The sequence below is a fragment of the Anabrus simplex genome, chromosome 2, assembly GCF_040414725.1.
Source record: "Anabrus simplex isolate iqAnaSimp1 chromosome 2, ASM4041472v1, whole genome shotgun sequence".
Taxonomy (NCBI): domain Eukaryota; kingdom Metazoa; phylum Arthropoda; class Insecta; order Orthoptera; family Tettigoniidae; genus Anabrus; species Anabrus simplex.
The window spans coordinates 1,147,348,236-1,148,402,184 of record NC_090266.1 but is presented as its reverse complement, the minus strand read 5'-3'; the positions used below and the strand labels follow the sequence as shown (position 1 = coordinate 1,148,402,184).

Genomic DNA, 1,053,949 nt, shown 5'->3' with positions numbered 1-1,053,949 from the left:
ATTCGGGAGACGGGACAGGGCTGGACCTCACGGCTGGCCCCAACTGTCGGCTGTCATGAGAATGGTTTTCCGTGGTTTTCCATTCTCCTGCACGAAGGCGAATGCCGGGACAGTTCCTAGCATAGGCACGACCGGCAATCCCCTCACCTTCTCCGAGCATCTCCTTCACCGTAACAAATCTCCCGGCCTGAGAGTCGGCGTCACCGTCTAAGAGGCCCGCCTCCCCGTTCAGGGGAGGAATAAAAGTATTTTAGTAGTAGTGATTCAGTTTGAGCCACTCTATGTACAGTGTTACAGCTATTTCAACTCTCAGTCATTCAGTGGTGCTAAATCGCTTCAGCCTGCGCAATATGCCCATGAAATTTATCAGGAACCCAATGGGAATAACACGGTGTAGGCCCTACGCATATTCCGTTTTCTAGTTTTCTTCCACCCTCCCCTTGGTTTTTCGGTCATATCAGGCCTGTCTACAGCAAATAGTATATTGTCCAAAAGTGACAGATCTCCTCAATAATCAATGAATGTTTCAGCCAATTTGAACAAGGTTTTTATTTTACTATTTGTTTTACGTCGCATCGACACAGATAAGTCTTATGGCGACGACAGGATAGGAAACGCCTAGGAGTGGGCAGGAATCAGCCGTGGCCTTAATTAAGGTACAACCCCGGCATTTACCTGGTGTGAAAATGGGAAACCACGGAAAACCATCTGTAGGTAGCCTACCTGTACGTTACTATTTATGACTAGGCTATATAGAGTGGTCGCAAAGAACCGAGCAAAAATGGCAGATATGCAAGGGGATGTCGTAGAAAGTAAATTGGAGATACGAGTCAGTTAGGAACGACCAAGACATACTCAGATATTACAAGATGTTGTGTGGAGTGCGGTTCTTGGACATTCGTTTATAGGGTATAAACTGCCCTGACTACAAACATAAACGCCATTATATGTAGAAAGATGCTGAGCAATCGATCGTACAGTGTGTTAGCGTGTAAACACTTTTGTTCCGTATGGGATGAGCAGATAACCACTATTCGATAGATGACATTGAGCTCTAGGTAGGACATTTCATCAAAATGTAGTTTATCTAACAACGAAATTTTACCTGTCGTGATATTGCAGGTCATTAAATAAGCCACTTTTTTCTCCTGATTGGATTTAAAAAAATACATTGCACTGTTAAATTGATCTTCTTACCATTAGACTAAGTGACATTGTAGTCTATTTGTCTGCTGATGTGATATTTGCCAATAAATAATTGTTATTCAGTACACAATTTATAATGTCCTGTGCATCAAGAAGGTTTCAAATTGTACTTCACAAATATTAAACTTTTCGTGATTCAAAGTTTAAATCGTTACGAGTATCAGTCCACTGGGCAGACATTAAAGAAAGCAACCTCTCTTACTTGACATTATGGCTTAGAAACGAAAATAAATACTGTACAATCTTCAGGAATTCAGAACAGTGCTCAAAATATGTTGTAGGTACTTTAGAAAAAAGATTACTCACTTGTCAAACTTGCTGTTCTTTTTTCCTATTTGCTTTACGTCGCACCGACACAGATAGGTCTTGTGGCGACGATGGGATAGGAAAGGCCTAGGAATGGGAAGGAAGCGGTCTTGGCCTTAAGTAACGTACAGCCCCAGCATTTGCCTGGTGTGATAATGGGAAACCACGGAAAAACCATCTTCAGGGCTGCCGACAGTGGGGTTCGAACTCACTACCTCCCGATTACTGGATACTGGCCGCACTTAAGCGACTGCAGCTATCGAGCTCGGTGCAGTATGTTTTTATAGGTATATACATGTTCATTTGAAAAAAGAAGAACTAAAACAGGAAATCTTCAAATGTAAGACATTTTGGCACTTTTTCTACACTCCTGACATTGGACCGAAATATAGGACGTGTCAGCAAAATGTAGGACGTCTACTCACCTGGTCATTTCATATGATTTAAGCACTAAAACTTTCACATGCCCTTTTAAACCGAGGTGACTAATATGGCGATAGAGTATGAATTCCTACCTTAATTATGCTTTAATTCCATGCAATATTTACAGCTTGGTGAGTTTACTCGGTCAATTCCGACCACTCTTTATAACTATGCGAATGTTGCCAATTGTGTTGTACGGTTCAAGTTTCACGTTCCAGCTGACGCAGTTCCTTCATCGCAGTGTAAATGTACGAAACAGAACTTCAAATGACGATAACACTTACTCCAGCTATCTGTGTTATAGACCATTGAAGTACATTGACTGAGCAAATGTGTTGGGATAGCGGAACACTGATGCGCAGGTGTGTTGTCTGCGCACCACACGCCCCCTGTGCCAGCGGCAGTTGTATAGGAGACCTTGTGAGCAGTGGCTGTGCATGTGACAGGTGTAACATGGAACGTCGTCGTGAGCTGACACCGTTCGAACGGGGTATGGTGGTCGGTGCCCGACGGATGGGAAGTGCGATTTCGGAAGTGGTGCGGGAATTCGGCTTCACACGATCAACCGTGTCCAGGGTGTATCGTGAATGGTTGAATGCGGGTGTCACCGTCCACAACAGATGAACGACCGGCCGTCCAGCCACCCTCGATGACCGTGACCGGCGACATCTGAGACGGATTGTCAATAGTGACAGGCGGGCAACCGTGCAACAAATTATGGCACAATTCAACACAGGCCGTGCTAGACACGTCTCCCAGTGGACAATCGGTACGAACATGGGTTCTATGGGGTTTGGGAGTCGGCGCCGCACACGGGTGCCACTGTTAACACAACGTCATCGGGTACAACGGCGCGCATTTTTCGCCAGTCACCAGGGATGGACACTGGAATAATGGAGTAACGTGATATGGTCGGACAGTAGTAGAAGTCAGGGACACGGCCACCACCACCACCACACGCTCTCGGGAGAGGCCTCCTCCTCACGCTGGCTAAGAGCGCGACTCTAACCTCACATCCGCTATCGTGGAGGGGCTTAACCTAACTTTTTATGCGTAAGAGTGCTAGCCTAACCTCAGTTTTACGGCCGGATGGCCTTCCCGACGTCAATTGAACATGATGGCGGCTATACATGACTCCTTATGAGACACCTTAAGGGTGCTTGCGCAAGAACTTTTGACACGCAAGACAGAAAGCCTAACCTCAGAAGGACCTAACCTCAGTTTTACGGCCGGATGCCCTTCTCGACGCAAATTGCACAAGATGGCGGCTATACATGACTCCTTATGAGACTCATTAAGGGTGCTTGCGCAAGATGGCGGTCGCGAGATGGCTGCTATACATTGGCTCTTATGAGACTCTCTTGGGATGCTTGCGCAAGATGGCGGCTACAAGATGGCGGCTATACACGCCTCCTTATGAGACGCCTTAAGGGTGCTTGCGCAAGATGGCGGCTGCACTTATGAGACGGCTTAAGGGTGCTTGCACAAGATGGCTGCTGCTCTTATGAGACGCCCTAGGGAAGCTTGCGCAAGATGGCGGACATAAGATGGCGGCTATGCACGGCTCCTTATGAGACACCTTAAGGGCGCTTGCGCAAGATGGCTGCTGCTCTTATCAAGAAAGGTAGCTTAGAGGCTAACGTGCCGTGCTAGAAACAACGGTTTGATTTATTAAAATTGGGGCTTAAATGCAAAATGTTAAATATCTCGAAAACGGTGCGTCGTAGAGCAAAACGGACAAAATTTTCCCCCCAGTACGTAGGTTCGCAGTATCAGGAACATGATAGCATAAGAAAAAGTAGTATAATGAGATCAACGGTTCGATTCCTACTTAGGCCTTTTGGCATTTGGTCTGTTTTAGCTTGTATTGAAGCAAGTTTTTGTAACTTGATCAGGTCTTGGTATGGTAAAGAGTATAACGTGCCGTGCTGGTTCGATTCATTAAATTTGTGGCTTAAATGCAAAATGTTAAATATCTTGAAAACGGTGTGTCGTAGAGCAAAACGGAGAAAAGTTTTCCGCCAATATCCAGGTTCGCAGTATTAGGAACATGATAGCATAAGAAAAAGGTAGTCTAATAATGAGATCAACGGTTCGGTTCCTACTTAGGCCCTTTGGCATTGACAGCTATTTAATTCTACAAGATGGCGACTATACATAGCTTCTTATGAGACTGCTTAAAGGTGCTTGCACATGATGACTGCTATACATAAGCTCTTACGACACTCCCTAGAGATGCTTGCGCAAGATGGCGGCTACAAGATGGCGGCTATACACAGCTCACTATGAGACGGCCTATGGGTGCTCGCAAAAGATGGCGGCTGCCCTTATGAAGAAAGCTAGCTTAGAGGCTACTGCGCAAGATGGCGGCTGCTGTTATGCATGCAATTTGAAATTTTACGTGCTCTTGTTTGTAAACAAAGCCACGTGCTTTTTAACAGCGGTCATCCTTAATCAACAGAGCATCGTGCTGCCATCTTTAGCTACTACCTTTGAAATGTGGTTGCGGCAATGTCCACGTAACAGCTGTCATCCGCTATCCTTAATTAACAGAGCGCCGTGCTGCCATCTTTAGCTACTACCTTTGAAATGTGGCGGCGGCAATTTGAAAAACATCTACGTGGTTTTGATAGCTGTCAGCCGCCATCTTTAAACAAAAAACGTATCGTGCTACTATCTTTACGCCACTAAACCTAATCCTTATACATGTGGTGGAGGGTGATTTAAAAAATTCTACGTGCTTTTTTGACAGCTGTCATCCGCCATCCTTAATCAACAGAGCATCGAGCTGTTATTTTTACAGCACTAAACCTCATACCTTTGAAAGGTGGTGGCAGGTAATTTGAAAAATTCCACATGCTTTTTTGACAGCTGTCATCTTAAACAATGGTGGCTCTACATAAGCTGTTAAGGCCTCATCCTCATCCTCCTTCACCTCCTCCTCCTCCGCCTCCTCCTCCTCTGTGAAGGCATAGCTTGATCGAGCATGCATCGCGAAGGAAAGAGTGTGCAGCGATAACATCATTGTGCACGTCTAGACCTGCAGATTACAAAAGAAGTGGTTGAAATATAACAAGACTAGAATCAAACACTGTACTCGATGTCGTTAACTTCAACATGCGTTTAGAACATTGATGTGTTCAGATCACTAAATAAGTGATCAAGACTAGAATCGAACACTGTACTCGATACAATATGTGTTCAGAACATGTCAGGAGATACCTTTGTTCTAAGAAGATCAGATCACAAAAGAAGTGATTAAAATATAACAAGACTAGAATCGAACACTGTACTCGATGTCGTTAACTTCAACATGTGATTAGAACATTGATTGATGTGTTGAGAACACTAAATAAGTGATCAAGACTAGAATCGAACACGACACACGATACAACATATGTTCAGAACATGTCAGGGGATACCTTTGTTCTAAAAAGATGTATTCGAACAGAGAAAAAAAAAATAAGACTAGAATTCTGAACAGCTTGTGCAAGATAGCAGCTGTTATAACGTCCTCCTTCTCCTCCCGCTCGGTTAAGGCATAGCTTTATCGAACATACAACGCGATCTTATGCATAAGGCAGTGCACATACTGCGTATCCATCTCGCTCGGTAAACGATAATATGAATACAACAAAAATACAACTTCAAATGATTTGCCTTCTATCATTTGTCTTGTGCGAAAAGCAGTCAAACAAGTTATCGCATAAACATTTAACATGAAATATCGGTTCGGAAATATATTGTTTCAATCTGTTGCATGGGTTACAAGCGTTAGCTCATGCGGAAAGTAAAATTAAACAGAACGCTTAGTGCTATAAGAAATACACTGCTTACATTTAAGTCCCTAGCAGTGGAACAAGTTATCACATAAACATGTAACATGAAATATCCGTTCGGAAACAGATTATTTCAATCTGTTGGCATGGGTTACAAGCATGTAGCTTGTGCAGGCGAGGGCTACTATGCAAGATGCTGAACCGAAAAAATAATCGTACTACACTCATGATAGGGAACAGAACCCAGGGGTTACGTCTTATCAGAAGGGCAAAAGGATGAAAGGACTCTTCCTCCTCCTTACTGCACATTCCTTGTAGGGCTAAAGGGCTAATAGGCAAAAGGGCTAAAGAGCAAAAGGGCTCCCCCACCGCCTCACCACGCCCTCCTCCTCCTCCTAGAAGGAGTTAGCTGAAGTGGGTACATTTTTAACAGCAGCAACACCCTCATCGATTGTTATTAGCAAGAACGCTTCTACTTTGTTAAGTGTAGCAAATTAATCTTTATTGGTAAATGGTTTTGTGTTCAGAACCGAAGAAATTCATTCTACACACAATAGGGAATGGAACCTAGGGCTCACGTCTTATCAGAATTACCCAATAAAGAATAAAATCCCCGACCTATTATTGGTGTAATGAGTTGCGTTTTTCTAACAAAACTCAGTATCTGCGTGATCGTTTTTTAGTGTTTGGAACACAGAACTTTTCAAGAAGGCAGCAGTGAGGTTAGCGATGTTCTGTTGTTGGATTTTAAATTCCGCGCTACGACATGCATAAGGTGGCAGCCTTGAGGTTTAGCGCCGTGAAGATGGTGGCAGTGAGGCTAGCGATGCTCAATTGTCCTCAAAAGTGAGGTTAGGGTCCGTCAAGATGACAGCCGTCAGAAAGCACGTGGCTTTGTTTACAAACAAGAGCACGTAGTCGTGACGTCACGGTCACGTGGTATGCTACGTCAGTGGGTTCGAGCCCCACTGTCGGCATCCCTGAAGATCGTTTTCCGTGGTTTCCCATTTTCGCACCAGGCAAATGCTGGGGCTGTACCTTAATTAAGGCCACGGCCGCTTCCTTCCACTTCCTAGGCTTTTCTATCCCATCGTCGCCATAAGACATATCTGTGTCGGTGCGACGTAAAAAAAAACCCAATCAGATCACTTCGCGGGCGAAGTCAAATGGACATTACGAGGCGGTGTTGCTAAATCTGTACGTGGCTTAAGACCGGCATGAGAACGCCAGTCGAAGAATGAAACTTTGCCTGGGGAGACTGACCTCGCAGCTGACAGCATCGCGCCCAAGCAAGTGCGCGCTCCGGTGACACTGGCTGAAAGCAAGGGTGTGTTTGAGTTTCATGTTAATTTCTCAGCATGGTTCTTAAGCCATTTTTTAGTCACGTACAGATTTAGCAACAGTGACGTGCACAGCGCATATGAATTCACCTGTGAAGCGATCTGATTGGCTAACTTCAGCGGCTGATAAAATGACATCGGTGTGAGATATCGAATTATTTCTTTCAACTTATTTATCAACATGACCAACCCTCTAATGCTCATATACCCGGTTCACGTTGTTTCCGACCACCCTGTATAAGCAATTAGGGGTTTAGTACTTCTGTATGCATCCGGGAGATAATAGGTTCGAATCCCACTATCAGCAGCCCTGAAGATGGTTTTCCGTGGTTTCCCATTTTCACACCAGGCAAATGCTGGGGCTGTACCTTAATTAAGGCCACGGCCGCTTCCTTCCAACTTCTAGGCCTTTCCTATCCCATCGTCGCCATAAGACCTATCTGTGTCGGTGCGACGTAAAGCCCTTAGCAAAAAAAAAAAGTACTTCTGTATTCCTTAAAGCGGAAGCTAAAATATTATGTATTGAAAATTTCTTTTGTAGCCTACTATTTGCTCTACATTGCACCAACACAGGTAGGTCTTACGGCGACGATGGTATAGGAAAGGCCTAGGAGTGGGTAGGAAGCGGCCGTGGCCTTAATTAAGGTACAACGCCTGCATTTGCCTGGTATGAAAATGGGAAACTACGGAAAACCATCTTCAGGGCTGCCGACGGTAGGGTTCGAAACCACTATCTCCCGGATGCAAGCTCACAGCTGCGCGGCCCTAACCACACAGCCAACTCGCCCGGTATATCATGAAATCTTGGTCATCTATATACAGTATAAACGTGCATGTGTTTAACATAATCTTCCATTTGCACACGAGGAGGCTGCTGAGTTCCTGTTCAGAATTTCTTATTGTGTCATGCTGTGGGGGGCCCAACAACGGCTGGCGTGCAGCGATGTTCTGGTGTCTTAACTGAAATGGATCAACCTGTCAAATTTCTTTGCAATCGATGCCTTCGATAAACCAAGTTCCTTTTCATATTAAGTATATAATTATTATTTTATGGCAGAATGGTGATGAAGGGGCTCCCTGGCCGAGGCGGTAAAGGCGTGTTCGGCCCACCCCGAAGGACGTGGTTTCGATTCCCCGTCAAGAAGTCGTAAAATTTAAGAAACGAGATTTCCTCTTGCAGAGGTGCACATGGCCCTGAGGTTCACTCAGCCTACACCAAAAATGAGTACCAGGTTAATTCCTGGGGGAAAAGGCGGCCGGGCGTAGAGCTAACCACTCTACCCCACCACGTGTCGAGGTTACAGATAGTGGAAGCCTTTACCTTCCACAGCTCCCAGGGCCTTCACGGCCTGTACGCAGACGACTTTGGATTAAGTTTATGACGTCTTACTTGATCACCTTATCAAGTTTCATTGCATTTGGTCTGGTCACTCCAAACAGTGTAGTGAAACAGGCAGCATTGCACGCAAATGCCTTGTAATATGGCGATCGCTAATTATTATTAAAACTGAATTTGAGCTCATTTTGCCGAAATGGATAAACATCGCCGGTCCTGTGGTGTAGGAGTAGCGCACCTGCCTCTTAAACGGAGGCCCCGGATTCAGCCAGGTCAAGGACTTTTACTTGGGTCTGAGGGATGGTTTGAGGTCCACTCAGCGTACGTGATTACATTTCAGGACCTGTCTGACGGTGAGATGGTGGCCCCGGTCTAGGAAGCCAAGAATAACGGCCGAGAGGATTCGTCGTGCTGACCATACGACACCTCATAATCTGCAGGCCTTCGGGCTGAGCAGCGGTCGCTTGGTAGGCCATGGCCCTTCGGGGCTGTTGCGCCATGGGGTTTAGTTTGGTTTTTGGATAAATAGCATTATATTGGCATACACTGATCCCCCAACACATGAACACATTACTTCGAATTACATTAATTTATACAAAAATCTCGATCAACCTCGAGGCGAAAATCATTAAAATGAAATCACAATCAAAACATATTTTATGGGCGCCAATACAACCATGTCTATATATATAAAATAAGAGTTTTGTCTGTACATTGCTCAGAATTTGAAAAGAATGGTATTTCTGTATCGGTAGTGTCCACAGTAACAAGAAAATGCATTTTTTACTTTTCCGTAATTTCTGTCTGTATGTCTATCTGTCTGTCTGTATGTATGTATGTACACTGACTGACAGAGCAAATGCAACACGAAGAAGGAGTGGTCAGAACTTTATGCCAATTGCAGGGTAGACTGACGTCACTGAGGTATGCTCATGATGTGAAATGCGCCGCTGTGCTGCGCACGTAGCGAACGATAAATGGGACACGGCGTTGGCGAATGGCCCACTTCGTACCGTGATTTCTCAGCCGACAGTCATTGCAGAACGTGTTGTCGTGTGCCACAGGACACGTGTATAGCTAAGAATGCCAGGCCGCCGTCAACGGAGGCATTTCCAGCAGACAGACGACTTTACGAGGGGTATGGTGATCGGGCTGAGAAGGGCAGGTTGGTCGCTTCGTCAAATCGCAGCCGATACCCATAGGGATGTGTCCACGGTGCAGCGCCTGTGGCGAAGATGGTTGGCGCAGGGACATGTGGCACGTGCGAGGGGTCCAGGCGCAGCCCGAGTGACGTCAGCACGCGAGGATCGGCGCATCCGCCGCCAAGCGGTGGCAGCCCCGCACGCCACGTCAACCGCCATTCTTCAGCATGTGCAAGACACCCTGGCTGTTCCAATATCGACCAGAACAATTTCCCGTCGATTGGTTGAAGGAGGCCTGCACTCCCGGCGTCCGCTCAGAAGACTACCATTGACTCCACAGCATAGACGTGCACGCCTGGCATGGTGCCGGGCTAGAGTGACTTGGATGAGGGAATGGCGGAACGTCGTGTTCTTCGATGAGTCACGCTTCTGTTCTGTCAGTGATAATCACCGCAGACTAGTGTGGCGTCGGCGTGGAGAAAGGTCAAATCCGGCAGTAACTCTGGAGCGCCCTACCGCTAGACAACGCGGCATCATGGTTTGGGGCGCTATTGCGTATGATTCCACGTCACCTCTAGTGCGTATTCAAGGCACGTTAAATGCCCACCGCTACGTGCAGCATGTGCTGCGGCCGGTGGCACTCCCGTACCTTCAGGGGCTGCCCAATGCTCTGTTTCAGCAGGATAATGCCCGCCCACACACTGCTCGCATCTCCCAACAGGCTCTACGAGGTGTACAGATGCTTCCGTGGCCAGCGTACTCTCCGGATCTCTCACCAATCGAACACGTGTGGGATCTCATTGGACGCCGTTTGCAAACTCTGCCCCAGCCTCGTACGGACGACCAACTGTGGCAAATGGTTGACAGAGAATGGAGAACCATCCCTCAGGACACCATCCGCGCTGTTATTGACTCTGTACCTCGACGTGTTTCTGCGTGCATCGCCGCTCGCGGTGGTCCTACATCCTACTGAGTCGATGCCGTGCGCATTGTGTAACCTGCATATCGGTTTGAAATAAACATCAATTATTCTTCCGTGCCGACTTTGTTTTTTCCCCATCTTTCATCCCTTTCGAACCACTCCTCCTTGGTGTTGCATTTGCTCTGTCAGTCAGTGTATGTACACGCATCACGAGAAAACGGCTGAAGAGAATTTGATGAAAATCGGAATGTAAAGTCGGGTGATAAACCGCTACAATCTAGGCTATAAATGATTTTAATCACGCTGAGTGAAATGGTAGTTTAGGGGAAGGCCTGAAATTTAATCTCAAATATTTATGTTATTAGTGATCGTGTCTTAATGAAAATCGCTAGACAAAGATGGGAAATAAGTCGCTACAATATAAGGTATACACGCTGAGAAAAATGGCAGTTTAGGGGAAGGCCTAAAATTTAATTGTCAAGTATTTATTTTATTAGTGGTCGTATCTTCACGAAAATTGGTATGCAAAGTCCGGGAATAGGTCGGTATAATCTAGGCTATCGAAAATGTTATTCACACTGAGTGAAATGGTAGTTTAGGGGAAGGCCTGAAATGTAATCTATATATATAAAGTAACTTGTCCTGACTGACTGACTGACTGACTGACTGACTGACTGACTGACTGACTGACTGACTGACTGACTGACTGACTGACTGACTGACTGAATGATTCATCATCGCCGAGCCAAAACTACTGTACATAAAGAAATGAAATTTTGGGCATAGATTCATGTTAAGATGTAGGGGCTCGCTAACAGAGGATTTTTGGATATTCCTTTGCTAAGGGGGTGAAAAGGGGGTTGAAATTTTTAAATGAGAGTATCTATATCTAAAAACTTTGAAAGTTTACAGATGTAGAAATTGGTATTTAGAATCTCCTTTAAAAATAAAGAAACACGTATTTTTTGTTTTCAGAAAATCCCAATAGGAGGGGTGAAAAACGGTGGAAAAAGGGTTGAATGCCTTTAATCAGAATACCGGTACTTATATCTCAGAAAATGAAGGTATTACAGACCTGAAAATTGGTACTTTTGATCTCTTTTAAAAATAAAGAAACAAGTATTTTTTTTTGGAAAATCCAATTAATGGGAGGGTGAAAAGGGGGTGAATTTTTAAAAACAGTGCATCTATATCTCAAAACTTTTAAAGTTTACAGATGTAAAAATACGTATTTAAAATCTTCATTAAAAATAAAGAAACACGTATTGTTTGGTTTTTGGAAAATCAAATTAATGGGGGTGAAAAGGGGGGTGAATTTTGAAAATGAGTGCATCTATATCTGAAAACTTTTAAAGTTTACAGATGCAAAAATAGGTATTTAGAATCTTCATTAAAAATAAAGAAACATGTATTTTTTGTTTTCGGAAAATCCCAATAGAAGGGGTGAAAAGGGGTGAAAAATGGTTTGAATGCCTTTAATGAGGATACTTTTATCTCAAAACTGACGATATTACAGACCAGAAAACTGGTGTTTGGAATCTTTAAAAATAAAGAAGCAAGTATTTTTTTGTTTTTGGAAAATCCAATTAATGTGGGGTGTAAAGAGGGTGCATTTTTAAAATGAGTATACCTATATCTCAAAATGTTTAAAATTTATAGATGTAAAAATTGGTATTTAAGAATCTCTTTAAAAATAAAAAAACTTATTTTTTGTTTTCGGAAAATTCCAATAGGAAGGGTGTAAAAGGGTGAAAATGGGTTGAATGACTTTAATGAGGCTACTTATATTTCAGAACCTGAAAATTGATGTTTGGTATCTCCTTTAAAAATAAAGAAACACGTATTTTTTGTTTTTGGAAAATCCAATTAATGGGGGGAGGGGATGAAAAGGGGAAGAATTTTTAAAATGAGTGTATCTATACCTCAAAACTTTTAAAGTTTATAGATGTAAAAATTGGTGTTTAGAATATCCTTTGAAAATAAATAAACACTTATTTTTTTGATTTCGGAAAATCCCAATGGGAAGGGTGGAAAAGGGGGAAAAAGGGGTTGAATGCCTTTAATGAGGCTACTTATATTTCAGAACCTGAAGATATTACAGACCTGAAAATTGGTATTTATGATCTACTTTAAAAATAAAGAAGCAGGTATTTTTTCGTTTTTGGAAAATACAAATAATGGGGATTGAAAAGGGGGGTGAATTTTTAAAATGAGTGTGTCTACATCTTAAAACTTTAAAAGTTTAAACATGTAAAAATTGGTATTTAGAATCTCCTTTAAAAATAAGGGAACACGTATTTTTTGTTTTCTGTAAATCCCAATAGGAGGGATGTAAAAGGGTTGAATCCCTTTATGAGGATACATATATCTCAGAAACTGAAGATATTACAGAACTGAAAATTTGTATATGGGATCTCCTTTAAAAATAAAGAAACACGTATTTTTTGTTTATGGAAAATCCAATTAATGGCGGTTAAACTGGAGTGACAAATTGGGGTGAATTTTTTGAAAGACTATATATACAGAAGATTTGAGAAAGGTAAATTTTGCAGACGTAAAATGTGGGTATTTGTAATTTCCTGTAAATGTAAAGAAACATAGGTGATTTGTTTATGGAAACTCCCCTAAAGGGGAAATAAAAAGGGGTGAAATTTTAAAATGAGAATTTCTACAGTATACATCAAAAAACTTAACATGTTACAGAAGTGAAAATGGTATTTTTATCTCTATTAAAAACAAAGAAACGTGTATTTTTAGTTTTCGGAAATACCAGTTGGGTGGAAGGGCGAAGGGGTGTGTAAAAGTGACTGAAAATGGTGTCGATTTCCTTTAATTAGGCTACTGATATCTCAAAAATGAAGATGTTACAGACGTGAAATTTGATATTTGGAATCTGCTTTGAAAGTAAAGAAACACGTATTTTCGGAAAATGCAATGAAGGCGGGGGGGGGGGGGGTAGTGAAAGAATTGAAAAATTAATTGACTTAATTGTATGAGAATACATACATCTAATAAAAACTAAAGTTGTTACTGACGTGAAAATTGGTATTTGGCTCTCCTTTAAAAACAAAGAAAAACGCGTTTTGAAGGGGAAACCATCTTGGGCGGCGGGAGTGAAAAGGAGTTGAATTCCTTTCATGAGGACACACAAATCAAAAACTGAGGAAGTTAAGAGTCGTGATAATTGGTATTTAGAAGATCATTTACTATTAAAGAAACAAGTGTTTTGCCGTAAAATTCACCTGCGGGGGGGGGGGGGGGGTTGAAAGGAAGTGAAAAAAGGTGAATTATTTTTATGGGTATACTTATATCTCAAAACTGAAGGTAATAGACGTGAACATTGGTGCTTGGAATCTCCTTTAAACATAAAGAAACACGCCTTCTTTTAATTTTTCTTTGGGTGGGTGGGGGGGGGGAAGGTAAATAAACTTAACGGCGGTGGTGTGTGAAAGAAGGTGAGACCAATTGATTTTACTGTTCATAATGTACTTATAAGGAGCCTCCGTTGCTCACTCGGCAGCGCGCCGGCCTCTCACAGCTGGGTCCTATGGTTCAAATTCCGATCACTCCATGTGATATTCGTGCTGGGCAAATCGGAGGCGGGACAGGTTTTCTCCGGATACTCCGGTTTTCCCTGTCATCATTCATTCCAGCAACACTGTCCAATATTTCATTTCATTTGTCATTCATCGCTCATTGCCCCAGAGGAGTGCTTCGGCAGCCGGCACAATTCCTATTGTCGCCGCTAGATGGGGCTTTATTCATTCCTTTCCTGACCTTGTCGAATGACTGGAAACAGGCTGTAGATTTTCGATGTACTTATTCGGATCGTAAACCGATCATTTTTAATCTTTCCTGGGCTCGATTTCAACAGCCATATTTTCCTGCGGAGAACATTCTTAGATTACAGTAGACTCCCCTGGCACATAAATAAAAATTTAAACACATTTGAAATAAACGATAGGAATGAGATTGACCGTCAAATTATTCACCTCTATAATAAGGTCAATAATGCACGGAAGTATGTCATTCGTATCGCCAGAAATCCCGCACACTTGCCTACGCGTGACAATGGTGCTGGTCACATTGTCAACAATGACAATGGTAGCAGATGTAATTTACCGCCAAGTAGCGGTCTTGCATCTTGCCGTGGGGTCCAGAACATCTAATAATAATAATAATAATAATAATAATAATAATAATAATAATAATAATAATAATAATAATAATAATAATGTTCTGGACCGTCGTCAAATTGTGCGGACCGCGCTGGAAACGGGTCCTGGCCTGGTAATGACTACGACTACAGTCAAGCAGCGGGTTCAGTACCGCCAAGACACCCAAGACCACACCATGCCGGATCTCCTTCAGGATTTGATCTATACTAAAAATGCTTATAGGAAAAGATGGCAAAGATTTAGGGACCGAACTGACCGCGTGGAATACCTGGGCCTACCTCAGGATGTACGAAATCGATTCCTGGGAAGAAAGATTGAAAAATGTGAAGAACTTTGGCGTAATCTCTCAGAAAACAAGTTAGATCGCGAATTTTGGCGGATTCTCTCAGAAAACGAGTCAGATCGCGAATTTCGGAGGATTATGTATAAAACGTTAAGCATTTAATTATAAATTTCAGTATAATACCGTAGCGAAGCACGGGTATCTTGCTAGTCTATATATAAAATAAGTGTTTTGCCTGTACATTGCTCAGAATTTGAAATGAATGGTATTTCTGTATCTGTCATGTCCACAGTAACAAGGAAATGCATTTTTTACTGTTCCGTAATTTCTGTCTGTCTGTCTGTCTGTCTGTCTGTCTGTCTGTCTGTCTGTCTGTATGTATGTATGTATGTATGTATGTATGTATGTATGTACACGCATCACGATAAACGGCTAAAGAGAATTTAATGAAAATCGGTATGTAATGTCGGGTGTTGAACCACTGAAATCTAGGCTACAAATTATTTTATTCACGCTGTGTGAAATGGTAGTTTAGGGGAAGGTCTAAAATCTAATTCTCAAATTATTTATGTTATTAGTGGTCGTATCGATAAATACTACATAACTAACATAACTTTAGTTATGTCGTAAGTTAGTAGTAGTGATGTAAGAAGTTATTAAATTTCCGATCACTTATGTCTTATACATTGTTACCGTACCGCATATCATCGGAGATATTCATGAATTTCGATTTTTGTTACTAAGTCCATATCAGCGCCGAGTCAAGAGAAAATGGGTAAACATAATTTAGTGAAAATCGGTATGTAAAGTCTGAGAATAAGGAACTACAGTCTACGATATAAATAATTTTGTAAGACACCCTAATATCACAGAGTCGAAAGAAAACTAATGTGAAGGCCTGCAATATAGAAAACTCATAAACTTTATCAAAAATAACATTACATTGACCATTGTTTGTTGTGAGGCGCTTTTTGTCTTCTGTTTCCTCTCATCCCCGATAGATAGGATTACTGCAGCGTACCGAGGTTTTTTAAAATTTGCTTGACGTCGCACCGACACAGGTATGTCTTATGGCGACGATGGGATAGGAAATGAATAGTGGTGTGAAGGAAGTGGCCTTGGCTTTAAGGTACAGCCTGGTGTGACTGGTGTGAGAATGGGAAACCACGGAATACCATCTTTTTTCTTAACGTCGCACCGACACAGATATGTCTTATGGCGACGATGGGATAGGAAAGGTCTAGGAAGTGGAAGGAAGCGGCCGTGGCTTTAATTAAGGTACAGTCCCGGCATTTGCCTGGTGTGAAAATGGGAAACCACGGAAAACCATCGTCAGGGCTGCCGACAGTGGGGCTCGAACCCACTATCTCCCGAATACCATCTTCAGGGTTGCCGGCAGTGGGGTTCGAATCCACTATCTCCCGGATGCAAGCTCACAGCTGCGCGCCCCTAACCACACGGCCAACTCGCCTGGTCGTACCGACTGTAACAGCCTGCCTGTATATTGGTGGGAAGTAGTTGGGGTGTAAGATAACTTTCTTCTTTAGCATGCCATTCCTCTGGTTCATACATTTTCTGATATATCTGGTACGTAACACACTGGTTCATCATAGTATTCGAGCTATACAATCCCTACTCTGAGCCACTGATTGGAATGAGTAGTGTGCATATTTAACGGAATAATGTCAGAGGAGTGTTCACGGCAGTCTGCGACCTGGTTATTCCAGCTCTCGCCACCGTAGTACTGTTCGTTGAAAGTGAGAAAGTGTGCGGTTTTTCATTTGATCGAGTATTTTATACGATAACATTGCTTTCAATCGCTACATTCCTACTGACGTTTTTGTAATGACCTATGTTGAATTCAGTTAGGAAAACCACCAAGTCAGTCTTTCTGAGAATCCCGTAGCGAAGCACGGGTACATCAGCTGGTTACATAATAAATACAAATAGCTCTGTTTATCCCTCAGGGATGGATCATGGACTGACTATATCCAAACTTATGATCGTACATTAGCAAGCCTACCTGCTGAAATAATTTAAATGGAGTAGAAAAAACACCCCGTCCTATCCCATCAAAATAATAAATTAACGTTAATCATATACTCTTAAAAAATTAAACAAACTCACACGTGTGTACATAATATTACATACCATTTTGCTGCACACCTTCTAATCTACACGGCTTCCATTTACATAATTACTTTCAAAATATCACGATACCGTAGTATTACGAGATGTAACCAATTTGCTTAGGTACTCTTCTGTTATAACACTATCACTCCATACAGTCGACCTCTTGTTCCAGGTCCAATCCTGTATCCATCGGTCTTAGGTTGTTGTCTCCCTTCACGCAATTACACATATCTTCAGTGATGGGAAATGTACGAAATGAAAGTGACTGGGTTCAATTATAGTTACCTGAGAACAATTCCTCAATTACAATTAGTAATTACTTTTTCAAAGGGTAATCAGAAAAAATGCAATTAAAATTCATTAACACAACGCGAGTCTTTAGGGAATCACTGATAATTTTGATTTCCACGTGGGAATGACATGGTATAAAGTTTGGAAGGAAACATGCATTACTCCATTTCGTGTTATATAGCATAGATCTATTAAAATAATAATAATAATAATAATAATAATAATAATAATAATAATAATAATAATAATAATAATAATAATAATAATAATAATAATAATAATAATAATAATAATAATTGTACCAGGCGGTACACCTCCGCGCCGCTAATTCAAACTTTGCGCCAGTTGAAACTCCTCTACTGGAGGAAGCCTGAACTCTAACAACCATGTTAATTCTAAAGGTTATCAGAAGATGTCGCTATCTGTAAATTTTGAAGAGTTCTGAACTGTGCCTTTTTCGATTTATTTTTGTTTTCTCTGTAGTGAGAAGTGTGAACATTTTCTTCTAGATGGCACTACTGAAGAAATACAACGGTGCACCCTAGTGCGAAGTGAAAGAACTTTTTTTTGAAGAATTTTAGTATGCATAAGTTTGTTCTTTGTTAAATTTCTTTCAGTCATTGTTTAGGTTGGCTGTATAATCCTTCTCTTTCCGCCAGTTTTGAATTCGAACAATGAGTAATTTTTGTAATTAATTTTCCACCAATCCTAGATGTCTTCTTCAGTTTTGACTTGTAATGTTTTGGCCGTTCAATAAAATGCTTGTGGGCGGGTGTTATCATTTATGAAAGGTCTCGAATGTTCCGCGAGGGTATATAAACTGCTGATTTTCGGGTCTTCGCGCCACTTCAGTAACATCTATCATTGTGTAAATTATGTAGCAGGGGGCGGGAAGCGCCTCTTTCGTCGGGCAGCGGTTCATCAATAAGGTAATGGCCTTTTAATAACTTCTTTTCTTGCTAGCTCAGCAGTTTAACTCTCGGGGCAGGTTCGATACCTTTTATCATGTAACTTTCCTCTAAAATGTAATAGACTCTTGGTATAAATTCTATCTCTTTAAACTACAAATTGGGATATAGAGTGCCTAACCCTCTCGAGCTCCCTTTCATATTGTTTTTGAGGTGACTACGTTTTCTCAACCATTTTTCTTCGTTTCGTAATGTAATAAGTTGTCCTATCATGTCACCTCTTTAGTATGGGATTAGCCCTTGCATATGCGGCCTAGTGCCAAATAGGTTTTAAATAAAGTGTATTAGGAGTGCAAGGACGCCTCCTCTCAAGTTGGTATTTTGGAGGCCATGTAATTGTCCTGTTTCTTTATTGAGTAGGCCTCAGTAGGTTGGGTATTTTTACCCCTGCTTTCATGTGCTTGGAGGTCAGCTTGAAGGTGGAGTTTGGTGTGGCCTTGAACTTTAAAAGCGGGTTGCTCTTTCTTAAAATTTAGATTTCTGTGTGCCTCGAGCAGGCTTTACTGAGTAATAGGGAGCAAGAGCTCCTGGGCATGATTTGGGTTTTCTGCCCCTTTGTCAAACCTGGTATCTGGCTAAAGTTGGGCTAATTGCTCAAGAATTATGTGTCTGGCTCTCGGAGCCCAAATCCTGTAACACTGTAATCGTACATTCTCGAATTGTTGCTGGGCTACTGAGTACCTGTTATATTTGTTATTTCTTGATCTTAAAAAGAAAATATAAACTTGTTAAATTTTAAATTAACTTTAATTTCGTATATTGAGACCTATTCATCCCAGCACCTTCTTTCACCTCTGCTAATCCACCAAACCACGGTAACAAGTGGTAGCAGAGCGTGGTTGAATGGGTCTCAAATTGGCCCCTTTTGACGGCTAAACATTACCTTGCTCTTGAACTCTAACAATTTTCTTTGTGTCTGGACTTTTCCTTTTCATTTTTCAAAATTGTTAAATTTTTGTCATCATGCCCGGCCCTCGCGATGTCCTCCATCTCAACTATTTGCGCAAGGAGGAGTTAATCTATGAATTAACAATTAGAAATGTGCAATCTTGAGGCATGGTTGCGATAGACACAAATAAGCTTAGAGAGTCCCTTGATTTGCCCATTTCCATCCCCACTTTGGGAGAGAAAGAAATTGACGACTCTCTCTCCACGATCACGGACAATACTACTGAGCTGGCATCTGTAATTTCCTTTTTTGAAGAAAATGATCCTTCTCCCAATCAAATTAAACGTGTGCAAGCCAGGTTATTTCATTTTTCTAATAGAGTTAACGATCTATTGTCTCTGAAGTTGAATGACATTCAGAGGAAGGAAGCTAGCGTTGTTCTAGAAAATCTTTCTGAATTGTCCAGTAAGGTTACCCAATTGTTAACTGGGGAGGTACCTCCCAAAACCGACCAACCCGCTACGGTAAACGTAGTCAGCGAGGACCCTTCTCCCACCGGGGAAGAAAGTACTAAATCGATAGGAGTTCAACAAACCTCTGCCCCATTAGACCATGAATCTGAACGACGTACCTCATTGAATAATGTACGTTCTGAATTAGCTTCCTTGCCACTTAAACCTTTACCTACTATGTCACCCGGGTTCAGCAGCTTACCTCATCCATTAGCAATGTTGCTCAGAGGTATTTCTAAGTTTTCGGTTAACTCTACCAGTGAAGTTATTTCATTCTTAAGGTTTTTAGTTGAATTTCAGGACCATGCTCTTGTTTTTTCTCTTTCTCCATGTCAAATTTTGCAGATAATTTATCCCTATGCAATTGGTGTTCTCTCGGACAAAATTGTTAGGGCAATAGCGGAACAGTCATCTATTGAAGATTTTCATGCACACCTTCTTGCAAATTTCATCCCTGCTCGTGCGAGGTCATCTCTGATTCAGAAGTACTATTATCGAGTACAGAGTCTGGATAAAAATCTTGCTGATTTCATACAAGACATTAAATTCTATACCAGGGTGTTTGCTCTTTACTTCCCTGAAGATCAGATTGTACAGGCCATTGTGGAAGGCATTTCTCCATCTTACAGATCATAATTGTGTTTTGCGTCGCGTCCGCAAACTTTTGCCGAGTTAGAGGTAATGGCCGTCTCCGCCGAAGGAGTTAGATACGCCGATACCTTGCGTGTCGCGAAAGAACCCCCTCCTTATTTTAGTAATCCCCGGCCTCCACCTCGCCGACCAGTCACACCCCGTAAATGGTATGCTTGCGGGTCGCCTGACCATCTTCGCAATAAATGTCCATTGGTCAAATCTAGTAGGACAAATAATGGAGCAGGTTCATCACAAGTCTGTTTTAAATGTGGGGCTTTCTCACATATCGCCAAGAATTGCCCAAATTTGAATAGCACCCCCTCCTGCTCAACTTCTGGTGCAACTTCCACCAATGCCAATAATAATAAGTGACTAGTGACTTCGGCTGAGTCGACTAATCCATCTTCCCGAGGCTAAGCCCCTTGTAAACATGTCGAAATTTCAGGGAAAACTCAGTCTTCAAATTTATCTTTTGAATGCCCCAGAGAATGTCTTAGGATTGCGGCGGATACCCCCGCACCTGTTCCTTTTCTCAAAATTGAATTAAATAATGAACCTGTAACAGCTCTGTTAGACTCTGGCAGTGTTTGTTCTATTATTTCGGCTGAATGGTATTCGAAATTGAAATCTATGTGTAAACTTCCTGACTATTGCTCATCTTCTGTTCAATATGTTTCGGCTAAATCTTCTCCATTAGAAATTTTAGGTTCCTTAAAAGCCAAAATTCGTATTTCTAAATTTACTTGGAAAGTTAAATTGTTTGTGGCAAAGCACTTATCTTACCCCATTATATTGGGAGCCGACTTCATGGCCCATACGGGTCTAGTGCTCGATCTTCAAAGTAAGTCATGCACATTCAAATTTGCTTCTAATTGTAAAATCCCCTTATTGAAATGTAATTCTGTATCATGTTCATCTGTTTCGCCTACCCAGGATGAGATGTTGTTAGATCTTAGACATCTACCTAAGGAGCAGGCTGACAGTATTCGTAAGTTGTGTCAGTCGTTTCCAGAGGTGTTCTCTGATACTCTTGGTGTTACTGACCTGATCGAATACAAAATTGAGGTCTCGGATTCGATTCCTGTCCGTTTTCCACCTTATAGGCTATCTCCACCTAAAATGAAGGCATTGAAAGACATCATCGATCAAATGTTAAAGGATGGTATTATTAGGCCCTCTAAGTCGGCGTACTCTTCACCTATTTTTCTAGTCCCGAAACCCCAAGGTGGCTTCAGGCCTGTCATTGATTATACGGCTCTCAATCGGAAGGTGGTGTTACAATCTGTGCCCCTTCCTGACCTTCATTCTTGTTTTTCATGGTTTCGTAAAGCTAAGTTCTTTACCATCTTGGATATAAATCAGGCCTGTAATCAAATTCCTCTGGCTGAAGAATCTAAACATCTTACAGCGTTTGCCACGGATTGGAATGTGTATGAATACAACCGCGTGCCTTTCGGGCTCCCCACGGGAGCAGCCGTACTTACCAGACTGCTAGATAGGGTATTCTCCGACATCAAATTTGAGTACTTGTACCACTATCTGGATGATGTCGTCGTATTTTCGGAAACATTCGAAGAACACCTAGATCATCTGCGAGAAGTTCTCAATCGCCTTCGTAAAGCTGGGTTAACTGTGAAATTGTCCAAGGTCGCCTTCGCTAAACCCTCTATGTCATTCCTAGGGCACATTGTCTCGCCCGATGGTGTCGCAGTCGATCACTCTAGAACACAGGCCATCCGTGATTTCAAGCTTCCCAAGGACATCAAAGGTATTGCCAGGTTCATTGGTATGGTGAATTTCTTCAGGAAATTTATTCCTAACTTCACTAATAGAGCGGCGCACTTGAACCTTCTTCGTAGGAAAGGCATAAAATTCGAGTGGGGGCCTTCGCAACAAGCCGCTTTTGAAGACCTTAAATTAGCTCTCTGTAATGCCCCTGTCCTTGCTATGCCAGATTTCTCGAAGAAATTCATCGTCCAAACCGACGCGTCGTCGTCGGCGGTAGCTTCAGTCCTTCTTCAAGAGACTGAACTAGGGAGGCGCCCCATCGCCTATGCATCTAGGACTCTATCGGCTCAAGAAGCCAAGTATTCCATCTATGAGCTCGAAGGTTTGGCAGTCTTATTTTCCTTAGAAAAGTTCCGTCTCTATCTGGAACATGTCAAATTCAACCTGGAGACTGATAATCAAGCCTTAAGCTGGGTCTTAGGTAGGCCGCGTCGTACTGGTCGTATAGCCCGGTGGGCCATCCGAATTTCTGCCTTCCAATTTGACGTTAGGCATATCAGAGGTACTGAAAATGTTGTCGCAGACGGACTCAGCCGTATGTTTTCCAACGACGTCGAGACCCATGAACTGGTCGATAGTTCATCACCTCCCGAGTCCATACTATCTGAGGTTAATGCCATCTTAACAGATGCTCCCATGCTCTTTAGGGATTTTGAGAAATATCAACGTGAAGATCCAACGCTGGCTCCGATAATGGAAACCCTTTCTTCTGGGGAACATGTTGTCCCTTATGTACTGAGGAATGGTGTTTTATGTTGCCCTTCGAGGCATGATAAGATGATGAAAGTTGTAGTTCCAGCTGTTCTTGTACCAATGATCTTCAAGTACTATCATGAGACCCCATTAGGGGGGCATTTAGGCATCTTTAAAACCCGTGAAAAGATCCGTGAAATGTTTATCTGGAAGGGTATGGACGGTGAAATTCGTGAACTAGTAAAGGCTTGTAAATCTTGCTTGCTTAGTAAACCCACCATATCTACCAAGACAGGAGTTTTGTCCTCTCATCAAGCGTCGCGCCCAATGGACCGCCTGTATATTGATTACGTAGGACCCTTCCCCCAGTCAAAGGGGAATGCCAACAAGTTCATCCTTGTATGTGTAGATGGTTTTACAAGATTTTCTTGGTTATTCCCGACTAAGCTGGCTACCGCTCAGTCCACCATTACTTGTTTAAATTCTATCTTTGCTTCTTTTGGTCCGTGTCAATATATTGTGTCTGACAATGCTAAGGCTTTCACATCCAACCTATTTCGTAAATTCTGTTTTGATCTGTCCATATCTCATGTGACTACTTCTGCTTATTATCCCCAACCATCTCTTGCCGAAAGAGTTAATCGTAATCTCAGGTCGGCTCTTATTGCTTATCATCATGAAGACCATTCCAGGTGGGACACGTCCCTGCATTGGTTAGCTTTCGCTCTGAATTCGGCTGTTCATGAATAACATAGATTTACTCCAGCTTCTTTGATGTTCAAGTTTGTTCCCAACACGCCGCTCTCCAACCTTTGGTCTTTGAGTGATATTCTACCTGAGACAATAGATCCAGATAATATTAAAGATCTTTGGAAGAAGGCTAAAGCCAATCTTAAAGTGTCTCATGAAAAGGTTAGGGAAAGATATGATCGTGGACGGAGACCCACCAATTTGGAGGTAGGTGACCAGGTGATGGTCAAAAATTTTGTTCCCGCGGGCAAGCTTGCCCCCAGATTTCATGGGCCGTGTATTATTCTCGATTTCCTTACACCCGTTACCTTATTGCTAAGCAATCCAGCCACCGAGAGGATATTTAGGGTTCACCTGTCGCAGGTGAAACCTGTGTAGCTTTCGCGCTAACGTAGCTGATTTTATATTTACTTTAACATTTTTGAAAAATTCGGAAGGTTATATTTTTTTTTGTTGCATTTTGAGGCCTTCTGCCCTTGGATTCAGGTTCTTTGTATTTAAGCATTTATTGTACACCTTCCCCGACCAGTTAAACTGCCATCCTGTGCTTGCCATGGCCATTACCATGCTCCCGTCTCCTGCTCACATAAAACTGTGACTAATGGGAATGAAATAAATATCTCCACGCCGCTGGCCCCTCAACTTCACCACAAAGTCTGTACCCTAAAATCATTATGGTCCAACAAATTCTGCCACCGAGATCTTAATGTTTCAGTGCCCCCGCAGCAGCGCGGCGCCGTACCGCCACTGAGGTGGGGTATGGGCCCGCCCCTCTTCAGTGAGGCCAACCAGTGTACGGCGAGCCGGAGCCCTCCTCCCGGCCAAGGCTGATGTGCGGCGCACAACCTGCAACTTGCCCGCGACCTGTATGTTCGCCGCGGGCGTGGCGTGCTTCAACTCCACGACTCCTCTCATAGTGCGGGCGAGCGGTATCTCAGGGTACTTGAGGGGTCCGAGCGGCCCCCTCTGGACACAAGCAGCGGCGGCCGGTCTGGCCGTCAAACTTAATCAGCATTGAATGTACTTAATCAGCTACATGGACATTTAATATCAACAATTACTACGTTTTTGGATTCAACTGCTATATTTGGTGGACTTAGAAAATTTTTCTTCCCTTTCAAGAATTAAAAGTTTTTCCTTCTGAATTCAACTTCTACAAGCATAAAGACATTACATCAAAAGTAACTACAAAGAATTTTGAAACTGGATCCAATCATTTAAGAAAATTTGGTTGTAAATACTTCTGCAATTAACGTCTATATCAACATCATAACTTGGACCTTATTTTAAAACAAAAGTTTATGTTCTTCTGTGTTATCCTTGGGAGGGACTTTGGGGGGGGGGGGGAGGTCTGTACCAGGCGGTACACCTCCGCGCCGCTAATTCAAACTTTGTGCCAGTTGAAACTTCTCTACTGGAGGAAGCCTGAACTCTAACAACCATGTTAATTCTAAAGGTTATCAGAAGATGTCGCTATCTGTAAATTTTGAAGAGTTCTGAACTGTGTCTTTTTTCGATTTATTTTTGTTTTCTCTGTAGTGAGAAGTGTGAACATTCTCTTCTAGATGGCACTACTGAAGAAATACAACGGTGCACCCTAGTGCGAAGTGAAAGAACTTTTTTTTAAAGAATTTTAGTATGCATAAGTTTGTTCTTTGTTAAATTTCTTTCAGTCATTGTTTAGGTTGGCTGTATAATCCTTCTCTTTCCGCCAGTTTTGAATTCGAACAATGAGTAATTTTTGTAATTAATTTTCCACCAATCCTAGATGTCTTCTTCAGTTTTGACTTGTAATGTTTTGGCCGTCCAATAAAATACTTGTGGGCGGGTGTTATCATTCATGAAAGGTCTCGAATGTTCCGCGAGGGTATATAAACTGCTGATTTTCGGGTCTCTGCGCCACTTCAGTAACATCTATCATTGTGTAAATTATGTAGCAGGGGGCGGGAAGCGCCTCTTTCGTCGGGCAGCGGTTCATCAATAAGGTAATGGCCTTTTAATAACTTCTTTTCTTGCTAGCTCAGCAGTTTAACTCTCGGGGCAGGTTTGATACCTTTTATCATGTAACTTTCCTCTAAGATGTAATAGACCCTTGGTATAAATTCTATCTCTTTAAACTACAAATTGGGATAGAGAGTGCCTAACCCTCTCGAGCTCCCTTTCATATTGTTTTTGAGGTGACTACGTTTTCTCAACCATTTTTCTTCGTTTCGTAATGTAATAAGTTTTCCTATCATGTCACCTCTTTAGTATGGGATTAGCCCTTGCATATGCGGCCTAGTGCCAAATAGGTTTTAAATAAAGTGTATTAGGAGTGCAAGGACGCCTCCTCTCAAGTTGGTATTTTGGAGGCCATGCAAATGTCCTGTTTCTTTATTGAGTAGGCCTCAGTAGGTTGGGTATTTTTACCCCTGTTTTCATGTGCTTGGAGGTCAGCTTGAAGGTGGAGTTTGGTGTGGCCTTTGATAGGCTTGAACTTTAAGAGCGGGTTGCTCTTTCTTAAAATTTAGATTTCTGTGTGCCTCGAGCAGGCTTTACTGAGTAATAGGGAGCAAGAGCTCCTGGGCATGATTGGGGTTTTCTGCCCCTTTGTCAAACCTGGTATCTGGCTAAAGTTGGGCTAATTGCTCAAGAATTATGTGTCTGGCTCTCGGAGCCCAAATTCTGTAACACTGTAATTGTACATTCTCGAATTGTTGCTAGGCTACTGAGTACCTGTTATATTTGTTATTTCTTGATCTTAAAAAGAAAATATAACCTTGTTAAATTTTAAATTAACTTTAATTTCGTATATTGAGACCTATTCATCCCAGCACCTTCTTTCACCTCTGCTAATCCACCAAACCACGGTAACAACAACAACAACAACAACAACAACAACAATAATAATAATAATAATAATAATAATAATAATAATAGTACCGTGTGGTACACCACTACGCCTCACGTTTAAATCTTCCGCCTTAAAGTACTCCTCTACAGGATAAACAGTGAACTTGAAACTGGACCAACTTAAATTTTTTCCTCTGAAGATGTCACTGTGTGAATATCGACTTCTTTTTGTTTACTATTTATCAAGAAGTTTGGACATTCTCGCATAGATGTCACTACCGAAAAACTATGATCATGCACCCTGGTGTGAAGTGAAGGAACTTTATTTGAAGAAATTTTGTATTCATAAATTTGTTCTTTACTAAATTTCGTTCATTCGGTTGTGGGTTGGCAATATTTATCTTCCATTCCGTCAGTTTTGAATTTAGCCAATCCAGAATTTCTGTAATTAATTTCTAACCAATCACTGGCTTCTTCTTCGTTTTGGTGTGTAACTTTAAACTAACCAATAAAAGTGAGAGGGTGTGGCTTCATTACTCATGAAAGGTCTCGAACTTTCCCCGAGGGTTTATAAACTGCGGATTTTCACGTCTCTTGGCCACTCGATCAACATCCAACTAAGTGCGTGGACGTAAAGCAGGAGGCGGGAAGCGCCTCTTTCAACCGGGAGCAGGTCTTCAATAAGGTAATGGCCATTTAACTTCTTTATTTCTTGCTAGCTCAGCTGTTTAACCCGCGGGAAAGGTCCGAAACCTTTTACAATGTAACCTCATTTCCTAAATATGTAATTTTCTGCAGGCTTATGTAAAATCTTACTTAAATCTGTAACTGTAATTCGGGGATAGAGAGTGATTTACCCTCTCGAGCTCCCATTCATTTTGGTTTGAGGTGACTACGTTTTGGTAACCGATTTTCTTCTTTTCCATAATGTTTTAAATTTCTTCCTTATACGAGTCACCTCCATAGTTTGGGAATAGCCCCTGTTTCATCGGCCTAGTGCCTTTTAGGTTTTAACATGTGTATTTAGGATTGCAAGTACACGCCTCCATTCTTTTTGGTATTCCGGGCCATTTACTTAACCTGTTCTTTTCCTGCTAAGGCCCAGTAGATTGGGTACAAGATACCCCCGTGTCATCGTTGTAAGTCGTGCCTTGATGGCAATCAATTGTAAAGTCTGATATTGCCTTGAATAGGCGTGAAAAACTGAGAGCGTGTTAGTTCTTTTCCAGTGTGTAAAAGTGCCTTTGGGAGGCTGATATTGCAATTTTTGGGAGCAAGTGCTCCATGTGGTAGGGGTTTTCTGCCCCTATGAACAAATTGTGCTTTTGTAAAACTAGGGCCGTGTAGCCCGAGAGTGTTAAAGTTCTGGAATCTTGGATCTTTCGAGTCTTGTTTCCAAATTGTTATTTCACAAAGTGAAATGCTGTTAAGGTTTTGTCGTTGATTGATTGTTAAAATTCAAAAATTTAACCTTTATTTGAAATTTTAAATTAGCTTTGATTCTGTAGTTAGACCGATTCATCTCAGCACCTTCTTTCACCTCTGCTGTTCTACCGAAATCCCGGAATAATAATAATAATAATAATAATAATAATAATAATAATAATAATAATAATCATCATCATCATCATCTGTTTACCCTCTAGGGTCGGCTTTTCCCTCGGACTCAGCGAGGGATCCCACTTCTACCGCCTCAAGGGCAGTGTCTTGGAGCTTCAGACTCTTGGTCGGGGATACAACTGGGGAGAATGACCAGTACCTCGCCCAGGCGGCCTCACCTGCTATGCTGAACAGGGGCCTTGTGGAGGGATGGGAAGATTGGAAGGGATAGGCAAGGAAGAGGGAAGGAAGCGGCCGTGGCCTTATGTTAGGTACCATCCCGGCATTCGCCTGGAGGAGAAGTGGGAAACCACGGAAAACCACTTCCAGGATGGCTGAGGTGGGAATCGAACCCACCTCTACTCAGTTGACATCCCGAGGCTGAGTGGACCCCGTTCCAGCCCTCATACCACTTGTCAAATTTTCGTGGCAGAGCCGGGAATCGAACCCGGGCCTCCGGGGGTGGCAGCTAATCACGCTAACCACTACACCACAGAGACGGACAATAATAATAATAATAATAATAATAATAATAATAATAATAATAATAATAATAATCGTATGGCCTCAGCTACCGTGTGCAGACATTTCAATTTGACGCCATCTGGCTGTCTGTTCGTCAATTTCGACGTTCCGTTTTGTCGGGTAAACACCAAATGTGTCACCAGAGATCATTTATATGCCGACATCGTACGACATGGAGAGTTGAATGGACTTTTTCCGCCCTTCAAAAATCCGACCACCTCTGCCGGGTTTGAACCCGCTATCTTGGGATCCAGAGGCCGACACTCTACCACTGATCCACAGAGACAGCTTAGATCTATTAAATGGCTATTATCACTAGGTGAGACTAATCAGACTTTCAAAATGATTGCTCCCCAGCAAAATTTGGACATTACTTTCATGTTTTCATTATTTTCAGGATAATTAATTGAAAATACTTATTCAACAGTGGAATTGAAATGTCACACGTTTATTCCGGCTCAATCCTCGATCACGTAACCCCTTTGGGTGGGAACGGTAGAATAACATTTACGGTATCCCTTGCCTGTCGTAAGAGGCGGCTGAAAGGGAGACCAACCACTGTCAATCTGGGAGCGTGGGTTTGCGACCACGGTTCCGCTAGCTGACCCTGGCATTGCTTCCACTTACTGTACTTATATCAGTGTCCTCAGTCAACTATTGTTCTTTCCAGACCTCGACGCTATTAGGTTTTCGAGTCCTAGGGGGAGTATTTCATTTTCACGCCCTTCCTGCCCTCCCCAGTCTTTTATCAATACCTTCCCTTTATGACGAGTCGGACCTCCTCCATTTTCCTTCTGATTAGTGTTAATAGAGGATCCACTTGTACCTCATCTTCAAACAATAATCAACACCACCAGCACCACCATCTCGACTGCGATTATCTGAATCTCAACCAGTAACAACAATCTGCGATTAAATGGACGATTGCGCGTCGTATCCTGGAATTATACGCCTTGCGAGTGCTGGGGCTCCAAAGTTGCCAGGCTCTCGATGCGATATATAACGATTACTAGAATGTAACGATTACACTTTTATTTTCAGAAGTGAATTACGAGTAAAAATTCGATTTTGTGAAAAGTAACGATTACGAGTTGTATCGGGGGTACACCTTCTCCGTCCAGTTGAACTGCGCGCCTCCTAGAAGGCCATCTGTGCTGTGAATCCTGAATTAACGTAATTCAAGATACTTGGACCTTTAACCTTTAGATGTCTCTACTATCGGCCTATGTTCCCCCTCTGGCGGGATTGAGGACAATTGATTTTTGAGGGAAATTTCAATTTTCATTGTTGGTAAACCTTAAGTTTTGTAGATTGTTTTTAATATGCTAAGGTTGTCTATACTTCTACGGCTTTCTTCTTCCCTAGTTATTAACCAATCAGGAATTTTGTGTATATTATGTGCGTGCATTCTGGCTAGCTCAAGAGTTCTGGAACTTTCCCCTCTGAGATGTTATATATACGCTGGGCGCTTTAGGGCCGTATTGTCATCTTCATAGTTCCGGTCTAGTGTGTGTGTACGGCGTAATAAGAGGCAGGGGATGTACGCCCGCATTCGGAAGGCCCAACAACTCAAGGTAATAGTAGACATCTTTTAACATGTGATAGCTCCAGGCAGATAACTTGAGGGAAAGGTTTCAAACATCTTTGATTAAAGTACGGTTCTAAAATCTCTGTTTAAATGTACATTTTCGGCAAGTCTGGGGACTTTGTTCAAATCCCTGCTGGGTAACATGTAATTCAGGAAATAAAAGAGTGTTCGCCCTCTTTTAATTCCCATTCAACTTGGCATGGGGGTGACTAAGATTTTCTAAACCTCCAAATTTTTACACTATTTTGCTACTTAAGATTTCCCACATAGTCACCCCTCTGTAGTATATATATATATATATATATATATATATATATTGCTAATTGCTTTACGTCGCATCGACACAGATAGGTCTTATGGCGACGATGGGATGAGAAAGGCCTAGGAGTTGGAAGGAAGCGGCCGTGGCCTTAATTAAGGTACAGCCCCAGCATTTGCCTGGTGTGAAAATGGGAAACCACGGAAAACCATTTTCAGGGCTGCCGATAGTGGGATTCGAACCTACTATCTCCCGGATGCAAGCTCACAGCCGCGCGCCTCTACGCGCACGGCCAACTCGCCCGGTCCTCTGCAGTATAGGCTTAGCCTCTGCAAGTTCGGGTCATAAAGCCAGTTAGGGTCTTAAGGTTTTTCAAAAAGGAGTGCAAGAGTTTCGCCTTTATATTAAAACTGTTTCTAAAGCACTTCTTAAAATGTGATAGTGAAAATTGTAATTCATTATCGGTACGCACATTACAAAAATATTTGAGGTTGTAGGCCTAACTCTTTATTGTATCCGGTCAAAATACATAAACAGCTACGAACATAAATAACTTTTTCTTATGACATAAATTGAAAATGACGTGGATTTCTGTCCTCTTTCTTTCTTTCTTTCTTTCTTTCTTTTCTGCGTCCACTTCAACCTCGAGTATTGCAGCAGAGATCGAGAGAACTTCACCCATCCTTCACGGCCAGTGACGTAGCCACAATGTCACTGTGGTTGAATAGCATACACTGCGCTCATTGCCTGCCAGTTCGCCTACTTACAGTGCCCAGCGTGAGCACCTCTGGTTTAAAATTCGTCAGAGGCAGCGTTTAAGTGTCCGGCTCCATGGCTAAATGGTTAGCGTGCTGGCCTTTGGTCACAGGGGTCCCGGGTTCGATTCCCGGCAGGGTCGGGAATTTTAATCATGATTGGTTCATTTCTCCGGAACGGGGGCTGGGTGTATGTGTTGTCTCCATCATCATTTCATCTTCATCAAGACGCGCAGGTCACCTACGGGGTCAAATGAAAAGACCTGTATCTGGCGAGCCGAACTTGTCCTCGGACACTCCCGGCACTAAAAGCCACACGCCATTTCATTTTTTTAGTGGATTCAGATATGGCTGTGCAACAGCCAGTCTATGGCCTTTTCTTCTAGCTCGTTGTATCAAACCCACAATTCCCACTGGTGATGTGTCCGTCACTTCCAACGAAATATCTAACTGAACGCACTGTGTTGGCATTTTCACTTTGAACTTGCGTAATTCTACGGCACGTTGTTTGGGAGCTTCTTTTGGTGAACTTGTTTCAAAATCCTTCAAATGATGCTAAAGTGTTATTCTTCAAGATGCTTGTCATTGTATAAAATTAGTGAGGATTACTTTCGGGGCTAAGATAACTTTTGCTAGGGATGATGGTGTAATAAATTGGAGATACTTGGAAGAGCTAGAGAAACTTCAGATTAGTGAGGGTCTTCAAGTAGTGGTAAAATTTAACAAACAGCACATTCACTGGAAGAAGGAGCCCATGAAAGTAAAGCTCGTCACACAAACATTCAATGAAAGTGTTGCAAGTTCATTGGCATATTGTGACAAAGACTTAAATCTTCCTCAGTTTCAAGGGTGTGCGGAGACGGTAAAATTCGTTAGGCTATTGAAAAAAAAGTGCTGGTCCCGCGGTGTAGGAGTAACGTGGCTGCCTCTTACCCGGAGGTCCCGGTTTCGATTCCGAGCTGGGTCAGGGAGTTTTACCTGTATCTGAGGGCTGGTTCGAGGTCTACTCAGCCTACGTGATTACAATTGAGGAGCTATCTGAGGGTGAGATGGTGGCCGCTGTCTAAAGAGCTAAGAATAATGGCCGTGAGGATTCGTCTTGCTGACCACATGATACCTCGAAATCTGCAGGCCTTCGGGCTGAGCAGCGGTCGCTTGGTAGGCCAAGGCCCTTCGGGACTGTTGCGACATGAGGTTTGTTCTTTGTTTTATGAAGAATGTATTTGATTATTTGAACAGCTGTAATCTGTAATTAAACGGATGGCAGAAACCATTGGAAGCAGAGAACATCCACAGTACGGCGGCCTGTAGTCAGGAGATTATTGAATAAATGAGGCTCTTGGGGCTGGATAATGAAAAGCCAAACACTGAGCAATTGTGTCGAAAAGCGCAGACCCTTCTAAATAACATCTGTATAACTAATGTCAATGATCAAACAATTTATTTTTTGAGCTAGTGATTCGTCCGGGCTTTGCACCTTAAGGTGATAGGTGTCATAAGATGACCTTGTAGACGTCATTAATTATGTTCTTCTGATATATGAACGTAGCTGAGAGCGGTGTTAATCCAAGTGCATCCATCTGCTGCCTCCCCGTGCGATGAAAACCATTCTTGCGCTTTTACCAAAACGATCATGACTCCTAAATCATACGTGCAAATTACGTACAGTAAATGGTATTTTCATCTTAATAAGATTGTTCAAGTTAATGAGCAACTTATTTTGACAAGGCTTACTTTATTCATCTCGATATAGGTTTCTGATCCTGAGGTTGATTTTTGTACTGCATTTATATCATAAAAGCCCTTATTGAGGACTGTCTTTCACAGACTGGTATATACCGTCACGGATATTGTGTAGAGCTTTCTACGCTCAACAATAGTCTTCCACACATACTGTACTTGGGATCTACGTTTAGGCAGCGTAAGAAAGCGCACGGATGGCCATTTTTTGACTTCCTTCAGTGAAGTCGCCACTGCTTGGCTCCTTTTCTTAATAGCTTAATGTATAAATGTATCTTAAAAGCTTTCCAGTCTGTAGAACACAGACGTTATATATAAATATCACACTATAACATACATACAAAGAAAAAAATTAAACAAGGAAGAAGAATACACACTGTGTCATAAACAAAGAATGACATTTTTCGTACTTGAAAGAACCAAAGAAAAAAGAACTACGAATATAGTACTACGGAAGCCGTTCAGGTAAACGTAAATTACATAACGGAAAATTAAAGGAAAAGTAACCAACTCATTTAAAAAAGCTCAGGAGACTATCCGAAAATAAATAAAATTATAACATCAACAACTGTAATACTGAAGGAACCGCTGAAAATAAAAATGAAATACAGCTTGTCACTGAAGCAGACAAGGAGAGGGGCGTGACGTGGCGAAAGTAGATCAAAGGACTTCAGCCATTTTGGACCCACGCTAATGACAGAGCAACGGTTTTTCAAAAACCTCGCAGTAAACGCTGGAGTAGAGACATAGAAGGACATCATTAAAATGAGTTCCAGATTTCACGTTCCTAAGTGTTTTAGTATAAATATTTATTTCTAAATATTTGAGTGTGACTTGTTAGAATCTGATGATGTTCTTTCAGGCACGAAACATGTCATTCTTTGTATCAGTCAGTCACTACTGATCTGCATTTAGGGTGGCAGATTCCCTATCTGTTGTTTTCCTAGCCTTTTCTTAAACAATTGCGAAGAAATCGGAAATTTATTGAACATCTCTGCAACCGTTAGGGCTTTAGTCGTCGCACCTAAACTAAGTATGAACCAGCTCTGAGCACATCGGACGACAAAATGAAACTGGCCCCAAAAATTGGGCAACAAAAATGAGGCTTACATTAGGTATATCAGGGCAATATTACTTAATTTGGTTTCACAAACAGATGTACAGGTGGAACATTTCGATGAGAACCGCCAGAAGTCACTTACCAGGCTTGAAGTCTCATCCTCCCTACTTTCATAAGATCACCGGCTGAATTCGTAGAGCAATATGGGTAATGGAATGTCCGATAAAGAAATAAAATAGGCACTATCTAGAATAATGAAAGTAGGATTCTATAATATGAGAGGGATATGCTAATATTGCTAAATGAGAAGAATATCCGTTCAAGTATATATTCTAAACATATTTATTATACTGATATGAACCACACAAATAATGTTGTATCTCAACATATGAGTAAAAGAAACAATTAAACTGATACAATTATATATATTATATGCCTTCTTTTGCCGGCCCCGTGGTGTAGGGGTAGCGTGCCTGCCTCTTACCCGGAGGCCCCGGGTTCGATTCCCGGCCAGGTCAGGGATTTTTACCTGGACCTGAGGGCTGGTTCGAGGTCCACTCAGCCTACGTGATTAGAATTGAGGAGCTATCTGACGGTGAGATAGCGGCCCCGGTCTAGAATGCCAAGAATAACGGCCGAGAGGATTCGTCGTGCTGACCACACGACACCTCGTAATCTGCAGGTCTTCGGGCTGAGCAGCGGTCGCTTGGTAGGCCAAGGCCCTTCAAGGGCTGTAGTGCCATGGGGTTTGGTTTGGTTTATATGCCTTCTTTTCTTGAAATTGTCTTGGCATAATTAATTCTTGATGTACACCAATTCATTCGATCAACATACACTGATACATGATATATAAAAAAAATTGATATTGAATGGTATCCTTTATTTGTTAAACTTTCGTCACAAATGGATATTAAATATGGTTCCGGTACCGAGGATCGAACTCGAGACTCCTGGGTAAGAACCAGATATCCTTCATGTGTTAGTCATAAATGGATATTAAATAGTGTCCTTTGTCTACCGGTCATGATTTGGAGAAAAGAAAAGAAATTATAACACAATATAAGCACATCTGATATACACACGAGATTGCATTGCCGAGTATCGAACATGTGATCCATTTGACCACAACAAATGTATATTTACATTGAACACTTACGATGAACATACACGCTGAACATATATGTGCGTATCCTGGGTTTACCTAACAAATTATATATTAAAGAAAATCAGTCAAAGCTGGAATCAAACCCATCGCCATAGTATACTTTGGGAAATAATAAAACACACAGAAACATACATATAAAAAATATCAAATATATTTACACAACACATCTTGAAGACATGGCTTAACCAAGCCATAATATCTGGTTAAATCTTCGCTCCAACATCATTCGAACCAACAGGCTTCGGCTTCCAAGGTAAAAATGTTTGGACTCCAATCAGAGGCTAAATTAATGCTTAGCACGAGAAGGGATCTATCCTTCACAAAATCCGGAAATTATCCGTGTTACTCGCAACGTATAATTAGAATGGGATTGAGATTACTTTGGTAAATGAAAAGAGCTTGGCCCGTTAACATCGCTTTGCTAGAGACTGCAAAGTTTGCTCGGCCTACGGTCGACCAGCATATACCTGTCCATCACAATAACAGCTGTGACTAGTCCTGGGTTGTGGATACCATAAATCGTCCCGTCACTCTCCCTTTCATTTCTCTTACATATCATCTCGGATCATTGTCAAGTATGCACTCACTTGAAAGCCATTATTTCTTATTACTCGTTATCTGGCTATATATTCAGCCCAATTTTATATCTCACAACAGCTATAATTATTTATTCTTCCTTATCACTCCAACAACAAAACATGTTACAGCTTCGCCCTCTCATGTCTTGGTATCGTATCTCAATCCGTTCATTTAATTCACAGAGAAAACCCCATTATTTCAGGTTATTTTATTCTCACAATTTCATATATAATTATAAATTAATTACACCTCGGTTTGGATCAACTCCAATGATTATCTAATATTATCCGGGATTACAAATACCCGAATCTCAAACATATCATTTATATCCAAACTACTCTGAAGATCTTTACCAGACGAAGAAATATAAATCTAGCTAACTTGCCATTCTTCCCAAAGATAGTTCATATAAGCTAAGAACTTTGAAGTCTATATAATAATTCATGCAAATGAATTTTCGTTAAATATCAATGATTATCTTAAAAATCACTTGATGATCCTAACTAATAATAATAAATCTTTCCCAGTCATACGCGCATAATGTTCCCTACATATTTAATATTTAATTATGACATTATAATATTTACAAATATTATTATTACTGGCATGCATATCTCGTGTTTAGGGTATATAAAAGTATGTACTTAACACTTGGTGAGTAAGGCTTGCTGTCATCTAGGGTACATCTTAGATCTTTACACGAACATGATGAATATTCTTGTTCCTAGTAGTCCTTGGTTCTTCTTCATACGACGATCCATGACTCGAACTGCTGTTTTCTCAGTTGAATTTCGGGACGATCCTTGTAAAGCTGATTGCAGGTACTCAGGCGCGACTCTTGTAGGTTCCGAGTCTTGGGTTCGACGACCACTCACGAACATACAGAAAAATGGAGAATGAGTTATCAAATACTGTTTTATGCACTTTCAAAGGGGGGCCTACTTGTAACAAGATCCACTCTTAAGTTCAAACAGATTAACGCAAGTAGTGATAAGTTGTAAAATCACTGTTCATTCCCTGACCGTCACACAGACTATCACAACAAATGTCCCTGGAGGATGCGAATATTAATTTTGTCAAGAACAGTTATTAAATTTTTGCTAAATGTCACTCGTTCTTAAATGCTCAGGAGCGGTGATAATTAGCCCCTGCATATATTAATTAACTGTCTCACCACGCTAAATAACCTGAAGCGTTTGCCCTCCGTTGGTGATTGCACCATAAGTCATAATTAACTATCTTCGACGATTGTGATGTTGAAATGCCAAATTAAGGCTTCTATTCGGCAATTATGTACATTAACTTGTACCACACGGCTTATTCCGTAAATATATTTACATCACGTTGATGTGTTTCTTCAATGGCACAACACTTTGTACACTGATATCCAAGTAACTGATATCCAAGTCCGCTTCTGATATGTTGGGCTGCCACTATACAGACGACAATTAAGTAACGTGTTACCACTGCAGCTACACGGATGAGAATGAGATACAGTGCCTGGGTCTTGGATATATTTATAGCCTACGGGCAAAATGGTCAGGGGGGAGGTGAATTATGCCCCTGTTGGAAATGACAGTCCGGTAATCGAAGTTTTTGAACGACGTGATAACAATCGAATTAAAGCTCATGACCTCTACTTTCTACTGAACATCTGTGAAACCAAAGCGATCAGTAGGTTATTCATAATTTCCAAAGCGTCCTTTTGGAAAATCATGCGTCATGTTTCATCATGCAATATCTCCCACTTTTTTCCACATGTTGTCAGATTTCAGTAGTCGCCTTTGATCTGCGTACTACTGTATGATAGGCGTCATTACTGATCCATATTTAAAGTATTGTGTTTATATGCATTGACAGTCAGCATAAAATACACTGGTTCGAATAGGACCTGATTTATAAATTTAGAAAAATTATTTTATATAGAAGTATTCTTCTTCTTCCTCTTTTTCGTAAATTATGGTGAAGTGGTACTAATGAATGCGGTGTTGAATTTATAGTGGGCATTTATTTTTCAACGGCTAACACACCTTAATTTGGCCCTGTCTCAAAAAACCTCCATCTCCGTGCGTAGCGTTATCATCTCTTCTCGCTCGCTCGGAAAGAGAGCGCGGTTTCATGGTTAACAATACTGCGCTGTCTTCTTCTCGTCACAGCGTAGGGAAACTGCTCCCTCCGGACTGGCGCGTCGCGGATCATACCCCGGTTAAGCATACAGAATGCTAACTACTGCGTTATATGTCACAGGATGTTGCGGAAAACGGCATATATAATTAGCCAGACCTCCTAACATCTCCATGGCATAACGGTGAACGGTCACAATCTCCCTTGGTAAGTTTTTCCAGTCCCTAACCCATCTTCCTCTAAACGAATATTTTCCTAAATTCGTCCTCCTGAAATCCAACTTTATCTTCATATTGCGATCTTTCCTACTTTTAAACACTTAAACTTATTCGTCTATTAATGTCATTCCACGCCATCTCTCCACTGACAGCTCGGAACATCCTACGCCCGATTTCACTTCCCCGCTTACTGTTAATCGCACGGTCCGGCGTACACAAAACATCCATTCGATTCGATATTACTCTTCATAAATTCAGTACCGCACTATATGGTTACAGTGGTTGTAGTTTCTGATAACCATGACTGAGTGCTTCAAAACAAGCCCAAGTTTCCTGTTGTATGTTTATCCTGAGCTGAAGAAGAGTTGTTTTAGAAAAATGATAAGAACGTTTATTGGGGTGGTCGAAAACATTTGTAATGTGAGTACTACACTACAAATACATGCGGTTATAAGATATAAAAATGTCATTACCATCAGACAAGTAGTTTTTCCTGTATATATTCCTAAGTAAGCGCTTCCTAGAGAAGAAGCCAAAAACCCGGACAATATTTACCACAACCGCAAATAAAAATAATTAATGAACTTCAAAAACAATGTGCCTTATGCAGCCTAATGCAGAATTAAACAAGGAAAATATTGGTTTAACTCACTTGGCTACAGGCCTATCGGTTCGTTTGTAAATAAAGCCTAAACTTGAGTGTCCATAATTTAAAAATTCGACAGTAGTCGAGCAGCTCGTCTCCTTTCTCCCAAGTCTTCCCAGCCCAAACTTTGCAACATTTTTGTAACGTTACTCTTTTGTCGGAAGTCACCCAGAACAAATTGAGCTGCTTTTCTTTGAATATTTTCCAGTTCTCGAATCAAGTAATCCTAGTGAGGGTCCAATACACGGGAACCATACTCCACATGGGGTCTTATCAGAGACTTATATGCCCTTTCCTTTAAATTCTTACTACAACCATTAAACACCCTCATAACCATGTGCAGAGACATGTACCCTTTATTTACAATCCCATTTATGTGAATACCCCAATGAAGATCTTTCCTTACATTAACACCTATATACTTACAATGATTTGTGTAATAGTGTGCATTACCGAGCTCGATAGCTGCAGTCTCTTAAGTGCGGGCAGTACCGGTATTCGGGAGATAGCGGGTTCGAGCCCCACTGTCGGCAGCCCTGAAAATGGTTTTCCGTGGTTACCCATTTTCACACCAGGCGAATGCTGGGGCTGTACCTTAATCAAGACCACGGACGCTTCCTTCCCACTCCTAGCCCTTTCCTGCCCCATCGTCGCCATAAGACCTATCTCAGTCGGTGCGACGTAAAGCAACTTGTAAAAAAAAATAGTGTGGTGTGTTTTATACAGGTATGTTATAGTGTAATATTTATATTCAACTTGTGTGTACGGCAGACTGGAAAGCTTTTAGGTTACATTTAGCTGAGCCGACACTGGGAAGTCTAGCTTCCTTCTTAACAGATTAATGTATCATAACCTAAACCTTCCTTGATAAGTGCCCTATAAATTTGTAAAAAATCACATCAAAATCCTTTGGGTGGTCCTCGAGGTTAGCTCGGACAGACACTTTCCAGGTACATTATTTTATAATGTAAATAATATATATTTATTAGATATGCAATAGCAGTGTATTAAATTATTGGCACGATGAAAAAAATATCATGGGCTCCAGACCTTTTCATCAGACGCGACCTCAGCGCTCCAAGTGGCAAGCAAGACAAGACGATAGTCTTAACTTAAGTTGTGGTGTTTAAAATGCCGCCAAAATTTATGGAAATGCTTGTAGTGCTACAAATTGCAGCAAAATTCGCCGGATATGTCGTAGATTTCCTAAAAATCAGGAGAGGGTAGTCAGTCTACGTCATCGCCGTCTGCTATCCATGCTTATAACGCCTTCCCACTTGCCTCCACTTCCATGCTAAACTACGAATAGCTCGTAGTTGACGTTTTGCTCACATTAGCGCTAGTAGGATGTCCCTCATGATAGCCTTTTTAGTTCCAGTAAGCAAGCATTTCCCTTGTTATCACACGTGCTTTAATGATTAATGAAGTGTTTGGGATTGTGAATGAGTTTCTTATTCATTAGCTACGGCTGGATAAGTGTCACATAAGGTATGAATATCTGTTGCGTTGATTCAATTATATTGACTGTGTTTCATCTTTCTGATTATTTTTATTATTCTTTGCGTACGTAGGCCTATGTATGTATCTGGGACAAGTAATAATGTCTATATGTCGTAGGAGGTGGTTAGCTACAATGGTATACTGTTGTGTGAGAAACTGCAGGAATAAGTGAGGGATTGTGAAGGGGATTTTATTTCACGAATTTCCATGGCATTCGGAGCTCAGATAGAAATAGCTTGGTGCTATTTCTAGAGACGAATTTGTAACAATGTTTTGAGTCAAGATCGTCGGTTCGTATGTGGGTAGAATTTTCTTGAATCCCATTTTCAGCATGGGCTGAAAAAAAATTGAAGGATAATATTTTTTCCCATTGTGTTTGAAGATTATCCTGCAAATAAAACACATAAAATAGGCCCACAAAGGGAAAACTGTAAAAAATAATTTGAACCGTGGAAAGAAGAGGAAGTTAGGCGATGAGTACATAGTTCAAGGAAATAATGACGCTACCGCTACGGCAGAAGCAGGAAGAGGTGGTGAAAACCCGCACGACACGCAATGTACCAATCTGACCTACTGTATCACAATACTAAGCCCGTTGAGGTTCGGACGGAACATAATGGTAAAAATAATGTAAGTACTGGAAAGCGTTTGTCGTCACTAAGAATAAAACTGTGACGTGCAAATAAAACAGAAACAATTAGAGATGGAGGTACTTGCACCTATATGACAACCAACACTACGCATGTTTAAAAACCATGCTAGAAGATAACGAACGCAACTCTTCCAACATAACATTTTCTTTTATTTTGGATCCAGTTTGTAAACTGTAATAAAAAACAAAACACCCAGATGGCCAGAAAATTCTTTAAAAAGATGTGTAATTTGGGAATTTATTTCACCTAATGGATACAATTTTGCTACAATCAATTTGTTAAAATTAATAGTAAGGAACGCACTGAGCCGCTATATAGGAGAACATTGTGTGGAATAGATGTAACAGACCTAGTGAAAGCCACGCTTCAAGCACAACGGGAAATGCAGAATGAAGTCGAAAAATATGTTTTCTCCATTTCTGTGGCTTGGTTCTAAAAGTGCCAGTGTCTAATTTTTTTAATCGAAATTGAGATATTAACTGATACAAACTCGTTTTATCCTGGCTCGCAACATGTTAAAAGGGCCAATGTCTCTGTTAAGCACTAAACGAACAGTTGACGTTTAATTAAATGAGCCCTTGCCAATAATGTTAGATTATCAATAAAGATTAGAGACCTGGCAATTTTTAAAAAAATACGATAGAAAAAATTAGCGTTTAATAAGGTGACTTCCACAAAGAAAGTATAAAGTTATTTAAAGTTAGTTGTTGAAAAAAAAATGGAAAACTATAAGCAAAACTTCAAATGTTCATAGCTCAAAAACAGGTTTTTTGACATTGGTCCTTTTAGAACCAAGCCACAGATTTATTGATGAGATGTCTTTTTTTTTTGCTAGGGGCTTTACGTCGCACCGACACAGATAGGTCTTATGGCGACGATGGGATAGGAAAGACCTAGGAGTTGGAAGGAAGCGGCCGGGGCCTTAATTAAGGTACAGCCCCAGCATTTGCCTGGTGTGAAAATGGGAAACCACGGAAAACTATTTTCAGGGCTGCCGATAGTGGTATTCGAACCTACTATCTCCCGGATGCAAGCTCACAGCCGCGCGCCTCTACGCGCACGGCCAACTCGCCCGGTGAGATGTCTGTAAAGCAGTAGCTACATTATGACAAGAATATATAATTTGTTTGGTAGTAGGGACAATTTGGTATTTACAAAATTTCTTAGATGTGAAAACAGATCCGGTGATGTTCCTATTCTTCAATTTGCGAGAGCAAATAAGAAAATACTTGCGAACAATTTATTGTGCTTCCTTTTAAATATCTTATCAACCAACTACTGAATTCTTGCAGCATACCTCTTCGGAAAGGAACTTTCGGGCCTTAAAATTCACACCCTAGCGCTGTCAGCAATTAAACAAGTGGAGGCTTGGGGTTTTGTAATATTGGGGTTAGATATAACAATCACAAAACTAATGCAAACATGATGAGTCGATTGTCAGAAGGGAAAGCAATAAAGCCATATGTATGCTACCCAGAAGATCAAGGGACACTTTTACCTCTCGACCAGTGCCAGATATTAATGAATATTAGAAACTCTCCTCTAGAAAAAAAGAAGAAAACAATAACAGATGGACGTGAAGAAATAACTAGAAGGCATCAAGGAAAACGTGAACTGCAATCAAAGGAAATAATTAAGCCTGCTCCTTTCGTAACAATGTAACACGTTGTACCTACGAATTTCGAGAAGGTGAGTGTAACAAGGTCTAAAGAAGTATTCTCTACAGAGACCATCCCTGTTCTGGAATATATTGAAGGAAAATTCCTCCCATTTGAAAGCACAGACTATCCAAATTTGCTGTGCAACAATCATTTTTTTTGAAATTCATATCATAAAGAAATAGTTAAATTTTCATGATATATTTAGCACTGATGCACGTCACTATAAAGAGAAAATTCACTTTTCGACATAAGCGACTAGAGACGTTCTTAGTTGGAGAATAAATTTCCGGTGTACCAGGCAGAAATTAAGAAATGCAGTGAAGGAAAGGCTACTGCGTTTCTAAAAACAAACATAGGAAACTATTCTTCAGACTACTTCTTCGACCGTTAAAGCCATCAAGTACCTTCTGTCTTCTGAATTTCATGTTGTACTAACTATAACACTTAACAGCAATTTAATAGATAATTTCTTCCGTAAATTAAGACATATTTCAGGATTTTATGGCAGTTATATTAAGCATGAACAGAATTTTGAAAACACGCTTATTTTGATTGTCATCTCTCTCTCTCTCTCTCTCTCTCTCTCTCTCTCTCTCACACACACACACACACACACAGTAATAAAGGACAAATGGAAACAACGATCACACCAAACAAGAATGTGCAGGAGAATGAGGTTTTACGGTGTACTTTTCCAAGCTCAGTGACGAATATCTTAAACAACTTTTACGAACCTCTACCAAAGTTGAATTATCTATAATAATTATCTTTATTTAAACACAACACAACACAACACAACACAACACAACACAACACAACACAACACAACACAACACAACACAACACAACACAACACAACACAACACAACACAACACAACACACTAAAAACCACCACAGAAACTTGCAATAGTGAATACATTCTTCCACATAAGGTCGGCTTCTGGATGGACATCCGACCGTAAAACTACCCCAGGTAATTGGGAAAGAGGTCAGTAAGAAGAAGAAAAAAGAAGTAGTGACGTGATTTTCTTTTATAGGAACTTATATCAGTGTATTAAGATTCTCTGATGATGATGATGATGATGATGATGCTTGTAGTTTAAAGGGGCCTAACATCGAGGTCATCGGCCCCTAATGGTACGAAATGAAATGGCAACAAAAAGTTCAAAATCATCCACTGACCAAAATAAGAAAATGTCATGAAGAATGAATGGATGGACATGAACCCAAAAAAAAACAAAAAAAACAATAAACAAACAAACAAAAAACAGTGGATCCGACGCAAAAAATCATAAATAATAGTATTACTGACCATGGGACCACTTATAAAGCATAATCCTGAATCGAGGATGCTTGATGTCTAAAGGGGTCCAAAATCCAGGTCTAAGGCCCCACAGAATGGTACATGTTGCGAGTAAAGTACAACCATGGTATTTGTCATGTTGGGGTACTAATCCAAAGCAGCGAAGACTCACGGTGTTCCACACATGATGGTACTACTCACAAGTATTGTACGTCGTACAGGTAACACAGACCTATGGTGTTTCTCACACAATGGCGCCATTCATAGCCAACGCAAACCGATGAGGTTCCTTACCTAGGTGTGCTAGTCACGGGTGCCGGTATTCCCGTGGTGTTCCTCACATAGTGGGTACTAATCACAGGCAACGCAAACCCACGGTGTCGCTCATATAGTGGTACAACTCACAGGCAACGCCCAGACCCGCGGTGTTGCTCACATGGGTACGACGCACGGGTACTGCAAACCCACAGACCAGCCTCTTTGCTGCTACTAATCACAAACCTATTTCGTACCTAATATAGTGGTACTACTCGCAAGTACAGGCAACCCATGGTGTTCCCCGCGTGATAGTACGAATCAAAAGTAGTTTCATGGTTCTAATTCAATCATCCCTCGGTTGCCCCTTTTAGTCGCCTCTCACGACAGGCAGGGGATGCCGTGGGTGTATTATTCGTCTGCGTCCCCCACCCACAGGGGGTTTAAGATTATCTTACAGGGCTTAATGTATATTAAGAATGCGGTATTTTAGACGCCCTTTCTGAGACTTGACACTTCTTAGCTGCATATCATTTAGTCTTAAGATCATTGTATAATTGTCCTGCTCAATGGCTACCTTGTTAGCATGCTGGCCTTTGGTCCAGGGGTCCCGTGTTCGGTTCTAGACAGGATCGGAGATTTCACCCTCATTGGTTGATTCCTCTGGCTCTCGAACTGGTTATGTGTGCCGTATTCATCATTAGAAATCATCCTAGGTAAGGCCCCATCCTCACAGCCACGCAGGCTTCAACTCGAGAGACCTGCACCAGGTCTCTCTGGAGCCATACAGCATTTACCAACTACCTGGAGATGTAAATGCGTTTGTTAATGGGCCTATATTATGATTATATTGTTCACACTTAGCAGCAGTATAACAGATACGAAAACGTATTATATTTTCATTCGTCATAGACATATGCCTATATGTCGTATTGTTTCTGCTGTTAATTGTAACTAATTGTAGTGCGTCAGGTCACTCAGGTGACATTTTGATCTAATAAAAATGAATAATTTCTCCAGATGAACGCTGTTTATACCTAGTCTCTAGGAGATTTCTCATCTTATTGTGGCAACTTGGGCTTATTACCAAATTCTTCTTTATCTACTCCTTCTTTCACGGCCATTTACCGCACTAATTCCTATCCCTTGGCTTGCTGCTGAGTTTTCATCTACTTCCCTGCTCCTCCCCGACTTATAGTATCCAATCCTTCCTAGGACAACCTCTTCTTCGAATACGTTTGGACCGAGCTCAATAGCTGCAGTCCCTTAAATGCGGCTAGTATCCAGTATTCGGTAGATAGTGGGTTCGAGCCCCATTGTAGGCAGTCCTGAAGATGGTTTTCCGTGGTTTCCCATTTTCACACCAGGCAAATGCTGGGGCTGTACCTTAATCAAGGCCACGGCCGATTACCTCCCACTCCTAGGCCCTTCCTCTCCCATAGTCGCCATAAGACCTAGCTGTGTCGAAGCGACGTAAAGCAGATAGCAAAAAAAAAAAAAAAAAAACGTTTGGACATCGCTTCAAACACTTGCCTCTGCTTCCTTTCTTCATTCCTCTTTCTGATATGTACATAGCATCTTACGGTTTGCTTTTGGATGGTTATGCACTACCAACTCTACCTTCAACTCTTCTCTGATTGTTGCATTGCGCACTCTGTTTTTTCTATTTTTTTCACTATCTTCTATCTCTTATTTTTGAATATTTCCTACTAGCCACTCTCAAAAGGACTTACGTTAAATCGTGTCTCACTTACATAGTCTCCCTATTCTCCAGAATTCGCGTCCTAACATACGATTCCATAATATGTGGACAGTTATAGATCATCGGCCGTATTCAATACTTGGAGTGATGACCACGAACTGTTGAAGATTCAGCAAAGAATTGGTCCTTTTACTGAACCTCAACATTGCCATTCCCGTCTGGATTGCGATACGTATTCAGTTACACTTTGGCTTCGATATGGAGTATATTTCAGGTCCATAATTTCCAAAACCTTTCTACCGTATCATCTAAGGACTTGGAAGACCTCCGCGCGTCTGAATAGATCCAATTAAGAGGTTCGGGTAGGGCCTGCCATCTTCTAGTTTTATAGCTATTTAATTTTCTACCTGCTTAACGTCACAAGATGAACTAGGAAAGAAATAGGGCTGAGAAAATAGAAAGTAGTGGCCATTGAATTTATTAAGATACAGTCACATTGTGTCCTATGATTCGGAAATCAAATTCCGATTGGAGACCTTACCTCACCAACACCTATAAATGGACTACTGGTGATAGGATGAACTGGCTAACCCACCAGAGCCCAAACATTTTAAAAATAATTTTCTTTACGTCGTACCTGCATAAAAATGGATAAATGGAAAACCACGGAGAACCATCTTCAGGGATGCGACAGTGTATTTTTATTTTATAGCCTACTATGTTGAATTTCACTCGTTTACGTTCTTCAAAATAATGTTGAAAATGGAGCTTCACAATACGATAGTGTAGGTACTTACCACACTCAAATTGCATCAGTATAAAACATAATGTGGCATTGTTCACCATTTTAATGTGTAGCCTTGGGAGAAGCAAGATTGCCTGGCTCCAACGAGGGGCTACATCACCGGGTTAAAGGCCCCCCCTCTACAGGCAACCAGTCAGAGACGAGTCAGGCGAGCATTGGCCAGCCCATCTGGTCCCACTTCTGCCATCACTACGTGTCTTTCGGTGCTATGAGAGGCAACCAGAAGGGTGTAACCAGAGTATTCAGTTTCCAGAGATCTCCAGGGTATTTTTCTCGTCCGAAGGTTCTGGAAGAGCCGACCTCCCTATATAAGACAGACTGGACGAGATTGTGGCTGTTCATTGTGGGCTCAGTTCTCCTAGTGATCGAGCCAGAGAGATAGCGCTGTGAAGCAGTAGCGACGATTGGAATTTAGAAGTGGGGGATAAAGAAATTTAACAGACAACACGTACCGGGAGTCTGGGGAATATAGTGGGGGGGGGGTAGACAGCAAAATTGAAGAAAATAGCTACAGAATGGTATTTGTTTGATGCTCTCTGCGAGAATTTCGACAGAGAAGTAAAGGTTGAGAATTTACCAACTTAACTGCGGTAATAATAGTTTCACCAAAGGAAAAATTACACATACGTTACAACAAAATATAAATAAGGCGTGATTGTACAATAAAAAGCAATTTAATATTTGACTACACACAAAGAAAGTAACAGACACGTGATAGAGCCATACAAACACATTGCGTGAGACCGCGAGACTGACGAATGGTCGCGGTAAGCGGGTGAATCAAACTCCATTATCCACGACCTTGGCGAAAATATACCACTGCTTCCCTTCCTCACAACACATGCTAGAAATGTGATTACTATCTGATGGAACAAGTCTGCGCGAAACCCCGAGCTTGGAGGGGAAATTATGGGAAAGAAGGTGGTGGAGGGGTTATTTACTGCTGAACTATTGGGAGCGAAATGAAGCCTTGTCACTCTAACGTAATCACCAAGAGCTGATGTGAACACTTCCGTAGCAACTAACGAAGTGAACATTCTTACCCTCTCAGACATGCTGCAGCACATGGAATTGTTTGTATACAAAACTAATGTTTTGTGTCATCGGATACTAACCGCGCTTCTCCACAGCTTGATGTGGAGCTGTACGAATCGGTTAAATGCGTCGCGAATGACATTTTGTGCGTATTTCCGTCATGTAATTTTTTAATATTAAAAGGAAAGAATTAAGTGATAAAACGACAGGTTTTGTATACTTTTTTTTTATATTTCCTACCTTCAGGTAGCTAAAATGGATCTAAAATTAAGTTTTACTTCATAAAGTGGGGATGGTGACTGCTTCCCCTCTAATCGCCGCCACTGCTGTGAAGTGTGTGTACCGCTGCGGGATACTGGATCAGTGTTCAGCGTATACCGGGCGAGTTGGGCGAACAGTGAGGGGTGCGCAGCTATGAGCTTGCATCCGGCAGTTTGTGGGTTCGAATCCCACTGTCGGCAGCCCTGAAGAGGGTTCCCCGTGGTTTCCCATTTTTACATGAGGCAAATGCTGGGACTGTACCTTAATTTAGGCCATGGCCGCTTCTTTCCTTCATCCTTGTCTATCGTCTCCAATCTTTCAATCCCCACAAGGCCATGTTCAGCATAACAGGAGAAAGCCACCTGGGCGAGATACTTGTCCTTCTCCCCAGTTGTATCCACGACCAAATGTCTCACGCTCCAGGACACTGCCCTTGAGGCGGTAGAGGTGGGATCTCTCGCTGAGTCCGGGGAAACACCAATCATGGAGTGTAAACGTATGAAAATATAGTTTAAGTTTCTTCATTCCTGTTTCTTTGTTTGACTGCTACAGTATCGAAAGTCACTTGTCAGGAATAACGTCTGCCGCATAGCATCTCGCTAAACATCAAGCTCGAGAAGAGCCCGGTCTCTGAAGAGAGTTCGAGTCTATTGGGCACCTGCTTAGGCTGGGTAGAGAATGAGGAGCCGGCCCAAGAGCCATATTTTCTCATCAGTACGTGAGGCCGATCTCTCAGATGAAATTCATCGTAGAGCCGGGAATCGAGCCCGGAGTAACAATGTAGAGAAAAGTTCAGCTCTAAGGAAGAGCAACTCGTAAATAAAGTCGGACATTAATTATATTTTAAGTATAGAAATGCTGTATTTCACCCAAATTGTCTTAGGCAATATGGTGGAATATTTAATTCATTAATTTTTGAGTAGAAACGAAGCAGGATTCGACAACTCTAGCAAGGACTGTAGAACATGTCACAGCCCACCGGCGTAGAAAATTTAATCCACTATAGCAGAGTTGGAGCACGCTCGATTGGGAGTTGTTAAGCAATTATGTCATAAATGCACTTAGCAAGAAGCTGCACTATAGCCGCCACATCCAGGGAACCGAAACTTTCTAACTTTTCCATGCAGCTTTGTTAGAAAGAGAAACCTGAGATGTGCGACATGGATAGAGGATAGCCGAAATCCTTTGAATTAGTTAGGTAGACCCCGAAGAAAAATGGCTCAGCCAATCAAATTGCTCTACTTTTAAGCGCCGACATTTCTCCCTGAGAATATTTAGTCTATCTCGGGAGTTTGTAAAAGATTGGGCGTCAAAAATTCTTCTTCTGATGACTGTATCAGAGAGAATATCATTTTTGGTGGAATCAGTTAAATTAATTACAACCTAATTGAAATACAGTCATGGTGTGCGACTGATCACGTGTTGATGGCGTGAATAGAAACGGAAGTCAGAAAGTTCCGCGATCAAACAAATTGCTGATCTTTAGTTTAATGGAACCCACGCCAAGTGATTTACACAAAACGGTACGATCGTACCCTACTTTCAGCTCCGTACCTTGAGACCAGCAAAATTAGGAACAATGGACACCTGATAACGATTTGTCCAAGCCCGTGGATAAATTTGTGACGTTCCGTAATACACCGGAAGTTGAGTTAGAATCACGTAGTCGGACCGAAGTTTTATAATAGAGACGTGAACAGAACCCTCGGTCAGTCAGCGTACAATCAGTGAGCAGTCAGTCAGTCAGTCAGTCTACCTCAGTACGAGAAGCCGTGTGCGTTTAATGTATTCCTTTGTGTCCAACCGACTTCGAGTGGACGACAGGCGACCGACTATTCAACACTTACAGTATATCAGTATAATATGGAAACGTAAGTGAATACTCACAAACTATATTTATTCACTTTCAGGGGGTTGGGTAGGCTCTAAACAGATCACTTTCTTAGCTTAATAATGCGCCATTGCCTAGGACAATCTACGATCTCATAGCACGATGTGCAAAATACTGTGGCATAATCACACAAGTAGCATTTCCACTCAAGTATAATTACTTAGAAATATCCTGACATTCAACAGACTCCATTTCGTTATCTCTTATCTGTTATGACTTAAGTCAGCCTTCCTTTCACAGAGGAAGTAAATGAAGTAAATATAATTATCTATGTCAAATGTACTCAACTCTGTATTGCAATGTATTTACCTATATTTGTACTGGTTAGTAGCCGACAGGCACTATCGGATGTTAGCATAACGACCCTAAGTGGTTATTTCACTTATCATAATGAGTAATGGCCATTGCGGTCCTTCCTTTCTAAAAGGAACTTCACAATATACTGTAATGATATCTAAAATAAACAGGTCATTAGGGCAGGCCAGAGGCCAGTAATTCTCCTTTGAGAGACTATTTAAGCTTAAGGAAATGTATATGATTGGTCAGTGCACCATCATAATATCTGCTATGTACTTGTAGCTGTGCACTGGAGGACTTTACTTCCCATCTTTAATAAACCTATCTACTTTGAAACTTCAACTCTTCGACTTCTTATTTAAAGCTTCTCCATGTGTCTGAAGAACTGCGACTACGTTATGTAGCCTACACTTGGCAGCCTTAAATAATCTATCTTCTCTACGACTTCGAATTTAACATCTTCTTTGGACTCGAGTTAAGGCTCAGGTCCGAACCCAAGTAACCATTTACGGCAAACAGTATCAAAATTGATTAAAGTGTCACGGCTCGCTACGTGACAATACATAGCCGAGATAAAAGTAGCTAGTTTAGACTTGGAATGGCTAAATTTAGCAGAGATGAAGAGAGCGTCCTTAGTATGTAGTAGAGGGAACATTTTGGTAAATGACAACTTCATGTCTATGATTTTGCTTGACCTTTCATTTGTCATCATCATCATCATCATCTGTTTACCCTCCAGGTTCGGCTTTTCCCTCGGACTCAGCGAGGGATCCCACCTCTACCGCCTCAAGGGCAGTGTCCCGGAGCTTCAGACTCTTGGTCGGGGGATACAACTGGGGAGAATGACCAGTACCTCGCCCAGGCGGCCTCACCTGCTATGCTGAACAGGGGCCTTGTGGAGGGATGGGAAGATTGGAAGGGATAGGCAAGGAAGAGGGAAGGAAGCGGCCGTGGCCTTATGTTAGGTACCATCCCGGCATTTGCCTGGAGGAGAAGTGGGAAACCACGGAAAACCACTTCCAGGATGGCTGAGGTGGGAATCGAACCCACCTCTACTCAGTTGACCTCGCGAGGCTGAGTGGACCCCGTTCCAGCCCTCGTACCACTTTTCAAATTTCGTGGCAGAGCTGGGAATCGAACCCGGGCCTCCGGGGGTGGCAGCTAATCACGCTAACCACTACACCACAGAGGCGGACCCTTTCATTTGTAATCCGCGAAAATACTGAGCCGTTATTTCTATAATTCCTTCTGTGTGGTAAACCATTCAGGACAATGAGATTGAGAAATGGATACTGAATTACCTCATTAAACAAACATCTTCTTCTACCTCTTTACCCACACCTGTGGGGTCGCGGGTGCGGACTTCGTCACACATATGAATTTGGCCCTGTTTTAAGGCTGGATGCCCTTCATGACGGCAACCCTTTGTGGAGGGATATAATCACTACTACGTGTGTCTGTGGTGGTTGGTAGTGTGGTGTGCTGTCAGAATATGAAGAGGAGAGTATTGGAACAAGCTCAGACAGCCAATCCCCAAGCCAGAAGAATTAATCAAACGCGAATAAAATCCACAACCCAGTCGGGAATCTAGCCCGGGACCCTGTGAACCGAAGGCCTCAACACAGACAATTCAACCAAGAGGTCGGACAGCACGTTAAACAAATATGACCTCTCTGAATGGTTTATCACAGCGCGTGAAGTTCATTTTCGACACAGTGATATTGTGATCAGTGTAGTGAATTGTTGTCTATTCAGTATTCACGAGGCCTGTTCAAAGATAACCGAACTTTGAAAATTACTCTTTAAGGGCTTACATGCAGGCCAGTTAGTTTTACCTCCCCTCCTCTATTAATACAACACAGTCAAGGCCGTTTCCACTAATGGAAGCAGTCGTGGTAGGCAGTGTAGGAAATCGCGCGTAGGGCCACCTCGGATATCAGTTTGATCTATTCAATTGACTGAAATAGTCATCCTTTCAGAGTGAACTTCAGTTTCGGGAATAGAAAGAAAGTCTGCGGAGGCTAGGTCAGGTGAGTAGGGTGGATGACAAAGCACATTTGTCCTCGTGTTTGTTAAAATTTGTTGGTCCGCCTCTGTGGAGTAGTGTAAACCTTGAGGCCCTGTTGCTATGATCACGAGATCAACAGTCACTTAATACTGGAGGTCATGTTGCTATGATCACGAGATCAAGTCACTTAATACTGGAGGTCATGTTGCTATGATCACGAGATCAAGTCACTTAATACTGGAGGTCATGTTGCTATGATCACGAGATCAACAGTCACTTAATACTGGAGGTCATGTTGCTATGATCACGAGATCAAGTCACTTAATACTGGAGGTCTTGTTGCTATGATCACGAGATCAACAGTCACGTAATACTGGCGGTCCTGTTGCCATGATCGCGAGATCAACAGTCACGTAATACGTGCGGTCCTGTTGCTATGATCACGAAATCAACAGTCACGTAATCCTGGCGGTCCTGTTGCTGTGATCACGAGATCAACAGTAACGTAATAGTGGCGGTCCTGTTGCTTTGATCACGAGATCAACAGTCACGTAATACTGGCGGTCCTGTTGCTTTGATCACGAGATCACCAGTTACGTAATACTGGCGGTCCTGTTGCTTTGATCACGAGATCAACAGTAACGTAATAGTGGCGGTCCTGTTGCTTTGATCACGAGATCACCAGTTACGTAATACTGGCGGTCCTGTTGCTATGATTACGAGATCACCAGTTACGTAATACTGGCGGTCCTGTTGCCATGATCGCGAGATCAACAGTCGCGTAATACTTGCGGTCCTGTTGCTTTGATCACGAGATCAACAGTCACGTAAAATGGAGGTCCTGTTGCTATTTAGTTTTAGTCATCCCACTGCGTTTATTACTTTCTTTCTTTCTTTCTTTCTTTCTTTCTTTCTTCTTTATTAATCTGTTTACCATCCAGGGTCGGTTTTTCCCTCGGACTCAGCGAGGGGTCCCACCTGTAGCGCTCAAGGGCAGAGTCCTAGAACGTGAGACTCCGGGTCGGTGGATACAACTGGGAAGGAGTACCAGTGGCTCACCTCGGCGGACTCACCTGCTATACTGAACAGGGGCCTTATGGAGGGATGGGAAGATCGGAAGGGATGGACAAGTAAGAGGGAAGGAAGCGGCCGTAACTTTAAGTTAGGTACCATCCCGGCATTTGCCTGGTGGGAAACCACGGAAAACCACTTCGAGGATGGCTGAGGTGGAAATCGAACCCACCTCTACTCAGTTGACCTCCAGGGCTGAGTGGACCCCGTTCCAGCCCTCGTACCACTTTTCAAATGTTATGGCAGAGCCGGGAATCGAACCCGAGCCTCCGGGGGTGGCAACTAATCACGCTAACCATTAAACCACAGAGGCGGACTGCGTTTATTACAATTCTGAAATTAATCCGTCCTTCTCCCTAAATCGTGGTAATGTAAATTTCACCTAGCTATAGTGTGTGGTTACGGCTAAAAACCAGCAGGAATCGCCATTGTAAGTACCCCGAACGAACCCGTAAAACGGGCAGAGATACGAAGAATATGTACCTTACAACAGGAGGTGCACACACAGGCCAGGAACAGGTATAGGTTGGAAACTGCCTCGCAATAACTCACTTGGCTGGGGCGGGGTGGGAGTTGTGGTAGCTGACGGTGCTTGTAGGTTCGAATCACACGGAAGTACTTTCGTTTTTACAGCAATTTGACTGGGATGTGGCAAGTTTCCACAGATTGATTCGCTTATTTGCATATGGTAGGGAGCTGGGTTGGAAGAAAAGACTTATGACCGTTGTCAGTGTTCCTGACTAGTTTGTCTAGTTTCTCCAATTACGAGGCAGTGAATAAGTTGAGTTGGAGTTGAAGTTGAAGTTTAAGGAGTTTAAGTTGAAGTTGAAAAGTTCAAGTTTAAGTTTAAGTTGAGTTTGAAGTTTTTCACAATAAGAGCATTCAGATGTAAGACATTTGACTTTACTTTTCCCGAAAACTATTACTCCAGTTGGAAAATATTTAAATGCTTACTAGAGGATGTAACACCTCCAATGGCTTCCTGAAAGGTGTGTTCTCACTGGCGACTGCGGTTCGAGTTCCAGGCAAATCATGAAGGATTTTGGAATGAAAAGTCACATTAGGCTCACGTGTAGCCTACTTCGAATCTGTGCTCGTTTTACGGGTTAGTTCGAGGTAAGTGGCGCTCACGATTCCTGCTGTCTTCTAGCCCGTAAACACACATCTCGTTATATTACGCCAGTGAATTGTAGTAAAAGCGTCGGGACGCTTGAAACTAAATCATAAGGGGCTGGTAGGTTCGAACAAGAGTTTTAGGAAAGAAAACGAAAGAAGTATATCTTATATTTGAATCTTTTTGCTACGAAAAAGACTCGAATGTGATTTTCCTTGTGCCAGTAGCTTATAAATTAAACTCCTATGAATTTTGTGATAAAATGAATATTTTATAAGTACATACATACATACATTATCATTATAGACTGTTATGCCTTTCAGCGTTCAGTCTGAAAGCATCTGAGAATTTACTAAACGTCGCCACAATCCTCGATTTGCAACTAGTGTTGTGGCCTCATTTAGTTCTATACCTCTTATCTTTAAATCGTTAGAAACTGAGTCTAACCATCGTCGTCTTGGTCTCCCTCTACTTCTCTTACCCTCCACAGCAGAGTCCATTATTCTCCTAGGTAACCTATCCTCCTCCATTCGCCTCACATGACCCCACCACCGAAGCCGGTTTATGCGTACAGCTTCATCCATCGAGTTCATTCCTAAATTAGCCTTTATCTCCTCATTCCGAGTACCCTCCTGCCATTGTTCCCACCTGTTTGTACCAGCAATCATTCTCGCTACTTTCATGTCTGTTACTTCTAACTTATGATTAAGATATCCTGAGCCCACCCAGCTTTCGCTCCCGTAAAGCAAAGTTGGTCTGAAAACAGACCGATGTAAAGATAGTTTCGTCTGGGAGCTGACTTCCTTCTTAAAGAATACTGCTGATCGCAACTGCGAGCTCACTGCATTAGCTTTACGACACCTTGATTCAATCTCACTTACTATATTACCATCCTGGGAGAACACACAACCTAAATACATCAAATTATCGACCTGTTCTAGCTTTGTATCACCAATCTGACATTCGATTCTGTTGAATTTCTTACCTACTGACATCAATTTAGTCTTCGAGAGGCTAATTTTCATACCATACTCATTGCACCTAAGTAGTGAAGTGAAAATGTCACTGCAGTCAATTTATGTCTGGCGGCCACGGTTCGAAATACAGCCAAAGCATGAGAGATTTTGAAATTAAAAGTCACGAACCTATGGTTCGGGATACTCGTAAAACTGGAGTCATCGTCGGTATAATCACGATGTCAACAATTGTGAAATTTGTCCCAGTCTGTTTGTTGTGAGTTCACTTGGTACGAAGTACTAATATCTATAAGAGAAAGTAATGGTGAGCACTTTACTTTCTGGACATTATTTTGCAATATTCCACAGGTCAAAACAAATTATGATCCAATGATCTGAAATAACGCTGAATTTCTCCTCTGTTCTTTTGTATATGACCGATAACACTGTAAATCCGGTGATCCACTTCTGTGTATTTTTTGCCCTTTCTTGGAGTAGCACCGCTTTCTAATAGAACAATCCAACCGGAAATTTCGGCACCCTCACTCTGCCGTTTCTCCATAAATTCATTCGAGGAAGTGTGTGACTTCCTCTTTAAAATATTTAGTCTACAGTTCCACCCGTCAGCTGGGTTTGTATCTTGGGTAATTTTCCTACAACTCGTTCATAGCAATTCTATACCTCTATAGGACGTCTCATTCAGAGATAATGAGGCGTGGAAGACCATTCATCTTAATGTTAAGTGCTACACTCTCTTTCCGAGCGAATTGTTAATGCGTTATAAATTGTTGGGGACGAATTTTAAACTTGGGATTAACTGTCACAGAACCAGTTGTCCAGGACAAATTATTGGGACACATAATCTCACACACACGTGGAAACGTGCTAATGAGGTTAGGTAAACTGGTTACTGAGCAAGTAAATCACTGTGCGATGAAAGGATAGTTAATAGTTTCAGTGGCGGAGCTGTTGGTACAATACTCTCTGAAAGAAAAAGATAAAAGGTACCCAATCACTATCACAAAAAAAAAAAAAAGAAAATGCAAGCTTGAAATTTTACGTGACTGTTAGTACCTAACAAAAGTTTAAGACCACCCTCATTGTTGATCTACTTTTTTAAAAGCAACAAAGTAATAGGAGTATATGTTGTAACCAAGGTTGAAGTTTACAGAACACAACTTTATTTGCTTCACTTTATGATATTTACACAAATAACTGAAATTTATTTTGAAGCAAAAAGGAATATTGAATCTTGAGAAAAGTCTGTCTTTATACAATATGTACAGGTTTGCAGTCTTTATATACACTTCTATCTTGAAAAGATAGTCTTTGTGAATTGACACGTTGATAGTCGAGAACTATCTGGCACACTAACATAAATGTTCATGAGAGTCCTTGTTTGTTGAAGTGCCTGAATTCCTAAAAAGCAAGTTCAATTGATTGAAGAAATTCCACCTAGCGAAACTAAGGGAGCTTGCATAAATTAGGTAATGAAAATGGCTTGTAAAAGAATTACGGAACATAGGCAGTGGAAACAGGTAAGGGAGCGGTGACCAGAGGTGAAACCTCGTACTGCCAGAAATTCAGTCCACCTGGTCGAAGCACATTTTCAAGAGGAGTAGCCTCCGTGCTCGACGTAGGGTGTATTCTGGAGCTGGACACCGGGGCAAGTGGGCAAGTGAGCTGGCAGGGAGCTCCTATTTATAGTACACTCGATGGTCAGGCACGCGCACTGAGGGCTGCGCGTCGAAGCTAGCAGAATGATACACAGGCGCGCGTGCAGCTGGCTGACGGAGCGAGAAGAGAGCGCCGGACATACAACACCCTCCCCTCCTAAATGCGCCGGTACGGCGTGAAACGGCGGCGGCGCTGGCGGCGACTGCGATGCTGGGGCGGAGCTGCTGATATCTCTGTTGTATTGTCCGGAGCTGGAACTGGGCGGAGTGGCGCTGTCTCGTCCTGAAAGGAACCCATTGTTATTAAATGATCTAAAGCTCGTTCAGCAATAGATTTATCTGGTTTAGCAAGAGCATCAATAGCTGGACAGGGGCGGTAGCGCAGACGTATCTGATCTTGATGGCGGCAGATACGTTTCTCCGTAGTCTGTATCTCGTATAGACGATGACCCAATGATCTGCAGATGACTCCAGGTATCCAGAGTGGGTTGGATTTGAATGTCCTGGTGTAGACCTTGTCGTTGAGGGAGAACTTCGTTGGTGACGTCTTATGCTGGGCCGGCAGAGGCTGTAACAGAGAAAGCAAAGTTCTGTGAGGTCGTCCGTGGAGCTTCTGTGCAGGAGTGATTTTATCAGCGCCGGGTAGAGTTCTGTAGTTGTTTAAGAGTTGGAGCAAGGCTTGGTCTTTAGTTAAGCCTGAAGAGACAGCTTTCTTCATACTTCTTTTAAATGTTTGTACGAAGCGTTCAGCTTCACCATTAGATTGAGGGTGAAAAGGTGGTGCTAGGATATGACGAATGCCATTATGTGTACAAAAGTTCTGAAAAGCAGTAGCTGTAAATTGAGGTCCGTTGTCTGAAATGAGTACTTGCGGTAAACCTTCTGTAGTAAAGATTTTCTGGAGAGCACGAAGGGTAGCTTCTGTTGTAGTAGTCGAATGCATATCCACGACATATGGAAAGTTTGACAGTGAATCGATGACTATTAACCACATGGAATTGAGGAAAGGACCTGCGAAATCGATGTGAACTCGTTCCCATGGAGTAGTAGCAGGAGGCCATGAAGCAAGATCAGAAGACGGGGCGTTCTGATTCGTTTGACATTGCTCACAATGACGTATTAGCTTTTCGATGGCGGCATCAATACCGGGCCAGTAGCAGTGTTGACGGGCGAGTTGCTTTGTTCTGGAGATACCCCAATGGCTTTGGTGTAATAATCCGAGAACTTGTTTCTGTAGGCTAAGTGGGATAACCACTCGGAAGATGGTGCCTGCTTCTAGTAATACAACTCCGGCACGAGTCGTGAGACGATGCTGCATACGATGATAAGGTGCCAGGTGGGCAGGAAGTGTGCTCTGAAGAGGCCAACCGTTGCGAATGTAAGTACGTACAGTAGCAAGTGTACTGTCCTTATCCGTAGCTTTAGCTATGCAGGTAGCATCAATAGGAAAACTGGATACAGTATCTTCAAGTTCTATGTCCAACTGAAGACATTCAGATTCTTGAGAATCGAAGGCAGTATCAGGACCAACGGGTAAGCGGGAGAGGGCATCAGCATTACAATGCTGGGATGTGGCTCGATATACAATCTGATAGGAATAATCAGAAAGGAACATGGACCATCTTTGAAGCTTTCTGAGGGAATTCTCGGGGATCTTATTACCAGGATGGAATAAGTGTACGAGAGGCTTATGATCGGTAATGATCAGGAAATGGTTGCCATAGAGATATTCATTGAAACGGCGAATACCAAAGATGATGGCTAAAGCTTCTTTCTCTATCTGTGAGTATCGACGTTGATGGTCATTAAGTGTTTTCGAAGCGAAGGCGATGGGGCGTTCTTGTCCATGACGATCCTTCTGGGAGAGAACGGCACCGACACCGTAGTCTGAAGCGTCAGTAGCTAGCGTGATGATCCTGTCGGGCTGAAAATGAGTGAGTTGTATAGCTTGAATTAAGGCGGTGTTGATTGTTTTCCATGCCTGTTGGCATTGCGGAGTCCACTGAAACTTAACACCTTTTTTACGTAGAGCGTTTAATGGAGCTGCCACTGTAGCGAAGCGTGGAATGAACTTATTATAATAGTTCGCTTTGCCTATGAAGGACTGAAGCTGCTTGAGGTTCTGAGGTGCTGGCATGTTTACTATCGCTGAGACATTCTGTGTACTAGGACGAATTCCATTCTTATCAAGTATATGTCCTAGGTAGTGAACTTGAGGCTGAAAGAAGGTACATTTAGCGAGATTCGCTCGTAGACCATTGTTTTTCAATTTCTGGAGAAGAAGGCGGAGATTGGTTAGATGTTCCTGATGATCTTTTCCAGTAACAATAATATCATCCAGGTAGTTAGCACAACCGGGAATTGAGGCGGTGAGTTGAGCCAAATAGCGCTGAAAAATAGCCGCTGAGGATGAAACACCAAATGGGAGCCGCTGGAGCTGGAGCAGTCCGAGAGGAGTGTTGAGTGTGAGAAATTTCTTAGATTCTTCGTCTAAAAGTAGCTGGAGATATGCTTCTTTAAGATCAACTCGCGAGAAGAATTGTCCACCAGAGAGACGACGGAATAAGTCTTCTGGACGTGGAATAGGAAAGATATCGGTTTCGAGTTGTGCGTTGACCGTAGATCGAAAATCGCCACAAAGTCGAACATTACCATCAGGTTTCTTGATTACCACGAGTGGAGTCGCCCATTGACTAGAAGTAACTGGGACTACAATTCCAGTTTGTATCCATCTTTCTAATTCTTTCGTGACCTGGTCTTGAAGTGCTAGGGGTACTGGACGTGCTTTGAGGAAGCGAGGCTTAGCTCCGGATTTCAGCTGTATGTGAGCTGTATAGTCTTTTGCTGTTCCGAGCTGAGAATCGAAGACTTCAGGAAACTGCGCTAGGAGAGCGGTAACGTCAGAAGTAGGATGCAATGTAGATACGACGTTAATGTTGTCATGTATCTGGAAACCAAATAAGTTGAATAGATCCATGCCCATAATGTTTGATGCAGTGTAGTTGTTAACTACGAGAAGAGGAATGGCCTTCTGAATTCCTTTATAACTAGCCGGAAGCTTAATTTGACCGTTGATGTCAATTTTCTTCTTGTTAAATGTCACGAGCTGGATGTCAGCTGGAGAGCATGAAGGTGAACCTAAGTCGTGGTAGGTAGTCAGGTTAATAATAGAGACAGGTGATCCAGTGTCTAATTGAAAATCGACAGATCGATCAGAGAATGATAGAGGAATGATGATTTTGTGAGAATCCTTTGTGGGAAGAATAAGATTGATTTGATCAACTTCCATGTCGTGGCGGGGCTGTATATGCTTCCGGCGCGCTGCAGTAGTCTTAGCAGGGCGGAGTGAACTTTGACAGACAGTCTGAATGTGTCCAAGTTTATTACATCGTTGACAAGTAGCTTTGAAAAAACGACAGTCACGACGTTCATGATGCTTGAAACAACCTCGGCAGGAAGGCAGGAGTTTCGAGGTGCTTTTAGAATTGGGCTTCCGTGTAGCATTACGAGAGGGAACCTGGCGAGAATGCTTGGTGGAGAGCGCCTTATCCGTACGGTTCACTGTAGCAGAGGACTTGCGGGCCTGAGGCGAGACTTGTGCAACTTCGTGTGGAGAAGCTATGGCTGCGGCAGTCTTGGTAGTAAGCTCATAAACCGTAGCAATACGCTGGACGTCTTCTAAAGAAGGGTTACTTTGCTTGACAGCGTCAAAACGTATTTTGTCTTCAGGAGTATGTAAAATTATCATGTCCCGAATGAGAGAATCAGTGTAGGATGAACCACAACCGTCCTTGGAGCAGATGAACTGGCAGGGTTTAGCTAGACCACGCAATTCAGTTATCCATTCAGTATGTGTCTGATGGGGTTGCTTTCTGCTCTGAAAAAATTTATAGCGAGCAGCCACTATGTGAGGAGCTTTGGCATAGTGTTCCGTGAGACGGGCTAAGAGCTGTGTGAAGGGTACCTCAGATAAGTGTTCTTCTGGACTTAATTTACGTAGTAATTCACACGTAGCATTGCCAACCGAACTAAGAAATAGTGCGCGGCGGCGTTGATCATCTGTGACAGAATGGCAGATGAAATGCTGTTGCAAGCGGGCTAAATAAACTGACCATTCTTCCTTGGCCGGATCAAAAGCAGAGAACGGAGGAATAGCTGATGGCTGTGTAGAGACAGAAATAGCTTGAATAGCCTGAATCAATGCTGCCTGTTGTTGTTGCATAAACTGTTGTTGTTGCTGCTGTAAGGCTTGGAAGATCGTAGCGAGTTGTTCCGCAGTAGCCATTGCGAGATGCGTGCAAGAAAAAGTAAGGTAAGCTGTGTGTCAGAACTGGTTGGAGTGTCGTTGTTGTTCAGCACGTCGCCGTAGAGTTGACGACTGGGCCCGTTGAATTGTAGTGTTGGTTTCGTGTGTACCTCGTCGCTATAGAGTTGGCAACTGGGACCGAAGAATTGTAGGTTGTTGCTTTTTACCTCGTCGCCATAGAGTTGGCGACTGGGGCCGATGAATTGTAGTGTCGCTTTTTTACCTCGTCGCCATAGAGTTGTGTTGTAACCAAGGTTGAAGTTTACAGAACACAACTTTATTTGCTTCACTTTATGATATTTACACAAATAACTGAAATTTATTTTGAAGCAAAAAGGAATATTGAATCTTGAGAAAAGTCTGTCTTTATACAATATGTACAGGTTTGCAGTCTTTATATACACTTCTATCTTGAAAAGATAGTCTTTGTGAATTGACACGTTGATAGTCGAGAACTATCTGGCACACTAACATAAATGTTCATGAGAGTCCTTGTTTGTTGAAGTGCCTGAATTCCTAAAAAGCAAGTTCAATTGATTGAAGAAATTCCACCTAGCGAAACTAAGGGAGCTTGCATAAATTAGGTAATGAAAATGGCTTGTAAAAGAATTACGGAACATAGGCAGTGGAAACAGGTAAGGGAGCGGTGACCAGAGGTGAAACCTCGTACTGCCAGAAATTCAGTCCACCTGGTCGAAGCACATTTTCAAGAGGAGTAGCCTCCGTGCTCGACGTAGGGTGTATTCTGGAGCTGGACACCGGGGCAAGTGGGCAAGTGAGCTGGCAGGGAGCTCCTATTTATAGTACACTCGATGGTCAGGCACGCGCACTGAGGGCTGCGCGTCGAAGCTAGCAGAATGATACACAGGCGCGCGTGCAGCTGGCTGACGGAGCGAGAAGAGAGCGCCGGACATACAACAGTATATTTTAAATAAAATCACTTTTATAGTATGTCTAGCACTATCGATTAATGCTACTGAAAGTTTTTCTTCAGATATTTAAGGTTGGTGGCCACATTGTTTTACTTTTCCCTGAACCATGTAAATGGACAAAAACTTACGAAATAATGTTTTAAACAAAATTATTTCTTTATTCAATTACTCATTGAAACTTACTTTTATTCTTCATGTAACTCTTCAATTTAATGCTTCTTATAATTTTCACCATGTATTTGAGGTTGAAGAACACTTTTACCACAAATTTTGAATTTGAGTTAGAATTGTCAAGTAATCTGGTAACAAAAATTAAATAAAAAATCATTCTTATTATACACTAATTTTCGTCTTAATAATCAATAGGACCTCCTTTATTTTTCAAACACATTTTCACATGCTATGGATTAATTTTAGGCATTCCGGGGCATAATTTTGTTCCAAACTTCGGAAATCTTATCACGAAGTTCCTGGACAATCCTTGGTTTCCTGGCAGCTCCACGAAGTCCTATGATGTTCCAGATTTTCAATGGGATTTAAGTCTGGAATTCTGGCTGGCCAATCCAACAATGTGATGCCTTTTCTCTCAAACCACTCCATTGTTGTGGCTGATTTGTGGCGTGGAGCGTTATCTTGCTGATAAACGAAAATTCCACCGTGAAGTTTCTGGGTGGATGGCAGCATGTTTTCTTGCATGGATTCAATGTACTGTTCTGAATTCATCGTTCCATTGATAAATCTTAATACTCCGGTATCTTGAGCAGACATGCAACCCCAGATCATGACTGAACCGCCACCTCTCTGAACAGCTGGCACCATGCATTGTGGGAGAAATTTCTCCGTTGCCGTCCTCCGAACCTGCACCTTTCTGGAAGTGTACAGTTGGAATCGCGATTCATCACTGAATTGAACTTTGCTCCAATGTTCCATGTACCAATTTTTCTTCATTCTGCACCAATTTGTTTGGGTCATCTTGTGTGCGTTAACAATGGTTTCTTTTGTGGAATGTAGGATTTCAGTCCTTTTTCCCTTAGGCGGCACGAAATGGTCATTACTGAAACGTTCTTATTTGTAGAGTCTTCGAATTCCCGCTCTAGTGAAGGTAAAGATAACTTCCGGTTCATCTTCGAAGCTTTGCAAATGATTCGGTCCTCGCGCACAGATGTTAAGCGAGGTCTGCCACTGCGCAGTTTGTCAGCCTCTGCACCTCGCTCTTCAAATTTTTTAATTGTGTTCGTTACACAAGTCTTACTTACACTCAAATCTAATGCAATTGTTCTATGTGACTTTCCGCATCTTTTCATTCCAATTATTTCCCACTTCAATGTCTCTGACACAGCCCCCCCCTCCCATTTTCACAGTTTGCGTAATACCCACTACCTGCTTTTGTCACTTGTATCAAGAAACTGGTTTCCCATTCAAGGTCGGGGTCGTAGCATGTTTTGTTGTTATATCCCATCTGTTGAAGAGAACATGAACTAACTACTCGTGCAAGTTTGGTCTCGTTGGCTCAATCAGCTATCTCGCTATTGTTATTTAAGCAAATGCCAGAATTTATTACTTTTTTTTAGTTTCACTTAAAGTACAAAATAAAATTAAAACGACAAGATCATGTTTGAGATCTCTTTTCCTTGTGTCAATATGACCCTACACCCCACACAATACTGAAAAAAAATACTACTAGCATAAGGTAAGGTATGGGTTATTCTGCCCGAAGGCAGGTCCGAACCTCCGCAGAGGTGTTCCTGAGCCGGAGTTTACGTGCGGTAGGGTGGCCAGTTCCTTTTCGCTCCTCCATTCCCTTACCCCCCAATCAACAGCACGTGGCAACCCATCCAACTCCTGACCACGCCCAGTGTTGCTTAACTTCGGAGATCTCACGGGATCCGGTGTTTCAACACGGCTACGGCCGTTGGCACTCGCATAAACAAGACGGTTTGAAGTTAATAATTTTTTCCAGAATTAAAAGTGTAGAATTCGGTAGATGCAGAGTGGGTTGTTGTCCCATAAGATCTGTACTCGGATCGGCCAACCGAGCAGAGGAGAGTTGGTCACGGCTCTACCGTGGCTTTACGCCTCTGCATTCGGGAGACGGGCCTGGGGCACAGTGCTGCATTTCTCGCCTGGCCTCGCCCGTCGGCTGTCCTGAGAATGGTATTCCGTGGTTTTCCATTCTCCTGCACTAAGGCGAATGCCGGTACAGTTCCTAGTATAGGCCACGGCCGCCTACCCTCTCACCTTCTCCGCACATCTCCTTCACCGTAACAAATCTCCCGACCTGAGAGACGGCGTCACCGTCTAAGACGCCCGCCTCCCATTTCGGGAGAGGAATGTTTAGTAGTAGTAGTAGTAGTAGTAGAGTGTAGACTTTTTCAGTTACAACAAAGTAATAAAAATCATAACTAATAAAATAAAAATCATATCACAATGCTAACGGCATATTTAGATGTATAAGTGTCTAAACTATGCACAAAATATTAATCAAAATATTACTAACAAAAGTATAAGACCAGGAAATTATTGTATGAAATAGGCTATTGGTCTTAAACTTCTGTTAGGTACGGTGTACCTCCATAGGACGTCTCATTCAGAGATAATGAGGCGTGGAAGACCATTCATCTTAATGTTAAGTGCTACACTCTCTTTCCGAGCGAATTGTTAATGCGTTATCATATGTCGGGGACGAATTTTAAACTTGGGATTAACTGTCACAGAACCAGTTATCCAGGACAAATTATTGGGACACATAACCTCACACACACGTGAAAACGTGCTAATGAGGTTAGGTAAACTGGTTACTGAGCAAGTAAATCACTGTGTGATGAAAGGATAGTTAACAGTTTCAGTGGCGGAGCTGTTGGTACAATACTCTCTGAAAGAGAAAGATAAAAAGTACCTAATCACAATCACAAAAAAAAAAAAAAAAAAAATGCAAGCTTGAAATTTTACGTGACTGTTGATAAGGATTCCAGTTGTACATGTAATCTGAATTACATGGATTTGACTCTTCGTTTAAAGAATCCCACCTGCTTTGACCAAGATACGAACCGCGGCCATCTTGGAGAGAAGCCAACGACGAAGCCAGTGGACTATCACGCCCCTCTCTTGTGTTAAGTCCATGCGAGTATGAAAATACATTATCATGATTTTTGTTGCTATTAAAATTTTTCTGCAAATATTTTAACATAATATGCTAGGTTCAACAATGCTGTTCTTACCTAGAAATGTTCACTACGCCAGCCAGGGTCCAACCCACCCGCCCCTAGAAGTACTTACTTTTATAACCTAAGGTAGTGGTCCAGGCGCCATTATCCATTGCTTCTGCCAAGGATCACGGGCATTGGCCGACGTTACCAAGCACTGCAAAAGAAAAAAGACTTAAGGGGCCCGCGAAGTTTGAAAGGGTCTTGGCGTCGGACGATAACCTTACACTTTCTCAATTCCTCCTTTAATCTCTGGGCTTACGGCAAGAAAGAGAAGGTCATTTATTGGCCAGGCCAATCTCTGTCATGAGAACAGAGAGGCCACACTCCCTTCGAGTGGCTCTTATCTACCATCGCGGCGCATACTGTCCGCACGGCAAGAAAAAAGAAATAGCCATTTGAAGCCAACAACCAACAGTTGGCAGCAGTGCTATTCTACTCACCTCTACCAAATACAGTAGAGGCAATACGCGACACTCAGCGAGATATCGAGGGACAGCTATTAGAGCTCTCTCTAGCGGGTAGACCTGAGAACTACTGATTCTGTCATAAGAGCACGTGTATTTGTGTGAGGAGTTTTTGGTGTTATTTATCCGTTTTCAGTGAGTTGACATAATTAAATAGCAGCGTGTGTCGTTCCTTGATATCTCCTCTCAACATGAGGGGAAAGGTATGTGCTTTGTTTGGCTGCAGTAACTATGAAGTAGAGAAGAATGCGCGGTCTTTCTTTCGCTTCCCTCGTGACAAGAAAATGTAAGTAATATTGTGTTTGTATATATATTCTTCCAGTGACAAAGAGATTTTTATAGTACTTCATAATTTTCTGACCTGCTCGACCCATATTTTAACTGGCTTAAAATATAATAGGCATATTTTATTGTATAGTGCAGCAGTTAACCTTCAATACCGATGTGTTGTTGTAGGTGTGATCTGTGAGTTTTGAAATGTCACAGAAGTGATTTGGATGAGGTGTACAAGAAAGAAGGGACGTTACGCTTATATAAGAATTATAAGACCTGTTCAGATCATTTCCAGGCCAGCGACTTTAGAAATCCTCGACTATACAGCCAAGGGTATGTTACATTTTTACTCTAATTGTACGTAAATATTCCTCAAAGCATCACTACCGACAACATTTTCATACTTTTCTTTCTTTTATCCCTCTTCTCAGATTAAAGCCGGGATTTTATAGATTTTCTTTCTGTTAGTAGGCTGCATGTTAAGAGGAAAATTATCCAGCTTTCAAATGTTAATTCATTGCATCATGTGTGTAAGGAATGTGCCGATATTTTTATTGACAAGTGTCCTAATGTGATGATACAATGTTTTTAAATAGCAAAAAAGACAAATATAACCGTAAACGTTCAGGCAGAAATGCTAAAGCAAAAAAAGTAATGCATAAATGAAAGATCAAGCCATTTCACAGCAGATCATTTCACATCTTGTTTATATGTCTAATTTCAGTCTTTAAATAATAACCTTTTAAATAAATCTTCATTCATTTATCCAGAATTGCTTTAGCAACTTCGAGGTTAATATCTCAATAATACTTTCTTTCTAGACGTAATTTATTTATCCATTTTTCGTATTATGCATTTGCACTGATATTTGAATTTAGTGCGACTTTTCAGGTCAAGTCACTAGGAGCGCCAACGTCGAATTGTCTCCCATTTTAACAAAACTACAGTAAATCCGTAAGTGTCGCGTATTGTCTCTACTGTATTTGCCTCTACTTACTTCAGCGCTGGTGGAAACCTAAGTATTAAACAAAGGACAGTCTCTTCGCGTGCGCCACATAGTGGTGCTTCGTGTTACTAACATTGCGGGAACGGTCAGTGTACTGGTCTTCGTTCGGGGACCCCTGATTCGATTCACGTCTGGGTAGTAGATTTTACCTGCGGTAAATTCATCTAGCTAGGGGACTGACTGTTTGGGTTTGTCTTCATCTACAGTAAACACATCACTAAAAACCACCACAGAAATGCTCAAATATCCCTATATATATATATATATATATATTGCTAGTTGCTTTACGTCGCACCGACACAGATAGGTCTTATGGCGACGAAGGGATGGGAAAGGTCTAGGAGTTGGAAGGAAGCGGCCGTGGCCTTAATTAACATACAGCCCCAGCATTTGCCTGGTGTGAAAATGGGAAACCACGGAAACCCATCTTCAGGGCTGCCTGCTGAAACAGAGCATTGGGCAGCCCCTGAAGGTACGGGAGTGCCACCGGCCGCAGCACATGCTGCACGTAGCGGTGGGCATTTAACGTGCCTTGAATACGCACTAGAGGTGACGTGGAATCATACGCAATAGCGCCCCAAACCATGATGCCGCGTTGTCTAGCGGTAGGGCGCTCCACAGTTACTGCCGGATTTGACCTTTCTCCACGCCGACGCCACACTCGTCTGCGGTGACTATCACTGACAGAACAGAAGCGTAACTCATCGGAGAACACGACGTTCCGCCATTCCCTCATCCAAGTCGCTCTAGCCCGGCACAATGCTAGGCGTGCACGTCTATGCTGTGGAGTCAATGGTAGTCTTTTGAGCGGACGCCGGGAGTGCAGGCCTCCTTCAACCAATCGACGGGAAATTGTTCTGGTCGATATTGGAACAGCCAGGTTGTCTTGCACATGCTGAAGAATGGCGGTTGACGTGGCGTGCGGGGCTGCCACCGCTTGGCGGCGGATGCGCCGATCCTCGCGTGCTGACGTCACTCGGGCTGCGCCTGGACCCCTCGCACGTGCCACATGTCCCTGCGCCAACCATCTTCGCCACAGGCGCTGCACCGAGGACACATCCCTATGGGTATCGGCTGCGATTTGACGAAGCGACCAACCTGCCCTTCTCAGCCCGATCACCATACCCCTCGTAAAGTCGTCTGTCTGCTGGAAATGCCTCCGTTGACGGCGGCCTGGCATTCTTAGCTATACACGTGTCCTGTGGCACACGACACCACGTTCTACAATGACTGTCGGCTGAGAAATCACGGTACGAAGTGGGCCATTCGCCAACGCCGTGTCCCATTTATCGTTCGCTACGTGCGCAGCACAGCGGCGCATTTCACATCATGAGCATACCTCAGTGACGTCAGTCTACCCTGCAATTGGCATAAAGTTCTGACCACTCCTTCTTGGTGTTGCATTTGCTCTGTCAGTCAGTGTATATCTCAGAAAATGAAGATATTGCAGACCTGAAAATTGGTACTTTTGATCTCTTTTAAAAATAAAGAAACACGTATTTTTTGGTTTTTGGAAAATCCAATTAATGGGGGTGAAAAGGGGGGTGAATTTTGAAAATGAGTGCATCTATATCTGAAAACTTTTAAAGTTTACAGATGCAAAAATAGGTATTTAGAATCTTCATTAAAAATAAAGAAACATGTATTTTTTGTTTTCGGAAAATCCCAATAGAAGGGGTGAAAAGGGGTGAAAAATGGTTTGAATGCCTTTAATGAGGATACTTTTATCTCAGAAACTGACGATATTACAGACCAGAAAACTGGTGTTTGGAATCTTTAAAAATAAAGAAGCAAAAATGTTTTTGTTTTGGAAAATCCAATTAATGTGGGGTGTAAAGAGGGTGAATTTTTAAAATAAGTATACCTATATCTCAAAATTTTTAAAATTTATAGATGTAAAAATTGGTATTTAGAATCTCCTTAAAAATAAAAAAAACACTTATTTTTTGTTTTCGGAAAATTCCAATAGGAAGGGTGGAAAAGGGTGAAAATGGGTTGAATGACTTTAATGAGGCTACTTATATTTCAGAACCTGAAAATTGATGTTTGGTATCTCCTTTAAAAATAAAAAAACACGTTTTTTTTTGTTTATGGAAAATCCAATTAATGGCGGTTAAACCGGAGTAACAAATTGGGGTGAATTTTTTGAAAGACTATATATACAGAAGATTTGAGAAAGGTAAATTTTGCAGACGTAAAAAGTGGGTATTTGTAATTTCCTGTAAATGTAAAGAAACATAGGTGATTTGTTTATGGAAACTCCCCTTAAGGGGAAATAAAAAGGGGTGAAATTTTAAAATGAGAATTTCTACAGTATATATCAAAAAACTTAACATGTTACAGAAGTGAAAATGGTATTTTTATCTCTATTAACAACAAAGAAACGTGTATTTTTAGTTTTCGGAAATACCAGTTGGGTGGAAGGGCGAAGGGGTGTGTAAAAGTGACTGAAAATGGTGTCGATTTCCTTTAATTAGGCTACTGATATTTCAAAAATGAAGATGTTACATACGTGAAATTTGATATTTGGAATCTGCTTTGAAAGTAAAGAAACACGTATTTTCGGAAAATCCAATGAAGGCGGGGGGTAGTGAAAGAATTGAAAAATTAATTGACTTAATTGTATGAGAATACATACATCTAATAAAAACTAAAGTTGTTACTGACGTGAAAATTGGTATTTGGCTCTCCTTTAAAAACAAAGAAAACGCGTTTTGAAGGGGAAACCATCTTGGGCGGCGGGAGTGAAAAGGAGTTGAATTCCTTTCATGAGGACACACAAATCAAAAACTGAAGAAGTGAAGAGTCGTGATAATTGGTATTTAGAAGATCATTTACTATTAAAGAAACAAGTGTTTTTTGCCGGAAAATTCACCTGCGGAGGGGGGGGGGGGGTTGAAAGGAAGTGAAAAAAGGTGAATTATTTTTATGGGTATACTTATATCTCAAAACTGAAGGTAATAGACGTGAACATTGGTGCTTGGAATCTCCTTTAAACATAAAGAAACACGCCTTCTTTTAATTTTTCTTTGGGGGGGGGGGGGGGGTAAATAAACTTAACGGCGGTGGTGTGTAAAAGGAGGTGAGACCAATTGATTTTATGTTCATAATGTACTTATAAGGAGCCTCCGTTGCTCACTCGGCAGCGCGCCGGCCTCTCACAGCTGGGTTCCATGGTTCAAATCCCGATCACTCCATGTGATATTCGTGCTGGGCAAATCGGAGGCGGGACAGGTTTTCTCCGGATACTCCGGTTTTCCCTGTCATCATTCATTCCAGCAACACTGTCCAATATTTCATTTCATTTGTCATTCATCGCTCATTGCCCCAGAGGAGTGCTTCGGCAGCCGGCACAATTCCTATTGTCGCCGCTAGATGGGGCTTTATTCATTCCTTTCCTGACCCTGTCGAATGACTGGAAACAGGCTGTAGATTTTCGATGTACTTATTCGGATCGTAAACCGATCATTTTTAATATTTCCTGGATTCGATTTCAACAGCCATCTTTTCCTTCGGAGAACATTCTTAGATTACAGTAGACTCCCCTGGCACATAAATAAAAATTTAAACACATTTGAAATAAACGATAGGAATGAGATTGACCGTCAAATTATTCACCTCTATAATAAGGTCAATAATGCACGGAAGTATGTTATTCGTATCGCCAGAAATCCCGCACACTTGCCTACGCGTGACAATGGTGCCGGTCACATTGTCAACAATGACAATGGTAGCAGATGTAATTTACCGCCAAGTAGCGGTCTTGCATCTTGCTGTGGGGTCCAGAACATCTAATAATAATAATAATAATAATAATAATAATAATAATAATAATAATAATAATAATAATAATAATAATAACGTTCTGGACCGTCGTCAAATTGTGCGGACCGCGCTGGAAACGGGTCCTGGCCCGGTAATGACTACGACTACTGTCAAGCAGCGGGTTCAGTACCGCCAATGCACACAAGACGACACAATGCCGGATCTCCTTCAGGATTTGATCCATACTAAAAATGCTTATAGGAAAAGATGGCAAAGATTTAGGGACCGAACTGACCGCGTGGAATACCTGGGCCTACCTCAGGATGTACGAAATCGATTGCTGGAAAGAAAGATTGAAAAATGTGAAGAACTTTGCCGTAATCTCTCAGAAAACAAGTTAGATCGCGAATTTTGGCGGATTCTCTCAGAAAACGAGTCAGATCGCGAATTTCGGAGGATTATATATAAAACGTTAAGCATTTAATTATAAATTTCAGTATAATACCGTAACGAAGCACGGGTATCATGCTAGTACACAATATAACAAAAAAAGGTTAAACTAAGGTTGGGATGTTCAGGAAATGTCATATATTTTCTCCATCTTCCGTTTTGGCTGTTTGAATTAAACACGAATTGGACATTTCTGAACATATTTGGCCTTATTTTATATGGTATATAAATGCATATTTTATCATTTTTATTGTTTTGGTCACATTTCAATAATTTAAGGTCCTATTTTGGTTATGCACTGCCTGACAAAAATGTTAAGCACCCAGAAGGAGTGGCTGAAAACGAATGAAACTACCCATACATATGCTGAAAGACCATGTTCATTTATTGAACTGATTACAATATGGGATGAAAGAGACAAGGCCGTAAATAGTTACAGGTGGAATGTTGGTGCCAGGTCAGTAGGGTGTCGCAAGCACAGTCCCTCTCCCCCCGGCCGCACTGCATGCACTTACGCCATTCGGAATGTTGTCAAACAGCCTTTGGATCCTCTCCTGAGGCAAGTTCGTCGTCAGTTGTTGCAGCTGTCCCTCCAGATCCAGCAGGCTGGTACTGGGACCGAGTCCCCTTCCAATGTCATCCCACACGTGTTCAATGAAGGAGAGGTCCGGGGATCTTGTTGACCACGGGAGGACCTCAACATGCTCTAGGCAACCCATAGTCAAACGTGCTGTGTGTGGACGTGCATTATATTGTTGGAACACTGTACCAGGGTGCTGTGCCATAAGGGCTGGGATGTGCGGACGCAGAATATCTGTGACGTGTCGCTGTGCTGTTGAAGTCTGCCGGAGTACTATTAGAGGTGACCTGAATGCATATCCTATGGCTCCGCACGCCATGATACCAGAGATTACACCAGTGTGTCTTTCCACAATATGGGCAGGATCTGCCCTTTGCCCTTGACGCCACCAAACCCACACACCATGGTCATCCGAGGTCATGGAGAAGCGGGACTCATCACTGAACATGATGCGACGCCAGTCGTCTTCTGTGCATGCCTCCCAGGGAAGGCACCCCTCCAAACACAGGCGTTAGTGTTCCGGTGTCAATATCAACCGACGCATGGGGCTGCCGGACCCCAATCCGGCGGATGCGAGTCGTCGAGACACTGTACGGGAACTCACAGGATGCTGTAGAGTCTCCAGTATATGTTCGCGGATGGCAGGTGCCGAAGTTACGGGATCCCGCAATGCTTGACACACCATACGACGGTCTTCCCTCGGGGTGGTGTTACTTGGTCGACCCGAACCTGCATGACATGACTGGGTGCCCTCCTGTACTCATTGAGTCCAACATCAGGCCACTGTGACATCAGAATGGCCCACATGGCTGGCAATTGCACGATACGACCAACCACAATGCGGCCTCTGCCAAATGCTGTCGATATTGGTCGATAGGCTGTCTGACGCGTCTGCGAGACATCGCGGGTGCTTCGTACTGTACGTAGTCCTCTCTGCACGTCTCACAGCAGTTGACGGACAACAACTTATCAACAACAGGACGGTGCCATCACGAATGCGCTCTGGTGGGCGTTCTACACATTACAGATCCTTATAAATCGAATCATTTACTCACACATCAATGGTATGTATGTACACCGACATGGGATAATATTGGACCACTCCTTCTCGGCGCTTAACTTTTTTTGTCAGGCAGTGTATTTTGAACAGAAGATATGCATTATACTTTGAATGTGATGTCCGATGTTGCTTGTGTAAATGTCTTCTTGGTATTGTGACGAAACTTGAAGCTCGGGTCTCAAAGCTGAATAGTTAACGCTTATTGAATCTCGTCTGAGTTAACATCACTAGTTTAAAAATAACTTCCTTCAGGGTAAGACTTACAATGTGGGTAGTTACGTCTACGGGAATAGCGCACTTGTTAAGAGACATTTTTTAAAATATGTTTTATTTCAATTGAATATTTCGTGTCCACGGCGACTATTGGCGCATTCTAATTCCGATATCTAACACAATTTTCATTGGTAAATCAATCACTACTGATCTGCATTTAGGGCAGTCGCTCAGGTGGCAGATTTCATATCTGTTGTTTCCCTAGCCTTTCCTTAAACGATTTCAAAGAAATTGGAAATTTATAGAACATTTGCCTTGGTAAGTTATTCCAATCCTTAACTCCCCTTCCTATAAATTAATATTTGCCCCAATTTGTCATCTTGAATTCCAGCTTTATCTTCATATTGTGATCTTTCCCACTTTTAAAGACGCCACTCAAACTTATTCGTCTACTAATGTCATTCCCAGCCCAAACTCTGCCACATTTTTGTAACGCTACTCTTTTGTCGAAAATCACCCAGAACAAATCGAACTGCTTTTATTTGGATTTTTTCCAGTTCTTGAATCAAGTAATCCTGGTGAGGGTCCCATACACTGGAACCATACTCTAATTGGGGTCTTACCGCAGACTTATATGCCCTCTCATTTACATCCTTACTACAATCTCTAAACACCCTCTTAACCATGTTCAGAGATCTGTACCCTTTATTTACACCCCAATCAAGATGGATTAGCGATGTGGTCTCTGTTACCATTGTATAAGACTGCTATATTAATTAAAAATATCTTGGGTACTGACCACAGTTTAATTATTGATAATTAATTTAAGACCATTATTAATATCATTGAAATTAGTGGAATTAATTTCAAAGAACTGGTAAAGAAATTAATTTTGGTAGTGCAATAAGTTGTGTAATTCATTTTATTCTTAATATAAAAGAGCTAGTGGCAAAAATCATTCGTTGGAAGTACATATTGTATATTTGGTCATATTTTATATTTTGGGGTCATATTTAGGTGTTTTGGAGAGTATATTTGGGCAATTTTTAGGTCCTAAACATCCGAACCCTAGTTAAAATACAAGTGTTTCACCATAAATTAAGTTTTCATAATTCTTTTATCTCATCTCATTATCGAATCTAGAAGTGGAATATTCTGTATTTAAGAGGAATACATTTGAACTATAAGTGCACCTAAGGATGAATTACAGGTTAACAGAGCACGACGCTTTGTGTAGGCTTGCGAAATATTTACCGTTTATTTATAGCTCTTTGAAATATAATTATGGCATCATACTGCAGTAAATAAGGGAGAGCGGCTTTAGTATAATACTTCTATTTCAACGTCTTCTAGTTCAGTCGGTAGAGCATGAGACTTTTAATCTCAGGGTCGTGGGTTCGAACCTTACATTGGGCGCCATTTCTAACTTGTTATAAATTCTCGCCACACGCTTGGGCGACATCTGTAACACCTTACAATGATTATATGCATTTGCTTGGTGTGAAAATGGGAATCCACGGAAAACCATCTTCAGGGCTGCCGACAGTGGGGTTCGAATCCACTATATCCGAATGCAGGCTCCAGCTGCGTGCCCCTAACCTCACGGCCAACTCGCTCGTTTATAATGACTGAAAGATGTATATGAATTTGCTAACGTGCTCCTAAAGTTATTCCCTCCCCGCTCCCTTTACTATAGGATAAACATACTGGAACATAACAAAACGTGAAAAAATTGAAATTGTGATTGGGCGCCACTGTATTACAATTCCAGAAATGTGTACAGGATGAATGATTCCTTTCTCTCAAGGCGACGATCATATGCTGGCGAGAATCCAAATTTGCTTCCTTATCTTACTTGACACTTGTTAACTTCCTGAAATCAAATATAGGTAGTACGCAACAAGAAAATACTATTATTAGCTTAATTATGAATTTAATACCACGGAATACCCCTAGAAATTAACAGATTTCCCTATTACACATATATTACATTTCCTCCTTACAACTTGCAACAATTTCTTATGCAGACATAATTCATGCAAAAATCACTTTACAGAATTTACAGTACACAGCTTGGGTCATGGGATAGCGGAGCACTGATGCGCAGATGTGTTGTCTGCGCACCACACGCCCCCTGTGCCAGCGGCAGTTCTATAGGAGACCTTGTGAGCAGTGGCTGTGCATGTGACAGATGTAACATGGAACGTCGTCATGAGCTGACACCGTTCGAACGGGGTATGGTGGTTGGTGCCCGACGGATGGGAAGTGCGATTTCGGAGGTGGTGCGGGAATTCGGCTTCACATGATCAACCGTGTCCAGGGTGTATCGTGAAGGGTTGAATGCGGGTGTCACCGTCTACAAGAGACGAACGACCGGCCGTCCAGCCACCCTCGATGACCGTGACCGGCGACATTTGAAACGGATTGTCAATAGTGACAGACGGGCAACCGTGCAACAAATCACGGCTCAGTACAACACAGGCCGTGCTAGACACGTCTCCCAGTGGACAATCCGTAGGAACATGGGTTCTATGGTGTATGGGAGCCGGTGCCGCACACGGGTGCCGCTGTTAACCCAACGTTATCGGGCACAACGACGCACATTTGTCTCCAGTCACCAGGGATGGACACTGGAACAATGGCGTAACGTGATATGTTCGGACGAATTACGATTTCAACTGCACCATGCCGATGGGAGGCACCGTGTATGGCGCAGACCACATGAAGCGATGGATCCCGCCTGCCTCGAAGGTGTGGTCCAGGGCGCTGGTGTCTCTGTTATGGTCTGGGATGCATTTTCCTGGTATGGAATGGGCCCCCTAGTTGTTCTGGAAGGGACTTTGAATGGTACGCGGTATGTTGTGCTGATCGGAGACCATATCCACCTATTTTTTGGCCTTCCAGCGCCCAAGACGGTTTTGCGGTGTTTCAAGATGACAACGCGCCGCCACATCGCTCCCACGTCGCCCGGAAATGGTTCCACGAACATGCAGCGGAGGTCCATTGACTGCCATGGCCACCCAGGAGCCCCGATATGAACCCTATCGAGCATATCTGGGATGTCCTGGAATGCAGGCTCCGTGCCACGGATCCAGCACCCACGAACAGACCAGCATTGGTGGCCGCTCTGCAAACGATTTGGTGTCAGCTGCGTCCAGAGGACTACCAGGGACTTGTCGACTCACTTCCACGGCGTCTCACTGCAGTTCGCAGTGCCAGAGGAGGCCCCACACGCTATTAGGTGACTATCCCATGACATTTGCTAAGTCAGTGTATAGAATATTCCTTATTGCATTTACACATCACATATCACAAAAGTTGAACTCAAATTTATGAGGACTAGGTACCACCTGTCTATGTATGATCACACCAGTTTACTTAGTGTAACCCCTGTCCTCAATGTGTCCCATGTATTCATCCCTCTTACGTGAAGGATTCTGTAGATGAGCACCAGTATTTATTGGAGTTGATCCACTGCTCCCTCCCAGCTCCCAGACGTCATATTACAGGAATGCTTCCTTCGCTGGATGACACTACCCACATGGCCATACAGCACAACCAAAGACTTACGCCCGTGTGCACCATTCTCGGTAAAAATCAGGCGTTACGAAACTCTTACCGTGGTATTGTCATTAACATGTTGCTCCATTGCTAATCTTTGGTTTCGAAACCACGTTTTTTCACGCTCGCTTTTCTCGTTGTTATTCCCCCTCGGAAATAATTCAAAGTAGTATTAAAAAGGCAGTGATTAATCCCACAGTCATTTGTCTTTAATTTAACCAGAAGGCAGTGATATCTTAGACAGTCATGTGTCTCTAATTTTTTTCTATTTGTTTTACGTCGCACCGACACAGATAGGTCTTATGGCGACGATGGGATAGGTAAGGTAAGGGTTATTCTGCCCGAAGGCAGGTCCGAACCTCCGCAGAGGCGTTCCTGAGCCGGAGTTTACGTGCGGTAGGGTGGCCAGTTCCTTTCCGCTCCTCCATTCCCTTACCCCCCACCAACAGCGCGTGGCAACCCATCCAACTCCTGACCACGCCCAATGTTGCTTAAATTCGGAGTTTCAACACGGCTACGGCCGTTGGTATGGGATAGGAATGGCCTAGAAATAGGAAGGAAGCGGCCGTGGCCTTAATTAAGGTACAGCCCCAGCATTTGCCTGGTGTGAAAATGGGAAACCACGGAAAACCATCTTCAGGGCTGCCGACAGTGGGGTTCGAACCCACTATCTCCCGAGTACTGGATACTGGCCGCACTTAAGCGACCGCAGCTATCGAGCTCGGTTGTCTCTAATTTATCCACTTCCCAGTTGTTTACGTTTTATCTGGGATCGTCAGCTGTCTTTTTATTTCTAGGACGAATATTATAAATTATTTACACTTGTATAAAAAAGTTTTATAATCATTTCTCTCAGCCTCATTGTAGTCATTTTTATCTATCTTCTATTACAGTGTTTTATTTCTAAGATGAATTTTGTTCCGTTAGATTAGTTTAGGTTAGGTTATCAGTATCATTGTTTTTTACAAGTTGCTTTACGTCGCGGGCCGATGACCTCGATGTTAGGCCCCTTTAAACAACAAGCATCATCTTCAACAAGCAGGCGCTTTACGTCGCACCGACACAGATAGGTCTTACGGCGACGATGAGATAGGGAAGGGCTAGGAGTGGGAAGGAAGCGACCTTAATTAAGGTACAGCCCCAGCATTTGCCCGGTGTGAAAATGGGAAACCACGGAAAACCATCTTCAGGGCTGCCGACAGGAGGGTTCGAACCCACTATCTAGCGAATACTGGATACTGACCGCACATAAGCGACTGCACCTCTCGAGCTCGTTAGTTGTCAGTATCAGCCGATATGGAAAAGGAAGGCCGAACGAGAACGCCAAATGTTAGCTTATTTGAAACTGAAATTCTCACTGGCTTAGATTAGGGCCTACTTCTTGGCGAAACAGGATTATTTGTATGAGTTGGGAACTCGAGTCGGTCGCCAACTAATTGTAACAAGGACGCTACAATCTCTTTCTCTCTGTTCATCATCCTCAAGATATTGTAGATATACGATACGTGGTGCCAAATCCATTTGAACGATAACATCACGGCACTTTAGATGCACGCAGTGTGAGGTTATATCGCTCACTCACTACTGGTAAACTTTTAAATCGTATGACGACCTTTTTGATGCACGTAACATGCAACTTACTCGTCAGGTTAGGTAGCGTAACTTTTAACCGCGGTAAAACGTCACAAATTTCAAAACCGAGCTTGATGCAACAGAAATTCAGCCTAACCATGGTTAGCTACTCATTTTACAACGGTTAAGTCGTTACCGAGTTTGACGCACCCGGACATTAGTTTTCATTTACACCATCATCTTGTTCTCATATCTGAATAAGCGTTTCTGAATCATCTTTCTTTCTTTCTTTTTTCTTTCTTAATCGGTTTACCCTAAGGTTTGTTGTTTAACTCGGACTCAGTGAGGGAACCCACCTCTACCGCCTCAAGGGCAGTGTCCTGGAGCTTGAAACTTTCGCTCAGGGGATACAAATGGAGAGGAGGACCAGTACCTCGCCCAGGCGGCCTCACCTGCAATGCTGAACAGGGTCCTTGTGGGGGATGGGAAGATTGGAAGGGATAGACAAGGAAGATGGAAGGAAGCGACCGTGGCCTTAAGTTAGGTACCATCCCGGTATTTGCCTGGAGGAGAAGTGGGAAACCACGGAAAACCACTTCGAGGATGGCTGAGGTGGGAACCGAACCCTCCTCTATTCATTTGACCTCCCGAGGTTGAGTGGACCCAGTTCCAGCCCTCGTACCACTTTTCAAATTTTGTGGCAGAGCCGGGAATCGAACTCGGGTCTCTGGGGGGGTGGCAGATAATCATGCTAACCACTACACCACAAAGGTGGGGTTCTGAATCATCACCTTTGAATAACCTCTTTTGATTCAGTTAACACGGGAACAGTTTCACCAATAGCTTCACTTAACCACAGTGTCTGTATACCATCGCCGCAAAACAGTCTTAGAATACTTTTTTGCACGTCATAGTAGACTCAATAGTCACGTTATCTAAAACAGAAGGAAAAAATTGCATGTCTAGAAGCACCGTGACAAAATAATAACCAAAACAAGAACTAATCCCCCCCCCCCGCAAATGGCACTACAGCCCTCTAAGGGCCTTGGCCTACCAAGCGACCGATGCTCAGCCCAAAGGCCTGCAGATTACGAGGTGTCATGTGGTCAACACGACGAATCCTCTCGGCCGCTATTCTTGGCTTTCTAGACCGGGGCCGCTACCTCACCGTCAGATAGCTCCTAAAGTCTAATGACGTAGGCTGAGTAGACCTGGAACTAGCCCTCAGATCCAGGTAAAAATCCCTGACCTGGCCGGGAATCGAACAAGGGGCCTCCGGGTAAGGAGCAGGTACGCTACGTCTACACCACAGGGCCGGCTAAAATGAGAATGTCAACAGCAAAATCAACAGCATCATCACCAGCATAATGATCAGTAAAGAATCAGAAAATCAATGAATAAAAAATGAGTGAGTGTTACCGTACTTGCTACATGGTGGTATCATCATCAGAAGTCAACTGGCAGACACGCACTCCCTAACATGTACCAGTCAACGAAATCGCATTCGCAATTCGAATATTCCCGTGTCAAAGTGGCGTATCCTGGAATCTCCACTGAGGCATGCAACTAGTAACCATGCAGTTAACACAAGGTATAAAGTAAATTTCAATTCTACTCACCCTAATTACATGTAGGTGAACTCGAGTCAAACAGTTTTACTGTAAGTTTCTGGATTGAACGTGCGTACACAATTCGATTCCCACCTCAGCCATCCTCGAAATGGCTTTCCGTGGTTTCCCACTTCTCCTCCAGGCAAATGCCGGGATGGTACCTAACTTCAGGCCACGGCCGCTTCCTTCCCTCTTCCTTGTCTATCCCTTCCAAACTTCCCATCCCCCGCAAGGCTCCTGTTCAGCATAGCAGGTGAGGCAGGCTGGGCGAGGTACTGATCATCCTCCCCAGTTGTATCCCCCGACCCAGAGTCTGAAGCTCCAGTACACTGCCCTTGAGGCGGTAGAGGAGGGATCCCTCGCTGAGTCCGAGGGAAAAGCCAACCCTGGAGGGTAAGCAGATTAAGAAGTAGAAGAAATTTACGAAATTTGCTTTAACTATTTGAATCTTTTCATCAAACGAACGGCCAGTAAATGGCTTTTCAAACTGATTTACAATTATATCCGTTTTAGACTCATCCATCGTTAATACCACATGTGCGCAAAATATAACAAAACACCGAAAACACAATGAATTAACTCACTAGTGTCCGACTCGTTGGCCGAACGGCCAGCGTACTGGCCTTCAGTTCAGAGGGTCCCGGGTTCGATTCCCGGCCGGGTCAGGGATTTTAACCTTAATTGGTTAATTCCAATGGCACGGGGGCTGGGTGTATGTGCTGTCTTCATCATTTCATCTTCATCATGACGTGCAGGTCACCTACGGGTGTCAAATAGAAAGATCTGCACCTGGCGAGCCGAACCCGTCCTGGGATATTCCGGCACTAAAAGCCATACGACATTTCAACTCACTAGTTAGCCACAACTCAAGCACTGGAGGTAAGTCACCCCAGTGGCATTGGTCAGTTTCGTCACGTTGGGTTCTCGCTGGGGGGTAATCTGTGGGTCCCGTTCGCTGTAAAGATGCCGACTTTCTCCAAGTTGCTAACAGATGGCAGAGGGTAGCACGGGTATGGGGTGACAAATTCTGACCAAGTTTCAATTGCAGCGACATCGTTCAGAGAGTTTCAGGACTACGTCTGCCACCGAATGCAATTTTAAGATTGAATGCCTTACATCCTTAACTCCTCCATTTGCTGTCTCTTTCTTCCTAGATTGGAGTAGACGGCGAGACTACACCAGCACCACACGTAGTCAAGCAACGGAGCTACTACAGTTGCGTGGACCTTTTGAACTTTTGAGAGATGAAATCGTTAATATTTGACTTGAAAAAACCTAAATCGTACATCAGACAGTTCTTTGTGTTATAACGCATGCAATGAATGCCTTGCATTCAAGGAGAATACGCCCCTGCCGTGTCCTTATTGGGCACGAGAAGCCGATACCAATGCTTAATGCTATTCTCTTGTTTTTTACATTAATGAATTATGATCTATAAATTGTATGTCTCGACTGTCACCCGGGTTTCCAAGCTACCTAATGCAACTCTTCTAGGTACAGCGGCCAACGGCCGTAGGCGTGTTGAAACACCGGATCACGTGAGTTCTCCGAAGTTAAGCAACATTGGGCGTGGTCAGAAGTTGGATGGGTTGCCGCGCGCTGTTGGTGGGGGTAAGGGAATGGAGGAGCGGAAAGGAACTGGCCACCCTACCGTACGTAAACTCCGGCTCAGGAACACCTCTGCGGAGGTTCGGACCTGCCTTCGGGCAGAATAACCCTTACCTTACCTAGGTACAGTATTTTCAACCGAGTTCTCTCGATTTAGCCACTATTTTCCCATGTTACACAATCTTGAGCAATCTCCATTACCATTCCACACGTACGGATTTCCACCAAATATAACGAATTATACTGAATAACATAATATGCATTCTCCATTATTTATTACTTATAAAGCATTCTTATGATACTATATAGATGCACACTAACCTTATAAAATCACATGCTTTTTCACTAATTACATTCTTTCTTTCTTTCTTAATTTGTTTACCCGCCAGGGTTGGTTTTCCCTCGGACTCAGTGAGGGATTCCACCTCTAGCGCCTCAAGGGCAGTGTCCTGGAGCGTGAGACTTTGTGCGTCGGGGGGATACAACTGGGGAGGAGGACCAGTGCCTACCCCAGGCGGCCTCGTCTGCTATGCTGAACATGGGCCTTGTGGGGGGCGTGGGAAGATTGGAAAGGATAGACGAGGAAGAGGGAAGGAAGCGGCCGTGGCCTTAAGTTAGGTACCATCCCGGCATTTGCCTGGAGGTGAAGTGGGAAACCACGGAAAACCACTTCGAGGATGGCAGAGGTGGGAATCGAACCCACCTCTACTCAGTTGACCTCCCGAGGCTGAGTGGACTCCGTTCCAGCCCTCGTACCACTTTTCAAATGTCGTGGCAGGGCCGGGAATCGAACCCGGGCTTCCGGGGGTAGAAGCTAATCACGCTAACCACTACACCACAGAGGCAGATATAATGTCATCATACTGCAGTTAGTAACGGAGTGCAGTAAGTCTTTTAACTTTAGTATAATACTTCTATTTCAACGACTTCGTAATAGATATACTGTATATCAAGAACGTACAAAGCCAGTCGGAGGGTACGAAGGTAAAATTGCAGTGTGGCTCCAGGTTCTTTTCGAATATTAAGTATTGTTAGGTATATTTAATTATACACTAAATTAACACTTGGGAAACTATACAGAGCCGCATAATGATAATATTCAATTGACACATATTGAACCTGTAGCATACCATCTAAACACCATGAGTCTGAAGGAGACAAAGCGTGATTTGACAGAGTGTAACAACCTCTTCTTTTGAAAAGTGGCTTTAATTTTTGTAGCAAATACAGAAATTAAGGACTTTAGAAACTATGTTAGCTATAACATAAATAAGAAATAAAGGGGAGCGCAATAAATGGCAGACGTATATAAACTTTCCAATGAATACACGTTCCTCAAAACTTATCTCCACGTGAAGAACTCACTGTGAAACCTTTTACATCTCTATACCCTGAGTCATAGGGGTACACGTACAGTGACTGAGAGACACGGATAGCTTATGCAAGCCCTATATTATACCTCGCTTGAAATGGAGGAGAGAGCCCTGTAAGTCCACTCTATACCGTAGAAGTGGAGTGGATTGAGACTGTTGTGTTTGGCTGGGAGAAGTAGCCAATTATACTTGACGACGAGTCTTCAACTAGGCAGTGAGTACTCACAAGGGAACAATGAGACTTGTGAGTTTTATAATACTGGTGTAAGGCGTTTTCATATAAAATTTAGTGTCTGACAGGTAGAGTCGGTGTATGTACACTGACTGACAGAACAAATGCAACACCAAGAAGGAGTGGTCAGAACTTTATGGCAATTGCAGGGTAGACTGACGTCACTGAGGTATGCTCATGATGTGAAATGCGCCGCTGTGCTGCGCACGTAGCGAACGATAAATGGGACACGGCGTTGGCGAATGGCCCACTTCGTACCGTGATTTCTCAGCCGACAGCCATTGTAGAACGTGTTGTCGTGTGCCACAGGACACGTGTATAGCTAAGAATGCCAGGCCGCCGTCAACGGAGGCATTTCCAGCAGACAGACGACTTTACGAGGGGTATGGTGATCGGGCTGAGAAGGGCAGGTTGGTCGCTTCGTCAAATCGCAGCCGATACCCATAGGGATGTGTCCACGGTGCAGCGCCTGTGGCGAAGATGGTTGGCGCAGGGACATGTGGCACGTGCGAGGGGTCCAGGCGCAGCCCGAGTGACGTCAGCACGCGAGGATCGGCGCATCCGCCGCCAAGCGGTGGCAGCCCCGCACGCCACGTCAACCGCCTTTCTTCAGCATGTGCAAGACACCCTGGCTGTTCCAATATCGACCAGAACAATTTCCCGTCGATTGGTTGAAGGAGGCCTGCACTCCCGGCGTCCGCTCAGAAGACTACCATTGACTCCACAGCATAGACGTGCACGCCTGGCATGGTGCCGGGCTAGAGCGACTTGGATGAGGGAATGGCGGAACGTCGTGTTCTCCGATGAGTCACGCTTCTGTTCTGTCAGTGATAGTCACCGCAGACGAGTGTGGCGTCGGCGTGGAGAAAGGTCAAATCCGGCAGTAACTGTGGAGCGCCCTACCGCTAGACAACGCGGCATCATGGTTTGGGGCGCTATTGCGTATGATTCCACGTCACCTCTAGTGCGTATTCAAGGCACGTTAAATGCCCACCGCTACGTGCAGCATGTGCTGCGGCCGGTGGCACTCCCGTACCTTCAGGGGCTGCCCAATGCTCTGTTTCAGCAGGATAATGCCCGCCCACACACTGCTCGCATCTCCCAACAGGCTCTACGAGGTGTACAGATGCTTCCGTGGCCAGCGTACTCTCCGGATCTCTCACCAATCGAACACGTGTGGGATCTCATTGGACGCCGTTTGTAAACTCTGCCCCAGCCTCGTACGGACGACCAACTGTGGCAAATGGTTGACAGAGAATGGAGAACCATCCCTCAGGACACCATCCGCACTCTTATTGACTGTGTACCTCGACGTGTTTCTGCGTGCATCGCCGCTCGCGGTGGTCCTACATCCTACTGAGTCGATGCCGTGCGCATTGTGTAACCTGCATATCGGTTTGAAATAAACATCAATTATTCATCCCTGCCGTCTCTGTTTTTTCCCCAACTTTCATCCCTTTCGAACCACTCCTCCTTGGTGTTGCATTGTCACTGTCAGTCCGTGTAGATCTCTTCGCGTTCGATGAGGAGAGCTTTATGACGATATACGGTACAAGTGGAAGTGGACTCTTCCGACAAGCCTTCAGAGGTTGTTCAGGGATGTTGGCAAAGTATTTTGATATAAAGAAACCATGAAAATTGGTGAGTAATTTAATTTCTGTGTCCTTTTCTAACTCGACTATCTTTGTGTTTGTTTACACGGAATGTATTTTGTTCTTCAAAGTAAACTACCTTACTTACATTTAATTGGCGTAGTATTATTTCGACCGGGCGAGTTGGCCGTGCGCGTAGAGGCGCGCGGCTGTGAGCTTGCATCCGGGAGATAGTAGGTTCGAATCCCACTATCGGCAGCCCTGAAGATGGTTTTCCGTGGTTTCCCATTTTCACACCAGACAAATGCTGGGGCTGTACCTTAATTAAGGCCACGGCCGCTTCCTTCCAACTCCTAGGCCTTTCCTATCCCATCGTCGCCATAAGACCTATCTGTGTCGGTGCGACGTAAAGCCCCTAGCAAAAAAAAGTATTATTTCGCAGGTTCTGGATTTTGAAGATGGTCATCTTTCTTTCTTTTTTCACGTATTTTTCCTACGTTGCATCGAGACAGATAGGTCTTATGGCGACGATAGGATAGGAAAGAGCTAGGAGTGGGAAGGAAGCGGCCTTGGCGTTAATTAAGGTACAGACCCAGCATTTGCCTGGTGTGGAAATGAGAAACCACGGAAATACATCTTCAGGGCTTTCAACAGTGGAGTTCGAACCCACCATCTCCCGAATACAAGCTCACAGCAGCGTGGCCCTAACTACACGGCCAACTCGCTCGACATGTCATTTTTATATGGTGAATCGTACACATGGGAAACATACATACGAAATCTGATTGTGTCCCCCCTGATTACAGAAATGCGTACTTCTTTCAATATGCCTCGTTATTTGTCATTTTTAGCAATTCGTTACATAAATTCTTGTTTTTAAGTCATTTTTCTTTGTTTGTGTAGTTATTCAGTAAATCTTATGCATTTACATTGGGTGATCAACATATCTGAATATCATCCGAGCTCTCAATAAACGAGAATACTCAAACATAAAAAGGTTCAGTACTCTGTTGGAAAACTGTGAAATAAACTAGCCTTCTACAACCCCTATCCGAACTCTGGAAATCCACATCCCTAGAGAGCGGCGATACATTGCTTCTAATGTGGATGGGCTTGCGATGAGAGTGGGGGGTATTATCACTGTAGTTGCACTCGTGCACAGGAATTGTGTCCCGACATAAACAATCAACACTACCCCACTCCAGTACTGAAAAGGAGGGGAGGGAGTGAAGAGGTAGTGTTGGAGGCTAGTCCAATTCCGAAAAGGAGGAGAGGGCGTGAAGAGGTAGTGTTGGAGGCCAGTCCAGTTCCGAAAAGGAGGGAAGGGCGTGAAGAGATAGTATTGGAGGCCAGTCCAGTTCCGAAAAGGAGGGGAGGGCGTGAAGAGATAGTGTTGGAGGCCAGTCCAGTTCCGAAAAGGAGGGGAGGCCGTGAAGGGGTAGAGTTGGAGGCCCCTCCAGTTCCGAAGATGAGGGAATGGAGTGAACGGGTAGTGTTTTTAAATATTTTTACTAAGGGCGTAAGACCTCGAAAACCATGCGGCCAGCATTTGTAGACTGAGCTTGCATTTATGGTACGTGCATTTCGTGTTTGAAAAGAAAATGTCATATCTTATAAATTAATATTACATTCTGGTAAATATTGGCAAATTACAGCGCATAGTTGTGGAGTTAGGTTAGATAACAGGATGGAAACTGAAGTTGGCAGTGGGGTATTTAACTTCACCAAAGAAGAGTACATATGGTTCTGTTTTTGGGAGTACTTCTTACATGACAGTATGATGTGGTTCAAGTCGGCTGTTTCTCCAGGGTCTTCTGGGCAGTGAGGGTTGTCGAACACCTTGATCGTGTGTAGATGACTTGGATAGCATCCATGCCCCAGACGCATTCTTATTAAAGGTGTCTGCGAGTTAGTTTCAATTTCTTGAACCATATTTGCGTTGGTATGGTGGGCTGAATTTTATCATAGTGCTTTCCTCTTGTAAGCTGTGACATTTTCCAGTACTCAGACCATTCCCTGTAGACCTGTTGTTTGATTATGGGCAGGAAATCATAATATGGTAACTGTTTGTAAAGGCGGAGTTCACAAGTTGCGGCTTCTTTCGCTAGTTGATCTACTATCTTGTTCATCGTTATACCAGCGTGGCCTTTAATCCGTAGAAGATGCACTTCCTGAGCTGCTTTCTGGGCGGTATAGATTAAGTTCAAAATGTCTAATATATACTGATGTGTAGACAGAGAATTTTGTAGCGTTTGAAGGGCACATTGTGAGTCAGAAAATATCAGAATTTTGCGGAAATGACGAATTCCATAGCTAATGGCTGAGTGGATAGCTAAAATTTCTGCAGTAACAATAGACGTCTCTTGAGGTAAGGATCACTTTCTTGACAAACGGGTAGTGTTGAAGGCACAGTATGTGTATTGCTATACATCTACCACTGTGCCCATTTGAATAACAACAGTCTTATAGTGGGCTGTCTACCTGCAGCTATCCGTTAAGCGAGGAGGTGGGGGGACGCCATGCTTTGTTTATATCAGGACATCATTTCTGTGCATGCGTGTACAAATTCACATTTAAGTCAGGCTTTTGAAGTGCTCGAGTATTATCATACCTCGACGTGCCGGTTAGTTTAGTTTAATACAGTGCGAGTTTCATTTGTGATTCACTTGAAGTGTTAGAACGCCAAAGATAAAGCTGTCAATTGAAGGAAAACATTTCACAATTCGATGAGTTCTACAGATGGTCAGATAACTTTCTGAGAAATATGTGTAGTGAAATCGGCAGCAAATACAAGGTTTACTATTCAGCAACGTGTGGCTCGTGAGAAATACGTGGTATCCAGAATATCAGAGGATGACGTATAGATTCTCAGCTGTATTGCTTGTAAGAACTCCATTTAAAGAAGGGACTGAAAATATTATTCTTTGTGGTGTTTTTGTACTTATTATTATTATTATTATTATTATTATTATTATTATTATTATTATTATTATTATTCCATCAATTTTCTCCTAAGTTGTGGGGTCGAGGGTGCGAATCGTATAGCACAGGCGGATTTGGCCCTGTTTAACGACCGGATGCCCTTCCTGACGTCAACCTTACATGAAGGGATGCAATCAGTATTGCGCGTTTCTCTGGTCCCCGAGATAGAAGAATTAATCACACGAGATTAAAATCTCCGACCCGGCCGGGAATCGAACTCGTGACCCTTTGAACCGAAGAGCAATACTGACCATTCAGCCAAGGAGTCAGACTATTATTTATTTATTTATTTATTTAAATATTTATTTATTTAGTTAGTTAGTTTGTTTCGACCCATAAAGGTTCACTTAAAGCAAATTATGAATTGTTGTTATTTTTCTTGTTCTTCCAGAATTCTTTCATCATGTCGCTATGTTTAGCTCGACGTCCGGCAGTCCGTTTTTTCCTAGATCTTCTGGGCTTATCTTCTGAAGCAACTTCCCAAGTGTAGATCTTATGTCTGAAAGTTTCTCGGTCTTCGATATCTGTAGGTGTGATATTAGCGTTATTGAGATCAGTTTGGTCTTGTTTGATCCAAACCGTTGTCGTCTTTAATGTTTGTGAGTACATCAAAATTTCCTTTGTTAGTCGGTTTCTATCTAACCTCATAATGCGTCCATAAAATTTAAATTGTCGTTTACGGAAATCTGTTTCAATGCTTGAGTATTTTTTGTGATCTTATGCGGTTGTAGACGACATCCTTCATCTGTAAGTCTTGGGCAAAGGATTTTTCGGATGACTTTCCTTTCAACTTTCTTGATATTTTCGAGATACCCTTTATATTTGAGGTTTAATGTCTCACCGGCATAGAGTATTTAAGGTTTGACGACTGTCGTGTGATGTCGAATTTTTGTGTTAAGCTCATGGATTTTTGTTGTAGATTTTCGCGGTTTACCCATATGCTTTCCGCATTTTGAGTTGACGTGTTTTTGTGCTATTCTTTCTGTACTTGTAGGTTCAATAATTTCACCTAAATGTTTGAAATGATTAACTTTGTCTATTGTGCCGTATTATGTTACCAATGTTTGTGGTTCAATGTGTTTTGTAGCCATGAACGCAGTTTTTGTGAAGGAGATTTGTAAACCAACTTTCCCAGCAAATTGTTTGAGGACTTCAATCTGGTGAATTTCCGTCCGCACATCTCCGGAGAGGATTGCCAAATCATCAGCAAAGGCTAAGCAAGTAACGTTGATATTATTCTGTTTTATTCCTAACATGACAGGTTTCGAGATGTTGCGACTTTTCAATTCTCTTTCCCATTCTTTGATGACCTTATCAAGAACGATGTTGAACAGCAACGGAGAAAGTTCGTCACCCTGACGGACACTGGTTTTAATGGGAAAAGGTTGAGATATCTCTCCAGTGAATTTAACCTTGGAAACTGTGTCAGAGTTTGTTGGATGAGTCGTCTTGTCTCCGGATCGAGATTGTTTTCGAGTATATAAAAAAGAGATTGTCGATCAATAGAGTCATAAACCTTCCGGATGTCAACAAATGTACAGATGGTTAGGAGGTTTGGCGTGGCTCGAAGTTTCAAGGTGGATTTCAGATTGAAGATTCCTTCGACGGCTGATCTGTTTGGTCTGAAGCCAGCTAAATATTCACCGATGGGGGTATCGAGTTGTTCTTGCGTACGTTGTAAAAGACAGGCGGAGAGGATTTTATAAGCGATGGGTAAGATAGAAATTCCTCTGCACTTATCTTGGAACTATTATTATTGTTATTTTTATTCTTATTTGATGGCACTTATTGATTGTATTCACTTCATTGCGAGGTAAAGGTAATGTATGGTTTATATGGTTGGAAGCGATCAGTGGTTGAGAATAAGTTGGATGAAATCCAGTATGCTTTCTGACCACATAGGGGCTGTCAGGATCAGATTTTCGGTATGCGCCAGGTAATTGACAAATACTATTAAAGGAATAGACAGTTATATTTAGGTTTCGTAAATCTAGAGAAGGCATACGACAGCGTACCGAGGGAAAAGTTGATCGCCATACTGGGGGACTATGGGATTAAGGGTAGATTGTTAAAATCAATCGAAGGCATTTATGGTGACAATTGGGCTGCAGTGAGAATTGATGGTAGAATTTCTTGGTTCAAGGTACTTCAGGATTAGAAAAGGAAAATGCTGTAATCTTTCATCTTTGTTGTTTATAATTTACTTGGTTTTAATGGCAGATTGTACCGAAAGCCTGCAGTCTAATATCTTGGAACGTGAGAATGGGTGCAATGAGTATAATATGAAACTTAGCCTTTCCAAGACTAAATTGATGGTAGTAGGTAAGACATCCAAGCGAACTGAATGTCAGATTGGAAATATGAGTCTGGAACAGGTAGATAATTTCGAGTATTTAGGATGTCTGTTCTCCCAGGGTGGTAGTATAGTAGGGGAGATTGAACCAAGGTGCAGTAAAGGTAATGGAGTTAGCTCGCAAGTGCGATCAAAAGTACTCTGTAAGAAAGAAGTCAGCTCCCGGAAGAAACTATCTTCACATCGGCCTGTTTTCAAACCAACTTTGCTTTACGGCAGTGAAAGCTGAGTGGACTCAGGATATCTTATTCATAAGTTAGAAGTAACATACACGAAAGTAGCGAGAATGATTTCTGGTACAAACAGGTGAGAGAAATGGCAGGAGGGTGTTCGGAATGGGGAGATAAAGGCTAAGCTAGGAATGAACTCAATGGATGAAGTTGTACGCATAAATCGACCCCGGTTGTAGGATCATGTGAGGCGAATGGAGGAGGACATGTTACCTAGGAGAATAATGGACTCTGTTATGGTGGGTAAGAGAAGTAGAGGGAGACGAGGCGACGGTGGTTTGACTCAGTTTCTAATGATTTAAATATTAGAGGTACAGAACTACACGAGACTACAGAACTAGTTACAAATAGAGGATCGTGCCGCGGTTAGTATATTCACAGAGGCTTCAGTGAACGCGAAAGGAATAACATTCTATGAAAATGATATATGTAAGCAGTTAATGAGAATCACGAACACTTTTTCTCAAGGAACCCGATGTAGGATGTGGTACATGCTTTACAAAGATCTGGATAAAACTGCTCGCAATACGTCACAGTTTCTTGTATGAGAATATTTCGTAGGTGAACCCTTCGGTGATTGCATTGAATGATAGCATTTGTAGGATGCTGCATTGATCATATCCACGGTGTGGACAGCGTTAATTTTGTGTTTCCGGTTGGTGTTGTGGAGGAGTTTTGGCGCATTAGAGACGGTTCCATTTTCTCTCCCTCTCGTTTATTCAACCTGTGTCGAAGAAGTTGCAGTACCGTACTGAATCTATATATGAGAAACAGTTTCGTCAGGGTCGCGGTCAATAAAACTAAGCAATGTGATTTTTCACCACGGATTTGGACCTGGGCATGACGCATGACTGTCATTCGTAATTCCTGGCCATCTGGGCTGTGATTTTATTGAACGACAATGCACTGTGCACACTGCCCTAATGGTCGAAGTGCTTTGTACTGAACACAATGGAATAGTTATTACCCGGCCTCCATATTCTCCTGAGATGACACTGTTTGATTTCTTCTTTTCTTCCAAACTGGAACGAATAGTAAACAGAAGTAGGATAAGGTCATTGTATTTAACCCCAGCAGCATTTTCTCAGACTGCTTCCAAAACCTTCCGAAACATTCTCAGTACTGCGTGGATTCAAGAGGGGACTACTTTAAAAGAAATTAAGACTGTAAATTGTTGAGTTGAATACTTTATACACATTTTAATTTGACAGCTTGCTTCAGGTTCCTTGAATACGTTTACTTGACGATCAAATACAGGCAATCAGGGTGATAGGCTACACACCTCATTCCTGGAAACAGGAAAGCGCTGTAATGACAAAGAAACAGGGTTAACACAGCAACTAGAATCTGTCATAACAAATAAATATCAAAGTGGGAATATCTCTTCCGCGTACAACAATTCTTTGTGTGATGTCCACGAATGTATGTAGTAAGGAATTTTTCATGATAGAAAACCGGAATTTGTAATATTCGGCTTTATTCATAGCCTGTTGCAGGCAGAAATCTATCTAATTCTATTTAAAATTTACCACGGGCCTTCTTTGTGGTACGTTGAAAAAAATGAAAATCCACAGCCTGTTTCCAGTCATTTGAGCGGGTCAGGAATGGAATGAATGGAGCCCCATCTAGCGGCGAGTTCAGGAATTGTGCCGGCTGCCGAAGCCTGTCGCACTCCTCTGTGGCAATGATTAAGGATGACAGATGAAATGAAGTGATAATGGAGAGTGTTGCTGGAATGAAATATGACAGGGAAAGCCAGAGTACCCGGAGAAAAACCTGTCCCGCCTCCGCTTTGTCCAGCACAAATCTCGCATGGAGTGACCGGGATTTGAGCCACGGAACCCAGCGATGAGAGGGCGGCGCGCTGCCGCCTGAGCCACGGAGGCTCCTTGTGGTACGTTGAAAACAAAAATAAAGAGAATAGTTTATCCTGTATTCTTCTTCTTATTATTATTAGCCAACGGCCGTAGCTGTGTTGAAACACCGGATCCCGTGAGATCTCCGAAGTTAAGCAACATTGGGTGTGGTCAGGAGTTGGATGGGTTCCCACGTGCTGTTGGTGAGGGGTAAGGAAATGGAGGAGCGGGAAGGAACTGGCCATCCTACCGCACGTAAACTCCGGATCAGGAACACTTCTGCGGAGGTTCGGACCTGCCTTCGGGCAGTATAACCCTTACCTAATTATTATTATTATTATTATTATTATTATTATTATTATTATTATTATTATTATTATTATTATTATTATCCTCGTCATTACAAACGTAGAGACACAGCTACTGATTTTCCACCCGGTCATCGAGATTGGATTCAGGATTGGAATTTTTACCTGAAGAGTTACGTGGCGTTAGGAATGGCATCTGATCCAGCCTTAGGATAAAATGAAGGAGAACAACATGAAATAAGTTCCTCCAGTGACCTCGGAAACACCTCCCTCTGTGGGTGGGGGCGGTAGAATGAACACCCATGGTAACTCCTGCCTGTCGTAAGTGTCGACTCAAAGGGGACCCAGGGGCCCTTAACTTGGGAGTGTGGGTTGCCGACCATGGGACCCTTAGCTTAGTTCTGGCATTGATTCCACTTACTTGTGCCAGGCTCCTCACTTTCTTCTATCCTGTCTGACCTCCCTTGGTCAACTCTTGTTCTTTTCCGATCCCGAGGAGTAGGGAGTCTTTCATTTTCACGCCTCTCGTGGCCCTTCTCTTTCTTTGGCCAATACCTTCGTGGTTCGAAGTGTTGTACCTCTTCTATTTTCCCCTCTGATTCATATTAAAGGAGGATGGTTGCCCTTTGTACTTTCTCTTAAAACAGTAATTACCACCATCAGCTCAGGAACACCTAGGATAAACTTCAGAAAAAGTTATGATGGTTATTTAGTCAAGGTCCATGGAGGAGAGGAAGGTAAATCTTTCCACCAGTCGTAACCTCGACACTAAGTGGGATAGAGTCGTTGGCTCCATGTCTGGCCGCCTTTGTCTCCAGGAATTAACCTGGTACTCATTTTTGGTGCAGGCTGAGTGAACCTCGGGGCTATAGACCTCTCCAGAAGTGGAAGGCCCGTTTCTACAATTTTCGACTTCGTGAAGGGGAATTGAACCCACGTTCTTCCCGCTGAACCGAGCAAACACCTTTCTTTATTACCTCGGCTAGGCAGCCAAGCCGGCCCGAGTAGCTGAGACGGTAGAACGCCGGCCCAGTTCGGTGGTATTTTAAGGTGCTCAAATATATCAGTCCTGTGCCGTAGATTTACAGACACGTAAAATAACTCCTGCGGGACAACATTCCGGCACCTCAACATCTCTGAAAGCCGTAAAAGTAGTTAGTGGGGCGTATTCCAAATAACGTTTCTTAAAATAATAATGATACTATTTATTTAGCCCGCCTGGTGGTCATGATCGTTAAGGCGCTGAAGTCTAAACGGTCCGACACCGCGGTTAGCCGGCAGGGTTGGGGAGTTGGTGGTAGCCTATACAATTTCTAATCACTGGATTGCGTGCCGAAAGCCTGGATTAAATTCTAAACCAATCCGCAGTTCTCATATGGGGCGAGGGCATATGTCGCTGTTGTTGGTGATTCGTCCGTCGGATGGAGACGTTAAGATTTGAGCAAACCCCTTGATGCTATTCGACAGGAGTAGACTATATGCCGGCGCCGGGTTTCACCCTCTCTCTTACTACTATCATACATCACGTCATTCATTTCGTATCATTAATTCCTCTGATAAGGTTAACGTCAGGAAGGGCATTCGGTCATAAAAAACCCGCTACGACAGATTCATCTCACCTCGTACCCGACTCCGTAGGGAAACGGTACAAGGGTTGGACAAACAAATATTTATTTTATTTACTTATTTAATCCTTTTACCCTCCAAGTTGTTTTTCCCCGTACTCAGTGAGGGATCCAACCTCTACCGTCTCAAGGGCAGTGTCCTGGAGTGTGAGACATTTGGTCGGGGATACAAATGTGAAAGAGGACCAGTACATCGCCCTGCTATGCTGAACAAGGGTCTTGTGGGGATGGGGAGATAGCTTTTTTGCTAGTGGCTTTACGTCGCACTGACACAGATAGGTCTTATGGCGACGATGGGATAGGAAAGGCCTAGGAGTTGCAAGGAAGAGGCCGTGGCCTTAATTAAGGTACAGCCCCAGCATTTGCCTGGTGTGAAAATGGGAAATCACGGATAACCGTCTTCAGGGCTGCCGACAGTGGAATCCGAACCCACTATCTCCCGGATGCAAGCTCACAGCCGCGCGCCTCTAACCGCACGGCCAACTCGCGCGGTGGGTAGATTGTAAGAGATAGGCAAGGAAGAGGGAAGGAAGTGGCCGTAGCCTTAAGTTAGATACCATCCCGGCATTTGTATGGAGAAGAAGTGGGAAATCATGGAAAATCACTTCGAGGATGACCGAAGAGGGAATCGAAACCCCTCTACTCAGTTGATCTCCAAGGATGAGTGGACCACGTTCCAAACATCATGCCACTTTTCAAATTTTTTGGCAGAGCCGGCAATCGAACCCGGGCCTCAGGGGGTAGCAGCTAATCACACCAGCAGAACACCACAGAGGCGAACATAATAATAATAACCAGCGAGAATGTGGAAAGTGCCTTCAGTCGTTCGCCGTTCACAATTTACAAGTCATAAAGGTTAAGACAAAGAATATTACATACAGAATGACATGATTCGTCCAACCAAGTGGGCTTCGTCTATTGTCTACCATAAAACAAACATGAAGTCATCTTGGAAATACAAACAAGTACAATGTTCAGAATCTGAACCTTGATACACGGTCTATAAATATAAAATGTTGTATTATGCAGTACCGTTCATCTCAGAGAGCATAAAACGTGGTGAGGTGAGAAAAAAGAGACTGAGGAAGAGGGATGGAGGTTTCGTAGCCACCCCGAGTCAAAAAAATATATGCATTACCTTCATTTGAATGTAGTTGCTACAAAGTACAAATTACATTTACGACGAATATTTCTATTCGCTTTTAGTTTGCTAGTGGCTTTACGTCGCACCGATATAGATAGGTCTTATGGCGACGATGGGATAGGAAAGGCCTAGGAGTTGGAAGGAAGCGGCCGGGGCCTTATTTAAGCCCCAGTATTTGCCTGGTGTGAAAATGGAAAACCACGGAAAAACATCTTCAGGGCTGCCGACAGTGGAATTCGAACCCACTATCTCCCGGATGCAAGCTCACAGCCGCGCGCCCCTAACCGCACGGACAACTCGCCCGGTTCTATTTGTATGTCTACACTTTTCCTGATGTGGGGTTGGGGATGAGGTGAGATGAAATCATATGGCATGTTTTTACGGCCGAATGCCCTTCCCGACGCCAACATCGGCAGAGGAGCTAATGAAAATGAAATGAATGATGATGAATGAAGTTGGGTAAGGAGATGGAAGGAATCGGCTGTGGCCTATGAGTTGTCCCGACATTTACTTGGAAGCGAAAGTGAGAAACCACTGAAAACCATTCTCATGACAGTTCTACTCGTCTTTCGAGTGCAGAGCTTGGCTCCATAGCCTCAGCGCGTTAATACGCGCGGCCATTCCGTTCGGCGATCATGTTATATTTATTTAAACGAATTCGTGTTCACAAAGAAACTCGTTACGGTAAGTACGAAACTACAGAATACGGAGGCGCTCTTAACGAGTTAGGCTAGGGCCCCACTTGCATGATTTCAAGCCGCGTTACTGCGCGTACTTTCACGCATCTGGACGACCTGCGAGGTGAGGGGCTACACTTGCGTGTTTGCACGACGCGATTTTATTAAAAAAGCAGCAAAGCGTCGCCATTGATCTGCATATGGAAGGAATTCCATGAAATAATAACGCCGTTGTTGCGTTATGTGCTGCGTTGGTTGTAGGCCGTCTTCGTCGTCAAAGAAAATATTGGATCCATCGTGTAATACTGTAAGAAGTGTTCAGGTCATCAAGTGGGCAGTTTGTGCTTCTACACAATAAACTAAAAGACAACCAAGAGACAAATCTGACTCTTACAGAATGTCCGTGAACTCATTTGGAATGCTTTTCTGTTTGTTGAAAAATGCTAACAGTAAAAGAAACAGAACGCCCCCTCCCCCAACACTGCGCTCGTTACTGATAACCACGCAGCTCTCTTCATGTCTGTTTTTGAATTCTTGACTTTGTATTGTAAAGGTACGGGTGCTTTTGTATCTCCAAAATTATTGATTCACACTATAATTTCATTGTGCAAAGGGAAAGTACAAAACGAATGCAGATGGACCAAGCGCAATATTCAAACAAGAGCACCATACCGCAGCGTCTCCATTCTGCACGTGCGACTAGGCACTGAACAGGACAAATGCTATGGACCTCGGCCCATTCTCGAGCGGGCGACCTTGAGGACGCGCCTTGTCTCGTGTCTCGCGGCGGGAAATCACGCTGTGTGTGGCCGGTCCCGTGCATTTTTGACGCGAGATTTCACGCAGTAACGCAGCGCGAAATCACTCAAGAGTGGTCCTAGCTTTAGGACAGCCCAAGCCGCTGAACATTTCCTCGTGAGTGGCTCAGTGTTTGAATGTGCGTTGTTGATGCTTCCTTGAAACTTGTACCGGGCGGTACACCTCTACACCGTTTATTTAAAAGTTGCGCCAGTTGAAACTCCTCTTCTGGAGGAAGGTTGAACTTTATCTATTCTATTAATTCTCTACTTTCTCAGAAGATGTCACCACGTGGAAAATTTTGAGTTTTTGAACTGTGTCCCTTTTGATGTGTTTTTGTTTCGCTTGAAGTAAGAAGTGTGAACTTTCTCTTCTAGAGGACACTACTGAAGAATTACAATAGGGCAACCTAGTGCGAAATCAAAGAACTATTTTGTTGGAGAAATTTTTATTTCAAGAGTTTGTTCTTTGTTAAATTTCTTTCTGTCATGGTTTAAGTTGGCTGTATACCCCTCCTTTTCCCCTTATTTTGGATCTAGCCAATCCCGAATTTCTTTAATTAATTTTCCACCAATAATGTGTTTCTTCTTCCTCTATGTAGGGGTTTCTTTTCCCTAGCCAATAAAAACTTTGAGGGAGGGTGTTTTATTTCCCCTAACGCCTAGAATCTTCCGCGAGAGGATATAAACTGCTGATTTTGGGGTCTCCGGGCCACTTCTGTTCCATCTTTCAGTGTATTAAGTACATAGCAGGAGGCGGGAAGCGCCTCTTTCTTCTTCAGCCGTTCAACACCAGGTAATGGCCTATTAATAACTTCTTTTCTTGCTAGGTCGGCAGTTTAACACTCGCGGCGGGTTCGAAGCATTTCCATCATGTAACCTTTTCCTAAAATGTAATTACTCTTTTCATCTTTTTCTTGTAAGGCTACATATTGGGATAGAGAGTGCTAACCCTCTCGAGCTCCCACTCACATTTGTTTTGAGGTGAACTTATTTTCTCAAACTATTCTTCGTTTATGTAATGTAAAGTGTTCTTCTCTAAGTCACCTCTGTAGTATGGGATTAGCCCTTGCGTTAGCGGCCCAGAGCCAGATTAGGTTTTAAAAAAAACAAAGTGTATTAGGAGTGCAAGATCGCCTCCTCTCAAATTGTTATTTTAGAGGTCATGTAATCAACCTTCTTTTCATGTAATAGACCTCTGTAGGTTGGGTATTTTACCCCTGTGAATACGTCCTTAGAGGACAGCTTGAAGGTAGAGTTTGGTTTGGCCTTTGAGAGGCTTAAATTTTAAGAGCGGATCGCTCTTTTGAAAATGGAGTGTCATATGCCTCGTGGAGGCTTTTCTGTGTAATTCGGAGCCAGGGGCTCCTAGGGATGAATGGGGTTTTCTGCCCCTCTGTTAAAACTTGTGTTTGTGGTAAAACTGAGCTGATCGCAGAAGTCAGGGCGTGAAGCCCAAAACCTGTAAATATTGTATCTCCCCTTGTTTTGCTACATTGTACCTGCCATGTCTGTTATTGCTTTGTTTTTGAAAAGAAAATATAACCTAGTTAAATTTTAAATTACTTTTACATTAACTTTGATTCCGTAGTTTGAAACCCATTCACGCCCGCACCTTCTTACGCCTCTACCTACCGCTAAAACACGGTAACAAAACTAACAAAAGCTACTTTTAAATATCGTAGTATGTACTTCTTAAGATTATATTTTTTTAAAGTAATCTTGTAATGTGCAGTTACTACTGTGAGTACAGTGTAGGGCGAGGCAACGAATGTTTTCGTAAAATTTAGTAGCACTATACGTACGTAGTTAGACTGTCTTTATGGTCTCAAGCGCTCTGAGACAGAGAGTAGATTTTTTTTTTTTTTTTTTTTACAATTTGGTTTATGTCGCATCGACATAGATATGTCTTATGGCGATGATGGAATAGGAAAGGGCTAGGAGTGGGAAGGGAGCGTCCGTGGGCTTAATTAAGGTATAGCCTTAGCATTTGTCTGATGTGAAAATGGGAAACCACGGAAAACTATCTTCAGGGCTACCGACCGAGGGGTTCGTACCTACTATCTCCCGGATGAAAGCTCTCAGCCGCTAACCGTACGGCCAACTTACCCCGTTCTCTATTTTTATTGTAGTTTCCTTGTTATGGTCAGGTAGTCAATTAATGCATTGTTACATGTGCTAAATTTTGTTTAAATACTGTGAATGTTGTTGATTTACTCGTGTTTATACAACATATTTTCACGTGAAAACTTTCATCTAAATTACAGGACAACATGACAGCTGTTAAGGGGCGGTAGAATGCACAATGCATTTATTTTATGTACGTATACAGTACTGTACTGTATTTTTGACAAATACTCATTCTTGGTTATGTCGGCTCCATGGCAGGGGCCCCGGGTTCGATTTCCGCCGGGATCGGGAATTTCAACCATCATTGGTTAATTCCGCTTGCATGGGGACTGGGTGTATGTGTCGTATTTATCATCATCATCATCATCATCATCATCACCCCCCACCACCACGATGCGCAGGTCGCCTACGGGAGACAAATCAGAAAGACCTGCACCTGGCGAGCCGAACATGTCCGCGGACACTCCCGGCACTAAAAGCCATATGCCAGGCTGAGTAGCTCAGACAGTTGAGGCGCTGGCCTTCTGACTCCAACTTGGCAGGTTCGATCCTGGCTCAGTCCGGTGGTATTTGAAGGTGCTGAAATACGTCAGCCTCGTGCCGGTATATTTACTTGCACGTAGAAGAACTCATGTTGGACTAAATTCCGGCACCTCGGCGTCTTCGGAAACCGTAAAAGTACGGTAGTTAGTGGGACGTAAAGCCAATAATAGACTCTTATTATCAAAAGCCATAGGCCATTTCATTTGGTTAAGTCGAATCTTTTCTGATTCCCCTCGGAGTTCGAATTAAATAGATTCAACTGTAGTTACATTCAAGATTTCCCGCGGTTTGACTAACCTGGAACAATGAACTTGTATGTAGGGAAATGTGTGACTGTAAAAAGGGCCCTAAGACCATATTCTAGAGGTCTTCACTGCCTAATAATTCTCACCGCTTCAAGAAACGCCCCCACGTTCTCTATTGATTGTTGGTTGCCAACAATGAGCCGGTGTGCAACAAGTCACTGCAATGTTGAGCAGACACGTGCGAAGTGGGTGTGGCGCGCTGCTCTGCGAGGGACTCTACCATTTCCTGTATCCCCCTGAGTAGTGCAGCATCTTCGAGCCGGGACATCACGACTTGCCTCACAGAGCCACTCATCTCCGCGACCTTCAGACAGCAGTCGTTCAAGTGATCTTCAACATTGTACATAAAGACACTTACGGATGAAGCAGGATGATTTTAACTGCGAATAAGATTCGCTATAGAAGATGATTTTGCAGACAATTGGCAACGTTGCTCACATCTCGCACACGCGCATGAAGGGGGATTCCCCATCCTCTTTTCTTTTTTACCCCCCTCTCACTCCCTGTCCCACCCTCACTGACTATGCCTCCCCCTCTTCCTCCCCTCCCTGTCTTAGCGGAGATGCACCCCGAGAATCGATCGTCCGCCAGATGGCAGGCAAGTCGCAAGCACGGCTGCAGGGGTAGGTGGAGGGTACGGGGTAGTATGTCGGCTGCCGGGGCCAAGAAATGATGGATTAAAAAGTGTTTTCCTCAAGTGCGAGGGTCTGGTGATAGTGTGTCGGTGTGGGGAATCGCAGTGCTTGTGTTCTGACTCGTGTTTGACGGCGCCCGTCGGTCACCTGCTGCGCACTGCGGCGGGAGGCCGGCAGTTTCGTTCCAACCCTGCAGGGTCATGCCGTGATGGCAAGGGAGGTAAGAACAGGCTCCACGAGACTCACCTACTTTCCATGTTCAATACAGGTTCGGCTGCACTGAGTATGATCCCAGGACCAGCTGGAAGTTGTATGCCATTACAAATGTAAACTAAAGCGTAAAGTGAATTTTTTGACCTATATGGTTCGTATAACCTCCACACCGCATGCCACAGGAATAACTCTTTGGGTTGCCCTACTTCGGAAGTGGGCAGTGCCCTGTCTGACACAGTGAATCAAGTTGTTTCTTAATGTTTGAAAATCACTGGGCTATCTATAACAACAACAACAACAACAAATAATAATAATAATAATAATAATAATAATAATAATAGTTTATGGTGAATGTACCTCTGCCTTTTGGATGATTGGAATTTAATAGTGAGTATGCTTTGTATACTAACATTCATACAACGACCTTACAGGAAGTACTGCATCGTCTCTAATTAATCTATAAAAATGGAATAATTAATTCTAAGAAGTCAACAGCCAGTGAATGAAGTCGTGTTAATTGTATGAATGGCTCGTGTATGCACCCATTCACGAACGCACTAACAGCAGAATCCATTGTACGTGAACGAATATACATATTGGATCTCAATTTACGAGACTGCACTTTTACATTACATTTGAACACTTTTGAAGCTCAAGAGAACATTCCCCACCTGGAGACCTTTGTCAAGGGTGGTTGAGGGTGTGTAGCGCAAAGTGTGGAAGGGGCCATGACTGTGGCTGTGTCCGAAAGTGAGTGCTTGATTTTGAACTTGATATTACTCTCCTCTTACCGTCCATCTCGTGCTTCATTCATTACTCAGTGCAACGGTTTTCTTTCGTACAGAATGTATTAACTTCTACATGGGAATTTCCACCATTTTCTACTTAATCGTGTATTGTGTGGTTTGGAGGTTATATCGCAGCCATGATAGGGTGAGAATTGTGGAGGAGGGAATCTAATTCTAATGTGTGACACTAGAACAAAAGCTCCAGCGATAAACAAAGCTTTTATATTTTAGTCCACGCATTCATTTTCATTGAAATCGGTGTTCTATAACATTTGTATGTTCTTTACACGTAACCTTCCACCATGTTTGACGGTTGAGGCGAGTGTTTCATTTTTGTTATGACACGGTGCTCAGTTATAGGAGAGACGGACGAGATGATTATTGGGTCTTGTGGTACGCGCGCCACGTGAGAACAACTGACATGGCCACAGCCCATTCATTCAGTAAAAGAACATGAAAGGAAAGGAGGTTATATCAGTCTATGTCTGAGCCTGTAGGTAGCTTTACCGGAAGAATACACTAAAATATACCTGTTTACAGCGACGGTTTGCTTTGTAACGAAGTGGTCGAATATTCTTGTTGTAATAAATCATACTTTTTAATTAATCGAATATCTGATTTTTAAATTTTAGCTGACGAGGAATATGATCTACATTGAAAGTCAATTATTGTTGTCTATAGATTAAAATATGTAGCCTACTAATGTGAATAACTGGAAATGTTCTTTGAGACAGAATATTATTTGTTCGAATACGAGAATATCAGTCTAATAATTGTTACCATGGTAATACATAATTTAAGTGGACTTTGTGCCATGCATGTGAGATGAATGTAGCGCACAATATTTTTAGAAGAAGCCTTAAGAAGATTGATTTGGTGTAACGTAAATCAAGTTCTCATTCATTCTGAATGTTTCGAAGTAAAATGAAAATCAATCACAGTTAAATGTACAACAGTTCTTACAGTAGGTTTTGAAAAAATAAATCTTGCATGCTTTTAAAATAGTGATAGATATCCTGAAACCTCTAGTTCAAACATTTCTAACGCTGAATGGAGAAATGTCAACGTAGCTTTCAGCAAGAGAACTCAAAGGAGTTGAAGTTGGAACCTGGGCTTCTTTGTTCCAGGAAGGTAGGAAATATATACGTGTTAGCTAAATGGTATTACTATAGGTATAAGTTTACTCTATTTATAGAGACTGTACACTTATTTTCTTAAATACCATTGACATCGGATCGGTTTGGCTATTGGAAAGGATGATATCAGAAGAAAAATCAAATTTTATACAAAAATCTATTTTCAGATGTACATGTTTACTCATTAGTTGTTCAAAAATAGTTTTTTTAACTAGGAAAGAATTAAGGCATTGGCAAATAGAGGCTACTTGTTTTTAGCATAAAGCATGCTTACTTTATCTCCATTCCATAAATACATTTTCTCTTCCTACTAAAGCATCTTTAATGTAATGAGTATGCTTTACGAAGTGAAAATGATAAAGATACGTAGTACAGTGTCCCCTTTTAGTGGATCTTATGTTGGAAGTAAATGAGTAGTTGCTGTAATTCAGAAATCGTGTATGGATAGTGACCAGAAGTAAGGAAGAATACCCGTTTTGTTCAAATAGGCTTTTTAGTTACTTTCGCATGAATGACACATATAATATGTAGCTACTCAGTTTTCACAGTTGTGTTATTATCTCAAGAACTAATTATCAGATTCTTCATAATCTTATGTTTTCATTGATGTCGGATAAGTAAATAAATCCCTCTGAACATTTGCGAGTGCGCTGAAGACAGCTCAGTACGATTTTCTATAAGTTATAAATAACACATTGTCAGAGCAGCGGGGGAGGGGGTAAAGTGGGAGGGTAGGAACGATATGGCGGGATGTACCTGTGTTCTGATTGGCCATATATTCTTGACAATGAGTTAGTCTGAGGGGGGAGGGGTAGGTTTCCAACGATTTATTACCTGAACCAATGTGGTGTAGGGCAGTTTTGAATCTGGTTCGTAGGTACTGACAACATAAGGTGACATATTATCTGGGCATTTGTGTTGTCGGATGGACTCTTTCCACGAAGATATCATGCTAGCTTATACTAAAAATAAGGCCAGTGAGACAATTTATTAAGTGTTGTGCTGTTGTCTTTGTCGTTTTGTGTATGTCATGAAGCATTTCATTCGCAATAGGCCGCGAAATTAAGTTATATGGGCCGTGGCCAAATTAGAGAAAGTAGTAATATAAGCTAATATTGTTAACTTGAGAATTACTCGGGATTTCAGAATAAATGTGCTCATGAATTGCTGTGATGTCATTTTCTCTGCATTACTGAATTGATTATTAATGCATAAAAGCCGGCACTAGTTGTTTGTTTGGGTACTTTACGTGGATCACATTCGCTAGGACGTAGTGCATGCTAAGCAATGTTACATATTTTTGCGACCTGATGTTACTAAGTGTGTGTACAGAGCGCCCAGCGAGGATATGTATGGAAATATTCAGGACGTGCCACAGGTTAGTTTAGCAATTAGTTTTGTTTATAGTTATGTTCGTATGAATTATTCTATGCTCTTTTACTTCTGTGATTTGTCTCCTGTCCATCTGAAACTTACAGAGTGATTATCGAAACGGGGTTTATTCTTGGACAGTTAACATGATATTGCTCCTGGATAAAACATTTTAAATCTAGAGGTAACATGTACAATACCATATGTGAAATTAAAATTAATAATCTCATGTCTGTAGACGTAGTGTTAAAATGCCTAACATGCTCTTCCATTGTTTAAAATAACGCGAAGATTCTACTGGAAGTCCTGTTAGATTGTGTTTGTATCAGATAATTTGCTTTCAGTTCTTCTCAAATTAGTCTAATATGTCGTGAAATTCTGTTCGTGGATATTGGTTTAATATTTTAGAACTGAAAACATTTAGAAAGAATGATTTATTGTGTAGTTCTCTTATGTGTTTTGTAGTTGTCACAGCGTAAATATTTTTTCGGCATATATTGTTTCCAAATGAACGTATTATTGTAGCTAGCTTTCTGTAGAAAATGCTGCCATCTCATCCTTTTGTTATCCGACATTGAGGAAGACCTAAAACGACATAGGGTAGAAGTTGTTAATGTTGAACGAAAATAGCAAGCAATGTAGTGATGTGACTGACGGCCGGTTGTTAAGGAAGCGTGCTGCGTCCCACAGGTGGGGGTCGGATCCAAAGCGCGGGAAGGTCCCGCAGTACATGTGGTGAAGTTACGTGCAGTGTTTGCGTTTCCTTGGTGAAACATTTCGAAATAATACGTTTGCTATTAAAACAGGTTGATTGATTATATTGATATTTTATCCCTTAGATCAACTGACATTACAAATTGTGATACATTGAAGAAACAGAACCGCCCGCGGCAATGTCACGTTGTATTCAGCAGGGTTTGTAACGTTCTACTGTTGTAGATTTCTTGACCTGTGCCTCTTAGTTTGCTTTCATTTCAAAGGCACATTTTTTCCTGAATTCCAAGGCAAAATACGTAAATTAAAAGCCATAATAGTCAGCCAACTACAGAGAATTATTGGAGTATACAGATGTAGTTTGAAAATACACGGTTTTTCTTAATAGTCACTGGAACACACTTTACAGAGATCTGGGAGAATTTCATGTTATACAGTAAATGTTAATATGACTATTCCGAAAAGAAGAAAACATACATAGAGACGTCATAAGTTACTTCAGTTAGTGTAATAAACAAGCATTTTATTTCACAGGCTCTAGCGCTCAACAGAAAGTGACCGCATGGTATTTTATAAGTTCCGCGCAGGGACAGTTTCTCGTCAACCTATAGATATAATGTTTGATGTAGGTATCTGCATGGAAGGTGAAAGATATTTTGATAATATTTAAGTCCAATAAAATAAAATAAATGTGAGGAGCGGACAATTTTGGCTGAAAGTTTTGGGACACTCTATGATTTGAACAAGTGCGACCATGTCTCTATATTATTAGGTGATATAACAATGTTTTTAACTCTTAATTAACGTTAGGAAACGAGTAACTTTTGTCTCAAACTAGGCATCTTTACGGTGATGGTTACTCGTTCTAGGAAACTTTATATATTTTTTAAACAAACGGAAATTTTTTACTATTTTGACATCGCCATCATTTCCCCTTTTCCAGCTGTTTCCTCTCCACTTCGTCCTGTCTCATCCAGCACTGTGTTCCAGACCAGCTCCGTTCACAGAGTCCTTCCATCGTAATCTTGGTCTTCTTCATACTCATCTCCCTGTCATCTGTCTTTCCAATGCTTATCTTGGCAATCTTTCTTCTTTCATGCATTTGGCATGTCCAAACCATCTAAATCTGCTCTGTTCCAGTTTGCCATTTATGTTTTGAACACTTAGCTCTTTTCGTATGACTTCATTTCTCATTCTATCCCTGCTTGACTTCTGTAGCATACTCCTCACGTATTTCATTTCAGCTGCCTGTACACTACTCTTACCTCTCTGAATCATTGTCTAGATTTATGCTCCATATGTCATTATAGGTAAGTAGTATCCCTTGTTTATTACTTTTTTAGCCTTCATTGGTACATCTTTATTCCATGTTAATCTCCGTACCTGGTGGCAAAATGCACTCCCTAGTTGCATCCTTCTACTAATTACCATGTCCATTCTTCCATTTTTGTCAGTTCACTTCCCAAGTATTTGAAATGTTCTACTATTTCCAGTTCCTTGTCTCCAATTTTGACAGCTCCCTTTCCTTTTTTATTTACGCTGCTCATCATCACCTTTGCCTTACTCTTCTCCACGTTTATTCTCAATCCGCATTGTTCAGTCCTTCTGTTCAGTACATTCAGCTGTTGTTGTACCTCCTGTCCGCCTCTATGGTGTGTAGTGGTTAGCATGATTAGCTGCCACCCCTGGAGGCCCGCGTTCGATTCCCGGTTCTGCCGCGACATTTGAACAGTGGTACGAGGGCTGGAGCGGGGTCCACTCAGCCTCACCTCGGGAGGTCAACTGAGTAGAGGAGGGTTCGATTCCCACCTCAATCATCCTCGAAGTGGTTTTCCACTTCTCCTCCAAACAAATGCCGGGATGGTACCTAACTTAAGGTCACGGCCGCTTTCTTCCCTCTTCCTTGCCTATCCCTTCAAATCTTCCCATCCCCTGTTCAGCATAGCATGTGAGGCTGCCTGGGCGAGGTCCTGGTCCTCCTCCCAAGTTGTATCCCCAGACCGAAAGTCTCACGTTCCAGGACACTGCCCATAAGGCGGTAGAGGGGGGATACCTCGCTGAGTTAGAAGGAAAAGCCAACCCAGGAGTGTAAACAGATTAAGAAATAAAGAAAAGAAAGTTGGACCTCCTCCTCATCTGTTGACAATATTATGTAAACTAATGGAGTAACTATGATGCAATTTTTATTTATTGCTGGTTTGTTTCTGATTAATTATATTTTAATAATATTGTTTTTATGTACCACTAACTACTTTAACGGTTTTCGGAGACGCCGAGGTGCCGGAGTTTAGTCCCGCAGGAGTTCTTTTACGTGTCAGTAAATCTACCGACACGAGGCTGACGTATTTGAGCACCTTCAAATACCACCAGACTGAGCCAGGATCGAACCTGCCAAGTTGGAGTCTGAAGGCCAGCGCCTCAACCGTCTGAGTCACTCAGTCCGGTATTATTATATTTTAAATGAGCAAGGATGAAATGTCCATTGAAAACTTGTTTCGCAAAAGGCCGAGCATTTTCTGAGTTTTATTTTCTCTAGACAAGGGGGCGTGATTTGCTCAGTGGCTTAGCTGCTGGTTTCCGACCCGGAAGGCTGAGTTTCAAATCCCCGTCAATACTGGGTCGAGATTTTCATCTAAAAAATCACGTGGCGTCAGGTAGGGCATCCGGTCATATACCCCCGGCCAAAACCAAAATGAGCCGGGGTGGTTCCAGCGACCCCAGAAGTAACTGGGATAAGCTGAAGAAAGTTTTTACTCTTTCTAGACAAGAGTGGGGAAATCAATAAGTTTCGACTGGAAGCATCTAGCGCGCCGCGCATTGCACAGTAGCGTTCTTTGGAGACGGGTTCCGCATCACAGTTTCATCACAATCGGATACTCAGTTACTCTGAATTTTATTATTAAAAATTGTCAACATTTTTCGTTTGCTTGAAAAAAAAAAAAAGAAAGAAACAACGTAGAAGCTCCTAGTTTGTGCGAAGAAAATACCCGTTTCTCAATGTTAATGAACAATTAAGTACAATGTAAGGTACGGGTATAATCTGCCCGAAGGCAGGTCCGAATCTTTACAGAGGTGTGCCTGAGCCGGAGTGTACGTACGGTAGGGTGGCCAGTTCCTTTCCGCTCCTCCATTCCCTTACCCCCCCTCCAACAACGCGTGGCAACCAATCCAAATCTTGACCATGCCGAATGTCGCTTAACTTCGGAGATCTCACGGGATCCGGTGTTTCAACACGGCTGCGGTCGTTTGCATATGCAATATTATGGCATCTAATAATAACGGGTCGGGGCTGCATGAGTTCAAATCATAGCGTGTCCTTAAACTTTCTGGCTGAACTGTACAATACCGTGCGCTCTTTCTTTTTTGGGCGGTTATACTTTCGAGTACAAAAAATGTAATTTTGTTGAAAAAATCATCTGCTTCACAAGTATGACAGCGCATACGTTTCTATGTACTAAAATATTCATATGGCATTTAGCCTAATACGACATTTTGAAATCTGCCACGTTGTCAATGTTCAAGCTCATACAGGGTGGTCGGGAGCAATGTTACCGGCTATATGAGCGTTATAGGGTTGGTCATGTTGATAAATAATTTGAAATAAATAATTCGATATCTAGCGCAGCTGTCATTTAATCAGCTGCTGAAGTTAGCCAATTAGATCACTTCGCGCGCGGGGGGGGGGGGGGGGATGGGCTTTGCGAGGCGGTCTTGCTAAATTAGCACGTGCTATTTATCCCTAAACTTTTTCAAGTTCCTGAGATACTTATGACACCACTTGATTGTATCATCCTGAAAGGGATTGGGAAACTGCTGAATATATTTAATGATTTCTGAAAGAAAGTGAACGTTACCCAGACATTCAAAGATACAGCAGAATCTAGCGGGTGTTCAAAAAGTTTAATACATAGAATAAGAAAGGAGAAAATGAAAGGTCTTCTGAAATAATTAATATAATCATATAATAAATATCAAATTCAAACAATTTATGAAGAACACAAGAACCACTTCACTTCACCGTTGAACTCAACACCACAACTAATATTACAACATAGATCTCTGAATGTCCGCCTCTGCGGTGTAGTGGTTAGTGTGATTAGCTGTCACCCCCGGAGACCCGGGTTTGATTACCGGCTCTGCCACGAAATTTGAGAAGTGGTACGAGGGCTGGAACGGGGTCCACTCAGCCTCGGGAGGTCAATTGAGTAAAGGGGGGTTCGATTCCCTCCTCAGACATCCTGGAAGTGGTTTTCCGTGGTTTCCCACTTCTCCTCCAGGCAAATGCCGGAATGGTACCTAACTTAAGGCCACGGTCGCTTCCTTCCCTCTTCCTTGTCTGTCCCTTCCAATCTTCCCATCCCTCCACAAGGCCCCTGTTCAGCATGGCAGGTGCGGCCACCTGGGTGAGGTACTGGTCCTCCTCCCCAGATGTATCCGCCGACCCAGAGTCTGAAGCTCCAGGACACTGCCCTTGAGGCGGTAGAGGTGAGATCCCTCGCTGAGTCCGAGGGAAAAACCGACCCTGTACTTAATCTCTTCCCTCCCTTCATCAAACGCAATCGGAAGGGTACATTTTTGGCCTTTCATTTATATTTAAATCCTATATCACGAAGAAACCTATTTGAAGTAGTTGGTATTTGGTAGAGTTTTATCGCCATTTACCGTTTTACTGTATTTGATATGTTTAATGTTGGTGGTGTCCAGCTCCATGGCTAACTGGTTAGCGTGCTGGCTTTTGGTCCAGAGGGTCCCGGGTTCGATTCCCGGCCGGGTCGGGGATTTTAACCTCCATTGATTAATTCCAATGACTCGGGGGCTGGGCGTGTGTGGTGTATTCAGCATTTGAAATCATCTTACGTAGGGTTCTCATATTCACAGACATGCAGGTCGCCTAATATTTAGCTTCTTACTCATGTAGATAGATCACTTTTATTGCCATACTTATATTTCCATTTACTTTATTACTTATTGTGTTCTCTTTATGTATTGCTTATTTTTTCAGTTTGTATTTCACTTTTTCATTATGACTTTGTCTCTTTCTCATTATCTATACGCTCCGAATTTTATTCTATTTTATTTGTTGAACTCTGCGTTCTTTCTTCATTATATGTTGTCCAAATCTGTAATTTTTAGCTTATCTTTGATTTTATGATAGAATAGTACATTTCTATTATATATGTATTATCTGTAGATCAATTATGTGGTTAAGTGTAAGAGAGGGCCACGAGCCCTAACTTCGCCACTGCTAAAGTCAATAAATAAATAAATAAATAATAAATAATAGACCGTCTACGAGTAAAAGACCTGCACTACTGGTGATGAGGGCCCTACTTAGGATGATTTCTAATGCTGAGTACGCCACACACGCCCAGCCCCCGACTCATTGGAATTAACCAATGAAGGTTAAAATCCCCGACCCGGCCGGGAATCGAACCCTCTGGACCAAAGGCCAGCACGCTAACCATTTAGTCATGGAGTCAGACATTAATGTTGGTGGTATGATTTCAAAGAACAAGGAATGAACGATGCGACGGGCCCCGCTTTGTTCTGTTCCATCATAGCTAACCTAGAATTATTTTGCTTACTCATTCTTATAGGTTTCTTTCTTTGCTGGCGTTTTCCGAGGACCTTTCGTTTTCTACTTTCTTATTCTATGTTGTTGCTACTCCAACCACTACTCTTATACCTTCATATCTTCCACACAATATAAATAACATTTGTTTGAGCGCCAGTTGCTTTTTTTAAGAAAAACAACGAAATTCGGTAGAGCATACCTCTTACATCAATTATCTCAAGGCGTGAGGTGATAAACTCACACATCTGGCAATATACAGGGATATGGATCAGGACAATATAAGATTACGGTTGCATTTCCACAATTGAGGATTGTACTTGGAAATAGAATCACTTATTATAATTAAAATAAAACTGAGTTTATGACTAAATTTACGTCACAATGAACAAGCATTGACGTATTTCAATTTCACAAAAAAAATATATATAGTGAGATTTGCGGTAACATATAAAAAGAAAATTTAATCTAAACAAAAAAAAGCTATTGGCATGAACTTGAAGTGAAATATGATATCGCCGCTGATTACAATCTTCTTCATGTTATTACTGCATAACATGTCTGATGCTTTAATTACCTGATGTCTGCATATACCGCTGTTGAACTTGAAATTCCTGGAAAAACCTATGAGCTGAAGTCGGGAGCCGTCTGCTGTTATCTTCTTATGTAACCAGGAGTTGACCTACATGCCATGTACGCGTGTAGTAAGCTCCAATGTAGTTACGCCCACTCAATATATTATAAGAAATTGGAAAATATTGAAACATCTTGTGAAGTCCATCCTCACAAGAAGATGATGTTTCTTTATCAGCATAGTACCCGTCTCTGCTCGGATACAACTACCACTTGTAGACCTCCTCGATTATTACAAGACCTCTTCAAACACAACTCTTAGCTCTGACCATCACTCTAAGACCACTTCTTCCATTTGATACATCTGACTGATACATTATGATCTGATCTGATACCTCTCACCACCGTTGCATCGACATTTTTATAACCTCGTGATGACCACTCATATCCCTACTCCCTGGTCATCCCTTCTACCTCAACATACAGTAGCTGGCGAATACTGACACTTGGTCGCAATCACGTGCCCACGCACTGATGTCATCAGTCATGTGTCGCATAAGCGTACCCAAGCGGATTACAGTTGACTATGCTGCATGAGTCACCGGAAAACCTACTTGCACATAACATTCTCAGTTAAACATAGCCTCGATTGCAAAATACTATGCCAGCTCATGTGGCCAGAGTTACAAACCACAGCATGACTATATGAAACCAACAAATCTCACTTACTACAATACAGAATAATTACAAACAAATTTCACTTAACCTATGATTAAATACAATAATATGCGTGATACCTAATTATTACAGTCTAAATGATGAGAAACCGAATATAAAATCTCATGAATCGGGTTAATAATAATAATAATAATAATATAATAATAATAATAATAATATAATAATAATAATAATAATAATAATAATAATAATAATAATAATAATAATAATAAATACTGAATGGAATCTGTAACCCTGTTGTACGGTTACAATGTATTCACCTTTTTGAATACCCGTTAGCTTCTGCTGTACCTTTGAATGTCTGGGTAACGTTCATTTTCTTTCAGAAATCATTAAATATATTCAACAGTTTCCCAGTACTACGCTTTGTAGTTTCCGTGCTCATAATTAATATAATCATATAATAAATACAAAATTCAAACAATGTATGAAGAACACGAGAACCACTTCACTTCACAGTTGAACTCAACACCACAACTAATATTATAACATAGATCTCTGAAGAAGTACGTAATCTTTTCTTTCCCATCAAGCGAAATCGGAAGACACTATAAGGAATATCCGAGTAAGCAAATTGTAGCGCTGGGCATAAGTGCGATAACTTACAGATGTTATTTAATGCCGAGCTCTGAATTGCTTTAAACACTATTTCAGACTTTGATAAATATTTCTTCCCACTTAGTCACCAACGTACAGTCAATAACAAAGTACATTAGTCTCTACCTAACTTTTCTGTTATCATCCGAGAATTTTCAATTAGTATTTAATTTAAAACACTTATAGGTGTCTTCTTGAGCCTCCGTGGCTCAGGCGACAGCGCGCTGGCCTCTCACCTCCATGGTTCAAATCTCGGTTATTCAATGTGAGCTTTATGCTGGATAAAGCGGAGGCGGAATAGGTTTTTCCCGCGTACTCCGGTTATCCCATTCACCTTTCATTCCAGCAACACTCCCCAATATCATTTCATCTGCCAGCCATTAATTATTGCCCCCAGAGGAGTGCGACGGGCTTCAGCAGCCGGAACAATTCATATCCTCACCGCTAGATGGGGGCTTTATTCATTCCATTCCTGACCAGGTCGAATGACTGCAAATAGGCTGTGGATTTTCATTAGGCCCTATAGCTGTCTTCTTATGTAAAATTGATTGTCCAGGGAAAGAATATATTTTCTACTAGCTGACCCGACAGACGTCGTTCTGTCAAAAATAAATGACAATGGAACGAACTTAAATTCAGTCTGTACTGCACGCAGAAATCAGTATAATGCAAATGACTACCTTATCAACATCAAATGAGTTAATTTTCTCCTGCTACCAAAAGTTAGTAACAAACTACTGGAAAAACGTGTTTTCAGTACCTGCAATATTAATATCTTGATTGTGAATAAGGAAATGCTCAAATAGGTCACAGCATATCACTACCCAGAAATAACTCTGATTGACTGTAACGTAGACGGGAACTCTTCAGCAGGTCTTCAAATCCCTCACAGAGCCTTAATTATCCCCCGTTGCAAATCAAGTACTTTGATAAGTTGATGGCGTGAAAATAATGTGACAAAAGTTACTCCTCTTTCTTCGTAGGAAATAACTATCATAGAAAACACTGATTCCAATGAACACTACGAAGATATTTTCCATTGTAAAGCTTTAAGGTACACGATTTTTGTTTGATTACCTGGCGCGTAAACAAACAAATTTGATGGTTTTCCAGCACGGGAACAGGCAACATAAAATTGGCCATGCGAGAAGCATGGGTTTTCGAGATTAATGCTGCAAACACTCAATGAATGGCCCTGGGATTTGTTTATGGTCTTAGCAAAAGCGACCGGCACTGGAAACTGCAGTCGTTTAAATTCAAATGGTATGTCAGTCGGAATCATAGGGATGCGTTGGTATCAAAATGTCTTCTCCTATATACTTCCCCGTTAGAATGGTTGCTTCGATCACGTTGTTTGTTATAGGTTAAAAGAAAGCAATGTTATATGTTACCTTGAAAGTTGGCATGAAATTGTCCCGAAGTACACTTGTTGCCCCAAATGAAGACATTTGTAAGCAGTTGTTATATTTTTGGATATTTGTAAGGAAATGTATAGAATCTGTTCCTGTTCCTGAAACCAATGAGTACAATGGAGGTGGTGGAATCAATGGCACTAATTTCACTTTGCGATTTGCGCAACACAATCCAGCGGCTTCATTTTTGTATTTCAATGCCTTACAATTTTGGCAAACTGAGTGCATAGATCCAACAGTAACGCATTGGTAGGCGCTGTAGTCAATTGAAACATCGTAACTGAAAGCAGCTCGATTCAAACTTGCAAGATTATTAACTGAACGACGCGCTGCACGGGTTGTGATATCCGAATCCTTTCAGTTTCATTTCGCTATTCACGTTGTTGTGCAGTCCAATTAGACTGAAAATTAGCTTGGCTTGTAGCATTTCGAGTTCTTCGACCGAAGTTGCTTCGTCCGCGTCTTACAGGTGGCATGAGTCTTGAACTGTGTATGGAAGCACACAGAAAATAAACCAATCAACCAATGAAATCGATGAACTTGTTTGTTGAGAAGCGAAGATTTAAAAACAATCAGGGTAGACAAAGGTCTCTAAGGGGCCCATTCACAGTCGAGCCGGTTGGCGAGCCCGTCCATGTATAAAATCCACACCCCGAACCCGACTGGCTCGACGGTGACCATACACTGGCGAACCCGTTGGCGGACCAGTCCGCCAGTCTGTATTGCAAATAGTATGTGCATTGCCTAGTTTTTGTTATAGAGAAAGTGGGTTCGAATCCCACTGTCGGCAGCCCTGAAGATGGTTTTCCCTTGGTTTTCCATTTTCACACGAGGCAAATGCTGGGACTGTACCTTAATTAAGGCCACGGCCGCTTCCTTCCAACTCCTAGGCCTTTCCTATCCCATCGTCGCCATAAGACCTATCTGTGTCGGTGCGACGTAAAGCCACTAGCAAAAAAGTGTTTTTGTTATGGCCCAACGAAAACATTCCAAAGTGGCTGTAGCTGTTGCAGATGTAAAGAAGAAGGAACGTGTGTGAATGAAGGAATGGTTGAGAGATAAACCAGGATTTTCACACGTCAGCCTATTAAGAACTCTGCGTACAAGAGCCTGCAGATTTTAAGAACTTTCTGCGTATGGATAGCGACAGTTTTTGCGAAAAATTGTTGGAGTTGATTCGGCCAAACATAGAGAAACAGGAGACACACATGAGAGATACCATCTGTGCTGAAGAGAGGTTAATTGTAACATTGCGATTTCTAGCGACAGGGAGAAGCTATGAAGACCTGAAATTTAGCAGTGTAATATCTCCTCAGCTACTTGGAAAAATCATTCCTGAGACGTGTTGGGCAATCTTCGATACGTTGCAGTCGGAATATTTGCACGTAAGTGGGCATACGCAATTTTGATTGTGATGTATTATAAGATCGTTTTTATAAAACAAACGTAATATTCTTTTGAAAGTGATTAGTTTGGGAAATGTTATTTCACTACTAATTATGAAATACAGAAAATGCCACTACTGTAGTAATGTATGATACATACTTACAGTATTAACTAGTTAAGTGCAGAGGCGCGAGAGTCATATATGTCATAGCACAATGGTCTATAGGCTAATAATATTTGTACGAGAGTATCGGGAGACCATGGATTCTTCTTCTTCAAATTACTATTATTACTATTATTATTGTTGTTGTTATTGTTATTATTATTAGTGTTCGAATGTCGCACTAACACATGGAAGGCATTGCGTGACGGAAGGCTGGGAAAGCTCCAGGACTCGCCCGGTACATTTCAATAAATTCTTCCCGGAACTGCTTATTCTTCTCAAAAGTCATTGTTATTTGAGGTAGGCCTAATTAACTCACACAGAAACCAAATTAAGCTACAGACGAAACCGCAGTGAGCCGGTCAGGTAGTGGCCATACACACACTGACGGGTTGGCGAACCGGTCGGGTTCGCTGGTTTAGCAGTCGAACCGCCAACACGGACCCAACCTCGAGCCCAACCCTCAACAACCCCCCATACACCTTCGAGCCGGTCAGTGCGACCAAGGTCACGAACGGGCTCGCCAACCCGCTCGACTGTGAATGGGCCCCTTAACAAAACACGACACTGCATGCGACTGTCCGGAGAGCGTAAGTTTGGAAGATCCGTACCGGCAGTCGAGGCAGCAAGACAGCCAGCCAGCCAGCCAGCCCGCGCGAAACCAAAACCCAAGGAGACATTCTTCTTGTCCCAAACTGAGAACTAATCGAGATAAGAACTTGGGGTTTGTTTTAAAAATAACTTCCATATCTGAAGACAATTTGCCTCTCTTTGACCCCCCCCCCCATGCAAATTCAATAGCAAATAAGTTGGCCAGCGTCTGACTTTTTTGTGCCTGCACATAAAAATCTCTGAACATGACTGAAAAGAAACACAAACAGTGCATCTTCTTAGCATTTAAATTTAAAAAGAAACTTATCTACGTCGGGCTGAAATCCTCCTTTACCAGCCGTGAAAAAATTACAAATATAGTGAATATAAAATAGGAGTTATGACATGATAAGTTCTATGCAATGAATATTTTGCATTTGAGGTAACATTCCATTATATTAACATGTTCACACTCAATTATTTAAAAAACCTTTTTCTGTTAACGGCATCAAATGCGGCTTGAAATTTTGTACATAATCCTATATTCACCCATTTTAACCGATAACATTCAGATTTACGGACATTTGGCAAACGCGCTGGATTAGGGGAGGACAGCGCAAAGCGCAAACGCGGGAGAAGGAAAGAGAGACGAACAGTTTGAATGGAAAAAGAGAAATGGGGCTTCTACGTTTTTCCTGACATTTTTCCAATTTTTCCCTTCGTAAAAACCTTATTCGGACCTCGACGAATATTTGAAAAAAAGAATTAGCCGAATTGGTCCAGCCGTTCCCGAGTTTTGCGCTTAGCAACACATTTAGCGATTCATTTTTATTTATATAGATGAACAGGCAATACAAGAAGACATTCTTTATCTGTTTTGATCATTGTTTTTTATCTATCGCGTAATAAGTCATTTATTTTCAAAAAATAATAATTCGCGCCAAAATAACGTAATTGTGTAAATAGGCCTCGTATTAATTATTTATGACTTTACATTTGACATAATCAGAAAGAGCGGAAACTTCTTTATAAGACCACACCATCATTTTACTAGATTTATCGCTTTGGATTATCGGGAAATGGACAATATCGCCATGGTAAAAAAGGACGGAGCTAACTGCAGGACATACAAGTGTGAATGAGAAGCAAATACTACATCTATTTTTTTGCTATTAGCTTTACGTCGCACCGACACAGATATGTCTTATGGCGACGATGGGATAGGAAAGGCATAGGAAGTGGAAGGAAGCGGCCGTGGCCTCAATTAAGGTACAGCCCCGGCATTTGCGTGGTGTGAAAATGGGAAACCACGGAAAACCATCTTTAGGGTTGCCGACAGTGGGGCTCGAACCCACTATCTCCCGATTACTGGATACCGGCCGTATACTACATCTAACTCCATACTCTCTTTTAAGGTGGGGCCGATGACCTAGATATTAGGCACCTTTGAGCAACAAGCATCATCATCATCATCATCATCATCATCATCATCATCTCTTAAGGTGCGGGGCTGAGTGGCTCAGACGGTTGAGGCGCTGAACTTCTGACTCCAACTTGGTAGGTTCGATCATGGCTCAGTCCAGTGGTATTTGAAGGTGCTTAAATACGTCAGCCTCGTGTCGGTATATTTACTGGAACGTAAAATAACTCCTGTGAGACTAAATTCCGGTATTTCGGCGTCTCCGAAAACCGTAAAAGTAGTTAACGTGACGTAAAAACAAATAACATTAAGGCACTGTAGCCCGGTGGTAGTATATTCTGCTACATATGCTACCCAACTAGGAATAAGGTGCTCTATTACGCTGGAAAGAGTGTGAGGTCAAGGCTATTAACTCATTGAGACGTAGATTTAAAAAATTTTAACGTCCTTCGGTTCCCAACGCCTTTGAAACACATTAAACTAATATAGATAGGCCTATAGCGTAAGTTATTTCGAAAGCATGGATATGATAATATTCAGGTTGAAGTGCATTTTTTTTCGCTGAATTTATAAGATATACATTTCTTGTACGTCTTCCCCTTAATGCTGTTTGTTGATGCGGGGTCGGGGTTGAGGTGAGATGAATTTATATGATATGTTTTACGGCTGGATGTCCTTCCTGACACAACCTAATGAACTAATGAGGAAGAAATGAATGATGATGAATGAAATTGGTAAGGAGGTGAAAGGAATCGGCTGTGGCCTATGGATAGGAACTTCCCTGAATTTGCCCGGAAATCTAAATGGGAAACCACTGAAAACTATTTCCAGGACAGCCGACGGTGGGACTCGAACCAACGCGTCTCCCGAATGCAGAGCTTGGCTCCGTAGCAGTAGCGCGTTCACACGCGCGGCCACTTTATTCGCTAGGATGTACTGTAAATGTCTTCTTCACGGTAATAATAATTGTTACGGGGATTCCCGTGGATCAGCAGAGGTGAAAGAAGGTGCGGGCTGGAATGGGTCTAACTACAAGTCCTAAAGATTAATTCAAATTTAAATAAATGTTATATTTTCAATAGACAACAAGATTTAACAAATTTTCACTAGGTGAAATAACAATGAAGATTCAGGTACAATAATCATTTTACAAGCGAAAACACAAGTTAAGGGGTCTTTACAAATCCTGGGCTTCGATCCCCAATATCACAATCCTTGAGCTCTCAGCTCACAACCACAAATTACCAAAGGGCAGAAAACCCATAATTACATGGAGCACTTGCTCCCACCTAGTAATGTCAAGCCTCCTAGAGGCACCTTTCAAAACACCATAAAGAGCTGACCCGCTCTCAATCTTTCAAGCCTATTAAAGGCAATACAGTGCTTTACAATCATTTGCCATCGAGGCGCAACTTACAAGAATTAAACAGGGGCATCTCGTACCCAGCCTACAGGGCCTTAAAAGAAAAATAGTAGGTTAATTAAATGACCCAAAATACCAATATGAATGGAGGCGTTGCTTGCGCTCCTACATGAAACCGTATAAAACCTAAGTGGCACTAGGCCGCTGACACAGGGGCTATTCCCAAACTAGGGAGGTGACTCGTATAAGAAGATTTTAATACATTAAGAGTAGAAAATCGGTTATGAAAACGTAGTCACCTCAACTCAAGATGAAGGGGAGCTCGAGAGGGTAAAGCACTCTCTATCCCCGATTTAAAGTTAAAGTAATAAGAAACTTTTACATAAGCCGGCACTAAGTTACATTTTTAGAAAGGTAGGTTGCATTGAAAAGGATTTGGACCTTCCCCGAGGGCTAAACTGCTGAGATAGCAAGAAATAAGATGTTAAAAGGCCATTACCTTGTAGAAGAGCTGCTGGCGGATGAAAGAGGCGCTTCCCGCCTCATGCTATACTTCCATACACTAAGCTAGATGTTGTACGAGTGGCCGAGAGCCAGGAAAATCAGCAGTTTTTATACTCTCGGGAAAGATTCGAGACCTTTCATGAATGATTAAGACACACCCACAGTCGTTTATTGGATAACTTACAGTTACACATCAACATGGGGAAGAAAGACGCCATTGGCTAAAAATTAATGACGGAAATTTACGATTGGCTAATTTCAAAACTGGCGGAAAGAAAGATTAATATTGCCAACCCACAAATGAAAGAACAACATTTAGTAAAGAACAAACTTATGAATACAAAATATCTTCAAGAAAAGTTCCTTCACTTCGCACCAGGGTGCATGATCATAGTTTTTGGTAGAGTCATCTGTGAGAGAATGTCCACACTTCTTGATAATTAGTAAACAAAAACAATTCGAAATTAACTCAGTGACATCTTCTGATAAACGGTTGAATTAATTCAGTTTTAAAGTTCAGAGTTTCAGTTGTAGAGGAGTACTTAAAGGCGGAAAATTCAAATGTGTGGCGTATAGGTGTACCAACCGGTACAATAATAATAATAATAATAATAATAATAATAATAATAATAATAATAATAATAATAATAATAATAATAATAATAATAATAATAATAATAATAATAATTTCCGGCTTCACGGCTAAATGGTTAGCGTGCTGGTCTTTGGTCACAGGGTTCTCGGGTTAGATTCCCGACGAGGTCGGGAATTTTAACCATAATTGGTTAATTCCCCTGGCACAGGGACTGGGGTATGTGACGTCTTCATCATCATTTCATCCTCATGAAGAAGCGCAGGTCGCCTACGGGAGTCAAATTAAAGGATCTGCACCAGGCCCCTCCGGAGGCCACACGCCATTCCATTCCATATTAATAATAAAAGGACCATTGAACAATTTTACTTCACTCACGTCGATTCTGTGTGAGCCTTTATTTTTCTGTTCCCTGTACCAGGATGTCGACGTCGAAGGAGTCAAGAAAACTGTATCGGACTTGAATTAAATCAGCCTGAAATTCTTGCATTTTGCTGGAGTAAAACTGGGAAGTCCGAAAGTAAGAAATCTCAGGACAACTTGAAGAAAGTGTCCATGGCCCACAATACGAGGGCAATTTAAGATATTTTAATTTTTTTGAATCATTACGGAGGTGTAAAGTAGACCTCTCATTGCGTAAGTATATACCCAAATCCTGTGTACAGTCAACCGCACACAAATTCTCAAAACGCAAGGATATTCGTAAACCGTGGATAGCCAGTGTAATTCTACCACCTGCACAATATGTTCATCTTATTTCAAAGAGGAAGATTTTGAAAGAACATCTGTGATGACCAATTTTCGTGCGGGTGAATGTACATACAGGGTGTAACAAAAATGAACGGCACAAATTGCAGGCCACATTCCTTATACACAGATGAAGAAATGATGTTATATGAACATGGGTCCGGAAACGCTTTGTTTCCATGTTACAACTCATTGTCTCCAACTCATTTATAATGGGAAACACACAAGAACAGAACGTACCAGCATGCCACATGCAACTCTTTCTCATAGAGGATGTTCAATACGCCCTCCGTGAGCTTTGATACATGCTTGCCAAGGTCGTACGGATCACTGGAACAAGCAATGACGTAAGTCTCATGGCAACAGGCTATGTGTAAAACAAAACACAACACTGGGAGTGCACCTACGATACTGACACCATTACCAGACGCAAGAAAGAGTGCATGTTTCCCATGATTAATGAGTCGGAGAAAATGAGGTGTAACATGAAAACTAAGCGTTTCCGGACCAATGTTCATATAACATAATTTCTTCATCTGTGTATAAGGAATGTGTCCTGTAATTTGTACCGTTCATTTTTATTACACTCTGTATTTTGTAGTATGGACCAGGTACAGATTACTTTTTTATACATATATATGAAATGAAATGGAGTATGGCTTTTAGTGCCGGGAGTGTCCGAGGACAAGTTCGGCTCGCCAGGTGCAGGTCTTTTGAATTGACTCCCGTAGGCGACCTGCGCGTCGTGATGAGGATGAAATGATGATGAAGACGACACATACAATTAATGTTAAAATTCCCGACCCTGCCGGGAATCGAACCCAGGACCCCTGTGACCAAAGGCCAGCACGCTAACCATTTAGCCACGCAGCCGGACATATACATATATATCATCGCCATAAGACCTTCCTGAGTCGGTGCAACGTAAAGCAAATATATAGTTCTCGTACTTGTTAAAGCCGTATTTCAAAGGAAGGTAATAGTTTTTAGAGTATTCAAATGCACATTTAGATTTTTTTTTTTGGTATTTGGTGATAACACTTTGCCTGTAAAATTAATTTTGCTATAGTAAATTTCAATTTAGAGGTCGGAGTACCCCATCTGTTTTCAGCATCAGCACGTGCGTGTTCCTATAGGTTACTTGACTCTTCTAAAAGTACATCCTGGTAGACCCGCCACGGAAGGGAAATTTTAAAAAATCTAGTTCTACGTAGGCAGTTCAATAAATATAGGTAACATGTGCAGTGCTCCCCGATTCCGACCATGCGAGAACAGGTACTACATAACTGCTGCCCCCTCACATTTCACATGAGCCGTGTTCCCCCTGTTTCCGACCATAGGAGAACAGGTACATAACCGCTGACCCCTCACATTTCAAATGAGCCGTGTTCCCTCTGTTTCCGACCATGCGAGAACAGGTACATAACCGCTGACCCCTCACATTTCAAATGAGCCGTGTTCCCTCTGTTTCCGACCATACGAGAACAGGTACATAACCGCTGACCCCTCACATTTCAAATGAGCCGTGTTCCCCCTGTTTCCGACCCTAGGAGAACAGGTACATAACCGCTGACCCCTCACATTTCAAATGAGCCGTGTTCCCTCTGTTTCCGACCATACGAGAACAGGTACATAACCGCTGACCCCTCACATTTCAAATGAGCCGTGTTCCCTCTGTTTCCGACCATGCGAGAACAGGTACATAACCACTGACCCCTCACATTTCAAATGAGCCGTGTTCCCTCTGTTTCCGACCATACGAGAACAGGTACTACATAACCGCTGACCCCCCACATTTCAAATGAGCCGTGTTCCCTCTGTTTCCGACCATACGAGAACAGGTACTACATAACCGCTGACCCCTCACATTTCAAATGAGCCGTGTTCCCTCTGTTTCCGACCATACGAGAACAGGTACTACATAACCGCTGACCCCTCACATTTCAAATGAGCCGTGTTCCCTCTGTTTCCGACCATACGAGAACAGGTACTACATAACCGCTGACCCCTCACATTTCAAATGAGCCGTGTTCCCTCTGTTTCCGACCATACGAGAACAGGTACTACATAACCGCTGACCCCTCACATTTCAAATGAGCCGTGTTCCCTCTGTTTCCGACCATACGAGAACAGGTACATAACCACTGCCCCTCACATTTCTTATGAACCGTGTTCCCAACCTTCCCCGCTGCCCTCTCCCACTTCACATGAGCCGTGTTTCCCCTGCTTCCCATCATACGAGAACAGGTACTACATAACCGCTTCCCCCCTGACATTTCATGTGAGCCGTGTTCCCTCTGTTTCCGACCATGCGAGAACGGGTACTACATAACCGCTTCCCCCCTGACATTTCATGTGAGCCGTGTTCCCCCTGTTTCCGACCATAGGGGAACAGGTACATAACCGCTACCCCCTCACATTTCAAATGAGCCGTGTTCCCTCTGTTTCCGACCATGCGAGAACGGGTACTACATAACCGCTTCCCCCCTGACATTTCATGTGAGCCGTGTTCCCCCTGTTTCCGACCATAGGGGAACAGGTACATAACCGCTGACCCCTCACATTTCAAATGAGCCGTGTTCCCTCTGTTTCCGACCATGCGAGAACGGGTACTACATAACCGCTTCCCCCCTGACATTTCATGTGAGCCGTGTTCCCCCTGTTTCCGACCATAGGGGAACAGGTACATAACCGCTACCCCCTCACATTTCAAATGAGCCGTGTTCCCTCTGTTTCCGACCATACGAGAACAGGTACATAACCGCTGACCCCTCACATTTCATATGAGCCGTGTTCCCCCTGTTTCCCGCCATACGAGAACGGGTACTATATAACTGTTTCCCCCCTCACATTTCATATGAGCCGTGTTCCCCTGTTTCCCGCCATACGAGAACGGGTACTATATAACTGTTTCCCCCCTCACATTTCATATGAGACGTGTTCCCCCTGTTTCCCGCCATACGAGAACAGGTACATAACCGCTGCCCCCTCACATTTCAAATGAGACGTGTTCCCCCTGTTTCCAACCGTACGAGAACAGACACATAACCGCTACCCCCTCACATTTCAAATGAGCCGTGTTCCCCCTGTTTCCGACCATACGAGAACAGGTACATAACCGCTGCCCCCTCACATTTCAAATGAACCGTGTTCCCCCTGTTTCCGACCATACGAGAACAGACACATAACCGCTACCCCCTCACATTTCAAATGAGCCGTGTTCCCCCTGTTTCCGACCATACGAGAACAGACACATAACCGCTACCCCCTCACATTTCAAATGAGCCGTGTTCCCCCTGTTTCCGACCATACGAGAACAGACACATAACCGCTACCCCCTCACATTTCAAATGAGCCGTGTTCCCCCTGTTTCCGACCATACGAGAACAGACACATAACCGCTACCCCCTCACATTTCAAATGAGCCGTGTTCCCCCTGTTTCCGACCATACGAGAACAGACACATAACCGCTACCCCCTCACATTTCAAATGAGCCGTGTTCCCCCTGTTTCCGACCATACGAGAACAGGTACATAACCGCTGCCCCCTCACATTTCAAATGAACCGTGTTCCCCCTGTTTCCGATCATACGAGAACAGGTACATAACCGCTGCCCCCTCACACTTCATATGAGCCGTGTTCCCCCTGTTTTCCGCCATACGAGAACACGTACTACATAACCGCTTCCCCCCTCACATTTCATATGGGTCGTCTTGTCCCATCATCTGTAAGATGAGTGAGTTGGCAGGAGGGAAGATAGTCACCCACCCCGCGGTGTAGGAGTAGCGTGTTTGTCTCTTACCAGGAGATCCTGGGTTCAAATCCCGACTGGAATAGTGTTCATTCAGCCTCATGAGATCAACTCAGGAATTGTAGCTACGCGGGGCAGCGAACCCGGTCAAGAAAGCCAAGTATTACGTCGATGACCACGTGTCACTGTAGTATCGGCTAATTGGTTAATTGCTTTACGTCGCACCGACAGAGATAGGTCTTACGGCGACGATGGGATAGGAAAGGCCTAGGAATGGGAAGGAAGTGGCCGTGGCCTTAATTAAGGTACAGCCCCAGCATTTGATAGGTGTGAAAAAGGGAAACAACGGAAAACTATCTTCAGGGCTGCCGACAGTGGGGTTCGAACCAACTATCTCCCGGATGCGAGCTCCTGGCCGCACGACCAACTCGACCGGTACTCCAGTATGTGTAGGCCATCTGTCTGACCAGATGTCTTGAAAGGCCAAGGACCCCAACGAGTTGTTTCACTGCAGCGCGGATTTGTTTTTGAAGTATGGTATTCAATCTGAACCGATTTCTGAGTCTGAAAGATATATGAAGACTGCCATACCAAAACGTCGTGAGCGTCATATTTTAAAATTTCAGGGTAAAAAACAGAATTATTATTAAAATAATACTATTAATAATATTAATAATAACAGGGCCTATAGAACATCACGAAAATCACTCCTTTAGCTTTAATTGTAATACAGCAATCATAGCCACTTCAATACTTACAGTGAGTTAACCAAACATTGAATTATGACATATTTAAGTTTTACTTCTTTCGAAACTTTGCAGGGCTGAGTGGCTCAGACGGTTGAGGCACTGGCCTCCTGACCCTAAATTGGCAGGTTCGATCCGGGCTCAGTCCTGTGGTGTTTGAAGGTGCTCAAATACGTCAGCCTTATGTCAATAGATTTACTGGCACGTAAAATAACTCTTCCGAGACTAGATTCCGATACCTTGACGTCTCCGGAAACCGTAAAAGTAGTTGCTGTGACGTAAAGCCAATAACATTATTTTAATCATTTTTATAACATTATTATTTTAATAATAATAATGTTATTGGATTTACGTCCCACTAACAATATCGGTTTTCGGAGATTGTTATTTTGAAACGTAAGTCCATTGCTCAGTGCAAGTCAAAACGTTGTAAGATTCATGTTTACTTGCATAACCCATTAGAAAGGATCATGTTAAAGTAAAATATTAATCGTGAAATAAATGGAACAAATACATTTGTCTCAGAAATACTAAAGCATACTCATTTTTGATGTGTTACAAGCTTGTCAGTAGAACTTCCCTACTGGGTTCCTTACGTGACTTCGGACTGTCCTTCTTTAAGGATATCTAACATGTACTCCTTTTTTATAACCAGTTAAGCGTCCCGCATAATTATCCATGATTAATAGTAATCTGTTTTCAGTACTACAGACAGAAAAACTTAACTACAATATCCAAAACGCTGAGTGAGAACAACGCAAAGGCCAAACATCATAGAGGTTACAGTTGTACCATGAAACGAACGACGCTATGGCCTACACCACTGCTGAGCTTCACGTTTTGCTCACTTGAAGGAGCGCTATCTACATCAACTTTTAGTATGTTGCAAAGAGAGACACCTACAATTCATTTACCACAAGCAAACCTGTTAAAACCCCTTTTGTTACAAAGTTTTGGCATGGCAGCCTTCACATAACAGCTAAAAAGCCGGGCTGAGTGGCTCAGACGGTTAAGGCGCTGGCCTTCTAATCCCAACTTGGCAGGTTCGATCCTGGCTCAGACCGGTGGTATTTGAAGGTGCTCAAATATGACAGCCCCGTGTCGGTAGATTTACTGGCACGTAAAAGAACTCCTGCGGGACTAAATTCCGGTACCTCGGCGTCTCCGAAGACCTTAAAAAGTAGTTAGTGGGACGTAAAGCAAATAGCATTATTATTATTATTATTATTATTATTATTATTATTATTATTATTATTATTATTAACAGCTAAAAAGTTTCGTAGAAAACCCACGGAGTTGCTGCGAACAGTATCACGAAAAAACCAGACCACAGTCCGACTCGTTGGCTGAATGTTCAGCGTGCTGGCCTTCCGTTCAGAGGGTCCCGGGTTCGATTCCCGGCCGGGTCGGGGATTTTAACCTTCATTGGTTAATTCCAGTGGCCCGGGGGCTGGGTATTTGTGCTGTCCCCAACATCCCTGCAACTCACACACCACACACAACACTATCCTCCAATTACACAATAACACGCAGTTACCTACATATGGCAGATGCCGCTCACCCTCATCGGAGGGTCTGCCTTACAAGGGCTGCACTCGGCTAGAAATAGCCACACGAATTTAAATTAAATTAACTATACCACACCCTTCCAACCGTAACGGTGAGTTTCTACGGCCCTATCTACTAGGCTGTCCTCTATTCACCTGCACCTACTGACATCTGTCCTAGCGGGCGAGTTGGCCGTTCGGTTAGGGTCGCGCAGCTGTGTGCTTGCAACCGGGAGATAGTGAGTTCGAACCCCACGGTCGGCAGCTCTGAAGATGGGTTTCCGTGGTTTCCCATTTTCACACCAGGCAAATGCAGGGGCTGTATCTTAATTAAGGCCACGGCCACTTCTTTCCCACTCCTACTCCTTTCCTGTCCCATCGTCGCCATAAGACCTATCTGTGTTGGTGCGACGTAAAGGAAACTAGCAAAAAAAATGACATCTCTCCTCTTAGACCTTCTATGAAACATCTAGCTGGAAGTGGATTAGCCCTTAAATGCGCAATTTATTATTTCTTTTAATATAATGGTTTTTCATCCCAAAAGTAATTATGATCAGAAACATATTTGTCAAAATAAATAAATAAATAAATAAATAAATAAATAAATAAATAAATAAATAAATAAATAAATAAATAAATAAATAAATAAATAAATAAATAAATAAATAAATAAATAAATAAATAAATAAATAAATATTAATTTATTTATTAGTATCAGTCAAAAGTATTAAGCATTTTGAATGTTTTACGTACCGGTATATGCAAAGCTGTACGATTACTGTAGCTACTGCCACACTTCAATCTTAGGGATGCCGGGCTGAGTGGCTCAGTCGGTTGAGGCGCTGTCCTTCTGACCCCAGCTTGGCAGGTCTGATCGTGGCTCAGTCCGTTGGTATTTGAAGGTCCTCAAATACGTCAGCCTCGTGTCCGTAGATTTACTGGCACGTTAGAGATTCTCGCGAAACTAAATTCCGGCTCCTCGGCATTTCCGAAAACCGTAAAAGTAGTTAGCGGTACGCAAAGCTAATAACTTTATTTTTATCCTTCTTCTTGTTTCTTTCTTTTTTCTTTCTTTCTTAATCTGTTTACCCTCCAGGATTGGTTTTTCCCTCGGACTCAGCGAGGGATCCCACCTCTATCGCCTCAAGGGCAGTGTCCTGGAACGTGAGACTTTTGGGTCGGGGATACAACTGGGGAGGAGGGCCAGTACCTCATCCAGGCGGCCTCACCTGCTCTGCTGCACAGTAGCCTTGTAGGGGATGGGAAGATTGGAAGGGATAGACAAGGAAATGAGAAGGAAGAGGCCATGGCTTTAAGTTAGGTACCATCCCGGCATTTGCCTGGAGGAGAAGCGGGAAACCACGGAAAACCACTTCGAGGATGGCTGAGGTGGGAATCGAACCCACCTCTACTCATTTGACCTCCCAAGGCTGAGTGGATCCCGTTCAGGCCCTCGTACCACTTTCGCATTTCGTGGCAGAGCCGCGAATCGAACCCGGGCCTCCGGAGGTGGCAGCTAATCACACTAACCACTACGCCACAGAGGCGGACATGATTATTATTGTTACTATTGTTATTATCATAATTATCATTATTATTCAATCCTTGGGACAGAGCTCGATAGCTGTAGTCGCTCAAGTGCGGCCAGTATCCAGTAATCGGGAGATAGTGGGTTCGAGCCCCACTGTCGGCAGCCCGGAATATGGTTTTCCGTGGTTTCCCATTTTCACCAGGCAAATGCCGGGGCTGTACCTTAATTAAGGCCACGGCCGCTTCCTTCCACTTCCTAGGCCTTTCCTATCCCATCGTCGCCATAAGACATATCTGTGTCGGTGCGACGTAAAGCAAATAGCAATCTTAGGGATGTTCTTGCTCACGAATTCTGTGAGGTAAACAACTTTTTATTTGTTGTACCTCAACTGTTTAAAGTTTAAGCTTCACTCCAGCTGATTAGAATGAGAAATCATGAAATAAAAGTGTTCATTTTTTAATTCAATAGCAGTCCCTAGCGAGTTGGTCTGCAGGTAGAAGCCAAAGTACACTTGTAGTAAAGCAGATATAACAATGAAGTAAATTCTCCTTTGCACATATACAGTGCTGTGCATTTAAGGGCTAGAATCGGCGGCGGAGTTTAGTGAATAGAGAACATGTGTTTTGCTAGTGGTTTAACGTTGGCGTGCCGGGCTGAGTCGCTCAGAGGGTTGAGACGCTGGCCTTCTGACCCCAACTTGGCAGGTTCGATCCTGGCTCAGTCCGTTGGTATTTGAAGGTGCTCAAATATGTCAGCCTCGTGTCGGTAGATTTACTGGCACGTACAAGAAATCTTGTGAGACTAAATTTCGGCACCTCGGCGTCTCCGAAAATCGTAATAGTGGTTAGTGGGACATAAAGCAAATAACATTAAAATTATTATTTATTTATTTATTTATTTATTTATTTATTTATTTATTTATTTATTTATTTATTTATCGCACGACTGAGGTATCAAATCAATAGGTGTTCGACGACGATGGGATGGGAAAGGGCTAGGAATACCAAGTGTGTGACCTACCATGACCTTATAACATATGCCTGGTGTTAAAATGGGAAAACACGGAAAACATCTTCAGGGCTTCCAGGTGTGGGATTCGAGCCCATCAATACCGTGCTCGATAGCTGCGGTCGCTTAAGTGCGGCCAGTATTCAGTATTCGGGGGACAGTTGGTTCGAACTCCACTGTCGGCCGCCCTGAAGATGGTTTTCAGTGGTTTCCCATTTTCATACCAGGCAAATGCTGGAGCTGTACCTTAACTAAGGCCACATCCACTTCCTTCGCAGTCCTAGCCCTTTCCCATCCCGTCCTCGCCGTAAGTTCTATCTGTGTCGGTGGGAGGTAAAGCAACTTGTAGTAAAAAAAAGAGCCCATCATTTTGCTTTGCTTACAGCTACACGATCCGTACCACGAGCCAATTTGCTTAGCGAGCGTGTTTCTTTAAACAAGACCCAGTCACGATATCATCATCACAGTCACCGGTCTCCATTTTTACGCACAGGCTCACCACATGGATATGATATCTCATATACATTGACCGGTATTCGAATCTCGGCCTCCTTTGTGAGAAGCCAGTGAGGATGTTAAATCCCCCTCGCCTCTCCCCCCAAGTCCCTGCTATTTTTTCATTTGCGGTATAATATACCGTTAAGACAATACTAATCGTCGTTGCGATGCAAAAACCGCTAACTAGGGCTGGGAAATTGAGGAAAACACCTTTTTCTTCTCGAGTGTCCGAAGACGAGGCCCAACATAATAATTCTTCATATTCATATTTTCATATATTCACATATTCATATATTCTTCATATTTCTTCATTCTGCGTCATTGTAGCCCAGAAAATGGTAGATTTTTTTAGTCCGTTTTTTACTTTCGGCCCTTTTTTGGCTTATAGGCACTTTTTAGGCTTTTCTAGGTCTTAACTTTTTTTTTTCAACTTCACTTTCTTTCGACTACATTTGTACTGCCCATTATCAATTCAAATCATCATTAGAGTCCAGATTTTTATGCAGTAATGCATAGGTTAGAATTCAAATCTACTGAAAAGAGTAACAAGTATAGTCTACCTTCATAACGGTCATGCTATGAGGTTTGCATGAACTGTAGGTGTTCGGCCCATGAGAACCCCGTAGAAGTTATGTTACTCTTACTACATCACAGAAGAGCGGCCTAGACCACAACTTCTAATAAACAAATTTGTTTGTATTCCTACCAATTAATGCATACAAATCCGAGGTCTAATCGCTATTAGATCATTCATTACGTCTTAAACATCTTTTCAGTAGTAAGAGAGAAAATGAAATGAAACGAAATGAAAGAAATGAAACTAAATAATAATGTTCTTGCTCTACATCCCACTAACTACTTTTACGGTTTACGGAGACGCTGAGGTGCCGGAATTTAGTCCCGCAGGAGTTCTTTTACGTGCCACTAAACCTATCAACACGAGGCTGACGTATTTGAGCACCTTCAAATACCACCGGACTGAGCCAGGATCTGACCTACCAAGTTGGGATCAGAAGGCCAGCGCCTCAAACGTCTGAGCCACTCAGCCCGGCAAACAAAGAAAATAAATTAATGCTTGAAAGAAACAAAAAACAAAGAACAGGGATGTCAAATTAGTCAAGATTAGTGAAATATTGGAAGGAGAGAATTTTGATGCGAGGGTTTTTGAAGAGGAAGATCTCACTTGATTCAAGCATGAAACCTTAACATCCGCTGATGTGAAGAGAAGTTTCTCGATATTTCGCAACGCGTTGTCTGAAAACAGACGATCCTTTACACCTAAGAACCTGCAGATGACAGTTGTGTTCACAACACTTCATAACGTGATCGACTGTAGTTTAGAGGAAGATTCTACTCATAACCCACACGAGAGTTCTGAGTGTCGCATTACGAAGATTGGCTGGGAAAACTGGAGGCAACTGACTGAATGCGCCTTACAACGCCACCTGTTGCAAAACATGGCGTGGGAGGGTCAAAATGTTACACAGAGCTGAGCTATTTCAACTTTGCCGTATCTGGAAGTGACAACACGGAACATTAAATCTACAATATTTGGTTGTTCATGCGCAGAGGAATGTAAATATTTAGTGGATGAGTGTTTGGTAAGTTTTCTTCACAATTTGCATTACGTCCCATCAATAGAGATAGGTCTTCTGGCGACGACGGCATAGGAAAGGGCTAGGAGTGGGAAAGAAGTGACCGTGGTCTTGAATAAGGTACTGCCCCAGCATTTGCCTGGTGTGAAGATGAGAAACCACGGGATATCTTCTTCAGGGCTGCCGACAGTGGGGTTCGAACCCACTATCTCCCGACCCAAACAATAAAGCCAGTTGCTTGGTCAGTCGAAAGTCTAGGGAGTTGGCACCGAGCAACAGTACCCGTCATGTGAAAAGCACAAGTCGGATCTCTTTGCTGAATGGTCAGCGTACTGGTCTTCGTTTCGGAGGATAACGAGTTCGATTCCTGGCAGGATCGGTGATTCTAACTACATGCAGTTAATTCCTCTGGCTGAGGTAATTGCTGTAACCCTAGTGTGGTTAAGCCACGAATTATTCCAGTTATACTAATTTCAATTTCTTTCTCCAGGATGTCCATTGCGAGTTTGCTGAATTCATTCTAGGTTGAAAAACATTTCGTTCTGAATTCTGCAAGTACGTTTTTTAACAAACTTGGAATTCCTTTTTTTTGAAATTGTTAATCTAAAAATATATGATGTCTGGAAGAAGACGTATTTCACTCAGACATTGGAGCTGTGAGCTTGCATCCGGGAGATAGTCGATTCGAACCCCACTGTCGGTAGCGCTCAAGATAGTATTCCGTGGTTTCCCACTTTCATACCAGGCAAATGCTGGGTCTGTACTTTAATTAAGGGCAAGGCCGCTTCCTTCACACTCCTATCCCTTTCCTATCCATCGTCGCCATAAGACCTAGCCTATCTGAACAGGGCTCGATAGCTGCAGTCGCCGAAGTGCGGCCAGAATCCAGTATTCGGGAGATAGTAGGTTCGAACCCCACTGTCGGCTGTCCTGAAGAGGGTTTTCCGCGGTTTCCCATTTTCACAACAGGCAAATGCTGGGACTGTACCTCAATTAAGGCCACGGCCGCTTCCTTCTCACTCCTAGCCCTTTCCTATCACATCGTCGCCATAAGACCCATCTGTGTCGGTGCGACGTAAAGCAAATAAAACAATACTTGGTACGCAGCAGTAATCCCATCTACCGGAGATGAGTGGCAACAGAAGACACTATCTCCTGGATGCAAGCTCACAGCTGCGTGCCCCTAACCACACGGCCAACTCGCCCGGTCGTACCGAGTGTAACAGCCTGCCTGAATATTGGCGGCAAGTAGCTGGGGAGTTAGATAACTTTCTTCTTTAGCATACCATTCCTCTGGTTCATAAATTTTCTGATACTGGTACGTAACACACTGTTTCATAATAGCATTCGAGCTATTCAGTCCCTACTCTGGGGCACTGATTGGAATGAGCAGTTTGCGTATATCACGGAACATTAGCACAGCAGTGTTCACGGCTGTCTGCGGCCTGGTCATTTCAGTTCTGGAACTATGGACTGTTAGATCGACATCGTAGTACTCTTCGTTAAAAATGAGAATATGTGCTGTTTTTCATTTGATCGAGCATTTTATATGATAACATTGCTTTTAATCGCTACATTCCTACTGACGTTTCTGTAATGACCTATGTTGACTTTAGTTAGGAAATCCACAAAGTCAGTCTTTTTGAGAATCCCGTAGCAAAGCACGGGTACATCAGCTAGTATCATATATATATATATATATATATATATATATACAGCAGAGTCTCGTTAATCGGAACTAATTGGGACCGGAGTCTGTTCGGATTACGCAATTTTTGGATTAACCGGAAATATTTTCTAATGATAATGTTATTGTTTTTACGTCCCGCTAAGTACTTTTATGGTTTCCGGAGACGCCTAGGTGCCGGGATTTTCTCCTGCAGGATTTCTTTTACGTGCCAGTAAATCTTCGTGCACGAGGCTGAACGTATTTGAGCACCTTCAAATACCACCGGACTGAGCCATGATCAAACCTGCCAAGTTGGGATGAGAAGGCCAGCGCCTCAGCCGTCTGATTAAAATAGTTTCTACAATACAGTACAGTACATACTGTAATCTGAAATGTCCATTCTTTAGCAGTTACATTAATAAAATACTGTATAAAGTTACAGTAGGGTAGTTAAGGACCCGTAGAGGAGAAAACGACAAATAAAATAACATTAGCTAGTGGATGGAAACTGACTGTCCTCAATTTCAAACAGACCAAGAAATTGTAGCTATGGGGAGAAAGAACCTGGAGTTGATGTGGAACAGAGTGACGACGAAGAAGACCACAATGAACAACTAGTGTCACATTCAGATGCCGCGGCCGCCTTAGAAATTGCCGTACGCTACGTCGAGCAACACTCCGCTGCTACACCCTCTGATTGTGATGTTTATGAGACCCTGGTTTAACACTGCATCTTCGAGTAGGTTCCAATCACTACAGCAAAAGAAACTAACAGACTTAGTAAAGATAAACGACCAGTGATTGATGGTTTATGATGTGTAATTATGTTTACATTAAGATATTCTAGTAAAATATGACTAATAAAATGCAAGTAAATCTTCATTCTATATTATGTTCTTTCATTTCAATAAGAAGATTCTTTTAAAAAATTGAATATTTCAGTTCGGATTAACCGGACTTTCGGATTAACGGGGTTCTGATTAACGGGACTCTAGTGTACAGTCTCTGAAAAGAAAAGAATGTGCGCATGCAGTGCTCTTTCTCTGGGAGCGAAGGTACCAGTACTCACCATGTAGATGCCATACTTTCTAACATACGCTCCGATATACCTTCGTCGTCACCAGCCATTACTTTATCTCTCAGAAGCCACTTTTTGAGCTATTTTCTTTACGTCGCACCGACACAGATATGCCTTATGGCGACGATGGGATGGGAAAGGCCTAGGAATTGAAAGGAAGCGGCCGTGGCTTTAATTAAGGTACAGCTCCGGCATTTGCCTGGTGTGAAAATGGGAAACCACGGAAAACCATCCTCAGGGCTGCCGACAGTGGGACTTGAACCCACGATCTCCCGGTTACTGGATACTGGCCGCACTTAAGCGACTGCAGCTATCGAGCTCGGTCCACTTTTTGAGGAACTGTCCAACATTATGGTCAGTCATTATAAGAATATGCATCCTCTTGACCCCGTGGAACTTCGGTCTTCGTGATCCAATTCAACACCTGTATTTTCGGTGCTAGTTTTGTGTTTTACTAGATGACATGCATTTTTGACAATTTCTACGTCTTCAGCCGTCCTCATTTTACTCACTTTGAACAATGATTGCTCTGTTTTAACTTACAGTACATTAATTCAAACACACGAAACACCTGCATTTTGCAGAGCGGATAATATGTAACTGACTATAGAAACATCGGAAGTGAACACAACTTCCTGTTACCGGCTGCGTCACCAACGTTTTAAGCCTGTGAAAGAGGAGGGCATGGTACCAACTCGTGAGAATCAAAACTGAAAATAGTACTGAGCGAGTTGGCCATGCGGTTAGGGACGTGCAGTTATGAGCTTGCATTCGGGAGATAGTGGGTTCGAACATCACTGTCGGCAGGCCTGAAGATGATTTTCCGAGGTTTCCCATTTTCACACCAGGATGATGCTAGTGTTGAACCTTAATTAAGGCCACGGCCATTTATTTCCCACTCCTAGGCCTTTCCTGTTCCATCGTCGCCGACCTATTTGTATTGGTGCGACGTAAAGCAATTTGTAAAAAACAAGCAAAAAACTGAAAATTCAATTCGTGAACATTTTTTTTTGCTAGGGGCTTTACGTCGCACCGATACAGATAGGTCTTATGGCGACGATGGGATAGGAAAGGTCTAGGAGTTGGAAGGAAGCGGCCGTGGCCTTAATTAAGGTACAGCCCCAGCATTTGCCTGGTGTGAAAATGGGAAACCACGGGAAACCATCTTCAGGGCTGCCGATAGTGGGATTCGAACCTACTATCTCCCGGATGCAAGCTCACAGCCGCGTGCCTCTACGCGCACGGCCAACTCGCCCGGTGTGAACAAATTACCATCTACTGGAAACTTTTTAATAAATTTCTCCGTCAATAAATCGTAATTCTTTTTCAAAAAGTTTGAGAAATGAAAGTGGCGGTATTGCGTACCATTGCGTACCGGCAAAAGGCACTGCTTATTATTTTCAAAATATAATTTACCTCGTCCACCTCTGTGGTGTAGTAGTTAGTGTGATTAGCTGCCACCCCCGGAGGCTCGGGTTTGATTTCCGGCTCTGCCACGAGATTTGAAAAGAGGTACGAGGGCTGGAACGGGGTCCACTCAGCCTCGGGCGGTCAACTGAGTAGAGTGGGGTTCGATTTCCACCTCAGCCATCCTCAAAGTGGTTTTCCGTGGTTTCCCACTTCTCCTCCAGGGAAATGTCGGGATGGTACCCAACTTAAGGCCACGGCCGCTTCCTTCCTTCTTCCTTCTCTATCCATTCCAATCTTCCCATCCTCCCACAAGGCCCATGTTCAGCATTGCAGGTGACGTCGCCTTGGCGGTGTACTGGTCCTCCATTCCAATTGTATCCCCCCGACCCAAGGTCCCTTGGCGGTGTACTGGTCCTCCCTTCCAATTGTATCCCCCGACCCAAGGTCCCTTGGCGGTGTACTGGTCCTCCCTTCCAATTGTATCCCCCCGACCCAAGGTCTCACGCTCCTGGGCACTGCCTTGGAGGCGGTAGAGGTGGGATCCCTTGCTGACTCCCAGAGAAAAACCAACCATGGAGGGTAAACGGATGAAGAAAGAAAGAAAGAAAGAATGAAAGAAATACTATAAACGACACAGAAGTATTAAACCCTCAATATTTTGATAAATTCCTAACTTTATATGTTGGTAAAATAGGTCTGCAGAGTGTAATTTTTTATTTTTTACGTTGTTACCATTTGCTTTACATCGCACCGACACAGATAGGTCTTATAACAACGATGGAATAGGAGAGGCCTACGAGTGGGAAGAAAGCAGCCGTGGCATTTGCCTGGTGTGAAAATGGGAAACCACAGAAAACAATCTTTAATAAAATTCTTTTTAAGTTGTCAAAATCTCATTTTCGATATAAAGTGTTTTTTGTATCTTTGAAATAGAACTATGTAAATATTTCTACAGTGCATACGTGGGGTCATTGTATAAAAGCTCAGCTATCTTTCAGGAATGAATTATTACCCTGCTGTTGATTTTACGGCAAAATGTTTATCACCATTAGACTTAGGATGTGTTAATTGAACATTAACCCAAGTTTCATTGAAATTTTAGGGGCCGATGACATAGACGTTAGGCCCCTCTAAACAACAAGAATACCGGGCGAGTTCGCCGTGCGCGTAGAGGCGCGCGGCTGTGAGCTTGCATCCGGGAGATAGTAGGTTCGAATCCCACTATCGGCAGCCCCGAAAATGGTTTTCCGTGGTTTCCCATTTTCACACCAGGCAAATGCTGGGGCTGTACCTTAATTAAGGCCACGGCCGCTTCCTTCCAACTCCCAGGCCTTTCCTATCCCATCGTCGCCATAAGACCTATCTGTGTCGGCGCGACGTAAAGCCCCTAGCAAAAAAAAATAAAACAACAAGAATCATCATGATCATCATCATCATCATTTCACTGAAACCAAAAAGTTCCGTTGTAAATGATAATTAATGTTATTGTTTTTACGTTTCACTAACTACTTTTACGAAAACGCCGAGATGCCGGAATTTTATCTCGGGTTAAGGGCAGAGCCTACCCCGCGGTGTACGGAGCACTGTGTCTGCTTTTTACCCGAGGCCCCGGGTTCGATTCCCGGCCAGGTCACGTATTTTTACCTAGATCTGAGGGCTGGTTTGAAATCCACTCAGCCTACGTGATTACAATTGAGGAGCTATCTGACGGTGAGACAGCGGCCCCGGTCGAGAAAACTAAGAATAACGGCCGAGAGGATTTGTCGTGTTGCCCACCCACACGGCACCTCTTAATCTGCAGGCCTTCGGGCTGAGCAGCGGTCACTTCGGAGCTTTTGCGCCATGGGGTTTGGTTTTGTGTTTTGGTGGTAAGGGGAGATTCCACCCAAAAATTTATCTTTTCTTCTACCTGGTCGATTTCAACCAAGTTTTGAAATCATGTTTAGCATGTAAATATTTACCAATGCCCAAGGTTTGAAATCGATAACTTCATAGGTTCTTGAATGTTTAATTTGATTTTTAATGGTATTTTTGTAAACCACTTTTGGTTATTAAGACCTCAATTTTTACATTCCAGATTTTTAGATAAATTGACACGTCTATGCATTCATTTGATGATACATTTTATTAATGTTCTTTCATTTTTTTTAATTTCAAGCTTCAACTTTTTAGTCATCTGTGCATAATTATCATAATAAAATAGTGAAATGGCATTTTCTATAATATTCTTCTTCTTATTCTTTATCTGTTTACCCTCCAGGGTCGGTTTTCCCTCGGACTCAGCGAGGGATCCCAACTCTACCGCCCCAGAGGCAGTGTCCTGGTGCTTCAGACTCTGGGTCGGGGGATACAACTGGGGAGGATGACCAGTACCTCGCCCAGGCGGCCCCACCTGCTATGCTGAACAGGGGCCTTGCGGGGGGATGGGAAGATTGGAAGGAATAGACAGGGTTGAGGGAAGGAAGCGGCCGCGGCCTAAGTTAGGTACCATCCCGGCATTTGTCTGGAGGTGAAGTGGGAAACCACGGAAAACCACTTCCAGCATGGCTGAGGTGGGAATCGAACGCACTTCTACTCATTTGACCTCCCGAGGCTGAGTGGACCCGTCCAAGCCCTCGTACCACTTTTCAAATTTCGTGGCAGAGCCGGGAATCGAACCCGGGCTTCCGGGGGTGGCAGCTAATCACACTAACCACTACACCACAGAGGCGGACTTCTATAACATTAATCCACAGAAAAATGCAGATACCTCATGACTACTTCCTACAAACATTTCACTGAGATTGGTTAGCATTTAGGTTAAAATAATTGGCACTGAATTTAGAAAAAAAAAAAAAAAAAAGAAAGCTTTCGGGATAATGGAGTTTAGTACAGTTTCAGTCACTTAAATGACTGCTAGTTCTAGATACATACCCATTAAAATTCTCCAGCACCATATGTTTTCTCTTCCTGCTTTAGTGGGCTTCTTGTAATTTCAAGAACGTGGTGGTCACTACTTTGCACTGTTTACACAATGAGACCACGTGCTGCTGTTACCCTCTTTCAGGCACTTCTAATAATAATAATAATAATAATAATAATAATAATAATAATAATAATAATAATAATGTTATTGGCTTTACGTCCCACTAACTACTATTTCGATTTTCGGAGACGCCGATGTGCCGGAATTTAGTCCCGCAAGAGTTCTTTTACGTGCCAGTAAATCTACCGACTCGAGGCTGACGTATTTGAGCACCTTCAAATACCACCGGACCTGCCAATTTGGGGTCAGAAGACCAGCGCCCCAACTTCTGATCCACTCAGCCCGTGTTTACTGCTTCTATATTCACAACTATGACTAATTATATACAGTATATGTTGTTGTTGATTGGGTCATCAGTCCATAGACTGGCTTGATGCAGCTCTCCATGTCACCCTATCCTGTGGTAACATTTTATTTTCTACATAGCTACTACATGCTACATCTACCCTAATCTGTTTGTCATATTCATGCCTTGGTCTATCCCTGCCATTTGAACAGCCTTCACTTCCCTCAAAAACCAACTGAACAAGGACATGGGTGTCTTCACGTGTGCCCTATCATTCTGTTTCTTCTTCTGGTCAAATTTCGCCAAGTTGTTCTCCTCTCAGCAATTTGGTTCAGTATCTCTTCATTTGTGATTCGATCTACCTATCTCACATTCAGCATTCTTCTGTAACACTACATTTCAAACTTCTTCTCTTTCTTTCTGAACTCTTTATCGTCCATGTTTCATTTCCATACAATGCCTCGCTCCAGACAAAAGTCTTCAAAAACGTCTTTAATACCCATATTAATGTTCGAAGTGAGCAAAGTTCTTTACTTAAGAAAGGTCTTCCTTGCTTGTGCTAGTCTACATTTTAAGTCCTTCTTACTTTTGCAATCGTTAGTTATTCGTTTCCTTTAAGACTTCATTTCCTAATCTAATATTTCCTGCATCACCAGACTTAACTCGACTGCACTCCATTACTTTTGTAACTTTCAAGTTGTACTCCTTTTCCAACACTGTGTCCACACCATTCAGCAATTTCTTCAGTTCTTCTGTAGACTCAGATAGAATAACAATATCATCGGCAAATCTCATATATATATATATATATATATACCGGGCGAGTTGGCCGTGAGGTTAGGGGAGCTCGGCTGTGAACTTGCATCCTGGAGATAATGGGTTCGAACCGCACTGTCGGCAGCCCTGAAGATGGTTTTCCGTGGTTTCCCATTTTCACACCAGGCAAATGCTGGGGCTGTACCTTAATTAAGGCCACGGCCACTTCCTTCCAACTCCTAGGCCTTTCCTATCTTATTGTCGCCATAAGACCTCTCTGTGTTGGTGCGACGTAAAGCCAGTAGCAAAAAATCTCATATATATATATATATATATATATATATTGTATAATGGCGTGTGGCCTCCGAAGAAGCCTGATGCACGTCTTTCGAGTTGACGCCTTGTAGGCGACCTGCGTGTCTGCGAAGGTGATGCCTTACCTACGACGAATTATAATGCTGAAGATGGCACACACACACCGAGCCCCCAAGCCATCGGAATTAACTGATAAAAGTTAAAATCCCCGACCCGGCCGAGAATCGAACTCGGGGCACCGTGGCCAAAGGTCAGCCCCGCTAACCATTTAGCCATGGAGCCGGACACAAATTATATTAGTCATTTATAGAAACATACACAAAACAATTGCTGTAAAGGAAAATAAAGCCAAACTTTCATGAAATTAATTCTCAATGAAATGTTTGTTTACATGACTAGTGCAGTTTTTAATACTGAAAACATTTCAGAGCAGACAATATGGGGGTCCCCATACTACGGAAAAGTAAAATTAAGCAATTTCCTCAATTGTGCCGGGAATTGAAAGCCCAAAAGGCCAGGAAAAGTTGCAAATTATGAGTCTTGGATGGCCCCATCAAATTAAAAGAAAATCGAGAATCACTTCCGGCCTAAATGTATGTCCGAAAAAACAGCCTAAAATCGCTTGTTTCTTTACTAATTTTTTATATTCAAATCCTAACCAAATTAATTTATTTACATAATAATTTCTGCAATGTATTCCTTGGTTCAATACCCTCAGGCACTTTTTGACTTTTGAAGAATGTCCACGCCGATTGGAGTTATATGGGCTTAAGTGAAACAATGCATTGACTCACATTAGCGCTCGTAGTGGCAGAAAAAGGCAAACTATTAGTCTAACCGACAGCATAACGATGACTAAAAAAAGTGTAATTTTTAGGAATAAATAAAGATTATTTCTCAGTCCGCCTCTGTGCTGTAGTGGTTAGCGTGATTAGCTGCCATCCCCGGAGGCCCGGGTTCGATTTCCGGCTCTGCCACGAAATTTGAAAACTGGTACGAGGGCTGGAACGGGGTCGACTCAGACTCGGGAGGTCAACTGAGTAGAGGCGATTTCGATTCCCTCGTCAGCCATCCTCGAAGTGGTTTTCCATGGTTTCCCACTTCTCCTCCAGGAAAATGCCGGGATAGTACCTAACTTAAGGCCACGGCCACTTCCTTCCCTCTTCCTTGGCTATCACTTCCAATCTTTCCATCCCCCAGAAGGCTTCTGTTCAGCATAGCAGGTGAGGCCGCCTGGGCGAAGTACTGGTCCTCCTCCCCAGTTTTATATCCAACCCAAAGTCTCACACTCCAAGACGCTGCCCTTGAAGCTGTAGAGGTGGGATCCCTCGCTGAGTCTGGGAAAAAAAACCAACCCTGGAGGGTAAAAACATTAAGAAGGAGATATATTTTCATTCTTTATTATATTCGTAGCTGATATCCCCAGGATGTTTTTAACATTGAGTTCCTTGCCTGAACTGTGGCTTTTTCTCACTAGGAATCGCTGTATGTCTATGAAATGCTGATGGTCGTGTTTGATGGTGATATAAATCGAAAACTATCTTTGGCTGCTGTCAATGTGCCACGCCCCCTCATGCAGTCCATATTTCGAATAATTGTCACACATATTTTTAATTCGGGTACAGCCAAATCATTTTGGGATCTAAGAGTAACCACTCAAAACTCAGAAATCGTCATTGAATTTTTTGGAAACCAAATTTGAAATTTTAGTGTGGAGTCTGTACTTGAGTGAGGTATACTGGCATCCTTGTTCTCAGGAACTGAAGTACTTCAGAACAATGAACACTCTAGCTGGGCGTCCTTGCTCCCAGGAGCTGAAGTACTTCAGAACAATGAACACTCTAGCTGGGCGTCCTTGCTCCCAGGAACTGAAGTACTTCAGAACAGTGAACACTCTAGCTGGGCGTCCTTGCTCCCAGGAGCTGAAGTACTTCAGAACAGTGAACACTCTAGCTGGGCGTCCTTGCTCCCAGGAGCTGAAGTACTTCAGGACAATGAACACTCTAGCTGGGCGTCCTTGCTCCCAGGAGCTGAAGTACTTCAGAACAATGAACACTCTAGCTGGGCGTCCTTGCTCCCAGGAACTGAAGTACCTCAGAACAATGAACACTGTAGCTGGGCGTCCTTGCTCCCAGGAGCTGAAGTACTTCAGAACAATGAACACTCTAGCTGGGCGTCCTTGCTCCCAGGAACTGAAGTACCTCAGAACAATGAACACTGTAGCTGGGCGTCCTTGCTCCCAGGAGCTGAAGTACTTCAGAACAATGAACACTCTAGCTGGGCGTCCTTGCTCCCAGGAGCTGAAGTACTTCAGAACAGTGAACACTGTAGCCGGGCGTCCTTGCTCCCAGGAGCTGAAGTACTTCAGAACAATGAACACTCTAGCTGGGCGTCCTTGCTCCCAGGAGCTGAAGTACTTCAGGACAGTGAACACTGTAGCCGGGCGTCCTTGCTCCCAGGAGCTGAAGTACTTCAGGACAATGGACACTGTAGCTGGGCGTCCTTGCTCCCAGGAGCTGAAGTACTTCAGGACAATGGACACTGTAGCTGGGCGTCCTTGCTCCCAGGAGCTGAAGTACTTCAGGACAGTGAACACTCTAGCTGGGCGTCCTTGTTCTCAGGAGCTGAAGTACTTCAGAACAGTGAACACTCTAGCTGGGCGTCCTTGTTCTCAGGAACTGAAGTACTTCAGAACAGTGAACACTCTAGCTGGGCGTCCTTGTTCTCAGGAGCTGAAGTACTTCAGAACAGTGAACACTCTAGCTGGGCGTCCTTGTTCTCAGGAGCTGAAGTACTTCAGAACAGTGAACACTCTAGCTGGGCGTCCTTGCTCCCAGGAACTGAAGTACCTCAGGACAATGAACACTGTAGCTGGGCGTCCTTGCTCCCAGGAACTGAAGTACCTCAGGACAATGAACACTGCAGCCGGGCGTCCTTGCTCCCAGGAGCTGAAGTACTTCAGAACAATGAACACTGTAGCCGGGCGTCCTTGCTCCCAGGAGCTGAAGTACTTCAGAACAGTGAACACTGTAGCTGGGCGTCCTTGCTCCCAGGAGCTGAAGTACCTCAGGACAATGAACACTCTAGCTGGGCGTCCTTGTTCTCAGGAACTGAAGTACTTCAGAACAGTGAACACTCTAGCTGGGCGTCCTTGCTCCCAGGAGCTGAAGTACCTCAGGACAATGAACACTCTAGCTGGGCGTCCTTGCTCCCAGGAGCTGAAGTACTTCAGGACAGTGAACACTCTAGCTGGGCGTCCTTGTTCTCAGGAACTGAAGTACTTCAGAACAGTGAACACTCTAGCTGGGCGTCCTTGTTCTCAGGAACTGAAGTACTTCAGGACAGTGAACACTCTAGCTGGGCGTCCTTGCTCCCAGGAACTGAAGTACCTCAGAACAGTGAACACTCTAGCTGGGCGTCCTTGCTCCCAGGAACTGAAGTACCTCAGGACAATGAACACTGCAGCTGGGCGTCGTTGCTCCCAGGAGCTGAAGTACCTCAGGACAATGAACACTCTAGCCGGGTGTCCTTGCTCCCAGGATCTGAATTACCTCAGGACAATGCGCCTCTACAAATCTGGAAGACTCGGTTTTCTACATTTTTCATTTTTCATACACGGATTCGAACCCACATTCTTTCGGGCGAACCGAGCACACCTAGGCTGCCCCTCTGATGTGAGTGCAGGAAGTCCATATTGGAAACAGTCCTCAAGTGAACCACTCAACTTGCGCTTCTGACGGACCGTGTCTTAGAGACCTTCGTGGAGATTGAACTTTACTGTTGAGATGAAATGAAAATCCACAGCTTGTTTGCAGTCATTCGACCAGGTCAGGAATGGAATGAATGGAGCCGCCATCTAGCGTCGAGGGTAGGAATTGTGCCGGCTGCCGAAGGCTGCCGCACTCCTTTGGGGCAATGATCAATGACTGACAGATGAAATGAAATGATATTTGAGAGTGTTGCTGGAATGAAAGATGACAGAGTAAACCGGTTTACTCGGAGAAAAACCTGTCCCACCTCCGTTTTGTCCAGCACAAATCTCAAATGGAATGGCCGGGATTTGAACCATGGAACCCAGCGGTGAGAGGCCGCCGCGTTGCCACCAGAGTCACGGAGGCTCAAAGTTTACTGTTGTTTATCAAAATACATTGGTAAATAAATAGGTATAAACAGAATTTTTCGACGGAGAAGAGATTGAATGAATGAAGTAAGTGTTCTCAGTAATTTGTAAGGGAAATGTTTGTAAACGCAGTTGCTTTAACGTAATAGGAAGTTATTTCTCACTTGAAGCGAGTTCATTTCAATGGGCCTTGCAAACTTGGAAATAACTGATTGATCAGTGTCCCGTTCCCATTATAATGGTGGTGCTGTTACTACAGCATAGGAACTTGCTATTTCAAGAGGAAGTTCTAACTGATGAATTAATTGATGTGGAACAAAAAATTATCTTCAATACGTCTTGCGCTTTTCAATGTGTCACTCCATTCATACCGAAAGGAACTTTCTCTACAGAATGATGACACTGGCTTCTCACTCAGGCGGTTGTAGTTTAAATGTCGGCCAATGCATACGGGACTTCTGAAATGAAATGTTGCATCCCATGCATCGGATTCCACATTAAACTGGAGGTCACGTGACTAGGATCACGATGTCAACAATCACGTAAAACTACAAACTTGCTTGCTTCATTAGACCTCAGTTGTGTAGTTGGTTAGCCAGACTAGCCTTCTGACCTCGAGTTGGCGAGTTCCATCCTGGCTCAGTCCGGTGGTATTTGAAGGTGCTCAAATACGCCAGCATCGTGTCGGTAGATTACCGGGACGTAAAACCAATAACATTGATTATAAAAATAAAAATAAATAATAATAATAAATATAATAATAATAATAATAATAATAATAATAATAATAATAATAATAATAATAATAATAATAATAATAATACGAGGTTGGTTAGTCGTTGGCTACCTTTTCCAAAGAAGCCGGTTCTGATCCTGTTGGCATGTAGCAACACCATTTTATTGGGTTTTAAGATTTCCATAGACTCCTGTAGGACAGAATTTCGTTACCTCAGCGTCTCTTAAATGTTTGTAAAATTAAAAGTACGTTAATTCTATATTTCTATCGAGTGAGTTGACCGTGCGGTTAGAGTCGGCGTAGTTGTGAGCTTGCATTCGGGATATGATGGGTTCGAATCTCTGGAAATAATTTTCCGTGGTTTCCCATTTTCACACCAGGCTGTACCTTAATTAAGGCCATTATCACTGCCTTCCCAATCCTAGCCCTTTCCTAACCTTGCGTCATCGAAAATCTTCGAAATGTTAGTGCGACGTTAAACCACTGAAGAGAAAAGTTACCGTGCAAAAGGCCGTGCGGTTAGGGTCGCGCAGCTGTGAGCTTGCATTCGTGAAATAGTGGGTTAGAACCCAACTGGCAGCAGCTCTGAAGATGGTTTTCCGTGGTTTCCCATTGTCACACCAGGCTGTACCTTAATTAAGGCCATAGTCTCTTCCTTCCAAGCCTTGGCCAGTCGTCGCCATAAGACCTATCAGTGTCGGTGCGGGGTAAAGCCAATTGCAGAAATGATGTTCTATATTTCTATACATAAAATACGGGTAAATAGAGCATATTCTAATACAGGGATGACAAATCTTTACCGACTAGCGTGTCAGTTAAGATATTGTGTTGTACATTTTACTGTCTAGTGTGCGATCGGTTATTTTTCTTTCAAATCATGATGAAACCCATCATTTGCCTTCAATTAGGTATTACATTGCACAACAGATAAATCTGTTCGACCTAATGTTTCAAGATTTTATTTTTCCAACATCAATGACAGTTACAGATCCTCCGTGGCTCAGGCTGCAGCGCGCCGGCCTCTCATCGCTGGGTTCCGTGGTTCATATCCCGGTTACTCCATGTGGGATTTGTGCTGGAAAAAGCGGATGTTGGACAGGTTTTTCTCCGGGTACTCCGGTTTTCCCTGTCATATTTTCACCTCAGCAACACACTCTAATATCATATCATTACATCCGTCATTCATAAATCATTCTCCCAGAAGAGTGCGACAGGCTTCACCAGTCGGCACAATTCCTACCCTCGTTTATAGATGGGGGCTTCATTCATTCCATTCCGCACCTGGTATAATGACTGGAAACAGGCGTGGATTTTCATTTTCACTGAAAGTTTCTTTCTTTCTTAATCTCTTTACCCTCTAGGGTTGGTTTTTCACTCGGACTCAGTGAGGGATCCCACTATACCGCCTCAAGGGCAGTGTCCTCGATCTTCAGACTTTGGGTCGGGGGGATAAAACTGGGGAAGAGGACCAGTACCTCGCCCAGGTGGTCTCACATGCTATGCCGAACAGGGGCCTTGTGGGGGTGGGAGGGAGATTGGAAGGGATAGACAAGGAAGAGGGAAGGAATCGACCGTGGCCTTAAGTTAGGTACCACACCGTCATTTGGCTGGAGGAGAAGTGGGAAAACACGGAAAACCACTTCGAGGATGGCTGAGGCGGGAATCGAACCTACCTCTACTCAGTTGACCTCCCGAGGCTGAGTGGACCACATTCCAGCCCTCGTACCACTTTTCAAATTTCGTGTCAGAGCCGGGGAATTAACCCCGGGCTTCCGGGCGTGGCAGCTAACCACTACACCATGGAGGCGGACCCAAGGGAAACAATTTATTTTATCAAAATAGTTGCCACTGATTGCAAGCACATCGCTTTGGAAGGCAGCTCTCTGTTTAGCTTTAACGCGTGCAAGATTTGTTGCACCGGGCCAGTTGGCCACGCGGTTAGGGGCGCGCAGCTCTTAACTTGCATCCTGGAGATTGTGGATTCGTGCCCCACTGTTGGCAGCCCTGAAGATGGATTTCCGTGCTTTTACATCTTCATACCAGGCAAATGCTGGGGCTGTGCCTTATTTAAAGCCACGACCCGTCCCTTCCCATTCCTAGCCTTTTCCTATCCCTTCGTCGCCATAAGACCTATCTGTGTCGGTGCGACGTAAATCAAATTGTAACAGGAAAATAATTACCGGGCGAGTTGGCCGTGCGGTTAGGGGTGCGCGGCTGTGAGCTTGCATCCGGGAGATCGTGGGTTCGAGCCCCACCGTCGGCAGCCCTGAAAATGGTTTTCCGTGGTTTCCCATTTTCACACCAGGCAAATGCTGGGGCTGTACCTTAATTAAGGCCACGGCCGCTTCCTTCCAACTCCTAGGCCTTTCCCATCCCATCGTCGCCATAAGACCTATCTGTGTCGGTGCGACGCAAAGCAAGTAGAAAAAAAAGAACTGTTGCAACATTTCTTTTTGAGCCAATACATTTCCATCTTTTACAAAAACTTCCTTTGGACATTTTATTCTCATGGTGAGCGTCGTAGATCTTCTTAATCAGTTCTTCCTTCGGGAATTATTTGTAGCACGCTTCATCTTCGTGGCTTCTTTGGTGGTGACAATACACTTTTCTTTGCTAGTGGTTTAACGTCCCACTAACATATTGAAGGTTTTCGGCGACGCAGGGATGTGAAATGTGGTGGACATGGCCTTAATTAAGGTACAGCCCCAGCATTTGCCTGGTGTGAAAATGGAAAACCACGGAAAACCGTCTTCAGCGCTACTGACGGTGAGATTCGAACCCATCATATCCCGAATGCTGACAATTCATATTCACTAGTGCCTGTTGATGGATCTTCTATACTAGAAATACCACCTTCACCACTGTCATTTTTCACGTGTTTTGTACATTCAAATATTATCCCCTTAAGTCCAATGTAGTTTCTACTTAACCAAAAAGGTCCTTTTAATTCTTTTGAATAATTATGGTTTCAAGCAAACTGGTAAATGCTTCATCTTCAGCACTAGGTTTCTGATAATGTTTAATTTTTCGTTATAAAGGTGATGTTAGTTTAAACATATTCCAGGGATAGGTATTGCCCATTTTCTGTTGTGTAATTGTTGAACATAATGAACATGTCTTTAGTCGGGCTGGGTAGCTCAGGCGGTAAAGAGCTGACCTGCTGAGCACAAGTTTTCGAGTTCGATCCCGGCTCAGTCCAGTCGTATTGGAAGGAGCTCAGTTACGACAGCCTCGTGTCGGTAGATTTACTGGCACGTAAAAGAACTCCTGCAGGACACATTCGTGGCACCTCGGCGTCACTGAAAACCGCCCAAAAGTAGTTAGTGCGACGTAAAACAAATAACATTTTTAATTAAAATAGTTTTACTATTGCTTGTTATTTAAAGGGGGCATGACATCTAGATCATCGGTCCAAATGTCTTTCCTTTTTCCTTTCTTTACAGTATGCTTTACGTCGCACTGACGCAGGTAGGTCTTATGGCGACGATGGAATAGGAAAGGCCTGGGAGTAGGAAGGAGTCGGCCGTGGCCTTATTTAAGGTACAGCCCCACCATTTAACTGGTGTGAAAATGGGAAACCACGGAAAAACAATTTCAGGACTGCCGACATTGGAAATCGAACTCACTATCTCCCGGATGCAAGCTCACAGCTGCGCGGCCCTAATCACACGGCCTATTCGCCGAGCAATGTCTTTACTCACAATCAAGTAGTCTTCATACTGTTCGTAAAGAAATCCACTTTAGGGTAATGCAGACAATTTGCATCCAGCTAAAGCTCTTGAACTCATCGCTAATACTATTGTCACTCATTCAAACTGCACAAAAACAGACAGTTATTATAAATAAAATAAATCAAAAATAAATAAACTAGCTTGGGGTGCAGTCTTGAAAAATTGCGTTCAAAACATCCCGAAAGTGTCATTAATATTTTAAAGTTATTTGGCGCTGCAGGCGAAACATTTGAGCTGATACGGGACGGACTAACACCATGAGACTTAGCGCCTTCATTCGTATTGGTGCAACGAGTCGGGGACTGTTCGTTCCCGGAGGCACCTCTATTGCTTGTTTCTTTAGTGGCATGCATGGGGAATCCTGGACGTTTGAGACAGCCCTGCAGATGGTTTTCCGTTGTTTCGCATATTCACACCAGGCAATGCTGGGACCGTAGCTTAATGAAGGCCACGGTCGCTTCTTTTCCGATCCTTGCCCTTTCCTGTGCCAACGTCGCAATAAGAACTAGCAAACAGAAAAAAGACAGATTTCTATACCTCACATTCCTCCACCAGGGTGGTGGAGTGATTGCAGTAGGGTTGCATTCCTCCTTCTTCACAGACGCAAGGTTTTAAACCATTAATGGGATCTGTTTGGATCCTCGAATAACACCACCGAATGTTTATGCGGTTAAGAGGAAGGCGCCAAAATCGATGGTTGCACTATAATGAGTCGTATTACGTTTGCCATTGCTTTCCTCACTGAGCATGGCTGACCTGTTAGTAACACTAGCCGAGCTGTGAATGTCATAATTATTTACCGGGTGGGGAAAATAAAAGTGGCCCATCAGATGTTTACAATACGATGACGTGGTATTGACCCTTGTTAATGAAGATCCACTGATCTCTATACATGGATCGCTGATGGCAGCTCTCCGCTGCAGGAGAAAGTACGCTAAGTTGAGCGCGCGGTCCGCCATGTTGGCGTACCCACCCTAAAGCTCTCCTTATGGGGAAGCAATGATAATATAGTCAACTTTAAATCGTATTTAATGACGCGTGGGAATAATGAAAAATGTAGATACATGTTCACTCGAAGCATAAGGACATAAGGATCACTGATACGTCATTCCGAGGTCAGTAAATCTCCGGGATAGCAATAAAAGTGAGTGTTTAATAACGGCCGACAAATATTAACTTAGGCGTTGACCGGGCGAGTTGGCCGTGCGTGTAGAGGCGCGCGGCTGTGAGCTTGCATCCGGGAGATAGTAGGTTCGAATCCCACTATCGGCAGCCCTGAAAATGGTTTTCCGTGGTTTCCCATTTTCACACCAGGCAAATGCTGGGGCTGTACCTTAATTAAGGCCACGGCCGCTTCCTTCCAACTCCTATTCCTTTCCTATCCCGTCGTCGCCATAAGACCTATCTGTGTCGGTGCGACGTAAAGCCCCTAGCAAAAAAAAAAAAAAGGCGTTGAAAACATGGAATTAGCGATCGGTAACACAACACGAGCAAAAAACCGTTTCTGGAAACATTGCTGTAAATTGTATACATGTATGCCACTAAATTATGCATTCTTAAAATGATGTACCTACCTAAAACGTAGCTCACTGTACGTATATAATGTAATCGGTGCTTGGTAGTGAATTCCTGTTTCAATGAAATAACGCACAGTTTATCAAATTAAAATATCACTGAAGCAAATGTACACATTTATAAAACCAGCAAGTATTCAAGACTTGCCAAAATATCACATAACCTGCAGCTTAATTTACCACAGTGAAAATTACACAAAAATAAATGTACATAATATGAAACATATAAATATTCAAAACTTGTAAAGATATCACATAACCTGCAGCTTAAATTACCACAGTGAAAATTACACCGTCCGCCTCTGTGGTGTAGTGGTTAGTGTGAATAGCTGCCGCCCCCTGTGGCCCGCGTTCGACTCCCGGCTCTGGCACGAAATTTGAAAAGTGGTACGAGGGCTGAAACGGGGTCTACTCAGCCTCTGGAGGTCAACTGAGTAGAGGTGGGTTCGATTCCCACCTCAGCCATCCTGGAAGTGGTTTTCCGTGATTTCCCACTTCTCCTCCAGGCAAATGCCGGGATGGTACTTAACTTAAGGCTACGGCCGCTTCCTTCCTTCTTCCTTGTCTATGCCTTCCAATCTTCCCATCCCTCTACAAGGCCCCTATTCAGCATATCAGGTGAGGCCGCCTGGGCGAGGTACTGGTCATTCTTCCCGGTTGTATCACCAGTCCCAATGTCTCACGCTCCAGGACACTCCCTTGAGGCGGTAGACGTTTGATCCCTCACTGAGTCCGAGGGAAAAACCGACCCTGTAGGGTAAACAGATAAAGAAAAGATGGAGAATAAGAAAATTACACCAATAATGAGAAAATTTCATGTCTATAATCACAACAGTTCTACTCGCAATATATATATGAAGATGGATAGTTCAGTTCATTATTGGTGCCTGCTAAGGTCTTTCCTTATCAAATCTCTATGGATTTTCTCTGAAAACTCCTTTCCCTCATGAACTGAAATTGAATCTTCTAATTTAAAATCATACTACAAAGCAACGAACCTAAATTCGTAAAATATACTACTATTTCCTTTGTAATAACACAGCACAGAACACCCGTGGAACTACAATCAAGAGGCCTGGCGTCACTGAACTAAGCATAAACAAAGGAAGCGCGCTCCTCGTGGTCTACTGCACCGTGCGCTCGCTGCCATCTTACTACGCCAGTCATCTTCTATTCGGCTCACTGCTACCCAAGCTACCAGCCATCCATGTATAGAGATCAGTGTGAAGATCACAGAAGATGCTGAAAATGGCCTCATTTGAAGAAGTGGAAAACTAATAATAACGTTATTCGCTTTTCGTCCAACTAGCTACTTTTACCGTTTACGGAGATGCCGAGGTGCCGGAATTTAGTCTCACAGCTTTATTTTACTTGTCAGTAAATCTACCGACACGGGGCTGACGTATTTGAGCACCTTCAAATACCACCCGACTGAGCCAGGATCGAACCTGCCAAGTTGGGGTCAGAAGGCCAGCGCCTTCACCATCTGAGCCACTCAGCCCGGCGAAGTGGAAAACTTGGATCAAAAGTCCTGACTCCACTCCACTCAGAAACCACCGGCAGAACTCAACATGCGAAGGTTTGCTAGTTGCTTTACGTCGCATCGACACAGATAGGTCTTATGGCGACGATGGGATAGGAAAGGCCTAGGAATGGGAACGAAGCGGCCGTGGCCTTAATTATGGTACATCCCCAGCATTTGCCTGGTGTGAAAATGGGAAACCACGGAAAACCATCTTCAGGGCTGCCGACAGTGGGGCTCGAACCCACTACCTCCCGATTACTGGACAACGCGAAGGTTCGTCTGGACGCTTTAACACATGCACTACAGTAAATATGTAGGGATACAGATGCCGGTCCGTTTTGATAATGTTTCGTCACGACGATTTATTAATCCCCACCTGCACAGATAAACGGCTCTGAGATTTCGTCAGACTTCGTTCCTGGCTTTCCTTCACTCGAGCAATGTTTTCTGGTGCTCGAACTCTTTTCGGATAGTTACGGTTTTCATTCGCTACAGAGCCCGTTTCACGCCATTTTGCCACTAAGTTTTGCCGAAACACTTCCGGTCTTAAACTCTTACACAAACAGTTACGCGCAGGTTTTCCACGAATCGTGCTTCGTGTTACATTCCACAATGAACACGCGCTGTTTTATCGTGAGCACCATTTTGTGTTGCATTCAACTGGTCACTGAACACGTCTGCCCCTCTCTCTCACTCACGGCGACGTACTCGGGAGATGCGGGAGACGCGTACATGTGACAGCAACTGATTGGTGCATCGAAAACACGGTTTCCAGCATTTCCTGTTCATTAACATGGATTAATTCCTTGTCAGTCTGATAAATATTTTTCGGGCCAGATTTATTTTTTTCCACCCTGAAGATTTTTTTTGTAGTTTTGCGTGACTCCTAAAATCGTGATCACAGCTGAACCACACGGACGAGAGATTTCATTTTTAAAAATCTCACATATATTGACCGACATTCGAACGTGGATGTTATTGTGAGGACATCGATACTTCATCACCTTTATTACTAACGGAGGACCAGACTTTTATTTTAAACTTCGCTGTGCAAGCTATACATTGCACCTCTCAAGCTTCTTCGAGAAAGTCGGGAGTAAAGTTTTACGACCTGAACGGTTATTTCTTAAATAAATGCGATTTAAAAATTTAAATTACTTGTGGGGTAGTGGTTTGCGTGATTAGCGTCCACCCCCGGAGGTCCGGGTTCGATTCCCGGCTCTGCCACGAAATTTGAAGAGTGGTACGAGGGCTGGAACGGGGTCCACTCAGCCTCGGGAGGTCAGCTGAGTAGAGGTGGGTTCGATTCCTACCTCAGCCATCCTAGAAGTGGTTTCCCGTGGTTTCCCACTTCTCCTCCAGGCAAATGCCGGGATGGTACCTAACTTAAGGCCACGGCCGCTTCCTTTCCACTTCCTTGCCTTTCCCATCCAATCTCCCAATCCCCCTCAAGGCCCCTGTTCAGCATAGCAGGTAAGGTCGCCTGGGCGAGGTACTAGTCATCCTCCCTAGTTGTATCCCCGACCCAAAATCTGAAGCTCCAGGATACTGCCCTTGAGGCGGTAGAGGTGGGATCCCTCGCAGAGTCCGAGGGAAAAACCTACCCTGGAGGGTAAACAGATTAAGAAGAAGAAGAAGAAGAAGAAGAAGAAGAAGAAGAAGAAGAAGAAGAAATTACTTGTTATTCTTAATACTCTGTAAGATCTGATAATGAATAACAATTACAGGTATGGTGGTTTTACTTCCCACTGATTATTTTTACGATTTTGGAGATGCCTAGGTGCCGGAATTTTGTCCTGCAGGAGTTATTTCATTTGCCAGTAGAACACCGACACGATGATGACGTACGTATGGGAACACCTTCAAATACCATTTACCGGGGGAGTTGGCCGTGCGGTTAGGGGCGCGCAGCTGTGAACTTGCATCCGAGAGATAGTGGGTTCGAACCCCACTGTCGGCAGCGCTGAAGATGGTTTTCCGTGGTTTCCTATTTTCACACTAGGCAAATGCTGGGGCTGTACCTTAATTAAGACCACGGCCCCTCCCTTCCTATTCTTAGGACTTTCCTATCCCATCGTCGCCATAAGACCTATCTGTGTCGGTGCGACGTAAAGCAAATAGCAAAACAAATATCATTGGACTGGACCGGGATCAAACCCGCCACGTTGAGCTCAGAAGGCCAGAGCTCTATCTCCTGAGCTACCCAGCACGGCCAATATAATGTTGGTCATAAACACAGAATCTTGTTATGTGTGCAATTAAAATTATTCTTCCTAAACCTACACCTCTTTGTCAGCCATATGATGTTTATTTTTACAAAAAGGTTAAATTGTTTATCAAATGACTCTAAAATGTTAGTATGTGATTGAACTTGGACGATACATTTCTTCTCGTGAATTTACTATCAGGTTGGCCGCGTGGGCGAGGTTCTGCACCTCCTCTCCAGTTGTATCCCCGATCCAATGTCTCACGTTCCAGGACACTGCCCTTGAGACGGTAGAGGCTGATTCCGAGGGGAAAAAACAACCCTGGAAGTTAAACGGATAATATAATGAAATGAATATGCTATCAACAATCCATTCAATTTTGCATATCAATTGTCTGCACCGATATTTTCAAATATGTTGAAATACGCATGGTTTGCATCGAAATTATCTGACTACAGAGACATTTTCTTGCATACTGCTACTAAACGTTTTCATTCCTCCCCTGAAGGGGGAGGCGGGCCTCTTAGACGGTGACGCCGTCTCTCAGGCCGGGAGATTTGTTACGGTGAAGGAGATGTGCGGAGAAGATGAGGGGTGGGCGGCCGTGGCCTATACTAGGAACTGTCCCGGCATTCGCCTTAGTGCAGGAGAATGGAAAACCAAGGAAAACCATTCTCAGGACAGCCGACGGGCGAGGCCAGGCGTGAAGTCCGGCCCTCTGCCCCAGGCCCGTCTCCCGAATGCAGAGGCGTAGAGCCACGGGAGAGCCGTGGCCAACTTTCCTCTGCTCGGTTGGCCGGTCAGAGTACAGACCATATGGGACAACAACCCACTCTGCATCCACCGACCTTTGCATGTAAATGACGTGTATTTCCATGGGGCAGAACTGAAAACCATGTGCGTGTTAGTAGACAATGTTTGTATTCCGTTGTAATTTGTTTTCCATTACTCATTATCGCCGGCCCCGCGGTGTAGGGTTGACGTGCCTGCCTCTTACCCGGAGGCCCCGATTCGATTCCCGGCCAGGTCAGGGAATTTTACTTGGATCTGAGGACTGATTCAAGGTACAGTCAGGCTACGTGATTACGATTGAGCAGCTGTCTGACAGTCAGATAGCGGCCCCGGTCTAGAAAGACAAGAATAACGGCCAAGAAGATTCGTCGTGCCGACCACATGACACCTCGTAATCTGCAGGTCTTCAGTCTGAGCAGCGGTCGCTTCGTAGGCCCTGGCCCTTCTGGCCAGTTGCACCCTGTGGTAAAATTATTTATTGTAAAACTACTATCAAATATTACAGAATATTAATAAAAGCACGTGTTGGACTCGTTGGCTGAATGGTCAGCGTACTGGCCTTCGGTTCAGAGAGCCCCGGGTTCGATTCCAGGAAGGTTCGGGGATTTTTTATCGCTTCTGGTTAATTTTTCTGGCTCGGGGACTGGGTGTTTGTGTCCGTCCCAACACTCTCCTCTTCATATTCACACAACACAACACAACACAACACACTACACTACCAACCTCCACAGAAACACGCAATAGTGATTACATCCCTCCATAGAGGGTTGGCATCAGGAAGGGCATCCGGCCGTAAAACACGGCCAAATCCACATGTGCGACGCAGTTTGCACCCGCGACCCCACAGGTGTGGGAAAAGCGGTAGGAAAAGAAGAATAATAATATTAATAAAAGCACGTGATTTAATTAAAAAGGAAACCACATTTCCCTTTACGAAAATTTATTCTCATTTCATGTCATTATTCGTTGAACTTCCAGGGTTGGCTTTTCGCCTGGACTCAGGGAGGAATCCCATCTCTACCGTCTCAGGAACAGTGGCCTGGAGCGTGCGACGTTTGGTCGGGGATGCAACAGGGGAGGAGCGTTGCTTTGCTGAACAGGGGTCTTGTGGGGGAATGGGAAGTTTGGAAGGGATACGCAAGGAAGAGGGATGGAAACGGCCCGGGATTTGCCTGCAGGAGAAGTGAGAAACCACTGAAAACCACTTCGTGGATGGCTGAGGTGGAAATCAAACCCCCATAAAATCTAAAAAATAAATTTATGCTCTCACCTCATAACTACGGAAGACTAGCAGTTGAAGGAAGGGCATTATCTTTATTGAAGAATCATTTCTACATGCAGGTATGAAGTTATTAAATTTACAGTTGGCCTATGACATAGCTTCATTTTTAACTTTAATCTAGGATACTTCAGGCACTAATCACTGTCTGAACTTCCTTTCACCGAAAAGTAAAGTAAGATAGATGAAGGATGTATATTCATTTACAGTTTTTCTAGGCTTAGTGCTAAGTCCTTGCCGCAGTTATAGGTTCTAAATCCTTCACGAGCGAATCCATCGAGCGCGCTCACGAGTCTCTTTTTGTTCCTTACTTTATAGTTTCGTGAAATTCCGAAAATTTTCGGAATTCTTCCTTTTTAAATTGAACATTCTATCAATTTAACTCTTTATATGATAGTGGTTTATAGAGCAACAACCTACCATGAGTGCAAATACACGCTTTATTTAATGTGATATGACCGTTACTGATATGTTCGGATGTACTGGGTTGGGCTATGGTGGTATATACATTATACAGTTGGTAGCACTGTTTTAGTACGAAGGACCAGCATCCACCTTCTTGAGGTTTTGTTCTTGTTGAAGTGTTGGGTGATGATTAATAGTGTTTATATGCAAATCATTTGGATTTGAAGGTTAAGGCTATGCTGTTATGCGTATGTGCACTATTTTTGCATATGTGGCAACAGATTTATTTTTAACCGAATGGCGTCATTGTTAAATAAATCAAATTACAAGCGTTTCATTTGAAACTTTGTTACTGCAGACCATCACCATTCCTCGTATTACAAACAAGCTACTTGTTTGTGACACATCATGTGAATTTTTTTTTTGCTAGTTGCTTTACGTCGCACCGACACAGATAGGTCTTATGGCGACGATGGGACAGGGAAGGGCTAGGAGGGGGAAGGAAGCGGCCGTGGCCTTAATTAAGGTACAGCTCCAACATTTGCCTGGTGTGAAATGGGAAACCACGGAAAACCACGGAAAGAGAATTGACAGGAGTAAACTAAGATGGTTTGAAGATGTAAAGATCTTCTTAATATCGTCTGCAAATAGTAATACTGTACCTTGATCTTCTTAATATCGTCTTTAAATAGTAATACCTTGATCTTCTTAATATCGTCTGCAAATAGTAATACTGTACCTTGACCTTCTTAATATCGTCTGCAAATAGTAATACCTTGATCTTCTTAATATCGTCTGAAAATAGTAATACTGTACCTTGATCTTCTTAATATCGTCTGCAAATAGTAATACCTTGATCTTCTTAATATCGTCTGCAAATAGTAATACTGTACCTTGATCTTCTTAATATCGTCTGCAAATAGTAATACTGTACCTTGATATTCTTAATATCGTCTGCAAATAGTACTACCTTGATCTTCTTAATATCGTCTGCAAATTGTAATACAATACCTTGATCTTCTTAATATCGTCTGCAAATAGTAATACCTTGATCTTCTTAATATCGTCTGCAAATAGTACTGCCTTGATCTTCTTAATATCGTCTGCAAATAGTAATACCTTGATCTTCTTAATATCGTCTGCAAATAGTACTGCCTTGATCTTCTTAATATCGTCTGCAAATAGTACTACCTTGATCTTCTTAATATCGTCTGCAAATAGGAATACTATACCTTGATCTTCTTAATATCGTCTGCAAATAGTAATACCTTGATATTCTTAATATCGTCTGCAAATATTAATACTGTACCTTGATCTTCTTAAGATCGTCTGCAAATTGCAATACCTTGATCTTCTTAATATCGTCTGCAAATAGTAATACTGTACCTTGATCTTCTTAATATCGTCTGCAAATAGTAATACCTTGATCTTCTTAATATCATCTGCAAATAGTAATACTGTAACTTGATCTTCTTAATATCGTCTGCAAATAGTAATACTATACCTTGATCTTCTTAATATCGTCTGCAAATAGTAATACTATACCTTGATCTTCTTAATATCGTCTGCAAATAGTAATACTATACCTTGATCTTCTTAATATCGTCTGCAAATAGTAATACCTTGATCTTCTTAATATCGTCTGCAAATAGTAATTCCTTGATCTTCTTAATATCGTCTGCAAATAGTAATACTATACCTTGATCTTCTTAATATCGTCTGCAAATAGTAATACCTTGATCTTCTTAATATCGTCTGCAAATAGTAATTCCTTGATCTTCTTAATATCGTCTGCAAATTGTAATTCCTTGATCTTCTTAATATCGTCTGCAAATAGTAATTCCTTGATCTTCTTAATATCGTCTGCAAATAGTAATTCCTTGATCTTCTTAAGCCCATATGCTTCCTTTGTCTCCTTCAAAGGATTTAAACGTTCCTTTCCTTCATCTCTTCTTTGCATTATTCTTTCTTCAGTAAACTTTATCTTAATGGCTTCTTTACCTTTACAAGATTAGATATCACCGTTGAAGAAACAAAACCTCGTATGTCACAATGCTCTTCGTTTCCCTTATCTTCCTTAAGACTGGTCACGCCTCCCAGCCTCATATGGATATGCAGTCCATCAGAACAATTTTCGTTGTGTTCATTTTCCTATGACTGTGAACATTACCGTACCGTACTGTAATAATGCGTGTCTGCGTGACGTATTTACGCACGCCTACAGTATATTGTTATTAAGGTCCAGTTTCCTTTACACATTCGCATAGGAAAATTACGACAATACTACTGCCTTGGACATGGTGCATTCTACAGTTGAGTAATGTGCTGGAATATGGTTAAATAGCTCTCACTGCAACCTAATTGGTATCCAACTTCGTCAGGCTATGCGTATTTTATCCGGCACACTGTACTCAACACCAGTGTAATGGTTACCTGTCCTTTGTATAATCTCTCCCCCTCATATTAAGGAGACAACAAGTACTTACCAGCTTGTGGTGTAGAATATTGAAGAATGAGGCCCTTCCTATGCATCAAGATATAAAGCAGCACACTACACCTAGGCTGAAATAAAGAAAACCAGCGTGGAAGACAGCTTTGGACCTGTCATGTCCTCGGTTCAATTTCAGGAATGCCTGGAGAGAAGAGTGGAGGATGTCGTGTGATATCTCCTATCCAAGCATAAAACTGGCTGGCTTCAGTTTGCGCCGTGCTGTTTGGTCAACCCTGAACAGCATCCGATGTTGTGTTGGTAGGACTGGCGCAGCCTTACATCAATGGGGATGGGTAGTTTCTTCCTACTGTGACTGTGGTGCTCAAGTGCAGTCTGTCAAGCACAAAGTTCTAGAGTGCCCCCGACGTGCATTTCCTGGTTCCGTGGAGGAATTCTTTGAAGTAACACCGGAAGTGATTACATGGATACAAAATTTAGACATTAAAATATAAAAGTGAAGTTCTGATGCTGTCACCAACTTGTATATTTGTATATTTTGTATCATTTTTGTATATTTTGATTGTCATATACACGTCATACGCTAATAATGATGATAATAATAATAACAATAGGAAAATGAACGCAACAAACATTGTTCTGATGGATTCATATCCATATGATGTTGGGAAGCGTAACAAGTCTTAAAGGTAATAATAATAATAATAATAATAATAATAATAATAATAATAATAATAATAATAATAATAATAATAATAATAATAATAATAATAATAATAATAATACTTTTACGTCCCACTAACTAAATTTAACAGTTTTTCGGAGGCGCTGAATTGCCGGAATTTAGCCCGCAGAAGTACTTTTACGTGCCAGTAAATCTACCGACACGAGGCTGGCGTATTTGAGCACCTCGAAATACCACCGGACTGAGCCAGGATCGAACTGTGCCACTCAGACCGGCTGGATAAGAAGAGCATTGTGATATATGACGTATTGTTTCTTCGCCGATGATATGATTCTTCCGTCTTCTCCCTACAAGGGACATATTAATCAGATCTTTCGTCTAGACCAGCTCCTTGGCTGAACGCTCAGCATACTGGCCTTCGGATCTGAAGGCCCCTTGTTCGATTCCTTGTCTGGTTAATTCCTTTATCCCGGGGGAAGGGTGTTTGCGTTCCTCTTAGTAACACATCCCCATTTACATACAACACACTTCAATAGCAACCACCACAGGAACACGCATCGCTGAATAGACAGCTCCACATAGGGTTGGCGTCAGGACGGGCATCCATCCGTAAAACTGGGCAAATGGCATACAAAGTGCTAACACTGTGTAATGGGGAAAATACCAGAAAAAAGAAGGGGAATAAGAAGAAGATTTCTTTTTACAAATTGCTTTACGTCGAAGTGACACAGATATGTCTTATGGGATAGGAAAGGGCTAAGAGTGGAAAGGAAGCTCCATTAAGGTACAGTCCCAGCATTTGCCTGGTGTAAAAATGGGAAACCACGGAAAACCATATGCAGGGCTACCGACAGTGGGGTTCGAACCCACCATCTCCCGTATACTGGATATTGAAGGATGATTTAAATCCTTCCGCAATCTTTTACTTCTACAAAAATCTAGCAGCCACAAAATCATTTCTCAGGGTTAGTTATATTTTATCCAGATGAGGTGCAAATATAGGTCATTTTCTCAGGCTGGTGAAAACCTTTAAAATGAAAATCCACAACTTGTTTCCAGTCATTCGATCGGGTCAGGAATAAAATGAAGCCCCATCTAGCGCTAGGATAGGAATTGTGCCGGTCGTCGAAGCCTGTCGCACTCCTCTGGGGCAATGATTAATGACTGACAGATGAAATGAAATGATAGTGGAGAGTGTTGCTGGAATGAAACATGACAGGAAAAACCGGAGTACCCGGAGAATATCCTGTCCCGCCTCCGCTTTGCCCAGCACAAATCTCACATGGAGTGAACGGGATATGAACCACGAAAACCAGTGATCAGAGGCAGGGGCGCTGTCGCCTGAGCCGCGGAGACACTGTTGAGAATCTTACCAAGATAAAATTATTTTTACTACGAATCTGTTAGAGTGAACGATCCTCAGATCCTAATCAACCACCCGCCCATTCAGGTTCGAGAATAGTTCATGTTAAGAATAGTCTAGAATCGAATAAACAACGGCAGATCAAATGAATTTTAGTGCCGGGAGTGTCCGAGGACAAGTTCGGCTCGCCAGGTGCAGGTCTTTTGAATTGACACTCGTAGACCACCTGCAGATCGTCATTAGGGTGAAATGATGATGAAAGGCGGCACATACACCTAGCCCCCGTGCCAGCGAAATTAACAAGTTATGGTAAAACTTTCCAACCTTGCCGGTAAGCGAACCCGGGTCCCCTATGACCAAAGGCCAGCACGCTAACCATTTAGCCATGGAGCCGTACACAAGGGCGGATATTTTCTACCTATAGTTTGGTCTGAGCTGTTCGGGTCCTTGGCTGAATATCACCACAACATTCTTCGGTCCAGAGGATCCCGACTTTGATTCTCGGTCGGGCCAGTGGTTTCAGTCACGACTACTAAATAATTCCTCTGGCTGAGGGCTGCATGGTTATGTTCATCTTAATACACACAACGCATCACACCTTCAACCACCACAGAGTCAGCAATCGTGAATACATCCCTTTACATAGGGTTGTGACTGAAAAGGCTCTCGAACGTAAAACTGGGCCAAATTCATGTGTATGACTAATTCATTGAGAAAAGGCCCGAGAGAAGAAGGAAAAGTTTTTCTATGAGCTATGGAGTATGGGAAAGTACTTCTGAGCAAGGAAACAATCTTGTGGCCTTTCATTCACTTCCGCTGGGTTGAATGGCTCAGACGTTTGAGGCGCTGGCATTCTGATGCCAACTTGGCAGGTGGTGGTATTTGAAGGTGCTCATATACGTCAGCCTCGTATCGGTAGATTTACTGGCACGTAAAAGAACTCCTCTAGGACAAAATTCCGACACTTTGGAGTCCCCGAAAACCGTCAAAAATTAGTTAGTGGGAAATTAAAACACTAAAATTATCGTTCATTTCCTAAACTAACTACTAGAGCTGGGTTGTGCTTAAGAATCGCAATATTTGATCTTATACACTGCAGAGCAGCCAGTTAAATGGAAAGCGTTCACGTTAATGCAAAGTGAATTAATTCCTTTTGTGCTATGAATCATCTTGAAGAGCCGGAAGAAGGGATCTCGTGCTGTAATCCCCAGATCATGTTGCTTGGTTACGATACTAGGAGCTAATCTGCTCTGCTGCTTGTGAACTTGGGGAGTAGTCTCTTGACATCTTGCACCATTGAACGTTTGTTTTTACGTGTTAGGCGCTACTTGTGGTGAGAGTTGAAGGTCGGTAGATGCAAAAGTGGCCACGGCTGGTCCGTGGTCCAACAGCTCTGCACTCTGACCGGCCAACCGAGCAGAGGAGGGGTGGGCACGGCTCTACCGTGGCTCCATGCCTCTGCATTCGGGAGACGGTACAGGGCTGGAAGTCACGGCTGGCCCCAACCGTCGGCTGTCCTGAGAATGGTTTTCCGCGGTTTTCTGTTCTCCTGCACTAAGGTGAATGCCGGGAGAGTTCCTAGTATAGGCCACGGCCGCCAACCCCCTCACCTTTCCCGAGCATCTCCTTCACCGTAACAAATCTCCCGGTCTGAGAGACGGCCACACCGACTCAGAGGCCCATCTCTCCCTTCAGAGGAGTAGTGGTAGTGAGAGTTAAATAATTATTGGGATATTTAGGAATACTTGTTTCCGAAAAGAGGTCGAAATATTACCACGGGTGTCAAAGCTTGCCTCCCATAAGCGCCGTGCTCGCGCTAGAATTAACTGTAGGCCTACACGAGGGCGCAAGTCTCTTGTCCTCAGTCGGCTTGCACTTCCCCACGTTGCTGACTCAGGGCTGTGCACGTGAACTAAAGTCTCTTCTCCTCAGTCGGCTTGTACTTCCCCACGTTGCTAACTCAGTGCTGTGCACGTGGACTAAAGTCTCTTCTCCTCAGTCGGCTTGTACTTCCCCACGTTGCTAACTCAGTGCTGTGCACGTGGACTAAAGTCTCTTCTCCTCAGTCGGCTTGTACTTCCCCACATTGCTGACTCAGGACTGTGCACGTGGACTAAACTCTCTTCTCCTCAGTTGGCTTGTACTTCCCCACATTGCTGACTCAGGACTGTGCACGTGGACTAAAGTCTCTTCTGCTCAGTCGGCTTGTACTTCCCCACGTTGCTAACTCAGTGCTGTGCACGTGGACTAAAGTCTCTTCTGCTCAGTCGGCTTGTACTTCCCCACGTTGCTAACTCAGTGCTGTGCACGTGGACTAAAGTCTCTTCTCCTCAGTCGGCTTGTACTTCCCCACGTTGCTAACTCAGTGCTGTGCACGTGGACTAAAGTCTCTTCTGCTCAGTCGGCTTGTACTTCCCCACATTGCTGACTCAGGACTGTGCACGTGGACTAAAGTCTCTTTCCCTCAGTCGGCTTGTACTTCCCCACATTGCTGACTCAGGACTGTGCACACCTATCGATGACAGGCTCCAGTAGTACGCGAACCTTTTCTTGAGCCCAAGTTCCCATTACGCACTATGGAGCTCAGGGCTCAAGGAAAGGTTCGCGTACTATTTATGTTTTGGTCTACACGTAATGGTTGAAACATACAGCTATATAGGCTGTTGCATAAGGATTGACACAGTAATTTGTTAGTGTGTGTTTATGTACGTCTGTATCAACATGGTTGCTTCAAGAGGTGCTACTTTTATCGTAGTCAATTTCCTTTTGTTTAATTTTATACAAAAATGGCGTTATGCTACAGAAGTGATTTGGTAGCGGTATTGTATTCGGCATTATTCTGCTTTATAACTGTTCGCAGGAGAGTTGAGCAAGTAAAGCCCCTAAAAAAATAAATGCCTTTCATTTTATACTTCATTGCTTATGGCGACCTCTAAAGTGTCCGACTCGTTGGCTGAATGGTCAGCGTACTAGCCTTCGGTTCAGAGGGTCCCGGGTTCGATTTCGGGCCTGGTCGGGGATTTTAACCTTCATTGGTTAATTCCATTGGCTCGGTGGCTGGGTGTTTGTGCTGTCCCCAACATCCCTGCAACTCACACACCACACATAACACTACCCTCCACCACAATAACACGCAGTTACCTACAATTGGCAGATGCCACCCACCTTTATCGGAGGGTCTGCCTTACAAGGGCTGCACTCGGCTAGATGATGATGATGATGATGATGATGATGATGATGCTGATGCTTGTCGTTTAAAGGGGCCTAACATCGAAGGTCATCGGCCCCACTCGGCTAGAAATAGCCACACGAAATTAATTAAAAACCTTTATTTATTTTCCTGGTACACGATGATTGCAAAGCATTTTGTTCGACACATTTTATACAAACGCCGTGTTGAATAATAATAATAATAATAATAATAATAATAATAATAATAATAATAATAATAATAATAATAATATTTTTTACGCCGCACTACCTCGGTTTTCGGAGACGTTGAGGTGCCGGAATTTAGTCTCGCAGGAGTTCTTTTACGTGCCGGTAAATCTACCGGCACGAAGCTCACGTATTCAAGCACCTTCAAATAACACCGGGTTGAGCCAGGATCGAACCTGTCAAGTTGGGTTCAGAAGGCCAGCACCTCAACCGTCTGAGCCACTCAGCACGGCCAATGGAACTTCATTGTTCATGCTATCGTCGCCCTCGACATATACGAGTGGGGGTCAGAAGTGACTCACTGACGCCATGAACCCGCACGAATAATCCATGGATTTTTAATTTTTTTAAAATGGATAGTTTACAACTCTTAACAGCTCCATGAATGTACTGTACTCGGCCATAAAATGTAAAGCCTAGTTCCCTTAATTTTTTTTTAGCAGTTGTCGCTTTGGCAGGTAGTTAAGGCAAATATAGGTAACATCTCAATAATAAATTATACTCTGAAGGTATTATACAATGTCATCATGTCACTTTGTCAAATCGCTTATGCATGATTCCTAGCTACTGTAACATCTGTCTCTTCTCCACAAACCTCCAAACCCCATGTCCGGCTCCTTGCCTAAATGGTTAACGTGCTGGCCTTTGGCCACAGGGGTCCCGGGTTCGATCCCCGGCAGGGTCTGGGATTTTAACCATAATTGGTTAATTCCGCCGTCACAGGGGCTGGGTGTATGTGTCGTCTTCATCTTCATTTCATCCTCATCACGACGCGCTTCGCCTACGGGCGCTGGATTTGTTGGTGTTGCGCAGTGGACTGTCAACGGCTCTACAAGCAGTGGTGTACTACACGTGGTCACGAAACACGACGTCAGAATTTTGGTCGGAAAAAAACCATGTCTGAGAGGGACTGGAGATTCGTTTCACGGCTTATGAATCAAAATCGCTCCCAAACCTGACAGAAATTGCTGCAGTCAGTGAAAGAAGGTCCACCCCAATCTCTTAGCGAGAGAACATTGCGACGGGAACTGCATGCAACGAACATTTGAAATCGGTCACCTTGCAAGAGGCTATTGCTCACAGAGGCACATATGTCTGCGCGTCTTCAATGGACTAGAAATTATCGAACGTGGACAGTAACTGAATAGCGGAACGTAATGTGGTCTTTTTTTTGCTATTGGATTTACATCGCACCGACACAGATAGGTCTTATGGCGACGATGGGACAGGAAAGGGCTAGGACTGGGAAGGAAGCGGCCGTGGCCTTTATTAAGGTACAGCCCCAGCATTTGCCTGGTGTGAAAATGGGAAGCCACGGAAAACCATCTTCAGGGATGCCGACAGTGGGGTTCGAACCCACTATCTCCCGAATACTGGATACTGGCCGCAATTAAGCGACTGCAGCTATCGAGCTCGGTGTAATGTGGTCTGACGAATAACTTTTTTTGCCTGTATTCCTATGACGCACGTCGTCGAGTGCACCGAGGGCCAAATGAAGCATTTCATCCTGGATGTGTTTATGGTCAGGGTCAAGCCAGAGGTGGGACTGTGATGTTTTGGGGGTGTTTACCGTATCATGGATTGGGTCCGCTCACTGAGGTGACCACTAACGTGAACAGCATGTTTATTTAAACATTCTGGATGTTCAAGTGTTGCCTTTCAATCAACATTTGGATGATGAGCATGCTATTGATACTCCTATCTTTCAAAGTGACAATAGCAAAGTCCATCGGGCTGGACGCATATGTAACTGGTTGTATGAACACTTCCCCATCCTATTACATCTCGATTGGCCTGCAAAATCACCTGACTTGAACCTCATTGAAAGTCTGTGGGACATGTTGGAATAGCGGGAAAGGGCCGACATCAGCATCCCCGCAATTTGGTGGAATTGCGCGATCAAATCCTCAGTGAGTGACTTAACCTGGATGCGACGTACGTGCACAATCTTGTGGACTCACTTCCTAACCGATTCCAGGCGGTTATCAAATCCAGAGGCGGAGTTACACAGTACTAAATTGTGCATGTAGTCATTTATCCAGGGGTGACTAATTTTTTGTCCGGTGATCTTATGTAAGTATGTATGTACGTACGTATGTACATTAGTGTCCAAAAGTTAAGCATAATAACTAAACGAGGCCATACCGCCTGATAGGAATGTAAGACGGATTGCTGAACAAACGGAATCTGAATCACACACCATATGTCACACAACTTGTCCAAAAACAGTGTCAGAAAGGTTCTGATAGTAAGGTGCACTTTTGACAACAACTAACAAAACTTAGCAATGCCTGCCACAACAAAATATGCTGTTAATAGGGTGTATGATTACCCCTAACGGTCACACATGCTTCGCAGCGACGTGAAATGCTCTCTATCAGATGGTTCAAGAGCTCTTGTGGCAGTCGATCCCATTCCTCCGACAGGGCAATGCAAAGGTCTTGGAGGGTCCTTGGTGGAGGCTGACGGGATGCAATTCGCCTCCCCAATGCATCCCAGGCATGTTCTATAGGATTCAGATCCGCAGACCTCACTGGCCAGTCCATGCGATGAATGTCTTCCCCAGCCAGAAATTCATCCACCAGAGCAGCGCGGTGCGGTCGGGCATTATCGTCCATTAAAAGGAAGTCTGGACCAACGGCACATGTGAAGAGTCGAACACGTGGTCTCAGTACCTCATCCCTGTATCTCCGAGCGTTAACAGTGTTCCTCGGACAACCCATGAAGATGTGCAGGTCCGTACGTCTATTCAACATGATGCCGCTCCACACCATGACGCCACTACCACCATACTGGTCCCGTTCTGCGATGTTAATCTGGTTGTATCGGCTACCCGATTCTCTCCAGACTAATGTGCGACGGGAATCGTTCTGCAAACTGAAGCGGGATTCATCTATGAAGAGCACATGCCTCCATTCATTCATGGTCCAGTTTCGATGTTGACGGCTCCACAGTAAACGGGCCCGTCTCTGTGCTGGTGTGAGAGGGACGCACACCGCTGGACGTCGGCCAAACAGTCCTGCTGTTCTGAGCCTCCGATATACAGTTTGCCGGGAAACGGCAACCTCTGAGACGGCTGCAAGCTCCGCCGACAGTTGTCTTGCAGGTGCACTCCGATTTCGTCGGTCGGTTAAGGCCAGATATCGGTCCTGCTGTGGGGTGGTTACCCTTGGTCGACCTGGTACTGGCCTACAAATAACATCTCCTGTGTCTCGAAATCGTCTCCAAAGCTTGGAAATGACACTTTGTGGCACATTCAAGGATACGGCGACTTCGGTACATCTGGCCTGCTTCCAGGCGGCCGAGTATTCTACCCTGAAGAACGGGTTCCAAATGGCGTCGTTGTGCCATTATGTTGTCACACTCACCACGAGGCTACACTCTGCACACTATAACAGGGCAAACACGACTGAGGGAATATGGGACGCAGGCACTGGCTGTGTTTACCTTGTGGTTACGCCGCTAGTCAAAGCAGGAACACTCCTTTTATACAGAGCGAACACGTGTGGTTGGTAGGTGCATATGTGGTGCGATTTGCGGTCTGTTTCCTGTTGCCCTGCTTACTCGTAACTTATGCTTAACTTTTGGACACTAGCTTATGTACGTATATATGTACGTACATGTGATCATTGGAGCCTACAGGCTCAGTTTAGGTCTTAGTTCAGGGCTTTAACGTCGTATACACTACCTTTCAACCTACATTGGTCATTGAAAAATCCACCCGAAGTTTACGTTTGGCTGAAGCACTACGAAATCGTTGCTCCTGGTGAAGGTCACCGTTTTGCAGCTTTGAAAATAAAATTTCAACCACCTACTACAACTACAAAAATAATCAATATAATGCCTTCAAAAGTGGTCTGAGACTTTTGTTAGATTTTTGAGAATTCAGTCGACGTTGGTGTTCCTAACATGTTTCAGACTATTTGAAGGCCAAGGCATGAAAAATAAATGTTGTTTAGTTGCGTGTCTGTTTGTACGCTTATTACGTGAAAACTGTTGGAGACATTCCAGTCTAAATTTATATTTAAAACTGAACCAATTCAACTATGCTATTTCGTTCACATGCGTTGCAGTAGTTGCATACTATAGAATGCTATGAGCAATTCAGAACAGATAGATGTATCTCCTTAGAATTTGTATCATCCGATGATAGACATGTTCCATGGGCCTTTTATTATGCTTTCTCTTGCGTTTTTCACAACTTTCTTCCTTATCCTTCCTTCCTTAATCTGTTTATCCTCCAGGGTCGGTTTTTCCCTCGGACTAAGCGAGGGATGCCACCTCTACCACCTCAGGGGCAGTGTCCTGGAGTTTGAGACTTTGGGTCGGGGGATACAACTGGGGAGAATGACCAGTACCTCGCCCAGGCGGCCACACCTGCTATGCTGAACAGGGGCCTTGTGGAGGGATGGGGCGATTGGATGGAACAGGCAAGGAAGAGGGAAGGAAGCGGCCGTGGCGTTAAGTTAGGTACCACCCCGGCATTTGCCTGGAGGAGAAGTGGGAAACCACGGAAAACCACTTCCAGGATGGCTGAGGTGGGAATCGAACCCACCTCTACTCAGTTGACCTCCCGAGGCTGAGTGGACCCCGTTCCAGCCCTCGTACCACTTTTCAAATTTCGTGGCAGAGCCGGGAATCGAACCCGGACATCCGGGGGTGGTAGCTAATCACGCTAACCACTACACCACAGAGGCGGACCACAACTTTCTTAGGGTGGAAATAGCGTCTTTTGAACAGACACAGTCAAAAATCACTAAATGTACCAGATCAGGGATGGCAAACTTTTACCGACTAGTGTGCCAATTAAGGTCTTGTTTATTACTTATTACTGTATAGTGTTAATTTCCTTTAAAATCATAATGAAACCCATCATCTGACTTGGTTTGGGCATTAGATTGCATTACATACAGGACGAAGCGAAATTCGCGCACTCCGGCGTCGCAGCTCGACTCCTCACATGCCAGTAATAAAAAATGTCTCTCACAAAAGTTAGTCCTGCGAGTATATCCGGGAGGAAAAGGACGTCGAAGCGTGGCAGTCTGGCAACACTGTAACCACATGTAGGGTAACTACCTCTGTCAGCACACATTGGTCATGCCGTACAGTTGGTGCAGTGAATTGAGTTTTGGGTTAGCATGCAGGAGGTCGAGGGGTCGATCCTGGGTTGAGGCGTATGTTTTTTATTTCGTAAATGTAGTCCAGGTCCGCCTCTGTGGTGTAGTGGTTAGCGTGATTAGCTGCCACCCCCGGAGGCCCGGGTTCGATTCCCGGCTCTGCCACGAAATTTGAAAAGTGGTACGAGGGCTGGAACGGGGTCCACTCAGCCTCGGGAGGTCAACTGAGTAGATGTGGGTTCGATTCCCACCTCAGCCATCCTGGAAGTGGTTTTCCGTGGTTTCCCACTTCTCCTCCAGGCGAATGCCGGGATGGTACCTAACTTAGGGCCACGGCCGCTTCCTTCCCTCTTCCTTGCCTATCCCTTCCAATCTTCCCATCCCTCCACAAGGCCCCTGTTCAGCATAGCAGGTGAGGCCGCCTGGGCGAGGTACTGGCCATTCTCCCCAGTTGTATCCCCCGACCAAGAGTCTGAAGCTCCAGGACACTGCCCTCGAGGCGGTAGAGGTGGGATCCCTCGCTGAGTCCGAGGGATAAGGCGAACCCGGAGGGTAAGCAGATGATGATGATGATGATGATGATGATGATGAAATGTAGTCCAAGTGGTATGGTATCTGGCATCTTAATCGTCAACAGCGTCCTCCAGAAACCATTTGCACTTACATACTACGATCCTAGAAATGCATGAACATTCGTTTTCATTGGTCAGCTTTGAAAGACGTCGTGGGCGTGAATTTATTTGCACCACTTCATCTACTAGATGCGTTACGTGTTCAGCGTTACTAAATTTTGTAAATGTAGGATACATGTGACCTATGAAACGGTGTCTTACTGTATTACAGTATGCAATGTCCGATGGAAAGTAACAAATAAAAAAGTGCGCCTCAACCCAGGATCGAACCCTCGACCTCCTGCATGCAAACCCAAAATTCTGTCCACTGCACCAACCGTACAGTACGGCCAACACCTGCTGACACAGATAGTTACCCTACATGTGGTTACAGTGTTGCCACTCTTCAACGTTCCTTTTCTGCCGGATATACTCCCAGGACGAAGTTTTGTGAGAGACACTTTTTTATTGCTGGCATGTGAGGAGTCGCGCTGCGACGCCCGAGTGCGCGAATTGCGCTTCACCCTGTATAAATCCATTCGAGTGGATGTTTCATGATTTTATTTTGAAAACATAACTGAAAATTATATTAAAACCAAAGAGGTGAAACATATGGCTATAGAATTAATTGGTCCGCCTCTGTGGTGTAGTGGTTAATGTGATTAGCTGCCACCCCCGGAGGCCCGGGTTCGATTCCCGGCTCCGCCACGAAATTTGAAAAGTGGTACGAGGGCTGGAACGGGGTCACTTAGCCTCAGGAGGTCAACTGAGTAGAGGTGGGTTCGATTCCTACCTCAGCCATCCTCGAAGTGGTTTTCCGTGGTTTTCCACTTCTCCTCCAGGCAAATCCTGGGATGGTACCTAACTTAAGGCCACGGACGCTTCTTTCCTTCTTCCTTGTCTATCCCTTCCAATCTTCCCGTCCCCCCACAAGGCCCCTCTTCAGCATAGCAGGTGGGCTGCCTGGGCGAGGTACTGGTCATCCTCCCCAGTTGAATCCCCGACCCAGAGTCTGAAGCTCCAGGACACTGCCCTTGAGGCGGTAGAGGTGGGATCCCTCGCTGAGTCCGAGGGAAAAACCGACCCTGGAGGGTAAACAGAAGAAGATGAGGAAGAAGAAGAAGATGAAGAGTACTTTTTATTAAAGCGTAATGTTAAAGTATGCTCTGCTCCTAGATTTCCGACCTATTTATGACATGTTAGAAATATTCTGATATGTTACAGTATTATGTTATCCGACATACCACAGGACTCGTGTAAGCGAGTCATAGGTTCGCCATCCCTGTACTAGAATCTTGCAGGGGCATGTAACAAATTCCAAACATCACCGTAGATTTTGGCTTTATGAAGAAATATTAGGGAGTAGAAATAATTTAATTGCAATTCTAAGCAACATTTTTTCAGTGCAGGATTAAATTTTGTTAATTACTCCGGGACGAGCAAGGCTATTACGCTAACTTAAATTATGTCTATAACATAATGAATGCCAAGACCTGAAATTATCCATCAATGGCCGATATTAATTATTGGTTGGTTTGATTCGCATACGACTTATCTCTCCTTTTCTTGACTCTCCACCCCCATTTCCCAGAGAAGGTTAGTTTCGTGCGGGTTACCTCCCCGTCTCCGTCCACTCAGTTAACTTACAGAGTCAAGCTTACTTCGACTCAACATTCAGTCAACGATATCATTACACCTAACTTTCACCGAGAGAGTGGTTGCGCGGCTTAGATCAAGTAGTTGTTAATCTGCGATCGGGAGATGATTGGTTCGAACCTCACTGTCGGCAGCTCTGAAGATGGTTTTCCGTGGTTTACCATTTTTACACCAGGCAAATGCTAGGGCTGTAGCTTAATTCAGGCCTCAGCCGCTTCCTTCGCACTCCTAGCCCTTTCCTATCCCATCGTCGCCATAATACCTATCTATGTCGGTGCAACGTAAAGCAAACTGAAAAAATCTTTCCTTTTTTAATGTTGAAAAACATTTTTTAGCAGACAAAGTAGGGGTGCCCATACTACGAAAAACGTAAAATTAAGCTATTTCCTCAATTCCTAAATGCAATTCCGAAAAAAAACTGCCTAAAATCGCTTGTTTCTTTACTCATTTTCATCATCATCATCATCATCATCTGTTTACCCTCCAGGTTCGGCTTTTCCCTCGGACTCGGCGAATGATCCCACCTCTACCGCCTCACGGGCAGTGTCCTGGAGCTTCAGACTCTTGGTCGGGGATTCAACTGGGGAGAATGAGCAGTACCTCGCGCAGGCGGCCTCACCTGCTAAGCTGCCTTGTGGAGGGATGGGAAGATTGGAAGGGATAGGCAAGGAGGAGGGAAGGAAGCGGCCGTGGCCTTAAGTTAGGTACCATCCCGGCATTCGCCTGGAGGAGAAGTGGGAAACCACGGAAAACCACTTCCAGGATGGCTGAGGTGGGAATCGAACCCACCTCTACTCAGTTGACCTCACGAGGCTGAGTGGACCCCTTCCAGCCCTCGTACCACTTTTCAAATTTCTTGGCAGAGCCGGGAATCGAACCCGGACCTCCGGGGGTGGCAGCTAATCACGCGAACCACTACACCACAGAGGCGGACACTCATTTTCTTTCTCATTCAAATCTTAGCCAAATTAACTTATTTATATTATTATTTCTGTAATGTGTTCCTTGGTTAAATATCCTCAGGCGTTTTTTTTTTTTTTTTTTTTGGAGAAATGTCCTCGCCGAATGTAGTTATAAGGGCTTACGTGAAACTCTGCATTGACTCACATTAGCGCTCGTTGTGGTGCTTAAGTGAAACAATGCATTGACTAACGTTAGCGCTCGTAGTGGTAGAAAAAGGCAAACTGTTAATCTAATCGACCGGATAACGATGATTAAGGAAAGGATTGTAATTTTTAGGAATATAAAGAATATATTCCCATAATTTATTATATTTTATTTGCCTAAAATTCGTAGCTCATATTCCTAGGATGTTTTCAGTATTGAGTTGCTTGCCTGAAGGATTTTTCCTGGACTTTCCTAAAATTGTTGGGGGTAGACATTTGATGTCGATTAGGTCCAGTTTTATGGCCGGATACCCCTATTCCCGACGACAACGCAATGTGAAGCGATATATTCACCATCTTAAGGGCTGCCGACAGTGGGGTTCGAACCCACTATCTCCAGCTGTGCGCTGTACCTTAATTAAGGCCGCGGCCGTTTCCTTCCCACTCCTAGCCCTTTCCTATCCCATCGTCGCAAATATATATATCTTGGTCGGTGCGATATAAAGCTAATAATAATAATAATAATAATAATAATAATAAATAAATAAATAAATAAATAAGATGATGGCTTTCCGTGGTTTCCCATTTTCCCACCAGGCAAATGCTGGGGCTGAACCTTAATTAAGGCCACGGCTTCTACCTTCCTAATCCTAGCCCTATCCCATTCTTCCGCCGCCGAATGCATTCGATGTGTTAGTGCGACGTTAAACCACTAGCAAAAATAACTAAGTAGGCCTACAATGAAACAATGAAAATATTTAGCTGTTCACATTATGCATTACATAAGGAGTTGTGATATGTGGCGGGATTCGAATGACCTTGTCTCCGATTCTCACTACTTCTTTCATTCCCGGCACTTTCTTGGACGGCAGCTTGTTTGTGATAAACTCGCCTTCTTTGATGACCTGCCCCAATATCCATCCCGAAACCTTTCTAAGGACTGTCTGCCGTTCTCAGAATCTACTGAATGAAACATCTCATTCTTCCACCTTAAAGGAAGACTTTCCATGAGACAGATTTGTTATCGCGAGACTATTTTATCCGCTAAAGAAATACCTTAAGCTGCTATTCAGTAGTATATTCATTGACGGAACTTTGTTGTATTCTTGTTATCTGGGAATCCGTTGTAGTCTGGAGTCTACCTAAGGTTCGTGACGACACAATTGCATGAGTAAATTCGATAAAAGTCTGTACAGGTGTGTTATAGAGTATATGACATCTCCTTTAAGTGATGAGGGAAAGGTTAAAATGCCACATTTACTTTTGACAGCACCAAAAAGGGAATGTGGTAGGATAAGAATAACAATGGGAGTAATACATGTATATTCATTATAGATTGTTATGCCATTCAGCGTTCAGTCGGCAAGCTTCTGTGATTTACTGACCGCCGCCACAATGCTCTATTTGTAACTAGTTCTGTGGCATCGTTGATTCTATACCTCTTATCTTTAAATCGTTAGAAAGTCAGTCTAACCATCGTCGTCTTGGCCTTCCTCTACTCCTCTTACCCCCATAACAGTGTCAATTATTCTCCTAGGTAACCTATAATAATAAAAGGAAATCTTATTATCCTAGTCATTTTGAGAGCCTCTCGAGTGGCTGAATTTTGGTTTTTGGAAAAGTTTTAAGGGTGGGTTTCCTTCCTGATACTACGCGATTTTTGGTGAAAAGTCGGGATGAGTGGCTCAGCCGGTTGAGGCACTGGCCTTCTGACCCCAACTGGGAAAGTTCGATTCTTGCTCATTCCAATGGTATTTGAAGGTGCTCAAACACGTCAGCCGCGTGTCGGTAGATTTACTGTCGCGTAAAAGAACTCCTGCGAGACAAAATTTCGGCCCCTCGGCGTCTCCGAAAACCGAAGAAGTTGTTAGTGCGACGTAAAGTCAATAACATTATTATTATTATTATTATTATTATTATTATTATTATTATTATTATTATTATGGTGAAAATTACGCTTAAGTATTCTCTGGGATTCGAAATTCGGCCATCTGATTAGAAGGTCAGTAGTTACGACCCTACGCTAATCTGCTTGTTTAGTCTTCTCCTGGATGCTGATTTGATCCTCAAAAGGCACCTCCAAAGGTTATGCGGCTGGAGGGAAAACGTAAAACACGCCATAATGAGGTGTACAAGGTATTATGTGGGGTGAGATATTTTTCCGTTGTTTTCCTTACTGGACCAGAAAGTCCTATTGCAGCACGACTGTCCCTATGATTAGCACCTTTCAGAACATCCAGGCGCACTAGTTGTGCTCTGAATGTCATTACTCAGCACCATCCACACCCCAGCAGCTTCTGTATTGTCACAGCTTTGGGTGAGACTGTGACTTCAGTGGAAGGTACACTTTGCCCTCATGAACGAGCAGGCAAGCATGTTAATCACGCACTTAATAATCATAATAATAATAATATAATTGTTACGTGTTTTCTGTGGTCCAGAGACGGAAAGAAGCGCGAGGGGTAAATGGCAGGACAAACAATGAACCAAAGATTACATTTTGAAAAAAAAAAAACCATACAGTATTTATCAATAACTATTTATTTTCTTTAAAAATCGGAAAACAACAATCGAGATGAGACTTTATAACAGGAAATAACAGACAAGCATAGAAGCTTTGTTAAATTACAACCATGGAAAAAGGACTCCCATTTTTGTACAATAATTATAGTCGAAACCGGACCAGTAGGCCTATGTCTTATATTATACTATCCTTGGCATTAATTGCGTTAGGCACTAGCCTTTACCAATGAAGTTCCCCAGTGGAGGGAATATAGAACCTTACTTTGTTCAAAAAGGAAGGAACCGAGGCTTCTAGAACAAAGTCACCAAGGGGAATAGAACCCTCAAAATTCAAAGTTACATATCTCGAGGGAGAACAAACCTAAATAAAATTTAGTCACCAGAAAACAAAGTGAATAAGGGAAACGATTGTACACACTCGTGTGTCCTTATATTTTACATAGTCCCTGAGGCAGTAGTGCGACCAGTGGTGCGTGTGTGGTGCGCGCATGCGTATGTGTTATAAGTACACTGACACAATTTAATTATGTTGATATTCAGATTGGTCCGCCTCTGTGGTGTAGTGGTTAGCGTGATTAGCTGCCACCCCCGGAGGCCCGGGTTCGATTCCCGGCTCTGTCACGAAATTTGAAAAGTGGTACGAGGGCTGGAACGGGGTCCACTCAGCCTCGGGAGGTCATCTGAGTAGAGGTGGGTTCGATTCCCACCTCAGCCATCCTGGAAGTGGTTTTCCGTGGTTTCCCACTTCTCCTCCAGGCGAATGGCGGGATGGTACCTAACTTAAGGCCACGGCCGCTTCCTTCCCTCTTCCTTGCCTATCCCTTCCAATCTTCCCATCCCTCCACAAGGCCCCTGTTCAGCATAGCAGGTGAGGCCGCCTGGGCGAGGTACTGGTCATTCTCCCCAGTTGTATACCCCGACCAAGAGTCTGAAGCTCCAGGACACTGCCCTTGAGGCGGTAGAGGTGGGATCCCTCGCTGAGTCCGAGGGAAAAACAGAACCTGGAGGGTAAACAGATGATGATGATGATGATGATATTCAGATTGCAGTATCGATACACTTCAAAGATCGTGCATAAAATACAGAAGAAGAACAAAACGATTAAGGTCAATAGTTTTGCAGCAAATAGTTTAATATTGCATTCTAAAATCCAACTATTGAGACTTCTTAGAAAATTGATTCAGAAGATCTGCTGCTTTTATAATTATGTCTCTGTGAATATTCAAAACAGCCAACCCACTGAGTCAATTTTCACTTGTATTGTCAGTTTCTGTTTGTTTTGTTTTGCAAAAATTCCATGGGGGAGGGGTTCTAATTCCCAGTAACCCCCCTTGGCTACGCACCTGCCCTGAGGTTTTTTTTTACATTAAGTCCGTAGACTGCCTTGAAAATCTACATTTTGAGTCTTAACAGAAAGAAGAGAAATCCTACATTAAAATTTGAGGAGACGCAGATCGACCTAACCGTTACATGCGAAGAGGAACACCGGAATCTTCCCTTTGCCACACATTGTTAGGTGATAGTTCTGCTTTACCTTATGCCGCCATCTTTACGCCCCAGCCTCTGGATCAGGACCCCGAAGGAGAGCTCCTCAATTAACGTAGCACTCTCAAAGTCCCGAAGCGAATAATGGCATCTTAACGTTCATACTCACAACTACATGTAGGGGCTGGATGACTGACTGTTCCAGGAAATCACGTAATTAGGCAGTCTGATGGGTTGATCATGAAATACTAGACAATAGTGACAACTCAAAAACAGCTGAAAAAGTCAAGTTATCAAACCCTAAACATGAACATTCCCCGACCAAGTTAATTACACATCAATACACTAGGTGGCACTTAGAATCAACTGTGGTGACATCTCGTGAAGATACATTAAACTTTGGTGACATGGTAGAGTTCAAGCAGACTTCGTTAACTTACACTGCTGTCAGTTGGTAAAGTGGGAGTTCGAACTCAGGGAGAGGCCGTAGTACTGTCACGATAATAATAATAATAATAATAATAATAATAATAATAATAATAATAATAATAATAATAATAATAGACAGATGTCTTTATTTTCTCCCAGATCTACAGCATTGAAACCTTATTGATCTTTTAAAGGAGAAAAATAATAACAGATCTTACCTCTGCATTCTCGAGCAGCGCTGGTTTCAAAAATCTCTGAAGACTCTCCTCATCATTTTTTGTTGCCGGCCGGGTGGCTCTACATCTTTAACTCCGCTCCCCGCCGGACTCTAAAGCATATAGGCCTGACACCGAGTTGGAAGTCGGCCGTCCCCACACCATGCGCACCTGTGTCATCCCCGATGTTAATCCTGCCATATCCGAAGAAGAGATTTGCTACGTCCTCCGCACCGCTGGCTACCCAGTCCACGATGTCCATCGGATGTTGGATGCCTCAACTTCATCACCATCATCGCAGGTTCTTCTTTATCTACCTACGTTGGACGACTGGAAGCGCCTCCTTGACACGAGAGTGTCTATTCACGACCGATACTACCTAGTGGAGCCTACCAGCCAGCCCATATTAGCCCAGCTTACAGCAGATCCCACCACATTGCCTGTCGTCAACGCGCCTAACCACAAGCCTCTGCTACAACAAACATCGCCCTCCTTTCCCCCTCATCACACACCACCCACTACTACCACCGCGACCACTACGATGTCAGCCACTACTCGCCACCATATTCCTGTTACTACCGTTACGTCATGCCATCCTTCCCCTGTAATGATATCCTCCCTCTCTTCTACCCTGACTTCTGCACAACCTCGTCCCCAGCAAATTCCCGACAACATCCTAGACTCCCCCGCCGTGTCACCACCAGACGACACCGCAACAGCCGCCGCAACATCATCGCAACGGTCGCAACCACCACCTCTGGACACTATGTCAAGCTGTGTCATCCGCGGCGTAGAATCTACCATCTCAGAACGGGAAATTCTCCAAGAACTCCAGGAAGCAAACATCCCCGCCAGTCGTGCGTTCAGGATTTACAACGCCTCCGGCCCTACTTTTATGGTCCGAATTCACCTTCCCACCGCCAATGATGTGGAACAACTTATCAACACTGGTGCCTACATCTTTCAACGTCGCTTCAAAGTGGAGCCCTCACGTTCCCCACCCCAACCTTTTCGCCATACTTCCAACACTTCCTTTCGTCACCCCCGCCCAGCCAGTCCTTCATTTCAACCTTGTCAACCCGTCCGTCCACCCCTACCTCCACCTAACTTCTTCTATCAACCTCCTCTGCAACTTGAACTCCTCAGACTCCTCACCACCTCATTATGCAATATAACCGCAACATTACACCTTCTAACTCTTCAATTCCATCCTAGCCCTCTCATCTAAAACTTGTCAATCATTGCACTCTCCTCTAAATATTTAATCCTTACACACATCTCCGATCATTAAATACTATCCGCACACACCTCCTAATTCCATACATCAAATTACCCACCTCCCTCTTTTCTCACATCTTCTCAACCCCGTCATCTCTCCTGGCCAGAGAGAGGGCGACACCCTCTAGGTGGCCCGCCCCACCCCTTCAGGGTGGCGAATGAAAACTTGGAAACAACAACAAATAATAATGCCCAACCTAGGCAGCTTAAGCTGAGATACACATATAATAATTCTCGTAAAATAAACATAACTAACACCAAAACAAGGGAAAAAAGCAATATTGATGTAAATAATAATAATAATAATCAAATGGCAATGAGGCAGAATGGTCTGTTGGCCCTAGTATAAGGCAGTATGGCAATGAGAAACTAAACTGGTAACATATTACTGTGTAGAGTACAATGGTGAGTCGGATTGCATCTGCACTTGAAACAAAGAGTATATCACTTCCGGCCGGGTTCGCACTCAGCGCATTCTTTCTTGAACACTATAATAATAATAATAATAATAATAATAATAATAATAATAATAATAATAATAATAATAATAATAATAACGCCGGGCTGAGTGTCTCAGACAGTTGAGGCGTTGGTCTTCCGACCCCAACTTGGCAGATTCGATCCTGTCTTAGTCCAGTGGTATTTGAAGGTGCTCAAATACGTCAGCCTCGTGTCGGTAGATTTACTGGTACGTAAAAGAACTCTGGGCCGATGACCTTAGATGTTTGACCCCTTTAATCAAGAAGCAGCAGTAAAGGAACTCCTGCGGGACTAAATTTTGGCACCTCGACGTATCCGAAAACCGTAAAAGTAGTTAGTGGGACGTATTATTTAATAATAATAATAATAATAATAATAATAATAATAATAATAATAATAATAATAATAATAATAATGATATAATGGTGTGTGTAATCTGAAGAGGCCTGGTGCAGGTCTTTCGAGTTGACGCAATAGACCTGTGCGTCTATGAGGATGGGGCCCTAGGTATGCTGAATTGTGATGATGAAGCGGAATACACATCCAGCCCCCGGGCCATTGGAATTAACAACTTAAGTTTAAAATTCCCGACCCGGCTGAGAATCTAACGGGTGACCCTCAGCACCGTAACCATTTAGCCATGGAGAAAGAAATAATAATAATAATAATAATAATAATAATAATAATAATAATAATAATAATAATAATAGAAGAAATACCGTGTGTTTATGGTCACATAGCTGTGAGCTTGCATTCAGGAGATCGTGGGTCCAAAACCGATCGTCGGCAGTCCTGGAGGGCGTTTCCGTGTTTTCCCCATGTTCACAGCAGGCAAATGCTGGGGCTGCTATGTTAATTAAGGCCACGGCCGCGATCTTCTCAATCCAAGCCCCTTCCCATCCTTGAGTCGCCGGAAACATTCGAGGTGTAATTGCGATGTTAAATCACTAGCAAAGAAAAAGTTATGTCCAGCTGAGTGGCTGACAGAGGGTAGAGCGTTGGCTTTCTAAGCACAGGTTGTATGTCCGATCTCTACTTAAATCGTTGATATTTGAAGATGCGCAAATGCGGCAGTCACCTGTCCGTAGATTTACTGATACATAAAGGAACTCTAACGGGACAGGAAATTCGAACACTTCAACGTTTCCGAAAACCGTAAAAGCAGTTATTGAAACGAATAATAATAATAATAATAATAATAATAATAATAATAATAATAATAATAATAATAATAATAATAATAATAATGGGTGAGTTGGCCGTGCGGTTAGGGGCGCGCAGCTGTGAGCTTTGCATCCGGGAAATATTGGTTCGAACCCCACTGTCGGTAGCCCTGAAGACGGTTTTCCGTAGATTACTATTTTCACACCGCTTCCTTCCCACTCCTCGGTATTTCCTATCCCGTCGTCGGCATAAGACTTATCTGTGTCTGTGCGACGTAAAGCAAATTGTAAATAATAATAATAATAATAATAATAATAATAATAATAATAATAATAATAATAATAATAATAATAATAAATGTTGTTTTACCTTACGAACCACGCCATCATTTTTAATGAGAGTGGAGGTTTATGGAACTTTTCTTGGAAACGTTCAGCCACAATGGATCGCCCTTCATGATCATATGGCGCGTTCTGTACGAGCAACCCTTTCATTTAGAACTCTTAAATGTGAAACAGTTGTGGTGTATTTCATCTCCAGAAATTAGCACAATGAAAACGAAACTCTGAACACATCTCCACCACAGACGTCGTACACAGGATTTGATGAGTCAGTGCCCTTTGTATTTGTAGCTGATGAAGGACTACGTCTTTCCCGACATACACTGTACTGCGACCATTATGTATGTACAGTACATTTCAGAGTGTAAAGAAACATTTCTTTGAAATTATTGTATTTTGGGGAAATTAGGTCGTGTTACTACCCCGTGGTGTAGGAGTACCGTGCCTGCCTCTTACCCGGGTTCGATTCCCGTCTAGGTCATGGATTTTTACCTGAACCTGAGGGGTGGTTCGCGGTCCACTCAGCCTACGTGATAGAATTGAGGAGCTATCTGACGGTGAGATAGCGGCCCCGGTCTAGTAAGCCAAGAATAACGTCCGAGATGATTCGTCGTGCTGACCACACGGCACCTCGTAATCTGCAGGCCTTCGGGCTGAGCAGCGGTCGCTTGGTAGGCCAAGGCCCTTCAAGTGATGTAGTGCCATGGGGTTTGGGGTCACTACTATTGTAGGCTGACGCGTTTCGATCGTGCTGATAATTATGTTACTGTTTATGTTGTGTGTGTCCTCCGCGCCTACAAGCTCCGCAGCCCGCCGAACATGACGTTTCCAGAGACCACGAGGCAGACTGCAGTGCGCTGACGTGATCGTCGGTGACGTCAGCCAGCGCTGTAAAAGGAGCAACGTTTCTCGCCTCTCCAGTACTCCTACAGTGTCTAACGACCAGACTACACCGCAAGTCAGACACGGAGGTACTACCCTCTTAAAAATGTGTTCTGAACAGGTGGACTGATTCCTGGTCGTGAGGTTTCACCTCTGGACATTGCCTCATTCATCCTGCATCCCGTAGCCACGTCGAGCACCCATCCAAACATTCTGCTACTCACTCACTACAGTGCTCTGACTCCAATCATAGCATTCTGCTATATATGAACACTAGACGCAAGTTCCTTGCAAGTTATACGCCTCCTGTTAGCATTCTGCTAATACGAACTCTCTCTACAGTTCCACTTGTTATTATACATGACCGATAGTTTTCGACTATCAAGAATAATCTCTCATTTGAACAGACTGTCTCATCAAGACAAGATTGAATGTATATAGGAATCGCCATTTGTACCTATGTAAATAATACTCAGGCCCTCAGCCTACTACCTTATATTAACATTAAACGTGTGCAACTCAACAAGCTTCAAGAAAAGTTTCGTTCTCTTTTATGTACATATTGTATAAATGTGTTGAAACAATAAACTTGTATGTTGTGCCTTGTATACCAAGTTCCTTGTATACAACAGTTTATACGTCCCACTAATTGCTATTTTGATGGTTTTCGGAGATGCAGAGGTACCGGAATTTGGTCCCTCAGGAGTTCTTTTACGTACCAGTAAATCTACCGACACAAGGCTGACGTATTTGAGCACCTTCAAATACCACCGGACTGAGCCAGGATTGAAACTGCCAAGTTGGGATCAGAAGGCCTGCGCCTCAACCGTCTGAGCCACTCAGCTCGGCGATCGTGCTTCAGGATTGTCTTCAGAGCAATGAGAATAATGAATGAAACCAAATAATGGCAATTTTCACTCCATAGTAAGTAGACTCAAGATAAGAAAAAGAAACCTATTAGAAATGTAGTTCATTCCAGGACCTCCAGAGTCAAGGAGAAAGATGATGAAGACTCAAGTATTGAGGGCAGGCATGATCTACTCAGTATAAACCGGTCCCCTTTCTTCAAATAATTCGAGTGTTTAGCAATTTCTACCGCCTTACAAATGACTCTAGGTTTCTCCTTACACATACTGTAGAACCCCGTTTATCCGAAATAAAGGGGATGGAGCCACTTCGGATGACGCGGTTTTTCGGATGACACATGGTAAATATTTTCGGAAGTTAAATGTCGAAATAAAAAAACATAAACTCTGTTAAGCAAAGGTGCATACTGTATATTAACATTAAAATGTTTACATAGTGTCACTCATTGTATAAAATCAGTGACTTTCATCTGAATTTTTTTTTTTTTTTGCTAGTTGCTTTACGTCGCACCGACACAGATAGGTCTTATGGCGACGGTGGGACAGGGAAGGGCTGGAAGTGTGAAGGAAGCGGCCGTGGCCTTAATTAAGGTACAGGCCCAGCATTTGCCTGGCGTGAAAATGGGAAACCACGGAAAACCATATTCAGGGCTGCCGACAGTGGGGTTCGAACCCTGAATTTTCTTGGTGCAGCGCTGTCGTGCAGCTATATCGTGCCACCGTTTAATCAACAATACATCAGCTGGTGTAGATTTATTGCTTTGTTCAACAAAGCGCAAACCTATCTGCAATAATTTAAATATTTTTTGTTACTACTGAACTGAATACTGTGTACAGTAATTTTATTAAAGTACTAACGCGTGTGGTACTGTATTTTAATAAAAAAATCGAAATCAATCTTACCTCCAATGCATTAAATCCATGAAATGAAATGGAAATGGCGTATGGCTTTTAGTGCCGGGAGTGTCCGAGGACAAGTTCAGCTCGCCACATGCAGGTCTTTCGATTTGACCCCTGTAGGCAACCTGCGCGTCATGATGAGGATGAAATGATGATGAAGACGACACTCACACCTAGCCCCCGTGCCAGCGAAATTAACTAATTAAGGTTAAATTTCCCGACCCAGCCGGGAATCGAACCCGGGACCCCTGTGGCCAAAGGTCAGCACGCTAACCATTTAGCTATGGAGCCGAACATTAAATCCATCATCTGCTATAACTCGATTCTCAGAACTGCTATTGTCATGGTCGGAGTCGTCTGCATAATCTTCATGACGAATAACACAGTAATAATAATAATAATAATAATAATAATGAAAAATGTCGCATGACTTTTAGTGCCGGGATATCCCAGGACGGATTCGGCTTGCCAGGCGCAGATCTTTTGATTTGACTCCCGTAGAAGACCTGCGCGTCGTGATGAGGATGAAATGATCATGAAGACAACACATACACCCAGCCCCCGTGCCAGAGAAATTAACCAATGATGGTTAAAATTCCCGACCCTGCCGGGAATCGAACCCGGGGCCCCTGTGACTAAAGGCCAGCACGCTAACCATTTATCCATGGAGCCGGATATAATAATAATAATAATAATAATAATAATAATAATAATAATAATAATAATAATAATAATAATAATAATAATAATAATAATAATAATAATAATTGTTACGGAGTATTGTGGATGTGCAGAGGTGAAAGAAGGTGCGGGGGTGAACAGGTCTCAAAATCCGAAATTAAAGTTAAGATAAAATTTAATAAGGTTATAGTTTCGTATCAAGATCAAGAGATAACAAGAATAACAGAAACACAGTTGAATATCAACAATTTAAGAATGTACCATTACCGTTTTTACAGAATTTGGGCTTCGAGCCCCGGACTCACAATTCTTGAGCAATTAGCCCAACTTTACCCAAATACAAGATTCGACAAAGGGGCAGAAAACCCCAATCATGCCCAGGAGCACTTGCTCCCAACTACACAGTAAAGCCTCCTCGAGGCACGCAGAAACAAATTTTAAGAAAGAGCAACCCGCTCTTAAGTTCAAGCCTATCAAAGGCCACACCAAACTCCACTTTCAAGCTGTCCTCCAAGGACATATACACAGGGGTAAAAATACCCAACCTACTGAGGCCTATTCAGTGAAGAAACAGAAATATTACATGGCCTCCACAATAGCAACTTGAGAGGAGGCGAAACTGCACTCCTAATATACTTTACTAAAACCTACCTGGCACTAGGCCACTAATACAAGGGCTAATCCCATATTAAAGAGGTGACTTATATAAGAAAACGATTTACGTTACACTAGAAGGGAAGAAACGGTTGAGAAAATAAGTTCACCTCAAAGCAATATGAGTGGGAGCTCGAGAGGGTTAAGCACTCTCTATCCCAATTTGTAGTTTAAAAGGATAGAATTGATATCAAGTGTCTTTACATCTTAGAGGAAAGTTACATGGTAAAAGGCTTTGGACCTGCCCGGAGAGTTAAACTGCTGAGTTAGCAAGAAAAGTTATTAAAAGGCCATTACCTGGTGGTTGAACTGCTGCCCGAAGAAAGAGGCGCTTCCCGCCCCCTGCTACGTACTTTACACACTAATAGATGTTACTGAAGTGGCGCGGAGACCCAAAAGTCAGCAGTTTATATACCCTCGTGGAAAGTTCGAGGCGTTTCAGGAATGAGAATACCCGCCCACAATCATTTTATTGGCTAACAACGAAAACCCCTACACTAGATGAAGAAGAAACACATTATTGGTGGAAAATTAATTACAGAAATTCCTTATTGGTCGAATTCAAAACTGGCGGAAAGAAAGGGTTAATATTGCCAACTTAAACAATGACTGAAAGAAATTTAACAAAGAACAAACTTATGAACGCAAAATTTCTCCAAAACACAGTTCTTTCACTTCGCACTAGGGTGCATAATTGTAGTCCTTCAGTAGTGCCATCTGGAAGAGAATGTCCACACTTCTTACTACAGGCAAAACAAAAATACATCGAAAACGACCCAGTTCAGGAACTTCAAAATTTACGAGTAGGGACATCTTCTGAGAAACTTGAGAATTAACACTGTAGATAAAGTTCAGACTTCCTCCAGTAGAGGAGTTTCAACTGGCGCAAGGTTTGAATTAGCGGCGTGGAGGTGTACCACCCGGTACAATAATAATAAAAACAATACAGTAATAATAATTCCTGCTTGTTCAAGAAAAAATGTATCATGGAACGAACGAGAGGGTAAAAACAATATACTAAAATACAATTTTGCCAGAGCATTTCGGTTAAGCGAAGTTCAGTTAAGTGGCTTTCTACTGTACCTTATGCTGCAGTAGATTTCCCTGACTGGCAAGGACGTAAGTGCCATCGATGCTCCTAAACCCTCGTTTTTACCTTCCTGCACGTTTGGCCAATATAAACAGATCCACAGCAACAGGCATTGCAGTTCAACTTAACCCAATAGTTTCTTTACTTGATTAAATTAATTACGGACTAAAAGGGAGAGGCGAGCGTCTAGCCAGCTACAGTACTCAGGGATCTACCAGTGAAAGTTCACTTTAGAGTGCATCAAGTGAATGTTTGCTGTTAAACAAGGGGGTGGATACAAAGACCTCAGGTTCAACAATGACAAAGAGAAGTTGGACAGGCAAAGAAAAAATATATCTCTGGGCAAGTCAGAAGAAACTATTCCAAATGTAGCTACCGACACCTTACCAAGCAAGTTGACTACGCGGTATGGGTCGTGAATGTAAGCTTTGATGCAGGTGTAATGGACGAGTATAACTTTGAAACAATTCTCTAACCCATGGGTAAATGATGGAAATATCGAGCTCGATTAGTAGGTATAATAATAATAATAATAATAATAATAATAATAATAATAATAATAATAATAATAATAATAATAATAATAATTTTTGCTAGGGGCATTACGTCGCACCAACACAGATAGGTCTTATGGCGACGATGGGATAGGAAAGGCCTAGGAGTTGGAAGGAAGCGGCCGTGGCCTTAATTAAGGTACAGCCCCAGCATTTGCCTGGTGAGAAAATGGGAAACCACGGAAAACCATCTTCAGGGCTGCCGATAGTGGGATTCGAACCTACTATCTCCCGGATGCAAGCTCACAGCCGCGCGCCTCTACGTGCACAGCCAACTCGCCCGGTATTATTATTATTATTATTATTATTATTATTATTATTATTATTATTATTATTATTATTTACGTAGTTATGTACGGACTTTATTTGGTATAAATCGTGATCGTATTGTTGTGTGTTGTAGGATCCGTATTGTGTAACAAAACATGCGAGGTTATGTCATGATACATCTGCTGTATGTATATTAATAAGAGTTTATTTAATGTGAGAATATGTAATTAATAGTATAAAAACCTACAACCTGTTTTTCCAGTCTTTGACCGGGTCAGGGATGTAATGAATGAAGCATATATAGGCTATTAGTACGATGGGGTCGCCACTCCCGAAGTGATTTATTAATGACTGATAGATGCTATGAAATGAGAATGGAGAGTGTTGCTGGAATGAAAGATGACAGGGAAAACCGGAGTACCCGGAGAAAAACCTGTCCCGCCTCCGCTTTGTCCAGCACAAATCTCACATGGAGTGACCGGGATTTGAACCACGGTATCCAGCGGTGAGAGGCCGACGCGCTGCCGTCTGAGCCATGGAGGTTCTAATTAATAGTATATAATTTATTATTACCTGTATATAAATAATTTCGTGTGGCTATTTCTAGCCGAGTGCAGCCCTTGTAAGGCAGACCCTCCGATGAGGATGGGCGGCATCTGCCATGTGTGGGGAACTGCGTGTTATTATGGTGGAGGACAGTTTTATGTGTAGTGTGTGAGTTGCAGTCCCCGGACCATTATTACCTGTAAATATGATGTATAACTCCAGTGAGATGTGCAACACACGGTAATAGTCCAGAATAACGCATCTTGTCACTAGAATTGTAGAGACAATTCCTGTCATTGTAAATAGTCTATTGTAGACTCTCGAAATTACGAGAAAATATGTTGTGTCATACTCTTCTAGAAGCCTGGCCAGGCAATGTGTATAAGGAGGCAGTCGTGGGTATCAGAGTTGAGTTGTGTAGCGAGACTTGTCTTGGAAGTCGTTAGCCGAGTGCTTGAACATATGTTGGGATTCTGTTGTGTTGGTAATCGGTTGACATGCTAATGGAGCAGTCTTCTTCGTCTTCTTAGCAATGTTTTGTCCAAGACGGCAGTTAATTAGTGTGTGTGTATAATGTGTATATAATTTGTTGATAGAACAGTGCACACAAATGACAGCATCTCCCGTGTGCGTCTTTGTGGTTACAACAGCTTGAATTCGGCAAAGTATGGATTTGAAGCATGCCAGTGGTCACCCTGAAAATGTTCTTTCGTGGTTTCCTGTTTCAACATAAGGAAAATGTTAGTCTATTGTTATCCTGGTGTCGTTGAAAAGATAATTTTTGAGTACGATGTTAAACAGAAACTAAAAAGATGTAGGGTGCTGACCTTTATGTACCGTAGAACCCCTAATTATTACCAGTGAGTGGTTATGAGCGTCTTACTCTCAAGCGAAGTTGTCCTTCTCACAGCATTGATCGAGCTTTTCTACTGTAAATGATGGAATGTACAGTTGGTTAGACACATCTTTTTTTTCAAGATTACGGGATCGAATTCCGGCAAAATCAGTTGGTATCCAGGAGTTCGTAAACGTGAGAGATACATGTAAGAGTGCTAAAGAATGTCGTCGCATTGACCACGTGGCACTCCCAGGCTAACTGCTCCCTTTTCTTTTTACTTATTGTACGTCACACCGACAAAGACATGTGTTATGGTGACGATGGGATACGAAAGGGTGAGGACTGGGAAGGAAGCGACCGTGGCCTTTAAAACCTGGTGTGAAAATAGGAAACTACGTAATACCGTCTTCAGGGCTGCCGACAGTGGGTTTCGAACCCACTATCTCCCGAATGCAAAGTGACAGCTGTGTTACCCAAACTGCGTAGCCAACTCGCTCGGTATTTGCAAGTTTAAAATGAAAACACAGCCCATTTCAGTTTTTCCATAGTTTACAATTCTCTTGGCTTCTTCCCTAGTTGGCCTTCATTTAGGAAACTGCTGTTTAAGACTCCTAACCCCGAAGTGTCCAGCTTCATGGCTAAATGGTTAGCGTGCTGGCCTTTGGCCGCATGGGTCCCGGGTTCGATTCCCGGCGGGGTCGGAGATTTTAACCTTAAATGGTTAATTCCTCTGGCTCGGGGATTGGGTGTTTGTGTTGTCTCCAACATGCCTGCAACTCACACACCACACATAACACATCCTCCACCACAACAACATGCAGTTACTTACACATGGCAGATGCCGCCCACACTCATCGGAGGGTCTGCCTTTCAAGGGCTGCCCCCGGCTAGAAATAACCACACGAAATTATTATTACCCCCAAGTGGTTCCTCTACGATTTTAGAGCAAAGGAAGTGTACATGAAGCAACCCTTTCATGGCCTCTTCCTCTGATTCAGCGTATCTCCATTCCGTCGTTGAAGTGAATCGATAGAGCTATAACTTCCTTTTGAGGGGACATTTTGGAGTCTGGCACATCCTATAGCATCTTCTATCTCCTCGCAGTGCCTCCGCCAAGGACCTATCTTAGCTGCTCTTGGAGTTTTCTACTATAATCTATTTCTGATTTTGGATAATCAGTCCATTTACCTGACTTTTGGGCTGCACTGAACAACCTTCGAACTTCTTTCCTGCTTTTGGCCAAGTCATTATTCCACCATGAAATATTCGTATTGGAATGCCGGACTACAGAAAAACAAGTTTCGCTGAAGAATGAAATTACCGTATTCTGCAGCTGTATTGCAGCAATTTGAATTACTTTGATGTGTCCTATGTTATCTTCATATTCTCTCAGATTTCTGGCTTGTTCCTTCTTGATAGACCACCTGTCCTGTCTGTATTCTTCCACGAATCGATTTATTCCCTTAATATAAATATAAAACATCTGCTGATCTGAAGATCACCGACATTTTACTTGTGTGTAGATTTTGGTGTGTTGGTCCCTTCACTTAATCCTGAAATAGCTAGTGGAGTTCGGACCTTATGGATGGCTCCTCTACCGTCCAGGTTCCTTATCTAATTTTCCGTTCTGCACCAGGTTCTTGTGGGTCTTGATCCTGTCTTATTCTTCCCTTTCCTCACAGCATCTCCGGAAGTGAAAAAATACCTCTATTTCAAAGTCTTCAGTTGGAACGTCTGTGAAATAAAGTACTCGTTGTAAAGCTGAGCTTCTGCGTAAACTTTCTTGAGATTCCGTTTTTAGGTCCCGGGAAAAATTCAGTCCATTCGAGCAGAGTAAGGCTAATTGCTCATAGATTTTGCCTCTTCCTGTGAGGCTCCGTTCTAGACACATCTCCTATGTGTAATGAACTCCATCGGCACGGCTTAAGGTAAGCCACACGTGACACCTCGGGATTGGAGAATTGGTTCTCGGTCTCCTATTCAATATATTATTCAGAGAGAGAGAGAGAGGTGCCCAGCTTGTAAGTATTCAGCAGACAATGCCAAGCAGGTGTCGTTATCCACCACCCGCCGGCGTGTCACTGTACCCGCTCAATGTCCAGTTTTAGGGTTTATAGGACCCCTGCACTACTGCATGCACCTCTCGAAAGTGCGCGTAAAAACGAAGAGGCATAAGTCTCATGAAATTTGAAGACTGCCGTAATGCATGCGGGGAAACATGAAAAGATGCATCATCTAAACGCGGCTTTTTTCACCTATGGCTACATCTTCCTTTACAAGACTTTTGAACAAGAAGTTCAAACTAGCTTGTGCCTTGACCATCAATATCAACGTACAAACATGTACATTCTTCGCAACAGTGACTACAGAATATTATTTGAAGTATGAAGGACCTGCGTCCGCCTCTGTGGTGTAGTGGTTAGTGTGATTAGCTGCCACCCCCGGAGGCACGGGTTCGATTCCCTGCTCGGCCACGAAATTTGAAAAATGGTAAGAGGGATGGAACGGGGTCCACTCAGCCATGGGAGATCAACTGAGTAGAGGGAGTTCGATTCCCTCCTCAGCCATCCTGGAAGTGGTTTTTCGTGGTTTCCCACTTCTCCAGGAAAATGCCGGGATGCTACCAAACTAAAGGCCACGGCCGCTTCCTTCCCTCTTCCTTCTCTATCTCTTCCAAACTTCCCATCCCTCCACAAGACCCCTGTTCAGTATAGCAGGTGAGGCCGCCTGGGCGAGGTACAGGTCATCCTACCCAGTTGTATCCCCCGACCCGGAGTCTGAAGCTCCAGGACGCTACCCTTGAGGCGGTAGAGGTGGGATCCCTCGCTGTGTCCGAGGGTAAAACTGAGCCTGGAGGGTAAACAGAATAATAATAATAATAATAATAATAATAATAATAATAATAATAATAATAATAATAATAATAATACATACATAATACATACATTATCATTATAGACTGTTATGCCTTTCAGCGTTCAGTCTGCAAGCCTCTGAGAATTTACTAAACGTCGCCACAATCCTCGATTTGCAACTAGTGTTGTGGCCTCATTTAGTTCTATACCTCTTATCTTTAAATCGTTAGAAACCGAGTCTAACCATCGTCGTCTTGGTCTCCCTCTAATTCTCTTACCCTCCATAGCAGAGTCCATTATTCTCCTAGGTAACCTATCCTCCTCCATTCGCCTCACATGACCCCACCACCGAAGCCGGTTTATGCGTACAGCTTCATCCATCGAGTTCATTCCTAAATTAGCCTTTATCTCCTCATTCCGAGTACCCTCCTGCCATTGTTCCTGTTGTAAACAAGGTTGGGTTTACAAAAACACAACTTCTTTATTCACTTCACATGTAAAATTACAATATTTATATTAACAAAACTGAAAGTTATCTCGAAGCAAATTGAACTATGAATTTGGAAAAAGAGTCTGTCTTTGTACACTATATACACGTTGGAGTATTCACGTTCACTACTATTTCGGAAAGATAGTCCTTGTGACATGAAAAGTTCTTGATAGTCGAAAACTATCAGAAGCACTGACGTAAATATCTCAGAGAGTCCTTCCTTGTTGAAGTGTCTGAGTTCATTAACGTAAGTTCAATGACTGAAGAGTTCCTACTTAGCAAAACTAAGTTGATAATGGGAGCTTGCATTAGCTAGGGAATGATAGTGGCATATAATGGTAAGACTGGGCATGGACAGCGGAATAGACAAGAGGAGCGGTGACCCGAGGTGAGACCTCTTACTGCCAGAAATTCAGTCCACCTGGCCGAAGCACATTTTCAAGAGGAGTAGCCTCCGTGCTCGACGTAGGGTGTATTCTGGAGCTGGACACCGGGGTCAGTGGGCGTCTGGACAGACTAGGAGCTCCTTTTTATAGCACACACGACGTTCCAGGCACGCGCACTGAGAGCTGCGCGTCGAGGCTCGAAGAATAACACACTGGCACGCGTGTAGCTGGCTGGCGGATCGAGAAGGGAGCGACGGACATACAACAGTTCCCACCTATTTGTACCAGCAATCATTCTTGCTACTTTCATGTCTGTTACTTCTAACTTACGAATAAGATATCCTGAGTCCACCCAGCTTTGGCTCCCGTAAAGCAAAGTTGGTCTGAAAACAGACCGATGTAAAGATAGTTTCGTCTGGTAGTTGACTTCCTTCTTACAGAATACTGCTGATCGCAACTGCGAGCTCACTGCATTAGCTTTACTACACCTTGATTCAATCTCACTTACTATATTACCATCTTGGGAGAACACACAACCTAAATACTTGAAATTATCGACCTGTTCTAGCTTTGTATCACCAATCTGACATTCAATTCTGTTGAATTTCTTACCTACTGACATCAGTTTAGTCTTCAAGAGGCTAATTTTCATACCATACCCATTGGACCTATTTTCAAGTTCCAAGATATTAGACTTCAGGCTTTCGGCACAATCTGCCATTAAGACCAAGTCGTCAGCATAGGCCAAACTGCTTACTACATTTCCACCTAACTGAATCCCTCCCTGCCATTTTATACCTTTCAGCAGATGAGCCATGTATTCTATGAACAGCAAAGGTGAAAGATTACAGCCTTGTCTAACTCCTGTAAGTACCCTGAACCAAGAACTCATTCTACCATCAATTCTCACTGAAGCCCAATTGTCAACATAAATGCCTTTGATTGATTTTAATAATCTACCTTTAATTCCATAGTCTCCCAGTATGGCGAACATCTTTTCCCTCGGTACCCTGTCATATGCTTTCTCTAGATCTACGAAACATAAACACAACTGCCTATTCCTCTCGTAGTATTTTTCAATTACCTGGCGCATACTGAAAATCTGATCCTGACAGCCTCTCTGTGGTCTGAAACCACACTGGTTTTCATCCAACTTCCTCTCAACGACTGATCGCACCCTCCCTTCCAAGATGCCAGTGAATACTTTGCCTGGTATACTAATCAATGAGATACCTCGATAGTTGTTGCAATCCTTCCTGTTTCCTTGCTTGTAGATAGGTGCAATTACTGCTTTTGTCCAATCTGAAGGTACCTTACCAACACTCCACGCTAATTTTACTACTCTATGAAGCCATTTCATCCCTGCCTTCCCACTATACTTCACCATTTCAGGTCTAATTTCATCTATTCCTGCTGCCTTATGACAATGGAGTTTATTTACTATCCTTTCCACTTCCTCAAGCATAATTTCACCAACATGATTTTCCTCCTCCCCACGAGTTTGGCTGTTTGCAACACCACCATGATGATTTCCTTTTACATTGAGAAGATGTTCAAAATATTCCCTCCACCTCTCCAGTGATTCCCTGGGGTCTATTATGAGTTCACCTGAATTACTCAAAACACTGTTCATTTCCTTTTTCCCTCCCTTCCTAAGATTTTTTATTACTATCCAGAAAGGTTTCCCTGTTGCTTGACCTAGCCTTTCCAGGTTATTACCAAAATCTACCCATGACTTCTTTTTGTATTCAACAACTACTTGTTTCGCTCTGTTTCTTTCATCTACGTACCAATCCCTGTCTGCCTCGGTCCTTGTTTGGAGCCATTTCTGATAAGCCTTCTTTTTACGTTTACAGGCTGCTCTCACTTCATCATTCCACCAAGATGTTCGCCTTTTCCCATCTTTACACACAGTTGTTCCTAGGCATTCCCTTGCTGTTTCTACTACAGCATCCCTGTATGCCACCCATTCACTTTCTATATCCTGAACCTGCTTACTGTCTACTGTTCGAAACTTCTCACTAATCATATCCATGTACTTCTGTCTAATTTCCTCGTACTGGAGATTTTCTACCCTTATTCGTTTGCAGACAGATTTCACTTTCTCTACCCTAGGTCTAGAGATACTTAGTTCACTATAGATCAGATAGTGGTCTGTATCATCGAAAAAAACCCGAAAAACTCTTACATTCCTAACAGATTTCCTGAATTCAAAGTCTGTTAAGATATAGTCTATTATGGATCTGGTACCCCTAGCCTCTCATAAGTAGCGGTGAATAGCCTTATGCTTGACGAATGTATTCGTAACAGCTAAACCCATACTAGCACAGAAGTCCAGCAAACGCTTCCCATTCCCGTTAGCTTCCATATCTTCCCCACATTTACCAATCACCCTTTCGTATCCTTCAGTTCTATTCCCAACTCTCGCATTGAAATCGCCCATTAGCACTATTCTATCCTTGCTGTTGACCCTGACCACGATGCCACTCAATGCTTCATAAAACTTGTCAACTTCATCCTCATCTGCACCCTCACATGATGAATACACGGACACAATTCTTGTCTTAATTCCTCCCACTGACAAATCTACCCACATCATTCGCTCATTTACGTGCCTAACAGAAACTATGTTGCGTGCAATGGTATTCCTGATAAAGAGCCCTACCCCAGACTCTGCCCTTCCCTTTCTAACACCCGTCAAGTTCACCTTATAATCTCCTATCTCTTCCTCATTATTTCCCCTTACCCGAATATCACTTACTCCTAGCACATCCAGATGCATCCTCTTTGCTGACTCAGCCAGTTCTACCTTCTTTCTTCCATAAGCCCCATTAATATTGATAGCTCCCCATCGAATTCCATTTCGTTCGCCAAGTTGTTTCCAAGGAGTCCCTCGCCTGTCAAATGGGAGTGGGACTCCATTACTCTCATAGGTCCGAGGCTTGCTTAAAGTGTTCTGAGCTCGGTAAATTCATGAAGCAGGATGCTGCCCTACTTGCACATAGTCCAAGTGAGGATCTCTCCTCTAACGGGTTATGGACCACCGGTGAATTGTATAGTCCTAGCCGCCTGAGCACAAGGAGGGCCACGACTCAGAATATGTCCGAGGTGCCCACTCCCATTCCATAGCAACTGGTATCCCGACTCTCAGGACCACTTACTAGGCCACTCAGCCGTTGCCCATGGTTCACGAACTAGGACGTGACTACAGTAACCCACAAACATGAACCATATAATAAGAAAACCGTGCATCGATATGCATTCAACCAAGAACGGTGAATATATTCCAGGGAAGGGTGGACACAATTTTGCTGGCACTGTTTACTCTTTAAGCCGGGCTTAGTAGCTCAGGTAGTAGAGCGCTGGACTTTTGAGATCATGTTGGAGGGGTTTATATCGGTTCACTCAAAGTACGTCAAAGAACTCCTGCGGGGCAAACATCCGGCACCTCGGCGACCGAAAACCATGAGAGTAGTTAGTGGGACATAAAACCAGTCTTTCAGTGTGCAACCCGCTAGACAGTTCACAATGAGTGAGATGGTAACACTTATTTCGCCTTACATTTCCAGAAACTTAATTCGATGGGACCGATCTGGAAAGGGGCAGAACGTCCCAGCTGGAAATTGCCTCAGTGAGCGCGAATTTCTTCACGGGTCAACGTTATTTCATCTCTGTTCAAGAGAATGGAAGGGAGGGGCTATACATTCTTACCAACCATTGTGCAGTGATCAGGTGATAAATATGAGAACCTGCCAGGCTGAGTGGCTCAGACGGCTGAGGCGCTAGCCTTCTGATCCTATCTTGGAAGGGTCGATCCTGGCTCTGTCCGTAGGTATTTCAAAGTGCTCAACTACGTCAGCCTCCTGTCAGTAGATTTACTGGCACGTAAAACAACTCATGAGAGACTAAATTCCGGCACTTCGGCGTGTCCAAAAACCGTAAAAGTAGTTAGTGGGACGTGAAACAAATAACATTATTATTCTTATTATTATTATTATTATTATTATTATTATTATTATTATTATTATTATTAAATAGCAGAACCCAATTTTTTCCCTGAATTTCTCCGTCGTTTGATCATCAGTGATCAGTTTACTTAACAGGGATGAAAAGTGAATGACAGACAATTTTTACTTAATTTCTTAAAAGTACGACTGAATTATAAGGGTTTACAGTTACTGTATATGGAGTACTAATACCTGACATTTCGAATTATGAACCCATTTTATCTTCTTCACCGCTGGCCTGTCCGACTCGTTGGATGAACGGTCAGCGTACTGTCCTCCGGTTCAGAGGGTCCCGGGTTCGATTCCCGGCCGGGTCGGGGATTTTAACCTTCATTGGTTAATTCCAGTGGCTCGGGGGCTGGGTGTTTGTGCTGTCCCCAACATCCTTGCAACTCACACACCACACATAACACTATCCTCCACCACAATAACACGCAGTTACCTACACATGGCAGATGCCGCCCACCCTCATCGGAGGGTCTGCCATACAAGGGCTGCACCCGGCTAGAAATAGCCACACGAAATTATTATACTGCTGGCCTTATGACTCCAATTTGTTAGGTTCCTTGTTCAGTCCGGTGGCTTTTAAGGTTCTCAAATATGTCAGCCTCGTGTTGGTAGATTTACTGGCACGTAAAGGAACTCCTGCGGAACATAATTCCGAAACCTCGGCGTCTCCGAAAGCCATCAAAAGAAGTTAGTGGGACGAAGAAACATTATTATTATTATTATTATTATTATTATTATTATTATTATTATTATTATTATTATTATTATTTCCTTCACTATCTCTTAATACTTTGGGACCAAGAAACAATTGACTTGGATGTCGATACTTTTAGTTTGATCGGTATAATTCATTAATTCCTGAATTATTTCTCTAGTTTAAATGTCAGGGTATTCTTTCTTCAGCCTTTTTGGAGCCACTCTTCGTGTAACCTATATTGTCGACATGTGAGAAAATTGTAGCCACTTCTCGAACCATGCCATTAAAATTAGGAGCCAGACTACGGCAAAGTCGTTTGTGGTGCAACGTCGATGTCTTCGAATCGGAAGGTGTCGCGTTCGATTCCCGGCCTAGTCGGGGATGTTAGCCCCATGTGGTTAGTTCCTCTTCCTTGGGTACTGGGTGTTTCTGTTTGTCCCAATAGGTATCACGTAATACACCATGCGACAAACAACCTTAGAAAGGCACAATACTTAATCTTACAGTTGGCTTCAGAAAGGGCATTCGGCCGTAAAACAAGGCCAAGTCCACATGTGGGACAGATTTCGCACACAACACCCGTCCAGAATGCGGAAAAAGTTCAGGCAAGCAACTCAATGTTGAAAACATCCTAGGGATATGAGCTACGAATTTTAGGTAAATAAAATATAATAAATTATGGGAATATATTCTTTATTTATTCCTAAAATTTACAATCCTTTACTTAATCATCGTTATGCGGAAGATTAGATTAGCAATTTGCCTTTTTCTATCACTACGAGCGCTAATGTGAGTCAATGCAGAGTTTCACTTAAGCCCTTATAGCCCGGCTGAGTGGCTCAGACGGTTGAGGCGCTGGTCTTCTGACCCCAACTTGGCAGGTTCGATCCTGGCTCAGTCCGGTGGTATTTGAAGGTGCTCAAATACGTCAGCCTCGTGTCGGTAAATTTACTGGCACGTAAAAGGACTCCTGCGGGACTAAATTCCGGCACCTCGGCTTCTCCGAAAACCGTAAAAGAAGTTAGTGGGACGTAAAGCAAATAACATTAAAACAATTATTATTATTAAGCCCTTATAGCTACATTCGGTGCAGACATTTTATCAAAAGATCAAGAAAAGCCTGAGGTATTGAACCAAGGTATATATTACAGAAATAATTGAGTAAATAAGTTAGGATTTGAATGAAAAAGAAAACAAGCGATTGTAGGCAGTTTTTCCGGAGGTGCATTCAGGCCGGAAGTGAATTCGAAATTTGTTTTTTTTTAGTTTGACAGAGCGATCCAAGACTCAGAATTTGAAACCTTTCCGGGCCCTTCAGCCCTTCAATTTTCGGAACAATTGAGGCAGTTGCTTAATTTTACGGTTTCCGTAGTATGGGGACACGTGCTCTGCGGTGTAGGGGGCAACGCGTCCGCCTGTCACTCTGGCGGGTCAGGGGTTTTTAATTGTAAATGATTAATTTCCCTGGCCTGGGGACTGGGTGTTTGTGCCGTCCTTAACGTTCCTTTTCTCACATTCAACACGCTACACTTCCTCCATTCAAATTACACGCAGGTTCATATCACATGGTGCAAGTAGGGCCAAAAGATCTCTATAGGTCGACACCCCGAACAAATAGCATTAAAAAAATGGGGACCGCTACTTTGCTTGCTAAGAAATGTTCTCAACACGCATACATACAGGGTGAAGCGAAATTCGCGCACTCGGGCGTCACAGCGCGACTCCTCACATGCCAGCAATAAAAAAATGTCTCTTACAAAAGTTCGTCCTACGAGTATATCCGGGAGAAAAAGGACGTTGAAGAGTGGCAATCTGGCAACACTGTAACCACATGTAGAGCAAGTGGATAGAGTTTTGGGTTACCATGCAGGAGGTCGAGGGGGTCGATCCTGGTTTGAGGCGTATGTTTTTCTATTTCTTAAATGTAGTCCAGGTGGTATGGTGTCTGGCATCTTAATCGCCAGAGCGATTGCAGCGGCTCCTCTAGAAACCATTTGCACTTACGTACTACGATCCTAGAAATGCACGAACATTCGTTTTCATTGGTCAGCTTTGAAAGACGCCCTTTCCACGTCGTGGGAGTGAATTTATTCGCACCACTTCATCTACTAGATGCGTTACAACGTGTTCAGCGTTACTAAATTTTGTAAATGTAGGATACATGTGACCTATGAAACGGTGTCTTACTGTATTACAGTATGTAATGTCCGAAGGAAATTAGCAAATAAAAAAGTGCGCCTCAACCCAGGATCGAACCCTCGACCTCATGTATGCTAACCCAGAACTCTATCCACTGCACCAACTGTACAGAACGACGACAATGTTGTTACAGTGTTGCCAGATTGTCACTCTTCAACGCTCATTTTCCGCCGGATATACTCGCAGGACGAACTTTTGTGAGAGACATTTTTTTATTGCAGGCATGTGAGGAGTCGCGCTGCGACGCCGGAGTGTGCGAATTTCACTTCACCCTGTATATATAAAAGGGGCTGTGGCAGGGCTCAGTATCTCGGACGGTACTGTAGAGTTCTGGCCTTCCGAGCCCAACTTGGCAGGTTCGATCCTTACTCGGTACGGTTCACGTACATTAGCCTCGTGTCGATAGATTTACTGGCACGTTAAAGAACTCATGCGGGGCATAATTCCGGTACCTCGGCGTCCCCGAAAACCGTCAAAGTAATTAGTGGGGCGTAAAATCAATAGCATTATAATTAAGAAATGGTGGAAGAAGGAGCTCTTCGCTGTGGGACTTCCATCCAACTCTTCCGTGTTCACACATCACTCTCGGTCGAGGACAAGAATTCCCCAAAACAATTGAAAAGCATGTTGCGTAACGACCGATAATATTCTTTGGCCCTCACATTAGATTTTTCATTGGACAACCTTGAGGATCTCCAATTTCTGAAGGTAATTTTCTGAGCTTCACAAACCAATCCCGGTCTATGTCCGGTGTTTTAATGTCGAAAATTTTTCTTACTATGAAATACGTAAAATTAAGCAATTCCTCAATTGTGCAGAAAGTTGAAGGGGACCGGAAGGGTTTCAAATTGTGAGGCTTGGATAACTCTACCAAACTAAGAAAAAAAATTCGAAAATCACTTCCGGCCTAAATGTAGTTCCGGAAATCACCCCAAAATCATTTCTTACTTCACTTGCATTATTTTTGATCCAAATCCTACACAAATTTACTTATTTACATCATTCTTTCTGTAATGTGTTCCTTGGTTCAATACCCTCAGGCATTTTTTCTTTTACAAATGTCCGCACCAAATGTTGTTAAAAGTGCTTAAGTGAAACAATGCATTGACCCTCTTTAGCGCTCGTATTAGTGCTTAAGTGAAACAATGCATTGACCCTCATTAGCGCTCGTAGTAGTGCTTAAGTGAAACAATGCATTGACCCACATTAGCGCTCGTAGTGGTGCTTAAGTGAAACAATGCATTGACCCACATTAGCGCTCGTAGTGGTGCTTAAGTGAAACAATGCATTGACCCACATTAGCGCTCGTAGTGGTAGAAAAAGGCATAACAATGATTAAGAAAACGATTGCTATTTTTAGGAATAAATAAAGAATATATTCTCATACTTTATTATATTTACCTACAATTCGTAGCTCATATCCCTAGGATGTTTTCAACAGTGAGTTGCAGAGTGTGGATTTTTATCTCCACGATAAGCTGTCATTTCGCAAAAATGGCTGTTGACCGCGAATCCCATCCGTGTTGTCTCACGGTAGCTCCGTGATTTGACATTATTCCGGACAAAAAAACAAATTAATAAAGTAGAGGTGACTGCATTACTTTGATATCTAAAGTATGAACTGGTACCTGAACGCACTGGCTGAAAGTCCACGGCTGCAGGACAAGCATGCACATCATTGCTGGTCCCCGGCAATGTGTGGGACAGAGACAGGCACGGTCGATAAAATGTGTCGACCCTACAGATAGATATCTTAGAGCTGCGCTGCGGTATAGAACCAGGCTGTACTTGTGGTACACAACCAAACTTGAATAAACTATATAATACGTCACCTATTGGGTATTGGTTTTAGACATATTCCTTGTAAGTACTCGTAACTATCTGAACGTATCCTGGCAGATTTCCTGTTTTAATGTCCATGGCTAAATGGTTAGCGTGCTGGCCTTTGGTCACAGGGGTCCCGGGTTCGATTCCTGGCACAGTCATGAATTTTAACCATCATTGGTTAATTTCGCTGGCACGGGGGCTGGGTCTATGTGTCGTCTTCATCATCATTACATCCTCATCACGACGCGCAGGTCATCTATGGGCGTCAAATCAAAAGACCTGCACCTGGCGAACCGAACTTGTCCTCCGAAACTCCCGGCACTAAAAGTCATACGCCATTTCATTTTTTTCCTGTTTTAGTAGGATTGGGCATTGTAATTGATTAGGTCATCATACTCTGTGGCCAGCCCCGCGGTGTAGAGATAGTGCGCCTGCCTCTTACCTAGAGGCCCTGGGTTCTATTTCCGCCCAGGCCAGAGACTTTTACCTGCATCTGAGGACTGGTTAGAGGTCCGCTCAGCCTGTGTGACTACAATTGAGGAGAGATATCTGACGGTGAGATGTCGGCCCCGGTCTAGAAAGCCAACAATATCGGTCGAGAGGCTTTGTCGTACTGACCACACGTCTCCTCGTAATCTGCAGGTTTTCGGGCTGATCAGGGGTCACTTGTTAGTCCAAGGCCCTTCGGGGTTGTTGCGCCATAGGGTTTGGTTTGATTTTCATCATAGTCTGTAATCAAAGTAATGGGCTCAAATATTGTCGCAACTGAATGGCTCTTAATATTTCTCAAATGAAAGATTTATGACAGTAGATTTATCGGGAACGTGAACATAATTTTCGGTACAAAATTCTATTAAAAGTGTTTTTTTAGGGACGTGAAACAAGTAGTGTTTATTATTATCATGATTCCATGGGTCAGAGGGAAAGAAGCGGTGGGTCACGCACTAGATAAAAACACACCAAGAACATTTAAATTTGGAGTATTTTTGCAAAATTATCTTTTCTTTAGATAGATAATTTTTTGAACAACAGCACAATAACAGTAAGGTTTAAAATGAAATACAAATGGTATAATAAGAAATAATAATCAACCCGCGATCACTCACGCATCGGCAAGTCACGCGATCACTCGCGTTGTTAGGTGGAACCTAACATCTGTATTTCTCTTATAAAATCATTAATTTCGTACATTTCTTCTCGCTTTTATTTTATTTTAACGTTTTTATTGCACACTGATAATTTTAACATGTTATATTATTTTTATTGAATACGACATACATTTATTTCAAACGAAATAGCAGCAACTGATAAAAGTGGCCTATAAACGTATCAGTTTACTTACTAAATTTGGAATATTAATGAAATCTGCAGTATATTGTTTTACGGTCTAAAAGGCAGTTTGCTTTATCCTATCATATTAACGTTATTTTCAGCATTTTCACACAAGCAACACATAATTATTCCCAGGAAAACTCATGTGATCAACCAAATTTTCATATAACAACCAGCTATAAATTGGCTATCTTTGACTTATACTCATATTGCCGGTTATAACAATAAATATAAATCAAATTGTAGAAAATCACACACACACACACACACACACACACACACACACACACGTGATCACTCGCGCTGTTAGGTCTCACCTAATGCTACTCACTAGTTACACACACGACAGCTCGCGCTGTGAGATAGCAACTAATACAATGCGTGACGCAATCTTTCCCCGACTCTTTCCTCCCCTCCAAAATATCACAGCTACTACACAAATACATCACTGCGTGCTCAAAGGACCGAATGAGGCATTTTCAAATGGACATCTATTCAAAGCTAAAGACAAATGAATTGTTGCAAAATTTGTAAAAATGTTAGATTGAACCTCATAGAGCGAGTGATCGCGGGTTAAGCTTAGTATACAAACGGAGAGAAGAAACATCCATTCTTTCACACAAAAGTCATTGCCTGACCAAGAGGCTTACACATCTTTGGTTATTGAACGAAAACAATGAGCCTATAGCCTCTACTAATAACGTTACCATTCAGAAGGAATATAGAGCCTTAGACTTAGTTACAAATTAAGGAGTTAGATCTACCGAAACAAATTTATGAAATTGGGAAGCAAAATTTCAGCTCCGAGCAGTGACATGTCAGAAGGATGTCGAACCCCGAACCATAATTTCAATTCAACGGCCGTACCTCAAATTACATTTAAGAGTCGCTACTCTTACTCAGTAGGGGAGCCACACACATATGCTTAGTCTAATGCCACCACTTGAGGATCGAAAGATCCAGGAAACACAGGAGCCGAAGCTCATACTAGACGGCCAAGGAAAGTAGAAACAAAATTTTAATCGAAAGGCGGAGAGCAAAATAAAAGAGATGTTGACCACCTCAAGCAATCCCGTGACATGACTTGTCATAAAGCGTAGTAGTGCCGAAGGCCCATTGACACAGATGATAAAGCCATACTACAAGGTGACTTAGACCAGAAAGAAGTTAAACTCCGAAACACAGGTTAGAAATAAGAGTTAGAAAACTTAGTCAGCAGAAAGCAAAGTGAATAATTGGAACGAGCGTATACACTCGTACGTCCTTAAAATTACATAGTCACCGTTTTGTGTTTGCGCAATGTCCGTACACAACCTAGAAAACATACATGCTAGAACCTAACAGAAAATAAGAAAACTCCACATTAAAATTAAGATAGTCTAACAGTTACATGCTAGAGGGGAACGCTGGTACAGAAGGTCGTTTGGGATCTCTGGGAACGATGTTTGAAGGGTAATTAGCTTATGAAAAACCACGTCTCCACCAACGTCCATTCGCAATTGTAAAGCCAGCATTTCTAGCTATAGCCCGACAACGTCATTTCAACTGCATCAGACTTCTTCACAGAGCTAGCATGTCTATCTTATCCCACCCCACATGCTTCCCCTCACTAGTAACAGCTAAGGGAAAGCAACAGCACGCACTCCATTAAACGACAAAATCTCTTGACAATAACAACATCGATGGCTGGAAGACAGGGCGGAAGTGTTACATTTGTTTTCCATGCATTTCAAATCCACACTTGCCATCGTAGATTTCAAATATTAGTCTTCCGTTTCTCTTGTCATGTTAGATTTGCTAAATATTAAGATGTTTAGAAACTTGCCCAGTTTAACAACATGCCATAGAGTTGTTCATTACAATGACGTCAGTAGGAGTGGCGCGAGTAAAAGCAATGCTTTCATATGAAATACTCGATTAAATGAAAAACAACGAATTTTCTCACTTTTAACGAACAGTACTACGCTGCCGATCTAACAGTCCAAAGCTCCAGAGCTGGAATGACCAGACCGCAGACAGCCGTGATCCGTAATCACTCTGCGTCTTTTTTCTTGGGGGAGGGGGTCGAAAAGTTGAGAGTCCCAGGGCAAAAATTATGCCATTTTACTAATCTGTTTCCTAGGAGTACCCGATGAGTCGGAAAATCTCAATTCACTACACTGGCGACGGAATAAAATGAATGTAGATTTTAATAAAAGTGAAGAGGAGGAATCTCTTCTTAAGGAACGGCTCTTTTCAGGGTTGAATGTTGAGTTATTTAGTGAGTTGTGGTGCTATAATTTGGAATAGGCTTAAATTGTAATTCTAGATCAGGTGATATTATTACTACTACTACTACTAAATGAGCCTCAGCCTTAAGTGTTCACACTACTCATTCAAAACAGCGCGTCAGTGTAGGGATCGAATAGCTGGAATACTATGATGAACCAGTGTGTTACGTACCAGCAGTATCAGAAAATGTACGGTATGAACCAGAGGAATTTAATGCTAAAGAAGAAAGTTTCCTAACGCCCCAGCTATTTCCCGCTATTATTCAGTAAGGCTGTTATACTCGGTACGCAGCAGTAATACCACCTATGGGAGTTGAGCGGAAACATAAGAGACAAAGAACATCACAACAAACAATGGTCAATGTAATGTTATTTTTAATTTATTATTAGTGTTGTTCATAGTCGCTTTAACTCCAAGGTCTTATCGCGACTCTTTCATACAGTACTAGCAAGATACCCGTGCTTCGCTACGGTATTATACTGAAATTTATAATTGAATGTTTAACGTTTTATATATAATTCGCCGAAATTTGCGATCTGACTCGTTTTCTGAGTGAATCCGCCAAAATTCGCGATCTGACTCGTTCTCTGAGAGATTACGGCAAAGTTCCTCCCATTTTTCAATCTTTCTTTCCAGCAATCGATTTCGTACTTCCCGGCATAGGTCCAAGTATTCCACCCGGTCAGTTGGGTCCCTTAATCTTTGCCATCTTTTCCTATAAGCATTTTTAATATGGATCAAATCCTTGAGGAGATCCGGCGTGGTGTCGTCTTGGGTGCATTGGTGGTACTGAACCCGCGGCCGGACTGTATTCGTAGTCATTACCCGGCCAGGACCCGTTTCCAGCGCGGTCCGCACATTTTGACGACGGTCCAGAACATTATTATTATTATTATTATTATTATTATTATTATTATTATTATTATTATTATTATTATTATTATTGATGTTCAGGACCCCACAGCAAGATGCAAGACCGCTACTTGGCGGCAAATTACAGTACATCTACTGCCATTGTCATTGCTGACTATGTGACCAGCACCATTGTCGCGCGTATGCATGTGCGCGGGATTTCTGGCGATACGAATGATATACTTCCGTGCATTATTGACGTTATTATAGAGGTGAACAATTGCACCGTCAATATCATTCCTATAGTTTATTTCAAATGTGTTTAAATTTTTATTTATATGCCAGGAGAATTTACTGTAATCTAGAAACGTTCTCCAAAGGAAAATATGGTTCTTGAAAACGAACCCAGAAAAGATTAAAAGCGTTCAGTTTATGATCAGAATAAGTACACTGAAAATCCACAGCCTGTTTCCAGTCATTCGATCGCGCCAGGAATGGAATGAATGAAGCCCCCATCTAGCGGCGAGGATAGGAATTGTGTCGGCTGCCGAAGCCTGTCGCACTCCTCTGGGGCAACGGTTAATGAATGACAAAGGAAATGAAATGATATTGGAGAGTGTTGCTCGAATGAATGATGACAGGGAGAACCGGAGTACCCGGAGAAAAAACTGTTCCGCCTCCGCTTTGTCCAGCATAAATCTCACATGGAGAGACCGGGATTTGAACCACGGAACCCAGCGGCGAGAGGCCGGCGCGCTGCCGCCTGAGCCAAAGAGGCTCCTATTAAGTACATTATGAACAGTAAAAATCAATTGGTCTCAACTCTTTTTCACCCCACCACCGTTAAGTTGATTTACCACCCCCACCCAAAAAAGGAAGGCGTGTTTCTTTATGTTTAAAGGAGATTACAAATACCAATGTTCACGTCTGTTACCTTCAGTTTTGAGACGTAAGTACCCCACCAAAGTAATTCACTTTTTTCCACTTCTTTTCACAATCCCCCACCCCCAAAGTGAATTTTTCGGCAAAACATTCTTGTTTCTTTAATAGTAAAGGATCTACTAAATACCAATTATCACGACTCTGGCATCTTCAATTTTTTGAGATATGTGTCCTCATAAAAGGAATTCAAATTCTTTTCACTCCCGCCCCCAAGATGATTTCCCCCCCAAACGCGTTTTTCTTTGTTTTTAAAGGAGATCCAAATGCCAATGTTCACGTCTGTAGCAATTTTAGTTTTTATTAGATGTAAGTATCCTCATACAATTATTTCAATTAATGTTTCAATTAATTCACCTCCCGCCCCCTTCATTGGATTTTCTAAGAATACGTTTCTTTTCTTTTAAAGCAGATTCCAAATACCAAATTTCACATCTGTAACATCTTCAGTTTTTGAGATATAAGCATCCTAATTAAAATAATTCAACCCCATTTTCAGTCACTTTTACCCCCAACCACCCAAGTGGTTTTACCGAAAACAAAAAATACTCGTTTCTTTATTTTTAATAGCGATTAAAAATGCCATTTTTCACTTCTGTAACATGTTAAGTTTTTGAGATGTACTGTAGAAATTCTCATTTTAAATTGTCATCCCCTTTTTAGTTCCCCTTAAGTGGATTTTGCAAAAACAAATCATCTACGGTTCTTTACTTTCACAGGAGATTCCAAATACCAATTTTTACATCTGTAATATTTTACATTTCTGAGATATACTGTAGATATAGTCTTTCTAAAAATTCACCCCAATTTGTCACTCCTGTTTAACTCCATTAATTGGATTTTCCAAAAAATAAAAAAATACGTGTTTCTTTATTTTTAAAGGATACCAATTTTCATGTCTGTAATATCTTCAGTTTCTGAGTTATAAGTATCCTCATTAAAGGCATTCAACCACTTTCACCACTTTTCACCCCTTCTATTGGTATTTTCCGAAAACAAAAAAACGTATTTATTTATTTTTAAAGGAGATTCTAAATACCAATTTTTACATCTGTAAACTTTCAAAGTTTTGAGATATAGATACACTCATTTTAAAAATTCACCCCCCTTTTCACCCTCCCATTAATTGGATTTTCCAGAAACAAAAAATACGTGTTCCTTTATTTTTAAAGGAGATCCCAAATACCAATTTTCAGGTCTGTGTTCAGTTTCTGAGATATAAGTATCCTCATTAAAGGTATTCAACCCCTTTTTCACCCTTTTTCACCCCTCCTATTGGGATTTTCCAAAAACAAGAAAATACGCGTTTCCTTATTTTTAAAGAAGATTCTGAATACAAATTTTTACATGTGTAATTTTTTAAAGTTTTGAGATATAGATACACACATTTTAAAATTTCACCCCCTTTTCACCCCGTTAGCGACGGAATATCCAAGAATTCTCTCTTAGCGAGCACTTACATGTTAATATGAATGTATCCCCAAAATTTCATTTCTTTATGTCCAGTAGTTTTGGCTCGGCGTTGATGAGTCAGTCAGTCAGTCAGTCAGTCAGTCAGGACAAGTTATTTTATATATATATAGATGTTTAGTTGATCAATGTTATGCGCTTTCGATATTGTAGGCCTTCACATTTAGTTTTCTTCCGACTCTCAAATACAACTCTTATCATGGTGGGTATGGTAAAACTGAATGAAACATAAATGTTCGAAAATTGTATTCTCTATAACTTTTGTTATGTAGTACTTTTCGATAGGACCAATAACATAGGCATTAAAAATTAAATATTAGGCGCCTTCCCCTAAACTACAATTTCATCCAGAGCAAATAAAATTGTTTATGACTTAGACTGTAGTTTCTTATTCCCCGACTCTATATACCGCTTTTGATTAAATTCTGTTAACCCATTTTTTTCGTGGCTCGACGTTGATATGGACTTAGCAATATATACAAAATCATGAATATCTGTGTTATCATAGCCGGTACGGTAACAATGTATGACCGAGCTCGATAGCTGCAGTCGCTTAAGCGGGGCCAGTATCCAGTATTCGGGAGATAGTAGGTTCGAACCCCACTATCGGCAGCCCTGAAGATGGTTTTCCGTGGTTTCCCATTTTCACACCAGGCAAATGCTGGGGCTGTACCTTAATTAAGACCACGGCCGCTTCCTTCCCACTCCTAGCCCTTTCCTGTCCCATCGTCGCCGTAAGACCTATCTGTGTCGGTGCGACGTAAAACAACTAGCAAAAAAACCAATGTATGACGTAAATGATCGGACATTTAATTCTAAATAACTTCACTAATAATAAAAATAATAATAATATAAATATATGAGAATTCAATTTTAGGCCATCCCCTAAACTACCATTTCGTTCAGCGTGAATGACATTGTTTATAGCCTAGAATTAGTGGCTAACCCCCCAACTTCACATACCGATTATCATTAAATTCTCTTCGGCCGTTTTCTCGTGATGCGTGTACAGACAGATAGACAGACAGACATTACGGAAAAGTAAAAAGTGCATTTCCTTATTACTGTGGACATGACCGATACAGAAATACCATTATTTTCCAATTTTGAGCAATGTGCAGACAAAACTCTAATTTTATATATACAGATAGACGATCTCAGCGATGCAGTCAGAAAGCTGTTGACTTTCCGTCCCGAAAAACCGGGTTCGATCACAACTGTGTCTGTGACATTAAAGATTGTGTTGTTGGCTTCCAGGACAGTACAAAATTATGGCATCATGTCGTCTACTAGGTTTTATATGTAAGTGTCCGACTCGTTGGCTGAATGGTCAGTGTACTGGCCTTCGGTTCAGAAGGTCCCTGGTTCGATTCCCGGCCGGGTCGGGGATTTTAACCTTAATTGGTTAATTCCATTGGCCCGGGAGCTGGGTGTTTGTGCTGTCCTCAACATCCCTGCAACTTATACACCACGCATAACACTATCCTCCACCACAATAACACGCAGTTACCTACAAATGGTAGAGGCCGCCCGCCCTCATCGGAGGGTCTGCCTTACAAGGGCTGCACTCGGCTAGAAATAGCCACACGAATTTAATTAATATGTAAGATTATCTTTCCTTGCCACAAAGGTAATGTTATTTTCTAAAATGTTAATTTCTTAACTTAACATCACTATTACGTTATTTGCAACGCAAATTATCTTTCTTTCTTGATACGTTTACCGTCCAAGGTTGGTTTTCCCTTTACTACTCAGCGAGGGAACCCACTTCTATAACTCAAGGGCAGTGTCCTTGAGCGTGAGACTTTGGGTCGGGGATGCAACTGGGGAGGAAGACCAGCACCTCGCCCTGGCGGCCTTATCCCTTATGTTGAGCAGGGGCCTTGTGCGGAGGATGGGAAGATTGGAGGGGATATACAAGGAAGAGGGCATGTCCTTAAGTAAGGTATCATCCCGGCATTTGCCTAGAAGAGAAGAGGGAAACCACGGAAATCCGCTTCAAGGATCGCTGAGGTGGGAATCGAACCCCTCTACTCAGCTGACATCCGAGGCTGAGTGTACCCCGTTCATGTCCTCGTGCCACATGTCAAATTTCGTGGCAGAGCCGGGAATCGAACCCGGACTTCCGGGGGCGGCAGCTAATAACACTAACCACTACACAACAGAGGTGGACCACACAAATTATACACATTCATTTTACACATTTTCCCATTTATCTCGGTTTAGCACATATTAATATGGAAAATAAATATTACATATTTAGCAGTTTTAATGCAATATTTTTCTTGTGCAGTAAAGCCAACCAGATCTCTTCTCAATTTCAGTGACGAAGTACGGCAATGCAGATTAAGGTGACAGTTATATACCATACCTACTAAAAGAGGTTTTGAGTGTGAAGACTGAGAAAAAGAAGTATTGAAAAGTAGGTGGCTCTAACTTGATCGATAGCAAATAATATCCCTTTGAGTCAGGTAGAGAAGATCATTGGCATGATCATAGTTTAACTACAAAAAATCCGTCAGTTTTCCACTCTTGTCCAGAGAGCTTGATACATTCAAACCACAACAACTAGAATCAGATTTAACTCCTGCGTGTAAAGTCTTATTTTATACATGCGCCAATCTTCTCATGTCATGTAAAGTGTTTCTGCAGCGAGTATAAATCACTCGGTGGAATAATAAGAGAAGTTTCATATTTAAACACTTTTGTGGCATACCTTTTTGTAGCGGACTGAATTACATGAGAACTGGGCTAAAATAATAGTGAAATGAACAAGCAACGTTAGTCATTGATGGATTCAATAGACTGATGTATTTCTGGACCTATATCATAAAGAGTAATAAAAAGCAGTGTTTGATGGTTAAAGCTGTAATTAACAAACATTATTCCATTACAGTCAGATAGCTTCTCAATTCGGGGGCGTCATTAGCTCAGTGGCTTAGGTGCTGACTTTCCACCCGGAAGGCCGCGTCTCGAATCCAGTCGATCCTGGGTTGAGATTTTCATCTCAAAAATCACGTGGCGTCAGGAAGGGTATTCGGTCCTAAACCCTCGGCCAAACCCAAAACGAGCGTGGGTGGCTCCAGCGACCCCAGAAATGACCGGGATAAGCAAAAAAAAAAAATGTTTTTCTTTTTTTTCTATTTGCTTTACGTCGCACCGACACAGATAGGTCTTACGGCGACGATGCGACAGGGAAGGGCTAGGAGTGGGAAAGAAGCGGCCGTGGCCTTAATTAAGGTACAGCCCCAGCATTTGCCTGGTGTGAAAATGGGAAACCACGGAAAACCATTTTCAGGGCTGCCGACAGTGGGGTTCGAACCTACTATCTCCCGAATACTGGATACTAGCCGCACTTAAGCGACTGCAGCTATCGAGCTCGGTAAGCAAAAAATTAAAAAGACCTCAATTGTTCCCAAGAAGGCTAAAGGAATCTTTGTCTTTTTTTTCCACAATTTTGATTTACGTCGCACCGACACAGATAGATCTTATGGCGACCAAGGGGTAGGAAAGGGCTAGGAACGAGAAGGAACCGGCCGTGGCCTTAATTAATATGTAGCCTCAGAATTTGTCTGCTATGAAATTGGGAAACCACGGAAAACCATCGTCAGGGCTGCCGACAGTGGGGTTCGAATCCACTAGCTCCCGAATGAAAGCTGATAGCCACGTGACTCTAAGCGCGTGGCCACTTGCACGCTGCTGAATGGACTCACATAACGGAGAACATCCCTGACCTGGCTGGAAATCGAACTTGAGGCCTCCACGTAAGAGGTGCAGTTACTACTCGTATAGCACAGCGTCAGTATGATCACAAAAAATCGCCTCATTTAAATAAAGAAATATCTCTTTCTCTGTGTTAAACGGTCCAGGACGATCAAATGTGTGATCACTTGAAGAACATCCGACTGTGTGGCTAAATGGTTAGCGTGCTGGCCTTTGGTCCAGAGGGTCCCGGGTTCAATTCCCGGCCGGTTCGGGGATTTTAACCATCATTGGTTAATTCTAGTGGCTCGAGGGCTGGATGTTTGTGCTGTCCCCAACAACCCTGCCACTCACACAACACACATGACACTATCCTCCACCACAATAACACGCGGTTACCTACACATGGCAGATGCACCCACCCTCATCGGAGGGTCTGCCTTACAAGGTCTGCACTCGGCTAGAAATAGCGACACGAAATTATTTTTACTTGGAGAACGCGTGTTTAGTCACCACTCCTACTCGAAGTCCGACTCGTTGGCTGAACGGTCAGCGTACTGGCCTTCGGTTCAGAGGGATCCGGGTTCAATTCCCTGCTGGGTCGGGGTTTTCAACCTTAATTGGTTATTCCATTGGCACGGGGACTGGGTGTGTGTGTTGTCTTCATCATCATTTCATCCTCATCACGACGCTCAGGTCACCTACGGGTCAAATAGAAAGACCTGCACCTGGCGAGCCGAACCCGTCCTGGGATATCCCGGCACTAAAAGCCATACGACATTTCATTTCATTACCTACAACGAACATGATTATCCTGAATGGTTTACAACATTGATAAAGTTCATTGTAGATTTAGATGGAGAGAACTAATACGATCGATGTAGTGAGTCGTTGTTCATTCACTGCTCATAGTGCAAGTATAAAGCGCTCATTGATCGTTTTGTGAACTCTGACCGTGACCACTTTGTGAATGCCAGTTAAAATTTCCTGTAGATCACCTTCTTATTCAGGCGAAGACAATTTACGAACCACACAAAGAAAAGCCTTCCTTTGTCAGTGCGTACATTTGTTGGCCACGATTACCTAGGTCCTCTGCAAAGCAAATAATACATGGAGAACACAGTCTTCTTTAGTTTCCCGATGTGTTCTTGTATCCTGATGGAAACCCGTCTTGAAGTTTTGTTTGCATTAATTTGTCTGCGAATGCTCACACTCCTGCGTTCCAGCCAACTTCCTCACCACCTTTGAAAAGGATACCACTATGTGAGGTGTGGAAAGATAGGGAGTGACGTCACTCCACTCCACGTAATCCAAGCCCAACAAACATAGGCCTGTTAAGGCGGGTACAGACATGCGCGCCTAACTCTGTAACGTAACCACGTCGCGCGCCAAGGTTAAACGGGGCAATGTTACGCATCGCGGTTGCGAGGTAAACTTTTCTATCCCGCGCCGCAGGTCGTAACGCGTAACCTACCAGCGTCCGCCAGTTGAGACAGCGCAGCTTTGAAAGATGGACACAGCTGCAGCAACCTATATTTATTTGCATTATCCAACCAAACAGAAACGGAAACATAGGCGATGGTGGCAAACTCAGCTATATTCACGTACAGCTACACATGGTGGTTCGAATTTGCTGGCTGACATGAAATTTCAGACAGTTAGTGGGCATTATAAAAATTTTACTGGAATGTCACCTACAGACTTTGAATACCTCATCAATTTGATAGGGCCTAAAGTTGCTAAGAAGGATACCACATTCAGAGAGCCTATCTCGGTGCAAGAGAGACTGGCAGTGACAGTACGATTTCTATCAGCCGGTGATTCATACACTAGTCTGTAGTATCTTTCAAAATATCCAAACAGTCGATTAGTGTTATCGTACCGGTGTCAAGCTCTGATTGAAGCACTGAAAGAAAATACGAATTTAAGTAAGGAATTTATTGCTGGGATATTCTATGTTACATATATCAAACATTATCTATTTTAATTGTTTATTCAACACAGAAACACTACTTTGTAAGTCTAATCAAGTTCCGTCGCCAGCTCCTTCCATGCATCATTCCTTAAAATTTTGTTGAAATGCCTGGGATAGCTAGCCACAAAATGTCCTTAGCTCTGTACATTTCAATAAAATGCAGTGTGTTTTGCTCGGTCCACTCCATGTTTACTGATCAAGCAGACAGAGACGAATGCGTGTTACGCGCCGAGGTCCTGTGTACGTCCAAGCTTACTGTAACTTCCGCGCGCGCAGCTCTTTGATGTGACGCGGGAAAACCGACAAGCAGTGGAACGCAGCGAACCTCGTTCCGTATCGTTCATGTTGCGGGCTAAGGTTGCGCGACGAAGTAACGCAGTACCGTCCAGACAGGAGCGCGACACGGTTACTTTACGATGTTCTGTTGCAAGTATGGACGCGCCTTTACAATCAGTGAGTTCAACGTGTCACTTTTGAGAGAAGCGGGTGGCGTCTCTTACTCGAGGTTGTAGTAGTATTGTGCACACCCACGATCATTAGTAACTAATCGCCAAAAATATTAATTTCGGGCAAGGAAATCTGTACAGCCCTCAAGGACACCACGTACTCTTGCATGATGAAAAAATCGATTTTTTTTATTTTGGCACCATAAAATTCTTCATTCTTTTCTGAATCCAAATATATATAGTTTGTTGGGGTTTAGACGTCTAAAAGTACCTTAAATTCGTGTTTTATTATAAGCGACCCAAGCGTCACGCCTACTTTAAATGTCTTTGCCAGCTGTTTCCCGTTAATACTCATTTTTCATGTTTAGGTACCAATAACTAGGAAACCATTTAAGATAGAAGGCTAATTTTTTGTACATTAACTTTCCTAATGGAGTACTTGAATGTTAACCTATTTTCATTTCCAAAAAATAGTAGGCCTGAATAGGGAAGAGAAAAATTGATACATGTTTTTGAATAAATTTGAAAAGAAAGGGTTCGGAATTTTTTTCTTGCATTCTGTCCCAATAATAAAGAAACAAAGTGGTTACTCATCTGCCAACGTCTATTCCCAGTATGTAAACAAAATTTGAGAGTATTTGAATCAAAAACAACTGAGAAATGTGTACCTGAAGTCACTTATACAAATTTTTTTTGGAAAACGTATCTGTCCAAATTTTTATTCATTTAACACATCCTATAAAAGCAAAGTAGTACTACATGGATATAAACAGCTCAGAATATACTGCTTTTTATATGTTACAAGAATCATAGCTGTACCTTTAGCACAAAACCCAGAAAATACTTATTAAAGTGATGCCAAAAAATATACTTTTTCATCGTGTAAGAGTACGTGGTGTCCTCAAACCTGCCCAGTGCCGGCTTACACTCCCTCTCATTGGCCAAAGTCGAGCCATGAACACAACTGAAGGGCGGCGATAAATATATAAACTCACTGCGGGTCAAATTCTCCTGTTTCTATGTAATCCTTGTGTAACAGGACACAATAGGCAATTTTAGAGGACAGTCTTTTAATATGGCCACCAACAAAAATGTTGCTTATGAACACATTTCACACAGAAAATCACTATGCCATAAGGCACGTTTCTGTTTTCGGATGGGGTTTAATTTTGCTTTCTTCTTCCTATAATATGGCCATCCCCGCGGTGTAGGGCTAGCGTGCTGCCTCTTACCCGGAGGACTCGGGGTCGATTACCGGCCAGGTCAGGTATTATTACCTAGCTTACCTTACAGCAAGGGCTATGATATATACACTGACTGACAGAGCAAATGCAACACCAAGAAGGAGTGGTCAGAACTTTATGCCAATTGCAGGGTAGACTGACGTCACTGAGGTATGCTCATGATGTGAAATGCGCCGCTGTGCTGCGCAAGTAGCGAACGATAAATGGGACACGGCATTGGCGAATGGCCCACTTCGTACCGTGATTTCTCAGCCGACAGTCATTGTAGAACGTGATGTCATGTGCCACAGGACACGTGTATAGCTAAGAATGCCAGGCCGCCGTCAACGGAGGCATTTCCAGCAGACAGACGACTTTACGAGGGGTATGGTGATCGGGCTGAGAAGGGCAGGTTGGTCGCTTCGTCAAATCGCAGCCGATACCCATAGGGATGTGTCCACGGTGCAACGCCTGTGGCGAAGATGGTTGGCGCAGGGACATGTGGCACGTGCGAGGGGTCCAGGCGCAGCCCGAGTGACGTCAGCACGCGAGGATCGGTGCATCCGCCGCCAAGCGGTGGCAGCCCCGCACGCCACGTCAACCGCCATTCTTCAGCATGTGCAAGACACCCTGGCTGTTCCAATATCGACCAGAACAATTTCCCGTCGATTGGTTGAAGGAGGCCTGCACTCCCGGCGTCCGCTCAGAAGACTACCATTGACTCCACAGCATAGACGTGCACGCCTGGCATGGTGCCGGGCTAGAGTGACTTGGATGAGGGAATGGCGGAACGTCGTGTTCTCCGATGAGTCACGCTTCTGTTCTGTCAGTGATAGTCACCGCAGACGAGTGTGGCGTCGGCGTGGAGAAAGGTCAAATCCGGCAGTAACTGTGGAGCGCCCTACCGCTAGACAACGCGGCATCATGGTTTGGGGCGCTATTGCGTATGATTCCACGTCACCTCTAGTGCGTATTCAAGGCACGTTAAATGCCCACCGCTACGTGCAGCATGTGCTGCGGCCGGTGGCACTCCCGTACCTTCAGGGGCTGCCCAATGCTCTATTTCAGCAGGATAATGCCCGCCCACACACTGCTCGCATCTCCCAACAGGCTCTACGAGGTGTACAGATGCTTCCGTGGCCAGCGTACTCTCCGGATCTCTCACCAATCGAACACGTGTGGGATCTCATTGGACGCCGTTTGCAAACTCTGCCCCAGCCTCGTACGGACGACCAACTGTGGCAAATGGTTGACAGAGAATGGAGAACCATCCCTCAGGACACCATCCGCACTCTTATTGACTCTGTACCTCGACGTGTTTCTGCGTGCATCGCCGCTCGCGGTGGTCCTACATCCTACTGATTCGATGCCGTGCGCATTGTGTAACCTGCATATCGGTTTGAAATAAACATCAATTATTCTTCCGTGCCGACTCTGTTTTTTCCCCAACTTTCATCCCTTTCGAACCACTCCTCCTTGGTGTTGCATTTGCTCTGTCAGTCAGTATATATTCCCGTATAAAAATAAAACAGGCGGAGATAGCTAACATAACACACAACACTCGTAACATAAATACGGTGTTGAATTTTAAATAACTGTTGAGGTTATTGGAGGTTATTTCCCAAATGGCTTCTTCTTCTTCTTCTTCTTGATCAATTATCATCAACAACCAAAATAAAAATAAACGGATATTACATTCTTATAATAATCAAAGACGCAAAGTTGTCTGAAAGACCGTCCTTATGGAGTTATTGTCAGTGCTGACCAAACACTTAAATGGCATACGTGTCGGAGCGGGATTACATCGTGCATATTTCTTCACAGTGAAATTACAGTTAGTTAATTGTTTTACTTTGATTAGGAAAAGACTGTATAGCCAGAATACTTAATCATACCAACATCTTAATCAGTTCCCGAGGAATTGTCAATCGAGTAGGAGTGACTGCATGGGGTTTGTGTGAGTGTGTAACGTGATAAGCCACACCTTCTGGAAGACGAACACATGACGTAACGTTGTCCTGCTTGTCTCCTCTCCATGGTCAGGGTTGGCCAAAATATATTCCCTAACGTTACCTGATTCCATTCTCACCCGAAAAATGCTGAGGGGAGAGTCCTGTAAATATGTAAACGACATGATGAATGAATAAAAAAAATACATATGCTAAAAAAAATACATATTTTCGATTGCGTGCGAAGTAATGCGTTAATTAAAATTAGGATTGCTGGAGGAAATACCAGCACCAATTTACCGATCTTGTGAGTTAAATTGCTTCGTGAGGAAGTGGACCCAGTCATATGGCTAGTAAGCAGTCATCTTGGCAGTCCCAATGACTGTCGTGTCAGGGGTTTGGTTTACTTTTAGTGATTCAAGTTATATCGTTCAGAGTTTATCTACCAATTATTTGAAAGCTCAGCTTTCTAAAAGCAATCAAGGAATCTCCTTGCACGCCATGAATATCCCTGGAGGAGTGAAAGATAAGGCTTCTGCTATTCGTAACCTCGGCACGAATTGGGGTAAGGTGGTTACGTCTTCGTTTGGCGACTTATTAACACTTTAAAGCCCACACCCGACCTACTTTATGCTCGGGCCACATAAAACACTTGAGTGTTCCTTGTCCGGACAAATCTTCCTGTGTTTTAAGTTCACGTGCACGATCAGAACTCGGGTTTGAGTGAGATTCTGTTGATTTTTGCCACAATATGTCGACTAGTTAGACAATTATTAGGAAATACGAGGCACGCGGTATCGCGCAGCAAGATCTCTAGAAGCTCAAGTAACATTTTTGCATGATTTCTCATGTTATTCGGCTGTATTTTTGATAAAATATATCACGAACACCATGGACATATTTTATTTAAAAATGAAATTGAGGATGCCGTAGAAGGATTAATAGAGTTTTGATTATTCTTATTACGCAGGTTTTTCCAGATCATAATTCGACATGTTTTAAATAAAATTAAAAAGTGTGAGTACTGGTGATGAGTTAAATCTTACCTTCTAAAACACTCCTGATCTTAGTTTCTTCAGAATATGGTAATGGTTTTGAAAATCCTGCACAACACTCGTGTACAAAATAAATAAATAAATAAATAAATAAATAAATAAATAAATAAATAAATAAATAAATAAATAAATAAATAAATAAATAAATAAATAAATAATGGCACGTGGCCTCCGGACAGGCGTGATGCAGGTCTTTTGAGTTGACGTCTTATAGGCGACCTGCGCGTCTGTGAGGAAGGGGCTGTATCCATGATGAATGCTAATGCTGAAGACGGCACACACATCCAGTCCCCGAGCTATTGTCATTAACTACTGGAGGTCAAAATACCTGACTCTGCAGGGAATCGAACTCGGGATCCCTTGGAGCAAAGTCCAGAAAGCTACGAATTTATCTATGGAGCCGGACACGAAATGAATTGAAATAATCATACAAAGTCTGGATTTTCGGAACCGAGGGTTGAAGAATGGGCTCGGTCTCAGTTTGTTAACCTAGTACTCATTTCTGGTGTAGGCTGTGTGAACCTCAGTCATGTTCACCTCGAGAAGTAGACGTGAGCAAATCCACTTCCTCTCGCATAAGAAAGCTCCTCACCTGGTCTCACGAACCTGAGTGAACCAAAACCCAGCCCAAAATCCATGGACAGGAGGAGACTCGAACCCATGTCCTTCCTGGCGAAATATTCTGGTTAGTGTTAAATGCTTGCTGTAACTGTGTACAACACGCAGCAAAGAATTTATTTACACATCTTTGCAGGGAATTTCGTGAACCGAATTGTGTTGCACAGATATTAAATAATGTTTCCCATTCATTGGTGGAAAGGGAATTCAGATGAAGTTTGTTATTTCTTTAATTTGAAGTATTAAAAACTAGTATGTGAATAACATATTCATTAGATTCAAAATGCAAATTCGTGCCCAAACAGGCCATGAAGGCTCTTAGAAGATATAGGATAGTGGCTACTTCTATGCTTAGCCACATTTGACCCCAGCCTGATACTCAGTTTTGGTGTATGGAGAGTGAGCCCTGTGATCATATGCCGCTACAGGAGTTTGTGGACTTTCTGACGGAGAATCGAACCCACGACCTCCTCTGTGAACCGAGCTCACCTTTACCCCCTGGGACAATGCATATGCGTATTTGCTAATATTTTAACAATGACAATGCTATCGATTTTACGTCCTTTTACGGTTTTCGGAGGAGCCGAGGTGCCGGAATTTTGTGCAGGCCCCGCGTTGTAGGGGTAGCGTGCGTGTGTCTTACCCGGAGGCCCCGGGTTCCATTCCCGGCCAGGTGAGGGATTTTTTTGCTAGTGGCTTTACGTCGCACCGACACAGATAGGTCTTATGGCGACGATGGGATAGGAAAAGGCGTACGAGTTTGAAGGAAGCGGCCATGGCCTTAATTAAGGTACAGCCCCAGCATTTGCCTGGTGTGAAAATGGGATACCACGGAAAACCATCTTCAGAGTTGTCGACAGTGGGATTCGAACTCACTGTGTCCCGGATGCAAGCTCACAGCTGTGCGCCCCTAACCGCACGGCTGACTCGCCCGGTCAGAGAATTTTACCTGGATCTGAGGGCTGGCTCGAGGTCCACTCAGCCTACGTGATTACAATCGAGGGGCTGTCTGACGGTGAGATGGCTGCCGCGGTCTAGAAAGCCAACAATAACAGCCGATAGGATTCGTCGTACTGACCACACGACACCTCGTAATCTGCAGGCCTTCGGGCTGAGCAGCGTTCACTTGGTAGGCCATGGCCCTTCGGGGCTGTTGTGCCATGGGGTTTGGTTTGGAAACGCCACAGACTGAGCCGGGATCGAACCGGCTAACTTGGGATAAGAAAGACAGCGCTCTGTTTTCTGAACCACCCAGCTGCTAATATTGAGAAGAAAAAGTGAATTCACGCTGTAACTTACGTGCAACGTGCAAAATATCTCATGGTTAGAAATTATGGACAATAAAGTGAAAGATTAAAAAGAACTCACATCAGTTTGTTTGATAAACACGTTACCTGTCTGTAGCGCTTTCAATCGACTATACTCGGCCGTTGTCAGCAACAGACTCCCAGGACAGGAACACTTTGATGTCGTGAGTCTGTTATCGATTGAAAGCACACGCTAGAGGTGAAACTGTAGTGAAGTAATAATCATTGTTCTTTCTTATTTTCTTCTTCTACTTTATTTTTTTACGACTTTGATTTACATCTCACCCACACAGACAGGTCTTATGGCGACGATGGGGTAGGAAAGTGTTAGGAGTGGGAAGGAAGCGGCCGTAGCCTTCATTGGAGTACAGCCCCGGCATATGCCTGGTGTGAAAATGGGAAACCACGGAAGCCATCTTCAGGGCTGTGGTTCGAACCCACTTGATAGCTACGTGACTCAATTCTTGCAACCACTTGCCCAGTAAGCCCAGTTTTAATATGTTAACTCTTCTGAAGTCGAAGTCCTCATTCAGAGTTTCTTTAAAATGCATAGTCGAATAATCCTTCTTTTCCACATGTGTCCATTCATTGTTGTGCTATGAAACAGTATGGCCTCCATATTTCGTTGTGCTCATCCTTGTTAATTTGTCCATGGTTTGAACTGTGTTCACTGAAGCAACATTATTGTTTTAAATGTTGCTTTCACGATGAATATCATCATCGGAAACAAAGACATTTTAAAACTGTACGTCCAAAATTGTTATCAATAAACACTACCATGGATGTAACAAAGCAACGGCTACCCATGAGATCAATATTGGCAGGGTTTTCCTCTCAACAAACAGAGAGATGCATACACAGGGCGGTCGGAAAGAACGTGAATCGGGCATATGAGTGTTAGAAGGTTGGTCATGCTGATAAATAATTTGAAAGAAATAATTCGATATTTCGCAGTGTTGTCATGTTATCAGCTGCTGAAGTTAGCCAAACAGATCACTTATCGGGAGAATTCAAATTATTTTTGCGAAGCCGTATTGCCAAATCTGTACGTGGCTTAAGACTGGCGCCAATCAAAGAATGAAACTTCGTCAGGGGAGGAGTTTGAATATACGCTACGGTGACGCTAGCTGAAACCAAAGTTGTGTTTGTGTTTGTTGATCATTTCTCGGCATGGCTCTCAAATCATTTTCTGATAAAATGTCACCTACCGGACGAGTCGGCCGTGTGGTTACGAGCGCCCAGCTGTGAGCTTGCATTTTGGAGATAGTGGGTTCGAACCCCACTGTCGGCAGCCCTGAAGATGGTTTTCCGTGGTTCCCCATTTTCACACTAGGCAAATGCTGGGACTGTACCTTAATTAAGGCTACGGCCGCTTCCTTCCCATTCCTAAGCCTTTCTTCCTCCATCGTTGCCATAAGACTTATCTGTGTCGGTGCGACGTAAAGCAAATAGAAAAAAAAGTCACTTGTCTGCTTCTTGTTCTCAGCCCCTCGTAATTTGAAAAAGGGGTGTAAATTAGGTCATTCAAGACCAAACTAGAAAATTGCATCCTGCGCTTAAACAATAAGAGCACCGTAAATTGCTTAATTTCAACACCGGAAGACTGGCTAAAGACTCCATTTCATGAAAGGTAAGGTAAGAGGTTATTCTGCCCGAAGGCAGGTCCGAACCTCCGCAGAGGTGTTCCTGAGCCGGAGTTTACGTGCGGTAGGGTGGCCAGTTCCTTTCCGCTCCTCCATTCCCTTACCCCCACCAACAGCGCGTGGGAACCCATCCAACTCCTGACCACGCCCAATGTTGCTTAACTTCGGAGATCTTACGGGATCCGGTGTTTCAATACGGCTACGGCCGTTGGCTATTTCATGAAAAGAAAGGAGATAATTAAATTTGACTTATTTGGTTTCAGTAGTTGAGGAGTCAATTCATGGTCATTTTTCTTACTGAGTCAAGCTCAGTGTAACTATGATGTAATCTCAATAAGCATTCATAAAAAGACGTATAATATCTTACATAATTTTGTGGAAATCTATAATACAGTACAAAATGTACGAGCGTTTTAAATAAAGTAGTGGCAATATTGATAGAACGCAATATTCAATGAACTAACAAGTACATTCCTTCAATGTAGCAACCTGCAAAGCCTGTTACTTTTTGCCAAATGTCGAGAAACCGTTGGGGACCGTTGGCAACGTGTTCTCTCTTGATGACAGCGACGCTGAGCCCTAATTCACGGAATACAGATGCCACGTCAGGATATCCGCGGCCTCGGAGGGGTTCCTTCAGCTTCGGAAACAGGTCGCAGTCACAAGGACTCATGTCTGGTGAGTGCGAAGGGTATTCCAATGCCTCCCAATGCCACAGTTGCAATACGTGCTTGACATTGTTTGCGACATGACAACGTGCGTTGTCACGCAATAAACGTGAACGTGTGCATCGCATAAGCGGACGCAGATGTCGCTTCAGAAATTATCGTATGTCACAATGAACATGAGCTGGGTTCCTGGCGAAATTTCTGTGAACGTGGCGATCCTGGGTGACGCCACTCATTCGATTGACGCTTTAATTCAGGCTCGTAGGCTCGTGCCCACGCCTCATCAATGGCAATACGCTGCAGAAATCCATCTCGTTCGTTGTGGTACCTGTCCAGGTGGATGCCAGACGGGACCGGTGCCATTTCTGTACGTCGATGAGTTGATGTGGAACCCGGTGGGACGCAATTTTCCTCACGTTAAGACAATTCGCCACTACGTGCCACACCGTTTCATGACTGAGATCAACCTCTAAGGATAATTCCCGAACAGTCCATCGCTGGTCTACGGAAAAACGAGACCACTCACGATGTCAACCTGATTTTGGGGAACGGACGGCCAACCTTTAAGGTGCAAATCAGCACTCTCTTTCCGACCCTCACAAAACGCCTTGACCCATCATGCAACCGTCCTGTACGGTAATGCATTTTCGCCACAGAGTTCACGTAATCCTCGATATATATTTTGAAGCATTTTTGCCACGGGCAACCTCGATTTTAATCCATGAACGCTGGTCACCTTTTGGAAACATACTTTAGAGCAGTGAAATCGACACTCTTCACTTCAACGCCACACAGCAACAACATTCCCAACTGGATGCCTATCAGATGCACAATATACATCAACAGCAGCACCACGCGACCGCTCCCGTATCCTATTTGTGCATGCCCGATCTCCTGCGAGTGTCTGGACTACGTTGTCACTACTGTACTTTTCTTGCAGCCCTCATATTTAACTGAGCCATAAGTTGCCTTTATTTGTACTTGTAGGAAGCTTGTACATTGCGGAAGTAATAATTGATAATGTACTTTTCTTAATCACAAATTTAATTATTTTTTAGGATAATTTGTTGGTACCTGTAGTTCAGAGGTGCCGCAACTGTGTGTGATTTTCGTACGCTTGTTGAGAGAACATACGGTGATTCCAGTGCGGAGCTGGGAAGCGCGTGTAGCAAGCCTCTAGTGCGCAGACTCCGCGCTAAGCTGCGGTCAGTCACACTGGTATCTTCCAAGGGTGCGAAATGGGCCATAGGAATGTATATTTCTTAGGACCAATTCAATACACGGGAAAAATAGCAAAGAAAATGAATGGTGTAAAAAAATATATTTGTGAGCAACTTATTCCACTGTGACTATACGAGGTAGACGTACAGAGCAGTGGTATGCGTTGGTCAACCGATCAATGAGAGCACCCTCCTCATTCACCGCCCAAGCCTCGGGTTTGCGGGGCATGTCATAAGACACAGATGTCAGCACATCGAGTCACGTAGAGGACTTGTATCCAGCACTCGGCTGCATTCCTGTCAATTCTAACATGCAGGGAGTGTCAGAAAAGATGTTCACCTCAAATAACTCGTAAACCTTTAAAGATATTGAGAATCAATGTTCACTTTCAGTAAACTTAGCAAGGGCTAATAAATCGAACTGATTGTACTTTTCCAATGTGTCAATATCCACTGTGATAACTTTATTCACTTGTTATTTAGATAGAACTACGCTGTTTTCTAAATATGTCCTCAAAGGCCATTCGTTCACCAGCCATGGGGCACAGGATACGTACAGAGTTCCTTCTCATTCTCCTGACAGCTAGATATTCACTTTTCTATGCCCATAAATAATAATAATAATAATAATAATAATAATAATAATAATAATGATAATAATAATAATTTATTGTGGCTATTGCTAGCCTGGTGCAGCCATTGTAAGACAGACCCTCAGATAAGGGTGGGGAAAGGCCTAGGAGTGGGAAGGGAGCGGCTGTGCCCGGAAAACCATTTTCAGGGCTGCCAACATTGGACTTCGAACCCACTATCTCTCGGATGCAAGCTCACAGCCGCGCGCCTCTATCCGCACGGCCAGCTCGCCCGGTCCGGGTATCTCCGAACCGAAGGGGACTATTCTGATCAGTCACCCAAGGAGCCGGACATAATAATAATAATAATAATAATAATAATAATAATAATAATAATAATAATAATAATATTGATAATAATATAATAATAATAACAATAATGATAGTGCATAGCCTCTGGAGAGGCCGGGTGCAGACCTTTCGTATTTACTTCTATAAGTGACCTACGTGTCTTTGAGGATGGGGCGTTGCCTATAAAGAATTCTAATGCTGAAGACGGCACACATACCGGAATTAACCAATTAATGTTAAATATATGATCCGAACGGGAATCGAAGCCCGAACCCTTTGGACGAAAGTCCAGCTCACCAGCTCTTTAGCCGTGGAGCCGAAAAAGCCCATGTACTTTTCCCGAAGGGGTGAATATCTTTTCAGGCACACCCCCGATGGAGGTGAGTTGCATGTACCATTTTAAACAACCCTCCAGCATTTGTTAAGTATCTGGCAGTACCGATGGGACATTCGATTCAATTTACTGAATCGATTCATTTGATTCCGTTCACGTTACTGAATCGATACAGTGATCCGATTCACGGCACATTAGTCACCGCTCCTACTGCATCTGTGTAGTATGTGCTGGTAAGACAGCAGCAACAGCATTCAGTGCTCGCAGCTGCCATCTGGTCTTCATACTATGAACTCCTTTCTGAAAAAAAAATGCTAGTCACGCTAATAGATCGAAGGTTTCCGGCTACGCAGGGTGGGAAAGTTTAGGATTAGAAAGGTAGCAGCCATGGCCTGAATGGGGAAACTACGGAAAACCATCTTAATGGCTGCCGACGGTGGGATTCGAACCCACCATCCCCCGAATACAAGCACATAGCTGCGCGATACTAATCGCATGACAACTCGCTCAGTCATTTTTGAAAATATGTTTTTTCTATCAGCTGAGGATTTTTTAAATCGTCATATTTTGTATAGGCTACCCGAGATGTACAGTAGCACGCTGGTTTTCTGATTCATCATACTATTGGTTAAGTTATTGCGTCTGTCCACATACGATTGAAGCCTTGTGCAACGATGTGACATATGAAATGAGAGAATACTGAGCCGTTCTTCCCAATATAACACAGGTACTTCTGAGTGGTCATGAGCATGACTCACAGTCATAGAGCAGGCTAGAGTCGAGTTTAATTGTCAAATGTCAACTAAGTTATAATACTAAGATTCATTAAACTAATAAATAGTATAACCTAATAGCCTACCTAGGCCCTACTTACTAGCTACTTCAGAATTATGTTTTGACTAACCTACCTTTTTAACACTGCAAATGAATCCATCTATTATTTAAACCTCCCTGTAAGAAGAGGACAGTGAATGCAAATGGGTGTTATTTTCAAATGAGCTGAGCTCGAGAGTCCATTATAGCATACGATTCTTTCAGTGTACTATGGCTCACTGTATGTCTCGCTGCAGCGGAAGCTCGGCTCTCCGCCAGTGTCCAATGTGCCGATAAAGTGCCATGTGTATCGTGTGTCTCACTGAGCCGTGTTCGTTCACGATTCTTTCGGTGTGCTATGGCTCAATGTATGTCTCGCTGCAGCGGGAGCTCGTCTCTCCGCCAGTGTCCAATGTGCCGATAAAGAGCCGTGTGTATCTTGTGTCTTACTGAGCCGTGCTCGTTCACGATTCTTTCGGTGTGCCATGGCTCACTGTATGTCTCGCTGCAGCGGAAGCTCAGCTCTCCCCCAGTGTCCAGTGAGCCGATAAGGAGCCGTGTGTATCTTGTGTCTCACTGAGCCGCGCTCGTTCACGATTCTTTCGATGTGCCATGATTCACTGTCTCGCTGCAACGGAAGCTCGGCTCCCCGTCAACGTCCAGTGAGTGCGCCACTCAGCACTGTCCGCTGGGAGTAAGCTGAATCTTTTTTTTTTTTGCTAGTTGCTTTACGTCGCACCGACAGAGATAGGTCTTACGGCGACGATGGGATAGCAAAGGGCTGGGAGTGGGAAGGAAGCGGCCGTGGCCTTAATTAAGGTGCCGCCCCAGCATTTGCCTAGTGTGAAAATGGGAAACCACGGAAAACCATTTTCAGGGCTGCCGACTGTGGGGTTCGAACCTACAATCTCCCGAATACTGGATACTGGTCGCACTTAAGCGACTGCAGCTATCGAGCTCGGTGTAAGCTGAATCGTGTGCCGTGAGGTCGCCATTCCTGTGAATCGATTCACTCGGACACTTGAATGAATCGATACACTGCTTTGAATCATGCATTCAGTAGCCAACACTATCTGGAAGTACCGGGAATCGGACCCAGGTCTCTGAGGACGACAACGAATAGTGCTAACCGTAACGCCACGCAGATGGAAACGCAGACATAACCTTTGATATCACCGTAATAGGCATAGGAGAAACAGCGTGGTTTGCGTCACATAGCTTGCATTCGGGAGGTGGTGCGTTCGAACCTCACTGTCGGCAGCCATGAAGATGGTTTTCCGTAATTTCCCATTTTCACACCAGGATAATGCTGGGGCTGTACATTAATCAAGGCCACGGCCACTTCCTTCCCACTCCTAGGCCTTTTCTACCCCATCGTCGCCTTAAGACCTGTCTGTGTCGGTGCGACGTAAAGCAAAACTGTACAGAGAAAAGAAGAAAATGAAGTGGAAATATATGACAACTGCCTGGTGTCTCATGCGGTGAAAAAACTCCTCTTGATCATGAATAGTTTCTTTAAGCGTTTTGCGGAATCCCGCTCAAAAGTTTCTAGTGCTAAATGACCGGAATGTCAAACTATAAACACAGTTAAATGTGTATTTGATCTTCTCTACTGCCTATGGACGAGTGTAGGGTTTAGACATTTTCTTATTTAATCTATGAGCAATATCCTCAATCGCACATCAAAATAATTCTAGACATGCACTCTACCATTAACTAGACCTCGAATTTTAGGCGAAAATCTGCTTTATTCCTGCCGAAATAACTTGAAGCTGTATTTACACGTTTAATGTATTTATACAGTTATGAACGGTGGTCCTATAGTGCCTAAAACTGCCTAAATTGACGTTACAATCTAAATTTGCCTGTATTCTTATAATTCCTACTTTCTGTCCCTAAATCGATTAAAGATAATTTTAATTTATACAGAGAAACTAAACTATTTCTGACTTGTCTTCATCTTGAACAGTATATTCTTGAAATACCTTTCAAAAAATCCTAAAAGTTGGAAGCTGGGCTGAGTGGTTAAAACGGTTGAGGTGCTGGGCTTCCGACCCTAACTTCGCAGGTTCGATTCTGGCTAAGTCCGGTGGTATTCGAAGGTGCTCAAATACGTCAGCCTCATGTCTGTAGACTTACTGCACCTAAAAGAACTCTTGCGGGACTAAATTCTGGCACCTCAGAGTCTTGGAAAACCGTAAAAGTATTATTATTATTATTATTATTATTATTATTATTATTATTATTATTATTATTATTATTATTATTATTATTATTATTATTATTTCATAATCTGCTTTACGTCACACCGACGCACATAGGTGTTATGGCGACCATGGGGTAGGAAAGGCCTAAGAGTGGGAAGGAAGCGGCCATGGCCTTGATTAATGTACAGCCCCAGCATTTGCCTGGTGTGAAAATAGGAAACCACGGAAAACCATCTTCAGGGCTACCGACAGTGGAGTTCGAACCTACTTTCTCCCGGATGCAAGCTCACAGCTGCGCGCCCCTAACCGCGCGGCCAATTCTCCCGGTATTATTATTATTATTATTGTTATTATTATTATTATTATTATTATTATTATTATTATTATTATTATTATTATTATTATTTCTATTTGCTTTACGTCGCACGGACACAGGGAGGTTTTTTGGCGACGATGGGGTAGGAAAGGCTTAGGAATGAGAAGGAAGCGGCCGTGGCCTTAATGAAGGTACAGCCCCATCATTTGTCTGGTGTGAAAATGGGAAACCACCGAAAACTATTATCAGGGATGCCAACAGTGGGGTTCGAACCCAATATATCCCGGATGTAAGCTCACAGCTGCGCGCCCCTAACCGCACGGCCAACTCGCCCGGTGTCCCGGTATTATTATTATTATTATTATTATTATTATTATTATTATTATTATTATTATTATTATTATTATTATTATTATTATTAAGGTTCAGATTTAAGGAAGAGTCATATTTCATTCCTGAGGTCATTTTACCCGAAATCTGAAAAATAACTCTGAATGATGGGTCACCAACTCCATTCAAAGCAATTTTATATTGCATATAAATTAATATCTTGGCTATTTTTATTGATTTAGTCATATTTTGCTCATATTTGGTTATACGAAGGGCGTACTATATTGTTTTACACTTTATTTTTTCTACCCAATTGAAGTACATTACACATCAGTTGTTACGTCCACCTTCTCAACATAATCTCCTTGTAACTGTATGCACTTTTGTCATCGATGTGTCAGTCTTTCCAGACCTTCCTGAAACCATTATTTCGGAGTGCTGCGTACCCATGCCTTGACAGCTGTGTCCAGTGCTGAAAAATCCGCAAAACTGCCACCACACGGAGGTTTCGTCATGTTCCCGTACAGGAGATAATCACTTGGTGCTAAGTCGGGAGAGTATGGTGGGCGTGGTAGCACCGTGAATCCCATTTGATCAATGGTAGCGGTGGTCTCTCGGCTAGTGTGGGGCCCGGCATGAAGCCATGAAGTCGACTGGATCTTGATCATGGCGTTGCCAAAGTTCCTGCACACGTCCAAACGCCTCTGTTTTTTCGTCTGCAGACAAGAGTCTTGGCACCCACGTGGATGACACCTTCCCCAACTGTAAGTGGCCGTGCACGATCTGCTGCAGTATGTTTCGGCTAATTCCCGTGGCTGGCTCCATGTCTGTAAATGTGATGCATTTGTTTCCTTGGATGACCTGTTCGACCCGGGGCAATGTTGGCTGGTGTTGACACTGTCACATTCCTTCCAGAACTGGTTCCCCTGTCCACCGATGTGCGCCCTGTTTTCCAACCTTCCACCCAGTTGTAAACTGTTTTCCGTGACGGCGCATGTTCTCCACAGACTGCCACCAAGCGCCGATGAATTTCTGCAGTGGTCACACCTTCTTTCCATAGGAACCAAGTCGTATAGCGCTGTCCCTGACGGTTGCTTTCCATGTTGTCTGCTGCTGACAGTTTGTTATCAAATGGCTATGACGAGTGCTTTCGTTGGGACCTGTGCGTGTGCTGCTACCAAACGGTGTAACAAGACACTAGTTACACGTCACCACCTTTAAAAGTGAAATGTGAACCATACCCGGACCTACAAAACATAAAGTGTAAAGCAATATAGTACGCCCCTCGTATTTTGAGCATTTTTGTTTAAGTTGAGGCGTCCTTTCTAACAAGGTACATGTTATCTGAGTCGAATTTGAAGCACAGGATTTTAAAATACTGTAATAGATGTATTTTTCTTTCTTTTCCCGTAACAGGTAGGCATCAGGTTTTGAAGACGCGATTCTGAGAAAGAGATACTCTACAAACGCCGACAGGGCACTTCATTTTTGGTTATTTCTTGAGGAAAACAGAATGAGAACTGTGACTCAGAGCTATGATGCTGAATGAAGTATAAAGTGTTAATTTACCTACTCTAGCTCTGTCAGTCTGCTGTATTATTGTTTACCACTTTGTGACACGATTAACGTTAGTAATGCTCCAATACTTGCCATCTATCCTTAAAATCCTAAAGTCACACATTTTCCCCCCTTTTTAGATCATACTTACCTCATTTTAGGGCATTTTTCCCTTCATATTTTTACTTCTTTAGGTCATAAACTTCCGAACCCTGCTTGTTTTTTTCTTTCTTTCTTTCTTTCTTTCTTTCTTTCTCAATCTGTTTACCCTCCAGGGTTGGCTTTTCCCTCGGACTCAGCGAGGGATCCCACCTATACCGTCTCGAGGGCAGTGTCCTCGAGCGTGAGACATTGGGTCGGGGAATACAAATGGGGAGGATGACCAGTACCTCACCCAGGTGGCCTCACCTGCTATGATGAACAGGGGCCTTGCGGGGGATGGGAAGATTGGAAGGGATAGACAAGGAAGAGGGAAGGAAGCAGCCGTGGCCTTAAGTTAGGTACCATCCCGGCATTTTGCCTGGAGGAGAAGTGGGAAACCACGGAAAACCACTTCCAGGATGGCTGAGGTGGGAATCGAGCCCACCTCTACTCAGGTGACCTTCCGAGGCTAAGTGGACCCAGTTCCAGCCATCGTACCACTTTCCAAATTTCATGGCAGAGCCGGGAATCGACCCCGGGCCTCCGGGGGTGGCAGCTAGTCACACTAACCACTACACCACAGAGGCGGACACCCTGGTTGTTATTATTATTAAACATTGTTAGTTGTAAACCACACTCCCCGGTTGATCTTAAGAAGCTCCCGCAGTAAACACGCCCGTAGACTGCGTGTTACTGTGTCCATTGGCCTGCTGGAAACTAAACTTTTCATTTCATTCTGTGACAACATTTCATTCGGCTTCCAAGTCGTCTTTAATTAAAGAGTGGTTACAGGAGTTTCCTCTCCTCTATCCATACCAACGGCCGTAGCCGTGTTGAAACACCGGATCCCGTGAGATCTCCGAAGTTAAGCAACATTGGGCGTGGGCAAGATTTCGATGGGTTGCCACGCGTAGTTGGTGGGGGTAAGAGAATGGAGCAGCGGAAAGGAACTTGCCACCCTACCGTACGTAAACTCCGGCTCAGTCACACCTCTGCGGAGGTTCGGACCCGCCTTCGGGCAGAATACACCCTTACCTTACCTCTATCCATGGACATAATACTGGATCGACTTCTACAATTATGATACCCTTTATTCACTCATTGATACAGCCTTTCCTTCCAGGTGTCTAGAGCAAGGTTATGAGACCCTCTTCCTGTCAGTATACATAATAGCGCTTCAATAGTCTCATTTTGAACAGCCTTGTCGATATTTCCTCCTACACATAGGAACAGCTTGTATGAATGTTAGAGCGAATGAGAGCAAGCCGAAATCTATTCTGATCGATTGTTTGGTCGGAATGCAGGGCTGTAGAACCACGGTAGAGCTGTGGCCATCAGTAAGCCGTCGGCCACCCTTAAAATGGTTTTCCGTGACTTTCCATTTCAACTCCAGGCAAATGCCGGGACGGTATCTTTCTCTAGCAAGAGTTCGTTAATGTACCGGTAAATCTAGAGACATCAGGCTGACGTATTTGAGCACCTTCAAATAGCACCGGGCTGAAAATAAGCCGATACCGAATCCACCGACTTGGGTGAATGATAAATTAATTACGTCCTAATTTCAATAGTAATAAACATAATAAAATCAAGGGTAATATCATAATTAACTGCTGAAAGTAATCGGACCGTTTCGGAACAGTTAACTGACGATGTCATAGAATGGCGTGAAGTAGTAGTAGTTTGCTTTGCTTTTGCTTTATAATTACACTTCGTACCGAAAATGAGATTTTGACAACACAAGCAGAATTTCACGCTCTACAAACCTATTTAACTACAGTATATGAATAAAAAAGTTAATGTCCCTTTGGCTCAGGTGGCAGCGCACCGGCCCCTCACCGCTGGGTTCCGTGGTTCAAATCCAGGTCACTCCATGTGAGATTTTGTGCTGGACAAAGCGGAGGCGGGAAAGATTTTTCCCTGGTACTCCGGTTTTCCCTGTCATCTTTCATTCCAGCAACATGCTCCAGTATCATTTCATTTCATCTGTAAGTCATTATTCATTGCCTCAGACGAGTGCTTCGGCAGCCGGCACTATTCGTATCCTCGCCGCTAGATGGGGCTTCATTCATTCCATTCCTGAAACGGTCAAATGACTGGAAACAGGCTGTGCATTTTCATTTCTTATCGAAGCTTAAACGACGTCTAGCTAAATACCGGCTGAACATTGTTTATACAGTGGAACACCGTGCGTAACATAGACGAGGTATATGTTGTCTAAGGCTTAAAACTTGTCATAGTCTCTGCAATCGGCCCTTACTATTCATAGGCCACAGCTGATTTCTTCCTTCTCCTTAACTAATGTATGATGGGGACAAAAGTCCGTTCGTATCGCCAGTTGGAACGCCTGGAATGTATGCATAACCACTTAACGACTTGGACGGACAAGTTGCCGGCTTAACTCCTAGCCATTCCAGTGCAAGGCCACCTGTGTTATCGCCGGTGTAGAGCGGGTTGTGGCCTCCCTAGGCTGAATATTCCTGCAGTTCGGATTGCAATGCGGCCGGACTTACGTCCCCAACAGATTTATTATTAGCATTTTACTACTACTGTATCGCTTATAATGGAATCTAAAATATCGTGTATTAAGAAATCATGGTCATCTATGTATAAACGTGCATGCTATTAATAATACTATATATATATATAATAAATCTAGCACGATACCCGTGCTTCGCTATGGTTTTAAGCTGAAAGTTATTATTCCAAGTTTTAAATTTTGGAGAGTCCACTGTCAGTTGAGCCTGTAAAATACGCCATCACTTCGTAGGTCAAACGATCTAGGGGGAATAATTATTTATTTTCTGATCTAACACTCAATTTGAACCCCATACGGAAGAATTTGAATGTTTTAAACATTATCTCTTTTAACATGCCACCAACCTGTGAAATTTTGATTTTGTACGTCGAACAGTAATGGAGGAATGAATACGTTTTTAAGGAGTGAATGTTTTAAAATATTTATTTACAACTAGGTTATAGAACACCATCCTTTATAAAAAAGTTCGTGTCTGAAACGGTTTCGTAAGAATGGGTATTGCCGGGCTGAGTAGCTCAGACGGTTAAGGCGCTGGCCTTCTGACCCCAACTTGGCAGGTTCGATCCTGGCTCAGTCCGGTGGTATTTGAAGGTGCTCAAATACGTCAGCCTCGTGTCGGTAGATTTACTGGCACGTAAAAGAACTCCTGCGGGACTGAATTCCGGCACCTCGGCGTCTCCGAAAACCGTAAAAGAGTAGTTAGTGGGACGTAAAACAAATAACATTATTATTATAAGAATGGGTATTGTGTTTTTGAGAGTCGACCACCATCTAAACCCCTTAGGGGAGAAATAATTTTTCATCTAGTCCATAAAAGAAGACCCTTCTCTCGTAAAATTACTACATTTTACGTCAAACGGTTTACGGAGCTAACTTCATTGAACACTCTAGGGGTGGAACGTTTAAAAATACTTCCTATTTCGCATCTAGGATTTCAAATATATACCGATATTTGGAATTTTGTATTCGTACGTTAAACCGTTTCGGAGGAAGGAATGAATATATTTGTTTTCGGATCTTAACCCCCATTTAACTCTTTGAGGGGTTAAATTTATTTCAATTCTTCAGTTATTTAACATCTAGGACATCATTTGAAATTTTTACTTCGTAATTCAAACGGTTTCATATAAATGCGTATTTTTGTCATAATTCCTCCCCTCCCAATCAAAACCCCTTAGGGGTGTATTGTTTTAAGTCCACCTCTTATTTTTACCATCATGAAAAGTATTCAACACCTTTTATACCCCTAAGTTAATATCTCCTCCCCTCTTCCCACCAAAATACGTGTTTCTTTATTTCTAAAGAGATTCCAAATACTAATTTTCACGTATGTAACATCCTTCGTTTTTGAGATATAAGTATCTTCATGCAAACAATTCAATTCATGTTTTAATTCATTTACCCTCCCCACCTAATTGGATTTTTCGAAAACAAAATAATAAGCGTTTCTTTATTTTTACAGGAGATTACAATTACAAATTTCCATATCTGTAACATATTCAGGTTTTGAGATATAAGTATCATCATAAAAAGAATTCAACACCTTTTTCAGTCCTTTTTAAAACCCCCTTAGGTGTTTTTTCCGAAAACCAAAAATAAGTAAAACTTTTGAAAAAGATTAAAATACCAGTTTTCACGTCTGTAATATGTTAAGTTTTTTGAGATATACTGTAGATATGCCCATTTAAAATAATTCACCCCATTCAACACTTCCACTTTAGTGGATTTTCAGAAAACAAATTATGAATGTTACTTTACTTTTACAGAAGATTCCAAATACCAAGTTTCACGTTTATAACTTCTTCAGTATTTGCTATATAAGTGTCCTCATTAAAGGAATTCAACACTCTCTTCACTTCTTTTCACCCACCCCTTCCCCTTATGTGTAATTTCCGAAAACAAAAAAATATGTGTTTTTCATTTTAAAAAAGTCTTGAGTTCTTGAGATATAAGTATCTTCATAAAAATAATTCAACCCCTTTTTCAGTTCCTTATACAATCGTCCCGAAGCGAATTTTCCGAAAACAGAAAAATACGGGTTTCTTTATTTTTAAAAGAGATTCCAAATGGCAATGTTTACGTCTGTAACATTTTCAGTTTTGGAGATACCAGTATCATGATAAAAATAATTCCACCATCTTTTCAGTCCCCCCCCCCTTAAGTGATTTCCTAAAACATAAAGTACGTGTTAATTTATTTTTAAAAGTGATTAGAATACCAATTTTCATGTCTGTAATATGTTAATTTTTTGAGATATACTGTAGATATTCTCATTTTAAAAATTCACTCCGTTCGAATTCCACTGTCGGCAGCCCTGAAAATGGTTTTCCGTGGTACCCCATTTTAACACGAGGCAAATGCTGGGACTGTACCTTAATTAAGGCCACGGCCGCTTCATTTACACTCCTAGCCCTATCCTATCCCGTTGTCGCCGTAAGACCTATCTGTGTCGGTGCGACGTAAAGCAAATCGTAAAAAGAAATCACCCCCTTGTAATACTTCCTCTTAAGAGGTTTTTCAGGAAACAAATTATGCGTGTCGTTTTACCTTTACAGGAGATTTCATACACCAACTTTGATGTTTGTAACATGTTTCGTTTTGGAGATATATTTAAGATATGCTCATTTTTAAAATTCACCCCCTTTTTGTCACTCCTGTTCACCCCACCTTAACAGATCTTCCAAAAACGAAAAAGTACATGTTTATTTATTCTGAAAGGAGATTCCATATACCTGTTTTCATGACTGTAACACCTTCAGTTTTTGAGATATAAGTATCCTTATAAAATGTATTCAGCCACTTTTTCACTTTTTTACCCCCTTAAGAGGATTTTCCGAAGACAAAATATTCGTATTTCCTTATTTTAAAGGAGATTCCAAATACCAATTTTCACGTCTTTAAAGTGTTAAATGTTTGAGATATAGGTACACTAATTTCAAAATTTCACCCCCGTTTTCACTCCTTTAGCGACAGAATATCCAAAAATCCTCCCTCAACGAGCTCCTGCATTGTAATGTAAATGTATGCCCAAAATTTCATTTCTTTATCTCGAGTAGTTTTGGCTCGGCAATGATGTATAATTTAAACTTAAAATGGTTAATTATTACTTTATTGCTCTAAAAATAAAATGACAGTGAACTTACGTACATATGGCTCTAGGATTCGAAAATGAATAAAATGTGACTTACGTTGGTTTGGCTCTCAGGTACAGAAATAACCATAACTAGATGCAACAACATATAATAATAAACAACCATTTTCAATCACATTAATGCAACCCATTCAAACTCAACTTAAACTGGAAGTGCTCATAGGGTGGCGTTAGCTGGAGGCTTTGAACTTCGCTTTAGATGTGGCGTACCTAATGCCATTGAGGAGTTCATTCCATTAGATCGTGGCGGTGGCAGTGAACGATCTGTGGTATGTTGTGGTTCGATGTGCAGCTATTTCTAGTGAATGGTCTGGCCGGGTATTGAACAGGTGCAGTGAGCAAACAAGGGAAGTCTTCGAAGCGTTACTCTCCCAATCCGTTCAAATTTTGCTTGCGGTAATTGAGCTAGTGTCATTCCAAAAAAGAAAACTTCATTGGCCCACGTTAGTATACTGTACGGTGCCTTAAATAAGCGGAAAGTTTTCATTCCGTAGCCTGAAGAGGTGGTGCGGGCCACCTTGAGGGTAACGACCTCTCTCCGACCATGGTATTTGTGCGTGTTAAAAGGGGAGTGAGATGAACGTAAGATGGGTAAATAAGAGGTGATTATTAGGGCGCTAGAATGTTTGGCGTCTTGGCTAAATAAGAAGAGCGTATTTAGATGAGATTTTATGGCTGGTTGAGTGTGATTCTTTGTTATCTGGCATTGGGTGGAGTGTGGATGTTTGTAAGTATGGGTGTGTAATGAACAACTTGATAGTGAGGTATTGGTAGATGAATGGATGTGGTGTTATGTGAATGGAATGAATGGGTATAGGATGATGGGATTAATGAGTGGATGTTGCTTCCCTTTATTTAACATTGAAAGTGGTTTGAGTATGCGCAGAGACGCACCGTGTGCTGGTGAGTGGCCAAGTAATGTTGAGAGGGATGAGTCACTCTCGTACAGTTGGATTGTCGGCCGAGTTCGATCGTAAAAGAAGGAGCAATCATTTGCTTTACGTGACACCTACACAGATAGGTCTTATGACAACGATGGGATAGGAAAGGACTTGGAGTGGAAATGCAGTGGCCGTGGCCTTCATTATGGTACAGCCCCAAAATTTGCCCTGGTGTGAAAAATGGGAAACCCCGGTAAACCATGTTCAGGGCTGCCGACAGTGAGGTTCGAACTCACAATCTCTCGGATGCAAACTGACAGCTACGTGACGGAAACCACGCAGTCACTTGCTCGGTGTGGTTTGTAATGTGATGCCTAAATAGCTGAACGCGCTTACCCTTTCTAATGTGTTGTTCTTGAAGTAGAGGATATCATCTTCAGCGAGTTTTCCCCATTTTCGGAAGTTCATTGTTTAAGTCTTTTCTTCGTTTACTGTGGATCTGTTTCCATTTTCCCAGAGTGGTAACACGTTGAGGGCGTACTGGATGTCCTGTATGATAGTAGATGCAGGGGACATACCTAGATGTATAGAGACGTTGACTTCGTTGCCAACCTGATTGCCTTGCTGAAGTCCGATGCAACTACGTTGAAGAGACGATACATCTACCAGTACGTGATGTAACTCTTTCTTAGTCCGTTTATTGTTCTGGGTTGGTTTTTCCCTCGGACTAAGCGAGAGATTCCACTTCTACCGCCTCAAGGGCAGTGTCCTGGACCGTGAGAATTTGGGTCGGGTATACAACTCGGATGGAGGATCAGTACCTCGCCCAGGCGGCCTCACCTGCTATGTTGAACAGGGGCCTTGTGGGGGAGATGGGAAGATCGGAAGGGATAGACGAAGAAGAGGGAAGGAAGCGTCCGTGGCCTTAAGTTGGGTACCTTCCCGATAATTGCCTGGAGGAGAAATGAGAAACCACAGAAAACCTCTTCGATGATGGCTGAGGGGGTATTGAACACCCCTCTACTCACTTGACCTCCGGAGGCTGAGTTGACCCCGTTCCAGCCCTCGTACCACTTTTCAAATTTCGTGGCAGAGACGAAAATCTAACCCTCGCCTCTGGGGGTGGCAGCTGATCATACCAACCACTACGACACAGAGGAGGACTAATGTAACTCTTGTGAGACAAACTTTCCGGCATCGTGGCGTCTCTGAAAATTGTAAAAGTAGTTATTGGGACGCAAAACAAATATGGAAGTGCTATTTGCTTCAGGTCCCTGCAGTTGAACATTGAAAATTAGCTTCTGTAAAATATAGACATATTGAACAGGGAAGATTAGAACTGTAAAAAGAATTGCATAACAATTCTGTGGCCGTTTTCCCGGTAAGCTCCCTCACTCTCGCCCGGTTATATGTACTATTTGTTGACGGTGTTGTCTGATGTAGATGTACTGTCATTCTACGGGCTACCAAGAGGAGGGAAGCGGCTGTGGTCTTAAAAAACGTGCCATCTGCCTGGAGTTGAAATAGGAAACCACCGAAAAACATTTCGAGGATGGCTGACTGGGGATTCGTACCCGGGTGTAAAGCTAGTAGCTATAATTGGCTATACAGCAACTAACATGTTTTTTTTTTTTGCTAGTTGCTTTACGTCGCACCGACACAGATAGGTCTTATGGCGACGATGGGACGGGAGAGGCCTAGGAGTGGGAAGGAAGCGGCCGTGGTCTTAATTAAGGTACAGTCCCAGCATTTGCCTGGTGTAAAAATGGGAAACCACGGAAAACCATCTTCAGGGCTGCCGATAGTGGGATTCGAACCTACTATCTCCCGGATGCAAGCTCACAGCCGCGCTCCTCTACGCGCACGGCAACAGAAACTCCAGTCGCTCCGTACATGCCCGCTACATCGGTGCTTCGAAACAGCAAAGCTTTGGGACAGCGACGGTGCTTCATTTATCCTCTCACCTCAATAGAAACACTCCGCTTTTTTAACTACCTTACTATGCTTTCGTAACTAGCTTAGGGTATTTGTTAATGTACGTAAAATTCTGATTTCGAACTCTTCTTAGATTTAATTACTCATGTTATAATTATTCAGATTTACTGTTTTACCGTGCTTTTAACTGAAAAAAAAATCATGCCTCTTAGTATCATCGTAAGCGCTTAGTGAAGAAGCAAACCCAGTTTATATCGGTACTTGTTATACTGCACATCATCTATTTATGATACTGTATTTTGTACATTTGCTCATTAAATGTCGAACACTTTATTCAGTGAACTGAACTTAGCTATGAAGCTTGGTTCATGTTTCAGCACGCCATCGCGAAACACTGCTTCTCTTGTAGTCCCAGACGGAAGTGTGCCGTGTATCGACAGATTGATTCGAAGCAATTCGCTGTGCCGTATCGAATGTTTCTAAAGAGTCATCCGTGTCACTTCAGCCATCTCCATCCTCCATGAGATGCCAGGCAGGTCTCGCCGGCTTGCATGTTCTTACACTTGGCTATTTTGTTTAACACACGGAGTTTTATCTACACTTTGCCTATGGATGAACTTTTGTGCTTTTAGAAGGAGTTTAAATGATAAGTTCACTACAAAATGCTTGCCACTTTCCTAACATTCTTTTATCACAAACCCTGTCGCACATACAGTTCACTGTCAGCCTTGTTCAGATGGCCTGCAGAAATTTGATTGTCACGTCCTCAACCGTATTGCGTGGCACTTTAGACCAGGGCCTCTCAAACGCCCAAAATCTCACGCGTGCAAATCGAGGCGCAAGAGCTCCGTGCACTGTGCATCGGTCCCGCTCGGTTCAGCTCGGACCAACGCTTCGTCTCTAGGCTACTCGGCTAGCTCGTCTAAGCTAGGCTAAGCTCGGCTCTACTCGGCTCAAGTTAGCTCGGATTTAGAGCGCTACGGAGCAAGTGTGGTAGAGGGAGACAGGGGGAGCGAGCGAGACAGGCGTGAGGAAAGAGAGAGTAAGCGCTATTGCTCCAAATCGAGGAGTGGGGGTTCTGCACTCTGGTCAACCAAGGGAGGTCGTCTTTTGCACCGTGCACAGTGCATGCACCAAGCGCACGCACCCTGAGAGGCCCTGCTTTAGACCAAATTCGTGACCTGTTGTATCAATAGCTTCTTTCTTGGTCTCACGAGGCTGAGTGAAGCTCCTTATAGACCTCAGTTATCCCTAGACGAGTCAGGAACCGAACTCAGGTCGTTCACGTAAGAGGCAGACATTCTACCCCTACACTACGGTGCTACCTTCAACAAGAAATAAAATATATGAAGAATATTGAATATTACGAGGGTTATTTTTTAACAAATGTCCGATCGCCTGTCCCTTTGTTAAGTTGGTGTGCCTATCTTAATGCACCCGGCATGCCTTGGACATGAGACGACACCAGTTGCAGTCGTGACATCGTTGCGTATGGTTCAGTGCGGGCAGTTGACAAGTTTCATGTAATTCAGCGTCCCGCCGAGTGTGAACTAGGGTCTGTGATTCGGTTTCTTACAGCAAGGAACGTGTCAGCTGCGGACATTCATCGGCATGGCGTGGCCTATTGTTATTTGGAGTCTTGTTTCTACGTGGCGTCATTCTGCTGCTTTAACTCAAGATTTAATCTGTCCTTTTGGAAGGGAGCAAATGGACCACCGTACAGTTCGGATCTTGCACCGAGCGATTATCATCTGTTCCGTTACCTGAAGCAGTTCCTCGCCGGTCAGCGGTTCGTCACCGACGAAGAAGTGAAAACAGTAGTTGATGATTGGCGCAGTCACAGGCTGCAGAGTTCTACGATGAGGTGCTACAAACATTGGTGGAACGCTATGATAAATGTTTTAATGAACACGGTAACTATATAGAATAATTGCTTAATGCGTACAGATGACACAATAAAAATGTTTTGGCAATACCATTATTTCTTTGTTTCTAGTGACAAACGGATCTCATTTAAAAATAGCCTTTGTATTACAGGGTATGAGAGGTTTAAGGCACATTTTTTTTAATGCGACTGTCGATATCGTGATGTCTGCCGTATTCTTTTTCATTAAATTAAAACGGAAAAGTCCGCCTCTGTGGTGTAGTGGTTAGTTTGATTAGCTGCCACCCCTGGATGCCCAGGTTCGATTCCCGGCTCTGCCAGGAAATTTGAAATGTGGTACTAGGGCTGGAACAGGGTCCACTCAGCCTCGGAGGAGAACTGAGCCGAGGGGATTCGATTCCCACCTCAGCCATATTCGAAGTGGTTTTCCGTGGTTTCCCACTTATCCTCCAGGCAAATGCCGAGATGGTACCTTTCTTAAGGCCACGGCCGCTTTCTTCCCTCTTCCTTCTCTATCCCATCCGATCTTCCCATCCCCCCACAAGGCCCCTGTTCAGCATAGCAGGTGAGGCGGCTTGGGCGAGGTACTAGTCCTCCTCCCCAGTTGTATCCCAGCCCTACACTGCCCGTGAGGTGGTAGAGGTCGGATCCCTCTCCGAACCAGAGGGGAAAACCAACCCTGGACGGTAAATGGATTAAGAAAGGAAGAAGAAAGGAAACGCTAAAATTAAATTAGTTTTAAAAATGTAACAAGACGATTTTTTCTTCAGTTGTTTCTTTGAGCATTTATTTCTCGCTCGGTGTGTGAATGTTAGGAGGTCTTCACCACGACGAACGCTTTTGCTGTATTTTGTGTCTGCAGTTTGCTTCTGATTGGGGGAGGGGTGCGCGTTATTAGTTCAGGGTCTTAACTGCGGACTTTCCACTTGGAAGGCTGAGGATCGAATCGCAGTCGATACTGGGTTGAAATTTTTATCTCAAGAGTCACGCGGCGTCAGAAAGTGCATCCGACCTTTAAAACCCGGCCAAATACAATATGAGCCTTGGTGGCTGCAATGACCCCAGAAATAGCTCGGATATGCTGAAGAAGCTTTTATTACATCACACCATAATTCACTAACTGTACAAAAGAACGTCTCAGGGGCTGTCTGCTTGAGATGGTAGGTTCGTGCTCGGTTCAACTGCAAGGTTGTGGATTCGGTTTCTCTCAAGGAAACCGAAACACTCTTCTGGAGGTGTGCATGGCCCTTTGGTTCACTCAGCCTATACAAAAAATGAGTACCAGGTTAATTTCTGGGGGAAAAGTGACCGTATATATCCACTATATCCCAAAATGCCGATTTTGCGGATAGCCTTTACCTTCCAGTCCTCCAGTGGTTAATTTCGGCCGGAAAGCGCCGGAATAGCATTCCGACACCTGCAAGGGATATTTTTTTCACCGGGATTTTAAGGGGATTGCTCAATGAAAAAGTTGCTTGAACATAGTTCACACACTGAAGTATGAACTCATTTTCAATTATTTGTTTTATGTCGCACCGACACAGATCATTTTTATGGGATAGGAAAGGCCTAGGAGTGGGAAGGAATCGGCCGTGGCCTTAATTAAGGTACAGTCCCAGCATTTTCCTGGTGTGTAAATGGGAAACTACGGAAAACCATCTTCAGGGCTGCCGACAGTGGGGTTCGAACCCACTATCTCCCGTATGCAAGCTCACATTTGCGCACCCCTAACCGCACAGCCAACTCGCCCGTTGACTCCTTTTACAACCTGACCTCACTTAAAATTCAATGTACTTAAATAATAAATATACAAGAGCTTTAGCTTTGTAGTGGTTAAATAGTAAAACGTTTCCAAAATGTCTTTTTTTTGCTCTTTGTTTTACGTCGCACCGACACAGATAGGTCTTACGGCGACGGTGGGATAGGAAAGGCCTAGGAACTGGATGGAAGTGGCCGTGGCCTTAATTAAGGTACAGCGCCGGCATTTGCCTGGTGTGAAAATGGGAAACCACGGAAAACCATCTTCAGGGCTGCAGACAGTGGGGCTCGAAGCCACTCTCTCCCGATTACTGGATACTGGCCGCACTTAATTGACTGCAGCTATCGAGCTCGGTTCCAAAATGTCACGGATATTTTTTATTCCTTCGGTTGCATTTAAACGCTTGATTATTTATTGCCAGTGTACATAAAACTTTTGACTTCTTTTTTACTCACATTTATGAATGTTACAACCAAACCTAATTGATGAATATTACATACTACCCGTTATTTATATTAAATCTGCCGGGCTGAGTGGCTCGGACGATTGAGGTGCTGGCCTTGTGACTCCAACTTGGCAGGTTCGATCCTGGCTCAGTCCTGTGGTACTTGAAGGTGTTCAAATACGCCAGCCTCGTGTCGGTAGATTTACTGGCACGTAATAGAACTCCTGCTGGACTAAACTCCGTCACCTCGGCGTCTCCGGAAACCGAGGAAGAAGTTTGTGGGACGTAAAACAAATAATATTATTATTTATTATATTGAATATTGTCGTTGTATTGTTTTGATTATAAGAAATTCAGAAATAATCATTTCAGAAAGTATTTTGTGAAAAAATTATATATCATTGTAAGTTTTGTCACAGGTTTTCAAATATAGAAACTTATGACTTAGTGGGAAGGGGGGTGGTGAACGGGGAGGGGGTGGCACAAGGGTGAAAATTGAGCAAACTGTGTGGGTATGCCTTCAGGCAATTAAAATGTTAGAAATTAAGTACTGCTGTCCTCCAAGGATCTTCAAGGCATATACGGAGGTGGCTTTTAGTTTTCAATATTCACAGATTTTGTAGTTTTCTTCGAAAAGTAAGTGAATAGCATCCATTAACTAGGAGGGTTGTAAATGGCAATATTGATAGAACGCAGTATTTAATGAAGTAACAAGTACAATTGCATCATATTACTTCAATATAGTTACCCGCAAAGTCTATTACATTTTGCCAAATCTCGGGAAGCCGTTGGGGACCGTTGACAAGACGTTCTCTGCTGATGACAGCGACGGAGCGTCCTACTGCGCGGAGTACAGATGCCACGTCAGGCCTTGGAGGGGTTCCTTCATCTTCGGAAGCGGGTCGCACAAGGACTGATGTCTTTTGAGTATGGAGAGTGTTCCAATATCTCATTCCGATCCTCAGGAAACGCCTTGACTCATCGTGCAGCCGTCCTATACGGTAATACATTCTCGCCGTAGGCTTCACGTAATCCTCGATAACATTCTGACGCAATTTTTAACACGGACAACCTCGATTTTAATCCACGGACGCTGATCACCTTTTTAAGACATGCTTTAGAGCGGTGAAATCGACACTCTTCACTTCAACGCCACACAGCAAAAACACTCCAAAATGGATGCCCGTGAAATGCACATCATACATCGACAACAGCGCCACCTGGCCGCTCCGGTATCCTATTTGCGCATGCGTGTATCTGGAATACGTTGCCACTAATTTATTTACAACCCCCTCATAAAGATATTAAAAGCCTTAAAAATTGCGAACAAGTTAATATTACTACCACTCAGATTCATGAAAGGTTCAGATACTTCAGCAGGGTTTATTACAATAGAACTTGTTGTCTAGACAGAAGAGATCGTATAGAAGTAAGACTGCATTCGGGAGATGGTTTTTTTAAAAGTCAGATACTAGTACATTTTATGTCCGACTCGTTGGGTGAATGGTCAGAGTACTGGCCTTCGGTTTAGAGGGTCTCAGGTTCGATTCCCGATCGGGTCGGGGATTTTAATCCCTTCTGATTAATTCTTCTGCTTTTGGGACTGGGTGTATGTGTCCGTCCCAACACTCTCCTCATCATATTCAGACAAGATACCATACTACCAACCACCTCAGAAACACACAACTGTGATTACATCCATCCGTATAGGCTTGGCGTCAGGAAGGGCATCCAGCCGTAAAACAGGACCAAATCCACACATGCGACGCAGTTCGCACCCGCGACCCCACAGGTGTGGGAAAAGCTGTAGGAAAAGAAGACATTCTCCTCAGTTGTTCCCAAGATCTTAATTTTACCCCATCCTAACACTTAAACCTAGATTATATCCTCCATGGAAGAACAGACCCCCTTCTGTCTCTCTAGATATGTAACTTAAATATTTTCAGTTTGTCGAACACTACACTATAATATACGTGTAGCAAACACACTAATAATAATGGCGTTTTGGCGAGTATGTTGAAAAATATGTATGAAACTACAACACGTTTAGTGATAAAATCATTTTGTTATTCAATGTGGTTTCTGTTTTGCAGCTCATCGGATGTTGAAAGAAAATAGCCTTCGTAATAACTCTGTTGATGATCAATAAACAAATCAAATATATTCAAATAGTGTGCTTTTTACAGGCATGTCATAGTGTAATATTTGTTTTGAACGTGTGTGTTCGAGAGACTGAACAGCTTGTAAGTTACATTTAACGCTGGACAGTATGGCTTCTCTAGATATTATACCTTCCACCGTTTATCACTTGCATACTGTTCGGCTCAGAGATGCCGAAGTATAACATTTTCTCCGCCTATCACTCGTACCTCTGCCTTTTAGAAGGGATCTCATGAGCGTTTTGCAATCTACGAAATTCACAGTCGGAAGACACCAGGAAATTACCTGTCCTAAAATTTGAATTGTGCACTAGCTACAGATCTACTGTTGAAGACCTCAGGTGTTTGGTATGGCAAAGTGCTTCTCTCAGATCCTCATGACACTGACGTGCATTTCTGCCAAGAAGAAGTGCGAGGGTTATTTTTTAACTAATGTCCGATCGACTGTCCCTTTGTTAAGTTGGTGTGCCTCTCTTAATGCACCCGGCATGCCTTGGACATGAGACGACACCAGTTGCAGTCGTAACATCGTTGCGTATGGTTCAGTGCGGGCAGTTGAAAAGTTTCATGTAGTTCAGCGTCCCGCTGAGTGTGAAATAAGGTCTGTGATTTGGTTTCTTACAGCAAGGAACGTGTCAGCTGCGGACATTCATCGGCATGGCTTGGCCTATTGTCATCTGGAGTTTTGTTTCTACGTGACGTCATCCTGCTGCTCTAACTCAAGAGTTAATCCGACCATATTTTGGAAGGGAGCAAATGGACCGCTCACCACCGTATAGTTCGGATCTTGCGCCGAGCGATTATCATCTGTTCCGTTACCTGAAGCAGTTCCTCGCCGGTCAGCGGTTTGTCACCGACGAAGAAGTGAAAACAGTACTTGATGATTGGCGCAGTCACAGGCTGCAGAGTTCTACGATGAAGTGCTACAAACATTGGTGGAACGCTATGATAAATGTTTTAACAAATACGGTAACTATATAGAACAGGGGTGGCCACTAACCTTACTTCTGGGAGCCGCAAATTTAGGAGACAAAAAATTGGGAGCATGTTTAGAAAAGAGTTTATAAAATAAAGACAAGTTTTTCATTTTATAACCAATGAAGGAAAATTTATTTTCTACACTACACAGAACATTATTTTTCAGGTGCACATCAAGGAATGAGATTTCACTTTTGAGAAGTGCTTCTTTTAGTGTCCATTTTTGCTGTTAGTTTTTTTGAAATCTGGCTGATAATTGGTAAGCGCAGTTCGCACAAGTTCACTTAAATGTTCATCAGTTCGTTCAGATCGATACGTAGATTTAATGAATTTAATCGTTGAGTACAGTGATTCACACACATTAGTAGTCCAAAAGATTGAGATTAGTCCTTTGACACACTGTTTCGTTAGTGTGTATTTTTCTTCTGGACCATTCTTCCAAAATTCTATGGTAGAAATGCCATTTCGTTTGAGTCCTTTTAGTCCTTCGTCCTCTTGCAGTTCTTGTAGCTCCAACTCTACAGTTGCTGTACCCTTTGTTATTGGTGATAAAACAGGACAGTTATCGCCCACAACATCAACAGAAAGAGGATTTTCCAGGAATGAAAATGAAGGTTTCAGTGATATCAAATCATTCAATCTGCCATTGATTTCTTCAGCAAGGCCAGCCATTTCAGTCATATAATCTTCAGTTTCCACCTAAACGTCAGGAAGGCTTTCAGTAATTTTCTTCAAACATTTGATGTGAGAAAATGCTTTAGTCTGAAGGTCTTTCCCAAAAATCTTCATATTGCTATGCAAGCTAAATACAGTCTGGGCCAATTCAGAAATATCTTCACAAGGAAGATACTGCTTTGAGCGGGAGTGTGTGTCAGTGAGCCAGTGTTGTGAGGTGAAGCCAGTCGCGTTCACGTATAGGCAGTAGCACTTTCAAATGGAAGGCGCCGGAACTATCTTCACCTCTCATGTCTTACCACTGACCTACAGCGCTAATAACGTTAGCCACACATCACTGCTACTGACTGCCGCCAGCCGAGAGATGTCGTTAGATTCCATTAATTATATCATTTAATTTTACTCTAAGGTTGGTGTCAAGAGTCGCACAAGACTGACTCAAGAGCCGCATGCGGCTCGCAAGCCTCGTTGTGGCCAGCCCTGATATAGAATAATTGCTTAATGCGTAAAGATGACACAATAAAAATGTTTTGACAATACCATTATTACTTTTGTTTCTAGTGACAAACTGACCTTACTTACAAATTTCATGTATGATTGATTTTCAACCTATATTCCACTTGGAGTACGCCTGGTAGCTCACTAATTTTTTTCTTACCGGGCGAGTTGGCCATGCGGGTAGGGGCGCGCAGCTCTGAGCTTGCATCCGAGAGATAGTGGGTTCGAGCCCCACTATCGGCAGGCCTGAAGATGGTTTTCTGTGGTTTTCCATTTTTACACCAGGCAAATGCTGGGGTTGTACCTTAATTAAGGCCACGGCAAATTCTTTCCCACTCCTAGGCCTTCCCTATACCATAGTCGCCATAAGACCTCTTTTTTTGCTAGGGGCTTTACGTCACACCGACACAGATAGGTCTTATGGCGACGATAGGATAGGATAGGAAAGGCCTAGGAGTTGGAAGGAAGCGGCCGTGCCCTTAATTAAGCTACATCCCCAGCATTTGCCTGGTGTGAAAATGGGAAACCACGGAAAACCATCTTCAGGGCTGCCGATAGTGGGATTCGAACCTACTATCTCCCGGATGCAAGCACACAGCCGCGCGCCTCTACGCGCACGACCAACTCGCCCGGTCATAAGACCTCTCTGAGTCGGTGCGACATAAGGCAAGTTGTAAAAAAAAGTAATTTTTCGTGCGCCAATGAACGCGGACGCCTGTCATCTGTCGGCACCATTCAGCAGACTGTGACATAAGTACCGTTCTCCCACGTGTTCGGAAGGCATAACATGGTGGTCATAACTTATTAATCGAACTCCGTATGTAGATCGGGATCCCCCTTTTCATTAGACCTTCCATATTCCTGTTTTCAGAATTGTGGTAAATGAACGATGGTAAGCTGATATGTAGTTATGTAAGGAGATTACATTAGATTACATTTAATTACACTGGAAGTAGGTGATATGAAGTAATAATTATTTCTAATTTTACTGTGTACACGAAGAATGCTGCTGTAATTGGACTGAAAATCCTGCAGCATGCAATATTAAATTATACGTGTAACAGTATGCTTCCTTCCACTGGCACAACCCGAGTCCAGATTCGCTCGTAGGGTAATCTAAATTACGACTGTTATCCAGAACGAGATGCATCGCGTCGTCTCCTTTGCGAGGCCCAGCGATGTCTGGGTGAAAGGAGACGATGCAGATTTTTATTAAGGATAAATTACACTGACCTACGTAAAGCAGGTTAGAGATACACAAAACTCAACACTTATTCTACAAGTTAATATCACCACCACCAATTCATGAAAGGGTGAGATACTTTTGTAGGGTCTAATACAATAAGGCTAATTGGCTAGGAGGAAGAGATCGTGTAGAAATAAGACTGCATTCGGGAGATGGTGCGTTCGAACCTTTTCCATGGTAGCTTCGAAGATAATTTCCATGGTATCTACATTTTTACACTAGCCAAAGATGGGAGTTTACCTTCATTAAAGGCCAGTTTTAATCCTATCCTATTAGAACGACATGTGGTAGGTGTTTCATTTATTTTCAGGCACTAACCAGTGTAGTAGTGATTTTTTTTACACACATTACTCTTTTATAAAACTCATTGTTCTTGCACATTTTGGAGGATATTTCCTATGTGAAGCTCCTTCCGTTACCTGTCGTATTTAACTTACTAATCTTCCACGACCATATTCTCACAAATGAAAGGGATTTAGGCAAAGCAACCAACGAATGAATCAACATTGATCTGCATTTAGGGCAGTCGCTCAGGTACCGGATTCCCTATCTGTTGTTTTCCTAGCCTTTTCTTATATGATTGCAAGGAATTTGGAAAGTTATTGAAGATCTCCCCTGGTAAATCATTCCAATCCTTAACTCCTCTACCTATAAACGAATATTTGCCCCAATTTGTCCTCTTGAATTCCAACTTTATCTTCATATTGTGATCTTTCCTACTTTTAAAAACACCACTCTAACGTATTCGTCTACTAATGCCATTCAGCACCATCTCTCCACGGACGGCTCGGAACATACCACTTAGTCAAGCAGCTCGTCTCCTTTCTCCCAAGTCTTACCAGCCCATACTTTGCGACATTTTCGTAACGCTACTCTTTTGTCGGAAATCACCAAGAACAAATCGAGCTGCTTTTCTTTGGATTTTTTTCCAGTTCTCGAATCAAGTAGCCCCGGTGAGGGTCCCACGCACTGGAACTATATTCTAGTTGGGGTCTTATCAGAGACTTATACGCCCTCTCCTTTACATCCTTACTACAACCCCTAAATACCCTCATAAACATGTGCAGAGATCTGTACCCTTTATTTACAAACCAATTTATGTGATTACCTCAAGGAAGATCTTTCCTTATGTTAACAACTTTTTTGCAATTGGCTTTACGTCGCACCGACACAGATAGGTTTTATGGCGACGATGGTATAGGAAAGGCCTAGGATTTGGAAGGAAGCGGCCGTGGCCTTAATTAAGGTACAGTCCCAGCATTTGCCTGGTGTGAAAACGGGAAACTACGGAAAACCACCTTCAGGGCTGCCGACAGTGGGATTCGAACCCACTACCTCCCGGATGCAAGCTGACAGTCGCGCGGCCCTAACCGCACGGCCAACTCGCCCGGTATGTTAAAACCTAGGTACTTACAGTGATCCCCATAAGGAACTTTCGCCCCATCAACGCAGTAATTAAAACAGAGAGGACTTTTCCTATTCGTGAAACATACAATTTGACTTTTAACTCCGTTTATCATCCAACTCAGAACATTGCCGAGGTCTTTCTGCAGCTGCTCGCAGTCTTGTAACTTATTTATTAGGCTGTACAGAATAACATCATCCGCAAAAAGCGTTATCTCTGATACCATTTCTTTACTCATATCATCTGTATATATATATATAAGAAAACATAAAGGTTCATTTTATTGTCGTCCTGAGGTTATGGCACTACTGAATATCAGTGTACAGGTCGGTGTACATTGTAATTACTTGTGTGGACCACTTTCTGCGAGGCCATCACATTAGGATGCCAGGAATTTTTTGCTAAATGGGCACTTAATTAGTCCACATAGATTCCTTTACATGCTAAAACGAGAATTTTCATACAATAGATCGTCCCATTTTCAAGCATCCACAGATTTCGGCCGAATCGAATCCGCTAAGTAGTACATAACCACTTAATGCCTAGATATGGCAATTTTTTTTTGCTTTACGTCGCACCGACACAGACAGGTCTTATGGCGACGATGGGACAGGGACGGGCTAGGAGTGGGAGGGAAGTGGCCGTGGCCTTAATTAAGGTACGGCCCCAGCATTTGCCTGGTGTGAAAATGGGAAACCACGGAAAACCATCTTCAGGGCTGCCGACAGTGGGGTTCGAACCTACTATCTCCCGAATACTGGATACTGGCCGCAATTAAGCGACTGCAGCTATCGAGCTCGGTGCCTGGAGATGGAAGTTCGGACAGTGAAGTTATGAAGTTAAGTATGTCGCGTGTTGTTTACAGCAATTCAGGGTGGTAGAGGGACTTGTACAGGCGAATCACCGTCCACTTCTTGAAGTTATATCCCTTAGTTGTGCACTACGTGCCGATAATGTCGATTGCGTGTTGCAGGGGTTCAGGGGTGCTAAACATTACACGCAGCATCTCTCAGGTGTGCATGCAGCATTGTATTGCGCGGTGCACGGTGCATAAGTCGACTTCGCTTGGTTGACCAGAGTGCAGACCTCCACTTCTCGATTTGAAGCAATAGCGCTGTCTCTCACTTTCGCCACGCGTTTCGCTCGCTCCTTAGTGCTTCAAATCCGAGCCGAGTTGAGACGACACGCTGGTCCGAGCCGAACCAAGTGGGACCGATGCATTGTGCACTGGTCCTCCGCGCCTCAGTTTGCACGCGTGAGATTTTGGGCGTTTAAGAGGCCCTGCATTACGGCATATTCACTGACGAGCTGTGACTCGTTAAGCTGAGTGGTGTGTGTTCACCAAATCAGTGTTTATGTTCCTGAATACGACTAATTAATTTACGTTAAACTGCGTCGAATTAAATGAATGTGCAGACTACAGGAAGTAAGGTTTTTAGTATAGGGGTATTCCATGCCATTACTAATTACTAACTTTTAGTGAAATATTATTATCCAAAACATAAAATCCAAGTATTGGAAGAGGCTTCTTCTTGCTAATTGCATAATATATTTTCCTTGCATCTAGATCTTGTATATGAGTATTGAAACATCAAAGTAAGGGAGGTGGCAACAATAAGTAATGCCCTTTTACACGAAAATCATTATTAAAAGTGTGTTTTACAGTAAACTGAAACTTGACTAACGTTTCAAAAACCAAATATCCTATTCCATTGTCTTAATACTACACTACTGCTGATTCATCTTGTTGGTAAATTATGTGAATGTTTCTTTTTATGTTCACACTTTCGCTCTGCTTTCACTTCACATTCGGGCTAGTAAACAATGGCGTACCAGTATACCATATGCTTGAATGCTGTATTGTTTACCCCTTAAGCTCCGATGACCTTTGCTCAGTGGTAAAGGTGCCGGCTGCTCTGTGTCCTGGTGGATCCGCTGTAGGATCAGTGGTGTCCTTTTCGGCAAGCAGCGATGATTAGCCTTTTGCGTTTAGGTGTCCCCATAGAAATTAATGCATTGATTTGAGGTCCGATAAAGAACGGTCAGGATATAGGACCGCCACGGACAATCCACCTCCATGGATAAGTAAGGTGGAGAAAATGCTGAACCGTGAGATCATAATGTGCCAGTGCAGCATCCATGTCGTCAGCTGCAGTGGGAATTCATCTAAAATATCACCGTTAATTGAATGAATCTTCAGGAAGCCTAAGGAAAGTTCTGCATTTAGATCGTCTTCCAGGAAGTTGTTATATTGAGATAATACCTTAAAATACCACACCAAGCATTAAGCTTCCACCGAATCTGCGTATAATGCTTATAGAACCATCGAGGGTTGCCATCTGCTCAGTATACCATGCTGTGCCGGTTTATGCCACCAGTACGGGTGAAGATAATTTCATCTGACCGAAGAACTTGACAGATGGAATCCGGCTGTTGTTCGAGACAGCGTATCATCACATTGCAATAGGCAATTCTGGTTGAAGAATAATTCTCTGCTAAAGCTTGAACCAGCTGAAGTTTTTATGGATTCCTTGGAGTAGTCGATGAATGGAAATCTTGCTGAGTCCTAAGTCGCAGCTTGTTTGATGCTCACGTAAGTGTTTCCTGGAAATTAAGCCAGAACATATTCCTGATAGCCATCAAAAATCAGTCTAACACTTGCTGCACGGACTGATCGTAGAGTTCTGTGCGCATCTAGTCTCACAACAGTGCCTTAGAAGACATGACACGAAGGCAAACGCCGTAGGATAAACCATTGTTGATCAGAAATATTTCCTACAGACCCACAGACTATCTGTACCACCGCTGTGTATTTTTCTTTGTGTACACGCATGCACAGAAATGGTGTCCTGATATAAACAAAGCACATCCCACCTCCTCGCTTAATGCATAGTTGCAGGTAGACAGCCCGCTACAAGACTCTTGTGACTGAAATGGGTACAATCGTAGATATATAGCAATACACATACTGTACCGTCAGCACTTTTATACTCGTTCAATCCCTTCCCCTCCTCTCGGTACTGGAGTGGCCTTCAACACTACCCCTTCACTCACTACACTCCTTTTCAGTCCTGGAGTGGGGCATTGTTGATTGTTTATGTCGGGACAACATTTCTGTGCATGCGTGTACGTCTTTGTTACGTTACTCTTATAGGACGTCCTCGTACAAAACGACGACCGATTTTACACCCGACGGGAATATTCTGGAAACTTCTAGACTGGTAAGAAGATGTTTTTCGAAATTTCTTGGAATGAAACGTAATTATGCTGATATGTGTAAGTACTTAAGGCTTTAAAAGTATGTAAGCAGGAACGGGATTCCAACGCGAGACTTCCTTGTTAGAAAACAGCAACTTGGAAGGTTCGATCCTGGCTCAGTCTGGTGGTATTTGAAGGTGCTCAATTACGTCAGCCTCGTGTCGGTAGATTTACTGTCACGCAAAAGACCTCGTGCGGGTCTCAATTCCTGCACCTCGGTGGGATGTAAAGCAAATAACATTATTATTATTATTATTATTATTATTATTATTATTATTATTATTATTATTATTATTATTATTGTTGTTGTTGTTGTTATTATTCGAAAACCGTAGTCCTCGCCAAACCAAACCAAACCAAACCAAACCAAACCAAACTAAACAAAATACCAGGGCACTACAGCCCTTGAAGTGCCTTGGACTGCCACGTGACCACTGCTCAGTCCAAAGGCCTGCAGTTCACAAGGTGACGCATGGTCAGTGCGACAAATCCTCTCGGCCGCTATTTTTGGCTTTCTAGACCGGGGTCGCCATCTCACAGTCAGATAGCTCCTCTATTGTAATCACGTAGGGTCTTTTGTTTCTAATTTGCTTGACGTCGCACCGACACAGATAGGTCGTATGGCGACGATGGGATAGGAAAGGCATAGGAGTGGGAAGGAAGCGACCGTGGTCTTAATTAAGGTACAGATCCAGCATTTGCATGGTGTAAACATGGGAAACCACGGAAACCATCTTCAGGACTGCCAACAATGGGGTTCAAACCTGCTATCTCCCGGACTAAAACTCACAGCTGCCCGCTCCTAGCCGCACGGCCAACTCTTCCGTTGAAATGAAATGGCGTATGGCATTTAGTGCCTGGAGATAACAGGACGAGTTCGGCTCGGCAGGTGCAGGTCTTTTTATTTGACACCCGTAGGTGACCTGCGCGTCGTGATGAGGATGAAATAATGATGAAGACAACACATACACCCAGCCCCCGTGCTAGGGAAATTAATCAATTATGGTTAAAATTCCCGACCCTGCCGGGAATCGAACCCGGGACCCCTGTGACCAAAGGCCAGAACGCTAACCATTTAGCCATGGAGCCGGAACTCATCCGATCACGTAGGCTCAATGTATGCCGCTCACCCTCGTCAGAGGGTCTGCCTTACAAGGGTTGTACCAGGCTTAAAATAGCCACACGAAATTATTATTATTATTATTATTATTCTTTCTTTCTTAAAACGTTTACCCTGCAGGGTTGGTTTTTCCCTCAGATTCAGCAGGTGTCCCTCCTCTACCCCCTCGAGGGCAGTGTCCTGGGGCGTTAGATTTTGGGTCGGGGGATACAACTGAGAAGAAGGACGACTACCTCGCCCAGGCAGCCTCACCTGCTATGCTGAACAGGGGTCTTGTGGGAGGATGGGAAGATTGGAAGGGATAGACAAGGAAGAGGGGAGGAAGCGGCCGTGGCCTTAAGTTAGGTACCATTCCGTCAGTTGCCTGGAGCAGAATTGGGAACCTACGGAAAACAACTTCGAGTATGGCTGAGGTGGGAATCTACCACATTAACCTCTTAACCACACAGGCGGATTATTATTATTATTATTATTATTATTATTATTATTATTATTATTATGGAATACGTATTGGTATTACTATTATCTAGTGTACATAATAGTATTATTAGCATTAACGGTAAGAAGCATACGTCGGTTAGATCGCTGTAACAATCAAGACTATACGATAGTACTCCAAATACATTTGCCTCTAACGCGGTTCTGACACATAACCACTACTTGACATCCTAATCCTGACAAATTATGCACTCCACATACACAACGTAGGGATTTTTCTAGTTCTGGAAACATTAATTCAACATCAAAAATCACATTTTCTTTCAACTTATCACTCTCACTGGTCTGGGAGTTACTTCAGGTTGAACAAGAGGTTAGTTTCCTCCCTGATGCACTGCAATATTCATTTGGTTTTACAGCTTCTTCTTGAGCACATGGCGCTGATTGTTGTTTACCATGGAAACTATATTTCTTCTTGGTGTAGAGCAAACTTTCTCCTTCCCATTGTTATAACAAGTGCAGAAAATTCAAGCCAAGTACTCGTAACAAAATGAACATATGATAAGTCTTTGTTTATGTTTACGGACAAATGACTAACTAAAATGGCTGCAAGTATCAAAGATAAAACACTTCCCCTCCAAAGTGCATATATGTATAAGATATTTCACTTTCAGAACAACAATTGCACGAAAATGGGCATGAAATTGAAAAGTCACTATGTGGGCGTGGCGCTATTGGTGCGCATGCGGCAGAGCTCTCTATAGAGCATGTGCAATGTCTAGCATTTTACATCATAACTCCTAAACTAGTGCAGATATTTAAATAATTCTTTCACCAAAATGAACTAGAAGAGTGCAGTTAAACATTAAAAATTACTTTGAAAAATCAAATTTTATAAGGTTGTTTACTGTGCCGATCCCCTTAAGATAACTGAAAAGGAAGCAAGAAACACAATAGAGGTCTTATATCAGTGGCCTTGCTCACACTTTATGCTGTCATTTGGGTTGCGTATTCGAACAAACGAACGAAGTGGACGGCGATTCGGAGACATCCTGTACTTAGGTTAGAGTATTACAAACATTTACGAAAATGACCTGCCAAATTTACTTCCTTGTAGAAAATTGGAGATATATTTCGGATAAAAAAGGAGTGGTACATATTAAGTATCACTAAATTTGTTGCAATTTACAACTGCGTACATTCATCTATTGAAGACCTCCCAGGACTTAGGATGTAACCAACAAATGAGTAACTTTTCAGGGGAGAGGGAAATTATTTCTGGGGTTTATTTCATGGTATACACTACTTGAATCGGCTGCATATACGAGTGTACAAATGAGTTCATCTATTAAAACCAATATTTTATTGTTATAACTTAAGGTGGTTAGTGTGATTAGCTGCCACCCCCGGAGGCCCGGGTTCGATTCCCGGCTCTCCCACGAAATTTGAAAAGTGGTATGTGGGCTGGAACGGGGTCCACTGAGACTCTGGAGGTCAAATGAATAGAGGTGGGTTCGATTTCCACCTCAGCCATCCTGGAAGTGGTTTTCCGTGGTTTCCCACTGCTCCTCCAGGCAAATGCCGGGATGGTACCAAACTTAAGGCCACGGCCGCTTCCTTCCCTCTTCCTTGTCAATTCCTTCCAATCTTCCCATCCCCCTGCAAGGACCCTGTTCAGCATAGCAGGTGAGGCCACCTGGGCGATGTACTGGTCCTCCTCCCCAGTTGGATCCCCGACCCAGAGTCTGAAGCTCCAGGACACTGTCCTTGAGGCGGTAGAGGTGGGATCCTTCGCTGAGTCCGAGGGATAAACCAACCATGGAAGGTAAGCAGATTAAGAAAGAAGGAAAGAAATTACGGTGGTTACGTGAACAAATCGCATCCACGAAATTTCACGGTAATTTTTGTCCCAAATGGAAGATAATAATTGCTTTCACTCAAATAAAATGTAAAAATCTGCGGCAAATTAAGAAATAATACGAAATATTTTACTTGTAGAGAATAATATGGATACATACTTAACTACCTTACAACTACTTTTTCTGCTACGTCGCAGCGCTTCCGTATGTGTTTGGTTTGTCTAACACTTTTGTGTGTGATGTCTTTGCTCACTGAAGTTGTTTGAATGAATTAGGTGTCGTTTTCTTCATGTTACTCATTCGTTTTTTGTCCTAACTGACTGATTCCATACTTACGTCACGGAGGACAAAGTTCTGTTGACTGTAAACCAGGTTGAAGTACAAATATAAGTAATAAGATGACACCGCAGCATAAAGGCGTGATGTTACACGCTATTTCCACTGAAATATAACTTTTCATTTAACATACGAACCTGAAGATATATAATTAAAGTAAACAACTGATGCCATTCAACAGGTAACTTATAGCCACCTTTAGGTAAGGTTGTAGTGCCCATACTTCGTTCCTCTGTAATAGTACTGAGGATTACTCTTCTGTATCAGTACACCACAGGGAACAAACCGCGGCTTTCACCAGTATCATTGTTTAGAATACCTCTTCTGCTCATTGTAACGCGTGTGCCTCACAATTGGGACTGGCTCCCGTGGCACGTGCCTGAGACCGCACGGCTGTGGTGATCGGTTTATCGTAATTCAGACTGAAGGAGAAAACATTGACAGAAGACTTGACTGAACGCTTTGTGTTGGAAAACATTTCTATGACTGTGTCCATTACACCAATCAGTGTGCGATATAAATAGCGCCTGTTGTTGTACATTCAAGCAATATAATGTGAAGGAGCTACAGTCATGTATGTGAGCCCTTTGAATTGGTAAGCCACTGATTGTTAGCCTCTGTAGATATGTATATATGATGTAATACCTCGAGACTTTTTACTAGGAAGCAGTATGACATTTCATACCACTAAATTCCTTTTTAATGAGGGAACTATCAAATCGAAATCTTCGTTGAAATTTTGTTAAAATCATCTACGGTCTATTAGAAGATCACTTACCAAAAATTAACTGCGAGTTTTGACTGGAAGGTCCCGAAGTCGAACCTTGAATATGTCGTATGAAAACGGTGAGTTAGCAGCAGTTGCACATCCTTGCACAGTTCCAAATAATCTAGCGAGTGGTGGGGCGCACGCTTACCGCAGCATGCGTAAGCTACGCGTGCTCCGTCATAGTCAGGGCTGCCCAGACGTGTCTGTAGTTATATTCATTTGTTAAAACTCGCGGCCAGTGTTTGCTAAGTGAGTTTCCTGTGCGAAGAAGGTTACAATATGAACTCATTGATAGCTCCCCTGTAAATAATAGCATTTTAGCAACTGATAATATCCACCTATTTGCAAAAAATGGGGAGCGCTATGAGGGATTTATTGTTTTGAGCAAAAATAAACATACAGTTACATATAAAGCAGAGAGTCAAATGACTAGGGTAGCGACTGATTAGCTTTTTATTTACTATTGGCTTTACGTCGCACTGACACAGATAGGTCTTTTGGCGACGATGGGAAAGGAAAGGGCTAGGACTGGGAAGGAAGCCGCCGTGGCCTTAATTAAGGTACAGCCCCAGCATTTGCCTGGTGTGAAGATGGGAAACCACGGAATACCATCTTTAGGGCTGCCGATAATGGAGTTCGAATCCACTATCTCCCGAATACTGGATACTGGCCGCACTTAAGCGACTGATTAGCTGAACGGTCTTGACACCAGAGGCCTACATGAAGACTCACAGAGGCTTCTGGTTGTGGAAAGCCCATCGACCACTCGACATCCCCCTACGAACATTTTACGTGGGGATCGGAGTTTGAGAAGGGACGCATTAGCGGAATATGTAAGGCTGCATGATCATATTAACGAATCGCCTGTCCTCCAGGCCATTCTGATCAGACTTTAGGGAGTGTTGGGACCTGTGGATGAGTAAGGGCTCGCACACAAAGCAGCTGAGCATAGGATGGCCCCGAGAGAGAGGATCATCAGATCCTCCAACAAGTAGTAGCAGATCAACAGTTACGTTGTCCGCCATCCGGGCACATGTAGCGCCATCGTCTGCCCGAACCAATTCTAGATTCGAGGTTAAAGGAAATTCAATCTCACGGCGCCCATTGCGCGTACTGCTGTTAACACCAACCCACCGTCATCCCCATTTACAGTAGTGTGAACGACAAAGCTGAACTGGAATGATATGGAACCGGGTTGTCTTTAGTGACGAATCCACCCGTCGAACGTTTCTTGGACCACCTGGGTGCTGACTTCAGTAACCTAGGAGTTTACACGATCTGAAAAACTAATTGCAACGAATATGAACAGATATGCTGCCGGATACCATACGAAAACTGTGTGCCTCTTTGCCTGCTCGTATCACATCTTGTATCCAAAGTAGAGGCGGATCCACAGACTACTAGGGTCTCACTTCAACTGTTCACTTTTCCGCACAAAAAATATAATTTTGCTCTGAGAGTGTTATCACTTACGTCAACATTACAGTCGCCCATATTTAGTTTCATGCGATTCCGATAAATCCTTCTTGGTGCACATTTTTTGTTAACAAGTGTATTGCTATGGGGGATGCTTTGCCGGTAAAGACGTAATCGGTTTACCCGGAATGACATGGGTTCAATTCTCTGCCAGTAAGTCGAAACATTTAGAAATGAGATTTACACCTCTGGAGAGGAACATGGTCTGAGATGTCTGGCTCCATGGCTGATTGGTTAATGTCTTGAACTTCGATCTTCGGGGTCTTGGGTTCAATTCCTGGCTGGAACGAAGGATATTAATCGTCTTGGGGATTAGGTGTTTGCGTTGTCTTCAATATTACCGTGCAACTCACATACCGCAAATAACTTTATTCTTCACCGCATTAATACGCAGCTAGCTATATACGGCTAGACACCACCCACCTTCCCAGGAGGGTCTTCCTTACATTGGCTACAGGGCTGCACCAGGCAACCAATAGCTGCACGAAATTATTATTTACTGACGAATGCGCGTGGCAAGCGTATGGATCACACCTAAGTGTCCGTGTCCTTTGGGAAAAAATATACCCCTGCTACCCTTCCTCACAGCACATGTTAAAGTCTCCACTGCTTGCTGCGGCGCGATACAAATCGGTTAGCGACGATATTTCCGCAAGTAAGTTTGTTAACAATTAAATGATATAAAGGAAAGAATTAGCTGATAAAACAACAGAGCTTGTACAAATTGCTTGTTTTAATAATTCCTATCTTCATACGGCTAAAATCGAATAAAATGTAGTGACATAATGTACGCTCGTTATCTCCACGGCATGTGCTCACTTTCATTCCATGAAATGAAATGGCGTATGGCTTTTAGTGCCGGGAGTGTCCGAGGACAAGTTCGGCTCGCCAGATGCAGGTCTTTTGATTTGACACCCGTAGGCGACCTGTGCGTCGTGATGAGGATGAAATAATGATGAAGACGACACATACACCGTGTTAGCGGAATTAACCAATTGTGGTTAAAATTCCCGACCCTGCCGGGAATCGAACCCAGGACCCCTGTGACCAAAGGCCAGCACGCTAACCACTTAGCCATGGAGCCGGACATTTGAATCAGATATTTCCTTGTAACGTAGTTCTTCCACCATTCGGCCTAGTCACCTATTTCTGATACATCTACTTGATAAACAATAAATTTCTCTGGTTTAGGACTCAGGATAATACATTCAATAAAATCGGGACGGTATATCGTATTGTGCCTTTGAGGTCTTCGCTTCATGATCCAAAATTTTTCTGTTACGGGCCAGAAATACTGCCGATTTTTATTGAATTTCCCTGAATCTGTCATACAAATTATATCTGCAAAGTGTCTGATTTTAGTTTTGGGCTGGGCAGTTGTCTGCGAACAACCTTAGTCCATTCTCATTGGCGTATAGGTAATCATTTAGGGAAACACAAACCCTATTTGGCATTTTTCTGCTTTTTTAGTTTAGAATTGGCTTTGCGTCGCACCGACACAGATAGGCCTTATGGCGACGATGGGATAGGAAAGGGCTAGGAGTGGGAAGGAAGCGGCCGTGGCCTTAATTAAGGTACATCCCCATAATTTGTCTGGTTTAAAATGGGAATCCACGGAAAATCATCTTCAAGGATGCCGACAGCGGTGCTCAAACCCACGATCTCCCTGATGCAAGATCACAGCCGCGCGCTCCTAACCACACGGCCAACTCGCCCGGTAAATTAAGATACAGTCCCAACATTTGCCTGGTATGAAAATGGGGAAACCGGAGCTACCGACGGTGGGATTCGAACCCATCATCTCCAGAATGCAAGTTCACAGCTGCGTGACCTTCCATGGCTCGGTGATAAAAACATTCTTGTATTGGTACTTTGGGAAGAGGCATATTCTGCATTTAGTCAAATGCTAGTGATAAAACATGTGTTTCATTTTCCTTTGATTTTCTCATGCTGCAGAAAACTAACAATTTTTGCTGCTTCTCTGATGGCAACTCGGCAACCGCAGTGCGTTTTGCTACTCCATTCAAGTGAGAAGGTTTTATTTTAAGTGGAGGTCCTCGCAGACGTGGCCTCTCAAATCTGTAGTTAAAATATTTTCGAAATAATCCCAGTATTTCCAAGAAGAGCATTTGACATCCGGATCTTGTCTCTAACCTACATCCAAATATGGGTTATATTCAGATTAGCACTCAAGCAGTAGCTGTTCTTTCCTCTTTTCTCAGTGCGTTCTCGAATCAAAATTTGTAGGTGCTGGTGTGTGGAATTCGATACAACTTTACCTCTGTGGTCTTCTGGAGTCTCCTCAGTTGTTTTAGGACCATGCACCATTTGTAACCTTTTCACACTTATGGCAAAAACTGGTAACAGTGCCTCTTTTCAATGAGCTCCAAATATGACATGATATATTTGAATATAGCTGAGTTTACTCTGCCTGACTCCTGATCCTGGGCGCCTCTGTTTCACTTCATGCCTATCCACGAGCCCTCTGTAGGTACCCTTTGTGGTCATATGGTAAAACTTTGTAAGTATATTCATAGAGTTGTCGTTACCAGTCACCTCCTAGCACTGCTTCTTGCATTAGCAATACAAATGTAAGCATAAATTGTAAAAAGTATTATAAATTTCTTAAGATGTTATAGCAACAGCATTGAGGATATGTTATATCAAGTCAAAACAACAGTTGTATAGGTACATTTTGAAACGTTAATTAACAAATTAATATTATGTAAAAGTTTTATGAATGTACAGATTAGTTTACTTACTTGCAAGTAAATCCTGACATATTTTCTGGTTTCTGGACTTAACTATTACTCTCCTTTTACCACATTTCCTTTATACATTGCTGGATCCCTTTTTTCTTTTTTCTTTCGTCACCATTTTCTTCCTCATCAGTTTCCGACATATTTTAATTAAATGAAAACACCCTATAATAGCAAAATACTGTAACACTTGCAGTCACCCTGTATCCAGAAAACATTCAAATGTATGAATGAAAACAAATGAAGCTGCAGTTCAATATTGTTCTGGTATGCCATCTGTAGTTCTGAACAGGAACTCACAAACAATGCTCAACTGACTGCATGTGGCAACTGTTGTTCTGTTTTCAAAACAAATCTTATATTTTGAGTGCATGTAACAGTGCAAATCACTGACTGATGCCCTACATACACCAATTGTTAGGTCTATGTGTTGAGATTTAAAAATAGAATGAAGTGTAAAATGTAGAAATACTGACAGTTGATCTTCTAAAACAAAGCGATGCTTATTGCAATCGAGTGGATAATGAAACACTCAGATGAACACCAAATGTATTTGGTAGAATATTACTTGAAAAGAGTATACGTCTGGAGATTTGCTCGTAAATATCTTGATTCTAGCATTCCTACAAAATCTTACGTTTCGAAGTTGAGAAAAATGTGGCGTACCAGAGGTTCAGTTTGTGGTGTACAAAGGAAGCGGAGCAGGCACGTTTTAACTGATGATAAATTTGGGGATATTCGGGAGCTGTTAAAAGTAAGTCCCAGAAAATTTCTTCATAGTCTAGCGCAGGAAACGAGCCCGCAAAGCGACCAGCCTGCTAAAATGTTTACGATATAAAATAAGGTTTGTGCAGGAATTTCACCACACAGATTTCGCTGCAAGAATAATGTTGTGTAATTGATTTCTTGAAGGTGTTTACAATTTAAATCTGTGTCCACAGCTAATGCTTATGTCTGATGAGGCATAGTTCCATCTTTCTGGACATGTACATTCTCAAACTGTGGAGGTATGAGAGCCTGCATATTGTACAGAAGTGCCGTCGCATCCCATTAAAATAAATGTTGAGTAATGAACCTGTGTACACAGAGAGAGTTTTAGTAATAATATTTACATTCGTAGGATTATTTTATCCTGTACTCTAAATGTCTTGATATGCCAAGGAGTGTGAGCCGGGGTTCTATCTCGTTTTTTACACCTGACTTCACACTGTGCCGTCGACCGGCGCCAGAATGATACCAAGTTTCCTCGTAAAATGAAAGCATCGTACAAGTCCTGCGGGCTCCCACATCAAGCGTAATATCTACAGGTTTCGTAACTGCGAGGAACTTCTAAAACTACGTGATTCATTCTTACTTTTTTTGAGGTACTTTCTTGTTCATGGAACCTAACAATTCTAAGTCTCGGATTCGAATTCAGACATGAACAATATTTTGGTAGCACGAACGTTTAGTAAAAAATATTCCGTGTATATTAAAGCACAATCCTGTACAATATGCATGCTCTCAGTACTCCACATTTTGGGAATGTACATGTGCAGAAAGATGGAACTATGTCTTATCAGACTTAAACATTAGGTGTAGATCCAGATTTAAATTTATTGGAGACAAATAAAGTTATGACAAGAGATTATTTATATTTATTATATGGTGAGGTAGTCCTACATACTGCGATTTTTCTCTTCCATTTGCTTTTAAGCCTCTTCTGCAAGTTGACTTAAGACTCAAGAGAGTGTTTCATTTAATTGTGTGTCATCGGAAATATATCGGAGGGAATTTTGGTGTCGTAAAACCAACAAATTTCCTTTGTTCGTTGCTGGTATTACGTTGAGAAAAGTATGTATATTGCAAGGTACGTTGCCAAGTTGATGGTTCTAAACGTGAGAAATGAAGGGTTCACAACCAAAGTAGACCAAGTCTACCGCTGGTCAGTTAGGCGATTAATGCAATCTAGGACTAACAAGGCTTCGATTTATTCACTTCCATAGCAAACTAATTCCAGAACCCGTTCGTTACTTGAAAGATGGTGGCACTTTCTGTTGCGAGGTGAAGTTTACTAAGCATTTGTCACTGCCATAGTGAACTAAGTCCATTAAATCTACGGACCATCATAGCTTGTGAGTGTATGCGTTTTATTTGGTCAGTAACATGTCTAACCGTGAAGATTATCTTCCTAATACACCATCTGACACATATCCACACCACAGAAGACTGGCTGAAAAATATAAAATCATTAAAGCGGAAGAATACCCATTTTAAAGTGATCAAAAGCTTGCATCCGGGAGATAGTAGGTTCGAATCCCACTATCAGCAGCCCTGAAGATGGTTTTCCGTGGTTTCCCATTTTCACACCAGGCAAATGCTGGGGCTGTACCTTAATTAAGGCCACGGCCGTTTCCTTCCAACTCCTAGGCCTTTCCTATCCTATCGTCGCCATAAGACCTATCTGTGTCGGTGCGACATAAAGCCCCTAGCAATAAATAAATAAATAAATAAATAAATAAATAAATAAATAAATAAATAAATAAATAAATAAATACATAAATAAATAAATAAATAAATAAATAAATAAATAAATAAAGTGATCAAGTTGAAGAGAGAGGAATTCTTCTCTACAAAAGCTTTGGAGGAAGCAATCACCAATAGAAAGGCTGCTGATGGTCAAGCCTTCAACTGACTACAAATAAGACTCGTAGCTGTGGTGGGTGGTGAAAGGCTCCTCTTTTAAAATATTTTTCAAGGAAATTCTGAATGAAGTTATGTATTTCTTGGAGGTAAATTTTGCGCATAATAAGAGTGCAGGACGACCATTATTATAATTGTCACCTGTCATTCAAAAGCCCTTATTCGGAATTCAACGAAGGATCGCTGCAGCTAATAAGAAGACCATGATGCACTTCTTGCCATATATACCTCCAATTCATCATCACTTCTTCAAGAATCTCCAAATGACTGTCTTGTCTATTACAAACTACATTGAACATTTCAGTACTCTGCTTAAATTGTATTATTTCATCCAATAAATTAAAGTCAATAACCAGGAAAAAGTAAAAATGAAATTGTTCAGCATGGTTAATAACTTGTCATTTCATATGTATGCCAAAATCTAAGTTAGAAAATACCCTAGCTCTTAAGTAATTTCTAAAAGTAATTTAAATTTCCAGGAATTAATTGTGAGTCAGAAATATTAGGACTCAGTTTCTCTAAACTATTCCAAACGGACTTGGTTAACTTTGATTATGTATCCCTCAAGTACGAAATGCACCAACCATGAAGTTTGCAATGCATGTTAACAGGGAAACGACTGATAATCAAACTGATGGCAAAAGAGTTTCCGTTAAAAGAGCCAAATACCTCTAGCAGGTAACATTTGTCATTTGTTGAAACAATCTCAGTGCCAATGTCAGAGTCCAACTCATTGATTAGTCCTATAGCTACTGTTTGTAAAATGTTGTTGATTTAGTAGTACAATAGCTGAATTTTCATTTATAAAATGCGTCAAACTGTCTATAGTATATTGAATTCAGAGGCAAACTATTTCATTGACGATGGGGTGACATTGGCTCTGGCTTCTACACCAAGGTGGCTGCAGTTGAAACTCCATCCAATGTATGGTAGAATTTTGAAATGAAAGTTCATATCCCTGCGGTGTTGACTCCACGTAAAACTGGAGATCTCGTGGCAGTAAGCTCTGTATCAACTGTCACGTAATACTACAAGCTTGTTGGACGACCCTTTGCAACTATGCAAAGCGTTGAACACGTTCACAGAGCAGGTTGCCTAAGAATAGGGGTAATGGCCAGGAAGTGTGCGACCGTCATAGTGTTTCGTGGATGTCGAACTCCTGTCGAAGTTCTATTTGCTATTTTGCTATTTTGTTTTACGTCGCACCGACACAGATATGTCTTATGGCGACGATGGGAGAGGAAAGGCCTAGGAAGTGGAAGGAAGCGGCCGTGGCCTTAATTAAGGTTCAGCCCCGGCATTTGCCTGGTGTGAAAATGGGAAACCACGGAAAACCATCTTCAGGACTGCCGACAGTGGGGCTCGAACCCACTATCTCCCGATTACTGGATACTGGCCGCATTTAAGCGACTGCAGCTATCGAGCTCGGTTGTCGAAGTTCCACGCCTGGGGTAGTCTTCTTCACCCACGTCCACGTCCACGTTTCCTTTCCTTCTCTTGCCTTCCATGATCTATTGGATCAGGCGGTATTTTTTTTGTTTAGAAGGAAGCCAAACTTTCCAGTGTCGACTCAGTTAAATGTAACTTAAAAGCTTTTCAGTCTGTCCAACGTCCGACTCGTTAGCTGAATGGTCAGCGTACTGGCTTTCGGTTCAGAGGGTTCCGGGTTCGATTTCCGGCCGGGTCGGTGATTTTAACCTTCATTGGTTACTTCCTATGAGTCGGGAGCTGGGTGTTTGTGCTGTCCCGAACATCCCCGTAACTCACACACCAAACATAACACTACCCTCCACAACAATAACACGCAGTTTTACCTACACATGGCAGATGCCGCCCACCCTCATCGGAGGGTCTGCCTTACAAGGGCTGCACCCGGCTAGAAATAGCCACACGAAATTAATTTCGGTCTGTCGAACACACAGGTTAAATATAAATATTATACTGCAATATACCAGGATATAAGTAAACAGACAGATGAAATGGGGCTTGACGCGATGTAGTTAACGACCCTATGCGTGTGAGAAGGCTCAGTTGTAAATTGTGCTACTGTGTGTGCGGGTTGCGACTGGAGAGACAATGACTGTGTACAATAACAGCATTTGTCTTTATTTTTCCACGGCTGTAATCAGAATTTTAATGCCGAAAACACGTCTTTTCAGATAAAGTAGGGGGTCCCCATACTACGAAAAACATAAAATTAAGCAATTTCCTCAATTGTGCCGAAAGTTTTTTGCTAGTGCACCGACACATATAGGTCTTATGGCGACAATGGTATTTTCCTGGGGTGAAAATGGGAAAGCACGGAAAACCATCTTCAGGACTGCCGACAATGGGATTCGAACCCACTATCTCCCGGATGCAAGCCCACAGCCACGCGCCTCTAACCGCACGGCCAACTCGCCCGGTGTGCCGAAAGTTGAAGGGCTAAAGGGCGAAGAAGTATTTCAAGAAGATAGCTCTATCAAACTAAACAAACAAAATTCGAAAATCACTTCCGGCCTAAATGAAGTTGCGGAAAAAGTGCCTAAAATCGCTTGTTTCTTTGCTCGTTTTCTGTTTGATTCTAATCCTAGGCAAATAAACTCATTTGAATAATTATTTCTGTATTGCGTTCCTTGGTTCAATACCCTAAAGCATTTTTAATTTTTTGAAAAATGTCCACACCGAATGTAGTTGTAAGGGCTTAAGTGAAACAATGCATTGATTCACATTAGCGTTCGTTGTGGTAGAAAAAGGCAAATTGTTAATCTAATCGACCGGATAATGATGATTAAGAAATGGATTGTAATTTTTAGGAATAAATTAAGAATATATTCTTGTATTTTACTATATTATATTTACCTACAATTCGTTGCTCATATCTCTATGGTGTTTTCAACTGTGGATATTTGAAAGTCACTTAAAACTATAAGTAGCTTGCTTCCTTGAAAATGGGGAAATCAACACTGGTGAGTGGACTTGTGTTTGGCCTTCTGTTCCCATGATAGTGGGTCTTATTCGGGCTATGGGCGTTAGCGCCAGTCACTTTGTGTGCGGATAATGAGCCTGTTTCATACTCGGAGGGCCTGGGATCGATTCCCGGATAGTTCAGGGATTTTAATCCTGGGCTGAGAGCTGAAACGAGGTGTCCTCAAGTTTGTGAGTTTATCCGTGGAACTGTCTGATAGGAAAGGCAAAAACTCCCAGCAGTACGACATTCCGCTGACTTGCTGATGCTGCACTATGTACTGGATATCAGGCTGGGTAGCAGACGCACCGACAAGCCAAAACTGAGCGGCATGTGTCAGAAGGTTTGGTTTTTGGATTGATGTCGAAGGGAAATTATGTTATTTAAATGTCACAGCCCCATTTCTCATTTTCAAAACGTTAAGCGACTTCACGGAACACCTAGCGTCTCATAATACCATTTTGTATTCCGGAGATGGTGGATTCGAACCTTGGTCGTCTGGCTGAACTCAATGCGCTCCATTTTATTATTATTATTATTATTATTATTATTATTATTATTATTATTATTATTATTATTATTATTATTATTAATTTTCCATGGCTCGGGCGGCAGCATACTGGCCTCTCACCGCTGGGTTTCGTGGTTTAAATTCCGGTCACTCCATGTGAGATTTGTGCTGGAAAAAGCGGGGGCGGGACAGGTTTCCTTCTCCGGCTACTTCGGTTTTCCCCCACCATCTTTCATTCCAGCACCGTGCTAGTTGACCGTGGGATTAGGGGGCGTGCAGCTGTGAGCTTGCATTCGGGAGATAGTGGATTCGAACCCTTCTGCTGGCTGCCTGAAAATGGTTTTCCGTGTTTTCCCATTTTCACACCAGGCAAATTCTGGGGCTGTATCTTAATTAAGTCCACGGCTGCTTCCTTCCCACCCCAGCCCTTTCCTATCCCATCACCGCCACAAGAACTACCTGTGTCTGTGCAAGGTAGAGCAAATTGTAAAAAATAAAATAAAAATTCATTCCAGCATCACACTAGAATATCATTTCATTCCATATGTCAGTCATTAATCATTGCTCGAGAGGAGTGCGACAGGCTTCGGCAGCTGGCACAATTCCCATCCTCGCCCCTAGATGGGGGCTTCATTAATTCCATTCCTAACCCTGTCGAAAGACTGGAAACAGGCTGTGTATTATTATTATTATTATTATTATTATTATTATTATTATTATTCCATGTAAGGGGCCCGCGTGGTACAGTGGTCTAGCCATTCGATTACCAGCTGAAAGTCTAGGGTTCGTCGGGATAAGTGGCTCAGACTTTAGAACCCTAATTGTTGAATTCGATCGCGGCTGTCTGGTGATATTTGAAGGTGCATAAATACACCAGCATCGTTCCGGCAATTAAAAGAACTCCTGCGGGACAAAATTGCAACACCTAACCGTCTCTGAAAATCGTAATTTTATTATTATTATTATTAGTCTATTATTATTATTATTATTATTATTATTATTATTATTATTATTATTATTATTATTATTCAGTTTTTATCTTACCTTGTTCCTGACCCCGTATCAAGAAAGGAGACCAAGGGGGTAGGTATACATAATTCTTCTTCTCTTCTTGCTATTGTAGTCGCCTAGGGTTCGTATCGGGAGAGATTTTTTACTAGTTTTGACATAGCAAAAAGAAAGAAAACCAAACTAAAAGCCCCTAGCTAAGCTCTACATTCAGCCTGGTGTTGTTTCACCGACCGCGCATAAACTTAAGAGGGAAACACTGAAAAATAAAAATAATTCCTGGGGTGGTATATGACGGTATTCGAACCTACTAACTGCGTGTGTACAAGAGCGTTATAACATTCTGAACTAACATTTTAATAGTTGACATTGAATAGAGCGAAGGGGTGTGTTTATCTTTCATTCACGCACTCGCTGGCTTTTACGTAAGCTATTTAAGCAATTCTGTAATAAATGGCATTCCAAGTATCCTTCAGATTTGTCTCTTTGAAGCGTTTCAATTAGACAAGTTATTTGCACTTTATGTTCATAGCAGAACTGAGGCTGTAGCAGTTAATCACACGACGCTTTCGTTCTATTGTTCGTTCCTAGCTCCAGCCAGGCGTGGCACGACGCTTCGGCTGCAATCGTGCATCTCCGTGTCATCCGACGTACTGAAGCCAGGAAAAATATTTCTCGGGACATGAATATATTTGACAATCCAGAGCCTAGCAGTAAGAGAGTTCAAACCACGGAAGTTGCTCCTACTTCTGTACCTACTGTAATAGATCTGCAGCGAGGCAGTAAGTACAGGGGAATTTGTTTTGTAGCTGATATTGATTTTCATTCAGTACTTGACACTGTAGTACACGCAGCTCGTGCGGAACGAACTTCCGCTTGCATCCCATCGACAAATTGTAATTTTCTAAAACAAAATTCAGGGTGTATAGTACCTCAATATATATGTCTGTATGAATAATAATAATAATAATAATAATAATAATAATAATAATAATAATAATAATAATAATAATAATAATACCGAGCAAGTGGCTGCACGGTTTGCTTCACGTAGCTGTCAGCTTGCATTTGGGAGGTAGCGAGTTCGAACGCCACTACCGGCAGTACTAGAAATGGTTTTCGTGGTTTCTTGTTGTCTTCTTCTTCTTTATCTGTTTACCCTCCAGGGTCGGTTTTTCCCTCGGACTCAGCGTGGGATCCCATGTCTACCGCCTCAAGGGCAGTGTCATGGAGCTTCGGGGACAAAACTGGGGAGGAGGACCAGTACCTCGTCACGGCGACCTCACCTTCTGTGCTGAACAGGGGCCTTGCTGGGGGATGGGAGATTGGAAGTTATAGACAAGGAAGAGGGAAGGAAGCGGCCGTGGCCTTAAGTTAGGTACCATCCCGGTATTTGCCTGGAGGAGCAGTGGGAAACCACGGAAAACCACTTCCAGGATGGCTGAGGTGGAAATCGAACCCACCTCTATTCATTTGACCTCCCGAGGCTCAGTGGACCCCGTTCCAGCTCTCGTGCCACTTTTCAAATTTCGTGGCAGAGCCAGGAATCGAACCCGGGCCTCCGGGGGTGGAAGCTAATCACACTAACCACTACACCACAGAGGCGGACCCAATAAATCTAAAAAAAGAAATTAATCGAATCTCTTGTAATGCCACATTTTGACCACTGTTATGTTGTTTCCATTGGTGTGAGGCCACCATTGTCCCTGACGTTACAGCACATGCGTGAGATATATATTATGTGATTGAAGAAAATATAACCACGTTTCATCTTCCCTAGAACTGGAGTGGTCGCGAATCCCAGTTCGTCTTAACCATCATACTTTGTCTCTCCTCCACCGAGTTCTTACAACACCTTACCCATCATACCTTTCTTCGCGTTTCTATTATTCCTCAAATGTTCATAACAGATTTACAAGGGCTCAAACATTAAATATGCTCGTCATTCCGTACCATCGAACTTCCGCATATAACAACGCATTTCCTGTGTTTGCCGTACGATAATGGAACCGTTTGCCGGATGACGTCAGAGGAATACCAATCATTCTGTCATTTAAAAGAGCGTTGTTAAGACGTACAACAGGATACGTGAACTGTGCATTTCTGGTCTTTCGTTGATCGTGCTATTACAATGCTCTTCTCCTCCGGCTCCATGGCTAAATGGTTAGCGTGCTGACCTTTGGTCCATAGGGTCCCGGGTTCGATTTTCGGCCGGATCGGGGATTTTAACCTTAATTGGCTTAATTCCAATGGCTCGGGGGCTGGATGTGTGTGCCGCATTTAGCATTAGAAATCATCCTAGGTAGGGCCCTCATCATCACAGACATGCAGGCCGCCTAATAGGACGTCTAGGAGAGAAAGGCCCGCACCAGGCCTCTCCGGAGGCCATACGATATTATTATTATTTAAGGTTCTTTTTTAATCTGTTTTCTGTCCACGATTGGCTCACCCTCTCCCCCCGACTCAGCGAGGGATCCATCTCGACCACCTCAAGGGCAGTGTTCTGCAGCATGAGACATTTGGTCGGTGATGAAACTGGGGTGGAGGACCATTACCTCGCCCAGGCGGCCTCACCTGCTAACTTGAACAGGGGCCTTGTTGGGGTGGGAAGAATGGAAGGGATAGACAGGGAAGAGGGAAGGAAACGGCCGCAGCCTTAAGTTAGGTACCATCCCGGCATTTGCTTGGAGGGGAAGTGGCAAACCGCGGAAAATCACTTCGAGAATGCCTGAGGTGGGAATCGAACCCTCCTCTACTCAGTTGACTTCCCGAGGCTGAGTGGACCCCGTTCCAGTCCTCGCACCAATTTTAAATTTCGTGGCAGAGCCGGGAATCGAACCCGGGGCTCCTCGGGGTGGCAACTAATCACACTAATCACTACACCACAGAGGCGTGTTATTATTATTATTATTATTATTATTATTATTATTATTATTATTATTATTATTATTATTATTATTATTATTAATTTCGCTAATGTTTCTGTTGTATAGTAAGCCCATTTATTTGACAAAGTTTGTAACAAAAAAATCATCGATCCTTTGAAAAGTGTGATAAACAGCATATTGGACATTACATTTTTCCATTTGAAAATCTAAACAGTCTGTTCCCAGTCATTTGACCGGGTCAGGACTTGAATGAATGAAGACCCCATCTAGCGGCGAGGATAGGAATTGTGCCGGCTGCCGAAGCCTGTCGCACTCTTCTGGGGCAATGATTAATGGCTGACAGACGAAATGAAATGCTATTGGAGAGTGCTGCTGGAATGAAAGATGAACGGGGAAAACTGGTGTACCCAGGGAGAAACCTGTTCCTCCTCTACTTTGTCCAGCACAAATCTCACATAGAGTGATCGGGATTTGAGTCACGGAACCCAGTGGTGAGAGGTCGGTGCGCTGCCGCCTGAGCCACGGAGGCTCGTACATCTTTCCATTTATGGCCTGGAAAGGTAAGATCGTGATGGGAAGTCAAAAAACACACACATTAGCGCGCTACTGTTGTACACCGGGTGGCCCGCCCTCACTTATTATTTCGTTTTATTAAACCCAAAATAAAACAAATCTCATGGCACAAGAACTATGATGGGCCTTGGCCTACAAAGCGACCGCTGATCAGCCGGTTTTTCTGAAGATTACGAGGCGACGTGACGAATCCTCTCGACCGTTATTCTTGGCTATCTAAGACCGCGGCCCCTATCTCACCGTCAAATAGCTCCTCACGTGGGATGAGTAGACCCAGAACCAACCCCCAGATCCAAGTAAGAATCTTCGATCAGACAGGGAGTCGAACCCGTGTCCACTGGGTAAGCAGCACGTACGCTACCCCTAGTCCAGCGTTATGAATTCTAACCAACATTAAATTTCTTCTTAAGATCGATATTGTTGTGCACCCTGCGTATGTCAGCAGTGTGAATGAGCCATGAAACTAGCCAAGGAAAAACGACTATGAACAATTTCTCAACCCAAACATAGCCATTATTTTACAAACATGTGATTTATTGCTCTCTGAAAGAACATATCTACCCGTAATACGATCGAATTAATAGGTTATGCCACGTGATCTCTAATGCTAGAAAGTTAAATGATCGCCGTAAATCATTAATGACTAAAAACTCTGGCAGGGATATTAATTTCGAGGTGGAAGGGCCTAGTTTAATACTGCACTTCTAGAGTGTATCATGTGACCGAGCTGGTATTATACCAGATGTCTGTGGCATCACTAGTGTAGTAGTTCAAATCCATTGTTGCGCAATTTTTTGAACGACAAATCGTGCCCTATTGTAACGGAGACACATTATTTATGCACAACTACCAGTTCATATTACAGGACTATTTCACTTACTCACGATGTATCCCACAGACGAGTACGTTAATATGTTGCCAACCTATGGAGAAACAACGCAGAACGCATTCGAGCCGCAACGACTGTTTCAGAAGCGCTTTCTTTACAGAAGACTACCGATTACCAATACGTTCCGAAACCTTGACATCTGGGACACTTGGAAGTGTACCTCCTGTTAGAGATACTCCTATAACGTCTGGTCCAAATAAGGAGGTTGTTTTGGACGCTGCCAGGAATAAGCCTCATATTACTACACCGACATTTGCGTGACAGGCCAACATCAGCCGGGGGTCTGTTATGCGAATATTGCACATCAGTACATTAATTTCATCCGTGCCATCTGCAGTTAAACCAACAGTTGATGCTCGAGTAACATTTTGGGGCAATGCTCAGTGTGACTAATGATGCAGCCTGACCATCAAGGGCCCTGTTTTCCGATGAATTGCCATTTCACAACAATGGCAATGTAAATCGGCACAATATTGGAACGCGAAGAATCCCTATTGGATGAGACAGGACAGGATGCATTACATGTGCATTGGGGAGTGATATCTGGTGTGGGATGTTGGGCGACTACCTAATCGGGTCATATTTCCTAGACGGCCATCTGATGGGAGCACAGTTGTCGGAAAACGTGCCAATACTCGACAGATTACGAATGTGGTTTCAACAGGAAGGGGCTCCACCTCACGGATCAGTAGTTATCTGGAACAATTTTCATGCTTCGTATCCTGGCTCGCCATATAACCTAATCTTACGCCAGTTGACTTCTTACTGAGTGATCACTGAAAGCAAGTAGTGTATGCACAGGAGCATGAAAATCCTGGTCACTTTCGGCAACTGATCAGTTGTTGCAACGAGCTAGAATGTATTTACAACGAGGTGCTGAAATCTGTATAAACCAATGTGGTCAACATGTCGAGCGCATGCTGCGGTGAATATTCAGGGCATCCTGCTTCCTACCTACAGATCATCATGTCGTAATTCACTCTGGTGACGTAATATCCGATAAAAACTGTCCTCTTCAAGGACCAAATAATAATTCACTCGTTGGTACAGATAGGTATTCGGCCATATTACATCCTCTGTAAACGGCTTAAAGCAAAGAGGAAACGTGTACCAGCCTCGGAATAGAACTTTGTTTTCTGCAGCTTGCCTCCGCAACAGCAGCGATGCGTAATTTACCTACCTTAGGGCCATTTTCTCCAAATCGAGTTAAACCTGGTATAAATTAAACCCGTTTAAGTTTAGTATTTAGTTTAAACTTGCGTCCATTTTCTCCACCAATTTCTGACACTCGTTTAGTTTAAACAAGCGAGCTGTCGTTGGCGCTAGCGTTGGCTGCACTGAAGGAATAGTCGAAGGCATGGTCGATTGGAATTGGCCAATCAGAGCCAAGTAATTCAATGACCGACATTTTTGCATTAATATCAGCTGTTTGTGGCGAATTAATGCTATCGTACGTAGTGAATAAAGAAGAAATTCGGCGGGATATTAGCTTTTCTGATAAATAAATTGTTTACATTTGTGCGAATTGTTGTGTCGTATAATTTTACCCATTGCTGTCTAAAATTTCTTGGAACGCACTTTTATTTCTTATTTTTCTCTGTCATGCTTTACCATAAACAAGTACCATGGGCCTAATACGTGTCTTTTGATGTCTGTATTGTCTTATGGAACACACGGGAACGTTGAAATATTAAAATCCTGGTCTTTCAGCAATACGGAGTTCCTTTCCTCAGAAAATCAACATTTACGTGAATTTCAAGTAAATAAATTTCAAGCATGTTCGGGATCTATCTCCTATTAAAATCCATCGCCCTCGGCCGGGATCAATCTCACAAACCTTGGATCCAGCAGACAGACCACTGAGGATGTATTGTTTGGAGATGTATTACTTGATTCCATATTCGTTTATAACATAACCAAGTTCGCGATATGTCGTACTGTATGCATAATACTCTTCTCCCTATAGCATTAATATTTCTATTGCTGGTATGCTGGCAATAGATACGATGAAACATCCTTAACTATAATTATTTTATTACAAGTTTACTAGCAAGCATGAAGCACTTTATTTTTTTCTGATCCTATAAATATATAATCTAGTGATTAGAAATTGTATACCACTGCCTCTCCTACCGTGCCGGCCAACATTCTGACGGTAAAAATGTTTTCGACAAACTGGATTCGAACCGTCTAGTCACGGATTAGGACGATGCTGACCTAACGTTTTAGCGACCATAGCCACCAGTCACCACATGAGGCGTGGATGTATTACACGACTTATGTAAGAATACTTTTATGCTTCACATTACAGTATTCATACCACCAACAGTATTTTACAGTATATAATATTGTAAGGAGACTGCAATTTAAGGTCTGTGGTCCCCGTTGTTAATGAGAAAAAAGCCTGCTGCATAATATCTTAAAGCAACCAGATACATTGCTTCTAGCGAAATAGCATTATTTCGTGTAGTTGACGTTTTAAATGAATCCTTCGATACTAGACAATCCTTGCTGTTCGCTTATGAATTATAAATCCATCAAAAAAACTCCGTTATATCCGATTTTCCAAGATTGTAAACTTTTGTTGGAATGCGGCTTCTTAACCTCACTTGCACATCAAAATTATTTCCTATTTAACCAAAGACTTCAATAAATTCTCCCATTTTTCGAATGCTAATACTATGTTCTAATTTTAGTACGTTTTCTATTAATGTGCTGCAGTACTGGTAGTCAAAACTAACCCTTCTACTAGGATAATCACAGATACGTTAATAAAATGTCAAGAAGGTTGAATATAAACAGCAGTTTAAACCTACAATGTAGAAGGTTTCACTTTGAACCAAGTTTAAAATTGATACAAAGTTTAAACCAATATGGGGAAAATGAATGTTAGTTTAAACTCAGACTTAAACTAGATTAAAATAAACCCAGTTTAAACTAATTTGGGGAAAACGGCCCTTAGCTGTGGAGAGCCATATCGTCTGCTTGTCACGTATGGAATCTGCTCCTAGTCCTAATAGACACTCCCTGAGGAAACTTAAGGGAGTGTTATTCGCAACTGTGATGGTTTTAGACATTCATCATAGTTCACGTCATTGAAATAGCATTGGCGCCGATGATTTTATCTGTATTACGGATAATTAAGTCAAACCGGTTTAATTGTTATAAGGCAATATAGGATCAAGTACGAATGTTTTTAGGTTGATTGTGATGTACGATTAGGGGCTGCCTGGCCGAGGCGGTAAAGGCGTGCTCGGTTCGGCCGGAAGGACGTGGGTTCGAATCCCCGTCACGAAGTCGTAAAATTTCAGAAACGAGATTTCCACTTCCGGAGGTACATACGGCCTACACCAAAAATGAGTACCAGGTTAATTTCTGGGGGCAAAGGCGGCCGGGCGTAGAGCTAACCACTCTATCCCATCACGTGCCGAGGTTAACAATGGTGGAAGCCTTTTCTTTCCACTCCTCCAAGGGCCTTCATGGCCTGTACGGAGGTGACTTTGCTTGCGATGTACGAGTTCATTGCGTTGAGTATCTTCAAGGTGTTGGGTGGGCCATGCAGTATACCGTACGTGGCAAAATAAATTAAATCGTCATGCTGTTTAATTGGGTTCGTGCAGTATGTGTTCAAAATCTGTTTCTGAAGATGATTGAACATTTGATGAGTAAATGTTGCTGTAAGGACAAAAATGACGTTTATCTTCTCAAGTTATTCGGGAATGAATTTTGGTGGGTCTTGAAAACAGTTTTATTCCAAAATGCCCGGGGCCATGCGATCAGCGGGTGAGGAAAGGGTTAAGGGATGGAATTACACGAGAAATTAGGCGATCTCCAAAGTGTGGTTCAGGATAGCGCTACACTTGCGTGATTTCACGCTGTGTTATTGCGTGAAATCTCGCGTCAAAAATGCACAACACTAATTTGGGCGGGTCGGGCCACACAGAGCGTGACTTCCCGCAGCGGGACATAAGACAGGACGCGTCTTCAAGGAAGCCCGCTCGAGAATGGGTGGAGGCCCAATATTTTCTTTGAGATTGCCATATGCAGAGCAATGGCGATGCTTTGCTACTTTACAATATACAACATACTATTAAGCAGACCCTACAGGTCAGTAGTACTGATCAGTAATACTGAGTCAATAATACTGAGAGTACGCTTCAATATTGTAGCGACATTACATGATCATTATTACTGTCAATATTTTGGTCAGTACTAGTGCACTTGCTTACCATTGCGGTATTCTCACTTTACAAATAAAGTCAATAACCGTCAATACGGAATGAGATTTATAACATGCAATTGCGGTATTCTATCAAAATGGATCGTAAATGACGGGCATATGTAGCTATCATATTAGCACTATGTACGAAACGCAGTGTTAAACGTAAATGATGGGTTAAAGATTGGCTTAGGGAAAAAGAAGAGCATTCTCATATGAAGTTGTTGAGGGAAATACAATATACCGAAGCAGAAGATTATCAGAAATATCTCCGAATGGGTGAGGGCACTTTTGAGAAATTACTATGAATGGTAGAGCATTTTGTAATAAGGCAAATACAAACATGCGGACCTGTTTATCGGTGGCAGAGAGATTAGCGATGACACTGAGGTATCTTGCAACTGGTAGAAATTTTGAAGATTTAAAGTATTCCGCTATAATGTCACCAGTTTTCATCAGTACAGCAATTGTGGAAACATGTGAAGTATTGTGTTACGTTTATTCTGGCAGCGTTTCATATAGCTCGATAAACTTTAGCAATAGGCCTACTTGGCGGTTCCACAAGCAACTCTACTTGGCCTTGATGAGAAACGCATTTGTTAATACTGACAGAAATTATGACGAGCACACTCACACGGTCAGTATAACTGTCAGTATCCCCACCACGCTACAGTACTGACGGCCGCAGATCAGGAAATCCGGATCTGCTTCATTGCTGGCCTTCATTCCATCATTCCAGTCCACACACGATCAGTATTACTGTCAATATTTTTTGGTACTGACAGTTTTATTGACCGTGTAGGGTCTGCTTTAAAATCACGCCATGCAAACAGGCGAGTGTGGCCACGCAACCTGTCGCCCAGCTGCGTGAAAAAACACGCAGAAATCCAGCGTGAAAAGACGCAAATGTTGCCACGCTGCTCGCAGGTTGTCTAGTTGCATGAAAAACACACAGTTACGCTGTTTGAAATCACTCGAGTATGGCCCTAGCCTCAGAAGGGTTAGTGACTTCCGCGACAGTGCGAGCTGATTCTCCATCTTGGCTGCATCCATTGTCCTTGCAGGGGTAAGTTTCTCGGGTGGTAAAAGAACGGTGCAATTCCCGCACGAATGGGGTAAAAATAAGGTCTCTGTAGACTAAGACGAAATAAGGGCCCCATATTCCATGACAGGATACGTAACACCTGTAGGAGAAGTCGTCCATGACTGTCGTTTGTGCTGACGGTTCTTGGAAGGCCTGTTGTCTCTTTTGTTGACATAAAACTGACACTGTATGACGGAACTTGTCAACAAGAACTTACATTGTACTGGTGTTTGCTGCTCCTCGTACTGTTCTTTAGCGTGAAGCCAATTCTGATGCTCCACTCCGTAAGACGGAAATAATTTTCCACGATAAACACCTTCTCCTCTGCTGTGAGGAGCATAGTTGCAGAAATCAATAATATACTGAATTCACAATACGTAGTAGAGTCATTAAGTTCGTGAACTTGCCGTCTAGTGTCACTATGGTGTACTACAGTGGAGAGTTAACTTGACAGTTCGAAGCTAGTCCCAGCAAGAGGCAGTTGAGTGCATCTGAACTACGGTCTCTGTTATAAAGGGTAGTTGAGTGTCAGCGCCGGAACTTGAGAATGTCGTAGCTTCAGCAACGAGCAAGTTTCAAGTTCTGCCATAAACACGGCAAATCCGCTAGCAACACGTTTGGGATGATCAAAACGAAAGCGCCTGGATTACCACGACGGGGAAAAGACGCAAATATTCAGGTCAAAAGACTATGTCAGGGCCTCTCAAACGACCAAAATCTCACGCGTGCAGAGCGAGGCGCAAGAGCTCCGTGCACTGTGCATCGGTGCCGCCCGGCATGACTCGGATCAACGCTTCGTCTCTGGGCTACTCGGCTAAGCTCGGCTATACTCGGCTCAACTCAGCCCGGATTTGGAGCGCTACGGCGCAAGTGGGGCAGAGGGAGGCAGGCGGAGCGAGTGAGACAGGCGTGAGGAAAGAGAGAGTAAGCGCTATTGCTCCAAATCGAGGAGTGGGGGGTCTGCACTCTGGTCAACCAAGCCAAGTCGTCTTTTGCACCGTGCACAGTGCATGCACCACGCGCATACACCCTGAGAGGCCCTGGACTATGTGAACCTTGAACTGTTAGCGCCACTCCACGAACGTATTGACTGTATTACGTGCATAGGTGCACGCTGTGGTGCCTGCACTGTAGGCGCCAGTCTACGAACTTACTGACTGTAGTAAAATGTCAAACTATTATATACCGTACAATAAATACTCCGTTGGTAGGAAACGTGGACAGCAGATGATTTCAGTTTCATTTGTATAAATGCATACTGTACATCCATACTAGAGGAACAAATTGTATCGGAAGTGTCCATCAGTTCGAGAACAGAGTGGTCGCTTTGATGTCGGTCTCGCTGCTTGTCAATGTAGACGGTGCACGACCGGAAGTATTTCCTTCATTTGTTGCGGATGTAGCGAGTAAAGGACTTGTTACTGCCTAGCACTACATTTCAGGGAACCTGGCTCATGATTAGGAACACTATTATGGTATTCATCATAAAGGCATACGTATGACGTTTCGACCTTAAGTGAATATCAGATATTACCAACATCGTTTGTATTTAAGTAGTAGGTTTCGTTTGGAGAAAGACATTGTGACGTCCTTGTTATAATTAATAGACGACCGAGTAGAGTTCCATGCTCGTAGAAATAATCCTGTTTCGCTAAGAAATCGTCCAAGTTAATCAGCATTTCAGTTTCAAATACAGCCGGGCTGAGTGGCTCAGACGGTTGAGGCGCTGGCCTTCTGACGCCAACTTGGCAGATTCGATCCTGGCTCAGTGTGCATTCTGGCGGTATGTGAAGGTGCCCAAATCCGTCAGGCTCGTGTCGGTAGAATTACTGGCACCTAAAAGAACTCCCGCGGGACTACATTCTCGTACCTTGACGTCTCCGGAAACTGTAAAAGTCACAGGGTCGTCAATCCAATAACATCATTATTATAGTTTAAAATGCACTAGAATTTTGTGATCTCGTTCGCCCTTTTCCATGCGGGCTGATACTAGTAACCTAACCTAACCTAACGAAACACTTTTTATCCCATGTTGCTTTACGTCGCACCAACACAGATAGGATTTTTGGCGATGGTGGGCAGGAAGGGTTAGGTGTGGGAAGGAAGTGGCCGTGGCCTTAATCAAGGTACAGCCTCAGTATTTGCCTGGTGTGAAAGTGGTAAACCACGGAAGACCATATTCAGGGCTGCCGACAGTGGGGTTCGAGCCCATTATCTCCCGAATACTGGATACTTGCCGCTCTTAAGCGACTGCAACTGTCGAGGTCGGTCCTAAAGGAACAAAAATAGTTAATAGTAGAGATAAGGGGTTGTAATAGAAGATATGATTAAAATGACTACAATGATTCTGACAGTGATAAGGAACATTATAAAACATTTTTATACAACTATATAATATTCGTCCTAGAAATAAAACGACAGCTGACGGTTCCAGAAAAGAAAACGTAAACAGCTGGATATATAAGAGTCCAAAGAGATTTAAGACACGTGTCTTTTGGATAAATTAAAGACAGGTGACTGTCGGACTCATCGCTGACGCGTGAATATTACTATGGATTAATTCAAAGGGGAATAATAGGGAGAAAAACGAGCATCAAGAAACCAAGGATTAGCAATAGTGCAAACAGGTTAATGGCAATTCCATGGTAACAGTTTTACCAAGGTTTAGTAACGCCTGGCATTTATCGAGAATGGTGCACTCGGGCATTATTGTCTGCTGCTATCGGTACACAAGGTATGAGTCCGTCCACTGGGGGTATCGAATCATTCACACTGTATTTTAAAGCAAATAAAGGTGGGAAGAAACTCAGTTGGATGATTCTAGATTATGAGAGGATAACCAGCAGTACACCACGGAAGAAACTGCATTTCACTGACGTATCTGCTTGCTGAGTGTACATGGATGACGCCGAATTAAAAGTTCTCAAGTCTTGTATTGTGATCATTGATGTAACCACCCTGTGCATACATAGTGCATGCTTCTTTACGCCTATGACAGTCTGTCAGTGCACTGATATGTCACCGAGTGGCAGGACAGAGCTAAAGCCCGGGCCTGGAGTGATGTTTTCCTCGGATCTTGAGTTAACTCGCAGCATAGTCTTAAATAGAGCTCGGATTGTTATGCAGTATGAATTTGCGAAATATGTACATAAAATGTAATAAATATCAGTGAAAAATGTAATTAAATATATTTAATAAAATATGTATTGTAATAATACTCATGCATTCAATTTACAAAGATATCTGTATATTCCTTTTATTATATCTTATGGTTTTGTCATGATACAATAAAATACCTCTATATTTTATGACAACCACCGTCGTTGCTTTAGGTCTGACTCATTGGCTGAATGGTTAGTGTTGAGGCCTTCTGTTCAGAGGGTCCCGGGTTCTATTCCCGGTGATTTTAACCGACTCTGATTAATTCTTCTTGCCCGGGGACTGGGTATTTGTGATTGTCCCAGACAACATACCACACTACCAATCACCACAGAAACACGCAATAGTGATTACATCCCTCCATATAGGGTTGCTGTCAGGAAGGGCATCCGGTCATAAAACAGGGCCAAAACCATATGTGCGACACAGTTCGCACCCGCGACCCCACAGATGTGGGAAAAGCGGTAGGAAAGGAAGAAGAATCGTTGTTGCTTTAGGTAATATAGTTATGTAATGTAATGCTTTCTGATTTTGACAGTATTAAATGAACAAATTATATAGCCCGCCTGGTGGCATTGACCGTTAAGGCGTTGAGGTCTAAAGAGTCTGACACCGTGGTTAGCTGGTTCGAGTCCCGTTGGTCGAAAAAATTTCACCATCAGAATGTTGGCCGACAGGGCATGGGAGGTGGTGGTATACAATTTCTAATCACTACATTGCGTGCCAAAAGCCTGGATTAAATTCCAAACCTCTCCACTGTGCTCATATGGAGTGAAGGCATATGCCGCTGTTGATGGCGATTCGTCCGTCGGATGGGGACGTTAAGCATTAAGCAGACCCCTTGGTGCTATTCGACAGGAGTAGGCTATGTGCCGGCACCAGGTTTCATCCTCTCCCTTCTTACTATCATATATCAGTTCATTCATTTCATCTCATCAGCTCCTGTGATGAGGTTGACGTCAGGAAGGGCATCCTGTCATAAAAACCCTCCACGACAGATTCATCTCACCTCATACCCGCCCCAGTAGAGAAACGGCACAAGGATTGGACAAGCAAACAAATAATCAAACCCCCCCCCCCATGGCACTACAGCACTTGAAGGGCCTTCGCCTACCAAGCGACCGCTGCTCAGCCCGAAGGCCTGCATATTACGAGGTGTCGTGTGGTCAGCACGACGAATCCCCTTGGCCCTTATTCTTGGATTTCTAGACCGGGGCCGCTATCTCACCGTGAGATAACTCCTCAATTCTAATCACGTATGCTGAGTGGACCTCGAACCAGCCCTCAGATCCAGGTAAAAGTCACTGACCTGGCCGGGAATCGAACCCGGGGACTTCGGGTAAGAGGCTAATCAAATTAAAAGCATAATCAAAATACTTCAAATATTTAAAAATAATATTGTACATTGTAAATTGCAGAGCATATTACACAATGTGTTGTTGTAGCTAATTTCATTTTACCCTCGTGCCCTTACGATGAAACAAATAAATGTTACTAAATAAGGTTAATATAGAATCTGTCTTTAAACCCCCATTAAGTGAAATAAATAATACGGCATATTTTATTTTTTATCGTGATGCACAGTGTGTCAACACGTACTTCTCTGTTTTCCCATGTCATGTTTAGTCACCGATAACATTATTTTGCAGGATGGGAAGAACCTTTCAACCTCGCAGGAAATCACAGGTGGATATTAAAAAAAATTAGCTGGGTGAAATATCTTCTGGAGGCTCTTGTTGTTCGCCACTAATGATCTTACAAACAGATAGAGAGATTGTATAACCTACATGTCGTTTTTAAGACTGCATGGAGTTTGCTAGAAACTGACCAATAAAAGGTACCTAGCTATCCCAGATTTTGAGAAATGATTCGTGCTGTTGCATGCAGTTGAGGCATATAAATCCCAATTTTAAAGCAATTTTAAAACCATCTCTATATGAGATGAAATTCGCCACTTACTTTTACTATAGTCTGAGAATTTGACGGGCAGACACGATTTTTTTATTTTTTTAAATAATTACCTAGAAATGTACAAAAATGTTACATTCTTCTACTAAGAATATGCAAAAATATGTAAAACGAAACACACGTATAACTATATCAGAACCACAATTCGCCGACATGTTTTATTTTCAGGTGTCTACAAGTAAAATTGCCATCTGTTGACAATACGATTGTACTGCACTATCGGAACCGCATCCTCTGAAGAAGTTGGAGAAGATATGCTCCCTAAAATCGTTCTGTATACACTAGACGGGGAAATATTATCCCAAAATTCTATAATTTTCCACATGTAGTATTGACTGCAAGTAAGTCGGAAAAGGCCAGAAAACAGAAACTGATTAGAATTATAGTGAATAAATCTCGCTTCCCCTGTTACATAGCTTGTACAATTTCTGAGAGAGTTTGCCTAGTATTACAGTACATTTACTTACGTGAAAGTCTCCAAAATATTTGGATTGTATGTATTTTTACAAGATATACACTATGTGATCAAAAGTATACGGACACCTGGCTGAACATGACGTACAAGTTCGTGGTGCTCTCCATCGGTAATGCTGGAATTCAATAGGGTGTTGGCCCACCCTTAGCCTTGATGACAGCTTCCACTCTCGCAGGCATACGTTCAATCAGGTGCTGGAAGGTTGCTTGAGGAATGGCAGCCCATTCTTCACGGAGCGCTGCACTGAGGAGAAGTAGCGATGTCGGTCGGTGAGGCCTGGTACGAAGTCGGCGTTCCAAAACATCCCAAAGGTGTTCTATAGGATTCAGGTCGGGACTCTGTGTAGGCCAGTCCATTACAGGGATATTATTGTCGTGTAACCACTCCGCCACAGGCCGTGCGTTATGAACAGGTGCTCGATGATTGCCATCCCCGAAGTGGTCTTCAACAGTGAGAAGCATGAAGTTGCTTAAAACATCAATGTAGGCTTGTGCTGTGATAGTGCCACGTAAAACAACAAGGGGTGCAAGCCTCCTCCATGTAAAGCACGACCACACCATAACACCACCGCTTCCGAATTTTACTGTTGGCACTACACACGCTGGCAGATGACGTTCACCGGACATTCGCCATCGGATCGCCACATTGTGTACCGTGATTCGTCACTCAACACAACGTTTTTCCGCTGTTCAATCGTCCAATGTTTACGCTCCTTACACCAAGCGAGGCGTCGTTTGGCATTGACCCGCGTGATGTGTGGCTTATGGGCAGCCGCTCGACCATGAAATCCAAGTTTACTAACCTCCTGCCGAACTGCCATAGTACTTGGAGTGGATCCTGATGCAGTTTGGAATTCCTGTGTGATGCCTATTACACTTGATGACCCTCTTCAACTGTCAGCGGTCTCTGTCAGACAACAGACGAGGTCAGCCTGTACGCTTTCATGCTGTACGTGTCCCTTCACGTTTCCACTTCACTATCACATCAGAAAAAGTGGACCTAGGGATGTTTAGAAGTGTGGAAATCTCGCGTACAGACTTCTGACACCAGTGACACCCAATCACCTGACCACATTCGAAGTCCGTGAGTTCCGCGGAGCGCCCCATTCTGCTCTCTCACGATGTTCAATGACTACTGAGGTCGCTGCTATGGAGTACCTGGCAGTATGTGGCAGCACAATGCACCTAAGATGAAAAACGTATGTTTTGGGGGTGTCCGGATACTTTGGATCACATAGTGTATTTTAGTCAAATAGATTTAGGTTGCGATTTGAATGTTTTGAAGTTTTATGTATGTACCTACAAACGGGTTGATGTTGACAATTACGTCGACTATTGGACATTGCATTGCAATTCCAGAGGAACATTTATTAAACTCTTTCCGTTGATTAGTTCTGTAAATTACAAACTTTCGAACCTTCACCGAAAATTCCTGTATTAGATGATCTTACTAAAATTATTTCTTCATTCTCAATTTCAAATTTGGATGTATTTCTTCTTTTTTTGTCTTTAAACTCTGTCATTTTTTCAGATTCACTTTAATATTTTTCTCACCCTAAATCTAATCCAGCTCCATAGCTAAATGATTAGCGTGCTAACGTTAAGTCCAAAGGCTCCCGAGTTCGATTCCGGGCCGGATCGGGGATTTTAACCTTCATTGATTAATTCCGACGGCTCGGGTGCTGAGTGTGTGTGCCGTCTTTAGCATTATAATCCATCATAGATACGGCTCCATTCTCACAGACACGCAGATCGCTTATAAGGCGCCATCTTGTCGCACTGTCGGCAGACCTGAAGATGGTTTTGCGTGGTTTCCCGTTTTCATACAACGTCACGGCCACTAACCTCTCAATCCCGTCACTTTCCCATCCTTGCGTCGCCGAAAAACCTTCGATGTGTTAGCGGGACGTTAAACCACTAAAAAAAATATTTTAAAAAATGAATGACACCATCGGACGAGTTGGCCGTGCGATTAGGGGCACAAATCTGTGAGCTTGCATCCGGGAGATAGTGGGTTCAAATTCCACTGTCGGCAGCCCAGAAGATGGTTTTCCGTGGTTTCCCATTTTCACACCAGGCAAATGCTGGTGCTGTACCTTAATTAAGGCCACGGCCGCATCCTTCCCACTCCTATGCCTTTCGTATCCCATCGTCGCCATAAGACATATCTGTGTCGGTGCGACGTAAAACCAACAGCAAAAAAAATCTTGACCGTAATGTGCCTCCTAATCCAGTGCATTAAAGAAACAGTTGTTTTAATCAATTACCTTAACTGCTATCTTGAGTTACGATAAAAGGTTTTTAAATACTCGTGTGAGGGATGGAACCTGGGAGCAAAAGAAACTCTCGAAGACGGCGTAGTGTATTTCAATGGAGTTTCAGTTTAAGTAAGAAGATATGAGGAAATCCAAGAAACTAGCAAAACCATATTCGTACTGGCGGTGGAAGCCCTGTGAGTAGTGGAAGGTAAAGCCTACATCTCTAATGTTGCGGCCTGAGATCAGAGTGGTAGGATACAATACGTCCACCGGATGGTGGTGGTGATGGTGATGATTATTGTTTTAATAGGAAGTGCAACTGGGCAGCCATTCTATATTAACACTAATCAGAGGAAAAGGATGGAAGGGGTCCGACACTTCTAAAAATGATGGTATCGGCCAAAGAATGGCAAGAGCCACTAAGAGTGTAAAGGTAATAATAATGGCGTATGGCCTCCGGAGAGGACTGGTGCAGGCCTTTTTCTAGTAGAGGCCTATTAGGTGACCTGCATGTCTGTGAAGGTGAGGACCCTACCTAGGATGATTTCTAATGTTGAATACGCCACACACACCCAGCCACCCCAGCCACCCCAGCCATTGGAATTAACCAATTAAGGTTGAAATCACCGACCCGGCCGGGAATCGAACCCGGGACCCGCTGAACCGAAGGCCAGTACGCTGACCATTCAGCCAACGAGTCGGACAGTATAAAGGTGAAAGATCTTGATTGGTCTAATATCGTCGGGGTCGGTAAAGAACAAGAGTTGACCAAGGGAGATCGGATAAGATTGATGAAATTGAGGAGGCCGGCTCTTGTAAATGTTGGCAATGCCAGGACTCAGTTAAGCGCCCCGTGGTTGCCAACCCAAGCTCCCAAATTAAGAACCACAGGTACCCCTTTTAATGGCCCCTTACAACAGACAGGGGTTACCGTGGGTGTTATTCTAACGCCCGCACACGGCCGCCGCGGCCTTCTGAGCCCGGGTTGGTGGATTCGATCCGGCTCACTCTAGTGATATCGCCAGATTTACCAGCATGTAAAACACTGCGGAATAAAAATTGCGCCTCAGTTTCTCCTCAATTGACTCTGGATAGGAAAAGAAGCCAGTGTCCGTGGCCTCAATCACCGTGACGAACCCACTATGCCCCGAGATTGTAGCTCCACGACCTGTGTCGTGCGATCAACTTGTTCAGTAATTACAAGTATTTCAACAATTGACATGAATAATAACACAATGCCTGAGCGAATTGACCATGCGGTTAGGTTCAAGTACTTGTGAGCCCTCGAGTGATCTCTCGTCCTTATTTGTACAAAAGGTTTCATTTGGAGTTAATGATGAAAAGTCTTCCTCCCACAGTGCCATAATTTGTATTTTAAGTTACATGATGAGTCGCCCACGCTGTGAAACTCTATGAAGTCCCTTCCACTCAAATAACCTATCAAAAAGACGAGAATAAATATAAGGCAAAATATAGAGGTATTAAATAGAAATATTTTTATGCGAGAAATTCAACGAATGAAATACTTGAGTATGGCTTATTTATGAAGTCTTCTTAGTACATTAAGTACATTGAGTACAAGAAATATGAAATATTACATCAAGTGAACTGTTTTCAGTGGCGAAGCGTAACATTGTTTGTAGCTTAGGCTGAGGATTAATGAATTTCGAAGGCAACAAACGCGCTCTGTTCCTCAAAAATCGCAGCCTCATTCTAGTCAATGTGGAACCTCTTTCTTCCCTTCAAGGGGCGTAATCTGTTACTCATACCAGGTATGAAATAATTAAAATAGAATAATTTATCTGAAGAAAACGGTATTTTTAACTTACACATTGATAAGAGAGCAGAAGTGTTATTTCAAATTAAAGAAAGAAACATTCACAGCTTCGTAAATGCGTATATAATGAGTTCTTACAAAGTGTTATACATTTTATTACTAAGCCTATTATGTTTAGCAAATGTTTGAAGTTGAAAAACGCTGTATTTTTAGACCAGTATATGTGTATATAAGTATCTTAGCAAGTCCTTAAAATGTATTGTATAATTTAATTATTATTATGTTTGGGAGTTATTTGAAGTTGAAAAAAGCCGTATTTTAAGGTCAGAAAATACGCGCATATTATCGAATGATTCGTCAGGTAATGTCCTGAGCGCGATGAAACTTTTTTAAAGTAGGCCCTACATTGAGTAGTAATAATTAAGCCGTATTATTCAATTCCACGCTGACATTACACACTTTCTTTTAACTTTCACGCTGTAGTCAGTCCCGTTATGAACAACTCGAATGCTAAAATTTGCCTCCTAAAAGGACTACCACTATGTCGTAGGAACACACTTTTACAACTTCTCATTCTACAAATTAAGTTTTTTTCCTATTTGTTTTACGTCACACCGACACAGATATGTCTTACAGCGACGATGGGATAGGAAATGCCTAGAAATTGGAAATGGCCGTGGCCTTCATTAAGGTACAGCCCCGGCATTTTCCTGGCGTGAAAATGGGAAACCACGGAAAACCATTTTCAGTGCTGCCGACAGTGGGGCTCGAACGCACTATCTCCCGATTACTGGATACTGGCCGCACTTAAGCGACTGCAGCTATCGAGCTCGGTACACAAATTGAGTTATGTAGGTACTGTGAAGTAACACACAACGAGACTGTTATCTTAAATTCATTTTTTGCGGGTACCTGGGTCCTCTTCAGAAAACAGTGCTATCCTGTATCAAACGCATCGTTGAAATTCCTGTATTTCTTGTATTAATAATTGTATACTGTACTGTTTTAGTTCTCCCAAACACCCATAGATTGCAGTAGTTCTTGACAACCGGCTCAGTGTTCAACCAGCGTTGTGGTTTCTCCCATCACCCCACCCAGCTCCTTCTTGGTCAAGCCTAAACGCACATGTTTACGATATACACCCCGTCTTCACCCCGCGCAGCAAGTAGTTGCTGCTGCTTGTGCACGGAGCGGGCTGAGTTCTGGTGAATAGCTATTGGTTAGCGTCAGGCAGTGCGAATTCAAATACAGTATCTATATAGTATTTGAAATATCAAGAGAAATACACTAATAAGAGCGGAAGAACACTAATTTGGGGATTTAAGAGTAGGCTCAACCTTAGAGCCTTAAGGGGTGCCTCGCTCCTGACGGGTTTTTCTTAACATTTTACGAAAGGAATACAGAAGTTCACCAAATTTGTTTTCTTTAACTAGGAGATTGAACGCTTAGTAAAATCATAAAAAAACTGATCGTGAATATTAAAAGGAATATTAAAAATATTAAAATAATAAAAGGGTTGGTTTTGCCCTCGGACTCAGCGAGGGATTCGACCTCTACCGCCTAAATGGCAGTGTCCTGGAGCGTGAGGAATTGGGTCGGGGGATACGACTGGGAAGGAGGACAGTACCTCGCCCAGGCGATCTCTACCTGCTATGCTGAACAGGGGCCTTGTGGGGGAATGGGAAATTCGGAAGGAATAGACAAGGAAGAGGGAAGGAAGCGGCCATGGCCTTAAGTTAGGTACTGTCACGGCATTTGCCTGGAGGAGAAGTGGGGAACCACGGAAAAGCACTTCGTGTATGGCCGAGAAGGTAATCGAACCCCTTGAACTCAGTTAACCTCCCGAGGCTGAGTGGACCCCGTTCCAACCCTCCTACCACATTTCAAATTTCATGGCAGAGCCGGAAATCTAACCCGGGCCTCTGGGAGTGGAAGATAATCACACAAACTACTACACCACAGAGGCGGACACAGACAAAAATAAGATTTAAATTTACCTATCAATGCACCCTGGCTTTAAACACATTGAGAAAACATCCACTTGTGATTGTATTTCCGCTTTGAATACACACTATTGGAAGTATTGGTGGCGTCTCAGAAAACCGTAAAAGTAGTTAGTGGGACGTAAAGTAAATAACATTATTTATTGGAAGAATGGAGATTCTTAAAACTTTTGAAAATGTTAGCAAATATAATGTGTTGATGCAACCGATCAAGCACCTAGGATCAAAGGAAAATAACAGTAAAACCTGAACTGTCACCCGGCGTCTCCGGGTTCGATTCCCGGCCGAGTCAGGGGCTTTTAATTGTAAATGATTTATATCCCTGGCCTGGGGACTGGGTGTTTCTGTCGTCCTTGATGTTCCTTTCCTCACATTCAACACTTTACACTTCTGCCATTTCCAAATACACGCAGGTTCACAACATATGTTGCGAAGTAGGGGCAAAAGATCTTCTTAGGTCGACGCCCCGAATAAATGGCATTATTATTTTTATAAAAAATTACCATCCAGGGTTATTTTCTCCCCCGGACTCAGTGAGGGTTTACTCCTCTACCTCCTCAAGGGTAGTATCCTAGAGCTTGAGACTTTAGGGTCGAGGGGATACAACTGGGGAGAAGGGTAAGTACCTCGCCCAGGCGGCCACACCTGAATATGCAGAACAGGCGCCTTGTGTGGGATAGGAAGTTGGGGAGGGATAGGCAAGGAGGAGGGAAGGAAACGGCCGTGGCCTTAAGTTCCGTACCATCCCGGCATTTGCCTGCAGGTGAAGTGGGAAACCACGGAAAACCACTTCGAGGCTGGCCGAGTTGGGAATCGAACCTCTGCTACTCAGTTGACCTCCCAAGGCTGAGTGGACTCCGCTCCACCCATCGTACCACTTCTCAAATTTCGTAGCAGAGCCGGGAATCGAACCCGGTTCTCCGGGTTGGCAGCTTATCACACTAACCACTACACCACAGAGGCGGACGCAAATTATATTACGAACCTGATATACAGATCTGTTATACAGATCCGTCTGCCTACATAACGGCCTTCCTTTCATCTTCTAAAATTTTCAAGTGGCGAAACGGAGGCCGTAGTAATGTGGCTAATTTGTGTACAGTTGAGACTTATACCTTTTCACGTAAGAGCTTCTGAGCTCTGATCTTTTCCTTGCGGATTCCCTGAAGGTAAAATCAAGGTCCAACATAATATTAATGCAATGACTATATGCATATTACGAAAGGCACAAACCGCAGAAGTCAACCATTAATAAATACCTCAGAGTCTGATTGACTGACTGAGCAGTGCTGTCGCAGTTTATGGAACCAAAACCGTATTGAGTGAATTGTTGGTGCTGTTTCATGTTCCAGGTCATTTTTGAATGGTTTGAGGAAAGCTACCATCTGTTCTGCAACCTCATAACCGAAGCTATCTAAATTTTGGAAGGCCTTATGTTTTCGCAACATACTGCTTGAAAACATACTGCTGATCAAACATAAGGAAAGCCTTCAAAAATCATAGACGTCTGCCTTGTGCTGTTCACTGCATAACATCATACTGCTTAAGAAAAGTCTGTAACATCGTAGAAAGACTATTACAACTCGTAATTACTTCTTGCTGTACTGTTTTTTGAAGCTGGGCAGCAAGATCGCTTTTTGTTCAGATACCTCAGCACAGTCTTTGCGGCGTTTATTGTATTTGCACATACTGGAACATCTTTCATAAAAAATCTCGTTTCATTTATACAGTGAACAGCACAAGGCAGATATCTGTGATTTTCAAAAGCTTTCTTTATGTATGAACCCTGATCTGTTACGACGAGCATGTCTTTATAATCACACTGAGCAATGTTTAACTCGTAAACTTCCTCAATTATACTTTCACTTGTTTTTATTGTAACTTTGAATTTTGTAGTAAAAAGCACAGTAATGAACAGCTTCTACTCTCTGTCTATACGCTGCATAATCAGAGTCAGATACTGGATCTGGTCAGTCCACATATAAAAGTAGCCAAGCCAATATTTGTCGTGCATGGCCGAAATAATCAGAGGAATTACTTCACTTCGTATTTCATCTGCCTTTGCTTGGCCGTTTCTACTAATGTTGGAATGATGAGGTAACACATCAACATTATCTACTTTGCGAAAATTAGCACTGATATTAGTTAGTTCTTGTCCTAATTCTTTAAAGTCTTCTCCGGCAACAGTGTTAAACGGTCGGAAATCTCTGACACACATGAAAACACTCGCGTTAGTTATGGTTTTCTTTGTATTGCCGGGCAATACTTGGTGAGAAGAGCCAGCATTAAATTTGCAAACGTGTTTTTAAATGAGTTGTACCGAATTTATATGTTAACAGTGCATTGCACGATTCACAGAAAAGATGCCCTGTCTTCCGATTGTCTGCAGTGACCACAAGCAGGAATTTTTTCCAAACATCGGAACTGAATCCACATCTAATAATTAGTTTATATTCACTGCTTTAAATTTCAGCCATAACGCTGTCCATCGATTCACGTGGCATGATGAACTTCAGCTCAAAACTAATGGTTAACTCATCATCCTTTTATACCTGCGATTTCTCGGCCTTTGCTCTATGTAAACAAGGTCTTACTCATACCTGGATGAACCACATTGCTTGCAACGTCAGTAAAGCAAACAAGGTCATCCTCGCTAGCCAGCAAACTTCGCTTCGAAAATGCCCTCTCGAACGAATTGCAGCAAACTCGGGCATTTTAGCTTACACGCTCCACTCATGCGTGATGGCGGTTGCATACGCAGCAAGGCATATGTTGCTTCTTCTTGGTTAACCTTCTCAAGTTAGAACAATGCACGCCACTAATTCTGACCTATCAGTGACTTAAAGTCCTTTTCATAGATAATCTTAGGTTCTTCCCTAGAAGACCTCAAGTGAGATACTGAGATAGCTAATCACAATTCTGAGCACAGCTACGTACACGGTTACACTCACTTACAAACCATACTGTATCCACATATACCCTTACACGGGGTTTCAGTTTCGGCGGTTAAGTAAATCTGCGCTGTCAAATTCACGTGGCCGTGAATGGTATAGGAAAAAATAGTAATAAAGAACTACTATTGTGAGATACAGCTACCCACACTAAGCATGTACCTACTCAAGAAGAGGCCAGCAACACAGCGCGTGTTCAACTACAGCACGCGGGGATCCAGTTCGTGTAGATTTACATAAAACTAAGGTGCGAGTTTCGAAAATTGAACACAAAAAATTCACCTTCATACAATTACACGGCGACTCTCAAAGTCATGTAAATTGATTTTTTCTACTACTTTGAAGAGGAAACCGTAATAATTTTAAAAACATCTTTAATGTGGATTAGTAGACCGAAGTGAATAAACGTGTTCCCAGATTACGTTTATAAATGAGAAGTGATGGTTAAATCTTTAAGAGTATGTTCATAATATTTCTGCTAGAACGGAAAAATGTACTATATTCAACATTTAATGCAATAAAGTCTTTTGAATGGAGGGGGCTATTAATGTGCATAAATGCATATCACCAATTACTTTATTTTCCTAAGATATCACATCAAAATTAAAACATGTTCTTTTTTCTTTTATTTTCTCTGACGGATTTCACATTAGAAGTTCTATACATTTTAAAATTGGAACGCAGCAGAGTACTGAGTTACACACCGATAAATATGGTTGATGCTATCAGCTTATATTGCAAACACGTATTGCAAGCAGTCATGGATATCTTGGAATGGACAGCGCTTTAAGAACACAGCAAAATCTGTTATCAGTCAAGAAGAAGTGCGGAAAATCAGATATTATTATGTGCCGGTGGTGTGCAGACAGTTTATTTTTGGCTGGAGAAGCAATAAAATTTAATATCACAATCATTTTCTTCTTTCGGGCACATTAACCATTCAGTCAGTACTGGTAAGCCCTTATGTTATTTTCTCTATGTGCCACGTGTTAGTTTGAATGCAGCAAACGTACTGGTATTTTTTCATATTTTGTAATATTAGTTCATTTTAATTGCTTTCAACTTGCTGTACATTTTTGGAACCTATGCTATCCACATCATCCGCCATCTTTATCGGCCTATATTTCTGACTTTTGTAGCGTTCAATTTGTAAGATACATGATTTGTGAATTGATTATAATGTTTAAGAGAACTGCGAGAAAGGCGAGTTGTTTTTCCTGAATTAGTCATGCACCGTCTCTTAGATCGTGTGTGTTTTATTTTACTTCTCATGAGCCTTGCAGGCAACAGAGATAACTGCGACGTCATGTACCTTTCCCTGCACTCATCACGGATAATTGGAGCTGGTTATTTTTAATTACGGAATGTTTTTGGAAGAAAAACTCTGTGTATATTGTAGTTATACACCAACACGATCACTACTGCATTGTGTGACTAGTTGCGGCTGATGAATTTTCTACTCTTATCCTTCAATTAATGGGTTTGATTATGATTTTTTTACGCTATTACGCTTCTTCCCTATCATATAGATATAAGTACATTTCCTACAGTACTCTCTAATGTTTTACATTCTTGAGTTACAGTCGAAAGCCTCCCTTGGTAACTGTAAGTCCTCATGCTAGCCGGCATTCCTAACAGGCAAAAAATCATCAAAGACAAAGGTGCACCTGTACCTAGCGGCAGAATACGAAGGCGAGTGCTACGTGCGCGAACTGTCGAAAGTACATTTGCAAGGTGCAATCAACAACGTACAACGTTCTGACAGATGAGTGAAAAATTTGAACAACTCTATGAACAGTGGATATGCAACTATGCAGTTATCGTTCTGACCCGTATTGTTACAATTACAATGAGTAATGAGATATCGGGAGCACGCTAACGAAAATAGATATAAGAGATTTTCGGCCATGGCCAAACACATGCTGGAGACCGGAAACAAATTCACAAGTATTGAACAAGACATGAAAATCATTAAGGTGATAAACAAAGGGGCTATTTTGAATATTACGGAGAATGTTTTCATACATTTGAAAAAGTACTTCAACCCCAATTTCAATTTAAATGAAATTTCAGAATACGCAATACACTATTTGACCTAATCACTCTCATATATTACAAATAAAAAACGAAAAAATAGCGAATCCCACAAACATAAAGATACCCATATACCTCTCCAAAAATCCTCCACCCCATCGCATCCGCCAGATCCACCTTAGTACAACATTGCCCTCACTTCCCCTTTCTTTACCTTCCTCCTCTAACAGTCTCGTCGTCTGTGTACAATCAGCAGTCAGGGTGCTCAAAACAAATCACTCATACACTTTCTTCCAATACTGGTTCACAAGCCTCATTAAGGTTCTTCTTTGCTTTCCCTTTCAGGTGCTATCTTCAACAACTCATATTGGCACAATTCACGAATTTATACACAGTTTACGATGTTCTACAAATGTCAGTTAACTACACCTCGTTTTCAAATTTCCGGAGAACGATAGAAGTATACAAATTAAACACAGGCAATCAAGTGTGTTGAAGCTCTCTCAAGAAATGACTGGCAATTTCTCCTCAGCATCATCTTATTACCCAATTTGTGGGTTTCAACCGATAGCACTCATGTGACATACATGATTATAGTGAATGCTGAAATTCTCATAGACGTACTTTCCGCAGAATAATCAAATGGGATGAATTCAACATTCATATAAATATTATTTTATTCAATGCGGATGTCATTAGTAGTAATTTTAATTTCAAGAAGTCACACCTATTGTGACACCAACAGACGCAAAATTTTTCTATTTAATACACATCAAACTTCATAACACATCTCATGAGCACATCACCCAGTTCTAATGTATACGTTTTGTCATTGTTTTATGTATTCATTGGCTGAGGTTGATCATTATATGACTGAAACTGGTCCTACAATGTGATATATAAAAATCACACTTAATAAATATATATTGATTAGGTGGAATCCTTATTGCTATTCATTGTAACAGTGTATAATTCGAAACTAAGGAGGAATATAAACCAACAGGCTCGACGGGCCTAGGCATACCAAGCTCATCCAGAAGGCCTGCAGATTACGAGGAGTCATATGGTCAGCGTGACGGATCATCTCGGTCGTCTTTCTTGCCTTTATTTATTTATTTATTTATTTATCTGAAAGTACATAGGTTTTACACCCAATTAAGTACATTCCTGTCATTCAGTAACAATCTATATCTACGAAATTAAAGTTTAACAAAAACAAAGCTAAAAATCAACAAAAAACAAAATAGAACAACATTTTTGCTAGTTACTTAACGTGGCCCCGACACAGATAGGTCTTATGGCGACGATGGGATAGGAAAGGGCTAGGAGTGGGAAGGAAGCGGCCGTGGCCTTAATTAAGGTACAGCCCCAGCATTTGCCTGTTGTGAAAATGGGAAGCCACGGAAAACCATCTTCAGGGCTGCCGACAGTGGGGTTCGAACCCACTATCTTACGAATACTGGATACTGGCCGCAATTAAATGACTGCAGCTATCGAGCTCGGTATCGAACAAATTTAACATTATATATGATATCATTTACAACTGAAAAGAAATGAAAAATGTACTAAGAAATCACACGGTAATACACAGCAAAAGACAATACAAAAAAACTTAAAACACGAATCACTACACTGGGAAATATGATGAATACCAGAAAGAAGGTATTATCAAACATTTACAAATTGTAAATGCAGGCTTCTAGTTTCTTACTGAATTCATTATCCGATTTGGTGAATATATCGACTTCTTTTGTTACAGTGTTACAAAGTGTTGTTATTTTTACGAAATGCGAATCTGACTGATGCAATGTTTTTGACATTTGAACTGAAATAATTGGTGCTGACGTGATCGTGTCTGCGGAACATGGAATGAAATGCATTTTAACTGGTCCAAGGAATCAAATCGTCCTATTACATTTTTTCTTAGTATTTGTATAGAAATTATGGACCGTCTGGTTTTCAATGAAGGGAATTGAAATATATTCCTTAATAACTTTGTTGATGTGTCGAAAGGGCAAAAAGTATTAAAAGTTTTTAAATAAAGACAACGTAGGAACTTGTTTTGAACAATTTCAATAGCATTCACTTGTTGCTTCGTATACGGGCTCCAAATTATTACAGAATAGTCCTGTATGCTCCGTACCAAGGTAATATATAATTTATTCAGTACAGAGGGCTGGGTAAATGGTCTCGAAGTTGTTATCAAAAATACTAGCATTCGGTTACATTCTTTGTTATTGTATTGATATGATTGTTGAACGTTAGCTTACCGTAAAAAATTATACCAAGATCCTTAAACGCCAAAACCTTATACAATTTTCTCCCCCCGTATATAATAGGCTGAGACTTCAACTTCATTCCTCCTATAGCCTTCTTCCTATAGACAGAAGCCGCTATCTCATCGTCAGTTAGCTCCCCAATTATAATCACGTAGGCTGAGTGGATCTCGAACCAGCCTCACATCCAGGAAAAAAACTTCCCTGACCTGGCCGGGAATCGAAGCTGGGGACTCCGTGTGAGAGGCACTCACGATACCCGTACTCCTTGGGGCCTACTGAAGGAATATTATACCTACGTGAATATGGGATCAAACCATGGGGACTGGCACCATGGGAAGGAGCACACACGAGCGAATACGTACACAGAGTCGAAGTACGTTTAGTCATTTTTATTGACTTTATTCATCATGTATGCTGATTTTTATGTAATTGGTAAAGTTTTTTACTAGAAAGTGCATCTTTCTTACCCAGTATTTACGACCGTGTGCGACAAAATTAGGCAAAAGACCGTGCGCGACAAATTGAGGGTTAAGTGTAAGAAGACTCAGGCAACTGTTGTAGAGTAGAGTGGCCTAGTTGTCAGGCGCTGGCCTGACACAAGAGCTCCTGGAAAGAGACTCGCCCGCCTCACATGAGAAGAGATCAATGGGAAATAATGCTATTAGCTTACAATTTTCTTTTCATTATTATACGTGATTAGCCACTATAGCGGCTATTAAAGCTGGAATACTGATCAAAAAGTTCAGAGAATTTGTGATGCTAATCTTTGTTCTTGTTGATGTCAATCTCGTTGCCGTTTGGACCTAGTCGGCACACATTTTCCCTTGAAATGTATTTTTCACCCCGAACATCATGTTACAAGAAACGTTTCCACCCACATTCTTTTATCTAAATCTTACGAATAAATTCACATTATACATATATTCTTATTCTTATTCTTATTCTTATTCTTATTCTTATTCTTATTCTTATTCTTATTCTTATTTTACGTCCACCTAAAAAACTTTAACAAAGCCGTAATTTTGTCCCGCAGGAGTTCTTTATGTGCTGGTAAATCTACCGACACCAGGCTGGCGTATTTGAGCACATTCAAATACCACTGGTTTGATCCAGAATAGAACCCGGCAACGTGTGTGCAGAAGGCCTGCACTGAACCATCCGAGCCACTACCATTGATATATTGTTATTGATACAGAACCAGGCATGAGCACCTGATAAGTCGTAAATACGTGGATCAACGTAGCTCAGTCGCGAGATCACTGGAGGCAGGATTTGATGGTTGTGTGTTTGGTTCCCATTGTTGACAGGTGGGTCATTTTAATTCTGTATCTCACTTCTCCTCAGTATGTACCGGTACCGTACACTCGAAACTACGTAATAAGCTGAATGTTTACTTCAGGTAGTGTACAATGCGGTCGTGAGAGATAAATATCAAACTGAAATGATCCACAGTGGGCGACTAGCAGACTAGCAGACTAACAGACGTAGGCCACCGTAGCTCAATCAGGAGAGCACTGGACGAAACATATGGGTTCGGTTCTAACAGGTGTCCGTTTGAGCAATTTTGTTCTGTACTTAACATCTTTTCTGCATGTTTCTTTACAAGTGGCTTTACGTCTCATCGACACAGATAGGTGTTACAGCGACGGTGGGATTGGAAAAACCTAGGAGTGGGAAGGAAGCGGCCGTGGCCTTAATTAAGGTACAGTCCCAGCATTTGCATCGTGTGAAAATGGGAAACCACGGAAAACCATGTTCAGGGCTGCCGACAGTGGGATTCGAACCCCCTGTCTCCTGAATGCAAGCTCACAGACACGCGCCCCTAACCGCACGGCCAACTCGCCCGGTTCTGCATGTTTTAATGTTGAAAACATTTCTTAGCAGGCCAGGCTCAAGGGCCCAGAAAGGTTTCAAACTGTGAGTCTGGGATAGCTCTGTAAAACAAAAAATATTCGAAACATCACTTCCAACCTAAATGCAGTCCCGTAAAAACAGCGTAAAATCTCTTGTTTCCTTACTCGTTTTCTTCTTGTTTCGAATCCTAGCCAAAATAACTTATTTACATAATTCTTTCTGTAATGTGTTCCTTGGTTCAATACCCTCAGGATTTTAATTATTTTTGAAAAATGTCTACACTGAATTTAGTAAAAAGGGCTTAAGTGAAACTCTGAATTGGCTCACATTATCACTCCTAGTGGTAGAAAAGTGCAAACTGCTAATCTAATCGACCGGATAACGATGATTAAGAAAAACTTTTATAAATAAATAAAGAATATATTCTCATAATTTATTATATTTTATTTACCGAAATTTCGCAGCTCATATCCCTAGGATATTTTCAATATTGAGTTGCTTGCCTGAAGAGCTAGGACTGTGGATTTTTACTTACTCGACACGGCCTTATACGCTGCAAGTCAGTTTCAGATATGTCAACATCAGCGTTGCCAACACTTGATGAAGCAATGTAGCTAAAAATGATCTCCAAAATGGCCAGAAAATCCTGTACATTTGGAGTAGCTCGCAATTATTCGCTGTATAAAACCCCATGGCACTACAGCCCTTGAAGGGCCTTGGCCTACCAAGCGACCGCTGCTCAGCCCGAAGGCCTGCAGATTGCGAGGTGTCGTGTGGTCAGCACGACGAATCCTCTCGGCCGTTAATCGTGGCTTTCGAGACCGGGGCCGCTATCTCACCGTCAGATAGCTCGTCAATTCTAATCACGTAGACTGAGTGGACCTCGAACCAGCCCTCAGGTGCAGATAAAAATCCCTGACCTGACCGGGAATCGAACCCGGAGCCTCAGGGTAAGAGGCAGGCACGCTACCCCTACACCACGGGGCCGGCTAGTAATTCGAAAGACAATGTGTAGGATCAAACACACACACACGCTCACACGCAAACCGCTAGAGCACAGCGACGGGAAAAATGAAACAGTTTGTTTTAAATGACACTGAACTCACGTACAAAAATACAAATCATCGTTCTCATCCCTTCTCAACTATTTCCCTTCCACTTGGGGTGTCCCATTAATATTTTGTATAACCAGTAAGCAGCGCTTGTTCCAACAAATTTAAGAACCTCCGGTGGGATCTTACATACGAAACAACATTTTTACCACATGGCTTAATCCAAACATTACGCTCAAAATAGGTGACAAGGTTTTGGTTTTCAATTGTTTGCTAGTGTGCTTCCAACGATGTTACAGTAATCTTTGCTTTACTTTGCAGGCGAGATGTAGTGTTTACAGTGCACTATGTCTTCTGGTATGGGCTGAAATAAATTTCTTACTTTCATTGACCTGTCTCAGTCTCATCCTTGGCTTTGACAATATGAGAGTGACCGAGGTATGAGCGATACTACTAATACTGTTCCATGCTGCCAGTCCGTCTTATGAATGGTATGAAAACATCGCTCATAGGGTCGGTTGGTACATGCACTTCAGTGGGCTTGGCATTCTGATTTGTAATAGTGACTTCTGGCTCGGTGAAGAAAGCAATGGGAAACGACCCCACTCCCCATTTCCCTAGTGTGCCTCTTCAGTGTCGCCTAGGGTATGTATGACAGCTATTGGCGGAGTTGTGGAGGATCAAATCAGCTTTCGGGCTGAATACCCAACATACGCACATACAGTAACCTTATTGAAAACACGCTGAACTTCTATATTTGAATGAGGCAAAGTCAGGACCGAAAGCGAATGAGGCCAGTTATAAACAGGTCTTTTCTACTGGAGCAATTTTTCCTAAATACATTCCAGCAAGAATTCAGTCGTGGAGAACCTATTACTCACTTATGAAGATACGTATTCCTCTACTGTTTTTCAATTTGGTCAATAATCATTTAAAATCCTGATGCTACGTCTGTGATTGGCTCTTGAACTGTTTTCAAGTTTTTATTCATTGTGAAATTTCTCGGAAAATTTCTAGGTCGTAGGCAGCCAATTTTGAATTTCTTTAACTAACATTTTTGTAAAATTTACACATTTATGTCTTAAATTTCTTCTTTGGTGAACCGAGTTCGATAACTGCAGTCGCTTAAGTGCAGCCAGTATCCAGTATTCGGGAGATAGTGGGTTCGAACCCCACTGTCGGCAGCCCTGAAGATGGTTTTCCGTGGTTTCCCATTTTCACACCAGGCTGTACCTTAATTAAGGACACGGCCGCTTCCTTCCCACTTCTAGGCTTTTCCTGTCCCATCGTCGCCATAAGACCTATCTTTGTCGGTGCGACGTAAAGCAACTTGCAACATCAATCTTCTTTGGTGCCATGTGACTAATTGGATCGTTCATTTCATTCGCAACTGAATAACCACGATGTGCTATGCAATCAAGGAAGACAAACACGTAAGAAAAGTTGAATTGGATTACGATGGTTATTTGTGGAGCGAGATGTTTAATTAACTTCATTGTCATTAGTATTTCACAAAATGCTAAAGGTAACAGTTTTAAAATCTCAATCTACACTGAAAATCACAATAAAAACGTCCAAAATAAATATGCCAAGAATTGGCCTATTTATGAAAAGAAATTGGCCGAAGTAACAAGAGGATTTTTCAAAAATTTGTGGCCAATAATACTCAAAATGGCGAGATATAGCCACGGTAGTGGCTAAATTGGCAGCCCTCATCAGCATAGTTACGCATTATATTGCTACCTACTTGAATCTTGTTTACTGTGTAGTCTATAATCGTTATAATGTTAGGCCACATTGACGCAGTTGCGCATTTCATGAACGACATTTTTCCTCATCTTACTTCTTGAGACGGACGAAAACTGTCCAGTTCCTTAAATGAGCAAAATACAAGTACACAGTTCCTTAATAAGCTCGTTGGTGCCACACACTTGTGACAAAACATTCGGGTTTTTACATCAAAATGAGGGAGAGGGTGAACATATTGACCTGAATCTTCGGTTCTACGACTGGGTCAAGACAGTACACGTAGCGCTCGTTGATTGTCGGCCTCTGCCGGGGTGCATCTTTTTTACATGTTTATCTTCTTTGACTGCATAGCATATCGTGGTTATTCAGTTGCGAATGAAATAAAATTTTCAATTTGTCACATGACGCCAAGGACAAAAATTAAGAGATAAGTGAGCCTTGTAACTGGCTTATGTATTTGGCAGGGACAAAAGTCCTTTCGTATCACCATTCAGAACGCCTGGAAGGTATGCATTGCCACTTAACATCGTGGATGGGCAAGTTGCCGGCTTAACTCCTAGCTATTCCAATGCTAGGACACCTGTGTTATCGCTGCTGTAGAGCGGGTTTTGGCTTTAACAGTGTGAATATTCCTGCTGTATGGATTACAATTCGAACTTATGTCCCCACCAGACAAATACTAATAGTACATAAAGATACTATATAGATGACGAAAAACTGATTTACAATAGCATTCAAAATGTATCCAGTTAAAAATTACTTTAACAGGAAACCAAAATATTCCTTAGTAGAACTATTAAGGATCATATTATTATATAAATATGGGGATTTATAGAGGGCCTGCCTATTCGAGGTGGTAACGACGAGCTCGCTTCACCCGCTAGGGCGTGGTTTTGATTCCCCGCAAGGAACTCGAAAAATTTAGAAACGAGATTTTCACTTATGTTGTGGACATGACCATGGGGTTCACTCAGCCTGCACCAGAAATGAGTAACAAGTTAATTCCTGGAGGCAATGGCTACCGGACATAAAGTTGACCACCCTTTCCCACTTAGTGGAGAGTTAAGGACTGTGAAAGCCTCTCCATGTGCCTTGGTGGCCTGTAGGGATTTGATTTTAGCTTTAAGGTTTATAGACAGTGGAATTCATTAATGAAGTTAGGAACTGTATCTAGTTATGCTTGATGTCACTGTTATTGGTTAAGTTTGATAATAAAATGACAGCTTTCAGGATAATGTATTTTGTTATGATTACAAAACTGTGAAAGGTTTACTGTATGCATTTTCTTCTTGAGCATACGTTTTTCAAGTCACTGCACACATTCCTTCCCAACTAGTGATAAATTTCATTGCCTTTACTGTAAGTAAATCATAGTAACAATAACTGATTGTTATTATGTTTAAAAACCAAGAAACAGTGTTACGTAACTCAGATTTTACAAAACGATGCTGTGAAATGTACTCAGAGAAATAATACTTTCCGTGTCGAGGTCGCGAATAGTGGACCTCCTACGACCTTGATGATCTGTAGGGCTTGCCTTTGTTTTCTGCTATGAGTACTGTAAATCGGATCTAACGTTCCCTCTATTAAATTAGATAATACCCGAATTGTGTTAAGAAGGTAAGTGTGACTCTTGTCAGTATATTGTTTTAATTTTTTCTACTTTCATTCATTCTTTCATTTTTTCTTTAAAGGTAGAAGGTGACTTGGTCCTTTCAAAACAGAGAATTTTATCCACTTATGTTCATCAATATTAATAACTCAGTTCTGAAACTCATGTAATGTACTAAGTAGAAATAAAGACGCTACCTTTTATGTAAACGTGTGATCACGTCTTTCTGTTAATCCACCTGCAAACATCGTGGAGGCTGTGTTGCATTTATTCCACAGGTGCCAGACATCTGCCCTGATTCTATTGTTTCCTCGTCCAGCCACGAGCATATCCGTCTACTTTATTTCAGTTGAAGGGTTAATGACATATACGTGGGTTTGTATGCCATGAAACATAATGCTCACCACACTACATACAATCTCGTGGTTAATCGAAAGGTGAGCAGAGACCCACCATTATTCTGTTCTTTCTTGCGTCAACCCACGAGCATCTCCACCCACTTTCTTCCTTTTGAAAGGTTAATGACAAATACGTGGCTTCGTATCCCATGAAACACAATCCTCACTACATTACACACAAGCCTCTGTGTGTGTGTGTGTGTGTGTGTCCATTAACCCATTCTCTGCCCCAAGTCATTCTTCCAGTTTAATTTCGAAGCACGACATAATTATTTCTGACAAGGTAACTTTATCCTATGTACACCATTCCCTCCCACGGTGGCGATCCATAAGACAATGAGAGAGAAGCACAGAGCATGTACTGTTCTGAATTAGATTTATAGTATTCTGAGACTCCATGAAATACCACTCTCACACATAATTCACCATACGACACACAATGAGTATGTGCGCAAAATAATATTATTTCTGAAACATTTTCTATTCAAGTGAAATATCGTGTAAAATGGAGGATTTCTTAATATTCTGACCCTGATATGAAATCTTACAAGGAATGATGATTGTAAGTCACGGTTTTGGTCTTTAAACATATGATTATCCTAGCTATTACCCACGGCTTCACTCGCGTGGATTTCAAGGAAACGTGCAGGAAAATGAACCGCGCGTCCTGATCTAATGATGGTCTGGTCAGTCCTGCCATTGTGCGGTTCCTTTGTAGGTTTGGTAAATTGAAGCTCGGTGGTGTTATTCATATTTTCTTTCAATAGGAAATCTATTTTCAGCCGTTTCACTGAATTACTCTTAGTTGATCCTTCGACACTCTACATCTCCACATTGAGGAAAGATACCATAGCACACAGAACATTGGTAAGGCCATTAAGACAGAGTTCAGGACGGGAGATCCATTAAGAACGAAACACCCGCAGAGTAACACCTTTGGTTTTAGACATATACGTATCGGTATCGTCATAAAATATTCTACCTGTTTTTCACTCCCTCTCACCCCCATTCAGAGGATTTTTGGAAATGGTGAAATACGCGTTTCTTTATTTTTAATGGAGATTACAAATGCCAATTTTCATGTGTCTACCATCTTGAGTTTTTGAGACGTAAGTATCCTCATATAAGGAATTCAATCACTTTTTCAATACTTTTAACCCCCTCCCCTACTCTTAAATGGATTTTACGAACACAAAGACGTAAGTATCCCCATAAAAATAATTCAACCCATTTTTACCCCCCACCCCAATGAGAAAGAAGCGCAGAGCATGTATTATTCTGAATTAGATTTACAGTAAACAAAAAATCATGTTTATTTATTTTTGAAGGAATTCAAAATGCCAATTTTTACGTCTGTAACATCTTCAGTTTTTGAGATACATCATCATACAAAGAATTCAATTAATTTTTCAATTCCTTCACACCTCTCAAGTGGATTTTCTGAAAATAAAATACTTGTCTCTATTTATAAAGGAGATTCCAATACCAATTTTCACATCTGTAAATCTTCAGTATTACCGGGCGAGTTGGCCGTGCGCGTAGAGGCACGCGGCTATGAGCTTGCATCCGGGAGATAGTGGGTTCGAATCCCACTGTCGGCAGCCCTGAAGTAGGTTTTCAGTGGCTTCCCATTTTTACACCAGGCAAATGCTGGGGCTGTACCTTAATGAAGGCCACGGCCGCTTCCTTCCAACTCCTAGGCCTTTCCTATCCCATCGTCGCCATAAGACCTATGTGTGTCGGTGCGACGTAAAGTCCCTAGCAAAAAAAAGAGGAAAAAAGAATTCAACTCTTTCTTCACTTGTTTTCATCGCTTTCTTTATTTTTTAAAGAAGAATCGAAGTAGAAATTTTCATGTTTTTAAGATCTTCAGTTTCTGAGATATAACTATCTTCACAAAAATAATTCAACCCCTTTTCCAGTCCTTTTTAAAAAACCCCTAAGTGGATTTTTCGAAAACAAAATGTACGTGCTTCTTTATTTTTAAAAGAGGTTAAAAATACCGATTTTCACGCCTGTAACATGTTATGTTTTTTAAGATATTCTGAAGATATGCTCATTTTATCATTTTATCATTTTAAAAATTCACCCAATTTTTCACTCCCCCTTAAGTGGATTTTCTGAAAACAAACTATGCGTGTTTCTCTACTTTCGCAAGAAATTCCATATACCAACTTTCATGTCTGTAACATGTTACGTTTTTGAGATATATTCCAGATATAGGTACTCATTTTCAAAATTCTACCCCTTGTTCACTCCTGTTCACCTCCTCTTAATTGGATTTTCCAAAAATAAAAACTACGTATTTCTTTATATTTGATGAAGAATACATACACCAATTTTATGTCTGTAACATCTTCAGTTTTTGAGGTATAAGTATTCTCATAAAAGGTATTCATCCATTTTTCATCATTTTTCATCCTCCATAAGGGGATTTTCGGAAAATAAAATATACCTGTTTCTTTGCTTTTAAAGGAAATTACAAACGCCAACTTTTACGGCTGTAAAGTTTTGAATTTTCGACATATTGATAAATTCATTTTTAAAATTCACCCCCTGTTCACCCCTTTAGCGAAGGAAAATCCAAAAACCCTTCCTTAGTGAGCACCTTAACTATAATATAAATGCATCCCCAAATTGACTGTAGTTCCTTAATATCCAGTAGTTTTGGCTCGGCGATGATGAATCAGTCAGTCAGGACATGTTATAATAATAATAATAATAATAATAATAATAATAATAATAATAATATGGCCTCAGCTACCGTGTGCAGACATTTCGATTTGACGCCATCTGGCTGTCTGCTCGTCAATTTCGACGTTCCGTTTTACTCTAGGTCCGCTAGATGGCAGACAGAGTAAACCGGATCTCTCTTGGGTGTCTATGGCTGAGATTTAATTAATTTTGTCGGGTAAATACCAAATGTATCACCAGCGATCTTTTACATGCCGACATCGTACGACATGGAGTGTCGAATGGACTTTTTTCCGCTCTTCAAAAATCCGACTACCTCTGCCGGGTTTGAACCCGCTATGTTGGGATTCGGAGGCCGACACTCTACCACGGATCCACATGTTATTATATATAGATCAATAAATACCAAGGAACCTCACTTTCTTGAAACAAACTCGTTACGCTTTAGACAGCACTTGCTTTACTGTATACTCTATGAGTTAAAGAGTGAATGTTTTGTAAGTTATCGTTATCAGATTTTAGTTATGTTGGGGAATGCAGCCGTTGTATATTTCTCAATTTGTTTTCCTGTAACCGGTTTTTATAGCGCAATTTGCTTCACATTATGTATTCAATGAACATTTCAGTCAGTGTCTCATGTCTTCAATGGTCGTTTCATTTTTTCAATAATCCCCGAGTGGATCTTCAAACATCAATGGTAATATTAAAAAAGTACGTCTTACCGACATCGTGTAGTTATGCTGTATTTTATGTTATTTGTGTAATTAATTTGTCAGATATATGTTTAAATTTTATCCAAAATGAATATCTTGTAGATCTGCGGCACTGGCAATTAAAAAACTCAAATGGCTACTTAAAACTTCTTTTTATTTGTTAAGGAGCACATTTATGTGTTCTCTGGAAGTTTTCCTGACGGAAGTTTTGTTATATTTGGGGATAATCGAAAAATAATTCTTAGGTCAGCAGATGATCTAGTTTTAAAGGTTCAATTGCCCGCCGTTTTCTATTAAAAACATGATGCCAGTAAAGTTTATTTGGCAGACACAAACGCACGGATATCTTATTAGTCCACCATTACATTATTTTCAAATCAGAAAAGTTCTGAAGTAGCAGCAGAAAACCTGACCTTAAGTCATAAGGAGCAGGACATACAGTTGTACGTGGAACTCACACCATTAGGTCGTAACTTTTAATTTTATAAATCTCAAGAAAATTGCTTAGAATTGTAACCACGGTCACTTTGTTGAAAGGTTGGTGACAAAATCCAGTCATCTATGACTCTCGTCAGATAAATCTTGCCTTGATCTAAATTAATTGTTACCCACGTTCAATGGTATGTGGATAATGTTTGGATTATTAGAGAGAAAGGATGCAGACAAATTAAAAATCGTCAACACTGGAAATATAAGTGAAGCTATAAAAATGATCACCAGTATAACTGTGAACTTTATGCGTGCGATATGGGAGTGACGTCACTGGATTCTAACTTACGCAGATGCAGTTCGAATTCTGACCAATGAATGTGGGATTTTTGAAACAATATTTACGCCATTTTGACTTGGATTCATTGTAAAACTGGAGGTCCTGTGGTTGTGATCAGCAGTGAGTTCAAATTGGCTCTCAAGTAATTTAGAACAGTGAAATGATAATGTACGTTCATCCGCACAATAATTGCCTGTTTTAGAAGGTGAATTATTTCAAAATCTTCGTGGTTGAGATAGGATGAACCTATTGTGCAGGTGGTAGGATCCAAAGTATCACCTCTTCGGCGCCAACTCTACACAGTTTACGAATATCGTCGTGTTTCTGGAATGTATTATTTTAAATATTTATTTGCCTTCCAATTTTTGTGTGGTTGAGTGTAAAAGCTATTAGTATATAAATACCTAACTGAAAGAAGCTTAGATTTTCAAAAGCATTAATGTATTCGATTCAAATGTTTTTTTAACAAAACCAAATGCTCGTGTGCGAGCGAAGGTCTTTAGAATGTGGAGAGCTATGTACGAGATTACGAACTGTATCTGGTTATGCTTCATCTCACTGTGTTTGTTTAACTTTGGTAATGCCATATCTGTCTGTTGGGAACAAACGTACTGCACCCGCCCACCTCCTGAGTCCCAGACTAGCATTTATCTCAGGGGTGATCAGTTCGAAAACGAATAAAAAAATTTTATATCAAAAAAATATATATATCGGCGCATCAAATGAACACAGGGATGAACGGGGCATAAAAATTTAAGGTTACGTGGGACGACTCATTCATGGATACAAAATTCTGACTCCACAATAGGAATGGGAAGTGACAACTTAAATTCCATGGGCATACTAGACTAACTACAATGAAAAGATATGGAAGCTGTTTCCTATTGAAATTGCAATGAGGAGCAATTTATTCACTTATTTTGCATACTACACATGCTGACAAATTTACATTGTGACACTTTAATCCTGAAAAATAAATGACATAATACTTGGATTTTACCTCATTACTCTGGTAGTGTAAAACATCTGGTGAATTCGTCCCAATTGGTTACTGGGGATCGAATTCACATCCGTATGATTGGACGTTTCACCGCTGGAGATCTTCTTTCGGAAACGAAGGCACGACAGTAACTTTTTACTGTCGTCTCCTCGTTCCGTTTGGACATGAGACACTTCCGGTATGTACATTCTGGTGAGCCGGACACCCACCGTAGAAAATGTTATCGCCTTGAAAAAACGGGAATTTATAATACGGACAAACTCTAGCCTATTATTTCCAGATTCACAAACACACCAGGTAGAGTTCATTAACTCAAAAGCTACTTTAATATTTACACTTGTCAATACGACAAGACGTACGGAAAGGTTCATTACTCTGCTCTGACCCTGCAAACATGTGCCGTCCGTGGGTTATTTACGTATCTACCGCTATCTCCCCGTGAAAACCCAACATGTGGTTCGGAGCAGTTCGACACAGGATGACTGTCCCTAGCATACCCTCCTATGATTATCAAATAATATCATTACCATTCTCTGTCTGATCATTAGCATATACTTTGACTACCATCAATTAATTTCATTATTATCATTAATTTCAATTATAATCCGGTATTTGATTATTATCATTTGTAATCCGGGATGATTATATGCCAACCCTTGCCGACGTTTCAAACGAGGGTCGTTCTTACTCCTAATTTATCCGCACAATATAATGATCAGCTTCCTCATAAATATTTTATTATTATTATTATTATTAATAGTGGAAATCGTGATTATCGTAACCCGTAATCAACCTCGCTATAATACTTCAACTTCTCGCTCTTATTAAATTCATCAAAAAAAAATAAGTTTAAAAAAAAGTACCTTCATTGGTTATTCTTCTTCTCCTTCTTCAAATATGTTATTTATTATTATTATTAGTTAAAAATCTCAAATCTTTCATTTCATCTCCCAACATCATTATTATGTCCAAAATATAAAAAAAATTATTCTTCAAAAAAAAAAATTAGCTTAGTTTTTATTATTATTATTATTATTATTATTATTATTATTATTATTATTAAAAAACTTAAATTCGCCTGTTACACGGTAGTTCACTCTTAATATGTTTAACGCATAACCCCTTTTACAATTCCGATTTATCTTGGCACTAAGCACTCGATTTAAGACAAGATTCACTTGGAGTATGATTATTGTTATTATTATTATTAAAAATGGAAAGATGATATTTTAATTTCCACTCTTTAGAATTTAGTCACATATGTTAAATCCCGTTATGAACCACTAAGATCTGCTTTATATTGGTCGGGACAACACGGTATTCGGGACCGTACCTTCAACTTCGTACTGCCGTTAATTTTATATGGGGACACCTGTCCTCCCAAGACACATCTCACAACCTATGGCACATCGCGGCTGGGCAAATACCTCCAATGCCGGCGATTGCTAAACTATTCCTTCAAATTTGAAGTCCATTTCCTTTCATCGGAACTCTTCAAACATTTAATTCATAAAATAATCCTCGGTGCGTGGATTCTACCACTAAGAACACCGGCATATGCATTTATATCATCTTAGGCCTTGAGATTCATCTATTTCATCATTACAAACAATACGGCTCAACTTATTTCACGCCGGATATTCGTCCCTCATGACTTCCAACTCTAAATATGGGCTCAAATCATTCTGGGCTTTTAACATATCGTGACCATTCTAATTCACGTGCCTATATCGCTCTTAAACAAAATTTTAATGGTTAAATTAAAGTCCAAAAACGTAAAATCAAAAATTTACGTAAAATCAAACTGATTACGCGAATGAAAGTCTTTAACGCTACATGTCATCTCCACATTGATTATTATATTTGCACTGGCTAACTCACGAAGCACTGTCATTATTATTATTATACTTTAACTTCTACACGCCCAAATATTATTATTATTATTATTTTATTTTCCTTTGTCGACTCACAAACATGATTATTATTAGTATTTTAATGACCTTCCGTACGCAACATAAATCTTCCATACTCTGGCTTTTTCATAATCTGGCTGTCTAATAGAAATTATTCCTAATTAAAATACAAATGATCACCGCAGTGAATGACATTCAAATAAATGGGTTAGCACAAAAAAAAAAAAGAATTTAACACTTGCAATGAACTTAATTCAAAGTATTATAAACAGCATGCATTAATTGAAAGAAATATATCCCATATTTACATTATATACAACAAACAATTACTCAAATTAATTAATCTAACCCATTATTACGTTAATATAAATTAGTTCGTCCGTCTAACAAAAAAATAAAAATCATGGACTCGGGAAGCGGACCATGTTAAGTAACCATAATTAATTTACACTGAACCCCGTTTAGTCGCGATAACATCCCCTAAATATCAAAATTGTGTACTCATTCCTATGTAGAATTCCATTGTCTCGTAGCGGAGGAGATATAGGCTTTACGGCCCCATGGTGATTTACACGTCCATCATGTCGCACAATACAAATTTTACACAATAAAACACTTCTGGGTGACTACCCATGATTAATACCTTATTACACTAATTTACACACAAAAAAAAACTAATAAAAAAAACACTTATAGGTGCTCCTAGACCCCTGACACTCGCACAATATACTCTTCATATACGCCCGAAACACACGTCGTGACACATTACGACGAAATGTCGTTCATTTGAACCGGCGCGTATCGCGTCTTCAATCGGCACTTCCTAGTTTATTTTCAAGCCGTCTTGATCATCGCCTAGCTCCTATAATTCCCTGCTCGGATAGTTATTCACCGTCTATCTTGAGGTGTTTACTTCAGGCTCCGCACACTGCCTTCCAAAGGTACTATCGGCGTTCCGTTAGTTAGTTATTATTTAAACACATGACATTCATTAATTTCAACATACAATTGTACTGATTATACATACTCGGTACTATGGATAATTTCACTGTTCGTATTCATTCTCCTAATAATTCACGTACTTTCAGCTCTAACTGACTTCGAATACGTCCCGAGGTACTGACTTACAGAGTCAACGTGTCAGAGTCTCAACTACTTCATTACGACTGACACGACTGGTGACCGATAACGACTGGTGACTGGTAAGAACTGAGTGATGTAAGGTCCGCTCGGTCACAACTGGTGACTTCAAACGACTGAGTACTGGTAGGAACTGAGTGATGTGAGGTCCGCTTCTGGACTTTTATGGACGATCTGATTTCCCGCCGGGGTCATCCGCGGTCACTTCCTGGAGAGGGGGGGTTGGTTTCCTAAATTGGCATATGCAGGTGGATTTGGATCTCTTGCTTTATCCTACTTAATACACTGGCGATACACATTCATGTGTCGTATTCTGAACTCCTATCGTTCGGTGATTATGGAAATATCACTTAATTTCTGTCCTCCACCTTTCGCGCGCTAACTCGGCGTCCCTGATGGCGTGCTCATCTCGACCAATGGCGAGATAGCGTGGGTCATTTCCACGAATTCAATACTTGAATTTATTATGATTACAATTAATCAACATGGGAATGATATCACAAAAATCCCCTCTATTCAATCATGTGGTTGGAATAATTTAATTATTGTTATCGGAGAAGCTAACTGGAGTTCACTCTGAGTTTTTCTTATGTTGGTTTATCTGCGGGCCTACGATACATTTTCTCATTGGTCAGGACCGCTTTGGTTAGTTTGAAATCTCTCCCTGTGAAACGTGGCCACACCAAATGCCTCGGGCGTGGACGAAACCCGTACGTCATATTCTCGGTATTGGCGATGCATCTTGCTCGGCCTTGGTCCGAAATATATACTCTTTCACTTCCTTGTAGTCATTATTCTGTTGTTGTGAGCTCTAGATTTTAATCCTCTTATCTTCTGACCAGGAAACCTTCTTCCCCTTAATGACAAGCTTACCGTGGCGCCGGACTGTCACGATCATGTGGAAATTCTCCCGTCCACACAAAACTGACACTGTATTTATTTAATATTCCAATATATCTGTATTTCTCATATCAAAATCAAATCATGAAACTAGGGCCTATCTCATCAGGGTACAGTACGTTTAAAAAATCAAGTTTGTTACAATGCAAACCTATTTACATTTTCATAGCTTGTAAAAATATTGTTGAAATTGACAGAAAATATTATTGTAAATATTGTTAATATACAAAATATATCATATGATTCTTGTTTAAGTTCATAATAAAAATATATTAAAAGATGAAAGAAGGTACACATCTTGGAAATCTCTTCCCCTAGTATAACAAGACATGTCAATCGAGAATATATCTGTCCACACAATACTGAATAATATATAAGCTCTCTACCGTTCCATATCAACATATCAACCAAAATGTCTATGTTGTCAGAGTAGTGTTCGTGAGTTAACTATACCTCAGACCAAGCACTACTAATAAAATAACACAAAAACAGCACTGAAATTAAGATTCATAATCATTAGGCTTAACACTACTGGTATGGCGACACGTTGTTCATCCAAGTATACTTTGAAACTCTTCAGAGAGATGTCTTGCGGCTGTAGTACTACATATTTCTACTTTACGTTTGCAGTCTTGTAGATAGCTTATGAATGATGTCAGGGATAACTTCTCAGAGGTTTGTATTTAGCATAGATACCCCATAGTGAGCCAAGTTTGAGTGGGTCCATGAAAAAATCGGTTGATATCCAAGGTGAACACAGCGCGATATACATCACTAGGGTTCAATGATCCCGTTAAGCTGTTGAGCGTTGAGCTGAGCCACTCCAAATATCCTTGACAATTCTACAACTAGTGAGTCTGTGAACCTGTGTATTGTGAGCATTTCTTACATAGCGGGGAATGGGTAATTCCGTGCCGAAACTTCTTTTCTTCTTTTAATAATCTTGACCATAGTGGCCGGTATTGGATCCGTATTGACTTAATCACAACAAATATGTAGGTAATTGATCCGCCTAGTCAATACTATATATTGATTTTTTTTATTTTTTTATTTACCTCTCACCTCAACATTACGTCTAGTACGTGTTTCGAGAATATATATACATTCTCTTCAACAGCTATGGAAGAAGTTCCGATTTCTGATAGCTAACTAGAGCGTTGGATGCCATCTCGTAAGTAGTTATTATTTCCGTTAGCTGTTAGGTGACTTCTGGGTTCCGAAGTAGGTTAGTCACATCATTAGCGTAAGCTCTGATTGTAAAATATATGTTTGAATTCAGTATCGAATTAAGTAAATGGTGAACGGCTCGTACGAATGGTTCTCCCTTAAGGAGTATAGAGTCCTAGATAAGGGGTATCCTTGCCGTACTGACGTTTGAATGGGAACTGGATGGGAGAAAATACCGTTGAGAAGGGTTCTAGAGTGAGTAGATTGGTAAACACTAAGTATGATGTTACAGAAGGAAGCTGGAAATCCTATATAGCACATCACAGCAAACTCGATCAAAGGCTATTTGAAAATCCAGACTTAAAAAAGGCACCTGGCAAATCCGTCTTCCTTTCATAGAAAAGCGCCGTGTTCCTTATAGCGTGGAGATTGTGTGTCATTTTTCTATTTGGAATACCACATGTTTGACCTTGTTCGATGAAGCTTACCATGTAGAGCATTATCCGAATTGAAAGAATTTTAATAAATATAGTAAAATCGGTATCATGTAATGTTATTGGACGGTAGTCTGATAATGTTGTAGATGTTTTGACTTAGATATGAGAACGCCTTCATTGAACCCGGTACATTCTGTCAATTTTTGGAAAAGTACATTCATTCTCTGCACAAACGTAGTTTTGATTATAGGGCAGTATTTATTACAGAAAAGGTAACTGAGGTCGTCATGACCTGGTGTGGACCTGTTACTTGCTGCGCATAATGCCTTACATACTTTTCTGTGATAGGTCTGGTGAGGTGCGGTTTATCTTCTTCGCGTAAGTGCTGCTCAGTAATGATAGGATTTTGGATTGCTCCGATAAAGAATTTCGGCAATGTTTGCAAGTTTCTTGGAAATGACTTCTCGGCTTCTTCGAGGCAATCTTGTTTACAATTAAGCTGTCTGCCATATTCTGTAAGTAAGGTGTGTTACAAATTTCCTTTGAGGGTTTGTCATTTCCGTAGCTATATGATATAACTGTGCTCTTTTGTGCGCCAGGTAAAATGTAGAGGAAGACCGCGTAAGAGAACCTTCAAGAATATAGTCCAGTACGGATGATATTCTGCGTTTAAAAGTTACTGTACGTTTGGAGGCATCAAGACCTGTTTGCTGTCGACAAAATGATCATTTAAGATCACATAATATGAATGGAGAGCTGTTTTTCTATTGTTAGCCATTTCTGCTCCATATCTCTTAAGAAGGATTGAATTGCAGGCTTGAGTATGTACATCCATGTTGTGATCGTGAATGTCCCTTACCTTAGTAATATATTATGCATCCCACAGTTTTAGATCCGTCTGAATACGTTCAAGCGCTGGGGACGGATTGAAGTGTCCTTTTTGATCTTTGGAACTCAAAAAGCGATTGAAATCGCCTCCAATATCTAGTCTGCGGTAGTTGTGACCCAAATAACTGTGTAAGTGCGTAGTGAGGAATTCCTCCCGTTCATGTCTTCTGTGTGCCCCAGAATGCAAGTATACGTTAACGTATAGGGTGTTTTCATCTGTTAAGATGTAATTCTTCCGCTTGGATGACTTTCGGTTAATTTGATATTTAGTTTCTCTGTAAAGTATAGCAGTGCCTCTTGACACTTCTCCGGGATTAGCAATATGAACATAAAAATAACCAAGAAATGATAGATTATGGATGCTGACTTCTTGCAGGAAGAGGATGTCAGTAGCATGTTCTGTGATAAATTCTCGAGAAGTAATTATTTACTATTGTTTTGCAGGAAGTTCATGTTAAGTGTGGCGTGAGTAGAAAGCAGTATTATAGACAATAATAGTAGTACTTTAACAAATAAAATTTTACTTTCAGTCTTTAATCTTGGTTATAACTTTAGCTTGCGCGACATTTAAAATAAATTTCGTTCCTCGCTTAAGACTTTCTTCCACCAGTCGTTTTAAACTAGGGCCTCTCGAACTGGTGCCAGGAGTTTTTGTTATACTGGCTTCCATTTCTCCTCACTTTCTTGGGACATTCTTTCTAATTTTGACTCCTTTCTATTTGTCATTATCTTCTACTGGTATTTTTAATCTAGGCTCTTTGGAGCTTATACTGGGAGGTTTTGTTTCTATCGCATCCACTTCCATACGTGTTTGTGAGTCTGCTGTGTTTGGGATCTTCAAAACTTGTTCGTGTGTGCTAGCGGGCACGCTTTTCTCTTCATGTGCATGAATCAGATGACTACGTGCCTCAAGGCTAACTGGAACTGTGTCTTATCTGCGTGTTGTGCTGACTGTTGACGCTTGGTCTAACAGGCACGCCTGGGTTGGGACAGGCTGTGGAAGTGTAATCCTATCATTTTGGGCTATCTCTTGTGTTTCTACAAACTTATCTTGTTCCATTAATAACATACTGTTTTCCTGATCTCTACTAAGTAAACGATTCACTGATGATTGAGAGACGGGCTGATTTATATGGTTCTGTTCATTTTATACTCCTGAAGGTGTATCATGAAGGTCAACAACGGGCGATTCGTGAGTTTTATTATCAACTACAGGATCTGCTACCTGAGGAACGCGTTGTATGGGAAGTTTTCCACGTACTGAGCTAACCCAGGTAGGTGTGTCTTTTGTACTGGTTTTTTACGACGAGGGCATTGTCCCCGTATATGTCCAATTTCATTGCAACTTGAGCATGTAACTTATTAGTGCTTCCAAACAAGTGATGTCCGAATAGGAAGGAATGTGTTTCTTTAGCATGATTTTAACCGCTCTAACAAAATTGTGTACGTTGTAAATAAAAATCGAACTCCAGGCCTCGTCATAAACGGAGAGGGTTGCTCCGTAATTACTGAGCTGTTCTGATATCAACCTGTGTGACTTTACAACGGTATCCATTACTATGTGTGAAGACTTGCTAACCTGCAAATTGTTGAAGGAGTTTGTTAGTAATTTCCCGCGCCTTGCACTTGATGAACACTTGTCTGGATATGCAATTTAGCTGTATCATCTTTAATTCCCTTTCGTCGAGTTTCAGTGCGCCGAATATTTCATAAAGAGGTGGTCGAGGGATGTCACGTTCGCTGAAAATGATTAATTACTATCATACTTTTACATTCAAATATCATTTTGTAGGTTTAATTAAATTGTGGAAAATAATGTAGCATTTCTATCAGTGTTACGTTCTGTTTTCCTGTTGTTTGGGAGGAGCACAAATACGTTTCCGATAGGAACCGTTAACTTGAGGCACAACATTTCACAGGGCGCTTGCGAGCGATGTCCACGCTGCACGTCTCACAGCGAACTTCATATATTTTGTCAAGTCATTGCGTAACTTAGTTCCCCTGTAGTGATGAAGTTAATTGCTTTTACTGTAAGCAAATCATCGCAAAAATAATTGATTTTTATTATGTTTAAGCAACAGTGTTACAAAATTTAGATTTTTACAACGATGCTATGGAATGTACTCGGACAAATAATTCTTTCAGTGTCGAGGTTACGAACAGTGGAAGCCTTTACATTTCACACCTTCATGATCTGTACGGCATGCCTTTGTTTTCTGCTATGTGTACTCTAAATCGGATCTAATGATCCCGCTATTAAATTAAGTAATGATCGAATTATGTTAGGAAGGTAAGTGTGGCTCTTGTTAGTATATTGTTTTAATTTCTTCTCCTTTCATTCATTCTATATTTTTTTCCTAAAAGGTCGTAGAACATGACCTGGTCCCTTCACAACACAAGCTTTTATTCACTTGTATTCTTCAGTATTAATAACCCAGTTCTGAAACTCATGTAAAGCATTAAGTAGAAATAAAGACGTCACCTTCACGTCTTTCCTACCGAGCTCGATAGCTGCAGTCGCTTAAATGCGGCCAGTATCCAGTATTCGGGAGATAGTAGGTTCGAACCCCACTGTCGGCAGCCCTGAAAATGGTTTTCCGTGGTTTCCCATTTTCACACCAGGCAAATGCTGGGGCTGTACCTTAATTAAGGCCACGGCCGCTTCCTTCCCACTCCTAGCCCTTTCCTGTCCCATCGTCGCCATAAGACCTATTTGTGTCGGTGCGACGTAAAGCAACTAGCAAAAAAAAAAAAAACACGTCTTTCTGTTAAACCACCTGCAAGCATCGTGGAGCCTGTGCTGTATTTCTTCGACAGGTGCCAGACATCTGCCCTGATTCTAGTGTTTCCTGTGTTCACCCACGAGCATCTTCGTCTACTTTCTTTCAGTTGAAGGGTTTATGACATACGCGTGGGATTGTATCCCATGAAACATAATGCTCACCACACAATCTCGTAGTTAATCCAAAGGTGAGAAGACATCCGCTATTATTCTGTTTTCTTGCTTCAACCTACTAGCATCTCCACCCAGTGACAATGTCACTAGCTTCTCACCTACGCAGCTGCAGTTCGAATTCTGACCAATGTATGTGGGATTTTTGAAAGGAGATTCACGCACTTTTTACTTGGTTTCATTGTAAAACTGGAGGTCCTGTGGTTGTGATCAGCAGTGAGTTCAAACTGGCTCTCAAGTAATTTAAAACTGTGAAATGATAATGTACGTTCAACCGCACACAAATTGCCTGTTTTAGAAGATGAATTATTTCAAAATCTTCGTGCTTCAAATAGGACGAAAATATTGTGGAGGTGGTAGTATTCCAGTATCATCTCTTCGGCTCCTCGTCGTATTTTCGGAATGTATTAAATTGCCATCCATTTTTGTGTGGTTGAGTGTACAAGCTATTGGGATATAAAACTATACCTAACTAGAGGAAGCTATGATTTTCAATAGTATTTTAAAATGTACTCTGTTCGAATGGTTTTTATAAACAAAGCCAAAATACTTATGTGTAGACGAAGGTCTTTAGAATGTGGAGGAGAGCTATGGACGAGATTACGAACTGTATCTGGTTATGCTTCATCCCACTATACGAGGATATGTCTGGTGAGGACAAACGTCCGTTCGCAAGGGTAGGTCACAACCCGCTCTACAGCAGCTATAACACAGGCGTCCTTGTACTGGAAAGGCTACGAGTTAAGCCGGCAACATGTCCCTCCGCGCCGTTAAGTGGATATGCATACCTTCCAGGCGTTCTAAACGGCGATGCGAACGGATTTTAGTCCCTACCAGATAACAGCGTTTAGTTTAATGTAATTTTCATGATTAAAACACTGACACACATTTGAATCAAAGGATGAGTACCATATCAGTCTTAAACTTTTTAAATGCATGTTAGATGTTAGTTTTCACTTAACCTACAATGAATGCATAGTAATGTTGTGGATAACCAAGGAATGTAGTTTTTCATATTTAAGGGCAGCCATATAATTCTAGTTGTGAAAACCGACAAAAATGTTGTAGTTTATGTATTGCATGACATGCGATAAAGATAAAGAATTCTTCTTTACTCCTTTCTTTCTCATTTTCTTTGTTCATACTGCTCATCAATCAGCCACACTTGCTAATTAAGACAATCAGAATAATAATGAGGAAACAAATCAGTTTGTCTTTCGACTGGTGCATAGCATATTAAGATTTATTTTTCTTTGTTAAGTTTTCAGGGCTAGTCATGATTTACTTCTTGAATATATTGAAACCTGATAAAATTATCTATAAGTCATTTCTGATAGGTGTGGACTTTAGAACATCAAAAGTACATTTGGTGTGCAATACACTATATTCGTCATGATTACATAGTTAATACCAATTAAAAATGAATGATGCATTTACAAAATAAATAGCTAACTATGGTTACTATGTTAATCTATATGGCCGTCATATTGATTGCAGTAATTAAATGATTTGACAAACTCGAAGTATGATAAGGGAAAAATCATGAATGAAGAAACATTCTATCAAGATTTACAACCTAATGTTTTTCGCAAGCCTAAGGTAACGACGGTTTTTTTTTATAAATATACATTTCAATTGAAGGATAGTTTAAGAAAAAGTATAGTCAGTAGGTATTTATCAGTTATTTCGTTCGACCCTATTCCCTTGTTGTCTTGTTCTTAATAGCTGTATGTTCCTGAGGCGACCTTTCCTATGGTATTTGAATGTGATCAAGTATCCTAGGCCGTGTCAGTATATTCGCTGGCATGTAAACGATTTTCTGCCAGTTCCAGTTGTCTAGATGTAGCGAGCCTGCTTCTTACCTGGAGATCCCGTGTTCAATTTCCGGCCAGCAAGGAATTATTACCTGATCTGACGCTGGTTCAAGGTCCACCCACCCTACATGAGATCAGATGAGTAGCTATCTGAGGGTTGTACAGCTGTCCCATGTGTAGAATACCATTAACAATGGCCGAGAGGATTTTACGCGTTGACCACGCGTCACCTCGTGACCTGCTGCCCTTCGGGACTTGCAGCTGTCGCATCCCAGGCGAAGGACTACCGGGGCTGTAGCGCCATGGGGTTTGATTGACAGATGGATTGATTGATTGATTGATTGATTGATTGATTGATTGATTGATTGATTGTAAAATAACTCCTGCAGGAATAAATTCATTTGCCTCGGCTTCTCCTAAATCCTTAAAATTATCTAAGGGACGCCATTGATTATTATTATTATTATTATTATTATTATTATTATTATTATTACAATTTTCTTTATGTCGCACCGATAGGATAGGAAAAGGCTAGGGATAGGAAGGAAGCCCGAGAATTTGCCTGGTGTAAAACTAGGAAACCACGAAAAACTATCTCCAGGGTTCGAATTAATTTTTTATTTGGCTCTAAGCATGTTCGTTGGTGTTTGGATGTCTCGTTGCGTGATTTATCCGAAAGGACTATTGATAACTAGACAGCATTACTACCCACGTTGTGTAATATCCTTTGACAAAACGTTCCTCAAGCATCCAAGTCAGATCGTGACACTTCTTACGTAATTGCCGATGGTTCGGATAAAATTTATTGTTCGGTAACACTCACGTAACATATGACCGCCTGATATTGGTCTGTTGTACAAGTGTTTTCCTCTCAGTAAATATGAGGAGCATTCCGAACAGCGTCTAAAGGAACTTCTTCATTATGATCAAACGTTGTAGGAGTATCACCAATGAGAGTTTTCCTACTAAGTGCCCCAGCTGAACACATACGTCATTCAACGCTACGGAACGTATTGGCTGCCGGTTTAATGCTCCCAGGAAATCGCTTGTAATACAGGCGTTGAAACTGTAATGACTTCTGTCAAGTATCTCGATAGGTGGGTTACATATCGACGTATTCGTCAATGGGGTACGTCACGAGAGTAGATTAGCAAAAGAATTATATTCGCTCCCACTACAAGAATGAATGATTAATCTTTGTGTTGTGAACATGTTTAATAGCTGTGGAATTCAGGTGGCATATATAACACTGTATTATTATCTCAAAGGAGACATTCTACCGTACAAAGGGGAAATGAAGCTATGGATATCTTAAAATATGTGCAGAGAGCAGGATTCGATCCATTTTTCAGGTCTCAAATGTCTTACTAATTCATCCACAAGGACGAAGTGCTCTTTGCTCGCAGAAAATGCGTTACTTATGCATAGACATTTCACCTCGACGTACATTTGATTCGTGTTTTACAGCGTTCATTTAAGCTTTACCACACAAAAGATCACTTTTTATAACCTAACAACTTGATCGTATTAGCTGTACTTCTATTATAACAAAACGCAACGAACAATATATTTATGAAATTGTTCTTCCATCTCGGTGCGAAGATTGCATAGTGTCGATTTTCCCTCCACAAGTTTAGCTCGTTTAACATTGGTGACTTCTACGTAGCGAGCAGAGCAATATCTACCAGAGCCCTGCATTGTCGCGTTTTGCTCGAGCGTGAGCGAGGGATAGGTTTGTTGGCTAATGCACCGCTAGATGGAGTGAGTGTGCGAGGCTTTATCACCTGCCAGTGAGCTAGGAGCGAGTGATGCTCGGTGACGAGCAAGCTACACTCGTGATGATAGTTGCCTAGTCAATATGGAGCGGTAAACTAAAGAGGTGGTGAAGGATAACCTTGTAAGTCACGAATTTAGTTTAAGGAAGCCAGCTGGCTTCAAACGTGATATGTGGGAAAAGTTTTATATTGCAATTAATCATGATGGTAACCAGGTAGACTATGCATCCTGTTAACAGTGTTCTTCATTGTGAACATACAAGGCTACAACTCCACATCTAAGGTCACACGTTAGAGGAACATACACTCAATAACATTTCCATTGAGGTCATACGTCTGTAAAGTGCGTGTCGACAGAGCACAGAGTACTGTACCACAAGCTGTTAAAAATTTGCTTACGCAGAAATGTGTAAAAGTGTGACTTCTGGTTTATGTCCTTTTAGTGTGGTATCGGGTGATGGCTTTCGTGAGATGTCCCAAGAACTAGTAAATATTGGTGCACAGTATGGAAGAGTAAATGGCAATGACATTGTACCCCGTTCTAAAACAATCTCACATAACACAAACAAAGGCCGCTGAAGCAAGTGCGAAGATGCTCATTAGGTTGATTCTCAGTGGACAATGACAATAGTGACATTGGTTTTCCCAGGTAAGAGAAAATACTAGAGAAAATATCAGAGATGAAATCAAAGACAAGCTCATCGAACTGCGAATAGAGCCCGAACGTACACGATATCTGTTTCACGTCCAATCGAGGATCAGATATCTGGAAGGCCCTTGAACCTTACCTAATGTAGGCAATTTTTTTTGTAATTTGTTTTACGTTGCACCGAAACAGATAAGTCACGGCAACGATGGAAGAGAAAAGGGCTAGGAGAGGGAAGGAAGCAGCCGTGGCCTTAATTAAGATACAGCCCCAGCATTTCTCTGATGTCAAAAGTGGAAACGACGGAAAGCCATCTTTAGGCCTACCGACAGTGGGGTTCGAACGTACTATCTCCCGAATACAAGCTCAAAGCTGCGTGACCCAAACCGCACGGCCAATTTGTTTGGTCAAATTATTTTTAAAAGTGCATTTATTCTATATTATTGTCACTTTTTAACCCAAGAAATAATTTAATTTATGTTCGGTCTAACATGCAAACGCAAGCACAATATAAGAAACTGAATTAAGTAAACAGAAGGAACACAATTTATTATTTTATTTCGTTGTTCAGAGTTCTAATCCATACATATTTGGTCCTAATATATTGTTTAAAATGATAATTAGTTTAATGTTGTTTACAAATTAAAACTTAATTAATTTTCATTGACCCAGTGTCTGTAATACGAAGATGCACCGAGAAAAAATTATAAGGAATAAAAAGACAAATCAGGACAAACGTGAATGTTATGGCATTATTTTTTCGCTTTCTAGTAATATTTCAAATGATTGCCTTTTGTTTCCTGCATAGTTCGCTCTTCAACGTAGTTACAAACGCTCTCCGCTCGAGTCCAGGGCCTTCCAACGAATACAAGCGAGTGAAAGACATACATTACAGTGCTCTACCTTAACGACTAGCACTGCTTGATGTGTTGCATTTTTCAAGAATTTTAAGGAGTTGATGGATAACTCTCTAGAGAGAGAATGATCGTGGTTACATATGATCATACCGAGCTCGATAGCTGCAGTCGCTTAAGTGCGGCCAGTATCCAGTAATGGGGAGATAGTGGGTTCGAGCCCCACTGTCGGCAGCCATGAAGATGGTTTTCCGTGGTTTCCCATTTTCACACCAGGCAAATGCCGGGGCTGTACCTTAATTAAGGGCACGGCCGCTTCCTTCCAATTCCTAGGCCTTTCCTATCCCATCGTCGCCATAAGACATATCTGTATCGGTGCGACGTAAAGCAAATAGCAAAAAAAAAAAAAAAACAACCGTATGATCATTCTTTTTCACTAAATAAGCACTGCTCTTACCCACAGATATCGAGGAATTTATTTCATCAAATATGACAGGGTCTATAATTTGAAATGAAGCCAGTAATGATGATCACCGAATCAATCTATTATTTTATAAATACACGAACAGAAATTGTTTTAGTAATTCGTTACCGCTTAATTGTGACAGGTAACTCAGAGTTGAAGATCGCTACTACAGGGAAACCTCGATATCTCGAATCATCTCGGGAGCTAAATTGTATTTCTAGTTATCGAAATTTCGAGATATAGAGAATGCCGTTTTTGAGCATGTGTAGCACATAACTGAATCATATGTATCTACGGGCTTATACTGAACACATTAATTTTAATAGTATTTAAAAATGTACAAACAAACTCTATTTTACGGCATCACTTAAATTATAACCCGTATTGTAGAAACTTCTTATAAGACACGATACGGTACATACAATAGTGAAACAAGAAACATACCTCGGTTTTAACACCTTTGGGACTGTTAACTTTTCCTCCCTTCACGTTGAAACCTCTCGTCAATACCAAGCAGCCGAGATTCGTAAATGGAGCTTACCATTAAGGCCCGGATTTTCATGCAGTAATAGGTTAGACTGCAAAATAATTTGGTTAGTAGGAAGTGTCGGCCATTCGCTCTTCCATAGTGTAGCTAGAGTAACATAAATTATAGGGGTTCTGATGGGCGTACCCCTCATGTTTATGCAAACCCCATAGCATAATCGTTGTGAAGGTAGACTATACTTGCTACTCGCTTCAGTAAGTTTGCGTCCTAACCTATTAATGCATAAAAATCCGGGCTCTACTTATCATCCGCGACTTCGGGGTTGCTTTCGTACGTAACTTGTAATTAATTCACATACGAGAAACAGCGAGGCTTCGCCGATTTTCCGATCATAAGAAGTTTTAGTTTTTTGATTCCCGTCATATTAGCTCCCATAACCACTGTAAACCTTTCTTTACTTTTAACTGTTCCTCACAAACCACAAATGCCGTACTGCACAGTTAATGTTACACAAAATTCGAGTTACAGAGTATTTTTTTGCTTCAAGGGAGGAAATGTTTGCTTCGAGACATCGAGAAACTCGAGTAATGGAGGATCGACTGTATATATATGTGCTTTCAGTGGACAGGAAGGAAGGTCGAGTGAGTCCTCTCCTACAGAAAATATTATTTCTAAGATTTTCTATATGGTCCGATGACCTTAGATGTTAGACCCCTTTAAACAACAAGCCTCATCAAGATTTTCTGTTATTTTTGTCACCTCTACGACCTGTTGGTGTGTAACTGGGAGCAATATCAGATGCATATGAGTTCCCATTCCTGCTAGATTCTGGCGAGGCTCTGAGAGAGCTGAAAATTGGAGTGTCAACATAAAGAGAAAAAACCGATCTTTGGGAGAGGAGAAAATGAAATACACCTAAGCATTCGCAAAAATATTGTCGAAGTCCAAGGAAGCAATCGTATCTCAGTTTGGAAAGAGCAACATAGTAGCTTAGGCTGTTCACGATGAATATCGAAGACATTTTCTGGGCTTCTAAACCGTTGTCCCAAAGTTCCAGTGCAGACTGCGAAATGTCCACCCTCTCTGAATGCCAGCAGTGAAAGGAGCAATGCATGGCTCGCAGTCCAGTGGTTCTCATTAATATCTCACCGTGCGAGTTACTTGGGAGGAATGTTGGTGAAATAACTTTTTAGTGCAGTCAATAAGAAATTAGAAGTCATTTTTCAAAAACTGATTCACTGCAGAAAAATCTTATCTGTTTATAGTCAAGCACGTTAAGAAATAATTCTTAAGGTGCTGGCATAAATCAAAAGTAACCTCTTTGTGGTCGTTCCATGCGCCATATGTAACTTATTTTACTCTAGCGCAATAAATGTCACCAGCAACGAGGTGTATAAATAGCGCACGTGACTCTTAGCTGGAGCCGCGGGTTCGATTCCCTTCCAGTCCAAGGATTCTAATTCTGTACTTGTGATACCAATTGAAGAGATGTCTGGTACGAAAGAGAGAGTACTCAATCACGGATGCCAAGGAATGCGGCTAAGGATTTCGTCACCCTAATCACGTGTAACTTCAACGTCTGCGGGCCATCTTGCTGAGGGGAAGTCTTCAGTGTAGGCCAAGGTCCTCGTTGGCTTTTATGTGCCCCATGTTTCTTTGTATTTGCAATAAAGATCAAAAATCAAGAACAACACGAGTATGATGCGGACAGCTTCGGTTGCAAATACGTATAACTACAACAAGCAGAGTTGATGGAAGCTTTACCTATCATCTAACGCTTCCAAGACACGGCGGAGTACTGCATCAGTCGTCTATAAGGAATACGTAAGAAAACTGGAAGTTTAATCATCAAAATGTTCTTTAAATCTTTTTATTATATATCACTGGTCTGTTATAAGTTAGATGTACCGTACCTATATAAAATGAAGCAAGTGTACGTAAATACCACGATCTCTCGGTATTTGGACCCTAAGAGCTCTATCATCAACTCCCAAGTCCACTGAATGTGCTTTCACACTATTAATCACAAGGAGTGGCTTCATAATGAATAGTGTTACTACCGTCACTGATCTCAGTCACCGCGTATTGTCAAAGCCAAGGATGAGACTGATACAGGTCGATGAAAATAACAACCTTGATCTAGTCCATATCAGAACATAGTACCTCATCAGAGATGGATCTTGTCCTAAAATCAAACTTGGACGGTAGGAAATACGAGAAAGAAGCAACATTTCCAGCAGATCATCGTCTTCATTCAGGTAAATTAACCAATCATTACTTGAAAATGCTGCTTGTACCCTCAAGTTCCTCCCAACGTAGTTTGCGGGTTAGTCGAATCACTAAACCACAATTTAAATTACGCTAAATCGAATAACATTAGTTCTACTCCATCCTTTTCTATTTGTTACACGTGTTTGCAACCCAAGCTATCTGCATCAATCTGTACCTTCCTCGTTCCTTTTTGTATTTATTTTATTCCAGTTGTAAAACTAATGCATTTTGTATTATTTGCAAAGTTTCATGGAATAATTTGAAGGAAGTTAATTGTATTTACTGCCATACTTTAAGGTTTGCATGTAAGGCACGTCACATCCGGGCAGCAGTATCCACGGGTCTTGCTCTGAAGTTTGGCACGGAACACGGAAGCGATCAGAGGGTTCGCATCATGGTTGAATGTAGTGACAGATTCATTAAATATAATATGCTACTCTGAAAAGTATTTTAATATTCGAATACATTCCAAGATTTACATGAAAAGTTTTCATTCGCAGTAATTTATATGTGAAGATATAATTACATAAATAAACAAGTCACTTGCTTTTAACTAAACATACATCTATAATTTAAAACATTTATTACATTTAGCGTAATTATATCTTCGCATTAAAAATAACAAACGGGCAATTTTCAGTTCCTGAACCAGCTTTTCTCAATCTTCTTTTATTGAATCATGTGTAGCAGAATGTTTATTGTTATAGTAACGCTTTACATTGTATTTCAATTTTGGTGACGGCAATACCACAGATCAAACATTTCGACTCATTTGTCGAGAGAAATATTTTTCTTCCCAATCTACCTATCCGCTGCATCCTCGTCCACATTGAAAGGTTAGATGAATACATCTCTTACTTAAGCTCAACATGTACAACGTCATAAAGGTCTAATGCGCAGCATGCCCCTGTCGTGCCCTCGGTGCGAGTTGCCCTCTGTGGGCACGGGGAAACTCAACTGAGTTGTTCGACCCCGGATAAAATCTCGCCAGTTTTCTATTTCACACTCACTTCAGGTTCATCTAGGGTTGCCATATTCTGGAAACCAAATGTCGGGAAAATTCTCCGTCACAACATTTAAAAAACACAATTAGGATAAATTTACTGATAGGGCAAGGTCATAAAACCAGAAAAATTAAGAGCATAATAGATAGTATAAAACCTTTACTACTTACTTTGCTCACATCATGCAACATTCAGTATTTGACACAACGTTTGCGTCTTTCAAGAACATGGATGTGCGTATAAAATTCTTTCCAATTCATACTGTAGTTAACTGAGACCTGAATCTTTGTTTAAATCAGTCGCACAGTACACCTATTTCTGCAGTCTGTCCACTTTGCACTCATCAAAGAGAATGCCCTTTTAGCATGGGCATTGGACCCTGGAATAATAAATATAAAAGGTACCAACTTTGGCATGTTTTTAATTTCCTGTGATATTGCACGTTTAAGCAGAACCATCCATAGATAATTGGCATTGCTTTTAAATGTGCCCCCCTGAGTAAGAAAACTTTTCAGAATGCATCGTTTCTCATACATTTAATCTAAATTTAAACCTCTTAGAAGCACATTTAACGTCGTCATACTGCAATGACTATGACTGGAGGCTAATTTTAGACACCTTTTCCAGATCACATTCATGAAAATCAATATACTTGTCAAGATAATGCAACATATTATTGTAGAAGCTCAGCAAATCATTGAGGATTTTTCATTGTTTCTCAGCAGGTTGCAACAGCTTGTTCAAAATGCTGCTTGTCCTTGGACGAACAATTTCATCCTCAAACCATTGCTTGAACTTTGAAAACAGACCATCCATTAGACTATAATATTCTATCACAAACGAGAAACTTACTCGTGAGACTTCGAGATTCACTGTAGCGTATTCTCAAGAAAGCTGGGTACAGTAAAGTTATGAACTCTTTTTCTCTGAATCATCATCGGAGAAATCTGAATGAAAACACTTAGGACAAATTCTGGAACTTAATTTTTTAAATACTGTAGCTTGGCAATGATTCCCAGTTCTGAACAAACCTAGAAACTGCAGGTGTTAAAGACAAGCATACTGTATGGTCATTAGATGCTTAAAATTTCACTCAGTTCGACGTCTATGATTTCATAGAAACTCATTAATTCGCTACTACTTTTGGAAGAAAGTGAAAAGTGAGAATATGTTTTCATGACTTCAGCTTCAATGTCTACATCTAGAAGGTCACAATAATATTTTGTGACATTATGGATAATATGGTTGTTACAGTTTGCTTTAAAAATAGACTTATTTTGGTAATTTAACAATTCAAAAACGGATTTTTTTACAATCAAAGCTCACGTTAGCTTTATCTGCAAAAATGATGATATATGTTTCTAGTCCAACTTGTTCTTAACTGAAACAGCAGTCAGCAGATAATATATTGACTTAGCTGACTCATCGGACTGTTCTGTGAAATTAGGTTTTTTTCTGGATGCCTTCTGCAGGGCCAAAGTAACGTATATTTCCCGGAAATATTTTCCTACTTTTCAGGTTAGAAGCATCTGTTACTTCAGAAGAAACTGAAACAAGTTTTTTGGGGCATTCAATGCACTAACGAAATCATTGTGACACTTTTAGGAGCCACTATATTTGCACCTTCATTTCGGCTTTTGTACGTCCATGAGGAAGTTTCAAGCAAATGTTGGAATAACTAAACACGCTTTACATCAGTTTGTTTACACAGTCCGTACTATTGTATCCCTGTGACTATATATTGTATAATTACGGCCTCACTAGCAGTGACGTTAAAATCAGAAATTTCAGTCGTGGTCGTGAAGTGTTTTCAAGAGTGTCTTGCTTTCTTTAACTTTCTCTTAGTGTCTGGTGCGAGTTGAATAACGTTCCTTTTCTTTCGGAATGGCGTTAATTTTCCTAGTTTCTTTTCCGTTTTCAAGTTTTTCAGATTCAGTCTCCTCAATCTCACAACTTTCCCCGCCACTAATTTTTATTTTCAAATATCTCAATACACTTAATTATCTGTGATTAAGGTGAAGCAATGAAGAATCGAAGTAACTTACAATTGCGCGTGGGTGATGTGACTGGTAAGGCAGATAAGTGGCATCCGCCAAGTACTACAGACTACTGTACTTTCGGTACATCGTAGGGGTACATATTGCGACAGGTGGCCCTAGCTTAGTGTATAAAAGATGATAAGTGATTCGTTATTTTTCCTTACTGTTGTCGACCAAAGACTTCGTCCTAAAATACGAGGGTCGAGTCATAAGTTATGGCAACTATATTTTTCTCGCGAACAGGAGACAACACGGAAAATCTATGATATGCGTTTGGAAATATAGGGCATGAACTTATGCATAGTGCCTGAAGATAAATTCTGACTTCAGGAGATTCTCGTAGGAAAGTGACAGAACACAGGCCATTGGTAAACATTGTTTTACTATGGTATAGACAGCAAATACACAAGACTACGTACAAAGAACAGGTCTCCACTGGTTACAGACCTTAGAAATAATCACCCAAGTTTTCCACTGTGCGTTGCCAGCTGTACATCTTTGTCAATGGACACAGGACGGCCTGTGCGAGGCAAATTGGCAGTTGATACTCTACCCCGTTTGAACGTCTCCACCCACCTCGCCACTGTTCTATAGGGAATGGCATGCACACCTAATGCTTCCCGCAGCTCTGCATGGAATAGGCGTGCATTTCTGCCGCGGAGAACTGCTATTTTAATATACGATCGTTGCTCCTGCTTGTTGACTTCCACTTTGTGACGCTCTCACTCACACACTGAACTTGGGGGCATGCTTAGATCCACACTGTTGTTTACATACACCATCTAGTGACATCATACGCAAGTACATACCGTACGTTTCCAAATGCACATCTCAGATTGTTCATGTTGTCTCCTGTTCGCGAGAAAGAAAAATAGTTGCCATGACTTATGACTCGACCTACGTAGTTGTAAGACAGCGGTTGCTGTAGATTATTTTAAAACTTTTTCATGTATAACGTCGGAGAAAATATTCCCGCTGCAATACAATACAGAAAATGGGAAATAATTTCGAAAAACGATATTTTCCTCTAAAATCGGGATGTCAGAAACACTATGTATATTTTTTTTTTTGCTAGGGGCTTTACGTCGCACCGACACAGATAGGTCTTATGGCGACGATGGGATGGGAAAGGCCTAGGAGTTGGAAGGAAGCGGCCGTGGCCTTAATAAAGGTACAGCCCCAGCATTTGCCTGGTGTGAAAATGGTAAACCACGGAAAACCATTTTCAGGGCTGCCGATAGTGGGATTCGAACCTACTATCTCCCGGATGCAAGCTCACAGCCGCGCGCCTCTACGCGCACGGCTATGTATATTTTGGTATAGTATCTTATCTACAGCGTCTTTTCCAATATCAGAATTATGAAATTACAGTTACATATACTATTCATAACATAATACATGATTTCACATGCACATAGGAAACGTGAGCAAAATTACACCCTAAAACACTACAATTTTTCGATCTACGTCGTCTTAGAACGTCACGTTTGGAACACAAAGTCTTGACGACCGGTCGTCCAGGCAGTACCTATCACAAGCTGATGTAACGGACAGAGCAGTTGAGTTAATGCAACCAAGAAATATAATTCACTTATCACACACCATGCTGGTCTCAATGTAGACGCTCCACACACAGAATATGAATTACTCGAACTTTCACCTAAATATGTGAATATACTGTTTCTTTGACTATGAAATAGACAATGGATTTATCAACAGAGGCAAGTTCAAAGCCAATTCGAGTGTGGCAGGGTGTGAAGGCGCCTCGTCTTGCCGCAAAAAACAAAAATAAAATATATTTCAACTTTGAAGCTACGATTGTTAGGCAAGTTTCTAGCTAACATTGTGGAAATATAATTAATTTTCTATATATACAGGGTGTTAGGTGTATACGTGCAGATATTTCTTGTAGCAATAGAGAACGATGTGACGAACCACTATATATCAAACTTTTAGTAATCAGCGGAAGTTATTTTCGAAAGCAAAGGGGTACGATGTTTTTAGAATAGGTAGTATGCCTTGTTCTGTGAATGAATTGCTTTCCGTTGATAACAGGCAAGTCACGCGCCACCCGTGCCAAACCGGTTTCTGTTTATGTTTCAGAGCAAATGTACTACTGTAACGAGATGTTACGTAATATACTTGCCAAACTGGTTTTATGTTTACGAGCAACTGAACTACGATAACAGCTGAAGGCTGCTACCGGTGTACGTACCTACATTTCGTGCTTCCTGCCGGGCTGTATGGCTCAGACGGTTGAGGTGGTGGCCTTTTTACTCCAACATCGCAGGTTCGAACCTGGCCCAGTCCGGTGGTATTTGAATGTGCTCAAATACGTCACACTCGTGCCGGTAGATTTAGTGACACGTAAATAGAACCCCTGCGAGACCTCATCGTCTCCGAAAACCGTAAACGTAACGCAAATACCATTATCATTATTATTATTATTATTATTATTATTATTATTATTATTATTGACTACTCGCCAATAATGTCTGCCCAGAAAATACTTCTCATCGTTTATAACTATGGATCTCGACAGTTGTATAATGTCCTAAATATGATGATTTTCAAAATTGGCTTTACGTCGCACCGACACAGATAGGTCTTATGGTGACGATGGGACAGAAAAGGTGTAGAAGTGAGAAGGAAGCGTTCGTGGCCTTAATAAAGGTTCAGCTCCAGCATTTTCCTGATGTGAAAATGGGAAACCACGGAGAACCATCTTCAGGGCTGTCGACAGTGGAGTTCGAACCTAGTATCTCCCCAATGAAAGTTCACAATTTCGCGCCCCTAACCGCACGACCAACGTATTCCAAGCTCTAATGCCGGGCTGAGTACCTCGGACGATAGTTCGCTGGTATTCTGATCCCATCTTGGCAGGTTCGATGGAGGCTCAATTCGGGGGTATTTGAAGGTGCTGAAATACGCCAGTTTCGTGTCTGTAGATTTACTTGCATTAAAAAAAGTCCTGCGATACAACATTCCGGCGCCTCGGCGTCTCCAAAATCCGTCAAAGTAATTATTAGGACGTAAAAAATTACATTATTATTTCGTGCTTACAAACGAAAAGCATGTGTGTAATGGTAAAATAAAGTATAACGTACTGCTTCCTTTGCAGTGCTTAATAAATTTATCAAAATAAAAGTGGCCAGTCTGAGTTGCTCAGACGGTTAAAGCACTGGTTTCTTGGTTCCAACTTAGCAGGCTCGATCTTGGGTCAATCCGGTGGTATTCGAAGGTGTCGGTAGATTTACTGGCACGTAAAAAGAACTCATGTGGGACTAAATTACAGCGCCTCCAAAAACAGTACGAGTAGTTAGTGGGACGTAAAGCAAATAACATTACCGGTATTATTATTATTATTATTATTATTATTATTATTATTATTATTATTCAGTCTTATTATTATTGCTACTACTCATATTGAACTACTTCTTATTACTCTTTTCCTCGTCTGATTATTATTATTATTATTATTATTATTATTATTATTATTATTATTATTATTATTATTATTCACCTGTTCATATTTTCGTCTTATTCCTCTTTTTACTCTCCTTGTAAGTCGTATACTTATTATTCATATTTGATATTTTGTTATTAATATTATTGTTATTTTTATTATTTAGATTTAGTTTATTTCGTTTATTTATAACTTCTCTTTAGCTTCACGTGACACAATACATTTTCCGTCTTTAATTCACCTTTTGTGTCGGTGAACATCTATGTTTCTGTCTGTGCTTCAAGACAGTGTTGCAAGATCTGTGTTTGTTTTCCCAGCCCGGATTGCGTTTCGTTTCTCATGTGTCACAATTACATCTTACGTTCTGTTACATGTTTAAGTTTGACCTTGAGATACATCACCTTTAATCTGCTCTGTAGCCTTTAAGAGTGTAGCATGGTCAATGATCTCAGTGCTTGTTTTGTTCACATAACTGGACTAAGAACTCGTCTCAATCGGCCCAGCAAGTTCAAGGCCAACCACTTCTCTCTGTTTGTTTGTTTATTTACCAATGTATGTATGTATGTCAACATTGTACTTAGTCAACATTGTACTATGTCAACATCGTACCATGAAAATTTACTCAATAAACGGGGTGTTTGGGGGGACCTCTGTCCTGGGTGGGGTGCTCTGCGGACCTCCTCTGGGGTCCGTGTTGTTGCTGCGGTTATCTCTCTGCGCGGTCAGGTATTTACTAACAGGGCCGATGACCTCGATGTTAGGCCCCTTTAAACAACAAGCATATTTACTAACGTATTCAATTCAATTTATTGTATGTACAAGACATACGTCCAACTTGAATTATTTCATCCTCACAACTCTACTTCCTTACTACATGGCCCATGAGCTACACGCATAGCTGAAGGCCCACCCACTCCTCCACGAGGTCTGGGAATGAAATAACTAATTTGATTGAATTTTTTCCTATTTCAGTAGTGATGAATATAACACAAGCATTTTATTGAATTTCTATACGTGTTAATGATGATGATGGTGATGGTGATGATGATGATGATTGCTGTTTTAAGGTCATCGGCCCTTAAAAGCGCGTGCCTTTTGTCTTAACTCGTAGTGAATAAGAAACAAAATATAAATTGCTCGAACACACGTAAAAAACCAAAACCACATGCAGGGTAGAATTGAGGAACTGCCAAAATGCGTTCAAGGTCAATGTCTAGAGTTTTAACAAGCACGTCTTCCCTGTGTTGTGTTCATCTTTCGGCACGTACAAGTCACTCGCGCACTGAAACTCTCGATTTATAATTTTTGTTACCGGTACTTCAATTTCACTGCTCGGATTTATGAGAATATCGAACTATCGGGACTCAAAATACTATATCGATACTGTACTGTACTCCCAAGCCATTACGGTGCAGAAATGGCGTAACATCTGACATACCAAAGCGAAACTCGTAGCAATTGTTCACAGTGACCACCCTGGGCTTCTCTGCGGGCTTCACTTCTCCGAATGCAGTTGCGACGCATTCGAGACAAGGAACCTGTGTTGTTCAGAATATCCTCTGGTGCCGAAAAAATATGTTTACAGAGGTCATCCGAAGTGGTTACTTCAGTTCAGTATACTTTGTGTTTCATGTCCCGCCAGACATAACAATCCACTGGAATAAGGTCTGGAATAAGGGCTGGCCAATTGATAGTTCCACATCGTCCTGTCTACCGTTGAGGAAATGTCTGCACCATTGTGTAAAATCCACGTGGTTCGGCGTAGTCGAAGCGACACATCCTCTGAAAGCTCCAGTAACGTACTGCCTCTACAGGAGCAAGATAACATTAATAAATAGATGTAACCGACCTCCAACTACACCCATCCAGATGTTAATTAGAACCGGTGCTGGAAATCGCCTTGTCCTATTGAATGGAGATGTTCCACAGCTCATGAGTGGGGTATAGTGGGTTCGAACCCCTCTGTTGGCAGCCCTAAAGATGGTTTTCCGTGGTTTGCCATGTTCACACCAGGCAAATGCTAGGGCTGTAACGTCATGAAGGCCACGGCCGCTTCCTTCCCTCTTCCTTGTCTATCCCTTCCAATCTCCCCATTCCCCCGCAAGGCCCCTGTTCAGCATAGAAGGTGAGGCCGCCTGGGCGAGGTACTGGTCATTCTCCCCAGTTGTATCCCCGACCCAATGTATCACGCTCCCGGTCACTGCCCTTGAGGCGGTAGAGGTGGGATCCCTCGCTGAGTCCGAGGGTAAACCTACCCTGGAGGGTAAACAGATTAGGAAAAACAAGAATAAGCCTTCTATTAGAAATGCCCGGCGGCAATTCCACAGTAGACCGAGCTCGATAGCTGCAGTCGCTTAAGTGCGGCCAGTATCCAGTATCGGGAGATAGCAGATTCGAACCCCACTGTCGGCGGCCCTGAAGATGGTTTTCCGTGGTTTCCGATTTTCACACCAGTCAAATGCTGGGGCTGTACCTTAATTAAGGCCACGGCCGCTTCCTTCCCACTCCTAGCCCTTTCCTGTCCCATCGTCGCCATAAGACCTATCTGTGTCGGTGCGACTATAAGCAACTAGCAAAAAAAATCCACAGTAGCTATTTTTCCTTCGAGCAATGTTCACGCATGGTTGCAAATACGGTTTTTGAAATCTGTCTCATTAATAACAATATGACTGAATACTTACAGCCTTTTCTTTCAGTGTCCACCGTCATTTCATTGACCTGAAAAGTTTATGAATAAGCATAGACAACTCGCATTGTCTATTGTCAGAAATTCATCGTAGCCTGTCGCAATAACAGCACCGAAATGTTGCGCTCATTTTTCATTTACTTATTAACTATTTCCTTTCATTTTATCAGCTTGGATCACTGAGTATTGCCATTGACGTCTTATGAATCTCACACACCTACACAATACTTGATTGGCATGTATGTGCTGGTACGTATCTTCGAGGTCACTGTAAGGATTCTGTGTACATTTCATACAGAGTACCCTAGACCGGTTTTCAAGTACAGCAAGTGGCTGGCACGTGAGTCATCCTCTCCTACTTGCCAAGCCTTTAGGGGAAGTGCACAACAACATGCGTTGGCCTGCGATAAGAAACAGGTTCAGCAAGCCCTATATTCTGCTACTGTACTTCCACTACGCGTGGACAGAATGACGTAACCGGCATATCCTGCTACGGCCGTTCAAAACACATTAGGTCCTGAAATGGTTGGCTCAGTTATGGGCAAACTAATAGGACAAGGTAAAAAGTACATAGCATATATTGTGATATGTCTTTTTCTTTGCCGACTAGCTTAATATCTGCACGTATACACCTAACACCCTGTATATATCTGTTACAAATATATGTTACAAGAAATGCACAAATCTAGCCGCATTGACTTCGTGCTAAACAATAAAAATTGATTGATACAATCTATTGAACATTCAAAGAGTGGTTTGATTATATTCTACATTAGATATTATGCAACATACAAATATTTCTTCATTCTTAGCAGATATGACATACTGTAGTTATAGCAACTTCGAGGTTTTCGCATGTCGACAGATATACCGTATAGAAGCACTTGTCATTGTTCATTCCTGTCCGTAGTGCATATGGTTCAGTGTCCTCTTTCGCTTTTGGATTCTCAGTAAATCGATGTTTTCATTTGATATACGAAGTTCCGTGTTCCTGAGTCTTGAGCGCAAAGCTGTGTGGGGGGTGACTTTGAATAGAAATGTTTTTGTTGTGATTATATCAGAAATAATCTAACTGAAAATGATATGAATTCATCTTGTTTCATTGTAGAAGGGCAACTGATGTTTTTAGTAACCCTTATTCGACTTATCCTGGCATGGTACCTCTACGTATACCCCATAACTCCATTTATTTCTCCCAGTCAGGTATCCACTGTGGATGGATCGGGGAAGGTTTTGCTTTTTTGGGGGAATAAGGCTGTTAGTCGGAAGAATGAATCTTCCAGATTTTAAAAATCTACCAGATGTCCATCAAGCAATTCAGTTCCAATCACTCCCGAAAGGTAACCTTTTCTTCCTGCGAATTGCATGGGCGCGTAGGTGGGTACCATGCTCCACTTCGTATATCTTCCAAACAGTAATTTCAATTAAGGTCATTTCTTCTTTCAGATTCGCCAGGCAAAACTATCGGCTACGGACAAGGAATTAACGCGTACCCGGGCTCCAAGCATCCAGGTATTTAGTTGTATTAGTTGTCTCCCTCAACGTAAATATGTACTCTTCTTCATGAATATCTCTACTCCTCCTCTTGTTCAAGAGTCTCTGTGCAGTTTTCTCTCTACTCGTGTACCTTCAGCATAGACCTTCAATGTGTTTGTGTTGTCAAAATACCATCTTTCTTTCACGCACGCCTTTTTCAGCTGAGAATGTTTCAACTTTCGTACATACGCTCAATACACCGAAGTATTTCATTAGTTTGCATTATATACTGGATACATTCATGATTCCAGTACCTCTATACCTAGAATTTAGTTTGGCGTAATACTAATTAGAGAAACTTCTGGCTACACTACATATTTTGTATTATAAAATTCTACGCCCTATGATTAGAACTTCAATTTCCTTTCCTGCTTTCCGAAGAATGACCTAGATATGAGGTAGGGTCATATATATTCGTCTTTCTGTTGCAGTGACGTTATTAACAAAGAAAAAATGTACGTGATAAACCAAATAAATTTATTCCAGATAATTCAAATCCAAGGTTATGAAATTTTGTATATCAGGATGTTATATCCTCTGGATTTGAACTTCAGATTATATGTTCCATGGTTATGAAATCCTAAACATTACGTACCGAGTGGTATGAAATTCCGGATAATACATCCTTGGGGCTATGTAATACAAAACTTCGATATGGATTGAAAATAGCCGACACAACGCCTTCATTGCTATCAAATCTAGACAGTACTTTTCCATAAATCCCGGATAATGTTCTCCTTACCAGTACTTAACTAGCGCCAAAAGATTGGAATAAGTAACTCGCAGGGCTATAAATTCTAGGGTAATACATATTCAGGGTTTTGAGGCGCCGAACACCAAATCCGCTGGAGTATGAAATCCAAAGTAATACGCCTCCAAATTCAATTAAAGTCTCTCTTCGTTATTTTATTTCTCTGAATCGCTTGACATTTTACAACGAATGCGTACTATAAAAAGTTATAGACATTCACATTCGTTATTTTCAGTTTTCAATTTCAAATATTGATTTCTTTTGGCAGCAAAATTTTTCTTGGCTTCATTGTTCTCGAAATCCTGATTATCACAAACGTGCGGTATACAAAACATTCCATGGTGGAAGGTCCTTGCTTTATGTACACTTAGCAAGTTGTCTTCAATGCCATTGTTTTTCTCCGTAGGTCTTACATCTCTCTTCAATGATTATCATCATCCTGCACTTCCTGCTTCTGTAAATTTTCTCTAGTTTGTCTATCCTCTGTGTTGTCTCATCATCCATATAATTTACTCTGGTTCTCTGGAAGGGTTCACGGTTAACTGATGGAATTTGAGACGAATTGTTAATTGTAATGTTCATTAAATGTATACTGAGTGGCCAAAGGTCATGGGAAGACACTGAATGTGATGTTAAAAACGAGCTGCTTCTCCGCGAACCCTGAAAACGGCAGCAATACGGCGAGGCATCGACTCAACAAGGTGTTGGAATCGTTCTGGAGGGATCTAGACCCACGCATCTTGCACTGCTGCCCACAATTGGTCTTTTGTACTTGGTGCGGTGTTCATTGAGCGTACACTAGTATCGACATCATCCCATAAATACTCGACTGGATTGAGATTTGGGGATCTGGAGGACAAATCCACGTTTGTAACTTACCTGGAGTGCTCCTCCAACGATCTGCGTGCCACTACAGAGCGATGATATAGCGCATTGTCCTGTTAAAACATGGCATCTCCATCAGGGTACTCTAGAGCCAGAAAGGGATGCAGATGATCTGCAGGAATGTCCACGATAATATGCTCCTAGCAGTGCTTCTTACGGAAAGACAGTGGGGCCTAATTGCGACCATGAGAACGTCGCCTGGATACAACCTTGTTGACACGCAGGATCCATAGCTTCATGCGGCATACGCCACACTCTCACGGGCCCATCAGCACGATACAACTGTAACCGGGATTCATCAGACCCTACCACACGCCACCACTGTTCCATAGTCCATTGTCGATGTTCGCGGGCCCATGCACGTCGTTGAGTTCTGTGTCGAGGTGTCAGCAAAGGGACATGAGTTGGTCGTCGGCTGTTGAAGCGTATGGGTTGCAGATGTCTCCTTAGAGTCCTGGTAGAAATGGGTTCTTCATTCCCAAGATACAACTGGGCGGTGATCTGACTCACAGTAGCCCGCCGAGGTCCCAGTATGGTTCTGCGGAGGTGACGTGATGTCCGTTCGTTAAATACCTCTGGTCTTCCCGTGCTGCGGTTTACGCGGGTGGTAACACTCTCTCTGCGATATTGATGATCCACCTTCAACACTGTTGACCTCGGAAATCCGAATTCGCCTGTAATATCCGCAATGCTATGACCCACGCACCGTGATTCGATGATCATCCCAGTCGGTTAACTCGCAATGGGTTGCCATCTTCACGACACTGGTGTCTGTGACAGACTGCTCAGCTACGCCGCAGCTAGCCACAACGCTCAGGGGTCATACACGGCACATTTTCTAATGCGCACCCTTTCCCGTGACTTTTGGCCACTCAGTGTATGTTGTGCAGTTATACTTTCCTTGGAGTAGATTAAATCATGAGCAATGGCAGTCTAATATTCTGAGTTCCTACTTGTTAGGTCTGTTCGTAGAAATCCTGTTTGGGGTATTACCAATACTGTTAATTTCTATTTTCGTGGGGATTTTCTTTGAACTGTACTTGCCTTGGAATGTGCCTTGTTACTAAGACTGCTGGATGGGATTTAAAAATTGTCCCATAACACTAATGTGCAAGTTGTTCTCGTGAGTTTCCGGAATTTATGAAATATCGAATTGAATAACTTCTCCATTGAACCTGTGTCCGTGTGCTGCCCGGAATTATACGAAAACTATCTTCAAAATGCAGGCTTGCGAGTGAGCTTGAGAAAGACAATATCAAAAGAGAAAAAGTGTATTTGAAGGAATATTTTGGAAAATTTTGACGTTCGATATGAGAAACCATACAGTAACGTAATTGAAAAATGAATGGAAAAACCATATCCTCTCATCAGGGGCGGTGCGTCATTAAGATTTTCGTACATAAAGAGTTTTAGAAATGTTACATTATTTATATTTTGGACAATTAATGTAATGGGACCAAATTAATATCTGAGTACCACTGTTCTGAAGTAATTAATGATATGAGAAAATGGAAGTATGGTTGTATTACATGTTCCGTACATTTATCGTGACAATGGGGATAATTCGTCCTCAGTCCTCACAGTGAGTATTCGTAACTGTTTTGAAGGTTAGTGAACCTTTGAGGGATTGAAAGCTTCAATGCATTTTAAAATGTCAAGCTAACGACTAGTTTTGACATACCCGCAAAAAAAGAGGACAATGCAAACGAAGCTGTAGCGGCGGGTATTATGGCGACGTTATTGCAAATTCACTTGTATTCTTCTAACCTCATGTAACATGTTCTGGTGACGATTCACAGAGTGAAGCTTTCGACACGTTTCGAATTTTAGTTTAAAATTCGCTTTTAGCACTTGCGCGGTGGGAAGAATACGTTCGGCATAGTTTTTGTTCAACAGTGATTAGTATGTGGCGTTTAAAATAGTGAATAGTTTGCACCGCAGAAGAATCGACGAGCGCAGGTCCTTTTTAAATGAGGTAGGCCCTCACTTTTAAAGTATGTTATTATTAGCACGCTTTAGAATCAAGCATGCTTAACTATACTGATACTGCCAACAAAAATGTAATGACAAGGTTTAATATGGGTGTATGTACAACAGCAGCATAAAAACTACATTAATAATAATAATAATAATAATAATAATAATAATAATAATAATAATAATAATAATAATAATTGTACCGGTTGGTACACCTATACGCCGCACATTTGAATTTTCCGCCTTAAAGTACTCCTCTACAGCCGAAACTCTGAACTTTAAAACTGAATTAATTCAACCGTTTATCAGAATAGGTCACTGTGTTAATTTCGAATTGTTTTTGTTTCCCATTATCAAGAAGTGTGGACATTATCTCACAGATGTCTCTACCAAAAACTATGATCACGCACCCTGGTGCGAAGTGACGGAACTTTTCTTGAAGATATTTTATACTCATAAGTTTTCGTTCTTTCATTTGTGGGTTGGCAATATAAATCCTTTCTTTCCGCCAGTTTTGAAGTTAGCCAATCAAACATTTCTGTCATTAATTTTCAGCCAATTGTGTCCTTCTTCCCCAATTTTTGATGTGTAAATTTTAGTTAGCCAATACATGCATGTGGGTGTGTCTTAATTATTCATGAAAGGTCTCGAATCTTCTCCGAGAGTATAAAAACTGCTTATTTTCTTATCTCTCGGCCACTCGTACAACATCTAGCTTAGTGTATGGAAGTATAGCAGGAGGCGAGAAGCGCCTCTTTCATCCGCCAGCAGCTCTTCTACAAGGTAATGGCCTTTTAACATCTTTATTTCTTGCTAGCTCAGCAGTTTAGCCCTCGGGGAAGGTCCGAAACTTTTCAATGTAACCTACCTTTCGAAAAATGTAACTTTGTGCCGGCTTATGTAAAAGTTTCTTATTATTTAACTGTAAATCGGGGATAGAGAGTGCTTTACCCTCTTGAGCTCCCATCCACTTTGAGTTGAGGTGACTACACGTTTTGTCAACCGATTTTCTACTCTTAATGTATTAAAATTTTCGTATACGAGTCACCTCCCTAGTGTGGGAATAGCCCCTGTTTAATTAGCCTAGTGTCCCTTAGGTTTTAACAAGTATTCATGTAGGAGCGCAAGTACACGCCTCCATTCTTTCTGCGTTTAAGGCCATTTAAGCTAATCTGTTAATTTTCTATTTAGGCCCAGTAGGCTGGGTACTAGATACCCCTGTTTCATTATAAGTTGTGCCTTGATGGCAATCATGTGTAAAAGTCTGGTATTGCCTTTAATAGGCTTGAAAACTTGAGAGCGGCTCAGCTCTTGCTTGTGTTTGAAAAGTGCCTCTGGGAGGCTTGAGGTTAAAAGTTGGGAGCAAGTGCTCCTTGAATGAGGGGTTTTCTGTCCTTTGGTAATTTGTTGTGTGAGCTGAGAACTCAGGAATTATTAACTTGGGGATCGAAGCCCAGAATTTGTAAAGACCCCTTAACTTGTGCTTTCGTTTGTAAAGTTATAATTGAACCTGATTTTTCATTGTTATTTCACCTAGTGAAAATTTGTTAAATCTTGTTGTCTATTGAAAATATAACCTTTATTTAAATTTTAATTAATCTTTCGGCCTTGTAGTTAGATCCATTCCAGCCCGCACCTTCTTTCACCTCTGCATTCCACGGATAACTCCGTAACAACAACAACAATAATAATAATAATAATAATAATAATAATAATAATAATAATAATAATAATAATAATAAATACCCACATTAGCCCCACCTGACATTTGAGACACGGGCCGCTACTGCCACTCATGATATATTTTCTGCGGTTTCGAACGTTAAAGTAGGGGAAACAGACAGGGAAAAACGGACAGATGTGAGGTTTGTGTGAAATGACGGGCAGAGCTGATACATGCAGGAGAATGTGGTCTATATTCTATTCGCGTGTCATGGCATGCTAGTTAGATTGGAACACAGGATTTTTAGCGGAAAGTTCCCTTGAGGATCTTCTGTACAGCAACTTTGACTACAGACGAATGTGCTTTCTATTTGTAAGTAGAGTGCAGTTTATGTCTGCTACTGCAGCAGGTTCATCTGAGCAGTTTGGTGTTGGAACCATGTCAGTTCTATTTAAGTGGCTTTGGTAATTCTAGCAAGGAACGTTGTATGTCGTCTAGCGAGGGAAATCTTTCTGTACCACGATATCTGTAGGATGATGGAATGATAGTTTCATTGTGTTTATTTTTCTTGAATTGTGATGTACTCCTTTTGTTTTACCTTTCTTAACCGGAGTGTTCCTAGATGGCATGGAGTTGAATGAGTGCAGTGCTTTAAATAATTTAAAAGAACCCCTAAAAGGCCATGAAATTATCAATTAATTTATAGTTAATTTACTTAATATGTACCACAAGCATACAGAGGATAGTCAGAATATTTATAACAAATTCAGGGAATAAATAGATCGCATAATGAGGGACAATTTTTGTTTATCAATCTATGCTCTTTGACGTGACGTTTAAGAGGTATACATCAACGAAGGAAACACAGGAGATAGTGATATTTAACAAATGCGACATAATATTCTTCATTTATTTTGCATGTACCCTTAGGACGGATTAGAGAAGGTGTTCAGAGTGTTTGCCCTGAAGCTAATTACACTAATACACCATCGTACTCTGGCAAAAAATTCACGGCTCTGTTACATTTGATTACAAACAGCGAATATTCGCTCACTCAGTTCCTGCCTTGTGTGGACTGCGTTCGTATACAAACACTATGCTCTTCTTATGCCCTCAGAAAAAAATATAGGGGCGTTAATACGATTAATTGCGCCGGCCATGTAAAAGTTCTGCATCTCCATATCCATTGCTTCCTTTAGGTGTTGTTCAGGGGCCTGTTTCATAAAGCTACAAGTCTACAAGTTACAAGTAATTTTTCATACAAGTTGTTGAAAAAATTAATTCTTGTTTCATAAAAGCACTTGTAGGTGCAAGTGTATTTTTACAAGCTACAACACTTGTCAACAAGTCAAAATTCATGTTGTGTTTCATAAAGATACTTGTAGAGTACAAGAACTTGTGGAAAATACCATTTTTCGTACAGGTTGGTTTAGACATGTAAGGTTGAATGCAAGTCTGTGTACTTTGCTGTTAAATATTCAATAATCAATTAGTTTTCAAGCTTTGTGTTAATTTTCGTGTGGAAATGGTTTCGTTATATAGTAGCAACGATAGTGATGAAGATATAACAGGGGATGGACAAAGACGTAAACGAACTTTCAGAAGTACGGTTAACATGGCTTTCACAAGCTTTTATGAATACAATGAAAGATTTAGAATGAGTCCAGTAAAACTGGAGTCACTCCTACAAGATGTTGGTAATCAACTTTAACATGCAAGTGACAGAAACTGTGCTCTATCCCCAAAATAACAGTTACTTATAGGATTACACAGGTTAGGAAATGGAGGGCAATAGCATGCAGCAGGTGATATGCATGGTGTATCTTTTACATTCTCATCACACTTTGTAAGGTCTTTTGTGTATTGAGACTTGGGTAGGTCCAAGCCTTTCAAGTTTAAAGCTTCCAGTTTTGATTTATACATTTTTATTTCTAACAGTTCATTCTGAACGGCTGTCATCTTTCACCTCTCAATTTCCAGATAATCTGTGGGGTGAGGTGAAGCCTGAGATGAAATTCTCTTCCGGAGATAAGGCAATATTATGAATATTCCTCCACTCTCTAACTTTGTCATCTTTCGTGAGTGAAGTATAGAAAGCTCCAAACAAAATTTCTTTCGCTTTCCTGATTTTATTCAGGATAAAAACATGTATTTGCAACTTGTGTCTGTTTAGGATTACTCATGTTTGACTCCACTTGGCTATCTCACAGAAATCACCTGACTTGTAATACTTGTAGTGAAATGTACCAATCTTATAATTGTAGAAATTGTGTTTATGAAACAAAAATTTCCTACAAGTGTAGGAACATCCACTTGTAACTACAACGTGTACGCTTGTAGACTTGTAGCTTTATGCATCAGGCACCAGATCTGCTCGTACAAGCAGGATGAAGTCCAGCGAAGTACCATCATACTTGAATTTCATACCTCTGCGTATCTCCATGCCCTGGGGAAGCGTTTTCTAATGGACTTCAATACAAGATACCCATTCAAACAGGGTGGCAGGATGACAGACACCAGCAGATAGTCACCAGAAATTGCAGCCCGAATGAACTCTGGTGAACAGTTTATGAAGGTTCTCTTCGGCCCAGATGTGGCTCTTCCTGCTGTTGAAGTGTCCATCTTGTGTAAAGCAGGCCTGGTAAGTAAGTAACACGTGTTCAGAAAAGGCAGGATTAACGATGGATCGTTGCAGAACAACCTGAACACGAGGTGCGAAGTTGTTCGTCCCCAGTCCCTGCATTTTCCGGAGGAGGTGTTCCCGCAGTGCTCGTACTCAATAGCACAGGCAATGGCACGCGACTAATTTGGGGCTCGTTGTCGACTCTCGCAAGCACCCTTTCTCGAACGCAGGGCTTCTCACTTGGCGCCGTCCTCCACCAACCTGCTGGAGACTGAAGAGATCCGCTTTCTCGCAGGCGATGATGTATTCGGGGAAAGTTTGTGTGGAGCTGGTAATTTCTGTGTAGAAACCACAGTTGGTGGATGCAAAGTTTCTTCGACCTTGTCCTGTGGCCTCTCGTTACGCGTTATCATGTCGGTCAACTTAGGGCAGGCATAGGTGTCCGTCCTCAATAGATGCTTGAATTAAAGTGCACATTCATTGATTACACACAGCTGTGCACGTGAATTATGAGAACGGAACATGGGTACATATTAAAAGGAACCTTTTATCATCGTTGCGTCATAATTAAGCAGGGGTGCACATCGTCTAAACAACGTGTATTAAAACAATAGACGACCGGGCGAGTTGGCCGTGCGGTTAGGAGCGCGCAGCTGTGAGCTTGCATCCGGGAGATAGTGGGTTCGAACGCCACTGTCGGCAGCCCTGAAGATGGTTTTCCGTGGTTTCCTATTTTCACACCAGGAAAATGCTGGGACTGTACCTTAATTAAGGCCACGGTCACTTCCTTCACACTCAAAGCGATTTCCTATCCCATTGTCGCCGTAAGACCTATCTGTGTCCGTGCGACATAACAGGTTGTAAAAATAAATCCATCTGTGGAAAGGTACACAGCACCACTTTATATACGCACAATACGCCGCTGCTATCAAAGGGCTCGATGTTATCCAGTGCTGTGAGATACCTTCAGAAAGGGCGGAGTGAGGGAGCGTACTTACTTCGATCGTGGGTTGGTTGTTGGTTAATCAGTTAGCAATTTGTCAGGGCCCTTCCCACCCTTCTTAAGTTGCTCAGTTTATCTTGCAGCTAGCACCATGACCGTGCCCCTAAAGATAAAAGGACTGGCGTTAAAGGCCCAGGCGCCGAAGTGCCGGAATTTTATCTTGTAGGAGTTCTTTTACGTGCAAGTAAATATACCAACATGAGGTTGACATATTTAAGCCCTTTCAAATATCGAAATGAGCCCAAATTGACGTGCCAGCTTTAATCGTTTGAGCCACTTACGTCAGCCGAATCGCATCTCGATATTAACCCGTTAAAGCCCATTGTATTTTCTCTATAAATGTGATTTTTATTGCAAATATAACACTATACAAATACAAAATTAAAAGTAATGATCTTATTAGGGCGACATGGGTTGCCTTCAAATAGGACACTGTCTATACCTTACGGTGAGAAATCTGTGTCAGTTTCTATGTGTAACAGAATACCTGCTCCAAGAACGTTATCGTTCATGTTAAGAAGCACATATCACTTTGTTTATTAAACTATTCGTGTTATAACTTCAAAGGGAGGACGATAAAGTATTCGTGAATACAACGACTAAATTTATGCTTCCTCTAGTGCAAAGTCACTGCTTTGTCCTACATCGGAGGCTTGTAGTGGTGTGTCAACGGCGCACTAGCCACCAGCGTCTTGGAAAGCTGTAGCAATTCAACTGATGAGCCCACTGTTACACTGGGACCAAACACTGGTGATTTCACTATTGAAAAGAGCCTAAAGAGCTAAAATGTTTTAAATTTATGCTGTTTAAAATATGAAGGATGTAACAGGATATTATAAAGGCACCAGCATTTTCTTTGAGTTGACGATGAATAAATTAAGAATACCTTGTTATTAATGAATCAGAAGACATTTCATCCCAAGAAAATTGCCGAAACATCTTAACTTATATGATTCACTAATACATTTACTAATTGGGACCTTGTCATTATTTTAAAGTACAATGAATCTTTAAAGAAACGGCTCTGGGATTTAATGGATTAAGCACGTCATAAGGTCAGTTCCAACCTGTTATGAAACAGTTGAGTTATCCTCATACAGTTGAGAGGATCAGTGAATTAATCCGAGCTCTTTCGAAAACATATGAACATTGAGATAAACGTTTCCTCTTGAAAGATATAGAGATATTAGGATAAGTCTTTTAAGTCAGTCAGCACGGGGTGAGTCGTGAAGCTAATTGGCAGACAGTCAATGTAACTGAAATAAAGATGCTTATTCATTTTTATATTTTACAAATAGACTACCTGCCAATTAATCTGAAACATTATCTCATCTTGACCTACTGTAAAGCCCAAGTTATTGTACGAACCCTAAATATGCAACACTGAAAGAATATTCTACCTTGCTTTAGGATTATTACTATTAAATATCTTTACCGTTCAGGGTTGGTATTTCCCTCGGATTCAGCGAGGGATCCCACCTCTACAGTCTCAAGGGCAGTGTTCTGGAGCGTGAGACTTTTGGTTGGGGAGATACAACTGGGGAGGAGGACTAGTACCTCGTCCTTTTGGGGATGGGTAGATTGGAAGGGATAGGCAAGGAAGAGGGAAGTAAGTGGCCGTGAACTTAAGATAGGTACTATCCCAGCATTTGCTTGAAGAAGAAGTGGGGAACCACGGAATACCACTTCCGAGTATGGCTGAGGGGGGAATCGAACACCCCTATACTCAGTTGACCTCCCGAGGCTCAGTGGACCCCGTTCCAGTTCTCGTACCACTTTTCAAATTTCGTGGCACTAACCACTACGCACTCAGGTTTCGATGGCGATATTTAAGGAAATAAAGCATGGTGTTTAAATCAAAGTTTTTCCCAATATAATTTCAAGATTCATTTCGTACCTAAACGAAAATTCTGAATTAAAATTAAAGGGTTGATTGATGTAGAAGTGAACGCAGTGGATGAAGCTGTGTGTACGAAGCGTGTTCAGTGGTGGGGTCACATGAGAGGAATGGAGGAGGATGTTCGGCTTCATGGTTAAATGATTAGCGTGCTGGCCATTGGCTCACTGCTTGATTTCCGGCCGTGTCTGGGATGTTAAACTTCGGAGGCCACACGCCGTTATAATGGCGGAGGATAGGTTACCTATTCTCCGGGCCCTCTTATGAGCAGGCTAAAGCGGAAGAGTGTATAGGCCAGGGGAAGACGTGGGTGAAAGGGGCTGTGCCTACGGTGTTGTCACATGAAAATAGCAAATGCTAGGGGATAGCTAGCTGCTCCTAGCCCTTTCCTGCGCGATCGTCGGTCTTCCTGTCAACATGTAATTACAGGAAACATAAGGATATAGACGGATGTCCTTCCTGACGCTAGGACTGAGGATTTGAATCGCAGTATCCATCCTTTTATTTCTATAAGTGTCTGACTTGCGTGTATGCAGGAACAAGGTCATGTGTATTTTTTGCTGAGATAACATGTCACTTCCGTTCACGTTTCCGCAAGCTGTAGCAGAAACTCACAGTACTTCTCCCATTTGGCCTTACAACATGGAGGAGACAACATGCATACAAAAAATTTATGATTTATAATTTTTTCTCTTAGAACAAAGGTATCCCCAGACATGGTGTATTGTGTATCGTGTTCTCAACACATCAATCAATGTTCTGATCACATGTTGAAGTTAACGACATCGAGTACAGTGTTCGATTCTAGTCTTGTTATGTTTTAATTACTTATTTAGTAAGGTATTCCCTGACATGTTCTAAACACATGTTGTATCGTGTATCGTGTTCTGAACACATCAATCAATGTTCTGATCACATGTTAAAGTTAACGACATCGAGTACAGTGTTCGATTCTAGTCTTGTTATGTTTCTTTTGTAATCTGATCTTCTTAGAACTAAGGTATCCACTGACATGTTCTAAAAACATGTACAGTGTTCGATTCTAGTCTTGATCACTTATTTAGTGATCTGAACACACCAATGAATTTTCTGATCACATTTTGAAGTTAACGACAACGAGTACAATGTTCGATTCTAGCCTTAATCACTTCTTTTGTAATCTGATCTTCTTAGAACAAACGTATTTCTTGACATGTTCTAAACACATGTTGTATCGAGTGCAGTATTCAATTCTAGTCTTGATCACTTATTTAGTGTTCTCAACACATCAATCAATGTTCTGATCACATGTTGAAGTTAACAACATCGAGTACAGTGTTCGATTTTCGTCTTGTTATGTTTCTTTTGTAATCCGCACAATGATGTTATCGTTGCACACTCATGCCTTGGCGATGCATGCTCGATAAAGCTATGCCTTGACAGAGGAGGAGGAGGAGGTAGAGGAGGTAGAGGAGGCTGTAACAGCCACCATCGTCTTGTGTAGTAACCTCTAAGCGCTAATTAGCGTCGGGAAGGGCATCTTGTCGTAAACTAAGGATAGTCTCCTTCAAGATGGTAGATGAGAAGTTAGTTTCGCGTATGCACTAAATTTTAATGATGATAGCTAACGGAATTTTTCAAATTACCCGCCACCACATTTCAAAGGTATGTAGCTAAAGATAGCAGCACGGTGCTCTGTTGATTAAAGATGGCAGCTTGTCAAAAAAGCACATAGAATTTCAAATTGCCGCCACCACATGTTAAAGGTATGTAGCTAAAGATAACAGCACGATCCTTTGTTGATTAAAAATAGTCGCAGCTGCACGTGGAATTGCCTACTACTACAATAAAGATAACAGCACGGTGCTCTGTTGATTAAAGATGGCAGCTTGTCGAAAAAAGCACATAGAATTTCAAATTACCGCCACCACATTTTAAAGGTATGTAGCTAAAGATGACAGCATGATGCTCTGTTGATTAAAGATGGCCGCTGCCAGCTGTCCAAAAGCACGTGGAAATTACCGCCACCACATTTCAAAGGTAGTGCCGTAAAGAGGGCAGCACTGAGGTTTGCGATGCAAGATGGCGGATGACAGCTGTCAAAAAAGCACGAGGATTTTAACTTACCCACCACCACGATAAGGTTTAGTGCCGTAAATTTGCAGCACTAAGGTTAGCGATGCAAAATGGCAGATGGCAACTGTCATGAAAAACACGTGGATTTTAAATTCTCCACCACCACCACCACCACCACGATAAGGTTTAGCACCATAAAGTGGGCAGCACTGAGGTTAGCGATGCAAGATGGCGGATGACATCTGTCATAAAAGCACGTGGCTTTGTTTACAAACAAGAGCAGATGGATTTTTTTCAAATTGCCCGCTACCACATGCATAAGGTGGCAACAGTGAGGTTTAGCCCCGTCAAGATAGCAGCACCGAGTTTAGCGATGCGTTGTTGTTTAAAGATATCCGCTTGACAGCTGTCAAAAAGCACGTGGCTGTAAAAAAAGAACGTGGCTTTGTTTACAAATTCAAATCTCGCGCTAAGTTTGCCCGTGAGGTTTAGTGCCGTAAAGATGGCAGCACTGAGGTTTAGGCCCCTTCAAGATAGCAGCACTGAGGCTAGCGATGCGTTGTTGTTTAAAAATGGCGGATGACAGCTGTCAAAAGCACGTGGCTTTGTTTACAAATTCAAATCTCGCGCCAAAATTCAAATTTACCGCCCGTGAGTAGGAGGCCCCTCCCGAGAGCCTGAGGAGGAAGAGGAGGAGGCGGCCTCTGAGGAGGGCCTGAGGAGGAGGAGGCCTCTAAGGAGGGCCTGAGGAGGAGCAGGATGCCTCTGCGGAGGGCCGGTGGAGGTGGAGGCCGCAGAACTGTCCACTTATACTACTGAAGCACGTTTGCATAGATAACATTTTCTCGAGAAGTACTTGTCCGATTTTCAAAATAATCACGGTGCTGAATTTTTAATTTCTGTAGGTTTAAGGCTATATGTAGAAAACAGTTTGGTTCCACTTAAAACAGTTGGTACCATTACCGCAGATGATACTGACGCTATGAAAAATGATTTTCTTCCTTTCTTAAACCGCTTACCGTCCAGGGTTGGTTTTCTCTCGGACACAGAAAGGGGATCCCATCTCTACCACCTCAAGGGCAGTATCCTGGAGCGTGAGCCATTGGAGCATGTTTTACAACTGGGAAGAAGGACCAGTACCTCGGCCAGGTGGCTTCACCTGTTATGCTGAACAGGGGCCTTTTGGGGGGATGGGAAGGTCGGAAGGGATAGACGAGGAAGAGGGAAGGATGTGGCCGTGGTCTTAAGTTAGGTACCGTTCCGGCATTTGCCTGGAGGAGAAGTGGGAGACTACGAAAAACCACTTCGAGAATGTCTGAGGTGCCAATAGAAATCCCCTCTACTCAGGAGTTCTTTTACGTGCCAGAAATCTACCGACAGGAGGCTGACGTATTTGAGCACCTTCAAATACCACCGGACTGAGCCAGGATCGAACCTGCCAAGTTGGGGTCGGAAGTCCAGCGTCTCAACCGTGTTATTATTATTATTATTATTATTATTATTATTATTATTATTATTATTATTATTATTATTATTATTATTATTATTATCACGCCTCTATGCTGTCATGTCATCTTATGTCTTACATTTGAACTTCAAGCTGGTTTACAGTCAGCAGTGGTGTAAGGATGGAACATCAGTCAAGATGATGGACAGTGCTTGTGTTGGTACATCACCACGTGTAACAGATCATTTAAATAAAGACGATAGACGAAATCACATCTATATTTTGAGATATTGTCTTGACATTTTTATTGTTATTGCAGTTATTTTATTATTACACTAATATTAACTGCTATAATTTGTGTTCCACGTGCATGTACAGCATTTCTCTTCTGATATGTGCAAATGGAAGATATACTTGCAGATTATTTTCCATTGTATCAGTTCCTATCCAAACATTATTTTAAAATTTCTTTTTGAAATATAACAATAAAATTTTGTTTTTAATAGATGAACTCGTTTGTACACTTGCATACGCAGTGTGTTCGAGCAGTGTATACCACGAAATAAACCCCAAAAATAATTTTTCTTCTACTGAAAATTCCTGATTTGTTGCTTACATCCTAATTCCGGGGGATGGTGTCAAATATTTAGTGCCAGGTCACACGTACTTACCATGTGACCGACACTTTGATGTTATAGAGAAGCAAAAGAGGCAAGTCTCATCAATTTACATTCGAGATCAACGGATGGAAAGATGACACGTGACATGCTTATCATTGCGTATCCGTTACTGGAAAAGATAACTAAATGAACAGTATCTGATTCCAAGCAAAAGGCATTATTAAGTAAGGTTACATGTTGTAAAATAGGTAAAGACGATCCACGTAGGTTCCTTTTTTAAGTATTGAGTATGATTCTCTGGATGTCAGAAAGAAAGTACCGGGTAGAGCATCCTTAAGTAGTGAACAGCAACCATGTGTTTAAAACAGACCCATGACTGTACTCCAGCCGAATTCAAGGATATTTTATACTTTCTGGATTACATACCTTCTTTGTATCATGCATACTACAGAAATCATACTTACAGCATGTAATCCCATGCGGGAAGGTAAAGAGACTTTGTTTGATATTCCTGATTATGATTACGTTATGGTACAGGATTTAGTACCTGTAAGCCTACCTGATTATGGCATTTATTTTTAACAACATTTTCTTTATGTATATTATATAATGCATTGCCAGATTTATGTGCTTATTTCATTTCATGTATCACAAATTCAGGTAGGCATGTTATAAAATTGACATATGTACATTATGTTACAAACCTGTCATATGCACATTGAGTGTAATACATTCCTTTAAGTTCAATGGGCTACTGAATCGCTAATCTGAAATAAAACAATTTTAAATATCTATGTAAATATTCTAGTGAATGTGTAATTTGATTTGATGTAGTATATCAGGTAAAATTACAGCAGTATATTTACCTTATTCCATTTACAAATCCCAAATTTTCTTCCTTCAAGCAAATTGAAGGTTAGACCATTTTTGCGGTCATGTCTTCAATTGAGAAATTATTCTGACAGTGAGATCGCGGCCTTGGTCTAGAAAGCCAAGAATAACGGCCGAGAGAATTCGCCACACTGCCCAAGGGTCAGCTCGTAATCTGCAGACCTTCGGGCTGAGCAGCGGTTGCCTGGTAGACCAAGGCTCATCAGGGCTCTTGCAAGATGGGTGAGTTAGTGTTTGTCTGTTCCTTTCTTTCTTTCTTTCCTTCTCTCTTTCTTTCTTTGTTACTTGATCGACCTCAGCGACGAATCCCTCCGCTTCGAAGATAACGGGTTCACTCCCAACTGATGGCAGTGGTATTTGAGGGCATTTATGTGCTGCATAAAATGTGTCGTTGGTTTCCAGGATGTCAAATAAATCCTATGGGACAAAATTCCAATACCTCGGCTTCTTTTACAATGTACAGTAAATGAATGGACCTAAAAAGTAACAATTTTCTTGGTCTTAATAAACACCGAAGTACAAAAAGGCTACACATTCGGAAAAGACTGGATTGGTAGACCTGAAGTTTGTTTTCCGTGATTTCCCATTATTACATCAGGAAAATGCCTGGGCTGTATCTTTATTAAAGTCCGCCTCCATAACGTAACGGTTAGTGTTATTAGCTATCGTCGTCGGAGGCCCGGGTTCGATTCCCAGAAATTTAAGAATGGCAGGAGGGCTGGTATGTGATTGAAATTGTACATGCAGCTCACCTCCAATGGGGCTGTGCCTGAAAAGAGCTGCACCACCTCGGGACGAGGACACGAGTTCACTTTTTTATCTTAATTAAAGCCATGGCTTCTACCTACCTTGCATATCCCATCGTCATCTAAACCCTGTAACGAGTTCGTGCGACGTAAAAAGAAATAGCAAAAGTCAATTTATTTCTGTACCATCCCGTCATCTCTTTGGAACACTCGTCTCATGCTCGTGATATAACTTCTTACCTATTTCCACTTCAGTAGGCGAACTGATTAACTCAGTGGGAATCTTCGCTCAGAAATCTGAATTTCGTTCGGTTCCCGTGTTTCGTCGTGTTTCTTCATTTTTCTTATACGCCTACTGCATGTCTGGATAGTAGCTTATTTCAGGTTGATTTCTTGTCAATATTTGAATTGGCATTTGTTGAAAGGGCAGATGTAAAATTGTTTGGTATTTTACTTTTACACTGATTATGAAACTAGATGGGTAGATACACCATTCTACTTTGAACAGGCAGGATAACCTTCCGTTCTAGAAAGCCAAGAATAACGGCCAAGAGGACTCGCGTGCTGACAACACGACACCTCGTAATCTGCAGGCCTTCGGGTTGAGCAGCGGTCGCTTGGTAGGCCAAGGCCCTGGGATTAGGTTAGGTTAGTCTTACTTCTAAGTTCATTTAAAATGCAACTCTTTTGTCAATATTTTGTTAAAAGGGCAGATGTCCTGGACAAATGTCTTGTAAGTTTGAGCTGGCACTACGTATTATTGATTGCACGTAATTATTGTGCTCAGGGTATTTTCATTGTTGTGGATTGTAGGCAATAGAAATAATTATTCTGAATCATGAGTTCTTCAGGTGAAGGTGGTTGATCTCCCAGAGAAAAAAGGAAAGCCAAACCTCAAACATACAGAGAAATATTATAAATGAAGTTAGACTGAAAGAAGAAACTTACACAAGCTACTCTGGAAAGAAAATAGAGGCTAAAACAGCTGGAGATGGTTGCAGCTAATAATATTTTATTATTGTAATGAAATGAAATGGCGTATGGCTTTTAGTGCCGGGGGATCCCAGGACGGGTTCGGCTCGCTAGGTGCAGGTCTTTTGATATGACTCCCGCGGGAGACATGCACGTCATGATGAGGATGAAATGGTGATGAAGACAACACATACACCCAGCCCCCGTGCCAAGGAAATTAACCAATGATGGTTAAAATTACCGACCCTGCCGGGAATCGAACCCGGGACCCCAGTGACTAAAGACCACCACGTTAACCATTTAGACATGGAGCCGGATATTATTGTAATGAATTAGTATGAAGCCTCTGTGGCTCAGGCGGCAGTGCGTCGGCCTCTCATCGCTGGGTTCCGTGGTTCAAATCCCGGTCACAACGTGTGAGATTTGTGCTGGACAAAGCGGAGGTGGGACAGGTTGTTCTCCGAATACTCCGGTTTTCCCTGCCATCTTTCATTCCAGCAACACTCTCCATTATCATTTCATTTCATCTGTCAGTCATTAATCATTGCCCCAGACGAGTGCGACAGGCGTCAACAGCCCGCACAATTCCTATCCTCGCCGCAAGACGTTCCCTCCCTGACCCGGTCAATGACTGGAAAACAGGTTGTAGGTTTTAATTTTCAATGAATTAGTATAATATAGGCGATTTGAATGTAAGCTTAATATCTTTTTACTGCATTTTACTGTCGCTAATTTCACTGTTCTTATATTATTACCACCAAAGCAAACAGTTGTTCATAAAAGTTTTGTTTTCACTTTAGAGGCAGAATGAGGTGTACAAAGATGATTACTTGGAAATAAACAACACACCCTCAAAACAAAAGACGAACAAGACAATTTTCCTTTACAATTGCAGTCTGTTGTACTATTCCAGATTGGTCATCACTCAAATTTACAGAATTTTCCACAGTTGCTCGGTGCCATCTGTCATCTCTGACGCGCATGATGTCCAGTGTAGACACATAAGAACTGATGAGATTTCAAAAGAAATTCTTCATCCCATATGAAAATTAAATTATTTACGTGGAACTCAAGTATGCAGTGTAATTGCTATAGCGTACATACTAGTCGTTGAAAGGATTGTGGGAATAAAGGAGGTGGAACAAAAAAAGGATCTGGAATGTAAATTGATGAGACTTGCCTCTTTTGCTTCTCTATAACATCAAAGTGTCGGTCACATGGTAAGTACGTGTGACCTGGCACTAAATATTTGACACCATCCCCCGGAATTAGGATGTAATCAACAAATCAGGAATTTTCAGTAGAAGAAAAATTATTTTTGGGTTTTATTTCGTGGTATACACTGCTCGAACACACTGTGTATGCAAGTGTACAAACGAGTTCATCTATTAAAAACAATATTTTATTGTTATATTTTAAAGTTTTTAAAATAATGTTTGGATAGGAACTGATACAATGGAAAATAATCTGCAAGTATGTCTTACATTTGCACATACCAGAATAGAAATCCTGTACATGCACGTGGAACACAAATTACAGCAGTTAATATTAGTGTAATAATAAAATAACTGGAATAACAATAAAAATGTCAAGACAATATCTCAAAATATAGATGTGATTTCGTCTATCGTCTTTATTTAAATGATCTGTTACACGTGGTGATGTACCAACACAAGCACTGTCCATCATCTTGACTGATGTTCCATCCTTACACCACTGCTGACTGTAAACCAGCTTGAAGTTCAAATGTAAGACATAAGATGACATGACAGCATAGAGGCGTGATAATAATAATAATAATAATAATAATAATAATAATAATAATAATAATAATAATAATAATAATGCCGCCTCTGTGGTGTAGTGGTTAGTGTGATTAACTGCCACCCCCCGGAGGGCCGGGCTTCGATTCCCGCCTCTGCCACGAAGTTTGAAAAGTGGTACGAGGGCTGGAACGGGGTCCACTCAGCCTCGGGAGGTCAACTGAGTAGAGGTGGGTTCGATTCCCACCTCAGCCATCCTCGAAGTGATTTTCCGTGGTTTCCCACTTCTCCTCCAGGCAAATGCCGGGATGGTACCTAACTTAAGGCCACGGCCGCTTCATTCCCTCTTCCTTGTCTATCCCTTACAATCTTCCCATTCCCGCAAGGCCCCTGTTCGGCATAGCAGGTGAGGCCACCTGGGCTAGGTACTGGTCATCCTCCCCAGTTGAATCCCCAGACCCAGAGTCTGAAGCTCCAGGGCACTGCCTGGAGGAGGTAGAGGTGGGATCTCTCGTTGAGTCCGAGGGAAAAACCGACCCTGGAGGGTAAACAGATAAAGAAGAAGAAGGAGAAGAATAAGTTACTCAACAGATACCAGCATTTAACTCATTTTTTAAAATAATTTTTTGCGAGTATGTCTTCAATATCGTTATTACAGGTAATGAACTTCGGAGCTCAAAACGTTCCGTTCCAGCAGTGCGACAAACAGATAGCAATTGACACTAACCACTACACCACCTCCAGCCAAACTTTAGTTGTGACTGTCTCTGTTGGACCCACACCAGTTCCAACTAGATTCATCTTACAACAAGACTGAAGCAATGAACATTTCTAAACATGGATTTTTACTGCACTTGCTGATTGTAAGTGTATCACTTTTATACATGTTTTTGATCCTTGTATATTTTTTGCTAAATATGAGCTCTAGGCTGCAAACCTCCGTGGCTCAGGCGGCTGCGCGCCTGCCTGTCACCGCTGGGTTCCGTGGTTCGAATCCCGGTCACTTCATGTGAGATTTGTGCTGGACAAAGCGGAGACAGGAGAGGTTTTTATCCGGGTGCTCCGATTTCCCCTGTCATCCTTCATTCCAGCAACACTCTCCATTAATATATCATTTCATCTGTCAGTCATTTGTCATTGCCCCGGGGGAGTGCAACAGGCTTCGGCAGCCGGCACATTTCCTATCCTCGTCGTTAGATGGGGCTTCATTCATCCATTCCTGACCCGACCAGATGACTGGAAACAGGCTTTGGATTTTAATTTTCATGATCTCTAGGATAGATCGAAACATGTCCTACTATCTAGCATTTTTAGACAGGCCATTTATTAAATGGCAAATAATTTGTATTGAATAGGTGGACTTAGTACATGTACATTTTTAAAAAGAATTTAATCCTAAATATTCAATATTGGTCTCACGCAGGGTGAGTAGACCTCGGGCCAGCCATCAGATCCAGGTAAAAATCTCTAACCTGGCTGGGAATCGAAGACAGGCCAACTGGTAAGAGTCACACTTGCTACCCCTGGACTATGAGACTGGCAGTAATAATTCATAGGGCGATTATTTATTTATTTATTTATTTATTTATTTATTATTATTGTTATTATTATTATTTTCTGTTTGTTCCTTGTATATTGATTTTTTTAAAGCAGGACGTGAGCTAAGCAGTCATCCGTTGTCGAACATCATCGCGTCCCATTTTATTCAGTTCTCTTCCCTGTGGTCAATGTGGACGCCTATTGCTATTGATGCTTGTTCGGGCGTATCTGAGCATGTTAATCCACTCATTCACGCTTCTCTATAGCAAAACACTTTCACCTGACCGCTGACGTAGCGCTCACCCTTTTACTATGACATCCACATCTTCCTGCTCATCTAACGCGTAAACAAATTATGAAGACCACTCTGTTCATCACACCACTCTGAGGAGGCAATAGGTTACTACTTGTATATAGAGTGAATGTGTCCAAACATTTAAGAATGTATTCCCATAGAAAGGCGGCCCTGCGGTCCAAGGGTAGCGACCTTGCTTCTCGTCCGGAGGCCCCAGGCTTCGATTCGTGGCCAGATCAGGGATTTTTTTATCTGCACATGAGAAGTTGTTCGAGGCCTGCTCAGCCTACGTGAGAACCATTGCGAAGCTATATGACGGTGAAGTAGCGGCCTCGGTCTAGAAAGCCAAAAATAATGGCCAAGATGATTTCTCGTGCTAACCACGCGTCACCTAATAATCTGCAGGCCTTCGGAAGAGGGAAGGAAGCAGGCGTGGTCTTAAGTTAGGTAACATCCCGGCATTTGCCTCGAGAAGAAGTAGGAAACCACGGGAAACCACTTCGAGGTGGGAATCGAAGTCGGGCCTCCAGGGGTGGCAGCAAATAACACTAACCATTACACGACGGAAGTGGACATTAATTATTACTAAAAAAGCGTAATTGGAGATAATGTTAACTATTTTAAAACGGATAAAGAATCATTCATAGATCTTTATAACTGCAGCGGCTCAATATATAGCGCATTGAGGGAGCGAATTTCGCCAATGTGAAGGAACATACCGTGGTGGTGGCGCCAACAAAAACCACTATGTGAAGTATGTCAACGTAGAATTTTGGCCGGTAAGGTTCTATCATCTAAGGTTCAATAATTTGTGAATATAGTCAGGGAATTCTCGCTCTCCAAAGAATATATGTGCTGCGGGTCGGTATTTCTCCAAAAGGTCTTTCGCAGGCGCAATGCCGATGCCTACTGTAGATAAAGTTTCTGACGGTTTTGTCTCCTTCAACCTATCTTAACTCCTTCCGAAATGCCTGCTAAAGGTTATAATTTTTTTTACGACTCTTCCAGGACAGGCATGTGGCTCTAACACTTGTACAGTAGACGCTCTCAAGCATACCGTAGGCTGCTTGCTTTTGAACTTCTTTCGAGTAATATAGATTCTTCGTGTCCCACAGTTCAGGCAATGCACGACAAGTCCGGATGAGGGTAAGCAATGTTTCTTAGAGTGGGTAGTTGCCATATTGATAAAGCGACTTAAACCTTTGGTATGAAAGCAACCGTAAGCAAAACAGTAGTCTTCCTCTGTTCGTTCTTCCCTTGAAGAGCCTTAGGTGCTGCATTGTGCAATTCACACTCACCCATTAGCTGCCACTGTTTGAACAGCCATGTCTTAAATGGAACGCTTCGATTGAGATGTTTTTATGAATATCTCATTTTCAAGACCGCATTGTACTCTAAATACACTGTCAACATATTGGGCCGTGTTCAGTATATGCGGTATGCACTGAAGAGGTGCCTAGCATTAGAAGCCACCAAATAATATTTTTGGCAAATTGTAAAAAGACTATTCAGAATAAACTATTCTCTTAAATAACATAGCTTTAACGTTAACATTTCAAACTAGCCATTTAGCAGAACATTTTAAAATATAAACGTGTTACTGACTATGGTTTGTGAAAAGTTTAAGAAACAAAGGAATAATATATTTGAAAATACAGGTAACTGTGAAAGAGGTAGACCTACTATTACTTTTAGCGCTAAATTAATGGTTATGTCCGCTTCTGTGGTGTAGTGGTTAGTGTGATTAGCTGCCACCCCGGAGGCCCGGATTCGATTCCCGGCTCTGCCACGACACGAAATTTGAAAAGTGGTATACGAGGGCTGGAACGGGCTCCACTCAGCCTCGGAAGGTCAACTGAGAAGAGGGGTTTCGATTCCCACCGAAGCCGTCCTTGAAGTGGTTTTCCGTGGTTTGCCACTGCTCCTCCAGGCAAATGCCGGGATTGTACCTATTATAACGCCACGGCTGCTTCCTTCCCCCTTCATTGTCTATCCCTTGCGACATTCCCATCCCCTACAAGGCCCCTGTTCAGCATAGCACGTGAGGACACCTGGGTAAGGTACTGGTCCTCCTCCTCAGTTGTATACCAACCCACAATCTCGCGCTCCAGGACACTGCCCTTGAGACGGTAGAGGTGGGATCCCTCGCTGAGTCCGAGGGAAAACCAACCCTGCAGGGTAAACGGATTAAAATGAATTAATAGTTGTTAGTTTACATTATTTAAGCTATCTCTGATAGCCGAGTCTTATTACAACCATATAAAGGAAGGTGTCTACAACGCAGTTCAGTAACCATTATCAAAATGAAAGTTTGTTTTTACACTTTTCTTACATTTAATCTACATCTGTGTCTATTTCTTCCACATAAACTACGACGTCTTCTTAATTGTTCCAATCTGAAGTCCTAGATCATCCTATTTTTTTCTAAAGCAGAGTAAAACTAAACAGTTAATTATTCCTCTTTTTGCATCCAAAATATTTCGATTGTACCTTCGACTCGTAGCGTTCTTTGGCAGGTTTGAGATCACCTGAATTTAAAGTATGCGATCTAATTTGTGTCATTCATGCAGAAGAACAGCAGTAAATCACACACACACACACACACACACACACACATGCTGGGTAGTCCCGGGAAGCGCTGATTGGCTGACAGGGATTTGGCGGACTTAGACACTACGAATGTCACTGCAGGTGTTGGATTAGGCGGACATTGAAACTCAGCCTCATATTCGACCACGACATTTTAAAGGGATATGTCGAGTTTTGATCGAAAGTCGTGGTTGTTTTGAATTCCTCGGGATAAAAACTGTATAGCAATGTATAACTCCACTTTGTTAAAACAAGAATTAGGTGGCTTTTGATACTAGGCACCTCAGATGTTAAGAATGGCCAACCGGTCTCCAGTAGGATCCGAAACCATAACTTTGCGATTTAACGTCAGATGCTCTTGTGCGTAGAACTATGGTTATCTTGGTTCTGTTTGAAAGGATTTAAGCTACAGGTCAATTCCGGCACTAGTGCCTTTCCAAGAGAACAGAAAGGACCTAGGCCACCTCGGTGCAAGAACCAGTCAAGTCCAAAAAGTAATGTTTTACAGGAGAGAATACATTCATTCCGGAATTCCAAGTGTGAATGAATATCAAATTAAATTGTTTACTCAGTGTGTAGGGTAATTAACAGGAATGTTCTGTGGTGTAGTGGTTTGTGTGAATAGCTGCCACCCCCGGAGGCCCGGGTTTGAATCCCCGCTCTACCACGAAATTTGAAAAGTGGTACGTGAACTGGAACGGGGTCCACTCAGGCTGGGGAAGTCAAGTTAGTAGGGGTGGGAGGTTCGATTCCTCCCTCGGCCACTCTCGAAGTGGTTTTTCGTGGTTTCTCACTTCTCCTCCAGACAAATGCCGGGATGGTACCAAACTTAAGACAACGACCGATTCCTTTCCTCTTCCATGCTTATCCCTTCCAATGTTCCCACTCCCCTACAAGGCCCCTGTTCAGCATAGCAAATGAGGCCACCTGGGCGAGGTACTGGTCCTACCCCAGTTGTATTCCCGACCCAAAGTCTCGCGCTCCAGGACACTGTCCTTGAGGCGGTAGAGGCGGGATCCCTCGCTGAGTCCGCGGGAAGAAACAATCTTGGACGGTAAACGGAAGAAGAAAAAAAGAATTATCAGGAACGTTGCGTGTTTACAACGTGTTTGTGCTTTACGTTTTGTACATAGACACTTTTTAGGATGACGGACTTAACTGTTTTCTTGACTAGAAAAAATCCAGTGCCGTATTAGTCATACTAAAATGGTCGTTTTTTCATTACTTACAAAGAACACCGTAACATCCATTGTTCTCTCAGTTCACTTTCCAAATAAGACAACTGGGTCGTTAATCATTGCATTTTCATACGCACATATATACACAGACACACACCTTTAATTTTTATTTCCATGTTAAAGGTAATACAGACAAAAGGCTAATTTTAACGACAAAAATGATAAATGTAACATGGTTAGGTTTCTTCATCTTGTATTTGTTATTGCGCTTTAGTCTGATTGACTTAAATCATTATTTTCTTGTTCATTAGTGCCGCACGATTTAGTGATAGTGTTAACACTTTGGTACATAGTGTTGTGAAGGATTTTGCACATCCTTAAATTTATTTATCTTGATTGGTATTGGACTACGTTAGCAGTTCACATGTCAATACACAACACGTGCAACAGGGAGTTGTATTCGTGCTGTCCTTCATCACAGCTGACACATACGCAATGTTACTGCCATGTAACAAGAGGGTTTCAGAGCGAGATTCAGTGAAGTCCTTCTTTGTGGCAAAGACGTCACTTAAAAGTGAACGCGTGGCATCTGTTTCACTAAGCAGTATACATAAAGTATCATTTTGAAAAAATGTTGTACTTGACTGGTTTTTACGCCGAGATCTTCAATTGGCAAGAGCATCCGACGCGAAATGGGAAGGTTGTGGATTCGAATTTCACGACAATTTAGCCCGTACAAGTGAGTTGACTGACCGATGGACACAATTCATGTTGCTGTGTGTTTGTATTAGTGACATGATGAGTTCGGACACCGCCACAACCCCGTGTGTCCCATATTAAGCAAAATGAAATTTGTAAAATCAAATTAACTTTACGCAATCAGTACTAAGTCTGGAGAGTGAGAAGGGAAACCTTGGTTATTTGTTTGTGGCACCGGACGAGTTGGCCGTGCGGTTAGGGGCGTGCAGCTGTGAACTCGCATCCGGGAGATAGTGGGTTCGAACCCCACTGTCGGTAGCCCTGAAGAGTTTTTTCCGTGGTTTCCCATTTTCACAGCAGGCAAATGCTGGGGCTGTACCTTGATTAAGGCCACGACCGCTTCCTTCCCAATGCTGGGGCTGTACATTAATTAAGGCCACGGCCGCTTCCTTCCAATTCCTAGGCCTTTCCTATCCCATCGTCGCCATAAGACCTATCTGTGTCGGTGCGAGGTAAAGCCACTAGCTTCCTTCCCATTCCTAAGCCTTTCCTATCCCGTCGTCGCCATAAGACCTATCTATGTCGGTGCGACGTAAAGCAACTAGCAAAAAAATAAAAAATAAAAAAATAAAAGAAAATTGTTTGTGGTAGAGCTAAGACTACACTGTGCAGGAGCTGAAAATATCCCTTGTAAGTTATTAGCAGACTTTTTAATTTTTAGGTGCTATAGGTTCTTTTCTTTTTGCTATTTGCTTTACGTCACACCGACACAGACATGTCTTATGGCGACGGTGGGATTGGAAGGGCCTAGGAATTGGAAGGAAGCGGCCGTGTCCTTAATTAAGGTACAGCCCCAGCATTTGCCTGGTGTGGAAATTGGAAACCACGGAAAACCGTCTTCAGGGCTGCCGACAGTGGGGTTCGAACCCACTATCTCCCGATTACTGGATACTGGCCGCACTTAAGCCACTGCAGCTATCGAGCTCCGTCTATAGGTTCTAAAGTATTCTTTAGACAGCTTCAGTTTTACGTATGTAATAGGCATTTACCGAGCTCTAAAGCTTCAGTCGCTTAAGTGCGACCAGTATCCAGTATTCGGGAGATAGTAGGTTCGAACCCCACTGTCGGCAGCCCTGAAAATGGTTTTCCGTGGTTTCCCATTTTCACACCAGGCAAATGCTGGGGCTGTACCTTAATTAAAGCCACGGCCGCTTCTTTCCCACTCCTAGCCCTTTCCTGTCCCATCGTCGCCGTAAGACCTATCTGTGTCGGTGCGACGTAAAGCAACTAGCAAAAAAAAAAAAAAAAAAAAGAAAATAGGTATTTATCAATTACAATACCATTCTTATTTTGATAAATTGATAATAACTCTTTAGGGTGAAATATAAAGCAAATATCACTCAACTTTTTCATGAAAACGTCACTGAATATCATTTTACCAACAGATGTGAAAAAAGGAAACTCCTGTAACCACTGTATAATTAAAGACGACTTGGACTCTGACTCTTCCCGCTTAATGCATTCACTGAAAAAACGGAAACACTGAAATGTTCTCACAGAATGAACTGAAGAGTTTTGTTTCCAGCAGGTCTCCCAGCTCGTGACACAGACTAGGAGCGTGTTTTCTGCGGGAAGTTCTTAAGGACTTCAGCGGAGTATAGTTTACAGCTTCCAGGTTTTAAGATTTTGTTTGAGAAGCATTTTAATAATATACTGCTGTTCATGATACTGAAAACGAGTCGGCAAATATTTTAGTTTCTCGGAGTGAATTAAATCATGTTTAATCGATTTAGGGATGAAAATTAGGAATTATAGGAAAATAATCAAATATAGGTTCCAACATCAATGTAGGCATTTTTAAAAACTATTGGACCGCCGTTTTTAAACTTATAAATGCATGAAACGTGTAAATACATCTTTCTCTTAGCTATCTCTTCCGGAAAAACTAGGTTTTCCCCTAAAATCCGAGGTCTAGTTATTAGTGTAACCGTGGTGTCTGGCCACCCTACCGTCGCACAGTGCGTCGACTAATGGCCAAAAATTTTAAAAAAGAGTATCAACTGTATCTTAAGTGTGAATAGCACGGAATGAATTACAATTGATTGCTAAGATAGAAAACCCACGTCGCAAATAGATGAAAATCCCACAGTCAACAGAGTGAGCGCTCCAAGGGACACTATTGTACCAACCCGAGTCGTTAACTTGCCAGTCAACTCGTCCAGCGTGTGCATCGGTGTTTGAGACCACAGTGAAGACTGAGGCTTCTTGTTACTAGTGGACAGTTTCTGTACAGGTGCGTCCTTTCCTTTCCTTTACGACGAATATTTGATAAACATGTTTTCTCTGGGATATCTTGAAAAAGCCAAAACATGTCTTGAGATCTCTGCAGTAATATCTTTCTCTAACGTTTCTCTTCAGGTTTATCAATACTTCATATGCATTTGTCCAAAGTTTGACTTTTATGACGTATTTTTCATGATAATGCACTATGAAATACGAACACATTTTCGAAGGGTGGATGTCAACAACGGATTCTAGTCGAAAGAAGGCGGAAAATCGGAAGGCGTGCTTTTAAACCTGAAAACTGCACAGAAGATGTGTACAACAGTTTACGTACATTTAGTGAATTACTACACGTGACTTTAATCAAACACTGGCGGAGGGCTCACAGGGTTCGGTCGGTGTTTCTAGCTAAACATGCAGAGTGGCTCGATCGTCCGTGTACGCTCCCGGACTATAATTGCTCACTGCCAGAATAAAATGAAGACCGATGCAGCTTGCTCTGCTCGCGGTAGACCCTGTAAACAGTTCGAGGAATGTTCGCTAAAAACAAAGAAAGGGCGTGTAGAATGTCTTTTTGCGACTAACTCAGCAGCAAGAGAAAGCTCCTCTGCGAAACAGGCAGCAGCGAAGGAAAACACAGCAAGAAATATGGAACAGTCGAAATGCCTATCCTTTATGCAAGCCTTATCCTTATTTGTTGATCTCGATTCTTCCAAAAAGCAATACACCACTTTGAGGTCGGCTGTCAGCAGCGTTCATGCAGACTGTTTCCCTAGCCTATACAGTGTAAGGAAAGGAAAGAAAGAACTTTTGCCCCAATGTATTTCAGTCATCGAAACATCTGCACACATAGACCTACAAGAACTTTTGTATAAAACTGTTGAAAGCATTTTAATCGTTGAATGTAGAACAGGATGTAACAGCCAAATTGATCTGTAAGTGGGGATTTGGCGACAGTGGAGGTCACAGTGTTTACAAACAGAAATTCAATGGTTCGGATGTGGAATATACGGATGAATACATATTTCTGAGTGCTTTCGTCCCTATTCAATTGATTGATGTAATATTAGGAACAGTTCTGCGGTACAACGGTCGTCCAGGATCAAAATCGTACTGTAGATCTATTAAATTCATGTTCTCGAAAGAATCGCTCAGCGATGAACCTTATGGCCGTATTATCTTTGGAGGACCCAAAGCTTCTTAGGGTTTATAAACAAAATGAAGCCCATTTTCTCTTTAAACGCAGTTTGGATTCTATTGACCTTTTTCGCAAAATGTACCCCTTTTTTCTTGACCTCTTACCTGCCAGGATTTGAAGGGTAGGCGATACGCAATGTGTAATAAACATTCAAATGTTCTAATCATGGCATGAAGGGGGGGATAGACCGAATGAAAAGAGAGCTTTGTTTGCAGGCTTATCACAGGGTTTAGTAGTATTTATTCCCGTTGGTTTCAAACCACACATGAAGCAATTTGAGGTTACGTTGGTTCCACTTATAATGCTACACACGCTGCCATTTACCATAGTTAAACGCAAATCAAAGGTAACATCTAATATGTGGTTAGCACGACGTATGCTCTCGGCCGTTATCCTTGGCTTTCTAGACCGGGGCCGCTATCTCACCGTCAGATAGCCCCTTAATTCTAATCACGTAGGCTGAATGTACCTCTAACCAGTCCTCAGATCCAGGTACAAATCCCTGAACCGGCTGGGAATTGAACCCGGGGTCTCCGGGTAAGGGACAGGTACACTCTTGTGTCTGTATGTTTTTAAGGTCTATAAATTATTATTTATTCCTTGTTGTCACATTTTCTCGCTCTTGTTACTTCTCCTTCAGTGCTTCTTCTTTCTTTTGCTCCTTTAACCATGATAGTTTGCTCATTCAGTTGTCTTCCTCCACCCTTGCCCTACACCACAGGGCCGGCGGAGTTGGTTTTACGAGAAGATTATGACATGAAGACTCGTATAGAGAATCTTGTGAACTGTATCTTGGTCCTTGATGACTGTACATTAGATGTCACCTTTGATTTGCGTTTAACTATAGTAGATGGCAGCGTGTGTAAGATTATAAGTGGAACCAACGCAACCTCAAATTGCTTCATGTGTGGTTCGAAAACAATGGGAATAAATTCTACTAAACCCTGTGATAAGCCTGCAAACAAAGCTCTCTTTTCATTCGGTCTATCCCCCTTCATGCCATGATAAGAACATTTCAATGATTATTACACATTGCGTATCGCCTACCCTTCAAATCCTGGCAGGTTAGTAGTCAAGAAAAAAGGGGTACATTTTGAGGAAAAAGACAATAGAATCCAAACTACGTTTAAAGAGAAAATGGGCCTCATTTTTTATAAACCCTAAGAAGCTTTGGGTCCTCCAAAGATGATAATACGGCCAGAAGGTTCTTTGCTGAGCCCAGGAGTCCAAGAAGACCAAAGACTTGTACCTAAGTTTATACAAGTGGTATTACATGCAAAGCAGTTTGCACAGTTTGCTAGTCCATGCAGTCTTTCAAGTTACCCGAAAGAGCCTTTAGAAGCCCTCCACAGTCTTCCGCCACACTAGGTTAAAGCATACACGGAAAAATTCTCGATCCAATACGTGTTTAGACCTGATGCTTATTGTATCGTGTCCTATTATATCCTCACAGATAAAGAACTCAAAGCAAAGGACGATAGATACAGATCTGGACATTTATTTTAGAAATGATGCTGGCCAGCTCCATATCTCTAAGGGCAACTGTGATGATGGTGATGACTGATGGGAGGAAAATCTAGACATGTTGAAGCCATATAATTCATTAATTTCCACTGTATTTTCAATGTTATTATTCATGTTTGGAAGCCTCCTTGGCTCAGGCGACAGCGAGCTGGCCTCTCACCGCTGGATACCGTGGTTCAAGTCCGGCTCCCTGACTAAATGGTTAGTGTGCTGGCCTTTGGTCACAGGGGACCCGGGTTCGATTCCCGGCAGGGTCGGGAATTTTAACAATCATTCGTTAATTTCGCTGGCACGGGGGTTGGGTGTATGTGCTGTCTTCATCATCATTTCATCCTTATCATGACGCGAAGGTCGCCTACGGGAGTCAAATCGGAAGACCTGCATCTGGCGAGCCGAACATGTCCTCGGACACTCCCGCCACTAAAAGCCATACGCCATTTCATTTTACCGTGCTTCAAATCCCGGTCACTCCATGTGAGATTTGTGTTGAACAAAGCGGACGCAGGATAGTTTTTTCTCCGGGTACTCCGGTTTTCCCTGTCATCTTTCATTCGAGCAACACTCTCCAGTATCATTTCATTTAATTAATCATTCATTAATTATTGCTCCAGAGGAGTGCGACAGGCTTCGGCAGCTGGCACATCTCCTATCGTCGCCGCTAGATGGGGGCTTGATTCATTCCATTCCTGACCCGGTCGAATGGCTGGGAACAGGCTGTGGATTTTCATTACTTATGTTTACAAGTACCTTGTAATATTTGATACGGGACCCTAGGACGAGATAGTTCTTCTTTTCCTACCGCTTTTCCCACACCTATGGGGTCGCTGGTGCGAACTGCGTCGTACGTGTGGATTTGGCCCTGTTTTACGGCCGGATGCCTTCCTGACGCCAACCCTGTATGGAGGGATGTAATCACTATTTCGTGTTTCTGTGGTGGTTGGTAGTGTGGTATGTTGTCTGAATATGATGAGGAGAGTGTTGGTACGGACATATACACCCAGTCCCCGGGCCAGAAGAATTATTCAGAAGCAATTAAAATCTCCGACCCGGTCGGGAATCGAACCCGGGTCCCTCTGAACCAAACGTTAAGGACGCTGGCCATTTAGCTAACGAGTCGGACAAGGACGAGATAGTATTTGCTATATATTTACAGTTGTAAAGTTGAGCGACAGAAAACATGTTTGTTAGGCCTATTTGGCCAGTGAGCCCCTTCACAAGTGAAGAAAACTTGATTTTTGCCCACTACTCCATATGATCGCCGCACCGTGAACTCCTTATGACTCACTGCGGGGATGTGGAGCTCAGACGGTAGAAGCACTGACTTTCTCAGCTCAAATCGCAGGACTCATTCCCGACTCAGTCCGTTGGTATTTGAAGGTGTTCAAATAATCCAGCCTCGTGTCGATAGATTTACCGGCACGTACAAGGTCTCCTGTGGGACAAAATTCCGACATCTCAGTGGCTTCGGAAACTGTAAACGTGGTTAGTGGTACGTAAAACCATTTTATTATTATTATTTCTTTCTTAGTCCGTTTACCCTCCAGGGTTGGTTTTTCCCTCTGACTCAGCGAGGGATCCCACCTCTACCACCTCAAGGGCAGTGTCCTGGAACGTGAGACGTTGGGTCGGGAATACAACTGGGGAGAATGACCAGTACATCGCCCAGGTGGCCTCACCCGCTATGATGAACAGGGACCTTGGTGGGGGCTGGGAAGATTGGAGAGGGTAGGCAAGGAAGAGGGAAGGAAGCGGTCGTGGCCTTAAGTTAGGTACCATCCCGGCATTTGCCTGGAGGAGAAGTGGGAAACTACGAAAAACCACTTCCAGGATGGCTGAGGTGGGAATCGAACCCACCTCTGCTCAGTTGACTTCCCGAGGCTGAGTGGACCCCGTTCCAGCCCTCATACCACTTTTCAAATTTCGTGGCAGAGCCGGGAATTGAACCCGGACCTGCGGGGGTGGCAGCTAATCACACTAAACACTACACCACAGAGGCAGACATTATTATTATTATTATTATTATTATTATTATTATTATTATTATTATTATTATTATTATTATTATTATTATTATTATTATTATTATTTATTTGAGCAAGTGGCTGCACGGTTTGGGTCATGCATCAGTCAGTTTGGATTCGGGAAATAGTGGGTTCGAACCTAACCGTCGGAAACCCTGAGGATAGTTTTCCGTGGTTCCCATTTTCACGCAGGCGAATGCTGGGGCTGTACCTTAATTAAGGCCATGGTCGCTTCCTTCCCATTCCTAGCCCTTTCCTATCCCATTGTCGCCATAAGATATATTTGTATCGGTGCGACATAAAGCAAATAGAGAAAGACATAAGTAAAACATTTACAGCTCTTAAGAGTTTTAGTAGCCAGTGACGTTATTTCTATGATTTTATGTCCGGCTCCATGGCTAAATGGTTAGCGTGCTGGCCTTTGGTCACAGGGGTCCCCAGTTCGATTCCCGACTGGGTCAGGAATTTTAACCATCATTGGTTAATTTCACTGGCACGGGGGCTGGGTGTACTGTATGTGTCGTCTTCATCATCATTTCATCCTCATCACGACGCGCAGGTCTCCTACGGGAGTCAAATCAAATGACGTGCACCTGGTGAGCCGAACTTGTCCTCGGACATTCTCGTCACTAAAAGCCATACGCAATTTCCATTTCATCATCGTATCTAGAGCACCGCACATTATTTAGTGTGACCGAGCATTTCATATTCTGCGAATGTACAGCATGGCATATGTGCAAATGAGAATATACTTGCTTGTTATACCTGCTTTATGATTTTACAAGTGTCCATTTACTTCTGCCTCGCAGACGAACTCGCTAGGGGTCGCTAGTGTATTCAAAAATGAACAATCTTTTATTTTGTGATTTTTCTTCCTAATCAGCTGGAGTGACGGAAACTTTAAACAGTTAAGGTAAAACAAATAAAATGTTGTTTAACCTTAGAGAATTCGTGAGGCAGGACATCCCTAATATTGAAATCTGGCAGTACCTAGAGTAAACGTACGGTTTTGCATGTACCGATGCGCAAAACGTTCAAAACTATTAATATTTTGACTGACCCAAATAAATAAAAATACATTAATTTTGACAAATAACTTTTTAAAATACTTTTTCTGGTAATAATCTATTACTTTTGGAATGAAAAACCATCATATTTAAAAGAAATAATACATTGGGTATTTAAGGGTTAAAATGGACAGGATTTTCCATATTAAACAGCTTTTCAATTATACTCCCGATATCCTTTTCAGCAATAATTATTGTAGAATCAGGTCTTTCATTTTCAGTATTATGCTTAAAACAAGTTTCTTACAAGGGATTTACAGCGATTTGACCTTATCGAGTTTAAGGGATCGTAGTGCGCGAAATGGTTTCGTAAAGATGTGGTTTTCTCCTTAAGTGATATTTATAATAACCAATGGGATTTCATTATCCACTCTTCCATTTAATTCAACTACATATATTTTCCTGCTTGCAAACGGGAGATCGTGGGTTCGAACTGCACTGTTGGGAGCCCTGAAGATGGTTTTCCGTGGTTTCCTATTTTCACAGCAGACGTTTGCTGGAGCTGTACTTTAATTAAAGCCATGGTCTCTTTCCTTCCCGCTCCTAGCTCTTTCCTGTCCCATCGTAGGCATAAGGCATATCTGTGTCGGTGCGACGTGAAGCAAATAGACAAAAAATATCTTGCAAGTGGCTTAACGCTCCATTAACTCGAACAGGTATCCAGCGACGATAAGATAGGAAAGGATTAGGGGAGTGCAGGAAACCGCCGTGGCATTAATTAAGCTACAGGCTGAACATTTGCCGATGAGAAAATGGGAAACTACTGAAAACAACTTGATGGGTTCGAACCGGGGTCCTCCCCAAAGTAAGCTTATATTTACACGACCAGGACTTCGCAGCCAACTTGCATTTTTATTCTTAAATTATCTGTCGTTCTGATTAAGTCCTAGTATTTGGAATGTTTACTTTCGCGATGATCTATGCACGTTTACATTTTGGAAGCTAGTAATGCAGCTGTAGGAGAGAAGTGCTGACAGCACATAGTGTATCCTTTCAATCACCACATCCTCACGCTCGCACTTAATTTTCGATCCAACAGCAGAGTGTGAGATTCCATGAATAAGACGCTGTACCCGATATCCCGTAATTCTATGACCTGCTCGGTAACGGAGCCGCATTGCATCACATATCCGATGCCCTAATTCTACGAATTGCTCAGGAATATTACAAACTAGCGAATGTACCCGTGCTTCGCTACGGTATTCTACATTGTATTCGAATATCGAAGTAAATAGTGTACATGCAGTAAATAAGATTCTTTTAAAATTGCGTGTCTTTTAGCGTTATCCAAGAAACAGCATGGGGAGGTCCCCGTACGTTGTTTCCAATGTAAAGTGTTTGTTACGGATTTGTGATATAACGGCAGGCTCACTTGCCTACTGGCATTCACAATCGAGTTGGGAAGTTTACATTATAATTGCAGGCCCCATTGCCTACTACGCGGACAGAATCGATTTGGGGAATTTTCGTTAAAATGGCAGCCGCCCTTTCCTACTTCCAGACAGATTACAGTTGAGGAGATTCTATTATAATGGTAGGCAATTACCCTACTATCACTCGAAATTGAGATGTGAAGTTATCATTATAATGCCAGGCCCATTTTCCTACTGCCAGCCACCTTACTGCCAGTCACACCAAGTTGGTGAGTTTCCATCAAAATAGCAGGCCACTATGCCTAATGCCAGTCACATGTTAGATGAGGACATTTCTTTATAATAGCAGGCACCCTTGCCTACTGCCAAACACAATCGGGTAGGGGAGTTTTAAACAAAACTGCATGCTCACTTGCCTTCTGCAAGTCAAATCGAGAAGGGAACTATTCATTACAGTTGTAGGCCTTCCTTACTAATGACAGTTACACAGGAGTTGGAGAAGGAACCCTTTCCTACTGCCAGTCAAAGTCGGTGTGGGGAATACTGATTACAATATCAGACCCACCCTTTCTCGATCGCTAAAAATCGACATCAGTGAATATATATAGATCGACATACGAAAGTATATGCGTGTTTACAATATTGAGGACCTTCATTTACAGATTAACTGCTACTAAACGTACGTCATATCGACAAAGGATTATGCCATAAGACACGCCGGGTTTAGTGGCCTAAATGGCTGGTCTTATGATATGTCATCTATTCATGGGTCAGATTGAGTTAGAAACGTGGAACAGGGTAAAGGATTTGTAAGATTATCTCACATTACATTACTTTTCGGATAATTATGTGACAGCTACATACACAGCATTTGGCTCAAATATGCCTACTGGGTGGGCCAATTTTCGTGAAGAGTATGATGATTCTGTATTTCATATAAGTAATTGAAAGTATGAATTATGCATGTGAAAATTCCAAATTGACTTAACATCGATTAATAGAGAAAAATAAAACGTAAAAGGATACAGATACGGCAAAAGGTCATAAGACCAAGGTTGTAGATCATTCCAAATTGAATGGAGATTGTGCAATCTGTTATGTGATAGGAATTTCCGAAGGTCTGCACCATCATTAAAATTTCCTGCATATTTCGATATTTTTCGGGGATAAAAAGTGAAAAATTTAATGATCTAGGATGTTGTCCGTTCGTTACAGGCTAAAACGTATAATTTTGTCAAATTTCAATTATCTTCTTTTTCTTCTGGCAGATTATGCCACAATCTGGATTTTGGGCGAGGCAGGTAAAAATTAGGACTTTCAGGAAACTAAACCAAAAATTATGGAGATGGTCATTATTACCCCTTAAACGGAAAGCTGTATGACACGAAAATTTCGCCAAAATAGTCAGTGCAGAGGCACACTGTCGTTACGATTTGATTTATATAGATAAGGAATCTGCTCCATGTAAAACACCTTTTGGGCTATGTCCGCTGGATGTAACCTGCAAAAGTGACCATTCATGATATTTCCCTTATTAATCCTTCTGACGAAAAAATGCACATGAAAAAAAGTTTTAGAGGTGGAATTCCATCACGTTTGGTCGATTTCCAGTCAGTCCGTATATATTGTGGAAGAGTAAAATCACCATTTGTGTTCCCTATAAACCGCAAGTCCATTCCGGAACATGAAATGTTATTTACGTTTAAAACCTACCTTTGGACAGGTGGATGCTAAATATGAATTTTGGTTCGAATGTCTTCAGTAGTTTTCAAGTTGTAAGGAATACGCTTTACACGCACCCGCTCGTGAGTTAAGTCCGATGGGACTTGTACAGAAAAACGGTCCGTTAATGATATCTCCCTTATTAATCCTCGTATCGAAATGATGCACATGAGACAAAAGGTTTAGAAATTAATTTCTACCAAGGCAGGTAGATTTAAATTAACGTTGGTTGTGTATATTTTGTGGAAGTGAAAAATCACTGTTTCGGTTTCGTATAAACCCCCAGTCAGTTCAGGGATTTAGAAACAATATTTGCCCTAAAACCTATCAAGGACAGGTGTATTCTAAATATGAGTATTGGTGGAAATACATCCAGTAGTTTGTAGCACTCGTGTACATACGGCGTAATTAAGGAAGAAAATAATACAGTTAAGAAAGTTGAAAGTAATAGAAAATGGATTATAATTGAGGACAGCCGGATAACGACAAATATGTAAATGCCAAGTGAATGTATTGGAAAATCAAATGCCCCTCAATAAATTATGCTAGTGTGAGTTATGGATATAATAAAGCGTTAACAGATGAGAAATTAAGGTCCATTGATTCCTCGGTAAACAAATAATAAGAAGATGACTAATGGTGTTATTACTTAATCTATTCGAAGGCGGTTATAACATCCAACGATATTCCGCCAATATCCCGCAGATAGGCCGATTGACGCCTCTCTTGCCTTCCACCTAAGGAACAACCACGAATTTAAAAGCATGATGAGGAAAATGGCAATACGTTACTTCCCTGTTGACATGCAGTCAGAGACGTTGCCATGGTAACCTGTAGGTTCGTTGTCGGTCTGTCGGTCACTCAATGCAGAGCATGGTACCAGCACAAAATTGTAAATTTCTCCGTCATGTAAAGAGTAAGGTAAATTATGAACATAACGAAAGTTGTTTATAATGAAGAGACGTTTTACGTACGGTAAACGAAGTTTACAGAAAATCAATAGTATAAGAGGAAATGGAGGAAAACCAGAATGGTTTTCCTATAAACCCCCGTCTATTCAAAAATTTTAAAATGATATGCATATTGAAACCTTCCCCAGGATGAGTATACTCTAAATATGAAGTTTAGTTGAGATCTATCGAGCCGTTTCGACGTGATGGTGGAAAAACCATTCTGATTTTCCTATAAACCCCCGTCTATTCAAAGATTATAAAATGACATGCATATCGAAACCTTCCCCGGGATGAGTATACTCTAAATATAAAATTTGGTTGAGATCTATCCAGCCGTTTCGACGTGATGGTGGAAAAACCATTCTGGTTTTCCTATAAACCCCCCGTGTATTCAAAGTTTCTAAAATGATATGCATATCGAAACCTTCCCCGGGAGGAGTATACTCTAAATATGAAGTTTGGTTGAGATCTATCCAGCCGTTTCGACGTGATGGTGGAAAAACCATTCTGGTTTTCCTATAAACCCCCCGTGTATTCAAAGATTTTAAAATGATATGCATATAGAAACCTTCCCCGGGAGGAGTATACTCTAAATATGAAGTTTAGTTGAGATCTATCGAGCCGTTTCGACGTGATGGTGGAAAAACCATTCTGGTTTTCCTATAAACCCCGTCTATTCAAAGATTTTAAAATGATATGCATATCGAAACCTTCCCCGGGATGAGTATATTCTAAATATGAAATTTGGTTGAGATCTATCCAGCCGTTTCGACGTGATGGTGGAAAAACCATTCTGGTTTTCCTATAAAACCCCGTGTATTCAAAGATTTTAAAATGATATGCATATCGAAACCTTCCCCGTGAGGAGTATACTCTAAATATGAAGTTTGGTTGAGATCTATCCAGCCGTTTCGACGTGATGGTGGAAAAACCATTCTGGTTTCCCTATAAACCCCCCGTGTATTCAAAGATTTTAAAATGATGTGCATATCGAAACCTTCCCCGGGAGGAGTATACTCTAAATATGATGTTTGGTTGAGATCTATCCAGCCGTTTCGACGTGATGGTGGAAAAACCATTCTGGTTTTCCTATAAACCCCCCGTGTATTCAAAGATTTTAAAATGATATGCATATCGAAACCTTATCCGGGAGGAGTATACTCTAAATATGAAGTTTGTTGAGATCTATCCAGCCGTTTCGACGTGATGGTGGAAAAACCATTCTGGTTTTCCTATAAACCCCTCGTGTATTCAAAGATTTTAAAATGATATGCATATCGAAACCTTCCCCGGGATGATTATACTCTAAATATGAAATTTGGTTGAGATCTATCCAGCCGTTTCGACGTGATGGTGGAAAAACCATTCTGGTTTTCCTATAAACCCCCCGTGTATTCAAAGATTTTAAAATGATATGCATATCTAAATCTTCCCCGGGATGAGTATACTCTAAATATGAAGTTTGGTTGAGATCTATCCAGCCGTTTCGACGTGATGGTGGAAAAACCATTCTGGTTTTCCTATAAACCCCCCGTGTATTCAAAGATTTTAAAATGATATGCACATCGAAACCTTCCCCGGGAGGAGTATACTCTAAATATGAAGTTTGGTTGAGATCCATCCAGCCGTTTCGACGTGATGGTGGAAAAACCATTCTGGTTTTCCTATAAACCCCCCGTGTATTCAAAGATTTTAAAATGATATGCATATCGAAACCTTCCCCGGGATGAGTATACTCTAAATATGAAATTTGGATGAGATCTATCCAGCCGTTTCGACGTGATGGTGGAAAAATCATTCTGGTTTTCCTGTAAACCCCCCGTGTATTCAAAGATTTTAAAATTATATGCATATCGAAACCTTCCCCGGGAGGAGTATACTCTAAATATGAAGTTTGGTTGAGATCTATCCAGCCGTTTCGACGTGATGGTGGAAAAACCATTCTGGTTTTCCTATAAACCCTCCGTGTATTCAAAGATTTTAAAATGATATGCATATCTAAATCTTCCCCGGGATGAGTATACTCTAAATATGAAGTTTGGTTGAGATCTATCCAGCCGTTTCGACGTGATGGTGGAAAAACCATTCTGGCTTTCCTATAAACCCCCCGTGTATTCAAAGATTTTAAAATGATATGCACATCGAAACCTTCCCCGGGAGGAGTATACTCTAAATATGAAGTTTGGTTGAGATCCATCCAGCCGTTTCGACGTGATGGTGGAAAAACCATTCTGGTTTTCCTATAAACCCCCCGTGTATTCAAAGATTTTAAAATGATATGCATATCAAAACCTTCCCCGGGATGAGTATACTCTAAATATGAAATTTGGCTGAGATCTATCCAGCCGTTTCGACGTGATGGTGGAAAAATCATTCTGGTTTTCCTGTAAACCCCCCGTGTATTCAAAGATTTTAAAATTATATGCATATCGAAACCTTCCCCGGGAGGAGTATACTCTAAATATGAAGTTTGGTTGAGATCTATCCAGCCGTTTCGACGTGATGGTGGAAAAACCATTCTGGTTTTCCTATAAACCCCCCGTGTATTCAAAGATTTTAAAATGATGTGCATATCGAAACCTTCCCCGGGAGGAGTATACTCTAAATATGAAGTTTGGTTGAGATCTATCCAGCCGTTTCGACGTGATGGTGGAAAAACCATTCTGGTTTTCCTATAAACCCCCCGTGTATTCAAAGATTTTAAAGTGATATGCATATCTGAACCTTCCCCGGGATGAGTATACTCTAAATATGAAGTTTGGTTGAGATCTATCCAGCCGTTTCGACGTGATGGTGGAAAAACCATTCTGGTTTTCCTATAAACCCCCCGTGTATTCAAAGATTTTAAAATGATATGCACATCGAAACCTTCCCCGGGAGGAGTATACTCTAAATATGAAGTTTGGTTGAGATCTATCCAGCCGTTTCGACGTGATGGTGGAAAAACCATTCTGGTTTTCCTATAATCCCCCGTGTATTCAAAGATTTTAAAATGATATGCATATCGAAACCTTCCCCGGGATGAGTATACTCTAAATATGAAATTTGGTTGAGATCTATCCAGCCGTTTCGACGTGATGGTGGAAAAATCATTCTGGTTTTCCTATAAACCCCCCGTGTATTCAAAGATTTTAAAATGATATGCATATCGAAACCTTCCCCGGGAGGAGTATAATCTAAATATGAAGTTTGGTTGAGATCTATCCAGCCGTTTCGACGTGATGGTGGAAAAACCATTCTGGTTTTCCTATAAACCCCTCGCGTATTCAAAGATTTTAAAATGATATGCATATCGAAACCTTCCCCGGGAGGAGTATACTCTAAATATGAAGTTTGGTTGAGATCTATCCAGCCGTTTCGACGTGATGGTGGAAAAACCATTCTGGTTTTCCTATAAACCCCCCGTGTATTCAAAGATTTTAAAATGATATGCATATCGAAACCTTCCCCGGGAGGAGTATACTCTAAATATGAAGTTTGGTTGAGATCTATCCAGCCGTTTCGACGTGATGGTGGAAAAACCATTCTGGTTTTCCTATAAACCCCTCGCGTATTCAAAGATTTTAAAATGATATGCATATCGAAACCTTCCCCGGGAGGAGTATACTCTAAATATGAAGTTTGGTTGAGATCTATCCAGCCGTTTCGACGTGATGGTGGAAAAACCATTCTGGTTTTCCTATAAACCCCCCGTGTATTCAAAGATTTTAAAATGATATGCATATCGAAACCTTCCCCGGGAGGAGTATACTCTAAATATGAAGTTTGGTTGAGATCTATCCAGCCGTTTCGACGTGATGGTGGAACAAACAGACAGACAAACAAACAGACACGAACAATTTTATTTATATAGACTCGCTTTCGCTCGTTGGGGGCTGCGCCCCCAAACCCCCAATTCCTCTATATTACAAGTGGTCTTATGGGAAATTACTGTGAGGAATGGGTACTTCGTTACGGAAAACGGATTGTGCCACCAGACGGCCCATTTATTTGCGTATATTTTTGGTCCTATAATATTTTCTCGTACCGTATATTTACGATTTATAGCAAAGATAGCGTTAAACGTTTGGACGTGGTGCAAATTACGTACGATTCTCACAAGATATGAAATAATTTCCTAACGTAAAGGGGAGTTATAGTCTTGAATCTTGGTAGGTTTATCGTGGTTGAAACGCTCTATATTTACGTTCTTTGATGTTCTGTCGTATCTGCATCGAGTTAGGGGAAGATTGGTGTAGAACCTTGGATTAGGAGTACAGTGTTTACGTATTACTTCCGTTTTCCATTTTTACAGGGTGCTAGAATCATGCATTTTGCTCACATATGATCCACGAACGTTCCAACGAGCCTGCCATATTTCATGATTCTGTCGGTCTTATATGTGTGTAAAACAGTAAAATTAATTAGGGAAAATGTAAAAAAATGGACGTCAAATCTGAAAAAGCAGCTCTATCCAAGTCATAAGGGATCAAGATACGACTAAAATTCCCGGGACCGAAGTTGTAGATCTCTTCATGATGGGATCCGAACGCCTGGTCGATTTGGCGGTAAGACTTACAGTTTAGCCACCAAAATCCTCGAAACGTTAGTTATCACCATCATGAAAACTGCTTCCAGATTTCGATAATTTCTGGAGATAAAAACGTTAAACAATGCAACTCTTTCGAATTTCTCCCTCGGTTGCAGGCCAAAGTTGTAACTGCGACAAATATTAATTTTCTTGCGCACGGCAACACATCGTCCACAATTTAGTTTAAAAGAAGGGAAATAAAAATAACAATAAATCAACATTTAGCCAGGCAATGTGCATGCTAAATAGTGCATGCTTTCATTTGGAAATTTATTGCGGGCAAACGGTGCGTCCTATCGTGGTACGGATTGCGGCGTTAGACGACCCGTTTAGTCGTCTACATTACTGTATTAGGCGCCTTCTCGTATCCCAAATATTTATACCATAGAAAGAGGTGAACGTTTCGACCCATGTCAAATTTCGTCCACTTTTCAAAAATTGAAAAACAATTTTGCCAACTTAGCAGACAGCTACAGTCTTGAAACTTTGCAGGCAGGTTGACGATGAAAGGGCCTATATTTTGGTTATTGGAGGTTTTGCAGTATCTCAACGGGCTTCGCCATAAATTGCTTAAGAATCATAAATTAGGCTGAAATTTCAATAGTGTTTCCACATATACCCTCCGTTTTCCCATACTTGCAAGGCAGCTAGAATAACGAAAGTCAGCCTACATATGGCCAATGACGTTGCCAAGAAGCGTGCTGAATTTCGTTCATCTATCTATCTTATGAGTGTGTGCATCAATAAAATCATTTATGGAAATTTAACAAAAATGACCAAAACCGGGGAAATGAAGCTCAGTCTAAGGTAGAAGGAGTCGAGATACGACAAAAAGTCATAGGACCCATGTTGTAGATCTCTTCATTTTAGGGCACGAAACTACAGTCCGTTTATTGATAACCATTACCGTTTAGCCACAAGAGAGCTCGAAACGAAAGCCTGCACCGTCATTAAATTTGGCTTAATATTTCGAATTTTTTTGTGGATAAAATGTTAAATATTTCAACTTATTGCAATGTCTACGTCGGTCACAGGCTAGGAGCTACAACTCTGCCAAATTTTAATTTTGTAGGGCACTTCATCACGGGGTCCGCCATTTTGTTTGGGGGAGGGGGTAAAATTAAAAATGTAAACTTTTGGAATTTTTCCGTTGGTTACACGCTAATAGCTATCATGTTGAAAAATTCCAAGTTTCTAGCTCATGTGGAACGGAAGGGTCTAACCCGAAAATTGAGTCCGACGATTTGATTCGACGGGGGCTAAATACGAAAAATTTGAACTTCTGGAATTTGTCCTTAGTTTACAGCCTAATAGGTATCAGAAAGGGTGTACGAAATTTGAGTCCGATAATTTGATTGGGCGGAAGGGTGTAGCACGAAATTTGAGTCCGGTATTTTAATCCGGTGTGGGGGGCTAAATATGAAAAATTTGAACTTTTTGAAATATTTCCTTGGGTTATGGAATAACAGTTATCAGATTTCCGCATTTCACGTTCCTACCATATCTGGAAGGGTCTAACACGAAATTTCAGTCCGATATTTTGATTGGGCGGAAGGGGGGCTAAATATGAGAAATGTCAACGTTTTTAATTTTTCCTTGGGTTACAGCCTAATAGCTATGAGACTGCCGAATTCCAAGTTTCCAGCTCATCTGGAACGGAAGAGTCTAACCCGAAATTTGAGTCCGACATCTTGATTCGACGGGGGGCTAAATAGGGAAAATAGAACTTTTTGGAATTTTGCCTTGTGTTACATCCTAATAGCTATCAGATTTCCGAATTTCAATTTCTTAGCTCATCTGGAAGGGTCTAACACGAAATTTTAATCCGATACATTGATGGGGCGGAAGGGGGGCTAAATATGAAAAATGTCAACATTTTTGAATTTTTCCTTGGGTTGCAGCCTAATAGCTATCAGACTGCCGAATTCCAAGTTTTTAGCTCATCTGGAACGGAAGAGTCTAACCCGAAATTTGATTCCAATATTTTGATTCGATGGGGGGCTAAATACAAACAATTTGAACTTTTTGGAGTTTTGCCTTGGGTTACAGCCTAATAGCTATCAGATTGCCTAATTTCAAGTTCCTAGCTCATGTGGAAGGGTCTAGCACGAAATTTTAGTCCGATTATTTGATGGGGCGGAAGGGGGGCTAAATATGAAAAATTTCAACTTTTTTGAATTTTTCCTTGGGTTTCAGCCTAATAGCTATCAGATTGCCGAATTTCAAGTTCCTAGCTCATCTGGAAGTGGGCAAACATTAATGTCAGTCAGTCAGTGAGTCAGTCAGCCTTGTGGCTTTATATATATAAGATTGATATTCCGATAGGTGTACACCTGTCAACAGAAAAGTTATTAAATTGTCACAACTGCATTAATGGTCAAAAGGGCGTGAGTAGCTTAATGACTTAGCTACTGACGAACGCAATTCAATATTAAATCATTCATTCACCAATTCATGTACTCATTCATTCGAGAAATTCATTCATAATGCATGTTGTATTTGTAGGATAAACTCTGTAAGTACTTGTGACACAAACGTAAGAACTAATTCAACTTAAGAAGGGTAAGGTACGTGTTATCCTAGACCAGAGGTGACCGGGCTGAGTGACTCAGACGGTTGAGGCACTGGACTTCTGACCCCAACTTGGCAGGTTCAATCCTGGCTCAGTCCGGTGATATTTGATGGTGCTCAAATACGTCAGTCTCGTGTCGGTAGATTTACTCGCACGTAAAAGAACTCCTGCGGGGCTAAATTCTGGCACCTCGGCGTGTCCGAAAATCGTAAAAATGAATTTAATTGGACGTAAATCCAATAACATCATTATTATTATTAGACCAGAGGTGCTCAGCTGAGTGCCCGTTGAGGCCAGCCCAGTTGGGCCGGGCTTGCTTACGTAGGAAGCATACGTCACAGTGAAGCGAGAGTGCGAACACACTTCTCAGGGAAGGGAGGAAGCACAGATGTTCAATTGTGATTACGAAGCTCTCCTCCACTACTCAGCGAAATGCTTTTTTTTTTCTTTTGCTAGTTGCTTTACGTCGCACCGACACAGATAGGTCTTATTGCGACGATTTGATAGGAAAGGGCTAGGAGTGGGAAGGAAGCGGCCGTGGCCTTAATTAAGGTACAGCCCCAGCATTTGCCTGGTGTGAAAATGGGAAACCACGGAAAACCATTTTCAGGGCTGCCGACAGTGGGGTTCGAACCTACTATCTCCCGAATACTGGATATTGGCCGCACTTAAGCGACTGCAGCTATCGAGCTCGGTCAGCGAAATGCTGATTGGGGAGCAGTATTTAAAAAAGAAAGCGCTATAATCGCAAAAATAAAAATTGGCCTTTTCAAGATATTCCGGATTAATTTATACTGCGCTCGATATAAACAGTCAGTTTTATTTTCTTATATTTATTCATTCTAAGAAAAGTGACACGGTGTAATTTTTTTGTTACAATCTACAAAGGTACAGGGTTTAAGCGTACAAGTTACGATTTACTTGTATTTGGAATGTTTACTTTCGCGGTGAACTATGCACGTTTACATTTTGTAAGCTAGTAATGCAGCTGTAGGACATGACAGCATTTTCATGTAAACAATAAAATTCCTGTTATTCATTAAACTAAAAGTAATATAATTACAACATTCAACAATTTTACTGCTTGATTTTGCACAGTGTTGTAGTGTTGTGTGGCTTTCTCTATTCAATGGATTTCTGAAAGTAGTATTTAATATTTAACAGGAGTCCGATTATAACAGCTAGCCTCTAAATGACGAGAGGGAGATAGAGGATATAGATATTTACTATCCAAGATTGAAATACAACAACAATGTAAATATATCTACCAGATAGATATACAGTATGCCTTCTAATAAATAACCTAACTGATTTTATTCCTGGTAAGCATGATTGGATTGTTGGTGAGTTTATCAGACAACCTTCACTCCGTATTACACTGACTGACAGAGCAAATGCAACACCAAGAAGGAGTGGTTCGAAAGGAATGAAAGTTGGGGAAAAAACAGAGACGGCACGGACGAATAATTGATGTTTATTTCAAACCGATATGCAGGTTACACAATGCGCACGGCATCGACTCAGTAGGATGTAGGACCACCGCGAGCGGCGATGCACGCAGAAACACGTCGAGGTACAGAGTCAATAAGAGTGCGGATGGTGTCCTGAGGGATGGTTCTCCATTCTCTGTCAACCATTTGCCACAGTTGGTCGTCCGTACGAGGCTGGGGCAGAGTTTGCAAACGGCGTCCAATGAGATCCCACACGTGTTCGATTGGTGAGAGATCCGGAGAGTACGCTGGCCACGGAACCATCTGTACACCTCGTAGAGCCTGTTGGGAGATGCGAGCAGTGTGTGGGCGGGCATTGTCCTGCTGAAACAGAGCATTGGGCAGCCCCTGAAGGTACGGGAGTGCCACCGGCCGCAGCACATGCTGCACGTAGCGGTGGGCATTTAACGTGCCTTGAATACGCACTAGAGGTGACGTGGAATCATACGCAATAGCGCCCCAAACCATGATGCCGCGTTGTCTAGCGGTAGGGCGCTCCACAGTTACTGCCGGATTTGACCTTTCTCCACGCCGACGCCACACTCGTCTGCGGTGACTATCACTGACAGAACAGAATCGTGACTCATCGGAGAACACGACGTTCCGCCATTCCCTCATCCAAGTCGCTCTAGCCCGGCACCATGCCAGGCGTGCACGTCTATGCTGTGGAGTCAATGGTAGTCTTCTGAGCGGACGACGGGAGTGCAGGCCTCCTTCAACCAATCGACGGGAAATTGTTCTGGTCGATATTGGAACAGCCAGGGTGTCTTGCACATGCTGAAGAATGGCGGTTGACGTGGCGTGCGGGGCTGCCACCGCTTGGCGGCGGATGCGCCGATCCTCGCGTGCTGACGTCACTCGGGCTGCGCCTGGACCCCTCGCACGTGCCACATGTCCCTGCGCCAACCATCTTCGCCACAGGCGCTGCACCGTGGACACATCCCTATGGGTATCGGCTGCGATTTGACGAAGCGACCAACCTGCCCTTCTCAGCCCGATCACCATACCCCTCGTAAAGTCGTCTGTCTGCTGGAAATGCCTCGGTTGACGGCGGCCTGGCATTCTTAGCTATACACGTGTCCTGTGGCACACGACAACACGTTCTACAATGACTGTCGGCTGAGAAATCACGGTACGAAGTGGGCCATTCGCCAACGCCGTGTCCCATTTATCGTTCGCTACGTGCGCAGCACAGCGGCGCATTTCACATCATGAGCATACCTCAGTGACGTCAGTCTACCCTGCAATTGGCATAAAGTTCTGACCACTCCTTCTTGGTGTTGCAGTTGCTCTGTCAGTCAGTGTTATTAGAAATGTTTCTAAATCACCTCTTAAAATTTAATAGTGAAATTTTAATTCATTACGTACATTTCAAAAATATTTTAGGTTGTTTATTGTGTCCGGTCAAAATACGTCAACTGCAATGAACGTAAAGAACTTCTTTCTTACAAAGTAAATTGAAAATGACGTCCATTTTTGCCCTATATCTTTTATTAATTTTCTGCCTCCACTTCAAACTCGTGTATTGCCGCAGTGATCGAGAGTGACTGGGAGAACTTGGCCCAACCTTCACGGTCATGACGTAGCCACAACGTCACTGTGGTTGAATAGCATACGCTGCGCTCATCGCCTGCCAGTCCGCCCGCTTACAGGGCGAGGCGCCCGCAGGGCGGAATGCCACGGAGGCTCACAAAATACATTACTCTTCTAAAGGTAGCGAAGTTATGGAGTTGTGGTGGTGGTGATTATTCTTTTAAGATATTCTAATATTTATAACTTGATAACTCCTAACAAGGCCTTTGCTGGCAAGATGTAGTGTTTACAGTGCACTATGTCTTCTGGTACGGGGTAGAATAAAATTGTTACTTTCATTGATCTGTCTCAGTCTTATACTTGGCTTTGACAATATGAAAGTGGCTGAGGTATGAGTGAAGCTAGTAATGCCATTCCTTATGCAGCCAGTCCCTGCTATAAATGGTGTGAAAATGTAGCTCATAGGGTCGGTTGGTGCACGCATTTCAGTGGGCTTGGCAGACTGATGTGCAATAGCAACTTCTGGCTCAGTGAGGAAAGCAACGGGAAACTACCTCACTCCTCATTTCCCTAGTACGCCTCTTCAGTGACACCTAGGCCATCTATGACAGCTAATGGTGAACCTGTTGAGGATCCAACCAGCCTTCGGGCTGAATACCCAACATACATACATACAACTCCTAACAATATCTGGGCAAAACTGATGAAGTACAGCCAAATATATGCAATTAGATGCAAGTGGTCAGAAAAGGAAACGAGCTGAGTGGCTCAGACGGTAGAGCAGAGGTTGACGGATTTGATCCTAGATCAGTCCGGTAGTAGTAGTTGTGGTAGTTATGTGGGCACGTAAAAGAACTCCAAACTGAGGCGTAACACCAATAACTAGAGTACAAACATTGTGGACTTGGTCTGGATAGTCTAACCCATCCTGTTTCCTTGTGAAATGGATAAAGTCGGCCCTTTGCCTTTGTACTCGGTAATAGAGTAGAATCCCCTCGTTCCTGATCGCCAGGATCTGAGGAGGAAGAAGTCATTTATTGCAAAGCAAGTTATTTTTGGCCAGGCTGAGTGGCTCAGGCGGTTGAGGCGCTGGCCTTCTGACCCCAACTTGGGAGGTTCGATCCTGGCTCAGTGCGGTGCTATTTGAAGGTGCTCAAACACGTAAGCCTCGTGTCGGTAGATTTATTGGCACGTAAAACAACTCCTGCGGGACAAAATTCCGGCACCTCGGCGTTTCTCGGAGAGCCGTAAAAGTAGTTAGTGGGACGTAACGCAAATACCATTATTTTAATTATTTTTGATACATGAATGATTATCTTGTTACAGTCAATGTATCTTTTACTATAATAAATATTATCATTACGGAGCCTCCGTGGCTCAGGCGGCAGCGCGTCTGTCTCTCACCGCTGGGTTCCGTGGTTCAAATCTCGGTCATTCCATAGAATATGAGATTTGTGATGGACAAAGCGGAGGAGGGACAGGTTTTTCTCCGGGTACTCCGGTTTTCCATGTCAACTTTCATTTCAGCAACACTCTCCAATGTCATTTCATTTCATCTGTCAGTCATTAATCCTTGCCCCAGAGGAGTGCGACAGGCTTCGCAGCCGGCACAATTCCTATCCTCGCCGCTAGATGGGGCTTCATTTATTCCATCCCTGACATGGCCAATGACTGGAAAACAGGTTGTAGGTTTTTCGAAGAGAATAAGTACCTGATAAGACAACAGAGCTTGTACAACTTGCTTTTTTAATAATTTCTATAATTGCTAGTTTCAGCCAGCTAAAATGGAATAAAAATGTAATATTTTCTCCAGAAATTGGGGGGAGGGAGTGTCTCCGCCTCGCCCTGCCCGATAATCGCCGCTACTATATATACATCACCAATATAAACATGCAACTGTGCTGCAAAAAGTGGTGAAATATGTAGTTAAGTATGCGTTTATTTTGTTGCTACTATACACTTATATGAAATGCAAACGTAAGATTCGTTTACTAGATTTGCGCGATTCATCCACACCAGTACATAAAATCATGATCATGAATAAACTACTTAACGAAAAGCAAAAATCGCACTCTGCTTACAGCTGCGACTGTTCCACTAGTACAAATAGTCCATGCATAGTTTGTGAGACATGTCAATCTCTCAGTGTTTACTGGTAAAACAATATGCACACGTCTCCTAGATAAGACACAGTGTGTTAATTAATACAGGCGAAAGCAAAGCAAAGCAAAGTCACCTCCGTACAGGCCATGAAGGCCCTTGGAGGAGTGGAAGGTAAAGGCTTCTACCATTGTTAACCTCGGCATGTGATGGGGTAGAGTGGTTAGCTCTACGCCCGGCCGCCTTTGCCCCCAGGAATTAACCTGGTACCCATTTTTGGTGTAGGCTGAGTCAACAACAGGGTCATGTGTAATTAATACACGATCAATCATAATTAGCAAGGCTGTAAGAAAACAGTGTAAGAAAACCCAAACGTAAAGAAATAAAAACCTACAACCTGTTTTTCAGTCAGGGATGGAATGAATGAAGCCTCATATTGCGGCGAGGATAGGAATTGTGCCGGCTGCCGAGGCTTATCGCACTCTTCTGGGGCAATGGTTAATGACTTACAGATGAAATGAAAATGATATTGGAATGTTGCTGGGATGAGAAATGACAGGAAAAGACGGAGTGCCCGGAGAGAAACCTGTCCTGCCTCAGCTTTGTCCAGCACAAATCTCACATGGAGTGACCGAGATTTGAACCACGGAACCGAGCGGTGAGAGGCCGATGCACTGCCGTCTGAGCCACGGAGGATACAAACGTAAAGAAACGCACTTAAATACATATTCCTCTTTCTTTATACACTGCACATCCTACTCTTCCTGTCCAGAATTTGCTTTGCAGTACACCACAGTAATCTTCTCCAAGTTTCCTTGTACAGTATACTTCTGTGACTTTTTCCATTAAAATTAGCTTCAGTGCGGAAAATAATATTTCTACATCCACGATCTGACTGGACAGTCACTTGAATTCAGAAGCGCACGCTGTATTCTTGTCTTAATTGTTCCTTGAAATCTTACCACACCTGTACTGTTCATCCATAACAAAGCCACTCATTCCGCAATAGTTCGTGGCATTAATTACTTTACATTTTTAGATGACTTCTTCTAAAACATGTTAAAATATGCATAATAAAAGTCGAAAACATCCACAATAAATCCGAAATTTGAAATGTATGCACTAATCTAATACAGTATATATGAAAATATGCACATATATACACTATTAAACTTAATAATTAGTCTAATTTCACCTTCAAACCCACTTCGTTCTTGGTTTTTGGAGGTTTGCATATCGGCAAACAAAATATGCTTTTGCATATATATTCGATGTCTAGTTATGAGTATAAACAGAGTTTTCCTTAGCTTTCCGTACATATTATGAATGAATGGGTTGCATGACTGGATTGTATTCACGCATGCATGAATTTATAAACACTCGTTCTCTCCCAGTCACGGATAGCCACCAACTGGGAAAAGAGAATGAAGTGAATGCCCTCAGGCACTTCCGCTGTAGGATGAGTGAATCTAAGAGCTTTTCCCAGAAGCTTCAATCTCTTTTCTAAACACCTGGACTTCATGAGAGGCAATCGAACCCACGTCTTTCCGGGTGAAGCTTGTACGCCTTTACTGCCTCGGATAGGCCCCCGCCTCTCTCTCCCCACCGCCCCCTTCCGAAAGGACTTTTCATTGTTTTAAACCGGGATAGGTATCCTCCACTTTGTTCTTAGCTGGGGAATTTGATTAGAACATACATTTTATATACTTACAATCACTAAAGTTTGTTTTTAGTTTTGATATCATGATCATAGCTGCGGCATTTTCAGTTTTACTGGAGATTCAAGCCATAGGCAGGAGATCTTCCATTTCAAAAATCCTACGTCCATCTCCCGAGAATTCGAACAGAGGACGACTTTCCTCTGATTACAATCAATCAAAAGTATAATAGATAGTTCCTCAGATTTTCTGTCCACTGTATTTCACTTAGCAGAAACCTTGTATCATCAAAAGAACCAGGAGCGGTCGATTCTTGGTGAGTTGTATTATAATTGGGTGATATTAGGAATAGGGTTGGTGGGAGGGCAGAAGAAAATAGTCAACCTGCGACACGCGAATTCCAGCTGCGGAGACCCTTCTAGGAAATTTCAGACCCGACATAAGATAACCACCCTACGGAATTATTTCGTGTCCGTCTTGATACTCTAAAATTTTATAAAGTTTTACAAGATCATGGTTATTTTTGTTATTATCAATGCTGCCTCTGCGGTTTTGGTGATTAGTGTTGATAGCTGCGGGCAGTAAATCCCCAGGTTTGATCCCATGAAAGATTGCAGGATCTATAAATGCGTGTATTGCTGTCTTGCGAGCGTAATGGAGAAGAGAGGTCTCGGTCAAGTAAACTGGGATGTCTTGCTAGATACTCAACAGTCAGTTTGTCCCAAGCAAGAGAGTCATAAGTCATTAGGCCAAGATTATGAGGCCTGGATAGTTACCTGTTCGGTTAAATTTGATTCAACTCGCCCAAACAATTCACTAAGCCTCCCGATGAAGAAATTATTTCCAAAGTGACGTAAATCCAAAATGGATGATTGTTACAAATTTTGTTTTTATGAAATACTTGATAGGTTCTCTCAACGTATAGCGAAAGTTTAAGTGTCAATGCATCTTATATCGCACGCTAATAGAGATCTGAGAACTAAGTTTATTTGCAAATTGACGTAACTCCAACGTGTATTTATTTCCATTGAATCTTATAACCGTTCTGACCAATCCGCTGGCTCTCGGGACGTCACGTTATATAACGTAGAAGCATGTCTTACAGCTGGTAGAGGATTGGTGTTTGTGACTTAAGGTAGATGACGTATTTGGAAGAGTTGAAAAGAAGCCGCGGAAAACTGAAATTATCATTTTGCCTCTTCTTCTTCTTCTACCGCATTCCCCACACCTGTGGGTTCGCTGGTTCCAACCATGTCGTACATGAGGAAAATTTCCCTGTTTTACGCCTGGATGCCCTTTCTGACACCAACCCTAAATGGAGGGATGTAATCACTATTACGTGTTTATGTGGCGGTTGGTAGTGTAGTGCGTTGTCTGAATATGAATATGAAGGTGTTGGAACAAACACAAACACCCAGTCCTCGAATCAGAAGAATTTATCAAATGCGATTAAAATCTCCGACCTGGCCGGGAATCGAAGCCGGGACACTCTGAACCAAAGGCCTCAACGCTGACCATTCGGCCAATGAGTCGGACATTTTGCCTACTAAGTACAATAATATTTTTGGAGAAGTTTTCCCTGCATATGTTCTTGGCAGGGACTGGAATCTCTACACGTGAGAAACCTAAGCTATGGGACATATTAAATCAAAACTAGATTTTAATATCTCAGAATATCTCAGCCCAGTCGCTCCATGTGGGATTCGTGCTAGATAAAGCGGAGGTGGGACAGGCTATTCTCATGTAAAAGAAGAGAGAAATGTGAGAAGTGGGGTGTGTTTATAGATCTGTTTATAATTGTTTAGTTCGTTTGTTTTAATGGTTCTTTCTGTTTCATGCGGTGGCAACTTAGTAGATTTAGTTTAGGGGTAGTGCCTTGCATGGAGACTGGTACCCCGCTCGTGTGGGGGGCCACCAAGTTAGTTGTTAGATTATAGGGTTGCAGGGTTGGCCCTTACATGTGGACTGGTCATCCGCCCATGTAAGAGACCGCTCAGTAGATTTAGTTGGTAGGGAAGAGAGCGGCTCCAGCTTTACGTGGCCAGCCGCAATGGAATGGTGAGAGAAACACACGGTCATCTGGTAAGTTGTGGGGGTCTTCCTTAGGGCCTCACGGATAGGGCCGTTCGTGTCATCATCGGGAGGGCGGCTTCTTCTCACCAGGGTTGATGACACGACCGGGCAGTAGCGGTAAGATGTTCTTCATTTTAGTTCTTGTTTTTACATTAGGATTAGATTATAGGGTTGCAGGGTTGGCCCTTACATCTGCATTGGTCACCCGCCCATGTAAGAGATTTAGTTGGTGTGTTTATAGATCTGTTTATAATTGCTTAGTTTCGTTTGTTTTAATGGTTCTTTCTGTTTCTTGTAATCTGTTGCTGTGAACATGTATCTGGGCGAACAGCCTGTAATGTTAAATAAATTACTACTACTACTACTACTACTACTACTACTACTACTACTACTACTACTACTACAGACAGGTTATTCTCCGGGTACACCGGTTTCCCTGTCATACTCCATTCCAGCAGCACACTCAAGTATCATTTCATCTGTGAGATACTAATCATTGCCTCAGACTAGTGCAACAGGCTTCGGCAACCGGCACAGTTCCTATCCTCGTCGCTAGATGGGGAATTCATCCATTCATTTCCTGACTCGCTAAAATGACTGGGAGGAGGCTCTAGATTTTTCATATCGTACCTAATCCCATTATATGAAATCTATCTAAATGTCAACCAATATATATTTTTTAAATTTCACATACAATCATTTATAAGTAGGGACCTGCGTTTTTCGCGTTTGCGATAGCACCGACTTTTAAAAAATATTCCCAAAAATGCTTGGGAAACAGTTACCTATACATAACGTTGTTAACAATTCGAAAATTGGACATATTTATTTCGCGAAATAAAACGACATGAGACAATAACGCGAACATATTAACTTTAAAAGTTTTATATGTATAACTGTTTAGTCAAGTACTCATCACTAACAGGAATGTCGATTCAGCACTAGTGGAAAAAGTGAAGTCTATTCCATTCTTTAAAAATGAGAATGATTCAGCGGTCACAAAAGTCTACAGTGAACTTCAAGAACAAACCAATCAAATTGCGAGACGGAAAAATAAATATTTTGAATGTTCTGATTAGTTTGCTCGACAGTCATCCCGAGTTTAGTGGCAGAACTCTCCAATCAGTGTGGTGACCATGTGCTAATGCTGACTGTGAACGTTTCTCTTCTTGCTACTCAGGAGTTTTGATCGACTTGATTTGCAACAGGAAAGTGACAGTGTTCTCCTTTGACAGTTTCATATTATGCCTTCTTCAGTGATAATCGTCCGGCTACATGGATAAATGGTTAGCGTGCTGGCCTTTGGTCACAGGGGTCCCGTGTTCGATTCTCGGCCGGCCGGGTCGGGAATTTTAACCATAATTGGTTAATTCCGTTGGCAGGGGGACTGGGTGTATGTGTCGTCTTCATCATCATGTCACCCTCATCACGACACGCAGGTCGCCTACGGGAGTCAAATAAAAAATCTGCATCTGGCGAGCCGAACTTGTCCTCGGATACTCCCGGCACTAAAAGCTATACGCTATTTCATTGATAGTTGAATGATAAAAATGTGTGTGTGTGTGTCTTTAAATAAAACTACATAATATTGTTCCTCAATAACTTATTTACATGAAAAAGTACCTCTAAAATCGCAAAATATGATAATAACGTGATTAAAAATAACGCGAAATTCTAAAAAAAAAAACGCAAAATTCAATAATAACCCCGATTTTCACCAAAAAGTAAAAAGAAAAATGCAGATCCCTATTTATAAGTATACCCAGCAGCTGCTTCCCATGCTTCCCATGCTTCCCATGCTTCCCTTATAATAATTATAAAAAATAAAAGCCATTGTAAACAGTGCTTATGGCTTGATACACTTTTTCAAATTAAAAACACACTATATTTGCACATATGAAAATATTTTAATTCAAAGCCGGTTATCGGAAGCTTAGTTCCATCACGGCCGCAGACATATACTTAAAACATACCTTATAAGAATTGATCGGAAGCTCATGCATTTGCGTATAGTTTTCCGAGCATTATATGAATATGCTGATCAGTTATTTATGCAAATCATTAATATTTGAACAGAATATGACCACTTTAATTGTGCAAAAATGCATATTTTATCTAATTTAATAGATACAATTTTTTTTCGTTTTATGCCCTAAAGTGGCATGTTAAAAGGATGTTACGATCTTCAATATGCTTATAAATGCAGCGGCATTTTCCGCTAATGTGTAATATGTTCCGGGAATGCAAGGGATGTGATTGATGACAATGATGACTCATAGATAAGAGGGCTCATTCACATAAGAAATGAGCATTTAGCTGCGCAGTATGAGGGAGTGGGAAATATGCTAAAGCAAGGAACAGCGGGATAGCGAACAGAGAAGTATAACTCACTAACGATTCTTGATATGCGAAACTGGATGTCATGTGTCTATGATGTTTTCTCACACACGATTGGGAATCAGTGTTGCCAATCTTTTTATTTTACACTGTATCAGGCTGATTCAGATATTCAGAACAACCTATTTTAACGCGCTGGAGATCATGGCTTGAGGCTGTGCTCTCTTATTCTGAAAATTTGCCGAAAATGAGAGAAGTTGTAAAAGCATTAGATCCTAATGAAGCAGCATCTGTTGAGCTGGCTCAGCAGTGGCGTATGCTGGGATCAAGACGTGGGCTACCACTAAACTTAAGTTACCCTTTTTCGATAGTTGGTTCAGTGAACGTCAAACCTTCAGCGTTTTGAGCTGCAGCCAATAGCCAACAGAGTAGCCCGCTGTGTTATCAGGGCTGCTTCACAAGCTACTGCCTTGGCCTCTCCTATTGTCAATACTCAACCCCTGTTCAGTGGAGGTGGTAGCCTAAGGTTTAGCAAATTTAAGTCCGGCTTTGAGGCTAAATGGATAGAATGCTTGCCTTTGGTCCGATGGCCCTGGTCCAGTTTTCAGAATCAACCCCTCATACTGTTAATTCCCCTGGCTTGGGGACTGGGTGTTTATGACGTCTTCCCCATTCATTATTATTGTTACCGTTTTTTGTGGATCGCAGAGAGGTGAAAGAAGGCGCGGGCTGAATGGGTCTATCTACTATATCAAAAATTAACTAAAAACTTTAAATAAAGGTTATATTTCTTTTCAAATCACAAACTTAACAAACTTTTCACTTAGTGGAATAACAAGGTTACAGGTATAAATAGCAGTTTGGAAATTACAAGTGCTGAGCTTCCAGCTCCAAATTTACAAGTTTACCACATCGCAAATGTTGCGTTTAGTTAGACGAGGAGAGAAATCTCCCAAGTCAAGAGCACTTTGCTCCAAAGGTTACAAATACGGCCTTCCAAAGGCCACACTCAATATTACACAAAAACCAGAAAGAGTTTCCAATCTCTCCGCATTCAACAAAGGAGACTGTCTCCCAATTTCTTACAGCCTACTCAACGTAACATTACCAAAAAATCTTACAAATTCCTGGCCTCTCTAGGCCCAACCTACAATTTACAATATTGTACACAGGGGTATCTATTACCCAAACTACTGGGCCTTCGTGGAAAGAAAAACTGGTTAAATTACTGGCCCGAACACAAAATGTATGGAGGCGTACACTTGCGCTCCTAGAAAATTAAGTATAAAACCCTAATTGGGCTCGCGGCCCGATGATGCAGAGGCTAATCCCAAGCTACTGAGGTGAATAGAACGAAGGTTAATTTAATGCTTTACAGAAAAGAGAAACAATTACAAAATCGTAGTCACCTCAAGATAAATTGAAGTGGAACTCGAGAGGGTAACGCACTCTCTATCAACGATTCACAGTGAAAGGCTTTTATGAAGTTTACATTAGAAAAGAACGATATTACATTTCAGAAATGAGATGATTACATAGTTAAAGTTTAGAACCTTCCCCTCGGATAAGTTGGCGGAGATAGCTACACAGAGAGAAAACTGGTGGCCATTACCTGGGCTGGTGTACTGCCTGGCGAAGAATGAGGCGCTCTGCCTCTTGTCTTAACACACACACTCAGTAAGACGACGTTCAATAAGACAAGTTAGCTTGAAAAAGCCGCAGTTTATATACCCGAGAGGATGGGTCTAGAAGGTTCTGGACTAAATCCGGACACACCCTCTCATTTTATTGGCCGAATAAAAAGGAACAAGAAGCCTTTTATTGGCTGAAAATAATTACAGAAGATTTGTGATTGGCCAGATTCAAAAGCTGGCGGAATGAGAAGGAAGTGTTGCAAACCTTGAAATATAGAAATAAATGAAAGTTAGTTTAGTTGTGAAAACCTACAAACACAAAACTTCTTTAAAACACGAATTCTTCTACCTTGCACCAGAGTGCATTACCTCAGTTTTTTTGTAATGGCATGTATGGAGAAAAGTTCAAACTTCTTGACGTAAACCAAAACAAAACAAATAAATCCAGTCAGTTTAGGCAACTTCAAAATAACACATTACTCAATATTTTAATGGTGACATTTTCTGGTCAATGTCCTAACTTCATGCATTAGTTGTTTCACGTTTTGTTTGATAGATAGATTTCCTTAAGGAGCTTCTTTTAAATGTGCGGGGTTGAGGTGTACCTCCCGGTACAATTATTATTATTACTATTATTATTATTATTATTATTATTATTATTATTATTATTATTATTATTATTATTAAGTAAAATGTTGAATTTTACAGCGCTCGTACCCATCGTTCACTGTTTAATTAGCTTCCTCGGGAGATCAGTGGTGGTATCCGACCCATGATCACGGGTTCGATTCCAACCAACAAAAGAGAACACTAAACCTGAAATATTGCATTTCGTTTTAGCAGGTCTACCAATAAAAGAAAACTATATTGCTCCAATGACAGCAGCCCTACAGTGTCTTCCCAGAAGGATGTAGAAGTAAACGGGAGTGAAATACCAGCACTCTTTTATCTATATAATTAAGTCAGAAGTATGAGGTGAGGAAGTATATACGATGAGTAACGCATGGTTGATTGTTGGCAGTGGCGATCTGACGGACCGAAGCCAGCACACCTCCCGCCCCGTTCCCCGCTCCTATCCGATATACAGCAGCAGGGCGCATGGGGCGAGTCGAGGGGAGGGGGACGAGAGTCTGGGCTGCAATATCAGTCTCCGATGCCTAGCTCTCAGAAATACATGCGACGTTTTTTCTCACTGCTTTCAAGTTTTGTAGATGGAAAAATGTGTCAGATACTTACATTATAATGTGCTTTAGACTTCCATTATTCTCAACTGAGGTTTCGGCTTAAATGATAGCCTTGGTAGTCCTCAGTATACACCACTGTGGCTCATCAAGCATCGTGAAGAAATCATTAGAAAGTAAGCTTGTGTTTATAACAGCTCATTTTCATTGTATTCCTAAAGCTACTTACGTCATAGGGAGCAATTGGGTTTCCTTTACACCAGTCATTTGCAAAAATTTGACGAAACCATGTCCACTTTAAAACACTTCCAGGGATTGTAGGAGAAACAGTGAAGGGGAAAGTAACAAATGTTCTCTTCAAAAATCCTGGGTATAATATACTGCTTGAAATTGTATATGTTCTGGAAGAAAAAGCACCCACAGCACCAACAAAACAATTATTATATACAGAGCAGTTAGCAGTATTTGTGAATGGCACTGTCACTTCGTGCGATGTAGAACGGAGTTATTCGTTCTACAGAGCTTCGGTGAGGGACAACAGACGAATATTAACCATGGAAAGCATCCGTCACTGTCCGGCTCCATGGCTAAATTGTTAACGCGCTAGCCTTTGGTCACAGGGGTCACGGGTTCGATTCCCGGCAGGGTAGGGAATTTTAACCATAATTGGTTAAATTCAGTGGCACGGGGGCTGGGTGTATATGTCGTCTTCATCATCATTTCATCCTCATCACGACGCGCAGGTCGCCTGCGGGAGTCAAATCAAAAGACCTGCATCTGGCGAGCCGAACTTGTCCTCGGACACTCCCAGCGCTAAACGCCATATGCCATTTTATCCGTCATTCCCCAGTTGTTAAGTGCGATAGTGAAGAATTCACCGATGATGAGGCTGGCACTTCAAAATCAGTGGAATGACGACGCACTGTAAGTTATAGATAATAATTTTATTTTAAGGAAATAAACTCAGATTGATAATGCATACTTTGTTGCATATTTAGGTACATTTTGGAGCATAAACGCGTACATATTTGTACAATTTCCAGGGCATGAACTTTCGACCCCAACTTATAAGGACAGGAATTTTCTTCTTCTTCTTCTTCTTCTTCTTCTTCTTTATCTGTTTACCCTCTAGGGTCGGTTTTTCCCTCGGACTCAGCGAGGGATCCCACCTCTACCGCATCAAGGGCAGTGTCCTGGAGCTTCAGGCTGTGGGTCGGGCGATACAACTGGGGAGGATGACCACTACCTCGCCCAGGCGGCCTCACCTGCTATGCTGAACAGGGGCCCTGCTGAGGGATGGGAGATTGGAAGGGATAGATAAAGAAGAGGGAAGGAAGCAGCCGTGGCCTTAAGTTATGTACCATCCCGGCATTTGCCTGGAGGAGAAGTGGGAAACCACGCGAAACCACTTCCAGGATGGCTGAGGTGGGAATCTAACCCACTCAGTTGACCTTCCGAGGCTGAGTGGACCCCGTTCCAGCCCTCGTACCACTTTTCAAATTTCGCGGCAGAGCCGGGAATTGAACCCGGTCCTTCGGGAGTGGCAGCTAATCACACTAACCACTACACCACGCGAGACAGAGTACGGCTAAGCAAGGACGGAAGGAGGCCAGTACTTATACCTGTGACTCAGATAGCGTGTGAAAGAGCGAGTATCAAGGGACAAGTTCGAAGGTACATAGCTCGCTTCGCCTTTGAGAAGCAAAGCCATATTCGAGAAATATGAACCGAGCATAGAGCGTGTTTTGCACGACTCCACTGCTTACCTCTCTAGCAATTTTCTTTACATCTCCATGTTACTCGCTCAGAGTTCCTCCGAAAAATACCTGTCTATCGAACAACCACGCATGATCGATCATTCACTCTCACCTCCGCAGGATGGTGGAATGCTCTGTCCAAAGACATCAAGGATGCTGGACCAAAAAGTTCCTTACCAGCAGTTCCTCGTTAAATGTTTCCGGCATGGTACCTGTTTGAGTAGAACGAGTGATTGTGTGTGAAAATAATGGTATTTGATTATTGTAGTCTATAGTTAAAGAAAATATTAGTTTGATACGGTAACTCAAATTAAGTTTAGTTCTCGCGTAGTAGTAAATTCATCCAATAACTGGATTGATTACGCTCATTTTCTGCCTTAATGTGTTTTTTAAAATCTTATTTAACACTATAGCAATAATTTATTTAAAATATCAGTATCTACCAATTAGAAGTAAACATAGTTAGTAATAATTACAGTATTTAATTTTGATCTAATACTACAAGAATTAGTCACATTTTATTTAATATTTTTATTATTAGTATTTTTACTTTTGCATTTCTTTGAGTTATTTTATTGAAGTTAGTGTTTTTCAAATCTCAGCCTACACCAAAAATGAGTACAAGGTTAATTCCTGGCGGCAAAGGCGGCCGGGCGTAGAGCTAACCACACTACCCCATCACGTGCCGAGGTTAACAATGGTGGAAGCCTTTACCTTCCTCTCCTCCAAGGGCCTTCATGGCCTGTACGGAGGTGACTTTGCTTTTTTTGTTTTTCAAATCTGCGTTATGTAGGCAGTTCCTATTTTTGTGTGTATATATTCATATGTTTATCTTGTCCGACTCATTGGCTGAATGGTCAGCGTTCAGGCCTTCGATTCCGAGGGGGTGTCGTCCCATTTGCGGTCAGTCTCATTTACGGTCACTCAGATAGAATACAAAAATAAACTAGTTTTGACGGGTGAGACATTGTCCCATTTGCGATCACTCTTATCAGTGGGGATATGGAATTCCCTACTCAAGGACTTGTACAAGCAGGCAGCCTTTTAAATAACTGGCGACAGCTGCGTGCTAGGATTCGGATGCTGAAACTCATTAAATTAATTATGTTTACCGCTTGAGTACGATGCGTTAATATCGGGACAAGGAGACTAAATAGGACTTATTTGTACCTTTTATTTAGGGTTAGCAGATGGTTATGGGTGTAATCAAATAATTTTGAAATGCAGGACAAAAGCAGGGCGTATTAAACCGTCAAACTTCTTCAAATTCAAAATAAATGTTTTGCTGTAACATTCTACTTCCCCGACATTGCGACCGAACAACTAAATATACCCTGTCCAGATTGCGAACAAGAGATTAGTGTTGACGTGGGATACATAAAACAGATACAATTTTCAAAACAGTCTCATATGAAATTTTTGTTCTAGTAGTAGTAACATTAACTGGTACATTGGGATGTTTTAGATAACCCAACAATATTTATAAAAATATTTTTATTATTGAAAATGTTTAATCATTTAATTTGGGGTAATCTTATGATTTAGAATAACCTTTTTATTGTATAACATAACTAGAGGGGCATTTGTTTATGGTGGATTAGTGAGAGTTGTATTATTAATAGATTATTATTATTATTATTATTATCTTTTTTGCTACTAGGTCTTATGGTGACGATGGGATAGGAAAGGCCTAGGAGTTGGAAGGGAGCGGTCGTGGCCTTAATTAAGGTACAGCCCCAGCATTTGCCTCGTGTGAAAATGGGAAACCACGGAAAATCATCTTCAGTGCTGCCGACAGCCGAACCCTTAAGCTACCTGTTCATGGAATTCGGACGAAACGCTACTCGGGCGCTTGAACACCTCAACACGCGCACAGCTATGAAGATAGGTGTATTTGCTAAAATACGCTCCTTTTGTAGACCATTGGCAGCGTCTGTCTTCGGATCCCATGTAAACATTCTTTGGTGATACATTTAGGGTTACCGAGTGAGTTGGCCGTGCGGTTAGAGGCGCGCAGGTGTGAGCTTACATCCGGGAGATAGTGGGTTCGAACCCCAGTGTCAGCAGCCTTGAAGATGGTTTACCGTGATTTCCCAATTTCATACCAGGCAAATGCTGGGGCTGTACCTTAATTAAGGCCACGTCCGCTTCTTTCCCACTCCTAGCCCTTTCCTATCCAATCGTCGCCATAAGACCTATCGGTGTCGGTACGACGTAAAGCAGATCCTAAAAGTAAAATAATTCTTTCTTTCTTTCTTTCTTTCTTTCTTTCTTTCTTTCTTTCTTTCCTTCTCTCTTTCTTAATCCGTTTACAGTCCAGGGGTTGTTTTTTCCCTCGGACTCAGCGAGGGATCCCACCTCTACCGTCTCAAGGGCAGTGTCCTGGAGAGTGAGACTTTGGGTCGGGGGATACAACTGCGGTGGATGACCAGTACCTCGCCTAGGTGGCCTCACCTCCTATGCTGAACAGAGGCTTGTGGGGGGAGGGGATGAGAAGATTGCAAGGGATAGGCAAGGAAGATGGAAGGAGGCGGCCGTGGCCTTAAGTTAGGTACCATCGCGGCATTTGCCTGGAGGAGAAGTGGGAAACCTCGGAAAACCACTTTGAGGGTGGTTGAGGAGGGAATCGAACCCCCCTCTACTCAGTTGACCTCCGGAGGCTGTGTGGACCCCGTTCCAGCCCTCGTACCAATTTTCAAATTTCGTGGCAGACTGGGGATTTCTAACTCGGGCCTCCAGGGGTGGCAACTTATCACACTAACCACTACACCACAGAGGCGGACCATGTAGTGTTTATCCGACATAATTTTAAAAAATCAGCCATAGATCGCCCTTGACAGGTTTCTTTACCTTCTGGCAGAGTAACATGTAACGTCAGGATTACACTCAAGCAACCTAATTAGCATCAAATCAGAATGTCTGCGCATGATAGTTGAGATCGTACTACTACTGTTATTATTATTATTATTATTATTATTATTATTATTATTATTATTTATTTATTGATTAATTATTTTTAATTAATTAATTAATTAATTAATTAATTAATTAATTAATTAATTTATTTATTTATTTTCCTCAAATTGTACGTGCAATTGAGGGACGGTGAATGGCGAAAGGTCATAGCCCCACATACACGAATATGCCTCCATTCCCACTTAAAATTATAATATCAAAATATGCAATATTATATTCTACACAGTGTGCTTATATACAGTTACCGTATTTCCATAGACATATATTTACATAATATACACAAGACCTGTTCGACAGTGTATTATTGTTCCAAAGCATACAGTTGTGAATATTTTGCATCAACAGGGGCTGCTTAACTGAGGCGGTAAAGGCGTGCTCCTTTCACGCAAAAGGACATGGTTCGATTTCCCGTCAGGAAGTCGAAAAATGTAGAGGCGAGATGTTCACTTCTGGAGAGGAACACTTTGCTGGGATTTACTCAGCTCACACTAAAATTAGTACGAAGTAGATTCTTGGGGGACAACGGCTGCCGGGTATAAAGTTAACAATTTACTCCCGATTTTGCGAATAGTAGAAGCCTTTATCTTCCACTACTCCAAGTCCTTGGTCTGAACGGTGATAGATTTGCTTTGCAATATTTTTTATGATGAATGCCCCCCCCCCCCCCAATGCATTTGGCACTTTCCCATTATACATTAAATAACGCATGATAGATTGTACACGAAGGAGATGAATTAGTAATTTAGGACTGCGTATACTGACCCCAATTCTGTTCGCAATCAGGACGACATCCCTTTTTGAAGCAATTGTAGCTCATCTCCAACTTAGCAGTAAAATTACACTTCCTTCTCCCCATTATACAATAAGGGACACTGTTTTTTTTTTTTTTTTTTTTTGCAAGCTGCTTTACGTCGCACCGACACAGATAGGACTTAATGCTACGATGGGATAGGAAAGGCCTAGGAATGGGAAGGAAGCGGCCGTGGCCTTAATTAAGGTACAGCCTCAGCATTTGCCTGGTGTGAAAATGGGAAACCACGGAAAACCATCTTCAGGGCTGCCGACAGTGAGGTTCGAACCCTCTATCTCCCGGATACAAGCTCACAGCTGCGTGCCCCTAACCGCAGGTGGAAGTGATTTTCAGATTTTAATTTTGTTTTTATTTTGATAGAGCTATCCAAGACTCACGATTTGAAACCTTTTTGGGCCTTTTAGCTCTTTAACTTTCGGCACAATTGAGTAAATTGCTGCATTTTACGTTTTTCGTAGTACTTTGTCCGCTAGGAAATGTTTTCAATATTAATAAGTAGTTAGAAGACGTAAAATCAATCACATTATATTCGTGCGAATAGAACTACGGGGAGGGGTTGGGAGAATCCCTGAGTCTAGCTTAATTAGCAGTCTCTCTGCTGCATGGACGTTGGAAAACCCCAACAGGCTGCTGATAACTTTAAAGTGATCGCAAATGGGACACGAACTGGTCTTTCTTCGCATTCCTTTTTTCTTCCGAACTGGAAGTGACCGCAAATGGGACAAATTTTGCTGTGACCGCAAATGGGACACAACCTCCGAGGGTCCCGGGTTCGATTTCCGGTCGAGTCGGTGATTTGAATCGCCTCTGATTAATTCTTCTGGCTCGGGGACTGGGTGTTTGTGTTTGTCCCAACACTTTCCTCTTCATATTCATACAACACACTACACTACCACCACAGAAACACGCAATAGTGATTACATCCCTCCATATAGGGTTGGCGTCAGGAAGGACATCCGGCCTTAAAACAGGGATAAATCCACATGTGTGACGCAGTTCCCACCAGCGACTTCACAGGTGTGGGAAAAGCGGTAGAAAAAGAAGAATAAGAAGATATTCATATTTTTATCTTAAACATTAGTGTTATTTGTAGTGCTTAGTATTTTAAGTTTGTCAGTTTCATGGTCTTAATAAGTAATAATATGGGTGTGGTTAAGTGTAAGAAAGAACCAGGAGCCCTATCTTCACCACAGAAAATAAAAGCTTTTATCTATCTATCTATCTATCTATCTATCTATCTATCTATCTATCAGTGGCGTATGCTGCAATCAAGACATGGGCTATCACTAGACTTAGGTTACCTATTTTCGATAGTTGGTTTAGTGAACGTCAAGCCTTAAGGGTTTTGATCTGCAGCTAATAGCCATCGGAGTAGCCTGCTGTGTTAAGGATGGTTCACAAGCCCTAGCCTCTGCTACTGCCAATACTCAACACCTGACCAATGTAGATGGTTGCTAAAGAATGAGCCTCCTCGTACTCTTAATTCCCCTAGCTCGGGGGCTGGGTGCTTATGACGTCTTCACCGTTCATTTCATCAGGTCACCATCAAGTCTTTCCAGAGGCTATGCATTATTATTATTATTATTATTATTATTATTATTATTTCTGTCCGACTCGTTGGCTGAATGGTCAGCGTACCGGCCTTCGGTTCAGAGGGTCCTGTGTTCGGTTCCCGTCCGGGTAGGGGATTTAAATCTTCATTGGTTAAATCTAATGGGTGTTTGTGCTGTCTCCAACATTCCTGCAACTCACACACCACACACAACACTATCCTCCACCACAGTAACACGCAGTTACCTACACATGGCAGATGCCGCCCACCCTCATCGGAGGGTCTGCCTTACAAGGGCTGCACTCGGCTTGAAATAGCCACACGAAATTAAAATTAATTATTATTTTCTTTCTTAATCCGTTTTTCCTCCAGGGTTGGTTTTTCCCTCGGACTCAGAGAGAGATACCACCTCTACACTCAAGGCCAGTGTCCTGGAACGTGAGACTTTGGGTCGGGGATACAACTGGGAAGGGGACCAGTACCTCGTCTAGGCGACCTTACCTGCTATGCTGAACAGGGACCTTGTGGGGGATGGGAAGATCGGAAGGGGTAGACAAGGAAGAGGGAAGGAAGCGTTCGTGGCCTTAAGTTAGTTACCAACCCGGCATATCCCTGGAGGAGAAGTGGGAAACGACGGATAACCACTTCGAGGATGGCTGAGGTAGGAATCGAACCCTCCTCTACTTAGTTGACCTCCCGAGGCTGAGTGGACCCCGTTCCAGCCCTCGCAACACTTTTCAAATTTCGTTGCAGATTCGTAATTCGAACCCGGGTTTCCGGGGGTGGCAGCTAAACACACTAACCACTAAACCACAGAGGCCGACATTATTATTATTATTATTATTATTATTATTATTATTATTATTTTCTCAGTTGCAAACAATCAGCATGGCCAACAATAAAGTTTGTGAAGTTCGCATGAGCCACATAACCACAAATACTTTTAATACTTACTTAAGTTGAAATAGCCTTTGTATGGATTATTGTTTTTCTCCTCCTGTTCACACTGTAGCTGAGTAAGAAGTGGGGTAGGCTTACTCTTTTTAATCATCAGCAATTTATCTTCACATTTCAGTTGCAAGAATGGTTTATCCAACAACTTACACACGGTTCAGCCATTTCACAAAAGTAACATCACAAAGTCACAGTCATGTTAAACACTATAACTTCAGATAAACTAAAATTGTACTGAGATCAACTGAAATATACCAATAATTTCCAACTATAAGCAATCCATAAGATGTCCTGCACATGCAAAAACAAACTCGTGATACTGTAGCACATGGGTGAATCCCATCAATTCGGACACTTCCGGAGAACTTCGAGTCTTTGGGCCTTCCCTTTCCACCGCTGTCTCTCTCTCGTTAGCGGCGGCGATTTGACGGACCGAAGCCTAGCACAGCTCAAGGTTAGTATCCCCTCGTTCCCCGCACCATTCCGTCATTCGCCAGCAAGCCTCGCGCGGCGGGTCGAGGGGAGTGGGCCGAAGGCCTGGGCTGCGATGTTAGTCTCCGATGCCTTGCTCTCAGAAATACGAGCGACGTTCTTTCGCAATGCTTTCAAGTTTTGTAAACGGAAGAATGTGTCAGATGCTTGCATTATAATAAGATTTAGATTTCCATCGTTCTCATTTGAGGCTTGGGCTTCACTGATAGCCTTGGTAGCCCTCATTATACGCCACTGCTATCTATCTATCTATCTATCTATCTATCGATCTGTCTATTTGCTCTTCGATTGAAGAGCCAGAGCTGTATGAACAGCCATGTCTTATTTGGAACGTTTTTTTTTTTTGCTAGTTGCTTCACGTCGCACCGACACAGATAGGTCATATAGCGACGATGGGACAGGAAAGGGCTAGGAGTGGGAAGGAAGCGGCCGTGGCCATAATTAAGGTACAGCCCCAGCATTTGGCTGGTATGAAAATGGGAAACCACGGAAAACCATTTTCAGGGCTGCCGACAGTGGGGTTCGAACCTACTATCTCCCGAATACTGGATACTGGCCGCACTTAAGCGACTGCAGCTATCGAGCTCGGTTTGGAACATTTTAAACAAGAAGTTCTCATCACTGTCGACAGATAACACTAGTGTGCAATTTAGCCTGCACATTCTTTTTGGATTTGTTTTACGTAGCATCGACACAGACAGGTCTTATGGCGACGATGGAATAGGAAACACCTAGGAGTTGGAAAGATGCGGCCGTGGTCTTAATTAAGCTACCTGGTTTGGAAACCACGGAAAACCATCTTAAGGGCTGCCGACAGTGCGGTTCGAACCAAGCGCACAGCTGCGCGCCCCTGACCGCACGGCCAACTCTCCCGGTCGAAATTTTTCCACGAATAAAATAGTCTATACTCTCTTCAATTACGCAGGCGTTGGAAAGTATAAAGGCGAATCAAGACCAGCCAGAGTGACCGCGGTGATTCCCACCTGATAAATTACTTTGGAGGAAGTTTGCTGAGTTAGAGGATTTGTTCCTATCATCGCTTACATTATTCTAATACACAGGAGGACAGTTCTTTACGCTCCGTAGGTACCTAATCCAACAGCGTGATCATTAAATATGTGTTTCTTTCAGTGATTTGATATCTTATCCTCAATGCTTCATGAGATTCGTTTTGATTATAATACAGTGAACTGTTGTTTTTTAAAATAATTATTATTTTCTCAGAAATATTTCTTTCATTCTTAATCCGTTCACCCTCCACGCTTGGATTTTCCCTCGGAGTTAGTGAGTGATCCCACCGCCTCAAGGGCAGTTTCATGGAGCATGACACTTTGGGTCTATGCTGAACAGAGGCCTTGTTGGGGGATGGGAAGATTGGAAGGGATGGACAAGGAAGTGGGAAGGAAGCGGCCGTGGCCTTAAGATAGATACCATCCCCGTGTTTACCAGGAAAGGCAGTGGGAAAACACGAAAAACACTTCGAGGATGGCTGAGGTGGGAATTGAACACCCCTCTACTCAGTTGACTTACCGAGGCAGCCCTCGTACCACTTTTCAAATTTCGTGGCAGTGCCGGGAATCGAACCTTGACCTCTGGGGGTGGCAGCTAATCATACTAACCACTACACCATACCACAGAGGCGAACTCTAAGAAATATAACAAGAAATATGCTTACAAATGATAAATATTCATGTTGAAACAATGCTAATGAAGTGAGAATGATACGGCAACACAGCCCTGCACAAAGACCTATGAATACCGCACCCAAATTGCCTTACATTCATACATTTTTTACGTTCACGCTGTAATAATGGAGCAATTACTGCGTGAAGGTGCACTTGCACTTGGTTAACATAGCCTAGCCAGTTTACCGGCATCTATTCCGATGCACATCCTCTTCTTGGGACAAGCGAGAACTTTCCGTACCCAGACACTGATATCTCCACTTTCAGGAACCCTAGCGGTTAACACAATGTGCACATAACACCGCAGGGGCAACGCTGCACTGCTCACTTCAGATGGCTTCAAGCTGAATGTCTGACGGATGAGCCAACACATACAATGTAGATGTCCTTTTGTGATCAGTGCACTTACTCGTTCTTCATCCACTGTTCAGTCTTCTACACGATGACATTTTTTGTGAAATACAATTATTGTCTTGCATGGAACATCTTCCTCTTCTCTGCACACGTCATTCTTCTGTAGACATGGTTAGTAATCGTCAGATATTTTTGGTTTGTTAGTGTTATTATAGTCCGCCTCTGTGGTGTAGGGGTTGTGTTGTTGTTCGAGTCATCAGTCCATAGACTGGTTTGATGCAGCTCTCCATGCCACCCTATCATGTGCTAACCTTTTCATTTCTACGTAGCTATTGCATCCTACATCTGCTCTAATCTGTTTGTCATATTCATACCTTGGTCTACCCCTACCGTTCTTGCCACCTACACTTCCTTCAAAAACCAACTGAACAAGTCCTGGGTGTCTTAAGATGTGTCCTATCATTCTATCTCTTCTTCTCGTCAAATTTAGCCAAATCGATCTCCTCTCACCAATTCGATTCAGTATCTCTTCATTCGTGATTCGATCTATCCATCTCACCTTCAGCATTCTTCTGTAACACCACATTTCAAAAGCTTCTATTCTCTTTCTTTCTGAGCTAGTTATCGTCCATGTTTCACTTCCATACAATGCCACGCTCCACACAAAAGTCTTCAAAAACATCTTTCTAATTCCGATATCAATGTTTGAAGTGAGCAAATTTCTTTTCTTAAGAAAGCTCTTCCTTGCTTGTGCTAGTCTGCATTTTATGTCCTCCTTACTTCTGCCATCGTTGGTTATTTTACTACCCAAGTAACAATATGCATCTACTTCCTTTAAGAGTTCGTTTCCTAATCTAATATTCCCTACATCACCTGCCTTCGTTCGACTGCACTCCATTACTTTTGTTTTGGACTTATTTATTTTCATCTTGTACTCCTTACCTAAGACTTCATCCATACCATTCAGCAACTTCTCGAGATCTTCTGCAGTCTCAGATAAAATAACAATATCATCGGCAAATCTCAAGGTTTTGATTTCCTCTCCTTGGACTGTGATTCCCTTTCCAAATTTCTCTTTGATTTCCTTTACTGCCTGTTCTATGTAAACATTGAAAAGGAGAGGGGACAAACTGCAGCCTTGCCTCACTCCTTTTTGGATTGCTGCTTCTTTTTCAAAGCCCTCGATTCTTATTACTGCAGACTGATTTTTATACAGGTTGTAGATAATTCTTCGTTCTCGGTATCTGATCCCTATCATCTTCAGAATCATAAATAGCCTGGTCCAATCAACATTATCGAATGCCTTTTCTAGATCTACGAATGCCATGTACGTGAGCTTGTCCTTCTTGATTCGATCCTCTAAGATCAGACGTAAAGTCAGGATTGCTTCACATGTTCCTACATTTCTTCTGAAGCCAAATTGATCTTCCCCCAACTCAGCTTCAACTTGTTTTTGTGTAGGGGTTAGCGTCCATTATATTTCTTACGGCGACGATATAATAAGAAAGGCTTATGAGTGGGAAGGAAGTGGTTATGGCCTTAATTAATGTGCGGCCCCAGCATTTGCCTGGTGAGAAAATGAGAAACCACGGAAAACCATCTTCAGGGCTGCCGACAATGGGGTTCGAAACCACTATCTCCTGGACGCAAACGCACAGCCGCACGGCCAACTCGTCCGGTACTTTGAATACCGCTGAACTAGATTTATTGCGCTTTCAGCAATATTAGCAAAATAAGTTGTTCTCTCCAGAGCTCACAGTAGGATGGCAGCAAGCACATTTAAGCCTCGAGAAAATATCTGCCGTGTATGTAATCTCTCCTACTCTCCGGGAGACCTGATAGTGTCTCGGTTATTTCCCGTGTTTTGAAGCGCTATTCACTTCATACCATCGCAGCAGAGATTAAACGTACGCAGGAAATTGCCGAAGGATATTGACATCTGGAGAGTAATTATAAGTTTCTATGAGTTCTTGAAATTAGTTAATAATCCAGTAAGGTAAGTTGCTTTCTGGTCTTAAGAATCGGGATATGGATTAGTTCATTACTCGCAGGTTCTGTAGACAATTGATGTTTGAATAAATAATAATAATAATAATAATAATAATAATAATAATAATAATAATAATAATGTTATTTGCTTTACGTCCCACTAACTACTTTTACGGTCTTCGGAGACGCCGAGGTGCCGGCATTTAGTCCCGCAGGAGTTCTTTTACGTGCCAGTAAATCTACCGGCACGAGGCTGTCGTATTTGAGCACCTTCAAATACCACCGGACTGAGCCAAGATCGAACCTGCCGAGTTGGGGTTAGAAGGCCAGCGCCTTATCCGTCTGAGCCACTCAGCCCGGCATTGAAAAAATAAGTGCAAACCCTAAAGTCCTTTTCTAAGTTTTCGATCGTAAATGCAGTACTATCTTTCTCTGTCTGGTTGGAGAGGATATTATTTCATTTTACGGACTAAAGTTATCATAGGAAAACTCTGGTAGTTTCACGTGAATGTTTACATTATCATAGCCTCGGGACCTACAGTTTTACGAGATCTGAAACTACAAGGATATGAATCTTAGTTTCGAAATTCTTTGATACTTTGACGGGAATTTGAACTGCATCCACCTTGATGAGATGTTAGATACGATGTCAATCAGCTATCCCAATACTTTGGCATAGCGCGTGTTAGTTCTGTCTAATGAGGTGTACTCTCATCACATCACCGTCGTGAGTATTTATAATTCATTAGGGGAAAGGAAGAAGCCTTGCCACTCTAATGCTCTACTGCTGGGCTAAGTGGCTCAACCGGTAGAGCGCTGGACTTCAGTGCTCAATAATTGGTTCGATCGGGGCTTAGTCTCTGGATATATTTGAAGATGCTCATGTTGTTATGTCGGTGGATTTATAGGGCCGTAGAATAATTCCTGCGCGACAAAATTCAGGAACCTTGCAGTCTGTGAAACCGCAAAAGTAGTTATTGGGACGTAAAGCCCGCAGGATTATTAAATTAATTTTAATTAACTAATCAGTCCTCAACTACATTTACGGACTAGGAGGATGGCGTGTTTTGGTAGGCTCTTGACTTCTTTATTAATGATTTTGGAGTCGAATTACAGCGTGATTTAATGTAAGAGACCCATTTTATTATATTTTCCGGCACCTTAAAGAATCACTTTTAAAGGTAATACAAGCACAGACAGCACATTCCTTTCGAAGAATGGGCCCAAGCACTTATATCTTGGAAATACTGTTACTTTCAATAATAATAATAATAATAATAATAATAATAATAATAATAATAATAATAATAATAATAATATCACTTTTAAAGGTAATTTAAGCACAGACAGCACATTCCTTTCTAAGAATTGGTCCAAGCACTTATATCTTGGAAATACTGTTACTTTCAATAATAATAATAATAATAATAATAATAATAATAATAATAGTAATAATAATAATACCGGAGGTACACCTTCTCCGTGCATTTGAACTGAGCGCCTGTCAGAAGGCCATCTGTGATGTAAACCCTGAACTGTGTATTAGAAGAAGTTTGGAACTTAAATTTCAGATGTCTCTACTGTCGACTTATGGGCCCCCTCTGGTGGGAGGACGGACAATTAATTTTCAAAGGAATGTTGCATTTTCGATGTTTGTTAACCTGAAGTGTTTGTAATTTTTATGTGCTGAAGTTGTCAGCACTACATAGCCTCCTTCTTCCTGAAATTATTAGCCAATCAGAAATTTTGGTATTTGTTTTGTTAGCCAATCAAAATTGGGGATGTGTACTGACCATCGGCCTAGAGAGTTCTGGAACTTTCCCTCCGCTATAAAAGCTGGGAGCTTTTGGGCCATGTTGTCTACTTCATTGCTTCAGTCTAGAGTGCATACGTTAGTGGAGGCAGGGAAAAAGCCTTACCCGCCGTCGGAAGGCTCACCAGATCAAGGTAATGGCAGACGTCTTTTAAATATGTGATAGCTCCAGAAAGCTGAAGTGAGGGGATGGTTTCAAAATTCTTTCTTAATGTGAATTTCTAAAGTTTAAAAACACCGTATAAGTCTAAGGACTCCATTCTAATCCCTGCTGGGAAAGATGTAACTGAGGGATTAAAGAGTGTTCATCCTCTTTTAATTCCCATTCAACATGGTATGGGGGTGACTGTGATTTTCTAAAACTTTAAATCTTAACCTTATTTTAATATATTCTCATCTTGTCACCCTTGGTAGTATATGCTTAGCCTCTGTAACTTCGGACCATAAGCCCAGATAGGATCTTAAGTATTTCAAAAGAAGTGCAAGTGTTTCGTCTCCTAGCATTTTGTTTATGGCCGATTTCTTAAAACTTTTCATTTGACAACTTAGAATGGGCACTTATTGCCTGTGTTTAATTTCTACTTACTCATAATTTATTGTGGAGCAGAAAAGACAGTGAACTCTGTTTTCTAGGTTTATCTAGTGTTTGGATAAGAAAATTGTGCCTTGGAGAGGCTAGATTGTAGTAAATTTTGGAGCTCAGTCTTCTAGATTGTAAATTGAGTGGTACAAACGTGCTCTTTGAAAATAGTGTAACTTTGAGTTATAAGCTCTTTTTGTAACAAAAATTTTGACTGTGAGTCAATGTTGTGATCAGAGATGACGATCTCACCATTTGTCTACTTAACTTTTATTTGTTGTTCCTCATCAAGTTTAAAATCAGAAAAAAGAAAGGAATACAAATTTTAGTGTTTTAAATTATGCTCTCAGCATTTCTCTGTCCATCCATTCAAGCTCATACCTTCTTACCAAGGGTGCCCATACCCGGGGGCAAGGTGGCGCCGCGGCCCCCCTCTAGCTCTCAGGGAAAGACAAAACTCTAGTGTAGTCACGTGTTTTCGTTTCAAGAAAATGACTTAAAAGTCAATATTACGTAAAAGCGGTAGTACCGTCCCCCACCAACAGGCAGGGGATACCGTGGGTTATTCTACCGCAGAGTAGAAATCGCCATTTATCTTCCAAAATATTAAAATTACTACGTACCCCCAGGTCTGGGCCCCCCTGTAGAAACTGTCATATGGGCGCCCATGCTTCTTACACAACTGCGTTCCAGAGAAACTCCATAATAATAATAATAATAATAATAATAATAATAATAATAATAATAATAATAATAATAATAATAATAATAATAATAATAATAATAATAAAATCTTCAGCGTACCAACTCATTGATGTAGAGGTAGCTTGCATGACTCATACATGGGGGCCCGTGTTCTATTTCATTTAGTCGGGTGCTTTAAATTTAGGAACTGGCTGATAAAGAGCTGCGTTCATGGCCAAGAAAGACAGACAGTTCCTACTGATCATGACATAATCGAATATCTGAAAGCCTAATTCCTTCGTTAGCACACTTTAATTAACATTTGTATAATAATGGTCAGATTTTTAAATAGAATATTAAATACCTGAATGAATGCACCTATTTTTAAGAGGTAAATGCGTTTTGAAATTTACATCAACAATATGATGTAGAATATCATAGATATTATTTCAGAATATACTTCATGATTGATTCAAATGTAAATTTTTTTGACAAAGAAAACAGTTTAGAGCATGTTTATAAGAATAATTTAACCACATTGCAAAATTTAATGCACTGAATTGAATTATGGTGAAAAACATATCTAAAATTTTATATTACGGAATATGAGTGACAAGTATGGTGGAAATGGTTATAGAAAGTGACGTACATGGACATTTATTAGTATACCTTTTGAAGCAGTGGATATAATATTTTTCGCGAAATTAAAGAGGAAAAATTAATTTATGGAGAAAAATAGATATTTAAAATTCATTTTATATTTTTCACTTAGAAGTGTACCTTCTCCGTTTCAAATGACTTGCATGAAAAATTAAACCGCTCAACGTTAGGAATCTTCCCTTTCAAGGACTACTTCATTCGAGTTGCGCGGAATGATATTATTAGACGAATAACCTTGAACTGGGTTTTTATTAAAGTAGGAAAGATATTATGAAGGTAAAGTTGGAATATAAGAGGGAAAATTTTTTGCAAATATTTATTTATAAGAAATGGAATTTTTGAGATGTTCGATAAACTTCCATGAAATCATTTAAGAAAATTCTAGGTAAAAATTATTATTATTATTATTATTATTATTAAAAAATACATCGCATTTGGAAAATATCCCGGTGGCAATGATCACTTGTAGGAGTGTGATAATAAAGTAAAGGTAAAACATAGTTACAGAACAACAACAACAACAACAACAACTACTACTACTACTACATTTTACAACAAGCAATTCCATGGAAGGAAAATATTATTAAAAATACTACTAGTTTAACGTTCTAAATCCAGCATCGTCACATACAAATTCACACAGAAGTGAAGTATTTCCAGTGCTTGATATTACGGCTTACAATAGTGTAGGCTGAGCTTACTACTAGCTTAACATTATAACACCGTCATATACAAATTCACGCGCACCGTAAGTAATTCAAAATTTTACACTGTGTCCTACAGTAGATTGAGCGGTCCAATTATAATTATCTTATCATTGCATATACAGAAAGTTCATATACAAATTCACACATATCTTAAATAATTCAGGCCACGAACCTACTACGCTGGCGTAGCAGGGGGAGAGGTGATACTCCCACGTGGTGCGTCCCAGGTGGCGGACAGGGGGGTCCTAACCGACTTGCCGGCGGACTTGAGGGAAATAAAACACCTCTCGCGGACCAAACACACTACCCCCTGCGGGTGGGGGACGCACAAGTAGAACACACCCGCGGTATCCCCTGCCTGTCGTAAGAGGCGACTAAAAGGGGCGACCAAGGGATGATTGAATTAGAACCATGAAACTACTTTTAATTCGTACCATCATGCGGGGAACACCATGGGTTGCCTGTACTTGCGAGTAGTACCACTAAATTAGGTACGAAATAGGTTTGTGATTCGTAGCAGTAAAGAGGCTGGCCTGGGGGTTTCCAGTACCCGTGAGTCGTACCCATGTGAGCAACACCGCGGGTCTGGGCGTAGCCTGTGAGTTGTACCGCTATATGAGCGACACCGTCGGTCTGCGTTGCCTGTGATTGTTGCCCACTATGTGAGGAACACCACGGGAATGCCGGCGCCCGTGATTAGTACACCTAGGTGAGGAACACCACGGGAATACCGGCGCCCGTGATTAGTACACCTAGGTGAGGAACACCACGGGAATACCGGCGCCCGTGATTAGTACACCTAGGTGAGAAGCCTCATCGGTTTGCGTTGGCTGTGAGTGGCGCCATTGTGTGAGAAACACCATAGGTCTGCTTTCCCTGTACGAAGTACAATACTTGTGAGTAGTACCTTAATGTTTGGAACACCGTGAGTCTTCGCTAGTTTTGATTAGTACCCCAACATGACAAATACCATGGTTCTACTTTACTCGCGACATGTACCATTCTGTGGGGCCTTAGACATGGAGTTTGCACCCCTTTAGACATCAAGCATCATTGTGCTTTATAAGTGGTCCCTTGGTCAGTAATACTATTATTTACGATCTTTTTTGAATCTGCTCTACTGTTTTTTTGTTGGGTTCATGTCCATCCGTTCATTCTTCATGACTTTTTTTATTTTATTTTGGTCAGTGGATGAATTTGTACTTTTTGTTATTTCATTACGTACCATTAGGGGCCGATGACCTCGATGTTAGGCCTTTTTAAACAACAAGCATCATCATCATCATCATCATCATCATCATCATATAATTCAGGTGCCTTAATACTACAATTTATAGTGGGTTGAGCGCTGCATTAAAATATGACAGCATCACATAGAAATTTATACATAATTTATAGATTGCTAGAGTCTACTCTTGAAGCTTCTTACATTTTCGGGAAAAGGCTCTAAGACAGATTCAGGTAATGCATTCCAACCATCAATTCAATTGAATTGATAAGGAATCTGTCTTCTGGGCGAAACCCTAAACTCAATCAGTGGTGATCGATTGATGATAACGTTTTAAAAATTCACTCAAACAAGAAGCTACTTCTTGAAAAGTAGGATTACTTCTGACTTTGCTGGTGAGATACAGAGTTTACAGTGCACTGTGTCTTCTCGTACGGGCTAGAACAAACTTGAATATTCTATTGACCTATCTGAATCTCACCATTTATTTTGACAAAATGAAACTGACTGAGGAATGAATATGAATGATGTGAAAGTGTCGTTGATAGATTCGACTGGCGCGTGCATTTCAGTGTGCTTGGCAGACTGATACATAACTGCAGCTTCTGACACAATGAGGAAAGTAACGGGCAACTACCTCACTCCTCATTACAAGTAACTGATCTCATATCTGTTCCGCATTGAAGACAACAATAAGTAAAATTATTTCAAGAATAAAATTTACTGTGTCCACCTATTCAATACAATTATATGTATAATTGCAAATTTCATTCACTAGGTTCGTGCACATTTTCTCGACGAAAACGTTTACGTTATTAAATATAACGTAACTTGAACAGAAATACGTTCTATATTTCCTAGCCGAAACAACTGAACGAAATTTGTGATTATTTTATACTGTAAATGCTTTTCTACTCAATGTATAAAATACAATTATATGTATAATTGCATTGAATAGGTGGACACAGGAAATTTTATTCTTGAAGGAATTTTACTCACTCCATAGTGTACCCCTTCAGTGACGCCTAGACTATCTGTGATAGCTGATACTGGATCTGGTGGGGACTGAAACAGTCTTCGATGTGAAGACTCAATACACACGGGAGAAAATACTGGTACCTCAGAGTCTCCGAAAACGGAGAAGTGGTTAGAGGATCGTCAAACAAGAAACATTATTATTAAAATATAAGACATACCTGAGAGGTCGCATGAGATATACTCTGTTTCGTTGTGTGTGTTGAACATTCTTTCCATATTTCCATGGGATCGGCTCAATTTCGGTCTCAGCGGAAGGTTTAACCTTTCTTTCCAGAGGCGTTAGTGAAAATTCCACTTAAAAATTCGGGGATCAAACCTGGAACAGTCGAGTTGGGTGTCGAGTCACTTGAACGCTGAACTTCCACATCCTCTGTATTGATGCACAATGGGTTAAACAAATTTCATTATCTAGGTTCGTGGACATTTTCTGGACGAAAACGTTTATGTTATTAAATATGATGTAACTTGAACAGAAATACGTTCTATATTTCCTAGCTGAAACAACTGAGCGAAATTTGTGATTATTTTATACTGTAAATGCTTTTCTACTCAATGTATAAAATATATTTTGCAGGAAAAACGTAATTTGGTCTTGTTTTAGAAAGACAGTCCTTCATGAACACATGGTAATACAAAATAAACCAATGAAAAATATCTATAATCTTCCTTTTGACAGACCCACTCGAGTTCTATATCCTAATAGTAAAATTATGACTTTATCTATGTGCACTGCATTTAGATCATCAATATTAATTCACAAAATTAAACTTAACAGTGTTCTGCACGATAGTAACTACACTCTGAATTCAGATATTCATAATTATAACACACGACAAATAGGTGAATATCTCTCTTACAAACACACTCATATAAGTATGGCAACTGTAGTTTTTAGTTCTCAACCATTTAATCATATAATCATCTTCCAAGAGATTTACAATCAATTTCCAATCTGTCATCCTTCAAAATGTAAGTAAAGAAAGTGCTATGGAATCAGTACCTAAGTAAGTGGACGAATTCTTTGAGAGGTATTTGTGTAATATTGTAACGTAAAGGAAATGTTGGAATATTTAGAGTAAAGCTCATTTTAACATAATTAATTTATTTGCAGCCAATGTCTATGTATTTTATTAATTTTAGAGTCTTAACAAATTGTATTGTACAGTTCCTGAATATGAGCCTTTGGAATTGATTAATAAAGTAAATACAAATAAATAAAGCTATGCCATTGCTTCTAGCAAAATTATATTTATTTATTATTATTATTTATTGAATCCGCTTACCATCCAGAGTTGGTTTCTCCTTCGGACTCAGAGAGAGATCGCACCTCCACCACCTCAAGGGCAGTATCCTGGAGCGCTAGACATTTGGCCGCGGACATAACTGAGCTCTAGGACCAGTCCCTCGCCCAGAAGCCTTCACTTCCTATGCCGAACAGGGGCCTTGTGGGGGATGGGAAGATTGGAAGGGAGAGAGAAGGAAGAGGGAAGGAAGCGGCCGCGGCCTTAAGTTAGGTATCATCCCGGCATTGGCCTGAAGAAGAAGTGGGAAACCACAGAAAACCACTTCGAGGATGACTGAGTTGGGTATCCAACACCCTCTACTCAGTTGACCTCCCGAGGCTGAGTGGACCCCGTTCCAGTTCTCGTATCAATTTTTAAATTTCGTGGCAGAGCTGGAAATCGAACCCGGGCCTCTGGAGATGGCAGGTAATCACACTAATGACTACATCACAGAGGCAGACTGTTATTATTATTATTATTATTATTATTAAATGCTCCTTGCTGTGCAGAAATATCTTTTCATTGATAACCTTTTTTCGTCCACTTTATATACAATAAGTCCCAAGGTATCTTTATTTCTAGCAAAATGTTCGAATTTAACCATCCATAAAACTGTATGTACTTAGATTATAAATTGAGTGGCTCAGTGCCATAGGTGCCTAACCCACAAATTTAAAAAATGCCGTTAATGTGCTATAATGGACTCCTAATAGTTGCCTCTATCAGGACCAGACTTGCCTACTACATTCCAGTAGCTTGATTGGTGCTGCCACCTGCAATTATGTTAGGCAACTTCCATAACCTTCAGTTCCTTTAGTGCCAGCTATGCCTATCCAACATCAAGATGGCTGAAGAGAGCTGGATTGTGGAAATGCTCCTGGAGGATAATTACGATGGCAGCGGCAAGGACCAAGGTTATGAGCATAACTATGCTGATTTCAAATCCTCAGGTAATTTAGAATAGGTACACATATTGATAATGTTAGGTAATAAGTTGAATGGTTTGTGATTAATAGGGAAAACATGTAGTTGGTTAGGCATTTCTAGCTCTGACTGAAGTAAATGAAATTGTACTGTGCTTAGGCATAACTGATTCATACTTTAATTGTGACTGTGTTATGTATTAAATTTAGTACTATTTCTAACATAATGAGTAACTGAAGAGGATAAGTTCTGGCTATAAAAATATTAATATGAGTAATTCAGAAAGTCCATTATAAATATGATGTTGGTTAGGCAAGTCTGGCTCTGATCTACCGATGCATTTTCAGATGCAGGAAGAAAAGATGGGCCTACAGCTGTTACATCTGTATGTGATTCTATTTCACAAACCTCAGGTAAAATTTCTTTATAACTGTTAGGTTCAGAAATTCATGATAGATTTTATATGAAATAGTTTTTAATCATACCTTACAATGAAACTATAAGTGCAGTGGAGATAATGTTCTAGAGACCTGTTGTTGACAGTTAACGTAACTTGGTTACAGGTAACTCAGAACCACAAGGAGCTGCATCTGAAGCAGAAGTATCTCATAACATAATTCCTGAAATGCCAAACATGGCACCGAATGAAGATAGGAATGATCAAGTAGAAAATGTTGACTTGCCTAGAAGAAGGAAAAGACCAAAGCAGCCAGAAAATGATAAGAAATATATTAGGAAGTACAAACGTAACCATGGTGAGGAATATGTATCCGTTACTGGAAAGTTAGTACCAAGAAAACAGTGTTCCTTGGATTCATGTGGTTGCCAGCTACAGTGTGATAAACTTATTTCTTCAGATAGACGACAGCAAATTTTTGATGGTTTCTACCGAATGCATTGGTCTCTAAAAATGCATTTATCAGTGGGCAAGTTGAAGTAAGAGACATCAAGAGACAATATACTAAGAAAGTGGTATCTCGAAGAAGCAAAACTAGAGTGTATAGACTCCAGGATGAGAAGGGTGAGGATAAGATAGTGTGTAAGAAATTTTTTCAAGGTACATTAGCAATTTGTGATGGTACAATTACTAATGGTCTTAAAAGGAAACAAGCCAGTGGTACACCGGAAAGTGATAAAAGAGGAAAACATGTGCCATACAACAAAACCAGCCCTGGTGATGAAAAGAGAGTTTGTGACTTTGTAAATAAATTCCCAACTTACGAGAGTCACTCTTGTCGTCGAGACAGTTCTCGTAAATATTTATCCCCAGATCTGAATATGGCTATCATGTTTAAGCTGTACAAAGAAGAATGTTCCAATCATGGACACAAAGCTGTGTCACTTTACATGTTTCGCCACATTTTCAATACAAAGTTTAATTTACACTTTAAGCAACCAAAAAAAAGACACGTGCAACACATGTGATGAACTTCAAGCTAAGATGATTGGATTATCAGATGGTCTTGAAAAGCAGAAGCTACTTGAGCTACATGAACTTCACCTGCCGAAGGCAGATGGCATCCGGGATTTAAAAAAGAACGATATTGAGGAAGCTCGTGCCTCTAACGGTAGGAAACAAGTTCTTGTATTTGATCTTCAGAAAACTCTCCCTACTCCATTATTAACAACAGGAGTAGCCTACTATAAACGGCAGCTGTGGGTGTATAACCTTGGAGTCCATGACGAGGTTACCAACTGTGGACACATATATGTTTGGGGAGAACATATTGCTTCTCGTGGTCCTCAAAAAAATGCTTCATGTCTTTTTATACCACATCAGAAACTGTCTTCCATCAACTGTACTGTACAGTGACAGTTGTGGTGCTCAAAACCGCAATATCAAAATGGTTCTGATGCTACATTATATCATTGAAACTTCAGAAAACATTGAAGTGATCCACCAGAAGTTCTTTTTACCTGGGTATAGTTTTTCCACTTGTGATCAAGACTTTGGAATTATAGAAAGGGAAAAGAAATATCATCTTCACATTTTTCATCCAGAAGATTGGTGTGATGTTATAGAGAAGGCTAAGAAGCAACGACCAAGATTTGTTGTTCATAAAATGACTAGTGATCTGTTCTTCAGCACAAAGGCTATGGAAGAAAGTATTACTAACAGGAAAGTAAGTACGCACAAGGAAAAAGTGGAATGGTTGAAGATACGGTGGCTTAAGATACAGAGAGAGTACCCAAAGACCCTGTTTTATAGCTACAACAGCCATGAAGATGGGATATTCCAGACAGTTGATCTCTCAAAGAAATCTGTTCGAGGCCGACCCATCCGCCAGTTACCAAGTTCTCTAGAGCTCCTCTACCCCACAGGCAGGAAAATATCAAAAGAGAAATTAAAAGATTTACTGGATCTGATGAAATATATTCCACCACAACACCACCATTTCTACAGATCACTTCAGGAACAAGAAGTGAAGTAGACGAAGATTGAAAACAATAAGGAGATACCGTAGATTATATATTGTCAAGAGCAGATTCAAATATTATTAATTTCTGTCATTTAAATTCCTGTAGAGGTAAAGACTGAACTTATTTCAATAGTTCCTGCTGAAAATGAGCATTAAAAAGTTCCTTATATCTAAGTCCATTGTTGCCTAACCAGCAATTTTGTTTGTGAAGTGTGTTCTAGTTCAGCGCCAAAATTGCCTATAAGTTTGTGGTTTAATTTGGTTGGGGATAATTAGTGCCAATTTTTTTATTGTTATGTATGTGAAAAAACCATATTTGTACTAAGTAATGCAATAAAAAGTAATATTTAAGATGCACTTGTCATTTTTCAATCGCAGTCTAACTTTAACCTACAATATCCCAAAATGAAGTAAATGTGGGTTAGGCAACTATGGCAATGAGCCACTCAATTGTAAAACTATTTGGGATTTGTTTACGATAAACAATCGTCTGTGTCATTTTAATATCATCACGTTACTTCTTGTTATAATTGCTTCTGTTTCATACACGGTCGTCGTGGGATCGTTACCCCCAATACCAGCACTTCGAAAGAGTTTGTATGTATTGGACCCATAATCCTAAGGTTTGGTAGTTCGTTTAGTGCGGATAAAGCAGCACCTTTCTTTATTTCTTTCTTTCTTTCTTTCTTTACAAGTGGTGAAGTTTAGGCCGTTGGCCCTTTCTTAAACTTAACCGTATTATATGCGATAGGATAAATTGTCTACTCACACAAATTAATAAGACAACGATTATGACAATGATGATTATGGTGATGAAGGAGAGAGGATTTTAACATACCATTCTTCAGTGAATAAAAAAAGTGGTTATTGAAACGGGAATGTGACATTGACACAATTATGTATGTAACTAGGTGAAAGTGGGTAATAATGATGATTCTAAAAATAATTCGAAAACAAACAACTAAGTTATAACATAGTATACACCATTGGTTCTAAAGTTAGTATGAATTGATTTTTTTGCTAGTTCCTTTACGTCGCACCGACACAGATAGGTCTTATGGCGACGGTGGGATAGGAAAGCCTAGGAGTTGGAAGTGGCCGTGGACTTAATTAAGGTAGAGCCCCAGCATTTGCCTGGTGTGAAAATGGGAAACCACGGAAAACCATCTTCAGGGCTGCCGACAGTCGGATTCGAACCCACTATCTCCCGGATGCAAGCTCACAGCCACGTGCTCCTGACCGCACGGCCAACTCGCCCGGTAGTATGAACTGAAAATTAACAGCAAATTTTCTCACTTGTTAAAACATATTGAAACAAATACGGTGCCCACCTGAAATCCGAGCCTTCCTGTTTACGATATGAGCACTGAAAAGTTACTTGAATGTTCAGAATCCTGTATAATGGAAGAATTCAATGAGCTTACCGAAAATTTAACGTATATTTTTAAAGGCTTTAACTATAATTCCATACATATATTTATACATACGATAGCTTCGCTACCCATTGATTCAGTTTTCTTTTCTTTCTGTTTTTTTTTTTGCTTTACATCGCACAGACATGTCTTATGGCGACGAAGGGACAGGAAAGGGCTAAGAATTGGAAATAAGCTACCGTGCACTTAATTAAGATGCAGCCTCAGAATTCACCTAGTATGAAAATGGGACACCTTGGAAAACTTCATGACTGCCTGCATTAGGGTCGAACCCACTACCTCGCAAATGCAAGCTAGCAGCCAACTCGCTCTGTTGGTCCTGCATTACCAGGGTTAAATTAACAACATGTTTGAATCTATTTCTTCCCTGTTAGTTCTAACGATTTTATTTACACTTTCACGCAACAGCTCTTTGTCGCAAACGTTCAAGTTCACAATAATTTCCTTATTCATACTCACTTTAAAAAATGCACTTTCTTAATCCGTTCTTCCCCGAACTCAGCGAGGGATCCCGCCTCTACCACCTCAAGGGCAATGTCCTGGAGCGTGAGACTGGAGATACAACTGGGGAGGAGAACCAGCATCTCGCCCAGGCAGCCTCACCTGCTATGATGAATAGGGGCCTTGTGGGGGTTAGGAAGATTAGAGGGAGAAAACAAGGAAGAGGGAAGGAAGCGGCCGCGGCCTTAAGTTAGGTACCATTCCGGCATTTGCCAGGAGGATAAGTGGGAAACCACGGGAAACCACTTCCTGGATGGCTGAGGTGGGAATCGAACACCCTCTACTCAGTTGACCTCCCGAGGCTGAGTGGACCCCGTTTCGGTCCTCGTGCCACGTTTCAAATTTCTTGGCAGAGTCCTATGAATTATTGATCAGTATTTTTTTCCAGTGATGAACAGGCCCCTGAAGTTATTATAAAACACTAACGGAACATTCCCTGGTTGCAACTAGCTTATTCAGACTTTCAAAATGTATAATTTGTAGGCTCGAGGTGTCACTAAATGCAACAGTTGTATTCCTTCATATATCGAACGGTCTGCGTTATATATCGATCAGTGAGGTCTCATTTATCAAGCGGGGCCGATGACCTTCGATGTTAGGCCCCTTTAAAACAACAAGTATCATCATCATCATAATTATTTATCAAGCATGATCTATCTATATATATAAAGTAACTTGTCTATATATATAAAAGAACTTGCCCTGACTGACTGATTCATCATCGCCGAGCCAAAACTACTGGACATAAAGAAATGAAGTTTTGGGGATATACTCATATTAAGATGTAGGTGCCCGCTAAGAGAAGATATTTGGATATTCCGTCGCTAAGGGGGTGAAAAGGGGGGTGAAATTTTAAAATGAGTGTATCTATATCTCAAAGATTTAAAAGTTTACAGATGTGAGAATTGGTATTTAGATTCTTCTTTAAAAATAAGGAAACACGTATTTTTTTGTTTTCAGAAAATCCCAATAGGAGGGGTGAAAAAGGGTGAAAAGGGTTAAAAAGGGTGAAAAAGGGGTTGAATGCCTTTAATCAGGATACCGGTACTTATATCTCAGAAACTGAAGATATTACAGACCTGAAAATAGGTGTTTGGGGTCTCCTTTAAAAATAAAGAAACACGTACTTTTTAGTTTTTGGAAAATCCAATTTTAGGGGGGTGAAAAGGGGGTGAATTTTTAAAATGAATGTATCTATATCTCAAAACTTTTAAAGTGTATAGATGTAAAAATTGGTATTTAGAATCTCCTTTAAAAATGAAGAAACACGTATTTTTCGTTTTCGAAAAATCCCAATAGGAAGGGTGGAAAAGGGTGAAAAACTGGTTGAATGCCTTTAATGTGACTACTTATATTTCAGAACTTGAAGATATTACAGACCTGAAAATTGGTGTTTGGGAACTCCTTTAAAAATAAAGAAACACGTATTTTTTGTTTTTGGAAAATCCAATTAAAGGGGGGGTGAAAAGGGGGCGAATTTTTAAAATGAGTGTATCTATATCTCAAAACTTTAAAGTTTACAGATTTAAAAATTGGTATTTAGAATCTCCTTTAAAAATAAAGAAACACGTATTTTTTATTTTCGGAAAATCCCAATAGGAAGGGTGGAAAAGGGTGAATAAGTGGTTGAATGCTTTTAATGAGGCTACTTATATTTCAGAACCTGAAGATATTACAGACTGAAAATTGGTATTTGGGGTCTACTTTAAAAATAAAGAAACTGGTATTTTTTGCTATTGGAAAATCCAATTAATGGAGTTTAAACAATAGTGACAAGTTGGGGTGAATGTTTTGAAAGACTATATCTACAGAATATCTGAGAAACGTAAAATGTTACAGACGTAAAAAGTGGGTATTTGGAATCTCCTGTAAATGTAAAGAAACATAGGTGATTTGTTTTTGGAAACTCCACTCAAGGGGAACTAAAAAGTGGTGATATTTTAAAATGAGAATTTCTACAGTATATCTCAAAAAACTGAACATGTTACAGAAGTGAAAAATGGCATTTTTTATCTCTGTTAAAAATAAAGAAACGTGTACTTTTAGTTTTCGGAAATACCACTTGGGTGGAGGGGGTGGTAAAAGTGACTGAAAATGGTGTTGAATTCATTTAATTAGGCTACTGATATCTCAAAAATGAAGATGTTACAGACGTGAAATTTGATATTTGGAATCTGCTTTAAAAGTAAGGAAACACGTATTCTCGGAAAATCCAATGAAGAAGGGGGGGGGGGGGGGTTGAAGTGAAATTATTGAAAAATGAATTGACTTAATTGTATGAGAATACTTACATCTAATAAAAACTAAAGTTGTTACAGACGTGAACATTGGTGTTTGGAATCACCTTTAAACATAAAGAAACACGCCTTCTTTTAATTATTTTGGAGGGGGGGGGGGGGTAAATGAACTTAACGGCGGTGGGGTGTAAAAGGAGGTGAGACCGATTGATTTTACTGTTCATAATGTACTTATAAGGAGCCTCCATTGCTCAGGCGGCAGCGCGACGGCCTCCCACAGCTGGGTTCCGTGGTTCAAATCTCGGTCACTCCATGTGACATTCGTGCTAGACAAAACGGATGCTCCGGTTTTCCCTGTCATCATTCATTCCAGAAACACTGTCCAATATTTTATTTCATTTGTCATTCATCGATCATTGCCCCAGAGGAGTGCTTCGGCAGCCGGCACAATTCCTATTGTCGCCGCTAGATGGGGCTTTATTCATTCCATTCCTGACCCTATCGAATGACTGGAAACAGGCTGTAGATTTTCGACGTACTTATTCTGATCATAAACCGATCATTTTTAATCTTTCCTGGGTTCGTTTTCAACAGCCATCTTTTCCTTCGTAGAACGTTCTTAGATTACAGTAGATTCTCCTCACATATAAATAAAAATGTAAACACATTTGAAATAAACGATAGGAATGAGATTGACCGTCAAATTGTTCACCTCTATAATAAGGTCAATAATGCACGGAAGTATGTCATTCGTATCGCCAGAAATCCCGCACACTTGCCTACGCGCGACAATGGTGTTGATCACATTGTCAACAATGACAATGGCAGCAGATGTAATTTACCGCCAAGTAGCGGTCTTGCATCTTGCTGTGGGGTCCACAACATATAATAATAATAATAATAATAATAATAATAATAATAATAATAATAATAATAATAATAATAATAATAATAATAATAATGTTCTGGACCGTCGTCAAATGTGCGGACCGCGCTGGAAACGGGTCCTGGACGGTTAATGACTAAGAATGCAGTCCGACCGCGGGTTCAGTACCACCAAGACACCCAAGACGACACCACGCCGGATATCCTGAAGGATTTGATCGATATTAAAATGCTTATAGGAAAAGATGGCAAAGATTTAGGGACCCAACTGACCGGGTGGAATACCTGGACCTAGCCCGGGAAGTATGAAATCGATTGCTGGAAAGAAAGATTGAGAAATGGGAGAAAACTTGCCGTAATCTATTAGAAAGCGAGTCAGATCGCGGATTCTTGCAGAAAACGAGTCAGATCGCGAATTTCGCCGGATTATATATGTAAAACAATAAGCATTCAATTAAAAATTTCACTATAATACCATAGCGAAGCACGGGTATCTTGCTAGTATATATAATAATATACAGTAACATGTCCTGACTGACTGACTGACTGACTGGCGGATTCATCATCGCTGAGCCAAAACTACTGGACATAAAGAAATGAATTTTTGAGGATACATTTATATTAGGGTATAGGTGCTCACTAAGGAAGAATTTTTGGGTATTCCGTCGCTAAGGGGGTCAAAAGTGGGAGACTTTTAAATGAGGTTATCTATATCTCAAAAACTTAAAAGTTTACGGACGTAAAACTTGGTATTTGGAATATCCTTTAAACATAAAGAAAAAAGTGTTTTTGTTTTCGCAATATTCCATTAAGGGAGGTGAAAAAGGGAGAAAATTGGTTGAATGCTTTTTATGAGGATACTTATATCTCAAAAACTGAAGGTTACAGACATGAAAATTGGTGTTTGGAATCTCCTTTAAAAATAATGAAACATGTATTTTTTATTTTAGAAAAATTAAATGAATAGGGGGTGAACGGGAGCGACAAACGGGGTGGAATTAAAAAAATATATATCTAGGCCTACAATGTATCTCAGACATTTAACATGTTACGGACTTGAAAACTGGTACTTGGTATCTCCTGTAAATGTAAAGAAACATAGATAATTTGTTTTCGAAATATCCACTTAAGGGAAACTGAAAAAGGATGTGAATATTTAAAATGGGCGTATCTACAGATCATCTCAAAAACTTAAGATGTTACAGTAGTGAAAATTGGTATTTTAATCTTTTAAAAGTAAAGCATCATATATTTCGGAAAAACCATATATGTGGGGTGGGGGTTAAAATGACTGAAAAAGGGGTTGAATTTTTTAATTATGATAGTGATATCTTAAAACTGAAGATGTTACAGACGTGAAAATTGGTATTTGGAGTCTTCTTTAAAAATAGAGAAATACGTATTTCCTTTCCTCGGAAAATCCCCTTGAAGGGGGAGAAGGAATTGAAAAATGAGCTGAATTATTTTTATGAGGATGGTTATATCTCAAAACTAAAGATGTTGCAGAAGTGAAAATTAGTATTTGGAATCTCCTTTAAAAATAAAGAAACACGGATTCTCTTGTTTTCGGAAAATCCCCTTAAGGGGGTGAAAGAATTGAAAAATTAATTTAACTATTTGTATGAGTGTACTTATATCTAAAATATGTTAAGATATTACTGACGTTAAAGTTAAATATCACGCATTTTTGGTGGAAAATCAACTCGGGAGGTGGGGGGGGGAGAATTTGAATTATTTTTTATGAGGATAAATATATATAAAAACTGAAGACGTTACAGTAGTGATAAATGGTATTTCGAAGATCCTTTATAAATAAAGAAACACGTATTTTTTGTTTTCGGAAAATTCACTTAAGGGGGAATGTGAAAGGAAGTGAAAAACGTTGAATTCTTTTATGGAGAAACTTATAGGTCAAAAACTGAAGGTTACAGACGTGAAAATTGGTATTTGGAATATCCATTAAAAGTAAGGAAACACGTTTTGGGGGGGGGGGGGGTTATGAAGTTAACGATCGTGGGGTGGGATGAAAAATGAATTGTATTCTTTTTGTGAGGATACTTATATCTCAAAAACTAAAGAAGTTACAGACGTGAAAACTGGTATTTGGTATCTCCTTTAAAAATAAAGAAACACGCATTTCGAGAGGGAGCGGAAATCAACTTGGGGGAGGGGGTGTGTGAGAAAGGAATTCACTTATTTTTATGAGGATACATATATCTCAAAAACTGAAGATGTTACAGCCGTGACATTTGGTATTTGGAAACTACTTTATAAATAAAGAAACATGTATTTTTTGTTTTCTGAAAATTTACTTAAGTGGGAGAGTGAAAGGAATTGAAAAAGTTGAATTATATTTATGGAGAAACTTATGTCTCAAAAACTGAAGATTACAGACATGAAAATTGGTATTTGGAATCTCCTTTAAAAATAATGTGCACGTTTTTTTGTTGTTAAGAACATCGATTTAAGGGGGTTCGAAAATAAGTAAAGAAGGATTTGAATTCCGTGCATGACGATACTTGTATCTAAAAAACTGAAGCTGCCACGGGCGTGGTAGTTGGTATTTTGAATTTCCTTTAAAAATAAAGAAACACGTAGGCACTTTTTGTTTACGGAAAGTTCACTTAATGTGGAGAGGGGTGCAAAGAAGTGAAGAAGAATTTGAATTATTTTCATGAGAATACTTATATCTCAAAAACTGAAGATGTTACATAATTAAACATGTATTTTTTGCTTTCGGAAAATCCATTTAAGGGGCTGAAATGAATTGAAAGATTGGGTGAATTTTTAAAATAAGTACCGGTATATCTACAGTATATGTCAAGAACTTAACATGTGAGAGACAAGAAACTTGGTATTCGGAAAGTCCTTTAAAAATACAGGAACAGGTTTTTGTTTTAGAACAAGGCACTTAACGGGGGTGAGAGGAAGTTGAAAAGTGAGTTGAATTACTTTTTATGAGGATACTTATACTATATCGCAAAAAATGACATGGAAATTGGTATTTGGAATCTCCTTTAAAAATTAAGAAACGTGTATTTTTTCGACTTGAGACAAGACTGTTTCTTACATGTACAGTTCTGCGTCGCATGGTCGTCTTAGCCCCAAAAGGCAATACCTCAAAAGTGATTTACAAAGAGTTTCTGGGGTAAATGAAACTCTATTTTTCGGCGAGTTTTTATACTTTAGAGATTTTTCAGATAATGTCTTAGTGCAGTGTCGAGGAACGATTACTTTAAACAAATTACGTAATCGACGCGAGCGAAGCTGCGGGGAACTGCTAGTCTTTTTATGTATCGAACGGCAAGGTATTAAATATCTAACAGAAATATTTATTATAAATCACTTTACTTTAGACATTATATGATTGTAATAACAATCGCAAAATAGAATGATTCTTAAATATAAATCCAAAAAGTAGAGGAGGCAATATTAATACATATTAAAATATCCTGAGAAACACAAATATCAGTTGCTTATCTCTCTCCTTCCACAGAGAGAGGACCATGTCTTTAATCTTCCTTGTTACTTTTCTTTCTCTTCAATTCTTCCCGGTACTCCTTTGAAGTTATCACGTATATTTTCCTTAATCTAAACTAATGAGGTTTTTCTGCTACTTGAGGAATTTTGTGAAAATCTTTGAAAGATTCATCACCGGGCGTGTTGGCTGTGTGGTAAGGGGCGCGCAGCTGTGAGATTGAATCCGGGATATGGTGGGTTCAAACCTCACTGTCGGCAGCCCAGAACATGGGTTTCTGTGTTTACCATTTTCACACGAGGCAAATGCTGGGCTGTGTCGTAAGGACACGGCCGCCTCTTTCCCACTCCTAGCCCTTTCCTATCCCATCGTCGCCATAAGACCTATCTATGTCGGTGCGACGTAAAGCAGCTTGTAAGATAAAAATGACTTTCCGGGATGAGAAATGGGCAGCTGATAGCAAAGTGGTCGAATGAACGCCGTGCTTAATAATAATAATAATAATAATAATAATAATAATAATAATAATAATAATAATAATAATAATAATAATAATAATAATAATTTTATGTTCCATGAACTATTATTTTTACGGTTTTTGGAGGCCGTTTGGTAGCGGAATTTTGTCCCATTGGAGTTCTTTTGCTTGCCTATAAATCTAACTGCACAAGGCTATCATATTTGAGCACCCTAAAACACAATTGGACAAAGCCATGAGCTCAGATCTACCGTCTGAGCCTGGCAACGTCAATATATATATATATATTTTGCTATTTGGTTTACGTCGCACCGACACAGATAGGTCTTATGGCGACGATGGGATAGGAAAGGCCTAGGAATTGGAAGGAAGCGGCCGTGACCTTAATTAAGGCACAGTCCCGGCATTTGCCTCGTGTGAAAATGGGAAACTACGGAAAACCATCTTCAGGGCTGCCGACAGTGGGGCTCGAACCCACTATCTCCCGATTACTGGATACTGGCCGCACTTAAGCGACTGCAGCTATCGAGCTCGGTCAACGTCAATATAAAGTGCGCTTCGTTTATATTCAAAATTCTGAAAGTTGTGTCAGCTATAAGATGATTTTTTTTATTTTCTCCAATGCTCGGGTTTAATTTCCTTTCCTTCTAAATCTCCGTTAATCAATGTGAGATCACGTTTCTCAGTTAACATCTAAGAGCCGAGATGGACGAGAAAAATCTTTTGTATTAAGTGGCTAGCACGGTGTGAGGTTATGTCTGGCCTGAAAAATTGAGTAGATTCACTAAACGTTTCACTCTATCACACTTCCTGATCTTGGCCGGAAATTTCAACTGTCCGCGCCATTCACCACGTTAAATAGAAGTTTTTAGTTTGTTTCCTGACCTTGAATAACTAACGGAAAACCATGCATTCGTTGAATATGTGGGCTGGTGTAAATGAACAATAGGAACAAAGCCTCCATTGTAAGAGTGACTTAGAAAGAAGATTCAATAAGGTGTGATTTCACGTCCAATTACTCATAAATAAAGGACGGCAACGCTGTTATTTCCTCTTTGACATCGAATGTGAGAGTAGATATTTAACTGGAAATGTCACGCATATTGAATGTACTCTTTGACAAGCGAGTATTAAACATGCAGTCGGCAGCTTTAACGGTACTTTAATGAACTCCAGTGGGCAACATTCCGGCGCCCTGGCGTCTACGAAAACCTTAACAGTAGTGAGTGGGACTTAAAACCACTAACGTTATTATTATTATTATTATTATTATTATTATTATTATTATTATTATTATAGTAGTAGTAGTATTTAACACTGAATTTTCCGTGGGGTTCTTCACTAGTGTGGTCACGGCTTCAAAGCCTGCCGATGCATGTTGGAGTTTTGAAATGGAAAGCCACGTCCATGCGTTTCGGACTGCACGTAAAAAATGGACGTCCCGTGGCTATGCTCACGATGACAACAGTCACGTGAAGCTTGCTACGAAAAGTTTCATAACTAAAGAAGGAAGCTTACATGTGTTGTTTTTGTCATTGGTTTTATGTTTTACTGACTCTAACAGTTCTTATGGCGATGATAGGATGGGACAGGCTTGGGAGTGTGGCTCTAATTAAGGTACAGCCTTGTGTGGAAATGAGAAACTACGGAAATCAATCTTTAGGCCTGGTGATGGTCGGGTTCAAGCCCACCATCTCCCGAATGCAAGCTACGTGACCGGAACGACGTAGCCAACTCGCTCGGTGCTTACAGTTTTACATGACTTGGTTATAGCCACAGAATCCATACTACAGTGAAGTGAGATTTGAGTTCAAAGTTCTCACATGCATTAACCGGGAATCTAACCCGTGCCTTCTTGGTGAGAAGACGGCGGCGATGCCATTCAGCTCCAAACATTGCTATTTGTTATTCATGGCGGTGACTATCAATATAAGATATTTTAACTGTAGCAGTAAAGGCGTGCTCACTTCAGGCGGAAGGATCTCGGTGCGATTCTCTGTCAGGAAGTCGACAAGTATAGAAGAGAATATGTTTCTGGGATTCTCTCAGCCTTCTCCAGAATTGACTGCCAAGTTTGTTCATTGGGGCAAATTGGCTGAGCATTGAGCTGACCACTCTATGCCATCCCATCTAGTGGCTGGGTTCAAGATAGTGGAAACCTTTACCTCCTCCAAGTCCAAAAGCCATCAGGGCCTGCACAGAGAGGCTTTTTGACACTTTTATTATGGTTACGTATAAAATACTGTCTGTTTTATCAGTCCAACTTATTTTAGAATGACCCAATACAAAGTTTCTGTCTGTCGCCACAGTAGGTAATCCAGCTCGCTGGTATTACCTGAGACAGGCGATAATCCTGATTGACAGCTCGCCTTACTTTCAGTTTCGCTCGCAAGTCCAGTCACCGCGCATAGCAGCTGCAGGCGAACAGATACGAACACAGAGCTACTGGCCACCACAACACACGACTGTTCCTTGGCTCGACTTCAGAAGAAAGTCCACCACTCTTGTGTTCAGCACAGTGAACTAGTCAACACTGACAATCAAACAGCGGTCACACAATAGTGCTAGCCAGCGCTACAATATTCCTCACCCACACACACACACACACACACACACACACACATCCTCTCAGCACTCCAGGGCAGTACACAGGCAGTATTCCCCTCAGTATACGATATTCTGAGTCCGGTGGACACTGCCGCCATCCAGCTCAAATAACTCCACGTGTGTATGCGTACAGTACTGCAAGGCAGTACATACCCAGTACTGCGCTCTGACTCCGTTGGGATACTAACGGCAGCCAACATTACTGCAATCCCAGTCCAACTACTCAACTTCAACACTGACTGACATTTCCTGACTAGCCTCCTTTTTATATCCTGCTGATGAAGTACTCGAACCTTCGCGGTGCGGCTAGAGAGGGAAGCTGCTCGTTTCTCGTTCCATGAAACCTCCGGGAAACCCAACGAAAGCACAATACAAGGAGAGGCCGGTCATGCCCTCCAGGCCGGCGGGGAGTTTTCCTGTCTAACTCACTAATCTCTTCCAGGGGGTACTGAAGAGGACTGCGACAAGGCTTGCACATATAGTTATTATTGTCAAGGTGTCTGGAATTTCCCTACTCGATCCAAATCTCCTCAGAGAGTTGTAAAAATTAAAAGCAAAGGAATATTGAACAAAATTTTAATTATTATTAAAAGAATTGCGCACAATGTAACACTATCTGTTCATTTTCATACGAACTGTGTAACATTTTAGTTGCCAACTTTTCTGTAAAGATCGTATGTCTCAAAGGAAAGAGCTACATTCTTCAACGCCAATGATGAAACAGGAAATTTGAGAGATTCACCTGTTCACCAAGGAGTGAATTGTGAAAATGGGGTCGGAAATTTTGCCCCATTCCGCTTAAAGTCCCGACATGGCAACTGTTCCGATTTTTGAAGGAACAGATGCGAGGCTAACGCTACGAGACGTCAGAGAATATACGGAAAGCAAGCAATACGGTGAGAAAATTGTGTGTATGGAAATAAATATAACGTTGAAAAGTAAAGTAAAGAAAAGCTTGTAGATGAAAAATGTGTAGCCTATATGATGTGTATGTGTATATGATTGTCCGATAATAACATAAATAATATGTTGCTCATAAGTTTCATGAAAAGGATTGAATGTCAGGTCGCGAATAAAAAGTGGAACATGTGTATCATTTCAAATTTATGGATAATGTATTTCCTAGGAGATTAGTATACTGAGTAAAACTGAATCATGCGGTAGCGAAGCTATCGTAGTGATCTCCTAGTTGCGATCAACGGTATTATGTAAGAAAGATGTAAGTTCTAGGACGGAACTATCTTAGTTTGCTGTGCGGGAATGAATGACACTGGATATCATATTCAAAAGTAAGAAGTAACATGTAAGTTGCGAGAATTATTGCTGGCACAAGTGGAGGCTATTCGGAATGAGGAGATAAGGCTAAGCTCTAATGAATGAAGATGTACGTATAAACCAGCTTCGAGGATGGTTCACTGTGAGGTGAATGGAGGAGGATAGATTAGCTTGGAGAATAGTGGACTTATCCACTGAGGGTAAGAGTAATAGAGGGGGACTATGCTCACGAAGGTTAGGCTGATATTTAAATGTTCTAATAATAGGGGGCACAGGGGTCGTTGCAAATAAAGGAATTTGGAGGAACTAAGCTAATTCACAGGGGACTGCTGACTGAATGTTGAAAGGCATAACAGTCGATAACGAAGACCTATCTGTGGCGGTGCGACGTAAAGTACCTAGCAAAAAAAAAAAACTGTGAACTGTTGCGCCAAAAGAGACCTAATGGCGTATTTTTATTTTTGAGATATTTGTGGTTCTAAAATTGGGATAAGTTACTGAGTATTTAAAAAAGAGTTCATGATTTTAGGTGCAATACTTCAGAGTATATTAGTTACTGACTCTTTTTATTAAGAAAACTTTATCTTAAAAAATGCAATTATAGATTTTAGTAATTTTCTTGCCAATTGTACAAAGTTTTTATGACATCGAGCGGCGAAGACTCAAACTGCTGCGTAATTTAGTTTGTTAAGAAGACCCATAGGTAGCGCAAGAAGTCAAAACATACAAATACCGTTTTTCTTGCTATTTGCTTTACGTCGCACCGTCACAGATAGGTCTTAAGGTGACGATGGGACAGGAAAGACCTAGGAACGGGAAGGAAGCGGCCGTGGCCTTAATTAAGGTACAGCCCCAGCATTTGCCTGGTGTGAAAATGGGAAACCATATAAAACCGCATTCAGGGCTGCCGACAGTGGGGTTCGAATCCACTATCTCCCGGTTGCGAGCTCACAGCTGCGCGCCCCTAACCGCACGGCCAACTCGCCCGGTGATGCCGTTTTTAAACCCCAGACAATTTTGTTGAAATCTGCTGTAAAATATTTATTGCCGACTCTGTGTCTCCTTCCGCACAACGGGTCACAACTTATATGAAGACGGTGTGGAAAAGTATAGGAAAATGAAAGGAAATTCAGGGTAGTCACTGTGTTTTCTGGGGTTTGAACGTCAGACGTGTGACACGAGATTTCCCAGGTCTATCATAGATCGTAAGGAAATGCGGTCGTCTGTGAAGGTGATTGTTCAATAAACTGTCATGTTTATAGAGTGCATCTTGACATGCTAAAATGAGAAACTTATTAAGTCAAGCCTTTTGGGAATAAAGGAAAGATTCTACTGAGATAAATTAGCTTCCTGTATAGCTACATTCTTACAAATAGATTTCATTAGGTTTCTTCTCACAAATAAACTCCATTAGGTTTCCCTTAATTAGATTTTAACTGAATACAATGCGGATTGAACTACTGTTACTCGAAAGACTAATTCTGACAGTTGGAAAAAGGCAGCGTGTTGTAATGGTTTCGTGACGAACGGCAAATAAGTTTGTTAATCTGTTAACTCGCAGAAAACTTGGAAATAAATCGTATGCTTTAGTGGACACCGTTGAGGATATTTAATAACTTAGCTAGAGTTCAAAGTGCATATGTAGTAAATCTATATTTTACTTACTAGTGGACAATGCAGAATATCGTCTTTATCTTCGTTAACGGACATTATTGACGATCTTCGTTTTACTAGCTAATGGGCATTGTTAAAGATCTGTATTTTATTAGCTTGTAGAGACCACGAAGATCTTTACTGTCTTGGCTAGTAGACTCTATTAAAAATCTTTGTTTTACTGGTTAAGACACTCCTGAATATCTGTATAAATTTGTTCGCTTGTGGATCTTATGAAGATCTTGATTACCTTCGCTTCTTCTTCTTCTTCTTTTTATTATCGTTCTACCACTTTTCACAAACCCTGGTGAGGTCGCGGGTGCCAACTGTGTCACAAACCGAATTAACCAGACTAGGTCAAAATCTCCGACCTGACCATGAATCGAACCCGGGACCTCTGAAGCGAAGGTCTCAACGTTGACCATTCAGCCATTGAGCCGAAAATTCTTATTTTCTTCGCTAGTGGTGAATATTGAAGATATTTTACCTGCTAGCGGAATTTTTTAGAGATCTGTATTTTATTCGCTACTGAGAAATCTTTATTATCTTCACTAGTGGACAATATTGAATGTCTGCATAATTTCATTCGCTATTGAAGATCTTTATTATGTTCCCTAGTGGTGGTATGGTAGATCATTACTTTATTTGTCATTTGACAGTCTGGAAGATCTTTATATACTTCCTTGCGGGCACTGATGAAGACCTGTATTTGATTACGTAGTGCACACAGCTGAAAACCTTCGTTTTATCCCTAGTGGACATTATTGAAGATCTTTAATATCTTCGATACTGGACACTGTTGAAAATCTTCGTTTTATATCTAGTGGACATGGACATTATTGAAGATCTTTAATATCTTCGACACTGGACACTGTTGAAAATCTTCGTTTTATATCTAGTGGACATTATTGAAGATCTTTAATATCTTCGATACTGGACACTGATGAAAAATCTTCGTTTTATATCTAGTGGACATTTGAAGATCCTTAATATCTTCGATACTGGACACTGTTGAAAATCTTCGTTTTATATCTAGTGGACATTTTTGAAGATCTTTAATATCTTCGATACTGGACACTGATGAAAAATCTTCGTTTTATATCTAGTGGACATTTTTGAAGATCTTTAATATCTTCGACACTGGACACTGTTGAAAATCTTCGTTTTATATCTAGTGGACATTATTGAAGATTTTTAATATCTTCGATACTGGACACTGTTGAAAATCTTTATTTTTGCGCTGGTGGCGCTACCGAACTAGAAAGATCCAGTCGCTTAATTGCGGCCAGTATTCAGTAGATAATGGGTTCGAACCCCACTATCGGCAGCTCTGAAGATGGTTTTCCGTGGTTTCCCATTTTTGCACCAGTCAAATGCTGGGGCTGTACCTTAATTATGGCCACGGCTGCTTCCTTACCACTCGCAGCCCTTTCCTGTCCCTTCGTCGCGATAAAACCTATCTGTGTCGGTGCGACGTAAAGCAACTTGTAAAAAAATGGTGGGCACTATTGGAGATTTTTATTTTGTTATTTGGTGGACAAGGTTGAAAATATATCTATCATTCACTAGTGGACGCGAATGACGGTCCCACTCTGGGCAGACTGTAACCCAGCACCCAGTGAAGAGAGGCGTACATCCTATAGCGGTAAGAAAGGAAAGGTCACTTATACTTGACTGTAACCACCTGGACTGAGAGCAGGTGTAGGCCTATCCTGTATGAAGAACTGACCCGACATTTTAAGGGGCGTCTTCACCGAAATGTTGCTATCATTTGACAGAAAAATAGGATTTTCTGTTCTAACCTTAAACAAACCCCAAACAAATCCCGATATCAATGTTTCCTTAACGCCATTTTTAAATCTCTAAATGGCGGATTTAATGGGTAGTGGTTTGGCGTACATAGAGTAAGCCCACGCCCTTTCTTTGACAGTGTCAGCCAAATTGAGCGTCAAAGTACTTTCGGACTACCATTTCAGTAATACCGCTAGAATATACTTTGCAGTAGGCCTACGTTGTGCATAAGAGGGAAAATACATCTGTGGGAGTAATTTTCAGCCCAGAGCAGTTTTAAAGCAAGTATGTTTCTTAAAACATTCCATTGCTTTTATCCACGTTAAAACTTTTTCAGGTTTTTGGCATGCATTAAGTGCTTCTTGCGACAGAATTCTTATCGGATTCACGTGAAATGTTCATAGAATGTTTGAATATGTATAGGAATTCAACACAGTTCTGCATTTCATTACCCCTTCCCACAATGGCAGTACAGCCCTGAAGGGCCTTGGCCTACCAAGCGACCGCTGCCCAGCCTGAAGGTCTTCAGATTACGAGGTGTCGTGTGGTCAGCACGACTAAACCTCTCGGCCGTTATTCTTCGCTTTCTAGACCGGGGCCCCTACTCACCGTCAGATACCTCATCAATTCTGATTACGTAGGCGGAGTGGACCTCGAACCAGCCCACAGATCGAGGTAAAAATCCCTGACGTGGCCGGGAACCGAACCCCGGGCTTTCGGGTAAGAGGCAGGCACGCTACCCCTACACCACGGGGCCGGCTCGGCATTTTATTACCAGTTGAATATTACCTTCATTTCTTTATTCCTGAAATAGCAAGAAACTAGATTTTTCCTGTTGAATGAATAATGAGTCCACCTCTGTGGAGTAGTGGTTAGTGTGATTAGTTGCCACCCCCGGACGCCCTGGTTTGATTCCCAGCTCTGCCACGAAATTTGAAAAGTGGTACGAGGGCAGGAACGGGGTGCACTCAGCGTCGGGAGGTCATCTGGGTAGAGGGGGGTTGGATTCCCTCCTCAGCCATTCTTGATGTGGTTGTCCGTAGTTTCCCACTTCTCCTCCAGGCAAATGCCGGGATGGTACCTAACTTAAGGCTACGGCCGCTTCCTTGCCTCTTCCTTGTCTATATCTTCTGATCTTCCTATCCGCCATAAGGCCCCTGTTTAGCATAGCAGGTGTGGCCACCTGGGCGTGGTACTGGTCCTCCTTGCCAGTTGTATCCCCGACGCAATGTCTCACGCGCCAGGACACTGCTATTGAGGTGGTAGAGGTGGAATCTCTCGCCGAGTCCGAGGGTAAAGCCAACCCTGGAGGGTAAACAGGTTAAGAAGTAGAAGGAGGAGAGGAAGAAGAAGAAGAATGAATAATGAAAAATTTAAAAAATCTTCAATAGTTTATACATGACTGTAAAACCCAAAGTTGTTCATAAATATATAATTTTGACAATTCTGCAAATTATAGCCCCAAAATATGGAAACTATGCTGCTAGGAGCATTTTCTATGCAAAATATACAAATCATTTGTCAACAACTTTGCAACCATTTAACTAATCAACTCCAAATTTTGTGTGGGGATATATCTTATTAATATGTGCTCGAATTTTAAATTTGGTTTTTTCAAGTGGTAAATTGCAGAAATTTTTAAACGATATTTGTCTGAAAAGGAAATACTGATTTCACTGGTGCAGTTTTTCAGACGTTGTCCTTTTATTTCTAATATGTAAGGTTAGATCCCGAATGATGTCAGTGGCGTTTGAGGGTATTAAGTTGGGGAAACTCAATGTCGTTAAGGAATTGCTGAGAAGCACAACCTGTTTACTCTTAAAACGTGTAGCATTTGAAGGTACAAGAAGAAATTATTATTATTATTATTATTATTATTATTGTTGTTGTTGTTGCTGCTGTAGTTACGGGGATACTGTGGTTTACAGAGCTGTAAGAAGGTGCGGGAATGAATGGGTGGATAGAGAAAAGATCAAATTTTAATTTAAAACTCTAAAAATTGAAATTTTATTCCTTTCCTTGGTTTTATTTGGTTTCTTTTCAGGATTTAAACTTCGATAAACAATAATCAGGTATAATAAGAGTTCAGTTAGATAGCTCAAATGTTACACAGTTTCCAAGAGCACTATTGCTCCAATTAATTACAAGAAAGGAGACGGGGCTCCAAAATGTACAACATTAGTAAGAGCGTCATTGCTCCACAAAATTACCCTCTCGGAGACTACTCTCCAATATTTACAAGATTTTAGCCTATCAAAGGTACAATTCAACTTTAATATTACGTTATCAACAACCAGTTTCTACTGTCTTATTCGCTCGACGGCCTAAGTTACATTTGAATAGTCTAACATCAGCAGGGGCAGTAAATGCCTATTCTACATGGCCTTAATAAGAAAGAAAAAGGTTCAAGTTATTGGCCGAAAATCAAAATGCTGGGTTGCGAACACTTGCACTTCTTTGAAATTCACTTAAAAATACCTAAAACGTTATATGGGCTGATGGCCCTAAGTTACAGAGGCTACCCCTATACTACGCAGGTCACTAGATGGAGAGAAAGATTTGAAGAGGTAAATTTTAAAGTTTACGAAACCATAGCCACCTCAATACCAAGTTGAAGGGAAATAAAAGAGGGTTCCCATTCTTTATTCCCCAAGTTAGATTAAGATCTTAAACCGGAGTGAAAATTTACATTGCAAGATTACATTATGAAAGAATTTTGAAACCTTCCCTTCAAATTAGCTTTCTGAGACTATTACATAATTAAAATATGTCTGCCATTACCTTGAGCTGGAGGGCCTTCCGGAGATGGGTGAGGCGTGTCCCCTGCTTCCTCTAAGAACATACTCTACTGCTGGACTGGAGCGATCGAAAATCCACATGGCCCCAAAGGTCTCAGCTTTTAAAACGGAGAGGAAGGTTCCAGAATTCTCTGGGCCGAAGCCTCGGACACACCCACAATTCCCATTGGATAATCAAAAAGTCCTGATTGGTCGAAAATTTGGAAGAAGAAGGAAGGGATGACAGTGCTAATAACATAAGAACTCAAAAAAGTATTTACAACACTTCAGTGCTATAAACCTCAAAATTACGAATTTCTTAGAAAATTAATTATTCATCTTCCCACCAGAGGGAGCGCCTAAATCGACAGTAGAGACATATGACGATAAACGTTCAAACTTCTTCCGCTAGAGGTTTCACTGTTCATATTATAGATGCCCTTCTAAAAGGCGCTTAGTTTGAATGTACGGAGTTGGTATACCTCCGGTACAATTTATTATTATTATTATTATTATTATTATTATTATTATTATTATTATTATTATTATTATTATTATTATTATTACCGAGCGAGTTGGCCATGCGTTTAGGAGCGCGAAGCTGTGAGCTTGCATTCGGAAGATAGTGGGTTCGAACCCCACCGTCGGCAATCTTGAAGATGCTTTTCCGTGATTTCCCATTTTCACACCAGTCAAATGCTGGGGCTGTACCTTAATTAAGGCCACGGCCGCTTCCTTTCCAATCTTAACTCTTTCCCGCGTTTGCGTCATCGAAAACCTATGTGTTAGTGGAATGTTAAACCACCAACAAAAAAAAGAAGAAGAAAATCTCTTCACACGCTGCTAACCACCACAAGGATATGTAATCTGTACATCACAAGAAATGAATTTTATAGTGCGTTTTGTTAACATTAACAAGGTTTGAGTCCTTTATTGTTGGTCAGTTTTACCTTTACAATACAATTTTTATTCCTTTTTTTTCTATTTGAAGGGACATATTTCGTCTCTGTTATATGAGACATTTTCAGCCTTGATACAATTATAGGAATATTATAGGAGTAGTTAGGGTTCATTACTATAATTTTATCAAAGTAGAAGATGCCCCATACAAGCGAGACGAATCATGCCCCTTTTTAAATAGAAAACATGTATAAAACATGTATCGAATTTTGAAGGTGAAATTACCCAACCATTAAGGACTCCTATCTTGTTAATCTGTACTTAGTATAAAAAATAAAGTCCTCGATTCTGTCGATTCTGTCTGTCTGTCTGTGACGGCTAATCTCGAGAACCATTGGATGGATTTTGGTGCGGTTTTCACCATTTATAAAGCATTTCTCGAGAAAGTATAGAAACATTCCTCTACGACTAAACGAAGTTGAACAGTAACGATTTCAGTGAAGCAAGTCGAAGGAAGAATGACCGTCCATGCACCTTTTTAGATTACGCAGGTTAAACCGTTAACGATATATGACTTGTATACTATTGGGTAAGAATTGATCAGCAGAGATGTTTCTACAAAAAAGTCCAGGATATCATATATATATCTTTAAAACATAGTCCACCATAAGGGTTTTATTCTACAGTTTGCAGAATAGAGCCAACGTCAAATTGACAAACGAATTTTAAATATATCACTTAATCCTTATTAAATTAATAATTAAATTGTTCATTCACATCAAGTAACTAATGTAGATTAAAATTTAATTTATAGTATGTAATTGTCGTCTATAGTTTACGAGATATCGTCGTTTTTATATTTTTGGCGCATTCTGAAATATGAAATATAACGATTTAAGTGAAGCAAGCCGAAGAAGAAGCTGTCATCCGTGCGTAATTTTAGATTAAGTAAGAATTGTTCAGCATATTATGGTATAAAAAAATGTCTGTGACAGCATACATAGCCAAGATGGAGTGCGAATATAGGTCATAGTACATTGTATTAGAAATAAGTAATCTACACCCGCGAAAGTTATGCAATGTGATGGCAGTGAAAACTTAGAAAAACTGTTAAATTGAAGCTATTATTTTTTACTGGCTGCGGCACAGGAGATTCCCTATGCTTTCTTCTGATTTTCCTTTTGATTTCAAACGAGTCCAATTTCCGCTAAGAGTTTGCATTGGTACAACACTATACAAAGCACAGGGTTAGACACTGAGCATGGCCTGAGTTGATCTCAGTGGAGAATGTTTTTCTCATGGAGAGCTTTACGTGTCCCTTCGCATGTTACATCAAAACGAAATATTTTCGTGTTCATTGGAAGAAATGTCGTATACAATGAAATCTCGTAATTCTTCGCTCAAAAGTAGTCTGTCTGTCTGTTAGGTCATCAGCCCAGAGGCTGGTTGGATCCTCAAATAGCACCACCAAAGGTTATGCGGTTATAAGGAAACCCCCAAAACCAATGGCAGCACCAAAATGAGGCGTACTAGGCAAGATGAGGAGTGAGGTAGTTTGCCATTGCTTTCCTCACTGGGTCAGAAAGTACTATTGCAGCACGACTGACCCTGTGAGCAGCACCTTTCATAACACTCAGATGCACTAGTCATGCTCTGAATGTCATTACTCAGCACTACCCATACCCCAGCAACTTCCATATTGTCACAGACATGGATGTTGACTGGGACTTCAGTGGAAGCTACACTTTACTCTGGTCTGTGCCAAGAGAAGGATGCAAAAGTACTGTATCCATCAAGAAATGAGAGCAGGCAGCAAAAGTAGTCTATCGCCTTAAATTCATAAATGCTCCTTTTCGAAGCCGGGGGAGGTAGCTAGTACAGTAAATATCCTTCCTCGTAGAGTTGACAACACGAAGGGAATCAGGCCATAAAACTGGGTCAAATCCTCGTGATGTTTTGACCCGAAGTAATTGGAAATGACCAGTAAGAAGAAGAAGAATAATAATTGTTTTGTACGTAGCTCTATCACGAAGAAACGTAACACAATGTACTGTAGTCAACTTTGTTAGGAACACTGGCATGAGGAGAGAGGTTTCGAAAATTTTGGGGGTTGTGATACCTGACTGACCGTCAATTTCATCTTTCTCAGGTGACCGCGGTTTGAATCGCAGACAATATATTTTGGATTTCTTAATTGAAAAAGCCGTTCTCCTGTGATTCGGTACAACGTCAAGCTGCAGGTGAAGATCACGACGCCAACGGACATTGGCAACTTCGAGATATCTTGCTGTCAGTTCCCACTAACAGGGGTCTTTGTGCCAACCTTCTCATTTATACGTTACAACTTCATCCTACATCTATTCTAATCTTTTTCTCATATTCATTACTTGGTACACACCAGGGGTTTCCAAACAGCGGCCCGTAAAGCAATGTTTTGCGGCCTGGAGAACATTTTAAGAAATAATGTGAAAAAAATACAAAGAATATTTCATAGCTCGTTCAAAAATGTATTAATTTGTGTGCCCCTTATAGACCCAAATGAGAACTAATTCATTCTAATTATTATCATTTCCTCCTTTAAGTATTCATTTGATGTGAATAGATTATTTTTGATTTTCAAAAATTTAAAATACAAATTTGAAACAATAATGCTTTAGTTTTTAAGTCCCACTAACTACTTTTGATGGTTTTTGGCGATGCTGAGGTGCCTGAATTTTGTCCCGCACAAATTCTTTTACGTGCCAGTAAATCTACCGACACGAGGCTAACGTATATGAGCACGTTCAAATACCAACGGACTGAGCCAGGATCGAACCTGCCAGAAGGCCAGAAGGCCAGCGCCTCAACCATCTGAGCCACTCAGACCAGCTCCAAATTTCACTCTTTTATGCAATAGTAAAATAATTTTTAAGCTATTAAGATCATCAAACCTTCATTTCAATTGAACTATGCACATTATTTCATACTGGTACTTCTGTAGTATTTGCAGAATTTTACGAAAATTGGCCTATTATTCAAGTGCGGCCCGCGAACATAACTAAGGTTTCCAATATGGCCCTCGAGTCCTTACAAATTGGAAAACCCTGGTCTACATCTACCATTCTTACCTTCTACACTTCCTTTAAATCTAACTGAACAAATCCCGGGTCCTGGGATATGTCCTATCATGTGTCGAGTGTCATACCGAAGAAATTGTCAAAATTCGTTTTTGATCTCCGATTTTAAACTCATACCGACGTTGTGCAGCTCTTTTCAGGCACACCCTGAATGGAGACGAGCTGTATGTACCTATTTAACCAGCCCTCCCAGCATTCTTAATTTTGTGGCAGTACCGGGAAACGAATCCGGGCATCCGAGGACAGCAGCCAATGTATGTATAGTATATTCAAAATTTTTCGTTAAATAGTCGATGAGATTTGCGAGATATTTATATTTTAGTGACAGCTTGTAATCTGTCATCCCTTTAGATATATGTGGTAGTGTATGACGATACAACGGCACACAACTGTGGGATTATATTTCCATTTCTTTCTGATGATACTGTCGGTGCAGATGACATACTACTACAGTCAACAGTTCGTGGACTGGAACCTACAGTGTAGGCAACACGGGGTACACTCATATAATACGGTCAATAACTTCTTAGACTGGCGCTTACAATATAGGCAACACAGTGTACACCTGTGTACTCGTACGTACTACAGTCAATATGTTTGTGGACTGGCGCTAAGAGTTCAAGGATCACATAGTCTTGACCTGTTTTTCCCGTCGTGGTGATCCGGGTGATTTCGATTTGAACATCTCAAACGTTTCGCCAGCAAATTCGCCTAATATTAGGCAGAACTTGAAATTTTCCCGTTTCTCAAACTACGACATTTTCAAGTTCCTTCACTGACATTCAACTCCCCTTCACAAGAGAGACCGTAGTTCTGTTTATACTGTACACCCGCAACTGCCTCTTGCTGGGACTAGCGAAGAACGCCACCGGGCTGAGTTGCTCAGACAGTTGAGGCGCTGGCCTTCTGACCCCAACTTGGCAGTTCGATCCTGGTTCAGTCCGGTGGTATTTGGAGGTGCTCAAATACGTCAGCCTCGTGTTGGTAGATTTACTGGCACGTAAAAGAGCTCATGCGGGACTAAATTCCGGCACCTTGGCGTCTCCGTAAACCGTAAAAGCAGTTAGAGGGACGCAAAGACAATAACATTATTATTAGCGAAGAACTGTCATGATAACTCTCCGGTGTAGTGGACGACAGTGACACTACTCGGCCAGTCCACGAACTTAATGACTCTACTACGTACATGAAGGCCTCCAAGTCTTTATCCACGGATCAGCAAGTTGGTCTTGGAGAATGACAAGCCTTGAACTTGTCTTTCGATAGCATGCTTTGAACATTTTGAAGTGTTTATACTAACTTTGTGTTGTGAATTGCGGTCGTAATACCTAAAAATGCAGCGAGTGAGAAACGGCTCAATTTAATGAACATAAAAGTTCACCCCATCCAAATGTCCGACTCGTTGGCTGAATGGTCAGCGTACTGGCCTTCGGTTAAGAAGATCTCCGGTTGGATTCCCGGTCGGGTCGGGGATTTTGACCTTCATTGGTTAATTCCAGTGGCTTCGGGGCTGGGTGTTTGTGCTGTCCCTAACATCCCTGCAACTCACACACCACACATAACACTACCGTCCACCACAGTAACTACACATGGGAGATGCCATCCACACTCATCGGAGGGTCTGCCTTACAAGGGCTGCACTCGGCTAGAAATAGCCACACGAAATTATTATGATTATAATCCATCATAATAAATGCGAACACCTTCCGAGTGATAAATAATCCAGAATAATTATATTTTATAGCATCGCGAATCAATATGCGTTCTTTTAGACTGTTCCTCACAATGAAAGAAAAGAAGAAAAAGGGGCGTTTTGTTTGAAATTGCTATATAAATTAAGAGAGAAGTAATAATATTCATGTTATTATCCCTGAGATAATCAGCAAGGAAACTTGTGTTACAAGTTAGGTCCCCTCTTTGCGACTTGGAAGAGAAGGCAGGTGTCTTATAGGATTATATATTTTCTTCCTTAGTGAGTAACACAAGTAAAAATTCGAGTTAAAAACTGTGCTATGTAAGTATGAAATTATTTGGAAGCATTTCAATCGGATTGGCTAGCACATTTTGTTTACTGTGCAGAAATTGTCACTTCACATAACATTTCAAGAGTAGGTTTCAAATAATAGCAGAGTTTCTGAAATACACATCCGGCTCGAGGCCTAGGGATAGCGTACCTGTCTCTTACCACGATGTCCCATTTTCGAATTCCGGACAGGTCAGGAATTGTTATTAATTTTTTGCTACTTGTTTAACATCGCACTAACACATGGAAGGTATTCAGTGACCGAAGGATGGGAAAGGGTTACGAATGGGAAGGTAGCGACCGTGGTCTTACCTAAGGTACCATTTGCCTGGTGAGAAAATGGGAAACCACGGAAAATCATCTTCAGGGCTGCCAACGGTGGGATTCAAGCACAAAACCTTCGGAAAGCATGCTCACAGCTGCGCGATACTTACCGCACGGCTAACGCACTCCGTGGTCAGGGATCATTACCTGGATCTGAAGGCTGGATCGAGGTTCATTGAGTCTACGCAAGAACAATTTGGGAGCTATCTGACGGTGAGGTAACGGCCCTGGTCTAGAAAGCCAAGAATAACGGTCGAGAGGATTCTTCGCGTGGATCTCGTGTCACCTCGCAATCTGCAGGCCTGCGGGCTGAGCAGCTGTCACTTGGAAGGTAAAGTCCCCTCAGGGTTCTAGTGCCATGGGGTATGGTTTCGTTTTTTACTTAAATAAACAGAGAAATAGTTGTAAGTATGTAGATTCGCCGCAATGGTCTTATGGAATTTGATATTTTTGTGGGCTTACGAATCTCCCTCCATCCAAAAAAGCAATCTACGTAGGCTCTTAACTGGAGCAGAATTTTGTTGTACGATGGGCTAGGCTTCTTTTAGACGTGCGCATGTAATAATTATTCACCATCGATCTGTGATGTTTTGCTTGTGTGGAGTAACCGATCCCCTTTTGTTGCTGGGGTTTAAAACTAACGAGGGACCTGTCCCACCTCGAGGTCGGCAAAGCACAATGCTGTTGATATCGTTGTAAGTGCCACACAACATCCAGTTTGTAGGCGCAATACTAGCTGTTTCCACAGGACGACAGAAAGTTTAACTTTGGGTCCTGTGAAATTCATCTGCCTGTGAATAAAATGATAATACATTTAAAGGAGTTACATTACACAATGTGATTATCGTTGGAGTTCGGAAAATTATCAAAGCATATTTTTAACTTGCACAATGAGGAGCGAGTGAAGAAAATATGATTTCAATGAGCATGAAAGTCCACTCCAACTAAATAAAAATCGAACAACTTGAATGTATTAGAACTGTCCAGAAAAATAATATTTTTATAGCATCGCGAATCAATATGCGTTCCTCAAACTGTTTGCTCGTATGATTGTCCTCAATGGTTTACCATACCTAAGGAGTTTCTTTTCTCTTTTTAGTTAGACGGAGTTAACTTTTGCAGTAAATGTAGAACCCTGTTCTACATTCCTTGCACATGGTTCAAGTTGAAAATCCAGCATCGTAGTGTAACAGCTAGTGCTATTAGCTGCAGTCCCTGGATTCGATTCCCGGTACAGGCAGGAGATTTGGTAGGTGTTTAAAAATGTACATGCTGATCACGTCCTTTGGCGGTGTGCTCAAAAACTCAAAAACTACACCACCGTGAGATGAGGACTCGATTTTACATTTTGTGTACGCTGGTGACAATCTTTCTTTCTTTCTTTCTTTCTTTCTTTCTTTCTTTCTTTCTTAATCTGTTTACCTTCCAGGGTTGGCTTTTCCCTCGGACTTAGCGAGGGATCCCACCTCTACCGCCTCAAGGGCAGTGTCCTGGAGCTTCAGACTCTGGGTCGGGGGATACAACTGGGAAGGATGACTAGTACATCCCCCAGGCGGCCTCACCTGCTATGCTGAACAGGGGCCTTGTGGGGGGATGGGAAGATTGGAAAGGATAGACAAGGAAGAGGGAAGGAAGCGGCCGTGGCCTTAAGTTAGGTACCTTCCCGGCATTTGCCTGGAGGAGAAGTGGGAAACTACGGGAAACCACTTCCAGGATGGCTGAGGGGAGAATCGAACCCACCTCTACTCAGTTGACCTCCCGAGGCTGAGTGGACCCCGTTCCAGCCCTCGTGCCACTTTTCAAATTTCTTGGCAGAGCCAGGAATCGAACCCGGGCCTCAGGGGGTGGCAGCTAATCACACTAACCACTACACCACAGAGGCGGACTGGTGACAATCAATTTGTAAAATGTGTTGATATAGTGAAAGTGCCTCATGTGGATCACTGTAAGTACCTAGGAAAGATCATCATTGGGGTATTCGCAAAAACTGGATTGAAAATTATGGTTATGATGGTATTTAGGGATTGTAGTAAGGATGAAAATGAGAGGGCATTTAAGTCATTTGTAAGACCAAAATTAGAGTATTGTTCTAGTGAATGGCATGCTCACCAGGATTACTTGATTTGAAAACTGTAAAAGTTCAAGGAAAAGCAGCACAATCTCCAGCTAATTTGCAGGAAAGGAGTACTGCTAAAGAAATATTGCAAACTTCGGGCTGGATAGACTTGAGAGTAAGGGGATGAGCTGTTCGACTTAGCAGTATGTTCCGAGCTGTCTTTTTAGAGATGGCGTGGAGTGACATTAGTAGACGAATAAGGTTGACTGGTGTTTTGAAAAGTAGGAAATATCACAATATGAAGAAAAATTTGGAATTCAAGAGAGCAAATCTGGAAAATATTCACTTATAAGAAAAGGAGTTAGGGATTAGAACAGGGCCTCTCAGGGTGCATGCGCGTGGTGCATGCACTGTGCACGGTGCAAGAGACGACTTGGCTTGGTTGACCAGAGTGCAGACCCCCCACTCCTCGATTTGGAGCAATAGCGCTTACTCTCTCTTTCCTCACGCCTGTCTCGCTCGCTCCGCCTGTCTCCCTCTGCCCCACTTGCGCCGTAGCGCTCCAAATCCAGGCTGACTTGAGCCGAGCATAGGCGAGTTGAGCCGAGCTTAGCCGAGTAGCCCAGAGACGAAGCGTTGATCCGAGCCATGCCGAGCGGCAGCGATGCACAGTGCACGGAGCTCTTGCGCCCCTATCTGCACGCGTGAGATTTTGGGCGTTTGAGAGGCCCTGGATTAGAATAATTGGTTAAGGAGGACGTTTAATAAATTTCCAACTTCTTTGAAATTATTTAAGAATTTTGTAGATAAAAATAGGATAGGGAATTTGCCACCTGGGTGACGGTACTAAATAATAATAATAATAATAATAATAATAATAATAATAATAATAATAATAATAATAATAATAATAATAATAATAATAATCATAATAATTTCGTGTGGCTATTTCTAGCCAAGTGCAGCCCTTGTAAGGCAGACCCTCCGATGAGGGTGGGTGGCATCTGCCATGTGTAGGTAACTGTGTGTTATTGTGTTGGAGGATAGTGTTATGTGTGGTGTGTGAGTTGCAGGGATGTTGGGGACGGCATCCCCGAGCCATTGAAATTAACCAATGAAGGTTAAAATCTCCGACCCGGCCGGGAATCGAACCCAGGACCCTCTGAAGCGAAGGCCAGTACGCTGACCGTTCAGTCAACGAGTCGGATGAAACACGTGTCCTTGTCCCGAGGTGGTGCAGCTCTTTTCAGGCACACCCCCGTTGGAGGTGAGCTGCGTGAACCTTCACTACCACATACCAGCCTTCCTGCCATTCTTAAATTTCTGGCAGTACCGGGAATCCAACCCGGACCCCCGAGGACGGCAGCTAATAGTGCTAACCTTTACGCTACGGAGGCGGACGACGGTACTAAATGCAGATTTGTGATGATTGATTGATTGATTGATTGATTGATTGATTGATTGATTGATTGATTGAGTGATTGATTGATTGACTGGTACCTTCTAGTCCTACATTTATCGTCTTCATTTTCGCATTACAAAATATAAACTTTCTGTCATTTTCCATTAGCAGCTAATATTGTGTGTACAAAGTAAATACTGCATGTCGCTTGCAGGAACATCAAAGACATTGATTGCCTTTCCCGACTTGTAAGTGGGATGAGTTCCTCCTAACACAGACAGGTTTCCAGTGACACTTGGTACTTGAGTTACCACTAACCAGTCGGTGTAGGTCACGCACTTATAGCACATATTGGGCATAGCACTGACATACGCATTAGTCATATAAAAAATAATTTGTTTATAATTAATTTAGAATTATACGGGTGTCCACCAGCCCCTTGCGATCCAGTTGTATGCATTCCTTCACATTACTTCATACTTGCCACATCACAGGCAAATGGCTGTGGGATTCGAACCTCCTGCCTCGTGCACTGTTGACTATCACACATCTCCCCGCCCGCTTGCCATGTGAGCTACAGCGACACTTGACCTACGGTGCTCACTTCCCAACCTATACAGTACCGTGCTCCCGGTCTGTGCGTCCACTTCCTGTTTTAAAGTACGTGTTCTGCGTATCTGTACTCGTTTTACGGGTTCATTGGAGGCACTCATAATCAATTAACGGTGGAGCTCATTATTTCCGCTGTCTTCTAGCTCGTAAACACACATCTCGTTATATTACCCCGGTTTAGGGGAGGGACCGATGTTTTTTCAGAATTGTAGTAAATGTGAAGGGATGCATAAAACTGGACCGCAAGGAGCTGGTGGACCATCCGGTATATTGTCATTAAAACAGTTTAAAATAAACTGAATATTTTAATAATCAGTTTGCACTTACCCAAAATTGTACAACAATCTCCTTTTAATCATCATCATCATTATCATCATCTGTTTACCCTCCAGGTTCGGTTTTTCCCTCGGACTCAGCGAGGGATCCCACCTCTACCGCCTCAAGGGCAGTGTCCTAGAGCTTCAGACTCTTGGTCGGGGGATACAACTGGGGAGTATGACCAGTACCTCGCCCAGGCGGCCTCACCTTCTATGCTGAACAGGGGTCTTGTGGAGGGATGGGAAGATTGGAAGGGATAGGCAAGGAAGAGGGAAGGAAGCGGCCGTGGCCTTAAGTTAGGTACCATCACGGCATTCGCCTGGAGGAGAAGTGGGAAACCACGGAAAACCACTTCGAGGATGGCTGAGGTGGGAATCGAACCCACCTCTACTCAGTTGATCTCCCGAGGCTGAGTGGACCCCGTTCCAGCCCTCGTACCACTTTTCAAATTTCGTGGCAGAGCCGGGAATCGAACCCGGACCTCCAGGGGTGGCAGCTAATCACGCTAACCACTACACCACAGAGGCGGACATGTTATTACTCATTAAATAAAAATGAATGATCTACTTTTTGTTTGAAACTTTTGAACAAGTACACTTTGTAGAGTCCGCTTCTGTGGTGTAGTGGTTAGTATGATTAGCTGCCACCCCCAGAGGCCCGGGTTCGGCTCCCGACTCCGCCACGAAATTTGAAAAGTGGTACGAGGGCTCGAACGGGGTCCAACTGAGCCTCGGGAGGTCATATGAGTAGAGGTGGGTTTGATTCCCACCTCAGCCATCCTGGAAGTGGTTTTTCGGGGTTTCCCACTTCTCCTCCAGGCAAATGCCAGGATGGTACCTAACTTAAGGCCACGGCCGCTTCCTTCCCTCTTCCTTGTCTATCCCTTCCAATCTTTCCATTCCCCACAAGGCCTCTGTTCAGCAAAGCAGCTGAGGCCACCTGCGAGAGGTACTGATCATCCTCCCCAGTTGTATCCCACGACCCAGAGTCTGAAGCTCCAAGGCACTGCCCTCGAGGCGGTAGAGGTTGGAACCCTCACTGAGTCCGAGGGAAAAACCGACCCTGGAGGGTAAACAGATAAAGAAGAGTAAGAAGACATTTTGCAGATGAAATAATTTTGATAATATCCATGCAAATTTTGAGTGAATAGTGGCAATACCTTTTTTTATTACTCATGAAACAGTAGTAGGCTAGTAGGTATGCTCTTTATAACCGACAGCAGTGAATTTCCATTCCACCTTAATATAATCTGTTGGCAACAGCTTTAGGCACTTCAATAAAATATAACTTCTAAATTTTTGATTGCATTAAAGTACTAAATATAACGCTTAGAGCACGCCTGTAAAGTAAAGGAATGACATGTTTCTGAGGATTTACTTGTAGAACGAAACATGTCATTCAGTTATTAATGTGTTCTTATAGATGTGTATTACAGCCTTCTGAGTGTTGTATTTATTGTTTCGTCAGGTTGAAATATTTAAAAGCTATAACAAGATATACAAACTCATTCTCTGCAGCGCGACAGTGGAACACACTACCTGCCTCTGTCACCTTCTCGTTCCAGACAACGTTGTCAGCAATATCTAGTAGGTAACAGCCGAAGATCTGGTTTGTTTCTTATATGTGATTTTCATTTTAGATCTTCCGTTCTTCAAGCTATTATCATTAACCCTCTACTGCATGAATCATTTCTCCTTTTCATTTGGTGAAGAAAATTTCAAGCTTTAATGTTCAATATAAGTTCAGTAGTCCGCCTCTGTGGGTAGTGGTTAGCGTGATTAGGTGCCATCCCCAGAGGCCCGAGTTCGATTCCTGGCTCTGCCACAAAATTTGAAAAGTGGTACGGGGGCTGGAACGGGGTCCACTCACCCTCGGGAGGTCAACTGAGTAGAGGTGGGTTCGATTCCCACCTCAGCCATCCTGGAAGTGGTTTTCCGTGGTTTCGCACTTCTCCTCCTGGCAAATGCCAGGATGGTACCTAACTTAATGACACGGCCGCTTCCTTCCCTCTTCATTGCCTATCCTTTCCAATCTTCTCATCCTCCCAGAAGGCCCCTGTTGAGCATAGCAGGTGAGCCAGTTTGGGTGAGGTACTGGTCGTCCTCCCCAGTTTAATCCCCGGTACAAAGTCTGAAGCTGAGTCCGAGGAAGAACCAACCCTGGAGGGTAAACAGATTAAGAGAGAGAGGATGTTTCTTCGTTGATTATTTTAATTATACAAGTTTGGATATTGAATTTTCTGGTTGGGTGCAAGACAAGTTACAATGGCCTTAATCTTTCCAGAAGAAATAAATCATTTTTTAAAAGTTTTATTACACTCTATATTAACTGAGTCGAATCCGAAAAGGAATTACTTTCTCCTTAACAAAATTAAGTAAGACGATGAGCTGAATTTATGAGATTATAGTGTGTGTTGTATCATAATTTAACCTAGAATAACTTGGATTTAGATGGTACTTGTTACCGTGTTTTAGTGGTAGGTAGAGGTGAAAGAAGGTGCGGGCGTGAACGGGTCTCAAACTACGGAATCAAAGTTAATGTAAAATTTAACAAGGTTATATTTTCTTTTTAAAATAAAGAAATAACAAGAATAGCAGGTACGGTGTAACAAAGCAACAAAGTACAATTACAGTATTTGCAGGATTTGGGCTTCGAGCCCTGAAAACACAATTCTTGAGCAACTAGCTCAACTTTACGATATACCAATTTCAACAACGGGGCAGAAGACCCCAATCAAACCCCGGAGCACTTGCTCCAAATTACACAGCAAAGCCTCCTCGAGGCATACAACACTCAGTTTTAGAAAAAGAGCCACTCGCTCTCAACTTTAAGCCTATCAAAGGCCACACCAAACTCCACCTTCAAGTTGTCCTCTCTGGACATAGACACAGGGGTAAACTACCCAACCTGCTGAGGTCTATTAGATAAAAAAAAGGGGGTAATTACATGACCTCTAAAATAACAATTTGAGAGGAGGCGATCTGCACTCCTAATGTATTTGTTTCAAAACCTAATTTGGCTCTAGGCTACTGATGCAAGGGCTAATCCCATACTACGGAGGTGACTTTAGAAAAGAAACAAATTTACATAATGTTATGGGAGAATAGGTTGAGAAAATAAGTTCACCTCAAAACAATGTGAGTGGGAGCTCGAGAGGGTTAAGCACTCTCTATCCCAATATGTAGATTGAAAGATAGAATAGATACAAGTTTCTTTACATTTTAAGGAAGGTTACATAATGGAAAAACTTCGGACCCGCCCCGAGAGTTAAACTGCTGAGCAAGCAATAAAAGAAGTAATTAATCGGCCATTACCTGGTTGTTGACCGCTGCCGGAGAAAGAGGCGCTTCCCGCCCCCTGCTATGTACTTTACACACAGAAAGATGGAACAGAAGTGGCGCAGAGACCCAAAAATCAGCAGTTTATATACTCTTGCGGAAGGTTCTAGGCGTTAGGGGAATGAGAACACCCGCCCACAATCACTTTATTGGGTAGGATACAGCAACATATTCAAGTTGGGGGAAGATACCTCGGATTGGTCAGAAATAAATTGAAGAAATTCGGGATTGGATACATACAAAACAAGGGGAAAGATAGGGGTATACAGCCAACTTAAACAATAACAGAAAGAAATTTAACAAAAAACAAACTTTTGAAATAAAAATTTCTCCAAAAAAACAGTTCTTTCACTCCGCACTAGGGTGCACTATTGTTGATCTTCAGTAATGTCCTCTAGAAGATAAAGTTCACACTTCTTACTACAAGCAAAACAAAAATACGTCGAAAATGACACAGTTCAAAAACTCCAAATTTTCCACGTAGTGACATCTTCTGAGAAACTTGAAAATTAATACCATCAATAAGGTTCAGACTTCCTCCAGCAGAGGAGTTTCAATTGGCGCACATTTTAAATTAGCGGCGTGGAGGTGTACCGCCCGGTACAGACCTCCCCCCCCCAAAAGTTCCTCCAGGGGTGACACATGAAATTTGTTTGAAAACCAGGTCCAAGTTTTGATGTAGATATGGAGATTAATTGCCGAAAAATTTATAAGATTTTCTTAATGTGGTTTGATTCAGTTTCAAAATTTTTGTTGTTGCAGGTGAAGTAAAGTCTTTATGCTTGTAGAAGTTGAATTCAGAAGATAAACTTTTAATACTTGAAAGTGAAGAAAAATTTTGCAAGGTCCACCAAATATTGCTGTTGAATTCCCAAGGGCAGTAATTGCTGATAGTAATAGTTCCTGTAGTTAATGATGATTAAGTTGGATGGCCAGACCGGCCGTTGCAGCTTGCGTCCAGAGGAGGCCGCTCGGACCCCTCAAGTACCCTGAGATACCGCTCGCCCGCACTATGAGGGGAGCAGAGGTGTTGAAACACGCCGCGCCCGCGGTGAACATATACAGGCTGCGGGCAAGTAGCAGGTCGTGCGCCGCACATCAGCCTAGGGCGGGAGGAGAGCTCCGGCTCGCCGTGCACATGTCGTCCTCGCTGGGGCCGAGGGGGCCCTTCCTCAAACCCAGTCGCGGCACGGCGCCGCGCGGCTGCGGGGGCACTGAAACATTAAAGCTAGGCGGCAGAATATTGTTGGACCATCATCTTTTTGAGGGCACAGACTTTGTGGAGAGGTTGAGGGGCCAGCGGCGTGCAGATATCCATGGCATTTAATATGGTATTTAATATAAGCAAGCCACAGTGTGTATAGCAGGAGACGGGAGCGTGGTAATGGCCGAGGTAAGGACAGAATGGCAGCTTAACGGTGCGGGGAGGGTTTACAAAAATACTTACATATTAAAAAAATATTATAGAAGGGGCAGAATGCCTACAAATTGAAAACTCAAAAAAAATATAACCTTCATATTCCTTTCACGATTATATGAAGCAAGTTAACCCAGAAATTACACCGGTTTCACCTGTGACAGGTGAACCCTAAATATCCTCTCGGTGGCTGGATTACTTAATAACAACGTAACCGGCGTAAGAAAATCAAGAATGACACAAGGCCCATGAAATCTGGGGGCAAGCTTGCCCGCGGGAACAAAATTCTTGACCATAACTTGGTCACCTACCTTCAAAGGGGTGGGTCTCCGTCCACGATCATACCTTTCCCTAACCTTTTCATGAGACACTTTAAGATTGGCTTTAGCCTTCTTCCAAAGATCTTTGATGTTGTCCGGATCTATTGTCTCGGGTAGAATGTCACTCAGAGACCAGAGGTTAGAGAGCGGCGTGTTGGGAACAAACTTGAACATCAAAGAGGCTGGAGTAAATTTATGTGATTCATGAACCGCCGAATTCAAAGCAAAAGCTAACCAATGCAGGGACGTGTCCCACCTGGAATGATCTTCATGATGATAGGCAATAAGCGCGGACCGGAGATTACGGTTAACCCGTTCAGCCAGAGATGGTTGAGGGTAACAAGCAGAAGTAGTTACATGAGAGATGGACAAGTCAAAACAGAATTTACGAAAAAGATTTGATGTAAACGCCTTAGCATTATCAGACACAATATATTGGCACAGACCAAAAGACGCAAAAATAGAATTTAGGCAAGTAATGGTGGACTGAGCGGTAGCCAGCTTAGTCGGTAATAACCAGGAAAATCTTGTAAAACCATCTACACATACAAAGATGAACTTGTTGGCGTTTCCCTTTGACTGGGGGAAGGGTCCTACATAATCAATATACAGGCGTTCCATGGGGCGCGACGCTTGATGCGAAGACAAAAGGCCTACCTTGGTGGACATGGTGGGTTTACTGAGCAAACAAGGTTTACAAGCTTTTACAAGTTCACGGATTTCACCGTCCATACCTTTCCAAATGAACTTTTCACGAATCTTCTCACGAGTTTTAAAGATTCCAAGATGCACCCCTAATGGGGTCTCAGGATAGTATTTGAAGATCATAGGCACAAGAACAGCTGGAACGACAACTTTCATCATCTTATCATGCCTCGAAGGGCAACATAGAACATCATTCCTCAAAACATAAGGGACAACATGTTCCCCAGAAGAAAGGGTTTCCATTATCGGAGCCAGCGTCGGATCTTCACGTTGGTATTTCTCGATATCCCTAAAGAGCATGGGAGCATCTGTTAAGATGGCATTAACACCAGATAGTATGGACTCGGGAGGTGATGAACTGTTGGCCGGTTCGTGGGTCTCGACGTCGTTGGAAAACATACGGCTGAGTCCATCAGCAACAACATTTTCGGTACCTCTAATATGCCTGACATCGAATTGGAAGGCAGAAATACGGATGGCCCAACGGGCTATACGACCAGTACGACGCGGCCTACCTAAGACCCAGCTTAAGGCTTGAAAGACCCAGCTTAAGGCTTGATTATCTGTCTCCAGGTCGAATTTGACATGTTCCAAATAGAGACGGAACTTCTCTAAGGCGAATAAGACTGCCAAACCTTCGAGCTCATAGATGGAATACTTGGCTTCTTGAGCCGACAAGGTCCTAGATGCATAGGCGATGGGTCGCCTCCCTAGTTCAGTCTCTTGAAGAAGGTCTGCAGCTACTGCTGACGACGACGCGTCGGTTTGGACAATGAATTTCTTCGAGAAATCAGGCATAGCAAGTACAGGGGCATTACAGAGAGCTAATTTAAGATCTTCAAAAGCGGCTTGTTGAGAAGGTCCCCACTCGAATTTGCTGCCTTTCCTACGAAGAAGGTTCAAGGGCGCCGCTCTATTAGCGAAGTTAGGAATAAACTTCCTGAAGAAATTCACCATACCAATGAACCTGGCGATACCTTTGATGTCCTTGGGAGGTTTAAAATCACGGATGGCCTGTGTTCTAGAATGGTCGACAGCTACACCATCAGGTGACACAATATGCCCTAGGAACGACATAGAGGGCTTAGCAAAGGCAACCTTGGACAACTTGACAGTTAACCCAGCCTTACGAAGGCGATCGAAAACTTCTCGCAGATGATCTAGATGTTCTTCAAAAGTCTCTGAAAATACGACGACATCATCCAAGTAATGATATAAGTACTCAAATTTGATGTCGGAGAAGACCCTATCTAGTAGCCTAGTGAGTACAGCTGCTCCCGTGGGGAGACCGAAAGGCACGCGGTTGTATTCGTATAAGTTCCAGTCCGTGGCAAACGCTGTAAGATGTTTAGACTCTTCGGCAAGGGGAATCTGATTATAGGCCTGATTCAAGTCCAAGATAGTAAAGAACTTGGCCTTACGGAACCATGAAAAACAAGAATGAAGGTCGGGAAGGGGCACAGATTGCAACACCACCTTCCGATTGAGAGCCCTATAATCAATGACAGGCCTGAAGCCTCCTTGGGGTTTAGGGACTAGAAAAATAGGCGAAGAATACGTCGATTTAGAGGGCCTAATAATACCATCCTTCAACATTTGATCGATGATTTCTTTCAGAGCCTTCATTTTAGGTGGAGATAGCCTATATGGTGGAAAACGAACAGGAATCGAATCCGTGACCTCAGTTTTGTATTCGATAAAGTCAGTAACACCAAGAGTATCAGAGAACACCTCGGGAAACGACTGACACAATTTCCGAATACTATCAGCCTGCTCCTCAGGTAGATGTCTAAGGTCTAACAACATCTCATCCTGGGTAGGCGCAATAGATGAACATGATACGGAATTACATTTCAATAAGGGAATTTTACAATTGGACGCAAACTTGAATGTGCACGACTTACTCTGAAGATCGAGCACAAGACCAGTGTGAGAAATGAAGTCCGCACCCAGTATGATGGGGCAAGACAAGTGCTTAGCCACAAACAGTTTGGTTTTCCATGTAAATTTAAAAATACGAATTTTGACCTGCAAAGAACCTAGAATTTCTAATGGGGATGAATTAGCCGAAACATATTGAACAGGAGAGGAGTCATAGTCCGGTAGTTTACAAACCGATTTCAATTTAGAATACCATTGGTCCGAAATAATTGAACAAACACTGCCTGAATCTAATAGAGCGGTTACAGGCTCGTTATTTAACTCAATCTTAAGAAAAGGGACAGGTGCGGGGGTATCCGCCGCAATCCTAAGACATTCTTTGGGGCATTCAAAAGAAGGATTTGCAAATTGAACGTTCCCTGAATTCACGACCTTTTTGCCAGGGGCTGAGCCTTGGGAAGCAGAATTAGTCGACTCAGCCGGAACCACTAGTCACTTTTGATTCTTGTTGGAAGTTGCACCAGAAGTTGAGCAGGAGGGGGTGCTATTTGAGTTTGGGCAATTTTTGGCGATATGTGAGAAAGCCCCACATTTAAAACAGCCTTGTGATGAACCAGCTCCATTCCTTGTCCCACTCGACTTGATCAGTGGACACTTATTGCGAAGATGGTCAGGCGACCCGCAAGCATAACATTTACGGGGTGTGACTGATCGGCGATGTGGAGGCCGAGTATTACTAAAAGAAGGCGGGGGTTCTTTCGCGACACGCAAGGAATCGGCGTAACTCACTCCTTCCGCTGAGACGGCCAACGCTTCAAGTTCGGAGAAGGTTTGCGGGCACGCCGCGAAACACAAATATGACCTATAGGGTGGTGAAATGCCTTCTACAATGGCTTGTACAATCTGATCCTCAGGGAAGTGAAGAGCAAACACCCTAGTACAAAACTTAATGTCCTGTATGAAATCAGCCAAGTTTTCATCCAAGCGCTGTACACGATAATAGTACTTCTGAATCAGAGATGACCTCGCGCGAGCAGGAATAAAATTTGCGAGCAAGTGTGCGTGAAAATCTTCAATAGATGACTGTTCAGCAATGGCTCTTACTATTTTGTCGGAGAGAATACCAATTGCATAAGGATAGATGATTTGCAAAATTTGACATGGGGAAAGAGAAAACACAAGGGCATGATCCTGAAATTCAACTAGAAATCTTAAAAATGAAATTACGTCACTGGTGGTATTAACGGAAAACTTCGATATACCTCTGAGCAACATTGCCAATGGATGAGGCAAGCTGCTGAACCCGGGTGACATAGTAGGTAAAGGTTTCAATGGCAAAGAAGTTAATTCAGTACGTACATTATTCAACGATGTGCGGCGTTCAGACTCGTTGTCCAATGGGGCAGAGATAGTTTGAGCAGCAACGGTTATTCTATTGACTTCTCCCTTAGGAGGCTCTTCCTTACTACCTACATTCACTGTGGTGGGTTGATCGCTTTTGGGAGGAATTTCGCCAGTTAACAATTGAGTGACCTTGCTAGATAACTCAGAAATATTTTCAAGCAGCGTACTAGCTTCCTTCTTCTGAACGTCATTCAACTTTAGAGACAACAGATCGTTAACTCTATTTGAAAAATGAAACAGCCTGGCTTGCACACGCTTAATTTGATTAGGAGAAGGATCATTTTCATCAAAAAAACTAACTACAGAGGCTAGCCCAGTAATATTCTCGACGATCGTGGAAAGAGAGTCGTCAATTTCTTTCTCTCCCAAGGTGGGGACGAAAATGGGCAAATCAAGGGACTCTCTAAGCTTATTGGTGTCTACTGCAACCGTGCCTCCAGATTGCACATTTCTGATAGTCAACTCATAGATCAACTCCTCTTTGCGCAAGTAGTTAAGATGGAGAACATCGCGAGGGCCGGGCATGATGACAGAACAATTTTGAAAAACTCAAAAAATTCCAGCAACTGAGAAAATGGTTAGAGTTCGGATCAAAACAATGTTTAGCCGTCAAAAGGGGCTAAAATGAGACCCATTCAACCACGCTCTGCTACCACTTGTTACCGTGTTTTAGTGGTAGGTAGAGGTGAAAGAAGGTGCGGGCGTGAACGGGTCTCAAACTACGGAATCAAAGTTAATGTAAAATTTAACAAGGTTATATTTTCTTTTTAAAATAAAGAAATAACAAGAATAGCAGGTACGGTGTAACAAAGCAACAAAGTACAATTACAGTATTTGCAGGATTTGGGCTTCGAGCCCTGAAAACACAATTCTTGAGCAACTAGCTCAACTTTACGATATACCAATTTCAACAACGGGGCAGAAGACCCCAATCAAACCCCGGAGCACTTGCTCCAAATTACACAGCAAAGCCCCCTCGAGGCATACAACACTCAGTTTTAGAAAAAGAGCCACTCGCTCTCAACTTTAAGCCTATCAAAGGCCACACCAAACTCCACCTTCAAGTTGTCCTCTCTGGACATAGACACAGGGGTAAACTACCCAACCTGCTGAGGTCTATTAGATAAAAAAAAGGGGGTAATTACATGACCTCTAAAATAACAATTTGAGAGGAGGCGATCTGCACTCCTAATGTATTTGTTTCAAAACCTAATTTGGCTCTAGGCCACTGATGCAAGGGCTAATCCCATACTACGGAGGTGACTTTAGAAAAGAAACAAATTTACATAATGTTATGGGAGAATAGGTTGAGAAAATAAGTTCACCTCAAAACAATGTGAGTGGGAGCTCGAGAGGGTTAAGCACTCTCTATCCCAATATGTAGATTGAAAGATAGAATAGATACAAGTTTCTTTACATTTTAAGGAAGGTTACATAATGGAAAAACTTCGGACCCGCCCAGAGAGTTAAACTGCTGAGCAAGCAATAAAAGAAGTAATTAATCGGCCATTACCTGGTTGTTGACCGCTGCCGGAGAAAGAGGCGCTTCCCGCCCCCTGCTATGTACTTTACACACAGAAAGATGGAACAGAAGTGGCGCAGAGACCCAAAAATCAGCAGTTTATATACTCTTGCGGAAGGTTCTAGGCGTTAGGGGAATGAGAACACCCGCCCACAATCACTTTATTGGGTAGGATACAGCAACATATTCAAGTTGGGGGAAGATACCTCGGATTGGTCAGAAATAAATTGAAGAAATTCGGGATTGGATACATACAAAACAAGGGGAAAGATAGGGGTATACAGCCAACTTAAACAATAACAGAAAGAAATTTAACAAAAAACAAACTTTTGAAATAAAAACTTCTCCAAAAAAACAGTTCTTTCACTCCGCACTAGGGTGCACTATTGTTGATCTTCAGTAATGTCCTCTAGAAGAGAAAGTTCACACTTCTTACTACAAGCAAAACAAAAATACGTCGAAAATGACACAGTTCAAAAACTCCAAATTTTCCACGTAGTGACATCTTCTGAGAAACTTGAAAATTAATACCATCAATAAGGTTCAGACTTCCTCCAGCAGAGGAGTTTCAATTGGCGCACATTTTAAATTAGCGGCGTGGAAGTGTACCGCCCTGTACAGTACTAGTACACATCGCTCATCAAACATCTGTCATTTAAGTCAAACTCGTCAATTAAATTTATAGAGAGAATAAATTGTCTCAAAATATTCATCATTTAGCTCCGAAAAATTTGGCCAGCATATTTCAAAGCAAACGTGAACTATGACATTCATTTATTCCAAAGATAGTGTATGTAAACTGAATTATTTACGAACAAACCCCCAAACAGTCTAAGGACAAAGTGTGTATCACGCTACCATTAAACAGAAAACTTTGCAACTTTCCTAGCACTTATTCCGGTATAGGACACAAGTCGACTGCGGTGGAGATATGTCCATCTTTCGTCAACTACCGGCTCTAGGGTTCATCCAAATATAGCCCTGGCATTCGCCTGGTGTGAAAATGAGGGAATGTATCTTAAGCCCTATCTACGGTAGGCTTGAATCTACCATCGCCCGATTGCAAGCTGACACCTACACGGAGCAGCTCGCTCGGTGACTGATTGTTAGCCTACTTACAAGCGAGGCCTATAAATTTAGACTTCGTTTAGATATAATCAATCAATCAATCAATCAATCAATCAATCAATCAATCAATCAATCAATCAATCAATCAATCAATCAATCAATCAATCAATCAATCAATCAATCAATCAATCAATCAATCAATCAATCAATCAATCAATCAATCAATCAATCAATCAATCAATCAATCAATCACCACTGATCTGCTTAGGTCTGTCGACCAGGTGGCATTTTCCCTACCAATTATTTGCCTAGCTTTTTCTTAAACGTTTCCAAAGAACTTGGAAATTTGTCGAAAATTTCCCTTGATAATATATTCCAATCCTTACTCCTCACCCTATAAATAAATATTTGCCCCAATTTGTCCTCTTGAATTACATCTTTATCTTCATTTTTTGATCTTTCCTCTTTTAAAATGCATCGCTCAAGCTTAGACGTACGAATGTTAAATTGTGGTCAGAATCAGATAGTAAAGAAATAAATGGCGCGCTATTGAAGGTTGATACTCAAGTCAAAGATCTTGGGATAATTTGTGACAGCCAGCTAAATTTCTCTTTTCATCTTTTCCAAATAAGATCTCTTGCCAGATCTTGGACGTTTGTTGAGATTAAGTGAAATTCGTGACTTAAACGCCCTTAAATTATACTTCTGTATTTATATTACTCATATCACTGATTTCTTCTCCCCGTTTGGTTATAGCTGCCTCCAAAAACGTGAATACATTTAACCGCGTCTTCTCTTTCTTTGCGTTCGCTGTGAAAGCTCGTAATCGTGAGCCGAGAAAATTTAGTACCAAAGAAATTCTGTAATACTTAAACATCTTGGACCTGTGTAATATTCTGCAGTGCACAGATCTTCGCTTTCTCCACAGAAATGTCAACACTACTTTTAAATTCATTATCATTTTTACTTCATTGCCCGCTGCACGTTCGTCCACTCCTCCATGTGTCTTGTGCCCAACACTCGTACGTCATTCCACATTCTACCGACTTCCAAGAACAGCAGATACCCTACATGAAACTTCATCTCCCATTATCTCTGCAAAACCAAACAGAAATATACACTATTCAAGGAGTAAGGCTAGATCCACACTTGCGTGATTTTACGCTGCGTTACTGCCTGAAATCTCGCGTCAAAAATGCACAACACTAATTTGGACGGGCCGGCCACACAGCGTGATTTCCCGCCGCGGGACACGAGATAAGGCGCGCCTTCACGGTCGCCTGCTCGAGAATGGGCCGAGATCCATTCTGATTGTGTGTTTCCCGTTCACTGCCTGGCCACACTTGCGGGATGAAGACGCTGCGGTATTTTGCTCTTGTTTGAATCTTGCGCGTGGTCCCTCTGCGTTCGTTTTGTACTTTCACTTTGCAAAATGGAATTAGACTGTGAATTAATAATTTTGGAGATAAAAAAGTACCCGTGCCTTAACGGCACAAAGAACCAACAATTCAGAAACAGAGAAACGAAGGGAGATGTGTGGTTATCAGTAACGGGCGCTGTGTTGGGAGATGTTCTGTTTCTTTTGCTGATAGCATTTTTCATCAGACAGAAAAGCATTTCAAACGAGTTCACGGACATTCTGTAATACACAAAAATTTCTCTTGGTTGACTTTTGGTTTATTGTGTAGGAGAACAAATTGTCCACTTGATGGTCTATATGATGGATTCAATATTTTCTTTGACGACGACGACGACGACGACGAACAACCAAGGCAACACATAACGCTACATCATCATCATCATCATCATCATCATTTTCATTTCCCCTTGTCCAGCTCCTGCCGGTGTTATTATTTAAGGGCATTCTTTCCATATGCAGAGCAATGGCGAAGCTTTGGTATTTTACAATAGAGAACACATTATTAAAATCACGCCGTGCAAACAACCAAGCGTGGCCACGCTCCCTGTTGTCCAGCAGCGTAAAAACACGTCGTAATGCAGCTTGAAATCACGCAAGTGTAGCCCTAGCCTAAGCTGTCGTTATCTGTTGATGACCCGCCCGGAACTTTACACATGGCATTGATATGATTAGAACCTGATATGCTTGTTTCTCTCTTCTTATTTAATTTATATAGAACTCGTTATTATTACATTTTCTCCTTGTTATAATTTGGTTTCTCTTTCTTTCTTTCTTTCTTTCTTTCTTTCTTTCTTTCTTTCTTTTCTTCTATCTTAATCTGTTTACCCTCCAGGGTTGGTTTTTCCCTCGGACTCAGCGAGGGATTCCACCTCTACAGCCTCAAGGGCAGTGTCCTAGAGCTTCAGACTTTGGTTCGGGGAGCATCATCAGTTATCTGCATTCAGGGCTATCGCCCATTTGGCAGATTTCCTAGTCTTAAATGATTTCAAAGAACCTGGAAGTTAATAGAACATTTCCCTTGATACATTGTTGCAACCGCTAATTCTTGTCCCTATAAATGAATATTTGCTCCAATTTGTCCTGTTGAATTACAACTTTCTCTTCACATTATGATCCTTCCTACCTTTAAAAGCTCTTCTGAGGCTTATTCGTCTACTACTGTCATTTATCGCCACTTCTCCACTGAAATGAAGTGGCGTATGGCTTTTAGTGCCGGGAGTGTCCAAGGATATGTTCGGCTCGCCAGGTGCAGGTTCTTCTATTTGACTCCCTTAGGTGACCTGCGCGTCCTGATGAGGATGAAATGATGATGAAGACAACACATACACCCAGCCCCTGAGCCAGCGAAATTAACCAATGATGGTTAAAATTCCCGACCCTGCCGGGAATCGAATCCGGGACCCCTGTGACCAAAGGCCAGCACGCTAACCATTTAGCCATGGAGCCGGACACTTCTCCACTGACAGCTCGGAACATACCACTTAGTCGAACACCTCCTTTCGTTACTTCCAAGTCTTCTCAGCTCAAAGTTGGCAACATTTTCGTGACACTAGTCTTTTGTCGGAAATCACCAAGAACAAATCGTGCTACTTTCCTTTGGGCGATCCTAGTTCTCAAATAAAGTAATCCTGGTGTGGGTCCCATACACTGGAAGCATACTCTAATTTAGGTCTTACGAGGGACTTATACGTCCTGTCCCTAATTTTCGTACTACAACCCCCAATTACCCTCATAACCACGTGAAGATATCTGTAAACTTTATATACAACCTCGTTAATGTGATTACTCCATTGAACATCTTTACTTATTTTAACACCTAAATATTTACAGTGATCACCGCAAGATACTTTGAACCCATCAACACAGAAATTAAAACTGAGAGAAATTTTCCTCTTGGTAGAAGAACATCAATTTTCATCCTATTTACCTTAGTACCATTGCTGTCCATATCACAACATTGTCGAAGTCCTTTTGCAGGCGCTCAAAGCACCATAACTTATTTACTACTCTATATAGCAGGGCCTCTCAAAAGCCCAAAATCTCACGCCTGCAGACAGCGGCGCGGAGTTCCTGTGCACAGTGCATCGGTCCCGCTCGGCTCGGCTCGGACCAACTTTTCGTCTCTGGGCTACTCGGCTAAGCTCGGCTCAACTCGGCTCGGGTTTGGAGCACTACGGAGCCAGAGAGGAAGAGGGAGATTGGGGGGAGCGAGCGAGACAGGTGTGGGGAAAGAGAGAGACAGCGCTATTGCTCCAAATCGAGGAGTGGGGGTCTGCACCCTGGTCAACCAAGTGAAGTCGTCTTTTGCACCGTACACAGTGCACGCACCGGGCGCATGCACCCTGAGAGGCCCTGTTATATAATATAACATCATCTGTAAAAATCGTAATCTGTGATTCCATAACATTTATATACATAAGAAATATAACGGTCTTATCTTGCGCGACTCCCCTATTATCTTTTACAGGGTCAGATAATGCTTCACCTACTCTAATTCTAATAAATAATGTTATTTGCTTTACGTCCCATTAACTACTTTTAGGGGTTTTGGAGACGCCGAGATGCTGGAATTTAATCCTGCAGGAGTTCTTTTAAGTGTCAGTAAATCTACCGGCACGAGGCTGACGTATTTGAACACCTTCAAATACCACCGGACTGAGCCAGGATCGAACCTGCCAAGTTGGAGTCAGAACGCCAGCGCTTGAACCGTCTGAGCCACTCAGCCCGGCATTGTTATTCTCTGAAGTCTACTTTCTACCACTCTATTGCCTTGTCAAATAGCCTTCATTTTCGTGAGCAGTGTCCCATGATCTATCCTGTCAAGAGCCTTGGATAGATCAGTAACGATGCAGTCCTTGACCCCCTGAACCTAAAATATCTGCTATCGTACCTGTATCTGATTACTACTATATAAATATATGTATGTTTTACAAAAATATAAAAGTTTATATGTCGTGAACAGCGCGCCGCAGGGAGTGGTGGAACATACACTATCTCGATACGGTCGCCATATTTTATCGATAGGTGACCATGTGCTTCGAATTTTACCTCTAAACATTTTTTGTAATAAAATGTTGCGGTTTTGCGGCGGAAGGATGAGAAAGTGTCCGCCTCTGTGGTGTAGTGGTTAGTGTGATTAGCTGCCACTCCCGGAGGCCCGGGTTCGATTCCCGGCTCTGCCACGAAATTTGAAAAGTGGTAAGAGGGCTGGAACGGGATCCACTTAAACTCGAGAGGTCAGTTGAGTAGAGGTGGGTTCGATTCCCACCTCAGCCATCCTGGAAGTGGTTTTCCGTGGTTTCCCCACTTTTCCTCCAGGCGAATGCCGGGATGGTACCTAACTTAAGTCCACGGCCGCTTCGTTCCCTCTTCCTTGTATATCCCTTCCAATCGTCCCATCCCCTTACAAGGCCCTTGTTCAGCACAGCAGGTGAGGCCGCCTGGACGAGGTACTGGTCATTCTCCGCAGTTGTATTCCGACCCAATGTTTCACGCTCCAGGACACTGCCCTTGAGGCGGTATAGGTGGGATCCCTCGCTGAGTCCGAGGGAAAAGCCAACCCTGGAGGGTAAACAGATTAAGAAAGAATGAAAGGATGAGAAACTTTGTGCAGTATTACGTGTCGTAATGCGTTGCTCATCGGCGAAGACTTTCTCTGATCGAGCCCAGCCAACAGTGTAAGGCCGGGTGAACATTGAGACGTAGTCGAAGCAGCGGAACAGCGCAGCGCTGAGGAGATTTGTGTAATTTAGGCAATTCATTGTATCATCTCAGGGCAGGGCAAGACAAGACAGCTCTGCGTCTACTTCCACATACTCACACTGTTTCCTGAGCACGTGTCTCATCATTTGTAGAGATGATGATAATGATGCTTGTTGTTTAAAGGGGCCTGACCTCTAGGTCATCGGCCCCTAATGATATGAAATAAGACTAAATGTAATGACAATTTAAAATTCCAAAATTCATCCACTGACCAGAATTCAAAATTTGATGATGAATGAATGGATGAATATGAATGTAAGATAATCAACTCACATTGTTCAAAGTTAAAAAATTCCGTAATCATTCCAGTGACTAGAATTCAAAAACACGACGGTGAACAATGGTTATGAACTTAAAACATTTAGTGGATCCGACCCGCGATGCCCCACTTTCCCAGAAACTAACTTAAAACAATTGTTTATACTGACCAAGGGCTGCTTCCAATGCTTCTTCTCTAAAGGGGTGCAAAATCCAGGTCAACGGCTCCTCTTAATGGTACTTATGGCCGGTAAAGTAGAACCACGGGATTTGCCTTGGAGCGGTACTAATCATAAGTAACGTAGACTCACGGTGTTCTACACATTGTGGTACTACTCACAGGTAATGCAATACGCACAGGTAACGCATACCTATGGTGTTTCTCACATGATGGCGCTACTCGGAGGCAAACGCATGGTGTTCCTCACATAGTGGTACTAATCACAGGCAACGCCCAGACCCGTGGTGTTACTCAAAAAGCAGACCCATGATGTCCACAACCAGATGATAAAACACCCCAGCAAATGTAACCACTTTTTATCTCCTTTTGGTGTCCCAACCGAACCTCCGTCCTAGTGCTGGACACTATACTCGGGTACTGTAAACCCGTAGTGATCCATCCACAGACCCATGGTATTCCCCACATAGTAGTACTAATCGCCAGGAAGGTCGACTTATGTTGCTCCTCACATAGTGGTACTTATCGCAAGAAAAATCGACTCATGGTGTTCCTCACGTGATGGTACTAATCACAGGGAATCCCATAGTTCAAAATTCAGCATCCCTTGGTCGCCGATTTTAGTCGCCTCTTACGACAGACCGGGGATACCGTGGGTGTATTCTTCGCCGGCGTTCCCACCCACAAAGAGTTGTGTGTGTCGTCCGCGAGCGCTGTTTTATTTCGCTCAAGTCCGTCGGCAAGCCGGTTAGGACTCTGCTACCCGCCACCTGGGACGCGTCACGTAGGAGTATCACCTCTTCCCTTGCTACGACAGCGTAGTAGGTTCGTGGAATTTGTAGACATAGAGGAGAAAATTATCACAGCCGTTCGGTCTCACCATGTTTTATACCATGCAAACCATGTGGAGTACAATGCAATTTTTAATTTCAATTTATGTCATGTCTGCCTGTATGTATGTACGAGTTTGTACTGTACATCCATCACGAGAAAATTGCTGAACATGATTTAATGAAAATTGGTATGTAATGACGGGGAGTAAGGAACTATAATCCACGCTACAAATTTTATTCACACTGGGTGAAGGAGTAGTATAGGAGAAGGCCTACAGTTTAATTCCCAAGTATCTATATCATTAGTGGTCATATTGTCTGTGACATTTGTTGCTTAGTCCGTATCAACGCCGGACATTGTTGACATGGAAGTAATGTTCAGTTGTGTTGACTGGCGATGGTGGTGGTTTTTGTCGTGATTGTCTTAAGGTGAATAATCCACAGTTCTAGCCCTTCAAGCAAGCAACTCAGTCTTGGAAACATGCTAGGGATATGAACTAGGAATTTTAGGTAAATAAAATGTAATGAAGTATGAGAATATATTCTTTACGTATTCCTAAAAACTATAATCCTTCTCTGAATCATCATTATCCGGTCGATCAGATTAGCAGTTTGCCTTTTTCTACCACTACGAGCGCTAATGTGAGTCAGTGCAGAGTTTCACTTAAGCCCTTATAACTGCATTCGGTGTGGAAATCTCCTGAGGTTATTGAACCAAGGAACACAGTACAGAAAGAATTATGTAAATAAGTTAATTTAGCTAGGATTTGAATAAAAAGAAAACGCGTAAAGAAACAAGAGATTTTAGGCTGTTTTTCTGGAACTGAATTTAGGCCGGAAGTGATTTTCGAAATTTGATTTTTAGTTTGGTAGTGCTATCCAAGACTCACAATTTGAAATCTCCGCGGTCCCTTTAGCCCTTCAACATTCGGCACAGTTGAGGATAATGCTTAATTGTACGTTTTTCATAGTATGGGCACCTTCTCTAGATTTGCGTGGAGGAGTAGTGGGAAACCACGGAAAACCACTTCGTGGATGGCTGAGGTGGGAATAGGCCCCCCTCTACTCAATTGACCTCCCGCGGCTGGGTGGATCCCGCTCCAGTCCTCGTACGTATCAATGTTCAAATTTTGCGACAGAGCCGGTAATGGTACCCCAGCCTCGGGAGTGGCAACTGATCATACTAACCAGTACACTAACACGACTAGTTAAAATGTGGTGGCGGAATTACATCGCTAGTGGCTTCTCACCAAACTGGCTGCATGTAGGATTTCTGAAATGAAAAATCACTTCATTGTGGTTTGGATTTCACGTAAATCTGGCGGCCCCGTGACTTTGATTATGATATCACCAGAGACTTAAAAGTACAGACTAGCTTTATATAGCCTGTGTTGTTTGTAACACTCAGCTGTTCCTATGCCACACGTCCGAGCGGAAGAATATGTTCGGTACTCAGCAATCGACAGCGTTGCGAGTCAAACCCTACAGTAGCAGTGGACTTGCGTGTTTTTCAGGCTTATTCTAAATTATTATCACTGAAAGGTGCGTATCCGCAATAATTTGTAAATATAAATATCATTAAATATTAATCTGGGCACAAACGGTTTTCCCTTTTGCAATGTACATATGCTCAGCTAACCAGTTGCAATTTCTGAACGGAATCGGAGTTTAACAACTCGTAAACTTCCCTCAGGAGTCCAGCAGGTAAGTACGTCTCTGAGTATTTATTGTTTTCATTACGTAAATCAAGGGCATACCCACAGCTTCTAGCGAAACAAAACATGTCTGCTCAAGGCAATGAACCGCGCGGTAATGTTATGAATACAACCTTGCCACCTTGTACAGCGGGTTGCGGCCTTCATGGGGAGTTCCTTTGTCTAATGCCCAGAAAGATTTTACGCCTATGTAAGTGGCTCTTGGTAAAGGTTTGTATGCCACACTTTAAAATTAGGAAACTTTTTTTTTTTACAATTGGCTTTACGTCGCGCCGAGACAGATAGGTCTTATGGCGACGATGCGATAGGAAAGGCCGGGGAGTGGAAAGGAAGCGGCGTGGCCTTAATTAAGGGAAACATTATCAGTGTATCTGTAATAATATTACATTTATGTTTTTTAATGTTATTAGTTTTACGTCCAACAGTTTTTCATACACAAAGATGACGGACATTTTTTATTCGAGAAGTTCTCTACGAAAAATTTACTATTTGCTTTGCGTCACACCAACACAGATAGGTCTTGTGGCGGCATTGTGATTGGAAAGATTTAGGAATGGGAATGAATCGACCGTGTCCTTAATTAAGGTACAGTCCCAGCAATTTCTTGTTGAGAAAATGGAAAAGCCATCTTCAGGCCTACCGACAGTGGGGTTCGAGCACACTACCTCCCGGATGCAAGCTCACTGCTCCCTGCTCCTAACCGCACGGCCAACTCGCCGGTAAAGCTTTTACACCCACGTAAATGGCTCATGGTAAAGGTTCATATGTCACACTTTCTTCTCCTACCACTTTTCCCACCGCTGTGGTGAGAACTATGTCGCACATGTGGATATTTGTTGAATATTTCAGCTGAAAACTCATTTCAGCACTTTTGCCATGTTGAGATAGAATACATGCATTACTCTACTAAGTAATTGCATAAAAAATTTGCAGGTTAAGAAATATTCAAGACGAAATTGGGATTTCGTACCTTTTGGCACTGCAACTCTAAATACTTCCATGTGGAAGGCATAAATTTCACTGCAGTTATCACAAATTAAATTAGCCTATTTAGAGTGAAGGCACAGTTTAGTTAAATATTAAATGTAATAATCGAACTCAACGATGTAGATTAAAGAAAGTGTTCTGTTGTTCATGGCGATGTGCCTCGGAAATGGCTCTTCGTTGTCTGCATCGATATGGTTCGTATTGACTGACATCAAACGTGATTTTCAACGCACTCTCTGACAGGGATTTGGGCCATTTACGACATTTTCATTCCCTTTACGAACATCATCATCTCCATTTCGATAATTTTTGTGATTTTGTACCTTTTGGAAATAAGTTTCTCAATTAAGGGGGTGAAAATGAGAAACCACGTAAAACCATCTTCAAGGCTACCGAGGGCGCAGTTTGAACCCACCCTCTCTTGAATTATTATTATTATTATTATTATTATTATTATTATTATTATTATTATTATTTAATCCGTTTACCGTCCAGGTTTGGTTTTTCCATCGGGTACAGCGAGGGATCTCACCTATACCGCCTCAAGGGCAGTGAGATATTTTGTCGGGGATACAACTGGGGAGGAAGACCAGTACCTCGTCCAGACAGCCTCACCTGCTAAGCTGAATATAGGCCTTGTAGGGGATTCGAAGATTGGAAAGGATAGGCAAGGAAGAGGGAAGGAAGTGCCGTGGTCTTAAGTTAGATACCATCCCGTCATTTGCCTGGAGGAGAAGTAGGAGACCAAAGAAGACCATTTCGAGGATGGCTACTCTACTCACTTTACCTGAATGCACCCCGTTCCAGTCCTCGTACCACTTTTGAAGTTTTTGAAATTTCGCGGCAGAGCCGGGAATCGAACCCGGGCCTCTGATGGTGGCAGCTTATCACACTAACTACTACTCCACAGAGACGGACCATCTCTTGAATACAAGCTTAAAACTACACTATTGTCCAAAAGTTAAGCATAATCACTAAACGTGGTCATACCGCCTGATAGGAATGTCAGACGGATTGCTGAACAAACGGAAGCTGAATCACACAGCATATGTCACACAACTTGTCAAAAAAAAAAAAAAAAACAGTGTCAGAAAGGTTTTGGTAGCTAAGGTACACCTTTGACAACAACTAACAAAACTTGGCAATGTCTTCCACAACAAAATATGCTGTTAATAGGGTGTATGGTTACTCCTAACGGCCACACATGTTTCGCAGCGACGTGGCATCTTCTCTATCACATGGTCCAAGAGCTCTTGTGGCAGTCGATCCCATTCCTCCGAAAGGGCAATACGAAGGTCTTGGAGGGTACTTTGTGGAGGATGACGGGGTTGCAATTCGCCCCCCAATGCATCCCAGGCATGTTCTATAGGATTCAGATCCGCAGACCTCGCTGGCCAGTCCATGCGATGTATGTCTTCCCCAGCCAGAAATACATCCACCAGAACAGCGCGGTGCGGTCGGGCATTATCGTCCATTAAGAGGAAGTCTGGACCAACCGCAGCTCTGAAGAGTCGAACACGTGGTCTCAGTATCTCATCCCTGTATCTCCGATTGTTAACATTGTTCCTCAGACCACCCATGAAGATGTGCAGGTCCGTACGGCCATTCAAGGTGTTGCCGCCCCATACCATGACGCCACCACCACCACCACCTACTGGTCCTGTTCCACGATGTTCCTCTGGTTGTATCAGCTATCCGGTTCTCTCCAGATTCATGTGCGACGGGAATCGTTCTGCAAACTGAAGCGCGATTCATCTGTGAAGAGCACATTCCTCCATTCATCCATGGTCCAGCTTCGATGTTGACGGCTCCACAGTAAACGGGCCCGTCTCTGTGCTGGAGTGAGCGGGACGCACACCGCTGGACGTCGGGCAAACAGCCCTGCTGTTCTGAGCCTCCGGTACACAGTTTGCCGGGAAACGGCAACCTCTGAGACGGCTGCAAGCTCCGCCGACAATTGTCTTGCAGGTGCACTCCGAATTCGTCGGGCGGTTAAGGCCAGATATCGGTCCTGCTGTAGGGTGGATACCCTTGGTCGACCTGGTACTGGTCTACGACTAACATCTCCTGAGTCTCGAAATCGTCTCCAAAGCCTGGAAATGACACTTTGTGGCACATTTTAAGGACACTGCGACTTCGGTCTGTGTCTGGCCTTCTTCCAGGCGGCCGATTATTCTACCCTGCAAAACGGGGTCCAAATGGCGTCGTTGTGCCATTATGTTGTCACGTTCACCACGAGGCTACACTGCGCACACTATAACAGGGCAAACACGACTGAGGGAATATGGTGCGCAGGCACTGGCTCTGTCTACCTTGCGGTTACGCCGCTAGTCAAAGCAGGGAACACTCTTTTCCTATACAGAGCGAACACGTAAGGTTGGTAGGTGCATATGTTGTGCGATTTGCGGTCTATTTCCTGTTTCCCTGCTTATTCGTATCTTACGCTTAACTTTTGGACACTAGTGTAGACAATTCGCTCTGTGTTTCACATGTTAATCTCAGTAAATTTATGGGGAAAACCCATACATTGTCCTGAACAGTTGTATAGTTTTCCCACTCCACTTCTTATTTTTCTACTACTTTTCCCACGCCTGTGGGGTCGTGGGTGCGAACTGCGTCGCACATGTGGATTTGGCCCTGTTTTACGGCCGCATGTCCTTCCTGACGCAAACTCTATATGGATGGATGTAATCAGTATTGCGTGTTTTTGTAGTGCTTGGTAGTGTTGTGTGTTGTCTGAATATGAAGAGGAGAGTGTTGTGACAAACACAAACACCCAGTCCTCGAGCCAGAAGAAGTAATCACAAGCGATTAAAATCCCCGACCTTGCCGGGAATTGAATCCGAGACCCTCTGAACCGAAGGTCTCAATGCTAACCATTCAGCCAACGAGTCGGGCATGGTTTTCCCACGCCACTGTTCAATGTTTTCGGAGAGGAAAAGCCGAGATACGGGGAGTACGGAGTAGGAAAGTCGCATTGTAGGCTAAATTCTCAGAGCTAAAGCCAACTCGGTCAATTATGTTTGATTAATTTGTTCCTCAATCTGTTGTGAAGGAATTATGGAAGTCTCATCAGTTTAAGTGTATGAAATTGATTTGCAAAAGTTTTGATAGTGTTGAATGGTGCCAAATTTCCGACCCACTTCCTTCCACACCAGTACTGATATTTCTGTGTTCAGTGTACTGAAGGAACATTGTAACAATGTGTCAGAAGGCTATACTTTGTCTCCATGTAAGACCAAGCACAATAATACATTAATTGTATTTTTCAAAATAATATGTTGGAAGGAATCTGATCAACCAGAATATGTTCACATAAAATATGTACCGAGCGAATTCGCTGCGTGGTTAGGGTCACGCAGCTATGACCTTGCATTCGGGAGAGGGTGGGTTCTAATCCCGCCGCCAGCGGCTATGAGCAAGATTTTCCATTTTCATACCCGGCAAATGCGGCGCCCGAGCATTTATTAACAAGTATAGTCCGTACTACTTGAATTTCTGGATATCTAGTACCATCTAGATCGGTAACTGCTTCGAAGTGTTTCCCCGTAATTCGAAAATATTTACGCCCGGTCAGTCCGTAAAACTTGAGGTCAGGTGACTTTTTATATAATTGGCTTTACGTCACACCGACACACACAGGTCTTATGGCGACGATAGTGTAGGAAAGGGTTTGGTGAGGGACGGATGCGGCCGTAGCCTTAATTAAGATACAGACTTGTGCGAAAATGGAATACTACGGAAAACCACTATCAGGGCTGCCGACAGTGGGGTTCCAACCCACTATCTGGCGAATGTCCTGCAAACTCTCTCGGTCTATATTAATGCAATACCTCTGTAGAAAATAACATATATTTACTTTTATTACATTGTGTGCTTTTCCTGAAAATTTGCTGTTTCACTCCTGACAGATTTAATTATACTTTTACAAGGCCTTCGTTAATGCAGGTTTCACAATATTTTCTCGATGATGCAGTGATGGATTGGTTTGATCCCCGTCAGGAAGTAAAAAATATCAGAAACGGGAATTCGACCCCTGGAGAGGCACAGGTCCCTGTGGTTCACACAGCCTAGTTAATTACTTGGGGAAATGCCGCCGGACATATTGAAGTAGAGCTAACCGCTCTATCCCACTTTTTCCTTCTACTCCTCCAAGGGCCTTTACAGGCCTGTAGGGAGATGGCTTTGCAACACAGTGATCGAATTAATTTCATGTATTTGATCGAAGTAATAGAAGTGCCTTCTGTGTGAACGCACAACTCGTCCAATGTAAATAACCTGCAGATAATATTTAACCCGACAGATAACAAAACGCCCGTCTCTCCCCACATGTACCTCCGTCCGTTTATCTCCATCTAGAGTGCAAATGACGAGTGCGTGGTATATTTCCTACTAGACGAACTCACCGTACAGAGACCACAGAAAAAAATGACTATTTTCCCTGCCGGATGGGTTCATTCTAGCAGTCCAACTGCGTTGCACAAAAGAATCATCTATGCAGAGGTTGTGACGAAAACTCCGTGAGCGTAGAACCGGCTCAGCTGGCGGTTTGGGTCACACAGCTTTCAGTTTGCATTCGGGAGATAGTGGTTTCGAGCCCATTGGTGTTAGCCCTGAAGAGAGTTTTCTCTGGTTTCCCAATTTCATACCTGGAAATTGTCAGAGTCGTGACTTAATTAAGGCCATGGCCCCTTCCTTTGCTCTCCTTGCCCTTTTCTAACCTATCGTCGCCATAATACGAAGGCTTTAAATAAATTAGGGGGAATATTTTATGAACTAACAAGTACATTCCTTCAATGTGGTCACCCGCAAAGTCTATTACCTCTTGCCAAATGGCGGGAAGCCGTTGGGGACCGTTGGCAAGGCGTTTTCTGGTGAAGACAGCGACGGCGCGCCGTACTGGGTGGAGTCCAGATGCCACGTCAGGAAATCGGTGGCCTCGGAGGGGTTCCTTCAACTTCGGAAACAGATAGAAGTCACAAGGACTCATTTCTTGTGAGTACGGAGGGTGTTCCAAGATCTCGCAATGCCACCGTTGCAATAAAAGCTTGACATTGTTTGCGACATGACAATGCACGATAGGGCGATCGTCTTGCAATAAACGTGGACGCTTGCGCCGCATAGCCGGACGCAGATGTCGCTCCAGAAATCAGCAATAATAGCCATTGTTGACGGGTTGTCCCTCAGGCACAGCGTGCGTAAGAAATACACCCTCCTATCCGTATGCCACAATCATCATAAGCTGGGTTCCTGTCGAAATTTCTGTGGTCGTGGCGAATCTGGGTGACGCCACTCATTCGATTGACGCTTTAATTCAGACTCGTAGGCTCGTGCCCACGCCTCATCAATGGCGACAATACGCTGCAGAAATGCGCTTCATTCGTTGCGGTATCTGTCCACGTGGATGCCAGACGGGACCGGTGCCATTTCTGTACGTCGGTGAGTTGATGTGGAACCCAAAGGGACGCAATTTTCCTTATGTGCCACACCGTTTGATGACTGAGATCAACTTCTACGAATAATTCCCGGACAGTCCAACGAAGGTCTACGGAAACGAGACCACTCACGATATCCATCTGATCTTGAGGAATTGACGGCCGGCCTCCGCGGTGCAAATCCGCAATCTTATACCGACCCGCACGAAATGCCTTCACCCATCGGGTGCAACCGTCCTACACGGTAATGCATTCTCGCCACACGTAATCCTCGATAACATTCTGATGCATTTTTGCCATCGGCCACCTCGATTTTAATTCACGAACGCTGATGACGTTTAGAATACTGAAATGTCTTAAGGCTATTGCTTTCAGATTATATTGAGAAGAACAGAACTTCCGCTTCAACAGTACTTCACTATATAAAAGGCAATTCTACTAGCCGTGCTAGTGTTTCTAGTGTTTCGTGAATAATAAAGATGTATGTATGTATGTATGTATGTATGTATGTATGCCCAGTCCTCAGCCCTAAGGCTGGTTGGATCCTCAACAGCTCGGCCATCAGCTGTCATAGATGACCTAGGCATCACTGAGCATGCGTACTAGGGAAATGAGGAGTGAGGTACTTTCCCGTTGCTTTCCTCACCGAGCCAGAAGTTGCTATTACATATCAGTCTTCCAAGCCCACTGAAATGCATGCATCAACCCACCCTATGAGCAACATTTTCACACCATTCATAGTAGGGACTGGCTGCATAAGGAATAGCATTACTAGGATCGCTCATAACTCAGTCACATACATATGGTGAAAGTTAAGGGTAAGACTGAGACAGATCAATGAAAGTAACAAAATTGCTCTAGGCTGTACTAGAAGACATAGTGCACTGTAAACAGTAGGTCCCGCCAGCAGAGGCATACTAAGGAAGATATTACCCGTATTATCTCAAAATTTGCATAGATATTATGGAAATTACTTTTTTTAAATTTGCTTTTCGTCGCACCGACACAGAAAGTTCTTTTGACGACAATGGGATAGGAAAGGGCTAGAAGTGGAAAGGAAGCGACCGTGGCCTTAATCAAGGTACGCATTTGCTTGGATTGAAATGAGAAACCACGGAAAAATATCTTCAGGGCTGCCGACTATGGTGCTCGAACCCACTACCTCTCGAATGCAAGCTGACAGCTACGTGACCCATACCGAGCAGCCACTCGCTTGTTTCATCAAAATTAATTTCTCGAAAAATGTTTTTTCTTAAGTTTCAACATAATAGATAACTAATTTTTATTCGATGTGCAATATTTTCTTAGTTTGAAAACTAAGAATATTAAAGTTTAAACTGGAGGCGAGGCGTTATAAAATGAAATATTGTAAAAAATACAAATTATTATTAAAACATTCACTTTAGTACTGTCCCATGCAGCTTGAGACTCAACATAAGCACAGCCAATCCACGTGCATATAGTGCTACTGACGTTTTCGGAAACATTGACCACCTCATCTTGCACCGCACTGCACAACTTTAAGCTTGGCCTTACAACATTATTTTCCTGGTCCTGCGGTCTAGAGACAGTGAGGCTGTGTCTTACCCGGAGGCCCCGCTTTTACCCGGATCTGAGGGCTCGTGAGAACAATCGAGGAGCTATCTGACGGTGAGACAGCGGTCCCGGTTAAGAAAGACGAGAAAAACGAGAAAAACGGCTGAGAGGATTCGTCCCGCTGACCACACGTCACCTAGTAATCTGCAGGCCTTCAGAGCTGTAGCGCTATGCTATAGAAATATCTGGTGCTTTCCTCACTGAACCAGAAGTTGCTATTACATCTCAGTCTGCCAAGCCCACTGAATTTATTTATGGGCGTGATTTTTAAACCACTTCTGGGGCGGGGGGCACATGGCCCTAATATTCACTAAGCGTACACCAAAAATGAGTACCAGTTTAATTACTGGGGGAAAGGCGGCCGGGCGTAGAGATAACCAATGTACCCCTACAAATGTCGAGGTTACGGATAGTGGTTCCTTTACTTTCCAGCGCTCCAAGGACCGTCATGGCCTGTTCGGAGACGAATTTAATTTTCTTTTCCTATTATTAAAATAATTAAGTCAGCCTCTGTGGTTTACTGGTTAGTGTGATTAGCTTCCCCCCCCATGGAGGCCAGGGGTCGATCCCCGGCTCAGCCACGAAATTTCAAAAATTGGTACGAGGACTGAAAAGGGGCAGGTCAACTGAGTTGAGGGGTTCGATTCCCGCCTCACCCAACCTCAAAGTGGTTTTCAGTGGTTTCCCACTTCTTCTCCAGGCAAATGCCGGGATGGCACCTAAATACCACGGCCGTGTCTTTCCCCCTTTCTTGCCAATCCCTTCCAATCTTTCCTTCCCCGACAAGGCCCCTGTTCAGCATAGGAGCAGGTCTGGTCTTCCATCCCAGTCGTATCCGTGACGCTCGAGGACACTGCCCTTGAGGCGGTAGATGTGGAATCCCTGACTGTGTCCGAGGGTAAACCCAACCCAAGGGGTAAACGGATTAAGAAATAAGGAAGAAGAAATAAATAAATAAATAAATAAATAAATATTATTTAGCGAGAAACAGAAATGTATTATAATAATTATTATTTCTGATACACTGATAATATTTCTCTTGCAGGGGAAGTACCTTAGTTAAGGCCACGGCGCTTTCTTCCTACTCCTAGCCCTTTCCTATCCCATCGTCATAAGACCTTTCTGTGTCAGTACGACGTAAAGCAAAATGTAAGGAAGTCCGAGAAAAACCAATCCTGGACGTTAAACGGGTTAAATAATAATAATAATAATAATAATAATAATAATAATAATAATAATAATAATAATAATAATAATAATAATAATAATAATAATAATAATAATAATAATAATATAAGGTGATCATTTTTAATAAAACCAACAAAATGTGTATTCTGCATGCACATGATTTGCACTCTGTGCCAACTGCGTTCAAATGAAACTAATTCTGCATTATCTGACTTGTGACCCGGGGGAGTATGTACTGTATTACAGTCCTTCTCACTTCTCTGGGATACAGTTTCGTGGAGAACAAGGTGTGTGTTTCCTGCGTTCTTCTGACACTACATTGTTAGGGAGGGTCCTTAAGTGACGAGGAGAGACAAGGAGCGAAGAGATGTCGGGACGTTCACTCTTTTCCACTATCTCCATGTGAGAGTCTTCAGCGGTTACAAACCCACACGGACTTGACAGATCCACTAAATTAACAACAGTAGCGAGAATCATCATTATAAAATGGGGATCTACTGCTCAAAGACATTTGGTACCTTGTACATGCTTCTTCGTATTTTGTATTTTACTATGACCTTAGGTCACCATAGCAAATAAATTAGCATAGATATTCGTTTCTAAAACTGACATAAAAGCTAAAAGAAGAATCAAGCGGTTTTCCCTTTTTCACTATTTGATTTACGTCGCACCGACACAGAAAGGTTTCATGGCGACGATGGGATAGGAAAGGTCTCGGAGTGGGAAGAATGTGGCCGTGGCCTTAATTAAGGTACAGCCCCAGCATTTGCCTGGTGAAAAATGGGAAACCTCGAAAAACTACCTTCAGGGCTGCCGACAGTGAGGTTCGAACCCACTATCACCCAGATGCAAGCTCACAGCTGCACGCCCCTTACCGCACGGAGTGGGAAGGAAGCAGCCGTGGCCTTAATTAAGGTACAGCCTGGTGTGAAAATGGGAAACCACGGAAAGCCATCTTCAGGGCTGCCGACAGTGGAGCTCGAACCCACTCTCTCCCGGATGCAAGCTCACAGCTGTGTGCCTCTAACCGAGCGGCCACTTGCTTGGCCAAGCGGTTTTAAATTTTTTATAATATTTTATGCAGGATGGTCCGATACAACGTGGACCGAGTATATGATCGTCAGAAGGTTGGTCATACTAATAAATCATTTGAAAGAAGTATTTCGATGACTCGCGCCGTTGTCAGCTAATCTTAGCCAATCACTTCGGGTGAAATCAAATGGGCTTTGTGATTCGGTACCGCTAAATCTGAAAGCGCCGTAAGATTGGTTTGAGAGGACTTATCGAAGAAAAAAAGAACTTCGCCCTGGGGCGGATTGAAACATGGACAGAATGGCGCCATAGCTAGTGCGCTACATTGACACCGGCGTAAATCCAGTTTATTGGTGTTTTTTGCCGATTTCTCGGCATAACTCTCAAGCGGTTTTGAGTCACGTGCAGATTTAGTAACATCGCCTCGCAAAGTCCATTTGAATTCGCCCGCGAAACGATCTGATTGGCTAAATTCACAAGCTAATAACATAAGAACGGCGAGAGATATCGAAGGAATTTGATCAAATTATTTATTAGTATGACCAATACCCAGTTCACGTTGTTGCCGACCATCCTATATATTCCATGCTTCCCTGCTACGTTTTGTTTCTTGTGCTCAATGAGTTGCACCGTATCATTGTCATAAAATTAGTTATACATAAAAACGCAAGAATTATCAATTTTAATCAAAATCTTTGAAATTTATATATATTATCCTACCTCCGACTCATTGGCTGGATGGTCAGCATTGAGGCCTTCGGTGCAGAGAGTCCTGGGTTCGATTTCCAACCGGGTCTTGGATTATAATCTAATCTGATTCATTAATAATAATAATAATAATAATAATAATAATAATAATAATAATAATAACAACAATGCTATTTGCTTTACGTCCCACTAACTACTTTTACGGTTTTTGGAGACGCCGAGGTGCCGGAATTTTGTCCCGCAGGGGTTCTTTTACGTGCCAGTAAATCTACCGACACGAGCCTGACGTATATGAGCACCTTCAAATACCACCGGACTGAGTCAGCCGACCTGCCAAGCTGGGGTCAGAAGGCTAGCGCCTCAAACGTCTGAGCCACTCAGCCCGGCAATCTGATTCATTCTTCTTGCTCGGGGACTGGATGTTTGTATTTGTCCCAACACCTTTCTCTTCATATTCAGCCAACACATCACACTAACAGCCACTATAGAAACATCCCCCCACAGAGCGCTGGTGTCAGGAAGGGCATCCGGCCAGAAAACAGTTTTTTGCTCGTTGCTTTACGTCGCACCGACACAGATAGGTCTTATGGCGACGATGGGACAGGGAAGGACTAGGAGTGGGAAGGAAGCGGCCGTGGCCTTAATTAATGTACAGCCCCAGCATTTGCGTGGTGTGAAAATGGGAAACCACGGAAAACCATTTCCAGGGCTGCCGACAGTGGGGTTCGAACCTACTACCTCCCGAATACTGGATACTGGCCGCACTTAAGCGACTGCAGCTATCGAGCTCGGTACCAGAAAACATGGCCAAATCCTCATGTGCGACACAGTTCGCATCGGCGACCCCAGAGATGTGAGAATGCGGTAGAATATGTAATTATACGATTTCAAATATTTTACCTAAAATTTACAATTTTTGTGTTATTATTTATAACTTATTTGACAGTATATTGTTAGTATGTATTTGAATCTAGTCCATGATTATTTCATGAACTTTTCGTCACTGATGAGGAGAATGAATGTGGTTCGCGAAACATGTGCGACAGATTAATTAATATGGATTAAATAGTTTTTATTAGCATTGACAAAGTGCACACATTGCATCACCAGCGATATTTCAGTATTGTGATTATTATAGGTAAATGTGTTAACAGTTTTGAGGAATATATCTTTTGTCTTTAAGTCTATAAGATATTTACTAATTTAATTGTAACTTTATTTTTGAAACAAAGGGTGGGAGAAGAATGTAGGAAATGGTTGTTATATATACATATACGCCTATTCATCCTTACTCTTTTGCTCAATACGGTTTTTACGGGGCAGTTGAAGGAAATGGCGTACAATAATGTTTGGCGCTATAGGCTATTAAATGTTCTGAACAGCAGCCAACGCATTGTGTAAAATATTTCTCTTTATTTAAGTAATTCTAATCATGATTGTGTGTTAGTGGAAAGAGAATCAGACCTACAGTATTGCGAAACGTAGTTGTTTAGGGGCTTGACTTTAATGCTCAAGTGTGTGGTCACCATTGATTGATATTTATGTGCTCAACTGAAAGAAACTCGTATCAGTAGATTTACAAGCACAATATACAATTCTTTCGGGGGGAAATTCCGACAGTCTGGCGTCAATGAAATCGATAGGAACAGAAGGGACGTTACACAGGTAGCATTACAATTAATGGAAATATAAAACACACTCTATTTCATAAAAACTCAGTGAAAGATTTACTGAAATATCATTTAAACTACACCTCAGCGAATTTTAGGCCGTCTAGCACAGGAGAGAAAGGCTTGCTTGGTTCACCAGAAGGATGTACGTTTTATTCAGGAAGTTAGAAACAGACTACTAGAGAACGAGTTGGCTGTGCGGTTGGGGCACGCAGCTGTGAGCTTGGATTAGGGAGGTGGTGGGTTCGAAACCCACTGTCGGCAGCCCTGAATATGCTTTTCTGTGGTTTCTCATTTTCACACCAGACATATGCTGGAGTTCTACCATAATTAAGGCTACGGCCGCTTCTCTCCCACTCGTAACCCATCCTCACCATCTAAGAACTATCTGTGTCAGTGAGACGTAAATCAAATTGTAAAAAAAAAAAAAAAAAAAAAGCCGGGTTGAGTGGCTCAGAAGGTTGACCCCAGGATGTTCTATTCTGGCTCACTCCGGTGGTATTTAAATATGGTCAAGCACGTCAGATTTACTGGCACGTAAAAGAACTCCTGCGGGATAATATTCCGGTACCTCGGCGTCTCCGAAAACCGTAAAAGTAGTTAGTGGTACGTAAAGCAAATAACATTATTAAAAAACAGAAAAAGGAATAAAGAAGCAGACTAGCATTTTTGGTGAAGCACTTAGCATATACGACCAGGTTTAATCACTGCGGGCAAAGGTGATAGACTCAGTCATTAGTGGAAGTCGATAGTTGAAGAATTTGCCTTTATGCACTGTATGTAGATGGTTTTGGTTTGTTATATTCATCCCAGTATGATATTTCTTCTTTTTCATTAGGTCTGGCAATGAGGAATACAGCTAGTGGCTGAAATCCCCTGACCTTCCCTGATGATTGTACGTCTTAGACATGGATGTTGGGTTTAAAGTACGCGTCCGTTGAACCCGTTGTTTAGCGCGCTAGGCCGGGTCACGTGACAGACTCACTGCTGCAGAAGGAGCACTCCTTAGCGGACTCCCCCATCGACGCAGCGGTGCGCGCGTCCCTGTGCCGGGTGGAGCAGTCAGGGGAAGCGGGAAGAGAGGGATGCAAGGACGCGGGCGGGGAGTCTGGAAACCGGGTCACACGGGCAGGACGCCAGGGTTGTACAAAACCCTCCACCGAGAGGAATGCTCTCCAAATACGCGTGTGTTGTTTCAGATTTACTTTCAAACGTGCTTCTTTCTGGCGGCAATGCTGATTGGAATTCCATTCTGTTAGGCAAGGGTTATGCTATGCTGTTCATAAATTCACCTATGTGCCTGTACTAGCTTTCTCTTGGCAAACAAACTGGCGTTCAACTTCCTATGCACCTCTAACAAAAGAGATCGATTTCGGAAAATGTATGAAATAGAAATTTAAGTTCTATTTAATTTTCTTTCCCATGGAGTGTGGTTCGAAGTCCAGGTAAAACTGGATGTCCCACGACATTAGTAATTACGCTAATATGGCAGCTTGCTTTCTTATCCAAATTAAATTTTTTGTTGCAATTTGGTTTACGTCTCCCCAACACAGGTAGGTCTTACGGCGACGATGGGACAGGAAAGGGCTGGGAGTGGAAAGGAAGCGGACATGGCCTTAAATAAGCATTTCCTGGTGTGAAAATAGGAAACTACGGAAAACCAACTTCAGGGCTGCCGACAGTGGGGTTAATAATAATTTAATGTTATTTGCTTTACGTCCCACTAACTACTTTTACGGTTTTCGGAGACGCCGAGGTGCCGGAATTTTGTCCCTCAGGAGTTCTTTTACGTGCCAGTAAATCTACCGACACGTGGCTGTCGTATTTGAGCACCTTCAAATACCACCGGACTGAGCCAGGATCGAACCTGCCAAGTTGGAGTCAGAAGGCCAGCGCCTCAACCGTCTGAGCCACTCAGCCCGGCGACAGTGGGGTTCGAACCCACTGTCTCCCGAATGCAAGCTGACAACTGCCCGCTCGTAATCGCACGGCCAACTCCCTCGGTCACATTCACCTTTCAAGACAACGTGGTCATCAGCTCTGGTTTCTTCTGGTCAAGCGTGATAGCCACGTGGCATGCTCACTGACTTCTCATTATGTTGACCGCAGTTGGAATATTGTGGAATTTTGAAATGAATTTTCTGTTAGTTGTTACTGGTTTAACGTTGCACTAAATCAAACAGGTGTTAGGCGATTTTAGAACAGGAAATACCTAAGACTGGGAAGGAAAGTGCTGTGGCCTTAATTAAAGCACGTCCTGGTGTGAAGGTGATAAACCACGGACAAACATCTTCAGCCTTGCCAATGGTGCGGTTTGAACCTACCACCATCCGAATGCAAGGTTACAGCTACTTCCTCGGTCTCAAAAGAATATGTGACGTCTTTGCAGATCTCATGGCTACGGTTACGACAGCGATACTCGTAAGAAACTGCATTCTTTCTCCTGTTCTCTTAGCGTATACGATATTTTTTTACACAATTTTCTTTACGTAGCACCGACACAGATAGGTCTTACGGCGACGATGGGGTAGGAAAGGGCTAGGAGTGAGAAGAAAGCGGACAAGGCCTTAATCACGGTACCGTCGCAGCATTCGGCTGATGTGAAAATGGGAAACCATGGAAAACCATCTTCAGGGCTGCTGACTGTGAGATTCGAACCAGCTATCTCCTGAATACAAGCACACAGCTGTGCGCCCCTAAATGCACGGCCAACTCGCCCGGTAATTGTAATGTGTTTGTGGGTTTTATGTAACTTGTGATTAGTAAAAGAGAGGGGAACTCTAAGGCTAGAAATAAGATCCCCTCACAGATTTGATCTGAATTAATTTTGCGATCAGTACATTTCAGTGAGAAACTGCGCGACTATTATCAGTACCAGGACAGGAATAATGTATTTACAAATAGTGCAGGTCATCATTCTTCTGCATAAGTCTCTGCTTTTATAAGTCCAAAAATAATTATTAAAGAAAATATCAATGTTTATCTTAATGATATGTTGTGCATAACATCATATGCTTGAATCTGGGTTTTAACAACGAAGTCACACATAGACCATGAAAAGGGAGTGGCATTCACAGGGTGCGATAGTGTAGTTGCCGGCGGAGTGTCGGCCCCACCCTGTTGGAAAGAGAGGCTCTCTTTATGACCGGACTGCTCTCATACATTTTTAAATGAATTCCATTTTTGTAGCCAGACGCTTACCTGCTTCACTGACAAATTGCTTGTAGACAGTCAACTGTCTCAACCATTGTTGTTACATACATGTACGATAGCTAAGTAATGCAGTCTCTGACTTCGCACAATGACGGTAGCGGCTCGAATCTCGGACAATACATATGAGTAGCTTTGCAATGAGAAGTCAAGTTTCACTGGTACGGATTTCGGATTACCGAGCGAGTTGGCTGTGCGGTTAGGGGCGCGCAGCTGTGACATTGCATTTGGGAGATAGTGGGTTCGAACCCCACTGTCGGCAGCCCTGAAGATGGTTTTGTTTGGTTTCCAACGTTCACACGAGGGAAATGCTTGGGCTGTACCTTAATTAAGGCCACGGATGCTTCCTTCCCACTTTTAGCCCTTTCTTATCCCACCATCGCCCTAAGACCTCTCTGTGTCGGTGCAAAGTAAAAATAAACGTTAAAAGTGTTGGTTGGATTTCAGATTCAACGTTAGACTGCTAGTCTGATGGATACGGTCATGAGATTTTGAAGTCACACAAGTTGAAATTCGAATCCTGATCATTGCTTGGTTGAATTGAAACGTCATGTCCACATAGTTTAGCTTCCAGTCCATCTTCCAACGTAAAACAAGTTTGCTTGCTTATATTAACTTTCGCGTCAAAGTACTCTTTCCGTAGTAAAATATCTGCAGTCTGGCATCTCTTAGAAACTGATAGTGTAATAATATTAATAATAATAATAATAATAATAATAATAATAATAATAATAATAATAATAATAATAATAATATTTTTATGGGGTACAAGTGCAGGAGAGAGGAAAAAGATGTGTTGCACATATCGATTTGTCCCTGTTTTACGGCAGGATGCCCTTCCTAACGCCAACCGTATGTGCGGGTGTGTAATCACTGTTGCGTGTTTCTGTTGTGATTCATGGTGTGCTGTGTTGTCTGAACGCGAAGAGGAGAGTGTTGGGACACAGAAAAATATACAGTCCCCGAGCCAGAAATATTTAGACTATTACTCGCGATCAAAATCCCAGCGCCGGCCGGGAATCGTACGCGGGACCCTCTGAACCGGAGGTCTCAACGCTGATCATTCAGCCAAGGAAGGCTAGTGGACAAAAAAGAATTAAATTTTGAATAGATTTGCTGAAAGATCATTTATTTTCTTTCTTTTCTGTTTCTATTTTCTTTTCAAAGACAACAACAACAATAGTGATTAACAAGAAATAACAACCAGAATTAATACTTAGAAAGGGATATTACAATAGTAAGCTTAGAGCTTAATAATTAACAGGAGAGAAGGAACTCCGATTTCACAAGGCTTGCTAGTCTTTATAATTCTTTGGTAAGGGAGTCTTTGGCATTTTATGAAGAAGCTTGAGCTTCCAAGACAATATTTTAAATTTCTGAGATATATCGAACTCTCAGTTTTAACTTTCAAAGACCGAACGGGCCTAGAATTCACAACCAGGTACCATTTATTAAATTTCAATGCTTATCACCTTTACCTATTTGGAGACACACAGCGCTTATTTCAAGCAGAAGCAACGGCACAAGTTTGAGATCTGAAATATCCTAGTTCCGGATCGCCAGGATCATTTACTGCAATCCAAATTATTTGATACCTGCATAATTTCGTTACAATTAATTTACCTATTGCTACCCTAAATATTACAATTACGCCTACTCACTAATTACATTCGATCCCTAAGCTGTAGTTTCTAGGATTTTCATTTTTTATTTTTGTCCTAGACGTTAGCACTGTTGTATAGTCTAGGACAACATGTATCTTACCCCTATTAATTAGTGTTAGTTCGAGAGCAAGTCAACAAGCAAGAGTACACACTTTTTATTGATATAATTTTTTAACATAGTCACGCTGCTTTTTAATGCACATGATCGACCGTTTCACAAGCTTTCTGATACCCTCTTCAAGAAAAGGCTTTTGGTTGCGCAGCAAGCCACGGTTGCACCTATATGCACCATGGCTAATTTGCACATCATCAGCCGTCACTCATCTGTTATTCAGGATCATATCACGCAATATAGGAGTCAGTTACGGCTGCAGATGGACGCCCGGATCTTTCCTCATCCTTCACGCTCGTGCGACACATTTTGAACTGCTCAATCCACTGATAAACACTTCGCTGTGGCAAAACATTGTCCCGGTATTGTGCTGAAAGTTCCTATGAATTTCCGCTCCTGGTGCACCCTCACACCACAAAAAAAGTGGATTACGGAATGCTGTCCTTCCTTGGTGCAAACAGAGAGTTGCGCGGCAATTTTTACGTCGCAACAGCGCAAACTGTACTGATCTGATAACGCTGAAACCTACAAGAGACAAGGTCTGTCTAGGGAGGTCTGGTCACGCTACCACAATCCTTTGCGGTGGCGGCCATATTGGGTCTCAAATATCGTTGTTATGTGGGCGCGCACGATGTAATGATGTGAGTTATTACTTGTATTTTGAAAGAAAATGGGATACTGTGCCGCTCCAAATTGTCAAAATAAGACAACTGACGGAATTAGATTGTTTCGCTTCCCGAAAGTTAAGCAAAGGGAGCTCAGTGGGTACAAAACTGTAGGCATGACAAATGGTAATCTACAGGTAATTCCGTCTTGTGCGCGCTTTTGTGAACTTATACACTCGTATTATTCCTGAATAATACAGTAATATGTTTGTATGAACGATGTTTTATATTTATAGGTCTTATTATGTATTTTCTTCTAGCATAATTTTGAAGAATCGCTATTTGAACTAAAGAGGGCAGATGGACGGAAACTACTCAAGTGGAATTCCATCCCAACAATTTTCAACGTCCCTAATCCACCCAAGTCTTTGACATATGATAGGAAACCTCCCAAAGAAAGGGAACTATCTTACAAAACAAGCAAGAAAAGTAACAGGAAATGTGTAATAGTAGTATTGTTGTTTATGAAAATTTCCTTTTCATGCGTCCGGCTCCATGGCTAAACGATTAGCGTGCTTGCCTTTTGGTCATAGCGGTCCCGGGTTCGATTCCCGGCAAGGTCAGGAATTTTAACCGTAATTGGTTAATTTCGTTGGCCTATCTCTTCAAACCAACAATTTGTGTCCAGCTTGCACTCATTACAACAATAATTGTTAATAACAGTCTTTTACGGTACTGTAGTTATTTACAGCTATATTTCATTCACCTTAAATGCTCTATGGAGTACATTATCTGGCTGGACAAATACTTAAAGATCACAACACTCGCACTAACCAACTACTGTAATTTAACGTACCGTAGCCTAACATAATACCCTAATGTAATCCCTAAAATAGCCTAACCTAGGTTAACTCAAGTTAATAGTGACTGAATTTCTATTTCTTAAGGAATCGTGTCTAACAACGGCTGTAATTTTCTTAACCATTATTATTATTATTATTATTATTATTATTATTATTATTATTATTATTATTATTATTATTATTATTATTATTATGTTGCCTGCTGTCATTTCTTGATGGATACAGTACTTTTGCATCCATCTCTTGACACAGGCCAGAGTAAAGTGTAGCTTCCACCGAAGTCTCAGTCAACATCCATGGCTGTGACAATATGGAAGTTGCTGGGGTATGGGTAGTGCTGAGTAATGACATTCAGCACATGACTAGTGCATCTGAGTGTTATGAAAGGCGCTAGGGTCAGTCGTGCTGCAATAGTACTTTCTGACCCAGTGAGGAAAGCAATGGCAAACTACCTCACTCCTCATCTTGCCTAGTACGCCTCATTTTGGTGCTGCCATTGATTTTTGGGGTTTCCTTATAACCGCATAACCTTTGGTGGTGCTATTTGAGGATCCAACCATCCTCTGGTCTGGTGACCTAACAGACAGATTATTATTATTATTATTATTATTATTATTATTATTATTATTATTATTATTATTATTTTGCTATTTGCTTTACGTCGCCCCGACACAGATAGGTCTTATGACGACAAATGGATAGGAAAGGCCTAGGAATGGGAAGAAAGCGGCCTTGGCCTTAATTAAGGTACAGCCCCAGCATTTTCCTGGTGTGAAAATGGAAAACCACGGAAAACCATCTTCAGGGCTGCCGACAGTGGGGTTCGAACCCACTATCTCCCGAATACTGGATACTGGCCGCACTTAAGCGACTGCAGCTATCGAGCTCGGTATTATTATTATTATTATTATTATTATTATTATTATTATTATTATTATTATTATTATATGTATGAACGTTAGGACTCAGTTGAGAGCCCCGTGGTCGCCAACCCACGCTCCCTAGTTAGGAGCTCCTGACGCCCCTTTCAGTCAACTCTTATGACGGGCAGGGGATACCGTGGGTGTTATTCTATTGCCCCCGCCCACAAGGGAAAATCAATTTGGGTTGTGACTACGAGGCTCTTAGCTGAGTCTTGACATTTCTTTCACTTGTGTTAGGCTCTCACCTATTCTATCCCATCCGACTTCCCCTGGTCAACACTTGTTCTTTTCCGACCGCGACGGCATTAGCGCATTCGAGGCCTAGGAAGTTTTTCATTTCCACGCACTTTGTGGCCTTCATCTTTCTTTTGCCGATACCTTCATTTTTCGAAGTGTTGGACCCCTTCCATTTGTTTTCTTCTGATTAGTGTTTATAGACGATGGTTGCCCAGTTGTACTTCCTCTTAAAACAACAATCACCACCACCACTTGGTACTATATAAGCTGCATGGGTTACCAACAAACTAGTTACGAGTAGCAAAGAACATCACTCTTGTTGCACATGTGCAGAGTATTTTTGCCTTAGAACCCAAAGAAATACCACATGAATGGATAACAACAGTTACCATATATCATTTAATGCACTCAACTCAAGAGACATTCAGTGTTTGTCAACACACTGGGATAACCCCTTAGAAACGCAGTATCGGTAATTACTTACTTAATAAAGAAAATGCTGAAGGTAATTTATTACAACTGTCTCTTAGTACTTTAAGTATAGTACTTCAAGTTCAGTATTTCATGTAGCCTACCGTTAATCATAATATGACACAGGTACTGTACAGATTTCTATGTTTCTGTCAATAAGATTACGTATTTGACAGATTATATTAATAGGAAACACAATAAGACCAAGTTGTAAGGAAGTAAAAGAGTAGGACATGAGCTTTCCTGTTGATTCTTGTTTTTTTAAAAAAATTTAAAAAATAAAACTCAGGCTCTGCTAATTATCTTCCTATTCAAATAGCTGTGAATGTATTAATATAATTTAAGTGTTATACAGTTATATATACAAGAACAGTACATGCCCAATTAAATTCTTTACGAAAAATAGTTGATGTTCTGTTTTTATTTCAATGTACGGCACCGAAATCCTCTAAATTCGAATACACTTGCCTTTGGTTACGCTCGCTTACAGACTCAATATGGCGGCTCCATAAGAAGCATTCGTGACTTGACCTCCCTAGACAGACCTTGACAAGAGACGTAGACAACGGTGCCATCTAGCGGGTCGTGAGCACACTACGCCATAGAGTCAACCTAAAGACAATTACAGCAAAATTGCAGATACCTATGAACTAATTTTCGCTAGTCTGAACAGTGTTATCCTTAGCTTACAATGTATATTATGAATGAATGAATTAATAAATAGATTATTTGCCTGATTGGGTTATTTTAGTACATTCAGGATAAAAATCAGGGAAGTAGGAGCACAAACTCATACTACACGGCTGAGAACGACATAAATGAATGGTAAATAGAAAAGGCCGAACATAAAATAGAATAGGATGCTGAACTCACTTAAGCAATCCCGTGTCATGACCTGCCATACACCCTAATGGGGCAGAAGGCCCTGTGTCACTGAGGAAAAGCCATATTACCTTGATGACAAATACGGGAAAGAAACTTACTAACCGAAACGCAAGTAGAAGAATTTAGAAAAATTTAAAAACTTAGTCGCCGAAAGCAAAGTGAACAAGGTAAGGAGGGTTCACTGTCGTACGTCCTTAAGAATTTGCATAACACCCACTCTGATCCTACCTGTTACAGACATTAAATAAACTGGGATATCGCACATTAAAATACAGGTAAACGCGGCTCAACTCTACCTGTTACATGCTAGAGGGTAACACTTCCCGTCGCCACACCCAAATATGTTCAGATGATAGAGAAAAGATAGCCGCCTGCCTTAGAATAGCCCTCGCCAGTAGCCTCTTGTGAGGAGACCCTCACAGCTCGCGGAACTGGTCACAATCCGATCCAGATGGATATACTTCCCTGGCACGTAAGCCAACCTTTCTCTTTCTCCTCTGTTAATACTGAAGGTAGTGATTTTTAGTTATTTTCTAACTGTTGTGTTCGATTCAGTGTCGCCAACCATACAGCTTAGGGACCCTACTTGCCGATGCGACATCTTACAGTTACTGTTTAATCTGGCATGTTGGCACTAGACAGTCATGGTTTACTTCGTGATTTTCCAGAATTACGTATTGCCACTACCGTATTGTTAAAATCACTAGTGTTACATTTGCGGGTAAAATTAAAGCATATTTTCTTTTTCTGTGGGATTGTAAATCTGTTTGGGTAATACCAGATAAGTAGAATAATTTTGGCATGTTCGATGCATTTAATAACGTAGTTGGTGTGAAATGACGAACGCAGCATTTTATTAATTACGGTTTTATTTAGTCCAATACTTACGTATAGAATTCGATTGGTACGGCTAAGAAGCAAGAAACATCTGCAAGAAAAACCTACAATCTGTTTTCCAATCAATGACCGGGTCAGGGATTAAATGTATGAAGCCTCCATCTTGTGGCGAGGATAGGAATTGTGCCGGCTGCCGAGGCCTGTCGCACTCCTCTGGGGCAAGGATTATTGACTGCCAGATGAAATGAAATGATAATGGAGAGTGTTGCTGGAATGAAAAATGACTGGGAAAACCGTAATGCCCGGAGAGGAAACCTGTCCCGCCTCCGCTTTGTCCAGCACAAATCTCACATGGAGTGACCTATGTTTGTATCACGGAACCCAGCGGTGAGAGGCCGACGCGCTGCCGCCTGAGCCACGGAGGCTTAAAAATCTGCCAGAACTTCTCCGAAAAAGGAAAGATCAGTTCAGTTGAAATGGAAGTGAATTTCGTTATGAACCACACTGAACCTAACCTAGTCTTGACGTCCCCATGAGACCTATCATTAATTATAGACTGAGCCCTTTATATAAAACCTCACAGTATATACAACAGTTTTTAAAGAAAAATTACAAGTTTATAGTTAGCAAATCCATTAATAGATGTGAGCTGGGTGATGATAGGTTGATTTAATTTGTCAATCACGGTAGCGACAACTTAGAAACAGAAAACATAAGCATTCTTGTGCCAAACCCTAAACATTTAAAATACTCAACTAAACTATACGAATTCCAAGCCCCTAAGAGTCACTCCAAAATCAAAAGTAGTTACATCTGTTAATAAACTTGAAAATCAAGCACTCTCCAGATCGTTCGGCGTATATCTGCAAGATTTCACAGCCCTCAGGCGTTTAAAGTGTTGCCTGCCTCTAGGGAGACGCTGTACTGAAGGTACAATAATAATAATAATAATAATAATAATAATAATAATAATGATGATGATCATCATCATACCCGACTCGTTGATTGAATGGTTCAGAGGTCATTGTTTTCAATTCCCGGCTGGGCAAAGTATTTTAGCCCCACCTAGCCAATTCCTCCAGCTTGGGTGTCAGTGGCAGTCTGTGTCTTAATATACATCTCTTCACCTAAAACACGCTACAATATCAAGCACTACAGAAACGCAAAATAGTGAATACGTCTGTCCACACTGGGTTTATGTCAGGAAGAGCATCTGCCCGTAAATCTTGGCCAGGTCGATTCATGGTGCCTACCCCAAGCAGCTGGAGGACGGCATCTGGAAAATACCGAGCGAGTTGGCCATTGGCCCATTTTCACACCAGGCAAATGCTGGGCCTGTACCTTAGTTGAGGCCATGGCCGCTATCTTCTCAGTTCTAAACCTTTCCCATCATTGCGCCTCCGAATGTATTCGATGTGTTAGTGCCACATTAAACCACAAGTAAAATTGTAGCTCTGAAATATAAAATAAATTATATAAAGAACTGCATGCTATCTAATATTTACATTATCTATATATATAAAATAACTTGTCCTGACTGACTGACTGACTGACTGACTGACTGACTGACTGATTCATCATCGCCGAGCCAAAAATACTAGACATGAAGAAATGAAATTTTGGGGATACATTCATATTAAGATATAGGTGCTCGCTAAGAGAGGATTTTTGGATATTCCATCGCTAAGGGGGTGAAAAGAGGGGTGAATTTTTAAAAAGAGTGTATCTATATCTCAAAACTTTGAGTTTAAAGATGTAAAACTTTGTATTTAGAATCTTCATTAAAATAAAGAAAGACGTATGTTTTGTTTTCGGAAAATCCCAATAGTAGGGGTGAAAAGGGGTGAAAAAGGGGTTGAATGCCTTTCATGAGGATACTTATATCTCAGAAACTGAAGATATTACAGACCTGAAAATTGGTGTTTGGGATCTCCTTTAAAAATAAAGAAATACTTTTTTTTTTTTGGAAAATCCAATTAATGGGGATGAAAAGGGGGGTTAATTTAAAAATGAGTGTATCTTTATCTCAAAATTTTTAAATTTTGTAGATGTACAAATTCGTATTTAAAAATTAAGAAACACGTATTTTTTGTTTTCGGAAAATCCCAATAGGAAGGGTGGAAAAGGGTGATAAAGGGGTTGAATGCCTTAAATGAGGATACTTATGTCTCAGGAACAGAAGATATTACAGACCTGAAAATTGGTGTTTGGGATCTCCTTTAAAAATAAAGAAACATATATTTTTTGTTTTTGGAAAATCCAATTTTTTTGTTTTCGGAAAATCGCAATAGGAGGGGTGAAAAGGGTGATAAAGGGGTTGAATGCCTTAAATGAGGATACTTATGTCTCAGGAACAGAAGATATTACAGACCTGAAAATTGTTATTTGGGATCTCCTTTGAAAATAATGAAACACGTATTTTTTGTTTTTGGAAATCTAATTAATGGGGGTTAAACAGGAATGACAAATTGGGGTGAATTTTTAGAAAGACTATATCTACAGTACATCTCAGAAACGTAAAATGTTACGGACGTAAAAATTGGTGTTCGGAATCTCCTGTAAAAGTAAAGAAAAATAGGTGATTTAAGGGGAACTAAAAAGGGGGTGAAATTTTAAAATGAGCATTTCTACAGCATATCTCAAAAACTTAACATGTTACCGAAGTGTAAAGTAGTATTTTCTATCTCTATTGAAATTAAAGAAACATGTTTTTCTGTTTTCTGAAAAACCACCTAGGTGGAGGGGTAAAAGTGACTGAAAATGGGGTTGAATTCTTTTAAATAGGATACTGATATCTCAAAAGCTGAAGATGTTACAGACGTGAAATTTGGTATTAGGAATTTCCTTTAAAAATAAAGGAATACGTATGTCTTGTTTTCGGAAATCCACCTAAAGGGAACAGAGAAATTGAAAAATTAGTTGAATTTTTTGTATGAGGAGACTATTATCTCAAAAACAAGAGATTTTGCAGACGTGAAAATTAGTATTTGTAATTTGCTTTAAAATGAGACAAACACGTATTCTCGGAAAATCCAATGAAGCGGGGGGGGGGGTTGTGTGTGAAAAATTGAAAAATAAATTGAATTAATTGTATGAGGATACTTAAATCTAATAAAAACTAAAGTTGTTACAGACGTAAAAAATGATATTTGGATCTCCTTTAAAAACAAAGAAATAAGCGTTTTCGGGCGAAATCATTTTGGGGGGCGGGGGTGAAAAGGAGTTCATTTCCTTTTATGTGGACACACATGTCAAGAACTGAAGATGTTAGAGTCGTGATAATTGCTATTTATAAGATCCTTTACTATTAAAGAGACAAGTATTTTTAACGGGAAATTCACTTAGTGGGGGGGGGGGTATGAAAGGAAGTGAAAAAGTGAATTCTTTTTATGGGGATACTTATATCTCAAAACTGAAGGTAACAGACGTGAACTTTGGTATTTGGAATCTCCTTTAAACATAAGGAAACACGCCTTCCTTTTTGGGGTAGGGGTGGGGTAAATAAACTTAACGCAGTGAGGTGAAAAAGGAGTTTAGACCAATTGATAAAAATTTAAACACGTTTGAAATAAACGATATGAATGATATTGACCGTGTAATTGTTCACCTCTATAATAAGGTCAATAATTCACGGAAGTTTATCATTCGCGTTGCCAGAAATCTCGCGCACTTGCCTACGCGCGACGATGGTGCTGGTCACATTGTCAGCAATGACAATGGCAGAGGATGTAATTTACCGCCAAGTAGCGTTCTTGCATCTTGCTGTTGGTTCCAGACCATCAATAATAATAATAATAATAATAATAATAATAATAATAATAATAATAATAATAATAATAATAACCTAAATTCAACTAATATCACTTACCCTAATATTAATAATAATAATGTTCTGGACCGTCGTCAAAATGTTCGGACCGCGCTAGAAACGAGTCCTGGCCGGGTAATGACTACGATTGCAGTCCGGCCGCGGGTTCAGTACCGCCAAGGCACCCAAAACGACACCATGGCGGATCTCCTCAAGGATTTGATCCATATTAAAATGCTTATAAGAAAAAATGACGAAGATTTAGGGACCCAATTGGCCGGGTGGAATACCTGGACCTAGCCCGGGAAGTACGAAATTGATTGCTGGAAAGAAAGATTGGAAAATTGGAGGAACTTTGCCGTAATCTCTCAGAAAACGAGTCAGATCACGAATTTCGGCGGATTCTTTCAGAAGACGAGTTAGATCGCGAATTTCGGCGTTATATATATAAAACGTTAAGCATTCAATTACAAATTTCATTATAATAGCGTAGCGAAGCAAGGGTATCTTGCTAGTATTTATATAATTTAAATCTTACGTAATAAGTATGTCACATTTAAGTATTATTATCGATTAGTGTTGTGTTACAGTACATGTACTCACGAAATGTTGCTGTTCACGTAAGAGTATTCTTCTTCTTCTGATTATTATTATTATTATTATTATTATTATTATTATTAAAGGTATAAATATATAGCGTACTTTGATGTTGGCCAGTGTGAAGTATACGGCCGCTATTTTCACAGTTCTGTCCCTTTCCCATCCTTGCGTCGTCGAAAAATATTTTTCGATGTGTTTGTTAATTTTTTAATTTCACAATCTTCTCTACGTCGCATGGACACAGACAGGTCTTATGGTGACCGTGGGATAGTAAAGCGCGGAAAGAGCTGGGATTGTTTTTCTGGCTCGTCCGAGAATTTTATGGTGATCTGGGGGATATAATTCTGCTAATGCACGTTGGATTCACCGGAGGTCCCGTGATCACGATATCAACAGTCATTTAAAACTACACGCTTGTTTAAATGATAGAGCAGATTAACTCTGCGAAGCCAAGGAGCTGTGTGGTATGATAGGTAATGAAGTGATCTACAAGTCCAAGTAATACGGCTGAGGAAGTGAACTCGTGATACTCAATCTGTATGGTCAGAAACTGTCTGGCCAGGTCTAGTAGGGTGCAAACGGAACTTCTTTGTTCAGAAGTGCTTCCCTGATGACCCAATGTTTATAAGCAGGTTCGAGTGCCCTGCTCCATGGCTAAATGGTTAGCGTGCTGGCCATTGGTTGAGAGGGACTCGGGTGCGATTCCCAACGGGTGGGAGATTTTAACCTTAAATGGTTAATTCCCTTGGCTCGGGGACTGGGTGTTTGTGCTGTCCCCAACATCCCTGCAATTCACACACCACACATAACATTATCCTCCACAACAATAACACGCAGTTACCTACACATGGCAAATGCCGCCCACCCTCATCGGAGGGTCTGCCTTACAAGGGCTGCACCCGGCTAGAAATAGCCACACGAAATGATTATTTATAGCTGGTTGAGTTATACGAGGGTTATTCAGAAATTAAGTTTACCTAATTAAAAAAACAACGCAGTTAGACGAAAAACTTTATTGTCACCCGATTTTGCCATTTTCAGTCTTGTGGATAATGTTTACACCTTCAGTAAAATATCTTATACCTTCCAGATATGTCTGAGGAGCGCCATTACAAAAGGTGCTGGCCTTCTGACCCCAACATGGCAGGTTCGATCCTGGCTCAGCCGGTTGTATTTGAAGATGCTCAAGTACGTCAGCCTCATGTCGGTAGATTTACTGGCACATAAAAGAACTCCTGTGGGACTAAATTTCGGTACCTCGGCGTCTTCGAAAACCGTAAAAGTAGTTAGTGGGACGTAAAGCAAAAAACATGATTATGTTTTTAGTATTTCGTCCACATGCTTTGCAGTAGTCGGATATTATCGAATGCCATGGGCAATCCAGATAAGGAAGAGCCGGTAAAGGCGTGCTCGATTCACCCGGAAGGACGTGAGTTCGATTCACCGCCAAGAAGTCGAAAAATTTAAGAAACGAGTATTCCACTTCCGGAGGTGCACATGGCCCTGAGGTTTACTCAGCCTACACCAAAAATGAGTACTGAGTTAAATTCTGAGGCAAACCGCTCTACCCCACCAAGTGCCGAGGTTACGGATAGCGGAAGCCAGTACCTTCCACCCCTCCAAGGGCCTTCTTGGCCTGTACGGAGTAAATACCGGATTATGGGTACGTCCAAATTTGCCTTTTATTATACGTTTCATTGCGATTTTCTACAACTTTCTTATGGTGGAAAAAGCGCCGTTTGAACAGATACTCCTTATTTATATGCATTTTCGTGGAAAGCGAAATGTTGTGTCCCTAGTGATGTGTCTAGCCAGTCACTCAAGGAGCTAGGGGTATGACTAGGGATCGGAAGTTGAGGAAAATACTTTTTTTGTTCATTCTCGGCCATAGTAGGCCAGAAAATGGTGCCATTTATTTGTCTATTTTTGCCTTTATCGGCGTTTGTATTGGCTTCTACAGTAGGTCCTATTTTTAACCTTTTTTTAAGTCTTAACCTTCTTTGGCTTCTAGGTCCTATTTGAACCTTTTTTAAGGTCTTAACGGTTTTTTTCTTATAGGAGCTATTTTAACTTTTTAGGTCTTAAGTTTTTTTGGCTTATAGGTCCTATTTTAACCTTTTTAGGTCTTAACGGTTCTTTGGCTTATAGGTCCTATTTTAGCCTTTTCAAGTCTTAACGGTTTTTTTGCTTATAGGTCCTATTTTAACCTTCTTACTTCTTAACGGTTTTTTGGCTTATAGGTCCTATTTTAACCTTTGTCAGGTCTTAACTTTTTTGCTTATAGGTCCTATTTTAACCCTTTTTAGGTCTTAACATTTTTTGTCTTATAGGTCCTATTTTAAGCTCTTTAGGTCTTAACGGTGTTTTGGCTTATAGGTCCTATTTTAGCCTTTTCAAGTCTTAACGATTTTTTGCTTATAGGTCCTTAATTAACCGTTTTTAGGTCTAACGGTTTTTTGGCTTATAGGTCCGATTTTAACCTTTTTACTTCTTAACGGTTTTTTGGCTTATAGGTCCTATTTTAGCCTTTTCAGGTTTTAACGTTTTTTGGATTATAGGTCCTATTTTAACCCTTTTTAGGTTTTAACGTTTTTTGGCTTGTAGGTCCTATTTTGTCTTAACCGTTTTTTTTGCAACTTTACCTTCTTTCGACTTCATTTGTAATACCCATTCTCAGTTCGAATCATCATAAGTTCATCCATCACCTCTTAAACATCCTTTCTGTAGTAAAGAGAAAATGAAATGAAACTAATGCTTGAAGAATCCGGAGGTATCAAATTATGTGCAACACAAGAGAAATATTGAAAGGAGAAAATTTTGATGTATGTTTTTGAAAAGAAAGATCTCACTTGCTGCAAGTATGAACACTTAACATCTGTTGATGTGGAGAGAAGTTTCCCGGTGTTTTGCAGCCGACGCTCCTTTACACCTAAGAACCTGGAGATGATGGTATCGGAATTCCAGTTTCTGTAAACCTTGTGTGGTTAAGCCAGATATGATTCAAGTTATGCTAATTTCAATTTCTTTCTCCACGATGTCCATTGCGGGACATTCTAGGCGAGAAAAACATTTCATTCTAAATTCTGCAAGTACTGTACTTTTCTTGAACAAATATGGAATTCCTTTTTTAAATTACTGGACGTTAATTTAAAAATGTATGATATCTGAAAGAATAAGTATTTCACTCATACATTTTTGCACTGTATGTTGCATACCACCAGAATTGTGCATTTTAAAACACTGTATTCCTTCATTAAATATTTAATTAAAACTGAAATTGTGAACGAATTTGGATCGCATTTTTGTGTCCATTTTCCCAGTGTTTAGGTCCTTTAATTTTTGAATATTTGTATGTCTTCCTACAGGTCTTTTTTACCCAAATTTTTGGTCTTCAACTTTCGATCCGTAGTTATGACACTTTGGTTTCAGCATCTCCTTATAGTTAGTTACAATGACTGAATGTTTTATGCCACAGATGCGAGAGTTAGCCAATGAACCTCAAGCAGTCATTTTATTTGTTTATGGAGATTATTGTACTAAGCCATCTGTCGTAAGCATGTGCGAATATTGCCGGTCTTGATTCCCCTTATGAAATAAATGAAATGATAGGAACTATTCGAGGACAGACGAATGATTCTGGTATTTCTACATCTCCAATAGTGTTTCATTTCGCAGAGGTACTCACGCAATGGGTAGAACCCAGGGAAGAACAAAGCTCTGCTACAGTTACCATTAAATGCTTCGGATATGCCTAATGACACAGAATCTCCCTCTCCCCCTGGATATATCTCCTTAAAATGGCAATAGTACGTGGTGGAAGATAAATTTAAATAAAATGCTATGCATGGAAGAAATAGAATACAATTGTCTAGGACCATCCCAGAAATGAAAGAAAGATAATAGAAGCGTACAAGTCTGAATCATGCAGGGAATATGAAGTATGAAAATAATATTTCTAAGGAGGAGCAAAATAAAATATAACATTTAATGAATGTTGGTCATTGATATGAGAGTAGCGAAACGTACAGGTTGCTATTAACCACCAAAGTGGTGGTACACATCTAATGAAGAATCACGCTGAAGTCATCTATTACCTGATATTAAAGGACAGTACGCAGCAACCTGTTTGCAACGCTGGGGTTAGGAGGGAGTGGGTAAATATGTAGCCCAGTGGTGGAGAATAGAAAGACATACGGTACATTTCTTAGTGAACAAGGGCAATTAGATCATTCAAGTTCTTTGCCTTCACTTCACAGAGATAATGATGATGATGATGATGATGCTTGTTGTTTAAAGGGGCTTAACATCTAGGTCATCGGCCCCCAATGGTACGGAATGAGACGAAATGTAATAACAAATTAAATGTCCAAAATCCTCCACTGACCAGAATTCAAAACGTGAGGACGAAGAAAGAATGGATGGATATATGAATTTAAAACAATCAGTAGATCAGATCCGCAATGCCACACATTCAGAGAAACTGACGTAAAACAATAGTATTACTGACCAAGGACTGCTTCTAAAGCACAATACTGAATCGATGATACTTGTAGTCTAAAGAAGTCCAAAATCCAAGTCATCGGTCTCTCATAATGGTACTTATCGCTAGGAAAGTAGAACCATGTTATTTGTCATGTTGGGGCACTAATCAAAAGTAGCGTAGACTCGCGGTATTCCACACATTATGGTACTACTCACAGGTAATAAAATTCGCACATGAAACACAGACCTATGGTGTTTCGCACATTGCGACGCCGTTTACAGGCAACGCAAACCTATATTGTGTACTAACAACATAAGTGTACTAACTACAGGGACTCCGTACTATTCCGTAGTGTTCCTCATGTAGTGGGTACTAATCATAGGCAAGCCAGAACCATGGTGTCGCTCACCCAAGATGTCGTTCATATAGCGGTACTAATCACAGGTACTGTAAAAGCCGGCAGCGCACTCTGTTGCTACTAATCACAAAACTAATTTGGACCTAACATAGTGGTACTACGCGCAAGAAAAGCGACCCACGGTGTTCCCCGCGTGGTGGTACTAATTACAAGTAGTATCATGGTTCTAATTCGATAATCCCTTGGTTGCCCCTTTTTGTCGCCTCTTACGACAGGCAGGGGTTATCGTGGGTGTATTCTTCGTCTGCGTCCACCACCCACAGGGGGAGAGAGAGAGAGATAAGGAAAAATTAAGGATCCGTCACTTCGAAAAATGAAACAACGTACGAAGAATTGCAGGGGCCACGAAGGGCGGGAAAATGAAAGACTCCCTAGGCCTCGAATGTTCTAATACCGTCGGGGTCGAAAGAGAACAAGAGTTGACCAAGGGAGGTCGGACAGGAGAGATGAAAGTAAAGAGCCTGGCACAAGTAATTGGAAGCAATGCCAGGACTCAGCTAAGTCCCGTGATCGCCAACCCACTCTCCCAAGTTGAGAGCCCCTGGGGCCCCTTTTAGTCGCCTCTTACGACAGGCTGGGGATACCGTGTGTGTATTCTTCGTTTGCGTCCCCCACCCACAGGGGTACTTCACAGAGAATCAAAGAGAATTTAATCTTAGAACTATCTAAATCTGCATTAGCTGAAGTAATTTCTTTCCGAAGACTGATATTAAGCAATAATCCTTGTACAAACCAGACTCATAACTAAACTCAAAAGCAGCAATATGCCCAAATTACAGCTAAGCGATGTTAATATTACGTTCACAAACGCAGTAAAAACTCTGGGTATCATCATGACTGAAAATCTAAATTGAAATGGACACATGACGTGTGCAGTAGGAGAATACATGCTTCATTTCATCCTCTCAAACATCAACAATCCTATCTCCCACTAAGTTTAAAAATTAAATTGTTTCATACTCTCATACTCCCGTTATTTAACTACTGTGATGTTGTACTTATTGATGCGACTAATGAGCATATCAGTAAGCTGCAATAAGCAATAAATTCATGTATAAGATTCATATTTTCACAAAATTACTCTGCTCACGTAACACCCTACCTTGAAAGACTAAGCTAGTTAAAATTCGACGAACTACGTAAGCTACTCACCGATACTCTAGTGTAAAGATTGTTGAATCAATCACAACTTCGCTGCCTTTCGTCCTTGTTCAACTCACTTTTCATACCGAGCTCGATAGCTGCAGTCGCTTAAGTGCGGCCAGTATCCAGTAATCGGGAGATAGTGGGTATGAACCCCACTGTCGGCAGCCCTGAAGATGGTTTTCCGTGGTTTCCCATTTTCACACCAGGAAAATGCTATGGCTGTACCTTAATTAAGGCTACGGCCGCTTCCTTCCCATTCCTAGCCCTTTCCTATCCCATCGTCGCCATATGACATATCTGTGTTGGTGCGACGTAATGCAAATAGCGAAGTTATTTGTGACTTCTGAGGTTGATGGTACATTAGTATATTATGTTATTTTCCCAGTAAATGGATGAATACTCTATACGCTTATCACTAGTCCTATTTTTAAAAGGAACTCCAATGGAAGTGGTTAACAATTGTGTCAAATTCACGTGGGATGCAGGAGAAGTAAGCAAGACAACGTCGCATGTGTTAGTCTTCCAGGAGGTGTGACTTGCGACGTTGCGCACTCCGAGGCCACTCCCAACTCAATTTTTCCGGGAACTGATTAGGATGTTTATATGGTTAAACATTCTGGCTATACTAGCTTTTCCTAATCAAGGAAAACAATTAACTGAAATTTAATTGCAATGAAGTGTGCACGATGTAGTCACACCCCAATATATGACATTTAATTGGTTGATCAGTGCTGAACGGTTTTCCAAACGCTCTTGCGTCTCTGGTAATCATAATTATTTAATGCCATGTTATTTTTACTTTGGTTCTTGGGGATTATTATTATTATTATTATTATTATTATTATTATTATTATTAGTAGTAGTTGTAGTAGTAGTAGTAGTATTTAACAGGGCTTATATTGACGAAAATAAGGGTCATTATTTCTTAGAATCGTTGAGCGCGATGCCATTTGATAATGAAGTCATAGTAAAGACCGCTAACATTTCAGCCAGACCTCGCACACAAGAATTACAATGAAACTGGAGAATTTGACCTTCAATGAGTTGACATACACATTACGTCTGTTGCCTTGAAAGAGGCGTGTGGTTCCTCCCTTCATTCCCCTCTCTCTCCATTGTTGAGTCAGTGGGACGTGTGGGCAGGCGGGAAGCAAGTACCTTCCCCTCTGCGTGTGTTTCGTTCATACTAGATATCCTCGTACTTCCGTTTTCTCCACCTCCCCTCACTCCTCAGATGTGCGTATGTGTTAACGCGTCTGATGGCTGTGACCAATGAGAGAGGGAGTGTGTAAGCAGGTACTGGCTGGCTCTGAGGGCTGTACTGATTTCTTGCCTGAAATGAATATTTCTGGCCACGAAATACTGAGGATTTCGAGTGTACAAATCTTTTCCATTCAAAACGTTATAACCCAAGAACTTCCCCAGAAAATGTAAGAAATTCCATTCGTGAATTCTATCAGTTAAATTAGACCAGAATAAATTGATGTAACACTTTCTTAAGGATGGACTGTTGGCATCCTGTTACGTTGTTTGTGTCTCCTGTAAAATTGCGTCACTGTGGGATTCGGCACATTGCTTTTTAGTTAGAGTCGGATACTTCATCACAGACTTATTAAACACGTTCACTGTCATAGCCTTTTCATCATTTTGAACGATTTTCCTTTCTGTGTTTGATAATACCGTATGAACTTGTTTCCATTTCATATACTTCAACTCGCACACCGGAAAACATTGTCGAAATGATGAATGGCATGCTTTATGCTATATACTTAAACATTTTGAAAAATAAAGTACTTCAGATATTGCACACTCTCTAGAAACATATTGTAATTAATTATTTACTGTGATAAAAAGAAATGATCCGAATAAGCAAGTAAATGCTGTACTTTGCAGCTGTAGATCAGAACTATAAATAACACCAGCAATTCGGCTTTACTTTTATCGCGTGCTTTTGTTCACAGCTGCGTTTATGATATAAAAACCAGACAATGCATAAGTGTGTGTGGGTCGAGTGTGGGAAGATCCGTCACAGCTGCTGTTGTCTCACAGTACGACATAGATCAAAACTATAAATGGCAACAGTCTTTCGGCCCTACTTATGTTGCATGCTTCTGTTCACAGCTGCTTTTAAGATATAAGTGGGTGTGCTTTCGACATTGTTGGTTGAGTGTGAGTGAGCACAGCCGTCTCAATCCCTTTTTCCTAAGAGCACGACACATGGAAGAGTGACTAAATAGTAACTAGCACAATGGAAACAGTTCTAGGAATCAGTAGCATCCAACGTGATGAATGTATGTTTTGTTACGTACAGGGTGGCGCACGAGATGTCATACATCGCATATGTTTTATAAAATGTGTAAACAACCACGTTCTTTCGTGAACAGAAACCTTATTTCATGCGTGATCCGACAGGCAGCACCACATGTCGCACATGCGTACCAGCTGCCAGTTAGTTATACAGCATGACGCACAAAGGGAGATTGACGCGTGAACAGAAGGTGAAGATAGTGTTGTTTTATGCGGAAACCAAGAGCGTAGCTCGGACCCAGGAAAGGTTTCGTGTTCATTTCCGTACTCGGTGGGCTCCTTGCCGGCAGACGGTATACGGACTGGCCAGACAATTTGAAACAGAAGGCAACATAACTGGAGAGAAAACGGTCCCCCCTCAAGCCGGTCCGCTCACCGGAAAATGTTGCTGGTGTGAGAGCGGCTGTGGCTCGGAGCCCCTCCAAATCCACCAGAACTGCATGTGTTCAGCTGGGCATCTCTCGTCGGTCAATTCAGAGAAAACTGCAATCTGACCTTGACGTGTTTCCATACAAAATGACAACAGGTTATAAACTGACGGTGCTTGACAAGCTACGGCGAGTACAGTTTACTGCGTGCGCTATTGCAGAAGGTGATCCCGTATTGCACTACACATGGTTCAGTGATGAGGCACACGTCTATCTCAATGGTGCAGTGAACAAACAGAATGCCCGGTTTCGGGCGAAAGAACGGCCTGCTATTTTGCACGACGTTGAACGTCATGGTGTGAAAGTGTGTGTGTAGGCTGCAATTTCCAAGTCATGGAATTATTGGGCCAATCTTTTTCATTGACACACTCAATAGTGCGCGTTACTTGGACATTTTGACAAACAGTTTCCTTCCAGAACTCTTTGCACCACGACTACCAGTAGAGACACAACGGTTCATGCAAGATGGAGCTCTTCCGCACACAGCAAATGTTGTTCTGGACTTCCTGAATGAACTTTTCGGGCCCCGTATAATGTCCCATCGATATCCCGAGCGTTTTCAGAGCGGCTCAATCTGGCCACCGCATAGCCCCGATCTCAATCCCTGCGACGTCTTCCTGTGGGGATATTTGAACGAGGCAATCTAACGCCATAAACCAGAAAATGTACAGCAATTGCAAACGGCCATTGTGTTTTCCTTCCGGGGGTTGAGTGAGGACTTGTGTCGTAGAGTGATCACAAACATGCGGGTTCGTCTCGAAGCTGTTGTACACCGAGAAGGTGGACATATGGAACATGTCCTGCACACAGACTAACCATGCATATGTCAGTGAATGTTGTAACGCCATTTTGTATTCAATATGTTGTATATTACATTTTCTATAAACAATTTCCAGTGTATGACATTTCGTGCACCACGTTGTATATTATGCGTCGAGTTGCATATTTCCATGCTCGGGTTCGATTCTCGGCTCTACCACAAAATTTAAAAGGTGGTACGAGGACTGGAACGGGATCTTCTCCAGCTCAATGCCGGGATGGTATCTAACTTAAGGCCACGGCCGCTTCCTTCTCTGGGGACGATGGCCTTCGATGTTAGGCCCCTTTAAACAACAAACATCATCATCATCATCATCATCATCATCAGCTTCCTTCTCTCTTCCTTGACCATCCCCTTCCAATCCTCCCATCCACCACAAGGCCCCTGTTCCTCCCCCACAAGGTCCCTGTTCAGCATAGCAGATGAGGCCGCCTGGGCGAGGTGCTGGTCCTCCTCCCAGTTGTATACCCAAACCAAATGTCTCACGCTCCAGGACACTACCCTCGAGGCGATAGAAGTGGGAACTCTCGCTCAGTCCGAGGGAGCCATCAAACCTAGAAAGTAAACGGGTTAGTATAGAGTAATAATAATAACAATAATAATTGTTTTACGTATCATCAACCATTTTTACGGCTTCCGGAGAAGCCAAAGTACTAGAATTATGTCTCACAGGAGTTATTAAAATGCCAGTGTATTTATCCGTATTATTTATCCTGAACCTTCAGGTGCATTTTGTGTTGTGAAAGTAGAGTACTTAGCCAATCAATACAGAAAATATTTCGTTCAAAATCTGTCATGCTCTCAGTTACTTCTAACAATAATGAAGGAATTGGTTAAAATAAATTCATTTAACTCTAAAAATTTCAATAACAATTTATTTTTAAACATTATTCATTACAGCGCACGATTTCTGAAACGTTTGCAAAACGTGAAGCCCACATATTTTTGGTGATATTTGAAGCCATTCCTTTTCAGTTTCGACTCGGTTAATTTGTAACTGTTAGACTCTTCAGTCTGCCGAAACTAACTTTGAATACATAAAATTACACACTAACTGAAACAGAAAATGTATGTTAACAGAATTATACCTGAAAGAAGAAACAAATTAATTAAGGTAGAATGACATGCTTCGTTCCTGAAAAAACATCATCTCGATTCTATCAAATCACAATCGAAATATTTTGTTTATTTCTGTTTAAATCCTTAAAAACTTGAAATTTGGAAGTTATCTTAATGAAGTTCTCACTTTACTTCACTCCACATTTTTATATATTTCAAAATATTTTTGCGTGTGTGATTTGCTAAACCTGATGATGTTCTTTGGAGAACGAAACATACCATTCTGTTTTAATTAAGTTGTTTCGATTTCAGGCTTAATTCTGCTACCGTATGATTTCTCTTCAGGTAATGTATAAATGTATTTATCCAAATTTGGTTTTGGCGCATTGAAGAACTTGAGACTTATTTTCAAAAAATCCCAAATTTTGTACACCTGACAATGGACACGGAGAAAAAAGTGCCTACATTTCTTTATTAATCCTCTCATTTCGTACGCCCCTTGAGCTCCTTATTGGTTCTTGGGTATTTATTTATAACCACATCCTGAGGACCGAAACAGCCTTCGACCTGATGACGTCACACACACATTCGCAATACCTGTTAACATTAATTAATGTATTTACAATTTATCTGCCTTCAGGGCTTTCGCCCAGGTGGCAGATTCCGTACCAAGTGTTTACGTAGTCTTTTCTTAAACAATTTGAGAGAAGTTGGTAATTTATTGAACATCACCCTGGGTAAATTATTCCAATCCCTATTTCACCTTCCTATGTACAAATACCTGACCCCAATTTGTCCTCTTGGTCAATATGTCTTCAAACAAAGGATTCCGTTAACTCCAGTTATATTAAGCATTATTTGGTGTGGTCTCTGGTGTTCTGTACAATGCCGGGTGCCGTTGGCTGAAGGAAGAAACAAAACCATCCCCATACAGGCCATGAAAGTCCCTGCAAGAGGAGAAGTTTCTTCTATCTGTGATCTCGGCGCTACGTAGGATGGAGAGTTCACTTCTATGCCCGGTCCTCTATACCTCCTTTAGTCTTACTTTTAAAGTTTTGGCCTCCTGTCGGCGAATCGAGCCCACGTCCTTCCAGTATTTATCTAAATATTACTAACCTAGATAAGACGGACCATTCTATCTGGCGGAGACTTCAGTCCTTTCGCACTATAATCCATACGTCTTGAATATTCAGCCTGGGGAGGTCACAACCCGCTCTACAGCAGCGATAACACAGGTGTCCTTGCAATGCAGTTGTTAGGAGTTAAGCTGGCAACTTGTCCGTCCACGCCGTTAAGTGGATATGCATACCTTCCAGGCGTTCTAAATGGCAATGCGAACGGAATTATGTCTCCACTAGATACAGTATTTTGCCTTCTCATAGGTCAAAGGATTAACAATCACATTTTAATATGAAACTAATTCCAAGAAAAAAATGAGTGCTTTGACAGTAATGGTGAATTTGTATAAAATACCTTGTCCTCTATGTGGAATCGAATTGAGCTCATACAAATTCGGCTTTTCCAGTTGTTATTTCACTCTTTTTCTTCAATTTGCTTTACATCGCACCGACACAGATATGTCTTAATGTGATGATGGGATAGGAATGGACTAGGAGTGGAAGGAGGCGGCAGGTTCAGCACCAGCATTTGCTGGTATAATTCTGTTTGGCTATTTCTAGCCGGGTGCAGCCCTTGTAAGGCAGACCCTCCGATGAGGGTGGGTGGCATCTGCCGTGTGAAGTTAACTGGGTGTTATTGTGGTGGGGGATAGTGTTATTTGTGGGGTCTGAGTTGCAGGGATGTGGGGACAGTACGAACACCCAGTCTCCGACCCGGTCGGGAATCGAACCCGGGACCCTCTGGACCAAAGGCCAGCAGGCTAACCATTTAGCCATGGAGCCGGACGCATTTGCTGGTGTGAAAATTGGAAAGCACGGAAAAACATCTTCAGGGGTACCGACAGTGGGGCTCGAACTCAGTCAGGGTCGCTCATCAGTGGGCTTGCATTCGGAAGATGGTAGGCTCGAATCCCACTCTCGGCAGTCCTGAAAAATGTTATCCGTGGTTTCCGATTTTCACACCACGCAAATGCTGGGGATGTTCCTTAATTAAGCAACGGCCGCTACCTTCCGAATCCCAGCCTTTTCCATCCTTGCATTGCCAAAAACATTCGATATGTTAGTGCTGCGTTAAATAAGTAGCAGCAAAATGTTAGCTGCTGAGTAATGACACTCATATCACGACTAGCGCGCCTGGGGTCAGGCTTGCTGTTATAGAACTTTCTGACCCAGCGAGGAAAGCAACGACAAACGATCTCACACCTCATCTTTCTTAGTAGGCTTCATTATAGCGCTGCCACCGATTCTTGCGTTTTCCCTTTAACAGCACCAATTTTGGCGGTGATGTTTGAGGATTCAGCCAACCTTCAGATTGATGATTTAACCTTCCCAGTCTGGGTAGTTCATGTGGAAGAGCGTTAGTCTTCTGGCTTCAGCGGGTGCGATCCCGGCTCTGATCGGTGGCAAATACCAAATACGTCAGCCTCGTGTCGATAAATTTACTGGCATGATAAATACCTCCCGTGAGACAAAATTCAGGCACTTCGGCTTCTCCAGAAATCATAAAAGTAGTTGGTAGTACTTAAAACCATTATTATTATTATTATTATTATTATTATTATTATTATTATTATTATTATTATTATTATTATTACCGTCTCATGGGCAGTGACCTCGAGCGTGAGACATACGGTCGGGGGAATAAAACTGGGGATAAGGACCAGTACCTCGCCCAGGCGACTTCATCTGGTATGCTGAACAGAGGCCATGTGAAGGGGGGGGTGGGGGTGGGAGAAGTTTGGAAGGGGTGGACAAGGAAGGGTGAGGGAAGCGGCCGTGGCCTTAAGTTAGGTACAATTCTCGCACTGGGCTTGAGAAGAAGTGGTAGACCACGGGGAACGACTTCGAGGATGGCTAAGGAAAGAATCGACCATCCCTCCACCCCCCCCCCCCCCGCCCTTTTCTACTCAGTTGACCTTGCGAGACTGAGTGGACCCGTTCCAATCCTCATACCACATTTTAAATTTTGTGGTAGAACCGGGAATCGAACCCGGGCCTCCGAGGTTGGCAGCTAATCACACTGACCACTACACCACAGAGGTTGATATTTTTTCTTCTTGTTACAATTATTTTGCTTTACGTCGCACCGACAAAGCTAGATCTTATGGCGACGATGTGAGAGGAAAGGGCCAGGGGTGGGAATGAAGCGACCGTGGCCTATATTACGGTACAGCCTCAGCATTTTCATGGTGTGAAAATAGGAAAGCACGGCAAACCATCTTTAGGGCTGCTGACAGTGGGATTCGAATCCACTATCACCCGAATGCAAGCTGACAGCTTTGTGCCTCAATACGCTCAACCGCTTACTCTGTATTATTATTATAGGTAGTCGTCAAATTGAGAAGTGCGACTTCCTGGAGAGTTAACCACTCTACCCTAACTGGTGACTATGTTTCACTCCTTCAGGAATCCTTATGTCTATATGGGATTATTTTGTATTCTGCTTATTTTATTCTTCTACGGCAACGGTTTAAATTTTGATATATATATTTGCTTTAATTCTTTAAAAATAGAATTCTTTATTGTGCTATTATAAGAGTAAGTATAAAGTACATCGTTAATGAACATTTGGGACCAATCTTCTCTTAAATGTCTCTAAATACCTTATATAGTTCGTATAAAATGTATTCTATTTACGCATTAGCTTTGAATAATGAAAATCTAATAACAAAGATGTCAAGATTTTACGATTTAGGATAATCTTGCACACTGGAGAGCCGTGGAGCAAACAAACTTCATCTTCCAGTAGTTTGGTCTGCAACTGTGGCCACCTTTACGACGTGAAGGTATTTTCGACCACTATGGGAGCATACGACTAGAACGCTGCGCGAATATACAAAATTATATCCGCATCCGTACTTCCTTCATCCGCACTCGCATCCGCAAACGCGAATGGTTATCCGCATCCTCGAATGGTTATCCGCGGATATTGGACATATTTAACTACAGCATATTACATCCAAGGTAACGGATAGATCTGTTAACATAATACAACAGGCCTGACACCTGGCACCAGTCACAGGTTTATGTGGGATTTTCTCTTGTGATAACTACTGACGTATTGACCTTTGTTCCTTCTTTCCATTAATTGCGGGCAGGAGCCAGGTAGGCTTAGGTCAGATTTACGTCTTGATGGTCTCAAGGCATTTTACATATCTCCATTCTCCAACACCACAGCCAAGGATCGCCTAACCACAAGCAAAAATAAGAGTATACCTGACTGAAAATCAATAACCGTCATTATTAGGGAAATTATCAGCAAAATTATTCGTACTGCCATACAGTTTGTATCCGCCAAGACATCAACCTCCCATCCGTGCAGGGCTCCACGTACGACCACGTTGATGACACGAAGAATTCTTTCTACGCCCTAGTCCAACACGTCTCTAGATGTACATGCGAACACCTTGATGACACGAGAAAGTTTTCACACTAGGCTAGAATGTCCCTAAGGGAACATGTGGCCACCTTGTCAACACAGAGGTCTCTTCGACCAAATGTATGCGGCCATTCTGAAAACACAAAGGTGCCTTCGACCATGGCCAACACATCACTAAAGAGGCATGGGACCACTCTGGAGAAACACAAAGAAGTCTTCGACCAAAGTCAAAATGTCAATAAAGATGCACGGGGCGACTTTCAAAACACAAAGGATTCTTCGACAAAAGTCAACATGTCATTAAAGATGCATAGTGCCATTTTGGAAACGCAAAGGAGTCTTCGACGAAAGTTAGCACGTCATTAAAATGCATGGGGCGACTTTCAAAACACAAAGAAGTCTTCGACCGAAGTCATCATGTCATTAAAGGTGAATGGGGACACTTTGGATACACAAAGAATTCTTAGACCAAAGCCAATATATCACTAAAGGTGCATGCGGGTAGTATGAGGGCGTGGGGAAAATCATGGGTCTGCGTTGCTGAGAATACAGTAATACCATTACGTGTGATACACCGTGGGTCTACATTGTCTATGATTAGTACCACTATGTGGGGAACACCACGGATCTAGCTGGCGACTGTTGTTTGTGAGTAATACTCTTATGTGACGAACACCGTGGGTCAGTGGTATCCGTGGGAGGTGCCATTATGTGTGGCATACCACAGGTCAATATTACCTGCGACTAGTACCACCAAGCGAGGAACTCCATGATTCTACGTTACCTGTGATTAGTACCACCATAGGAGGAACACTATGGTTCTACTTTACCAGTGATTAGTACTATTATGCTGGGCCGGTGACCTGGATTTTGGACAAGCATCCGTCTCGGAAAGGAAGGCATTGTGACTTGGATCCACTGATTGTTTTTGATTCATGGTCGTTTTTTCATCATCATTCATTTTATATTCTAGTCACCGAGCTCGATAGCTGCAGTCGCTTAAGTACGGCCGGTATCCAGTAATCGGGGGGTAGTGGGTTTGAATCCCACTGTCGGCAGCCCTGAATATGTTTTTCCGTGGTTTCCCATTTTCACACCAGGAAAGGCTTTGGGGTGGTAAGGATGCGGCCGTTGCCTTAATGAAGGTACTGCCCCAGAATTTGCCTGGTGTGAAAATCGGGAAACCACGGCAAACTATTTTCTGGACTGCCAACAGTAGGCCAAGTACGCTTCCTTCCCACTCAATAGCCCTTTCCTATCCCATCGTCGCCATAAGACGTATCTGTGTCGGTGCGACGTAAAGCAAGTTGTAAAGATTGTAGTCAGTGGATACAATTTGAAGTTTTAATTATCGTTTCATTTCGTTGAATATTGAACCTTTAGGGGCCGATGACATAGCTGTTAGGCCCCTTTAAACAACAATAATCATCATCATCATCATCATCAAACCTGTCAGAGGAAGTGGGACTGTTGAAGAGCGGAGAAAAGTCCATTTGACACTCCATGTCATACTATGTCGGCATGTAAAAGATATCTGGTGTCACATTTGGTGCTTACCCGACAAAATTGATTAAAAACTCAGCCATAGACGCCCAAGAGAGGTTCGATTTACTCTGCCATCTAGTGGGCCTAGAGTAAAATGAAATGTCGAAATTGACGAGCAAGCAGCCGGATGGTGTCAAATTGCAATACTTGCACATGGTAAGTGAGGCCATCCTATTATTTATACATATTTATTTGTCATAAGTCTGTACAGAGTTCTCCTCCATATTCAACAGACACTATGCATATGGCTACATGAATTCATGAATGAATAAACACTTCTCTCCCAGTCACGGATAACCACCAACTGAGGGGAGAGCATTCGAGTCGATGGATAAATGCATGGGTGGATTCATAAATGAATGCATGAAGAACTCTATAATCTGCCTTAGTTTGTGACTCCTTAGACGGGCGGAAAACCACTCCGCAGGGAAGATCCACGCCTATAAATACTGCTCGGTCGTGTTATCCACCCCTGGTGAGAAAAGGAGCCACCTTCCCAGGTATAACACGCCCGGCCCTCCACCTAATCTAGCAGGTGTCAAACACTAATTTCTCACCATTCCATATTTCAGCAGGGCACATGTAAGCGGATATCCTGCTCCCCATGTGCCCACCTCCCTTTCTTCTATCTCGACATTTTCCCTGGTGCATTTGCTGACACTCTACTCCATTCGTTAGGGATAGGCCCGTCCTATCCCGTCCTCCCTCGGTTATGTCCTTACGATTTTTTTATGAGGCCATACTATTATCACATAGAAACATCCTTCGGTTAAGGACATTCTCTCAAGAGCCGTAAAAATCAACTTTTAATGTATGCTGAAAATATGCTGAGCCATGCATCGGAGGTTTAAAATATTCCATCCATAATCCGTATCGTTATCAAGGAACACTGTTACCATAGCTTTTGAAAATTTGCAGGTAATAAAAGCAAATTATACTGTTCTTCGTATCAAATTACAGTTATAACACAACACACTTTCATGAATAACCACTGTTATGTTTTAGTTTACACATGGAATGCATTCTCTTGTCAAGTGGTATGAAAGCATTTTGGTTCCCGTTGTCTTGGTATCATAATATCATCGAGCTGTTAGACTAGTTGTTCATATGTTCTAGGCTCCAATGGATGAACATATTAGATGTGAATTCTGGAAAGCAGAAATTATCTGGAATAATGGAATAAATAGTATTATATGCAATCTGATCATAGAACTACCAATAATTACTTTTTATCGTACTATTTATCACCAGGTTGATACAATGTAAGTCTCTACAAGGAGTTCATAAGTGGTTTCAAACAGAAATATCATTTATCAACTGTTATTCGCTAAAAGCTAACCCCATGGCTGATCCAGATGATCTACAAATATTGGCGTGTAACCGGTTTGGTGCCTCTCGTAATAACGGCTCCTTAGTTAACAGTACGGTGCTTTGAGGACCCCATTCCGAACTCCAGCCGAGGAATCAAATCTAGGGTCTGAGGGTCAGAGACATGGCCCTTACATCACGGTTCTAGCTATTAAATACACTGCTGTCCCTTAATGTTTGAAAACACCATGGGCTGCTGTGGTAGCCGTCCGTTTTTTAATATAGGTTGTTTTACTTTGCATCGACACAGAGAAGTCTTATGGCGATGATCGGATAGGAAAGGCCTTGGAGTGGTAAGGATATGGCCGTTGCCTTAATGAAGGTACTGCCCCAGCATTTGCCTGGTGTGAAAATCGGGAAACTACGGCAAACTATTTTCAGGATTGATAACAGTAGGTTTCGAACTCACTATCTCCCGAATGAAGGTTCACAGCTGCGCGCCCCTAACCGCATGGCCAACTCGCCCAGTATAGTCGTCTGTGATATCTTTCTTCTTTTCCCCCCGCTTTTCCCACACATGTGAGGTCGCGGGTGCGAACTGAGAAACACATGTGGATGTCTTCCTGTTTTGTGGCCGGAAGCCCTTTCTCACGCCAAGCACTATTGCGTGTTTGTACGGTGGTTGGTAGTGTGGTGTGTTGTGTTGTGTTGTCTGAATATGAAGAGGAGAGTGTTGAGACAGTAAACAAACACCCAGTTCCCGAGCCATAAGATGTAATCAGACGCGATTAAAATCCCTGACCCTGCCAGGAATCGAACGCGGGACCTCTGATCTGAAGGCCCCAGTGCTGACCATTCAGCCAAGGAGTCGCACTCTGTAATGTCTTTATTATGAATTACGAAATACTTTCTCTATTAACACTTCACTGTCATAGATACATGAAATGCATAATAAATCAGCAACTGGCTTGTCAATCTCGTGTTTATACAACCTGCCATACTCGCCAGGACTCTGAATTAGAAGAAGTTTGAACATTTCCTCTCCGGCGATGCGGGAGCGGACGCGTGGCCTCGGGGACGAGTACCTACAGCGCCTGGCCGTGCACGCTGTACGGAATAATTTCCGCTCTCCGCTATCTCGCTCGCATTTGTTCCCGTTGTTAAGACACAACAGGCTTACTGTTTATACATACAGTATACATAGTTCAGTATAATACATCTGCGCATGTATTTGTCATTGTAATTCCTGCAAAGTTTCCCATCCTTCGTTTAGATCTGTGGCTTTAGACGTATCATTGGCATCATTAGTTCATTTTGTTCAAAGACACCCGAAAACTTGACTGCTTAATTGAATAAATATAATCTAGGTTGATCCAGTTAGCACACACTCACACACACCCATATTTGACAGTGAATGGCAGCACTTCACTAATTACAGGCTATCAACAAAAGTCCCATGTCCTCACAGCGGCTCTTCGGCTGGCAGTCTTTATATGGAATAGCGCTCTTCTGTGTAATCTTTATTGACAGGTTTCGACTTTCACTTCGCTTCGCACGCACTACAGCCACATTACACAACAGTTCCTGTAGTCGGGTTTGAACATACGAACGTTGGCTATCACAACGACCACGGCTGTACACTAGGCTCAACTCCAGGCAAGACCGATAACTCGTACAATCAGCTGACGTCACCGCTCCCCACACGAAACTCACAGGTCACGATACGTAACTGATTACTCAACACATAACATTCAATAACAACATTACATAACAAGACAGCAACACAACGACCAACTACTCCTGTTCAAGACGAGCCTGCTTTTAAGCACCTGATGATAAAGTTCTAGTATCGTCGGGGTGCGGCTGGAATACGAGTGTTCCGTGGTTGTCACGTGCCCGCAGGCTGGCCGTTAGCTCTCTAGCCTGACTTACTCATCCCTTCCAGGAATTACCGAAGAGAGCTTTCAGAGAGCCGAGGGTTGCATCAGCATGTAGCGTGAGTGTAAAATGTATTCTATATGAGATTTATGGCCAGTTCTCTAATACAACTGGACCCAGACTCCTGAACCAGTACGTACTCTCTGAAAAATTACTCCCATTTACACGTTCAATTTTTGCTGTAATAAAGTTGATTAATTAACAACATAAAAATGCATTAACTAATAAAAATAGATAAATAAATAAATAAATAAATAAATAAATAAATAAATAAATAAATAGATAAATAAATAAATGTATAGAAAATATCCCTAATTCTGTCTGTCATTCACAGCGATATCGAGAAAACGAGGTTTCAATAGCTGAATTTGGTATCATTTATAATAATAATAATAATAATAATAATAATAATAATAATAATAATAATAATAATAATAATAATAATAGTAGTGTTATTTGATTTACGTCCCACTAACAACTTTTTACGGTTTTCGGAGACGCTAAGGTGCCGGAATTTAGTCACGTAGGAGTTCTTTTACGTGCCAGTAAATCTCCCGGCACGAGGCTGACGTATTTGAGCACCTTCAAATACAACCGGACTGAGCCAGGATCGAACCTGCCAAGTTGGGGTCAAAGCGTCAGCGCATCAACCGTCTGAGCCACTCAACCCGGCAGTACCATCTATAGATTGTTATGCCTCCTTTGCAAGAAAATAGAATAAAACTCTCACAACCACGACTTTTGCTTTTAGAAAAGAAAAAATGCAGTTCTATCAGTGAAGTCGTCGCATATTCGTCATGATGACGTAGGTACACAGCTGCTGTTTACGGTGATTCGTTTTGGATAGTTGTATGTAGCTTTCTCAAGAGAACGCAGATTCATAGACGTCAAAGTACAACTCCGAGCTACAACTGCACTCAACATGATTTGTAAGGAAATACTACGTCCGCCTCTGTGGTGTAGTGGTTAGCGTGATTAGCTGCCAACCCGGAGGTCCGGGTTCAATTCCCGGCTCTGCCACGAAATTTGAAAAGTGGTACGAGGGCTGGAACGGGGTCCACTCAGCCTCGGGAGGTCAACTGAGTAGAGGTGGGTTCGATTCTCACCTCAGCCATCCTGGAAGTGGTTTTCCGTGGTTTCCCACTTCTCCTCCAGGCAAATTCCGGGATGGTACCTAACTTAAGGCCACGGCCGCTTCCTTCCCTCTTCCTTGCCTGTCCCATCCAATATTCCCATCCCTCTAGAAGGGCCCTGTTCAGCATAGCAGGCGATGCAGCCTGGGCGAGTTACTGGTCATTCTCCCCAGTGTATCCCCCGACCCAAAGTCTGAAGCTCCAGGACACTGCCCTTGAAGCTGTAGAGGTGGGATCCCTCGCTGAGTCCGAAGGAAAAACCGAACCTGGAGGGTAAGCAGATTAAGAAGAAGAAGAAGGAAATACTACAATACCTTTCCTGATTCCATTCGAATGCGCCATAAAACCTGGAAACTGCAATTTTTATTCAGAAGATATATTTATAGTCTGATTAGAATTTTCTACCGAGCTCGACAGCTTCAGTTGTTTAAGTGCGGCCACTATCCACTATTCGGGAGACAGTGTGTTCGAACCCCACTGTCGGCAGTCTTGAAGATGGGTTTTCGTAGTTTCCCATTTTTACACCTGGCAAATCTTGGGGCTATACCTTAATTAAGGCCACGGCCGCTTCTTTCCCATTCCTAGTTCTTTCCTGTCCCATCGTCACCATAAAACATATCTGTGTCGGTGCGACGTAAAGCAACTTGAAAAAATCCAGTTATAGAAAGTAAGTTTGACACTCGAAGACAGGCTTATGTAGTAGTAAATAAATCAACAAATAGATAAATAAATCCTGTCAAGATTTTAGAAACTTGTAAAGAGTGAGTATCTGCATGCATATCAGCTTATATTGCCCTCGTTGGTGTCTGTGTGTTTGTAATTAATTGGGACTGTGTGTGTGTGGGAAGCCTCGAGTGCTGCAAGGCTTTATACGGAAGTGAAACATAGACTTTTAAGGCTAGTACACACCTAACGACAAAGTCGCGGGACATTGTATGGGGACAGTTGCGAGACACTGTCCCTAGACTGTTGTGGATACAATGTCCCGCGTCCACATCTATAATGCCAGTTGCACCACAGGAATTGGCACAAAATGGCGCAAAAAATTGCTTTATGTGCTTTTAATTTGTGCTTAAACTACTTATTGTCCGTACAAAGAAAAAAAAAACGAAAACGTAAGCGGTACTGGAGGAGAAACCTTTTTTGGGGGAGGCATTAACCTTCCTGAAAGATTGAAATTAGGAGATGGCATGGGATATCGTTATTTTTTAAGGATGAACTCAACCGATTTTGAAATCTTTTTGCAAATGGTTGGAGGAAAGATTTCAAAGAATCAGACTGTATTTCGGGATACCATTCCAGCTTTTGTGAGGCTGCTGTCACTCTGCGGTTCCTTGCTAGTGGTGAATCTTTTACCAGCTTGATGTATACCTTTCGAATTTTAAAAGAAGCTATTTCACGTATCGTTCCAGAAGTCTGTGAGACCCTAATTACTTCTCTAAAAGGATTTGTAAGGCTAAGATATAATAACAATTTTATTTACCCACTACATACGTAATTTATTTATATTAATCAATGAAACAAATATGTATCCAAAATAACACAATGTTGGTAACAATAAATTGACTCAATTCTGTCCGTGCTAATGAAAAAACAATGCTGAACATAATCGTAACTATTGTAATTAACACGATAATGAATGAAATATTTCTCCCAACTTACTCAAAATTGGTAACAAGTTTAGTGGTGTTTCATCATTTAAAAGCGGTTAAAAAACTCTGTAATGTTTGGTCTTGTCCCATCGCATCTGAATCTGGAGTAGGGACACTTTCGGAAGATGGTGAAAAGGAAACCGAATAGATTGAGTGATTGCTATTTATGTTACGGGTTGTTGATGATGAAATATTGATTGGATGGGTTCATAAGTCCAGCGTTGCCCAAGTTGACAGGTCTGTGCTGTACTTTCCCATTTGCAATTTAATTATTATATCATCAATTTCACGCTGAGCTAATGGAACTTCCACTGGGCTCTTTCCGCAGTTTCTTAGTTTAGAAGCAATATGCTCACCGTAAACTGAAAATTCATCTTTTCGAGTAATCGCCTCTGTCAATATTTTCATGCAGTTAACAGTTTCCTTCGCGATGTAATTTTGATCAACGCTGTTGGTGGTGGACTTCTAAATTCTTTTTGAGGTGGAACAGTTTGCAGTAAGATCTTCTTGGGGGAAGAGCCACTTTTTTTGATTCCGTAAGGGAGGGTGTGTAAATCCTCATGATTTTTAGAGTACTTTCCATCGCAGAACAACAGAACACGAAACACAACACCAACACGTGGCGGCTATCTGCACACTGGCATCGGCGTGTCTCGGGACTTTCTCTCGCGACACGTCCAGACTGCATCATTTGTATCATGTATCCCATTTCGAATGGGAGACCTGCGACATGCAACTTTTGTATCGCGACAGTCCCAAACACGGAAAAAATGTCGCAGGACATCCCTGGGACTTGTCGCGATACACGTGTTCCGCAACTTTGTCGCTTGGTGTGTACTAGCCTTAACGGGTGCAGATTAGAAGAGAGTGGAAGCTGTTGACATGTGGTGTTACAGGAAAACAATGAAATAGCGTATGGCTTTTAGTGCCAGGAGATCCCAGGACGGGTTCAGTTCGCCAGGTGCAGGACTTTTGATTTGACACCCGTAGGCGATCTGCGCGTCGTTTTGAGGATGAAATGATGATGAAGACAACACATACACCCAGCCAGGGAAATTAACCAATGATGGTTAAAATTTCCAACCCCGTCGGGAATCGAACCCGGGACCCCTGTCACCAAAGGCCAGCACGCTAACCTTTTAGCCACGAAACCGGACGTCTTACAGGAGTTTAAGGAGAAATGTCTGGCAAAGCTTGACGTAGACGCTATATTTTGTGATCCTCAGGTCTTGTTGAGTTAGTACCAAAGGGACTTGTAGGAATAGGACCTGCATAAGAAGGCTAAGACACAAAAATTACAAACTAGTTAGATTAGATTAATGAAACGGACTTATAGTTTTACATGACCGTAGATATCGTGATCAAAGCCTTGGGACCTCCAGTGTTACGTCATATCCGTACTATACGGACATGCTATTTCATTATTAATAATAATAATAATAATAATAATAATATAATTGTTCCGGGAATATCCGTGGTCAGCAGAGGTAAAAAAGCATGTGGGGTGAATTGCTAGACAGTGCGCAAATTAGAAAACAAGTTACCCTAATAAGATTCGAGAAATTATATTTCTTTCCTGCTGATTGATTTTAAAATAATTTTTAACCATAATCAACAAAGAGCATCGGTTGTCAACAAAATGATAGTTAACACTGCAACTGGAACACTCGTCATCTCTGAATAAGTGAAAAACAAAGCTCGTAAGCTCTGAACAGGTACAATCAGTAGAGTGCAAATTCGTATTTACAAATAGGTTACTGGTAACCGTTAGTTAAATGGAATTCTTAGCTGAAGAAGAAGAGACAGTCTCTCGGCACACTATTAATTGAACAGTCAACACCCGGTGATACATACCACCAAGTATGCCCATGTTGGGCAATATAAACTTTTCCTAGGAAAATATCACAAATGATTTAAACTCAAGGTTACCCTCAGCGGACAAGTACTTGCAGAGTCATATGGCCCATACTACGCGGCCATGAAAAACGAAAAAGGAAATGCTTACTAAAGTCCGGATTCAAAAAATGAATGGAGACAAGCATTCCGACAAAATACTAGGAAGAAAAATATAAGGGCACAGTACCGCACTAGCTAGAGAAGTCGAAAGCCCAAAATCGCTCCACTTATAACGGGAGAAACATCTAGATCGTTATAATCCAAGGATATGATTGGGCGGCCACACGTTACAAAACAAATCCCTGGTTGGTGAATAATTTTACTTTCTAGCTTGTGGTAGGCTGGTAGACTAGGAGAAGGCGTCAGGTATCTTATTGACAACTTTGAAAACACAAAATGTAACATCAGCATAACGATAAGTTTACAAACTTCAACATTGAAACTCTCAAACAAATTAGTTTGAGCTTGGCACTCCAGAGTTCTTTCCAAAATATGCATAAGGGACATCTGACGATCGGCGGAAAAACTTTGACAACAGTTCAAACGTTCTCAGTTGCTATCAGAGATAGCCGTCGTAGAAAATGCGCACACAACAATTAAGAAGGGAAGGTGTGCCCCCCGGTACAATAATAATAATGATAATAATAATGATAATAATAATAATAATAATACAATTACAAATAATGTTACCCCACCGTCAACAGCCCTGCATCTGTGGTTTCCCAATATTACACTAGGAAATTGCCGAGGTTTTTCAAAATTATACCCTAAGAAATCTGATTCTGTCTCTTCTTTCTACAACGCTTTGTCAGGTTATTTACTTCCAAAAATAAGGTCCATGACGCTTTGCATTTAGGTAATATCCCCATTATGTTTCTCTGAATTCGAGATCAACGGATGGAGCTTATTCAACATACCGTTTGGGAACTATTTATCGGATTGCTTCCACGAACCTACTACGCTGGCGTAGCAGGGGGAGAGGTGATACTCCCACGTGGCGCGTCCCAGGTGGCGGATAGTGGGTCCTAACCGGTTTGCCGGCGGACTTGAGGAAATAAAATACCTCTCGCGGACCAAACACACTACACCCTGCGGCTGGGGGACGCACAAATGTAGAATACACCCGCAGTATCCCCTGCCTGTCGTAAGAGGCGACTACAAGGGGCGACCAAGGGATGATTAAATTAGAACCATGAAACTATTCTTGATTCGTACCATCATGCGGGGAACACCATGGGTCGCTTTTACTTGCGAGTAGTACCACTCTGTTAGGTACTGAATAGTTTTGTGATTCGTAGCACTCAAGCGGGGTTCAGTGTGGTTTTCCAGTACCCGTGAGTCGTACCCATGTGAGCAACACCACGGGTCTGGGCCTTGCCTGCGAGTTGTACCACTATATGAGCGACACCGTGGGTCTGCGTTGCCAGTGATTAGTACCCACTGTATGAGGAACACCACGGGAATGCCGGGGCCCGTGATTAGTACACGTAGGTGAGGAACCTCATCGGTTTGCGTTGGCTATGAGTGGCGCCATTGTGTGAGAAACACCATAGGTCTGCGTTACCTTTACGACGTACAATACTTGTGAGTAGTACCTTAATGTTTGGAACACCGTGAGTTTACGCTACCTTTGATTACTACCGCAGCTTGAGAAATATCACGGTTCTAATTTACACGCGACATGTACCATACTGAGGGGCCTTAGACCTGGCTTTTGGACCCCTTTAGATATCAAGCATAATCGATTCAGGACTGTGCTGTATAAGTGGTCCCTTGGTCAGTAATACTATTATTTATGACCGTTTTTGAGTCGGATCCACTGTTTTTTGTTTGTTTGTTTGTTTGTTTCTTGTATGTTTTTGTTTTTTGGGTTCATGTCCATCCATTCATTTCTCGTGACATTTTTATTTACACTGACTGACAGAGCAAATGCAACACCAAGAAGGAGTGGTCAGAACTTTATGCCAATTGCAGGGTAGACTGACGTCACTGAGGTATGCTCATGATGTGAAATGCGCCGCTGTGCTGCGCACGTAGCGAACGATAAATGGGACACGGCGTTGGCGAATGGCCCACTTCGTACCGTGATTTCTCAGCCGACAGGCATTGTAGAACGTGTTGTCGTGTGCCACAGGACACGTGTATAGCTAAGAATGCCAGGCCGCCGTCAACGGAGGCATTTCCAGCAGACAGACGACTTTACGGGGGGTATGGTGATCGGGCTGAGAAGGGCAGGTTGGTCGCTTCGTCAAATCGCAGCCGATACCCATAGGGTTGTGTCCACGGTGCAGCGCCTGTGGCGAAGATGGTTGGCGCAGGGACATGTGGCACGTGCGAGGGGTCCAGGCGCAGCCCGAGTGACGTCAGCACGCGAGGATCGGCGCATCCACCGCCAAGCGGTGGCAGCCCCGCACGCCACGTCAACCGCCATTCTTCAGCATGTGCAAGACACCCTGGCTGTTCCAATATCGACCAGAACAATTTCCCGTCGATTGGTTGAAGGAGGCCTGCACTCCCGGCGTCCGCTCAGAAGACTACCATTGACTCCACAGCATAGACGTGCACGCCTGGCATGGTGCCGGGCTAGAGCGACTTGGATGAGGGAATGGCGGAACGTCGTGTTCTCCGCGATGAGTCACGCTTCTGTTCTGTCAGTGATAGTCACCGCAGAAGAGTGTGGCGTCGGCGTGGAGAAAGGTCAAATCCGGCAGTAACTGTGGAGCGCCCTACCGCTAGACAACGCGGCATCATGGTTTGGGGCGCTATTGCGTATGATTCCACGTCACCTCTAGTGAGTATTCAAGGCACGTTAAATGCCCACCGCTACGTGCAGCATGTGCTGCAGCCGGTGGCACTCCCGTACCTTCAGGGGCTGCCCAATGCTCTGTTTCAGCAGGATAATGCCCGCCCACACACTGCTCGCATCTCCCAACAGGCTCTACGAGGTGTACAGATGCTTCCGTGGCCAGCGTACTCTCCGGATCTCTCACCAATCGAACACGTGTGGGATCTCATTGGACGCCGTTTGCAAACTCTGCCCCAGCCTCGTACGGACGACCAACTGTGGCAAATGGTTGACAGAGAATGGAGAACCATCCCTCAGGACACCATCCGCACTCTTATTGACTCTGTACCTCGACGTGTTTCTGCGTGCATCGCCGCTCGCGGTGGTCCTACATCCTACTGAGTCGACGCCATGCGCATTGTGTAACCTGCATATCGGTTTGAAATAAACATCAATTATTCTTCCGTGCCGACTCTGTTTTTTCTCCAACTTTCATCCCTTTCGAACCTCTCCTCCTTGGTGTTGCATTGTCACTGTCAGTCAGTGTATTTTGGTCAGTGGATTTTTTGAACTTTTTGTTGTCATTTCGTTTCGTACCATTAGGGGCCGATGACCTCGATGTTAGGCCCCTTTAAACAACAAGCATCATCATCATCATCATCATCATCATCATCATCATCATCGGACTGCTTCCTTTAAACAGATCAATGTGTGACTGAAAGAGCGCGCTGTGCTCACGGCCTGGTTGGCACATCAGGTGCTACGAACGAGGACGGCTGTGTTTTCATACTCAGCGGTCTGTTGACCTGACACCAACAATAACTTCATGTCTACAATCGCGTATCATCTAATGAGAACAAATAAAGTAGCAGATTACTGGGCTGAGTGGCTCAGATGGTAGAGCGCTGACCTTCTGACCTTATATTGGCGGGTTCGGTCCTAGCTCAGTGCGCTGGTATTTGAAGATGCTCAGATACGCCAGTACCATTATTCACTGACACGTAAATGAACTGTGGTAAAAAAATCCGGAAGTCGGCGTCCCCCAAAATTTTAAAAGTATTCAGTGGAATATAAAACCATTATTATTATTATTATTATTATTATTATTATTATTATTATTATTATTATTATTATTATGTCCGACTCGTTGGCTGAACGGTCAGCGTACTGGCCTTCGGTTCAGAGGATCCCGGGTTTGAGTCCCGGCCGGGTCGGGGATTTTAACCTTCATTGGTTAATTCCAATGGCCCGGGGGCTGGGTGTTTGTGCTGTCCCCAACATCCCTGCAACTCACACACCACACATAACACTATCCTTCACCACAATAACACGCAGTTACCTACACATGGCAGATGCCGCCCTCCCTCATCGGAGGGTCTGCCTTACAAGGGCTCCACTCGGCTAGAAACAGCCACACGAAATTATTATTATTATTATTATTATTATTATTATTATTATTATTATTATTACTATTATTATTATTGTTACAACCAGCATTTTCCAGGTGTGAAAATGAGAAACCACGGAAAGCCAGCTTGAGGTCTGCCGACAGTGGGGTTTGAACCCTCCACCTCCTGAATGCAGTCCAAAACAGCGCAGACTCTTGCTCGGTTGGTATATTTCTGAGTTGATAAGCAAATTCATTCTATACCATTGTCATCACTAACCGCTCCAAACCACCCATATTCTTATTCTTCTTGGCTTTTTCCCAATTTATTGAGGTGGGTACGGTCTGTGGATTTGGCCCAGTTACACGAACGGTTGCCCTTCGATCCGCCAACGCTATGTGGAGGGTTGTATTCACTATTGCGTGTTCCTGTGCTTGTACTCATGTGTATTTTTGATGGGAATCGAATCCGGGATCCCTGTGACCAAAGGCCAAAACCAGTTTACCATAGAGCCGGGCAATATTAAACATAACACTACCGCTACATTTGCAGCAAAATTACTATTTCTTTTGTTGTTTCTAAATCCGTTTTCCCTCCAGGGCTGGTTTTTCCATCGGACTCAGCCAGGCATCCCACCTCTACAGCCTGAAGGGCAGTGTCTTGGAGCGTGAGACTTTGGGTCAGGGGGAGGGCGTTAGAACTGGGAAGGAGGACCAGTACCTCGCCCAAGCCGCCTCATCTGCTATGCTGAACAGGGTCCTTGTGTGTGTGGGCGGTGGGGGGGAAGATTGGAAGGGAAAGACAAGGAAGAGGGAAGGAAGCGGCCGTGGCCTTAAGTCAGGTTACCACCCCGGCATTTGCCTGGAGAAGAATTGGGAGACCACGAAAAACCACTTCGTGGATGGCTGAGGTGGAAATCGAACACCCCTCTACTCATTTGACCTCCAGAAGCTGAGTGGACCCCGTTCCAATCCTTGTACTACTTGTCAAATTTCGTGGTAGAGACGGGAATCGAACCGGAGTTTATGCGGCTGGCAGCTAACCAGACTAACAACTACACCACAGAGGTGGACAAAATGATTGTTACCATTCAATTTAGGGGATGGTAATTAATCATTTATCCAGGTTTCATTGCATTTATTCGCCCATCCATCCAATCTAAACAGCTGTCTTGTCAGATCGAAGTGTGTTTTCATAAATCTCGAGAACTCTGAACACATATGGTATATAGACTATTTTTGCTGTATTCGCTTAACCTCGTGGTAAATATGTTACTCTGCTCGACTGAGCCTCCCTGTATTTGATCTCTGAAAAGTAATCTCGAGAATGACAGATATGGGATATTTTCTCCCTTCAGACATCAAAAAGAATCGTCTTTCTTATTCTTCCTGGAATTCTTACCTGACTTACTTTGACTCTTTTGAAAGAGGCACGTTAAGCGCTCACAACTGTACACTCGTGTACATGTTTTGTTATAGACGGTGAAGAAAGGGGATGGTAATGCCGGGGCGTTCACAACGTTAACGTGAAAGGCAGGCGAGCAACAAGAACAACCTTGGGTGTCCGTAAACAGTTATTCAACCGATTACATGTCTTTTGCATTCAGAGTAGAGGTAGTATCTGACTCTGACATACGTCTTCTGCACGTGCCTACAGTCGAGGACACTGTTGTGACACAATCCTACCTTGTGGGGTAGCAAATTAAGAAAAACAAGTCCCATGCCACTACTGTCCTGACGACCATCGCTCGCTGCTGAACATTCAGCCCTTCACAGTATGAGATGATGATTCTATGGGCCGTTAGGGGATGACCGTGTAATTTGGACTAATAATACTTGCAAATTTGGTCACCCCTGTCCGAGGCAAGGTCAGAAAGACAGCCGAGAGTTTCCTCCCTCCTGGAAGTTGTTCTGCTAATGGAAGGGGAAAGAGGAAAACAATCTTAATACTCACATTCTTTGTAAGCTTATACGGTGAAAACGTGTACTGAAAAATAGTATTTTCAGCCAAGAGGGTGTTTAGCTTTTACAAGTACTGATGACATACATAGGTAAGTTTTACAATTTAATTCATAAATTTTAAAACTTTGCACTTTATATAGTTTTTGTTTAGTTTTTGATTAAATATTTGCATGTCGTGTAATGTTCCGAGCTGTCAGCGGAGAGATGGCGTGGAATGATATTAGTAGACGAATAAGTTTGAATGGCGTTTATAAAAGTAGGAAAGATCACAATATGAAGATAAAGTTGGAATTCAAGAGGACAAACTGGGGCAAATATTCATTTATAGGAAGGGGAGTTAGGGATTGGAATAACTTACCAAGGGAGATGTTCAATAAATTTCCAATTTCTTTGAAATCATTTAGGAAAAGGCTAGGAAAGCAACAGATAGGGAATCTGCCACCTGGGCGACTGCCCTAAATGCAGATCAGTATTGATTGATTGATTGATTGATTTGGACTGCAGGAAAATGTGTAATATGAGCCGTTGAAACAATTGTAACAATTACGTGTCTTCGTAGTTTTACTGGTGATTCTAAAAGAACGTGTTTTATAATTTGAGGCCGGCCCCGCGGTGTTCGGGTAACGTATCTACCCCTTACCCGGAAGCCTCGGGTTCGATATCTGGCTAGGTCACGGATATTTATCTGGATCTGAGGGCTTTCGAAGACCACTCAGCCTACGTGATTACAATTGAGGAGCTACATGACGGCACTGTATGCGACAAATATTATGATGGCGATTGTATTTAGTGCAATAGTTGCAAAAATTAGGTTCAAGAAAACTGCGCAAAATTCAGGATGAATTACTTTTATCATTGTTCTACATGCGAAGAGTGATGATCACAATTCATAGTGTCGTATTTTATTGCCTAGTATTTCATAGTAAATTTATTAAATAAATTATAAGTGTTTAAATTTATAAGTCCAAATTACACGATCACCGGGTCAAAGTTACACACTATTGGTCCAAATTACACGATAACAAATTTTTGAATAAATATTACTTTTACACAAATCCTAAAGATAATATTAATGTTTATTTTCATCAAATCATTTCATATACTCTACTTATTATCATGTGCAAAATCTGAGAAATTTTCATTACGGTCAATAGAGTTACGGATGTTTAAATTTAAGTGGTCCAAATTAGACGGACTTCCTCCTCTATTCTTCGATTGTTGAGCAGGGTAGCTGTCTCACCGCGATTATACCATTTACAGTCGAAACCGGTTATAACGACTGCGATGGGACCCCCAATTAACGATCATTATAGGCGATAGTCGCACAAAGCAGTCTTTCGTTTTTTGTTTTGCTAAAAATGTCATATCTACAAGTTTTATGTTGCACACTTAACATTGCTAATTAACAGAATAAAGTTAAAACTTCAAAAAACATAAGTGAAATATGTACTATCATATGTGAGAAAAGATGTGGCAACAATGCAAATTGATCTACAATGTCGAACGTAGTCTTGCCTAATAAATGAGGTGTTCTCTATTCCCTTCCAGATTGTAGAAATCGTAGTGAGTGAAACACACAGTTCTTTCGCGATGGTGACGTTTGTTTTCCTATTTTTAATGGCCATATTATGTGCGAATTTTCTTCAATATTAAACACTTTCCCTTTCTTTGGGACATCATCATAGCGATACTTGCCTTGTGACTATTTAAGAGATAGATTGAGCTGAAATCTACATTCTACTGAAAACAAGAGTTTGAAAATAAGCTCCACATGTTGTTAACAATCCATCCCCAAATGAGTAACAAATACAAACCAACATTGGGCGTTATAGTCGATACACATCTCCGAAAATGTGAAAGAAATGCGCCATTTTATACAATATGTCGTACTAAGCAAATTTTTAAAACAATCTTTATACCGGTGATATCCAGTTTTTTGCATCCTCCTGGTGATGGGTTGTACGAGGATGAGGAGATGATGGTCTGTGGTCAGTTAGCTACGCCGTACATGTTCCAAGCTTCGTGGTCAAATCAGTCCTTGGAAGCTATCAAGTATGCAATCTTACCACATCCCAACTGGCTGTTAAAAAGCATTCTTATGTGGAATTCGAACCTCCTACCTCGAGCACTGTCCACTACCACATACCTCCTCACCCACTTGCCATGTGAGCTACTGCGACACTTAACCCACGGCTCCCACTTCTCAGCCTACAAGTAGTGTGATTGCTGCCTGGGAGACTGATTACGTCGGATTGAGTAGGAATATTTCAGTCGCCTTGACAAGGAATACAGTAATGTATAATACTGTAATGTATTCGAAACGTCGGAAAACTGTACGTAATGTACAGAAAACAACAACACGGTTCAACCCGGAACAAGAACTAAATAACTTAATTTATTAATTAACTGAGTCGAAAGTGAAATGAAACATCTTCAAATATCACAAATTCCGTAATATTGGTAGTATTTAGTGAAATAACTCATCCTGATTTGTACGTTACTTTGGGATTATGTCGGCGATTGAAGAACAATCAGTCTGAAATTGTCGCTGTGGGTGTGGAGGTGACAAACAGGAAGTGAGCCAGTGGTTGCTGCTTCAAAGGTTCAGACTACATTTTCCCTGCTCACTCCACATGCTAATGAATGATGTATGATGTCGTCGACATACAAATCTACTTTTGTCCATGGCGGTCTCCAGTACTACCTGTCGACCATGTAGGCAATGGCGAGTGGGAATTACTGTGCTCAAAAAAACAGTTTACCGAGCGAGTTGGCTGTGCGGTTTGGGGCACGGAGCTGTGAGCTTGCATTCGGGAGATAATGTATTCGAATCCCGCTGGCGGCAGCCCTGGAGGTGGTTTTTCGTGGTTTCTCTTCGACTTCGTTTCAACAAGGACTACTCCACAATCGATTTACATACAGTGCGTGATATCGTGGAGGAAGACTATCACTTGTAATTCGTGTGCGTGCTGTTCCCGAGTCGAGTTGGAGCAGTGTCAACTGTCCTTTTTGTAAAGAGTTTTGTAGTGCTGGCTAGAACTGTTGAGTTGTTGCTGTTTGGTTGTCAGCGTTAAGTAGTTCACTGTGTGGAGCAGTTTCGTTCTCTGTGAGTTAAGTGAATTGACTGTGTTGATTTTGTGAGTTAGCGGGCTCATCTGGAGTCGGGCGAACGAACAGTGCTCATGCGTCGTGAATGCTAACAGACTGTGTTCGAACCTGTCTGCGTGCAGGGGTTGGGTGAAGTAACTGAGCGTGCGAAATGAAAGTGAAAGGCGGTCTGTCAGTCAAGATTATCGCCGTCTCAGGTAATACCAGTGAGTCATGCTTCCTGCTGTGGGGACAGAGGTTTTGTTAAATAGTCAATATTTGGCGCAGTGTAGTCATTCATGGTTGAGTATTATTGTGTGTGTATATAACTGGGTCGTCCTGAATTCAATTATATCGATGAAATAGAGAGCGGCTGTTTTATTCGTAACAATATTTATTATTCCTTATGAAACAGCTTGCATACTTACAATTGACAGACTATGGTATAATGATGTGATGAGATTACGAGGGCAAAAGCGACTGACTTACTGAAATATTCGGAGATAATAACTCAGACTTGCCTTGCGGCTCGTGAAACCCATGAAGGACCACACTGCGCTAATGACTTGGGTATGTTGCTTGACAAAACCCTCAATCGCACTGGTTGGTATTTATCATCATCATCATCATCATCTGTTTACCCTCCAGGTTCGGTTTTTCCCTCGGACTTAGCGAGGGATCCCACCTCTACCACCTCAAGGGCAGTGTCCTGGAGCTTCAGACTCTTGGTCGGGGGATACAACTGGGGAGTATGACCAGTACCTCGCCCAGGCGGCCTCACCTGCTATGCTGAACAGGGGCCTTGTGGAGGGATGGGAAGATTGGAAGGGATAGGCAAGGAAGAGGGAAGGAAGCGGCCGTGGCCTTAAGTTAGGTACCATCCCGGCATTCGCCTGGAGGAGAAGTGGGAAACCACGGAAAACCACTTCGAGGATGGCTGAGGTGGGAATCGAACCCACCTCTACTCAGTTGACCTCCCGAGGCTGAGTGGACCCCGTTCCAGCCCTCGTACCACTTTTCAAATTTCGTGGCAGAGCCGGGAATCGAACCCGGGCCTCCGGGGGTGGCAGCTAATCACGCTAACCACTACACCACAGGGGCGGACGTTGGTATTTATGAGCAGGTTTACTGCCAGTCAAATGGAATGGCTTGTCATTTTTATTATCGACGCTGGCAGTCATCTCAGACCAACATGAATATGCTTGGATGTTCCAGAAAATAGACTTAAACAACAGAGCCTTTTAGTAATAGTCAGGGATGTTCTCTATTAGATCAAGAGACTAGTTTAAAAGTATAATGCATTATTGGAATAAACGCCTGACTAGTATTCAGAATGAGACTACTGAGTGAGTTGCCAGAGTGGTATAGGCCGCGTGAAGCGAGATTCGGCAGCTCTGAAGATGGTTTTCCATGGATTCAAATTTTCACACCGAAAATGCTGCAATCTTCCAGTCGTTGAGTAAGATTCCACTGGATTCCCAGTCTTCCATTCATTGCGTTTCTCAAGGTAACATCAAGAGTCATAGGGAACAGTAATGGTGAAAGTAGACATCCTTCTTTCACGCCAGTCTTAAGCTTCATTTGGTTCTGTCAAACGCCTTCTATGTTCAACCTAGCATGTAGATTTATCATACAGACTGATGATCTTCTTGAGAATGCCGAAGATCTTCATTGCCCTCCAGTTATCAGCCCAAAACATGCTATCGAAGGCCTCCTTCAAGTCAATAAAGTGAATATACAAAGATTACTGTTACTCTGCTGATTGCTCTGCAATTATTCGTAGAGTATTGATCTGATCTGAAGCCGGGACTGTTTCTGTTTACAGCCACAACCTATTCTTGTATCTCCTTACCCAGTTTCAATCATTCTCATTCATTTATTCTTCATTAGCTCGTTGACGTCAGGAAAAGCATCCGGCCGTAAAAATGCAATAAATTTCATCTAACCTCATCCCCTACCCCGTATCAGAAAACGGGATTAAGTGGTAAACATACAGAATAGTTTATAGCAATTGTACTGATGAACTGATGAACTACTTGAAAATTACATAGAGTAAGCGTCTGGAGAAATGATTTGGACAATAGATCATTCATTGACGGAACCAAGTAAAGCAGTGCCCAAGGCAAGCCGTAATTTTCTCACTCCCCTTCAAATATTACGATGTAGCTTAAAAATGTAAGGGTAGAGGGACGACATTACAGGGAAAATTGACATACAAGTAGGTAAGATTTGAACTAGAATATCTTACTCCATTTTTGCAATATAAATTAAAAACTCTCAGAACAGGTAAATTTGTACTTTTTCTTAACTGTTAGCACCATAAAAGTTTTTAATATTACCAGGAAACTGAGTTATTCAATATTTTTAAATATTGTACAATATCAATTTTAGTATTCATTCCAAATTTCAGGTACACTTTACTAAGGAACTATTAAATATACAGAGCTGAAATTAAACATTCTATTTATGTGGACTGTCATCTGTAAGACAGAATTGAAAAATAAATTTATTACTTAGTGATCCACAGGGCTTAGTTTTTGAAAAATAATTCTTTCATTTTCATGATCAGGAATTTTAAGTGTCTGAAAATAAAAAGTAAGTATAATTTTTGTTCTAACCGAAGTCTCTTATCACACACCAAGCCTATTGGGCACGATTCTGAAATTTTACTTCCTAAAATACAGCCATTACCTAGAAAAGTGTATCTGAAATTTGGGACGCATACTAAAAACTAAACTGTACTATATTTAAAAAATATAGGATAACGCTATATCCTAATAACATTGAAAACTTTCAGGATGCTAACAGTTAAGAAGAAGTACAAATTTATCTGTTCTGAGAGATTTGAAGTTATATTCCAAAAGTGCAGTAAGATATTCTAATTCAAATCTTACCCATATTTATGTTCCTTTCGCCCATAATGTCGTCCCCCTCCGCTCAAATCCACAATTCGGTAAAGTAATGCAAACAAACCGAACTCGGTAGCTGCAGTCGCTTAAGTGCGGCCAGTATCCAGTATTCGGGAGATAGTGGGTTCGAACCCCAGTGTAGGGAGCCTTGAAAATGGTTTTCCGTGGTTGCCCATTTTCACACCAGGCACATGCTGTACCTTAATTTAGGCCACGGCCGCTGCCTTCCAACTCCTAGACCTTCCCTGTCCTATATTCGCCATAAACCTATCTGTATCGGTGCGACATAAAGCAACTTCTAAAAAATAAAAAAAATAATGTAGCATTTAAACATTATTTCATTATTTCGTCAAAGTTAGTTTTTCTAGTTCCTCTTGTTCAACACTTAAGAATTACAATAGGCTATTGGCACATCTCCGAGCGTCTTTCTTTACGTAAGGCTGTAACAAGGAGCCTTTCTTCTTATTTATTATTTTGAGAGATTTGTCGTTAGCTTATGCCGCACAGAATATGATACCAGATAAATAAAACATAATATAAAGGAAATAAAACGAAATCCTGTGCACCTTTCATATTCTGTTTTATTTATTTATTTTTTATTTATTTGAGCCATCCAAATGCCCTCCGCCTTCGCGTTTACTAACAGGAGCTGCTCATCTCAGTTTGTGTAGAATATGTTTTAAATGTATTCATGTGGTTCAAAGCATTTTATAGACGAGTACATGAGATTAATCCAGGGCAACTTAAAAGTACTGACTTGTTTGTTTCGTAATGTTTTGTTTAAAGATATCTAACATGTAGGGACTGCCTGGTCGAGGCGGTAAAGGCGTTCCCGGACGGACGTGGGTTCGAATCACCGTCAGGAATTCGTAAAATTTAAGAGATTTTCCACTTCCGGATGTGCACATGGCTCTGAGATTCACTCAGTCTACACCAAAAATGAGTACCATGTACCAGGTTAATTCCTGGGGGCAAAGGTGGCCGGGCGTAGAGATAACCACTCTACCCCGAGGTTACGGATAGTGGAAGTGTTCGCCTTCCACCCCTCCCAGGGCCTTCATGTTCTATACGGAGATGACTTTACTTTTCTATCTGCCATGTAGGTCATCGGCCCAAAAGTATAGGCAGTCCAACTCAACAAAGCGTGATGTTATAAGTATTGAACAGTACTAATGAAGACGTCCCCGGAATAAGGATGTAACCAACAAATCAGTCACTTTTTAGGAGAGAAGAAAAATATTTTGGGGGTTTACTTCATACTATACACTACTTGAACCAATTACATATGTAAGTGTGCAAATGAATTAATCTGTTAAGTTAAAAACTATATTTTATTATTATAAATTAAGGTTTCAAAAGTAATGTTTGGATTGGAAGTGATAGATCGGAAATAATATGCAAGTATGTCTTACGTTTGCATAAAACAGGAACCGCGCGAGTTGGCCGTGTGGTTAGGGGCACGCAGTTGTGAGTATGTATCCGAGAAAGAGTGGGTTCGACCCCTACTGTCGTCAGGACTGAAGGTGATTTTTCGTGATGGTTTTCCGTGGTTTCCCATTTTCACACCAAGCAAGTGTTGGGACTGTACATTAATTAAAGCCACGGCCGCTTTCTTCCCTCTCCTAGGCCATTCCTATCCTATCGTCGATATAAGACCTGTCTGTGTCGGTGCCACGTAAAGCAAATTAAACAAAAAGGTACATAGCAGAAGAGAAATCCTGTACATGCACTTGGAACACAAATGATAGCAAATAATATTAATGTAACATTAAAAGTAACAACAATAAAAATGTCAAGAAAATATTTCAAGATACAGGTGTGGTTTCGTCTATGCCCTTTATTTAAATGATCTATTACAGCTGGTGATGTACCAACACAAGCACTGTCCATCATCTTGACTGATGTCCCATCCTTACATCACGTAGGACAAAATTCTTCTGGCCGTAAACCAGCTAGAAGTTCAAATGTAAAAATAAGATAAAACCATAGCATTTCCACTGAAATCTCACTTTTCAAAAATTTGTTGTTTTTATCCTTATTCCGTGGAAATCTTCAATTAGTACTGGATACTGTACTCGTGGGTATTGCTGCGATGCTGATGAAGTATTTACAACCCATTTTAATAAATGTTGGAAAAAGTATGACGGCCGGGCTTAGTGGCCCACAGGACTGAGGCGCTGGCCTTCTGATACCAACATGGCAGGTTCGATTCTCGCTCAGTCCGGTGGTATTTGAAGGTGTTCAAATACGTCAGCGTCGTGTCGGTAGATTTCCTAGCACGTAAAAGAACTCTTGTGGGACAAAATTCGGGCACCACGGCGTCTCCGAAAACCGTCAAAGATAGTTAGTGGGACGTAAAAACGATAACATTTTAATTATTAAATTGTATGACGCTAATTTTGTTCAAGAAAAAATGGAGACCATGTAAAATTTGGAAACGAGGGAAGCATGTGTTGCAGGGTTCACTTAGGTTGACGCACCCGGAAATTATTCTCTCTCTCTCTCTCTCTCTCTCTCTCTCTCTCTCTCTCTCTCTCTCTCTCTCTCTCTCTCTCTCCCTCTCTCTCTTTCTCTCCTCTCCTCTCCGTCTGGCTGTCTGCGTCCGTGTGCGAATTCGTGCGGATCTTCTGCTAATGTAAAGTTTGTTGCCGTTTACTTGCCAATAATTAGAGCCAGGATTTGCAAGAAAACGCATGTGGTCTTGGAAAAGACAAATGAACAAAACCAACAGCATAAAACATCAGAATCACACCAGGCGAATGCTGGGGCTGTACCTTAATTAAGGCCACGGCCGCTTCCTTCCCACTCCTAGCCCTTTCCTGCCCCATCGTCGCCATAAGGTCTATCTGTATCGGTGCGACGTAAAACAACTAGAAAAAAATAGAACGTTACTATAATAAGGGTTATAATTAAAGTGATGCCGTAAAATAGAATGTGTTTGTACATTTTTAAATACTGTTAAAAATAATCCCTGGTGTAGGGGTAGCGTGCCTGCCTCTTACCCAGAGGCCCCGGGTTCGATTCCCGGACAGGTCAGGGATTTTTACCTGGACCTGAAGGCTGGTTCGAGGTCCACTCAGCCTACGTGATTAGAATTGAGGAGCTATCTGACGGTGAGATAGCGGCCCCAGTCTAGAAAGCCAAGAATAACGGCCGAGAGGATTCGTCGTGCTGACTACACGACACCTCGTAATCTGCAGGCCTTCGGGCTGAGCAGTGGTCGCTTGGTAGGCCAAGGCCCTTCAAGGGCTGCAGTGCCATGGGGGTTGGTTTGGTTTGGTTAAAAATAATGTATTCAGTATAATCCCGTAGATACATATGATTCAATTATGTGTTCCATGTGACCTTGCCGCGGTGGGGAGGCTTGCGTGTCCCAATGATGCAGATAGCCGAGCCGCAGGTGCAACCATATCGGATGGGTATCTGTTGAGAGACCAGACTAACGAATGGTTCATCGAAAGGGGGTAGCAGCCTTTCGATAGTTGCAAGGGCGGCAGTCTAGATGATTGACTGATACGGCCTTGTAATAATACTCAACATGGCTTAGCTGTGTTGATACTGCTACACGGCTGAAAGCAACGGGAAACTACAGCCGTAACTAACTCCCGAGGACATGCAGCTCTCTCTGTATGAATGATGTACTGATGATGGCTTCCTCCCGGGTAAAATATTCCGGAAGTAAACTAGTCCCCCATTCGGATCTCTGGGTGTGGACTACACGAGAGGGGGCGATCATCAGGAAGATGGATACTGACATTCTGCGAGTCGGAGCGTGGAATGTTAGAAGTTTGAATCGTTGTGGTAGGTTCGAGAACCTGAAAAGGGAGATGGATAGGCTAAAGTTAGATGTAGTTGGTATAAGTGAAGTACGTTGGCAGGAAGAACAAGATTTTTGGTCAGACGACTACCGAATTATCAACACAAAATCAAACAGGGGAAATGCAGGAGTTGGTTTAATAATGAATAAGAAAATAGGGCAGCGGGTAAGCTACTACGACCAGCATAGTGAAAGAATTATTGTCGTCAAGATAGACACCAAACCAATGCCCACCTCAATAGTGCAGGTCTATATGCCTACTAGTTCAGCGGATGATGAAGAAATCGAAAGAATATATGAGGAGATAGAAGATTTAATACAATATGTAAAAGGTGACGAGAATCTAATTGTGATGGGAGACTGGAATGCAGTGGTAGGCCAAGGAAGAGAAGGTAATACAGTAGGAGAATTTGGATTGGGACAAAGGAACGAAAGAGGAAGTCGGCTGGTTGAATTCTGCACTGATCATAATTTAGTCCTTGCCAATACTTGGTTCAAACACCACAAACGACGGCTGTATACGTGGACGAGACCTGGAGACACCGGAAGGTATCAAATAGACTTCATTATGATTAGGCAGAGATTCAGAAACCAGGTGTTGGATTGCAAAACTTTCCCAGGAGCAGACGTGGACTCTGACCATAACTTGTTGGTCATGAAATGCCATCTGAAGTTGAAGAAATTGAAGAAAGGGAAGAATGCAAAAAGATGGGATCTAGACAAGTTGAAAGAAAAGAATGTGAGCGATTGTTTCAAGGAACATGTTGCACCAGGACTAAATGAAAAGGCTGAAGGAAACACTATAGAGGAAGAGTGGAGAGTCATGAAGAATGAAGTCAGTAGGGCTGCTAAAGAAATGTTAGGAAGGAAGAAAAGATCAACTAAGAATCAGTGGATACCTCAGGAGATACTAGACCTGATTGATGAACGACGAAAATACAAGAATGCTAGAAATGAAGAGGGCAGAAAAGAATACAGGCGATTAAAGAATAAAGTGGATAGAAAGTGCAAGGTACCTAAGGAAGAATGGCTGAAGGAGAAGTGCAAGGTTGTCGAAGGCTGTATGGTACTGGGTAAGGTAGATGCTGCATACAGGAAAATCAAGGAAACCTTTGGAGAAAGGAAATCTAGGTTATATGAATATTAAGAGCTCAGATGGAAAGCCACTTCTAGGGAAAGAAGACAAAGCAGAAAGATGGCAGGAGCATATCCAACAGTTGTATCAAGGTAAAGATATAAATAATTTGGTTCTGGAACATGAAGAGGCTGTTGATGCTGATGAAATGGGAGACCCAATTTTGAGGTCAGAGTTTGACAGAGCTGTGAGTGACCTCAATAGAAACAAGGCACCTGGAATTGATGACATTCCCTCTGAATTACTGACTGCCTTAGGAGAAACCAGCATGTCAAGGTTATTTCATTTAGTGTGCAAGATGTATGAGACAGGAGAAGTCCCATCCGATTTTCGGAAGAATGTTGTTATACCTATTCCCAAGAAAGCCTGCGCTGACAGGTGTGAAAACTACCGCACCATTAGTTTAGTATCTCATGCCTGCAAAATGTTAACACGTATTATTTACAGAAGAATGGAAAAACAAGTAAAAGCTGAGTTGGGAGAAGATCAATTTGGCTTCAGAAATGTAGGCACACGTGAAGCAATACTGACTTTACGTCTGATCTTAGAGGATCGAATCAAGAAGGACAAGCCCACGTACATGGCATTCGTAGATCTAGAAAAGGCATTCGATAATGTTGATTGGACCAAGCTATTTATGATTCTCAAGATGATAGTGATCAGATACCGAGAACGAAGAATTATCTACAATCTGTATAAAAATCAGTCTGCAGTGATAAGAATCGAGGGCTTTGAAAAAGAAGCAGCAATCCAGAAAGGAGTGTGGCAAGGCTGCAGTTTGTCCCCTCTCCTTTTCAATGTTTACATAGAACAGGCAGTAAAGGAAATCAAAGAGAAATTTGGAAATGGAATCACAGTCCAAGGAGAGGAAATCAAAACCTTGAGATTTGCCGATGATATTGTTATTTTATCTGAGACTGCAGAATATCTCGAGAAGTTGCTGAATGGTATGGATGAAGTCTTGGGTAAGGAGTACAAGATGAAAATAAATAAGTCCAAAACAAAAGTAATGGAGTGCAGTCGAACGAAGGCAGGTGATGTAGGAAATATTAGATTAGGAAATGAAGTCTTAAAGGAAGTAGGTGAATATTGTTACTTGGGTAGTAAAATAAGTAACGATGGCAGAAGTAAGGAGGACATAAAATGCAGACTAACACAAGCAAGGAAGACCTTTCTTAAGAAAAAAAATTTGCTCACTTCAGACATTGATATCGGAATTAGAAAGATGTTTTTGAAGACTTTCGTGTGGAGCGTGGCATTGTATGGAAGTAAAACATGGACGATAACTAGCTCAGAAAGAAAGAGAATAGACGCTTTTGAAATGTGGTGTTACAGAAGAATGCTGAAGGTGAGATGGATAGATCGAATCACGAATGAAGAGATACTGAATCGAATTGGTGAGAGGAGATCGATTTGGCTAAATTTGACGAAAAGAAGAGATAGAATGATAGGACACATCTTAAGACACCCAGGACTTGTTCAGTTGGTTTTTGAAGGAAGTGTAGGTGGTAAGAACGGTAGGGGTAGACCAAGGTATGAATATGACAAGCAGATTAGAGCAGATGTAGGATGCAATAGTTACGTAGGAATGAAAAGGTTAGCGCAGGATAGAGTGGCATGGAGAGCTGCATCAAACCAGTCTATGGACTGATGACTCAAACAACACAACAACATGCTTAAATACGGTATTCTTTGTATCTCGAAATTTCGATAACTCGAAATGAAACTCGAGATATCGAGGTTCCACTGTAATTGTTTATACAAATGTAAAATAGCATTCCTCCTAGAAATAGAAAGACAGCTGACGATTCCAGACAAAACAACTGGGAACTGGATACAAAAGAGACACATGACTTTCGAAAATATCACTGCCTTCTGGATAAATTAAAGGCAAGTGAGTTTTGAACTCATCACTGCCTTCTGAATACTACTTTTGAATTACTTCACAGGAAAATAATAGCGAGATAAATGAGCGTCAAGAAAGCGAGGTTTTGGAACCGGGGATTAGCAAAGGTGCAACATGCTAATGACAATACCACGGCAAGAGTTTTACTACGGTTTCGTAACGCCTGATATTTAGCGAGAATGATGCACACGGCCATAAGTGAACTCGACTACTCGGCGTTTCATAATCCACGCAGTGTCAGCCATCAGACAGTAACATGCAGTAAGTAGTCTTCGAACACAGGCTTTTTGACGCTATATTTCTAATCCTCAGGTATGTGATTTAGAAAATGTTCTTAAACATTACATTTCTTCATCATAAACAAATCATAGTCTACAATCCCTCGAACTGAAATATGAATTAATACGAAGAAGTGAAATGTGAAAGAAAAGAATGCATAACAGTGCTCCACTATTACTTTGAATAAACGGAAATTAATGGTGCAACACCACACGCCACGTCACGTTCAGCCCCGCCTTCCCTAATAATAATAATAATAATAATAATAATAATAATAATAATAATAATAATACACTGACTGACAGGGCAAATGCAACACCAAGAAGGAGTGGTTCGAAAGGGGTGAAAGTTGGCGAAAAAACAGAGACGGCACGGACGAATAATTGATGTTTATTTCAAACCGATATGCAGGTTACACAATGCGCACGGCATCGACTCAGTAGGATGTAGGACCACCCGGAGCGGCGATGCACGCAGAAACACGTCGAGGTACAGAGTCAATAAGAGTGCGGATGGTGTCCTGAGGGATGGTTCTCCATTCTCTGTCAACCATATGCCACAGTTGGTCCTCCGTACGAGGCTGGGGCAGAGTTTGCAAACGGCGTCCAATGAGATCCCACACGTGTTCGATTGGTGAGAGATCCGGAGAGTACGCTGGCCACGGAAGCATCTGTACACCTCGTAGAGCCTGTTGGGAGATGCAAGCAGTGTGTGGGCGGGCATTATCCTGCTGAAACAGAGCATTGGGCAGCCCCTGAAGGTACGGGAGTGCCACCGGCCGCAGCACATGCTGCACGTAGCGGTGGGCATTTAACGTGCCTTGAATACGCACTAGAGGTGACGTGGAATCATACGCAATAGCGCCCCAAACCATGATGCCGCGTTGTCTAGCGGTAGGGCGCTCCACAGTTACTGCCGGATTTGACCTTTCTCCACGCCGACGCCACACTCGTCTGCGGTGACTATCACTGACAGAACAGAAGCGTGACTCATCGGAGAACACGACGTTCCGCCATTCCCTCATCCAAGTCGCTCTAGCCCGGCACCATGCCAGGCGTGCACGTCTATGCTGTGGAGTCAATGGTAGTCTTCTGAGCGGACGCCGGGAGTGCAGGCCTCCTTCAACCAATCGACGGGAAATTGTTCTGGTCGATATTGGAACAGCCAGGGTGTCTTGCACATGCTGAAGAATGGCGGTTGACGTGGCGTGCGGGGCTGCCACCGTTTGGCGGCGAATACGCCGATCCTCGCGTGCTGACGTCACTCGGGCTGCGCCTGGACCCCTCGCACGTGCCACATGTCCCTGCGCCAACCATCTTCGCCACAGGCGCTGCACCGTGGACACATCCCTATGGGTATCGGCTGCGATTTGGCGAAGCGACCAACCTGCCCTTCTCAGCCCGATCACCATACCCCTCGTAAAGTCGTCTGTCTGCTGGAAATGCCTCCGTTGACGGCGGCCTGGCATTCTCAGCTATACACGTGTCCTGTGGCACACGACAACACGTTCTACAATGACTGTCGGCTGAGAAATCACGGTACGAAGTGGGCCATTCGCCAACGCCGTGTCCCATTTATCGTTCGCTACGTGCGCAGCACAGCGGCGCATTTCACATCATGAGCATACCTCAGTGACGTCAGTCTGCCCTGCAATTGGCATAAAGTTCTGACCACTCCTTCTTGGTGTTGCATTTGCTCTGTCAGTCAGTGTAATAATAACCGGGCTGAGTGGCTCAGACGGTTGAGAAGCTGGCCTTCTGACCCCAGCTTGGCAGGTTCGATCCTGGCTCAGTCCGGTGGTATTTGAAGGTGCTCAAATACGTCAGCTTCGTGTAGGTAGATTTACTGGCACGTAAAGGAACTCCTGTGGGACAAAATTCCGGCACCTCGGCGTCTCCGAAAACCGTAAAAGTAGGTAGTTGGACTTAAAGCAAATGACATTATTATTATTATTATTATTATTATTATTTGTTTTTTTGCTAGGGGCTTTACGTCGCACCGACACGGATAGGTCTTATGGCGACGATGGGATAGGAAAGGCCTAGGAGTTGGAAGGAAGCGGCCGTGGCCTTAATTAAGGTACAGCCCCAGCATTTGCCTGGTGTGAAAATGGGAAACCACGGAAAACCGCCTTCAGGGCTGCCAATATTGGGATTCGAACCTACTATCTCCCGGATGCAAGCTCACAGCCGCGCGCCTCTACGCGCACGGCCAACTCGCCCGGTTATTATTATTATTATTATTATTATTATTATTATTATTATTATTATTATTATTATTATTATTAACAACTACTTAATTGTCATTCTTGTTTTTTTCTAGTGGTTTAATGTCGCACGAACACATCGAAAGTTTTCGGCTAAGAGTCGAAAGGTAGTGGCCGTGGTCTTAATTAGGGTACAACACCAGCATTTGCCTGGTGTAAAATGGAAAATCACGAATAACCATGTTCAGGGCTGTCGATGGTGGGATTCGAACCCACCATCTCTCGAATTCATGCTCACAGCTACGCGACTCTAACTTCACGGCCAACTAGCACTTTCAATATAATGATGATGATGATGATGATGATGATGATGTTGTTGTTGTTGTTGTTGTTGTTGTTGTTTGAGTCATCTATTGAAAGACTGTTTTGTGCAGCAGTCCATACCACCCTAATCTGTGCTAACCTTTTTATTTCTACGTGGGCCGATGACCTTTGATGTTAGGCCCCTTAAAACAACAAGCAAGCATCAGCATTTCTACGTAACTACTACAACCTACATGTGCTCTGATCTTCTTGTCGGTACCGGGCGAGTTGGCCGTGCGCGTAGAGGCGCGCGGCTGTGAGCTTGCATCTGGGAGATAGTAGGTTCGAATCCCACTATCGGCAGCCCTGAAGATGGTTTTCCGTGGTTTCCCATTTTCACACCAGGCAAATGCTGGGGCTGTACCTTAATTAAGGCCACGGCCGCTTCCTTCCAACTCCTAGCCCTTTCCTATCCCATCGTCGCCATAAGACCTATCTGTGTCGGTGCGACGTAAAGCCCCTAGCAAAAAAAAAAAAAGATCTTCTTGTCATATTCATACCTTGGTATGCCCCTTACCATTCTTACCGCCTGCACTTCCCTCGAAAACCAACTGAACAAGTCCTGGGTGCCTTTTATCCCTTCACCTCGTCAAATTTATCCAAATCGATCTCCTTTCGCCAATTCGATTCAGTATCTCCTCATTCGTGATTCGATCTACCAATCTCACCTACAGCATTTTTCTGTAACACCGCATTTCAAAAGCTTCTACTTTCTTTCTTTCTTTTCGAGTTAGTAATCGTCTATGTTTAACTTCCATACAATTCCACACTCCAGAGGAAAGTCTTCAAAAACATCTTTCTAATTCCTATATCAGTGTTCTAAGTGAGCAAATAATATTTCTTAAGAAAGACATTCCTTGCTTGTGCTAGTCGGCATTTTATGTTCTCCTTACTTCTACCATCGTGAGTTATTTTACTGCCCAAGTAACAATATTCATTAACTTCCTTTAAGACTTCATTTCCTAATGCAATATTTCCTGCATCACCAGACTACGTTCGACTGCACTCAATTATTGCTGTTTTGGACTTATCTATTTTCGTCGTGTACACATTTCCCAAGACTCTGTTCATACTATTCAGCAATTTCTCCAGATCTTCAGTAGTCTCAAATAAAATAGCAATATTATCGGCAAATGTCGTGTTTTGATTTCCTCTGCTTGGATTCTGATTCCATTTTCAAATTTCTCTTTGATTTCCTTTGTATGAAAGTGAGGTGGGGAGATGCAAACTGCAGCCTTGGTTCACTCCTTTCTGGATTGCTGCTTCTTTTTCAAAGCCCTCGATGCTTATCACTGCAGACTGATTCATATAGTTTGTAGATAATTCTTCGTTCTCGGTATCTGATTCCTATCACCTTCACAATCTAAAATAGCTTGGTTCAATCAACATTAACGAATGCCTTTTCTAAATCTACGAACGCCATGTACGTGGGCTTGTACTTCTTAATTCGGTCCTCTGAGATCAGACCTAACGTCAGGATTGCTTCACGTGTTATTACATTTATTCTAAAGCCAAATTGATCTTCTTCTAACTCAGTTTCAACTTGTCTTTTAATTCTTCTGTAAATAGTCAGTGTTAAAATTTTGCAGGAGTGAGATACTTCAGTAGTGGTACCATAGTTTCTTACTTTTCGGCACCTGCTTTCTTGGGAATAGGTATAATAACATTCTGTCTAAAACCGGATGGTACTTCTCCTGTGTCATACATATTATTGAATAACCACGCCATGCTGGTTTCTTCTAAGGCAGTTAGTACTCCTGCGGGGGGATGGGGGTATGTGATAAATTCCAGGTGCATTCTTCGTATTTAGGTCTCTCAAAGCTCTGTCGAATTCTGACCTCAAAATTGGATCTCCTAATTCATCTGCATCAATATCCATTGTTCAGGAACCATATCTTCTACTCTTTTACCTTGATATAATTGTTAGATATATTCCTGCCATCTTTGTGCCTTGTTTTCTTTCCATAGAAGTGGTTTTCCATCTGAGCTCTCAATATTCATACTCCTAGTTTTCCTTTCTCCAAAGGTTTCGCTCGGTCTAGAAGCCAAGAATAACGGCCGAGAGGATTCGTCGTGCTGACCACACAAATCGACAGGCCATTGGGCTGAGCAGCGGCCGCTTGATGTGGGGTGTGCGTAAAGGTTTCCTTGATTTTCTTGTCTGCAGCATCTGCCTTTCCTACAACCATACAACCTTCAACAGCCTTGCACTCAGCCATTGCTCCTTAGCTGTCCAGCACTTACTATCTACTTCATTCCTTAATCACCTGTATTCTTTCCTGTCCTCCTCATTTTCTGCATTCTTGTATTTTCGTCGTTCATCAATCAGGTCTAATATCTCCTAAGTTTTCCATTGATTCTTATTTGATGTTTACTTTCTTCCTAACCTTTCTTCAGCAGTCCTACTGACCTCATTCTTTACGACTGTCCACTCTTCATCCACTGAGTTTCCTTCATCCTTTTCATTTGGTCCTTGTGAAACATGTTCCTTGAAACAATCGCTCACATTCTTTCCTTTCAACTTGCCTGGATCCCAACTCCTTGCATTCCTTCCTTTCTGCAATTTCAGCTACGTCGGATGGCATTTCATGACCACCAAGTTGTGGTCAGAATTCACGTCTGCTCCTGGGAAAGTCCTACAATCCAACACTTGGTTTCTGAATCTCTGCCGAATCGCACGGCCAACTCTCCCGGTCCAAGTATTAGCAAGTACTAAATTATGATCAGTGCAGAATTCACCTAACTGACTTCTTTCATTTCTTTGTCCCAATCATTATTCTCCAACTGCTTTACCTTCTCTTCCCCTGCTTGCCACTGCATTCCAGTCTCCTATCACAATTAGATTCTCGTCACCGTTTACATATTGTATTAAATCTTCTATATATTCATACATTTTTCGATTTCTTCATCATCCGCTGAACTAGTAGGCATATAAACCTGCACTATTGTGGTGGGCATTGGCTTGGTGTCTGTCTTAAGAACAACAATACTTCCCTTGAGCAGATCGTAGTTACCCCTGCCCTATTTTCTTACTCATTATTTATCCAACTCCTACATATCCCCTGTTTGATTTCGTGTTCATAATTCTGCAGCTACCTGACCAAAAATCCTGCTCTTCCTGCCAACATACTTCACTTATACAAACTACATCTAACTTTAGCAAATCCAGTTCCCTTTTCAGATTCTCTGACCTACCACAACATTCCACACTCCGATTCGCAGAATGTCAGTGTCCACCTTCCTGATGATTACATCTTCTCTTGTAGTGCCCAGCCGGAGATCCAAATGGGGACCAACTTACTTCCGGAATATTTAACCCGATAGGAAGAATCATCAGTACATCATTCATACAGAGAGAGAGCTGCATGTCCTCGGGAGTTAGTTACGGCTGTAGTTTCCGTTGCTTTCAGTCGTGTAGCAGTATGAACATAGCTAAGCCATGTTGAGTATTATTACAAGGCCATATCAGTCAATCATATAGATTGCCGCTCTTGCAACTTCCGAAAGGGTGCTACCCCCTTTTCGATGAACCATTCGTTAGTCTGGTTTCCCGTCAGATACGGTTGCACCAACGGGTCGGCTGTCTGCTTCGCTGGGACGCACAAGCCTACCCATCGCGGCAAGGTTTCATGGTTAGCAGGGGATAATAATAATAATAATAATAATAATACGAAAACTCCATCAGTGAACACTCTAATGGCACTGATGATGATTATAGAATTGCAGTGACTTCTTCTGGTTCTTCTGCTTCGTTTTTACCCTTGTATTCCTCCTCTTATTCCTCTTCGTTTCCCGAACTACCTGGATACTCCCGTAGTTTTCGCGGTTCCAACCCAAACTCTATTAACAAGTATTAACGATTTACCTTGTCTTGTATCCTAAAATTCATTTTCAAAATATATCGATGATCTACAGGCCAATTGGCAAAACTATCCGAAATTTCCAAATTGAGGTTATGTGTGAATCAAGCAGATAGGCCTAATACTATAACGCATATTCTGATAAACTGGCGTAACCCCACACATGGCAAGATCAGGCAAGTCACTAGGCGTAACCCACAGTTAACAATAGGTTATACCAGTCAATCGGCGCAAGCCTCTGTACTTGCGACAGCTGTCCGACTCGTTGGCTGAACGGTCAGCGTGCTGGCCTTCGGTTCAGAGGGTCCTGGGTTCGATTCCCGGCCGGGTCGGGGATTTTAACCTTAATTGGTTATTCCAATGGCACGGGGGCTGGGTGTATGTGTTGTCTTCATCATCATTTCATCCTCATCAAGACGCGCAGGTCACCTACGGGAGTCAAATAGAAAGACCTGCACCTGGCGAGCCGAACCCGTCCTGGGATCTCCCGGCACTAAAAGCCATACGACATTTCATTTTTGCGACAGCTAAGTCTCTCTATCTCACAAGCCCGCGCAAGCCAGCTGGCGTAACACAGTGTCTGTCTTTGTTTTGATGAGCATGTCTGACTTAGTTGTCACTAAAATTAATTGCCTACTTCAGTAATAGTATTTTTGTCATACGGTCATACTTATTAGTATATGATGCTAATTCAGTTTCGTTGTGAATTTGAGTGCTACTTCTGTGAGGGCAATTTATTTAAATAAATCAGGATGGAAAATTTGTGATTAATGATCATTGCTTTACATAATCAACTTACCGTTGTTATTATTATTTATTCCAATTAGTGTAACCCAAAATATACATTGTTGTAACCAACACTGATATTATATCATTCCCAGTCAAATCACGTAACCCTCAAATTTCACGATAAGGAATTAATTTCATGAAATTGTATGATCTCATACCAAATATTCCAGTAGACTACAGTCTTAGACACATTCTAGAATTGAAATAAACAACAATTAAGGCAAATCAATGCCTCTAGTGAGGTGCAAACTGTGTTTTTGCCTCTCCTGAGAAATTTGCTTACGTCAGTTGGCCTGTACATCATCGATATATCTGAACGTACTGCTTTATCCGTCTCTCCAAGCAAACACGCAAGTAAAATAATAATATGTTACTGATTTTACTTCCCACTAACTACTTTTACGCTTTTATTTTATATCTACTGACAGGAGGCACCTTCAAGTACCATCGGACTGAACCAGAAACTTACCTGCCTCAACCATCTGAGCCGCTCAGACCGGTAAAGTAAAACATAAAAATAACCAATGATACAATTAACACACCAATCTCTATCTAAACCTACGTTTGATTTCCCGGCTTGTGTTGTATTTTCCGATGTATAAGAGTACATTACCAACAACAGCGACACGGAGATTACACTGTTGTGATCAATAGCAGACGGTTGTTGGCCAACAACATGCTTGTTTTGTCGGTGGCAGTTCACGCGGAGTACTTCAAATGCGTGCCGGTCCTGAAGCCGTCTCGCTTGTCAGGTGTCCAATGTTACACAGCTGCACGCAGTTCTGTCCAGTCCCGCTGCTCGCTCTAAGAGGTTAAGTAGTTAAATGGAGAGTTGGCAACGCTGTGTCTCAAATTGAGGAAATCCTGGCACCCCGCGGTCAAGGAATTTAAACACAGCCGGCCACCTAAGCTTCAAAAGCGTGCCGGCCTTAACAAGGAAATAATTGTAAGGACTATAATTTCTCGCCCTGCACGCTTTAGAAATCCAAGTGGAGTTTAGAATCTCTTACACACGAGGCAAGCATGCTATTGGTCAACAGTCGAGTCACCCCGCTGATAGCCATATACAAGTAATTTGCTACTCGTCAACTGTCGAACCGGTGGGTGGTCCAGCTTAACGTTTGAGTCGCCTGCCTTAAATGAGGAAATTGAGAGAACTTAAACCTGACAAAGACAAACTGCTCGTTTGAATGAAGATATTATGGCCAGTTTTCCTGTCCGCAGGAGGCATGAACTTACTAACCTTCCAGCTGTGCATTCAAAGACTGTTCATCCCTCCTCTTCCCCACTGAGCCATAACTACTTCAAATGCTTGGGAGGGAAGATTATATCTTAACTCACCAAATAGACCATGCAAAACAACAACGAAGATGACAGAAGTGTCAACACCTGTTTGAAGGCAGTGTTCATTGTCTATTTATGAAGATTCGCAACACATATCGACTAGCTTTAACTTGAGACACATCAATATTATTTGTAATCATTACATGCAGTAAATAGTGAGCCCGAGTGGCTCCGGTGGCAACGCGCCGACTCTCACCGCTGTGTTCCGTGTTTCAAATCCCGGCCACTCAGTGCGAGATTGTGGCTACTCCAACCACTACTCTTATACCTTCATATCTTCCACATAATATAAATAACATTTGTTTGAGCGCCAGTTGCTTTTTAAGAAAAACAACAAAATTCGGTAGAACAAACCTCTTATATCAATTATCTCAATATCTGGCAATATACAGGGACATGGATCAGGACAATATTAAATTACTGTTGCATTTCCACAACTGAGGATTGTACATGGAACTGGAATCACTTATTCTAATTAAAATAAAACTGAGTTTATGACTATAATTTACGTCACAATGAACAAGCATTGACGTCTTTTAATTTAACAAAAAAAAAATATATAGTGAGATTTGCGGTAAAAATAAAAGGAAAATTTAATCTAAACAAAAAAAGCTATTGGCATGAACTTGAAGTGAGATGTGATATCGCCGCTGATTACATTCTTCTTCATGTTATGAATGCATAACATGTCTGATGCTTTAATTACCTGATGTCTGCATACACCGCTGTTGAACTTGAAATTCTTGGGAAAACCTATGAGCTGAATTCGGGAGCCGTCTGCTGTTATCTTCTTATATAACAAGGAGTTGGCCTACATACCATGTACGCGTGTAGGGAGCTCCAATGTAATTACGTCCACTCAATATATTATAAGAAATTGGAAAATATTATTGAAACATCTTGTGAAGTCCATCCTCACAAGAAGATGATGTTTCTTTATCAGCATAGTACCCGTCTCTGCTCGGATACAACCACCACTTGTAGACCTCCTCGATTATTACAAGACCTCTTGAAAACACAACTCTTAGCTCTGACCATCACACTAAGACCACTTCTTCCATTCGATACATCTGACTGTTACATATGATCTGCACGATATGATCTGAACGATATGGTCTGATAGATATGATCTATGACCACCGTCGCATCGACTTTTATAACCTCGCGATGACGACTCATCTCCCTACTCTCTGTTCATCCCTTCCACTTCAACATACAGTAGCTGGCGAATACTGACACTTGGTCGCAATCACGTGCCCACGCACTGATGTCATCAGTCAAGTGTCGTGTAAGCGTGCCCAAGCGGATTGCAGATGACTAAGTTTCGTGCGTCACCGGGAATTCTACTTGCACACAACATTCTCAGTTAAACATAGCCTCGATTGCAAAATACTATGCCAGCTCATCTAGCCAGAGTTACAAGCCATAGCATGACTATATGAAACCAACAAATCTCACTAACTACAATACAGAATAATTACAAACAAATTTCACTTAACCTATGATTAAATACAATAATATACGTGATACCTAATTATTACAGTCTAAATGATGAGAAACAGAATATATAAAATCTAATGAATCGGGTTAATAATAATAATAATAATAATAATAATAATAATAATAATAATAATAATAATAAATAAATACTGAATGGAATCTGTAACCCTGTTGTACGGTTACAAGATTTGTGATGGACAAAGCGGTGGCGGGACAGGTCCTTCTCCGGGTACTCCGGTTTATCCTGCCATCTTTCATTCCAGCAACACTCTCCAGTATCATTTCATCTGTCAGTCATTAATCATTGCCCCAGAGGATAGCGACAGGCTTTGGCCGCCGGCGCAATTCCTATCCTCGCCGCTAGATAGGGGCTTCATTCATTCCATTCTTGACCCGGTCAATTGACTGAAAATAGGCTGAGGATATTAATTTTAATTTTGTTCGGCTCCTTATCTGAGTGGGCATCGACGGGGCCTTGATTGATAGTTCCGAGTTCGATTCCCGGCAGAGTTGGGGTTTTCAACCGCGTTTGGTTAAATAATGTTAACAGTTCTATGTCCCAGGCCGGCTCCAGCTCAGTGTGGTGGCTTTCTTTTCAAAGGACTCCGGGTTCAATTTCCATCCGGCCCGGTTATTTTCACCGCACCTGCTTATTTCTCTAACTCGGTGGCTGGGTGTTTGTGTTTGTCCTAGTTCTCATCTTAACTTACCTACAGCACATGACAGTATAGTGAAAACGTCCCTCCACATAGGGTTGGCGTTAGAAAGGACATCGGGCGCAGAACCAGGTGGTTCACCAGCCCCTTATTTTTTCGGAATTAGGCAACCCAACTAACGCGTTTATCATAGTCATCCGAAAAACATTAGTACCTGCTTCTGTATGGCCATAGTACAACCATACCTTTTAAATATTGTTCGCGAATATGGTAGAAATCACAAACGGCAGGGTTGTTTCTATTAATTAAACTCAGAGCTGCGATTAACACTATCTTTCGTTTGGACAGGAATTGTCTATAAGGACAACAACGTACTAAGCATCCTCCGAGACTTGCGGTTGCTAAGGTGGCTAAGCCACGCATCATCAAACAAACAATCACTACTGATCTGCATTTAGGGCAGTCGCCCAGGTGGCAGATTCCCTATCTGTTGTTTTCGTAGCCTTTTCTTAAATGATCGCAAAGAAATTGGAAAATTATTGAACATTTCCCTTGGAAAGTTATTCCAATCCCTAACTCCCCTTCCTATAAACGAGTATTTGCCCCAATTTGTCCTCTTGAATTCCAACTTTATCTTCATATTGTGATCTTTCCTACATTTAAAGATACCACTCAAACTTATTCGTCTTCTGATGTCCTCTCACGCCATCTCTCCACTGACAGGTCGGAACATACCACTTAATCGAGCAGTTCGTCTCCTTTCTCCCAAGTCTTCCCAGCCCAAGCTTTGCAACATTTTTGTAACGCTACTCTTTTGTCGGAAATCAGCCCGAAAAAATCGAGCTGCTTTACTTTGGATTTTTTCCAGTTCTTGAATCAAGTAATTCTGGTGAGGGTCCCATACACTGGAACCATACTCTAGTTGGGGTCTTACCAGAGACTTATATGCCCTCTCCCTTACATACTTACTACAACCCCTAAATGCCCTCATAACCGTGTGCAAAGATCTGTACCCTTTATTAACAATCATATTTATGTGATTACCCCATTGAAGGTCTTTTCTTATATTAACACCTAGGTACTTACAATGATCCGCTAAAGGAACTTTCACCCCATCAGCGCAGTAATTAAAACTGAGAGAACTCTTCCTATTTGTAAAACTCACAACCTGACTTTTAACCCCGTTTATCATAATACCATTGCCCACCGTCCATCTCACAACACTATCGAGGTCACCCTGCAGCCGCTCACAATCTTGTAACTTATTTATTACTCTGTACACAATAACATCATCTGCAAACAGCCTTATCTCTGATTCCACTTCTTTATAAGAAAACATAAAGGTCCAATAATACTGCCTTGAGGAATTCCCCTCTTAAGTATTACAGGGTAAGATAATGCTTCGCCTACTCTAATCCTCCGAGTTCTGTTTTCTAGAAATATAGCCACACATTCAGTCACTCTTTTTTCTAGTCCAATTGTTGTAGCATCAGCCAAGCTGTGTGGTGGTAGGTAATGATTACACATGTTTATTTTTTTTCGATGAATGCCGTTTACATTGATTGCAATATGGCCGCATATCACCCTGTTCCAAAGAGTGAATTTTTATTTGGCCCTGGAAAGGACCGTTTTTATCCGATGTTACATATCCAGGTTGGACTACGACGTGGTGGTCTGTAGGTAGGAAGTAGAGTACCCTGTATATTCAGAGTAACAATTGTTCGAAGCGTTGACCACTTTACGGTGTTCATTTAACATTTTACCATTACGGAGAACGTGGGATACATTTTAATTCGACCGTACTTTTAGCAACAATTCAACGTACTATTCATAGGAATACACCGTGAAGAGATGAATGATTGCTGTGATGTGACCTGGTAGGTGTGGATTATTATTCGTGTGCGTTGGATTCCGTAAGTTGTGGATTCGAATGCCATGCTGGCCGTCCTGTAAAGGGTTTTCCTCCGTTTCCCATTTTCACCACCAGGCCAATGCCGGGACGTACCTTAATAGATGACCAAGACCGATCTACTTCCCAGTCCTTCCCTCACCCATCTTTAGGGGAAAGACGCCAACTCAGAACACACCCCTTAAAACCAAGAGCAGAAATATTATTTATTATTATTGCATCCCCGCTAAAATGGAGCACCTCTGTCGTTATGAAAATGCCTAATGCTGGATTCGAACCACTACGCCGCCGATACTCACATATCATCTGCTCCAGCCCTTAATCGATTCAACCACGAAGTCAACATACATGATGCTTGCTAGAGGCTTAGTAACTAAGAACAGCCGTTCTACCTCGAAAGTTAACATACGTGTCCAAGACTTCTGTGAAGGATTACGGGGTTCATTTCACTTCCTTACGTTACAGAGCACGTGACATAACCTATTAATTCGATCGTATTACGGGTACCTGTGTTATTTCAAGGCGCAATTAATGACAGGTTTGCAGAATGGTCATTAGTATTTGACGCGGAGTTGGGCATAGTAGGTTTTCCTTTGTCAGCCTCTGTGGTGTAGTGCTTAGTGTGATCACCTGCCACCCCTGGAGGCCCGGGTTCAATTCCCGGCTGTGCCTCCAAATTTGAAAAGTGGTACGAGGGCTGGAACGGGGTCCACTCAGCCTCGGGAGGTCAACTGAGTAGAGGTGGGTTCGATTCCAACCTCAGCCATCCTGGAAGTGGTTTTCCGTGGTTTCTCACTTCTCCTCCAGGCAAATGCCGGGATAGTATCTAATTTAAGGCCACGGCCGCTTCCTTCCCTCTTCCTTGTCTATCCCTTCCAATCTTCCCATCCCCCCGCAAGGCCCCTGTTCAGCATAGCAGGTGAGGCCGCCTGGGTGAGGTACTGGTCATCGTCCCCAGTTGTATCCCCCGACCCAGAGTCTGAAGCTCCAGGACACTGCCCTTGAGGCGGTAGAGGTCGAATCCCTCGCTGAGTCCGAGTGAAGAACTAACTCTGGATGATAAACAGATAAAGAAGAAGTTTCTCCTTTGCTAGGTCCATGGATCAATTTACAGTGATTGCACATAGATAGGGGGGAGCCTTATTGACCATAAGGTGAAATTTCAAGTTATTTGGTGTTCATAAAACTAACTTACAAGGATCTTTAGGTTAAACGCGTTGTTTGGGTGCCTTTCTCCGAAAAAATAAGGGGCTGGTGAACCACCCGGTATATATACAGCCGACCCCAAGTACTTGGGCAAAGATCGAGAATGAGAAGAAAAGAATAAGAAGAACAGTTTAAGTTCCCACGAACTAATTTTGCTGTTTTGGGTGTTACTGATGTGCCAGAACTTTTTCCTGCAGGAGTTCCTTTCCGTGCCGTTAAATTTCAAGTGCCATCTGGTTGAGGCGGAATCAAACCCTCTGACATGGGCTCGGATATTCACCGCCTTAGAGTCACTGTTCGGAAAATAGCTTGTTTTCCTAATACTGTGCTTCCACAGTCCTATTGTATGACTTTGGTTCGCAAAGTGTTGGAGAGTGTACCCTAGAGGAGGGCAGAGAGTGGGTATACTCAGTCTTATTGCTTAGCTTACTAGACCAAGTTCGCTCTCTCTCACATCAAGCAGCTCCTTGCTTAGTGTCGCTTATATTTCACATACTGATATTCTCAAATGTTGAGTACAATGAACGCAAGAATCACCGAGCGAGTTGGCTGTGTGGCTAGGGGCGCGCAGCTGTGAGCTCGAATCCGGGAGATAGTGGGTTCGAACCCAACTGCCGGCAGCCCTAAAATGGCTTTCCGTGGTTTCCTATTTTCACTCCAGGCAAATGCTGGGACTGTACGTTAATTAAGACCACGGCCGCTTCCTTCCCATTCCTAGGCCGTTCCTGTCCCATCCTCGCCATAAGACCTATCTGTGTCGGTGCGACGTAAAGCAAAATAGCAAAAAATAGAAAGTTCTATAATTACGTTGTTTAAAAAATGTGGTGTAGTGTAATTAGCTGCCACCCCCGGAGGCGCAGGTTCGATTCCCGACTATGCTACGAAATTCGAAAAGTGGTACGAGGACTGGAACGGGGTCCACTCAGCCTCGGGAGGTCAACTGAGAAGAGGGGATTCGATTCCCACCTCAGCCATTCTCGAAGTGTTTTTTTCGTGGTTTCCCACTTCTCCTCCAGGCAAATGCCGCGATGCTACCTAACTTAAGGCCACGGCCGCTTCCTTCCCTCTTCCTTGTCTATCCCCTGTAAGGCCCCCTTTCAGCATTGCAGTTGAGGCAGCTTTGGCGAGGTACTGGTCCTCTTCCCTAGTTTTATATCCGACCAAAATTCTCACGCTACGGGACACTGCCCTTGAGGTGGTAGAGGTAGGATCCCTCGCTGAGTCCGAGGGAAAAACCAAGCCTGCACTGTAAACTGATTAAATAATAATAATAATAATAATAATAATAATAATAATAATAATAATAATAATAATAATAATAATAATAATAATAAACGGTATAAATATTCGGATGCTTAATTTTGTTCATTTCATAGAGACGAACCTGTGGTACAGCAGCCCGTTAGGACCATGGCCTGCTAAGACGACTGCTGCCCAGACAGATGGTCTTCAGGTTTTGGAATGCCAACGAGATGACATCCTCAGTCTTACTTGACCACGTTCGCTATCTCTCTTATTAGACATATCCTCAGTTAGTGTCACGATGCTGAGTAAACCCCGTGCCATTCTTCAGTCCAGAATTATAATCCCTGGATTGGTCGGGAATCGAAACCAGGACTTCTGTGTATGAGGCACGCATACTACTCCATAGGGTTGGTAATGTTATTAATGAATGCACGACTTTGAGTCCACGGTTCCGTTTGAAGCTTTTCTTATTCCACAGCTTTCCCACCCTCGAGTGCAAAATGTGTAGCACCTGTTGTCTTGACCCTGTTCTACGGCCGGATGCCCTTACTGATGCAACCCTGAATTGAGGAATTTATTAGCTGTTCTGTAGCTGTTGGTATTGAGTCTATTGGGACATATACAAACACCCAGCCCCTATAGCTCATTCCCTGTTAAGAAAACAGTTTTGCTCTTATGGACCTAAAAGGACTGAACACCCATAATTACTCGAGATTAAGGAATATTACAATGTACTTTATATTTTATTATGAATAATCATGGATGAGGCACTTTTTGCTCATGAGTTCTTAAAATAACTGCTAAATATTTGTTATTTCCTAAATACTTTCGCAGGAGGACGCGCAATGGAAGGAACAGCCATCACTTTGTTGCCCTTCTGAGTTGCTCAGGTACGGGTGACACGTAATCTGTTACTCTGTGAATCGCCGGCATCGTATCACTGTTGAAGGGAACATGTGCGATTTCTTTCTTTAATATTAATAGAGTGATTTATTTGCGTTGTGGCTGAGACCGTACATATCTTTGTTTTCCTACATGCTTTACGTCGCACCGACACAGACATGTCTTATGGCGACGATGGGATAGGAAAGGCCTAGGAGTTGGAAGGAAGCGGCCGTGGCCTTAATTAAGGTACAGCCCCTACATTTACCTGGTGTGAAAATGGGAAACCACGGAAAACCATCTTCAAGGCTACCGACAGTGGGGTTCGAACCTACTATCTCCCGATTACTGGATACTGGCCTCACTTAACCGACTGCAGCTATCGAGCTCGGTGTACATAAAATTAAGCGAGGATAGGTACTTAGGGAGAAACAATATCAAACTGTGCTTAACCCTCTACTGTATAGTGTTGCCATCAGGCAACATGTAACTTTTCACCTGTGTAGGTGAATAGATTGTGGACAGAGGTAATTTTACGGCACATCTTCAACTGTACAGTCAATCATACATATATAACAGTGATGCTTTCTGAGTTGCTCAGAACAGCAAAACAGCCCTAAGGAATACACAACTTTGAATCCACGGTCTCGTTTGAATCTTTTCTTCTTTCACCGCTTTTCCCACAGCCCTACAAACAAAGGTATTCATTCCACCCCGTCAACATCCACGCGTACCAAGCACAGTTTATTATCCATGGGCCCTCCCCATCACATTATCACTGACTTCAGGAGTACTTCTGGCTCAACCCCATTCGCAGGGAGGACGAGCAGTGGAGGGAACAGCCAACGCTTTGTTGCCTTTATTCATTATTCTTCTGAGTTGCTCAGGTACGTGTAACATGTAATGTGTTACTCTGTAAATCGCCGGCAGCTTATCACTGTTGAAGGGAACATTTGCGATTCGTTTCTTTAATATTAATACAGTGATTTATTTGCGAGGCTGTACATAAAATTAAGCCAGAGCAGTACTTACGAAGAAACAAAATCAAACTGTGCTTAATGTATCTTTCTTGAAACAATCCTGATAAAAACCTCTGCTGAGTGATTACAAGAAACTGCTGAAGTTTTCTGAGAGAACCCTTGTTGCTGGAAAAGCCTTAATAGGCCCCCTGTAAACCCCCTGTACTCTAGATTACATTTAAAAAGTCAGCTTAGGTTATTTCTATTTTTATCTAGAAATTGATTACTAAGTTTCAGAAATATTTGTACCGTCGTTTTTCCGCCATGCTGTTCAGCAGTGCTGTTCGATAAGGCTAAGAGCAAACGCTGTTAAAATTCCCAACTCTGTCGGGAATCGAACTCGGGGCCCTGAACCGAAGGCTTTGGCAATGACCATTTAGCCAAGGAGGCAGACAAAATGATTCCTCAGATAATGCTACGTGCAAAGCCGTGCATAGCTCACTATTGGATTGATTGCCTAAGACAACGCAATCAATTAGGCAATAATGTTCATCACTTTTAAATATACACTATCGTACGAGGGTGTTCGCCATGCGGTTAGGGTCGCGTAGCTATGAACTTGAGTTCGGGAGATGGTGGGTTCGAATCCTTGAAGTTGGTTTTCCGTGGTTTCCAATTTTCACACCAGGCAAATGCTGGGACTGTACCTTAATTAAGGCCACGGAATCTTCCTTCCCAGTCCTAGCCCTTTCCCATCCTCACGTCGCCGCAAATATTCAATTTGTCAGTGCAACCTTAAACCGCTAGCAAAAAAATAGCCGGGCTGAGTGACTCGGACGGTTGAAGCGCTGGCCTTCTGAACCCAACTTGGCAGGTTCGATCCTGGCTCAGTCCGGTGGTATTTAAAGGTGATGAAATACGTCAGCCTTGTGTCGATAGATTTCCTGGCACGTAAAAAAAACTCTTGCGGGACTCAATTCCGGCACCTCGGCGTCTCCGAAAACCGAAAAAAGTAGTTAGTGGGACTTAAAGCCAATGATAATATTATTAAAAATAAGTATAAATTTAAACTGTATTTTTCTTGCTTATAACAGGTAGTACCTTCTGGTTCATTGTCAGAAGCAAAGGGAACTATCGAACTCTTTATTTTCCTATACCCGTAATGTTAAAAGTAATGTTTTGACAGATAAGGGTGGAGGGAGGAGCATTATACGGTGTTGCCATATTCCTGCATTCCTTTCTCCTTCTCCTGGCTTCCGGCTCACTTGTTCGTTTGTTCAGAGCGCTGTGATCTGTTGTACACAGCTCAGAAGTGAGAGGTTTGGCAACTCCAAGCAACACGAACCGGCCAGCAGGCTTATCTCTATGGCAACCGTCGTGGGTCCGCCCACGTTTCCATGCCAACAATAAGCACTACTACCTTCTACCAAAGCAGTAAACGGACCTTTCTCTAAAAACTGTCAAAGGCACCTTTCAATATTACGACTATAGAATGCCGCTTGAGTGACCGACCCACTGGCTGAATGGTCATCATTAAGGCCTTCGGTTCAGAGGGTCACGGGTTCGATTCCCGGCCGGGTCGGGATTTTAATCACGTGTGATTAATACTTCTGGCTTGGGGACTGGGTGTTTGTGTTTGTCCCAACACTTTCATCTTCATATTCAGACAACGCACTACACTACCAACCACCACAGAAACACGCAATAGTGATTACGAACTTTAACCCTTCAGTTCTAGCACGGAGTTTTTTCAGGGCCATTGCTCCCGCGGGGAAAAGTATTACACAACTCTTTCGTGAAAATGTATCGGAACGTAAAAATAAAATTATGTTCTTGTCATGTTGTTTCCCAATGACGACCTTATAAATGAAGAAAACACAATTGAAATAACTCCGAGTATGGACCTCACACATAACTTCAAGGCGAACACATTTCGTCTTCAGTTCTTGGCGCCGTTAAAACTAGTGCTGTGAAAATCGATCACTCTTCATTACAGTTGACACTAAAGTTTCGTCTTTTTACCCACCTTCGGATTTCTGGTTCAGGAATTCTTTACACGCGGTATTGAAATGATTTTGGCAGCCTTACTTTTCACACAGCACACAAGAGATTCTGCTTTTTCTGTCCCGATTTCTAGGTCACCTGTCGGATGATACCGGTGTTTTTCTCTTCAATAGTGGCATTGGAGGGACCTAGGAATTTTTCTTTTATCCTTTGAACTCATTGGCAAGGCTTTCTCTCTGATATTGCGAGGCAAACGTGTTTCTGTCGCTCCAACTGTTATCTGAGGTTTCACGAACTCTATTTCAATTGATCTTACGAAGACTTTTCCAGGGAGAACATTTTCAAGGTTGTTGCCAACATAAAGAACATAGCTATTGATACGTTCTCACAAAAAAACACGCAAGAATGGAAACTGAAAAGTCACGATTTTGCCAGTTGAGTTTCGCCGGTGCTCGCATGGGGTAAGATGTTACACCAGTCGGCTTTGTCTCACTGCTGAAAACGTTCTGACGTCCGATGATTTATGACAAACAATTCGGGAGGTGTCACACAGTTTCCTTTAAATGTACACAGCAGCCCAGAGTACAGTCAGTGATAGAAAAAATGGCAGTCGTTTTCCGAGATTTGACCCTGTTTTACGCCCAGATGCCCTTTCTGACTCCAAATCTATGTGGAGGGATATGCAAACTATTGCGTGCTTCTGTAGTGATTGGTTGTCTGGCGTGTTGTCTGAATTTGAAGAGCGGAGTTTTGGGACAAACACAAATATCCAGTCCTCGAATCAGAGGGATTAACCTGATGCGACTAAAATCCCCGACCCGGTCAGAAATCGAACCCGGGATCCCCTCTGAACCGAAGGCTTCAACGCTGACCATTCAGCCAAGGAGACCGACATATTATTATTATTATTATTATTATTATTATTATTATTATTATTATTATTATTATTATTATTATTATTATTATTATTATTATTATCGTATTCAGAAGATTTCGGGAACCAATATTTGGTGTAAACTTAGGTAGAGTAAAGGGTGGTAAGATTGACAGTTTGAGAAGTAGGGCGTTATATAAAAGTTTAGGGTTTAGTATATTCATTTCCCGTCCAGTTATCCTGAGTTCGATTCACAGCTCAGCCGCAAATTTGAGAATGGTTTGAGGGATTGAGTCCGATCCGAGCCGCGGCAGAGAGTAGCGCGTTACGCTCTTGTCATACTACGGGAAGTATTTCCGAGTGAAAGTGGTGTTGTTTCGTGCTGTGTGACAACTTGAAAGTCAAATATGGTAAATTCTAGTATTAGGTTAAACACAGTTAAATGTGCATTTCTGGACAAAGTTAACAAACCCGGCCCAGCTGAAATTCATGAATGGATACGAGATATGTTAAAACTGAAGATCGACCAATTGGAAGCAATCCAGCTGGATAACCTAGAGACAGCAATCTACATCAGGCTCACAATTAAACTTCTCATATACCGGGCGAGTTGGCCGTGCGGTTAGGGGTGCACAGCTATGAGCTTGCATCCAGGAGATAGTGGGTTCGAATCCCACTGTCGGCAGCCTTGAAAATGGTTTTCCTTGGTTTCCCATTTTCACACCAGGCAAATGCTGGGCCTGTACCTTAATTAAGGCCACGGCCGCTTCCTTCCATCCCATCGTCGCCATAAGACCTATCTGTGTCGGTGCGACGTAAGGCCACTAGGAAAAAACAAAAGAAATTCTCATGGAGAAAATCATCCTGTCCATAACCAACGGAAAATCTCTGGTTCGTAAATTAACAAGGGAAGGGCGCGAACTGGGGAATCACGGATCTGACGTAAATTCTTCGCGCACGTTAATGAGCAAGAATAGCACAACGGCCAAACCATACCATTCGGAAATTAACTCATGCGACCTACAGAAAGCGTTTAAGTTAGCACGTTTGAGGTGGCGCGTTTGGCTACGCAGGACTGCGGTGCGTGCTGGGTTCACTCGTCGAGGGTACGGCTCCATGGCTAAATGGTTAGCTTGCTGGCCTTGGTCACAAGGGTCTTGGGTTCGATTCCAAGTGAAGTCGGGAAATGTAACCATCATTGGTTAATTCCGCTGGCCGGTGGTTGGGTGTATGTGTCTTCTTATTCATCATAATTTCATCCTCATCCTGACGCTCAGGTCATCTATGGGCGTCAAATCAAAAGACCTGCACCTGGCGAGCCGAAGTCCTCGGACACATCCCCGGCACTAAAAGCCATACGCCATTTAGTTTCACTTGTCGAGGAACCGCGCTACTGATCTTCTTGTCTATTCCGTTAGTAATTGCGTAGCACGTCGTGAAAATAATGGAGCAGCTTTAACAGAAATGATTTAACTCCTGTATTGATTATAGGTCAATAAAGGCAATAGAATAAGATTGTTATAGTGAAGACAAATGTTAATCAGTGTAACATGGGACGTTACACACGAACATTTCTGCAACAATTATGCTCGCGGTAGAAATGTTGAAAGCACGAAGCCGTTCTGCACCAACCACACCTAATGAAGCGAGGGTAAGTGTCTAATATCACATGTTCCATATTTTTCTTCCAACGTAAAAATAACAACCACTTCTCACATACAACGACTATAAGCGTATGTCAGCGTGGCCTCAAATCATCTGTTGGACAGTGCGAGTTGCGGGTAGGGAATGGAGTAGCGGCCTGCGTAGCCGAGAGCGTTAATGCGTGTTCGGTTCCATGGCTAAATGGTTAGCGTACCGGCCTTTACTTCAAGGGGCCCCGGGTTCGATTCCTGGCCTGGTCGGGGGTTTTAACCTTAATTGGTTATTTCCATAGGCTCGGAGACTGGTTGTGTGTTGTCGACCTTAGAAAATAAAAGGAAAAACAAGGACAGAAAATAAAATGGAAAAAATTAAAAATGTGAGGAAAAGACAAAAGTAAGAAATTAAAATAATTTTAATTTCCGAAAGAAGTATTTTTGCCATTGTGTTATTCTTGGCTCATTTAATGTGTGTGAAAAATTTAGGATCGGCGTTTCCCCGTTACGCGCCCTTCCCTTGAATTCTCAGATGAGAAAATATTGAACTTCTTCTCCAAGTACGGGAAAGCTAGGGATATCCATAACGAGCGACGGTCTCCAGCATGCATAGTTAATATTTATAGCGAGATTTGAGCAATGCGAATAGAACTGAAATCACCCATACCGCCAATTATCACAATTGATAGTTATAAGGCGAGCGCTTAATTGTTGCCTTAGATTTATATACAGTCTGAGTTATGATACACATGTCACCCCATACTATCACACTATTTCATGGCTGAAACCTGACAAACGACGGATGTATCACATACTGATACAGATATACAGACTGCTCTCTGAAGACAGACCACTATACATTTCATCCCAGCTTAAGTATTTGTCCTCCTTTCACTGCAGTAATACCCGCTCTAGTTCCTCCCTTTCTATTCCTGTCCACCGATCCTCTATGTACAACAATTCCTTTGTTGTGGCGGGTTCTAGACTTTGGAATTCCCTGCCAGTCAGTGTCAGAAATTCCACCTCATTACCTAAATTCAAGTCTGCTTGCCGAGACTACGTGCTAAATGCAGCTGACTAACTTGTATGACTGGACGATCGAATGAATGTGAGTTAGAAAAGTGTAATGTATTTTTGTGTAGGTTATTATTTACTGTATAATATGATGTACTCAAACTGTATCACTACAGTGGTTAAGTGTAAGAGAGGGCCAAGAGCCCTAACTTCGCCACCTACAAAGGCATAATAAATAAATAAATAAATAAATAAATAAATAAATAAATAAATAAATAAATAAATAAATAAATAAGGTCCAGGTTATTTATGATGGACAACATGAAATATGTTTTTGTAGCGATGCCACCGACCATTTTAGGCAGGAGTGCCCGTGGTGAGCTAGCATTGTAAACAAAACAGGCCTCAGGCTGTTATGCGAGACAGTAGCCACCGCCGAAAGCAGTTCGGACAGTTCTAAGCGCACTGAACCCAGCGCCTCGCGGCAGGAGACGAATGCGCCTGAACACACGACTGTTGCAGAACAACACAAACAGGACAGGCAGGTTACCTCTTCATCGCCACTAGTCGCGTCAAATACACAACAACAGCAGATACAACCACGATGAGAAGACATACAACATAAACAACTGGAGATAAACAGGTAATTCTTCGGGTAATGAGCAGACTGTTGTGGTGGATGATCTCCCACCTCTTGTACTAGAACAGAGACCAGATGCAACTCCTTCTGTTGTAGGACATAGTATAACAAGTGATAGGGAACAAGACAATAACACAGAGAATTCCACAAGTACACGTCATGATGTTCATTCGGAGCTCAATTTAGACCCTAAATCTCACAATCTGTTATGGTTGGAAGAACTAGAACATAAGACTGTGAAAAGAGAACAGAGCTTAGAAGAAAGTATGAGCATAGACACAAGAGTAACCAATATGGACACTAGTGAAACACTATACAGAGACACGTCAGCAGTTACATTTCTTCCAAAGTAAAAGTACAAACAGCCTCAAAGGAAGAAACATTGAAACCACATAAACATTCAAGACACCCGTGGATGCAGGGAAATAGACTGGGAGCTAGACATCCGTAGATCCCCACCCCCCCACCCCGCCTCCCAACCCGCCTTCCAGTCCGCACCGAATATTGTACCAATCCCCCCTTGCTCAATAAAATATCAAAGAGAAAGACTATTGAGGAAACTTCAATAATTATCGTATACTAAACAGAAAACACCGCGCATTGGAAACGTAATAATAGTTTATGCTCCAAACAAATACAAGTTGTCCAATGGATCCGACCGGATCAGACAAAAAATAGTCCAAAACTGAACCTGAGTCGCATAAGCCAAAGAGAACAAGCAAATGAGGCAATTACGTCAATAGCATCTGTCATTAATCGGGCAAAAAAATGAAATAAACAACCATTTCATGAGCCCGATGAAGCCGTATTTGGTCAAGATACATCAGCTCTAGGCGAATATGCTTCTATCCGCACAAAAATATTTGCAGAGGCGATACCATTGGCTCAATATTGTTAAGGAATAAACAATGTATGTTCTTCTTACGATGCTGTTGACTTACACCCTGATGACTCTCAATATAAACTGCATCCAAATAGCAAGCAAAGAGCCACTTTTTCAGCAATTAGTGCGTGATCGGGATGTGGAAAGTTGCCACGGAAGACCTTATCACCATTCCTGGTTACGATAGAATAGTTAACGTCAATGAACACATATGAGGCGCAGCCATGTATATTAGGGACAATTACCTCATTCGGGCCCGATATTACTACCAAATTCACGTGGGGTAAGCACTTTTCCTCGAGACCTGCTTGTGGCGAATATTTGCGCTCCGTCAGGATCGTAGGCAAGATTACAGTGGCTGCAATTATTTTCCACAGAAATTCTACCTCCCATTCATAAACATCGAGGAAATATGATCCTTGGTGGCGACTTCAGCGCATTTCTAGCAGCAAAAGACCAAAGTGGCCAATTTCAGTTATGCCCAGTGCTCTCTCTGCCTTAATACAAGGACTACAATTAAAAGACACATTGGATATTAAATAGACGAATTCAGCCTTTATTGCCATACTGAAGCATCACGACTGGATATAATATATGTCAGTAAGAATTTACTAGCTGAGGCTCGCGATGTGGGTGCCTGCCCAGTTGAGTTCACGAATCACTGTGCTTATACTCGTTTTTCGAGGGCTCAGAATAACAAGAGCTGGGCTGAGTGGCTCAGACGGTTGAGGCGCTGGCCTTCTGATACCAACTTGGCAGGTTCGATCCTTACTCAGTCTGGTGGTATTTGAAGATGCTCAAATACGTCAGCCTCGTGTCGGTAAATTTACTGGCACGTAAAAGAGCTCCTGCGAGACTAAATTCCGGCACCTCGGCGTCTCCGAAAACCGAAAAAGTAGTTGTTGTGACGTAAAGCAAATAACAGTATTAATAATAATAAGGTTCTGTCGAACGTTTGGTAAACGTTATAGGAGCGCATTTTTAATAGTTTGGTGAATGATAAGTTCAAAACCAATAAAGATTTTTAAAACTATTCTGGGTGGTTCGGTGGCTTGACTAATTTTTTATGATCTATTGAGATAAATAGTCCAAAATGTGTTGCAATGGTGGTGAAAAAAAATAAAATATACAGGCTGCTCTCAAATAGAACCTTTTATTTCCAAACTGTAACTTTTATTTCTCACTTAGTTCTTTGCTTTCCTGAGGTCTGAATAGTTTGGCTCGCAGTTATTTTTAGGGAAACATAAAAAATGGTCAGTCATGTTTGGAAAACGTTTTTACATAATAAAGCTCCTTTTTTACAATTTGCTTTACGTCGCACCGACGCAGATAGTTTTTATGGCGACGTTGGGATAGGAAAGGACTAGGAGTATGAAGGAAGCGACCGTGGCCATAATAGAGGTACACTCCCTGCATTTTCCCTGGTACGAAATCGGGAAACCACGGAAAACATCTTCAGGGCTGCCAACAATGGGGTTAGAAACCACTATCACCCGAATTAAGTTCCTAATTATTTATATTCCTCTAAGTTTAATTAAGAATTAATCATTAAAGAAATTCAGGAATATGTTATCAATGTTGCGACTAAGACTAAAGTAAATTGTATTATTATAAATTAATGTGTTCATTGATTTAATTGTTTTTAAACATTAAAATACACGAACATTAGAATAACACTTTACGTACAAAGATTACAAAAATGAATTCTGCTCTTTAACAACAGTATTCAAACAAAAAGCTGTAGCAACCTCCTATTTTATACTCTTCTTTGTGCAAATTTCTACTGTTTGAAGAGGTTTTCAAAATAAATTTGACCAATCTATGGCATCCGCTCATACATTGATCGAATATCAGCAATTTTATCTTCCGCAAGTTTGGTTCTCGTTACAGTTTCATGTACAGGTGGAAATCTAAGTTCATTAATACTTAGTTTTCGTTTTTTCATTGCACAAGCCAAGTTAACCGTATGAAATTGAGATTCTCCATGGCAAAGCTTATATCCAATTTTAAATGGGGCACCTTGTTCAAAAATCAATTGATTAACTTTACTAAAAGGATCATTTACATATGACATTCCATTCGTACTAATGGCTTTTTTGTAATCCCTATAGTGAGGGGCTAACATTTTAATTATTGCACATGTTTTCTTGCGGTTAACGTTCTTAAGCAATCTTAAAAACCCTATTGGAGACCAAATTTCAGAATGTCTTAGTATCTTGTCTATATTAGAATGTATATTATCTCTACTTCCTGTATAGCAGAATGCCCTGTGTGGATTATTTCATCATAAAAGATGTGATTTTTCATGACTTTTGTAAAAAATCAGCCACTGCTAATGAAATAATTTAATTACGATTTTGAGGCACACAGCTATCGCTCCATGTTATCACTTTCTCAACATCAGGATGATCTTTGAGAATTGTTTCTAATACCTTCACAACAGCGCTAGCATTGCCCGAACGTCCAACTAAAGCTTCAACAATATCAACTTTTAACAATGAAATCAAATAATGTTTCTGGAAACAGATTCCTTCCATCACCACGGAAGATATTTAGAAAGAGAGCATATTGGTTAATGTTGTTTACTTGAAAGGAACAATTCAGCTTTAAATAGAACCTCGTTACTCTGTAGAAGCTAGATAATGCGTAATTAGAACTTTGTAAAACTGGTTTTATCACAAATGACAATGTTGAACTGAATGCAGGAAAAATCTCGATTTCGGTGAAGAAGTCAGATAGGACCTTGTTATTCTGAGCCTTCTATGACAACCAGAACTTGGACCAGCGCGTGGGAGGGGAACTTTGAAAATAAATGATTACATCCTTCAACACGAAGATATAAAGGAATGCCTCACTTCTGAATGGCAGAAATGGAAACAGCATATTCGTCGATATAAAGATACTCTCAATTGGTGGCTGATATATGCAAAACCTCGTGTGATATGGCTTATGGAAACGTTCAGTGCTGGGAGAAGAGGGCAGATCCATTAGACGACAGAATTTTATTACAAATGCCTAAGGCAACTATATAAGGAGGATCCCACCGATCCAAACACCTATTGCGGAATAAAGAAGACAAGAGCCGAGCTAATAACGCTAATGACTCTTCAACGAAGAGGAATGGAAGGACTAAGATACACGCTCAAGATCACCAAATTAACAGTACAGGGACACCATTCATATTTCATAGCATAAGGTCATGCCGGAGAGGACATCAGCAGTATTACAACAACTGACGGACAAATGACAGATAACCATGGAAAAATAAAGGAGCCGATGGAAGAGTTCTGTACAACACCTATGTGGAGAAGATACTCCTATCACATATAACCAACAATACCCGCTCTACGATGTCATAAGGGGAAGATTTTTGTATCGAGATCAGAACTGCTTAACCTAGGACTTCTCCTCGAAAGAAGTTTATGAAGCCATATTACACAGTGCTCCGATGAAAGCTCCAGGACCAGATGGTCTGGGCAGAGTCTTTTACGTACACTTTTGTCCAATTATACAAAACGAAATAGTAGTAGTCTTGAATGATGCTTGCATTTCGGGAGGAAAACTCGACCGTTTGAATGAGGGTCTTTTAGCTCTTGGTACATGCAGCTCACCTCCATTGAGGGTGTGCCTGAAAACAGCTGCACCACTTCGGGATGAGGACACAAATTTAGTTATTATTATAAATCAGGGAATGTTCTTCATTTCGTCTCCTTTAATTTTATTTCTTATTTGTAAGGTGTATTATTATTTTCTGTTGGAAAATCGCAAGCAGTGGGATAAGGAGACTATGAAAAAGGCTATTAAGGCAATGAGGGAGAAGATAATGTGTTACAAACGTGCAAGTTAAGCGTTTAACATCCCACGAGCATCGCTGAATGATTATGTTATAAAGAACACCAAGAAAACGGTTTTTTAATAAATGGCCTTCATGTAATTCATTATAGGGAAAGTGTTTGGTAAGCTTAGAAAGGAAGAATATCTTAAAATTCATTGTAATTTTCATAAATTTGATGGAGGACGAAATTACGAATACATTTTTGTTAGTTTAGTTTTTGTAGTGTTTATGCAAAAAAAATATTGACTACCTAACGTTATAACAGTTTCATTGTAACTTGCCCGTAAGTGGAGAATATATTCAGTAATATATATACCAATTTCTAGCCGTGCCCATAATATTTCTGAATTTCTGTAAGTCTAAATCTGCTAAGGGGACGAAATATCAGCTCCTGAACTTATATTATGTTTGGCGTTGTCACATTTTCGGGAAATAAAAAATCGTTGCCATGACATCTAAATAAAGCCTCCAAATAATAATAATAATAATAATAATAATAATAATAATAATAATAATAATAATAATAATAATAACAATAATAATAATAATAGTTTATTAAAATGCAGCCAGGTCTGAGTATATAACTTTCCTCCTCGTTTTATTCTTCCCAAGTCTTCTACCACTGTGTTACGAGCCTTGTTTAAAACCGAGTCGTGCAGCGAATCTGCATGAGGGTGATTAGTTGGCTCGGTAGATAGTTCATCATGTGGGCCATGAATTTAGTACCAGGACGTAACGTATTCACGTATGAATCTGTCACGGAGATAAGATTCTGGCGCCCGTCATCCCTCCTCAGATCGTGCAGATAACTGTCTGGTGGAGTCAAAAGTCCGGTCGTGTCGCCATTTGGAATTCCTGGAAGGTATGCATAGCCACTTAACGGCGCAGATGGACAAGTTGCTGGCGTAACTCTTAGCCATTCCAGTGCAAGGCCACCTATGTTATCACTGCTCTAGAGTGTGTAGAAGCCTCTCCAGGCTGCATATTGCTGCTTTGTGGATGTAAGTATGTCCCCACCAAATACTTCAGGCAATATGCGACAGAAAACCGGCCGCGAACATTCACAGTGATCATGTGACCTCTAAGTCCACAACTAGTGCCACCTGCGTCCACGAGGACTAAATGAAGATGGACTATACCCATGGCGTCCGCTACGGGGATCGCCGTTGGCACATTTATAGCGATGCAGAGAACGTGAACGCGAATGGCATCACACGGCCTTTTCTGACGGGTCACTTTTAACTCTGTGTTGAAGCGATGGGCACACGAGGACTTGACCTCCCAGAAGTTTGGTTAACCATCCGGCGTACACTATGAAACGACATAGAGGTCCTACAACTGGAGATATGGTCTCATGTTTGTACAAGATTCACTGACAACCGAGTGTTGTGTTCACGAGATTCTCAAAACTGAACTTCTGCTATTTATTCAGAACGAAATGAATGTCAGTCTGATGCACAACACCGCTTGACCGCGTATCGCAGTCAGGGTTCAAGAGTTTCTACAAGGCGTAGAGTCAAAACCTTGTTCTGTGGGATCACTTGACCTTTCTCCAATAGAGTTCTCATTGGACCATCTTGGACGTTGTTCCGTGATCCAACACCGCGACGGCGTCCACGTTTAGTTGAAGGAGAATTACAGGCATATGTCACAGGACTATGTGCTGCACTCGTGTGACCTCATGCATTCTACAGTTATGGTCTCTCTGGAGACCGGAGTGATCCACACCACCTACGAGAGAACCATCATGATCCTGTCGTGTAGATTACCTAATACCAGGTACTAGTGTATGATTTCCAGCTCTTTACCAATCTACAAGGTGTCTTTACCAAAAAATAACGATTTATGGCTTCTTGAAGGATGATTCACTTTCTCTGTCCTGTAATGAATGTTCAACCCAGCTTAGCCTACCTTTCTCAATATTATCTATCAACCAATTCACCTTTATATCACTCCATGTGTCTTAATTCAATCTTTCGTGCCATGGAGAAAAAGTATAAGCTGTGTTGTATCGGATCCTCAAAGTAATTTTGAATATAATGTGCACTGTTCAACTGCTAAGCAGCAAAACAATGGCTATTTCTGTCCACGAAGTACAGATGACCAAGAAGACATCTGACTGCTCATGCGTGCCTAGCCCTTTCCACTTTCCCTATTGTGCCACCTGCTCAGCGCTCCACGTTCAAACTCCACTGTCAGCAATTTTGAAGATGGTTTTCCATGGTTGAGGCCACTCTCGCTCCCTGCCCACTCCCAGCCCTTTCCTATCCCATCGTCGCCGTACGAGCTACCTGTGTCGGTACGACGTAAAGAAAATTGTAAGAAAAATAAAAGTACAAGGAATGTCGTATATAAGGAAATCTTACAATAAATATTTACCCCACTGACCGACATGTCTTGACGGGTTTAAGCTAGTTTTAACATAATTTCACAGCGGTCTTATAAAGAAAAAATTACAAGGTAAGAAATGTTTTTAAAAACTTTCTGAGCCAGTAAATGTAGGATCACCAAACCTGTATCCTGCTGTGTAGATCAGATCTCAGATGGTTAGATATTCATCTCCTGTGCTCAACGTTGAGGTAAGCAAATTCTATGCTGTCTGTTGATAGTGAAACTCGCTTGAAGTGTGGGACTCATATTAGTGGAATTACTGACAATTTCCAGCAATTAGGCATCTCTTAAGACGAATAACAATTGAATAGACGATCTTAACATATTATTACTATTATTGTTGTTATCATTATGCCTTTGCTGGCGGGACCTAGTGTTTACAGTACACTATGTCTTCTGCTATAGGCTAGATCCATTTTGTTACTTTCATTGATCTGTCTCTGTCTTATCCTTGGCTTTGACAATATGAAAATGACTGAGGTATGAGCGATGCGAGTAATGCCATTCCATATGCAACCAGTCCCTGCTGTGAAAAGTGTGAAAATGTTGCTCATAGGGTCACTTGGTGCATGCATTTCAGTGGCCTTGGAAGACTGATATATAATCGCAACTGCTGACTCGGCGAGGAAAGCAACGGCCTCCTCATTTCCCTAGTACGCCTCTTCAGTGATGCCTAGGACATCTATGACAGCTGATGGCAGAGCTGTTGAGTATCCAACCACCCTTAGGGCTGAGGACTGAACATACATATATACATACATTATTATTATTATTATTATTATTATTATTATCTAGATACAATATTAACATTTAATGCCGACTCAGGGGCTGAATGTGGAGATATTCTGAGCGTTCTATAGGGGCTTAGTAAAAGTGAGTTTATAACACTGGGGAGCAGAAAATAATTTCGTTTGAACATATTTGAGCCGCGATCCTTCTCCATACTAGTCTTCTAGCGCTGCTACTATTCCAAGTGAGTGGTAAAAGAGAAATCGCAGGTGGTAAGGGATGAGATATTTACGTGAGATGGAGTCTCAACCCTCGTTCGAAATATTCAATTCCAATAAGGAAAGGTCATCGAACTGACGCCCTGGTCCTAGCTGTATGTAGGGCGCGTCTCGTCCTCTCCAGCGCGTGCACTAGCTCCATAGCAGGAACGCACACTGGAATGTTGAAATTAATTTTCTAATACATTATCATCAGCCGTGTAAATTTCATCATCTTCTACAAGGAAATGAATGTCATTCTTGCACACAAATTAGTCATTCTAAAATCACCTACGCAAATATCAAGTGACCGCGAGGATTGCTGCATTAGGCATTTGTAGGAAAGTAACTACTTTTAATGAAAATAATATTATTACGAGAGCCTCCGTGGCTCCGGTGGCAGCACGCCGGCCTCTCACCACTGGGTTCAAATCCGGGCCACTCCATGTGAGATGTGTGCTGGACAAAGCGAAGGCAGGAGGCGTTTTTCTCCGGGTATTCCGGTTTTCCCTGTCATCTTTCATTCCAGGAACACTCCCCAAAATCATTTCATTTCATCTCTCAGTCCTTGCCCCAGAGGAGTGCGACAGGGTTCGGCAGCCGGCAGGCACAATTCCAGTAGCGTAGCCAGGATCGGCAGTTTGGGGGGGGGGGGGAGGTTGTAATTACAAAATTATGATATAACACAATGAAATGCGTGTGTGGTGCCCGCGTGGATGGCTTGTCATTATAAGGACATTGGCAAGTCTATAATGTTTGTATTCAGATTGCAGTACACTACAAAATCTTATATAATAATACAGAACAACAACAATACGATCATGATGAAAAGTTTTACAGCGAATGGTATGTTCACTTTACGATCTAAAATCCAACTTTCAGTACTTCTTAGAAAGTAGATTCCACAGATCTTTTGGTTCTACAATTATGTCTCTGAATGTTTATTGTTTATTGTCAGCTTGTTTATTTTCTTTTTTGAAAAATGTTCGTGGAGGGGAGTGTTCTAATCCCCAGAACCCGCTTTCCCTGGCTATGCCTTTGCACAATCCCTATCCTCGCGTTTAGATTGGGGTCTTCATTCATTCCATTCCTGCCCCGGTCAAATGACTGGGAACAGACTGTGGATTTTCATTTTGAACTTTAGCACGATTGTTATTAACTACGTGATTGTTATAGATTTTGGTGTCATTGCTGTACCCCATGGGCCAAGACTTTCACACACGCGTAACGACTGTCCTTTGTTTACTCGCTCGCGGCCTTCTCGGAAAGGATGTTCTCCGGAAGTGCTCAGTGCTGCCAGCCTATGTACTTAGGAACTATGCTTTGATACCTGGTGGTGGTGATTATTGTTGCTGGATGTCTTGTGGGATATCGGCTAGACCAAGAGCTCGTTCCCTTAAACGCCTGGGTGCACGAATTCCTCACGAATTGTACATTGTTTTCTTAACATGTTACATTTACTTGCGCTTTTTTTTTGCTAGTTGTTTTACGTCGCACCGACACAGATAGGTCTTATGGCGACGATGGGACAGGGAAGGGCTAGGAGTGGGAAGGAAGCGGCCGTGGCCTTAATTAAGGTACAGCCCCAGCATTTGCCTGGTGTGAAAATGGGAAACCACGGAAAACCATCTTCAGGGCTGCCGATAGTGGGATTCGAACCTACTATCTCCCGGATGCAAGCTCACAGCCGCGCGCCTCTACGCGCACGGCCAACTCGCCCGGTACTTGCGCTTTTATTGTGCTGCGCTTGGTAACGGATTCCACTTACTTATAACATCAGAAATATGTTGGCTCACGGGGTAAAGTAATACCGATTTTGTTAAATATTGCTCTATTTCAAAGAAGCCAAATTTTCTAAAAGCTCTTCCCATACCTGTTATTACTTTAACATACTGAGGTACCCTAGCCGGACCAAAATTGTCGGTGATTTTCAGTATGTTCAATAGAGTGGTTCAATATACATAAGTTCGTAAAAAGTAAAGTGTATGTAGCTAGTAGAACAATCCTTTCCACAGGTTGGACCGCTCTTCATCGATCCGTCTCAGTGAGTGCTACGAAGATGTTTAGCGGGCTAGTATAAGACACTGGAGCATACGCGGAAACAACGTAACTAAGACTTAAAGAAATAGGGCTCTAAGTGTCAAAATCATGGTTATGAGGGGAATTAGTATAAATTGTAGCAAGTTTATAATAGTAATGATTTCATCTTTTCTTGTTTTAATTGAAAGATAAACATTGCATGACTATAATTGCCAAAGGAATTTACAAACGCGATATTGTAATAGTATGAAAAGCTCGCTTGTAGTAGAAATTCAGTGAAAGACTCATAGCTCATAACCTAGCAACAGGGACATTACAGTGAACACACCGTTGATCCTGAAATGTTTTGTTGTTCAAACACCTAAAGATCACCCTCTAAAGCTTTTGTAAAACACTTTGTGGTCATCATTTGTCTGGTACTGCATCTTTTCAGCCAAGTGTTTCTTCTTGTCTTCAGAGATATGGGTTATGACCTCCAACGCCTGTATTTGCATTTGTTTGATATCCTGTGTTTGCATATATTTCTTCAAAATACTGATGATTTCCCAGGCTTCAATTTCTTTCATGCATCTCCTGACCTTTATAATGTGGGGCTTGTGTTTGTCCACCTGTAGCCACTGTAATCTGGAAATATTTTCCTTTGCTGTGTTGATATTTCATTCAGATGCCTTATTTATCATGGCCTTTACATCTTCTGGAGCAAAACACATGGTTAATCTTTTTTCCATTTTTCGATAACTGCAAAATCTCTGTCGCAACCTAGGAAAGAGTGATCCAACGCAAGGAACTTGTGGTTTATTTCAACAAAGATACCGGCTATTACCGCTTGCACACCAACTCTGAAAGCAAGAAGAAAGACATCACTAGATCTGCTTGTGTTGTTTAACTGTCACAAACATCATAATTTAGACCTTATTGTAGCTCGAAGGCAAAAAGAAAAAAGAAAAAATTGTCTGTCTAGGTACAGGTTAGGTTAGAGATCACCAACGAGGTGTACCTCTTTTGCTGGACGAACTTTAGCAGAAAAATATTTATTGCTTACACTTAGATGATTTTCCCCTCTATGTTTCAGCGTTTGTCTGGCTACAGCCACAGTACTTTCCCCATTATTTCACTCATCCCGGGAAAAAGCCAGGTAAGTAATTTTTCCGGCTTTTCAAATTTCTGCACTAACTTACAAAAAGTCCGCCTTTGTGGTGTAATGATTAGTGCGATTAGCTAACACCCATGGAAGCCCGGGTTCGATTGCCCGCTCTGCCACGAAATTTGAAAAGTGGGACGAGGGCTGGAACGAGGTCCACTCAGTCTCGGGAGATCAAATGAGTAGATATGGGTTCGATTCACACCTCAGCCATCCTGGAAGTGGCTTTCCGTCGTTTCCCCACTTCTCCTCCAGGCAAATGTCGGGATGGTACCTAACTTAAGGCCACGGCCGCTTCCTTCCCTCTCCCTTGTCTATCCTTTCCAAACTTCCCAAGGCCCCTGTTCAGCATAACAGGTGAGACCGCCTGGGCGAGGTACCGGTCATTCTCTCCAGTTGTATCCCCGACCCAATGTCTCACGCTCCAGGTCACTGCCCTTGAGGCATCCCTCGCTGATTCAGAGGGAAAACCGACCCTGGAGAGCAACAGATTAAGAAGAAAGAACCTACAAAGATCATTGCTCTCTATTCTTTGACACTAATAAGATAAGGCATTTCATCACAATATTGAAGAAATAGCTAAATTTTACTTCCGCAGTATTCAGGAATACAAAACAGTCTGCGGCAAGAAATAGATAAGTCGAGTTATGTTGTTAATATTCTGAACATTGTTAATAAAATTGGCTTCAATTCCATGAGTCAAATCGCTTGCATCCCGGAGATAGTGGGTTCGAACCGCACTGTCGGCAGCCCTGAAGATGGTTTTTCATGCTTTCCTATTTTCACATCTCAAAAATGCTGGGTTAGTACCTTAATTAAGGCTACAGCCGCTTCTTTCCCACTCCTATCCCTTTCCTATCCCATCGTCGCCATAAGACCTATCTGTGTCGGTGGGACGTAAAGCAAATTCTAAGGAAAAGGATACGTCAGTTTGTCTTGTATGTAGTATAGTTTCTGCTGTTATTTTAGATGTGGACATTATTATCTTGTAAATGGTAATGAATTTACACTTCTGCCTTTGCTAAAGAGAACTATTAAATCTTACTTGCTAAAATTACACAAATTTCACTTAAGCCACTTTATTTTGACTGGTCTACATAAGAAAATAATGCGTGGTCAATATAAGGCAAGTCTGATTCCTTCACGATCCAAAGCACATAGGTCATTAAAATTTTGAAATAAACAAAATAAAACCGAAATCATTATTTAAAAAGCTGTTTTATATAACATTAAGTGAATCGGTGATTTCACATTGTAAACAAAAAATGCTTTTTCTGAGATGAGTGATTTCGTCTTTTATTTTCACTCACACTCTGTTACAATCATATGTCACCTCTGTCATTTTCAACTCGCTATGAGAAAGAGCGTGGAGCATAGACCCTTTCAAAAGTAAACAGTAGTGGCAGGTAATCTGCATGTCAGTCGTCTATTTGCAAAATCGCCCATCTGGTAATGGTTAAATTTTTCAGAAAACAGAAAGAAAAACAACGTATAAAATCTAAATAACGAGATTTACAATTATGTTTTTTTGCTTAATCGCTTATACATAGCAGTGTAATGCATATTACAGACCGAGCTCGATAGCTGCAGTCGCTTAAGTGCGGCCTGTATCCAGTAATCGGGAGATAGTGTGTTCGAGCCCCACTGTCGGCAACCCTGAAGATGGTTTTCCGTGGTTTCCCATTTTCACGCCAGACAAATGCCGGGGCTGTACCTTAATTAAGGCCACGGTCACTTCCAATTCCTAGGCCTTTCCTCTCCCATCGTCTCCGTAAGACATATCTGTGTCGGTGCGACGTAAAGCAAATAGCAGAATGTTACAGAATACCAATGTTTTATTCGTATAACTATTTGGAATATTTAGATTTCAAGAGCCTCCATGGCTCAGGCGGCAGTGCGACGGCCTCTGACCGCTTGGTTCCGTGGTTCAAATCCCGGTCACTCCATGTGAGATTTGTGCTGGACAAAGCGGAGGCGGGACAAGTTTTTCTTCGGGTACTCCGGTTTTCCCCGCCATCTTTCATTCCAGCAACACATTCTTATATCATTTCATTTCATCTGTCATTCATTAATCGTTGCCCCAGAGGTGTGCGACAGCCTTCGGCAGCTGGCACAATTCCTATCCTCGCCGCTAGAAGCGGCCTTCATTCATTCCATTCCTGACCCGGTAAAATGACTGGAAACAGGTTGTGGATTTTCATATTTAATTTTCAAATTTGGAGATGGCCGGGTGTTCACTAAACGAAAGCAACTGATGGAATGTAAACGTTAACTAAAACGTAATCAATTTAGTGTAAAATAGCCAATATATTTACACAAACTGGACCAGAATTAAACAGTAATTGATAACATTGTCTATACTGTGCTCACATACATCTTCAGCAGCTTCTGGGTTGTTTTGTGGAAGGTTATTACTATCATCGAGTTCTTTCCAAAACTTCAGGATTTCTGCGTTTCACCACTGAGTCACAAAATATTTAGTCAATACAGATTCAACATGTTTTGCCTAACTCCAATTTTCGGTGAAGAAAATAAGATGGTTAGAGGCCGAGTTTGCAGCTAATAGTTTGGTGTCTTGTGTAAAAGTGGGCAGAGTACACATTCCGCACAAAAAGATTTTATTACTTGTGGCTGTTCAAGCCTTTTATACATTGTTAGTCTTCGCATGTTGATTCCATTTCACACGGCATCAGAAAATGTCAAATTTGGCATTTATAGTCTCTTTTACTTCAAGTCTTCATACTGAAGAACAAGGGGCCACACAGATAACATGCGATTTATTTCTCGTAATAACATGCATCTAATTGCATATATTTCACCGGATTTCAGGAAGTTTGTCCGGGTATTGTTAAGAGTTATGACTTTATAAATATTAGAATCCCACTCCACAATATCGTTACATTTAGAGGAGTGATACATATTGACGAGATAATGTAGGAGTTATGAATGTTTAAGTATTAGAATGCTACTCCAAAATACCGTAACTGTTAGCGGAGTAATTGAGATTGATGGATTAGTGAGTTTATGCATATTAGAATGCCACTCGAAAATATCACCACTGTTAGAGAAGTAATTCGTTGAAAGTATTGCCGCCAATATTCTCTGTCAGATATGTAATTAGATGTTTCTCTCTCTCTGAGATTGAAAATAAAATGCAATACCAATATTTTGTTTCTTTTTATATATTTGAAAGCTCATCTGAAATGGGTCTCCTTCCCTCGTCATTTCACCATTAACCATGGAGTAACTGAACACGTTTCCTGCATCATCTTTCTCCCCATGGGTAGCTCTAATTTTTCTGAAACCGGGTGAGTTGGCCGTGTGGTTAGGAGCACGCAGCTGTGAGGTTGCATCCCGCATATAGTGGGTTCGAGCCCCACTGTTGGCAGCCCTGAAGAAGACTCTCCGTGGTTTCCCATTTTCACACCAGGCTGTACCCTAAATAAGGCCACGGCCGATTCCTTCCCATTCCTAGGCCTTTCCTATCCAATCGTCGCCAGGAGAGGTAAGTGCTAGGAGTGGAAAGGAAGCGGGCGTGGCCTTAATGAAGGTACAGCCCCAGCATTTGCCTGGTGTGAAAATGGCAATCCACGGGAAACCATCTTCAGGGCTGCGGGCAGTGGGGTGCGAACTCACTCTCCCCAATGCAAGGTCACAGCTGCGCGCCCCTTACTACAAGGCCAACTCACTCGGTGATGTTAATATTTTACTCACAGCTCAGGATTATTCTAAAAAAATATACATTTAAAAATTCTTACCTAAAACAATTAAACAATCAGCAAATATTATGCATGAACGAAAAAAAGAAAGAAAGAAAGAAAGTCACTTCTTCAGACAAATGGAAATGTGCCGGTTGCCGAAGCCTGTCCCACTCCTCTGGAGCAATGATAAATGACTGAGAGATGAAATGAAATGTTAATGGAGAGTGTTTCTGGAATGAAATGTGACAGGGAAAACCTGGCCCGCCTCTGCTTTGTCCAGCACTAATCTCACATGGAGTGACTTGGGATTTGAACCATGGTATCCAGAGGTGAGAGCCTAGCGCGCTGCCACCTGGGCCACGGAAGCTTCTACACCATTATATATTTATTATCCCACAATGTGTGAATAATTATTATTATTATCCACTTTTACTCTCGCCCGGTACAAAGGAAAGAGATTGGAATATCTGTGAAACGCAATCTTGCAGTGCGAGAGGGGGCTAAGCTGGTAAGAAAGCGTCAGCTAGCGGTAGCCAATAGCACACGCGCTTGCTGTCACATGTCTTAGGGTTGACATCATGGCTGACGGGGAAGATGATTCTGTGCCTAGGAGTTGTGAGAATTTCGCAATATTTGTGTCATAAAGATCGAAGCCAGGAAGCCTAGCATTATCCAATTTAAAGGAAACTACTTTCTATTGGCTTTTTGAGAAGTTGAGGTTTTGAACAAAAGTACTGGACGACCTCGGAAACACAGAACATCAACAGATTTCAACTCCATCACAGCTTGTTCATGCTTACAAAATGCGGAGTGCTTGTATACTGTTGGCAGAAAATTTCCTGCTGCAATCACAAGGACTTGATGTCTCTTCTCCCTTACACTCTTGAAAACCATCATACCGTGTACCTTGTTCTTCAACCAGACCTTCAAGGCGCAAAAAGCAATGAGGAGGAGGATCCAGACGGCTGCTTAAAGTCCGTGTGACTTGAACCCCAGACACTATTAGTAAACCTTAAATGTAACAATGTATCTGCATTTTAAAACAAGTAATTTATGAAAACTGGAATGTTGTAAAAGTAACCCAGTTTTTAAATTTCATTTTTCAGATTTGGCGAATTGGAGCTGACATTTTTCAGATAAATAATGGATAGATATAAGAAGAAAGTTTTCATTTTCCTACACTTTTTGGACTATAAATACTTGTTTATGAATCAAAAAGGTGACTGTTAATGTGCTCAATTTAATGCAATAAAGACAAACGCAAAACCCAAAATATCTCAGTTCTATGTCTGTGTGGGTTAGCTCCCTCTGGCCTTCTAGCACTCAGTCGCGTACTTAAGCTAATACAGCATGGAATGTCATGGAAGTGGAATGAAAATATCATGCCACACAACATAGCGAAGTTTACTTCACATCCATAATGGCCGACATGTAGCATGCTATCGAGGGAAAATCGAAACTATCGCAAAACAATAATTATGAACTCGAGAATGACCAAATTACCCTGTTGTCCTCATAAAAGTCAACAAAAATTAGCAATCATGAAAAAAATCCGAAGCTAACCAAAATCCGTGTACATTAACCCTCCTCTATAAAATCATTACGCGTTTGGGCCCCTTAAGAGTCTCGCCCTTGCAACGCAAAGTTTGTGGTCCATAGATCTGGGACTGTGTCACGTCACTGCTGGAACCACGAGGTAGAGTAGTTTCAAAGATTAATGACTGAGTAGTGGAGTGTGGTAAATCCTGTTGTAGGAACACAATAAACACGTGGAAGGCTACACATTCCCGCCAGGACTGAACCATTGTCGTCATTTGTTAACGAAATCACCGGCTATTTATTTATTTTTTATTTATTTATATATTCGTTTAGACGTATGTTTTTTGAAAAAATATGGCATTAAGTATTATGCCAATATAATTCCTATAGTGGTCTTCAACTCCTGTCTTGCAGCAACCGGAAGTTCATTTAAGAAGCATTAAGTATTATGCCAATAGAATTCCTATAGTGGTCTTCAACTCCTGTCTTGCAGCAACCGGAAGTTCATTTAAGAAGCATTAAGTATTATGCCAATAGAATTCCTATAGTGGTCTTCAGCTCCTCTCTTGCAGCAACCAGAAGTTCATTTAAGAAGTGAAATTATCAATGCAATGAAATATGCAGGAATATTTCGCAAGGTGGCTGCTAACAATACAATTTGTTCCTTTTCTTTACTATTTGCTTTACGTCGCACCGACACAGATAGGTCATATGGCGATGATGGGATACGAAAGGCCTAGGAGTGGGAAGGAAGCGGCCACGGCCTTAATTAACGTAGAGCCCCAGCATTTGCTTGGTGTAAAAATGGAAAACCACGGTAAAACCATCTTGAGAACTGCCGACAATGGGGTTCGAACCCACTATCTCTCGGATGCAAGCTCCGAACTGCGCGCCCCTAACCACACGGCCAACTTGCCCGGTGTAGCTACCAACCACATGTTAATAATAAAATTAGTAAATTAAATTAAATTAAATTAAATTAAATTAAATTATGTCTCGTGCCACTTTTCAACATTTTAAATGCTTTCATGAATTATGGAAGATCCTTACGTCACTCGAATGGTGCCACGTGAGGCAGGATATGAGTTGAGACTTCAGCAACGTAAGTACTTTTCCTAAGGAGGCACATGAGCCAATGTTATTGTATATTCAGCCAGCCGAAAAGGTGAAGATCAAATTAATTCCTGAGGCCAAAGACAGCCGGTCGTACAACTAACATTTCTGTCATAAAGTGTCCAGGTTACAGTGTCCAGTCCTCCACAGGGTTTCATGGCTAGATTTAGCATAATGCCGTAGGCAGAAGTAGGTAAAAGGTACGCTTATTTTATTATTTATTTTTCATTATTTTATTATTTATTATGATTATAATTATATATTATTTTTATTTATTACTTTGCCCATAAGAATAATACATTTGTAGTTCATCCCCTGAACCAAGAACGACAGCAATGCGAAGAAGGTAATCATTTGTATAACGATAGGATAACATACAAGCAGACTTAATTTCTTAAATGAGAATGACAATCACTACATTCGATTATATCTCAGACAAAATTCATTTATTTTTATTCATTGGTTATTTAACAGGATCCCAGGAAAATGAGGTGCTAGGTGCTAAGCTGAGGAAATGGAGGATCAGTTTACGGCTGCGGTGCTTAGGGTTATAATGTTGATGATAATAATAATAATAATAATAATAATAATAATAATAATAATAATAATAATAATAATATAATTTGGCTATTTCTAGCCGGGTGCAGTCCTTGTTAGGCAGACCTTCCGATGAGGGTGGGCGGCATCTGCCATGTGTAGGTAACTGAGTGTTATTGTGGTGGAGGATAGTGTTATGTGTGGTGTGTGAGTTGCAGGGATGTTGGAGACAGCACAAACCCCAGTCCCTGAGCCAAGGAAATTAACCATTTAAGGTTAAAATCCTGGACTTGGCCGGGAATCGAACCCGGGACCCCTGTGGACCAAAGGTTGGTGTGTAGCTTGATACCAAGCTCTGTGCGAAGGTCTTTTTTTGTGATCACTACAATTTGATAACCTGTCTCACTTCGCAGGTCATTTCGGATATAAGCTGTGTGCGAGATGCTATGCTTCGTATTATAGCCTCCTTCCACGCTGATATTTCGCAGATATGTTTATTGAATTACTACAGCAAACTCTCGATTATCCGGTTTTCGGTTTATCCGTGCACCACCTAAGTTTATTGTACTGCTTTTCAAAATCCCCTTTATTTTTGTCACGGCATTTTGAATACGCGTGAACTGCGCGCTGAAATTCGAGTGCACTCTCGACTGCCAGTGTGCTTTGTTCGAGAACTAAACCCTAAACCAGGAAAAGTATAGCAGGTTTCTGTTGGTGTTCTGTGATAGCAGCCATGGCTACTAAGCGAAAGGATGTCATTTTAACTTTAAAATAAAACTTGAATTAACAGGCAAGTTCGGGAAAGGAGAATCAGTAAAGAAATTAGCGAATGATTATGGGATTGGGATTTTGTACCGGTTCCTCAAGTATTTTACCAACAACAGATGTAAGTACTTTTTATTGGTCTTCTTTATTGATACAAGTGGTTATTGAATGTGTTAATTGTTCGACATTACTGTGTTTTCAAACAGTAGGCTGTTGTATGTTTTGTATTATTTAAAGTTTCGTTGAGCATTAAAATACACAAAATCGTATTATCTGTGTTTTCAATTATCCGTGTCCGGATAATCGAGAGTTTGCTCTATTAGCAAACTGCCTCGCTAAAGCCTCCGCCACTCCACCAACCCTTTCGCTCTGAATTGCACTGCTTGCTACTTACCAGAAGTCTCGTCGATGTTAGCAGAGCTGTGGACTTAGCTCAAACACAGCATTGCTTGTACTTTTTCATTCTTCTTGTTTCGCGTAATCACCATTAGTCATTCTACTCATAGCTGAGCGTCGTAGTCTAATTTCCAACATCATGTTAGTGTTGCATCCACAGAGAGATTTGGCCGTACGGTTAGGGGCCCGCAGCTGTGAGCTTGCTTTAGGCAAATAGTGGGTTCCACCCCACCGTCGGCATCTCTGAATTTGGTTTCCTGTGGCTCACCATCTTCGCACCTTAATTAAGGCCAATCCAAGCCCTTTCCTATCCCATCGTCGCCATAAGCCTTATGTGTGTGGGTGCGTCGTAAAGCAACTTGCCTTCTTGAGGAGACATCTCAATTGAGAGCTGTCTTCACTTTTCCGTAGTATAATCTGAAGATGTAGGCCAGTGATATTCTTCACTTGATCTAACCATTTACTTGATGATCTTCCTCATAATCTGCTACCTTAAACTTCGCCTTGCAAAATAGTATTTTCCAAATTCGGCCCTTCTCTTCTGAAAATGTGGCGAAGGTAACTTTCACTTGCACGGAAAGACAGATACGTAGGTGGATCAAAATGTTAGTTGCACTAACGCGCCGCAGCAGCTCGCTGTGTGTCGCAAACGTGGGCACAGCGTTGAAATGGACAGACACTGCCCACATGTTGCTGTGGTGTCTCGTCTAGTATTGTGTGAATAGCGGCCAAATGCAATGGCGCGTCAACTGGACATTCACTCCAAATATGAGGTGCGTGCGACAATCCGATTCCTATGGGCCAAATTTCATCGTGAAATTAGTGCTATGTATGGGGAGCGGGCCATTTCCCGGCAAGGTATCGTAAAGTGGTGTCAGGAATTCGAAGCCGGACGCACGGATATCACGGACAACCATCGCGAAGGCAGGCCCGCAACGTCCAGGACCCGTGCAAAGGTCAACAGTGTGAATGCGATCATTAGACAGAACCGGCGCATTAAACTGAGAGAAATCGCGACATAGGTGAACATGTCGTATGGCAGTGTGTTCGCTATTGTTCACGAGGACCTTGGATATCGTAAGCTGTGTCAAAGATGGGTCCCACGTCTTCTCACCGATGAGCACAAGGGACAACGTTTCCAATCCTCCCTGGCATTTTTGCAACGCTATGCCGCAGACGGCAACGGGTTTCTGCGGCGAATCGTCACAGGCGACGAAACGTGGGTCCACCACTTCACCCCCGAAACGAAGAGAACATCAATGGAATGGGTGCACCCCTCATCACCACAACGAAAGAAGGCCAAGGTTCAACCGTCAGCCGGTAAGGTTATGCTGACAGTATTATTTGACATGGAGGGTTTGCTGCACGTGGAATTCATGCCGAAAGGAACGACGATCAACGCAGCGTCGTATTGCCAAACGATGCACCGGTTGCGTAAAGCGATTAAAGAGAAGTGCCGGGGAAAATTGAGCGCCGGTGTGATTTTGTTGCACGATAACGCAACACCTCACAAGGCCCGCCAAACGAGAGAACTGCTGCAGTGTTTCAAGTGGGAGGTCTGGCAACATCCACCCTACAGTCCCGACCTAGCGCCATGTGACTTTCTTCTGTGCGGTAAGCTCAAAACAGAACTCGGTGGTCGACGTTTCCAGACCGATGAGGAGGTGAAGGCCGCTGTCTCCGAGTGGTTGCAGGACGCTGGAGGAAATTTCTATGCATCTGCCATCGAGAAGTTGGTTGTGCGTTCGCAGAAATGATTGGAGTCTCTTGGAAACTATGTGGAAAAGTGACGTTACAGTGTATGTCGTTATAGTCGTGTTGCTGCTGTGTAGGTGATGTAATAAATTGCCATAACTGGGAAGTGCAACTTATTTTTTGATCTGCCCTCGTATTTGGACATGCTCAGTTCTTACGTAATCGAAGTATTTCGTCCTTTAACCTTCCGCTGGTCGAGACATTTCACATAACGTCGTTGGTCGAAGTTCAGCGCCGTGTTCTCTCTTAGATATTCTACACTTTTACAACCTATAATGAACATTATTATAAGTTACTGTACGTTACTGCTCCTTTTTTACTTTTTTCATAATTAGTATATCAAATACAATGTTGAGACGTTATTGAAAATACTCCTAACTCACATGTATAACATAACACTGAATGTTTGGCACAACTTGAAACTTAAACATGTTTGTTATAAAACAGCTTTGGTCAAAATAAACAAATAGAAAAGAAACGGAACCGACATCTTATTAGGATACGAAGACAGAAATGTCAGTAAAGAATGTTGAAATACCAACAGCACAATCAAACAGTGATTATATTTAAGATAGAAGCTACTGAGTCCTGTACTTAATCTTCTTATTTGTCACTCATTAGCCGACTCGATGCCAAACCATTCGTCAGTTATCAGACATCATCTGTATTCCACGACATAAACTAAACGAAACCCCATGGCACAACAGCCCCGAAGGGCCATGGCCTACCAAGCAACCGCTGATCAGCCCGAAGGCCTGCAGATTACGAGGTGCCGTGTAATCAGCACGACGGATCCTGTCGGAGCTCCTCAATTGTAATTGTCATCATGTAGGCTGAGAGGACCTCGAACCAGCCCCCAGATACAAGTAGAAATTTCCGACCTTGCCGGGAATCGAACCCGGGGCCTCCGGGCATGAGGCAGGCACGCTACCCCTACTCCGCGGGGCCGGGCATTACACGACATGACTGAAAAATGCTTAAAATTTCAATAAAGAATAATTCACAGGCTGTTCCGCATACGAATCCTCTGATTTGTCATACATCATCGGATCATCATCATGCGTCTCTTCAAACAGCCAGTTTCTAACCTTCTCGTCTCGCACCATCATTCATCACCAAATTTTCAAGAATGAACAGCAAAACACAAAATCACGGACATGTAAAACTATAGTAACACCGCAGGTCAAGTGTAAGCGTAGCACTCTTACATGGTGCACTGTTGACGGAAACAATATCTTGCTGCTACCGAAGTCAACAGTGCCACACAACAATGCCATTTTTCAACTCCTGAAACCCTAACAGTCAGCTACTTGATGTTTCAAAAGTTTACCTGCATTTAATGTCATACTATGGAGAATAATATCAAAATGTGAGAGCTGCACTCACCCCTCGACCAACTAAAGGTTCATTCAGAATATACGTAACATCCTCTGCCAACACCACATCTCAAAGTTGTAGATTTGATTTTTTCCATTAGCTTTCACAATTCACAGCTGTACAAACATGCTGAGAACACTAGTGATTCAAGCAAACGCGTCATCGTTCCTTTTGGTATTGCCCGGTTCTCCCAAATCTTAGTGAGTTTAACAATTGCAGCTCGACATAGGACAGTACGCCATCTTATCTCTTTTCCACAGTTTTCCAGTAAACGAATATTAAAACACAGGATACCATATGAGCCTGGCTGAGTGGCTCAGACGGTTGAGGCGCTGGCCTTCTGACCCCAACTTGGCAGGGTCGATCCTCGCTCAGTCCAGTGGTATTTGAAGGTGCTCAAATATGTCACCCTCGTGATGGTAGTTTTACTGGCACATAAAAGAACTCCTGTGGGACTAAATTCCGGCACCTTAGCGTCTCCGAGAACCGTAAAAGGAGTTAGTGGGACGTAAAAAAATTATTAATACATCATGAAAGATTAAGTATTGAAACACTTGGAATATAAACATATGATACTGAAGTGATGAAACCGAGCTCGATAGCTGCAATCGCTTAAGTGCGGCCAATATCCAGCAATCGGGAGATAGTGGGTTCGAGCCCTACTGTCGGCAGCCCTGAAGATGGTTTTCCGTGGTTTCCCATTTTCACACCAGGCAAATGCCGGAGCTGTACCTTAATTAAGGCCACGGCCGCTTCCTTCCACTTCCTAGGCCTTTCCTCTCCCATCGTCGCCAAAAGACATATCTGTGTCGGTGCGACGTAAAGCAAATAGCAAAAAAAGAAAGTGATGAAAATCCTCACGACATCGGCTTTGATGTGACGTAGTAAGGAAAGATCTTCATTGGGGTAATAACATAAATATGATTGTAAATAAAGGGTACATATCTCTGCACATGGTTATGAGGTTATTTAGGGGTTGTAGTAGGGATGTAAAGGAGATGGCATATAAATCTCTGGTAAGACCCCAACTAGAGTATGGTTCCAGTGTATGCGACCCTCACCAGGATTAATTGATTCAAGAACTGGAAAAAATTAAAAAAAAAGCAGTTCAATTTGTTCTGGGCGATTTCCGACAAAAGAGTTGCGTAACAAAAATGTTGCAAAGTTTGGGCTGGGAAGACTTGGGAGAAAGGAGACGAGCTTCTCGACTAAGTAGTATTTTCCAAGCTGACCGCGGAGAGATGGCGTGGTATGACATCAGTAGACGAACAAGTTTGAGTGGTGTCTTTAAAAGTAGGAAAGATCACAATATGAAGATAATTTCTTTGCAATCATTTAAGAAAAGGCTAGGAAAACAACAGATACGGAATCTGCCACCTGGGCGATTGCCCTAAATGCAAATCAGTAGTGTTTGATTGATTGATTGATTGATTGATTGATTGATTGATTGATTGATTCAGAGTGCTAAGGGAACATTCCTTGGTATATAGGATGCAGAGATCTATTACTTGTATTTAGACCTTTGTCTACCACTTGGTTTAATTTCCTGATATGGGCTTTGGGATGAGGTGGGATGAAATGTTATGGCGTGTTTTTTTACGGCCGGATGCCCTTGAGGACGCTGACCTGAGTTGAGGAGCTAAATAAAATGAATGATGGTAAATGAAATTGGTTAAGGAGGTGCAAGGAATCGACTGTGGCCTATGAATAGAAACTGTCCCAGTATCTGCCTGGAAGTGAAAATGGGAAACCATACAGAGATCTATTACTTAAATAATATTATTATTGTTTTTATATGTCCGGCTCCTTGGCTTCGGTTCGAAAGGTTCCTGGTTCGATTTTCCACCGGGTTGGGAATTGGTTAATTCCTCTATTTCGGGGGCTGGGTGTCAGTGAAAGATCATGGAATACAAATATTATTATTTATTAAGCTCCCGGTTTCAGACCTCGACTGAAAATGACCGTAAACTGGTCCTGGGCTGGAATTGGGCCTCGTAAGTCAAAATAAACTAATGTGGCCACTGTACCCATAATATAATAAACACATAGAGATTAAATAAAACATTTATTCTAATTAAACATCAACAAAAATATTGTCATTGGGAAGATTGAGAACAACATAGAGAACTTGACTCACATCAAACTTTTGCATACACACAGTCTTAATCAAGACCGACTGTCTACTCCAAAAGCATCTCATTCTTATACAATCACATTAAATTCGTCTCCTTTGAATTTTATTGCACAACCAAATAATGGTCTTGTCCCAAAAAGAGAGAAAACATAAATCGTTCCATTTGGAGCACTTCCTTTACATCATGTAAAGTTAAAACATATTCATTCCCCACACTTTCAAGAAAAAATTGTTATCAGTGTATCTCCGACCTCATGGAATAGTAAAAAATCGTGGAAGAAGCAGGGAGATGAAATAAAGCAGACGCCGAACAGCAGAGAAAATGTAGTTACCTGCATCAACGAAACGGTTGCCATAGAACCCTAAAAATATACACAAAGAATGGGACTCAAAGACTATTTCATTAAAAGAAAGACACATGGAAAGGCGAAATGCGCTGACAATAAAAGAAAGTAACGCATAATAAAACAGAAAATGCAGTCTACGATACACGTCCCATTAAAACTTCATTCACACAGTCACACCCATCCAGATATCCAAATACCAAACCAAGACCGAAAACATCAATCTGGTGCCTGCATCCACCTACCTTCACCGATCATAGTAACAAAGGCACCAGTTCAAACGCTCGAAAGTTTAGAGAGAACCTTTAATAATGCACGGTTTGCCACCACATTCGCTCCAGTTATTTACAGTATCTCGCCATCACCGATAACCTCTACAAACGCATTCCCATACAGTACAAATCAAACTTTCAACGTACATGAACTGCGATCAGCAGACAACAAACATATGTCAATATCAAAACATCTCGGGGTCGGTGGATGCAGAGTTGGTGTCGGCCCACAAGTGGCCACGGCTGCTCTCTGACCCGCCAATAGAACAGAGGAGGGGCTCTACGCCTCTGCATTTGGGAGACGGGACAGGGTTGGACCTCACGGCTGGCCCCAACCGTCGGCTGTCCTGAGAACGGTTTTCCGTGGTTTCCCATTCTCCTGCACTAAGGCGAATGTCGGGACAGTGCCTAGTATAGGCCACGGCCGGCAACCCCCTCACCTTCTCCGAGCATCTCATTCACAGTAACAAATCTCGCGGCCTCAGAGATAGCGTTAGCGTCTTAGAGGCCCGCCTTCCCCTTCAGGGGAGGAATGAAAACATTTTAGCAGTAGTAATAGTAAACATCTCGGCATGAGCACTTTCCATCTTCCTAACGGTAAGTCATTCTTCGGTCTCAAAACACAAGTACACAAGACATCCACTTTACCACACATACAGGGCAAAAGGGCGTATATCGAGACTTACTCACATGTAAAGTAACGAAGCAAATCATATGTGCTTAAGGAGGAGAACATATAAAGCTCGAGCCTTCAGGAAAGTATAGACGTAAATTAAAATCTCACTAATAATTATGCCAACGTTTCAGGTTAAAAGCAACAGAATAGAATACGAAACCGGCAGTTCTAAAGATTTACAGCTTGAGTTTCTTGAAGTTGTAAATGAATAATAAATCACTTGAGTAAGCGGGATTTTACCATAGCATCTTTAAAACGTTTATAATACGTTGTAGATCAGGAAAGCCGCGTCAGTGCAGACCGGCTTCATTTTCGAACACACTAGAAGAGAATGGTGAGATCATGGAGCAGAAAAGGTCCAATCTCAAGTAAACGAAACACGTTTATGGCTGACGTAATCAGAGTACGCCATTTCTCGGCGTTGGGACAAGTTGACAAGTTGAGATAAAGATTCACTCAGCGAGTCCAAGGCAGCCATATTCGATGGGTACAGCTGTTTGTTAACAATATGAATTCATCATAAGTTACAATCTCGTTTGAAAACCACAAAGTGTGGCTCAATACAGATCTTCATTTACATTCAAGACATCGCACTACCAACCAGCACGGAAACATGCAAATAGTGGATACATCTCCCCACATAGGATTAGCGTCGGGAAGGGTATCCGGCTGTAAAATTGGGCTGTATCTATAGAAAGTCCGACCCCAGGTAGTTGAGAAAGAAAGAAGGAGATTATTTTTTATTTTTTTTGCTATGGGCTTTACGTCGCACCGACACAGATAGGTCTTATGGCGACGATGGGATAGGAAAGGCCTAGGAGTTGGAAGGAAGCGGCCTTAATTAAGGTACAGCCCCAGAATTTGCCTGGTGTGAAAATGGGAAACCACGGAAAACCATTTTCAGGGCTGCCGATAGTGGGATTCGAACCTACTATCTCCCGGATGCAAGCTCACAGCCGCGCGCCTCTACGCGCACGGCCAACTCGCCCGGTGAAGGAGATTATTGTTCCAACGTCTCGCTAGATACTTTTACGGTTTTCGGAGAGAGCGAAGTCTCGGGATTCTGTTCTGTTGGAGTTCCTTCACGTGCCAGTAAGTCTACCAGAACGAGGCAGACGTATTTCATTTCCAACAAGTACCACTGGCCTCAAGTGGAGCCAAATCTACAAACTTCATAACAGAAGGCCGGTGCTATATCATCTGAGCTACTCAGACTGCCTGTTATTATTCAAATTGCTCATTTTCCAATGTTATCAGTAGTTCCGCCATTAAGATATTTCTCACAATTGAACAGGGTATACCGGGCGAGTTGGCCGTGCGGTTAGGAGCGCGGAGCTGTGAGCTCGCATCCTGGAGATAGTGGATTCGAAACCCACTGTCGGCAGCCCTGAAGATGGTTTTCCGTGGTTTCCCACTTTCACACCAGGCAAATTAGTTAAGGCCAAGGCCGCTTCCTTCCCATTCCTAGGCCTTTCCTATCCCATCGTCCCCGTAAGACCTATCTGTGTCGGTGCGACTGAAGCCCAATAGAAAGAAATGAACTGGGCATTTTTTTAAATATTTTGAAAAATAGTTCTTAAACATATAATTTTGAAGTCAACAAAACAATACCAATCAATACGAATTGGATTTTTCGAATTAAAAAATCATGCCCACTTTAATTTATATTATGGTCACAATATCGGAAGTGCGGTAATTCTATAATGATTCTAACGCAAAACAGAGTTCTGTAGGTGAAGGGAGAGTCACATTTCGACGTTTCGTTCTCGCTAACAAGTCGCATCATCGTATTCAGCTACAGCCCTCCGTCTAGAATACAATATTTGTATTATTTTATATTTCTCAGACGAGCCAGAATATGAACTCAGATCCTCCAAATAAGAGGCAGAAACACGACCCCTTCGTTAGGGTCTTTCAAGAAACAGGACAAACTAATTCAGGACAAACTAATTGAACTTGTTACGATCTCCGCTACCGCTACGTATACATCCTACCTTCGCATGCTGGTTTTCGCCGATCACGCCACTACTGCTTCATTCACTCTTCTGCTATGCTCACCTGTCGCCTGCCTACTCTGTTCATCACGTGATCCTGACGTCATCTTCTTCTCCACGCACCGCCTCCTCCACCTGTGTGTGTGCTTGCGCTAACCTCTATTGGACACGTGATTATGACGTTTCTGGAATATGCTGTTTTTCAACTTCTCTATTCTTCTCGATGTTTCTGTACGATTATATAATCTCGCTCCACCGCTCAAAATATTGAGTCTGGCTTCGTTACGGAGTGGTGGAAGCAGCCATACTACTGCTACGTTCGATATTGTCATTTACCATCTGGACTGTTATTTTCTTCAGGTTATCCGGTGAGCAAGTTTTATCATAATGTTATTTGGATATTAAATTCTTCATGGGGCTATCTGCCCCACTTGAACTTTACTTTGGCCAGCTTATTACGGCATCAAATATATATATGCAAGACATTATTTCGACTAAAACCTTTCAAACACGAACTGTACTACGGACAATGGAATTTTGAAATCACAATATCTATTTCCTTGGACCATCGTTACCTTTTGGTATAATGTTTATTTAACACATTCTGCAGCGTAACTTCACCCGGCGAAGAGAATCCCTTTCCCCGTTCAATCCCTACTTCATTTTTATCCTTTTTCCTTCTTTTCACTTTTTCTTTCAGGTTGCTTCCTCTATATCGACTTACACTATTCTTCATTGTACCCTTTATACTTATTCATACGGTTTTGATGTTTTATATTGTAAATGTGGCGCATTTTCCTTGTCTTTCAAGGTTTCCTCTATATATTTCAGTCTAGCAAACTCTTGTCTGCGATTTACTAAACTTGTTGAAAATGTTTACTATTTTTATTATCTGTTAAATACATATCCTGTTTGCTTTGTTAAATTCGAGATTTTCTTGTTCCTGTCACCTTCTTTTGGCCCTATTCCTTCTCACTGAGCAAATTCTGCTGTAAATTATTATTCTTATTATTATGATTATTATATCGTGCTGCTTCTTCTACCACGTATATGTTTGAGCTATCAACTGATATTGTATGCTATTTTATCTTTGCTTCGTATGTACCTACGACGATAGCTGAGGGTATCTGTATTATTCCTGAACACCCTCACTACCACTATATTGATAATCGGGCCCCTCAGAACAGTAAGATAACAAAGCAATCTCACCTCAGTATGATAGCAAATTTCTTCTCTCACCTCAAACTGAACTCTTAATTTTTAAAAGGGATTAAACCATGTAATAAAAATGAGTTATACACATTTCCCTGATTTACGCCTCTAGATACAGCGTTTTGTTTGAAAATATTAAAAATCGGTACAACCTTACCCTCATTCTGCTAGATTCCATTTCCTCTTTGTTTTGAAAAGAACTCAGGTCAATGACACACTTTTCGAAACAAACATATACCAGTTTCCTCTGGTGATGAACACAGAAATTAAGTATCCCATGGTAACTAGAACAAATAACTGGTAGTTATTTTGAACTTACTTTGAGAAATAGTTGATGTTCATTTTGTATTTGTGATTATACCACAGCCTGCAGTGCTTTGATGTGAAACTCGTTTTGTTATGTCTTCTTATCTTTTTCTTTTTACAATTGGCTTTACGTCGCACCGATACAGATAGATCTTATGGCGACGATGGGATAAGAAAGGGCTAGGAGTGGAAAGGAAGCAACGGTGGCCATTATTAAGGCAAAGCCCCCGCATTTGCCTGATGTAAACATGGGAAACCATGCAAAACCATCTTCGGGGTTGCCGGCAGTGGGGTTCGAACCCACTGTCTCCCGAATGTAAACTTACACCTGCGTGCCTGTAACCGCAAGGCCAACTCACTCGGCGATGATAAAATATGATTTTGTTTCATTTGGTGGAAGGAAACGTGGCTTATGTCGAAGAAAATCTCATAAACCGTTCAATAACGCGTCCAATGTTTCATAGTGAACCACATATCATAAATTACTTATTCGGTGTGATGAAAAATGAATTACGTCGTGTGGATAGTATTTGCGGTCCTTAACGTTATAATAAGCCAGTTGCTGGTGCACGTTCCCTTCGGTATATTCACATCAACCTTACCCACTTCCAACTTTTACATAGATTATACGAAATGGTAGCCTAAATTCTATAAAATAATCATACAATTTCCTTTCAATCGTGGGGAACTGGGAGTTCGTAAACAACTGAGAATGTCACTTCAAATCTCCAACTATCGTACGTACGCTTGAATACGACAGCACACTGCCAGGTATTGTAATAACATGTGACTTCACCGACTCCGTGCAAAATCTAGTCTATTTCTGTAGCAGGTAGAACATCCTCATTACCGTACGAAACTCCTACGGTGATGGACCACTAGCCGTAATCATTGTAAAGAAGATTCAAGATATGGAACACCTTCAGTATATACCTTTGCGTGCATAAAATTTGGCCCATATCCACAGATCGCAAAAGTGTATTGTTTTCTTCCGTAAGGATCCTGCATTTACCTAACTAACACCTGACTCCACCCAGCCACTACTGCTGTTCTCTACGACTGGTTTGATGTCCTATCAGAGAAACAAATATGACCTAATGAATGATGTTACGTTCGGTTTAAAATGGAAAGTGGATGAGAAATAGCCTCCCTTAATGAAACTTGCTATGATTGGAGTGAATGCGGGGAAGTGGGCTAGTCCAATATATGATCAAAGGCTAGACTTTGTACTGTAGAGGGAGGTATAAGTGTTACCTTCCTCTCATCTTTTAGTGGGAGGTAAGTATCTTGTGAAAAATGTTGCTGGATAGGAGGTAGACACTGGAGAAGGCAGGGCTCTCACACATTTCATCATCTTCTTCTCCTTCTTCTTAATCCGTTTACCCTCAGACTTATCGAGGGATCCCACGTCTACCGCCTCAAGGGCAGTGCCCTGGAGCGTGAGACTTTGGGTCGGGGATACAACTGGGGAGGAGGACCTGTACAACCCCCAGGCGGCCTCACCTGCTATGCTGAACAGGGGCCTTGTAGGGGAACGGGAAGATTGCAAGGGATAGACAAGGAAGAGAAAAGAAGCGGCCGTGGCGTTAAGATATGTACCATCCCGGTATTTACCTGGAGAAGTGGAAAACCGCGGAAAACCACTTCGAGGATGGCTGAGATGGGAATCGAACCCCCTCTACTCAGTTGACCTCCCGAGACTGAGCGGACCCCGTCCCAGCTCTCGTATCACATTTCAAATTTCGTGGCAGAGCCGGGAATCTAACCCGGGCCTCTGGCGGTGGCAGCTAATCACACTAACCACTACACCACAGTGGCGAACGAGACATTTTCTTCACCAATCTCAATCACTGTTCCCAGATGGGCCATATGTTTTGCTCGCAAGTGTTTATATATAGATACATTGCTAACGTTGAAAAATCCGCAGATCCCGATGCATGCGAAACATTTAGACATTTTTACAACTTTCTTTTTTCAATTTTGTTTTTACGTCGTACTGACCGGATCCGCGGTGCAGGGGTAGCGTGCCTGACTCTTAATCTGAGGCCTGGGTTCGATTTCCGGCCAGGTCAGGGATTTTTACCTGAATCGGAGGGCTAGTTTGAGGTCCACTCGGCCTACGTGATGACAATTGAGGAGCTGTCCGACGGTGAGGAGGCGGTCCCGGTCTAGGAAGCCCAGAATAACGGCCGATAGGATTCGTCATGCTGATCACATGACACCTCGTAATCTGCAGGCCTTCGGGCTGAGCAGCTGTCGATTGGTAGACCATGACCCCTCGGAGTTCTTATGCCGTGTTTTTTTTACGTCGCACTGACACCGATGGAATAGAAGAGGGTAAGAAAGTGGATGTGGCCTTGCAACCCCAGCATTTTCCTGGTGTGAAAATGCGAAACCGCAGAAAACCATTTTTAGAGCTGCCGGCAGTGGGATACGAGCCCACTATCTCGGAATGCAAGCTGATAGCTTTTTACCCAAACCGCGCGGCTATTTGCTCAGTCCTTTGTATTAACAGAGAATTTGTTAATGTTATTGCACACATGCGCCGGCTCCGCGGTGTAGGGGTAGCGTGGCTGCCTCTTACCCGGAGGCCCCGTGTTCGATTCTTACCTGGAACTGAGGGCTGGTTCGAGGTCCCCTCATTCTACGTGATTACAATTGAGGAGCTATCTGACGGTGGGATGGTGGTCCTGGTCTAGAATACCAAGAATAACGGCCGAGAGGATTCATCTTGCTGACCACACGACACCTCATAATCTGCAGGCCTCTGGACTGAGCAGCGGTCGCTTGGTGGGTCATGGCCCTTCGGGGCTGTTGTGACATTCATTCATTCAATGCAACTGCAAATCTTCCATTCTCCTTAATAGAAATTAATATTTTAAATGGTTATGTAATTCGTAATTCTTTTTATTTCGAAACATGTGTAAGTTATAGAAATATGGTATTATTCTGTTTAAAAACTGAGCTAATTCGAAATCAATGCGCAAGTGTTTGCTTGGTAGGTCTCAAATATGTATTTTGTGATTGTTTGAGCACTTTCTTCTTGAACAGCTTTTTCACATTCCTGAACATGTTAAGACTCACCGTCACTTGGCTTAATAAACTTCTTAATATCAACTAGACTGGGAATTAATAGTTGTCTGAGATGTTTTGTGCACTCGTGGTTCGAATCCTGGCCAAGTAATGTAGGACTTTTTCAAGTAGTCACAATGCTGTGAATCGGATTCCATGTAAAACTGGAGGCGCCGAAACTATCATAACGTATAATGTGTCACATTCACATTGATATTAAGAATTTGTTAATGTATTCACGATATGTTTGGATTGAAACTGTGATAAATGTATTTATATAGGCTACTTATAAGAGATGGAGTCAATTTTAAAAACAACATTGGGTAGTAGCCTCTGTGGTGTAGTGGTTAGCATGATTAGCTGCCACCCCCGGAGGTTCGGGTTCGATTCCCGGCTCTGCCACGAAATTTGAAATGTGATACGAGAGCTGGGACGGGGTCCGCTCAGTCTCGGGAGGTCAACTGAGTAGAGGGGGTTCGATTCCCATCTCAGCCATCCTCGAAGTGGTTTTCCGCGGTTTTCCACTTCTCCAGGTAAATACCGGGATGGTACCTAACTTAAGGCCACGGCCGCTTCCTTCCCTCTTCCTTGCCTATCCCTTCCAATCTTCCCATCCCTACACAAGGCCCCTGTTCAGCATAGCAGGTGAGGCCGCCTTGGCGAGGTACTGGTCATTCTCCCCAGTTGTATCCCCCGACCAAGAATCTGAAGCTCCAGGACACTGCCCTTGAGGCGGTAGAGGTGGGATCCCTCGCTGAGTCCGAGGGAAAAGCCGAACCTGGAGGGTAAACAGATGATGATGATGATGATGATGATGACATTAGGTAGTAAAGTGTATACATATTGCACCCATATCCTGTACAAGGGTACAATATGGAGTAAGTCAGATAAGATGTTATCAATGGGTTCGTAATGTCTTGCAATACTTTTCCAGGGTTCCAATCACATCAGCTAAAATACCATTATACTAACTTTTTTTAAATGGAACTATTCCTACACCTAGCCTTAAAGGCACGGACATTACAAATTCAGCACTGTGATTATTTTGAAGATCGGACAAGTACTTCCAGTGAAAATGGAATGCATTGAAACGTGCTTCATTTGGCGGCCGTGGGCCGCCCTTGTCGAATGAATCACAATCTAGGCGGCCAAGAGGAGGCGTGCTATGTATGGAACATAAGTTCTTGACGTACAGAATTCCCTTATCTTTTCTGACAGCTAGGTACCGGTAATTAGTCTTCTGTGTCCGTACAGGCACTATGATAAACTGTATGAATCAATACCTTTAAAACTGCGACGGGTTTTATTTCCTATCCGAATCTTGTTCTTTCCTGTATTACCGTACTGTAGGTTTTGGAGGCTTACGGAGTTTTCCATTTAACGCTCTTCGTGGCTGTTCATCCTCTTTTGTCCAGTCTTCGAAGGGAAGAACCTATAGTCTACGTGGTTTAGGCGGCAGAGCGCCGGCCTCTCTCACTGAGTTCCGTCATTCAAATCCCGGTCACTCGATTTGTGCTGGCCAAAGCAGAGGCGGTACAGGTTTTTCTCCTGGTACTCCGGTTTTCCCTGTCATCTTTTATTCCATCGACATTCTCTAATATAATGTATTTTCATCTGTCAGTCATTAATCTCTGCCCCAGAGGAGTGAGACAGGCTTCGGTAGCCGGCACAATTTCTATCCTCGCCGCTAGATGGGGCTTCATTAATTCCACTCCTGACTAGGTCGAGTGACAGGAAACAGGCCGAGGATTTTCATTTCGAACGGAAGAGCCTCTTCCTCTTTTCCTTATGATTAATGTTAAAAGTTCCTTCTTTTTCTTTTTTCGTGGTTGCCTAGTTGTACTTGCTCTTAAATAAGAAATCAATGCCGCCACCAGATTTACTTTTAAACACTGTCTAAAGTCAACAATTATCCCTTTACTAAGTAGTTATACTCGTATATGACTTTCACATTCTCTTGACACTTTTCCTACAATTTGATGGGGGCTGCATGAATGATCTGTGTCACGCATGAGGACATGGTTAAGTTTTACGACGAGATATCCTTCCTGCCGTTCATTACCATGTGAGGATAATAATGTTGTCCCTAAGAAGCCGTTGCATCCGCTCTTCCTTCACCTGTTACGTACGACAATGTTAAAGGTATTAAATCATACAATTGATCATGGTGTGCTAATGGGACCAGTAGAGCGAATAGCACCGGGCGAGTTGGCCGTGCGCGTAGAGGCGCGCGGCTGTGAGCTTGCATCCGGGAGATAGTAGGTTCGAGCCCCACTATCGGCAGCCCTGAAGATGGTTTTCCGTGGTTTCCCATTTTCACACCAGGCAAATGCTGGGGCTGTACCTTAATTAAGGCCACGGCCGCTTCCTTCCAACTCCTAGGCCTTTCCTATCCCATCGTCGCCATAAGACCTATCTGTGTCGGTGCGACGTAAAGCCCCTAGCAAAAAAAAAAAAAAAAAAAAAAAAAAAAAAAAAAAAAAAAAAAAACTACGTAACTGCAAGTTTTTGATGGTCTCTGAGCGAATTTCGAAGGGAAGGTAAAGGTTGACAGTTTACCACCTTACGAGTGCTTATATTAGTTTTTTGAGTTTTTGGTTCAGTACCATACAATCAAACTTTCACCAAGGGAGCAATATTACATACGTATTACAATTAAATAGAAGCACGACGTGATTATACAATTAAAAATCATTTAGTACTTGACTACAAGGTGCCTTCATGGCTCAGGCGGCAGCGTGCCGGCCTCTCACCGCTGGGTTCCGTGGTTCAAATCCCGGTCACTCCATGTGAGATTTTTGTTGGACAAACCGGTGGCTGGAAAGGTTTCCTCCGGGTACTCAGGATTTCACTGTCATCTTTCATTCCAGCAATACTCTCCACTATCATCATCTCTCAGTCATTAATCATTGCCCCAGAGGAGTGCGACAGGCTTCGGCAGCCGGCACAATTCCTATCCTCGCCGCTAGATGGGGTCTTCATTCATTCCATTCCTGTCCCGGTGACTGAATGGAAAAGAGGTTAAGGACTTTCATTTTAACTTGACTACACACTAACAGACTAACTACTAAATAATAATTTATAATTTCGTGTGGCTATTTCTAGCCAGTTGCAGCCCTTGTAAGGCAGACCCTCCGATGAGGGTGGGCGGCATCTGCCGTGTGTAGGTAACTGCGTGTTATTGTGGTGGAGGACAGTGTTATGACTACTAAAGAGAATGCCAGACTGACGAATGCGCGCGTTAAGTGGGTGAAATCATACCTCAGTGCCCATGTTCTTGGCAAAAAAAAAAAAAGATAAAACCTCTGCAATTCTTTATCACAACACATGCAAAGTCTCCACTACTTGCTGTGGCACTTTATAAATCGGTTAGCCGAGATGAACGACATTTTGCGCGTATTTCAGCTAATGATTATGTTAATAATTAAGGAAACTAAAGGAAAGAATTAGCTCATAAAACAACAGGACTTGTACAAATTGTTATTTTTTCTTAAATAATTCCTATAATTCGTAGCCTCAGCCGGCTAAAATGGAACAAAATGTAATGTTTTCTCCATGAATTGGGGGGCAACCGCCCCCCCCCCTACTCGATCTATCTATTTGCCGCTACTGATTATGTTCCTTGAGACTGGTCACGCCTCCCAGACACATATGGATATGCAGTCCATCAGAGCAATGTGCATTTTCCTATGCGACAGCGTAGATTGTAGGAGTGAGTACTTTCGTCGCGGAAACATTCACTCCCAGAGTACGCCACGGTACTGTTCATTTTCCTTCATACTCTCGCAAACAAAACTCAACATAACGAAAATCGTTCTGATGGACTGCATGGGAAGCGTGGCCAGTGTTAAGGTAAATAACGGATAGGAAGAACATTGTGACACAAGAGATTTGGTTTCTTCAAAGACGATAGCTTCAAGACTGTGTGTTCCAGTACAGAAAGTTAATAACGTTTATCCTAGCAGAAAGTGAAGACTGTTTTCCGGCATTTTTAGCAATTTATGTGTTACTGTATTTGAGGTGTAGGCTTTAGCTTGTGTGTGGCCAGGCCCCTGCCCTCAGTCCATGGGAAAATATCTGAAAGATGAAGCTGCACGTTTGCATACTGGTAGCATTTATGCCACAGGGTTTTTATTATTAAAACCTACATCTGACACCAAATTATTCGTAGAAACATGTTTGAGACCACCAGACATGATACATGTTGCAGAATTAACTAGATTTGGCTATCAGTTTACATTCGGGTTCAAACCCCCCACTGTCATCAGCCCTGAAGATTGTTTTCCATGATTTCCCCATTTTCATACCAGGAAAATGCTGCGACTGTGCTTTCAAAGGTAGCTTCCTTCCCTCTTCTGTGTCGGTGCAACGCAAAGCAGATTGTAAAAATAAACTGGATTTGGTGACAAAGGCGCTAAGTTGGTCACCCTGATTGTGGTTGATAGATTGAGCTTGACCGTCGGCTTTACGATCGTGTGTTTCAGGAGGCGCGAGCGGCGAAGAGGCCCTTCAAGATATGGGACAGCTGGCGTAATGTGCGCAAGGGGCTGGTAGTGAGCAGTTTCGAAGAGCTCGTGGCTCGAGGTGAGTAACTTCTCTTCATTAGTTTGGATTTTAAAACCTTTCAACACCAAGCTGCTGTGATCGCAGTACCGCGCCATCTCTTAGTGTATCTCATGAAAAGCTTCAGAAGGACGAAAATATGCTTATAATTTACATATTTACGGTTACCTCGTGGAAGGTTTTGTACTGACGGTTCTGGACGGAAGAATTATTAAATTTATTTGATGAAATTTCAAGCCGCCTCTATGGTGTAGCAGTTAGTGAGATTAGCTGCCACCCCCAGAGGCCCGGGTTCGATTCCCGGCTCTGCCATGAAAATTTGAAAAGTGGTACGAGGGCTGGAACGGGGTCCACTCAGCCTCGGGAGGTCAACTGAGTAGAGGTGGGTTTGATTCCCACCTCAGCCACCCTGGAAGTGGTTTTAAGTAGTTTCCCACTTCTCCTCCAGGAAAATGTCGGGATGGTACCTAACTTAAGGCCACGGCCGCTTCCTTCCCTCTTCCTTGGCCACCCCTTCCAATCTTCCCATCCCCCCGCATAGCACGTGAGGCCGCCTGGGCGAGGTACTGGTCATCCTCCCCAGTTGTATCCCCCGACCCAGTGTCTGAAGCTCCAGGACACTACCCTTGAGGCGGTAGAAGTGGGATCCCTCGCTGAGTCCGAGGTAAAAACCGACCCTGGAGGGTAAACAGATAAAGAAGAAGAAGAGAAGAAGAAATTTCAAAATGTTTGCAAGTTCTCATCAGAAAGATTTCATGGGTTTCTCATGTTATCATTAAGAAGGTTGTCCGGCTCAATGGTTAGCGAACTGTCTTTGGTCTAATGGGTCTCGCGTTCGATTCCCGGCTGGGTCAGGGATTTTAACCCTCATTGGTTAATTCCCATGGTTCGGGGACTAGGTGTGTATGTGTGTGTGTCTCGTTTCTAACATTAAATTTTTCAGCATACGTAGGGCGCAATTCTCACAGACGAACTGTTCGTCTATCAGACATCAACTCGAAAGACCTGCACCAGACCTCTCCGGAGGCCACACACTATTAAAATTCATTAAGAGGATTGTGCTAATGGAAGTGTATTAGTGAATATACAGTCCGACTCGTTGGCTCAATGGTCAGCGCACTGGCCTTCGGTCCAGAGGGTCCCGGGTTCGATTCCCGGCCTGGTCGGGGATTTTAACCTTAATTGGTTAATTCCAATGGCCCGGGAGCTGGGTGTTTGTGCTGTCCCCAACATTCCTGCAACTCACACACCACACATAACACTATCTTCCACCACAATAACACGCAGTTACCTACACATGGCAGATTCCGCCCACCCTCATCGGAGAGTCTGCCTTACAAGGGCTGCACTCGGCTAGAAATAGCCACACGAAATTATTATTATTATTAGTGAATATATAAACAAGTAATGCTTTCTGATGGAGTAAGTGAACCTACCTGAGACGGAAATTATCGAGTGGAATGTGTATATTATGCACAGAAGAGGCAGAGACCAGGTATTGGTAAACCTCTGAATTAACGCGCTATATTATCAAGCTAGTTTTAAACAAGCTATCATACGTATCATACAACATATTATTAATATCAATCAAAGGAATTTATGTTGTCAGGTGGGCTGCGGTGTGAATTGATGGTTAGAATGAGTTCATGGTTCAAGATGCTTAGACCTACAGGGATTACACAAGGCTGTTATCTTTCACCTTTCTTGTTCATAGTTTACATGGATTATCTACTGAAAGGTATAACATGGCAGAGAGGAATTCAGTTAGACGGAAATGTAGTAACCACTTTAGACTATGCCAGCGACTTGGTCTTAATGGCGGACTGTGCAATAAGCGTGGGGTCAAATACACTGAGTGGCCAAAAGTCGCGGGAAGGGGTGCCTCGTTAGAAAATGTGCCGTGTATGACCCCTGGGCGTTGTGGTTAGCTGTCTGTCAGACACCAGTGTCATGAAGATGGCAATACGTCGCGAGTTAACTGACTTTGAACGTGGGACGATCATCAGCGCACGGCGCATGGGTCATAGCATTGCGGAGATTACACGCGAATTCGGGTTTCCAAGGTCAAGAGTGTCGACGGTGGATCATCAGTATCGCAGAGAGAATGTTACCACCCGTGTAAACTGCCGCAGTCCGGCTCCATGGCTAAATGGTTAGCGTGCTGGCCTTTGGTCCAGAGGATCCCGGGTTGGATTCTCGGCCGGGTCTGAGATTTTAACCTTAAATGGTTAATTCCCATGGCTCGGGGACTGGCTCTTTTTGCAGTCCCCAACATCCCTGCAGCTCACACACCACACAGAACACTATCAATAACACGCAGTTACCTACACATGGCAGATGCCACCCACTCTCATCGGAGGGTTGCCTTACAAGGGCTGCACTCGGCTAGAAATAGCCACACGAAATTATTATTAACCGCCGCACGGGAAGACCACAACTGTTTAACGGACGAATATCATGTCGCCTCCGCAGAACCATACTGGGCGTTCGACGGGCTACTGTGAGTCAGATCACCGCCCAGTTAAATGTTGGGAGTCAGGAACCCATTTCTACCAGGACGGTAAGTAGGCAACTGCACGGCAAAGGCTTCACCAGCCGACGACCAACTCCTGTCCTTTTGCTGACACCTCGCACAGAGCTTAACGACCTGCATCGGCAATGGATCATGGAACAGTGGTGGCGTGTGGTATGGTCCGATGAATCCCGGTTCCAGCTGTATCGAGCTGATGGACGCGTGAGACTGTGGCGTACAACCCTTGAAGCTACGGATCCTGCATGTCATCAAGGTTGTGTCCAGGCGGGAAGTGGCTCAGTTCTGGTCTGGGCGGCGTTCTCATGGTCAGAATTAAGCCCCATTTTCCGGCTGCAGGGAGCGCTGACAGGTGCACGTTATGTGGACATTCTTTCAGACCATCTGCATCTCTTTCTGGCCCTAGAGTACCTGCCATGTTTCAACAGGACAATGCACCATGTCACCGCTCAGTAGTGACACGCAGGTGGTAGGAGGAGATCCCCAGAAAAGTTGCGACCATCCATTGGTCCTCTAGATTCCCCCGATCTTAATCCAATCAAGCATTTATGGGATGCTGTCAATGCTGGTGTACGCTCCATGAACCCCGCACCAACCCACAAGACCAATTGTGGGTAGCAGTGCAAGATGCGTGGGTCCAGATCCCTCCAGAACGATCCCAACACCTTGTAGAGTCGATGCCTTGCCGTATTGCTACCGTTTTGAGGGCTCGTGGAGGAGCAACTCGTTATTAACACATTCAGTGTCTTCCCATGACGTGTAATGAGTATAATATCAAATATAGCCTTTCCCAGGCTAAAGTGATGTAAGTAGGTAAAAAACCTATGAGAACTGAATGTCAGGTTGGAGATACAAAACTGGAACAGGTAGATAATTTCATGTATTTACGATGTATGTTCTTCCAAGATGGCAGTACAGTAGGTGAGATTGAATCAGTGTGCAGTAAAGCTAATGCAATGAAGTCACAGTTGCGGTCAACAGTATTGTTGTAAGAAAGTATTCAACTCCCGGACTAAACTACACCGGTCTGTTTTGTGACCAACTTTGCTGTGCGGGAGTGAAAGCTGTGTGGACTCAGGATATATTATTTATAAGTTAGAAGTAACAGCAATTAAAGTAGCAGGAATGATCGTGGTACAAACAGGTGGGAACAAGGATAGGAGGGTACTTGGAATATTGAGATAAAGACTAAGTTAGGAATGAACTCAGTTGATGAAGCTGTACGCATAGGTGCGGTCCGCTGAGGCGAATGGAGGAGGATCTGTCACCGGGAAGTATAATGGACTCGGTCAAGGAGGGTAAAAGGAGTAGAGGGAGACCAAGATGACGATGGCTAGACTCATTTTATGATGATTTAAAGATAGGTATAGAACTAAACGAGGCTACAGAATTAGTTACAAATAGTGGACACTGACGGCATTTAGTAAATCTACAGTGACTTGCAGACTGAAAGCTGAAAGGCATAACAATCTATAATAAATATAATGAGGATGTATGTATGTATGTATGTATTTGTGCGTGTCTGAACACTTACTTGAAATTATAATTAAGATGTTTTTAGGGCACATTTTCCTGTAGTGGACGCTAATATAGACGAGCCCATCATTTGCCTTCATGACAGCTCGGACTCAGCCACGGAGGTTTTTTTTTTTTTTTTTTTTTTTTTCACCTTCTGAACATGTCTGAAGGAACGGCAGCCCATTCTTCCTGAAGAGCTGTAAGTAGAACAGTTTGCGGTCTGAGTCGTGTTCTGGAGCGACGTCTGAGATCTAATACAATGTTATTCAAACTTTTTACCTTCGTATCCCCGAAGTACGACTATATTGCGATTATACCAGAAATAACAAATGTGCCAAATATAATAATAATAATAATAATAATCATGTGCAGCTTATCGCGCTTCTTTAGGATCCTTGAAAGAATTGTCGCATGCCCTTCATGACACCATGGGATTTTCAACTGGAAATCCCTCCCTAGCACCACCAGGAATGAAGCCACGGTCGCCGGAATGACAGGCGAGCAGATAAGCCTCCATACCACCCCGTTCTTCAATAATAACAATAATGGTATTGTATATAACCGTCGCTGGACAAAGCAAACCTCAAAACGCTTTGGGAGTAAAGTTTACAGAAGAAGTACGAAACTGAGCGGTCAGCAATGGCCGGAGAACTGTTCCCGATATTTTCGATTTACCGTAATCGGATCAACCGCGTTGCGGCTTAACCGCGATATCAAAAACAGTAAAAATGCACGAGTGTTAGGGGTTACAGTAATACAGAATTACAATACAGAAATAGTCAAGTTAGGTAGTGTGAATATTTTTCTTTGCCTTATTGGTTTCAACAATAAGTGTTGTTTATTTTTGGATTTATTAATTGTGCTAAGTGTTACTTTTACTGCAACGTAGTTGGTAAGTTAATAAAAAGCAATACAGTAGTACCATGTATTATCATTTTAACTGTACTTTCAGTACACCTTTCTATTTTTAACTTTTTGCGTATTAACCGCGATTTTACTTAAGCGGGAAGCTTTAACCCTATATTATCCCAGTTAATGGAGAGTTGGGTGTATACCCCAATTATTCGACCATTGCAGACTTCTGTTCCTTTCACTGGCAACGCGGTGAGCCTCCACAAGGAAGAAAGAGAAACGTGGTTTTCTCACGAGTAGAATTAAGACACGAGGCTTGCATTACCTAGCAACGATATACAGTATAGGCCTATACGAGCATTACTAATGCAACAGTTGGTATTGTACTATATACACTTCTACTGAAAAAAATGAAGTGATTGACTGTGAATTAAGATGATTTAAGTGATTTAAGAATGAATAGTTCGTAAAGGGAACTCTATATATTCAATGAGAGGTACAAACTGACACGTATTTAGAATGAATAGTTCGTATAGGGAACTCTATGTAGTCAATGGGAGGTACAAACTGACACGTATTCAAGAATGAAGAGTTCGTAAAGGGAACTCTATGTAGTCAATGGGAGGTACAAACTGACATATTTAAGAATGGATAGTTCGGAAAAGTAATTCTGTGTAGTCAATGGGAGTTACAATCAGACACATATTTAAGAATTAATAGTTCGTAAAGGGAACTCTATAGTCAATGAGAGGTACAAACTGACACGTATTTAAGTATGGATAGTTCGTAAAGGGAACTCTGTGTAGTCAATGGGAGGTACAAACTGACACGTATTTAAGAATGAATAGTTCGTAAAGGAAACTCTATATTGAACCCTTGAACTTACCATTCCATCGTTGGTCGGCCACAGCTGCTACAGTAGAACAATATAGAACTCTTAAATCATGGGTCGTTGCGGGAATAAATTCGGTCACGATCTTAACCAAACGATGGGGTTCAGAAGAGAGCCTAACTACTTGAAATGAGGAGCAAATATGTGCTTACTAACTTTTATTAAAATCGAAATGAAACGACAACATTGTTATTTTAATATAAATCCTTGAGAGAAAAAAAATTATTTATTATTGAATGTTTTAAACGCAGTCACATTGCATAGCGTTGATTTATTTCTCACAATATCAAAGAGTTGCTTCGGTGAAATTAGTACATTAGTGGACAGCGAAACTGAAAAACTGAAAAAGGAAAGACCTGAAAACCGGGCACCTATTACTCCAAACGAGAACTGAGAATTAATCCACACGATCCGTGGAAAATCTGACTTTCAACAAGTAGAACGCCTGATTTCCTCTCAATTAAGGTTATCCACCAGTCGAATACCCTTTACGGATACGGAACATCCGCCGAATGGACCCTTAATCGAACCAAATTGACTATCAGTTGCTTTGGATAGGTTGCGAAATATTATGGGAAAGCATGGTGTTCACTACAAGTTAACAGCATCATTCACAATTGAAATAAAATTCCACCATGTATTTGTCATTCATGACACCCTTAAGTGATAAGGTAATCCCGATGCTAAATATGCATCACCCAAACAGCTGTTCGGAAGGAACCAACAAAAAGTGGTAAATCACTTGAAAAGTATTATTACCAAACCGATTTTCAGGTTAGAAATGGTTATGTTACGCTTAATGAAATTACCAGTCCACATTGAAAAAATATTACAACTTTAAGGAATTCTTTCAAAAAAAAAAAAAAAAAAAAAACAATGACTACCTTTACAGATCCGTCTACTTATTGTCTGTCCCAACACACTACCTATAAAAACACTACTTAATCGAATTCAACTACGAATAAAATGAAAGTACGACAAAGATCGAAAAATAAAATAATATTACTGGCTGGTCCGCCTCTGTGGTGTAGTGGTTAGCGTGATTAGCTGCCACCCCCGGAGGTCCGGGTTCGATTCCCGGCTCTGCCACGAAATTTGAAAAGTGGTACGAGGGCTGGAACGGGGTCTACTCAGCCTCGGGAGGTCAACTGAGTAGAGGTGGGTTCGATTCCCACCTCAGCCATCCTGGAAGTGGTTTTCCGTGGTTTCCATCTTCTCCTCCAGGCAAATGCCGGGATGGTACCTAACTTAAGGCCACGGCCGCTTCCTTCCCTCTTCCTTGTCTATCCCTTCCAATCTTCCCCATCCCCCGCCAGGCCCCTGTTCAGCATAGCAGGTGAGGCCGCCTGGGCGAGGTACTGGTCATTCTCCCCAGTTGTATCCCCCGACCAAGAGTCTGAAGCTCCAGGATACTGCCCTTGAGGCGGTAGAGGTGGGATCCCTCGCTGAGTCCGAGGGAAAAACCGAACCTGGAGGGTAAACAGATGATGATGATGATGATGATTACTGGCTGACGAATCGAAACCGCATTCGCAACTCAAGTCTCACGCTGATACACTGAGTGTCAATATGCACACTTTCAAAACGAAACGGACGTCAGAACGACAAAACAATTAAGTCCGTAAAATAAAATAACATATCGAAGTCATTAAAACTCAACACGCATGGAGAATTACAGTAAAAATATTTAATCTCCATCAGGTCGATATCCAATATTTGGGCAACCCTCATTCACCGATAGCGGCCCCGTTATCTCAAGGAACACCCTTCAACTGTTGGAGCTACGCACTAGTTGGCCTCATTATTGTCGATCTAACCCTCTTCATATTTCATATTTTACTGTAGAGGCTACCTTCGCCCAAGTCACTTCGCGAAAACAAAAGAAACATCTAATCTGAGACTTGAGTATGTACAGCTGACATCCCAGACCTATCGTCGGGCTCACTTAAAATCTGTACATCCTAACACTATTCTCTATGTACATGACACCTGCCAAATTCTATCGTCGGGCGTGAACTAGGACATCTCATCATCGGTAACTCCAAGGATAACATGTGACGTCCTAAATCTATTGTCGGGTGTCAAAATGGATCGTACTACGTATCCCCTAGCATATCAGGCGAACTAACAATTTCAAACCAACTCTGACATTTCAATACACATGGGACCACGTCTCTTACTATTAAACGAATGCAAGTCGAAAAATGCAGTAAGTCTCCATCTCGTTACAATACGTGAACTCGAAAATAAATATACGTGACGAACAATTCTCCAACTTAAACACAATCTCAGCCTGTGCAATGAAGTTTTTAGGGAAGCAATGATAACTCCCAACCCACGTCTACCATTTAGTGGATGTATTCAAAATAATAATCATCACTACCGCATTAGAAACTCTCAAATCGCCTACCGTCAATTCCAAATATTTATATCAATGACATATCCAGTGAAACGAAATTCAATACAACACCAACCATGTATTCTAAATGCTCTTTTATCCTTGAGGTCACATTATCTTAATATTCATACGGGCTTTACGTAACTAGTCACTTGACTTTTACTACCAAGATTTTTAACCTTTTACTAGAGTCGTTTTCACTTGGGATCTTACTAGAAATCTACGATGCCTCACACAGTAGTCGTCTCAAATTTCGGATTGGTAGCGGAATACTCTACAGCCTGTCACAATACAGTCTGTTTCACAAATACTTCCTCGGCAAACATAGCCTGTCTCAAACTCATTCTCCTCGCCTTATCCCAGCGGTATCACTTAAAATCCAGGCTTCATTTCATCTTCAATATTTCTATCCCTCTCATCTCCACATATATAAATTCTTCGCTCTCAACCCATTTTTCTTATATTTCCAAGACCCCTTTCATTTTTCAATCCCCTAGTGAAAACAACAACCATTATGAAATACACCTCTTTATTTTACTATTACTACGACTTTCGGACCTCGAGAATCCAAGAACACACCGCGACTTTCCGTATCACTGATATACACGATGTCCCAAAATTTTTACTTCCCATGAATAAATATAACTCTATCGAATTTCACTGAAATATTCTAAGTGCCTGTGATCCTTGTAAAATATACAGGTTAAATGCACTTTTAACATAGACAAATTTCTTTATCCCGCGGTAGACATTATTATTATTATTATTATTATTATTATTATTATTATTATTATTATTATTATTATCGACAAACATTTCTGAATTCAACTGATATTTGAAATTAAGACACTCTTCACGACTATTTTACAATTATAGCTTTCCTAAATCTTCTCGCTTTGGACAATATCTCATAGAACATTAACACCAGATTGAAACGTCGCATTTTTACAGTTTCTTTACGTGAAATTTTCAAACTAAAATTTTCACACGCTGACCAAAATTATAACACTTTTCGCCTGATAATTACAAATATCAACCCGACAATCATCTTGAAAAGTATGTTGGGACAGAACAAAAAAAATCTAACTACAACATAATACGAATATAGACAGACCTGCAAAATGGCGCCATCCTCAGTATTCTGGCTACATCGTCGCCAGCTGACCTCGTGCCTTTAGCCGTACATTTGCACAAATAACATCATCATTTCCAACATATCACTCTTACAAACACTGCCTTTTTCACACGAAATAAAATTACAACACCAATCACGCACTTTCCTCGTTATAATGTGTACCACGAACCTCCTCGTTCTGCAGTCAACTGCTACTGTCTGCTTTCGTCCCAGAGTTGTCTCTCTCTGTCACTCACAAACACACCAGGTGTTCAACAGATAACGAAATCAAAACTACTCTGACTAGCTTCCCAATTCTCTTACCACTTTCAAGCGCACATAAGGTGATACAGTAACATTTGCTGTGTACTTTAACAGACGCCTATACTTTCACAATTTGTCGGCAATAGTTCAGAAATTTTCTCTCACCTGCCCTTTCTAACCGACTGGGTGGACCTCAGCCACGAACATGTACTAAGTCGTTTGTAGATCAATCTGGTACAATTTTCTGCTGACGACGGGCGTAAGCTACCGCCGCTTCAAAAACCAGATCGACACTGAAAAATATACAATGGGGGGTTCCTCTTATAGTCTATAGGAGGGACGCTACACACACTACTAAGCTCGATTGCGTAATCTGCTAATTTCGCGTCCAATAGACCGATTTTTATGAGACTTGTCCCAGAATTCCGGACAGACTTGTAATTATTTTTGATGTTAATCTCATAATTTTACCACACTCCCAACAGGTGAAATAAATTATTTCTGCCCGGACGTTTCGCGCGTTTTCTTCATCTCTTGACCTTGGCACGTGGAGCTAGTTCACTGATCTGACGCTGACTTGTACTTAGGCTTAACTGCATTTATAATTTACCCTGGGGGCTCTGTCTTCACGTAGGGTTTAAGAATAATTTAGATGATTTATTTCTTTATTTACTGTATTGCCAAAATCCCTCCTTACGCAGAATTCCGTGAATTTAAAGAATTATCGGGCACTCGAAGTCCACCGAGGTGTCACGGTATTTCACGAGCCTGCCGCGGGTGAGATCCTTCCCACGCGACATCGAGGCTCTTAGGAGCGCAACATGGCTGCCCTCAAAAATAAAAGTAGCTTGTTGATTTGAAATAAATATTGAGAAAATAAAAAAAAATTCTTATCGTGGAATTATGAGTTCAATATAGTCAATGAGAGGTACAAACTGACACGTATTTAAGTATGAATAGTTGGTAAAGGGAACTCTATGTAGTCAATGGGAGGTACAAACTGACATATTTAAGAATGGATAGTTCGGAAAAGTAATTCTGTGTAGTCAATGGGAGTTACAATCAGACACATATTTAAGAATGAATAGTTCGTAAAGGGAACTCTATATAGTCAATGAGAGGTACAAACTGACACGTATTTAGAATGAATAGTTCGTAAAGGGAACTCTATATAGTCAATGAGAGGTACAAACTGACACGTATTTAAGAATGAATAGTTCGTAAAGGGAACTCTATATAGTCAATGGGAGGTACAAACTGACACGTATTTAGAATGAATAGTTCGTAAAGGGAACTCTATATAGTCAATGGGAGGTACAAACTGACACGTATTTTAGAATGAATAGTTCGGAAAGGTAACTCTGTGTAGTGATAGATAGAAACACTAACTCAAAGCAAGTTTTTATTGAAAAATAGTAGGCTCAACTCTTTTCTGAACTGTTCACAGAAAACAGTTACAAGCTATGATACATTTGCCTGCTCCTTGTACGCGACCCATACTCTGAATACCACTGATCCACTACATCTAAAAGGTGTTCTACGAGATCTGGGCTCTGTGATGGCTGGTTTATTTCAGACCAGATCTTGCTAGTATAGGTCTAGACAGTAGTCACCATCGAACAAGTGTTCTACAGTAAACTACTAATTGCTTATACAATAAACAGAGACTCTAATCCACAGTTTACGCTCTCTCTACTCACGCTAACTCACCCTACCACTTACAAGTTAACACAATCACACTTTCTCCTGTTATACACTACATAGGTTCCGTTTGTTCACGCCCTGCACTGTCTGTCACACAAGTTCATTGGATGAGGCCTCCAACAGTCTACGTAGAATCCGCGCCGACACCATACTCGTCGCGTTACTGAAGTCAGGCAGAGCTTCACGACAGAACAGAACTGAACCAATCCCAACAAGAACACATTATGCAACAATGTACTGCACGCGATTCAACTGTATCGACTTACATTCGAGATATAGTGGGTTCGAACCCCACTGTCGGCAGCCCTGAAGACGGTTTTCCGCGGATCCCCATTTTCACACCAGGCAAATGCTGGGGCTGTACCTTCATTAAGGCCACGGTCGCTTCCTTCCCACTCCTAACTCTTTCCTATGCCATCGTCGCAATAAGACCTGTCTGTTGTCGTATTCACACACGAGACACTGTGTACACTGTGTTATTTACAAATTACATACACATTATACACACACATAGCCTCCGTAGCTCAGGCGGCAGCGCGCCGGCCACTCACCGCTGGGTTCTGTGGTTCAAATCCCGGTACTCCATGTGAGATTTGTACTGAACAAAGCAGAGGCGGGACAGGTTTTTTACGGGTATTCCGGTTTTCCCTGTCATCTTTCATTCCAGCAACGCTTTTCAATATCATTTCATTTCATCTGTCATTCATTAATCATCGCCCCAGAGGAGTGCGACAGGCGTCGGCAGCCGGCACAATTTCTATCCTCGCCCATTCCATTCCTGACCCGGTCGAATGAGTGGAAACAGGCTGTGGATTTTCATATACACATCCATATTAATGAACCACCATCTTGAAAAAACACATGACTGCCACATTAGCATGTCAACCAACTACCAATACAACAGAATCACAACATGAGTTCACACACAGAATTCGACTAACGACTCCTCACTAACAACTCATCTCAACTCCCCTCAACAACCCAAGACTCTCTTTATATACCTTGACTGGCCATGCTTCTAGGAAAGTATGACACAACATCCTTTCTCGTATGTTCTCGAGCATGCGATAACCTATGTACAAATGTATAGAACATTCTGCACAACTCGAGTGAGAAAGGTGCGTGGTTCTAGACTCTTGCCCTGTGTTGCACAGCATTACATCGGATTTTACAGGTAATAATAAATTATATAATATTGATTACGCGTTCTTACATTAAGTAAAGCCGTATTTATTCAGCAGAAGTATCGTGACATAACCTCACATGTTTTGTTACACAAGACAGATCATACAACAAATAAATAATAACTGATACCACTACGATTTATACCAAATAAAGTCCGTACTGAGAACCTGGCGTACATAACTACGTAGAGAATAATAATAATAATAATAATAATAATAATAATAATACCTGCTAATCGAGGTCGGTATTTTCACTATCCACTCATGGGTTTAGAGAATTGTTTCCAACTTATACTAGCACATTACACACTTTCATCACTGTGTCGGTGCGACGTAAAGCAGATCGAAAAAGAGAACAGAAGAACAGAACAGAAACGGGTACCATGTGGATTACTGGGTAGCAAAAATTGCCAGCCATAGCTCTATCTACTCTATCCTAATTTTTACCAAGGTTACGAACAATGAAAACCTTTACCTGCCATTCCGCAAGGGGCCTTCATAGCCTGTACAGATATTGCTTCGTCTGTTATTATTATTATTATTATTACACATATTTTTGAACAATACCATAAAATAATGCATCAAAAAAGTGCCTACAACTTGTGGGGAACGCCGAAGTTCTGGAATTTTGCTCTGAAAGGATAACTTTAACGTCTTAACCAAGCTGGTTACAGGGTCTATCGTTTCTTAAAATCTTAAATGCGACTATATTAGAAGTCTATCTCACAACCGTGGGATCAGATATCAGTCACTAACCAGCTAACTAGCCTGCACGTGGACTGATGGAGTTAATATATTTGAGAAACTCTCACTCCTGATTGTCAGCAATGATATCCCCCTCATTGACACCCAGATCTATTAGAGAAGAGCTGTTCTTCCTCACCTCTCATATCCCTCTGGTATTATTTCAGCCTATTCCCTACCTACTACTCACTTGTCTGACGTGCCAAAATATTGGAGACAAGAGACACTAGATGTTTCGGGAACTCCCAGATAGAACTGCACACAACTGGCACCTCAAGTGACTATTTTAGTCTGAGTCTTTGCGGGGTAGTGTAGCTCTGGTAACTATGCGACGTAACACACATGGTTGTGGATGACGATGAGAACCTGAAACAGTAGAAAGTCTCCATCAGGAGCATGGTTGTTATAGAGAGACATCAGAAGCATGTTGCCTCTGTATGTGACTACAAGTGATAAAAGTCCAGGACTGGTAGCGACTGAGATAAAAGAAACAAAGCGAGGACATACGTCAGGTTACATCACATTTCAGCACTGGTGACACTCAACCCATCAGTCAACGTTCAACAAAGCACTCACTCCTTTCCATATGGTGTAGGAGACATCGACCAAGAAAAGTATTTTTTGACACAGCAACATAGCATAATGCACCTTATTTGGAGGCACAGATCATTGAAACTGGATCGTAGACGAGTAGTCATTTATCACCTCATCTGATGAATTTTGTCTGCAGCAATATTTATCAGATCAAGAATTAATAGTGAAAGAAGTTACACGTCGCCATGGATCCATACTGCCAGCAGGATCATATTCAAACTATGAGGGGGCTTGTAATATTGGTAGTTGTCTATTGTGTTCACAAGAACCAATCTATCTGGATATCGACGACGAACATAGATTTTAGTTGAAGACCATTTTGCACACCTTTATGTTCACCATGTTCCCTTTAATGCTGCTTGCATTTTCACCAAAAGGAAGGGTGTAAACTTGTCTCCGCAATGATATTTTTATACTATCTTTCTGTTATTTTAAATTGAATTGTGATTTAGATTCATCTATGGAAAGAAAACGTACCTACGAATTTCCAGCTTATGGGAAGTTATAAATATTCTAAGCTAAAAAGTGTTAACTACACCAAAAAATAACATTTTCCACTGAAACTATAACTTTCTGCACGGTTGTACTTAAATTTTCGTCTCTTCGTTTTATTTCTCCTGTTTCTGGTCACGTCACACAGTACTTTATTTACATCTGTCAGTTCAACATCTTCATATTTATCTATTGTATTTTCTGTGGGACTAACTTCAACCTCCACTAAATTTTGTACTTCTGTGGTACTGGTTGCTGGTACTTCATTGAAAATTAACGTAATATTTTCTTCTTCTGCTTCAATATTGCTGTATTTCTCCGTGTTAAAGCTATGAATTATTAATGTATTTCTGCATTCCAGGTTAAATCAATCCACTCTTCATTTACTTCTCTTTGCAAGTTTTTGTGAGGCGCATTGTTAACTTGCGATTCCTCTTCTTTATAAGTTATCTCAGACATAAAGAGAGAGAGAGAGATTTAAAATCTTCTGTGCCCTACTCATTCTGAAATAATCAATATGGTGTAAATACATTTCTATGTTCATTTATAAATAATAGAAGCAATAAAGTTCAGGTTGCTTGTTTAATATACCTGGAAAGATTCCCATGAATTGTAAAGAACGTCCTTCAAAATATTCGCAAAAGCGGACTTGTTTGAACAGTTAACTCATCAACAGAAGTAACTCAACTTGGCGGTAAATGTTGCATTATTAAGCCAGAAAAGCAGTAAGTGTACAATGCTAAGCCAGTTTTACTGTATCTACCGCAGATACCACCATGTCACTTACCCCCAGTATGCTTAGCTACAGAGGTCACACCCGTAGATATCCCGGGTATGGAAACTCAAGTTACTGTCAATTATTCCCATAAACCATAGATGAAGTGGAATGATGACCAAGATATCTAAGCCCCTAAAATGAAGCGAAAATAAGTAGTATTTAGAAAACATTTCCGGAATTTGCGGGATGTGGTGTGATCAAGTGTGAACCGCATACATTATTGAGCTGTCGGGCAAAAAACTGTTCCCGGTAATATTTAAACCCACAGGCATGTGCGTGACAGCCGACATCTCCACCGCTAAACCGAAGAATCGTTTACCTCAGTGGTTTTGAGACTGTGTTGCGGGTACCACCGGCGGTACGTCAAGGGTTGATGGAAAGTACGCAAATAATATCATAGAAATGATACCACAAAAATTTGGTAACAGTGTAGGAAGTGCAGTCAGATGAAATGATCTGATCGTGTGTTTGAACATAGGGATGTGTTTATCCCTGTTCTAGACGAATGAGGTGCATACAGATTCTTTACCGGAGACTAATGTTTCGGTGAAATTCTTTACCACAAATTCCTGAGAAGTGTCGTACAAAACAGGGACAACTGTCCCAAACTTTATCAGGTACAATAAATTATCTGTCTATTTAAATGATCTATTACCTGCAATGTTATGATTGAAGGAATACGAAGCTAACCTCATACACCTGCTGTAGTAACCTGGGTTAGATATCAGATGGCATCCATGGAATTTTTAAGAAGGATGAATCGTTCTTGTAAACCGGAAAAGTAGTTAGTGGAACGTAAAACTAATACCAATTTTCTTCTTCCTCTTCTTTCCTCTTTATGTCCATTCAAAGAGCGTGTTTGAACTCGTTCGTTTGGCTTATGGTTTTCGCCCTCTCCTCCTCTCAAAATCTCTTCATGAATCCACTGTGTTGTACCTTGCGTTCTGTGGGGACCACTTCCTACCAGTTTTCTTTATGAGGTTCTCCACGAATCTGTGCTTGGCTACTATTGTACTAAAGGCTCCACGATCTTTTGTGATGTCGTCCATGATATTAATTTCTTGGGGGTCCACCTTCGTTTCTTCTAGCCAGTTCATTTTGACCTTCTTTGATTTCATTACTTTAAATTAATCTTTTGGTGAGTCTACCGCTGTCCATTCTATAGATATGGCCATAGAATTTCAAGCATCTTTTGCGTAGGGCGTCAGTGACCCTGTCAGTTAATGAGTAGAGGTCCACAGTTCTCCTCTTAATCCACATTCCATTTTCTCTCCTGGGACTGTACATTTTCCGGATAATTTCCCTTTCTTGCTTTTTATTATTATTATTAGTATTATTATTATTATTATTATTATTATTATTATTAATCATTCGGTATGTCCAACTAAGGAGCACGTTTGAACTTGTTTAGCACATGGGTTTCTTGCTTTCTTCCCATTACCTCTTCATTCGTTGACTGAGTGCCTTACTGGGTTGATCTGTCCATTCTTTATATGCAAATCTGTGTTTGCTTACTAAGTTTTAAATGTTGCTCTATCTTGCATGGTTTGCTTGCTAATACCGGTTTCTTCAAGATCATTGTTATTTACACTAACCACTTGTTGCGGTTTTCCAGGAATGGTGCTAGGTTTAGAAATTTCTTTGTCAGCCCGTTGCTATCTATGTAGATAACCGTAGAATTTTAATCGCCTTTTTAAATTGTGTCTCTGATTTTTCTGTGACTTGATAATTTTCTGTTGTTTCTTTTTCATCCAAATATCATTTTCGTCTTTCGATCCCACAGTATTTCAGAGAATGTTCCTCTCCTGTTTTTCGATATGTTTTGGCTTGTGATCTACCGCCAGTTATTAGGGTTATGGATGCATAAACTGCCCCTAGCTTGATGACTGTTGTAGTGCCGTAATTTTGCATTTTTGACATAGATATTTTGTTTAATCTTTTCCAGGTGATTTTGTAAGCTACTTGCAGTTTAGCAGTTCTTTGTTTGCCTCCTGATTAATCCCTGCTGGTTGAGTAATTTCGCCCAGATACTTGAATATAGCTACTTGGAATTTTTTCCTAATATTTTTTTAATTGATAGTTAATTGTGGAATCTTGATTTAGTTCCTTCCATACGCTACGTCTTTTCAAATGAACTTTGGTGACCGGTTTTGGCCTCTATTTCATTACGAACTGGATTTCTCCTTGGAAATAATTGCAAGGTCATATAGAACAGCTAAACAATCAAGGTGAATTTTGGTTTTTAAGGAGTCTGCCAATATGTATCCCTTCAGTTTCTTATTTTTTTTCATACACGAATTTTTTTTTTTTACAAAACTGGATTGCATAGTATTGGGGAAAAACCATCGCCTTGTCGGACAACGGTTCTGATTTCGAACGGTTCCAAAATTTCTCCCAGAAATTAACTTTTGATACTGTGCTGGTTTGAAGGGCCTTCGTGGCTCAGGCGACAGCGCGCCAGCCTCTCACTGCTGGGATTCATGGTTAAAATTCTGGTCACTCCATGTGAGATTTGTGCTGGAGAAAGTGGAGGAAAGTGTCATCAGCAACACTCTCCAATAACATTTCATCTATCAGTTATTAATCATTGCCCCAGATGAGTGCGACAGGCTTCGGCAGCCAGCACAATTCCCATTCTCGCCCCTGGATGGGGCTTCGTTCATTTCATCCCTGAACCGGTCAGATGACTGGAAACAGGCTGTGGATTTTCATTTTCATTGTTTGGTTAGAGTTTCTTTGTTTTTCCCCCCGGACTTTTAATGCCCAGTCGCCGCTACTCTTATACAGCATCTACACCCTTTGTCTACACATGACAAATAAATACTTGCACTAACTCTTGTTGGCGGAATGACAGACACTTCTCTCTCAAAGACATGGGGTGAAAGTCTGCACGTGAGGACTACACAAGCATCCACACATGCATTGGCATCCTTCAAAGCTAGGATTACCTGAGGCAAAGACCTCGATTTGCTGGAGTTTCCAGGACGCAACCTGTACGTATGTCGAGTCACAAGCTCGAAGACTAGTTGAATGTCCAAATCAGCTTTTGTATAGACAGCCCAGACGTTGCTGAAGTAATCTGATAGAAATGAGGTAAGTTGCCATTACCTTCCTTATTGAGCCAGAAGGTTCTTTTACATATCAGTCTGCTAAAACCACTGAAATTAATTACACCAGTTGACTAAATATTTATTGAGTTGCTGAGTAATACCTGGACAGCAGAATATGTGAAATTTCATATTAAAAACATAAGTCGAAGAATCACGGGGCTATAAAGAAATTATGTGTTCCTACAATGGATAGTTTCATCGTAGATGGATTTATCTTTACAATTGTAACGCTTTAACTGAATCACTTACGAACAAATGAAAGTTTCTCTGTATAAACCGAAACTAATAAGCACATACTTGTGTGTCAGTACTCGGACACGTCAACAACCTGACTGACAAGAGTGAATTTGTATCTACTACATTGATCACACTCAGATTAGAAGAAATGTCTCGCCGCTCTCTAGGGATGTTGATTACCGAAGAGTTATTTCACAGCCTTCGAACTTAATTCTGAATCTTTCGATGTTTGAGTACACACGGTCGTTCGAGATCTCTGGTGACAAGTTTGAAGGCCGCTGGTTGCGCTGTTATCAACTTGAGCACGTCAAAATGTGGAGTGATGATTTGAGTCAGTACTGAGAACATGTGTGTAGAGTTTCGTGACATTATCTGCAACGATACTGATGCGGATTGACCCCTACTGGCAGGGTTACATAACAGCCCTTTCCGATGCTAAATATAGCTATTCTGCAATCCAAGGAAAGTGCAAGAAGCGTAATTTCTTGATATAAAAGAACGGGATCAGTGCTGTATTGAATAAAATAAAAGGCAGACGCTGACTGGGCTTAATTCACAACCAGCCACCAGTCATGTACTAGAAGCGGTGAGGAAGGTGAAGTTCCTTGTCTCAGGTGGTAACCCTGCCCCCAAAGGACTATCACACGTAAGTTGGGGATGCCTCTTTCAACAGTTAACTCTATAATCAAAAAGGACCTGCAATTAGAAAATATGTATAAACCCCGAGTTCACAAGCTATTGTCTCGTCACATTTCGGAACGTATGAGGGCTCTCTGGCAGGGGACAGATGGAGAAATGTGGTGACATTAGACGAAGCATATGTGTACCTTAGTGACTGTAACAAATTACGCTCGATTTATTACCGCCCAAGACACAAAATAATGTATCAAACGTTGTATACAGAATGCCAGGAAGGTTTTCCAAGGGGTTTCATGATCATTTCCGATATCCCTCACGCATTGGAAACGGGATTCGAACCGTGACCGCTAAGTTGAGAAACCAGTGACAATCACGAGTTCAGATTATTCTTTGATACGACAAAGCAGACTTACCTTAACATTGTCCATCCCAATCCTATTCTTCATGGTATACCTACCCGTAGGAGTTTAACATGTTTACATTCGAGACATATTCTGCCTACTTACTTCTCTTATAAAAGAAAAGAATGGAACTAGAGTCCTCATGGGGTTTAGCCTACCATGCACTCGATACTCAGTCCGAAGACCTGTAGATTCCGAGCCTCCAACGTGATCAGCCCAACGAATCCCCTCATCTGTTATTCTTGGCTTTCTAGAACAGTGTCGCTATCTCACAGTCAGATAACTCCTCAATGGTAATCACGTAGCCTGATAGAATTTCTAACCAGCCCTCAGATCCCGCTAAATATCCCGGACCTGGCTGGGAATCGAATTTGGTGAGAAGCAGGCAGGCTACTCCCACACAGTTGGCCGGCTACTTTCTTCCCTGACAGCAGGTGTAATTCATATATTTAATGTGGAAATGCCAGTTTTACCGTCTTAATTAATTACAAACTACGCTAATCATCACTGGTGGTTCTGGGCTTCAGCAGGTCCAATCATGATATCCTGGGGAAAATTATTTGAGGTGGCTTCCCGTTGCCCCCCTAAGTGTCATTTTAGGCTATTCATCAGCTCTAAAGGTGGCTTTCTATAGTTTCCCATTCACACCAGGCAAATGCTGGGGCAGTACCGTACGGTCGCTTCCTACCCACAGCTAGCTCTTTCCTATCCCATCATAGCCATAAGACCTATCTGGGTCGGTGTGACGTAAAGAAAATTGTAAAACAAAATTGTAGAAGTCTTCTTTTTCAGAATTGGCTTTACGTCGCACCGACACAGATATGTCTTATGGCTACGGTGGGATAGATAAGGCCTTGGAATGGGAAAGAAGCGGCCATGGCCTTAATTAACGTACAGTCCCAGCATTTTTCTGGTGTGAAAATGGGAAACCACGGAAAACCATCTTCAGGACTGCCGGCAGTGGGGCTCGAAGCCACTATCTCCCAGATGCAAGCTCACAAGTATCCCTAACCGCACGGCCAACTCGCCCGGTAGAAGTCTTCTTACTGAGCGAACTGGATGTAAGGTTAGGGTCACGCAGCTGTGAGCTTGTATTCAGAGGGTTGTGGGTTCGAACCCCAATATCAGTAGCCCTAAGGACGGTTTTCCGTGGTTTCCCATTTCCACTGCTGCTTCCTTCCCCCTTTGCTATCTCCCGTCGTCGCCATAAGACATATCTGGGTCGGTGTGACGTAAAGCAAATTTGAAAAAAAAAATATCCTCCCTCTACTTGCCATTTATTTTTAACCGATCTCTTCGTTTTTTAGAATCTATCGTGATGTTGCATTTGGCTATGACAAGAGTATGGTCGCTATCTATGTCTAATCTTGGATAACTGTGACTTGATTTTACCTGATTCCTGCACCTCTTATTAAAATTAATATGTCATCAAACCGAAATCTTCCTTTGCCTGCTGCTTACCATGCGTATCTCCTAAGAGAAACTTCAAACAATGTGTTTGAAGTAAGCGTCTCGTTTTCATTCTCGTACTGTATCAACTTTTCGCTTCTTCCATTTGTTTCCTCCAACCCAAAGTTTCCCACCGTCTTCTTGCCTGTATGGGTTCAAATGAAAACTGAAAATCCACAGCCTTGTTTGCAGTCATTCGACCGGGTACGGATTGGAATGAATGAAGCCCCCATCTAGCGACGAGGATGGGAAGTGTGCCGGCTGCCGAAGCCTGTCGCACTCCTCTGGGGTAATGATTAATGACTGACAGATGAAATGAAATGATTTTGGAGTGTGTTACTGAAATGACAGGTGGCAGGAAAAAACGGAGTACCCGGAGAAAAACCTGACCCGCCTGGAGTGACCGGGATTTGAGCCACGGAACTCAGCGGTGAGAGGCCGGCGCGCTGCCGCCTGAGCCACGTAGGCTCTCATGGGGTCCAATTACTGCAATAAAATCACCCATGATTACAACATTATATTTTTCTTGTGTCGATTTTAAGAGTTATTCTGTACCTTCAGCGCTTCTTTTTGGTCATGAGTCGATGTTGGAAAACATGTCTGAATATTTACTAAGTCCACAGGTTTACTCTTAATTTTAACCATAATTAACCGTTCGTTGAACTGCTAAGTAGCTTAAGTATTTTTGACCATTTTCCTCTTTCTATCACAGCAACTCCATTTCTTCCACCATTCTCACCAACACTGTAAATTACGCCGCTCAACGCATCGTTGTAGAAATCTCCATTTCCTTCCCATCCTATACTACACAGACCTAAATTACCTATCTCATTCATCCTCATTTCATCTTCCTCAAATTTTCCCGCTTTCAGTAGCGTTTGTATTTCCCAAGTCCCCAACTTCACACTGATTTTAGGGGATTTGGCTTGATAATGACCTAAGAAGCCTTCTTACTCTTACTCTCCTGCCAGATGTTGGGTTCCGAACTCCATGATCAGTAGGTAAATCATCATTACTAGCTAGTGAGTTTCTCTCATCCGTTGGCCGACAGCCGCGATCAGCTTATCTGCCGCCCGTTGACTCATCACTACCCACTCCATGGCAAAGCAACAAAGACAGCACTTCGCTAACTTTATCCATGCATGACATTTATAACAATGAAAATTAAAAAATAAGAATTAAGAAAATTAGTAATTAAGATTTAAGAAAATAAGCTAGTTCCTTATGATAGGAGATGTTTTAACATTTTCGTAGTCCGCCATGCCGAACTCTTCGAAGCCCAGGCTTCCTGTCTAAGTCGTCTTAGGGATTTTGTAGGCGTATGTTCGAATCTTTCAGCGTTTTCATTTACTTATTCCTCGTTAACTACACATTAATTAACACTTCGCTTCTTATCGAGTGAAGAATTCCTCTCAATGTGTTTACGGGTTTCTGCACGGTTTCTCTATGTGGAGGGTGTACACATGAAAATTGTGTTACAAATCACCTAACGACTTCCCTGCAAGACTGTTTTTTCACATAATTATCGTACATAAATACCCTTTCCTCTACCGTGTACACATGTGGAGGCATTATGAGAATTATACCCCGAAGTAACACTTCATAACTCGAGAACAGTTGGAGCGACGGATCAACATTTAATACACGTTCTAAGCACGTCTCTAGACTCTAGACTTAGTTTAACCATAGCAGTTGTAAATATGTGTAATTATTGGTAATTATTTTAGGAAATTAGTTTTTTTTATTTATTTGAAGTGTATTTGTTTGTATTTTGTTTTACTGAATCGCCTATAATTGGGTGAATGACATGTTGATGATAAATAAATCGGTTTATCTATCTCTCTTAGAATCTGTCACTGAATGGATTTTCCCTGCCTTCTCCATCCTATGCCGTTGACCTCACACGCGTTAATTCGTCCGATTTTAGGGGTGACATCTCACCCCAAGGACAAAAGAGTGCTCTGTCCTCAATTCGTCCTTTCATCCACAGAGGAGACTCTTAGCAACAAAGAGTGTCGGTGGGGGTTACACGACGACGACTTACACTGGCAGCTTCTCGATCTCCTTTTGTCACCATTTACAGCAGGCAGATATTGCCGTGGGCGTACTCCATTCTGAAACCTACACGTGTAGATTGGAGGTTACATGAGAATAATGGAATTGTAAGTTCAAGAAAAGCTGGAAGGTGTATGAGGCTATTATTATTTCTCCTAGTCGGCCTTGTCAAAGCACCACCGTGGCAGCGCTAAAGTGCTAATGAGTGGTATATGGATGTTTGCTTCAAAGGGAAACAAGTCTCTGGTGACTGTGTGGGAAGCTATTGAGCACTTTACGGAAAACTGGTTAATTATGTCCCTAATGATCAATAGAAACGAAGCAAAATTCAGGATTGTTTTCAGAGTACCACCTCCTTGATTTGAATGTCCATCTATCTTTAGAATCATGGATGAGCTGCATGTTGTTTAATAAGCTCTGCCCATTCTGTGAATCTTCCTCTATACCGATCATCATTCTGATATCTCCATCGAGTATGGTGGCTATTGAAGTCACCCGCATATACTGCAGGATGAGAACAGGTTGTGATCGAGCGAGTGGCCGAGTGGCAGCTGACAGCTTTCATTCGGGAGATAGTGGGTTCGGACCCCTCTTCAAGATGAATTTCGGTGAGCTCCTATTTTCACACCTGGCAGCTGTACCTTAATTAAGACCACGGTCTTTTCCTTTACACTTGTAGCCCTTTCCTATCGCTTCATCGCCATAAGACCAATCTGTGTCGGTGCGACGTAAAAACAAATTGAGAATAACAAACATAAGTTACAGTAGCTCCAGATAACCTATAACCATAGATGTTCCCCCCTCGAGCGCAGTGGTAAACGATCGGAAGTGTGTGTTTCTTGAATATGTGCTAGATGACTTCTAGTTTGAAGCAACAGTTTGGACAGGAAAACTGTCTTCGGTTAACTTGTCCCCTCGATGTTGACTTGGAGAATTCTCAGAATTGGTCCTAAGGACTTTGTCAATTTGCTCTGGGCCGGGCTAAGTGGCTCAGACGATTGAGGCGCTGGCTTTCTGACCCCAACTTGGCAGGTTCGATCCTGGCAGAGTCCGGTGGTATGTGAACGTGCTCAGATACGCCAGCCTCGTGTTGGTAGATTTACTGGCTCGAAAAAAACTCCTGCAGGACAAAAGTTGGGCACCTCGGCGTCTCCGAAAACCATAAAAGTAGTTAGTGGGACGTAAAGCCAATAACATTATTATTTATTTTATCTGAAAAGAGATTTTACGTTGTTTAATTATCTGTTTGTGTATTATGTTATATGCCAGGAAATCTGAAGGGACAGTGTTGCTAACGTTCAGTTCAATGCTGCCAGCTATGCAGGGTGGCCACGAGCTTCATTACGATTAGTCTCAATATTTTGAAATGTTGAGACATGTTGCAATGGGAGAGGAGTTCGCCACATACAGTATGCTACGCAGAGGACCACTGTGATTAAACATATACAGAGTAAACGGTGAAGAGTACAATATTTCGAAATGAATGTTGCCCTCTACGTATTTCCCACTGCAATGTTTTATCCTGCTGTACTGTTTGTCCAGAGCAGTGTGCTCCTGAGAATAGCTCTACAATTTTGTCCAGGTCAATATACTCCTGAGTATACCTCTACACTTTAGTCCAGATCAGTGTGCTCCTGATTATAGCTCAGCACTTTTGTCCAGGTCAATGTATTTCTGACTATAGTTCTACACTGTTGTCAAGGTCAGTGTACTCCTGAGTATAGTATAGTTCTGCACTGTTGTCCCGGTCAATGTGCTCCTGAGTATATTTCTACACTGTTGTCCAGGTCAGTGTACTCCTGAGTATAGTTCTTCACTGTTGTCCAGGTCAGTGTACTCCTGGGTATAGTTCTACACTGTTGTCAAGGTCAGTGTACTCCTGAGTATAGTACAGTTCTGCACTGTTGTCCAGGTCAGTGTACTCCTGAGTATAGTACAGTTCTGCACTGTTGTCCAGGTCAGTGTACTCCTGAGTATAGTTCTACACTGTTGTCCAGGTCAGTGTACTCCTGAGTATAGTTCTACACTGTTGTCAAGGTCAGTGTACTCCTGAGTATAGTCCTACGCTGTTGTCCAGGTCAGTGTACTACTGAGTATAGTACAGTTCTGCACTGTTGTCCAGGTCAGTGTACTCCTGAGAATACTTCTATACTGTTGTCAAAGTCATTGTACTCCTGAGTATAGTTCTAGACTGTTCTCCAGGTCAGTGTGCTCCTGAGAATCGACAAACACGAAACGGAAAGCTGCTAAATTCCTATAACGTAAAGGAAAATAAATGTTTCTATGCCACTAGCGGAAGTTGAAATAACATCTAAAGCCCTACATGAACATATATTTTTTAATTCGCCCTGCTAAAACATTTTGAATCCGCTAGGTCCAGTGGAAAAATTGCTACATTGACACCACTGGTTCTGTTACTCTAAAACAGTGAAAGCTAATACTGAATGAATATTTCTCTTGTCGGTTTATATATTTCCTCATACTATTTGTGCATAGATAATGGTTTTCTTCGTTGAAGAAGGGGGATTGAAATTTTCTAGGAAAAATTCACAATTCTAGTCCTTTGGACAAGCAACTGAACATTGAAAATTAAATGTGGAAGAGGGGAACTTTTAGGACATACAGGAGAAGTAACCCATGAGGTTTACAATGTTCGTATTTTTTACCATAATTATATACTGTTTATACGATTTAATTCTCGTGTTATAATCCCTTCGTTTTGGTTGATAAGGTATGCGTTGCTTCTTCACTTTGGTATCGTTTGAAGTACTTGAAGGTCGATTATCTTCATCAGTTGTCTTTGTTGATCGCTCTACTATCATGACATCTTCATCCGAACGACCACTCGATCCTGGCTCACCACCATATTTCACCACTTTAAGTTTTTCCACTTTTCTAACTTGCTATTTGCAACCAAACGACGTTTACGTGTTATCGGCATAATGGCATACGACATACTCACGTGATTCATTGCTAGATAACATAACCTCAAACCGGAAATTAATTGGTTTACTAACTACCGCTAGTAACGCTATTGTCACATCATTCATGACTCCCTTATAATCGAACTGGAGACCTTAGTTAGCGAAATTAAAAAATCTGGCACACGCATTTTTTAAACAAAGTAGCAGTCTGTTTATTGCAATATTTAAAATGGACAATGGATAATAATTGTTTAACAGGTTCATTATTTTACAAATAACCCTTTTTACGGTTTTTTCGTAAATAACATTTGAACCGGATAGGATTGCCAAAATTTTCTTTTTCAATTTAAGCTCTTTAAAACACGCGTTTTGACATCTTCACCTTCGATACTTTAGTGAGAATTGAGTGAAACAGCTTAAATTTACGTTTTTGTTAAAGTAGGGCCCTGTACTGTGTGATCTAAGAAATTATTTAAATGTTAAAAAGGAAATATCCTTCGACCTACGTGACTGCTCTAAGAAAGTTAACACAACTGTTCTTGTCACAATCTAGAGTACACAATATGAACTGTGCGGAAGATCTGCTACAGTACCGAAGTATCCAGTCTCAGTCTTTGTGATTTTAGCCAGTGGATTTCCTCCTCTTGCTTCTCTCATGCCCAGTTTCCACGATGCCACTTGATGAGACAATTATTGACGACAGTTGTCCTCTAATTATTTCGGGACAATCACTGGCCAGTCCAGTTGAATGAGAACTCGTTCACACGAGGAAGCTATTGCCAGGCCACGAGAAATGCCCAAGTGGGCAGCATCCGTAGTATCCCGTGAGGAATTACATTGATTTTGTAATGATATGTATCGGGAATTCATTACTAAGTCATGCAAAGCTTTACTTGCATCACATTGAGTCCCTGAATGTTAATTTTATCGGTAATTTCAAGAAGGGCCGCTTGACGAGCATTTTTGTCTTTGTACAGGTTTTCGTGCTGGTCGTACAAACACCGTCGTTCCGTAGACAGGTCAACGACTTTTGCGTTAGTATCGTCACCCTACTTTCAGCCATAATTACAGGAACAGCTTACAACTAATTTAAAAAATAAATAATTTAAATTATCAAGACAACGCAGGCTGCTGCACCTCTTGGTTGCCACAAGCGAACTGGCACAAAATAAATTATATACAGTTACTGGCCTGTCACCTTCACATGGCACCAACTGTCCCGACAATGGGGTTCCAGCTGGGCCCAGTTGGTTGTCCTCACTCTACTGCTGGAGACAATCGATTGTCTGGGCAATTCTGAGGGCAGTTGCCTAGACAACTGGACCGAAGTATTCACACGCAGCCAATAACTGAAAGCCAGTCAACTGTATTCTGATAATTCTCATTAATTAGCATCTTGTGACCGAGCTCGATAGCTGCAGTCGCTTAAGTGCGGCCAGTATCCGGTATTCGGGAGATATTGGGTTCGAACCCCACTGTCAGTAGCCCTGAAGATGGTTTTCCGTGGTTTCCCATTTTCACACCAGGCAAATGCTGGGGCTGTACCTTAATTAAGGCCACGGCCACTTCCTTCCTACTCCTAGCCCCTTCCTGTCCCATCGTCGCCATAAGACCTATCTGTGTCGGTGCGAAGTAAAGCAACTTGTAACAAAAGCATCTTGTGAACTAAGCATAAGTGATGGCATGGTGCTGGCGAATGAGAGAAAAATTCCACAAATTGAATGCAAACATTGCTATGTTACCAAGTCCCTTCCAATATTTGAGAAAGGAGTGTAATGCATAAACGCTACAGAAAGCGCCTTTGAACGAAGAATAACGTCATAAATCCGTGTTCTATATGCTTCAAGGGCACGTGACCGCGTCTGGTCAGCGGATATCCACAGCAGAATTGGATAGGCACGAGCAGCATTTGGCTGACTTAAATGGTGCCTCTAAAATGAGAAGGATAATAAGAATAAGCATATTGCACGTAAGATTCAAATCTTCCTATATCGGACACTTAGGCTCCCAAAACTCCTGAATGGATCTGAATCGTGGACACTCTTCGAGGTTGACCTTCTCGAGCTTGATCCCTACGTCATATGCACGGTCTTGCTCAAAACGAAGTCATTCGTGGGATGTGCGACCACCAGGCACCTTTCGAAGATTACATTCAAATGTAGCGATCGGAGTAGTTCGGCCCTGTTTGTCGAATGAATACCGCTAGACTACGGCACTATAGACTCCGTTTCAGAGGGCACAAGCAATATTTTAGGAGGGGCACCCCAGTTTATATGAGTCATAACCAGAAATATATTACGTGAAAATAACAGAATGTACCAAACCAAACCCCATGGCGCAACAGCCCGGAAGGGCCATGGACTCCCAAGTGACTGCGGATTACGAGGTGTCATGTCGTCCGTACGACGAATCCTCTCAGTCGTTATTCTTGGATTTCTAGACCGGGACAGCTATTTCATCGTCAGGTAGCTCCTCAATTATTATAACCTAGGCTGAGTGGACATCGAACCAGCCTTCAGATCCAGGTAAAACTTCCTGACCAGGCCGTGAATCGAACCCGAGGTCTCGGGGACCGGCGAAAATAGAAGTATCCTTATATAAAATTCAATTGCTAAGAAAGAAATTACCGAGCTCGATAGCTGCAGTCGCTTAAGTGCGGCCAGTATCTAGTAATCGGGAGATAGTGGGTTAGAGTCCCACTGTCGGCAGCCCTGAATGTGGTTTTCCGTGGTTTCCCATTTTTCACAACAGGCAAATGCTGGGGCTGTACCTTAATTATGGCCACGACCGCTTCCTTCCCATTCCTAGGCCTTTCCTATCCCATCGTCGCCATAAGACCTATCTATGTCGGTGCGACGTAAAGCAAATAGCAAAATAATAATAATAATAATAATAATAATAATAATAATAATAATAATAGTAGGTCTTACAGAAAGTCATCTTGAGGCAGGAACATTTCAGAATAGCTGAAATCGTCTTCTTTTATTCTATGAAATTATTTCATCCCCTTTTCATGACTACTTCTGCGCGTTTTCTTTCAAAAGCCAAGAAACTTGAACGTGCCGGTCTTCGGTGCGTCATGGAGAACCTTTGAGGCTCGAAGCAGAATATGTCGATTCGCACGTGGCAGTGCTGCAGCCAAAGGTATCTGCAGTAGTGTGAAATTGATAAGTAGCTGGAAAAGCTTCTCTGTATTTGCACGATATTTCCAGTCTCCATTTCCTCTCATCTGCAAGGTTAGCAAGGAAGTTTTTGAAAATTTCAGTTGAAAGTATATTAATCCCTATAACAGAAAGAGCCAGCTGTTCTAACCATTTGAATTGGAAAGACGAGCATGCTATTACACATGCATTATTGTAATTTAACTAAATAACACTAGGATATATTCATAAATGAAAATCGTTACAAAAAGCAAACTTGCATGTTCAACTAAGTACCAAGTGTATGCATAAGGTTTTGCCTGTTTTTGTGGTAAATAAAACACGTCATTTTCAAGGGGAAATCCCTTTTTTGTTTATTCAAAATATTGACCATCGGCTTCTACACACTTCGTCCATCTTTCAGGTAAGTTATGAATACCATGCTAGAAAAACTGCTTGTTTTTTGCGGCAAACCATTCGTCGAGCTAATTTCCAACTTCCTCGAAATTGCTCAAGTGCTGCTCTGCGAGCGCGTGCCCCATTGATGCGAGGACATGATAGTCAGATGGCGCCAGGTCGGGGCAGTACGGCGGGTGCGGAAGAATGTCCCATCGAAGCGATTTCAAGGAGTTTTTCACTGGGTTTGCTGTGTGAGACGGCGCGTTTTCGTCTAACAAAATCACTTTGCCATATCTTCCGGCCCATTACGGTCGTCTTTCGATCAATGTGTGATTTAAATTAATCATTTGTTGGCGATAGCGTTGTGCATAAAGGTTTCGCCGGAATTCAAGAGTTCAAAATACACAATACCGCTCTAGTCCCACAAGACACAAAATATGGTCCTCTTGCCGAAGCGATTTGGCCTTTTTGTTGAAGGACCGGCTTTACCAGGTGACAGGCATGATTTTCTCAGCTTTGGGTTTCAAAATAAGTACATTTTACGGCACCCGTCACAATTCGGTACAGAAATGGTTTTCTTTCGTGGCGTTCAAGCAGCATTTCACAAGTGACCTTTGCGATTTTTCATTTGCCGTTCGTTCAAATCGTATGGGACCCATTTACCGAGTTTACTGATCTTCATTGCTCGTAAACGTCTGCTTATTGTTTCTTGTGACACATTTAATGCTTGTACTAATGACTGTTGAGTTTGAGTTGGGTCATCGTTCAGAGCGCGCACTGTCTTTCACATTGAAATCATCACATTTAAATTGTTGAAACAATGTCTCAGATGTTCTAATCGATGGAGCGTGTTCACCATGTTCAGCGAACGATGACTTCCAACAGCCTTTATTTTGATTAAATACGGAAAGCAATCCTTGCCGCAATGTTCTTTTTCTGGCACAAACGTCGACATGATCACTGAACGATACAACACAGACGTTAGTGTTTGGCGGTCTCAACTTGTGTGTGTTGGTAGGTTAATGTCAGACTTATGTGTCAAATTCACATGCTGCGTACTGTTCGCTGGCGCCATCTCTTAGTAAAACCGGAACAGACTTATGAATACATCTGGTAAGGTACAGCCCCAACATTTGCCTCGTGTGAAAATGGGAAACCACTCGCTGCTCGAAAAGACGGACTATAGATGCGTACGAAGATGCTACTTTGCCGTGCTTAGAGAAAGTATTTGATATGATACACTGTTAAAACATTTTAACACTAATTACATAAGAAATTGTCTTTACCACCAGTAAGTTACGGCGATGAAGATAACAATGTACCAAAGTAACATATCTTTCGAGCCTTATACGTATCAGCGCTTATACGCCTCCTATATGTTTTCTTTGCCACTCATGACATTTGCTCCATCATAACATTGACTGATAAGTTTAAAAGTATCGAGCCCATTGCCACGAAATGATTTCAATGTCGATTCTGCAAAAGTCCTTTCATCAACATTCTGAGTCAATTCTAACTGAAGTAGAGACTCTTTTTGCCGACCCTCTCTCACATATATGACTAATTTTCCCGTTGTTTTTATCTCTAGTGCTATCCTCTATAGTTTAAACCATGGGGCACCCGCATTCTTAACATCATTGACAACACTTTCTTTAAACACTTTTGCCATTATGTCCATTCACTAATTTCCTGTTTGAGGGGTAGAGATAGGGTCTTTTCATAAAGGGTCTTTTCCTTCTTTATAGAGTATAATCAAACCGTTTTCTAAAGAATCTCCTTTCTATATGATCCTCAATTACATAATTCTTGTGAAGAAAAAGTTATTTACAGTCAAGGACTGAATAATTTCTATTACAGATTATATGTCACATCGATGTTTTCCCAACATCTCCTTCGATAACTTTGACACAGGTGTGCAAGAACAATGTCGAATTTTCTTTTCTTTCCATATTGCCATAGATTTAATGTAGGTCTCCGATTCTTCATGTTAATGAAATCCGCAGCCCGAATCGGGGGGAATTGCTCCATTTTCGGAAACCTGTAAGCAGGTCCTTTGACCCCAACCTGTTGAATTGTATACAAGCACAATACAAACAAGCAACTTTCATCACAGAATAATGAAGCCATTCCAAATAATTGTAACAAGCTGTTCGAAAAGTGCGATTGTTTCGTTTTGGATATTTCTGTTGCACAACTTGTTTAACTGGCTCACCATTTTTTCGGGAAATCTAAAACAGTCTGCATTGTTATAGACCTAAATAAATCTGGCTCACGTTGCTTATTACTTTTTTCGCTTTTATTAGGTTCAGGATTACCACTAGGCTCGTGTTGACGTGATGCGTCCACCGGCACACTTTAGGTGTTCAATTACTGCCTTACACCAATACTTTATTAAAATGCAAAGTAACAATCTTAGTAGCCAAATAGGAGTTTCAAATGAGAAATATGCTCAAAAGCAGCTACTGCGTGTACTATGTAAAGAAGGCACTGAAAAAGTCTTCTAATCGCTCTCATTCGACTAAACACATTAAATATTCACAAACTTCATTGCAAGAATGGAGTCGTTTGGGCATGGACACGGAATGGCATATCAGAACTTCGTAGTATTGCAACAGTTATGGGATGTATGGGTTGTACGCGCTTTGGGCTAGGTCGGGCAATGTGGCTACGGTCCCTGTCAGTCATTAGCTAGGACTCAAAGGGAAAAAGCAGAATTCCATTTTCCAGACCAATGTTCTCCTTAGTAAGGAGCTAAGCTGCCCCACACTTGTCCAATTAACGTTCTTCTTAGTAAGTTGCTAAGCTGCCCAACACTTGTCCAAGTTAATATTCTTTTCAGAAAGGAACTAAGGTGTCGAGTGTTGTCCTAGTGAACGTTCCCCTCAAGGACCTAAGCTGCTCGACTCTTGTCCAAGTGAATGTCCTCAGTACAGAGCTAATATGCTCGACTGTTGTCCAACTGAACATTCTCCTCAGTAAGGAGCTAAGCTGCTCACACTTCTGCAACTGAATGTTCTTCTCAGTAAGGATTTAAGCTGCCCCACACTTGTCCATGTGAATGTTCTCCTCAGTAAGGAGCTAAGCTGCTCCATACTTGTCAAAGTGAATGTTCTCCTCAGTAAGGAGCTAAGCTGCTCCATACTTGTCCAAGTGAATGTTCTCCTCAGTAAGGAGCTAAGCTGCTCCATACTTGTCCAAGTGAATGTTCTCCTCAGTAAGGAGCTAAGCTGCTCCATACTTGTCCAAGTGAATGTTCTCCTCAGTAAGGAGCTAAGCTGCTCCATACTTGTCCAAATGAATGTTCTCCTCAGTAAGGAGCTAAGCTGCTCCATACTTGTCCAAGTGAATGTTCTCCTCAGTAAGGAGCTAAGCTGCTCCATACTTGTCCAAGTGAATGTTCTCCTCAGTAAGGATTTAAGCTGCCCCACACTTGTCCATGTGAATGTTCTCCTCAGTAAGGAGCTAAGCTGCTCCATACTTGTCCAAGTGAATGTTCTCCTCAGTAAGGAGCTAAGCTGCTCCATACTTGTCCAAGTGAATGTTCTCCTCAGTAAGGAGCTAAGCTGCTCCATACTTGTCCAAGTGAATGTTCTCCTCAGTAAGGAGCTAAGCTGCTCCATACTTGTCCAAGTGAATGTTCTCCTCAGTAAGGAGCTAAGCTGCTCCATACTTGTCCAAGTGAATGTTCTCCTCAGTAAGGAGCTAAGCTGCTCCATACTTGTCCAAGTGAATGTTCTCCTCAGTAAGGAGCTAAGCTGCTCCATACTTGTCCAAGTGAATGTTCTCCTCAGTAAGGATTTAAGCTGCCCCACACTTGTCCATGTGAATGTTCTCCTCAGTAAGGAGCTAAGCTGCTCCATACTTGTCCAAGTGAATGTTCTCCTCAGTAAGGAGCTAAGCTGCTCCATACTTGTCCAAGTGAATGTTCTCCTCAGTAAGGAGCTAAGCTGCTCCATACTTGTCCAAGTGAATGTTCTCCTCAGTAAGGAGCTAAGCTGCTCCATACTTGTCCAAGTGAATGTTCTCCTCAGTAAGGAGCTAAGCTGCTCCATACTTGTCCAAGTGAATGTTCTCCTCAGTAAGGAGCTAAGCTGCTCCATACTTGTCCAAGTGAATGTTCTCCTCAGTAAGGAGCTAAGCTGCTCCATACTTGTCCAAGTGAATGTTCTCCTCAGTAAGGAGCTAAGCTGCTCCATACTTGTCCAAGTGAATGTTCTCCTCAGTAAGGAGCTAAGCTGCTCCATACTTGTCCAAGTGAATGTTCTCCTCAGTAAGGAGCTAAGCTGCTCCATACTTGTCCAAGTGAATGTTCTCCTCAGTAAGGAGCTAAGCTGCTCCACACTTTTCCACGTGAATGTTCTCCTCATTAAGGATTTAAGCTGCTCCAAACTTGTCCATGTGAATGATCTCCTCAGCAATTAGCTAAGCTGCTCTATACTTGTCCAAGTGAATGTTCTCCTCAGTAAGGAGCTAAGCGGCTCGACTGTTGTGCATGTGAATGTTCTCCTCGGCAAGGCGCTAAGCTTCTCGCCTTCTCTCCAGGTTAATGTTGTTGTCAGTAAGTAGCTAAGCTGTTCCAACCTTGTCGAAGCGAAAGTTGTCAACAGTACGGACTACTACTACTAAAGTTTTCATTCCCCACCCCTGAGGCGGGCCACCTAGAGGGTTACGCCCTCTCTCTGGCCAAGAGATGCGAGCGGGTCGAGGAGATGTGTGGAAAAGTAAGGTGGGTAAATGAAGTGAGAAATGATAGTAGATGGTGCGAAGAGGAAAAGTAATATGAGAGTTCCGGGGTGGAGTTCAAAGGCTAGGAGGTTGAGGGTGGTGGTGAGATTTCAAAGGGAAGTGGTGAGGAGTCGAAAGATATCTAGCGTCGGAAGGGGTAGGGGGAAGAAATTCGTTGGTGGAAAGGGTGGACAAACGGGTGGATGACGTTGAAAAGTAGGAGGGGCTGGGCGGGGTCGACGATGAGTGTTTGTGGAAGGATTGCGAATTGGTCGGGGTGGGGAACGAGAAGGATCCACTTTGTAGCGATGTTGGTAGATATTGGCGCCGGTGTTAAGGTGTTGTACGTCGTCTGCAGTTGGAAGGGCCGGCGGCGTTCCGAATCCTGCACGCACGACGGGCGGGGACGCCTGAGGCCTGAAGTTCCAGAAGGATGTCCCGTTCAGGGATGGGGGTATGCCGCAGATGACGCAGCTAGACATAGCGTGGAAAGTTCGTGGTGGCTGCGTTGGCGATGAGGCTGTTGCGGCGGCTGCTGCGGCGTCGTCTTGCGAAGATATTGGTAGCGAAGGCGGCGTTGTTGCGGGCGAGTCCAAGATGCTGTCAGGGAGTTGCTGAGGACGAGGTTGTACGGGGGTTGAAGAAATAGAGATGGCTGAGGTCATTATGGGCGATGGATGGCATGTCGTAACCGAAGTAACGGGAACATAGGAAGGAGAATGAGCTTCTGTCGTAGTGGTCGTGGAAGTTGTAGTGTTAGTTGTGGGGTGAGTAAATAAGGGGGACGATGATTGCTGTTGCGATATCCTGGGTTGAGGCGCGGTTGCGACTGACAGGGTAGTTGGGTCTGCGGTGAGCTGATCTCTTATAGATTGAGGAGTTGAGTCCACTAAGTAGTAACGTTGGTGAATAGTTACTCCGCTGTCGAGGGGGTGCTTCACGTCGGCTAACGTGTGTAGGTATAGAAGAATCTGTGATGATGTTGAGGAATTGGAGCCGTCTAACAGCCGGTAGGCATCGTGAACTGGGACACTGGCGGAGCGGAGGTGGCTGTAGATGTCGTGTTCAGATACGGTGGGATCAACATCGTTAATGACGCAGGTAAACATGGTGGTGGGGAGGTTGACTTCCAACTTGGTGCCAGCCTATGTGCTTGATTGTGGTCGGCGGGGTGCGAAGTAAAGTTGTGGGGTCACCCGGCCGAAAAGAAGAGAAGTTGCGGAGAATTAGTAGTAATCTGCTCGACTGTTGTCCAAGTGAACGTTCTTCTCAGTAAGGAGCTAAGCTCCTCGATTCCTGTCCACGTGATGCTCTCTGCTTTAACGTTCTCCACTAATCCATCCTTCCCCAGGTCATTATTCTACTCGGTTGTCCTCTATTATCTAGTTCAATTATCACCAGTGCCAACCACCGTATTGTAACGGTTAGTGCTGTTAACTGCTGTCCTAGGAGTAGGAGTCACAGTTGCAATTCCTCATACTTCCGTAAATGTAATGTTGGGTGTAGGGCTGGTATTAACACATGCAGTTCGTCTCCATTGGAAGTATACCTGAAGAGTTCTGCACCATAATTTACATCTTCGGAAAATATTACTCCGTTCAATTTGATGTTGTCCTCGAGAATACGAGTATGATGCATTGTTGTAATCTGCCTAGGTTGGTTGCCCTCTTAACTTATATTCTGTGCTTTCATCCTGTTATCTAGGTTCATGTCCTCCTTAGTGAGTAAGTATACCTGTATGTTGTATTAATCCGATGACGGGACTCCATGCTTACTGACAGAATCTTGAATGGTACGTAATGTGGTACGTAGATAACGGGATTGATTCTGAAATTTCCACTGTTCCTTATTTTTTATTATAATTCAGTTCCAGATCTACGTTTTTCTGTGCAATACTAGCAGTGAGCGGTAAAAGAACAAATTACCTTATATCCGCTATTCACTATATGCCTGAGTGTCTTCTGGGTTTAGAAGCGTGTGCCCAATTTACTTGAGTCTTCAGTGATAAGCTCATAAACTATTCACTGAGCGTCTGTTATGTTCTATATTATGTTATACTCGTATGTAGCTGTAAGCGTTCGTTCGGGATAAAGTGGATTCGAGCCCCACTCTAGGCAAGCCTGATTATGTGTTTCTGAGGTTTCAAATTTGTACACTTGTCAAATGCTGAGGCTGATCCTTAATTAACGCCACGGCAGCTTCCTTCCCAGCTACTATCCAAGGGTCGCTGGAAACATTTATATGTTAGTGTGACATTAAACACCCACATGAAGAAATATTTTCTGTACAAATATGTAAGCGTCGCTATTTATGTATGCGAGGATTTATCAGGATAAATTATTGCCTTGATTACTAGAATTTATTTGCTAACAACAAGTTAGCACGCCTCTGTGGTGTAGTAGTTACTGTGATTAGCTACCACCCCAGGAGTTCCGAGTTCGATTGCGGGCTCTGCCAGGAAATTTGAAAAGTGGAACGATGGCAGGAACGTGGTCCACTCATCCTCGGGAGTGGTTTTCCGTGGTTTCTCACTTCTCCTCCAGGCAAATGCCGCGATGGTACGTAAGTTTAGGCCACGGCCCCTTCCTTCCCCGTTCCTTGTTTATCCCTTCCAATCTTCCCATGCCCCACAAGGCTCCTGTTCATCATAGCAGGCGAGGCCGCCTGCGCGAGGTTCTGGTCCTCATCCTCAGTTTCATCATATCTACCAAAATTACCACGCGCCAAGACACTGCCCTTGAGGAGGTAGAGGAGCGATCCCTCGCTGAGATCGGGAAAAACCAACCCTGAATGGCAAACGGATTAAATAAATAAATAAATAAATAAATAAATAAATAAATAAATAAATAAATAAATAAATAAATAAATAAATAAATAAATAAATAAATAAATAAATAAATAAATAACAAACGAAGTATCTAAATATAAAGTTATTTGATTGTTTGAGGTGTATCTTGATATCGCGATCATCGCCACGGGACCTCCTTTTTTAGGATAAATTGGAGGCCTATGCCTGTTACTTTTAATTTCCAAAATCGCACATGCGCTCGCCGGAATTCGAACAAACGAAATATCTTCTCTGTTTATTATTTCATGTACCGAGGAGTGAGAATAAATCATAGATATACAGCATTTCTTTAAAGACATTCGTGGAATTATAACTAGACCCCGGATTTTTATGCGGTACCTAATAGGAAAGTGAAAATGAAAATCCATGGCCTGTTTCCAGTCTTTCGACCGCGTCATGAATGGAATGAATGATGCCCCCATCTAGCGTCGATGATAGGATTATTGTGCCGGCTGCCGACGCCTGTCGCACTCTTCTGGGACAATGATTAATGAATGACAGATGAAATGAAATGATAACTTATTGGAGAGTATTGCTGGAATGAATTATGACAGGGAGAACCGGAGTACGCGGAGAGAAACCTGCCCCGCCTGCACTTTGTCCAGCACAAGTCTCACATGGTGTGACCGGGATTTGAACCATGGAACCTGGCGGTGAAACGCCGGTACGCTGCCACCTGAGTCACGGAGGCTGAGTACTAATAGGAATGCAAACTAATTTGATTAGTAGCAAGTGTCACCTAACCCGTTTGTCAATAACGTAGCGAGAGTAGCATAAATTCTAGGGGTTCCGCTGGACCGTACCCCTAATGTTTATGCAAAACTCCTAGCATAACCGTTCTGCAGGCTAGTGTACACTTGTTATCCGCTTCAGGAAATTTGCACTCTGACATGTAACTGCCTAAAAACCCGAGCTCAAATTTAAACCGAGAGCGCCTAAATTTTTCAGTGAATTCTCTACTCTTTCTTTCTCAATGGCCATTTGCTTTGATGTATTTCTTTGTGGAAAACGATGCCTTAGATGAGGATAACGAGTTCTTATATGGTTGCCGCTAGCGTTCCTTTTCAGCATACCAATATTACCTTGATTAAACATACTTTCCAGTAATATTTGGCAGTACTCTTTAATTTCACAACTCTACTCCTGACAATAGTATTGGTGAACGTTTCCTATCGTTGCGTAGCTCATCGAACGAATTTGCAGAAATACGTCAAGTTGTGTATTAAAAGAAGTTTGATGAACCCGCAGTGAAAGTAGGCCAAACCAAAGGCGTGTCCTAGGACGGTACAGCCCTCTAGGGCGGTGGCCTCCTTCTTTCCCCGCAGATCGATAAAGTTCGGACTGCTCGCAAGGCGGTGCCTCTGGCCACACAACTCACCGGAAATTATTGTTCGCAACCATAGGTCTGCAACAAGACTCAGGAAACAGGGAAACAATTAAAGAACACATGGCGTGTTGTTGAACTCTAGGGTACTTTATGCGTTATAGACCTTCAATGTGTTCCATCCTTGAGTAGTGTAGTTATCAAAACTAGCTGGATTATAATAACATTTAAGAACACTTTCATTTTTAGGAAATATTGCCATAACTTCTCCTAGGTAACCAATATGAATCTTATGATTTATGTACAGGGTGTATCATTATTCTATACTCCAACTTCTAGCGATGATAGACGAAACTGAAACAGACGGTTTTTTAAAAGACTATAGGTCGGAAAAGGATTATTAACTGACAAAATAATAAACTGTTGTGTATAAATTAATCACGTCTCTCATTCTTTAAAACCATCAATGTTACATATTCTGTCTGTGCTGTGGAAACATGAAGTAGGCGTTTCGTTCGTTTTTAGCAGAGTGAACGAGACCAAAGAAGAACTCGTGACTCGGGTGTTTGCAGCTGTGTCCTCCATGCAGCACATGCCTGGGGTACGAGAGGCAATGCAGAGCGGAAATGAATCAGGAGGACGCACTTTTGAACAGTTTCCTTCTTTCTTTTTGTTAAAAGATACCAACTAAATTGACAAGTAATAGTTTTATTTTCAACCACCTCAACCTGTACTTCAAAAACTGGTTTCCAAATTATGGTTATTGGATAAAATATTAATAATCTATTTTGGTCTCGTCTATCATCCTCAGAAGTTTCTCACACCAGGAAAATGCTGGGGCTGTACCATAATGAAGGCCACGGCCACTTTACTCCCACTTCTAGTACTTTCTGTGTCGGTGCGACGTAAAACAGATTTTTAAAAAGAAGAACCCCCAGAAGTTCGAGTACTGAATTTTGATACACTCTGCATATGTGAACCTTGTGTGTAAATTGCACTGTGTCAATTAATGGCTCAACTTTATTGTAAACTTCCGTGACTTGCTAACTTCCGTAACCGTGAGGGATTGAGCTGCTAAGAAAGAAATGAGCATTTAAGGCAAATTGAAAGTGCACGGCAGCGTTATTGCTGTTAGTGGCTTGGGGGATGTGTGTGAGTGGGTGGGGAGGAGGGGGACGTGGAATTTATTGAATAAGTGCAATGTGATGTTCCGTATTTGAAGTACCAGATTTTCTCCCCGCAAGTTGGTAGGTTCAAATGTTAGAAGACTGACAGAATAAAATGTTGAAGCAGTATGGTTGTGACGCTTGCTGCAGCACCACCATTCAGCCTTGAAAAGTGGGAGCGGGGTTTTGGGGGACACAGACAGAGAGAGAGAGAGCCAACATGGGGTAGTCGCTCATGCGCAAAACTGTCGCAACGCCTTGCCCTGTGACTCATCTTCAGCAAGGATATACCTAGCTTGAGAGAAGAACAACTTCTGGCCAGTATAATGTCCCTAGTCCTTTTCACTTTTTTGTTTGCAGATTGATTATTCCTTCGCTAGCTTACGTGCTCTTTGAGGAGGTAGGAGTCGCTTTTCTACACGTAGTGGTTTTGAGTACAGGATCACTGATGGAAAGGTGACATATTACGGAATTCCTGAACTAAAATGTGAGGGGCAAATTTTCCCCCTGCTGTCGACTCCACGCTTTACAGTTTCCTGCGGTGAAAGACCCCGGCTGATCTTACATTCGCACGTTTACCGCCGGTCCAGTTTTATGATACTGTAACTCAGGCAGGTCCCCTTATTGTTGAACCATGCCTGCGAATGTAGATGGCTCCAGGTCTCCTGTGCAGATTTCATTATACTGCTGTTACGTTGTGGAAATTGGCATGTATGTTCAAAAGTTTGTTCAATCTTCAGTCCAAACACTGACTGAATCCTCAAATAGTTACACCAAAGGTTATGCGGTTATAGAGAAACCGAAATAATAAAAGAGAGAGATATGGTGGCACCTTAATGAGACGAGCAATGCATGATGTAGACAACAGGTGTCAAACCATGCCAGCCGCAAGTGCAGTGCTCGTACTAGAAACACCTGAGCAGGCGGGCGCAACTCGCTTCCCCTAGTCGGCTTGTACTTCCCCACGTTGCTGACTCAGGACTGTGTACGTGAACTAAAGTCTCTTCTCCTCAGTTGGCTTGTACTTCCCCACATTGCTGACTCAGGACTGTGCACGTACACTAAAGTCTCTTCCCCTCAGTCGGCTTGTACTTCCCCACGTTGCTGACTCAGGACTGTGCTCGTGGACTAAAGTCTCTTCCCCTCAGTCGGCTTGTACTTCCCCACATTGCTGACTCAGGACTGTGCACGTACACTAAAGTCTCTTCTCCTCAGTCGGCTTGTACTTCCTCACGTTGCTGACTCAGGACTGTGCTCGTGGACTAAAGTCTCTTCTCTTCAGGGGCTTGTACTTCCCACATTGCTGACTCAGGACTGTGCACGTGGACTAAAGTCTCTTCCCCTCAGTCGGCTTGTACTTCCCCACGTTGCTGACACAGGACTGTGCACGTGGACTAAAGTCTCTTCTCCTCAGTCGGCTTGTACTTCCCCATATTGCTGACTCAGGACTGTGCACGTGGACTAAAGTCTCTTCCCCTCAGTCGGCTTGTACTTCCCCACGTTGCTGACTCAGGACTGTGCTCGTGGACTAAAGTCTCTTCTCCTCAGTCGGCTTGTACTTCCCCATATTGCTGACTCAGGACTGTGCACGTGGACTAAAGTCTCTTCTCTTCAGGGGCTTGTACTTCCCCACATTGCTGGCTCAGGACTGTGAACGTGGACTAAAGTCTCTTCTCTTCAGGGGCTTGTACTTCCCCACGTTGCTGACTCAGGACTGTGCACGTGGACTAAAGTCTCTTCTCTTCAGGGGCTTGTACTTCCCCACGTTGCTGACTCAGGACTGTGCACGTACACTAAAGTCTCTTCTCTTCAGGGGCTTGTACTTCCCCACATTGCTGGCTCAGGACTGTGAACGTGGACTAAAGTCTCTTCTCTTCAGGGGCTTGTACTTCCCCACGTTGCTGACTCAGGACTGTGAACGTGGACTAAAGTCTCTTCTCTTCAGGGGCTTGTACTTCCCCACATTGCTGACTCAGGGCTGTGCACGTGGACTAAAGCCCCTTCCCCTCAGTCGGCTTGTACTTCCCCACGTTGCTGACACAGGACTGTGCACGTGGACTAAAGTCTCTTCTCCTCAGTCGGCTTGTACTTCCCCACGTTGCTGACACAGGACTGTGCACGTGGACTAAAGTCTCTTCTCCTCAGTCGGCTTGTACTTCCCCATATTGCTGACTCAGGACTGTGCACGTAGACTAAAGTATCTTCTCCTCAGTCGGCTTGTACTTCCCCGCATTGCTGACTCAGGACTGTGCAAGTGGACTAAAGTATCTTCTCTTCAGGGGCTTGTACTTCCCCACATTGCTGACTCAGGACTGTGCACATGGACTACAGTCTCTTCTCCTCAGTCGGCTTGTACTTCCCCGCATTGCTGACTCAGGACTGTGCACGTGGACTAAAGTCTTTTCTCTTCTGTCGGCTTGTACTTCACCGCATTGCTGACTCAGTGCTGTGCGAGACACTATAGGTCTGTGTTACATGTGCGCATTACACTACCTGTGAATAGTACCATAATGTGTGGAATACCGCGAGTCTCCGCTACTTTTGATTAGTACCACAACATTGCACATAGCATGGTTCTACTTTCCCAGCGATAAATACCATTATGAGGGGCTGATGACCTTGATTTTGGACCCGTTTCGACTATACGCATAATCGATTCCCTATCATGTTATAGAAGCAGTCCCTTGGTCAGTAATACTATTGTTTTGTGCCAGCTTCTGTGCATGTGAAGCACTGTAGGTCGGATCCACTGATCGTTTTTAATTCATATCCGTCCATCCATTCATTCTTCGTCCTCATGCTTTGAATTCTGGTTAGTGGAGGATTTCGGAATTTTAAGTTGTCATTTCATTTCGTCTCATTTCGTACCATTAGGGGCCGATGACCTCGATATTAGGCCCCTTTAAACAACAAACATCAATCAAACAACATTTGTTCTGAGTTTCATGGTGTAATACTCACCGTTTCTGTTTATCAAATCCTGAGTTTTATCACTTACGTTTAGCTCTGTTAAGCACCTGTTGATTTCTTCATCTCGATTTCTAGTGGTTTCAGTATAATGGTTCTCCTCCCATTTCAGAATATTGCAGTGAAGCAAGGTTTAACAGCTTTCTCTGAAAACACCCAATTTTTTATATCGCTATATGAGTAAATTCATAGATACGGAGTGTCACTAGGAAGGGATAAGATCTTTAGTGCGGTCTCAACAAGTTTTATCAGCATCTTCCTAGAACCGCCGTGGTATTGTTTTCCCTCGAGGAATGGATGGGAACTAGTAAGTCAACGTAGGGCAAACTGAATAATTTAGAACTGAATATTTCTGATTCGGATGAAGCCAAGGACATGTTGATAACGAGGCGAGTTTCTGCTGAAATTGTTGATAAGACATATTTTTGAAACTGTACTGAAAATAATAATCCACAGCCTGTTTCTAGTCATTCGATCGGGTGAAGAATGGAATGAATGAAGCCCCATCTGGTGGCGAGTATAGGAATTGTACCGGCTGCCGTAGTCTCTTGCAGTACTCTGGGGGCAGTGATTAATGACTGACAGATAAAACGAAATGATATTGGAGAGTGTTGATGGAATGGAAGATGACAGGGGAAACCGGAGTACCCGGAGAAAACCTGCCCCGCCTCCACTTTCTTCAGCACAAATCTTATATGGAGTTACCGGGATTTGAACCACAGAACCCAGCGGGGGAGGCCTGAGCCACGGAGGCACTTTGAAACTGTATTGAAGAATGAACATATTTTGAGCACTAGTGCGAGTTAGGTTATTCCTTTGTTTGGACCAATTTGTCTGTCTGCTCTTCCAATCTATTACTTTTGTTATGGTTAGTCACGCCTCCTAGCCACATGCAGATATGCACTCCATCGGAACTATTGCTGTTGTGTTAATTTTCCTATGCTTATGTGTAAACGAAAATGAATATGAATAAGCATATAAAATAAAGTTATTAGTAGGGGTTTCATTAAAAAGTTAGGTTTTTTTCTGTGCCATAAATATCTCAGTATTTTCACGGGTATCTAACTCTATAAGATGGATACGCATCGCCATAATGAGCTGGAATGATAAAACAAAAGTGGCCGGGTTTGAACAATCCAGGGTAATTAATAGCATTGTCACCGGTGCGATGTCCATTAGGCGGGAGTGTTTTCGACAGTTCTGTGCGATATAGACCGATCGATAGTTTATGAGTGTCAATATTATCGATGATCGCGATCGTAAATCCTAATCGATCTGCTGTAGCATCTAGAGTATATTCTTAGTTTTAGTATTATTATTATTATCAAACAGCTGTATCGGCAAACAAGTGTTCAGTTCATAACCACTTTACTTTTCGGACGCTAAGGTCCATCATCACTAACATAATAATGTTTAAAACATGCCAGCCCACACTGGTGTGTCGTCAAGACACTTTAAAACATACAACACACTAATAAAATCACGCCGTGCAAACACGCAAGTGTGGCCACGCACCCTGTCGTCCAGCTGCGTAAAAACACGCAGAAATCCAGCGTGGTCCTAGCCTGAGACGGGTAGTAGAGCCCTGCATTGTCTCAAGGGATCAGTTAGTTGGCCAGTACGCCGCTAGATGGAGTGAGTGTGCGAGGCTTTTTCGCCCGCCAGCGAACTAGGAGCAAGTGATGCTTGTGATGAGCTAGCAACTCTCATGGTGATAGTTGCGTAGTGAACATGGAACTGGAAACTAAAGAGGTGGTGAAGGATAAGGAATACAGTTTAAGGAAACGAGTAGGCTTCAAAAATGATGTGTTGGAAAAGTTTCCTATTGCAATTAATCATGATGGTAAGCAGGTAGGCTATGTATCCTGTTAACAGTGTTTTTCATGGCTAACATATAAGGCTACTACACTACATCTGAGGTCATACGTTAGAGGGACGTAAAATCAATAACATTACCATTGAGGTCAGACGTCTGTAACGTACGTATTGACAGAACACAGAAAAACTACTTACCCAGAATTGTGAAAAAAAAGGGCACTTTGATTCACGTCCTTTCAATGTCGTGTCGGGTGATGGCTTTTGTGAGATGTCCCAAGAATTATTAAATACTGGTGCATAGTATGGAAGAGTAAATGGGGATAATATTCTACCCCCTTCTAAAACCATCTAACATAACACAAACAAACGCCGCTGAAATAAGTGCGAAGATGCTCATTAGGTTGATATAAATGGACAATGAAAAACCTTGTCTTAGCGACATCCCTTTTCCCAGACAATAAAATATCCGAGAGGAAATCAAATACAAGCTCATAGAACTGGGAATAGAGCCTGAACTCAAGTTACACGATGTCTGTTTCACGTCCGATCGAAGGTCGAATATCTTGAAGGTCCTTGAACCTTACCGTCATTACCCATGTATCACACATTGTTTGAATACAGTACTGAAACACGTCTTTTGATGAACTTTAGCCGGAATAGAATTAGGAAGATATCACACCACAATCAGTGCTACAAAATGAGTTCGTTTGATGAAGAAAACTGGTTACGTTAATTACTTTGAAAGAACAATAAAATAAGGAATCGAAACTGGATGGACAGTCTGTTTATCTATGTTGAATTCAGTTTTTGTAAAATACGATACAATTTATGAGATACTTCAACTCCAAGAGTGCTAGAAAGCTGTGATAGACATGTTAGGATGTCTCATCAGCTTTCTAAAACAATTTAAAGAGGCGACTGATGTTCTCGAAGTAGATACTTAGCCGACAATTCAATTGGTACTTCTGTGTGTTCATAAGCTTAAATATCTCCGCAGACCAACAAATGAGGACACTTAAGGTATGTTTAAACTTTACTCGGCACCTATGAAAACAGATATACAGTAAATTTATCTACTAAGATCAACATTTTCCCGCACATTTGTTACTATTTTCATAGAAGATTCGGGAACTTAAAGGACGTGAACTCCACTACTTGTAAGAGGAAGTATCGTCTGAAGAAGTGCACGAGGTAGATACTTTTCTGTAGCTATCTTCTCGTAAACTAAAATTTCTGTCCCAAGAAGAGAAATAATATTTGTTCAGTACCGTAAAGCACATGTGATGGTGTGGTTATAAGTCATAGGTGTATGTATATGTTTTATTTTGTTACAGAATAATGCATTCACATTTTTGTTGTACTGTTTTAGGCCCATCCGTCGTAATAACTCTCCATTCACCAAGCAAGAAAGAATATTTGGTTTTTCATTTCTAAGAAATACATCATTTAATGAGGGGATTACATTTAAGTTTGAAACACTGGGAAAAGTCCATATTTAATTTTCATCGATACAACAATTGAATTGTAAATGAATCTAAAACACTAAATATAACAATAGAATCCGTAGCACAACGAACATAAGTCGTAACTTAATTTTCTGGGTCTCAGTCGTTATTCATACATTACTTTTGTTTTCGAACCAAAGAGAGTTTAATCTTGAATTTACCGATTGCATTCCGGAAATAGTGGGTTCGATCCCCAAAGTCGGCAGCCCTGAAGATGGTTTTCCGTGGCTTCCCATGTTCACACTAAGCAAATTCTTGGGGCTGTACGTTAAGTAAGACCACGACCTATTCCTTCCTATATCTAGCCCAACGTCGCCATAAGACCTATCTGTGTCGTTGCGACGTAAAGCAAAATGTAAAAAAAAATGTATTTCTTCTACATCCTTGTTGCTTTTTACCCCAAGATATAATTTAATTTGCGTTCAGTCTAGTGTACAAGAATAGAGATACATAGTATATACAGTATATTTAAACAATTGCAACGCCAAACAAAATATACGAAATTCAATAAACAGAAGGAACTCATTTTACTTTCTTACTTCGTTCTGCGGAGTTCTATTTCCTATTTTATTTTTATATTATCAGGAAATATTGTTTAGAATGATAATTATATCAATGTTGTTTACAAGATAAAAAATACCTAATTAATTTTCATTGATTCAGTGTGCATTAAAACGAAGATGGCACCAAGTATGAATTATAAGTAATAAAGAGACAAAACACAACAAACGCAAATGTTATGGCATTATTTTATCGCTTTCTAATATAATTTCAAATGATCGCCTGTTGTTTCCTGAGATTGTCCTTCTCGCGACCATGGTCAGCTTTTCAAGGTAGCTGAAAGCACTCTCCGCTCGGGGGGAACTCGTTCGAGTCTAGGATCTTCGAACGAATACGAGCCACTGAAAAGCATACATCGTAGTGCTCTAACGGGTAGCCCTGAGGAACATGCAGCCAGCGGTCGTCCAGTTGTTGTCTGTTCGTATTCTGACGTAACCTGCCTGCACTGAGTAATACCTATGTGAAAATCAGTTATTAGACACCCTATTCTTCACTGAAGCACGGCGGGCCACCTGGTATACCGGGTGGTCCACCAGCCCCTCGCGATCCAGTTTTATGCATCTCATTACATTTACTAAAATTCTGAAGGCCTCGTCAGCACCACTATTAATTCATTATGAGTGCCTCCAATGAACCCGCAAAACAAGTACAGATACGCAGAACACGTACTTTAAAACAGGGGGTGGACGCACAGACCGGGAGCACGGTACTGTAAAGGTTGGGAAGTGGGCGCCGTAGATCAAGTGGCGCAGTAGCTCACATGGCAAGTGGGCGGGGAGATATGTGATAGTGGACAGTGCTCAAGGTAGGAGGTTCGAATTCCACATAAGAATGTTTTAACAGCCATCTGCTTGGGATGTGGTGGGTTTACATACTTGATAGCTTCCAAGGACTGATTTGTTTCTTTGACCCTGTAAAATACCGTATGTATCGTTTCATTCGGTATGCTGCTGGGTTGGACGGGGCCAGTTAGCTACGTCGTACATGTTCCAAGCTTCGTAGACCATAGGTAGGGCAAAGTATGCCCCACTGGAACGTTAACAACATGCGATGGCAGGTAAGTATATAGCTGCGTGAACTTCCCTCCTTCGAAGCAATTAACAACCCAAAGTTTATTCACTGCTTGGAGATGTGTTCCAGCGAAGAATATGCGGATATGTTATTGGGTAGGGGGATAAAACTGGGAAGGATGACCAGTACATCGCCCAGCGGCCTCATCTGCTATGCTGAGGCCTTGGGGGTGGGGGTGGGGATGGGAAGATTGGAAACGATAGACAAGGAAGAGGGAAGGAAGCGGCTGTGGCCCTACGTTAGCCATCCCAGCATTTGCCTGGAGGAGAAGTGGGAACCACTAAAATCACTTCAATAAACGCAGAGGTGGGAGTAGAACCCCCCGTACTCACATAACCTCCCGTGGCTGAGTTGACCCTGTCCCAGTCGTCGTGCCACTTTTTAAACATCGCGGCAGAGTCGGGAATCGAACCCGGACCTCCGGGGGTGGCAGCTAATCACATTAACCAATACACCACAGAGGCGGACCTATTGGGTTTTGTTGATCGAAATACATCGCGTGCCATTTGTTGCAATTTTTAGGGTAGAGACTGGGTACTCCGTATTTAAAAATAATAATAATAATAATAATAATAATCATGAAAAATGGACTGGACAAAGAAGCACTTCAGGAGCGAGTACGCAAACTGGAAATAGTCTACCAAACATCCCGCACAATCTACAACAAAAAATGCCTTTCCCAAAACACCAAGATACGTCACTATGTAACAGTTCTGAAGCCAGTAGTTCTATATGCAGCCGAAACCCTGTCTCTAAATGCCAACAAAGGACTCCTTGAAGAACTGGAGAAAAGAGAACGCAAAATTGTGAGAGGAATCTTGGGATCAAAGTACAGAAATGGAATCCATCAAAAGAGATCCAACAAGGAAGTCTACAGCAAAATAGAGAAAATTACCGACACAATCAGAAGACGGGCACGATTTTACGGTCATCTGAAAAGAATGGACGGAAGAAAGTTAACTAAGGAAATATTTCACTTTTTTTATTCAAACCCCAAAACCACAATTCCCTGGTTTAGAAATACCAAAGAAGACCTGCAAATGCTACATATCTCAGCTGAAGACGCCCTTAACAGAGATCTCTTCCGCAAGAAAATATTGACGAACGGGTTAAACCGAGACGAGCAACCGAAGAGAAGACACGGTGCCCCTTGGACAGAGGAGCGTAAGCAGGCCCACTCACAAAGAATGAGGGAAATTTGGGCGCTAAAGAAGGCCAAGTTCAGTGTCAAATGCAACAAGACTTAACGTGGTCCTTGATGGCCCCAGCGAATTATATATAATATATATATATAATAATATTAATAATAATAATAATAATGGTTTTACGCCTCACTAACTACTTTCACGGTTTTCGGAGATGCTGAGGTGCTGGAATTTTGTCCCGCAGGAGTTCTTTAATGCGCCAGTAAATCTACCGCCGCCTGGAGGATGACGTATTTGCGTACCTTCAAATACCACCGGAATGAGCCACGATCGAGCCCACCACCTTGAACTCAGAAAACCAGCGCTTTACCGCCTGAGCTATCCAGCCCGGCTTCGTTGTCGGAATGCCCCTAAGAATAAGAATACAGCGAGCTAGAGGGGCGGCACTTGCAAGAACTTGAGTCGAAGTAGGCCTACATGTATACAATATAGAACAGGCAAACCGATCATGTTCTTCTGTAGGAAAAAGTGTGGCTTGTGAGAAACTTGGTGCCGAATTTAAAGATAACTCCGAGAAAGCCCACGTATGCCTTCTTAATATATAGTTATCCAGGTACTCGAATCTGTACAAAAATTCATTCAAATATCATATATATACTTACGATAATTTTGTTAGTTTGACAAGGATATCCACAGCCCTTACGTTGCAGTAATCAAATCCTCAATAAGATGGAAATAAGTATACTTTTACAAGTACACCTGGAAAGCCATCGTTATCAAAAAACTGAACATTTATTTCTGCCTGCTCTCTGTTGGTCTGAAGGGAATTTGATGTACCCTTTGATCTGGCTTGCCATGATTTCAGAGACTTTTGATATAATTCGACAGACGGACGGTTGACGAACCTGATATAAATCAGCACAAACCAATCGAAAATGAAGTAGGCTATGGTGATACTGTAGCATGTTATAAGTTCATTTTTCAGATAAGTCAGTATTGTTCTCTCTGTTGTGTAGATCTACACTCTTAATACCTTATTCTTCTTCATCTTAATCTGTTTACCCTCCAGGGTTGGCTTTTCCCTCGGACTCAGCAAGGGATCCCACCTCTACCGCCTCAAGGGCAGTGACCTGGAGCTTCAGACTTTGGGTCGGGGGATACAACTGGGGAGAATGACCAGTACCTCGCCCAGGCGACCTCACCTGCTATGCTGAACAGGGGCCCTGTGGGGGGGATGGGATGATTGGAAGGGATAGGCAAGGAAGAGGGAAGGAAGCGGCCGTTGCCTTAAGTGAGGTACCATCCCGGTATTTGCCAGGAGGAGAAGTGGAAAACCACGGAAAACCACTTCCAGGATGGCTGATGTAGGAATCGAACCCACCTCTACTCAGTTGACCTCCCGAGGCTGAGTGGACCCCGTTCCAGCCCTCGTGCCACTTTTCAAAAATTTCATGGCTGAGCCGGGAATCGAACCCGGTCCTCCGGGGGTGGCTGCCCCTTATTAACTTGTAAATGTTTCCGATTAATTGAACCAAATAATAGTAATTTTAAAAATTAACTTAAATAATTCTTTCTTTCTTAATCCGTTTACCCTCCAGGGTTAACTTTTCCCTCGGACTCGGCGAGGGATCCCACTTCTACCACCACAATGGTAGTGTCCTGGAGAGCGAGACTTTCGGTCAGGGGATACAACTGGGAAGGGGACCAGTACCTTGCCCAGGCGGCCTCACCTGCTATTCTGGGGGAATGGGAAGATTGGAAGGGATAGATGAGGAAAAGTGAAGGAAGCGGCCGTGTCCTTAAATTAGGAACCATCGTCGAATTTGTCTCGTGGAGAAGTAGGAAACCACGGAAAACAACTTCGAGGATGGCTGAGATAGGTATCCGACACTTTATGGTCCATAAAAGTGATGATGATGCTTGTAGTTTAAAGGGGCCTAACATCGAAGGTCATCGGTCCCCATGGTCCATAAAGGATACCTACCTTCCTTACCTACTAGCAATCGGCATGAGATCTGTCTCCTGGGTCGTTAACGGGTTCTTCGTCACTTGCTTAGGTAAGAGGCGGGTTTCAGTAAATAATCTATCTACTAAATGAAAATCAAATCTATGAAAATCGCGGTTTATTCAAGAAATTATTTAAGTTGGAAATTTAAAATAACAAAAACATTATAACTCGAACTTCTACTTGTTCGATAAACATAATCAACAATAATTACAAAACAGAGGAGAGATGTACTGGTTTTAGAAGTTTTAACTCAACTGCCTGATCGGCATCCTTACTAGAAACCACTGTCGCAAGTTAAGAGTGAAGAAAAGAAAGTCTCGAAATCCTTAAATTCGGTTTCCATGTGAGACTACATGTACCAAAATAATGATTCGTGATGATCCAGCCCACGTCATACGAACTCTGGACTCTTGGTATAATTCAGACCAATCGGTTTGTGCCACACTGTGGTTGTACGACATGGACCCTTAATTGAATGGATGTGACCTGCGACTATGTCATGGACCGACATCTAACTTTGCAATTTACGTTAAAGTCATTGTGGATGATGACCGCAAGGAAAATGATGCTATAATGGCAGATGGCCTTAATCTAAGTCACCAGGCGAGTTGGCCGTGCGATTAGAGGCGCGGCTGTGAGCTTGCACCCAGGAGATAGTGTGTTCGAATCCCACTGTCGGCAGCCCTGAAGATGGTTTTCCGTGGTTTCCCATTTTCACACCAGGCAAATGGTAGGGCTGTACATTAATTAAGGCCACGGCCGCTTCATTCCATCTCCTAGGCCTTTCCTATCCCATCGTCGCCATAAGACCTATCTGTGTCGGTGCGACGTAAAGCCCCTAGCAAAAAAAAGGCCTTTCCTATCCCATCAACTCTATAAGACCACTCTGTGTCGATGTGATGTAAAGCAACTGGCAAAAAATCTATTTCACTGAGGTTGATGACCCCATGACCATCCAAATTCTAAGCTGAATGCTAAACACAATTAAGTTACAGTAGGTGATGACCAAGGTTTCCACTTTAATAATCCCAGCTCATTTAATGTTCAATCAATCAATATCAAATAATACAACAACAACAACAATAACAATAATTTTCACAACACTTTGTGGCAGTAAAATCCTTTACATTCGGACACGTCCCCTTAATCGCTACGTTAACAATAGAATTTTCTCAGGAATAGAAACTAAGATATCCAGAATACATTTTTAACTTAATCACTTGGTTTTAAGTTATTTCTCAAATACGGTTTCTACTGAGTTTAAAAATTTAGTAAATTGAAAAGATTTTTATAAATCCTAATTAACAACAAATTCTATCTCCGTGGTCGAATGGTTTCTTTAACAAGTCCCTACTCAATTTTTTTTACGATTTATTATAACATTTATCGTCAGTTCGTGGCGGCTGGAAACATACATTTTTATTTCCAATATTATTTATTTCCTGACGTCACGCCACAAGTTTAATTTAACACTAAAAATTATTAACACTCACTTGGATACCCCCAATTATTAAGTATTCAAATCTGTACAAGTGAACTCAACGTAAAATAAGCCAACACACTGTCACATCCCACCATGATATAAATAAGGCTTTGAGCATCTCTCAAAAATAAATCAGTAACTTCCACCAATACTCAATTTTGGACATCCCTAGAAATGGTTAAATCCGCTCATCATTGTCTCATTTCCGTCGCTTCAAATATACGTCGAAATCTCGGTTATACAAGTTAATATGAAAGAATGCGATCTAATAACATACCGATTTCTCAATGATAAGAATTTCAATTACTTTCTTTCAAAATTACGAGCTCCATTCTAAAGAATACAACCTGATTTTCAACACGTTGACTATAAAAACGGCAAATTACTGTTATCTTCCAAGCAGCGATCTACCTGATCACCTGTCTAGTGGAACGAGCTACCCCTCTTGTCTTCGCTTTGATTAGAAACATATGTTCTAATCACGTTTTAACTGGTCTTTAAAAGTGATATCTACAATCTCGTTGATAAAATTACAAATACGACATCCCTGGCCCAAACAGATTATGCGCAGAGATTTACCTTAAGAAGTCACTCAATATTTACACATATCACAAACCTACAATTTTACGTGGAATCCATCACAATTTCCATCTCAAATCATTAGACAAATAAATCCCTCGGGTTCACAGAGAATCTCCCGGCATCACTTACAGGCTACTAACCACCTGATTCACAAATCCTACCTCAACTCACATTTAGCAAGACTCGACCACTTGCTTACACACGACAAAATATCTCGACGACATTAAAATGGAATATAACTCTTAGGATCCACAACGTTGTACACACACAAATACTCTGATAATGAAAAATCTACGCATAACTTGACCCCGTATTTCTGTACTGGATTTCACAGAAATGACTGACAAAATTTACTGTTATTTTCATCGTCAGTTATACACATTTTAAAAACGGACATAGAAATAGCAATCCCTTCGTAACAGATATTTACCGATCTCGCCTCGTAACATTCCTTAATAAAAATTTTACATTGCTCCACACGACATAGTGTCTTCATTCGACTGAAAATGGGTAACCATGGATTTCTTATAAAACTTTCGTCATAATTTCAAACAGAAAATTTTCACATCAGATTAAAGATCTTAACTTGACATCACACATACAGAAAAATAAACGCACGGAAATGACAATCTACTTCAGACATTATTTCGTATCATAACCATCAATTGACTATTTTACAACACTTCACGCGGTACTTCGCAAAAAATTTATCCAAGCGTTAAAAAAAACAAATGACCTTTCGTCATATTTCTGATATTTCAAGAATGTAAATGGGTGACGAAATTGCGTCACAAAATACACATACAAAATAAACAGGGACATCATGAAACAGATACACAGGTGGTAATGGTGACCCTTCTCCTACGTTGGTCGTACGCCAGCTTCCATCATGTGAGTTCACCAGCAACTCTCTGGTATTTATTTAGCCATTTTAACACTTTTGGCTTCACAGGTAATTTTATTAATCTTGATTCACCTGAAATAAAGGCACACAGAAAGTACCCTTCACTCGATATTTTCGCTGACCGAACACGATTTTTGTCATCTCGATCGCACACGCAATACTTTACACGCGATATTATTAAAATTTCACTTATAAGACTGCGGCCTACAATAACCGTCCTTTACATATTTATTAAATACACGTAACAACAGAAAAGTTATCTCCACTTGGAGACGGTACTTCAGCCACATCTGCCAAAAATCTAAGTTCTCTGTTGGACTCAGTCTGATAATCGCCGATAAATTGTACGATTGTAAGAGGTTCCTCCTCTAGCTCAAATGACACAATGCAGGTAATTTTAAGACGGCGCTCCTATATTTATAGTCTTTACTCCCTCTCTTAGGCATTTTTCTTTTTCCACCGAGAATATTACATATATTTTCCGACCTTGTGGAAATATATTGAAGGCAGCTTTTACAGTCACCCAGTACTTGCTAATTTAATAGTGACATTGCTTATGGACATTTACGATTATCTCGTAATTAATTGACTGGTTAAATGGGAAAGCACGGTAAACCATCTTCAGGGATGCCAACAGTGGGCTTCTTCCGAATGAAAGCGGACAGCTACGTGACCCAAACCGCGCAGCCACTTGCTCGGTAACATGACCACTACAATACTCCGTATCTCCCCATTAATGAAGATATTAATTGCTTTGAAGTTTTATGTCACCCTCTTCATTTCAGGTGAGTATTATTAATTATAGTCCGCCTCTCGTAACAAATTGACTGGTTAAATGACCTTGTTTGGTGGGCACTATATTCTGATGACCTGACGTAGGGTGAACAGACACACGCGTCTTTCGCCAATTTCCCTATGGAACTGCTTAGCAATCTGAAACCTGTATTACTAAAGACCAGTTGTCTCACAAATAATTAAAGGACATTTATTATATTAGTTTCGCTGATAATTCCTTTTAAAATATATTTATCAAACCAACACTTTTGTTGTATCAATGCCCCATTTACACGTACGAGTGACGTCACTTTTTTAGCGTGAGAAAGAGAGCCATTCTCCCCTCATGCCACGTGTAGTTCCGATGAGAAAAAATTTATCTGAGCTTCTCATTGCGATTAATATGGGGCCTCGTGTGGTAACTTTAGGACTCTGATTTCTTATGACACAAAGGTCATGGGTTCATTATCGAAACCCCCTCTACTCAGATGACTCCCTGAGGCTGAGTTAATCCATTTCCAGCCCTGGTACTATTTTTCAAATTTGGTGGCAGAGGCGGACTATAATTAATAATACTTACCTGAAATGAAGAGGGTGACATAAAATTTCAAAGCAATTAATGTCTTCATTAATGGCGAGATACGGAGTATTGTAGTGGTCATGTTACCGAGCAAGTGGCTGCGCGGTTTGGGTCATGTAGGTGTCCGCTTTCATTCGGAAAAACCCCACTGTTGGCATCCCTGAAGATGGTTTTTCGTGGTTTCCAATTCTTAAAACAGGAAAACGCTGGGGATGAACCTTAATTAAATCCACGGTCGCTTCCTTCCCACTGCTAACTCCTTCTTATACCATCGTCGCCATGAGACCTATCGGTGTCGGTGCAACGTAAAGAAAAATGTTATGCTCACTCTCTCAACCAGAGGATCAAGAATTTTCAGCTGTCACTTTACTGTAAACGAAAACACTTTTCAAAACGTTACTCACAATACAGTCATACAGGATTTTATATGTCTCTCAAGTACCTTCTCTGTGCCCGGAAAACATTCTGTACATGAAATACAACGTATTTAGCAAGGTAGTAATCCTCCATCTTGCTACCAAACAACGTGTATCACTTAAGTCTATGGAGGAGGTCCTCTTAAACTAATAAGTAGAACACTTAAGTAGATGATATAAAAGGACACATAGCTTATAAGGGGCACTTATGTATATGTGATGTCTAGGAATTCGGCCTATACAGTCGTGCCGTGTAGGTGGATTACGTTCAATCATTCCACTCTCAGAGAGAACCGGAGAGGAATTAATTATAATTGGCAACTACATAAGAGAGAATAATTTACGTACGTGGTAGCAAAACTGAAGAGCAATATCTGAGAAGAGATATATGCTTAGAAGGTAACATTCCTGGAATAAACAGAATATTAACATCTGCTGGAAATTGTCCTCGAAACTTATCTATAATGCCAGCAAACAATGAGCACGGCTTCTGAAGCTATTCAACTCGATTGAGTGGGTAGTTTACGTTTCAATCCCAGACTAAGGAAATCTCAGTCTGTAAAACAGAAATTTTTATCATGTACCACTCCATACGGGGCAATGCACCATGTGGAGATCACTTCTGCGTACTGCCAAACATTCTCTGTCTCGCTATTCCTGCAAGAGGACACCCGTGTTGACTACGGTCTAGCGGGAAGTCCAATAACAGTCAACGATGTCAAACGTGGCCTAGCGGGAAGTCCAATAACAGTCAACGGTGTCAAACGTGGCCTAGCGGGAAGTCCAATAACAGTCAACGGTGTCCAACGTGGCCTAGCGGGAAGTCCAATAACAGTCAACGGTGTTCCCCGTGGCCTAGCGGGAAATCTAATAATAGTCAATGTGGCGCTCAACGTGTTAAGAACATCTCTCAGACTCGACCTCAGGCCTGATTTCATATTTTTAAGCAAGCTGGGAAACCAAGCACATCAAAAATTGGCCAGAATATGAGGAAAACTATGAGCACTTCCTAATGGACTAAAAGAAAATCTTTAAAAAAACATGGCGCAACAGCCCCGAAGGGCAATGGCCTAGCAAGCAACTGATGGTCAGCTCGAAGGCCTGCAGATTATGAGGTGTTGTGTGGTCAGCCTGACGAACCCTCTCGGTCGTTCTTCTTCGCCTTCTATACCGGGACCGCAATCACACCGTCAGATAGCTCCATAATTGTAATCACGTAGGCTGAGTGGACCTCGAATCAGCCCTAAGATCCAGGTAAAGAAACCCTGACCTGGCCGGGAATCGAACCCGGGGCCTGTGGGTAAGTGGCAGGCACTTTACCCCTATACCGCGGGACCGGCAAGTAAAATCTAGCTTAAGGAGATTGTTATAAATCTGAGGTAAAGTTCGCTTTACATAAAGGATGACCTGTGTTTTAGTATTATACAGTAGATGTACAGTAAATATCATCAGTCTGGAATACGGTGTCACCGTTGAATGAAATCAAGGACGCAGCAACCAAAAGAGCCAGCTTCCACTCGTGCTTTGATTTGATCAAGAAGCTGTCCGCCTCCCCATCCTCGGGGGCCCGGTTTCGATTCCCGGTACTGCTAGAAATTTAAGAATGACAGGAGTGCTGGTATGTGGTTGCAATGGTACATGCAGCTCACCTCCAATGGGGGTGTGCCTGAAAAGAGCTGCACTACCTCGGGATGAGGACACGAGTTTGCACTTATTTAGATAAAGAAGCCGTTTCGAATGTGATACACGTGTTGTGTTGGAATATTCGTGCCAAGGTCTGAGTACTATTTTAGAAAAATACTGCACGTGTTCTATTTTATATTTACGTAGAAATTACGAGAAGAGTTTGTTTATTTACTGCAGAATAGAGTTCACTTAGAATGTTCCTTCATTGTATGCTTCACATTTTATTCGTGATCCTTGACGTGTCTTAAAAAGCACAAATATGAGACAAGCTGTTTGTCTGACAGCGTGGGCGTTTAACGTACGACATACATGCCTAGTGATAGAATAATGTGCACATGTTGCGATACTATAAAGTATTTTAGAATTTAAAACTGTCCGCCTCTGTGGTGTAGTGGTTAGTGTGATTAGCTGCCACCCCCGAAGGCCCGAGTTCAATTCCCGGCGCTGCCACGAAACTTGAAAAGTGGTACGAGGGCTGGAACGGAGTCCACTCAGCCTCGGGAGTTCAAATGAGTAGAGGTGGGTTCGATTTCCACCTCAGCAATCCTGGAAGTGGTTTTCCGTGGTTTCCCACTTCTCCTCCAGGCAAATGCCCGGATGGTGCCTAACTAAAGGCCACGGACGCTTCCTTCCTGCTTCCTTGTCTATCCCTTCCAATCTTCCCATCCCCCAACAAGGCCCCTGTTCAGCATAGCAGGTGAGGCCGCCTGGTCGAGGTACTGGTCATTCTCCCCAGTTGTATCCCCGACCCAGAGTCTGAAGCTCCAGGACACTGCCCTTGAGGCGGTAGAGATGGGATCCCTCGCTGAGTCCGAGGGAAAAACCAACCCTGGAGGGTAAACAGATTAAGGAGAAGAATTTAAAATTATTATTTCAGCTGTTAAGAGTAAAATATATTTGGACTTGGATAACTCGGTAAGAAATGTTTGGTTTAAACCAAGAACTCGGAGTATAATACAATTTGAATTCCATCATCCACCATCATGAAAATAATTTTCTATTAACTCAGCAGGACAAACTTTGTTGGTTTATTTTCCTAAACCACAGTTGTGTCCTCTCTATTTTTGTTTTTTACCATTGGCTTGACGTCGCACCGACACGGATAGGTCTTATGGCGACAACAGTTAGGAAAGTGCTAGGAGGGAGAAGGAAGCGACTGTGGCTTTACTTAAGATACAGCCCCAGGATTTGCCTGGTATTAAAATTGAAAACCACAAAAACCATCTTCAGGGTTGCCGACAGTGGGGTCCGAGCCCACTATCTCCCAAAACGCAAGCTGATAGCTACGCAACCACATGCTCAATGTTTACTTTCTGTTTCTAACCTCACTTAATAAGGATTAAACACACTAAGGACTGGTTTATTCAATCTCAGTTAAAATAATACTAACGCACTGTTTTTTAACAGGTTCTTGTGTTTATCCAAAATTTTCCACGGAACTGTTAGATAACACGGTGTTAACTCTCACAAGAGTCACAATCAGTGAGAATCTAGAAGGCAGTGGCAGGACCATGCAGTTTTTGAGCGCACTCGGATGTGGTTTTGTATGAATACAGCTGTAAACCAAGGCGCATGAAGTCAATATTTATTAGAATTTTTTTTGTCTTAACGGTGAATTTTCTTTTCTTCTATGGACCAATATCAAAGAATCCGAGAAGAGAATGTTTGGTTCAAATTTCTCTTCTTTTGGAAATTATTTCCAAGTATATACCTATTATAAAAAGTAAACAAACTAAGGGATCCGTACTGAAAGCTAAAAGTGACGCTTGGCAGAACATTTGTAGTAAATTCAATGTGCACACTGACGTACGATCAAGCAAATAAATAAATACATGTCGTATGGCTTTTAGTGCCGGGATATCCCAAAACTGGTTCGGTTCGCCAGGTGCAGGTCTTTCTATTTGACTCCCGTAGGCGGCCTGCGCGTCGTGATGAGGATGAAATGATGATGAAGACAACACATACACCCAGCCCCCGTGCCATTGGAATTAACCAATTAAGGTTAAAATCCCCGTCCCGGCTGGGAATCGAACCCGGGACCCTCTGAACCGAAGGCCAGTAGGCTGACCGTTAAGCCAACGAGTCGGACATCAAGCAAATGAAACGACTGTCGGAAAAAAAACCATATCTTCTGTTTCTAACACTTTCTGAAAAATGCTTATCATATTCCAAATATTCAAGGTATAGAAGTTCTTCATCTAATGTACCTGTCGTATTTTGAGCTAACCGAGAATTTAACTGATTGATAATGGGCAGTGAGAGTGTAACAGATTGTTGGTCTTAAGCAATGTTGAATAAGTGCTAATTTGGTTACGTTCACTGTTAAATTATTTTAACATGGAGTTAAACTTTAACTGAGGTTGAATAAACCGGACCATAAGATAATATATGTGGTGCATATGGTAGAGAGCGAGAGAAACTCCCGTTAGAACTGCTTACTCAGTTATTTCTTTCAAATAATACAACTGGGCAGAGTTTACAGTAGTCTGACGTACGTTATTCATTAGTAACATTGGGGCATCTAATTTTAAACATAGGGGTAGTTTATCGCTTATAATCTCGAATAGCTAAATTGGCTGGAAGAGGAATTTTTCATTAATCTTGTTTACTACTGGAAGTTACCCGCGGCTTCGCTCGCGTGGATTTTGTAATTTTATAAAAGTAATCGTTCCACGGCACTGTACTAAGACATTACCTGAAAATACCTAAAGTATAAAAACTAACCGAAAAATTGGGTTTCATTTACCCCAGAAACTTTTTGTAAACCACGATTGTAGTATTACTGCCTTTCGGAGCTAAGATGACCATGCGACAAGAACTGTACATGTGGTAAACAGACTTCCCTCAAGTCGGAGAAAAACATCTTTATTTTTAAAGAAGATTCTCAATACCTATTTCCACGTCCGTAATATTTTAAATTTTTGAGATATGAGTATCCCCATGAAAAGAAATAATTCAACCCCTTTATTAGTCATTCTCCCATCCCCACCAAAGTGGATTTTCTGAAAATAAAAACTGCATGTTTCTTTATTTTTTAAAGGAGATTCCAGATACCAATTTTCACGTCTGTAAAATATTCAGTTTTTGAGACGTAAGTATCCTCATAAAAGATAATTCAACCCTTTTCCCACTTTTCACCCCCGTTAAGTGCCTTTTCCGAAAACAAAAGAATACATGTTCCTGTAATTTTAAAGAACATTCCAAATACCATCCTTCATGTCTGTAACATGTTAAGTTTTTGACATATACTGTAGATATACCGGTACTCATTTTAAAAATTCACCCCTTAAGTACTTCTCAGTCCTTTCAGTGGATTTAAAAAAAATCGTGTTTATTTATTTTTAAAGATGATTCCAAATACCAGTTTTCATGTCTGTAAAATCTTCAGTTTTTGAGATATAAGTATCCTCACTAAAAGAATTCAACTTCCTCTTCACTTCTTTCCTTGTCCCATCCCCCTCCCTGTTCCTTTAAGTGGACTTTTCGAAAAAAAAATAAGCGTTTCTTTACTTTTAAAGGAGATTAAAAATACCAACTTTCACGTCTGTAACACCTTCAGTTTTCAGATATAAGTATTCTCATAAAGAGAATTCCACTCCTTCATTACTTATTTTCACCCCCAAGGTCGAGTTTTCAGAAAACAAAACCATACTTCCTTCTTTATTTTTAAAAGGAGATTCCAAATACCAACGTCTTTACTTTTTGAAATATAAGTGTCCTCATACAAAGAATTCAACTAATTTTTCAACTCATACAACCGCCGCCTTAAGTGGATTTTCCGCAAACAAAAGAATACATGTTTCTTTTACTTTGAAGAAAGATTCCAAATACAAATTTTCATGCCTGTAACACCTTCAGTTTTTGAGATATAAGTATCCTCCTAAAAAGAAATTCAAGTCCTATTTCACACACACACACACACACACACACACACACACACACACACACACACACACACACACACACACACACACACACACACACACACACGCGTTAAGTTGATCCCTCCAAAAATGTGTGTTTATTTCTAAAGGAGCTTCCAAATACCAAATTTCGCGTCTATAATATTCAATTTTTGAGATATAAGTATCCCCATAAAAATAATTCATTTTTCAGTTCCTTTTACCCTCCCCACTTAAGTGGAATTTCCGAAAACAAAAAATACGTGTTTTTTTATTTATACAGGAGATTCCAAATACCAATTTTCACGACTGTAAAATCTTTAGTTTTTGAGATATATGTATCCTCATAAAAATAATTGAACTATTCTCCCCCCCCCCCACCCACAAGTTGACTTTCCCTAAAAAATGCGTGTTCCTTTATTTTTAAAGGAGATTCCAAATACCAATTTTCATGTCTGCAACATCTTTAGTTTCTGAGATACCGGTATATGTACAGTATCCTCATACAAATTATTCAACTAATTTTTTAATACCTTCACCCTCCGTTGAGTGGATTTTCCGAAAACAAAAGGTAGGCCTACATATTTATTTATTTGTAAAGGAGAATCCAAATACCAATTTTTACGTCTGTAAAATCTTCGGTTTTGGGATATCATTATCCTAATAAAAATAATTCAACCAGATTTTCAGTCCTTTTTACCTACTTGAGTGTTTTTTCGAAAACAAAACTACATGATTCTTTATTTTTAAAAGATTTAAACACCAATTTACACGTCTTTAACATGTTACATTACTGAGATATGCTTTATATATAGTCCTTTTAAAAATTCACCCCCTTGTCACTCCTTTTCACCCCCCATTAACTGGATTTTCCCAAAACAGGAAAGCACGTGTTTCTTTATTTTTAAACGAGATTCGAAATAGCAATTTGCATATCTGTCACATCTACAGATTTTGAGATATAGATATCCTCATAAAAGGGTGTTCAACACCTTTTTCACCTTTTGCATCCCACTTAATGGGAATTTCCGAAAACAAGAAATCGTATTCCTTTATATTTAAAACAGATTCCAAATACCAATTTTACGTCTGTAAATGTGTAAATTTTTTAAATATAGATACACTCACTTGAATAATCCCCCCTTTTCACCTCCTTAGCGACGGAATATCCAAAAATCCTCCATTAGTGGGCAGCTACTTTATACTTAATATAAACGTATCCCCAAAATTTTATTTTTCTATGTCCAGTAGTTTTATCTCGGCGAATATGAGTCAGTCAGTTAGTCAGTCAGTCAGGACATGTTATTTTATACATACAGATTCTTTAATCCGTTTACCCTCCATTTTCTCCCACGTACTCAGTGAGGGTTTCCACCTCTTCCGTCTCGAGGGCAGTGTCCTGGAGCCTGAGCCTTTGGGTTGGAGGATAAAACTGGGGAGGAGGACAAGTACTTCGGCGAGGCGGTCTCATCTGCTATGCTAAAGAGGGTCTCGTGGGGGATGGGTAGATTAGAACGGAAAGACAAGGAAGACAGAAGGATTTTTTTTGCAAGTTGCTGTACGTCGCAACGACACAGACAGTTCTTACGGCAACGATGGGACAGGAAAGGACTGGGAGTGGGAAGGAAGCGTCCATGGCCTTAATTAAGGTACAGCCCCAGCATTTGCTTGGTGTGAAAATGGGAAACCACGGAAAACCATCTTCAGGGCTGTCGACAGTGGGGTTTGAACCCACTGTCTCCCGAATACTGGATACTGGCCGCAATTAAGCGACTGCAGCTATCGAACTCGGTAGAGAGAAGGAAGTGGTTTGGGTGTTAAGTTAGGTACCATCCCGGCATTTGCTGAAGGAGAAGTGGGAAACCACGGAAAATCACTTCGAGAGTGGCTGAGGTGGGAATTGAATCCCTCTCTACTCATTTGACCTCCAGAGGCTGAGAGAACCCCGTTTCAGTCCTCGTACCACGTTTCAAATTTCGTGACAGGGTCTGGAATCGAACCCGGACCCTGGGGGTTTACAGGTAATCACACTAACCACTACACCACAGGGGCAGACTTCATTAATCTTGTCATCATCAATTTTTAGTTGTTTTTTTTTCGAAAAGATTTGCAGTTTTCGGCGAAATGACCTCTTTTCATCCGTATTTACTGGGGGTGATTGTACCACTTTAATACGTTTTTCCGCAGAAAATGCATATACTGTATATGATTTCTTGTACTCCTAAAATATATCCAAAATTAAGCAAGACCAGTAGATAAAACGTCTGTAAATTTTCTGGCAAATAGGATAGCATGGTCTTCTTTGTGCACCCAGGAGTGAACGTGGTACTGATTTATGTTGTAGGCTAGTAGCTCCATGGGCCTCTCCAGAAGTAGAAGTCTCGCTTCCCTTTTTTTTGACTTCCGGAAACCAAATCCCTCTATGCGACCTAAGCACGCCTTTACCTGCTCCTGTTGGCATCCTCTCCTGTAGAAATCTTTGTTAACAGAAATAGTGACAGGGTAATTTTGCAGAACATGTGAGATAAGTTTGGTGAAGCAATCAGTTCTGCCCTTGACGACACTTACGACTTCCACCCACTGACTTCCCACACGAACTTCAGGTTGATGCATGACACTCACTATAATTACCTTGTTGGGAGAAACGTAGGTGGAAATTAATGATTTCCTTAAAAACGTGTCAATTCTGCCAGTAAATGCGGAAGACTTACAGTCTCACGTATCTGGGTCAAATTTAACCGGTGACAGATTGGATATTAGATATTTATTAATATCTGTTACAACGTGGGACAAATTCATTTCTCTTTCAACTGATTAGCTTCTAAAGAGTTATCACACGACTTGACATGCGACACCAACAAGTATTGTCAAACTGGAAGGGTCTCTTTGGTCTCATTAAAATCTATTTTTCCTCTTCGAAATAATAATGGATTAATAGCTAATAAATTAAAATGAAATAAGATACGACTGAATTAATGTTGTCTCGCTTTCTGAATACTTGTGATGAGTGCCGCTTATCATCTACACAAATACACATCTTTATGTTTGCTACTGATGTTGATTGTCATCTTCAGTACTAAATTATATTTATTTAACGTCCCTTTAATCTCTGTGGAATTTAGGAGACGTGAAGATGACTGAACTCGATCCTGCAGGTTTGGTTTTCCCCAAGACTCAGCGAGTGATCCCATCTCTACCACCTCAAGGGCAATGTCCTTTGGTCGGGGATGAAACCGAGGATGAGGACCAGTACCTCGCCCAGGTGGCCTCGCCTGTTATGCTGAACAGGGACCTTGTGGGGGATGGAAAGATTGAAAGGGATGGACATGCAAGAGGGAAGGAAGCGGCTGTGGCCTTACGTTAGGCACCTTCCCACCATTTGCCTGGAGGAGAAGTGGGAACCACGGAAAACCACTTCGAGGATGGCTGAGGTGGGAATCGAACCTCTCTGCTCACATTACCTCCAGTGGATGAGTGGGCCCCATTCCAGCTCTCGTGCCACTTCTCAAATTTCGTGGCAGAGCCTGGAATCGAACCCGCGCCTCCGGGTGTGGCAACTATTCACACTAGCCACCACACCAGAGAAGCGGACATCAAGTAATCTAATACAAATAAATTTGAGTTTTGACTAAATACATTTTATTTAGTGTTATAAAATTATGCTTCGACATAACTTGATTTTTGAACAACGTATTGTCAGAAGTCCTTAAAAATGGTCGATGACACCTTTTCGGGAAACTCGTTCGCCAAAGTATAGTTTACATGTCATTAATGTAAATAAGAATTCAAATATAACTTCCTTAATGATAATGCTCATATTGATCCCCCTTAGGTCAAATGGCTGTACATAAAAAAGCAGATTGTCAGTGCGCGGGATAAACTCCTTGAAACGTTTGACAAAAAAATTGAAAAAAAAATCTGGTTAGTAGAACCTTGGTGTGCTATGTAATAATTCTAGAACTATGCATCAAATATCTGTGAAGAATTTCTGATACCCTGTGTGAGTGTAGTGTTTGCATAACTGTTGTATTTCTAACTAATTTGTGATTGAAATAGGTTAAATTCGGGTAAAAGATGCAAGAGAGTTTACATATTTACATGACCCTTAATTTTGAGATCATTACTCAAAGAACAAACAGTATTATGTGCTGGAGTAAGAACTAGAGAGATACAGCTTTTAATTTCGGAAATAAAACCAAAATACATGTCATTTATAGCCATGGAGAAGTGGAAGGTAAACCATTCCATCATTCATAATCTGGGTACTAAGTGAGTAACAATAATGCCATAGGTTTTGTTTACGTCCCTCTAAGTACTTTGAAGGTTTTCGGAGATGCCTAGGAGCCGGAATTTTTTACGTGTCAGTGAATGTACCTTCAAATACCACCGGACTGAGCCAAGATCGAACCTGCCAATTTGGGCTCAGAAAGCCAGCGCCTTAACCGCCTGAGCCACTCAGCTTGACATTCAAAATGAGACACTACGCACGTGTCGTCTGCGATTTGGTTCGTTTTTGGTGGGGTAATAGAGAATGACCAGAAGAGTTACAGGTCAAATTATTAAGACGCAATTCCCAGCCATTTTCGAGAAATATAGATTTAAAAATTTCGCTTTGATTTAAATAGACTAAAACATACATCGACGATACCTGTCCGAGTATGCTTAGCGGTTGGTGGCGTTCGTCGGTTCCCCATTCCGGTGACCTGGGGTCAACTCCCGTCATTGACATCTTTTTTCATCATATTTGTGTTTTGTACTTTATTCTTTTTGTGAAACGGTAGGCTATTTGGAGTGTTTATTGCAACAAACGCGCGAATACCGTTGAATTTATTTTTAACACTCCCTCGGTAACTAATAGGTTTCCATGCTGACTTCTGGTACAAGGAGTCTCCGGGTTCAATTCCTGGTCGGGGCGGGATTTTAAAGTCCATTCGTTAATTCTTCTGGCTGGTGGACTGGGCGTATGTGTCATCTTCAACATTAGATTATTTCATCCTAGGTAGGGCCCCTTCCTTGCTCATTGGCGTCAGCTCGAATGACCATACGGCATTTCTATTTATTTATTTATTTACTTATGTATTTATTTATTTACTTATTTATTTATTTTATTGAGCTTGGAAACGGAGATGTTCATCCCTCATTTCCAGCGTCCAAACCACCCTGCATTTGATGAGGATATACTGTAATTTGCCCCTTCTTGATATTTTTTCTTTCTACATCATTTTACCGTCCAGAGTTGGTTTCCCCCTTGGACTCAGTGAGGGATCCCGCCTCTAACACCTCAAGGGTAGTGTCTTGGAACGTGATAACTTTGAGTAGGATACAATTCTTGATTAGAACCAGTACCGCGCCCAGGCGGCCTCACCTGTTATGCTGAATTCGGCAAACCACAGAAAACCACTTCGAGGGTGGCTGGGGTTTGAACCGAACTCCCTCTACTCACTTGATCACCTCTACTCAGTTGACCTCCAGAGGCTGAGTGGACTCCGTTCCTAGACCACGTACATCTCTTCAAATTTCGTGGTAGAGTTGGGAATTGAACCCGGGCATTCGGGGATGGCAGCTAATCACTCTGACCACTACACCACAGAGGCTCTCGTATGACTCTAAAATACAAGAGGAGTGAGATCCGAAGTGGACATGTTCATCCCTCATTTCCAGCGTCCAAACCATCCTGTAAGTTATCTGGTGATATCATTTGGCCCTTCTTGTTATTACTAAACTATATTCACAAATGGAATGCAAACATGAAGTGGCTCTATCATGCTGTGTTTGTTATCACAAAGGGTTAGTAAATTTGAGGAGTATCGTTGCAAACCGTATTGTGTCCACCCTCGGGAAAAATTGAGTTTGATTCGGTCTTGTAAAATTTTTCGTGTGTTCTTTTATCCTGTGAAATCATATGGTGCAAACCATGTGTGTTTCTGGTGTAAATAAGTGTTGAAAAGTTACTGTCGTATCGAATCGTATTTTCTACAATAAAATGAACGGGGCAAACAGTGTTGTTATGTTATCGTAATCACAAAGACGCACACAGGAGATGCTGACAGTTGTGTAAATTGTTCTGTTTACAAATTATATACACATTATACACACACCCACACTCATGAACTGCCATCTTGAACTTACTCCAAGAAGAAGGAAAAGAAGAAGAAAAAGACTGCCACATTAACATGTCAACTACTAAAGCGACAAAGTTCACACACTTACTAACAACTCACCTCTACTACCCAAGACTCTCTTTATATACCTTGCCTAGCTAGGCTTCTATAAATGTTGACACAACATGTTTTCTCGTATCTTCTCAAGTCTCCAATAACCTTTGTACAAATGGATAGAACATTCTATAAAACTCGAGTGACAAAGGTGCGTTGCTCTTGTATCTTACCCTGTGTTGCACAGCATTACATCGGATTTATACATCATATTTACAGGTAATAATAAATTATATAATTACGCGTTCTTATATTAATGTTTTTGCTAGTGGCTTTACGTCGCACCGACACAGACGGGTCTTATGGCGACGATGGGAAAGGAAAGGGCTAGGAGTTGGAAGGAAGCGGCCGTGTCCTTAATTAAGGTACAGCCCCAGCCAGGATTTGCCTGGTGTGAAAATGGGAAACCACGGAAAACCATCTTCAGGGCTGCCGACTGTGGAATTAGAGCCCACTATCTCCCGGATGCAAGCACACAGCTGCGCGCCCCTAACCGCACGGCCAACTCGCCCAGTCTTACATTAAATAAAGTCTTATTAATATACGTACAACAAACGTATTGTGACATAACCTCACATGTTTTGTTACTCAAGACAGATGATACAACACACAAATAATAAATAATAAATTATACAACCACGATTTACAGCATACCAAATAAAGTCAGTACATAACTGCGTAAATAGTGATAACACTGTTACTAATAATAATCATAATAATAGAGGTAAACAGCCGGGCTGAGTGGCTCAGTCGGTTGAGGCGCTGGCCTTCTGACCCCAACTTGGCAGGTTCGATCCTGGCTCAGTCCGGTGGTATTTGAAGGTGCTCAAATACGTCAGCCTCGTGTCGGTAGATTTACTGACACGTAAAAGAATTCCTGCCGGACAAAATTCCGGCACCTCGGCGTCTCCTAAAGCCGTAAAAGAGTAGTTAGTGGGACGTAAAGCCAATAACATTATTAGTAGATGTAAACAACTTCATCATAATAATAATAATAATAATAATAATAATAATAATAATAATAATAATAATAATAAAGAAATGGCGTATGGCTTTTAGTGCCGAGAGTAGTGTCCGAGGACATGTTCGGCTCGCCAGGTGCAGGTCTTTTGTTGTGACACCGTAGGCGACCTGCGCGTCATGATGAGGGTAAAATGCTGATGAAGACGACACATACACGCAGCCTCTCTGCCGGCGGAATTAACCAATTATGGTTAAAATTTCGGACTCTGCCGGGAATCGACAAAAAGCCAACACGCTAACCATTTAGCCTTGGAGCCGGGCATGTGTTAGCACAACGTTAAAACACCAGCTAGAGTGTAGAAAAAAACTGTAATATTAGACACATTTGTATTTATAAAATGCAATATTTATTGTAAAAGCTTTCGTTTCCTTCGGTTAAAATAAAGTTCCATAACTTGAGCACGGCATCAATCTAAACAATAATATTGTCTGGCCTCAAGTCTACTTTGTGGATGGCAACGATGCTGTGAGGATGTCCGAAGAATTTTTTCCAGAGAATAACTACACTTTACCTGCTTCGTCATTACTTGCCCGGTTTGGCTATAATCATTTTAGTCTTTCCCTCTTAAAAATTCTTCCATTTGACGTAAAAGTCTTTTCAACGATATTCCTCATGTCAGAGTAGTTCGGCGACGTCCGTCAGACGCAGTTTTTGGAATCGACGGCGCCACTCAGTTTTGTTATTAACAGTACGTACACGTTTGATTTTCGAAGAGCATGGCTCCTTGGCTAAATGATCATCGTAGTCGCCTTCCTCGAGAGAGATTTAAACCTTAAATGGTTACTACCCCTGGCTCGGCGACTGGGTGTTTCTACTGTCCCCAACTTCCCTACAACTCGCACACAATACTATCCTCAACTACAAAAACACGCAGTTCCCATACACCGCAGACCGAACTCGATAGCTGCAGTCGCGTAAGTGCGGCCAGTATCCAGTATTCGTGAGATAGTGGATTCGAACCCCACTGTCGGCAGCCCTGAAGGTGGTTTCCCGTTGTTTCCCATTTTCACCAGGCAAATATTGGGGCTGTACGTTAATTACGGCCACGGCCGCTTCCTTCCCACTCCTAGCCCTTTCGTGTCCCATCGTCGCCATAAGACCTATCTGTGTCATTGCGACGCAAGGTCAATTGTAAAAAAAGAAAAAAATCATACACCGCAGATGCTGCTACTATAGTTGGAGGGTCTGCCTTACAAGGGATGCACCAGGCTAGGAATAGCCACACGAAGTCATTATTTTCCAGGATACTCGTACAACTTCTTTCGTGTATGATAATGAATTGAAGGTAAAATGCACAGTACATAGGGGGAGTGAAGGACATATTTATGAGGTTAGAATACTCTACCGAAATGAGATGGCTGTGCGGTTAGAGTCACGCAGCTGTGAGCTTGCATTCGGGAGATCGTGGGTTGTAATCCCACCGTCGGCAGTCCTAAAGGTGGTTTTCCGTGTTTTTTCAACCATGTAGAACATTAAATAAGGCGTCTGGTGCTGCAATCTGTTTGTCGATATGACGTACCGTTTAAAAGTGCTATATCTCGAAATGAAGATCAGCATTTATAAACGTCTCTACGCTAATCTAAATTTTGTAGGGTGTACCCTGTCTGTAATTTCGTTTATTTTGCCAACTTTGCAAATTTTTATCCGTTTTAGGTCAACTCAACACACACTCAGTGGTTTTTAAGCTTTCGTGTTTGTCTGTCTGTCTATTTGTCTGTCTGTTTGATCCACCATCATGGCAAAGCGGCTGGATAGATCTCGATCAAACTTCATATTTAGAGGATGGTCATCCAGGAGCAGGTTTAGGTACGCTATGATTAAAAATCACTGAATAGACTGGAGGCTTATAGGAAAACGAGAATTTTTTCTATTTTTTTTACTGATTTTCTCTAAATCCGTAGACTATATCTGAAAATCCCTTCATTCGAAACAACTTTTGTTTTGTACATAATTTCGCTTTCTCTTCAAATGACGAAGAAAATTACTAATTTTTGCGGGTTTCGTGCTCTGCGTTGGATGACGGACACCCTTGCAGACCGACAACGAACCTACCGGTCCGGAAAACTTCGATGTGTGACGTTAAACAAGTAGAAAAAATGCTCCAGCTCGCCATTGTTTTAAACTGTGAAATGTATGTTCTCTAAACTCGAAATTAATTATTCACTTGTATGTTTCTTTATTACTAAAACCTCTGCAGCGAAAATTCTGAAATTCTTTGAGCTGCTTTTAGTAGAAGTAATGCTAAGGTAAGAAAGCTAATGGGGGGATATGTATAAGTATAGGAAACAGATGGAGAGCAGCGTCTTACCATGCAAGCACTCTTGGATCCGAGAGGCATCGGGACATGTTATATTGAAAATGTGAAAGGCTAAAAGCTGATATCAATGTTATTCAGTATGAAAGCATACGCAATGAAAACCTGAATTAAAACTCTCTAGGGAGCCATATTTGTTCACGTCAAAAATGAGTGTACCGGGCTGAGCGGCTTAGACCAGGGCTGTCCAACGTTCGTTTCTACGCGAGCACATTCACATGATAGCTAAGGGTATGCGGGCGCCAGGTACGATTCCACCAATTCGACTACCGTTATCGGTACTACAACGACTATATAATAATAATAATAATAATAATAATAATAATAATAATAATAATAATAATAATAATAATAATAATAAGGATAATAATAAGAATAAGAATAAGAATAAATCTAGAATTAAAAGTTATATGAAAATATATTTACTCACATAATTAATGTGAAATCTGGCACTGCATGCTCGCTGCAAGTTGAGGAAAGTCTGGTGTGTAACTGGAACATGCTGCCCTTAACGCGTCATCCAGGTGTGAGTCTGTCAGGCAGGATCGGTATGTGTTTTTTATTATGTTCATAGTCGAAAACGCAACTTCACAAAGATGGGTTGAACCAAAACAAGATTGCATCTTCAGAGCAACACTGCGGGTAATGGGATATTGTTTACCGTCCACCAGAGTCCAGAAATTGCCCCATATTGCGTAGGAGGATTTCAAAGAAAGGTCTGACTGAAGGCTTAAAATTTCCATTTCTAATTCTTCAGGATTATAATTTTAGAATATTTTACACACCCTCCCTCCAAGCTCACAAACGTCAACAGAAGCGAAGGGATTATTGACAAACATGATCACTGGTTCAAGCATTGAAAACTGGCTAAATCTGCTACCAAATTCGGACCCAAGAATTTCAAGATGTTTAGCAAGAGATGAAAAATCACGCTTGCCGCCATTTACCGCATCTGCCATAGATTTCAAATTTGGAAAATGTGAAAGGCAATTTCTATTTAAATGGACAATCCATACCTTAAGTTTCTTTTCAAATGCATTGACAATACTTATCATACCTGAAATATCATGATCTTTTCCTTGCAATTCGAGATTTAACTCATTTAATTTTGAGGTGATGTCTGCCAAGAATGCTAATTCGATTAGCCAAGATATATCATCAAGTTCGTGATAATATTTCCCAGGAGGTGATTTCATAAAGTCTCGTATCACATCCAACAGGCAGCAAAACCGTTCGAGTGTTTTCCCCTACTAAGCCACCTTACGTCTGCATGAAGGATGACGTCACCATACTCCGTATCTGACATACTTAAAATATTTCTGAACAATCGATGACTAGTAGATGACGATCTTATATAATTCGCGACATGAGTTACAATTTTCATGACATGATCGAACTTTAAAACCTTTGCGCATAAAGCTTCTTGGTGAATAACACAATGAGAAGAAAGAAATTTTGGAAATGATTCATCCTTAGCGCAAAGAGAAAGAAATCCATTATTTCTACCAGTCATAGACGGTGTCCCATCTGTTGTTATAGCGACAAGCTTTGGCAGTGGTAAGTTACACTCTTTGGTGAATTTAACGAAAGCATTCAATATGTCTTCTCCACTAGTACGTCCATGAAGTGACAATTGCTGGACAAATTCTTCCTTTACTGTAAAATCATTAAAAACCATTCTAGCAAATACACACAACTCAGCAGTCTCAGACAAATCAGCACTTTCATCAAACTGGAGTGAAAAATGTTCACACGATTTCAAATCCTGATGTAATTGAGATTCCATATTATTAGAAATCTGCTCAACCCACCTAGCAACAGTTTGGTGAGACAACTGAAGTCCTTTGATTGAAGATATCAATTCAGATTCGAACAGAGATTCAGCGGCATTTAGTATAGCTTCTTTCACTACTTACCCATCACTGAAAACTTTTTTCCTTTTAGCTAGGACGTAACAAACTTTGTATGAAGCTATTGTTACGTTACGCGTTTGCTGAACTGGCTTCTTAAACGCACATTGTTGCAATACTAATTTAGATTTTAAGTCTTTCACTTTGTGTTTTCTTAGTTCAGAATTAACAGGAAATTCACTGTCAAATTTTTTGTGATTAGTCAAAAAATATCGCTGTACATTACTTCTTTTAGAAACAGACACGCTAGCATTACACAATAACACACAGACTTTCCTTTGTTTTCAATAAAGCACTACTGGTCCTCCCATTCACTGTTAAAGTTATAATTTCTTTGCCTTTTAGCCATGTTAAGAAGAGTTATGTTTAATGAAATATAACTGACTATAAACTGAATAATTTAAAGTGTAAATAGTAATGAAAAAAGCACACGAAACATGTTGAATGTACAACTTATCACAACAAAAGACACTCAAAACATATTCCATAAGCCCTGCATAAGCTCACAAGTAATACTGAATGTTCGCCTGAAAGCTAGAAACTGGGAACATTCCAATTGCAAGATTTTCATAAATCGTTTGTTCATTGTTTACGGCACAGCTTTGTTGGGATTAAAATTACTTTGTGGGTAAATGGGGTGTCCCATTGTCGTCCTGGTGAAACTCTGTCATGGTAGGTAGTTTATGGCATTGCAATCAAGTGAATCATAAGGAAGCGGTTCTGTTTGGCAGAATAAATATGCGGCTATATTTGGCTCCGTGAGTAGAGAGGCCCTTATATCTGGTGCTAACCTCTCCCCCCCAACCCCCACCCCCCACAGTGAGAGGTTTGTGGAGGATTTCCCTTTGTCGCAATTACTTACATGTCGAATAGCTCTCTTTCTGAACCTTTCTTCTATCTCTTCACTAATTGCGGACACGAGTCAGTTAGGCCTAGATCACATTTATGGCTTACTCAAAGCTCTTTGTGTATTTGGAGGTACGGATATAACAAATTTCCTGACTTTGAGGACGGTATTTTTAAGAGAAAAGTAAAAATATTTATTGAAATGCAAATGTATTGTTTTCAAATATTAAGTAAAATTTAATTTGGAAATTAATTGCGAAGGGCGCCATAAAAGGGCACCTCGGGCGCCATGGCTGTCCTTTCCTGCGCAAGTTGACGACTTCCGCCCCAGCTCAAAAAAATGTCATCTCTGCACAGGCCATGAAGGCCCTTGGAGTGGTGGAAGGTAAAGGCTTCCTCTATCCGCAACCTCGGCTCTTGGTGGGATAGAGGGGTTAACTCGACGCCTGGCCCAGCTCTATCCGGTTGTATTATTTGAAAGTTCTCAAATACAACGACACTTTATTAAATCCCGAGGGACAAAATTCCGCATCTTGGTGTCTCCGAAATTCGTAAAAATTAAATTATGCGCAGTAAAATGTATTATTACAGCCTCTGTGGTGTAGTGGTTAATGTGATTACTGTGATTAGCTCCCATCCCCGGAGGACCGGGTTCGGTTTCCGGCTCTGCTACGAAATTTGAAAAGTGGTACGAGGGCTGGAACGGGGTCCACTCAGCGTCCGGATGTAAACTGAGTGGAGGGAGGTTCGATACTCACCTCATTCGTCCTCGCATGGGTTTTCCATGGTTTCCCACCCCTCCAGACAATTGCCGGGATGGTACCTAACATAAGACCATGGCCGCTTCCTTCCCTGTCTAATCCTTCCGATCATCCCATCTCCCTTGTTCAGCAGAGCAAGTGAGGTCGTCTGGGCGAGGTATTGGTCCTTCTTCGCAGTTGTAACCTCCCGACCAGATGTCTCACGCTCCAGGTCATTGACCCTGAGGTGGTAGAGGTTAGATCCCTCACTGAGTCCGAGAGAAAGACCAACCCTGGACGGTAAAGGATCAAGAAAGAAAGAAATAATAATAATAATAATAATAATAATAATAATAATGTTATTGGCTTTACATTCCACTAACTACTTTTACGGTCTTCGGAGACGCCGAGGTGCCGGAATTTATTCCCGCAGGAGTTCTTTTACGTGCCAGTAAATCTACCGACACGAGGCTGACGTACCACCGGACTGAGCCAGGATCGAACCTGCCAAGTTGGGGTCAGAAGGCCAGCGCCTCAACCGTCTGAGCCACTCAGCCCGGCAGAAAGAAAGAAAGAAAGATAGAAAGATAACACAGCGAGCTACCTATTGAGACAGGGCTAATTATTACTGAAATTTAAGAGCTTATTTCCAAGGTGACATAAATCCACGTCCGCCTCTGTGGTGCAGTGTTTAGTGTGATTAGCTGCCAGCCGCGGAGGCCCGGGTTCGATTCTCGGCTCTGCCACGAAATATGCAATGTGGTACGAGGTCTTGAGCGGCGTCCTCCCCACTGAGTAGAGGAGGGTTCAATTCCCACCTCAGCCATCCTTGAAGAGGTTTTCCGTGGTTTCCCACTCTTGCAGGAAAGTGTCAGGATGGTACTTAACTAAAGGTCTCGGCCGATTCATTCCCTCATTCTAGTCGATCCATTCCGATCTTCCCATCTCCTCACAAGGCCCCTGTTTGGCATAGAAGGTGACGCCGCATTGGCGAGGTATTGGTCCTCTCCGCTGTTGTATCCCCCGACCATATGTCCCACCATCCAGGACACTGCCCTTGATGCGGTAGAAGTGGGGTCCCTCGCTGAGTCCGAGGGAATAACCAACCCTGGATGGTAAATGGATTAAGAAAGAAAGAAAGAAAGACGTAAACTGACGATTTTCCATTTTTCTCTTAAAATAATCTGTAGGTTCTCTCATCGTATAGTGAAAGTTTAAGTTTCTATACATCTTACATCCCATGTTAGTAGTGATAAAAGAACCGCATTTATTGCAACATTATATAATTCCAGCGTGTATTTACTTCCAATGATTTTCATATCCGTTTTGACCAATCCGCTGACTCTCTGGACGTCACGTGCTATAACAGAGAAACATGGATTACAGCTGGTGGAGGAATAGTGCTTGTGACTTATGTAGATGGCGTATTCGGAAGCCTTGAAAAGAAGGTGCGGAAAACTGAAATTGTCCTTTTGAGTACTGATTATAACAATATTTTTGGTGTTCTTGCCACTGCAAATCTTCATGGCAGGGACCGGTATCTCTAAACGTGGAAAACCTCAAATAGGGAACATATTAAATCAAAACTGGATGTTAATATCTTAAAACTGAAATTTATTCAAATAAGTGAAAACCATGTGTTTTGCAAATCCACATTTTCAGGGCTGTTAGGGTGTTTTCACAAATTATTGAAGAGGGGTAAAAATGACCATCTCTCAAGCGCAGAGAAGGACAGTTGGGCCACCCAGTAAAACAGGAGAAGATAAAAGATATGCCTAAAATGGTTTCAAAATAAATTCGGCATAACGGAGGACCATCCCGCAATGCCGTTTTATGAACATGTGCATGCTGCAACTGGCAATATGTATTTTACTCATGCAAGGACTGTAATAAATGGCGTAATTTTTTTATGATCAATATTTAGGATGTAGGTAATCATTGTTGTGTTTAATCCATTTAAATGTTCGTAAATTTCTCTCAAAATATGTCTCAATTAATTATTTAGTTCCAAAACGTCCTAACTCCAACTTACACGTGAAGTTTAACACCATTTCCATTGATAAAATATTTTTAAAACACAGAGTCAGGATGTGAATAAGAGTATTGAATGAAACTACATTATATTCATAATATCTGAATTTAATTAGTATGGTTGAAGTCATCAGTCCATAGAGTAGTTTGATGCAGCCCTCCATGTCACCCTTTCCTTTGCTAACCTTCTCATTTCTACGTAACTACTACATCCTACAGCTGCTCTAATCTGCTTGTCATATTCATATTTTGGTCTACCCCTACCGTTCTTACCGCCTACATTTCCCTCAAAAACCAACTGCACAAGCCAAATAGATCTCTCACCAATTCGATTCAGTATCTATTCATTTGTGATTGGATATATCCATCTAACCTTCAGCATTATTCTGTAACACCACATTTCAAAAGCTTCTATTCTCTTTCTTTCTGAACTAGTTATCGTCCATGTTTCACTTCCATACAGTGCCACGCTCCAGACGAATGTCTTCAAAATATTTTTCTAATTCCTATATCAATGTTCGAAATGAGCAAATGCCTTTTTTAAGAAAGGTCTTCCTCGCTTGTGCTTGTCTGCATTTTGTGTCTATTTACTTCTGCCATCGTTAGATGTTTGACTACCCAAGTAACAATATTTATCTAGGTCCTTTAAAAATTAATTTTCTAATCAAATATTTTCTGCGTTATCTGCCATGAATTTAAAAATGCCGAGAAACTATATATCCACTTTTGTAGAGGCACATGGCACTGAAGTTCACTTAGCCTACACCAAAAATGAGTACCAGTTTAATTCCTGAGTGCAATGTTGACCAGACATGAAGCTAATCACACTATAACTCTTATGCCTGGGTACGTCAATCTCGGTTACTACTTGACCGTGGTAAAATGGATAGCTTACCATGGTTAAGTTGAATTTCTGCTGCATCAAGCCCGGTTTTTAAATTTGTGACCTTTTACCGGGGTTAAAAGATAACCGTTCGTGAGCGAGTGGTTAAGCAGCTAACCAAGGCTTTAAGGCCTACATACCCTACAAAATCTCAGGAGTAAGTTGTATGTTACGTGCAACAAAATAGATCGTGATCCGATTTCAAAGTTTACCGGTCGTAAGTGAACGATATAACCTGACACTGCCTGCATCCAAAGTGCCATGGTGTTATCGTTAAAATGGATTTGGCACCACGTATCGTATACCTACAGTATCTTGAGGGTGATGAACAGAGAGAAAGAGACTGCGGCGTCCTTGTTACAATTACAACTTATCGAAATAATAATGTTTCGCCAAGAAGTAATATAAGTCAGTGAGCATTTCAGTTTCAAATCCACTAAAATTTGGTTTTCCCGTTCGCCCTTTCTTTTTCATAACGGCTGATACTGTTAACATAACAAAACAAAGTTATTTCATCTTTAGGAGTAACGGCTTGTAATAGAAGATATGATAAAAATGACTACAATGATGCTGACAAGGCGAAAAATCGTCATACATTTCTTTTATACACGTGGAAAATAATTTAAATAATATTCGTCCTAGAAATAAAACTGCAGCTGACTGTTCCAGACAAAACGTAAACAGCTGGAAACGGGATACATTAGGGACACATGACTGTCGAAAATACCACTGCCTTTTAGATAAATAAAAGACAAGTGACTGTTGAACTCATCACTGCCTTCTGAATACTACTTTTGAATTACTTTCCAGGGAAATAATACCTAGCGCACGGTTTCGTAACGCCTGATATTTAGCGAGAATTGTGCACACGGGCGTTAGCACGGATGTTACGCTTGATGGAAGCCTTTTTCTTCCCCTCCTCCAATGATCTTTATGCCTATGCAGAGATGATTTCTTCCTTTGCTTTTTCTAGAAGTGTTCGTGGTTTACACCTGTTTCATACATACCGTAAGTCAATTGTCTCAGATCTGTGATAATACAGTGTCTTTGTTAATGTATAAAGAACGATTATAAAATAATAGTGCTCATTGTCCCACTGAAAAGCATATGTTTTATATTAAACTAACACTTACCATTTCAAGTGTTTACGATCGGGGAGATTTAGCTTAAAGAGTCCATCTTATCAATTAACACTTCCTTCAACGAATCAGCTGTAGTAGTCTATCAGTTACGATACACCTTCATTCATCTTACGCTAGTCAATGTTTAAAGGAATCTGTAAACATTTCCAGGAAAAGATTTCTTCGCTCTTCCACGTATCCAATTAAGTAACGAGCCCGATGTATATTGCCAGAGAAGAGAGAAGCACTCGAGGTGTTTCCAGGAAAAACAAACATAGAGCGGGAGTACACACGATCATTCATAAATAGAGTCACATCGTAGATTCCAAGAACTGTCCCAGCCTTTGATCTGCTCTGCCATTTAAAGAGAACAATCGGAGTGTTATCAAACACAACATAGGGTGGTCGCATCAGCAACGTTTAGAACGATGAGTTGTAACGAGGATGCATATAAATAAATAAATAAATAAATAAATAAATAAATAAATAAATAAATAAATAAATAAATAAATAAATAAATAAATACAAGTAAATGAGTCACGTTTCTGAAATGTCCCTGCTTAGGTCGATCTGACTACCGATAAGAGCGTAATTGTTTAAATAAATAAATAAATAAATCCGCGCTGAGTAGCTCAGGCGGTAGGGTGCTGGTCTTTTGACGCCAAGTTGGTAGGTTCGAATCTGGATCAATCCGGTGGTATTTAAAGACGCTAATATATGCCAGCCTCAGATCAATAGATTTACCGGCGAGTAAAAGAAATCCTGCGGGTAAAATTCGGACACCTTAGTGTCTTTGAAAAACGTAAAAGCAGTCAAACCCAATGGCTCAACAGACCAAGCGACCACTGCTTAGCCCGAAGGCCTGCAGATTACGAAGTGTCATGTGGTCAGCACGACGAAACCTCTTGGCTGTTTTTCTTGGCTTTATAGACCGGGGCCGCTATCTCACCGTCAGATAGCTCCTCAGTTGTAATCATGTAGGCAGAGTGGTCCTCGAATCAGCCCTCAGATCCAGGTAAAAATTCCTGACCTGGCGGGGTATCGAATCCGGGTCCTCCGGTTAAGAGGGAGACACGCTACCCCTGCACCGCGAGGTCCGCGTTAAAAGTAGTTAGTAGGACGTTAAAACAGTAATATTATTATAAACAAATAAATAATTCAGAATCATCGGCACATACCTAGGTTTAGTGGTTAGAGTGTTTGACTACTATTAGCGTGGTTCTTAGTTGTATTGCCCGGCTGTACAGTGTAGTTAAATAAATAAATAAATAAATAAATAAATAAATAAATAAATAAATAGATAAAGTCCGCCTCTGTGGTGTAGTGGTTAGTGTGATTAGCTGCCACCCCCGGAGGTCCGGGTTCGATTCCCGGCTCTGCCACGAAATTTGAAAAGTGGTACGAGGGCTGGGAACGGGGTCCACTCAGCCTCGGGAGGTCAACTGAGAAGAGGTGGGTTCGATTCCCACCTCAGCCATCCTGGAAGTGTTTTTCTGTGGTTTCCCACTTCTTCTCCAGGCAAATGCTGGGATGGTACCTAACTTAAGGCCACGGCAACTTCCTTCCCTCTTCCTTATCTATCCCTTCCAATATTCCCATCGCCCGCAAGGTCCCTATTCAGTATAGCAGGTGCGGCCGCCTGGACGAGGTACTGGTTATCCTCCCCAGTTGTATCCCCTGACCCAGAGTCTGAATCTCCAGGACACTGCCTTTGAGGCGGTAGAGGTGGGATCCCTCGCTGAGTCTGAGGGGAAAACCAACCCTAGAGGGTAAATAAATAAATAAATAAATAAATAAATAAATAAAAGGACCAAGGTCTCCAGTATATAAGTATATTTATGTTTCTGAAGCATCGGCACCTTACTCAACTGGTTAAAGAGTACGTCTGTTTTCACAGTAGTCCTTGGTTCGAATACCCCTCTATGTACCGTAGTTAGTTAAACGCTTAGAGATGCGGGATCGAATCCCACCGCCGTTAGTTTAAAATATACGTGCGTGTGCCTGAAGGGGCTAATGTCTATAGCTAGACTACGACATAGGTGACAACGAGAGAGCTCTTTTGAGCTAACGGCATGAGCGCGGCCAGAGCCGACAGCAGCTGATTTATAACAGTTCGTGCTGTAAAGACTAGATGGCGATATGCGGGGTCAAAGCGCAAGCAAAGCCACAGCGATGTACCTGGCTGAGTAGATTATGTTTACGCAATACAATCGTACAGTTCGTTGGTCGTTCATTGCTTATGCTGTATTCTTAAACAAGCTTTTGTGTTGGCCTGCAGTATTCCTAAAACATCTCAGGGGCTCTGTCCTCATTTTCAGACCTCGTCTATAGGCTACTCATCGGAATGAGGTCAACTGACCCGAAGTCCTAAACATACTTACAGTTTGAGTTCTGTAGAAATTATTTCTCAAATTGTTCTTATAACTTATTTAATGTTCTAAGTGTTTTAATTTTTTTAAACGTTGAACTTATATTTTTAGAATTATTTAAATTTGTAGATATAACTTCACAATTGTTTATAATTTTTTGAGTTCTTCACAAAATATTCATTTTTAATCAGTTCTCATCGTATTATGTATTCATTGTCCTCCGGCACCCTCTAGGTTGAGGAACAATTTATCATAATAACAATGAGTACAGGTAGCTGTCAAATTAGTTATCACATGTTAAAGTAATTACCTTTTGTATCTACGCATAAGCCAATGAAACAAAATAATATATTTTATTTCCTCACCATAATCTAATGCACTGAATAGAACGAGACATTAGGCACAATAAAACTGTTAAGATGTGAAACCTGTTTAGATCGCGCCCCTTCACTAGTTGTAATTGCAGGGCGCTGCTAGGCTGCACGTTCCATCAGAGCGCATACACTGCTCCTTTACCTGCCTGAGATGGACTGTTGCTCATTGAGCCGAATTATCCTCCTTGAAGAGTCCTCTTTCAAGCCCTCGGCGATTCTAAAATTCTATTAACAGTTGAAAACATTAAAATGTATTATTATTATTATTATTATTATTATTATTATTATTATTATTATTATTATTATTATTATCGCTGCTGAGCTCTGTGGTGTAGTCACCCTGTTACTTAGATATTGGGTTCAATGCCTGCTGAGGTCACTGGCTTTTGGAGGTGTTTAAATGTGACTAGACCGAGCGAGTTGGCCGTGCGGTTAGGGGCGCGCAGCTGTGAGCTTGCATCCGGGAGATAGTGGGTTAGAACCCTACTGTCGGCAGTCCTGAAGATGGTTTTCCGTGGTTTCCCATTTTTACACCAGGAATATGCTGGCGCTGTACCTTAATTAATGCCACGGCCGCTTCCTTCCCACTCCTAGTTTTCCTCTCTCGTCGTCGCCATAAGACCTTTCCGGCATGTTAAGGAACTCCTGCGGGACAAAAATCTCGCATCTTACCGATTCTTAGAAAGCTATTGCATTTGAAGGAATAATAATAATAATAATAATAATAATAATAATAATAATAATAATAATAATAATAATATTTTGAACCAATTCTAGTGTTAATCTGAACTCGGATTTCTCATTGGTATGTGAATCTAGAACCAGAATTGATGCAGGCGTAGTGTATCCTCATTTTAGGAGACTCAACATGCGGTTCTCGGTTCATCCATGGTTTCTGCTCCTGGCCTGAATGCAGGATGTTTCACGCAGCCACGTGGGGTTAACAATTAACTGAGGAGCTGCCTGATTTGGCAGGTAACGAACGTGATCATCAAAGCCAAGTAATTCGGCTATGAAAATCGTCACCTTGATCACGAAGTGCCCCAATATCTCCTGAACATCTAGATCTACATGTTTTTTTAATTAGCTATAGGTTTGTTTGGTTAGGAATCTAGAATGGAGAATTCTAACCTTATGAGGACCGATGACAGAAATTTTCAACATCTACAATTTTATAGATATCAGCATGAAATTTTGTGAGCACATTCATGAAGTAAATATTACCTATTATACCAAGTTTCAGAGCAGTGGGTTAATTCATTCTTCTTCAATTATTTTTACAACTTGCTTTACGTCGCACCGACACAGATAGCTCTTATGCCAGCGATGGGATAGGAAAGGCCTAGGAGTGGGAAGGAATCGGCCGTGTCCTTAATTAAGGTACAGCCCCAGCATTTGCCTGGTGTGAAAATGGTAAACCATGGTGTTCTTCATTGTTCAGGAAATATACTCCTAACTGAGAACGAAAAGGCGCACTTCAGGGTTGGGCAGGGACAGGAGACTTTTGGTTCGGATGCCAGTACTCAGAGGCCATCGAGCTCCTAATTGGTAAATATGAGCAGAATTTCCTGAATGAGATAAACCTGTTGAATAACAACCAACATGGATTCCTCCCAGAAAAGTCCTGCACTGCAATTTTAACAAAAGTAATTGATGAGTAGCAACATTCCCAGAACCAGTCTAATATCTAATATCCTCCAAGTGGACTGCGTAACTCCCGACTGGATTAAGCCTTTCTATCGGGTAGGCCTACCTCATCAAGGATTTTTAAATTTATTTATTTGAACTTACTGAACCCTTTAAGGTCCTTTAAGGATACCTACCTCCCTTACCTATTAGCAAATCGGCATGAGATTTTTCTCTTGGGTCGTCTGGGGTTCTTCATCACTTCCTTAGGTAAGAGGCGGGTTTCAGTAACTTAATCTATCTACTAAATGAGAGGAATCGAGTCAAAGAAATGTATGTTTATTTAAATTACTTAAAATAAAGTCTAAGAGACACATGACATTTTAGGAACGAACTCAGTCTTGTCCGTTAAATAAAACAAACAATGCCAATCATAATGCTGATGAGATATACTGGCTTTGGAGACCTTAACACAACTGCCTGAGGGGCATCCTTACTAGAAACCACTGTCTTAAGAGTGAAATAAAGAAAGTCTGGGGATTCCTAAAATCGACTTCCATGTGAGACTGCATGTACCATCATAATGATTCGTGATGATCCAGCCCCCGTAGCAAGAGCTCTGGACTCTTGGCATAACTAAGGCAGTCCAATCTGTATGTGCCACACAGTGGTTGTACGGCATGGACACTTAATTGAATCGATGTGACCTGCGACTATGTCATGGACCGACATCTAACTTAATCTACGTGAAAGTCATTGCGGATGATGACTGCAAGGAAAATTATGCTATAATGGCAAATGGCCTTAATCTAAGTCACTGAGGTTGATGAACCCATGACCATCCAAATAACTAAGCTGAATGCTGAACACAATTAAGTTACAGTAGTTGATGACTAAGGTTTCCACATTAATAAATCCAGAGCACATCTGATAGTCAACAAATAAAAATAAAAATTATAACAACAACAACAACAAACGCTCACAACACTTGTGGAAGTAAAGTCCCTTTACCATCAGATATTTCCCCTTAATCGTTACGTTAACAAGTTGAAATTTCCCAGCAAAATAAACTAAGATTTCCAGAATACATTTTCAAGTTAGTCACCTGGTTGTAAGCTAATTCTCAAATACGATTTCACTGAATCTAATGTTTAATAAATGTAGTAATCTCATAATCCTAATTAACAACAAATTTTATCCACCGCGGATAAAAAATCCCTAATTATTTTAATCACAGTTTTTGTTTTTTATTGCTCACTTTCTTCATCGCTGCTGAAAACGCGATGCGTGTTAGTCTCCAGTACTATTTATTTATTTCACGACGTCACTCAACAAGCTTACGTTGATACTAACAATTATTAAGAAACTAGCTTGAATAATCCTAACGTTAAATCCTACAATCTGCATAAATTAACACGCAACGCAAAATAACCATCTATGTCACATCACCTCGCGACATTCAAAATTAAATTTTGTGCACACTTAGAAAATATCAGACAATATTACTCATTCTCAAATTTCGACATCCCTGAAAAAGGTTACTTCTAACATCATCGTCTCATTTCCGTCGCTTCAAAAAATGAATTAAAATCTCAATTAAAACGTCTCTCCCAAAGAATGCAATCTGATTTTCAAACATTTTACCACTCATGACAAATACAGTTAGTTTCTTTGGAATAGCAAGCTCTATTCTAACAGCTGGTCTGGAGTAACGGGAAACAATTCTCCCCTCTGCTGTTATCTTGAGACAGCACACACCTGGAGCAAGTCGTGTTTTAGCTGGCATTTAATGAAACAACAGATTCGATCTCGCTGGCATTTCTCAGAATTTATAACTATCGACCCACATAAATTATGCGAAGAGATTTACTTTAAGACGTCACTCAAACAATCTTACCCATCACGGTTGTACGGTTTCACGTGGACTCCTAATTATGGTGTGAACCTATTCCCATCTCCATAGATTAGATTAAACCTAAACTGAACATCTCGGCATCAACACTACAGGATTTCAACAACCTGATTCACAAATCCTTCTTACTTCCCATTTCGCTATACTTGAACACTTGCTTAACACAACAAAACTCGACACGGCATTAGTATGAAATATCTCCTCTCGGGTGACCCACACTGCTGTTACACAGGCACTCTGTGACAATTAACCATCTCTCCCCGCACATCTTGATACAATATTTCCAAAACCGGTATTCACAATCTTGACTTACAAAACAAATTTTCTTGTCATCAGTTCTACACAGTTTTTAACGGACATTGGAATAGCAATCCCCTGTAACAAATTTTATCGATCTCGTCTCGTAACTTTCCTTGATAAAAATTTACATCGCTCAACACGACTGTGTGCCTTCGCGCCAGCTTTAAATGAATAACCACGGATTACTCTAACATAAATTTCGTTTTTACGTCGAACAGAATTTTAAGATAAATTAATATCTTAACTTTGACAAACCACAAATATAGAAATAAACGTACGGAAATGACAATTTACCCATTAAATTAGTTTCTCAACCATCAAATTCTACTATTGTACAACACTTCACACGCTACTTTCGCGACTTCCCGATTATCCCAGAAAATAAAACAAAAAAACCTTTTGTCATATTTATCTGACATTTCACGAAATAAAAGGGTGACCAAAATGTGTCACAGATACTTACACAAGAGAAACAGTGAAAAAATGAAAAAAAAATGAAAGAATTTTACCAAGATGTTAATTCACCTACCTTTTGATTCATACGTCTCCTTCCATCATAACAGATTCACCAGCTTTTCAATATTTTATTAGCCTTCTCAACAGGTTGTGGCTTTACAAACATTTTCCCTTTTATTTAATTTTATCTTCATTCACCTGAAAATGATGACATAAACAAAAAATATACACTTCGCACGCTTTCTTCCTTGCACGTACAGAACACGTCTGTCGAAACCGACCGCACACGGAATATTTTAAAATGATATGATTATTTACAACTTCAATTGCAGGAATCTGCACGATCGTGGCATTAGAATGACCGACTATTACCGGTCCCTGAAAAATGACGTGTTGATTCAAAACCTATCTCCACAGCCACCTCGGCCAAAACGTATCTTCTCTTTTTGACTTAGTGTTTCAAAAGCCGGATTATAGAGTTACTCGGAAATGCGTGGTCTCTCATCGAATTCAGTTGACACAATGCGTGATTCCAAGATGGCGCGTCGTTCTTTTATAGTTTTCTCTCCCACTCTCATGCCGTTTTCACTTACTGCCAAGAATTTTACACACACATTTTCCTACCCCATAAAAATGTATTGAAGGCAGGTTTCGCTGTAACACGTAATTTTTAATTTAGTAGCAATATTATTGATGAGCATTTAAGAATTTCTTTCAACAAACTGAATTGTAAAATTACCTCATAGGATAGGCACTATATTTTGTTGATGTAACAAGTTTAAAAGAACAGGCGCGTCTTTTGACAAATTTCCTTCTGGAGCTATTTAGCGATCTAAAATCTGTATCATTTATGACCAAATTGTTCCACTTAAAGTTTCCTGATATTTATTACGGTAGTTTCGTTGCCAATTCTTTTTAACATGTACTTTTTGTTGGAACCAATAATCCACTGTACCCATGCTCCTTTTCCACGTGCCTGTGACGTAATTTCTTTATCGTGAGAATGAGAACTAACACCTGCCCTCCACGTGCCGTCTCTGGTCAGAGAAAAAATGTAGGTAGAGCTCCCGACTCGTAATTTATATGGGACTTCATGTAATGACTTTAGGACTCTGATTCCTTATGACACAAAGGTCATGGGTTCAACATACCACCAACAGAGACATCCTCCATTTACAGGTGGATTTTTACAACATAATGCACATTATAAAGGACAGAATTTGTAAACAAATAACAAGAAAGTAGTGTTCAGAAATGAAAAATAAGAAAAAACAAACATGATAAATTATAAACAAATTTAGTACGGCTCTTGTTTGCACCAGCATATTTAGTATAAATATTCATGTTTTTATTAAAAAAATCTGACTTAATATTTTAACAATCACCTATTATACCCGTTTTTATTTACACTTACTAATAAATAATGACGCAATATTTTAATGTTTCGATCATAATATGTTATCCGTGTGAAACTACAGTTTCCAAATGATGCATGAAGTCTCGAAGAGTCATAAGTTAGTAAAATCAATTATCCGATTACATGCAGCAATTTTGTTAAAAAGATGACACATTCTAACTCACTGGAGAATTTTCGCGGCTCACTGTTTCAGAGTGTTCACAATAAAACTTTTATCTCGTTCGTAAATTCGCAATGTTCACATTAAAACTTAGCAGATATGGCATTGAAGGCAAACTGCTGGCATGGCTTCAATCATTCCTGGTAGGTCAGACGCAATATAATTTTGTCACATTGGGTATGATTCAGGGTGGTGTGATAATGCCGCTTCTCTACACGATTTTTGCGCTGGATCTACCAGGTTATGTATCGTCTACTATGACGTAGTACGCTGACGACACCATCGTTTGTTGAGCCATTATAAATGAGAACGACGTGAACAGGTTATACAATCAGATCTTTATAATGTGGCTCTGTGGTGCAATGTAAATACTGCATAATGTCTAAAATTGTACAGAAGTGTACATATATCTGCTTAAGTAAAGAAAGAACACCGTTATAACATCGACTTTCATTGCGTGGTAAAATCCTGATTCTCTCCACCTGAATGAAACTTTCTTTCTTTCTTTCTTTCTTAATCCGTTTACCGTCCAGGGTTAGTTTTCCCTCGGACACAGAGAGGGATTCCCCCAATATACCGCCACAAGGGCAGTGTCCTGGAGCGTGAGACTTTGGGTCGAGAGGATACAACTGCAGAGGAGGACCAGTACCTCGCCCAGTTGGCCTCACCTGCTATGCTGAGCAGGGGCCTTGTGGGTGATGGGAAGATCGGAAGGGATAGTAAAGGAAGAGGGAAGGAAGCAGCCGTGGCCTTAAGTTAAGTACCATTTCCGGCATTTGTCTGGAGGAGAAGTGGGAAACCACGATAAAACATTTCGAGGATGGCTCAGGTGGGAATCGAACCACCTATAGTCAGTTGACCTCCCGAAGCTGAATGGAACCCGTTCCAGCCCTCGTACTACTTTTTAAATTTCTTGGCATAGCCGTGAATTGAACCCAGGGCCCCTGGGGTGGCAGCTAATCACAATAACCACTAATCCACAGAGGCGGACCTAAATTTCTTTCTTTCTTTCTTTCTTTCTTTCTTTCTTTCTTTCTTTCCCTGATAAATAGATATTACTTTTCTGAGACAATCCGTCGCAGTTAATAATTATATCAACCCTTTCAACCCCTTACCCCTAAACTTCTGTTCCGCTGAAAGAGGTCGAGGTGTGTCCTCTTCTCTCCCCCTCCAAGAAGAGCATCTTCTCGAAGTGGCCTTTTATTCGTTTTGCTCGGCTTTGTAATGAACTCACGCTTCCTATGAGAGATTTGGTAAAGAGGCAACAATAAAAATTAAATTATATTTAATGAAATCTTCTCTTCATAAAGTATTCTACTTATATGAATGTACGGTATGCGTAACGAGTGAGGCTAGCTAGAGCATACGGTCTGATTCACGTGGGTGTATGTAGAATTACTTGACACTGTAAAACAGCTCTTGTGAATATTGTGTTAATAATGCGCTCAGGTATTTACGGTATTTTTATATGAGCACGTTCTCTAGTCTAAAATTGTAATTATTAAATACTGTAATTGTAAGTGGGATTGGAGACCCCGTCCTATACGTGGGGCCGTGCCCTTTTCTCCATGCACCATCCCTGAATTGTATCAAAAATGTGTGGAAAATAAATAAATAAATAAATAAATAAATAAATAAATAAATAAATAATGATAATAAAAATAATAATAATAAAAATAATAATAATAATAGTGGTTTAACGTCACACTAACACAGTGACGGATTTTTGCGACAAAAGAATGGGAAAGGGATAGGATTGGGAAGGTAGGTGGTGTGGCCTTAATTAAGGTACAACCCCAGCATTTGCTGGTTTGAAAATGAAAAACCACGTAAAACAGTTTTCAGGGCTGCCGACAGTCGGATTCGAACCCACAGTCTCCTGGAAGCAAGCTCACAGCTATGCGACCCAAAACGTGTGGCCAAATTGTTCGGTATTAATAATAATAATAATAATAATTTCAGGTTTGCCCCAGAATTTTCTTCACACACGTTTCGGATAAATGTCTGAATTACAGCTCTGTTTAACCTTGATGCGGATATCTCAGTCCTTTGACTAAGTAGACACTGCTTCATGGCCTAATAACCGAGGACAGTAGCTCAGACCGGTGATATTTACAGGCACTGAAATACGACAGTCTCTTGTCGATAGACTTACCGGCACGTAAAATAACTCCTGCGGGACAGAATTCCGGCACCTACGAGTCTCCGAAAGACGTAATTGTAGTTAGTGGAACGTGAAAGATATTATTATTATTAATATTAATATTAATATTAATATTATACAAAGTTTACAATAACAAACGCATTTTACGAATAAGGTGGCTATTAAGACTAATTTCATTTAATACCTGAATTCCGATTTTTTCTCTTCCAGCATCGATATCATTAGATCTATACAACCTACAAAAACAACAACAAAAATACCTGGTATAGAAATCCAAGCATAAGGGGGGAGTTTTCTATTACGCTGACCACGCATCAAGTCGTAACCTACAGGCCTACGGGCTGAGCAGCAGTCAAATGGTAGGCCGAGGCCCATCAGAACGTTCCCTTCACTAATTTCTTGGTCACTTTTTATACGTCCACTTATTTTAGTCCACGCCAAATTCATTCAAAATAATATTTCGTCTCTGTGTGATCATCCATTTCCCACATCCATTCACAAATTCACCTGTTTTCTCCTATTCCTATTTTCCCTCTTATTTTAAAACAGCAATAACAGTATAAACAAAAATATAGACTTTTATGGTTTACATGGAGATGTGAATTAAATAAATAAAAAAACACCCAAAACAAAAAAGGCAGTTCTATGCAGTTGTTGAAATATACGTAGATTACCGTCGAAATACTAATCCCTGTATGTCCCTCGAGTTTAGCAACGGAGTTGTACTTAGAAACTGAAGAGAACAATTAGGCGAGTAGAAGTTATCCATTCATATTCCTAGTAATTTCCAACCTCTTCTTGCAAACGTAATGATTTTAGCATAGTCCGTTTCCTTCCTATAGTAAATTAAGCTTTCACATATACACAATATTATTTGAAATCTATTGTACAATATTACAGACAGGCTTCGCAACTGAAAGTGGACAAAAATGGACAAAGATATTTAAGTTGAATGATTTTTTTCTACAAGCTGCTTTACGTCACACTGACACAGATATATCTTACGGCGACGATGGGATAGGAAAGGGATAGTAGTTGGAAAGAAGCGGCCGTGGCCTTAATTAAGGTACAGCCCCTGCATTTGCTTGGTATGAAAATGGACAATTGGACCACGGAAAACCATCTTCAGGGCTGCCGACAGTGGGGTTCAAACCCACTATCTCTCCTCACAGCTGTGCGCCCCGAACCGCACGGCCAACTCGCTCGATAAGTTCAATGATAATGCTGTGTGGACTAAATATGAGAGTGGACAAAAAGATAATGGGCGGACGTAATAGGTGGACGAAATTGAAAGTGGACCAATTGTCCACGGAAAAACTCCTCGGGAGCCAGGGCTTTAATACCATAGAATAATAATAATAATAATAATAATAATAATAATAATAATAATAATAATAATAATAATCTAGCCTCGGCTTTTAAGTTGCAGACGTTCTGATGTGGGGCCACCTAGACAGCCTGCCTACACATTTTGACATTGCTATAGTGCTGCAGGGAACCTCCGTGGCTTAGGCGGCAGCGCGCCGTTCTCTCACCTGTGGGGTCCGTCCTTTAAATCCCGGTCACTCCATGTGAGATTTGTGCTGGAAAAAGCGGAGGCGGGGCAGGCTTTTCTCCGGGTACTCTGGTTTCCCTGTCGTCCTAAATTCCAGCAACTCTCTGCAATTTCATTTTATTTGTTATTCATTAATCAGTACCCAAGACGAGGATTGGTCAGCCGGCACTGTTCCTATCCTCACCGCTAGATGGGGCTTCATTAATTCCATTCCTGACCCGGTCGTTTGGCTGGAAACAGGCTATAGATTTTATTGTGCCGCAGTCTAACAAAGAAAGTGGAAATCTACTGGGCGATCCCTATGCCTGAGTTAATTTAATATTGTCGGGTGACACGAGAGATATTTAACAAACTAACAACTATGACGTAGAGATTCAAGATTTTTTGTTTTACCGGTTACCTCATTAGGGATCGAACCCGCATATTTGGAAACATGAGATCCGTCACTGTACCACTAATCCGCTGGGTCAGCTAGGTGCAAAGGTATTATGGCTTCTCAGGAAGTCTTAAAAAAAAAGGAACGGTTAAGGTTGAAAATGTTCCTTACGGTAGTTTTTTTGTTAAGAATTTAAATACCGAGCTCGATAGCTGCAGTCGCTTAATTGCGGCCAGTATCCAGTATTCGGGAGACAGTAGGTTCGAACCCCACTGTCGGCAGCCCTGAAGATGGTTTTCCGTGGTTTCCCATTTTCACATCAGGGAAATGCTGGGGCTGTACCTTAATTAAGGCCACGGCCGCTTCCTTCCCACTCCTAGCCCTTTCCTGTCCCATCGTCGCCATGAGACATATCTGTGTCGGTGCGACGTAAAGCAAATAGCAAAAAAAAAAAAAAAAGAATTTAAATAATGCTGTTTTACCGTACAGAAGGATATATGACAAATAATCAGTTGTTAGCCATCTATTTAAGTACAAGGTGGGCCTTTAAAATTGCAGCACTGCCAAAAGAAAGAACAGCCTCACAGCCGTATTTGTTACCTTTTTTGGCTAGGGGCTTTACGTCGCGCCGACACAGATAGGTCTTATGGCGACGATGGGATAGGAAAGGCCTAGGAGTTGGATGGAAGCGGCCGTGGCCTTAATTAAGGTACAGCCCCAGCATTTGCTTGGTGTGAAAATGGGAAATCACGGAAAACCATTTTCAGGGCTGCCGATAGTGGGATTCGAACCTACTATCTCCCGGATGCAAGCTCACAGCCGCGCGCCTCTACGCGCACGGCCGACTCGCCCGGTCCGTATTTGTTGCACGGAGACTTCATGATAGGACTACAAGAGGGAAATGATTATACTTTCGAGTCTGTTCGATGTGCGGAACGTCGCTAGTTACTATCCTTACATTTGTCTAGAGTGAGTGTGAGGAAACCAGATACAGGCTTGAAGAAGCAGCGTTTCTGCTAGGATTCAAACTCTAGAACTTTTAGTCCCATCCTGGAGCATTGGTGAAGAATATACAGTCAGGAGTACTACTTAGGGTTATGAGCGACGTCGAAAAGTCAGTATATAATCATTTCTTATCACATCTTCTTCCGTTTATTGGATTTTTTCATTGTAGTGGTTCAACGCCGCACTAACATAATTGAAGGTTTACCGGGACCCAAGGATTGGAAAAAGGGCTGGGATTGGGCAGGAAGTGGGCGTGGCCGTAATTAAGGTACATCCCCAGCATTTGCCTGGTGTGAAAATGGGGAACCACGGAAAATCATCTTCAGTGCTGCCGAAGGTGGGATTCAAACTCACCATCTTCCGAATGCAAACTAACCACACGGTCAAATCGCTCGGACCACTTTTTTGAGGTCGTCGCTGTTTTAGGCCAAATTTTAGGCAACACACCAACCCTATGGGGAGAAGTGCGTCCACTACTGCGTGTTTCTGTGTTCGTTTGCAGTGTGATGTGTTGTGTGTTTAAGATAAACACTCATTCCTACAGCCAGAAAAATTAACCGGACAGGGAAAAAATCCTCCACCCGACGGGGAATCGAATACGGGATCTTCTGAACCGAAGATAGTAGAAGATGTCCGAATTTTAGGAAAATAAAATTATCAACAAAAGAAAGAAAGAAAGAAAGAAAGAAAGAAAGAAAGAAAGAAAGAGAAAGAAAGAAAGAAAGAAAGTACAGGTCTAACAAACCTAACCTAACCTAACTTAACCTAACCTAACCTACACGTAGTGACGATTCAAGTAACGGAAAAGAAGGCTAGGGAGAGTAATGAGAAAATAATTTCTATTTTTTAGATCCTCACACTATAATATCAAGACCCCGCACTGCACGCTCTCACGACCTGCTTCTTGGATGAATAAAGCACGACCGCATCTTGCCAGAAGGACGAACGCGCCAATTACGGAAATTTTCAATATCAAAAGAAAAGTGATTTGTATTGATCACAGTAAGGGGAGTCATAAAGTTCCAAACGGGGAAATGTGGACGATTTTACATTTCATGAATATATGGATCTTTCTGCTTAATTTGATGTTTGTTTTATTAAAATAGTCTCATATTTACTATTTCAAAATTTACTTTTAAATATATTAGTTCGATATAGTTATGGCAATTTTTGTTCCAAGATTTTGTGTAAATATTTGAAGCTGAAGGAGGAAGGCGCCCTTGAAGCGTTCAGGTACAAACATAAAACACCAAAGGCGTTATGTTCGCCAAAAAAACGTGTGTTTAGGAATCTTGCCCATCCAGAATTGTTGAAAAAGTGTTTCAAAAGAGAAACATAATATTGCAACGAGTATTTCAACAACATTGTGTGGTCGAGAGCTCTACGTTTATTTACAAGTTGCTTTACGTCGCACCGACGCATACAGGTTTTATAGCGACGATAGGACAGGAAAGGGCTAGGAGTGGGGAAAAGTGCCCGTCGCTTTAATTAAGGTACAGCCCCAGAATTTACCTGGTGTGAAAATGGGAAACCACGGAAAACTATCTTCAGGGCTGCCCACAATGGTTTTCGAACCCATCTCTCGAATATTGGTCACACTTAAGCGACCTCAGCTATCGAGTTCGGTTCGAAAGTTCCTAAAAATGTGGTTTTTGTCATGTCAGCATTGCAAGCTGGTGTGTTTGATGCTGTACAGATATCTAAAAATGGTTACACTTCATGACTACAGGTCTTAGAGGACCTTGGAGTACCACTAATACTGTGAAGAATGTGAAGGAGTTGGTCAGAGCGAATTTTCAAGGCGCAGATCGCAGCATCAGAAATGACCAAATAAGCTCGATCTAACGAAAGGAGGAAAGAATTGGGTCAGCAAGACAGACAAGACTAGGAATACCAACCAGGGCCCTATAACGTAAAACTTTGACAGGTGCGACAATTTTCACAATTATGTCAGATCTGACAAATTTGTCCATATTTCGTGACAATTTTCTGTTTCGTAAATGTTACAAGTTTCTCTTAAGTGACAGAAAAAATATTGTAACTTGTAGAATATGTTTCATAAACGCGACAGTTTATATCAGATTTGAGGTGTATTTCGCTCTAGGTGGCTCTGAAGTGCGATACCGATCATTGAATGCGACTGTTATTACGAAGAGGTAAAATTCAATAATGGAATTTAACCTACATTTTGTTCCTACTCAGGCAGAATGGCAAATAATTTTGGTAAGGTTACGATATTAAACAGCCAATGCCGAGGAAACAAAATTTGCTCTTGAGGTGTGAATGAATAACTTTTGTGTTTGTGACTGCAATTGTAGTCGTATAGCATTTACTGTATAAAGTATTCAGCTGATGACTTGCTAACACGAAATTTATCTTTGCCTACAAAGTCAGTGACATTGAAGGTTAGATAAATCTGTTGTCTAGTTCATTTTCCACAAGAGATTTAAAACGACAAAACTTTCGCGAAACAACCTCCCTAGTTTTATACCTGCCACCTGTACAGTGACCATTCTACATCATCATCATCATCTGTTTACCCTCCAGGTTCGGTTTTTCCCTCGGACTTAGCGAGGGATCCCACCTCTACCGCCTCAAGGGCAGTGTCCTGGAGCTTCAGACTCTTGGTCGGGGGATACAACTGGGGAGTATGACCAGTACCTCGCCCAGGCGGCCTCACCTGCTATGCTGAACAGGGGCCTTGTGGAAGGATGGGGCGATTGGAAGGAATAGGCAAGGAAGAGGGAAGGAAGCGGCCGTGGCCTTAAGTTAGGTACCATCCCGGCATTCGCCTGGAGGAGAAGTGGGAAACCACGGAAAACCACTTCCAGGATGGCTGAGGTGGGAATCGAACCCCCCTCTACTCAGTTGACCTGCCGAGGCTGAGTGGACCCCGTTCCAGCCCTCGTACCACTTTTCAAATTTCGTGGCAGAGCCGGGAATCGAACCCGGACCTCCGGGGGTGGCAGCTAATCACGCTAACCACTACACCACAGAGGCGGACGACCATTCTACAAATGTTTCAATTCGTCAAAAAATAATGACGTTTGTCTCTTTGATAACAGTAGATATATCCTACAATTTGACAAATCTGTCAGCATTTTACCTGTCTTTTCAAAAGTTTTATGAAACATACATTTGTAAAATTGGCGTTAAAATCTAAAAAGTTGTCAAAATATTTGTAAGTTTTTAATGTATTTTTTTTTGCTAGTTGCTTTACGTCGCACCGACACAGACAGGTCTTATGGCGACGATGGGAGAGGAACGGCCTAGGAATTGAAAGGAGGAGGCCGTGGCCTTAAGGTACAGCCCCGGCATTTGCCTGGTGTGAAAATGGGAAACCACGGAAAACCATCTTCAGGGCTGCCGACAGTGGGGCTCGAACCCACTATCTCCCGATTACTGGATACTGTAAGTTTTATGAAGCTAATTGGACAAAATGTAAACCTATCTGACAATTTCCTGTCACCTACCACCTGCAAACTTGCAACTTTTATAAAATATGGCCCAGGAGGTTTTTATAAGTTTTATTCTACATAAAGTGGGTTTGGGTGAAAATTTATTACTTTAAAGTTAGCTTACTCGAAAACATATTTTTATGCATAAATATTACGTTATCTAAGAAACTGCTGGCTATATCTCTGATAAATGTTGACCATATGTACAGAATAGCACTCGGATGCTGTGGATCCTTAGCAAACAACTTTCCTTCAGTAGATTATTTATAATGTTGGACTTCATGAAGAACTGGAGCTCTTTGTAAAACAATCACACCCTTTTCTCCAATAAATATGTAAATGTGATTGAGGATCAATGTAATGAGGACTAATGAATACACTATTGGCAAAAAGTCAGATGCCAATACCCAATAGATCCCGAGAAAATGGGTGGCATTTTGACATCGGTAACATAGGGCTTTACGGCTTCCCTTAAAGTGCTATACACATTTATAAACATTTCAACGGATTGTGCCGTTAAATTTCTCGCTCAGAAATTTAAAAAATGTGAATTTTTGGCGTATTCGCCCTTTTGTTGAACAAGAATGCATATAGCCTACTTGTCTTCTTAGCCCTTACGACTGCATCAGACATTCATTTCAATTTTCCTGCTTTAACTAGCTCGCTTTTTATTCCGACACATTTGTACGGTCTTCCCTGGAGTGTGAGTCTCATCCGAATCTTGTTTTTTCTTGTCACCTTCAACGTGTTCATCATTTCCCCTCCGATCAACGGACAAATTCAGTGCAAGCTCCACCAATCTTCTCCCTCTGGATAAAGACAGGTTGAGAATATTTCTGAAATAAAGACCAGATTATCCTGAGAAAGCACTCATCTGTGATTAGGAAAAACGGCAGTTTCCTCCATAATTATTAATATTCTTTCATTATTATTTCATTATTAGTTATAAAAGGTTAACTTCCGTTAACTAAAATAATTGAGCCATATGCACGGAGAGATTAAAATTACTATTTTTATCGTGTTTATTTTTTTCCCCAAACAAATTGGTCACCTCTCTGAAAACCTGGCCAGTGGTTTTATTTAAGTCCATCTTACCAATGTTAAGTCTGTGTGTAATTAAGAAGCGTGCACTTACCTTGAACTAGCATACAGAAGATTATCACTACATGTAGGTAACGTCAAACTACAAACTGCTGAAAGAACGCAAACAATGATTTCAAGCTCTCTGTCAATAGAGTCGTGCGGACATTCACCCTTCTGGCGGTAAGCGCTTTTCTGGCTGCGGAATTCGCTCTTTTGGCGGCAAGCTTTTGTCACATTAGCCCTTATAACTGCTATAATTTATTTTACCACCGATATTTTCAATACTATACGTTCGCACTTGTAGCATTAGATACATTTCAACCTATCGATATTAGAAATGACATAAAGTGAAAATCGCAACAAAAATGGTGTTTTGCCATTCTGGTGAAATACGTTCGAACAAAAAGCCTTAACTAATGAAGAATACCATTGCGTAATATGTTCGCTAAATCGTATAATTTTCCACAAGCCATTATTATTATTATTATTATTATTATTATTATTATTATTATTATTATTATTATTATTATTATTTATTCGTTATGCCCAACTAAGGAGTGCGGTTGAACTTATTCAACTTATTCAGCTGATGTCGTTGGCTTTTTTTCTCCAAGAATCATTTCACCTCCTCGCTGTGGCTTTTCTTGCGACCTTCTGATCAGGTTCTTTTGGTGGTAGTGCTTGGATGGTGTGTAAAACTGTGATTGTCGACATATTTTCTGAACTGTGATCTGTCTAATACAATGTCTCCTGTAATGCCTATTTCCTAAAGATCTTTTACAACTTCGAGCGACCAGTTGATTTTTAATTTCACTGATATGGCGAAGTTCAGAATTCTTTTGAACAATCTCTGATTACTCATTCTGAGAATATGTGCTTAAAATTTCAAACGAATCTTCCTAAATGTGTCTGAGATTTCTCTGAGTGTTGATACAAGTCATGAGATTTCCTGATCATCTAGATTCCCCCTGTACACACTAGTCGAAAAATTCTCCTTAAGATTATTCTTTCTGGCTTTCCTACATCAATAATCGATTATCTTTCCCAATGATCAGAGTTTCAGATGCATATAGTGCCTCAGGTATGATTGCAGTGTTGTAATTCCCTAATTTTGTATTTTGCGGTATGGATTTTTTATTATACCCGTTCCAAGTGACTCTGTACGCTTTTTGTATTTTCTTTGTTTCACGATTATTATTATTATTATTATTATTATTATTATTATTATTATTATTATTATTATTATTATTATTATTATTATTTCCTTTTTAACACTGAGAGGCCCGGCACCGTACGTGAAGTTCAATATTTCCGTTAGTTTCTACAGGATCAACCTATACTTCATTGACATCTTCCAGGAATGAATATCTCGTAGGATACATTTTATTCTGTTTGAAGCGAAATAATTGCTACTAACTCGCTTCTACATGGCATCAGCGTAAAAGGCCTGCAGAATCTTCTTACTTGTTCTAAGTATTTAACTCTCGCATGTGAATATTACTCATGGTAATCTTGACACTATTAGCGTTTCTGAAATGCAGTAATACCATTTAAGGGTGTCATGTAATCAGAACCACCTAATTCTTATGCTGTAAACCTCTTTAAACTTATATGTATTTATAGCTCAATATTTTTTATGTATCATTTGGCGCAGGAAGGAGAAAAAAACTGCAGATATTATTTAAATAAATTCTAGAACATTAATATAAATATAAAAAAGGAGAAACGTATTATATTATCGTTTGAATGTATGTTTACTACTTCCTAAAAATATCTCACAATCAAAAGTAACGTTTATATTATATTTATTAATTCAGACCTGTAACATTTTAAAATATAAAAAGTCAATAGAAATTAGCCAAGACGCCAAACCCTCTCTCCAATTTTTACATCCTTTACTCACCTCCCTCCTCCAGCACACCTCCCCAACCCACCCGCATCTCTTGGCCAGAGAGAGGGCGTAATCCTTTAGATGGACCGCCCCGCCCCTTCAGGGTGGGGATTCTTTTTGCTAGGGGCTTTACGTCGCACCGACACAGATAGGTCTTATGGCGACGATGGGAAAGGAAAGGCCTAGGAGTTGGAAGGAAGCGGCCGTGGCCTTAATTAAGGTACAGCCCCAGCATTTGCCTGGTGTGAAAATGGGAAACCACGGAAAACCATCTTCAGGGCTGCCGATAGTGGGATTCGAACCTACTATCTCCCGGATGCAAGCTCACAGCCGCGCGCCTCTACGCGCACGGCCAACTCGCCCGGTGGGTGGGGAATTAAAACGTTTAATGATGATGATGATGATGATGATGATGATTATGACTGGTGTGCTTCTAGGCGTTAGTGATGCGTAAGAAGTTCAATACATTGAGCAAATAGAGAAGATGACTACAGTACTAGCTGAAAAAAAGTGTAACAGTCAGTGGCATAATATTGCGCTGTGTGTAGATATACAGGACGATTAATATAAGCTTGCCTTGTTTTATAATAAAATCCACCTATAGAACAAAGGCACATATCGTCGTTGCGCCTGCGAAATCTACTATGTGATATCACTGTGGGAGAAATACTGGCCCGTAACACATGTGTCACCGAGAGTGAGAATTCGCACAATATTGAACCTTAGATGACAGAACCTTAACGACCACATAGTGGTTATCGAAGGCTAAACGACGATATACCGAGCGAGTGGTTGCGTGGTTTGGGTCACGTACATGTCAAATTGTATTCAGGAGGTAGTGAGTTCGAACCGCACTGTCTGCAGTGCTGAAGATGGTTTTCCATTGTTTCTCATTTGCACACCAGGCAAACGCTGGAGCTGCACCGTAATTAAGGCTACGATCGCTTTCTTCTCGTTCCTAACCCTGTCCTATCTCATAGTCGCCATAAGACCTATCTGTCTTAACGACTTAAAGCAAATTAATCGCATATATTATAAGTGTGGGCCTCCAAGGCTCATGTTAATCATCAGCGTAGAATAAACGAGACGTGCATCAGAAGGTTTAGCCTCAGTAATGTCATTCCCTTGTATGTTGATTATTTATTTTGGAAGCATTTAAGCTAATTAGGTGTAACTTCTTGTTAATCATCGGCAGTGCAACAGTATTGCAACAAAGTTAACGAATTTCGAATTTTGTAATACTTGGTATTAACAACTGTATATACGAGCTGGACCGCTGGCGCCGTGCATTTTACTTATAAGTGTCCTGCATGCACTAGTGATTAACGGGATGCCTATTCGCTGGTTTACAAAGGAGCGCTAAAACATGCTGTATTTCGGATGTGAAACAAACAGCAGTCATTTTACTACACCAAAAGGTTATTTGTATTTGGTATGTGCCTTGAACGGTTCACTAATTCTTAATTGCAATTCCGTATGGTGAAATGCGTGTAATAACTCCTGAGTAAACCTTCTGGGAGCTTTGGCAGAAATTCCAACCAGATGCCCCATAGATTAAAGTTATATATGTGTATTCGTTGTTGCTGAACACACCAATAATTGTCAGTATGTTGACAGCAAAGCAAGGTGCTGTACTAGATAACTGCCTACTTGTATGTCTTCGAAAACGACACTCATTGACGCAAGGGGGCACATTAGACGGATAGCGCTGAGGAACATGCCGTCCGGTTGTCATCTGACGTAACTTACTTACAGGCAGTAATACCCCTGCGAAAATCAGATATTATACGTCCCATTGATCACTAGTGCATACGGGACAGGTATAAGTAGAATGTGCAGCACTGGACGGCCACCTGTTATATATGAGGAGTATCTGATCAAAATGTAGTGTTTTCACTTCCAAAAAATAAATATTTTTACATATGCATCACAGTACTGTAGTTGAATATTATCTATTGCCATGGGCAATCCAGGCTTGAAAGATGTAATTCCTTAAAATTTGTCCCAAACCCGATCATGGGTACGTTCCATGTGCCTTTCCTTGTACGTTTCTTGCGCTTTTCCCTCAACTTAGGGTGGAAATAGCACTTTTTGGACAGATACTCCTCATATATTTTTAGTTTATATTATAATGTTTAATTTCCATCTTCGCGTTTCAAACTTAAGTTTAATTTTGTCTTTCGTAAAAAATTTTCTCTAAGAATTTGTCTGTAAACTGTTTTCAATGCAGATGCTACATAAAGGGGCTCATTAGATTCAGAAGCATGCTGTAGCCAGTAAATGTGCCTAGGGAGATAATCTGGGAATGTCTAGAATGTGTAGATGTGCCAGACTTCCTGACTAAGAAAGTAAAGATGCTCTATCAAAAATATTGTATCTGTGTCCAAGTCGGGTATGGAAGATCAGATTGGTTTGAAACCAAAAGAGAAGTCCAGCAGGGAAGTGCCTTGTCACCACTCCTCTTCATCATTGTCATGGATCGGATCATGATATCTATTAAAGGACATTGCAAAGAGCCTTACATTCTAATATTTTCAGATGATGTTCTGAACCGGGGAGGAAATGAAGCAGTAGTACAGGATAAATCAAATTTTTCTATTCGCTAGTTTAAAGAATATGGACTAAACATAAGTAAAACCAAAGCTGTTGAAATGTCTATCAATAGGAAAGGCACAGTTTTAAACATTTTCCTGGTGTGAACTCTATTAAAATCTGTTTACAGCTTCAAATACCTTGGAATTACCATTTCAAACAATAACACAATATACCAAAGAGTTCTTAATAGGACTTCGAAAACTTCTCAATTTCATTTTCAAGTGAGAAATCTACTCTGGAATGATAAAATAACCCAGAAAGCAAAATTCACCATGTTTCATACCTACTTCATTTCAGTTCTCACGTATGGATTCGAATTATGTACCTTACATAACAAGGCTAATAGTAAAATCCAGTCAACAGAAATAAAATTCATTAGAACAATGAACCAAAAGACCAGGAAGGAGGCTGGCATCAAAATAAGTGTTGCTGAGCCTTTACGAAGATGCAGGCTACAATGATTTGGACATGTTATGAGGATGGATAGAATGAGAATAGACAAGAATTACTTTCACCGAGAAGTGAAAGGGCAGATGCCGGTAGTGAGACAAGAGGAACACCAAGTGGGAGGACATAGAGAAATAGAAGCTATAATTTGGCAAGAAGAAACGGCGACCGCTAGTACACCACACCCGAAAAACTGGAGCTGGAAAATGATGATGACGATGAAATTCAAATACAGTTCACCAACTCTCTCCTCTTGATTGTTAAAAATGACGTTGCGTACGTGATAACGACTGAAAAACAAATGCGATTGGTCATGTGAAAAACGACCTTCAGAGAATATTATACATAGATTTCCTTTTACCGCCTTTTCGCGTGAACATTCAAACATGACACGGGCACTGTTTACAAATTTTTAGATAAAGCAGTTTCCTGTTAAATATTTTCAGCTTTACTGCCCGCTCCCTGAGCCCATTCATTTAGCATAGTTGGATAGGCACTTATTCTAGTGCGAGAACTAGCTTCTCCCGGTAGCAGATACAGTGTCATGTCTAAAAACACGTTTCCAGGGGAAAATTACGGCAATGTAATGTCTCTGTAAGCCGACAGTGATTGAAGAGACTTTAAACATACTGCATTAAACAATCACGAAGCAAACATGTGAAAATATTCTCTTTTGCTACAGGATTAGAAAAACAAGCTTGCAGCTTTAAGTGACTTGATGTAATCCTATTGGCAGGGACATGACTTTTCATTTAAAAAATTCTACATGCGTTCGCCGGGATAGCGATGCCTTGGTGAGAAACCCCTCCACCTCTACCCGTTTAAGGTCGCGCTCACTGAGATAGGATTACGGCGACTCTAGGATCAAGAAACGCTACGACTTGGATGGTAACGACGTGATCCGAACTGAAAATCAATCTGTCCATCAAATCTGTCAGTCACCATTGATCTGCATTTAGGGAAGTCGCCCAGGTAGCAGATCCGCGTGCGGTTCCTGCGCGCCATAGGTGGACCCCGATGAAATCCTACCGCGGTGCTCTTCATTGAGTGTCGAGGTGGGCCGGTACGTTTACTTTGAACAAATTAGAGTGCTTAAAGCAGGCCGGCTGCGCCTGAATACTGTGTGCATGGAATAATGGAATATGACCTCGGTTCTATTTTGTTGATTCTCGGAACCCGAGGTAATGATTAATAGGGACAGGCGGGGGTATTCGTATTGCGACGTTACAGGTGAAATTCTTGGATCGTCGCAGAACGGACCGAAGCGAAAGCATTTGCCAAGTATGTTTTCATTAATCAAGAACGAAAGTTAGAGGTTCGAAGGCGATCAGATACTGCCCTAGTTCTAACCATAAACGATACCAGCTAGCGATCCGCCGAAGTTCCTCCGATGACTCGGCGGGCAGCTCCCGGGAAACCAAAGCTTTTGGGTTCCGGGGGAAGTATGGTTGCAAAGCTGAAACTTAAAGGAATTGACGGAAGGGCACCACCAGGAGTGGAGCCTGCGGCTTAATTTGACTCTACACTGGAAACCTCACCAGGCCCGGACACCGGAAGGATTGACAGATTGAGAGCTCTTTCTTGATTCGGTGGGTGGTGGTGCATGGCCGTTCTTAGTTGGTGGAGCGATTTGTCTGGTTAATTCCGATAACGAACGAGACTCTAGCCTGCTAAATAGTCGCATCCGGTATCCGTTCGTGCTACCGGCGACAACACATCTTCTTAGAGGGACAGGCGGCTTCTAGCCGCACGAGATTGAGCAATAACAGGTCTGTGATGCCCTTAGATGTTCTGGGCCGCACGCGCGCTACAGTGAGGGAATCAGCGTGTCCTCCTAGTCCGAAAGGACCGGGCAACCCGTTGAACCTCCTTCGTGCTAGGAATTGGGGCTTGCAATTGTTCCCCATGAACGAGGAATCCCTGTCTCTTTCCTTAAATAATTGAAGACATCCCCATAATAAGGATGTAACCAACAAATCAGTAATTTTTCAGAAGAGAGGAAAATAATTTTTGGGGTTTTTCATGGTATACACTGCTTGAACCAATTGCATATGCAAGTGTACAAATGTGTTTATCGACTAAAACAACGTTCCGTTGTTGTAACATGTCTTTTCTAATAATGAATGTACCGGAATATTTTTATTTAGTTTACGGTACAAGTTAAGGCGCGCATAAATTGAGCAGCATGTGAAAGCAACAAATAATTTGCAAAACAGAATAAATATAAAAAGTCGAGGTAAAACATAAAGTAGAAATCGAGAGAGATATGTGCAATACAGAAAAATAGAAAGAAAAAGTACAAAAATGGTGTAAAATATGAGTAAACATATACATTTATAAATAAAAAATGAAAACTAAACTAAGATGTACAGTTGTTGCAGCCGTCAGGAGGTCGTCGATAGTTCCGCGGAAGGCTCTATGTAGGCATCTGAAGGTGATGTGTCGTATTGTCTGGAGTTCTTCACTGAAGTTAATATAATGGAAAATAATTTGCAAGTATGTCATACGTTTGTGTATAACAGAAGAGAAATTCTGTACAGCACTTGGAACACAAATGACAGCAAATAATATCAGTGTAATATTATTTTTGCTATCTGTTTTACGTCGCACCGACACAGATAAGTCTTATGGTGACGATGGGAGAGGAAAGGCCTGGGAAGTGGAATGAAGCAGCCGTGGCCTTAATTAAGGTACAGCCCCGGCATTTTCCTGGTGTGAAAATGGGAAACCACGGACAGCCATCTACAGGGCTGCCGACAGTGGGGCTCGAACCAACTATATCCCGATTACTGGATACTGGCCGCACTTAAGCGATTGCAGCTATCGAGCTCGGTTGTGTAATATTAAAAATTACTACAATAACAATAAACATGTCAAGAAAATATTTCAAACTAAAGGTGATATTTCGTCTATGGCTTTTATTTAAATTATCAATTACACCTGGTGATGAACCAACACAAGCACTGTCCATCATCTTGACTGATGTTTCATCCTTACACCACTGTTGACTGTAAACCAACTTGATCAAATGTGACAGATAAGATGACATCGGGTGAATTGGCTGTGCGGTTAGGGCAGTGCAGCTGTGAGCTTGTATCCGGGAGATATTGGGTTTCAACCCCACGGTCTGCAACCCTGAAGATGGCTTTACGTGGTTTCCCCTTTTCTTCTTCTTCTTCATCTTATTCCTACGCTTTTCTCACATCTGTAGGGTCGCGGGTACAAAATGTGTCGCACGTGTGGATTTGACCATGTTTTACGACTGGGTGCCCTTCCTGACGCCAACCCTCTATGGAGGGATGTAATTACTATTGCGTGTTTCTCTGCTGGTTCGTAGTGTAGCGTGTTTTCTGAATATGAGGAGGAAAATGTTGGCACAAACACAAACATCCACTCCACGAGCCAGAAGAATTTATCAGACGCGATAAAAATCACCGACCTGAACGGGAATCGAACCCGGGACCATCCGAACGGAAGGCTTCAACAATGACCATTCGACCAATGAGTCGGACCGTGGTTTCCCATTTTCACACCAGGAAAATGCTGGGGCTGTACCTTAATTGAGGCCACAGCGCTTCCTTCCCATTCCTAGGTCTTTCCCATCCCATGGTCGTCATAAGACCTATCTGTGTCGGTGCGACGTAAAGCAATTTAAAGAAAGCGAGTTGACACCACAGCATGGAGGTGTGATGGTACAAACGATTTCCACTGAAATTTCACTTCAAAAATTGGTTGGTTACATCCTTATTCCGGGGAGGTCATCATATGGTAGACAATTTGGAAATTTATTGAAATGGAAAAGCAACGAAAATTTTAGGTCTGCCAAAGGTTCGAGAATGATTGCTGGTACAAATAGGTGGGAAGAGTGGCAGGAGGGTACTCGGAATGAGGAGTTAAAGAATAAGCTGGGAATGAACTCGATGGATGTAGCTGTACACATAAACCGGCTTCGGTGGTGGTGTCGTGTGAGGCGAATGGAAGAGGATAGGTTACCCAGATGAATAATGAACTCTGTTTCGGAGCATAAGAGGAGTAGAGGTAGATCTTTTGCTATTTGCTTTACGTCGCATCGACACAGATAGGTCTTATGGCGACGATGGGATAGGAAAGGCCTAGGAATTGGAAGGAAGCGACCGTTGCCTTAATTAAGGTACAGCCCCGGCATTTGCCTGGTGTGAAATTGGGAAACCACGGAAAACCATATTCAGGCTGCCGACAGTGGGGCTCGAACCCACTATCTCCCGATTACTGGATACTAGAGGTAGATCAAGACGACGGTGGTTAGACTCAGTTTCTAACTATTTAAAGATAAGAGGTGTAGAACTAAACGAGGCCACGGCACTGGTTACAAATAGAGAAATGTGGCGGTGTAATTCACAGCGGCTTGTAGACTGAACGCTGAAAGGCATAATAATCTATAATGAAGATGAACGTATGCCAAAGGTGGGTTTTGAACCAAACAATCGCCTCCCGAATTGAAGCTTACCGACAGTCATCTCGTACCATGTAGTCATCTCAATTGGTGATGGAAACACTGTCAGATAGATATTTTTAATAGACATAAAGGTTAACTTTTGGGTATGATCTGACTTTGGTAGTAGAGTAATGTGAAGAGAATACGGAAAGAAGGTGATATGAAATGCCATCGTCTGTGGAGGATCAGAAGCAATGAAGACAGTATTTAACCTCAGTATTAAATCATTCCCTGCCGGGCTGAGTGGCTCAGACGGTTGAAGCCCTGGCTTTCTGACACCAGCTTGGCAGGTTCGATCCTGGCTCAGTCCGGTGTTATTTGAAGGTGCTCATATACGTTATAATCGTGTCGGTAGATTTACTGGCACGTAAAAGAACACCTTTGGGACAAAATTCCAGCACCTTGACGTCTCTGAAAACCGTAAAAAGTAGTTAGGGGGACGTAATGCAAATATCATTATTTAAATCATTTCCAGGTAGCAGTGCCCACAGCGCTGTTACAAATAGAAAAGGCGTTTGTTCCATAACATAAGAATGCATATTGAATGCTAAAAGACTTAACAGTGCATAACAAAAGATCATATATACCCAACCTTACAAAAATGGGCCGTCGCAGACGAAGACTTGCTTTCAAAATTCTCTTGGTTTAAAGAGGATGAATATATTTTTACGAGCAAAACACTGAATGTTTTATTACTCAAATTTATTTCACGATGACACAATAAATGTACACACAAAAACACACACACATAATTCTATTCAACTATAATAAGTGCTGTCTATTTACAAGACTCTCACAGGAGGACTCCAGCTGGACTGTCTTTGCCTGAAGGAAGCCCTAATCCTATTTGGTAGGTCTTTCCCTCGTGTTCGCAGTCCAGCACCCGACACCACAGATGCGTGCAGACAGGGTTACGGACCACACAGCACGCGATGATTCTTCCTTGGTTCGACTCCGGAGGTATTGACAGTCACATGCAGTGAACAACTAAACAGCGACACCACAACAGTGCTTAACGGCGGGGTAGTTCTCACAAAACAACCATTAGCGCTGTTCTAATTACACTCACGATAGCTGCTTCCCACCCTGACTCCCGACGATCATCTGTCCACAGACATACACAAAGTACTCTCAGGTAATACAGTCCTCTGTTCTGTGCACCGTCTTCAGTTCAGCTGCTCACCGCACTATCCGACTAAACAACAACAACAACATCAGCTCCTCGTGTGGGGTACTAGCGATGGACAACACCTCTGTTGACCACAACCCAGCAACCGAACTCCAACACACGAAGTCAAGCATTGACTAAATATCCGCGGCTAGCCTCCATTTTTATAGCTCTGGTGACGTGTACCAGAATATTCGCGACGTTGCTAGAGACGGAACATTCTCGTTGCATCTTCCAGAAACTCACAGATAAACCAACCGACGAGAACAATACACGTAAAGGTCGGCCCCGCCCCACAGGCCGGCTGGGAGATCCCCGGTCGTCAGACTCACTAGCCCCTTTGAGGAGATACCGAATGTTGTGCAGGTGGTAGGGTTCCATGTACCATTTCATCGGCACCGGCTGTCCATATTTTACCAATGTATAAAATTAAATACGAATGTAGGGGCATAAGTCAGGACAACTAAGGTTTTTCGCACGAATGTAAGATCTACCAGATAAATGGAAATACACACAACTCTCGATTAAAGGGTTACGGCTTTCCGGATATGTAAAATCGCGGTTAACCCGCAAAAATAGAACAGGCGTACTGAAAGTACAGTTAAATGATAATAAATGAAACTGCTGTATTGTTTTTTTAACTTACCCGATACTTAGCACAATTCATAAGTGGAAAAGTAAACAGCACTTTTCATTGAAACTAATAAGGCATTAGAGAATATTCAGTTTACCACACTTTATTTTTTTTTTTGCTAGGGGCTTTACGTCGCACCGACACAGATAGGTCTTATGGCGACGATGGGATAGGAAAGGCCTAGGAGTTGGAAGGAAGCGGCCGTGGCCTTAATTAAGGTACAGCTCCAGCATTTGCCTGGTGTGAAAATGGGAAACCACGGAAAACCATTTTCAGGGCTGCCGATAGTGGGATTCGAACCTACTATCTCCCGGATGCAAGCTCACAGCCGCGCGCCTCTACGCGCACGGCCAACTCGCCCGGTACCACACTTTATTGTTTCTGAAAATAATCAGTTATGGTTTTCTGCTTTTGTGCCGAGAAATATTTTATTTTGCTTCTCAAGTTTCTGAAAACAAGTTTTTCGGTGATGAGAGTATCATCCTGGCCGGTGACCCACCAACTACAAACAAAATTCAATATCGCGCCACCCCTGCTGTTATTACGACTCGGCAATATTATCCCGACACTTTGTATTTCTGTATTAGTGCAACTCCTAATACTTATGCATTTTTAGTGTTTTTTATATCACCGGGCGAGTAGTCCGTGCGGTTAGGGGCGCGCAGCTGTTAGCTTGCATCCGGGAGATAGTGGGTTCGAGCCCCACTGTCGCAAGCCCTGAAGTTGGTTTTCCGTGTTTTCCCATTTTCACACCAGGAAAATGCTGGGACTGTACCTTAATTAAGGCCACGGCCGCTTCCTTCCAACTCCTAGTCCTTTCCTATCCCATCGTTGCCATAAGACCTATCTGTGTCGGTGCGACGTTAAGCCAATTGTAAAAAAAACATGTTTCTGGTACCGCGGTTAAGCCGGAACACGGTTAATCGGATTACGGTAAATAGTGTCAAGTGTATACAGATGAGACTGGTGGGCGTGAGGTGCAGTGGAATGTATCAGTAATACCGTGTAGGTTTATCAGCTGTAGGGTAGAAGCGAGGAAATTATCAGCCATGAATCCTTGTGCTACATAATGACAATTCTCTAAGCGTACAGTAACCTTCACGTAAAACCCGAAGGTAGTGGCCTGGGTGGTTCACAACACGTTGTAGACGTCGGATACCATTCACCTCACCATGTGTGAATTTTGCAATCTCGTGTTTCACAGCGTTCAAAATGTCCTCTCGTGACCCAAACTTTCTCCATAGCAATGGTTCTTTCACTTTGGAGATGTCAGAATCGCATGGAGGTATGTCCGGTGAGTATAGCGAGTGTTCGAGTACTTCCCACCCCCAGCGCTGGAGTTGCTTCTCTGTCATTCTGTGGATGGTCAGTTTTTCAATGCCATTTTCCGCTTTTACCTCCATGCCCTCGGTAATTACTGCACGTAACGCATCAGTCCGGTCACTAACAGCTCTTCCAGAACGTTGCATGTCACTGCTTACTACACGTCCATCTGAAATGCTGCTGCCTATCTTGCAACGATTCGGCACGGAAGGGCATCATTCCTCACAGCTTCCACAAGCTCTGTATGACATTCTGTGGCATTAGGACGTAGGCAAATGGCCAGTTTGATGTACGCACGGAATTCGTACCTAGTCACATCTATTCTGCACCTGCTACTGCAGTCCCATACCCTGTGCACGGTACCTGTCCAACACTCTGCCATCTCGTGCTGTGTCCATGCATTTCATGATGCATGAACACTGTATGGTTGCACTGTGGAAATATGAGGGACATGCTAGGTACCATGGCTTACGCCACAACCTTCGTATTCTTTTTCTGGCAAATTTTTGTACGATTGAGTGTACCTCTCCAGAAATAGCAGTATTCGATTTCAAATGTCTCCAATCTCTCACGAGAATTTGGGCCCGTGTTCGTCCCAGATCATTACTGTACCCCCCGGGCCAGACAACCTCTCAATACCATCGTTGTCTGCTATGCTTCAGCCGGAACCCTGCACAGGCAATAGTGTTACAATCCTCCGCTACTCAGCCCAGAGCGCAGAAAGGTTGTCCCTCGCTGTCTTCCCTCAGATGTAGGCAGCTTAAACTCTAAATATATTCCGACTTGAAGTTTTCCAGTTAGGTACTTAACATGTTCAAATCATTCTGTTGTTTCGCAAGCAGTTTTTTCAAGAAAAATTTTAATTGCTAAGTATTTTACAAATCAAGTTGCTTGACTGCTAGTTATGACTGCTGTCAGAAGATGAGGTGCACATTATCAAAGTAGATGTTATCAGTACAGACATAATAATTTAATTAGACGTTTGACACACTACAAATTTTGCAACTTCGCAGACGATTTGGAAAATTATGGTCATTATTCACACTAATCCTTCAGTTGGATAATGCGGCTTATATGAAACGTCTCTGATGTAAATTAAACCTGTCAGTGGGTAACTAATTTTTGTCTTGCCGATTAGCCGATAACACAGTTTAAACTAGTTTCATTCTGTACTGAATACACTGTACTATAAAGCCTACAATGCACATTGTCGATGGTTGCTCGGTAGTAACTAATTCAAGTCCTGAAATTTAGATAACGGTGAGCACGTGCAAATTACAGTAAATATAGTAAAACCTAAATAAAGAGTGCAGGGAAAATATTATGGATAATTGAACTTACGTCGATGTTCATTAAGGTGGTTTAAGATATTCAACACTGAGCTTGAAATAGTACTGTGTAAAACCTCTTTCCTCTGCACACTCTTGCTTGATGTGCTCTTTGTTTCCATGTGTCCTTTATTTATGTGTGGGATGATAATGAATAGTCAGTTTTCAATACCTCGTTCATGCTGAATATTACTGCCCAACAGTCCAGCATATCATTACCTCCTGAAATATGTCTAAATTTAGTGCAGGGATTATCTATTGAATCGCTGTTAAATATTTTAGTTAGTACAAAATGAAGTACAGAAGACAGAAGGCACTTGATGCATTTAACGGTCGAAGAAGTAGTCAATAGAATAGCTCCATACGTTTCTTTACTCAGAAATCCGCTAGAATTTTCCACCAGGTACGCCGGAAATTAATTTTCCAGAAAATATAGTCTCTCGTCCCCTATGTCACAAAAGTGCATTTTCTCCTTGTGGTGACGTCCATTAGTGCTATGCATGTCATGAGCATCCAACTATTTCCTTATGAATTTCAAAAGTAATAACTTAGTTGCACCGAAATTCTAGAAAGCTTGTGCATTTTAATTGGAAGAATGTTCCTTCAAATATTCCAGAACAGTGATGAACACTAATTTTCTCGAAGTTCGTAGGGGCGACGTGTTTTCGTAATTATTATGATTAAATCATCATTAATTATGTCCTTTGATTGTAGCCTTTACAAGTTTTCCAGAAGCGTTCCTGCTATTTCTTCAGGTCTGTCTGTCATTGTCTTTTCTAGAAGGAAGTTGCTAACATTCTCCAATTTGTGGCACTGATCAAAACATAGGAATAAAGGTCTGCTTTGGTCTTTCGGATTACATATATATGGTTTTATTGCTTTTCCTTCCGACAATCATCTCATCATATTTGCAATAGTTTTATGATTGTCAGTAACTAACATGAGTATTATAAAACAACAAGCCTCCATTTGTTCATTTACTGATAGCGTTAGAGCGTGAAGTTTGAGGCCAGGCAGTTCCTTTGGGAAGAGGTATGCCGCGGGAATTCAGTAGTTGGTGATAATATATTTATCAGTAAACACAATAAATGGTTCGCTAGTACTGTATATTTTCTCTCGAATCATGAATAATAGGTACATCATCGTATCTGTTTACACATCTAAGAACTTGTGTATGTGCTCAAGTGTCCTTACGACCAAAAACTGTACCTAGATTCTTGGGGTACTGTAGATGCTGTTTGATAGACATCTCATTAATAGAGAAGAGATTCTTTCGACTTCATTCAGTCTTTCCGGTTCTACTGGAAGCCTGGCTTTTACTAGGTCTGTTACACGTATTTCACATGCTGTATCCCATATATAGTAGATCAGTGTGGTCGTTGATGGTAATTTAAACAAAGTGTACGCTTTAGGTTAAATATATTCCCGCATTATACATTACTTTAAAGAATTTTCTGATTTTTATAAAAGTTCACAATTTGATACAAAATAAACTAACATTTTATGTTGGAAGTGTTACGTGCATGGTTTTTAATCATGTGTAGTGCTGGTTGTTATGTTGGTGCAAGTGCCTCCTCTGTCTCTCATTTTCACCTCCTTTTATTTGCACGTCACAGTTATATTCTTAGTGACGACAAACGCTTTTCACCACTTACATTATTGTTCCTATTATCTTCCGTCTGAACTTCAATGGGCTTGCTTCTATGATCGCTCAGTTTGGTACATTGTACGACGCTGGTATTTCATCACCTCTTCCTGTTTCTGCACTAGCAGTAACGTCATTACTCTACTGTCTTACATACTCATCGTCTAACCTCCTCTCCTTTCCACGGTTCACATTATATTTTACAATTGTTCAATTTTCTATGGTTATTGTAGGTGTTTTAGGTGCAGGAAAATATTCGAACGCAGTGGGGAAATATTATCATACAATTTAGTTATTTTCCTCCCAGAGTGAAAATCAGATTCAAGAAAATGCCGCCCTCGTGCGAACGACGTTCTTGACTCAAAATTGGCTACCGATACATCTCTATAAGCAGCAATGATCCATTTCCATCTGATCTCTGAATGGCATGATAATTCGTTAAATGAAATTCCCTTTACTTACTCGCTCTTACTCCTGCAGTATGACACAGAATAGTAGGCCCACGCCACTGTAGCTAGCCACTACCTACGACATTAAATGCTTTTATTATTCATCATCATCATCATCATCTGTTTACCCTCCAGGTTCGGTTTTTCCCTCGGACTTAGCGAGGGATCCCACCTCTACCGCCTCAAGGGCAGTGTCCTGGAGCTTCAGACTCTTGGTCGGGGGATACAACTGGGGAGTATGACCAGTACCTCGCCCAGGAGGCCTCACCTGCTATGCTGAACAGGGGCCTTGTGGAGGGATGGGAAGATTGGAAGGGATAGACAAGGAAGAGGGAAGGAAGCGGCCGTGGCCTTAAGTTAGGTACCATCCCGGCATTTGCCTGGAGGAGAAGTGGGAAACCACGGAAAACCACTTCCAGGATGGCTGAGGAGGGAATCGAACCCACCTCTACTCAGTTGACCTCCCGAGGCTGAGTGGACCCCGTTCCAGCCCTCGTACCACTTTTCAAATTTCGTGGCAGAGCCGGGAATCGAACCCGGACCTCCGGGGGTGGCAGCTAATCACGCTAACCACTACACCACAGAGGCGGACGCTTTTATTATTCCTGGATATATATGCCAAGTTTCTCAAGAATAAAGTAATCAAAAAGACGAAACACAGTTAATCTAATTGAACATATGCAACTGACATACCTTAGTTTCCTTAACCCGCGAGTGGTCGCTATACGAGATTTTCTCTCACATTATTTTTTATTGTAATATTACTTCACAGTGATGAAAGAGATGTGACTGTTCCCTCTTCTAGCTGAGTTTATAACTGTCGTGAGTATAGCGATTCACATTTGCATGGTAGGCAACCCCTCCCCTAGTCAGAAGAAAGGTTCCTGTATGTCCGTGCGCACTGCGTGAGAGTTTCTCTCATCGCGCGTCTAATGACGTTGGTGTTATTTTGAAGTGGAGCGGGAAACTTACTTCTGTTGTACGCGTTAGTATTTGTATTATGAGCACTTCTTGTCTTTGAAAATGTTATTGTGTTCAGAAACCTTGCTTTGTATATAAATATTACTAGATATAATGCATGTGTGAGATTTTATTTTTTACAACTTCAGGACGGAAGTTATTTTTATGTACATTGCATATGTTATTTTAAGTAGTAATTTGTGTCTTTAATAAAGAGCTAATGATTCGCAGCTCCATGGCTAAATGGTTAGCGTGCTGGCCTTTGGTCACAGAAGTCCCGGGTTCGATTCCTGGCAGGGTCGGAAATTTTAACCTTAATTGGTTAAATTCGCTGACACGGGGGCTGTGTGTATGTGTCGTCTCCATCATAATTCCATCCTCATCATAACGCGCAGGTCGCCTACGTGTGTCAAATAAAAAGACCTACATCTGGCGAGCCGAACTTTTCCTCGGACACTTCCGGCGCTAAAGGTCATACGCCATATCTCTCTCTCTCTCTCTCTCTCTCTCTCTCTCTCTCTCTCTCTCTCACTCACACACACACACACACACACACACAGAGAGAGAGCTTCAGACTCTTGGTCGGGGGATACAAAACACACACACACACACACACACACACACACACACACACACACACACAGAGAGAGAGAGAGAGAGAGAGAGAGAGAGAGAGAGAGAGAGAGAGAGAGAGAGAGAGAGAGCTAATCATTTCATCATTTTATCTAAAATATATAAGGTAGAGACGCCGCCTCTGTGGTTTAGTGGTTAGCGTGATTAGCTGCCACCCCCGGAGGTCCGGGTTCGATTCCCGGCTCTGCCACGAAATTTGAAAAGTGGTACGAGGGCTGGAACGGGGTCCACTCAGCCTCGGGAGGTCAACTGAGTAGAGGCGGGTTCGATTCCCACCTCAGCCATCCTCGAAGTGGTTTCCCGTGGTTTCCCACTTCACCTCCAGGCAAATGCCGGGATGGTACCTATCTTAAGGCCACGGCCGCTTCCTTCCCTCATCCTTGCCTATCCCTTCCTATCTTCCCATCCCCCTACTAGGCCCCTGTTCACTATAGCAGGTGAGGCCGCCTGGGCGAGGTACTGGTCATACTCCCCAGTTGTATCCCCCGACCAAGAGTCTGAAGCTCCAGGACACTGCCCTTGAGGCGGTAGAGGTGGGATCCCTCGCTCAGTCCGAGGGAAAAAGCCGAACCTGGAGGGTAAACAGATGATGATGATGATGATGATGATGATATAACGTAGAACTTACGTTTCATTTCAGTAGTAAATTTCAACCTTACGCCCCACAAAACTAAAAAATGTCATATTTATTTTAATGTGAGTGAAAGTCTCACGCGCGACCACTCACGTTACATTTCGGCTAGCGACCACTCGCGGGTTAAGCGTGATACTTATTCAGCCATAGCTAATGAATAAGAAACTCATTCACAATCACTTCAATAATCATCAAAACACGTTTATTAACAAGGGAAATGCTCGCCTACTGGAACTAAAGGAGGCTGTCAAGAGTTACATCCAGCTAGCGCTCCTGTGGGCAAAACGGCAACTACGAGCTGTTCGTTGTTTAGTATGGAATTGGTAAGAAATGGCAACGCGTTATAAACATAGCAGACGGGGATGCTCAATACAATACATATCTGCATTTACAAAAGCATGTATGCGGAGGGATGAATTCACTATTGCATATTTCTGTGGTAACTGGTAGTGTGTTGTGTTGCGTGTAAATGTAGATGTGTATCAGAACGAACAAATATGCCGAGACCCTGAGACAGTAGCATTAATCTGATGCCGCTAAAAATCCCCAGGCGAGACGGTACCCTGACCATTGCGCCAAAGAGAAGGAAGTAGACAATTAAATGGAAAACAAGAACATTGAGGATTATGAAGAAATCAAGTTAGAGAATAACTCCTCGTCGTGTATTCGTTTCTGAACAAAGAAAAATTGAGAAGGTCGACATGCTCCAGGCTCGAACTAGATGTTCGGTGCTACGGTTCTCTGGAGACCTCAATCTATTTGATCATAGATGTCCAGTATACTGCTGTGTCACATGGGGCCGGCCAGGATGTCCCGTTAGAATCTTCTTTGGTTAGCTTTCTTCTTCTCCCCGCTGCACATGCCTCATCCCTACAATTCGACCGAGGTTACCACGCTGGGCTCTTTATACAAGGGTATTATTTCTTCGTTGGCTCTGATCTTCATGTCTCTTCGTTCCTTATGACGAATTTCTTCCAAACATTTCCGTTTCTGAGAAATTCAGTTTCTTTTCCATAGCGTCAGTCAGTACCCATGTCTCGCTGCATACATTAAGACTAGTTTTGTCATTGCTTGTAGAGAGTCGGTTGTAATTTTCTACTTAGATTTTTACTTCTCATGGGAGAATAAAATGCTCTCTTGGCAACGTTAATACGATTTGCTCTCCTTCCCTCAACTTTGTTTCCTGTTCGAGAAACTCTCTATTTCTTTTTATCCTTTCATTTACCACTTTGGTTCGCTGATCTCCAAGCCGAGAAATTTTACAGCCGTTTGAACCTTTTTGAAGGCTTATTTAAGTGCTTCTGACAGTAATCATAACATAATCCGTATAGGCTACGATTTGTTCTAGTATTCTGCAGACAATGCCTTTAAGATTTCTGGGATGTCAGAATGCTATTTCACAAGAACGGCCATCACCTACGCTCTTGATAATACAGTAGACTCTCGATTATATGCGGTAATCGGTGGTTTAAAAGTCACGGATGATCGAAAAGCGCGGGTAAACCGTAAATGAGTTGAATATATATATATATATATATATATATATATATATATATATATCTGCTATATGCTTTACGTCGCACCGACACAGATATGTCTTATGGCGACGATGGGATAGGAAAGGCCTAGGAATGGGAAGGAAGCGGCCGTGGCCTTAAGGTACAGCCCCAGCATTTGCCTGCTGTGAAAATGGGAAACCACGGAAAACCATCTTCAGGGCTGCCGACAGTGGGGTTCGATACCACTATCTCCCGATTACTGGATACTGGCCGCACTTAAGCGACTGCAGCAATCGAGCTCGGTGAATATAATTTTTAAGTAAACATCGGCTGCATTATCATTCTATAAAGTTAAACCATTTGATTTAAAAATACATTTATAATATCAACTTTTATTCAAATAAAGTTACAGCAGGTCTACACTACTTACGATCATCTAATATGTGTACAGTACTATCAGTACCTCTTCACACAATCAGTCAGTGTTATTATACTGTAGATTAAAAGTATTCTTGCACTGATTTCTGCTTCAGTGAAGCTGCCCGCTACGTGACCCAAATCACGCGACCACTTGCTCGGTCCCGCCGTTTACCGCGGTTAATCGAGAGTATACTCTATGTCTGTAGTCTGAAGTGCTGACAGTGATTGCACCCCTTTCACCTTCCCTGACGTGTGCTGCTGCCTTGATGGGCATTGGTCTTAGAAGCGGACACTGCTGAGTTCGAAGGCCTGCAAATTATGAAGTGGCGCGTGGTCAGCACGACCATTAATTTTGGCTTTCTACTTCGTGACTACTCACTTGCCGTCAGAAAGTTGTTCACTTGTTCACACGTGGGCTGTGCAGACCGTGGACCAGCCCTCAGATCCAGATAAAAAAATCCTTGACCTGGCCGGTAAGACGCAGGCTCGCTACTCTTTGGCTAGATCCACACTTGCGTGATTTCACGCTGCGTTACTGCCTGAAATCTCGCGTCAAAAATGCACACCACTAATTTGGACGGGACCGGCCACACACTGCGAGATTTCACGCTGAGTTACTGCCTGAAATCTCGCGTAAAAAATGCACAGCACTAATTTGGACGGGGCCGGCCACACACAGCGTGACTTCCCGCCGCGAGACACGAGACAAAGCGTGTCTTCAAGGTCGATCGCTCGATAATAGGCCGAGGTCCAGTTTGTTTGCGTGTTTTCCCGGTCATTGCCAGAGCACACTTGCGGAATGAAGACGCTGCGATATTTTGCACTTCTTTGAATATTGCGCATGGTCCATCTGCGTTCGTTTTGTACTTTCACTTTGCAAAATGAAATGAATTAATAATTTTGTAGATACAAAAGTACCCGTGCCTTTGCGATACAAAAGACCAAGAATTTAAAAATAGAGACATGAAGAGAGATGCGTGGTTATCAGTAACGGGGCGCAGTGTTGGAGGAGAAGTTGTGTTTCTTTTGCTAATAGCACTTTTTAACAAATAGAAAAGCATTTCAAGTGGGTTCATGGACATTCTGTCACAGCCAAAATTTCTCTTGGTTATCTTCTAGTTTATTGTGTAGGAGCACAAATGGTCCATTTCATGACCTGTCACTTATTATAGGATAGGTCCAATATTACCTTTGACGGCGACGACGTACAACCAACGTAGCACATAAAGCAACAACGGTGTTATTATTTATTGGAATTCCTTCCATATGCAGAACAATAGCAATGCTTTGCTACTCTTCCAATATTCAACACACTAATAAAATCACGCCGTGCAAACACGCAAGTGTCGTCAATTGCCCTGCCGCGCAGCTGCGTAAAAGCACGCAGAAATTCAGCGTGACGAAACGCAAGTGTTGTCACCCACCTCGTAGGTCGTCCAGCTGCAGAAACACACACAGTAACGCTGCTTGAAATCACGCAAGCATTAGACCGTCGGACCGCCGTTGCTTACACCAGATTGTGGTAATATGGCCCTGTGAAGGCCTGTCAAACAAAGACAGGGTTGTCGACATTCATCCCAGCCGCTGCAGGTGACGTACTTAGCACTGTATGCACAGCCATCCATACAACATTAATAAAACAAACACAAAATTAACTTTTTCCTTGCATCTCTTGTGATTTTACTCATTTTGTTTCCATTGGTTTGACTCTACAATTCTTTGAATATTCGGTTTTATTTAATAGCATGTGGCCTCCCGAGAGTCCAGGTTCAGGACTACCGGTGATCTGCGCGTTTGTGAGTTTGTGGCTATACCGAGACGGCACAAAGACCAGATCCCGAACCTGAGGAGTTAACTAATCAATGGTAAAATCCCGACCAGGACGGGAATCGAACCAGGAACTGGTTTTATATTGATTTTGGCATAGCCATCACAATATGTGACCTTCGTGTCCTACTTGTCACTAGTGTAAGTTGTGCCGTTACGTGGTAGACCTGGACCCTACTTCATAAAACTCGACAGTTGCGGCAATTTCGACCATTATGTCAGATCTGACAACTTTGTAAATATGTCATTACAATTTTCTTTCTTTTTTCTTTCCTAATCCGTTTACCCTCCAGGGTAGGTTTTTCCCTAGGACTCAGCGAGGGATCTCACCTCTACCGTCTCAAGGGCACCTGGAGCGTGAGACTTTGGGTCGGGGGATACAGCTGGGTAGGAGGACCAATACCTCGTCCAGGCGCCCTCACCTGCTATGCTGAAGACAAGCCTTATAGGGGGGATAGGAAGTTTGGAACGGATAGACAAGGAAGAGGGAAGGAAGTGGCCTTGGCCTTAAGTCAGGTACCATCCCGGCATTTACCTGGAGGAGAAGTGGGAAACTACATAAAATACTTCTATGGTGGCCGAGGTGGGAATCGAACACCCCTCTACTCATTTGACCTCCCGAGGCTGAGTGGACCCAGTTCCAGCGCTCGTACTACTTTTCAAATTTCGTGGCAGAGCTGGAAATCGAACCCGGGCCTCCGGGGGTGGCAGCTAATCACACTAACCACTACACCACAGAGGCGGACATTGCAGTTTTCTGTTTCGTAAATGTTACAAGTTTCTCTTACGTGACAGGCAAAATGTAGTCACTTAAAGAACTTGTTTCATAAACGCAACAATTGTTCGGCAGACGCGCCAATTTAATGTCAGACCTAGTAAGTTTACTGTATTATGCTCTAGATGGCTTTGAAGAGCGATATCGATTGTTGGATGCGAAGCATAATTACTGAAATTGAAGATTAGGTTAATCCGTTGCCTAAAAACCCGGTGTGATCTCATTAAAATTTCTTCACTACTCTCACTACTTCTGTTACTTGAGTTCATTATCCACATGAGAATTTAAATTACAAAACTCCCAAGTTTTATATCCATTACATATGAGGAATTACCTGTCACCTTTGCAATGGTAATTCTATACATTTGTAAATATGTCAAAGAGTAATGACTAGAGCTAGGAATTTTAGGTGCAAAATTTTGTTTGAAAAGGTACAGAAAAGGCGCTTTAATTTAGTCGAAAAATATGCAAAAAAAGTGCATTTTTTTTTGTAAAATTGTAAGTTTTTATGAAACAGGAATTTTTCCAAAATGTAAACCTGTCCTAGAATTTCCTCTCGGCTGTCGCCTGTAAAATTGTAAACTTTATGAAATAGGACCCAGCTAGAAGAGCTATTTAGCCCTGCCAGCTGATTGAGCTGAGATTGGATCCCGCAAACTTGTACATCGGAAACAAGCGCCTGACCAATTATATATCCAGCTGCTCGAGATGCAACACCATTTCACTTGGAGTAAGGAGAACAGAATTTAAATGTCTTTTGTAGCGTAAGTATTAAGTTACGTTGAGTGTCAAGTCTCCTCGGGCATACAAGGCTATTTTGTACTGCAGAGGGTTGCGTTGGAATCTGTTCTGAGTTATTCGCATGGGTTAATTTCGTGATCAAAGTAACCTCTATGGGAGGGACTGAACCGTTAGTCTATCGATTGCTTCTCCCTCTCTGCCGCTAACAAGCTTCATAATTTGCTCTTAGTGCCTTACTAACCTCGCCAGGAAATGGGATTTTCTTGGCTAGTGATCAGAAAGGCATTCCCATTCACACGGCAACTTAATACATAGATAATATATCTTAAGGCAGATTTTATCGAAAACTGTAAAAGTTTCATTGCTGTCATAATTACATTACAGAACAAATATCGAGTTTGTTTCCTTTCTTGTTCCACGCAGACAAATTTTGCACAACAACAATAATAATTTCTTTCCAAACTTTGTCCTCGGCTACTTGATGTGCAATTCGGTGTAGCTTTGCGGCCTGATTCACATCTTGACGCTAACTCTGTGTGAAGTGATTTATACGCTTTGTGTGTCTTTGTGATACGTTGTGTGTGTATGAAGAAATGTGTGTTGGGACAAACATCAACGCCCAGTCCTCGAGGGAGGGTAAAATACCTGGCCCGACCGGAATTCGAACTCGGTACCTTCCGAACTGAAGACCACAACGTTGACCAATCAGCCAAGGAGCAAAACATCTCAATTAGTGCAAGCGATTTCCAGATGTAGGGTATTCACTAGGTTTTTCCTACTTCTTCTTTTTTGTTACAAGTTGCTTTACGTCGCACCGACTCCGATAGGTCTTATGGCGACGATAGAATAGGAAAGGCCTAGGAATGGGAAGCAAGCGACCGTGGCCTTAGTTAAGGTACAGCCCCAGCATTTGCCTGGTGTAAAAATGGGAAACCACGGAAACCCATCTTCAGGGCTGCCGACAGTGGGATTCGAACCCATTATCTCCCGGATGCAAGTTCACAGCTGCGCGCTCCTAAACGCACGGCCAACTCCCACGTTCCCTACTTCTTTAACGTCGCTCCAACACATCAAATATTTCAGGCGTCTACCCTCAATTAAGGTACAGCTCCGGCATTTGCCTGCTGTAAAATGAGAAACCACGCAAAACCATCTTCAGGGCTGCCGACAGTGGGGTTCGAACCAACTATCTCCGGAATGCAAGCTCAAAGCTGCGCACCCTCACCACACAGCCAAATAGCTCGGTATTCATTAGTAAATCGAGATGAATATTTGTTCTCTGTGAAGCAGATTCTTGAAAATACGAATTCACAAGTCTATGTTGATCCAAAAAATAAACTTAACGTTCGTATCAACTGCTGCAAAATAACAGTCAATTAACAGACGACTTATTTTACCTTTAATCACTATATTAATGCAATTAGTGGAATAGTTCGTTCACCTCTGTGGTGTAGCGTGATTATCTGCCAACCCCGGAGGCCCGAGTTCGATTCCCGTCTCTGCAACGAAATTTGAAAAGTGGTACGAGGGCTTGAACCGGGTCCACTCAGCCTTGAAAGGTCAACTGAATAGAGGTGGGTTCGATTCCCACTACAGCTATCCTCGAAGTGGTTTTCCGTGCTTTCCCTCTTCTCCTCCAGTCAAATGCTGGGATGGTACCCAACTTAAGGCCGCGTCCTCTTCCTTCCAATATCCCCCCCACAAGGCCCCTGTTCGGCATAGCATTTGAGGCCACCTGGGCGATGTACTGGTCCTCCTTTCCAGTTGTATCCCCCGACTCAAAGTCTCACGATCCAGAACACTGCCGTGAGGCGGCAGAGGAGAGATCCCTCGCTGAGTCCAAGGGAAAAACCAACCCTGGAGGGTAAACAGACTAACAAAGAAAGACAGGAAGAAAGAAGTAGAATTGTTCAATGAAAAATAAAGACATATTTTACAAAAAATCACTTTTAATTCTTTGTTTTATCTCTCCGGAAGGCGAAGTTCCACGACGTCGATTCGGTCCATGGTACATTAATTGGCGACTATGGTTATATCAGGTAAAGGCACAACTGAAAATTCCTGAGTACAAGGTCCAAGGTAGACGTCATGAACATCGGTCCTGCCTCCTGAGGATTCATTGCATTTCGTCAAGTCATGTTCTCGTAAAAGTTAGCCATCTTCGTAGAGGCCATTGGAGAAGTGGAAGTTACAGCACTCTACTTCCCGTAACCTCGTTAGTTCTAGAGCCGGCTGCCGTTCCCCCATTAATAATAATAATAATAATAATAATAATAATAATAATAATATAATCGTATGGCCTCAGCTACCGTATGCAGACATTTCAATTTGACGCCATCTGGCTGTCTGCTCGTCAATTTCGACGTTCCGTTTTATTCTAGGCCCCCACTAGATGGCAGACCGGGTAAACCGAAACTCTCTTGGGCGTCTATGGCTGAGATTTAATGAATTTTGTCGGGTAAACACCAAATGTGTCACCAGAGATCTTTTACATGCCGACATCGTACGACATGGAGTGTCGAATGGACTTTTTTCCGCCCTTCAAAAATCCGACTACCTCTGCCGGGTTTGAACCCGCTGTCTTGGGATCCGGAGGCCGACACTCTACCGCTGATCCACAGAGGCATTAATGAACCTAGAAACAGTGGTGGATACTAAAATTTGAAGTTATTGAAAATTTAGAACATTAATATTACATTTTTCCCATGGGGTCATAACTTGTTCCGAGATAAAATAAACACTCATCTAAGCCATGATTTTTTTTTGGAGACAGAAAAAACTAAGCAAGGAATTATATTACAACGAAACAGCAAGAGTGGGAATAAGAGGAGAATTTACAGAAGAAATCAGACTGGGGAAAGGTGTTAGACAGGGTTGCTGCTTATCACCAAATTTGTTTAATATTTACTCGGAGGAAATTATTTGTGAATGCTTGGATGGTAAAAGGGGTGTCAACGTTGGAGGTAAGAGAATTGAATGTATAAGATTTGCTGATGATATGGCAGTAATAGCTGAAAGTGTGAAGGACCTCCGCAAAATGCTGAGAGAATTAAACCAAAGGTGTGAAGAGTGTCGAATGAGCATCAACAGAACGAAAACCAAATTCATGAAACTCGAAGGTAAAGATGAAAAAGCGACAATCTTATTTTGTTTTACAGGTTGCTTTACGTCGCACCGACACAGATAGGTCTTACGGCGACGATGGGATAGGAAAGGTCTAGGAGTGGGAAGGAAGTGGCCGTGGCCTTAATTAAGGTACAGCCCCAGCATTTGATTGGTGTGAAAATGGGAAACCACGGAAAACCATCTTCAGGGCTGCCGACAGTAAGGTTCTAAACCGCTATCTCCCGATTGCTGGATACTGGCCGCACTTCAGCGACTGCAGCTATCGAGCTCGGTAAAGCGACAATCAAGATAGAGGGAGAAATTATTGAACAGGTGAATAAGTTTAAATATCTTGGACGTATTGTGACTGAAGACCTTCACTCTATAACATACATAAAAGCTCGAATTGACTTAGCGAAGGAAAGCTTCAACAAGAAGAAAAAACTGTTTTGTGGTCCTCTAGAGGAAGATTTGAGGAAGAGACTTGCAAGGTACCACGTATGGAATATAGCTCTACACGGCGCCGAAACATGGACATTAACGAAGGAAAAATAAGAATAGAGGCATTTAAGATGTGGATTTGAAGAAGAATTGAAGTAATAAGCTGGGAAGGTAAAATATCAAATGGGGAAGTTCTGAATAGAGTGGGAGAAGTGAGGAGCATGCTGTCCGTAATCAAAAAAAAAAAAAAAAAAAAAAAAGGAAGAAAAATGGATAGGGCATAATCTTTTTTTTTGTTGCTATTTGCTTTACGTCGCACCGACACAGATAGGTCTTATGGCGACGATGGGAGAGCAAAGGGCTAGGAGTTGGAAGGAAGCGGCCGTGGCCTTATTTAAGGTACAGCCGCAGCATTTGCCTGGTGTGAAAATGGGAAACCCCGGAAAACCATCTTCAGGGCTGCCGACAGTAGGATTCGAACCCACTATCTCCCGTATGCAAGCTCACAGCCGCGCGCCCCTAACCGCATGGCCAACTCGCCCTGTAGGGCATAATCTAAGACATAATACTTTACTACGAGTCGCAATTGAAGGGATGATAATAGGAAAACGAGGAAGGAGAAGGAGACGATATAAGTTATTAGACAGCATTAGAGTCCGCCTCTGTGGTGTAGTGGTTAGTGTGATTAGCTGCCACTCCCGGAGGTCCGGGTTCGATTCCCGGCTCTGTCACGAAATTTAAAAAGTGGTACGAGGGCTAGAACGGGGTCCACTCAGCCTTTGGAGGTCAACTGAGTAGAGGTGGGTTCGATTCCCACCTCAGCCATCCTTGTAGTAGTTTTCCGTGGTTTTCCGATTCTCCCCCAGGCAAATGCCGGGATGGTACTGAAACAGGAACGCCCGTACTTCAGTTTATCGGAGAGCATGAGAAACGACAAGGCGTGTACGGCCCATGCTAAGAGAGTGAGAGAGAGAGAAGGGTAGTGAATTTTTTTTTAATGATTAAGTGGATCCTTCAGTTTATTCAATAGATATGCAAAGAATTATGTCACCTTTTACAGCTGAATCGTGGAGTTGTCCTTGAAGGCGTGGAGGGGACGTCGTCCTGCGGCGGCTGCGTCGTCTTGCGGTCGGCGTCGGCGTTGTCTTCCGTCGTTGGTGTTTTCTCTGTATTAGTGTTGATGGCGACTCGAACCTGAGGCGGGAACGGGGAAATGTGGAGCTTTCACATCGGACGTCATGGGACTCTGGTGTGACACCTCTCTAAGGCGAAGCACACCGAAATAGTTCCCACAGTCACTGATGTTGAACGCACTTTAGCAGCAAGGATAAAGTCAGAGTCACAGTTCCATGAGAATAAGATGGAAGGAATTATCGTATTTGGAATAATAAACAAACGAAAACAATCTAGGACCTTCCGAGGTGCAGTGATTAAGCACTTCACAAAGAAAATTAAATTCACCGGGTACAGTCTCTGCACTGTACACCATGAGCACAATATTCACACACTTGTTGAAATAAACGACAGTCCAAGTTCTGTTACGTCGTAATTTTTAGAAGATTATCACTGGCACTTAAGATCATACGTGATTCTGAACAGGTTATGATGGGAATTGGCATGGTCCCTCGGAAAGAAATTACGATATCGTATGCCACAAGTTAATACTGTCTTTAAGAGGGAATGTTGGCACAGTTTATTACGAACACAGTTCAACGGATAGACACAGTCTTTAAATGAAATGCAGGCTGGCACAGTTTTATTACGAACACAGTTCAATGGATAGACACAGTCTTTAAATGAAATGCAGGCTGGCACAGTTTATGCTAGAAACATTCATAGTCCACAAACGAAATATAATCGCCCAGTCGTACAGACTGATAAAAACGAAATTACGTTTTTGTTCATGCACAAAGTTCAAGCCCACGGAGAAAGCTTCCAACACTAACGTTTCTGAACTCAAGTATACAGCCGGACCGAGTGACGAATTATATCGCGACGTGCTTACTTGCACACACACACTGAACTCACGGCTTACTGCCGACTCCCCTCTCTCTCTCTACCTACGACACACTTCAGCTGCACACTGCCCACACTGCACACTCTCTGCTTTACCCCAGGCTGGCGATTCGCTTATATTGGCGAAGGTCGGTGGGCGTGGCTACACATGTGGGCCCCAAGAAAATTTTATATCTTGGCCATCTTTACACCGATTGACATGAAATTTCGGCTAGCAGCGTTCATTATTCCTGTCTGCAAGGTGTCGTTATTGAAATATTGATATCACATTTCGTTCATGCTGCAATGCTATGGAACACGAAAGAACCTTCTGCGTGACGTCGCTTGACCTTGGCCGGTGTTCTGGAACAGCGCGAGCTTGCTTGCAGTTCCCACAATGCCTGTGCGCTCGGCGCAAGTTTTAAATGCTTACGGCCGGGTGTTAGCGAGTTCCTCTTAATAAATGAATGAAACGTGAATGCTCGTAGGGCGTTCCCGTTTCATCTCCCCCCCCTGCTCGGGAAAAAGAAAATTGCTGGGCGATTTTCTTTTCGCTCATCTCCTAGTAAAGTATTTCAAAAACTTGAACAGTCTTCTCACTATAGCCAGAGGATTAATATAAGGTGTGACGCATTTTGATATGATTCCATCATTCTCCATCTGTTTAATGGTGACCCGAGCTTCTTCCAAGTACTTCATGGGTATCGGATAAGGCCGTTTATTATAAGGTGACGTGTCAGTAACATCTAAGTGGTGCTTGAAACCCTTAATGACTCCAGGTTTCTCGGAAAATACATCTGGAAACTTCTTGAAAAGCTCTTGGATTGCCTTTGTTACTTCATCATCATCTTAATCTGGGCTTTCAGCTACATTGGCGTAAAGCGTGAAGTTGTAGTGGTCCTCGTTCAACTCATCATCGATGATGGACGCCATCTGGTCCTCTACGGGTCCCACTTCCTCGGGTCTCCCCTCTTCGTGGACGCTTTCTTCGACGGGCGGAGCCTCGCTCATCTTTTCTTCTATGTCCACCGGGGTCTCACATTCCGGATCCTTCACGTCATTATAAGTAACCAACTGTAGCTCTACAGATTCGACGTGGAAAAATTTAATCACATTAGCGGGATAATCAATGATTCCCCCATGTTGAATGAGAATGTCTGATCCAAGGATTAAGTCAAATTTCATTTGCGTCAAAATCAAAAATAGATGTTGGAACTTAACACCACCAATTTCTAACTCAAGAAACGCTTGGAATTTACATTTAATAGCTTTGTCAGGAACTATGTCTTTAACCTTAACTTGAGCAACCGGCAAGATGGAGATGTAGGTCGTCTCCTGCGCCACATCTATTAATTTCTGCGAAATTAGTGAGGCTTGTGATCCCGAGTCTACTAAAGAGTGGACAATCATATTGCTTAACTTAATGATAATGATCGGTAAGCCGCGTTGTATCTGAGGCTGTCGTGGTGTTGAATCCTCATATAGTAAATCTGCATCCTCTAAATACCAATGGTTAATGAGTGCGCTACATACTACTTCTCCTCCCTCCGGGTTTTCAGGCAATCTCTTTATTGCTTCGTCAAAGTTTTTTTTTGTACCCGTAGCTCTTGGATCCATTTCCGTTCTCTCATTTCTTCTCTGCATCTCTGCCTGGTATTCCAAAGAAGCTGCTCCAGGTAAGCCCTCTTCCCTGTTCTTATTCCTTACATATTCCGTAGTCTCTCTCCAACGTTTCTCTAATTCTTCCCGCTGGGAGTTCCTATTATCATTGGGTTGGTTAACTGCCTGTCTCCATGAAGGTCCAGGTTGAAACTTAGCCCTCCCTTCGTAGGGACGATCCCTAGATCTTCTGTACTGAAACGGAATATCTCGGCGAGTTTCTCTTTCTTCTCGCGGTTGTGGATTTACTTGAACCGGAGTCTTCATTTCCGTAAAGTTGGTCGTAGTTTCTTTGGTTCGACCTGCTTTTGTTGCGCTCTGAGTGTGCGCAGTATCGAGTCTCCTCAGGACATCATCGAGCTGCTCCAAGTCCTGGGCGTTTGCTGCCACCAATATTTCCTGAACATTTGGTGGAAATTGCAGCGTTATGACCTGAATAAGTTCTTGTTCCGGCAAAGGAGGGTCGAAAAACTGCATCTTTTTAAGCTGAGATATGAGATAATCTGAATATCGCGAGGAATTGACGGAAGTGTTATACTTTCTGGAGTATAATTGAAGTTTTATCAGGTGCTGAGCCTCAGCACTCCAAAATCGTTTAAGTAAGGCTTCCTTAAACTCTTCGTAAGTGTTAATACTGAATTTAAAAGCGGTAAACCACATTAACGCCTTGCCTTCTAGCAATCGAGACGCTATTCGTAGTCGGCGGTCGGTCTTAACGTGATTTTCTTGAAAGAACTCTTCGAGGTTGAAGAGAAACTCCTTAGCAGTATACTCCTCCTTCCCCGAAAATTTGGCTGGTTTTTCCTCAGTCATTTTAAAAACTGTGGAAACATTCATGGATTCTCCACTAGTGTTGTGAAGGCTAGATGATGAAATATCCTGTTCAATTTGCGATACTTTGCTGTTGAGAGCTTCTATACCTCCTTGGAGTTCAAGTTTTAGGGTTTTAATTTTCCCCTGTACGGAGTTCTCAATTTCCTTGACCTCCTTTTCTAAGTCGGTCTTGACTTCTGGTACATCGCGACAGATACGAGTAATCTGCGTGTGAGCATTATCTAACTGAGTCTTGACACGTTTATCGGCCTCCTCTTGCTGACTTTTCAGAAGAGTAATTTCGTTTCCCAAATTCATGAAATTATTTTTAACAGATTCATGAAGTTTGTCTTGAATACAAGCGATTTTAGTTTGCGCAAGAGATAATTGAGCATGGGACTCTTGAAATTCTTCCTTTAAGCTTTCTACTTCTTTAAGGACTTCCTGAGAAGAAGGTGGGAAAGCAAGTTTTAAGTCCTCCGCCACTTGTGGTTTTATATCTTGCTTAATGGTTTCTAAGTCACGTGTTAATCTTTCATTTATTTCCGTAAACTTAGAATCCATTCTTTTGTTAGATTCTTTAAATCGTTTTTCAATTTCGGCACCTGCACTATTGAGCCTACGTTCCAAATTATTATTAACTTCTGCAAACTTTTGATCAAGAGATTCTGTCAATTTTACAATGTTGGCATCATTAGCCTCCCTTAGTTGAGTGATAATACGATTAGTTACTTCATTAGCCTCCCTAAGCTGACCTATACTAGCCTTAGTGGCTTCCATACGACTTTCCAAGGCCGCGTTAGATTCTTTAAGTTGAGCTCCTAAAGTATTATTAGATTCAGCAATCCTACGCCCGAGATTAGTGTTACTTTCCGTAATCCTGTCATTTAGACTGATTTTTAAAGCCTCAATAGCAGCTAGTATATTTTCCATATTAATGTCGTTATTTTCACAAAATGCAGAAAATACAATCATTCACTTCATACGTAAAATCACCATTATTGTCCAATGGTAAAGTTCAATATTTCAACAACACAAAATATCAAACACTTGTGCATAAAATTAAATATCACCATTATTGTCCAATGGTAAAGTTCAATGTTTCACTGACATAAATATAAAAAATTTATGAGACTGTGCATAAATATTGTGCCTGAAATGTTTTACATAGCAAGAGAAAGAGAAAAAGAAAAAATAATCACTTGTGCCATAAACTTAATCAGAGTTCTGTGCCAAAAGTTTAAAATTTCGCCAAAGTCATTGAATTGAACTTCGTAAAATTTTAACACATTCACTGAACTGGAATTAACGTATGTACTATGCACTTTTATTTGAATTAAGATATCACTGACTTCAAAGTTAATTTTTATCACTTTACTCTCTTTAATCGGGCCCCAACGTCACGGGTGCCACTTTACTATTCACTACCTTCTCTCTGAAACAGGAACGCCCGTACTTCAGTTTATCGGAGAGCATGAGAAACGACAAGGCGTGTACGGCCCATGCTAAGAAAGTGAGAGAGAGAGAAAGGTAGTGAAAAGAAATGTTTATGATTAAGTGGATCCTTCAGTTTATTCAATAGATATGCAAAGAATTATGTCACCTTTTACAGCTGAATCGTGGAGTTGTCCTTGAAGGCGTGGAGGGGACGTCGTCCTGCGGCGGCTGCGTCGTCTTGCGGTCGGCGTCGGCGTTGTCTTCCGTCGTTGGTGTTTTTTCTGTATTAGTGTTGATGACGACTCGAACCTGAGGCGGGAACGGGGAAATGTGGAGCTTCCACATCGGACGTTATGGGACTCTGGTGTGACACCTCTCTAAGGCGAAGCACACCGAAATAGTTCCCACAGTCACTGATGTTGAACGCACTTTAGCAGCAAGGATAAAGTCAGAGTCACAGTTCCATGAGAATAAGATGGAAGGAATTATCGTATTTGGAATAATAAACAAACGAAAACAATCTAGGACCTTCCGAGGTGCAGTGATTAAGCACTTCACAAAGAAAATTAAATTCACCGGGTACAGTCTCTGCACTGTACACCATGAGCACAATATTCACACACTTGTTGAAATAAACGACAGTCCAAGTTCTGTTACGTCGTAATTTTTAGAAAATTATCACTGGCACTTAAGATCATACGTGATTCTGAACAGGTTATGATGGGAATTGGCATGGTCCCTCGGAAAGGAATTACGATACCGTATTCCACAAGTTAATACTGTCTTTAAGAGGGAATGTTGGCACAGTTTATTACGAACACAGTTCAACGGATAGACACAGTCTTTAAATGAAATTAATTTCGGCACAGTTTTATTACGAACACAGTTCAATGGATAGACACAGTCTTTAAATGAAATGCAGGCTGGCACAATTTTATTACGAACACAGTTCCATGGATAGACACAGTCTTTAAATGAAATGCAGGCTGGCACAGTTTATGCTAGAAACATTCATAGTCCACAAACGAAATATAATCGCCCAGTCGTACAGACTGATAAAAACGAAATTACGTTTTTGTTCATGCACAAAGTTCAAGCCCACGGAGAAAGCTTCCAACACTAACGTTTCTGAACTCAAGTATACAGCCGGACCGAGTGACGAATTATATCGCGACGTGCTTACTTGCACACACACACACTGAACTCACGGCTTACTGCCGACTCCCCTCTCTCTCTCTACCTACGACACACTTCAGCTGCACACTGCCCACACTCCACACTCTCTGCTTTACCCCAGGCTGGCGATTCGCTTATATTGCCGAAGGTCGGTGGGCGTGGTTACACATGTGGGCCCGAAGAAAATTTTATATCTTCTCCATCTTTACACCGATTGACATGAAATTTCGGCTAGCAGCGTTCATTATTCCTGCCTGCAAGGTGACGTTATTGAAATATTGATATCACATTTCGTTCATGCTGCAATGCTATGGAACACGAAAGAACCTTCTGCGTGACGTCACTTGACCTTGGCCGGTGTTCTGGAACAGCGCGAGCTTGCTTGCAGTTCCCACAATGCCTGTGCGCTCGGCGCAAGTTTTAAATGCTTACGGCCGGGTGTTAGCGAGTTCCTCTTAATAAATGTATGAAACGTGAATGCTCGTAGGGCGTTCCCGTTTCAGTACCTAACTTAAAACCACGGCTGCTTCCTTCCTTGCCTGTCAAATCCAATCTTCCCATCCTTCCACAAGGCCCCTGTTCAGCATATCAGGTGAAGCCGCCTTGGCGAGGTACAGGTCATTCTCCCCAGTTGTATCCCCGACCCCTAAATCTGAAGCTCCAGGACACTGCCCTTAAGGCGGTGGAGGTTAGATCCCTCGCTGAGTCCGAGGAAAAAACCGACCCTGGAAGGTAAACAGTTTAAGAAGAAGACAGCATTAAAAACAGAAAGGAAGATTATGCAGAAGTGAAGAAAAGGACACAAGATCGAGATATATGGAAGTCACAGCCATGATTGGACCTGCCGGATGGCAGAACAAGCTACGATGATGATCTAAGCCGTAAATGTGGAAGTGAATGGTGTTGCTTCTGAATGTAGCGAAAATACTGCTTGCCCTCCCTTAGGCCTATATTGAAAGGATATCGATCACTCCTTCGTTGAAAACATCTACCGAGCAAGTTGGCCATGCGGTTAGGGTCGCGTAGCTGTGAGCTTGCATTAAGGAGACAGTGGGTTAGAATCCCACCGTCGGCAGTCCTGAAAACAGATTTTCATGGTTCCCCATTTTTACACCAGACAAATGCTGAGGTTGTACCTTAATTAAGGCCGAGGCCGCTTCCTTCCCAACTCTAGCCCTTTCCAATATTTTGCGTCGGAGAAAACCTTCGATGTGTTGGTGCGACCTTAAAACACTAGCAACAAGCAACTTCAGTGTGAGACATTCTATGGTCTACATGCCAGACGGAGACATAAGTAACCTTCAATGACGTCAACAGATTAAAATATAGTCCGCCTCCGTAGCGCAACGGTTAGTGTTATTAGCTGCCGGTTTCGATTCCTGGTACTGCCAGAAATTTAAGAATGGTACATGCAGCTCACCTCCATTGGGGGTGTGCTTGAAAAGAGCTTCACACCTCGGGATGAGGACACGAGTTTGATTTTTTGGTCCAAATCCATGGCTAAATGGTTAACGTGCTGGCCTTTTGTCACAGAGGTCCTGGGTTCGATTCCCGGCAGGGTCGGGAATTTTAACCATAATTGTTTAATTCCCCTGGCAGGGGGACTGGGTGTATGTGTCGTCTTCATCATCATTTCATCCTCATCACGACGCGCAGGTCGCCTACGTGTGTCAAGTCAAAAGACCTGCACCAGGCTTCTCCGGAGGTCACACGCCATTAATATAAAAATATATTCTTCAGTATTTGAACAGTTATAATTAATAATAATAATAATAGTAATGTTTTATTTTTTCTGGCAAAGTTGGTCATGTACTCCCTTTCTTACACTTAACCAGTCTTAACCTAGAACACTGTCAATAATAACTCCTGATGACAATATGATAACAATGTTAACAATAATAACAGTAATAGTATTAAGAAAAGTAATCACACGTAAGAAACATATCGTATCATCTATATAATACACATCGTACGTAGAGTACATTAAACATGTATGAATAATGAGTGCTATAACTACTACTTAAGATAAAGTTTAGAAAATATATACATTTCTACAGTATAGCGAAATATCGCCTTCAATTGAGAGGTGAAGAGAAGGATTAGTACGAAGGAGGAGGAGAAGAAGAAGAAGAAGAAGAAGAAGAAGAAGAAGAAACGAAGATCAGTGAAGGGAAGAGGGAAATAATGATGAAGAGGCGGTAGGAGGATGTGTTTTCAGGTCATAACTTGATGATGCATGCATATTTACCTAGTATTGAGTGTATCTCTACATTTGCCCACTTGTTATTGAAATGAAATGTATGGCTTTTAGTGCCGGGATATCCCAGGACGGATTCGGCTCGCCAGGAACAGGTCTTTATATTTGACACCCGTAGGCGACCTGCGCGTCGTGGTGGTGGTGGTGGTGATGATGATGATGAAGACAACACATTCACCCAGTCCCCGTGCCATTGGAATTAACCAGTTAAGGTTAAAATCCCCGACCCGGACGGGAATCGAACCCGGGACCCTCTGAACCGAAGGCCAGTACGCTGGCCGTTCAGCCAACGAGTCGGACGCCACTTGTTATTAATACTGTCGAAACCGTTTATTGCGACATCGCTTTCAACGAAATAACGGCCAAATCTAACGGTCCCGTCTAAATCCTATCTACACGCTGTATTTAAAATATCGCTTAGTGTCGTGTAAAACGACGTATGTTTGTCACATTATCATTTTCTGAGAAATGTATGGACTGTAGCATCCAATGTTGATTTTTGTTTGTTACGCGTTTCGGTATTGCTGACAACAAAGTAAAGCTTATTTTCAAACTTTTCAGAATATTGTAGATTTCAAATCAGTCTGCCTGTTCACTAGTCAAGGTGATGTGAAGATGTCGCAAAAGGGAGGGAAAATGTTTAATATTGAAGGAAAGTCACAAATAATTTGGCGATTACTAAATCGGTAAATAACCGCCATCGTCGCCAAGGATCACACTCAATGACTTCTACAATTTGTTAGGACAGAGAGAGCACCTCACTTATTAGCCAGACGGGGTGTGGGACATTATTGATTATTGCTACCCCTTTTCTCACTTAGTATTTTATCTTTTGTCAGCATATTACAACTGTACGTGCTGTGTAAACATTCCTTCCAGTCCCACCTCCACGAATACTGTATTGCAAATACAGTAATTATTTCACTTATGATTTCTGAACTTAACTTTCTCTGTTAATTTTTTTTTTTGCTAGTGGCTTTACGTCGCACCGACACAGATAGGTTTTATGGCGACGATGGGATAGGAAAGGCCTAGGAGTTGGAAGGAAGCGGCCGTGGCCTTAATTAAGGTACAGCCCCAGCATTTTCCTGGTGTGAAAATGGGAAACCACGGAAAACCACCTTCAGGGCTGCCGACAGTGGGACTCGAACCTACTATCTCCCGGATGCAAGTTCACAGCCGCGCGTCTCTGTTAATTAATCATGTGAGTGTACAGCCGAAAAATTACAGATATGACATTTTTTGCAAAGAAAAAAGGACCGGTTTTTGTGATTGTCACCTATAATGGTCACTTCGGAGTCGTCATAATAGGTTTTGACTGTGTTTTGTATTTTATAGTTACGTCGCAGTAGGACAGCGCAGTTGAAGTGCGATAATTTTTTGTGAATACGAAAAGAAATTAAGCATTTTCGCTGGGATTAAGTGAGTAAAAACACTAGTTTAATGACCTTTCAGTTCCCTGCCTGTTTCAAACAACTGAACCGAAAGAAGAAAAAAGTATCTATACACTAGCTGAATGGATTAAAGGAATACATTAGAATAAAGTTTTTCAATTGCACTTTTCATGTTGGCTCTTCCACCATTCATAACTTGTAACTGAAAGAGATTTTTGAAATGATTGGGATGGCAAAACTTTACCGACTAGTGTGTTAGTTAACATCTTATTTATTACTTTTACTATCTAGTGTTCCAGCGGTTATTTTCCTTTAAAACCATCATGAAATATACTCATTTGACTTCATTTAGGTATCAGAGTGCATTACATATAAATCCATTCGACTGAATGCTCCTTGATTTTATTCTGCAAACGTCACTGAAGTGGACATTCGAAAAACAGGAATTTTTTTAAGAATAAGGGATGTTTGCTTTAACTTAGAAAAAATGTAAAAAATATGACCATAGAATTGTGGCACACTACCTTATTAAAGCGTAATGTTGAAATATGCTGTGTTGGTAGATTTTCGACCTATTCATTACATGTTAAAAATATCAAAGTATGTTAGTATGTTGTGCGGCGTGTCACATAATTCGTGGTCCCTGCTTTAGCGTTTGGATTTTTGTGCTGGGAGTGTCCAAAGATATGTTCGTCTCACCAATTCTGTGGGTGCTTTTCCGGTTACATGCAGCATTGTGTGTGGGTGATGTCTGTGAGTTCAGGTGTAATTGTAGGGCGAGGAATGGTAAAGGTACGTCAGTGGTACTATCCCGCACTTGCCTTGAGTTTAATTGGGAAACCACGGAGAACCAGTTCGAGAGTGGGCAGTGGGGCATTCGAACCATCTCTCTCCCCCCCCCTCTCCCTCTCAAGTGCCAAATCGCACTGAGCTAATATTTTCGGTATTTCCGTAAAATTGGTAGAATAAAACCAGATTTATATTTTAAGCTTGAAAAATCAAGTCCCAGTTTCTCCTCGTCTTCACCTATTTGCAGCAGTTCAGTGTTACCGATTTCCTTTGGATGAAGCACGCCAGTACGTAAATGAATGAGCTCGAGTTAAAGCCATGTTATACCTATTTACTCGTCTATTCTTAATATTTTCATCTCGGGTCATATCAATTATGTGTTTTAAGTTATCTCCAGAAATACGCAGCATGAACAACAGAACATAAATCATGAGTCTCAGCAATGGGCTTCAAAATGGAAATCATATCTCCAATATTCCCCTTAAGCATAGCATTGGTAGTTTCTAGTTGCATATTACTATAATTTTCTTCACTGATTTTTAGAAGTGCAGGCCTACCTTTAATGTAAGCACCCGGACAGTCAACTAAATTGTTTCAACTCGTTTCGTGATCATTTTAAAAGCACATGTTTGTTTGTAGAGTGTATTTCGAAAATGGTTGCTTCGAAAATATTTAACAACACTGAGAACATGTTCGTTCAGGTTTCGACACTGACTGTTGGTAGCTAAGAGATTCAGAAAATGTGACAAACAGGGCACGTTATCACGTTCATGTCTTCTCTGTTTATCAGCAAGTGTCGCAGTAGCTGCGTTAAATCTTAATACAGGATTTATTCAACCTTACAGGCTTTCGCCCAATACAGTGTTCAAATCCTTAATAGCTTAAGCAAGTACAAAATGTGTATACTCCCCTATTAACTGCATTATCTGTCACGAATGAACGTACAAAACATTTCAACTCTTCATCACATTTCACGATGCTGTGGCGTGGCACACGTATTATGACGTGTGTGGATTTCCTGATGTATCGTATCCACAGTATCTACCAAATAAGTATCAACCCAGTTGCTGTTGCTACTGTTAAGCGCAATTATTTCCCGGTTCCGTTCATCGATTCTTAACCCTCGAAGTGCTATCGTCTCACTACGAGACGATTCGGATCCCAGCTCAAGTGCTATCACCTCGCAGTAAAATCGATATAACTCGTAAAATCGGTATAACAATCAATTTTAGGAATATTCTCGCTGCGAAATTAAATTCTTACGAATCGTCTCACTGCGAGACGATAGCACTTTGAGGGTTAAACAAATAATTGAATTGTTTAATACTGAAGAAATGTTGCTTTTCTTCCTTCATTGTAAACAACGTCCTGTAAAATACCTATACTTATTTTCTGTTTGGGAAATTATAACACGGATATATTTGTTGCATTAGACGGAGAAATTGAGGGTGTTCCGCACTGCGAAATGCTGTACTGGTAGTATACACATATCGAACAACTTGTATTTGTACGATAACAGACTTCCCCTTCAGATGTGGTTTTCACAACAAATAAATCCAATGAAGGTGAAAATAAAGACATTTTGTCTTTTGTTGGGTAAAATTTGCTGTAATAATATCCTAGTGCTTATTTATACGCTGCTTCTAAGTTAGACAGTGGAAATAAAAATCCACAGCATGTTCCGGTCATTCGACCTGGTCAGGAAGAGAATGAATAAAGCCCCCATCTAGCGCGAGGATAGGAATTGTGCCGGTTGCCGTAGTCTGTTGCACTCCTCTGGGGCAATAATTAATGACTGACAGATGAAATGAAATGATATTGGAGAGTGTTGCTGGAATGAAAGTTGACACGGAAGACCGGAGTATCTGGAGAAAATCCCGCCCTGCCTCCGCTTTGTCCAGCGCATATCTCATATGGAGTGACCGGGATTTGAACCACGGAACCCAACGTTCAGAGGAGGATGCGCTTCTGCCTGAGCCACGGTGGCTGAGCGAACAAGTGTCTGGAAAAATCAAGTAAAACTATTATGGTTATGTCTCTTAGAGTAATAAGTAAAGGATGATAAAATCACTTTTTAATTCCATTTTTGTTGACAGAGAGGAATGGGCGTGTCTCTTGGATTTCAGTAGAAGATCCAAAATAATATAACATTAATAGGAGTTAATGGAAATAAAACAATTGTTTAGTGCCTTGCTTTTCAGGCAGCTAGTACAGTATTTGTCATTGTTCGAAGTTAAAAATAGCGTCATAAAAATAAAGGAAAATAAAATTATTGCAGATTTAAAATTGATGTTAACTCAGATTTACTGCTAGAAATCCTACCAAGGAACTATTAGTGGTAAAATAACAGATAAAAATAAAGGAAAATAAAATTATTGCAGATTTAAAATTGATGTTAACTCAGATTTACTGCTAGAAATCCTACCAAGGAACTATTAGTGGTAAAATAACAGATCAAAATTAAATTAATATCATATCTTCGTCATAACTGTTGGCTCCTTTGGATATTTTATGTGATTCTTCATTCTCTGTAGTTAGCCTGTAACTCATGTCCACATTTCTTGCACTCGTCTCTACAACCTCTACTGCTCTCATTTCGTATATCATGAAATGAGAGCCAAACTAAGTCTTTTCACTGGCTGGATGCGGGTCTAACAATTGACAGATACTGTACCATTCAGTAAACTCTTAAATGCGCAATTTATTACTTCTTTTAAATATTCCAAAAAGTAATACATTATTATCAGAACATATATTTGTCAAAATAATTTATTTATTTATTTATTTATTTATTTATTTATTTATTTATTTATTTATTTATTTACTTATTTGAAAACCTACAACATGTTTTCCAGTCACTGACCGGGTCAGGGATGGAATGAATGATGCAGATATAGGCTATTAGTACGATGGGGTCGCCACTCCCAAAGTGATTTATTAATGACTGATGCTATGTCTTGTCAGTCCAGTTAAAGGCCAACAGAATTGTTTTAAATATCTTGATGGACAGTGAGATCGCGAAGACAAGCTTTGAATCTCTGCAATCACATCCGAAATACGATATTGTTGAGGAATATTAATTACCGGGCTGAGTGGCTCAGAGGGTTGAGGCGCTGGCTTTCTGAACCCAACCCGGCAGGTTCGATCCTGGCTGAGTCCGGTGGTATTTTAAGGTGTTTAAGTACGTCAGCCTCGTGTCGGTAGATTTACTGACACGTAAAAGAACTCCTGCGGGACTAAATTACGGCATCTCAGCGTTTTCGAGAACCGTAAAAATAGTTCATGGGACGTAAAGTAAATAGCATTATTATTATGCTACGCATGGCTGATGTATTTCAGCACCTTCAAATACTACCGGACTGAGCCAGGATCGAACCTGCCATGTTGGGTTCAGAAGGCCAGTGCCTCAAACGTCTGAACCACTCAGCCCGGCGATAGTAGGTTCGAACCCTATTGTCGGCAGCTCTGAATAGGGTTTTTCATTTTCATGCCAGGCAAGTGCTGCGTCTGTATCTTAATACGGGCCACGGCCACTTCCTTCCCACTCCTAGCCATTTCCTATCCCATCGTTGTCATATGACCTATCTCTGTCGGTGCGATGTAAAAGAAATTGAAACCAAGCTCGATAGCTGCAGTCACTTACGTGCGGCTAGTATCCAGTAATCGGGAGATAGTGGGTTCGAACCCCACTGTCGGCAGCCCTGAAGATGGTTTTCCGTTGTTTCCCATTTTCACATCAGGCAAATGCCGGGGCTGTACCTTAATTAAGGCCACGGCCGCTTCCTTCCCATTCCTACGCCTTTCCTATCCCATCGTCGTCACAAGACATCTGTGTCGATGCGACGTAAAGCAAATAGCAAAAAAAAAAAAAATTGAAAAAAAATTCCCTGAAGGCTACACAGTGTTATGTGGGCAAGTCAGTATATCTAAGGACTGATTCTCGATTCTCTGGCGTCGACTATCTGAATGGTGGGCCCTGAATTGAGCATACAGCTTGAATAGTGGCCCTGGACTAAGCATAACCGTAATATTATTCAAATAAACATAAAGTAATGGAACATAATATAAATTGAAATATTGAAAGATACTCGCGCTTTCGTTTCGAAATTTGCAGTCGCTTAAGTGCGGCCAGTATCAAGTATTCAGGAGATAGTAGGTTCGAACCCCACTGTCGGCAGCCCTGAAAATGGTTTTCCGTGGTTTCCCATTTCACACCTTAATCAAGACCCCGACCGCTTCCTTCCCACTCCTAGCCCTTTCCTGTCCCATCGTCGCCATAAGACCTATCTGTGTCGGTGCGACGTAAAGCAACTAGCAAGAAAAGAAGTTTCGAAATTACCGGCTTGTAAACATCTCAACGTGACATTGGGCCCTTTTAACATAAAAGCTGTTGTTATATCCTCACTGCCTGCTAGTCGGACGTGGTGTCTGAACATACAAACAATAACTGTCCGTAGAAATGTACGTGGGTCGTAACTTAATCACTTTATTAGCAAACATGTCTGTGAAGACGAGGATATACTCATTAGGGCATTCTAAGTAGAATTCAAAATAATAAACTAGTTCTCTCATTCCCGCCAAACTTTTATTTTACTTGCCTGCTCCACTCTTTGACAGGCACTCCAGCGTCATGTTTTCAGCTCCTCTATTACACCGGATGTCCCCCGTCACAGGTACGAGCTCTTCGCTCGGGAAATGTACTTGATGGTATTATGTAATGCCTAATACATACTAGGAGGAATGAATATATAGGAAAGTGATTTAAGTACAGTGGCGTAGCGTTATGGCTTTTACTCTGCTTCAGTCTCATGCTCATGATTGAATAAAGCGTTCATAGCAAAGTGCTGCGTGATATAGTTTCCCGTCTTCTGCCACACATGACCTGTTTTTAACTTTTTGGTTGCAACTGGGAAAAGCGTTTTATTTCATCAAACCGTCCCCTTCCTGCCTTACTTCCCTCCACAATTTCCTGTTTCTAAAATGATCATTCTCTCTATTCGTTATGCCTTCCTTATTTTTTCAGGACAAAGGTAATAATATTGCCAGTAATGCTCAGTTGGCATCTAACAAATACACTATGTAACTTCACATTTCGATGGATGTCTTCAGTTTGTGAAGTAGCCTGTAGTTGATCTTCCTAAGACTAGTTTCACAATGAATAAACAATGATTATACACCATTTGGCAATACAATGAATATAAAGGGCTGTTCTTTTACAGTTTGTTTTACGCCGCACCGACACAGATAGGTCTTACGACGACGGTGGGATGAGGAAGGCCTGAGAGTGGGAAGGAAGCAGCCGTGGCCTTATCTCCACCACCGGGGTAGTTAGGGACACGCAGCTTTGAGCTTGCGTCCGGGAGGTAGTGGGTTCGAATCCCACTGTCGGCAGTCCTGAAGTTGGTTTTCCGTCGTTTCCCCATTTTCACACCAGGCAAATGCTGGGGCTCTACCTTACACGAATTATTTCTAAGCCGTGAAAGCATCAATCTAAAACTGATTGACCATTATTATATATTGACAATAAAACACGATCAACGGCAGAACAAAATCCTTGAACATTCCTATGTTAATCTGAGTTCGTCAGTTCCATTCTAGTCGGACATACCTGAACCCCTGTCACCATGTAGGCCGACTTTCCCGCACTCAGGGCACTGACAAACTCACCACAATTCCCTAACACAAGACGGACATGTTTTCTTTCCTTTCTGGTGTAGAAAGCTGCCGTGTTCTTTTCTCGCACTAGAAACAGTTGATATAGGCATGTTACTTCTACGAGATTCCTTACACCCAGAGTCGGATACTTCAGCGAAAACTTATCGAGCACGTTGAAAAAATCAACGTTTGACCAGTCTTAAATGATTTGGCTCTGCCCGTGGTGATAGCGTGTCGGATTCCTATCTTGAGGTCTCCGATTCGATTTCCGGCAAGGCCAGGGATTTTTACCTGGATCTGAGGGCTGGTTCGAAGTCCATGAGGAGCTATCTGACGGTGAGATAGCGGCCCCGGTCTATAAAGCACGAGAGGATCCATCGTACCGACCACACGAGACAGGTCATCGGGCTGAGCAGCGGTCGCTTGAAGGACCAAGATCCTTCGGGCCTGTTACGCCATAGAGCTTGCTTAGCTTAGTGTATTTGAGGAAGATCTTCGAAATTGCTTCTTTTTACACTCAAACCACGACATAGTAAGTCAGGTGGTATGGGAGAGGCTTATCGTGGTATTGCAGATCATTCAACGCATACAGTTTTAAAAAGTTAAAGGCCTACACTTAATATAATCACAAATTTCGAGAGGTGGAAAACTTCACATGTGCCCTTCAGAAACGTTATGATTTAATTGTTCATTCGGAGTGCTAAAATAACAATGTCCAGTTAATTGAGAAGTCATATACCGCCCTTGTCGGCAGGTTCGATCCTGGCTGAGACCGATGGCTATCTGAAGGTCAGCCTCATATCGGTAGATTTACCAGCGCATAAGAGACAAACTTCCGTCTCCTTGGCGTCCTAGAAATCCGTAAAGTAGTTAGTGAGATGTAAAAAATTATTATTATTATTATTATTATTATTAATGTCCTCCCCTCTGGTGTAGTGATTATTGTGATTAGCTGCCACCACAGGAGGCCCTGGCTCGTTTCCTGGCCCCAAAAGCGGTACGATGACTGGTACGGGGTCAACTCAGCCTCGGGAGGTCAACTGTGTAGAGGGAGTTTCGATTCCTGTCTCAGCTTTCCTCGAAGTGGTTTTTCATGGTTTCCCAATTCTTCTCCAGGAAAATTCCTGGATGGTACCTTAAGGCCACGGCCGCTTCCTTCCCCTTCCAACCATCCTATTCCCCACAAGGCCTCTGTTCAGCATAGTAGGTGAGGACGCCTGGGCGAGGCACTAGTGCTCTCCAGCTGAATCCCTAGGGCAACCCGCTGAGTCCGACGGTAAAACCAAACCCTGCAGCGTTAGCTGATTAAGAAAATAAATTACTATTATTATTACTATTATTATTATTATTATTATTATTATTATTATTATTATTATTATTATTATTCCAACTATCCAATCGGCTCAATTTTCACCGCATGCTTCTTTACACGTTCTTTTGATCATAGCTACTTTGAAGTTACGAAAAACAAGCTATAAGTGGATTACAACAAATCTGAAAGCTCCGATAATCCTGTATGCAATAGCTGCCCGCCCGTCTAGCTCCATTCGTCGACGCTAATCAGAGCATTAGTTTGTTTCTAGCAGCGTTTGTGTATGGTAAAATCTGTAGATTAAATTCCCATTGTTAATGAAAATAAAAATAGCACGAATGGATCCTCTCCAATTCTACATTTGTTTGTAACCGTTGGTAATCGCGACATCATAGACGATACACTGCTAGCTTATGGCGCGTTCTTCATTTGTGTTGCACAACTCGTTTATCAGAAAATAAGGAAATTGCTCCTTGCCACTTGCTCCCTTACTTCACCCCAAGAAGTGCTGATGCGGAAGTGATTCATTAAACGGTTCGACGAACAAGAATAGTACGAGTTCTGTTGTGGAAAGAGTTTTTAGCTGAGTATATAGAGGGTGATGGAAACTTTACGTGAAGCATCTTAAGGACATATGTCTAGTTGAATTCTGTCCGCCTCATTGGCCGAATGTTCAGCGTGGTTGTCTTCAGTTCATATGTCCCGGGAATTTTAGCCACGTTTTTGGTTAATTCATACGTAGTAGAATCATTACGTTCGTGGACTGGCCGTCTAAGTGTCGCTGTGATCCACTACAATGGAGAGTATGCACCACAGGCTGTTGTCGTGACAGTTCTACGCTAGTCCTAGCAAGAGGCAGTATAAGCCGAACTACGGTCTCTGTTGTGAAGGGTAGTTGAATATCAATGGCGGAACTTCAGAATGTCGTAGTTTGAGTACAGACAAATTTAATGTTCTGCCAAAAATCAGACAAATCTGCTAGCGAAACGTTTAGATGATCAAGTCGAAATCGCCCGGATCACAACGATAGGAAAGAAAGACGCAAAAAGGCAGGTCGAAAGTCTATTAGACAGGCGTGCCGACTTCGAGTAATTATTATGGGAGTATAGGGGTGAAGAAACATGATTAACATAAACAAGGGCGTGTGGAATGATGAACAACTTTTAATGCAAACATTCCTATATATTAACAATATTCACAATGAAACAGTAAAACAGAACGATAATAGAACTTTATTAATAAATAATACAGTTCTCTGAAGGAATGTCTGCTTTCTAATCTAATTTCTTGATATAAAATCACCTTCTCCAGATCGAACGCCTTAGCACCCTCCTTGTGTATATGCCGAACTTAACGTTTCATTGAAAAGGGACTTAACATCCAGGAGGAAACATGTTGGGGGACAAAATGACACTCTGTCCCCTAAGATCATTTGGGGGACCAGAAAACGCCTTGCCCCCATTCCCCAAAGTAGGCGCCACTGCTATGGGATCCTTGAACTGTTAGCGCCAGATCACGAACATATTGACTTTAGTACGTACATAGGTGTACACTGTGCTGCACAACATACCACACTACCAACCACCACAGAAACACACAGTAGTCATTACATTCCTCCATATAGCCTTGGCGGCAGGAAGGGCATATGGCCGTAAAACAGGGCCAAATCCACATGTGCGATACAGTTCGCACCCGCGACCCCGCAGGTATAGGAAAAAGCGGCAGAAAAAGAAAAAGAAGATAGGCCTAGGTGTACACTGTGCTGCATACACTGTAAGCGCCAGTCCAAGAATTTATTGACTGTATGCAGTACATGAATGTACGCCGTGTTGCCTACACGGAGGGTGCCAGTCCACAAACTTATTGACTGTAGTAGTATTGTTTGGGCCTTGGTGTTTGTGGTCATCATAATGCACAACTTCATCTACATACAGCCCATCACTCTACCAACCACCACAGAAACACGCATTAGTGAATAAATATATCCAGTCTTTAAGATAGGCGAACCTAAAGTTAAGTATTTTAGATTCTTGTGATAGTAAATGTCAGAACGGTTAGAATAATAATTATTACACGAAACCTGCCACTTGTCTGTAATTTATTTCGGTCTATAAAAATCAGGGTGATTCCCGCAAGACTTGCCGTCCTTCGTGAATGCCATTTATCGGTAAAGGAGAGTGCGGTCGCCGTCACACCGTTCCCCGTACGCCCATAGAAAGCTCATCAGCTCCGATGAATAGATAATCAGAATGAATAACATATAGAAAACATTTAAACTTACTATATTGCAGCGGGCGTTGAAAATTGTCTTCCCTAGCCTGTAGATAAGCGTTTTAGCGTGTGATGATATTCCGGTTCACTTTCTGCAATACGGCCTCAGAAATCTTCAACATTTCGGTGCGTATTGCATTTTGAAAAAATACGGCACACGAAAATGCTATGTTCAACACTTAATTCATAAGCCATGAAGCGCACTAAAGCGATCAACTACTGGTATTTGAGAAGCAATAACGATGTACGCTGTACGGAATCTTATCGCAGACTAGCTGAGACCATGACATCACTGGACGAGTTATATGGGTCAATTGGCTACTGCATTATCCACTCGGCCAGACATGGCACAGGGAATAGACGGAAAATTATTATTATTATTATTATTATTATTATTATTATTATTATTATTATTATTATTATTATTATTATTATTATAACATTTCTCATTCAAAATATAAAAAATATATAAAATATTACTTTATTCTTGTCTATCTCGTAAACTACAGTATTACAAACTTTGTACTAAGATATGCTATGTTATGTCGCTGTGTAGAAGGCAGACCCCATATAAGTGGAAAAATGCAATGAAGAAGAATTCACTGCTGGGATTCTTAATAGAGAGAGATGTTTAATGTATCGCTTAGTATGAACTCTATACTAAGTTTATACAAAAGTGGTTCAGTTTTTACGGATATAAATGATAACGGCTTCAACAGGAACATTGGGTTTTGACCTCAGCCATCCCTAAGTATTTTTGAAATAATTCACAGCAACTGAGACTGCACGGGAATTTGGGAAGAACAGCTTACTTCCTGCCTGCGATCTTATATCACGTGTGTGAAGGGAAACAGAAGACAGAATAAGAATTTCTCGTTTCGACAGAAGTATCTCTTCGTATTAATATTCTATAAAATTCCTTATTGGTATGGCCATGTAGGTTGAAAGGGTAATGTATTATGTAATCTTGATTATAGTTCTAATCAAGATTACATAAGGAATACTGAATGACTATCAATAGTGTTTCTCTTTATTTCGTATTCTTTCACATAAATAATTCACAATTCTCACGAATTAAACTTTTTATGAATGATTTTAGGAAATTACTACAGCGATGGGGTGAGGCAAATTTCGCGAAATAACGCGAAAAATAGTTTCCTTTCCGCGAAATCGAATACAAATTAATGCGGAAAAAAGCATGGGTAAGGCCCATCGGAACCCCTGGATTTTTATGTTACTCTCACTACATCACGGAAGAGTGGACTAGATGTCATGTCCTAATAAAAATAAGTTTGCATGCTAACCTATTACTACCTAAAAGTCTGGCTCCATGGCTAAATGGTTAGCGTGCTGGCCTTTGGTCACTGGGATCCCGGGTTCAATCCCCAGCAAGGTCGGAAATCGTAACCACCATTGGTTAATTTCGCTGGCACGGGGGCTGGGTGTATGTATCGTCTTGAAAATCATTTTATCCTCATCATGACGCGCAGGTCGCCTACGGCCGTCAAATAGAAAGACCTGCACCTGGCGAGCCGAATATGTCCTCGGACACTCCCGGCACTAAAAGCCATACGCCATTTCATTTACCACCTTAAAACCCTTTGCGTCGCAAGTGCGACGTTTGGTACTTCTAGGGTTTAACCATTGTAGGAGTGATTCTGACATTTTTCCTTAGATTTTCGCAACTTTGTGTTCCTTGGATGGTCTCATGGATTCGAGCAAAAGCTCATTCTAGCATCCTCATTTTCACAGTATCAAATATTTGCTTACGTCTTGGTGGTATTCGGTACCATGAGGTACCGCCACTCTGACCACTGTGCGGTAGACTTAAGAATGTTATGTTCTAAGATAACTTTCTCATTGTGCAGTCATATGAACCCATGTTACCACATTCATTTTAACACCGCACACAACCATATCGCGCTATTAATTTGATATCCACCTTCCAAGTAAACAATCATTTCCAGAATTCATTTCATCACAATTTATTGGAGGTGTATCTTCCAGACTTGCTGTTCATGCCATTTCAGTGTTCCATTGCTAACATAGGTGTGTCATCATGTAACGTGTATACGTACACACATATCTGAAAACTTTGTACTTTTGCATATCTGTAGCATTATCTCAAGCTTTATTAGGGAAGACAAGAAAGAACATCTGAGACCATCGGCATGGAAGTAAGAAAGCACTTCGTGAAAGTGTTGTAAACTATGCGTCAGGGCTGCCGATGGTGGAATTCGAACCCTCTATCTTCCGAATAAAAGTTCGAAGCTGCGCGAACCTAACCTCATGGCCAACTCGCTGGGTGGCTAAAGAAAGGAAACGCTTGGAGATATGTATGTTACCCACCAACCTTAGGGTTCAGAAGAATAAGAATAAGTGCTTTGGGGGATCAGTAGTAGAGTGCCGTACTTATGATTCCAAATCCACGGGTTGATCCCGGCCTAGGCAGTTCATTTTGGGAACGAGGTCCAGAATTTAGGCTGTTCATGTCATTGTTGGTGGAATGTGGCGCACTTAGTAGCACGTCACAAAACGAAATTAACTGAGCCATAGTAGCCACCCAATAGAACTCTGCTTTCGTTGCTCCTGGAATGTCGATATTTGCATGCAGGCCTTCTAGATTGTCAGCATCTCCTAACTTGAGGCTTTACAATATTATTCTCCTTCTGCTTTTCTGCCAACGGCCGTAGCCGTGTTGAAACACCGGATCCCGTGAGATCTCCGAAGTTAAGCAACATTGGGCGTGGTCAGCAGTTGGATGGGTTGCCACGCGCTGTTGGTGGGGGGTAAGGGAATAGAGAAGCGAAAGGAACTGGCCACCCTACCGCACGTAAACTCCGGCTCAGAAACACCTCTGCGGAGGTTCGGACTTGCCTTCGGGCAGTATAACCCTTACCTTACCTCTGCTTTTCTACCACTTTTCTCACATCTATGGAGTTGCGGGTGCGGATTTCGTCGCACATATGGATTTGGCCCTGTTTTATGTCTGGATGCCCTTCCTGACGCAACTCTATATGGATGGATGTAATGAGTATTGCGTGTTTCTGTGGTGGTTGGTAGTGTGGTGAGTTGTCTGAATATGAAGAGGAAAGTGTTGAAACAAACAGAAAAACACAGTCCTCGAGCCAGGAGAATTAATCAGACGCGATTAAAATCCCAGATCCTGCCAAGGTTCGAACCCGAAACCGCCTGAAGTGAAGGCCTCAACGCTGAACATTGAGCCAGTGAGACGGACTGTGATATTATTATTATTATTATTATTATTTCAATTCAATTCTACACAATTAAAGTTTTAAAGTATTTTAGTTGCTCGGAGAAGAGATTTGAAGCTGCTTAGAAGAAATTATAAATGACTTCTGAAATACCTTCTTTCGAAAGGAAAATTGTACGTAATCAAATTAGTAGACTACAAAGTTTTGTACGACGAATAATAACGTAGATACGATTTCAGATTACACATACTATTCTTATGTGCCTTGTCGGATGGATTTTAACAGTTAATGTGAGATAGTGTGTTTTGAATTCAGTCCGGTTTCTTGCTGAATTGTCATTGACAAAGCCTTCTGTTCAGAGGTTGCTGAGTTCTATTTCCGGTCGGTCAGAGATTTTAATAGCATCTGGTTAATTGCCCCGACTCGGGACAACACACTGCACTACCAACCACCAGACACACGCAATTGTATACACATCGCTCCACAAAGAACTGGCATCAGGAAGGGCATGAAGCCGTAAAACACGCCCAAGCTGACATGTGCGACCCCACCAGGGTGTGGGAAATGTTCAACTTGTCGTACCTCTCCTGTTTGAATGGTTGTCTATATTTGCGTTCCTTCCGGAGCTGGTGGGCCACCTGCGTATTAAGAAATGTTAGGGACACATGTGTGTCCCGAACTTCAGTCTAGGAAGGAACATGTTGAAGACGAAGTATTTATAGATAATAATGACGTTGGGCTGAGTGGCTCAAATGGTACTGCGCAGGCTTTCAGAGCCCAAGTTGGTGGTTTCCATGGCGGATCATTACGATAGTATACGCCAGTCTCCTACGGGGACAGAATTCCGACACCTCACCATCTCCTAAAACCACCTGAAGTTAGCTTGAAGACCAGAGTCGTGAAAGGGGGATGGCATGATTATTTTTCTCTTTATTCCACTCCTCTTTACTCAACTTCCGTCCGACTCGTTCGCTGAATGATCAGCATACTGGCCTTCGGTTCAGAGGGTCCCGGGTTCGATTCCCGGCCGGGTCGGGGATTTTAACCCTCATTGGTTAATTCCAATGGCCCGGGGGCTAGGTGTTTGTGCTGTCCCCAACATCCCTGCAACTCACACACCACACATAATACTATCCTCCACCACAATAACACGCAGTTACCTACACATGGCAGATGCCGCCCATCCTCTTCGGAGGGTCTGCCTTACAAGGACTGCACTTGGCTAGAAATAGCCACATGAAATTATTATTATTATTATTATTATTATTATACTCAATTTCCAAGATGAATGTTGGTGAAATGGACCACTGACAAGCAAACATTCAGGAGCGGCAGATAAAAATGTTGAATTTATATTTTAAAATAGATTTAGAATATCAATATATATATATATATTGTTAAATATATACAAGCATTTTTTTTCCACCCGGGCGTAGTTAATTTCCGCCATATTTGCCAGGGAACAGGATACTGCTAACGCGATATTGCGTTATTGCGCTATTGTGGTAGGAAAACAAGCAGAAAATCTTTCTTGTAATCCAAACAGTCCAATCCAGGTAAATATCCTCGATATTAAATTCGTTCCACAATATACTCACTGCAGTGATGATAATTTACAAACGAACAAAAAAGCGTGCGAAACAATTTCAGTGTGCACCAATCACACCGGATAACATATGTTATATTGCACCTATGGCTGTATCCTTTGAAATCTTTGAAAAATTATTCAGCGATGTTTTAGAAATGTCCTTCCCGTTGCTGTTGCCAACACAGCCAACACCCATCCGTACTCATAAAAATTTTCTTTGGCGTTTCAGTAATTCCAATACCCAATGGGTGTTGGCTGGGTTAGCATCAATAAGAAAAGGGAATTTCTAAAACACTACTGACTATTGCTTCAAAGATCTCAAAGGACAATGCTATACACACAATGCAGTGTCTGTTCTCTGGCGTGGTTGATGCGTGCAGAAATTATGTTTCAAGCATTTTCTTGTGAGTTTTAATTATTGCAGTGTGTATATTGCGGAATGAATAATTGAGTACTAAAGAAATGTAACTGAACTGGACTGATTAGCTCACAAGAAAGGAGATTTTATGCCTTTTTTTCCTATCGCAACATCGTGTCAGCAGTATCCTGCTTCCTGGAAAAGTCGGCGGATATTAACAACGCTCGGGTGTAAAAGATGGTATCAGGATATACAGTATATATGATGTGGATATTATAAATATATTTTGAAACAGAAATACAACCTTTTTGCCCTTCCTGAATGTTTGCTTGTTGGCTTTATTCTTCTAAAAGTTATATTTTATAGGGATTTCGTTGGCCAAGACTGACTTTAAAATTCACAGCTAATTTTCTCAGTTCATTTAAATAATTGTACTGACGCAGATGACTGGTGTGAAAACATCGTGACACAAAGAGTAATCGACCGAATGTTTTAAATCACGTGTACATGCATGGATGAATGAAAGAAGTACAATATCCTAGAGATTTCTTCAATAGTTAATACATGGAGTTATATCTATACTTCACCAATACAAGTGTGCACTTTTATGCTTTTAGAAGGAGTTTAAATAATAATATTCGCTACAAATTACGCTGATCACTGCTTCTGATTTTCATAACTTAATGATAGTTTTTGCCTTTCTGAACAGTTTCCCAATGTATTGGTATCAGCACTTCATATTGATATGACCTATTTGTACGGCAAGATACCCCCCTTGATTCTAACCATTTGTGGAGGGATGCGGTCACCATTGCGTATTTCTGTGGCGCTTTCTTTTGTTAAGAAAAAGCGATATTTTCCAGTTTACACTGAGTTAAATGTAACTTACAAGCTTTTCTTTCTGTCGAACACACAAGTTCAGTCAAAATATTACACTGTAACATACCTGTAAAAATACACTATTACACAATGGCATGTTTCGTTCCTAAAAGGACATCATCAGGTTCTATCAAGTCACACCCAATATTTGGCAATATTTATGTTTATTTCTATCCAAACACATAGGAATTTGAAATTTGTAACCCATTTTATTGAAATCCTGCTTTTGCCTCCACTCCAGCATACACTTTAGTAGTGCGGCGTGTTGTTTTTAGACGAGAACACAAACACGCAGTCCCCGAGCCAGATTAATTAAATATACGCAGTTAAAATCCGCGGTCCGGCTGGGAATCTAACCCAGGGCCTTCCGAATCGAAGCGTAGTAAGCTTTCCATTCAACAAGGAGTCGGAATTTTAATATAATGGATCTACGCAAGTGTATATCGAACAAATATATGTTAAAGAGTAAGGTATGAAATATTTTATTACAAATTACCATAGCACAGGGCGTGGTAGACCTATATAAATGCTGACGCTCTGCTTTTTGTCTGGATGTGTACAACTCTAATGTCAGAAGAGAAGGAGCCGGTCTTGATTCTCGTCAGTCATCCCGGTTTGTTTTCCCCCGTATTTCAACTCCATACAAAGATTTAGATAGTGTCTTTTCTTCCGGCAATAGCTACTTCCCTTCAGATTTTCTTTTCGAAAATTATCGGTGTAAACATATCAGTACAGACACTCCTTCAACCCAGCTCATATGAAAATAAATTCTTTCTTTCAGTTTGCTTTACGTAGCACCGACACAGATAGGTTTTATGGCTAATATGGAATAGGAAAGGCTTAGGAACCGGAAGAAAGCGGCTGTGGCTTAATTAAGGTACAGCCCAAGCATTTGCCTGGTGTAAAACTGGGTAACCACGGAAAACCAACTTCAGGGCTGCCGACACTAGGATTCGAACCTACTATCTCCCGGATGAAAGCTCGCAGCTGCGCGCTCCTAGCCTGACGGCCAACTCGGCGATATGAAAATAAAGAGAAAAGGGATGGTAACTACGATGTGATAGTTGACGATGATTTCCGACAAACGAGCAGTGTTGCGAAAATGTTCCAAACTTTGAACTGCGGAGACTTGAGAGTGTGGGGACGAGCTGCTCGACTAAGCGGAATGTTCCGAGCTGTCAGTGGAGAAGTGACTTGAAATTACATTAGTAGACGAATAAGCTTCAGTGGAGTTTTAAAACGTGGAAAAGGTCATAAAATGAAGAAAAAGTTTGAATTCAAGAGGACAAATTGGGAAATGTACTCATTTACAAGAAGAGGAATTAGGGACTGGAATAATTTAACAAGGGAGATGTTTGACACTTTTCTAATTTCCTTGATTTCATTTAACACAAAGCTAGGTAAACAAACGATACGGAATCTGCCCCGTGGGTGACATCTCTAAATGTACATCAATGGTGATTGATTCGTCACTCATTGATTCTTGCTTTGGTGTGAAAAGTTCAATCATGTTCCATTTCTTCCTCAAAATTAGTGTTTATAACATAACTTCAGAGATAACATTCGTAAAAAGAGAATTTACATGTATTGAGTCCACTTAATCGATACAAATTATTGCCATTAATAAATTGTCTGTTTAAAATACTACATAGTAGGACATGTTTCGACCTAGCCTGGAGGTCATCTTCAGCTTCAAATATAATCAGCAATTTTAATAAAAATCCATGTTTAGAAATGTCCATTGCCTCAGTCTGGTTGTATGATGAATCTAGTTGGAACATGTGTGGGTCCAACTGTGTTTGCCATAGCTATTGATTGGCTGGTGGAATACCTTAAATTTTGAGCACTGACAAATGCTATCTGTTTGTCACATGTCTGGAACGGAATGAAGTTTTGAGCTCCGTAAAATTTCTTCCAGGAAAAATAATATGTAAACCGGATCTAAAAGTGAGGCCAAAAAACGGAGTGTGAGAAGTTTATTACTTCACTATTTAACTATTGTTTTGATTATTTGTTTCACTTTAACTAAAATAATCTTTCCTTCTTAATCCGTTTACCCTCCAGGCTTGGATTTTCCCCTGGAATCAGCGAGAGATCCCACCTCTACTGCCTCAAGGGCAGTGTCCTGGATCATGAGACTTTAGGTCGGAGATATAACTGGGAATTAGGACCAGTACCTCGCCCAGGTGGCCTCACGTGCTATGTTGAACAGGGACCTTGTGCGGTGATGGGGAGATTGGAAGGGATAGACTAGAAAGAGGAAAGGAAGTGGCCGTGGCCTTAAGTGAGGGACCATCCCGGCATTTTCCTGCAGAAGATGTGGGAACCACGGAAAACCACTTCGAGGATGGCTGAGGAAGGAATCGAACCCCCCTCTACTCGGTTGAAATCCCGAGGATGATTAGACCCGTTCCAGCCCTCGTACCACTTTTCAAATTTCGTGGCCGAGCCGGGAATCGAACCCGGGTCTCCAGGGGTGGCAGCTCATCACGCTAACCACGACAATACAGAGGCGGATTGATTAAAATAATATTAAATAATATATGATCTCTTATGGCATTTGTTAATTTTATATTCTGTATCTCTCTTTTGTGTGTGTGAGTTTGACTTAACTCTGCTCGTAGACATGGTCTAGCGGTTGGTATAGACAGTTCTAATCTCACTGACTCGTGTTAGATTCCTGGTTCTGCCGTGGATTTGAGACAGGGTGGACTCAGCCATGGATGTCAATTATTTCTTTTTACACTTTGCTTTACGTCGCACCGTCACAGACAGGTCTTACCGCAACGATGGGATAGGAAAGGGATAGGCGTGGAAAGGAATCGACCATGGCCTAATTAAGGTACGACCTCAACATTTTTCTGGAACGGGGTCCACTCAGCCTCGGGAGGTCAACTGAGTAGAGGTGGGTTCGATTCCCACCTCAGCCATCCTGGAAGTGGTTTTCCGTGGTTTCCCACTCCTCCTTCAGACAAATGCCGGAATGGTACCTAACTTAAGGCCACGGCCGCTTCCTTCCCTCTTCCTTGTCTATCCCTTCCAATCTTTCCATCCCCCCGCAAGGCGCTGTTCACGATAGCAGGTGAGGCCGCCTGGGCGAGTTACTGGTCATCCTCCCCAGTTGTATCCTCGACCCAGAGTCTGAAGCTCCATGACACTGCCCTTGAGGCGATAGAGGTGGGATCCCTCGCTGAGTCCGAGGGAAAAACCGACCCTGAAAAAGAAGAAGAAGAATCCATACTTTCCAGTGTCGACTCATTAAATGTAATAAAAACTTTCCAGCCCGTCGGACACACAACAATTTCAAATGCTTATAGTGTTTTCATTTGCATTTGCATTTGTTGGGTGTCTGACAGATTCCAGAGTTTCTATTACATCAGAATATTCTATCACACAGACATGTTCTCTTTTTTGCTAGTGGCTTTACGTCGCACCGACACAGATAGGTCTTACGGCGACGATGGCTGGGAAAGGCCTAGGAGTGTAAAGGAAGCGACCGTGGCCTTAATTAAAGTACATCCCCAGCATTGCCTAGTGTGAAAATGGGAAATCACGGAAAACCATCTTCAGGGCTGCCGACAGTGGGATTCGAACCCACTATCTCCCTGCTGCAAGCTCACAGCTGCGCCCCCCTGACCTCACGGCCAACTCGCCCGGTCAGACATGTTGTTGCTGGCTGTGAAGTACATCGTTTAATGTACTGGCTGTAAGGAACGCTCTGCTCCTGTCCTTACATTTAATTCAGGAAAACTACGAGGTAGGGTGCAACCTTTCTGAGCCCTTAACACAAAAACTCCTTTAAAAAAATTCCAGGTGGCCCGCCGGCGCAGCACATTCTGCTGATAAGTGTCCCGCATGCACTAGTGACAAATGGAATATCTAACAACTGATTTTCACAGGCTTATTTCTGCCTGCAGGAAGGTTACGCCAGAATACGAACAGAAAACAACCGGACTAAAAGTGCTGGACTCTCCCACGTGTGAGTATGACCCTACGTATGTAGCAAATTTGAACCACGTAGTATTTCTTTGTTGAAAGTACAATGCTGCACGAATAGCAATGTTCTCAAAATTGATTAAAATTAGAACTCCGTTTCCCACCAGCGTGCCAGTTCTTCTCTGTCCTGTCAACCAGAGAGTGTATGCGATTTTTGCCGAATTTCTCAAAAATAGTGATTTAAATATATATATAATTCTTTTAATCAAAAATTTGTATTGATTTTAGATACGTTAAATAAAGTGCCAATCATGAACTTTGAATGTCAGAACATCCATAGGGTGTGTGGTGTGAAAGAGACTGTCTCAAATCAGCGTGCCAGTCAGTTCCTCTTCCTCCTGTCAACCAGAGAGTATATGCTTTTCTACCCAAATTTCTCAAAAATTGTGACTTAAATGTAAAATTTGTGTTATTTTACCCCTCTTATTTAATCAGAAATTTGTATTTATTGTAGTCACGTTCAAGAAAGAAAAATTGAAAACCATGAATTGTGAATGTTAGAACATCCACGGATTGTGTGGTATGAAAGAGACTGTCTTAGATGATACTTTCTGTCTGCCATTTCTCGCAATTCATTCCTGTGTCTGTCGTACGTATATATACATTGTTGTATGATTTGTAAATTTTTAATACCTTGGTCTGATGGGGCCAAAAGCCGAATAAATCAAACAAAAAAATACCTGACGCCCTGTCGCTGAATGTTTCTCAGCGCTACCCTTGCGTTTGCGAACGTATAGTAGTAGGTTGGTATTTGGTAAAGCAGCACTACAGTTGCCGTCAACATATCGACAATGACTGGTGTAGTCAGCAACGACGAATAAACAGGCATAATTTTTATCTGTGGAGAACTTGCGTTTGCGAACGTATAGTAGTAGGTTGGTATTTGGTAAAGCAGCACTACAGTTGCCGTCAACATATCGACAATGACTGGTGTAGTCAGCAACGACGAATAAACAGGCATAATTTTTATCTGTGGAGAACCTGGTTGGAATGTAGCCGAAGCTCACGGATGTTACGCGCAGGAGTTTCCAAATAGCCGCCTGCCTTCTATTCACGTACATTACCGAACAGAATTGTAATTGGGAGCTAATGGGTAGTTCAAGGCACATACAAGCAATTCTTTGGTAGGGTGGAATATCTGTATGTATATAAATGAATGAGTTGTTGAATTTTATTTTCTGTATCTTTGGCGTATTTACAAATGCGCCCATTTACAGGGCATGTGTAGTAAAATGACTGCTATTTGTTTCACATCCGAAACGTAGCACGTTGTAGCGCTCCTTTGTAAACCATCGATTAGGCATCCAGTTCATCATTAGTGCATGCGGTACACATGCATGGAAAGTACGGGGCTGAACGGCCACCTGGTATGTCAAACTCATATAGAATTCAAATATATGCAGTAGCAGTGTTAACTTCCCGTATGTAATATTTCGGTTACTACAGATTTCCAGGGTCAGCGAGGTGTTTGAACACTTATCTCTAGCCGTTCTTAAACGTTGAGTGATTGTTGCCGAATTGTACTTACATTAAAATAATAATCACAACTATTAGTTTCTTATCATGTCTGAAGCCAACGACTCAACGTTGTCACATTAAATACACTCAAATGTCACCGGCCTTGACCGGAATCGAACCAGTCATCTTGGGAACAGGAGTCCAACGGCTAACCGAGACTGAATAATTGTATAAATTATATTTTACTGATTTCAATACATAAAAACATAAATATTTTTTATGAATGGAAAAATAAAATTTTCCGACAGCGACATGGTGAAATTGTTGCCCATGGAGGCGGTTTTGTGACAGTCCAACTCACTGGATAAATGGTCAGATATGAAGTCTTCGTTTCAGGGGGTAACGGGTTCGATTCCCGATAGGTTTTGAGTTTGTAATCTGTCTGATTCATTCTTCTGGCTCGGGGACTGGGTGTATGTGTGTTTATCCCAGCACTCTCCTCTTCATATTGACATAACCCACCACACCACCGACCACCACTGAAAATCGTAATAGTAATTACATCAATCACATAGGGCTGGCGTCAGGAAGGACATCCTGCCGTAAAACAGAGCCAAATCCACTTGTGTGACACAATTCGCACCCGCAACAAAACAGGAGAAAAAGAATAAGAAAAGGCAATTTCGTGACAACGTGCGTCGCACAATGCGTACTTTTTAATAATAGCAATAACAATGTCCACCTCTGCCGCGTAGTGGTTCACATGATTAGCTGCCACCCATGGAACCCCGGGTTAGACTCCCGGCTCTGTTACGAAATTTGAAAAGTGGTACGAGGGTTGGATTGGGGTCCACTCAGCCTCGGGAGTTCAACTGAGTAGAGGAAGTTTCGATTCCCACCTCATCCATCCTCGAAGTGGTTTACCGTGGTTTCCCGCTTCTCCTCCAGGCAAATGCTGGGATAGTACCTAACTAAAGGCCACAGCCGCTTCCTTCTCTCTTCGTTGTCTATCCGTTACAATCTTCCCATCCCCCTCCCCCACCACAGCATAGCAGGTGAGGCCACCTTGGAGAGATACTGGTCCTTCTCCCCACTTTTATCAGCCTGAACCGAAGTCTCACACTGCCCTTTAAGCGGTAGTGGTGGGATCCCTCACTGAGTCCGAAGGGAAAACCAACCGTGGAAGGTAAGCAGATTAAGAAAGAAAAATAATAATAATAATAATAATAATAATAATAATAATAATAATAGTATCCATTTTACGTGCCACTAACTACTTCTTATGATTTTCACAGACGCTGAGGTGCCGGAATTTTGTCCCACAAGGATTATTTAACGTGTCCTTAAATCTACCGACGCGAGGCTGACGTATTTGAGCTGCTTCAATTTCCACCGGACTGAACCGGGATCGAACCCGACAACTTGAGCTCAGAAGACCAGTGACTTTTAATTTAGATACAACAGTTAGGATTCCATTCGTATCTAGCACGTAACACGTGCCTAACTGGTCTCCTTGACAAGATGAACGGTGTATGTTAGACGGCTGAAGAATCACACAAATCGAAACTTCACTGATGCTAGCAACTTGAAGTTATGTTCCTCTAACATTAACAAGCTAGTTTTACGATAGAGTAAGTTCTAATATCAAATATTTAGACCTGAAGTACAAATTACTTCATATGAATACGTTTTCCACACTTATTTCCACTTTATTTAAAAGGACGTACAAGAATATTTCCTGTCTGACTGGCAAATGGGATCTGATATTTAATTGCCCTGAATCCATAGACAATGTCGTTAACAGTTGCTTTCGTTTGAAGCCTGGTTCTATATTCCAGCGTGTGGGCTGAGACTGAGTCTAGGATACAAACGGTTGGGTTAATTATTACATAATCAACACTTACCTATTTTCTCGAAAACGTTCCACCATAAATTCAGTTATATGCTGGAAGTGTACAACAATCATGCATTGTGGCATTATTCCAACCAGAGGCCTGACAGTATCACTTGGTAAGGCGTTCAGATGGGGTGCTAAAGCCTGTTGCAGCCGAAAGATATGGACGAATTTTTAAGGCGACTCTCCGGAGGAAAAAAAAAATCAATATCTTTGTCATTTTAATGAATTTTCTAAATGACTGAAATTGAAAGGATTGAGTTTCTTTTTCCTTGTCACGAAGTTATTCCGCTGACTTCTTCTTCTTCTTCCTCTTCTTCACTTGTTTACCCTCCAAGGTCGGTTTTCCCTCGGACACAGCAAGGAATCCCACTTCTACCGCCTCAAGGAAAGTGTCCTGGAGCTTAAGACTCTGGGTCAGGGGATACAACTGGGGTGGATGACCAGTACCTCGTCCAGGCTGTCTCACCTGCTATGCTGAACAGGGACCTTGCGGGAGGATGGGAAGATTGGAAGGGATAGACAAGGAAGAGGGAAGGAAGCGGCCGTGGCCTTAAGTTAGGTACCATCCCGGCATTTGCCTGGAGGAGAAGTGGGAAACTATGGAAAACCACTTCCAGGATAGCTGAGGTGGGAATTGAACCCACCTCTACTGTTAACCTCCCGAGGCTGAGTAGATCCCGTTCAAGCCCTCGTACCACTTTTCAAATTTCGTGGCAGAGCCAGGAATCGAACCGGGATCTCCGGGGTGGCAGCTAATCACACTAACCACTACACCACAGAGGCGGACTTTCCCATTTTCACATCTTTCTTCCTTTCTTTCTTTCTTTCTTTCTTTCTTTCTTTCTTTCTTTCTTTATTTCTTTCTTTATTTATTTCTTCCTTAATTGTTGCTTCCCTCCAGAGTTGGTTCTTCCCTCGGACTTAGCGAGGGATCCTACCCTTACCGCCTCAAGGACAGTGTCCTAGAACGTGAGACTTTTGGTCAGGTTCCCATTTTCACCACCAGGCTAATGCCGGGACGGTACCTTAATAAATGTCCTGCACCGAGCTCGATAGCTGCAGTCGCTTAAGTGCGGCCAGTATCCAGTATTCGGGAGATAGTAGGTTCGAATCCCACTGTCGGCAGCCCTGAAAATGGTTTTCCGTGGTTTTCCATTTTCACACCAGGCAAATGCTGGGGCTGTACCTTAATTAAGGCCACGGCCGCTTCCTTCCCACTCCTAGCCCTTTCCTGTCCCATCGTCGCCGTAAGACCTATCTGTGTCGGTGCGACGTAAAACAACTAGCAAAAAAAAAAAATAATAAATGTCCAAGGCAGATTTCCTTCCCAATCCTTCCCCACCCATTGTTGGTGGAAAGACGCCAAATCACAGCGCATTACTTCCGCTAAAGCAAAAAAAAAGATTATTATTTTATCCCCGCTAAAATGGAACACCTCTGTCGTTCAATAAACTGTTTTCGCGCTGTATTCGAACAACTACGCTGTCGATACTGACACATATGTGTTCCCGGCCTTAACCGATTCAGCCACGAAGTCAACGTACGCTGTGGATGCTATAGGTTTAGTACTACTGTGTGTTCGTTCCACTTCACGAGTTAATGTCTGTGTCAAATTCTTCAGTGACGGTTTAGTGTTCATTTAACTCCTTTACATTACAAAGCATGTGGTATATTAATTCGACCGTATTACGGGTACCTGTTATTTCAAGGCGCAATAAAACACGTCCCGCCTCTGTGGTATAGTGGTTAGTGTGATTAGCTGCCACTTCCCGGAGGCCTGGGTTTGATTCCCGGCTCTGCCACGAAATTTGAAAAGTGGTACGAGGGCTCGAACGGGGTCCACTCAGCCTCGGGAGGTCAACTGAGTAGAGGTGGGTTCGATTCCCACCTCAGCCATCCTGGAAGTGGTTTTCCGTGGTTTCCCACTTCTCCTCCAGGCAAATGCCGGGATGGTACCTAACTTAAGGCCACGGCCGCTTCCTTCCCTCTTCCTTGTCTATCACTTCCAATCTTCCCATCCCCGCAAGGCACCTGTTCAGCATAGCAGGTGAGGCCGCCTGGGCGAGGTACTGGTCCTCATTCCCAGTTATATCCCCCGATCCAGTGTCTGAAGCTCCAGGATACTGCCCTTGAGGCAGTAGAGGTTGGATCCCTCGCTCAATCCGAGGGAAAAACCAGCCCTGGAGGGTAAACAGATTAAGTATGTAATAAAACACGTTTTTGCAGTATGGTCCTTAGTATTTGGCGCGGAGTTGTACACAGTAGCTCCAAGCTAATAGTGCTAACCGTTACGCTACGGAGGCGGACACAGTAATAATAATAATAATAATAATAATAATAATAATAATAATAATAATAATAATACATTTATATGAGTATTATATAACGCAGAAGGTTGGATTGTAGTGATATTTATCTTTCCTTCCCACAAATCTTCTGCCAGATTTCAACCCTTCAAACCACAGCTGCTTCTAGTCCATGGACCGGGTGAGGAATGGAATGAATGAAGCCCCCATCTAGCGATGGGGATAGGAATTGTACCGGCAGCCAAATTCTGTCGCATTCCTCTGGGGAAATGATTAATGAATGACAGATGTTATGAAATCGTATAGCGGTGAAAGGCCGACGCGCTGTCGCGTGAGCCACAGAGGCTTTGCAATCATACAATCTTGTACTAAAAAAGCGAGTGCCCATTGTACTGCGTTACCAAGCCATGGGTAATATTTAGGTTATATTTACGATGACAGACACGAAGCAGTTTCTCCTACATGTTTTAGTAAGTGATTTTAGATGCCATGGTCATAGCTCCGAAGCATCTAGTTGTAAGTAGAATCCTTACTATGTCAAAACACCCACGTGCAATGGACGCGATTCGAACCTTTTTTTTAATGTTGACCACGACGTTTACAACACTCATTGGAAGCAACTGCTACTACTGATATTTCTTTCTTTTAAATATATAAATATATGCTTCTTTTATTATCTCTTTTTTACATCAATTTATGTTACAGTAACAGCGAAAGTCAAATATTGAGATTAATAGGAGCAAAGACAATATTGAAAATATTATTAATAATAATAATGTTATTTCCTTTACGCCACATTAACTACTTTTACTTCTTTCGGAGCCATGTTGTAAGAAATCATGCAAATAATCACAATGAAAACCTGATGAATCCTTATTGATTTATATCAATGTTTTAGCTGTTCATCTGCAAATTGGCGTTGTTTGTCACCATAAATACCTAAAGTGTGTTTCTTATTTGGATTTTTTGTGCAGTTTACCAGATAGTCGTATACATCTAGTTGGAGGCTTACAATGTTGGCACTATGTGATCGGGTTACACTTGAAACACATTACACGTATACACCAATAAATAACACTACTACAGACTGGAGTTGTGCTAGCTGGAGGTTGAAATACGGTTTTATGACCGCCTTGGTGTGAAGACAGTGACAGTGTCACTCGGCTATCATGTCCACATATATCTTCCTGTATTGTACCTGTTCCGGGCATCGACAAAGTGCTAAGTATAAATCCTGCTTCACAAATTTGTCGCGAATGGAGATCTTATGGATGAAGGACTTCGGAGAATCGAACCCGGGCATCGAAGTCCCATCCTCACTACTTTCATTCAGAGTAACGGCTATGCTCGAGAGCATATTGGTCATGGCTCTGTCCTGTGAAAATAAAGTGGTCATGTAACATAAATATCTTGAAAGTAGGGCACTATAGTAAGAGGAATACATTAATCTAACAAATGATAAGAATGTAATTTTACCAAATTCAAAACACAATTTTATTCACTGAGAGATCATTAGGGAAAACTTCTATACACACATAAGATGCCAAATAATTGTCTGCGTGGCAATTCTTAAGATCTACTGCACTTAACTTTTCGCATAGGCAATGCCATTATGTCTTTACGAATTCGTTATACACTCCTGAATCGCATTCTGACATTCCCGAGCCAAAAACCACTAAACACTGCATATATTACAAATTCACTCTCATATATTAGGGATTTTTCCCTTTCACTTTAGTAAATGAAATGAAATCACTTGGATATCCACTGTATTGTGAAGGAACACATAAATTACATGAAGATGGTGGGATCTAGAGTGTTTTCTTTTCGTATGTCGAGAATTTGAGAGTATTTTACCCATATATTCCTTATTACATCAACGAATTTCCTAGTCGTGAAAATCCCGCCGTCGCCTATCATTAATGGCTCCTATTAATATCACATTACCACGCTACTGAATATACGTCTCTCTCCTCGGTAACAAACGTGTTACTAATATTTACAATGCGGACATTACAACGCTGGTAAGCCTGTAACGCCAAAATGAATCATCATACAATTACACAAAGCACATACAATAAGATCCATAACATGATGGAGCATTATTCCTGTAAACAAGACAATAAATACACTCCAGTACTCTCCAGAATCTCTGATCGATCCAAGGACTTGGATACCAGTCGTCTATCGAACCACGCCTTCTTGACTTCGAGGTGCTACCTGAAATTCCCTAACTACGACTTTATTTTAATACCCTAACTGGAGGAGTGCATCAACTACCGGCCTATTAAACACAAAGCTTTCCGATGGTAAAGACAATTTACTACGCAAGCGAATATTTAAGTACTGTGTTCTAAATGGTGCAAGACTATCCCTACAGGTCAGAAGCACCACATATTCAAGGTCAAAGCCCTTAAGAAACAAACAAGTGAGAGGTCCGGAGTCTCATCTCCCTTTCACCCCTCTTCTCAGAAGCCTAGGGACCCCCGCCTGGCCACAAACAGCTGAGCGGATATACACAATACCACCCTGAATAAACGCTTAATTATTAATTCATCTACCGAATGTTTTCCAGGCATATTACCCTTCATGGGCATCATTCACGTATCATTCACCTTCTTCTAATGCCTCAGAAAATTACACTACTGGCTTATATTATTATTTCTCATGTCCTGCATAAAATCACATATTTTCTCTCTCGCCTTCAATTTCAAACACATGTAATTAAAATCCGCACTATTCAGATACCTTGTAGAATATTTGAAGATGACCTTTACCGATAGAGAGTTACAGTATAACATTTCACACACGCGCGTATCTTTCTAGATCATTGGTTCGCACCTCGAGTCATCGTTTTCTTTCTTCACTTATCAGCATCCTTAAACTAAGAGATGATGTATATAACCATGCAAGATTTTAATTTTTGAAGCACCTGGACAATTAATAATCAGAACTTAAGAAGATCTTACCAGCTGATTTAAAATGGAAATACATAGAAGTCAGCCGAATTATTTAAATTCACCCATCTACGAGTTATTTACTAAACACACATAACTTGTAGGGCATTAAACACTAATTCATGCATATTCCCGAGGATAACTTTGGTGATTAACCACTAATCACCCAGAAGACAAGAAAATAAAGCTGATAAAAATGTATCCCTTTGAGAATAGCATATTTCGCTATCTACACACTATACATGAAATCAAAATGCATGCTGCTGAATTTATCTACAAAGTTAAATTATCATATTAATGCGACCTTTGACGGATTTTCATGCTAAGATATCGTTAGAATGCACTTATCATTTCGGTGTGTAACCTGGTGTTATCTGGCGATACCCAATGGATTTAGTTATCCATGACCACCACCACCATCTTTCTGGTAGAAGGTCCTGGGTTCATATGGCTCCGCGTTGACTCAATGATGTACTGGAAACTGTTACCTCCAAGACGTTGAAACCCCATGCTATCTTTCCACTCAGGAATACCACTGGCACATAGGCGCGATCTCGCAGCTGTAGATACTGGGTTCACGGACACTCACATACATGTGAACACAGATATAAGTCATGTTATTTGAAGTACTGTTTCTGACTTCACGATAAATGCGATAATGGTAGTGACCCCTGATAGCCTCGAGATGGACTACAGCAAGTAGCGATTATTGTCTCTGAATATCGTCACTCGCGCCCAGTTCATTACAAATAGCGATACTTGATCGCTTGTCTATCACTAAACTGAGCGTCACCCTTCAATTACTCATTCCTGGCTAATATGACTCTATTTATTTAGTAGAGTTTATAGCATATGATAATTTCACACGGACTAACTAAGGCATACTGATCTTTAGTTGTCCGTACTCACTGTCTTACTGCACACTGACGATTGCAGATAGCTTAACACGGTCTCTAAATGAAAATCATTTTCTTTGCCTGTATAGAATATCAAAATATTATCTTGTATTCACTCTGTTACAAGAGTAATACTGATCACCCGTACTTGATGTATCACACGCACCTATCACACAATGATTTTAGAAAGGAAGACTTAGTCTGCACTGTGACGTGAACTACACGAAGAGCGATATAGAACAAGATGAAATGTGCAGGGTGCAACGCCTTATGTAGTCGACTAGTGAATTTCGCTAGGGAGAGGGAACGCTCCCCCACTTTGACATATTTTCTCCGTTAATAATCATCTTCCACAGTCTAATGGATGTTCAATTTGTAGCTCTATACACCCTCTATCTACTGAACTATTTTCATTCCAATCGGATGGCAGGCTTCATGGTAATTACGAATGCGTCCTTTAAATTGTTAGGCACGTTGGGTGTGGGTAATGGGGACTTACTGCTCTGCGTTAAGAAAACCCCTAAAAGCCATCTGGTCTTCGTCACTGCGATGCTGTCTTATGTGGCGTCATTAAGAATACGTCGAGAAGTAAATCTTTTTTTACATCATTAGATACTGCAAATTATGCGGAGTTCACTGATCTCGTTTATGTACTTTTCCTGGGCTTGTGACGAATTGTAATTATTATTAGTGAGCTCGAAAAATCTGTGGGCTGGTATCTAGGAAATAGGCAGGGACGTGATAGTAATGTACAGTTCTTAAGCTGAAACCCTGTAAAATAACAATGCATTCTGACACAGGAAGCTTTTTAAGTCTAGCGTCATATCGCTAGCTCTCTTGCACTATAGAGAGGGTAATACAAAGGTCATGTGGCACTCAAAGCTTCTCACTCTCCTTACGCGTAATTATGGCTCCTGCCTCCGAACTCGCACAGGGATTAAAATGCTATTTACAACCAAATATCTCATAAATTGATGCGGAAAACGGCACATATATCTCACTAGGCGTCCCGACATGTCTAATAACGTGGTATTGGACGTTTTCAGTATTTTATAATGAAGGTGTACAGGACTTTAGTTTCCATTTTCATTTTGATTGCAGTGTTATTCAAAATTACACTGACTGACAGAGCAAATGCAACACCAAGAAGGAGTGGCCAGAACTTTATGCCAATTGCAGGGTAGACTGACGTCACTGAGGTATGCTCATGATGTGAAATGCGCCGCTGTGCTGCGCACGTAGCGAACGATAAATGGGACACGGCGTTGGCGAATGGCCCACTTCGTACCGTGATTTCTCAGCCGACAGTCATTGTAGAACGTGTTGTCGTGTGCCACAGGACACGTGTATAGCTAAGAATGCCAGGCCACCGTCAACGGAGGCATTTCCAGCAGACAGACGACTTTACGAGGGGTATGGTGATCGGGCTGAGAAGGGCAGGTTGGTCGCTTCGTCAAATCGCAGCCGATACCCATAGGGATGTGTCCACGGTGCAGCGCCTGTGGCGAAGATGGTTGGCGCAGGGACATGTGGCACGTGCGAGGGGTCCAGGCGCAGCCCGAGTGACGTCAGCACGCGAGGATCGGCGCATCCGCCGCCAAGCGGTGGCAGCCCCGCACGCCACGTCAACCGCCATTCTTCAGCATGTGCAAGACACCCTGGCTGTTCCAATATCGACCAGAACAATTTTCCGTCGATTGGTTGAAGGAGGCCTGCACTCCCGGCGACCGCTCAGAAGACTACCATTGACTCCACAGCATAGACGTGCACGCCTGGCATGGTGCCGGGCTAGAGCGACTTGGATGAGGGAATGGCGGAACGTCGTGTTCTCCGATGAGTCACGCTTCTGTTCTGTCAGTGATAGTTACCGCAGAGGAGTGTGGCGTCGGCGTGGAGAAAGGTCAAATCCGGCAGTAACTGTGGAGCGCCCTACCGCTAGACAACGCGGCATCATGGTTTGGGGCGCTATTGCGTATGATTCCACGTCACCTCTAGTGCGTATTCAAGGCACGTTAAATGCCCACCGCTACGTGCAGCATGTGCTGCGGCCGGTGGCACTCCCGTACCTTCAGGGGCTGCCCAATGCTCTGTTTCAGCAGGATAATGCCCGCCCACACACTGCTCGCATCTCCCAACAGGCTCTACGAGGTGTACGGATGCTTCCGTGGCCAGCGTAATCTCCGGATCTCTCACCAATCGAACACGTGTGGGGTCTCATTGGACGCCGTTTGCAAACTCTGCCCCAGCCTCGTACGGACGACCAACTGTGGCAAATGGTTGACAGAGAATGGAGAACCATCCCTCAGGACACCATCCGCACTCTTATTGACTCTGTACCTCAACGTGTTTCTGCGTGCATCGCCGCTCGCGGTGGTCGTACATCCCACTGAGTCGATGCCGTGCGCATTGTGTAACCTGCATATCGGTTTGAAATAAACATCAATTATTCGTCCGTGCCGTCTCTGTTTTTTTTTTCCCAACTTTCATCCCTTTCGAACCACTCCTTCTTGGTGGCGCATTTGCTCTGTCAGTCAGTGTATATATCAGCAGCAAATACAAACACATTACTTTAAGGTAAATGATCATGGCAAGAATTTAATTTATCCTTCCAGCAGTTATAAATTTCATGTTACGTGATTGTCGGACGAAGACGAATTGCTTCCGTCATCAACTTACTGATAACCAATTGGTTTACTAGGTGTTGGGAGTCACCCACGTTGAAGCCCCGCAGTGTTTGTGTTATGACGCGGCGACTCGTCTGACCTTCTTCGTGGAGTGACACACAGCACACAGTGCTACGCCACGTTTGTGTTTACTACCGGAATGTTGTGCGTAATGTACAAATATGTGCGTTTCATTACTGTAAGAAGTCTGTTCAAGGCTGGTTAGTAGTGCGAAATTAGGAATATTGCTAAGCACAGATCAGTCACAGCGTACATCGCAGTGTGACGTCGGTGGGCAGTAAATAGTTGGGTATAAGTCTGTTCCAGGATAGCTTCTTTTGTAATGGTGTCCACATCAAGTCAGATTTCTGGGGCATTTTACTGTATTTAAGGTAGACCAGTCAGACAATTAATTGCACGGCTTCGTAGGAGAAGGAATGTACTGATGGTATCGCATATCAGTCAGATTCTCATCTCAATTACTCTCTGCATCGCTGACACTGTCTTCTGTAACTGATATGCGATTTGTACTGTTTATTATTATTATTATTATTATTATTATTATTATTATTATTATTATTATTATTATTATTTGCGCTTACGTCACGCCGACACAGACAGGTGTTATGGCAACGATAGGATAAGAGAGGACTAGGACTGAGAAGGAGCTGACAATGGCCTTAATTATTGCTTGGTGAGAAAATGAGAAATCACGGAAAATCTTCTTCGGGGCTGCCGACAGTGAGGTTCGATCCCAGTCTTCGGAATTCAATATCACAGCTACATAATGCGAGCAGCGTAGCCAACTCGCTCGGTTATAATAATAATAATAATAATAATAATAATAATAATAATAATAATATATCTATCGTATGCCTATTCTAAACCTGAAGTGCCTGCAGCTGTGAGCTTGCATCCGGGAGATAGTGAGTTCGAATCCCACTGTCGGCCGCCCTGAAAATGGTTTTCCTTGGTTTCCCGCTTTCACACCAGACAAATGCTGGGGCTGTACTTAAAAAACCACAACTGCTTCCTTCCCACTCCTAGGCCTTTCCTATCCCATCATCGCCATAAGAACTATCTGAGTCGGTGCGACGTAAAGCAAATTGTAAAAAAGGAACTAAAGTATTTTTGAGTTCTTGCTGCACTTCTGGTGCTATCATATTTACCTCAAGCATGCTGGATTTATCGTTTGTGCACGCCATTCTCCTTGCCATGTGAGAGTCCTTGAAGCATACACACTATTAGTTGAGGCTTCCTGAAAACATGATGTTTTCCTATCTATACTTCCGTCAAAAACTAAGTGGAGAAAACCTGGGTGTCTTGTGATGTGCCCTATCATTCTGTCTCTACCGAGCTCGATAGCTGCTGTCGCTTAAGTGCGGCCAGTGTCCAGTATTTGGGAGATAGTAGGTTCGAACCCCACTATCGGCAGGCCTGAAGATGGTTTTCCGTGGTTTCCCATTTTCACACCAGGTAAATGCTGGGGCTGTGCCTTAAGTAAGGCCACAGCCACTTCCTTCCCACTCCAAGCCCTTTCCTGTCCCATCGTCGCCATAAGACCTATCTGTGTCAGTGCGACGTAAAGCAACTAGCAAAAAAACATTCTGTCTCTTTTTCTGGCCCAATTTCGCCAAATTGTTCTCCTTTCACCAATTCAATTCAGTATCTCTTCATTTGTGATTCGATCTACCAATCTCGCCTTCAGCATTCTTCTGTAACACCACATTTCTCAGTTAGTTATCATCCATGTTTCACTTCCATACACTGCCACAGTCCAGACGAAAGTCTTCAGAAACTTCTTTCTAATTCCTCTATCAATGTTCGAATTGAGAGAAGTTCTTTTTTTAAAGGAAGGCCTTCCTTGCTTGTGCTAGTCTGCATTTTATGTCCTCCTTACTTATCCCGTCGTTAGTTATTTTAATACTCAAGTAACAATATTTATCTACATCCTTCAAGACTTTATTTCCCAATCTAATATTTCCTACATCACCTGATTTAATTCGGCAGCACTCCATTACTTTTGTGTTGGGCTTATTTATTTTCATCTTATACTTCTTCTCGAAGACTGGGTTCATACCATTCAGCAATTACCTCAGATCTGAAGACTCTGAAAGAATAACAGTATCATCGGCAAATGTCAGAGTTTTGAATTCCTCTCCTTGGATTGTGATTCCTTTTCAAGATTCCTATTTGATTTATTTTATTACCTGTTCTTTGTTATAATAATAATAATAATATTAATAATAATAATAATAATAATAGTAATAATAATAATAATAATAATATTAATAATCTGATGTCTGGAACGGGATTCACTCACCCTTGTGAGATCAGCGGAAGAGGTTTTTGATATGAGAAGTAAGGGACCCGGTCAAGTAAGCCAACCAGTACGCTCTGCTACGAGATACAGCAGTGCATGTAGGCCACCTGACTGGGCAGCAATGAATGTACCCTATTTTTAAAATGAATTATCTGTGTATACAGGGTGAAACAAAAATTCGAGACCAAATGTTCAGGAACACATTCTTCACGTGTAGAAAAGAAAACTTGGTCTTATAAATATGGGCGCGGAGATGCATATTTTCTTGGCTATTTCTGAGTTGCCTAGATAGTTATCCGTGCGATTAGGGTCGCGCAGTGGTGAGCTTTAATTCGGGAGACAGTGGGTTCGAATGCCACTGTCGCCAGCCCTGAAGATAGTTTCCCGTGGTTTTCCATTTTCACACCAGTCAAATGCTTGGGTTGTTCCTCAATTAAGTCCACAGCCGTTTCCTTCCCACTCCTTACCCTCTCCTATCCAATCGTCGCCATCTGTGTCGGTGCGACGTAAAGCAAATTATTAAAAAAATATCTGAGTTAACTGTTTGTCTAGTACGAACTTAATGTCTGCTGTCGGCTGGAACTGAATGCGAAGCACTGATGTGATATGCATGAACTCTGGGTGTGAACTGTGAAGCCTATCAGACAGTAGGAACTCCGCGAAGAATGTCCGAGCATGTTTAGTAGTCGATTAGGCGACGATCGGAGGCCTGTATACAGACAGATGGTAGAAATTTTGAGTACTAGATTTAATGAATGGCAACATAGTGAATCGTGATTTCAAGAAATAACCATATTTCAATGCAATGCGATCATACTTGAATAACTCATACACTAGGCACCTCCGAACCCAAGTTGAAAAACACTAATATTATTCTGTACGAATATAGAATGCCCTCTGATTTACGCTGTATTTTTGTTACATTCTGCTGCCATATGACACCCAGGTGTCACTGAATCTTCTCCATACAGATCTATGCATTTATAATTATGAGGGTATTTAGGGGTTTTAGTAAGAATGTAAAAGAAGGGACATACAAGTCCCTGGTAAGACACGAAGTAGAGTATGGTTCCAGCGTAGGGGACCCTCACCAGTACTACTTGATTCGAGAACTGGAAAAAATCCAAAGAAAAGCGGCTCGATTTGTTCTAGGCGATTTCCGACAAAAGAGTAGCGTTACGAAAATGTTGCAAAGTTTGTGTTGGGGAGACTTCGAAGAAAGGAGACGAGCTGTTCTACTAAGTTTTATGTTCCGTGCTGTCAGTGGAGGGATGGCGTGGAATGATATTAGTAGACGAATAAGTTTGAGTGGTGTTTTTAAAAGTAGGAAAAATCGCAATATGAAAATACAGTTGGAATTGAAGAGGACAGAGTGGGGCAAATATTCTGTTATAGGAAGAGGTGTTAGTGATTGGAATAATTTCCCAGCGGAGATGTTCAATAAATTTCAAAATTCTTCACAATCATTTAAGAAAAAGCTAAGAAAACAACAGACAGAGAATCCACCACCTGGGAAACTGACCTAAATGCGGATAAATATTGATTGATTTGATTTTAATTCTTCAATGTTGACTGATTTTTCTTAGGTGTTCATTCGGGAAGTCGTACTTCTGTTCCCACGATAGCAGTTTCTCCTGAGATCGGTGACGTTTGAGGATGTCTAACACATTCGCATGGGCGGTGGTGAACACATGTCGTACCACCTCTCTGCCTTCTCAGCAAAACAAGAGGGAATTCAGTTCTTGCCAAATGGTTCCAGGAAGAGTCATAGTGAATGGCTTGACCATCAGTCGCAGCGACGGCAATAATGGGACGTGGAATGTTGACAAATGACTCTCTAAATCATCAATAATGGCGGTAAATCTCTACAAGCACACAAATCTCTGCAGTCTTAACAACAGCGTTAATGATTGCCAGATGTTGCTATGTTATTCATGGTCTTGTCATTCTATGGTATTTAGAATTCTCCTGAAGGAAACTGAACCGTTTCGGGGTATGAAGTCTTGAAGGTTTGTGCAAGTAAAAATAGGTGCTGAAACATTGAAATTACACCGTCAGCGATGTTGTAAAAGGTGTATATTTCGAAGTTCTAACACAACAACATGGAAGACGGAAACAATCCACTTACAGGGAAAAGCACCAAGAATAATATTAGACACCGTCACAAACGTGTTAATAATTACAATCCCACACGTTGAAGAACTACTGGAAAAAATATGGACACAGCAGTGTCTCTTAAAATGTGTGCTAAATGAAAAAGTATTCAACAAATTAGATTCTAATTATATCTCCACCAACCGCTGCCTCCGCCGCCCGCACTAGGGTTTAGTATAGTATAGTCGCTCAAAAACTGATATGAGTGAATGGTATAGTCGTGGGTCCAGATCTCTCCAGAAAGATTTCACCACGTTGTAGAATCGATGCCTCGTCGTTTTGTTGCCGTTTTGAGGGCTCGGAGAGGAGCAACTCGTTATTAATATCACATTCAGTGACTTCCCGTGATGTTTGGCCACTCGGTGTATTTTTATAATAATTAAAATGTGGTCTTATAAGATATTAAAAGCCCTGAAGATGGTTTTCCGTGGTTTCCCATTTTTACACCAGGCAAATGCTGGGGCTGTACCTTAATTAAGGCCACGGCCGCTTCCTTCCTACACTTAGCCCTTCCCTGTCCCATCGTCGCCAAAAGACCTATCTGTGTCGGTGCGACGTAAAGCAACTAGCAAAAAAAAAAAAGGAAGAAAGAGAAGGGCAGAGTATGGGGTAGGGCTATTATCAGGAATATAATTACAAGCAACATTTTCTGTTAGGCACGTAAATGAGCGAATGGTGTGGATAGATTTGGTAGTTCGAGGAATTAGGACGAGAATTGTCTTAGTGTATTCACCATGTGAGGGTGCAGATGAGGATGAAGTTGACAAGTTTTATGAAGCATTGAGTGACATCGTGGTCAGGGTCAACATCAAGAATAGAATAGTGCTAATGGGCGATTTCTATGCGAGAGTTGAAGAAGGAACTGAAGGATACGAAAGGGTTATTGGTAAATGTGGGGAAGATATGGAAGCTAATGGGAACGGGAAGCGTTTGCTGGACATCTGTGCTAGTATGGGTTTAGCTGTTACGAATACATTCTTCAAGCATAAGGCTATTCACCGCTACACATGGCAGGCTAGGGGTACCAGATCCATAATTGACTATATCTTAACGGACTTTGAATTCAGGAAATCTGTTAGGAATGTACGAGATTTTCGTGGATTTTTCGATGATACAGACCACTATCTGATCTGTAGTGAACTAAGTATCTCTAGGCCCAGGGTAGAGAAAGTGAAATATGTCTGCAAACGAATCGAGGTAGAAAATCTCCAGGATGAGGAAAGTAGACAGAAGTACATGGATATGAAAATGAAATGTCTTATGGCTTTTAGTGCCGGGATATCCCAAGACGGGTTCGGCTCGCCAGGTGCAGGTATTTCTAATTGACTCCCGAATGCGACCAGCGCGTCGTGATGAGGATGAAATGATGATGAAGACAACACATACACCCAGCCTCAGTGTCGTAGGAATTAACCAATTATGGTTAAAATCCCCGACCTGGCCGGGAATCGAACCCGGGACCCTCTGAACCGAAGGCCAGTACGCTGACCGTTCAGCCAACGAGTCAGTACATGGATATGATTAGTGAGAAGTTTCGAACAGTAGACAGTAAGCAGGTTCAGGATATAGAAAGAGAATGGGTGACATACAGGGATGCTGTAGTAGAAACAGCAAGGGAATGCCTAGGAACAACTGTGTGTAAAGATGGGAAAAGGCGAACGTTTTGGTGGAATGATGAAGTGAGAGCAGCTTGTAAACGTAAAAAGAAGGCTTATCAGAAATGGCTCCTACAAGGACCGAGGCAGACAGGGATTTGTAGGTGTCTGTCTGTTAGGTCATCAGCCCAGAGGCTGGTTGGATCCTCAAATAGCACCACCAAAGGTTATGCGGTTATAAGGAAACAGCAAAAACCAATGGCAGCACCAAAATGAGGCGTACTAGGCAAGATGAGGAGTGAGGTAGTTTGCCATTGCTTCCCTCACTGGGTCAGATTGTACTATTGCAGCACGACTGACCCTATGAGCAGCACCTTTCATAACACTCAGATGCACTAGTCATGCTCTGAATGTCATTACTCAGCACCACCCATACCCCAGCAGCTTCCATATTGTCACAGCCATGGATGAGACTGGGACTTCGGTGAAAGCTACACTTTACTCTGGCCTGTGCCAAGATTTGTAGGTAGATTAAAGAAACAGAGAAAAACAAATAGTTGTTGAATCCAAAAATAAGTCGTGGGAAGATTATGGTAATAACCATGAAAGGCTAGGTCAAGCAGCAGGGAAACCTTTCTGGACACTAATAAAGAATCTTAGCAAGGGAGGGAAAAAATGAACAGTGTTTTGAGTAATTCAGGTGAACTCATAATAGATCTCCGGGAATCATTGGAGAGGTGGAGGGAATATTTTGAACATCTTCTCAACGTAAAAGGAAATCTTCCTGGTAGTGTTGCGAACAGCCAAGCTCATGGGGAGGAGGAAAATCATGTTGGTGAAAGTGTGCTTGAGGAAGTGGAAAGGATGGTAAATGTATTCCATTGTCATAAAACAGCAGGAATAGACGAGATTAGACGTGAAATGGTGAAGTATAGTGGGAAGGCAGGGATGAAATGGCTTCATAGAATAATATGGTTAGCATGGAGTGTTGGTAAGGTACCTTCAGATTGGACAAAACAGTAATTGCACCTATCTGTAAGCAAGGGAACAGGAAGAAGTCCAACAACTATCGAGGTATCTCATTGATTAGTATACCAGGCAAAGTATTTACTGGCATCTTGGAAGGGAGGGTGCGATCAGTAGTTGAGAGGAAGTTGGATGAAACCCAGTGTGGTTTCAGACCACAGAGGGCCTATCAGGATCAGATTTTCAGTTTCGGTTTATATTTCGTAGATCTAGAGAAAGCATATGACAGGGTACCGGGGGAAAAGATGTTCGCCATACTGGTGGACTATGGATTTAAAGGTAGATTATTAAAATCAATCAAAGGCATTTATGTTGACAATTGGGCTTCAGTGAGAATTGATGGTAGAATGAGTTCTTGGTTCAAGGTACTTACAGGGGTTAGACAAGGCTGTATTCTTTCACTCCTGCTGTTCGTAGTTTACATGGATCATCTGCTGAAAGGTATGAATTGGCAGGGAGGTATTCAGTTAGGTGGAAATGTAGTAAGCAGTCTGGCCTATGCTGACGACTTGGTCTTAATGGCAGATTGTTCCGAAAGCCTGCAGTCTAATATCTTGGAACATGAAAATAGGTGCAATGAGTATGGTATGAAAATTAGCCTCTCGAAGATTAAATTGATGTCAGTATGTAAGAAATTCAACAGAACTGAATGTCAGATTGGTGATAAAGCTAGAACAGGTCGATAATTTCAAGTATTTAGGTTGTGTGTTCTCCCAGGATGGTAATATAGTAAGTGAGATTGAATCAAGGTGAAGTAAAGCTAATGCAGTGAGCTCGCAGTTGTGATCAACAGTATTCTGTAAGAAGGAAGTCAGCTTCCAGACGAAACTATCTATACATTGGTCTATTTTCAGACCAACTTTGCTTTAAGGGAGCGAAATATGGGTGGACTCAGGATATATTATTCATAAGTTAGAAGTAACAGACACGAAAGTAGCGAGAATTATTGCTGGTACAAAGAGGTGGGAACAATGGCAGGAGGGACTCAGAATGAGGAGATAAAGGCTAATTTAGGAATGAACTCGATGGACGAGGCTGTACGCATAAACCGGCTTCGGTGGTGGGGGTCATGTGAGGCGAATGGAGGAGGATAGTTGACCTAGGAGAATAATGAACTCTGCTATGGAGGGTAAGAGAAGTAGAGGGAGACCAAGATAACGATGGTTAGACTCAGTTTCTAACGATTTAAAAATAAGAGATATGGAACTAAATGAGGCCACAGCACTAGTTACAAATAGAGGATTGTGGCGACGTTTAGTAAATTTACAGAGGCTTGCAGACTGAATGCTGAAAGGCATAACAGTGTTTTATGATAATATATTATTATTATTATTATTATTATTATTATTATTATTATTATTATTATTATTTACCATAGGTAGGCAAGCCTAGTCTTGGACCTTTCCTCTGCACCGATTGTGCGACGTTAAATATATAGGAAGATGAAGATTGACTTCACGCACACGTAAAAGAAAGCAGGCTTTGAGTTTCATGTATCTGTTGATACTCTGACCATACCTATGGGACATTCTGTATTAATAAGTATAATGTTAATGCTTTTTACGTCCCACTAACTACTTTTGGTGGTCCAGGAGATGGCGAGGTGCCAGGATTTGTCCCGCAGGAGTTCTTTTACGTGCCAGTAAATCTACCGTCACGAGGATGACGTATTCGAACACTTCCAAATATCACCGGACTGAGTCAAGATCGAACCTGCCAAGTTGGGGTGAGAAGGCCAGCGCTTTAACCGTCTGAGCCACTCGAACCGGCTAACCTCCTATTCTTCTTGGAATCCGAACCATAGGGACGTGACCTCTCAATTCAAAAATTCCACCGGAAATGGAACCATGGATAACTTGGTGAGGGGTTAACACTAATCACAACAAATTCCAAAAGTGTATTAAATTAAACAGGAACAGTATGAACAAACCAGTTATAAGAAAGACGTTACCCTCCTCGTATAAGCAAGCCCAAGTGAGAGAAAGCATCTTTATTTTTCTACCGCTTTTCCCACACCTGTGGGGTCGCGGGTGAGAACTGTGTCACACATATGTGGATTTGTCCATATTTTACGGCCGGATGCCCTCCCTGACACCAACCTTATATGGAGGGATATAATCACTACTGCGTGTTTCTGTGGTAGTTGGTAGTGTAGTATGTTGTGTGAATATGAAGAGGAAAGTGTTGGGACAAACACAAACACCCAGTCTCCGAGCCAGAAGAATTAAAGAAGCGATTAAAATCCCCGACCCGGCCGGGACTCGAACAGGGACCCTCTGAACCGAAGACCATTCAGCCAATGAGTTGGACCCTGTAAGAGAAAGCATAAGTATTACTTACTATCTTATCCAAATCTAGACATTTCTGGCCTAGTCAATGCTCTATCTAGATCAGATCACCACTGAACAGTAGGGAAGAATGCTTAGGGCAAAGGTATATGAACAAGACGCTCAGAAATGATGTAGGAGTGTTGCATATATTTTAGGGGTTCTGATAGTTATGATCGCTAATATGTATGCAAATATCACTGCAGAACCGTTGTGCGGGTAGTGGACATTAGCGTCTTGGTTAAATACGTTTATATTCTCACTTACTTGAGCTTAAAAATTCTTCTCTACTTATCGGACACTTGTCATCCTGTGGCCCGTTCCTTTCAACTTCTCTTCCAGCGTGGGCTAACTTCCAAGCTGTTATCAAACTCATTGTCACTTAACTTTGGATATCCCAACAAATCCGCAGGTTCAAGAAAGGCTGCGCCCTTGGTGAAGCTCAATGCAATGGAATATATTCAGTAAAGCCTGTAATAAATTTGAGGAAAATCGAAGAAAGGGAAAAATGTATTTTTTCTCGTTTTTGTAAGATTAGTTAATCAATTTTTGGATACATACCCGTTTTATTTCTCGTACTTGTAAACTTACAATTATTATTATTTTGTCTTCTTAACCTTTTCCGTCCAATGCCCGAGTTAACTTGGATGTCAACATGTCTCCCGTTGTCCTAAACTCGTGTTAACTTGGATTTCAAACGAAGCTCTCTTCTCCACTTCCGAGTTCAGTCTGTTGTTCTTCACAAGGTGGTATCATCTGAAATTTTCTGTTCAGACTACAGCCGATTCATAAATCGTCTTACCGTATCTTGACAATATTTATGTGCCTCGCGTTTTTCTTGGATTGGTGGACAGGTGTGCAAAGAAAACACGAAGGAAGATTATATTTTATACATGTTAGAGAATTATGATGAGTCCAACTTTTATGAGTATAGTGAAGACAATTTGCAATGTAGAAAGCTGTAGACATGTATCAAGCCATTGTCAAGATCTGGTAAAGGAGCTAAGATAAAAATATTGCTAATTTTGGTGACGTAAATTCACAAGCAAATTATTTTAAACACCAATTGTATGACAAACGTAGAAAACAAACTGCTGGGCCCACGTCAAGTTTTTAGGAAGCCTTAAACCATCTTGTGTAAGGTTCAAGGACTCTAGCATCACAAGGAAAATGTCATGCACACGCACTACATTCACCATGCTTGTGGTAAATGTGATACCACCAGAACTGCAGGATGAACTCAAAACACTTTAAGTTTATAAGACCCATACTCCTATTCTCCTTCTTCTTCTTATTATTATTATTTTTTTTATTATTACCGAGTAGCCTGCCTGGTGGCCATGATCGTTAAGGAGTTGAAGTCTAAACGGTCTGACACCGCGGTTAGCCGGTTCGAGTCCCGTTGGTCAGAAAAATTACCATCAGAATGTTGGCCGGCAGGGAAGGGGAGGTGGTGGTATACAATTTATAATCATTAGACTGCGTGCCAAAAGCCTGGATTAAATTTTAAATCTGTACGCAGTGTTCGTACGGAGTGATGGCATATGGCGCTGTTGATAGTGATCCATCCGTCGGATGAAGACGTTAATCCTTGTGTAGGCACCTCGGTGCTATTCGACAGGAGTAGGCTATGTGTCGGCACCGGGTTTCACCCTCTCCCTTCCTGCTATCATATATCACGTCATCCATTTCATCTCATTGACTCATTTGATGAGATTGACGTCAGAAAGTGCATCTGGTCATAAAAACCCGCCACGACAGATTCAACTTACCTAATATCCGACGCCGTAGGGAAACGGGACTAGAGTTGGACAAACATATTATTATTATTATTATTACCGATTATTATTATTTCCAATGACTTCCAGTAGCGGTGTAAATACAATTTGTTTTTAGCCTATTTCAGCCATCCCGAGCTCGATAGCTGCATTCGCTTAAGTGCGGCCAGTATCCAGTATTCGGGAGATAGTAGGTTCGAACCCCACTGTCGGCAGCCCTGAAAATGGTTTTCCGTGGTTTCCCATTTTCACACCAGGCAAATGCTGGGGCTGTACCTTAATTAAGGCCACGGCCGCTTCCTTCCCACTCCTAGCCCTTCCCTGTCCCATCGTCGCCATAAGACCTATCTGTGTCGGTGCGACGTAAAGCAACTAGCAAAAAAAAAAAAAGAAAAATGCAGCCATTGTCGAAACATCCAGAACAATCTGGCATGGGACATGCATAAGGATGAAAAGAACTTGTGATTGAAGCGGATAATGAATATTATTTTCATATTTTCCTTTTTGCTGCCAGTACAGTTTGGTTTGCGGTGACACTGGGGTATAGGAGTGAGATAAGACTGGAAATGTTCCCGTTACCGCCTTAATGAAACTACTGACTGGTGTGGAAATGATGTGCCAGCGATGGGGCTCGAACCCACCCTTCCCAGAACGTAAACTTACATCTCTACGACTCGTTCCACGAAACCAATTCATTCGATTATTAGAATAAAGCGTTTCGTTCACGAGATGTAATAATAATAATAATAATAATAATAATAATAATAATAATAATAATAATAATAATAATAATAATAATGTGCGGATTTTTAATGTGTTGGACAACAGACCTGACGTCTCGGATAAATGGTTCAAAGAAGCAAGGAAGGACCTCAAGAGCATGGGACTGAATCAGGAGGACATCCCTAAGCGATTAAAATACAGATCAGTGGTCAACAAATTTAAGGGCTTACACGATGAGCAAAAGCAGAACAGCCGCTGGACAGAAGAGAGATGACAATTGGCCAGATAAAGATTGCAACGTTTGGGGCTGCAAAAAAGTCTCCATAAATGCCGTTACTTGACGTGGTCTCTAATGCCCTAAACGAGAATAATCATAAAAATAATAATAATAATAATAATAATCTTTCTTTCTTTCTTTCTTTCTTTCTTTCTTTCTTAATATGTTCAACCTCAATGGTTGGTTTCTCCCTCGGACTCAGCGAGGAATCCCACCTCTACCGCCTCAAGGGCAGTGTCCTGGAACTTGAGACTTTAGGTCGGGGGATTAAACTGGGAAGGAGGACTAGTACCTCGCCCAGGCGGTCTCACCTGCTATGCTGAACAAGAATCTTGTTGTAGGATGGGAAGTTTGGAAGGGATAGACAAAGAAGAGGAAAGGAAGCAATCGTGGCCTTAAGTTAGATATCATCCAGGCATCTGTCTGGACGAGAAGTGGGAAACAACAGAAAACCACTTCGAGGATGGCTGAGGAGGGAATCGAACCCCTCCTCTCTCGACTCAGGGTGAAAAATGGTGAATAATGGGTTGAATGCCTTAAATCAGGATACTTATATCTCAGAAACTGAAGATATTAGAGACCTGAAAATTGGTATTTGGGATCTCCCTTACAAATAAAAAAAATAGGTATTGTTTTGTTAGTGGAAAATTCAAATAATGGGGGGTGAAAAGGGGGGTGAATTTTTAGAATGAGTGTATCTCTATCTCAAAACCTTAAAAGATTACAGATGTAAAAATTGGTAGTTAGAATCTCCTTTAAAAATAAAGAAACACGTATTTTTTTGTTTTTGGAAACTCCAATTAATGGGGGTTAAACAGGAGTTACAAATTGGGGTGAATTTTTACAAAGACTATAAGTGCAGTATATCTCAGAAATGTAAAATGTTACAGACGTAAAAATTGGTATTTGAATCTCCTGTAAAGTAAAGAAACGTACGTGATTTGTTTTTGGAAACTCCACTTAAGGGGAACTAAAAAGGGGGTGAGATTTTAAAATGAGCATTTCTACAGTATGTCTTAAAGAATTAACATGTTACAGAAGTGAAAAATGCTATTTATTATCTCTTTTACAAATAAAGAATCATGTTTTCTGTTTTCGGTAAAACCACTTGGGTGGGGGTGGGGTAAAAGTGGCTGAAAATGGGGTTGCAAACCGAAGATGTTACAGACGTGAAATTTGGTATTTGGAATCTCCTTTAAAAATAAATACGTATTTTTTTGTTTTCGGAAATCCACTTAAAAGGGGTGGAGAATTGAAAAATTAGTTGAATTATTTGTATATTATATATCTGTGTACTATTATCTCAAAAACGAAAGATTTTCCAGACGTGAAAATTGGTATTTGGAATCTCCTTTAAAAGTAAAGAAACACATATTCTCGGAATATTCAATGAGGGGTGCGGATGAAAAAATTGAAAAATTAATTGAATTAATTGTATGTGGATACTTGCATCTAATAAAAACTAAAGTTGTTAAAGACGTGAAAATTGGTTTTTGGATCTCCTTTACAAACAAAGAAAAACACGTTTTGGGGAGAAAATCATCTTGGGGGGCGGGGGTGAAAAGGAGTTGAATTCCTTTTATGAGGACACATATCTCAAAAACTGAAGATGTTACAGTCAGGATAATTGGTATTTAGAAGATCCTTTACTATTAAAGAAACAAGTATTTTTTGCCGGAGAATTCACTTAAGGGGTGATTGTGAAGGGAAGTGAAAAAAGTGAGATATTTTTATGGGGATACTTATATCTCAAAACTGAAAGTAACAGACGTGAACATTGGAATTTGGAATCTCACTTAAACATAAAGAAACACGCCTTCATTTTTTCGGGGGGGGGGGGGGGGGGGAAGAAACACGTAATCTCGGAAAATCCAATGAGGGGTGCGGATGAAAAAATTTAAAAAATTAATGGAATTAATTGTATGAGGATACTTACATCTAATAAAAATAAAGTTGTTACAGACGTGAAAATTGGTATTTGGGTCTCCTTTAAAAAGAAAGAAAAACGCGTTTTTGGGAGGAAATCATCTTGGGGGCGGGGGTGAAAAGGAGTTGAATTCCTTTTATGAGGACACATATCTCAAAAACTGAAGATGTTACAGCCATGATAATTGGTATTTAGAAGATCCTTTACTATTAAAGAAGCAAGTAATTTTTGCCGGAAAATTCACTTAAGGGGGATTGTGAAGGGAAGTGGAAAAATTGAATTCTTTTTACTGGGATACTTATATCTCAAAACTGAAGGTAAGAGACGTGAACATTGGTATTTGTAATCTCCTTTAAACATAAAGAAACACGCCTTCTTTTCTGGGGGGTTGGGGAGGGGTAGATCAACTTAACGGCGGTGGGGTGAAAAAGGAGTTGAGACCAAATGAACTGATCTTTTTTAATCTTGCCTGGGTTCGTTTTCAATAGCCATATTTTCCTTTGGAGGAGTTAAAGTTAGATTACAGTAGATTCTCCTGGCATATCAATAAAAAATTAAACACATTTAAAATAAACGATAGGAATGAAATTGACCGTGCAATTGTTCACCTCTATAATAAGGTCAATAATGCACGAAAGTATTATATCATTCGTATCGCCGGAAATGTCGCGCACTTGCCTACGCGCCACGATGCTGCTGTTTACATTGTCAGCAATGACAATGGCAGCAGATGTAATATACCGCCAAGTTGCGGTCTTGCTTCTTGCTGTGAGGTCCATAACATCAATAATAATAATAATAATAATAATAATAATAATAATAATAATAATAATAATAATAATAATAATAATAATATTTTGGACCATCGTCAAAATATGCGGACCGCGCTGGAAACGGGTCCTGGCCGGGTAATGACTACGAATGCAGTCCGGCCGCGGTTTCAGCCCCGTCAAGGCATCCAAGACGACACCACGCCGGATCTCCTCAAGGATTTGATCCATATTAAAAATGATTATAGGAAAAGATGGCAAATATTTAGGGAGCCAACTGACCGGGTGGAATACCTGGACCTATCCCGGGAAGTACAAAATCGATTATTGGAAAGAAATATTGAAAAAAGGGAGGAACATTGCCGTAATCTCTCAGAAAACGAGTCTGCTCACGAATTTTGGCGGATTCTCTCAGAAAACGAGTCAGATCGCGAATTTCGGTGGATTATGTATAAAACGTTAAGCATTCAATTATAAATGTCAGTGTAATACCGAAGCGAAGCACGGGTATCTTGCTAGTAATAGTAATAATAATAATGTTTTACCTGGATAGACGCCATGGTATTAAGAAGTAACAAGTCTCATCAACTTCCCCAAAGCTACTGAAGGCCATTAAAATGTTGGAGGGTGGAGAAAGGGAGAGTTGTTTAAGGTGGAGTGGCGCTCTTTGGATTATCTCCATCAAAACGTGACTCCCAACGTGCTACACTTTGCTTCCCCCGGGGTCAAGAATGTGCCGTTAATAAAGCATGGTTTAGAAAACATTGCGGGCTGCCTACCCGAGGAGGTAAAGGCTTGAACGCTTCATCCTAGTCGTGCGATCGCACGGACTCCAATATACGCCAGCCTCGTGTCGGTAGATTTACCAGCACGTAAAGGAACTCCTGTGGACAAAATTCTGGCACCTCGGCGTCTCTGAAAACCGTAAGAGTAGTTAGTCGAACGTAAAATAAGTATTATTATTATTATTATTATTATTATTATTATTATTATTACCGAGCGCAGTGGCCGAGCGTGTTAACGCCCTATGGCTATGGAGCCAAGCTCTGCAATCAGAGGACGCATGGGTTCGAACACCACTGTCGGCTGTCCTGAGAATTGCTTTCTGTGGTTTCCCATTTTCACTTCCAGACAATTGCTGGGACAGTTCCTATCCACAGGGGACAGCCGATTCCTTCGACCGCCTTACCCAGTTTCATTCACCAGCATTCATTTCAACTTCATTAGTTCCTCAACTGACGATGGCGTCAGGTAGGGCAACCTGCCGCAAAAGCATGCCATATAAATTCATCTCACACCTAAACTCCAACTCCATATCAAGAAATGGGGCTATGAATTGAAATGGAATTGAAATGGTGTATGGGTTTTAGTGCCGGGAGTGTCGGAGGTCATGATCTGCTTGCCAGGTGCAGCTCTTTTGATTTGAGTCCCGTAGGCGACCTGCGCGTCGTGTTAGGCATGGAATGATGATGAAGACGACACATACACACAGCTCCCGTGCCAGCGAAATTAACCAATGATGATTAAATTTCTCGACCCTGCCGGGGATCGAACCCGAGATCTCTGTGACCAAAGGCCAGCACGCTAACCATTAAGCCATGGAGGTGGACACGGGACTGAGAGATATACGTATATACATTATTATTATTATTATTATTATTATTATTATTATTATTATTATTCGGATTTAAGGAAAGCAGTAATTGCACCTTTCTAAAAGTAAGGGGACATAAAATATTGCGACAACTCCTGCGGTATTTCATTCATCTGTATTGAGCAAGGTGTTCACACGCATTTTGAAAAGTAGGTTGTGGTAGGGCTTGAACCCACTGCATTTAGTCTAAAATCGTCTTTCTAGGTCCTGTTCTGATCTCTCTACATTCACTGAATGAATTCCTTGTACGAGATTTACTTCAGCAGTAAAGTGTTACCTACTTCGCAGAATGTATTAATATAGACAGCAACACCCATTACGCAACAGCCCTCACGTGTTTTGGCCTACCATGTAAGCGCTACTCAGTCCGAAAGTCTAGAGATGACTTATCTTGGTTAGGCGTGGTCAGCGCTTCGAAACCTCTCGACCATAATTTTTGGCTTTCTAGACCGGGGCTGCTACCTCGAAGTCAATAATTTCCCCAATTGGTCCCACGTTGGCCGAGTGGAACTCAAAACAGCCCTTAGGTCCAGGTAAGGATCCCTAACCTAGCCGGGAATCGAACACTGGACCTCTAGGTAGAGGCAAGCCCTCAGTGCAGCAAATTAATGTTTGAAGCCGTCTAGTACTTAAGAAATTTGATCTTCCATTAGGGCGATGGAGTGTAAAATACTTGGAAAGGATAGTTATTATTCCTTGATCAAAGGAAATGACATCTCACGCAGATATTGGACTTAAAAGCTTCTCTTTTATGTCTCAGTGATATAATGAGGACTCTAGGTGCCCTCTATAATGAAATTGTTCACACCCTCTTTGTCACAACAGAAGAGGAATGTGCCACATTCGTAAGCAGTACTGACTGAGACAGCAATTGATGTTGAATACTTTGAATGTTCTCCTATTAATTAAATGGAATATAGAAATGCTAGCATAGCTGTGCGTCCGAGGAAGAAGAATTAACAGTAGGAGATTGAGTTCCTTTCTTTCCCTTAGCATCCCATTCTTCTGTACAAGTTACTGGAGAGGTCCTTCCTAGCCATGCTCGGTTTGCACGGAAGGAAATGGGTTCGATTCCCTGTCAGGAATATGGAATATTTAGAAAGGACATTTCCGCTACTGAAGAGGCACATGGTACTAAGGTTTACACAACCTACACCATAAATGAGTTCCAGGTTAGTTCCTGGGGTGCGAAGGGTGCTGGGCGAATCGCATTTAATGCCGGGGTTACAAATTTTGCAAACCATCCACTCCTTCAAAGGTCTTCATAGTGAGTGCGGAGATGGTTCTGCTTGGCAATTCATGGGCACTTCACACTCTTAAATTGTATTAGTCAGACAATAGTGAAATATGTCGATCTAATTAAGAAAATCCAAAGAAAATTTCTCAGATGTGTTTAATAGAAAAGGTTTGGTTATTATCCCTACTACGAATCGTACGCCCTATTACTCAAAGCTGTAGATGCTAGGGAACTATCTCACAGAAGAATTAGTCAGGGTATGTATTTCCTTCATAGAGTAATAAATAACAAAATCGACGATAGTAAAATCAGAGAAATAATTGACATATATGTTCTAAATGTAACTCCCAGTAGATTCCGGAATATAAATTTTCATACCGAAAACTAACACAGACTCCCCTTTATACAGAATTGTGACTCATTATTTACTGTATTATGTGCTGATAATATTTAAAAAGTAGTGAACAGTGTAATTGGAGAAACCTCTAAAGTTCACAACAATACTTTAATAGTAAATAAATAAATAAATAAATAAATAAATAAATAAATAAATAAATAAATAAATAACAGAAATTTTAACAAAAGAGATGTAATTGCCGAGTGACACTGTTGGTCTCTAAATAGAGCTACAGAGTACGTCATCCTTATTAGATTTTATATCGGTTCCTTTAATAATAATCAGTTTTTAAGGGGAGATTGGACCCTCTATACCGACAATGCTAATTTCTGTCATTTTGACCCATTATCTCGGAAACTATTGAAGATATTACTACTAAATATTTACTGATTATATATTTGGATGTATTTAGTTCACTGATCTGGAATGCGGGAGGTATATAAATTGAAAACTGAGACACGTTTTTTTTCAAATATGCCCTTTTACGAATTTTTTATACAACACAGCATCATTATTTTTAAAATGTGCTTTACGTCGCACCGACACAGATAAGTCTTTTTTTTGCTAATTGCTTTACGTCGCACCGACACAGATAGGTCTTATGGCGACGATGGGACAGGGAAGAGCTAGGAGTTAGAAGGAAGCGGCCGTGGCCTTAATTAAGGTACAGCCCCAGCATTTGCCTGGTGTGAAAATGGGAAACCACGGAAAACCATTTTCAGGGCTGCCGACAGTGGGGTTCGAACCTACTATCTCCCGAATACTGGACACTGGCCGCACTTAAGCGACTGCAGCTATCGAGCTCGGTCACAGATAAGTCTTATGGCGACGATGGGATAGGAAAGGACTAGGAGTGGGAAGGAAGCGACAGTGGACGTAATTAAGGTACAGCCCCAGCACATGCCTGGTGCATCAGTTATACCACTCTCAAAACACTCATTGTAGGTCATATAATCAATCACCTCTACCATATGAATTATTTTCACAAATATTATGTTTATATTCGTTCTGAAGAACTTGTTAAAAGCACCCTGCTTCATAGTATTACCCTTCCTTTTCATCTTTAAGGCATAACTTCTTCCTTCTTCTCTTCTTTCTTGCCTCCTTGGTCATTTGCTGAGCCTTGCTCACTCTTAGTCGGTCAAGAGTTTCCAATATACTTGCTATTCTGTCCTACATTTATTCCCGGCTGATCCAAGACCTTTATTCTTCCATAATTCCCATCATTGGAGGAGATCACTGCATCACACACACACACACCTAATCTTAAAGTTCTCATGCCTACAAAGACATTTTTGGAATCCGAGTCCACACAATATTGTTAAATACCTCGTTTACATTCTGTGTTTTTCATGAAGGCATTTATTTCTCAAGTCTTTCTCCATTTAGCAAAGAATGATCAGAGTCCGTGCAACCAATAATAAACAAATCCAAAGAGAAGCAAGCAAAACCATGGCCTTCTAGATTGTATAATTCCTGAGATATGAGTATAAATCTGAAAAGATGCAGACACTGATATAGACATCTTATGTCAACTAAAATTGAATTAAAAATACATACACCCTGATTTATTATAAAAATGATACATCAAAATGTTCACAAAAGTCCAAATATTTATATAGATCAATATATATTTCTATATATAAATATATATATTTTTTGAAATTTGGGGGTCTGATGTCCCCTTAATAGGGGTGGTCTTCCAGACAGGTTTCGCTGTTTTGAGAGAGAATACAAAACATCAAGGAAGAATATGAGATGCGCTTTCAAGGCCTCAAGGCACACGGAAGTGATTACTCTTTTCACTGGTCCCTTTCCTAATAATGTTAACAGTGCTCTTACAAGTGGAAGTAATAGACCTTTAAAATGATTCAGTTTTAAAAGAAAAGCATCGATAAGTTGGAACCCAAAAATTGCCTCATATTTCAGGCAAAAGTATCCACAGACGAAGAAAGTTTGCAGAATAAATCCTGTGTTAATTTGGGAGCACATGTTCATACGAACAACTGTTTTCACATATGACAGTAAACAAACAATCGTACAGATCAAGGCTAACAGATTTCAATCTTTCTTCCATAATTAAGGTTGTGCCTTCGGCAATTCTTACTTCGAATTTTCCGAAACTGGTTGTAATTAAGTGGTGGTAAGTATCTGGCAAAAAGTCGTAAAATATTTTGAGTTGACTTGTTGTGTCTCTGATGAAATCTATTATAAACTTTTCAGTGTTTTATTTTAAATTGATAATATCCGGATTAAACTAGCATTCCATTGCTTTGTGTTTCTAGCGAAATACTGTTAATTTGCTCTTTTGTAATTTGAAATACACACTGCCATCCGGATTGAAGTTGATTTCCATAATGCTTATATTGTATTAGTTTAACCTACTATTATTTCTATTGAAACAGTTATTAATCCATTATCAACTATATATATATATATATATATATATATATGAACGGGCAACAAACAAGAACTCAGCCAATTGAAACAATATTTATAGGTTTAGTAATGGCAAGATCTGTATATTATGAGTGGCCTACGATAGGCTTGGTAATATACGAAATGGCCCCTGTCCAAATGAGATTGACACACCTGAGTTAAAGGAAAATGAAATTTGACTGCGTTCTGTAGCATGAAAGCTACTCAAAAGGTTCCTAGTGTTTTCTCCACACCTTCCACACGATATGTCGACTATAATTTTACCTAAAGGGAGTAGTAACAGAGTAATAGTCCGGCTCTATGGCTAAATGGTTAGTACACCGGCCTTTTATCACAGGGGTCCTGGGTTCGACTCCCGGCAGAATCGGGAATTTTAACCATAATTGTTTAATTCCGCTGGCACGGAGGCTGGGTGTATGTATCGTCTTCATCACCATTTCATCCTCATCACGACGCGCAGGTCGTCTACGGACGTCAAATCAAAAGACCTGCATCTAGCGAGCGGAACTTCTCCTGGGACACTCCTGGTCTACGCCATTTCATTTTCTTCACTGAGTAACACTGTCCCCAGATTTTAAACATGACAGCCACGATTTAAATACCAGCTAATGCATGTAGGAATCTGTAAATGAATACTCGCGTCCCTCTGAATTTCCGCGTCATGCACGAGTCATGCAGGCATTTTCTTTGTCCAACCTGTTTCGAAGAACCACTTATCAGTGAAATTTGGGGGATTATAATATGAACGTGAAATACTAATGCCTGGCAAGGCGTTACGAAGTTCTTGAAGAGATAAGAGACACACTTTATCACACATTTGTTGTGAAAGGTAAGGCTTCTACGTGAATAACCGACCGAGCAGGGCAAACCTAATGAATTCAGGAATTCCCACTCCCAGTTAGGAGGGAATCCTAATACATGGACAAGAGGGTGTATGTTATAACAAGGGCTCGGACTTTTAGGTGCTATAAACCTTCATTTCAGGATTCTTGTATACTAAAAATAGGTTATTTTAGATTTTGCTTCGTTGATGGGACTACTGATGTCTTCTAACAAGGGAAGGGTGCGAACCGGGGAATCAAGGATGTTACGTAAATTTTTCACACACGTTAAATGAGTGAAGAATAATTTCTTTCGGAAATTAACTCATGCGACCTACAGAAAGCGTTAAATTTCGCACATTTGTGTTGGCGCGCTTGGCTACGCAGGATTGCCGTGCGCGCTGGGTTCGCTCGTCGAAGGACCGCACCACTGATTTTCTTTTCTATTCCGTTAATAATTGCGGAGCACGTCGTGGAAATGATGCAGCGGCATTAAGAAAAATAATTCAACTCCTGCATTGATTGTGCGTCAATAAAGCCAATAGAATAAGAGCGTTATAGTGAAAATACAGGTTAATCAGTATAACAAGGGGCGTTACACACGAAAGCAAGGTACTCCTTACAGGTTTTTGCAACAATGATGCTCGTGGCAAAAATTTTGAAAGCACACAGCACACAGCGATTCTACATGAACCTCACCTAACCTCCTAGGTATTAAGGACTTAATATCACATGTTCAATATTTTTGTTCACAACGCAAAAATAACTTTGCCTATGTTGATTACCATATAGAAACAACCACTTGTCACATATCAGCGTATGTCAGCGTGGCCTCAAATCGTCTGTTGGACAGTGCGTCTTTCTGGTAGGTTATGGAGTAGCGGCCTGGTTAGTCGAGCGCGCCAATTCAAACATACGAACTTTATCGCTTTCTCTAGTTTGCACGACTTAATTTCCGAAAGAAGTGTTTTTGGCTATTGAGTTATTCTTGGGTCATTTAACGTGTGTGAAAAATTTACGTAAGATTGGCGATTCGCCGATATGATCCCTTCCCTTGTTAGTTTTAAGATATTTGTATGTTTATATCTATATATTAAACTCAATTCCACGCACTCTTATCCATTTACCTAATCACTGGAGCGTTTCTATTTCTTTGATTTTCGTTTGTAGTATCTACTTCTGAGGCATCTCTCATCACATTTCAATAATAGTCTGCAAGAGTAGATGAGTTCATTTGCCTTCATACCTCTCTTTAAATCTCTGGAATGCCTTGCTTGAAATGCTCACCATACTCGTCACTCAAGGTACCACAAATGCTTGGAAAGAAGTCAAGATAAGAGAGAAGAATGTGAATCTTCAGGGACATATTAAAACCTAACTCCTGGGATGCCTTCAGCCAATCACGGAGATATACTGCACATAAATTACAGCATTTACAGAGATTTTTCCTACCGCTTTTCACACACCAGTGGGCTCGCGGGTTCTAGCTTTATCGAACATGTGGATTTGGCCTTTTTTACGACCAGATGCCCTTCCTGACGCCAACCCTATATGGAGGGATGTAATCACTATTACGTGTTCTTGTGGTGTTTGGTAGTGTAGTGTGTTGTTTGAATATGAAGAGGAACGTGTTGAGACAAAACACAAACACCCAGTCCCCGGGCCAGAAGAATTAACCAGAGGCGATTTAAATCCCCGGCCCGGCCGGGAATCGAACCTCGGTCCCTATGAACTGAAGGCCTCAATGCTGACCCTTCAGCCAATGAATCGGACACAGCATTTACAGAGTTTATCCTTATTTATTTTACATTCGAAGTAATGATAATATGTTCTCCTTAGAGTCAATTCACGTTTCTGAGATTAAAAAAGTCACTTCACCACGTACATAAAAATCTGGATTTAAAACTAAATACCATATTAACTTAGGACAATGTAGATTATAAGTATGGCTTATGCACCCTCGAAAATAAATCAACGTGTATGCTTCTTTTCATTTATTATTTAACCCTGAAAATTGAGTCATCTTAGAACTCCGAACGTAGAAAATTATATAACTGAGCACAAGAAACGATATTTACGTAATTAAAATAGCTTATCGTCGTTGCTGGGTCAAAACTTCCTATGTGATAATAACACACGTTATGAAGAGCGAGAATGCCTTGACAATATTCACACAATATTGCACCTACGATGACAGGACCTTACCGGCCAAAGTTCTAAGCTATAATATAGAAAGTTTTGTCCCGGGAGCGACGTTATCTAGGAATAAAATATAGTTTAATCACATGCTGACAACCTATATTTATAACAAAAGTTATTTGCCAAAATTAGCCAATTTCACATCATAAAAGGAAATTCCTATTTTTCAAGAGAATGAGAGCTAAGTAACGTTTCACCCGTAATATTTTCTTATTTCACATCGAAATGAATATTAACTGACAGATTGCACTTCGCAAACATTTTTAGTGTTGACCAGTGTAATGTAAGTTTCAATCCTCCAGTTAATTATATTTCAGACTATAGTCCTGTAAATAATCGTCCAAATCGTGCCAATTCAGTGTAATATAGTTTGTGCAATTTGTTTATAGTATAGCTTGCTACTTGAATATCCATATCTGACGGACCCCAAAGATGAAAAGAATTGGATGATTTATGGTGAACTGCTGTGTTCTTTAAATTACTAAAGAAAAGGATAGCCCCATGAGGCAGAGCAATTTAGACTGCCTTTAAGTTCAAGCAATGTGACATAACCTTGCGCCGCTCAGTGGTCCAGTATTGCAATCCAGAATGACAACACTATTTTATGCATTAAAACACGGAGAATGAGCCAATTATATGATTAGGAAACTATACATTTGTTGAACAAGTAGATAGAGCTGAAAAGTTCTAGCACATTGAGGTCGAAGGCCGTACGCCGTACGCCGTACGGGCTGTGTCGTTTATTGCGGAGAACGAAACCCATATGGCGTACGTTCTCTGGTTTTCATCGTCTATACTACGAAGCAAACGTACTACGTGCGCAAATGGGTACTGGAGTGTAAGTTTTGGTACATAGAGATCTCGATAAATATATAAATGGCAGCAAACTACAGCCCTACACATCATATTTTTCCCTTCAAATCGTGTCAGAACTGTGTCGACTCGACAACAGTGTCCACCTAATTGGGTCGCGTGGAAATATAGACTGAATAATAGTGGTTTATACTAACCGAACAGACTTAACATATTACACATAATATTTATGTACTAATTATTACGTAGATTTATCTGTTTTAAAAACAATTCTGGACGGTATACAAACCAAATAAACTCAATATCAGCCATATTTTATTAGTTAAGAATATACATTGAACTTAAATAAAATAAAAAACCTACTCATTTCTGTCCACTACTTCCATGGTAAGCGATTGTATTACAGTTTTACAGATATGAAGTAAAAAGTATGAACTCAAATGTACAGTAGTAAAGGTTAAACAATAAGTTCAAAATTGTTATTTAATTTTCTTCTTCTTTGTCTGTTTATCCTCCAGGGTCGGTTTTCCCTCGGACTCAGCGAGGAATCCCACTTCTACCGCCTCAAGGGCAGTGTCCTGGAGCTTCAGACACTGGGTCGGGGGATACAACTGGGGTGGATGACCAGTACCTTGCCCAGGCGGCCTCACCTGCTATACTGAACAGGGGCCTTGCGGTGGGATGGAAAGATTGGAAGGGATAGACAAGGAAGAGGGAAGGGATAGGCCGTGGCCTTAAGTTAGGTGTCATCCCGGCATTTGCCTGGAGAAGAAGTGGGAAACCACGGAAAGCCACTTCCAGGGTGGCTGAGGTGGGAATCGAACCCACCTCTACTCAGTTAACCTCCCGAGGCTGAGTGGACCCCGTTCCAACCCTCGTACCACTTTTCAAATTTCGTGGCAGAGCCGGGAATCGAACACGGGCCTCTGGGCGTGGCAGCTAGGTATTTTATTTTATAATCCAAAATTAGTGAAAAATGGCCAGTCCGGAGGATTGAAATGTTTGAAAGTGAGCAAGACCTCCATGTGCTAGAATTCTGAAGAACATTTTGGAAGATTTAAAACCCACAAACTCGCATCCCGCAACATTCCGAAGTGCAGTAGTACACGGGTGTCCGTTTCAATATACAACATTTCATGGTGATCCCACTTTTCTGTGGGGGACAGTTCCTTTGTAAGTGTAATATTGTGGTTAACTCTATGCCCTGCCACCTTTTCTCCTTGGCATTAACCTGGTACTCATTTCTGTTGTAGGCTGAGTGGGCCCCAGGGTCGTGTGCTTCTCGAGAGGTAGAAGCCACGTTTCTAATTTTTTCCATTTCCTGAGAGAAACTCGAACCCGCGTCTACCCAGGTAAATCGAGTATTCCTTTATCACTTCGGCTAGGCTGCCCCCTGCTAACATAAGTGTATAGTTGAATAATATGAAACATAATACTCTAGCTGATTAATATGAAAAACGATGCAACTCTTTCTAAACAAAATACTGGGTGTCTTGGGAAGTCCTTCGCGCCCTTTCACTTTACCATGCCGACGTGTCCATCGATGAATGTTACTGTAAGTACAAGTGAAGTTACTTTTAAAGTACCCTATCTAATATTAAGGATGTAAGATCCCTTGCGCCTTGTGAACGAAACGTTAGCCTCCTCTTGTAAAACTCTTTGGACTGAACTGGGTGTGAATTTCATGGGTTTGTTGCTCATTTCCCAGTTTTCGGCTTCCTAACGGAGATTCGAACCTACGTCTTTTCATCTTTTAACACTCTGCCATTCCTCCCCTGCACGTATTATCCACCATAGTACTATCACCGCAGTGACATTCCCAGATAAAGAACGAATCTCTCGTATCCATTCCCTTCGGCCCTATAGTTACCATGGAGAGAAATACACCGTTAATTTGGACTCCGATATTCTGCATTCTACTGTAGTGGGCCTAGTCTGCAAATTACTTATACTGCCATAGGAACCTCACTGCCATTTCAGCCGTACGCTCACCTGGATTGTTAGTTTGTTGAAAAGACTGTTCATGAATTACGATAGTAACGCTCTTCTACGATATTCTTCCACAAATCTGACCTTATCTGTCCATTAGCTGGTCAGAGGAAGGAATGAAGCTGTTCTTATGTTTCAGATATTATAATAAAGTGAAATGTCCTTTCCACAGTGTCTGAGTTACCTCGACACATTCAAAATAATGTCCTAAATACAGAGTTGCATTGCTCTTCTTCCTTGCACATTTAGAATCCTCCACACCAATTTACTGATATTACGTCCGGCTCCATGGCTAAATGGTTAGCGTGCTGGCCTTTGGTCACAGAGGTCCCGGGTTCGATTCCCGGCAGGATTGGGAATTTTAACCATGATTGGTTAAATTCGCTAGTACGGGAGCTGGGTGTATATGTCGTCTTCATCATCATTTCATCCTCATCACGATGCGCAGGTCGCCTATGGGAGTCAAGTCAAAAGACCTTTACTTGGCGAGCCGAACATGTCCTCGGACACTCCCGGCACTAAAAGCCATACACCACTATCATTTTACTGATGTTACTAGCGACATTTATGACTACACACATCAGGCCTTTAATTTCTTCTTCTCTCCTCGGCATATCAGTTTCATCCCAAAAACACTACAAATAAATGTTTAGTGAAGTCTTTACGAAGTAGAAGTCAACTCAAACCAATTAGAAACCAAATCCCTTTGTACCACACAATTGATCAAGCGAATAGACACCAATATGGCGGCACTGATCACAAAGGCTGGTTCAGAGAGGTTCACGATATCCAGGGATTCTACATGGCGCAATCGCCGTAGTTTCTTCACAAACCGACAGATTGCTCTGCCACAGCAACAGGTGTTCCTGATTCAGAGGCAGCTAAGCATGCAACAATATTGCGTTCTTTTGTTGCTGTTCTTCCCCCTGTGTGATCTATATATTTTGATCAATAAAAATATAGGACATACAACGAGCATAAACTCGTTTTATGTCCATATTCTTTCTTCTAAAAGTGATAACTTCACGCCGTTACAGCTTTTTATCCTTTTCAAATCGTATAATGTCCGCCTCTGTGGTGTAGTAGTTAGTGTGATTAGGCCCGGGTTCGATTCCCGGCTCTGCCACGAAATTTGAGAAGTGGTACGAGGGTTGGAACGGGGTCCACTCAGTCTCGGGAGGTCAACTAAGTAGAGGTGGGTTCGATTCCCACCTCAGCCAACCTAGAAGTGGTTTTCCGTGGTTTCCCACTTCTCCTCCAGGCAAATGCCGGGATGGTACCTAACTTAAGGCCACGGCCGCTTCGTTCCCTCTGCCTTGTCTATCCCTTCCAGTCTTCCTATCCCCCCGCAAGGCCCCTGTTCAGCATAGCAGGTGAGGCCGCCTGGGCGAGGCACTGATCATCCTCCCCAGTTGAATTCCCCGACCCAGAGTCTGAAACTCCAGGACACATCCCTTGAGGTGGTAGAGGTGGGATCCCACGCTGAGTCCGAGGGAATAGCCAACCCTGGAGGGTAAACAGATTAAGAAAGAAAGAAATCATATAATGCATACTAATTTGTCGTTTGGAAAGCTAATCTTTTAATCTCTCCTTACTCCTGAATTACGCACATAATGAGGAAAATATGAATACTTGGAACACATAGGAACAAATCCTTCGCTTTTAGTAAGAAAAAGATTGATTATTTAAAGTTAGCCTGTCCTCTGTGACCAATGAAGATTTCCTATGGATTTCCTAAATCGTCAACAAAAGATGGTGGCAGTGGCCATTTTTTTCGGTTTAATAGCTGGGTAAACACGCATTTATTAATCATGATTTTGAAAACCAAGCTCAATATTTGCGAAGTTATTAGAGATTTTTTGTTGGGTGTAGTTTTGGAGTTGTACTAAGGAATGGGAGAATTTTGAAAATGATTTTATAATTTAGATTTAAGTAATAATATAATTATGTACATACCTATAAGCAGAAATCATAAAAGTGGAATTCTATTATCATTACCATAAATCTGTAAACTATTACAATAACTTTCTGAAACTCAAATTGTGTTTAAAATATTACGCACGGTTTTTTAGTGACAACATACTGATTTCGAACATTAAATCAAAATTAACAGAACAGTTCAAATTCTCAGGTCATCGTCCTCTTCAGTGGGATGATGTAATTCCTCATGGTCTTCATTTGAGTAGACCTATATCTGAAAATATAGAAATAAAATGCAACTAAAACTGATTTTATTTTGTATTATTCATGCCAACTATTCAATTTACACGAAATTGTTTAATGCACTGGGCCTCACACACTCGGATTTAAAAATTATAGGTACCCTTACCTGTTATATTTCTCTCGGATTTTCACTACAACTAAAATGTTTTCATTCTTCCCCTGAGGGAGGAGGCGGGCCACTCAGACGGTGACGCCGTCTCTCAGGCCGGGAGATTCGTTGCGGTGAAGGAGATGCTCGGAGAAGGTGAGGGGGTTGGCGGCCGTGGCCTGTACTAGGAACTGTCCTGGCATTCGCCTTAGTGCAGAAGAATGGAAAACCACGAAAAACCATTCTCAGGACAGCCGACGGTTTGGACCAGCCGTGAGGTCCAGCCCTGTCCCGTCTCACCAATGCAGAGACGTAGAGCCACGGTAGAGCTGTGGCCACCGCTCCTCTGCTCGGTTGAACGGTCAGAGTGCAGAGCTGTTGGACCACGGACCAGCCATGGCCACTTAAGGGACGAGACCCACTCTGCATCTACCGACCCTTGGATTTTCCTCAACTTTGACAAATCATTCAGTTTCTTTCATCCTATACCAGGAGGTGATAACAATAGCATATAATTTATACTGTGTTAGTAACTGCTGAAAACATGAACTTCAAATGGCCTTGTAGGAAAAATTAAAATAAGGATGGAGAGAGTTTAGGAACCAAAACAACAATAATAGTAATCTTGCTTATGGATTGAAGAAGTTCTGGAAATAATACATGTAGGGAAAGAGATAGCTTGGAGAAGTACACATGCTGGAAGGAGAGAGTTTTGAAAACTTACGTCATCTTTGAAGCTAAGTTACGCAGGGAAAGTGCAAGTTTAGCCATGAAATGGGTAACAGATTTGTCATAAGAGTTTATTGAGAGATTGAAACCGCCATTACCTTACTTTTTTTTAAAAGGAAGCAGTTTTGGAAGTGGAGTCTTCAATTGCAGTATGGTATCCCGCTGTTGCGTAACTACGGTGGTGGGCTTGTCGAGAGGTAATATGATGTCATATTCGTGAAGCTGAATTGCACAGGGTGAACCGGAATATCATCACACATTACAACGCTTGTCTACAGGCTAAGGGAGAGAATTATCAACACATAATATAATACGGTAAGTTTTATTGCTTTCTATCTGTTTTCCAAACTGATTTCCCATTCATCGGAGATGATGAGTTTTCTACGGACGTACGAGAACAGTGTGACGGGATACACGCAATGAGGGACTCTCCCTCTATTAATAACACCCCCTATGAAACAAGATTCGGTTCCTTGTCTGGATGATCAGCAAAGTGGCCTCCTATTCTGGGGTCCCTGGTTTCGAGTACCGGCTGGGTCGGAGGTTATAACGACGTTCTGGCCAGCCCCGTGATGTAGGGCTATCGTGCCTGCTCCTTGAATGGAGGCCATGCGTTCCATTCTCAGCCAGGTCAGGGATTTATACCAGGATCTGACGGCTGGTTCGAGGTCCACTCATTTTACTGTATGTGGTTACAATCTAGGAGCTATCTGGCGATGAGATAGCGGCCTAGGTCGAGAAAGCCAACAAGAACGGCTGAGAGAATTTGTCTTGCCGACAACACGAAACCTCGTAATCTGCAGGCCTTCGGACTGAGCAGTGGTCGCTTGGTAGGCCATGGCCCTTCGGGGCTGATGTGTCACGAGGTTTGGTTTTATTCAGCAAGTCGCTGTGAAGAATGATATGAAGTCCTTTGATGTACATCGCCGTATAAACAACAGCGCGTATGTGACAATTTTCTTCCTACCCACCGGGCGAGTTGGCCGTGCGGTTAGGGGCGCGCAGCTGTGAGCTTGCATCCGGGAGATAATAGGTTCGAACACCACTGTCGGCACCCTGAAGATGGTTTCCCGTGGTTTCCCATTTTCACACCAGGCAAATGTTGGGGATGTATCTTAATTATGGTCACGGCCGCTTCCTTCCCACTCCTAGTCCTTTCCTATCCCGTCGTCGCCATAAAACCTTTCTGTGTCGGTGCGACGTAAAAACAAACTGTTGTTGTCTTTCTTTCTTAACCTGCTTACTCTCCAGGGTTGGTTTTTTCCTCAGACTCAGCGAGGGATCCCACCTCTGCCGCCTCCAGTTTCCTGGAGCGTGAGACGTTGGATCGGGGAATACAACTAGGGAAGATGACCAGTACCTCGCCCAGCCAGTCTCACCTGCTATGCTGAACAGGGGCCTTGGTGGGGAATGGGATGATTGGAAGGGATAGACAAGGAAGAGGGAAGGAAGCGGCCGTGGCCTTAAGTTAGGTACCATCCCGGCATTTGCCTGGAGAAGAAGAGGGAAACCACGGAAAACCACTTCGAGGATGGTTGGGGTGGGAACCGAACCATCCTGTACTCAGTTGACCTCCCGAGGCTGAGTGGACCCTGTTCCAGCCCTCGTACCACTTTTCAAATTTCGTGGCAGAGCCAGGAATCGAACCCGGGCCTCCGGGGGGTGGCAGCTAATCACACTAACCACTACACCACACAGGCGGACTGTTGTCTTCTTATCCATTATTTTCCTTAAGATAAGCCACGCCTCCCTGTCACACATGGATATGCAGTCGTTCAGAACAGTTTTCCTATGCTAATGTAAAGGTAAATGATCCTTAAATGCGTTATAATGTAGGAGTGCGTAAATACGCCATACATTCCTAGAGTACGGTGCTGTAAGGTTCATTTTCTTGTACAAGTAACTATAGGAAAATGAACACAACGAATATTTTTCTGATGGACTGCATATCCATATGTGACTGGGAGGCGTGATCTGACTAGGATGAGCATTCTCAAATACGAGGTATTGTTTCTCAAGCGACGATATGTTACAGTGAATCTTATAAGTTAGTGGCTGTCGACTGTTAGGCTTCTACTTCACTGGGACGAGTAGTGAAAGTTGAATATTTATAATATAATCAACATCTCCTATTAATCTTGTTATGTACTCTCTCCTCGCTTGATTTTCAAAAAAGCACACCAACGTGTTGGAGCCTCCTCTTCTTGCGCGAATTATTGTGGGAAAGCAAATTATTTCTCCAAACACTCCTTTTCATAAAAACTAAATTATTGAAACTTACCAAAATATGTAAAGATTGTAAATGATAAACAGTGATTCTGTAGAATTATTTTGCCTTGTCTTATTTCACTATTGTCCAGTGATAAGTGGGAACAATGACATTTCCTAAGAACACAAAAATTGAAAGTTACAAAGTTATTTGAAACTTGCTTCCGATGATGTCCAGTTTTAATTTTTGATATATACTGGATTCATTAGGTATTTGAGTAACTGGAGTTAATTTGATAAAATCAGACATGAAAATAAAAGAAGTAATAACGTGATAATAACTGAACATTTCCCGTGTCCGACTCCTTGGGCCGGGTTCGATTCCTGAACGGATCGGTGATTTTAACTTCGCCTGGTTATTTCTCTAACTGGGAGGCTAGGTATTTGCATTCGTCTTAATATAAGAATTCATTTACATACATCACATCAGACTACGAAGTACCACAGAAGCAGGCAATTGTAAAAGGATTCTTCCACGTAGGGTTGCCGTCAGGAAAGGCATCCACCTGTAATACTGTGCTAAATCTAAGTAAAGTGTCGACCCGAGGTAAATGGGGGGAAAACGCCACAAAGATGAAGAAAAAGAAAAATTAAACATTTCCCTTAAATGTCATTTTGATCTTCAGCATTCCTTAAACCAAAGGCGGGTACATTTGGGCTCAATGAGCAGCCAGGTGAAGGAGCATTGCATGTGCTCTGGCGGGAGGTACCACCTAGCAGCTGCTTGCACGGCTCTCAGTTACTAGTCTAGGAGAGCGTAGTCCGCTTCTGTGGTGTAGTGGTTAGCGTGATTAGCTGCCACCCCCGGAGGCTCGGGTTCGATTCCTGGCTCTGCCACGAAATTTGAAGAGTGGTACGAGGACTGGAACTGGGTCCACTCAGCCTCGGAAGGTAAACTGAGTAGAGGTGGATTCGATTCCCACCTCAGCAATCCTGGTAGTGGTTTTCCGTGGTTTCCCACTTCTCCTCCAGGCAAATGCCGCGATGGTACCTAACTTAAGGCCACGGCCGCCTCCTTCACTCTCCCTTGTCTCTCCCTTCCAATCTTCCCGTCCTCATAAGGCCCCTGTTCAGCATAGCAGGTGAGGCCGCCTGGGAGAGATACTGGTCATCCTCCCCAGTTGTATCCCTTGACCCAGAGTCTGAAGCTCCAGGACACTGCCCTGAGGCGGTAGAGGTGGGATCCCTCGCTGAGTCCGAGTGAAAAACCGACCCTGGAAGGTAAACAGATAAAGAAGAAGATAACTAAATTATCTTTGGACCTAGCCATGGAAATGCAGTTGGTCTATATAAAATCTTGTTTATGAATACAGCATAAACAATGAAAGACGAACGAACCGTACGATTGTATTGCGTAAACAAACTCTACTCAGCCTGGTACATTGCTGTGGCTTTGCTTGCGCCTTGACCCTGCATATCGCCATCTAGTCTTTACAGCACGAACTATTACAAGTCAGCTGCTCTCGGCTCTGCCCGCTCTCATACCGTTAGCTCAAGGAGCAGGCCTCTTTCATTGCCCATCTATGCACTAAACCTTAGCTAGGAAGGTTGACGTTCACCAGTGTATTTTTATTATCTCGGTATTTTACACTGATATACTCAATTTGCACTGAGGAGAGCAGTGAACGTTCGACGATCAGTAGAAAAGGTTAATCTACATTGGGCTTTCAACTTCCACTGTAACTATACGGCGTGATCAAAACTTTTCCGTTTGAGGGCGTTGCTGCAACGTAGCGCGTCTGCGATGCGGGATATGTAAGTAAGTAAGCAACTAAGTAAGTAAGTAACTATTTCTACTACAAGTGGCTTACAACCGGTGGCAGCATAAAATGCACAATAACAAATAAGTACACAATAACATGAAATTAATAAGATACACTATACGGATTCTGGATGAAATTGATATTAAAGGTGTTGCCAATATTATTTATAGAAACCAAACCCCATGGCACAACAGCCCCGAAGGGCCATGGGCTACCAAGTGACCGCTGCCCAGCCCGAAGGCCTAAAGATTATGAGATGTCGTGTGGTCAGCACGACGGATCCTCTCGGCCGTTATTCTTGGCTTTCTAGACCGGGATCGCTATCTCACCGTAAGATAGTTCCTCAATTGTAATCACGTAGGCTGGGTAGTCCTCGAACCAGCCCTCAGATGCAGGTAAAAATCCCTGACCTGGCCGGGAATCGAACCCGGGGCATCCGGGTAAGAGGCAGGCACGCTACACCTACACCGCGGGGCCGGCCAATATTTCTTATGCTAAAGATAAATATGAGAAATATGTAGGCAAAGGGATTAGTGTGGCAGTCCTGTCGTGCCGAGGTGTGTGTGTTAAATACGGTCACGTGAGCTTTGGCGAAGTTATTACGAAATGCGTCCAAACAGGACCAACGTGTTGTTATTCTGTTATTGGCTGCCGAAAGACGAACGCCGGTGGACATCCATCGGAGAATGAAGACGGTCTAAGGGGCAGCATGTCTGTCGAAAACCACTGTTGTGGAATGGTACACAAAGTTCCGTGCGGGTCACGCTTCGACACAAGACGCTGGTCGATCTGGAAGGCCATCCTCATCCATTAAAGAACAACAACAACATCGCTCGAGCACCCGTTCTTACTCTTGATCTCTCCCCATGTGATTATCACGCCTTCGGTCCTCTCAAAAAGGCCTTGGAAGTGTCGACGCTTCCTGTTGAACGAAGATGTGCAGCAGGCGGTTACGCACTTCTTCACGCAGCAGGACGCGGTGTTCTGCCGCACGGGGATCTTCAACCTGGTGCGTCGGTGGGATGAGTGCTTCAGTGCTCGCGGTGATTTTGCCTGATTGGCATCCCGATTCAGGCTGTACTGCCCTCGAACGGAAACGTTTTATTCTCCACGTTCCATTGGACTTGGAATACGGATATGCAATAGCACCTTGTGACTCGGAGAAGAAATGAACGGGCAGCTACCTCTCTCGTCAATTGCTGAGTACAGGTCTTTCTCTGGAGCTGATGCTGAAACAGTTGTGGTTCCGCCGGGCTGAGAAACACCGACGGTACAGCCCGAGTTGGTGAGTCCAATCCGAGCTCAGTCCTGAAGGTGCCGGGCTGAGTAGCTCGGGCGGTAGATCGCTGGCCTTCTGAGCTCAATTTGACAGGTTCTATCCTGGCTCAGTACGGTGGTATTCGAAGATGCACAAATACGACAGCCTCTTGTCGGCAGGTTTACTGGCACGTAAAAAAACACCTGGGGGCGAAATTCCGGCACTTCAGCGACTCAGAAAACCGTAAAAGTAGTTAGTGTGACGTAAAAAACAAATAACATTATTAGTACAGCAGGTACCCATGTCACCGGACGAGTTGGCCGTGCGGTTAGGGGCGCGCACCTGTGAGCTTGCATCCGGGAGATAGTGGGTTCGAAACCCACTGTCGGCAGCACTGAAGATGGTTTTCCGTGGTTTCCCATTTTCACACCAGGCAAAACGCTGGGGCTGTACCTTTATTAAGGCCATGGCCGCTCCCTTCCAACTCCTAGCCCTTTTCTATCCCATCGTCGGCATAAGACATATCTGTGTCGGTGCGACGTAAAGCCACTAGCAAAGACAGGTACCCGTGTCGTCGAGCTGAGTGTCTCAGACGGTTGAGGCGCTGACCTTTTGACTCCAAATTGGCAGGTTCGATCCTGGCTCAGACTGGTGGTATTTGAAGGTGCTCAAATACGTGAGCCTCCTGTCGGTAGATTTACTGGCACGTAAAAGAACTCCTGCGGGACAAACTTCCGGCACCTCGGCGGCCCCGAAAACCGTCAAAAGTAATTAATGGGATGATAAAACATTATTATTGTTGCTATTATTATTATTATTATTATTATTGTACTCATGTTGGTAAATTTACCGACCCTTAAACGAAGTACAGGATACAATTCCGGCGCCTCAGCTTCCCTGATTTCCATAAAAGTAATCTGGGCCATAAAACCAAGAACATTATATTGGTTACGGTTCCAAAAATCTTTCACACAATGTGACAAGATACCTTCAGGGTTTAGTTTACTATTTATGTGTATAAGCAAGAATATTCAAGGTTCGATGGTTTGTGTTGGGTTCTGTTATGGGTACTGAGTACCGAGTACTGAGCTCTGCTTATCGGCATGAAGATCGTGTGTGTGTGCGGGCTGAACTGGGCGCTATGGATCAATATGAGCGGTCCGGCCCATGTGGTTCGCAGCCGGGAGGGCTCATCATGCTATTGATTGTGTGTGTGTGTGTGTGTGTGTGTGTGTGTGTGTTCCTGCACGCTCCCTGACCTACTGACCCGCCTCTCCCCCACCCCACAAATCAGAACAACGCTGGAGTACAATCTTATGGAACTGCAGTTACTATGGTAGTACGGTACGCTAGACCATGACGTGACATGAGGCGGCAGTCAACATGGCCCAGACATCCCCCTCTACTTCCATTGTTATCCCGCATGTCTAAGGATATTCTTGGATCTGGAGATGAAGGACTTGGACACAAACGTGGAAGATGGGTAAAAGGGAGAGTAAATTATAAATTACCAATATTCTTAACCCAGGGTTCAGAGACCAAGGATGCGCTCATAGGGAGCTCGGAGCCACTCCATTACTACTGTTACTACTAAACGTTTTCATGCCTCCCCTGAATGGGGAGGCGGGCCTCTTAGACGGTGACGCCGTCTCTCAGGCCGGGAGATTTGTTACGGTGAAGGAGATGTGCGGAGAATGTGAGGGGGTGGGCGGCCGTGGCCTATACTACGAACTGTCCCGGTATTCGCCTTAGAGCAGGAGAATGGAAAACTACGGAAAAACCATTCTCAGGACAGCCGACGAGTGGGACCAGGCGTAAAGTCCGGCACCGTGCCCCAGGCCCGTCTCCCGAATGCAGAGGCATAGAGCCACGGTAGAGCCGTGTCCAACTTTCCTGTGCTCGGTTGGCCGGTCAGAGTACAGGGCTGTTGGCCCACGGGTAAGCCGTGGCCTCTTAAGGGACGAAACCCTCTCTGCATCTACCGACGAGCCACTCCAAGGTACGGAGCGGCTTTATCTGGCTGAGCATTGCCAAGAAAGTGGGCGATGTTTGCAACGGACAGATCTGGTATTCGCGTACCGCATAAAACCAAGCAAGCAATGTTATAGTCTTACGTGACTGTTAATATCGTGATCATAGCCAAGGATCCTGCAGTTTTATGTGGATCCCGAACCACAGACTCTTGCATTTTCGTTTCAAAAATCCCACATCCATTGGCCGGGATTGGCATCATGGCCACCTTGGTGGGAAGCCATTAACACTGCCACTCGTCTATCACACCCCTTGTATAAAAAGAGTGTAAAACCTATTATAAAAGAACGTTCACGTTGAAATAGAAATGGCGTATGGCTTTTAGTGCCGGGAGTGTCCGAGGACAAGCTCGGCTCGCCAGATGCAGGTCTTTTGATTTGACTCCGATCTGCGTGTCGTGATGAGGATGAAATGATGATGAAAACGACACATACATCCAGCTCCCATGCCAGGGAAATTAACCAATTACGGTTGAAATTCCCGAACCTGCAAGAATCGAACCCGGGACACCCGTGACCAAAGGCCAGCGCGCTAACCATTTAGCCATGGAGCTGGACAACATTCATGTTTATTTACATCACAAGTGGGCTATGAGAGAACCCCGCTCCTTGAGCTAACTACAGGGGGCAGAGAGCAGCTGGCTTTAGATGGCGATATGCAGAGTCAGGGCGCAAGCAAAGCCACAGCAATGTACCTGGCTGAGTAGATTACGCTTACGCAATACGATCGTACAGTTCGTTTGAGCTTCATTGTTTATGCTGTATGCTGTATTTATGTGACTACAGGTAGTAGTCAAAGGAGTATTTAATTATCACATGTCAACTTAACTGTATTTCCTACGCATAACCTAATGCCATGATTTATAGTGATTATTATTATTATTTCATTTCGGCCAGCTATGGTCCGCGCTATTTTCTGTCTTGAGCTTTAACACTCGCCCAGTATTCCCGATCATTTTTCGGGGAGTCTCCTTGCGTTCTTCGGTCCACTCCTTGCCTGTCTTCGTTTTAAATTTTGTTCGAAAACTCTGTTGATCTTCAAGTTTCTTCTCTAAAGGGTCACGTTGCAAGATATCATCACCTAAGATCCCCAATTCTTGTATTATTATTATTATTATTATTATTATTATTATTATTATTATTATTACCGGGCGAGTTGGCCGTGCGCGTAGAGGCGCGCGGCTGTGAGCTTGCATCCGGGAGATAGTAGGTTCGAATCCCACTATCGGCAGCCCTGAAGATGGTTTTCCGTGGTTTCCCATTTTCACACCAGGCAAATGCTGGGGCTGTACCTTAATTAAGGCCACGGCCGCTTCCTTCCAACTCCTAGGCCTTTCCTATCCCATCGTCGTCATAAGACCTATCTGTGTCGGAGCGACGTAAAGCCCCTAGCAAAAAAATATATTAATAATAATAATAATAATAATAATAATAATAATAATAATAATAATAATGTCATTTGCTTTACGTCCCACTAACTACTTTTTACGGTCTTCGGAGACGCCGAGGTGCCGGAATTTAGTCCCGCAGGAGTTCTTTTACGTGCCAGTAAATCTACCGACACGGGGCTGTCGTATTTGAGCACCTTCAAATACCACCGGACTGAGCCAGGATCGAACCTGCCAAGTTGGGGTTAGAAGGCCAGCGCCTTAACCGTCTGAGCCACTCAGCCCGGCAAAAAAACGTTGTTATTATTATTATTATTGCATGCATACATACATACATACATACATACATACATACATACATACGTACGTACATACATACATACATACATTATCATTATAGACTGTTATGCCTTTCAGCCCTCAGTCTGCAAGCCTCTGCGAATTTACTAAACGTCGCCACAATCCTCTATTTGCAACTAGTGCTCTGGCCTCATTTAGTTCTATATCTCTTATCTTTAAATCGTTAGAAACTGAGTCTAAACATCGTCGTCTTGGTCACCCTCTACTTCTCTTACCATCCATAACAGAGTCCATTATTCTCCTAGGTAACCTATCCCCCTCCATTCGCCTCACATTACCCACCACCGAATCCGGTTTATGCGTACAGCTTCATCCATCGAGTTCATTCCTAAATTAGCCTTTATCTCCTCATTCCGAGTAGCCCTCATCCACTGTTCCCACCTGTTTATACGAACAATCATTCTCGCTACTTTCATGTCTGTTACTTCTAACTTATGAATAACATATCCTGAGCCCACCCAGCTTTCGCTCCCGTAAAGCAAAGTTGGTCTGAAAACAGACCGATGTAAAGATAGTTTCGTCTGGGAGCTGACTTACTTCTTACAGAATACTGTTGATCACAACTGCGAGCACACTGCATTAGCTTTATTACAACTTTGATTTAATCTCACTTACTATATTACCATCCTGGGAGAACATACAGCCTAATTACTTGAAATTATCGACCTGTTCTAGCTCATAGTATATTATTATTATTATTATTATTATTATTATTATTATTATTATTATTATTATTATTGTCTGACTCGTTGGCTAAATGGTCAGCGTACTGGCCTTCGGTACAGAGGGTCCCGGGTTCGATTCCCGGCCGGGTCGAGCATTTTAACCTTAATTGGTTAATTCCAGTGGCCCGGGGGCTGGGTGTTTGTGCTGTGCCCAACATCCCTGCAACTCACACACCACACATAACACTATCCTCCACCACAATAACCCACAGTTACCTACACATGGCAGATGCCGCCCACCCTCCTCGGAGGGTCTGCCTTACAAGGGCTGCACTCGGCTAGAAATAGCCACACGAAACGATTATTATTATTATTATTATTATTATTATTATTATTAAATCCGTTTATCCTCCAGGGTTGGTTTTACCCCCAGACTCAGCGACTGATTCCACCTCTACCGCCTCAAGGGCAGTGTCCTGGAGCGTGAGACATTTGGTCAGGAATACAACTGCGGAAGGAGGACCAGAAGCTTACATTACCCGGGCGGCCTCACCTGCTATGCTGAATAGAGGACTTGTGGGGAATGGGAAGATAGGAAGGGATAGGCAAGGAAGGAAAGTAAACGGCCGTGGTCTGAATTTAGGCACCATCCGGCATGTGCCTGGAGGAGGAGTGGGAGACCACGGAAAACCCCTTCGAGGATGGCTGGGATGGGAATCAGCCCCCCCCCCCCCATCTCTACTCAGCTGGCCTGCAGAGGCTGAGTCGTCCCCTTTCCAGTCTTCGTACCACGTTTTAAATTTCGTGGCAAAGCCGAGAATTCAACCCGAATTTTCTGGGTTGGCAGCTAATCACATTAACCACTACACCGCAAAGGCGGACATCTTAATTTAGTAATATTATATTTTTATAAATTAGATAGCACACGGCGTCTGTATGTACAAAATAACTTATTTTACACACAATGACTTATTTTGTTTCTTCACCGTAATCTAATGCACTGAACAGAACGAGACATTAGGAGCAATAAAACCGTGAAAAGTTTAAATGTGTTTGTATACGTAGCTATCACTGCACGTGCTGCTGGCAACGATATTTATAAACCTAACTTCACTTCCTTTTAAGTTGAACATTGAAATATATCTACAGTTGAACATGTAAATCAAAGGCGGGGTCAGTTCGGCTGTACGAGAAGTGCTCCTGCTCAAGGAGGTGCAGGAGCAGTGTATGCGCTCTGACGAAATGTACAGCCTAACAGCTGCTTACACGGCCTAAGTTAGAACTAGTGAAGGGGCGCGTATGTAAACAAGGAAAAAAAGCCACAGTAAGTTATTTTAATACCAATACAAATGGTCCGTTATTGGACATTATTATTTTATGTATATTATGTATATTATTATTATTATTATTATTATTATTATTATTATTATTATTATTATTATTATTATTTTATGTATACAAACGGCATGTGCTTAGTAAGTTTGTTTAATTGTATTCATTTCATTAGGTTATGAATAGGAGATATAACTAATTATTTTGACATGTGATAATTAAACTCTCCTTTTGACTACTACATGTAGCCATGGGAATACTGCAGGCCAACCTAAAAGTTTTTTATGAATACAGCATAAACATGAACGACAACGAACTGGGCGATTGTCTTGCGTGAACATAATGTACTCAGCTGGATACATTGTTGTAGCTTTGCTTGCACCTGGACTCCACACATCACCATCTAGTCTTTGCAGCACAAACTATTAGAAGTCAGCTGCTCTCGGCTCTGCCCTCTCTCATACCGTTAGCTCAAGGAGCGGGGCTCTCTCATTGTCCACCTATGGAGTAGGAGGTCTTCCGCATGTTAGTCATCTTCCCTGCGCATTCACACACCTCTTCCTTTCTGCTTGGCCTTCCCCTTTATCGCAAATAGCTAATATTTTGCCTTTCTAATCCTTTGTTTGTCCATTAGTTGGAGAAAATGAGATAAGCTTCCCCAGGCTTTATGTCTAATTTTCCAAGATTTATTTCTTAATGTGTTTACGCTCCAGGATAGGTTTTTTCCCTCTGACTCAGGGAGGGATTCCACCTCTACCTGGAGTGCGAAACTTTGGGTCGGGGGATACAACTAGGGAAGAGGACCAATACTTCGCTAAGGCTGCCTCACCTGCTATGCTGTACAGGGGTCTTGTGGAGGGATGGGAGATTAAAAGGGACAGGCAAGGAAGAGGGAATGAAGTGGCCTTGGCCTTAAGTTAGGTACCATCCAGGCATTTGCCTGAAGAAGAAGTGGGAAACCACGGAAAACCACTTCGGCGATATCTGAGGTGGGAATCAAACCCGGTCTACTCATTTGACCTCCCGAGGATGAGTGGACCCCGTTGCAGCCCTCGTGGAAAAGCGGGGAATCGAACCCGGGCCTTCGGGTGTGGCAGCTAATCACTCTTACCAATACACCACAGAGGCGGATATTATTATACAGCATTGACTAAATAATTTGGAATTAGATTCCCTTCTGTATCTCAAATGGATAGACTTCCACCCTGTCCAACCTTCACGTGGAATTTACTGGATTATACCGGAAACTCCGGGTTTTCCTGTCAAATTCTAGCCCTATATTGTCATTCATTTATCATCGCCCCAGCATGCTGATACGACCTGATACCTTGGCGCTAGTCTGGGCTTCATCATCTAATCCGGTACTTAATAATAATAATAATAATAATAATAATAATAATAATAATAATAATAATAATGTTATTTGCTTTACGTCCCACTAACTACTTTTACGGTCTTCGGAGACGCCGAGGTGCCGGAATTTAGTCCCGCATGAGTTCTTTTACGTGCCAGTAAATCTACCGACACGAGGCTGTCGTATTTGAGCACCTTCAAATGCCACCGGATTGAGCTAGGATCGAACCTGCCAAGTTGGGGTCAGAAGGCCAGCGCTTTAACCGTCTGAGCCATTCAGCCCGGCGAATCCCGCACTTAGGTGGAGTCAGGTTAAGCTGTTTTGTAATTCGAGAAAGGCTCATTCGAAGAATGGAACAATCTGAATCAGCATTATTTTCATATAAAGTCCAATTTATATGAGTGACATTTAATTCATTTTAAAAAAGTTGTTACTTCGATGATTATGATTGTACATTACAATCATTTCGAGATTCTGTGGGATTCAACGATATTTATGAAACTGTCTCGTGTTCGAGGAATTTCAAGTGAAGGTATTGACTCATTGTAAAAGAGAAAACGGATGAGGTCAAAGGTGACATCCTTACCGAAGGACATTGAACCGAAATCTTGGAAACATGCCACTGTCTGAAGGAGCCTCGGTGTGAGGAAAGAAAATATGAAGCAATTAAGATTGTGGTGTGAAAGGATTGTCTCTGAGAATGTATTACTTGCATCCTGCTTGACATTAGTTTAGAGATGAAACGGAGAAGTTAATAGCCGTGCTTTTAATTAAGGTTCAACCGCAGAATTAGCCTAGTGTGGAAATGTCAAAATACGGAGGAAAATAGTTAGAGCTGTGCACAATGGAATTTGAACCCACAATATCCCGAAGGCAAGCTGACAGCTATGCGAATCGAACCACGTGGCCACATTGTCCGATACATTTTCCGTATAAACTGCATTAAATGCTTCATCCGGGTAATAATAATAATAATAATAATAATAATAATAATAATAATAATAATAATAATAAATGAAAATCCACAGCCAGTCGTTCAAACGGGTCAGGAGTAGAAATGAATGAAGCCCCCATCTAGCGGCAAAGATAAGAATTGTGCCGGCTGCCAAAGCCTGTCGTACTCCTCTGGAACAATGATTAATGACAGGAAGATGAAACGAAATGTTAATGGAGACTGTTGCTGGAATGAAAGATGGCAGGGAAGACCGGAGTACCGGGGGAAAATTATGTCCCTCCTCCGTCTGGTTCAGCACAAATTTCGCACATAGTGACTGGGATTTGAACCACGAAACCCAGCGGTGAGAGGCCGATGCGCTGCCGCCTGGGCCACGGAGACCTGAATAATAATAATAATAATAATAATAATAATAATAATAATAATAATAATACCGTGCAAGTGGGTGCGCGGCTTGGGTCACGCGGCTATCAGCTTGCAGGAGGAAGATAGTTGGTTCGAACCCCACTGTCGGCAGCCCTGAAGATGCTTTTCCGTGGCTTCCAAATTTCACACCAGACAAATGCTGGCTGGGGCTGTACCTTAATTAAGGCCACGGTCGCTTTCTTCCCACTCCTAGACCTTTCCAATCCCATCGTCGCCATAAGATCTATCTGTGTCGGTGCGACGTAAAGCCAATTGTAAAAACTAATTAAATTCGCATGGCCTGAGCTACCATGTGCAGACATTTTAATTCGACGCCATTGAGGCTGCTGCTTGTCAACATCGGCGTTCCATTTTCCTCATCAGACGGCAGAGAAACCGGACCTCTGTTGATGCTGAAGTCTGAGTTCTAATTAATTTTGTCTGGTAAACACCAAACGTGTCACTGGAGATCTTTCACATCAAGATAAAAGACAGTAAAGTAAACCATGGTCGCTAGTGTTTTCTAGCGCCCTGGTCGTCTAAAGCGCCAATATTCAAAGTCTAAAATTTTCTACACTAAAAGTTCGCTGCTGTTATATTTTTGTTTGGTTTCTCGTATTATCTTCACTTTATTGTGTTTGAATATTTTATATAACTTATCTGTGTGGAAAGAATATGAGGTAGGGGCAGTGAAGATCCAATAATTTCGGTTAGTGAAATACTGTAGTATACTGAAGCATAGTATCAGGTTATTGAACTGCTGAGTATCAGCTGGGTAGATAATTTTTATGGTTTCTGGAAAAAACTATTTTTTTCATATCTGTCTTGAACTTCGAATGTAACAGTTTCTGCAGTAGCTATAAACTACAGTGCTAATAAACGTATTTTTCGGCTCTATGGCTAACTGGTTAGCGTGCTGGCCTTTGTTCACAGGGTCCCGGGTTCGATTCCCGGCAGGGTCGAGAATTTTAAACATAATTGATTAATTCCGCTGGCACGGGGGCTATGTGTATGTATCGTCTTTATCATCATTTCATCCTAATTACGACGCGCAGGTCGCCTACGGGGGTCAAATCCAAAGAATGTATCTGGAGAGCCGAACTTGTCCTCGGACATTCGCGCCACTAAATGCCATGCACCAATTCATTTCAGTACACATGATAATACTCATCCATGTAGCTGAATTCTCCAGCTCATGGCGACCTCAGCTGTCGTTGACCTCTCCCTAGAATAATGGATTTGATTCTAGGTGAAGTTAGTGGCACTTGAGGCTGTACACATGATAAGTGCCTGCAGTAGCCACGATCGGTGGATGACGGGTGGGGTGGGGGTTAGTTACAATATGATGGTGGAACACAATGAAGGTGCGTGTGTGGTGCGCGCATGCAAGACTTGTCATTATAAGGACACTGGTACAAGTGATATTCAGATTGCAGTAAACTACAAAATCTTACGTTAAAATATAGAACAGGAACAATACGATCAAGGTCAACAGTTTTACAACGAATGGTATGTTCAGTTTACAATCTAAAATCCAACTTTCGAGGCTTCTTAGTAAATAGATTCAACAGATCTGTTGGTTCTACAATTATGTTTCTGAATATTTATTTGTTTTATTGTTTGTTATCAGTTTCTGCTTTTTTATTTTCGTAAAAATTTCATTGCGCGGAGGGGGGAGGAGTTCTAACCCCCAGTAATCCCGTCTTGGCTACGCCCCTGTGCCTGTCACTGGCATCGAGATTTTTTCTGAATTTATATCAGATATGATTTTAGTCGCTGACATCACCTTGGCTCATTTTGAGTTTTGTACGGTGATTTAAGACTGACTGCCTTTTGTGATGCCATCTGAGAGAATTTCTTTTTGCTAGTTGTTTTACGTCGCACCGACACAGATATGTCTTATGGCGACGATGGGATAGAAAAGGCCTAGGAAGTGGAAGGATGCAGCCGTGGCCCGGCATTTGCCTGGTGTGAAAATGGGAAACCACAGAAAACCATCTTCAGGGCTGCCGACAGTGGGGCTCGAACCCACTATCTCCCGATTACTGGATACTGGCCGCACTCAAGCGACTGCAGCTATCGAGCTCGGTGGGAGAAAATTCCAAATATTGGGAATCGAACTATGGCCGTCTGATTGGGAAGACAGCAGCTAATCCTCTACCCTAGCCACGCCCTCCAACACGTTTAAGAACTCCAGTGAAGAAAAACGAAACAAAACAGAGCTCCATGAATGCCCTTGGAAGGTAGAGGCATCCCCTATCAGTAACCTCGGCAATTAGTGCGATAGTGTGGTCAGCGCAGCCTCTTTTGTCTTCAGGAATTGACCTGGTACTCGTTTTTGTTAGAGCCTACCTGGCCGAAGTTGTAAAGGCGTGTTCAGTTCACCCAGAAGGACGTGGGTTCGATTTCTCGTCAGGAAGTAGAAAAACTTGCCTCATATATCGGGCAAGAATTGCATGTTTATAAGTTACACAACACCGCAGATACAGTTCTTAATTTATAATAACGCTTTACGAATTTTGTTTGTACAATAAAATTTCATTCTTCAAATACTTATATTATTATTGCGGATCCCTTGTGTTGTCGTCGCGCCACTCCAGGGCCCGCGGACCACAATTTGGGTATGGCTAGACTCTAGAACTTCTTGCTTTCTCCTGACATGGAAACACTGCATTTCTTTCCCAGAACATTTTCTAACAAAAATTTTAATTAATATTGACTGGCTCCTTTTGGTGTAAACAGGCAACGGTAAGCCACCCTGAAAAATGTCACTAATACTGCCATTCATTTGTTAGTTTGTCACGGATGTATTCAGTCTCTCTGCACCATCTAGCGGCGAGACCAGAAACCATTTGCAGTACCTACGATGTACAATATTCATTACGGAATGTGAGACAGGAATAGTTTCCTAGTGAATCTGTTTTAAATTTTATGGAAAATAAATTTGTCTTATTTCAAATTCCAAAGTTTTTTATTGTTGTTGTTCCTGGACGATGCCACTCTACGTGCAGAGCTATAAATGGTGTTTGGAAGTTATTCTTTAACACCCCTTCAATTGCTACATGTCCGACTCCATGGTTAAAATTCTGTTCTTGACCAGGGTTCGAGGTCGGTAGATGCAGATTGGGTCTCGGCCCATAAGTGGCCATAGCTGGTCCATGGTCCAATAGCTCTGCTCTCTGACCGGCCAACCGAGCAAAGGAGGGGTGGCCACGGCTCTACCGTGGCTCTACGCCTCTGCGTTCGGGAAACGGTTCAGGATTGGACTTCACGGCTGGCCCCAACCGTCGGCTGTCCTGAGAATGGTTTTCCGTGGTTTTTTCCTGCACTAACGCGAATCCCGGGACATTTCATAGTATAGGCCACGGCCGCCAACCCTCTCACCTTCTCTGGGCATCTCCTCCACCGCAATAAATCTTCCGGGCTGAGACATGGCGTCACCCACCTCAGGGGAGGAATGAAAATGTTTTAGTAGTATTAGTGGGGTTCGAACCTGCATCCTTGTGAGTGAACTGAACAGGCAGCTGAACAACCCATTTCGGCCCGTCAGCGTCTCTTAAAATATGTAGACGGCCTGTCACCATTTCTGTGCATGCGTGTACCAGAGCATTTCTGGTCTGTGACTCCTCTCTCCCAACCTTACCTCAGACGCAAGCTACTGCATGGCGCGTCTCCTCGCGTATTTTCACCACTTTCAACGTTAAATAAACAGCATTAAATATCAACCACGGAACACCACACTGCTACAACTCCTGCAAACTCTGTCAGTATTTAGAGACTAATATCTCAGCGCACCACTTCCTAATTTTTTATTACTGTATTTTACCGGGTGGGAAAAATGAAACTGGAATATTTATAAGACTGACGCGGTACTGACACTTATTAAGGAATAGGAGAACAGTACATCACAAGAAATGCTGGAAAACCTAATTTCGGTGCACCAATCAGTTTCTGTCACATGTCTGTGAATGCTCAGCACGGAATGGTTCGTCTGGACGCCTTAACGCATGCACAACAGTAAATTTGTAAGGGTACAGATGCAGGTCCTCGTTGATAATGTTTCGACACGACGATCTCTTAATCCCCACTTGCACAGATAAACGGCGGTGAAATTTCGTCAGACTTCGTTCCAGGCTTGCCTTGACTCGAGCAATGTTTTCTGGTGTTCAAACTCTTTTCGGATAGTTACAGTTTTTATTCGCTACAGAGCCTGTTTCACGCCATTTTGCCACTAAGTTTTGCATTGCAAACTTTGCTGGAGGTTGTGAAAGAACACATCCGGTCTTAAACTCTTGCGCAAACAGTTCCGCTCATGTTTGGCACGAATCGTGCTTCGCATAACACTCTACAATGAACACGCGCTCTTTTATCGTGAACACCATTTTGTGTTTTTTCAAGTGGTCACTACATACATCTACTCCTGTCACTCACTCACACGTAATAACACAGCGACGGTCTCGGAAGTTGTGGGAGATGCGCAAATGTGACAGCAACAGATTGGTGCATCGAAATCACGGTTTCCATCATTTTCTGTGATGGGCAGCTCTCCTATTCATCAACAAGGGTCAGTTCCGAGTCGGTCTTTTGAATATTTTCAGGTCAGTTTTATTTCGCCTAACCTTTAGTTATTTAAATCATTTATATAGTGTTAGCAATGGCACTTTGGAAACTGTTTTTGTACAAAAAATATACCTTCTCGACAGCTCAGTTGATCGATATTCACGTGGTGACCTAGAGGACCGTTAACATTTGACGAGGCAGTACTTCTCGAATATTGGATGTTGAGATGTAATAATTGACAGACATGATTGACATGTTATGGTTTTTTTTGACACCAAAGTAAGGTACACAAAATGGCCAACAGATGGTGCTGGACGGCAACACGTCAGTGATGCCGCATGAGACCCGTGTTTGGCATAAAATGAGTTGTCGTAAGAGAGAGCGTCAGATGCGCCTGCAGTCGTGACATGTCATACTTGGCCTCCCCGGTCCCCAGACTTCAACCGGTGTGATTATTGGTTGAGGGGTTATCTGATGTCACAAGTCTACTTCGATCGTCCGAACTCACCAGGGATGTTGAAAGACAACATCCGACGGCAATTTCTTACCTTCTCCGATACAAATCTCCTGGCCTGAGAGACGGCGTCACAGTCTAAGAGGCCCGCCTCCCCCTTCACGGGAGGAATTCACATCAATTCACTGCCGGTTTCAATTTCTTCAGTCAAATATAGGACTGTTTATTCCCAATCAACAGCTACATAACTTTCACTGTCACCCTCCCCCAATATCTGCATTATGATTTTTCTTGTCGGTCTTAAACGCAACTATCCATATAAAACATAACAAATACCGGGCGAGTGGCCTGCGATGTAAAGTCAATTGTAAAATATAAACACACAGATGCACTACACTTATCGCAAATCAGTCAAGAGCATTGACAAGAGGCAAATACTGCTGGAGGAAATACAGCCACGCTGGGGTTTCTGGGACCCGGTCTGTGTTTGCGATTGTCGTCAGAATGCTCCTTACAACTGACAGATAGCAGGATTCATTTGTAGTGCACAGAGAAGTAGAAACCGAATGCACATGTGTGAACATAAATTCCACTGGTGAAACAAGAATGGTGTGCAATGATATACAGGGTGTTCGCAAACAACGTGAACAGATAATATGAGCGTTACTGCGTTGGTCATATTGATAAGTAATATAAAATATTACGTCGATTTCTCGGGTCGTTGTCACTTTATCAGGGGCTGAAGTCAGCCAATCAAGTGGGCTGTACGAGGCAGTATTGCTAAATCTGCACGTGGCTTGGTCGAGCTTGAGAAATGAGCATCAAACACTAACATACCGTGGATTTCAACCAACACCACCGTAGCGTGCTTGCTGTGGGCCGAGCCTACCATAGGGAGGTACTTATGGGAGACTACTGGCAAAAATGAGTGCGATTAGACTAGACAAAGGAGTGACTGACATGGTGGTTACATTTCTAGAAAATAGATCCGAGAGAATAAGAGTAGGTGAAGCTTTATCTGACCCTGTAATAATAAACAGGGGGATTCCTCAAGGCAGAATTATGGGAAACCTATGTTTTCTTAAATGTATAAATGATACACTGAAAAGGGGAATTTTTTTCTCGGTCACTAAAGGCTTTTATAGATAAAATTGAAACTAAGGTCATTACAATTGATGTTAGGATAATTGTGAATATTTTGACAATGAATATGATTTAGATTATTTATTCTGAATCAATCTTATGAGTAAAGAAGTGGAATCAGAGATAAGGCTTTTTGCGGATGATGTTATTCTGTATAGATTAATAAATAAGTTACAAGATTCTGAGCAACTGAAAAATGACCTCGATAATGTTGTGAGATGGACAGCAGGTAATGGTATAATGATAAAAGGGATTAAAAGTCCGGCTGTGAGTTTCATTAACAGGAAAATTTCCTCTCACTTTAAATCACTGCGTTCATGGGGTGAAAGTTCCTTATGGGAATTATTGTAAGTACCTAGGTGTTAATGTAAGGAAAGACCTTCATTGGGGTAATCACAACAGAGGGATTGTAAATAAAGGGTACTGATCTCTGCACATGGTTATGAGGGTGTTTAGGGTTTGTAGTAAGGATGTAAAGGAGAGGGCATATAAGTCTATGGTACGACCCCAACTAGAGAATGGATCCAGTGTATGGGACCCTCACTAGGATTACTTGATTTGAGAAATGGAAAAAAATCCAGTGAAAAGCAGCTCGATTTGTTCTGGGTGATTTCCGATAAAAGATTAGCGTTACAAATATGTTGCAAAGTTTGGGCTAAGACTTGCGAGAAAGGAGACGAGCTGCTCGACTAAGTGGTATGTTCCGAGCTGTCAGAGGAAAGATTTGGCTAAACATGGTTAGCGTGCTGGTCTTTGGTCCAGAGGGTCCCGCGTTCGATTCCAGGCCGGATCGGGGATTTTAACCTTAATTGGTTAATTTCAATGGCTCGGGGGTGGGTGAGTGTGGCGTATTCAGCATTAGAATTTAACCTAGGTAGGGCCCTCATCTTCACAGACATGCAGGTCGCCTAATAGGCTGTCTACGAGAAAAAGACCATCACCAGGCCTCTCCGGAGGCCATACACCATTATTATTATTATTATTATTATTAATGGAGAGATGGCGTGGAATGGCATTAGTAGACGAATAAGTTTGAGTGGTGTCTTTAATAGTATGAAAGATCACAATATGAAGATAAAGTTGGAATTCAAGAGGACAGCTTGGGGCAAATATTCGTTTATAGGAAGGCGAGTTAGGGATTGGAATAACTTACCAAGGGAGATGTTCAATAAATTTCCAATTTCTTTGAAATCATTCAGGAGAATGCTAGGAAAACAACCGACAAGGAATCTGCCACATGGGAAACTGCTCTAAATGCAGATCAGTAGTGATTGATTGACCCCAGCTGCTTGCTCTGGAGAATTTTATTTCTTCTATTGGTGCTCCCAGTCCGGTCATAAGCCACGTGCAGGTTTAGCAACACCGCCCCCTACAGCCCATTTTAATTCGCCCGCGAAGTGATCTGATCGGCTAACTTCAGTAGGTGATAAAATGACAACGGTACGAGGTATCTAATTATTTTTTTCCAATTATTTACAAGTATGATCAGCTCTCTAACGTTCATAGACCGCCTCACGTTGTTGTCGACCACCATGTATTTCACGTCAGTTTCCTCAGCCCCATTTATTGTGGCCTGGGTTAATTTGGGCACGTACGGCATTTACTTTTGAAATGTACACTAGCTCAGCTACCCGCTTGTAAAATTTTAACGAAATCGTAAGGTACCACCTAGAAAACTCTCCTTATTAGTCCCAAAATATGAAATGCTTCACTAGTATATTCAGGGTTTCGAGATGTTGGAATGCCTTTCAAGGACAAACTGGTGAAAAAGAGGGGACATATTTTACTTTAAAGAAAAGTTCAGCAAGTAATGTCACAACCTCTGCATGTAACAGCAGTTTTTCCTCAAAAATTTGCTTTGAATACTGTTACTGGGTTTTGGTTTTGTTTATCTGACAATATACACTGACTGACAGAGCAAATGCAACACCAAGACGGAGTGGTCAGAACTTTATGCCAATTGCAGGGTAGACTGACGTCACTGAGGTATGCTCATGATGTGAAATGCGCCGCTGTGCTGCGCACGTAGCAAACAATAAATGGGACACGGCGTTGGCGAATGGCCCACTTCGTACCGTGATTTCTCAGCCGACAGTCATTGTAGAACGTGTTGTCGTGTGCCACAGGACACGTGTATAGCTAAGAATGCCAGGCAGCCGTCAACGGAGGCATTTCCAGCAGACAGACGACTTTACGAGGGGTATGGTGATCGGGCTGAGAAGGGCAGGTTGGTCGCTTCGTCAAATCGCAGTCGATACCCATAGGGATGTGTCCACGGTGCAGCGCCTGTGGCGAAGATGGTTGGCGCAGGGACATGTGGCACGTGCGAGGGGTCCAGGCGCAGCCCGAGTGACGTCAGCACGCGAGGATCGGCGCATCCGCCGCCAAGCGGTGGCAGCCCCGCACGCCACGTCAACCGCCATTCTTCAGCATGTGCAAGACACCCTGGCTGTTCCAATATCGACCAGAACAATTTCCCGTCGATTGGTTGAAGGAGGCCTGCACTCCCGGCGTCCGCTCAGAAGACTACCATTGACTCCACAGCATAGACGTGCACGCCTGGCATGGTGCCGGGCTAGAGCGACTTGGATGAGGGAATGGCGGAACGTCGTGTTCTCCGATGAGTCACGCTTCTGTTCTGTCAGTGATAGTCACCGCAGACGAGTGAGGCGTCGGCGTGGAGAAAGGTCAAATCCGGCAGTAACTGTGGAGCGCCCTACCGCTAGACAACGCGGCATCATGGTTTGGGGCGCTATTGCGTATGATTCCACGTCACCTCTAGTGCGTATTCAAGGCACGTTAAATGCCCACCGCTACGTGCAGCATGTGCTGCGGCCGGTGGCACTCCCGTACCTTCAGGGGCTGCCCAATGCTCTGTTTCAGCAGGATAATGCCCGCCCACACACTGCTCGCATCTCCCAACATGCTCTACGAGGTGTACAGATGCTTCCGTGGCCAGCGTACTCTCCGGATCTCTCACCAATCGAACACGTGTGGGATCTCATTGGACGCCGTTTGCAAACTCTGCCCCAGCCTTGTACGGACGACCAACTGTGGCAAATGGTTGACAGAGAATGGAGAACCATCCCTCAGGACACCATCCGCACTCTTATTGACTCTGTACCTCGACGTGTTTCTGCGTGCATCGCCGCTCGCGGTGGTCCTACATCCTACTGAGTCGATGCCGTGCGCATTGTGTAACCTGCATATCGGTTTGAAATAAACATCAATTATTCATCCGTGCCGTCTCTGTTTTTTTCCCAACTTTCATCCCTTTCGAACCACTCCTCCTTGGTGTTGCATTGTCACTGTCAGTCAGTGTATATTCTCGTTCTTCTTCTACTGCCGCTTTTCCCAAATCTGTGGGGCCGTGGGTGCGAACTGCGTAGTACATGTGCATGTTTTACGGCCGGATGCCCTTCCAGACGCAAACCCTATTTGGAGGGATGTAATCAGTATTGCTTGTTTCTTTGGTGGTTATTGATAGTCTAGTGCAGTGCCTCCCAGGGTGCATGCGACCGTGCACTGCACGGCGCAAGGTGCAGGAGACGACTTCACTAGGTTGACCAGAATGACCCCCACTCCTCTTTTCCTACAGCTGTTTCACCAGTACGATCTCTCTACGCCTTTTTAAGCTTCCCCTCACTGCGGAATGTTTATGTGCGGTGAGCGGAGACACTCTGTTGTATGGGACAATGTTACTGGTGTTATAAAACTCTTCTTTCAATTTGGTTTGAGCAGGCAATTTATCCTCTCTAGCTCTTCTGTTCCTTTTTCTTTGCAATTATACCAGTAATATCTGGAACAAGGGATCGGGTGACAAATTCTGAGAACATTCTTTAAATTACGATCAGAAATACTCGCACGCAATCCAGTTTTCGTACAACTCAAAACAAAAAAAAGAAAACTTTGACAAATGCATGTGGAAACAAACATAGAAATAAACTTTGCTGATTCTCGATGCAGCTTAGGAAAATCTTCCCTCGAGCAAAGCCTTTGTATTGAAAAATAGATATTTTTGATGATCACGTATTATAGTCCCACAGATTAAGCATTTGACTTTATCGTCACGACTAAGAAAAAATACGAAAGTGCCCAGTTCGATTGAAATAGACTTTCGGAAGTATTTACTTCCTTCGAAACAGGTTGCTCCATGATTATGTTGCTGTCTTACACTTATCTATTTCAGTGATAAACAAGCCGTCTACCACCGAACGCTTCCGCTCTCAGCGCACTACACCATCCGAGTGAAGCCAATTTGAGCCGAGTCGGACCGATGCACAGTGCCCTGAGCCCTTGCACCTCGGTTTGCATGCGTGAGATTTTGGGAATTTGAGATGCCCTGGTCCAGTGTGTTGTCTGAATATGAATAGGAAAGTGTTGGAACAAACATAAACACCCAGTCCCCGGGTCAGAAGAATTAATCAGACGCGATTAAAATCCCCGACCTGGTCCGGAGTCGAACCCGGGATCCTCTGAACCGAAGGCCTCAACCCTGACCATTCAGCCGATGAGGCGGACTATCTGACAATATATGTTTATGTTAATTATTTTCAATTAAAATACCATGTATTGTCCTCATCATGAACATTGCATGTTGTAAATTAATATTATATTGCCATTGGTTTACTTTTACAGTTTTCGCGGACACCGAGGTACCTGAATTTTGTCTCACAGGAGTTCTTTCACGTGCCGGTAAATATACCGACACGAGGCTGACGTATTTGAGCACCTTCAAATACCACCGGACTGAGCCAGGATCGAACCTAACAATTTGAACTCTGAACGCCAGCACCTTAACTTTCTGAGCCACTAAGCCCGGCGATAGATTCATACGTTTTGCTGTATTGCTTCTTACTGTTTCCAATTCTAAAATCTTGGTCTGAATTACACTCGTTTTTAAATCGAAATGACCCAGTGAGTTGACCGTGCGGTTAGGGTCGCACAGCTGTGAGCTTGCATTGTGGAGATAGTGGGCTCAGGAGGGTTGAGTGGCTCAGACGATTGGGGCACTGGCCTTCTGTCCCCAAGTTGGCAGGTTCGATCCTGATTCAGTCCGGTGGTATTTGAAGGTGCTCAAATACGTCAGCCTCGTGTTGGTAGATTTACTGGCAAGTAAACAATTTCTGCGGGACTAAATTCTGGTACCCTGGGGTCTCCGAAACACCCTAGAAGTAGTTAGGGGGACGCAAAGCTAATAACATTAATAAATTAGTGGGTTCGAACACTACTACTGTCGGCACCCCTAAAGATGGTTTCGTGTAGTTCCTAGTTTTCACACCAGCAATCGATGGGGCTTTACCTTAATTATGGCCACGGGCACTTCCTTCCCAATCTTTGCCCTTTCGTATCCCATCGTCACCGTAAGTCGATGCAACGTAAAGCAAATTAAAATAGCATGCGGTCTGACACCGTGTTTAGCCGGTTCGAGTCCCGTCGTCGAAAATATTTTCACCATCAGAATGTTGGCCGGCAGGGTAGGGGAGGTGGTTGTATACAATTTATAATCACTAGACTGCGTGCCAAAAATCTGGATTAAATTCCAAACCTCTGGAGTCTTCATATGGAGTGAGAGCATATGACGCTGTTGATGGTGATTCGTCCGTCGGATGGCGACATTAAGCCTTGAGTAGACCCCTTAGTGTTATTCTACAGGAGTAGGCAATGTGCCGGCACCGAGTTTCACCCTCTCCCTTCCTACTATCATATATCACATCATTCATATCATCTCATTAACTCCTTTGATGAGGCTGACGTCACGTAGGGCATCCGGTCCAAAAAACATGGCAGATTCATCTCACCTCATAGCCGACCCCGCAGGGAAGCGGGACAAGGGCTGGACAAACATGAGGTACTTTCAGACTGTCAACACAGAGGACATCTCGTCTATGTGAAGCTTACAAGTAACTTACCTTTTTTTTACCGAGCTCCATAGCTGTAGTCGCTTAAGTGCTGGCAGTATCCAGCATTCGGGTGATAGTGGGTTTGAACCTCACTGTCGGCAGCCCTGAAGATGTTTTCCCGTGGTTTCCCATTTTCATACCGGGCAAATGCTCGGGCTGTACCTTAATTAAAACCACAGTCGCTTCCTTCCCACGCCTAGCCCGTTCCTGTCTTAGCGTCGCCATAAGACCTATCTGTGTCGGTGCGACGTAAAGCAAATTGAAAAAAATTGCTAATTGTTTAACGTCGCACTAACACATCGAAGGTTTTCGGCGACGAAAGGATGGAAAAAGGCTAGGATTGAGAAGGTAGCGGCCGTGGACTTAATTAAGGTGCAGCCCCAGCATTAGCCTGGTGTGAAAATGGTAAACCACGGAAGGCCACCTTCAGGGGTGCTGACGGTGGAATTCGAAACCACTATCTCCCGAATACAAGCTCAAAGCTGCACGACGCTGACCGCGCGGCCGAAATGTTCGGTCTTACAAGTACATAGGGTGGTTTCGTTTGTGAAATATGTTCCCTTTTTTTATGAATTATCGTTGACAATTTGGAATAAATTCAAGGAATTCATTTAAGAATAATGGATGGTAGAGCGACTGGGCACCACTCAGCCGGAGTGTGGACACCAGTGAACGGCAGCGAGCTTTGTACATTTCACCCGGTACAATGGGCGTGGTATGACGTCATAGTTCGTTCGCTTGCAGGCCACTAATACCCACGAGTATGAACTCGCAACATACATCACACCCAGGTAACGTACGCGCAGTGACGTAGTCTGGCGGTAGATCGTTTAATTCCTTTACGAAAGACCGTGGCTGACTGTAACAGAAAAAGCCCGAAGGGTATCTGTTGTTGCACCCCATAGGAAGAAGCGGTTCCATTCTCCTGTATTGGAATGTGAATAGGCCAGCCAATATTGTTCCAAAATAAATTCCTTCTTCTTCTTCTTCTGTTTACCCTCCAGGGTCGCTTTTTCCCATGGACTCAGCGAGGGACCCACCTCTACCGCCTCCAGGGCAGTGTCCTGGAGCTTCAGACTCAGGGTCGGGGGATACAACTGGCGACGATGACCAGTACCTCGCCCAGGCGGCCTCACCTGCTATGCAGAACAGGGGCCTTGCGGGCGATGGGAAGATTGGAAGGGATAGGCACGGAAGAGGGAAGGAAGCGGCCGTGGTCTTAAGTTAGGCACCATCCCGGCATTTGCCTGGAGGAGAAGTGGGAAACCACGGAAAACCAGTTCCAGGATGGCTGAAGTGGGAATCAAACCCACCTCTACTCAGTTGACCTCCCGAGGCTGAGTGGACCCCGTTCCAGCCATCGTACCACTTTTCACATTTCGTGGCAGAGACGGGAATCGAACCCGGGCCTCCTGGGGTGTCAGCTAATCACACTAACCACTACACTACAGAGGCGGTCCCAAAGAAATTCCAGTGATATAATTTTGCTGTGAAGAGCCTGCGTGGCTCTGACGGCAGCGCGCCGGTCTCCCACCGCTGGGTTCCTTGGTACAAATCCCGGTCACTCCATGTGAGACATGTGCTGGACAAAGCGGAGGCTGAACAATTTGTCTCCGAGTACTTCCCTGTCATCTTTCATTCTAGCAATACTCTACAATATCATTTCATCTCTCAGTCATTAAGCATTGCCCCAGAGGTGTGCAACAGGCTTCGGCAGCCGACACAGTTCCTATCCTCGCCACTAGATGGGGCTTCATTCATTCCATTCCTGACCCGGTGCAATAACCGGAAACAGGCTGTGGATTTTTATTTTCATAATTTTGCTGTGATGAGCGTGCCTGAGCAAAGCAGACCACCGAGATCGATAGCTACATAGCGGTCACTATCCGGTATTCGGCAGGCCTGAAGATGGTTTTGCGTGGTTTCCCATTTTCACACCAGTAAAGCTGTACCTTAATTAAGGCCATCGCCACTTCCTTCCCACTCCTAGCTCTTCCCTGTCCCATCGTCGCCATAAGACCTATTTGTGTTGGTGAGACGTAAAACAGTAGTAAAAAAGGCAATCCACCATATCCCGAAATCGGAATTATTCTGGATTAGAGATTGCTTTTACAGGAATTTCTTCTTTTCCGTCACCCTTTTCTGCTGTTTCGTCATTTTTCTTGCTTTATCACTCTCCCCATACCCTGTTGGGATCGCGAGTACGATTGTGAAGCACTTATAGACCTGGCCCAGTTTTAAAGCCGGTTGGTCTTCCTTACCCCAGCCCCATGCATAGGGATGTATTCGGTTATCACATGTTTCGGTAGTGGTTGCCAGTATGATACGTTGAGTGTGGATGAAGAGATAATGTTTGTATCTGGACACGGTCAGAATTCCACGGAAATCGCCAATACGGAAAATTTAACAGAAAATAAAAGAACTTAACATTATATAATAACAATTTACGAGCTGCTTTTAAATATAAAAATGCGCTGTCGTCTTCGTATAGAAGTTTCCCCAGTCCTGTTGTATTGTACACCAGTCGAGACTCATGAAGTCTGGTGATGAGGGTTCACATATTTAATTTTAAAAGTGGATTATACGAGGGCGAATCAAAAAGTAGGTTACACTAGCTCGCCGCGAGAGTACGCTGTGTGTCGTAACCGTGGCCAACGCTGAGCAAGCTACAGTAACTGCTGACACGTCCGATAGGAAGGTTGGTGTGGTATCCCGTCGTGCTGTGTGTGCAGTGCGGGCTAGGCTCAATAGCGCGTCAGCAGGATTCACTCCAAATTGGAGTCGCGTGCAACGATCAGGAGTTCAATTGCAAGGAACATTCATTGTGAAATCACTGCTGTATATGGTGAGTGTGCAATTTCTCGCCCAGGTATTATAAAGTGGTGTAAGCTATTTGACGACGGACGCACGGATCTCACGGACGAATATAGCGAAGGCAGGCCCACAACGTCCAGTACCATTGCAAATGTTGACCGTTAGAGAGAATCGGCGCATAACACTGCAAGGAATTGCCAGGATGCTGAACATTTCGTATGACAGTGTGTTCTCCATTGTTCACCTGCACATTGGATTTCGTAAACTGTGTCAAAGATGAGTCCAGCGTCTACTCACCGATGTTCTCAAGGGACAACGTTTCTAATCGTCACTGGCATTTTTGCAACGAGTTTCTGCGGCGAATCATCACAGGGGATGAAATGTGGGTCCACCACTTCACCCCCCGAAATAAAGACAACATCGATGGAATGGGTGCACACCACATCACCACCATTAAAGAAGGCCAAGGTCCAACCTTCAGCAGGAAAGGTAATGGCGATTGTGTTCTTTGACATGGAGGGTGTGGTCATGTGGAATTTATTCCGAAAGGCACGACAGTCAACTCGGCTTCGTATTGTCAAACTTAGAACCGGTTGCGTAAGGCAATTAAAGAAACGCGGCGAGAAAAATTGAGCGCCGGTGTGATTTTGTTGCATTATAACGGAACACCTCACAGGGCCCGCCAAACGTCCGAACTACTGCAGCGATTCAATTGGGAGGTATGGCAACCTCCTCCATACAGTCCAGACTTAGCGCCATGCGATTACCAAGTGTTCGGTAAGCTGAAATAGGATCTCGGTGGACGACGATTCCTAAACGATGAGGAGGTGAAAGCAGCTGTTTCCAGGTGGTTACATAGCGCTGGAGGTGATTTCTGCGCATCTGGAATCAAAACGTTGGTTGACCGTTCCGAGGAATGTTTACAGTCGCTTGGGGAGTATGCGAAAAAGTGAACTTACATTGTATGTGTCATAGGCGTGTTGCCTATGTGTATATGGATTCACAAATGGCCGTAACTTGCAAGGGAAACTTACTTTTTGATTCACCCTCGTATTAATGCAATATTTTACCATCAATATCAACTTGCTTCAAGATGAAATAAACGTGAAATCATACCATAAGATTAAAAGTAAGACATTCACCTCTGAAAGTAGCAAAAATAATTTTGAGGCTTGAATACTGTAGAAAACCATTACAAGATCGATCCTGAGAAATACACAAATGCTGAAACAGACTTCCCAAAGGCTTCGAGTTATTTTTCTAATGCAAACATGAAAATTTTAATGTTCTAGGGAACCCTAAGTCTGTTTTCTGTCATTATAAAACAGGCTTTAGACTGTTACAAGTTTACCTAAAGCAAATTCGTACTACCAAATGTTTTCGAAAATAAACAAATATAACCTTGCAACTACTAATGATATCAATTGTGTTAGAAATACATTGGCCAGTTCTCCCCCGCCCTCTTTTATGTGTTGTCAAAACACAGATGAATCCTGCTTTTGTTCAGTTGGTTCCAGGCAGATTAGAAAAGAGAAGGATAACTTGAGAACCGAGCGAGTTGGCCGTGCGTTTAGGAGCGACCGTGTCTTTAACGTACAGTCCCAGAATTTGCCAGGTGTGAAAATGGGAAACCACGGAAAATCATCTTCAGGTTTGCCGGCAATGGGGTTCCAAACCACTCCCTCCCCAATGCAAGTTCACAGCTGCGTACCCCTAACCGCACGGCCAGCGCGCTGGGTTCTTTAGTGAACTATTGAGGTTAATGTTTGTCACTACCTGACACAGAACACAGAGCGAACTCTAGTGCGAAAACTTTGCTAAACTTTGCACATGACATCTCGTGTTACGATTTTCATAATATTTTTAGAAAGTCTTACTCCTTAATATCCGCTTCACCTTTAGACGTGCGTAGTTCTATTACAGTGAGTTAGGAAATTGACAAGCAGCCTTTAGGGCAATATGTAACGAGTGTTATAATTTAAACTCGTTATAAACGTACACTCTTTTAAAGTGTAAACAAGCCTCTGTTCTGTTTGGTAATATGCATTTCCTTTCGATCATGCTTGCACTCGGGGACTTACAAAATTTCTTCCGGTCACTTATTGTGTCACTAAGTGAACCTGTTCATCGTCTGGGTTGGACCATGTTGGAAGTTCATGTAACTTATGTTCAGACTGCTAATCTTTCCACAGCATTGCACTGATGTTAAGGGGGCAGTGCTGCGGTGCCTGAGGGTGGATGTACGTTCAAGTCCCACTCTCGACAATCGCAGAAATGATTTTTCTGATATCCCTCTACGAATTCCGGTGAACGCTGGGCTGGATCTAACGTACAATCAAGACTTACCCCTCACTCAGTTAATTATGGATATGCAATATTCACCACAACCACTTAAGTTACGGATATACTCATAAGACTAAGTAAAGTATACAGGCTGTTGACACCGGTGTTCTAAGCTACCCACATGATGTTACAACAATGAAAAATAACCTTTTCAATGAAAACCAGTGTGAGATGTGCACGGTTGCCCACGATCAATAGCAAAACTACCCTTAAAAGTCTCTAAAATACCTCAACAGTACCACATACAGTAAATTTTAATATTTGTAAAAATGAAAACAAGTAAAGCTATTTCAAACCAGGCCTTGGAAGCCCTGGAGATAGAATGGTCAGCCTTGCGCCCTAGGAATTAAACCAACCGGGCGAGTTGGCCGTGCGGTTAGAGGCACGCGGCTGTGAGCTTGCATCCGGGAGATAGTGGGTTCGAATCCCACTTTCGGCAGGGCTGAAGATGATTTTCCGTGGTTTCCCATTTTCACACCAGGCAAATGCTGGGACTGTACCTTAATTAAGGCCACGGCCGCTTCCTTCCAACTCCTAGGCCTTTCCTATCCCATCGTCGCCATAAGACCTATCTGTGTCGGTGCGACGTAAAGCCACTAGCAAAAAAAAAAAAAGGAATTAAACTGTTAGTCATTCTTATTATAGGCTGAGTTGACCACGTGTCATCTGAGAAGAGGAAGATCCTTTCCCAAACTTTCTATTATTCTATTTATTACTCTGTGTAGAGTAATAAATAAGTTGCAAAAATTATGAGTGACTGCAGAAAGAGCTCGACAGTGTTGTGAAAAGTCAGATTATTTATTTCACTAATAGGAAATGGCCTCTCAGTTTTAATTACTGCGTTGATGGGATGAAAGTTCCTTATGGGGCACGCTGTAAGTACCTAGGTTTTAACACAAAGAGAGATCTCCATTGGGGTAATCACATAAATGAGATTGGAAATAAAGGGTACAGATCCCTGCACATGATTATTAGGGTACTTAGGGGTTGTAGTAAGGATGTAAAGGGGAGGGCATATAAGTCTCTGGTAAGACCCCAACTAGAGTATGGTTCCAGTGTATGGGAGCATCACCAGAATTATTTGATTCTAGAAAGGAAAAATCTAAAGAAAATAAGAAGCTCGATTTGTTCTGGGTGATTTCCGAAAAAAGAGTAGCGTTACAAAGTTGTTGCATAATTTGGGCTGGGATGACTTCGAAGAAAAGAGACGAGCTGCTCGAAATGTAGTATGTTCCGGGCTGTCAGCGGAGAGATGGCGTGGAATAACGTTAGTAGACGAATAAGTTTGCGTGGTGCTTTCAAAAGTAGGAAAGTTCATAATATGAAGATAAAGTTGGAATTCAAGAGAACAAATTGAGAAAAATATTCGTTTATAGGAAGGGGAGTTTGGTATTGTAATAATTTACCAAGGGAGATGTTCAATACATTTCCAAATTATTTGCAATCATTTAAGAAAAGGCTACGAAAACAACCGAGAGGGAATCTGCCACCTGGGCGAGTGCCCTAAATGCAGATCAATGTTGATTGGTTGTATTAATTGATTCTACATTCTAACGGGGAGAAGTACGTTCGTCCTTCCGGATGGAGGTTAGATTAGACTGGACCTCAACTCGAAAACGTTTAGTTGAATATTTCTGCTGTTATTTAGAAATGCTTCCCAAGTACTATTGGTTGCTACAACACTGGCAATTTTCATCGTTAATCTGTAGTTAGGCGCGTGCATCGTACGCATGGTTAATGCAGCCTTGTAAATAATATAGCAGACTGAAAATCCACAGTCCTAGCCCTTCAGGCAGGGAACTCAGTGTTGAAACCATCCTAGGGATATGAGCTACGAATTTTAGGTAAATATAATACCATAAAATATAAGAATGTATTCCTTATTTTTTCCTAAAAATTACAATCATTTTCTTAAACATTGTTATCCGGCCAATTTGATTAGCAGTCTGCCTTTTTCTACCACTACGATCGCTAATGTGAGTCAATACATCGTTTAATTTAAGCACTACTACGAACGCTAATGTTACTCAGTGCAGAATTTCACTTAACCCTTATAATTACATTCGGTCTGGACATTTTTCAGAAACTCAAAAGATACCTGAGGGTATTGAATCAAGGAACACATTACGGAAAGAATTATGTAAATAAGTTGATTTGGCTGGGATTTGAATACAAAGGAGACGAGTAAAGAAACAAAGCGATTTTAGTCAGTTTTTCCGGAACTGCATTTAGGCCGGAATTGATTTCCGAAATTTGTTTTTTCGTTTGATAGAGCTAGATATGGCTCACAATTTTAAACCTTTCCGGGTCCTTTAGCCCTACAGCATTCGGCATAATTCAGTAAATCGCTTAATTTTACGGTTTTACATCTTACAATGTCACGCCCTTTCTTTTCCTTAGGTTTCTCCTGTGTGCGTAGTAAACTAGAACCTGATGATAAAACATTTGTGTGGCAAATTTGTCCAGAGTATCGCATTATCCATTCCTAAAACGAAAGTCCGATCTGTATGTGATAAATCGCTCCCAAGTTAGCTTCCTTCTCAGAAAATTAATTCTCTGTGTTCGTGTTATGAACAGAATCTTGCAAAATGTCTCCTTCCCCCACCTGATATCCACTAATTTCGTCTTAATTAAGGATCTCTTTTTAAGGGTTCATAAAATCGTGTAAGTCCGCCAACTAGAAAACATACAATGCACAACTGCAATTGCTGAGTGCAAACACTCTATCGCTACTAAAATCTCACCTTCCTTACAAGGCGCACCACGGTCTAAAGGACCGACCCTGTGTTTATCAACATTTCACTTAAGAATAAAGCAACAAATAAAAAAAAACATTTATAGTTTAAAAAAGAAACAGAATATTGAACCGATCACCTTTTGTGGCCCAAGGGTTCAATATACAGTGGGAAAAAGAATTGTAGGAGACTTCAACCAGTATTCTCACTGGGTGAAAGGAAAGCGGCGACGTGCGATCAACTGAGTGTTAAACAAATACATATATTTGTAATTTAATATATATGAATCACATTCGGATATACTGTAGATTTTGTAATAACCTATACACACATTTTGAAGTACGTATCCCATTGCAGCCGTTATTTTCTGAACAATATAAGTGCTTAAAAATACACTTTACTGTTATTTACCATCCAAAATGCCATGAATCATCGAAATATCCGAAAACAGGTTGAATACACTCTACTTGAAAACACAAATGACCTTAGAACTTGTTAAGGGGGGGGGGGACAAAATATACCCCACGTTGTCACATTTTACGTGTAAAATGCCCAATTTGTATTCTGTAAAAGCAACATTTTAAGTAGCTGTCACTTAACATGTCTACTAAGTTGTAAAAAGTAAACTCGTGTCCTCACCCTGAGGCGGTGCAGCTCTTTTCAGGCACACCCCCAATGGAGGTGAGCTGCATGTACCATTTCAACCATATACCAGCCCTCCTGTGAGTTTTAAATTCCTCGCAGTACCGGGAATCGAACCCGGGCCCCCGAAGATGGCAGCTAATAACACTAACCGTTACGCTACGAAGGCGAACTACTAAGTTGTAACATAGTCATTATTTCAATTTCTATTATTTTTCAACACACATAGTATACACGTGTATGTAACAGATTTTAAATCTCACGGAATATCAGAAGAATAAAACTAATCGGACTCATATCTTTGCGCATCAAATATTGCCTCATATGAAGACCTCATTGTCTTATGAAGTTACTACTTCTGCCCACTTCCCAGCTCCGAGTCTGTAGGTAACATACGAAATGCCCCACAGCCTGCCTGCCTACCTACCTGCCTGATCACCTCACGCTTTTCCATGCCCCTTCACCCCTCATCGACACGGAGCTCATAAGACGAATTTTAGCAGATAACACAAATAACGTGATTGGTTTTGCAAAAAGTTATCATTTCAACTATGGGAAGTGTCCTTCGAAGATCATTACCCAGTGCTACTCCAACTACTGCAGCAATCCAGTTAGTAATTTTGCAAACGTATCCAGTATATGTAATCAGAAAGAATGCTCTCCTGGAGTTAGCATGAAACGTATGTCAAACTGACTGCCCTGAAATTATCCGCTTCATCTTTATCAGACTTTCCTTTGCACACTGAGACTACTACAACAATTGTCTATTCATTTGATAGAGCTCGTTCATACAAGCAGTAATCAAATGTGTACTTCCTGTATGGCACTATATTTTAACCCATTACCTTTCGATTATCCCCAGAAATCGTATTAATTCTAGCTGCTTTTTTAGCTTTCAAATTTTGTATCTTTTTGTAAATATCTTTATTATCACAGGCAAATTTCTGTGCTATGCTAGTATTAGTCACCTCCACTACCTGGATATGATCCTTATGTCTTACACTTTTTTCCTACTTCTGACTACATACTTTTGCTTTCTGTGAATACTCGCGTGTACACTCTCCTTTTTCACTTACGATTCCTGGAATGTCCTTCCTGGAACCTACTTTTGCCTTAAAGCTCATTTTCATACCATACTCATTGCACTTATTTTAAAATTCGAAGATATTAGACCGCAGGCTTTCGGCACAAATTGCCATTAGGTCATCGGCATAGGCCAGACTGCTTACTACATTTTCACTTACCTGAATCCCTCCCTGCCATTTCATACCTTTCAGCAGATGATCCATGTAAATTACGAGCAACAAAGATGAACGATTTCAACATTGTACAACGTAAGTACCCTGAACCAAGAACTCACTCTTCCTTCAATTCTCACTGCAGCCCAGTTATCAATATAAATGCTTTTGATTTATTTTAATAATCTAACCTTAACCACAGTACCCCAGTTTAGCGAACATCTTTTCCCTCGGCGGTACACGGTCATATGCTTTCTCTAGACCCACGAAAGCTAAACATAACTGTCTATTCGTCTATTTTTCAATCACCTGGCGCATACTGAAAATCTGATCCTGACAGCCTCACTGTGGTCAAAAACCACATTTAATTTTATCCAACTTCCTCTCAACCACTGATCGCACCCTCCCTTCCAAGATGCCAGCGAATACTTTGCCTAGTATACTAATCAATGAGATACATCGATAATTGTTGCTATCCTTCCTGGTCCCTTGTTCATAGATATGTGCAATTACTGATTTTGTCCAATCTAAAAGTACCTAACCAACACTTCATGCTAAGCTTATTACTCTATGAAGCCATTTCATTCCCGCCTTCCCAATGTACTTCACCATTTCAGGTGTAACTTCATCTATTCCTGTTGCTTTATGACAGTGGAGTTTATTTGCCGTCCTTTCCACTTCCTCAAGCGTAATTTCACCAACATCATTTCCCTCCTCAGTATGGGTTCGGTTGTTAGCTACGACACCAGGAAGATTTCCTTTTACGTCGAGAAGATTTTCAAAATATTCCTTCCATCTGTTCAGTGATTCTTAGGGATCTATTATGAGTTCACCTGAAGTACCCAAAACACTATTCATTTCCTTTTTGCCTCCCTTACTATGATTCGTTTTTACAGTCCAGAGAGGTTACCAAAATCTTCCCAAGACTTCTTTTTGGATTCAACAACTATTTGTTTCGCTCTGTTTCTTTCATCTGCGTACAATTGCTTGTCTGTATCAGACCTTGTTTGGAGCCATTTCTGATACGCTGTTTTTTACGTTTACAGGCTGCTCTCACTTCATCATTCTACCAAGACGTTCGCGTTTCCTCATCTTTCCTAAGCATTCCCTTTCTGTTTCTACTACAGTATCCCTGTATGCAACCCATTCTCTTTCTATATCCTGAACCTGCTTACTGTCCACTGTTCGGAAATTCTCAATAATCATATCCACTTTCTTTTGTCTAATTTCCTTGTCCTAGAAATTTTCTACCCTTATTCGTTTTCAGACAGATTTCACTTTCTCTATCCTAGGCCTGGAGATAGTTCACTGAAGATCAGATAGTGGTCTGTATAATCGAGAAATCTCCAGAAAACCCGTACATTCTTAACAGAATTCCTGAATTCGAAGTCGGTTATGATAGATTCTATTATGGATGTGATAGCCCTACCCTCCCATGCTTGAAGAATTTATTCTTAACTGCTGAACCCATACTGGCACAGAATTCCAGCAAACGCTTCCCATTCCTATTAGCTTCCATATCTTCCCCACATGTTCTTACATATTTCACTAAACGAGTATGACTGTCAATTACGTTTATCATCGTGTTATCACTTGTTGAATTTTTTGCTAAATTCATTTTTTTTAAATTATGATCCTCTAGTCCCTCCTTAATTCCCCAGCTATTCCTAACTTTGTTTCTTTCTAACCTGCACCTACCGTGTTAATCTCTTTGTTTCTCAATTATCATGTAATGGGGCTTTGCAATTCGTTATCATTTTTTATCACTCCTCAACAATTGCTTTAAACCTATCCGAGAAGCTGCTCATATTTTTACGTACCATTTTCCACCGAAAATAATTAGTGTACTTTTTTTGCACTTCTTCATGCCTCTCCCATCAGCCATATGGTACTGCTTAATATTATTCTTTTTTATAATCTTCCTTTCGATCACATTAATTTCTAACTACGAATAAAACCGCTTTGAGAGTATTTATGCCATCTGTCACAGTTTCCCCACATTGCCCATCTGGTTTTATAAGCAACACGTCTAGAATATTCTTCGCTCTAGTCTAGTGCATTCCATAACTTTGTTCTTCAGTTGCTCTTCCCAAATTAACTTGTTTACCATTTGGTGGCCACGCTTTCTGTCATTTGATTACCTTCCCATTTAGAATTTGGTAAACTGAGATCATGTAATTTGCATACGATTTTTATTTTTATTCCCATCTATTCAATACATAATTTTTTTGTCCCTAGAAAATCATTTTACTACAATATTATATTAACAGGGACATGTTTCGCTCGACTTCAGAGCATCCTCAGCCTTTATAACTTTTCTCAAGGTTAAGAAATAACATTATTAACTTTACTTATAACTAATTTGTACTTAATTATAATCTTAATATTGAGTAGTAAAATACATTAACAGAAGGACATTTGTGAACAGAATGAACAGATTAACATTTAAAATAACAGTGTTAAATTGGAATATACATTAATTCTATTCACACTGATGTCCAAAACATGGTAAATCCCAACAACAATGATAAAATTTATCTAAAATTCTCATAAATGTCTTCGTTTTACTAACTCAATTGTTAATGAGCTATTGTATTGTGCTGCTTAAAATTTGAGTCATAAACCCTGTTAAAATTCAAGAGTATCTGAGGCTTAAAAGTCTTAATGTACGTGTCGAAGTGAGAAATGTTCTACGTCTCGTATTAATTTGATGCTTGCTGCAATAATCTATCGACTGTGAACGGATTAGTACATCTTGTTAGTTGTTTCCCCGAACTAGTCTTGAATTGACGAGTTGACATGTTGCTTGGGAGTTGTTCGTTTTTTAATATATATATATATATAAGCTTGGTCAAAAGAGACTTCAAATCTGAGAAACTGGATGTTGATGTATTATTCTTTATGAAAACCCCTATGTGTTGGTGCCCTTTGACTGCTGCTATGATTCCGCGTGGTGCTTGCTGCAGTACGGTGACATGCAAACTGAGATCACACGCAATAAATGCGTTATTTTCTGTACCGTTCTACACAAAGCGTCTACGTCACCTCATCCATGCCTATACACCCAAAAGACATCAAGTTACCTGTTATATTTGGACATGAACCTCAGACCTGGATTTTTATTCATCACGTTTTCGTGGCTTACGAATTCTTCTTTCAGCAGTATGAATTGTTCCTCTTCCTTCGATTCTATTCTGTCTTCACGATGACCACTCAAGATCCTGGAGAACATTTCCGCATCAATAATATCATTTGTTAGCCATAATTATACTCCTGTTACACTCCCCTTGGTCCCTTATAATTCCCACAGTGTCCTTCCTGGAACCTGCTTCTGCTTTGAAGTGCATGTACATACTCCTACATTGGCAACTGCCAATTTTGGTTGCCGTCATTTTGTCGTTAGCTAAGTATTTTGCTAAATTCACTTTTCTAGTAAGTTCCTTCAATCTCACCTTACACTGTAATGCGTAATGCGTTGTCATATCCACCCCTTTGCTTGCTATACTTCTGCAGTTTAACTGTAACACTTTCATATCATACTTACTTGACTTCCAGCTTCCTGTACTCACTTCGCCGCTCCCTGGTCCATCCCGTTTCCCTGAATGTACCTCCCTATAACCCTTATAAACAAGCCCCATAACCTACTTTTTAAGATGCCCGGTTATAGCGTGATAGGATGTTTGAATCACAATACTTTTGTAATGTAACTCAAGGCGCTTGCATTTATGACGATGTTTTCAGGAGACAGAATCGCACTTATTTAAGTTAAAGTATATCTTAATAATGACAAAGATTTTATTCCGTTAAGTCAGCCAGGGGAAACGCAATTATTACACACAAACTTTCATGTTAATAAGTGGTGATCTACTAATATCTTCTCCAGAAATTTGATAACTTCAAACCCCGACCCACTCTATTTAGGCAAAAACATGCAATTGTCAACACCGAAGCAGAGACGCTGGTGGTTAGAAGCCGTTCAGGTCGAACCAAAGCATCACCTTCCCTCGGTTGCTATACTTGACATGCTTCCATTTCTCTTTGAAAATCCAAGTTTGTCACGCTGACCTTCGCATTATTCTGTATATAAATGACTAACTATGACGACAATTAGAGAAGGTGTAATATGGGAATTTCTATAGAATATATGAGAATGTCTCATCAGTCGATAAATTGATTTGATGCTACACTTGACACCACCATATATTGTGCTAACCACTTCTTGTAAGGAGGGCCTCCCTTGTTCAAACTAGTCTACATTTATGTTAACCTTACTTTTGTCGTCATTGGTTATTGTACCCACTATCCAAGTAGAAATATTAGTCTGTTTTCTGTAAAACTTTACTTCCTAATCTGATATATCATGCATCACCTGACGTCCTTCGATTTTTATTTTGGATTTATTTATTTAGATTTTTTACTCCTTCTCCAAGATTTTATCCATATAGTTTAGCCGTTTCTGCAGATCATCTGAACACATCCTAAATTCCTGGGGATGGTTGGAAATTAGGCGCTCCTGTTTTACCAGTCCACCGCAACCTACAGTACGCTAGTGAGTGGAAGTTGATAATCCCTCTGTACAGAAGCGTGCAGCAATGAGCTTGATCTGAGGTAATGAGTTAGTTGAACCCAGTGCTGTGCTTGACATACACGTATTTATAGGAACGCTGTAAGCAGCTCTCACTACCTACCTTTGATTGAAAGAATAAACAGTGTGACAGCCTCGGTGACACACACAGTGGAGTCAATTAGTCTGTCAGGTCAACAACACAGCACCAGCAAGTTTCCTTCCCTGTCGCTCTAACACAAGGATTAATAAAGGCGGGCGAAAGTATTAGAGGTAAGGGTTCTCACACTTAATATTTTCAAAAGTGACAGTCCGTCATCAACTCTGATGAAATATACAACATATTTGCTTCGTGATCACTGACTCGAGCAACAAATGTCAACATTTATTTTTGAATTTAACTCTTAGAATGATTGTGTAACATACTAAAATATAGGTTAGGATTGGATTTGTATACCTTCGGAGGAAATTTTGTGAGCCAATACATGCATGTCGTGTTCTAAAATATATTCATAGAATATCTTAAACATAAGTTGTCGAATTGAATTATGTGTACTGGGTAGAGAAATAGTTGCCACAAATTCGATAAAAGGAATCCGACATTTTCACATTTCTGCCGTAGACTTTGTACAGTTTGCATATATGGAGTGTGACTGTGGTGCTCCTTTAATTTTTTTTGCTAGTTGCTTTACGTCGCACCGACACAGATAGGTCTTATGGCGACGATGGGATAGGAAAGGCCTAGGAGTTGGAAGGAATCGGCCGTGGCCTTAATTAAGGTACAGCCCCAGCATTTGGTTGGTGTGAAAATGGGAAACCACGGAAAACAATCTTCAGGGCTGCCGACATTGGGGCTCGAACCCACGATCTCCCGGATGCAAGCTCACAGCCGCGCGCCTCTACGCGCACGGCCAACTCGCCCGGTATGTGCTCCTTTTCAAACCATCGAACACATTGTAAAGGAGTGTAGCAGAAGAGCCTACCCTGGAGATTGGTTTGATTTTCTAGAGGCCAATACAGAGGCTCTAGAATGGATAACATCTTTGGACATTAAAATATAATGTACTTGCTTTCTTGTTTCTGTATATATGCCATACGATAAATAAATAAATAAATAAATAAATAAATAAATAAATAAATAAATAAAATAAATAAATAAATAAATAAATAAATAAATAAATAAATAAATCTGCCGTAGAAAGCGATTTGTCTGCATCACGAATTTGAATCAAAAGAACGCCCAAGTCCGGACTTGACTGAATCTTGCTTTCAAACCCTCCTGCTAGATGTCAGTAACATTACTTACGTGTCAGCTGTCATGAAGGACAGTACGAATACAACTCCCTATTGCACGTGTTGTGTATTGACATTTGAATGTCTCCCGTAGTCTAATACCAATCAACGTAGCTAAATTTAAAAATGTGCTACAATATGCATCAATGTGTTAACAGGGCTTAATATGAACATTAGCCCTAAGTCATGCAGCACTACAGAACAAGAAAGTAATTATTTACCGAGCTCGATAGCAGCAGTCGCTTAAGTGCGGCTAGTATCCAGTATTCGGGGGATAGTAGGTTCGAACCCCACTGTCGGCAGCCCTGAAAATGGTGTTCCGTGGTTTCCCATTTTCAGAACAGGAAAATGCTGGGGCTGTACCTTAATTAAGGCCACGGCCGCTTCCTTCCCACTCCCTGCCCTTCCCTGTCCCATCGTCGCCATAAGACCTATCTGTGTCGGCGCGACGTAAAGCAACTAGCAAAAAAAAAATGTAATTATTTAAGTCAAACTGTCTAAAGGCCATAATGACTGCAAAATATAGAATCCTAACCATGTTACATTTGCCAATTACGTGTCGTTTAAATCAGTCCTCCATGTGTTTTACCTTTGACATGGAAATAAAAATTAAATGTGTGTGTATATGCGTTGTCCTATTTATAAAGTAAACAGTTAATTTTTAAAGGCATACGCACAGTATGCGGTGCAAAAAGTATATATTTCTAAAGAAAAGAAAGTCTGTCCAGCATTCCGAGTTCAGGGTACAGAAGAAACTGGCACAATTACAAATATTACAATCCCCTATTTTTATACTCCAAGGATAGAGTATTTTAATAGGATCATACAACCGGCAATGCAAAATGTTATGCGAATCCTTCAAAATATTCCTACATATATCATCTATCTCATTTTCAGCAATGCTGAGTTATTTCAGGATGGCTACCATATGCTTGAAAGCACCGAGTTCTGAAAAGAAGACCATTTACCACCCATGTCTTTGTCTTCAGGTTATATCTCTCTATGAAACGAGGTAGCATGGATGGTAGATATCCTTCTTCTCCTCATCAACGCGAACTGCCTGCTGGTTGTCCTGTTCCGTTCACAATATTGAGTCTAGTATCAGTCCTCTTTTCTCTTCCCCGTTAATAAAGATTATATCTGTTCGACGAATCCTGCTGTGCCCTGAAGCACAGTGCAAGTGACGTGGCAATTGAAGAGCGCACTCTATGATGACCTTTAGAACACTTCCCCAGCATATGAACCAAACTCTCCAGTTCTCCACATCCTGAGTTTCTGCACAATGTTGTGTGTTGGTTACTTCCAGGTACCGCTCTCACCACTGAGATGTTGCAGGACATCTTTATGGAGTTAGACTATTAATTAAGCCTTTCCTACTGTTCATTAAAGAATTTGTCTTGAGATGTTGCCCGGAACTTCACATCCTTTCCGTTTACAATGGCGTCATTAAAATTACTAAATAGAATGGACATTATTAAAATGTATTCAGTTTTTATTACGTCAACAGCAACACCAATGTTTTGTTGATGTGTATATATCGGTGGCTCCAAGTATTAACATTGTAACTTTACCCCTGTACAAACATCGTAACAGCAGTTACATTTTTATGCTATCATTCTCCTAGCAGACAATGTTAAGATCTATTATTGGTGCTATGTAAGTTTTGGGGAGCAGAAGCTCCGATTTTTATACAGATGAAAAATACTGAAGTAATGGTATTGGTGAAAATCGTAACTCATTTTGGCTATCCTTGGACTTACGATGTTAATCCTTAGAGCCGTCGATATATAACAGATGTCCCTCCAGCCCCGTAATTTTTACTTATAAGTGTCCCGCACGCAATAATGATGAATGGGTTGCCTAATCTTTGGTTTACAAATGAGCGCTACAATGGGCTATATTTCGACTGTGAAACAAATAGCAGTCATTATACTACACACGTTCTGTAACAGGATGCATTTGAAAATACGCCAAATATTCTGAAAAATAATTTATTAATACACGTAAAGGCAATCAATCCACTCCATCAAGTAGTAGCTTGTATGTGCCTTGAACAGATCCTATTACCTCTTAATTGCAACTCTCTTCTGCAAAATACATGTACACGAGGCAGGCAGCTATTTAGAAACTCCTGCGCACACCGTCTGCATGCTTCGGCTACATGCCGACCAGATCCTTCAAAGATTAAAATTCTTCTTTTTTCTTTTTATTATTTCCTAGCGTTTAGTCCCGCATTGATGCAGGGTCCGCTTGTAAACATGCCATCCTCCACTTCCTGCGATCAAGGACGTTAGCTTCAGTAATACACAGAAGACGCACGTCTTGCTTGATGCTTCTTGGAAGGACCTCGGGATCGGGAACCTTCAAGATCAAATTGGAGGTCTGTATGTATCATTGAGTGTGCAAGGCTTCGGACGACATGACCATACCACCTAAGCCGAGCTTCTCGCATCTTCTCTAGGATAGGTGCCACTCCCAATCGCCTTCGGACATCTTCATTTCTGATATGGTCCAGTCTTGTAAGATCCAGTGACCAACGTAGCATTTTCATCTCCATACCATGTAGAACCTTCTCATTCTTCTTAATTGTAGAGCAACATTATGACCCATAGATTACAATTGATCGGAGCACGGATTTGTAGACTTTTCCTTTCAGGCGGGTGGGAATTTTCTTGTCGCATAGCACACTAGTGACTGGACACCACTTCAACCATGTAGCTCGTTATACCTGTGTATTCGTCGATGCTGAACACACCGGCCATTGTCTATACGTAGACAGCAACTGTAGTGCTGCTGTACCACATACCAGTCTATTACCACGCGTTCGAAAACGAAGCTAAACGAAGCATTACACTCGTTGTGCTGAGCAAATGCAACGAGCAGCACAAATAAAGATTTTGGTATATAAAATACATTTCCCAGTGAGTGAAACTCGACTTTTAACATAAATGTACCGTAAGTCACTTATTAAGTAGGGCGTTTTAATACTCTGCCGTCTAAACTAAATTTGGGCATCCTTGTTCCAACGGAATTTAGTTCGAGTCTTTGTCTTCTTCCATATATTTGATTCTTCTGATTATTCTGATTCAGGGGCTTGCCCTTCGATCATATATAGATTCGGGGAGATTTATTCGGGTGATTGGATCCGGTGGAATGGGATGTCGAATAACTGATTTTCACAGGAGTATTACTGCCTGCAGGTAGGTGACGTCAGAGTACTTTGTGTTTTACGAAGATTTATGATTAAGTAGTTGTTTTTAGAATACTTGGTAAGCCTCTCAATATCTGAACTAATATTCTAGATTATTTCATATAAATTGTTTATAGTGGTGTGTTTGTATATCTGCAGATCATCAGCATATACGTGGTTTTTACGATACTGACGTGTGGAGGATACGTCATTAATATTCAAGACGAACAACAGGGCCGTAGAACAGACCGTTGCGGGACACCGGATGATTTGAAAGCCCATTGGGATCTTTGATTGTTTACCACTACGCACTGGCGACGATTTGTAAGGTACGACATAAAACAAATTACGGCTATCAGGCCGATATGCTGAGAGCGGAGCTTGGATAATAATATGCCTATATTTACCGTATGAAACGCACTACCAAATTCAATATGTGTCATTATCGTCACCTGTCGTTTATCCATTGCTAGTCTTACGTCATCTTGTTACCCGAAGAAGGGCAGTCGTAGTACTGTGTCGCTTTCTGAAGCCTGATTGCAATGGATCAAAAAGAGAAGGACTGGTTAAGAGTTCCACTAGCTGCTCGTGTACAACTTGTTCAAGAACGTTAGAGAGAGGGGAAAGAATCTAAATAGGTCGGTAATCAGATGGCGCGTTTGCTATGGTTTGCTTTAATACTGGGGTTACTAGATCATCATTCCGTGCGGTTGGAAACATCCCTGTGGTGAGACAGAAGTTTAAATGTACGTAATGATTGGTAGAACAGCGTCAATAATGATTTGATGAAGCGTTTTGGGATGTTATCTGCTCCTTTAGTTTGTGACTTAACTGACTTCAAAATACGCTTTACACCATTTACACTGACAGTGTGAAAATAGCAATTATGTTCATCTTCTGTAGGCTCACGGATTCTTTTTTTAGATGGACATTATTTTGAGATTGAGATTATTTATTGGGTTAGTTACGAAGTGAGATTTTAGTTTATCGAGACATATGATTAGCTCATGAGGCTCCTTACATTTTCCAACTCCCACAGCTCGAAGTTGGTTCCAGGTGTCACGTGCATTTAAATTCGTTGTTACATTTTTAATGTGATTAAATTTGCTATAGCGAATTAATCCCTTTGTTCTGTTACGTAAGAGACGATACTGTTTAAAATCTACTTCATTATTTGTTTCCTTGTATCGGCGGAATAGTGCGTAACGGCGAGCCATTGTCGCTTTTATATCGCTAGTTAACCAAGGTGCAGATGAGCTAGTGACTCTAGCTTGCCTAACTGGAGCATGCCTGTCATATAGTCCTCTGAGAAGAGAGTTAAGTCTTATCACTTTCATGTCTGTGTCATGTAGTTGCTTTATATCTTCCCAAGCTAAACGGTATGCGTCATTTTGTAGTTGTTGATCGATATTTTACAGATCCCTATAACTAATGTATTTAGCATTGTACTTTGTTACCGGGTGAGTCGGCCGTGCGGTTAGGGGCGCGCAGTCGTGATCTTGCATCCGGAAGATAGTGGCTTCATACCCCAATGTCGGCAGCCCTGAAGATGGTTTTCGGTGGTTTCCCATTTTCACGCGATAAAAATGCTGGGGCCACTTCTTAATTAAGCCCACGGCCGTTTCCTTCCCACTCCTAAGCCTTTCCTATCCTATCGTCGCCATAGGTGACTGAAATGCTAATAGTTTCTGCAGAACATACTAATGAAAATGTCCTGTGCTAAGGTGCTGTACTCTCAGGCTTTAACTGCACCTGCTGGCGAGCATTTCAGAAATAAGTAGAAGAGAAAGAGCTTATAGGCCTAGGTGTGGCTGGGACTTGTGAATGTTATACGACTATATTACGAATTTGTCACAAATGAAGAAGTCACATCAGAAGAAACAGTTAAGGTACTAGAAAGCTACTTCACAGTAGAACCTACAGACACAGGGCTAGAAGCTACACTGTGGTACGGTTCGCCTCCTTGAGAGAGTTCCATTGTTGTTATGTGGGGTCTGGTTTCCCCCGTCTTACAACATTGCGTCCCTGTATGGTCCAGATATTTCTCACTCCAAACTTATCTACAGCCGCCTTTAATATTACAGTGCGAGCCGCAGTCAGGTGCTCCCTGTTAGTGTTTCCAATGCCCTGCCAGCCTGCATTTGTTACGGAAGACTTGCTCCCTTTTCCTATAACTTACAAATTACAAAGTATAGGTCACCTCACTCCCCGCCCCGACCTGCCAACACGGTGAGACCTATCACTGTCCTGCACGGCGATGTCAAGGCCAAGTTTACCTTATAACAACCTAACTGATAGGTTTTCAGTATTCTCATTCGGTGAATCAGGAATTTCGAACACACGCACACTTCCTCTGCGTTGATATTGCTCCAGGGCATCAGTTCATCCTGCAGTACTTTCTGTTCAATTACCCTATTTTAATGTCCATTTTAATTAGTAACCTCAATGTTGAAGTTCAGAGTGGCCTTGAGTAGTTCAGCCACAGCCTTTGTGGCACTTTCGGTTATTGCCTCGACGATAACCGAGAGAATGTCTTTCGTCTGTACAGGTCTATCTTATAAACTCAGACCGAACGTACGGTGTTTGCATTCTGCGCAACGGCAGCTGCCTCAGCCGAACTCATGTCGCGTGCGGCCGCCCTGCTTAAAACGTGTATAAAATCTTATATGAAATCTTACCATATAAAAGATATTAGAAGTGTCGTCCTTCCTGGTTTATACAGGCATTGTACCCGGTAACCACATTCTGACTGACGCGAATGAGTTCTGTCACGGTAATGTTTCTGATTTCATTCGAAATGTTTTTTTTTTTCAGTTCCTCCAATGTGTGAGGAGTAGTTCGATACATCTTTTTCTTTCAGTTTACCCCACAAGTGAAAACCACACACTGTTAGATCTCTTGAGAACGAGAGGGAAATAGACCAGCACTGATCACTCTGTCTGCAAAAAAATTCCGACATTGTAAGAAGGGAATCTTCTGCTGTATGAACAGGGGATGAATCTTGTTGAAACCACCCACGCGATTTTTCTCCTTCCGTCAACAGATGTAGGAACGGCGTCAAAATGTCATCTTTATACCAAATACAGTAGAGACAATACGCGACACTGAGCGAGATATCGAGGGACAGCTATTGGAGCTCACTCTAGCGGATAGACCTGAACGGTACTGATTTTGTCATAAGAGCACGTTTATTTTTGTGTGAAGTTTTTGGTGTTATTTATGCGTTTTCAGTGAGTTGACATAATTAAATAGTAGCGTGTGTCATTCCTTGGTATCTCCTCTCAACATGAGGGGAAAGGTATGTGCTGTGTTTGGCTGCAGTAATTACGAAGTAGAGAAAAATGCGCGGTCGTTCTTCAGGTTCCCTCGTGACAACAACATGTAAGTAATAATGTGTTTGCATATATATTCTTCCAGTGACAGAGATTTTTATAGTACTTCATAATCTTCTGAGCTGCTCGACCCATGTTTTAACGGGCTTAAAATATAATACGCATATTTTATTGTATAGTGCAGCAGTTAACCTTCAATACCGATGTGTTGTTGTAGGTGTGATCTGTGTGTTTTGAAATGTCACAGAAGCGATTTGGATAAAGTGTACAAGAAAGAAGGGATGTTACGCTTGTATAAGAATTATAAGATCTGTTCAGATCATTTCCAGGCCAGCGACTTTAAAAATCCTCGACTATACAGCCAAGGGTACGGTATGTTACAATTTTACTCTAATTGTACGTAAATTTTCCTCAAAGCATCACTATCGACAACATTTTCAAACTTTTCTTTCCTTTATCCCTCTCAGATTAAAGCCGGGATTTTACAGATTTTCTTTCTGTTAGTAGTCTTCGTGTTAAGAGGAAAATTGTCCAGCTATTAAATGTTAATTCATTGCATCATATGTGTAAGGAATGTGCCGATATTTTTATTGACAAATGTCTTAGTGTGATGATACAATGTTTTTAAATGAGGAAAAAAGACAAATCCAACCGTAAGAGTTCAGGCAGGTATGATAAAGCTAAAAAAGTAATGCATAAATGAAAGATCAAGCCATTTCACAGCAGTCCATTTCACACCTTGTTTATATGTCTAATTTCAGTCTTTGAATAATAAGATTTTTAATAATTCTTCATTAATTTATCCAGAATTGCTTTAGCAACTTCGAAGTTAATATCTCAATACCACTTTCTTTCTAGACGTAATTTATTTATCCATTTCCGTATATACATTTCCATTGATATTTGAATTTAGCGCGATTTGTTCAGGTCAAGTCACTAGGAGCGCCACCGTCGAATTGACTCCCATTTTAGCAAGGCGAAATCCGTAAGTGTCGTGTATTGTCTCTACTGTATTTGTTTATACCTCTCTGAATTTACTGTCGTCTCGAAAAAATAGGCCCAATTATTTGTCTTGCACTAACAACACACCAAACACCAATATTCCTACCACAATGGGAGAATTCATAAACACCATTAGGATTTTCTGCTCACCAATAGCGAGGGTTATTGACACGACCATTAAGATGAAACCTGAACTTTTACACACGAAAATACGGTGTTACGATGGTAACTGTCTCGCCAAGTTAACAGCTGAGATTCAGTTTTGCGACTCATGCTTGCGCGGTCAAGAGCTATTCCCGCGTCTCTCATACTCCAGCTGCCGTAGCCCAGAGAACAGACACCGTGCGTTCGGTCTGGATTTACAAGGGAGACCCTGTACAGCTTATCGTACCTGTTCAACAATACTGTCCGCTAGCGTCGCCTCACTCCCGCTTCCGGCTGCACGCCCCGTCTCGATTCTGGTTCCCCGATTGGCCGCATTCCTCTTGTCTCTTCCCACGAAAAAATTTTGCTTATATTTACAAAAGTCCACTGCAGAGCACAGAGTGATGTCGTGAACAAACAGCACACGCTTTTAAAGTTGAGATTCACTACTTTCGTAACGGCTTACGCCTTTACAACATCTGCTAATCAACGAAAACTGGGAGCACAAATACACAGCACTAACAGCGTTCCGCCAGGTTGCTAACATCGACTTATCTATTTCTACTAACCTTATAAAAAGGTTAATAATAATGTTTAAGTATTAAAATAGTGTAAAGGGGAAGTGGAGTTGCGGTTAGGGACGCGCAGCTGTGAGCTTGCATCCGGGAGATAGTGGGTTCGAACCCCACTGCCGGCAGCCCTGTTCCGTGGTTTCCCATTTTCACACCAGGTAAATGCTGGGGCTGTACATTAATTAAGGTCACGACCGATTCCTTCCAACTCCTAAGCCTTTCCTATCCCATTGTCGCCAAAAGACCTATCTCAAATTGTAAAAAAACTGAAATAATTCAGTAGTTCTTGAGTGCTTCGTGTCGGTGTTTCATTAGTTCCCTGTGATAATCTACTTCTTGAAATGATGGTGGATTAGTTACGGTACTTCTAGATGCTATGATACACATGGGAGTAATACGTAATTCGATTGTTCCAGATCACTTGAAATGATTCCTCGTAATTATTAAATCAGCAGAAACCTGTTTGGGTCATCAGTTTATAGACTGGATTGATGCAGCTTGTATGCCACCCTATCCTGTACTAACCTTTTCATTCCTACGTAACTACTACATCCTACATCTACTGTAATCTGTTTCTCATTTCATGCATTGGTCTACCGCTACCATTCTTACCGCCTATACTTCGCTCAAAAATTAGCTGAACAAGTCCTGGCTGCCTTAAGATTTGTCCTATCATTCTATCTCTCCTTTTCGTCAAATTTCGCCAAATCATTCTCCTCTCATCATTTTGATTCAGTATCTCAGCGTTCGTGATTCTATCTACCCATCTTACCTTCAGCATTCTTATGTAATACAGCATTTCAAAATCTTCAATTCTTTTTCATTGTGTGCTAGTTATGGTTCATGTTTCACTCCCAACAATGCCACACTCCAGACGAAAGTCTTCAAACCATCGTTCTAATTCCTATGTCAGTGTTCGATGTGAGCAGATTTCCTTTCTTAAGAAAGGACTTCCTTGCTTGTACACCCATGTTCATAAACAGAACACCTTGAAAAACTAGATAAAAGAAGTTAATATTCACAGGACTTGTCCATTAGTCTGTTCTGCAAAAACGATTAGCATTTAAGTCACCTAGGTTCAGCATGTGTCCTGTTGCCTAGTACGCACTGGGTCCTCCATGGGCACTGATAACTTGTTCCATGCGTGATGGCATCGACGCGTATAAGGCGTGAATGGCGTCCTGGGGTATAGTCAACCTACTATATTCACGTGGTTCCACAGTTCATCTTTGGTGGTTGGTATTGGTTCACAGTGCCTCATCCGCCGTTTCACCGTATCCCACACATTTTCGATTGGCGAAAAGCCCGGTGAACGGGCGGGCCAGGGCAACAGTCTGACTTCCTGTGACAACAAGAAGTCACGTGTTCATGCAGCAACATGTGGTCGCGCATTGTCCTGCTGAAGTATGGCGTCTGGGGTGTCGTGAAGTAAGGGTATGGCTACGGGTCGCAGGATGTCAATTACATAGGTCGAACTGGTCACAGTGCCCTGGACATGCACCAAATGTAATTTGTGGTTGTATCCAATAGCACCCCACACCATAAGGCCTTGAGTTGGCACTGTATGTCTTGTGCATATGCAGTCAGTGTGATGACTCTCCCCCTATATGCGGTGAACCAAAATGCGGCTATCATTTTCAAATAAACAGAACCTGGATTCGTACGAAAACACTATCTGCTGCCATTCCTGCCCCAGTGACGTCGTTCCATACACCATTGCAGTCTAGCGTATGTATGCACAATAGTCAAAGGTAGGCGGGGAAGTGGACGACGCACCGGTAAACCAGACCGTAATAAACGACGACGGACTGTCACTCTTGATAGTGTACAATGCATTATACTGTTTCACTGTTGCGCCAGAGCTGAGGAGGACGGAGATCTGTCCTGCAATGCCATTCGAATAAGGTGTCGATCTTCTCGGGTAGTGGTATGTGTGGTGCCACCAGACCCACCTTGTCGTGTTCTACGACCTTCAGTGAACCATTCTGTACACATCCGTTGTACTGCCGACACACTTCGTCCCACACGAGCAGCAATTTCCCGGATGGATGCATCACGTTCTCTCATGCCAATAATGCTCCCTCTTTCAAATCCACTCATTTGATGGTACGGTTCTCGCATACGTCTGCGACGCATCGTACACGTCTGCTCAAGTAACAATGATCCATTACCTTCGGTTTATAGCGACAACGAGATCCGCAGGCACATTTTATCAGTCGATGGTGTTTCGCCGAAATGTCGATGTGGACCTTCAACCTGAGGGCTGACATGGTTTAAATGCTAATCATTTCTTCAGAACCTACTAATGCACATGTCCTGGGAATATGAACTTCCTATCTCTAGTCTTTCAAGGTGTTCTGGTTTTTATGAATATGAGTGTACTAGTCTGCATTTTATGTCCCCCTTACTTCTGTCATTGTTAGTTATTCTACTATCCAAGTAACAATATTCATTTACTTTCTGTAAGACTTAATTTCCTAATGTAATAATACTTTCTACATCCCCTGACTCGTTCGACTGCACTCAGTTACTTTCGGTTTGGATTAATTTATTTTTGCCTTGTATTCCAAGACCGTGTCCATACCATTCAGCAATTTCTCTACATCTATTTCAGACTCAGATAAAATAACTATATCATTGGCAAATTTCAGAGTTTTGATTTCCTCTCCTTGGATTGTGATTCCCTAAAAATTCTTCTTTGATTTCCTTTACCATCTGTTCTATATAAACCACAAAATTGCTTAATATTGTTCTAGCTATCATGAATCTTAAGAGATCTTGGAATGCCGGAATTTTGCTGTGAGGAGTGTTTATATAATATGTCAATATATCTGTCGGTAAGTACCTCATGCGTTTAGACACTTTTAACGGTTTTGTACAAAGGATGAGACATTGAATTATCATTTCGGCCGGAAAAACTACTCGATATGATGTAGTGCAAGGTCTGTGGTTACAACAACCGTTTTGTTCAGAATGATTTCCAAGAGAGGAATAGGAAATTGGAGCAGGAATTCCATTAGTAGTATACAGGATATGCAATCATCTGGGACACTAGTGTGATGATAAAATTCAAATCAAACTTTTGAGAATTTAATTTCAGTCTGCCTCGATGGCAATCTACTGTAGGAGGAATTGAGTTCTCAAAATAAATTAAGTAAACTTCAATAACTGGAAAATAATACTGGCGTGTGGCCTCCCTAGTGTCCTGATGTAGGTCATTTGAATTGATGCCTATATGCGCTTCGCATATCTTTGAGGATGAGGCCCTGCCAGACGCTAACCATTTAGCCATGTAGCTGGACAAACTGCATCCTGGCCTCACTCCTTTCTGGACTGCTGCTCAATTCTTTACAGCCCTCGATCCTTATGTCTTCAGAATGATTTTTGTACATATTCTAAATAATACTTCATTCCCGGTATCTGATTGCGATCACATTCAGGATCTCAAATAACTTGGTCCAGACAACATTGTCGGATGCTTTTTCTAGATCTACGAATGCTATATATGTGGGCTTGTCCTTCCTTGAAGGTATCCTCTAAGATCAGACGTAGTTACGTCAGAATTGCTTCACGTCTTCCTGCATGTCGTCTGAAGCCAAAGTGATCTTCTCCCAACTCAGCTTCAACTTGTAAATAATACGTGCCAAACATTTGCAAGCCTGAGATACTAAAGTAATGGTGCAGTAGTTTTAACACTTGTCAGTACCTGGTCTCTTGAGAATCGGTATAACAACATTCTGTCCAATTTCTCCTCTACCATACATCTTACACACTAAATGGAATAACTTCGCCATGCCGGTTATTGCTAAGGCAGTCAGAAATATTTCAGCAAATTATATCTCAGCTGAAGCCATTACGTATGGAATGTGCTTTCACAGCAAACTTAAGATTATATTTTTAACAGATATTTTCAGTCCACTCTTAACCTATGCTGTAAAGAGCACTGCAGTGAGGCACCATGCTATCTTCTGTACCGCTGTCAATCCGGGCAAGCAACTAATGGTATCCCCTTGTTGCTAAATTTTTTATTGTTCTGTTATGCACGGTACCGTAGACATTTATAGTTTCCTCAGCTTTTCTAGGCTGAAAAATTGACAGTTGATACCTCCGATCACATGCATAATGATTTTCGTGTTAAAATCATCATCCGGGAGCAACTTAGTCTATAGGAAATTTCTGCGCTACATTTATTGCTCAGTGGCACATCGTATTTCTAAGTTGTGAGTACGACACACACACGCACGCACACACACACACTTGTCTCTCAAGTGCAATGTGGAGTAAGTAATAGCTTTGTTCGTAGTACAGTCAGAAACTGTTGCCATCTATCAGACGCATGCGCACATTCAAATTTGCGTTCGTAGTAGCGATCATCTGAGTTGCTGACCACTAATGTGTTGTTCGTACAAACTTTTCAAACTGTTGGAAGCCATCAGCAAACCGTTGGAACAGTTTCTGATCCTGGACGAAAACTCTTTCAGTCACCGAGTCAGAATATGCGCGCGCATACCCACTGCCATCTATGTTCGTTTCATAACTGACCTGAGAATTACTTCACGGCCGTGATTAGTTGCTGAAGTAACCTTACAAAATAAGTAAAATTTACCAAATATGAAAATAATAAATACAACCCACTTCTGTATTTATGTCTAAGTATATATATTCAGACTTTCAACTAATGTTACTAATACTATGTAGTCATTCACGTTATCATACCGTGTTCATCAATTTTTATACCTGAAGTTACGAATAAAATCCTAATTAATTTCTGAAGCTTACAGAATACAACACACGTTGGTTCAAAACAGCAGACGTTTCCAACCACTTCCGTTCGTAGTGGAAATTAGCTCGTCACATTTCAAACTAGTTGCCAACCGCGCATGCGCATATCGACGATAAATCGAACTATCTCGGATTCGTTCTGCGAACAAACCTAATGTTTCTTTCCGATTTATATACTGTATATATATATATATATATATATATACCAGGTGTATGCATAAGTTTTTGCCGGTTTTTGTGATAAATAATACACGTAATTTTCAAGGGAAATTATTTTTTGTTTATGCAAAGTATTGGCCACCGGCTTCTACGCAATTCGCCCATCTTTCAGGAAAGTTATGAATACCATGCCAGAAAATCTGCTTGTCTTTTACGGCGAACCATTCGTCGAGCCATTCTCCATCATCCTCGAAATTGCTGAAGTGCTGCTCTGCAAGCGCGTGCTCCACTGATGCGAAGAGGTGGTAGTCATATGGCGCCAGGTTGGGGAAGTACAGCGGTTGCGGAAGGATGTCCCATCCTCGCGATTTCAAGGAGTCTTTAACTGGTTTTGCTGTGTGAGACTGTGCATTGTAGTGTTAAAAAAATCACTTTGCCATATCTTCTGGCCCATTCCGGTAGTCTTTCGATCAGTGCGTGATTTAAATGAATCCTTTGGTGGTGATAGCGTTGTGCATTAACAGTTTAGCCGGGCTTCACAAGTATTCGCACTTTTGTATTCTACCAGAGCGCGCACTGTCTTTCACATTGGAATCACCAGGTTTAAATTGTCGAAACCATGTCTCACATGTTCTCATCGATGGAGAGTGTTCACCATAGTATGTTTCTACCAACAAATGATGGCTTTCCACAGACTTTTCCTTTTGTTCAAATAAGAAAAGCAATGCGTGCCCAATGTTCTTTTTCAGGAACAAACATCGACATAATCACTGAACGATACAACACAGACGCTAGTGTTTGGCGGACTCAACTTGTGTGTGCTGGTAGATTAATGTCCGGCGAGCAAACTGACGTATGGGTTAAATTCATACGTTGAGTACTGTTCGCTGGCGCCATCTCTTAGTGAAACCGGAAAAGACGTATGCATACAACTGATATATTTATGAATATATCATCAGAATCTGCTGGCCGAACAGTTCATAAATTTAGAGTTAAATCCCCTTATTTCAGGGCTCACAACTATACAGGGTGGTCGGAAATAACGTGAACCGAGTATATGGGCGTTACAGCGTTGGTCTTACTAATAAGTTATTTCAAAAACTTACGTCGATATCTCGCGCTGTTGTCTTTTTATGAGCTGATGAAATTAGCCAATCAGATCACTTCACGGGCAAATTCAAACGGGCTTTACGAGGCGGTGTTGCTAAATCTGCACGTGACTTGCTTTTTGATGACTGCAGGTATTTACAAATTTTAAGAATTATGTTACTACACAAGTCATTTCTCCAGATTTCGTGAGCACTTGTTCAGTTAAGACAAGAGATCTCGGAAGAAACAAACTCTCGAAGGTGGTATTTTATGGTGATTTATGGTAAATGTCCTCTTGCATAAGTTGGCTACATTGGTTGTGATGATATCACTCCCTATCTTGGGTTCATGTGGAAAGAAGCATGGTAGCATCCACGTTTTGTAAGTGACATTTCACTTTCAAGTGTGATTTGTGAAAAAGTAGACTTTTTGCAAATGTTCCCCATTTTCTCAGAAACTACTTAAGCTAGAGCTATTCAAATTCTACCTCTCATTAACAAAATTATTGTTTTTATATGGATCTACAATAGTACAGACGCCACACATACTTTGATCATAAATATTTTTTTAATGAATACATTTCAAAATTTAAGAACCTGATACAAACAAATCACATCTTTATTTCTAACAAAGGCAGAAATAAGAAGGTATATCAGTAAATGTACTGTATACGTATCTATATCCTTTCAAAACGTTGTTTTTATTACTTTCGACAATTTTAGAGAAACCGGGATGCAAATCTGTTAACTTTAACATTACCAGGATAGGCCTTTGATACTTCCGTTTTAAGAGCATATATAATCACAATATCGTAATTCATGTGAGTACAATCATTGTTATGACCGTGCAGTTAGGGGCGCATAGTTGTGAGCTTGCATCCGGGAGATAGTGGGCTCGAATCCCACTGTCGGCAGCCCTGAAGATGGTTTTCCGTGGTTTCCCATTTTCACACCAGGCAAATGCTCGGGCTGTACCTTAATTAAGGCCACGGCCGATTTCTTCCAACTCCTTGCCATTTCCTATCCCATTATCGCCTTAAGACTTATCTGTGTCGGTGCGACGTACAGCCACTAGCAAAAAAAAAAATCATTGTCATAAATGTTTCATGGTTAATCCCCCCACATGGCACTGCAGCTCTTGAAGGGCCTTGGCCTACCAAGCGGCCGCTGCTCAGCCCGAAGGCCTGCAGATTACGAGGTGCCATGTGGTCAGCAGGACGAATCCTCTCGGCCGTTATTCTTGACTTTTTAGACCGGGTCCGCTATCTCACCGTCAGATAGCTCCTCAATTCTAATCACGTAGGTCCAGGTAAACATCCCTGACCTGGCCGGGAATCGAACCCGAGGCCTCCGGGTAAGAGGCAAGCACGCTACCCTGTTTATGTAGACCAAAGGTATCCACGAAATGTCACTGTAATATTTGTCCCAAATGGAACATAATAATTGCTTTTAAACCAATAAAGTGAAAAATCCGCGGTAAATTAAGAAATACCGTCGTTACTACAGAAACATATAAGAGAAATATGTATACGTACTTACGGGCCGTAGACAGGACTCCTTTAGGTTGTATTCCGCTGCTCGCGCCGTCTTTTGTTTCTTTCTTGAGGTTCAGGGCTTGCACCGATGAATGGGAGTGCTATGTCTGTGAATTCTCATTATCTTTGTCCATATGACTAGCGCGGGCAGTTCAAACAGCAACATGGACAAATAAATATATTACTTGTTTGTTGGAAGGGAAAATAGCATGATCCCTGGATCAATAAATATATAATTTAATGAATGAGTTAGGGCACAAAACGAATGAGCAGCATGTAGAAAACGACACCTAATTAATTCAAACAACTTGAGTGAGCGAAGACATCACACACGAAAATGTTAGACAAACAAAACACATACGGAAGCGCTGCTACGTAGCAGAAAAATAGTTGTAAGGTAGTAAAGTATGTATCCATATTATTCCCTGCGAGTAAAATATTTCGTACTATTTCTTAATTTACCGCAGATTTAAAATGAATTATTATATTCCATTTGCGACAAATATTACAGTGACATTTCGTGGATACATTTCATCTACATAACCCCGCTACCCTTACACCACGGGTTCATGGCTTATACTGTAAATAATAAAACGTAAAACAAACAGACCCCTTGGTGCTGCAGCCTTGATGAGCCTTGATCTATCAGGCGACCATTGCTCAGTCCCAAGGCCGGCAAATTACGAGGTGTCGTGTGGTCAGCATGACGAATCCTCTCAGCCGTTATTCTTGAGCCGCTAACTGACCGTCAGATAGGCCCTCAATTGTAATCACGTAGGCTGTATGGACCTCGGAACAGCGCTCAGATCCAGATACAGATCTCTGTCCCGGCCGGGAATCGAACTCGGCGTCTTCAGCAGACCAAGGGGCCGGCTTACTGTACATAATAAAACATAAAAATTACCGACTAATGGTTCTTGTTCATATCAGAGTAATATCCTCCACGAGAGATATAGTGCCGCCAACATTCTAGAAGGTATTTGATGAAATCCGAGAAAGCTGCTTTTCTGTTCATACAAATACCCGGAATGCCCTGATGCTGCTTTAAACACAGAATTCATTTCAGTCGAGAAAAGAAGAAGAAATGCATGGCAACATAATAAGTTTATATGGAGGCGTGGGACATTTGCAACTTAACATTTTCTAACAAAGTAATAGGACAATCGAGCGCGTGTTGGGAACCCTTGTCCAGATGTCCGAAAGTAAGACTATATTATACCATGATAATACTGTATGGAGCTCCAATGTAAATTGTCGTTAAGTCCAGTTTTGAAAAAAAAATGAATTTTTGCCTGATCTCTGCAGAGATGCAGCAAATGCTGGTTTACTCATTTCAAACATTAACCCTTTCATGCACAGCATTGCATTTGCTCAAAGGAGAATTCACTTGCTTGTTATATCTGCTTTACAATTTTTCAAGTGTGCATTTACCTTGCAGACGAACTCGCTAGGGGATCATTAGCTTATTCAAAAATTAATTATCTTTTATTTTATGATTTTTCTTGCTAGTCATCTGGAGTGAAGTATAAATGTTAAATATTTACGGTAAAACAAATAACATGTTGTTTACCTCAGAGACTTCGTGAGCAAGAACATCCCTGAGATTGAAGAGTTCCAGTTGCTACAGGTTTTGCATATACCGGTCTGTAAAACATTCAAAATTCTTAACATTTTGACTGATCCAAATAAATAAAAATTATTAATTTTGACAAATAATTTTTGAAATTTTCTGATAATAATGTATTACTTTTGGAATGAGAAACAATCATATGTAAACGAAATAATAAATTGTGCATTTAAATATTAAACTCCTATGACATATAGTGAATATTTGAGTATTTTCAATTAAAGAAGTAAATAATTCATATTACCAATCAAAATGCAGGTATGTCTAATAAATTCAAGATTAAAAATTGATCAGGCAAGAAAATGAATTATACTGAAAAGGGTGCACGTCGGCTATCCTTCAGAGATGAACTTCTTTATCATTCATTATTCATGTTGTCTGTGCATTAGCATTACCGTCCTAGGTAACTACAATTGAGGACCCAAGGTGGAAAAGGGTGAAAGTACCAGAAACATGTTTTCGTGAAACGCCAATAATAGAGTTCCCGAATATAATGGCACTCTCACCCTTCTCTACCAAAGGAGATCAGGATTACCTACGGCCTTTGAAGTGCAAGTATACTGCATCGAATACATTTTATATAATTACGTAACAATACTTAGCTTCTATAAATTACATTTCCTTTATTAAGTGGCTCAGAAATTAGAAAATACATGAGTGATAGCACACTGGCACCATGGCCAGCGCAGAAGCATTGCAGCGAGAGACGCTGGCACATTCACCCTTCCCCACAAAACACAGCTGAGCACATTGGACTGTGGCTCTACATGCTGAACTTCCTACCAGCTAAACTAACGACTTCAGGCACATGCACAGGTTACCACCATATGCGGCATGGCTAATGCATCCCCTCATTACAATAAAACACACTTTTCGTATTTCGGCACTTTCACCTTTTTCCACCTTTGGTCCTCAAATAATTTTACACATCATTGTTGAAGTCATCTGCATTTTCTCTAAGGATTGTTTCAAGATTGGTGGATATGTGGGACCTGAAAAATAATAGAGTTATATAACGGAAGAGCAAGCAAAAATTGCATCAAATTGCAGAAATACGATGGATTTATCCCGATTAAAAACGCAAAGCTTATGGACATGGAATATCTTCTACAGTTCGTTCCAAAGGAGCACTTCGGGTTTCAAAGAACAATTGCTTCTGCAACATTAAATTCTGAAAAGGATTAGGATTTGAAATGCGTGCCTCAATTAAATTGAGCACTATTGCTTAGTAGATATTATGGAGAGTTCGGCGGCCTCCGCCTTCACCGGGCTCCCAGTGGCCTCCTCCTCCGCCTCCGCACGAGAGGCCTTCCCAGGGGCCCGCTCCTCCACCTGCGGAGAATTTGAATTGGTAAATAAAGCCGCGTGCTTTTTGACAGCTATCATCGACAACAACGCATCGCTAACCTCACTGCTGCCATCTTGACGGGCCTAAATCTCAATGCTGCCAACTTAACCTTACTAGCGGGAGATTTGAATCGGTAAACAAAGCCATGTGCTTTTATGACAGCTGTCATCCGCCATCTTTTATCAACAGAGCACCGTGCTGCCCTCTTTAGCTACATATCTTTGAAATGTGGTGGCGGATAATTTGAAAAATGCTTTTTGACAGCAGCCATCTTTAATCGACAGAGCACCGTGCTGCACTCTTTAGCTACATACCTTTGAAATTTGGTGGCAGGCAATTCCACGTGACAGCAGCCATATTTAATCAAGAGAGCACCGTGCTGCCCTCTTTAGATACATACCTTTGAAATGTGGTGGCGGCAATTTGAAAAATTCCACGTGCTCTTGTTTGGTAACAAATCCACGTGCTTTTTTGACAGCTGTCATCCGCCATCTTTTATCAAGAGAGCACCGTGCTGCACTCTTTAGCTACATACCTTTGAAATGTGGTGGCGGCAATTTGAAAAATTCCACGTGCTCTTGTTTGGAAACAAAGCCACGTGATTTTTTGACAGCTACCATCGGCCATCTTTAATCAAGAGAGCACCGTGCTGCACTCTTTAGCTACTTACCTTTGAAATGTGGTGGCGGCAAATTCGAAGTGCTTTACAAACTCACGTGCTTTTTTGACAGCTGTCATCCGCCATCTTTAAACAAGAGAGCACAGTGCTGCACTCTTTAGCTACATACCTTTGAAATGTGGTGGCGGCAATTTGAAACATTCCACGTGCTCTTGTTTGGAAACAAAGCCACGTGCATTTTTGACAGCTACCATCCGCCATCTTTAATCAAGAGAGCACCGTGCTGCCCTCTTTATCTACATACCTGTAACATGTGGTGGCGGACAATTTGAAAAATTATTTTTGATAGCAGCCATATTTAATCAACAGAGCATCGTGCTGCTATCTTTATCATAGTAGTGGGCAATTTCTACGTCACAGCTGTCATGCGCCATCTTGCAACGCTAACCTCAGTGCTGCACTCTTTACCTATTACCTTTGAGGCGGATAATTTAAAAAATTCTACAGCAACCATCTCTCGACGCTAATTGCACAAGATGGCGGCTATACATGACTCCTTAAGGTTGCTTACGCAAGATGGCTGCTATACATAGGTTCTTATGAGACTCCCTTGGGATGCTTGCGCAAGATAGCGGCTATACACGACTCCTTATGAGACGCCTTAAGGGTGCTTGCGCAAGATGGCTACTGCTCTTATCAAGAAAGCTAGCTTAGAGGCTAACGTTCCGTGCGAGTTCGATTCATTAAATTTCGGGCTTCAATGCATAATGTTAAATATCTCGAAAACGGTGCATCGTAGAGCAAAACGGACAAATTTTTTCTGCCTAATACGTAGGTTCGCAGTATGAGGAACATTATAGCATAAGAAAAACATAGTCTAATGATGAGATCAACGGTTCGGTTCCTACTTAAGCCCTTTGGCATTTGCTCTGTTTTAGCTTGTATTGAAACAAGTTTTTGTAACATGATCAGGTCTAGCTATGGTAGAGAGTATAACGTGCCGTGCTGGTTCAATTCATTAAATTTGGGACATAAATGCAAAATGTTAAATATCTCGAAAACGGTACGTCGTAGAGCAAAACGGACAAAATTTTTCCGCCGAAAACGTAGGTTCGCAGTATCAGGAACATGATAGCATAAGAAAACCTTAGTCTAATGATGAGATCAACGGTTCGGCTCCTACTTAGGCCCTTTGACATTGACGGCTATCTAATTCTACAAGATGGCGGCTATACATAGCTTCTTATGAGACAGCTTAAGGGTGCTTGCACAAGATGACTGCTGCTTGTATGAGACGCCCTAGGGGTGCTTGCGCAAGGTGGCAGCGACAAGACGGTGTCTATACATGGCTCTTTATGAGACAGCCTATGGGTGCTCACACAAGATGGCGGGTACTCTTATGAAGAAAGCTAGCTTAGAGGCTGCTGCGAAAGATGGTGGCTGCTGTTATGCATGCGGTGGAGCGAAATTTGAAAAATTCTATGTGCTTTTTTTGACAAGCTGCTATCTTTAATTAACAGAGCACCGTGCTGCCATCTTTAGCTACTACCTTACGTACGTGGTAGCGGGTAATTTGAAAAATTCCACGCGCTTTTCTGACAGCGGCCACCTTTAATCGACAGAGCACCGTGCTGCTATCTTTAGCTACTTATCTTTGAAATGTGCTAGCAGGCAATTTGTGACAGCTCTCATCTTTAATCAACAGAGCACCTTGCTGCTATCTTTACAGCACTAAATCTCATACTTTTGAAATGTGGTGGTGGGTAATTAAAAATTATTCGTACTTTTTTGACAGCTATCAGCAGTTATCTTTAAACAATAGCTGTTATACATAAGCTGTTAAGGTCTCTTCCTATGTCAAGGCATTGCTCTATCGAACAAGTTTAAACCTGCATCGCGAAGGCAAGAGTGTGCAGCGATAACGTCATTATGCATGTTTAGACTTGCAGATGACAAAAGAAACATAAAAGACTAGAATCAAACGCTGTACTCGATACAACATGTGTTTAGAACATTGCTTGATATGTTCAGAACACTAAATAAGTGATCAAGACTAGAATAGAACACTGTACTCGATACAACATGTGTTTAGAACATGTCCGGGGATACCTGAAGATCAGATTACAAAAGAAGTGATTGAAACATAACAAGACTAGAATCGAACACTGTACTCGATGTCGTTAACTTCAACATGTGATCAGAACATTTATTGATGTGTTCAGAATACTAAATAAGTGATCAAGACTAGAATAGAACACTGTACTCGATACAACATGTGTTTAGAACATATCAGGAAATGCCTTTGTTCTAAGAAGATTAGATTGAAACATAACAAGACTAGAATCGAACACTGTACTCGATGTCGTTAACTTCAGCATGTGATTAGAACATTGATTGATGTGTTCAGAACACTAAATAAGTGATTAAGACTAGAATAGAACACGATACACTATACAACATGTGTTTAGAACGTGTCAGCGGATACCTTTGTTCTAGGAAGATGGATTCGAACAGAGATAAAAAAGAAAATAATAAGACTAGAATTCTGAACAGCTTGTGCAAGATAGCGGCTGTTATAACGTCCTCCTCCACACCCCGCTCGGTTAAGGTATACCTCCATCGAACATACAACGCTGTCTTATGCATAAGGCAGTGCACATACTGCGTAACCAACTCGCTCGGTAAACGATATAGCAAAAGTACAACTTCAAATGATTTGCCTTCTATCATTTGTCTTGTGCGAAAAGCAGTCGAACAAGTTATCGCATAAATATGTGACGTGAAATATCAGTTCGGAAACCTATTGTTTCAATCTGTTGGCATGGGTTACAAGCATGCAGCTCATGCGGAAAGTAAAATTAAACAGAACGCTTAGTGCTATAAGAAATACAGCGCTTATATTTAAGTCCCTAGCAGTTGAACAAGTTATCTTATAAACACGTAACATAAAATATCGGTTCGGAAACATATTATTGTTTCAATCTGTGGCATGGGTTACAAGCATGTAGCTTGTGCAGGCGAGAGCTACTCAGCAAAATGCTGAACCGAAAAATAATCGTGCCACACACATGATAGGGAAAGGAACCCATGGGTTACGTCTTACCTGAAGGGCAAAAAGCATGAAAGGACTCCTCCTCCTCCTTACCGCACATTTCTTGTAGAGCTAAAGGCTAATAGGCTAAAGGGCTAATAGGCTAAAGGGTTAACGGGATAAAGGGCTGAAGGGCTAAAGAGCTAATGGGCTAAAGGGCAAAAGGGCTCCTCCACTACCTTACCACGCCCTCCTCCTAGAAGAGTTAGCTGAAGTAGGTACATTTTTAACGGCTGTCATCTTGACGGACCCTAACCTCACTTTGAAGGACAATCAAGCATCGCTAACCTCACTGTTGCCATCTTTACGGCGCTAAACCTCAAGGCTGCCGCCGAACTCTCCATTATATCTACTTTGCTTGATTGCACTTAGGTATTTGTTTTTAAAGTTAATAAATATCCTAATCCAAATTAAAATGTAAATAAATCCAAAGTAATATTTTTATAAATAAACCGCGTAATACAAATGAAAAGGTCACGTTTTTAGTGTTACGTACTTTCTATCTATCTTGTCGCTTTGTTAGTGTAACATTATGATCATTTTATTGCAAACATGAAAAGTTTCAGCGTGTGTAAAACGTGTTTCTTAACTCCTGAAAAATGGGGTAAATGGACTTACTCTCATCTTGCATTGGGAACTTTCAGGGATGATGGAGGAAGCCAAATGGGATAAGGAACCGTAGTCCGGAGACGTTCGAGTCAAAAGTTATTATTAATCCAAGTGGTTTAACGTCCGTCCGTTCTTAACAGGCGCCGGGGTGACACAACTTTGCGTGACGATGCATTGACGCAGGAGAACGCCATTTCGAACATTTATTGTAAATGGAGCAGCTTGTGAAAAGTGTGCAGTAAAACGGGCCTAAATGAGTAGAATTTTTCTAAACTTTGTAATCGATCGTTTCCGGAATATGGTTCGTTATCTCAAATTGATCCTTCATCCCTGAAAGTTTGTAACATCATCACGGATACAACCTTTAGAATACATAGCCTGTGACTGAACACTATTGGAGGACAACAGACTGGAGTAACTGCTTTATGAAAAATACTTCTGAAACTGTTATAACTAATAATAACTAGCAGTTTCCCGCTGGCTCCGCCCGCAATGTACAAAGTATGGTGTTGTTCGTTACTATCCTCACGGATGTATTTGCAATGTTTCGAGTTAATGAAATAAAGCACATGATCTGCTGTGGTAATAGAATGTAATATTATGTCAACAAAACACTTGAAAACATATCACACAAAGAAATTGAATTAAACGTTCCTTCGAACAACACTATACGCCGAACTGTTAAAAAATCCTTCAAAGATCTTCGTCATGGAGACAAATGTACTCATAACTTTTCTCAGAATCTACCATTGTAAGTGGTTATTACCTCAAAAGAATGCGCTTGATCCAGTGAGTGTTTTTAGACCAAAACGAACTGCGTACCTTAATTATAACGAAAGATATGATTGCTTCAATGAGAAAAAATGTTGAATAAATGAGACGTCAAATTGAATGTGCACTCATAACTTTCGTCAGAATCACCTTATTTGAATAGTTAAGAGCTTAAATGAAAGAGCTTGATCCACTGAGTGTTCTTAGGTCAAAATGAACTCCGTACCTCAATTAGAACCAAGAATATGATTGATTCAAAGAGACAAAAATTGAAAAAATAAAATAATTTCAGGAAGGCGGAAGTTAAGTGATTTATAGTACCTCATGACAAATCTGTGCATGAATACCTTTCAGTTAAAACAATGAAAGAAATCGACCGTATAGAATGGCCGGACTGACTGACTTTAGTTTTCATAATTTTTTAAATATAATTATAGAAATGTCGTGTGGCCTGGTTCAGGTCTTTCGATTTGACGCCTGATATACGACCTTCGCGTTTGTGAAAATCGGTTCCCTCGTATGATGAATTCTAATTCTGAATACGGCACACGCACCCAGCCCCCGAATCATCGGAACTGACCAATGAAGTTCAAAATCTCTAACCTAGCCGAGAATCGAACCGGGATCCTTGGATCAAAGGCCAGCGCGCTAAGCATTTAGCCATGGAGCCGGACGTAAAACTATTATGGAAAGAGTCGTGGACCAGAGGTGCCGGTCACATAGCACCATGAACTGAACATGCTCAGGAAATCTACGCGAATCTCTATTATATTTTTAAAAAGTGGGGTGGGGGGAGGCGTAGTTGAAAGTGAATATTTATATATTGATCATTTCCACAATACTTTCACTTTTGTTGTTGTTTCTGTTGTTGTTTTAACCTTACTTTATTATAACTTGTAACGTTAAGCTAGTAGTAAGCTAAACCTATAGTTTTGTAAGCTATAGTGTTAAGCACTGGAAATAATAAAGTTGTGTGTGAAACTGTAGATGATGATACTCGATTTAGAATGGTAAATTAGTAGTATTTCTCGTAATAATATTTTCCATGGAATTGCTTTTTTTTACTCGTGTGGTAGTTATTGCATAGTTATGTTTATAACTTTACTTCGTTATCACTTGTAGTGTTAAGCTAGTACTGTAGTAATTTCAACCTCTAGTGTTGTAAGCCGTAGTGTTAAGTACTGGAAATACTTAAGTTGTGTGCGAATTTGTATATAATGACGCTGGATGTAGAAAGTAAAACTTCTAGTGTTTCTTGTAATATTTTCTTCCCATGGAATTACTTATTGTACTCCTTTTGTTTGCTTGTTTGTTGTGTTTGAGTAATTATGTTAACTTTACTTTTTTATTATATCACTGCTGTAAGTGACCATTGCCAACGGGATATTTCCCATATGCGATGTATTTGCTAATAATAATAATAATAATAATAATAATAATAATAATAATAATAATAATAAAAACGTGGCTGGTTTTAGAACCGTGATAACTGTAGTGTCTGCCTCTGTGGTGTAGTGGTTAGTGTGATCAGCTGACACGCACGCAGGACCGAGTTCTATTCCCGGCTCTGCCACGAAATCTGAAAAGTGGTACGAGGGCTAGAATGAGGACCACTTAGCCTCGGGAGGTCAACTGAGTAGAGGTGGGTTCGATTCCCACCTCAGCCATCCTCGAAGTGGTTTTTCGTGGTTTCCCACTTCTCCTCCAGGCAAATGCCGGGATGGTACCTAACTTAAGGCCTCGGCCGCTTCCTTTCCTTTTCCTTGTCTATCCCTTCCGATCGACCCATCCCCAACAAAGCCCTTGTTCAGTATAGCAGGTGAGGCCATCTGGGCGAGGTACTGGTCCTCCTTTCTAATTGTATCCCCGACCCAATGTCTCACTCCCCAGGACACTGCCCTTGAGGCGGAAGAGGTGGGATACCTGTTGAGTCCGAGGGAAAAGTCAACCCTGGATAGTAAACAGATTATGAAAGGAAGAAGGAATTGGTAACCGTAGTGAAACGCCAGTGAAGCTGTTTCTCAGCTACATTCGCCGTATCCCTATTCCATTGGCGGTAGCATTCGAGCTGTTCACCAACAAAATTAATGGATTTTAGTGTACGTACGAAGCGCCTCATCGGTCATAGAACTTTCATCCAGCTTATAGTATTTCTCAGAAGCTGAAGCTTTGAATAAAGATCGTCGAACACTGATCAACTGAAAGTGAAAACCAGAGAAGTTTCCCAAGATTAAGATAATTTTGCTATGTCCTGTGGTAATGGGTCTTTCACAGAGATAGCTCTGACGTTTAATCGGAATTGATCAAGAGGATCAGTCTGAAAACGCTTAATTACACTTACTCAGAAAGTCAGTCATATGGCGCTAACCCTTCGGCGAGTAACGTTTCTGGCAATTAGCTTTTAACATTTAGGCCTATGTTCCCCCCACAAGTGGATGTTCTTTGTATTCTGAGAGGTATACTTATCATCAAAGCTTTGAAGTACTTCAGGGCGTATGCTGGGCCGATTTCCAATATATTGTTTAATTATGTAATCTTCTACAGTGTGATGTTTAAACCGATACTGACAAGTAAAGTAACTTTGCCGTTGACTTAATTCAAACTTAGTTGTAGTTTTTATTTTGGTAAACACAAGTGGTATATGAACAAAAGACGAATAGAACTTAATTATTCCTGCAGCCTCTTTCCTCTGATATAACTCAAACAAGAACCATAGAAGAAGAATTAAACGGAGAAATCAATATAGGCTTATTGTATAACACTTTCTCCAACACGGTTGCCAGCCGCACCTGTTCTGGAATGCTGGAGATCTAAACGAGAAGACAGAATTCAGCGGAGTATTCAGCCTGTAGATAAAGAAAGTTTATATTCTAACTAGCCGTAGTGATCGACTTGTTTGTTCTTCAAACGATTTTTCCTTAACGAATTTTCCCTCATTTTTATAATCATCCTCACAATTGTCCTTGTCGCTATGGACCGATGACCACGCGGTTTTCCACCTTAAGACAACAATTAATATCATTGAACATTATTTCCGTGTGAGCAATGCTCGGCGTTGATATGCACTAAACAACAAGGGCCGATTGCAGAAACGGCATTTAGACGATGTCTACGCTTAAACAATGCCTAAGTATGGCTGCCGCGTTGCAGAGACTTTATTTATCACTTAGACACTGTCTAAAACCGATGTTCAACCGGTCATGTTTAAACACTGCCGAGAGCACTGTTTAACCTCAAATGACAGGAGTGAATTCACAATCAGAGGTTATGTACCGTGAAATATGTAATTTGTATTGTCATGTTGAGACGATTTCGGGAAGAAAGATTAGTCCGACGGCCTCTCTTTGGGTCGCCCGCTGCTAAATCGCAGCAATTTGTTTGACATGCACGGGGAGATAATCATAAAATAAGGTTTCGCTTTACGTGAGACTTGTTTCTTGAGACTGACTAAGTGACAGTCCGGTAACTGTCAACTTGAATAAATTCTTGGCAATCGATATATTTTATTACATACATGGGGTAATGTCTATGGAATTATAGGTCACTTCGACAACATGCATATCACAACTACGTGTCCCGATCGTCCGAGGGCTGTCACATACATCAACCGGGAGAGATTCACTTATATTTACTGCCAAGTAAACACACATAATGGTGAAAACTAAAAAGTAGGTTGTATGGGATTTTTATATATATAATCGCATAGGTTTTCGGCAACTATCAGATAGGAAAAGGCAAGTAGTGGTGATTATCGTTTAAAGAGGACTGGGGAAGAAGAGCCGTGGCCATAATAAAAGCCCTAGTATTTGCCTGGTGTAAAAATAGGGAAACCATGGAAAACAATCTTCACTGCTGCCGATGATGCGTTTCGAATCTACGATCTCCAGAATGCAAGCTACATCTATATGGCCCGTACAACACACTCCATTACACATTACTATTGCTTCATCTTCTCTTCGTTGAAGCTACTGTATTTATGAGTAAATTACACTCACTGTAACAACGCTATAATGAAAGCGTAAGCTACACTTCCCCGTACGATGCCGTGTCGCTTTAGTGTCGATAATATTATGAGATTTAATTTGCACCCAAAGCGATACTCTTATCTGTGGGCAAGTCATGCTCAGCCATATTTGAGTAAAGTGTAGGAAGACAAACAGCTGACTGGCGTTCGGCGTGCGCACCGACGAATTTCATTGGTTGCGAAAAGCAAAGAGTTGCATGAAAGATACTTCTGTCTCCATTTTCAAACCAAAATTGAAACTTTAAGGGATGTCTAGTTAAACGTCGACTGAACATTGTTTATGCAATGGAAGATCGTGAATGATTTAGACGTTGTTTAGGTAGACGATGTCTAAGGCTTAAAACTAGTCATCGTTTCTGCAATCGGCCCCAACAGTCTAAATTTACGAATAATATTTTCATAGTTGGTATGGTAAAACTGTACAAACCGGGCGAGTTGGCCGTGCGGTTAGGGGCGTGGAGCTGTGAGCTTGCATCTGTGAGATATTGAGTTCGAATCCCACTGTCGGTAGCCTGAAGATGGTTTTCCGTGGTTTCCCATTTTCACATTAGGCACAGGCTGGGGCTGTACCTTAATTAAGGCCACGGCCGCTTCCTTCCAACTCCTTGGCCTTTCCTATCCCATCGCCGCCATAAGACCTATCTGTGTCGGTGCGATGCAAAGCCACAAAAAAAAGTTTCACATATTTTTATCGTGGCTCGGCGTTGATATGGACATAGCAACAAGAATCGAAATACATTAATATCTCTGTTATCGTAGCCGGTACGCTAAAATATATGAGACTCGTCGCCATAAGACCTATCTGTGTCGGTGCGACGTAAAGCCCCTAGCAAAAAAAAAATATGAGACATAAATGATCAGAAATTTAATTCTGTTTATCTTTAAGGGGGCTGATACACCTGGAATGCATGCATTTTCTAAATTACTCTATACCCATGGAACCATAACAGGGATTTGAATTAAACTTTGTACACTTATAGTACAAAATGCTGGCCTTTCATCAGATGTATAAAGTTTTAAAATTTGATATACACAAACGTAATAAAGTTTGTAGATTTTAATATTGAAAAATATTTCTTGAATGTTACAAAAAGCAACATTTCTTGAAAACTATCAATGTAATTAGCATAAACTAGTTTTTTCCTTAAAGACAACACTAAATTACCCAGGATAGAACACTATGAACTTTTGGAAGAATAAGTTACCATTTTATAGGTATTTTATTTAAATATTTTAAAAATTAAGAATTTCACATGATGTTTTAGATGCGCTGAGCATATTTTTCAAAGGAATTCAATAATTGAGGTTCATCCTCTATAAATTACTTCTAAAAAGAGAGAATTCCAAATTTCATGCATTTCGGACCACTAGTTCTTGAGTTATTGCGTTTTTTGTGTGAAAAAATAAACTTTTGGGAAAATGGCTCTAAACATTTTATATACATTTCCACCTACACACAACACTGCTGCATATTTAGTACCCTCCATCTCCATGTTCTTGCCATGTTATTCCATCCTCAGCCTCTTTCTTATCTTTCGTTCCTGCTTTGAAGATTCTCGAAGCCATTTTTCAGCAAATTTGACCTGAAGAACATCACGTTCAGCCAAAGCAGATGTTGCATATTTCCCAACTTTGTTGCCTAAACATTCTAGCACTTCCAGTATACTTTTATTACCATGATTAAAAGAATACACACCTTCAGAAGCTGCAATATTCACAACTATCCTCCCTGAGTTTGAGTTTTTAGGGCAAACAGCCCATACTTTGTTATTGAAGGACTCATTAGCATTTTGATTCCGACCTTTCAGACATCTCAATAGGAGCTCAATAGCAGCAAGGTCTGGGAATATTGGCTTAATTGCGTTCATTACAGCCATTGGAATTGGGTGAGGCTGCTTATATTCCTTCTCAGTTCCATTTGCCTGGGCTTGACGCCACCAACACCATGATCCTGAACTTTTCGGACAACAATAATGTTGATGGTCAATGTCAGTAGAGTCTTCATGGTACCATATAGCCCATATAGACTTCCTCGTGTCTTCCAAGTTGTCTTTATTTTCCCTTATGGCATTGCCATAACACTGCAGCTTGTCGACGACAGCATCAGTGAGAAGACCCGCACCACCAACACCCTTACCATCTTCTAATTTTATGCCAGCCATCTTCTTCTTCTTTTGTCCGAGTCTTACAAACTTGACACGATTCAATACGAAGCCTCGTGGTTGGATTCCAGGCACACAATAACAAAGCAAGACAAGCCCAGACTGTAATTTCCGGTTCAAAGTCAGTTTTGTTCCAAACCAATAATTCCAAAACAGTGAAAATTGGTGGAACGCACAAATGCCATGTCCACACAGCTGACAATTCAGTACATGCATGAATTCAAATTGAAATACCCGGTCAAAATAGGAAATTTCGCTATAAAACTTCAGATTTGGATAAACAAATGTCTATTCATTCATTCATTCGAGATCAAAAACAAAAATGAAAAAAAATCATATTTCCAGGTGTATCAGCCCACTTAAATATGCAGTATTGATCGATAAGACCACCAATAATAAAGATTTTTGAGAATTATATTTTAGCCCTTCCCCTAAACTACCACTTCACTTTGCGGGAATAAAATTATTCATAACCTAGATTGAAGTGCCTTGTTCTCCGACTTTACATATATATTTCCATTAAATTCTCTTCATTTGACGGTAATTTATAAAGTTTATTTCTTTGTTATTGAGGATACGAAAGATACAGAAACACCTTTCTATTTTAATTCTGAGCAGTGTGCAGACAAAACTCTTTTTTATATATAAGGAGCGATAAAAAAGTTTCTGTTCGACGGCCGTACAGTCCTGAATCGGGAGTCAATCATTTAACATCTTCATGAGCATCAAGCCACTGATCCCGCCGACTCACCACGTTGAAGGTCCCCGTGTGGTAAAACACCGGGTGCTGCGTGAAGAAGTTCGTAACCGCCTGCTGCACATCCTCGTCCGACAGGAAACGTGAACCTTCAAGGACTTTTTGAGGGGACCGAAGACGTGATAATCGCATGGGAAGAGATCAGGTCTGTGGGGCGAGTGCTCAAGTGGTGGTGTTGTCTGCAATGGATGAAGCGGGCCCCCCAGATCGACCGGCGCCTTATGTCCGAACGCCACCCGCACGGAACTTGGTACACCAGGATTCCATAACGGTGGTTTTCGATAGACATGCTGCCCCATACACAGTCTTCATTCTCCGATGGATTTTCACTAGTGTTTGTCCTTCGGTCTCCAAGAACGGAAAGTTGTTCATGTTTGAACGCATTTGGTAATATCGTCACCATACTTCACGTGGCCTCATTTAACGCACGCACTTCGGCACGACACGACTTCCACACTCATCCCTTTGCCTTTTTTACTTCGCTGGGGGGGGGGGGCCGAATCCCGCTCCCCCCCCCCCCCCAGCGTGGCAATCGACATAATCTATATTGCCTCCGACGTGCTATTCATTTCTAAAAAGAAAATAGATAGCAGGGAAGAGTGGGAAATGTACTACAGGAGTACCTGCTGTTTGCACGATAGACGCGTTACCAGACAAGGTGTGTGTTGGTAAGGTGGTGTTAAGGTGTGGTATTAAAGGTCAGGGGAAAACCACATAGGCAGAAAAAGAAAGAGCCTACATGTAAAGCCTGACATATTATGATAGTCCAGGCAAGGATGTGGGCTGGAAAAGTCCAGAGGTTGTGTTAGTTGAGAATAGGTATCATGCACCAACAATGAATCGTAGTCTCGCCAGTCCAGTAATCAGGGGATCAGTCCGTCTGGGCACTGCCGTGACTAGCGCGGGCCTTGTCGGTTGCGGAGACATGCATCAAGTGCCACTAGGGCCCGCCGCACAGCACCGCCTCCTTGGGGTCCCTCGTACCCAGTCTCCGATCCCGGAGAATGAGGCCAAGCCCGCCTGGGCGGGGGCCTCTTGGATGGGGGTGGGTCATGACGCCGGGCCTCCCTACTCTCTGCCTGCACCATGGCCCGGTAGACAGGGCAAATGCGATGAGAGGCCGGGTGGCCGCCCGTGCATTTGGCGCACACCAGCGCCACTTTAAGTGCTGCGCAGGCCGTGTAGTGGTGATCACCCCCACAACGGTTGCACCTCACTAAGAGCCTACACCTCTCCTGCCGGTGGCCCCACCTCAGGCAGCGGAAATACTGCAAGAGCTGCCGAGGGGGACGTTTTGGTCTCACCTGATTGCCGCTTCCCGCTGAGGTCCTCTTCCGATTGGGTCCTTGGTCGGCTGCTATCCTGTTAGCAGTCCTGAGTTGCGGCTGTGTGGCCCTCTCCTGGTGGGCTGGCGTCGTCTTTTTCCTCCTGGTCCGGGGTTGTTGTCTTCTTCCCGGGGGTGGGGTTCTCTTCTCGGCAGAGGAAGAGGCCTCGACCTGGTGGCACTCCTCCCGGCCTGGTGACCCAGGGGTTGCTGGTGATCCCGCTGTAGAGACGGCGTCTTCCTCCTCCTGGCTGGCGGTGGTTGCGTCAGTATGTGCTGACACTCGACTGTGTTCCCTGTACTGTTGGGCGCACATCGATGTTTGCACCTCGACTGACGCGCTGGCGGGCCGGGCCTGGGTAGTAGCCTCCGAATGCCAGGGGGGGGGGTCCTTCTCCACTGCTCTGCTGCCTTCCGCCGTCCGGGGCGCCTTCCTGGATTGCGCCCGGGTGATAGGCCCTTCTTGGTAGGCCTTGGTCTGCGTCCACTTCGACCACATCACCGCTGGCTGGCTCGGGACCTCCGTCAACGTCCACCTGGCAGAGCTGAACCGCTCGGTCTGGGTCGCACAGTTGCGGCTCCGCGGGGTGGCGACGTTGGTCTCACGCTGGGTGGCTTGGACTAGGTCGGTGTTAACCGCCCTATGCCTTAGCCTCCTCGGCGTCTGGGTGACGGCCTCCCTGGTCTCCGTCTTGGCCTTCCTCCTGAGGGAGCTAGAATTCATCCCTGGCACGTCGTCCCTCGCTGGTAGTCGGACGACCTGAAACAGACTAGAGAGCTCGTTCTCCCCGTCGCGCATCCACTCCTGGTCGTGATACCTGATGATGAGGCCTCCTGGTAGAAAGCTCTCCACGGACATGGTCGTAGAGATCTTTTTTCCTCCGTGGAGTGGGTGCCGCATTCTGTCCAGGACAAGGCCCCTTTCAGAAGTTACAGGGCACCCCGGCCTGTAGTAGACGAGCAGCGCCTCGCACTCCGGTTCCGTGTAGCCCTCGCAGAAGAAAAAGCCGTTAGGAGGGGTCACACTCGTCCCTGTATGGCTCCGTCTCCACGTCGATCTCCGGCGCCTCCTGCTCCTGCTCCAGCTCTGGTGCCGGCGTCCCCGGCTTCGTATTGTCCTCTGGCGTGGTAGCACTCGGCTGAAGAGGTTTCGGACTAAGCACCCGAACTTCATCGCACATTCTTCGGGCGTCTTCGTCTCCATCTGGCTGCCCTCGCCGTTGTACGCCGTAGTCCTCCTGAAATAAATCTCCTGAATGAGAATGTGAGCACTGAGAAGTGCTTCAGCACACACAAAAGCTCTTTCGAAAGTGTACCAACACGTACAGCTGCTTGACTAGTACTGGGAAAGTACAGTTCGCCTGGCGAGGAGAGATCATTCAGCGGGAAGAACGTAAGTCTCTCGCTGTGACTGCCAAACTCGTCCTCATTAATCCCTTTGCTTTTTTTTACGGGGGGCCTTCGTAGCCCGCTCCCCCGTCTTGGCAATCGACTCAGTCTACATTTCCTCCGACATGCTATTAGCTTCTAAGTAGAAAAGAGATAGCAGGAAAGAGTGGGAAGTGATACAAGGAGTATCTGCCAGTTTTCGAGTTAGACTCGCTACCACGGCAAAGTTTGTTTTGATCGGGTAGTGTTAAGGTGTGGTATTGAAGGGCCAGGGAAAAACCACACAGGCAGAAAAGAGAAAGAGCCTACGTGTAAATCCTGGCATCTTTTGATAGCACATGCAAGGATGTGGGCTGGAAAAGTCCAGAGGTTGTGTTAGTTAGGAATATGTGTCATGCAATCATAACCATTTCCTTGCCATTGTCTGTTGTTATGGGGATCAGTCCTTCTTGTCACTGCCGCGTCGGCAGTAGGTTCCAACCTCACCATCGACAGCTCATAATACGGTTTCCAATGGCTTCCCATTCTCACGCCAGGCAAATGCTGTAGCCACGGCCTCTTCTTTCCCAGTCCTTGTCCCATCGTCACCAAATGACCCATCAGAGTCGGTACATCGTTAAAATATTGGCAAAAATATGTCACTCATTGATCTGTAAGTACATCAGTAGGTCCTGAAAGTTTTAACCACTCTTTGAGCCGTAACTGCATCAGGCATTCCTGGAAGTTCAAACCACGCTTTGATCCGTTACTACATCAGCAGCTCCTGAAAGTTCTAATCAATCTTTGATTCGTAACTACATCAGTAGCCCCTGAAAGTTCTAACCACTCTTTGATCCGTAACTATATCAATAGGTCCTTAAAGTTCTAACCACTCTTTGAGCCGTAAGTACATCATTAGCTCCTGAAAGTTCTAACCACTCTTTGAGCCGTAACCATATCAATAGCTCCTGAAAGTTCTAACCACTCTTTGAGCCGTAAGTACATCATTAGGTCCTGAAAGTTCTAACCACTCTTTGAGCCGTAATTACATCAGTAATCCCTGAAAGTTCTAACCACTCTTTGATCCGTATCTACGTTAGTAGCTCCTGAAAGTTCTAGCCTCTCTTTGAGCCGTAACTACATCAGTAGCTCCTGAAAGTTCTAACCACTCTTTGATCCATAACTACATCAGTAGCTCCTGAATGTTCTAACAAATAGGAGTGGATAATGCTAGAGCAGATTTAAGAAATACAACAGCAATGCGAAATGTAAGCAGTGATCATGAAGAATATATCTAAAAGTAAACCAAAGTCATCTCCGTACAGGCCATGAAGGCCCTTGGAGAGGAGGAAGGTAAAGGCTTCCACTATCCTTAACTTCGGCACTTGATGGGGTAGAGTGGTTAGCTCTACGTCCGGCCGCCTTTGCCCCCAGGAATTAACTTTGTACTCATTTTTGGTGTAGGCTGAGTGAACCTCAGGGCCATGTGCACCTTCGGAAGTGGAAATCTCGTTTCTTAAATTTTACAACTTCCTGACGGGGATTCGAACCCACGTCCTTCCTGGTGAACCGAGCACGCCTTTACCGCCTCGGCCAAGCAGCCCCTGAACAATATATCTGGTGGGGACAAAAGTCCGTTCGTATCACCATTTAGAACTCCTGGAAGGTATGCATAGCCACTTGACGGCGTGGACGGGCAAGTTGCCGAATTAACGCCTAGCCATTCCAGTGCTCTAGTTGGTCTGATGAGCGCTGGATATTCTACATTCACCGAGTGATCTGGCCGCGCGGATTGGATCACGTAGCTATAAGTTTTTTTGCTAGTTGTTTTATGTCGCACCGACACAGATAGGTTTTACGGCGACGATGGGACAGGAAATGGCTAGGAGTGAGAAGGAAGCGGCCGTGGCCTTAATTAAGGTACAGCCCCAGCATTTGCCTGGTGTGAAAATGGGAAACCACGGAAAACCATTTTCAGGGCTGCCGACAGTGGGATTCGAACCTACTATCTCCCGAATACTGGATACTGGCCGCACTTAAGCGACTGCAGCTATCGAGCTCGGTAGCTATAAGTTTACATTCGGGAGATAGTGGGTTCGAACCCCACTGTTGGCTGCCCTGAAGATGTTTTTTCCGTGATTTCCCATGTTCATAACGGGAAAATGCTGGGGATGTACCTTAATTAAGGCCATGGTCTCTTTCTATCCACTTCCAGCCCTTTCCTATCCCATCGTCGCCGTAAGACCCATCTGTGTCGGTGCGACGTAAAGCAGATTGTAATACAAAAGGAAAACCTTATACATACGTGGAAGACAGAGAAATAGATGCTATTTATTTAACGTTTCTTCAATTACTACAGCTTTCAAGAGACTCCGGGGTGTTGTAGTTTTGTCCCGTAACAGCTCATTAATGTGCCGAAAGCCAACGGTACGAGGATTTTGCCTTGAAGTATGATCAGATAGCATAAACCTGAACACGGATCCAATCCACAAGCTTGGAAGGGGAACAACAACACCAATAACTAGCCGACTACGACACTGAAGAGGGATTTTTTGTAAGAATGCTAAAACATATACTGAGCAAAGGAATACACTAAGAATTCGAAGACGATCTGTAACGGGGAACGTTTTACTCTAAATTGAAACCAAATATTTCAAAACTATTATATGACGTATAATCTATATATTTAAAACACTAAACTGAATTTTGTAACCGCGAGTTTGAGAGAACGGCTGATCCCATCCGACTGACATCGTAAAACATTCTGACGAAAGTTCTTGGCCTGCAGGTTTGCAAAGTGTCCTCAAAAGCATAAAAACATTCTTGTCTTATATTTTAAATTATTAAACAAAAAATGTAGCATGCAGATTGGCCAAAGCGCTCCCCATTTCTTTCTTTCAGAGTAGAGTTTCTGTTCCTCTACATTTTCTTTTTCTTTTTATTATTATTGTATGCACACAACTCATCACATTAATAACCAGCACAGGAGCACGCAAAATTTAATACGTCCCTCCACATGGGGTTAGAAAATATATTGAAATATTTTAGTAATATGTTAATAATTATTATTATTTATATATTAAAAAGTTTACAAAAAGCAGCCCGTCCAGTCCATGCGGCCGTTATACTGGACCAGAATTCTCTCCGGAATTTCCCACCGGTGAACCATCAGGCACTGTTAGGTCTCAATATCAGTGAACTTTGAGTAATCCTAAAATTGAATCACTAAATCACCACTCCAGTAATTGCTGGCGAAGGATTGCCCTAGTCCACATTGCATTCTGTACTTAGCGAGTTTCTCAGAGTTAATGAGTAACATTTTTACATAAGGATATCGGCGAAAATGAACGATTAGAAATGACAGGCGTATATGGGCAAACCTGCAATGTAACTTGGTACACATATGTTTTACTATCATGAGGAAGGTGACTCAACACAAAAGGAGAGGTATACAATGGACTCGAACTGACCGCCTGGAGGATTTGGATTTTGCGGATGACATCTGCCTTCTGACCCACACTTTTAAGGATATGAGTGAGAAGCTTAAGGAATTGGAAACAGAAGCTCAGAGAGTAGGACTAAAAATTAACACAGCCAAGACTAAAGAGTTTAGACTGAAAAGCAAAAAACAGAATATATTGGCTGCAAAAGAAGAAGAGATTGAGCTGGTGGAAAGCTTTTGCTACCTGGGAAGTATTGTTTCAAAGAATCTCCAAACAGAGAATGTTGTAAACAGGATCAAAAAGGCAAAAGGAGCCTTCGCGTAGCTGTGACCAGTGTGGAGATCTTGTGAAATATCATTGAAGACAAAGCTTAGGATCTTGGACTCAAACGTGAAATCAATTCTATGTTATGGGTGTGAGACGAGGAAGGTGACAGTAGAGATTACAAAAGAGTCCAAACCTTCATCAGGACTATAGTGGGAGTACGCTGACCTGAAGTTGTCTCCAATGAAGAACTTTGGCAGCGCACCGACCAACGGAAAGCTGAGGGCCATAAAAGAAAGGAAATGGAGATGGTTCGGAAACACATTGAGAAGAGGCCCGCAACATATTCCAAAGCAGGCGCTGGAATTGAACTTTCAAAGAGTAAGGCGGAGAGGTAGACGAGGACCACTTGGCGCAGGACCACTGAAGCAGAGGTGACAGCCATTGGGTACTCCTGGACTAACATCAAGAAGATGGCAACGAACAGGGTCAGGTGGAGAGTTCTAACATGTGCCCTATGCTCCACAGCGGAGTGAAAGGAATTAAGTCAAGTAAGTCAAGACACCCCCAGCACGCCTACGGTGGGAACGAATAACATGTAGAAGTCATCGAAAAATATTAGTGCCGGATCCATGCTTTTCGGGATTGCTGAGATGAATTGTGAGACACTAGATGCCGTTGAAGTCCAAGTTCAGCCTCCATCGGCATGGGAGTCATACATACATACATACATACATACATACATACATACATACATACATTATCATTATAGACTGTTATGCCTTTCAGCGTTCAGTCTGCAAGCCCCTGTGAATTTACTAAACGTCGCCACAATCCTAGATTTTCAACTAGTGTTGTGGCTTCATTTGGTTCTATACCTCTTATCTTTAAATCGTTAGAAACCGAGTCTAACCATCGTCGTCTTGGTCTACCCCTACGTCTCTTACCCTCCATAGCAGAGTCCATTATTCTCCTAGGTAACCTATCCCCTCCATTCGCCTCACATGACCCCACCACCGAAGCCGGTTTGTGCGTACAGCTTCATCCATCGAATTCATTCCTAAATTAGCCTTTATCTCCTCATTCCGAGTACCATCCTGCCATTGTTCCCACCTGTTTGTACCAGCAATCATTCTTGCTACTTTCATGTCTGTTACTTCTAACTTATGAATAAGATATCCTGAGTCCACCCAGCTTTCGCTCCCATAAAGCAAAGTTGGTCTGAAAACAGTCCGATGTAACGATAGTTTCGTCTGGGAGCTGACTTCCTTCTTACAGAATACTGTTGATCGCAACTGCGAGCTCACTGCATTAGCTTTACGACACCTTGATTCAATCTCACTTACTATATTACCATCCTGGGGGAATACACAACCTAAATACTTGAAATTATCAACCTGTTCTATCTTTGTATCACCAATCTGACATTCAATTCTGTTGAATTTCTTACCTAAGGACATCAATTTAGTCTTCGAGAGGCTAATTTTCATACGAAACTCATTGCACCTATTTTCAAGTTCCAAGATATTACACTGCAGGCTTTCGGAACAATCTGCCATTAAGACCAAGTCATCAGTATAGGCCAGACTGCTTATTACATTTCCACCTAACAGAATCCCTCCCTGCCATTTTACAACTGTCAGCAGATGATCCATGTAAACTACGAACAGCAAAGGTGAAAGATTAGAGCCTTGTCTAACCCCTGTGAGTACCCTGAACCAAGAACTCATTCTACCATCAATTCTCACTGAAGCCCAATTGTCAACATAAATACCTTTGATTGATTTTAATAATCTACCTTTAATTCCATAGTCCCCCAGTATAGCGAACATCTTCTCCCTCGGTACCCTGTCGTATGCTTTCTCTTCATCTACGAAACATGAACACAACTGCCTATTTCTCTCGTAGCATTTTTCAATTACCTGGCGCATACTGAAAATCTGATCCTGACAGCCTCTCTGTGGTCTGAAACCACAAAGGGTTTCATCCAACTTCCTCTCAACGACTGATTGCACCCTCCCTTCCAAGATGCCAGTGAATACTTTGCCTGGTATACTAATCAATGAGATACCTCGATAGTTGTTGCAATCCTTCCTGTTCCCTTGCTTATAGATAGGTGCAATTACTGCTTTTGTCCAATCTGGAGGTACCTTACCAACACTCCATGCTAATTTTACTACTGTATGAAGTCATTTCATCCCTGCCTTCCCACTATACTTCACCATTTCAGGTCTAATTTCATCTATTCCTGCTGCTTTATGACAATGGAGTTTATTGACCATCCTTTCCACTTCCTCTAGCATAATTTCACCAACATCATTTTCCTCCTCCTCATGAGCTTGGCTTTTCGCAACACCACAAGGATGATTTCCTTTTACATTGAGAAGATGTTCAAAATATTCCCTCCACCTCTCCAGTGATTCCCTGGGATCTATTATGAGTTCACCTGAATTACTCAAAACACTGTTCATTTCCTTTTTCCCTCCCTTCCTAAGATTCTTTATTACTGTCCAGAAAGGTTTCCCTGCTGCTTGACCTAGCCTTTCCAGGTTGTTACCAAAATCTTCCCATGACTTATTTTTGGATTCAACAACTATTTGTTTCGCTCTGTTTCTTTCATCAACGTACAAATCCCTGTCTGCCTCGGCCCTTGTTTGGAGCCATTTCTGATAAGCCTTCTTTTTACGTTTACAAGCTGCTCTCACTTCATCATTCCACCAAGATGTTCACCTTTTCCCATCTTTACACACAGTTGTTCCTAGGCATTCCTTTGGTCTTTCCACTACAGCATCCCTGTATGCCACCCATTCACTTTCTATATCCTGAACCTACTTACTGTCTACTGTTTGAAACTTCTCATTAATCATATCCATGTACTTCTGTCTAATTTCCTCGTCCGGGAGATTTTCCACCCTTATTCGTTTGCAGACAGATTTCACTTTCTCTACCCTAGGCCTAGATATACTTCACTACAGATCAGATAGTGGTCTGTATCATCGAAAAATCCGCGAAAAACTCGTACATTCCTAACAGATTTCCTGAATTCAAAGTCTGTTAAGATGTAGTCTATTATGGATCTGGTACCCCTAGCCTCCCATGTGTAGCGATGAATAGCCTTATGCTTGAAGAATGTATTCGTAACAGCTAAACCCATACTAGCACAGAAGTCCAGCAAACGCTTCCCATTCCCATTAGCTTCCGTATCTTCCCCACATTTACCATCACCCTTTCGTATCCTTCAGTTCTATTCCCAACTCTCGCATTGAAATCGCCCATTAGAACTATTCTATCCTTGCTGTTGACCCTGACCACGATGTCACTCAATGCTTCTGTCAACTTCATCCTCATCTGCACCCTCACATGGTGAATACACTGACACATTTCTTGTCCTAATTCCTCCAACTGACAAATCTACCCACATCATTCGCTCATTTACGTGCATAACAGAAATTATGTTGCGTGCAATGGTATTCCTGATAAAGAGCTCTACCCCAGACTCTGCCCTTGCCTTTCTAACACCCGTCAAGTACACTTTATAATCTCCTGTCTCTTCCTCGTTATCTCCCCTTACCCGAATATCACTTACTCCTAGCACATCCAGATGCAACCTCTTTGCTGACTCAGGCAGTTCTACCTTCTTTCTTCCATAAGCCCCATTAATATTGATAGCTCCCCATCGAATTCCATTTCGTTCGCCAAGTTGTTTCCAAGGAGTCCCTCGCCTGTCAAATGGGAGTGGGACTCCGATACTCCCATAGGTCCGAGGCTTGCTTAAAGTGTTCTGAGCTCGGTAAATTCATGAAGCAGGATGCTACCCTACTTGCACATAGTCCAAGTGAGGATCTCTCCTCTAACGGGTTATGGACCACCGGTGAATTGTATAGTCCTAGCCGCCTGAGCACAAGGAGGGCCACGACTCAGAATATGTCCGAGATGCCCACTCCGATTCCATAGCAACTGATATCCCGACTCCCATTACCACTTACTAGGCCACTCAGCCGTTGCCCATGGTTCACGAACTAGGACGTGACTACAGTAACCCACAAACATGAACCATGCATGGGAGTCAGAAGGGTTGAAAAATAAATTGTCTAAAATGACCTAGGTTATTGAATTCACAGGTCTCTGGTTCGCTAGGTTAATTGGTGACAGTCCCAATGACAGTTCGAATAGTGTACATCATGTCTATAGCAATAGACACCATACATAGAAGAGAAGGTACAAATATGGGCTACCGCTTTCTTTCTGTGATATTAGTGGAAAACCATCTTTGACACTAATTAAGGAATAACTGCAAATGTTAACTGGATCTATTAGCCATAGCATACAAGCATGAGTATTTGAAATGCAGCAAAGATCTAAGTACAAATTAAATTTTAATCAAATGTGTCACTTTGTTAGCTTTTCATTCAGTGGTCTTAATATGGGCTACTTTTAGGATTATAAAATAATACGTGAAATCAAGGCATTAAGCACAATAAAATGAAACTTCACAGTAATGATACTGAAAACAATAATTTAATTTTAAATTAATTTTCGTTTGGCTATTTCTAGCCGAGTGCAGCCCTTGTAAGGTAGACCTCCCGATGAGGGTGGGCGGCATCTGCCATGTGTAGGTAACTGCGTGTTATTGTGGTGAATGGTAGTGTTATGTGTGGTGTGTGAGTTGTAGGGATGTTGGGATAGTACAAACCGCAGTCCCCGAGCCAAGGGAATTAACCATTTAAGGTGAAAAATGAAATGGCGTATGCTTTTAGTGCCGGGAGTATCCGAGGACATGTTCGGCTCGCCAGGTGCAGGTCTTTCGATTTGACTCCCGTGGCGACCTGCGTGTCGTGATGAGGATGTAATGATGATCAAGACGACACATAAACCCAGCCCCCGTGCCACAGAAATTAACCAATGATGTTTAGAATTCCCGACCCTGCCGGGAATCGAAGCCGGGACCCCTGTGACTAAAGGCCAGTACGCTAACAATTTAGCCATGGAGCCGGATACAGTTTAAGGTTAAAATCTCCGACCTGGCCGGGAATCGAACCCGGGGCCCTCTGAACCGAAGAGTACTCCGCTGACCATTCAGCCAAGGAGCCGGATGAAAACAATAATAAATACACACAAAATACACGAGCAATACTGCGTACACTATTTACAAAGTCAGAAATGTATTGTTCCTTTTCTGCACCCGCACAGTCACCGCGTGGCCACATAGGGCACATAAAATACTGTACATTATTCAAAATTCACCGGAAGAGTCTTCGGAAAATTTTCCCTCACAAAACATGCATAGTGCATCATCATCTCGCGGCCTTGCATCTCCCAGAGGATAATCCATATCACTATCTCCATCATTATTCATTATCATCGATATATCTACAGATTCATCGGAATAAGAATCTGAACTCCGTTCTCTTAGTTGCCATTTTACTTTTCCTTGGAATGTATCTCCGCATTTTCCATTTATGCTTTGTCCCTGCCTTTCTCCATGTTGTCTTTTTGACCCTCGATTTTCTTCCTCCTCCTTCTGTTGCTAGGTCAGAATCTAGTGTCCTCCTGCTCTTGCTTCGCTCCTAACTGACTCGAAGAGTCGAGACTTCCTCATCCCACGCCTAAAACACACTTTGGCACATACTTCGGCCTTGATGTAGGCATCCTGTAACAAAAATAGCCTCCTTAAATGCTTCCCTCACCGGTGTTGAAAGACGGTCCGAATATGGGGTACTAGCCCAAATATAGACCATGACGTCAATGATATTTGAACAGTTGTGGTGGTCTGCAGTTATTAAAAATAAACTTATGTATTCCCCCACTGAAAGCTCTGATATTTAAGAGCACGTATCACATACCTCGATATCTCTTATAACGATGAATGACAAGCAATGGAATGTTTCACTCTTACCTGTAAAGCTTTTAGCAGCGCATGGGGTGACTCTATGCACTGTAATCACCTCCTCCTCCAGACTGACGCTTCTAGCATTCCTACCTTGCTCCAATACTCCTTGCCAGGCTACAGTATCGTGCAGCCCCAATATCAACACTAGCCCATATTTGGACCTCTTCCTCTACAATTACACTTATTTTTATTAATTGTTTGAAAGGACCGGCTACTTCCCAGACAATATGGGCTTCAAGAAGGACAAAGTTCCACGCGAAACAACATAATCTAAAACGAAATACCGTATTTTAATTAAACACATAACAATAACTCTACAACAACAACATATTTCGTAAAATAGCAATCAACATCACAATAAATAAATCTGAAAAAACCACTTGACATAAAATCAACAGGTAATATAAATTCTAAAAGTAAACATTCGGGAATGTACTCGGGTAACGCACAGAGCAACTGCATTTTAAGAGCTGTTATTTCACCTATTCGTAACGAATGCTGCGGAGCAACAAGAGTACTACATTTGTAGATAGGGGAAGTCATCCTCAGCCGGGCCCGTGGGGTAGGGGTAGCGTACCTGCCTCCCGCCCGGAGGCCCTGGAATCGATTCTCGGCAAGATCAGGGATTTTTCTCTCGACTTGAGGGCTGGTTCGAGGTCCACTCAGCCTACGTGATTAAAATTGAGGAGCTATCTGACGGTGAGATATCGGCCCCGGTCTTGAAAGCCCAGAATAACGGCCGAGAGGATGCGTCGTGCTGACCACACGACCCCTCGTAATCTGCAGGCCTTCGGGCTGAGCAGCGGTCGCTGGACAGGCCAAGGCCCTTTCAAGGGCGTTAAGTGCCGTGGGGGGGGGGAGTCATCCTCATCACCAAGTGTACAATTGGACATTTTTTGGAAAATAAAGAAGCCTTACCGTGCGAGGCGACCAAAATTATGTGTTAGACATAGCTTTCTATTTATAGAGTCCGACATGGCTCAACAAATTATGGAACTAAGTTATGTGAAAGACAAATAAGAAAAAAATAATATGAGCTGTTCGATCTAATAATAACTTCACGTGGCTATTTCTACCTGTGTGCAGCCCTTGTAAGGCAGACCCTCCGATGAGGGTAGGTGACATCTGTCATGTGTAGGTAACTGGGTGTTATTATGGTGGGGGATGGTGTTTTGCGTGGTGTGTGAGTTGCAGGGATGTTGGAGACAGCAGACACACCCAGCCCCCGAGCCATTGGAATTAATCAATGAAGGTCAAAATCCCCGACCGACCGGGAATCGAACCCGGGACCCTCTGAACCGAAGGCCAGTACGCTGACCATTCAGCCAACGAATCGGACTCTCATCTCGAGCTGGTGTAGCTATTTTCAGGCATACTCCCGATGGAGGTGACTTGCATGTGCCATTTCAACCATATAACAGCCCTCCTGCCATTCTTAAATTTCTGGCAGTACTGGGAATCGAACTCGGGCCCCTGAGGACGGTAGCTAATAGTGCTAACCGTTGCGCTACGGAGGCGGACTTCGATCTAATTAGAGACATGTATCTCTGTTCCCTTCAGCACACAAGAACGAGTGAAAGGAATGTGAGAAAAATAACGTGCTCCATTACGTCGGGAAATTCACCTTCAACTGTGATTCACTTTTCCCACCGACAACACGCTTGCCGATTCGTTTATCAAAGAAAGGTGTTCGTTTGCTAGATTGCCATTAATGTAACCGCTAGTGGCCGAGGGACTGGTCGTACTATCAGCAGTTTAAATGTTAAAATCCCTGCATGAATAGTCACGTTTTCCCGGATTATGTGCAAGAATTTCGTTAGTGTTTCCATGATATCAGTAATCATGTACAGTCATGGGATAAGCTGATATTCCTCGACTAGAAGACTCGGCCGTTTCTCAATTACTCGATGAGAGTATTGGAGTGTACTACAATAGCTGAAACCTTCACAAGCTCACCATGCGCATGATATTCATTAATTCATGCCATCATACGACAGAAATGTAACAATATCAAGCCTGTTATCTGCTGGAATGTCTATTGAAATTGAGGTTAGTGTTCATCCCAGTGCAACTCGGCTTCTTCTCACTATCTTGCATCGTCTTGTTGAGCAAACAAAAAACTGGCTTACTTTCATTTGATTAACACTTACACAATATTTTATAACATCATTTTTTTAGAAATATACTCTCTCTCGTAAGACACAATCTTGACTCACTTTAAAATTTGGCAATATACATATTCGTGCCCGTACTGAAACGATCAGTCCTACGCCCTTACGGAATTGTACAAATATTCCCACCTCCTTTGCGAAGTTCGTGAATTTGAACGACCACACATTGCTTTTCAGAGATTTGTTTGATTCAGTATTGCTCCAGAATTTCGAAGTTCTGATTTTGTTATTATATGATCCATTTACTGTCTGATACTCTTGGTTACAATTGTTTCTGTAATTATCCTTGTGTTAAAATGATGCTTTCAAACAGCTAATTCTACTGTATGTTGACACGCAAATCCAATAAGCGCTTTTCGTTCTTGCGGCTTCAATATCCTCACAAGTCGTACCATTTCTCTTATCCGTCTTTGCAACTTCCTTTGCTGCATTGCATTCACTCACCAGCACTACACCGCCTTTGATGTTAATTCTTAATATTACATCATTCAGTGCCTTGTAAAACTTGTCTACTACATTCTGATCCACCCGTTTACGTGGTGAATACACTGAAACTATCCTGAACTTTATTCCAGAAATCGCCCATCCTCCTGGTCCCGACAGCCGCTGGTCTCCAGGCGGTGCAGGAAGCCTGCAGACATGCTGCCACCGCTGGGGAAGGCTGCTAACATGCGCCAGTATCCAGTAAAGAACAATTCCTACTGCTCGTCTGCGTACCCTCTATTTCTCAAAACGTATCCCTTCTTCAATTGTTTTGTACAGAATATCATTAACTGAAAGTTAATTGTTAAAGGATACAGGCAACAAAATTATAATGCAATATCTTTGAACTTGTTCCTGATGAAGTTTCTACTAATGTAGAAATATTCTAGATCTCTTTAACAGTACCTTCCCATTTACCGCAACTGTTGAACTAACTGGTAACATCAATAAATTTGACCATTTTTGGTTTTGTATTGATCCGTATTGACTAAACTCATAAAAAATGACACGGTTAGTTGTTAGGTCCACCCTGTCAATATTTATTATGAAATTAGTTTGTTTACATAATTATTACTCGTAAATGTTTCGAAGGATGGCCCACTCTCTTCATCAGAGAACTTGACACCTCAAAACAATATTCCTCATATTCTAAGATCTATTAATACCAACTTACACTAAAAATCTGAATGCTTAAAATCGTAAAATATTATTTACACACACACACACGCGCACACACACACACACACACACACACACACACACACACACACACACACACACACACACACACACACACACACACACACACACAAAGGTTTCATTAATAATGCTTATCTAAATAGCATAAATAGTTGTTGTATTTATCGTTACTGTTGAGGACGTATATTTAAAAATCGTATTAAAACGTCGTTGATCTCTTGATTTCACTCAAAATAAAATAATTAACATCTTGGTCTTGCTTGTTGTGGAAGATAAGAATGTCTTAGATGGATTTTAACACTACAGTTGCTGACAACGTATCGACAATGGCTGGTATGTTTAGTAACGTCGAATACACATTGGTATGGGCGGAAGTTTCCACATAGCCCCCTGCCTTGTATACGCGAATTTCGCCGAACAGAGTTGTGATTAAGAGCTAATGGACAAACAAGTCTTTGAGAGTGGAATGTCTGTATTCGTATAAATTAATGAGTTACTAAACTTTATTTCCTGTATATTTTGCATATGTACAAATGCTCCCAGTTAGGGAACGTGTGTTGTAAAATGATTGCTATTTGTCTCACATCCTAAATACAGTATAGCGGGTTGAAGAGCTCCTTTGTAAACCAGCGATTAGGCATCCCATTCATTATTACTGCATGCGGGACACGTATACTAGGGTCGATGCATTAAGTTCATGCGGTTCTTATATTTTATCTTATTTTACTGTCACTGTCACGCACTGTAACTCACATTCACAATCACTCAGTGATGTATTTACTTCCATTCTCTATGACCTTCTGCCAACGTTCAGGTTGTGGCTACTCCAACCACTACTCTTATACCTTCATTTCCTTCACACAATATACATAACATTTGTTTGAGCGCCAGTTGCTTTTTAAATAAAAACAACAAAATTTGGTAGAGAATACCTCTTATATCAATTATCTCAAGGCGTGAGGTGATAAACTCACGTATCTGGCAATATACAGGGATATGGATCAGGACAATATTAAATTACTGTTGCATTTCCTCAATTGAGGATTGTACATGGAACTGGAATCACTTATTATAATTAAAATAAAAATGAGTTAATGACTATAATTTACGTCACAATGAACAAGCATTGACGTCTTTTAATTTAACAAAAATAATATATAGTGAGATTTTCGGTAATATTAAGAAGAAAATTTAATCTAAACAAAAAAACGCTATTGGCATGAACTTGAAGTGAGATGTGATATCGCCGCTGATTACATTCTTCTTCATGTTATGAATGCATAACATGTCTGATGCTTCAATTACCTGATGTCTGCATACACCGCTGTTGAACTTGAAATTCTTGGGAAAACCTATGAGCTGATGTCGGGAGCCGTCTGCTGTTATCTTCTTATATAACAAGGAGTTGGCCTACATACCATGTACGCATGTAGGGAGCTCCAATGTAATTACGTCCACTCAATATATTATAAGAAATTGGAAAATATTATTGAAACATCTTTTGAAGTCCATCCTCACAAGAAGATGATGTTTCTTTATCAGCATAGTACCCGTCTCTGCTCGGATACAACCACCACTTGTAGACCTCGATTATTACAAGACTTCTTCAAACACAACTCTTAGCTCTGACCATCACTCTAAGACCACTTCTTCCATTTGATACATCTGACTGATACATATGACCTGATAGATATGATACCTCTCACCACCGTTGCATCGACTTTTATAACCTCGCGATGACGACTCATCTCCCTACTCTCTGTTCATCCCTTCCACCTCAACATACAGTAGCTGGCGAATACTGACACTTGGTCGCAATCACGTGCCCACGCACTGATGTCATCAGTCATGTGTCGTATAAGCGTACCCAAGCGGATTACAGTTGACTATGCTGCATGAGTCATCGGAAAACCTACTTGCACATAACATTCTCAGTTAAACATAGCCTCGATTGCAAAATACTCTGCCAACACATCTGGCTAGAGTTACAAGCCACAGAATGACTATATCAAACCAACAAATCTCACTTACTAATATACAGCATAATTACAAACATATTCACTTAACCTATGATTAAATACAATAATATGCGTGATACCTAATTATTACAGTCTAAATGATGAGAAACAGAATATAAAATCTATTGAATCGGGTTAATAATAATAATAATAATAATAATAATAAAAAGTACTGAATGTAATCTGTAAGCCTGTTGTACGGTTAAAAGGTAGCAGTTGAATGCCTCGCCTGTAGAACTGTTTTGGTTTTGAATGGAAGAAATCTGTTAGCCATTGGTTAAGAGAAGCTTCATCAGGAAACACTTGCCCCTGAATGTGGTTAGAAAGAGAGCGGAAAAGATGGAAATCTGACGGGGCAAGGCCAGGGTGATACGGAGGATGAGGAAGAGATTCCCAGCCAAGTTTAGCAATCACACCTTTGGTCAATTGCACTGTATCCGGACGAGCGTTATCATGGACCAATAAGGCTGGTTGTTGTCTTGGTCTTTTATTGCCAATGGCAACTGCAAGCCGTCATAGCTGGACACTATACACAGCAGAGGTAATCGTTACATTTTTTCGAAAGAAGTTTATGGTGAAGAATGCCATCTTTGTTCCACCAAACACACAACAAGATTTACTGTGGATGGGCACTATCCTTGGCACGGAAATTGCTGTTTAGATGGGCTGAGCCACTCTTCCGTGTTGACATACAGGCACCATTTCTCGTCACCGGTGACAATGTTGGAAAGGAATGCTTCGTGCCTGTCACGAGCCAACCGTTGCCGGGCAAGCAGTGACGAACAGATGTTTACTCGTTGATTTTTGTTACTGCCACTTAACACATGTAGTACCCATATACCCAATTTCTGTGCCTTTGAATGCAAATGGCGTACAATAGTTGACTGATCACATTCAAAAACTTGAGCCATTTCCCGCGTTGTTTGACAGGGATTCTCATGAAGCAACTCATTCAAGCGATTTTCGTCAAAATCTGAAGGACTTCCAGAACATGGATCATCAAACAAGTTAAACAGTCCTGCTCGAAAGCGGGAAAACAATTGTTGTGCTGTTCTTTCAGCAATTGCTTCATTTCTGTACACTTCATTCTCGCTGCTCCTGCGGCACTGGATCCTCGGTTAAACTCAAAGAGTAAAATGTGTCGGAAATGCTCACTTTTCTCAACTTGATCTTTCCATATCGTCCGCCTCTGTGGTGTAGTTGTTAGTGTGATTAGCTGCCACCCCCGGAGGCTCGGGTTTGATTCCTTCCATTTGCGTGGTTTCCCACTTCTCCTCCAGGCAAATGCCGGGATGGTACCTAACTTAAGGCCACGGCTGCTTCCTTCCTTCTTCCTTGTCTATCTCTTCCCAACTTCCCATCCCCTCACAAGGCCCCTGTTCAGCATAGCAGGTGAGGCCGCCTGGGTGAGGTACTAGTCATCCTCGTCAGTTGTATCCCCGACTCACAGTCTGAAGCTCCAGGACGCTGCCCTTGAGGCAGTAGAGGTGGGATCCATCGCTGAGTCCGAGGGAGAAACCGACCCTGAAGGGTAAACGGATGAAGAAGAAGAAGACATTCTATATCCGTTTGTCTGAAATATACACAAATAATGCGTTCAAAAACAAGAAAACCTGTGTTTCTCAACACACAAACTCCAAACTCACTTAAAACAACGGAATAACGATAAGCAATCCCTTCATGCCGCATTGTTGCCAACCCAAAAGAATAGCGCACGAACTTATGCATTGATGGTAAGATGCTGGAGGGCCACCTGGTGTATAAAGCGTCTGTATTGTTACTGAGTAATTAAAGCTGTTTAAATTGTATTTATTGCCATTATTACGTCCCTTTTATGAGACATGAATATTGAAATAAATAGAACTATATCTACTAAACGAAACTCTTGAATCTCAACAACACACACAGAGTACTAAAAATAGTACAAAAGTGAAAAACACGGTCGTTAAAAATATACTACCGAGCTCGATAGCTGCAGTCGCTTAAGTGCGGCCAGTATCTGGTATTCGGGAGATAGTAGGTTCGAACCCCACTATCGGCAGCCCTGAAAATGGTTTCCGTGGTTTCCCATTTTCACACCAGGCAAATTTTGGGGCAGTACCTTAATTAAGGCCACGGCCGCTTCCTTCCCACTCATAGCCCTTCCTTGTCCCATCGTCGCCATAAGACCTATCTGTGTCGGTGCGACGTAAAGCAAGTAGCAAAAAAAACTTCTTTAAGAAATAGCAAATACATAACCTTAAAAGCACCGGCACCGGGCGAGTTGGCCGTGCGCGTAGAGGCGTGCGGCTGTGAGCTGGCATCCGGGAGATAGTAGGTTCGAATCCCACTATCGGCAGCCCTGAAGATGGTTTTCCGTGGTTTCCCATTTTCACACCAGGCAAATGCTGGGGCTGTACCTTAATTAAGGCCACGGCCGATTCCTTCCAACTCCTAGGCCTTTCCTATCCCATCGTCGCCATAAGACCTATCTGTGTCGGTGCGACGTAAAGCCCCTAGCAAAAAAAAAAAAAAAAGCACCGGCATCTAAGAAGCGCATCAGGAAACTTTGCACTTGAAGAATCCAGCACATTCATCGTTAGAAGTCCGGCTCCATGGCTAAATGGTGAGCGTGTTGGCTTTTGGTCACAGGGGTCCCGGGTTCAATTCCAGGCAGGGTCGGGAATTTTAACCATCCTTGGTTAATTCCGCTGGCACAGGGGCTGGGTGTATGTGTCGTCTTCATCATTTCATCCTCATCACGACTCGCACGTCGCCTACGGGAGTCATATCAAAAGACCTCCATCTGGCGAGCCGAACATGTCCTCGGACACTCCCGGCACTAAAAGCCATACGCCATTTCATATTTTCATCATTCGAACATTCTTCATGCCGCCCAGTTACAGCCACTACACTGCTCCTAGACCTCGTGCAGCACTCTGAACAGATGAATTTGATGACAATGCAGGATGGCTGAAGCGTCCGACTCGTTGGCTGAATGGTTAGTGTACTGGCCTTCGGTTCAGAGGATCCCGGGTTCGATTCCCGGCCGGATCGGTGATTTTAATCGCTTCTGATTAATTCTTATGGCTCAGGGACTGGGTGTATGTGTCCGTCCCAACACTCTCCTCATTATAATCAGACAACACACTACACTTAAAACAAGCACAGAAACACGCAATAGTGATTACATCCCTCCATACGGGATTGGCGTCAGGAAGGTCATCCGGCCGTAAAACAGGGTCAAATCTACATGTGAGACGCAGTTCGTACCCGCGACCTCACAGGTGTGGGAAAAAGCGATAGCAAAAGAAGAAGAAAGAAGAAGGATGGCCGAAGTATTTTTTTGTATGTTTGTGTTTGGATTTTTCCTCATTCCTAGAAGAAAGTTCCACCGAGCTCGATAGCTGGCCAGTATCCAGTATTCGAAAGGTACTGGGTTCGAACGTTACTGTCGGCAGCCCTGAAGATGGCTTTCCGTGGCTTCCCATGTTCACACCAGGCGAATGCTGGGGCTGTACCTTAATTAAGGCCACGGCCGCTTCCTTCCCACTCCTAGCCCTTCCCTGTCCCATCGTCGCTATAAGACCTATCTGTGTCGGTGCGACGTAAAGCAACTTGTAACTGGAAGAACGTTCTTGTACGAAGAGTAAACAAAGCTCCAGATTTCTTAGAATTTCTTTTCCGGTTTTTTCGACTCCGCTGCCGTTGGTAAAGGAGAACGAATAGCAGGTTAGATATGTATTTGCTCATCAACCTCAAATTGAACTCCTGAAGACATATCATGTCTGCTTTCTGTGTTCACTGAGTGGTAAAAATCTCCTTCCACAGCTTGATTCTCTTGCTCCCTCTGCCAAGATCTTTCCTATGGGTGAAGAAAAAACAGTGTGCTTTCTTACATGCTTCTGTACAGGGTGTCCCAGGAGGAATGGTCAATATTCAAGGATATGATAGGAAAGATCATTTGAAGCAAAAATACTTCATATGGACATATGACCTATTCCGAGATGGAACACTAATGGCGCACACGCATGTGTCTTACCCACCCAACCTCTCATTCTAGCCCGCCTGACCTCGTTGCTTTCAACCTCTTTGCTCGGGATGACTTTCTGCCATTAAACTAGCCCGTTGTACGCGCAGTTGTCCATGGTGTGTTGTGAGTGAAATAGTGCTAGGGATTGAGAATGTATCAGAGAGAGGCATCGGTTAACTGTGTTTGTACACGCGCTGACTAAAATGCCACACATCTACACTAATGAAGAATATGCAGATATGGTGTAGAGGAGAGTCGTATAATATGGAATACCATTTACTTTTGGCAGTATAACTTCTTACCGAAATCAGTTATGAAATATAAATAAATATGGTTTGAAAATTCAAATAATTAGCCAAGATTCTCTATATTTTTAAATTATAAATTGTTAGTGTCTTCACGTCAAAATTATTTCTTTCAAAAAGTTGCACTTGGTGGGTAATACGGAATAGTCGGCTAATATGGAATAGTAGGGTAAATAATATGTAAATTAAAATACAGTTTCAACAAATTCTTTCAGTTATATTTAAGGAACGTTCTTACAGGTGAACGTACAGAAATTTTTAAAAATTGAAAGAATAAAATTGGTAATTAACTTAAATAATAATCTGTATACACTAATTATTCAGAGTTTTCTCTTTTTACAGTCACTTGTTCATTCAGTGAAAAAAGTCACAGATGCAGAAACTGAGATCTATAGGTAATTAAATGTTATAATATACCAGGATTTATGCAATTAACTTTACTTTTAAACGTCATTTTACTTTGAAACTAAAACAGTATTCCATATATCCCGACACACCATGTTTGAATTAAAGGATTCGTCATGCCCTAAACTTTGCACAACAAGGAAGTTACACTGGTGTAGCAATATAAGCGACTCTTGTACAATATGTAACATTGGATTTCCCAGGACTAAACTCAGTTTTGGTAATTAATACAAGCTTAAAAGAATTGCCTGCAAAAGCTTTTCAAATATGAAAAACAAATATTCTTGCTCCACGCACTAACCTCACTCACGAGCATGTCGAAACTGAATACAAAGCATCATGAGAACATTTACCGTAATTCGACGAGTTTCCACCTGAGAGGAGTACCTTACAGGCAAGATATTGTGGTATGACGAGTTTCCACCTGAGAGGAGTACGTTACAGGCAAGATATTGTGGTATGACGAGTTTCCACCTAAGAGGAGTACCTTACAGGCAAGATATCGTGGTATGACGAGTTTCCACCTGAGAGGAGTACGTTACAGGCAAGATATTGTGGTATGACGAGTTTCCACCTGAGAGGAGTACGTTACAGGCAAGATATTGTGGTATGACGAGTTTCCACCTGAGAGGAGTACCTTACAGGCAAGATATTGTGGTATGACGAGTTTCCACCTGAGAGGAGTACCTTACAGGCAAGATATTGTGGTATGACGAGTTTCCACCTGAGAGGAGTACCTTACAGGCAAGATATTGTGGTATGACGAGTTTCCACCTGAGAGGAGTACCTTACAGGCAAGATATTGTGGTATGACGAGTTTCCACCTGAGAGGAGTACCTTACAGGCAAGATATTGTGGTATGACGAGTTTCCACCTGAGAGGAGTACCTTACAGGCAAGATATTGTGGTATGACGAGTTTCCACCTGAGAGGAGTACGTTACAGGCAAGATATTGTGGTATGACGAGTTTCCACCTGAGAGGAGTACCTTACAGGCAAGATATTGTGGTATTCCATATTACCCGATTCCCCTCTATATTTACGGCTTCTGCGATGGAAGTGCTCCCGCTGCTGTCGAGGAATACCGCCGGCGCTTTCCGACACGTCGAATTCCTGATAGTAGAGTGTTCAGCACATTGCGTGAAACAGGTACTCTTCCAAGTTCCCATTTAGCTTCTGAACGTGTAGTTTAACAATCCGTGCAGGAACAGCAAACACGGTGATGGAATGGTGCAGCGTAGTCCTACTACCAGCACACAGCGACTTTCTGCACGTAGCAATGTCCCAAGAAACACGTATATGGCGAACATTATATGTGGAAAACTTGTACCCATTTCAAAACGTCTTACAGATTGGGTGGGTAATACGCATACGTGCACGCCAGAAGCCCAAAACAGAATGTACATTAAATGTGTTCTATCACGGAAAAAGTTCGGAATAGGGCACATGACGATATGAAGACTTTTGCTTCAAATGATCGTCCTTGTCATATCCCTGAATATTGACCATTCCTCCTGGGATCCACTGTATACATTCAAAAGTTAGCCTACAGTTGGCAGAAGTCTCTACTCAGACAACAAACATTTATATCATAGGTTAGGTATTACCAATGTTAATATCAGCTTGTGCATACAAGAACATCTTCTTAGAATTATATCCAATGTTACCTTTAGTCTTATTCAGATTTATATCGAGTTATTTGTTATACAATTCCTCCCGGAAATTATAGAAGAACTGCCAATGCGCAATCATAGAGGCTGTGCGATCTTAGTGCCTTACCTTATACATATATTCATTCTGTAACATTTTCTTCATTGGAATATCATTATTATTTTGAAGCGAATGGAGGAATATAGGTTACCTAAGAGAATAATGGGCCCGTTATGGAGGGTAAGAGAAGTAGAGGGAGACCAAGACGACGATGGTTAGATTCAGTTTCTAACGATTTAAAGACAAGAGGTGTAGAAATGAACGAGGCCACAGAACTAGTTACAAATAGAGAATTGTGGAGACAGTGAGTGAATTCACAGAGGCTTATAGACTGAACGATGAAAGGCATAACAGTCTACAATGAAGCTGTATGTTTTGAATTATAAAGAACTAACTGCACGTGCTGTATCAGTAAATCAGGAGTGAGGTGCCTACCCTTAAATCCTTAAATGAGTTTCCTTCCACTTCTGTTAGTGTATTTATATTGATATTTCAAGTACTGTATACTCGAACTCGCGCTGCCTGACGCATGTCTCTATTGACAACCAAAAGCTATTCACCTCAACTCAGCCTGCTGCGCACATAAGCAGTAGCAACTACTTGCTGGGCGGGGCGAAGACGGGGTGTATATCTTAAACATGTGCATTTAGGCTTGACCAAGTCCGGCCCCGCGATGGAGGGGGCAACGCGTCCGCCTCTCACCCGGCGGCCCCTGGTTCGATTCGGGGAGTGTCAGGGATGTGCGACACAGTTCGCACCCGCAACCCCACACGTGTAGGAAACGCGGCAGAAGGAGAATTTCTGAAAAAAATTATATTCGAGACACACACACACACACACACACACACACACACACACACATACACACTCACACACACACACACATGGGTTGAAATAGTTAATTATTCGGTTCAGGGGACCGTAGGCCGAGAATTTTGACTGCGTATGGTTAACTCATCACGCTCGGGGATTTGTTTTGTGTTCATACACTTTTCCTCATCTACATACAACGCACCACACTACAAACTATCACAGGATGTCGCAATACTGAATACATCCATCCATATAGGGTTGACGTCAGGAAGGACATCCTGCCGTAAAACTATGGCGAATTCACATCAAGCAACAACCCAAACAAAATAATACGTCCCCCTGACTACTTTCTGACTTTTTGTTTGCTAGTTGCTTTACGTCGCACCGACACAGATAAGTCTTACGGCGACGATGGGACAGGGAAGGGCTAGGAGTGGGAAGGAGGCGGCCTTGGCCTTAATTAAGGTACAGCCCCAGCATTTGCCTGGTGTGAAAATGGGAAACCACGAAAAACCATTTTCAGGGCTGCCGACAGTGGGGTTCGAACCTACTATCTCCCGAATACTGGATACTGGCCGCACTTAAGCGACTGCAGCTATCGAGCTCGGTCTGACGGTTTTCAGAGATAACGACGTGCCGGAATTTTGTCTTTCATTAATTCTTTCACGTGCCAGTAAATGTACCGACACGAGGCTGATGTATTTGAGCACCTTCAAACACTAAATACGATCTTTTACGACCGGATGCCCTTCCCAACGTCATCCTCGCCAGAAGAGTTCATGAGATGAAATGAATGACAGTAGAAAGAGAGAGGGTGGAACCCTGTGCTGGTACATTGCCTACTCCTGTTGAATAACAACAAGGGGTCTGCTCAAGGCTTAACGTCCCCATCCGACGGACGAATCACAATCAACAGCGTCATGTGCCCTCACTCATTTTGAACACTGCAGAAAGGTTTGGAATTGAATACAGGCGTTTGGCACGCAATCTAGTGATTAGAATTTTTATATCATAACCTCTCCTATCCTGCCGATGAGCATCTCGAACAAGCTAGCCATGGCATCAAACCATACAGTACATATCTAAAATTAGGGCTATACATGGCTGCTGTAGTGGCTGTAAATAAATGAATCATTTGTTTAAGAAATGATACAAGTCTGAAGGATATATTTTCCAGGAATGAACTAAATGTATTTCTAACACAAAACTAAATGTGAAAGGATGATGAATACAACACTTTTCGAAACCTTCAGACTACTCGACTATCATATTTTTTAAGAATTTTAGACTTACAGGTTTTTTGTTATATGGGCTAACTTTTTACAAACCTAAATAATTTACAGCTTTTCTTGTAAGACATTGAATGCCCGTCCCATTTACTGGATTCATTAAAAGTAACCGATGTAATATTCGTATGAGCTTTATTTTACATGTTAAGAACTTCTAATGACTATAATGTTCTGTGCTTCAGACACACTATTGCTGTAACATATGGACATTTTACTACTAATATTTCCAGGCAAAGGCACTGATGCTTTAAATCTACTTCGTTTCCATATTCTCCGTAACAGTTAGTCCTGGACATAAGCTATTTCTGAGAATAACAAGGATTTTAAATAGCGATATTAGGTGTCATTTCTGTGAATCACGATGTTTTAAGTTTGAAATATGTAACTCTGTTCATAACCCAAAATGACCAAAAATTGGACTCATGCTGTTTTTCAAACAATTGATTCAATTAGTTTCCTAATGCAATCAGCTCTTCATAATTATATGGGACATTAAAAATCGGATAAAATAGAATGTCTCAATGAAATCTGAAGATTACATTTAAAATACCCCCTCTCCAGTCTCCATGAATCTTTTGTCAGCGTAGTCTTGTTATTTCCGGGTTCGCTAGAGCCTCCCTAGCACATTTTGGAGGTCTGACTTGGGTTTTAGTGGGAGTGTAAAAGGTAATATTGGTAAAAATTGGCGATTTCTAATTTTGTATGGAAAATTATCGTTTCAAGTTTCCTTTTTGATTTCTTGTATATTTCATTGATTTTGGATGACTGAAGGTATATATAAATTAGTAAAAGCTTACTGCACAAGTCAACCCATTTATCCTGATTTTGTGAGCACTAATTCTCCAGTTAAGACATGATATCTCTAGAAGGTAGCAACTTACGTTGATTTACAGTAAAATTCCTGCTGCATAAGTTGGCTACATTGGTTGCTACGATATCACATCCTATCTGATATTTATGTGATAGGAAACATGGTAGACTCAGCGTTTTGGTGATGGCATCACACTTTCAAGTGTGATTTCTAGAAAAAAAAAATTGCGAATGGGATGTTGCCATTTTCTCAAACTACTTAAGGTAGAGCTCTGAAGTGTTTATTTGTCAATAACAGCATCATTGTTTTTATATGAATATTCAATGGTAGAGATACCACACATAAACATTGTTAAATAATAACTTAAAATATTAAAAACTTGATTTAAAATCTCCACATCTTGTTTTCTATCACTTTCAGACCGTGTACGCACAATTGTGCGGGTTCGTATTTTATTTATGTCTGAGCTTATTTGAAGGTTTCTTGGCGCTAGACCGGATTGCAGTGCTTGTGCGGGACACATAGCATGTACTTCAGCTGTTTTTATTTAGTACTTGACCACCAGGGGGCAGGAATAAGAGTTTAAAAATACAGTTCATTAGCAATATGGCGGGAAGCAGTAATGCCTAAAGTAAGTATTTATTTATTGCATTCATATTAATCTAGAAGCTTTACTGAATTTCAGAATATAATCAATGAAGTGTGTAGATTGTGTATCAAACGTAAATTGTGAACTTACAACATCGTACGTAATACCATGAGGTTTTGAATGTTGATACGCACATGTGTGCGGGCTAGGTTTCCTTACAGGCAATGCAAGCAGGAGTGCTGGGTGCTGTCACAAAAAGGACTGTGAAAGCAAAACTTGTACTCTACATGAGAAATGTAATGTATAGGATTTTAATTGTTTAAAATCGTTCCACACTGTAAAATAGAACATTTGATCATATACATGTGCATATTCACATGTACAGAGTTGAATTTTTGTAATTTTTTGCTTTTTGCAAGTAGTGAATGAAGTCCTGACACGTACAATTGTGCGGGTGCTTTTTTCAGATGTTAATTTTTATTTTATAGAATAAAATAAAAATATATGTATTTAAGAGCATTTTAGTCAGTTTTTGACGTACAAACAAAAATTCACACCGCCAGTTTTCTTTCAGGTCTGAAAGGGATATCAAAGGTAGAATTAAGGAAGTAGATAAGTAAATGTACTAGATATGAGTCGATATCATATCAACGTTTGGTTGATCACACCTTAGACAGGTAAAAAGAAACAGGGCTGTATATCTGTTAAACTGAACATTACCAGGACAGGCTTTTGATACTCCCTCCTGGTACGACCACGTGAATGTTTTTTTGTGAAATATCCACTCGATTTCGTTTTTTAATCGTTGACGTCAGCTACCTGATAGATATTCTGAACTGGTGCCATGTAGTTGGACAGCCTTCCATTTTCAACATTTCAAATGAGCTACTGTCTAGCACTGAAAGCGGAGTTCTACTGGCTGAATCCTACAGCTGTGTAAATTTAAGTTGGTTTAGTTTTGTCTTTCAAAAATTCACTTCCTCAACCGACCATGGGATTGTGAGTCAGATACTTTGCCCTTGACCTAATTAGGATGCTTTAACTTAGTTTCTTAATGGGTTTAAAACCTCGTCCATCTGGATTCAAAACCAGCAGCGAAACTACCACACTAACCACAGCTCCGTCCCTCCCCTCCCAATGGGAACCGATACGTTCACACACTGAACTCTTGTCGAAACTGTGAATAAAGTAAAAAAGTTTAGTCACCTCTTCCTCCAGATAACAGCATGTGGCCATCGTTCTAAATCGAACACTGTCAATGATTATGTTGTTTACGGAAGTGAACCACGCTTCACGAGACAGCTGATGTACACAAAGTACTAGTTACCATAACAACGGCCTCTGAAAACGAAACGTGTTAGCGAGATCGACCTCGTTATAAAGGAGCAGAGCGATGATTTGAATAATCTTTTTTTAGTATAAAGCTCAGGATATCGTGCACAACAACATCGTGGGCTTATTTATGTAACAATTTATGTGGAGAGTGAAGAAACATATTGAGGAGTACGTCATTAAAATAGGTTACAACATTTCAACCAATTATTAGAAGAGTAAACACAGAACACAAATGGCTTTACACGTCTCAGTAACATTGATCATTCAGCAAGTTGTTAAAACAAAGTGCTTGATTTGATAGAATCTGATGATGATGATTCAAGAACGAAACATTTTATTTAAGTTTTCTTTTTTCAGGTATGATCTTTCCTTTTTCAGTAGTTCATAAATTTCAATTATTCATAAATTAATTTTGAAAGACTGAAGAAACTAACAGTTTTAATTTTTTTAAATAAAATTACTTCAGTATCATTCCTACTGGGGCCGATGACCTTCGATATTAGGCCCCTTGAAACAACAGGCATCATCATCATCAATATATCATCATCGTCATCATCATCATCATTCCTACTGGAAGCTAAAATATTATTTAGTATGAAATTATGGTCAGCTATATCTTTCTTTCTTTCTTTCTTTCTTTCCTTCTTTCTTTCTTTTTTCCTTTCTTAATCCGTTTACCCTCCAGGGGTGTCTTTTCCCTCCGACTCAGCGAGGCATCCCACCTCTACCGCCCCAAAGGCAGTGTCCTCGAGCATGAGACTTTGGGTCGAGCAATACAACAGGAAAGGGGGACCAGTACCTAGCCCAGGCGGCTTCACCTGCTATGCTGAACAGGGGCCGTGGGGTAGGGGGGAGGAAGGAAGGATATACAAGGAGGAGGGAAGGAAGCGGCCGTGGTCTATGTTAGGTACCATCCCGGCATTTGTCTGGAGGAGAAGTGGGAAACGACGGAATACCACTTCGAGGATGGCTGAGGTGGGAATCAAACTCACCTATACTCATTTGACCTCTCGAGTCTGAGTGGTCCCCGTTCCATCCCACGTACCACTTTTCAAATTTCATGACAGAGCCGAGAATCGATCGCGGTCCTCCGGGGGTGGCAGCTAATCACACTAACCACTACACCACAGAGGCGGACTGGCCATCTATATACGATATAAAAACGCGTGCTATGATATTATTATTATTATTATTATTATTATTATTATTATTATTATTATTATTATTATTATTATTATTATTATTATTACGTTAGCAGAGGTGAAGAAACGGCTGTATTCCTGTTCACAATCTCTCATTTCATCATGCTATGGATAGCCTACGTAACAAAGGCAAGCGTGCAGCGAAGTTCTGATGTTTCAATTGATCATCTTATCAAGAATGATTGCAATCAGTCCCTCGATACACCACGTTCGATTTAAAACTGCTGCGATGAACTACTTTTACGGATTTGGCAGACGCCGTGGTGCCGAAATTCGGTCCCGCAGAATTTCATTACCTGCCGGTAAATCTACCGAAACGAGGTTGGCGCATTTACGCACCTTCGGATACCATCGGACTGAGCCAGGATGAAACCACCCAAGTTGGGGACAGTAGGCTAGCGCCTCAACCGTCTGGGCCACTCAGCCCGTTAAATAACTGCTATTTATGACTGCAAAGATTGCGGATTGCTGAAACTGAATACTTTTTGTCATGTGACAGTCACCAGCACATCAACATGCTAGTCAACATTTGGTAGTACTTTTAATAATTACCTATGATAGAGGGACTGGCCTTAAGAAGGTTACATCTGCACAAATGCAATTTTAGCAATTAGTTATATGTCGCACAGACACATATACGTCTTATGACGACGAGGGATTGAAATGGCCCAGCAGTGGGAAGGGTGTTTAGGAGTTGTAGGGCAAGAGTATGGTTCCAGTGTATGGGACCCTCACCAGGATTACTTGATTCAAGAGCTGGTAAAAATCGAAAGAAAAGCAACTCGATTTGTTCTGGCTGATTTCCGACAAAAGAGTAGCGTAAAAATATGTTGCAAAGTTTGGGTTGGAAAGACTTGGGAGAAAAGAGCCGAGCTGCTCGACTAAGCGGGTATGTTCCGAGCTGTCGGTGGAGAGATAGCGTGGAATGACATCAGTAGACAAATAAGTTTGAGTGGTGTCTTTAAAAGTAGGAATGATCATAATATGAAGATAAAGCTGGAATTCAAGGGGACAAATTGGGGCAAATATTCGTGATTTGGAAGGGGAATTAGGAATGGGATTAATTTACCAAGGGAGATATTCAATAAATTTCCAATTTCTATGCAGTCATTTAAGAAAAGGCTAGGAAATCAACAGATACGGAATCTGCCACCCAGGCGACTGCCCTAAATGCAGATCAGGATTGATTGATTGATTGATTGATTGATTGATTGATTGATTGATTGATTGATTGATTGATTGATTGATTGATTGATTGATTGATTGATTGATTGAAGTGGCCGCAGCATTAGTTAAGGTACAGTCACAGGATTTGACTGGTGTGAAATGGGAAACCACGGAAAACCATCTTCAGGGCTGCCGATAGTGGGGTTCGAACCCATTATCTCCCGGATGCAAGCTCACAGCCGCGCGCCCTTAACAGCACGGCCACTCGCTCGGTACATTAACCTCTTTTAGGCAGTGATGGAGCCCGATCTGCACAAATGGCCAGGTATTAAGTGTCAACTGATTCCCCTAGAAAGGTAGTTGTCGGCGAGATGTCTTGGCTTCTGGATTCTATGTTATCTAAGATTAAACTTAGTTTCTTGATTACTTACATAATGCAATGGAGTGGTAAGTTCAGTAGTTTCGGTGGTATTTCGACTTTATCCTCTCATGATATCAGAAAATAAATACTATGACTATTATTATTATTATTTTTTTTTTTTTTTTTGCTAGTTGCTTAACGTCGCATCGACACAGATTGGTCTTATGGCGACGATGGGACAGGGAAGGGCTGGGAGTGGGAAGGAAGCGGCCGTGGCCTTAATTAAGGTACAGCCCCAGCACTTGCCTGGTGTGAAAATGGGAAACCACGGAAAACCATTTTCAGGGCTGCCGACAGTGGGGTTCGAACCTACTATCTCCCGAATACTGGATACTGGCCGCACTTAAGCGACTGCAGCAATCGAGCTCGGTATTATTATTATTATTATTACTTTTATTATTAACACGTAACTAATGTATGTAGGAAGGTTCATGGAGCTCTATATACCCTCAAACGTCACAAGAATGCTTTTCGTCAAAACCTTAAGGCGACACTCCGGAGGTAAAAATCGATATTTTTCTCATTTTGGTGAATTTTTTTATGACTGATATTGAAAGTATCGAGTTTCTTTCTTTCTTTTTTTTTTTTTGCTTGTCACGAAGTTATTCCGCTGAATTCAAACAATTTATCACTGTAATAATGCTTTGTTTGCCAATTGTAATTTTACATTTAAATCCCATTTTCTCCCATAATATTTTGCCAAATGTAACAAAATTTGTATGGTATATGAATCACAGCTATATTAAGAAACCTGCGTATGGAATTTTTGATTGCAGAATGTTTTCAAGTAGTAGGGACTTTTAAGTCCAAATTTTAGACCGTAAAAAATTACACAAACATTAGTAGACTACGATATATCTCCTTATATAAATGATGTACAGAAAAATCGATACGTAGTGTTTTTAAAAGAAGTATTATCCTCCTATTTAGGAATTAACATTAACATGTTAATTACTTTTCATGAAAAAATGGAATAAAATTTCATAAAAAGTTGGTTTGGAAAAACAATTAATTGTTTATGAAATAAATGTTCATGATATCTCGACTTTTATGTAGGTGATATTCCCACAAAGTTGCGTGAAAATCCATGCATTAGGTAAAAAATATCTTTGTATCTCCGGAGTGTCTCCTTAAATTGAAATTAATCCAAGCACTACTATTCCCAATTTTAGACTCCTTTGATATGGTACTAGTCAATCTAAATGTTGAACTAGCTTTGAGAATTCAACAAACACAAAACTCATGCATACGATATGTCTTCCAACTGCGACATGACGCTCATGTTACACCATATTTCAAAACATTGGAATGGCTACGCATAAATGAACGAAAGAATTTTCACCTAATGACACTTCTTTACCAAGTACTTTCGACGAACACTCCTACTTACCTATCTTCTAATTTTCGTCTCTTTTCCTCATTCCATGAAATTAGTACCCGTTCTGGTTCCCTGTTTGAAATTCCACTAAGTCGAACGAATTCCTACAATCATTCCTTTTTAGTTACTGCATCCAGAATCTGGACTACACTCCCAATGGACATTCGGCACGTTACTTCCTCTCAAGAATTTAAATCCGCCTGCCGAAAGTTTTTCGTGGGAACATATAACCGAGTTGTGTGGGCCATTGTGTGTATGTTGTGTGAATAGATTTCCTTTTACCTATAATGCACTTCAATTATTATTATTATTATTATTATTATTATTATTATTATTATTATTATTATTATTATTATTATTATTATTATTCGTTGGGGCCATCTAGGACCTCGATAAGTCTTGTTACATTTGGCAGTTTTCTTCGCTTTATTTTGAGCCCAGAATTCCCTCATTCTCTGTGAGTGGGCCAGCTTGCATTCCTCTGTCCAGGTGGTACCTTGTCTTCTTTTCGGGAAACTGGATCGACGAGCCGCTCAGTCAAGTAAGCATGATGGCAAAACATTTCAAGAAAACTACCCCAAGGGGAAGTCTTCGGATAAATCCCTCGTCGTGAAACCCGCGGCGCACAAGTCTCAATCGGATTCTGGGGGAGACTTGACATCATGCAAGGACCGAGCTCGATAGTTGCAGTCGCTTAAGATCGGCCAGTATCCAGTAATCGGGAGATAGTGGGTTCGAACCGCACTGTCGGCAGCCCTGAAGATGGTTTTCCGTGGTTTCCCATTTTCACACCATGCAAATACCGGGGCTGTACCTTAATTAAGGCCATGGCCGTTTCTTTCCAATTCCTAGGCCTTTCCTATCCCATCGTCGCCGTAAGACATATCTGTGTCGGTGTGACGTAAAGCAAATAGCAACAAAAAAAGAAAAAAGAAAAAAAGACATTATGCATAGGACGAGTTGGAGCGTCTCGGTTTATCCCAACCCGTCAGAAACTCAGAACCAAATCGAAAACCTTTCCTGCAACATTCAGCATAAACTCCCTTACACAAATTTTCAAACTGAAAACTCTCACCAAAGCTATACATGAAGATCAGATATTATTATGATGATTATTATTATTATTATTATTATTATTATTATTATTATTATTCCTCTTCATCTTACTATCGTTACACTAATTGCGGTACTGATTTGTAACCTAATCTTAGTTTATCTGTCCTCAGTATTATTTCCTTGTAGAATTACTGAACGTTACCCTTTTCTTTACATTTTTAAATTTTATTGTTTAACCCTGGAAAGGGTGCGTAAAAATAATACCGTGAGGAGGCGCGCCCGGTGTTTCAGACCGGGTCATGAAAAAGTAGCGCGAATTATGCAAAAACTATTTTTTATGTTACAGAACTAGTAAATAATTTTGCACAAACTTGTAAATAATATTCAAAGTTATTTTGACAATACAAGAATTGGATGTTAAACAATTGACGTTCATTCTGCGTCATCACTCGATTCTTGATTTCCTGCACTGCACCCAACACATGTCGCAGACCTATCTGTGTCGGTGCGACGTAAAGCCACTAGCAAATAAAAAACTACTACCGCTACTATATCGCCATCGTCCATGATATTTCTCGAGGTCCATTAAGTTCCACTGTGGGCTGGAAAAGTGCAAACACTCAAAGCAGTGTAACATTAGCTAGTCGCTTTTCAACCTTCGAGGCAGTCGAGTCTCGATATTGGCTGGCTCGAGCTGAAATTCACAATTTACAAAACTGGAGTGTACACATATTCCTGGCTTCTTTCTCTCTTTTCCCTTGTTTCATTGTAAATACGAGATATGAACAAAACCGTCTACCTCCCTCTCCTACTGTTCCACCCTGCGAATCCTGCTTTGCACAACTCACCACTCCCAGCAACTGCACGCTGGGAAGTTCAAGTCTTATCATGGGGCGTATAATGAGGTGGAGGTTCTTGGAGTGAACAATCCCCCCCCCCCCCCCCCCCACTATCCAAATTAATGTCTTGGAGAAAGAAAAGGAATGAATTACAATAATCACCTTACTTAAGTATTCGAAGTAATGCTCATTTGTGGGCTGTCGAAGTATGGAGTCACTGTTCACTCTATCCGTTACCGGTCCACATATGTATGCCAGCCTGTATTCTGGAGATAGTGGGTTCGAATCCCACTATCGGAAGCCCTGAAATTTTTTTTCACGGTTTCCAATTTTCACACTTTTCTGTGTCGGTGCAACGTAATGCAAATGTAAAATGTATACGGACGGCCTAGTCTTACTACCACGTATCTGACAATGTTGTTCCTATCTATTATTACCCTTAAAACTGGTCACGCCTCCCAGCCACATATCGATATGCACTCCATCAAGACAATTTTCGTTGTGTTTATTTTCCTATGCTTACGAGTAAATCCGGGAGATAGTGGGTTCGAATCCCACTGTCGGCAGTCCTGAAGATGGTTTTCTGTGGTTTCCCATTTCACACCAGGCAAATGCTGAGGCTGCACCTTAATTAAGGCCACGGTCGCTCCCTCCCAATTCCTAGGCCTTTCCTGTCCCATCGTCGCCATAAGACCTATCTGTATCGGTGCGACGTAAAGCAAATAGCAAAAAAGCTTACTAGTAAAGGAAAATGGATCTTAAATACACTATTCCGTAGGAGTGCATAAGTACGTCATGCAACCACCATTCATACAGTACGGTAAGGTTAATTTTCCTTTACACAAGAGCATAGAAAAATGAACCCAGTGAAAGTTGTTGTTCTGGCGAGACCAGTCTACGGGTTTATCAAATTTTTGTAGAACCATCTTCAATTGAACATACGAAAGAGGATTGAGGCAACGAAGTAAATCGTCAGTTTCAACATATTGGTCTAAAATTGTGTTTATGCGCCAATCGGTTTCAATATACTGTTTCCTTATCTTACGATCTGGTATACCTAGGTCTTCTAGCTATCATTTTGAAGATCATTTCCTCCGATCGTCCTTTAGTTTCTGAATGGGGAAATAAACATCTAGTTTTAGTATTCCCACCGTCCTATAAAACTTGTCATTCCGAACTTCAACAGGGTTATTTATCCTGTGCCTTTGCGTATAATCAACCCACATGGTTTTCGGCAAAGCCATTGATCTAGGAAACCGCGCCAGCGTTTCATTCTGGGTAGTGATCTACATTATTTATTTATTTATTTATTTATTTATTTATTTATTTATTTATTTATTTATTTATTTATTGCGCACTACAGGATTTCTAATCCCAATTACAGTGGCAAATGTTTACATTTGTTTTGTGCGACTCGTTGACTGAATGGTCAGCGTACTGGCCTTCGGTTCAGAGGGTCCGGGGTTCGATTCCCGGCCGGGTCGGGGATTTTAACCTTAATTGGTTAATTCCAATGGCCCAGGGGCTGGGTGTTTGTGCTGTCCCCAACATTCCTGCAACTCACACACCACACATAACACTATCCTCCACCACAATAACACGCAGTTACCTATACATGGCAGATGCCGCCCACCCTCATCGGAGGCTGCACTCGGCTAGAAATAGCCACACGAAATTAAAATTTAAAAAACATTTGTTTTCTTAATGCTTCGACTTAGTCTAATAACCTAATATCTGAACTATTCTAATATTATATTTACAATGAGAAAGGAGCAGTATTTCATATCTAATCTAATTTAATCTTTACAAGAAAGAGTAAAATAAAAATTAAAACATAAAGATCGTAATTTATTATATAAAGTATTATTTTCTTCTAGTTCTAACACTTATAATTACATTTATGGGATAGGGCTTAATATAGAATGTTCATAATATATTTTGTGGTTCAAATCAGCATTACAAATTAGAATGTTTTCACGGAGATTCTGAATTGTTGTAAAAACAGGTCTGGAGGTACACAGAAGTCTAAAGAATAATTTTTCTGAACTGCACTGTTGTAGACCTTGCATACCCTGTAGAGTGGAAAATTTTTGTGAGAGGTTATTCTGACTTTTTAATTGTGAAAATTTACATTCGTTCTTGCATTAAAGCGGGGTACGTGGAAGCTCAAGAGGCATAAACATGTCAGGGTTGTTAATAATATAATTTACAGTTTTGTACAGAAACTTCATGTCATCCTTTTGTCTCCTCAGTTCCAAGCTTTCTATTTTCAAAATTTAGGAGAAGTTCGTTGTATGCTATGTGTGGATAAAACAGGTTTTTTTTTTGAAATCTAAGTATTTTAAATATCTCTTTCGGATTTTCTCGATCTGTGCAATATATATTTTGTTTGCCGGATTCCATACAACGCTTGCGTATTCTACTTTGGGCCTGGCGAGACAGCTGTAGAGGTGTATACAGGTTTTTAGGAGTTTAAAGGGTTTGACATTCCTCATCACAAAAACTTATATCCTGTATGACTCAACGACTACCTTCTGTATATGTGGGTGAAGGTGAGTTCTCGGTCTAATAATATCCCGAGGTTTTTAACCTCATTTACTGGTTTCAGGTCATCGTAACCTAGTATATAGTTAAAGGAAATATACGTTTTATTTCGGGTGAACGACCTCGATACACATTTCACTACATTTAGATATAGTTGATTTTCGGTCGTCCATTGTAATACATTACTTAAGTCAGCCTGGAGAAATTCGCAGTCGTTAATGGTGATAATGGATATGCATACCTTAGAGTCATCTTCGTACTAGAGAGAGTCCTAGAATTTTATTCGTTAAGGTAAGTCATTGATTAGTGCCACGAACGTCCACGGCCCTAGATTTGAGCCATGGACTATTCCTGAATTTACAGGGTATTCTCTGGATGAGTTTCTTTGATAAATTACATACTCTTTCTATCTTTTATGCAGGAGCTGAACAGACATATTAGTGCGTAAGATAATTCAAGCATTTTTTTAAATAGTATGTCGTGATCAATTTTGTGAAGGCCTTTTCGAAGTCGGTAGATATTGCATCTGGCCATCTCTATCACATTCTGCGGATATTGATTGCGCAAAATTTATGAGATTTGTTACTGTAGATCGTCCTGAAATAAATCCATGCTGCTGCTCTGATATTTAAGGTCTTGTATAGACTGTGAGTCTGTAACATAATATAAATTCGAAAACCTTGACACTAGCTGAAATAATTGATATTGGTCGGTAGTTTTTTATCAACATTGGATTACCCGATTTAAACACAGTACATATTCTGGACAGTTTCCATTCTGTGGGAAATACGGATGTTTTGAGAATTAAGTTATAAATGAAGAGGAGAGGATATTTTATTTCATCTTTACAACATTTTATGACATACGGCGGTATCTGATCTGGTCCCGCGGAAGACTTTGGCCTGAGCTTTTTTAACGCTAGTTCAACATCCTCTACAGTAATGCTGTCAATGTGGATATTGCCAGTGGTTCCTGATGGGACCTTTGGAATGTTATTTTGAAATCTCTCTTGGAAATATACAGACTAAATGTACGTTGAAAACGCTTCCATAATGTTCCTATAATTCTGTAGTACTTTAGGGTCGTATTCATAGGTATTGCAATTAGTGTTGTTTTTTCTTTTATTCCTTACCACTTCCATAGTAGACGTTAATACTAGTAGTATAAGTGGGGGGTTCGGCGGCAACCTCCCCCTCAGGCTCACGGGAGAGGCCTCCACCTCATTGACTGCGCTGGCTAAGACTGCATGCTTAACCTCACATCCGCCATCTTGGAGAGGCTTAGCCTAACTTTTGACGAGTACGAGAGCAAACCTAACCTCATGGAGGGGCCTAACCTCAGTTTTACAGCCGGATGCACTTTCTGACGCCTAAGAGAGCGAGTCTAACCTCATGGAAGGTCCTCACCTCATTTTACGGCCGGATGCTCTTCCTGACGCCTAAGAGAGTGAGCTTAACTTTACAGACGCAACCTTGGAGGGGATTAACCTAACTTTTTACTCACAAGGCAGCAAACCTAACCTCATGGAAGGGTCTAACCTCATTTTTACGGCCGGATGCTCTTCCTGACGCCTAAGAGAGCGAGCCTAACCTTACATCTGCCGTCTTGGAGGGGCTTAACCTTACTTTTTACGCACAAGACAGCAAGCCTAACCTCATGGAAGGGTCTAACCTCATTTTTACGGGCGGATGTTCTTCCTGACGCCAAAGAGAGTGAGCTTAACCTTACAGACGCTATCTTAGAGGGGCATAACCTTACTTTCTACACGCAAGACAGGGAGCCTAGCCTCATGGAGCGGCCTAACCTAAGTTTTACGGCCGGATGCCCTTCCCGGCGCTAATTTGAGTAGTAGAGCAATGGCTATTCTCGAGACATTATTTTGAGTAGTAGGGCAATGGAGATTAGCATAAGAGAGCACACCTAACCGCATGGAGGAGCTTAACCTCAGTTTTACGGCTGGATGCAGTTCCCGACGCCAATTGCACAAGATGGCGGCTATCTAATTGCAGAAGGTGGCGACTATACATACCTTCTTATGAGACGGCCTAGGGGTGCCTGCTCAAGATGGCTGCTATACATAGGCTCTTATGAGACGCCATAGGGACGCTTGCGCAAGATGGCGGCTACACACAGGCTCTTATGAAATGGCTATGGGCGATTGCACAAGATGGCGGCTATACACAGGCTTATATGAAGAAAGCTATAGAGCGTTCCAACCTTAAATTGCAGTACAGCAGTAATGGGATAATTCTTTCTCTTTCCTTCTTCCATGTTTTGCGGGTAGCGCTGTCCTACTTTAATGCAGCGGGTTTGCCAAATATCCGTGAATCAGAATGTTATCGGTTAAACTGGGTGAATATTGTGTTATGTACAGAATTTCAAGGCGCATTTGATGCCGTTAACAAAAAAAATGTAAAAAAATAATTTAGTGTGAAAATGGTAATATAATGGAAAGTTTCGCCAAATGCAAAATCTTCATTGCATAGAACTTATCATGCCATAACTCCTATTTTATATTCATTATTTTCCTAATTTTTTCACTGCTGGTAAAGAAACATTTCGGATCGACGTAGATAAGTTTATTTTTAAATTTAAATGATAACAAAATGCAGTATATGCGTTTATTTTCAGTCATGTTCAGGGAATTTTATGTGTAGGCACGAAAAAGTCAGTCGCTGGCCAGCGTCTATCCTATGGAATTTGCATGGGGTTCAAAGCGAGGCAAATGGTCTTCAGATATGGAAGTTATTTTTAAAACAATCCCGAAGTTCCTATCCTGCTTAGTTATTAATTTGTGGCAGGAAGAATATCTCCTTGAATTTTGGTTTCGCGCGTGACTCGGCTGGCTGGCTGAAGTACCGGTAGTGATCTCCCAAACATGTGCTTTTAACATTTCCAGACAGTCGCATGCAGTGCAGTGCTCATTTCGTCAGTAGTATGTATAATAGTGATTAAATACATATCAGTGACATATGTACAATTCTTGAGGGAAAGTGTATTTCGTTTGTGTGGTTCGTGAGTTCGTGCTCGTGCGTGGGGATCTAATTTCGAAGAAAATGTGCAGAAGGATCATGGCTTGGCTACAGCAAAGCAAACGCTCTTCGAATATGGAAGTTATTTTTAAATCATACCTCAAGTCCCTATCTCGTTATCTCAATTTATGACAGGGAGAACATCTCGTTTCTTTACGTTTCACAAGTGACTCGGCTGGCTGAGCTTTTAAATATACTGGCAGCCGTGTGCAGTGGTGTTCATTTAATCAGTATTATAAGATTGATTAAATAAAGATCAGTGATATATATATATATATATATATATATATATATATATATATATATATATATATATATAATATTTAATGGCGTGTGGCCTCCGAAGAGGCCGAGTGCAGGTCTTTCCAGTGTTGACGCCGCATAGGCGACCTGCGCGTCTATAAGAATAGGGCCCCTTACCTGTGGTGAATTCTAATGCTGAAGACGGCACACACACACCCATCCCCCGAGCCATTGGAATTAACCAATGAAGGTTAAAACCCCCGACCCGGTCGGTAATCGAACCCGGGGCCCTCTGGACCAAAGGCCAGCACGCTAACCATTTAGCCATGGAGCCGGACAAGATAAATGTAAAGTTCTTGAGGACAAGTGGACTGTATTTGTGTAGTCTGTGTAGTTGTCAGTTCGTGCTCGTATGTATAGTTCTTAGTTCGAAGAAAAAGTGCAGAAGGATGTATAATGGATCGTCAAATTAAAAATAAACGTTCCGTAGGTAAACTCAGGGGAAAAGAACGCAATATTATAATGAGTGTCCTGGATTATTTTTTAAAGACTATGAATATGAGCAGCGCAATCAGTGAAACAGCCAAAGCTACAGGTTGTTCTGAAAGAACAATCTATGCTATAAGGAAGGAACACACACCTAGTCCTTTGCGAACTTTCGAAAGAAAAAAAAGAGAGGACGACAGAAAAATTAAATATGATGAAATTGTTAGAAGTGGATTCGTCGGGCGGTTCAGTCTCTTTTATTTGCTAACATACCACCGACATTGAAGGTGATTTTGAGTCGCGTAAATGGAGAAGATTCTTTGCCACGATTTTCCAAAACGACGTTGTATCGCTTCTTACATGATATAGGCTTCCGTTATTTAAGACGGGGTAATAAAGCAGCTGTCACTGAAACCGATGAAATTATTAATTGGAGGCACAGATATCTCAGGGAGATAAAACGTTTGAGGGCACAAAATAAAGCTATAATTTACAGAGATGAATCATGGGTAAATATTGGGCAGACAGTGACGAAAGAATGGAAGGATACGGCAGTGAAAAGTGCACGGCAGGCCGCTTTTGAAGGGGTGAGTTCGGGACTTAGGCCACCGAAAAGTCGAGGACCGTGATTTGCCTTAGTCCACGCGGGTAATGAACATGGTTTTGTTCCAAATGCTGAACTAAAATTTTTATGCCATAAAAACATAAGACAATTGGACAAATTACGTGAACGAAGTAAAGAAAAATGAAAGAGTTTTGTGGAAAGCAGACGAATTACAGGACGATGTCGACGATGAAAAGTTTTTAATACGACTTTCTTCATCGTCCGGATCAACCTCAAGTTCATCTCCCGAACGCCAGTGATTAAGGTATGTTGTATTTATTTTACCATCCTACAAATATTAATTTATGAACGAATGAACTTAAAATTACAAAATTACAAACGAAAAATGGGGAACTGTGACGCCCTGTTTGAGTCACACTCGAGCGTGATCTTCACGAGTCGATTTCGCAACAGCGCGCTTCATCTACGCTGTACTGCAATTTAAGGTTGGAACGCTCTATAGCTTAGAGGCTACTACGCAAGATGGCGGCTTCTCTTATGAGACGGTATAAGGGCGCTTGCGTAAGATGGCGGCTATACATAGGCTCTTATGAGATGACCATAGGCGATTGCACAAAATGGCTACTATACATTGGCTCTTATGGAGAAAGATGATGGCTATGGACGCTTGTGTAAGATGGTGGCTATACACAGGCTTATATGGAGAAAGCTAGCTTAGAGGCTACTGCGCAAGATGGCGGCTATACACAGGCTCTTATGAGGCTAACTCCTAGAACGTGGGTCAGAGCAAGATTGCGGCTATACCTAGGTTCTTGTGGAGAAACCTGGCACATGGGTGACATAGGAATTAAGGTGACGGCCTAAGGCTGATTGCGCAAGATGGCGGCCGCGTACAACTTCCTAGTGCTAGGGACCCCGAAGCAAGATCGTTGCAATACATTGGTTATATGAGACTAACTTTGGACTAGGAGCTAAAGGCGATACATTGTTCTCATGCAACGTATGCAACGAGGATAAAGCGACATAACGTAAGTATATTTGTTTGTAATGTAACGTTTAATTGAGGAAAGCATCTGTCTGTAAGAGGAGGGATAGAGCTAACCTCAGTAACTGTAAGGAGGAGTCCTTTTGCCAGGAGAAGGAGCAGCCCATTTGCCCTTTGCTAGGAGAAGGATCCCTTTTGCCCTTTTGCCAGGAAGAGTAGCCCTTTTGCCCTACAGATGAGGAGGGTTTTTTGCCCATTTGCCCTTTTGCTAGGAAGAGGTGCCCTTTTGCCCTTTTGCTATACGGATGACTAGGAGAAGGAGGGCGGCTCGTCATCTTGCGCACTAAAATGCCTGTTTAAACTTGTTTGATACAGACATAAAGCTATGTCTTGACAGAAGAGGAAAAGGAGGAGGATGTCATAACAATCTATGTATAGCAGCCATCTTGTGCAGTAGCCTCTGAGCTAGCTTTCTTCATAAGAGCCTGTGTATAGCCGCCATCTTGTGCAGTAGGCCTCCTCAGCCAGCTTTCTCCATAAGAGCAGTCGCCATCTGGTCTATACGAATAGAGTATAGCAGTTATCTTGGATAATAACTCTTGCCCCATTTATCGAATTTCAGGCTGATCAAACTAATAGGTTATAACTTACATGTTGTGAGTCCCTGAGGTGACCCTCTAGTTAAGGTCTATACGAATAGAGTATAGCAGTCATCTTGCATAGTAGCCCTTGTCTCATTTCTCGAATGTTAAGCTGGTAAAACTAATACGTCATAAGATACAAGGTGTAAGTCCCTGAGGCAGCCCTCTAGTTAAGGCCTATACGAATACAGTATAGCAGTCAACTTACATAATAGCCTTTGTCTAATTTCTCGAATGTTAAGCTGATCAAACTATTAGGTCATAAGTTACAAGTTGTGTGCCCCTGAGGCAGCTCTTAGTCCATTAGCCATTAGCTCCTAATCCAAAGTTGGTCTCATATAACCAATGTATAGCAACGATCTTGCTTCGGGGTCCCTAGCACTAAGAAGTTGTACGCGGCCGCCATCTTGCGCAATCAGCCTTAGGCCGTCACCCTAATTCCTATGTCACCCATGTGCCAGGTTTCTCCACAAGAGCCTAGGTATAGCCGCAATCTTGCTCTGACCCACGTTCTAGGAATTAGCCTCATAAGATCCTGTGTATAGCCGCCATCTTGCGCAGTAGCCTTTAAGCTAGCTTTCTCCATATAAGCCTGTGTATAGCCGCCATCTTACACAAGCGTCCATAGCCATCATCTTTCTCCATAAGAGCCAATGTATAGTAGCCATTTTGTGCAATCGCCTATGGTCATCTCATAAGAGCCTATGTATAGCCGCCATCTTGCGCAAGCGCCCTTATACCGTCTCATAAGAGCAGCCGCCATCTTGTGTATTATCCTCTAAGCTAGCTTTCTTCATATAAGCCTGTGTATAGCCGCCATCTTGTGCAAACGCCCATAGCCGTCTCATAAGAGCCTGTGTATAACCATCATCTTGCGCAAGCATCCCTATGGCGTCTCATAAGAGCCTATGTATAGCAGCCATCTTGCGCAAGCACCCCTAGGCCGTCTCATAAGAAGGTATGTATAGTCGCCGTCTTGTGCAATTAGGTAGCCGCCATCTTGTGCAATTGGCGTCGGGAACTGCATCCAGCCGTAAAACTGAGGTTAATCTCCTCCATGCGGTTAGGTGCTCTCTTATGCTAATCTCCATTGCTCTGCTACTCAAAATAATGTCTCGAGAATAGCCATTGCTCTACTACTCAAGATAGCGTCGGGAAGGGCATCCGGCCCTAAAACTGAGGTTAGGTCCCTATTTGGTTAGGCTCGCTGTCTTGCGTGTAAAAAGTAAGGTTAAGCCCCTCTAAGATAGCGTCTGTAATGTTAAGCTCAGTTTCTTAGGCGTCAAGAAGAGCATCCGGCCGTAAAACTGAGGTTAGCTTCCTCCACGAAGTTAGGGTGCGTCCAGACAGGATCCGTCTTGTCCGGCAATCCGTCTTTTCAGGCAACTGCGCTATGTGCGTCTTGAACAAACCTACCTGTGTTAGTGGAGGTGGCCGCACAGAATGCGTGCGCGGCGTATCAGTCTTCTCCGCCGAGTCCGTCATCCGTCTTATTTCAAAACAGTTTGTTTCTAGACGCAGAACGTACAAGACGCAGTGACTATAATGAGTAGTGAGCCATCCAAAGAAGACATTATTTCACGGGTGTTCAAGTACCCGCCGCTGTGGGATTCATCCAATAAAGATCACAAGGACCGCAATGTAATCCAACGTATCTGGCGAGATTTAGCGACAGAATTAGGAGCAGACGAAGGTATGCAAATAATGTTATTAAAGTGCATTTAATTTAATATTGATACTGTATTTAATTAATATTAACTAATATTTCAAAATGTAATAATTCAGTATAGCAGAAGCAGAATGTATGTTTACAAAATGCAAGCACATGGAAGGTGTTTATTGTTCTATTTCTATAACAAACGGTACTGCCATGGAATTTATCCCTCGGGACTACAAAAGTACTGTGTGAATCTCTGCCTTATCAATTTCGCTGAAGTGGTATAACGGTTGTGAGCTCTTGTTACTGGAATATGGTCCACAGATGTTGTCTCACAATCGGGCAAATTATCTGTTGATGTTACACCGTCATGAGTCATCACAATGTTATGAAGTAAACAGGCTGCTTTAACTATTGCCACAGATGTTTCTACACTTGTTTCTATAGCTGAATTAAGCACTCGCCATTTGGCTGTAAGAATTCCGAAACTGCATTCGACCATTCGACGGGCTCGTGCCAGTCTGTAATTGAAAATTGTTTCTGAATCCCCCAGTGATTTTCTCGGATATGGCCTCATGACGTGTTCCATCAATGGATAAGCTTCGTCGGCTACAAAAATGTACGGTGTTTTACATGTTGTTCCCGGTAAATACTCATATTCAGGAATATTCAGGCAATTACTTCGTAGCTAATCGTACAAAACAGCTCTTCTGAACACTCCACCGTCACTTTCACTACCGTAGGCACCAATATCCAACAGAGTAAATTTATAGTCCGCATCACTGACGGCTAATATGTTGATGGAATAGAACTGCTTGTAGTTATAATATTTCGATCCAGATCGAGGGGGGCACTTGATAGCTACGTGCTTGCCATCCAGGCTGCCTAGGCAGTTGGGAAAATTCCACTTTTCCCAATACTGTTTTGCTATGGCAAGCCACGTATCAGCTGTCGGTGTTGCAATATACATACTACTTAACAGGTCCCATAGTACATCACACGTTTCCTTCACTATTTCTGCGACAGTACTTTTCCCCATGCAAAATGAGAATGCCAGTGCCCGAAACGAACTGCCTGTAGCCAGATACCTGAAACAATTTTTTTTCAGAGAACCTCAAGATGAAATGGCGTGGAATACGGGACTATTACAGAAAGGAACTGAAGAAAGTGGAGAAACCCCGATCGGGTGACGGAGCTGATAGCAATTCAACCTCCAACTGGCCCCTTTTCCCTCTGTTATAATTTTTGAATGATTCAATGTCTACTCGGCCCAGGACAACAAATCTTGAGTCAACAAGGAGTGAAGATTCACTGGAGCCAGCGCAAGAAACTATTGAAAATGCTAGTAATGTCTCCGTTACAGAAATCAGTCAAAAAGCAGGACCCAGTCAAGACATCACACAAAACCCTAAGTCATTATCTATAGAAAGAAACACTCAAAGGCAAGAGGGACCGATCTGTACCGGCAGTCCATGTTGTAGTTTGAGGCTAAAAAAGTTAAGGTTCTTGAGAGGGACTTAACTGAGGATGAAGATGAAGATTTATTATTCTTTAAAAGCATGTTAAAAGATTTCAAATCCCTTCCGAGAGAGAGAAAAATGTTACTAAAGCTTAAATTTCAAGAGATGCTGTACAAGGAAATTACCGGTGGCTCAGTAGCTGACGGATTAAATCAACAACAATACTCCACGTCGCCAACATGGAGTGAACAAACTGACACTAGTATGGGTGACTACCAGGCACAGTTCTCTTTTATTAATAATGAATAACTCACAGTGAATTGTCATTATTTTGTATCTATCTGTACTTAATTTTTTTAAATAAAAAGTCAATGATAGTGAAACTCTAAAGAAAAGTCTGACCTTAATGTAACTACTAGCCTTTCCTCCGTAGAAATTGGACCACGGTAATTTAATTTCACTTTTGACAGTCTGTCTCGAATACTCTCATGAATAATGTGAAAGCAGTACTTCGACATCCTGAAGTACTCAGCAAATTTTTCATCGTGCTTCAAAAGTTTCGGAAATAATGTATGGTATTCGCCATAACTTCGTCTATCATTATTTATTTCATGACACCAACTTCTCTCTTCACACAAACTTAATTTCAGTGCAACATTTTCACCTCCGTCCTATCCTTCCCAGTGGCATGGTGAAGACTGACAAAACGGATGACTGATCCTGTGTGGCCACGCCGTATAAGACTGATAAGACGCTGTCGTATAAAACGCATCATGACGTGTTGCACGCAGCGGAACGGATCCTGTCTGGACGCACCCTTAGGCTTGCTGTCTTGAGCGTAAAACGTTAGGGTAAGCCCCTCCAAGATGGCGGATGTGAGGTAAAGCATGCAGTCTTAGCCAGCGCAGTCAGTGAGGCTCCCGAGAGCCTGAGGGGGAGGTGGCCGCCGAACCCCCTACTGATACTACTACTAATACTTAGTATTTCTGTAACAACAGCGAATTTTGTCTTCTATAATTGCTAGTCAGTCGGATTGCATTATGGCAGTAGCCAACGAATTAGTAAATTGTCATGTTGTCAGTTATAACAGTCAAAAGTATTGTCGATATTCCAGATGTGGAATAATTTTAAAATCCATAGACGGTAAAACAGACGATCGTACTTACGTCGAAGTTCCAAACTGAATTACAATAGAGGTGTTTTTGTACGTATAATCACAGCGCGTGCCGGAAACATTAGTACAAACGAATGCGCATTCGTAAAAGCAAAATTTTGCGTGTGAGGCTATATATTTTTCTGCAATTATTTACAGGTTCAGAAAAATGTAAGAAAATGGTATCAAATGGAAAATCGCAAATAAGGGACTAACATTTTTAACAAATCCAGGAACGTATTTATGATGGCCGGCTAAGGTATAGAGGACGCTGCCGGAAATCTCCACGATATCATCTGAAGGTAAAGTTAAATCAGCCTTTTTATAAAGTGCTTTTTTCATTAGGTCGCCGTGTCTTGTAAATTTTGTGACGAAATTTGGTCATCCATTTGTTTGCGTTACAATGTTTGGAATGTATGAAGTGATTTTGTATTTCTTGGGTAATTATTGCAGGAAGCGATGTTGCGTGTTCAACAGAATGATATTTCTAAAAGGGCCGTGTCATTATTCCGTTGTGTCTGTGTTTAAACATTCATTTAGAGGGAGAAGTTGATGAAATGGTATTTCATGAAATTTTCAGAGTTGTTGTTAGATTTGGGAACCATTTAGTTATGTCCGTTGGAAGATTTGACGTGTGTTGATATCCATCTTTCCTATGGTGAAGTGGAAATTATATTTGGGATATTCCGTTATTTTCACCAAATAGAGTGTGGAGTTGTGCAGTAATGCCGTGTCACCTCTGTTTCCAAACGCGTGAACCTCGTATGTGTTAGAGAGATCCTTAGGTCTCCGTTCTTAAAATTGTAAATGTTATCCAGCGTGTGCTTTTGGATGGGAGATGCGTTTCTGAGTGCCATGGAAATGTGGTGTAAAAATTTGAATGTAAAATTCCGGAATTATGTGTCAGGGAGTCTAAGCTCAGGATTTCGATTCGTAAATTGATTATCAGACTAATGTGTTTGTGGGAAGTGAGGCTAGGCCTTCCGAAGTGTATTTTGTTATAATGGAAATGGGTCGCGAAGTCAGATATTCCAGAACACTTTCATGAGATCAAATACAGTAGGGACAATACGCGACACTCAGCGAGATATTGAGGGACAGCTATTAGAGCTCTCTCTAGCGAGTAGACCTGAGAACTACTGATTCTGTCATAAGAGCACGTGTATTTGTGTGTGAAGTTTTTAGTGTTATTTATGCGTTTTCAGTGAGTTGACATAATTAAATAGTAGCATGTGTAATTCCTTGATATCTCCTCTCAACATGAGGGGAAAGGTATGTGCTGTGTTTGGCTGCAGTAACTATGAAGTAGAGAAGAAAGCGCGGTCTTTCTTTCGCTTCTCTCGTGACAAGAAAATGTAAATAATATTGTGTTTTCATATATATTCTTCCAGTGACAAAGAGATTTTTATAGTACTTCATAATCTTCTGACCTGCTTGACCCATATTTTAACTGGCTTAAAATAGAATACGCATATTTTATTATATAGTGCAGCAGTTAACCTTCAAAACCGATGTGTTGTTGTAGGGGTGATCTGTGGGTTTTGAAATGTCACAGAAGTAATTTGGATAAGGTGTACAAGAAAGAATGGACGTTACGCTTATATAAGAATTATAAGATCTGTTCAGATCATTTCCAGGCCAGCGACTTTAGAAATCCTCGACTATACAGCCAAGGGTATGTTACATTTTTACTCTAGTTGTACGTAAATATTCCTCAAAGCATCACTATCGACAATATTTTCATACTTTTCTTTCTTTTATCCCTCTTCTCAGATTAAAGCCGGGATTTTATAGATTTTCTTTCTGTTAGTAGGCTTCATGTTAAGAGGAACATTGTCCAGCTTTTAAATGTTAATTCATTGCATCATGTGTGTAAGGAATGTGCCGATATTGTTATTGACAAGTGTCTTAATGTGATGATACAATGTTTTTTAAATGAGAAAAAAGACCAATATAACCGTAAAAGTTCAGGCAGGAATGCTAAAGCAAGAAAAGTAATGCATAAATGAAAGATCAAGCCATTTCACAGCAGTCCATGTCACATCTTGTTTATATGTCTAATTTCAGTCTTTAAATAATGACCTTTTAAATAATTCTTCATTCATTTATCCAGAATTGCTTTAGCAACTTCGAAGTTATTATCTCAATAATACTTTCTTTCTAGACGTAATTTATTTATCCGTTTTCGTATATGCATTTCCATTGATATTTGAATTTAGCGCGACTTTTCAGGTCAAGTCACTAGGAGCGCCACCGTCGAATTGTCTCCCATTTTAACAAGGCTAAATCCGTAAGTGTCGCGTATTGTCTCTACTGTATTTGATGGGATGTTGCAATTTAAATCCTTTAGCATATGTGTTTGTTGTTAATCTCTGTCACGCTAATATATTTGAGACATACGTTGCAATTTGCGGTTTTGAAGTATTTAACAGTGTTTGTTGAGTGTAGAGGAGACAGAATTGTTTCACGCTTGAGAGCTGGTTGAGATAAAAAAAGGTTAGTCAGGTACTGGATCAGATGTTGTTTTCATTACTGGTCGGGTCTAGCTAATAGCCGAGATCACACATTTCGTTAGCAGGGAAACTGAAGCCAGAATTGTCATTCATTGTCAGAATTTGAGGAACGTTTCTTTGGTAATTAATCAAGAGAAATAACATTAATTTAGATAATCTTAATTTCAGTATTTATGACGACGGAAATAATTACAATAAAATAGGTTTTGTTCAGGTGACCATCTGAAGGTGTGTCAAGGCTGGCTATCACACTCGCGTTGTTTGTGTTGTTGAGGGAGTCCAAAATATTATTCTGATGTCCACTTGAAGGATGTACAAAGAGGGGCCACACTTAAGTTCCTTGTGTTGTTGAGGGGTGTCCAAATAATTTCTGCGATTATTTATTTGCCTATTGTTTTAATTTGAGTTTCAGTGTTTAGACTTTGCACGGCGAGAGGTTATTTTGTTTTTGTTGTTGGCTATTTTAGACATGGTATATGTATGTCGTGGTAGCTGGTCGTATTTGTAGAATAAGAAGGATGATGTGGATGCATCTATCCTAGAGTTTCGATAAGGGGTACTCCACGAACCGACTTTCGTCATTACGATACCACGACATTCGAAGATGTCTTGATTTATTCCAAGGGAGATCGATGATGAAGTTGAAAATATTTTATAGGATTTTATTTATGCGCGTGCAACTTGATTTTTGTCACGCGTAGGTGACGTAGGGCAATTTTAGATTAAGGATTTCCCAAGTTCAGTGTTTATTCATGATGTTTGTTTGCTGGTAAAACAACATCTCTCTGGTAGCTCATGATGTAAAATATATAATATGAAAGATAATTAACACTAATTTATTACCCATTTTTACATCATACAGAAGTTCAGAAACACAGCAGCGCGCGGCGATAACCGAAACATAGTAGCTCAAGCTCAAAACTACAATCGATCATTGTTGCCAAGACAAGTCGTTCAACCAGCAGTGCCAGAACCTCTGCATTTGCTGCTGTAGTATTTCCCATCTAGTCAGTAGGCTAAGCTTAGTATTACCTAGATCTGGCTGGGGAATGGTAGTAAGAGCTGTGCCAATCAGGTAGTGACTTGGAGTGAGGGCTTCAGGGTCATCAGGGTTGCATGACAAGGGAATAAGGGGCCTGGAATTCAGACAGGCTTCTATTTGGCAAGTAAGGGTGGTCAGCTCTGCATAAGTGAGACAGATAGTTCCCATGACGCGGCGAAGGTGGTACTTGAAGGACTTCACGCCAGCCTCCCATAATCCACCAAAGTGTGGTGCTCCAGGAGGGATGAAGATCCGTGTTATTCCTTCTTGTTCTGCGAAGTTTCTGACTTCCGTTTGCTGTTGACAGGACCTAATCACTGCACGAAGTTCTCGGTCCGATCCAACGAAGTTTGTCCCGTTGTCGCTGTGGATGGTCTGACATCGGCCACGACGTGAGACAAATCTCTTCAATGCCACTAGGAAGGCTTAAGTAGACATATCGGTTACAACCTCGAGGTGAGTTGCTTTAGTGGCTAGGCATACAAATAAGACAATATAACATTTCTGCTTTAATTGTGTTTTCTTGGAACCAGTCTTTATATAGAACGGCCCAGCATAGTCTATCACACAGTTGTAAAATGGTCTAACTGCTTCCAAACGAGGGCGTGCCAGCTAACCAACGATGCAAAATTCACCGGATGACATTTTTGCCCTTAACAATCCAATACCGCTGTCTAATCGATGGTATTAGAAGTTGTCCGCCGAAATGCAGCATACGCCTGTGCTCGTGTTCAACAATCAACTTCTTAAGGTGGTGATATGCTGACAGTATCGCTTGATACATTTGTTGGCTTGTTCGAGTCTTCCTCCCACTCTCTGGGTATTCGCATTGTCTTACATCGGATTTAAAGTTTTCAATTTGCTCTTGTTCTGAAAAGGTTTCTTGGACTGCAACTGACGTATTTCCTTAGAGTACGATGCCAAAACAGCGCCAAGCATTTAGTATTATTAATATCCATGTTTGTCAACTTTAATAATAATTAAGCCATCAGATTTTCTTTAATTGCTATTGAGCATTTCCAAGGAGCTTTATGTTATTTCGTTTTCTGTCAATAAACAGTGACTAAAACTTAGACGATATCAGAGTTGTCATTTAATAAACGATAGATAGTAGTTAATAGTACTTTTTTTTTGCCAGTTGTTTTACGTCGCACCGACACAGATAGGTCTTATGGCGACGATGGGACAGGAAAGGGCTAGGAGTGGGAAGGAAGCGGCCGTGGCCTTAATTAAGGTACAGCCCCAGCATTTGCCTGGTGTGAAAATGGGAAACCACGGAAAACCATTTTCAGGGCTGCCGACAGTAGGGTTCGAACCTACTATCTCCCGAATACTGGATACTGGCCGCACTTAAGCGACTGTAGCTATCGAGCTCGGTAGTTAATAATACAGCAAGTGACAAAGAACCCTCAAGCGACCCTGAAACAGAGAACTCGTGTAGATGCTGATAGGTAATACAGATAATGTATCCATCAGGAGACCGATGAAGGGTTCAGTAACTAGATTTCTTTTTATCTTTCAGTAACACATAAGCGGCTGGCCAGATGTTTGTTTTCTCTCCGTTATTTCCTGAATCAGCATCAACTGAATAGATTTTCTCAAACTGCTTTGGACAACTTTTGCATGTGCCGTCAAGGTAGAAGGAATCACAGGACTTTAACTATTTCTTGCCACTGTTACTTGCAAACACCAAACATTTCTTTTCATAGTCCACTGCCATGTCAAGCATAAGGAAGCTCTTCCCACAGCGAAGTCTCAACACGTCTTCATCCAAGGAGATATCGGAACTACTAATCGTATTTTGGGTTGTTCCCAGTGTTTTGCTACGCATTTCACACAAATAGGTTTTTATGTTATCATGTTCTGGAATTTCGGTAACTACAGTAGTTCATACCTCTGTTCGTCTATTTCCCAAATTCTTGTTTGTAGACGAAGTTCACTTGCACAGACAGCTCCTTCGTTTACCCTTGTTACTAGTAATAACTTCCATTGCGCATTAATTTGCGAGAAAGAAGAACACTTGAATGTTCACTTCTCCCACAATCCGCCGTTTATTTGCGCTGATCCCACTGATCACTCTCCCCACAAAACTTCCTCCCCCAACACGGTTTGAACATGTCTTCTACGCCCGAAATGTCGTAGCGAATTCGGAACTCGATAAACTATGGGTTGTAATAATCAGAGAGGGAGATAGATTCTGAACTTTGGTTGAAACAATGTTTACAGGATATATCGTAATCCAAGTAAATGTTCGTGCTAGAAGACTCTATCCCACTATCGGCAGCCCTGAAAATGGTTTTCCGTGGTTTCCCATTTTCACACCAGGCAAATGCTGGGGCTGTACCTTAATTAAGGCCACGGCCGCTTCCTTCCAACTCCTAGGCCTTTCCTATCCCATCGTCGCCATAAGACCTATCTGTGTCGGTGCGACGTAAAGCCCCTAGCAAAAAAAAAAGAAGACTCTAAAGTCATACCTGAAACTAGGATAAATCCGAAAAAGGTATTTTCCGACCTATTTTGACATAATGTATGTTTTTCTCTCTAGTTAAGGAATTCATTTTTAAGCATTATTTTTCTTCTTACTATTTACTTTACGTCGCAACGACATAAATAAGTCTTATGACGACGATGGCATAGTAAAGCGCTAGCATTGGGAAGGAAGCGGCCGTTGTCTTAATTAAGAAACTTCCCCAGCATTTGCCATTTATGAAACCAGTTACTAATTGTCCGAACGTTTTTAAAATGATCAGAAGGAATGCATTTCCAGAGCTTACATGCAACACATCTAAAACTGACTGGCCTGAATTTATCCGCTTAATATGTATCACTTTTTCCTTTGTAGACTCGTGCTACTGTAGCAGTTGGCCATTCATTTGGCGTAGCTCATTCATGTACACAGTGGGATATAAGTAGTTGGGATACCCAACCCATTGCCTTTACAATACCTCCGGAAGTTTTATCAATTCCAAAGGCTTTTGTAGCTTCCAACTTTTGTATATTTTTGCAAACATCACTATTATTATAAGTAAATTTCAGTTCTTCAATAGTATTAGTCACCTCCCCTACCTGGATATTATCCTTATGTCCAGATATCCTACACACTGCTAACTAAACTTTTCTGTCTTCTGTAAATCCTCACATCCTTAATCTTCTCCTTGTTCATTTATGTTTCCTCGAATGGTCCTTTCAAGAACCTGTTTCTGCATTAATATAACCCTTCCATTTTTCACTGAAATGTTTATGACTGGCTATTATGCCTGCACATTCCCTGTTAACATCCGGTAAACTGACACCAACCGCTATAATCACGTTCCTTTCTGTGTTTTTCCTTACACAGCTTTTCATGTTATCAAATAATTTTGCATCTGTGTCACCACTTTCAGGCCCGCACTTCCCCACTATTGTGTTTAGAGATGAGACTTCCACCTAGAATTTCATGCTTCTCATCTTTAAATTTTCACAACTTACAAAATCTTCTTTCACGAGTATGAATAATTACTCTTTAATTGCTATTGAGCATTTCCAAGAAGTTAATCAGCCACCTTAACTTTATTTTGGCCATCAGCCACAGTAGCTTGTTTTCCTTCGATTATATCGTTTCTCTACGATAAACACTCCAGTTCCGGGAGGAAGGGATTCTTTTTTTTTCAGGATTTGCTTTACTTCGCACCGGCACACATTTTACTGGTGTCAAAATGGGAAATCACCGAAAACCATCTTTAGGGCTGCCGACATTGGATTCGAACCCACTCTCTCCTGAATGCAAGCTGACAGCTACGTGCGCCAAACCACCCTGCCAGTCGCTTGGTCCGGGAGAAAGTTTCCGCATCCATAATATCACTTCTCAGCTGTTATTCAACACCTACTACAACGTCTGGTAGGAGCTGACTGGCCGCGTGCTCGGTTCACCCGAAAGGCCGTGGGTACCATTCCCCGTTAGGAAGTCGAAAAATTTATGAAACGAGATTTCCACTTCCGGAGGTGTACATGGGCCTGAGGTTCACTCAGCCTACAACATAAATGAGAACCAGGTTAATTCCTGGTGGCAAAGGCGGCCGGGCGTTGTGCTAACCACTCTACCACATCAACCGTCGGGGTTACGGGTAGTGGAAGCCTTTACACTTTGCTTTTCTTTGCGATGTCTGGTAAATGTATATACTGCATCTATTAAATTAATTCCACCCTCTTCCTTACAGTACTTCTACAGCTTAGCACTAACAACTTGATGTCATCCTTAGTTGACTTCCATCTCCGTGTACTCTCATCACTGCTCCCTAGTCCACCCCGTTTCACTGAATGTACCTTCCTATAACCCTTCTAAACAAATCCTGTAAGTAATACTTATCCATGCGATTCAAATGAAGGTCATCAAATTGCGGATCCGCATCTTCTACCTACCCATTGGGATCTGTAAATTTCAGTCCACCCTGGTTATCATCGGACAGATGTCACGCATGTAAAATACACGAAGCCAGGACATTCACTTAGCAACAGAAACATAAGAACAGTTCGAAACAATGAACATTATTTCTTATTCCTGTTCGATAAGTCACCATAAAACATTTTAGTAATAACGAAGTTGTGGAAATGGATTACAATCCTCTCTTCGAACTTCTCGAAAACTTTGATTACGTATTGTTTCTAATCGTTAGTTGAATTGAGTTTTATTTGTGGTGAAACCTGCATGACTGGCAGGTCTCCTCGATAACACAGTGCTTCTCCCTCTTTGACATTCGTTTGCAGATAATGCATGACGAGAAAATCGAGCCTTTCCTTTCCTTTTCGCAACACTCATGCTAGAACTAGCTCAATTTTAAGAACTTTGAAAATCTGAATACCGAGTACCGGCATCATTTATTTTGGCACCTATTCTGAGTGTACCTTCGTTCAACTCTTAATCCACAAGTCTTTGCGGACTTCTTCTTCTTCTTCTTCTTCTTCTTCTTCTTCTTCTTATTATTATTATTATTATTATTATTATTATTATTATTTATTTATTTATTTATTTATTTATTTATTTATTTATTTATTCTTTCTTAATATGTTTACCCTCCAGGGTTGGTTTTCCCCTCGGACTCAGCGAGGGATCCCAACTCTACCGCCTCAAGGGCAGTGTCCTGGAGCGTGATACTTTGGGACGGGGGATACAACTGGGGAGAAGGACCAGCACCTAGCCCAGGCGGCCTCACCTGCTGCTGAACAGGGGCCTTGTGAAGGGGATCGGAAGATTGGATGGGGTAGACAAGGAAGAGGGAAGGAAATGGCCGTGACCTAAAGTTAGTCATCATCGGAAACAGCGGAAAACCACTTCTAGGATGGCTGAGGAGGATATTGAACACCCCTCTACTCAGGTGACCTCCCGAGGCAGAGTGGGCCCCGTTCCAGCCCTCGTACCACATTTCAAATTTCGTGGCAGAGCCGAGAATCAAACCCGGGCCTCCGAGGGTGGCAGCTAATCACACTAAACACTTCACCACAGAGGCGGAGAGATATAATAATAATAGTACTAATAATAATAGTAATAATAATAATAATAATAATAATAATAATAATAATAATAATAATGTTTTAAGGCTTTACGTCCCACTAACTAATTCTTACTGTTTTCGGAGACGTCGAGGTACTGGGATTTAGTCCTGCAGGAATTATTTTACGTGCCAGTAAATGTACCGACACGAGGCTGACGTATTTGAGCACTTTCAATACCGCCGAACTGAGCCAGGATCGAACCTGCCAAGTTGAGGTCAGAAGGCCGGCGCCTCAACCGTTTGGGCCCCTCAGCCCGGCACTCAACATATCTCCAATGGGATAAGCTCGTAGAATGACAGGAGTTCTTTTTCTTGTTCTTATCATCATCACATCACCAAATTAGATATTATAAATATCTTTAAGGATAATAAGTTATAAGATAAAGAAAATTTAGATACCTCGTATCCAAATCAACCTCCTAACACTCTTACAATTAAAGCTAATAATTTTAAAGTAGTTGGTAAACAAATCATAGAAGGTGATGGAAATATAACTCAACTTATGGTTACTGTTATTAAAAGTAAGCCGTAGAGCAGTAATAGTACTCAGTTGTGGTTCCCAGCTTTAGTTCTCATATCCCGATTCCCATTTTGTAATATTTTCCACCCACAGCTGTATAATAATAATAATAATAATAATAATAATAATAATAATAATAATAATAATAATAATATAATTATTATTATATTATATATTATATATTATTATTATTATTATTATTATTATTATTATTATTATTATTATTATTATTATTCAGGGGATATCGTGGAACGCAGTTGTGTAAGAAGGTGAATGTGCGGACAAGGGAATGTCCAGAGCATAAGTTCAGCCAATAAATTTTGAAGTGTAATTTCTTTACTTCTTTTTTAGTTTAAAATTTGATAGATAGAAAATCTGAATAAACAACAACAATATACTAATGACCTCGTCAGCTCCCACAACAACAATGTCTTAAAGTCAAAAATCAGGTACAAAATTAGAGAGAATTGTCATCGTGATAATGTACAAGGGGATGAGCATTGTAGCCCCGAACACGTACACTATTTATAAGAGCATGTTTGCTCCAGTAACTTCCATAGCCTAGGAGTATAAGCTTCAAAAGTCTAGCCTCTCAGAGGCATAAGTTTCTTATAAAGTAATGCCTGACAAACTTTACAGTCACTTCTGTTCAACAGTTCGTTACACAATGGTGTATAAACATTCTAATTGACCTTAATAAAAAAAGGTGTTTAACATGATCGGCCGTGAACAAGAGGCTAGGAGGCGAAACTCTTGCACTTCTTTTAGAAAATTCCTTAAAATCCTAAATGGGCTTATTGCCCGAAGTTGCAGAGGCTAAGCTTATTCTACAGAGGGGTGACTAAACGAGAAATATTAAATGCTAGAAATGTGTTAAGAATTTAGAGGTTTAGAATATGTTAGTCACCCATACCAAGTTCAATGGGAATCAACTGAGGGTGATCACACTTTGCTCCCTTATTTTACATGCTTCCCAGCCGGGATTTGAACAGAGTCCTCAGACTTGCCGAAAATCCACATTTAAACTATTGAATAGAACTTTACATAAAATGAAAGAGGTTTGAAACCTTCCCCTCAGGTTATCTGACGGTGCCATCACATCTTTAAGAAAATACTATCATTACCTTGTTTAGCTGGACCTTCCGAACGCCGACCTACGGTCCACGCCGCACTCGCTGAACTGGAGCGATGAAAATAACAATACGGCCTTAAGGCGCGCTACTTTAATAGCATTTCGAGGGGAAGTTTCCAGAAATCTTTACAGATGGGCTGGATGCCTGAACACACCCCCAATTCTAACTGGCTCGAGAAAATATTCACAAAATGTCTTATTCGTTGCTCACCAAGGAAGAAGGAAACAGTAGGAGTGTTGACAACTTTGACATAAGAACAAAACAATCTTCACAAACTTAAGGTTTGCCACCTGTCGCAATACACATTGCTTAATAAATTAGTTAGAGTTCGACCGTTAGGGGGAGTAACAAAACCGATGACAGAGACATCTAGCGGTAGAAAATCCAAGTATCATGTATAATATTAGTTCAAGTTCAATAACACAGATTGCGTAATAACAGGACGGAGAAGGTGTATCCCCGGTATAATAATAATAATCATAATAATAATAATAATAAATACACCAATTTTGGCGATTACTGGTAAAAGTAAATCATATATTTATCTCGTTTTTTTACTGAAGTAGACAATATTAGTCTATATTTAAACCAGCATGGCATGGAATTTCGTTCAGGCTATTTCTCTGTTTGAATCCACTTTACGATCAGTGAATGAACTATATTGCTGTAATTGACACGGCGAGTAAAATGTAAATAATAATAATAATAATAATAATAATAATAATAATAATAATAATAGCCAACTGAGTAGTTCGGACGGTTGACTTCAATTTGGCAGGTTCGATCCAGGCTCTTTTCGGTGGTATCTGAAGGTATCTCAAGCCAATAACGCCATCATTAATAATAATAATAATAATAATAATAATAATAATAATGATGATGATGTTGATAAGAATAATAATATTTTTGGTTGCATCATCAGTCCAGAGCGTGTTTTGATGCAGTGTTCTATGCCACCCTATTCTGTGCTAACCTTTTCTTTTGTACACAACTACTACATCCTACATCGCCTTTTATCTTTTTGTCATATTCATGGCCTGGGCTACTCCTACCTTTCTTACCTCCTACACTTTCGTCAGAAACAAACTGAAAGAGTCCTGGGTGTCTTAAGATGTATCCTACCACTCTATCTCTTCTTCTCGTCGAATTTCGCCTAATCGATCTCCTATCATCTATTAAAAATCGTATATCATCATCCGTGACTCAAAATATAGCCTACCCATTTCACCTTCAGCATTCTTCTGTAACACCACATTTCAAAAGCTTCTATTCTCTTTCTTCGTGAGCTAGTTAGTGTCCATGTTTCACTTCCATGCAACGCCATTCTACAAACAAAAGTATTCAAAACTACTTTCTTATGCCTAAATCAGTGTTCGAAGTGAGAAGATTTGTTTTCTTAAGTAAGAAATGTTTCCTTGGTTGTGGTAGTCTGAATTTATGTCCTACTTACTTCTGCCATTGTTAGCAATTCTTCTACCCAAGTAACAATATTCATCTACTTCCTTTAAGACTTCATTTCCTAATCTAATATGTCTTGCATCACCTGAGTTCGTTCGACGCATTCCGTTACTTTTAGTTTGGGTTAATTTATTCTCTTCTTGTAGTCCTTCTCCAAGGCTGTGCCCATACCATTCAGAAATTTCTCCAGATCTTCTGTAGATTCAGATAAAATATTAATATCATTGGCAAATCTCAGAGTTGCGATTCCTTTTCCTTGTATTGTAATTCCCTATCAAATTCTTCTTCGATTTCCTTTATCACCTGTTCTACATAAACAATAATAATGGCTTAATTTTCTCTCTGCTATCATAAATCTTACGAGACTATGGAATGCCAAAATTTCGCCCTGAAAAATGTTTGTAAAATGTGACAATATATCGGTTGTTAAGGATCTCACGCATTTAGACACATTTAACAGATATGTACAAACGATGGGACATTGAATTATTATTTCGATCGGAAAAACTACTAGATATCATGCAGTGCGAGGTCTTAGGTTACAGCAGCCTTTATGCTGAGAATGAATTCCAAGAGAGGAATATATATTTGGAGTAGGAAATCCATTAATATTATACAGATATGCAATCATCTGGGACAGTAGTGTGATGAGAAAAATCAAATCAAACTTTTGAGAATTTAATTTCAGTCTGCCTCAACGGCAATCTACTGTAATAGGAATTGAGTTCTCAAAATAAATGTATTAAACTTCAGTAACTTGAAAATAATTATAATAACAGCGCGTGGCCTCGCTAGTGTCCTGATGTAGGTCATTTGAATTGATGCTTATATGCGACCTGCATGTAGTCCCTAGCTGTGATGAATTTTAATGCTGTAAACGGCACACATACCCAGACCCTGAGCCATCGGAATTAACCTATTAAAGATAAAATCCCTTACCCTGCCGTAAATCGAATCCGGGACGCGTTGGACCAAAGACCAGCACGCTAACCATTTAGCCATAGAGCCGGACACTGGATAATTATTCGGGTATTACGAATACATACTTGCCTGTTAAGGCTATGCTTAAAATTCTATACCATGGAAAATCCAGTCCTAACTGTATTGCAATCATTATACTTGTAAATTTTTGTACATTGTGATTCAGTGAGTTATTTTATAAATAAAATTGCTTTAAATGTAACTTCCAGGGTGTGAAGATGTCTGCTTGACAACTGAAAGTTGTAACTAGTTAGTCCTAATTTATGTACTTTTAAGTAACTGTATTCATGATGTCATCCCTATCACTCCTTTGTGTCTTTCATGTTTACTTCTAATATCTACTATATGTCATGAGAGAAAATATACTTCATTCGGAAGTATAATTGTCAGTGTCCAATATGGTGGAAACTCAACAGACGCTTCATTGACTTAGGCTAACTCTCTGGATATGTGAGTGGACATCAACATTTATTTTGTCCTACATCACATTCGCATACATATTTTAGAATTCCCCATTTTAAAAATAGTTTTCTTCCCCGTCCAACGCCACATCTTTAAATGACTGACAGTCTCCAAACTTGATAGCCTTTGTTGTAACAAGGGGGCTGGTGTTCTTGTAACTTCATCCACTCGGCAGGTCCACAAAGCAAGACATTTCCCCTTCGGAAAGAAAGAAACATCCGCCTGTGTGGTGTGGAGGTTAGTGGGATTAGCTGCCACCCCCAGAGGCCCGGTTTGATTCTCGGCTCTGCCAGGAAATTTGAAAAATTGTATGAGACCTGGAACGGGGTCCACTCAGCCTCGGGTGGTCAACTGAGTGGAGGGGGATACGATTTCAACCTCAGCCATCCTCAAAGTGGTTTTCTGTGGTTTCCCATTTCTCCTTCAGGCAAATTACGGCTTGGTACCTAACTTAAGGATACGGCGGCTTCCTTCCAATCTTCACTTGTCCCACAAGGCTCCTGTTCAGCATAGCAGGTGAGCCCGCCTGGGCAAGGTACTGGCCTTCCTCCTCAGCTGTATCCCTAACCAAAAGTCTCACGCTCCAAGATACTGCCCTTGAGCCGATAGAGGAGGAATCCCTCACTGAGCGCTAGGGAAAAACCAAATCTTGGACGGTAAAAGAATTTAAATAATAATAATATAATAATAGTTTTTATTTATATAGTGTCAGAAGCGATATATACTGCAGTAAGGAAATAATAATATGCCAGAGAAGCCTTCTCGTCGAGTACAGTTTGAAGTGGTATTGCCGTATCATTGTGTCCCCTGGGCAACGGACTACAGCTGTTCCTAGACCATAACAGAAGAGCAACATCCTAAATGTATTAATAATAAGAGGAAAATTTCGAGTGGCTATTGCTAGCCTTGTAAGGTAGACCCAACGACGAAGAGCGGTCGGCAACTGCAGTGTATAGAAAAATGCGTGTTATTGTGGTGGGGAATAGTGTTGGGTGTGGTTGCATGAATGTTGCGGACATTTCAAACATCGAGTTACCGAGAGGAGGGAATTAACCATTTAAGGTTATAATTAGAGCGCTGCACTGATGCGGATATCCGCGAAGTTAGTGTCTTGGCGGATACAAAGTATATGGTGGTGGTAATTATTGCTTTAAGAGGAAATACAACTAGACAACCATCCTTATTACAAACTGTATGCCGGTGCTGATAATTTTGCTGATAATTTCTAAATAATAATATTTACTGATTTTCACTCAGGTATACTCTTACTTTTCTTGTAGTTAGGCGACTCTTGACATTGGTATGGGAGAAGGGTGATATATAGAGCCTTGAGATCATAAAGCCGTCATTCTGACCTGAGCCTTTCTGTTGACGTCCTGAACCACCACAAATGGGAGGGTAAGGGCACCAGAGTCATAATATGCAATATCATAACCGATTTTGAATTCCAGAAATTTTTTAGGAATGCGCGCTTTTCCGAGAAATTTTCGTTGATGCAGATCGCAATCTGATATGCAGCGAACTATATCTAGAACTAGCATAGAGAAAGTGAAATCTGTTGCAGATAAATAAGGCTAGAAATTCTCCGGACGAGGAATTTAGATAGAAGTGGGTGGATATGATCAGCGTAAAATTTCAAACAACAGACAGTAAGCAGTTTCAGATTATAGAAAGGCAATGGAGGGCAAACAGGGATGCTGTAGTAGAAACAGCAACGGAATGCGTAGGAACAACTTTGTATTAAGATGAGAAAAAGCGAGCATCTTTGTGGAGTGATGACGTGAGAGCAGCCTGTATATGTAAAAGGTGGGCGTATCAGATTTTGCTCCAAACAAGGACTGATGCAGACAAGGAGTTCTAGGCATGTGAAAGGAACAGAACGGAAAAAAAAAATGTTGAATCCAAGAAGAATTCGTGGCAAGATTTCGGGAATAACCTGGAAAGGCTAGATCAAGCGGAAGGTACCTTTCTGGACAGTAATAAAGAATCTTAGAAAGGGAAGGAAGAAGGAAATGAATAGTATTTTGCGTTAATCAGGTGAAATAATATATCCCAAGGAATCACTGGACAAGTGGATGGAATGTTCTGAAAATCTTCCCAACGTAAAAAGAAATCTTTCTGTTGACATCGTGAATAATCGACCTCCTGGGGAGGACGACCATGATGGCGAAATTACGCTTGAAGAATTGGAGATGCTAGTAAATAAACTATATTTTCATAAAGCAGCAGGATTAGATGACACAGTGAAATAAATTGGGTGGCAGTGTTCTCACCCTCTTTACCGAATCCGCAATCCCGAATAGACGTTTTTATGAAGCTACCTTCTCCCGAATGCTATTTACCCAAATCCCTGTCCCGAATTTCAGTTTGCCGGGCTGAGTGGCTCAGACGGTTAAGGCGCTGGCCTTCTAACCCCAACTTGGCAGGTTCGATCCTGGCTCAGTCCGGTAGTATTTGAAGGTGCTCAAATACGACAGCCTCGTGTCGGTAGATTTACTGGCACGTAAAAGAAATCCTGCGGGACTAAATTCCGGCACCTCAGCGTCTCCGAAGACCGTAAAAGTAGTTAGTGGGACGTAAAGCAAATAACATTATATTATTATTATTATTATTATTTCAGTTTCTATTCATTTTCCCGAATAGAAGGGGACACATTCCGGGAAAGTAGGCCTACTTATTGCGAGTTTTCAACAAAGGGATGAATTAACAATGTGCACACCTTGCCACGAGCCGACCAACTCTAGGGAACGTAAAATTTTCGTGTTGTTCTGCAAGTTGGGGATGTTATGCGATGTTTTGGAGAACTCCGCGACAGAGTTTCGGATGAGGTACTTCCAATTTAATGTCATATATATCAGTGGCACACGAGATCGCGGCATAATGTAAGTAGCTGCACCTCCACGATATGGTAAAATATTGTGGAACAAGTTCAATTCCACATTAAATAATAATGTACACCGAAAAAATAATCTGTCAGAAGGCTTCAAATATCGTCTGCAGGTGGTGTTCGGGAAACATCATCTAGGCTTTCATAATGCTTTAACTGAACTGCAAAGGAAAGATAACGTAACTCCGACTAAGATTGCAGATTTGCATTGGGTAGACAGTCTGATTCGTTGGCTGAATGGTCAGCGTACTGGCCTTCGGTTCAGAGAGTCTCGGGTTCGATTCCCGGCCGGGTCGGGGATTTTAACCTTCATTGGTTAATTCCAATGGCTCGCGGGCAGGGTGTTTGTGCTGTCGCCAATATCCCTGGTACTCACACACCACACATAACGCTATCTTCCTCCACAATAACACGCACTTACCTACACATAGAAAATGCATCCCACCCTCATGTGAGGGTCTGGCTATCAAGGGCTGCGCTCGGCTAGAAATAGCCACACGAAATTATTATTATTATTATTATTATTATTATTATTATTATTATTATTATTCCGGGGTTATCTGTGGAACGCAAAGAGGTGAAGGAAGGTGCGGGTTGAATGGGTCTATCTACGAAAGTCAAAGGTTCTTTTAAAACTTTGAAATAAATGTTATATTTAATTTCAGAAAATCAAATTGTTAACAAACAAAATTCCTCGCTTTGTGAAAGGACACGAATCAGGTAGAATGACAAATTTGACACCGAGAATAGGTAATTTACAGGTTATTTGAGCTTCAAGCTCCAAGTTTACAATTTTACAATGTCGCTAATGTAGCGTTTAGTTATATATGGAGAGATATCTCCCAATAAATAATTTTCAACAGCACTTTGCTCCAAACGTTACAGTTTACGGCCTTCCAAAGGCAACACTCATTATTACACAAATCTCAGAAAAGAGCTTACATGCTCTCCAAATTTCACCAAGGGGACTGACTCCCAATTTCTTACAGCCTACTCAAGGGAACGTTTACACAAACATTACAATTTCTGGCCTCTCTAGGCCCAACCTACACAGGGGTATCTAGTACCCATACTATTGGGCCTTCGTGAAAAGGAAGAACAGGTTAAATTACTGGCCCAAACTCAAAATGTATGGAGGCGTACACTTTCGCTCCTAGAAAACCAAGTTTTAAAACCCTACTTGGGCTTGTGGCCCGATGATGCAGAGGCTAATCCCACACTACTGAGGTGACTAGAAAGAAAGGTTAAATAATGCTGTATAGGAAGAGAAACAGTTACAAAATCGTAGTCACCCCAAGATAAATTGAAGGGGAACTCGAGAGGGTAACGCACTCTCTATCCCTGAATTTACAATTTAAGACTATGAAATTTTACAATAGCAAGAAGTAGTTTACATTTTTAGGAAACATATTGTTACATAGTTAAAAATTAGAACCGTCCCCTCGGGTAAGTTTGCGGAGATAGCTACATAGATAGACAACTGGTGGCCACTACCTGGGCTGATGTTCTGCCTGCCGAAGAACTCGACGATCAATAAGACAATGTAACTTGAAAAAGCCGCAGCTTATATACCTGAGAGAAGGGTTCGAGAAGGCTCTGGACTAAATCCGGACACACCCTCTCATTTTTATTGGCTAAACAAGAAGCTACAAGAAGCGTACGATTGATTGAAAAATAATTACAGAAAATTTGTTATTGGCCAGACTCGAAAGCTGGCGGGATGAGAAGGAAGTGTAGCAGTCCTTGAAGTACCAAAATAAATGAAAGTTAATTTAGTTGAGAAAACCTATAAACATAAAACTTCTTTAAATCACTCATTCTTCCACCTTGCACCAGAGGGCATGACCTCAGTTTTTTGTAGAGACATCTATGGAGAAAAGTTCGAACTTCTTGATGTACACCAAAACAAAACAAATAAATCCAATCAATTTAGGAAACTTTACAATAACATATTACCCAGTTATTCAGTAGTGACATCTTTTGATCAATGTCCCAACTTTATGAATTATCAGTTTCAAGTTTCTTTCGATAGATAGTGTTCCCTAAGGCGCTTCATTTAAATGTTCGGTGTTGAGGTGTACCACCCAGTACAATTATTATTATTATTATTATTATTATTATTATTATTATTATTATTATTATTATTATTATTATTATTATTATTATTATTATTATTATTATTATTATTATGCGGGCGCAACCGAAAGACAGTGACCATAACTACAGACACAAATACGAGTTGTCGTGCTGGACTATCAGACCTTCGCTGACCACAAGAGGCACCTTGAATATCTGAGCCGGCCCCGTGGTGTAGGGGTGGTATGCCTGCCTTTTACCCGTAGGCCCCTGGTTCGATTCCCGGCCAGGTAATGGATTTTACCTAGATATGAGGGATGGTTCGAGGTCCATTCAGCCTACGTGATTAGAAACGAAGAGCTATCTGATGATGAGGTAGCGGCCCCGGTCTAGAAATCCAATAATAACGGCCGAGAGGATTCGTCGTGCTGACCACACGACACTTTTTTAAACATATTTATTTGTGAAATATGCCAAGTACATATATTTTTAAATGTTACATCTTCAAATAAATGTTCTAATTTCGGTACGGACTGGATTTTCTTCTCTATGCTATTTACATTTTACTTTTTATCGATCGTCATTCAAATGTTATAGAAATACCTAGGAAGTGGATCAAAAGGTTAGTTGCACTAACGCGCCGCAGCAGCGCGCTGTGTGTCGCAAACGTGGGCACAGCGGAGAAAGGGACAGACACTGCCCACACGTCTGTTAGGCAGGTCGCTGTGGTGTCTCGTCTAGTATTATGTGAATAGCGACCAAATGCAATGGCGCGTCAACTGGACGTTCACTCCAAATATGAGGTGCGTGCGACAATCCGATTCCTATGGGCCAAAAGGAAGAATTACACGGACATTCATAGTGAAATTAGTGCTGTGTATGGGGAGCGGGCCATTTCCCGGCAAGGTATCGTAAAGTGGTGTCAGAAATTCGAAGCCGGACGCACGGATATCACGGACAACTATCGCGAAGGCAGGCCCGCAACGTCCAGGAGCCGTGCAAAGGTCAACAGTGTGAATGCGATCATTAGACAGAACCGGCGCATTAAACTGAGAGAAATCGCGACGCAGATGAACATGTCGCATGGTAGTGTGTTCGCTATTGTTCGCGAGGACCTTGGATATCGTAAGCTGTGTCAAAGATGGGTCCCAGGTCTTCTCATCGACGAGCACAAGGGACAACGTTTCCAATCCTCCCTGGCGTAATTTAAACGGTATGCCGCAGACGGCAACGGGTTTCTGCGGCGAATCGTCACAGGCGACGAAACGTGGGTCCACCACTTCACCCCCGCAACGAAGCGAACATCAATGGAATGGGTGCACCCCTCATCACCACAACGAAAGAAGGCCAAGGTTCAACCTTCAGCCGGTAAAGTTACGGCGACAGTGTTCTTTGAAATGGAGGGTTTGCTGCACATGGAATTCATGCCGAAAGGAACGACGATCAACGCGGCGTCGTATTTTCAAACATTGCACCGGTTGCGTACAGCGATTAAAGAGAAGCGCCGGGGGAAATTGAGCTCCGGTGTGATTTTGTTGCACGATAACGCAACACATCACAAGGCCAGCCAAACGAGAGAACTGCTGCAGCGTTTCAAGTGGGAGGTATGGAAACATTTCACCCTACAGTCCCGACCTAGCGCCATGTGACTTTCATCTGTTCGGTAAGCTGAAAACGGAGCTCGGTGGTCGACGTTTTCAGACCGACGAGGTGGTAAAGGCCGCTGTCTCCGAGTGGTTGCAGAACGATGGAGGAAATTTCTATGCATCCAGCATCGACAAGTCGGTAGTGCGTTCGCAGAAATATTTGGAGTCTCTTGGAAACTATTAATTAATTTCGTGTGGCTATTTCTAGCCGAGTGCAGCCCTTGTACGGCAGACCCTCCGATGGGGGTGGGCGTCATCTGCCATATGTAGGTAACTGCGTGTTATTGTGGTGGAGGATAGTGTTATGTGTGGTGTGTGAGTTGCAGGGATGTTGGGGACAGCACAAACACCCAGCCCCCGGGCCATTGTAATTAACCAATGAAGGTTAAAATCCCCGACCCGGCCGGAAATCGAACCCGGGACCCTCGGAACCGAAGGCCACTACGCTGACCACTCAACCAACCAGTCGGACTTGTAAACTATGTGGAAAAGTGACGTTACAGTGTATGTCGTTATAGTCGTGTTGTTGTTGTATAGGTGGTGTAATAAATGACCGTAACTGGGAAGTGCAACTTATTTTCTGATCTGCCCTCGTAGTTTCACAGATTATTCTAGACAAAGACGTTACTTTACTGTGTTTTAATTTCTCTCTGTTGAGGATTTAGCGTCTGTAATGTGTTCGAAATTCCTGTTGCACTTTCTCAACTCCTGTAACAATACAAAACAAAAACACCAACAACAAAATACTACTTATCATAAAGTACTTAGATAATGTCCACACACTTCGTTGACTCGGGGAGCAACAAACTTCCATCTTGTTTTCTTCAGGTATGCACAGTAAATCTCCTTGTCCAAGCTGTTCAGCAGTAGTCATGATAAAATGGACTGTGTGTCCAATCATGCAGAGTGTAGAATTGTGTTTCGTTCTTGGGGTAAGGAGGTAATCTGGTCTTATGAATTGGTCCTCCCTAATGATTGTGAAGTCCATTTGTTGAAGAAATGCTATTGCTTGCATATAGACTGGTCTAACCCTCAGACAATTGGTCAGTCTGTGAGGTATTAAGTCACGTTGAGCGCAATATGAGCAGGAGTCCGAATCAGTAATTCGTATTCGATATAGCCGTTCCTTTGTTGGTACAATGTCATGGACTACCATATACATGTATATCGCAATTTAGCAAGAAGGTGAAGAGCACTAATGTTTTTTCAAAGCTGTTGAATGTCGGTGTTTGAAGGGACTTGATGAAATAAACGCATGAGTGGTGTAGGTGTTAGACGAAATAAATCAGCATAAACTCGACGTGTTATTTGAACTCTGGGACGAACTTGGCTTCCGTCAAATAGCACCATTCTGGCAAATAAATGCGGAGATACTTCAGGGCGGGCGGAACAATCCGATGATCAGGTGGATTGCGTAAGTCCATCACAGTAGACCAGTGTTTCAACCAAACAGATGAAAAGCTCCGGTGGTTAATTTATAATTTTTTCCCGACTCAACAAAAGGGCTTGACATTTAACGATGACGTTTACCAACCCTCCACCAGCTGTTGGCGAAAGATACAAGGTAGTTATCGGTACTTGGAAGATATTTCCACGAGAAATGTATCAGGAACTGGCACATAATTATCTGTCTAGCAAACGTTGCAGGCAGTGGTAGTACTTGTGCAAGATACCAGCATTGTGATAGAAGGTATGTGTGGACAGTCCAGATCCTTCGGATTAGAGAGAGGTATAGGCAGTAGAGTTCTTGTTCGTAGAATTTCATCTTGTTGATAACGGGTCCCCAGTTTTGTTGATTTATGTCACTGGTCTTTCGAGCGTGTTGGGTGTTTCTACCGTTTGTAGGGGTGGGAGTTGTGGTAATGGTGCCCAGGCTCCTAAAGGAATCACTTTGGATTTACGATAATTAATAGACAACCCAGATACTGTATTGAAATGTGCGAGATCATTTCGCATGTGGAGTACATTGTTATCCGAAGTTAATACTGCATTGACGTCATTCACATATACAGCTACCGCGAGCTTTGCACTTCCTTGTGTTATTCCTCCTATTTCCTTATGCAGCTTGCACCATCGAAGCCGGACATCTTTACAAATTGTAAAATATCCCATTATGCATTACTTGGATACTACTTCACAAGGTTAAGGGGAGTTATGACTGAAATTTGGAACTAGTACAATTTACCAGTTATCACAACCTTATTTTAAATGCAAGCATATATTAATATGATATAGCACCATACAAAATTTTGAGTTGCTTTGTTAATTTGTTGCAAGGTCATTAACAATATTGTTTATTTATTTTATCTCAGTCCGGCTCTATGGCTAAATGGTTAGCGTGCTTGCCTTTGGTCCAGTGGGTCCCGGGTTCGATTCCCGGCCGGATCGGAGATTTTGACCTTAAATCGTTGATTCACTTGGCTCGGGGACTCGGTGTTTGTGATGTCCCCTACATCCCTGCAACTCACACACCACACATAACACTATCCTCCTCCGCAATAACACGCAATTACCTGCACATTGCAGATGCCACCCAGCCTCCTCGGAGGGTGTGATTGACAAGGGCTGCACTCTGCTAGAAACAGCCACAGGAAATTATTATTATTATTATTATTATTATTATTATTATTATTATTATTATTATTATTATTATTATTATTATTATTATTATATCTTGCATGTAAAATGCTCCTTGCTGCACAGCTTTCATTATTCTGGACTATAATATGGCAGACTTGTCAAAAATACTCTTACATTGTATCAGAAACGCTGGTCCAGCTTCAGTGTTGAAGTATTTCAAACTTGAAATACGCGCCGCGCACCAACAGAACGGCCGGCTACAGCGGGCATGTGGGGAGTGACGTAGAAGCCAGCTCCAACTCGCCAAGGCTAAGTTGCGTCATCCATAGAACCTTCCAAACATTCTACCATAAATAAATCGTTTATGAGTTACGACACGAAAATAAGAATAACATCACTGTACAAACCATTTTAATATCTCCAGTACCACTAAGTTTAATTGAAATGCACCTCGGATTAAGGAAGTTATTAAGATAAATAGAACAGCTACAATCTCCGCGACTTTCGTATAAAAGAGAAGCGAGAATTCAACACGACACAGTCATGTCCTACAGTCGAACCAGGACGGTTGCTGATGGAAGTTGGTGCTACGATGTGACATTATGGAATCGAAGTCTACGATCTCAACTCTGCGAAGTTACGGTGAGAAGACCATTGAAACATTTCAATAGTCTTGCGAACTTAGTCGTAGAATCGAGAAGTGCGATACATCAAATATCTCAAAGTGATTGAAATATTTCTGCTGATAGCGAACTTAGAATCTTGAACAGTGCATTAGGACTTGTATTTTTTGAGTGGAACTTGAATGTCAGGAAACACTAAAACTTCACGTGTGAATTAACTTGTAATTTCATGGTATCCTTAAACGAACTTAGGACTATCAGTGAACGAAACTAATTTCACATGTAAAGCATTTGACTTCTTCTACGAAAGTGAATTAACTGCCATTCATAGTGTCACAGCAGTGATGAATAAATTTTGTAAATGCATGCAAAGTAATCGTAGAGCAGTAGAACTCTACAAATAGTTGAGTTATCTTATTCGAACATTAAACGCATAAGCGAACTATTTGTTTCGTGTATCTTCGTGTATCGTGTAACTTACGCTAAGAAGAATGCAAGTTCGATTCTATTGACATTCCGCTGCATGAAACTTAATTTATTTATTTTCTCAAGTGACCAGTTTATTTGCCTTAAAGAAATACTTGTTTTCGATTTCATTGGCATTCGACACGGCATTTTTGATTTATTTTCTTATACAGTACTTTCATGGGAATGATTAAAGTGAGTTCAGAAATTACACCTCAGACAAATACGTCCAATATGTCCAAGGGCTTAAATGCGTGTGTTCGCGCTATCCTTCCGAGTGAGTGATCTCGGCGAATCAAAATCCTAGACCTTCAAGATCTTCAAGAACTTCAAAAAATTTCTGGAACTTCAAGAACTTCTAGAGCTTGGAGTGTATGTGGTTCCATGGTGCCGAGAGCTGATCCATGGTGGGGAAGAGAGGAGTAGCAGAGCAACGCGGAACATCGACAGCCGAAGACGGAGAAAGGTCACGCCCAGTCTATCTTCTACTGTGCTGAGGTGATATGAACTTGACTTTTCACAATAAAACAAACAGTTTAAAAAAATATCCAAAACTTCATTCAAAGCAAATCGTCTCACTCCCTGTACCCGCTCCAAATTAACGTTCCGTACACGCCCTGTGTACCATCTCAATCTCTTCAAGCTATAAAGTACGGGCATTTACTGGTACAAAACTTAGTAATGACTGCATTTTGCAGTCAGGTGCAAACTATTGGAGAAATAAGTTTTTCACTATTTCATTATTCATACAATAGGAAAAAAATCTAGTTTGGTGCTAACTTACGTTCAAAAATACGATGTTAATATTTAACTGATAACAAAATACAGAACTACATTTAATTCCTGTAGATATTGGAACTTTATCAGAAAATTTCAGGGGAATCTGAAAAGAACTCAGTCGCAAGGAGCATTTTTGTAAGTTACTCCCTCAGACTGCTTTCTCCTCTTATGCACCAGCGTAGGCTTACTAAGAGGCAAACATATTCCAGCTGGTTTATTGAAATGGTAGTCCGAAAAAATTTTGAAGCCAATATTGTCTGACAGTGTGAGTGAAAGGGGCAACGGCTTTGTTCTTTATACACCGTGCTGCTAAATCCGGCATTCAGACCTTTAAAATGGCGTAAGGGAAACTGATAACGGGATTTGATAGAGGAATTTTTTTAAGGGTAAAATTAAAAATTCGAATTTTTCGTCAAATATCGCAACAATTCATTCATGACTCCCATAAAAAATGTACATACATTTTATTCGTGAAAAAGGAATTCGGGAAAATGTTACGTAAAGGAATCAGGAAGACAGACTGTCGGGAATGAGGATTCATGAAAAATGATTTTCGGGAAAATGAATGTTCGGGAATGTGGATTCGGGATTTTTGTACACGTTGTTTTAAGTCGCACCGACACAGATAGGTCTTATGGCGACGGTGGGAAAGGGTTAGCAGTGGAAAGGAAACAGCCGTGGGCTCAATTAAGGTACAGCCCCAACAGGTGCCTGGTGTGAAAATGGGAAATCACGAAAAACCTTTTTCAGGGCTGCCGACAGTGGAGTTCTAACCCACTATCACCCGAATACTGGATACTGACCGCACTTAACCGACTGCAGCTATCGAGCTCGGTCGGAAAATGTACGGGAACCGGAAGAGAAATATGATTAGCATGGAATGTTATTCAGGTATCGTTTGATAGGATGAAAGCAGTAATTGCACCTATCTATAAGCAAAGGAACAGGAAAGATTGCAACAATTATCAAGGGACACCATTGATCAGTATAATAGGCAAGATGTTCTCTGGCATTTTGAAATGGAGGGTGCGATCAGTGGCTGAGAGTAAGTCGGATGAAATCAGTATGGGTTTAGACCACAGAGGTGATGTCAGGCTCAGATTTTCAGTATGCTCCAGGTATTTGAAAAATGTTACGAGTGGAATAGACATTTATGTCGTATATCTAACGAAAGCCTATGAGAGAGAACAGAGGGAAAATATGTTTTGCCGCACTGGGGGACTGTGGGATTAAGGGTACGTTATTGAGAGCAACCTGGGGAATTTGTGTTGACAACGGGGCTGCAGTGAAAATTGATGATAGAATGCGTTCTTGGTCGAAGGTGCTTACAGGCGTTAAAGAAGTTAGTACTATTTACCTTTGTTCTTCATAGTTTACAAGGATCGTCTACTGAAACGTATAAAGTGGCAGGGGAGATTCAGGTAGTTAGAAATGTAGTAAGCAGTTTGGCTTATGCCGACGGCTTGGCCTTAATGGCAGATTGTTCTGAAAGCCTGCAGCCTAACGTCCTGGAGAAATACGTAAGTACAATAAGTACTCTATGATATGAAAATCAACCTTTCTAAGATCAAAGTGATGTCAATAGGGAAAAAACCAAAGAAAACTGAATGTGTGGTTCGGAATACAAAGCTGGAACAAGTAGATCATTTCACATATTTAGGATGTGTATTCTCCCAGGATAGTAGTGTGGTAGGTGAGACTGAATCAAGGTGCAGCAAAGATAATGCAGTGAGCTGACAGTTGCGATCAACAGTATTCCGGGAGAAAGAAGACTGTTCCCGAAGTTACTGTCTTTTCATAGGACTATTTTCAGACCAACTTTGCTTTACGGGAGTGGAAGCTGGGTAGACTCAAGGTATCTTATTCATAAGTTAGAAGTAACGAACATAAAAGTAGTGAGAATGATCGATGGTACAAACAGGTGGAAACAACGGCAGAAAGTTAGTCGGAATCAGGAGATAAAAGCTAAGTTAGGAAAGAACTCGATTGATGAAGCTGTACGCATACTCCGTCTTGGGTTGTCGGGTCATGTGAGACGAATGGAGGGAGATACGTTACCTCGGAGAACGGGAGACTTGGCCTGGACAGTAAGAGAAGCTGAGGAGACCAAGACGACGATGGTTGGACTCAGAGATTGAAAGATAAGAGTTATAGAACTAAACGAGGCCAGAGAGCTAGTTACAAATAGAGGATTGTGGAGGCATTTAGTAAATTCGCACAGTCATGCAGACTGAACGCTTAAAGGCCTAAGGCCGCGTGCACACCGAGCGCGCTTCGCATAGTGTGTCGCGTGTTGCTCAACGCTAAGCGTCACGCTAAGCATAACCAGTGCTCTGTTCGTAATCCAGGTGTTCACACCGTCCGCGCTCTGCTGCACTGAACGCCTATCTTACAGCTAAGCGAAGCGCCAGACAACGCGCAGTGCTGGTTAATTGCTTAGCGTTACCTAGCTGGTTCTGAATCTATGGGAGAAGAAATTATTCATGCAGTGTTTCAAAGAGAAGAAATATGGAACCCAAGACACAAAAACTATAAAAATGTAACTGTTTTGCAAAATAAGTGGACTTAAGTATCTACAACAGTTGTAACGCATTCCTACAGTAAACATATACAGTAATATTACTTCCACTGTCACACTTTACTGGGCTTAACATTGTGACAGGATGAAATTGAGTATGATTTTTAGTGCCGAAAGTGTCCGAGGAGAAGTCCGGCTTGCCAGGTGCAGGTCTTTTGAATTGACGCCCGTAGATGACCTGCATTATGATGAGGATGAAATGATTATAAATACACACATACACCCAGCCCCCGTGCCAATGCAATTTACTAATTATGATTACAATTCCCGACTCTGCCGGGAATCGAACCCGGGACCCTGTGACCAAAGGCCAGTGCGGTAACCATTTAGCCATGTAGCCGGACACTTTGTGACAAAGTCATAGAATCTCCCAGACTATGTCATATCGGTTTATAATTTTGCCAATGGAGGGTGGTAACATGAAGAATATCACTCTGCAGGCTAGTAGTGGGCTTGGAAGTAAATATTTCTATTTATTAATTATATTTGTCACACATTTACTCCACTTTTGTTACGATGATTAATTGTGTATGCTAATTGTAACAATATTGCAAAATACTACAGTATTTATAATTATTATATAAAGAGCGTGATTTAATCGGAAATTTAATTGCCACGTGTTTGTTACACGGTGCTCCTAGATAATTCGTTGAATTTCTCCCAATACTTCTCTGCTACTTGACGCCACATTTCAGTTGCAGGGTTTGGAAGGTCAAAGGTATTTTTTGTCATTCTTAAGTAATCATAAAATTTATCGCGATAAAGTCTTGCATCTCTGTGCAAACGATGGAATTCTCTGAAAGTAATTCGTTCTTCATTAAATTCATGAACCCACTTTCGATTCTTTTTCCTAATTTTCAATTTTAGGTAATTGTTATCCATCAGTAAACTGTTTCTAGTGTACTTGGATAACGGCATTAGTTTGTGACCACCCTAAAACGCCTCGCACCAACCTAAGCGGAGAGCACGGCGTAGAGTTTTCGGTGTGAACAGCAAGCACGCCTTGCGCTATGCATAGCATTTCACGCTACACGCGACACACTATGCGAAGCGCGCTCGGTGTGCACGCGGCCTAACGGTCTATAATGAAGATGTAGGATGTAATAATATAGACTCAGATACATACAGCGTGCATAACAATTCTATTTGTGTCATATATACTGAAACAGGAACGCCCGTACTTCAGTTTTGTGGAGATCGTGGATAACGCCAATACTTTAGAGAGTACGATAGAAGGGTAGTGAAATGAGTTCATAGTTAAAGTGGAACTTGCAGTTTATTCAGAAAAATACATGGAAATTATATCACCTTTTACAGACGAATGGTTTGAATGTCCTTGAAGATGTAATGAGGCGTCGTTCCACGTTGTCGGCGTCGTCTCACGGCGGTTTTAGCCCTTGGTTTTGAAGGAGACTCGAACCTGGGGCGGTCGTCTGATGATAGTGCAGCGTGGAATAGTTGTTGAGTTTTGTATTCCACTGAGTCCCAAAAAAAAAAAAAAAAAGGAGAGAAATGTAAGACTTTCGCACAGAATGTCAATAGAATCTGATACGACAATTCTCTACCGCAATGCACTGCAAATTATGGCGAGACACTGTTTTCTGACCGAATAAATTCCACTATAAATGGTATTGGATGCACATTTGAAAAAAGAGATGAATTCAAAATCACAGTTCTGTGAGAATGATTAATATTGTTCGTGCAATAGTCACTATCGAACTTGAAGTGATAGGCAATGAAAATAATCTGGAACTTTCTGAGATACGATGATTTACCACTTCACTTAATCTCAGTGCAAAAGAAAATAAAGTCCTTCGGACGCAGTCTCTGCACTGTCTGTAATGAGTACATGCAATGTTCTAGCACACACACACACACACACACACACACACACACACACACACACACACACACACGGAGAAATAAATTAAAGTTTCTGCGAAGACAGAAAGAAATAGTTTATGACACAGTCTTGTGAAAGAGAACCAAGTTCTGTTACGACTCACTCTTAACAAAAAATCACGTAATTTCTCAGAGGTAAATTTTCCACTGAGGCACAACATTACACGTAAATGTAGACACAGTCTTTATGAGGGGATTTAACATAGTCTCTTGAAAGGAAATAAAGGCACCTTATTTCACGAATCAGCACAGTCTTTAAAAGGAAATATCGGCACAGTCTTATGTTAGCACGGTTATGTGAAGTGAATTAACACAGTCTTTTGAAAATGAAGGTTGGCACAGTCTTATGAAAAGAAAATGTCGACACTGTTTTTCTCACGGAGTAATTGGCACAGTCTTTGAAAGAAAAGTAGGCACTGTCCTTTATGAAAATAATAACACTGTCCATGAAAAGAATTGTACTTTCACTAGGGCACAATTTCACGAAATATCCTAACACAGTCACCTGTAGAGGAAGCAATTAAAGCACAGTCTTTATGCCCTACGTCCTTTAAGCACAGTTTCAAAATATCAAGTACCGGGCGAGTTGGCCGTGCGCGTAGAGGCGTGCGGCTGTGAGCTTGCATCCGGGAGATAGTAGGTTCGAATCCCACTATCGGCAGCCCTGAAGATGGTTTTCCGTAGTTTCCCATTTTTACACCAGGCAAATGCTGGGGCTGTACTTTAATTAAGGCCACGGCCGCTTACTTCCAACTCCTAGGCCTTTCCTATCCCTATCTGTGTCGGTGCGACGTAAAGCCCCTAGCAAAAAAAATCAAGTGATTACTGTACAGTCTCTTCAATTACACAATTCACGAAACGAAATAATGTTACTCGGCTCGACAGACCGATATTGTCAGTGAATAAACTTTCGCTTACACGCGAAGTTAGAGCCCACAGAAAAGGCTTTTAACACTCGTATTGCGTATTTTAGAACCCCGGTTCTTAGCCGGACAGAGTAACGAGCTGTATCACATCAGCGAGACGACTGGTTCATGATGAAGTACTGTGACACACACTGTGACATACTGACACACTCTGATCTCTTCGAGGCTGGCGATCCCCTTATATTACACAAGGTCGGACGGCGAGACTGGAAATATGAGCTCCAAAAGAATGTCCTATCTCGGCCATCCTTCCGCCGATTTTAATGACATTTTGGGTAGTAGCATTTGTTGTCCAGGCCTACAAGGTGACGTTCTCGAAATTACGATTTAACCTTCCGTTCGTGATGAAATGCCATAGAATCGAATGGAACGTTCGGTGTGACGTCACTTGACCTTGGCGGGCACTCTGTAGCAGCGCTTGCTTGCATGCTGTGCCCTATAATGCCTGCGCGCTCAGCGCTCATTTTGAATCCATACAGCTGGGTGTTAGCGTGTTCTTCTCAAGAAATACATGAACGCGAATGCTCGCAGGGCATTTCTGTTTCAATACCACTTGAGTGACAATTTTGATATCTGGTTTTACTTTACCTGTTGGAAAGGAAGCAGGAACTGCATTGGACGATATATTGCTGTGATTACAGTTATTTGAACTGGATAACCACCGAATGTACCATCAGAGATTGTTTACATGACAACAAAGCAAAAATCTACGACTCGGAGTGGTGAAATGGCTTCTTGTATTTATTCAAAAATTCAACTTCTTCTGTCTTATTTAAACCTGGGAACTTAGGATCTGTAATTGGACACTCTACTGCCTACCCACAGAGGGAGATATCTGAAATGCAGAACTAGAGTTTAAAAGGGTTATTAGGAGACTTCACAGTAAGATTATATAAGGCTTTGGACGTTAATGTAATGCCGTGGGCTGTAATGGTACTTTGTCGCTTGAAGCAACCAACAAAAAAAAAAAAAAAAAAAAAAAAAAAAGGGAGAGGATGTAGATATATCCACGAAAAGGTAGCAGCTCTTTTGTAAGCCACTCTGAGTGCATGTTAATACCCTCTAAAATAGTGGTTGCCAAACGTTTTTGATCGCGGTTCACGTTGGACTTGATAAAAGAATTGCCGGATCCTCGAATGAATCCTATTATAAATATCCCTCCGAAATTATAGTATATTACTGTAACATCGCGTTATTAATATCGACAGTAGGTCTTCTCACAAAGAGCCAAATAAGATTTATCATAATTTAATTTTTGTGTTGATTCAACCGTCTTTAAATTAGCAGCACTGGATGTGATACATGGCATGGTGAATCAAAGATTGGGAAATGTAAATTTTATTATTGTACGTTGCAGATCTAAGATGAAATATTAATTGTTGACTTGAAATCATTGTCAACCAAATTTATGTCTCCAAACATACTTAAATCGTTGGTCCCGAGAGAAAAATTTATTGCAAGACGCACGCACGTACGCAAACACGCACGAAAAACACACACACACCAAGCAGATATAATCTATAACCAGTTATTCTTCACCGATATCGCACATCCAACAAGAAATTTTAATACCTGACGACCTTACGGTATTCAATGACACTAGTGATGGGATTTCCGTAAAAGTTATCCTATTTTCTTGGAAACAATATCACAGATTCTAAAGATGTAAACTAGTGGATTTCTGGCTTAAAATAATCAAACATTAATACCTGGAGGTATTTTTCAAATTAAAAATACAAAAATAACATTATTTTTTTTGAAATTCATGATGGTGAGTGGGTTGCTGCATATGGTTCACTGTTATTGTATCACATTTGTTGTTCAGTTCACGTTTATTGAATTACATTTGTTGCTCATTTAACTGCTATTGAACCACACTTGTTGTTCATGTCACTGTTATTGAATAACATTTGTTCTTCATTTCACTGATACTGAATTACATATGTTGTTCATTTCACTGTTATTGAATCACATTTGTTTATTTCACTTTTATTGAATCTTATTTGTAGTTCATTTCACTGTTATTGAATCAGATTTGTAGTTCATTTCACTGTTAGTGAATCATATTTGTTGTTCACTGCACTGTTATTGAATCACATTTGTTCATTTCACTGTTATTGAATCATATTTGTAGCTTATTTCACTGTTACTGAATCACATTTGTTGTTCATTTCACTGCTATTGAATTACATTTGTTGTTCACTTCACTGTTAATGAATTACATTTGTTCTTTTCAATGTTATTGAATCGCATTTGTAGTTAACTTCACTGTAATTGAATCACATTTGACAATTATTTCACTGCTATTGATTCAGATTTGTAGTTCATTTCACTGTTACTGAATCACGTTTGTTGTTCATTTCACTGCTAATGAATCATATTTGTAGCTCATTTCACTGTTACTGAATCACATTTGTTGTTCAGTTCATTGTTATTGAATTACATTTGTTGTTCAATTCACAGCTATTGAATAACATTTTTTGATCATTTCACTGTTACTGAATCAGATTTGTTGTTAATTTCACTGCTATTGAATCACATTTGGAGCTCATTTCTGAATCACGTTTGTTGTTCATTTCACTGTTATTGAAACACATTTGTTGTTCACTTCACTGTTAATTTCACTGTTATTTAATCACATTTATTGCTCATTTCACTGTCATTGAATGACATTTAGTCTGCTGTACGCGAAGTCACAGTAGTTAAACACAGGAATTATCTGCTGTTTACTTTCAATCATTACGCGCGTAGATGTTTTCAGTGACCCAAAATGTGGTTATCGGTTGATTCCGAGTCAATATCTCCTAACGGTAATGGCATAAAAACGCAAGTCTGCTGTGGAGTACGACTTGCTGTCATCGTTCAGCGATACAACCGGCATCTGGTGAGTGTAACTCGGGATATTTTCTACGATTTCGTCAGGTGCTGAAGTGCCTTTCGGGCGCAAGAATCAGATATGCCAGAGCCAATTTTGAACCTTAGTCAGTCTAGCAGTAAACTAATACACTAACCCCTAGACCACAGTAGCGGGCTCAAATATTCGCACATGGAGCAAAACTTGAGAAGTAAAAAAAAATGTTATCCAACAAAAATTCAGTAGCACATTGCTTCAATACTAGCCTCTTAACTGGGCATGACGTATATATTCGTTCGCTCAATGTTAATGGGTAATGGGCATGACGAATATATACGTACGCGTCTTTTACCGCGAATATCTCCTGGGTATGACGAGTTACTTTGCCGCGTCGTGTATTGTCGCCTTAATTGATGTTTTTCCTACACGATGGCATCAAATACCACACGTTACGGTTCTTGAAGGTTATTTTACAACTGTACGGTGCTACTAGTCCGCAGTAGGCCAAATATGGCAGCATCTAGTTCAAAGCGTAAGTTCGAAACGCTCGAAGAAGGCGAGATTATTCAACACTTAGAGAATGATTGTGACGATTTATCTTCTCAGAAATCCAATGATGAGTGGTTTGATACAACTGAAGGCGAGTCTGATAGTGAAAGTGATTCAAGAGAATGAGAATAAAGAGCAAGATGAACAGCATGACGAATCGGATGAAGGCGAAGTGTTAGACATGTTTCATCCTTTCCCGCCGCGTGGTGTTTCACGCCAGAAATTCGTATTTTCTGGTGCTATGGTGTAAATGCGGACTTCGACGATAAATCCAATGTGTTGGAATATAGGTGATGGTATATTTCAACTTATTGCCGAACAAACCAATTTCTATGCTAAACAGTTTTTAGAAGCCCATCCGAACTTGAAACCACAGTCACGAGCGAGAGATTGGGTGGATACAAATCCAACTGAGATAAAAACTCTAATTGGACTTCTAATGCTGCAGCGGATAGTTCATAAGCCAGAAAATAGTATTTCTCAAAACGGGAAAGTATCGCAACCCCTTACTTTTCGAAAATATCTCTGAGAAAAATCACTGCAGTTCTAGTGAGGTAAATGACGTAACTGACCGTGAAGTTATTGTAAAATCTTTCACAATGTAACTAGGATGATGTGTAATTCGTAAATATTCCTTTCTTTTATTTGTTTTAATTTTAGGTGCTAACATATGAACAAAACACTCAAATTTCAATCAGGTAAATGACCTTGCAGTTAATGAAAAATGGTTCAGAATGTGACATGAATGATATAATATTTATAAATACCCCTTTCTTTTATTTGTTTCAACTTACGGCTGTAAAGTATGGGCTAAACTCTCAAATTCCAACCAGGTAAATGACCTTGCAGTTAATGCACAAAAGGTTAAAAATTTCTCTAACACAAAAATTAATTAATTAAAATTCCTTTACCTTTTGCACCACAGATGAATGATATTAATGATAATACTAACTTTTCTGCCTATCCTGCCGTGTAACAAAAATCTGCTGAAAAAAATACACGGGGGAGGTTACACCAAGCACATGAATAATACCCAGTTAACAGGCTAGTTCTTCGTGGCTCAGGCGGCAGCACGCCGGCCTTTCACTGCTGAGTTCCGTGGTTCACATCCCGGTCACTCCATGTGAGCTTTTTGCTGGACAAAGTGGAGGCGGGACAGGATTTTCTCCGCTTACTCCGTTTTTCTCTGACATCTTTCATTCTAGCAACACTCTCCATTTCATTCCGATGATGATGATGAAGAATTGGCTTTTCGTCGCACCGACACAGTTAGGTCTTATGGCGACAATAGAATAGGAAAGGCCTAGGAGTTTGAAGAAAGCGGCCTTAATTTAGGTGTCAAAATGGGAAACCACGGAAAACTATCTTCAGGGCTGCCGACAGTGGGGATCGAACCCACTATCTTCCGGATGCAAGCTCACAGCTACGCGCCTCTAACCGCACGGCCAGCTCATCCGGTAACATTTCATTCTGTCAGTGCTTAATCATTGCCCCAAAGGAGTGCAACAAGCTTCGGCAGCCGGCCGAAATTTAGTCCGCAGCAGTTTCTTTTACGTGCCAGTAAATCTACCGCCACTAAGCTGACGTATTTGAGCACCTTCAAATACCTGCCATGTTAGGGTCAGAAGGCCATCGCCTCGACAATCTGAGCCACTCAGCTCGGCAAATAAAATAAGTAAAATAATATATAACTCTATGCAGTACATTGAACCTGACTAAGATAAATTTCACGAGTTCTTGCAGCAAATATTTTCTAGCTGAGCGTCAAAAGAAAGGGATATACTGTAAATGCAATCTAGGATATTTTATTACAGTTTTGAACAGGGATAATCACTTTGCGCCTTATAAAGTACTAAGTCCGCCTCTGTGGTGTAGTGGTTAGTGTGATTAGCTGCCACCCCCGGAGGCCCGGGTTCGATTCCTGGCTCTGCCACAAAATTTGAAAAGTGGTACGAGAGCTGGAACGGGATCTACTCAGCCTCGGGAGGTCAACTGAGTAGAGGGGGGGTTCGATTCCCTCCTCAGCCATCCTTGAAGTGTTTTTCCATGGTTTCCCACTTCTCCCCCAGGCAAATGCCGAGATGGTACCTAAGTTAAGGCCACGGCCGCTTCCTTCCCTCTTCCTTGTTTATCCCTTCCAATCTCCCCCCCCCCACAAGGCCCCTGTTCATCATAGCAAGTGAGGCCACCTGGGCGGGCCTCAGTTGTATCCCCCGACCCAGAGTCTGAAGCTCCAGGACACTGCCGTTGAGGCAGTAGAGGTGGGATCCTTGGCTGAGTCCGAGGGAAAGACCGACCCTGGAGGGTAAACAGATGAGGAGAAGAAGCAGAAGAAGATAAAGTACTAAAATTAAAACTAAAACAGAACCAGATCCGGAGTTCTACAACAGGAAAATTAGAATCTGTAACGGAGAGGAAAGAAAGCGTGCAACGAAAGATACTTTAGTTCGGCGCACGTAAAGAGCTTTCATAAGCTGTGTAAGGAACTCGTTTCCGAAAAGAGAGCTTCCCGAGATAACTCAGTGAAAAGGATATTTTCTTCCAAGGGAAATGGGTGGAAAAATCTATACAATTATGTTAGGAGAAGGAGAGATGTGTCAGTGATAATGCTGGAAAAAAGTGGCGTAATTAAGAATAATAATAATTATGCGAATTGCTTTACGTCCCACTAACTACTTTTACGGTTTTCGGAGACGCTGAGGTGCCGGAATTTTGTCCCGTAGGAGTTCTTTTACGTGCCAGTAAATTTACCGACACGAGGCTGACGTACCTATTTGAACACCTTCAAATACCACCGGGCTGAGCCATGATCGACCCTGCCAAGTTGGGGTCACTGGGCCACTCAGCTCGGTACGCAATTTCGGAAAATATAATTATAGCTATTGAGTCGAGTGATTGGTATGGCTTTTTATTTAACGAGCAGAACAACATGGTGAGGGACATTAACGGTACAGTTGTTCTCTCTTCCAAATAAGTCACAGAGAAATTCAGGAAACAATTAAAGATTTGAAGAAAAATAAGTCGAATAGCCTGACAATATTTCTAAGGGTAGTTCTTGAAATTGGAGGCAGAGTGATTGGAAATATTAGCTAATACATCTATCACCAACATGCAAATTCCTGATAACTGGAAGAAAGCAAATATATTTAAGATTTTTAAAGTTGGGATGAGGCTGCTAGTTGAATATAATCGTCCAACTAATTTCACGTTCATTGTAGCTATGTAAACAATTCATTCAGAATATTTAATGGAATAGTGAAAGAAACTGTCGTGGATTAATGACCGGCAACATTGTTTTGGAAAAGGATTCTCTTGTGAAAGTTAGATGTTGTCGCTCCTTCAGGATACTGGCGAGCCACTGGACAAAGGTGCTCATGTTGACGCTATTGTAATAGATTTTACTTTAGTTTTGATATGGTTCCACATGATATTGTGATCCAGAAACTAATGGAAACAAAGGATGATAAACGGTAGCTCTGCGTATGCGAGAATTTTTGACAGATCGCGAGTGAAGCGTGAAGTGAGAAGTAAATACTCTGACGAAGTTGCCAAAACTTCGGGTGTCGTGCAGGGTAATGTTGAGTCCCTTATGTTTATGGCATTTATCAACGATCTGCCGAATAAAGTGCAAAGTAACTGTAGATTGTTTGCGAATGTTTGTATTATATGTAGAAAAGTCTGGCGATAATAGATTATTACAAGCCAATTCAAATTTAATACATCATTGGGCACTTGACACCAAATTAAAATAAATTCACGAAAATACGGTCTCATAAGAATAGGTAGAAAAGAAATGCAAGACGACTTTCGATACTGTCAATAAGTAGGAGTCTTCGTTCAGGAAATGGAACAATCTCGTAGGGGGTGTAATGACTGGAAGAGTACACGTCTTTCTATTCTGTGATGAGGGTGCGAAACAGCGGCGGGGCTACTTGCAATCGTGAAGCCAGTGATGGAATGTGGAGCATCCGTATGGGACCTGAACCAAACAGAACTAGAGATGGTACAGTGAGAGGCTGCGAGATTCGTACTAAATAGTTTCGATCCTAGCAGTAGTGTGGCAAGTATGATGGAGAAACTTGGATGGGACACTGTGGAGGCCAGAACGAAAAGAACACGGTTGTGGGCCATGTCCAATGCCTATACGAGTTAGCTTGGGGAGAGTTGAACAGTCGACCTCAAGCAGGACCGAACTTAAGGGAAGGCCGAAGAAGGTAAACCGTGGTAAATGTTCGATTGTAAATCGGAGATCTGATCATTTAGAACACATCACAAGCAGCAGTTATATAACCTTTTCCAAAATTGCAATATGCTTCAGGAATGGACTCCAGTATTCTGTAAATGTTGTGTAAATTTCTATGTGATGGTATTATATTTTCTATGTTAAGCTAGCAGCAAATCATTGTACCATTCAATGCCTTGTAAATCGCATTGTTAATGTATTTTGAAGTTACGTGTGAATTTGTGTGTGATTGTCTTGTAATTATTGTGCTACACTTCTGAAGTATTATCCATTATGGCCAGGAGATCAACAGCTGTTGATAGTTTGGCCGCCAATGAATTATTGTTGTATATTCCAATGTGTTGCCATACGCTGAATAATAATAATAATAATAATAATAATAATAATAATGTGGTGTTACACTACCAGAAATGGAATATGTCTGTATAGCTTCGTTGTGATCATTTTATCTTTCGTTAATTTCGCATGAATTTCTATGAGACTGCTTTTATTTATGTTAAAATAGTCGCAATTAATTTTTAATTGTCATGTAGTTGTTGTAATGCATTTTTATTCTTCTTTTCTTGTAATGAAATTTCTTGTTTTGATATAATTTCTTCAAATAACTGTTTTCATCTGAGTGTTTGTTGAATGTAACTTATGTCTTCTTTTAACTTCATTGCTACTTTAATGTAAGCGGACATTGACATCATGATATCTCCCATTTGTACTGTATTTCTTGTTCATAATAATAATAATAATAATAATAATAATAATAATAATAATAATAATAATAATAATAATAATACGACGTAGGCGTTGTTTCAAAACTGCATTAGTCTTAGTTCAAAGTAAGTTACACTTTATAGTAGGTTATTCAAATTCAATGAATGAATGAATGAATGAATGAATGAATGAATGAATAAAATACTCCTCCCTCCCGGTCACGGATGACCACCCAATGGGGACTGAGTATCCGTGTATTGTAACCAAAACACTTACATGCAGTTAGTTTCGTTAGTATTACAAAATACCAGAGATATTCCAATGAAACAAAGAAAGGTTTTCATGAGGTATCCAGTGACTGTGTTTGTGAAATCTGCAGCTCACAATGTTCACTATACCACCTGTTCGACTGCACACAAAGAACATTACCTTTTTTCTCACTTTGCATAAGGTGAAATCTTGTACTGCCAGTGTAATTTTTATATTTTCAAATCATATGTACTCATTGTGTGAATATTAAATATTATTATATTCAAGGACACTTCCTCATGTATATCCTTGCTACATATTTATTACGTGTACCTTCTTTGTTTTCGCCTTCTTTAGACTTCTTTTCCCATATTCCGCTGATAATATTACATAATTTCTCTGCTCTTCTTGGTGTCTTCCATTCTCTGTTTAATAGCCTAGCAAGTGTATAAAGTTCAGGTTCATTTTCAGCTTTACCAATTTCTTTCCATCTATATATTTCTCCCTGATTTTCTTGTTTCTTTACAATTAGCAGATATTCCCCTTCCACGTGTTTATTGCAAAACCAATCCATTGTTTTTTCGTTATTTTTTCTCCCAAGGCTTTATCCTTATACACTCCAAATTAACCACCAAATTAGTAGATTATTAATGTGAATACTAATGAAATGAGGAATATACAAAGCACCCACATTTCCCAGTACCGAACTAAGATTGATGACCCCTTTTCTTGAAATGAAAATAATTTATACACATCAAAAGAGCAATACTATCCACTTTCAATATTAATTCAAAGACAAATGTCGGCCAATGTTAATGTACCACAATGATGATGACCAATTTACTGTGTGCTCAGAAACTCTGCTAAAAAAATCTAATTCTTTCCTTCTCTCAGTCACATAAACTGAATATGTGTTCGTAATAATGGGTACTGAATAGAACAGGAACTAGCTCAAGCTTTCACCCTAATAATAGAGGCGAGTTCTTCAAGACAGTAGAGCCAACGTGACGAAATAAATAGAACTGCAAGCGGAACACAAAGTCACTGAAAATGTCCGCTGAAGTTTTCGACGAAACATTTAGGTAAGGTGACAAGGCGTCTACTTTTATCCGCAAATGCCCCCTTTTTAGACCATTGTCCGGGGCCCGGGTGGATTGTTTAAAAAACCTGGAATGTCCTCCTGTTTTAGTAAATCTGCTTATTTTGAGGTAATCTGTTTTAATACTTCGTTTTTACAAGTATTCGTATTGATGGACAGAAACGTGATTATGGATATACAGTACACGCGATTATTCCATGCATGCCTTGTATTATAATCATAGTCGCTATTTACCACTCTGTATATTGCATGCTTCTCTCTCAGCAATATCCCATCAGAGCACTGCTATGTTAATGTGTGATAACGTGACAAGTGACAGAAGAAAACCGGGACAAGGAAGCCTGTTTGAAATGGATGGCGCTGAAAGTAACATTGATTATTGTGTTGTTGAAATGTATATTCTCTATCGGCTTTCAAACTGATGATGTGACATCTTTTGATCAGTTCTGCAATTTCAAACAATTCCTGAATGAGACTGAATATAACAAGTTACCCTTGTTGTCAAAAATGGGCAAAGTTGATTGTAGTTCAGAGTTATTAAAACTTGCAGAATACATTTTTCTATACCAGGGCACAGTGAAACTGTAGAAAGAGTATTTTCGTCGATTTTAGCACAATGTACTGATAGTAGGAACCGTTTTAAACTAGAATATGTGAAAATTCTATTAATAGTTCAATATAATCTAAAGGAATGTACAATGTGTATATGTTACACACGTCATATCTGCTAAAGGCAACAGAATTTTCAGAAAAGTACGAGCAAGGCGTGTAAATTAGTTCCATTGTTTAATTTTTGTGAGAATTTACTATATGATATGGAAATGAATACATTTTGTTTATGTATGTGAATATTAGAATATATACGTAGGTCGAGTCATAAGTCATGGCAAATATTTTTTTCTCGCGAAAAGGAGACAACACTGACAATCTGAGATGTGCATTTGGAAACGTACCGTATGTACTTGCGTATGATGCCACTAGATGGTGTATGTAAACAGCAGTGTGGGTCTAAGCATGCCCCTAAGTTCACTGTGTGAGTGAGAGCGTCACAAAATGGAAGTCAACAAGCAGGAGCAACGATCGTATATTAAAATAGCAGTTCTCCGCGGCAGAAATGCACGCCAATGCCATGCAGAGCTGCGGGAAGCATTAGGTGTGCATGCCATTCCCTATAGAACAGTGGCGAGGTGGGTGGAGACGTTCAAACGGGGTAGAGTATCAACTGCCGATTTGCCTCGCCCAGGCCGTCCAGTGTCCATGGACAAAGCTGCACAGCTGGCAACGCACAGTGGAAACCTTGGGTGAATATTTCGAAGGTCTGTAACCAGTGGAGACCTGTCCTATGTACGTAGTCTTGTGCAGTTGCTGTCTATACCATATTAAAACAATGTTTACCAATGGTCTGTGTTCTGTCACTTTCCTACGAGAATTTCCTGAAGTCAGAATTTGTCCTTAGGCACTATGCATAATTACATGCCCTATATTTCCAAATGTATATCTTAGATTTTCCTCGTTGTCTCCTGTTCGAGAGAAAAAAATAAATAGTTGCCATGACTTATGACTCGACCCTCAATGGAGGATTTTTGTGTCCTCTTTGTTTTCGGTATTGTCCTCCTTTTAAAATATTTTTGTCCTCTTTTTTCACCTATTTGTATCTGGTTACGCTACGAACGTGTCTGTACATCCTAGAAGATTTCACTTTTATAAACTGAAACTTTTAAATGCAGGTTACACTAGCAGTAACGGTAATGAAATTATGTCAATGTGTCCTATGCTTTCCATTGAAATGAGTATGAAGTTGTGTCCGCTTGTTTCAGGCAAGGAGAAGCTTGGCGTGCTTGTAGCAGAACCTGTGCGCCTAGTACTCGAGAGCGACGGAACACAGGTGGAAGACGGCGAGTACTTTCGGACCTTACCCAATAACACTGTGCTGTTACTTCTGCGTCAGGGGGAACGCTGGTACCCGAGTGGCGTCGACGTCATAAGGGCCGGTTAGTACAACTCGGAAACTTTATTTCCTTCTTAGTACAGTAATGAAAAATCATAAAATTAATCAATATTCTGAATACTGAAGCATTTTAATGAAGGCCTACATGAGATAAAAGTTGTTTTCCCCAAATAGTTTAAGTGTTTATATATATCTTATTATAAATTTCTTTACGAAGTTCGTTCAAAATGTACACCATGATTCTCATTCATTATTATCATCGTATGGACACCCATACACAGATTGGAGAACATAAATGACTTTATATCCATGTTCTGGAATGACTGTTCAATCACCTGTTTCAGGTAACTGATATCGTGCGTTTTGTGAGCGAAATCTTTATACCCCATCATTAATGAAGGGCTGTTAGGACACATTTCGTATTTTATTGTAAAACTAAACAAATTCAACTGTATTCAAAACATTTTTCTTGTTGATGAAAAGCAAAACTGTAAGGAAAATCTTTCTTTTTCGTTTTACAGAACTGTATCACCGAGAACATTTGTGAGGAAATCTTCATACGCTAAAGAAGAGGTGGGTCGTGGATCTGAAAGTAGTGATGGGCTAAGAGGAAAAAAACGCACTTTTTCCTGAAAGTCAACAAATTCACCTCTATTCCCTACATTTGTCGTATTGCTGAAATGCAGTCTTGACCCAAAAAGTAAAACTTTGGAACTGCATATATTAGATAATCCAGAGATCTGGAATCATTTCTATAAATTACTGGATTTCACAAAATTCTCCGTGTAGGAATGATACTTATTGGTCCCGTGCGTGCTTAAAAATATCCTTCATGCCCTTATAATTCCAACAAGTAAATGGAGTTTCTAATAAAATGCACGCAATATCTTTAACATCTTGAAGGTTTAAAGGTAAGAGACATATACTGTTCCGCATGTCTGGAGACAGGCAATTAACTGAAGGAGTGCAGATCTCTTAGTACTCCAGAGGTAAAACAGATTACCATGGTCAATAACGACGCCATGGTTCAATGAACTGAAAGGTCAGATAATTCTGTAATTATGCATGTCCATACCGATATTTTCATACACAGCTATTTCTTCTCTTTATATAAAATGTTGCTGTTGAATTTGAAGTAAAATAGTGTTTGTATTTAATTATTCGGTGAAGGTTCTCTGCACCTAATGCACTTGAATAGCTGCCTTTGCCCCACAGCGAAAGCAGGCATGGCGTGTGGTCGCATGACCTAGTTAACCATTCTGTTGTGTTACAGCGGTCAATTCATCTATGGAACTGTGCGTTTAAAGGTTTACTAACCCATACATCATCATGTAACTGCATCAACTGTACCCCGAGATATTGAGAACTATTTTCAAGCTCTGGAATGGGCACCTCTAATAAAATCTCAAGATAATGCATACGTATTTATGCGTGATCAAATAAGAAAAATTAAAGTGCATTTGTGGTGAGGGACTTTTATCTCACGTTATGTATTTTCAAATTATTTTAGATTTTTGTATATTATTATAACAAAATCATGAAATTATCTAAACATTGCTATAATGTATAACTACTTGATTCCTTAGTAGAAACTCTGAGCAATTACGTCTATTAGTGTTGATCCTTTATCAGAAATTCTCTATGAATTCAATTTATTTTAGAAATTTAGGAAGTACTTACAAATCGCATCGTTATATTGTTGACTATGTTAAAAAATGAACAAGGTTCACACTACTTTCTTTGTATTCATACAAATTTTAAATTTGATAATGCAGGCTAGAAATTCTAAGAATTAGAAAATGTATGATTCCCAGATTTCATTTTAAAATCACAAAAAAATTCAGCATTTTATTAGCAAGATATCTTTGATATTTTCTTTCCTATAGTATCTCAAATTCTATGATAATATTATGATAAGAAATCGGACCAATCTTCTTCTTCTTCTACTTCTTCTTTTTCTGACGTTTTCTCAATTACGTGCGATCGGCATTACAACATGCAGATTTGGTCTAGTTTTATGGCAGGATGGCCTGACTGATGCTAACCCCATGTAAAGGGATATATTCACTATTGCGTGTGTCTATGGTTGGTGGTGTGATGTATGATGTGAAAAAGAACCCCAGCTCACCCGGGAATCGAACCTGGTACCCCCAGAAGCAAAGGCTGCCATGCAGATAAAACAGCTAAGGAGAAGGGCAATAGAAACTTTCTGTGGCCAAAATTTTAAACAAATGTTCAATTCAGTTTCCAAACACTATCTCGAGGTATGATACCTAACTATATCTGTCTGTTAGGTCATCAGCCCAGAGGCTGGTTGGATCCTCAGATAGCACCACCAAAGGTTATGCGGTTATAAGAAAACCCCCAAAACCAATGGCAGCACCAAAATGAGGCGTACTAGGCAAGATGAGGAGTGAGGTAGTTTGCCATTGCTTTCCTCACTGGGTCAGAAAGTGCTATTGCAGCATGACTGACCCTATGAGCAGCACCTTTCATAACACTCAGATGCACTGGTCGTGCTCTGAATGTCATTACTCAGCACTACCCATATATTGACATCAAATGGTGGTGATTGAAAGATTAGTGGATCGACAGAGATACGAGTCAAATAAAACCTATGCGACCTAAACCAACCCACTTATGCCTCTCCAGGGATGTATGGAAAGTCCTTGATGGTAATCACAATTAATCTTTCAACACAGAACGGTAATAGGTCTATAGCACCAGTTCTACAATTGGATTTACAGCACGTGTCTGCAAACTTCGGAAATGGTGTATCATTTACTTTATCCCACATTGACAAAGATTAATCAGCGGAGATATTTTATACATCCACAACATGCATGTGTGACATACACTCGAAAATCACGACTTGAAACTGCAGAACATGTCATGAATGTTCTCACCCTATATGTATCACTTGTGTCATATACATAACGCAAACAATATATATATATTGTCTAAATAGAAAGCATCAGGAGGCGGCACTTATTCGATTTAGGTAATATAATCTTTCACTCTTTCTCGCAAAGTCGATTATGTTAATTCGTTATACATAAAACCTTTTCTGATAATCTAAACACATCCCAACTTTCTCTAGAGTGCTGTACAGTTAAACATCTATACTCCGCACGGCCTTACTTCTAAATTGAAGTTTCTCAAAACAAATGAGCATCGCCTTCCCTCTGTTGCCAGTGCGCTACGCTTGCGAGAACAGCTGATGCAATATGACCGCGGTAAACAGTCCTTTTAAATTATAATACATACTCAGAAAAACGAATGAATATGGATTGAAAACAAATTCACAAGAACTACACTTTCTAACAATATCTGGCACTAAAAGAGAATATATTATTAACAATAAAAGAGATTGAGGAAATAATACGTCACTAACGGCTAATGGCTGGCACAGAAAGGAGGTTATGGCCTACAAAGGGAACAGTCTACTGATGTCAGAGTCACTGGAACCCTCCAACAATATGACAAACACACTAAATATTGAAGGAAAATGCAAAAGATCACGAACCGTACCGAATACCACACACGCTGAGCGAGAGAGGTTAACCACGTGGCGAATGTAAATATTAGAGTTGGCAACTGGATTTCGAGATCGTGCTCTGCCGATATAAATCGATATGAATGGCAGCTTGGGATTGGTTGGATGTCTATGCTTCAGCGCATAACCGCCAGACAGAGCCAAAATCTGCTAAAACGTCAATTTAGAAGTAGAGCCGTACGGAGTATAAGAGTATGAGAAATTTTCCATCACCACAAATTATAATTTAGCGCTATACTCAAATTAGGCTTTGGTAAGACTTTGGACGTTCGCAAACAAGAGGACCAAGGGGAATAAATGGTCAGTGTCATTGTTTCACCAATCAACATATGTAGTGCGATCCATTTAGAAGGAAATAAGTACAGCAATCCTGGCACGTAGCTAGCCCAAAGGAAAGGCCAACAAGTTACTATCAAGCTAAACATTGATAGACACAGCGCCAATAATTCTGTAGTTTTTGTACTATTGATAAATTTCAGATTGAATATAAAGCTCCAAATTAATGTTCATTTGAATAGTACTGCATCATATTACCTATCAACATGCTGTGAGTGACAACGTTCTTCATTTGTGAGACTTGCCTTTAGACTAAATCCCTAGATATACTTAATTTAATACCACGACTATGGATAGAGATTCAAAGTACAATAAATATAATTACAGAAATTAAGGCTACTGGTTTACAAAATAACATTTCAATTTAAAAGCTTCAGGACTGCCGACAGTGCTGTTCGAACCCACGATCTGCCGAATACAAGCTCATAGCTAACCGCATGGCCAACTCGCTCGGTATCTAGTAAGGAGCAGCTAACTCTATTCCACAGATAATAATCACAGTTGCTGGAGAATACGTAGGCAGCATGGCGGCGTACAGCATCTTTCATTCCGGCCTCGTCGTTGAGAAGCAAGTCTAGCGACTTGGGTATGCCTTGCTGACTGTAAACAGATCAATGGTGACACTCGAACTATAGTAAAACCTCCGTTAATGGAACCTCTGTAAACCAGAAATTAGTTTAACCGAAACGTGTTCGTGAACGTACTTAAATGAAAGTTACAGTGTCTTTCTGAAACACAAAATATTCGCGAGCTGCTTATATTCACACCTTACTTCACACACGGCAGCTTGGTTCAGTTCTTCTGTCGCTTGATCAGTTGTGTTGCGCGTACAGGAAGTCTACAAAACGTAAACAGGTTGTAGTAAAAATTGAACAAAACTTGGGGTAATTAGGAGAGTGAAAAAATGGAGACATTTTGAGAACTATTGCGACACATATAAATGTAGGTATGTTTACGCCTTCTGATTGGGCAAAAATGAGAGGTAAACTTGTAGAGCATTCTTCACAGGTAACGATTCAAGAAAAATATGAAACTACCTCAGAATTAAAAATATAAGTCGTTGCCGACAGATTCCCCTTCATAAGCCTATGGCGGGGCAATGCTGCCAGAAAAAAGAGGAATTTAGCAGAAAAAATACAGAAAATTTCAGATTTTTCTTAAGGAAATAGTGTTTTATTGTTACAATTTTCTTTACATGTCACCGACACAGATAGGTCTCATGGGAACTATGGGAGAGAAAAGTGCTACAAGTAGCAAGAAAGCATCCCCGGCCTTGATTAAGGTACATCCCCAGCATTTAATTGGGTTTAAAGTAGGAAACCACGAAAAATCATCTTCAGGGCAGTCGACAGTGGATTTCGATAAAAAAAAAGGTGAATAATCAACGTTTAGTTTTGGTAATACAGTTCTGTGTCTACTGTGTGCATTATATCAAGAGCTTACTCTAAATTACACACAATGCTTTCATGTAACTGTAATTTATGAGCCAGTTTCAAAATTTTTAACTCCAAAAGTTAGTATACGTATATTATCCAAAAAAATTCTTGGACGCAATGGAATCAGCCCCTTTATTTCGATTAACCGAGGCTTTACTGTTGAACCATACTGTTACTGACCAATTTTGCAAAAAAACACACACACACACACACACACTGAGCGAGTTCGCTACGCGGTACGTACCATGTAACTGCAAGCTTGCATTCGAGAAATTATGGGTTCGAATCCCACCATGTATAAATCTAAATATGGTTTTTCATTTTCTCTTTGGCTTTACCTCTCGTTTCTGATTGCCGTCGGAAACTTGAACGTCACCGCCAGCAAAAGGAAACCTACGAAAGTCAAATAAATGAAGCTTCTTCACTTAAGTTTGGCCATTGTTGCCAACTGAAACATTCGCTGATCCACCCGTAAGATTGTAACGTGGAAAAGTGGTTAACGGGTTGTAAAGAAAACTAATCAAACGAAACACTGATTAATGTTTCAGTATTGCTTTATTTAGTATAAGCCGATGGTTGGAAAGGCCAACCCCGTGGTGTAGGGGTAACTTGCGAGCCTCATACCCGTAAGACCCGCATTCGAATCCCGGTCACTCCAGGGATATTAATTCTGGACTGAATGCTGGAACTGAGATAACTCAGCCCTGTGAGGACAACTGAGGAGCTACCTGACATGAAAGGCAGCGGTCCCAGTCAGCAATATGACTGAAGATTTTGTTACCCTGACAATGTGAACTCCAGTATCAGGCTATCATGTTTGGTAGCAGTCGTCTTGGCGGGCCAAGGCCGTTGAGTTTTTTCTTTGTTTCTTTCAATGATAAGAAAAATTTCCCCTGTGACAATGAATTCTCATGGATGGCGTTGGGCTCTCATTGGGTCTCTTGCGTCCTACATAAACCCTGCACTTTTAGATATAGGGGAGTAGCACTTTTGGAATTTCTCAGCATACGATCTCTGCGATCGTTCTTTGAATGCTAAAATCATGTCTTGCCAGATACGTAGAGGGCCCCATACTATGAAAAACGTAAAATTAAGCAATTTCCCCAATTGTTCCGAAAGTTGAACGGCTAAAGGGCCCGGAAAGGATCCAAATTATGAGTCTTGGACAGCTCTATCAAACTAAAAGATCAAATTTCGAAGACCACTTCCGTCCTAAATGCAGTTCCAGAGAAACAGCCTAAAATCTCTTGTTTCTTTACTCGTATTCTTTTTGATTCAAATCCTAGACAAATTAACTTCGTTACATAATTATTTCTGTAAAGTGTTTCTTGGTTGAATACCATCGGGTGTTTCTTTTATTTCTGAGAAAAGTCCACACCGAATGTAGTTATAAGGGCTTAAGTACAACTCTGCATTTAGTGGTAGAATAAGGCAAACTGCTAATCTAATCGACCGGATAACAATGTTAAACCCCCGTGTCGGTAGATTTACTGGCACGTAAAAGAACTCCTGCGGGACTAAATTCCGGCACCTCGGCGTCTCCAAAGACCCTAAAAAGTAGTTAGTGGGATGTTAAACAAATAATATTATTATTGATATTATTATTATTATTATTATTATTATTATTATTATTATTATTATTAACAATGTTAAAGAAAATGATTGTAATTTTTAGGAATAAATAAAGAATATATTCACATACTTTGTTATCTATTTTTTACCTAAAATTTGGAATTAACACTCTACGATGTCTTCAACATTGAGTTGCTTGCCTGAAGGGCTGGAACTGTGGATTTTTTTCCACATATACATCACGATGATTTTATCTTGAGACGCAAGATTCCCCACAATCACACTTGCAACTTGTACAGTTTTGTTCTCAACAAAATGAAATATTTACTGTTTGTGCGCAAGACTCTTCCTCGCTGTGTGCCTCCAATTTCTAGTGAGCGGACCGCTCCCTGTACCTTCCTGCACAGCTCACAGGGTACAGTGGGCAAAGCTTCTTCTCCGGTTCAGGGCCGGTTCTACCATCTGCTGGTAAAGTGGCTGGCAGCTGCCCGGGAGGTAAACTACCTGGAGGTGTAAATCGGCTGGTACTTTGGCTTGCGTCCAACCACCTCCGCGCAAGCGCTAGGTAGCTACCAGGAGCTAGACACCGATATACGAAGTTGGCTAGACTGATTTTCAGCGACTTCTCGCTTTCGAGTGTGGTGCTATCTATCGTCAGATGCATGAAACTCATTTCGATTGTCTTATTTCCCTGTGTCTGCGTTTGCTTATTATCACCAAAAAGCCTAATAAGGGGAGTTTTAAGAGGTATGGACAACGATTTATGTCAAGCTTTCGTGATTTTAATCTATGATCTTCAATATCAATACCTAATCGGGATTAAAATCTTGAGATTACATTTTCTTACGCCCGTTATAACCTGTCATGTAAGGCAGCGTTTTGAAAAGTATTCCCGTAGTAGATTGGTCAAGTCGCTCGCTCCATAATAGAAGGTACGCAGGTTTTCATCGTATTTCTAATTTACATTTTAAAGTGTATTTTCGTTCCCTGCCGTTGTTCTTAACTCTCTTTTACGCGCTTCCATATACGTATATACACACACCTTTCTTTCGGACTTATTGCCTTTGAGCATTCTATCTGCAGGCTTCTGTGAATTGATTAAGTATCTCCACGATGCTCTATTCGCAAATAGTTCTGTGACCTCGTTTAGTTCAACATGCTTCCATTTATTGATAAAGTATTTCATTCTAATGTTTAACTTTATCTTCATAAAGTTGGAAGGTACTGTAAATGTAAAGAACTAATCGGGATAAATATCCATTCATAGGAAGAGGAATTCGGGAATGGAATAGTTCCCAATTTCTTCGAAATAATCTACAAGAAGACTATGTAAACAACTAATAGGGAATCTGCTACCTGGGTGACAGTCCTATGTGCTATTAATCATAACATCACTTTCTAAAAGTAGCATGCATATAAAGCAATTTCCTAGTAGACATAATATTGCGATTAAATAATTCAATGAAATATATTATTAACAAAAGAACGTATGAACAGAGGCATACAGATTAACACAACGCTAATAATGGTATAGTGGTATAGAGTGTCACCTTCTGGATCACAAGATCCTGGCTTCAACTCCGGCAGAGGTAGTCGGAGTTTCGAAGGGCGGAGAAAAGTCCACTCGACACTCCATGTCATACGGTGTCGGCATGAAAAATATCTCTGGTGATTCATTTCACGTTTATCCAACAAAATTCACTAACACACTGAACCAGACGCCCAAGAGAAATCTCGCTTACTCTGCCATCTCTTAGAGGCTAGTGGCTTTACGTCGCACCGACACAGATAGGTCTTATGGCGACGATGGGATAGGAAAGGCCTAGGAGTCGGAAGTAAGCGGCCGTGGCCTTAATTAAGGTACAGCCCCAGCATTTGCCTGGTATGAAAATTGGAGACCACGAAAATCTTTTTCAGGGCTGCCGACAGTAGGATTCGAACCCACTATCTCCCGGATGCAAGCTCACAGCCGCGCGCCCCTAACCGCACGGCCAACTCACCTGGTTCTCTTAGAGGGAAACCGAACGTTGAAATAAAAGCGCAGGTAGCCTAGATGCCGTCAAATCGGAATGCCTTCACACGGTATCTGAGGTCATACGATTAATAATAATAATAATAATAATAATAATAATAATAATAATAATAATAATAATGTTATTGCTTTTACATCCGACTAACTACTTTTGACGGATTTTGGAGATGCCGGGGTGCCGGAATTTCGTCCCGCAGGAGCTTTTTACGTGCCGGTAAATCTACTGACATGAGGCTGACGTATTTTAGGACTTTAAAATACCACCGGACTGAGCCAGGATCGAAGTGCCAAGTTGGGGTCAGAAGGCCAGCGGCTCAACCGTCTGAGCCACTCAGCCCGGCTATTATTAGCATTAATAATGATTTAGTTATTTATTTACAGTGTAAGTGGATATGTATTGTCCTCAGCCCTGAAGATGGCTTTCCGTGGCTTCCCATTTTCACACCAGGCAAATGCTGTGGTGAACCTTAGTTAAAGCCAAGGTCGGTTCCTTCCCACTCCTGTCCATTTCCTATCCCATCGTCGCCATAAGAACTCTCTGTTTCGGTGCGACGTGACACAGATTGTAAAAAAAAAAGAAAAAAAGAAAAAAGAAATTTACTCACTTATTACAATTCAAAGAGAAAAAATAAAAACTCAGAGATATGCCGATATTATTGTTATTTATCTAAGTCTGCAGAAAATCTCGAGAAATTGTTGAATGCTGTGGAGTGAGTCTTGGAGAATGAGTACAAGGTGAATAAAAATAAATCCAAAACGCAAGGAATGGAGTGCAGTCGAATGAAGTCAGATGATGCAGAAACTATTAGATAAGGAAATGAAGTCTTAAAGAAAGTAGATGAAGGTACTACTTGAGTAGTAGGACAACTAACGGTGCCAGAAGTAAGGAGGACATAAAATGCACACTAGTACAAGCAAGGAAAGCCTTCTTAAGAAGAGAAGTTCATTCAAGTCGAAAGTTGATAGAGGAATTAGAAAAATGTTTCCGAAGACTTTCGTGTAGAGCAGGGCCTCTCAGGGTGCATGCGCCTGGTTCATGCACTGTGCACGGTGCAAAAGACGACTTCGCTTGGTTGACCAGAGTGCAGACCCCCACTCCTCGATTTGGAGCAATAGCGCTGTCTCTCTCTTTCCCCACGCCTGTCTGTCTCGCTCCGCCTGCATCCCTCTTCCACACTTGCTCCGTAGCGCTCCAAATCCGAGCTGAGTTGCTCCGAGTAGTGCCGAGCGTAGCCGAGCTTAGCCGAGTAGCCCAGAGACGAAGCGTTGGTCCGAGCTGAGCCGAGCGGGACCGATGCACAGTGTACGGAGCTCTTGCTCCTCGATTTGCACGCGTGAGATTTTGGGCGTTTAAGAGGCCCTGGTCTAGAGCGTGGCATTCTATGAAAGTGAAACATGGACGATAATCAGCTCAGGAAGAAAACGAATAGAAGCTTTTGGTGATGTGGTATTACAGAAAAAATGCTAAAGGTGAAACTGGTACATCGTATTACGAATGAAGAATTACTGAATCGAAATAGTCAGGTGAGAACGATCTGGTGAAATTTGACCAGAAGAAGAGATAGGACACAACTTGAGAAATCCGGGTCTTGTTCAGTTACTTTTTGAGGGAAGCGTAGGCGTTAAGAACGATATGTGTAGACCAAGGCACGAATTTGATGAAGAGATTAGAGTCGATGTAGGATGTGCTACTTTCGTAGAAATGAAATGGTCATAACAGGATAAGGTGTCATGGACAGCTGCACCAAACCAGTCTGTGGACTGATGACCCGGAAACAACTTATTAATGCATTTATTTATGTATTTATTTATTTACCGCATGGCTTTTAAATGCCAGGAGTGTCCATGAATATAAACGGGATGGTAAATATAGGTTACAGACCTCTTCACATAGTTATGGTGGTATTTAGCGGTTGTGGCAAGAATGTAAGTGCCAGCCCCGTGGTGTAGGGGTAGCGTACCTGCCTCTTATCCGGAGGCCCCGGGTTCGATTCCCGGCCAGATCAGGGATTTTTACCTGGACCTGAGGGCTGGTTCGAGGTCCACTCAGCCTACGTGATTAGAATTGAGGAGCTATCTGACGGTGAGATAGCGGCCCCGGTCTAGAAAGCCAAGAATAACGGCCGAGAGGAATCGTCGTGCTGACCACACGACACCTCGTAATCTGCAGGCCTTCGGGCTGAGCAGCGGTCGCTTGGTAGGCCAAGGCCCTTCAAGGGCTGTAGTGCCATGGGGTTTGGTTTGGTTTGGTTTGGCAAGAATGTAAAGAAATAATACTATTAATACTAGCTTTACGTTCCACTAACTAATTTTATGGTTTACGGAGACGCGGATGTGCAGGAATTTAGTCTCGCAGGAGTTCTCTACATGCCTATAAGTATACCGACACGAGGCTGACGTATTTGAGCACCTTCAAATACCACCGGACTGAGCCTAGATTGAACCTGCGAAGTTGGGGTGAGAAGGCCAGCGCCTCAACCGTATGAGCCACTCAGCTTCGCGAATGTATAGGAGAGGGTTTATGGTTCCAGGATTACTTGGTTCTATAACTGGAAATATCGAATTTTTTTCTGGATGATTTCCGACAAAAAAGTAGTGTTACGGAAAAGTTGCAAACTTTTGGCCGGGCAGACTTGGAAGTATGGGGATAAGCTGGTCGACTAAGCGGTATGTTCCAAGCTGTCAATGGAGAAATCATCAACGTTAATAGATGAATAAGTTTGAGTGGTGTTTTTAAAAGTAGGAAAAATCACAATGTTAAGATCAAGATGGAACCCAGGAGGAAAAATTGGTGCAAATATTTATTATAAGAAGTGGAGCTAGGAATTGGAATAATTTACCAAGGAAGATATTCGATAAAATTCCAACTTCCTTAAAGTTATTTAAGGAAAGACTAGGTCCTTCAAGACATGATTTTTACAATCGACGAGGGAGAATGATTCGCTGTGTAAGCAGACTAAGCCAAAATTAAGCAGTGGGTGAGTATTTCCGAAGGTCTTTCTTGGTTGGACTGGACAAATGCACCTATATCTGCCAACATCTCAGCGGCCATGCAGTCCCTAACAGATGCTCAAGTACAACCACCGAGCTCGATAGCTGCAGTCGCTTAAGTGCGGTCAGTATCCAGTATTCGGGAGATAGTAGGTTCGAATCCCACTGTCGGCAGCCCTGAAAATGGTTTTCCGTGGTTTCCCATTTTCACACCAGGCAAATGCTGGGGCTGTACCATAATTAAAGCCACGGTCGCTTCCTTCCCACTCCTAGGCCTTCCCTGTCCCATCGTCGCCATAAGACCTATCTGTGTCGGTGCGACGTAAAGCAACTAGCAAGTACAACCCGCTGACGATATCCAAGCTGCGGCGATAGTGAAGCTCTTGCACACGTGCTGAGTATCTGTCCAAGCGGAGCACTGCAAGGAAATTACAGACACAATAAATTCAGATCGTCTATAGCCAGCGGGTTACGCGAACTGAAGTGGCAAGTTTGTGAAGAAGTCCACCGTGTATCTTCGACCGGATCTAAAAGACCACCAATTCACGCACACTCACAGCTATGGCGGTAGACCCTACGGCACGCTCTGAAAAGGATACAGGTCAGGCCACAGAAGTTGGCACTGAGATACGGTACACTTATGAAGCGTGCATCCCTTACCTCAGCCAGCACTACAATATACGTAGAGACAATTGGTCTGCCAGGGACCTGCTGTTCGGTACCGAAGGAAGTATGACCAAATATACTTGAAACTTGATGCAGGAATGAAGGATAAGTCTTTCGCTCGTGGAAGACTTCACAGTCGGTGCAATCCAGGATTTTTTTCGCGATCCTTCGTCATCATCCGTACTTTTCATGATTGTGTTTCTATCTTATTTCAGTTCTAATATTTTAGCTTAATTTTCCTATTTGATTATAGTGCATTTATTTATAATGGTTAAACTTTTTTCAATCAGTCAATACTGATCTGCATTTAGGGCAGTCGCCCAGGTGGCAGATTCCCTATCTGTTGCTTTCCTAGCCTTTTCCGAAATGATTTCAAAGAAATTGGAAATTTATTGAACATCTCCCTTGGTAAGTTATTCCAATCCCTAACTCCCCTTCCTATAAATGAATATTTGCCCCAGTTTGTCCTCTTGAATTCCAACTTTATCTTCATATCGTTATCTTTCCTACTTTTATAAACGCCATTCAAACCTATTCGTCTACTAATGTCATTCCACGCCATCTCTCCGCTGACAGCTCGGAACATACCACTTAGTCGAGCAGCTCTTCTTCTTTCTCTCAATTCTTCCCAACCCAAACACTGCAACATTTTTGTAACGCTACTCTTTTGTCGGAAATCACCCAGAACAAATCGAGCTGCTTTTCTTTGGATTTTTTCCAGTTCTTGAATCAGGTAATCCTGGTGAGGGTCCCATACACTCGAACCATACTCTAGTTGGGGTCTTACCAGAGACTTATATGCACTCTCCTTTACATCCTTACTACAACCCCTAAACACCCTCATAACCATGTGTAGAGATCGGTACCCTTTATTTACAATCCCATTTATGTGATTACCCCAGTGAAGATCTTTCCTTATATTAACACCTAGATACTTACAATGATCCCCAAAAGGAACTTTCACCCCATCAATGCAGTAATTAAAACTGAGAGGACTTTTCCTATTTGTGAAACTCACAACCTGACTTTTAGCCCCGTTTATCAACATACCATTGCCTGCTGTCCATCTCACAACATTTTCGAGGTCACGTTGCAGTTGCTCGTTCACAATGTTAAGGTGGAATGTTGCATGTTTGTCAGTCTTTATAGGTTTCGGTTTACTAGTTACTGTTGGCTACATTTTTATCACTACTTTACCATGAAATTATGTGTAATATTATTTGAAATTTAGGATTCTTGTCCAGATACATTGTTAAGTGCGTTGATGTGCCTTTTGAAACATAATAATTGTATATGGGAACAAAACGTTCGTAAGCCAGTTGTTCGGCGAGTTTCGCCTTAAAACAACACAAATAACGACCTCCGATTTTCTTAGGAACAACAACTCTTGTTTGTGCTAGAGTTAGTTCTTGGTGTTATCGTACGACGTATGACGTATGTTTGGAAGAGTCAAGTTGACCAGTGCTGCTACAGAAATTTTGCCCTAGGTAAGGCTGTGCAACCAAACCGAAAATTCTCACGTGACATACAGAATCTCCGTCCTTGCCATAGGGAATGTAGATTCTACTGGGAATTGTAGTGCTCCATCATATGCCCAGTTGCATTTTTTTTTTTTGCTAGTTGCTATACGTCGCGCCTACACAGATAGGTCTTACGGCGACGATGGGAGAGGAAAGGGCTAGGAGTGGGAAGGAAGCGGCCGTGGCCTTAATTAAGGTAGAGCCCCATCATTTGCCTGGTGTGAAAATGGGAAACCACAGAAAACCATTTTCAGGGCTGACGACAGTGGGGTTCGAACCTACTATCTCCCGAATACTGGATACTGGCCGCACTTCAGCGACTGCAGCTATCGAGCTCGGTAGGCCCAGTTACAAAGCCAGAAAAGATTATAAAACAATATTAGAATATACAGTGCGAAAAATATTGTTGGAAAATTCGAAATACATTGATATTCAAAGATCAAGATGTATTTGTTCACGAATATGGGTGTAGGATCCGAAAAGGATATAATGCACTTGGTTAAAGAAGTCGTGAAACTACAAAATACGAAGCTGACCTCGTCATATGCCTTCACGGCTCAATCAAAATCACGGAGCGAGACAATCACCCCCTCCCGTTGCACTAAAGCAAATCACCTTTCGCAAGGGTGTTTATTCATTGAGACAACCACACCAATATTCATGTAAACTATAGTAATTAAATGGAAGCGTCCACAGAACCTACAACACCAAATTCGTTTGTGTTGCAAAGAATTTCGGATCAGTCAGGCTTGGAAGTGAGCTCCACTGGAAGCATCAAAAATGTTGGATTAGTTAGTAATTGATTTATGGTGCCTTATGTAGCAAGAAAGACACTGAGCGATTCACCTTCATAACAAAAATATATTTGATGAACTTTTATTATTATGGACTTGCTGAAACTGTTTATTTTGTATATTATTAGTTTCATCAAGCACATTAAATATTTATGCTGTATAAGTAATTTATAACGTGTCATGCAATAATTAGTTTTATTTAAAAGGAAGTATACCCAAATTCTGTACAGTTATATTACAAAATGAAGACCTTAATTGGAGCTTATTTCGACTGTCGTGGGACTAATACTGTTCTCCTTACTTGTGGAAAGGAATAATTTGATGACGTGTGTCCAGGGTCTTTTAACAACAATGTTCATCATCATCATCATCATCATCATCATCATCATCATCATCATCATCATCATCATCATCTCGCGTCCATTACCATAATGTTAGTTAGAAAATCACTTGTGTATGATATAGTCATAGAGTGTATGAGATTTTTACGTGTTTGTTCAGTGAGGCGTTGATATTTTGACAGAAAGATGGATAAATAAATATATAAATTGAGAGATATAACACGAAAGTTCTCAATAATCAAACACAAATCAAATCCAATGCATTAAATGACCTCATCACACATTAATGCGTTTCTATCCCCAATGATAGTATTGAATACATGATACCAAATGTTCTTGTCCTGGTAGTCAGCTGGTGAATACGCCCGTACTCTTAATGGTTTCAAGCAATCCACACATATTTTTGATGTTGGTATAATTTGTTAAATTTCATCACTACATAAGGGCTCACAAAACTGAACAACACTTTTTATATATTCCTGACGAAGCATTTCTTTATCCTGTTTTATCTTCTTTCTTTATTTCTTGCTTCTTTTTGCTTGTTTTGTTCTAGTCATTAGAGGGGATATCTTAAGTTCATTTATTCGGTATAATATGCTTCTCTGCCCATAGTTAAATATTCTTTGTACAATATCAATGTGTTCACTACTACTACTACTTTTGTTTCAGCCATCTCGGCGATCCCCAAGATCGTATGTGAAACGATCCATGCTCTGGAGTTGCATGATGAGACGCCTTCCTGGAAGATCATGGACAACAAGGGTCGAGTCACGGTGGTCCTACATTGGGATCAACGCCAACAGCAGCAGCAACAGCAGCAACAGCAGCATAAGGCCGGCGGGGATCCGGGCGCGTCCAAGTTCTCACCCAGCAAGAAGGCGGAGGGCGCCTCGTTGGTGATCCAAACTAGCCTGGAGAAATTGGGCATCCATAGCACGAGTACCGGGAAAAAGGAGACGCTCATCAACGACGTGTATCCACCACCAGCGCCTGCGCAGCAGCAACAACCTGTTCCCCGCTATACCGCCAGTCCTCAAATCACTGTGATAAACCACGATGAGGTGGGGAGTAGCCACCACCCGCACCATCACCATCACCCCCCGCACCGACTCACCAAGCAGGGCAGCTCTTTCGAGAGCACCACCATCCACATCCACACGCCAGAATGCGCCAACCATGCTCACCTCCCTCGCAGTGGTAGTCCTGGTGATGGGGCTGGGGGCGCCAACTCCACCTCCGAATGTGACTTCCACTGTTGCGCATTGCACGAAGAAGGTCGTAAAATTGCCGTGCATAAATCGGTGGCAACGTCACCTATCCAGGACGCCCAGCAACAGACGTCGCCGCAACCGTCATCGTTGTCCGACGCCACTCGACGGGCAGCGCTGGGAAAGGGAGGCCAGCACGTACGCTTCCTCGATATTGAGGGAGGCGGTGCTATGATGGGTCGAGGAGGACAACCACCTCAAGAGCACGATAGCTCCGAATCGGAGACGGAGACAACGGTGATGGAGGACGAGGCTATAACGTCCGAGAAGTTCCTGCTATTAATTGACCAGTTGTCTGTGGACCAGAAGCGCCATCTCACCATCAAGGATATCGGCATCATCCTAGAGCGACTCAGCTCAAAGATCCTAGACGTGGAGCGTTTGGACCGAGAGAGTGAGAGCGATGACTGCCATAACTGGACCATCAAGGCCACAATCCGTGGAGACGTACTGCGAGAGTTAGGTGTCATCTACAACGGAAACTACTACGCAATCTCCGAACATCCTGGCTACAAAGAGGAAACGGAAGAAAGGCGTGATGTTGACGATGATGATGATGATGACGAAGAGGAAGAAGACAGACTTTAAAGTTTAACTCAACATAGGACGAATTTGAAAACACTTAGATTAATTTTAACTGGTAGTCTATTTACAGTGAACGTCACAGAAGGGTGACGAGACACGGGCTTGTTGAGACACGTAGTTGAATCACAGAGATATATATAATAAAACAACATCATTTGAAAAACTCTTAGAGCAATTGACGATCATGTTCGCTAAAGGGGATGGGGTAAACAATTTCCTTTGCGCATAAAATATAAGAACTCCCATTTTTGTTTATTTCTAATAAAATGACGTCAATCGTATGAAAAACGTTGATGGTGCTGCCCTCATGTGTTTTTTTACTTATAAACAGAGCAATAGTTTTAATCTAAAAACCTGCACCCAATACCCAAGCTTCCCGAAATCTCTCTCATCCATCCTTTCACACCTCGTCTCCCATGATTATCCTTAAAGTAAGAAATGAACATCAGAGAGTTTTTTAAGCAGTATGAACTGTGAGCAGTTTTGTGTCTCCTTCTTGTGTGGCGGTGTGAAAACAATCAATACAATTTCTTCAACGGGTCGAAAGCACAAAAGCACCGTGGTATTGGGCCACTAAATGCGCCCTCGTCATTTTTAGTGAACTATTAATACAACGGAACTTCTATACACGTATAAACTCTTTGGAGAGCGAGGCTTGTGCTGCCATTGCAGCGTTTCTCACAGGCTTCCTTGCAACAAGCTGCAAGAGCGTTGAGAGTTCGCCATGGAAATATGTTTCTTTGAGAAGTTTACCAAAATGTTTAACTATAAAAAGTCTCCTAGGAAAAACGTGTACAGTTCTGATAATAATGGCTAAAAATGAAGAATCCTTCAACACGTACAGACATATCCAAAACATTCGTTATGTATTTTCTTTGCCTGCGAGTACATGTGTCAACCGTATATTCCAGATTGTTTGTATGATTGAAACGCAGTCTAGTTATCATTAACGTGTGTCACGTCAGGCCGGTTTTGTCAATATGATTTCTGTGACTGTTTGAGTGCGAATAAATTACATTGTCTTTCAAAATTACTCTCCTTAATATGGCAACTGTTGAAAATGACAGGTTTTTCTTCAGAAGTCATCATTAAAGACAAGTAATTATACATGTATTTATTTAATGTGTAGAGAAAATGTTCCACTTACATGTCTTGAATTACGTTTGACTTTTGAGAGAAAAATAACGCGTGCTTTACATTCGAATGTTGTGTTTTGTGAATAATGTCCTTCTGTACGGTATATATGTTTAACATGTAGACTATTGCAAAACCGGTATTGTAAAAATTAATCAACTAGTTATTATACACTGATAAATTGTGATATTCCCTTGTGGGTGGGTCAATTGTAATGAGGGACAGACAGCAACCATCCAACGGAATCAAATCCTTTCTTAACTAGAGTAGTCGATATGTTCAAAATACCCTTCCCTGGAGTGTTTATTACACAGGTAGCAGAAAGGTATAATTTTGAGTATGGAATAGTTTTGTGATATGAAGGAAACTTTTGTCAGTCACCTGAAATTGACTACATTTGTACTCAATAAGTTACTAAAGTTACTGAAAGAATGCAGTGTTAAAAACGAGATAAATATCCTTCATTTACCTACTTCATCTATTAACCCATTAGTGCCCAAGAATTGTTCAGGCTGATGTTCTTTTCATTTTTATTCGTCTCCTTCTAAATTAATTTTATTATTTAGATACATTGAAATAATTTTCTGTCTTTTAATAAACTGGGTTACAAGTTGCTGCACAATAAACATATTTTCAAAAATGTGTAAAATGTATATTTTCTTTACATTTGTTTGTATTTATTATATTATTATATTTGTTTTTCTCAACGATATTATATAAACCGGAAATCACGTCTCATAAAATGCATCATAGTAATCCTTTTCCAAAATCACTTCCTGTTTCTTAAACATGTTGTCTCAAGGATCATAATGGCTACAAGATCATTTGGATAAAATATTTAAGTTTAATTATCCATGTAAATGTGTAGACTGGTTACTAATCGGTTAAAAGGAAAGTTAGGGATAGAGATCAATGAAGTGTGTCTCCAAAATGTCCCTAAAATGCTGTGCAACATGAATGACAAGTATATCAGATAGGATTTCTAAGGCACATATTTGCAGAATTCAGTCGTTTGATAAACGTGTCAAATCAACATATTCTGCTCAACAGCCAAGCCTTAATCATTTTAATTAAAGTTAGAGGGAAGGAACTATGAACTATCGATTACTTAAAGTGCAGCTTTAAATCCCAATGTATAAAGGGAACCTGATTTGCATTCCGCGGTGGGTTGTCACATTTTATTCATACCAATTAGACCCAAGAGAGAATAGGTATCCTAAACTACATCCAAATAATTACTATACTTTTGTTAACAATAGGTATGTTTAGAAATGTGTAATATAGGAGAATGATATCCAGTTATATGCTCTTTCAAATTATTACATTTATAAATCATGTACATTTAATCAAAAGGAAAACTGTAGATTTAGCATAAATGGACAAACTATAAATAGACGGTTTTTCGATGTTAATTCATATGCATTTTATTAAAACAATGCAGTGATATTTTTAGAGGTTATAAGTAATTGTGTTCAATTTATAAAAATGAATGTCACGTATCAGACTCGAAAAAGTTTAATTATAGTTCGTCTGTAAGTTGAACACTTATGTTTAATGAAATAATTATACATTTCTTTAAAATGTTCAAGTGTCATACACACGCATAGACAAAAGTTAAAGTAAGAATGCAACATCAGAACTGTCAGGCCAAAACTGAATGCTATTGCTTTCCGCAATATTCGTCCGTCATATGAGGTTGCATCAAGAACGATCGGTTACAAAAGCATATTACAGGACATGAGACACGTCCGATGGGGTATTTTACACTCACATACCGGTGATTTTAACTTCGAGACGGAAGGAAAAGTTCTTATATAATGTCAGTCTCAGTTTGGCTCAGAATGGAAATCAATATCAAAACTGAATTCTTTACAGGTACTCTTTCAACCTTGCGTGTAGAAATTAGTTCTCATATTTGCAATTACAGTGTTTTAGACCCCTTATTGCTGAAGTCTTTAAATTATATTTTTGGAATTTCTTGAAAAGCAAAGTAATATTGATATATTTGAATTTCTTTATATAGTTGCTCGTTGTGCGCCATTGTAGTGGGTATTTGTGAGAGATTTTGTCTTGCTTGTATGATGTACGCGTAATACTCCGTAAATTGTTCATTAGTATTCATCTCTAAGTTGAGGAGAACTTCTATCATATTTCTTTTGTGCAGGAAGCCGAGTTAAATTCGACCAAATTACTTCATCATAACAGCATCCATTTTTGATACTGTGGGAGTTAACACGCCAATTATGTTCACATACACTTTAACTGCCAATATATTCTACCTTATAACATGTAAAGAGAATTCAGAATTGACTAAGTACGATTACATTAGAATGATACGATTTTTGTCTGGTGAATATGTACTAAACACATGACTTGGTCGCATTATAATGTGAACACATATATAACATTTCAAAGTCGATTTAACCTTCCTCTGAAAAGTATGCGTTATCATTATCACGCATTACATATGATATTTAAAAGAAGATTAAGTACGTTTCCTTCAAATATTGCACTATTTACACTCAATGGAATTGCGACGAAAAGATCAGCTTTTGAATTGTGAATTTAATTTACGTGATATGAGGTAGTAATTTATGTACTTAAAAAATATTCATGTTAGCATGTTTTAAGACTGAGAAATCCTTATGTGGATGTCAAGCTCCCAGGACGTTAAGTCACCAACTACATAGAATAATAATACATAAGAACCTATATTTGAAGACTACACCATACTAATTTTCGCGTGAGGTGTTACATATGATATTATTAAATTAATTAAGTCACTGCAAAGGGAGAGAAATTTGAATAATTATTTATCGTGATGCTTTATGAAGCATAACACGCTGTTTCCATAAAATGCAGTTTTCCACGTGTTTTAAATTAAAATAGGAAAACATACTTCATTTCAATTCACATTAATTGAATTTGAGTAGGTATTTTCAACTTTGTGCCATATATCATGAGTTCGAATCAATTGAAAGCAGTGAGTCAAAGTGGAAAAATGCAACATATATAATACATTATTGAATTATAGTTTCTTTGGACTGCTACCTTTGGAATTATGATATAATGGAAAAATTGATTATGGCAGAGTATTTATTATGTTGGTTGTAAGATTGACCAGTCATTCTTCAGGGAAAAAAACAGCTTGAAAATCAGCTCGGTCCGAGGGCAATCTTACCATTGTTATACAGATGACAAGCACAATGAATGATGGGCTTTCCAGTCTCAATAGACTAGAACACAAGTATTGAATGCTCTGGTGTGGTGGAAAGAAGACTCTTATATATATTAACAATTGAAATCAACACTTTTAGACTCTTGTTGGTTATAAGTTTGATGCTATTTGAAATGGAAAAACTAATCATCCACATCAGTTCACTTTAGTTTAATATATTGTGTGCGGAGTTGTGTATGATAATGTGCAAAATGTATTGATGAAATAGCTGCTTAGCATACAACTGATAATGTTTGCTTTTGTATGTTCAATAAATTTCAGTTTTCTCTTTGATTCATTCTAGTACAACTGTTGAGCCCATCACTTACATTGTAGCCTGTAAGAGACCATCAAGCTGTTGTAATTGCGGAAAATAATGCATAAGTTGTATATAAATATGTCTATGTAGTTAATTTGATTAATAGGTAACTGTTGCATTAAGTCGAAGGAAAGCTATCCCAAAAATACGTAGGACAATCGTTTTTATTAGTCGAGAATGGTACTAACTTCCTATGAAAGGCTGCTCATCTAAGACAACTAAATATTACTAAGACGGTCACATAGATCAAGTGTAAGTCCAATGTTCACATGCGAATAAGAGAAAATATGAAAAATATTGAATATTCACCTATTGTAAAACATAATTTTTATATTCATTTGAATATATTATGTACTATATAATTTATCTTGCAACACGCCTTTACACTTAAGTTAAACATGTCTTTGAGAGTATGGTGTAGTACAGTAATCATACAGGTACTGCCCTCAAAGGTACGCACATTTATTTGCTCATTAACTAAGCATCCTCTTGAATTTCAATAGTTCGTAAAGTTCTATGGCCCATTGTTTTAGTTTATTGAACGTATGAGCACTTGGCCAAGATAATAATCATATATCGTCTGGTGAACTAAATTAATACTAGCTGGCCTCTAAATATTGTCTATCAAATACGTACGAAAACTTAACAGGAGGCAGAATTTCAATAATTATGAGAATTCATTGCAATTAGTTGCTTATATTCTAAATTTAATGGAACAATTCAATGCCGGAAAATCAATGCTGAAAATTCATCTCTACTTTTTGAATTATTGGAAAACTTCTGCAATATTTTCCGTGTGCTATAAGGATTTTGGCTTATATTAATAATCCATGATTAAGAAACAAAGCTACATTCGTGTCAGTACGAGAAAGAAAGGCATATAAACGGTACTGATTTGTAATAATCTTGGTCAAGGTACTCTGTTTCATTCACTTCCAGAATTTGCGGCCATAATATTCTCATTGTTTTCGAGAATGATGACTTCTGTCATCGAAAAGTGGTAGTATCTTATTAATATGTAATTAGTATTGATGTTGGTATACAACAGTAGTTCCCAAATAACGTATGGCATCGCAAAACTGGAACAACATGAGTTATTAAGTCTATAATCATGTCCTATAGTTATAAACTTTACATTGGATAGGTAGAGTCTAGTTTTGTAAATTGTCATACTCAACTTCACAAATTTTTCAAGAACTGAGAATTGAGGTAATCTTAATTTATCTCTTGTATGAACTTAGCTTTTACCATTGTATTATTGGTATCAATTGTTTTTACTGAAACTTTTATGTAAATTTCATTTTACCATTGAATGTTTTCGTTAATAATTCCATTTTCTGAAGAAACTTACGAGAGAAGTCCCTGAGGTGTATCTCATTATACAACCAGCCATTGTGCTATATTTTTACGTGATTTCTCCGTTTTCAAGGCTTACTGCCTAATGCTTACAAAGTCCTTTTTATACAACACAAGATAAAGCAGCCCTCACTGAAATTTAACGTATGTAAATGCACTGATTACATTCTTATAATAAGAATTATGATCATCAGAAATATGAATAATCTGATTACCACTGGTAAAAAAATTGAAGGGGCATAGCTTTGTACATTATAAAAACGACTTTGTATTAAAATCAACTTTCATTCCAAATATGTTTTCAGAAATAGACTGTAAGGATATGCATAAAGACAACTGTTGTTTTCATGTTAAAATTAATATAAAAAACTATCAATTGGACCTGCCCTTAGGTTCATTTTTTTGGGTGAGAACAATTACAAACGAAAATATAGCAAAATGGAAGTTGCGGGCTCTGTTGTATATTCTGCACCAAGCACATACCTTTGGATATGTCTGTACATGAATCTGTAGATAATTAGTTTTTTTAAAGAACATATATTTAATTTCTTCATTCTCAAACTAATTGTTTTTGTTCTTTGATTGACTCAACACGAAGAATCGCACAATATTTCGTAGTGTTCGTTCTTGTTCAAAACTAGCTCGTTGGAAATTGGGTAGAAAATAATAATAATAATGATAAATAATAATAATAAATAATAATAAGAATAATTACAAACTTTAAAAACTTTTAAAGAGAACTATCACTAAATTCTTGCGTGTTAGCTCAGGTTTAACCTGAATGCTAGAAATTATGAAGACAGACATGGAATTTTTTAAAGAAACAACAACTGTAAATCGCAAAATTGGGACTGAAAGTGATTCTGAAGGAGTCAACATTATATGAAGCAGTGGTGCAAGAAAGAAGTATCCGGTATAGAAAGTGAAGAAGCAAGTTCTACTGTTCTTTCCCCGACGTAATTGAAATACAAAAGTCTTGTTATTTTAAACAGAGTGAGATTTGGTTGTGAAAATTTATGCTAAAGAGAGAGGAGTGAGTTCATCCTATTATTAACAAAATAATTTTAAAAGTGTAAAAGGTGTGAAATGTGGGAAAAATCAAGAATAACAAACGAGAAATTTGTAGGCCTATATTAGATAAAAATTAAAATTGTAAACTAGAAGATATGAATACTTTAAAAAATAAACAACATTTAAATTGAAAGTCGGATCATGTGAGGTTTGCGGACAACAATTGAAAGTTAGTGATGGTGGTTTTAGTTATTTTTGTTGGTTTGCTTGGTTATTTCTTCTTGAAGATGTTGTCAGAAGCTAACTGTCACTGCCACAGACATGACGAGGCAATGTTCCCTGTACAGCGCATGCGCTAAACATGCGTCGTGCTCTTCCCCTCAAAAATACATGTTGGATTCTGTTGGAAAGGACTATTCAATGGAAAGGGCAATAAAGTTTAATGTTATGAAGTTCTCATCGAGTTATGAAAATTAATTCCTCCTAAACTCCATTTCAGTTTAACATTCCGCCATATCCTTCGGAGGCCAATAACAAATCCCCAAAATATGAAGGCTTCATCCTCAATGTCATTAGAGACCAAAATATACCTTTAATTACCTGAAATAGCTTTGTTTAATTCCACTAAATATCACAAAAGTACCTGACATTTCTACAAATGGGAGAATTGCAACATGAAGTTTCAGGGTGTGTCAAACACGTAAGTGCTAACCCCAAAGGAAGATGTAAGTTGCGGTAATTATTTACTATTACCATTTTGGATATATTGTGTGTATTTTAAAGCACTGCCGGAAAAAAACATGCAAAATCCTCAAGAAATGTGTTCAGTGGCACCAGCATACTGAGGGGTCGTTGTGTTAGTGATTCATTGGTCACGAAGATCGGCGATCAGATGGTGCTCAGGAGGTCTGCCCTTGCGCACTCTGTTTCGACTCTGCAGGCAGCAGCTGTGCTGAAGTTAGAGGTGAACAATCAATCTAAGATGCAACCATGCCCCGCGACGAGTACGTGCTCCTGTTGAACTGTGAGCTGCGGGAAGCTGGGAAGACGTACCAACGGATTGCTGCACATGTTGAACACAATGTAACAGTGGTGTGTCGCTTCTTTCAGCAGTGGTCTATTGAACATTCCCACACCCGTAGACTTCCTCGTAGTACAGAAGCACGTCAAGGTCGACGCATTGTGCGACCAGCGGTGGCCGACCGAACATCAACCAGGATGAAATCCGGTCACAGGTTGCACCTTCTATGTTAGCAAGGACAATTGGGAACCGCCTGCTTGCAGCAGGATTACGTTCACCTGTGCCTCTAGCCAGGCTACCATTGACGCCACGAGACCGCCAAGCACGGCAACTTTGTTGTCGTGAATGAGTCGACTGGAGAGGGGAGTGACGCTCTGTTGTCTTCAGGGACGAGAGTACGTTTTGTCTGTATTCAAGAGATGGACGTACACGCGTACGGCGTAGACCTATTGAGCGGCTTATTCCAGAGTGCATACACCCAGGACACCCAGATCAAACTCCAGGCTTTAAGATGTGGGGGCCATCAGTTACAGCTAGAGGTCCACATACAGCTGCTGCGACGCAGCGAGCTCTACGTGGTGTACTACAAATGCCCTGGCCAGCAAGATCATTGGATCTCCCATCAATTGAACATGCATGGGACATGATTAAGCGGGAACTTACGTGTCCTCCAGAACCTGCAAGAACCATTGCCAAATTGCATCAAAAGGTGCAAGATGCTTGGGACAATGTATCGCAGGGTAACATTCGGCACCTTTATGATGGTTTGCATGCCCGAATACACGCCTGTATTGCCACCAGAGGCAGGTGCACTATGTATTGATGCGACTGTTTGGGCACCCTTTACTGAGACATGTGTGCTTCATTTGGCCTCAATTTGTAATCATATACTCCTTCAATGATGAACTACCTGCCGCATCGCTTGTGAATAAAATGACCTTGTCCTTAGGATATTATGTGTTTTTGTTTCGGCAGTGTGGAAATATTTGAAATGAACTACGTCAAATATGGAAGAATACTCCAATGCAAGGTAACATGAAACTTAGCAGGTCTGTCTACTGAAAATAAGTAAAACATTTACTCGATAGACTTTCAACCTAATTGATGTGGGGTCAAATAATATTGGTCTGTTTCAATTTAAACTGATAAACTGAACTGCATCGTTCTTACTTATTGCGAAATCCTTCCTTTGGTGAATAAAGTTCACACATATTTGCACGTATTTAAACTCTTTATTGAATAACTGAAAACAACAAAAGCGACATGAAACTTACTATTCCAGTTGACTTGTTAAATTTATTACTCTGTCCTTCACTAGATACTATATGCATGACAAAAGTGAGAATTACTGCTGTGTTTTCCTTCTCTACTTACGTTCGTGGTCTTCTTAAATGATGCGCTTCTCTTGAATTAGTGTCTACATACACATGTAAACCTTACTCCTCCTAATATAAAATGGGTTTTAGCTCTGGGATTGTCCTAGGACAAGTTCCTGCTCACCACATGCAGGGCTTTTGACTTGACGCCCGTAGGCATCCCACACGTAATAATATGGGTGAAATGATGATGAAGACGACACATATCTCAGCCCCCGTTACAGCGGAATTAAGCAAGTATGGTTAAAATTCCAGACCCTGTCGGTAATCGAACCCGGGACCCCTGTGACCAAAGACCAGCCTGCTAGCCATTTAACCATGGAGCCGGACATTAAATCCCATATTTTACAGTTTAAGAAAATATTGTTTATTAAATAGTTATTGTTTTCAAATACTTTAGACATTAAGATATGCTTAGATATGGTTATTTTGGAAAATATCTTATGCATTTATGAGTGAACATTTCTGTATCCTCCACTCTCATGCCAATTATTCGGAAACATAGGCGAAAAAACCTGGGACCATAATTCTGGAATGCTATGCTTTCCTTTTACATTTATCATATTAAATTCTACCAAATACTTTCACCAAATGGTTCTTTCATTGACTTGCTTATGACCTTCTGTAAAAGATCCATCTGGTCTATGAAACTACTTCACTTCAATTCAAAGACAAAGCAAACTGTTATCTATATTAAAAAATGTTGTCCCTTATTTACATTTAGAGAAAATAATTTTGATTGATTTCTTTTCTATTTTGGAGCCACCATTCAATGCAAAATATATTATCAACGAGCGGATTTGCCCCAAATATTCTTTTCTGGAAAATCTTACATATATATATATTGTATAGTGTACTTACTCATAAGATTTATAACAATTAATCACTCTCATATTCGTAAAATTATAATTAACGCACCAAAACGAGACGAGTCTTGAACATTTATGAGTGTTATGCAGAACTTCGTTCGTGCTGGCTTATGAGCAATGAACTTTGGTCTATTGGAGATTTTACAGTAGAATTTTATAGCGATGTTTCGTTTCTACTCAGAGAGATATTTTATTACGCTGTTCATTAAATGTAAATGCGAAACTATTATCTTTGTTTTTGCATATTTCTTTGATGATGATGCTTGATATTTAAAAGGGCCCAATATCTAGGTCATCAGCCCATTCATTTCTTTCAAAGATTGTAATATAATTATAATGGCGTGTGGTGTCCGGAGCGGTACTAATGCAGGCCATTCTCGTTGACGCCCATGGGCAACCAGCGCGTCTGTGAGAATGGGGTTCAACCTGGTATGAAATGTAATGTTTAAAACGGCCAGTTCCCGAACCAGAAGAATTAACCAATTAAAAAGTTAAATTTCCCGAACTCAAGACCCCTTGGACCGAAGGCAAGCACGCTAACCATTTTGTCATGGAGCCGGACAAAATAAATGAGGAATATGACCTTCGCGTAGGAGCAGTGAGATTTGATTCTACTGTTTCCATATTACAAGTACCTTCTTTCTTTAAACCTGGAAAGCCGCCCAATGCTCCCGAAAGCTGAAGACCCATAGCATTATTAATCTCAATACACAAGCTCCTGGGAAGACTAATCTACAACAGCCATATTCAAGATCCTCCTCGCAGAACAAGCTGGCATTGGACAGAAACGAAAATGCGAATACCAAGTACTTGCTCTGACGATATTCACTGAAGTTGGATTTGAAGAGAAGCCTGTGTGGTTTTCACAGATCTCAAGGCTGATTTTGACACTGTATGGAGGGACGGGTTAATGTATAAACTCCTAAAAACTTTGTAGTGTAAAACCACTACAAATCTAATCAATTGCATGATTTCATATACAATAATCCAAATGATCATGAACAATACCCTGAGCAAACGAAGAAGACTAAACAATGGACGCCCGCTTGGTTCCGTATTAGCCCCTTTATTATTCAGTGTTTATCTCACAGACATCCCAGAAACGGTATCAAGACAATACGCCTATGCCGATGATATATTCATAACCACGCAGCACACAAAATTCAACAACCTTGAGGACACGGTAACGAAAGATCTCTGCTTACTGGAAAATTTCTTTCAAAAGTGGCGCCTGTTACCTGGCACAACCAAAACAGAAACATCTTGCTTTCACCTGAATAAAATCCTGGCTCAGACCACCTTGAAAGTGACTCTCCATGACAACATTTTACCGTACAAACCAAAATATTTCGGTGTAACAGTGGACCGGACTTGTCATACAGTAAACATCTCTCCAACCTTACAGCCAAACTAAGTACAAGGAGCGACATCTTATCTAAGCTATCTGGCAGCACACGGTGATCTACAGAGGTAAGCCTTAATAATGGTGTATACAACAGCTGAATATCGCTCCTCCGTCTGGATGAATAGCACCCACACCAAGAGAATTGACACCGTCCTGAAGCAGACAGTTCGGATTATCAGCGGTGTCATCAGAACAACCCCACTACACTAGCTTCCAGTCCTTAGCCAAATCCTTTCTCCATGTCTACGCTGCATGAACAATCTTGTCCGAGAAGCAAATATAATACAGGCCAATACATCACTTCCAATTTTCCAAGACCTCCAAAGAATTGCTTCAATCCGACTGAAATCCAGACACCCTCCCCTGCTGCTGGCTCATAAACTGATGAATGAAAACTACTGTGGACTGTGAACTTGGAATGAAGAATGGACTGATGAGGCCCTCGACGAATGGAGATCGATCTTTGACCCTACGCAGGCTCCGCCCCGATTACATCTCCCGTGGAGTGTATGTGTCCCACTAAGCAGAGTGCGCACTGGGCATGGAAGAAGTGGCTCTGCGATGTATTCTTGGGGCCTTCTGCCTTCTCCAGGCTGTGACTGTGGTGAAGAATTCCAGACAATGCGACACATTGCCTTCTGATGCTCACATAGAGTATTCAGTGGAACTAACGATGACATTCTGATAGCTTCAACAACGGCTATTCAGTGGCTGCAACCTCATAGTTTAGTTTTAATTTTTCATTCGTTAATTTATGTATTTTCTTACATTTTACATCATTTTTTTGTTTTCGTATTTTTGAAATTTTTCTTTCTATATTTCTGTATTGCACATATCTATCTCGATTTGTACTTCATGTTTTACCTCGACATTTTATACTATTCTGTTTTGTAAATTATTTGTTGTTTTTCATAACGTTACTCAATTTGTGCGCGGCTTAACGTGTACCGTAAGCTCAATAAATAAATAAGCTTAACAAACATAAGATCATATATCTCCCATACTTTCTGAGAAAATTGCGAAGGATCAGTGCATCCATCTATATGAAGTAAGTCTCAGCCTGTTATGTAAGTGTCGCAAGGATTGTCTTGCAACCGTACACAATACTTCGTTCAATTATAATTGAATCATGTCTTAGATTTACATTCGGAAGATTTTTCGATGTTCCACATCTGTATTTTCGCCCTTTCTCTTTGTCCAAATGTTGTTGTTTGCGTCATCAGTCCATAAAGTGGTTTAATGCAGCTCTCCATGCCAATCTATCCTGTGCTAACATGTGCTTTTCTAAATAACTACTACATCTTACATCTGCTCTAATCTCCTAGTCATATTCATACCTCGGTCTACCCCTACCGCTCTTACCGCCTACACTTCTCTCAAAAACAAACTGAACAAGTACTGGGTGTCTTTAGATGTGCCTTATCAGTCTATCCCTTTTTCTCGTCAAATTGAGCAAAATCGATCTCCTCTCACCAGACCAATTCAGTATCTCTTCATTCGTGATTAGACCTACCCATATCATCTCCAGCATTCTTCTACAACACCACATTTCAAAAGCTTCTATCCTCCTTCTGTATGAGTTATCGTCCATGTTTCACTTCCATACAGTGCCACGCTCCAGAAGAATGTCTTCAATAACATCTTTCTAATTCCTATATCAATGTTCGAAGTGAACAAATTTATTTTCCTAGCCTCCTTTCTCCTGCCATTGTTAGATATCTCACTACCCAAGTAACCATATTCACCTACTTCTTTTAAGACGTTATTCCCCAATCCAACATTTCCTGCATTATCTGACAATTGACTTTGTTCGACAGCACTCAATTATTTTTGTTTTGGATTTCATTATTTTCATCTTGTAATACTTCCCCCGAGACATTGTTTATACCATTCAGAAATTTATCCAGATCATCTGCAGATTCAGATAAAATAACAATATCGTAGGCAAATCTCAGGGTTTTTAATTCCTCTCCTTGGATTTTTGTTCTCTTTAAAAATTCTTTTTTTTAACTTCTGTTCTATATAAACGTTGAAAGGGGAGCCTGGCATCACTTCTTTATGGATAGTTGCTTCTTTTTCAAAGCCATCGATTCTTATCACTGCAGACTGTTTTTGTTGAGTTTGTAGGTAATTTATTGTTCTTTTCTCTGTATCTGATCCCTATCACCTTCGGAATCTCAAATAGCTTGATCCAATCAACATTAACGAATGCTTTTGTTAGATCTAAGAACACCATGTACGTGACTGAGATTTCTAGATCCTAATGGATGGGTAGGAGACAGGAATCTGCACTCAGATGGCCTCAACTTAAACCGTAGTGGAACGTATAAGTTAGGCAATTTGTTCAGAAGTGTTTGAGGGAGGTACATTCAGGGAAACGAGGTGGTCTAGGGAGCGGTGTACAGGAATCTGGAAGACAAGTAGGTATGACATAAAATGTTAGTGTTGATCTGTAGAAGTACTGTAAGGAAAAGAATAGAATTAATACATTTAATAGATATATACTTACCAGTTATTGTAGTAGGAGTTGAATCATGGCTGAGAAATAATATAATGGATGCAGAAAATGTCTTACGGAACTGGAATGTGTATCATAGAGGTAGGATAGGAATGGTAGGAGGGGGAGTATTCATTCTGGTGAAAGAAGAATTACCGAGCTCGATAGCTGCAGTCGCTTAAGTGCGGCCAGTATCCAGTAATCGGGAGATCGTGGGTTCGAGCCCCACTGTCGGCAGCCCTGAAGATGGTTTTCCGTGGTTTCCCATTTTCACACCAGGCAAATGCCGGGGCTGTACCTTAATTAAGGCCATGGCTGCTTCCTTCCACTTCCTAGGCCTTTCCCATCCCATCGTCGCCATAAGACCTATCCGTGTCGGTGCGACGTAAAGCAAATAGCAAAAAAAAGAAGAATTTGTAACCTACGAAAAAGTTAAAGATGACAAAGATGAAATTGTACGTATAAGGCTCATTTCTAAAGATAATATCCAACTTGATGTCTTTGGAGTGTACAGAGCAGGAAAAGGTATCACTGACGCTGATTCAGAATTATTTGATAAGATAATCAGCTATGGGGGAAATGATATGGAAAGGAATGCGATTGTAGTGGGAGATCTCAATTTACCAAATGTCAATTGGGAAGGTAATGCGAACGACAGGAATATGACCAACAAATAGAAAATAGGTAAATATGGGAAGGACAGCTGATTCAAAAACTGATAGAACCAACTAGAGGGAAGAATATTCTGGACGTGGTACTGATAGAACCAGATGAGCTCTATAGAGAAACCGAAGTAATAGATGGTATTAGTGATCATGAAGCTGTTATTGTCGTAGTTAAAAATAAATGTGATAGAAAGGAAGGTCTTAAAAGTAGGACAATTATGCAGTACCATATGGCCGGTAAAAAAGGCATGAGGGAGTTTTTAAAAAGTAGCTATGATCGGTGGAAAACGGTAAATAAAAATGTAAACGAACTCTGGGATGGTATAAAGCAATTGTTGAGGAATGTGAAAACAGTTTTGTACCTCTAAAAGTGGTAAGTAATGGTAAATACCCACTATATTATAATAGAGAAGTAAAGAGAGTAAGAAGGAGGCGCAGATTCGATAGAAGAACAGTTAGATGATGATACTTGTTGTTTTAAGGGGCCTAACATCGAAGGTCATCGGCCTCAGAAGTAGAGTTAATAATGGCTGTGGGAGTTAGGAAAACTTACTGGGAAACTGAATCTAGCAAAGAAGTCAGTTAAGGATAACATGATGGCAAGCATAATTGGCAGTCATACAAATTTTAGTGAAAATTGGAAGTGTATGTATAGGCACTTTAAGGCAGAAACAGGTTTCAAGGAGAACATTCCAGGAATCAATAATGAACCAGGGGAGTGTGCATGTGAGGATCTTCAAAAGGCAGAAGTATTCAGTCAGCATTATGCAAAGATGGTTGGTTACAGGGATAATGTCCAGTTAGATGAGGTGACTAATACTAAAGAAGTATTAAAATTTACCTTATGATAAGAGCGACACTTACAATAAGATACAAAACTTGAAAACTAGAAGAGCGGCTGAAATTGATAAGATTTCTGGGGATATACTAAAGACAACGTGTTGGAATATAGTACCATATCTGAAGTACTTATTAGATTGTTGTTGCCATTGATGCATTCACAGCCCGTACTTATAAACATGATATAGGCTTTTGGGCTTACGCCGTCTCAAGAAAATAAGGTGAAATTCTTTACGTTTCGCAGAGAATTTTTCTCTGTGTCATCAGAAGAAAATCTCGACTGTTCACGAGAAAGGTTTGTCAAGGAATGAGGTTTGAATTTAGACGTTATAATGGACGTGGAAGTGGTAAGTTCATTCATCACCAGATGGTTCACTCGACGCGGTACAGTACTATCGTTCGAAGCGAAAGCTACGGAACCATCAGAATCAGTCTGAGAGGGCCCTCATCGAAAGATGTTTCATTCCAGGCTTGTGTCTATGTCATATTTTCATATGTATGTACTCCTGTTGTTATGTGACTCCCTCTCAGACTGATTCTGATGGTTCCGTCAGCTTCCGCTTCGAACGCTAGCACTGTACCGGGTTCAGTAAGCCATATTGTGACAAATGAACGTGCCACTTCCACTTCTCTTATGACGTCTAAATTCAAATATCATTCCTTGAGAAGCCTTTCTCGTGAACAGTACAAATGTTCTTCTGATGACACAGAGCAAAATTCTCTGCGAAACGTAAAGGATTTCTCCTTATTTTCTTGACTCGGCATAAGCCCAAAAGCCTATATATTGTCTGTAAGTTCGGGCCGTGAAAGCATCAATGGCAACAATAATCAACTGGGCGACTGGCCTAAATTCAGATCAGTAGTGATTGATACATATCTATCCTGGGATGTGATGAATGAAATTATGTTACTTCATTGAATTATGAGTAGTGATTGATTGCTCGGATGAAATTAAGAATAGATGCAAGCGAACTACAAGAAATTGAAGCAATCCTTGTCCGAAAATCAAAACATTTACATCAGGAAATATATGAAGTAATTTTTCTGATTTGATATTCGAACACGATAGTGGCTTGGATAACACTGACTTACCTCTTGTTTGATTGACTGATTTGTTGTCTCCGGTGGGGCTTGGTGCAGTTCTGTTTAGTTGACTCCCATGGGTGATCTGAGCGTCTGGACGTAAGATTATAGTGATGGGTACACCTATCGATTAACACAGAGGGTTCTGCTCAAAACTTTACGTCCCCATCCGACGGAGGACCATGAACAGCGTCATATGCCCTCACTCTATATGAATACTGCGAAGAGCTTCGGAATTTAATCCAGACTTTTGACACGCAATCTAGTGATTATAAATCGTATACCACCACATCCCTCATCTTGCTGGCCAATATTCTGATGGTGGAAATAATTTTCACCAGCTGCTAACCATAGGATCAGACCATACAGTCTTGTCATACCACCAGGTCTTTTGTTTGATCGAGAAGATAATTGAGGCAGTGAGTGAGAGTGTGAGCTACTCCAAGGTAAGATGGAACTGAGATATTTTGAGTTTCGTGTTTGGCCTAATAAAGATAAGAATGTTCCTGTTGACATATATTCTAATGTCCACCATCTCAAAGTATATATTTAAAACTCCTTAGGAAAGTTATTTGCAGGATGAAAATCCCATCATTTAGCAGTTTACTTACGGCCTTTTCACCTGGAAGCAAATAAAATAACCTTGCATTACAAAATAATCTTCTCTGTAATTTTAGCTCATTTTTTCTCTTTATTTTTTGTCACAATTTTTTTCCCTTCAACTAATTACGATATCACATGGAAAAAAAGCATCATTCCATCTTTCCGTCCGTCTATCTACTTACCTATCTGTCTAACTCAGTACTCACACAAAAATCACCTTCTTTACGCGGTTGCTATAGATCTCTTTTTCCTTCAAGAAAATTATTTAGATCTTCAATTAAATCAATTATTGAACTAATGCCAAAGTAAACAAAATGTTTCACTACCTGCGGATGTCGGGATCTTCCTCGGTATCCTCAGATGTATTCAAATCATCCGGCTGGGGGCCATGGTATATAACATGGTGATTCTATGGTACATAATGTAGAAGATCCATCAAATCCCTGTATTCTAACTCATTAATTTTTTATAGAATATGTGAAAGGTTCGTGCCTTCTTGAATTTTCATTAATTCTTTCCTTTTAGTAAATGCTATTGCATTCTTGCGGGCTTATTAGTTCATAACCAGCATGGGTTTGAGAACAGGCTCAGCTATTGGCCAGCGTGCGTAGCCGACAGGTAGCGTATATCATGATTGCTACTATCTGCTCAGCATAGCTCTCTGCCTTGTAGTATAAATGTGAGCTGAGCAATTCGCATAAAGTAAGTTCTTTAAGAAAGGACGGAAGAAGTCTATGAATGTCCTTGATATTATCCACACTAAAATGTGGCTGTATCTATAACACGAGAGTACCAACAACTCAAATTTACCAAATTCTCGGCATAGCCCATTCGCTCGCTCACTGCCTCGATTTTACTAGGTGATCATCTGAGTGAAACTGAACTCTGAAGTTCGGAAGAAAATGTTGATAACTGTATAGGTAGTTAAAGATTTAAAGGCAATAATGATGGTAGCTATGTGCATTATTATTACTATGTTTCCAGACACCAATAATATTATTTAACTTATCCCATAGATCAACCTACCTTACGGGTGATTTATCAGATTAATAAACAATAGAACAACAAAAACGGTTCCAGGTGAGAGTTTAAGTGATTCTCCTGCAGTCAATTGAATATTTATATTTTCCTCCTTGAAGATTTAAACCCACCTTATTAAGAAAGATAGTAGTTAATAACATGAAATGTCCTCAAGATTGCAGTTAAATAAATACGTACATTATAATTTTACAACAAATAATTATTTACGCAGAAGGTGATTCTCTTAAGAACGAAAGTACCTAGGTAGTTATAAAACGTGAAACACATATCCTCAGTATGACAAGGGGCACGACAAAAGGAATATCTTAGTCATGTAAGACCTGGGCCCTGTTTCATAAAACATATTTCACTAATATTATTAGTAAAAACCAATAATATTAACTAATAATATTAGTATTGTGTTTCATAAAATTATTAGTTAATAATATTAGTTATTAGTTTATGAGTCTAAATTATTAGTAGATGTTCCTAATAATATTAGTAAATTGTTTCATAGACAACATAACTAATAAAATTTACTCATATTATTGGGATTATTTCTATTAGTGTATTTTGACTCATATTTCATATTATTAGTGAAACCAAAGTGTGTGGTATATTGATATATTGGCATAAAATTGTGAAGATCAGTGAAATGGTTGACTCTGATTCAAATAGTGATGAGGAGAGAGTTTATATTCGCCGTCCAAGAACTTTTAGGCCAAGAACAGCCTATACGGGTATGGAACAATCATATGAATACAATGAGAGATTTAGGTTAGATTACAGAACATTTGAATATGTGCTTGATAGGATTGGTAATATCTTAGAATCTCCCACTGCAAGGAATGAAGCCCAATAGCCACAGCAAAATCCCGCAGTTCCATCCACGCTTGCCTTTTCGAGTCCTTTGTCACGGTTAGTGAAAAGGCTCCGAACAACTGCCCCTTCAACTCCAGCACTTTTCTAAGGAAACTTTTTTTCCTGACATTATTGTCGTTTCTTTTACCCATTGTAGCCTATATAAACTGACAAGAATCTGAAACTGCACTGAATAGCCGGTTCGGTTGTAGTCAAACACAAAAAGCACAGAGTATGAGTGGGTCAAGCGCTAGCCTACTGCAAGGAACGAAAACAAACTACTGTAAGAACATGCAACAAATCGATTCTAACCTCAAACTGTATCAGCTGACTAATAACCTAATATTATTAGTGAAGCCATTTTATTAGTCATGCATACATCTTTATGAAACAGAATTTTGACAACTAATAATTTGTTTTATGAGTTCTAATATTATTAGCTAATATTATTAGTTAGTTTTATGAAACAGGCCCCTGTAGCATATGAACATCATCTAGGAATCTACGACTAATGTAACAAAGTTCGTTGTGCATTTAAAAGATGTTAGGTTCTGACTAACCGAGAATTAATCCATACTCTCTTTGTGAGAATTCAGTGAAGATTATATTATATCCCTCTCTCTCACACACACACGCGCGCGCGCGCATATGTTAATAATTGGAAAAGGGAGATAACGTATGTAACGTCATCCATGTTTCACTGCAATTTTCTTTAATTAAAACAATTAATTCAGTGATTTTCGAATTATTACTATATCAAGTGTATAAGTAAAATTCATCTTGACTCGGAGTTCTGCAGAGAAGACGATTTTGCGGTATGAAAAACAATTTTAAGATAAGCTGAATGCTAGAAATGTAAGTATATTGATGCATCATAAAACAACCACACGTTATCTATCTAAGACGTAGACATTGCAGGAATGATGTTATACGAACATTTTAACTTATGGAATGACCAGAGTGTGCAGGTGGTTGACCTGAAAGACAGCGTGTGATCGATACTTGAAGTTGGCAAATACGAGGAAAGGGGGATCAAAATATTCATAAGGATGAGGTGTACCCTATCAAATTCTTCTAGCATTCTTCTATACCCCTTTGAGTTTCTAATTATTACTTTTATGTCCTAAGTATTTATCTTAGGATATCCAGTCGTGAACGAATCTCCCTTTATTTGTGTGCCCACGGAATTTTGGAAATGATTACTCAAGAAGTTTGAATATTTCCAGAACTATGGTGAGCTAACAAACATTACCAGTTCTAATCATTCCACAGGTTCAGAAAGAGTTGATTGGAATTTATACCTCATTTTTATAAAGATTAATATATGAAAAGGGTTCTTCCGATGTATTTGGATAAGACTGAGTTTCTGAAGTCTGTTATATAAGAGGCTCAATAAAGCCACGTAATCATTATGTAACATATTGCGAGGTTTGTTAGTGATAGCCTTTGTTGTGTGTTAATGATGTCACGAAAATTGGTATTTTAACACAAACATGTAATGAATTTGAAGATTTCCAGAATTATAATGTACTAATATACATTATCAATTTCTTATCAAGCCACGGGTTCGGACAAATGGATGTGGATAGTTGAAACCGACATTTAGTAGAAATTGTATGTAAAAGTACTGTTGTTTGATTGGATTGTTGCCAACATATTCCTTTCTGTGTTATATGGCATAATTCCATACTTGTAACAAGATTTAACAGCTTCTTTAATAAAAAATCCATATTGACTATAAAATCAAATAGCTAATATTTAGGAATAACTTAAATATTGTTTTTAAGCGGTCTGGCTATTCAATATATATATATATATAATTTACTAAATCTAGAACATGCTTCTTCCACTAAGGGACATCATCAGCTGGAATAAATGACACAATATATCAGATACAAAAATTACATTAATAGATTGGTAGGACAAATTAAAATTCACTTTTATACACAAGAATATTTAAAAATAAAATTTTTGCAAACTTGATTAAAGTTCCAAGTCACATTGTAAAAAAATTGATGCAAATTGTTTATTAAAATTTTTGATGACAAAGTTCGCAGAAACTAACATTTGCATTGAACATTGATGTGAGTACCGTAAAAAACATTTTATTTAAAATATTACTGATAAAGGATCCTTAGGTTCTTTGGTAGAAATTCCTTTAAACTGCATTTAAGAATGAACGGTCCCGGATTCCAAGTCAACATGGGGCCGAAGCGGTAAAGTTAGTTGTAGAATTGAATTATTTTTTTTTTTTTTGCTAGGGGCTTTACGTCGCGCCGACACAGATAGGTCTTATGGCGACGATGGGATAGGAAAGGCCTAGGATTTGGAAGGAAGCGGCCGTGGCCTTAATTAAGGTACAGCCCCAGCATTTGTCTGGTGTGAAAATGGGAAACCACGGAAAACCATTTTCAGGGCTGCCGATAGTGGGATTCGAACCTACTATCTCCCGGATGCAAGCTCACAGCCGCGCGCCTCTACGCGCACGGCCAACTCGCCCGGTGTAGAATTGAATAATGTTCAGTCTGAAATTAAAAGGAAACTAAGTATGAGTAAAGAGAGATGGAAGATGAAATAATATATATGCTCAAAACTGCGTTAATTACTTCCTTGTTATTGGATCCGGCGTGACGATGTACTTAGTTTGCTAGGGTTCAAAATTTGGTTTTTGATAACTGGTAAATTGTAGAAGTTCAAAATTTCAGTCATGACACTCCCTCTAATAATAATAATAATAATAATAATAGTAATAATAATAATAATAATAATAATAGTATGTTGTTGTTGTTATTAATAATAATAATAATATGTTGTTGTTGTTGCTAATATATAATTGTTAACAGAATAAATGACCAAATTACCCAATTTTATTCCACGAAATGACTGCGCCCATTGTAAAGTAAACATTTTTGAAGACTGAAAATAATGCTTTATTTATACAGAATAAAGAGAAAATCAATTATTAATTACATTTGTTGATAATTAGTACAATTATTGGCTCCTCCGTGGCACAGACGGTAAGACGTCGGCCTCTGGCAGTTAAGGGAAAGCAATACACAGTAAGGCATTAGCTCTCAATGTAGGGCATTTGCATACGATAGAAATCTTTGAGTAGGTTAGATTATTGTTATTTTTAACTTTAATATTTCAAATTAATTGTTAAACTAGAAAAGTGTATTTAATGTCAAGTGTGGATTCCCAGAAAAACTATTGTCAATTTATTAATCCATTAACTTTCTTCTTATTAACATTTTTCCGTAATCCTCGTCTTCTTTCTCCTCAGAAGAATCTGTTAGCTGTATGCAAATCTTCTCATTGTTGGATTTTGTGATTCTCCTAGTTTTTATCGCCGACCTCACCATCTTAGTGGGATTAAAAATGCAGAGGTATGGCGGTAAGCGCAGTTGGCGTCACTGGCTGCCAATTCGTCTACAGCGTACGTCTTTTTCTTCCTACAATAGGCGTGTTCTCCGCAGTATTTTCGATAAGTAATTGAATTACAGGAAAAGAATGAGAGACAGGAATAATTATATCGATCATGTATTGAAGAATTCGATCATTCTTCAAAGATTTATTGGGATTAGGGTTAAATACATGACCGTCGTAGGAGACATTGCCCATAACAATCACAGATGGTCTTTCTAAGAGATGCAGTATCCTCTCTTCAAACCAGTTTTCAATTAATTTCCGATATCAGTCAGTAATGATCTGCAGTCGCCCAGGTGGCAGATTTTCTATCTGTTGTTTTCCCCGCCAGGTGAGTTTGCCGTGCGGTCAGGGCTGCGCAGCTGTAAGCTTGAATCCGGAGGTAGTGGGTTCGAACCCCACTGTCGTCAGCCTTGAATATGGTTTTCCGTGGTTTCCCATTTTCACACTAGGCAAATTCTGGGGCTGTACCTTAATTGAGGCAACGATCGCTTCTTTCCCACTCCTAGACTTTTCCTATCCCATCGTCGCCATAAGACCTATATGTGTCGGTGCGACACTCCCCTTCCAAAAAACTAATATTTTCCCCCAATTTGTCCTCTTGAATTCCAACTGTTTCTTCATATTGTGATCATTCCTACTTTTAAAGACACCACTCAAAGTTATTCGTCTACTAATGTCATTCCACGCCATCTCTCCACTGACAGCTCAGAACATACAACTTAGTCGAACAGCTCCACTCCTTATTCCCAGGTCTTCCCAGCTCTAAGTTTGAAATATTTTTGTAACGCTGCTCTTTTGTCAGAAATCACCCAGAACAAATCGAGCTGTTTGTTGGGATTTTTTCCAGTGTTTTAAATCAAGTAATCCTGGTGAGGGTCCCATACATTGGACCTATACTGGACTTGTGGTCTTACCAGAGACTTATATGCCCTCTCCTTTACACCCTTACTACAACCCCTAAATACCCTCATTACCATGTGCAGAAATCTGTACCGTTTATTTAAAATCACATTTATGTGATTACCCCAATGAAGATTTTTCATTACGTTAACACCCAGGTACTTACAATGATCCCCAAAAGGAATTTCCACTCCATCAACGCAATAATTAAAACTGAGAGGACTTTTCCTATTTTTGAAACTCAAAACCTGACTTTTCACCCCTTTTATCATCATACCATTGTCTACTGTCCATGTCACAATATTATCGATGTTATTTTGCAGTTGCTCACAATCTTGTAACTTATTTATTACTCTATACAGAATAACATCATCCGCAAAAAGCCTTATCTCTGATTCCACTTCTTTACTCATATCATTTATATATAACAGAACATAAAAAAATCCAGTAATACTACATTGAGGAATTCCCCTCACAATTATTACAGGGTCAGGTAAATGTTTGCCTACTCTAATTGTCTGAGTTCTATTGTCTAGAAATATAGCCACCCATTTAGTAACTTGTTTGTATAGCCGAATTGCACTCATTTTTGCCAGTAGTCTTCCATGATCTACCCTATCAAACGTCTTAGGTAGCTCAATCGCGATACAATCCATTTGATCTCCTGAATGCAAGATATCTGCTATATCTTGCTGGAATCCTACAAGTTAAGCTTCAGTGGAATAACCTTTCCTAAGCAGGAACTGCCTTCTATCGAAACAGATATTAATGTCGCAAACATGTATAATATAATTAGAAAGAACGCTTTCCCAAAGCTCAAATCGCGCTATCGTGCTAATCCGCGGGAGTATCAGCCATCTTATGAAGTGTGACTAAAAGAGCATCACTAATAAAACCAAACTGTCCGCCGGGATGAATAATTGTATCGCCTTTGCTGAATAGAGTTGTTACAGCATATTTGTCAGAATCGTCTGTACAGTTCTTCAATCTGCAGCAATTACTGTTGTAGCACGTTTCATCAAGGTGTACGTCATCATAATCTTGGGCCCGAAGATCCTGAGTATCTTGAAGGTATCTCTACCGCCAAGCAATCATTTCAGGTGTTTCAGCATTTATACACACTTTAGGTACTTTCTTTTACAAGTTGCTTTACGTCGCACTGACACAGATAGTTCTTATGGCGACGATGGGACAGGAAAGGGCTAGGAGTGGATAGGAAGCGGCCGTGGCCTTGATTAGCCTAAGTATAGACCATGTACTGAAAGATAAGTGGCAGGGAGGATTCAGTTAAGTGAAAATGTAGTGAGCAGTCTGGCCTAAGCTGACGACTTGGCCTTAATGGCAGATTGTGCCGAAAGCCTGCAGTCTAATGTCTTGGAACACGAAAATAGATGCAATGGGTATGGTATGAAAGTAAGCCTTCCGAAATTCATGTTTGTGGGTTACTGTAGTCACGTCCTAGTTCGTGAACCATGGGCAACGGCTGAGTGGCCTAGTAAGTGGTCCTGAGAGTCGGGATACCAGTTGCTATGGAATGGGAGTGGGCATCTCGGACATATTCTGAGTCGTGGCCCTCCTTGTGCTCAGGCGGCCAGGACTATACAATTCACCGGTGGTCCATAACCCGTTAGAGGAGAGATCCTCACTTGGACTATGTGCAAGTAGGGCAGCATCCTGCTTCATGAATTTACCGAGCTCAGAACACTTTAAGCAAGCCTCGGATTCTCAGAGGCTTGCAGACTGAACGCTGAAAGGCATAACAGTCTATAATGATAATGTATGTATTTATGTATGTAGGTAAGAAATCCAAGAAAACTGAATATACGATTGGGGATACAAAACTGGAACAGGTAGATAATTTCAAGTATTTAGGATGTGTATTCTCCCTGGATGGTACTATAGCAAGTGAGATAGGATCAGAGTGCATCAGTGTTAATGCAGTGAGCTCGCAGAGGTGGTCAATAGTATTCTGTAAGAAGGAAGTCACCTCCGGACGAAACTTGTTTTACATCAATCTGCTTTCAGACAAACGTTCCTATACAGGAGTGAACGATGGGTGGATTCAGAATATCTTACAGTATTGCTATACACGTTCGAACACTCCAAGCATTCATTGAAACCAGATTCCACACGTTATCGAAGTAATGCAATGTCCGGAACGGCATGCCTGACTCCAAACGTAATCTAAAATATGCACTCCACCCCCCTCCCCCACCAATCTAGGTTATGACTAAAACAGTCTTAGCTCGTAAATAATCGACCGTAGGACATATGCTCATAGTGACTTTTTGTGTTGTTTTGCTGTGTACTATCCGTCCTCCGATTACTTGCCACATATTTAGGAACGTACTGTATAGAACAGTCAAGGTACGTATGTTTTTTAATTCTAGAGTTTCTTATTGTGGACGGTCCCGCAATGCAGGTGTAGCGCGCCTAACCTTTACCCGCAGGCCACGGGTTCGATTCCCGGCCAGGAAAGGGATTTCTACCTGAATCTGAGGGCTAGTTTCGAGGTCCACTCAGCCTACGTGACTACAATTGAGGAGCTATGTCACGGTGATATGGCAGCCCCGGTCTAGAAAGCCGAGAATAACGGCTGAGAGGATTCGTCGTGTTGACCACACGACACCTCGTAATCTGCAAGCCATCAGGCTGAACAGTGAGCGGTCGCTTGGTAGGCCCTTCGGGGCTGTTGCGCCATGGTGGGGGGGGGGGATTTTATTATTACTAAACCTAAGAACCCGTATTCTTCATTAACGATCTGCGTTTTGAATGACATTTTACTGTACATTACGATTCTTTACTGAGTTCATCTTCCGATGTGTTATATTTTATTAATTTTATAATGGACTTACAATTATGAATTTGTTCATTACATTATTCTTATAACGTGGTTAAATTACAAGAGTTATAACATGTAGCATTCACTTCTGAGCAATGAAATGGAACCTCGTAAAGCTAATAAAGAAATGCTGTAGTTTCCAGTTCTGGAACGTCTAAATAAAACTGTTTTCAAAAATGCACAATGAATCGAGGAACATTCCTTCGAGCTCCTACCATTAATCCCATCACTTACCTAATGTCATTCAATCCAAATTTATCTTCATACCAAGCTATGGTCGGTTCATAGATCAGCTTATTTTCCCTATCAACGCCTTCTGGCTGGTCTGTGGAGATTTCAAAACGAACTGTGGGTCTATTACATATCCCACACCCTCCGATTTCTTGTAGGCTATGATGTCAATTCTCCTACTGCCACCGTTATCGGCAAGTCCGAATGCCTCTTCGGCGACCTTATAACATTTCTTTCTGAGGGAAATATGCTATCAAGATCGAATCTTGTTATGCTCGGCGTTCCGCCATATCTCTCCGTTAGGGCAGGAACCCTAAACAGTGTTTTTCCTTGAAAATGTAATACTGAAGCTTTCGTTAATATTAAAGTGTATTTTATTGGTGATTCTCCCAATACATCGTATATATCGTCAATAACTCTTAGCAGTTTCCATGAACCTTCACAAGTAGTAATCACTCAGCACACGAGAGACAATTTAAGCATTAAATAACTCGAGAAAAGTCATTAATGATAATCGTGGAAAAGAGAGGTCATGATTTGGAATACAGTGGTACACCGGAATTAGCAACATACTGTACCCAAATAATTTGCTTTTAAAGTACATTACAATCTGTTTCCCACCAGACAGGTAAGAAGAAATTGCAGTCGAAAACTAGTAGATACTTCATAATTGGATAGTTTGCGTATTGCTATACTCTTATGTCCATAAAAACCAGAACACCCTGAAAGACTAGAGACAGGAAGTTCATATTCACAGGACATTTGCATTAGTATGTTCTGAAGAAATGATTTGTATTTGAACAATATCGGCTCTCAGGTGGAAGGTCCACACCGATATCGCGGCGCACAATCACCAACTGGTAAAATGTGCCCTCAGCTCTCCATGTCGCTATAAACCGCATGTAATTGATCACTGTGACTTGAGCAGAAGTACAGGATGCCTCGCAGACGTATGCGAGAAATGTACCGTAAAAAGAGTGAGTTTGAAAGAGGGCGCATTATTGGTAGAACAGTGTAACACATCGTATACTATCAAGAGTGACAGTCCGTCGCCGTTTATTGCGGTCTAGGTTACCGGCCTGCCTTTGACTAATGCGCATAAACAGGGTAGACTGCAATTGTGTATGTAACGACGTCATTGGGGACAGGAATGGTAGCAGACAGTGTTTTCGGACAAATCCAGGTTATGTTCGCTTGACAATGATATCCGCATATTGGTTCGCCGCAGACAGGGTGAGAGGCATCACATTGACTGCGTTCGCACAAGACATACAGCACCTTATGATGTGGGGTGCTATTGGGTACAACCACAAATCACAGTGTCCAGGGCACTGTGACCAGTTTGACGTACGTGAATGACATCCTGCGACCTGTAGCCATACCCCTCCTGCACGACACCCCAGACGCCATATTTCAGCAGAACAATGCGCGACCATATGTCGCTGCACGAACACGTGCCTTCTTGTTCACAGGATGTCAGACTGTTGCCCTGGCCGGCCCGATCACCGGACTTGTCGCCAATCGAAAATGTGTGGGATATGGTGAAACGACGGGTGCGGTGCTGTGACCCAATGCCAACCAACAAAGATGAACTGTGGAACCAGGGGAATGCAGCATGGATGGCTATACCCCAGGAAGCAATTCGCGCCTTATACGCGTCGATGACATTACGCATGGAACAAGTTATCAGTTCCCATGAAGGACCCAGTGCCTACCAGGCAACAGGACACATGCTGAACCTAGATGACTGAAATGCTAATCATTTCTGTAGAACATACCAATGAACATGTCCTGTGAATATGAACTTCCTATCCCTAGTCTTTCAGGTTTTCTGTTTTTTTATGAACAAGGGTGTATTATAATCCGGTGTATCAATGGCTTTGGAATAATTTGTACATTTCGTACCTCCCTGTCTTTTCTGTCCAGTGAATTACAAATATCCTGTTCAAAGTTTGTAACATTATGTACAGTGGATCTACCTCGATAAAAGCCATATTGCTGAAGGGAGATGTAGTTCTTAACCTGTCATAAAGTCCTACAGAGTGTGATTTGATCAAAAACAATTGATGGAACGTTAATTATAGAAAATGTGTATAATTCCCCAATTTGATATTATCTCCCGATTTAAAGACCGCATAAACCCTACTCCGTTTCTAAACGTTCGGAAAGACTTCAGTATTTAGAATAACACATAAAGGTTTCTTTAGTTCTTCAGCATAGCCTTTCAGTACATACTGTGGTACACAATCGGAATCACTTTATTAACTCTGCTTCAGTTTTTTCATTGATTTTGAATACTAATTTTCACCATTATCAAAAATTAGCAACAATTGGGGTGTTTGTAATATACCCAATTCTCTAGCTGAGTAAGGAGGTACTTATTGTGAATAGATTCCTTAAAACATTAAGCAAAGCCCTCCGCAAACTCTTTACTATTAAAAAATGATCCATTGAACGCCATTGGATTTGAAAGTGTATTGGCTTTCTTTCTATATTTAAGAACGCTCCAAGAGGATTTAGGGTTTCGGTTTCTGGAACATAGAATTTTTATGCCTCCCTAACAAAATATTTAGTTTATCTTCTAATCTCTTTATATTTATTTAGAGTAAATGCAGAAAATGTTCAACGCCTCCTATGATACGCCTTCAGCATTGGTCAGAAAATACTTTCCTTTGTAATCTAACACGGATACGTCGATTTCTTGTATTATTTTCTTTTATACAAAATTTTTCTCCTTTACTGAATCAAATAATATCATATAAAACAAGCCAATGCCTCATTCGGATCTCGTAATCTTTCTTAATTTACCCAATCTTCATCAAGTAACTGTATGGTTCATGAAAGTTAGCCTTATGCAAATTATAAGTATAAACTCTTCTTCTTCTTCTTCTTCCTCTTAATCAGTTTACCCTCCAGGGTTGGTTTTTCCATCGGACTCAGCGAGGGATCCCACCTCTACCGTCTCAAGGGCAGTGTCTTGGAGTGTGAGAGATTTGGCTGGGGGATACACCTGGGGAGGATGACCAGTACCTCTCCCAGGTGGCCTCACCTGCTATGCTGAACAGGGGCCTTGCGGGGGGATGGGAAGATTGGAAGGGATATACAAGGAAGAGGGAAAGAAGCGGCTGTGGCCTTAAGTTAGGTACCATCCCAGCATTTGCCTGGAGCAGGTGTGGGGAAACCACGGAAAACCACCTCCAGGATGGCTGAGGTGGGAATCTAACCCACCTCTACCCATCTGACCTCCCGAGGCTGAGTAGACCCCGTTCCATCCCTCGTACCACTTTCCAAATTTTGTGGCAGAGCCGGGTATCGACCCTGGGCCTCCGGGGGTGGCAGCTAATCACAATAACCACTACACCACAGAGGCGGGCAAGTATAAACTCTCTGAGGTTTAATTGAATTTTGAGTTTGTTTCACATATAAGTGAATTGACGAACTATAAGTTGCGATCAGAAAGTCCGTTCGATGGCCGTACAGTCCTGATTTGGGACGCCCATCAGGCAAAATCGTCGTAAGCGTTGAGGCACTAATCCTACCGACGCACCAGTTTGGTAAAACACTGTGTCCTGCTGCACATCCTCGTCCGATAGGAAGTGTCGCCACTTCAAGACATTTTTGAGGGGATCGAAGCTGTGACAATCACATGAGGAGAGATCAGGATTCATCCAACGCCCGCTTGTTGTTGTCCGCAGTATATGAGGCTGGCCTCCCAGATCTACTGGTGTCTTGGGTTGAAACGTGATCCGCACGGAATTAGGTGCACCATTCCACAAACTTAGGTTTTCGACAGATATACTGCCTCGTACACAGTCTTCATTCTCCGATGGATGTCCACAGGTGTTTGTCCTTCGGCAGCCAAGAACAGAATAACAGCACGTTGGTCCGGTTTGGACGCATTTGCTAATAACGTCGCCATAGTTCACGTGGCCGCGTTTGAAAAGCACGCACATCGGTACTATACGACTGCCACACTAATCCCTTTGTCTATACGTCTGTGCTTATGTACCCGCATGTCCACTGCAGCAACGCACTCAAATGGAATCATTTTTGATTGCGCCTTATAGAATGACAACAGTCATCGGATACAAGAGGTATCGACTCCCTTGTCAGTTTTACATTATCGTTTAAATTAGTCTAAATTACGTCCAATGTCACATAACGAAAATTCTGAATGTTTTTTATTGATCTCAATCTACACTGACTGACAGAGCAAATGCAACACCAAGGAGGAGTGGTTCGAAAGGGATGAAAGTTGGGGAAAAAACAGAGTCGGCACGGATGAATAATTGATGTTTATTTCAAACCGATATGCAGGTTACACAATGCGCACGGCATCGACTCAGTAGGATGTAGGACCACAGCGAGCCGCGATGCACGCAGAAACACGTCGAGGTACAGAGTCAATAAGAGTGCGGATGGTGTCCTGAGGGATGGTTCTCCATTCTCTGTCAACCATTTGCCACAGTTGGTCGTCCGTACGAGGCTGGGGCAGAGTTTGCAAACGGCGTCCAATGAGATCCCACACGTGTTCGATTGGTGAGAGATCCGGAGAGTACGCTGGCCACGGAAGCATCTGTACACCTCGTAGAGCCCGTTGGGAGATGCGAGCAGTGTGTGGGCGGGCATTATCCTGCTGAAACAGAGCATTGGGCTGCCCCTGAAGGTACGGGAGTGCCACCGGCCGCAGCACATGCTGCACGTAGCGGTGGGCATTTACCGTGCCTTGAATACGCACTGGAGGTGACGTGGAATCATACGCAATAGCGCCCCAAACCATGATGCCGCGTTGTCTAGCGGTAGGGCGCTCCACAGTTACTGCCGGATTTGACCTTTCTCCACGCCGACGCCACACTCGTCTGCGGTGACTATCACTGACAGAACAGAAGCGTGACTCATCGGAGAACACGACGTTCCGCCATTCCCTCATCCAAGTCGCTCTAGCCCGGCACCATGCCAGGCGTGCACGTCTATGCTGTGGAGTCAATGGTAGTCTTCTGAGCGGACGCCGGGAGTGCAGGCCTCCTTCAACCAATCGACGGGAAATTGTTCTGGTCGATATTGGAACAGCCAGGGTGTCTTGCACATGCTGAAGAATGGCGGTTGACGTGGCGTGCGGGGCTGCCACCGCTTGGCGGCGAATGCGCCGATCCTCGCGTGCTGACGTCACTCGGGCTGCGCCTGGACCCCTCGCACGTGCCACATGTCCCTGCGCCAACCATCTTCGCCACAGGCGCTGCACCGTGGACACATCCCTATGGGTATCGGCTGCGATTTGACGAAGCGACCAACCTGCCCTTCTCAGCCCGATCACCATACCCCTCGTAAAGTCGTCTGTCTGCTGGAAATGCCTCCGTTGACGGCGGCCTGGCATTCTTAGCAATACACGTGCCCTGTGGCACAAGACAACACGTTCTACAATGACTGTAGGCTGAGAAATCACGGTACGAAGTGGGCCATTCGCCAACGCCGTGTCCCATTTATCGTTCGCTACGTGCGCAGCACAGCGGCGCATTTCACATCATGAGCGTACCTCAGTGACGTCACTCTACCCTGCAATTGGCATAACGTTCTGACCATTCCTTCTTGGTGTTGCATTTGCTCTGTCAGTCAGTGTATAACATTGTAAACAATGTGGAAAGGCTCTATACTAAGTTCCTCTTTGCAAAAAATTAAAAGAAGGTTAAAGTAGCTTAAAATTACCGTGTTACTCTCTGTAGAATCATGCCTCTTACCGATTGAGTTGACCTTGCGGTTAGGGTGGCATAGCTGCTTTCGGGAGATGGTGGACTCGAATGCTACTCTCGGCAGCCCTGAATATGATTTTCCGTTGTTTCCCATTTTGACACCAAGCTACGGCTGCTTCCTTCCCAATCCTAGCTGTTTCCCATCTTTGCGTCGCCAAAAACCTTCAATGTTTTAGTGTGACGTTAAACCGCTGGCAAAGTATCCCTTAAGTTATATCAAATATTTCATAAATATTATTGTAGAGCTCAATGTTGGAATTATGCGTAAAGTAGTTTTGTTGATACTACGTCAACAAAGTGTCAGTACCATGCGGGGATTCAAACAAAAAATGGTAATTAATGCCAAAAGCAAAGTCATCTACGTACAGGCCATTAAGGCCACTTGGAGGGGTGGAAGGTAAAGGCTTCCACTATCCATAACCTAGCCACTTCATGGGGTGGAGTGGTTAGCTTTACGCCCGGTCGCCTTTCCCCCCAGAAATGAACCTGGTACTCATTTTTAATGTAGGCTGAGGGAAGCTCAGGGTCATGTTCACCTCTGGATGTGGAAATTCCGTTTCTTAAATTTTACGTCTTCCTGACGGGGATTCGAACCCACGTCATTCCGGGCGAACCGAGCACGCAGCTCCTTAGGCGATTAATGGAACTTTGGCATATTAGGTGCCGTATCAAACACGTTAAGAGGAAGGTAGTTCCAATGATGACGTACAGACCATGGAAGCTTATTGCTTAAAAAGAGGTTGATCCGTATACGGCTTCACTAACACTAAAAGGGGCTTCAATATATTAATACGCTTGAAGGATTATGAAGTAGATGCCTAGTAAGATTGTGAAGAATAGGCTTTGTATACACTGACTGACAGAGAAAATGCAACACCAAGAAGGAGTGGTTCGAAAGGGATGAAAGTTGGGGAAAAAACAGAGACGGCACTTACGAATAATTGATGTTTATTTCAAACCGATATGCAGGTTACACAATGCGCACGGCATCGACTCAGTAGGATGTAGGACCACCGCGAGCGGCGATGCACGCAGAAACACGTCGAGGTACAGAGTCAATAAGAGTGCGGATGGTGTCCTGAGGGATGGTTCTCCATTCTCTGTCAACCATTTGCCACAGTTGGTCGTCCGTACGAGGCTGGGGCAGAGTTTGCAAACGGCGTCCAATGAGATCCCACACGTGTTCGATTGGTGAGAGATCCGGAGAGTACGCTGGCCACGGAAGCATCTGTACACCTCGTAGAGCCTGTTGGGAGATGCGAGCAGTGTGTTGGCGGTCATTATCCTGCTGAAACAGAGCATTGGGCAGCCCCTGAAGGTACGGGAGTGCCACCGGCCGCAGCACATGCTGCACGTAGCGGTGGGCATTTAACGTGCCTTGAATACGCACTAGAGATGACGTGGAATCATACGCAATAGCGCCCCAAACCATGATGCCGCGTTGTCTAGTGGTAGGGCGCTCCACAGTTACTGCCGGATTTGACCTTTCTCCACGCCGACGCCACACTCGTCTGCGGTGACTATCACTGACAGAACAGAAGCGTGACTCATCGGAGAACACGACGTTCCGCCATTCCCGCATCCAAGTCGCTCTAGCCCGGCACCATGCCAGGCGTGCACGTCTATGCTGTGGAGTCAATGGTAGTCTTCTGAGCGGACGCCGGGAGTGCAGGCCTCCTTCAACCAATCGACGGGAAATTGTTCTGGTCGATATTGGAACAGCCAGGGTGTCTTGCACATGCTGAAGAATGGCGGTTGACGTGGCGTGCGGGGCTGCCACCGCTTGGCGGCGGATGCGCCGATCCTCGCGTGCTGACGTCACTCGGGCTGCGCCTGGACCCCTCGCACGTGCCACATGTCCCTGCGCCAACCATCTTCGCCACAGGCGCTGCACCGTGGACACATCCCTATGGGTATCGGCTGCGATTTGACGAAGCGACCAACCTGCCCTTCTCAGCCCGATCACCATACCCCTCGTAAAGTCGTCTGTCTGCTGGAAATGCCTCCGTTGACGGCGGCCTGGCATTCTTAGCTATACACGTGTCCTGTGGCACACGACAACACGTTCTACAATGACTGTAGGCTGAGAAGTCACGGTACGAAGTGGGCCATTCGCCAACGCTGTGTCCCATTTATCGTTCGCTACGTGCGCAGCACAGCGGCGCATTTCACATCATGAGCATACCTCAGTGACGTCAGTCTACCCTGCAATTGGCATAAAGTTCTGACCACTCCTTCTTGGTGTTGCATTTGCTCTGTGAGTCAGTGTATATATAATATTTATTTTGCATTAATCTGATTTCTATACAAAGATTTTCAGGATGATCTATCCTAAGATCAATGTTAACCGCTAAAAGTATCTTTACAAACGTCCACCGAAACACCAACCCCTCTAATGTCTTTCCGACCTCGTCTAAACTTGTTATATTTTCCACTAGTTAGTTCATTATCATGCACCCTGTTTGAAGTCAAGTTTCAGATGATACTAGTATATTAAAAATCTGTTGCATGAAGATCAGTACATATTTCGGTAGTTTTGATATTTAGCCCTCTAACATTCTAATATTTATACATGAAGTATCATGATGTCCGCCTCTTTGGTATAGTGGTTAGTGTGATTAGCTGCCACCCCCGGAGGCCCGGGTTCGATTCCCGGCTCTGCCACGAAATTTGAAAAATGGTGCGAGGGCTGGAAAGGGGTCCACTCAGCCTCGGGAGGTCAACTGAGTAGAGGTGGACTCGATTTCCATCCTGGAAGTGGTTTTCCGTGGTTTCCCACTTCTCCTCCAGGTAAATGCCGGAATGGTACCTAACTTTAGGGCACGGCCCCTTCCTTCCCTCTTCCTTGTCTATCCCTTCCAGTCTTCCCATCCCTCCACAAGGGCTCTGTTCAGCATAGCAGGTGAGTCCGCCTGGGCGAGGTACTGGTCATCCTTCCCCGTTGTACCCCCGACCCGGAATCTGAAGCTCCAGGACACTGCCTTTGAGGCGGTAGAGGTGGGATCCCTCGCTGAGTCCGAGGGAGAAACCAACCCTGGAGGACAAGCAGATTAAGAAGAAGAAGAAGAAGAAGTATCATGGACATCCTCTTTGTAATAATTAAGACAGATTCTTGACGTTAACGTATACACATATCTGACAGTTTCCTGTTTCTTTAATTTGGTATTGCGAGCTCTGCATACCCAGGGGATATGCGTAGTTTTTCTCGACTTTACTCGTCTCGCATGAGCAAATTTCCCTTTTCTATAAATAGACACGCTGTGGTTTCTGGATATAGGTACAATACGCGTGAATCCAATCTTCGTAGTGATTAAGGTTCTCTTCACTTGCTCTTCTGTATTAAATTGAGGACCCAAGTTCCCCAGGACAATGGCACATTCACACTTCTCTAAGAAAGGAGACCAGGAATTAATGATTGCTTACTGCTTTTGAAGTGCAATTATACTACATCCAATACATTTTATATAATAATAATAATAATAATAATAATAATAATAATAATTTCGTGAGGCTATTTCTAGCCGAGTGCAGCCCTTGTAAGGCAGACCCTCCGATGAGGGTGGGCGGCATCCGCCATGTGTAGGTAACTGCGCGGTATTGTGGTGGAGGATAGTGTTGTGTGTGAGTTGCAGAGATGTTGGGGACAGCACAAACACCCAGCCCCAGAGCCATTGGAGTTAAGCAATTAAGATTAAAATCCCCGACCCGGCCGGGAATCGAACCCGGGACCCTCTGAACCGAAGTCCAGTACGCTGACCATTCAGCCAACGAGTCGGACCTTTTAAATAATGATACAACAATATTTAGCTTCTATAGCTTCCATAAATTTCATTTCTTTGACTTGGACACATCTAGCACGTTTCTATAATGTGGTTCACTTTTTCTACACTTTGATGTCGTACACCTTTAGATTGACGCAAGAAGTGTGGAAATAGTTACTGCATACAACCCAATGGGTTTTTTAATGCATGTCTGCCCAATAAAGAGTTGGCACTATGTAAAGGTTATCGATGTTTGAAATATCGTACTTTCAAAGAATGGTGTCTCCTCTTGCTTTGTAGCTAAGCGCAAGTACATAAGACTACTCAGTAAGATAGTAACAAAACTTCTGGTTCCGTACACGAGAATTCGGACGAGCGAAAGTATTACACGTTTGGATTAGCCGGTTTCGTCCCTCGATTTCGGTTTCACAATGCATTTGGTCGTCTTATTGCAGGACGTAGGTAGTTCCTCAAACTATCTAAGCTCAGGTAGCACAGGTACACGAGTGCGAATCCATATCCCAATCACTATTTAATAATCTTGTTGGCAGTGCGTTACTCCATCGTAATACATGAGACGCTGTCCTGTGTTACTGAAAGTCGTATTCTCTTCATGTTCGTGTGGCATCGCTTACGCCGGGCATCATAATGCTCCTTTTTGAAATATTATTTTATGTATGCTTTCCGAGGTGCTGTTGAACGTAACTGTCACAGTACGTTGCTACTCTTGTCAGTACAAATGCTCCAATATTGGCTGCATTTTTCTTTATAATATTTTTAAAAGTCTATTGTCCTCATCAACTGCGGTATTCATTCAAGCTCTTCTAAATCTCTGGTGGTTTTTTGGAGTGCAATATTTCGCTCTTACCACTGGTTCACCTTTCAGCTGGGGTATCAGTTTATTTTGTTTCAACCTATGGTTCACTGGGAAGTTAAATATATTCCGTATAATATAGAAAACTTCTCGGCGTAAACAATGTGCTCAATAAGAAGCAAACTACTCTATTTCCTGTTTCCTACAAGCCTGCTCCAGCTATGAACAATTTAAATTCCAATCATCTTTCGTGAATCATGTTGTCTGAAGGTGGATGTAGATAACTGATTGACTTTTCAGGTAAGTTATATCACTGATCGTCAGATTTCAGTACTATTTTAGTAGAAATTGACTTATGACCTGTGCTAGTGCTAGTGATTTTCTCTCATCGGGTGGTCGTCAGGCGCGCCAGCTTATCTGTCTCCCGTTGACTCGTCACTTCCCGTTACGCAGCGCAGCGACAGCACGGGAATGCCCGCACTTCGCAGTTCAGGTCCGTGCTTAGAACTTGTATTAAGTGTTGATCTGTCGCTCAAACTGTTCCCAAGTTGTGAAGTGTTACTTCGGAGTATAATTCTCATAATGCCCCCACATGTACACACAGGAGAGGAAGAGGTATTTATGTACGATAATTATGTGAAAACAGAGTCTTGTAGGGAAGTCGTTATGTGATTTGTAACATAATTTCCAGGTGTATATATAGAGGGATCGTGCGGAAACTATCAAACAAATTTACAGGAACTGGTCCTTTACTCGATAAGAAATGAAGTGCTATTAAGCGTGTACTTAACGAGGAAAAAGGAAACTAAACTGCAGAAAGCGTCGAACATACGCCTACAAAATTCCTAACACGACTTGCAAAAGAAGCCGGGGGTTTCCAAGAGCTCAGCATGGCGGCCTACGAAAATGTTAAAATGTTATTAGTACGGACTTATGCCCGTCATGGTCCCCAGATTTAACTGTTTGTGACTTTTATTTACGGGGGAGCTTAAAAAATAAAATGTATACAAGAAACCCTCACACGTTGGACAAACGAAAAGAACATATCCGGAGAGAAATAGCCTCTATTATGGAAGACGAACTTATGCGTGTGAATCGGAGTTTTCTAAGACTATGCCAGAAATGTGTTGATGCAGGAGGAGAACATTTCCTGTCATAAGGTGCGAGCTGATTTTCTTAATTCTAATTTACTAATTTTCTTAATTCTTATTTTTTAAATTCTTATTTTCTTAATTCTTATTTTTTAAATTCTTATTTTCTTAATTTTTATCTCATGTCATGCACGGATCAAATGAGCAAAGTGCTGTCATTGTTCCTATGCAGTGGAGCGGGGAGTAATGAGTCAACGGTAGGCAGATAAGCTGGGTGCTTCTGCCGGCCAACCGATGACAGGAACTCACTTTAGAGGTATGTTTAAATTTTATGCAAAAAAGTCAGCAATCTGAAGAGTTTATGTGATAATATCTACATAGGCCTAGGATTTCCATGAATATGGAAACATCTAAGGAGGCATTAACTGAAATTCGAAATACCTTTCACCCGTAAGTGGTACCTCCAGCTTTCCATGGAAACCGAACCATAGGAATATGAATTTCCATTTCGAATATCCCACATGGATGGACCGGAATATTAACTGCGGCTTCCTTGGTCAGAAACCACTTACAATGTCACATGGCTATAACGTCCATCAGTATCTTTCACTAGCCCAGTCCTTCTAAAATATCGGCCTTTCTTAGGGTAACATGAACCTTCAGTCCTTGGAACTGTGTATGCGGAAAAGAATTGTTCCTCAAAATTACGGAAGTTGCAAGAACCACTTCCCCCTGCGCAATTCAGTCGCTTCAGGCGCAAAATCTCACTCCAACGTCATGACTCTTCCTTCCAATTGAGATGCACTGACATACAGCGAGCCGCCTGTAGATTACAGTGTGTAACGTTACAAGATTCATTTCCTGTTTTATACACACTTTTTCCATATAAACCCATTATAAGGTTGGGGGGAGGGGAATTCCGTCCTCACACCTAATTTCGTCCCCCTAGTGATTTCCAGTTCGCACGGTTGGCACCTAATGTTTAGCCCAGCGCACACACGTTGTTTTGTTGTGAGAGTTGTTTGTATGCACCACGTTTAGTTTCCTTGAAAACGGCGGATTCATTTTGCAAGCTGAGCTAAGTTAGTGCAGAATTCAAATTAAGAGCCTGTTGTTCCTAGAGTGAACACTAATATGTGTATGAAATACTGGACTGGATTTCAGTCATGTGGTGTAGTTCCTGGCGTGTAATCGCTACAGTGAGGTGGTTGGCGTGAGTTACTGTAGCGTCCATTACAATAAATCAGGGAATGTTCGTAATTTCGTCCCCCTTCGTTTTACACTGACTTAGCAAATGCCATGGGATAGTCACCTAATAGCGTTTGGGGCCTCCTCTGGCCCTGCGAACTGCAGTGAGGCGCCGTGGAAGTGAGTCTACAAGTCCCTGGTAGTCCTCTGGACGCAGCTTACACCAAATCGTTTGCAGAGCGGCCGCCAATGCTGGTCTGTTCGTGGGTGCAGGATCCATGCCACAGAGCCTGCGTTCCAGGACATCCCAGATATGCTCGATAGGGTTCATATCGGGGCTCCTGGCTGGCATTGACAGTCGTTGGACCTCGGCTGCATGTTCCTGGAACCATTTCCGGGCGACGTGGGAGTGTTGTGGCAGCGCGTTATCATCTTGAAACACCGCAGAACCGTCTGGGCGCTGGAAGGCCAAAAATTGGTGAAGTTGGTCTCCGAGCAGATCAACATACCGCGTACCATTCAAAGTCTCTTCCAGAACAACTAGGGGACCCATTCCATACCAGAAAAATGCATCCCAGACAATAACAGAGACACCAGACACCTTAGAGGCAGGCGGGATCCAACGCTTCATGTGGTCTGCGTCATACACGGCGCCTCCCATCGGCATGGTGCAGTTGAAATCGTGATTCGTCCGACCATATCATGTTACGCCATTGTTCCAGTGTCCATCCCTGGTGATTGGCGACATATGCGCGTCGTTGTGCCCGATGACGTTGGGTTAACAGTAGCACCCGTGTGCGGCTCCGGCTCCCATACCCCATAGAACCCATGCTCCTACGGATTTTCCACAGGGAGACGTGTCTAGCACGACCTGTGTTGAATTGAGCCGTGATTTGTTGCACGGTTGCCCGTCTGTCACTATTGACAATCCGTCTCAGATGTCGCCGGTCACGGTCATCGAGGGTGGCTGGACGGCCGGTTGTTCGTCTGTTGTGGACGTTGACACCAGCATTCAACCATTCACGATACACCCTGGACACGGTTGATCGTGTGAAGCCGAATTCCCGCAGCACTTCCGAAATCGCACTTCCCATCCTTCGGGCACCGACCACCATACCACGTTCGAACGGTGTCAGCTCATGACGACGTTCTATGTTACACCTGTCACATGCACAGCCACTGCTCACAAGGTCTCCTATACAACTGCCGCTGGCAGAGGGGGCGTGTGGTGGGCAGACAACACACCTGCGCATCAGTGCTCCGCTATCCAATGACATTTGCTCAGTCAGTGTATTTGTTATTCATGAACTTTATTATTATTTTTAGATGGGAAAACGCAATCAGTGGGCTGATGAATCTACGAGAAAGGCATTAAGGCAGTGAGGGACAAGATAATGGGTTACAAATGTGCAAGTAAAGCGTTTGACATCTCACGAGCAACGCTGAAAGACTATGTTAAAAACTATACCAAGAAAACATTTTTCATAAATGGCCTTCAATTAATTTATTATAGTAAAAGTGATCGGTAAGGTTAGAAAGGAATAATACATTTAAATTAATTGTATTTTTCAAAAATTTAGTAGGAGACGAAATTACGAACACATTTTTGGTAGTTTTGGTAGTTTAGTTTTGTACTGATTATGTGAAATATTGACCACCTTACGTTATAACAGTTTCAATGTTACTTGCCCGTAAGTGAAAAATATATTCACTAATATAGAGGATGTTAGGGGTATACGTACGGTTATTTTGCTAGTCGGTAAAGTAAAGTACATCTCACAACACATGCTATGTACGTTTTAGCTTGTCCTATTAGTTTTCCTATAAACGAGACAAATATTTCAGGACCTAATGTGTTTTGAATTGTCGTAGTAGGAAACGCCATACTGGCCTCGTGTCGCTGAGTCACATGTTCAACTACATTAGCAGAGTATAGGAGTTGTTGAACCTGTTTGCTATTGTAGGCCAACTCATGTTGGTGTGCTCTTCCCGTAGTCGCTGGGGAAGAGGGATGGCAGCGCACCTGCGAGCAGAGATCTTGCTGTACTCGTAAATCGGTCTAGCTTCCGTAATAGTAATGAAAATCCACAGCCTGTTTCCAGTCCTTCGACCGGGTCATCTAACGATGAGGATAAGAATTGTGCCGGCTGCCGAAGCCTGTCGCACTCCTCTGGGGCAATGACTAATGACTGACAGATTAAATGATACTGGGGAGTGTTGCTGGAATGAAATATGACAGGGAAAACCGGAGTACCAGGAGAAAAAACCTGTCCCGCCTCCGCTTTGTCCAGCACAAATTTCACATGGAGTGACCGGGATTTGAACCACGGAACCGAGCGGTGAGAGGCTGGCGCGCTGCCGCCTGAGCCACGGAGGATTCCGTAATAATAATAATAATAATAATAATAATAATAATAATAATAATAATAATAATAATAATAATAATAATAATAATAATAATAATGTTATAATAATAATAATAATAAAAATAATAATAATAATAATAATAATAATAATGTTATTAGGTTTTACGTCCCACTAACTACTTTTACGGTTTTCGGAGACATCGAGATGCCAGAATGTTGTCCCACTTGAGATCTTTTACATGCTGCTGTATTTACCGATGCGAGGCTGACGTATTTGAGCTAGGGATGGGTGCGACCAAAGCCTGAAATTGAGAGTGTCTGCTCGCATGAAGCCTCGCGAATTTAAGTTAAACTGATGCCCATTGCAGGGCCGCACGGTCGCTTCGCATGAAGCTTCGCGACTCCAAGCTACCTTGACTCTGGTTGCGGGGCCGCTAGCATGTGGAAGCGCGGAAAATAACATGACATATCATGAATGTTTATGCTCATTTTCCCATTGGGTTTTTTAAGAGTATTGTAGAATGAAGTACGGTATCGTTAACGAAGACGACGAGCGTAATGGTGTAGTTAAAATAAGGTAAAACAAAACGTGTCAAGTCAGAAAGTATCGGCATAGTAGAACACGGGCATTTAATTTGGTCTTTATTTGTGCCTGTTGGGCCTTGGCCTGCCAACTGACCTCGGTCCAGCTCAAAGCCCAGTAGATTACAAGGTGACGTGTGGTCAGCACGACGAATCCTTTCGACCGCTATTCTTGGCTTTCTAGACAAGGGCCTCTATCTCACCGTCATCACGAAAGCTGAGATACAGGTAAAAATCCCTGACCTGGCCGGAATCGATCCCGTGGCCTCCCTAGACTGCGAAGGCGGCTATTATGATGCACAATAATTGGTAAAATATTTGTTGCAAAATCATACTTTAAGCACTCGCCTTTTTCTCTTTTACGTCACTGAAGTTAATATTGGCGATTACTTAAAAGTATACCGTCAGATTATTATTACCATTATCATTATCGTCATCATCATCGTCGTCGCCAAAATAGACCTACAACATTAACAGTAACGATGACAATAACACGAAACAATATTTAATGTTTGCTGGCTAGTAATAATCTTGTGTTCATTATATCACAAATTATCAAGGGAGGAACGTGGAACTGTAATTCCAAGCAGTTCCGAAAACAGTTCGTTAGATGGCGTTAGCGCATCTCTGGATCCAGTATTCGGGAGATAGTAGGTTCGAACCCCACTGTCAGCAGCCCTGAAAATGGTTTTCCGTGGTTTCCCATTTTCACACCAGGCAAATGCTGGGGCTGTACCTTAATTAAGACCACGGCCGCTTCCTTCCCACTCCTAGCCCTTTCCTGTCCCACAGTCGCCATAAGACCTATCTGAGTCGGTGCGACGTAAAGCAACTAGCATCTCTGGAGTCGACACTGGAGTCGAGAGTGTCAGTTTACGAGGCAGCAAGCTCGATTCTTCGCGACTCCGTTTGCAGCCCAATTGAGAGCACCTTCAAATATCAGCGGACTGAGCCGGATCGAACCTGCCAAGTTGTGATGAGAAGGACAGCGCTCTACCGTCTAGGTAATCAACCCGGCATTAGAGCATCCGTTTCATCATATTTAGGACATTATACACCTGTTGAGATCCATAGTTGTACGCGTTGATAAGTGTTTTCAAGGCAGAGCATTAATTACGAGTAGTCAATTCTTCTTCTTCTGATTCTACCATATAAAGTAAAATTGTGCCCTCATCCTGAGGTATTGCAGCTCTTTTGAGGCACACCCCCTGTGGAGGTGGAACTGCATGTACCAGTTCAACCACATACCAGCCCTCCTGTCATTCTTAAATTCCTGGCAATACCGGGAATCGAACCCAAGACCCCGAGGGCGCCAGCTAATAATACTAATCATTACGCTACGGAGGTGCCTTCCACCATACGACTTCGCTCCATTGATTCATTCCAGAATGCATTCTTGGTTTTATTTTAAATGTGATCTGATTTAATCTCAAGGTCCGGCTCCATGTCTAAATGGTTAGCGTGCTGGCCTTTGGTCACAGGGGTCCCGGGTTCGATTCCCGGTCGGGTCGGGGATTATATTCGCGTCTGATTAATTCATCTGGCTCGGAGACTGGTTGTATGTGTTTATCCCAACACTCCCCTTTTCAAATTCAGACAACATACCACACTGCCAACCACCACAGAAACACACAACAGTAATTGCATCCCTCCACATAGAATTGGCATCAGGAAGGACATCCGGCCGTAAAACAGGGCCAAATCCACTTGTACAACACAGCTCGCACCCGCGACCCCACACGTGTGGGAAAAGCAGTGGAAGAAGAAGAAGTAGAAGAAGATGATGATGATTTAATCTCATGACACTGTTAACTCTACGTATGCCAATCAGAACAGGAAACGAAGTGAAGCCACTGTTATGCAAGCAATCCGAGTGACGTTACACTCAGTGGTGGTGCGTGAACAAGTGAATGCGGCACTGGATGTAGGTTCCACACTACCTGCCCCACTGTCATCGCTGGTAAGATGTTGCCTGTCCCGCAGTCGTGCGACAGTTGTAGAGCTAATAACATCACTGTAGCCAATTGATCACATTAGGGAAACATTTAGGGCCTGTACTACGACTGTCAGATAAACAGCCAGATACGTAGGCTGCAGTTTTGCAAACTAGAAGTTAAATATTTTCTTGCGTACTACCAACGGATTTTAACTACGGTATTGTAATGCGGAAGATGTAGTAACATTTTTATTGGGTTGGTAATAAGGTTACTGAAAATATAGTGAAATTTAGCGCGGTGGTATACGTGTTCCCTGGTGTTTTCGTGAATTTAGCGCTATTCCTTTTGAAATTGTATTACTAGAATCCAATATCAGACTCTTATTAAGCTATAATGTGGAAGTCCAGGTCAAGAACAGAATTAGGACTGAAATCCACACATACGAAGAAATGTTAAAATTAATTAACTGTATAACGAAACTGTTTTAGAAAATAAAAAGACTGAGAATGTAACCTGGACGCAAAAGTTAAGATTCAGGTTATGTATCTTTTTTGTCTAGTACTATTTACGAGGTTGCGCGAAGTTTATATTCGTAATTAATACACTGATGCAGCGTAGGATCATTAATTTTATTATTAATTCAAAAATTGTTTGCTCATTGAATAAGTAGTTAGTTTCTTTCTTTTCAATACAACGTGAGAATAGTAACTGGCAAGCATTTATCTCACTTTAGCGTAAATACTTTTGTAGCAAGTTGTTATGAAGTAAAAGAAATATAACCTCCTTAACATCCTCATTCGACGAACGAATCGCCATGAACAGCGTCGTATACCTTTACTCAATATGTGCGTCGCGGATAGATTTGGAATAGAACCCACACTTTTGGCACGCATTTTAATGATTAGAAAATGTGTACTATCACCTCTAGTACCCTACCGACTACCATTTACAAAGTAAAAAATGTTAGACTATTGGGACTCGAACCCACGAAAAACTGTTTATCATCAAACTTTGCTGCCTAAACGACCACGGCTACCCATGAAGCTTTGCGGTTGGCTGCTTGTGTACTACTCATATACTCAATAGCAACAACTTGTTACCTTGGGAAATCTTTAAGAATTCTGTGATAGCTGGACAGGAAGCATGACATACTTCATAAATATATACATAAATTACATTGTAACAACTTAATTTCGCACAGCATCATGCAGATGTAGATTCATTTTCATGAGTAGCCATCTTGATTCTTTACAGAAGCGTCCCCGATAAGAGCTAAGTCCCAGATAAGAGCGTTAACAGCCTCTCCATCTTCGGCATAGCTATACTCGAGAATATTTTCCCAGATAGCACATAAACGAAAGTCGTAGTACGCGGTTTCAACCGAACTTCCAGATAAATGTCCAAACTGCCAAATAAATTTATACCGCACTTTTATCTGGCTGTCGTAGTACAGGCCCTAAGTTGATATTCGCGTCGCTTACGGAGTAGCTGGTGAAACTGCTCATGCGGCGAGGAAGCTGTGTAGACAACGATTTCCAACAGCGGAACGTTCGTCGCTATGTACCGAAGGTCCGGGAACTCAGGCCCGCTTCATCTTCGGATCTAGTGCCGTGGATCAAATCGCGATCTCTCGGAGCTTCGGCGGGAAGAATGATTTTAAAACACATTATCGAAGAGGGACCGACAATAAGCACAAGAATCTTAGCAAGACAAGTAGGTACATCTAACTAGACTGCTTATCGTACATTGCGCGAACGGCCATTGTACCCACAGCACTACCACAGAGTTCAGCATTTCACCGAGCAAGTACCCGAATGGTTTGGGTCACGTAGCTATCCGCTTGCATTCGGGAGATAGTGGATTCGAACCCCACTATCGGCAGCCCTGATTATGCTTTCCATGGTTTCCCATTTTCACACCAGGAATGTGCTGGGGCTGTACCTTAATTAAGGTCACGCCTGCTTCTTTCCCATTCCTAGTACTTATCTATCTCATCGTCGGAGTAAGACCTATCTGTGCCGATGCGACGTAAAGTAATATGTAAAAAAATGAGCATCTCCAAGAAGCGGATTACCCACCAAGAGCTGAATTCTGTACCTGGTCCTTGCAACAATGAACGTAATGCAGTCGATCCGCACAGTGTGCTGGTTACAGATGAGGCATCCTTTACCTGGGAGGGTATAATTAATTTTCACAATGCCCATACATGGGCAGTAGAAGACCCATATGCCATTCACCAAGGTAATTTCCAGTACAGGTTTTATAAAAATATTAGGCCTGTAACATTGAGAGATCAGGTTTTTGGACCATTGGAGCTGCCTGCACGACTGAGTGGCTCTTGTTATCTCCATTTTCTGCAGTCTTCTCTGACAGAGCCTCTGGACGACGTTCCACTACAGACACGTAAACGGATATGGCTCATGCACGATGGGGCACCTCCTCAAGTCAGTATGTATGTTCGTAGGTCGCTAGAACGCCGTTTCTCCTATCGGTGGGTTGGTCGGTATAGTCCCGTCAGCTGGCAATCGAGTTCCTCCGATTTAAATCCACTAGATTTTTATTCGAGGGGGCACCTCAAAGACTGTGTGCCAAGTGGAAATGACGATGAAGTAACCCTAAGACAACGTATTTGGAATGCCGTCGTAACTGTGAGAGCTGACGTGGAGGTGTGGAGGCGGGTGAGAGCGCCATGGTGTCAGCACATGGAAGTCTGTCGAGTTAACGGACGACTTTTCCAGCATTTCCTATGATGGAACAGAACAGTAACTTCGGACGTTCAAGTACATGTTCCACTAATTTCGGAGTCATGTTCAGATTTATGATTAATAATTCGGAGTTGTTGACAGTTCACTATTTTCTTTTTCGTGTCTTCTGACAAATTATTAGCCACGAAGTTTGAGTGTGACGATTAACTTTTATTTCAATAATAATAATATTAATAATATTTGCCTACGTCCTACTAACTTCCTTTTAAGGTTCCTGGAGACTCCGAGGTGCCGGAACCTTGTCCCACATGTATTCTTCAATGTTCCAGTAAGCCTACTGATAGGAACATGACGTATTTGAGCAGGTTAAAATACAACCAGACTGAGCCAGGATTAAGCCTGCCAAGTAAGAACCAGTAAGCCAATGCTTTAACCGTCTGAGCCACTCAGCCCCTATACTTTTACTTTGATAGGTTAATAAGCACTCCAAATGCAGCAATACGTTTAATGCTTTATTTTACCTTTATACATGTTATTTTTGTTTGGAAGTACGAACTGTAGCTACGTTAATTTACGTAGTTTAATAACATGTACATTATCCGTTTGAAGCAAACGTTCGATGTGCTTTAATAATTCAATTTCAATACTACTCATTTGGATATCTTATCCCAAGCATTATTTCCTTGACGCAAGGAACATTGTTTACCTATACGCCAACATTATTTCGCCTTGATCATTCTCCCTTTATGCAATGCAAAACGAGGATATTAGCATACTTCATGTCCTGGAGTGCCTGTCATAACTCTATGCTCGAATAATAATAATATCACAGAATCTTACAGACCCCGCACCGACACAGATGGTCGGGCCATTTCCACACTCACTAGAGCATGGGTCTGATGACCACAAATATCCCAATCCCCTAAAAGACCTAACAGCAACAGAAACCACATTAACACCGGTTATTCGATACATCTCGATTAACCGAGATCGATGAACAAGGGCGTCTGAAGGTCTTGAAACGGAAACAAAATGTTAACAATTTATCGTGGACAAGCCCAGGATGGTAATTTAGTAAGTGAGATTGAATCAAGCTGCAGTAAAGCTAATGCAGTGAGCTCGCAGTTGCGAAAAACAGTATTCTGTAAGAAGGAAGTCAGCTCCCAGACGAAACTATCTTTACATCGGTCTGTTTTCAGACCAACTTTGCTTTACGGGAGCAAAAGCTGGGTGGACTCAGGATATCTTATAAGTTAGAAGTAACAGACATGAAAGTAGCGAGAATGATTGCTGGTACAAACAGGTGGGAACAATGGCAGGAGGGTACTCGGAATGAGGAGATAAAGGCTAATTTAGGAATGAATTCTATGGATGAAGCTGTACGCATAAACCGGCTTCGGTGGTGGGGTCATGTGAGGCGAGTGGAGGAGGATAGGTTACCTAGGAGAATAATGGACTCTGTTATGGAGGGTAAGAGAAGTACAGGTAGACCAAGACGACAATGTTTAGACTCAGTTTCTAACGATTTAAAGATAAGAAGTATGGAACCTAATGAGGCCACAGCACTAGTTGCAAATAGAGGGTTGTGGCAACGTTTAGTACATTCACAGAGGCTTGCAGACTGAACGCTGAAAGGCATAACAGTGTATAATGATAATGTATGTATGTATGTATGTATGTATGTATGTATGTATGTATGTATGTAGGCTGCCCGTAAATAAACAATACTGGTTTGGGTAGAATGTTACGTAACGTATCGTGAACCAACAATACCAGCCTTCAGCTGTTATCTTGGACAGGATGCACATACCCGTAAACAAAACCGGTTTGACAACAATGGTGCGTAACTTGTCATGACCCAGTAGCACCAGCCTTCAGCTGTTATCGTGGACAGGCTGCCCATATACATAAACAAAGTAAAGCTATCCTTTCACATCAATGAGGCGTAATAACTACTCAAGAAACATCATATACCTTTGCTCACGAAAGTAACTTCCGACGATTACTATAAAATTGATATATATATATATTGGTTCGACACATCATTCTCGATTGCTACAAGAAATATCTGCACGTACACATTCTATATATACCAATTCCTAGCCTTGTCCATAATATTCCTGAATTAATACAAGTTCATACCTGGTAAGGGGACGAAATATGGGCCCCCTACTTTACAAGTGAACCAACAGCCCCCTACAGTGTAGTTTTATGTAACGCGCTGTTTGCACATTACCTGAAAATATAGATCTCTGTAATTAAGCAAACAATATAAATCTTATTTCATTCGGTACCCATTCCACATTATTACATAATGGAAAACATAAATATACTGCACGCAGGAAACAATTTAAGAAGGTCGTATATCAGGGAGGAAACGTTTTGGACGTCCGACACTGACCGGAAGGAATCGTCATCATGTATGGATGTCAGTGAGCGATCGTTCTGCAACAATTATCGTTGTGGTGCAGACTAGTTGAGCAGTAATACACAATCTAATACATTTTTCGTCGTAAATAATAATTTACTTGTAGTCATCAGTGCATCAAACGGCGTGACTGAAAGAAGGAATGGAGGGATACTGCGTTTTCTGATGAGTTTTACTTCTCATTGGAGGAATATGATGGGCAAAGATGGCGATCCGGTAAGTGTTGTCATCAGCACTGTATTCATACTTTGCATACCACACAAATGCAAGGCATTGTGGTCTAGAATGTTGCTGGGTATGAGGGAAAATAACTTGTTAGATGTTTCCATTACTTCATTACGAATGAGCCATAGGTCGATGATATTCTGGGGAGAGTAACGATTATGTTCTTACAGGTACCTTCAGGCCGTATTTCAACTCGACATTGCTAAGTCGTAAGTAGCGGTGACCGCACGTTTTTTCTTCTCGTCATCGTCATTTAATGTCCTCTAAGTGTTTCTCGGATATACTGCCCAATGAAATGAAATGGCGTATGGCATTTAGTGCCGGAAGTGTCCGTTGACATGTTTGGTACGCCAGGTGCAGGTCTTTTGATTTGACTCCCGTAAGCGACCTGCGCGTCGTGATGAGGATGAAGTTATGGTGAAGACGACACATACACCCAGCCAACGTGCCAGCGAAATTAACCCAAAAAATTCCCTATTCTGCCGGGAATAGAACCCGGGACCCTTGTAACCAAAGATCAGCACGCTAACCATTTAGCCATGGAGCCATAGTTCCCATTATTATTATTATTATTATTATTATTATTATTATTATTATTATTATTATTATTATTATTATTATTATTTCTCCGTTAGGGTCCTCTAGGGAGTACGTGATAATTTCAGTGCTTCTTCTTTTGTTGTTGTTCTTCCTCAAATACTCCTTCATCTGCTCACTACATCTCCTTCTCCTCTCCTGAGACCATTTTGAGCCTGTTTTCTTTCCATCCTTCCATTTAAACACTTTATTTCTAAAAATATCTCTCCCTCCCTGTTGCTGATTCTCCGAAAATATTGTATGTTTCCAAATATTTCTTGACTTTACGAATCCAGGTTTTTGTTGAATATTTGTTCCAAAGCTATTTGAAGATCTGTTTGGTAAACCTGTTGTCATTCATTGTGCATAAATGTTTTAGACTTAATTGTGGGATAAAATATTCTTTCAGAACTAGATTTTAATTCTGTTACATGATCTACTACATTTTTATGGCCGCGCTGAGTGGCTCAGGCGGTTAACGCTAGAACCGCGGCTGGGTCATTTTTGACCCACCTGTTAGTACTTTATTCTCTACACTCTGAAAGAAAACTATTTTTAGCAAGTGTAAACAGCCAATGAATATACCAGTACCTGCGCTGGATTTTTTTTGTTGGAAATTTAATACTCATAATGTATTTTGACGTAGAATATTAACCATGTCCGCCTCTGTGGTGTAGTGGTTAGCGTGATTAGCTGCCACCCCCCGGAGGCCCGGGTTCGATTCCCGGCTCTGCCACGAAATGAAAAGTGGTACGAGGGCTGGAACGGGGTCCACTCAGCCTCGGGAGGTCAACTGAGTAGAGCTGGGTTCGATTCCCACCTCAGCCATCCTGGAAGTGGTTTTCCGTGGTTTCCCACTTCTCCTCCAGGCGAATGCCGGGATGGTACCTAACGGCCGCTTCCTTCCCTCTTCTTTGCCTAACCCTTCCAATCTTCCCATCCCTCCACAAGGCCCCTGTTCAGCATAGCAGGTGAGGCCGCCTGGGCGAGGTACTGGTCATACTCCCCAGTTGTATCCCCCGACCAAGAGTCTGAAAGCTCCAGGACACTGCCCTTGAGGCGGTAGAGGTGGGATCCCTCGCTATGTCCGAGGGAAAAACCGAACCTGGAGGGTACACAGATGATGATGATGATGATGATGATGATGATGATGATGATGATGATGATATTAACCATGCAAATAAGGAATATTGCCCTACTTCGGTGACTACAATGAGTCCAGCTATAAGCCCCTGCTCCTATGACACGCGAATGTGCAGTACAGCAAGAAAGGCTTCCATTTCCTCAATATTTAGAGACCATTCATCTGACATCAGTATACACGATTAAGCTGCATGTAGTTTATTTGTAGGAATGGCACTTCACACGACGCACGCGTTGAGAATGCATAATATTCCTTGACTGTACGCATGCTACAAATATTTATTTTCCTTTTGGCAGAAGATAGGGAAGAAAGAAATAACAGCTGGGTCACAAATGACCCAGCCGCGCTTCTAGTGTTAAGGCGCCGGCCTTCTGACCCCAACTTGGCAGGTTCGATCCTGGCTCAGTCCGGTGGTATTTGAAGGTGCTCAAATACGACAGCCTCGTGTCGGTAGATTTACTGGCACGTAAAAGAACTCCTGCGGGACTAAATTCCGGCACCTTGGCGTCTCCGAAAACCGTAAAAGAGTAGTTAGTGGGACGTAAAGCAAACAACATTATTATTATTACATTTTTATGAACTTAGAAAGCAGTACCTAGTGGTGGGGTTTCCTTCATAATTTCGATTGCTGGTTTACCCTTAAAATCTTAAATTCTCTATGGTTCTTGGTTTCTGTTACATTTTCATCCAAAAATCTTGTTTCTTCTGCTGCTAGGATTTGCCTTTCATGTTTGTCTAAAAATAAGAAATTTACATTCAAAGTACATGCAAACAATTTCTTCTTAAACTTAAGGCTGGAAGGACACCAAGGACGCTGCAACTCATCTCTATTGCAGACGTTGGAAATTCCCAGAACCCCTAGGTCCCGATGCATTGCATAACGCAATGGTGGACTCCTCTTCCGAGCTTTCTTTCAGCGGACTTTACATTCTGCAATTGAAATACATAGCAGACGTAGGAAATACTTTCCAAGAAAAGATTGGATTGTAAGCCCGAAATTTTGAAATTTTTTCTTCATGGTTTACTCCACTAGGTTATTCCGCTCTCTCCACCGTTGGGAATCTGAGATTCGTCTTCCGCCTTTGAGACCATTGACCAGGTTTCACCACTAACCATAGGCAGGTTCTTTCTAGTGAGGTCTTACTCTTCTTCCTCCTCCTTCCTCATCGTTTGCAAGATGAGGCCCCTGGTTTGGAACCGGTAGTTGCGAAGTATATTATTATTATTATTATTATTATTATTATTATTATTATTATTATTATTATTATTATTATTATTAAAATATATTGCAGTTTGTAGATATCACGAACTGTAGCAAAACTTCGAAATTTCGTTTTGTACCAGTGGCTGCAAACTGAGGTTGTATACCTCCATTACCGCATTGATTTCTCGCTACCACAGAAATCATGCGGTTACTAAAGCCAAGGACCATGTCGCGTGTTTTTAAGTAAGTTCTCCTAACTCATAACTTATCAAAAGCATCCGGACAACTACTAGAAATTGCCGGAAATTGGCCTCTAAATATTCCTCGGATATACTGTCCTTTAATGCATAAACGATTGAATTAATGAATAACACACAACACTCTGCCTCCTTGCACATCGGTAAACGCTGTCATAAGTAGTATCTGGGCTTCAATTCTCTATTGGCGACTATTGGCGCTGTCCAGATACTTTTTTTCTTTATGGCCTTTGTACACTACTTCCTTCCAGAACATACTAATGCTCTACATTTAATTTGTCTTCAGTTTCTATAGATTTAAAGTGACATTTTTTGCCTTGGAAAGAATTCATTCTTACCAAGTTTTCATTATTATGAAGAGGTTTGTTTGTATTTCTTGTTTATTACAATATTTAAATGAGTTTTAATGTTGTGGTAATGACTTCTCTGCTATTTTTCATGGTGTCGCCAAGCCATGTAAAAAGACTATGAAAGTAGAAGCGTAACTGAGGACTTTGAAGACATACGAATACTTAAACAAGCATCTAGAATGACTCAGTTTTCTCAATTTTACATGTGAGTACATTAAAAGTTATTTAATGTTATACCGCGAAACAGGTGCTATCTTAGTTGCAATTTACCTGTTGTTCATCATGTAGTCATAAGTGATTAAAATCGGCAATGAAATCTGGCAGTGAACTTTATATATGCACACTGATATATCATAGAGGTACGGTAAATGGAATTTTTAAAAAGAACTTTCAAAGGTGGTGTTCACATTAGGAACCCAATTTAGTTTAAAATCAAACATTTCGAAAAGTGTTCGGTTAAGGATGGATCAACGTGCTAGTAAATCCCATGACACCAGTCTCTCACTGCTAACCGACTGTATGCTGAAATCTTGAACCATGAACAGACATGTCATAGTACTCTCATCGAAATGATTAGCTGATTTGCATAGCTTAAAGTAGCAGTATCGAATCTTGGTGCAGTCTTTTGGTATTTAAGATTGCTTAAACACGAGAGACCCGAGGCAATAGATTTATTTGCATGTTCAAAGAATGACTTTTCAGAGAATAATTCTGGTACCCCAGTGTCTTTAAAAACTGATAGAAATTGAGAGAACATTCAATAAATAATTTTCCGAATTGACTATGAGAATGAATTAAACGGCCATTTATTTTCAGCGAGCTGTTTCCATTTCAATCATCGCCAAAATTTCAAATCTGTGAAAGTCATTTCAGATTGTAGCCAGTACTAATCGTGCCAGACGCCCAGTGAGGATAAATGTTGAGAACACAGATCATAGAGATGTAAGTGAAATGGCAGAATTCCCTTACTCACTGACGGCTTCCCAAAAGCTTCTTATTCCGGTGCTGTCTCCTCATGCAAAGTTAGTATTTGTTCTCGCCATATCAGCGTGGTCACGTCGTAGATATCAAACAACTGCCAACGTTTTCGTGTTCACGAAAGTCTTAACGGTTCAAATTCATATTTACTGTGATGAGTTCCATTGGGCTTTATTTTTCATTTCGAGAGATGTAACAAATAGTCTTCTTACAATTGTTAGGACTTGGCATGTTTTCTCCTCACTGCTCATCCCATAGAATCTCAGCATTCTGCGATATATCCGCATTTTGAACGCTTCCAAAATGTTAATTAAGAAAACGTTCAACGTCCAGCCTTGGATACCATAGAAGAGCACTGGTAACACAACACGCCATCAGGTCGTAAATTGGAGAACACGGTTACACACATGGTGTTTGAGGTTCTGTAATATTTTCCCTCTAAATAAGGGTTCTGGTTTTGATTTACACATCTGGATCTCATTCTTCTATTAGCCAGCACTCTAGATATGTAAAACCTGGATCTGTTTCCATTCTTTCTCTATTCAAAAGTGTTTATCATGTTCTCGGTTATCTGCTTGCTGATGTCCATGATTTTCATTTTCTGTGTGTGCATTCTGAGTACAAACTGTTTGCTCATATTGTGAATTTTGAAAGGAGCTCAAGGTCTTCTAAGTTGTCTGTGAGTATCCAGGTCTACAGAACGGTCGTTTATCTTAATGTCTTCATCAACGTCATCCAGAATGTTTTGGAAAATGCGTTCAGGGTATGAGCTGAATGCAAGATACACCCTTGATATATTCGGTAACGTAGTCATCGACCTAGATATGATAATTAAATTTACTTACTTACTTACTTACTTACTTACTCCCTGATGCTACAGTCGTTGTAGAACCTTGGTCTCCGCAACAATCTTCTTCCAAGGCTCTCTGTCGACTGCCTTGGTCCTCCATGTCCGGACTCCCATGCTACGTAGACCAGCCTCCACCTCTTCTATCCATCGCTTTCTTGGTCTACCTCTACATCGTCTTACATTCCAAGTCACTAATACCAATTCATAAGCATTTCCTCGCCTAGGTCATTTTTCAATTCTATCCGTCCTGATTATTCTTATTCTTTGCGGCTTCTCAACAAGTTTCTTTTTTTACCGGTTAGAGATGTCAACCCTATGCCCAACCCCCAACCTGGAGGACCAGGGTGTCACTTTTAGTCTGGATCATCACCTTCGATCTGTCCGGCATGAGAGGCCCTACCAGGTAAAGATATTATCCATGGGATAATTATATTTATTTTTATATACTTTTTGAACGAATTGCATAAGCAAGTGTACAAATGGTCTGGCCCCCCGGTGTAGGGGGCAACGCGTCCGCCTGTCACCCGGCGGGCCCGGGTTCGATTTCCGGCCGGGTCAGGGGTTTTTAATTGTAATGATTTATATCCCTGACCTGGGGATTGGGTGTTTGTGACTCCTTAATCTTTCCTTCCTCACACACAACATTCCACACTACCGCCATTCTGATTTCACGCAGGTTCATACAATATTTTGGCAGTAGGTGCAAAAGATCCACATGGGTCGACGCCCCGAACAAATACCATTTAAAAAAGTGTACAAATGAGTTCATCTATTAAAAACCATATTTTATTAATTGGGAGTGGTACAATGGAGAATAATCTGCAAGTATGTCTTACGTTTGTATATAACAGAAGATAAGTCCTGTACATGTACTTGGAACAAGAATGATAGCAAATAATATTAGTATAATAAAAATAACAACAATAACAATGAAAATGTCAACAATATATTTCAAAATACAGATGTGCTTTCGTTTACGGCCTTTATTTAAATTTCTGCTGGCTGTAAACCAGTTTGAAGTTCAAATGTAGGACATAAGATAACACCAGAGCAAAGAGGCGTGATGATACACACTATTTCGACTGAAATCTCACTTTTCAAAACTTTGGTGGTTACAACCTTATTCCGGGGAGTTCTTCAATCCAAGTAAAACTTTTTGATAAATAATGTTACTTCCAACCCCGATGGCTGTCAGCTGAAATAATTTTATTGCATCCGGGAGATAGTAGGTTCGAATCCCACTATCGGCAGCCCTGAAGATGGTTTTCCGTGGTTTCCCATTTTCACACCAGGCAAATGCTGGGGCTGTACCTTAATTAAGGCCACGGCCGCTTCCTTCCAACTCCTAGGCCTTTCCTATCCTGTCGTCGCCATAAGACCTATCTGTGTCGGTGCGACGTAAAGCCCCTAGCAAAAAAAAAATTAAGTATCTCGTGTTTAACTTTCCCAAATACTTTCTTGTAGCAAGGGCACTTAGCAGTTGATCAAGCTAATCCTCAACCACGGCATGGATGGAAAGCAAAGCATCTCTCGTTCAGAGACCGTTTTCAAATCCTGAACTCAGTTTCACTTTATTTTTCTCCGTAATCAACTGGACGATATTGTGAGAAAAGTGCAGGATTCGTCAAATGTTTAGTTATTCATACGAGACATACTTGTTTAGTCCCTTTACTTTAGTCGCAATACACACCGATACAGAAACAGCAAACGCGTTAACAGAAAGAACCTAACAATAAAAAATATAAGCGCAACGATGCCTTGATCACAACAAGACAGCTAAACAGTGTCCCATAATGTCACAGGGCCCGGCTCCATGGCTGAATGGTTAGCGTGCTGGCCTTTGGTCCAGAGGGTCCCGGGTTCGATTCCCGGCCGAGTCGGAGATTTTAACCTTAAATGGTTATTTCCCTTTGTGCTGTCCCCAACATCCCTGCTACTCACACACCACACATAACACTATCCTCCACCACAATAACAGGCAGTTACCTACACATGGCAGGTGCCGCCCACATTCATTGGAGGGTCTGCCTTACAAGGGCTGCACTCGGCTAGAAATTGCCACACGAAATTAAAATTAAATTAAATGTCACAGGAGGTCAGACCTTAGGAGATATGGACATGCGTGTGCAAGTCCCTTAATGGTTCGCGGGAGAGGTACCCTAGGAAAGTGCCGTCCAAACATTAGGGGACAACTGGCTGATTTGGGTAGCAATAAACATTGAACTGATAATAGTGTAGTGTACATTGAGGTGAAAGCAGTAACATTGCTCTTATTATTCCTAATATTGACAATGCTCCTGTAAAGCCCGGCCATTCAAATTTTATAGTTAGGTCACAAAAATCTCTTTCAATATATGCAAAACGATCGAGTGAGTTGGCCGTGCGGTTAGGGTTGCGTAGCTGTGAGCTTGCATTCGAGAGATTTTGGGTTCGAATCCCTCTGTCGGCCGCCCTGTTGTTTCCGTGGTTTTCCATGACCAAGATAATGCTGCGGATGTACGTTAATTAATGCCTTCCCAATCCTAGCCCTTTCTCACCCTTGCGTCGCCGAAAATCTTCGATGTGTTTGTACGAAGTCAAACGACTAGCATCAAAAAAGTTGATATATGCAAAATGAACTGAATTTAAAATTGATCAACCTATGAAATTGGTAAGTACATTTTATTATTATCTTTAATTGACATTCTTAAAGATCTGACTTATGCTTAACGTTTTAAAGACTGTTCTCAAACATTTCATATATATAACTTAAGAAACTTGTATGTGAGGATGACTAAACATGTAAAATCTTAGAGCATGATTTATACTGTGGATTAAGTCGCCCACAACCGAGGTTCGAATCATCGTGTATCCCAGGATGAAATTTTAATGAAGTGCTTTTCGCTAAAAATATCCCATTTGAAACACAAAATTTAAAAAATACAAAAATTGAAAGAACATATGGTTCAGATTCCGTTTCTAATTTGTCAAAAAATAATTTTCAAGTGTGAACTTGTCAATGTATAGATCTACCTGCCCTTATCTTACATAAATTTATATTAAAAGATTTAGTATTCACTGCCGCACCGCTGTGGACCGAAAGCACTGGAAGTGGAGACCAGCCAAGTCGATGTCTCACCAGAATTTAGAAACTTATTTCTCTTTAGATTTTGTTTGGTCTGGAGATCCTGCAATTCCCCACCAATATGTGTCGTTACCGTCCATTATTTGACCAATCAAAGTAATATTACAAGTACGATAAATTGAAGTTGTACTTTCAAGCAAACGTTGTTCTTTGGTGTATATATTTGCCAAATGTATTCATCCGTTAATGGAAAAAAAGAATGATGCTAGTTAAGCATGTCTTCAGTTGTGAGACCTAAGAGAAATTACGAAAAGGCATTTTACATATTTGACGCATTAGGTGCAGAAACAAATATATAAAATAGCTTGTCCTGACTGACTGACTGACTGACTGACTGACTGATTCATCATCGCCGAGCCAAAACTACTGGACATAATGAAATGAAATTTTGGGGATACATTCAAATTAAGATGTAGGTGCTCGCTAAGAGAGGATATTTGGATATTCCGTTGCTAAGGGGGTGAAAAAGGGGGGGGGTGAAATTTTAAAATGAGTGTATCTATATCTCAAAACTTTAAAAGTTTACGAATGTAAAAATTGGTATTTAGAGTCTTCTTTGAAAATAAGGAAACACGTAATTTTTGGTTTTCAGAAAATCCCAATAGGACGGGTGAAAAAGGGTGAAAAAGGGGTTGAATGCCTTTAATCAGGATACCGATACTTATATCTCAGAAATTGTAGATATTACAGACCTGAAAATTGGTACTTTTGAGTTCTTTTAAAAATAAAGAAGCACGTATTTTTTGTTTTTGGAAAATCCAATTAATGGGAGGGGAAAAGGGGGGTGAATTTTTAAAATGTGTGTTTCTATATCTCAAAACTTTGAAAGTTTACAGATGTAAAAATTGGTATTTAGAATCTTCATTAAGAATAAACAAACACGTTTTTTTTGTTTTCGGAAAATTCCAATAGGAGGAGTGGAAAGGGGTGAAAAAGGGGTTGAATGCATTTAATGAGGATACTTATATCTCAAAAACTGAAGATATTATAAACTTGAAAATTGGAGTTTTGAATCTCCTTTAAAAATGAAGAAACATGTATTTTTTGTTTTTGGAAAATCCAATTAATCGGGGGGTGAAAAGGGTGTGAATTTTTCTAATCAGTTGTTCTATATCTCAAAACTTTGAAAGTTTACAGATGTAAAAATTGGTATTTAGAATCATCATTAAAAATAAAGAAACACGTATTTTTTTGTTTTCAGAAAATCCCAATAGGAGGGGTGAAAAAAGGTGATAAAGTGGTTGAATGCCTTTAATCAGGATACCGGTACTTACAAGTATATCTCACAAACTGAACATATTACAGACCTGAAAAATTGTACTTTTGATCTCTTCTAAAAATAAAGAAACACGTATTTTTTATTTTTGGAAAATCCAATTAATGGGAGGATGAAAAGGGGGTTAATTTTTAAAATGTGTGTATCTATATCTCAAAACTTTGAAAGTTTACAGATGTAAAAATTGGTATTTAGAATCTTCATTAAAAATAAAGAAACACGTATTTTTTGTTTTCGGAAAATCCCATTAGGAGGGGTGAAAACGGGGGGAAAACGGGTTGAATGCCTTTCAAGAGGACACTTATATCTCAGAAACTTAAGATATTACAGACCTGAAAATTGGTGTTTGGGATCTCCTTTACAAATAAAGAAACACGTATTTTTTTGTTTTTGGAAAATCCAATTAATGGGGGGTGAAAAGGGGGTGAATTTTTTAAATGAGTGTATCTATATCTCAAAACCTTTAAAGCTTATAGGTGTAAAAATTGGTATTTAGAATCTCCCTCAGAAATAAAGATAAACGTACCTTTTTGTTTTCGGAAAATCCTTATACTGTAACAAGGGTGGAAAAGGGTGAAAAATGGGTTGAATGCCTTTAATGAGGCTACTTTTATTTCAGAACCTGAAGATATTACAGCCCTGAAATTTGGTATTTGGGATCTGCTTTAAAAATAAAGAAACAGGATTTTTTTCTTTTTTGGAAAATCCAAATATGGGGGGTGTGAAAAGGGGGTGATTTTTAAAATGAGTGTATCTACATCTTAAAACTTGAAAAGTTTACAGATGTAAAATTTGGTCTTTAAAACCTCCTTTAAAAATGAAGAAACATGTATTTTTTGTTTTCGGAAAATCCCAATAGGAGGGGGTATAAAAGGGTGAATAATAGGTTTAATGCCATTATTTTAATTAAGCTACTGATATCTCAAAAATGAAGATGTTACAGACGTGAAATTTGATATTTGGATTCTGCTTTAAAGTAAAGAAACACGTATTCTCGAAAAATCCAATGAAGTGGGGGGGGGGGTGGTGTGAAAGAATAGAATAATTAATTGACTTAATTGTATGAGAATACTTACGTTTAATAAAAACTAAAGTTGTTACAGACGTGAAAATTGGTATTTGGAAGAAACAAAGAAAAACGCTTTTGGGGGGGGATAATCTTGGGGGGCGGGATTGAAAAGGAGTTGAATTCCTTTCATGAGGTCACACAAATCAAGAACTGAGGAAGTTAAATTCGTGATAATTGGTATTTAGAAGATCCTTAACTAGTAAAGAAACAAGGTTTTTGCTGGAATATTCAATTGGGGGGGGGGGAGGAGTGTGAAAGGAAGTGAAAAAGTGAATTATTTTTATGGGTATACTTATATCTCAAAACTGAAGGTAATAGACGTGAACATTGGTGTTTGGAATCTCCTTTAAACATAAAGAAACATGCCTTTCTGTTATTTTTGCGGGGGGGGGAGGTAAATAAACTTAACGGCGGTGGGGTGTAAAAGGAGGTGAGAATAGTTGATTTTACTGTTCATAATGTACTTATAAGGAGCCTCCGTTGCTCAGGTGGCAGCGCGCCTGGCTCTCACAGCTCGGTTATGTGGTTCAAATCCTGGTCACTCCATGAGACATTCGTGCTGGACAAAACGGAGGCGGGACAGGGTTTTCTCCGGATACTCCGGCTTTCCCTGTCATCATTCATTCCAGCAACACTGTCCAATATCATTTCATTTCATTTGTCATTCATTATCCATTGCCCCAGAGGAGTGCGACAGGCTTCGGCAGCCGGCACAATTCCTATTGCCGCCGCCAGATGGGGGCTTTATTCATTCCATTCCTGACCCTGTCGAATGACTGGAAACAGGCTGTAGATTTCCGATGTACTTATTCTGATCATAAATCGATCATTTTTTTTATCTTTCCTGGGTTCGTTTTCAAGAGCCATCTTTTTCTTCGGAGAACGTTCTTAGATTACAGTACATTCTCCTGGCATATAAATAAAAATTTAAACACATTTCAAATAAACGATAGGAATGAGATTGACCGTCCAATTGTTCACCTCTATAATAAGGTCAACAATGCACGGAATATGTCATTCGTATCACCAGAAATCCCGCACACTTGGCTACGCGGGACAATGGTGCTGGTCACATTGTTAACAATGACAGTGGCAGCAGATGTAATTTACCGCCAAGTAGCGGTCTTGCATCTTGCTTTGGAGTCCACAACATCTATAATAATAATAATAATAATAATAATAATAATAATAATAATAATAATAATAATAATAATAATAATAATAATAATGTTCTGGACCGTCGTCAAATGTGCAGACCGCGCTGGAAACGGGTCCTGGACGGGTAATGACTAAGAATGCAGTCCAGCCACGAGTTCAGTACCGCCAAGGCACCCAAGAGGACACCACGCCGGATCTCCTCAAGAATTTGATCCATATTAAAAATTCTTATAGGAAAAGATGGCAAAGATTTAGGGACCCAACTGACCGGGTGGAATACCTGGACCTAGCCCGGGAAGTACGAAATCGATTGCTTGAAAGAAAGATTGAAAAATGGGAGGAAACTTGCCGTAATCTATTAGAAAACGAGTCAGATCGCGAATTTTGGCTGATTCTCTCAGATAACCAGTCAGATCGCGGATTTTGGCGGATTATATATAAAACAATAAGCATTCAATTATAAATTTCAGTATAATACCGTAGCGAAGCACGGGTATCTTGCTAGTCATTCATATGGAAGAGCTGAACGTCTAAGTGATCTGTTTGTTTAAAGATGATGTTTCAGAGCAGAAGAAAAATATGGGTGTTTTTAAAATCCTATTGGTTGCTTGGTGAATAGATTATATATCAAACGATATTAAATTATACTTCAGTGAGAAACTATGGATCACCTGAAATTTATCTATTGAAGTACACGAAATTAAGCAACATTTATAATATCAAGCGTAGAGTAAAAAGAAACGACTTTTCTTTTCGCATAAATCTTATAGGATGAACAGTAGGAAATTACATGTTTATGTTACAATCAATCCATTATTTCTGTTCAGTCACACTGGTACAAGAATGTGTAAGTATCTGAACCAGTGCCTTGGAGGATGAGGGATTTAAGGTTTAGAACTTGAAGACAATCCTGATATAAAATTCTCAGATTCATTCATAGAGAGACAAATGTTACAAAAGCTAAGCTCGTCACATGACGTAGTAGTACAGCTTATAAATCTCATGTTTATTCCGTATTGGCTCAACACAACTAAGGTTAAGTTATGAGTAAGTTCCCACCTTCCAATACTTATCAATTTCTAATATAATAGACTTATTAATTACATAATATAATCCATATAACCTCTAGTACATGTTTCGTTCCGATTATGGAACATCTTCAGCTAAAATTGGTAAAATGGCAAGACAATTAAAATACATTGATGTTAAGATAATACATAAGCTAAAAGATATGATAAATGGCTCGAAAATTAAAACATATGATAATGATGATGAGATAAAGTTCATTCATGTTGGTTAAAAATACAACAAGTCAGTTTTCAAATGGCGAATTAAAAACAGCGATAAGGTTCTTCATGTTGGAGGCGTGTACATTTTGTCGATCTTGAAGATAAATTGAAGAATACAGGATTTTCTTATATGTAATTTATCGGGGGAAATCTTGATAAAATAACCGTAGTTGAAGTTGAGTTTGGTAGGATTATTGAAATGTGTCTTAAAGACAATCTTGTCGTATTTAACGTCCTCCCTTACGCCGTGTTGTAAGGGAGGACGTTAAATACGACAAGATTGTCTTTAAGACACATTTCAATAATCCTACCAAACTCAACTTCAACTACGGTTATTTTATCAAGATTTCCCCCGATAAATTACATATAAGAAAATCCTGTATTCTTCAATTTATCTTCAAGATCGACAAAATGTACACGCCTCCAACATGAAGAACCTTATCGCTGTTTTTAATTCGCCATTTGAAAACTGACTTGTTGTATTTTTAACCAACATGAATGAACTTTATCTCATCATCATTATCATATGTTTTAATTTTCGAGCCATTTATCATATCTTTTAGCTTATGTATTATCTTAACATCAATGTATTTTAATTGTCTTGCCATTTTACCAATTTTAGCTGAAGATGTTCCATAATCGGAACGAAACATGTACTAGAGGTTATATGGATTATATTATGTAATTAATAAGTCTATTATATTAGAAATTGATAAGTATTGGAAGGTGGGAACTTACTCATAACTTAACCTTAGTTGACGTAGTAGTAGTTGTGAAATTGTGACCTCTGAATCCTAACTTATCTTCATCTCAAAGACATTAACATGTCCCTTCTTCAAACGAAAATTTGCTCTTTTTTGCTAGGGCGTTACGTCGCACCGACACAGATAGGTCTTATAGCGACGATGGGATAGGAAAGGCCTAGGAGTTGGAAGGAAGCGGCCGTGGCCTTAATTAAGGTACAGCCCCAGCATTTGCCTGGTGTGAAAATGTGAAACAACGGAAAACCATCTTCAGGGCTGCCGATAGTGGGATTTGAACCTACTATCTCCCGGGTGCAAGCTCATAGCCGTGCGCCTCTACGCGCACGGCCAACTTGCCCGGTGTGAAAATTTGGTGGTTATTACATGGTTAATATTTATCGACCTATGTGATGAGCTAAAATGTATTTGCAAGCACAAAATTGTATGGTACCTTTTGCGACCAAAAATGTGTTGAACAGTGCAAATAAAAGTTTCAAGGAGCAGTTCGCTGTGAGACGTGAACATCACTGGTAAGCACTCTGTCAAAATTTGTGTCTCCAGTTAACGGCTTCTAGAGGAAAGTTAACTGTGTAGGATTCTTCCCAAACAAAGGTGATAACAGAACTGAACAGTGATAGAATTGTTTTTATTATTTTGCTCAGATAAACTAAACCGATCAAATGTTAGTTGTACGTAAAAATGTCATAAATAATAAGTTCCCCAAACGTGACATCTCCGATCTGCTTCATGAATGGATTTTCGACACGCTGAAACTCGACGAAAGTGAAACAGAGATGATACAGTGAAATGGTATATCAAAACAAGTGTTCATCAAGTGCAAGATACAGGAAGCTACTGTCAAACTCCTTCAACAATTCGCAGGTTAGCAATTCTTCACACATAGTAATGGATATCGTTATAGAGTTACAGTATATTCTTCAGGTCTCGGAACTAAACTTGTTCGTGTATTTAATTTACCAAGAGAGGTTTCGCTATGGTTGATAACAAAAAACTCAGTAATTTCGGAACAATCCTCTCCATTTATAAAGAGACCCGGAGATCGAATTTTAGGCACAAAGTACACATTGGTGTAAGAGCGGTTAGCATTTTGTTTAGGAAACACATTTCTTCCTATTTGGACATCGGTAGTTTCAGATCAGTAGTAGGTAGGTAAGAGTTATTCTGCCCGAAGGCAGGTCCGAACCTCCGCAGAGGTGTTCCTGAGCCGGAGTTTACGTGCGGTAGGGTGGCCAGTTCCTTTCCGCTCCTCCATTCCCTTACCCCCACTAACAGGGCGTGGCAACCCATCCAACTCCTGACCACGCCCAATGTTGCTTAACTTCGGAGATATCACGGGATCCGGTGTTTCAACACGGCTACGGTCGTTGGCAGATCAGTAGTAAGTTACGAAAATTGGCCGACTACATGCTCAAGCTGTAATAAAACTGGACATATACGGGGATAATGATCTGGTCGTAAGCAACCAGTAAAAAATTCCTGGCCTGGAAAACTTCCCACACTCCTGTAACAGATCCTGTGATTGAAAATTAAACTCTCGACTCAGTCTATTTGACCTTAATAAAACAGCTCCAGTAGTACAAAACGAACCGTATAGAGCAGCCTTTCTTTCAGTCACCAGTAGAACGTTCACGCAGTACAGATCAGTGAACCACTCTTATTAACGGAACAAGAGGAGACTGTAGACACACAAGAGATAGGCCAGGACGATCAGAATACACTACCAGCTGTTCCAACCCAGGCGTGCCTGTAAGCCCAAGCAGTGCAGCATCAGCACAAACAACAACAGCCAGCACAACCCACTAAGTTCGTTCCAGGTAGCCTAGAGGCACATAGACAGCTGATTCTTGTCTAAGTACATGAAAAAGAAAGCATGCATGCCAGCACACAAGAACAAGCATTGACGACACCCGAACACAGCATACTTACAAACAGGTACGGAAGTGGATGTGACAGAAACAAAATCTCCCAATAGAAGCTCCCGAGACACCTAGATTAAAACGACCAGTAGAATATAATGACAAAAGGGAAGGAGTCAAAATGATAAAGAAGGTCCCCAAAAGTGAGTTTAAAATTAGTAGCCACGTAAAATTTCACCAGCATGTAGTGTTTTGCACTAGGTAATTAGTAAGGCTCGGAAGTTGAAGATCTATAAATTTCCTAAAAAAAACTTTAGAAAGAAGTAAAACTATCCAAAAAGAGGACTTAAAACAGACCAAAAGGACGTAAAAATGCGATCCAAATTGATTCATAATGCTAGTTTTACATACATGAAGGAATATGATGTTTTAAAATGCAACATACAGTACACAATTATAATAGTGAAATGCTTCTCCTTTCAGACATTATGCAGTATATTTTTACATTAACAATTTAAAAACAGGAATTCCATGTTTGTTGAAAAAAGTACTTGCAGAATTTTGAACGAAATGTTTTTCCACATAGAACGAATTCAGCGAACCCACAATGGACATCCTGGAAAAAGAAATTGAAATTAGTATGACTGGAATCATATTTGGCTTAACGACACTAGGTTTACACAAATTGGAATTCGGAAACCTTACTTCAGTTTGCTTTGCAGTATATCACAGTAGTCCACAACAGTCATCTCCAGGTTCTTAGGTGTAAATAATCGTCGGTTTTCAGACAGCACGTTGGAAAAGTTCGAGGAACTTCTCTTCACATCAACGGATGTTAAAGGTTCGTACTTGAAGCAAGTGAGATCTTCCTCTTCAAACCCACACGCATCAAAATTTTCGCCTTTCATTATTTCACTTATCGTGCACATAATTTGATATCCCTATTTCTTTAAGCATTAGGTTCATTTTTTATTTCGTTTCATTTTATTTTCATTTCATTTTCTCTCTTACTACAGAAAATATTCAGAGGTAATGGATGACCTAATGATGATTCGAATTCAAAATGGGCAGTATAAATGTAGTCGAAAGAAGTTGAAGTTACAAAAGAAGCTGTTACGACCCAAAAAGGCTAACAAAGGACCTATAAACCCAGACCCACCGAAAAAGGCAAAAAAGGACAAATAAAACTCACCATTTTCTGCGCCACAATGACCCAGAATGGACAAATATTATGTTTGGCCTCGTCTTCGGACACTCGAGACAAAATTGACTTTTCCTCAACTTCCCAGCCCTAGTAATTAGCCATAGCACTCCTTAGTACACTTGCGACAATAAATATTAACTGTTTAAAAAGCAAACGTAAATAGTTTCTCTTACAAGAATTCATGAAAGACAACGATATTGATGTAATTTTCCTACAAGAAGTCAATATATATATTTTGTCCGTTCTTGGTTCAACGTATAACTGTGTCGTCAACCCAGGGGAAGATGTTAGAGGTGCAGCAATTTTATATAGAGTAGGCATAAACATACAACTTAGTTAAACACATCCCTGTGGGTGAATCACTTCCATATTAACAGATAGTGTAACTCTGTATATTAATACATACTGGCCTTCTGAAACGAACAGGCGTCACAAAAGATAAGGTATTTTTGTCAACACAGCTACCATTCCGCTAGCGTCACAATTATAGTCGACTCATTCTTGGAGATGACTTCAAGTCTGTTTAGAGCGCTAATGATCAGAAAGACGAATTTAAGCCCTCTACGCTCTGAAAAGACTGTATCAATTGATTCAGTTGAAAGCTGCTTGGAGATTTAAACATGGTATTAAGATTTAGTATACTTTTTCCGAGGAGCATCAGCATCACGGATCGACAGATTCTACGTCAATAAAGAATCTTCGTCCAGTATTCATGATGTAGTTGTTATAATTGTCCCCCTTCGGAGACCATTATAGTATTAGAATGGAAATGAATTCTGATAAACAAATACCGCCTAAGGGGAGCGGATATTTGAAACTAAATAATTCATTATTAGATGACGAAAAAACAAGTGAAGAATTTCAACAAATGTGATCACTACTTCAGATTAAACAAAAAGACAGGGACCTCTTACTGTCTATACTTGGATGCACAGATTCAAGCCTAAGATTCAGTCACTTTTAAGGGGCTTGGGATTGAGAAAGCTAATAATAAAATAAATACCTTACACTTGTATTGTGTTGTCTTAAATTATCTTCTAATACTCCAACATACATGTCATAATGTACACAATTATATTTTATCAGTGAGATGAAGGATCATATATAATCAAGAACAAATGATTCAGGATCAATGGTTCGTTCGTGTCTAGATACATTAACAAACCAGGAGAAAGCTTAGTTGTATGATGTAGTAATAGAAAAGGGGAATGGGAAAAAGAAAATAACTTACGATCTCTACACAGAAGATCGTAGGCAAATTTACTCAACAAGTCTTTTTTTTACAAAAGTCGAAATGTACTTCATGGATAGTTCCAACGATTGTGGAAATTCCTGGATGGACCTACAAAGTAATCTGTCTTCCACACAACCAAAACTAGGTGATGTTGAAAAACACGAGCTCGCTCGACCAATTACAGACACCAAAATCTATTAAGCTATTCAAGAAGCTAGAAATAGATACGCGCTAGGCCCAGATGGACTGATGTACTGTTTTCATAGAAAGTTCTGGAACTTCGTAAAATGTAATCTTATGAAAATGGCGCAGTTATTACTGAAAAATTCACAGGAGTTCATTGGTTTCAGTGAAGACATCCTAATCCTCGTTCATCACAGACAATAGCAGACTTTCACCCAATACCCCTTTTTAATACAGATTATAAACTTTTCATAACAAATTATAGCGATCACTTGGGACAACTGATCAAGTTGCCAAACAGGAAAATAACTCATAATCTACAGGTGATAAGTAATGCATTGTTATATTATGAAGCAAATCCTGATGAACCAGGAGCAATTTTAAACCAAGATTTCCATAAAGCATGTGACAGAGTGCACCATGAATACCTCCTAAGTGTACTTCAGCACATGGGCTTCCCCCAATCACTGTGTGAAGTAATTCGAAAAATGTATCAGTTCATTTATTCTCGTGTTTTAGTTAATAGCTATTAGAACATCAGTTAGACAAGGATGTCCACTTTCAATGATCCTTTCCATGTTAAGTGTAGAACCGCTTATGAGAGCTGTTCACAACCTCCTGGAAACTGTTCCCAATGAGAGGAGATTGTTCACAATCAGAGCCTGTGCCGATAACACAACTTTATTTTTACAGACTCCAGCCGATGCTGTACATCAAGCAGTGATAATAGATCCGTATGAAAAAGTCGCAAACGCGCGCATCAGTTACAACAAATATGAAGTCCAGCCACTTGTAAACTGGCCTCAGGCAACTACGATAGCTACAATCTCATCCAAACAAAGAATACAAATTTTAGGAGTAACTTTCAAGAGCAGAATATTCAGAATATTCGGAACACTCTGTCGATAGAGTTAAGTAGGAACACGAAATTAATGCCAAAAGTATGGCATTTAAATGTAATGCCTTTTCCAAATTGTGGTACGTAGCGCAGTCTTACCGATGTCAGAAAAGGTAGTCCAAAGGATCGAACTTTATTTCAGTTATTATTTATGGTGCAGCTATATCTTCCGTGTAGGAAGTCCGCAAGTGAGAATGCCAATGGATGAGAGAACTCTAGGTCTGATAGCAGCATCAGAGAAGTATAAATTGCTCCTCATCAGAGAAATACTAAGAGCAATAAAAGGAATAGCAGATTAACAGGATATCCATTTGAGGTCCTTTGTGCAACAGAACAGTGTGCTACTTCCGCACTGCATCAGAAACATCATGAGGGTGATGGACAAATCAGGGTTCACAGAAGACTCTTTAACCAGCACGATGAGAATCTACAAACACATAATGACGAGGAATGATATCACACAGCAGATTGTGAGAAAGTATGGTAGTAAAAACTGGATGCAATTCATAACTGCACACATCCTGGTGAAGTGAAAGGTAGCGGCATACAGAGCTCTGAACGAAATCATCCCCGAGCAAGAAAGAAAGTTTGACCATAATATGGCACAATCTCTGCTTTGTAAAAGAAAATGTTTCGTCGATGGGTACACAGTTCCACAGACTGACTAACTGCGAGAGTGTTTAGGAAACCTGGAAGTGAATCAGTAAATTGTTCAAATGGATGATCGTATCAGAGAATCCAAGTGGTGTACATCGGTCAGTGTTCGGGGTGGGCATTGACGGTGGACGCCTAAGGTTTGCTGAAGTGTGGCTTACCATGGGATTCCTTTACAACTGGCAAACAGAGAAACATTTTTCTAAGAACTGCGAAATTTAAATTGGCCAAACGGAATTTTCCCAGAGCTTTTCAGGAACTACCAGGAATACCCATGTAAACTGTCATCCACAGCATATTCTAAATTACAGGATGTGATCTGCGAATAAGTTGATGTGAAAAGTAGTAAAATTGTAACTTACGAAAGTGTAAAATGTTAAGTGAAACTCGTACAGTCATTCTACAACCCTCCCAAACCCCATGGCCCAACAGCCCAGAAGGACCATGGCCTACCAAGCGACCGCTGCTCAGCCCGAAGGTCTGCAGATTACGAGGTGTCGTGTGCTCAACACGACGGATTCTCTCGGCCGTTATTCTTGGCTTTCTAGAGCGGGCATTCTACAAAGCCGAATGGAAAACACTCTTAAGTCAGGTGTATGGACGCGTATAAAAACATGAAATAATTCATGTCTTTCTTTAATGTTTATAATAATTAGTAAATAAACAGTGTGTCTTATTCTTAAGTTTAGATTTGTTGAAAATTCCCTTTAAAAGAGTATAATACAAAAAATGTGAAGGTGTGGTAGCTATATAACGAGTGATGAAAATAGATGGGTGAGATACAGACTTGTCTAGAAGAGTGACGTAAAAGAATTCAAAGAAGACAAATGTGACAAAAATTGTATGTGCAGTGCAGTGCAGTGTTTCTGAAAATGGTACGTAGCTGTTACTGTACTTTTATCATGCCTATCTCTTTTTCAGGAAAGCAAAAGGAGAATATAGATTTTTCATTTCCCCTTTCTGTAAATCTACCATTCAGTTTACAATGCCATTCTTGGCTGGATTTCAAACATGTTGTATGGAAGTTGTGTATTTTAACAATGTCAATTAAGAAAGAGGAAATGAAGGAAGTGACTAGTTCACTTTCAGAATGTTCTTTCGGCGAGAATATCCTACTCATTCCAATGAAAATGTAGTATATAAATAGTCTCCATAATATACTCAGTGAATATTTTCAAAACTGTGAAGGAAGGAGATATAAATACGTCGTCCCTTCAGTGTATAGTATAACTACATGTGACTAACTTTGGAGGCCCGAGAAATGTTGATCGGTTTGAAATCAGATCGAATCTTAATATCCTTGTTAAGTGTATTTCCCTACGACAAATTTGGGTTTCCGTGGGAAATAAATACCTTCTGCAGACAAGAATATCTACTAAGTCATTGTCATTTTCTGAAAATTGTTTGTTTCAAATTAAACCCTCGGCGTTGGCTACTATAAATGTTACAGAACAAGAAAGTTAATCCATTCAACTGAACAAAGTATGACAGTCCTTAGCCAAAGATATGGCTCAATGATTATGTCAGTTTTTCACTACAAAGTAAGCTCATATTGCCAAAGACATTAATGAAAACAACGGTTGTCACCATGTATTAATTAAAACTCATATTAACGATATCCGAATGCTTATATACACCTATCTCTAGACTACTTATTACAAGTGATAGATAGGAGTAGACGCATGAAGACACCAGATACCAAAACAAATAAAATAAATGTAAAAACTTAAACAAAATAATAAAACTGGATCAGCCAAATATAACGTATAAAAGAAGAAAGAGTCCCCACGTGCTATATAATAGAACATTAACTTTATTGAAGCTAACCCTAATTCATATTTTATGTTTTTCCCCTCAACTTAAAAATTATTCTAAGCCAGATCGAATGCAACTACGCAATATTATATATAAGTCGTAAGTTTGTTAGAATAATAAGAGTCATCTCGTGGAGGTCCAGCAATGGATATAACAATTTTGTATTATTAACTTGCTAAGCATCTAAGAGCTACCAACGAACTTCAAACATCAGAAGATGTCTTACAGTACCTTTTAAAACCTTTTAATGTAAAGGAGGTTTATTGATGAGTGTCTTTTTCAAAAGGCGCCATTTCACCTAAGAAATTTCTGGGAAAACGCAAATAAATGTATAATAAAAGGCACATGAAATATACCCATGATCGGGTATATAACTACTATTACATTTTCCTGGTCTCGATTGCTCATGGTATTCGTTGGCAATGCATGTGGACGAAATAGTATGGACGCAGGGAAAGAATAAAAGCAAAGCAAAGTCATCTCCGTACAGGCCACGAAGGCCCTTGGAGGGGTGGAAGGTAAAGGCTTCCACTATCCGTGACATGGGCACGTGAGGGGGTAGAGTGGTTAGCTCTACGCCCGGCCGCCTTTGACCCCAGGAAATAACCTGGTACTCATTTTTGGTGTAGGCTGTGTGAACCTCGGGGCCATGTGCACCTCCGGAAGGGGAAATCTCGTTTCTTAAATTTTACGACTTCCTGACAGGGATTCGAACCCATGTCCTTCCGGGCGAACCGAGTACGCCTTTACCACCTCGGCCAGGCAGCCCATGCAGATAAAGGGCCTTCTTCTTTTTCTACCGCTTTTTCCCCACACCTGTGGGGTCGCGGGTGCGAACATCGACGCACATGAGGATTTGGCCCTGTTTTACGGCCGAATGCTCTTCCTGACGCCAACCCTATTAGGAGGGATGTAATCACTATTGCGTGTTTCTGTGGTTGTTGGTAGTGTTGTACGTTGTCTGAATATGATGAGGAGAGTGTTGGGACGGACACATACACCCAGTCCCCGAGCCATAAGAATTTATCAGAAGCGATTAAATTCCCCGACCCGGCCGTGAATCGGACTCGGGACCCTCTGAACAGAAGGCCAGTACGCTGAACATTCAGCCAACGAGTCGGACCCTGCAGAGAAAGAGTAATGTAATGGAACGTAGCACAATACAAGTTAGGTAGTGCAAGAAATATCAGATTAAGTAATAAAGTCTTAAAGGAATTAGATGAATAATGTTGTTTACGCAGTGGAATAACCAATGATGTCAGAAGTAAGGACAACAAATGTGTACAGTCCTTAAGAAAATGAGCTTTCACCTCAATCATGGATGCTTGTATTAGAAAGATGTTTATGGAAACGTTTACATGGAGTGTGGTTTTATATGGAAATGTGAAAAGTAACTTGTGCAGAAAGAAAGAGAATGGAAGCCTTTGAAATGTATTATTCCATACATGGGCGCACATATGACAGTTTCTAGAGGGGTCCCAGACCTGGGGGTACGTAGAAATTTTAATATTTTGGAAGATAAATAGCGATTTGTATTCTGCGGTAGAATAACCCACGGTATCCCCTGCTTGTTGGTGGGGGACGGTACTACCGCTTTTGCGTAATAGGCTACTGACTTTTAAATCATTTTCCTGAAAGGAAAACACGTGACTACACTAGATTTTTGCCTTCCGTGAGAGCTAGAGGGGGGCCGCGGCCCTACCTTGCCCTCGGGTATGGGCGCCCTTGATTCCATAAGAATATTGATAGTGAGTTGGGTAATGACACTGAATCAGTTGTTGAGAGGCGAACGATTTGGGATAGACTGATAGAACATGTCTTGAGAAATTAAAACTTCTTCAGTTGTTTGAGTAAGTTCCGGGGATGAGAATGGTTGGCATTATTATAATTAACTGAAAAGAGTCTATACAGTCCGGCTCCGCAGCTGAATGTTCAGCGTAGCGGGTTCGATTTCCGGTCGGGTCGAAAATTTTAAGCACGTCCGGTTCATGTGTTTGGCTGAGGGGTAGGTGTTTGTGTTCGTTCTAACACACGGCTCTTCATTTACACTCAACACATCACACTACCAACTACCAAGAAACACGCAATAGGGAAAATCTTTCTTGTACATGATTGACGTCAGGAAAAGCAACCGGCCTTAAATCTAAGTTTCCGTGCGTGTAGAGGCGCGCGGCTGTGAGCTTGCATCCGGGAGATAGTAGGTTCGAATCCCACTATCGGCAGCCCTGAAGATGGTTTTCCGTGGTTTCCCATTTTCACACCAGGCAAATGCTGGGGCTGTACCTTAATTAAGGCCACGGCCGCTTCCTTCCAACTCCTAGGCCTTTCCTATCCCATCGTCGCCATAAGACCTATCTGTGTCGGTGCGACGTAAAGCCCCTAGCAAAAAAAAAATCTAAATTTAATCCACATAGAGTGTCGAGCGCAAGAAATTGAGAAAATATCAGAAGGATGAAGAAGAAGAATAAGAAGAAGAAAATTACAATTGATGTAAGATGCAATAGTTACTTAGAGCTGAAAAGTTTGACACAGGATAGGGTTAGTATCAAACCAATCTAAGGACTAATAACTCCAACAACAACAATATCAATATTGTTGTGCACATTTAATTGCTATAACCCTACATATAAAGTACTCGTATAAAAATATTCTGTAGTCAAATAATAGCAGCATCTGAGTTCTTTATAGAATTTCTTGATCACGCTGATACAACACAACACGACGTACTGGCTAGCAATATAATGAGCCTCAACTTTCAAGAATCAACACTGGAAATTTCATTGTCTCGAAGAATTAGGTAATAATTCTTGAGTAATAAACGTTTATCGATGAAGGAAAACAATAAATGAATTAGTAGCAAAGATAGATTGTTTTGACATTTATATATAGGTTGTAGTGAAGTAACTGGCTAGAAGAGAAAATCTGGACGAAATATTCGCCATTATGCAGAAGCTACCGAGTTAGAAGCATCCGTGGTTAAAACTAAATCCTCGTTAAACTATTAAATTGAAGATGAGAGTTACCAATTCCTTGTTTTATTTATAAAGAACCCCGTAATGATGTTAATTCCAAAATATTTCCACAGACAGTTACTTTGAAACAGTTCAATCATCTAACAGTTTTTAAAACAATTAGAATTCTACATGTTGTTCTTCTTCTGGCTCTTCTTTGGTAGCAGTCAGCATTTTGGATCAATGAATATCACTTACTCCTTCAGTTCCTCCTTCTGAGAGCAAGTTGATGAATTTCATATCACTGTCTATAGCGTCTGATCAGCGTTGGTTTGGTTCCCTGCGTAGTTTTCGACTATCAACGTTAAGATGGTGGGCAGTGCTGATGATGGAGGAACCAGACTCTCCTTTCAGAATGTACCCATACCTACAGAGTCCGCCTTCGTGTAGCTCCTCGTTGATTGGAGCCACATGAACCCACTAACAGAAGAGGGTGCTGCAAAAATGGTCCAGTAAGGAAGTTGGTATTAGCCTTCGCAGTATGAACGGACTCGATCCCTCTACCCCTGTATGATATGATATTCACTGTGAAACACAAAACATGCCATATACTAGAAATGTACCAGTTATATTGTATAGCCATTCCATATTTTGAAATATTTATGGAGAATTCTAAGTTAGTTGGAGAGTGAATAACAACTTAGAAAAATAATCGTTCAGTTAATTACTTTCTCCAGAGAAGTTGATATTGCCGACAATGACCGACTACACGTCTACGTTAACATGACAATTAACGAGACATATTCATAAATCTCCCTGCAAATTCAACACAATTCTGCGGACTAAAGTATGAACAATCGACTTAAATGTAATTGAATATTCAGGGGAAAGTCACCTTCATTTGCATTTGGCCTACCTCCATATTTGAACACGTAGAGCTGCGTTCCACCATAAAACTGGGGAACAACTGAGGTTCTAATTACGTTACTGACACTATCTATAGAATTATTGTTTATACCTCGGGATTTCTACACTCACTTGAGCGTAATCCAATAATTTGTACCTTAGTTCATGCTCCGAGTCACTTGTTCCATACCTGGATCAAAATGAAAACGATTAGAGTATAACCAAACCAAACCAAACCCCATGGCACTACAGCCCTTGAAGGGCCTTGGCCTACCAAGCGACCGCTGCTCAGCCCGTAGGCCTGCAGGTTACGAGGTGTCGTGTCCTCTCGGCCGTTATTCTTGGCTTTCTAGACCGGGGCCGCTATCTCACCGTCAGATAGCTCCTCAATTCTAATCACGTAGGCTGAGTGGACCTGGAACCAGCCCTCAGGTCCAGGTAAACATCCCTGACCTGGCCGGGAATCGAACCCGGGGCCTCCGGGTAAGAGGCAGGCATGCTACCCCTACACCACGGGGCCGGCTTTACAGTATAACAAGTCGGACAATTTCTGCGAACGGCGTCAATTACTTAAGATAACAGCCTGAGTCCCTGACATCGCCAACAATAACAGAAACGAGAAATATACGATAATTGCATTGACCTCAATTTTTAGAAATAAAAAGGTACAGCAAGCATAAGGTGAAGTCCAGAGATAATCATCATCATCATCATCATCATCTGTTTACCCTCCAGGTTCGGTTTTTCCCTCGGACTTAGCGAGGGATCCCACCTCTACCGCCTCAAGGGCAGTGTCCTGGAGCTTCAGACTCTTGGTCGGGGATACAACTGGGGAGTATGACCAGTACCTCGCCCAGGCGGCCTCACCTGCTATGCTGAACAGGAGCCTCGTGGAGGGATGGGAAGATTGGAAGGGATAGGCAAGGAAGAGGGAAGGAAGCGGCCGTGGCCTGAAGTTAGGTACCATCCCGGCATTCGCCTGGAGGTGAAGTGGGAAACCACGGAAAACCACTTCCAGGAAGGCTGAGGTGGGAATCGAACCCCCCGATACTCAGTTGACCTCCCGAGGCTGAGTGGACCCCGTTCCAGCCCTCGTACCACTTTTCAAATTTCGTGGCAGAGCCGGGAATCGAACCCGGGCCTCCGGGGGTGGCAGCTAATCACGCTAACCACTACACCACAGAGGCGGACAAGTCCAGAGATAAACAAATCTATATTCTAGAACGTTTCTTTCAATGGATTGACATTTTAACCTTTGAAGAAATTCCCTTTTAGAGAAACTGAGAACGAAGTGAGTAATTATAATTAAATCAGCAGTATTTGATAGAGCAGGCACATTATAAATGTATACCGAGCGAGAATATTTCTGTTAATGTTTCAGCACTTTATTTTTCTTGATTCCTCGTAGATAATCTAAATGTACACTAATACCCTATTAAGTCGACAGAAATGCATTCTCATAGAAGATGGAATTGATAAGTTAATGAACGTAGTTGCTCGCAGAATGAATTTCTATTAAAAAAAGTAAACTTAATGACTGCAAAATCGTATGTCCATGAAATAAGTAATAAGTACGGTACTTTGTAGACCAGGGCCTCTCAAACGCCCAAAATCTCACGCGTGCAAACAGAGGCGCAGAGTTTCTGTGCTTAGTGCATCGCTCCCACTCGGCTCGGCTCGGACCAACGCTTCGTCTCTGGGCGACTCGGATAAGCTCGGCTCAACTCGGCTCGGATTTGGAACGCTACGGAGCAAGTGAGGAAGAGAGAGACAGGCGGAGCGAGCGAGACAGGCGTGGGGAAAGAGAGAGACAGCGCTATTTCTCCAAACCAAGGAGTGGGGGTCTGCACTCTGGTCAGCCAAGCGAAGTCATCTTTTGCACCGTGCGCAGCGCAATGCACTGCACCCCGAGAGGGCCTGTTGTAGACTCTTGACTACTATACTCCGTCCACGGAGACTGCGAAGTAGGTCTGCTCATGTCAGTCACATGGAGGAGGTGAGACAGCGATCGCGATGGGAGGAGCCAAGCAGCTGAACAACTACTCGCCAAATGTGGGAAGCTAAGCCAAGCCAAGGTAGCGCCTCCCTCCCGCAGGGGTCTCGTGCTTCATTGCACCAGGCAGCCGACACCCTTCGATGCTCGGACGACACGTTTTCACACCGGCACTTCGCAGACTCCGTGGACGGAGTATACATGCTAAGTAACTGAGAAGATTCATACGTATTTAGATATCGTTACTTTAAGTGATCCTCACAAGTCATATAAAATCACTGCAAAATCGTCTGCCTCTGTGGAGCAATTGTACAGTACAGTTTCCAAGATCCCAAGTTCGTAGGTTCGACCCGGATGAGGTGTTCGATTTTGAAGGCCAGTCTAAAATCTTGGCATACCATGACATTGTTGTTGGCGAGTTTGAGATTTATGATGGCGCATTCAATTTTCCCCTGATAAAATTGAATTGATTTAGCCATAGGAAATGACGTGTAAAAGCAAATTTCGTTTCTAGACAGCAGCGCAATTGGAATGTCGAAATTAGTAAGCGGGCCCAATTCACAACAACTGCAGCACGGTAGGCGAAGTCATTATTATACACCTTGTAAAAAGTGTATCTAAAATAAACGATTAATGAACCGTTATCGCAATGGCAACGTGTGGTAACACTACGTACATGCGCATGTAAATAGAAAGACATCTCCAGAGTCGCCACGTAGCGTTGAACACACGGAGCTGAAGCGGCCAGTCAAACACAGTGCGTGGGAAGACTCATGTCAGAGTGCAACGGATCAACGTATAAACACCAAGTTTTGTTACAAATTGTGAACAACGACGACGAGACCCATGCGATGTTGGTGCATGTAAATGGAAACAGAAACTGTAATCAGGAAACGTGTTTACGACAGGTTCAAACCCTTTCGGGATGGACAGGGAACTTTTGATGATGCGCCACATCTCGAACATCCACCGTGCTCTACGGATCTGACGCCTGCAGAATTTTTGACATTCCATAACATTGTTGTTGGTGAGTTCGAGTTTTCTGATGACGCACTCATTGTCACCTGACAAAACCAGCCATAGGTAATGACGTGCAAAGGCTCCCCACCCAGGCCATCGTGGTTGTTTAGCACATCATTGTACTGCTGGATTCCAGGGCTGAAGACTGCTGGTTCATTCCCGTGCTCTCCATGGTCAGATACCGTCTGCTTGACTGGAACATCCGGATGGCTTATGCAACTTGTGCAGACAATTATGCAGGTCGTCTTGAACTCTCATTAAACTCACTTGCGTTAATTGTAACGTGAAATAAGAACTGAATATTACTTTGCTATACCCGCTATACAGGCGTTAGTCCGGTCTTAATAGCTCCTAATTAAAGAGTGATAACCCAGTCACGTGCGAGTCTGTTCTTCGGTTTACCGATTCACTTTCCCCACTCCACGCACACTGATTAATTGAAATGTAACTTATTTTCTATCAGAACACTAGTTAATCCATCTATTTGCTCAGGATGAGCTGTTAATGCACATCCTATTCTCAAGTAGAACTATTTCCCTGTGCTACTATGTCTCTACATTGCGGCCTAGCGATACGCACTGTATGCCATCCAAACTTCAATAGCCGAGAGTGACTCTAGTAGCTACCCTCTTTTAAAGTCTCATACAACCCACGCCACTTGCGGGGAAGTACCAGAAAACAGACGCTATTTCTTTGTGCAGAGTCCTACTTACACTCTAACATACATTCAAAATATTGATAACTTATAAATGAGGCACAGTTATAGAAATTAATTGTCGGATGACACTCGATAAATTAAGTAATAATTTATCACCGTTTGCAGAAGTCGGCCCCCTGGCGTAAATAAAGGCTCGTATTCAGGTGATGCCAGGTCGGTCTTCTCTTATACTTGGTTAGCCTGCTGTGGAGTCTGGTGAATCCCCGAACAAAATTCGAACATTCTGTCTCTCTCGCTTCAAGCACCGCACTTTCTCTGATAATCGACACACCCTAGCGGTCTTTCTTTGGCCCGTCTAGCAACACAGAACTTGGCTCTCTTTCACCCCCCTGTTCTTGCCTCCTATATCTGTTAGGCGTTAAATATTAGCCCTATGACCATGATATGATACGGTTAAATCTTATTTTGTAACTTGTGTTTTCTTTGTGTTATAGTGTAA

The 1,053,949-nt window shown here is 41.7% G+C and overlaps 1 protein-coding gene across 2 annotated transcripts; it reads left to right on the top strand.

The window, feature by feature from the left end:
- The first annotated feature begins 100,332 nt into the window (after positions 1 to 100,332).
- Positions 100,333 to 974,755, top strand: Drep2 (DNA fragmentation factor-related protein 2). Of its 2 annotated transcripts, XM_067139748.2 has the most exons (5): positions 100,335 to 100,459; positions 336,552 to 336,617; positions 599,887 to 599,986; positions 957,289 to 957,462; positions 973,333 to 974,755. In XM_067139748.2, exons 1-5 carry the CDS (start codon positions 100,448 to 100,450, stop codon positions 974,517 to 974,519), a joined length of 1,539 nt encoding a protein of 512 aa, XP_066995849.1. In that variant the 5' UTR covers positions 100,335 to 100,447; the 3' UTR covers positions 974,520 to 974,755. The 2 variants fall into 2 exon arrangements, with proteins under 2 accessions (XP_066995850.1, XP_066995849.1); XM_067139749.2 differs by lacking the exon at positions 336,552 to 336,617 and having other exon boundaries at positions 100,333 to 100,459.
- Positions 974,756 to 1,053,949: the final 79,194 nt, after the last annotated feature.

Bases quoted from the DNA above. Each gene is read 5' to 3' on its own strand.
- Drep2 (XM_067139748.2), top strand. The intron at 599,987-957,288 runs GTGAGTAACTTC...CGCTTGTTTCAG, and splicing joins CGAAGAGCTCGTGGCTCGAG to GCAAGGAGAAGCTTGGCGTG. The intron at 957,463-973,332 runs GTTAGTACAACT...CTTTTGTTTCAG, and splicing joins CGTCGACGTCATAAGGGCCG to CCATCTCGGCGATCCCCAAG.